Source organism: Aquarana catesbeiana, linkage group LG05, assembly GCF_042186555.1.
Source record: "Aquarana catesbeiana isolate 2022-GZ linkage group LG05, ASM4218655v1, whole genome shotgun sequence".
Lineage (NCBI taxonomy): Eukaryota > Metazoa > Chordata > Amphibia > Anura > Ranidae > Aquarana > Aquarana catesbeiana.
Window position 1 is genome coordinate 176,254,695 of NC_133328.1, and position 1,120,200 is coordinate 177,374,894.

A 1,120,200-nucleotide genomic window follows, 5' to 3' on the forward strand; every position below is an offset into this window, starting at 1 on the left:
ACTGTGTTATCCAAAGCCAATTGCACCGGAGGCAGTTGCAGGTGTACTGCACTACAAGAATAGTTCTAACATTCATTTTCCGTTAACCCTTGTTTGTTCAACTGTCGGATTACAAATTAACACGACACAAATAGCTAGCGGAAGACAGAAGATTGAAAGTACTGCATCTCTCATTGCAAGGCCTTGCATCCTGCTAAAGATAAGAGGAACTGCATTATAAAGTAGGGAGAGATCTCTAGAAATTGTGTTGTGCTTTATTGAATAACATTGTCTTCTTGTGATTACCAGAGCGTGCTGGAAGTGGGAAGGTACCCAGATTTAAGGTGTTTTCATTCTGGGCATTAGTCCCACTTGGAGATGCGCTTCAGTTAAGACAACCTTATGTGTACAGATTGTCATGAATACCTATTGGACTGTTGCATTACGTTTGTGTGACAGTGCAAATACTGTAATTATTATGTTATACCAGTTCCAGTAAAATTTTGTTTCTGGTTAAGTACCATTGGTGTGGAGTGCTGTTCTTCTTATTTTCAGCAGGTGAAGCAGCGGATGTCCAGGTACTAACAAAGGTATATTATTACTTTATTGTACGTTGTGGGGTTATCTTTTACTAAATACTTCACATCAACATTGCACCACAGCTGTGTCAAGGGGATTGAGCCAAGTTATTAGGGGTGGAAAAGCAGAGTACAGGCCCGACCAAATACCAGCAGCTCCTTCGGGGGTAAGTGCTGCATTGCAAACAAAGGTTTCTGTGCCAGATATTAAGTTATGCTTTTTCTGATGTATCAATCACTTATGTCATGCAATATACTGCAAATTAATTACTTAAAAATCATACAATGTGATTTTCTGGATTTTTGTTTTAGATTCCATCTCTCACGGTTGAAGAGTACCTGTGATAACAATTACAGACCTCTACATGCTTTGTAAGAAGGAAAACCTGCAAAATCGTCAGGGTATCAAATACTTGTTCTCCCCACTGTATATATATATATATATATATATATATATATATATATATATATATATATATATATATATAGTATATTGTATATAGTATATTGTATATAGTGTTCTGTGTAACTATGCTTTTCAGGAATGTATTGATCATGAGATATTATTTTATAAATGATAAAGCAATCAGCCACCAAACCAATAGCTAAATAAATCCTTAAATTTCACATACTGAATGTTTTAAACTGTTTAAAAAATAATATGCACAGGGTAGTACAGGATTCTAGAGTCTGAATGCTATGTCTATATAATCTGGCACCACTAGGTGCATTTGTGTTAATGCCAATGCTACACATTTATTTTCAATTTTTATAATAAATTGCAAAATGAAACATAGTTAAGCTTTAAAAATAGAAAATAGCAATCATTTGGATGGAAATAAGCATAGATAATTACAAAATTCTGCAAGAAAGAAAACTGATGGAATTGCTTATAATGTACTCTACATTACAGTTGGAATTAAGTTGGAAATTGCTTTTGAAGGCTGATTGTTTTTTTTTAGATAACAGGAAATCTTGTCAGCATATATTTTTTTTATATTTATGCCCCAGTGAGTGTGCAATAATTGCTGGCAATAGTTGGTCGGGTTTTCAAGAATGTTTATCATTCCCATTTTATAGTTAGTCATATAGATAGCATAGTTGGTAGGACTGTACAGCTTTCTTAACAAACGTGTGTATATATTTGTTCTAATATTAGAATACTGTTCACGCATAACCAGCTGAACCTGCACATTACTCACTTTTCACAAATGATGATAAAAATTAAAGCATCAATTACAATATTTAGGATTACCTTGCTATCATTAGTGAGCATGTGTGAGTGCTTGCATGTGTCTTTAGTGGCTGACAAGCATTTTCCCCCTTTTTTTTATACACAGAAGGGCATATGTTGACAGGTTTTTGTTTGCTTCAGGCGGGTTTGCATTCATATACAAGCCTATGGAAGTTCAAAACCCACTTGAAGCAGGTCAAATGCAGGTTAGAAGGAGATCAACTGCAGGTTTTAATGCACCTATCAATTGAAGCAGAACTGAAAGCAATTTCTTTTTTCTATAGAGAGTAATGGGTGGTTGTCCTACTGGGGGGATTTTCTTTTACTTCCTGTCCCATAGTCAAAACAGGGAGTGAGATGAAATCCCTTCAAATTGAAGAAATCCCTGGTTGTCACCAGGGTCACCACAATGAATGTCCTCATTAGAAGATTTACCACTCTATTTCTGTTCTGGTGATAACTCATAATTTGGGATTTTCCTTCAATTTCACTCTTTTTGATAATAGTAAACAGGAACCATAGAGAGGGGGAAGCTCCCAAATGGGGAACAGATAGCAATAAAAAAATATACAGGTGCAAAAAAAAAAGTTTTGCCCTTAGTTATACTTTAATCTCAATGATCTCAAAAGCAAATCAAACTTTTTTTAAACTAATGCCATTGACACAAGCCCAAAATCCATTGATATGGGCCCTTAGACTGTTGCCTAAAATCCACGCAGCAGGTTTAGTATCATAATCACTTGAAGTGTTAGGTGAGCTTGGTGGTGACTAAATGGTTGGCATTTATGCCATGCCATGTTAGGGTATTTTGATCAGTTTTAATCAAACTACTTGTATGGAAATAAATGATCAAAAGGAGGGGAAATTGGCGCTACTCTTAATGAGTATAGTATAACATGTATATCAGCCAACCATGATGATTATAACAATATGTATGAATGTGTTTATCTGTTTGGGACAATAAAGAAAAATAAAGAAAAAAAGGAATTTGTAATGAGCCCCTGCTCGCTAGGTTCCACTCTCCCGACACTCCTCTGTGGCTATTGAATCAGACTACAACATCTGATGGTTCGGTCATCCGATGCTCCGGGAATTGAACTACAGCTATGTGCCGTTCAAATCCAGTTGTGATAGCTCAGAACAAACACCAGGCAGGCTGTATGTAAGTTCAACCAGGAATCTCTTTTATTGAAAGGAATACAGGCTCTTTTATACAGTAAAAGAGGAGGTGCATGCCTCCTGCTCATATTACTCTGAACATACACCTGTGACCAAAAACCTAATCCCTTTAGACAGCCTAGATGACTCAGTCATGACCTTTAGGCCAGACTGGCCATCTTGTAGCTCAGAAAACACAATCAACATTATCACAAATCAACACAGAACTCTTCTTCACACAATAGCAGAGTTAATTAACACAAACAACAATAAGGATCTAATGACTCTTAGATCCCATACTAAACGTATTTACAATAAACACATTATAGCAGGCAGCAGACAGACAGGTGGCTGGAATTGACATCAGCATCTCCTAACAGTATTTGTCCCAGCATTATGAATCAGCCACTATTTCTGATATGGCAAATCCAGGGTCCCCAGAGTCTGTGTCTCTTGGGGGGATATGGACCTGAATCCAAAGTAACACCACCTCAAGGGTCCTCAGGCATACAGCTCACAAAGAGCACCGTTCCCCCAAATGCCAGGGCCCACGATCGATCGGCAAGAGGCTAGTATTCAGTCCCCTCCAAAAGTCTCTCACCTGGCTAGGTCTGTCACAGAATTCTTATACAGTAAATATAGTAAATTCCTATTTGCAAAAAGACAATGTGTTTCTCTGCGAGCCCCGTCGCAGAGCATACCAGGCCCTTAGGTCTGGTATGGATTTGAAGGGGAGCCCCCTATGGCAAAAAATGGCATGGGGATCCCCCCAAAATCCATACCAGACCCTTATCTGAGCACGCAGCCCGGCCGGTCAGGAAAGGGGGTGGGGACGAGCGAGCGCCCCCCTCCAGAACCGTACCAGGCCGCATGCCCTCAACATGGGGGGGTGGTTGCTTTGGGGAAGAGGGGGCGCCCTGCGGCCCCCCACCCCAAAGCACCTTGTCCCCATGTTGATGAGGACAAGGGCCTCTTCCCGACAACCCTGGCCATTGGTTGTCGGGGTCTGCGGGCGGGGGGCTTATCAGAATCCGGGAGCCCCCTTTAATAAGGGGGCCCCCAGGTCCCAGCCCCCCACCCTATGTGAATGAGTATGGGGTACATCGCACCCCTACCCATTCACCTGGGGAAAAAAGTGTCAATAAAAAAACACACTACACAGGTTTTAAAAGTAATTTAGTAGGCAGCTCTGGGGGTCTTCTTCCGACTTCGGGGGTCTCTTCCGACTTCTCCGCTCTCTCCGGCCTCTTCTCCCGGTGTCCAGTTCTTCTCCCGCTCTCCAGCCTCTTCTCCCGGTGTTCGGTTATTCTCCCACTCTCCGGTTCTTCTGCCGTGTTCCTCTGCTATCTTCTGCTCTTTTGCCGCTCTCTTGCTAGCGGTGGCCCGGTCTTCTCCGTCGTCTTGTTCCTTCTTCTCTTCTTCCGATGTTGTCACAACGCTCTCTCCCGCTGTAATGCTGTGTTCACGGTGCGCAATGACTTATATAGACATGGGGCGTGGTCACCGGGTGGTGACCCCACCCCTTATGACGTCACAGTCCCAGCATGCCCCGGGACTGTGACATCATAAGGGGCGGGGTCAGTGGGTGACATCACCCGCTGACCCCTCCCCATGCCTATATAAGTCATTGCGCACTGTGAACACAGCATTACAGCGGGAGAGAGCGTCGTGTCAACATTGGAAGATGAGAAGAAGGAACAAGATGACGGAGAAGACCGGGCCACCGCTAGCAAGAGAGCAGCAGAAGATAGCGGAGGAGCCCAGCAGAAGAACCAGAGAGCGGGAGAAGAACCAGACACCGAGAGAAGAGGCCGGAGAGCGGGAGAAGAACTGGACACCGGGAGAAGCCAGAGAGAGCGGAGAAGTTAGAAGAGACCCCCAAAGTCAGAAGAAGACCCCCGGAGCTGCCTAATAAATTACTTTTAAAACCTGTGTATTGTGTTTTTTTATTGACACTTTTTTCCCCAGGTGAATGGGTAAGGGGTACGATGTACCCCATACTCATTCACATAGGGTAGGGGGCCAGGATCTGGGGGCCCCCTTATTAAAGGGGGCTCCCAGATTCCGATAAGCCCCCCGCCCGCAGATCCCGACAACCAACGGCCAGGGTTGTCGGGAAGAGGCCCTTGTCCTCATCAACATGGGGACAAGGTTCTTTGGGGTGTACACCGTTTTTTCGGCGTAGGGGGTTCCCCTTAAAATCTATACCAGACCTAAGGGACATTGTCGCCTCCCTCTCGCACTCGCTGCAATAGGAAAATGTGTTTTTTCTATTGCAGCGAGCTAGAGATGTACAGTACCCTGTCGCCGAGAACCAACGTGAGGAAAAATTCTCACGGGCAGTTGCTGTAGCTGCCCTTGCATCGTATTTGGTCTGTCGGACCAGCATACAGACGAACGGGCTTCCTGAAAGGAAATGGTTCCAGCGGAGTAAGTTTCAAATCTAAAGTCCATCGGATTTTCGACCGAAAAGGTCCGTCGGAAGTCCGATGAAGCCCACACACGGTCGGATTGTCCGCCAGATTTGGTCTGTCGGACCAGTCCGGTGGAAAAGTCCGCTCGTGTGTACGCGACATGAGTCCGTAGGGTTCATTGTTGAGTTGGCCCACCCTTTGCAGCTATAACAGCTTCAACTCTTCTGGGAAGGCTGTCCACAAGGTTTAGGAGTGTGTCTATGGGAATGTTTGACCATTCTTCCAGAAGCGCATTTGTGAGGTCAGGCACTGATGTTGGACGAGAAGGCCTGGCTCGCAGTCTCTGCTCTAATTCATCCCAAAGGTGGGTTAAGGTCAAGACTCAGGACCGTGCAGGCCAGTGAAGTTCCTTCACCCCAAACTCGCTCATCCATGTCTTTATGGACCTTGCTTTGTGCACTGGTCCAAATCATTTGGTGGAGGGGGGATTATGGTGTTGGGTTGTTTTTCAGGGGTTGGGCTTGGCCCCTTAGTTCCAGTGAAGGGAACTCTTAATGTATCAGCATAGCAAGACATTTTGGACAATTTCATGCTTCCAACTTTGTGGGAACAGTTTGGGGATGGCCCCTTCCTGTTCCAACATGACTGAGCACCAGTGCACAAAGCAAGGTCCATAAAGACATGGATGAGCGAGTTTGGGGTGGAGAAACTTGACTGGCCTGCACAGAGTCCTGACCTCAACCCAATAGAACACCTTTGGGATGATTAGAGCAGTGCAAGCCAGGCCTTCTCTCCAACATCAGTGCCTGACCTCACAAATGCGCTTCTGGTGCGAAATCCGAACAAAAATTCTTAGTTACGATTTTTGAAAGAAAGTTCTTTCGGAATTTGACCTATGTATGGCCGGCTTTAGTTTTGGACAGACTGGAATGATTAGAACACCTGGCAGGTTTGTATTGCTGTCTGTGTCCCTGTTAGGGAGATTGACCCTCCCTATTTGTTCTGGTGACCGTTTTCACCGAGATTGAAAGGGAAATAATATCCCAAATGTTTTTTTTTTTACCTGAACAGAAATACAGAGAAAATCTTTCAATTGATACACTGGTTCTGGTGACACTTGCGAAAACGAAGGATTCCCTCCCTCTCTGCTTTGTCTATATGAAAGGAAGTGAAAGAAAATCTCTCTAATAGGACACAGATGAAAAAAAAAAACTGTCAGGGATTATAAGCTTCCCTTCCTCTATGTAAAATGAAAGAAAATATTTGCCTTTTGGTTGACTTTAATTGTCAAATATGGGGTTATTAGCCGTTGATAAAACATTATGACCCATTCAATCATTTCAAATATTTCAAATATTTTGCATGTGCAAATTATTTTTTTTTTATTTATAGATTATTTGCATAAATTTGTGCATCCCATGTACCAACTAATGTGAATGTGCACTTTATTGTTGATAGATGTTGCTGCATTATGCCTGTATATGGCCTGAATTTAAGCTGAAGTAGGTTGTTTTAGAATCAAATTCAGTCCAGGACAACAGTACAAAAAAGTGCTAAGAGTCGGAATGAGACGGAAGTTGTTTTCCAGTCTGAGTAATTTGCAGTATCCGTGAAAAATATGCAGTAATTACTGTGCTGAAATTCAAGCAGTGCTATATTTCTATAATGAGTTATATCCAGGGCTCGAGTCCTGCTGGAACGCATGGGAACGGCGTTCCTGTACTTTTTGCACAGCAGGAACGCTGTTCCCGTTAGCAGCAGGCCCCTGTCCATAGAGAGTCCAGTCTAGCTGGTATGAGGTGTGCGACACCTCCTCCTCTACTTCTATCTCTGCTACTTCCGGGTTTCCTTACACTGGGGTCAGCTAGGTATGGCGGTGGAGCAGGAGGCGGCGGGGAGGAAGCTGCTGGTGGTAGTGCTGCAGGACCTGGCTACCCCAGAGGGACACCTGAGATGAGAGAACAGGAGGCTGAGCCATGAGGAGGCAGAGAGTGAGCTGTGTGAGGCAGTACTGCGGCTGCTGGGGGAAAAGTGAGGCTGGTGCACAGAGAGCTGTGTGTGTGATGTGGGGTGAACTGGGTGATGCTGTGCACGATGTGTGCTGTGTATTATATGTTACTGATCACACTCAGGGCCACCATCAGGGCGGTACAGGCAGTACTGAAGTAAGGGGCCCGAGCTTCCCAAGGGGCCCAGTTAGCCAGGGCCCGCTCCACCTACAGCACATGAAATCTATCAACTGCACTGCCGCTATAGAGAAAAAAGCCTCCTTTCACTAGCACCCACCCCCCCGTACAGAAGAAGTGGAGAAAGGTATTACTTAGATCAAGCATAAGCCTCCGCCGGCCGACGCCTTTCTAACCAGCAACCCCCCTCAGCAGGTGAGCGGGGCCAGCACTAGCTCCTCTTCCTTCCCTGCTGAAGTGGAGCCGGCTGGCTGGTTGCTGCTAGGTTAGTTTACACAGTGATTAGCCAGGACAAGGTCAGGGGGTGTGGTCAGCTCGTCAGCACGGTGACCCAGCCCTATCAGGTGCATGCATTGCAGATAGATTCCAGAGAGCAGCATGGAGGGTAAAGCCTCGTACACATGATCGAATTTTCTGCAGACAAAACCTTGGATTTGTGCCTCGATTTTGTCTTGCATACAAACAGCAAGGAATTGTCGGCCAACAAACACGAACGTACTGACGTACTACGTGGTTTTTCAGCTCTTTAGTGCCACCCCTTGGGCTCCATCTGCTAATTTCATGTTAGTAGAAGTTTGGTGAGTGTTGATTCACGCTTTTCATTACGTGCTTTTCATTTCGCGCTTTTCATTTAGCGCTTTTCATTTCGTGCTTTTCAGTTCGTTTCTTAACGGCTGTTCGTCAACCAGACATGTTGCGGCTTTGGAGGAGATAACGTGTTATTTATTATTGGCCTTGAAGTTATTGCTTTGACCCAATTAGTTGCTTTATAAATCGTGACCAATTATGTCATATGCCTTTGCTGCGGGAGCTTCAGGAGAATAACCCAGATGTTTGTCGGAATTATCTCCGGATGACGGACCCCTGCTTTCACCAACTCTTGTCATTGTTGACCCCCTATATTAAGAAGCAGGACACATGCATGAGGCTTTTATTTTATTTTTTGGTTGAATAATTAAGGATTTGATTTGTTATATTTTTGGATGCATAGAATGCACTTTTTGGTTCTATTAGCATGTCTAATTTTATTTGTTTTCTTTTTTTAATGCACAATAAAAAAATTGTGGAGAATAATACTTGGCTATGTATTTTACTTCAAGTGACAGTTTGGGAGTAGGCAGTTACATTTAAAAAAAACAATGTAAAATTAACAAGGGACACCAACATAGTTGTATCTTTGATCTTAAAAACTACGGGATAATGGTGTTGTGTTAACTTGCCCAAATAAAAAATTAAAAAAAGCATAATAATATTATTCTTGATATCACTGGAAATAAAAAGCCTTTGAAAATGTGTTTGCAATAACTCCATCAGTATCACCAGCAAAGCAGCTTCATTATTATCCCTTAAAAGAAAAGAGAATGTGCGCTGCATTTCGAGATTTCCTAATTTCTCACGTCACGAATGTTAACTCTCCATTATAAACGCTAGTTTACAAGACCGACTGCTTCTGGCTCGTCCTTGCTTCCGAGCATGCGTGTTTGTACTTTTGATTTTTGCCTGATGGACTTGTGTACACACGCTTGGAAAATCCAACATCAGACATTTGTCCGCAGAAAATTTTAAGGCCTGCTATCCAACATTTGTTTGCGGAAAATTCAACAACATTGTCCGATGGAGTGTACAAACGATCGGATTTTCCGCCAACACACTGTCATCACACAATTCCCATCTGAAAATCTGGCTTTAGTCACAAAAGTTGTGTGTGCTGCTGTGCCCCCTGTGCTGCCTCTGTATATTTGGACTTTATGTAATCTCCTTCTCCTTGGATGGGACACCTGAGGGCCATGGCTAACAAGCTGGCATGTTTGAGTTGCATTGTGGAAAATGGATGAGGATGACTCTGGGGTGGAGATGAGTTACATCGTGGAGAACCTCTTCAGTATGTATCTCATCCCCACCCAGAGGCATCCTCATCCATTTTCACAATGCAACTCAATCATCTTCAGCCCCACCCAGCACAATCCAGCCATCCCTCTCCACAATGCATCCCCATTCCCACCCAGCACCATCCATTCATCCCTCTCCACAATGCATCCCCATCCCCACCCAGCACCATCCATCCATCCCTTCCCACAAAGCATCCCCATCCCCACCCAGCACCATCCATCCCTCTTCACAAGGCATCCCCATCCCCACCCAGCACCATCCATCCATCCCTCTCCACAATGCATACCCATCCCCACCCAGCACCATTCATCCATCCCTCCCTCCTCACAATGCATTCCCATCCCCACCCAGCACCATCCATCCATCCTTCTCCAAAATGCATCCCCATCCCCACCCAGCACCATCCATCACTCTTCCACAATGCATCCCCATCCCCACCCAGCACCATCCATCCATCTCCACAATGCATCCCCATCCAGCACCATCCATCCATCCATCTCCACAATGCATCCTCATCCCCACCCAGCACCATCCTTCCATCTCCACAATGCATTCCCACCCAGCACTATCCAGCCATCCATCTCCATCCACAATGCATCCCCATCCCCACCCAGCACCATCCATCCATCCTTCTCCAAAATGCATCCCCATCCCCACCCAGCACCATCCATCACTCTTCCACAATGCATCCCCATGCCCACCCAGCACCATCCATCTCCACAATGCATCCCCATCCAGCACCATCCATCCATCCATCTCCACAATGCATCCTCATCCCCACCCAGCACCATCCTTCCATCTCCACAATGCATTCCCACCCAGCACTATCCAGCCATCCATCTCCATCCACAATGCATCCCCATCCCCACCCGGCACCATCCAGCCATCCCTCTCCACAATGCATCCCTATCCCCACCCAGCACCATCCATTCATCTCCACAATTCATCCCCACCCAACACCATCCAATCATCCCTCTCCACAATGCATCCCCATCCCCAACCAGCACTATCCATCCATCTCCACAATGCATTTCCATCCCCACCCAGCACCATCCAGCCATCCCTCTCCACAATGCATCTCCATCCCCACCCAGCACCATCCATCCATCCCTCTCCACAATGCATCCCCATCCCCACCCAGCACCATCCATCCCTCCCCACAATGCATCCCCATCCCCACCCAGCACCATCCAACCATCCCTCCCCACAAAGCATCCTCATCCCCACCAAGCACCATCCATCCATCCCTCTCCACAATGCATCCCCATCCCCACCCAGCACCACACATCCATCCCTCTCCACAATGCATCCCCATCCCCACCTAGCACCATCCATCCATCTCCACAATGCATCCCCATCCCCACCCAGCACCATCCATCCCACTCCACAACGCATCCCCATCCCCACCCAGCACCATCCATCTCTGCAATGCATCCCCATCCACACCCAGCACCATCCATCCATCTCTGCAATGCATCCCCATCCCCACCCAACACCATCCAGCCATCCCTCTCCACAATGCATCCCCATCCCCACCCAGCACCATCTATCCATCCCTCTCCACAATGCATCCCCATCCCCACCCAGCACCATCCAGCCATCCTTCACAATGCATCCCCACCCAGCACCATCCATCCATCCCTCTCCACAATGCATCCCCATCCCCACCCAGCACCATCCATCCATCCTTCTCCACAATGCATCCCCACCCAGCACCATCCATCCATCCCTCCCCACAATGCATCCTCATCCCCACCCAGCACCATCCATCCATCCCTCTCCACAATGCATCCCCTTCTCCACCCAGCACCATCCATTCATCCCTCTTCCACAATGCATCCCCATCCCCACCCAGCACCATCCATCCATCCCTCTCCTCAATGCATCCCCATCCCCACCCAGCACCATCCATCCATCCCTCTCCTCAATGCATCCCCATCCCCACCCAGCACCATCCATCCATCCCTCTCCTCAATGCATCCCCATCCCCACCCAGCACCATCCATCCCTCTCCACAATGCATCCACGCCACGCCAATGTAATACACTTTTCATATACTAAGCTGTAAGAGTGTTAAAATAAATGTGGGTGCACCGAAGGACTCAGTGGGATGACCAGTGGGCGGATTCAGTGGGACAGCCAGTGGGCGGGCCCTGGGGAATTTTGGTGGTCAGGCCCCGGGGGCCAAGGCCTAAAGCTGTGTAAGGGGCCCCAAAATTTCTGATGGCTGCCCTGGTCATACTGCTCCCCCCACACACTGTTCTCCTCTCCCTGACACACTGCTCCCCCCCACACACACTGCTTCCCCCTCCCTGACACACTGCTCTCCCCTTACACACTGCTCCCCCACCTGACACACCTGTCCTTTTGAGTATCTCACTGCAATGTTTGGCGGCGGGCCACTGTAACAAAGTTCCGCCTCTTAGACCAGCTTCTGGGATAGGCGGAACACTGATTCAACTTCCAGGCATTGGATCGGTGTTCCACCTATCACAGGAGCCACCGCCGGTCTAGGAGGCGGGACTTTGTTACAGTGGCCGGCTGCCGAACATTGCAGACCCAAGCTCTGTGACACAGCGGGAGATGGCTGCTGTGTATAATCCAGACACAGGTGAGTCTGCAATGATGGGCACAGTGAGACTGCATTGATGGACACAGGTGAGTCTGCATTTGATGGGCACAGTGAGTCTGCATTTGATGGGCACAGTGAGTCTACAATGATGGGCACAGTGAGTCTGCAATGATGGGCACAGTGAGGCTGCATTGATGGACACAAGTGAGTCTGCAATGATGGGCACAAGTGAGTCTGCAATGATGGGCACAGTGAGGCTGCACTGATGGGCACAGTGAGGCTGCATTGATGGGCACAAGTGTGTCTGCAATGATGGGCACAAGTGAGTCTGCAATGATGGGCACAGTGAGGCTGCATTGATGGGCACAGTGAAGCTGCAATGATGGGCACAGTGAGGCAGCGTTAAGGGGCACAGTGAGGCTGCATTGATGGGTACAGTGAGGCTGCATTGATGGGCACAGTGAGGATACAATGATGGGCACAAGTGAGTCTGCAATCATGCGCACAGGTGAGTCTGCATTTGATGGGCACATTGAGGCTGCATTGATGGGCACAGGGAGGTGCATTGATGGGCACAGTGAGGCTGCATTGATGGGCACAGTGAGGCACATTGATGGGCACAGGGAGGCTGCATTGATGGGCACATTGAGGCTGCAATGATGGGCACAAGTGAGTCTGCAATGATGGGCATAGTGAGGCAGCGTTAATGGGCACAGTGAGGCTGCATTGATGGGTACAGTGAAGCTGCATTGATGGGCACAGTGAGGCTACAATGATGGGCACAAGTGAGTCTGCAATCATGGGCACAGGTGAGTCTGCATTTGATGGGCACAGTGAGGCTGCATTGATGGGCACAGGGAGGTGCATTGATGGGCACAGTGAGGCTGCATTGATGGGCACAGTGAGGCGCATTGATGGGCACCGTGAGGCTGTATTGATGGGCACAGTGAGGCTGCAAAGATGGGCATAATGAGTCTGCAATGATGGGCACAGTGAGTCTGCAATTATGGGCACAGTGAGGTTGCATTGATGGGCATAGTGAGGCTGCAAAGATGGACACAGTGAGTCTGCAAAGATGGGCACAGTGAGCCTGCAATGATGGGCACAGTGAGTCTGCAATGATGGGCACAGTGAGGCTGCAATGATGGGCACAGTGAGGCTGCATTGATGGGCACAGTGAGGCTGCGTTGATGGGCACAGTGAGTCTGCAATGATGGGCACAGTGAGGCTGTGTTGATGGGCACAGTATGGCTGCATTGATGGGATTAGTGAGGCTGCAAAGATGGGTACAGTGAGTCTGCAAAGATGGGTACAGTGAGTCTGCAAAGATGGGAATAGTGAGCCTGCAATGATGGGCACAGTGAGTCTGCAATGATGGGCACAGTGAGTCTGCAATGATGGGCACAGTGAGTATGCTTTGATGGGCACATTGAGTCTGCATTTTTCCATTATCACTCATTGTGGTGGTTTTATTTTGTTAGTATAGCATACAGGTTAAATTATGTTGTTGTTACATCTGTTCTATATTTATTTGTTTAATGCATGTGAATTTCGGAGGTGTCCTTGTGAACTGGTACTTTATATTAAATGTTGCACTTTATTTGTTAAAGAAGGGGTACATAATGTGTGTGTGTGTATGTATATATATATATATATATATTTATGTATTTATTTATTTATACACACACACTTTTTTATTTTTGAGGTGGGGAGGGGGAATCTTGGGTGAGTTCCCATACGTTTTGACCCCTGGTTATTTCATAAATTGGGTTGTAGTGCTGCCAGCAAATCTGGACATTAATACACAATGTGAATTTACCGCTGAGCAGCTTTTGCCTCCCAAGGATCTACCATTCATATAAATTTGGCTTCTTTCTACAACTCATACTTAGGCTCCATGCACACTAGGAGCAGAAAAAAAGTCAGCGTTTTAGCTGGAAAAATGTGGCATAAAAAACGCAAATTGAGAGCATATTGTACAAAGTTTAGAAGAGTTTATGAGAGTTTATGAGCTTTTGAGTTTACAGGCGTTTTCTGCAATTAACAACACTCCGCCCTGCAAAAGCAAATAAAAAGAAAAAAACATTTAAACTTGAGTTTAAGTTTAAACAGGAGTTTAGGGGTGATTGACATTTTTACAGCACCTAAGCTTCTCCAGAAAACACGATCGAGAAGGGGTTTTTTTTCCTGCCTCTGAACGTCCCTGTCAGAAAATGCCTGTAGTCATGATAATGCGCAAAAACCCATAGCATACAATAGAAGTGCTTCTACAGGCAGGTGAAAAAAACGGCAAACGCCTGAGAATCAATTTTTTTTTTTTCCAGTGTGCATGGAAGCTTAGAGTCGGTGAAATAAAAGAAACCTTCCTGCACATTTTCTTCCAAACAAAAGGTGGAAATAGTGCTGATATTTTACACTTTGAAGTGATGCAGATCAAATAAAGTACCAAAGTAAATACGTTGAGAGTAGAAAGATTACAGCATAGCTTAGATTGCAGAGAATGAACAAAGGACTGTGCATGGGGAAATAAATCCATCGTCTTCATTGTACAATATATAAACTACACTGGATTGTTTGATATATTTAGTAGATAGTGAAGTCTGCAATTCACAATATTTTATATAAAAGAGCTTTTAATAATACATCTGATAATTATAAGGGAACGACTTTCCTTAACCCCTTTGCGCCTAAGTAAAACAAATCATAATGCCTAAGCCCAATTTTGCAACTTTGACATATGTTAGTAAAATTGTACATATCATCACAACTACTTTGTGCATCCAGGTGGATTATATCTTGTTTTTTCAGGACAAATTGGGCTTTCATTCTGTGGTAAATGGTAATATCTCCTGATTTCTTTTATTATCAAAGGAAAACTGGCCCAAAATAGTAAAAAAAAAATGTTTTTTAAATTTAGCTTTATATTTCTTACTACTACCATAACCTACTACCAAAGAACAACCAAAAAACAAATTCTCCCACTCCTGACGATCACAGCGATATCACTTATATGTGCGTTAGTTGTTGTATGTACCCATAGTACAGCCCAGAAACAACAGTGCGCATTTTGCTTTTTCTTTTTTTTTTTAAACCTACCTAAACACTGATACCAATTTAAAAAAAATCTGTCCAAAAAATACTGATCCTGACCTTTGACCCTGACATTGACCTTTGATATTGACCTTTGACCCTAACCTTGACCCAAACACTAACCCTGGCATTGACCTAGATCAAACTTCAAAGCTTAATCTAGGCATTTTTGTAATTTTTTTCTTTTATTTTTTTTAATTATTATTGTTATTTTTTCTACATACACTTTTTTTCCTATCTCTTTTTCGTTCATTCACAGAGAAAGAAAACACAGGGGGTGGGCTTCACAGTGATTGATCACTGTGATAGCCACTCAGAGGCTATTACAGCGATCAGGTGACCTGGAATCGAACCCAGAACGGGACCTGGGACTCTCGGTGAGACCCCGGTCACTGTACTCCCAGTACAAAGGGAGGTACGCAAATATTCGACCCCACGGGAAGAAACCCAGTCCAGTGGGGCCCCATATTTGTGTTACGTCTGTGCCAAGAGGTTAAATTAGAATAAACATGGGGATTTTCAAGTAAAATTTTTTATTTTGTGGCTTGTTTACTTGATATTTCCCTTCCCCCTCTGCCAAAAAAACAGCTTAAAAAAGCGAGGGGAGAGTGGTGGCGAGTGAACCACAGCATTTCTTTAACCAGGTTAGTATAAGTATTTCCAGCGGGCAGTAAGGACTTCCCCATCGTGTGACTACTGTGATTGACCGTCCCACCTGCTTGCAATCATTACTAGTGATGGGGAGCTGTCTTCGACAGCTTGATCACTGTACTGGGAGCGTGCAATGAACTTGTTCTCAGCACAGAAACTTTGGCCACCATGGACGCATATGTGCAGCACATGGGTGTTAAAGGCCACCCTCTTTGGCGGGACACATATGCAAGAGGTTAAATGAAATAAAGCTAAAGGCAGATTATTGAGGTAAGAATGAATACTGTCCACATGGTTTGAATTTCAACTTATTCCTGCTAAATTGGCCAAAATTTGAGCTGTAGATGGCCCTGTCAGTACCACCTGGCTCTTACAAATGGCAATTTAAAAATAAAAACAGCTGGGTGGAACATTTCATGCCAATCAGATGCACTTCCTGTTGGGGTATTCAGACAGCTGTGGGTGCCATACAACTGAATACAATAGCCGACAGGGAAGATTTTTTTTCTAATTCATGCTGTGGATTTTAAAAAATCTACTAAATTTATCTTGTTTATCCCATTAGCTGAATGAAAGAAATCTGGCATGTATGCATAGTTGCCAACATTGCAAAAAAAATATGTGGGACACTTTTTTTGCTGTAGGCGGAGCCGTACAATAATCAGGGGGCGGGGCATTCGTTTGTAGGCATGGCTTAGCAAAAATGCAAGTGCTGCGCACTGCTGCAAAAAATGGGCGTGGTTTACGTGAAATTGTGGGCGTGGCATGAATGGGCGTGGCTCAAGATAAAGATACTCCAAACACCTGGTGTTAACGCTTTAATCATGGTTGTTATGGTGTCAGGATGATTGAAGCGCATTATTTCTATTATTACATTGTAATATAAAATTAAATCATTCAACTCACCATAATGCCGAATCAGTGGGATCCCTGAGCGTGTCACTAGCCACATCGCCTGCCACCAGCAGAGTCTGTCCTTGCATCAGGTGTTCCCAGCAGAGTCTGTCCTCATATCAGGTGCCCCCGGCAGAGTCAGTATAGACCCCCTCAGTGCAGACCCCCTCAGTGCACACCCCTTCCATCAGTGCAGACCCCCTCAGTTCAGACCCCCTCCATCAGTGCAGACCCCCTCAATGCAGACCCCTTCCATCAGTGCAGATCCCCCTCCATCAGTGCAGACCCCCCTCTATAAGTGCAGACCCCCTCAATTAGTGCAGCCCCCCCTCTATTAGTGCAGATCCCCCTCGGTGCAGCCCCCCTCAGTGCAGACCCTCCCCTGGTCCAGGAGCGGCCGGTTTTCTGCCGAGAAAGTTCCCCTCGGCAAGAAAGGACCCCCTGTACTGCGTAGGCGCAGCGCTTGTGCAGTGCGAGCCGGCGGAAATAGCCGAGCTGGGGAACTTTTCGGCAAGACACCGGCGCCATGTGTTCGGTGGAGAGGGGAGGGACCGATCCGTGCAGCTAAAGAAGCCGATTAATTTGCTGCACGGATCGAGCCCCCTTCCTCTCTCCACTGAACACTAGGGGGAAGATCGAGCGGTGGCGCCGGCGGCTATTTTGCTGGAGCCAGCTGCTCCAAAAATTTAAAAAAACAACATTCCCGATTTTCCTGATGGAAATCCCGATTCGGGACAGCCTCCAATCGGGACGAGGGTCCCAAAATCGGGATTGTCCCGGGAAAATTGGGACTGTTGGTAACTATGTGTATGGCTCACTCTAGACCCAAACTTTTCTAAGCCTAATTACAGTGTAGTGCTAGAGAGGGTAAAGAAGGGAAGCGCCACCTGAGTGCAGTATTAATGAATACTTTTAATGACACAAAGTTTAAAAACACTTACAAAAGACATCATTAAAAAGGGCTCATCTGTAGATGGATGATCCTGGTGGGTTCCTGGTGGGGATGATCCTGGTGAGTTCCTCGAGCTCCAGTCTGGGTGTTGTATCAGCGATGTAAGGCTGTTAGAGAAGCTTTTCAGCAGATGGTTCGTCCTGTGGCCATCAGGGGGAGGCTGGGGCCGGCGTGGAGTGCACAGAAGGTTGCGTGGCGTCACGGGCTGTTCAGCGGCTTCCGGCTTCTGGGTACATTCCAAGGGGAGGGCTCGCATGGAGGGAGGATACTAGCTGTGAGGGAGTCTGTGGATAGGCTACGCGCTCGGAGCAGCTGCTCCTTCAATAGGCCTGAGGGGGCAGTGTGTAGATGCTGTGCTATTTATATGCCAGCGCTGTGGGACAACAAGGCTCAGCGCCGGCTGATAGCACAGCGCTGTGATGGAATAATACAGTGCGGTGGGCTAAAGGGGGGGAGGAGAGGGAGGGGATGTGAAATGTGGTTTGTGAAAGACCGTACTGAGGTGGGGGAGGGGAAGGAACACAAATAGAATGACACATGGGAGGAGGGCGCATGATGGCTGAGAGAATGTTGATGCATATCACATATATTTAAATTAAGTCAACAATCAATTATGAAAAAGTCAATAAAAAATTCAATAAAAAATTAGTGAAAATCAAATAAAAAGTCAATATAAAAAATCAATATAAAATTCAGATAAAAGGAAGGGGGGGAGGGGGAAAGGGAAAGGAATCATGTGTATGGAGGGAATTGTCATTATGTGGAGCTGATATGTGTTACAAGCATGCATGCACACACGCATGCATGGATGTACACGTACACACATCTTTGTTATATAAGATACAAAAATGAATTACCCTATACTTAAAAGATCTCATATATACATTAGTGTAAAAACAAAAATAAGGGCAAGAATATATATATAATATAATATATTTAAGAAGTATGCATGTGCCTGCGCACGGTGACATATGTAAATATATAGGAAAGTACAAAGTTTAGAGAGGAATAAACTGGGGCATGGGCAAGTTGGTGGGGCGGGGGGTTGCAGGGGGGCGGGAAGCTGTAAGGGGGGGTTAGGGGGGGTTTTGGGGGGGGGAGGGGAGGAAAAAGGGGGAGGGACGTAGGGGAGGCTGGATGGGGGGAAGGGGAAATGGAAGGGGGACGTGGGGAAGGCTGGATGGCAAAGTGGCTCATAACAGTGTGTGAACCTCGATTTCTTCGTTAAGCCCACCGGGTGTAAGGGTGCCCAAGGAATAGATCCAGTAGGTTTCTTGTTGGCACAGGCGTTTGAAGCGTTCAGCTGTAGGAAATGTAGCAGGGATGGACTCAATGACCCACACGCTTAGGCCTACAGTGGACCGGCTGTGGTGTGTAAGGAAATGTTTGGGGACGCTATGGTGGTCACGACCCTTTTCGATAAAGCGCCTGTGTTCCCCAAATCGTGCTCTGAGTGCCCTTATGGTGCGACCAACATAGAATTGTCCACAGGGACAGGTCAGGCAGTATACAACAAAGTCCGTAGAGCAGTTGTAAAATTCCTTGAGGGTATAGCTTTTGCCTTTGACGTTGAAAGTTTTCTGACCATGTTGCACGAATGGACAGGTGAGACAGAGGGGTTTTTTGCATTGGTACATCCCTCTGAGGGGTATAAGGACAGGTTGCAGGGGGATGGATTGGGATGACTTGATTTTACTAGGTGCGATTTGACTCTTAATATTCCTAGACCTCCTATATGTTACTTTGGGTTTTGTTCCAACTGTAGCTTTTAAATGGGGGTCTTCCAGAAGAATGGACCAGTGTGACTCTAGTATTTTTTCCATTCTTTTATGTTTGTCGTGGAACTGTGTGATGAAACGGGTTGGTTGTTTGGCAACGGGAGAGGAGTTGTGATGGTCGTTCTGTGGCTTGCGGTAATTGTTGAAGGCTGCCTCTATGAGAGGAGCAGGATATCCTTTTTCTTGAAATTTTTTTGATAGGAGTAGGCCATGGGCTTCGTAGTCTGAGTCTCTAGTGCAGTTTCTCCGGAGACGGCAAAACTGGCTCCAGGGAATATTGTTCACCCATCTGGGATGGTGGCAGCTCGTATAATGTATGAAGGAATTGCCCGCAGTAGGTTTGATGAAATTTTTGGCATAAATGGTTTCATTGTCATGGCAAAGTTCAAGGTCTAAGAATGCCAGGGTATCAGGATCAGCCACGTGGGTGAATGATAGGCCTAGGATGTTGGTATTACAATGCTGGACAAAGGTAAGTATGCCATTGAGTGTACCATCCCAGATGATAACTATGTCATCAATATATCGACCATAGTATATTATGTTTGCGGCAAAGGGGTGGTCTGCTGCGAGGTACATATGTTCCCAGTATCCCATGGTGAGATTGGCGTAGCTGGGGGCAAAGTTGGCCCCCATAGCTGTACCATTGATCTGAAGGTAATGTGTACCCTCTGACTCAAAATAGTTATGTTTGAGGCAGAAGGTTAGGGCTTCTAATATGAAATTAGCTTGCCAGGGGTTAATGAGGGGATCGTTGGCCAAAAAATGTTCGACAGCCCTGACTCCTATATCATGGGGTATCGATGTGTAAAGTGATGATACATCGAGTGAGAGCCACCAGTAGTTCTTATGCCATGTATAGGGTTTGAGCATCTCGAGTAAATGGGGTCCATCCCGTATATAGGAAGGTAGGTTCTGTGCTAGGGGTTGGAGGAATTGGTCAATATATATGGAGAAGCCACTAGTGACACTCTCCATGGCAGCTACTATGGGACGGCCTGGGGGACAGTAGCTGCCATGGAGAGTGTCACTAGTGGCTTCTCCATATATATTGACCAATTCCTCCAACCCCTAGCACAGAACCTCCCTTCCTATATACGGGATGGACCCCATTTACTCGAGATGCTCAAACCCTATACATGGCATAAGAACTACTGGTGGCTCTCACTCGATGTATCATCACTTTACACATCGATACCCCATGATATAGGAGTCAGGGCTGTCGAACATTTTTTGGCCAACGATCCCCTCATTAACCCCCGGCAAGCTAATTTCATATTAGAAGCCCTAACCTTCTGCCTCAAACATAACTATTTTGAGTCAGAGGGTACACATTACCTTCAGATCAATGGTACAGCTATGGGGGCCAACTTTTCCCCCAGCTACGCCAATCTCACCATGGGATACTGGGAACATATGTACCTCGCAGCAGACCACCCCTTTGCCGCAAACATAATATACTATGGTCGATATATTGATGACATAGTTATCATCTGGGATGGTACACTCGATGGCATACTTACCTTTGTCCAGCATTGTAATACCAACATCCTAGGCCTATCATTCACCCACGTGGCTGATCCTGATACCCTGGCATTCTTAGACCTTGAACTTTGCCATGACAATGAAACCATTTATGCCAAAAATTTCATCAAACCTACTGCGGGCAATTCCTTCATACATTATACGAGCTGCCACCATCCCAGATGGGTGAACAATATTCCCCGGAGCCAGTTTTGCCGTCTCCGGAGAAACTGCACTAGAGACTCAGACTACGAAGCCCATGGCCTACTCCTATCAAAAAAATTTCAAGAAAAAGGATATCCTGCTCCTCTCATAGAGGCAGCCTTCAACAATTACCGCAAGCCACAGAACGATCATCACAACTCCTCTCCCGTTGCCAAACAACCAACCCGTTTCATCACACAGTTCCACGACAAACATAAAAGAATGGAAAAAATACTAGAGTCACACTGGTCCATTCTTCTGGAAGACCCCCATTTAAAAGCTACAGTTGGGACAAAACCCAAAGTAACATATAGGAGGTCTAGGAATATTAAGAGTCAAATCGCACCTAGTAAAATCAAGTCATCCCAATCCATCCCCCTGCAACCTGTCCTTATACCCCTCAGAGGGATGTACCAATGCAAAAAACCCCTCTGTCTCACCTGTCCATTCGTGCAACATGGTCAGAAAACTTTCAACGTCAAAGGCAAAAGCTATACCCTCAAGGAATTTTACAACTGCTCTACGGACTTTGTTGTATACTGCCTGACCTGTCCCTGTGGACAATTCTATGTTGGTCGCAACATAAGGGCACTCAGAGCACGATTTGGGGAACACAGGCGCTTTATCGAAAAGGGTCGTGACCACCATAGCGTCCCCAAACATTTCCTTACACACCACGGCCGGTCCACTGTAGGCCTAAGCGTGTGGGTCATTCAGTCCATCCCTGCTACATTTCCTACAGCTGAACGCTTCAAACGCCTGTGCCAACAAGAAACCTACTGGATCTATTCCTTGGGCACCCTTACACCCGGTGGGCTTAACGAAGAAATCGAGGTTCACACACTGTTATGAGCCACTTTGCCATCCAGCCTTCCCCACGTCCCCCTTCCATTTCCCCTTCCCCCCATCCAGCCTCCCCTACGTCCCCTCCCCCTTTTTCCTCCCCTCCCCCCCCCAACCCCCCCCCCCTAACCCCCCCCCCTTCCAGCTTCCCGCCCCCCTGCAACCCCCCGCCCCACCAACTTGCCCATGCCCCAGTTTATTCCTCTCTAAACTTTGTACTTTCCTATATATTTACATATGACACCGTGCGCAGGCACATGCATACTACTTAAATATATTATATTATATATATATTCTTGCCCTTATTTTTGTTTTTACACTAATGTATATATGAGATCTTTTAAGTATAGGGTAATTCATTTTTGTATCTTATATAACAAAGATGTGTGTACGTGTACATCCATGCATGCGTGTGTGCATGCATGCTTGTAACACATATCAGCTCCACATAATGACAATTCCCTCCATACACATGATTCCTTCCCCCCCCCCCCTTCCTTTTATCTGAATTTTATATTGATTTTTTATATTGACTTTTTATTTGATTTTCACTAATTTTTTATTGAATTTTTTATTGACTTTTTCATAATTGATTGTTGACTTAATTTATTTATATGTGATATGCATCAACATTCTCTCAGCCATCATGCGCCCTCCTCCCATGTGTCATTCTATTTGTGTTCCTTCCCCTCCCCCACCTCAGTACGGTCTTTCACAAACCACATTTCACATCCCCTCCCTCTCCTCCCCCCCTTTAGCCCACCGCACTGTATTATTCCATCACAGCGCTGTGCTATCAGCCGGCGCTGAGCCTTGTTGTCCCACAGCGCCGGCATATAAATAGCACAGCATCTACACACTGCCCCCTCAGGCCTATTGAAGGAGCAGCTGCTCCGAGCTCGTAGCCTATCCACAGACTCCCTCACAGCTAGTATCCTCCCTCCATGCGAGCCCTCCCCTTGGAATGTACCCAGAAGCCGGAAGCCGCTGAACAGCCCGTGACGTCACGCACACCTTCTGTGCACTCCACGCCGGCCCCAGCCTCCCCCTGATGGCCACAGGACGAACCATCTGCTGAAAAGCTTCTCTAACAGCCTTAAATCGCTGATACAACACCCAGACTGGTGCTCGAGGAACTCACCAGGATCATCCCCACCAGGAACCCACCAGGATCATCCATCTACAGATGAGCCCTTTTTAATGATGTCTTTTGTAAGTGTTTTTAAACTTTGTGTCATTAAAAGTATTCACTAATACTGCACTCAGGTGGCGCTTCCCTTCTTTACCCTCTCTTACATATCACAGAGCCAGCATCTCTGGGGATAGCAGCCGCCTTCTAGATCCATTGCTTCACCAACCTACTTCACACATTGTGAACTGCTACACCTTTTTAACCCCTGGACTGCCAAACCCTTTTTAATCATGTAATCCCATATCCTTATGCTTCTAACTGCCAGACCCTCATTAACCCCTGGGCTGCTAACTTTTTAGCCATGGACTATATGCCTGGCCAATCCGATTAATCCTGAATACTGTACACTGTATATGCGCTTGAAGTTATCATTATCTTTAACAGTGTAGTGCTAGCATCATGCCATAGCAGTTAGGATTTCTGCAGCAGGTCCCTGAGATAAAATGACCTGGTCTGAGTCTTTCCACACTCACCAGACTCTGCTGTGGTCTACTACTCTGCTATGGGGTCCACAAACTCCTTCTTCAGTCAATGACATAAAAAGCAAATAACTATGGAAGAAGTAATGACGATTTGCACGAGCCAATGCTGAAAAAGAAACAGGAAATTCCTGTGTGACCAACTAATGTAGTAACACATTGTAGTCTCCATCCTACAGAGATCTCACTGTCTAACTAAATTTAAAGCTGTAATTATCAAACATCAGCTGCAGCGCCACCTGCTGGTAAAATCTTGTGGTTTGGTATATTAGTGTACTTTTATGGTAGGACATCAGACTGTCAAGCAGTGGCAGCCTGACCATTAGGGGCGCCCGAGCACCGCCCCTTCTATCTACGGCCACCACCCCCTCCACCTTCTAGAGATGCTCTATCCATCGCCGCCGCTGCTGCCGCCCCCTATTCATGTGTCCGGTCCCTTTCAGGATGCCGGGCACCTGAATTACAGCGGCAGGGTGTTTTTTTTTGAAGCACCTGATTAGAGCCAGAGGTTCTAATAGGCTTCAAAATATGGTGGGTTCATGGCGCAGAGCATTATGCTATGAGCCCCCCCAGGTGTTACAACAGCAAATGAATATTTGCTGTTGCAACACTGATTCTCCTCCTGGCCAATCGGGAAGTGGGTCTGATACCCGTCACCTGACTGGCTGAAAGGATAGGCAATCCAATTGGATGCCTAGGAGGAGGGGAGTAGACACACGGCAGAAGCGAGTAGGAGGGAGGAGGAGAAGACACAGGAGCCGCTACCCGATGCCCGCCGCAGCCTGATGTCCGCCGATGCCCCGATCCCTGCCGCTCCTTGATATCCGCCGATGCCAGCCGCCTAGACGGGGTAAGTGGACCGACCAGCAGACAGTGAGCGAGGGGGGGGTTGTTTGCTGCCCCCAAACAAAATACCATGAGCCGCCACTGCTGTCAAGTCTGCAAGTTAGTTCCAGGTTGGAAAGTGTATAGAGCCCTCTGTGACACTACAGGCAGAAATCCCAAGTAGTCTCAGTATTTATTGGAAATCTATTTTAAACCCTTTATCAATTATTATATTTAGTTTAAATTGCCCAGGTTTGTGACAGGGTTACTAGTCTTTGTTTAGGTAATATTACTAAATTATTTTTCTATTGTGATGTGTAATTAATATTTTGCCAACATGAAACTATAATTTATACATTGGGGCATAGCTACCCTATTCTGTTGCATTTCTACTTTAAAACAAAGATCTCCCAAAGTAAATACATTTTTAACCATATTTGAGAATAATATCTATTCATTTCTTCAATGCCTGACTTGCATTTGCTGTCATTATGCTGTCATGATGCAATACTATAGGTGAGAATAAAAAAAAAAAGCATTATCACATATTTATAGTTAGCAAAATACCCTAGAGAGAAATACATATGATGGATTATGACCTTGAAAGATGTGAAATTCATTGTTTCTGTTTGTTATGATGTATACCCTTTAAAATAAAGAATTATAAAAAATAAATACATATACAACCCACCAAGATAAATCACTTAAAAATGGTTAATAAATAAGGACAATACATTTAATAATAAAATACAAAAGACATAGCTGAATTTACACGACAAAGATGCTTCCTATTTCATTCAGCTCAGAAATTATTATTTAAAGTGAATTCAGAGATAAATATTTGTAAATTGATAATGAGAAGAAGATTAATATTTTGTAAACATGTTGAATACAACTTTAGACAGGCTTTCAAACAAATATTATATAAAATATGAATAATGGAAGTTATACCATTATCAGCTGTTTCCAGTATGGGATATGGTGTTTGTGTTTATCAAATTTTTAGGAAAAAATACAGTTTTAGTGCACACAATATAATGCCCAACTTTTTTGCAAAACATAAAAGATGATGTTACACTAAGTAAATAGATACCTAATAGGTCACACTTAAAAAAGGTACTTAAAAATCTCCATAGGCGACACTTTAAAAGCCTCTACAGGTTACCAGTTTAGAGTTAAACAGATCTGGCACTGGAATTATTGCTCTTGCACTGACGTTTACGGCGATACTTCACAGGTGTGGTGTGAACACCGATTGCATATGCATGTGTAACCTACGTGCACATTCACCTTTGCTCTTTATCTTTTTTTTATTATTTATTTTGTTTCAATTTTTTTTTTTTGCACTGTTTGTTTAATTTTGTTTTGTTTTTTCTTTTGTTTTTTTATTAATGTTATTGCTATCACAAGAGATGAACAACAACCTTTGTGATAGCATGGGCAGTCACAGGTACCCTTTACTGAGAGATCTAGGGTCTATTAGACCCCATTTTTCTCCTCTGCCCTCCATTGCATCTGAATGGATTTGATCAGATGCTTTCAAAAGTTAACAGCAAAAAAACAGCAAGCAAATAAACCGAAAATAAATCCTTGTCGCCTCCAGTGACTAAATCCTTGTTTCCTCCGTTTTCTGACATCATAGAGGAGAAGGAACAATGCTTTCACTCTGTCTTGCGTATTGGATGCATCTGGTTGTATTTTTACCGGGCTCCCTACTGGGACAAGAGAGGACAATAAGGATAGTGGCGGGAGAGGGGAGCCCCTTGTGCCACCTGTAAAAGTGATCCAGAGGCTATATTGTCCTATTGTAGGAAATCGGTGTTCCTAAAAAAATGATACCACGATCATTCCTGCAGCTGTAGCGAGTGACGAGATATCGTCCCTCTCATTCAAGAACATATGGGTATGTCCTAGGAACAAGAAGAGCTTAAAGGTATTCATTAACACCTATGATATCATACTATTTAATGTGGACCTGAAATCAAAAAGTGAAGATTTGTTTTTTTGTTTGGAACTCTTATAAATATTATTTGTGCATAGGCAATACCCTGAGAAAATATAGCAGTGCACTTCCTGGTAAATGACAGTGCCTAGGCACTCCTTTGTCTATAGTTTTTAAAGTTTTATATTTGTAATGTGAGATATAAGACTCTCCATGTCTCACTGCTAGTATTGTGACATTATGAGTAGGATTATGTGATATTAGTACTGTTCTGCTCACTGTTCTCATTGCTGGAGGCTCTTACATGAGGAAAAGAAGCACATACACAGTGCAGAACAAAGCATGGCAGGTTAGTAATAGTGGAAATATCTTCAGAAGATAGACCACAGGCAGTACTGGTGACTAATCAATTGTTATATGCCTAGCTGATCTATGGCATTTATGGTACTGTTCTGTCATTTAGAATTTATATGTATTAATGAATTTGCGCTTGGAATAAACAACTTCAAAAGCTGCTAATACTGTGCTTTTATACCCAGTACTGATAACTGTGTACAAAATAGTGTTAATGCAGACATTAGCAGCAGTGTAAAAAGTTGTGACACACTCACTCTAGTGATAATCTGCAACTTAAACAAACATACAGCTTGGTACACACAGGAATTTTTTTCATTCAACCCAGCGGGCTGAACAAAAAAAAGTTAGTACAGTGATCTTCCTGCTCTGCTATTGTGTTCTGACTGGAAGACCGTCACCCACCAGAACACACTGGTCAGCGCCCACATCCATTGGTTGCAAGAGCCAGTCGGGTGCCAAATTGTTATCCAGCACGCTCGTTCGTCATAAGTCAGTTTTGAAACCAACTTCTGTCAGATGAGGAGCTGTGCACATGGGCCAAAAGTCGGCCAGTAATTGTTTTACTTGATTTTCGGCCTGTGTGTACCTAGCTTAAAACACTCTGCCGCTTACCAGAGCATGTTGACCTTCAGGCTATGAGTGGCCATTTGCACATAAAAGATAAGGAAGGCATACACCCAGGTCAAGCCAAACAATCAGCCCTTCAAACAAGAGTGTATGAGTGTATGGACATAAAACACAAAAAACCCACAGTATCTCCATACTAGTATAAGAGTTAGCCTTAAAACACTCAGTTGTACCCTATGCGGATTAATGCACATCTACATAATCCATAATTAACCATGGATATTCAATATGGCTATGCGTTTCACAGTTTTTTTCTGCTTGTTCAGCACACAGGTATTCCTACTTTTTTTACTTCCAAAATTCTAATTGTTATTTCCACCATCAGGGTACACATTGTAATAAATTGATTTAAAAAAAAAATATATGGAAGAAACATACATAATGAAATTATACATATAATAACAAAACATGTCTGTGTTTTTCAGTCCTACCCACTGCTTTGAAGTCTAAGCCCCACTATCCTTTCTGGGGATGTGAAGGTTTTGTGCAAATGAAAACTGAAAATCTCATGGTATAGATACTGTACATTATTGATTCTATGTGATAAAAGATAATATGCATTTGACTTTGTATTTATTATGTGTATAATCTCATTATGTATTTTACTTCAGTGCATTATTTATTAGAACAGATGCATGTAAATGGATATTTCATACTTTTTAATAAACATATAACTGCATTAATTCTTTTATTTTTTTTTTCTGCCTGAGCTTTCTCTGGCATTGCATGTCATATATTCTCACACTAGCAAACTACATTCTGTCATTTCTTATTTCTTTTTTTTTTTTCTTCTTAGAATATGTACACATTCAAATGCAAGGTAGCATGCAAAAAGCTAGTGAATGCGCACAAGTTCAGAGAAAGCATAACATTTCCTAGCCTATCACCGCTGTTGCAAAACTGTTTGCTAAGTTTCCCTGCCATTAAAATTTAGCCCAACACATTCTTTAATAATCCCATTTGCTATAGAGGCAGCAGAATTGAATGTTGTTATAACTTTACCATTTCCTGTAGCCTTTAGCTCAGACAATAATTATATGTAACGGTATTTGCAACCTGTGCTCCTACAGTACATTTTCCATAACTTGAATCAAATTAGTTCCAGTCAAAAAACACCCTATCTATACAGAACCAAATGTTAAAGCACCCCTTAATTTAGCACTAAACTATATGCTTGGCTAGTGCTGGATAAATTAAAATAGAAAGATGTTATTTTTATCAGTGAAGCTTTAAAGGTGATACCTATTTTTCAATATATTGACTGCTTGAAACACATTCGTGTCATAGCTATGACCGATTGACGTGCTGCTGTTTAGATTTACTTGTATGACTAAAGTCTACCGTCTTTTTAATGAACATTCTCAAAAATGCAGCACCAAGCAAAACCAGAAGGTGGCGCTGCACATCTGATCAAGAAATGCAAATCCATTAAAACCAGGTATTTGTGTTGGCTCCCGGGCTGAGGTCAGAGTTTGAAAAAACTGAAATTCTGTTTCCTTCATTTGCGGTAGGCAGGAAAACCAGAGAAATATAAAATTCTGCTTGGGAAAACTAGGAAGTTCTCTAATATTTGGAGGTCTACAAATCCCAGATTAACTTGCATTTTATAAACTCTTGCTGATAATTACAGTTCTTAGCTACCATTCTCAAAGAGGTGAGAATTATCACTCAACAAATTGTTTTCACAATTGTGCCCATGAAATAAACAAACAAGATTTTGCTTCTCCCATGATTATATAATTGAAGTGAATCGTCACTCAATTTATTGAATGAATATTCTTATCTCCTCCTTTAGTAAAACGGCCTTAAAGTGATTCTAAAGAAATGTTTTTAATTAAAAAAACAAACAAACATGTCATACTTACCTGCTCTGTGGAATGGCTTTGCACAGAGCAGCCCCAATCCTCCTCTTCTGGAGTACCGTGCCGGTGCCCCTAGAGCCTCCTTCCTCGCAAGGTGCCCCTATAGCAAGCCAATTGCTATGTGGTTACTTGTGTGTGCTTCCTCCCTAGCTTGCTCTGTGTGTCCATGTGATACACAGAGCTAGGATCGCCCCCCTCTCCCTCCTCACCTGCTGTGTCTGAGCCAATGAGGAGAGAGAGAGCTGAGAGAGATTTTGCTCTCGAGGGGGAGGGGGGGGGGGGATGCATGGAGAAGGTTTTTGACCTAATGCAGAGAATTCATTAAGGTAAAAAACCTTCTGTCTTTGAAACCACTTTAATACCTCGACACACTAAAACTTCAATACCAAACTGAATCAGCAGGTGGCACTATGTTATATTTGGACACAGCTGATCACGGATCGTGGTAAAGGGCCAATCACAGCAGCCCTTTACCACGTGATCAGCTATGTCCAATCACAACTGATCCCAGTGTAAAACCGAATTGCAGGTTATCGGCAGTACTTTCCTCATGCGCTGTCATAGCATGAGGAGGGCCAGTAACTGGCAACCCTGACAGGGGACATGCACACAGATAATCGGGGCACTGATCATCAGTACCCTGATGATCAGTGCAGTGCCATCAATGCTGCCCATCAGTGCTGCCTACCAGTGCCCATCAGTGCCTCCTCATTAATGCCGCCGATCAGTGCCCATCAGTGCTGCCCATCGGTGCCGCTTCTCAGTGCTTATCATATCAGTGCAGCCCCATCAGTGCCTATCAGTGACGTCTATCAGTGCCCATCAGTGCAGCCTGATCAGCACACATCAGTTAAGGAGGAAAATTATTTATCTGCAAAATTTCATAACTGAAACTGAAAAAATAATGAATCTTTTTTCTTTCAAAAATTTCTGTCTTTTTTTGCTTGTTTAGAAAAAAACAGTGGTTATTAAATTACAGTGTTGCATGACCACGCAATTGTCATTCAAAGTGCAACAGCGCTAAAAAGCTGAAAATTGGCCTGGTCAGGAAGAGGGTATAAGTGCCCAGTAAGCAAGTGGTTAAAACCAGGATTGTGCATGGTCCAGAGAAGCACAGCACTTAAAAACATTTCATCCTGTTTAAATGAACTAAAGCGTCTAGCTGATCTAAACCAGGTATTGCAGGTGTAGTCCCTAATTAGCTTTGCAGACCCTGTCAGTGTATGCATGTACATCTATTTCTCAAAGAGGTCAAAGGCACAGGTTCCCTGTTGCCTTCAGGTCTTTTAGCTGTTACTATGGGGGGGTCTCTCTTTGCGAGAGCCCTAATCAAGTTCTTGGAGGACTGGCTTCAGGGTACCACTAAGGAGCGGGTTCGGCTGGCTTTGGCCTAGGTGGACCTTATCCCTATCAGGAGCCTTGCAACCTGGGGGAGATCAGGCCTTTCCTCTTTGGAGATAATCTATTGTACCCTTGTGCACTTTTTATGTGTCTTGTAATTTTACTGTTTCCATTTTTGTTTACAGGGATTTGACCAGCACTGCACCGCAGACCTCCAAATTAAAAAAAATATATGGTAAGCAATTGCACTGTGCTTTAATTAGTAGATAAACAATTATTTTTTTAGATATAGATAGAGAAGGGTAAGGTTAAACCCGCTGCCAGTTTATTTTTTGCTGTCTGAATTTTACTTCTTGTCCCAAAGAGGCAGCAGGAAACTGGAAGAAATCTCTTAAGGGAAACAGGAATTTTCAGACAATTGCCCCCATTGGCAGATTTCCCCTTTCTTTTTTTCTGGAAACAACTCTAAAGTTTGGTGTTTCCACTTACCTTCTTTTATGGTGACAGTAGTGACCAGTACAAAGGTAGGATGAATCTCCCCAATGGGGAACACAGACAAAAATAAAAACCTGAAAATTCTAAAATTAAACAAAAAAAGATTTTGCCTAGACCATATACTTTAATGTAATTTTTGTTGTTTCCATGCAATACAGTCAAGGCAACTATATCCTTATAAGTCCTTATAAACGAAAAGAACAAACAAATGTAATACTCTCAGTGTATTCTATACTGTATATTAATCTACACATTGTCATGTTTTATTACATTGTAATGTTGCATACATTGCTTTCACATAAATACTCTTTGTGAAGCCTTGACTTTTTGCCTCAACTGTTTCTGTTCGTTGAATATGTTATCACAGCTACCTACATAAATAAGTTTATTTTTAATGCAGAAATAAAACAATTGATTGCACATTTTGCCAAATTAAAAATAATATTTTAAACATTAAATAAAGTCATATTAAATTTGCCTGTAACATAATTTGTCCCAGAAAGCTAATACAAATGCTATATTTCTGCACTAACAGTGTATTAAAACAATAAAATTTCAATGCTTTGAAAAGCATGTTTAACAACTGGAAAGCATTTCAATGGATTCGTGTATTTTCCATGAGATGTTCTTGGTTTCTATTAGGTTGGTCTTTTGTACCTGATTTGGGGACATTTTGTGATCTATTATCGAGGTTTGGTTTAATTAATTAGCCCTAGGCTTGCACATATCTTACATGTTTTTAATCTTGCCAACAGCTTCTGCAAGCCAATTCATCATTTAAGAATTATATGATTTCCGTTGTTGGGAGCAGTGTCAAATCTCTGCTAAAAAAAAGGAGGAATGTGACAGAAAAATGTATTTATTTAAAATATTATAAGACCACAGGGAATATGGCATTGTCCAGGACAATTATGCTTTTAATTTAGTGCACTGTTCTAATAAAACCTATTCTTTTTAACATAGGTTGATAGGTAGACAAACATTATCATTTTTAAATTAGTGTATACCTTTTTATACTACAATTGTATCAGACAATTGCAGGATTAAACAGAGACACACTTCTATCTACAAGCTGCAGTGGCCTCAGAAAGCTAAAACCATTTTTTTTCTGAATGAAGCCTTCAGCTGGCATATGCTTGTAGCTGACATAGTCATCATATGATCAGCAACCACTCTGGTTCAAAAGTGTTAAAGAGGACTGAGGCTGTCAGTGTCAGATGGGTTTGGTAGCTAGCAGCCATGTAAAGTATTGGCTGGTAGTTGTCAAAAGGATACGTATAAAGGCATCCTTAGCATGGCACATTAAGTTGAGAAGTGTTCATAAGCAGATCACAAGAAGTAGTTGAAAAGACTTTGTTACTTTGCCCATTTAGGTCATAGCAACAGAGCCTCTTGCTAGCCCAGCCCCCAACACATTTATAGTCATCTTCGAATTTCTCAACTGCCACTTACTTCCTCTATTGGAAATGGAAGTCAAACACTGCATAAGCTCTGTGTCAGAGGATGTCACAGCTAACACAGGATTGATGACTTTACCTCCTTCCACACAAGACAATGTTCAGGCCTGGCAATTGGCCACTTGGGCCATCTTAAGAGGAAGTCACATGCTTCTCTCAAAGGCATGCTTCTCTCATTTTGCAAAGCCACTCCCTGAATGAGAATAGTTACAGGATTTGTTTAAATGTCAGTGCCACATTATATCTTATAGGTATTTGTTATGTCCCACTTAAAATCTGCATACCTGTTTTGAGTCAGTGACTTCTTGGCTGGTATTTTCATCACTTAGTCAGAAACAGGCATGTACTGGCCATTGGGACTACAGGGAGTTTCCCGGTGGGCCGATGGCTCAGTGGGCCGATTTCAGTGACAGTGGACCGCTGCCTCCCTCCAGTCCTCTGTCCCCCCCCGCAGTGCTCACCTCCTCTCCCTGGCTAGTTATGCAGCGCGCCTGAATACAGACATGATGCTCAGGAGTCAACACTTAGAAGCTCATCATACGATCTGGAAGGAGGGCGGCCTCACTTTCCTGCCTAATCTTGTTCCATTGGGGGGGGCGCCAAACTGATTCTTTGCCCCAGGTAAAATAATGTCTAGCTTCCCCACTGGTACTGCCTATAAGAGAAATAATGTAGAACGGCTAATAGCTAGTGGGGGGGCTTGGGTGGCAAGCCGGCATGGGAGAGACCTGTCAAAGTGGGCCAGTCTGGGTGAAGTCCAGGGCCAAATTTTTGTCCCAGTCCAGCCCTGGTCAGAAAAGACAATAATATAACTATTACATGATGGGTTCCCCCTTTAGCAAACCCCACTTGTTTTGTCTAAGTAGACATATAGTTAAAACCTTTTTTTTTAATAGAGTAGGGAATGACTGAATGGTTTTTTACCTTTAATAACATTTGACATGTTGCACCCATATTTAGGGTCTAATATGTAACATGTTACTAAACAATAGTCCTAGTGGAAAGTTTTCTTGATCCCACTTTATTTCTAGTCCTGTAGACACAACAGGAAGTAAAAGAAAATTTCTCCAAAATGATGGAAATCCCCTTCTCGACAGTTGTCCCTGCAACAAGTGTCCCCCGTTGGAAAACGTCCCTTCTATTCCTGTTCTAGTGACAACTAAAAATTTTGGATTTTCCCTCACATTTAATCCTGATGACAAAAGTGACCAGGATACATAAAGACAGTGAATTTTCCCAACAGCAATGTAGATAGCAATAAAAACCTAACAAGGTTGCTAACACTTTCTTACTCTATAGAAAAATAATTTAAAAAGTGGCTACATACACCTGAAATATGTCAACACCTTTGAGTGCTGACCTTGTCTATTACTGTTCAGAAATTGTTAGTACCTTCCTCCCTTTCATACTCATGTATCTATCTAGTCCTTGAATCCCAATCATGTGTGGAGTGACATTCAGCACAGTTCAGCAAACATATGACTTTTACAGAGAACTGCTTTCATCCTGAAAGAACTAATTAAAAAGCAGAAGCTCAGGAAACCAATTAGTATAGCTAATTTAACATTTACCTATTGCCCTTTTAGTGGGAGAATAGTTAATATGCAATCCACGACCTGACATTCTAAAAAATCTTATGTCATCGTGCAAAACTTCCAATGCGTCCTGATTGACAGCAATAGTAAGAAGGTATCTGTTGTATCATGGGAGGTAAATATATTTATTTTGGCATGCTGAAGACTAAACATAAGAACAAATATTAGGGCTCATTCACACTTATGCATTATATGGTAAAATGTGCAGTTTAAAGTGCACACCTGTTACGGTGCACAGTGCAGTAGCTGCCAATACACAGTCATGCATTACAACTCACATGTGTTGCCAAAATTGTCCATTAATTGGTCCCTTGAGGTGAGCTGGCAGCCCTTGAATTGAAATGAATTGAGAACACTTAACACAAGGTGCGTACTATTGGAATACATTGTTAATGTATTATTGTGCAACAACCACATCAGCCAGTAGATGGCAGCATTTATAAGTTTTAAGTTGCACCTATGGTTAAACTCTATGACTTTTCTCTGTACAAGAGGTCCCCGAGTTACGAACCCCCGACTTGCAAACGACTCCTGCTACTAATACTAATACTACTTACAAACGGTAGGTGGCGGCGGCGGGCACATCGGAAAACATCGGAGAATGACTTTGGAAAACACCAGGAAACTACGTCTCAGCCGTTCTGCATATGCGCGTCTGACTTACGCACAAATCGGGCTTAAGAACAAACAGGCAGTCCCTAACCCGTTCGTAACTTGGGGACTGCCTGTATAATAAAGTGTCCTGTTCCTGTTTGAAGTTTTATTAAAGATAACCTGAGTAAATCCAAGATGCAGTTTTTAAATTATTATTGAATTTATTAAGGGAAAAAAAGCTGTTCAAACCTGCCTAGCCCTATGTAAAAAGTAATTACCCCCTCCCATGTTGAATCATGAATGAACTGTGATTAAGCACAATTTTTTGGAAAGCTAAGTTAAATTTCACTTGCCACACCCAGGCCTGATTACTGCCAGACCCGTTGAATCAAGAAATCACATAAATAGAAGCTGTCTGACAAAGTGAAGCACGCTAACAGATCACAAAAAACCACACATCATGCCACAATCTAAAAAAATTCAAGAACAAATTAGAAACAAAGTAATGTGCATGTATCAGTCTAGGAAGGGTTGCAAAGCCATTTCTAAGGTTTTGGAACTCCAGTGAACCATGGGAAAGCAATTATCCACAAATGGAGATAACTGAACAGTTGTGAACCTTCCCAGGAGTGGCCGGCCGACAAAAATTACTCCAAGAGCATGAGGACGACTCATCCAGGAGGTCATAAAAGAACCCAAAACAACATCTAAAGAACTGCAGGCCTCCCTTGCCTCAGGTAAGATCAGTGTTCATAATTCAACAATAAGAAAGAGACTGGGCAAAAATGCCATCCATGGGAGAGTTCCAAGGCCAAAGCCATGGCCAAAAAGAACACAAAGGCTCATCTTACGTTTACCAAAAAACATCTTGATTACCCAAAAGACTTTAATAGACTTAAGACTAATACAATTTGTTTGATGATCTGAGTCATTTAAGTGTGACAAATATGCAAAAAATAAAAATCAGAAAGGGGGCAAATACTTTTTCACACAACTGTACATGTGGACCATGCACTGTCTGTTCCGTAGGGCTATACACAGGGCTGTGTTTTGGCCTAGGCCGACAAGGCCTAGGCCTAGGGCGGCACTTTGCGGGGGGCGGCAAAAAGGGCCGCCCTCCCGCATGAGATAAAGCCCCCCCACCCGTCTTGCTGATTCCCGGCTCCCGCTGCCGCCTCCCGCACACTTGCAGCCCACGGCGGCCGGCTTTCTGTAGCGGCGCCACTGTGTATGGGCGTGCTTGGCAGAGGATGGGGGCGTGTATCTCACGCCCCCCTACTCTCTGACAAGCAAGCCCATACACCACGGCGCCGCTACAGAAAGCCGGCCGCCGTGGGCTGCAAGTGTGCGGGAGGCGGCAGCGGGAGGCGGCAGCGGGAGCCGGGAATCAGCAAGATGGGTGGGGGGGCTTTATCTCATGCGGGGGGGGCGGCGTGTCACTTGCGCCCCCCATAAGCAACAGGTGACAGGTGGAGTCTTAAGCTCCACCTACCCTCCCCTGCACTGCATCTTCTCCTCGGCCCTGGGGCTGTGACGTCAGGAGGAGAGAGAGGAGCACGAGGGAAACCCCCAGGACAGCAGGTACAGTGTTTTAATAAAGTATATCAGTGTTATGGACACTGGCAGCATTTGATGGGCACTGGCAGAATTTGATGGGCACTGGCAGAATTTGATGGGCACTGGCAGCATTTGATGGGCACTGGCAGAATTTGATGGGCACAGTGGCTGCATTTGATGGACACAGTGGCTGCGTTTGAGGGCACAATGGCTACGTTTGATGGCACAATGGCTGCATTTGATAGCACAGTGGCTGCATTTGATGGGCACAGTGGCAGCATTTGATGGGCACAGTGGCTGCATTTGAGGGCACAATGGCTACATTTGATGGCACAATGGCTGCGTTTGATGGGCACGGTGGCTTCATTTGATGGGCACAGTGGCTGCGTTTGATGGGCACGGTGGCTTCATTTGATGGGCACAATGGCTACGTTTGATGGCACAATGGCTACGTTTGATGGCACAATGGCTGCGTTTGATGGCACAATGGCTACGTTTGATGGCACAGTGGCTACGTTTGATGGCACAGTGGCTGCAATTGATGGGCACAGTGGCTGCGTTTGATGGGCACAGTGGCTGCGTTTGAGGGCACAATGGCTGCGTTTGATGGCACAGTGGCTACGTTTGATGGCACAGTGGCTGCGTTTGATGGGCACAGTGGCTGCGTTTGATGGGGCACAGTGGCTGCGTTTGATGGGGCACAGTGGCTGCGTTTGATGGGGCACAGTGGCTGCGTTTGAGGGCACAGTGGCTGCGTTTGATGGCACAGTGGCTACGTTTGATAGCACAGTGGCTGCGTTTGATGGGCACAGTGGCTGCGTTTGATGGGGCACAGTGGCTGCATTTGATGGGGCACAGTGGCTGCGTTTGATGGGGCACAGTGGCTGCGTTTGATGGGGCACAGTGGCTGCAATTGATGGGGCACAGTGGCTGCAATTGATGGGGCACAGTGGCTGCAATTGATGGGGCACAGTGGCTGCAATTGATGGGGCACAGTGGCTGCAATTGATGGGGCACAGTGGCTGCAATTGATGGGCACAGTGGCTGCAATTGATGGGCACAGTGGCAGCATTTGATGGGCACAGTGGCTGCATTTGATGGGCACAGTGGCTGCGTTTGATGGGGCACAGTGAGGCTGCAATTGATGGGCACAGTGAGACCCCCCGTGATAGCATTAAAACTCAGCAGCTAAAAATACTGTAGCTGCTGACTTTTAATATTAGAACACTTACCTGTCCAGGGATCCAGCGATGTCGACACCTCAGACGATTTTCGGATTGGCTCTCGGGTTTTGCCACTATCATTCATGGTAAGGGAAACCGACCGGTTCCCTACTGCACATGTGCGAAGCGCGTTGCACTTTCTGAATGGCCCAGTGGAGGAAGGAGGAGGGGGGGCAAACTTCAGAGGGGACAGCGCAGTCTCCCAGAAGTGGGGAAGGGTACCTGTCAGAAACAGGTACCCGTTCCCCCTGAAAGGTGCCAAATGAGCCTAAAGAGGAAGGGGTGTTGTTTACAGATGATAGGGTGGGTCTTAAACAGGAAGGGGTGTGGCCTCGGCAGGATGGGGTGGGTCATATTTAAATTAGGGGGGTGCATGCGTTTAGTCAGGCCTAGGGCAGCACAAAACCTAAATACACCACTGGCTATACACATAATTTCTAACAGGTTATGGGCCCAGGCATAGCCCAGACACCCAGATAAAAGTTGAGAACCTAGTCATAGCCAGCTACAGCAGGAAAGTGCAAGATACAGCAACAGAAGATTGCAACAGAATAAAAAAGAAAATGGTCAGTAACACAGCTGCAAAAACACTTTCATTTGCAAATCTGACAAACTAGAACTACCAGTCTTGGAAATTCAAAATGAAAATGCTGCTGATAAGAGAAGGTATGTGGAAATTAATAAATGAAGTCAGGTCTGAACACCCTTCAGATGAGTGGATAGAGAAAGACCAAAAAGCTCAGAGCACAATCTCATACATATATGTAAGTGTGAAACTGCTAAAGAAATGTGGGAAAGATTACAAAAGATGCATGAAAGAGCTAAACTCAGCAATAAACTGTATTTGATTAGAAAGCTATGCCAAACCAAGCTGAAGAAAGGCCTGGATATGCAGGATTACATAAGGCACACCTTGGAAATGGTTAAATGTCTAAGAGGTATAGGTGAAGAAATAAAGATTTTCATGTTGCAGCACTGTGACGGGAGGGCCCGTGGAACCCAGAATCCCTTGGAAAGTATGGGATGCCCTTGTTTCAGCTTCCCATACACCTCTGGCACAGGGTGAGTGAGAAAATATATCTTGGACTACTTAAAATGGGACAGTGATATTTGTCCACAATATCTCCCAGGATATATGTAGAGACTATTCTTGGTTTGTTTGATTCTGAACTCAACATGTTAGTTAATTGAGAGAGCTGATCACATTGTCCTCTGTACAATGTAGGAGACAGGCCGACTCCTAGTGGAGCTCCTGCTATTGTGAGAAAATGTCCTGTGGTTGTACTTATGAAAATGTATAATGTACTGTGTGAAGCTCGGTGACAGCAAGTCTGACCTGTAGTGAAATCCTGATTAAACATAACAACGCTCAGAAGGGCATGGAGTCACATCGGCTGCTTAAAGGGATTAGTTAATTAGCTCATGTTAATTTGTTACTGGTGTATTGTTAGAGTAATATGAGCAGAAGAGGGGAACCTCCTCTTCTACTGTATAAAAAGACTTGTAATTTTGGTTCTAATAAAACAGTCCATGTTAGCAGCTAAGCAAGTCTCACCTTGTTTTGTGCTTTGTGAGCGGTTGGAATATCTGATATCTATATCCAGACTGGGAGGAATTGGTATACTGACGGAAGCACTCAAGTGTGTGGGACGTTCCGTGACAAGCGCTATTACCAGAAATTCATGAAAAGATTGTCACAGCACTTGATACACGTACAGATGATGAACTGACATTGCATTATGTTAAGGGCAAGCTTGTGGATGAATATAAGCCTAAAACAAAAAGCATTAATAGTGTCGATACTCATTGTTCTTTAGATAATGAATATGTCTTTCAATCCAAAGTTACACCTTATCTTTACAGACATGGTGTGTTGATTCAGGAACTACAAGTCACATGACAAATGACAGAAAATTCTTTGTTCACCTCGCCCAGAGTAAAACAGAAACAAATCACCACAGCTAATGGGCAAATAATGGAATTAGAAAGAATAGGAGACAGTTGTTATTACTATCCTATTTCCCAGAGCGTCACCAGAACGATATCTGTGAAAAAATGTCCTCTATGTCTCTGCTCTTGAAACTAACCTTTTGTCAGTGAAGAAGCTTACAAAACAAGGCAATGTAGTAACCTCCCAAGAAGACAGTTGTGCCATCATAAAAAAGGGATATCTTCCTTGCAGAGGCTAAAATTACAGATGAACTGTATCCGCTGAACTGCAATGAGGTAGTTAATACTGCCAAGGAGGAAAAACATTCAAACTGCATTCACACATGGCACAGATGACCTGGGCACAGAAGTGCTGATATAATAAAGAAATTAACTGAAAATGACTATGCAAGTGGAATAAAAGTTAGTCCATGTGATCAAACAAAGAAGCGCACCAGCTGTATAAAAGGAAAAATTACAAGAAAAGCCTTTCCAAAGCAAAGTAACAGCTGAGCTAAGAAGCCTCTGGACTTAACTCTTTCAGATCTTTGCAGTCCAACGGAAAAATGTACTTTGTAAAAGAAGAGATATTTTCTCACTTTTATAGATGATTACTCCAGGTATGCTACACTCAGGGGTGGACTGACAACTCATGGGGCCCCCCGGACAATAGGAGATTATGGGGCCCCCAGGCTAATAGATGGCCGCCACGCGGTAGCCATTTTTTTGACTCAACATGAATGTGGGCATACTTAAAGTGGAGTTCCACCCAAAAGTGGAACTTCCACTCATCGGATTCCTCCCCCCCTCCGGTGTCACAGTTGGCACCTTTCAGGGGGGAGGGGGGTGCACATACCTGTATATTACAGGTATCTGTACCCACTTCCGGCATAGATAGCCGCAGAATCTGCGGTTATTTACGCCACTTCCTGTTCCCCCCCGCTGTCTGCTGAGAAACACACGGGTCCCAGAAACAGCAGGGACCAGCCGTATTGCGCTGCGCGACTCGCGCATGCTCAGTAGGGAACCGGGAAGTGAAGCTGCACGGCTTCACTTCCTGATTCCCTTACCGAAGATGGAGGCGGCAGCACCCGAGGACCGAGAGACGGTTCGGCCTCGGGTGCCGACATCGCGGGCTCCCTGGACAGGTAAGTGTCCATGTTTTAAAAGTCAGCAGCTGCAGTATTTGTAGCTGCTGACTTTTACAAAAAAAAATTTTGGCGGAGCTCTGCTTTAAGTGGAGGGGCACCAAGCTCGGTGACATGCAGAGTGGCAGGAGACTTAGAGCTGGCAACCCAGTAAAGGCACCAGGAGCCTCTCATGGGCGGTGCCACCTTAACGGCATCATGGGCCCCTGGGCAAAATACTGCACTTGGACCCCTACCAGGGAGATGATGACTTGCTGCATGCATAGTGCACCATGGTGAACAATGGGCATGGCCAATGGGAAAGTCTTAAAGGAGGATTGAACAGAATCTGCATCTGCTGTATACAGTGCAAACATACCACTGACCTTGTACCCAAAATAAATTTGAATTACTGTGTCGCAACTGATAATCTCACAGACAAAAAAAATATTGATCAAAGGATCCTTTTTTTTCAAATAAATGTTTCTATTATATATGTTTTTTATACATGTAGCGCTGGTAGATATTCAATCTACTGTTGATAGGTAAATTTAGTGGGTTATCTGTTCATACATAGTCAGATTTGCCTCTGTTCCAGTTTGGCTGAGTTGCATGTAGTTTCACACTGTGCCTGTGGGTGTCGCTGTCGCCATGGGTCGGTGTTGGAAAGGCAACACGCTGAAGCGTATGAGTGGTCCTCTGTCCCGGAGATAACTCGGTGGAGGTGGTCCTCCGAGTTGCATTCTGGGGGAGGGTATTTATGGGACAGACGCCATGTTTGGGGGTTCGTTTTCACTCTACCTGCTGGCCCTCCTGGCCGACAGGTATGTGCTAGGAGTACTACCTCGTGGTCCTCCGTCCGGGAGGCCCACGTAGCTGCAGCGCGTGGGTGGCCCAGAAGCCTATCTGGGGCCTACCACAGCAGCAGAGGAATGGTCCTGGGCTGTCTGTCCTAGAGGGAAGAAGCTGGACAACTGAGAAGATCCCAGGGGAGGACCCGTCATGGAAGGATCATGCAGAGTGCTGGTCTGGAGAGGGGCCTGGTGACTCAGTTGGAGGACGTATCCTAAAGTAACCCTACCGCATAGTACTGCTGGGTCGGCTTAAAGGTTCTAGTGCTGTGTTTGCTATTCATCTTAAACCATTACATCCTGTGACAGAGGACTGTACGGGGTTTCAATCCAATCAAGTCTGTGGCAGAGACTTTTGTTCGTGTCGCGTACTGGCTGCTAGGTTAGTGAGAGAAACCTATCCAGGCGGGCAAAGATTCAACTCTACAGAGAGAGTATATCCATCTACAAGCTTACAATTTCTAATACTACACTAAGACAAGGTATTTGAACTTCCCTGCAACTTTCCTTCTACCTCTTACTTCCTTCAATTCATGTTTATTAAAGCATTGGAAAAGATACTCAAGTGTCCGGTGCCTACATTAACTGGTGTTAAACTCAATGGGACCCTAGACCCGGTTCTAGTGAAATAAAGGTAACGAAGGTGACGGTAACAGCCCGCTTAAACCAGCAGCTCCACCGAGAGTTATTGCTACATACACAAAAAAAAGGATATTTTTGTCTTACTGAGGCTACCTTACAGAATAATTTAAAGGAGTTGTAAAGGCAGAAGGTTTTTTTTTATCTTAATGCATTCTACGAGTCCCTCAGCCATCCGGGACTCATCCTTCTGATTGGCTGAGACACAGCAGCAGTGCCATTGGCTCTCGTTGCTGTCAATCAAAGTCAGTTAGCCAATCAGGAGAGAGATGGGGCAGGGCTGAATGCCAGCTCTATGTCTGAATGGACACATGGAGCTGCAGCTCAGCTTGGGTGCCCCCATAGCAAGCTGCTTGGTGTGGGGGCATCGACAGGAGGGAGGGGCCAGGAGCAGCTAAGAGGGACCCGAGAAGAGGAGGATCCAGGCTGATCTGTGCAAAACCACTGCACAGGGCAGGTAAGTATAACACGTTTGTTATTTTAAAAAAAAAAGAGCGACTTTACAATCACTTTAATTAAACCAGCAACTGTTGCGACAACACATGTACAGTATAATGTACAGAGTAAATGGGTCAGGAGTAAGTAACAAACAAAACAACATATACAGTACAGCAGTCAAGATGAGCACCATGCTAACATCAGTGTCCTCCCTTACATCAAAGTCCCAACATTCTCCCTATACATCACAGTGCGCATAGTCCCCCTTTACATCAGAGTCCCACCTTACGGCAGAGCCCCTAGAGTGGCACCTTACAACAGACCCACCAGAGTGGTACCTTATGGCAGAGCCCCCAGAGTGCCAACCTATGGCAGAGCCCCCAGAGTGCCAACCTATGGCAGAGCCCCCAGAGTGCCAACCTACGGCAGAGCTCCCAGAGTGCCACCCTACAGTAGAGCACCCAGAGTGTCACCTTACATCAGAGCCCCCACAGTGTCACCTTCCATCAGTGTCCCCTAACACACACCTTTGCACCTCAGTGCTTAGTGTGGCAGGCAGCTGGTGGTAGAAGGCTTTAAAAAAAAAAAAACTTGTTGTGCTAGTGAGTCGTGGAGCCAGCGGAATAGTGAATTGCTGTGGTTGGCCTTAGATCGGGCAATGGGGCTTGTGAATAAAAGCCATGCTTGATGTGTGCCATGATATCATTGCACAGGTGTGCACACAGACCTGCCCTGTGGCCTGATCCAAGCCCAAGCTCAGCAGTTCACCATTCAGCTGGCTCTGAATGGCAAGTGACTTTTTCATGGGCAAAGGATTATTAGATCAACTTCTGTTGAGCAGCAATGGGCACACATGGATCATACAGTATACACACAGTATAAACACAGACACATGCATGCACAGTATACATAGACACACACACAGTATACAGTATCTCACAAAAGTGAGTACACCCCTCACATTTTTGTAAATATTTTATTATATCTTTTCATTTGATAACACTGAAGAAATGACACTTTGATACAATGTAAAGTAGTGAGTGTACAGCTTGTATAACAGTGTAAATTTGCTGTCCCCTCAAAATAACTCAACACACAACCATTCATGTCTAAACCACTGGCAACAAAGTGTCATTTCTTCAGTGTTGTCACATAAAAAGATATAATAAAATATTTAGAAAAATGTGAGGGGTGTACTCACTTTTGTGAGATACTGTACATACACACAGTATATATACATATATGCATACACACACACACACATTAAACATATACGTACACACAGTATACATATACAGACAGTCACACACACCAGCACTTTTCATCCAAAAATCTAATTGAACACACTGCTGCTGCCTCCACATCCTGGCATGCTGATACTTGTAGTGTCCCAGCAGCTCACAGACACATCAGGTGGTAATGCAGGAGAGAAGGACGATTTGCCTGTGTACTGGTGAGCAGGTAATGAGTGGGGAGGTGTAACAGAGATTGGGGGAGACGTTCAGAACATCCTTTCTCTTTCCCTCCCCTGTCCTCCAGCAGTCGGCATCTCCTGCTCATATGTCAAATAAGGCGCGCTGAGGAAGGGAGCGAGTACACTGTGTTCCCATTGGCTGAAGAGGAAGTGGAGAGGCAGAGCAGCTATTATTTCTGGATTTTTACATCAAAAGGATGTTGGTAAGAGACATTTCAGATGTAAAAAAGCACAGATTTTTACAAACTGTCCCTGGTTTTACTGAGGCTGGCCACCCTGATGGGACCCCCTAGTGGCAGTGCCCGAATGGTCAGTCCACCCCTGGCTACACTATTTCTGTTATAAAAGTGAAGTACCAGAGAAACTTGAACAATATTTGGCTCGAGTAAGTAACAAATTTGTATTGTGCACAGACAATGGAACTGAATATACAGGTAATAACACACAGGGATTCTCAGAAAGCATGCCATAACGTGCTCTATGTGAGAGTGGAAGAGACATACTGTTTGTAATGCCAACCACAATTATGACCGCATGCTTTCTCCAAAATCGACTACCAGGAAATTTGACGGAGAAAGCTCCATATGAACTGTGGAATGGAAAAGCCTCAAATTTGAACCATCTAAAAATGCTAAAATAACAGCTCCAACTCTTCTGGGAAGGCTGTCCACAAGGTTTAGGAGTGTGTCTATGGGAATGTTTGACCATTCTTCCAGAAGTGCATTTTTGATGTCAGGCACTGATGTTGGATGAGAAGGCCTGGCTCACAGTCTCCACTCTAATTCATCCCAAAGGTGTTCTATCGGGTTGAGGCCAGGACTCTGTGCAGGCCAGTCATTTTCCTCCACCCCAAACAGCAAAGTGGTTCCCAAGCACGACACTACCTGCTGGAGTTTGCATGTTCTCCTTGTGCCTGTGTGGTTTTACTCTGGTTTCCTCCTACACTCACACTCCAAAGACTTGCTGGTAGGTTAATTGGTTCATTGGTTCCTGTCTAAATTGGCCCTAGTATGTGTATGTAGAAATGGGGACCTTAGATTGTAAGCTCCTTGAGGGCAGGGACTGATGTGAATGTACATTGTATATGTAAAGTACTGCATAAATTGATGGCGCTATATAAGTACCTGAAATAAATAAATATTCTATTATTTTCTATTCTATTCAAATTTATTCTATTTAAAATTTCGAATTTTGGAAAATGGTTATATATATGATATAGTCTTTCATTTCCATTCTTGTCTATTCTTGTTCATGTTGAACGCTGCCATCACTACTGCGCCTTTTTATGTCCGCTACATGCCTTTGAATACTTCGCAACATGTGAGTGTTTGATTTTACTTTTGTTTTAATAAACATTCCTTTTAAACTGTATCACACTATGTGGAACTTTGTTTTAATTTCCTGGTTCCACCGTGTGGGTATGTGAACTTCCTCTGGTTGCCCCTCTCTACATCTGAACCTATCTGCCTGTCTATGGAAACAAGCTGCTGACCTGTGCCGTATACCAATCTCCATTGTAGTTGTGATATCCAGATTGCTGATGGTCTTTCACTGCACCTAGTGTTTATCACTACAAGCCTGTTTGACTTAGGAGGTGTATACTTCTTTAAGTCCACTCCCTCTGGTAAGCATTCACATAATCGGTGGTGGTGTCTTCACAAGATTTCCCCTAAACTTTTGATTTTCCTCAATTATGTTTACCCTGAAGATATTTCAGAAATGCTGATTCATCACTAACAGATGCCTATCAATATTCACGTGGTGGACTTTCATTTTGTTATTTGTTATATGGTGACATAACATTATCAATCCCATTTTTCCACGTATTATTTTTTGTATATTGTCGATAAACAATATTTCGCATTTTATTTAAGCGCTGCATTTTTTATCTTTTGTCTATTCTTGTCTATTGTTTATTCTATTCTAATCTATTCTACTCTTTTCTATTCTATTATTTTATTTTCTATTCTATTCTTTTCTATTATATGCTATTCGAATCTATTCTATTCAAATTTGAATCTATTCTATTCGAAATACGAATTTCAAAAGATGGTTATATTCCTTCTATTCTATTCTATTGTTTTCTTCTATTCTTTTCTTTTCTAGTCAATTTTATTCTTTTATGTTCTATTCAAATTCAAATTTATTTTATTCGAATTTTGGAAAATGGTTATACCCTTTCTATTGTATTGTATTGTATTGAATTCTGTTCTATTGTTTTTTGAACTCTTCTATTCTATTCTTTTATTTTCTATTCTATTCTTTTGTATTCTATTCTATTTGAAATTCGAATTTCAGAAGATGGTTATATTCTATTTGATTCTATTATATTCAATTTCTATTCTATTCTATTCCTTTATTTTCTATTCTATTTTATTCTCTGCGGAAATTGGAGTTCGATTTCAAAACTGTTCGAATTTGATTTGAAAACTATTTGAATTTCATCTAAAACTTTTTGTTTCATTTTTTTCAAAGTCATTTAAATTCAATACTGTTATTTGAAATTTCTGAATTTTTGAATAATGAAAAATTAGTCCGAATTTCAATTTGTAACGAAACGAACCACACATAGTTAGAGTTAAGGGTTAGGGTTAACAGTTATGCCCTGTAAACATGATCGGATTTTCCGATAGAAAAAGTGCGATCGGATTGTGTTGTCGGAAATTCCGATCGTGTGTGTAAAGTCCATCGGACTTTTATCGTCGGAATTTCCGACACGCAAAGTTTGAGAACAGGATATAAAATTTTCCGACAACAAAATCCGATCGTTTAAATTCCGATCGTGTGTACATAAATCCGATGCACAATGTGCCGCGCATGCTCAGAATAAATTAAGAGACAAAAGCTATTGGCAACTGCCCCGTTTATAGTCCCGACATACGTGTTTTACGTCACCGCGTTCAGAACGATCGGATTTTCCGACAACTTTGTGTGACCATGTGTATGCAAGACAAGTTTGAGCCAACATCCGTCGGAAAAAATGCTAGGATTTTGTTGTCGGAATGTCCGAACAAAGTCCGACCGTGTGTACGGGGCATAAGCCTAACAATTACCACTAAGCCTAACAATTACCGCTATCCCTAATCTTAATGATTACCGCTAACCCTAACCCTAACTCTAACCCTAACTTTACTCTAACCCTGGCCCTTAACCCTAACATTTAACCCTAACCCTTACTCTTAACTCTAACGTGCGACTTTGGACACATGCACTACTTTGATGCAACTTTGGTGCTACTTTGATGCTTCTTGAGTGCCAGAGAGTATAAAGTCGTATCAAAGTTGCATCAAAGTCACACTATATGAACAGAACTGTCATACTTTCCTATTAGCCAAAAAAAACGCAAAACGCTTCGAAAACTCATGTTCAAAAATGCAAAATGCACCGGAAAAACGCATCAACCACAACCTGTATAGATCATAACCTAGCTTTAATGCAAGGAATGCATAAAGGCAAAAAAGTTTGGCCTTCATACCTACTTTAACCAGTTGCCGCCCGCCCATCGTCAATTGATGGAGGGATGGTGCGGCTCTCATTCCGGGTGGACGTCATATGACGGCGCACCCGAACGAGCGATCCAGCATTCCCCCCGGGGGCGTGCAGCGTGGTGATCGCCGCTGCTCTGTGTTGCTAGGACATGGCACGACCCCGATCTCTGTAAAGAGCCGCTGACCATGTGATTTAACCATGTGATCAACTGTGTCCAATACAGGATAAGTGCAGGTAAATACAGGAAGTGCCGGTAATCAACTCTCATCGCCTCAAACTGACAGAGTGTGTGGCGAGGAGAGCCGATCAGTGGCATCTCCTCGCGGGGGACAACAAGACATGTAATCAGGGCACTGATCATCAGTGCCCTGATTACACCAAAGTGCCACCAGTGCCACCAATCAGTGCCCAGTGGTGATACCAGTCAGTGCTGGCTTTCAATGCGCATCAGTGCCACCTATCAATGCTGCCCATCAATGCCCATCAGTGCTGCCCATCAATGCCCATCAATGCCACCCATCAGTGCCACCCATCAATGATCATCAGTGCCACCTATCCGTGCTGTTTATCGGTGTCCACCAGTGCCGCCCATCAGTGCCACCTATCAGTGCCCACCAGTGCCACCCATCTATGCCACCTATCAGTGCTCATCAGTGCCACAAATCAGTGCCACCTATCAGTGCCCATAAGTGTGGTATATTAGTGCATCCTCATCAGTGCCACCTCATCAGTGCCCATAAGTGCCACCTCATCATTGTCCATCAGTGCAGCTTATCAGTTCCCATCAGTGCAGCCTCATCAGTGCACATCAGTGAAGGAGAAAAATTATTTATTTACAAAATTTACTGACAGAAATTAAGAAACCTTTTTTCTTCTTTCAAAATTTTTGGTCTTTTTTTTTTTTTTAAACCCAGCAGCAATTAAATACCACCAAAAGAAAGCTCTATTTGTGTGAATAAAATAATAAACAAAAAATGTCACATGGTTGCAGTGTAGCATGACCACGCAATTGTCATTCAAAGCGTGACAGCGCTGAAAGGTGAAAAATGGCCTGGGCAGGAAGGGGGTGAACGTGCCCAGTATTGAGGTGGTTAAAGATGGAATGAAAAGAAAAAAAAAAAAAAAAAAAAAAAAAAAGATGGAATGAAAAGACTTTTTTTTTTAATTGTATGTTTCCTACAAAGAACATCTGTATTCTTATGAAAATGCATTGGTAATTGGTAATTAAGTGAAACTGCACCAAATGAAGGTCTAATCAATGTGTATTAAATGGAGGTAGATGGAGGGAAGATCGGTATTGTTATTTGGAAGAAGTTTTGTTTGTCTGCCATTGATTTTCCTCTGACTGGTGCTGTGTTTATTGATGATTTACACATCTTGGCATTATCCTTGCACGGCTTTTCCATTACACCAACTCCTAAAAAACAAATGTGCTCAAAATTGCATTGAACTAAGTAACGGCAGTAATTGGATGGCCTAATATCCCAGCACAATATCATGCTGGATCACTATTACTTTTAATAAAGCTTAGAAAGGACTCCAGCAATCTAGTCTAAGTAAATATTCATGTACAGACTTTGAGCTTATTCCTATGGCATAGCTCCCAACTGTCCCTGATTTTGAGGGACTGTCCCTGATTTATAACAAAGTCCCTCTGTCCTTCTTTCCTCCTCATTTGTCCCTCATTTTGGTCTGATCTACATAGTTGTATATAAAATGTACTTTTTATCTTTCAAAAAGTGTTTCCCAGTGCTAAACCTTTTATCCAAATTCAAAATGGCTGCATTTGTAAATTTCACAAGCCAGTATAAAGGAATAGTAGTGGTAAAAAAAATGGCACTTGTGGGTTTAACCAATCATTTTTTGTATAATTCTCCTTTAAGGGGGTGTTTCCTAGTCCTACATGCTAATAGATGCCCCTCATTCCCATCTCGAAAAGGTGGGAGGTATGCCTATAGGGCAGATGCAGGGGACATTAGCATCAGGTCCTTAGAGCTTCACCGATTAAACATGCAGTGGTTTAATATCTGTTAATAGAATAAGCCACTGATGAATGAAAACACACTTGAGGCCCGTTCACACCTGAGCGATGCTGCCGTGTCGCGTTTTTAACATGTTTTCATAGCGCATTTTTGGAGCGGCACCATTCATATGAATAAGCCTACATCCACTCCAAAAACACGCTAAAGAAGCTCATTCACCAAATTGTGACACTAATAGCACCGCAAGCGCGTCATGCTTTTTGGTGCGTTTTTCCACACATTTGCAGGAACGGGGACAGAAATACTTGTTTCTGCCCACATCTCTGCTACGCCCGGATATGCCAAGAAATGTCCTCCAAATGTATATAAGCGCAGGTTTGACAGTACCATTGTGAACAAAAGCCTAAGTGACTATTAACATGCTCAAGTGATTGTAAATGTTCATTTTTTTTGTTTGTTTTTTAATCATTTCACCTCCGGAAGGTTTACCCCCACACTGACCAGGCCATTTTTTGACAAACAGCACTGTGTTACTTTACTGACAATTGCGTGGCCGTGTGACACTATACCCAAATAAAAGTTATATCCTTTTTCCCATAAATAGAGCTTTCTTTTGGTGGTATTTGATCACCTCTTCGGAAAGAATGACAATTTAGAAAAAAAAATAATATTTTTTACTTTCTGCGCTAAAACGCATCCAATAAAAAAATGTAAAAAAAAATCAAATTTCTTCATCAATTTAGGCCAATATGTATTCTGCTACATATTTTTGGTAAAAAAAAATCCCAATAAGCGTATATTGATTAGTTTGTGCAAAAGTTACAGCGTGTACAAACTATGGGATATTTTTATTTATTTATGTATTTTTTTTACTAGTAATGGCGGCGATCAGCGACTTATAGCGGGACTGTAATATTGTGGTGGAGAAATCGGACACCTAACTGACACTTTTGACACTTTTTTGGGAACCAGTTACACTAATACAGTGCTAAAAGTATGTACAGTACTAGTTACACTGACTGTGAAGGAGGGGTTAACATCAGGGGCAATCACAGGGTTAGCTGTGTGCCTAGCTAATGTTCCAGTGCAGTGGGGGAGGTGCTTTTACAAGTGGAAGGCATGGATCGGTGTTTCTGCTTTACAGAAACACAGGATCCATGCCTTCCCCACTGACAGAACAGAAATCTGCCTTGTTTACATAGGCAGACTGCCATTCTGTCAGTTTACCAAATGGTCAGTGGGGGCTGGTGGACAACAGCTCCCTGTTGTGTAAAATCACATGCCCAAAACCCGGAAGTGGAGAATTATGTATATGTATGTGATTATGCACAGGGAGGCCGCCCTGTAGCAGTAAATGTGCTATGGGGGGGTCGGCAAGTGATTAAATAACAAACATGTTATACCTACATGCTCCGTTTCAATTGTTTTGCTCAGAGCAGCCTTGATCCTCCTCTCCTCTGGTCCCCCGCTGGTGCCCCTGCGCCCCCCCCCGAGTTCCCCCATAGCAGGCCTATATCCTGTTTAAGGAATACAATGCCTCTTCTGCAATTAATTAGACCTACCTGCCTGGTCCACTTTTCTAGCCTTTTTTATGAGTCAAAAAAATTCAAGAATTTCTTTCCATATTCTTAGCTCCTCTAAACATAAGGGGGGACCGACTTTCCTGACCAAGTAAGATATTACAAGACCTCTCATCTGGCTAAAACAATGTTTCTCAACTCCAGTCCTCAAGTACCCCCAACAGGTCATGTTTTAAGGATTTCCCTCAGGTGAAACGGCTGTGGTAATTACTAAACTGTGAAACTGATCAAATCGCCTGTGCAAAATAATAGAGGGCCTGAAAACATGACCTGTTGGGGGTACTTGAGGACTGGAGTTGAGAAATACTGGACTGGAACAATTCTTGTTCCTACAAGCCCTGGATCAAAACTTGAGCAAGGATTTACACTATTGCTCCTGAGAGGCCTTCCTTGGAACTCGGCACAGCTCCCAATTGAACCTTAAGCACCATCCGTTGATTGGTCCTACATGTACAGTAGCTCAAAACATTTTTCAATCTGCTTCCATTTCTTCACTTCTGGCTCCTTTATCTCCTATCTTGGGCTGTTTGGCCTTTAGCCCAGGTTATATGGATTCTTAGTTTCTTAACTTAATCCATGCTGTTATACACCGTGTGTTCCATTTTACTTCAGAGGGCACATTTTATACAACTGGTCAGCTTAGATCGCAATTGCATTCCCAATTGGGAGATTGGCGTTTGTTGTAGTTAACCCATTTTTTACGATCTATACCCCTTCATAATAACCTGTTTCAGGATACTACAACATTTGAGAAATTATGTTTAAATTCTTCTCCAAACAGGTACACACTCTCTTTAGTATATACTATTCTTCAAGATGCAGAAACCTGTACACCCCCTTCATATATGCGAGCTTGATAAAAATATCTAAATGACACTTTTACACAAGGCCAAATAGATTGTATACTTCATTAAGCGCATAAAGCCTCTATCTCCTATAAAAGTCAGAAAGCAGGCTACAAATTACTCACTAGATGGTACAGGACCCCTAATCTTTTGAATAGAATGAATCCTCATGTCTTTCCTGTGTGTTGGCGCTGTAAAAAACACAGAGGAACACTCCTACACAATTTACAATATACTCCCACACAATACAATTTGATGCCGACATCCCATGTGACTTCAACAGCCATCTTGGGTCAGGCAGAGTTTATTGAAGACCCTGGCTCCTGGGTTTAGAGGCCATTTTGCAAGTGGCTAGAGGAGGGGCAGGTCACCCATCTGGCAGGGACAGTGCTTAGCATTAGGGATAGGAGTAGGGAAAGTGCAGGAACATGTCTTCCTGGAAGCCTCCCTATTGGGTGCAGACCGCCAAGCTGCAGTCCACCCCCTCGAGACCACCCACCCCCTGCCTTCACCTCTGGTCTACCATTCTTCTGCCGCTTTGCTGTTACAATTTGTGAGTGTTGCCAGTCAGGTTGTCTTTTCTGCCAGGTCTGTTTTGTATTGCTGGGCTTCTGTTGCTAATGCACTTGGACTCTTTGTGTTCTCTGCCCACAGACAGTCTGGCATTTCCTTCTCTGCCATGCGAGTGGGGAGATGGTGTTACCCAATCAGGAAAAAAACTGGGGATTTAGGAAACAGATGGGAAGGACTTATCTCCTAAATAGTTTCTCTCTCTCTCTCTCTCTCTCTCTCTCTCTCTCTCTCTCTCTCTCTCTCTCTATATATATATATATATATATATATATATATAAATAATTTTCTATCACTGATATTGGTGAAGCAACTATGTTTTCTAAATAGGTAACATGTTTGAGCATAACTACTGATAACTGTAGTATGAGCAGGACATTTTTTCATCAGAAAAACAGTGGTATGCAGTTCTGGCACCTTCACCACTGAATGTTTGAATGGGCAAGGGGTGCTGGGGTTTGCTGGAGGGTCTGTTGATGCTGGGGGCATCTACTGTTGTTTGGGGTTTCATTTTGTTAAGGGGATATACTGTTGAAGCAGGGTCTATTGTTGCTGACTGCTGGAGGGTCTATCGATGCTGCTTGCTGGGGGATCTATTGTTGCTAGCAGGGGTCTGTTGTTGCTGGGGATGATCTATTGCTGTTGTGGATGTCTACTATGCCTGAGGGGACATATTATTACGGGGGGGGGGGCTATAGTTATCATTAACAAATTACATACAAATTACTTAGCACCACAAAATGATACTTGGTTCTGTATTCTCTAAAAGTACTGGGAAGTGGGGAAGGGGCAGAGACAATGGACCGTGCTCAGAGGTGGGTAGGGAGCAGAGACAAGGAACAGTGCTTGGAGGTGTGTTGGGACAGGAAACTGACAATGCTCAGAGGTGGTGGGGGATCCAAGGGGTGACTTATGGGTAGAGGGAATATCTGCACCTATTCTCTAGGGAGAAAAAAAACCCTGAGTATGAGAGTTAAAATATCTAAAACCAAGCAGCAGAGATCTGCAATGTTGGTGCACCAAACCATAGGGATCTAGAATTTAATGGGAACATACATTTAACTATGAAGGGGTCAACAGTCATGAGGATATGCAACCACAATGTAGAGAACCCCATGATAAGTAGATAACCAAATGCTGAAAAGTTCATCAGATCTGTAAATTATCTGGCTGTATGTAGCCAGTTTCCTTGATCTAAGTTTCAAAATCCTAGCCAACTTGTCTTTATTACAGTAATCGTTTCTCCTTCCAGTGATTAAGTAAGAGCACCTTGCATGTCCTTTATTAACTTTCAAGTATTGGGTTTTAGAACATATATAACTTGGCAGATGTAAAAGTAATGCATTTTATTCATCTGAGGTAATTCACTTAAAGGGTCTCAATCAATTTCTTAATGGTTCATCAGGTTCAATGCAAATGAGACAATTTGTGTTATTGAGCTTTTTGCTTAATGAAGTTGAAACTGTATTTTCAAAGTCTTAACTCATTTTTTAATCATGATATCATTATCTATATTGTTTAATCAGTACCACTTAGAGCACTTCTATTTTCTTCAGTAGACACTTGATATACTGTTACATAGTTTAACAGGTATATTATAAGAATAAAAATGTAACACATATAAGGGTGAAAACTGCTGGGAAACTATTAAATTGTTTCACAAGTTTCCAGTACAATAAATTAGTATTATCTTTAAACAGCACCAACAGTTTGTGCAGCACTTTACAAAATTAGGGAGACAGTACGGTTACAATACAATTTAACAATTATAGGACCTTATTTCTGGGAGCTAACAATCTACAGAGAAGGGGAAGTGATGCAAAAGGTAGTAACTGTTGTTCAAGAAAGTAGTTGCTAGATAGAGGCAGGATAGGCTTGCTTGAAGAGATGTGTTTTCAGGCATCACCCAAGAGTAGACAACATAGGAGATAGCCATACAGGATGGAGCAGGAATTTCAAGAGGATAGGAGAGGTTTGGGAGAAGTCCTGGAGGTGAGCATGGGTGGAAGTGACAAGGTACTTAGAAATAAGGATGTCTTGGAAGGGGCGAAGGGGCTGGTATGGGAAATGTTTTGAGATGAGGTTGGTGATGTAACTGGGGATAGAATTGTGGATGACTTTCTAAAGTTGTTTTTAGTATCTTTATTTTTATTTGTTGGGTGATTCACAGCCAGAGGAGGGATTGGCAGAGTGGAGTGGCATTTGCTGAGCAGCTGGTAATGTGTATGAGTATGGTGGCAGCATTCATTATACCTTATGTAACTCTGATATATACAAAAATATGTAGCACCCTTGTCCTAAACAGGGCTGCTAGTAAATTTAGTTGTGCTAGGTGGTAACTAGCCTGGCTAATTTGTAGTATTGAGCAACTGTTTTTTCTCCTAAGGTTGAGTTTATTTGTAATCTCTCTTCTGTCAATAGGTGGCACTATTGCCTTTGGCATTAGGATGAAAGATTGCAGTGAATTAAGGTTATGAGTAGATTTGTTGTCTCAGCCAATCAGCAGGAGTTTCCTTGGCCACTGAGCATGCTGGGATAATATATTTATTTGGAAGGAGTCAGGTGATTGGGGTTCTTTCCACCCGGGCTGCGGCCTGGGGGGACGTGTGTGGAGCAGCAGCCGAGGTTAGGCCTGAAGCCTGAGGCCTAACCATGTGTGTATAGGCTCGGCCCGAGGGGAGCCTGATCGTTGCCTGAGGTAAAGGAGAAGCAGAGGGATGACCACTCCTGTTGCCGGAGGCAAGTTTAGAAGAGATGGCGTTTTGAAGGAGTACCAGAGCAGACACTTCATCAGCCGGGGACAGTGAAGTAAGTGGGAAAGCTTCAGTGGAGACTCATCCAGGAATCCAGCAGGTAGCTGTAAGTAAAGTTTGAAAGAGTACAGTGGGTAGCTATAAGTAAAGCTTGAAGAGGAGAATACAGCAGGTCGCTGTGAGTAAAGCTTGAGGGATCCAGCGTGTAGCGTGGGTGAAGCTTAAAGAATACAGTGGGTAGCTGTGAGTTGAGCTCGAGGGTAGCTGAGAGTCCAAGAAGTCCAATGGTAAACTGCAAGCTGAGCTTGACGATCTACAGTGGGATACTGTGAGTTAAGCTTGAAGATCTACGGTGGAATTATTGTGAGTAAAGTTGTTGTTATAGGAGACAGCAGTTACTACAAGATACAGATCGCCGCATTCAGCTTAAAGGCCCTTTTTCTGTATTGCTGTCTGCCCAGTTCTATTTTTGTCTGCGGAGTCTGCCAATTTGCTATTGCATTTGCCTAAAGGTGTCCTGTGCCCCACCCCTCTCTCCCATCGTTCCTGTTAAGATAAATAAAAACCTCTGTTAATTTTTCAAAGTGACTGGCGCCCAATTTTTTATCTTGCACAACACCCACTATGCCTAGTAACCTGCACCCTGAGGAGGAATGTCAGCTCTCCCTGACTCTGGGGGTCACCACCAGGCTACCAAAGGTCGGGAAGACCGCTACATACACTTTTACAGGTAAGGTCGTGTATATAGTCTGTTCACAGGGATCGTAGTTATATACATTATTTGTGTAGTTGCATAGCTACATAGGCTGAAAAAAGACACATGTTCATCAGGTTCAAACAAAAGAGAAAAAAAAATTACACCTGTAGCCTCAAAAAACAAAACTTATGGTTGATCCAGAAGAAGGCAAACATCTTTAGTAAAGAAAACGTTCATTCCTGATCCCCTAAGGCAGTGATGGCGAACCTTGGCACCCCAGATGTTTTGGAACTACATTTCCCATGATGCTCATGCACTCTGCAGTGTAGTTGAGCATCATGGGAAATGTAGTTCCAAAACATCTGGGGTGCCGAGGTTCGCCATCACTGCCCTAAGGCAACTGAATCCTCCCTGGATCAACAACCTACAGTGGTATTTCTTATAATAAATATTAGTAGCCAGTTATATTTTGTGTATTTAGAACATCCTTTTTTCTTTTATTAATCTACAATGTTGGCTATGATTAGCTCCCAAGGAAGTCTTTTCCAGCTCTTGCAAATAATACTCCCATATGTGGAACTTAAATCTTTTTGCTGTGAAGAGCACCCCATTCTCATTTGCAATGATCTAAAAGTGAACAGTCATGCACCAAGATTACTATATGAACCATTTTTGTATTTATTAAAGGTGATCATATCACCTTAAACTCCTCTTCATAAGGAAGAATAAATTCAGTTACTCCTTCCTCATAGCTGAGGTAAAGGGTTTACCCACTTCCTGACCGGGCAATTTTTTGCGATACGGCACTGCGTTGCTTTAACTGACAATTGCACGGATGTTGATGGGGTTTTGTTTTCCCACAAAGCTTTCTTTTGGTGGTATTTGATCACCTCTGTGGTTTTTATTTTTTTGCGCTATAAACAAAAAAAGACCGACAATTTTGAAAAAAAAAACTATATTTTTTACATTCTGCTATAAAACATCCAATAAAAAATCAAATGTATTCATCAATTTAGGCCAATATGTATTCTGCTACATATTTTTGGTAAAAAAAATCCCAATAAGCGTATATTGATTGGTTTGTGCAAAAGTTATAGCGTCTACAAACTATGGGATAGATTTATGGAATTTTTATTTTTTAATTTTTTTTTACTAGTAATGGTGGTGATCAGCATTTTTTTTTCGGGACTGCTACATTGCGATGGACAAATCTGACACTTAGGGATTGCTTTACTAAAACTAGAGAGTGCAAAATCTGGTGCAGCTGTGCATGGTAGCCAATCAGCTTCTAACTTCAGCTTGTTCAAATAAGCTTTGATAAAAATCGTGGAAGCTGTTTGGTTTCTATGCCGAGCTGCACCAGATTTGGCACTCCTTGGTTTTAGTAAATCAACCCCTAAGTGACACTTTTTGGGGACCAATGACACCAATACAGTGATTATTGCTAACAAATGCAGTACTAATGACACTGTCAGGGCAGGGGTTGACAACAGGGGCGATCAAAGAGTTAAATGTGTTCCCTGGGAGTGCTTTCTAACTGTGGGAGGGGGTGCTTTGACTGGGGGAAGACAAAGATCTGTGTTCCTGCTTAACAGAAACACAAGATCTCCATCTTCCCCTCTCACAGAACAGCGATCTGCCTTGTTTACGTAGCCAGACCAATGTTCTGCCTCTCTCAGGAACAATTGCGGGGTTTCCCGGTGAACATCAGGTCCGCCGGACCCACTGATTGGCTCCCGCTGTGTGCACCCCTGACCCGGAACTAGCTCCTGCTGTGCACACCCTTGACCTGGAACTAGAAATCACATACAGGTATGTAATTTCGCCCAGGAGGATCAACCTGCAGCAGTATATATGCAGGGGGTGGTCTGGAAGAGGTTAAAGAATAAGGTAAAGGTTTCCAAGCAATATATTCTTAATGCAGTTAAATTGTCAATAAACCCAGCAAGTATGAAAAATGTCTTCACATCCAATATTACATTGTAATCATAAATAATTTTCACATTCATTTTATGAAGAGCAGAAAAAAAAACTGGTTGTTCCCACCATTCACTGGCACTGCCTCCCTTCTTGCGTCCCCCCCTGCAGCATCAGATACTATGGTTCGGCTGTTGCCACCTGCACTGTGCATGCTCCTTTTTTTGTAAACAGACAACCTGTTCATTTCCTAGTTTGTCTAGGCTGCCCATGTGACTTTAGAGTCATCTTTGTGGTTACACAGTGATGAGTGACAAGCCCCTCCCTCCTTCATGCCTTTTTTCACTAACTGGTGTGACTGCTAGAGCACTAATCAGCGCTGTGTGAGAGTTCATTAGATAAGGTATACAGCATATGCTTTCGGAATGCTAGAGCCTCCTCCCACAGATCTTTCCCTGCAGATGGGAACAAGCAGGGGAATATTACTAGGCAGCTGCAGAAGGCAGTGAAAAAAAGGGTAATTCGATTTTTTTTTTAAGAGATGACAAGCATAATTATTATATATATACATTTTCATAACAATCAGTGGCAGTTAAACATTGTGCATTTAAAGCAGAACCTTGACTAGGGTAGCCAGATACCTTACTTCTCCACCAAAACATGTATGGCACCTTATGTTACTAAGTAATGACACCAACACTTGGATTGGATGTAAATGGCCTTATCGGCCTTTATTAACAAGAACCAATAAAACTGTAAACTTTTTTATTTCAAATATTTAAAACCATTTAAAATATTCAAAATATTTAACTCAAAACTCTCATTAATCTTTTGGTTGTTGGTCCCTGGCGACCCCAATCACTTTTTGAGCCTGTAATCCCTTTTGTTAGCATCTGTCCCCAGCCGCTAACTCACCTCAAGGACTCACTAACTGACCACAGACCCCCATTTATTACCCGTTGGTCCAAAAACTGACACTGGACCAACCGGAATACTCCATCCTGGGATGTATCCCAACGTTTTTTCAAACCTCATTTTAATCTGTATATATATCTATCCATATACATATATATACTCTTGTCGCCAAGGACCTAACGCACCCACACTCTCCTGAAGTACTACCATACCACCTCTGCTAGGGAGGGAGGGAGGGCGGGAATGTTCTTCCTGACTCTCCAACCCACGACTGCTGCTTCACCTCCCCCAGCTCCTACAGTAATTACACTCTCCTCCCCCCTTCTACACTGATCCACCAGTCCCATGATACCAGTTACTTCCTTAAACCCCTCCTCTTCTTTAACTTATTCCTTCCCTAAGTTCCTTGCACCCTGTCATGTCTGTACACTGCTTCCTTTTTAATACAGCTACGTACATGTCTTGACTAGGGTAGCCAGATACCTTACTTCCCCACCAAAACATATATGGCACCTTATGTTACTAAGTAATGACACCAACACTTGGATTGGATGTAAATGGCCTTATCGGCCTTTATTAACAAGAACCAATAAAACTGTAAACTTTTTTATTTCAAATATTTAAAACCATTTAAAATATTCAAAACATTTAACTCAAAACTCTCATTAATCTTTTTGTTGTTGGTCCCTGGCGACCCCAATCACTTTTTGAGCCTGTAATCCCTTTTGTTAGCATCTGTCCCCAGCCGCTAACTCGCCTCGAGGACTCACTAACTGACCACAGACCCCCATTTATTACCCGTTGGTCCAAAAACTGACACTGGACCAACCGGAATACTCCATCCTGGGATGTATCCCAATGTTTTTTCAAACCTCATTTTAATCTGTATATATATCTATCCATATATATAGAAAAAACTCATGGAACGATGCTTGATGCCAAAAAAGGTGTCCTTTTACTGAAAAATGAATCCATTGAATATTGCAAAATACAAGCAAGCCACTGTACAGTTCCGAGCACAAATCGCTCTTCGTCAGGCTTTTCAGGCTGTGTGTGAAAGGCAAAACCACACTGTGTTCTTTTATCCACACCCAGTCTGATACACACCTGTGTCACTTAACTAATTATCTTATACAAAACACCTAAAGACCTATTTAACCCTACTGAATAAACCTACTACCCTAAAACCATCCTAAATTCCCCAATAGGGGATAATTTACAAGACAGGTTCATCATCTTACATCTCAAATCTCGTCATCATATCATTTATGAACCAATTATATTATCTCATTTCATTAACTCGGTGTTATTGCAAATATTTATCATGAATATATATATGTTACTATTCTTGTACATGTCTCAAAATTCTTCATAGATTCCAGTTGATATTCTGCTATCTAGTATTTCCAACGGGAGTCTTTGTGATCAATCTAAAGGAAATATAACATATTAAAAAATCTCGCACTGTAAATTTCTAAACAAACAAAAACAAATCATAGTCCCTGTTCATACCATCAGGGTGTAGGGACTGTAATTTGTTAATCCACCAAACTTCACGTCTCTTTAATTTCAAAATCCTATCACCCCCTCTTTTGTCATGGGGAATCTCTTCTAAAACCATAAAACGTAGATCAGTGTCTTTATGGCCCATTTCTGAGAAGTGACGCGATACAGGTAAACTTGATTGGGGATGTCTAATTGTACTACGGTGTTGTGCGATACGGTCTTTAATTTTTTGGGTTGTTTCCCCCACGTACAGGAGATTGCAGGGGCATGTGAGAATATAAATCACATATGATGACTGACAGGTATAAAAGCCGTTAATTATTATTTTCTTGTTAGTCCTAGGATGAGAAAAATTATTCCCTTTAATAACTAAATTGCATTGAATGCAATTAAGACAAGGGTAACAGCCTTTTCTTTTGCTGCCAAGGAAAGTCATCTTTTTCTCATCCTGCCTCTCTTGTTTAAATTCAGATCGCACTAAGAGATCGCGCAAAGTTTTATTGCGCCGGTATGCCTTCATCGGACTTAACTGAAACTCCTCTATATGAGGATAGGATCGTTTCAGTATCGTCCAATGTTTTCTCAATACATTAAAGATCCTATCGCTATAACTGGTAAACTGGAAGACAAATGGAATTCTAGGTTTATCAGCTGAGTATCTCTTCCTATTAGGAATTTCAATAGGGTTCAAAATTTTATTTAGTTCGTGTCGGATTATATCTTCTGGATAGCCCCGCTCCTTAAACTTGCAGCACATTTCATCTAATCTCTCATCTTTAACTGTAGTATCACTCACTATTCGCGTCACTCTGAGAAGCTGGCTTCTAATGATAGAACCAAAGACATGAGGGGGATGGTAGCTGTCATATCTCAATAACTGATTCCTATCCGTGGGTTTCGTGTATATGTCAGTTTCAATCTGTCCCTGTTTTATGTATGCCCGTATATCTAGAAAGGGGACCGAATCTCCGCCAATATGAATTTTGAACTGAATATCTGGTGAAATACTATTAATCCTCTCATCAAACGTTTTAAGTGATTCAATGTTGCCCCGCCATATGACAAAAATGTCATCTATATAGCGCCACCAGGTGGCGCAATGCTCCTGAAAAAGGTCATTCACAAAAATATATTTTTGCTCAAAATCATGCATAAATGAACAGGCATATGGCGGGGCAACATTAGAACCCATGGCTACCCCCGTCAATTGCACATAGTACCGATCTTTAAAGAGAAAATAGTTATTGTACAAAATCAATCTAAACAGTTTCTCCAAAAAAATTATCTGAGCTTCCGAATATTCCTGACAATTCCTAATTAGGCTTAGCGCTGCCTCAATGCCAGCCCCATGAGGAATCGATGTGTATAAACTTGTTACATCCCAAGTGACCAGGATATATTCATTTTGAATTGGTGGTAGGTCCCTAATTTTAGTTAAAAAGTCACCGGAGTCCTTGATATAGGATGGGGTGGCCTTTATCAAGGGTGATAGTACTTTGTCCAATAGCTTGGCCGTGGGTACAAAGATCGAATCCCTCCCTGATACAATCGGACGTCCCGGTGGGGAATGTTTGTCCTTATGGATCTTGGGGAGTATATACAGGACCGGAATACGAGTATGTGTTGGTAACAAAAATTCGCATAGGTCATGTGAGATTAGTCCTTCTTTTAATGCTGGTTTTACAATACTCTCCAAGATCTTTCTGATACTCCATGTGGGATCCGATTGTAGAGGTTTGTATACTGTATCATCATCCAATTGTCGCCTGATCTCATTCTCATAAGCCTGAGGGTCCATAATGACTACCGAACCCCCTTTATCAGCAGGTTTACAAATAATATCATTCCGTTTAATTAGTTCCCGCAGTGTCACTCTTTCATGAGGGGACAGATTGTTAGGTACATGATCTTTGAAGTCCACTTGTTGTAACAGACGTTTCACATCTCGGGTAACCTCCTGTACAAACATCTCAACAGGTACATAAGTAGTAGGGGGGACGGATTTAGATTTCATTACCAGTCCTAGACTTTTACTACTTAGTTTCCCTTCAGGTATGTCATTATGAACAAATGGTTTATGAAGAAAATGGACCTTCCATCTAATATTGCGAAATAGGCGATACAAATCTTGATCTAACTGAAATGGATCTAGGTGACTTTTAGGACAGTAAGATAAACCACGGTTAAAAAGTCCTACCTCATCCGATGATAGGACCCGCCTGGAAATGTTATGGACTAGGTCTCCCTTGATCGGCCCCGGTTGCCTCGTGTATTGCGATACCTGTCGTGGCTTCCTTCTCTGATTGTAGCGGGACCTGGTTTGCATCCGAGTAGTGGACCGTTCTCTGCGGTCTGTTTGTAAAAAATTGGATGAGGAATCGGTATCTGTATTGGCTGAAGAGTTGTCAGATATCTCTCTCCTATGGCTTCCATAGTCGCTGCGACCTCGTCGGTTGTATGGACGAGGCCATCTGTATACCTGGTTCCTCTCATAATCCTCGATATCCCGATCGAATTTGCTACGTTTTCTGGTCTCCAATTCACAATGATATTTATTAATACTTTCATCGGCCATCTCCTTACATTTGTTAAACTCTTCCACAGACATCGCGGTACGCAATTCTGATTCAATCTTGGTGAGTTGTTCCGACACTGAAGCCAATTCCTTGTGTATGAATGAAATGGTCAAAGTCATTAAATCAAATGAACATTTATTGAGAATCTGCATAAATGTACTCTTAAACTCATCATTATCGCTGAATAAGGTCGGGGCCAGACGTACCCTCAAACCTCTAGGGATTCGTTGTACTCGATGGTATTCGGCCAAAGTTAGCCCGTGCAATTCAAGTGATGTGTGTTTCCTTCTTAATTTCTCCCATGTACGAGAGTTGTAGACCGGGGTATTGCCCGTTAGGAAATTTCTGGAACCTGAGATCTGAGACATGATCTGTGTGGTCTCTTCTTGGGTGTATGAAAATGTAGCTCCATTGGTATCCATCTCAATTGAAGGTAACTTACTCACTGGGAGTATAATAAATGAACATCAGGTGGGTTACCCTCTTATCTTGATATCCTTGTTCAATCAAGGCACCGTCAGGGTGGACTCCCAAAACTCCACCATAAATAATAGAAAAAACTCATGGAACGATGCTTGATGCCAAAAAAGGTGTCCTTTTACTGAAAAATTAATCCATTGAATATTGCAAAATACAAGCAAGCCACTGTACAGTTCCGAGCACAAATCGCTCTTCGTCAGGCTTTTCAGGCTGTGTGTGAAAGGCAAAACCACACTGTGTTCTTTTATCCACACCCAGTCTGATACACACCTGTGTCACTTAACTAATTATCTTATACAAAACACCTAAAGACCTATTTAATTAACCCTACTGAATAAACCTACTACCCTAAAACCATCCTAAATTCCCCAATAGGGGATAATTTACAAGACAGGTTCATCATCTTACATCTCAAATCTCGTCATCATATCATTTATGAACCAATTATATTATCTCATTTCATTAACTCGGTGTTATTGCAAATATTTATCATGAATATATATATGTTACTATTCTTGTACATGTCTCAAAATTCTTCATAGATTCCAGTTGATATTCTGCTATCTAGTATTTCCAACGGGAGTCTTTGTGATCAATCTAAAGGAAATATAACATATTAAAAAATCTCGCACTGTAAATTTCTAAACAAACAAAAACAAATCATAGTCCCTGTTCATACCATCAGGGTGTAGGGACTGTAATTTGTTAATCCACCAAACTTCACGTCTCTTTAATTTCAAAATCCTATCACCCCCTCTTTTGTCATGGGGAATCTCTTCTAAAACCATAAAACGTAGATCAGTGTCTTTATGGCCCATTTCTGAGAAGTGACGCGATACAGGTAAACTTGATTGCGGATGTCTAATTGTACTACGGTGTTGTGCGATACGGTCTTTAATTTTTTGGGTTGTTTCCCCCACGTACAGGAGATTGCAGGGGCATGTGAGAATATAAATCACATATGATGACTGACAGGTATAAAAGCCGTTAATTATTATTTTCTTGTTAGTCCTAGGATGAGAAAAATGATTCCCTTTAATAACTAAATTGCATTGAATGCAATTAAGACAAGGGTAACAGCCTTTTCTTTTGCTGCCAAGGAAAGTCATCTTTTTCTCATCCTGCCTCTCTTGTTTAAAGTGTGGTTTTGCCTTTCACACACAGCCTGAAAAGCCTGACGAAGAGCGATTTGTGCTCGGAACTGTACAGTGGCTTGCTTGTATTTTGCAATATTCAATGGATTAATTTTTCAGTAAAAGGACACCTTTTTTGGCATCAAGCATCGTTCCATGAGTTTTTTCTATTATTTATGGTGGAGTTTTGGGAGTCCACCCTGACGGTGCCTTGATTGAACAAGGATATCAAGATAAGAGGGTAACCCACCTGATGTTCATTTATTATACTCCCAGTGAGTAAGTTACCTTCAATTGAGATGGATACCAATGGAGCTACATTTTCATACACCCAAGAAGAGACCACACAGATCATGTCTCAGATCTCAGGTTCCAGAAATTTCCTAACGGGCAATACCCCGGTCTACAACTCTCGTACATGGGAGAAATTAAGAAGGAAACACACATCACTTGAATTGCACGGGCTAACTTTGGCCGAATACCATCGAGTACAACGAATCCCTAGAGGTTTGAGGGTACGTCTGGCCCCGACCTTATTCAGCGATAATGATGAGTTTAAGAGTACATTTATGCAGATTCTCAATAAATGTTCATTTGATTTAATGACTTTGACCATTTCATTCATACACAAGGAATTGGCTTCAGTGTCGGAACAACTCACCAAGATTGAATCAGAATTGCGTACCGCGATGTCTGTGGAAGAGTTTAACAAATGTAAGGAGATGGCCGATGAAAGTATTAATAAATATCGTTGTGAATTGGAGACCAGAAAACGTAGCAAATTCGATCGGGATATCGAGGATTATGAGAGGAACCAGGTATACAGATGGCCTCGTCCATACAACCGACGAGGTCGCAGCGACTATGGAAGCCATAGGAGAGAGATATCTGACAACTCTTCAGCCAATACAGATACCGATTCCTCATCCAATTTTTTACAAACAGACCGCAGAGAACGGTCCACTACTCGGATGCAAACCAGGTCCCGCTACAATCAGAGAAGGAAGCCACGACAGGTATCGCAATACACGAGGCAACCGGGGCCGATCTAGGGAGACCTAGTCCATAACATTTCCAGGCGGGTCCTATCATCGGATGAGGTAGGACTTTTTAACCGTGGTTTATCTTACTGTCCTAAAAGTCACCTAGATCCATTTCAGTTAGATCAAGATTTGTATCGCCTATTTCGCAATATTAGATGGAAGGTCCATTTTCTTCATAAACCATTTGTTCATAATGACATACCTGAAGGGAAACTAAGTAGTAAAAGTCTAGGACTGGTAATGAAATCTAAATCCGTCCCCCCTACTACTTATGTACCTGTTGAGATGTTTGTACAGGAGGTTACCCGAGATGTGAAACGTCTGTTACAACAAGTGGACTTCAAAGATCATGTACCTAACAATCTGTCCCCTCATGAAAGAGTGACACTGCGGGAACTAATTAAACGGAATGATATTATTTGTAAACCTGCTGATAAAGGGGGTTCGGTAGTCATTATGGACCCTCAGGCTTATGAGAATGAGATCAGGCGACAATTGGATGATGATACAGTATACAAACCTCTACAATCGGATCCCACATGGAGTATCAGAAAGATCTTGGAGAGTATTGTAAAACCAGCATTAAAAGAAGGACTAATCTCACATGACCTATGCGAATTTTTGTTACCAACACATACTCGTATTCCGGTCCTGTATATACTCCCCAAGATCCATAAGGACAAACATTCCCCACCGGGACGTCCGATTGTATCAGGGAGGGATTCGATCTTTGTACCCACGGCCAAGCTATTGGACAAAGTACTATCACCCTTGATAAAGGCCACCCCATCCTATATCAAGGACTCCGGTGACTTTTTAACTAAAATTAGGGACCTACCACCAATTCAAAATGAATATATCCTGGTCACTTGGGATGTAACAAGTTTATACACATCGATTCCTCATGGGGCTGGCATTGAGGCAGCGCTAAGCCTAATTAGGAATTGTCAGGAATATTCGGAAGCTCAGATAATTTTTTTGGAGAAACTGTTTAGATTGATTTTGTACAATAACTATTTTCTCTTTAAAGATCGGTACTATGTGCAATTGACGGGGGTAGCCATGGGTTCTAATGTTGCCCCGCCATATGCCTGTTCATTTATGCATGATTTTGAGCAAAAATATATTTTTGTGAATGACCTTTTTCAGGAGCATTGCTCCACCTGGTGGCGCTATATAGATGACATTTTTGTCATATGGCGGGGCAACATTGAATCACTTAAAACGTTTGATGAGAGGATTAATAGTATTTCACCAGATATTCAGTTCAAAATTCATATTGGCGGAGATTCGGTCCCCTTTCTAGATATACGGGCATACATAAAACAGGGACGGATTGAAACTGACATATACACGAAACCCACAGATAGGAATCAGTTATTGAGATATGACAGCTACCATCCCCCTCATGTCTTTGGTTCTATCATTAGAAGCCAGCTTCTCAGAGTGACGCGAATAGTGAGTGATACTACAGTTAAAGATGAGAGATTAGATGAAATGTGCTGCAAGTTTAAGGAGCGGGGCTATCCAGAAGATATAATCCGACACGAACTAAATAAAATTTTGAACCCTATTGAAATTCCTAATAGGAAGAGATACTCAGCTGATAAACCTAGAATTCCATTTGTCTTCCAGTTTAACAGTTATAGCGATAGGATCTTTAATGTATTGAGAAAACATTGGACGATACTGAAACGATCCTATCCTCATATAGAGGAGTTTCAGTTAACTCCGATGAAGGCATACCGGCGCAATAAAACTTTGCGCGATCTCTTAGTGCGATCTGAATTTAAACAAGAGAGGCAGGATGAGAAAAAGATGACTTTCCTTGGCAGCAAAAGAAAAGGCTGTTACCCTTGTCTTAATTGCATTCAATGCAATTTAGTTATTAAAGGGAATAATTTTTCTCATCCTAGGACTAACAAGAAAATAATAATTAACAGCTTTTATATCTGTCAGTCATCATATGTGATTTATATTCTCACATGCCCCTGCAATCTCCTGTACGTGGGGGAAACAACCCAAGAGATTAAAGACCGTATCGCACAACACCGTAGTACAATTAGACATCCCCAATCAAGTTTACCTGTATCGCGTCACTTCTCAGAAATGGGCCATAAAGACACTGATCTACGTTTTATGGTTTTAGAAGAGATTCCCCATGACAAAAGAGGGGGTGATAGGATTTTGAAATTAAAGAGACGTGAAGTTTGGTGGATTAACAAATTACAGTCCCTACACCCTGATGGTATGAACAGGGACTATGATTTGTTTTTGTTTGTTTAGAAATTTACAGTGCAAGATTTTTTAATATGTTATATTTCCTTTAGATTGATCACAAAGACTCCCGTTGGAAATACTAGATAGCAGAATATCAACTGGAATCTATGAAGAATTTTGAGACATGTACAAGAATAGTAACATATATATATTCATGATAAATATTTGCAATAACACCGAGTTAATGAAATGAGATAATATAATTGGTTCATAAATGATATGATGACGAGATTTGAGATGTAAGATGATGAACCTGTCTTGTAAATTATCCCCTATTGGGGAATTTAGGATGGTTTTAGGGTAGTAGGTTTATTCAGTAGGGTTAAATAGGTCTTTAGGTGTTTTGTATAAGATAATTAGTTAAGTGACACAGGTGTGTATCAGACTGGGTGTGGATAAAAGAACACAGTGTGGTTTTGCCTTTCACACACAGCCTGAAAAGCCTGACGAAGAGCGATTTGTGCTCGGAACTGTACAGTGGCTTGCTTGTATTTTGCAATATTCAATGGATTAATTTTTCAGTAAAAGGACACCTTTTTTGGCATCAAGCATCGTTCCATGAGTTTTTTCTATTATTTATGGTGGAGTTTTGGGAGTCCACCCTGACGGTGCCTTGATTGAACAAGGATATCAAGATAAGAGGGTAACCCACCTGATGTTCATTTATCCATATATATATATATACTCTTGTCGCCAAGGACCTAACGCCACCGCGGCACAAGTGTGACACCTTACGCTTGTGCCTGCAGCCACAGCAGAAATGCTCTTCTAATGCCATCTTCAAGCCCCAGGGATCAAAGATCAATCCCAACCGGGTTAAGATGAACACCATCCCCTCTCAGGTACGTCCAAGTGTCAGTCTCCAATTGCCAATGTCGTATCACTATGCCCCCATTCCGGGAAACGAACCTGCCCACCTCTTTGTTAACTTTTATGCGAGTCTTATTGAGTTTTTCCCACGATCGGGCCCCCCTCCAAGACATGCGGGCAACTATATCAGACCATACGAATAACATGTCCGGAAAGGATGCCCGAAGCCTGAGAAAGTCCCATTGTATATCTTTTATGACCTGCCTCATTGGTCTAATACCCAAGTCATTTGTTCCCACGTGAAGGACCAATATATCAGGGGCCCTGTCCAACCTAGCAAATCTATGTACCTCCGGAACTACTTGTTGCCACCTCATGCCCGGTATACCCAACCATCTGACAGTGCCCTCATCTCTCTTAAGCCGAAGCTGTCTACCTTCAGGTCTGATGTCCGCCCGTTTTGCCCCCCAAAAAACGTATGAGTGTCCCAATATCCAAATGAGACATCTGGGGGGATCTGAAAAGAAATAACAAAAAAACATACCAGCAACATTCCAACATTTTCATCCGCCTACTATAATTTTAACATGTACAACCAACTATACTTCACAATAACTGTGGGCGAACATATATCTGAAATCTGTTTGACTCCCATCTGCCGATCTTTTTTATTACATTTTCGGGAAGTCTCCAGCGAGCGGCCTCCGTGGCTGCCCCTATGCGGAAAGAATGCCCTGCATATTCTCCCGGGGAAAGCCCACCTTCTTTTAAACACTTCCTCATCACCGCTGTAAACTGAAACCTAGATAGACACAATCCATCCTTATGGATAAACAGTTCCCTTCCCCTGTCGGTCGCATATCCAAGAACTGCCTCAGGGCTGTTACCGGACAAAACTGGGTTTCTAACCCCTTGAACAACTTCACTCTGACCCCTTTTCCTTCCTGGTCCGTTTTCGATCGCCGTATCCAAATCAGAACAGACTGATCTGAACACTGCACATCACCAAACCTTAGACCACCCACTACCCTTTTTGAGGGCGAGACTAACTCCCCGATTCTAAATGCCCCAAAAAATGCCAACATAAAGGCTGCTCAGAAGAGTACTTGTTCGAAGTACTCTGAACACATCTTGTTTAGGCTTGTCATAATTGTCCCCAGCACCGCAAATGACACTGGGCGTCTGGAGTCCTTTTTGTGAGAACCTTTTTTATAACCCCGCAAAGCCCTGCGAACCATAAAGGATTTTGTGAAATCCCTGAGTCCTTTTAATTGGAATAAAAAAGCTAGAGCCGCCATCTTCTTTCCTATTGCAGACCCAGAGACCCCTTGTGCATAATTCCTACAAATAAAACACAAAACCCACGTCTGTACGTCCTCGGAGTCCTCTGACCCTCCTACCTCCTCCATCAAGGCCAACCATTCCTGCCACACTTTTTCATAAGCCCTCCACGTTCCTGCACTGAGGGACTGCCGGATCAATCCTGCGGTGATTCCAACGCAATTCTCCACGGTTCTGACGGGCATGGATCCCCCACCCGGTTCGCCTCCGGTGCCAGTTTGCGAAATTCCTCCCACTGGAAACGAGACAAAGCATCCGCTAACTTATTGTCTACTCCAGGGATATGCACAGCATAAATAAATGCATTAATGCGCAAACAACTGAGCACCAGGTGTCTTAACAATCTCACCACTGGTGGGGATGAGGCCGAAATGTTATTAATCGCCCAAACCACTCCCAAATTGTCACAATTGAACCGAACTTTCTTGTTACGTAACTCCTCCCCCCACAGTTCTACTGCCAAAACAATAGGAAACAGTTCAAGGAGGACCAGGTTTCGACGGAAACCCGTCTCTCTCCAACTCTCCAGCCATGGCCCTGCACTCCATCTACCTCGGCAATACACCCCGTATCCTGCCGATCCTGCCGCATCCGTAAATAGGACCAAGTCAGCATTGCTGACCGGTCCCACTTGCCACACCGAGCGCCCATTAAAGCACTCCAAAAACGCATCCCACACTTTCAAATCTGCCTGTAGCTCCCTGGTCAATCTAACGAAATGATTGGGAACTCTCACCCCAGCCGTGGCAGCCGCCAACCTCCTACAGAATATACGACCCATGGGAATGATTCTGCATGCAAAATTCAATTTTCCCAATAAGGATTACAATTCCTTCAGCCGCAGCTTACGCTTCTTACCCGCCATACTCACCTCTTTGCATAACGCCACCAATTTGTCCTACATTCCATAGCCATGGAATCAATAGTGATGCCCAAAAAAACTAATTCTGATGTTGGGCCCTCTGTCTTGTCGGCCGCCAGCGGAATCCCGAATCTTTCAGCCAGGTGTTGTAACTTCCCTAACAATACTCCACAACATCTGGAGTCTGGTGGGCCTATGCACAAGAAATCATCCAGATAATGTATAACTGAATTCATCCCTGCCGCTTCCCTAACCGCCCATTCAAAGTACGAGCTAAATGCCTCAAACAGTGCGCAAGAAATGGAACAGCCCATAGGTAAACAACGGTCCACAAAGTACGACCCTTGCCAACAACATCCCAATAAATACACACTGTCGGGGTGTACCGGCAATAGTCTAAATGCCGATTCCCCATCAGTCTTTGCCATGAGGGAGCCCCTGCCATATTTTCTGACCCAAGAGACAGCTGCATCGAAGGATGTATAGGTAACCGCACAATCCTGCGGGTCAATACCATCGTTCACTGAGCCACCTTTTGGGTAAGACAGATGATGTATCATCCTATATTGCCCCAGCTCCTTCTTTGGAACAACTCCCAAAGGGGAAACTATTAACCCTGGTAATGGCAGGGAAGTAAATGGACCAGCCATGCGGCCTAATGCAACTTCCTTAAACAGCTTAGCAGACACCACCTCCGGATGGAGGCGTGCTGACTTCAAATTGTCTGTGACTGGCGGAACCTCCCGCAATGAGCTCGGAATTCGAAAACCTTTCCTTTATCCTGTTTCTAATAAAACTGCCGCCGCCCTATCCGGGTACCTATTTAGGAAAGGTAGCATCCTTTCTAGTCTCACCGGTGTCATCCCTTTTTCCAGCGATGTCCCCTGTGCGACCCTTTCCTTGCTTGAAGCATCGCACGAAAGGGTCCACCCCACTGCATCCCGAGCATTCATGCTTGTAGCGACATGAATTTCCGAACCGACAGTTGCCTTCATTGAACTGCCAGCACACCCCTTTCTATTTTGGGGCCGGCGATCCAGCGGAGGAGGTGCCGCTGACCCCCCCTTGAAAAAAACGGGCTCGCAGCCCTAGACTTATATCCTTTTGGTCCCATCTAATTGAGGGGTGAACAGCCTTCCATTGACGAAACTGTTCGTCGTACCGAAGCCATACTAAACCCCCGTATACTCTATGTGCCTCACTGATTGCTTCCAGATAACAAAATAATGCCGAGCAATTCTCGGGAGCTTTTTCCCCAATCACGCTAGCCAGAATCGCAAATGCTTGCAACCAGTTGGCAAACGTGTGCGGAATTAATCTGTACCTTCTCTTTTTTCTTCCTCCTCTTTTTTACTCTCATCCGGCTTTATCCTGTCTAAATTAAACTTTTCTAACGGGAGCAGGGAGAAAATCTCCACAAACTCATTTCTCCACATTTTTTCCCTTACCTCTTTCTTCAAATGCGCCCCCAAAGGTCCCTCGGAACAAACGTAGACCTCACACTTGGCTGCATCCGCCAATCTCACTTTTTCCGCATCCTTATCCTGCGTTGTGGTTTTCGTAGATTCTCCCACGCCATCACCTCCCGTCTGTGTCTCCGCCACTACCAACGTTGCCGACCTTTGCGGGGGGTCCACCACTACCGGGGGTTCCCTAACACTCGGGGGTTGTGATACCCAGGGGCTAATGGGGGATGAAGGTTGCGGAGCCCCACTCTCCAGGCGACGAAGTAGCTCCCACACTGAGTCCCATAAATCCCCCTCTCCCCCCCCTATGTTACCCTGCACATTACCACCCGCGCTGGTTCCCCTTGTATCTGTCAGCCCAGAGACATTTTGAACAGACACAGAAGTTTTTTGCTTACCAGGCTGCCTTAGGCGAGATGACCCACCAGCCGTCTGACCCGACTCCACCGCTGCCTCCTGTGGATCATCGCTCAACTCGCCCTCCTCGCTGCTGCTGCCGCTGCTGACCGTCTGCATCACTTGCTGATGTCCTGCCACTGTTCTTCTGGCAATCCTGTGTCCCTCAGCCTGCGCGACCGGAGGGGGGGCGACATCCCTCTGAGGGTTCCTTCCTCCGTTCCCGTTGTGAGAGGAGATGACGTCATCACTCGGCGACCTGTCTCTCGCGCAAGCACTGCGCTGGCCAACCCTCCCAGGCCTTTCACTGAACCTGGAGGCGGGGCCTCCCGACTGACGATCCCGCTGCTGACTGGCCGAACCTTCGCCCCGAGGTAAGATGGCGCCACCATGAGGCAAGCCGCCGGCCGCGTCAAAGCCCGGGCCGGCGCCCGACCGCCCTATTCTCCCTCGTCGGGCTGCCACCCCGACCGGAGCATCGCCGGAGGTGGCAGCCTGCTGTCTGTCTTGCTGCGTTGTACTGGAGGGGACCGGCCTAGGTGCCTGAATTAGGACTCCCCCCCGTGACCATGTTGCGATCTGGCACTCCTGCTTGTCCCCCCGCCCGCTCTTTTAGGTGTCTGTTTCGCCGGAGGGGGTCCCGAGGGGGTCAGACTAGGGCTCCCCAGTCTCCTCTGAGTCCTGGGAGTGACGTCAGGGCTAAGGCGCTCCGGAGGTCTAGACCTCCGAGCCCGTGATGAGGCAGGCCTCGCTGTGGATGGGCCCTGCCCTACCCCCTGTAAAGTGGAGGCAATTTGGCTCTGAAGCCATTCTGCACCGTGGGTCTCCGCCGCCTCCCTAAGCTGCAACCAAAGCTGCTCTAACCCACTCATCGTGCTACCTGCCGTCGCCCAGGGACCCCGGGAACGTTCTTCCTGACTCTCCAACCCACGACTGCTGCTTCACCTCCCCCAGCTCCTACAGTAATTACACTCTCCTCCCCCCTTCTACACTGATCCACCAATCCCATGATACCAGTTACTTCCTTAAACCCCTCCTCTTCTTTAACTTTTTCCTTCCCTAAGTTCCTTGCACCCTGTCATGTCTGTACTCTGCTTCCTTTTTAATACAGCTATGTACATGTCCTACCCATAACAACTTGATTCTGTTCTTTAGCAAGGAACTTACATTCCACATTAATAATTATGATACCAAAATAAGTGTGTAGTAAATTGACTCCAGCATTGCTCCTGTTTCTTCTTGCCGAAGGATGCCATTTTGCTGAAGCCCAGACCCCCAGCAGTAAATCATAAAGCAGAACTAACCCCACTGATTTTAATGGTTTAAAAAAACAGTTACATTCATGGAATGCTGGTATTGCTAACTGTCACATTTGCTTACGTCCTCAACCAAACTGTCAAACCATCAAATGGCTGGCGTCATAACTGACAGCTTCCTTGGCTGTAAGGCTACTTTCACACTGAAAGCGCTGGGCGTTGGCACTAAAGCGCTGCTAGCTTTGGCAATGCTTTACCGTCATTTTAGCTGCGCTTTTCGGCTGCTAGCGGGGTGCTTTTTAACCCCGTGTTGTGGTGCTGCCGAATCGCTTTGTAGGTGATTTGGCAGCGCTGCCCATTCCTTTCAATGGGCAGGGCGTTTTGGGAGCAGTGTATACCCAAAGATGCTGCTTGCAGGACTTTTCAGAATGTCCCGCAAGCGCACCACCCCAGTGTAAAAAGTCACACTGAAATGAATGGTGAGGCAGTTTTCAGGCATTAGTTAGAGGCTATTTCTAGCGCTAAAATGTCTGAAAACTGCCTCAGTGTGAAAGCAGCCTTAAGGATAGGAGGGTTTAATTGTACTTTAAGGCTGTCAGCAGATCAGCCTCTACAAACTCAGCAATGCCTGAAAATGGAGAGCAACTGACCATGTGCAGAGTATGGACACTTATTTTTAATGTTTTACATAGCATACCTGCAAAAGGGGACAGCCTGAACAATTTAATTAATTCATTTTCTGACTAAGGTTCCACTTTAAAGGGTGCCACACCCAGTAGAGCCCAATAAATGAAAACATAGGCAGGTCAGGTGAAATAATCAGCAAGCAAAGTAAAAGGTGAAACTTAGCTAATTTAGTCTTTTTGGGTCTCTGTCATGAGTAGGGATGAGCTTCGTGTTCGAATTGAACGCATGTTCGACTTGAACATTGCCTGTTCGGTCGTTCGCCGAATTCCGAACGATATGGGCCGTTTGTGCCAAATTCGAATGGCACGTCACGGCCCATAATTCACTGTGCCATCGCAGTGCATTGCTGGCTGATGATTGGCCATGCATGCACTATGACCCGCATGCTTGGCCAATCACAGCGCCGTCTGTACAGAGAGCCGTAATTGGCCAAAGCCAGGGTGGATTCCGCCAATTATGGCTCAGGTGGTTTAGTGCACGCCCCACACTATATAAGGCCGCCTGCACGATGGCCCTGTGTAATGTGTTCCCGCGTTGAGAGAGAGATAGACAGAGAGACAGTGTCATTTGATTTAAGTTAGATAGAGTAGGCAGGCGAGTCAGTTAGCTGCACTTACAGTGTATTGTGTATATATATATATATACATCCTAGGTGTTGTATATATATATATATATATATATATATATATATATATATATACACTGTATTCAGTTTAGCTAGATCCGTTCCTGTTATTCTCTTCCTACTACTGACAGGCAGGCAGGTGTTTTTACAGTATTTACAGCTACCTGAAGAAAATTGCTGGTGTTCTTCTGATCCTATTAGTCCTATTAGCTACAGTATTTACAATTAGTGTAGTGTGTCCTCTGCACAGTGTGCACCTAAAGCTACCTGAAGAAAATTAGTGTTCTTTTGATCCTATTAGTACAGTACCACAGGCAGCTGTAGTATTTACAAGTTAGTGTAGTGCGTCCTCTGCACAGTGTGCACCTAAAGCTACCTGAAGAAAATTAGTGGTGTTCTTCTGATCCTATTAGTACAGTACCGCAGGCAGCTGCAGTATTTACAAGTTAGTGTAGTGCATCCTCTGCACAGTGTGCACCTAAAGCTAACTGAAGAAAATTAGTGGTGTTCTTCTGATCCTATTAGTACAGTACTGCAGGCAGCTGTAGTATTTACAAGTTAGTGTAGTGTGTCCTCTGCACAGTGTGCACCTAAAGCTACCTGGAGACAATTGCTGTTGTTCTGCTCCTATTAATACCGCAGGCAGGCAGCTACAGTATTTACAGTTAGTGTACTGTGCCCTCTGCATAGTGTGCACCTAAAGCTACCTGAAGAAAATTAGTGGTGTTCTTCTGATCCTATTAATACCACAGGCAGGCAGCTACATCATTTACAGTTAGTGTAGTGCATCCTCTGCACAGTGTGCACCTAAAGCTACCTGGAGACAATTTCTGTTGTTCTGCTCCTATTAATACCACAGGCAGGCAGCTACAGTATTTACAGTTAGTGCACTGTGTCCTCTGCACAGTGTGCACCTAAAGCTACCTGAAGAAAATTAGTGATGTTCTTCTGATCCTATTAATACCACAGGCAGGCAGCTGGCCCTGTTGAGCCGCAACATGCGGAAGACTTGGTAGAGTGGATGACCAAGCTGTCCTCATCCTCCTCATCCTCTCTCACCCAGGCTTAGGGTACTTTGTCTGGCAAAGCAGCTGCCAATGCGGCCTCTTCCCTTGGCTCAATGGCATCAGTCCCTCCTTCCCTAGCCCCACCATGTCCTCCTGAGGAGTCCTCCGAACTGTTTGACCACAGTGTTGGGTACATGCTCCAGGAGGATGCCCAGCATTTTGAAGGCTCTGATGATGGTACCCAGCTAGAGGAAGGCAGTAACGTGAGCCCAGAGAGAGGGGGTACCCAAGAAGGACAGCAATCTGGCAGTCATGTTCCCCCAGCTGCAGCATACTGCCAGCTTTGATCCAGTGATGAGGAGGGAGGGGATGATGAGGTCACTGACTCCATGTGGGTGCCTGATAGGAGAGAGGAGGAGGAGTAGAAGGGACATCACCAACGAGGCAGGATGCCCTCCAAGGGCCAGCTTAAGGCCAGCAACAGACTGCATCACACCGCAGAGCTCCGCATGTGCAGGGCGCTGCTGTCTCTGTGCGTTATTCCAAAAGTTCTTTGGTGTGGGCCTTTTTTGAGACAAGTGCATCAGATCCCACCACTGCTATTTGCAACATATATCTCAAGCGTATCTCTCGTGGCCAAAGCATCTCCCGCTTAGGCACCACTTGCTTGACGAGACATATGTTGACCTGCCATGCAGTTCGTTGGCAAGCGTACCTAAAAGACCCACACCAAAGAACAACTAGCGCATTCCTGCGCTCCAACTAAAGTATCTGTGAGGGGTTGCAGTGTTGTGGCACCAGTGCCTAAGGCCCAATTTTTCTGCCCCTGTTCAACAGGGACATGTAATTACAATTCTTGATCTAATATTTCACAGCAGGGCCCTTTCCAGCTCCCACCAAGAGTAACTGTGAGGACTTACAGTGCTGTGGCAACACCACCACCACCAAAGGCCCAATTTTTCTGCCCCTGTTCAACAGGTGCATGTAATTACAATTCTTGATCTAATATTTTATTTATTATTTATTTATTTCAGGTACTTATATAGTGCCATCAATTTACGCAGCGCTTTACATATACATTGTACATTCACATCAGTCCCTACCCTCAAGGAGCTTACAATCTAAGGTCCCTAACTCACACTCATACATACTAGGAACAATTTAGACAGGATCCAATCAACCTACCAACATTTCTTTGGAGTGTGGGAGGAAACCGGAGTACCCGGAGGAAACCCACGCAGGCACAGGGAGAACATGCAAACTCCAGGCAGGTAGTGTCATGGTTGGGATTCGAACCAGTGACCCTTCTTACTGCTAGGCGAGAGTGCTACCCACTACACCACTGTGCCTGCTATTTCACAGCAGGCCTGTTTTTGCGCCCACCAAGAGTAACTGTGAGGACTTACAGAGTTGTGGCACCAGCACCACCACCACCAAAGGCCCAATTTTAATGACCCTGTTCAACAGGGGCATGTAATTACAATTCTTCATCTAATATTTCACAGCAGAGCCCGTTTCTGCGCCCACCAAGAGTAACTGTGAGGGCTTACAGTGTTGTGGCAACACCAACTCCTAAGGTCGCAATTTCTGCAGAGTATATAGGGCAGGCCGCTACTTTCAAACATCCAATTTACAAATGACTCCTACTTGCAAACGGAAGGAGACAACAGGAAGTGAGATGAAATCTACCCCTAGGAAGGGAAATTCTCTCCTGTAAGAGTTAATATGGGAAAAATGTGTCTCCTCTCCACTGATGCTTTATCACCAATCCTTGTTTCACTAAAAGCCCCAAATTGTCAAAAAACATTTGTCATTGGGACAGAAAGTGAGGTCAAATTTTCTGAAGAGGTGCACAGACAGCAAAACAAATGTCACAGGGGTGATAACCCTTCCCTATGCTTTACAAAAAGCTTAAAAATAGATTTTTTTGGCTGGAGCTACACTTTAAAAATGTACCAGTCCAAAATTACAAACAGATTCTACTTAACAACAAACCTACAGTCCCTGTCTTGTTTGCACCGCCTGTATACTGCTGTTCAGAGGGCCTGGGGCCCCACGCCTTTCCTTTTTTAATTTGGGTGTGGGGTTCCCCTTAATATCCATACAAGACCCAAAGGGCCTGGTAATGGACTGGGGGGGGTACCCATGCCGTTTGTCTCACTGATTTTCATCCATATTGCCGGGACCCAACATTACATTACAGTCGTAAGCAGTTTTAAATGACTTTTATTACTTTAAAAATGTCATTTTGTGCAGGGACTGTTCTAAGCACGGGAAACATGCGCCACTTTACAGGCATACTATAGACACCCCCCAGGTACGATATTTAAAGGAATATTTCACTTTTTTTTTTCATTTTAAGCATAATTAAAATCACTGCTCCTGAAAAAACAGCCGTTTTTAAAACTTTTTTTTTGCATTAATACATGTCCCCTGGGGCAGGACCCGGGTCCCCAAACCCTTTTTAGGACAATAACATGCAAATTAGCCTTTAAAATTAGCACTTTTGATTTCTAACGTTCGAGTCCCATAGACTTAAATGGGGTTCTAACGTTCGTGCAAATTTTCGATCCGTTCTCAGGTTCTGGTGCAAACCGAACCGGGGGGGTGTTCGGCTCATCCCTAGTCATAAGACATTACAGAGGCTGCCATTGCTTTATTTTCCCTATGGGAAAATTGTTGGTTCCCGGGCTGTCATGCTGACGCTCTAACTTTAATGCTGTGTGAGTCACTGACCCAAATGGGTATAGAGAAAAGGATGTATGACAGTTTTCTGATGACCTTTACAGCACACTTATTGGTATTCTGTTACTTACTGTAAAGGTCAGACACAGCCAGGCAACTAGCATTTTTAAAAGTAAACCACCAATGGCAGCTCCCATACGTCTCTCATGATAAAGTCACTTTAAATGTGAGTTTTGAAGGAGAAAGCCAACCACAAGGCCCATTGGTGTAATGTTCCCACTAGTGAGAAGCAAGACTATTTCTGTATGTCTGGTGTTGTGAACTTCACTCTGGGACTTCCTTTAGATATGGTTGTACAACGTGATAATCACCCTTAAACTGTAAAATATACTGTATATTATTTTGCTGAATTTCAAAGTCTAGTGATATATTTCATTACTCTGCTTTTGCAGATAATTATAGCAATAAGACTTTTAGCTAAGTATTGCAGAAAACTTTCCAGGCTATTTTAAATTTTCATTTACACTATTATACGACCTGTTTTAGTTGTGATGGGTTTTAGCACTAAAATTAATTCTACTATACATAACACCTAGCTTCCTACGTACAATAATTTAGCAGTCATCCGAGGTTATCACCAAGGTAATGGCAGCCAGGTAGGCAATGTATTTGTCATTTCTGCCTGACTATTAATGTTGAAAACTTTAAGATGTACAGGGCTTTGGATGTATTTTATTTATTATGTTCAGTGAATATTTCATATGAACATAGCAACCAGCAGGTGGTGAGTTTGAGTATAGTACCTAGGTTTTTTAGAAGGTCCATTTACTATTGTGCTATGATACCCAAACACATACATGACACCCTCTCCTCCTGTGCTGGAGCTTCCCCATCAGGGTACCTGTGTGGATTTTTAACTACTTGCCCCATGTAGACATGTTGTGACATCATTTACTGGACTTTGAGTTAAGATATCTGGATGATGCCTGCATCATCCAGATATTTATTTTTTTCAGTCAATGATTGCCTACATTTTAAAAGCCATCAAAGCGGTTGTTTAACAGTTTGATTACTTTTACAGGTGGTGGGAGGGGACAGCGGTTTACCATAGAGCTGGCTGTGGACCAGATGGTCCCTAGCCATCTCTAAGACCCTTGCAGGCTGAAAGCAGCGTCATGACATTACTTCCGGCTCTGGCAGATGTAAACCACTTTTTGCTGGAAAGCCTGAGATCGATTTTTTTTTTGATCTCAGGCTTTCCAGCATAAAATGTAAAAAGACTTATATCCCCCAGATCTCTCCGTAAAGAGAACCTGCCATGCCCTATCCCTATTACAAGGGATGTTTACATTCCTTGTAATAGGAATAAAAGTCATAAAAAAAAATGAAAGTGAAAAAAATAAAAAATAAATAAACAATAAAAAAATGTTTTAAAGCGCCCCCATCCCCTCGTGCTTGCATGCAGAAGTGAATGCATATGTAGGTTGTGCCCCCATATGTTAACAGCATTCAAACCATACATGTGAGGTATCACTGTGATCATTAGAGCAAGAGCAATAACTCTAGCACAAAACCTCCTCTGTAACTCTAAACTGGTAACCTGTAAAAAAAATTAAAACGCTGCCTATGGAGATTGTTAAGTGCTGTAGTTTGGCACCATTCTACGAGTGTGCGAAAGTTTAAAGCATGACATGTTTGGTATCTATTGTTTTAAGGATTTTTGATGCATATGAATGTAAGTTAGGGACCTTAGATTGTAAGCTCCTTGAGGGTGTAGGGACTGATGTGAATGTATAATGTATATGTAAAGCGCTGCGTAAATTGACAGCGCTATATAAGTACCTGAAATAAATAAATAAAAAATAAAATATTCATGTAGTTATTTCCCATTTAAAAGAAAAGAGATTAGGGGTGGAAATATATATACTGTACTATTAATACATGTGTAGATACATACATATACATATCTATTGTAAAGACTGGAACACCATAGACATACTAATAGTAATGTATTTATTATCCCTACACACAGCGTATACTACAACATCATGTCCCTACTTGTACCATCTACTAGATTGCTGGTCAAAAATAGGCTGGAACTTGTTCCTATGCCTAGGGGTCCTCGCAGCTGAGATATCCGTTGCCTTCCTCTGTGGTGTTTTCTATCTCCTTTTTCCATCTTGGGCACCTCTGGCTGTACTGTGTGGCCTGCGGGTTGCTCACCATCAGTCTCCCGGCTGACCATTTTTCCTGCTTATGCATTTTTTTTAAGTACAGGCCAACTTTCGATACAAAGCATCTGTGACAATACATGCACACCTATTTACAATTTAGAAAAATGTTTCACTAATGTTTATAGTTTATTATATATTTGTATTGTAGAATCAATATGACCCAAATGGCATAAAAACCTCTGAAGAAGAACCGGTGTAAGTCCGAAACATGTCAGGTGTACCCGCCAGTATGCAACTCTGCTAGCCCATCCATCTCCAAGGGCAGCTTGCTGTACATACAGACGCATGTATTTGGGTTCAAATATCAATAATGTTTTTGTACTGATATTTCTTATGATGTAAATTTTTATGAATTTATTGTGATAAACTTTACCTATTTCGTAAAAAGAAAAGGGAATGTGGGATTTTAAATGAGGCAATTGACTTGTGGAGGAGGTAGAGTGGTTGGTAAACATTATTTATTTGTACAATAATAACAATAATATAAAACAGATAAAAAAAGTATTTTCATATATCTGCACATACACATGGCATAAACGTAATAGATACATACAATATATATATATATATATATATATATATATATATATATATATATATATTGATATGTGTATGCTCTAATGAGTGTTATGTGTGTATAAATATACATACACACACAATAGTACATGGGTGTATTGCATGTGTCAAAAAAGGGCTGAGAAAAGAAAAAGAAAATTTGTGCATACCTGACGTGTGTGTGTATCCAGTGAATGGGCTGTGTGTTGCCTCCCTGGTGTCAAACACATAGTGAAATGGTAAGGCAATCAAGCTCACTCGCTTATGTAATCCAGGTATGGGGCGGGTCCCCGACCAACGTCATGCACAATGTCGAATGACGGTTGTCAGTAAAATCCACCACCGGTGCAAGCGCCAAAGTGGAGCCCCGCCAACCCCATCTCCGGCGTGAGATGGACCAAGGACTTCCCTGTATTGCGGCGTCAAAAGACGCCACAAACAGGTCAAACGCAAAAAACATACTGACCTGCTGTTCTCGCACACAACAAAGGACAATAACAACATCAGGATAATAACCAGATATTGTCACCAGCGCAAACAACTCAGCTTTATTTTTCAGAAATATTGGCATCTCTTAAGTATGGGCACTACCATAGGCCCCTATGTGTCTGATAAACCTCAAATCACATACAGAAGGGTCCCTTCCCTATGGGATAAACTAGTTCATAGTGAATACAAAGAAATCACTAACACTAGACACCGGATTACAGGAACTTTTCGTTGAGGCCAGTGCGGCTATTGCCAATATAGGGACACATGTAAACTCATTACACTGCCCAATGGAGACAAATTTAAACCTAGACATTTTGTCAATTGCCGCACACCTGGTATAGTATATTTACTGTCTTGTGAGTGCGGCTGTTATTATGTGGGCAAAACTAAGCTAGAGTTTTGGCGCAGAATTTACAGACATATTGTCAGCATCATCAAAAAAGATAAGAAAGTCGCGCTGAAAAATGTGAGAATGGCAACAAACAAGTGCCTTAAAACCTCATAGAGGGATATGAATATAAGTGGTAATCACTGTGCAATTTAGTTCAGTGATAATCAGTGTATTACAACAGATTCATAAAACACAGATATTAATTCTATGTCCGTAAAAAGTGAACAGTAATGTGACGTAATAAAGGCAACAAATGAATGCCTCAAAACACCATGACAAAATATATCAATGTAACAAGTGAATGCCTCAAAAAACCATGACAAAACATAAATCAAAAAATAATCAATATATAATATGAACAGATCTTATGAGGCGCAGATATGGTCCTTGGTCTGTACGCACAGAACAATAGTGGTTATAGTCCATACACCATGTATAGCACAAATAAAAAAATTTGAATGAAGAATATCCCCAAGTGCTGAGTGAATATTGATAATCTTGCTGCAGTGAATAGGGTGAGTAGATAAACCTCCACCTTAAAAAACTGCTGCCTCTTACCAAAAAACGTTGGTCCCTTAATTATAGGAGACCTTACTGGGCAGATGGCTGCAACCCCAGCCCGGGATCTGTGAGACAGGCACTAGATGTCATCCGGTCCACAGGAACCCTCTCCGCCGGTCACACCAAGATGGATTGGATGTGTCACCATAAAAGAAATAAACAGCTCCACATAGCATAAAATCTAACGTTTATTGAATAAAAAAGCCAGAAAATGCACTTACAAACATCAGTTGTATAAAGGCGTACAAAGAAAGCCGGCCGTCTCCAGAACAACCTGTAACTTCTGGGTACTCGGATAGCGGTGTCGTCGGGACGTAGCTCCTCCTCCCTACGCCATTTCGGCACAACAGGACGTGGTCACGGGATACGAGCCACGTCCCGACCCACCGCTTAAATACACACAGCTGCAACATCTCATTGTTGCAAAAGGAATTGATGCGCCATCTTGTCTCAGGGAAACAGTGAGGGCAAATACATGAAGTCACATCCGTAATAGACGTTCAAGGCATGATGACAGTGTATCTTTAGCCACTATCAGAACTATCATACCAACGCCAAAAACCTACAGGTCAAGAGGCTGCTATTGTAAAGAGTTCACTGCAAATAAAAACATACTCAATGCAGTCCGATGGAAAATTAATTGTAACTGATAGAAAGTTACACATATAATTCTGCAACAGAATCATATGTGCATTCCGTGGCTAATCTTTATAGGACATGATTCAAGGGGCCCAAATAATCTAACCCAAAGACAATTTTAGGTCGTATGGGGATAGAAATCAAAAATTAGAATTGTGAAATATATTAAATTAAATTAAATAAATAAAAATTGTGAATGGAAAAAATATGGGTCACCAGACCAAATTTGGTGGACCCATATTTCACAGCCTCCAAATAGCTAGAATATAAGTATAAAAAATCCATTTAAGGGACAATTAATACTCAAAAAACAAATAGAAAATTAATAAAAAATTAATAAAGAAAATTGATAAAAAATAAATCGTCTCCCTGAGATGAAAGGGCACCCCAAATACAGAGGTTCATATAAGCGCCTAAATACGCCATTAAATCAAAAATAACTTGTACAGTCAAAAAGCCATAATAAAGCTCACAGATAAGAAATATGAAAGAAAACTGAAAAAAGTAAAATAAAAATATGTAAAGAGAAAACTTATAATGGCCATATTCACCCAAACTGCCTAGGAGTTGTCTATAAAAGAATTAACATCAACATCGATGTTAAGGCCAAAGGGGGTATAAGTCTTCAATTTATGAACCCAGGCCATCTCTAATCTAGAAATACTCCGAACCAGGACGCTACCCCTCCAATGGGGCTTAAATTTATCGGAAAGATGGTGCCTGTGGGATCTCTGCTATGAGCAGTCAGGTAATGTTTTGATACAGAGTGCTTTGTGAATCCTCTCCTGATATTATTAATATGTTCGTTTAATCGCACCTGCAGGGGTCTTTTTGTCCGGCCCACATACTGCAGGCCACAAGGGCACTGCAGCAAGTAGACGACCCCCAAGGTGGAACATGTGATAAAGGGCTCGATGGTAAAGGATTTGCGTGTACAAGTAGAAGTGAAATTCACAGATCTTCTACTCCTGCAACCGTTTAAAGAACAGACCTGACACCTCCTACATTGGAAGTATCCGGTCAGTTCCGAAAAAAAAGTGGGTCTTGAAATGGGAGGGTCAAAAATGTTGGGTGCCACTTTATCCTTAAGTGACGGTGCCCCCCTAAACACTACTTGAGGTTTATCTGGCAGGAGGGATGCCAACACCCTATCATTTTTAAGGATGTGTCAATACTTGTTTATAATGCGTTTGACTTTGGAGTGTTGGCAGGTAAAATCAGTGACAAAGGGACAGCGAAAAGAAGCATCAATCGGATCCTTGACTCGCTCAATGAGCAGATCTTTGCGGTCCACTTTATCGACCTGATCCAACGTACTAGCAACAAAACCTGGGGAGTAGCCCTTGGCAACAAACCTCTGGGTCAAAATCTGTGCCTGGTTCTGAAAGGTGACAGCATCTGTACAATTCCATTTTAATCGGAGAAACTGGCTCTTAGGCACAGACTTGAGCCATGAGGCGTGGTGGCAGCTATCATGGGGGATAAAAGAATTTCTATCGGTCGGTTTGAAGTATGTGGAGGTAATAAATTCATTATTGCATATGGAGATAGTGAGGTCTAAAAAGTTGATCTGCTCCGGACTAGCTTCATAATTAAGCTGAATGCCCCTATCATTGTTATTAAGAAAGCACATGTATTCAGATAGATCAGAAACAGTGCCATCCCACAGGAGGAGGATGTCGTCTATATATCGAACCCACAGGGCCAACTGGGGCCTTGGCTGGGCATAGACGACATCTTCCTCCCACCTGGCCATGAAAAGATTTGCCAGGCTAGGGGCGTATTTAGCCCCCATTTCAACCCCCCTATCTTGGCGATAATAGTTCCGGGGCGGGGCGCTGCATTTAGAACCAACAATGGCTATAACAACAATGGCTATACCAACAATGGCTACTTTCAAGGAGGTCATTCGGACCATCGTACATCTATTCCACCTCATCTTCGGGGCCATGGGTATGTTCGCCCTAATAATTATGGTGAACAACTTGTAGCACACTATGAGGGAGATTACAACACCGGTTATAACATACCAGTACAGAACAATTTTCTGCCTTTGGGGGATATTCGGTACCCACAGGAAAGCCCCTACCAACCATCCCCTGAAATAAGGGAGGATATTGGGAACTCTGGTGGCCAATATGCATTTAACCATACCGAAGGCACCGAAAATAACAGTTCATATAACCCTGGACATCAGAATTGGGATTTTCCCAGACCCAACCAGGGTACAAAAAGATTGGTAGAACTAAGAGAGGAACTAGAGGGGGGAGGCGCATTAAGTCCAAAAAGACCAAGGACATAGACGGTACTGGGATCTTTAATCTTAGTTCTCAGACTTTGACTGACTCTGAGATCAGAGTTCTGGACAAAGGTTTAAAATTTGAACCACCCCGGAATATCAATAAGTTCCAAACGTATATGGACATCCATAAATATGTTAGAAAACGTAACATTCAAAGGTATATGGTTTAAAACCCCACTAATCCCTCTAGAATTTTGAATGATGTCTTCTCCCATTCAGGTTTGTCCAACGCATCTTTGTTTAACCCCCCTGGCCATTTATCCCCTTCGCTCAAAGTTTTTAGGGATTTGGCCCTGAGGGAGTTGGAGGAAATGAATGTGAAGTTTGTGAGAAGCAAGAAGGATACCCAGCTAGGTATAGAGTCTTTGTGTAGTAATAAACAACTTGTTATCCGCCCTGCAGACAAAGGGGGAGGGATAGTCATCCTGAATAAGAGCGATTATATGCATGAAATGTATCGCATTTTAGGTGACGACACCACCTACACCCAATTGCCATCTAACCCTAATGCAACCTATAAAACGGAATTTGAACTCCTGGTTACCAGGTGTTTTAGTCTCGGTATCCTGAACAAGAAAGAAAGGGCATTTCTGGTCCCCAGGGCACCCAGGGCACCCAGGGTACCGATAATTTATTATTTACCAAAGATACACAAGAGCCTTGTATGCCTCCCGGGACGCCCCATAGTTAGTGGGATTGATTCCATTAAGTCCTGGGTGGGCACATACATAGACTTTTACTTGCAGCCTTTGGTGCGTACCATGAGGTCCTATGTTAAAGACATTCGGGATGTCATCAACCTCCTCTCCAACCTCACACCGAGGGAGGGGATGATATTGGTGACGGCCGACGTCACCTCCTTATATACGGTCATCCCCCATCAATTGGGTTTAGAGGCCGTATCTGAGCATCTCTATCAATTGTCCAATCTCCCTGAGGAACAAATTCAATTTATCATGTCACTATTGGAGTTTGCAGCGACTCATAACTTTTTTTGGTTTGATGGGAACTATTATCGCCAAGATAGGGGGTTGCAATGGGGGCTAAATACGCCCCTAGCCTGGCAAATCTTTTCATGGCCAGGTGGGAGGAGGATGTCGTCTATGCCCAGCCAAGGCCCCAGTTGGCCCTGTGGGTTCGATATATAGACGACATCCTCCTCCTGTGGGATGGCACTGTTTCTGATCTATCTGAATACATGTGCATTCTTAATAACAATGATAGGGGCATTCAGCTTAATTATGAAGCCAGTCCGGAGCAGATCAACTTTTTAGACCTTACTATCTCCATATGCAATAATGAATTTATTACCTCCACATACTTCAAACCGACCGATAGAAATTCTTTTATCCCCCATGATAGCTGCCACCACGCCTCATGGCTCAAGTCTGTGCCTAAGAGCCAGTTTCTCAGATTAAAACGGAATTGTACAGATGCTGTCACCTTTCAGAACCAGGCACAGATTTTGACCCAGAGGTTTGTTGCCAAGGGCTACTCCCCAGGTTTTGTTGCTAGTACGTTGGATCAGGTCGATAAAGTGGACCGCAAAGATCTGCTCATTGAGCGAGTCAAGGATCCGATTGATGCTTCTTTTCGCTGTCCCTTTGTCACCGATTTTACCTGCCAACACTCCAAAGTCAAACGCATTATAAACAAGTATTGGCACATCCTTAAAAATGATAGGGTGTTGGCATCCCTCCTGCCAGATAAACCGCAAGTAGTGTTTAGGGGGGCACCGTCACTTAAGGATAAAGTGGCACCCAACATTTTTGACCCTCCCATGTCAAGACCCACTTTTTTTTCGGAACTGACCAGATACTTCCAATGTAGGAGGTGTCAGGTCTGTTCTTTAAACGGTTGCAGGAGTAGAAGATCTGTGAATTTCACTTCTACTTGTACACGCAAATCCTTTACCATCGAGCCCTTTATCACATGTTCCACCTTGGGGGTCGTCTACTTGCTGCAGTGCCCTTGTGGCCTGCAGTATGTGGGCCGGACAAAAAGACCCCTGCAGGTGCGATTAAACGAACATATTAGGTAAAAAATAAATACTGCGCTTACACTGATTAGAGAAAAGCTGCGACTAGAAAGTAGTAAGCTGAAAATAGTGTAAGTCAAAAAAAGTCGCGCTGAAAACTAAAGTGACGAAAGGCAAATGCCTGAAAAGTGATGTGAATGTGGAGATTAAATGTGGGTCATTGAGTGAAAGTGTCAAACACTTATGAAAGAAATTAAAAATGCTATTAAGTGAATAAAATATAAATGAGAATAATTGTGTATATGACAAAAAAAACAGATATTGCATATCACAATCAGTAGACAATATGTACCTCTAGTGTCAATATGTACATTAATACAGTTTAACTGTAACCACAGAGCTAAACCATAATAGTGTAACAACATAAGAAACTGAAAAACTAAAGAAAGTCCGTGATTCAAAAAAGCAGTATTAAATAAAGTCCATCCTTATTACATTGACATGCATAAATTAAAACTGATCTCCAGGTGCTCTGTGAGGTAATGTAACAGGATCTCGCTGTGATAGGATATAAGGTGCGTAGATAAACCTCCACCTCCAAGAAAAATTGCTGCCTCTTACCAGATGGAAATGGTCTCTAAATTACAGGAGACCCAGGAGGCAGATGGCTGTACCCCAGCCAGGGATCCTTAAGCAGGCACTCAGCGTACGGGACCTAGGACTCACTCCACACAGCCTCAGCATTTATGGAAATATTGCCATGTAAAAGATAAATTGCTCCACATAGTGTAAAATCCAGCGATTTATTGTATAAAAAATATAAAGGTTGCACTTACAAAAGCATCGTAAATTGCAGGCATGTAAAATAGAAAGCCGGCCGGCTCCAAGAAAACTCGTGTCCTACGAGTCTGTGTATCGCGGTGTCGTCGGGACGTAGCTCCGTCCTGTTGTGACGAAACGGCGTAGGGAGGAGGAGCTACGTCCCGACGACACCGCGATACACAGACTCGTAGGACACGAGTTTTCTTGGAGCCAGCCGGCTTTCTATTTTACATGCCTGCAATTTACGATGCTTTTGTAAGTGCAACCTTTATATTTTTTATACAATAAATCGCTGGATTTTACACTATGTGGAGCAATTTATCTTTTACATGGCAATATTTCCATAAATGCTGAGGCTGTGTGGAGTGAGTCCTAGGTCCCGTACGCTGAGTGCCTGCTTAAGGATCCCTGGCTGGGGTACAGCCATCTGCCTCCTGGGTCTCCTGTAATTTAGAGACCATTTCCATCTGGTAAGAGGCAGCAATTTTTCTTGGAGGTGGAGGTTTATCTACGCACCTTATATCCTATCACAGCGAGATCCTGTTACATTACCTCACAGAGCACCTGGAGATCAGTTTTAATTTATGCATGTCAATGTAATAAGGATGGACTTTATTTAATACTGCTTTTTTGAATCACGGACTTTCTTTAGTTTTTCAGTTTCTTATGTTGTTACACTATTATGGTTTAGCTCTGTGGTTACAGTTAAACTGTATTAATGTACATATTGACACTAGAGGTACATATTGTCTACTGATTGTGATATGCAATATCTGTTTTTTTTGTCATATACACAATTATTCTCATTTATATTTTATTCACTTAATAGCATTTTTAATTTCTTTCATAAGTGTTTGACACTTTCACTCAATGACCCACATTTAATCTCCACATTCACATCACTTTTCAGGCATTTGCCTTTCGTCACTTTAGTTTTCAGCGCGACTTTTTTTGACTTAAACGAACATATTAATAATATCAGGAGAGGATTCACAAAGCACTCTGTATCAAAACATTACCTGACTGCTCATAGCAGAGATCCCACAGGCACCATCTTTCTGGGGATCGATAAATTTAAGCCCCATTGGAGGGGTAGCGTCCTGGTTCGGAGTATTTCTAGATTAGAGATGGCCTGGGTTCATAAATTGAAGACTTATACCCCCTTTGGCCTTAACATCGATGTTGATGTTAATTCTTTTATAGACAACTCCTAGGCAGTTTGGGTGAATATGGCCATTATAAGTTTTGTCTTTACTTATTTTTATTTTACTTTTTTCAGTTTTCTTTCATATTGCTTATCTGTGAGCTTTATTATGGCTTTTTGACTGTACAAGTTATTTTTGATTTAATGGCGTATTTAGGCGCTTATATGAACCTCTGTATTTGGGGTGCCCTTTCATCTCAGGGAGACGATTTATTTTTTATCAATTTCCTTTATTAATTTTTTATTAATTTTCTATTTGTTTTTTGAGTATTAATTGTCCCTTAGATGTATTTTTTATACTTATATTCTAGCTATTTGGAGGCTGTGAAATATGGGTCCACCAAATTTGGTCTGGTGACCCATAATTATTCCAGTCACGATTTTTATTTATTTAATTTAATATATTTCACAATTCTAATTTTTGATTTCTATCCCCATACGACCTAAAATTGTCTTTGGGTTAGATTATTTGGGCCCCTTGAATCATGTCCTATAAAGATTAGCCACGGAATGCACATATGATTCTGTTGCAGAATTATATGTGTAACTTTCTATCAGTTACAATTAATTTTCCATCGGACTGCATTGAGTATGTTTTTATTTGCAGTGAACTCTTTACAATAGCAGCCTCTTGACCTGTAGGTTTTTGGCGTTGGTATGATAGTTATGATAGTGGCTAAAGATACACTGTCATCATGCCTTGAACGTCTATTACGGATGTGACTTCATGTATTTGCCCTCACTGTTTCCCTGAGACAAGATGGCGCGTCAATTCCTTTTGCAACAATGAGATGTTGCAGCTGTGTGTATTTAAGCGGTGGGTCGGGATGCGGCTCGTATCCCGTGACCACGTCCTGTTGTGACGAAACGACGTAGGGAGGAGGAGCTACGTACCGACGACACCGCTATCCGAGTACCCGGAATTTACGGGTTGTTCTGGAGCCGGCCGGCTTTCTTTGTACGCCTTTATACAACTGATGTTTGTAAGTGCATTTTCTGGCTTTTTTATTCAATAAACGTTAGATTTTATGCTATGTGGAGCTGTTTATTTCTTTTATGGTGACACATCCAATCCATCTTGGTGTGACCGGCGGAGAGGGTTCCTGCGGACCGGATGACATCTAGTGCCTGTCTCACAGATCCCAGGCTGGGGTTGCAGCCATCTGCCCAGTAAGGTCTCCTATAATTAAGGGACCAACGTTTTTTGGTAAGAGGCAGCAGTTTTTTACGGTGGAGGTTTATATACGCACCCTACCTAACCTTGGGGATATTCTTCATTCAAATTTTTTTATTTGTGCTATACATGGTGTATGGACTATAACCACTATTGTTCTGTGCGTACAGACCAAGGACCATATCTGCGCCTCATAAGATCTGTTCATATTATATATTGATTATTTTTTGATTTATGTTTTGTCATGGTTTTTTGAGGCATTCACTTGTTACATTGATATATTTTGTCATGGTGTTTTGAGGCATTCATTTGTTGCCTTTATTACGTCACATTACTGTTCACTTTTTACGGACATAGAATTAATATCTGTGTTTTATGAATCTATTGTAATACACTGATTATCACTGGACTAAATTGCACAGTGATTACCACTTATATTCATATCCCTCTATGAGGTTTTAAGGCACTTGTTTGTTGCCATTCTCACATTTTTCAGCGCGACTTTCTTATTTTTTATTAGATTGTGTTGTTTACTACTTTTTAGTCACAGCTCACGTAGGTTTTAGTTTTTGTTAGCGCAGTATTTTAATTTATAATCATCAAAAAAGACCCTGACCTACCCCTTGGGAGGCACAGTCGTGCAGTGCATGGGGACACCATCCCTGTGGTGAGGTTCTTTGCACTGAGTCACATATATGCCAACCCATGAGGTGGAGATTTTAACAAATCACTCTTACATAGTGCACTGAGATGGACCCTTCGTCTCAAAGCCACTCAGGCACCAGGCCTAAACAAGACCTTCAACTTTAGACCCTATCACTCCAGCTTTCAGTCAGGTGTCTGTGAATTGGATTTAAGTTCAATGTTTTTATTGAGTTTTATCAAAAGAAGGAAAAAACTGATGAAAACGGTATCTATCATACTTCAATACATAGTAAAGGTACATAGTCATTTGATTACAGATGATCAGGTGTGCTTCTAATAGCTTAATAAGAGGTGAAGGGTATTATCTTTCCCCCCCAGACACCCCATCTGAGAACACACTGTTTCTTGAGGGAGAGACAACACAGCCAACCCTCAGGTTACATTGTTCTTGACAAGAAATGATTGCCAATATCTGGTAATACAGACAAATAGGAGCTTATCTGTCAGAGAATTAGCAATAGTTGGACTTGCCAGTATTGGATCTTTCCCGTGAGCAGCAGAATAGCGCTTCGGCGCATGCGGGTGCGCGGTACAGCTGAACGGCGAACAGGGGTGCACGATACAGCATGACGGTGCGGGAGCGTGCGCACTGAAGCGCGCATTAACATCACCCCCCTTGCTGGCCTATAAAAGGCTTACTAGCCCCTTGTCTAATTGCTGGTTTGTCTCTCAGCTTCCTGTGTTCCAGTCTCAAGTGCCTGCTAACCTGTGTTTACCTGTTGTGACCCGGATTGACCCTGACCTGCTCTGATCTTCTCCAGTACTTTGACCCCGGCTTGTTTAAAGGATTCCTCTGCTACCTGCCTTCTGTTTTTGACCCCCAGTTTGTACTCAGGACTTGCTTCTACTGAACTTTCTGGGTCTAACCCCCAGCATCCACCTAAGACTCAGTTCCAGCCACTATCATTGGGTCTGTTGGGTTAGAGCCCAGGCCAGTCTTCCTGCTCCAGTCTGGTGTCAAGTCCATTCCTGCACTGCATCTCTGCTCTACTGGAGTCCTCCACTCAAGACTTATCTACCTGCTGGTAACCCGTGCCTCTCTGTGCCCTATACCCTCTGTACCACCTGCAGGGGTAAAGTGCGCTCAGCTGCAAGGGGAGCTGCTCTCAGCATCTCGGCCTTGGTGAGTACCCTGACAGTACAAACCAGCCATGTCAGAGGCCTTCCCCCCTTGAGGCCTTGTGCTAGCAGGTTACAGCTCTTACGCAGGCAGTCCAGAGGCTACAAGAGAGCTATTTCCAAATTGAAGGCCGTCTCCAGCACCTGACAGTGTCCAGCACCTGACTACTCCTGTGGATGCAGTTCCGGCATTCTCCATTGGGGCGACTTCTTCACAGGATCGGCCCAATACAGCTTCTGCAGTTGTAATGACTCTTCCTGAACCAAGGGTCCCCACACCTGAGCGATTTTCAGGAAACCGGAAGAAGTTCAGAGCATTCAAGAGCCCCTGTCTGTTATACTTGGCCCTTCAACCTAAGACTTTTAGTACTGAAACAGTAAAAGTGGGGTTCATAATCTCTTTGCTAGCCAAAGAACCCCAAGCATAGGCCCATAATCTCTTGGAACAGAAAAGCCCCCTACTAAACTCTGTGCAAACTTTCTTTGAATCCATGGCACAACTGTATGATGACCCCCAGCGCACAGCCACTGCCTAAATCATCTTGCATACCTTATCCCAAGGGAAAAGACCAGTGGAGGATTACACAGTCCAGTTTCGAAAATGGTCTGCAGATACTGGATGGAATGAGGCTGCTCTCAAATACCAGTATCTTCAGGGCCTTTCAGAAACCCTTAAAGATGAACTGGCATGAGTTCACTCTCCTACCTCCCTGGAAGACTTGATTCAACTGGCCATAAAATTGGACAGACGCCTACGGAAACGGCGCTCTGAGCGTTTCCAGTCCCCACGGCCTACCTGGATGCTACCCAGGATCCCTCCAGTTCATTTACCTCCTCCGGTTCCTCCTTCTTCCTCTGAAAATAAACTGATGCAACTGGTCCGGTCTCCACTTATTCCTGACGAAAGACAACGCCGCCGTCAAGCTAATCTATGTCTATACTGCGGCAGAGCAGGGCACTTCTTGTGCAATTGTCCCATGAGACCCAGTAGGTCGCATCCACGGCATGCCATGAACTTTCAGGTTGCTGGTCCTACCCAGTCTCATCTTGTCCTTCCTGTCTCCCTACAGGCGGCAAAAGAGGAGATCCAGCTACTGGCCATCATTGATTCCGGGGCCTGCAGTTGCTTCCTGGAAGCATACTTGGTCCAAAGACTGCGCATCCCTCTTCAAAATAAAAAGCAAAGCCTCCAAATACATTTGGCTGATGGATCTCTACCTTGCTTGGGACCTGTTACCTAAGAGACTAAACCCACTCTCACCATCACAGATTCCGGCCATCAGAAATTTCTTTGCTTTGACTTAATATGCTCATCCATGTTCCCCATCATCTTGGGACTTCCATGGTTACAGGCTCATGATCCCCAGATTAATTGGAGGAAGAAAGACGTCTCCTTCTCCTCTGCCTACTGCTCCCAACACTATTTTATTCCAGTTTCCAGTAGCACTGCCTCCTGTCTGACCATTCAGCCTGCATCTGACCATCTCCAGCACATTCCCTTGGTGTACCATGAATTTATGGACATTTTTGACAAAAAGAAAGCCGACAGTCTACCTCCTCACTGGCCTTACGACTGCCCCATTGATCTTTTACCAGGCTCTGCGATACCTTTTGGCTACATATTTCCACTATCTGAGACTGAGTTGGAAGCCCTTCAATCTTACATTCATGAAAATCTCGAAAAGAATTTCATTTGCCCTTCCTCTTCCCCAGCTGGTTCGGGTATTTTTTTTGTTATAGGATGGCACACTAATGCTGTGTTCACACGATCAGATTTTCTGACAACAAATGTTGGATGTGAGCTTGTTGGCGGAAAGTCCGACCGTGTGTATGCTCCATCGAACATTTGTTGGCGGACTTTCCGCCAACAAATGTTAGCTAGCAGGTTCTCAAACTTTCCGCCAACAAATTTTTGTTGTCGGACTTTCCGATCATGTGTATACAAGTCCGTCGCACAAAAGTCCATGCATGCTTGGAATCAAGTGCTCGGTCTTTCGTACGTAATGGAGATATCACATTCGTGACGCGGCAAATTATGAAATCTCTCAATGCAGCACATTCTCTTCTTCTTTATAATGGTATAATAGTGAAGTTGCTTTGCTGCTGATGTTCACAGAGTTCTGACAAACTTATTTTTTTATTATTTCTAGTGATCTCCAGAATAATCCTTTTTTTTTTTTTTCTTCTCGTGATCTCCATAATAATTTTTTTTTTTCGTTTTGTGTGTCAAGTTACCACAACACCATTATTATCTTATATTTTTTAACCTCAAAGATACAACTATGTTGGTGTCCCTTGTTAATTTGGCATTGTATTTTTGAAATGTACCTGCCTACTCACAAACAAACTGTGCTTTTTGAAGTAAAACATATAACCAAGTATATGTCAAAACAAAAATTTTGAATTTAATAGGGAGCACAAGGTCATAACAAAATAAAGAGGAGGGCAACGCTGGAGAAACAGTTGGAATTGGTGAAGCCTTTGTACCCCAGGGCAGACATCAATTATTTGACTGTCAAAATTGGTAACCTGAGGAGTCCATTTAATAGGGAGCACAATACGGTCCAGGACTCCGAGAGATTGGGAGCAGCAGCAGATGACATATATGTCCCAAGGCTGTGGTCTTACAACAGCCTGCATTTTTTGCCAGACCACACCAAACCCAGGCCATCACTCTCAACACTTCCTTCCACGTTTCCTTCCATGCTGCTGTGGTGGGTGGGGTGGCTGTGGTGTTGGTGGTGTTGGTGGAGGTGGTGGAGGAGAATGGTCCAACTCACAGAGATGTGTTTGAGGTGTCGCCCCTTGTCTCCTTTTTTAGGGCCTCTTCGCATATAATCTCTTCGCATATAATCTCTTCGCATATAGTGCGTTGGGCCTCCACCATGTGTTCTAATTTGCTGGCAGTGATGCATCCAAATACCCCGTGGCCACCAGGGGTCATGGTAATTGCTGCAGTAGCATGTTTGAGGAAAACAGCCACGCACTCCTCCAGGTTCCTTACCTTCCTGGTCCTTTTGGTTGGAGGGCAGAGGGGAGGAACCTGGGATTCGGTCAGGCTGCTTGCCACGGCCTCCTCCTGGCTGAGACTTTCCTGTGTATGAAAATGGTACCTAGTTTTAGGTTATTGGTCATCAAACACACACAATTTTGAGCTCATGACTGTTGCAAATTGTATGTTAACAAATAGAAAAGACGATCATTCTGACCCCAGCATTTTTCATTCTTGTCCCAATCATTTTTGGCTACTACTGTCTATTGATATGTTAACCACTTTGTTAAATCAGAAATTTGTGATCATTAAAATCTAGTTAACATCATTCAATTGTTGACAAGAAATATGTTCAACAATGCTATACCTGGGTCAAGCTGGGCTCCTCCACATCTTTCTGGGTGGAAGGCCCAGGTTGGACCTCAGGAGCCTCAGCTGATGTGGAAGGAAGTGTTGATAGTGATGACTTGGGTTCCGTCTGGTTGGACAAAAAACGCAGGCTGTGGTAGTACCACAGCCTGGGGACATATACATCATCTGCTGCTGCTGCTCCGGATCTCTGGGAATCCTGGAGTTAATGTGTGCCGTGGGATACACAGGCTTCACCAATTCCAACAGTTTATCCAGCGCTGCCTTCCTCTTTTGCTTGTTCAAATAGTTCCTGCATTGGACTTGCCAGAGACATGGCAGCTCCCTGTATTTGTCAATAAAGTTGGGCAGGAAATCAGGGGCTGTGAATTTGTCCACCATTTTATCTGCAAGACACAACACAAGACAAACCCTAATGTCAGGCTAAACTCTCATAATCTTGTCCCAATATAGGCCTTTATCTATAAGCAGTATAGGCCACCAACCACTGATGCCCCAAGTTACAATTGTACCTTCGTTTGAATGATCAGCACTAACGATTCTCCATCCTCCACTCACAGATCTTACATACGTTGCCCGCATGTTATGCTTTATATACACTGAGCATGCGTGAAACTCTGTCCCTGTCTTTCTTTCTAGTGTATCTTTTCTTTCAGGGCAATGGGAGAGCACATGGCCGAGACACAGCAGGTGTGTGCTGTTATCAGCAACGACAATGAAAGCCCGGAGCAAGGCAGTTCCACATCCAGGAGAAGATATAAGGCCTCAAATATGTCCTTTGAAGAGATGGTGGAGATGGCAGACATCTTGAAGAGGACAGACTATGATGGGAAGCATGGACCGTACAGAAACCCTAACGTGAGAAAGGTCAAGATCATGGCTAAAGTTGTCAGAAGTCTGCACAGGACGATCCATACGACGATCCAAGGAGTAATTGAGGAAAGATGGTCAGACCTGAAATTGAGGGAGCAAGATCAGTATAGAAAGATCAGGAAAGTGCTGCAAAAAAGAATTTGTCATGTGTTCCTATTATTATTACTTTCGTGCTGGTCCATGTGCTTTTCTTTACTGTTGTACAGTTTAAAATGACAAGTTTTAGGTTCGTGGGTACATGAATCGTTCGTATTAAACATCGTTCGTTCGACCACTAATACAACGTTTTTGGCATATGCAGGTTAACTACATTTGTTCATGCCCATTTTGATTAAAATAAGTTTATTACATTGTTGTCTAGATGTGTTTGAAACTATAATTAAATGACAACGTGATTCAGTGTAAGGAATGCAGAGGTACTAGTGTGGGACAGCATAACAACCTTGTCATGGTGTCCCTCGCAGGTGCTCCAGTGGATACTCTCCATGTGTGAAACTTGCACAAAACAGGCAAGTATTCCAGCTTTTGAAAGTGAAAAAATCATGTCTTCAGCTTGGAACTCTGCCAAAACAGACAATTGGATGACATTTCGTATTACTATTTCTAGCCTAAAATATCTGTCTGCTAAGTATACCTTTTTTATATTCACATAGGGGATAAAAGAATAGGGACATCTGAGGACACCAGTAACCCCACACCTAATGAACAAAGGGAACTCACCACACAACATGAGGATGTGGATGCAGAGGTTCAAGAAGTGCTGGGTGAAGTGGTCGAAATGGTGTCGACAACAGGTCAGTGTCTGAGACCATAGCTTCAGGTAATAGATGGATGCTTGCATATTTATAATACATGCTGTGTTTTTTTTTATTTTTAGGTGATGTGGATGTTGTGGAAGAAGAAACTCACTTCAGTAGTGCAAGTGCACAAGTACTCATCAGTGAGATCATGGTGTGCAATCATGATTTGGAAAAGATGAAGCAAAGCATCCATGATGTTCAAAAAAGACTGAGCAACATCATTGACATTTTAGGCACTGGCTTTGCCGGAAACGGCTTTGTACCAGTCTTCTCTCTGTAAACACGAAAGTGATGTCACAACGTCACTTCCTGTTTACTCGGATGCCAATGGTGCCGGTTTTTAAAAAATATACAGTATTTAGAATCATCGTTTTCAGCGATCTGAATACTTTGAAGTGCTAAGGAGGGATCGGGGGTCTTTTAGACCCTCGATCCCTCCATAAAGAGTACCTGTCACCACTTGAGACAGCAACAAAAGTGATTACATTTTTTTTTTTTTAAAAACACACAATGAAAAAAAATAAGAATAAATGAAATTTAAAAAAAAATTTAAAGTGCCCCGTCCCCGCGAGCTCGCGCAGCAAAGAAAACGCATACGGAAGTCACGCCCGCATATGTAAACGGTGTTCAAATCACACATGTAAGGTATAGCCGCAATCGTCAGAGCAAGAGCAATAATTCTAGCACTAGACCTCTTCTGTAACTCTAACCTGGTAACCGATTTTTTTTTAAATGTCGCCTATGGATATTTTTAGGTACCGTAGTTTGTCGCCATTCCACGAGTGTGCGAAATTTTAAAGCATGACATGTTTGGTATCTATTTACTCAGCGTAATATCATCTTTCACATTATACAAAAAATTGGGCTAACTTTACTGTTTCGTTTTTTTTTAATTCATGAAAGTGTCTTTTTCCCCAAAAAGTTGCGTTTAAAAGACCGCTGCACAAATACCGTGTGACATAAAATATTGCAACAATTGCCATTTTATTCTCTAGATTCTCTGCTAAAAAATATACATAATGTTTGGGGGTTCTAAGTAATTTTCTAGCAAAAAATACAGATTTTAACTTGTAAACACCAAATGTCAGAAATAGGCTTAGTCATGAAACAGTTAAACATGCCTGATTAGCCCCAAAAAAGGCAAATTTATGTCAAACATACATGTTAAACACCAAGCTGTTGGTTTGTTCCAAAACCGTTTATAACGCACATGTGAATGTGCTTGGAGTAAAATGTTTTATACTCAACAATGTGTGGCTTCCTATTTCAATGCTCAATACCAGTTTATTTTTATAGTTGGTGTAGTTACAATGACAATGGGGGTTATTTACTAAAGGCAAATCCACTTTGCACTACAAGTGCACTTGCAGTCCACTTTCAAGTGTACTTGCAGTGCACTTGTATTACAAAGTGGATTTGCCTTTAGTAAATAACCCCCACTGTGCTGTAAAATTTGCCAAAATCAGGCCATTTTAGGGACTACAAGCAATTAATTCATGGAGTTGAGAAGAATGATTATTTTTATCATTAATGCATTACATACATTAACAACAATAAAATTGTGTGTGTGTAGCAGACCCACAGCACAACATAATAGCTGAAGAAGAGATTGTCACCTCATGTATCAAATAAGTTACGCTTGCACTATTGAAGAAAATGGCCAAAAATAAAAGGCCTAGGAGACAGATAAGAAACACAAACAGTAATTCAAATTAAATATGAGTTTAGTTTAAAAAAAAAAATTATTACACGGCTTCCATATTTGATTGTAAATCAATTGCCCCCATACCCACAAAGTACTCGACATAATTTTGCCATACTTCGCAAGCGCCTTGGGGGGAAGCCAGGACGGCCACTTTCAAGCGCCATCATTGTTATTTGTTCTGGTGAAAAGTCGGCCTCAGTTGCAACAGAGGCAAGATAGTTTTGGCTGCATTCTTCCAAAGGTAATTGTGAAGAATGCAGCAGCTCAAGACAATGTGATTTAGTTTGTATTCGGCCATGTTGATGGTCATAAGGAAAAGCCGGAACGGGCTGGCCATTATGCCAAAGGCATTCTCCACCACTCTTCCGGCACGGGCCAGCCGGTAATTAAAAACCCTCTGCTCTGGGGTCAGGGTCCTTATGGGGAACAGCCTCATCAGATGTTCCCCCAGAGCAACGGCCTCATCCACCACAAAAACGAACTTGAGGCCCGCAACATTATCCTCTGCCATTTTGGAGATGCCGGTAAAATTCCGTCTGGACAATCACTCCTCCATCAGACATATGGCCATTCTTCCCTACATCCAGGTATAGAAATTCATAAGTCGACATCACCAACGCCAACATCACGATAGTACTAAACCCCTTATATTTGAAGTAGTATGACCCCAAGTTGGGTGGTGGGACGATCCGGACGTGCTTCCCATCGATCGCACCACCGCAATTGGGAAAGTCCCACTGGTGGTGAAATTGGGAGGCCACAGTCTGCCATTCCTGTGGGTTGGAAGGAAACTGTGGAGTCAAACAAGAAAAAAAATAGTACTTTTGCACATAACATTGCAAGCAGATTAGACACAAACATTCTTGGCAAACATAAGTATAACATTTATTGAAATGAGTATTTAAAGACAAAAGTATAAGGTCCACTTATCAGATTCCTCACCCCCTCTGATGGCCCATTGTAAAAATTCTATGGTGGGGGGGAGATCTTTTGGACAGGTAACCCTCTCCACTTCATTGAGAGCTGAATGCATAAATAATGTGTGTTACTTTGGCCAGCCACTCCTTATTTACACTATTGGCAGCTCACTGGACATGTAAGAAGTGTCTTAATCCAAAAATATGAATACACACTGTGCAAATTTAAGCACATTTTTACATTCTGCAACTACCTTTCAAGATAATAGGAGAACAAAACTTTAAACAGTACCATTTGAAAGTATTACGGCAGGCACTTGCACTACATGAAGCTGCGCTAAGGATTCATGGTAAAAAACAAACCAATGGAATTGGGCCAATGCTTTTACCAATAGCAAACGGTAAAAGCCACTCTGTGATGAGGAGGCAAATAAAACCCCAATACTAATACCATCTGAATGTAAACACAAAAGTAAAAATAACAAAATTAAAATTATCAACATGAAACAATGAGTGTATATATGGATGGGTTAATAGAACCCAATTAAAAGATAAAATAAGTGACAAAATATGAAGAACAGTGAATCCTGGTGATTAAACGAAACAAAAAGTGAGTCCATATAAAATGTGATATCCAATGGAAAAAACAACAAAATAGTCCATGCACAATGTGTAAACTTGATCACAGTGAAAAACATCCAAATATACAACAGAATCGTGCAGAGAATAGGAAAGATGCCTCCACCTACAAACACACTGCCCCTTACCGGAACAATGTGGTCCCTTATGACAGGGGACCCAGAAATGCAAGTGGCTAATACCCAGCCTGGGGTCTCAATGGCAGACATGCAACTCCTCACTTCCAGCAGCGATAATCACAAAAGGAGCCACTTGCTATGACGGCACTCTGTTCATTAACACGAGTCTCGGAACTGCTTTGCCCCCTCTTACAGACCTGGTTAGGTAATGAGATGCTGGAAACACCAGTCCTGGCACCCAGCAAACCTTGTCCTGGGCACTCGTCTGTCTCCGATCCTCAGGAACCCGGTCCTCAGTGGGTCAGTCCCCCAGCACTCTGTTCCTTAGTGGCTCTCTCTGCCTGTTATGTGTTTAGCAGTAAAATCAAGCGCTTGTATAAAAGAATACAGTGGTCTCAGCATATCCTCCCGACACGTTTCAACTTAGAAGTCATCATCTGGTCGAAACGCGTCAGCAGGATATGCTGAGACCACTGTCTTTTATACAAGCGCTTGATTTTACTGCTAAACACACAACAGAGAGCCACCAAGGAACAGAGTGCTGGGGACTGACCCACTGAGGACCAGGGTGCTGAGGATCGGAGACAGACGAGTGCCCAGGACAAGGTTTGCTGGGTGCCAGAACTGGTGTTTCCAGCATCTCATTACCTAACCAGGTCTGTAAGAGGAGGCAAAGCAGTTCTAAGAGTGATGTTAAAGAACAAAGTGCCCGTCATACCAAGTGGCTCCTTTCGTGATTATCGCTGCTGGAAGTGAGGAGTTGCATGTCTGCCATTGAGACCCCAGGCTGGGTATTAGCCACTTGCATTTCTGGGTCCCCTGTCATAAGGGACCACATTGTTCCAGTAAGGGGCAGTGTGTTTGTAGGTGGAGGCATCTTTCCTATTCTCTGCACGATTCAGTGATGGTTTGGATTTTTTTCACCGTGATCAAGTTTACACATTGTGCATGGACTATTTTGTTGTTTTTTTCTATTGGATAACACATGTTATATGGACTCACTTTTTGTTTCATTTTAATCATCAGGATTCCCTGTTCTTCATATTTTGTCACTTATTTTATCTTTTAATTCTATTAACCCATCCATATATACACTCATTGTTTCGTGTTGATAATTTTAATTTTGTCATTTTTACTTTTGTGTTTACATTCACATGGTATTAGTATTGGGGTTTTATTTGCCTCCTCATCACAGAGTGGCTTTTACCATTTGCTATTGGTAAACACATTGGCCCAATTCCATTGGTTTGTTTTTTACCATGAATCCTTAGCGCAGCTTCATCTTTTTTTCTATTTCTGTTTGGCCTCATATAACGCCTTGAGTTGCAGCTTGGCCCTTTTCGAAAAATAGCGCAGTTTTCCTTTTTAACACTTGCACTACATGCTTTGGTGAATTCATCCATAAATATGAACACAAAAGAGGTAGGTATAGTGTGTATGGGTTTGGCAAAGTCAGCAGATAGAGTATTGGTATTGGTTGACTTAGCAGTTGGGGTGGAGGGAGGGTTCCAAATGAGTTTTGGTCCCCCCAAAAAAAGCCTCTTACACTCTGTCTGAATTAAAGGACAAAAATAACATTTGGAGACATTTTAGGGGGTGTTTAGGGTAACCACTACAATGGAGCTGACAAAATACATTGTTAAGTGACTAGGCTAGGTGTGTTTGGGCCCAGGATAGCATGCTGGGGAGCTTAGTGAAGGCAAATATGCATTAAGGTAAAAAAAAGGAGCAGTAAAAGCTTACAGCATGCATGAGGACAAAGAGGACATTCACAGCATATTACATTCATGGTAATTATGGAATGATGAAATAAATTCAATACATTAGCAAACATTAAATACATAGAATGTGATGTTAAAGGATAAAACTTACCTTAATATAGTCCTTCTGCAGGACCTGAATTATGGCAGAACAGGTCTCTGGAATAATGATTCCCAGAGCCTGGGGGAGATCCCAGTCGTGAACTTCAGGTCCTGGAGACTTCTCCCGTCGCCAAGTGCCGCAAAGTGGCGACGAGCCTTTGCTCGGGAGAGATGGCTTGCCGAATGCAGGTGTCCTGCTTCGTAATATAAGGGATCAGCAAGAGACGGTGAAAGACAGGGTCCGTCATCCGGAGATAATTTCTGAAATCATCAGGATTATTCTCCTGGAGCTCTCGCAACGAAGGCATATGACAGAATTGGTCATGATTAAGCAACCAATTCTTGGTCCAAGAACTCCTCCTCTCCCTGTTCATGGACTGGACTTGCGTCAAAGCAATAACTCCAACACCAAGCCCAACAACAGCACAAACTCTACAACAAGTACGTAACTGCAACATGGCTAATAAACGAACGGCTGCTCAGAACGAACTGACAGAACGAACTGAGAATCAGAAAGGAGCTCTCCTGGAGCTCTCGCAATGAAGGCATATGACGGAATTGGTCATGATTAAACAACCAATTCTTGGTCCAAGAACTCCTCCTCTCCCTGTTCATGGACTGGACTTGCGTCAAAGCAATAACTCCAACACCAAGCCCAACAACAGCACAAACTCTACGACAAGTACGTAACTGCAACATGGCTAATAAACGAACAGCTGCTCAGAACGAACTGACAGAACGAACTGAGAATCAGAAAGGACCTGACAAGAACGAGCTGAAAATCACAAACGACTGGACAAGCACGCACTGAAAATCAGAAGCGAACTATAAATAGAATGCACTGAAAGACAGAAACAAACTGACAAGCACGCACTGAAGAACAGATACGAACTGACAAGCACAACCTGAAAAACAGAAACAAATTGAAATGCACAAGGCCGAAAAGCGTGAATCGTCTCTCACCAAACTTCTACTAACACAAGATAAACACGAGATTAGCAGAAGGAGCCCAAAGGGTGGCACACTGACTACTGAACTTCCTTTTTATCAGCCGTCGTACCACTTGTACGTCACTACATTCGTTATTGTTGGCCAATGTTTGTGTGACCGTGTGTATGCAAGACAAGTTGGAGCCAACACCCTTTGAACAAAAATCCACGGTTTTGTTGTCGGAAAGTCCGATTGTGTGTACGGGGCATAAGACCTTGTGTGGACTATAGAGAACTCAACAAAATTACCATCAAGAACCGCTACCTGCTCCCTCTCATTCCAGAGCTGTTCCAACGATTCCGAACCGCCCGAATCTTCTCCAAACTTGACCTATGAGGCGCTTAAAACCTTGTTTGGATACGTACGGGGGATAAATGGAAGACAGCTTTCAGGTCAAGGTTTGGACACTTCGAATACATAGTGATGCCGTTCGGGCTGTACAATGCCCCAGCTATATTATAGCATTTGGTGAATGACATTTTTCAAGAATACCTGGATAACTTTGCAATTGTTTACCTTGACGATATCCTTATCTTTTCCACCACTATAGAGCTGCACCGAGTTCATGTGAAGAAAGTACTCACAATCCTCAGAAAACACGGTCTTTACCTAAAAGGGGAAAAATGTAAGTTCGAAAAAACAGTTGTCCAGCTCCTTGGGTTTATCATTTCCACAGAGGGGGTCACAATGGACCCACAAAAGGTGAAATCAATCCAGGAGTGGGCAGCTCCTGTGGATAAAAAGGGAGTCCAGCGGTTTCTGGGCTTCGCCAACTTTTATCGCAGGTTTATAAAAGGATTTTCGTCAATCATTTCACCCATCACTCAGTTGACCCACCGGCAAAATCGGTTCGAGTGGTCTCAAGAAACTCAGGAAGCCTTCAATAAACAAAAAGATTTATTCACTTCCACTCCAATACTAAAACACCCAGACCCAGCCTTACCCTACGTGTTAGAAGTGGATGCTTCAGAGTCGGCTACAGGAGCAATTTTGTCCCAAAAATGAGGTTATAAGGCTCTTCTTCACCCTGTGGCTTTTGCTTCCCGGAAGTTAACTCCCCCAGAAAGGAACTATGATGTTGGTGACCATAAGCTGTTGGCCATCAAATTCGCTCTGGAAGAGTGGAGATATCTATTGGAGGGTGCGTCTCATCCTATCATGATCTTCACAGATCATAAGAACCTGGAGTATATCAGGACAGCAAAATGTCTTAGACCCCTACAAGCTATAACAATTATTCTTCTCCAGGTTCAACTTTCACATCTCTTACCGACCAGGCTCCAAGAATGGAAAAGCAGACACACTCTCCCGAATGTTCCCAGAAGCCATCCAGACAGCAGAACCTAGTACCATCTTATCTCCACAAAAATGTTTTTGTCTCATTCAGCCTGACTTAAAGACTGCCATTAAACAGGCCTCCAGCCAGTGTTCAGACCCAGAGGTATCCTCTTTAAAGAAGCAGGATGGTCTGCTATGGGCTCAGAAAAAAATATTTGTCCCACAACAAGTAAGGCTCTTGATCACAAGTTAGCAGGACATTTTAGTGTACAAAAGACCTCCGAATTAATACATCGTTCTTTTTGGGTGGAGACGGGACTGTAAGAACTATGTTATATCTTGTATTGTCTGCCAATGCAGCAAGGGGTCCAACTCTAAAGCCTGCAGCCTGCTAAGACCGTTACCCATTCCGGAACAACCCTGGAGGGAAGTCTCTATGGACTTTATCGTTGACCTGACTCCCCCTGAAGGATTTTCCACCATTCTGGTAGTGGTCAATCGCCTTTCAAAAATGGCACACTTCATGCCCATGGTGGGCACAACCTCTGCCCTAGACACGGTGAACATATTTATCAAAGAAGTGGTAAGGCTCCATGGGGTACCTAAACATCATGTCGGACAGAGGAGTTCAATTCACCTCTAAATTTTGGAAAGACATCTGCAAATCTTTGGAAATCAAGGTATGCCTCTCCTCAGCCTATCACCCTCAAAGTAACGGCCAAACAGAGAGGACGAATCAAACTTTGGAACAATACCTTTGCTAGTTCTGCTCTTGTTCCCAAGACATCTGGACTTCTCTTCCTTGTGCAGAGTTTGCTTAGAATAATTCCATACACACAGCAACCAATCAAACTCCTTTTTGGGCTAATTACGGGTTTCACCCCTCCTTTCTGCCTAATGCTATTCCCGAAGTTTCAGTTCCTGTGGTGCAGGACCGAATAAGATTTATTCAAACAAATTATTTAGCAAATCCAAGAAGCTATGCAGAAAGCTCAGGACAACTACAAAAAATATTATGACAGGGGGAGAAGGACCAACCCGACCTTCAAAATAGGAGACAAAGTTTGGATATCCGCAATTACCCTTAAAGTGGATGTAAACCCAATGTCATCCTTTCTAAACTACTGCCATAGGGGTTATATATAAGGATATACATGCCTCCTGCATGTATTTTTACCTGTCAAATGTCTCCCTTCTGTCTGTTATGAGAGCCGAAAAACTGCATATTCTGTGGGTGGGTCTGTTGTCTGGAGCTCGGTGGGTGGAGTCGTGATGTCAGTAGACTCCCCGCCCACCTCTACACTCCCCTTGTCAATATGTGTATTTCTTACACTGAACTTCTGCTATGATCCCTAACATCCAGTGAAAAGACAGGAAAGTAACCACATGACTTCAGCATGCCCAATTATGCTGAGGTGTGGAACATCCAATCCTGGCAGAACAGCAGAAAAAAGGAGTGGGAGGAAATTAAAAAATAATGCATGTGTCTTAGGCTAGTGCACGAGATATGTAAATCACCTGTCACTCACAGCAAGGGGGAGTATTTGACAAAGTTTTTCTCTGTTTGTCAAGATTTATCTCACTGAACAATAAAAGAGGATTTCTCAGAGATGGATTAACTCTTTGTGGCAAGACTGGGCTCAAATGATAGGAAATGTTTTACTCTATATTATGACATTAAAAAAAAAAATTCGGGTTTACATCCACTTTAAGCTACCATGTCCTTCACGGAAATTGTGCCCAAAATTCATCGGCCCCTTCAAGGTAAAAAGAGTGGCGCCGTTTCTCATTCTTCTTTTTTCTAAGGTAAAAAGAGTGGTTAGTCCCGTGGCTTTTGAATTAGCCTTACCTAGTTTCTATAAAATACACCCTGTTTTTCATACATCCTTGCTGAAACCAGTGGTCCCCAGCCCTTTTTCAGGAAGGGAAGAATTGCCACCTCCTTCAGTTAAAATTGAAGGCGAAGATGAGTTTGAGGTGGAGTCAATAATGCACTGTAGAAAGAGGGGTGGACAAATCCAGTATCTTATCAAATGGAAAGGGTACCCTCCAGAAGATAATTCTTGGGGGGGGGCACTGTCAGAGAATTAACAGTAGTTGGACTTACCAGTATCGGAACTTTCCTGTGCGCCTGCGCAGCAGAACAACACTTCGATGCATGCGGGTGCGTGATATAGTGGGATGGTGCACACGGGTGCATGATACAGCGTGACGCGCGGGAGCGTGCGCACAGAAGCGCGCATCAACGTCACACCCCCTTGCTGGAATAAAAAAAGGCTGACTAACCCCTTGTCTAATTGCTGGTTTGTCTCTCAGCTTCCTTTCTCAAGTTCCTGCTAACCTGTGTTTACCTGTTGTGACCCGGATTGACCCTGACCTGCTCTGATCTTCTCCAGTATTTTTTTTTTGTAAATTCTTTATTTAACAAGATAGAACATGTGGATACAGAATGCCCAACAGGGTATAATACAATGACAGTACTGGCTATACTGACTTCATCTATTTTTACACAACCGTGAAAGCAGTTTACGCAAAGTCTCCTAATGGAATAAAGGCAGGATGTATATCTACTGAGTAGGGGGCCTCTGCGTCCCGCATGGCCCCTTTAATTTTCCCAGCATGAGCTGTATTTTAAGGGAGTAGTTAAGGGAATGAAGCTGGTTTTCACCGACCCCTAGAAGTCGTTATCCAACGTGTTAGCACCGGGTAGGACCAGGAACAGAAACAGAAATGAGAGGTGTCGGAAAAAAAGAGAGGAGGAAGAGTGAATGGGGAGAAAAAGGGGGGTTTCAGAGGAAAAAAGGGGGAGTAGAAGAGTAGAGGAGAAGAGAAGGAAAAAGAAAAAAAAAAGGGGGGGAGTGGAGGCGGAGGGAGGAGAGGGATGTATTTACCCCTGTCCAATCTCATCCAATCCCCCAGGGAGATTTTGCAGTTATTCCCCTCAAGGGGGTTGGTTTACTAGCTGTTCATATTCCTCGGAATAGATAAACTCATGCCAAAAGTACCATTTTTTGGAGAATTTCTCATTTAAGCCTTTTTCCGTGGCCACCAAGTCCTCCATTGCGTGTATGTCTGCTACTCTTTTCAACCATGTCGCCACCATCGGAGGCTGGGTCTGTTTCCATTACAGTGGGATGCAGCCTTTTTGCTGCCGTGAGCAAGAATGGCAATATAGATTTCCTGTAGCTCTTGGTTGGGATCTCATGGTGGTGCAAAAGGAAGAACTCAGGGGACTCCGGCAACACCCGGTCCATGAACTTTTGGACGATGGAGTGGACCTCGGTCCAAAAGGACTGCACCAACCTGCATGATCGGAAAACATGGAGGAGGGTTCCAACTTCTTCCCCACACCTCCAACACAGGTCTGTGCTCTGGGGAAACATCTTGTGGATCCTTACTGGCGTGTAATACCTCTGGGACAGCAATTTGTATCCTGTTTCTTGGTGTCTCGCACATATGGAAGTCTTGTGAGAAAAAAGGATGATCCGCTCAACCTGATTGACTGTGAGTTTTAGCCCCAGATCGCGCTCCCACTTGTCAATGTAGGGAGGGTCTGGCGTCCAGCTGTGGGGACACCAGAAGCTGGTATGTTAGAGAAATTGCGTGTCTCAGTGGTGACTGATCCAGGCAGAGCAGTTCAAAGGGAGTTAGTTTTCTACCGAAAGCGTCTGGTGAGGGTAATGAACTAATAAAATGGGACAGTTGGATCTTTTGCCAGAAGGAGAGTCCCCGCAGTGCCGGGTCGTCTATGATTTGTTGTCTATTTTTCCATTGTCCATTGATGAGATAATGCCTGGCTTGTGATCTCTCAGTTAGTTTCAGATCTTGGAATCTGGGATCCCTAAGTCCCGGAGTGAAGGCCGGGTTGCCCACTACTGGGGTGAGTGGAGAAGGGAGTAGTGCGAGAGACAGGACTCGGAAAACTTTCCAAGCCGTCCGGATTGTCACCCCTACAGTGGGGTGCGATAGTACCTGTTTTGGCAAAGGTTGTTGACACCAGGGCAGTTGGTCCAAATGGACCCCCGCTAAGGAGTATTCTATTTGTACCCATTGTTTCAAGGTGGCGTGTCTGCTCCAGTCTAGTATGCAGGTTAAATGGCAAGCTGTGTGGTAGAGAATGGCGTCAGGGAGGGCAATGCCGCCACTCAATTTTGGAAGTCGGAGTGATGTTTGTGCCAAACGTGGAGGCTTACCAGCTCAGACAAAATGAGTTATCACTCTGTTTATTGCATTCAAGAAAGCGATAGGGATTAGTGTTGGAAGTGCCTGAAAATGATATAGGAGTCTGGGCATAATATTCATTTTCACTATGCTACAACGTCTGAACCAGGTAAAGAGACCATGCTGCCATTCTTTCAGATCTTTTTTTATCGCTGTCAGGAGAGGGGGGAAATTGGGAGGAAAAATATCCTCTGTCTCGCCGGGTAACCGGATACCCAAATATTTGATATGTTAAGTGGCCCATTTAAAAGGAAACTCGGACCGGAGTAGTGTGTTTAGAGAGGATGGCAAATTAACATTGAGTGCTACCGATTTCTGGTAGTTAATGCAGTATTGTGATATAGTCCCTCATATGTCTTTAGTTCCTTAACCACTTCCCGCCCGCCCTATAGAGGATTGACGTCCAGGAAGTGGTTCCATTATCCTGACTGGGCGTCATATGACGTCCAGAAGGATAACATGCTGCCGCACGCCCCCGGGGGCGCGCATCGCGGCGATCTTGGTAAAGAGCCTCCGGCGGAGGCTCTTTACCATGTGATCAGCCGTGTCCAATCACAGCTGATCACGCTGTCAATGGGAAGAGCCGTTGATCGGCTTTTCCTCACTCGCATCTGACAGACGCGAGTAGAGGAGAGCCGAACGGCGGTTCTCCTGACAGGGGGGGTCTGTGCTGATTGTTTATCAGGGCAGCCCCCCCTCAGATCACCACACTGGACCACCAGGGATCGCCACTAGGACCACCAGGGAAGGGGCAACATGTGGATGGCTAGGTATGTACCCCATGGCCATCCACATGTGCCCAATCTGTGCCAATCAGTGCCCACAAATGGGCACTGATTGGCACCATTATGTTACAGATCTGCCCAGCAATGCCCCCAATATGTTTTATCGGTGCCACCTGTCATTGCCCATCGGTGCCACTTGTCAGTGCCCATCTGTGCCCATCAGTGCCCACCAGTGCCCACCTATCAGTGCCCATCAGTGCCACACATCAGTGCCACCCATAAGTACCCATCAGTGCCACCCATATGTACCAATCAATGCCACCTACGAGTGCCCATCAGTGCCCGTCATTGAAGGAGAAAACGTACTTATTTACAAAAAATTTTAACAGAAACAAAGAAAAGCTTGTTTTTTTTTCAAAATTTTCGGTCTTTTTTTATTCGTTGCGCAAAAAATAAAAACCGCAGAGGTGATCAAATACCACCAAAAGAAAGCTCTATTTGTGGGAACAAAATGATAAAAAATTTGTTTGGGTACAGTGTAGCATGACCACGCAATTGTCATTCAAATTGCGACAGCACTGAAAGCTGAAAATTGGCCTGGGCAGGAAGGTGTCTAAGTGCCTGGTATTGAAGTGGTTAAGCAGGTTCGGGATGGACACTAGGGGTTTTGTCAGGAAGAAGAGGAGATCATTTGCGAAAGCAGCAACTTTTGGGGACAGGGTGGCATCCAACTTCTCCAGTACTTTGACCCCGGCATGTCTAAGGATTCCTCTGCTACCTGCCTTCTGTGCTTGACCCACAGCTTGTTTAAGGACTTCCTCTACTTACCAGCTCCCTGTGTATGACCCCGGCTTGTTTAAAGGATTCCTCTATTGACCTGCCTTCTGGGTTTGACCCCCGGGTTGTCTGAAGAACTTCTCTACTGGCCTGCTTTCTGTGTATGACCTTGGCTTGTACTAAGGACTTATTTCTACTGAACTTTCTGGGTCTAACCCCCAGCTTTCACCTAAGACTCAGTTCCAGCCACTATCATTGGGTCTGTTGGGTTAGAGCCCCGGACAGTCTTCCTGCTCCAGTCTGGTGTCAAGTCCATTCCTGCATGGCATCTCTGCTTTACTGGAGTCCTCCACTCAAGACTCATCTACCTGCTGGTAACGCGTGCCTCTCTGTGCCCTATACCCTCTGTATCACCTTTAGGAGTAAAGTGCACTCAGCTGCAAGGGGAGCCGCTCTCAGCATCTCGGCCTTGGTGAGTACCCTGACATTATCATATAGGTAGCAGTTTAGACATCTGACATGGAGGACAATACCAAAAGGAAGATTAGATAGGATTGTGATAATTCTGATCATACCAGTTTGACTATAATTCCCATTTGTTTTTTGCAGAAATCATACGGCCCTCAGATACAGCGAACATATATTCATATGAGTAGTGTGTGTGTACTAGGTGGATTATTTTCATAGATATGAGCGAGGGATTTCCAGTGTCTGACGATTGACAGTCTGGCCGCTAAAAGGATATGTATGGTTATGCACCGCATGTGCGTAATGATATTGTCAATACCTATGCTGAATAACATTAGTTCAGGTGAGGGTGGAATTGTAATTCCAGTTACATTAGTATGAGCTTGAAAACCTTGTTCCAAAAGGAAGCAATGTCAGTACATAACCAAAGTAAATGGTATAAATGCCCTGTTTTTCCACATTTCCTCCTACATAGAGGTGATGTGGTTGGGTCTAATGTATGTAACTGTGAAGGAGTGATGCACCATCTGAGATTCAGTTTGTAAGTAAGATCCCATAAGTTGGAGAAGCGTGTCATGCAGAGATTTGAGGATATGGCAGATTTCCATTGGGAATCATCAAAAATAGTACCTATGTCTTTTTCCCATTTATTCATAAGAGGCAATTTGTTAAATGAAGTTTTGTCTTGCAGTAGTCTGTAAAAAAGGGTGATACCATTAGCATCAATGGTATCGGAGCCAAGGTACTTCCATACTTTCCTATGAACATATTTGTGGAGGTGGGGATTACAGATTAAGCAGTGAGATACTTGGATGTACTTGAAGTACTGCTTGCTCGGTAATGAGAAGGATTTTTGTAAGGAGGAAAATGGGATAAGGAGGTCATCTGAGTATAGGTCAGAGAGGAGTAAGATGCCCTTTTCCTCTTTTCTTCCCAGGATTTCATAGTGATTTCGGGTATAAGTACTGATAGCACAGAAATTGAAAGAGGGATTTTGCAAGGACTGTAGCATCGTCCATGTAGTAGTCGAACGCTCTTTTAGTGGCTATGATCGGGGGGGAGAGCTTAGTATTACTCAGTTTCCTTGAGGAGGAACCAAGTAGCCAGTTTTTAGATTACGCCCTGGGATCTGGAGGGCTTCCATACCACTCCACAATCATGAAGAGCTAGGTCGGAACCATGCTTTTACTTGTGCCAGTATGGAGGCTACGTAGTAGTCTTTAAAGCAGATATACCCTGTACCTCCCACAGATTTATGTTTGATGAGACATGTTTGAGCGGTTCTGTTTTTTTTTTCTTGAGCCGCACCGTGCGCTTCAGTAGAGACTCAAGGGAATTAAAAAAGGTTAGTGGGATTGGAATGGGTAAGGATCGGAATAAGCACAGCAGCTGTGGCAGATGGATCATTTTAAATGCTGATAATTTGCCCGACCAAGATAAAGTGAGCTTGGTGAGAAGGCATCCCCAGTCTTTTAGCATGGTGAATGATACTGATCATTCTGCGAGTAGTGTCTGAGGTATGGCGACCCTTTGTGAGCCTGAATTGATCTGGATGGATGAGGGAAGGCAATAGGTCAACTAATCTGTTAGCTTTTACCTTGGCGTAAAGTTTAGTGTCGTGATTGAGTAGGGAAATGGGCCGAAAGTTTTGGGGTGTGGTAGGTTCCTTCCCTGGCTTTGGTATAGTGACAATCAAAGCTTTTAACATTTCTTGTGGAAATGAAGCCAAGGAAACAGCAGCATTAAAAACATTTGTAATATGCTCAAGCATTATGGGTCTAAAATTTTGGTAATATTCCCCTGCAAAACCGTCTGGTCAGGAGCCTTGTTTTTTGGAAGGAAGTCTATGGCTTTACCCGCCTCAGTGATGGAGAAAGGGGCATTGAGATTGTTTAATTGATTAGTTGAGAGACAGGGGAGGTGAACCGAGTCGAGAAAGGCTTGGTACCTACGCCTGGGATCTCAAGAGAAGTATCATCATTTAAGTTATAGAGAGTGCTGTAACAACTACTAAATGCGTCCGCTATGGCCTGTGGGTCTAGTACTTTAGTCTTGTTCATAGGGTGGTAGAGGTAGGGTATTTGAGTTTTAGTGAGGTGGCCTTGAATTTGTTGGGCAAGAAGTTTACCCGCTTTGTTTCCATGAATATAAAATTGCATTTTAAGGTGCTTCTGGAGGTAGTCAAAGTGAGATCTTAAGTCAAGTCTCAGCTTGATCAGTTTAGACTTGAGATCAGTCGAGGGTTGGGTTTTATTGAGTGTGTCAATGGTCCAGTCACTGCTTCCTTAGCTTCTTATCCCTAGCCCCAAATTAAACATAAAGGTCTCACATAAAAAACGTATGTGTGGCCCATAGTGTGTTAGGATTATCAACTGAGTCCTTATTCAATGAAAAATAGCTCTCAAGGTTGTCGCTTAGGGAGCATGCATAGGGGGTAGTTTGCAAAATCTTGGTGTTCATACGCCATAGGTAAGCAGAGGGTGATTTCTGACAGTGCTCTATAGTGATGCAAACTGGAGAGTGATCAGACCAAGTTGTGGGTAGGATAGTGGACAATGAAACCTTCTGGAGGGTCCATTGATCTGTTAGAAACAGATTGATTCTCGAATAAGTGTTGTGTCATGGAGAGAAGAACATGTAGTCCCGTTCTTCCACATGTTGGCCTATCCACACATCATATAAATTGAAGGAAGATAGGAGGAGGTTCAGTGCGGGTCTGCATCTAGTGGGTAAAGCAGTGGAGTCCAGCTCTGGTTCTGGGATAGCATTAAAGTCCTCACACCAAATTGTTGCTCCTTGTTGGATTGAAGCTACTTTTTTTGTGTAGTTTTTGGAAGAAGCGAATTTGGTGGACATTCAGTGTGTATGCGGTGATGATGGCGTATGGGGCTTCATTAATGGTACAGCTGAGGATGAGGAACCGACCGTCATTATCCTTAACACATTCTTGTAAACGGAAACGTAGTGAGTTGTTGATAGTGATTAATATTCCCTTTTTCTTTGCAGGAGCTGAGACTGTGAAGATATTGGTGAAGTTTTTGGGGGTGCAGGTAGGAGGGTTAGATGCTTGAAAGTGTGTTTCTTGTATGTATGGGATATCGCACTGGTTCTGAGTTACAAGTTTCCAGAGTAATGCTCTTTTCGCAGGTTGGTTGAGGCCCTTAGCGTTGATTGAGAGGAGTTTGATGGTCATTGGTCTGTACTTCCTTGTTGTGGAATTGGCAAGATGTAGAATTTGTGTACAAAGTTACAGGGGAGGGGCCGTGAGCTAAGCCACTGTTTGTGGGTCATCAGAGTCCGCGGTGAGCAGAATCAATAAAGAAGGCAGGCAACCAAGTGTTAATTAGCGTTCTAAGCAATGTAGAAATAGAACAAGACAAACAAAGCAAAAGAGATTAAGGAGCAATGTCCTATGACTCTTAATAGGTACAACAGGTACCAAGGAAGAGCAACAGTGGGTCAAGGAGTTCCAGAGGCCGAATGTGGCCACTCACTGGAGGGGTCTGCATCTAATTAGCATTCCTGCAGATTCTTAGTGACGGTATTGCACTTTGTTATCACGTTTGGGTAGTGGGTGAGTAAGGCGTTCCGTTCCTCCAGTGGGTGCATCGTTAGTGATGTTCCAATCCGCTAAGAGGAATAGCCTATCTTGGAGTGAAGATATGCTATGTTTGGAGCCATTATGAGTGATCAACATTTTAGCTGGAGCAACCCATTGGTATTGGATGTGATGATTTTGTATGGCTTTGGTGATTGTATTTAGTTGCCTACGGCGTTGCAGTTTGTGTCGAGAGAGGTCAGCAAAAATGTGTAAGGTAGCGTAAGGGTCTGGTAGGGTTCTCATAGCTCTCATCTTTTGCATAAGTTGTTTCTTCACATGGTAAAAGTGAATGAGAAGTATCACATCTCTAGGCGTTGTTTTTGGCAAAAACGGGGGTTTTGGGAGCCTGTGAATCTGGTCAATGATCAATTCTAGTTTTTCAGATCAGGTAATACAGCTTCAATCAGGGTCTTTACATAAGAGGGTAAGTCTGATGTTTTTACTGACTCAGGTATGCCGCATAGTTTCACATTATTGCGACGAGACCTATCCTCGATATCCGCCAGATTATCCCTGAGCCATATCTGCTCTTCTATGTGGTCAGTGTGTGCATCTATAAGGTCATTGACTGTACTGGTAACATCCCCCATGTTCACTTCTATATGTGACACTCTTTCTTCCAAAACAGTAATGTTGTTATCAAATTTATGCAGGAAGGACAGCAGATCAGCTTGAAAGGAGCTCCTGAGAGATATGAGTATCTCCTTCATTGTAGTGTCTATGACAGGTTGGCCTGCAGTAGGGTAAGAGGTGATGGGGTCTGGCTGTGCAGCTTGTGAGTCCAGCCTCATCCTCGCTTTAGCAGGGTTTCCAGATGCTGGTGTACCTGGGGGAGAAGCTGGAGAGGTGGGTCCAGTGTGCAGAGGATCCACTGACCCTGGCTGTGGGAGAGCTTCCCCAGAGATCCGCTGGGATGTGAGAGTCGCTGGCTGCCCTGCATAAGACATGGCTGTGGTGCCATCTTGTTCGCGTCGCTCGGCCAGCTGGACCATAAAGGCCGTGAGTTTCCGTGGGCGATATTCCTCTTTGCGTTTTAGCGACATACCGCTTGTGAGGTACCGAGTGAGGGTATGTACGGGTGGGTAGCGGAGGTGATGCACGGGCCGCGGGAGAGCAGAGAGATGCTGAATTTCCCCTACAGTGAATAGAGCCTGTGAGTTACGTGGCCATTTTGTCCACGCGCTGGCCACGCCCCCCTCCGTGAATTGGATTTCTAACTCTCCTCATGCCCCTTTTTCTATCCAAATGATCCTCAGTCTGTATGTATTTCTGTTGTTATATTTTTTTTCCCCTTTCTCCCACCTTTTCATGAATAAATATATTTCATATATGTATAACCCCCCTTTTACAATATGATGGGAACACATATTGATTATGATGATAATCAGATATTGATATGAACATCTCATTGCTCAGTGATACACATATATATATCTTTACAGTTATGCATTTCTTTATATAGCTTGTAGTTTTGCCCTTATGGCCTATGTCCCATTGTATTCTGTTTTTGTTTTTTGTTTTTGTTTTTGACTGTATGTTGTTCTTATTTATTGTTTTTCTTTTTTGTCCTAGGGCCATTGGAGCCTGGGGTTTCTTTGCCCACAGGTTCCCACAATGCGGCCACTGCTCTATGGGGCCACCTGGAGGATGTCGGTGCCTGTCCCACTGCCTGGCGTGGGAGTCCATGTCGATACCCTCCCCTGGGGGTTGCCCTGGACACCTATGAGCCTCAGGAGCCACGGATCTCCCTTGGCTCCCTTCCTGCTTGCATTCCACCCTGGAGTGCAGAGAAATGGCCACACGCGTGTTGGTGACACAATGACAGGGGACATGACTCTGCCCCCTGGGGTGGGCTTGTGCCACGTGTTACCGTGTCGGGAGATCCCACGATGGACTCCTGATGCCATAATCTGGTGGTCCTCTCCTTTTGCCTAGCTGTTCCTAATCGCCCTTGATGCGATTGGAACAATTAAGGCTTCATATACACTGGCATCCCAGGCTCCATTTGTGAGGCCTTGGAATCGTCAGATGGACACACACCATACACTGCTTGCAACTAAGGATAAGGTATGTCAGCAGCCTTTGTTTATACAGCCTGATACAGTTACCCCTAGCATCGCCTGTGTGGCATTTGATGACACATGGTTCTTGCTGATACTCTAAAAGAGATATATATATATATAATAGTAATAGAAAATATTTTTATAATATAGTAAATAAAATAAAGCTTTTGTGACAAAACAACTTTTGTGTTTGGGTGGTCAGTGGTGCACCGGGGAGGATAGACGGGGGTTGGTGCATGTTTGCCGCCTCCCCAAAAGGAGAACCCACCAGCCAGCACTGCTCCCCGGGTAGTCTGTTCTCTGCTCAACATGCAAACAATCTATAAAAATAGGAAGCTGCACTCCTAGAAGGAAACCTGATATGATGTTTATTAATCCACTCGCTGCAAATGGCAAAATCACCTGAACCTCCTTCCTCTTACAAGTTATGAGTTTGATCATAGATTAAGTTCCTTGCTGAGTGAAATGCATTAGTGGGTGGAGTTTGAAGTGATTTTTTTCCATTTGCACAAAGTAGATTAGTGAACATCATTATTGGCTATTATTATAGAGTGCAACTTTCCTTATCTCTACAATATTTTCATGGCGATAACCCATCCATAACAAAATTGCCTTGCAATATCCAGGAAATATGGGCAACAGTGGGTTCAAGGCATAAAGTGCAGCAACAAGTCTTCCTCAAAGTTCTTCATAGATTTAGTCAGAGTTAGGAATGGTCCAATTTTCTCAATTATTGACTTGATCATTCCTATCCCCAGCTACAAGAAGAGAAAACCTCATCACTCAATACAGAGACTCTTGAAATGCTGTCACCATTAAAACGATGGGAGTTACACCTGCTGTCAGCTGCTATCGAAAAAATAAGAACCAAATGATTGTTTCCTTCATGACAAACCATATCCTTTCAGGAATTGTCATGCATTCAAAGGAAAAACCTTTGTAGAATTATTATTTTGTTTTATTTTTATTTTTTTTTTTCATTTTTATTATATTTTTATTTTATTTCCTTTTGCTCTGATTTTTATTTTCATTTTCATTTCCTTTTTTCATTTTTATTTTTATTTGTATCATTTTTTTAAATTTTTTTCATTTTTTTTTTCATTTGTATCTTTCTTCTACTTTAATTTGTTTATTTTATTTTTATTATTATATTTATTTTCATTTTTATTTATATTTTCATTTTTATTTTTATTTTTAATATTCATATTTATTTTTCTTTTCATTTTTATTTTATTTTCTTTTTAATTTTTATTTTATTTTTCTTTTATTATTTTCATTATTTTTATTTTTATTTTTATATTCCTGGTGTATTTCTATAAATTTTTATCAGTCCACCATGTTACCGGAATTGATGTCAAGTTGTGCTTAGTCTTATCTAACCAACAATATGGGGTTTTAGTCTCCCTTGTGGATTGTGCTCTATCCACAGGAGCAACATGTTTTCCCAACCAATAAAATGGCTGCTGTGCCTTTATTGATTGGTGGGTTTAAGGGGAGTGTACTCTCTCTTCTGGTATTAAAGGCAGTCAGATCAAACCGGAAACTAGGTCCTTTGATGACGCCCTGTGGGAGGGCAAAATGCATTGACGCAACTTCCGACACGACTGACGTCACTTCCAGTCTTGTGGAAAGAACACCAGGAACGGCGTTTGCTGTATTGTCATCTCCATTTTATGCCTGCTTTTAACTTACATCTGTAAGTATGCATTTTTTATGCGCAATAAAACCTGTTCTTAGTTTACTTCACTATTAGTCCATCTTTCTCATTTTGGGTACCTGTTTATATGGCTGAGAAATCATCTTGAAGTATTTGTCCTCAAGTCTTATCATTGAATCTGCCATCTCTGGATATCGGTAAAAGTCTGAATTGACCCCCAGACTGAAAAGCTGGGTGTCGTTGTGATCCGGTGAGTGGGGACACATGTGGGGGTGTCTTGGTACGCCTGAAAATTTTCTGAAACCCTTTTTGCACTTTTTGCACAGTTGATGTGAAGTATTTTTTTCAGTTATTTTGTGGACTTTATGTTTTGATTTTTCCACTTGTAATGGGTTTATGTTTGTGAGCACTGTATTTATATTTTTTTCACTCTATTCAAGTGTCTAGCACTTTGTGTATAGCAGCTTCATTCAGTTTTATTATCCAATTTTTTCACCATCAGCGAGAGTTTATATATATAGAGTATATAATTTTTTCATAATCCAGGTATCTGCTCCCACTTCTGGCGAAAGAGCGCTGCAGAATCCGTGGCGAACTACGCCATGTCTGGCCCCTCCCTTGTCCCCTCCGTTATCTTCTGGGAGACACAGAGGTCCCAGAAGGCAGCAGGGACCATTCAGAAAACGCAGCGCGACTCGCGCATGTGCAGTAGGAAACAGGATGTGAAGCCGCAGATCCCCCTGATGAAGACACGTGATCCCTGTGTCGAACACGCGTTAGGGAGGGGCCGGGATGGAGCTGACAGCACGGAGGCATTGAGGAGACGAGCATACCATACTACACGCCATATCAGCAGTCTTATTTACATTTGAAAGCCTGGAATAGAATGGTGCACTCACGCACCTGTGCAATGTGAGTACCCCATTGTGGGGAATGTATTTTTTAAATAAATCCTTGCGTTATCACACTATGGAGTTTTTTCTTGTTTATGGTTTGGAGTGATACTGACTGAACCAGCTGGAGATCTACACCTGCAGTTCATTATAGAGCCCAGGGGTGGCTCCAAAGCGTGTTTGGACATAGTTTAGCTACTGTGTTACACGCTCTGAGGTGAGCGCATAAGCTTTTGGGGGGTCACTGGAGTGCACCGAAGCATGGTTTTGCAGTTACACACTTTGGATGAGCATGCTGGATGACACCACTGATGGACAATGTGTTATATTTTTGATATTTTACATTCATCACATATGAACTGTCATTTATTTATTTTTGGAAATATTGTGCACTTTTACAGTTTATGTATGCACTTTAATCTCAGCGTTATTTACTATGCACGCTGCACTTTATTAATTAGTTTTTCATCACGGATTGTCACTTATGAATTATTGTTCAATATTTATTGGTATTTATTTTATATTTATCACTTATAGATTTATAGTTGAATTATACATTTTGGATACATATTTATATATTTTTCTAGCGCAATGCATTTATTTATTTATTTCACCACTGCACGGATATGAAACGTGATCTGCATTTGCAGCTGGTTATTATTATCATAATTTTTATTCTTTAGGCATTGGTCCATTTGTGGCTCGCAAGATTTTTATTTTTATTTTTTTAAGGCTTCACTTCCTGATTCCCTTACTGAAGATACCGGCGCCTCCACCCGGAGCCGAGGGATAGGTCGGCTTTGGGTGAGGACATCGCGGGCGCCCTGGACAGGTAAGTGTCCTTATTTTAAAAGTCAGCAACTGCAGTATTTGTAGCTGCTGACTTAAAATCCACCTAGGTGAGTATGATTGCTTCTTTCACAACCCACACTTCTCTTTTAACCATTTCCAGAAGGTTTAACCCCCTTCATGACCAGAGCATTTTTCGTTATTCATCACTGCACTACTTTAACTGCTAATTGCGTGGCCATGCAACACTGTACGTAAAACAAAAAAAAAGTTATAATTTTTTCACACAAATAGAGCTTTCTTTTGGTTGTCATACAGAAGGAGGCGTGGCTTGCTTCTGAAACGCGTTCTATTAGTCACCACCATCTTTGGGCTAACAGCTCACCTACACTCCCTGGATGGACGTTTACACCTCTGGACTGTTCATCTCAGCAACTCTGGTCTGTTCGGCTCTGGCTCCCACTAGACGGACACCTCACTCTGCAAGCTTCCCCGGGACGGCTTGAACACTCTCCTCTCCCAGTCACAGACTCCGGTTGCACTGTTAAGCTGCAACCCACCTGTGATGGGCGACTTACAGTGGGATTGTGATAGAGTGGTGGGCAAACTGTTACATACTTACATAGTTAGCCTGGCTGAAAAAAGACACAAGTCCATCTAGTTCAACCAATAGAAGGGATAAAAAAATATATATATATATATATATATATATATATATATATATATATATATATATATATATATATATATATACACTGTATATATATACAGCATCTCACAAAAGTGAGTGCACTCCTTACATTTTTGTAAATATTTTATTATATCTTTTCATGTGACAACACTGAAGAAATGACACTTTGCTACACTGTAAAGTAGTGAGTGCACAGCTTGTATAACAGTGTACATTTGCTGTGCCCTCAAAATAACTCAACATACAGCCATTAACGTCTAAACCGCTGGCAACAAAAGTGAGTACACTCCTAAGTAAAAATGTCCAAATTGGGACCAATTAGCCATTTTCCCTCTCTAGTGTCATGTGACTCATTAGCGTTACAAGGTCTCAGGTGTGAATGGGGAGCAGGTGTTGTAAATTTGGTGTTATCGCTCTCTCTCTCTCATACTGGTCACTGGAAGTTCAACATGGCAGCTCATGGCAAAGAACTCTCTGAGGATCTGAAAAAAAAAATTTTTGCTCCACATAAAGATGGCCTAAGCTATAAGAAGATTGCCAAGACCCTGAAACTGAGCTGCAGCACGGTGGCCAAGACCATACAGCGGTTTAACAGGACAGGTTCCACTCAGAACAGGCCTTGACATGATCAAACAAAGAAGTTGAGTGTACATGTTCAGCGTCATATCCAGAGGTTGTCTTTGGGAAATAGATGTATGAGTGCTGCCAGGGTTGCTACAGAGGTTGAAGGGGTGGGGGTGGGGGGGTCAGTCTGTCAGTGCTCAGACCATACTGCATCAAATTTGTCTGCATGGCTGTTGTCCCAGAAGGAAGCCTCTTCTAAAGATAATCCACAAGAAAGCCTGGAAACAGTTTGCTGAAGACAAGCAGACTAAGGACATGGATTACTGGAACCATGTCATGTGGTCTGATGAGACCAAGATAAACTTATTTGGCTCAGATGGTGTCAAGCATGTGTGGCGGCATCCAGGGTAAGGAGTACAAACACAAGTGTGTCATGCCTACAGTCAAGCATGGTGATGGAAGTGTCATGGTTTGGGGCTGCACGAGTGCTGCCAACACTGGGGAGCTACAGTTCATTGAGGGAACCATGAATGCCAACATGTACTGTGGCAAACTGAAGCAGAGCACGATACCCTCCCTTCGTAGACTGGGCCGCAGGGCAGTATTCCAACATGATAACGACCCCAAACACACCTCCAAGACGACCACTGCCTTGCTAAAGAAGCTGAGGGTAAAGGTGATGGACTGGCCAAGCATGGCTCCAGATCTAAACCCTATTGAGCATCTGTGGGGCATTCTCAAACGGAAGGTGGAGGAGCGCAAGGTCTCTAACATCCACCAGCTCCGTGATGTTGTCACGGAAGAGTAATATTGACACTTTCGGCCCAATTTGGACATTTTCACTTAGGGGTGTACTCACCTTTGTTGCTAGTGATTTAGACATTAATGGCTATGTGTTGAGTTATTTTGAGGGGACAGCAAATTTACACTGTTATACAAGCTGTACACTCACTACTTTACATTGTAGTAAAGTGTCATTTCTTCTGTGTTGTCACATGAAAAGATATAATAAAATATTTACAAAAATGTGAGAGGTGTACAAGGGTCGCTAACTGACACTGACACGGCTAGTGACACTAATACAGTGATCAGTGATAATACTGTACACTGACACTTTACTAATGACACTGGCTGGGAATGGGTTAACCTCTAGGGGCAATCAAAGGGGTAACTGTGTGCTTAACAATGTGTAATGTGTGCTGCTTTCACTTTTCTATCTGGCTGTTTTTTCTCCCTGCTTTTCAGGGGGAATAGCAGCCAGATCATTGGTCACAATAGACACAGAACTCTGTGTGTGACTAGCCACAGCCGATCAGTTGACTTCAGCCAAAATTATTGGCTGAACTCAATTGCTAAACTCGTGCTGTGATAATCACAGCATGGGTCATCAGGGGCACACACATGCTTCCCCAAACCCAGTAGCAAGCCGATGAAGTACCGGTACGTTGTTCAACCTACCTATGCCGCTCACCCACAGTAAATCTACTGTGGGTGGATGGCAAGCAGTTAAATAAGACTCTACATCTACTGAAGACCTTACAACAGTGTAAGAGCCACTTCTTATTTTAATATAGTGCGCTAAATAAAAGAAGACTATCAGACAAAATTAGTGCTAAGTATAAGTGTTTTTTTCTTGAGGGCAACATAAGAAAACTATGGTATGTATGATGTTTTGGATGACCAAAGCAGTCATTCATTTGCCACTTGTGCTGATTTGGAAGAGAAGCATGTGGCTTTATGGTTAAGATATGAAAAAGGAAAAATAAAATAATTAGAAAAATGTTACAAAGTTTGAAAAACATAGTATGGGCTGTATCTGGCTTCTGATGATGTTTTATTTACTATTAAAGGATTCATATTCACAAGTTTGTTATAAATTACAGAATGTTTTTGTAGTGCTATTCCCGTAGGAGCCACTGGTTTGGAGTGGTCATCTTTTCTTTGCCTCAGCCTTTTTAAGAACTTCAGCTCCTCTGACAAGCTAGGTTGAGTGTACAAAACATGCAATATCACAGACAATTACTGAATGTAAGGGCACTTTCACACTGGCAGCACCCGGGCATCGGCGGTAAAGTGCCGCTATTTTTAGCAGTGCTTTACCGTCATTTTTGAGGCGCTTTTCGGCCCCTAGCGAGGCGCTTTTAAACCCCTGCTAATGGCCCCCTGCTAAAAGGGGGTTAAAAGTGCCCGCAAAGCGCCCTTGCAGCTAATTTCAATGGGCAGGGTGCTTTAGGAACGGTGCATACACTGCTCCTACAGCGCCTCAAAAGTGCTGCTTGCAGAACTTTTTTGAGCGTCCTGCCAGCGCACCGCACCAGTGTGAAAGCACTCAGGCTTTCACACTGGAGTGAGAGGAGAGGCGCTTTACAGGCGCTTTGCAAGCGCTATTTTTAGCACTATAGCGCCTTTAAATCGCCTCAGTGTGAAAGGGGTCTTATACTTAGTACCCAGTTGCAACAAGCAGTGAACCAGTTAGTAAAGGCAAACTTAATATATTGTCACTAGATATGGTTGGTAATGAAATAAGCATAGAAAAGGAGTATGAATGGTAATAACAGAATTAAGCAAAAAAATGGAAACCATCTGCTCACTAAAGTGTAAACACTGCACCACAGGTTGTCTGTGCAGATATGGGTGCAGTGTCCCTAACTTTGATGACTCACCAGTTAGGTGCAGTCTCCGTGACTCAAAATCTGACACAAAGAAAAAAGAGATCAGGGGTTAGTGTCCCCTGAGAAAGGAATCACAAGCGGACCAGGCAGCTTAAATAGGGAAAATACTTTATTGCACAAAAATATCAGATTACAGAAACTGGGTCCCGTCACCAACACCTGAATTATGTATATAGCAAGGACTTGAGTTGAGTTGCATCTTGATATAGCACGGTCATTTACCCTGTAGGATCTTGACGCGCTTACAAACACATACTAGGGCGAATTATATAGACAGGATCTGATTAACCTACCAGCATGTCTTTGGAGTGTGGGAGGAAACCCACGCAGGCACAGGGAGAACACGCAAACTCCAGCAGATGGTGTCATGGTTGGAATTTGAACCAGCGACCCTATTGCTGCTAGGTGAAAGTGCTAACCACTACACCACTGCGCTGCCCTTCACTTAGGTACTGAGTGAATTAGTCCAGGAGGCTCGCGTTGATGACAAGAAACTATTCATGGAAAGTGAACCGGTTAATGGTGAACTATAGATACATTAACATAAATTAGCCAGACACAGTCCTTAGTTCAGTGCTGTTGGCACAGATCAAACTGTATGATCAGTAATTAATCAGTAAGACAGTCTGTAGGTTTTGACTCTTGAGTACTAGCCACAAAACAGTGCTGAAAATATTAGGCAGCCTGTGACTCCCTTTCTCAAGGGACGCTAACCCCTGATCTCTTTTTTCTTTGTGATTCATAATAGAGACTAGGTATTAGATGACACTTGGTGTCCAGGTCAGCATGAACAGTGGGAAGGTCACCTAAAGTGCAGCAGTGGGCAGTAATAAAGCTTGATTTACCAAACACAGGAACAATACTGCCAAAATGCATTGATAGTGACTGTGCTAGGCCTAGACTGACTGGATGTGCACTGTCCATGAAATCAAGGACAAAGGAGCTAAGGTGACTTGCTGGATGGTTTTACCAGAGGGGCAGTTACTTATGCTGTTCTTTTGCTGTCTATCATTGAGGCCCTTTAAGAAGCGTTGGTGCACGTAACAACAGTTTTAATAAACCAGCATGCAGCAAAGGTGCAGTAAAGATGTAGTAAATGTGTTGTATAAGTGTGGTAAAGATGTAGAATAAGTGCAGTATACTGTAGGTGCAGTATACTTAATGGCCTGCTTCCAGTAGATTCCTTGCCAGCCTGTTCTTGTTCCCCTACCTCGATACGCCTTTTGTGCATTGGTGGTCCTCCTCTGTATGACGCTCTCTCCATGCCATACATGGGGATGTGCCGTGCATGGGAGGGGGGGGGAGCAGAGTACTTAAAATTTTTTGTCTATATATTAGGGATGTTGGCAACATCATATGGCTTACTTGGGTGGTTTTATTTTTCTGCTTCCAGTAACTCAGTCCCTGCTAGCAGTGGGCGGTGAGCCCTCTCACCAATCCCTCTGATGTGGCTGTGAACGCTCGCTGTGGAAGGAGGCAACCCTTTGTCTCTTCACAGAATGCCTCCAGAGATTCAGCAGTGGGACGTAGATGGTGAGAGGACACCCTGGCCCTCTTGTAGCAATGGTGCAGATGTGATCGCTGAGGTCTGTGCTGTGCTGTCCCAGGTGTCTCCACTTCCAGGTCTCAGGCTCAGTTCCGCAAGTCTGGTCTCTCAGCAGTGTAGTCAATGCAGCAAGTATGCTCTCCTTGGTTCCCTCTGCGCTAAGAGAGAGAGCCTAGTTCAACAGTCTCAGAAAAGCAGCTCCACTCCCTCTCCTTGCCCCGATGTCTCTTGGGAATTATAGTGCAAGGGGTTCAGAAGCTCTATAATATGGCTTATCTCTTGGACTTCAAATCCCATAATCCTCACCATTCTGCACAGGAATTCATAGGCTTTTCTGGCTATAGTTTTCCCTCTGCTGACTTGAGGTGATAGTGCAACACAACATTCACATTGCAGTAAAAAAGTGAAAATAAACTGATTGGAAAGAAGGAAATGTCTCCTTCTCCCTGTTTCTGTAGTCCAGCATCTGGCAACATGTTTTCCAAAAAAATTTCATTTTGCGTGCATATTTCAAATGAGGACACACATGCAGAGAAACAAACACATGCATCCATGAAAACACACGGTACATGCGCTTTGCATGCAAAATTAAAGCTTGACACATTTTTCAGAAAACAACTGCAATGACAATTTTCTTTTCTAAATGACAAGACGTTATTTTAACATAATTAATGCTAAGTCAGATGGAACATTCTGTATACTTGTTTTCTGTCAGGTAATACTAAGCAGATAATAAAAGTAAACGTAACTTGTTTTATTGGGAACAAGCTGGCTATGAAACATAAATTAAATTTACACCTTATTATTTACCTGTCTGACTGTCAGACAAGACCAATTGGTTGGCATCGTGATTTGCTTATGGGCTCAGTGTATTGCATAGATCACTTTGTAGTTCATTATTTCTTGCTGTCTTAATGAGTATTGCTTTGCTTTGAATTGAACCGGTTTGTACTTTGTACTAGTGTATATTACAATGTATTCCTGTGTACTGTAAACCATTTTTTAAGCCTGAATTCAAGATCCCTGAACATTTTTGACACGTATCTCACTTTTCTCATCCACCATAAAAAGTCTTTAAAGTTTTTTTTTTCTATGCATTACTTTTTGAGCAATTATTGATTTTAGTTTGTGTGACATCAGTGGTCATTTCATTAATTTGTTTTTTGTCATAAGAAATTTTCTTGAAGAAAATGAAATATATAAACATACATAGGTGCAGATAGGATCCAATATACATCAATCAAATTATATCAAACTTAAAATCAGAGTCATAACGATCACGTCCGTGAGTCATAGCTATCCATTCTGACAATAAAGCATACTTTCTTTAGATTAGGTCTTCCATGAACTGAAGAAGCTATGCCTACCTCTAGTTATCTTTCTGAAGTCTGCACTTGTTGGAGAGTAGGGTAAAGGATAGAAGAAAGATAAGGAAAGAAGAGAGAAGAAATCAGGTGAGAAGGATAAGTGTTATTTCCTATGAGTCGCAAAGATGTGTGGAAATTGTTTAGAGCTTATTAGGTTCTAACGTCTAATGCATTCTCTCAAATTCAGTATAAGGTAGTTCAGGTTATTACATGGTTGTGTATTTGATCAAGACTAAACAAGGTTCTGGGTGATCCCACCCTGGAAGGAATGGCAAGTATAGACCTGTTATTTAATCAAGTTTTCATATTCTTGGGAGTATCTATAAATGAACCAAGTGTTTTGATAACGCTCAACTTTTTCCTCTGACTGTGCCCATGTGTCTTCCATTTCACAAATATATGAAATTTTGTGTAGCCAATCTTTCAGAGAGGGGGCTGTTGTTGATTTCCAAAACAATGGAATGAGAGACTTGGCTGTATTTAGTAAATGTCTGGTGAGGAAGTTTTTGTACCTCCTAAAGGTAAAATTTGAAATGTGAAGCAGGCAACATGCGGCGTTAAGTTTGAGCTTGTTCTCCGTGTTTCGGTATATTACCTCTTTAACCCTGTTCCAGAACGGTGTTATTCGTTCACATTGCCACCAAATGTGCACTAGAGTTCCTTTCTCTTTTTTGCATCTCCAGCATGTATCAGGCGACTGGAGGAACCGTTTGTGAATCTTTACCGGGGTTGCATACAAATGAGTGAGCATTTTATATGCCGTCTCCTGCATTCTCATGCTTAGGGAGCATTTATGCGCCATGATACTGGCTCTCTCCCATTGGATATCTGAAATTGTCATATCAAGGCAGTCTGACCATCTCTCTCTGAGCCTGTTAGATGCTGGCTCTTTCGTACTCTGCAACCACTGATAAGCGGTTGATGTGGTCTTTACAACCTGCTCCCCTCTTAGGCACACGACTTCAACTCAGCAGGTTCTCTAGTGAAGTGTCTCTTACGGGTGGCATTGTTAACATAACTTTTGACCTGGAAGTATGACCACAAGGGTAGGGAAGGTATATTGTTGTCAGCCTTAAGATTAGTCAGGTCCTTCATTATCTTGTTGTTGAAACATTGGGATGTTAGGAGTGGAAGTTATTTATCAGAGGAGCGCAAGAGGCGGTTCCCCGTTCCAGGTGGAAAATCTGGGTTGTTTTGTAATGGGGTGAGAGGGCTGAGAGGAGAAGAAAGTTTGGGTTGTTTAGATAAATGATGGAAGATTTCTAAAGTGGTCCCTATCAGGGGGTGAGCTCTCAAATTTGGGGGATATTTGAATTTTGGTATCCAGGGGGAGAACAGCAGGGGAATTGGGCTTGAATCATTTTCTAACGACACCCAATCCTTTATGCCTCCATGACAGTGCCAGTCTATAATCCTGACAATGTGCGTGGCATGGTAGTACATTTTGAAATCTGGTATCCCTATCCCGCCCACTGCTTTGGTTCTTGTTAGTAGGGAGAATTTAATACGTGGTGATTTGTGTGCCCAAATAAATCGCATTTGAAGGGCCTGGAAAGATCTAAAAAAGCTTAGTGGAATGCTAATGGGGGCGTAATAAATATAAGATTTTAGGCAGTATGGTCATTTTGCAAATGGCTACCATGCCAAACCACGAAAAGAACCTAGTGTGCCAGGTGTGCAAATCCTTTTCTATAGTTTTGAGAAGGGGAAGGAAGTTTCGGGAAAAAATAGAAGACAGCTTGGGCATAAGCCATACTCCCAGGTATTTGATAGCCTGTGATTCCCACTTGAAGGGACTATTGTCTTTAGTTGCTTTTAGTGTTTGTTCTGGGAGCGAAATATATATCGCCTCTGATTTCGAATAATTTATCTTAAGGTTAGAGATGTAACCATATATTGCAAACTCTTTCACGAGGGAAGGAATGGATATGTGTGGTTCAGTCAAGAAGAATAGGAGGTCATCCACATATGCTGCTACTTTGAATTCCCGCCCCGTGACCTTAAATCCCTGTATAGCTTTGTTTGTAAGGATTCGTTTAACAAATGGTTCTAGTGATATTATGAATAACAGGGGCAATAATGGACAACCCTGTCTTGTCCCATTGTTTATGCTTACTTTGTTGGATAGTGAACCGTCTATTTTGAGTCTGGCCGAAGGGTTTTGGTAGAGGGAGGTTATCCAGGCCATCATTCCTGGTCCCAAGCCTATGTGTCTGCAAGTTTCAAACATGTAGTCCCAGGCTAGTCGATCGAAGGCCTTCTCCGCATCCGTAGACAAGAGAAGACCCTCGATCTTTCGCTCATGGGCAGGATGAATCAGGTTTAGGACTTTGGTGACGTTGTCCCTCGTTTCTCTTCCGGGCATAAAGCCCGCCTGTTCCAGTCCTATCATGTAGTAGAGGTTTCAATCTGTTGGAAATGATTTTGGCCAGTATCTTCACATCTAAGTTCAATAGCGATATAGGCCTGTAGCTGGAACAATGAAGCGGGTCCTTATCTGGCTTGGGTAATACGGTAATATAGGCTGATAAAAAATCTGGAGGGACCATTCTTGGCTTTGATAGGGAATTGAATGCGTCTTGGAGGTGTATGGCTAAGGTGTCAACGAACGTCTTGTAGTATATAGCCGTGAACCCATCAGGACCTGGGCTTTTACCGTGTTTTAGGTCTTTAATAGCGAGTCTGAGTTCTGGCAAGTCCACGGGGTTCTCGAGCGATGTGGCATCCTCCGCTTTAAGCGGAGGGAGGCCGGAATCCCCCAAGAAATCCCGCATCACCTGGAGCCTTTCTCCTTGCAGGTCATGTGGTCTATGTTGGGTTGGGAGATTATATAAATTGGTATAAAATTCCTGGAAGTGTTGTGCTATTTTGTCCATTGTTCTGTCTACCTAAACCCCCTTGTTTTGAATGCCTGTGATGTTATATTTGGCAGCAGGTCCCCTCAATGCCCTGGCAAGCAGATAGCCGGGTTTGTCGTAGTAGACTTTTTTCCTTAAAAAAAAAGGAATCGTTTCGTTTTGGATTCTAGAAGTTGTTTAAGGGTCATTCTCGTTTAGAGAAGAATTGTCGCCGATTGGGATGTCAATGATTGGTTGTGTAAGGTTTCTAGATGGCAAATTTTTTGCGGAGAATTGTTAGAGTTGTTGGAGTTGGAGAATTTCCCTTTCTTGATCTTTCTTTTTTGTGCACCCATCCTAATCAATTCTCCCCTGATGGAGCACATGTGGGCTTCCCAGACTATTAGTGGGTCCATGCCCGGGGTCACATTATACCTGAAGAACTCTTTTAAAGCAGCGGTCAGTTTGGGCAACAAAACTGGATCTGTTAAAAGAGAGGAATTTAGTCTCCAAATTCCCAATCCGGCCGAGGTATCGGTCAGATTTAGGCCAATGGAAACTGGCAGTGATGGGAGTAAGTCACACATGTGCAAGTCACAAGCAAGTCTCAAGTCTTAACCTTCAAGTCATAAGCAAGTCCCAAGTTACTGTGGCGAAAAGCAAGCAAGTCAAGTCGAGTCCCTGCTAGAAGTCAAGCAAGTCAAGTCAAGTCATTTATTTTGGTCAAGTCACAAATGAAGTCAAAATACTGATCTACCCCGAAGCCGGGACTCGGGGGGAGCTTTCTTTTGGGGGGGGGGCGGCTTTTGCCTAGGCCAAGACACAGAACTGGTGGTGCCAAGTCATTGCAAGTCATTGCAAGTCATATAGCCCAAGTCAAAGTCAAGTCGCAAGTCATTAGTGACAAGTCAAAGTCAAGTCGAGTCATTTATTTAATTTTGTCAAGCAAGTCGCAAGTCCTCAAACAGGTGACTCGAGTCTGACTCGAGTCAAGTCATGTGACTCGAGTCCCCCACCTCTGGAAACTGGGGCATGATCAGAAATCGTATCCCTATGTTTGCCTCTCTGACTGTATGGAGATCCCTCTGTGTGATAAAGAGATAATCAATCCTGGAGTGGCGATCATGTGGGATTGAGTAGAAAGAGAAATCTTTGTCATCAGGGTGTAGGAAACGCCAGGTATCAACTAGATCTAAAGAGTGGAGAAGAGTTTTGATTCTTTTTAAGATTTTATAGGTAATGAAGTTTTTCCCGTTGAAGTATCTACTAGCGGGTTTAGGGGGATGTTAAAATCTCCCCCTAGGATTAAGCGACCTGTGCTGAAGCCCTCCAACTCCCTCACCAGCTTCTTACAAAAGGCCAGGTGGGAGGTATTAGGGAAATATACATTTGCCAATGTGGTGGGCACCCCAGAACATTTCCCTTTGACAAAAATATATCTCCCCCTGGATCAACCACTTTGTCTGTGATCTCAAATGAAGCCTCCCTACTGAGCAGGATTGACACTCCTTTAGATTTGGAACAATCGTTTGTGGCGTGGTGTGCCTCTATGAAGTAGGAGTCGGTGAGCCTGGGAACCTGGTTTGTCTTAAAATGGGTCTCTTGCAGGAAAACAATCTTGGGCTTACCTTTTTTTAGTTCCCGCAAGAGAGTGGTGCGTTTCTCCGGAATGTTTAGGCCCTTGACATTGTGAGACACCACCGTAGGGGCTCGACCTAATGCAGAGTAAGCCATTGTTTAGGAGCGGAGAGAGACTTCAGACAATACCTGTAACCACAACTATAAAAATACTCGTTAGATCTGAACACTTATACGTAATTGTATCACCTCAGTCAGCGACCAAGAAAAGTGGAGGGAAGTAGACAGAGAGATAGGAGTATAGTAAGAAATTAGAAGTAAGAAGACGGAGAGGGAGATTTACAACCCTCCCAGACAATTACGCCGTCTGAGTGGGTCAATATTTAGTGTGTGGGGGTGGACCTATAACCCCCCCTGACACACTCTATGGGGGCGCGGGAGGCACACAGCCAGATACCAGTCCCAACTTATCCAAAAGTGTAAAAAAGATGAATGGAAAATAAAAAAAAAAACACAAACAAGAAACGAACTGTCAGGAACTGGGGACAGCCAGACCGTGGCTCATCTTAGCAAATGGACAGTGCCTGGTGGTCTTCTCTGCCGTATGGACGGTTGGAATAAAGCTTCAACTGAGCAACAACTATAATAACTATTAGAAACATATGGGGTGGGAGGATCGGGACGGGAAAAGCAGAGTCACCTCCCTACCCGCTCATCCCCCCCCCCCGTGTGGATGCCACTTAGTGCAAGAACTAAATACCTGTATGTAGGAGAAAAAGGAAAAATGAGCTGAAACTCTACATTTAACTAAGAGTCCCCTTCTGACTTGTAGTGACACCACAAGTAGAGTAGAGGTATGAGAATCTTGCTGAGTCTCTAGGTAGGCCGAAAAATCACCATGGTCCACCTGGACCCCTTGTAGGGACAAACCAATGTGTGTCGTGTCTCCTGAATGGGATGTGTATCAGTACCCTGGGTTGAAACTTTGTCTCCCAAGTTCCCAATAGGCTGACATAGTCTCCGTAAACAGGACAAGAGTCTGCGGGGTTCACCAGGGGGGTCCTGTGAGACCATTTTGTAAGGTGGCTAGGTGATTCCCAGATCTCTGCTGAACAGTCATCTCCATCACGCCACAAAACTGTGAACAAGGATGACAATAGTAATGATAGGTTTTATCCGAGTGTCAGATGATCCTGGGTGGGGAGTCATTGCGTGAAAACTTAACTATGAAATTAACAGAGTATCTGCTCAGTTAGCAAAAATGTTAAGGTGGCAGTTGAAACAGAACGAAACAGTACACTGGTAAATGGTAGATCTCTAGCGCTCATGCATCCAATAACATCCTGGAAGAGTGTGCCTTGCCCCGTGGGGTGCCAGCGATTGAACCTTCCTGCAGACTCTGCTTCTGTTTCTTTGCATGGTGTTTCTCCGGGGTAGCCAAAGGGGAGTGTGGTGGCCTTTTATCCCCCGAGGAGAGTAAAAACTCCTGATACCACTCCGGGAGGTCAATCCTTCCTAGCTGTAGGGCACTGCAAAACTCCGGGAGGTCATTTGGAGTGTGGAGTATGTGTTGTTTGCCATTGTGCGACACTGAGAGGGAAAAGGGGAAGCGCCACGTGTACCAGAGATCTTTTTCCCGCAACACCTCTAACAAGGGTCGCAGAGCCCTGCGATTTTTCAGCGTGATTTGGGAAAGATCTTGAAAAATGTTCTGCTCATTTCTGCGTGCTTTGTACATGATCTCCCCCTTAAGAGAAAAGCTTTGCAAACAGCAAATGATGTCGCGAGGGGGGTAGCGTATCTGGACCTCTGGCTCTTAGAGCTCTATGGCTCTGACAAATTGAATGTCCGTATCCTCTGGTCTCTCCAAGAGGCTGTTAAAATCTTCCAGGTGTCTGTTCATCTCGATAAAATGGATTGCGTGAGAGGAAACCACCCTGTCCAGCCTATTTATGGCTTTGTTTCTGTGCTTTCCTGCTGTTTCAGCGGTGGCCATCTTTTCTGTGAGGACTAACAGATTGGTTTTGAGATCAGCAAAGCCTGACATATCTGCATAAGTGAGGGGATGATGTGCACTTCTCCTACCGTTGTCCTCTGTAGCAGACAGGGAGTCTTCGCTGAGCTCCTCCTCACGCTGCACCGGCGCCATCTTCCCCCCTGCAGTAACTCTCTGTATCACGGCTTGGTTCTTGAAAATCTCTGATATGTTCCTCCCGGCTGATGCAGCAGTAGAGCGGCGGGATCGGGTGTGCTGTGGGAAATAATTCTGCCTGCTCATCGTCGTTGCTATACGGCAGAAAGACTAATTTGGACCGCTGGTCTAACAGAGCTCCTCGGTTAGGCTGCCATCTCCGCTGCGCGCCACCATTTCATTAATTTTTACTTTGCCTGGGAGCCAGGGGAAAAGATTGACGGAAGCAGCCCACATCACATCCTATAGGTTTCCTATGGGAAATCGGAACTACATCTCCAATGATACCATTGAAATTCACTGACATAGTGGGTGAACATCTGGGCAGTGCTCAGGGCTGCCTCTGCCAATCAATAGCTTTATTCTAAATAAATAGTAGCACAAGGTAAAAAGAATAAGAAACTTGAGGCATAAGGGACCTGCTCGGGGACACAGAACATGGTTCAAAATAGGATCAAAAAAGAAAAAGGAGAGCATTTTTTTTACAAGGAATGGGCGTACCTGATAATAGTTCAAAGTTGTTCTTGTTAGGAAAGCAATTATAGGCTCATGAGAGAGTGATGTACCACAAAGTGTAGAGATTATCCCAAACATTTCGGTCCAAAATGTGTGTACTAATGGGCATGTTCACCAAATGTGCAGATTCATGCTTGTCTCCCCACAGACTCTATAACAGGTGGGTGAATGAGTAGAAACAAACTTATTAACCCAAGCAGGTACCAAATACCATCTTGAGAGTACTTTATAGGAGGCTTCCATAGCAACCACATTCTGAGAGCAGGACTTGAATGTGCATTGAATGTCATTTTGAATGTGCATTTCTTTGACCAAGCCTCAATCTGAATAGCTCCACAGCAACCACCTCAAAAATGTAAGCAACTCAATGCGCTCCAAGCCTCAATCCGAGTCAGAGCAAACCTCTAAACACCAATAAATTAATTATTAAATTAATTATTGGTGGTTGCTGTAGAGCTATTCAGATCGAGGCTTGGTCAAAGGAATGCACATTTAAAATGAGGCTTGGTTTAATATGGTATATTATAAGAGCAGTGATACAGCATGGCGCTCCGTGCTCCGGAAGAAATCATTTATGACAAAACGTGTCGGGTAGAGCCCTGCTGACGTCACCCATAACCAGAAGTGAAGGAGTTTTAGTTTAGCATGCCATCTGGATTGTTTTTACACAATGCACAATTGTCTGCAACTGAATGTAAGTGTAATACTGTTTATTAAAGTTGGGTTTTAAAAGTTTTTACACTATGTGGAGCATGTTTTGCTTCCTCAGAGAAATTGTATTCGTGGCTATGCAAGTGTGAACCGGAGCAGCGTTTCCTTGGATCCCCGGGCCTGGTGGGCTAGATCGAATTGGAGGCAGTTGGTGAATGGCGATATGATCCAAATATACTGAACACAAGCGTTTTTTTACTTCTCTTTTCATGGAGGATCAAAATTAGCTAGTAAACTTACATCTGTCTCTAACGGTGGTGGTACTAACATGGATCTTCTTTGAAAGCAATTGCGGTGGTGGATTTAACTTACACAAAAAGAGTGGACTGTTTTTCACTATATGGACTTCCCTGCTTTGATAATTTCTGTTGCTGCGCACTTGAGTATGATAACTTTGTTGCTAATTACTTTGTGATTATAAGTTAAGTAATAATTATGCCATTAGCACAAGAGATATATTTGTGGTTTAAAATATATACTGTACTTTATATATACACATTCTGTATATATATTGTATATACTGTATCTATCTATATATATATATATATATATATATATATATATATATATATATATATAAAGTTCTACATTACTTACAGTAGAAAGATATATTCTTTACATTTTTGTGGAAGCCATACATTTTTTATTACACTGTTATAGCATTGTTAAACAATAAAAACCAAAATGCACTTGGGAACAGAAGGCTCCGTCATAACAAGGAATTTCAAGAAACATAATAATAAAATGTCATTGATTACTATAAAACTCTCTATTTTATCAGCTATATATCATTGATCACAAGCCTCAAGTGGATTATAGGTCAATAAAATAAGCACTGACATTTTCTTTTTGCCACTGTAAAACGTACAGTCTGATTATTGTGCTACAAAACGACCAAGTAATCTGTCCATTTATCTGTACAAATCATTTACTGGATACTTAAATGCGTCATAGAGAAGGTCAACAAGCAATATGACAAGATGATGCAGGCATGATCACATGACTTTTATTGGGCAATGTAGAGAAATAAATTTCAGTACAAAACCAACTGTTTATAAAGTTTAAAGACAAGCTAGACTCAAGCTTTTGAGGGAGAGGGAGTTATGAACAGGACAGTTTAAAATATTGGCAGTCTAATATCTCATTTTTTCATGAGCACATAAAAACATAAAAAAATATAGAGACAGTGAGGGTGAGTTACTGTTTTTTTGAGCTACAAGTTCAAAGCTTGCACAGGGACTTTTAGCTTGAAATAAGTTTATCTCTTTTTCTTCCATTTCATGTGGTAGTAAAGAGGTAAAAAAAATCTAATCATTGGCCCAGTGGTTTACAATAATTTGTAACAATCATCCTCTTTAGCAGACTTTGGGAACCCGACATACAAACATTCTTCAAGTAACTGCTGCACTTAAATGCAAGAGCTGCAGTGATTCCTATCCGAGGGAAGAAATTACGTGTCTCTGCCCTCTGAAAAGAAATGTTGGCATGTACAGGTGCCTGGGTCATGGAGAAAACTAGGTCTGGTGGTCCAGCCTAGAAATGGCCATGGTCCTTGTGGGCCACCTGGACCTCTGTCATGCAGAGCTGGGAAGCTGTGGCTTAGGCCTATATAATTTAAGTGGCTATTGCAACAGTTGTGCTTTAAAGTAAACTTATCATGAAGGAAAGTTGGAGGTTGCCATTACCAAGCTTCTTCTGATAATGCAAGTTTTCTGGATCTAATGCTTTTCAATTCTTTGAATGTAATACTTTGTTACTGACCTGTAACAATTATTCAGACTGAGGCGTTTTTTAAAATCTTTTCTAAAGGTATAAATGTTCTAGGTCAGTGATTCAAAAAGTACTGAAATTAGAGGCTCACCATAACAGTCAGTTAGCAATGGCAACCCCATATTTCTGGTAAAATGGATGGACATACGCCATTTTTCTAGAGTCTTCACCCCCCAATTACCATGTAAGACCCCTACAGAGAACTGCTTATGGCACACAGACAGCAGTGGTCCTTCTCTGTCTTCTCAGCCTACTGCCAGGAGACAGCACTTTGGACTGCAGGGATCAATTAAGCACATTAAAACAGTGAATGGTAAAATATAATATTTGGCTGCACATTGGAATGGGGGTTATAAATGTGTTTGGGTTTACAAAGGATTAAATGTGTTCACATACATGAGATAGGCAAGCAAAATTACATGATAATACTCTTACGTGCCTGTTTCATGCACCCAATACAGCACTGAGTAGAGCATTGTGGGCGATCTTGGATAGCCAACTAAAATTCCTATGTCCTGTTTGTACCTTCATACAAACTAGGAAAAGCCAAGTAAAAGCAACTACTTATGCCACACAGACAGCTGTGGTCCTTCTCTGTTGTCTACTGTCAGGAGACAGCACCTTGGACTTATTGCAGGGATTAATTAACCACATTAAGACATAAGAATGTAAAAAAATATATTATTTGGTTGCACATTGGATGTTTTTAGATTAAAAATCTTGGGGTTATAAATGTATGTGGGCTTACATAGAATATGTTCACATACATGAAATGGACAAGGGACATGACAGAGTGGGTAGTAAACTGTGGCACACTGCCTGATTGTCTCTGGCTTTAGAACATGCTCTCTTCTAGCCCAGACAAACAATATCTACTACTATCCAGTAATATATTTCCTGGAATGTATAGCCTGGACACTAAGTTTGCACTTTCTCTCTCTCTGATTCCTGCAGCACACATTTAAACAACAAACAAGTCAGACTTGGGTCTGATTGAGAGCTAAGATTAAGTTTCCATGTACTGATATTTTTTTATATCAAGATTTTGTTATGGAAAATCAAGGAGCCTACAGTAGGTGTTTCATCATTATATGCAGGTATGTTCCAGGACCACCAGGATCCTGGAACATGCCTGCACGAAAATTTAACTACTGATCCAAGAGGCTGTTCTCCCTTTATTTTTCTCTAGGTTTCATTTGCAATTTTGATGTGAATGCACCTTTAAAATTGGGCTGTCCAATTCAAAGGTCAGACCTGCACTTGCAATCTGGGAGGTCTAGTATTTGTCAGAAGGATTATTATGTTTGTGATTTCTGCAGGTAATCAATAGACCCTGCAGCAATTATAAATATAAATTTAACTTTAGCCTTCCCATTTTCTGCAGGTGCATCTTGTTACTGTTCTACTATTGACCTGAGTGCTAATACCTGCTACCATTTTTGCACTGGGCCTATAAGCATACACAAATGTAAGATGATGTACTCTTTATTGCATGCCTGTTTCATTTACCCAGTACAGCACTGAGTACAGCATTGTGGGCCGTCTTGGACAGCTATCCAAAATCTCCATGTCCTGTTTGTGCCTTAATAGAAACTAGGAAAAGCTATGTAAAAGCAAAATTTTAACAGTTTTTTTTTTACCAAATAGGATAAGAAAGAAAAACCTAATAAATGTGCGGTTAGAGTTCTTTTAACAAAAAACAAAACAAAACAACACTGTGGTTTAATAACAGCTTGGCAAAATGACTTCAAACATGTGATGCAAATTCTAGCACAGTGCCAGAATACTAAAAAGCAATAATGTAATCTAACTCACTGCAGTAAGAAAAAAAAAAGAGTCTAAAATTCCTTTGTTGCTTGTTCACAAATTCCTCCAGCACCCAGTAATTTGTAGAATCCAGAAAGAATGTGAGCTGTGAGAAAAAAAATCCTCTAAATTTATATAAATGCATTAACCTTCTGGAAACCCTTACCAAATGAATTAATTTAGATTGTAACAAGAAATCTTGTAAAATATGTAAATAACTTTATTTAGGACCCACTTACAAATATACCTATGATCCTGTTGGTCCAATCTGTAATTGTAAGGCATATTTCCCTAGCCAATCATGATGCTTAGAGCTGAGAACAGAGGGTATATAAGGCAACCTATTCATAATGTAACAAAAAAGTCTTTTAAATTATTAATGAAACTATATTCAACAAAGATATCATTATAGGCCATGCTCACAGGTTTGTCTTTCTTTTTTTTTAAGTTTCTAAGTACAAAATGCAAGTATAAAGGGCTGCACAAACAAATACTGATCTTATCTAAAACAAGTAAAAAAAGAAGAGTCACCATCACTTGGTTGCACATCGATGCTTAACATGTATTGATTTGTGACATATCACATAGGTCAACGACATCCAACATTTCAGGCCCACACAGAGTCCCTTCCTCAAGGATGCCTCCATATTGCCATGAGTAAGGGGCCATCTGCAGTCCCAAATCTTTGGCTGTTTCTGACCTATGTGATGTTTCACAAACAAATGAATATTAATCTTCAACTGCGTACTAATGTCTGTTCTTCTATTCTATGATTCTGCACAGCGCCATCAGTTATTATCACTATTAGCACCATTCACCTACACTGATAAGGAAGTGCAGCCCCGAACTGTATCAAGTTATAACTGTATATTATGTTTCCCTAGTAAACCATGATGCTGATTGTTAGGGGGCTACACACTATAAGAAAATCAGATGGAAAATTCCATACTCGGAATGATCGTAAGATATTCTTATAGTGTGTACCCCGTATGGATGGAAAGTCAAGAAACCACCAACTTCCCAAATGGTACACTTTAGATTTCCTATTACTCTACATGTTGATTTATTTGAAATTTTCATAAAACACCTGTTTTTTCACTGTTTACTTGTGAACTTGAGACTTGCTAACTTTCAGTGTGGTTTTTCCATGCTGAGTAGAGAGATTAGGAGAGGAGTTGTAGCTGAGTATCCATACTGTACTGAGCGTTATCAGAGCTCAGTCAGAATTTTAGCGCATGAGCATGGGAGGAATCCTCCGATGTGTCCAATGATTTTGAATGAATGAGGTGATGTTGCTTCTGGGTACTAACAATAGTGAGTGGATAAGGCATTTGACTAACAGCTGAATAGCATTGTCTGCCCAGAAAATAAGGACAAAGTCGTGGGAATGGCAAGATCAACAGATCATTTGTTTATATAAACTAAGCCTATGGTCAAATTAGCATCAAGGGTCAAGGGTCTTGCAATGTCTCATGGGACTTGTAGTTTCACCACAGCTAGAGGGCCGAGGTTGCCTACCCCTGACATATACAGTAATGGGAACCTTGAAAATTAGAATTTGTAATTTTTTTCTTGATTATCGTTAAAGACAGAGGGTCGAATAAGAGGTTAGAGTTCATTGGAAAGCTGTTTGTTTGTTGTTAGGGTCTGAGATGAAGCCCCCCAAACTAGTAAAGCATCCAGGGAGGATCAGTTTTCTTTTTTTAAAGAGGAACTGCAGTCTGCTCACATAATTTGTAATAAAAACATATTTGCCATTCTGAAGCTTCCCTCCAACCACTTTGCATATTATTTTATATATACTGTCATTCTGTACTTGCCAAATATGCTGCAAAAATCTCCCTCCACTGAGTCTGGCTGCAACCATTTTAACTGTGGGCAGCTGAAGCTGCTGCCTGTTGACTTCCTGGATTTACACAGACACACTGAGGCACACCTCCAGTTCTGCAGCCCTGCAGCTCTCATTGGCCTTCTTCTGACTCATCCCTCCTCTCTTCCTGGCAAACTCTCACGAGAGTGAGAGAGAGAGAGCTGTGCATGATGTCATAAGCCTAGGCTTTTTACCAGACAAGAAACACATGTTTTTCTATCCAAAGTTAAAACAAGAAGGGCAGAAGATTTAATAGATGGAAAGTTGAAAAATGACTGAAGGTCCACTTTAAATTTTACTGCTAGAAAGGGGCTTTAAACACATTTTCTATTAACATATGTAGCACTACCCTCTTGGTGTGAGAGCACGGCGTGAGAAAAATTGCAGTTTCCAATACCCCCGATGAGCAGAGATGGTGTCGCTTTTTATCAGGCTCGACCAATCAGCTCATATCTGTATAGAAGGAGGCTAGGAGCATCCATGCAGTTGGGCCATATGCCGCCTCCGAGGCTGGAATCACCAATCCTAGCTGGGAGATATTCTCATCAGGATCAGCTGCTGGCAGTAATAGTATCATCTGTGCCTCTAATTCTTCTGCCAGGCTCACAGCACTCTTCTGAAACTCGGCTGGGATATTCTCCCGTCATTCTAGGAGAATATAGGTGTATTCATCTTCAGAATCAGGTTTTATGTCTAAAAGATAAGACCCTTGCTCTGGGACAGCCTTCCTCATCAGCTGTTGTACCTCCTTTTCATTCCACCCAACTCCGGGCACTCTCAATACTATGGTAAGCTCCAATTGGCTCCCATGTTTCTCATCCCCAGTCAGTGGCGGTGACCATTCTCTCTTCTGCCCTGGACACGTCACCTGACTTGCTTGAGCACCCCAGATGGGGTATCCCAGGCGAGCCCCCAAATGTAGCGCTACCCGTGTGAGGGCCGCTGGTAGAATCTATACCCTACTTGTTGCCCCGACTCTGCAAGTCCTCCAACACCTCTAACACCCTGGGTTTGGTCATATTTACCAGTTGACACCAATAACAATAAACTTACACAAATGCAGGTGAAACAGTTTAAATGTGTTTACTGTGGCAAAAGTGACACATAGAAATTCATAACATAAAACTGTATGTCATAAGGATAGCTCATCTGGAAACAATATAGCAATAGTATAAAAAGTAATTGTGTAATCTAGGAATTCCTATTAGCAAGATAAAATGCAAAGAGACACAGTACAATCCAACCCTGTTAGGTCACTATAGCCTATGTGAACAGGCAGCAGAAAGGTAGGGGACTGACACTTAATAGAACTATGTCAGACCACTCCCCTCTGTCTCCTCAGCCCACAGGCACTTAACATCAAACAACTGACAACATTCAGCAAACTGTTGTGTTTAAATTGGCTGGCTCCTTTGAGCAGAGTTCCAGAGAAATGAGAGCAGACCCCTTGTGTTAGATAACACTAGTCCCTTGTGAAAATGAGGAGAGGATAAAAAGGGTTAATGGCAACCCCATAGAATTCGGCAGATCTGCAGCTAGCACTTAAAATATGATGGATTAAATAATCCTTGATGGTAGAACAGAGAAAATTTAGCTGGTATGTGATTAACCCTTTGAAAATGCAGACTTTTCCTCTATGACTTGAGCACAAGTGGTCACCATATATGTTGTTTCAATAGTATTGTATCCAGTATGACTACAGATGACAGGGATGTGAGCAAAGCACAGATGTCTGCATATAGTGTCTATGAGATTGACTGTACTTGCATCCAGTAGCACTACAAGTATCAGAAGGGTGGGCAGAGATAATGATGTCTATATGCAGTGTCTATAGGATTAAATGGACAGGTGCCCGCTCACTGTCAGCGTACCAGAAGTTGCTGGAAGCATTGTGGATGATGATGATTCTTTCAGGATCTCCTTCTGGGTCCTGGCTCAGGGAATGGCATCTGACCTCCGTCACACCGCGATGTGGCCTACCCGGATCTGAAGTGCAGTTAGCGCTGAAGGATCAGGAACAGCTTCCAGACCACTGTAGATGGGAAGCGATGCTGTCCGCAGATGTCTCTCTGGATGCCAATGAATAACAATCTCCTATGCAGGCTGCAACTCGGCTGCAGCTCACACTGGCACAGAGCTCCTGCTGGCATCTTGATCCAGGCCAAGGTCCCAAGAGAGCAATCTAGGCCTAGACCAGCCTCTTTATATTCTCTCTCACAGCAATCTGGTGGTTGTAGTTTAGGCCAGTCCTACTGGAATTGAAACCCCAGCATTCTGAACTACACATTGCACAATGCTTTGCTCTACTCCAGGCTCTGTATTTAGGAAATAAAACATGTCCAAACCAACACTAGAGGGAGACAGCTCCACACTAACAACATTGCATACTGTCCCTGAATTGCAGGCAACAATAGCCAGCTCCTGGCTACACATATGTGGACTTCCTCATTTAATAACATATTACAGCTAAAAAAACATGCACCAAAGAGGCTCTGGAGCTACTGTACCTTTTTATTTTGTCAAATCAACTTCTGTGCACCTGGGGAGTCTTCTGCTTCTGAGAATATACTATAACCAAGATTTTGACCTCTGCAACAAACTCACATTTAGAAAATGTGGAAGCCATGGACACTGATACCCCTATGAAATTAGTGCAAGCTGTGTCTACATACAGTACTTTAAAAAAAGGACGCCTATTAAGCTGACACATATAGGAAGACCATAAACATCTAACAAACAAGTCAATAAATAGAAACAATAAGGAAAAATGCACTAATCAGTATAAAGTGTAGATTACGGAGCAACGTATCAGAACTGCTACAGGACCAGGATTACTACAGTAAGCTAATTAAGAAAAAACAATTATTTTGCTTATTGATGTTTTCAAACAAGATACAAGACTGTAGGATCAGCAATTAGGTAATGTCTGTTATGCAGATATAACTATTGAAGAGAGTGTAGCTAATTCAAGTGTGATACAGGAACAAAGACTAATTTGGTGCAATGGTCAATTAAAGAATACCTTTGCCCTCCTTACCCACTCATTTTACTTCTACCCCCCTCATATCAACAATCACACATTTATTTATGATTTTAAGATTTATTTATGAATTTAGGATTAATATTCTGTTTTTAGCAACTTGTAAGACTACTATACATATTTTCCATAAAAAAGCATATCTAAGATTGTCTGGCGAGCACAAAGGCACCTAAAACCAAGAAGGAAATAATATCAATCCACCCTGATGTTTTCCAGGAACACATTCATGTGGACCCCTTGCTTACCCCAGCTGTACATGGCTGCAGGAAGATTTCTTGTGTTATTATAAATACAGTTAAGAAAACACGATCTAAACTTTAGGAAACTGCAATTCAGCTCTGTCATTGAACCCAAAATCATGGGTAAACTGTCTTGTGATCCCTGTACAGAAAAACAGTAAACGTTTGGCTGGATTTCTGAAGTTGTAAGAAAACAATTAATAAAAAGGTTCTTTGTTCCCATGCAACTAATGCAACTATACAGAGTCCAACACAATGAAAAACAGCTCCTCAACACCTTATCAAACAAAATTATGGATAGAAGAAAAAAGATTAGCTACCAACTGTATTCAAACCTCTAGGTGTGTACACTTTATACCTATTATAGCTTCCTCTGCAGTAGTGGGCTAATCCTGCCAGGTCCTATTAGCTAAATGTTCAGCCAATCTTGTTCTAAGACCAGAGAACCCATTGAAAATGTGGGTGGGGGGTACGATTTGGTGTTAACTTCTGCCTATTTTTTGGGTTTGAAGGCAAACTCTTTAAAAAAAATAGGAATGGGAAGCTGGGAACTGGCATGGGGGACATGCACCAATGCAAAACATTGAAATATAAAGAAAAATACTGTAAAGTGGAAAGAGGGTCTCTTCATATAACTTCATTGGCAAACATATCATACTTATCTCCACTGTGCAGCTTGTTTTGCACAGAGTGGCCCCGAACCTGCTCTTCTGGGGTCCCTCGGCGGCTCTCTCGGTGGCTCTCTCGGCTCCTCCCCGCATCAGATAACCCCCTGGGAGAAGCGCTGTCCCGGGGGGGTTACCTTGCGGGCGCGCTCCCGAGTCCAGCATTCGGCGTCTATAGACACCGAATGCAGGACTCAGCCCCACCCCCCGGCGGCCGCATCATTGAATTTGATTGACAGCAGCAGGAGCCAATGGCTGAGCTGCTATTAATCTATCCAATCAAGAGCCGAGAATCCCCTGCAGAGAGACAGTGCGTCCCTGTGGGACAAGTTCGAGGGTTCAGGTAAGTAAAACGGGGGGGCTGGGGGGGTCGGTCACGTATAGGTGTTTTTTCACCTTAATGCATAGGACGCATTAAGGTGAAAAAACACAAACCTTTAGTGTCCCTTTAACCCCTTCAATGTCAGACACTTTTACCCCCTTCTTGCCCAGGCCAATTTTCAGCTTTCAGCACTGAATGTCAATTGCGCAGTCATGCATCACTGTACCCATATGAAATTTTTATCATTTATTTCACACAAATAGAGCTTTTTTCAGTTGTATTTAATTACTGCTTGTTTTTTTTTTTTTTATTCCCTGCTAAATAAATGATAAAAGACCGACACTTATGAGAAAAAAATGCATTTTTCTTCCTTTCTGTTATAACATTTTGCAAATAAATAATTTTTCTTCATCTATTTACATAGTTAGTAAGGTTGAATAAAGACACCAGTCCATCCTGAGTGAGTGTCTACAATTGTCCCTATCTCTCTACATTGTGTCTCATTAAGATGCTCATCTATTATATTATTATTTAAGGTACCCATACAGCTCCACATATATATCGTCCCTACCCTCAAGGAGCCCACAATCCAAGGTCCCCAATTCATATACTAGGACCAATTTTGGACAGAAGTCAATTAACCTACTTGCATGTCTTTGGAGTGTGGAAGGAAACCGGAGTACCTGGAGGAAACCCACACAGGCAAAGGGAAAACATGCAAACTCCAGGCAGGTAGTGTCGTGGTTAGGATTTAAACCAACAACCATTTTTACTGCTAGGCGAGAGTGCTCTCCACTACACCACTGTGCCATCCTAACATGTATTCAACTACATTTCTTTGGTGAAAATAACCCAAATCTGTGAATATTATTTAGTCTGTAGGAAAGTTATAGAGTCCGCAAACTATGCTATTTTCAGTATATCTGAAAATTGATCAGTCCTAATGTACTGACAGCCTCTAATTTTTTGAGGCCTGAAAATGGCAGAACAGTACAAACATCCCCCGAATGATCACTTTTTGGAAAGTAGACAGTCCAAGATATTCAGTAACAGGTATTATGAGTTTTCTGAAGTTGTATTTTTTATCACTTTTTTTGGAAAATTAAGAAATTGAAAAAATGTTTTTTTCTTCACAATTTTTATTTTTTTTACATACTTTCACCAGTGCAGTACAGCATTGTCATATAATTGGTATGGTGATGATCAGTGATCAGCGATGAACACTGACTGGTGACAGTATGTAAAAAATAATAATAATTTTATTTTCAATTTTTTAAATATGTTTTTCTTTTTTATTACATTTTTCTTTCTTACATACAGTGACCAGAGCAATACAGTGTTACCATAGTAACACTGTACTATTCTGGGGAAGCGATCAGGATTATTTTTTTTTACACACTATTATTGCTTAACTGTGAACTTTACAGTTATAAGCAACAATTTTTTTTCTGAAAAAAAACTATTCATTCAGTGTTTACTATTGTGATTAGCTGTGATTGGCCACAGCTAATCACATGGTACAGATGGGCTGTGATTGCCTTGTCTGTACCATGTGATCACTGTAACCAATCACAGAGCTCATCACAATAGTACACAATGAAAGGCATGAATCAAAGCCTTTCATTGTGTACAACTGTCATGTAATCTGCTGTGATTGACCACAGTGATCACGTGGTACTGGCAGCTGGCCGGTATAGTGATCTCTCATCTGCTGTGTCTGGTGGACAGATCGTGATGGAGCACGGCGCGTGCAAGGCACGATCTTGGAAGGACATCATATGTTGTCCTCCGAGAATAATAGAGCTCTCGCTCGACCGTCATATTACAATAGGCCAGGCATGAGGGGGTTAAATGACATGTTTGGGGATGCCTTATACTGTATATGTTGTTATGGAACATTAAGATTTTTATAGACAGTTTCAGTGACAGAATACACCTGCAGTGCATACTGTATGTGGCTGTGGAATTGATTTTTTTTCTTTTATAATTAACTTGAGCTACATAGAGCAGCATCATCTCAAACTGACTGATTTCAGTTTGAAAAAAAAGTCTTTTATCAGGAAGTTTTTATAATGACACCTTTTTTTTCATCGGTCCGTTGTCCAGCAGATGGAAATTGGCAAGTAATTTGCTGTGGCTGTCCCTGTTAGTGCTCATGCAAAACTGTCCTACCAATTTTCTGGCAAGCTCCCATCCAAATTTAAGGACTGCAGATACAGCAGTGTTAAACTGGCCAGCAAAGAGAAAACAGGAAGCAGGCGCCTCTTAAGTAAGACTATAGTGTTTAATAGACAAAGCGTATTAAGTAAACTCAAATTTTAGTATCTTTAAACAGGCACAGTAGAGTCCATTTACACAGGTCTCTGTCTCAGCTGTCAGCGGTGGTCTTGTCCTGTTGATCCGTGTGTGGCCGGCGTCCTGACCAGCAGGAGTCTCTCTGCGTTCACATGGGATCCAGAGCAAGGCCTGGAAAGCAGCTGGTGGATCACAGGAGAGGGCTGGGATGCAGCGTATGGCGGGATGGCATCACGGACGTGATTGTGACACGTTTCAGAGCATGCGCACTAGGGAGATGTCTGTATTGCGCGCTCCTTTGTCAAGCTAACTTGAATGGGCTGTGAACAGCCTTTTTATGTGCCTTGGTGGTGCTACCACCCAGTTGGGAAAATGGTAACTGCACTCTATACATACAAATAGAGGCTTACAAGATCTCAAGTAGAAAAAAACAGGGGGAGGATACGTATGCATACATATCTCTCTATATACTTCAAAGTACAATGGTATAAAACAATAGACATGAATCATCAATACAAGGATATCAATATCAAGGATAATATATAAAATTATGTACACACTTTAAAAACAAACCTGCATAAATAACCATATGATTCAATTGTTGATTGATGAAATTATTATTATATACAAGTTGATGGATTATATCCGCAAGCATGGAATAAATTAGATGGTATTAAGTGAATATTGGTTATAAATGAAATGTTGCTATAAATAATACTATATTGGGAGATTATCTGATCTGTTGATTTCATCAATCAACAATTGAGTCATATGGTTATTTATGCAGGTTCATTTTTAAAGTGTATACATAATTTTATATATTATAATTGATACTGATATCCTTGTATTGATGATCCATGTCTATTGTTTTATACCATTGTACTTTGAAGTATATAGAGAGATATGTATGCATAACTTTGGGGGGGCCAGCCTATCATTTCCTATTCTAGGGGCTTCCTTGTCCGTTAGGCTATGTCTTTACCTGTTTTATTCAGTTCCTGCTCTTCTCCTTTCTTATTTGGCTTTTAGTAGGTTCAGGGTGAGCGAGGAGCGGGTCGCACCGTGCAGTAGGTGTCAGGGTCTCCTTATTGGCCTAGGGCGCTCCCGATGATGTCATAGGGCTGCGCCCGGTCCGCACATGAGCACTGACCGACGGAAGCTCTGAGCACCATTTTGGTTCTGGGAAAAGTGATTCGTTTTGCCCACAAACAACAGGAGGAGTCTGGGGGCGGGTTCTGCCTGTCCCAGGATCATCTAAGAGTGTCAGTGGGCTGCTGTGGGATGGGCAATATACAGCCTCCTGACTGTCTTCAGACTGTGAAGTTTGTTCCTGGATCCAGTCTCAGCAACCTTCTGTGTCGCCATCTACTGGTAGGAAAGTTTTCTGTACTTTAAAAAAAAAAAAAAAAAGGGTACATTCTTTTTCTTTGTTTTGTTTCAGCTGTTTGCTTTGTTGTAGTTTTCAGACTTTCATGTTAGAAGATTACTAGCAATCTCCATCCCTCTGTTTCTCTTTTCAGCTATCTCTCTTTTTCCGCTGGCCGTCCCTTATTCTCTACTACCATGAGTCAGCCACCACTTATGTAAGACCCTCAATACTTAAGGTAGGGGGACCACCACCAAGGAGAGTGGTAATGTAGCGCTCAGAGCACGCTAGTGGGTGTGGCCAAATTGCCCTTGCTGACATTATCACCCTTCAGTGAGGCCAAACAGCCACCTACGAGGGCAACAGATTTGTGTATGACTATCTCGGTTACCTAGGGAACCACAGCCTGGTCCAGGTAATATGTCCGGGTCTCAGTCCAAGGACCACGGTTATGGAACAGGACGGATCTAGCGCCTTGAAGCGATTCAGTTCGCATTTGCAGTGCTATACAAATCATTCATTCATTCATTTAGGGGGACTGAAACCCTGACACATGATTCAAAACCCGAACTGTCCGGCTGAATCCTGGACAAGTGGTACACCCTAGGTGTCTGGCACCCATGAATCTATTTTGCACTGCACCTACTATGCCTTACAACCCACTGTATGTGGAGGGAGGTCGACAACTCATGGCTCTGGAGGTTCTCATTGGACTGAAGGAGTCCTGGGTCCTTGCTACATATATTATAGATGCAGAAGTCTGCTACTCAAAAATAGGGAGGCTGACCAGGAAGTCCCCTCTAGTTGCTTGTTTAACCACTGGAGGAGCACCCTATCACTTTGGCGGCTAGGGAGGCCACATGGTTGAGACCCTGGACTGCGTATTGCTTCCTAGAAACAAAAGTGGGGAAGATTGGAAGGGGTTCGAGAAAAATGCCAATATAAACAGGCTGTCGAAATTGTGTACCCTGAACAAGCTAATGGTCAACCTGCTCCTACATACTGTAGCATCTGAGAGAAGAAAGTATGCCAAATAATTCTTCGCTGCCCTAAGGAAAGAGAATAAGCAGCTAACACAGCCAGTAGGATATGTGCATATAGGAAAGAAAACAAAATAAGTGTAGCACTTAAACAATCTTAAATAGAGACTATATAGAGACAATATAGTCCAAGAGCTAGGGGATCCAGAGGGGTTGTGAGAATGGAGGTCCTGGGATGAACCGTGGACTGGTATGTCCCTGTGCCCTGCGTTGTTGCTGGCCCGCTGCTCCCTTCCCAATGCTACACTATTTCAATAGCCTGTTGGGATCCTCTGGATCCCCTACAGCCGTTCACCACCTAAGCCTGTTTTGACCCAACTAGGCGTATGTCTCTTTGGGTCCAATAGATCCGGTAAGCCTCCTTATTGTCGGTGGTGGTGTTTTTGTCTTCACTTCAGATGTTACGCACCCATTGATATGTTCCGCACATGAAGTCACTTAATTTCTATGGACTATCATCTATTAGGAGCCACACAAATATGGAGGACTTTCTTCTAATTCGTACCTAGAGGTTTACCAGCTCTTGGACTATATTGTCTCCATGTTGGACATTTAAGATTGTTTTAGCGCTACACTTATTTTGTTTTCCATACTGTAGCATCTGCAAGTGCCGGCAGACCAACAATATCCAGTCCATGTACTGGGTGAGTCTAATGGGAATGGTTTAATAATTATCAACCAGCTGCTTCACCCGCAGGACTCTGAGGACAGTGGCAGGGTCTGCATCCCTTTAGACATTATCTCCTATTGGGAGTATCTTGCAAAAAATATATATTTTTTTTTGTAGCAGTGGATGTCAAAAATCTGACTTGTATTTTAGTGCAGACTTCTGGGAAAATCAGTGTGAGCCAGTCACACAAGTGCATACCCAGACTCTTAAGGTAAGACCTAGAAGGCACGCTTCACGGGTTTCTGGACAGCATGGTGTACAGAGCCTTGGATGAAGGTATCAGACACTCATGGTCACTCATGGTCACTTCGGGAGATTCCTCATTGCTCCTCCTCCAGACCATTTCTCTCTCACGGAGCTGCCAAGTCCACCACAACAGCGGGTGGGCTGCTACAATGCTTACAGACACATCAGACTCAAGAGGGATTGCAGGTTTTCTACCCAATCCTGTTTGGAGTTTGCAGGGGATGTTGGTTAGTGTCCAGTTGCAGATCGGAAGAGGTCAAACCCTTTTGGGCCCTCTTTGAGATCTTTAAGAGTCCATTAAACAGTATAACCACATGGCTGGAGGCTGTTGCTGGATTGTCAGGATGCCTATTCTATCCTCACACTTTAGAGGGAAAGCAAAGCCAACCTTTTTCCATCCCAATGATTGGTGTTACCGGGGGTGCTCTGCTATTTCCTCTGTTTTATTTCCATCAGAGGAAGTGGTGACAGAAACAGAATTCTGAGGACGAATATTTCAGCTTGTTTGATGGTTTCTCTGTGCCTCAGACATCTGGGCACAACGTCATTATGCATATAGATGATTCCTGGGGTGCATGGGCACCTGCACAAATTTCAACTAGAATTCTTAGTGCAAGGGAGGAAACAGGATAGAACACAGTTAATAGGTATTACTCAGTATGAGTAGCGGCCTGCGGTGATGGAAAGACCTTAAGGAAGTCTTGGTCCGTTAGGACCGTTAGACTGGAGAATGGCTACGAATCATGTCTGCAAGACAGCCGGGAACATGCACTGTGAAGGACTTTCGGTCAAGGCAAGCAGAGATTCCCAGCCAAGGAGGATAACCTTGAACGCGCTGGGGGTTCAAACAGTCCTTTTAGCACTTTGCCTTACTACACATAGTCAAGGAGGACCAATCTCCTTGCAGTTTAGCAACAGGGCAGCAGTCACTTATATTCAGCTCCAGGATGAAACTCGCAGCAATATGCTATTGAGAGAGGTGAAACCCTTAACACCTGGGGTGGAAGATCACCAGCAAAATTTCAGAAGCAATTTACCTCCCAGCAGTTTCTTTTGAACAAGTACAAGCTTCCCAGAGCACAACGAGTGGGTCTACGACCCAGGTCTTCTCTGAGCTGGTCCACAGGTGGGGCCTACCACAGACAGACCTCCTCATTTCCCAGAGTAATCACAAATTTTGGTCTGATTTTGTCTGTACCCCAAGGCGCAAGGGGCAAATGCTATGGTCTCTCCCTGGGACTACAATCTAACTTATATATTTTTCCCCAACATTTCCCGTAAATGAGATTCCACCTGAGGCTGTCAAGGAAAACATAGTTGTCATAGCCAGTCCTCCATATTGACCAGGAGGCCCTGGCCATTCATTTCAGGATACAGAAGACATTTCCCCTCTATAACATACGCAGACTGGGGCTGCAAGCAGGGACACTAAAGGGGGAGGATAGGCAACTCTGGTTGCTCCAGTTTCACTCCAGAGTGATCTCTCCTTTGTTGTGTGCGAGAAGACATTCTACTTACAACATCTAGGTCTAATTCTGGAACACGTTTTCTTGGTAGGGCAAGACATTGATCCTACTGCCCTGCCAGTGTCAGCTATACTTCCTCCAGGCCTTAGCCTATCCTCACATAGCTCACTAGTGTGGGCTATATTGGCAATAACACATTTGAATGGGCCAAGAATCTTCAAGTTTGCACAACTTTTGAGGACAGTCATAAAGAGTCTGTCACCAAGGAAGAAAGATCTATTGCAGTTGCTGGATCTCATATCAGTTTAACCATTTGTTCCAACAGAGCAGTGTTCAGTTCAGGCCATCACTTACAGCGCAGTATCAATTGCAAGAACTTTAAGCAGAAGGTTATCGGAGATTCAAGTTCTTGGAGCTTCAGAGTAAAAAAATATATTCCTTTCTTTCCAGAAAGAGTAGAGTTGGATCTTGTAGATCATCCTGCATCGAACGTAGCAACAGACTGCTATTTAACAGACAGCTGGACATTGTCTAACTTTCCAGAACATCACACAGGAAAGTCATACGTACTGTTCATTTTCAGAACTTTAAAGGAGTATCTCCCCACAATTGTCCCTTTCAGGTCATCTAAATAAACCTTTTGTCATTCCAGCTGGCAATCATCAAGGGAAAGAGGTTACTGCCTGGATCCTAGCAGGCTTGGGTTGTGTATATAAGACTATAGGTCGCGAGCCTCCGTCAGTGGCGGCGGAGCACTCTACCAGAGCCGTTAAAGCCTTATAGGCAACACATTCAAGAGAATCTATGGTGCCCATCTGTACAGGGGTATCATGGTTGCTCCAACATTCCTACTCAAACTTGACCGAATAGATGCGGGGGCCTTGTCATCAGGGGACTTTGTAGAAGGGACTTTTCAGTCCTCTGTCTCATCCTAATTAGAAGATTGGTTTGACAAATAGATCCCACCTTATCAGCTAGTTATTTATCACTAGTATGCTGCCATGTTGGTGTCAGGAAAATGGAAAATTGTATCAAATACTTACCGTAATTTTCCTTTCCTGATGCCAAACCATGGCAGTATATGAGCCCACCCATGTGCGTTCCGGTATGTGGCTTGTTACAAAGAATGGGGTGGCGGCTAACCATGCCTTCATTTATGCTATTCACTGGTCCTGAGGGAGTGGTCAAGAAGCGGAGATCTATCACTAGTATGCTGCCATGGTTTGGCGTCAGGAAAGGAAAATTACTGTAAGTATTTGATACAATTTTCCGTTATTTGTATGTATAGAGTGCAGTTACAATTTTCCCCACTGGGTGGTAGCACCACCAAGGCACATAAAAAGGCTGTTCACAGCGCATTCACGTTAGCTTGACAAAGGAGTGCGCACTACAGACATCTGCCTAGTGCGCATGCTCTGAAACGCGTCGCAATCACATCCGTGACGCCATCCCGCCATACGCTGCATCCCAGCCCTCTCCTGTGATCCACCAGCTGGTTTCCAGGCCTCGATCCCGCCTGAACGCTGAGAGACTCCTGCTGGTCAGGACGCTGGCCACACACGGATCAACAGGACGAGATCACTGCTGACAGCTGAGACCGGTGTAACTGGACTCTACTGTGCCTGTTTAAAGATACTAGAATGTGAGTTCATTTAATACGCTTTGTCTATTAAACACTATAGTCTTACTTAAGAGGCGCCTGCTTCCTGGTTTCTCTTTACATGTTTGGAGTGTGCTTCAACTCCCCCTGCAAGGCTGCCCTGCCATCACAGACTGTTTCCTCACACAGAGCTAGATACCTCAAAGGACTCTTGTATGGACTCATGTTTCATTTTATATACTATAGCCTGCGCCACCATCCACTGTATTTATTTGCCTTAACTGGCCAGCAGCAAGACATTTTTGTAATTAAGATACTGCAGAGGATACAGCAGTGTAAAAAATGCCTAACTTTTCTTTTATATAAGGAGATGGGGGTGCAATGAATGTGAGTGATACAATGTGAGGTGCTTTAGGTGCACACTGTTCCAGCACTTAGAAATTAACAATGGTGTAAAAAAAAAAAAAAAATCCCCTAAAACAAGAGTCCGCTTTTTTTAAAGTCATGTGCTATAGATGGGACAGCAGCTAAAAGTTACTGCTGGCCTCAAATCACACACAAAATAAACTGAAAGACAAAAAAGCAAACAATAATGCCGCGTACACACGATCGCACATTCCGACAACAAAATCCATGTATTTTTTCCTGCGGATGTTGGCTCAAACTTGTCTTGCATACACACGGTCACACAAATGTTGTTGGAAATTCCGATCGCCAAGAATGCGGTGATGTACAACACATACGACTAGCCGAGAAAAATTAAGTTCAATAGCCAGTGCGGCTCTTCTGCTTGATTCCGAGCATGCGTGGAATTGTGTGCGCCGGAATTGTGTACACACGATCGGAATTTAGGACAACTGATTTTGTTGTCGGAAAATTTGAGATCCAGATCTCAAATTTTGTTTGTCTGAAATTCCGATGGAAAATGTCCAATGTAGCCTACACACAGTCTCCCATCTAACATTTGTTGTCGGAAATTATGACCATTAGAATGAAAAAAGAAGCAAAGGGGTGCTTTCCCAAAGAGCTAGCAATACAGTTTTCTAACTAACATTAATGTCTTTCTTTTCAGTTTATCAACTTACCCTATGCTTTTCCTGGAACTGCTTCCAATTTACTGACACTATGGCTGCCCTGTGTGAGAATTTTGATCAAAAGCCCCCTTTTTGCCCTTGTAAGCTTGCTGGCCATAATGCAAAACCATGCAGTGAACTATGGTTTTAAGAAAAATCTTCAGGGGGTATCTGCACATAAAGTCTCCAAGTCTGCAAACCTGTAGGTTTTTCTTTGAACCCATGGCAGTACTGAACCTGAACCTCAACCTTATACTGCAGTTCAAATAATAGTACAAATAAGTGACTGCTGGAAGCTACACTATTTCTGAATAGGATAAAACAACTGAACAATTATACATAATCTATGTTCTAACTTTAAAAGAGAAGTATGGGTTTTGCTTTTTTTTATTTAATCATACTTACCTAGCTGGATACTAGGTCCTCCGCCAGCTCTAACACTGAGAACTGAGCAATCAAACACAGACGATCGCTCGGTTCTCACAGCTCCCTGAGCAGAGAGCTGGTGACTGTCAGTCACCTACTCTATGGTCTGCCCCCCTCTCCTCACTCAATGGAGCGCTGGGCTGTGGAGGGAGCCGGAGCGGCCGACTCAGGCTCTCACCGGCTCACCCTATGGTCGCAATCTTGCCAGAGCCTGAACTGGGTCTCTGACATCAGCTGACAGGGAGCTTCAGCCCGCTGTTTGCTGAAAATAGGTCACAGGAGTGCAGAACATCTGCACTCCAGTGATCCACAGGAGAAGAAATGAGCTTTGTTCTCTTTAACATCAATGTAAAGCCTCATTTTTTTCTATTAAAATAACAAACATGTTACACTTACCTGCTCTGTGCAGTTGGTTTTGCACAGGGCATCCCAGATCCTCCTCTTCTCGGGTCCCTGGCTGGAGCTCTTGGCCCCTCTCTCCTGTTGAGTGCCCACACAGCAAGCAGTTTGCTATGGGGGCACCCAAACCAAGCCGAAGCTCCGTGTGTCCACGCAGACACGGAGCTGTGGTTCGGCCCCGATCCTTCTCTCTCCTCATTGGTTAACTAAGTTTGATTGACAGCAGCGGGAGCTGCTGCACACAGAAGGCTTTTCATCTTAATGCATGGAATGCATTAAGATAAAAAACCTTCTGCCTTTACAACCACTTTAAGGCCTCATGCACATCAGTATAAAAAATGCCACTTTTACAGGAGCCCAGAAAAAAAATGTTTATGCCTTTAAATGCAGTTGAATGTTAGCCTATGTTGCCATGCACATTAGGCATTTAGATCTGTATTTTAAGAGCGGCATTTATATGCATAAAAAATGCAACAAAGGTGCATTTGGAGAGGAGCGTATGAGCATAATTTGCACATGTACACACATAAGCTTGTCTAAATGTGCATAAATGAATGCATATGTGTATAAATGTATGCCAGTTGCTAGAATAAATGTATATTTTAGCCAGGTCAGACCCTTTAAATGTCATACACCTGTAAAGGTGCGTAATTACGCACCAAAAGCATTTTTTTTGGCTTGATTTTTTTTGCCATCTCCTGGTTGAAAGATTCAGTGCAGATTGAAGTATTTTAATAAGCCTGTGAGCATGAAGCCTAAGATACAATGCATTTCCATACAGCATGGAATATTTTTAGTTTCAATAAGAAAATCAATGAAATGTCAATTTTAAATCAATTAAAGAAAACTGGTAAAAATAGGAGAGCTTGTGATATACCTCAATACTAACTGTATTTACAACTCATTTTGAAGAACTCCGGAATAGAATTGAAATCTGTATAATAGCCATATGTGGATACTTCAGCAGAACCGCTAATGTGATTGGTATTAAAAGTTGAGCATTTTTTTTTTTTTTTTTATAAAACACACTGTTTTTAAAATCAATGAATTAATTTTTTGCAAAGCTTCCTCTTAAATCCATGGGCTCTAGTTGGAGGGATCTCAGAAGTGGCGATGTCACTTCCTCTAATGCCCCGTACACACGGTCAGATTTTCCGATGGAAAATGTTCGATGGGAGCTTGTTCTCGGAAATTCCGACTGTGTGTATGCTCCATCGGACATTTTACATAATTACCAATCAGCTGCTGCACCTGCAGGTATTCAATGAGGAAAATTGCAGGGTCGGCATCCCTTTATATGTGATTTTCTATTGGGAGTATCTCACCAAAAATGAAATTTTTGTTGCAGGGGATGCTTGATATCTGACTATCTTAGTGCCGACTTCTGGGAAAATCAATAAGCCAATCACACAAGCAGGAACCAATGTTTCTGCGGGGTGTTCTGTACACATTCTGTGTATAGAATGTCTCCAGATAGCCTTATTGCATTGTATTTTACAGAAAATTACAGAGCTGCAGATTAGAAAGGAAAGGTAATTTTTAACAACATTCAATTACAATATGACTTGAGTTGCAATTGTATACTTTATATCAGTGGTCATCAACCCTGTCCTTAGGGCCCACTAATAGGCCAGATTTTATGTATTACCTTGGGGAGATGCAGACTAGAATACTGCAATCACTGAGCAGCAATTGATATCACCTGTGATGTATTGGTTGTATTGGTTATCTTGCAAACCTGGCCTGTTAGTGGGCCCTGAGGACAGGGTTGATGACCACTGCTCTATATTATTATTATTTTTTATTTGCCATTTTTTTCCCACGAAAGTGGACTTGCCCTTTAAAGTGCAATGCACATAGAAGCAAATTTCAATACAGGACACGATCGGCGACTAGAGGGAACCGACACCAGACCTCTCAACTCACCATCTGCCGTTTCTTAAGAGACCAGCAGAGACCATCATCAGGCGCCATTGTAGCCGCGCCACGTGAGCCCCGCATGGAGCTGACTCCTACCACAGGGCGAACACCCGTACCGTCACCTTTATCGGTACTGGACCCACTTGCTGGGACACCGGCTGCCTTCCGAGTGGACTCCAGGCCCTCCCCACGAGAGCCGATATCGAAGCTCTAATCCAGTGCATAGAAGAGGCACATAGCAGAGACATCCAGGAGCTAAGAACAGAGCTACACACGGTGACTGATCGAGTAGCTTCCAGAGAGACTGTGGTTGCTTCACTGGAGTCCCGAGGACAGGCACTTGAACGGGTGAACATCTCCCATACCAGGGAGACCCAGGAGATGCAGTTACATTTAGTGGAAATGGAGGATCGCAGTCACCGCAACAACCTGCGGCTACGAGGAATCCCTGAAGCCACGGGCCCAGAAGACCTGGTGGAAATGGTCACGGCCATATTTCACAAGCTCCTGGACTCTCCACCACCATCACTTGAAATAGACCGGGTACATCGCACCCTGGGCCCTAAATCCGTAGACCCTTCCAGACCTCGTGATGTGCTGTGCCGTCTACATCGATATGCACAGAAAGAGGTCATACTGCGCAAAGCATGGGACATAGGAGTTGTGGACTTTGATGGGGCAAGTGTACAGATCCTCTCTAGAGCTACGTTGCTGCGACTAGAGATGTTGAAACCGGTCCTGGAAGCTGCGAGGAGACATGGCTGCACATACCGCTGGGGGTACCCCTTGGCGGTTACCTTTCTCATGGCGCAAACCTCTTTTACCCTGAGAACACCAGCTGAACTACCGGATCTCTTTACGTTTCTAGGAGCAGACCCAGTCCAGGTACCCAACTGGTTACTAAAGATTCCGAAATCAACAGGTCACCTGGGCCCAGCTGCCGGCAGATTTGACCGGCCTGCCCATTCTCAAAGGTCGCGAGGTCATCCCCGAACTCCACCGACTGCTGGGTCACGAGAGTCCTAAGGGTTCTCCTCTGCAGACTTTTCCCCGATTCCCATGTAGGCTGACTTTGTTATTACACCGTTGCTGTGCCCCCCCAATGTTGGCTCCTCTGCACCCCCCCGTGCCTCCCCCCCGGTGTCATGGAACTGTAACCGATGCCCCCCCCTCTGGGGATTTGGCCAGGTGTGAGGAGAGGGAGTGCGGCGATATTTTGGCATCTCTCGCCCGCCTGGTGGACACTATAACATTCACATGCCGCAAAACTTGTACCCTACCTCCCACCCGAGCTCAGTACTCTGTCACCTTGTGGTTTCCGCCCGAGCCCCAGGGAGTTACAATCTGGGCCTTGTTTTTTATAGTTATCCCGGACTACTCCTGTGAGGCATATCTGTAGAGGTGACAAGACCGGAGTACGACCTTCCCGTTCACCCACAGCACGATCTTGTGCTGCTGAACACTAGTGGCCCCCTCTCCCCCCTAAGCAGATGTGACAATGCCTTTGGGCCTGATACTTTACCCTGCTACACTTCAGGAACTGCATGGTAGGCAAATTGAGACAATCTCCCAAAGCAGGACAAGAGGGGCTTCCCACCCCCACCACCCACAGCCCGGAAGGGCTGGAGCTTCGTAATGGACCTTTTTGGTGCTCTCTTTTATTTATCCAGGCTCAACAAGCACCTTACCCTGTCAGGGTATAACAGAAGAGAGGTCTTCCGGAGATCCAGGGGTAACAAAAGGCACATTGCATTACATACATGAGATTAGCGAGCCCCTGTAGTGGAAGTATTGAGCATCAAACTTGGGGGGACAGGCCTTAAATCTAAAGATATATAGCATACTGCATGAGTGGCATGGTCACCAGGTCTACCGCAAGGGGACTACGCCAATAGAGTCACAGGCCGGGGGCAGGAGTGGGTGGGTGCGGGTGAGGACAGTGAGGGATAATGGGTCTTAACTCTCACGCATACAGAGGTAGGTTAATCGGAGAATGACCAAGGTGGCCATACCGGAAACACCCCCCACCTATGTGCCCCGTCGGGTTGCCCTGTCAGTGCCATGTGAGGGGGGACACCGGGGGGTTGCTGATTGGTCCCCTAGAAGAACACAGGGGAATAGCGACATACGGGGACACGCCTTGTTTCATAAGTCAGCCTGGGATTGTTATGTGTTGATTTTTTCTTTTTTATGTTTTTTTATGTTACAGATCCTGTTTATAGCGTTAACTGTGACCTGATAAACCTGTATAGATAAATATCCCTAATCTAAATGCACTGTTTTGATATGCACAGATGATTATTTACTTATAGCTCACACTTACATATGTGAAAAAAGGCCGGTGTGGTCGGGAAGGGTTTGGGAACCTCCCGGAAGACCCTTGCTAGACACACCTCCACTTAGGACACCCAGGTAACACTGGGGAGCATAGTAGCAATTATTTTGCAGATACTTTAGAGACCCAGGTAAACTGGTTAGCGCCCGCTGGGGATTCATCCCCTCAGCGGACGCATCTTACACCCCTGCAGGCTTGGTCACATTGCAGGAGATTTTCCTTCTCTCTTTACCTGTTCTTTCTCCTTTCTTTCACTGACTCTACAACTCTCTACCTTCTCTCCCCCCTTGTTTCCCTTACGTCCTATCCCCCCCCCCAGAACATGGACGAGATTACCATTGTTAAAGTAAACGCGAAGGGACTAAATGTCCCTGAAAAGAGGCGGATCAATGATATGAGATGCTTACATGCGGACATTGTCCTACTACAAGAGACACACTTCCGAGAAAACAAGTTCCCAATACTCAAAAATAGGTTTTACCCAACAGTATACCATTCTACCTATTCGGAGGCTAAATCTAGAGGTGTCTCTATTCTGATCTCTTTAAAACTCCCGTGGTCTTTAGTTGCAGTATTAACGGACCCGATGGGTAGATTTTTATTTCTCAAAGGCCTAATCGGGGGGTAAAGGTGACTATTGCAAACTTTTACGCCCCAAACAGCCAACAAGACACTTTCATTAAGAAACATTTAAATAACCTCCGGAAGTTTTCTGAGGGTCAGCTTATAGCTGGTGGCGACCTTAACATCCCACTGATCCCGGCAGAGGACACTTCCATGGGAAACTCTTCCATCACTCAAAGCACACATAAGGCCATACACACGGCCCTCCATGGGTCACAACTGATCGACGCCTGGCGTCTTTTCCACCCCGGCGAGTGCGTCTACTCTTTCTATTCACGCCCCCATAATTCGTATTCACGAATAGATTACTTTTTAATCCACCACAATCAACTTCAGGCTGTCAAAGACACTTCGCTGGGATCCATCACATGGTCTGACCACGCTCCGGTTACGCTGAAATATGCCCTGACTAACTTTCATAGAGGTCAAAGGAAACCATGGAGGCTTAATGAGAGCCTTCTACAGGACCCCGAGGTACTCGCTGACGTGACAAAAGAAATAACCAACTACTTCCAAACTAATAGTACCACTGACAGCGACGTGGGCCTGGTATGGGAGGCCCACAAGGCGGTGATACGTGGGGTGCTTATAAAACACGGCGCGAGACTTAAAAAACAAAGAACTGCCCAACTGACCCTACTTCTTAGTAAGTTACAGACACTGGAAATTAGACACAAACAAACCCCGACTAGCCTACTAAAAAACGAGCTTGACACAATACGCACGCAAGTCACAGACCTACTCAACTTTAAAGCCAAAGCAGCACTCCAAATTTCACGCAAAAAAGTCTTCGAATCAGGGAATAAGTGTGGTAGACTCTTAGCACAATCATTACGCTCCCAGAAACTGGCGTCTTAGATACCATACATACATTCCCGGACGGGTCACAAAGTAACTCTACCCAAGCAAATAACACAGGAATTCAAATCATTTTATGAAGCACTCTACAATTTAACCGCGACACCCCCACAATTAGACCGTATGACGGACTACATAACCTCGTCATGCATGCCCACTCTAACTACTGAGACACGTGAATTATTAGAAGACCCCCATCACACTACCTGAGATACAGCTTGCTATAGGAAGCACCAAACCAGGGAAAGCCCCCGGACCAGACGGCCTCACGATTCAATACTACAAGACATTACTTCCAGCAATAGGAGACCACCTAGCCAAATTGCTTACCGAGGGAGGAACACTACATGCTGCCACATTGCAGGCCCAGATATCTGTCATTCCTAAAGACGGTAAAGACCCGACCTGTTGCGGGAGCTACCGAGCCATATCCTTGCTTAATATGGACTTGAAACTAATTACCAAAATTATAGCCACCAGACTACAATCCCACCTACCCCACCTGATACATTTGGACCAAGTGGGCTTTATCACCACAAGGGAAGCAAGAGACAACACCACCAAAGTCCTGAACTTGCTCTACTCGGCCAACCACACCAAAACACCCAGCGTCTTCATAGGCACCAACGCTGAAAAAGCGTTTGATAGGGTTAGTTGGGCCTTCATGCTTGCTACATTACGACACATAGGTCTGGGCAGCAACATGTTAAGTTGGATTTCAGCGGCATACACGGCACCGTCGGCTAGAGTCAGGGCAAACGGGGTGATTTCGGAATCTTTCCCAATCACCAATGGAACGCGACAGGGGTGCCCATTGTCCCCCCTACTCTTCACCCTATCCCTAGAACCATTCCTATGCCACATACGACCGAGCCCTAATATCTCAGGCATAACACTAAACCACACCCAACATAAGGTGTCCGCGTATGCGGGTGACCTTATGTTCTCGCTCACTACTCCCTCTGTCTCCTTCCCAAACCTGCTTTGGGAATTTACAACATACGGGGCACTTTCCTATTTGAAAATCAATTTTTCCAAATCGGAGGCAATGGGAGTGGGGATAGCGCAACCACAGCTCATGCACCTACAATCCAGCTTTAAACTGAAGTGGACAACAACCGCCCTAAAGTACTTGGGCACGCACATCCCACACACATTCTCGCGGCTTTATGATCTTAACTTCCCACCCCTACTGAAAACAATCAGAACACTGCTTAACCAATGGCACACGGGCCTACACTCCTGGATAGGAAGATGTAACATTCTGAAAATGATGATCCTCCCAAAATTCCTTTACCTCATGCAAGCACTACCTATTTTTATCCCTACATCCTACTTTAAGCAGATACAATCCATGTTTACTGAATTCATATTTGCCAAAAAAAGACCCTGACTCTCACATAAACTCCTAATCCTACCCAAACACTATGGTGGTCTTGCGGTGCCTGACATTCACGCTTATCACCAGGCAGTACGTTTGGGAAGACTGATAGACTGGTGCCAACACCAGGAAACTAAACTCTGGACACAAATGGAGCAAAACCAAACCACGGTCCCCCTCAGCAGGGCCACCTGGTGCTACAAGACCCTACCGATAGAAACAAAACGTCACCCACTGATTGGCAATACAATAAGAGTTTGTTCTCGTCTCATATCTCAGACATCCATATCTTCCCATAACTCACCTTTATATCCCATATTGGGAAACCCTGGTTTCACACCAGGTATACAGGATGCGATCTTTCGGGGTCTGAGCGACACAGGCCTACACCAAGCCTCCCACTTTAGTACTAGGGGACGCTGGTACACAATCACGGAACTTTCAGATCCTGCGGGCCTGTTTCGTCTAGACTTCTTGAGGCCCCGTCAACTAAGTAATTTCCTCCACTCCCTGAAGCCCCCTGTCGCCAATGATCAACACCTCATAACACTGGAGGAACTTTGCAATACCTCAGGAACCATAACACATACGCTATCCTTAGCCTACAATCTCCTAAATACACCGCAGGCAGACTTTTCGCCCGGGATTAATTAAATGGGAAAGGGAACTAAACTGCCACTTCAGTACGGCTAAACGTCAGCGCATCTTTAGATTTACTCACAAATCCTCCATCTGCGCCAAATCCCAGGAGACAAATTACAAGCTCCTATCGAGATGGTACAAGATCCCAGCACTACTCCACAAGTTCTTCCCGGCGACGTCTGATCTTTGTTGGCAGTGCTGGGCAGACAAGGGAACATTAGTGCACATTTTTTGGTCATGCCCAAGCTTGACCCACTTTTGGTGAACAGTGCGTGAAGTAACTCAAAAATTTACAGAACACAGCATTCCAGAAGACCCTGCATTCTTTCTCCTGCATGCGTCACAGAATATACAAAAAATCTGTGATTAGACACCTGTTGGATGCAGCTAAAGCCTGTATCCCAATTCACTGGAAAGCCACACTACCACCGACCATTGCCTCATGAATTGCAAAAGTAGAAGAAATATAACACATGGAGGATCTTATCCTCACAGCACAAAACAGGCAAGAAACATTCACTAAAACTTGGCAGATGTGGAACATCTTCAGATTCTTGACTGAGGGTCAAGCCTTGAGAGAACCCCCCGCGGATATATGAAGGAACACTGCCCAACATACCTCCACCCACTCTCGGTTAATACTAATACAGTCTACCATGTACACACCTTCTGAACACCACCCCTCCCTCTCCACTCCTGACCATTTCCTCTTTTCTATCTCTCTAGTTCTCATTACACTATCCTCTTTAGCGCTCTAGATCCCCACATGCGTGGGTTTTTTCTTTTTCTTGATAAAAGGGAAAAGACAACGCAGGGATGGGGCGCATGGTCCCCGACACCTAAATAGCCATTACCTAAATTGGCACATCAACACTCGCACTTGCAAAGGAGATTATTTATGTTAACAACACAGACTAATTAAAGTAGAGGCATCTAGACAATCACCAAAGACACCTGAGACTCCTCGAAGATAAGATACTATGTCTACCACTAATTGTTTTGTGATCAGAGTTCTTGTTCAGTTGGACATGTTTTTATGTACCTTGATGTGTAAATGTAGAAATATATTGCCTTTTGTACTACTGTGTACCATGTCGGCCCATGTGGGCCTCCTTCCTGTTATAAATAAATAATTAAAAAAATATATATATATGACAATTGAAAGGGTGAACCTCCTTAAAAGCCTGACAGGTGTTCTAATCCCTCTCCACTCTACCTAAAGCTTAGTAAAAAAAGTTTTGCCGTCAGTTAAACTTTACTAAACCCCCTGTATGACTTATCCATAAAACTTGATTTTTTATGAAGGTGAAGAAATGGGTATGGAAGAATAGAAAAGGTAGGAAAGAATCCAGGAAATGGGTTTAACTACCCCCGCCCGTCGTATTGTAAAATGATGGCGAGCGGGATCCTCTCTCGTTCTGGGGCGTCGTCATATGTCACCGCTATCGCGCGCCAACAAGGGCATGCAGCGTGGTGATCACGGTCGTGCCATGTTCCCAGGACACGGCGCAACCCCAATCTGGGTAAAGAGCCGATGACTCAGCTCTTTAATCATGTGATCAGCTGTGTCCAATCACAGCCGAACACATGTGAACAGGGAAGTGACGTTTTTTCGTCTCCCCTCACTTCACACTCTGTCAGTGTGATGTGAGAAGAGCCGATCAGCGGCATCTCCACACAGCAGAGTGTGTAGAGGTAATCAGGGCACTGATCATCAGTGCCCTGATTATCAATGTAGCCCCAGCAGTGCCACCAATCAGTGCCCATCAGTGCAACAAATACGTGCCCATCAGTGCCACCAATCAGTGCCCAGCAATGACACCAATCAATGCCCATCAGTGATGCCAGTTAGGGCTACCTATCAGTGCCCATCAGGACCTGTTCATCATTGCTACCCATCAGTGCCGCCCATCAGTGCTGCCCATCAGTGTCGCCTATCATTGCCCATAGGTGCTGCCTATCAGTGCCGCCTATCAGTTCTCATCAGTGCCACATATCAGTGCCCATCAGTGTGGCATATTAGTGCCTCCTCATCAGTGCCACCTAATCAGTGCCCTTCAGTGCTGCCTCATCAGTGCCCATAAGTGCCGCCTCATCAGTGCCCATTAGTGCAGCCTATCAGTGCCCATCAGTGCAGCCTCATGAGTGCACATCAGTGAAAGAGAAAAATTACTTATTTACAAAATTTACTGACAGAAACTAAGAAAAACTTTTATTTTTTCCAAAATTTTCAGTCTTTTTTAATTTTTTTTAGCAAAAAATTTAAAATCCAGCGATGATTAAATACCACCAAAAGAAAGCTCTAGTTGTGGGAAGAAAATGATAAAAATGTAATTTGGGTACAGTGTTGCATGACTGCGCAATTGTTGTTCATAATGTGACAGCGCTAAAAGCTAAAAATTGGCCTGGGCAGAAAGGGGGTGAAAGTGCCCAGTATTGAAGTGGTTAAAGTGTCTCTCTGGCCAAAGAATGACACACTGGGGGTTATTTACTAAAGGCAAATCCACTTTGCACTATAAGTGCAAACTACAAGTGCAAAGTGCACTTGAAACTGCACTGAAAGTGCACTTGGAAGTGCAGTCGCTGTAGATCCGAGGGGGACATGCAAGGAAAATAAAAAACAGCATTTTATCTTTCACATTATTGGATGATAAAAAAAATCAGCAGAGCTTCCCCTCATCTCGGATCTACCGCTCAGATTTACAACGACTGCACTTCCAAGTGCACTTTCAGTGCAATTTCAAGTGCACTTTGCACTTGTAGTTTGCACTTGTAGTGCAAAGTGGATTTGCCTTTCATAAATAACCCCCATTGTCCTTTGCAAGGATCCCATAACATAAGCACTTTGACATTCTACTTCTTTTTCCTAGCCCTAGTATATTTAGATGTTATCTGTTGATCCTGCTGTGAATATGAATATGATCTTATTTCCTGTACCAGGCCAATAAGCCAAGTGGCTGATTCAGTTGCTCTTGAAATGGTAAAATGGCGGATCCCCCAACTGGTAACAACATCCGGAAGCAGTGCCGCCACATTGTTATGCATCACTGCGCATGTTCAGGTCAGGAACGTACAGCTTCTCCTCATCCTCTCCTCCCTCTCTAATTGTTAATGTGAAAGGAGTCTAGATTGGAGGATGGGGGGGACGTCACTTCCTCTCTTGACGTCACCCTTCAGGGAACACTTTGCCTGCCATAATAATAAATAAAAGGTAAATCATTTTTTATTTAATTTAGCTAAACATAGGAGAGCGAATAAGCACTGATAGAGGTACCATTTGGGCTGGGGGTTTTATGTTGCTTTACACCAACTTTAACGTGGTGCATAATTATAAAAAGACCTCCATAACCCCAGGCAGGAATCTTTCTAAGCTTTGTATTCCTAAGTGTTTGCAACCCATTACAAAGTACAGCAGGCTTAGGTTAGCAATACATTGCTAAACAATTATTACCACAAATTGAAAGAGAATGAATACTATTCCATGTATTTCTTGCTTGGCCTTGGCTGTAGCAGCAGTGATAAAGACACATTCTCTATAAGGTTTATAGGAAAGGAAACAGTGGCAACCATTGTTACTCTGCTAGAGGAAGCAGCTGATGCCTTATCAATTTCTGCTTTGTTTCCTTTAAGAGAACCCAAAATCAAACAGCATATTTCCTTTCTGTTCCAATTTCTCAAAGACTGACCCAATTCTAGAACCCTGAAAGGCATTCATTTATCTTTAAAAAATGAAGAGATGAAATCGAACAGTTACACACCATTTTTAATTTCCTATTTGCTCTGTTAAATTCATTGAACAAGTTAATCTTTAAAATACATACACATTTTTTGAGACCCACAATGGCCATATGTAGGTTTATTATATAGCTTCTGTTCTAGAAGATAGAAGATTCTCTGTACTTCAGAACTGTATTGCACAGTGTTAATGAGGCCTAAGGTATCAAAAGTATGGTACCAGATATTTTGGCATTAGCTTTTAGCAAACTTTAAGCTAAAAGTGTGCTTAAAGTGTCATTCAGCATCCAGGCCTGCGTTCATCAATCTCATATTGGAGCTAAAGGGCGTTATTGAGGGTAGGTGTACCTTCAAGAAAGGCACATATACCCACCTTCCCTATCCCCCCTGACCTAGGATATCCAATACCACCACCCCCAGCTGCTTAAAGCCACAACCTGACCTAATGTTTACAGCCTATTGCCAAAGTCTTCCCTTAGTGCCAGTCGTGCCAGTGCCCAGTGAGCCCTTAGAGATTTGTATAATGCCATCTGTTGAAATTATGGATGCTTGGGGGATTGCTCTATAGATGTCTAGGTGGAAGTTTTACGCAAGATGTAAGCACTATGGTAGACTGCACGTGAATGGAGGGTATGGCTGAGTAGTTTAGATCAGGGGGCTGTGCAGAATATCTTGAGAACTAGCATGTGGTCATTCAAAACATCTTGAAACTAACGTGTACCTGCTTCTGCTTTTAAAGCCACCAACACAAGCCCAAAGTCCATCAATTCAGACCCCTAACCACCCTGGACCTAGTTAAACCCCCAAAACTAGAGTTAAACCTAAAGTCTTGGGCTGGTACTTACCTTGGGTCGAAACGTACCTAAAAGATAATTTCATTACGGTCTAGTTTCATTACAATCTAGCTTATTTATAGCTACACTGTAGTTTCATTACAGTTTAGTTATAAATAAGGCCAATTTGAAGGAAACAGCCACATATTCCATATTTCCTGCCCAATTTATCCTATACTCTATAATGCCATTTAGGCAGGAAACATTTTAAACAGACACCAAAGATCCTAAAGGATTGAACACAAAACCTTGTTTCAGGCAACTCACAAATAGATGTGGAACATATTGCTGTAACATGGGCCAAGGCTAAAGATATGTTTCTTAAACCAGTCATTGACGGTTAGAATTTCAGCCGGTTCAGGAGGAATCCGCTGAGATTTGATCCATGTATGGGCAGGCTGAATGTACCCAAATTGATTGATTAATCAACTTGGATACAACCAGCCTGTCGGATTTAACATGCGATTATTGCTAGCGGTTGTTATAGCGGCTAGCAATAAAAACTGTGTTCTCCCAGCGGAGATGGCTTCTCCATCCCACCGCTGGGAGAACACAATGGGGGTTATGTACGAAAGGCAAATCCACTTTGCACTACAAGTGCAAACTGCAAGTGCAAAGTGCACTTGAAATTGCACTGAAAATGCACTTGGAAGTGCAGTCGCTGTAAATCTGAGGGGTAGATCTGAAATTAGGGGAAGCTCTGCACTTCCAAGTTCACTTTCAGTGCTATTTCAAGTGCACTTTGCACTTTTAGTTTGCCCTTGTAGTGCAAAGTGGATTTGCCTTTAGTAAGTAACCCCTAATGTGTTGATGGGGGAAAATTGCTCTCTCTATGGCTGGCCTTATAAGCTAAAAGTATAACGTGTCCTTAGTAACTCTAAGATAATTACAAAGCATTAAGGGGAATTGTTCATAAAACTTTGCATAACCAAAGGAGAAAAACGAAATGCAAAAAGAGTGCTGTTCCTGATACTCATTAGAACTGAAAAATTGGCTTGGATAAGCTGCAAAACATCTTTAACATCACAGAACAAATCCACTTGAATGTCATTTTTCTCCTACTAGCTCTAAAGTGACCTGAATAAATGAGAACCTTTGCAGACAATAAGGGGTCTATCTACAAAAAATGTGCAGGACAAATGTCACAAGCGTTTTCTAGCCATCACAAATTTGGACCCTATTTTGCTTAATATGATTATCTATGATCGTCAGTTCCATCTAGTGACCATAATGTGGTATTTTCATGATTGAGGTGTTTCTCGAACAATACTGCATTATGGACACTAGATGGAGCTGCCAATCATAGCAAATCAACCCATTAGGCAAAATATGACAGATTATGACAGAATATGACAGAATTTATGACAGGCTAGTGAAGGCTTGTGACACCCATCCATCAAATTTATTAATAGACCCTTAAAGGTGGTGACTTCTTTTCCATGTGGGATTAGTTGATTTTCAGTATGATCATCCATTCGGAACTGCTTATGGGAAGCTGGATATATAGACTTACACCCAACGCCTCACCGGCAAACTTAAAACTCTAAAAGCCTCCCAATGTAGGGCCATAATAGATAAGTTATCATGATGAACACCCCTGAAGGGCCGCCCACTGAAAGGATCTAGCTATACATAGAACCCTACGGACAGGATGGGGCTCATCTAAACCTCTTAGTAGACCAACACTGATGGGAAAACTTCTGCTGCAACCGATGCCCCCACCCACTCACAGTATGATCCCAATAGGGGTGTTTGGGTCCCAGGGCGGCACGTTTAGGTTTACCTGATCTCCCTATACAGAGCCCCCCAAGTGCAGCACTCCAATTCCCAACAGTATAGACACCTGTGATACCATTTGTCTACACTCTATAATGACCGATTTACTTTTTCCTTTATCTGTCTATTTCTCTCTGTAATGTTGTATATCCTAATACCTTCCATGCAATGTTTATGGGTCCAAGTACCCGATTCACTGGTCATGTTTATTTTTGTCTTCACTGCAAACTTGAAAATTTATTAAAACTTTTGGAAAAAAAAAAAAAGACTTTCACATTTTTTTCATTCGTCCTTTTTATTTTTCATGTTTTTCTTGTTTTTTTTTTTTGTCCATAATATTTTTTTGTGTGAGCATATGAATTGGGAAACATTGTTTCCATTTTTATACACATAATTGATAGGATTGACACATTTGTTTGTATCATTTAAACCCACATGGTGTGGGGTTCTTTTAAACATTTAATAGATGTGGTTTATTGTGGTGTTTTTCACATATTTTTTGTTTATTCATTGTCTAATATGGTTTGGGTCACTTTTCAGTGAAATTAGTTACACGTTTTTCTTTTTTCAGTTTTTTTTTTACAGTCAAAACACAGCGCAACTTATGTTTTTATTATTTATTATCCCTCATTCAAGGATTTTTGATTGCAGCAGTTTTTGGCTGATTTTTTATTTTCATTTTTAGGCTTAGCGCACCTATTTTTTTGTTTGTTTTGTTTTGATGTGATCAGTAAGTCTGTGTTGAGACAAACCATTTACCACTCACTTACAATGGTCAGCCTTTATTCATTTTATGCAAAAGATTTATCCTAAAAGGAACTAAAACTGTTATGCAACTGCTTAAAAAGCGTTAGCTGAGGTCTAGGATTCATTTGTTAGTAAAGTCCATCAAAATCTACTAGTACATATTATGCCACGTACACACGAGCGGACTTTACGGCAGACTTTGTCCTGCGGACTTTACGACGGACTTTCCGAATGAACGGACTTGCCTACACACGATCAACCAAAGTCCGGCGGATTCGTACATGATGACGTACGACTGGACTAAAACAAGGAAGTTCATAACCAGTAGCCAATAGCTGCCCTAGCGTCGGTTTTTGTCCGTTGGACTAGCATACAGACGAGCGGACTTTGCGACCAGACTCAAGTCCGTCAAAAAGATTTGAAACGTTTCATTTCCAGGTCCGTCGAACTATTGGGGAAAAAAAGTCCGCTGGAGCCCACACACGATCGAATTGTCCGACGGACTCCGGTCCGCAGAACCAAGTATGCCATAAGTCTGGTCGTGTGTACGCGGCATAAGACTACCCTCCACCAGATTGAGAAAGCTTTTGTCCAAAGGTGTCTCTATTTCTTCTCCATCCAGGGTGGAGACTCCCTAACACAGGAGGTATGTTAATGGCTGGCTAACCAGGGGAAAATAAAGCAAAAAACCTATAAAAGAAAACTAAAGCAGCCACCACATTTGAGGACCAGAAAGCTGCAATATATATATTTTTTTGTTTTTAAGTTTAATACCTCTTTAACTGTCTATGCTTTACTAAGTAATAATAGTAGGGAGCTGGTGACCACTTGTTTCATTGCTTCAGGCTGTGAGTTACTTTGAACGTCACCAAAATTTACTGCATCTCCGCTGAAATAGAATTTTTTATAACATGCGTATATATGGCTTCATTGCTATGCAAAGCTTAGATTTACAGTTAAACAACATCGCATTTTCCAAGGTGTAGTGTGTAAACTCACACATGCACAGATGTTGCAATAATAATTATTGCATGTTACCGCACTTTATTTACAAACCGACAAGTAGTAAAATTCAACAAACAAAACTATCTTCCACATGGAATTACTGTAAATCTGCCATGAAAGAAACCTCTAGGTTGCCATTAGTGAGCTCTCCTTCTAAAGTACATGTCCTCATCTATGTGGTGCATTTTAGGTGCGTTGCATTTTAGGTACGTTTTACATGTATTTTATTTGCATTCCCATTGAACGCTATTAAACTCTATTAAACTATAAAATATGCATTTGATGAAAGCGTATCAAAGATGCAGCAAGCAGGACTTTTTTTATATTGCAGCTAAAAAGCATAGAAAGTACACAGGTGTGAATGGGGCCAAAGATGGTAGTTACCTGGCTGTTGTTCTAGTCCTCTTGTTTTAATTCTTAACCACTTCAGTACCGGGCACTTTTCCACCTTCCTGCCCAAGCCAATTTTCAGCTTTCAGCGCTGTCGCTATTTAAATGACAATTGCGCGGTCATGCAACACTGTACCCAAACAAAATTGTTATAATTTTGTTCCCACAAATAGAGCTTTCTTTTGGTGGTATTTGATCACCACTGCAGTCTTTATTTTTTGCTAAACAAATAAAAAAGATCAAAAATTTGGGAAAAAAAAGGGTTTCTTTGTTTCTGTTATAATATTTTGTAAATCAGTACATTTTCTCCTATACTGATGGGCACTGATGAGGCTGCAATGACGGGCACTGATGAGGTGGCACCAATGAGGTGGCACTGATGGGCACTGATGATGGGCACTAATATGCAGCACTGATGGGCACTGATAGGCGGCACTGATGGGCACTGAGAGGTGGCACTGGTATGCAGTACTGATAGCCATTGATAGGCGGCAGGATTGGGCACTCAAAGGGGGCACTAATGGGCACTGATAGGCGACACTGATGGGCTGCACTGTTGGGTACTTATGGGTGGCACTGATGGGAACTGATAGGCAACACTGATGGGCACTGATAGGTGGCACTGATGGGCACTGATAGGTGGTACTGAAGGACACTGATGGGTGGCACTGATAGACATCACTGATGAGGAGGCACTGGCAGGCATTTATGATGGGCAATGATTGGCATCATTTATTGGCACTGATTGGCATTCCTGGTGGTCATGGGTGGGCATACCTGGTGGTCATGGTTGGGCATCATTGGTGGGCATCCCTGGTGGTCCTGGGTAGCATCCCTGGTGGTCCTGGGTGGGCATCCTCGGGAGGGCTGCACTGATAATCAATCATTGCAGACGCCCCCTGTCAGGAGAGCAGCCGATCGGCTCTCCTCTACTCACGTCTGTCAGATGCGATAGAGGAAAAGCCGATACACGGCTTTTCCTATTTACATTGTGATCAGCTGTGATTGGACACGGCTGATCACGTAGTAAAGAGCCTCCGTCAGAGGCTCTTTATCTAGATCGGAGTTGCGGTGTGTCAGACTGACACACCACACCACCGATCGCCGCTCTGCGCACCCCCGCTGGCGCATGCTGGCTTGTTATCCTGCTGGACATCATATGACGCCCAGTCAGGATAACTGAACCACTTCCTGGCCTTCATTCTGCTATAGGCCGGGCAGGAAGTGGTTAAAGATACTGACCTGGAACAAGGAGATAAGGCCTTTTGATTTTTCACTGACTTTCAGGGTTGGATTTACACTTCTTGCCTCCTTCTTTCCTACTCCAGTCAACTGGCTATTCTTAGTATCAGACTAACAAAATAAAATATGAATACTTATTCCAGGGCAGCATCTCTTAGTACCGAAGCCAGTGATTCAGTACACCATACGTGCAGAAAAACTGATGGAAACTGTCGCCCAGATTTTACTTGCAGAGACATGAGTTTACATCAGTTTTCATACACGTTTTGATGCGTGTTATACACGTTGCAGATTCCTGCGCAGAAAATATCTGCACATGATACTAGTGTTGTGGTGTAAACAGGGAACATAGAGAACAATTTTTTTTTATGCCCTTGTAAAACGCATGCAGAAAAACGAATGTCTTCGCACCATGGTGTGAATGAGGCCAACCAGTAGGGTTGGCACCTCATCCCTTTTAACCCGAACACAAATGAATTACACAGGTTCTGTGGCTGATTAAGGTGGTAAATAAACTCACTTATGCAGCATACACACGGTCAGACTTTTCAACAGGACTTGTCCGACGGACGCCGACGGACCAAATCCGGCGGACAATCCGATCATGTGTGGGCTTCACTGGACCTTCAGCGGACTTCTCCAGACGCAAATCTGATGGACTTTAGATTTGGAACATGCTTCAAATCTTTACGTCGTAACTCCGCCAGACCCAGAAATCCGCTCTGTATGCTAGTCCGACGGACAAAAACCGACGCTAGGGCAGCTATTGGCTACTGGCTATCAACTTCCTTATTTTAGTCCGGTGTACGTCATCACGTACGAATCCATCGGACTTTGGTGTGATCGTGTGTAGGCAAGTCCGTTCGTTAAAAAGTCAGTTGGAAGTCCGTCAAAAGTCAGTCGAAAGTCCGCTGGAAAGTCTGTCGTACAAGTCCGGTCGAAAAGTCCGACCGTGTGTACGTGGCCTTCGTGCCTAATCTGCATTAAATTAGCCTGAGAACCTGTGTATTTCATATGTGTTCGGGTTTAAAGGGATGAGGTGGCAACCCTACCTACCAGCCATGTAACCAGCATTTCAGAAAGAGGTCAACAATAGCCTCCTCAATATTTCTGCCATGACAGGTTAACTCATATTGTAATTCATACAATTCTGTATCTACATGAAGGAAGCTCAATACTCCAATGGCCTATGAAACATGACAGAAAGACAGGTAATAAAAGTCCGCCTTGTGTTATTATTAATGTTTCAGCATTCATTGTAAATGTTTCCCAGAAACATCAGAAAAAAGGTTCTATAAAACAGGAGTAATTACTAGTGGTATAAAAGTACTATATATGTATTTATTTTGAAACGTGATTGTTAGGGCTTATACACACAGGAAATATACATAAAAAAATAAGTTTAATGTGAGTATTGGTGAATGCTTTGCAGACTCCTTTCACCTCTACAGTAAGAAAAAAGGAAGCACTGCCATACAGTTGTGGCCTACTAAAGTACATGGAAGTGCTGATCTGTATTCATTTACCTGACAGCTGTGCTGACTATAAAAGGACGCCAGAATACCATCCATTAAGTGCTACATCTCATCGCCTACAAATTCACCGTAGTGGCTGTCCCCTTCAGGTTATATATATCTATTAATCCTGAGAAAAGGGGTAGCACGTTACAGTTAAAAGCCAAGAAAACATTGACGGCTGAGTAAACATTAAGTTCAGGTTCACTGAATTTTAAATGGACTCACTGAAACCTCTGTAAATCAACCCCAGACAGCTTTGCTCATTCCTAATTACAATAGCACCTGATTAAAAACAGCTTTAATGGCATAAGAAAAGTCATGTGATATCTTACGCATGACTTTTTTATCATAAAGATCACACATCACACATGTTATAATTATGTTGTAGGTGCATTAGGTGTGCTTTTGAGTGCCATGGTTCTTTGGCTTAGGACAACGGTCATCAAAGGGCCAAAACAGTCCCGTCCACTTTTTATTGTTATGCTACAAGCCCCACAACATTTCAGTCTAGGTGCCCAAGATTGTTAAAGGTCTTTTAAGACCCTAGACTAGGGTTTCTCAACCAGGGTTCCATGGAACTCTAGGGTTCTTCCAGAGGTTGCTGGGGGTTCCTTGAGCAATGTGCAGTCTCTGCCTCTCAGATAAGTTCCCACTGACATAAATTATTTTTTCAGCTATTTGTAAGGGGGTAACTTTTCCCAACGACCACACGTGTAAGGAGCATTCTTCTCGCTGCCCATCACACTAATGTATCATGAGTCATAGATATTTTAGCAGAGGTTCCCTGAGACCAGAAAGTAACTGCAAGGGTTCCTCTGAATCCTCTGTGTTAAAAAGGTTGAGAAAGGCTGTTCTAGTCAGTTATGGGGTTAGGGGTGAGCTCTCGTTTGGCTCTGAATGCAGGTTCAGTAAAATTTTGCTTGTTGAGGGGCTTGGTCTTCAGCCAAACTAAATTGGTGTTCAGCTGAGGTGAACCTCCGGTAGCAGTGGGAAGTAATAAGTTTAGTAGTGATATTACTACTGCTGCTAAATGTGACAGCAATGTTAGAAAGCTGGCAACCACCGACATCCTAACAGCCATGACTCATTCCCAACCCCCTAGAACAGGGGTCTCAATCTGGCAGCCCTCCAGCTGTTGGGAAACTACAAAGTCCCATGAGGCATTACATCGCTGACAGTTACAAGCATGACTCCCACAGGCAGAGGCATGATGGGACTTGTAGTTTTGCAACAGCTGGAGGGCCGCCAGTTTGAGACCTCTGCCCTAGAATGTGGAAAAAAAACATAGGTCCCCCTTCCCTATATTCATACCAGACCCTTCAGTATCAACGTGATATCATGTCCATATTTGTTCAATAGCATCATCCAGGTGACTATATTACTTTGTTTTCTTTAGCAGTGGGGACTGGGAAATGTAATTTAGCAAGAATCCACATGGCTGGATAAAGACATTGATGAAGGATTTACATCACGCAGATTTTTTGGGGGTCTTGTTTATTAAAGAACTAGTCAAAAACTTTTTTTTGCATGAATGAGTAGGGATACTATATACTCCTTACCTATGCACATGGGGGGCTGTATCTGGGGGTCCCCTTATTGTTAAATTGGCTTCCAGATTCTGAAAAGCCCCCTGTTTGCAGATCCCTACAATTACTGTGCTAGGGTTGTGGGGAAGGGCCCTTGTCCTCATCAACATAGAAACAAGGTGCTTTGCCAGGGGTGTGTGGCTGAATTTTGCTAACAGTGCATGAGCTTAAGGCCTCGTGTACATCGCTGCTGGTAAACGAGCGTTTAGGAGCAGTTGGCCATTTTTATCAACTGCTCCTGAACTCTCCTCTATGTTATCTTATCTATTCATGTACACAAGGTCATTTATAATCGTTTCTAGACAGTTGAGTTTAGAGGATTTTTTTGGAACGCAAAAAAATGGGTTCAGAAGCTGAGGCTGTGGTAACACGCGTTTAGCCACGTTTCGTTTACGGGCGTTTTTAATTTTTGTCTATATTGAATAAATATAATGTAAACACTGTAAAACGGATGTTTTTAACGTGGGTTACTATCTGTCAAGTTAAATTGTTCAGGAGAGGTTGTAAAAACATCCTGTGTACATGAAGCCTAAAGGGGTATGATTAAGTAAAATCTGAGCCTAATCAGCTATGGGTCAAGAGTTAGTAATGTACAGAGTGCAGGGGTCAGGAATAAGCAATGGACAAAGCGCAAAGATCAGGAGTAGGTAATGCACAGGGATCAAGAGAGTCCAGTGGTCAAGAGTAAGTAAGGCATTGAGTGCAGAGCTCAAGAGAAAGCAATGATCAGGGGTCAGGAGTAAGTCACAGACATAGTTCAGGGGTCAGTAGTAAGTAACCCACAGAGGACAAAGCTCGGGAATGAGTAACACACATTGTGCAGGGGTCGGGAGCAAGCAATGCACAGAGTGCAACTCTCAGGAGAAGGCAAAGCACAGAGTGCAGGGGTCAGGAGTAAGTAACACACAGAGAGCAGTGCAAAGCTGTGAGTAAGCAACACATAGAATGCGGAGGCCTGTAGTAAGTAAATCACAAAATGTAGGGGTCAGGAGTAAATAATGCACAGAGCACAAAGCTCAGTAGTACGTAATTCAGAGAGAGCACAGGGGTCAGGAGTACCGAAAATAGTGCAGGGGTCAAAAATAAGAAACACGCAGAGTACAGGGGTCAGGAGTAAGTATCCCACAAAGTTCAGAGCTCAGGAACAAATACTGCACAAAGCACAGGGGTGAGGGCTAAGTAACATGCAGAGCACAGAGGTCAAGGGTCACTGAGGTGAGGGGTCTGTAGTAAGTAACACACAGTGTGCAGAGGCCAGGAGTATGTACTGTACAGAGCGCAGGGGCCATGTGCAGCTAATGCACAGAGTGCAAGGGTCGTAAGTAATGCACAAAGTGCAGGGGTCAGGAGTAAGTAACATGCAGAGTGTAGGGGTGTGTGTTTGTGTGTGTGGGGGGGGAGGAGGGTTAGAGTAGGAGGATGAGAAAAAGGAAGCAGGAGGAGAGATAGTGAAGGGAAGTAGAGATAGAGAGAAAGATAGAGGGGGTAGAATAGAGGGGGTGAGATAGGGATGAGGAAACAGAGGGAGGGAAATAGAGAAAAGGGGGAATGAAAGAGAGGGGAAGGGGGGGTAAGGGAGATAGAAAAAGGAGGGAGTGGGGGGTTGAAGACAGAGAAGAGGGAAGAGATAGGGGAGAGAGAGAGAGAGAAGGGAGGAAGAAGGAGAGAGAGAGAGAGAGAAGGGAGAAAGAAGGAGCGAGAGAGAGAGAGAGAGAGGGGGAGGGAGGGAGGGAGGGAGGCAGAGAAATAGGAGAAGAGGGATGGGGAGAGAGGGGTTGGTGGGATATAGATAGGGAAATAGAAAAGCTGAAAGTAAGAGGGAGGTGTAGGGAGAGAGAGTGAGAAGAATGTTCAGAGTACAGAATGTGTTTACAGTGACTAAGCCCGGGCCAAGTCGCAAAACTTGGTTTTCCCCATGGTCAAACAGTGCACAATCAAGCAGCATCTGCTCTGACTCAGCTGCAGGCTGTAATTCCAAACCTGCCGTTCTAAATTTGCTGCCCTCACGAACCTCTGTGCCGGTTAAGCTTGCATCCGTGCAGATCTCACCGCATGCACAGAGATTGAAGCATCCGACTCCTGTCTCCTCCTGCTGCCTGTCGGTCCTGAGACATAGAGCTAAGGAGGAGTTTCAGAGCACTCCCCTCGGCTCTGTACTGCAGGTCTGATAGGCGGCAGAATTGAAAAAAATGGCAGGTGGTCACCATGGGCAGCATTAGAACCCGGGTCAACTAGCAGTAGATTCAGGGCATGTGCCCTGTGTGTCCAGTGTTAGTTATACTCCTAAAAAAATTTGCATATCTCCCAACATTTTGAGATGAGAATGAGGGACACCTACTAGAATGTATGTAGGCATAGGATATGCCCCCTGCTACACCCCTTTAAAGAAGAATTAACAAGAAAAAAAAAAAAAGCTTAATTAAACCCACAAGGGCTTTTTTTTACCACTACTATTCCTTTATATTGGCTTTTGAAATGTACAAATGCAGCAATTTAGAAATTGGATGAAAGGTTTAGCACTGGGGGACACTTGAAAGAAAAAAAAGTGAATTTTATTTACAACTATGTAGATCAGACAAATGAGGGTGAAAGAGGGACAGAGGGACATTGGTCCACATCAGGGACAGTCCCTCGAAATCAGGGACAGTTGGGAGCTACTGTATGAATTTGTTATGTTTAAATTGATGAATGTCATGATCTCCTCTCTTCCAATCACAGAGGACCTTACACTCATTGCTGGATGTTCGATGCATTTTTGCTTCATTGCGTTACTGCATTATATGGAGGTGAGTTACATAAGGCTGCAGCCTAGACAGTTCCATTCACATCTGTGCAGATGCAATGGGTTTGTGCATGTTTTGGTGTGTTGCACTAAGGGCAGCCCACTAATCTCGATGGGCTGCCGTAGGCGTGACAAACACACAAAAGAAATGCAAGCCCATTTTTTAAATCACGCTGCACCAAAATGCCTGGTAAATTGTTACTACGGCATGTTATCAAGCTGTGTTAGGGTGATTTTAAGCCCTCATTCACTCAAGTGTATTGTTCCATATATCTGTGCAGAGGGCCATGTTTAGCAACATGGGAGGCACGGGTGATCCATGCAGCCATGCACAGGCAACCTCTTAAAATCAGTGCGAGACCAATGCATGGATCAGACCACGGTCTATCTGCATTCTGATCCATGCATCAATCCTGCACTGATGTACACTTTGGTGACTGCAATTCTTGCCGATTTTGCACCGTTTTGCATGTCACATTTAGAGCAGCCCATTGATTTCAATGCACATAAATGCACCAAAAACGCACCGGAACACACACGTCCCCATTTAGGGCCCTTTCATACCGAATGCAGTTGGATACAGTTGGCTGCAGTTTGATGCAATTTGAACTGCACTCCAACTGCTTAGACAGCCCAAAATCAAGGTAATCCTATGGGCATAGTTCACATCATTGCAGTGCAGTTCAGCTGCATTTTTCTGCACCACAAATGCAGGGAACGCAATACAAATGCACTACAAATGCACTGCACCCTGCCCCTTTAAGCCAAGAAAGCCGAGCCCAAAAAATTATAGAAAAGTGCAGTGCAAGCGCAGTGCTAAGCGCAGTGCAAAATGCATTCAAGCGCATGTCAAATGTATGCAAACATGCAGTCAAAAAAGTGCAGTTTCTGGTATGAATGGGCCCTTCAGGTGAATAAAAAGAGGGGGGGGGGGAATGTGCTGGAAAGCATCAAAAACGCATTAAAAATGCTTCAAAAACCCAAATGCAGGAATGCATCTGGAACGCATCAAGGCTGTGTTTCTATGGTGTGAACTGGCCATCAATATTTATTTTTACAGTGTAGATTTATTGTTACAGTATAGATCTATTTTTATAGTATATATTTATTTTTACAGTGTAGATTTTGGCTCTATGCACACGAGCATTTTTATTATTTTTTTTTGCTCCTAGAAGCTGACTAGTGTTATCCTATGTGTCCATGCACACTACTTTGAGATATTAGTGTTTTTTGAGCTTCAGTGTCTAGGAGCAGAAAAAAAATGTTTTTGTAGAGTTTCTTGGAATGTTTTTCCAGCAGAAACACTTCAAAACGCTCCTAATAGAGTTTTTTTTAGTTTTTTTGTTCTTTTACTGCAAAAACATTAATAAAACACTATTGAACACTCCTAAACTCTCCTAAAACGCTGCTAAAATGCTACTACAAAAAGCTATTACCAGCACTTTTTAGCCAGCATTTTTTGTAGCTTTTTTTAGCTTAAAAAAGTGCTAGTGTCCATGGAGTCTTATTGTTACATTGTAGATTTATTTTTAACAGTGTAGATCTATTTTTACAGTGTATATTTTTCCAGTGTTGATTTCTTGTTACAGTATACAGTAGATCTATTTTTACAGTAAATGTTTATTTTTACAGTGTGGTGTAGGCTCTATGCGCATGAGCATTTTTTTTGTGCTCCTAGAAGATGAATAGTGTTATCCTATGTGTCCATGCACACTACTTTAGGATATTAGTGTTTTTAAACTTCAGTGTCTAGGAGCAGAAAAAAAAATGATTGTAGATTTTCTTGGAATGTTTTTCCAGCAGAAACACTCCAAAACGCTCCTAATAGCGTTTTTGAACTTTTTTTTTCCTTTTACTGCAAAAACATTAATAAAACGGTAACGCTATTAAACACTCTTAAGCTCTCCTAAAACACTATTACAAAAAGCTATTCCCAACACTTTTTATCCATCATTTTTTTCCAGTGTTTTAGCTTAAAAAAAAAAAAAAAGCTAGTGTGTGCATGGAGCATTATTGTTACATTTTATTTTTCACAGTGTAGATCTATTTTTAGTGTGTATTTTTTACAGTATAGATTTATTTTTACAGTATAGATCTATTTTTACAGTGTACATTTTTACAGTTTAGATTTATTTTTATATTATAGATCTGTTTTTACAGTACATATTTATTTTTACAGTATAGATCTATTTTACGGTATATACTTATTTTTACAGTGTAGATTTATTTTTACAGTTTATATTTATTTTTACAGTGTAGATCTATTTTTATATTATATATATATTTTTACAGTGTAGATCTATTTTTACTTTATATATTTATTTTTACAGTGTAGATCTATTTTTACAGTGTGTATTTTTTACAGTGTAGATTTATTTTTACAGCATATATGTATTTTTACAGTGTACATTTTTACAGAGTAGATTTATTTTTACATTATAGATCTGTTTTCACAGTACATATTTACTTTTACAGTATAGATCTATTGTTACAGTATATACAGTATTTATCGATGTATAACACGCACAATTATTTTAAGAGGGAAGTTTCAGGAAAAAAACTTAAATTTTAAATAAGGAACTTTATTTATTTATTTATTTATTTATTTCAGGTACTTATATAGCACCATCAATTTACGCAGCGCTTTACATATACATTGTACATTCACATTAGTCCCCACCTTCAAGGAGCTTACAATCTAAAGGTCCCTAACTCACAATTATACATACTAGGGACAATTTAGACAGGATCCAATTAACCTACCAGCTTTGAAGCAAAATAAGGGTCAATGCCCATCTGCAGCCTCACCATTGCCATCAATGCAGCCTGATCAATGCCCATCTGCAGCCTCACAAGTGCCATCAATGCAGCCTCATCAGTCTACATCAATGCAGCCTCACAATTGCCATCAATGCAGCAGCCCCACCATTGACATCAATGCAGCAGCCACACCTTTGCCATCAGTGCAGCCTGATCGATGCCCATCTGCAGCCTAGAGGGGACAGGGAGGGGCGGGACGAGCGCCAACAGATTACATACAGTGAGAATCTCCTATGATAGACAGAACAGTGGTCCAATGGCGGCCCAGGAGACGGGACTTCCTACTACAGAAGCCGCCAAGTAAACAGGAGATTCTCACTGTATGTAATCTGACGGCACTCATACCGCCCCCCTCCCTGTCCCCTTCGAGGCAGCTAAAATTGAAGTATTGGCGTATAATACGCACGCGCTATTTGCACCCGATTTTCATGGTGAAAAAGTGAGTGTTATACGCCAATAAATACAGTATTTATTTTTACAGTGTAGATTTATTTTTACAGTTTATATTTATTTTTACAGTGTAGATCAATTTTTACAGTTTATATTTATTTTTACAGCGTAGATCAATTTTTACAGCGTAGATCTATTTTTACAGTATATATTTATTTTTACAGTGTAGATCTATTTTTACAGTAAATATTTATTTTTACAGCGTAGATCTATTTTTACAGTATATATTTATTTTTACAGTGTAGATCTATTTTTACAGTAAATATTTATTTTTACAGCTTAGATCTCTTTTTACAGTAAATATTTATTTTTACAGCGTAGATCTATTTTTACAGTATACATTTATTTTTACAGCGTAGATCTATTTTTACAGTAAATATTTATTTTTACAGCGTAGATCTATTTTTACAGTAAATATTTATTTTTACACCGTAGATCTATTTTTACAGTATATATTTATTTTTACAGTGTAGATCTATTTTTACAGTAAATATTTATTTTTACAGCTTAGATCTCTTTTTACAGTAAATATTTATTTTTACAGCGTAGATCTATTTTTACAGTATACATTTATTTTTACAGCGTAGATCTATTTTTACAGTAAATATTTATTTTTACAGCGTAGATCTATTTTTACAGTATATATTTATTTTTACAGCGTAGATCTATTTTTACAGTAAATATTTATTTTTACAGCGTAGATCTATTTTTACAGTATATATTAATTTTTACAGTGTAGTTCTATTTTTACAGTATATATTTGTTTTTACAGTATATATTTATTTTTACAGTATATATTTGTTTTTACAGTATATATTTGTTTTTACAGTCTATACATTTTTTTTTTTTTACAGTGCATGTATCAACAACGATTTTTTTTGGCCTGAACTGTGTAGTGATAGGATAGGAGTAGGCATGAGACGAGTCACATTGCTCGCACAGCACCACCTAGGTGCCAGCAGGGACAGACGAGGATCCTGCACGTCTGCGGAGAAGCGGGGATGCCGTATTTCATGTAAACCCGGCTCAGCACAGAACACTGACCCGGTCCGGAGAGCGTTGATTGGGCAGAGTGGGAGCGGCGCACTGCACACACACACTCACACACGTACAATTACCGGCTGTCATCTACAAGCAGCGCTCCGCATCTTTCAGCAGACAAGCCCGCAGGAGTCTACTGCAAGCCACCACCAATCCAAGGCATCTGCAATCACCGGAGCCTGTGACATCTCATCCCTGCCATAGCTCCACAATCCCTGGCAGCACCCTGTCCTTGCTGCCCTCCAGCTAAACTGGCACACAGGTACCATTTTTGCCATGTATGGGGAAGGGTGTGGGTTGAGCATCCTCCCTCCATCCCCAAGGGGGGGGGATACAATGCGGGTGTTCTTGGATCAGGAGTTTGGAAGCAGAGAGGTGGCAATCACTAATGCCATGGAACAGGAAATTCCCCTCTGCTCTACTACAGCTCCCTATTACAAATGCATGCTCATAGTACTGCTACATGGAGGTCAGTCAGGATGTCCTAGTTTTTAAGTTACTTTCATTCTGGAAGCATGTGCAATTATTTGGTGCACTTGGACAGGAAGGGGCTTTATGGATGAGCCAGAGGGAATGGTCCAAGGAGAAGGAAAGCATAAAACGGATACAAGCCTAGTTATTTTAAATGGTAAAAAATATCCTCTCTCCTAAAATAGGCTTTTGTATATTGATCTAGTAAAGTCGTGGAAAATCATGCCCATGTATCATCAAACCATCAGTCTTTAATATCACCGAACAAGCCATAGAAAATGGAATCAGTACCATAGACAGTTATCAATAAATGGAGTCTGGCATGCATAAAGTATATCACTGTTGACAGAGCAATGGTAGGTGAAAGTAGTTTATGGAGGGATGGATAAAGTAGATATAAAAATTTTTACAGAGTCAGTTTTAGATGCATGAACATAATAGATAGAATTTTAGCGAATAGGATTTAATTTGACTGAATATGATAATTAGTTAAAAAGCTAATTTGGCTTTAATATTTCAGATTCATAAGTATCCGCTATGACATTAGTGGTCAACATATAGAGACATCGAGCTTCCCATTGATGGTGTACTGTTGATTGATTAAAATGAAAATGATAATTAGATAAAAAAGCTAATTGAGCGTTACTTTAATATTTTAGGTTTAAATCTATATATGTTGTGACATAGACCTTGGTGGTCAACGTGAAGAGTCACTGAGGTTCTCATTGATTGTGTACTGTTGATTGACTAAAATGAAAATAATAATGAAATTAAAAGCCTTTACTTTAATATTTTAGGCTCAAAACTGTATGTTGTAACATAGCCATTGGTGGACAACGTGAAGAGTCATTGAGATTCTCATTGATGGTGTACTGTTGATTGATTAAAACAAAACATTAATTAGTTAAAAAAAAAACAGTTGCGCTTTACTTTAATATTTTTGGTTCATAACTATCTGCAGTAATATATCCTGTGGTGGTCAGCATGAAGGGCCATCAAAGTACCTGTTGATGAAGTGCTGTTGATTGATTAAAATGAATAAAGAAAATGAGATAAAAGGCTACTTGGGCTTTTCCTTCAGAATTTTAGAATAATAACTGTCTGTTGTAATGTACCTATTGGTGGCCAGTGTGAAGAATGATTGAGCTTCCCATTGATGGGGTTCTGTTGATTGATGAAAAAAAAAAAAAAAAATTTAGAAAAAAGGCTGATTGGGCTTTACTTTAATATTGTAGCCTTATAACTATCTGTAGTAACATAGCCTTTGGTGGTCAGTGTGACGAGTCATTGAGGCTCCCATTGATGGTGTACTGGTGACTGTTTCAAAATGAAAATATTAATTAGATAAAAAGCAAACTGGGATTGACTTTAATGTTTTAGATCCATATTTGTCTGCTATAACATAGACTTTGGTGGTCAATGTGAAGAGTCATTAAGGTTGGTGGTGTACTGTAGATTGATTAAAATGCCCATAGGACGTAGACGGTGCACGTGTCATCTTCACCCGTTCCTTGACAAACAGCTAATTCATAAAACAGATGTAGTAGTTTAATACCCCCCTCTGATGTACGTTATTAGTTTACAAAATACGGCTCCCACCTTAATAAGCATATGTTGTCTGTTTTCCTTTATTAAACATAATTATTGTTTACAATGATGTGCAAATATTTTTTTGTTATCTATTTTTCTGCTTACCAGCTCAAAACACCAAAATATTAAAGGAACTTCAAGACGTTGACATGTTCCTCGTGAGGAGAGCACCTCGTAGGGTGTCTACCACCTTTTGTGCTGGCTGAATTGTCTGTTGTGTATTACATTCCAGTGTTCTTACCTGTCACTGCTGCAGTGTGTACAATATGTACAGTATGAGAGGGCATTGCTGGGGTAATTATTTTTTCCATGTGTATCTTAGATAATGATGGCATAAATACCTATGAGTAGGAGGAGCACATAATAATGCCCATTTGTAGATTTACAATAGTATGTGCATGTACATGTTTCTGTATTCTCAGATGCACAGTAAGATTATGATGGCATAAATACTAAGTAGGGGGAGCACATAATAATGTACATTTGTAGAGCTTCCCATATTTTTTAGGAGCCAGTGAGAACACATATCGACTGCATGAAAGCAGAACCTCAATGAAAAAGGAATTGCCTGCAGGCAGGCTATTTATTGCAGAGGAGACACCCAGGTAATGTCTCTTCTGCAATAAAATAAACGTATCTGCCTGCTTGCAATCTCCTGCAAAATGTACACTGAGCTGCACAGGCAGTACTCAGTTTACATTTCCGGCACAGTGCCTGTGTGGCAGGATGAATGAGTCCCGTGTACAGGCCAATCAATTCGGCTGAAGATCGGCACCTAGAAGAAGCCAGGGAGAAAATGGCAGCTTCGGCAAGGAACCTTAAGGGGGTCAGACCGTTGGAACAGAGGTAAGTAATTTTTAAGTCAAAGTGGACCTAAACCCATCGCTTTAACCATTTCAAAAAACAGTTAAAGTCACGTTCCGGAATGTAACTGTTACATTTTCCTGTGCTCTTAACCAAACTGTCAACCCATCAAATAGTTGGTGTCATAACTGATCACATGTGCAGCATCATGACAGTTGAAAATCAAGCAGAAGCTAAGATGGCAGCTTCCTTGGCTGAAAACGATAGGAGGATTTAGTTCCGCTTTAAGAAGAATTTCCAGGCATGGTATTTACTTACATTGGCCCAGCTTGTATATATCATACCTGACCAATGCCACTGAAAGCTGGAAATCACTGAAGTAGACACCGCTACTTCAGTGATCTCCACTTGCTTCTGGATCCCATGCTGAGTGGCTGGTCTAATGCATTGTGAACACAGGAGGTTGGCTGCTCAGCACGGGTAAAATTCAGAGAATACTTTTAATTTTCTGAACAAATGCAAAGCATTTTCTGATCGGATGAGGTGGAGAGGCCAGACAGTGATGTCATCTCACAACTGCCATTAGACAGCATGTAGGTAGAAGAGACAAAGTACCACATGTATTTTGTCCTCAGGGGAACAGAACACATTATTAAATATCTGCATGACACTTCTTTTACATTTGCAACTTCAATAGATGTTTTCATATTTTTTATTTTTTTTTGCAACTTTATTTAAAGCAGAACTTTAGTCTGCAAATACCTGAAAACCACCCTCCCCCCTACCCACCTACTTATTGCCGCCTACCGTACATCTGCTGCTCAGCAACTTCATTTTCATTTTCTGTTTCGAGAGACGTGCTGTATTGTGTCACTTGGTACCCACCAGCTACAACTCTATATTGGCCGACCTCTCTCTTATCTGGAGGCTTCTGATTTTAAATGGTTGGTTTGCACTCTGGGGGTTGAGGCACCAGCACTCCTGGAGGTCCTGCATGGTGACCCCTTGTGGGTATTTATGTGGGGGCTATCTGCCTTGATATGCACCCTCCTGTGATGTGTGGAGGGGACATTATCCTATGTGAATACGCAGTAAAAAAAATTATATTATTTACCCCTGTTACTCTCTGGTGAAGATTGTAAAGTTCTAATGAAACGCTGAGACCTCGCCGGCAGTATGAAATATATGGTGTTCTTCTGCCAATTTGCAGGAGTTTTTGTATTGTATATTGTATCTTTTCCATTGACATAACATATGTACATGTATACATCCTTTTTAATATTTGTACAATAAAATGATTAGATTTTTTGGCATATAATGTGTAGCTGCAAAAAAGGCCCAGGGGGAAGATTTTCCTTCTTTGGTAACTCCTGTGCATGTGCACATGAATTTTATTCATTCTGGTGTACATTCTATAGAACATTGTATCAAGGCATGTAAATTTGTTTATTTGCAGAAAAGATATTGCATGTCTCTTCTGTAATAAAGGGTGCCTGCTTTAAAATAATACCAGGTAATCCTGCCATGTAGGTCTTAGTTCAGGCACGTCCTGATATTGGGTTACAACTGTCTCCCAATTGTGCTCTTGCCTTGCTACCCTGTCATATGCTCCCTTAAGAAGGTTACAATTGGCTATGCCGACACAATTTGTGGGCTTGGTCCACCGTTGTCACTATCAGGAGGCTGGAGGAGAAGAGCAGCACTGAGATGCAAAAATGATAAAAATGGTAAAAACTGTATTTAAAAAAAAACCCCATAATATTTCAGCACACTAAATGTCATCCATTTGGGGTTTAGATTTACTTTAAAGATAGACACAGTTATTATATGTTGTCTGAATGACTCAACGAATATATACAGAGCTGTTGTAAGTTCTTCATCATTGAATAAGTGAGGGTGATTATCATAGTTACCACCAATATGCTTGTTTTTGTCTTGGTAATTGTGTTGTAGTAAACGGTATCAATATATGGGTCACTTTCCTCTAAATTTTTCAGGATTTGTTGGACATTTTAAGGCTTTTCAGCTACTTAAATCCTCTAAAAAATGTCAAGGGGCTTTACTTCCAAGCAGAGTCTGTTCTTGCTCCCAAGCAGTTTCTTCTTGTCTCACTACATTAGAACTTTGTAATTAAAGCAAACCTTGCATGAAAAAAGGGTAAATTCTAAATGTATAATGCTTTGCCCACTTAGCTGTCTACAGTAATGGTATTTCTTTTAAAAAACAAAACCTATAATATGTTCTGGTTCAGAAAGCCAAGGCCAACCAGATCCATGATGCTGATCTCAGCTCCACATGGCCAACTGGTGCATCCTGTTCAGATGGTCATTTGGTGTAACAACCCCCCCTTCTACCAAGCATAGGCCACATAGCTTTTTGTGTGTTTGAAGTCTAATGAGACATTTCAGGTGAAGTGAGGAGAAAAATGAAAACAGGAAACAATTTCCCTTACTACTCTCTGAGGCTACACAAATATGGCCGCTCCAGAATATACTCCCATATAGGTTAGGTTAAATGTATGTGACATTATCTATATACAAGGAAAAGTGAGCGCTAGGAGGTTGCAAAACTACAAAAAGCACTCAAAAAAAAACTACAAAAGCACTCAACCATCTAGTGTAGAATTATAAACTGCCACAGTGCATAAAAAAACAAATATATTTATATAACATCCACAACCATAGGTACAAAAGTGCAAAAGTTCACGAAATACAAAATAGTACAGTACACTACCAATTAGTATAAAATTATAAAGTACCGCAGTGCATACAAATATATACCGTACATATATCATACAATAACATCCACATATGAGTACGAACGCAAAAGTTCATATAATAAAGTGTCCAAAAAAGATAATCCCTGAAACGGATGGATTGTCCACGGATAGATCACAGCTATATCCACGTCATATCAATCCACTGGAAAGTGCTTTTTGGTGCAGTTAAATAGACTTAAAGTGCATCCACAGTGTGCAGATTCCACCACCACTATGCACTCACCAGAACAAAGAATAGAATCAGCCTGTTAAAGCTTTGCCATCTCATTGAACCTCTGTCCTGGGTAGGGTTGCCACCTGTCTGGTATTGACCCGGACAGTTTGGGTTTTGACAAATGCGTCCGGGTTTCACTCCACCTGAAACCCGGACACACATACTTCCAGTCCAACTGATCTAATGGGGGTCTTTATGGGGAGCCCCTGTATTACAGAGGGGGTGACACTGACCCCTTTATTAAAAGAGGGGGGATGACACTGATCCCTGTATTATGAAAGAGGGGGGAGGACACTGACCCCACTATTATGTAGGAGGGGGATGACACTGACCTCTGTATTATGAAGGAGGGGGTGACATTGACCCCTGTATTATGAAGGAGAGGGGTGACACTGACCCCTGTATTATGAATGAGGGGGGATGACACTGACCCCTGTATTATGAAGGAGGGGGGTGACACTGACCTCTGTATTATGAAGAAGGGAGGTGACACTGACTTCTGTATTATGAAGAAGGGAGGTGACACTGACCTCTGTATTATGAAGAAGGGGGGTGACACTGACCCCTGTATTATGTAGGAGGGTGTGACACTGACCCCTGTATTATGAAGGAGGGGGGTGACACTGACCCCTGTATTATGTGGGAGGGGGTGACACTGACCCCTGTATTATGAAGGAGGGGGGTGACACTGACCCCTGTATTATGAAGGAGGGAGGTGACACTAACCTCTGTATTATGAAGGAGGGGGATGACACTGACCCCTGTATTATGAAGGAGGGGGTGACACTGACCTCTGTATTATGAGGGAGGGGGGATGACACTGACCCCTGTATTATGAATGAGGGGGGTGACACTGACCTCTGTATTATGAAGAAGGGAGGTGGCTCTGACCTTTGTATTATGAAGGAGGGGGGGTGACACTGACCCCTGTATTTTGAAGTAGGGGGGTGACACTGACCTCAGTATTATGAAGGGGGGGTGACACCGACTCCTGTATTTTAAAGGAGGGGGGTGACACTGACCCTTGTATTATGGAGGAGGGGGGATGGCACTGACTCCTGTATTATGAAGGAGGGGGTGACACTGACCCCTGTATTATGAAGGAGGGGGGATGACACTGACCCCTGTATTATGAAGGGGGGGTGACACTGACCCCTTTATTATGAATGAGGGGGGTGACACTGACCTCTGTATTATGAAGGAGGGGATGACACTGACCCGTGTATTATGACGGAGGGGGGATGACACTGACCCCTATACTATAAAGGAGGGGGGATGACACTGACCCCTGTATTATGAATGAGGGGGGTGACACTGACCTCTGTATTATGAAGAAGGGGGCTGACACTGACCCTTGTATTATGGAGGAGGGGGTGACACTGACCTCTGTATTATGAAGGAGGGGGGAATGACACTGACCCCTGTATTATGAAGGAGGGGGGGGTGACACTGACCCCTGTATTAATGAGGGGGATGACGCTGACCTTTGTATTATGAAGGAGGGGGTTGACACTGACCCTTGTATTATGGAGGAGGGGGGGTGACACTGACCCCTGTATTATGAAGGAGGGGGGTGACACTGACCCCTGTATTATTAATGAGGGGGATGACACTGACTTCTGTATTATGAAGGAGGGGGGGGTGACACTGACCCCTGTATTATTAATGAGGGGGATGACACTGACCTCTGTATTATGAAGAAGGGAGGTGACTCTGACCTTTGTATTATGAAGGAGAGGGCTGACACTGACCCCTGTATTTTGAAGTAGGGGGGTGACACTGACCTCTATATTATGAGTGGGGGGTGACACATAGGGTCGCCACCTGACTTGGATTCACCTGGACAGTCCGGGTTTTGAGTCATATGTCTGGGTTTTAGTCTTCCTGAAACCCAGACACCTTATTAAGACCAGACTATGGCTCCCAAGATAGTCACACACAAATCTGTTAACATCTGTTACCTCAGTTTGGCCACACCTAAGGGATTCCCTAAATGTGCAGGTATTTCCTCTCACTTCCTGTTTTGCTATGTGACAGGAAGTGAAGTTAAATATCCACAATAGGACAGAGATGGCAAAAAAAAACTTACAGGGATTATAACCCTCCCCTACTACCTCCTCTGTACTATGAAGAAGGGGGGTGACACTGACCTCTGTATTATGAAGGAGGGGGGTGACACTGAACTCTATATTATGAAGGGGGGGATGACAGTGACCCCTGTATTATGAAGGAGAGGGTGACACTGACCCCTGTATTATGAAGGAGGGGATGACACTGACCCCTGTATTATGAAGGAGGGGGTGACACTGACCTCTGTATTATGAAGGAGGGGGAAGACACTGACCCCAGTATTATGAAGGAGAGGGGTGACAATGACCCCTGTATAATGAAGGAGGGGCGTGACACTGACCCCTGTATAATAAAGGAGGGGGGTGACACTGACCCTTGTATGATGAAGGAGGGGTGATGACACTGACCCCTGTATTATGAAGGAGGGGGTGACACTGACCTCTGTATTATGAAGGAGGGGGTGACACTGACCCCTGTATTATGAAAGAGGGGGGTGACACTGACCTCTGTATTATGAAGGAGGGGGTGACACTGACCCCTGTATTATGAAAGCGGGGGGTGACACTGACCTCTGTATTATGGAGGAGGGGGGATGACACTGACCCCTGTATTATGAATGGGGGATGACACTGACCTCTGTATTATGAAGGAGGGGGTGACACTGACCTCTGTATTATATAGGAAGGGGGTGACACTGACCTCTGTATTATGAAGGAGGGGGATGACACTGACCTCTGTATTATGAAGGAGGGGGGAATGACACTGACCCTTGTATTTTGAAGGAGGGGGTGACACTGACCTCTTTATTATGAAGGAGAGGGGTGACACTGACCTCTGTATTATGAAGAAGGGAGGTGACTCTGACCTCTGTATTATGAATGAGGGGGGTGACACTGACCTCTGTATTATGAAGGAGGGGGTGATACTGACCTCTGTATTATGAAGGAGGGGGGATGACACTGACCCCTGTATTATGAATGAGGGGGGTGACACTGACCTCTTGTATTATGGAGGAGGGGGTGACACTGACCTCTGTATTATGAAGGAGGGGGGTGACACTGACCTCTGTATTTTGAAGTAGGGGGGTGACACTGACCTCTATATTATGAGTGGGGGGTGACACATAGGGTCGCCACCTGACTTGGATTCACCTGGACAGTCCGGGTTTTGAGTCATATGTCTGGGTTTTAGTCTTCCTGAAACCCAGACACCTTATTAAGACCAGACTATGGCTCCCAAGATAGTCACACACAAATCTGTTAACATCTGTTACCTCAGTTTGGCCACACCTAAGGGATTCCCTAAATGTGCAGGTATTTCCTCTCACTTCCTGTTTTGCTATGTGACAGGAAGTGAAGTTAAATATCCACAATAGGACAGAGATGGCAAAAAAAAAACTTACAGGGATTATAACCCTCCCTTACTACCTCCTCTGTACTATGAAGAAGGGGGGTGACACTGACCTCTGTATTATGAAGGAGGGGGGTGACACTGAACTCTATATTATGAAGGGGGGGATGACAGTGACCCCTGTATTATGAAGGAGAGGGTGACACTGACCCCTGTATTATGAAGGAGGGGGTGACACTGACCCCTGTATTATGAAGGAGGGGGTGACACTGACCTCTGTATTATGAAGGAGGGGGAAGACACTGACCCCAGTATTATGAAGGAGAGGGGTGACAATGACCCCTGTATAATGAAGGAGGGACGTGACACTGACCCCTGTATAATAAAGGAGGGGGGTGACACTGACCCTTGTATGATGAAGGAGGGGTGATGACACTGACCCCTGTATTATGAAGGAGGGGGTGACACTGACCCCTGTATTATGAAAGAGGGGGGTGACACTGACCTCTGTATTATGGAGGAGGGGGGACGAAGAAGGGGGGTGACACTGACCCCTGTATTACGAAGGAGGGGGGATGACACTGACCCCTGTGTATTATGAATGAGGGGGATGACACTGATCTCTGTATTATGAAGGAGGTGGTGACACTGATCCTTGTATTATGGAGGAGGGGGTGACACTGACCTCTTTATTATGAAGGAGGGGGATGACACTGACCTCTGTATTATGAAGGAGGGGGGAATGACACTGACTCCTGTATTTTGAAGGAGGGGGGTGACACTGACCTCTGTATTATGAAGGAGGGGGGGCGGGTGACACTGACCTCTGTATTATGAAGAAGGGAGGTGGCTCTGACCTCTGTATTGTGAACGAGGGGGGTGACACTGACCCCTGTATTATGAAGGAGGGGGGGGAGTGACACTGACCAAGCAGAGTCTGTTCTTGCTCCCAAGCAGTTTCTTCTTGTCTCACTACATTAGAACTTCGTAATTAAAGCAAACCTTGCATGAAAAAAGGGTAAATTCTAAATGTATAATGCTTTGCCCACTTAGCTGTCTACAGTAATGGTATTTCTTTTAAAAAACAAAACCTATAATATGTTCTGGTTCAGAAAGCCAAGGCCAACCAGATCCATGATGCTGATCTCAGCTCCACATGGCCAACTGGTGCATCCTGTTCAGATGGTCATTTGGTGTAACAACCCCCCCTTCTACCAAGCATAGGCCACATAGCTTTTTGTGTGTTTGAAGTCTAATGAGACATTTCAGGTGAAGTGAGGAGAAAAATGAAAACAGGAAACAATTTCCCTTACTACTCTCTGAGGCTACACAAATATGGCCGCTCCAGAATATACTCCCATATAGGTTAGGTTAAATGTATGTGACATTATCTATATACAAGGAAAAGTGAGTGCTAGGAGGTTGCAAAACTACAAAAAGCACTCAAAAAAAAACTACAAAAGCACTCAACCATCTAGTGTAGAATTATAAACTGCCACAGTGCATAAAAAAACAAATATATTTATATAACATCCACAACCATAGGTACAAAAGTGCAAAAGTTCACGAAATACAAAATAGTACAGTACACTACCAATTAGTATAAAATTATAAAGTACCGCAGTGCATACAAATATATACCGTACATATATCATACAATAACATCCACATATGAGTACGAACGCAAAAGTTCATATAATAAAGTGTCCAAAAAAGATAATCCCTGAAACGGATGGATTGTCCACGGATAGATCACAGCTATATCCACGTTATATCAATCCACTGGAAAGTGCTTTTTGGTGCAGTTAAATAGACTTAAAGTGCATCCACAGTGTGCAGATTCCACCACCACTATGCACTCACCAGAACAAAGAATAGAATCAGCCTGTTAAAGCTTTGCCATCTCATTGAACCTCTGTCCTGGGTAGGGTTGCCACCTGTCTGGTATTGACCCGGACAGTTTGGGTTTTGACAAATGCGTCCGGGTTTCACTCCACCTGAAACCCGGACACACATACTTCCAGTCCAACTGATCTAATGGGGGTCTTTATGGGGAGCCCCTGTATTACAGAGGGGGTGACACTGACACCTTTATTAAAAGAGGGGGGATGACACTGATCCCTGTATTATGAAAGAGGGGGGAGGACACTGACCCCACTATTATGTAGGAGGGGGATGACACTGACCTCTGTATTATGAAGGAGGGGGTGACATTGACCCCTGTATTATGAAGGAGAGGGGTGACACTGACCCCTGTATTATGAATGAGGGGGGATGACACTGATCCCTGTATTATGAAGGAGGGGGGTGACACTGACCTCTGTATTATGAAGAAGGGAGGTGACACTGACTTCTGTATTATGAAGAAGGGAGGTGACACTGACCTCTGTATTATGAAGAAGGGGGGTGACACTGACCCCTGTATTATGTAGGAGGGGGTGACACTGACCCCTGTATTATGAAGGAGGGGGGTGACACTGACCCCTGTATTATGAAGGAGGGAGGTGACACTAACCTCTGTATTATGAAGGAGGGGGATGACACTGACCCCTGTATTATGAAGGAGAGGGGTGACAATGACCCCTGTATAATGAAGAAGGGGGTGACACTGACCTCTGTATTATGAGGGAGGGGGGATGACACTGACCCCTGTATTATGAATGAGGGGGGTGACACTGACCTCTGTATTATGAAGAAGGGAGGTGACTCTGACCTTTGTATTATGAAGGAGGGGGGGGTGACACTGACCCCTGTATTTTGAAGTAGGGGGGTGACACTGACCTCTGTATTATGAAGGGGGGGTGACACCGACTCCTGTATTTTAAAGGAGGGGGGTGACACTGACCCTTGTATTATGGAGGAGGGGGGATGGCACTGACTCCTGTATTATGAAGGAGGAGGGTGACACTGACCTCTGTATTATGAAGGAGGGGGTGACACTGACCCCTGTATTATGAAGGAGGGGGGATGACACTGACCCCTGTATTATGAAGGGGGGGGTGACACTGACCCCTTTATTATGAATGAGGGAGGTGACACTGACCTCTGTATTATGAAGGAGGGGATGACACTGACCCGTGTATTATGACGGAGGGGGGATGACACTGACCCCTATATTATGAAGATGGGGGATGACACTGACCCCTGTATTATGAATGAGGGGGGTGACACTGACCTCTGTATTATGAAGAAGGGGGCTGACACTGACCCTTGTATTATGGAGGAGGGGGTGACACTGACCTCTGTATTATGAAGGAGGGGGGGTGACACTGACCCCTGTATTAATGAGGGGGATGACACTGACCTTTGTATTATGAAGGAGGGGGTTGACACTGACCCTTGTATTATGGAGGAGGGGGGGTGACACTGACCCCTGTATTATGAAGGAGGGGGGTGACACTGACCCCTGTATTATTAATGAGGGGGATGACACTGACTTCTGTATTATGAAGGAGGGGGGGGGGGTGACACTGACCCCTGTATTATTAATGAGGGGGATGACACTAACCTCTGTATTATGAAGAAGGGAGGTGACTCTGACCTTTGTATTATGAAGGAGAGGGCTGACACTGACCCCTGTATTTTGAAGTAGGGGGGTGACACTGACCTCTATATTATGAGTGGGGGGTGACACATAGGGTCGCCACCTGACTTGGATTCACCTGGACAGTCCGGGTTTTGAGTCATATGTCTGGGTTTTAGTCTTCCTGAAACCCAGACACCTTATTAAGACCAGACTATGGCTCCCAAGATAGTCACACACAAATCTGTTAACATCTGTTACCTCAGTTTTGCCACACCTAAGGGATTCCCTAAATGTGCAGGTATTTCCTCTCACTTCCTGTTTTGCTATGTGACAGGAAGTGAAGTTAAATATCCACAATAGGACAGAGATGGCAAAAAAAAAAACGTACAGGGATTATAACCCTCCCTTACTACCTCCTCTGTACTATGAAGAAGGGGGGTGACACTGACCTCTGTATTATGAAGGAGGGGGGTGACACTGAACTCTATATTATGAAGGGGGGATGACAGTGACCCCTGTATTATGAAGGAGAGGGTGACACTGACCCCTGTATTATGAAGGAGGGGGTGACACTGACCTCTGTATTATGAAGGAGGGGGAAGACACTGACCCCAGTATTATGAAGGAGGGGGTGACACTGACCTCTGTATTATGAAGGAGGGGGAAGACACTGACCCCAGTATTATGAAGGAGAGGGGTGACAATGACCCCTGTATAATGAAGGAGGGACGTGACACTGACCCCTGTATAATAAAGGAGGGGGGTGACACTGACCCTTGTATGATGAAGGAGGGGTGATGACACTGACCCCTGTATTATGAAGGAGGGGGTGACACTGACCTCTGTATTATGAAGGAGGGGGTGACACTGACCCCTGTATTATGAAAGAGGGGGGTGACACTGACCTCTGTATTATGGAGGAGGGGGGATGACACTGACCCCTGTATTATGAATGGGGGATGACACTGACCTCTGTATTATGAAGGAGGGGGTGACACTGACCTCTGTATTATGAAGGAAGGGGGTGACACTGACCTCTGTATTATGGAGGAGGGGGGATGACACTGACCCCTGTATTATGAATGGGGGATGACACTGACCTCTGTATTATGAAGGAGGGGGTGACACTGACCTCTGTATTATGAAGGAAGGGGGTGACACTGACCTCTGTATTATGAGGGAGGGGAATGACACTGACCTCTGTATTATGAAGGAGGGGGGAATGACACTGACCCTTGTATTTTGAAGGAGGGGGTGACACTGACTTCTTTATTATGAAGGAGGGGGGTGACACTGACCTCTGTATTATGAAGAAGGGAGGTGACTCTGACCTCTGTATTATGAATGAGGGGGGTGACACTGACCTCTGTATTATGAAGGAGGTGGTGATACTGACCTCTGTATTATGAAGGAGGGGGGATGACACTGACCCCTGTATTATGAATGAGGGGGGTGACACTGACCTCTTGTATTATGGAGGAGGGGGTGACACTGACCTCTGTATTTTGAAGTAGGGGGGTGACACTGACCTCTATATTATGAGTGGGGGGTGACACATAGGGTCGCCACCTGACTTGGATTCACCTGGACAGTCCGGGTTTTGAGTCATATGTCTGGGTTTTAGTCTTCCTGAAACCCAGACACCTTATTAAGACCAGACTATGGCTCCCAAGATAGTCACACACAAATCTGTTAACATCTGTTACCTCAGTTTTGCCACACCTAAGGGATTCCCTAAATGTGCAGGTATTTCCTCTCACTTCCTGTTTTGCTATGTGACAGGAAGTGAAGTTAAATATCCACAATAGGACAGAGATGGCAAAAAAAAAAAAACTTACAGGGATTATAACCCTCCCTTACTACCTCCTCTGTACTATGAAGAAGGGGGGTGACACTGACCTCTGTATTATGAAGGAGGGGGGTGACACTGAACTCTATATTATGAAGGGGGGGATGACAGTGACCCCTGTATTATGAAGGAGAGGGTGACACTGACCCCTGTATTATGAAGGAGGGGGTGACACTGACCCCTGTATTATGAAGGAGGGGGTGACACTGACCTCTGTATTATGAAGGAGGGGGAAGACACTGACCCCAGTATTATGAAGGAGAGGGGTGACAATGACCCCTGTATAATGAAGGAGGGGCGTGACACTGACCCCTGTATAATAAAGGAGGGGGGTGACACTGACCCTTGTATGATGAAGGAGGGGTGATGACACTGACCCCTGTATTATGAATGGGGGATGACACTGACCTCTGTATTATGAAGGAGGGGGTGACACTGACCTCTGTATTATGAAGGAAGGGGGTGACACTGACCTCTGTATTATGAAGGAGGGGGATGACACTGACCTCTGTATTATGAAGGAGGGGGGAATGACACTGACCCTTGTATTTTGAAGGAGGGGATGACACTGACCTCTTTATTATGAAGGAGAGGGGTGACACTGACCTCTGTATTATGAAGAAGGGAGGTGACTCTGACCTCTGTATTATGAATGAGGGGGGTGACACTGACCTCTGTATTATGAAGGAGGGGGTGATACTGACCTCTGTATTATGAAGGAGGGGGGATGACACTGACTCCTGTATTATGAATGAGGGGGGTGACACTGACCTCTTGTATTATGGAGGAGGGGGTGACACTGACCTCTGTATTATGAAGGAGGGGGGTGACACTGACCTCTGTATTATGAAGGAAGGGGTAACACTGACCTCTGTATTATGAAGGAGGGGGTGACACTGACCTCTGTATTACGAAGAAGGGGGGTGACACTGACCCCTGTATTACGAAGGAGGGGGGATGACACTGACCCCTGTGTATTATGAATGAGGGGGGTGACACTGATCTCTGTATTATGAAGGAGGTGGTGACACTGATCCTTGTATTATGGAGGAGGGGGTGACACTGACCTCTTTATTATGAAGGAGGGGGATGACACTGACCTCTGTATTATGAAGGAGGGGGGAATGACACTGACTCCTGTATTTTGAAGGAGGGGGGTGACACTGACCTCTGTATTATGAAGGAGGGGGGGGGGGGGACACTGACCTCTGTATTATGAAGAAGGGAGGTGGCTCTGACCTCTGTATTGTGAACGAGGGGGGTGACACTGACCCCTGTATTATGAAGGAGGGGGGGGGGGGTGACACTGACCTCTGTATTATGAAGGAGGGGGGTGACACTGACCTCTGTATTATGAAGGAGGGGGGTGACACTGACCTCTGTTTTATGAAGGAGGTGGATGACACTGACCTCTTTATTATGAAGGAGGGGGTGACACTGACCCCTGTATTATGAATGAGGGGGGGTGACACTGACCTCTGTATTATGAGGGAGGGGGGTGACACTGACCCTTGTATTATGGAGGAGGGGGTGACACTGACCTCTGTATTATGAAGGAGGGGGTGACACTGACCTCTGTATTATGAAGGAGGGGGGTGACACTGACCTCTGTATTATGAAGGAGAGGGATGACACTGTCCTCTGTATTATGAAGGAGGGGGAATGACACTGACTCCTGTATTTTGAAGGAGGGGGGGGTGACACTGACCTCTGTATTATGAAGGGGGGGGTTGACACTGACCTATGTATTATGAAGAAGGGAGGTGGCTCTGACCTCTGTATTATGAACAAGGGGGGTGACACTGACCCCTGTATTATGAAGGAGGGGGTGACACTGACCTCTGTATTATGAAGGAGGGGGGTGACACTGGCCTCTTTATTATGAAGGAGGGGGTGACACTGACCGCTGTATTATGAAGGAGGGGGGAATGACACTGACTCCTGTATTTTGAAGGAGGGGGGAATGACACTGACCCCTGTATTATGGAGGAGGGGGTGACGCTGACCACTGTATTATGAAGGAGAGGGGTGACACTGTGCTCTGTATTATGAAGGAGGGGGTGACACTGACCTCTGTATTATGAAGGAGGGGGTGACACTGACCACTGTATTATGAAGGAGAGGGATGACACTGTGCTCTGTATTATGAAGGAGGGGGTGACACTGACCTCTGTATTATGAAGGAGGGGGGAATGACACTGACTCCTGTATTTTGAAGGAGGGGGGGGTGACACTGACCTCTGTATTATGAAGGGGGGGTGACACTGACCTATGTATTATGAAGAAGGGAGGTGGCTCTGACCTCTGTATTATGAACAAGGGGGGTGACACTGACCCCTGTATTATGAAGGAGGGGGTGACACTGACCTCTGTATTATGAAGGAGGGGGGTGACACTGACCTCTGTATTATGAAGGAGGGGGGTGACACTGACCTCTGTTTTATGAAGGAGGTGGATGACACTGACCTCTTTATTATGAAGGAGGGGTGACACTGACCCCTGTATTATGAATGAGGGGGGTGACACTGACCCCTGTATTATGAATGAGGGGGGTGACACTGACCTCTGTATTATGAAGGAGGGGGTGACACTGACCCTTGTATTATGGAGGAGGGGGTGACACTGACCTCTGTATTATGAAGGAGGGGGGTGACACTGACCTCTGTATTATGAAGGAGAGGGATGACACTGACCTCTGTATAATGAAGGAGGGGGAATGACACTGACCTCTGCATTATGAAGGAGGGAGGTGACTCTGAGCCCTGTATTATGAATGAGGGGGGTGACACTGACCTCTGTATTATGTAGGAGGGGGGTGACACTGACCTCTGTATTATGAAGGAAGGGGTGACACTGACCTCTGTATTATGAAGGAGGGGGATGACACTGACCTCTGTATTACGAAGGAGGGGGGTGACACTGATCCCTGTATTACGAAGGAGGGGGGGTGACACTGACCCCTGTATTATGAATGAGGGGGGTGACACTGACCTCTGTATTATGAATGAGGGGGGTGACACTGACCCCTGTATTATGAATGAGGGGGGTGACACTGACCTCTGTATTATGAAGGAGGGGGGTGACACCGACCCCTGTATTATGAAGGAGGGGGATGACACTGACCTCTGTATTATGAAGAAGGGAGGTGGCTCTGACCTCTGTATTATGAAGGAGGGGGGAATGACACTGACCCCTGTATTATGAAGAAGGGAGGTGACTCTGACCTCTGTATTATGAATGAGAGGGGTGACACTGACCCCTGTATTATGAAGGAGGGGGGTGACACTGACCCCTGTTTTATGACTGAGGGGGGTAACACTGACCTCTGTATTATGAAGGAGGGGGTGACACTGACCTCTGTATTATGAAGGAGGGGGGTGACTCTGACCCTTGTATTATGGAGGAGGGGGTGACACTGACCTCTGTATTATGAAGGAGGGGGATGACACTGACCCTTGTATTATGGAGGAGGGGGTGACGCTGACCTCTGTATTATGAAGGAGGGGGATGACACTGACCTCTGTATTATGAAGGAGGGGGATGACACTGACCTCTGTATTATGAAGAAGGGGGGAATGACACTGACCCCTGTATTATGAAGGAGGGGGGGAATGACACTGACCCCTGTATTTTAAAGGAGGGGTGACACTGACCCCTGTATTATGAAGGAGGGAGGTGACACTGACCTCTGTATTATGAAGGATGGGGGTTACACAGACCCCTGAATTGTGAAGGAGGGGGGTGACGCTGACCTCTGTATTATGAAGTAGGGGGGTGACACTGACCTCTATATTATGAGTGGGGGGTGACACATAGGGTCGCCACCTGACTTGGATTCACCTGGACAGTCCGGGTTTTGAGTCATATGTCTGGGTTTTTAGTCTTCCTGAAACCCAGACACCTTATTCAGACCAGACTATGGCTCCCAAGATAGGCACACACAAATCTGTTAACATCTGTTACCTCAGTTTGGCCACACCTAAGGGATTCCCTAAATGTGCAGGTATTTCCTCTCACTTCCTGTTTTGCTATGTGACAGGAAGTGAAGTTAAATATCCACAATAGGACAGAGATGGCGAAAAAAAAAAATCTGACAGGGATTATAACCCTCCCTTACTACGTCCAAAATGAAAAAGAATTTTCTGTATGTTGGTCATCTGCAGATGTGTTTTTCTACCCAGAAATAAAATTTTAGTTGGAATCTGTTGGCTGTAAGGCTCAGATTTCAGACAATTCAGACCATAGTAACAATGTATTACTCTGGGGAAGTGATCAGGATTTTTTTTTCACACATTATGAATGCTTATACCAACTTCAGCCCTGGAAGAATTTGCCTCCTTAATGACCAGAGCATTTTTTGCGATGCGGCACTGCGTCGCTTTAACTGACAATTGCGCGGTAGTGTGATGCGGTACCCAAACAAAATTGACGTCCTTTTTTCCCACAAATAGAGCTTTCTTTAGGTGGTATTTGATCACCTCTGCGGTTTTTATTTTTTGCACTATAAACAAAAAAAACCCCATAAATTTTGAAAAAAAAAAAAAAAATTTTTTTACTTTCTGCTATAATACATATCCAAAAAAAAAAAAATAAAAAAAAAAAATGTATTAATCAGTTTAGGCCGAAATATTTTCTTCTACATATTTTTGGTAAAAAAAAATCGCAATAGGCGTATATTGATTGGTTTGCGCCTACAAACTACAGGATCGATTAAGGGACTTTTATTTATTTTTTTATTGTTTTTACAGGTAATGGCGGCGATCTGCGATTTTTAGCGGGACTGCAAAATTGCGGCGGACAAATCTGACCCCAAATTACACTTTTTGGGGATCAATGACATTATTACATTGATCAGTGCTATAAAAGTGCACTGATCAATGTAAAAATGACACTGGCAGGGAAGGGGTTAACACTAAGGGGCGATCAAGAGGTTAAGTGTGTTCCCTCAGTGTGTTCTAAATGTAGGGGGGGTGGGCTTACTAAAACATGGCAGAGATCACTACTCCCAATCACTGGGAGCAGTAGATCCCTGTCATGTCACTAGGCAGAACGGGGAAATGCCTGCTTTTACGGACTGGCGTACAGGTACGTCAGTTTGTGCAGGAGAGCCATTCTGCCGACGTATATCGGTCGGCAAGTGGTTCAAAGAAACATTTATTCATTCATTCAGTGTCTTTTGTTGTGTTTGCTGTGATTGTCCAAAGCTCATCATATAGGTACAGATAGGCTGTATTTGGCCCTGTCTGTACCATGTGATCACTATGACCAATCACAGCTATCAACACAATTGTATACAACTGATGGCATGAAAGGAAGCCATCCATTGTTTACAATTGTCATGTGATCTGCTCCCGCCCAGCCATCGTTGTACTATAGGCTGGGCAGGAAGGTGTTAAATAGCAAACATATTTTACTTACCTGCTCTGTGCAATTGTGTGGCACAGGAAAGCCCCAAACCTCCTCTTCTGGGGTCCCCCACCAGCGCTCTTGGCTCCTCCTCTTCCCCATGTGCCACATAGGAAGCTTCATCCTATAGGGACGTACGATGGGTTCACTCCTGAGCCAAGCTGTGTGCATTCATAGACATGCACAGCGCAGCTTCATTTCTTCAGTTAATTCCTGGTTTCCAGGCCTAAGCAAATGATGTCATACATCCCAGGAGTCTTCAGGAGGGGTTTTCTCAGCTAAGCACACTTTCCTGCCTGCATGCCTGAGCTAAGAGCAGATAGATTCCAGGAAGTATATGCCTCATGAATCATCTGCCTTTACTGAAGATGGCCATGGCTAGAAATACTAAGGGGTGTTTTGCAAAGTAATTTCTCAACAAAATAAAACATGCTGATATTAAAGACAGCCAGGCAATTAGTGTTTTCAAATGGAGGTCAGCAAGGGCAGCCTCCATTTTCCCTCAGTTTAGGTTTCCTTTGCAGTGCCTGCTTTGTGTGCTGTCACAACTTTCTGAAAAAAATTGCAGATATGGGGCAAACATGAACATCCCCCCCTTTATTTTTTTTTTTTATTCCATAAATTTTTATTCAAGAGAAATACAAAATAGAATAATGAATACAAACGAGAGAAGAATACATAGTAATCTTTGCACAGATATAACATTATACCATAAGCATATTAAGGAAATCTTTAAGCTTTCGGAATAATGCAGTCCAATTGCGAATTCAGGATGGACAGTGTGTGAAAAAAAAGTCAATCCGTAAACCAATTATAATGTCCATTACCATTACTAGGTATGTGTAAAAACGAGTAACCAGGAGTAGTCTGGAACCATCTAACGAGAGTGGAAGGTATCTGAAGAACAAATGGAACAATTGTATATAATGGTGATTAGAGGGTGTATGTAGTAGTAAACGGCGGACCGTAGCAGTACCGCTCCCACCCTTAGCACCCCTAACGGGATCAAACTGTGCGAGGGGGGAGGGTAATAGTTACTTAATGAAAGATATTGTGGGAGGTGGTCCAACATGTGGGGTGGTATTCCCTCTAATTCTTATATGGCGTGTCGAATGTTGGTATCCTTCGATATTTAGGAGTTTAAATTGGGGGGGGGGGAGAAGGCCAAAGATGTTGGCTGTATCAGTTTTAAATTAGAAGGGGGGTCTAGGGTTAGGTGTGAAAGGTGTGAAGTAAATAAATTTCCTGTGGTGTTAGAACAGAATACAGGAGTATCAAAAGTATTCACGATAAGTCGTTGAGGGGTAGGAAATGAAAGCGAGTGTGTGTGGACTTGGCGGATCAAGCGGTCTAGTTGGAAATGGAAATGGCGGACACTCCAACCACAGTCTAGTGTAAGCATGTTGTTGAGTGGGTCGGTTGTTGCTAAGTGGGAGTCCAGGTCATGGGTCGGGTAGTAGTGTTTGGAACTCTGAGGAGTCTCTAAAGTGTATCCAACAAGCCCATGTCTTGCGATATTTTGTTGGGTTGTCTGTAGCTTGGTGTATTAAATCCTCCATCTCCGCTATTCTCTCTACACGTTTCAGCTAGTCAGATAAGTGTGGTGGAGTGGTGGATCTCCAACGCAAAGGGATACATTGTTTGGCTGCTTTGATGAGGTGAAGCATTAGGGATTTCCTGTACGTGGATTGAGGTAGAGATGTGTGGTGCAGTAAATATTGAGCAGGAGTGAAGTCTAGTGTGTAACCCCCCCTTTATACAGTGCCTTGAAAAAGTATTCACCCCTCTTGGCATTTTTCGTGTTTTGTTGCCTCACAACCAGGAATTAACATGGATTGTTTGAGGATTTGCATCATTTAATTTACAGAACATGCCCACAACTTTGAAGATTTTTTTATTTATTGTGAAGCAAACAACAAATAGGACAAAATAACAGAAAACGTCAATGTTCATAACTATTCACCCCCCCCTAAAGTCAATACTTTGTAGAGCCACCTTTTGTGGCTATCACAGCTCCAAGTCACTTTGGATAAGTCTCTAGGAGCTTGCCACATCATATCACTTGGATTTTTGCCCATTCCACCTTGCAAAACTGCTCCAGCTCCTTCAAGTTGGATGGTTTACACTTGAGAACAGCAATCTTTAAGTCTGACCACAGATTTTCTATTGGATTGAGGTCTGGGTTTTGACTAGGCCATTCCAACACAATTACATGTTTCCCCTTAAACCACTCAAGTGTTGCTTTAGCAGTATGTTTGGGGTCATTGTCCTGCTGGAAGGTGAACCTCCGTCCTAGCCTCAAATCACACACAGAGTAGTACAGGTTTTGCTCAAGAATATCCCTGTATTTAGCACCATCCATTTTTCCTTCAACTCTGACCACTTTCCCAGTCCCGACTGGTGTTCTTTGGGTGATGTGATGTGTTGGGTTGCGCATAGCGGTTTTTTTTGTTGGCCAAAAAGTTACATTTTAGTCTCATCAGACCAGAGCACCTTCCACCATACATTTTGGGAGTCTCCCACATGCCTTTTCGCAAACTCAAAACGTGACATTTTTTTTTTTGCTGAAAGCAATGGCTTTCTTCTGGCCACTCTACCATAAAGCCCAACTCTATGGAGCGTATGGCTTATTGTTGTCCTATGTACAGATACTCCAGTCTCTGCTGTGGAACTCTGCAGCTCCTCCTGCCTTAGGTCTCTGTGCTGCCTCTCTGATTAATGCCCTCCTTGCCCGGTCTGGGAGTTTTGGTGTGTGACCGTCTCTTGGCAGGTTTGCTGTTGTGCCATGTTCTTTCTATTTGGTTATGATAGATTTGATGGTGCTCCTAGGATATTCAAAGATTTGGATATAACAGCTAAACCTCTCCAATATGAAATATAAATGTCAGAGATCATGCCATGTAGGACATGTATGACTTAAATAGATAATATTATTCACTGTAAGCTCATGGGCTCTACATGTTTCGCGAAAAATCGCTTCTTCAGTAGCTTGATCAGCGTTCTGTGTAAATACCAGTAGCAGCTAGGCTCTCTAGAGGTTAACTCATGACATGCTGAACAATAAAGGTGACATCTGATATTTATAATAGTATATTTAGAGCATGTTAGGACCAAACCCGTAAATGTTAGATCAGCATAAAACCCAGGAAGCTAAACATCATGGAAAGATGACACCAGCTGACAGCAGCATAAAGAAGCAATCACAGGGCTTCAAATCCACATAGTCAAGCCAGGAACAGTAAAGACGTGTAGATGGATCCTAGATGGAAACAGCTCATGGGGTGGATGCCCTGCCAAGAGACGGCTGCACGCGTCTTTACTGCCTTTTCTCCCCTTTAAATTAGAGTCTGCAGAACGCCCCCTTGTCCTGCCCTTACACGGTGAACTCTGATGCTGCAGACTGTGATGTAAGGGGGCTCTGGTGATCAGAGACCCACTTTACACCAGCCTGTGCTTATACTACCCTAGCCTGTCTATATACTACCCTAGCCTGTCTGTATACTGCCCTAGCCTGTCTGTATACTGCCCTAGCCTTTCTGTATACTACCCTAGCCTGTCTGTATACTGCCCTAGCCTGTCTGTATACTGCCCTAGCCTCTTTGTATACTACCCTAGCCTGTCTGTATACTACCCTAGCTTGTCTGTAGACTCCCATAGCCTGTCTGTATACTACCCTAGCCTGTCTGTATATTACCCCAGCCTGTCTGTATACTACCCTATCCTGTCTGTATACCGCCCTAGCCTATCTGTATACTACCCTACTCTTTTTTTGCGCAATTGCGTATAGTTTATATACTGTTTTTGTGCGTGTTTGCAAAATTAAAGTGGACCGGTCTGGATGGAGTCTAGGCTAGGCGACCTCATCTGCACCTCCATCCTCTTCTGCTGCTGTCTTGGGCTGGTTGGCTGCCTGCTCCACAGATTGCATTAATGGGCACTGGTGAAGCACCATTGATGGGCACTGGTGAGGCTGAATTGATGTGCGCTGGTGAGCCTGCATTGATATGCGCTGGTGAGGCTGCATTGAAGAGCACTGGTGAGGCTGTATTGATGGGCACTGGTGAGGCTGCATTGATGGGCACTGGTGAGGCTGCATTGATGTGCGCTGGTGAGCCTGCATTGATATGCGCTGGTGAGGCTGCATTGAAGAGCACTGGTGAGGCTGTATTGATGGGCACTGGTGAGGCTGCATTGATGGGCACTGGTGAGGCTGCATTGATGTGCGCTGGTTAGGCTGCATTGATATGCATTGGTGAGGCTGCATTGAAGGGCACTGGTGAGACTGAATTGATGGGCACTAGTGAGGCTGCTTTGCTGGGCACTGGTGAGGCTGCATTGGTAGGCACTGATCAGGCTGCACTGGTGAGGCTGCATTGATTGGCACTGCTGAGGTGGCATTGATGGGCACTGGTGCACTTTTTTTTTTCAAACTATAGTTATACCCTCAACAGTCTGAGGGACAGTGAACTGGCCCCCTGTTTAAAAAGTTTGAGGACCCCTGGTCCAGACCAGAGCTGCACAATTAATCGTTAAAAAATCGTGATCTCGATTCAACCCCCTCACGATCTCTATTGCAGAGTTTCCCGATTCTTTCATGTAACAAGTTTAGAGACTTCTCAGCTCACTCAGCTGTCAAAAGAATAAAACCAGGCAGTCTGCCAATTTTGTAACAACATTGTCCATGCTAGTAGATAACTAGAAACATTGTAATTCTTCCTTCTTAGATCAAAGGGATAAACTTCTGTGTGTAAATTCAGGAAGTTTAGCCACTTAAAGCTGAGTTCCGCTTAAAAAAAAAAAAAACATTAAAAGTCAGCAGCTGCAAATACTGCAGCTGCTGACTTTTAATAATCAGACACTTACCTGTCCCAGGATCCAGTGATGTGGGGGATCGATGCCCCGCTTGTCTCCCCCTCAGCTCGGCGGCGCCAGCGTTGTAACTGTGGGCGCCCAGCTGTAGCTTCGCCGTGCGCCGTGACTGGCCGCGCAATCATCAGGGACCTGTGACGTGTCCCAGATGATTGCCTAGAGGGAGGGGGGAGAGGTGATCTTCCTTCTGGGAAGCAACGAGATAAACGAGATATCAAGCGCTGGCTTGATATACTTGTCGCTACTCTTAATAAACGTCTCTCAATTTACCATCAAACTTGCATTCTTATGGAGATTGAACAGGAAGTAAAAGCAAATCTCTTCAAAGTGAGAGGAATTCTCCTCTTATACACTTGTCCTCAGAGCAGGTGTCCACCCCATTTAAAGCGCAGCTTTTTTTTTAATTGTTTTTAATCTTCATCTGGTCTTCCTTCCAGGTTTGCGTGCTGCGGCCTTCTGATTGGCCGCACTGCAATAACATCACTCCCGTGCATGCACGCAGGAGTCACGGACCGCAGCACGGAGATCTGAAGGGACAGCCTTCCCTTCAGAGCGCATGCGCTAGTGACGTCACCGGCTGCATGCAGTGTGAATATTTCCTAAACCGTGCAGATTTAGGAGAGATTCACTGTACCTACAGGTAAGCCTTATTATAGGTTTATATGTAGGTACAAGTTCAAAAACAGGGTTGATTTCCACTTTAAAGATTTTCCTTCTACTCCTATTACATAGGTTACATAGTTACATAGTAGGTGAGGTTGAAAAAAGACACAAGTCCATCAAGTCCAACCTATGTGTGTGATTATATGTCTATATTACATTGTATATCCCTGTATGTTGCAGTCGTTTAGGTGCTTATCTAATAGTTTCTTGAAACTATCAATGCCCCCTGCTGAGACCACCACATGTGGAAGGGAATTCCACATCCTTGCCGCTCTTACAGTAAAGAACCCTCTACGTAGTTTAAGGTTAAATCTCTTTTCTTCTAATTTTAATGAGTGGCCACGAGTCTTGTTAAACTACCTTCTGTGAAAAAGTTTTATCCCTATTCTGGGAACAAATGTAGATTTCCCCTTATTTTTTGTTTTGGTGACAAAAGCAAACATGACAGTAGTGGTAGAATCTCCCCTTTGGGACACAAGCAGCAATGAAAACTTGACAGGGGTGCTAACCCTTCACCACTCCACCCAAAACAAAAAACAAAACAAGCTTTATTTCATCTATTAGATTTCGGTTATTTTTTTTTCTTAGAGTTTTGTAGATATTACCTATTGAAGTCTTCAGGCAAATGCAGCCTACCTGGGAACACCCACTTCTCCAGACAGACATCGACCTATTGAGGCATTTTGATATTTTCATAACTCCACCCAAGAGCCAATCCACTGCTTGATTTACTAAAGCTGGTACAGTCAGATTCTGGTGCAGCACTGCAATGTAACCAATCAGTTTTTAGGTTTTATTGTCAAAGCTTAATTGAACAAGCTGAAATTAGAAGCTGATTGGTTACTATGCACTGCTGCCCCAGATTCTGTGTGTACCAGGTTTAGTAAATCTCCCCCACATGTATAATATTATCACTGATCATTGTAATAATGTCACTGGTGATGGCAGTGGCAGTTAGTCAGTTCCCCCAGAGTCAGTGTCAGATTGCCCACCGCACTCCCCTTATAATTCATTGATTATCGCCATTAGTAGTATAAATAAAATAAATAAATAAAAATTCCAGTATATATACCGTTTGTAGGCGTTATAACTTTCATGCAAACCAATCAATATACACCGATTGGGATTTTTTTTTTTACCAAAGACATGTAGCAGAATACTTTAATATACATTATATGTGAAGGGAGTGGATCCTGAGGAAATGATCTTTCCACAAAACAGCATTGGTTTTCCGCCCATATGTGCAAGCTCTGAAGGTACTGACTACAGATACCGATACCATTTGCGCACATGCACAGAAAACCCCACACATGCGCACATGTGCCACAGGTCTCTGCTGGGTCCTGGCAGAGCCTTTTGGCAAATCTGCACATGCACCAGACACTCAGGATTGGTGGTACATGGGTTGAAGGGTGCGGTAACAATTTTAGGGGGCTTTAACACATATTTATTCTTGAGGCTACATTTACACCTAAGCATCAGGTTTTCAAGCACTGCTGCAAAAGGTGTGGAGTGATAACTGTCAACTGGCCGTGATTTCGAGGGACTGTCCCTGATTTGGAGCAATGTCCCTCTGTTCCTCCTTCCTCCTCATTTGTTCCCCATTTTGGTCTGATCCATATAGTTGTATATAAAATGCAATTTTTATCTTTCAAAAAGTGTTTCCCAGTGCTAAACATTTCATCCAATTTCTAAATTGCTGCATTCGCACATTTCTAAAGCCAATATAAAGGAATAGTAGTGGTAAAAAGAAAGCACTTGTGGGTTTAAAGTGATTGTAAAGGATCGTTTTTTATTTTTTTTAAATAACAAACATGTCTTAATTACCTCCACTGTGCAGCTTGTTTTGAACAGATCGGCCCCAAACATCCTCTTCTGGGGTCCCCTGGCGGTTCTTACGGCTCCTTCCCTCATCAGATAACCCCCTCGGAGAAGTGCTCTCTCGAGGGGGTTACCTTGCGGGAGCGTTCCTGAGTCCAGCATTTGCATCCACAGACACGAATGCCATGCTCGGCCCCGCCCCCCGGCGCCCGCGTCATTGGATTTGATTGACAGCAGCGGGAGCCAATGCCTGCACTGCTCTCAATCTATCCAATCAAGATCCGGGACCCCGTGGAAAGAGGGACAGCGCGTCCCCGCCAAAGAGATGAAGGGGCTTAGGTAAGTAAAACAGGGGGGCTGGGGGGGCAGTGACTGCCAGGTATATTTTCACCTTAATGCATAGGATGCATTAAGGTGAAAAAACAAGGGTTTACAACCCCTTTAACTAATCATTTTTTTGTATAATTCTCCTTTAAGGGGGCGTGACAGGGGGTGTGTCCTATGCCTACATACTTTTGCTAATAGGTGTCCCTCGTATCCATCTCAAATTGTTGGGAGGTATGGCAGAGAGCTGCTGTTTGAGCAAAAAACGTATGACAAAACACTTGAAAAAACTCTCGAAAAAAAGCTTATGTTGCGTTTTTCATTTCCATTGAAGTCTATGGGGACAAAAATGCTCAATTCTGCATGAAAAGTAGCTCATGTACTTTTTTGAATGACACACATTTTGCTACAAGTGACAGGGTGCTCAGATGTAAACAAGGGCTATTTAAAACCATAGGGTAGATTTACTAAACTGGAGCACTCAGAATCAAGTTCAGCTGTGCATGGTAGCCAATCAGCTTCTAACCTCAGCTTGTTCATTTAACCACTTCCCGCCCGCCGGCCATCAAATGACGGCTGGGCGGTGTGGCTCTCGTTCTGGTTGGACATCATATGACGGCCCTCCAGAACAACCGTTCTCGCGCGCCCGTGGGGGTCAGTCTGACACACCGCTACACCGATCTTGGTAAAGAGCCTCTGACAGAGGCTCTTTACCACGTGATCAGCCATGTCCAATCATGGCTGATCACAATGTAAACAGGAAGAGCCGTTGATCGGCTTTTCCTAAACCGCGTCTGACAGACGCGAATAGAGGAGAGCCGAGTGGCTGCTCTTCTGACAGGGTGGGGTCTGTACTGATTGTTTATCAGCGCAGCCCCCCTCGGATGCCCATCCAGGACCACCAGGATGCCGCCAGGACCACCAGGGATTGCCACCACACTGGATCATCAGGGAAATGCCAATCAGTGCCCATCCCCAATGCCTACCAGTGCCAGCGTCATCAGTGATGCCTATCAATGCCGTCTATCAGTGCCGCATATCAGTGCCCATCAGTGCCCAGCAGTGCCGCCTATCAGTGCCCATCAGTTCCCAGCAGTGCTGCCTATCAGTGCCACCCATAAGTACCCCTCAGTGCAGCCTTTCAGTGCCTATCAGTGTCACCTATCAGTGCCCACCAGTGACACCCATGAGTGCCCATCAATGCCACCTATCAATGCCCATCAGTGCTGCATATCAGTGCCACCCATCAGTGCCCATTGTCAGTGCCTGTCGGTGCTCATCAGTGACACCTCATTGGTGCCGCCTCATCGGTGCCGCCTTATCAGTGCCCGTCAGTGCCGCCTTATCAGTGCCCATCAGTGAAGGAGAAAACTTACTTATTCACAAAATTTTATAACAGAAACAAAAGAAATTTTTTTTTTTTAATTCTATTATTTGTTTAGCAAAAAATACCACCAAAAGAAAGCTCTATTTGTGGAAACAAAATGATAAAAATTCTGCCCAGGATTGAAGTAATTAAGCTTTGGCAATAAGACCTGGAAGCTGATTGGTTTCTATGCAGCAGAGAGCTTGATTTTACACTCCCCAGCTTTAGTAAATAAACCCCAATGGGTTTTTGCTTGTTGAGCTTTTTTGAGCTTCGAGTTACAAGTTATAAAACGCTCATGTGTGAACCGGACCTGAAACGTGATACAACCAATGTTTTAGAGCCCTGCAAGGTTCCTTCTTATTTGCCTCACTGAGACGCCTTGAAGAAGAAACCCTTACCGACCCTGAAACATGGGCTGTTTTGGACCTATGTGATGTTTCACGGAGAAATATGTTTTTATCTTCAAAATTCAACCTGTATAAAAGTATATCATAAAAATGGAAAGATTTTATTTAAAATGTTATTTTTTTCATGTTGATAGAAAGGGAAAGAGGAAGCCAAGAGAAGACATATTAAAACAGATTAAACTTCGGCATGAACATGTATTCAGAAATGTGAGCTGCAATGGTTTTGTAGATAACGGTGTGTTTAAAGGCCACCATGGAGCAAAAAAAAAATGTTCAAATGATTTTACCTAATGTTAGTGTGACCAGGCTGGGCTCTGCTAGGGCTTTGATCCCTGGTACATGTTCCTTTTTAATCTGAAATACTGTATGTCCTTTGACTCAATTATCTGAGCTTCTTGAGCGAGCAGATATATTTGAAGCATTAGTTCATTCATTCTGCTCAGGCCCAGGCTTCGGATTTTGGCATCTGCTGTTTTTTCTTTTTTTTTTTTTTTTTTTTTTTTTTATGTGAATCGGATGTATTATTTTTTGCTCTCTGTAGATTGGGTTACACATACCCTATATTAGAAATGTATAATAAATCTTGTGATGAAAATCTAGTACGAGGACAAGCCATTTTGCAGGTAGCTCGAAAAGGCTGTTCTTAGTAAAGGTTTAAAAAAGTTTTTTTTTTTTTTAAAGAACGTTGAAGGGTTGGAACCTTTGGCAATTTGTATTGCTATCTTGTGGACCTGCTTGGGTGTTTTTCCTTTTTTTTGATCCATAGGTGTCAGGCAGAACTGGAAGCAAGGCGATATCCCACAACAATTCTACAAACATAAATTGAAAAAAAAAAATTAAGTGATAATGAATTAGAATCTCTGCCAGGATTGTATTGCTGTCTGTGTCCCTCATTTATTGTTTGTTATGGGGGGTTATGTACTAAGAACAAATCCACTGTGCAATGTAAGTGCACTTGGAAGTGCAGTTGCTGGGAAAATAAAAAAACAGCATTTTTCCTTGGACATGAATGGATGATCATGTACATAGTTCAAGAGTGACTTAAAGTGGTGTTCCGGCCGAAATGATACTTTTTAAATAAAAATGCCCCTATAATATACAAGCTTAATGTATTCTAGTAAAGTTAGTCTGTAAACTAAGGTCTGTTTTGTTAGTTTATAGCAGTAGTTTGTTATTTTATAAACTTACAGCAGGCCGTGGCCATCTTAAAGCGGGGTTCCACCCAAATTTTGAACAATATCTGTATGTATTCTCTTCCTTGCCTAGATGCTGACATGCCGTTTAAAAAAATTTAAATCACCGTAATTACCTTTTTATTTTTCTATTCTTCTTTGCATTTCCTGGTTCTCTTCCCGTGGAAGTAGGCGTGTTTCTAGCCTCTCCCAGACTCCTGGGAGCTAGTCTCAGGCTTCCCAGGATGCCACTGAGCATGTGCGGGAACGAGCGGTGAATGCTGAGAGTACAGCATTCATCACATCCAGGAAATATATGCTTGTGGGCTTCAAATGCCCACAATGAAGATGGAAACTGTTTGTGAATTAACTCAAAAAAAAAAAAAAAACGATAGATAGGTGGACCCCCGCTTTAAGTCTGGGCATCTGAAGCCAGACTGTATTTCTTCCTGGATCTCATCCTTGCAGATATTGCACATGCTCAGTGCAGCACAAGCAGTGTAATAAGTTTCAGGTCAGGTTTCGATAGCAACGGCAGTGTCAGAGGAAGTTGCTGCCCCTTCCCAGAAGGCATTGCAAACAGGAAATGATGCGATGGGCCACGGCCAGGGAGGAGGAAGTGAAAAATGAGTACAGCAGATATACAGTAGGTGCTGAGAAAAAAAAAAAAAAAAATATCCAATTTGTTTACAGTGCACAGTTTAGTGAGGGATGCTGAAGAGTTGTAAAAGTGGGTGGAATTCCACTTTAAGCTCCTTGTGGTCCATTAGCGGTAATCATCTTTTTAGTCTTTTCCTATGAAGCATTTTTGTGAATTCATAATTCGAGAACCCTGGCTTGTAATGAAGGAGAGATATCCCCAAAAACATCCAATTAAAGCCGGCCATAGATGATATGATTTTTTTTCCTGCCACCGATGTTGATGGGGAAATGCGTCCCACTGTGCTATTGTGTTCTCCCGGCAGAGGGGGGGTGGGAGGTGTTGGGCGCGGGGAGCCGCTGGCAAAATCGAATGTCAGCCGGTCCCTGCTGAACCGGCCGAGATTCGAACCATCTACGGCTGGCTTAACCCTCCATGATGCCTTTTACATACAAAAAGCCTAATGTAAAAGGAATAGTAAGTACAAAATTTGACATACTTGCAGAGCTGCCGTGTTTGAGTCAGTAGATTATGGATTGGTTTCACTTGACTGGAATTGCTCTTTGACTATAATGAAAGCCTGAACCTCAGAATAAATCATTTTTTCCCCCACATTCAACACAACCAGAAAATCGACACAGTACCACACATTTGTGCACATTTGAACACAATGGGGATGATTTACTAAAGGCAAATCCACTGTACACTATAAGTGCACTGCAAGTGCATTTGGAAGTGCAGTCACTGTAGATCTTAGGGGAAGCTCTGAAATGAGGGGAAGCGCTGCTGATTTTTATCATCCAATCATGTACAAGCAAAAATGCTGTTTTTTGTTGTCCTTGCATGTCCCCCTTAGATCTACAGCGACTGCACTTCCAAGTGCACTTGCAGTGCACAGTGGATTTGCCTTTAATACATAACCCCCTATGTATTGCTAAAGACAACTGAAACCTTTTTTTTTTTAATACCAACACCCTTTGGATGTTTATAGACAACACACAAATGAACCATTGTCCTGGACTCTGCAGTATCTCGAAGCAGCTTTTGCCAAATGTAAAATTCTGAACCTCGCTCTATCTGAGCGGTCCTCGTAAGATCATTTCAGCTGTAGAACAAGAAACGTAATGCGGCTCTGGAAAGTTGGCACTTTATTGATTTATGTATAAAACAAGTATAAGCTTCGGAGTAAGCCTCTACAAATGTACTGTGAGTGAAAAATTGTTGGTTGTAAAATATTAATGTGCAGTGCTGGCTGTTCTAAATTTTGGCGATGTTTTCTTATGACGGTGAAAAAAAATGGCATCTCTTAGGGGCCCATTTACAGCTATGCTTCTTAAAGGTTGCTTGTCATAGACTTATTTTAGACATGTTTTTTAACCACTTTAGCCCCGGAAGAATTTACCCCCTTCCTGACCAGAGCACTTTTTGCGATTGGACACTGCGTTGCTTTAACTGACAATTGCGCGGTCGTGCAACGTTGCACCCAAACAAAATTTACATCCTTTTTTCCCACAAATAGAGCTTTCTTTTGGTGGTATTTGATCACCTCTGCGGTTTTTATTTTTTGCACTATAAACAAAAATAAAACCCATAAATTTTGAAAAAAATAAAAAAAAAGAGCAGCAATTTTGAAAAAAAAAGAAATATGTTTTACTTTTTGCTATAATAAATATCCCCCAAAAATATATAAAAAAACAAATTTTTCCTCAGTTTAGGCCGATATGTATTCTTTTTTGGTTAAAAAAAATCGTATATTGATTGGTTTGTGCAAAATTTTTAGCGTCTACAAAATAGGGGATAGATTTATGGCAATTTTTTTAATTAGTAATGGCGGCGATCTGCGATTTTTATCGTGACTGCGACATTATGGCGGACGCATTGGACACTTTTGACACTATTTTGGGACCATTGTCATTTATACAGTGATCAGTGCTATAAAAATGCACTGATTACTGTATAAATGACACTGGCAGGGAAGGGGTTAAACACTAGGGGGTGATCAAGGGGTTAAGTGTGTCCTAGGAAGTGATTCTAACTGTGAGGGGGATGGGCTACCTAGGACATGACAGCGATCACTGCTCCCGATGACAGGGAGCAGTAGATCTCTGTCATGTCACTAGGCAGAACGAGGAAATGCCTTGCTTACATAGGCATCTCCCCGTTCTTCCGCTCTGTGACACGATCGTGGGACACCGGTGGACATCGAGTCCGCAGGTCCCGTGGGCACAGTCACGGAGCACGCCCCCAATGCTGCATCTTAAAGGGGACGTACCTGTACGCCCATTTGCGCAGCCGCGCCATTGTGCCGACGTATATCGTTGTGCACTGGTCGGCAAGCAGTTAAAGAGGAACTGCAGTCTGCTCACATAATTTGTAATAAAAACATCTTTGCCATTTTGAAGCTTCCCTCCAACCACTTTGCATATTATTGTATATATACTGTGATTCTGTACTTGCCAAATATGCTGCAGAAATCTCCCTCCACTGAGTCTGACTGCAACCATTTTAACTGTGGGTAGCTGAAGCTGCTGCCTGTTCACTTCCTGGATTTACACAGACACACCTCAAGCTATGCAGCCCTGCAGCTCTCATTGGCCCTATTATGACTCATCCCTCCCTTCCTTCCTGGCAAACTCTCACGAGAGTGAGATAGAGAGCTGTGCATGATATCATAAGCCTAGGTCACCCAAGATGTTTTGGAACTACATTTCCCATGATGCTCATGAACTCTGCAGTGTAGTTGAGCATGGAAAATGTAGTTCCAAAACATCTGGGGTGTCAAGGTTCTCCATCACTGGCCTAGATTAATGACCAGACAAGAAACAGGAAGTGGGCTGTATAAGGTATTTACTGACAGGCAAAAAATGTTTTAATATCCAAAGTTAAAACAACAAGGGCAGAAGATTTTAGAGATGTTAAGTTGAAAAAATAACTGAAGGTCCGCTTTAAGTAGAACTAAAATCAAAACTTTTTTTTTTCATTTTGGATGGAGCAAGGGATCGGTTATAACCCCTGTCAGTTTTTATTTTTCATCTGTGGTCTATGGGGAGATTTCCCTTCACTTCATGTCCCATAGTCACAACAGGAAGTGAGAGGAAATCCCTCCATAGTGAAAAAAATCCCTGGTAGTCACCAAAACTGACCCCATTGGAAGACTTCTTCTCTATTCCTGTTCTAGTGGCAAATCAAAATTTAGGACTTTTTCACTTTCATCCTTGGTAATAATAATCACTAGAGGCGAATCTCCCTAACAGGGGCAAAGACAACAATACAATCTTTTTTTGCTGATATGGGAGTTCAGTTAATCAGTGCTTTAGAATCTACCTCTTGGTGCACCGATTTTCTTTTCATTGCTGTATTTTGTATGGTACCACCGTAAAGCCATGCACCCAGCCTCCACAAGAGGTACCTGACAAGTGTACTAGTTCCTCTCCAATGTATCTAAAGCCAAAAGAAAAAGGTTTACCTTCAGTTATATTTTACCTGATCAGTGTATGGTTCATTCTGCATTTACTGTATGTGTTTGTGGGAGTGTTTATATCTGCATTAGTTCCTTTGTGAAATGCAATTCAGAAAGTGTTACCATCCATTTTTATGGAAGGTGCACCTCATGATGGGTTATGATGTTTAGTGTCCATGAACACTAGCCAGCATAAAAAAAGGCCAGAATTGCTAGCAGGAAAAAAAGCAGCATAAACAAAACGCTCCTATGGAACATATTGTATACGCATTTGGGCGTGTTTATAAGCATGTTTCGGCACATTTACACACGTTTAGGCGCATCAATCGTTCTTTATGCCCTACAGCTCCTCTCCAAAACTCACTTGTAGTGTTTTTTTAGCCTACAAATGCTCCTCTACAAATATGCCTGTGAATGCCCAAATTTACATTAAAAAACCGTCTCGGGTGAGAAAACCACTGGATTCCTGGATAGGTAAGACGGTTTTCACACCAAGCCGCCCATAGCCCATATTTTTAGCTGCGTTTTACCGTCGGATTTGCGGCGCATGTCGGCCACTAGTGGGGCGCTTTTACCCCCCCCGCTAAAGGCTGAGAAAGGGTTATAATGGCCCGCAATGCGCCGCAATAGCGGCGTTTTGCCGGCGGTGTCGTAGCGCTGCCCTATTGATCTCAATGGGGAGCAGCGGTGGAGGAGTGGTAAACACACCGCTCCTTCACCACTCCAAAGAAGCTGCTGTCAGGACTTTTCCTGACGTCCTGCCCTCGGGCTTTCACACTGGAGACAATGGAGCAGCTGTTTGAGGGCGGATTGCAGGCGCTATTTTTAACGCTATAGCGCCTGCAAAACACCTCGGTGTGAAAGGGGTCTAAGGGCCCTAATATTAAAACACAGCAGCTTTAAAGAGAGGGGTGTGGATCAGATAGGATAGAGATTTTTTTTTTTTTATATCACTTTTTCTTTATTAAAACAAATTTCAACATACAACATAGAAATACACATTGCACAATATATCTATATAAATCTTTTCATTAACATACACCACACTAACCCCCCACCATGAGAAAACACACCGGATCCTTGATAATGTCATGATCTGTTTTTAAGAGGAAATTCATCCACCAGCTTGTGGGTTTTTTTCATCCCTCCCTTAGCTTTTTCGCTTACACCCGGGTGGATTTACTAAAGGCAAATAGACTGTGCACTTTGCAAAGTGCAGTTGCACTCTGCAAAAGCAGTTGCTCCAGAGCTTAGTAAATGAGCAGAAGCTCTGCTGACTTCCATCATCCAATCACGTGCAAGCAAAAATGCAGTTTTGTTTACTTTCCTTGGACATGTTTGGGTACATTTTGCAAAGGGAAACTTTACCCCATTTACTTAGCTCTTGAGCAACTGAACTTGCAGGGTGCAACTACACTTTTCAAAGTGCAGAGTCTATTTGCCTTTAGGAAATCAACCCCATAGTTCCTACATCATCAGTAGATGACTGTTTCTACCTGGTTCAGGCAGCCGCCCCCATGCTGGTAAAATACTAGGTCCGCCCTCCTCTGGCTGCTAGGTGGAAGCTGAGGCAGCAGAATCAGGAGCAGGGAGTGCAGTGAATTAGTGCAAAGTGATTTTTAAAGTGAAAACCTGCTTTAACAATAGGAGTGCACTTCCAGTTAAGCATTTGAGAATATGATAAACTAGCAGCAAAGAAAAATGAAAAGTAAAAAAAAAACAGTATTTATAGCTGCTGAAAATCAGCGTGTCTAATTGGCAACAGTTGCATTTAAAGTGGTTGTAAACCCACTTTTGAGAAAAAAAAAAAAAAACTAACACCTGCAAGACAAAGGCATACTGAGCTAGTATGCATAGCATGTACTACTCACCTGAGATTGAAGCCCTCGCTGCGGTGCCCATACACCGCTCTGGCGGCCGACATCACTCCTGGGGGTTACTTCTGGGTATCGCGGCTCCGGCGCCGGAGCCACGATGATGTCACTCCCGCACATGCGCGCGGTAAAGTCACACCCACTGAAGCAACTGCACATTCGTGCCATTGCTTCAGTTTGTGTCAGTGCGCATGTGCCGATGACATCGGCACATGCAAATACAGGGGATATCTCCTAAACCGTGCAGGTTTAGGAGATATCCTGGGTAGCTACAGGTAAGCAAGTGGTCTGTAAGTACCGATTTACACAAGGGCAACACGACTTCAGCGCGACTTTGCAAGGCAACTTCACCTCGACTTCAACGCGACTTCAGCCCGACTTTAAGCAACTTACAACACGACTTCAAGTTGCCTCCAGGACAGGCGACTTTGGCTGTGGCCAATCACAGAATAATCAGCTCTCTGGGAGAGAGGGGTTTGCCTGGGTTAACTAATTTCTTTTTCTGTAAAGTCGCTTCAATATAGATGGAGATCCGACTTGGAGGCGACTTCCATTGAATTCTATGTGTACAGGTCACCTAGAAGTCGCCTTGAAGTAGTACAGGAACCTTTTCTGAAGTCGGAGCGACTTCAGTAGTGTACATTAAGACGGCTCTCATTGACTATAATGCAATTCCCAATGTCAAGCGACTTGGGGCGACTTGAGGGCTGACAAGTCGGATCCCAAGTCGTTGTAGTGTGAACCGACCCTAAGGGTTTACACCCACTTTAAAGTAGAAGTAAGAATTTAGATTATGTAAAAAATGTATCCAGGGTGAAAGGCCTCATTTCTACAATGTAGATGCTGTTACATGAGACAATCAAGAAACTGTCTTACGTGACTCTTTTGAAAACAGATTTGAACAAGACGCTTGAAGTGGCACAACCTGGTGAATTATATATCCAAAGTCTCAATCAACACTACCTTAATAGAAGCAAACTTTATAATAGCACTTAGATGGTACCTGATCCCTAAAAAAAATTATAAATTTAACCCAGAAATATTGTTAAAATGTTTCCAGGGGGAATGCTCGGTTGAGCTCGGTTGAAGGCACGTTTCTGTATGGTGGTTGTAAAAGTTTAAAGGTTTTGGGCTAGGGTTTATGTACACTGTCACCATGGTTAACCTCAAAAAAATACCCTAAAGAAGCCAGTCAGTGGTCATCCAACATTCCTAGGGATCAGGCAAATTGTTATTGTATATGTTTCTAGCTTCTAGAATAGATGTAGCTAGGAGCTGGCAAAAGTCACAGATCCCCTTGGATTTAGCTAGGAACAAGTGCAATTGGATTATAGTTAATGGTAGGTTGTCTAACATTTTGTAGACCAAATCTGAAGTCGTTTGGGGCCTCTAAATTCACTATACCTCACCTTTATGGCCTACTGCAGTTTCTACTGTATTAAACCCTATCCCTTCTCATTTTTTTCCTCCTTTCTCTTATTTGCTAGCTGTTGAATTTGATCACAATGTGATTTTATAGCATTTATCGATGTTGAAATGATGGTTAGACTTTATATATGGAAGGAAAGAAGATCATCTTATTGTCTTCCACTTGCTTTTGTTAAACATAACATACTCTCCCTAGTACTGGCTTTTCTACATTTATTTATGACCATGTAAACTTTAATAAAAGTATTGCAAAAGAAAGAAAATAATTTATTTAAACATTTAAAACGTTATAGGGGTACTTGGCCTCTTACAGCCCTCAATAAATTTTCTTCAACTTCGACAGTTACATGTCATGTGAAAATATGTCATGAGGTTTTTCAGAGAATGGTTAATCTGTGTTGTAAAATAACATAATAGGATTAAAAGAGATTTTCAGTCACAAGATAAAACTTCTCTATGTGATCATAGGATTTGCGTCTTACTTTGAAAGAAGAAAAAAGTATAATTAGACTTTTTTTTTCTAGAAACCTCTGATTTTAATCTAGCAATCGCTTTTCATGTGTTATTTTGAAGATGTAGCTTTTTGTAGTATACTTTATATTCACATGGCTAGACTTCATCAAGTTAATCTATTTCACTTTGCGTTGTCACTGCCAATTATTTTATACAGCTTACTTTTTTTTTCATAAGTCTGCTACTTCACAAGTCTGATGAACGATACAGTATAAGCTTTCACTTCACCCCTAGACAAAATGAGTATTTGATCTGCGCAGTGCAGGCACTGCCCCACTGCATGGGAAAACGTATTTTTTGCCTGGAGTTCACACGCGTGTCAATACCCTGTGTTTAAGCGGCATTTAAGCAGTCTTTTAAAGCCTCATAAACTGCCCGATAAAGTGGTACTAAAGCCTGGACATTTTTTACTTTAATGTAGTCCTTTGTGTGGCCCCTCACCCCCTTTTTACCTGAGTCCTATCTTGATCCAGCGCTGTGTCGTCTGCAGTGACTCTCTCCTCTGTCTGCCACAGAGGCAACAGCGGGTGCCATTGACTCCTGCTGCTGTCAATCAAATCCTGTGAGCAGAGAGCCTAGGGGACTGAGTCACGCTGTGTTTATCCATAGACGCACACTGCCCAGCTCGGGATTGAGCCTGCGGGGTGTGCTACCATAGAAAGCAGCTTCCTATGGTGGTACACTGCGAAGAAGAGGAGTCAAGAAGATGATGTTTGGGGCTGCTCTGTGCAAAAACATTTAAGTATAACATATTTTTTATTCTGCTAGCTTAATAAAACAAAAAAATTACCTTTACAAACTGTGCAAACTGCCTCCATTAATTTCAACCTCATCTATAGCATTTATGGTACATTAATGAAGCATTTATAAAGTGTTAGCTAGGTGCTGGGGGAGTGGTAATGAAGGTTCCTGTATCCCAGAATGCACTTAGAAATAATAGAGAATTAGGACTGAGCTACTCCAACCACTTCATGTTTGTACAGAACAGCCATGTGGTAACAACATTTGCTTCTGTGTGCAGACAAAAGCATAAGCCAGCCAGCAATACAGACAGTACTAGGTTGGAGCAGAGACATTGAACATTATTGTCATTGGCAAAGCTTTTTGTGTCAGCAAAGTGTTGGTGCCAGCAAGAGTCAGTGCCAGCAAATGACCCTTTTAAGCAAATATGGGTGCCAGCAACCATGAGAATCACAAACATATCTGCGATCACACCACAACCCAACCACACCTCAATGCAGATTATTTCCTCTACATTATTATTACTATACAGGATTTATATAGCGCCAACAGTTTGCGCAGTGCTTTACAACATCGGCAAAGACTTAAAATTACAATACAATTCAATACAGGAGGGATCAGAGGACCCTCGTGCTCATTAGAGCTTACAATCTCTACATCACTTCCCTTTTAAGCACTTCCTACTAGAAAAACAAAATTTTCATGGGCATTTGATGAGTTCTCTTGATGCTTTTTTAACGCTTCAAAAACTAAAACACATCATAAATGCTATGGGCGCGTAAATTAGCATTGCTTCGTTCTTCATAAGCAACTCATGTGTGAACGAGCCCTAACTGTCTATAACCACTGTTACTGGGACCAAAAGTGAGTGAAAATCCAACATTTTACATTGTCACTAGAACAGGCACTTAGAGGAAATCTTCCAATGAGGACACTTGTTCTGGTGACAACTATATAAGATAGGATTTTGCTCTCTTTGGGTAGATTTCCTTTAACTACTGTGTCTAGGACATGGAATGAAGGCAAATCTCTCCAATAAGACACACAAGGCAACACAAAAACCTGACAGGGGTTTTAACTATCCCCATGTTATCCAAAATGGAACAAAAAATGTTGGCTTTAGATATCATTTATAAGCAGAGATTATCTTCACTAAAAGCAGCAAGTTAACATAATCAGTAGATCCACAGATAGAGGCAGCAGAATTTATTTTCAAGTCTCAACTTTGCTTGCAATAACTAAACTTTGCCCTGCACGTCCATGCCTTCTGGGCTCACATAAAAAGACAAATAGTGACTCCTGGCAGGGAACAGGACATGCTAAGTGCAATCGATTGAGACTTGCTTATCTCAGCTGCTTACGGGTATCTGTGGATCTACCGATCATATAGAGATATGGTTTTCATTAAAGGCATCCTCTGCTTTATGTGTATTCCAGGGGTGGCCCATCCATTAAGGGTGCACGGGTGCCGCCCCCTCATCCATCGCCGCCTCCCCATCCATGCATCCGGCCCCTTTCAGGATGCCGGATGCATGGATTTCAATGCGGGGTGTTTTTTTTTTTAAAGCACATATTAGAGCCAGAGGCTCTCATAGGCTTTCAAATAGGGTGGGCTCGGGGGGCAGAGAATGCGCCCACAGCCCACCCAGGTGTGTTACAACAGCAAATGAATATTCGCTATTGTAACACTGATCCTCCTCCCGGCCAATCAGAAAGGTTTTGAACACCCATCACCCAATTGGCTAAAAGGACAGGCGATCTTATTGGACGCCTAGGAGGAGGGGAGGAGCCGCACACTGGAAGCTGCTGATGGAGGAGAGGACACGGAGCCGCCCACTGGCCACCACCCGCCTAGATGGGGTAGGTGCGAGACTGACCGCCAAAATAGCGGGGGGGTGGTTGTTTGCCGCCCCCCGAAAAAAACAAAACACTTGCCGCCACTGGTGTATTCTCTCAAGCAGATAGCAATAAAAAGCTTATGAAATTAATAAGTTGAATGAAACAACTAACCCCATTTCCCCACCCACACATTTGAGGTGGATGGGGGAATCCTCCTGCTATGTCTTCAGTATTCTGAGAGTGGGCCAGATAGCAGGGATAAATTGTCACAAACTTGTGGCAGTGTTGAATTGTAAGTCTGTTAACTTGCTTCACATTTTCACTGGCAAGTTGTACACTTGCAGAGCACTTGAAGCACAAGTTCTAGTTGACATTGTTCCAATTTGTAGCAAATTGCCTGGCAAGTCTCTAGCAAGAGCAAAGATGCAGTGGTGAGTTTACAACAAGAGCCCCGCAAGTCATAGGGACCCCTGTGGTGGGATGTCTATTGCACAACATAACTGAACCAGAACTTGCAGAATGTTTGCAAAGAAAGTTGATCTGGAGTCATGCAATGCGGACTTGCTGCAATTGTGCAACAAACTTGTGAAGCCTGGCAAGTCATTTTCAAACTAGCAGCACCTTTGCTTGCTATCTGGGGAGAAAAAACTTCCCTGCCATCAGAATACACTGATCAATTCTATAGCCTGAATATTTCCAACAGTCCGGTTGAACAAAAGTTTATTGGTAGATCAACTTCTGTTCAACTACAGTGCCCAAACATTGATGGAAATTCGACTGGTCCCTGCAGCCAACTAAAAGTGTGCACACAACTGGCTGACAATGCTTTTGCTAATTGCAATGAAGTAACTTAGCGTTGTCAGTCTGCATCAGGAAGTGCTGTTAATGGCAGAATCTCTAGGTAAAAATTGTTTAGATTCACAAAAAAAATTGCTTAAAACTGAGTTCCACCCAGCAGTGGAACTTCCGCTTTAAGCGCTCCTCACCCCCTGACATGCCAGGGGGAGCAGGTACCTAGTTTTGACAGGTACCCAGTGCCACCTAGGCGACTCGAGCGGAAGTTCTCCTCTCCCCCTCCCTCCCTGCAATCTTCAGGGACACGTCACAGGTCCCAGAAGATTGCTCGCCATTCAGGATGCGCAGCGTGACTCACGCATGCGCAGTATGCACCTGGCTGTGAAGCCACAAACTGTCACAGCCGAGGATTGAACCAAGGCTTCGGGCGGCCACATCGCTGGATCGTGGGACAGGTGAGTGTGTGTTTATTAAAAGTCAGCAGCTACACAAAAAATGTAGACTTTGGCTTTACATACACCTCCCAGATAGCAAGGATAACTTGCCACCAATTTGTGGCAGTGTTGAATTGTAAGTCTGTTAACTTGCTGCACATTTTCACTGGCAAGTTGTACACTTGCAGAGCACTTGAAGCACAAGTTCTAGTTGACACTTTTCCAATTTGTAGCAAATTTCCGTGGCAAGCCTCTAGCAAGAGCGAAGTTGCAGTGGTGAGTCTACAGCAAGAGCTCTGCAAGTTTACAGCATGGAAATTCAGCCACAGCGGCCCCTGTGGTAGGATGATTATTGCACAACATAACTGAACCATATATACATGGGGTTCGCTCTGGGACTTTAAATGAGGTGAATATGGTAAGCCAAAAAACATATCATGATAGTAAAAAAGTAGATTTATTACAGTTTGTTGCGCATGTAAGACACAACAGCAATAAATACAGGCCGATAAAATATGCATACAATATGAACATGGGTCAGTCTACATACATGGTAAACAGTATATACCAATTACAAACATCAGAGAAATGTGCAAGCATCGGTAGTACCCGACGAGCGCTCGCTCTTCAGGTGTAAATGCTTTGCTATATTTGTAATACAAGTAGTAAATCAAATGAATGTATGTAGCAAAAAATGGGCAGGGAGGTGAGTCATCATCGGGGTCAAACTGTAGGACCCCATACTCACCAATGGGTTGGGCCCGGTCATCAATCGCTGATTCCACCGGCAGCAGCAGCAACAAACATCCAGCACGGGAGCTGAGGAGGCGGAGCAAAAGGTAACCCCATCGGGTGAACAACTGAGGAACTGACATGGCATTGATAGGTGTAAGTACAAATGTCCCTAGAGGTCTCCCCTTGTCCATGATCATGAACTGCAAAAGTAGTAAAAGAGTATATATGTATATCAGAAAGACTCTACAAATACAGGTGAGCTTGCTGCAGTGTTTGATATGCATGTTGCAAAAATAGTAAAGTAGTATGTATATATATATATATATATATATATATATATATATATATATATATATACACACATTTAAAGTCCCAAGGCGAACTGCATGTATATATGTATTGTATTAGGGATTGAGGTGATGTTGGGGTGACATCAGACCTTATAATATGTTTCAACATAACTCAACCAGAACTTGCAGCAGACTTGCAGAATGTCTGCGAAGAAAGTTGATCTGGAGTCATGCAATGTGGACTTACTACAATCGTGCAACAAACTTGTGAAGCCTGGCAAGTCTGGCAAGAGCTTAGCAAGCAATTTCCAACTTGCAGCACAATTGCTTGCTATCTGGGCTTGTATGATTTGCATACACAAGCCATGTTTACCTTTATTGTCATGATAGAAAATCCACCTTAACATTCCATACATAAAATATGCTGGTTTATATAATCAATACTTTGATTCACAACTAATGTACTTTAGCACTTACATATTTTATTCTGTTTTGAATGAGTGTGTGAAAAATTATAAAGTGACAGATAGCAATCGGCCCGGTGCAAATTTATTCATGTTAGGGTAATTACAAAGGACAAGCAGGTAACCTTTCAGACTGGAGGAAAAGAGGCTTAAAGTGGTTCTAAAGGCAAAAGGTTTTCCATCTGAATCCATTCTATGCATTGAGATAAAAAAAGCTTCTGTGTGCAGCAGCCCTCCTCTGCCCCCCCCCCCCAATACTTACCTGAACCCCATCTCGACCCAGCGATGTTGGGTGTCCAGGACTCTCCCTCCTCATTGGCTGAGACACAGCAGAAGTGCCATTGGCTACGCTGCTGTCAATCAAAATCAGTGAACCAGTGAGGAGAGAGAGGAGGCAGGGCCAAGCCACGGCTCTGTGTCCTAATGGACACACAGAGCAGCGGCTCGCCTCGGGTGCCCAAATAGCAAGCTGCTTGCTGTAGGGGCACTCGGCAAGAGAGAGGGGCCAGGAGCGCCAGCGGGGGACCTAAGAAGAAGAGGATCTGGGCTGCTCTGTGCAAAACCACTGATTTGAGCAGGTAAGAATGACATGTTTGTTATTTTTAAACAAAAAGACTTTAATATCACTTTAACCTCAGCAAATGGAAAAGCTTCTTAACAGTAAGAGCCATGGAAATGTGGAATAGACTTCATCAGGAGCTAGTTCTGGCCAGCTTAGTTGGTTATTAAAGAAAAAAAGAAAAACAAAGCTGAATACATTCCTAAATGCACAGAATATTACTGGCTATTAAAATTTAGAAGTAATAACTCCAGAGTTGGTAGATCCAGCCAACATCTGATTGCCTTAATGTGGTTGTAAACCCTGTTACACCACTTTTACCTACAGGTAAGCCTATAATAAGCCTTACTTGTACTGTAGGTACCGTGAACATCTCCTAAACTTGCACAGTTAAGGAGATATTCCCTGTATCCTCATGTGCCAACATCATCGGCACATGCGTACTAAAGAAACGGCCCGCTCATGCCATTTTTTCAGTAGCCATGCCATGACCGACGGCTCCGGTCATGCGTAGGAATTACTTAATCGCTGCTCCGGCCAATCACAGCGCCGAAGCCCGCAAACCCAGAAATAACTCCAGGAGAAATGTCGCCGGTCACAGTGGTGTGTGGGGACTGCTTCAACAGCTTCGTTCTAAGGTAAGTATTTTATAATGAGCTGGTATGCGATGCATACCAGCTCATTATGCCTTTGTCTTGCAGTTTTTGTTTTTTTTTCTGAGTTTACAACCACTTTAATGACGCGTACACACGAGCGGACTTTTCGATCGGACTGGTCCGACTGACTATCCGACGGACTTTTGGTGGACTTCCAATGGACTTTCCCAACGAACGGACTTGCCTACATACGATCACACCAAAGTCCAACGGATTTGTACGCGATGACGTACGACCGGACTAAAATAAGGAAGTTGATAGCCAGTAGCCAATAGCTGCCCTAGCGTCGGTTTTCGTCCGTCGGGCTAGCATACAGACGAGCGGACTTTTCGATAGGAACTGGGTCCGGCGGAGTTCCGATGTAAAGATTTGAAACATGTTCCAAATCTAAAGCCTGTCAGATTTTCGACCGAGAAAGTCCGCTGCAGGTCCGATGAAGCCCACACATGGTCTAATTGTCCGTCGGACCAGACCGGTCGAAAAGTGTGTACGTGGCATAAGGGATCTCAATGGAGTTTTTTTCCCAGGATAGATCAAATTGGACCATGCTTTAAAGGATTTTTTTTTTTTTACTTTACTCTGGATCAACCGTCAGTGTAAGGTTCTGTATATGGAGGTTTTAAATGTATTTATTTATTCTTTTTTTTCTATTGGTTAAATGAGATGGGTTTGTGTCTTTTTTTAGCCTGATTAACTATGTAATTCACACAGCTAGCATTTCAGAAGCAGGTCACCAGTGGCAGCTTATTTTTATAGGTTTTATAGATTTTTTTCATAGTTCAAGAGATTAGCTGGCAGCGCTAAAAGCTGACCATGTGGTTACAGTGCTCTGCAGGATGCAATGCATATAAAATATATAATAGTGGAACAGATTTATCAGCTTCACTGCTTAGAAAAGTGGTGCAAAAGGAGGCCAGTAATACATTTTATATAACAAAAATTCCCAAAAAATCACAGCACCATTATTAAATACCCTTCCCTGCTTTTTAGATGTAGCACAGTAGTAATATAAAATATGCCCCTGACAGCTGTTTGTGTCATTCATTGTTTGATCAATTAACATACAGTATAACAGTAACAACAAAGCTTGTAAGATATAATAGAACCTCAGCATTATATAAAATGCTTAATATCTATCCAAGACCAAGAATAAAGATTTAATATATGTCAGCTTACTAGTCCTTAGTTAAGTAACCAGATCGAACAGCTATGAAAAGAATGATTTCAATGGTATATTTAACGGTAAAGTTTAATCTGCTTTTGTCTTATCCCTGGTTACTTCTTTACCCCTTAATCAACATGCTAATCATATTTTTAAAGAAAAACCTTAGCCTTCATTACATACCTTACAGCTTTTTTTATTATTTGTGCTTCTCTATGCAATGCAGGCAGATTAGGACTGGTGGGATGGGCCCCAGTAATACTCATAGAACTGATACAAGTAGTGGGCTTGCTTTTGGTAAGAAATATTCAAATATCAAAATGTTTAGATGGATGTCATTCTGGTGTTCCTAGGCAGGCTGCATTTGAATGCAGACAGCCCTAGGTAATGCCCTCATGTAATGCTGAGCCTCCATGATTGAAAGAACTGAAAAACAAAGTGGTGGGCCAGGTACAGTAAGGCTGGGGAAAAAGGTTTTGTCCTTCAGTTGGGAAATTAGATAGGCTGTATCTGAGACGAGCTGTATCTGTCTTGCTGCAGCTTCTAAAGCACACTGGGAGAAGCTCACAATGTGCAGCAGTGGCGGCTCTTTACCGATCTCGGTAAAGAGCCTCTGACGGAGGCTCTTTACCACGTGATCAGCCGTGTCCAATCACGGCTGATCACGATGTAACAGGAAGAGCTGTTGATCGGCTTTTCCTCACTCGCATCTGACAGACGCGAGTAGAGAAGAGCCGATCGGATGTTCTCCTGACAGAGGGGTCTGTGCTGATTTTTTATCAGCGCAGTCCCCCCTTGGATGCCCACCCAGGACCACCAGGATGTCCACCCAGGACCACCAGGGATGCCACCACACCGGACCACCAGGTGTGCCACCCTAGACCACCAGGGAAATGCCAATCAGTGCCCAGGCAGCTGCCAATCAGTGCCGATCCCCAATGCCTGCCAGTGCCATCAGTGATATCTATCTATCAATGCCATCTATCAGTGCCACATATCAGTGCACAGCAGTGCCGCCTATCATTGCACATCAGTGCCCAGCAGTGCCGCTTATCAGTGCCACCCATAAGTACCCATCAGTGCAGCCTCTCAGTGCTTATCAATGTCGCCTATCAGTGCCCACCAGTGCCATCCATAAGTGCCCATCAGTGCCGCCTATCAATGCCCATCAGTGCTGCATATCAGTGCCACCCATCAGTGCCACCAATCAGTGCCCGCCAGTGCCCATCAGTGTCACCTCATTGGTACCACTTCATTACTTATTTACAAAATTTTATAACAGAAACAAAAGAAAAAGTTTTTTTTTTTCAAAATTTTAGGTCTTTTTTCATTTGTTTAGCAAAAAATAAAAAACACAGAGGTGATCAAATACCACCAAAAGAAAGCTCTATTTGTGGGAACAAAATGGTAAAAATTATGTTTGGGTACAGTGTAGCATGACCGCGCAATTGTCATTTAAACAGCGACAGCGTGGAAAGCTGAAAATTGGCTTGGGCAGGAAGTCACTGTAAATGCCGGTATTGAAGTAGTTAAAAAAGGGGAGATTGGAGCGCAGAGCATTGTGCTCCGAGCCCACCCAGTTGTGTGACCATAGCAAATTCATTTTTGTTATTATCACACTAAAGTTCCTCCCCGCCAATCAGGAGGCAGGTCTGTGAGAACTGTTTCCCAATTGGCCAAAGCGTCAGGCGATCCTATTGGATATTGGACGCCTAGTGCTTTGGCAGAAGACACACGGCAGAAGAAGCTGGGGGAGCGGACGCTGCACTCCAGGTGAGGACACCACAGCCTCGCCACACGAGTGGGTAAGAGACGGGCCAAGCCAGACAGCCCACGGTGGGTGCTGTGCCACGCCGTCGGAGGGGGTGTTGTTTGCCGCCCCCCCCCATCAGCCGCCACTGATGTGCAGTGAAACCAGAATAAACATTTTCAGTACAGGAGAGGAGCCTCCACAACTGTAGATAGGGCTGGAGTTCACATTTAACAAACCAAAAAGAAACAAACTTTGTGCTTTTTTTAATTCTTTACCGAATATTTAGGGGAAGGATAGAATTGAGCTATAATCTTATGAACACAACAATTTTTAAACATGCACGGAAATGTTTTTCAGATAAATAAGTCATTTATCTAGATAATATATTTTAAGCCATGCATAGCAGATCCTTGCATAATATATATATATATATCAGCATATTTTTACATAGACTCCACAGGGACATAAAAATGGAACTTCCAGAAAGCGTCAGTTGTACTAAGTGGGTCAATAGTGTGGTAAACCTGTAAGCACGGAATCCAAGATTCTCCATAGTCATCCTTGTAGTGAGTAATTATTTACAATGTGGAGCAATCTAAAAAAGTGCTAGAAAAACCTTGACCTACAAACCAAGTGGGCAGTTTATTATGTGTTTCTGCTCTTCCATGTAATTGCTTTCACAGTCAGTGGTAATACATTCTATTTAATTCACAGTGGAAGGGGCGGTTCAGATTTGTTTTTTGTACATATGTAGTTCAGAAGGAAAATGAACGAGATTTGATTTGACTTTATCTTATTTGATATTATTCAATAGTTATGAGTAAGAAGATCTGCTGTCGTCAGTGGAAGACAATGTGATGTAGCTGTGGTAGGTTATGGACATAGTCATAATCACCTGACTCAGAGCAGCTGTAGGACACTTCAGTGGACCTATATACTGAACAGATGTCTATTACACCGAAACTATAATGATTTTGGTAAATTTTATTTGAATTACTTTTGGTTTATAAATTTAGAGAGCACTTTTGCAACAGCCAGCGTACTTCTATAGCAGCACCCAGGTTTCATTCTGATGATGTGGATGCTGCTCTCCCGCTGATTCCAATTCAGGAATGATGACATAGATGAGAGGTGCAGCAACAAGACTGTTAAAGAGGGACTCTAACATTTATCTCTCCTTCTTTAACACCCCCCCAACCCTAGCACTTAAAAACACCCGGTCGCTAGACCATTCATTTTAGTAACAATTTTCCCCTAATCTCTTGCCACCCATGTAACGCATATGTGTTGTGGCAAACAGGGTGGGCTTTCATGCCCAAACGCCACACATACACTATATTGTCAAAAGTATTGGGACACCTGCCTTTACACACACACATGAACGTTAATTGCATCCCAGCCTTAGTCTGTAGGGTTCAATATTGAGTTGGCCCACCCTTTGCAGCTATAACAGCTTTAACTCTTCTGGGAAGGCTGTCCACAAGGTTTAGGAGTGTGTCTATGGGAATGTTTGACCATTCTTCCAGAAGCACATTTGTGAGGTCAGGCACTGATGTTGGACAAGAAGGCCTGGCTTGCAGTCTCTGCTATAATTCATCCTAAAGGTGTTCTATCGGGTTTAGGTCAGGACTCTGTGCAGGCCAGTCAAATTCCTCCACCCCAAACTCTCTCATCCAGGTCTTTATGGGCCTTGCTTTGTGCACTGGTGCACAGTCATTTTGCAACAGGAAGGGGCCATCCCCAAACTGTTCTCACAGAGTTGGGGTCATAGAATTGTCCAAAATGTCTTGGTATGCTGACACCTTAAGAGTTCCCTTCACTGGAACTAAGGGGCCAAGCCCAACCCCTGAAAAACAGCCCAACACCATAATCCCCCCTCCACCAAATGATTTGGACCAGTGCACAAAGCAAGGCCTATAAAGACATGGATGAGCGAGTTTGGGGTGGAGGTACTTGACTGGCCTGTACAGAGTCCTGACTTCAACCCATGAGAAAACCTTTGGGATCAATTAGTGTGGAGACTGTGAGCCAGGCCTTCTCGTCCACATCAGTGCCTGACCTCAAAAATGCTCTTCTGGAACAATGGTCAAACATTCCCATAGACATGCTCCTAAACCTTGTGGACAGCCTTCCCAAAAGGTAAACAAAATCTAGGAATGGGAAGAGAGCAGGAGAGGAACCCCAAGGGGCTGGAAACAAGGATTCTTCAAAGAGGAACACCCATCAAATATAATGAACTGGATTCTTTATTAGTAAAAAACAAAACAAAAACTTCCACCCACAATAAATATAATGGAATACCACAATACCTCCACCATAAAATATAAAATTATGATAACGTTATCATGAAACAGGTGCTCACCATGAACAACATCCCTCAATCAATCAAACTTTCACCCACTATTGACAGCTAATAATACAAACTGAAGAATTGTGCAGAAGATTAGTTGTGGAAGTTTTCCATAAGTTAGAATGATAAATCTTCAGTTCATAGAAAGCAGTTGTTAGTAAATACAGCAAATGATGCCATGCCTGCCTTGATATAGAAACCCAGGGGGGAGCAGACGAAAATATGAACAGGGGGCTGTAAAAATAGTCTTAAATGGTAATGGGAGTCCCCTGGTGTGCAAACAAGAAAGGTATATGATGCAGCAGCACTGCTGAATAAGTGAGCTTTTGGTGAGGAAGGCAGGTAAATGGGGAGTAAATTCCCTACTCTTGCCGCGGCCCGTGTAGGTGGGCTTCAATAGAAGCTTACTTCATGATCCGGCTAGTGCAGACATTTCACAAATGCAAAAGTAAATGGTATGTTGGTAACCCGCAAACAAATATCCTTATGGAAATTCCAGCTAAGTATGTCCAAACAGTAAAAGGTATTGAAAAGGGATAGTGAGCGGTTACACCTGGACCGGACCGCTCAGCTCACAAATGGAAGCACACACCGGCCGTACAGTGCTGGAGATGAAGCCCCTGTGATAGGGTTCCAGGACAGTAACTTACCGGCCCGTGCGGGGATTGTCAGCAGTTTCACTGGGATCGGAGCGCTCCGCTCACAAACAGAAGCACACACCGGCCATGCAGCACTGGAGTGGAAGCCCACATGATAGGGCTCCAGGCGGAGATTCAATTCACCTCAACAGTGCTCTGGTGCCCAGGTGTGTAACAGCTTGATAGGCCCATTCAGGTTTGTTGATCTCCTCCAGGATCACTGATCCCAGAGCTGATTTATTCATAGAGTTGTAAAGTTTAGCTCATCCGTGAAAGGTGTTGGTTAAGTAGGCCGCAGTCATCAATAGGAGTCAGTGCGATCATCCATGTTCAAATTAAATCGGCTGCTCCCAGGGCAGGAATAGTGGGAGATGAAGGGGTGAGAGGTCCGTGGTGGACACTGTAAAAACAGGGGCGCCTAACTGACGCGTTTCATTCGGCAAGCGAATTTCATCAGAGCTAGATGTGTGTTGGGCTTCAGTCCATTAAATACTAAGTTAATTAATCAAATTGACTGCAGCATGTTTATTCAGACTGCCCAGATTTGTTTTTTAACCCCATATGCTCAAAATCACTGTAGAAACACTCATCTTCAGTGCTCAAGGATCTGGTATACTTTAAACTATGTCCAACATTAAGGAAACAGAGACCCCTGTATTCTTATAGAAGATAGTGTACAATAAATAAACCAAGGGGTTATAAATATTGAAACAGTCAAATAAGGATAAAGAAAAGAGAAAAAATACTGAAGGTGAGTGAGTGCATACATAGAAGAGAGACAAGGTGGGAAGATAAGCAAGCACAGGTTAGTAGCCAGGCACAATGTCCAATAGATGATTAATTAATATTTAATAATTATTGAATAGACCGAGACGACTAAGCAGATGGCAGATGTAGTCCCTAAATGTAGAAGGGAATTCAGGCCACCTACTTGAGCCGTTGGCTGTGCTCACTGAATGATTCCCACCCGTCGCAACCACAGTATATTACACAGTGAAGAGAACCAAAGTAATACCAATGGAAGCCTAGTAGACAATAAGAAACGTATTAAATAAATGAAGAAAAAAAAACAAGAATGAATTTATCTAGGTAAACAGAGAAGGGGGAAGGGATAGAATTAATTGGCTATAGGCAATGGGCCCCCCCTGCCCCTGGGTGAGTGAAGTGTTCACATATTAAATACTTCTATCCAGATATTGATGCACTCCTCCCCTTGGGGATTATTTCTACAGACGGCATCTCTCTGACTAATTTTCCCGTTTTTTCTATAAGCCTTCCCAAAAGAGTTGAAGCTGTTATAGCTGCAAAGAGTGTGCCAACCTACATATTGAACCCTACGGACTGACTGGAATGCCAATAAAGTTCATGTATGTGTAAAGGCAGGCGTCCCGATATATTTGGTAATATAGTATATGTGCTTTGCTCAGATTCCATGACTGAGATTTACAACCACTTCAATTTCAAAATTATTACTGAAAATAATTTTGTGGTATACAACAGGTGGTGCTAAGTTTGTTGCATCTTGCCCCTAGGTAAGAGCCATCTAAACACCACATCCCATATTATAATATATTAGGTAAATAAAATGCAGAAAAAATAGTATATAGCAAATGAATGTTATCAACAAAAATACAGTATTCATGCACTACATCGGGGATATGCAATTAGCGGACCTCCAGCTGTTGCAAAATTACAAGTCCCATCATGCTCTGCCTCTGGGTGTCATGCTTGTGGCTGTCAGAGTCTTGCTATGCCTCATGGGACTTGTAGTTCTGCAGCAGCTGGAGGTCCGCTAATTGCATAGCCCTGCACTACATTCTTTATTTACTTATTTAAAACTTTCTACAACTTACTGATCAAAGTACCAGGAGCTGTGGGTATAATCATTCTTAGCAGGGTTTGCCAAGGCTTGAACATTATTTCAAGGGCTCCTCATGGTAAAAAAATTGAGAAAGGCTGCATTAGGTTTTTCATGATAATATCAACAGGTTAGTCTCATGGGCCCATGAAAAAAAAAATCAGTTTTCAACCTACAATAAATATAACACAAGATAACTAAAATAAGATGCGTAGATTCCTATGTGGATGCTCAGTAGAGTTCATATAAAAGGTAGCTCTTTTGTAGTTGGCTGAACGTAGTTGTTGACTGATTTTTTCTCGGATTTTCTTCAGCCTCTCCTTTACCCACTGAAGCCGACTACAAAGACATCATGCTGTCCTGTTTATGTAAATAAGGCTTCTCATCCCTTCTTCTCTATTCCTTTTGTGAGAACAGCTTACAGAAAAATATTTCAAAGTGGAGTATTTTATTATTCTGATCAGAAAAATATGTAAAAGGGATAAATAAAGAACAGACAATAATTATAAAATCACAAACACAAAACAAATGATAAGGAGCTGCGCTCACAAAAATTCGATAAGTGAACAAATGGTGTTCAAGTGAATAAATCAATCTGGTAAATGGGTCCAAAAAGATGAATGAAATAAATAATCAAAAAAGAAAAAATTGATATATACATATATAGAAAAAATATATTATAATGAGTAAGCCAATAAAAGTAAATCAACAGTCCTAGAGTCCTCCAATGGTAAATGAATAAGTGATTGTAGCAGCACAGTATAGTCTAAAATAAATGGGTATGTGGCGCTACCTCATCTAAAAATAATAATAATAATTAAAGATAAAATACTGTGCTCAAGGTGAAAAATCTACAATGTATCTTATAGAGAATAGCAAGGGCATAAATAATGCACAATACTGATAAATAATGGAACCTCACTATACAAAGTGCATCAGTGCATAAGATAAACAATAAGATCCAGAAAAAATCGATAGTGATATCATATATGTATGTGCAAGACCATAATCAACGTGGCCTCATAGGTAAAAGTGCATAATGCATAGAAGCCAAAAATTAAGAGATCAACAGTGGGCTATTAGAAAATAACAAAAGCATAAATAATGCACAAATACTGATGAATAACAGGACCTCACTATACAAAGTGCATCAGTGCATACGATAAACAATAGGATCAATGAGAAATCAAATCGATAGTGATAACATAAATATATGTGCAAAACCCTAATAACGTGGCCTCATAGGTAAAAGTGCATAGTGCATAGAAGCCAAAATAAATGATCAACAGTAGGCTTCATTCAATGAAATAAAAATGACAACTCCAGTAATAAATACAAACAAGGGGAACAATGTGTAAACTCCTAATCGTGATACCATAGACTGTGTATATAATAAAAATTCCAAGAAAAAACAAATAACTCTAGGTGTAGATCTGGGAGAAATTAACCCCAAAGTGATAGGAAAGTGCAAGTGCAAAACATCAGTGCAAATGGGAATAAATTGTGCAAAAAATATTGATGATAAATGAATCAAGATAAATAAAATAAATACAAAAACAAATAAATGTCCAAGCAAAACACCAAGTGTAATGCAATAAATTGCGTGCAATTCCCAGTATCAGTAAGGTGCAAAGCTTCCACAGATAATAACAAAAGTGCAAATGACAGTCTCTTAACAAATGATGAATGAAAGTGCAAGTGCAGTGGATGGAATTATACAGCGGCCAGTGTCCAATCACCAATCCAATCTGGTCCCAGGATGCACTGAACGTTTCCCCCAGCCTCTCACCTGAAGTTGCGGCCCCTCAATGGGCCGAGTCGAGTGTGTGCCCACAAGTAATGAAGCAGTACACCGGAGACAGGCTTCTGGTCATTGTGTCAACCTCCCGGGACAAGGATAAAGGTGGCCACAGCTCAACACTCCCCCGCACTTCAATGGGTATCCTCACAGGTCCTCAGATGGATCATAGGAAAAGAAGGGATGGCTCCATAGTGTAATATGTAAAGGATTTTATTAAGAAGCACAGTATAGTGAAATCTTCCATGACTTTTGAGAGACAACGTAAATCCACCACCACATAGAGTGCAAGCTTACCAGCTGCACAAGCTGTTTGAGTTTGTGGCTAATACCCAGCCAGGGCCTTTAATCCTCCCAGCACCTCCAGTAGCCGATGAACCAGGCGTTCCTGGAGACAGCCACTGGGATCAACTCGGTATGAGTGCTCATAACAATCCGAAAACAAAATAAAGAGGAATTACCTTCAGTAAAACTGGGTGGTATTTTATATAAATAAAAATTATGCTTATTAGCATGGAGTAGAAGTGTTAAAAGCAATAAGAAAGCCAGCCGGCAAGCAATAGTACGAAACGCTCGTACAAGCGGGACATAAAACAGCGTGGTGACGTCAGCACGTCACTCCTACTGACGCGTTTTGTCCTGACGTCGTGCCCCAGAAGACATCAGAATAGTGACGGAAAGCGTCAGGAGGAGCGACGTGCTTACGTCACTGCGCTGTTTTATGTCCCACTTGCACTGGCGTTTTGTACTATTGCTTGCCGGCTGGTTTTCTTATTGCTATTAACACTTCTACTCCATGCTTATAAGCATAATTTTTACTTAAATAAAATACCACCCGGTTTTACCCATGGCGATTCCTCTTTATTTTGTTTTTAGATTGTTATGAGCACTTGCACCGAGTTGATTCCAGTGGCTGGCTGCTGACCATTGAATACATCTACAGTCTCCAGGAATGCCTGGTTCATTGGCTACTGGAGGTGCTGGGAAGATTAAAAGCCTTGGCTGGGTATTGGCCACAAGCTCAAATAGCTTGTGCAGCTGGTAAGCTTGTAGTCTATGTGGTGGTGGATTCACATTGTCTCTCAAAAGTCACGGAGGATTTCACTATACTGTGTTGCTACAATCACTTATTCATTTACCATTGGAGGACTCTAGGACTGGTGATTTACTTTTATTGGCATGTATATATTTTATTGGAATCTATATATCATTTTTTTCTTTTTTGATTTATTTATTTAGTTTATCTTTTTGGACTAATTTACCAGATTGATTTACTCACTTGAACACCATTTGTTCACTTCTCAAATTTCTGTGAGCGCAGCTCCTTATGTTTTTGTATTTGTGTGTATTTCACTTTGAGTTGCAACTTGTGTGGTATGTTTAAACAGCGCAGTTTTTTTCTTCACAATACTTAAAAAATTTAACTCCGGCGGGCTAATTATTCATGCTGTTAATGTCAAGAAGCTGGAGAACTAAAATAGTTCAAAAAAGTTCATCTAAAGTAATTTCTCATCTTGCCAGCCGTGCAGAGATAACTATCCTCATTTGTAGGAATTCTGCATGCACAGCATCACGTAACGCGCTCTGATTGACCTCTGCAGAGCTCTCTTGCAGCCGTCCGATAAAGGAAGGTAAATTATGAAAGTTCCCAACTGTTCAAAATTGTATGAAAGCTAATAATCTGCTCAACCTAGCAGGCAAATTAATCCTTATGAAGTAGTTCAAAAAATATGCACAATACACGCAGCTGTCCCGTCAAAACCCATTTTTTACATCTATCAGAAAACTTCAATTTTTTTCAATTTTGCCTTGTCACATCTCAGATTAAAAATATTATTCATAATATTAAGCACAAAACATTTCTGAAAACCATCACACCCTTGTGCTTATTAGCAATGTACTAAACATGAAAAAAAAAATTTAATTTTTTTTTTTTATTTAAGATAAATAAGTGAATATGTTAAGTCGAGAGAACATGTGTTCATATGTTCAATCCATGTTTCAATTTATAGTTTTTAACGTTACAGGTAAATGAGGGCAGCCATATTTGTTTATTAAGGAGGATTTAGCACAGCCAGTGAAGGTAAAATACATTTTTTGGTTTACTTTGAGACTTGTGCATAAGGGCAGGGGGGAAAATTGTGGATACTTATGAATCTGGCAAGGGAATTAAAAAGATTGCAAAATGATTTGACATAAATTATTCCAATGAAAATAATCTACAAGTGGCATAGATTTCAAACAACTGCTAATTTGTTCAGGACTGGCCAGCCTAGAAAACCCAACCATTTGATGCTAAAAAAAGTTTCCTAGAATCCCAAAAATTTTGTTACGGGGTGTTCAGGTAACTCATGCAGCAAACTTCAATAGGAAAAAGGGAAACTGCTCACCATATAAAAGCCTCAATTCCAGTTTACTTAGATCAACATCATACAGACTACTCCATCTGGTATATGCACAACCTAATGCATTTTACTGCATTAGGAGCTTACTCATAGGGCCTATTAGCGGTCATAGGTTTTTGACCAGCCAAAGACCGCTGGGAACCAGATCCTTGTATTGGGAGAATGAATGAGGACTGACACCTGTAGCAGAATATTGCGCTTAGCTTTGCCGCGTATACACGATTGGACATGCCGACAACGAAATCCTGGGATTTATTTCCGACGGATGTTGGCTCAAACTTGTCTTGCATACACACGGTCACACAAATGTCGGAAATTCCGAACGTCAAGAATGCGGTGACGTACAACATGTACGACGAGCCGAGAAAAATGAAGTTCATGTATTATATATGCGGCTCTTCCGAGCATGCGTGAAATTTTGTGCGTCAGAATTGTGTACACACGATTGGAATTTCCGACAACGGATTTTGTTGTTGGAAAATTTGAGAACCAGCTCTCAAATTTTTGTTGTCGGACATTCCAACAAAAAATGTCCGATGAAGCCTACACACGGTTGGAATTTCCGACAACAGGCTCCCATGGAACATTTGTTGTCGGAAATTCCGATCGTGTGTGCGCGGCATTACTCTTGCAAGAGTTGTTTTCAAAGTTCATGCGTTTACATCAGGTATGGTAACAAAAAGCCTTTGCTGTCTAAAAAGAATATTACAGAATAATAAGGTTACACTATGCCATTGAACATACAGACCAGGCCTTTTGGAACAATGTACTGATCAATCAAAGATAAAAGTTGTTTGGTTTCAGTAATAGTAGGCATGTTTGCCAAAAACTGAAGACAGTTTTTCAGAATAACCTCATAACAATTGTGAAGCATGGTGGTGAAAGGGTTATGGTTTGTAGTTGTTTTGCTGCTTTAGGGTCTGGGCAGCTCACAGTCATCAAGTTAAATATACATTCTGCATCATATCAAAGCGTGCTTGAAGAGAATGTTAGGCCATCTATTAAAATTTATCTTTCAACATGATAATGATCTGAAGCACACTAGCAAATCCACCAAAAATAATACATTATGTTATGGATTGCTCTTATCGAAGCCTTGATTTGATACCCATTTAATTTTTTACGGAGATTTTAAAAATGGACAGTTCATGCAAGGAAACCCACAAACATTTTACAACCAAAAGAATTTTGCATGAAAAAGTGGTCAAAATTTCTCTGAGCCAATATCAGACTGGTGAGGAGTCATACAAAGTGCCTTGAAAAGTTATTCCTGCTAACATGGTCACCAGCTTTTGATACCACGGGTGTACTTTCTCAATATCACACCATTACATTTTATGGTGTTTTTGTTGAACTAATGTTTGCCTTTCAAATATGTTGAAAGACCCAGCACAGTTCCATGGGGTGTATTTAATTTTCCTTGTCAAAAGAAGTTTATTGAGTATACAATGTTATAAAGATACATAAAGTAAGTTTACAAGGATCTATAAAGTAAGCTCATTGTTTTACAGTAGGGTTTATATAGGTAAATATCATGAAATTTCAAATATTAAACATTGGGTTCACGTAAACCTAAATTAAAGATATATATCATTTCCTTAGTTACTTTTGTAGGTATTTAAATGATTTATACCTACTATACATATTGTTTACAAGTAGAGTGTATATAGATCAAATAAATTCTGATAATGAGCTTTAATCGTAAGGTGGAGAAAAGGAAAGAGAAAGAAGAAAAAGGGTTGAAAGGTAGAGGTATGGTCCACAAGGTTGTCCCGCTCGTCAGTTTATTATTCTTTTTAGTTCTCTTTGAAGCCTTAGAATGGGTGTCTCTGTAAGTCATTTAATCTGTTACCATGGCAACAGGACAGAGTCATTGAAGTTTGACAGGAACTGTTGTTTTATCCAAGGATGCCAAAGTTTTTCAAATTTTGAAATTTGATTTTGATCGATGGCTACCATCTTAGCATGGGACATTGTATTATTCATTCTGTGAATTGTTTCTGCTAGTACCAATTTAGGAGATTTCCATGCCTTGGCCACTGTAGATGCAATCACGAAGACTTCCTTCCAGAAGGTTTGGATTACTGGGCACGTCCACCATATGTGTAAATATGTGCCTATTTCTGGGCATCCTCGAAAACAAAGAGCTGAGGTATTAGGTGAATATTTTGCCACTCTAGCGGGTACAAGGTACCAGCGAGTTAGGACTTTATAATTTGTCTCCAGTGCTAAGATGTTGGGTGAAGATGACTTAGATGTGAGCCATATGTTAGATCAGTCCGTGTCTTCTAAAGTTCGTCCCAGGTCCTCCTCCCACCTCTGAACGTAAGAGGGTCTATTAAGATTTGCTACTCCATATAATTGATTATAAAGTGATGAAATTGTACCTTTAGCAAATGGATCTTTTGTACAGATTGATTCAAAAATGGATAATTGGGATAATGGTGTATCCCCCTTTAGGAATGGTGTATAGAAATTTTTGATTTGGAGATATCTAAATATCTCAGAGTTTGGTAGATCATATTTTTCTCTAAGCGATGGGAATGAAAGGAATGATTTAGATGCTATGAAGTCATTTAGTGTCTGAATGCCTGATGTTGTCCAAGCTTTAAAAGAATTTGGGTAGATCCATGCCGGATAAAAGGCCGGATTTCTGATAAAAGAAAGGAGAGGATTGTGTGGAGATTGTAACTGATATTTGGTTTTTAGTTTATCCCAGAGAGATAAGAAGTGTTTAGTTATGGGATTATGAATTTTAAAGCGGTCTTTAGGATCAAGCCATAATAAATTTGATATTGATAGAGGGTCATTTTCTGAAGCCTCTATAAATACCCATAATGGGATTTCCTGTTTTGCATGGTATTTGGACAGACTGGCCAAATGTGCTGCTCTGTAGTAGTTAGTAAAATTAGGGTATCCCAGGCCTCCTTTATTTTTGGGAAGATGTAGTGTGTGTATAGGTATACGTGGTTTAGAAGAGCCCCATATAAACGAAGTTGCTCTTTTTTGTACTATTCTCAAAAAATAGGAAGGAATTGGAATAGGGAGGACTCTGAATAGATAAAGCAATTTGGGTAGAATAGTCATTTTGATTGCATTAATCTTCCCTATCCAGGATAAAGGAAGTTGCGACCATTGTTTTATTAGATTTGTGATCTGTCTTAATACAGGAGGATAATTGGTTGAGAATAAGTCAGAATGAGATGCTATTAAATGAATTCCAAGATATGGGATTGATTTTTCTGCCCATGTGAATGGGAGTGCAGCCCTAGCTGGGATCAATTCCATGTTTGTGAGTGAAATATTAAGCACTAGGCATTTCTTAGGATTAATCATAAGGCCGGATAGGCCTGCAAATCCATCAAGAGCTGGTATTAAGTTAGGACCAGAGACCTGTGGTGATGATAGAAAAAGTAATATATCGTCTGCAAATATACATAATTTGTGTGTAATACCTCCTACTTCAATGCCAGTTATAGTTTGGTTTGTTCTGATGTATTGGGCCATGGGTTCGAGTATAACGGGCAAATAATAAGGGAGATAATGGGCAACCCTGTCGGGTACCTCTTTCGATATTAAAGGCTTCAGATTTGTATCCAGCATATTTTATATAGGCTTTGGGTTTATTATATAATGCTTTGATCCATGTTAAAAAGTGGGGTCCAAAACCCCATTTTTGTAATGAATATTGCATATATTACCAGGATACTGTGTCAAATGCCCTCTTAATATCGAGAGATAGAAAACATAAAGGGATTCTCCGTTTTTTAGCAATATGTGCCAATAACACTGCCCTGCGTATATTATCGCCTGCCTGTCTATTTGGCATGAAGCCTACTTGATCTCTATGTATTAATTGTCCTATAATGCTATTGAGGCGTTTTGCTATTATTTTTGCTAATAATTTAATATCGAGGTTTAACAGAGAGATAGGCCGATAATTCACACAGGAAGTATCATCAGAAAGGGGTTTTGGGATCATACAAACAATTGCCATTAGTGTTTCTTGCCGAAAAGAATGTCCATCTAGAAGTTTGTTAAAAGTTTCAGTGAGAATGGGAGAGAGTATTTCTGAGAATGTTTTATAGTATATAGCCGAGTAGCCGTCTGGGCCTGGTCTTTTGTTAAGTTTTAGGTCTTTTATGGCGTTAGCAACTTCATCTATAGTTATAGGCTCATCCAAACTGCTTTTTTGATTCTGAGATAACTCAGGTAAGGTTATTTTTGAGAAGAAGGATTCAGCCTCTGTAGGATTAAATTCATTGTTTGTCTTGTATAAAGTTGCGAGATGTGAGTGAAATTTATGGACTATTTTAACTGGATTACAAGTGTAAACATTTTTTGATAATTTCAAACGTATTGGTTTGAAAGATTTGTTAGTTGAATTTAATGCCCGAGCCAAATATGTACCTGGTTTGTTTGTATTCATGTAGAAATTGTGTTTGGAGCGTTTGAGGGATTTATCAACTGACTCAGTGAGAAATAGATCGTATTCCAATCTAGATTTTTCCAGATGAGATTTTGTACTCTGAGATGGATTATCTTGAAATGATATGTAGGCTGCATTAAAATTGAGTTCTAGTTTTTTTGCTAGATTTTTGCGTTCCCGTTTAAATAGTGCCATTTGTCTTTGTATTGTACCACGCAAGACAGGCTTATGAGCTTCCCACAGTGTTATTGGGGAGATGTCTGTTGTATTATTAATTGATATGTATTCCTTTAAAGCTTGTTCAATGGCCATCTGATGTAGTGGGTGTTTGAGCATTATGTCCGGTAAGTACCACGTTGGGTCATGCGCTTTTGGTATGGCTGAGGCTATAGTAGTGTATACTGCATTATGGTCAGACCACGGAATCGGAATTATATCTGATGCAATAATTTCTGGTATCATTCCTATTGTTAGAAAAATATGATCTATTCTGGTGAAGGTTTGATGAGGGTGCGAGAAATAAGTGAATTTCTTTTTCATTGGGTTACTTTCTCTCCACGAATCTACCAGATTGTATTTGGAAAGAAGTTGAGAAAAAGGTAATCTAGAGGTTATTTTGGATGGAGTAAAAGGTGAATTATCTAGAAATGGGAGGAGGACCTGGTTCGAATCCCCACACATTATCACTGTTCCTATTTTGTGTGTATTAATCACTTGTAATATATGTGAGAGGAATGGTGTAGGTTGTTTGTTAGGAGCGTAGTAGGAAATTACCGTGATTGCTGTATCCATTATATAACCCATGAGTATCAGGTATCTACCTTCTGGGTCTTTAATTTCTGATGATAAGGTGAATGGTGTGGATCGGTGAAATGCAATTAGAGTTCCCCTTTGCTTGGTACAGGCAGAAGCCGTGTAAATTTGTTGATAAAAAGGAGAAATATATTTTGGAGTAGAATCTTTGGTGAAGTGTGTTTCTTGGAGGCATACTATGTGAGCCTTCTTGTTATGGAAAGTACGGAAGGCTTTGGTCCTTTTTTGAGGGACATTTATTCCCTGAACATTCAGGGAAAGTATATTCAGTGGTGCCATGGCAATAGATCAAATAGTTTTGACTTACTTTTTGTTATGCAGAGCTGACTGCGCAGATCAACCTGTGTGGACTGAAGAGATGAATAGATAGAAAAGAAACCAGTGAATTCTGGAGTAAAGAGTAAACAAAAAACATATGAGATTAGATGATACATTGTATAAATTATTTTTTGCAAGTAATCACAATTTACCCGTGAAAGAGAATAAATATCTCTCTCAGGGGAATAAGTGCCTTCGTCACACTCCCACATAATATGGTTGGGAGAATGAGGAGGGCTAATGGGGGTACACGGATCTTCCGCTTACAGGAGAGAAGTGCTATGTCAAAAGACATCAAAATGATGTTTCATTAGTTGGAGTGCAGAATATAGTTTTTGTTGAAATTATTTATTCCAGGGTGGTTGTATATGGTTAGTCTTGCCCTAGGCTAAATAATTCAGTTAGAAAGGTACTGTTAATAACTTTGGTATTGATGAAGATAGTTTGAATTATTTTGGGATTTTAACCCTTTTAGAGTAAACAATTACATATTTTATTCATATGTAACTGTTTAGATATGTTAACTCATAAAATTGAGGTTGTATTGCTTCAGATTAGAATAAACAAAAACATAATTCTAGGAACTAGTTAGGTAATAATATATTTGTTTTAAGAAAAGAAAGAAAAAGCTTCCATTACTTCTGGATTATTGAACATATTTGTCCTAAAAAGTAATGAATCTATTGTTATTACCTGATAATATATAACTGAACAAGAATTTCCTTATTTCGCTTATATATTCTAAGGCTATATGAATCAGAAGTAATAAGAAATATAACTGGAATGTAACATGATCCCACACAGTGTGTGACTATCAGAATGCAGTTACATTCAGTTATAAATATAGTTTTTTTATAGAGAACCATCTCTTAGTATAATAAATGAAGAGATATCAGGAATTAGGATGTCAGTCCATTGAATCTTCTTGGTCCATGGATAATGTGGCATAACGGCCTCTTTTGTGAGAATGATGATTCCCATTTTGTTCTGAAATTTTCTGGGTGCTGCCTGAAGGTGAAGATGATGCCATTCTTCTGCGTGTGGGAGTGTTGCTGCTTGTGGGTTCTGTCAGATTTAATTTTAAAAGGGTTTGTTGTAGTTCATCTGCTGATCTGCTTCTGTAAATTGTACCTTGGTAGTTAAATCTGACTGAAAAGGGGAAGCCCCATTGATACATAATGTTGTGGCGTTGCAGTTCCATTAGTTGGGGTTTCATGGATCGTCTTTTAGTAATAGTAAGTTGGGATAGGTCAGCAAAAATTTGATAATTGTGTCCTTGAAAATTAAGTTCCTTTTTTTCTCTTGCAGCAATTAGTATTTGTTCTTTCGTTCTGTAATAATGAAATTTTGTGATTATATCACGTGGGGGTCCATCTTTCTTTTTGGCTGTGAGGGCTCTGTGTACTCTGTCCAGTTCTAAACGTTCAATAGGGATATCTGGCTTTAGTTCTTGTAATAGAGCAGTAATAGTAGATTGCAGGTCTGTCACAGTTTCAGGTATTCCCCTTATGCGCAAGTTTGAACGTCTGGCTCTATTTTCGTAATCTTCGAGCTTAGTTTGAAGTATTAAATTCTCTTTTTTTAATTGTTCCAATTCTGTTATATTTTCTTGGGTTGTAATTTCAATTTCATCCATTTTTATTTCTAAGGCTGCGGTGCGGTTTCCCAGCTCTCTTATTTCTTTGGTTAGGCTTTTTGTTATTTGGTCTGAGGTTTGTTTTAAAGCCTTATGAAGCATCTTTTCAAATTGTAATAATATTACTGGGGATGCTGAGGAGGCTTGTGGAGAAGTTTGTGAGAGGATTTGTTCTGTATCTGACTCAAATGGAGAGTCTTGCTGTGACATTTTCTGTCTGTGAGAGCGCCCTGATGCTGTATCTTGTGAGGTGACTGGAGCTGCTTCAGCTGCAGTGAGTGCCTGTGAGCTCTTTGTGAGGTGATTTTTATTTCTGCCACGGTTTCCTCCCAGTACCATATTTCCTGCCCAAACTTTCACAGTTTGTTCCCTGGGGCAAAAAGGTTCAAATGGATATCTTTTGAGCCTGCAGGCTCCGCTTTGTCCTTCTCTTCTCTCCTCAGCGGTGTGGAGCTCTAACAATGCATGTCTGCTCTGCTAGGCTCCGCCTCCTGCCGGGGTGTATTTAATTTTCATCACTGTATATGTGGCAGCATGGCATAAGGCTCACTGCCATGCTCCCTCATACAGTATATGCATACAGCTGGCATTAATAAGTTAACATGTTATATCAACTTTTAGTTATTGGGTTTACATCTTCTTTAATAGTTGTCACTCTAACACCACCTGTAGCATCCCCTGCCGTGGCTCCATTCACAGGCATTGGCTTATCCTGTAAGTTTAAAAAGTGAAACTCTTTAGAGAACATAGCCCTTTAAACATGAATACATATACAAGTAGATACCTTGTGTTATTAAATCATTAGTAAGACCTCATCTAGAATTTGCATTTCAGTTTTGGACACCAGTTCACAAAAAGGATATTAGGGAACTGGAGAAAGTTCAGAGAAGGGCAACCAAATTGATAAGAGGCATGGAGGAGCTCAGCTATGAGGAATGATTAGCTGAACTGAATTGATTCTCCCTTGAGTAGAGGAGATTAAGGGGGATATAATCAAAATGTATAAATACATACAGTATTTCACAAAAGTAAGTACACCCCTCACATTTTTGTAAATATTTTATTATATCTTTTCATGTGACAACACTGAAGAAATGACACTTTGCTACAATGTAAGGTAATAGGTGTACAGCTCGTATAACAGTGAAAATTTGCTGTCCCCTCAAAATAACTCAACACACAGCCATTAATGTCTAAACAGTGAGTACACCCCTAATTGGGCCCAATTAGCCATTTTCCCTCCGCGGTGTCAAGTGACTCGTTAGTGTTACAAGGTCTCAGGTGTGAATGGGGAGCAGGTGTGTTAAATTTGGTTTTATCGCTCTCACTCTCTCATACTGGTCACTGGAAGTTTAACATAGCACCTTATGGCAAAGAACTCTCCGAGGATATGAAAAAAAGAATTGATGCTCTACATAAAGATGGTCTAGGCTATAAGAAGATTGCCAAGACCCTGAAACTGAGCTGCAGCATGGTGGCCAAGACCACACAGCAGTTTAACAAGACAGGTTACACTCACAACAGGCCTCGCCATGGTCGACCAAAGAAGTTGAGTGCACTTGCTCAGCGTCAAATCCAGAGGTTGTCTTTGGGAAATAGATGTATGAGTGCTGCCAGCATTGCTGCAGAGGTTAAAGAGGTGGGGGGTCAGCCTATCAGTGCTCAGACCATTTGTCGCAGACTGCTTCAAATTGATGTGCATGGCTGTTGTCCCAGAAGGAAGCATCTTCTAAAGATGCACAAGAAAGCCCACAAACAGTTTGCTGAAGACAAGCAGACTAAGGGCATGGATTACTGGAACCATGTCCTGTGGTCTGATGAAACCAAGATAAACTGATTTGGTTCAGATGGTGTCAAGCGTGTGTGGTAGTAACCAGGTGAGGAGTACAAAGACAAGTGTGTCTTGCCTACAGTCAAGCATGGTGGTGGGAGTGTCATGGTCTGGGGCTGCATGAGTGCTGCCGGAACTGGGGAGCTACAGTTCATTGAGGGAACAATGAATGCCAACATGTACTGTGACATGCTGAAGCAGAGCCTGATCCGCTCCCTTTGTAGACTGGGCCGCAGGGCAGTATTCTAGCATGATAACAACCCCAAACACACCTTCAAGATGACCACTGCCTTGCTAAAGAAGCTGAGGGTAAAGGTGATGGACTGGTCAAGCATGTCTCCAGACCTAAACCCTATTGAGCATCTGGGGGGCATCCTCAAATGGAAGATGGAGGAGTGCAAGGTCTCTAACATCCACCAGCTCTATGATGTTGTCATGGAGGAGTGGAAGAGAACTCCAGTGGTAACCTGTGAAGCTCTGGTGAACTCCATGCCCAAGAGGGTTAGGGCAGTGCTGGAAAATAATGGTGGCCACACAAAATTTTGACACTTTGGGCCCAATTTGGACATTTTCACTTAGGGATGTACTTACTTTTGTTGCCAGTGGTTTAAACATTAATGGTTGTGTGCTGAGTTATTTTAAGGGGACAGCAATTATACAAGCTGTACACCCACTACTTTACATTGTACCAGACTATGTAACAACGTACCTTGTGCTATCCTTCTTAGATGGGATATTTTGTTTAACCGCATCCCGCCCGCGTATAGACAAATGATGGCGGGCAAGATCCAGTGGCGGCTGGTACTAAACATTTTTAGGGGGGCAGCAAACAAACCCCCCCCCAGGTCCACACTCACCCCTCCAGCGGTCATGGCACCACGGGTTTTCCTTCCGACTAACACAGTCTTCTTTAAATCTACCTCCTGTCCTGATTGGCTGGAAACCGATAGAAAATATTGATTCGCTAGTATCACAAGTGGGAGGGGTCGGGGCGTAGTGCTCTGTGCCCCAAGCGCAACCTTTCTTAAGCCAATTAGAGCAGATGATGCAGCTCTTTACCCATGTGATCCACTGTGTCCAATCACATGTAAACACTGCAGTGCTGGTGATCGTCTCTCTTCGCCTCACACTGATAGAGTGTGAGGAGAGGACAGCCGATCAGCGGCATCTCCTCACAGGAGAGACCTCTGCAGATAATCAGATCAATGATCATCAGTGCCCTGATTATTAGTGCAGCCCCAACAGTGCCCAGCAGTGATGCCTGTCTGCGCCCATCAGTGACACCAATCTGTGTCCATCAGTGACACCAATCTTGGCCCATCAGTGATGCCAATTTGTGCCAATTAGTGAGGCCATTCTGTACCCATCAGTGATGCAAGTCAGTGCTACCTTTCAGTGCCCATCAGTACCTGCTCATCAGTGCCCTTTAGTGTCACCTATCAGTGCTGCATGTCAGTGCCACCTATCAGTGCCCGTCAGTGCTGCATATTAGTGTCTTATCATCAGTGCTCATCAGTGCCACCTCATCTGTGCCGCCTCATCAGTGCCACCTTATCAGTGCCAGTCAGTGCAGCCTCATCAGCGCTCGTCAATGAAGGAGAAAACTTACTTATTTACAAAATTTTATAACAGAAATGAAGAAAAACTTTTATATTTTTTCAAAATTTTCGGTCTATTTTTTTGTTTAGTAAAAATACCACCAAAAGAAAGCTCTATTTGTGTGAACAAAATGATAACAATTTTGTTTGGGTACAGCGTTGCATGACCACACAATTGTCATTCAAAAATGCGAAGCTGAAAATTGGCCTGGGCAGGAAGGGAGTGAAAGTGCCCTGTATTGAAGTGGTTAAACAAAATAAGTGTTGTACGTAGTGTTCTTTTCTTTATGTCACTGATATACCTATAAAAGGTTTTGTTTAATTTCTGAATGGATTATCTCTGCCCATTCTCTGCCCATTCTGTTCTTTAGCAGCGCTGATATTTTATTTAGCTTAGTTTTGTTAGTTTTTATACACTTCTCTATCAACAACACTTTCTTGTACCCTTTATATTTAGCCAGGAGCTAGCTATCTTACCTGCAGTATCAGAAGACACTCTGCAACATTGCTGCAGTGAGACTGTTTCCCTCTAATGGCAGCAAAGACTGTGTCATCACATCCTGTCAGCAGAGTGATCAACACCAGGAAGCAAAGCATACAGGAAATTGTAATTCCAGGACTCAAGTTTCACAGTGAGAGTGCACTGTTTTAGGACTACAACTTTCAGACTGCTGGAGAGAGAATAACAGACTGCTGGGAGAGGGTATAAAAAAGGCTGGTATAGGCCTAGATCCCTCTCATGGGACCCTGGCCTGGATCTGCCAGCAGGAACTCTGTACCAGTGTAAATTGCGACCGAGTCGCGGCCTGCATAGGAGAGAGTTATCCAGCGGCACCCAGAGGAACATCTGCGGACAGCATCTCAGTAATCCGAAGGCTATTCCTGATCATTCCACGCTACCTGCACTTCAGATCCGGGTGGGCCACTGCATAATTTGCAGGAGGTCAGACGCCATTCCCTGAGCTAGGACCCAGAGGGAGATCCTGAAAGAACCATCATCATCTGCATCGCTACCAGCAACTTCAGTTTCACTGTCGGTGAGCGGGCAGCTGACCATTTGATCCTATAGACACTGCATACAAACACCACTGTCTTTGTTCACATTTCTGACACTTGAAATGTTACTGGATGCAAGTTTATTTGATCCCATAGACACTGTATGCAGACACCTGTGCTTTCGCTCACATCCCTGGCATCTGTAGTCCTACTGGATACAATACCACTGAACCGCCATATATGATGACCATTTGTGTTTAGGCTATACAGGAAAAATCAGCATCCTCTATTGGTTAACCACATACTGGCTAAATTTGCTCTGCTTCACCATCCAGGATTATTTCCACTATTCTTTAAGTGCTAGTTGAAGATTTTCTGGATTCCACTGAGTTACAATTAACCCCTTTTATTCACTCCTCACCTTCAGAAGTGACTAATGTTGTTACCATAAAGGGGTCTGAACTCTGCTTAAAGTGTAAGTTCACAAATACAGAAAAATCTGTAAGGTGAACTTACAGAGGATCCCCTCCTGCCCCCCCCCCCCCCCGTTCCACTGACCTGCAACCTCACCAGTGGCCGTCATATGCAGCCTATCAGTGCCCGTCATATGCAGCTTGCCTGTGCCCAGCAGTCTCACCAGTGCCCATCATATGCAGCCTGCCTGTGCCCAGCAGCCTCACCACTGCCCATCATATGCAGCATGCCTGTGCCCAGCAGCCTCAGCAGTGCCCATAATATGCAGCCTGCCTATGCCCAGCAGCCTCACCAGTGTCCATCATAAGCAGCATGCCTGTGCCCAACAGCCTCACCAGTGTCCATCATAAGCAGCATGCCTGTGCCTGGATCAGAGTGGCGATCTCCGTGTGTCACGGAGCAAGGTTTGAATTTCCTGGGCTGCAATAACAATGTCCCGCCTCCTGTGATCATGTCACACTGATTCAATGTCCCACCATCGGATCAGTGTGTCGTCGATCACAGGAGGAGGGAGATTGTTACTACGGCCCAGACAATTCAGTTCCGTGACACAGGGAGGAGGTAGGGGAGGAGGAGGGAGTGGAGGACTGGGCCACGCCAGGCTACATATATGCTGATTTTTTTTTACTGTACTATTCTACTTATTTTTGTATCAAACCATAATGGTTTCCTCTTCCATTTACGCTTACTAATTTGCCTGGCAGAAAATTTAGTTGCCTCCAGGATGGTAGACTTTATAAGTACCCACTGATTATGGACTGCAATCTTTTTATTACATTTTTTGAAGATTACCCATTTCAGCAAAATGTGTCCTTTTGAAACTTAAGGCCTCATGCACACGGGCATTCGAAAAAACGAGCTGCAAAGCCACTACCAACGCCAGGAAAAAGCGGCTGTAAAAACATGCTTTTTGAAGCTTTTTGCATTGGCGTTAATTCGCGTTTAGCCACGCTAGCTTTTAGCAGCGTTTCTCATGCCTATATTCAAAATCAATGGTTCCCTATGGGAGCCCACTGATTTGAATAGAAGTCGCACCAGAAGTCGGATCATGATGATCTGACTTGCGGCACGGCTTGTGTGCTGAGGATCTTGAAGGGGAACCCCTCGCCAAAATGAAAAAAAAAATTGGCAAGGGGTTCTCCCCCAAGACGATACCAGACCCTTCGGTCTGGTATGGATTTTAAAGGGAACTCCCACTCCAAAAAAATGGCGTGGGCGCCCCCAAGATCCATACCAGACCCTTATCTGAGCATGCAGCCCGGCAAGTCAGAAAAGGGGGGGACGCCCCCTGCCCCAAAGCACCTTGTCCCCATGTTGATGGGGACAAGGGCCTCTTCCCGACAACCCTGGCTGGGGGTTGTCGGGGTCTGCGGGTGGGAGGGGCTTATCGGAATCTGGAAGCCCCCTTTAACAACGTGCCCCCAGATCCTGGCCCCCACCCTATGTGAATGATTATGGGGTACGTTGTACCCCTACCCATTCACCCAACAAAAAATGTGTCAAGAATGAAAACACTACACATGTTTTCAAAGTAATTTATTAAGGCAGCTCTGGCGTCTTTTACGATTTCTTTTCCCGGAGCAGAGAGAGGCGACCCGGCAGAGGCGGCCCGGCAAAGGCAGAAGACATCGCAGAGAGGAGAAGAACCCGAGAGGGGAAGAAGACATCAGCAGAGGAGGGAGAAGAACTGGAGGATGAAGACATCCCCGGAGGGAGAAGAAATCGGAAGAGACGCCGGAGCTGCTTTAATAAATTTCTTTAAAAACCCATCAACATGAGGACAAGGTGCTTTGGGGTGAGGGGGCGCAGGCCCCCCTGCCCCAAAGCACCCCCCCATGTTGAGGGCATGCGGCCTGGTATTCAGGGTTCAGGGGCACTCGCTCGTGCCCCCCTTTCCTGACCTGCCGGGCTACATGCTCAGATAAGGGTCTGGTATGGATCTTAGGCGAGGGGTTCCCCTTCAAGATCCTCAGCACACAAGCCGCGCCGCAAGTCGGATCATCATGATCCGACTTCTGGTGCGACTTCTATTCAAATCAATGGACTCCCATAGGGAACCATTGATTTTGATTAGAGGAATGAGAAACACCTGACGAGGCTTAACATGGCTGTATCCAGCGTTAATCTGCGTTCAGCAGCTTTTACCAGCATTGGGCGTTTTTACAGCTCTAACGCCGGTCATCAGAACATGCTGGTCATGGGTTTTTTTTTGGGCTTAAAAACTCCTATGCCACTTACAGCTCCTAAAAGCATGTGTTGCATGAGGCCATAGAACAACATGGAGAGGCGTTTTTAAGCTGCAAAAAAAAAAAAAACGCCTGAGGTTCCTAAAAGTGACTGTAAAAACGCCCGTGTGCATAAGGCCTAAAACCTTTGCTTTTGAAAGATTTTCCAGATTTTGTTACCATAACAAACCAAATATATTGGTGATCACTAGAACCAGGTTTTCTTCCATCTCAACATCAAACAATTGATTAAAATTTGTCAGTGGCAGGTCTAGAATATGTTCTCTGGTTCAGCTTTTTACTAACTGTTTTAGAGAAACTTCTTTCTAATGCTCTGTTTCCACTACTGCGAGTTGTTGTGTGACTTGACACATGTGAAGTCGCATGACAAGTCAAAACCCATGTATTTCAATGGTACCTGTTCTAAATGGTGCGACTCAATGCATCAAAAATTGCATTGCAAAGTTGCACTGTAAATCACGCGACTTTTGGGTTGCAATCGTGGAAACCTAGCCTTAAGTCTTCCTGCATATCTCTTGCTGCTACTTGTAAGTGCAGTTTAAATATTCCAGGTAAAGGCAGGCAGGTTGAAGTCACCCATAATTAAAACCTCTCCCTTCATTGTCACTTGAGTTATCTTGTCAATCAATAGGTTATCCTAATCCACCAACTGTCCTAGGGTCCTGTATACTACACCAATACTAAGAAGATCACTCTCTGGTTTGTAGGCTGACCCATTTGTTTTCTGAATTATTGTTAGTTTTCTGCTGTTCTTGACATAAATACAAACTCCTCCTTTCTTTCCTACTCTTTCTTTCTTGTATAATGCAAAGCCTGATATAGTTATTTCTTATTCATTTGAGTCCCTGAACCATGTCTTTGTAATCAGAACAAAGTCCAAGTTATCCCTAGACAAAATTCCTTACTTACTTGTGCCTAAGGGTAAAACAAATCTAAATGCCTAAGCACAATTTTGAAACGTGTTAGTAAAACTGTACATATCATCACAACTACTTTGTGCATTCAGGTGGATTATACCGCGTTTTTTTTTTTCAAGACAAATTGGGTTTTCATTTAGTGGTAAATGGTAATTGATATCTCCTGATGTTTTATTATTATCAAGGGAAAACTGGCCCAAAATAGTAAAATATTTTTTTTTTTGCTTTATATTTCTTGCTACTACCATAACCTTCCACCAAAGACCAACCCAAATTACATTCTCCTGCTCCTGACGATCGCAGCGACACCACGTAGTACCCCTAATACAGCCCAAAAACAACAGTGCCCATTTTGCTTTTTTTTGACCTACCTAAAACACACTGACACTGACACTAACTGACACCGATACTAAAAAATAAAATCCTGCCCAAAAATAAGTAAATAACTGACACTGACCTTTGAACCTGACCTTCCTAGATCAAACCTTGATCTAGGTATTTATTATTATTATTATTTTACACACTTTTTTTTTCTCTGCAAGGAAAGAGAGAGATACTAAGTATCTCTCTCCTCCATTCACAGAGAAAGAAGACACGGGGGAGGGCTTCACAGTGACTATTTACTGTGATAGCCAATCAGTGGCTATCACAGCGCTCGAGTGAGACCCTGGTCTCCGTGCTGGGAGTGCGCCATGCGGCGCACTCCCAGCGCAAAGGGAGCTACGCATATATGCAGCCCCACAGAAATAAAGCCTAGTCCAGTTGGGCCGAATTTTTGCATACGGTCGCGTGAAGGGGTTAAACTATAAGAATTAGTGCACATGACGAAACAAACACTGTTATCCACTGTTGTATACATATAACCACCTTGCTAGTGTAAGGGAGTGCCAATATGCCAATATGGGGCAAATTTAATCAGATAATGTTGTGGATATGTAAGGGAACTCTCTTAGCTGCACCCAGATTAATCTCTTGATGAGGAGATTGCAGAATCTAAAAAAACAAAAGAAGGGTAGTGCCTCTAAGGCTCTGTTCACACCTGGGCATTTTGTTTTCAGGCAGAAAATGGTTTTGCTGCAATTTTCCACCGATTCTGTACAGGTCAAATCATCACCAATGTAAAAAGCAGAAAACGCCTGTAATCTGCCAAAAAAGAATCTCCTGTACTTTTTTGAGCTTCAGGCATTTTGCTTCAGATGACAAAACGCTCAGATGTGAACAGGGGCTATTGCAATGAATGGGATTTGTCTTGTTGGGCATTTTTAGAGCTGAGGCTTCCTGCAGAAAAACGCCCAAAAATGCCTAGGTGCGAATAGAGCCTCAGTGTAGCCAAATGACATATTGTTCACTTCTGACCTATGGAGGTGGTTGTCATTACCCGGTGGCTTTCACTACCCTGCAGTATGTGGCAGTTTAGGAACATTAATTTTAAATAGTCATTTGATGTGGTATACTAGAGTACTCTCTTGTATTATGGAACACACCAGAACACAGCATATAGTGAGGGCTGAAGTTCTCAAATCACTGTCATTAGGAGTGTAGCAAGAAGCAATAGCTGGAGTGCTTGGATAGCTGTCTTCCAGTTTGGGCTACCTCTCAGGGCCGATCCTAGGGCCACAGACGCCTGGTTGCAGAAATATTTCTGGTGCCCCAACATGGGCGTGGTCATCTTACTAACTCCCCCTTTACAAATGTTTCTATGGCAACGACTCAAACACAGAGATACTCCCCTAAGAAGTCTTTGTTACCCTGGGATCCTCCCATGATCTTTTAACAAGAAAATACAGGAAGAGAATACACTAATGCAGTGGTTCTCAACTCCAGTCCTCAGGACCCACCAACAGGCCAGATTTTAAGTATTACCTTGGGGAGATGCAGACAAGAATACTGCAATCATTGAGCAGTAAATGAAATCACCTGTGATGTATTTTAGTTATCTTGCAAACCTGGCCTGTTAGTGGGTCCTGAGGACCGGAGTTGAGAACCACTGCACTAATGGAACCTGGAGGAGAGTCTCTCTGATGCACACAGAGAGGGCTTCTGTTAGAGAGTCTGTTAGAAAGAGCCCCCAGACATTCTGCAGTACAGGAGACGGTCAGAGACTGCAGACATAGTACAGGAGATGGTCAGAGACTGCAGACATACTACAGGAGACGGTTAGAGACTGCAGGCATACTACAGGAGACGGTTAGAGACTGTGGGCATACACAGGAGCTGGTCAGAGACTGCAGACATAGTATAGGAGACCATCAGAGACTGCGGGCATACTACAGGAGTTGGTCAGAGACTGCGGGCATACTACAGGAGCTGGTCAGAGACTGCGGACATACTACAGGAGATGGTCAGAGACTGCGGGCATACTACAGACAATAGTCAGACTGCGGACATACTACAGGTGATGGTCAGAGACCGTGGACATACTACAGGACATGGTCAGAGACTGTGGGCATACTACAGGCGATGGTCAAAGACTGCAGTTCCTATGGATGGCAGTAGATATAGGGCGACTGGCCCTTTCACCTGACCCAGCGATACAGCAACAACGGTTCCTCTGATCAGAAGTTGGCTCACTCTCGGTTGCCCGTGGCGACTCCGCAGGGTAGCGCTTAGATCTAGATTCTGGCAATGACTCTGTTCCTTTCTTCACCAGGGATGGCGCTAGGCTGTGTGGCTTTCCCTCTGGTGGCGCAAGGCAGCGGGGTTCTCTCTCTGATGGTGTCCCCTCAGCACTTTCCTCTCCCTGGAGTCCTGGGTGCACTTCCCTGAAAGATTTCCCAGGCTCCTGGCTCTTTCTCTCCCTCCCCCAGCTATGAAGCAGGGAGAAGAAACATAGTGGGCGGCTGTGCTGGCTAGCGCCACTCACTAATACAGCAGCGCGAGGAGGAGAGGGAGGGGGGAAAGAAGAGCCATGGCTGCTCTCTCTCCACTCAGAGACACGACCGCTCTGATCTCCGGCTGCTTCGCTCTCCTCCTCCGGCAGGAGGAGGGAGGGGGGATTGGCAGGAAACACAGAGCGCCCTCTTTCTATTGATAACAGCGGCGGCACAATCTCTCCTCCTCTGATCTGCTCCTGTCAGTTGCCAGCAGAGAGAGCAAGCGGGATGGGGATCCGCAGCACCCGCTACATGCGCTCCGCCTCTGGACAAAGACAAGGAGAGGAGGAGTAAGGGGAGCACTCTGGAGCTTCGGCGCCCCCACCTCTGCGGCGCCCGGGTGCGCTGCACCCCTCGCACCCACCCAGGATCGGCCCTGCTTCCTCTTCAGCTTTCTTGTTAGTTGTCGCTGTGGAGCGCTTGGATCTAAAGTAAAATGACAATATAGGATAAGATGCAAGCTTTTATTTCAACATGTTTATTTCAATTCTGCTCCCTTGCCAGGAACATTATACAACTAAAAATATTTACTGTTGGATTTTTATAACCAGAATCTCTTACTGCATTACCCATCCTACTAAGTTCTCAGAAACACACATCCTCACATTTCTAAATGTATATGCATGTCCAAAAAAACTCCTGAATTCCATACTAAGTAGCTCAGTATTCTTGTGTGAGAAAAGTAGGCCATCTCTTTTGTACAGACCATCTTCCAGCAACATAACTAACATAACTGAAACCTTCAGATTTTTGATTGTGAGTAATTTTATAGCTTAGTGCAATCACTGCTTTCCGATTATCAACTATGAGAAGGAGAAGTAACACACAACCATAGCCAAAACGGTAAGCAAATAGGTAATAAGTAAATAATATAAAGTTATAAAGCATTGCATAGAAAAAGCTTAACTAACCTGTGAGTGTCAATAAAAATATTACATGAAGCTGATTTATTTCTGTATAAAAAAATGTAAAATACCATAAAGTCCCTTTAAATGCTGTAGCATACACAGTTGCCTCAATGGTACAATGGTTGCATACTTGTGACTTGTGCCGAGCTAACTTCTTTTGTTAGAAAAGTTTTCTAGTATGGCTAAGCATAAAAGGTTGTTTTTAATAAATGGAGCATTTAATTTAAAGCATTTCAATGATCTGGATTTTTTTTATCTTTTGTGACTGATCTGTCAACATTTATTTCAGGCACAGTACAGGCAAGCAGGGATATATAGACAGTATGTTCTGTCACTTGCCTGAAATGCCAATGAATACACATAATAGAACTTTTTTCCTTCAGCCTTTAGTGCATCAGTAAGAAATAAAATAGAATGTTTTTCTCAACCCAAAGCATTAAGTTATATCTATGGCCATGCACACACATCAGCCTACCGTAGGTATTACCTGGGGAATTGTTTTGATTGGCATACCCGATGCCAAGCTGTGACAATTATTCAAATCACGGTTTAATTATGGGGTACATAGTGCACCATTCATTGCTTACAAAGTGTTGACTGTTAAAATTAAATCATTCAATGTGTCTATAAAGTGAAGAAACATTATACTCTTTAAACAGATAAGCACCATCGTTTAAAATACATTTACAGAATCTCACAAAATTGAGTACACCCCTCACATTTTTGTAAATATTTTATTATCTTTTCATGTGACAACACTGAATAAATTACACTTTGCCACAATGTAAAGTAGTGAGTGTACGGTTTGTATAACAGTGTAAATTTGCTGTCCCCTCAAAAGAACTCAACAAATAGCCATTAATGTGTAAACCAATGTCAACAAAAGTGAGTACACCCCTAAGTGAAAATGTCCAAATTGGGCCCAATTAGCCATTTTCCCTCCCCGGTGTCATGTGACAAGGTCTCAGGTGTAAATGGGGAGCAGGTGTGTTAAATTTGGTGTTATCGCTCTCACTCTCTCATACTGGTCAGTGGAAGTTCAACATGGCACCTCATGGCAAAGAACTCTCTGAGGCTCTGAAAAAAAGAATTGTTGCTCTACATAAAGATGGCCTAGGCTATAAGAAGATTGCAAAGACCCTGAAACTGATTGCAGCACAGTGACTAAGACCATACAGTGGTTTAGCAGGACAGGTTCCACTCAGAACAGGCCTCACCATAGTCGACCAAAGAAGTTAAGTGCACGTGCTCAGCATCATATTCGGAGGTTTTCTTTGGGAAATAGACGTATGAGTGCTGCCAGCATTGCTGCTGAGGTTGAAGGGTTTGGAGGTCAGCCTGTCAACGCCCAGACCATACGCCGCACACTGCATCAAGTTGGTCTGCATGGCTGTCATCCCAGAAGGAAGCCTCTTCTAAAGATGATGCACAAAAAAGCCTGCAAACAGTTTGCTGAAGACAAGAAGACCACAGGAGATGGATTACTGAAACCATGTCCTGTGGTCTGATGAGACCAAGATAAACTTATTTGGTTCAGATGGTGTCAAGCGTGTGTGGCGGCAACCAGGTGAGGAGTACAAGTGTGTCTTGCCTACAGTCAAGCATGGTAGTGGAAGTGTCATGGTCTGGGCCTGCATGAGTGCTGCCAGCACTGGGGAGCTACAGTTCATTGAGGGAACCATGAATGCCAACATGTACTGTGACATACTAAAGCAGAGCATGATCCCCTACCTTCGGAGACTGGTCTGCAAGGCAGTATTCCAACATGATAACGACCCTAAACACACCACCAAGACGACCTTGCTAAAGAATCTAAGGGTAAGGGTGATGGACTGGTCAAGCATGTCTCAAGACCTAAACCTTGAGCATCTTTGGGGCATCCTCAAATGGGAGGTGGATGAGCACAAGGTCTCTAAGAACCCACCAGCTCTGTGATGTCGTCGAGGAGGAGTGAAAGAGGACTCCAGTGGCAACCTATGAAGCTCTGGTGAACTCCATGCCCAAGAGGGTTAAGGCAGTGCTGGAAAATAATGGTGGCCACACAAAATAGTGACACTTTGGGTCCAATTTGGACATTTTCACTTAGGGGTGTACTTACTTTTGTTGCCAGTGGTTTAGACATTAGTGGCTGTGTGTAGAGTTATTGTGAGAGGACAGCAAATTTACACTGTTATACAAGCTGTACACTTACTACTTTACATTGTAGCAAAGTGTTATTTCTTCAGCATTGTCACATGAAAAGATATAATAAAATATTTACAAAAATGTGAGGGGTGTACTCACTTTTGTGAGATACTGTATGTGCTTTGGTTCAATTAAAGATACCATTCCAATCAAAACTGAAAATAAAGCCTTAATGTGCATAAGGAGATGCATGGTCTACTACATTCTTTTCTTGACCATGGATCCATAGAACCCTAGAGTTCCTCCAGAGGTTCCTAAAGGTTCCTTGAGCAGTGAGCAATGCTGGATATTAATCTCCCACCTACACTTTAAGGGAGAATTTTCCACAATCCTAATGTGCCACTGAGCACACTACAATTTTCACAGTCTATGTTTATTTTTTAAACATTGTTATTATTGGTATGCATTTCATTTCATGATTATGATTGAAAATAATTATGTCATATTGCTCTAATGCACCGTAATCGGTGAATATATTTATACCATGGGTTTCCTGGAGAGCTAAAAACGGAAGAGTTCTGATAATGTTAAAATGTTGGGACAGGCTGGTCTATTGGATGAGCAGTTTGGTTTTTCATCTAGGCATTGTTACAGAGCACTGGGATATTCATTTTCTTTTGTCCATAATTATTGATTTTAGATGCAATTTCTGATGATGTTGGATCTCTTCCCACTGTCTGCCTTTTACACACAGAAAGCCTGATGTATAAAAATGCCAGTGCTAAGTAATTTCCTATAGTCGCCAATCAGATTTAAACATCTCTTGGAAGTTGGAGAAAAAAAGAACATACTACAGACTTCAGGAGATAACAAGTGCTCTGCCACTAACCCTGTAAAATGGTTTGTATGCTTATTCAGCAAGGTAATACACAGAACTCAGATTAGGGTAAATCCAGTGGTTTCCTGATTTAAAGGGACTCTGTCACTTTGCCAATTTCTCTTGGTAGTCCACCCACTGTGAGATCTGTCCTTTAAATTTGGTGGTGGCTCACTCATATAAATTATGGCACAGATATAAAGATAAATTTGACTTGATTTCTTCCACCCCCAGCATCCTTTATAGGAGACCCCCGCTTCTATCTGGCCTTTAGAAATAGGAGCACTTTCTGTATATGGAAACTATGCAACCTCACTACTTTGAAATCTCTATCTCTAAATAATAAGTTTCGCCCCCTTTTCAGATTTATGTGAACTATACAATCTCCCAATATCAGAATTACCTCATTATACTCAAATTGAAAAAGTCTACCAAAAATACTTCTTAACATGAAGACCCCCTTATACCCAATTTGAACAAATCTGCATCTCCTCACAAAGATATAGGGGATTGATCTCTTGTATATACCGCTGCTTAAACAAATTTTCCCTCTCAGAAAAGTCAAACCAATGCTTCAATGGGAAATTTACTTGGACCAATCTTTTACACTACCAGAATGGACCGCTGTGATCCAAAATCTATGAAATGTACTCGCTCAATTTCGGCAAGAGAAACAGCCATCAAGATACACACCAGATGGTACCTAACCCCGGATAAAATAAATTAATTTTATCCATCGGTTTCTCCCATATGCTTCAGGGGTTACCCAGATCAAGGTACCATCTTACACATCTTCTGGAACTGCAAAATTTTGAAACCCATATGGCTACTAGCAGCTGCTAAGATTGAACATATTATAGGCAAAACAATTCTCCTCACCCCTAAAATGTGTTTATTGTTTGCACCTATACCTAATGTACCCACAACGCATATTAGACTAATACACACACTGTTTAACTTAATCCACTGGATGATAGCTTTTAATTGGCATTCTTCAACAGTCCATTGGCTCTAGGTATTAAGTAGAATGGAACAAATAAAACTCTTAGAGCGTATCCACAATACACTCTTTGACACCATGCACATTTAAAAAAAAATGATCTCCTTGGGACATACCACTTCCTTAAATATCACTTTATATAGCCCAAGAATAATATCATTATAGAATAAAATTGTGTTTTAAATTGTATAACCTGATGGGAAAAATTCATACTTAGATCTCACCATTATTATTCTTATGTTGTATTGCTGTTCTTTTTACCTCATATTCACCTCATATTAAACACATACTTGATATATTGGATGTACCTATGTTTCTGTTACACATTTGTACTAAACTATGACCTTTTACAATAATAAAAATAGTTTGTAAACAAAAAAAGAAAAGCTCATCCCAGCTAACAGCTTTAATGTGGCACCCTTGGTCTCTGAGGGGGAGCAGTGCAGCCCCCTAAGTTAGACCTATAGATCTGCAATCAGCAAAACACTGCTGATTGGAGGGCTCTGACTCTGATTTGGCAGGGGTGTGTCCAAACTCTGCAGAGAGACCATTGCTACCATATAGAGAGCAGTCACCCCACTCTGCAGCATGCTGGCAGGGGTCAGATGTTTCTATTCAGGTTGTGGCTGCTTTTTAAAGAAAATATACTGTAAGACTTTACACACCTTTTGTTTGTCCAATTGGTGTTTAAGTTACGACCCTATGAGGGTATTTTTGTATACTCTGTATAATATTAAATAGATGAACAATCCAACAGGGAAAGTGAAACTTTCTTTGTAAAGGCCACAACACGCAAACTCAAAATGTAAACTTTGGTGTAGAGATCCCACTACTTTATTAAAAGATAGATAAGGGATCACTGGCATTTGGCCTTCCATCGAGCTTACAAAGGTATACTGAATGTTTCCCTAGTGGAAGCTAATGTCAAGGTAATGACTCAATGGTATATGGTTCCTCTCCGCTTGTCGAAGGCTTTATCCGTCTTCTTCACCCCTGTGCTTCTGAGGCTGCCATTTGTCATGTATCATATCTAAGGGGTTTCAGGAACAAGGTTTTTGCCTAATACAAAAATGTTCGGAGATCACAGTCCCCCAACATCCTCTTATTGCTTTGTTGAATGAACCAGTTGAGAACCTACCTCGCGTTAAGAAACGTTTGATTTTTTTTTTTTTATGCTTCTATCGGCTAAGCTTTTTGTAGCCCGATCCTGGAAATAGACCTCTTTGTGTATGTCATTATATAGGCAAAAGGTATCCTGGAATATTCTTAATGAGCAAATTACAAGTGTGGTTAACGACAACACAAGTCGATTTGAGGCCATCTGGAGCCCTTGGGCTTAATATATGCATGTGAACCTGTAGGGGACCTAACCTTGTTAGGCTCATCCCCAGGGAGTATCATTTTTCTCTCCTCTTTCTGCTTTGTTTCCCTCCTTATACTTTCCTTTCCCACTTTTCTTTCACCCTCTTTTGTCCTCTGAGGTTCCCTATAACTGGGGTACCCTTATTCAGACTTGTTACAATAATAACACTCTTCTTGTGTTAATCTAGAACAGTGAGAGGTCTAGCCCGGTTTAATTGCTCTCCTCACAAGGTGGGTAATGATATCTCTATTTTTTTTTATCTCTTCAGCTTATTGGTTTGAAACAGATTGTGCCTTTTCAAGTTTTATTTTCTTGTTATAGTACTTGGGATGTGTATTTTACTTGTTGTTTCTGTAAGCCTGGGTCTGGGCTCTGGCTGTTGTAACAAATGATATGTCCCTCTGTCTCTGTCATTGAATTTTCAAATAAAAATGACTGTAAGTAAAAGATGTATATGGCCTGTTTATAAATTTTATAATCCAGCTCCTACGTTGGGGACATGGGAGAACTCGATCAATACCATTTTGCTGATGTATAAATTGACCTACATGAGTAGAGGTTGTCCCCAGAAGTACACAAAGGTATGGCAGCCATGGACTGACCCCATATGAAATGCCCATCCATGGAGGCCTTGCCTCCCTTTTTGCCTCCACACAATGGGTTGTGTATAGATGTGCCCCCCCCCTTCCCCCCCCCATCTCCCATGTTATTATGTCGCTGACAGTTTTTCCCTACAGTTTGCCCTGAGAAATGTATATTTATGACAACTTACTGTTACCTTGTATATTGATTACTGCATTTATGTTGTCTTTCCACTTATGTATCAACTGTACTACTTTCGTGACTTGCAATGTACTAGACTTCAATTTCTCAAATAAAGACCAAGCTTGTTGTTAAAAATTTTAGAATCCAGAAATATTCACCTCCCTGGGTTTTCCCCTATAATCTGTACATTTCCTGGCAACTTTACCTATGACGATAATTTGGGTTTTTCGTTGGGAAGTGTTTTACCAGAGGAATGTCAACAAGCATGTGGCCAGTAGAGTGATGAACCTGCGAAGAATGTCCAGAAAATTTCGTGCAAAAATTTGACAAACGCTCTTTATTTCCAGTGGAGTGATGTCTGTTGCAAAATATAATTTAAAAGCTCACAGTAGGTAAATACAAATCAGAAAATCATGTCAAATGAAAAGTCAAAAGTGAGAAAAGTTTATATGTATTGGGAGACCTGATATGAAGGTATCTAGGGTACCTGCTATATGCCAACAGCGCTTCAATTGGCATGTAAACAACATTTCAGTTTTCTTATAAGAAATTATTTTAGTCTAGTTTAGATTGACAGGTGTGTGTGTACATATACACTAATCATGCTGAATTCTTGACAAAATAGACAGTAGTAATTATAATATTCATGGATTTCTGAATTCAGAAAGACTACAATAGGTCTGATTCAAAACAGACTTTCTTTCAGCATTCATCTGTGGAACTCTTGTGTCCCCATTGGGCTAATGAAGAAAAGTATTTTACATTGCAAGCAAAAAAAAAATGTTTTCTAAAGCATATAAGAAGGAATTACATATACATGATGATACTGATAACAGTATTAATATAGAACTTCATAATATAGAGAATAAATGGGCTATTAGTAATTAAAAAACTACAGAATCGGTTATTATTATTATTAATAAACAGGATTTATATAGCACCAACAGTTTGCGCAGCGCTTTACAACATGAGGGTAGACAGTACACTTACAATACAAATCAATACAGGAGGAATCAGAGGGTCCTGCTCGTTAGCGCTTACAATGTTATGTAAATTGCATTACAACTTCAAGATGCTCAGTAATAAAGATTTTTATGTGACAATATGTTAAATTTGCTTACAGAGAGACCCTTGACAGGGATAGATTTTTCAAAGCACAGTTACCGCCATATAACAACAATGTTATTCCAATGCACATTTATTTTCTAAATTACAGTAGTAAAAGTAATTTCCATCTTCTGCTTGATGTTGTTTTATTGATAGGTAAAAGTGATTGAAATCCTTTTGTGCATCAATTTAACTATAATTTTAGAAATGTATTTGTCTCATGGGAAACTTTAAACAGCACTCAAAGATTCCATCCACAGCCATTTTCGGTGTTTCTTAGTGATAACTTACATAAGCAAAACAGCTCAAACACTTCGGGCTGGCCAAATATGGACAAACCTTTCTTGAGTTACATGGAAGATCCAAGTGCCCATATTGCAAGTAGTGTTGCCAGGTAATTTTTTGTTTTACAGGGGTAGTTCTAGACAATTTTTTGGTGGTGCTGTGTTGGGAAAATAACCCTGTGTCATAATAAAAACAGAAATAACATGAGGAGAAATACTTAGTATTAATATAAAATTGCAATGTTATATAAAAACCATGCGCAGTGTAAAAAAAAAACAGACTATACTCTCTTTTTAGCACATTGAAGTATAGAGTGCAGGATCAGAATTATATAACAGTGTCCCTTACATCGCTGGTCAGCAAGCACAAAAATCAGTTCTATAATTGGTGTCAGTGGGCTTAAAAATAGACCCTACTTGCCATTGTTTGTAAAGAATTAGGAGCAGCACTTTGAAAAGATTGAAAAGAAAAATTCAATGCGCTATGCAGGCTTCCTGTCGCTTGAGAAGGAAAATGCAGTGTGGAGTTTTATGTATGGAAAAAAAAAAGTGGCTAACGATAACCTCCAGCATGTGTCAGGGCCAGCAATGATAACCCCCAGCATGTGTCAGGCAAGTAATGATAACACCCAGGATATGTCAGGGCCAGAAATAATAAACCCCAGAATGTGTTAGGGCCAGCAATGATAACCTCCAGAGTGTGTCATGGCCAGTAATGATAGCTGCCAGGATGTGTTAGGACCAGCAATGGTAACCCTCAACATGTGTCAGGGCCAGCAATGATTCCCATTATAAGTCAGGGCCATCAAGGATAAACCCAGCATGTGCCAGGGTCAGCAATGATAACCTTTAGCATGTGTCAGGGTCAGCAAGGATAACTCCCAGCATGTGTCAGGTCCAGCAACGACAACCTCAAGCATATGTTAGGGCCAGCAGTGTTTCCCCTATTATGTGTCAGAGCCACTAAGGATAACCCCCAGCATGTGTCAGGGCCAGCAGTGGTAACCTCCAGCATGTGTCAGAGCCAGGAAGGATAACCCCCAGCATGTGTCAGGGTCAGCAATGATAACCCTCAATATGTGTCAGCCAGCAATCACAAACCCTCAGCATGTGTCAGGGCCAGCAATGATAACACCCAGCACGTGTCAGGGTCAGCATTGATAACCCCCAGGGTGTGTTGAGGCCAGCAATTATAACCCCCAGCATATGTCAGGGTCAGTAATGATAACTGCCAGCATGTGTTAGGACCAGCAATCATAACTCTCAGCATGTGTCAGGGCCAGCAATGATAATTTCCATTATAAGTCAGGGCCATCAAGAAGAACTCCAGCATGTGCCAGCAGTGATAACCTCCAGAATGTATCAGGGCCAGTAAGGATAACCCGCAGCATTTGTCAGGGTCAGCAATGATAACCCCCAGCATGTGTCAGGGCCAGCAATGATAACCACCAGCATGTGTCAGGATCAGCATTGATAACCCTCAGCATGTGTTAGGACCAGCAATGATAATCCCCAGCATGTATTAGGACTAGGAATGATAACACCCAGCATTTGTTTGGGCCAGCAATGATAACCCCCAGCATGTGTTAGGGCCAGCACTGATAACCCCCAGCTTGTGTCAAGGCCAGCCATGATAAACCCCAGTGTGTGTCAGGGCCAGCATTGATAACTCCTAGCATGTGTTAGGACTAGCAATGATAACTCTCAGCATGTGTCAGCCAGCAATGATAACCCCCAGCATGTGTTAGGACCAGCAATGATAACCCCCAGCATGTGTCAAGGTAAGCAATGATAACCCCTAGTGTTGCCAGAGCCAGCATTGATAACCCCCAGCATGTGTTAGTACTAGCAGTGATAACCCCCAGCATGTGTTAGGACCAGTAATGATATCCCCCCAGCATGTGGTAAGGCCAGCAATAATAACCCCCAGCATGTGTCAGGGCCAGCAATGATAACCCTCAGCATGTGTCAGGGCCAGCAATGATAAACCTCAGCATGTGTCAGGGCCAGCAATGATAACCCTCAGCATGTGTCAGGGCCAGAAATGATAAACCTCAGCATGTGTCAGGGCCAGCAGTGATAACCCCCATTATGTGCCAGAGCCAGCAAAGATAACACTCAGCATGTGTCAGGGTCAGCAATGATAACACCCAGCATGTGTCAGGGCCAGCAGTAACCTGACTGAAAAACACCTCCCACCTATATTTTGGAGATAGGCAGAGGGAAAGATGTTCAGTAGTTTTACAATACTTTTTTATCCTTATGTGACATTGCTAATTCTCTATAGATTGATAGAGTATGGTGAGTCAGCAATGTCAGGACAGAAAGTACATTACTGACAGGATCACAATGTAAAAATAAAGGAGAAATGGATGAAAATATAAAACTATTGCAGCCACCACATCTGGTAAGCTGCAACATATAACATTTTTGTTCTTGAGTCTAGATATAGTTTAAAGTAACCCAAAAACAAACATTTATTATATTGCAGCTTACCAATTCTTAGATGTGATGGCTGCATTCATTTTCTTTTTTAGGCTTTCCTTCTTGTATTTTGATCTGATGATTCCGCCACTAAGTCCGTTGTTTTTCAAAAGATGCTCTCCAGCAGAATGTATCAGTTACGAAGATGAGCCAAACCACCTAACTCTAACAAGAGTGCTTACAAAGATCAGAATTTATATATTTATGTAAAACATTGCTGTAACTGCTTATAAAGTATTAGCTGGAGATTGGCTTCAATTTGTTAGTGTATTTAAATCTGCTAGTCCATCTAAAAGTCCCCTCCTCCCAGACTGACAATGCTGCCATTCAAAGGTGCTCCTGTGCTCCTTCTTCCAGAGTGGGGGGTGAAAACAGAGGCAAAAAAGCTTAAAACTGATGCAGCCACCACTTCTCTTGATTGCTAAGCTGCAATATATATAACGTTTTTGGTTTTGGTTGAATACCACTTTAAAGGGGTTGTAAACCCTCCTGTTTTTTCACCTTAATGCATCCTATGCACTGACAGTGACCGGCCCCCCAGCCCCCCTGTTTTACTCACCTAAGCCTTTTTTCCCTTGCCGGAGACGCGCTCTTCCCCTCTGCCCAGTGTTCTCGGCTCTTAATTGGACAGATTGATAGCAGCGCAGCCATTGGCTCCCGCTGCTGTCAATCAAATCCAATGACCCGGGCGCCGGGGGGGCTGGGCCGAGTCCAGCATTCTGTATCTATAGACGCAAATGCTGGACTCGGGAGCGCCCCCGCAGGGTAACCCCCCGGAAGAGCGCTTCTCCCAGGGGGTGTACCGATGCAAGGAGAAGCTGTGAGAGCCACCAGAGGACCAGAGCAGATGATGATCGGGGCCACACTATGCAAAACAAACTGCACAGTAGAGGTAAGTATGATATGTGTGTTATTTAAAAAAAAACAAAAAAAACGAGGGTTTACAAACCCTTTAAGTTTTACGTGACTTGCATTTCTGAATTTGCCTCATCACTGTGTTCATTGTAACTGTTCTCATAACGTACATAGCATGTAGTTAGGCACAAGCAATGCTCCAACCACTTTGCATATTATTTTATATATACTGTGTTTCTGTACTTGCCAAATATGCTGCAGAATTCTCCCTCCACTAAGTCTGGCTGCAGCCATTTTAACTGTGGGCAGCTGAAGCTGTTGCCTGTTCACTTCCTGGATTTACACAGACACACAGAGTCACACCTCCAGCTCTGCAGCCCTGCAGCTCTCATTGGCCCTCTTATGACCCACCCCCCTCCCTTTCTGGTAAACTCTCATGAGAGTAAGAGAGAGAGAGCTGTGCATGATGTCATAAGCCTAGGCTAATGACCAGACAAGAAACAGGAACTGGACTGTATAAGGTATTTACTGGCAGAAAAAAATGTTTTACTATCCAAAGTTAAAACAACAAGGGCAGAAGATTTATTAGATGGAAAGATGAAAAAATGACTGAAGGTCCGCTTTAAGTCTGTCACACAGCTTGTCAAGCGTGCACTGTGCATCGCCAGTATGTCAGGCATGAAAACTGCTGAATAGTAAAATGGGAAGATGAGTAATGAAGGCTTCAAGAGATGGAATGTTATCATAGGATCAGATATTTTACAGAAAGTTTTTATTGAGAATTACATCAGTAATGGAAAAAAAATATTTGTAATTGGTAGATTAATTGTAATTAGGGGACATGTAAAGTGGTTTTGTATATGTTTTCTTCTTTATTATGTACATACCTACACTCCCCAAAAGAGGGCTTTCCAATCAATAATCCAACAGAGCATCTGAAGTTTTTCACCATCGGAAGTTTGGACCAAGAGGATCTAGGGAAGGCAAAATATAAGCAGATTGAATTTAAACTGCTACTAAACACACCCTGTTTAAAAGAGAAGTATGTTTTATTTATATTTTTTGCTGATTCATATTTACCTAGGTGGATGGAGCATATGTCTGATGCTGCATCTGTCCCCCGCCAGCACTAACACTGAGAACGGATCAATCAAATACCGCTGATTGCTCGGTTCTTATGCCGCGTACACACGGTCGGACTTTTCGTCTACAAAAGTCCAACGGACACCGACGGACTAAAGCTGGCTGGTAATCCGATCGTGTGTGGGCTTCTCCAGACTTTCAGCAGACTTTTTCAGCCTCAAATCCGACGGACTTTAGATTTGAAACATGCTTCAAATCTTTACGTCGTAAGTACGACGGACCCCGAAATCCGCTCGTCTGTGTGCTAGTCCGACGGACAAAAACCCATGCTAGGGCAGCTATTGGCTACTGGCTATGAACTTCCTTATTTTAGTCCGGTGTACGTCATCACGTACGAATCCGTCGGACTTTTGTGTGGTCGTGTGTAGGCAAGTCCGTTCGTTAGAAAGTCTGCTGCAAGTCCGCCGAAAGTCCGCAGGAAGTCTGTCGGACAGGCTGTTGGACTTTTGTAGACGAAAAGTCCGACCGTGTGTACGCGGCATAAGTGCCCTCCAAGCAGACAGCTGGTGACAGTCACCAGCTGTCTGCTCCCCCCCCCACGCTCACTGGAGGGCTGGGCTGTGGAGGGGGTGGGAGCCTCTGGCTCAGGCTCTCAGCAGATCATTGAGAGTCTGAGCTGGGGGCCAGTCCAGGCATGTGGGAGGATCCCAACTTCATTGTTGCAATCTTGGCCGAGCCTGGACCTGCTCTGTGACATCCTCTGCTGCTGATCAGCCTTTGGAATACAGAGTAAAAATAAATAATTATCAATAATCAATATTTTTAAATTGGCATACAAATATATATATGAAATCAAATATATATAATATATATTATTTTTGGCAATAACATGGCGTGGATTTCTGCCAGTCACAAGCTGTATCACGCCCCTCTCACATACAGAATATATATATATATATATATATATATATATATATATATATATTCTTTTTAAATCATAATGGCTACAGAAACTACCCAAATGACCCTGATCAAAAGTTTACATACCCTGGTGATTTTGGCCTGATAACATGCAAACAAGTTGACACAAAGGGGTTTGAATGTCTATTAAAGGTAACTATCCTCACCTGTTATCTGTTTGCTTGTAATTAGTGTTTGTGTATAAAAGGTCAATGAGTTTGAACTCCTGATAGACCCTTGCATCGTTCATCAGTCAGTGCTGCACTGACGTTTCTGGATTCTGAGTAATGGGTAAAGCAAAAGAATTGTCAAAGGATCTGCGGGAAAAGGTAGTTGAATTGTATAAAACAGGAAAGGGATATAAAAAGATATCCAAGGAATTGAAAATGCCAATCAGCAGTGTTCAAACTCTAATCAAGAAGTGGAAAATGAGGGGTTCTGTTGAAACCAAACCATGGTCAGGTAGACCAACTAAAATTTCAGCCACAACTGCCAGGAAAATTGTTCGGAATGCAAAGAAAAACCCACAAATAACTTCAGGTGAAATACAGGACTCTCTGAAAACATGTAGTGTGGCTGCATGGCCGAGTCGCCAGAAGAAAGCCATTACTATGCAAATGCCACAGTATCCTGCTTACAATACGCCAAACAGCACAGAGACAAGCCTCAAACCTTCTGGCATAAAGTCATTTGGAGTGATGAGACCAAAATTTTGCTTTTTGGCCACAATCATAAACGCTACATTTGGAGAGGAGTCAACAAGGCCTATGATGAAAGGTACACCATTCCTACTGTGAAACACAGAGGTGGATCGCTGATATTTTGTGGATGTGCGAGCTACAAAGGCACAGGAAATTTGGTGAAAACTGATGGCAAGATGGATGCAGTATGTTATCAAAAATTACTGGAGGAACATTTGCATTCATCAGCCAGGAAGCTGCGCATGGGATGTACTTGGACATTTCAACATGACAATGATCCAAAAACACAAGGCCAAGTCAACCTGTCATTGGCTACAGCAGAATAAAGTGAAGGTTCTGGAGTGGCCATCTCAGTCTCCTGACCTCAATATCATTGAACCACTCTGGGGAGATCACAAACGTGCAGTTCATGCAAGACAACCCAAGAATTTACAGGAACTGGAGGCTTTTTGCCAAGAGGAATGGGCAGCTTTACCATCTGAGAAGATAAAGAGCCTCATCCACAAATACCACAAAAGACTTCAAGCTGTCATTGATGTTAAAGGGGGCAATACACGGTATAAAGAACTGGGGTATGTAAACTTTTGATCAGGGTCATTTAGGTAATTTCTGTTGTCATTATGATTTAAAAAGAGTAAACCCAGTTGATTGATAATAAATGGCTTCAGCTAAACACTAACCATGAGTGAAAGAAAAGTTTTTGTGTTATTCATATTCTTTGAAAAATGGCCAAGAAACCATAAATTCTGGCAGGGTATGTAAACCTATGAGCACAACTGTAAACAGTACTGTATGTCTATAGCTTGTATATGTATAGGCAAATATCTGCATCCACATTTAACAATTAAGTATTTTTTAGCTAGCTGCTATAAAGCCCCAGATGAAGATCTCGGCTGTTATCTTGTCTCTCGATAATAATTTAGTAAATTGGTTGTTTAGAAACATAGGGATTAGCACCAGATAATCACTCAACTTACTTCATTTTGGCAGTTTTCCACTGGCTGTCTGACTTCAGGCTTATTTAACTTTTAAAATTTTCTTATAAAGTATTTGACTTAGCTTCCATGCCCCGTGCAGCTGTAAGTCTCAGAATCTGTCGATATGGTAGCAGTGGCGGCTGGTGAAGTTTTAGGATGGGGGGCGCCAGACCCCGCCCTTCCTTTTGGACCCCTCCCACTTGGTGAAATGGGCGTGGTTTCAGCAAAATATTGGGCGTGGCTCTAAGGTGGTGTGGTTAGCGTCTGAGATGAACGAGGGATAGAGGGAGAGGGAGAGAGGGACAGCAGGCCTAGATCCTACACAACAATAGAAATGTGTATTCTAGAAAGTTTAACAATCAGCAGATAAAGATACTCCAAACACCTGGTGTTAGCGCTTCAATCATCCCGGCACCATGGTTGTTATGGTGTCAGGATGATTGAAGCGCATTATTGCTGTAATATAAAATGAAATCATTCAACTCACCATAATGCAGAATCAGTGGGAGCCCCGAGTGTGTCACTAGCCACGTCCCCTACAACCAGATGCCATCAGGTGTCCCCAGCAGTCCATCCTTACATGCAGCCTGTGTCACATCAAATGCAGCCTCTGTCACATAAAATGCAGCCTCTGTCCCCCCAAATGCAGCCTCTTTCTCCCCAAATGCAGCCTCTGTCCCCCCCCAAATGCAGCCTCTGTCTCCCTAAATGCAGCCTCTGTCAACCCCCAAATGCAGCCTCTGCCCCCCCCAAATACAGCCTCTGTCCCCTTACATCAGAGTTGCCATCAGTGTCCCCCCACAGCATGTTTCCCCATCAGAGCCCTCCACAGCATGTGTCCCCCACAGCAGGTGTCCCCCATCAGAGCCCCCCACAGCAGGTGTCCCCCATCAGAGCCCCCAGCAGCAGGTGTCCCCTTTAGAGCCCCCCACAGCAGGTGTCCCCCACAGCAGGGTGTCTCCATCAGAGTCCCCCCACAGCAGGTGTCCCCATCAGAGTCCCCCCACAGCAGGTGTCCCCATCAGAGTCCCCCCACAGCAGGTGTCCTCATCAAAGTCCCCCCACAGCAGGTGTCCCCCATCAGAGTCCCCCATCAGAGCCCCCCACCAGAGCCCCCCACAGCAGGTGTCCCCTATCTAAGCCCCCCACAGCAGGTGTCCCCCATCAGAGCCCACCACAGCAGGTGTCCCCCATCAGAGCCCCCCACAGCAGGTGTCCCCCATCAGAGTCCCCCCACAGCAGGTGTCCCCCATCAGAGCCCCCTACAGCAGGTGTTCCCCATCAGAGCCCCCCACAGCAGGTGTCCCCCACAGCAGGTGTCTCAATCAGAGTCTCCCCACAGCAGGTGTCCCCATCAGAGTCCCCCCAAAACAGGAGTCGCCCATCAGAGCCCCCTACAGCAGGTGTCCCCCATCAGAGCCCCCCTACAGCAGGTGTCCCCATCAGAGCCCCCCAACAGCAGGTGTCCCCATCAGAGCCCCCCACAGCAGGTGTCCCCATCAGAGCCCCCCACAGCAGGTGTCCCCATCAGAGCCCCCATAGCAGGTGTCCCCCATCAGAGCCCCCCACAGCAGGTGTCCCCATCAGAGCCCCCCACAGCAGGTGTCCCCATCAGAGCCCCCCACAGCAGGTGTCCCCATCAGAGCCCCCCAAAGCAGGTGTCCCCCATCAGAGCCCCCCCACAGCAGGTGTCCCCATCAGAGCCCCCTCACAGCAGGTGTCCCCTACAGCAGTTGTCTCCATCAGAGTCCCCCCACAGCAGGTGTCCCCATCAGAGTCCTCCCACAGCAGGTGTCCCCCATCAGAGCCCCCCCACAGCAGGTGTCCCCCATCAGAGCCCCCCCACAGCAGGTGTCCCCCATGAGAGCCCCCCACAGCAGGTGTCCCCATCAGAGTCCCCCCACAGCAGGTGTCCCCATCAAAGTCCCCGCACAGCAGGTGTCCCCATCAAAGTCCCCCCACAGCAGGTGTCCCCCATCAGAACCCCCCACAGCATGTGTCCCCCATCAGAGCCCCCCCACAGCAGGTGTCCCCATCAGAGCTCCCCCACAGCAGGTGTCCCCATCAGAGCCCCCTCACAGCAGGTGTCCCCATCAGAGTCCCCCCACAGCAGGTGTCGCCATCAGAGTCCCCCCAAAGCAGGTGTCCCCATCAGAGATCCCCCACAGCAGGTGTCCCCATCAGAGCCCCCTCACAGTAGGTGTCCCCCATCAGAGTCCCCTATGAGAGCCCCCCACCAGAGCCCCCCACAGCAGGTGTCCCCTATCAAAGCCCCCCACAGCAGGTGTCCCCCATCAGAGTCCCCCCACAGCAGGTGTCCCCCATCAGAGTCCCCCCACAGCAGGTGTCCCCTATCAGAGCCCCCCAAAGCAGGTGTCCCAATCAGAGTCCCCCCACAGCAGGTGTCCCCATCAGAGTCCCCCCAAAACAGGAGTCGCCCATCAGAGCCCCCCACAGCAGGTGTCCCTATCAGAGCCCCCCCACAGCAGGTGTCCCCATCAGAGTCCCCCCACAGCAGGTGTCCCAATCAGAGTCCCCCCACAGCAGGTGTCCCTATCAGAGCCCCCCATAGCAGGTGTCCCCATCAGAGTCCCCCCACAGCAGGTGTCCCAATCAGAGTCCCCCCACAGCAGGTGTCCCCATCAGAGTCCCCCCAAAACAGGAGTCGCCCATCAGAGCCCCCCCACAGCAGGTGTCCCTATCAGAGCCCCCCCACAGCAGGTGTCCCCATCAGAGTCCCCCCACAGCAGGTGTCCCAATCAGAGTCCCCCCACAGCAGGTGCCCCATCAGAGTCCCTCCAAAACAGGAGTCGCCCATCAGAGCCCCCCCACAGCAGGTGTCCCTATCAGAGCCCCCCCACAGCAGGTGTCCCCCCTATGGACGGGCCGCCACTGTATGTTAGTAAAGAATTATCAGAATACATATTCATACTCATTACAGTAGGGTAACATAAAGCAGGAATCTCGTTTTAAACTCCCTGTCCTCCCCACCCTTCCTAATAAATTGTGCCATTTATGACCATGCTAATCCATGTGTTAGGGCCGTTCATGCTGCCCCAGACAGCTGCCACACACTAAATGAATGAATTAATGAATGAATGATTTATATAGCGCTGCAGTTGCGAACTGAATCGCCTCAAAGCGCTGGATCCGTCCTGAGTAGTCAAGCTTCTTAGAAGAGGTAGATCTTGCGTTTCTTTCTGAAGGCCTGATGGCTTTCTTCCATGCGAATGTGTGTAGGTAGAGCATTCCAAAGCCGTGGTCCTTGGACTGCGAATCTTCGTTCTCCCTTTGTTTTGTAGCGGGTTTTTGGAATAAGGAGGAGGTTATGGTTAGAAGATCGAAGACTGCGACTGGGTGTGTAGCGTTTTATTTTATCGCATAGGTATTGAGGAGCGTTTCCATGTATACATTTGTGGGTGAGGCAGAGGGTCTTGAAAGTAATCCGATTCTTTACGGTTAGCCAATGTAGGCTCCTCAGGGAAGGGGAGATGGATTCCCAGGGTTCTTTTCCTGTTAACAGTCTTGCCGCCGTGTTTTGGATGAGTTGTAAGCGCGCAAGCTGTTATTGGGGTAGTCCTATGTAGAGGGAGTTTGCGTAGTCGAGTCTGGAATTGATGATTGTTCCAACTACTGCTGCTTTGTCCTCTTCTGGCACGAATGGGATGAGTCTACGTAGCAGGCGGAGAAGATGGTGAGATCCGCTGACTACTGATCCTATTTGTGCATCCATTGACATTTCTGAGTCAAAAATGACTCCGAGACTCTTGGCTTTGGTGCTTGGCGAGATGGTCTGTCCAAAGATGGTGGGAGGTGTCCATGGGGTCTTAGTTTTGGAATTTTGGTTTCCGTATAGGAGAAGAAGCTCTGTTTTTGATCCGTTGAGTTTGAGAGAGCTAGTAGTCATCCAGTCGTCTATCAGAGTGAGGCATTTTTCTAGTTGCTGAAGGTGGTCGTTTTCTCCGGTGATGCGGAGGTAGAGTTGAGTATCATCATGAGTGGAAGCAGAGGTCCGATTTTCTGATGATTTTGAGGAGTGGGCGGATGTAGATGTTGAAGAGCACTGGTGACAAGGGTGAACCTTGAGGGACTCCACAAGAGATTTCGCAGGTTTCAGAGTAGAATTCTCCTAGTTTCACTGTCTGAGAGCGATTCCCTAAGAAGGATGCGAACCATTGTAGATCTGAACCTGTGACTCCTGCTACTTCTGTGAGGCGGATGAGTAGAGTATTGTGGTCCACTGTATCGAACACTGCACTGAGGTCCAACAGTGCCAGGAGACATGATTCTCCATCATCAGCTGCTTCAAGGGCGTCGTCCCATATTTTGAGGAGTGCCGTTTCTGTTCCATGGCCTGGGCGGAAGCCTGATTGCAGAGGATCCAGGAGATTGTGTGTGTCCAGGTGGTGCTGTAGCTGTTGTACTACTGCTTTCTCCATAATCTTGGAGATGGTGTTGAGGCTTGTTATCGGTCTGCGGTGGTTAGGGTCCTTAGGGTCGAGGTTGGGTTTTTTTAGGAGGGGTTTGACGATGCCGTGTTTGAGGGCAGTTGGGACAGTCCTTTGAATGACTGGTTTATGAGGTGTGTTATAGTAGGAGCCAAGATGTTGGAACATTCTTTCAGGAGTTTTGTGGGAATTATGTCGTTTGGTGATGTGCTGTCTCTGAGGCTTCTGATGATGTTTTTGGTGGTGTCAGTGGTGATTGGGATCAGCAAAAAATTTGGTGCTTGTGTGATGATTGTATCGATTTTTTCTTTTTGTTTTAGTTGCATGAGGTTAGTTGTTTTTTTCTGTTGAATTGTTTTCTGGATGTTTTCGATTTTGTCGATAAAAAAATCTGATAGCTCATTGCAGAATTCTTGGGTTTCGTTTCCTGGGGGCTCTAGGCAGGTAGGGTTCATAGTCTTGGTGACTATTTTGAAGAGTTCCCGAGGGCGGTTTAAGGCTGTTGAGATGGTGTTTGAGAAGTGTTCCTTTTTTGCTTTGAAGATTGCTTTGTGATATTTATCCGTGAGTGTTTTGTAGTTTGGGTTGTTTTCCTTTGTGGAGTTTCTTCTCCAGGCTCTTTCAGCTCTTCTGGGGGACACCAGCTCGTTCCTGCTTTAGTAAAGTAAGAGTGCCATTAAACCATCCAGAGTTTAACTTGCGGTTGTGAGTTCTACGTTTTGGAGCCACTGAGTCCGATGTTTGTAGTAATCCCTTGTTTAAGGAGTTGAGTGTTTGTTCCGTTGAGTGGTTTAAGTTTAGCATTGCTATTTTGTTTGACAATGTGGTTTTGAAGAGTTTGTTTCTTCTGAGATCTTGTCCAGCGTGTTGTATTTGCCTGTTTCCGTTTTTGGAGAGTGGTGTTGGTGGCGATTTTAAATTTGATAGCGTGGTGATCCGTCCATGGTAGCGGTAGGTTATCGAATATGTTGACGTCCATATTTTGTTTGAAGATGAGGTCCAAAATGTGTCCTGAACCATGTGTAGGAGCATTGATCAGTTGCTGAAGACCTAATTCTTTCAGTTGGTTAATGCAGGCGGTGGCGATAGGGTCTTGGGTGGAGTTTGCCCAGAGGTTGAAATCTCCAAGTGCCAGAAAGTTTTTGGCTTTCAGGGTGTGCGTTGACATGAGTTCTGTGAGGGGTGTAAGGAGATTGGTCTTCGGTCCTGGTGGTCTGTAACATAGAAGTATGTGAATAGTGTCTTGGGGTGTTGATTGAAGATGTAGGGTGAGTGTCTCCATGAAAGGCACTGAATTCTGTACAGTTGGTTTGGTGAGCGCGAGGTGAGATTTGAAGATCACTGCTAGGCCTCCTCCTTTTTTCCTGTTCTGTGCTCCGTTAGGATCTTGTAGTTCTCAGGTACTAATTCAGTTAGGATGGCGTTGCAGTCGGGTGTTAGCCAACTTTCCGTAATGAAGAGGCAATCTATGTTGTTTTGGGTGATGAAGTCGTGTACCTCCAGTCTGTGCTTGACTGCAGATCTGGTGTTGATCAGTGCGCAATCTAATTGTTGTGGTTGAATTGTTGTCTTCCTGTATTTGATGGTTGATTGTAGGTTGGTCCTTAGAAGCTGTTCTTTCTGTAGTATTTTATGAACGGAAGTTGTTAATGTTGCGGTGGTATTTCTTAGCTTGTGGAGGGCGTACTTGAAGTTGCACATGGTAAGAGAATTGGTGATGGTAGGATGATTCGGTGATGATACTGAAGTGGCGATGGTTAGGTTGTTTAGGAATTGGTGGTCCTGAAGGGTGCCGCTGCTTCTGTTGCTGAGAAGATGATGGTCTGGAGAATGCCGCTGCTTCGGGGTGGTGTAGATGAATGTGCGATGGGACTGTGGTGGTGGAGGGGGGCCGCGCGGGCCTACCGGTCTCCTGTTGATCCAGAGGAAGGCGAAAAACCTCTAGCTGAGCTAGCCAATTACTGCAGCAGAGGAAAAAATTCCTTCCTGACCCCAGAGGCGATCGGACCGAGGTCCCTGGATCAACTGCTGGGGGTCCCGCGAACTTATCTGACCCGGGTTGGTCGGTGATGGGAGGGGGGGATGTCGGGTCAAGGAGCGGGGACTAGGGTTGACCTAGGCTAGTACTTACTGGTATTGCGCTACGTCTGGAACGCCGGTGCAAGGCCTGAGCAAAGGATAGTCCTGCTCTCGGTATTACCTCGTGCTCTAGCGGTGAGGTCTGGTGTGTCGGAGGGGTGTTGGGGTATGAATGGCGACTGCCCGCACACTACCTGCCCCCTGCAGCGGGCACAATCATGGGATGCCATCATATGATGGCATCCAAGAACTAGCCACCCATGCTGTAGCTGTCATTTGGCTACAGCGCGGTCGGCAATTGGTTAAAGTATAACTAGAGACAAAACTTTTTTTTTTTACGTTTCAAATAGAGTACAGGGGAATTAGAACCCCTGTCAGGTTTTTATTGCTGTCTGCGTCCCCATTATGGAGATTCACCTTCTCTATTTGTCATGTTATCATCAAAACTGAAAGTAAAAGAAAATTCCAAATGTTGGGTTGTCCACAGAACAGGATTAGAAAGGAAATCTTGGGACGCTAGTTCTGGTGACCCTGATGACAACACGGGATTTTCTCACTTTGGAGGAATTTCCTCTCTCTTCCTGTTTTGGCTATGCGACAGGAAATGAAGGTTCATCCCCCCAATGGGACACAGAGGGCAGGAAAAAAAAAATTGATGGGGGTTATACTTTCCCTTACCTTAGCGAAAAAAAAAGTTTTGCCTATAGTTCTGTTTTAAATATTCAGATAATAAGTATTAATAATGGAACCGTGTGCATTTCAGAACGAAGCTTGGAATAGGTTTGAAATTTTTTTTTTATTATCTTTCATGATGCTTTGTGGTGTGTGTGGTTAGTTATTTTTTTTTATCTGATCTTTTTGGTGCATTCAGAAAAAAAAAATATTTATTGAATAAAAAAATGTTGAGACTGAACATTACAGTTGTAATTTGGATTGAAAAAAACACAGAAAAACATGGCAAAAAAGCTTTAAAAAAATGTTGAAAAAAATCCAAACAAATCCAAATGAAAGAAGTGCAACATTGATGTCTGAAAAACCAAACTATGTTTGTGTAAAATGGGGAGACTTAAGCTGGCCATACATTTTATACAATGTTCCTATTCAATTTCCTTTAGATTTACCTATCTACCTAACTATTGTAGTGCAAGGGCCTGCCTGATTGCACACAAATGAAAAGGGTTTAGGTTTGACCTTATATTTAATGATTTTGGTAAATGTAAAGGAAAATTGTACAAGAATATTGCTGAGGAGAAACGTGGAATCTTGAATGGTCAATTCTATTTAGAAGGACTTTTCTTGCTAATAATCACAATCGTGTTTTTGAAGTGATCACTTCATGGAGGCTAGTCAACCATTACATTTTTCCCTGCTGGGTCTCTACCAAAATGCTGTTTTGTTATCTGTGTTATCTTCTCCTGGTTCTCTCTGTTTACACATATATTCAGCCCTGATGAGGGGGAAAACATAATTTGGGTTACCCTTAGATCTTTAGTTTAAAGCGAAATTCCACCTAAAAGTGGAACTTCCGCTTTAAATGCAGGTGACCCCCTGACATGCCACATTTGGCATGTCATTTTTTTGGGGGAGGAGTGGGTACCCTATTTTTACAGGCACCCAGCTCCCACTTCCTCCCCTTACTCCGTGGCGCTGGAAGGAAGATAACCTCTCCTCCCTCCTTCCTTGCAATCTTCTGGGACACGTCACAGGTCCCAAAAGATTGCCTGACCATTCACAACGCGCAACACGGTTCACGCATGCGCAGTGCACGTCTGGCTGTGAAGCCACAGCCGGGTGCCCACAGTTAGAATGCCAGCGCCTCAGAGAGGGGGGGGGGAGAGGAGCGGGGCTTTGTACACCCGCATCGCTGGACAGGTGAGTGTCTGATTATTAAAAGTCAGCAGCTACACTTTTTGTAGCTGCTGACTTTTAAATGGGGGGAACTCTGCTTTAACTTCTATCATACTTTGGGCTCAGGTCAATGGCGGGTATTATACACCAACTGCCATGAACTATAGTGCACCATGAGGCTGCATTCACACCTGAGCATTTCAAAGTCGTGCATTTTTGCTGCGTTTTTACCGCAATTTTGCCTGCATTTTTACAGCGATTTGCCATATTTTTGCTGCGATTTTGTTCAGGTCACCAATGAAAAAGGCAGAAACACGCCTGTAATCTGCCCCAAAGAAGCTCATGTTCTTTTTGGAGCTTAGGGTGTTTTCCATGCTTTTTGTTTCAGGTGACAAAACGATCAGATGTGCCATTGAAATGAATGGGATTTTGCATGTTGGGCGTTTTTCAGGTGTTTTTTCGGGCGTTTTCCAGGCGCTTTATGAGCTGTGAATGCAGCCTGAAAGTTTTGCTAAGTGGCTCCAAGATTTGTAGTTATTCCCCTGTGTATTAGATGCTTACAAAAATCACCATTAAAAAGAAATCATATACCCTGGAATTCATGAAGACTGCTGCAGACAGATTTTGCAAAACTGTCTCGCGTGGGTTCTAAAAGTGTCACAGTGTGAGCCAAATGAATGTCCCTGTTTAGAACTTGTACTTGAATTTGGTGCACACGGTGCCACTTTTGGAATGCACACGAGATACTTTTGCTAAATCTGTCTGCGCCAGAGTCACTCTTTGGGGGAAATTTACTAAAACTGGAGCACTCAGAATCTGGGGCAGCTGTGCATGGTAGCCAATCAGCTTCTGACTTCGGATTGTTCAATTAAGCTTTGACAAAAAACCTGGAAGCTGATTGGTTCCTATGCAGAGCTGCACCAGATTTTGCCACTTTCCAGGTTTAGTAAATAACCCCCTTTGCATGCCAAAAGAGAGTAGATTTTATTTAGCTCCACTTTTGTAAGATATGAAATGTCAGTATTTTATTTTGAATTTGGCACATTCGTTGCACCACAATGCTAAAGTGGTGCAAACAAGAACTAGCTGATTTTGGTGCATGAGTTACTGTCAGAACCAAAAGTGTTGCAGATGCTACATTAATTAGTCCCAACACATCAACAAGAGGAATTAATGCCAGAAAAGTGGCTCAGCAGCTTTATTCAATTCCCCCCTGTAGTTGTTAAGACAGAATCTGGAACAGCTATGCACTACAACTAATTTGTGTCTCTAGCTTTAATTTTCAAAGCTTTTGGCCCGTTTACATGCACCTACTTCTGGGTCCTATTGGATCCGCTAAAGAAAACTGAAGAGGAACCATCATCTATCATTTAGGCGGAGTGGATTAGAGGGTAGTTGGGTATAAATGGACAGCGGAGTTTGTTAACTCCTGGCTGCCCATAGAGCAGAATGGATGGTGTCATCTGCCCACTCTGTTCCGATCATCAGGGGATCAGTTCACAGATTCCCTGCTGATCAGAATGGAATCCACCATGTGTGAAAGGGGCCTAATAGAACAAGGTAAAAATAGCTGATTGGTTGCCATGCATAGCTGCTCCTGATTGTGTCTGCTACAGTTTTAGTAAATTCCCCGCACTGTCTGTAAGGATTACAGATTTAAAGTGGTTCTAAAGTCAGAAGGTGCAGCACAGAGCAGGTACGTATGACATGTTTGTTATTTTTAAATGAAAAAAAAAAAAACAAGACTTTAAGGCATTAATGCATGGTTAGTACAATAAGGCAAATTTTATCAAATCCAGTTACCCTATGTTTTAACCGCTTGCCGACCAGCCGCCGCAGTTATACTGCGGCAGGTTGGCTCGGCTGCGCAAATCGCCATAGCTGTACGTCGGTCAATTTAATAGCTATAGCAGGTGCGCTTGCGCCCCGCGGCGCGTCGCTGGAGCTGATGCACGTGCCTGGCGGCCATCTACGATTGCTCCACAGAGGGCCAGAATGAGGATCTGTCAATGTAAACAGATTCCCGTGATCAGGAACAGCGATCTCTCTGTACTCCCTGTCAGTCCACTCCCCCAGTTAGAAACACCTCCCAGGGAACACATTTAACCCCTTGATCGCCCCCTAGTGTTAACCCTTTCCCTGCTAGTGTCATTCATACAGTAATCAGTGGCTATTTTTGGCTCTAATCACTGTAATTATGTCACTGGTCCCAAAATGTCAAAAGTGTCCAATCTGTCTGCCGCATAATCGTAGTCCCACTAAAAATTACTGATCACTGGCATTACTAGTAAAAAAAAAAAAAATAATAAAAATAAAATAAGAATAATATTAAAAATGCCAAAAATCCCCTATTTTGTAGACACTATAACTTTAGTGCAAACCAATCAATATACGCTTGTTGCCATTTTTTTTACCAAAAATATCTAGAAGAATACATATTGGCCTAAACTGATGAAGAAATTATTTTTTTTTTTTGGATATATATTATAGCAAAAAGTAAAAAACACAGTTTTTAAAAAAAAAAAAATTGTCTGTCATTTTTTGTTTATAGCACAAAAAATAAAAACCGCAGAGGTGATCAAATTGTTTGGGTACAGCGTCGCGCCACCGCGCAATTGTCAGTTAAAGCGACGCAGTCGCAAAAAATGGCCTGTTCATTAAGGGGGTAAATGCTTCCGGGGCTGAAGTGGTTAAGAGAGAAGAAAATAGTGCAAATTATATAACTAACATTAATGTAAAAGAGGGGGATTTTTAGCAGGACTTTTAAGGTGCCAACAAAGAGAAATAAGTAGTTTCAATCCATAATAGGTATAGAAAATTAATTACAAGTTTTTTATTGTTAATCATCGTTAATTTTCTATACCTATTATGGATTGAAACTACTTATTTCTCTTTGTTGGCACCTTAAAAGTCCTGCTAAAAATCCCCCTCTTTTACATTTATTTACAGGGATGTCGGTGCCTTTTTCTTGTCATTGTCACCTACTCATATTGCTACTTTCCTTATAACTAACATTGTAGCGGTAGCGTCTGCATGTTGCTGGCTGTGTACCAAAGGTCTGTTTATGACCTCAGCCTTAGATCAGTTATCATTGTTCAATGAAGTCATGAAATGTAGAAGATTTGTTAATGATTGTATAATTGGCATATGGTCATTTGCTGATGGGAAATCATTACCTTAGACTGTGTTGTGTACATGAACTGGAAACTGTTTTTATTTAGTTTGCTTTTGACATTTTCTAATGCCTGTCAGTGGACACAATGGATGTAATTCTTTATTCAGCCTCTCAAATTTCCAGCATGACAGACTGTTTCGCAAAAAAATGATGTACTATACTTATTTGCAAGCATTTGAAATTGTGATATAGTGCTGCATGTCAGCCCATTTATTTATTGATTTGTACAAAGCTAGAGTAAATTCCAAGTAGGATGCTCAGTTCATCAAAGTATTCCAATTGTGGCAAAATGGTAACATCATTATGGTCATTATGTAAGAGGTGAAGGTAGCTTAATGCCCCTCTTTGATGGAACAGGTAGCTAAGATATTGCCTGAAGAAGTAATTACTGATTTGTAGCATTGGGAATCCCAATTATCCTGAATCAGGCTCATTAGCTAGGGCACCATTCTCATAACTAGTGCTCCTGACCACTGGACACAATGCGGTTGATCTACTAAATGCAAATAGAATGTTCATTTTGCAAGGGAATGTTTCCCAGAGCTTAGTAAATGAGGTGAAGCTCTGCTGCCTTCCATTACCCAATCATATGCAAGCAAAAATGCAGTTTTATTTTTTTTTTGGGTATTCTTTGCAAAGTAAAATTTCACTATATTCACTAAGCTTTGGGGAAATGCAGTTGCAAAGTGAACAGTGTATTTTCATTTAAGGCTTGTTCATTTGTCGGGCAACCCTTGCCACCCCTATTAAAAGTGATTTGTGGTTGGATCACTTTACAGAGATGTTTGACAGGCGGTGAGGAAGTGAGATGCCAGCTCCTAACTGCCTGTTTTAACCTTGTAAATGTCAGACCACTGCACTGCAACTGCCTGCATTATACACGGTTGCAGGCCAGTTGAGTGTGACCTAATACAGTTAAATGGATTGCATTTGGCAGTGGTAACACCCACCAAATGTGGTGTGCTGTCTTAACTTAACTGGCCCATGAAGCACAATGGTGGCGGGGGCATGTGTACAACCCTTAGCAGCTGCATCCCCTTGTTTAGATGGGTGGTGGTTTGGTAAAATAAGCGCTCAACCACCTGCTTTTACCACCTGACCCCCCCATTTACCTCCTGGTTGCCTACATAGACAAGCCCTTAGTAGATCAACCTCAGTAGCTCATGAGGTCCACAGGACCCTAGTGATAGGAGCAGTATCTGACAGCAGATATTATAAATCATACTGGAAATCCTAATGCTCTTTTATGTTGTATGTAGCAGAGCAGAACCTGAGTGGTTAGATGGTGCTCAGGTACAGTACAAACAGTGCCTAGTGGACAGTAGGTGGGCAAAATATACAATTCACTTAGAATATACCGTATATACTTGAGTATAAGCCAACCGGAATATAAGCCGAGGCACCTAATTTTACCACAAAAAACTGAGAAAACGTATTGGCTCGAGTATAAGCCTAGGGTGAGAAATGCACAGCTACTGTAAGTGGAAAAGAGGGTCAACAATGCCCATTTGCAGCCTCACTGTGCCCATTTGCAGCCTCACCGTGCCCATTTGCATGTCTCACTGTGCCCATTTGCAGCCATAGGTCCCTCGAACTTCACACTCGGTAGTTAAGGGTTTCTATATGCCCCCTAGCTGCAGCAAAAATTTGGGGTCTCTGGACCCAAAGGGTCCCGAATTGACATTGCTGCAGATGGACACAGTTGCTCGAATTTGGGGCCCCATATCTCTGGGCCACTTGGTGCTAGGGGCCCCAAAGTCGGTTTGGAAAATGTTATTCTCTGCTGCAGAAAAGTGCTTGATTCGAGTATAAGCCGAGGGGGGCATTTTCAGCGCAAAAAAAGTGCTGAAAAACTTGGCTTATACTCGAGTATGTAAATAATAGGCTGCGCTTCCAAGAATTAGACGTGGTCATAATTGATAAACCAACTGAGTGACATTCAGCATAAACCAAATATAATAATAGAAAAAATTGATATCAGCAAAGTGGAGATCACACAAAGATCTCCTGTCACAGAGATCTTACGCACAGGTGGCTGACCACGTAAGAACACAGCCACCTGTGCGTAAGATCTCTGTGACAGGAGATCTTTGGATCTGGTAAGGGGCCCTTTCTATTTGAGGTGGAGGATCTCCCAGCAACATCACGCTCCTTAGGGAGACAGTCCCTTTTTTTGCATGTTTTTTATCACTGGAAGAACGGGTGTTTTTCTCCTTCTCTTTGTTTAATTTTTTATATCTTCAAGGACTTTATTTTTCTAATATATGGACTCACTATAATTGCATTTGATTGTTGAACTCTTGTATCCCCACCATTCCATCAGTGTGATCTCCACTTTGCTGATATAAATTTTTTCTATTATTATATTTGGTTTATGCTGAATGTCACTCAGTTGGTTTATCAATTATGACCACGTCTAATTCTTGGAAGCGCAGCCTATTATTTACATAGTTATTTAGGTGTGGGTTGTCTCACATTAGAGGTTGCAGCTGTCTTTTAGGAGTTTTTAGGTTTACTTCTGGTTTATTATTCACATATTTTTTTGCATATTTACATGATAATACAATTATAGGGATAGCGCAGTATTTTTTTTCGGGCTTATACTCGAGTATATACGGTAATAGTGGGAAAAAGGTGAGAGTGAAAGGAACCAATGTAGGCTATGGTGGTCCATGGCATATGGGACTTGGTTCCAAGTGGTCAACAAAGCTTAGATCGTCAAGAAGCACTTTTCTAGAGTATGGTAGGTGTAAATGATATACATAGCAGAGTTCTTCTATAAATACATATCTATATTTTCCTTGAATACAGTGAACTGCAAGCACCTGACCTGCCCTTGTTTTGCTGGGTTGGGTTAATTAAACGCCAGCTTAAAAATAGCTATGATATTATATGTCACATCAGTTTTACTCATATGGGAAAAATAATGATGTAGTTGAGTTCTAATTTATTCCAGCAACAGAAACACAGCATGGAACACTGACATATATTATACACAATCAGGTCATTGCAATAAAAGAGTATTTCATTTGCGTACAGGATCTGTATCAAAAACTTATAGAAGCTGTTGATCAAGTATGAATATTTGTAGTTTTATAATGAAATGTGAAGTTTTTTAAGTGGACATTTCATTTTGTACCTCAAAGTATTTGTTTCTCCTCTAAGATGTGGCATATACAGTAGTAGTAGGACCCAATTGAAGACATCTGAGTAATCCAGCTCTGTAGATAAACAGATATACGGGTGAATGCCATATTTCCGCCCTGCATCACTTCTGCCTTTAGGGAACGCGCTATCCGTTTAGCTGTGGCAGTAGCAATGTCAGATTCTCTTAATTACATCAGCTTTCTATGGACCATTTTTGGCATTCCCATATGTCAGTTAGCTAAGGTAGCATAAGTGAAGTATAAAAACCAGGACACAGCTGTATTGTCCTTCTCTTAGGGCATTGCTTTTTCTTAGTTTGTAAAAAGAAGTGATTCACTAGTAGCAGTTGTGTAAATGTATTAAAAATTTAGTATTTAGTATTTATCCTAGGCTTTTTCTACCAAGTGCCTTGCTTAACTGCATTTCTAATGCCCTGTACACACGGTCAGATTTTCCGATGGAGAAAGTGCGATCGGATTGTGTTGTCGGAAATTCTGACCGTGTGTGGGCTCCATCTGACTTTTTCCGTCGGAATTTCCGACACACAAAGATTGAGAGCAGGATATAAAATTTTCCGACAACAAAATCCGATCCTTTAAATTTTGATCGTGTGTAGACAAATCCAACGCACAAAGTGCCACGCATGCTCAGAATAAATTAAGAGACGAAAGCTATTGGCTATTGCCCCATTTATAGTCTCGACGTACGTGTTTTACGTCACCGCATTCAGAACGATCGGATTTTCCGACAACTTTGTGCGACCGTGTGTATGCAAGACAAGTTTGAGCCAACATCCGTCGGAAAAAATCCAATGGATTTTGTTGCTGGAATGTCCGTTCAATGTCCGATCGTGTGTACAGGGCATAAGTGTGGTACTGTATCTCTGCCTTATTTAACAGTGTCTGCCTTTTTGAGTTTTTTTTTAGTTTTCCTCTTCAGAATTTTTTGGCCATGACCTGCTTGCGTTACCTACTTTATAGCTAGTTCTGACCCTGCAGGCTGTGTTTGTCCTTCACCGTAATTGACAAAGTGTATAACTTGACTGGTAAATGATCTGTGGCATCAGGTGGGCATATGTGGCTAGAGAGAGCAGCATTCTGGGAGAAAACAGATAGAACTGCAGTGTATAGAGTTATAGAGAAGGCAGCACTGTGTTGTCCAGAACTATAAATAGATACAGTGCCTTGAAAAAGTATTCATACCCCTTGAAATGTTCTAAATTTTTTCATGTAATAGCCAAAAACGTAAATGTAATTTATTGGGATTTTATGATAGACCAACACAAAGTGGCACATAATTGTGAAGCGGAAGAAAAATGATAAATGTTTTTCAATTATTTTTTACAAATAAATATCTAAAAAGTGTGGCATGCATTTGTATTCAGCCCCCTTTACTCTGATACCCCTAACTAGAATCTAGTGGAACCAATTGCCTTCAGAAGTCACCTAATTAGTAAATAGAGTTCATCGGGGTGTAATTTAATCTCAGCGTAAATACAGGTGTTCTGTAAAGCCCTCAGAGGTTTGTTAGAGAACCTTAGTGAACAAACTGCATCATGAAGGCCAAGGAATACACCAGACAGGTAAGGGATAAAGTTGTGGAGAAGTTTAAAGCAGGGCTAGATTATTAAAAAAAATCCCAAGCTTTGAACATCTCACGGAGCACTGTTCAATCCAACATCCGAAAATGGAAAGAGTATGGCACAACTGCAAACCTACCAAGACATGGCCGTCCACCTAAACTGACAGGCCAGGCAAGGAGAGAAGCAGCCAGAGGCTCATGGTAACTCTGGAGGAGCTGCAGAGATCATAGTTCAGGTGGGATAATCTTTCCACAGGACAACTATTAGTCATGCACTACACAAAGAGAAGGGTGGCAAGAAGAAAGCCATTGTTGAAAGAAAGTCATAAGAAGTCCCGTTTGCAGAAGCCATGTGGGGGACACAGGAAACATGTGGAAGAAGGTGCTCTGGTCAGATGAGACCAAAATTGAACTTTTTGGCCTAAAAGCAAAACGCTATGTGTGGCAGAAAACTAACACTGCACATCACCCTGAACACACCATCCACACTGTGAAACATGGTGGTGGCAGCATCATGTTGTGGGGGTGCTTTCCTTCAGGAGGGACAGGGAAGCTGGTCAGAGTTGATGGGAAGATGGATGGAGCCAAGTACAGGGCAATCTTAGAAGAAAACCTGTTAGAGTCGGCAAAAGACTTGAGACTGGGGCAGAGGTTCACCTTCCAGCAGGACAATATAACCAACAAAGATCCTCAAGGAAAGCGCTGAGGGATACTATAAGTCTGTACAGCCACAAACCTGCTGTACAGACTTATAGAATCCTTCAGCACTTTCCTTGAGGATCTTTGTTGGTTATATTGCTATGCTTGGGCATCTTAATTGGTGGTCACAATTTACCTCCCAGCTGTGGGGGATTTCAGTTTTTGTTCCACTATTTTATGAACTGGGTAGCATTGCACAGCGCCTGAATTGCCCAATTTGTTCTTCCAGCAGGACAATGACCCTAAACATACAGCCGGAGCTACAATGGAATGGTTTTGATCAAAGCATATTCATGTGTTAGAATGACCCAGTCAAAATCCAGACCTAAATCCAGTTCAGAATCTGTGGCAAGACTTGAGAATTGCTGTTTACAGACACTCTCCATCCAATCTGACAGAGCTTGAGCTATTTTGCAAAGAAGAATGAGCAAAAATGTCACTCTAGCTGTACAAAGCTGGTAGAGACATCCCCAAAAAGACTTGCAGCTGTAATTGTAGTAAAAGGTGGTTCTACAAAGTATTGAATCTGGGGATGAATACAAATGCACACCACACTTTTCACATGTTTATTTGTAAAGAAAATTTGAAAACCATTTATCATTTACTTTCCACTTCACAATTATTTGCAACTTTGTGTTGGTCTATCACATAAAATCCCAATAAAATAATAAAATGTTTTGGTTGTAACATGACAAAATGTGGAAAATTTCAAGGAGTATGAATACTTTTTCAAGGCACTGTATGTATATATATATATATATATATATATATATATATATATATATATATATATATATATATATATATTGTACACTTGCAGAGCACCTGAAGCACAAGTTCTAGTTGACACTTTTCCAATTTGTAGCAAATTTGTTACAGTGACATCTGGTGGGATGATTATTGGAAAACATGACTGAACCATAACTTGAAGAATGTTTGCCAAGAAAGTTGATCTAGAGACATGCAATGCAATTGTGCAACAAACTTGTGCAGCCTGACAAGTTTAGCAATATATATATATATATATATATATATATATATATATATATATATATATGCCTCTTAGGCCTCGTACGAAAATCAGAAGAGAAAAGTCATAAGACGAGCTGTCTGCGGATTTTCGGATCGTTAGTACGGTGCATTTGACAGACGATTTGACTTTTACATCAGACAAAAGCTGTATGTGCAGGCTATAAATTTTTGTCGGATGTGAACTCAATGTCTGATTTTCGGATGATCAGCACAGTTCGCCACACAAAAGTCAAAAGTACAAACACGCATGCTCGGAATCAAGGAACGAGCTGGAAGAGTTTGGTCTTGTAAACTACCATTCCTAATCTAGAATTAACATTCGTGACGCGGCAGTTGATGAAATGTCGACATGCAGCGCACATTCTCATCTTCTTTAATGGGATAATAATGAAGCTGCTTTGCTGGTGATACTGATGTATTTATGCCAAACGTATTTTAAAAGGCTTTTGTTTTGTATGATCTGAAAATCGACACTCTCCAAAATTCTACTAACTTCTACTAACACGAAATTAGCAGAAGGGGCCCAAAGGGTGGTGCTTGAGAAATGAACTTCCTCTTTATACTCTCATAGTATGTCACTAAGTTCGTGTTTGTCAAAGGACAATTTGTGGATAATTAGTATGCTAGACAAAATCCTGCACACGCACTTTTGACAAAAATCAGATGCTCGGTTGTCCAACAATCAAACCGTGTGTACGAGGCCTTAGGATGTTCATAGGCATTTGAAACGCCAAATGCCTTTAACAGCTTGTAAACGTGTGTAAACGTGGTAACTCACATTTAGCCGCTATTTGTTTACAGGCTTTTTTAACCTCCCTGGCGGTATGATTATTTCAGATTTTAGGTGCTGAAAGCGGTACAATTATTTTGCACAGAAATATGGCGTTTCATATTGTAGGCCTGTAATTCTTAGGAATAGTTCACTTAAATCTGTCCAAACAAGAGTCTAGTAGACATCCCGGGTATGATAAAGTTTGAAAAACGAAATAAAAAATTATAATATAATAAATAACTATAAATAATTAAAACACATAATAATATAATAATAATAAAAATTATATAATAATGTAATCAAATCAAAAACACTGAAATTTGCACAGTTGCAGAATTTTAGCTTTTATTACTTTTATTGTTTGATGACGGATCTCCCCACAAATCACTATCGCTCAATTCTGCAAGTGATTATAATTTATTATCGCTTTTTTCTAGCTGGTCTAAAACCACTTTTGATGTAAAGAGACAGTTTTGGTTGCTATGGACAATCTCCAGTTTCCTGGCAGAAAGAACAGTTTTATATATATAAAACTGCATGCAGGACACTGGGCAGACCACTAGGGACAAAGGGGATGTGTAGTTATTTGATACAGTACTGTAATCTGTGAGATTACAGTATGCTGTATCTATACTATGTGTTTCACTTTTGAATTTACCGCCGAACTCCGTCCCCGTGCGTCGCAACGCTCGCAGGGAACGGAGCTCGGCACTGTGAATCGAGCGAGACACAGCGGCTCGCCGATCACAGCGGGGAGACATCGCAGGAACCAGGGGACAAGGTAAGTAATCTCTTCCTGGATCCTGCGATGCAAGCCCGAGTCTGGCTCGGGGATACCGCTTTTGGTATGTAAAATCCACCCCGAGCCAGACTCGGGAATACCGCCAGGGGGGTTAATGGAGATACATTTTTGACTATTTGCAAAAAAAAAAAAAAGCTTCTAAATGCAAATGCGGCTAAACGCGGCATGTAAACGCGGCAAAACAGACGTTTTTAAACGTCTGTTACTAACTGTCAAGTTAAATCATTCAGGAGAGGTTTTAAAACGTTCTGTGTACATTAAGCCATAGAGAGTTGTCTTAAAACTAGGCATCTCCATTTGAAAGGTTTTCTCTTACCCACTTTTCTGGTAAAAACTGTAATGCCCCGTACACACCGTCGGAATTTCCGACAGAAAAAGACTGATGGGAGCTTTTCATCGTATATTCCGACTGTGTGTATGCCTTATTGGACTTTTTAAGTCGAAAATTCAGACGGACTTAGATAGAGAACATGTTCTATATTTTTCAGACGGAACAAATTCCTATCGGGAAAACCGCTCGTCTGTATGCTGTTCCGACATACCAAAAATGACGCATACTCTGAAGCAAATACGAGACGTCGTACGTGTTGTCCCGTCGTACGTGTTGTACGTCACCGCGTTCTTGGCGGTCGGAATTTGTTGTGACCGTGTGTATGCAAGACAGCTTGAGTGGAATTCCGTCGGAATTCCGTCGGAAAAACCTTCAGAGTTTATTCCGACGGCAAAACCGGTCGTGTGTACAGGGCATAAAAGTTTGGATGTTCCATCTCTTTTTTGCCCCAGTTACACCAGCGAGGACACAGACAGCAATAAGAAACCTGACAGGGGTTTTGGCGTTCTTTGTTATATCCAAAAATAAAAACATTAAAGTTTTAACATACAATTACAGAAACTTAGCGTAAACTTTTTTTGCTGACTGTACACATAAAGATAACCGACTGATCAAAGACTCGATTGTTTTAAGAAAAACGATTTAGTTGAATTTCACCGAATTTTCCACTAAGATAAATACGGTAGTTCATTTTATGAAATGATTGACTGAATGTAGCCAATTTCTAAAAGATATGATTCTTTCATCAAAATGAAACTTCACTTGGACTGTCTGGCAAGCATGAATCTTGTAGATTGAGAACATGCACTGTTGAAGAAGCACACCAAAGCCAAATGGGACATTTAAAATAAATAAATAAATAAATAAAAACGAGAACATTCTCTATGGGAACAAAATTTATATGAATAAAAGGAAAAAGAGATAGCTGAACAGCAAGGTTTTAGATGTGATAAAGCATAAAAGGAAAGCATTTAAATCCCTTAAGGATGTGGGTACTGAAACCACATTAATGAAATATAAGGGATGTAATAAAAATTGCAAAAAAGAAATCAAGTTAGCAAAGTTTAAAGCTGAAAAACAAATTGGTTAATGATGTTACACTAAATCTCAACAGACTTTACAAGTCTATAAACTAAAAAGAGGAAATTTGAGTATAGCGTTTCTCAAACATAACGAAAATGAATATTGAAATACATGTTTGTAATTTGGTTATTTGCCTTAATAAGAAAGAGGTACAATACGATTTAAAAAAATGACCATACATAAAATATGTGTGCAAACAGGGGAATTTCTGAATGCAGTGGACAAGAATTCTAATTTGGGCCCCCTTCCAGGAGAAGGAGACTGCGGCGCGCTGTGGCAGTAAGTTGAAGTAGTTGCAAAGAAAATTGGGTGTGGCTTAAAGTGGTGTGGTTAAAGGAGTCTGAAATGACTTGCATAGTATGGAATGAGAGAGTGTGGAAATGGGAATGTACAGCACAGCATACTGAATGAGGCTGTTCAGAATTGGGAATGGACCGCACAGCGTTTAGATGGGGTCGTCCGGACTTAAGAATGTACAGCACAAGCTAAACCCAAAAAATTGGTTTTGCGCAAAAAGTGTCACCAAGTAGTAAAAAATAATCATTTCTCAGTGACAGCTGCACTCACAAAATGTCCACAAAAAATTATACATATTAATATAACTGAAAAACATGTTGCGTTTTCAATATAAAGTGCATAAATTCATAACAATTCATCAATCAAGTAAATTATTCATATGTATCAAAAACTGTAAATATGAATGTGTTTAAAAAAAATTCATAAATAATCCAGTAACATCCATCAGAAAAAAAGAAGAGGAGAAGTGCCCTTGTGCAAAAAGTTAATTTATACTTGTGTAACAGCAAAAATCCATATTTCAGTGTGGATAGTAAAATCTTCACACCTAAAAGTGCACACCCAACTCTCAAGGCGCTTACCAGCTACTCCTGCTGACCCCAAGATGTGGGTCTAGCTGCACTTTATGCCAGTATCCCTATGGGATGGATGAATATCAGGAGCCAAGATTCCAGAATGGATTAACATGCAACCAGGATGTTCAACAGTGGGCTCAGCAAAAGGAAGAGACAAAGGGATATAGGGGGTTATTTACGAAAGGCAAATCCACTTTGCTCTACAAGTGCAAACTTTACTTCCAAGTGCACTTTCAGTGCAATTTCAAGTGCACTTTGCACTTGTAGTTTGCACTTGTAGAGCAAAGTGGATTTGCCTTTCGTAAATAACCTCCTATGTCCCTTTGCCTCTTCCTTTTGCTGAGCCCACTGTTGAACATCCTGGTTGCATGTTAATCCATTCTGGAAGTGCACTTGGAAGTAAAGTCGCTGTAGATCCGAGGGAGACACAAGGAAAATAAAAAAACAGCATTTTAGTTTGCACATGATTGGATGATAAAATCAGCAGAGCTTCCACTCATTTCAGATGTACCCCTTAGATTTACAGTGACTGCACTTCCAAGTCCACTTTCAGTGCAATTTCAAGTGCACTTTGCACTTGTACTTTGCACTTGTAGTGCAAAGTGGATTTTCCTGTCGTAAATAACCCCCTATGTGTAGTAATTAAAAATCCAGGCTTTTTAATGTAGGTTTAAACTACTTACATGAAGGCAGCAGTAAAATCGCATCTAAAACAATCAATTACATGCAGACACCCCAGCGGGTGTAATAAAGTCACTGCTGTAGCTCTTCCCCTCTAGTTGCATTCAAAAGAACATTATCAAGGGATAAAGGAGTATAGTGGTGGATACAATCTGAGTTATATGTATAAAAACAACCTCTGCACTTTACATTTCCTATTCTGCACAGGCTCATTCTGTAAGATGTGCTGTGCATTATACCAGTTTTCCCATGGGATGGATGGATATCAGGAGCCAAGATTACAGGATGGGTTACCATACAACCAGAATGTTCATTAGTGGGCTCAGCAAAAGGGAGAGACAAAGAAGTAACTCATAGTGAAGTAATTAACAATCCTACCAATTATCTCCAGAGGGTGTGTGCTGCTCAAAGCCATCAAAAGTATAAAAATGAAAAAAAGATGGTGGCCATGTTGCCGTGGTATAGATAGAGGTCCAACACTATTTCCCATAAAGAAATAAACTGTGGCCAAACTATACACAGCTTGGAGCCTCTAGTGCACACTACAGCAATATGGTTTATGGCAGGGATATGCAATTAGCGGACCTCCAACTGTTTGCAAAACTACAAAACAAAAGTCCCATCATGCCTCTGGATATCATGCTTGTGGCTGTCAGAGTCTTGCTTTGCCTCATGGCTCTTGTAGTTCTGCAACAGCTGGAGGTCCGCTAAGTGAATATCCCTGGTTTATGGTGATTTTTCTGCCTTTGACAGGGGCAAGTAGTACATACTCCAGGCCAGTCTTCAATAGTATGGCCACAGTTTATTCCTTTATTCCTTTATGGGCCTTTAGTCTATACCACAGCAACATGGCCACCATTGCCTTTTTTATTTTTTTTTACTTTTGATGGCTGTGAGCAACACACACCTTCTGGAGATAATTGGTAGGATTTTTAATTACTACACTATGGGGGTTAGTTACGAAAGGCAAATCTACTTTGCACTGCAAGTGCACTTGAAAGTGCACTGAAAGCGTACTTGGAAGTTCAGTTGCTTTAAATCTAAGGGGTAGATCTTAAATGAGTGGAAGCTCTGCTGATTTTATCCCCCTTGGATCTACAGCGACTTTACCTCCAAGTGGACTTTCAGTGCAATTTCAAGTGCACTTGCAGTGCAAAGTGGATTTTCCTTTAGTAAATAACCCCCTATGAGTTCCTTCTTTGTCTCTCCCTTATGCTGAGCCCACTAATGAACATCCTGTTTGTATGGTAACCCATCCTGGAATCTTGGCTTCTGATATCCTTCCATCACATAGGAAAACTGGGATAATGTACAGCACAGCTTACAGAATGAGCCTGTGCAGAATAGGGAATGTACAGTGCAGTGGAAAAGGGGATGCGGAATGGGTTATTTTTAGCACAGCATGCAGAATAAGGTGGTGTAAAAATAGGGAATGCACAGCACAGCTTACAGCATGGAGCTGTGCAGAATAGGGAAAGTACACAAAAGTATAGATGGGACCATGTGGAATAGAGAATGTACAGCACAACATACAGAATAAGACTGTGCAGAATAGGTAATTTATAGTGCAGTGCATAGACAGGGCAGTGGGAAATATACAATGTACAGCATAGCCTACAGAATGAGGCTGTGGGGATTAGGGAATGTACAGCACAGCGTACAGAATGAGGCTCTGCAGGACAGGGAAAGCACAGCGCTGTATATGGCTGGGGCAGTGTGGAATGGAGAAGGGAATGTACAGCAAAGAGTAAAGAATCAGGTTGTGCAGAATAGGGAATGTACAGCACAGTGTATAGATGAGGCATGTGAAAAAGGGAACATACAGCAGAGAGTACAGAATGAGACAGTATGGTATAGACAGTTACTGTGCCTTGAAAAAGTATCCATACCCCTTGAAATGTTCCACATTTTGTCATGTTACAACCAAAAACGTAAATGTATTTTATTGGGATTTTATGTGATAGACATACACAAAGTGGCACATAATTGTGAAGTGGAAGGGAAATGATAAATGGTTTTCAACATTTTTTACAAATAAATATCTGAAAAGTGTGGCATGCATTTGTATTCAGCCCCTTTTACTCTGATACCCCTAACTAAAATCTAGTGGAACCAATTGCCTTCAGAAATCACCTAATTAGTAAATAGAATTAACCTGTGTTTGTAACGTAATCTCAGTATAAATACAGCTGTTCTGTGAAGCCCTCAAAGGTTTGTTAGAGCACCTTAGTGAACAAACAGCATCATGAAGGCCAAACACCAGACAGGCCAGAGATAAAGTTGTGGAGAAGTTTAAAGCAGGGTTAGGTTATAAAAAAATATCCCAAGCTTTGAACATCTCACAGAGTACTGTTCAATCCATCATCCGAAAATAGAAAGAGTATGGCACAACTGCAAATCTTCCAAGACATGGCCATCTACCTAAACTGACAGGCCGGGCAAGGAGAGCATTAATCAGAGAAGCAACCAAGAGGTCGCTGGTAACTCTGGAGGAGCTGCAGAGATCCACAGCTCAGGTAGGAGAATCTGTCCACAGGACAACTATTAGTCGAGCACTCCACAAATCTGGCCTTTATAGTTGAGTGGCAAGAAGAAAGCCATTGTTGAAAGAAAACCATAAAAAGTCCTGTTTGCAGTTTGCGAGAAGCCATGTTGGGGACACAGCAAACATGTGGAAGAAGGTGCTCTGGTCAGATGAGACCAAAATTTAACTTTTTGGCCTGAAAGCAAAACACTATGTGTGGTGGAAAACTAACACTGCACATCACCCTGAACACACCATTCCCACCGTGAAACATGGTGGTAGCAGCATCATGTTGTGGGAATGCTTTTCTTCAGCAGGGACAATGAAGCTGATCAGAGTTGATGGGAAGATGGATGGAGCCAAATATTATTATTATTATTATTATTATTATAATAATACAGGTTTTATATAGCGCCAACAGTTTGCGCAGAGCTTTACAACATGAGGGCATTATAGTTACATTACAATTTGGTCCAAGAGGAATCAGAGGGCCCTGCTCGTTGGAGCTTACAATCTAAAAAGGAAGGGTCAATTGATACAAAAGGTAATAGCTGTGGGGGGATGAGCTGATGGAGGAAGTAAAACAGTGTTAGTTAGTAGCAGGATAGGCTTCTTTGAAGAGAAGGGTTTTCAGGGATCGCCTAAAGATGGATAGATTAGGGGACAGTTGGACAGATTGGGGTAGGGAGTTCCAAAGGATGGGAAAAGCTCTGGAGAAATCCTGAAGGCGAGCATGGGATGAGGTGCCAAGGGAGCTAGAGAGTAGGAGCTCTTGGGATGACCAAAGAGAGCGGCTTGGTTGGTATTTTGGGACTAGGTTAGTGATGTAGCTGGGGGCAGAGTTATGGATGGCTTTGTAAAGTATTGTTAGTACTTTGAATGTTATTGATTGGGTGAGTGGAAGCCAGTGGAGGGATTGGCAGAGAGGGGTGGAGGACACTGAATGGTTGGTAAGGTGGATGAGTCTTGCAGCAGCATTCATTATGGACTGAAGGGGGGATAATCTATGTAAAGGTAATCCAATAAGGAGGGAGTTACAGTAATCGAGGCGAGAGATGACCAGGGAGTGAATTAGAAGCTTAGTGGTGTCATTAGTTAAAAAGGGGCGTATTCTGGAAATGTTGTGGAGGCTAAGGCGGCATGATTTGGACAGGGATTGTATGTGGGCCTAAAAGGACAATTTAGAGTCTAAGGTTACCCCTAGCACTCTGGCATGCGGGGACGGACTGATAGATGTGCCATTGATCTTGACAGAGAAGTCAGGGGAAGGGGCACGTGGGGGAGGAAATATTAAGAGCTCAGTTTTCATTTTGAGGAAGTGGTTTGACATCCAGGCTGATATGTCTGTTAGTAGATGCATGAAGAGATTGATGGGATGAGCTGAGGGGCAGAGAGATAGATTTGGGTGTCATCAGCATATAAATGGTAGTGAATGCCATGGGAGGCTATCAGCTGACCCAGGGAGGACGTGTAGATCGAGAATAGTAGAGGTCCAAAGACAGAACCTTGAGGGACCCCAACGGTAAGAGGAGTTGGAGAAGAGGAAGTGGAGTTGTAAGTGACACTGAAAGTGCGATGAGATAGGTAAGATTCGAACCAACAGAGAGTGCAGCCATGGAGACCAAGCAAATTGAGTTTTTTGAGGAGGAGGGGGTGGTCAACTGTATCAAAGGCAGCAGAAAGGTCCAAGAGTAAGAGTATGGAATAATGACCGTTGGTTTTGGCTTTTAGTAAGTCGTTTGTGAGTTTTAGGAGGGCAGTTTCTGTGGAGTGCTGTGGGCGAAATCCAGACTGAAGGGGATCAAGAAAGTTATTTTCAATGAGGTGATCGCTCAGTCGATTGTAGACTAAACATTCAAGGAGTTTGGAGGCAAAAGGGAGTAAAGAGATGGGTCTTAGGTTGTTAAGATTGGTGGGGTCTAGTGAGGCCTTTTTGGTATGGAAGTGACTAGCGCATGTTTTAGAGGGTTGGGGAAGATGCCAGTAGAGAGGGAGAGGTTGAAGTTATGAGTTAAGGAGTGTAGGATTGATTCAGATGGTGACCGTAGTATTTGAGAAGAAATAGGGTCCAGGGGGCAGGAGGTTAGGTGGGAATACAGGGCAATCTTAGAAGAAAACCTGTTACGATCTGCAAAAGACTTGAGACTGGGGTGGAGGTTCACCTTCAAGCAGGACAACTACTCTAAACATACAGCCAGAGCTACAATGGAATGGTTTTGATCAAAGCATATTCATGTGTTAGAATGGCCCAGTTAAAGTCCAGGCCTAAATCCAATTGAGAATCTGTGGCAAGACTTGAAAGTTGATGTTCACAGATGCTTTCCATCCAATCTGACAAACCTTGAGCTATTTTTGCAAAGAAGAATGGGCAAAAATTTCACTCTCTAGATGTGCAAAACTAGTAGAGACATACCCAAAAAGACTTGTAGCTTTAATTGCAGCCAAAGATGGTTCTACAGATTCTTGACTCAGGGGGCTGAATACAAATGCACGCAGCACTTTTCAAAAATATTTATTTGTAAAAAAATATTTGAAAGCTGTTTATCATTTTCCTTTCACTTCACAATTATGTGCCACTTTGTGTTGGTCCATCACAGTGATGGCGAACCTTGGAACCCCAGGTGTTTTGGAACTACATTTCCCATGATGCTCATGCACTCTGCAGTGTAGTTGAGCAGCATGGGAAATGTAGTTCCAAAACATCTGCGGTGCCAAGTTTCACCATCACTGGTCTATCACATAAAATCCCAATAAAATACATTTACGTTTTTGGACGAAACACGACAAAATGTGGAAAATTCCAAGGGGTATAAATATTTTTTCGAGGCACTGTATATTAGAGGCTGGTTTTGAGAAACAGTGATCTAGTACTGAAAGTTTTTCACCTTACGCCACAGGTTGAGCACACATGGTGTACATGGACTTCCTCTCGCCATGATCAGTGCATTCTGTGATCGCTGAGTCCTTCAGACTCACCTGTTTACAGATCGGAGTAAAGGGCCAATCACAGCAGCCCTTTACCACGTGATCAGCTGTGTCTAATGACAGCTGATCATGATGAAAAACACAAGCTGGTGATCAGCTTTCTTTTTATAACATACAACAAATACTGTAGCTGCTGACTTTTAATATTAGGACACTTCCCTGTCCAGGAATCCAGCAGTGTCTTCACCCGAGTCGATTTTTTTAATCGCCTACCGGGTGCTGCCACCACTGTCTTGACTAAGAGAAATCGGCAGTGAAGCCTTGCAGCTTACAGCCAGTTTCATACAGCGCATGTGCGAAGCGCGCTTCGCTTTGTGAATGGGCCGGCTGTGGAGAAGGAGGGGGGCAACTTGTGGCTCAGTTCGCCGGAAGCGGGAGGGAGTATCAAAACCAGGTACTCACCCCCCTTCCCCTAAAAAGGTGCCAGATGTGACAGCGGAGGGGGAGAAGGCAAAGAAGTGACGCTTCCCCTTTTGGGTAGAGCTCTGCTTTAGGCAAAATGGATGGTATAATTAAAGGAGTTGTAAAGTCTCATGCCCCTTTCACACTTCACGCCTGTGTAATCTTGAGGTCTGTGGGCCACAAGTCACATCAAAGTCAGAACAAAGTAGTGCAGGGACTACTTTGAAGTCGCAGAGATATGAATGGTACTCATTGAAAATAATGGGGTACAACTTTTCATGCAACTTTGCAGTCCCAAGTTGCAGGACAAGTCGCACAAGTGTGAAAGGTGACTAATGCATTTCTTTGCCGTAAGGTGAAAAACTTTCTGTGCTGCAGCAACCCCCCCAGAGCCCCATTTTTCTTACTTGAGCCCATCCATTCCAGCCGCTGTATTAGATCCTCATTGGATAGATTGATAGCAGCAGGAGCCAATGGCAATCACATCCGGGAACAAGGGAGCCAGGGGGGTGGGCCAAGTCCTGCTGTCTGTGTCAATGGGCGCAACAGCAGGACTCGGGAGGCACCTGCACAAGTGAGCCCGTGGAATGTGGCTCTCTGTGGGGGCCCCCAATGAAGAAGAGGAGCCAGGAGCGCTGCTAGGGGACCCCAGAAACGATTGGGGCTGCTCTGTGACAAATCCTTGCACAGAGGAGGTAAGTATGACATGTTTGTTGTTTAAAAAAAACCCAACACTTTACAATCACTTTAAATGTTCCTGTCTATGCCATTCTACAGTGTAGTTGCAGGTGTAATAACCATTTGTACTCTGATTTAGGTTTGCCACCTTTTTTTGGGCCAAATAGAGGCATAATGAGGGTGGTCTCCCCTGTCACTTGAAAACCTCACCTCTATGACTAAGCCTCGTGGGCGGGGTGAAATGTGTTGGGGGCATGGCCTGGACAGAGGCAGGCTGAGACTGCTGTTACTATAGTAAGTATTGGGTCCTGATGGTAGGGAGGATGATGCAGAGCACCTAGCGCACTTAACTGAATGGTGGTTGTGGCCAAATTGCAGTGGGAGGGGTTTAAATAAGTATGTTTAAATAAAACCTAAGCCTACTCTTTTCTGGATTGGGAGTTCTGGCTTCCCTGCTGCTGCATAGAAACACCACAGCAGACTTAGTATGGCAGCACCGGCCAAAGCGCTTGGGAGAAGCTATTTCTTCCTCTTAGTCAGACCCTGAACGTCACATCCTGTGATATGCCACAGCACCCATTGGCTGCAGAAGCAGCGGGAGGCAGTTCAGCTGTCATGAGCCCCTTCCTCCTGAAGATAGGGAACAAAAAGCATACAATTTTGAATCATTAAGGGGCAGAGCATGTTACATTAATTCTGATTGGTCATTTTGATACATGTACTGTCTATATACACATTCCAGCAAGTGCCGTGCTGTCCCACTATATTTTATATGTGACGTGCTGTACTGCCGCCTGTTGGTTAATTGGCTTTTGAGACATTGGCTTAGTCCATATGTGAGTATGGGATCTCTTTCCTTAAGGTCCCCCATATTTGGTTTATGACATTTATCTTTATGTTATATATTTCTCATTGATATTTTTATTCTGTAGATACACTGCATTTACATCTGCTTCTGAAGAAGCGAGCAGTGACCCGCGAAACGCATCGAGTTTATGATGCCTGTGTATTACTGTGTAGCAACAATTCCAATATATGTATGTGGCCGCTTGGTATGCTGTATCTATCACTGCCAAGTGGCTTGGCACCTTTGTTTATGTATCCTATATACGATGAATGTTATACATTTTTAATAAATGTATAAACGATGTTTACTTTGTATACTCTTATTGACCTGTTTGTTCTCACCTCATTTAAAGTTCCGCGGGCGCTATTCTTTGTTGTTGTACAGTCACAGTAATTGTGTGTTTGAGATGTTCTTTCCTGTTACAGGAACCTTCATGTTTATAGTCTAGCGCTATGCAGTGTGGGGTCAACTAGGACATCTTTTATCCTCCATTTATTGTCCTGATGAGGAACTGAAATAATCCTGGTACACACAAGTTTTTTTTTTTCGTTCAACCCAGCAGGTTGAATGAAAAAAAAAAAAACCTGACAGCTCCATTTGGAGCTGCTTTACAATTCTTCCGAAGTTAGTACAGCGATCTCCCCCACTGAGCTGTTGTTTTCTGACAGAGGGACGCCCCCCCGCCAGAACACTCAGATCAGCACTATCTATCATTGGCTGAGAGCACTGATCGGGAGTCAGTCGGCTGCTGGTTTTCCAGCATGTTTGTCCAACAGAAGCCGGCCAAACTGATGTCTCCCGTCATTCGGCCCGTGTGTACGGTTCTGTGTAAGTCTTCTTTTTTAAGAAGTCCATGAAAGTTTTCTGATGAATTGTGACCATATGGTCGCCTCCTTGAACGTTGAGGTCACCTCCCACCTAGATTATCTCTTTAATCTTGTCCTATTTTCACACAAAATTTGTATAGAGTACAGATAATTAGGGGATTTTTTGCCTATTTTTCACTGTGCGAAAAGCAGCATAGAAAAATGACACCTCCATTTTTATCAGTAATGAGATGTTTATGTCTTCACAAACATCCTGTCAATGACAAATATGAAGCGATCTGCAAGTGGAAAAAGGAGGAAAGAAACTGTAAAACAATCTCACATCAAAATTTTTTTTATATATCAGTACATCAGCAACGATCCATCACGCCTTCAGATCCACAAACAACAGATCTGCCTTCAATAGAATGACATGTTGAATCTTCCACATCAGAATTAAGAAACATAGGTACATACAATACACCAATCTGTCATTGATTATAATGATGTACCAAACAGAATTAATTGAAGTATCTTTAAGTCTAGAAACAAAGTAAAAGAAAAGTTATGAAAGTTGGCTGGTGGTCATACTGTAGATTAATTTAACCATATAGAAGTTACCCAATATATTGTAAATCCTGAAGTACTTTATTTCCATAGGTGTGCACACAGGGTGTGCCGGATGTACCTGGACACACCCTAATCACCCGTGCACCATTGGCGGATTCTATTAAATTAGGTTTTACACAGCAGCACCGTGTCCATCCCCATGATGAAGGAACCTTGTGTACAGCCATTGTACCCTCCCTTACGGCCTGGACACCGCTGGAGAGGTGACCGGGGGCTGTATGCCCAAGGGGTGGGGCTCTCAGAACTTGAAAGACCAGCGTTCTCAGGTGAGTGCTGAGCAGCAAGTGGGATGTACAAGCACCTCTCCCTAATGTAAAGGCTCCTCCACTTCTGTCTGGACACCACAGGAGAGAAGACTGAGATGAATGGGGCTGTATACACAAGGAGCAAGGTTCTCAGAACTCAAAAGCCCAGCATTCTCAGGTGAATCCTGAGCAGCAGGTGGGATGTACCAGCTCTTCTCCCTATTGTATGGGCTCCTCCCTCCCTCACTGCCCAGACACTGCAGGAGATAAGACCATGGGGAGCCGGGCGCTCAGAACTCGAAAGCCTCTTTTTTTCAGGTGAGCTCAGATTGGACAGGTGTGATGACATCAGTGGGTGAGTATATTGTTTTATATATAATAATATATTATATATAAATATAATTATATATTGTTTTATATATAATAATATTATTATTATTTTTATTAATGAAAAAAAATGCAGGAGGCTTCACATAACTATGTGTATTTCTTTTACTGAAATTTTATTAAAGTTTTCCAGTATAACAAGACAAATAAAGCAATACAAAAAACTAAATGTGCACTGAAAATAGCAGTACACAGCAAATTTTGCTCCCCAAGCACAAAGTAAGAACGACACCAGTACGATACTGTAATAGAATATAGGAAACATAAAACTTACAGAACATCAATTTATAAGAGTGAGATGGTCATCTAAGGCTTTAGGATCATGTGTGCGCAAAAGGATGACAAAGAAGGAACAACATTCAAACTATCAAGGCAATATTGTGCATTCAAAACCACAGATGTCTCCATGGTTCCATGACACAAATGAGAGATATGGGTGGGGGGGCTTGGCCAAAAAAACAACAAAAAAAAATACAATTTAGGTGGCCTTGGCCTACCCTATTTAACTGGAGCCTACATGAGCAATGAGAGAGGGTGAGCTGCGAAGAAAACAGAAAAAGAGAGCAGGAGTGGGGAGGGAAGTAAAGGGAAATGGGTACTCCACTGGGTTTTTTAAGCTGTATCACATGGAACCTTTATAGGTCTAAAAATTGGGAGGTCAGTTGAGAGGGCGGGAAGTGGTCTATCCATTGCTGCCAATCTGTTGGAATTTGTCATACCTGTCCTCAAGGATCGCCATCAACCTTTCATTGGCGAGCGTACAATGCAACGGGCCTTAACCGCTTCAAAGCTAAGGAGCAGTGTCCTCCATGACCGCGCTATAGTTTGCTTCGTCGTCATAAAAATATGCTTGATTTGAGTATGTTCCCAATGGGTAGGTTAACTATGTTTATTTCTAATGAAATATTGAAAGTCTACACTTGAACATTCAAACTAGATACTTAGGAAAACATAGCTTGTCTTTCCAACAACATTTTTCATCCCAGCAAGCATTGTCTACACAGAAACAACTCCATTATCTAAAATAAAACAGGTAAAAAATTTGACATAAAACTGGTATCTGGTGTTTTTTTTTATTTCTAATGAAAAATGTAAAGTTCTGAAAGGCTACACTGGAACATTCAAACCAGATACTTAAAAAAGCACAGCCTGTCTTCCCAATAATGTTTTTCAGCTCAACAAGCAGTATCGGCACACCAGTTCAAGCTACAGTTGTGCTCATAATTTTACATCCCCTTTCAGAACTTATGATTTCTTGGCCATTTTTCAGAGAATATGAATGATAACACAAAAACATTTCTTTCACTTATGGTTAGTGTTTTGCTAAAGCCATTTATTATCAATCAACTGTGTTTACTCTTTTTAAATTATAATGACAAACTACCCCCTGATCAAAAGTTTACATACCCTGAAATATTTGGCCTTGGTACAGACACAGAAGGTGGCACACACAGGTTAAAATGGCAATTAAAGGTTAATTTCCCACATTTGTGGCTTTTTAAATCACAATTAGTGTCTGTGTATAGTCAATGAGTTTGTTAGCTCTCACATGGATGCACTAAGCAGGCTAGACACTAAGCCATGAGGAGGTAGAAAAGAACAGTCAAAAGACCTGCGTAGCAAGGTAATGAAACTTTACAAAGATGGTAAAGAATATAAAAAGATATCCAAAGCCTTGAAAATGCTAGTCAGTACTGTTCAATCACTTATTAAGAAGTGGAAAATTAGGGGCTCTTATGATACCAAGCCAAGGTCAGGTAGATCATGAAAGATTGCAGCCACAACTGGCGGAAGAATTGCTAAGGATACAAAGAAAAACCCACAGGTAACCGCAGGAGAAATACAGGCTGCTCTTCAAAAAGACTGCGTGGTTGTTTTTAAGGAGCACAATTTAACAATACTTGAACAAAAAAGAGCTGTATGGTTGAGCTGCCAGAAGGAAGCCTTTACTGCGCCAATGCCACAAAAAAGCCAATGAGTCATGTCAAGGTGTTGTTGAGCATATTGTAACCAGGCTTTTTTGTGAAACTTTTACAGTAAAGGCTTCTTTCCGGCAACTTGACCATGCAGCTCTTTTTTGTTCGAGTATCATCGTATTGTGCTCCTTAAAAACAACCACACCGTCTTTTTCCAAAACAGCCTGTATTTCTCCTGAGGTTACCTGTGGGTTTTTCTTTGTATCCCGAACAGTTCAAGAGATCCCCAAATTTTCCACTTCTTATTAAGTGATTGAACGGTACTGACTGGCATATTCAAGGCTTTGGATATCTTTTTATATCCTTTTCCATCTTTGTAAAGTTCCATTACCTTGTTACACAGGTCTTTTGACTGTTCTTTTCTACCTCCTCATGGCTCAGTGTCTAGCCTGCTTAGTGCATCCATGTGAGAGCTAACAAACTCATCGACTATTTATACACAGATACTAATTGTGATTTAAAAAGCCACAAATTAACCTTTAATTGCCATTTTAACTTGCGTGTGCCACCTTCTGTGTCTGTACCAAGGCCAAACATTCCAGGGTATGTAAACTTCTGATCAGGGTCATTTGGGTAGTTTCTGTTCTCATTATGATTTAAAAAGAGTAAATACAGTTGATGGTAATAAATGGCTTCAGCCAAACACTAACCATGAGTGAAAAAAATGTTTTTGTTATCATTCATATTCTCTGAAAAATGGGCAAGAAATCATAAATTCTGCCAGGGTATGTAAACTTATGCACACAACTGTATAGCTCTTTTATCCAGAAGAGAGTTGAAAGAAGACATTTTCAAAAATATTTGAGCACCTACGAATAGCATCCAGTGTATCTTATAAAGCATATAGAAGTACTTGTAGCGGGAGGCAGGAGGCGGAGCCTAGTGGAGCAGACATGCATTTTTAGAGCTCCACACCGCTGAGGAGAGAAGAGAAGGACAAAGCGGAGCCTGCAGGCTCAAAAGGTATCCATTTGAACCTTTTTGCCCCAGGGAACAAACTGTGAAAGTTTGGGCAGGAAATATGGTACTGGGAGGAAACCGTGGCAGAAATAAAAATCACCTCACAAAGAGCTCACAGGCACTCACTGCAGCTGAAGCAGCTCCAGTCACCTCACAAGATACAGCATCAGGGCGCTCTCACAGACAGAAAATGTCACAGCAAGACTCTCCATTTGAGTCAGATACTGAACAAATCCTCTCTCAAACTTCTCCACAAGCCTCCTCAGTATCCCCAGTAATATTATTACAATTTGAAAAGATGCTTCATAAGGCTTTAAAACAAACCTCAGACCAAATAACAAAAAGCCTAACCAAAGAAATAAGAGAGCTGGGAAACCGCACCGCAGCCTTAGAAATAAAAATGGATGAAATTGAAATTACAACGCAAGAAAATATAACAGAATTGGAACATTTAAAAAAAGAGAATTTAATACTTCAAACTAAGCTCGAAGATTACGAAAATAGAGCCAGACGTTCAAACTTGCGCATAAGGGGAATACCTGAATCTGTGACAGACCTGCAATCTACTATTACTGCTCTATTACAAGAACTAAAGCCAGATATCCCTATTGAACGTTTAGAACTGGACAGAGTACACAGAGCCCTCACAGCCAAAAAGAAAGATGGACCCCCACGTGATATAATCACAAAATTTCATTATTACAGAACGAAAGAACAAATACTAATTGCTGCAAGAGAAAAAAAGGAACTTAATTTTCAAGGACACAATTATCAAATTTTTGCTGACCTATCCCAACTTACTATTACTAAAAGACGATCCATGAAACCCCAACTAATGGAACTGCAACGCCACAACATTATGTATCAATGGGGCTTCCCCTTTTCAGTCAGATTTAACTACCAAGGTACAATTTACAGAAGCAGATCAGCAGATGAACTACAACAAACCCTTTTAAAATTAATTCTGACAGAACCCACAAGCAGCAACTCTCCCATACGCAGAAGAATGGCATCATCTTCACCTTCAGGCAGCACCCAGAAAATTTCAGAACAAAATGGGAATCATCATTCTCACAAAAGAGGCCGTTATGCCACATCATCTATGGACCAAGAAGATTCAAATGGACTGACATCCTAATTCCTGATATCTCTTCATTTATTATACTAAGAGATGGTTCTCTATAAAAAACCTATATTTATAACTGAATGTAACTGCATTCTGATAGTCACACACTGTGTGGGATCATGTTACATTCCAGTTATATTTCTTATTACTTCTGATTCATATAGCCTTAGAATATATAAGTGAAATAAGGAAATTCTTGTTCAGTTATATATTATCAGGTAATAACAATAGATTTATTACTTTTTAGGACAAATATGTTCAATAATCCAGAAGTAATGGAAGCTTTTTCTTTCTTTTCTTAAAACAAATATATTATTACCTAACTAGTTCCTAGAATTATGTTTTTGTTTATTCTAATCTGAAGCAATACAACCTCAATTTTATGAGTTAACATATCTAAACAGTTACATATGAATAAAATATGTAATTGTTTACTCTAAAAGGGTTAAAATCCCAAAATAATTCAAACTATCTTCATCAATACCAAAGTTATTAACAGTACCTTTCTAACTGAATTATTTAGCCTAGGGCAAAACTAACCATATACAACCACCCTGGAATAAATAATTTCAACAAAAACTATATTCAGCACTCCAATTGATGAAACATCATTTTGATGTCTTTTGACATAGCACTTCTCTCCTGTAAGCGGAAGATCCGTGTACCCCCATTAGCCCTCCTCATTCTCCCAACCATATTATGTGGGAGTGTGACGAAGGCACTTATTCCCCTGAGAGAGATATTTATTCTCTTTCACGGGTAAATTGTGATTACTTGCAAAAAATAATTTATACAATGTATCATCTAATCTCATATGTTTTTTGTTTACTCTTTACTCCAGAATTCACTGGTTTCTTTTCTATCTATTCATCTCTTCAGTCCACACAGGTTGATCTGCGCAGTCAGCTCTGCATAACAAAAAGTAAGTCAAAACTATTTGATCTGTTGCCATGGCACCACTGAATATACTTTCCCTGAATGACCAAAGCCTTCCGTACTTTCCATAACAAGAAGGCTCACATAGTATGCCTCCAAGAAACACACTTCACCAAAGATTCTACTCCAAAATATATTTCTCCTTTTTATCAACAAATTTACACGGCTTCTGCCTGTACCAAGCAAAGGGGAACTCTAATTGCATTTCACCGATCCACATCATTCACCTTATCATCAGAAATTAAAGACCCAGAAGGTAGATACCTGATACTCATGGGTTATATAATGGATACAGCAATCACAGTGATTTCCTACTACGCTCCTAACAAACAACCTACACCATTCCTCTCACATATATTACAAGTGATTAATACACACAAAATAGGAACAGTGATAATGTGTGGGGATTCGAACCAGGTCCTCCTCCCATTTCTAGATAAATCACCTTTTACACCATCCAAAATAACCTCTAGATTACCTTTTTCTCAACTTCTTTCCAAATACAATCTGGTAGATTCATGGAGAGAAAGTAACCCAATGAAAAAGAAATTCACTTATTTCTCGCACCCTCATCAAACCTTCACCAGAATAGATCATATTTTTCTAACAATAGGAATGATACCAGAAATTATTGCATCAGATATAATTCCGATTCCGTGGTCTGACCATAATGCAGTATACACTACTATAGCCTCAGCCATACCAAAAGCGCATGACCCAACGTGGTACTTACCGGACATAATGCTCAAACACCCACTACATCAGATGGCCATTGAACAAGCTTTAAAGGAATACATATCGATTAATAATACAACAGACATCTCCCCAATAACACTGTGGGAAGCTCATAAGCCTGTCTTGCGTGGTACAATACAAAGACAAATGGCACTATTTAAACGGGAACGCAAAAATCTAGCAAAAAAACTAGAACTCAATTTTAATGCAGCCTACATATCATTTCAAGATAATCCATCTCAAAGTACAAAATCTCATCTGGAAAAATCTAGATTGGAATACGATCTATTTCTCACTGAGTCAGTTGATAAATCCCTCAAACGCTCCAAACACAATTTCTACATGAATACAAACAAACCAGGTACATATTTGGCTCGGGCATTAAATTCAACTAACAAATCTTTCAAACCAATACGTTTGAAATTATCAAAAAATGTTTACACTTGTAATCCAGTTAAAATAGTCCATAAATTTCACTCACATCTCGCAACTTTATACAAGACAAACAATGAATTTAATCCTACAGAGGCTGAATCCTTCTTCTCAAAAATAACCTTACCTGAGTTATCTCAGAATCAAAAAACCAGTTTGGATGAGCCTATAACTATAGATGAAGTTGCTAATGCCATAAAAGACCTAAAACTTAACAAAAGACCAGGCCCAGACGGCTACTCGGCTTTATACTATAAAACATTCTCAGAAATACTCTCTCCCATTCTCACTGAAACTTTTAACAAACTTCTAGATGGACATTCTTTTCGGCAAGAAACACTAATGGCAATTGTTTGTATGATCCCAAAACCCCTTTCTGATGATACTTCCTGTGTGAATTATCGGCCTATCTCTCTGTTAAACCTCGATATTAAATTATTAGCAAAAATAATAGCAAAACGCCTCAATAGCATTATAGGAAAATTAATACATAGAGATCAAGTAGGCTTCATGCCAAATAGACAGGCAGGCGATAATATACGCAGGGCAGTGTTATTGGCACATATTGCTAAAAAACGGAAAATCCCTTTATGTTTTCTATCTCTCGATATTAAGAGGGCATTTGACACAGTATCCTGGCAATATATGCAATATTCATTACAAAAATGGGGTTTTGGACCCCACTTTTTAACATGGATCAAAGCATTATATAATAAACCCAAAGCCTATATAAAATATGCTGGATACAAATCTGAAGCCTTTAATATCGAAAGAGGTACCCGACAGGGTTGCCCATTATCTCCCTTATTATTTGCCCTTATACTCGAACCCATGGCCCAATACATCAGAACAAACCAAACTATAACTGGCATTGAAGTAGGAGGTATTACACACAAATTATGTATATTTGCAGACGATATATTACTTTTTCTATCATCACCACAGGTCTCTGGTCCTAACTTAATACCAGCTCTTGATGGATTTGCAGCCCTATCCGGCCTTATGATTAATCCTAAGAAATGCCTAGTGCTTAATATTTCACTCACAAACATGGAATTGATCCCGGCTAGGGCTGCACTCCCATTCACATGGGCAGAAAAATCAATCCCATATCTTGGAATTCATTTAACAGCATCTCATTCTGACTTATTCTCAACCAATTATCCTCCTGTATTAAGACAGATCACAAATCTAATAAAACAATGGTCGCAACTTCTTTTATCCTGGATAGGGAAGATTAATGCAATCAAAATGACTATTCTACCCAAATTGCTTTATCTATTCAGAGTCCTCCCTATTCCAATTCCTTCCTATTTTTTGAGAATAGTACAAAAAAGAGCAACTTCGTTTATATGGGGCTCTTCTAAACCACGTATACCTATACACACACTACATCTTCCCAAAAATAAAGGAGGCCTGGGATACCCTAATTTTACTAACTACTACAGAGCAGCACATTTGGCCAGTCTGTCCAAATACCATGCAAAACAGGAAATCCCATTATGGGTATTTATAGAGGCTTCAGAAAATGACCCTCTATTAATATCAAATTTATTATGGCTTAATCCTAAAGACCGCTTTAAAATTCATAATCCCATAACCAAACACTTCTTATCTCTCTGGGATAAACTAAAAACCAAATATCAGTTACAATCTCCACACAATCCTCTCCTTTCTTTTATCAGAAATCCGGCCTTTTATCCGGCATGGATCTACCCAAATTCTTTTAAAGCTTGGACAACATCAGGCATTCAGACACTAAATGACTTCATAGCATCTAAATCATTCCTTTCATTCCCATCGCTTAGAGAAAAATATGATCTACCAAACTCTGAGATATTTAGATATCTCCAAATCAAAAATTTCTATACACCATTCCTAAAGGGGGATACACCATTATCCCAATTATCCATTTTTGAATCAATCTGTACAAAAGATCCATTTGCTAAAGGTACAATTTCATCACTTTATAATCAATTATATGGAGTAGCAAATCTTAATAGACCCTCTTACGTTCAGAGGTGGGAGGAGGACCTGGGACGAACTTTAGAAGACACGGACTGGTCTAACATATGGCTCACATCTAAGTCATCTTCACCCAACATCTTAGCACTGGAGACAAATTATAAAGTCCTAACTCGCTGGTACCTTGTACCCGCTAGAGTGGCAAAATATTCACCTAATACCTCAGCTCTTTGTTTTCGAGGATGCCCAGAAATAGGCACATATTTACACATATGGTGGACGTGCCCAGTAATCCAAACCTTCTGGAAGGAAGTCTTCGTGATTGCATCTAAAATATTTAAAAAAATAATACAACCAGATCCATATTTAACTTTACTTAATCTAAAACCGGAATGGTTAACACTCTCTCAATTCAAACTTATGATCCAACTAATAACGGCTGCAAAACAAACAGTGGCCAAGGCATGGAAATCTCCTACATTGGTACTAGCAGAAACAATTCACAGAATGAATAATACAATGTCCCATGCTAAGATGGTAGCCATCGATCAAAATCAAATTCCAAAATTTGAAAAACTTTGGCATCCTTGGATAAAACAACAGTTCCTGTCAAACTTCAATGACTCTGTCCTGTTGCCATGGTAACAGATTAAATGACTTACAGAGACACCCATTCTAAGGCTTCAAAGAGAACTAAAAAGAATAATAAACTGACGAACGGGACAACCTTGTGGACCATACCTCTACCTTTCAACCCTTTTTCTTCTTTCTCTTTCCTTTTCTCCACCTTACGATTAAAGCTCATTATCAGAATTTATTTGACCTATATACACTCTACTTGTAAACAATATGTATAGTAGGTATAAATCATTTAAATACCTACAAAAGTAACTAAGGAAATGATATATATCTTTAATTTAGGTTTACGTGAACCCAATGTTTAATATTTGAAATTTCATGATATTTACCTATATAAACCCTACTGTAAAACAATGAGCTTACTTTATAGATCCTTGTAAACTTACTTTATGTATCTTTATAACATTGTATACTCAATAAACTTCTTTTGACAAGGAAAAAAAAAAAAAAAAAAAAAAAAAAGAAATGTAGCTATTTAGTGACCCTGAGCAGCACCTAGTTCTGGCAAGCAGATTGTTCGTAGAAGTTTTGAATGAATATGGAAACTATAAAATGTCAGAAGTTTATATCACACATTGCATCTGTCATTCAGAGGTATCTTGTTAACAAGGTGAAAACAGAAATGCATTAGCTTGCTGCTATATTTTTTTACTGGCAGGGCTGGTACAAGGAAATCCATACTTTATGTAGGAAATGTACAAGCACATAAAATACAAGACATTACTTTTCATCATTTCTCCCCAGGATGCTACTTCTCAGAGTTAGAGCATTCATAGAATGAGAACTTGGCCAAGCTAGGTTGCTGTATTAATTGGAGTTAGAGCTCCTACATAAGGGAAACAAATGGCCCGGTACCAAAGAGGGTGAATCTTCCCAGAGTGGACACAACAATAAAAATCTGATATTCTTACTCTCCCCCACACAATCCAAAGTTAAACAAAAGTTTGCAAGATGCTGGAAACATGTATTTCAGATACTGAGGCAGCTAGAAGAAACTCTAGAAAGTCAGTCTGTAAAAGTTTAGTATCTTTTGAGTTTGAGGTTGGTAGGTAGCGAGGTTGGTAGGTAGCAAGGTGGAGGCACATGCAAGTTTGTGTTACAGTGAAAACATTATGATTTAGCTATAGCTAGGGATCTCAAACAGGATGAAAATTTTTGACTGCTTTTTTGAAGAATTTTTTGCCTAAAGTGGTTGTAAACCCTTACATACACCCATTGAAGTGACTGGCCTCCGGTGATACACAGAGATGAAACAAATCCTCCTACTTAACCTGTACTTGCTTTTCTGCAGTCTACTTTTTTGTACACCTGTGCAAAGTCAAGAATTTATACAGTTTGTCTGAGCTGTCAGAAAGCAGGTGGCGGGGAACTGAAGTTATACTTAGAAGAGATGAGAGCTGATTGGAGGACACCCCACTTCACACAGCGCACAGGGACAGAGCTCAGGCTGTCATTTGCAGGATGTGTTGGAGCTCCCTCCCCTGTCATCTTTTTACCTCTTGGTGTCGGGAAAACTTGTCAGAAGTGACTCATGCAGATAGCAGAGGAACGAGGCAGCAGAAATTACATTTCTCTGGATTGACATAAGCATACACTATAAAGGGATGGAGATTGCACTGTACTGACTTGATCGGTCACTGCTTGTGAATGAAAGGTCAAAAGGGCAGATAGGAAAGGTTTCCTTCCAAGAATTGGTGCCTGGCTTGTTTTGAAGAGGTGGTGAGCCCTGTTATGGGCCTGGGCTGCTACCTCGGGGTGTGGCCTAGTGTTCGCTCCCGTAGTGATCAAAGGAGGTGAGTGTAAAGGAGCGCTGTCAGAAACCATGAAATCAGACCGAGACAGAAGGGCAGTTAAATCACACTTGTTTAATAATAAAAGTGAACAGAACAAACGTAGTCAAAACATAGCCAGAATTCAGGAACCGGAACGGATAGTCAGACAAGCCAAACGTCAGGGAGCCGGAGATGAGCGTAGTAAAACAGCAAGCAGGATCTGGAGCCAAAAGGGATGTCAGCCAAGCAAGTCTTTTAAAGCGGGGGTCCACCCACACCACCAAAAAAAAAATATTAAAAGCCAGCAGCTACAAATACTGCAGCTGCTGACTTTTAATACATGGCCACTTACCTGTCCCAGGGTCCAGCGATGTCGGCAGGCGACGCCGAGAACCCGCTCGGTTCTCGGCAGCTGCCGCCGCCATCCTAGGTGAGGGAATCAGGAAGTGAAGCGTTGCAGCTTCACTTCCCGGCTCCCTACTGCGCATGCGCGAGTCGCGCTGCGCGTCCCAAGTGGTCCCCGCTCTCTCCTGGGAGCTGTGTGTTTCCCAGGAGACAGCGCGGTGGGGACGGGAAGAGGCGTAGACTCCCATGGGAGTCTATGCCGGAAGTGGGTGCAAATACCTGTCTTAGACAGGTATCTGCACCCCCCTCCCCCCTGAAAGGTGCCAAATGTGACACCGGAGGGGGGGAGGGTTCCGAAAAGCGGAAGTTCCATTTTTGTGTGGAACTCCGGTTTAACAGGAATGCAGGAGAGCGTCTCTGTGATGTTGACTAAGGCGAAGGCAGAGATCCTCTGGGCTGGACAGCTCAAGTAGGCAGGACTGATGAGCAGGATATCATCAACAGCTGAGTAACTGTGGAGAGAAAGGAGCTGGCAATTAGCCGACAACTGAGCGGCTAGCTCAGAGAAGGAAGGGCAGAGCCCAGCCCTGACAAGTGCCCAATGTACAATAAATGTAAATAAACATGCTTTATTGGGAGTACAGATGATAGAAATAAGGCCAACATGTTTTGGGGACAGAGGACTCCCCCTTCCTCAGTGCTACTATTAAATGTTATTGGAAAAAAAAGGCATTGAGCCGTCCCCCCGAAACTCGTTGGCATTATTTCTATCATCTGTACTCCCAATAAAACATTTTTATTTACATTTATTGTACATTGGGCGCTCTTTTACACTCACCTCCTTTGATCACTATTATTTTAAGAAACCAGTTTAATAACAAATACAGCAGAACTCTAGCTTACTTTGCATTCTTTTGCAACTCATATTCTTTAGTAAACAAACCTCATGATAAAACACAGCCTTTACACATTAAAAAAAATACTTACCTTATTGGGCTGCTGCCCACAATGCCTAGACAAGGGTGATGCAGAAGGCCTTCCGGGAAGAAACCGAGAAAGCTGAGGATCCAAAATCTCATGAGAAGACAATCCAACACAGTGCAGAAACATGTTTTCCTATGATTTGGGAGGCAGAAGAAAGGAAAGCTCAGCTGGCATAAACTAAAAAAATTCAGTGGATCTGCAGTGAACTTTGAGGATGGCTTGTTGCACTGTGTCTGCAACTACATAGATCAGGCAGAACTTGTTTTACACCTTTTCTGCCAATAGTCTTGCCATCACTTCACTTTAAAGGGACATTTATATAAATTGTTTTTGTTCTTTTTATTATATCTTGTAAAATTTCAATTGTTTTTTCCTACACTGTATGTATACAATACAATGACAAGGGACTTCCAGAACATTTTAGGCTAGTTACTGAGACCAAATAGCGGAAACAGTTTGCTTGGAAGCACATGGATAAGTCACTGCTATAAGTCATTTACTTATGAGTGTAAATTTCACCTTGAGCTATTGAGGTCTGTAAAAACAAGCTTTTTAGCAGCAGGTGGTAGTAAGAGAAAAGAAAACTTAAAATGGAGCCTAAAGCTGCACCTGCTTGCTAGCTAGATGGAGGACCACACAATATTCATATGCAATATTTTATGTTTTAGTCCTTAATGTATTAAAGGAAGATAATGGATACAGAATTCTATCCATTTCCTTTAAAACCCCTTTCACACTGAGGCGCTTTACAGGCACTATAGCACTAAATAGCGCCTGTAAAGCGCCTCTCCTCTCACTCCAGTGGTGTGCTGGCAGGACTCTCAAAAAAGTCCCGCAAGCAGCATAAAGCTCAAGTTTAGCTTAAAACATTTTTTTTGGCTACAGCTTTCCTTACATTACTTCTCTGTAATAAAGCATGTCCCATGATGTGTATGCTGCTGGAGTCTTCAGAAATCTCCACTGTAGGGCAGCCTGTCCTCTTCCCATTTGTGGAATACCAGTGAAGTGGGGCTTCGGGTGTGATCTATCACAGAATTGTCTCCCCAATTCACAAATCATGTTACAGGTAGTGTAATCAAAGAGCTTTCCTCACTGCCAGAAGTTCAGCAGCAGGCAGAGGACAGGATAGCCCTGCAGTGAAGACTTTAGAATCAAGCAGCCTGCACATCATGGGGTGTACTTCATTACAGTTAACTAATGTAACTAAAGCTATACCAGAAAAAAATATGTTTTTTTTAAAAACTAAACTTCAGCTTTAGCCTCGGTTCACACTTGTGCGATATAAAACATCACATGTGCTTTGCACTCGCACTGCGGGGCCGATCACATGTGATGTCTGTGCAGTACGAGTTCAGCCATACAGTTGTATGGCTGAACTCGGATTGGATTCGCACAAAAAAGGTGCAGGGACTTTTTTTTCCCCGCACTGGAATCGGATCACATGGGATGGGTGTTCTCACCCATGTGATCTGATTACTGTGTGAGTTTACAGTTTGCAGTGCGATCTGTGAACCAATCTGGGGCTGTCATTAACATTGTATTGACACCCGCAGTGGTTCGCAGAGGGCAGTGTGAACTTCCTGCGGGAGAGATGCAATGCGGGAACCGGCGCTGTAATTGCGCCAGTTCCCGCATCGCATCTGTCTGTACCTAGTGTTATGCACCGTACACACAAGCGGAATTTCCGTTGGAAAAATCTTGGATGGTTTTTCCGACGGAATTCCGCTCAAGCTTGCCTTGCATACACACGGTCACACAAAAGTTCTCTGAGCTTTCGACCATCAAGAAAGCGGTGATGTACAACACTGTGACGAGTCGAGAAAATGAAGTTCAATGCTTCCAAGCATGCATCGAATTGTTTCCAAGCATGTGTGATTTTTTGCGCGTCCGAATTGCATACAGACGATCGCATTTTCGGATAGGAACTTTCCCCGACCAAAAAATAGAGAGCATGCTCTCAATCTTTTGCTGGTTGGAATTCCGCCAGCAAAAAACTGATGGAGCATACACACGGTTGCATTTTCCGACAAAAAGCTGTCATCGGAGTTTTGCTGGCGGCATTTCCGATCGTGTGTACGCGGCATCACATTGCAAAAGGTGATTTCTTTTTTATTAGGACAACATAATGTTCTTTCAAGAGCCCCACAGAATTTCAAAAACTTTAAAAACACCAGCAGTCTGCCAGATCTGATACTGTATGGCAGTGAGGTAACAAATTTTGTAAATTACACTCATTACCACTTTTTCCGGCATACCTGTACATACATTTGAAATACAAATGATGTCATTCTGAAATATTACAATTTGTCTTCTAGTTGCCATGGTGTTTTGTCCCCAAGTGCCTGCAGGTGACAGCAAATGTTAGCGTAAAAACATCATTCCATTCTTCTATTTTTCTGTGTTAATCAATGACTAATGTTATGATACTCTGGCTGATGGTAGCAGATAAGGTGTGAATATGTTACTATCACACATTGCTTTATGCATGGCTATGTTGTATTGGTAGGATTTTCTTTTTTATTCTACAAGTTAAAATACATCCATCTTATCTTGTAAATTAGATTCTCACAAACAGAGACTAACCATTAAAGTTTTTTTTTTTTTTTTTACAGATGCTAATGGCTTTTATTGTACATATACCTCATGTGAAATATTTATAATGTTTATAATTAGCAGAAACGATTAGTGCCTTTCCAGGTGGGGAAGTGCTGGAGGAATCTATGTGATTTACAGCTTCTTTTAATTGCTTTTAGAATCAAGAAAGACATGGGAAGGAAACTGGATCTTTCTGGTCTGACTGAGGATGAGGCAGAACATGTCCTTCAGGTTGTCCAGCGAGACTTCAGCCTCAGAAAGAAAGAAGAGGAGCGATTAAGGTAGGAAAATGCTCTCGCATCTCCTTATTTTTTAAATAAATGGCAATAATATATGACATAATAAATACTGGACATTTTTATAGCTTAGGCACACAAGTTGTAAAATCTTTTTTGTTTGTCAGTGCTTGTAAATATATTTGTATGTTAGTGATGCATTTGTGGGCACTGTACTGAATTCATAGTGTGATCATGTTTGTATTGAAATATGAGGCTTTGCCAATTTCCTTAATCCTCCTGATCACAGAATAAGGGCTAGTTTACACTTGCTTCAAAACAAGGCTTTGGACAGGCTTTGTTAAAGCTCTCTGAACGCCAGTCAAAGCCCCTGTCACTAGATAAAATGGTTGGCTTTCAGTCCTGTTTACACCTTACTTTGCTTGGTGCTTTCATGAGTCTTCGGTGGGCCTTCGATGAGGCTTTGGTGGAGCCTTGATGGTGCTTCCATGAGCCTTTGGTGGGGCTTCCGCGAGGCTTCGTGGGGCTTCGATGAGGCTTCGGTGGGGCTTCAGTGGGCCTTCAAGCGAGCTTTGCCTTAGACTTTTATGGAGGCTTTGAAGATGCTTTGAAGCACCACTAAAGCTACATGGGGTATAATTTTTAAGTGAAGCCAAAACAAAGCAAAAGCAAGGTGTAAACAGGACTGTAAGCTACCTATTTTATTTTTAAAATAGTTAGCTTACTAGATAAAATGGTTGGCTTTCAGTCCTGTTTACACCTTGCTTTGCTTGGTGCTTTGATGAGGCTTCGGTGGGGCTTCGATGAGGCTTTGGTGGAGCCTTGATGGTGCTTCCATGAACCTTTGGTGGGGCTTCCATGAGGCTTCGATGAGGCTTTGGTGGGGCTTCAGTTGGCCTTCAAGCGAGCTTTGTCATAGACTTTTATGGAGGCTTTGAAGATGCTTTGAAGCACCACTAAAGCTACATGGGGTACGTATTTATCGGCGTAAAACACGCACTTTTTTCCCCTTAAAATCAAGGGAAAATTGTGGGTGCATGTTATACGCCGATCCCCGCCGATCTCCGCTGATTGTGAGGAGAGGAGCGAGCGGAGGAGGAGCCGACATACACAAAGCCGAGTGTACTGCGGCTGGACTCAGCTCCTCTCGCAGTCCCGCCCATCTCCACTGATTACGAGAGGAGAGAAGCGAGCGCCGCCGACATACACAAAGCCGAGTGTACTTCGGCTGGACTCGGCTCCTCTCGCAGTCCCGCCCCTGACTGTGAGCAGAGCCGAGTCTAGCCTAAGCACACTCGGCTTTGTGTATGTCAGCGGCGCTCGCTTCTCTCCTCTCGCAGTCCCACCCCTGACTGTGAGCAGAGCCGAGTCTAGCCGAAGTACACTCGGCTTTGTGTATCTCGATCAGCGCCAATTTTAAAAGACACAAGGCTGCAAAGACACTGGGAAGGCTGCAATGACACAGGCTGCAATGACGCAAGGAAGGCTGCAATAATGGTACAAGGCTGCAAAGACACTGGGAAGGCTGCAATGACACAAGGCTGCAAAGACACTGGGAAGGCTGCAATGACACAGGGCTGCAAAGACACTGGGGAAGGCTGCAGATGGACACTGATAAGACTGCATTGATGGGCATTTAAATGTAAGTTTTTTTCTTTAAACTTCCCGCCTAAAAGTTTTTTCCTTAAAATTCCCTCCTAAACTTGGGGTGCGTGTTATACGCCGGCGCGTGTTATACGCCGGCGCGTGTTATACGCCGATAAATACGGTGATCTTTTAAGTGAAGCCAAAGCAAAGCAAAAGCAAGGTGTAAACAGGACTGTAAGCTAACTATTTTATTTTTATTTTTTTAACAGAAAAGTTTTTCTAACCATTTTATTTAGTGACAGGAGCTTTGACTATCTTTTAGAGAGCTTTAACCACTTCACACAAATCCCTGTACCCGTAGCTAGCTGCCATAACCCCAGTATTTGCGGGAATGGTGTGCGTTTCTCTTTAAAATAAAAGTGGTCTCCGCAGGGTATTCGCTGCGAGATCACTTTTATTGGCGGCAGGTGCCCCCCTCCTCCCGCCGCGCTCTGTTTGTCTCCACCGCTTATCGGACCCACCAGTAGCGGCGGAGACAGTCACGTCCTCTCCCGTGTATGCCTGGCTGCCGATTGAGAGGAAGATGGCCCCTGCTCGGCTCAATGGCATGGGAGGGCGCTTCAAACGTCACTTCCGCCCATAGCTCTTAAAGGAGAAATGATTTATTTATTTATTTTTTCAATTATTATTTTTTTTTATTGCATTTTAGTGTAAATATGAGATCTGAGGTCTTTTTGACCCCCAGATCTCATATTTAAGAGGTTCTGTCATGTTTACATTCCTTGTAATAGGAATAAAAGTGACCCAAGTTATTTTTTAAAAAAAAACTGTCAAAATAAAAAACTAAAAGTAAAATAAATAAGAAAAAAAAACTTTTTTTTTAAAGTACCCCGTCCTGACGAGCTCGCGTGCAGAAGCGAACGCATACGTGCCCGCATATGAAAACGGTGTTCAAATCACACATGTGAGGTATCGCCACAATCGTTAGAGCGAGAGCTGTAATTCTAGCCCTAGACCTCCTATGTAACTCAAAGCTGGTAACCTGTAGAAATTTTTAAATATCGCCTATGTAGATTTTTAAGGGTAAAAGTTTGTTGCCATTCCACGAGCAGGCGCCATTTTGAAGCGTGACATGTTGGGTACCAATTTACTCTGCGTAACATTATCTTTCACAATATAAAAAAAATTGGGCTAACTTTACTGCTGTCTTATTTTTTAATTTAAAAAAGTGTATTTTTTCCCAAAAAAGTGCGCTTGTAAGACCGCTGCGCAAATACGGTGTGACAGAAAGTATTGCAAAGACCGCCATTTTATTCTCTAGGGTGTTAGAAAAAAAATAGATAATGTTTGGGGGTCTGATTTGAAGCAAGTGTAAACTAGCCATTAATGTGTGTTAATGACAAAGCAAATGTAAATGAGCCCTAACAGGGAAAGAATGGTTCATATACGTACAGCACATTTTTTTTTTTGCAACGTTTGTTGCACTACCATGCTGCCAAAGAAAGACTAAAAACCTCACTGTGTGTGTATTTTCTTGTACTCTGAATATATGTAAATAGTATCTATGTATACAGTATTAGCCATTTTTTCCAATGGATTAACAACAATCAAATTAAACATTTACTGAGGAAGTATAGGTATGGATGTGTTTTTTTTTTTTTTTTTTTGTTAAAGAGATCCTGACATACCTGTTAAAGAAAGTTTGAGTTGATCTCCTGGGTCACCCAGTAGCTGTCACTAGTTCCTCCTGCTGACCACCATTTCTCCTGTAAAGGCATGAAGGTCAGCACAGAACAGGCTAACTTTAAAGAGTAAGTCCACTTTTGTTGAGAAAACGAAACAAAATAATCCCCTCTGGCTGATCAATGAGCATTGCAGGGATTTTGGCATACTTTTTTACAGATTCCTACCTGTTTCCAGTCTGAAGAAATAGCTGTTTGTTGTGTGCAAAGTGAATCTGAATGGGAGTGACTTTTTCATTATTACTCAGCTGATGCATTTGCAGTGTTCTAATGAGGACAGGTGAAGGATCTGCATCGCTTTAGAAGTAATTAACCCTTGGGGAGTATCTTACCAAAAATTACATTTTTGTTGCAGAGGATGCCTAATATCTAACTTATATTTTAGTGCAGACTTCTGGGAAAATCAGTGAGACAATCACACAAAGAGGAAATTACATTTCTGGGGATGTTCTGTATACCAGCTGTGTACAAAAGGCCTCCAGGTTGCCAAATTCTTTTGAATTTTACAGATAATTACAGTGCTGAAAATTCAGATAGAAAGGTAATAGGAATGTCTTTTTAGTCTCGGCTTGGTATCTTCAATCATCTTCATGTAAAAGTAAAGCCTCTGCTATTTATTTATTCTTTGCTGTTTGTATCATCCTAGTAGGAGGTTATTTTGTAAATTCAGAGTCATTTGACTTTTTCTGCTTTTTTAATTGGTTTTCATTTTTAAGGGGTTTCTAAGCCTTGGGTTTTCAGTCAAATAAAGCATTTTGAATGTATTCTTTGGGGTTTCTTGAATTTGTAGAGTATGTGTATTTATGCATTTTTCCATGATGTTTGGAGAGGCACCCTGAAGCTCTTTTGATATCTAGTCTTCATATATCCACATTCTACATCTAGAACAGAATATGTGCTGACGATTGCATCTCGCAATCACTATATTTAGTGACAAAACCCATCAGTTAGTCAAGTGAAAGTGGCAGAAATGCAATTCATGGGCAAGCATTAGCACAACTAAAAAAACAAAAACCAAAAAAAAACAACATGGTTAGACAAGCTCCAAATAACTGGGTTTATTGTGCTACCACTGACATAGTGTGCAGATTCCTATGAATCAGACAAGTTGATCTGAATACATGTGTGCAATTCATTCCTTTAAAAACAGTTGTACTGGCTTTGCTGAAGTTGGAAGATTGATGCATATTTGCATAATGGCTATCTGTTATAGTGTATGTAAGCTCTCACAATGAACTTTTCTTATTTGCACTCTTTGGCTTGCTAATTTTAGCACTAAAAGCATTTTGTTATATCTGTTCAATACGTGAAAAAATACCTGTTGATCCTGCCAGAAATCTATTGAGCTTTTATGATCCTGTGCATGCTACATTGGTATCTCCGGCAGTAATATAAACCCTGCCTGTTCATCTTGCCTGTGGACTGCAGAACATCTCACTATGCTATGGATATGAAGAGAGGGGGGCATATACTCGCCAAATGCCAACTATGCCCATGCTTTCTGCTCCTGCACTCCATTTACAGAAGCTGTACTATTGGTTCACACAATTAAAAGCACTTTATAAATGGAGGACGTCTTCCTCCTCCAAACATGCAACTTGCAACTCTTTACATTGTGGGCACTTTTTACAGCCTACAAGTTGGGCAGTAATTGGAATTGTGTTTTTTTTTTATTCTTTATGTAACACTTTATTTAAATACCTAAAATACTTTACTTATTTAATAATTTAATTTAAATACTTTAAATACTTTAACTCCTTATTTAAATACTAACGCAGGTTTGAGACAAGTTACATGCAACAATTCTACAGGCATAGAGCACAGAGTTAAAACAGTAGTACAGTCTGTTTTTTTTTAATTATACCTACAGGTAAGCCTATAATAACTACCTGTAGGTACAGTAAATATCTTCTACACATGCACTGTTTATGGGATATTTACTTTAGTAGCACCCGGTGACGTCACCGGTGCATGCGCACTGCGCTCCATGCCGTCCATTGAAGGAGCTCTGCCTTGGCGCGACGTCATCGTGGCTCGGCCATTTGAATGACCGGAGGAGCCTGTGAACCTGGATGGAAGAAGCAAATGGAAGTCCTGTCAGAAGTGACAGCACACCACTGGAGGACTTCCTTTTAAGGTGTGTCTATTATAATGTGCTAGTAAATGATGCATGCAATTATCCTGCAGGGGCCCAATTTTTAATTTTTTTATGCGGTTTACTACCACTTTAATAATGACCACATGGCAGCACCCTGATTCAGTATATCCTGTAAGGAATGGTATGTCTGCATCCTACTAAAAAGGAAGAAGTTAAACATTCCTACAAATCTTATAAATCAGAGGAATTGGGGAACAGGAACGTGAAATATAATAGAGTATAACATATTCCAATTAGAAATAGGGAAAGGGATGAGAAAAAAAAGAAAGAGCGATACAGTAGTAAAGTGACGGAGAAGAAGAAGTAGTAGGTAAGGGGGTGTTGGGGAGAGTCAGCATTTATGCCAAGGGGATAACTAAGAGCACCTTATCCTTCTGATCCATAATGGCTTTATACCCCAGGGAACAGGCATACTCCATCCAAAAGAACCAAGTATGTCAGAATTTTTCCTCTTTACCTTTCAAAGAGGCTGTGAGTTTTTCATATGTTGTAGTTAGTTATTTTTGCAAACCACATAGGTATGGTAGGAGGGGACTTCTATGTCAAGAGATCTGAAATGGGGATTGTGGGTTTTAAAAATGTGTTTCTTGCATTTCAGACAGGCACTGTTGTACTGGTCTGGTAGTTGAAACATGATGAGCAGGTCTGACATCTTGCACATTTTCTGCCAGCATAGATATCTATAGGAGCTGATATGGAGGAGATCTCAGGGACTTGAGCCTGAACTCTCTCACAATGGTTGGAGCAGCAGGTGACTGTGGTAGCTCAGCCTGTCTCTTAATAAGTGGATTGAGAAGCTCCTCCAGGAATATCATTTGCCAATACAGTTTACAGTCATTCCACATCAGGTTGATATCTGTCCAGAGGACATATATATTGTATACAGAAACATCAACAATTTAGTGGAAGATCACAATATCCTGCAGCATTTCACTAGCAGCTGTTTATTGTTACTTAACATTGTCCATTTTGGTGGCGTTGTAGTCTGAAAACATTTGAGGCTTTGTATCCTGTTTGCTGTTTAGCGATGCATCCTTTTACACAGTGCAAAACAAACTTCGAGGAGTTCACAGGTCTTCACTGGACTTTCCGCCACAGTCAAAGGCTCTTCAAGAAGCTACGGCTTCTTTTTTCTCACAGTCCCGAACATGATCAGCTGCTTCTATTTTACTTCCACTACCAGTCTGTGGGATGTGACTTTGAAGGCCTTCATACACATACACCATCACCCTTTCCAGCTGTACTACCTGATGGCTTCTCGGTGTCGACCTGCATTTTTCAGCCATAACTAGATGCACAAGCTGTCACAATATTGATTCTAAATTTTACCATTTTAAGGCGTGTACTGCCTGAAGAAAGATATCTTCCTCTGAAAATAAAAAAATGTTCATCTGCTATGAAGTGGTTAGCACTTCTGCCTAGCAGCACCAGGGTGGTTGGTTTGAATCCCAACCATGGCACTACCTGCCTGGAGTTGCATGTTCTCCCTGTGCCTGCGTGGGTTCCTCCAGGTGCTCCAGTTTCCTTCCACACTCCAAAGACGTGCTGGAAAGTTAATTGGCTCCTGTTTAAATTGACCCTAGTTTGTATGAATGTGAATTAGGGACCTTTAGATAAGCTCCTTGAGGGCAGGGACTGATGTGAATATACAATATATATGTAAAGCCCTGTATAAATTGACAGCGCGAAAAAGGTACCTATAATAAATGAATAAATAAGTGAGGTCCAAGACTATACATAAGAGGTATCATTTTTACCCAGTCACAGTATGGCACACATCCTTGATTGCTGCCAGCTTGTGTCTCTCAAGTTAACCAGGTCTAGTATTGGAGTTGTCAAAGAGATTAACTTGTAAGCTTTCATGAATTTATTCAACAGGCATTGTGGCTGGAAAAATTGGATTTACACTTCCCTGCGTTTCATAAGCTTACTGCTGCTTCTCCTATGGATTGGTACACACCTGATAATTCTACTTATTCTATGTAAGCTTGCAAATCAGTCCAATCAAATTGTTTTAGTTGTTCTTTACATAGTAAGTCATTCTTCAATGAATGTGAAAGTAAATAAAGTCAATAAAAAATTACGTACTATGTACAGTAAGTAAGAATAAGGGTTGCCATACTTGCTTCGATAAATGATTGATTGATTTTCCAATTTGATTTACTAAAACTGGAGAGAGCAAAATCTGGTGCAGCTTTGCGTAGAAACCAATCAGCTTCCAGGTTTTTTTTTTGGATAAAGCTTTATTGAACAAGATGAAGTTAGAAGTTGATTGGCTTGCATGAACAGCTGTACCAGATTTTGCACTCCCCATGTTTTAATAAATCAACCCCTAAGTGTCATTTCTGTCTGCTGCTTCATTCCTCTGCTATCAGTCACTTCTGACAAGTATACCAGACACCAGGAAAAAAAAAAGGTGACAGGGAAAGGAGAGCACGCAGACTGTGATTGACAACCTCAGCTTTGTTCCTGTGTACTGTGTGAAGGGGATGTGTCCCTTCCCTCCAGTGAAGTTTCTCAGAGCTCTCCTCACTGATCCATGCAGAGTGTAATTTCAGCTCAGACAAGCTATAAATTTGCTTTGAATGACTGTAGAGAAGAGAGCTTATGTAGATAAATAGGTACAACTTATGTAGGAGGATTTGGATCATCCCTGTATATCACCTGAGGCATGTCACTTCCCTGGGTATATGCATATATTTATAAAACATTAGCAGATCATAGGAAAGCCTAAGGGAAGTTATTATACTTCAATTCACCGACCTATATTTGTTTTTCACCATCGTGAGAGTTCTTCTTTAATTTCAGAATATAAATCTATTAATGTAGAACATATAAATAAGCAGGGTAGTCATATTACACAATCTAAGTGAACACTCTTTAATAAGAAAGATTATATTTTCAGAGTATTTTTGATAGTATTCAAACTTGACCGATATTACAGAGAAGACATTGAGTGAAGCTCTGTATGACCTGAGGGCCTAGGATGTGACTTCTAGATGTGTCATCAGTTCAGTTTCATGTGCTTCTCTGCTTTTCATTGAACTTTCACTTACATCCACATAGCCTGCACGGAGATCTATGTTTGACATTTATACAAGCTGACATTAAAGTCATTGATGTAAAAACATTAATTCCAAAACAAGTTAGTATAAAATAATGTGTGTTTACTGCATTATTCTCAAACATGTTAAAAAAAAAAAGGCTATGGCCAGTCTTGTTTGTTACTGCATAGACCGTAGTAGACTAATGTATTCTTCATATAGGTTATAAAGAATCTTTTTTCTGGTGTTATTTTCATGCAAAGCACAGCATGCAGATGGAAACCCATAGAAAAAGAGAAGGGCAACCAAACTTATAAGAGGCATGGAGGATCTCAGCTATGAGGAAAGATTAGAGGAACTGAATTTATTCACTCTTGAGAAGAGGAGATTAAGGTGGGATATGATCACCATGTATAAATATATAAGGGGTCCATATAGTGAATTTATGGTCAACACAAAGGACAAGGGGGCACTCTTTACGCCTAGAGGAAAAGAGATTTCATCTCAAAATACTGAAAGGTTTCTTCACAGTAAGAGCTGTGAAAATGTGGAATAGACTCCCTCCAGAGGTAGTTCTGGCCAGCTCAGTAGATTGCTTTAAAAAAGGCCTGGATTCATTCCCAAATGTACATAATATAACCGGGTACTAACATTTATAGGTAAAGTTGATCCAGAGAAAATCTGATTGCTTCTCTGGGATCAGGAAGGAATTGTTTCCCCTGCTGTAGCAAATTGGATCATGCTTTTCTGTTTTTTTTTCACCTTCCTCTGGATCAACTGTGGGTATAGGATTGGGTATATGGTATTGTATGATTTTTTTTTTTTTTATAGTTGAACTAGATGGACTCATTTTTCAACCTGACTAATTATGTAACTATGTAAAATTATTTTTTAACTGTTCCAGTTTGAAGAAACTGGTAAAAGACAAAATCTTGTTGGTTTGTTCTGAAGAACAGTTTTAAAAGCCTACTGAATGTGACTCAGAGAACCAGATGATAAGGAAAGCAATTGCACATAGGAAACAGTCAGGTTTAATATTTCAGATGAAGCAAAGAATACAATTGGATTCTATTGGCAGCTGCTTCATTTTTGCTTCAGTTTTCTTTCATAGCCTCATTTGAAGGAATATGCATGAGGATGATTTGCACCTCATCTTAGAATGTGAAGTACTGTACAGCAAACATTTGAAGTAAACCTGTCGATACAAAGAAGATAGTGAGCATGTCCTTTATTCCTTCCCTAAACAAAAAAAGTCTTATTGGCTATCCTATAGAGTGGTATATTCAGTAAAAAGACAGGTTGATTCCACGTTTATTATCTCTGTATAAAGGGATACAGTAAAATGGGCTTTTTCCACCCTCTATAGGGAAGCATTAATTGTACTGTTCCCTAAACCAGTGGTCTCCAAACTGTGGGCCGGGGGTCGAATGTGACCCTTTGCTTGCCTTTATCTGGCCGTTGAGGCACTATTCCACCAACTGACACCAATGATGGACTACCATTCCTCCTACTAACACCATTAATGGGGCAGTATTCTTCTCACTGATATCAACAATGGTGCACTGTTCCTCCCATTAAAACCAATGATGGGGCACTGATGCCAGGGCATGTTCTACTCCCACTGGTCACAGTCCGGCCCCTCTAAAGCCTGAAAGACAGCGAAAAGGCCTTTTGTTCAGAACAGCAGTCCCCAAACTTTTTGGCTCCAGGGATAGGTTTCATGGCAGCCAATTTTCCTAGGGACAGGGATGGTGGTTGTGGTGGACGGGTCGGGGGATGGGATATTCACAAAGTCTGTCCTCAGCCCCCTTCACACCACAACCCCCCTTTACAGCACAGTCCCCCCTTTATATCAGTGTCCACAGTCCCCCTTTACATCACAGTTCCCCCTTTAAAGTAGTCCCACAATGTCCTCAGTTCCCCTTCACATCACAGCCCCCCTTTACATTACATTGCCCTTTTACAGTGCAGTCCCCTTTACATTAATGTAAGAGGAACTGCTTTGTAAAGAGGCAATGTGATGTAAAGAGGGGCTGTGATGTAAAGGGGACTGCACTGTAAAGGGGACACTGTAATGTAAAGAGGGGCTGTGATGTAAAGGGGACTGCACCGTAAAGGGGCACTGTAACAGTGCCTCTTTACAGTGCAGTCCTTTTTATGTCACAGTGCCCCCTTTACATCACAGCCCCCCTTTTCACTACAGTGTCCCTGCAGTCTACCCCCTCCCCTCCTTTCCTCTCCAACATCAATCTCTGCCTCCCCCGCTCAGGACTCCTACCTGCAGGGCAGAGGCTGTTAACAGTCCATTTAAAAAAAAAAGGAAAAGATTCCCCAAATGGGGTTTTTAGGCAGCAAAGGGAGGATATTAGGCCAATGTATGTAAAAATAAATTAGTTTTATTGTACAAAAATAGCTTCAACACACCGGTTAAAAAATGAGCTCCAATACAGAGTGTTAACAAATCTCATGACACTCAGCACATATAATGTAAGCACGTTTACATAGCAACATTGTATATGTATTGACAGTATCAGAAATGTAGAACTGACGCGTTTCGACCTATATGTTCCAGGTCTTCTTCAAAGGTCAGTCTGCTAAAAATATACAACAAAGGTGCATATGTCAAAAGTTGATTACGTAGATTTCAAAACAGGTATACCATATATTGACATGACATAATTACCCAATGATGAGTGTCCTAGAGCGAGAGGCTTTCTGTAAAAGAGGTCCCCTTAAAATCAAAGAATTGCCTGTTCACTTTCCCCCAGAGATCCTATGGCATCACCGCTGCAGCCTCCAATCCCAGGGGAAGATCCCAAAGATGTGGCTTACGAGAGATCACACTATAGAGCGCCCCCTATCTATAGGCACGGACTCCACGGCCAGTCAGGTGGGGAGGACACCTGCAGCAACAACCCAGGAAGGAAAATACAATTTGGAATCATATGCATTGTATGCACTCCAACATTGAGTCTAAAAATGTATGTATATTTGCTTGGTTGTAAGATACCATAGATATATGTGTGCACCCAATAGACAGGCCATAGCCTTATTGTACTGGGTGTATGTGTGTGTGTATAAAAACCCACATACATATGTATATACACATGTATATACACACATACATATATATATAATTAATATTTTAATATAGAAAAAATCTTTAGGTGCATGCATAAGGTATAAAAATAATAATAAAAAAAAATAAAAAAATAATAATTGATTTTGTAAAAAAACCCCAACCATGTAGTTAGGGGGTGAGTAGACTAATCTATGCTGCTGGTGGGGAGTGACACTTGGGAGTGAAATGTTGTAAAAAGTGTGAAAAAGCGAAAAACCGTGAATCCCTAATGTGAGCAGCAAAAGTGTGTGAAAAGTGAACACACAGGAAGTGTCATGCAAAACCAAAACGGTCTCCTTAGATCGGTCTCATCAGGTGGGGGAGGCGTCCGCACCTGTCACCAATCAACCCTCGTCGGATACACGCCCAAAATTAAGAGTACATATACCCTCTCATCCATATCACACTGAGAATCTTTCCGTCTGGCTGGTGGCTTCCTCTGCAGTTTCACTCTGTAAGTACACTCTATGAGAATGTTTTCGCACTGTTGCTGTCCTATATGGAATGCTTGGTCTATTACAATGACCATATATATATTTTAAATGCTTGAATGTATACAATATCTTCCTACTTTATATTTTCAGACTTGCTAAATGCAACTTGGACGGGCGTCTACTGAGCCCAGTTCAAGGCTGTGACCAATCCCGGGTCAGGTCACAATTGAGTGCAAGCACATAGGGCAACACAGTGCGGTCCTACACTTATCTTCACCTTGTTTATTAGGTAATATACTCAGTTCACTAGGTTTTCCCCATATGTGGGCACTCTCTCACCACTTTTTCTCCATTTTCATTCACCTATCACTTATTTTGGTTTTGCATGACACTTCCTGTGTGTTCACTTTTCACACACTTTTGCTGCTCACATTAGGGATTCACGGTTTTTTCGGTTTTTCACACTTTTTACAACATTTCACTCCCAAGTGTCACTCCCCACCAGCAGCATAGATTAGTCTACTCACCCCCTAACTACATGGTTGGGGTTTTTTTACAAAATCAATTATTATTTTTTTATTTTTTTTTATTATTATTTTTATACCTTATGCATGCACCTAAAGATTTTTTCTATATTAAAATATTAATTATATATATATGTATGTGTGTATATACATGTGTATATACATATGTATGTGGGTTTTTATACACACACACATACACCCAGTACAATAAGGCTATGGCCTGTCTATTGGGTGCACACATATATCTATGGTATCTTACAACCAAGCAAATATACATACATTTTTAGACTCAATGTTGGAGTGCATACAATGCATATAATTCCAAATTGTATTTTCATTCCTGGGTTGTTGCTGCAGGTGTCCTCCCCACCTGACTGGCCGTGGAGTCCGTGCCTATAGATAGGGGGCGCTCTATAGTGTGATCTCTCGTAAGCCACATCTTTGGGATCTTCCCCTGGGATTGGAGGCTGCAGCGGTGATGCCATAGGATCTCTGGGGGAAAGTGAACAGGCAATTCTTTGATTTTAAGGGGACCTCTTTTACAGAAAGCCTCTCGCTCTAGGACACTCATCATTGGGTAATTATGTCATGTCAATATATGGTATACCTGTTTTGAAATCTACGTAATCAACTTTTGACATATGCACCTTTGTTGTATATTTTTAGCAGACTGACCTTTGAAGAAGACCTGGAACATATAGGTCGAAACGCGTCAGGTCTACATTTCTGATACTGTCAATACATATACAATGTTGCTATGTAAACGTGCTTACATTATATGTGCTGAGTGTCATGAGATTTGTTAACACTCTGTATTGGAGCTCATTTTTTAACCTTTTTTAACCTTTGAAGCTATTTTTGTACAATAAAACTAATGTATTTTTACATACATTGGCCTAATATCCTCCCTTTGCTGCCTAAAAACCCCATTTGGGGAATCTTTTCCTTTTTTTTGTTCTGAACATTAGGGGTGAGCAGCACTCCCTTCCCTTCCCTGTGTCCTTCCTCTTTCGTTAACAGTCCATTTGTCCTCTCCCGGCTCCTCCCCCGCCTGGCCAATGATGTCATCCTATCAGCAGGGGGTGGGAGGAGCTCTCTCTATTCCAATCTGCAGCTCCTCCCACCCCCTGCCCTGCTGATAGAGTGACATTGTCGGCCGGGCGGGCGGAGGAGCCGGGACAGGACACATAAGCATGGCCGCACAGCAGGAGATCTGTGGCGACCATGGTCTGTGATAGCCCTGTGCAGACCGCGGTTGCCTCTCATCTCCTGCTGTGTGGCTCGGTCAGCAACAGCGGTTCGTGGGCCGGAGGTTGGGGACCCCTGGCTTAGAAAGTTTGGAGACCCCTGCCCCTTATAGCAAATCCTATAGATCAGGGTCACTGATCAATATGGATGTCAAAATCCTGGCTAAAATTTTAGCCTGTAGACTAAATTTTGCTATTACCACTCATATGAACTTGGACAGGGTTCACAAACATTACAATCTGCAGTGTCTTTACTAATCTTCCAATCTCTCCTCCTTTTTCCTTAACCAAGGCCATTTTAGCATTAGACACTCATAAAGCTTTTGCTTCCATAGAAAAGCCCTACATGACCTATGTTTTTTAAAAACATATTTGGGCCTACATTCATTTGTTAATTTAATCTCTAATGCCTGGCGCTTTATGTACCTTCAACTTAGGCATGTGGCTGCAGCCCAGTTTGGTTTATGAGATGTAGTTATAGTTAGATATAAAGGAAAGGGAAAAGAGAATTAGAGTGAGAATGAACATATTAAGGTATGTTTCTCTTGGGGTCATGACTCCGACATGTTTCATATGGGAAGAAGTATATTGTTGTCATGGATCCCAGACTTTCTGGAAGAATCACAATTTATTATTTAACGTAGCAGATCATCGACTTTCATTTATAACTGGCAATCCTGCCATGTCCCTGTTCAGCCACTTTCTGTTTGTCCCTGTCTCCCAATTAATATAATTCGTTATAACCCTGTCATATGGGCTCTGTATTAAGACTAAATGTCAGCTGTTATAACCACTAGGGAAACCACCCTGAGAAAGGCCATGCAGCCATTTCTGGAGTGCTTACATGTAGACTGTAAGTAGGTTTAAAGAGGTTGCAGGAGGTCAGTGGCACCAAGATGGTACAGAGTATGAAAAAAGGTAAAAATTTGTAAAAAAAAAAAAATTGAATTGTTTATGATACACAGTGCTTCAGCAAACAAATTTTTTGTTTGGCTAGGCTGCATTCACACTTCAGCGCTTTAAATCGCGGGCAGATTTGCAACAACTCTGCCCACGATTTGAAAGCATTGATGTGTGAATGACAAATCGCAGGACTCACATTTGAGATGCCATTCATTTGCATGACACCTAAAATCGCGGTGCGGGTCTGCCGCGATTGTCGCGCGATAAATCGCGCTGCAATTGCGGCAACTCACTTCGCGTGAAGCATGTCACCCAAAAAAAGTTCAGGAGCTACCTTTGGGTGATATGCTTCAGGCGATGAGGGTTGCCGCGATTGCAACATGATTTATCACACGACAATCGCGGCAGACCCGCAGCGCAATTTTAGGTGTCATTCAAATGAATGGCATCTCAAATGTGAGTCCCACGATTTGTCATTCACACATCGGCGCTTTCAAATTGCAGGCAGAATCGCAGCAGCAGGGCTTACATCTAATAAGAGTCGAGACCTTTATGCTGATAAAAGGTAATTTCTTTTCACTAGTAAACAAAAGTAACTAATTTTTTTATACCTGTCGAACAATTCATGCATTATTTTCACTGTAATAAATGATGGTGTAACCGTATTATAACTCCTGTGGAGACGGTAATTGATTAGCGCTCTCCATGGGTAACAGGAATGCTGAGAAAAATATGATAGCATCATATGTCCATGAGTCATACTAGATGAGACCAAGAAGCAGCTTTTGTTTTTGTAGCCTCCTTTCTAAATAGATAATTAGTCTACAATTTTCCAGCTATTCAGCAAATGCGAGTCAACCTACGTTATGAGCTCCAGCTATTCTTTTATAAATTTTAAAGTATGAAGAGCTAATAATCAAGGACAACTACAGTATATATAATATATATATTTATATAACCTACCTTGAGCTACATTCATAGGAATTATTAAACGTGGACCACCTGTGGAAATGCAAATGATTAAATTGTATTCTTTGTAAAACTCATGTATTATAATATACAGTATACTGTACCTTGTTTGGATTTTTACTATTTTGTTTTGTATACAGTCTCCTTTGTTACAATAACTCCTGAAGAAGCCACATTTTTTGGTATAATATGTTGAGAATGTAACATCTGCAGCTTCATAATTGTTGAATGAGCCAACTATTGTTAAATGAGACCATATTATGGTTATTGGTTTGAAAATGTAACATCTGTAGTATGATATATGTTGATTGAACCAAATAATGCTTAACAAGACCTTGATATGATTATAGGTTTTATCATATATTTTATAAAATGGTATTAATACATTGATTTAAAAATAAATAAAAAATTATGTATGCACCTTAAAAGTACTGCCATTATCTGTACAGCTTATATTCAATTTTGGGTTGTCAAAATTGGGTGATTCTAGATCCGAATCATCTCCAACCGAAACCAGATAGTATATTTATTTATTAGGGAAAGTTAAGGTAGTTTAGGTTGGGTGGAGAGGGATGAGCAAAAAAGATTAGTGTGTGTTGTTTAAAAGTGTACTTATTCTTTAGGCAGATGTCCCAGTAACTTCACTGCCCATCACAACTGTTCACATGGTGAACATTGATCCTTAACTATCATATGCCAAGCAAAAAAAAGATTTTACATTCTGTTGGAAAATCCATTTACAATATATTTTTCAATATATCAGTCATTTTGCAAGCATTGTTGTAATTATTGTTGCAAAATTGACAAACCAACGTTGATTCAAGTTTTCTATTTTTCATCAGTTTGGAGGAAAAATTGTTTCTATGGCAAGGCTTATGCCGCGTACACACGGTCGGACTTTTCGTCTACAAAAGTCCGACAGCCTGTCCGACAGACTTCCGACGTACCTTCGGCGGACTTGCGGCAGACTTTCTTACGAACGGACTTGCGCACACACGACCACACAAAAGTACGACAGCCTAGTACGCGGTGACGTACACCAAGTCCGACGAGACTATAAAACGGAAGTTCAATAGCCCGTACGACACCCTTTGGGCTCCTTCTGCTAATCTCGTGTTTATCTCGTGTTAGTAGAAGTTTGGTGAGAGACGATTCGCGCTTGTGAGACTCGTATTTTTCAGTTCGTTTTAACTGTTGTTCAGTCTGTGCTTGTGAGGTTTGTATCTGCTTTTCAGTGCGTTTGGTCAGTTGGCATTGAGAAATCTTTGTTTTATTGGCCGCTCGTTCCTGATTTTCAGGTCGTTCTTCACAGGCCTTGCTGTTCTTCAGTGCGTTCTGTTTAGTGCGTTCTGACCAGCCGACCGTTTTGAAGCCATGTTACCTGTACGTACTCGTCGTAGAGCTCGTGCATTGTATGTGCTTGGTGCTGTAGTTTATTCTTCAGCCCAAGACCAGTCCATGAACAGGGCGAGGAGGAGTTCATGGACCAAGAATTGGTTGCTTCAGCGTGACCAGTTCTGTCACATGCCTTTGCTCCGTGAGATCCGTGAGAATAATCCTGAGGATTTCAGGAACTTTCTCCGGATGACGGACCCCGTTTTTGACCGTTTGTTGGCTTTGCTGACCCCCTATATCAGCAGGCAGGATACCTGCATGAGGCAAGCCATCACTCCGGAGCAGAGGCTGGTCGCTACCTTGCGGTATTTGGCCACAGGGAGAAGCCTGCAGGACCTTAAGTTCTCGACAGGCATCTCCCCCCAGGCTCTGGGGATCATTATCCCAGAGACCTGTTCTGCCATCATACAGGTCCTGCAGAAGGACTATATTAAGGTAAGATATTTTTCTTTTATTAGCATCACATGTTCTTTTATGTAATGTTTGATAATGTGATGTATTTCTTGCTTCAAACACTACTTACCATCATTGCAATATAGTGTGAATGTCCCCTTTTTATCCTCACACATGCTGGAATTTTTTACTGTTATTTTTTGTCATGCATGTATATTTTCCTTCAATAACCTTCCCAGCATGAAGTGATGGGAACATATCCACCTAGTCTACTCATTTGGAATGTATTTTGTTTGAGTGTATTTAGTGTGCTGCTAATGAGCAATTATCTAGATTTCACAACCCCCCCACCCCCCCCCCCACCACCTAAACTCACTCCAAATAGTGTGCTGCTAATGAGCAATTATCTAGATTTCACAACCCCCCCACCCCCCCCCCCACCTAAACTCACTCCAAATAGTGTGCTGCTAATGAGCAATTATCTAGATTTCACAACCCCCCCACCCCCCCCCCCACCTAAACTCACTCCAAATAGTGTGCTGCTAATGAGCAATTATCTAGATTTCACAACCCCCCCACCCCCACCCTCGTTAAAATTTGCTGGAATGTTCTGTGGTGTTGATTTGTCTAAAGCAAATATATGTTGCACTTTGCAAAATGCATGTGCACTCTACAAGTGCATTTGTTCCAGTGCTTTAGTAAATGAGCAGAAGCTCTGCTGATTTCCATCATCAAATCATATGCAAGCCTCAAAGTGTTTTCATTAATTGCCCTTGCATGTGATTGTGTACTCCTTGCAACATGAATGCCTTTTTACATTACCTCATTTACTGTAAGCTGGTTAGCAACTGCACCTGCAGAGTGCGACAACTGCAGTCTTGTAGCCTTTTTAGTCCCTAAATTCCTGCGTGTCCTAAAAGTAATTTTTTTTAGGGATTTCACAACCCCCTAAAATGTAATCAATGTTCCATCAGAGGGGGTGAGCAATCTGATAAGTGTGCCTTTCCATATTAGTTATTCCAGAACAATTAAATTATTGAATGTTATACTGATGCTGGGGAATAATGTTTTTAATTGTCTAATTTTCTTGCAATGTTAGCTTCCAAATTAATTGATTTTGGTTTTCTTGTTTGATTTCCCAGTTTCCTTCAACGCCACAGGAATGGCAGACTGTGGCATCCCATTTTGCCAGCCGTTGGGACTTTCCCAATTGTGGAGGGGCTATAGATGGGAAACATGTCCACATTGTGCCACCACCCCATTCGGGGTCATATTATTTTAATTATAAGGGGTTCCACAGTATTGTTTTAATGGCGGTGGTGTCGGCACACTATGATTTTTTATATGTGGACGTGGGGAAGAATGGCCGGATGTCGGATGGAGGAGTATTTGCCCAGACGGAGTTCTGCCAGCGTCTCCAGAGTGGTGGCCTGGGATTGCCACCTGATGAGGATAACGTGGAAGGACTCCCCTTTGTCTTCATTGCCGATGAAGCCTTCGCTCTCAGCAAGCACCTCATGAGGCCATTCCCCCAAAGAACCCTCACCCCGGAGAGGAGGGTTTTTAATTACCGGCTGGCCAGAGCTAGAAGAGTGGTTGAGAATGCGTTTGGAATTCTGGCCAGCCGGTTCCGCCTGTTTCAAACAGCCATTAATTTGGCGGAATACAAACTTAATTTTATCGTTTTATCGTGCTGCATTCTGCACAACTTTTTAAATAAGCATTCTCCAAATTATATAGGCACAGTTGGGCCTGAGGCCGGACAAATAGAAGCCAACCTTACAGGCCTGGATACTGTCCGTACTGGCTTGGCCCCCCAAAGTGCCCGTCAAGTTAGACAGCAATATGTTAATTATTTTATGGGTAGGGGGGCCATTGCAATGGGCCAGGATATATAATTTTTGACAATAAAAAAATTATTGATGAAATCTTGCATTATATTTATTGCTTGTCTTTCTTTTGGGCTGTCTCCTAGGTTATGGTCGAGCAGTTGTAGTGCCAACTGTATTGTAATTTTAAATGTCTAAATAAGCTCCATTGCCACTGTAAACAACTTTTTTACAATTATAACTAAAATGATACTGAGCCTTGAAATAACAAACCACACATTTATTTAATTCCTATAAGGAGATGTTTTTATTAATGGTTGTTATGCATTCCGTTCTGCATTTAGTATAAAATGTTCATAGACAAAAATAGAATGATATCTTAATAATGTAGCAAAATATAATTATATCTAAATATTTATACCTAATCCACAAAAAAATATTTTTGGCTTTTTGATTTTCACAAACAGGCTTTTTTTTTTGTTTTGGGAAAATCAAGTTTTTTTTTTTTTTTTTTTTTTTTTTAACCAATTTTTTGGTTTATGTTTTTTTTTTTTTATCAAGTAATTTTTGTTTTTATTTTTTTTTTTTTATAAAGTTTGTATATTAATTTTTTTTGGTTTTTTAAAATCAAGTTTTTTTTTTTTTTTGGTTTTTTAAAATCAAGTTTTTTATTTTTTTTGGTTTTTTAAAATCAAGTTTTTTATTTTTTTTGGTTTTTTAAAATCAAGTTTGTTTTTTTTTTTGGTTTTTTAAAATCAAGTTTTTTTTTTTTTTTTTGGTTTTTTAAAATCAAGTTTTTTTTTTTTTTTGGTTTTTTAAAATCAAGTTTTTTATTTTTTTTGGTTTTTTAAAATCAAGTTTTTTTTTTTTTTTGGTTTTTTAAAATCAAGTTTTTTTTTTTTTTTTTGGTTTTTTAAAATCAAGGTTTTTTTTTTTTTTGGTTTTTTAAAATCAAGTTTTTTATTTTTTTTGGTTTTTTAAAATCAAGTTTTTTTTTTTTTTTGGTTTTTTAAAATCAAGTTTTTTTTTTTTTTTTTGGTTTTTTAAAATCAAGTTTTTTTTTTTTTTTGGTTTTTTAAAATCAAGTTTTTTTTTTTTTTTTTGGTTTTTTAAAATCAAGTTTTTTTTTTTTTTTGGTTTTTTAAAATCAAGTTTTTTATTTTTTTTGGTTTTTTAAAATCAAGTTTTTTTTTTTTTTTGTGTTTTTTTGAAAATCAATTTTTATTTTTTTGTGGATTTTTGAGGTATTTAAGAGAAACAGCCCTCCTTTTTTACATTAGGTTAAACAGCCATTTATGTTCTGCCAAAAAAAAAAAAGAGAAGGCCCAGAATGGGGTCAGCAAAACAGGAAATGAAGGACATGATTGATGTTTTGGGGTTTAAAAAAGGGCATTTAGATTCGACCCAAAACATCAATCATGTCCTTCATTTCCTGCTGCATACAATCCAGCCGATTCCGCATTTGATCGATCTCCCCATTCCAGGCCATGATTTGAGCAATTAGCCGTTGGGCACTGTCTGTGGTGAAATAGTCACTTGGACCTAAAGTGGAATGAAAAAAAAAATATGTTTAGAAATATGCACACATAAGTTTACCTTACCATAAAGCTGGTGTCTCAAACACTGACCTGGTGGGGTGCCCATGTCGCATACTTCATGAACATCCTCGGGGGTGGCACTGTTGCTTGACTCAAGCACAACCAGATCACCTAAAATAGAGTAGAAAAATTACATAAAATAAAAGGCAGCCATGCATAGATTACCGTAAGCTGGTGTGTCAGACACTCACCTGGTGGGGTGCCCATGTCGCCCACCTCTCCTTCCTCCACATCCTCAATGGGACTTGGGCTTATTTCCCAATCATGTTTTGCTTGGGGTGGACTGTCTTCTGGTTGTTGGCTGAGTGATTTTTCCCCTATGTGAAACAAAAAATTAATAATCTAATTAGCACACAGATATTTTAGTACATAGTAATTTTCCAACATTTGTAATGAAGTGGTTTGTGTAGAGTTCCTATTTTACCTCAATATTTAAAATTAGAAAGACATATCGGATAGATAGATATCAATATCTCAAAATATAGTTAATAATCTTTTGATCTCTCTCTATATCTGGAACAAAATCTCTAAATATCTAACTAAATGTAAAGCCAAAAAATTAAGATAACTTCAAATCTTCAAAAATAATGTTTTACATTTCTATATCTATCTATCTACCTATCTCTATATTTCTCTCTCTCTATATATATTTCTTTCTCTCTCTCTCTCTCTCTCTATATCTATATCTATCTCTCAATATATATATATATATATATATATATCTATCTCTCTCTATAGTTATATATATATATATATATATATATATATATATATAGTTATATATATATGTGTATATATATATGTATATATATATATATGTATATATATATGTGTATATATATGTATATATATATATATGTATATATATATATATATATGTATATATATATATATATATATATATATATGTATATATATATATATATATGTATATATATATATATATATATATATATATATATGTATATATATATATATATGTATATATATATATATATATGTATATATATATATGTATATATATATGTATATATATGTGTATATGTATATATAGATATATATCTATAGATATGTAACGAGGTTTCTTAAAAGATCGTTTAAAACGATGAACAAAAAATCAGATAGGAAGGAAAAGCACATGGAGCAGTATACAAGGTAATAAACACAAGAGAAAAACACGACAAGTACTTACTTTTTTTAAGAACTTTCCGGATACGTCGGTATTGATCCGGCTCCCTGAGTTTCAGGTCAGACCATCTTTTTCGCAGTTGATCTTTGGAGCGCTGGACCCCAAAAGATGCCTGCAAAGTCTCCACGACCTTCGCCATTATTTTGGCCTTGCGCAAATTTGGCCGTGCGTACGGCCCATAATTGCCATCATAGTCGTCTTTGTGAAGAATGGCCACCATCTCCACCATCTCTTTAAAACTCATATTAGAGGCCTTAAATCTAGGCCTCATAGATTTCGCTGACGTTCCAGCCTCCGGGCTGTCTCCACTACCTGAGGTCGTCAACATTTCAGGTGTCTCCGCCATTCTTTAACTCCACTACGCGCCGTAACAAAAAATGGGCGGAGAACATGAGTTAAAATCGAACGTCAGGGGCGGGCGACGCAGGCGGAGTTTCACACATGCGTAGTGTATAAAGAGGGGCCTTGCGCACGTGTCGTACGTACGTTCTGTGCGTCGAATTAGGGGGCGGAGAACATGAGTTAATTTCGAACGTCAGGGGCGGGCGACGCAGGCGGAGTTTCACACATGCGTAGTGTATAAAGAGGGGCCTTGCGCACGTGTCGTACGTACGTTCTGTGCGTCGAATTAGGGGGCGGAGAACATGAGTTAATTTCGAACGTCAGGGGCGGGCGACGCAGGCGGAGTTTCACACATGCGTAGTGTATAAAGAGGGGCCTTGCGCACGTGTCGTACGTACGTTCTGTGCGTAGGTGATAGTGGACCAGGACGTTACAAAACGAAGGTAATTTTAAATATATTTTTTTTGGGTTTTTATGGTCATGACTTTGTAGCAAGCGGCCTATATGGCTTGATAGATTGATGAGGCCTACATAGGGAGAAGATGATGAGGGGTTAGCCGAAACCTATAATAAAAGTGTTTTTTGTCTTGTGACTTCATCTTTTCCAGATATAATGAATCCCCTATTTAAGGATCCAGAGTTCCTTACATCTTTTATTTCCAAATATCGAGAGATGAGGAATTTGTGGGAGGTGAAACACCCTCAGTATTATGCTAAGCATGTGAGGAAGTCAACGCTGGAGAGACTTCTGGCCTTTGTCCAGGCGACCATCCCGGAAGCAACAATGGAGACATTGCTCAAGAAAATTGGGGTCTTGAGGAACATGTATAAGAGGGAGCATAAGAAGATCCAGGAATCAAGGAGATCAGGAGCATCAGCAGATGATGTTTATGTACCCAGGCTGTGGTACTATAATCAACTCCGTTTTCTGGATGACCAGAATGAAGCCAGGCCATCACTTTCAACCCTTCCCTCCACCCTTCCCTCCACCCCAGCAGAGGCTGATGAGGAGCAAGCTGGGTCTTCCATCCTGGATGAACCAGATATGACCATCTGGAGTCAGGTAAATTATTTTAACAAATATTTACTGTACTAATATTAATGATGTTAACTGGATGTTATAATTGTCTAAAATAATTTGGCACTCAAAATTGTGTATACATATCAATTGACAGTAGTGGCTAAATATGTTTGGCACCTGCTTGAAATAATTAGGGTGTCTGATTAGACTCTTTTATTAAAGAGAAGTATTCACATTGAATTTGCTATTCATGAGAAGCAAACTGTGTGTCATTGATGAACCCAAAAAAATATACTCAAACTATTGTCCTTTTTTTATACACAGGATGAGTCCATCCAGGAGGAATGTGGGGAAAGTGGCAGGCAGGAGGAGACCAGGCCCATGGACAGCCTGGAGGAGGCCGGATTCACCATCATCCTGGAGGAGGCTGGGCCCAGTGTCAGGCAGGAGGTGGCTGCTCCCAGTGAGGTGGCTGCTCCCAGTGAGGTGGCTGGGCCAAGTGAGGTGGCTGGGCCAAGTGAGGTGGCTGGGCCAAGTGAGGTGGCTGGGCCCAGTAGGAGCCTGACCGAATCCCAAGTGCCTCCCCTCCACCTTCCCAAAAAAAGGGCCAGGAAGGGGATGGTCACACAGGACGCATCCCTGCGCCTCATGCAAGAGGCCACCCGTTTTTTAAGGAGCCCCCCCGAAGCGGAAGAATCCTATGGCTGCTACTTAGCCAGCAGGCTTCTTCAGATGAATAGGGAGCAGCGCCTCATTTGTGAGCGCCTATTTGGGGAAACAATCCATAAGGGGCTGCAGGGCACGCTAACACAAAACACCCAACTACATGAGGCAGCCCCCCCTCCTCCTCCTCCTCCTCCTCCTCCTCCTCCTCCTCCTGCCACAACTGAAACACCAGAGCCACAGCCTCAAAAGAAGGCTACAGGGAAGGCTGCAGGGCAGCGTGGAGGAAAGGCTGCAGGGAAGAGAAGAAAATGATGACCTGGGTTCAGTCTGGTCTGACAGAAGACGCAGGCTGTTGTAGGACCACAGTCTGGGGACATCTAGATCATCTGCTGGTGCTGTTGATCTCTGGGATTCTTGGACCAGATTGTGCTCCCTCTTATATGGACTCCGCAAGATCCCAATTTTCTGGTACACCGACTTTTTCCAGCGTTGACTTCCTCTTTATTTTATTTTGACCATGAATAAATGGATCATTTTTTGAGTTTAGCAAAAGACTTTTTATGTTTTTTCTTTGAAATCATTGATTTTACACACAATGTTAAATTAACAAGGGACAACAATCTCATTGAGTTAGAAAAAAAACACACCAAAAATACATTACTAATGTTAATAATGTTCAAGTGGTAAGTCTTGAAAATCCAAAAATTTACGTAACCAAAAACGGTGCTTTGGGTTAACTTTATCTAAAAACTAAAAAATAATCACTATAAAAAAAAAAACACAGAATAATGGGTTCTTTGTGGTAACTTTACAAACCTAAAAAAAAAAAAAGGGGAAAAAGTATTATTAGTATGGAAACATTGTTTTTAAAATGCATACTATATCATTCATGAGATCAAAGAGAAAAAGAATCCAGAAATCAGTTTGGGAGAACTCTGATTATGAACAGCAAAACACCTTCGTTCTTTATAGAGCCTTCGTAAAGAAGAAATAAAATGCGCTGCATTCAACGATCACAGATTTTGCAGCGTGATGAATGTGCTACCTACAATACGAACACTAGTTTTACTAGACCGAGTGCTTCCGTTTAGTTTTTGCTTATGAGCATGCGTCGTTTTTTTGTCCGTCGGACTAGCATACAGACGAGCGGACTTCGGGGTCCGTCGTACTTACGACGTAAAGATTTGAAGCATGCTTCAAATCTAAAGTCCGTCGGATTTGAGGCTAAAAAAGTCCGTTGAAAGTCCGGAGAAGCCCACACACGATCGGATTACCAGCCAGCTTTAGTCCGTCAGCGTCCGTTGGACTTTTGTAGACGAAAAGTCCGACCGTGTGTACGCGGCATTAGGCATAAAACATGTCCTTGCCTCACGTTCTAATACTCTTTTCTTCATGTTATATAAACTATTATCACTCAACTTGCAAAAGACTTGATTAGATGCATTTACAGACATCTGCAAAAATCGACATCAGCAAAAATATAATTATATAAATTAAAACCCTCTGGCAATTGTTAAAAAAAAACATGTTTGGGCTTAGCAAGCAAACTCCTTCATGATTTTTGAGCAAGTTAAAAAAAAAAAAAAAACTGCTAGTTTTCCTTTGGGAATAATCAACCAAACCCATACATTTGCATGATAGGCTATATGAAAGTTAAGAATAATTCAAATGCATTTAGTAAGTTTGGTATTTAAATAATGTGTTTATATGTGTAGATCTGCACATCGGATCTAGAAGGTGAACAGTTGTAGAACGTTTGTATCCAAAAAGAAACTCTTCCTTCAAACTAGGGAAAGAAGTTCTAACACTTTCTCATGTGATCCAAAAAAAAGTTTTTAGAGGAGTTGGGGTTTAGGCTCAGTTCACACTAGTGCGATTTCAGGTGCAACTTAAGTCGCACAGAATTGCATGACAATGGAAATCACATTGTTTTCAGTGGTGCCCGTTCACATCAATGTAACTCAGCATTAATGCAATCAAAGGTTTCTGTAGTACTTTGGTGCTGTTCCAGCAAAATTTTGACCTCATAGAATATGCAAACCACATCCAAGTTGCACTACATAATCTCACTAAAACCAGATCAAAATCAGATTGCAGCAATGTGAACTGAGCCTTAAGAAGCTAAGGACCTAGAGTCCTTTTTTGCTCAGCCAGTGAGCTTTTTCTCTGGGTATTAGTGCTGCTATAAACAGCTATTAGTGCTCATATACACAGGTGTTATTACAAAGCATTTTTGAGCTCCCTCAAAGCTCATCATTAACTAATGTCAATACTTTTAATAGTCCGTTACTCGGCCTCTCAAACCATGCACAATATGACACTTTAAATTGGATTGGTTACCTTTACTCAGGTTATCTATATGAGTCCAGGCAGGAGGAGTGCAGGGGAATGACTCCCTTTGTGTCAGGCTTCTCTCTCCTGTCCCCTGACACCACAGGCCCAACCTGAAACACTTTATACAAATCAACAGGTAATGGCTTAACTTCTTAGATAAACTGTCCCGCACACCCAGTGCATATACAGAGCCCTGAGTATGTGTGTGCGGCTCCATATAACACTAGTAGCTTCAGTCCTTTTGAAGCAAAGATAAGATTTGGTGTCTTCAGCTAGCCACTTTCGTTGGTGCACTTTAACTCCTGGCCCAGATTAGCAAGTGAAAACTGACGGGGTTTTGTTCAACAAGGTGAGAGGATAATGATGTCTGTATACAATGTCCCAGAAATGGAGAGCCTTATCATTTATCCCTGTAGTACTACAAGTGTCAGCAAGATGACTACCAGCAATGATGTCTGTATACAGTGTTCAAATAACTCCTGTAGTGCAGTGTCTCTGTTCCCTGCAGATGGGCAGAAATGCCCTCTCACCAAATCCTGCGATCAAGGCCCAAGCGAACGTCCCGGAACAGACAAGCTCTCCTGGCAACCCAACTGGTTACCTCACACTGGAACGATTCACTGTCGGTGTAGGTGTGCCTCGATATACACCTGGGATCCCCCTCTCTCAGGCTGGACGTCCCAACTGGCAGTGGAGGCCTGAATCGTGTGGGGAGATCATCTGAGAGACAGCACCTCTCCCTCAGGTCTGGTCTCTTCCCTCCCTCAAGGCTGACTGACTTTTTCCTCAGGACACAAAATTGAATCTTTACTTTCCTGTCACAGAGCATCCCGGGCTTTTTGTAGTTCCTTCCTGAATACCAGTTGATAGAGCGAGGGAACTGCATGTCCCAGAATCCATTGCAGCTGCTTCCTGCAGCTTAGTACAATCTCTCTGATTGGCTGCTGTAACTGTGCATTTAATTGTCTTACTTCTTCCTGCCAATAGGGGCACAAGAGAGGCTACTGAATGCACAGCTCTGTGTGTGTTAGCTCACATTACATTAACTCAGTCAGTGAAACAGGAAGGAGGGGGGGTGAAAAATCCCCCTTGGTACTGCTGGCAGGCAGCTCTCCCTAACTCAAGCTGGAAAGCTTGTGTACATTGTTCTGACCAGCTTGTCGGGGTCGTGGGTTATAAAGTGAGACACCCGCTACATAAGCATCCACACAAACATTTATGAGATAAACAGCATCAATATGCGTTGTTTAAAATACCCACTGCAATGCATTTTGAGCACTTGGAAAATTTTTGATAAACTCTTAACTATGTTGGCTTTTGGGATGTGCTTATTTACCGTTAACCATGATATTTCTATTTCTTGGAGAACTATTTATTATTTCAGAGATCCCAAAAGCTTTACATTGGCAACCAAATATACTTCTAAAAACAGCAGACGGCTTGTAGTTCACAATGAGCTGTGAAGGCACTGATGAGCACTCTTGTAATTCATTCGTAAGCCCATACAAAGGTACGGGCTGAAAACTATAGGTCTTGTCTGCAGGAGCTTGACATTGCACCCGTGATCCTTCCCCTTTCGCCCCTGAAAGACGTCAATTGATAAAACAGGTAGGGCGGGGCTTTGGATGTGACGTCCCCACGTACTGACAGCTTGGAGTATGCCGCCAGAGTTTGTGGTCTGAGTCTGACCTGGTTTTAAACAGACTGCAGGATATACTTGTGTCAGTGTAGACACACTGAAATGTGAGTGATTTTAATGAGTATTTAAATAAACATGTTTTAAAATGGTTTTATGCTATGGAAACTCTTCTCTATTCTCCCCTGATATATGGATGTATAGATTGATGATCCTGCGTGTATTAGAAGGAGATAACTGCAGATTATGCAGAATATTAGGCTGACCATACATTATACAATTTTCTTGTACAATTTTCCTTGAGATTTACCAAAACCATATAAGATGAGGTCAAACCTAAACACTTTCAGTTGTATGCAAACAGGCAGACCCTTACACTACATGGTTGAAGGTAAATCTACAGGAAATTGAATAAGAAAATTGTATAATGTATGGCCAGCCTTTTTCCCAGAGGGAAAGGCTTTACTGGCTGGCTTTCTTACCAGCATATACCTCTGGTGAGTTAATTAAATTCAGCTGGTGGTGGATTCACGAGGTGGCATAGTGATTGTCTGAAGATTTTTATTAAGATTGACATTGTTTCAAGATTGATTCAAGGTTTTTGTAATAATTTTTAACATGAATTTGGACTTTTTTGCACTATATGTTTTTATTTGAAGTTTTGATATATAGGATAAGTTTGCACTTTTTCATGCGTTGACATGAGTTTTAGGAGTTTTGCACTTTTATTTTTGATCACATAAGTATTGATTTACATTTGTTATTTATGTTTTACCAGATTTACTCATAGGATTAACTATGGGCATACATTTTTGCACATTTAAGTGGCACTAGCACTGTTTTTTTGAGCACAGTAGATATTACAGTTGATTTTATATTAATCAAACAGCAGCTGTGCATTTAGAGATTTTATATATGCACACATTTTTTTATATTTATTAGAATTGTTTTGGTTGAATAGTGGCGCAATTTCTTTATCATGCAGAGGTATGGGCTGAAAACTGTAATGCCCTGTACAGACGGTCGGATTTTCCGACGGAAAATGTGTGATAGGACCTTGTTGTCGGAAATTCTGACCGTATGTGGGCTCCATCACACATTTTCCATCGGAATTTCCGACACACAAAGTTTGAGAGCTTGCTATAAAATTTTCCGACAACAAAATCCGTTGTCGGAAATTCCGATTGTGTGTACACAATTCCGACGCACAAAGTGCCACGCATGCTCAGAATAAATTGAGAGACGAAAGCTATTGGCTACTGCCCCGTTTATAGTCCCGATGTCCATGTTTACGTCACCGCGTTCAGAACGATCGGATTTTCCGACAACTTTGTGTGACCGTGTGTATGCAAGACAAGTTTGAGCCAACATCCATCGGAAAAAATCCATGGATTTTGTTGTCGGAATGTCCGATCAATGTGCGATCGTGTGTACAGGGCATAAGGCCGCGTACACACGGGCGGACTTTTCGACCAGACTGGTCCAACGGACTTTCCGACGGACTTTTGACGGACTTCCGACGGACTTTTGAACAAACGGAGTTGCCTACACACGATCACAAACAAGGTCCAACGGATTCGTACGTGATGACGTACGACCGGACTAAAATAAGGAAGTTGATAGCCAGTAGTCAATAGCTGCCCTAGATTCAGTTTTGGTCTGTCGGACTAGCATACAGACGAGTGGATTTTTCAACTGGACTCGAGTCTATCGGACAAATTTGAAACATGTTCCAAATCTAAAGTCCGTCAGATTTTCAGACGAAAAAGTCAGCTGAAGGTCCGATGGAGCCCACACACGGTCGGAATGTCCACCGGATTCGGTCCGTCGGACCAGTCCGGTCGAAAGGTCTGCTCGTGTGTACGCGGCATAAGGCTTGTCTGCAGGAGCCTGACTTTGCACCCATGATCCACTGATCACAGGTGCAATGTTCTGCAGGCTCCTGTAGTAAAAAAAATATTAAATGCACATTTTTTTCCCTGCAAAAAAAGGGTACATTTATTATTTTTTCCTCAAAAGGTATCTTTTAGGTTTTGTTTTTAAACAAAAGTCTTTAATATTTGATCCTTTGTGACACCTAATTAGATCTAATTAACTCCTTTATTTTCCTGTTCTCCTTAGCTTTTTGTGCCAATTTTTGTTACTGTTTATACTGTCATTTTTACGGTTCATTTTTCTTTGTTTCATAGGTTAGCGTTTTTTATCGTACTTCAAACCCTAAATTCTAACATAAGATTTAGAAAAAAAATCCTATATATTCATTATTTTGGTATCAAACTATCACTATTTAAACTGGAAAAATCTTATTTTTTAAATTTTTGCTTCTTTTAGCCTTTAAAGTAAAGAAAGAATGCATCTTTAAAGAAAATATGACCATTTTCTTTGTCAACTCAATAAAAAAAAAACAATATGTTTTGCTTCACAAACATACAACCCTAATTCCCAAAAAGTTGGGATGCTGTGTACAATCCATATAAAAACAGAGTGCAATAATTTGCAAATCTCACAATAGAAAATAGAAAACACAGTTTTGTTTGAGAAAATGTACCACTTTAAGAAAAAAATAAGGTAAGTTTGAAATTGATGGCAGCAACAGGTCTCAAAAAGTTGAGACAGGGCCATGTTTACTACAGTGTAGCATCCTATCTTCTTTTAACAACACTCTGTAACATCTAGGAACTGAGAAGACCAGTTGAAGTTTTGGGAGAGGAATGTTGTCCCATTCTTGCCTAATATAGAATTCTAACTGCTCAACAGTCTTGGGTCTTCTTTGTGGTATTTTTCATATAAAGATACACCAAATATCAATTAGTGAAAGGTATGGATCGCAGGCAGGCCAGTAAAGCACCCGACTTTTTCACTACAAAGCCATGCTGTTGTCATAGGTGCTGTATGCGATTTATCATTGTCCTGCTGAAATATGTAAGGCCTTCCCTGAAAAAAGACAGTGGATGGGAGCATATGTTGCTCTAAAACCTGGATATATCTTTCAGCATTGATGGTTCCAGATATGGATGTTGACCATTTCATAAGCACTAATGCAACCACATACCATCAGAGATGCAGGCTTTTGAACTGAGCACTGAAAACAAGCCATAAGGTCCCTCTCCACTTTAGTCCAGAGGACGCAGTACCCTTGGTTGCCAAAAGAATATCAAATTTCAATTCATCTGCCCACAGAACTGTTTACCATTTTGCAACAGACCATTTTAAATGAGCTTTGGCCCAGAGAAGACAGTTGTTTTTCTGGATCATGTTCAGATATGGCTTCTCCGTTGCATGACACATTTTTTAACCTCTTGACATCCGGAGGACGTCATATGACGTCCTCGACTTTCGGGGCTTATATCTGAATGATGTCTGAGGCTACAGACATCATTCAGATACCGGCATTTTCAGCCGGCGATTCCGTACACCATAAGAACGATCATAGCGGCTGTTCCGCCGCTTGATCGTTCTTACGGGCGGCGGGAGGGGACGTCCCCCCCTCCCGCCGCCCTCCGGTGCTACTACCGACTCACCTCAGCGATCGGTGAGTCGGATAGCGGATCCGCCGGCGCCGGATGTTCACCATAGAGATTTCCGGCGGACCAGATGGTCGCCGGAGTCTCTATGATCGTTCGGAGGCCGGGCGCGATGTTATGACGTCACGCCCGGCCTCTGCATTAAAAAAAACGGCGCCGCTTCAGCTGTGAAGCGGCGATCGTTTTATTTTTTTTTTTGATTTTAGGCTTCCCAGCCTAGAGGTGAGATGTGGGGTCTTATTGACCCCATATCTCACTGTAAAGAGGACTGATCGTCTCATATTCCTATTACAAGGGATGTTTACATTCCTTGTAATAGGAATAAAAGTGATCAAAAAAAAAAAAAAATTTTTAAAGTGTAAAAATAAAAATTTTTAAGTAAAATTAACAATAAAAAAAAAAAAAAAAATTTTTAAAGCGCCCCTGTCCCCGTGAGCTCGCACGCAGAAGCGAACGCATACGTAAGTCCCGCCCACATATGAAAACGGTGTTCAAACCACACATGTGAGGTATCGCCGCGAACGTTAGAGCGAGAGCAATAATTTTGGCCCTAGACCTCCTCTGTAACTCAAAACATGTAACCAGTAAAAAATGTTAAAGCGTCGCCTATGGGGATTTTTAAGTACCAAAGTTTGGCGCCATTCCACGAGCGTGTGCAATTTTGAAGCGTGACATGTTAGGTATCTATTTACTCGGCGTAACTTCATCTTTCACACAATGCAAAAAAATTTGGCTAACTTTGCTGTTTTGTTTTTTTTTAAAGCATGAAACTGTTTTTTTTTCAAAAAAAACGCGTTTGAAAAATTGCTGCGCAAATACCGTGCAAGATAAAAAGTTGCAATGACCGCCATTGTATTCTCTAGGGTCTCTGCTAAAAAAACATATATAATGTTTGGGGGTTCTATCTAATTTTATAGCAAAGAAATGATGATTTTTGACATGTAGGAGCGAAGTGTCAGAAATGGCCTGGATGTGAAGTGGTTAAAGTATTCCTGATCCCATGCGGTGATGTCCATCCCAGAATCATAAGAGGGGAAGGAGAGAGGGGTGCCAGGTGACCAATAGTGTAAAACGGTCTATTGAGTATATATGGAGATACAGTAACAGGTTCAACTCACAGGATGGTCATGAGAGACTGTCTGTGCCCTGACGGGCTATATGGAGGATCCTGGGATAGTCCTTGCTGCAACGGTGGCTCAGCGGAGACAGGAGGGAGGGCGCTGGATCCATGAGCTGCAGGGAGCCGAATGACAGCTATCAAAACCCAAAGTAGAACTGACCAATCAGAATGTGTTTTAGAGGCTAGTTACACCTCCTTCCTCAGCCGATCAAGCTGTCCTTCAACTCACTGCAGCTCGTGGTTCCAGTGTCCTTCCTCCTGTCTCCATGGAGCCGCCACTGCAGCAAGGACTATCCCACGATCCCGTGGGGATCCTCCACACAGCCCACCTAGGCACAGACAGTTTCCCATGACAACCCTGTGAGTAAAACCTGTCACTGTGTTTCTCATATATACTCAATAAACCGTTTTACACTATAGGTCACCTGGCGCCCGTCTCTCCTTTCCCTCTTCTGTTTCAGTTTGGGTTCCCTGATCCCAGAGCAGGCTGCCTGTTTCCCATGGATACCACAGACATTTCTCACTGATTTTTTTGTCTTTCATTTTCATCGATCTTTATTTTTATTTTTATTTCTACAATTTTGGACATTCCATTTATCATTTTTACTAGACGAGCTAGGGCAGCGCTGGGAATTTCTGTCTGTTTGTTTTTTGATTTGTATCACAGAATTATGCCTGTTTTTAATGCAGTGCTGTTTGAGGGTCCGAAGATCACGGGCATCCAATATTGCGTTTCGGCTTTGCCCATTGCACACAGAAATTTCTCCATATACTCAGAATCTTTTGATGATATTATGTACTGTATATGATGATATATTTAAATTATTTGCAATTTTACATTAGGGAACATTATTTTGAAATTGTTCAATGGTTTTTAGATGCAGATTGAATCACAGCCCATTTTTACTTTTAAGACACTCTGACTCTCTAAGATGCTCAATACCCAATCATGTTACAGACCTGTTGCCAGTTAACCTAATTAGTTGTAAAATGTCTTCCAGTTCTTCCAGTTCTTCCTTGTTAGTACCATCAATTGCAAAATTTGTTTTCTCTTTTCTATTGCTAATACATATGGGTTTATGAGACTTGAAAATCTTTGCATTCTGTATTTATATTTATTTTACACAGTGTCCCACTTTTTTGGAATTGGGGCTGTAAATGTATAGCTGAACTTTTTTTTCTTAGTTTTAATAGGGGTCCAATTCTTCGCTACTCTAACCAACTGTGCATTGCTGCCTGCCTCATAGGGGGATTCACCTTCTATAATTGTCCTGTTGACAAATGTTACCGAAACCCAAAGTAATGGGAAGTCAAACATTTTACAGTGGCAACTGTCTAAGATAGGGATTCTTCTCAATAAGTAAAATAGATAAATTGTTGCGCTAATAGAAAACACAACATAAACACCATGTGAAGTGATGTGTAAATGTCTATCAAAACGTGTGACAGTACACCACAAAAAAGGGCGTACTCAAAAAAGTCTAAGGAAAAGTCTGTGAAAATGGTGATGAGGTGAAGTGGGTCAGGGAAAAAGCTCCATCAACAATCTAAATATCCAATATGGGGTCATCAAAACACTGGATAGGTGTGGGTACGCTTACCGGAACAGGTGGACTCTAGTGCCGGCAGCATAGAGTCTGTCGAGCAGTGTGCCACCACGGGCAGATGTAAAGATGGTCCAGGGAAGATAGATGGCTTCCGGATCACCCAAACCACGAGCCACACAGCTGGATCTCAGAGGAGAAAGCAGGGATGGACTCAAGATGCGGACATCTTCTCGTATCCGGGAAGTATGTGGAAAAAAGTAAAATGCCTCCACATAGTGCAGATCAAGGTTGTTTATTGCTAAAAAACCACTGTTCATAAAAGTGATCACAAAGATAAAAACAGAGTGGCAATGTAGAGAGTGGTAGCCACCCAGCACTGATTGCTCAAGCTGCATGTTTGCTTCTCAATGTACTCTGTAAGAGTTTTAAATACTGATGATTCAATTAGAGTTTTTACACTGCACAGATTGTGGCCAGTAATAATCGCGTTTTCAAGAGTGGAATGATTTCAGTGAAATATTTAATTTATTCAATCTAAATTGTAAAAAAAATAAAAGGGCGGCTACCACTCTCTACATTGCCACTCTGTTTTTATCTTTGTGATCACTTTTATGTACAGTGGTTTTTTAGCAATAAACAACCTTGATCTGCACTATGTAGAGGCATTTTACTTTTTTCCACATACTTCCCGGATACGAGAAGATGTCCGCATCTTGAGTCCATCCCTGCTTTCTCCACCGAGATCCAGCCGTGTGGCTCGTGGTTTGGGTGATCTGGAAGCCATCTATCTTCCCTGGACCATCTTTACATCTGCCCGTGGTGGCACACTGCTCGATAGACTCTATGCTGCCGGCACTAGAGTCCACCGGTTCCGGTAAGTGTACCCACACCTATCCAGTGTTTTGATGACCCCATATTGGATATTTAGATTGTTGATGGAGCTTTATCCCTGACCCAGTTCACCTCATCACCATTTTCACAGCCTTTTCCTTAGACTTTTTTGAGTACGCCCTTTTTGTGGTGTACTGTCACACGTTTTGATAGACATTTATACATCACTTCACATGGTGTTTATGTTGTGTTTTCTATTAGCGCTACAATTTATCTGTTTTATATATTTATGTTTGTCACATTGTTTGTAGCAGTTCTCTTTTGAGTTTTTAGGTTTAGCGCATTAACCACCTTCCATTACTATACTTCTCAATAAGTAGCCTTTCTCTCAGCTTGTTTTTAATTTGTGGGACAGGAAGTGAATGAAAAGATCCTCAAAGCAGTACAGACATCAAAATATAAACCAGTATTTGGTATATACAAAGCAGGCCTTTCCCTCCAAAATATAAAAAGCACAGATGCATGCCACTGAAGAGTACTCAGTTAACACTGGTTTTCAAAATAAGGTATTTTTCTGTATACTTTACAATTTGATTTTTTAAGCTTCCACCTTTCCTGAGCCATAGGGCACCTAACCAGTGCCCCCCCGCTGCCCCCTGGAAAGGCAATGTCACTAGTACCTTCAAGGGAACACTCATAGATAAAATGTGAGATATTGCGAGTTATCACATTTTTTTTATATATAGAGCTGGGGAGGATGTCTTCGGTGGGCCTGCCTAGAGAACAAGGAGGAGGAGGCTATCCACCAATGATGTCTACTAGTCAAAATGGTGGTGGGGGATTATAGGAGGAGTAATAACATGTGTGCAAACAGAAACTAAGGTGGCAAGAAATTATAGTTAGATGTGCTTATTTGAGTATAGTAATTAAACTAATGGTGGCAGTTTTAAATGAGGATGGGGGAGCAAGTGTGTTTTAATAGGTCTGTAGCTGAAAAGTGAAATGGCTCTGGAACTCGACTAGTTAGATCTGGAGTGAATGTCATTAGTGGGCCGGCCTAAAGAACAAGAAAGAAGAAGCTGTCCACTGATGATGTTTACTAGGCAAAATGGCGGTGGGGGAATTATAGGAAGAATCTTTGCATGTGTGAAAACAGAAACAAAGGAGGCAAGAAATTATCATTATTACACTAATGGTAGCAGTTTTATATGAGAAGGAGGGGGGGGGGGGGTCTGCCTTAATAGGCCTATAGCTGAACAGTAAAACTAGCTATGGAACTTGGCTGGCTAGATCTCGAGTGGACATCATTGGTGGGTTCGGGCCTACAGAACAAGGAAGGTGAAACTTTCCACTAATGATGTCTACAAGTCAAAATGGCAAGGGGGGATTATAGGAGGAGGGAAGAATATTAGCATGTTAAAAAACAGAAATATCTTCAGCTAGGTGGTTTTTACTGTTTTGGGGCTCTGTCTGCTGCTGGGGAGAAGGGCCTACTGCCACAGCTCCCTGGAGCCATGAAGACACATGAGGTGCTAGGCAGAGGCCAGCGGCACTCTGCCCTGTTGCCAGTGCTTCAGCTGGCTGGTTTTTACCATTCCCAGGGCTCAGTCTCCTGCTGGGGAGAGGGGCCATGTTGCCAACGCTTCAGCTGGGAGTAGGGGCTTCACTACATCAGCTTGTCACTGTGGAGAGGGGCCACTTGCCCTTGCTCCCTGGAACTATGAAGTTGATGCCTGTGCTGGGCAGAGGTTGGTAGCACATTGCCCTGGTGCCAGCGCTTCTGCTGGGGACCTCACATCATCTGCTCCGGCTAACTGTTGGGGAGGGAGGCAGGCTTCCTCTTCTCTCAGAAAGGCTGAAGCTGCTGTTGGTGCTGGGCAGAACTCAGTGATGTTCTGCCCTGATGCCAGCTCTTCCACTGGGAAGTAAAATGAAAAGTTTGTGGCCTTGCACAAATCCCCTAGGGCCACCAATTGTTTTGGGCAGAGGTTTGCAGCGCTCTGCCCAGATGTCAGCACCTTTTCTGGAGGTTTACTGGGTTGTTCCACCTCAGCATAAAAAATTCTATTAAAGCCCCAGTCTCTGGAGCTGGTGGTGGGGGATAGACGTTCACGATCTTTTCTCACTGGATCCCCAGAGCCACCGAAGGTGCTAAGCAGAGGTTCGCAATGCTCTGCTCCGATGCCAGCACTTCAGTTGGAATGTCAGTAAATGTTACATCCTCCAAAAACTCAAATCCATGCTTTCCGTGATCTGTGGCTGGGGAGTGAAGGTTGCATCCTCTCCTCCCTGGTTGTAGAACTGCTGTTGGGGAGAGGAGCTGGCTGCTCCATCTCCTGTACCCTTATTCGACTGCTGGAAGGATGCATTCCTCCATCTAAGCTCGTCCTGCGCAGAAACAGGTTCATCAAGGTGAGTCAACACTTGCTGCATCCGCCATAAGAGCTCCGCTTCCATAGCTGCAGGTGGAGGTGAACAAAGCACACTGCTACTCTGCCCCATTGCTAACACTTCAGCCAGGATTTCAGAGCTGTTGGCTGGTACTTCCTGATAGTGCCAGGCAAAGGGAGCCCAGCTCTGCTGCTAAACAGAGTCTAGCAGCCACCTGTAGGCGATCGCCAACTCCCATTTCTGAATGGCTAAAAATTTAAAATCTTCCTGTGCCCAGAGCACTTCCGAGACATCAGGATCCTGTCTCTGTACACCATGATTTTCTCCAAACGCCACTCCAGATCGGTCCCAGGGTCCTGGGACAGTCTCCTGTAAAACAGCCCCAGGCCGCTGTAGCCAAAGCCTTCCGTCAGACTGTTGTCTGCTATCCACTGACACACTTGGGCTACATACCAGCAGAGGGCTCTGTAGCTCTGGTACAGCCACATCTCTGCCTGGAACAGTCTGCTTAACTGAGCTGTCCACTCCTTGTGGGGTTGATCCCCCAATAACAGCATTCGCACTTCATACTGCGACCAGTATTTTTCCTGGAAAGAGGTAAGAATTTTTCCCTGGTGGCGCTGCTCACGGGCTAGCGCTTCCTTCCAGAGTTGATGGTGGACAGAGTAATACCCTCCCAGCAGGACCCGCACTGACACTGTTGTATCCACATCTCTCGCAGCCTCCTTCCAAATTCCTCGTCTATGGCGGCTGGTATCTGTACCTATCCTTTTCAGCTATCTGGACCTCGTGTCCCGGTGGTGGCTTGCATGTCCCAGACTGCAGGAAGCATCCCTCTGCTTGCCACCAAATGTGACAGGATGCCTGTCACCCAGTCTGGGTGCTTCCACCAAACAGTGCCTCCTGCCCTCCAAACCGTTCCAGTAGACCGTGAGCTAATACCCTTAGCCCTTTCACCCCAAGCATTGTACACAGACAAAATGTTGAGGTAGAACCGAAGGAATGACTGTTTATCAAACAGAACTACAGTTTTTTTTACACCTCAAAAGTATGTCAGTAACTACAAGAACAAATATTTACCAAAAACATCAAACAATGGCTTAGCTAACGAAGTAGATTTGACACAAGGCTAATCCCATCATAGGAACCTCCAAGAGTTAGCCAAATTAACCAACAGACAGAAACAACAGGTGACTCAATTAACTCAATTAACAATGGGAGAGACACACTTAATAAACACATATCACCTTAATAAACAGACTATAGCAGGAGATCCCCAGCATCAGGTTGCTTGAGCTGATTATATTAGCATCTGCTCTGAGTCTCACAGTCTAAAGCAGTTAATGCTGGTTTGGACATAGAGGCCCCAAATATGTATCTGGTCCTCAAGTTCCCAGAGTCTGTGTGTTTTGGGGAAACATGGACTTAAATCCAAAGTAAAATTACTCCAAAGGTCCCCCAGGCACACATCTCCCAAAGAATAGAGCCCCTCAAACGCCAGGGCCCATAGTCAGTAGGCAAGAGGCAAGCCTTATGCCACGTCTACACGACCAGTTTTCCGGAATTCCGCCGCTGAAACTGTCTTGCGTTTTGGTCCGTCGGAACAGCATACAGACGAGCGGTTTTCCCGATAGAAATTGGTTCTGTCGGAAATATTTTGAACATGTTCTATTTCTTGGTCCGTCAGAATTTTCGAAAAAAAAAAAGTCAGATGAGGCATACACATGATCGGAATATACGATGAAAAGCTTCCGTCTGACTTTTTCTGTCGGACATTCCGCTTGTGTGTACGCGGCATAAGATATAAGATGCCATTCCCACTTTACTGTGCTGAATGCTAGTTACCAGGCAGTGAAATCACTATGAAGCGAAATGAGCTCAGCTTTGTTGCCCACCACTGGTATGTAGCTTGGGAGTCAAAGATTCATCTGATTCACTTTAAATATTACATAACAGTCTGTTTTCCGCGTGGAAAGGATCAAGGACAAGCAAAAGGAGCACACAAGTCTATTTTAATATAACATATTAAAAGGCATATATACTTCATTTTTTTCTTCATTTTTTTCTTTGTGTGAATATGCTTCGGTGACCTATTAGAGGATCCTGTGGTATTTTTAATGGCTAGTTTATTCCAGCTTCTTATTACTTAAATGTACATTTAGTTGATAACGTGGCCATGCTGCTACAATTGTCAAGTCAATTAGCTTCAACCACCACATGCTTAACCTTTAAAATCCTTCCATGGAAAGAAATACATTCAGGAGAAATGAGTTTAAACATGTGGGGACATCGCTTAAGTAGCAGCTGCAGCAAAAATCAAATTGCTGGATTATAAATTGTGTTTGCCAGAGAGGGTTTATCAATGTTTTCATCAATAACCCTCATGCACACAAGAAGTCTGTATGTGTGTGCTAATACACATGAATCCCAAAATCAATACACTGGAGGCAGCTAAATTAATTACATGACGCCGGTGCAATTCATAGGCGTTTACCGGCATAGGCTCTTACAGGCAGAAAAAAAAACCCCATCAAACTCACATTTTTGAGAGAAGCTTTCAAGCAGAAAAGACGCCTAAGTGCCCCAAAACGCGCAGAAAAGCACGAAAGAGCATGAAAAAGCATGGAAAAGCTCAAAGAAGCTTGAAAACACACACACATAAAAATAGGAAAAATAGACTGAGGGGAGAGTTTGTGAAAAAAAAACACTTATGCTGAAAAAAAAGCCCAAAGAAGCTCAAAGGAGTTTAATCACTTAAGGACCAGCCGCTGCAGTTCTACTGCAGCAGGTTGGCTCCCCTGAGCGAATCACTGTCATGGTACATCGGCTGCTTTAAGAGCTGGAGGAGGCCGAAGCCGATGTGTGTGGCCGACGGTCGCGATGCCCCACCGGCCACCCGTGATCGCTCCACAGAGACAGAACAATCAATGTAAACAGACAGATCTAACCACAACATACAAAGCCATTCACAACTCTGCCCCGAGCTACATCACCAACCTTGTCTCCAAGTATCACCCAAATTGTCTTCTCTGCTCTTCTCAAGACCTCCTACTCTCAAGCTCTCTCGTCTCCAGGATTTCTCCAGAGCCTCTCCCATCCTCTGGAACTTGCTACCTCCACCTGTTCGGCTATCCCCTACTCTTGCTACCTTCAGGCGATCCCTGAAAACTCATCTCTTCAGGAAAGCCTATAACGTCTCTAACTAATCTTTTACCACTTCCATCAGCTCATTCCCCACAGTTACAACCTTTTGTACCACCTGCTCCACCCTATTAGATTGTAAGCTCTTCTGAGCAGGGCCCTATTAATCCTCTTGTATCTTATTGTATTATAACTGTATTGTCTCCCTTTTATATTGTAAAGCGCTGCGTAAACTGTTGGCGCTATATAAATCCTATATAATAATAATAATAAGATCTCTGTTCTGTCAGGGGAGGAGAGACAGATCTGCTGCTCCTAAAGATTAGGTCTGATCTGTCCACTGCAATGTCGCAGCTAAAAATCGCTGATCACCGCCATTACTAGTAAAAAAAAAAAAGAATAATAAAAATGCTATAAATCTAGCCCCTATTTTGTAGACTCTATAACTTTTGTGCAAATCAATCAATATACGCTTATTGCGATTTTTTTACCAAAAATATGTATTGGCCTAAACTAATGAAGAAATTTTTATTTTTATTATTTTTTGGGGGGATATTTATTATAGCAAAAAGTAAAAAAATATTGTTTTTTTTTCAAAATTGTCGCTCTTTTTTTGTTTATAGCGCAAAAAATAAAAACTACAGGAGGTGATCAAATACCACCAAAAGAAAGCTCTATTTCCCACTATTTGTGGGAAAAAAAGGACGTCAATTTTGTTTGGGTACAGCGTTGCACGACCACACAATTGTCAGTTAAAGCGACGCAGTGCTGTATCGCAGAAATTGGCCTGGTCATTAAGGGGGCAAATCCTTCCAGTCCTTAAGTGTTTAAAGAAGCACAAATAAGCTCAATAAAAATAAAAGAGCCCAAAAAAGTAAGGTTCTTCAAGCTGAAATAAAAGGTCATATGCCTGTAAAAGCAGCTTTTTTTGAGCTGCAGTGTGCATGAGCCCTTAAATAATTAGAACTGAAAATTCCTATTAGGTACTATGCTATAAAAAGTTCCAACTGTGGCAGATAACTTTTTTTTTCACATTTACATCCATGTGCAGACAGTTCCAAGAATCGTTTGTTTGTACTAATAGTTAGTACAAATGTGCTTACAAAATCACATGGGTTTTAGAGCTAAAAGTGATTGTAAAGGTATAATTTAACCACTTCAGCCCCGGAAGATTTGGCTGCTGAATGAACGGGGCATTTTTTGCGATTTGGCACTGCGTCGCTTTAACTGACAATTGCACGGTCGTGCGACGCTGCACCCAAACAATATTTACATCCTTTTTTTCCCACAAATAGAGCTTTCTTTTGGTGGTATTTGATCGCCTCTGTGGTTTTTGTTTTTTGCGCTATAAAGAAAAAAAGAGTGACAATTTTGAATAAAACACAATATTTTGTACTTTTTGCTTTAATAAATATCCCCATTTTTTTTTAAAAAAAGCACATTTTTTCTCAGTTTAGGCCGATATGTATTCTTTTACATATTTTTGGTAAAAAAAAATCGCAATAAGCGTATATTGACTAGTTTGCGCAAAAGTTATAATGTCTACAAAATAGGGGATAGATTTATGGCATTTTTATTATTATTATTTTTTTATTAGTAATGGCGGTGATCTGCGATTTTTATCAGGACTGCAACATTATGGCTCACACATCGGACACTTTTGACACATTTTTGGGACCATTTGCATTTATATAGCGATCAGTGCTATAAAAAGCAGGGCCGCCATCAGGTGTAATCAAGCAAATTACTTTGTTATTGGTATTGTCAGTGTTTCCATATCATGTTTATACTGTTAAAATATTCACTGTGTTATTTTCAATAGGAGTTCTGTAATTTCTCAGGTTGCCAGTAAAAAATGTGCTCCGCCAGTACATTTTCCATGTTTTGTCAGTAAAAAATTCTGCGGGAGGTTGGTAACCCTGAGGGGCCCTGGGGAATGGTGATGGTCAGGTCCTGGGATGGGGGGGCAGGCCTAAAACTAAGTAAGGGGCCCCAAAATTTCTGATGGCGGCCCTGATAAAAATGCACTGATCACTGTAAAAATGTCACTGGCAGGGAAGGGGTTAACACTAGGGGACGATCAAGGGGTTAACTGTGTTCCCTGTGTGTGTTTCTAACTGTAGGGGGAGGGGACTGACCTAGAGGAAATGACAGATTGTGATTCCTAGCTATTAGGAACTCACGATCTGTCACTCCTCACAGAACAGAACAGGCCATGAGCATCGGCACCCCCACAGTGCAGCGGGCGCGTGCACGCCTGCTATCCCGATTCCACGAGCCGAGATATAGCTACGACGGCTCGCAGGATCGTGTGGCTGGTCGGCAAGCGGTTAAAAAAATGAACAAGCATGTCCTGATTATCCTCTTTTCTGGTCCCCTGCTGGTGCTCCTGGCTCCTCCCCCACGCTGAGTGCCCCCATAGCAAGCCAGTTGGTGTGAGGTCACTTGTGTGGGCTTGCTCCTGAGCCGGCTCAGTGTGTTCATAGATACTGAGAGCATGGCTCGGCCCCGCCACCACTCCCTTCTCATTGGCTTTGATTGACAGCAGCGGGGGCCAATGGTGCCGCGCTGCTGTCTCAGCCAATGAGAAGGGAGAGTTCCAGGTAGCTGAGACACTCCTGCAAAATCACTGTATAAAGATCAGGCTCAGGGGGGTGCTTGGGGGGGGCTGCACACAGAACGTTTTTTTACATTAATGCAAAGAATGCATTAAAGTGGTTGTAAAGTCAGAAGGTTTTTTTTTTATCTTAATGCATCCTATGCATTGAGATAAAAAACCTGTGTGCAGCAGCCCCCCTCCCCCCCCTCCCCCAATACTTACCTGAGCCCATCTCTATCCAGCGATGTTGCAGGAGTGTCTTGGCTGCCCGGGACTCTCCTTCTCCCTTCTGGCTGAGACGGCAGTGCGAAACCATTGGCTCCCGCTGCTATCAATCAAAGTCAATGAGCCAATGAGGAGAGGGGCGGTGCCGAACTGTGGCTCCACGTCTGAATGGACACACAGAGAAGCGCTGGCGAGGGACCTGAGAAGATCCAGGCTGCTCTGTGCAAAACCACTACACAGAGGAGGTAAGTATTAAGTTTTTTTTTTTTTTATAAAAAACAAAACAAAAATTGAGACTTTGGTATCACTTTAAAGTAAAAAAAAAAATCTGCCTTTAGAACCACTTGAACTCCAGGCTTGCACAGTTGTACAGGCACCCGCTTATTCTGATTTCACTGCACACTGTGAGCTTCTCACAGATTGCATTAGAAGTTGCCGCAAGTCTAATGATATATTCAGATAGCTGTGTACAGCATCCTGCAGGCCCCTCCCACCAGCGCCATGATCTGCCTTTTTTGCATAGCGAAACAGAGGAACCTATTGATAAGATCACTGTGTGTAAAGTAAGGGATATAATCAAAACAGAAAAGTTTTTATGCTTACCTTATATTAATTTGGAGGGGAGGGTAGAGAGGAATGAGAGTGTGTGTGTGTGTGTGTGTGTGTGTGTGTGTGTGTGTGTGGGGGGGGGGCTTAATATAAGCAGATTAAATTTTAGCTTTATGGAAAGGAGACATAATTGGGGTTATGGGAGAATCTGAGCATTGCATGTTAAAGGCATTGTACAATTTCAGATGTTTTTGTTGTTTTAACTAGCTATAAGTGTAGTTATATTCCTTGTGTTCTTTTTTGCCTTACCTTGTAATAATGGACTCACATGTTGCTGAAGTTTGTTTTTATCTTGGCTGATCAATTCCCCTTTGTCCATGGTTTGCTACAGCTACTTTGTTCCTAATTGCCATGGATAAGACAAATTCTCGTTCTAGGTCACATAGCTTCCAATGCATACATTGCCGTGTCATAAATGTGGGGGCGCTAATGTATAAAAAATAAACATCTGCGTGGTAAGCTCTCTGTGTATTGCTCTGCCTGCTTGTGTGTCTGTCAGATCGAATTACTGTTAGCTCCCACCTGCACCAGCACTAGACTGAGAGACCCATGGATTGCGGGATATGTAGTTTCTTCACAGGAAGTATCAGTTCTTAGACTAGGGAGAGGGGCTAGTTATACTGTGCAGTGCTCTGCTGTATGCCTCATGTTTGTACAAAAGCAAATTGCTGACACTGGAATGTGAAGATTTACTCTGCTATAGATTGTATATACAGAACAACAACTGTGAAACTACATGACCAATGCACACTTTATGCAGATGAAAAATACAAGGCGCAGGCAGGAAGGTTTATAATACCTTTAATGAATCATTTTGCCGGCTGCTTGATAGAAGGTTTATGTTTTCTCCCTTATTTACTGTACATTAATCTCTCTGCTTGTCTGATCCTTCAGCTGGAGTTAGGAAGGAGAAGTCATTAGAAGTCAGACAGTAGTTGCCTTGCCATCTGCCAGAACTCATATACTGTCTCCCAGCTTCTGAGTGTGCAGTTTGTGAGGCCAGACAGTTGACACAGCAAGACATGAGATATCTAGAGGAATTTTCTGCACAGTGTAGATAGTGCCTCCAGATGCCATATCTGCACAATAAAAATGGTTTCAGGTTTAGAATGTCATGGCTGACTGCTGATAGGAATGAAAGTGGAATGTCTGGTAATATCAAATCACAGCATGGCTTGTGTAGCAAATTTATATGTTATAACAATTTCATATGAAAGCTCAGGTTTCCTTTAAAGATATCTCCCGAAAACAACTCATTTTGTTTGGGTGAGGGCAATGGAGCAGTTTGTATTTATAAAAGTGTTCAAAAGGAACTGCAAGTAAACAGGTATATAAACAGTTATAGCAGTTAAAGTGTATGTTACCCCAACATTTCATATTCCTGATATGTGTACGTTGTACTATTTTTTTTTTTGTTTGTTAAAAAACGTCCTGTTCTCATTTCATTGCTTCATTTGTGTGAAAAACCTGGTGATCCTGCCAGTCCCCCTGCTTTTCTATTTCAAACTGACCACGCTAGGCATTAGAGCACATCCATCCCAGCATGGTCAGTTTTCTTTTTTTATAATTAACAATTTTTATTAAGTTTCAAAAGTAAGCACCATGTAATCTACAAAATCTCAATAGATAAACACCGCGGTGAGACATACAAGTGCATAATAATGTCCACCAGTCAGTAGTCTTGTCAACAATAGTTATAAAAAGTTCAACATAGAGAATACAAACCTGGACCAATAATGTTATAGATAACAAAAAACTCCACCCTATGGGCAGTCAATTATACAGACGGTAAGTCCATCTGAACTAGAAGCATAGTACAAAGTTCAATACATTATCAATACAAAAAACAACAGGTGAAAAAAAAAGGAGATAACTGGAACTATCCAGAAAATCTTATCACAGGGGATCCTCAATGGAGTGCCAAAGCTCCCAAACCTTACTGTGCTTTTCAAGGTTCTTAGTGAGGTGTGCTGTTAGAGGCTTTGAGGAAGAAGGAGAATCCTTTGAAATGCGTCAGTCAGCAGGGGCCCTCACGTGGTCTCCCCATGATCTGGAGACTGTTGATTCCAGGACTGTATAGCTACGAATAAATGGCTTGTATGCGCAAACTCATATTCTTATGCTTGTGAGTATTTTTTTTTTATCATTTTATTATGCAATAATTACATGCAGGATCATGCACTAGGCTAGTGCGCCCTCTTTCTTTCCATTTTCTAGTATTGTAAGGGATTCCATGAGTTCTACATCTTTGATTCTGGCATACAGCTCAGTAGAGTTAGGGGGTTCTCTCTTTTTCCAGCGGAGCACCACAAGATACCACACTACAGTGAGGATGTGGCGTGCCAGCATTTTGTCGGTTTTAGAAAGAGTAGGTAGAAGTAGGCCGAGCAAAAATACCTTAGGCAGAAAAAGGAGTTTCAACTCAAATAGATTTTCAGTTAGATGGTGGGCCGCCTGCCAATATGGCCCAGGGGACCGGCATTGCCAGTATACATGTAATAAGAAGCCTCAATCCCTGAGCTATTTCCAACATTGGTCACTTACTTTTGGATAAATAACATACAGGCATGAAAGTGTCAGGTACCAAATGTAGAGAACCTTACATGTGTTTTTCCTATAGAAGGTACATATGGAACTCTTAGTTGCCTGAGACCAAATCACCTGCCACACCTCCAAGGGCAATTCTTCACCAATTGCTCCTGCCCATTTACGCATGTATGCAGATATTAAACCTGTTTGAGAGGGGCCCACTTAAACCAATTTCTCAAAATGCGTCAATTAAAAAAATTGGAGCATAGGAGTTATAGAGGAAGCATAATGGCAGATCTGTAGGTCATATATATAGTGCACGCTGTGGTAAACCCTGTCTCTCTCGTAATGTGTCAAATGAAAGTAGTTTGCATGTTCAAGGGTCTGCTAAGTGACCAAAATGAAATAATTTCTCTGACATCAATGAAGAGGACATTTGAGAGGTGAGGCATTTTAGGGTTAAACAAAAAGGCAGTCACCAAAGAAGCTTCCGCTGAAGAGAGTGTAAATATTTCAACTGTCTCCACAGTCCCTGTAGTAATGAGTGCAGGAGAGAAGAAGGGGCAACATTTACGCCGGCATTCGATAATAAGTTGTTAGGATGAATCGGAGCCAACCAAAGCTTCTTGACCTCCATCCTGCAGTTATATGCAAGGAACAGGACCCAAGAAGTGACAGCTCACAATTGAGTTGCATAGTAATATCCTCATAGATTTTGGCTCTACTAAGTCCTAACTTAGTAGAACATGTTACCGCGTTTAGCCGCGTTTGGCATCTGAAACGTCAGAAACGTCGGCGTCTGAACTAATTTTTTTGCCTTCAAAGAAAAGCCTATAAATGCAAATGCCTAAAAACAAAATTAAATTAATCTGTGTACATGTATTCATAAGATAACATTGGATGAGCTTGGGGGCAGTTGCAAAAAGCATCCAACTGCCTCTCAACATCCGTTTACCAGCAGCAGTGTACATGAGGCCCAAAAACTACAGGATAATGGTGTTGTGGTAACTTGCCCAAATAAAAATAAAAAAAAAAGCACAATAATATTATTTTTGATACCACCAGAAAAAAAAAAGCCTTTGAAAATTTGTTTGCAATAACTCCATCAGTATCACCAGCAAAACAGCTTCATTATTATCCCATTAAAGAAGAGGAGAATTGTGCGCTGCATTTGGAGATTTAATAATTTGACACGTCACAAATGTTAATTCTCCATTACGAATGCTAGTTTACAAGACCGACTGGCTCGTCCTTGCTTCCGAGCATGCGTGTTTGTACTTTGGACTTTTGTCCGACGGGCTTATGTACACACGCTCGAAAAATCTGATAGCACACATTTGTCCGCAAAAAATTTTAAAACCTGCTAGCCAACATTTGTTGGCGGAAAGTCGGACAACAGTTGTCCGATGGAGCATACACACGGTCGGATTTACCGATAATAGCCTGTCATCGAACATTTCCCGTCGGAAAGTCTGATCGTGTGTATGGGGCTTTAGAATGTATGCAAAATACTTTTGCAAGATCTGTCTCTCTATATGCAAATAGAAAGTTGTCCCTAATTAGCTCCAATTTCATAAGAAATTAATTGTCTGTACTTTAGTTTGATTTGGTGCAAGGATTGTGCCACAATGTAGAAGTGGAGCAAAATAAAACGACCTGAATTTAGGGCATGAGTCAGTCAGAACCAAAATGGGTGCAGGTTTTTTTTTAAATTGGACGCAACACTTAAGCAGAGCAAGGAAAGCAGTGCAACAGCTTAAAGCGGTGAAAAAAAACAAAACCCTGCAAGACAATAGCATAATGTGCTAGTATGCATCACATACTAGCACATTATGAAATACTTACCTTAGAACGAAGCCCCCCCCACATTGGCACCCGGTCAATGGTGAGGGGGCTGACATGTTCCCCAATGGCGTTTCTCCCAGGTTTTCAGGCACTTCTGGTGCTGTGAGTGGCCAGAGCCACGATGACGTCACTCCCGCGCACGGGAGCCCTCAGTTCAGAGCGCATGCCCCGCTTACGTCAGTGTCGGCATGCAGGGTGAATATCTCCTAAACCACTCAGCTTTAGGAGATATTAATTTTACCTACAGGTAAGCCTTATTATAGACTTACATGTAGGCAGGGCTGGTACAAGGGGTGGGCGGAAGGGACGAGTGCCCTGGGTGGAGTATTACATGAAGGGGGAGGGGCGTGTTCTGAAACTGCCTGACTTACAGAAGTGACGGTAGTGTCATTACTGTCAGGCAGGGCAGGGAACTCGATAGCTGCTGAATGGAGGAGACTGCTCTCTCCTCCCTCCAATAGCAACCTGTGGGTGTAAGAGAGGAGGACAGCCATGGAGAACACCTCCTTCTGTGTATAGAGCACTGGAGAATGAGGGTAAAGTGTCCTTCAGTTTGTTTCCAAGGAGCAGAGAAATGCAGCTTTTTGCTAATGACAAGAGGAAAAAACAAAACGTATGTGTGTGCAATCACTGCCCCCCATATTCCGGGCTCCTGCTAACCTCTACAGTCAGCCTATATGTGTCCTATGGAGGGACAAATCTGCAGCCAACCGAATGGCAGCATTTCTGGAAGTTGATAGCAGCACGGAGGAACCGAGCTGAGCCACTGGCCTCTATGGCTGTTACTGAAAGGAGTGAGTCCTACAGCCGATTATTATGTAGGTGATGGTATTTCAGCAGAGGAGAGCTTCCTTCAAAAAAGACTGATAGCATGTATTTTAGAAAGGGGGTGGGGGGTTGAATGCAGGGAGGGGGGTCTGATAGAGATATGGAAAAAATACACTATTCCTGAAGAGCTTCTTCATCTCAACAAATATTCCTCTTTTGTTACTAATTAACCACTTCAGCCCCGGAGGGATTTACCCCCTTAATGACCAGGCCATTTTTTGCGATGCGGTACCATGTCACTTTAACTGACAATTGTGCGATGCTGTACCCAAACAAAATTGAGGTCCTTTTTTTTCCACAAATAGAGCTTTCTTTTGGTGGTGTTTGATCACCTCTGCGTTTTTTATTTTTTGCGCTATAAACAAAAAAAGAGTGACAATTTTGAAATAAAAAAACAATATTTTTTACTTTCTGCTATAATAAATATCCCAAAAAAATATTAAAAAAAACATCTACCCATAGGCGTACCTCACCAATAATTATGTATGAACGTTCCATTTCCACTCATTGTTTCCTTTTTTGTAACCTGTTTATTTGACACTTTAATGTGTCATATATCCTCTACTCGTGATTTTAGCTATTTAACTGTTCATGCAATGTAATTATAAGTCCTTGTTGGAATGTATACTTTGATGAAACATAGAGCAAAAATAGTAGCTATGTACATTTAAAATCATGTGAATATATGACCATTTTGAATATAATAAAACCTGTTTTATATCTGATTTTTGTACCTGCCCCCGTGTGCCTCATTTAAAGTCCCGCCCTTTGCTCCTTTTTCTTTGGTATATATATTGAACCGGGATGGAGGAGGGGAGTTGAACGCCCCCTATCTAACCTCATTTAAAGTCCCAAATTTTCTGTTCTGTTTTTAAATTAATTCATAATCAATTAGGGATGGAGGCACACGGTAGGCACTAACAATAATTATCATGCTTTTTTATTTTTTATTTCAATTTTGATTTTTTCCCCTCAGTCCCCCATTTATCCAGTTGATCCTTTGCAAATTTACCCCCATATTACTAATTCGATGCCGTATCTTCCCACTGTCCTTGGTTAAGCTATGCACGCTGTATTTGTGCCTGGTTGGTCGGGCCGTCGTCTGTTTTGGTTGTGCCTTGTTTCACGTTCCGGAGCTGCGACGCGCACTGTGGGTTTCCCCGCCCCCTCCATGTGACCCGGGGGAGGGGTTTCCCCCACTGCACGTCGACGTCATGCCGCTCGTGCTGGCGGCTTGGCGTCCTCGTGGCGTGTTCAAAGCCGGCCAGTGAGCTTCCCATCTCCAGCGGTCGGAGGGGCGTGTCACAACGCTGTTGGTGGAGGGACTTGGTGTGTCTGGCCATCTCCGCCACTGCGCCTTCCTCGCCCCCATCTCCCGTTGGTGCATGACGTTGGGGGCCCCCTTGTGGCGGCGGGTCCCTCCTGGGCCTCCCCCGGGTTCGGGTCCCCCACTCTGGCTTTCTTCTGGTCACCTCCTCCCTGGCACTTTCATGCATCTTGACAACTAACCCCTACTCACTTTGCAGCAGGTAAAGTTTCTCTTTGCCACCCCCAGTATTTCTTTCCTCCTTCACTTTCTACCTCAGTCTTTCCCTTCTCTGTTTGTTTTCACTTTTCCTTTGTCTCCACCTTTCCCCTTCCCTTCACTTCATTCCCACTTATCATTTATTTTACACGTCGCCTATCAGTTTAATATATATGTCACCTATTTTTCACAGGCTCTCCACTTTCTCTGGGGATCACTGCCCCGTTTATTTTAAATATTTTTTCTTCATCTCACCAATCATCACCATGCTTTCTCTCTGTGACCCATCTGGGGTGGTGCTTGGGTTGGTGGTGTGCCGCCCCAGGGGGCCCCCTCAGCTCCGGAGCATGACATCATTGGCTGACCTGACTTGCGGGGCCCCGCTGCCTGTGCGCAAGTATATGTGTGTAAGTTTGATGGGTTAGGTGTACTATGTGGTCAACATACTCTACATTTACCCACCATTTTCTCCCAAAGTATTTTTCTCTCTTTAAATACGACTATTTTCCATATTCCTAGGTTACCCTTGGTTTTTGCTCCTGAAGAGTGGCTATTAAGTCCCGAAACGCGTAGAGCTTACATCTACCCATAGGCGTACCTCACCAATAATTATGTATGAACGTTCCATTTCCACTCATTGTTTCCTTTTTTGTAACCTGTTTATTTGACACTTTAATGTGTCATATATCCTCTACTCGTGATTTTAGCTATTTAACTGTTCATGCAATGTAATTATAAGTCCTTGTTGGAATGTATACTTTGATGAAACATAGAGCAAGAATAGTAGCTATGTACATTTAAAATCATGTGAATATATGACCATTTTGAATATAATAAAACCTGTTTTATATCTGATTTTTGTACCTGCCCCCGTGTGCCTCATTTAAAGTCCCGCCCTTTGCTCCTTTTTCTTTGGTATATATATTAAAAAAAACAAATTTCTTCATCAGTTTAGACCAATGTATATTCTTCTACATATTTTTGGTAAAAAAAAATCACAATAAGTGTATATTGATTGGTTTGCGCAAAAGTTATAGTGTCTACAAAATAGAGGATATATTTATGGCATTTTTATTATTAATTTTTTTTTTTTACCAGTAATGGCAGTGATCTGCAATTTTTAGCGGGACTGCGACATTGTGGCAGGCAGATCAGACACTTTTGACACATTTTTGGGACCAATGACATTATTACAGTGATCAGAGCTAAAATTAGCCACTGATTACTGTATAAATGACATTGGCAGGAAAGGGGTTAACACTAGGGGGCAATGAAGGGGTTAAGTGTTCTCTAGGGGGGTGTTTCTAGCTGTGGGGGGTGTGTACTGACTGAAGGAGGAGAGAGATCACTGTTCCTGATCACTAGGAACAGCAGATCTCTCTCTACTCCCCTGTCAGAATGGGGATCTGTTTGTTTACATTGACTAATCCCCATTCTGGCTCTCTGTGGAGTGATCTCGGGGTGGCCGGGGGACATCGAGGCTGCCGGCCACGCGCATCGGCTCCGGCGACGCACCACGGGTGCACGCGTGCCTGCTATTACCATTAAAGGGACCGCTTTGCCGGCATGGCGATTTACGCAGCTGAACAACCTACTGCAGTGCGGCGGCTGGTCGGCAAGCAGTTAAAGCAACAATAGCCAGGTTAAAGGAAACCTAACTTGAAACAGGGAGGCTGTGATTGCTGTTTTTTTCTGAAAATGCCAGTTGCTTGACTGCATTATTCTGATTCAGTGGAGGTATACAGATTAGGGCCACCCAAGATCGCTCCACAGAGAGCCAGAACGGGGATCTGTCAATGTAAACAAACAGATGCTCTAAGGTGAAAAAACACGAGGGTTTACAACCCCTTTTAGGACCGAGCCTTTTTTTGACACTTGTTGTTTACAAGTTAAAATCTGTTTTTTTTTTTTTTTTGCTAGAAAATTACCTAGAACCCCCAAACATTATATATATTTTTTAAGGCGCCCTAGAGAATAAAATGACAGTTGCAATACTTTATGTCACACTGTATTTGCGTGGCGGTCTTACAAGCGCAACTTTTTGGGAGAAAATACACTTTTTTGACCTAAAAAATAAGACAACAGTAAAGTTAGCTCAATTTGTTTTTATATTGTGAAGGATAATGTTATGCCGAGTAAATTGATACCCAACATGTCATGCTTCAAAATTGCGCCCGCTCATGGAATGGCGACAAACTTTTACCCTTAAAAATCTCCATAGGCGACGTTTAAAAATTTCTACAGGTTACATGTTTAGAGTTATAGAAGAGGTCTAGTCCTAGAATTATTGCTCTCGCTCTTACAATTGCGGCGATACTTCACATGTGTGGTTTGAACACCGTTTTATATTCGAGCGTGACTTACGTATGTGTTCACTTCTGCTTGGCAGGACGGGACACTTTAACATTTTATTTTTCTTCCTTATTTATTTTACTTTTTATTTATTATTTTTACACTGTCCTTAAAAAAAAAAACATTTTGGGTCACTTTTATTCCTATTAAAAGGAATGTAAACATCTCTTGTATAAGAAGAAAAGCATGACAGGACCTCCTAAATGTGAGATCTGTGGTCAAAAAGAACTAACATTTACACTAAGATGCAATAAAAAAATAAATAAATTAAATGTCATTTTTTTTTTGCAAAAAAAAATAAAAAATAACCCCTATAAGACCACTGGGCTGAACTGACGCTTGACGTCGCTTCGCAATTCAATGTTATGCCATCTTTCACTCACTCGGATTCATGACTGTCAGGCGGAAGGACACGCTCGTCTCCGCCGCTACCGATGGTTCCGGTATGTGGCGGAGATGACCGGAACGCAGCGGGAGGGGGGACCCTCTCCCGCCCCCGATAAAAGTGATCTTGCGGCGAATCTGCCGCAGAGACCACTTTTATCCAAAAGCCAGCCCCTCGCCGTTGTTGAAACTTCCAGGGTTATGGCAGCTATCTGTTGCCATAACAACGGAATTTAGCGTCTAAGTACCGACGTACAATAGCGGCGATTTGCACCAAGTGGTTAATAAATTTTCCCCCCATGGTGTGAATGGGCCCTAACAGGTTACCTCATTCTTCTCCAAATAAAATGAGAAGTAATTGAGATTTTTAGTTTGTTACAAATATTTACATCTATACATATGTCTAATTTCTGTCACATTGCCACACACTGTATGATTATGGGATGCATGTTCCTGCAATAACATATTTATTAGCCCCCATATGAATTGAAATCCACACTTTGTTTGGTATATATCTGTGTTGCAGGCTAGGTGGCTATGCAGTGATGTGCTGGCTTTCTAAGACTGGAAGCCAGTCACACCTTCCTTGTGGAGTCACCGCCAGTCCCGCAGACATCCAGCCCAGAGATCAGTAAGAAAAGGAACACAACCCACTTCCTTTAACTTGTCATTCTCTGGAAGCGAAAGGTCGCCAGAGATCTGGCCTTGTTTTTATTCGGCGGGAAGATTGGCTTATTATGCAGCAAAAAACAAAAGAAGTCTCTCAGGCTTTCAATTTTATGTTATGTGAAAATTGCGTTTGGCAGGAACCGCTCTATGGAGATTTCAATTAGGTTTTGTTGCACTCATACATATTTGACTAGCCGTATAAAAATGTCATCCTTTATATGTTATTAAAAGGGCCTGCACTGCATTATGGACTATCTGACCTTCTCATTGAAGCATGTATAATGGATTGTGTATGAAAGCTGCATAGCCAAGGTTTTCACTACTTGTTTTTTTTTTGTTTCCTAAAGGAAATGCATGAGTTTTAAATTATTTATTAAGGTATACTGTGCGTGTAAAAAAAAAATCAGTTTGGTGTAAATTATGTTTGTTAACGTGTCATTAAACCCAAACTATGAAAAACTCATTAAATGCTATATAGCAGGGTGTGCATACTCACAAAGCCGCTAAAGCATTTGTTTTGTGTAGAGAGAAATATACCTTATTGATCCTGCATTCAGCTGTCCTTTGCATATTCTCTGTGTCCCCACTGCATCCTGAGATTGAGTAGAACAGCTGGTGTCCTCTACGGAGCATGCTTAATTTCAGTTCCATTCTAAGCTATTCATTTCCTCCATTTGCTTATCTGTGCTGCCCACATGACGATAGAGTCACACATGTGGGTGTATACACAGTGGTAAATGACACCCCCCTCCCTCCATCCTTCTCCATGTCCACCTATTGTTAAACACCATGGGGAAGGGATATAGTATGCTTATTTATGATATTCTCTAAGAAACTAAAAAAAAGCTTAGTTTTAATATACACTTTTAAAAGTATTAAATATATCAAATATAATTGCTAATACCAGTAAAGTAAAAAAAGAGCCCCGGAAGCAGATGCTGTCTGAACAAAGTGAACGCTAGTGTCAATTATCTCTGACTTTGCCTACACCATATTAATGCACAAAAAATACACATTTGATGTTCAATAAAGATTTATTGGGAGCTGTAAAACAGTTTTATTGATATTTATAATCTAATTTGAATGGCTTTTTTTTGTCATGTGACCAGCACAGCACCAATCAGGGCTGTGCAGACACAGACTCACACTGTAGATCATACATCAGTAGAGTAATAAAAGTCCCTCCCAATGATCTTTCCCTACAGATGCCAAAGAACAGGGAAAGATCATGTGACCACACAACAGCGTTGCAGGAATAAGGTACTTAGAGGAGTAAAAAAAAAAAAAATACAATGAATGCTTTGTGATTTCTGAATGAATGCAAAGCATTCTCTGGACGAAGTAGAGAATGTGATGTCACTGCCCCACCTCTCCACCTTATAGCGAAGGTCCACCCACCACTGCAAAAATTAAAAGCCAGCAGCTGCACATACTGCAGCTGCTGACTTTTATTAATCGGACACTTACCTGTCCTGAGGTCCAGCGATGTCGGCACCGCAGCTGATGTTTCCATCAGCTGTCGGGTGCATGCCGCCTCCATTGCGAGTAAGGGAACCCGGTAGTGAAACCCTACTGCGCATGCGCGGGGCTCCACTCCTCTCTCCTACTGGCTCGGAGCCCGGGCGGTGACGTCAATACCTGCGGCTGAGGCTCCCGGAAGTGGGAACAGGATACCTGTGAAAGACAGGTATCCTGAACCCCCCCTCCCCCCAGAAATTTGCCAAATGTGACACCTGAGGGGGGAAGGAGTACAATGAGCGGAAGTTACACTTTTGGGTGGAACTCCGCTTTATGGACATAAGAAAAGGGACTTACAGTGACTTACATGCTGGTGGGAGCACCACGCAATGAGGTTCTTTTCATCGTCAAGGGCTAAGAAACTGTTCAGGACAGAATGGATTGACTAAGGCCCCTTTCACACTAGGGCAGGAGATGCGTCGGCGGTAAAGCGCCGCTATTATTATCAGCGCTTTACCGATGTTTTAGCAGCGGTATTCGGCTGCTAGCGGGGCGCTTTTACCCCCCGCTAGTGGCCAAGAAAGGGTTAAAAACCACTGCAAAGTGCCTGTGCAGAGGCGCTTTGCCGGTGGTATAGCTGCACTGCCCCATTGATTTCAATGGGCAGGAGCGGAGACGAAGCGGTATACACTCGGCTCCTTCACTGCTCAAAGATGCTGCTAGCAGGACTTTTTTTCCCGTCCTGCTAGCACACCACTCCAGTGTGAAAGCCCTCGGGCTTTCACACTGGAGAGAGAGCAGCGGCTGTTTCAGGTCGGTTTGCAGGCATTATTTTTAGCACAATAGCGCCTGCAAACCGCCCCAGTGTGAAAGGGGTCTAAAGAATATGAAAGAACATGCAAATATAGGAAAAAGAACTGTTTTACTATGCAAGAGTGCAAGAGACCTATGAACCCCCATCATTGTTTTATCTGTCTGTGCCCTTATTGCAGATTTCCCCTCACTTCCTATATGGTAAAACCGTTGTCAGTAAGGGAAGAGCCCCAAAGAGCAGTAAAACCAGACATTGGTTCCAATGCTTCCTCACTCCACTGCTGGCTAGGGATGAGAAAGTTTTAATTTTCCCAACATTTCTGTGAAATTTTGGCAAAATGTATTGGAGTCAACAGGAAATTCAAATAAATATATATTTTTTAACCTGGAATGGGTTTTAGATGGCTCCTAGGGAGTTACATAAAACACCTTCCAACTTTCCTGGATCTGTTTTTGAACCAAAAAAAACATTACTTCGTTAGTGTAATTTTCTTTTTTCTTTTTGTAAAAAAAAAGAAAAAGTAAAAAAAGGGAAGAAGAAATAATTAAATTTGAAGTACACACACAACACTTAAAAAAGGAATCAAAAACACAAATACAGAGGACACTATAGATAGAAAACAAAACTACACCCAGAAAAACACCCTAAGTGGGATTTTATTATGTAAAACTAGTCTCGTGTTTTGGACTTTATTCATAGAGATTGATAGAATCTAGGACTGGCTGCACAGAAAAACCCTGGGCTGCTTGACACTACGTTTGTTTGGAAGGAAGTAGGAAATCTAAAGTTTGATCAACTAAACCAGTGGTAGGCAACCTTAGAGAGGTGGAGATCTACCTGAACAACATGGCAGAAATCAAAGATCACTGGACACAGGGTCCTGCACTTCGCCACATACAAAGAAAAATGCTAAATAGTGCTTTATCCTTTAAATACTTTATTCACTCATGCCCATATAAAAAAATGCCACTCACATTGTAAACATGCATGCAAAGCAACCAACACAACTACTTAGTTGCTCTTATTTTGCTCTGACTCACAGCAGTTCACAGCAGTTACACAGTATTGATACTGGTCTATCCGCACTTCCCAAATGTAATGGCCTCATCCAATGTACACCCATAAAGATTGGGCAATTTTATTGGTTCATATATAGTGACACTAGTGAGAGTGGTCATTTATAATGCAGTGGAGACTTTAGGATCAACACATTTTATATGAACTTTTAGATTAGTAGGTTATATGGGGTTAAACAGCAAGATTTTGTATCCAGAAACAGTAAAAGCAAGTTGGATAAAGCAGTAGTAATATTCCGGGTAGTTTAGTTTTACACGTTTATATGAGAGTGTGGGAAGGTGAGAGCTTCTGAGGGGTCGTTTTCTTTGAGGATTATTGTCATAGCAGCTTACAAGGGGTGTATACATGGATGTGGTTTTATCCATACCCTACTCTAGCCAACATTTTTTAGATATAATTATTTTAACATTAAGCCTAGCCCCTAAAATAAATCCTTAACTCTTAACTTCTGTTTTAAGTGATGGGAAATCTCCCTCATGGGAACAGACAGTATTAAGATCTGTCAAAGGTTCTAAGGCCTCTTTCATGTGGCCATCCTCTGTTCAGTAGGGGATCTGCGAACACATTTCCTGCCGGAAGGCACATTTGTCACTTTTGTGACATCTGTATCCATTAGAGCTGCACAATTGGCTAAAATGAGAATCACAATTTTTTTACTTAGATTAAAGATCACGATTCTCGCGGCGTATATTTTTTCCCAAAAATTGCGATTGAAGGACTGCTGCGCGAATACAGTGTGACTTAAAATATTGCAACAATTGCTATTTTATTCCCTAGGGTCTCTGCTAAAATATATATATATATATATATATATATATATATATATATATATATATATATATAAATAAATAAATAAATATATATATATATATATATATATATATATATATATATATATATATATATATATAAAATGTTTGGGGGTTCCAAGTAGTTTTCTAGCAAAAAATACGGATTTTAACTTTGTAAGAAACAGTGTCAGACAAGTGTCAGAAAAAGGTTTAGTTTTAGTAGAAAAGGAGATTGTCCCCCGTGGGGGCTTTCTAGGCAGCAAAAGATAAAAATGTATATCAAAAAATTATATAATAATTGAAATTTTTTATTTGTAACAAAGTATCAAAAGTTGCTGCTTAAAACATATATAGTCAGAACATGAGCTGTGGTACATATATGATAAGTAAAAACAATGTCACTGACATGACGGTATACAATGATATTACACCATAATCAAACACCATAGAGAGAGGTGATACATAAATCTTGTATTTGAATCCTGACGCATTTCGACCCCGACGGGTCTTCTTCAGAGGATTTTGTAAACTGTAAAAACGTTAACATATATTGAAATTTTTGATTGATGAAGAAAAAAGAAAAAAGGGAGAAAAACAGTAATAAACATTTTCATATATTTACCAATCACAGTGTGTTAGGCCATATTAGATGGTCTCTGTATGGAAAAAAAACCCTTGCTCGATCTCAACGTTTCTCAGTGGTCGGCACAATCAGCAAGAGGACAGCCTACCGCTCATGCGCGCCTTACGAGGGGTCACACTGCGGGAAATCCCAAAAATTTAGGGAGGCTGAGGAGGGGGACGGGCGGCACCTGCAGTCAAGGTATTATATGTAGTAAATGAACAGCTCAAGAGGATGATAAAAGAATATATCTACATGCTAATATATAGTCTATGCACTGTACGTGTATTATGTATCAATTATTGCGACTTGGATGGTCTGTGTGGAAAACTCAGAAAGGGAAGAAAAGAGGGGGGGAGATAAAATAAAAGAAAGGGAAATGGAAGGAGTGAGAGATGGATTTGGGGAAAAATTGGGAGGAGAGGGAACACAGACCAAAACCAGTGGCAACAAGTTGAGTATAATGTTAGGATTAATTGTGATTAATTATGAAAATTAAAGGTAAATGACTGTGTGAGTGTAAGAAAACCAATTAAGAAAGTGAAAAAAAGTGAAAAAGAGGGAAGGGATGTGAAAGTGAAAATGGGATTGGGGTGCAAATGAGTGTACCAGTATACAACACGACCGTGACAAACCACGCTGACAAAAAACACAGTGAACCTCATGCGACTACAAAACACCCAAGAAAATGTGAATTGGAAAAAAGAAAGGGAAAGAAAAGTGGGACTGGAAAGGTGAGGAATTGCATGAAGTGAACGGCGGTGAGATTACCTTAAATAGTATATGAATAATGATTCCAGTTAAGAAGAAGGGACACCCATGGGTGTACCACCTTGGTGTGTACACAATGTGAGATATAAGACGATCTGCGAACATCAGAAATTATAACTGTGAATGCATTTTCCATAATGTAAGATGTAAGTGACAATCATGGTGAGGACCACACACCATGGAGTCTGGTGAAATAGTATAATTGATCTTACCAATCCTCAATTGACGCTGCAAACATGTAGGTATCCGGATAAAGCATTGGGGATATCAATAAATCCCCATAGTGCCCAGTCTCTTTATATAGGTAAACGTATAATGAAAGAGATTACCTTAACAATGTACAGGTGCTGCTGATTCGCCCCTCAGATAATCCCCCCTAATGGGGATAGTGGCGCGAAGCGTCACTCCTAGTGTGACTCCCCCGGCGTTCCGGAAGGAGATATCTCGGCTCCGCCGTTGCTTCCGCCGCAGTTGCATGACCGCTGTGACGTCACACGCACGTGGGCACAGCCACGGCGCTCAGAAACAGTCCGAAATGCCGCTGGCAGGGAAAAAGGTGCACTCCAGGTGGTGCTGCCACCTGGTGAGTGCATGGGGAGGCGCAGGGCCCTTGTGCCTCCCCACCCTGCCAGGAAGGCACGCTTTGGCGGAGGTCCCACCCTCGCTAAGCCGGCAGACCAGGGACGGATGGTATCACTGGTTGGGGGGAGAAGAAGAGCAAAACAAGACAAAAAGAAGAGGCCAATGGTCAAAAATGCATAACATATATTATATAAACATCACTACACCATATATTAATGTATGCCATATATGCACCGCCGATGGTAAATATACAAAGGTATGATAAAAAAATTTAGCGTAATTATTAAAAAAATAAAAATCGATTTAAAGCTGTGAGCTGTAGGGTGCAATACAGAGTCCATATGTCATTAAGAGTGATTAGGTCTGTTAATTGATATTATTCAAAGTAGATTTATGTCGATCATAAGGAAAAAAAGTAGGGCCGCATAAAACAATGCCGTCCTACTTATCCGATTGGAGAAAGGGATATGAAGACATCCAAAGACTAATATATTAAGATGTTGGGTAGGAGAACCTATCCTAACTCTATGTCCAATATTTATGGATTATAAAAATATAAAAAAAGTGAAAAAAGTGAGATAACATAAATGGGAGCATATGAAATACCAGAAAATTGTCAGGGGGTTCAGGAATAATAATAAATGATAAATGCATTTATTATATTAATTGAAATGGCATGTCTACCCCAGAGCAGCCATTCCCAACTAAGGGGGTACTCGTTATGGACACGCCATTGTCAGTGTGTTTTACCTGAAGAGAACCCTCGTAGAAAAGGAGCAACCGAAATAGATTAATTGAGGCCCGGAGATGATGTGGCCTGTAGCTGGAATATCCATTTCTGTTCTTTTTGTAATAGAACCTTGTTCCAGTCGCCCCCTCTATCTGGTATGTGCATCCTGTAAAGAGCTGTAAACGTTACTTTGGGTACTATGTAACCATGTGCAGAGACGACATGTCTCCCCACCAGGAGGTATGGGTTGCCTATTTGCATACTGTACATATGTTTTGATATACGTCTCCAAAATTCCTGTTTTGTTTTGCCTATGTAATAGGCTCCACACTCAAACTCCATGAAGTATACCACACCTCAAGTCTGGCAATTCACGAAGTGTGGGCTTGAATACTTCATTCGGAAGATGAAAAGTGTTTTCTTTTCTTATTAATGGGCAATAGGAACAATGCCCGCATGGAAATGAACCAACTATAGAGCAATGTTTAGATCTTTTGTGTTCATTTTTATATTCACTTTGGACAAGTCTGTCCTTAATTGAAGTCGCTCGTTTGTAGGTTATGGCCGGTTGGTTAGGGACAAAGTGTCTAAGTTTGGGGTCGTCGGTTAGGATACTCCAATGTCGCTGTAGAATATTTTTGATGGCCACATGTTGGCGTGAGTAGCGCATCACAATGCGAGTGGGATTGGAATCAGATGTTATAAGAGATTTGGATTTGGACAGCAGATTCGGTCGGGGTTGTCTTATAGTTTGATTATATGCCTTCTTCAGGCAAGATCGACTGTTTCCGCATGCTAGCAATCGATTTTGGAGGTTGCCGGCCTCCTTGATAAACAAGCTATCACTGGAACAGTTGCGATGTAGTCGCAAGTACTGTCCATATGGGATAGCGTTCTTGAGAGGTAAAGGGTGGAAACTATCCGCGTGGAGTACTGTGTTGCCAGCGGTATTCTTACGGAAGAGAGTACTAGATAGCTTCCCTTCAGGTGTGGTTGAAAGCAAAACATCCAAAAATGTGACACTGTCTTGATTATAGGTCATGGTAAATTTCAGATTCCGATCGTTGGTGTTGATCAAATTGAAGAATTCAATGAGTTTGGCCTCAGGTCCCTCCCAGATGACCTATACTATACCTAAGCCACTTGGTGATGTGGCTAGTGTATAAGACGAGGCCCTCGTCATCCGGGAGGGACTGCTCCCTTTCCCCCAGGTACTGGTTGGCATAGGACGGGGCGCAACATATTCCCATAGCACGCCCTATACCTGGAGGTAGTGGGAGATGTCAAAACTAAAATAGTTATGATGCAATATATATTCCAAACCATTCAGGATAAATGCATTTAGTGCAGAATCATAACGTGAATTGTGTTGAAGAACCCTCTGCACAACAGAAAGACCTGAGGTATGGGGAATGCTGCTGTATAGGGCCTCCACCTCATTGGTGATGAGAATGGAATGATCCGTTAATGTAAGATTGTCAATGATTTTTAGAAATTGTATGGTATCTCTGACAAAGGATGGCAACGATAGGACAAAGGTTTGAAGATGTGCGTCTATTACTCGACTCAAATTTTCAGATATGGCCCCATTACCGGAGACAATGGGACGACCAGTGGGATTTTTTGGGTTCTTATGAATTTTAGGAAGGCTATAAAAAGTAGCCACTTTAGGGTGTTGAGTCCTAATAAACTCATAGAGATCCTTAGTGATAGCACCGATGTAAAAGGCGCAATCTACCATATTATAGAACGCAGAATTGTACTGATTGATATTTAGAACGGAAATTTGTTTGTACCATTCTTTATTTTGTAAGATATTTAAGCACATAGTTATGTAATCTTTTTTGTCCATGATGACTACGTTGCCACCCTTGTCAGAGGGTTTAATTACAATCTTAGTATTTTTACTTAGTCGATTAAGGGCTTGATTTTCTTCAGTAGTTAAATTGCATGGATTGGTCTGTTTAAGAAAAATGGTTACATTGGGATTAGTATTGGAGTTTGGAAATGAGGTAGAGGCTTTCTTGAACATAGTAGTTGGGTTTAAGGTTGATTTCTCAATCTCATTTAACAAAGCATCTAAATCGATTTGATCAATCAAATCTATTGTATTGTTCTCTTGATAGAGAAGAGTTAAATCCCGCAAGGCTTTGAATTCCTTCATGCTGTATGTTGACCAATCGACAGCGTCAATATTGGAGTCATCCTTCGCATGCAGGTACTTCAGTAGTAACCTGCGTGCGAAGAGTTGTATATCTGTGATAGTTTCAAAGACATTAGAAGTCTGTTCGGGATAGTACTTGAATCTCTGCGGATAAATTGATGACACTTAAGTAGTTTGCTGAATCCGGACCACAAAGGGGTCCAGGTCTCTGTTTCCTTTGTTTGTTTGTGGGGACCCAGGTCCCCGTACTGGGTTTAAAGATTGCTGTGAGATCGACTTAATGTGACCCAAAGAGGAAGAGGTGTTGGGATGTCTAGAAGTCTCTTGTGACAGGGGGATACTTTCATTGGTCCCAGGAGTGGACATCTGATCCGAAACCGCAGATGGATCCATATGTGCGGGTGGGTCAGAATCAGCACCAGCAAAAACGGGGTGTGTGTCTGAGGGATCTGTATCCACTGTATGTTTCTTAGGGTCTTGTACGAATGAATCTCTATTATTGCGATTTCCTTTTTGTTTACCACGTCCTCAACTACGTTGGGAAGAATTTCGACCCAATTCAGTGGAAGAGGTGGTATTGGATTTAGGGTTTTTGGATTTATTAGTTTTGAGTTCCCGACGTGGGTAATTTTTGGGTTGGACTGGGTGAGTATTCCATCAATAAGCTCGTCCTTCAGAGAAAACAGATTTATCCCTCCAAAATTGAATTTCCTTATTTTGTAAAATGCCCTGATTGAAAGCAGATAAGTTGTCTTTGAGGTTGGCCTGTAGTTCCTAGAATAAAGTATGTTGAGCATACGGAACCAAGGCCTGTTCCAAATTGGTTATTACCGTGTCAAAGAGCGCAATCTGTTTGTTGCATTCCCTTTTTTTTTTTTACCCCCCCCCCCCTTTCCTCACTAGCCTTTTCCACACGTCTTTCTTCTTTATGATTCTTTTTCTTCCCTTTCTGAGTTTTCCACACAGACCATTCAAGTTGCAATAATTGATACATAATACACTTACAGTGCATAGACTGTTCATTTATTACATATAATACCTTGACTTCAGGTGCCGCCGTCCCCCTCCTTAGCCTCCCAAAATTTTTGGGGTTTCCCGCGGTGTGACCCCTCTTAAGGCGCGCATGAGCGGTAGGCTCTCCTCTTGCTGACTGCTCTGACCACTGAGAGACGTTGAGACCATCTAATATGGCCTAACACACTGTGATTGGTAAATATATGAAAATGTTTATTACTGTTTTTCTCCCTTTTTTCTTCATCAATCAAAAATTTCAATATATGTTAACGTTTTTACAGTTTACAAAATCCTCTGAAGAAGACCCGTTGGGGTCGAACCGCGTCAGAATTTCAAATACAAGATTTATGTATCACCTCTCCCTATGGTGTTTGATTATGGTGTAATATCATTGTATACCGTCATGTCGGTGACGTTGTTTTTACTTATCATATATGTACCACGGCTCATGTTCTGATATACAGTCAGGTCCATAAATATTGGGACATCGACACAGTTCTAAACTTTTTTGGCTCTATACACCACCACAATGGATTTGAAATTAAACAAACAAGATGTGCTTTAACTGCAGACTTTCAGCTTTAATTTGAGGGTATTTACATCCAAATCAGGTGAACGGTGTAGGAATTACAACAGTTTGTATATGTGCGTCCCACTTTTTAGGGGACCAAAAGTAATGGGACAGATTAACAATCATCCATCAAACTTTCACTTTTTAATAAATGGTTGCAAATTCTTTGCAGTCAATTACAGCCTGAAGACTGGAACGCATAGACATCACCAGACGCTGGGTTTCATCCCTGGGGATGCTCTGCCAGGCCTCTACTGCAACTGTCTTTAGTCCCTGCTTGTTCTTGGGGCATTTTCCCTTCAGTTTTGTCTTCAGCAAGTGAAATGCATGCTCATTCGGATTCAGGTCAGGTGATTGACTTGGCCATTGCATACCATTCCATTTCTTTCCCTTAAAAAACTCTTTGGTTTCTTTCTCAGTATGCTTCGGGTCATTGTCCATCTGCACTGTGAAGCGCCATCCAATGAGTTCTGAAGCATTTTGCTGAATATGAGCAGATAATATTGCCCAAAACACTTCAGAATTCACCCTGCTGCTTTTGTCAGCAGTCACATCATCAATAAATACAAGAGAACCAGTTCCATTGGCAGCCATACATGCCCACGACATGACACTACCACCTCCATGCTTCACTGATGAGGTGGTATGCTTTGGATCATGAGCAGTTCCTTTCCTTCTCCATACTCTTCTCTTCCCATTACTCTGGTACAAGTTGATCTTGGTCTCATCTGTCCATAGGATGTTGTTCCAGAACTGTGAAGGCTTATTAGATGTTGTTTGGCAAACTCTAATCTGGCCTTCCTGTTTTTGAGGCGCACCGATGGTTTACATCTTGTGGTGAACCCTCCGTATTCACTCTGGTGAAGTCTTCTCTTGATTGTTGACTTTGACACACATACACCAACCTCCTGGAGAGTGTTCTTGATCTGGCCAACTGTTGTGAATGGTGTTTTCTTCACCAGGGAAAGAATTCTTTGGTCATCCACCACAGTTGTTTTCCATGCTCTTCCGGGTCTTTTGGTGTTGCTGAGCTCACCGGTGCGTTCTTTATTTTTAAGTATGTTCCAAACAGTTGATTTGGCCACACCTAATGTTTTCGCTATCTCTCTGATGAGTTTGTTTTGTTTTTTCAGCCTAATGATGGATTGCTTCACTGATAGTGACAGCTCTTTGGATCTCATATTGACAGCAACAGATTCCAAATGCAAATAGCACACTTGAAATGAACTCTGGATCTTTTATCTGCTCCTTGTAAATGGGATAATGAAGGAATAACACACACCTGGTCATGGAACAGCTGAGCACCCAATTTTCCCATTACTTTTGGTCCCTTAAAAAGTGGGAGGCACATATACAAACTGTTGTAATTCCTACACCGTTCACCTGATTTGGATGTAAATTCCCTTAAATTAAAGCTGAAAGTCTGCAGTTAAAGCACATCTTGTTCGTTTCATTTCAAATCCATTGTGATGGTGTATAGAGCCAAAAAGATTAGAACTGTGTCGATGTCCCAATATTTATGGACCTGACTGTATATTTTAAGCAGCAAGTTTTGATACTTTGTTACAAATAAAAAATGTAAATTATTATATAATTTTTTGATATACATTTTTATCTTTTGCTGCTTAGAAAACCCCACGGGGGACAATCCCCTTTTCTGATATTCTCATACGGGGTGTGCAGCCATTTTTGTCTTTTCTCCCATGAGTGTCTTCCATTTAATTTCTAGTTTTAAATGGTTAAACTGCCTTCGTCTACACACCGAAGTTCATTCCTTTGATCTAAGAAATTTTACAATGTTATAGTTAATTACTAACGCGGACAATGTTGTGAAATCTTGGCAGGCTGCCCGTTTTTTTATTTTCAACAGCTGAGTGAGCAGAGAACTCTCTACACTTGTTACATGAATGAATCGGGAAATTCTGCATAAAGATCGAGTGAGGGGGGGATGAATCGAGATCACAATGTTTTTAACGATTAATCGTGCAGCTCTAGTGTCCATTCATTTTTTAACTCCAGCTTGTCAGTGAAGGCAAACAGACGCATTTTAGGTCCATGGGCAAGAGAGTGTTCTTCTATATCTGATCCACCATGTTTAGGTTTAGAAAAAAAGGAAAAGGACACAAACCTTTTTTAGTTTTCATTTTTTTTTTTATGTAGATGGACTCGGAGGTAATTGGATCTAAACCCTTAACATTGAGCTTTCCATCAGATCCACCTGAAAAACTGGCAGGTGGATAAGACCAGACAGCTCATGTGAAAGGACCCTAATGCCGCGTACACACAATCGGATATTCCGACAACAAAATCCTGGATTTATTTCCGACGGATGTTGGCTCAAACTTGTCTTGCATACACACGGTCGCACAAATGTTGGCGGAAATTCCGAACGTCAAGAACGCAGTGACGTACAACACGTACAACGAGCCGAGAAAATTGAAGTTCAATAGTCAATGCGGCTCTTCTGCTTGATTCCGACCATGCGTGGAATTTTGTGCGTCGGAATTGTGTACACATGATCAAAATTTCCGACAACGGATTTTGTTGTCGGGAAATTTGAGAACTGGCTCTTTTTGTTGTCGGAAATTCCAACAACAAATGTCCGATGAAGTCTACACATGGTCGGAATTTCCGACAACAAGCTCACATTGAACATTTGTTGTTGGAAATTCCGACCGTGTGTACACGGCATTACCCTTCTCTACTCTATCACAACTAAGGCCCCTTTCACACTTATACGACTTCAAAGTCGCACGATTTTACCACGATTTCGCGGCCGCGATTTTGCCGCAATTTGCCGCGATTTTACCTCGATTTGGGAGCAGTACTACTTTGTACGACTTTGCCACATTTTTGGCATTAACAAATGAAAACATGCAGTAGTTGGTATGAATCATAAGGGGCAACTCCATGCCAAGTTTTAAATAAAAAAAACTGGCATGGGTTCCCCCCCAGGGGCATACCAGGCCCTTAGGTCTGGTATGGATTGTAAGGGGAACCCCCTACGCCGAAAAATCGGCGTGGGGGTCCCCCCAAAATCCATACCAGACCCTTATCCGAGCACGCAGCCCGGCCGGTCAGGAATGGGGGTGGGGACGAGCGAGCGCCCCCCCCTCCTGGACCGTACCTTTAATAAGGGGGCCCCCAGACTCTGGCCCCCCACCCTATGTGAACGAGTATGGGGTACATGGTACCCCTACCCATTCACCTAGGGAAAAAAGTGTCAATAAAAAACACAGTACACAGGTTTTAAAGTAATTTATTAGGCAGCTCCGGGGTCTTCTTCCGATTTCGGGGGTCCTCTTCCGACTTCGGGGGTCTCTCCGGCGTCTTCTCCCGGTGTCCGCATCTTCTGCCGGCTCCACCGCTATCTTCTGCTGCTCTTTTGCCAGCGGTGGCCCGAACTTCTGGATCGTCTTCTTCCCTCTTCTCTTCCAGAGATGTTGACACGACGCTCTCTCCAGCTGCAATGGTCTCTGAACGCTCCACAACGGACTTATATAGGCGGTGACCCTGCCCCCTTATGCCATCACAGTCCCTGGGCATGCTGAGACCGTGACGTTTTAGGAGGCGTGGTCACCGGGTGATGACCACGCCGCCTTATAACGGCACAGTCCCAGCATGCTCCGGGACAGTAACCTCATAAGGGGGCGGGGTCACAGCCTATATAAGTTCATTGCGGAGCGTTCAGAGACCATTCCAGCTGGAGAGAGCGTTGTGTCAATATCTCTGGAAGAAAAGAAGAAGGCAGAAGTCCGGGCCACCGCTAGCAATTGAGCTGCAGAAGATAGCGGAGGAGGCGGCAGAAGAACAGGACACCGGGAGGAGACGCCGGAGAGACCACCGAAGTCGGAAGAGGACCCCCGAAGTCGGAAGAAGACCCCGGAGCTGCCTAATAAATTACTTTAAAAACCTGTGTACTGTGTTTTTTATTGACACTTTTTTCCCTAGGTGAATGGGTAGGGGTACCATGTACCCCATACTCATTCACATAGGGTGGGGGGCCGGGATCTGGGGGCCCCCTTATTAAAGGGGGCTCCGGGATTCCGATAAGCCCCCCGCCCGCAGACCCCAACAACCAACGGCCAGGGTTGTCGGGAAGAGGCACTTGTCCTCCTCAACATGGGGACAAGGTGCACCATGTACCCCATACTCATTCACATAGGGTGGGGGGCCGGGATCTGGGGGCCCCCTTATTAAAGGGGGCTCCGGGATTCCGATAAGCCCCCCGCCTGCAGACCCCGACAAACAACGGCCAGGGTTATCGGGAAGAGGCCCTTGTCCTCCTCAACATGGGAACAAGGTGCTTTGGGTTGGGGGGGCCCCGCAGGGTGCCCCCCATGCCCCAAAGCACCCACCCCCCATATTGAGGGCATGCGGCCTGGTACGGTCCAGGAGGGGGGGGGGGGCACTCGCTTGTCCCCACCCCCATTCCTGACCGGCCGGGCTGCGTGCTCGGATAAGGGTCTGGTATGGATTTTGGGGGGGACCCCACGCCGATTTTTCGGCGTAGGGGGTTCCCCTTTGATCCATACCAGACCTAAGGGCCTGGTATGCCCCTGGGGGGGGAACCCACACCGTTTTTTTCATTTAAAACTTGGCGCGGCATTCCCCCTCAGGATTCATACCAGACAGCTGTCAGCACTGCCTGTCGCTCATTGCGAAAGGAAAAAAAGTTTTCCTTTCCCGATCAGTGAGCCAGGCTTGTGCTTACAAAGTCGTACTGAAATCGTGTCTATATTATTCAGGCACGATTTGCATGCTACTTGAGGGTTTAACATTGAGGTCTATGGAGTACAACTCGCATAGAAGTTGGACCAAAGTAGTGCAGGGACTACTGTCAAGTCGGCACGACTTTTAAAGTCGTGCCAGTATGAATGGTAGTCATTGAAAATCATGGAGAATGACTTGTCATACGATTTTGCAGTACAAAATCGTGGGACAAGTCATATAAGTGTGAAAGGGGCCTAAGAGCTATCTGTATAATTTAACCTGTATAAATTAGGCCCCTTTCACACTTATACGACTTGTCCCACGATTTTGTACTGCAAAATCGTATGACAAGTCATTCTCCATGATTTTCAATGACTACCATTCATATTGGCACGACTTTAAGTCGTGCCGACTTCAAAGTAGTCCCTGCACTACTTTGGTCCAACTTCCATACGATTTGTACTCCATAGACCTCAATGTTAAACCCTCAAGTAGCATGCAAATCATACCTGAATAATATAGACACGATTTCAGCACTACTTTGGTCCAACCTCCATATGATTTCTACTCCATAGACCTCAATGTTAAACCCTCAAGTAGCATGCAAATCGTACCTGAATAATATAGACATGATTTCAGCACTACTTTGTAAGCACAAGCTGAGAACGGTTAATGCCAAAGTTGTGGCAAAGTCGTACAAAGTAATACTGCTCCCAAATCGTGGCAAAATCGCGCTAAAATCGCAGCAAAATAGCGGCCACGAAATTGCGGTAAAATCGCGACTTTGAAGTCGTATAAGTATAAAAGGGGCCAAAGTAATACTGCTCCCAAATCGCAGCAAAATCGCGGTAAAATCGTGCAGAAATCGTGGTAAAATCGCGCGACTTTGAAGTTGCACAAGTGTGAAAGGGGCCTTAACCTCTCTGCAAAGCATTACTGTTTATTATTGTTTATTAAGGTCCCTTTGCAAGACAAATTAGTCTCCATGCACACTGGACATTAAAATAAAGTTATAAAATGCCAGTAGCTTTGCAATGAGTCTTTCAACGTTTTTTAACGTTTTTGCAATAGCGTTTTTATAGCGTTTTTTAGCAGGTTTTTTTTGTGTTTTTTTTTTTTCAATGGATCAAAAACATAAAAAAACGCTGGTGAGCCACGTTTTTGAGCGTTTATCGATGTTTATCAGCGTTTATGAGCGTTTGCCGTTTTTTGTGGTCAGAAAAACGACTCCTGAACACAATTTTATGGCGTTCAGAAAACAGAAATTTTGAAGTACAAATATTCACACGAACATTAGTTTGTAAATCTACTGGTAAATCTGCTAAAGCATAGCCAACAATTGTTTATGGTACACACACTTTATCAAAGAATACATTATTCATTTAGGTAGGATTTATCTAGTTTTTAACTGTCTATGATGACCATTAAATCGTTTTTGTAAAATCCCATGTATGTCCGCAATTTGTAGCACCTTAACAAAACGCAGAAGTAGATCAAATTATAGTCCAATATAGGAACCTGTTTACGGCTAATATTACTATTTTTTTAATGCGTTTCTGATTGGTGAGCGAAACACTAATGCCGCGTACACACGACCGGACTTTACGGCATACTTGGTCTGGCGGACCGGAGTCCGTCGGACAATTCGATTGTGTGTGGGCTCCAGCTGACTTTTTTTCCCCAAAAGTTCTACGGACCTAGAAATGAAATTTTTCAAATCTCTCCGACGGACTCGAGTCCGGTCGAAAAGTCCGCTGGTCTGTATGCTAGTCCGACGGACAAAAAACGACGCTAGGGCAGCTATTGGCTACTGGCTATGAACTTCCTTGTTTTAGTCCAGTCGTACGTCATCACGTACGAATCTGTTGGACTTTGGTTGATCGTGTGTAGGCAAGTCCGTTCATTCGGAAAGTCCGTCGTAAATTCCGTTGAAAAGTCCGCCGGACAAAGTCTGCTGTAAAGTCCGCTCGTGTGTACGCGGCATAAGTAAGAGCAGGCAAGGCAAAATTAGCTATAGCGACATGAATTAGGCTGCTGAGTCACGTTTTTGCAATAGCGTTTTTATAGCGGTTTTTAGCATTTTTTTTTTTCAATGGATCAAAAACATAAAAAAAACGCTGGTGAGCCACGTTTTTGAGCGTTTATCGACGTTTATCAGTGTTTATGAGCGTTTGGTGTGGTCAGAAAAACGACTCCTGAACACAATTTTATGGCGTTCAGAAAACAGAAATTATGAAGTACAAATATTCACACGAACATTCGGTTGTAAATCTACTGGTAAATCTGCTAAAGCATAGCCAACAATTGTTTATGGTACACACATTTTATCAAAGAATACATTATTCATTTAGGTAGGATTTATCTAGTTTTTAACTGTCTATGATGACCATTAAATAGTTTTTGTAAAATCCCATGTATGTCCGGAATTTGTAGCACCTTAAAAAAACGCAGAAGTAGATCAAATTATAGTCCAATATAGGAACCTGTTTACGGCTAATATTACTATTTTTTGGATGTGTTTCTGATTGGTGAGCGAAACACTAAGTAAGAGCTGGCAAGGCAAAATTAGCTATAGCGACATGAATTAGGCTGCTGAGTCACTTCTTATCCCTTGATAAATAAATGCCCTATAGTAGTGTACTCGTATCCTGCTGTTTGTGAGCTTTTAATACCTGCTGGCTTCCATTTTTAATGCAATTCAAATCCATCATTATATAAGGCTCCCCTCTGGCTTTTCCTTATTCTAACCACTAAGTCAACTCGTGCGGATCTATGAAATATGTACTATTAACACTGTGAATCTATTGAGGAAAAACAGCATGTTCCAGAATGTGAATAAGTATTTGGAAATAAATATATATTTGCATTGATTCGGACTTGTTGCGCAGGCTATAAACACCTTAAATTTAAAGTAAATGTATTATGCTTTTTTTCATAAAACTTTTTCTTTAGGTGCATTCATTTTATTGTGTGAGTGAGTCTAATGGCAAATACACTCAGAAATTTTACAATGAGGCATTATAGGGCCTCGTGCACACTGGGCGTTTACCCAGCTCTTCTGAACGTCTTTCTCCTAGCAGCGTTACAATTGCACCTAAAGCTACGTATTTCAAATGCCTTTAGGCACATTTAGATGCGTTCGGGTGTGTCAAGCATTTGGGTGTTCATTCTTTTCATTGGTCAGGATATTGATTATTTATCTATTAGTCACTTGCCCTCCGGAAGATTTACCCTCCCATGACCAGGCCCTTTTTTTGCGATACGGCACTGTGTTACTTTAGCTGCCAATTGCGCGGTCGTGCAACGCTGTACCCAAATAAAATGTCCTTTTTTTCCCCCACAAATAAAGCTTTCTTTTGGTGGTATTTGATCACCTCTGGGTATTTTATTTTTTCGCTATAAACAAAAAAAGATCGACAATTTTGAAAAAAACATAACAATGTTTTTTACTTTCTGCTATAAAAAATATCCAATAAAAAAAATTGAAAGAAAATCTAATTTCTTCATCAATTTAGGCCAATACGTTACATATTTTTGGTAAAAAAAATAATCCCAATAAGCGTATATTGATTGGTTTGTACAAAAGTTATGTAGCGAAGGAGCTGCTTAAGTTTGTTCAGTCCCAAGAAGCATCTCAGCCCCTACTGGCACACCTAGCAATATGGTAAATAGGATAGTTGAGTAATGACACACAGACACAGAGTTCAGCTCTCTCAAGTTTACTTGGTCAAGAGAAGAGGTTTAAAATGATATTAGTCAGCCAAGTCCTGTATAAGTAGCCAAGACTTGGTTGAAACAATTTTTATTAAAGCAATAAATGGCAATTAGCAACAACAAAAGTAACACCAGTGTGTACAGTGTTAAACAGTAATAAACCTACAGTTATAGCGTATTTTTTTTTTACTAGTAATGGTGGTAATCAGTGACTTATAGCGGGACTGCGATATTGTGGTGGAGAAATCGGACACTAACTGACACTTTTGACACTTTTTGGGGACCAGTGTCACAAATACAGTGATTAGTGCTAAAAAATATGCGCTGTCACTGTACTAATGACACTGACTGGGAAGGGGTTAACATCAGGTGCAATCAAAGATTTAAATGTGTTCCTAGCCAGTGCTTGTGTACTGTGGGAGAGGTGTTTTTTCTAAGGAAAGGCAAAGATCCGTATCCCTGCTTTGCAGGAACACAGGATCAATGCCTTCCCTCCTGACAGAACAGCAATCTGCCTTGTTTACACAGGCAGATCACAGTTCTGCATGTGTACTGAATAATCGGCGGGTGCCAGGGGACATCGAGTCTATGGTGCCCGCCACTGGGCTCCCGCTGTGTGTGATCACAGCAGTAACGGTTCGTCGGCAGCGCACGTGCGTGCTCCAGACCCGGGAGTGTCAGATCACGTACTAGGTACATGATCTGGCACAGAGCGGCCGCCCTGCCGCAGTATATGTATGGTGGGTGGTCCACAAGTGGTTAATTTATTCTAGCCTTTAAAATGGATGAAGGCTGAAGCGCTAAATGCGCCTAGTGTTTAAACTTGTTTACACGCATTTAGGCGCGTCAGGCATTTTGTGTGCTTAAAACATTTCTCTCCTGAATGATGTGTTCTGATTTCTGGCCCTAAACACCCCTGCCTCGAAATGCCTTTAAATGTGTGCATGGACACGGGCTAACATAGAGGGGCGTTTAAAGGCAGAAAACAAATGTCAAACACCTGAAAAATGGGTGTTTTCTTGCTGCAGTAAGCATAAGGTCTAAATAAGCTCCATTCCGTGCTCTGAGAACAGAACTCAGAACAGAATGCATGTAAAACAAATTGCAGCAATACAGTTATTTGTCCTAAAGCTTGCCATACACTGGTAGAATTTTTTGAAAAAATGTTCATTTTTAGAATGTTTGTTCAATTCTCTAAACGTTAATGAAATCAAATCAATATTCATTTTCAGCTGCACTGACAAACACCTGATTGGAAATTTGCTAGTATATGGCCAGCTTAAGAGGTCAATGGGTGTGCATTGTAAGACATCAGACTTAACAAAGCAATGTTCTTTTTTTTCTTCTTTTTTTTTTTTTTTGCAGGGTTTATATATTTTTATTGTTATGCTTTTTCAAAGATTTTATTCAGATTTTTTTTCAAATAAAGAATGTACAAATAATTAAATTAATTGAATTGTACAGCAAGGGTACAGTATCAAATAGTTTATACAGATATATTGTAAACAATAAAATTTAAAAAAAAAAATTATATATTTTTATCAAAGTTTGCAAGTAAAATAATATACTGTAAACAGAGTATTGGTAACTGTAAGCGCAAACACACAAGTCCATATATAACAGGAGATATAAAGGGCTGAGCAACTTAGTCCATAGGGGACAGGCTGGAAGTTCAAGGGTTAAGTGGTAACCGGTAATGTAATGGTTAAAGTAGGCTGGTAGGCTAGGCGGCTGCTGTCCTCAGAGAGCTGGCTCTGTGATGGATGAGAGAGAGGTAGAGAAGGAAGCGCCACCTGAGTGTAGTATTAACAAATGATGTTTAATGACACCAGGTAAAAACACACTTACAGGATAAAAACATATAAAAGGCTCATCTGTATAGGTATGTGGTCCTCGGTGTTCCCTCTGATCCTGTGGTGGTGACGCTGCAGGGATGCTGGGCTGCAGAAGGTGGATTACCAGCCGGGAGCTCCTTCTGTGGCCATCAGAAAGAGACTAGGGGCCGGCGTGGAGCACACGTGGAGTGTGCGTGACGTCACAGGTCGTCCGTCCGCTTCCAGGTTTGGTATCCAGGGGAGGGATCGTCCAGGGAGAAGGGCTTGCGGGGAGGTTGAGAGAAGGCTACATGCTCGGAGTCACTGCTCCTTCAGTAGGCCTAATAGGGAGGTGTCTGCAATGTGCTTTTATATGGCAGTGCTGTGGGACAACAGGTCCCAGCGTCTGTCAAAAGAAAGCACAGCGCCATCTGTGGGTGGGAGGGGAACATAATATACACAGAGAAAAAAAAGGGGGTTATATAATAGGGAGTGGCATGGAAACATATATATGAATGGGGAAAAGTGCATGGTAGTAAACATGGAGACAATAATATTAACAATAGTAAAAATGGGAGTAACAATAGGGGCAAAAAATGGAGGTAAGTATAAATATAAACACATACATTTTATTTTATTTATTTATTTATTTTATTGTCACCATGTTTACTTGTTGTTAATACTACACTACACTCAGGTGGCGCTTCCTTCTCTACCCCTCTCTCAAAATAATATACTGTAACATGGAAATCCAATCGATATATTTTATATAAGATATACTATATTAAACTCTGAAACCTGAAATGTACATGAAGTCTAATAAGCTTTTGTAAACAAATTAGGATGAGTTTGTCATCCTAATAATGTAGGTGAATATTGCAATAGGTCCAACAGAGACCTTATGGGGCCAAAAAAAAAAAAAAAAAAGAAAGGAAATAGAGAAAAAAGATAACAAAGGAAATAGTTTAAAGATATAATGTATCTTGTACCGACTTTTCTATTTTTAAGTAATTTTCTATTTTTGAAGTATTTTTCTATTTTTGAAGTATTTTTCTATTTTTGAAGTAATTTTCTATTTCTATTTTTGAAGTAATTTTCTATTTTTGAAGTAATTTTCTATTTCTATTTTTGAAGTAATTTTGAGGAGAAACATTTCTAGAACCATCAATTTTATATTTAGTCCATGGATCCCAGGATTTCTCAAATAATTGAACCTTATTATTTAATATGGCTGAAAGATGTTCAATAATCATAATCCAGGACAATTTAGTTTTTAGGATGTCAAAGGGTAGGGTTGTTGTTTTCCAAAATCTGGCTATAGTGATTTTTGCTGCTATAAATATATACTTTATCAATTTTCTGAAGTGTTTAGGGATCTTTTCCATTTGGCTGCAAAGCTGTGCTTGTTTCAGGGATTTGTTTAAATCAATATTAGTGAGAGAAGAAATAAGATCATAAACTTTATTCCAAAAACGTTTTACTGTGGGGCATAGCCACCATATGTGAAACATTGTTCCCTCATGTCTAATGATGTCTAAGCAATGTTCAATAAAACTGTCATTCCCAGACAACACAAGTGGAACGTTTTGCTAACAATTGTTAATTCACACTTTGGTCAAGACATTGTGGCTATCACCAGTAAAAGCTCTATAAGATATTATAGATTTGGTGGTCTGTGAAACCATGGGCTGTCCATCAACACTTTGACCATGAAGAATTACATTCACATTGCTTAAAGTGACACCAAACTGGTTTTTAAAGAAAAACTCTATTGTGTGTATTCCTGATGCAAAAAAGTACATTCAATCTCTTAGCTCTCAGCCGCCTCCTCTCAAATCTTCACATTTCTTTGTTTTGCTTCTGTGATCAGACTTCCTGTTAGATGGTGGCTACATTCCTTCTCCATGGTCCTACTGTATGTCAAACGTAGCCACTCTGCCTTCCTCCCTCCTGAGATGGACTAGGGACTATGGGATTTGTACTGTACATAGAGCTGTGTGCATGTCCACAACTAACGTGCACTACTCATTACAAATGAAAGTGAGGGGAAAAAAGGAGAGATAAAAAAGCCCATAGAGGTTGCTACAAGGAGGCAGAAAGAGACATTGAGAAACAATTTTATGAAAAACAGATTACAGGGCCATCAAATAGTGGATTTTTTTTTTTGGAGAATAAGGATACCATTTAGTTTTAAATTAAAGCTGGCCATACACTGGTAGATTTTAAAATGAATGTTCCTACGAAAAATCTCAACAGTGCATTTGATAATGCCAACAGAGATTTGGTGACTGTCGTTTAAAATAATTTTAAAATTTGGTCTGATTTTAACATGCAATTTTGGAATGAATGGAATGTAACTATAGCGACTACATCGTTACTATGGGGTAAATTTACTAAAGGCAAATAGACTGCGCACTTTGCAAGTGCAGTCGCTCCAGAGCTTAGTAAATGCGGTGAAGCTTCACTTTGCAAAAAATACCCAAGGGAAATAAAAAACAGCATTTTTACTTGCACATGATTGGATGATGGAAGTCAGCAGCACTTCCCCTCATTTACTAAGCTCTGGAGAAACTGCGCTTGCAAATTGCACCGTGTATTTGCTTTTAGTAAATTAAAGTGGTTGTAAACCCGATTCATGAAATTTGACCTAGGCACATATTTATGTAGTGTTTACTTATGTCTCTCCAAAGAGTCCCGTGTCTTTCTGCTGTTTCGTTCCTCTGTTATCAGTATGATCATTTCTGACAAGTTCTCCCAGATAGGAGATAAAAGCAGCTCGAAATTTATGTTGGGAGCTGGGTGCTATAAATAGTTTAGCAGAGAGCTTGTCTTGTCACAGCACAGCTCTGAAAGTATCTTCGTTCCTCTGCCTATGTGGGGGGAGGGGGGGGGGGGCTTTCCTCCAATCAGCTGTCACACAGAGTAAGCCAAGAATCCACTGATACTGCTGAACGAGGATGTAAAAATTCTAACACAATATAAAAATTCTAAAGAATATAGAAAGGGAAGGAGAGCAGATATACATGTAAAACTTATGTAGGGAGATTTGTTTCATCCCTGTGTATCAACTGCGGCTGTTCACTTCACTGGGTATATGTGAGGGTTTACATCCACTTTACTCTTATATGTAACTATGTAACTATGAATTTCCCAAACAAAAACCACATACCCTGTTTGTTCAAGAATTTTTTTTCCATTCTACTCTGAATTCTCTTGTCACTATGGTCAAAAACGAACATAGATTTGACCCCATCAACAATTAGAAAATGGAACACTCAATATGGCTGTGTTCCCAGGTGACAAGATATTGAAAGGCAGTCCTCACATATTTAGAGGAGGCCCTGGAACTCCCAAATATATACTCCCCAGCTAGGTGTCTCTTAGGAGACCTGGAGGAAGAAGAGTTATCCACTTCACAAAAGACCCTTGTGAAAATAGTTTTCTGCTATGCCAAAAAAGCTCTGGCCCTTAAATGGAAAAACTTGTCTCCCCCGTCGGTACAAAACTGGGTGAATTTAGTCAATAATGCTCTACCATTGTATAAATTAACTTATCAAGCTAGAGGGTGCTCAAAGAAGTTCGATAAATTATGGGGCAAATGGATTGAAAGAGTAACAGGTGAAGTAGAGGATTGATAATTGAAGTGCAATCTCCTCAGAGAACTATAATAACACTGGAAATGAGTATAAAATACGCTGTATTATTCCACATAACACAGGACACATGAGAGACACAAGAATGGAGTAATAGTTTGGTAAAGAATTTCTGCTGTTTATTAAATAAAAGTTTGAATATTGCTTTATTGTCATATGCATAGTCTAGCTACACAATATTGTGTTCAGAATGAGATGTATCTAAGATATATTGCACAAAATCTTGACATGTACTGTTGAAATGTACAATATCGCTGGACATTTAATAAAATGTACCCTTTAAAAAAAAAGAAAATGGAACACTCATTCTAAAAACAAAATTTTTAAACTTAAATTCTACTAGTGTATGGCCAGCTTAACAAAAGTCACCCTGCTGAATTGGCCAAAATTCAACTTGTGGGTCTCAACAATCTTTGATTTTAAAATGTTACTAAACCCACAACAGTAAAATCAGCCTGTATATGCATTAAAGCATGTTTGTTATACTCACTGTGGAACCTAATGCCGCATACACACGACCGGACTTTCCATCAGAGTAGACTCTGACGGTCTTTCCGACTGATTTCCGCTGAAACGGACTTGCCTACACATGATCACAGCAAAGTCAGTTAGTTTAGAACGAGATGACGTACGACGGGACTAGAAAAGGAAGTTCAATAGCCAGTAGCCAATAGCTGCCCTTGTGTCGTTTTTGGTCCGTCGGACTAGCATACAGACGAGAAAGATTAGAAACATGTTCTGTTTCTAGGTCTGTCAGAATTTTAGAAAAAGTCCGATAAAGCCCACACATGATCGGAATATTGTTGGACCTTTTCTGCCGGAAAGTCTGGTCGTGTGTACGCGGCATAAGGGATTAATCCTCTGCATTATATAAAAAGGCTGTTTGATCATGTCTTCTCTGATCCTCCCCTTTTTCCACAATCCACATACAGTACTATCTCCCGATAGAACAGAGGCTAGGGGACAAGCTGCACATGTTCAGTTTGATGTGTATTGCTAGAGAGTTTATTTATTTATTTTTTTTCTTGGGAGGGTGCATGTGATCAACACAGGTCCAATCAGCACTGTCGAGACAGAGGGTCCGGGGTCCTGCATCCTTAGAGGGACCAATAATTGCATTCCCATGTTCTATGTACTGTGGGAGACCAAATATATTGAATGCAGGGTTTAGTAACACTTTAAGATGGAAGGAGCTAGCAGAAGATTGTCAACTGAACAATAATCTCAGGAAATCAGCTATAGTCACTGTTGGGGTATTGTGACAGCTGGCTGTCAGAATACAGTAGCCAGCAAGGGAGATTTGTCCATACATTCTGTTTAACGTGGATGGAAGAATCTATTGGATCTCTTTGTTTTAGCCTGCAGGTTGAACAAAAGAAATGTAAGCTTGTATGACCAGCTTAACGGTTTCCGCACTCAGCCACATCCTCATTTGCGGCACAGATTTCAAAGGGTGCCTACCTAGTTCTTATGCCAGCTTTATGATATTAACTCACCATAACAGATAGTTGGTAAGTAGATGTACTGAATGGGGGAGCAATACCAACAAGGTGAGATTATAGCAATTGAAGCAGGTTGATCATTTATCTTGCTCTTTTAGCGATCCTGACCTTGGTGAGCTGCCACCAGTTACCGGAGTACTAATGTCACACGGTTCTTACAGGCGGGGGCGTGGCTTGAGGCCATTGGGTATGGGTAGGGCTTAAATTGTATGTATACCCAAACATTAAACGTCTCTTATATGCTCCATTGGGTCTGTTAAATATACCATCTCCTAGGTATTGTTATATTGTAGCACATTTTTATATCTGTTAGAAAATAGTTGATGTGAGGAAATTCAAAACTTGTATCCAGTGTCTATCTTGTAGACAGAAATTAGCCCTCCCAGTCTTTATTTTGGGGCTACGTAGTGATTAGCCATTATGATGTGGGGATATGTCTGAGTATTTTAGAAACAGAAAACCATTGATGAGGCTGCACTGATGGGCACTGATAGGTGCCATTGATGGGCACTGAAAAGCTGCACTGATGGGGCTGCACTGATATTTAGGGCACCGATGATCAGTGCCCTGATTATGAGTGTAAATATTGTCTCTGTGTGGTGAGGAAAGGAGAGCCGATAACCAGCAACCAGAGCCGATAACCAGCAAGTCTGTGACCAGTTATGATTGGACACAGCTGATCACAGGGTAAAGGGCCGCTGTGATTGGCCCTGTAGCCCGAAGATTTGTGCTGTCTGTTATGAAAATTGCAAGAAATATACTGTGACCCAACTCTAAGTTATTTCAACACATAATATTTTTTTATAAAAATCAATAAGAATTAAGGATGAGCTGAACACCCCTCGGTTCGGTTTGCACCAGACATCTGAACAGGCAAAAGGGGGCGGGGTCACCTGTTTACGTCACCGGGTGGCTCGCCCTCAGCTATATAGGAGCTGTCACCAAGAAGAAGCGTCATGGAGGCGGAACTGTTGTGTTTTTTTTAAATTTTGGCTCGTCGGCAGCGTGATAGAAGATGAATGGACATTGCGGGACATTTCTATTTTTTTATCTTTTAATAAAGGACTTGTCCCTAAGGGTCCTTTCACACTGGGGCGGTTTGCAGTAGCTATTGCGCTAATAATAGCACCTGCAAACCGACCCGAAACAGCTGCTGCTTTAATTCCAGTGTGAAAGCCCCGAGGGCTTTCACACTGGAGCGATGCTCTGGACGGTAAAAAAAAGTCCTGCCAGCAGCATCTTCGGAGCGGTGAAGGAGTGGAGTGTATACCGCTCCTTTACCGCTCCTGCCCATTGAAATCAATGGGATGGTACGGCTATACCGCCGGCAAAGCGCCTCTGCAGAGGCGCTTTGCGGTGGTTTTAACCCTTTCTCGGCCGCTAGCAGGGGGGTAAAACCGCCCCTGCTAGCGGCCGCATACCGATGGTAAAGCGCCGCTTACAATAGCGGCGCTTTACCGCTGACGACGCCCCCGCTCCAGTGTGAAAGGACCCTAAGTGTCTCCTGTCTTTTTACTATTTTTGACACTTTCTTTTGTGAAATGGTAGGGGTACAATGTACCTCTTACCAATTAACATAGGGGGGGCCGGGATCCCCTTGTTAAAGCGGGCTTCCAGATTCCGATAAGCCCCCCGCCCGCATACCCCTCAACCACCGGGCAAGGGTTGTGGGGATGAAGCCCTTGTCCCCATCAACATAGTCCGTCGGATTTGTGTACACACGATCGGAATTTACGACAACGGATTTTGTTGTCGGAAAATTTTATCTCCTGCTCTCCAACTTTGTGTGTCGGAAAATCCGATGGAAAATGTCCGATGGAGCCCACACATGGTCGGAATTTCCGACAACACGCTCCGATCGGACATTTACCATCGGAAAATCCGACCGTGTGTACGGGGCATATCAGTGGGCAGACTAGTTGCACTTAAAATTTATTTGGAACCACAACCTTTTCTTTTAGGTTGTTGATGGAAAGGCTTTGGCCCTGTTCACACCTGCATGTTTTTTGTGCATCTTAATTGTGGTGCTTGATGCATCTTTGCTGTGCATTCATAAAAACACACGTTATGTTCAATAATAACACGCGTAAAATTCACCGCACAGATGAACCAGAGTAACGCAGAGCCCCTCCAGAGGTGCAGTTGGTTCCACAAAGCCTGCTCTCTAAAATGATCCTGGCGTTATACAGACCAATGTCACAGGATGGCCCGAGAGTACCCAATCTCTGGCATTATTATCTTGCTGCTAGATTTGCTCAAGTATATCAAAGTGTAGCGCTATTGTGCCAAATAACCATATAAACAAAAACATTTTTTTGTACATATAACAAATCAGGGAGAACTAGAGAGGAGTTGGCGGCTGTGTGCGATCTAAATCATGAGCGGGTGTCATGTGTGCGGCCAGGAGGGAAGAATCCTAAAGCTCCAGATGGTATGGCTTTACCTGACATGTTTCATTGAATACGCACTACTGTATCTTTTTACCTGGATAAACAAAGCCAGTCAGTGTAATGGAGAAGACTCTCTTAAAGCCTTGATGACTCTGGAGTTCCATCACCATCGACTTCAAAGGTCCCTCCTCCATTGCTGGTTGGCAATACAAGCTCATCTGACTCATAGAGCGTATGTTCTTTTGAGTCCTATCTTTCTGGTAAGCCTGCATTTCACTTGGGTGGTGGTATCATCACATTGGTATTTTGATCTTCTATTTATCGTATTGGCTACTCACGTGGTGAACAGGACCGCCTCATTCTAATATGAACTATGAATAATCACTATACATGAGAAGACATTTGGCGATCACCAGAGACTTTATTATTTCACTTTAAAACAAATTTCTTCACCGCATTTGTTATATGTACAAAAAAAATGTTTTTGTTTATATGGTTATTTGGCACAATAGCGCTACACTTTGATATACTTGTTGCTTTGAGCAAAATATTCTGTTTGTTGTGTTAGCTACTAAATCACTGAGCAAGCGCAGGGTCTAACTTTTTGTTTGCTAGATTTGCTCAACTTGCCCAGTGGCGTGCTCCTCCCACCCATATTCCTTGGCTATGGTTTGAAACCACCTCTATTAACCACTTTTACCTGGACTACTTTGGTTAAAATTATTCAAGCCGAGGGAGTTAGCCCCTTTGAATGAAGTAATACACCAGTCTGTTTATCTGTGGTCATTATATATAGACAAATATAACCTATCCTCTAAGGTTCCTCCTCTGGCCTCTTTTGTTGTAGATCATACTATCCCACGAGCATGTCTCTCTAGATCGAATTTGTCAGCTTGACTGGAGCCGTGCTTAGTTTCCCTTAAGTCATTTTTAGAGGGCTCCCATATTTTTTCTTTTTCTCATTTACAACAACAATATGGCTTCCCGCAGGCAGAGTTCTTTACATACTTACAGATCAGGCACTTTTATAGCTCCCAATATGCCCTCAACGTAGACAAACCCTATACTGATTTTGAGTGTATCTGTCTGTCCTCCCCCAGAGACAAAGGCGTTGTCTCTACTTTATATAGTTACGTTAATGGTTGGCTTTTGTCAAGCAGATCCGCAGCAATGTCCCAATGGAAATTAAAGACCGGGATGGAGTTCTCAGCTAAGGATTGATTAGATATGCTTTCTAATCTACATAAGAGTACACACTCCATTGCAGTAGAAGAAATAGTTAGCAAATTACACACAAGATGGTATCTTACCCCTGCAAAAATACACTCCATTTTCCCAACAGACTATGAGACCTGCTTCAGAGGATGTCCTGATAGGGGTACGTTTATGCACACTTTTTGGAGCTGTAGAACTTTCTATCTGCTAGGACTATCTGTTAGGAAAGCCCAAATTACTGGTATACAACTCACTTTGACCCTACCGATGTGTCTTTTTTTTGCTGTACTACCAAAAGTATCGCCTCCCTGCCAGAAATTGGTTCACATCCTCTTCAGTGCAATTCACTGGGCTATTGCTATCAACTGCGCTCTCTCTGTGTCTTGGTCTCATGTTCTACAAAGAATGGAGGCTATAAAGTTCATGGAAAAGATGTATCATACTATTATGGATATCATGCTAATTTTTGAAAGGAAATGGGAAAATTGGTCTTCTTTCTAAAGTTCGTTATTGTACATTTTTGCTTTTTGTGCCTTTTTGTAAAGATATAGTTTTTCTACTTAATTTTTGGATGGATTGCATTACCTTGATTGGTAATTGATATGTACCTAATGTTGCTTTGTGCATTTTTGGAACAATGTATTGTGAAATAATTTCCTATGTACCCACTTTTCTGTGGTTGTTCTATTTTTCCTATATAGTCACTGCATCTCCCTGTTGGGATTTGTAGGGTGGTAGCATTCTCCATTTTGTGGTTTCTCCTATTACCAAACAATTGGTATATACCAATGTATTTTGTACAATTGCTGATGTATTTTTTGTGACTCTGTATGTATCATGAGCTCTAATAAAAATTGTCTGTAATAAAATGCTCCTGGCTGCATTCACACTCCTGCCTCCTCTATGTATTGCCCTGCCAATGTCATGCATCGTACACGGTGACACAGAGGGACCATCCAAAGACTGGAGCTTTGGGGAGAGGAAGAGAGCACTAGAGTCTGCCAGAGTGGGGAGTCAGGGCAAGTAATGCAGTCTGTTTCTCTATTCCCTAGACATATTGAGTTAAAACCCTTGCAGAGTGGGGGGTCCCATTTCAAGGGTAGATCTTGAGTAATTCCTGGAGATGGGCTTTAATGTACACCATAGCAGTGTAAGTCCAGCCTTAGAAACAATGTTGTGATCTTTGAGAATGAATTAGTTCAGAGTACAAGCAGCTAGAAAGATCAGTGATGCATTGTCTTAAAGATCCTATACTGGTAGTTAAGAATATGTAAATAATTGAATGTCCATAGTCTAGACACAGGTGCAATTTTTTGTTCAAATCTTCAAAAAACAGCGTACTGTAGTCACAGGCTGGGAAGAAAGAAAGGTGCATTCCTGTAAAGACCATTGGCTATTAACCTTTGTTTGTTATTTGTATAGTGAATGAGTCAGGTCCTGCAATGAGTGCCAAATACAACTATTATCCAGCAGCGGATGAGCTGTGATTATATATGACTAGAATTAAACACTGATTGTCTTCCTGTACTGTAGACTGCGGCTACAGCACTCTTATCCTAAGAATTTGCTAGCAAAGTGCATTTACCAGCAGAGGTGTTCCTATGGTGTTCTTCAATACAGAGTGATTCAAATGCTATTTATGGCAGCAAACAGTGATTTCCAGCCCTGTGGGAATTTTTCAGCCATTAGTGGCTATGACAGATTGCACTGTTTATAAAAAGAACTACAGATGGGACAGTAGATTTTGCAGTGGGCCTATTTGAGCTCATTTGTTCTATAGCATTCAGTCTAAAAAACTAAAATTAATAGAAGAGCTGAAAATGTACCTTTTCTGCAGAAGGTGGTGTTCTGGAAAGATTGAACAACCAATACTTAGGCATTTCATTGTGTGCCTGGCACTGGAGGATGCCCAGAAGAGTGGTTTCTACAAAATATAGATGCAAAGTTCTATCCTTATTACCATTTATTAACCTCATAGACCTAATTCAACAAAATGTATGATCATAATAACTTAACTAAGGCTACTTTCACACTGATACGTGGCAAAAATGCATATGTGTGTTAGAATGCATTCTAATCCTAACAGTTACCGCTAACCACAGTAAAACATCTCCTGCACTCAACAGTAGGGCGATGGCAATGGATGAAGCCTGGAATTCCTATGGTTCCCAGTACATGCACAGGCCTTGATACCCTCCAAGGGTCAGGGGATACCCAATGGAAACACTGTAAAAGAATGAAGAGAGGGCGCACCAACCTTGCGCATTACTCAAGTAATATTTATTAAAATCAAAAAGAAGGAAACATACTCACAAACAAGTGGATTGTAAAAGCATATCAGTCCACAATGGACAAAAAGCAACCAGGTCACCAGGACTGTGTCCAACACGCCAGAGGACCTTCCAGATGGCTGACGCTTCCTCCTCCCCCCTCGAAAGCTTCAGTCATCTGGAAGGTCCTCCAGTTTGACATCAGTCAAACATTTTTTTGCAGCCATCAAAGCACTCGCAGATATTTGGTTAAAGCTCAACTGCTGCAAAAGTAAAAATTCTTCCTTGCAGTGGGGTTAACCCCATACTGCAAGGGTTAAATACTGGAAAAAATTAGTTTTATTTAGCAGATCCTCTGCTCCCCTGGCTGACAGCACTCACCTATGCTCCAGTGGTGGACTGTTCCTCTGTGTCTTCACATCCAATTCAGGACTATGGACCCTGATGATTTCAGGGGCATCTAACTGCCAGATGATAGGTGTGAAGATGCTGCAGGTAAGTAAAACTACTTTCCCAGTCCCCTAGATGTAAACAGCCATTTGACCTTTGCAGTCAGGGAGGCGAGCCCCACTGCAAGGGAGGATTTTTACTTTCTCCAGAGCTTTAAAGAATATGTTACCCCAACATTTCATATTCCTGATATGTGTATGCTGTACCATGTACTTGTCTGAAAAAAGTGTCCTGTTCTCTTTTTATTGCTTCCTTTGTGTGAAATACCTGGTGTTTCTGCCAGTCCCTCTGTTTTCCTATTTCAAACTGACCACACTAGGCATGATAGCACATCCTTCTCATCGTGGTCAGTTTTCTTGCTGTGCTGGGAGACAGCCTGCCTGTCCTTCAATGGTCAGATTTGCGCTGGCACACCCCTGCATAACTATTCACTGGGAAGATTCAGTGTCCTGCTGGTTCTCCTCCCCCAGGCACGTATGCAGCTAAGAACAGAGATTATGTGATCACTTAAAAAAAAAGAATAAATGTATTTATATATTTTTTTAAATATTTATATTTATACATAAATGATTTACAAGGTAAGGGGGCACATATACTTTAAGACACATTTGTCAAACACAAGGCCCTCGGGCCAAATTGTCATGTGGCCCTCTCAACAAGGTTTGCAGCCTGAACATGGCGGAACACCATTCCCCCCAACCTCTGTCTCTCACGTGCCTGCTCCCCGCTGTCACTTGTAAACACAAAAGCCTTCTGTGTTTACAAGGGACAGCTTTGCTTCTGGAACTAACAGATCCCTGCAAACAGTCATGACGGGAACATATATCCAGATTCAGAGAGAGAGAAAACAATCTCCCTGTATATAACAGACTGTAACAGACTTCTGAACCCTGCACTCTGTATTTAGTGCACCCCAGAAATCTGCACTCTGTACATAACACACTTTTGAACTCTGCACTTTGTACATAGCACACTCCTAAACTCTGCACTTTGTATGTAATGTAATCCTGCACTCTGTACATAGCACACTCCTAAACTCTGCACTCTGTACGTAGTGTAATCCTGCACCCTGTACTCTGTACATGGCATACTCCTAAACTGCACTCTGTACGTAGTGTAATCCTGAACTCTGCACTCTGTACGTAGCACACTCCTAAACTCTGCACTCTGTACGTAGTGTAATCCTGAACTCTGTACTCTGTACATAGTACACTCCTAAACTCTGCATTCTGTATGTAGTGTAATCCTGAACTCTGCCCTCTGTACATAGCACACTCCTAAACTCTGCACTCTGTACATAGTATAATCCTAAACTCTGCACTCTGTACATAGTGTAATCCTGAACTCTGCACTCTGTACGTAGTGTAATCCTTAAAGTGACACTAAAGGTTCGATTTTTATTTTTTTAAAATAACAAACATGTCATACTTACCTCCACTGTGCAGAGTGGCCCCGAATGACGTTTTCTGGGGTCCCCCGGTGACTCTCCTAGCTCCTCCCCATCTCAGATAACCCCCTGGGAGAAGCGCTCTCCCGGGGGCTTATCTTGCAGGCGCGGTCCGGAGTCCTGCATTCGGGGGTCCATGGCCGCCGAGTGCAGGACTCGGCCCCGCCCCCCCCCGGCGTCCGCGTCATTGGATTTGATTGACAGCAGTGTGAGCCAATGGCTGCGCTGCTATCAATCTATCCAATGAAGAGCAATCGAGCGTGGGACTTTCGAGGGCTCAGTTAAGTAAACCGGGGGGCTGGGGGGCCGGTAATCATCAGATATTTCTTCACCTTAATGCATAGGATGCATTAAGGTGAAAAAACATGAACCTTTACAACCCTTTAACTCTGCACTCCGTACATAGCACACTCCTAAACTCTGCACCCTGTGCGTAGTGTAACCCTGAACTCTGCACTCTACATAGCAACCTCCTAAACTCTGCACCCTGTACGTAGTGTAACCCTGATCTCTGCACTCTGTACATAGCACACTCCTAAACTCTGCACCCTGTACGTAGTGTAATCCTGAACTCTGCACTCTGTACATAGCACACTCCTAAACTCTTCTCTCTATACATAGTGTAATCCTGAACTCTGCACTCTGTATGTAGTGTAATCCTGAACCCTTCACTCTGTATATAACACACTCCTAAACTCTGCACTCTGTACGTAGTGTAATCCTGATCTCTGCACTCTGCACCCCAGATATAACCGGCCCTTTGAGGGCAGTCGAACTGATGATGTGGCCCACAATGAAAATTTAGTTTGACACCCCTGCTTTAAGACAAACCAGTGATTTTGTTACTGTGACAACTTTTTTTCTTTCTTCTTTTTTTTTTTTATGTTTCAGACTGACTGTGGGAGGCAACCATGAACTGTAACAACATAGAATGTGGCCTAGTGCACCCAGTGATGTGCCTCCATCCCTTCATAATATCTCCATACAACAAATGTATTTGTGCTGGGACTTTAAATGAGGCGCAGCACATATGACCAATAAATAACTAGTTTCCAACACTGTTGTTTAATAAATGACCAAATATTGCATACAAAAAGAGGATAAAATGGTAACAAGCTGATTTGTAATGAATCCATGTTATTGCATTTCATACATAATTAAATATAATGTTGATCATATACAATCCAACTGGCAATACATGATTAAAACAAAATTGCATCCATTAACACGACGTGTTTCGTGACTCTTTTTTCACTCTTCAGTAGATGCATGTATAGTACCTGTAAAATAAAGGCATGTGACATGCCTAATGGTACCTCATATCACTTTGTTCACTCTTCAGGAGTAGATGCATGTATAGTATCTGTAAGATATAGGCATGTGACATGCCTAATGGTACCTCATATCACTTTGTTCACTCTTCAGGAGTAGATGCATGTATAGTATCTGTAAGATATAGGCATGTGACATACCTAATGGTATACGGTATTACATAGAGTAATTCCAACCTCAAAAACCACCTGAGGGGCTCTGATACTTACAAATCAGCTAAGAATAGATATGACAATATTTCCAAATGGTGACTGCCAGGGGAGTCTCACCCGGGAGCTGTGGAAGTGCGACTCAGCGAGAACCCAAAGGGACAAACAGGAAGCAGATGGGTGCCCATGGGTGGGCCATTCATGATGGCACCCAAAATAGTTGTTTTAAAAAGAAGTTTGAATGTGCATTATCGTTATACATGAATAATAAAATCCAAATGGGTAATAAGTGACCCAAAAGCTGTAAAAAAAAGGTAACTGCAACTCTTTTAACCTGCGCACACACGCAAATGAAAACACGTGTATAGTGTACCTATGTGTATGTAAACAGCAATTGCACCATACGTGAGGTATGAATGTCAGAATGAGAGCAATAATTATAGGGCCATTATTCACAGTTACCTCCTAATTTAGAGCCTGTAGAGGCTTTTAAAGCATCACCAAAGGACAAGTTTGGGTGCTATAGTTTTTTCACATTTCACAGGCATGCGCAGTTTTAAAATTTGACATGTTTGGTATCTATTTACTCGACACAGCCCCCATCTTTTATATTTTACCAAAAAAATGGGTATTATATTGTATTTGTGTACACTCATTTTATCTTGAAAATAAAGATTTGATAAACATTTGTGCAAATATCAAGCAATATAAAAAATTGCAACTGCCACCGTTTTATTCTACAGCGCTTCTGCTTTCAGAAAATATATAATTTTTTGGGGGTTTTAAGTAGTTTTTTTTTTTTGCAAACAATGCAGATTATAACGTATGGAAAAAAATGCAAAAATTGCCCTAGACACAAAGTGGTTAAACGGAGAGGGTTTACCTTTTAGGAAGCTGCATTTTCGGATATGCTTACCAGTTTACAATGTCATCTTTGTTTTACTGCCTGATTGCATCTGCCATTACTTAATAAAGGTGTCTCTAAGATTTAAGGTCAGACTGTTTTGTTAAGGCATTTTCTTAGGAAGTCACAAGTGATTGCTCACTGCACTGAGGAAATGTTGGCCTGGATGTTGAGTATGCTTTGTACTGTCATACTCCAGCATAATTTTCTGTGTAACAAGATAATGACTTCGTTATTCCGCTAGCTGTTCCTGGGAAGGAAGTCTGGCTTCAGTTTAATGAGGCAAAAAATGTTAGCAATGTCGGAATATGTGGCAAGTGCTGTAGAGGCCTTCAATATTCCTATTAGTTGAGAATTTTTTCCTTTTAAATTGTGTTGGCATAGCTGTGCTGTCCAGATGGTGGCTATAAGGCAGCCGTGTCATATAAAGCATAGCATGTATGTTATCAAACTTTGCTAGACTCAGTAGAATAATAATGCTTAACCACTTGACCTGTGGAAGATTCCCCTCCCCCTTCATGACCAGGCCACTTTTTGCTACACGGCACTGCGTTACTTTAACCAGTTAAGGACCTGAAGATTTTCCCCCTTAATGACCTGGCCATTTTTTGCGATACCGCACTGCCTCGCTTTAACTGACAATTGCGTGGTCGTGCAACTCTGTACCGAAACAAAATTGATGTTCTTTTTTCCCCCCACAAATAGAGCTTTCTTTTGGTGGTATTTGATCACGTCTCCGGTTTTTATTTTTTGCGCTATAAACAAAAAAAGAGCGACAACTTTGGAAAAAAAAGCTATATTTTTTACTATTTGCTATAATAAATGTCCCCAATATATATACATATATATATATATATATATATATATAAAAAACTAATTTCTTGCTCAGTTTAGGCCGATATGTATTCTTCTACATATTTTTGATAAAAAAAATGCAATAAGCGTATATTGATTGGTTTACGCAAAAGTTATAGCGTCTACAAAATAGGGAATAGATTTATGCCATTTTTATTATTATTATTATTATTTTACCAGTAATGGCGGTAATCTGCGATTTTTAGCGGGACTGCAACATTGCGGCGGACAGATCGGACACCTAACTGACATTTTTGACACTTTTTTGGGAACCAGTAACATTACTACAGTAATCAGTGCTAAAAATATGCACTGGTATTGTACTAATGACAGGCAGGGAAGGGGTTAACATTAGGGGCGATCAAGGGGTTAAATGTGTTCCCTGCAGGTGTTTTCTAACTGTATGGAGGATGGGCTGCATGGGGAAACACAGATCCGTCTTCCTGCATAGCAGAAAGACAGGATCTGTGTGATCTCTCCTATCAGAACACATGCTACATATTTTTGGTAAAATAAAAATCTGAGTAAGCATATATTGATTGGTTTATGAGATTGTTATAGCGTCTACAAACTATGGGATATATACTGGAATTTTTTTTATACTAGTAATGGCGGCAATCAGCTAATTATAGCGGGACTGCGATATTGCGGCAAACAATCGGACACTAACTGACACTTTGGACACTTTGCGGGAACCAGTGACATCAATACAGTAATACTGTACAGTGTCACTGTACTAATGACACTGGCTCGGAAGGAGCTAAACATCCAGGGCGATCAAAGGGTTAACCGTGTGCCTAGCCAGTGTTTGTGTTTACTATGTGTGCTGCTTTTACTAAGGGAAGAGATGGATTTTAGTTCCTGCTTTGGAGGAACACAGAATCCCTTCATTTCCCCTTGTCAGAACAGAACTTTGCCTTGTTTCTGCTTGATGCATAGACTCAGACTCTACAGGCTTGTAGGTATCCATAGGGGTGAGTTTACATTTCTCTCCCTATATGTGTATACTTCTCCCACATATGGTTTCAACCATAGTACATATTTATTTTTTCATGTTTTGTTGTAGACCCAAGTGCACCTGCCCCATAAGAGTGTAATTTTATATACACGAAACGCGTCGGACATACTGGATGCACCCATTCTGTAGATGATCTTTTGATTTCAATTCACTGTATGTACTAGATTTCTGTGATCTTATTTTGTCTCCGCATGGAAGATCTTACCATTTACCATACTATAAGCCTGCCATGCTGTATTACTGTTTTTACCATACGTGGTTTTTAACATGTGATTGCATACTACTTACTCATTGCATTTATGTTACATTGTGATGCTTTTTGACAATAAAGGTGTCCTTTTCAAAACCGACTGATCATTTAGCCACTCCCACCCGCCTCATTCAAAGTCCTGAGAATCCCCCCTTTTTGCAGCGACATATAGCAGGACTGTGATATTGCGGCAGACAATTGGACACTTTGCGGGAACCAGTGACATCAGTACATTAATACTGTACAGTGCCACTGTACTAATGACAACGGCTGGGAAGGAGTTAAACATCCAGGGCGATCAAAGGGTTAACTGTGTGCCTAGCCAGTGTTTGTGTTTACTATGTGTGCTGCTTTTACTAAATCCCTTTCACACTGGGATATTTTGCAGGTGCTTTTGGGCTAACAATAGCGCCTGTAAAGCGCCTGAGAAACATCTCCCCTGTAGTCCCAGTGTGAAAGCCTGAATGCTTTCACACTGGAGTGGTGTGCTTGCAGAACGTTAAAAAATGTCCTGCAAGCAGCATCTTTGGAGCGGTGGAGGAGCAGTGTGTACACCGCTCCTCCACCGCTCCTGCCCATTGAGATCAATGGGCTCCGCTGCAAAGCGCCTCAGCAGCTGGCACTACACTGGCGCATTTAACCCTTTATTCGGCTGCTAGTGGGGCTCTTTTAACCGAATAGCGGCACTAAAATGATGGTAAGGAAGCCACTAAAACTAGCGGCGTTTTACTTTCAACGCCCATCCGCCCCAGTGTGGAAGAATTCTAAGGGAAGTGATGGATTTTAGTTCCTGCTTTGGAGGAATACAGAATACATCCATTCTCCCCCTCTCAGAACAGAACGTTGTCTTGTTTACATAGGTAGAGCTCTGTTCTGAGTCTCTGCTTGACAATCGGTAGGTGCCAGCAGACATTGAGTGCCAGGCCTCCAGAGATCAGCTTCTGCTGTGAATAATCACAGCAGAAGTGGCTCGCTGGCGACATGCGCCCCCTGCAGGCGGAAGTGCAGGATTTTGTATATATACATGATCCTGTACACAGCTGCCACTCTGTGGCAGCAAAACTTCTATAGTTTTAGGTTAAAGTGACTCTGTATTTAGGACCAACTAAACAAAGTAATACAGCTTCTGTAGAGCTTAAGGTGCCCGCTCTTACCTTGACAATGCCAAGGTGCATTTATTTTGAACATTTCAGTAGGAGTTCAACCTGTAGATCCCACCATACTTCCAACAGTGTGTTGTTCGGTGCCTAAGTGACTTACTGCCAATTTGACTTTCAGTATTTTTGTATGATTTTTGGTGGATGGAGACAGCTAGGTCATAGAACCACATTTAGATCTGTGTTAATCTGGCCTATATCCATTTATCCATTTTAATATATGGTAATTATATATGAATATTCTGCTCAATTACTCAGAAGCATAAAGGCCAGACATTGCCAGTTTGCTGGTATTTTTAGGAGTCCAACAATCTCAGAGGCATTCAGTAAAGCCCAACTGTAGGAAAAAAATGAAATGTAAACAGTGCATTGTGCATCAATTTTCTTACTCCTCATTTTTGATTCCAAACACCTCTTCCTAAGCCATCCTGCAGTATAATGATCAAAGTCACAGGTCCTCTATGAGCCAAACTAATTTCCTGCTGTGGGGACCAGGCATTTTTCCCTGTTTGTTATCTTCTTGGGACCACCGGCCCTATGAGTTCTCCTGCGTCTAGAGCCTGAAGGTACATTTACTTGGATGCCTAAAAGTGAAAGTGTAGCTGCGTTTACAAGACTTTTCTAAAAGCAGCTGGACTCACACAATGTAAAGTTTAGTTGCAGACAGTTTAGCTACCTTTTGGAAAAGAAGGAAAGTGCTGCATCCAGGGATGACTATCTACAGCTATATTCATTGATTGAGCTAGAGATGAGCCCTATTCATTCTAGTGGTAGCATCAGTTTTTCTTCAGCTCTTTATAGTTTGTTACATCACACTCTGGTGGTTTTCCCACGTTCTGGCATGACTTTACTCACACTCATCCACCGCATCTATTTACCATTCAGAAGCCCATATTCGAGCAAAGCCATATTGGATGATATAATAATTTTTTTGGAAGGTACAAATATATGAGAAATGTATATAAGTACCGCATATAACCCCCCACCCACCCACCCTTTTCTTTTCTCCTATTTCTGATTTTATGTTTTTTCTTTTTACTAACAGAACATGGAAAATTTACTGACAAAGCACTTTTTTTACTGACAACCTGAGAAAATGACAAAACTCTTATCAAAAACTAAAACAATTGATAGTTAAACAGTAAAAACACATTCTGTAAACACTGACAATACCCATAACAGGTAATTGACCTGGTTTACATTCAAAAAGTTGACACAGAATGGTAAATTTTCAGCCACCCTGCTGGGAGTGGCCTAAAAAAGGTTGATTAAACAGAACCGCTCCCTGACCACCTACCTCTAAATGAACAAAGCAGCTGCTTGAGTGAGTACCCATTACCATGCCCTCTATACTTAGCTTAATAGTGCAGCAATTTTAACTCGACATGTCAAGTTTCACAGGCAGCATCAACTGTCAAACTTGCTCTTTGAGCTCAATGGAGCTGCGCAGCACCCACAAGCCAAATGCTTGGCTTGTGGTTGTGACACAATATTTCAATGCAAAACTCCCATTGGGCTGGAAAAAAAAACATATTCAGGAGGCAACAGTATCACCTCCTACACTAAGAGTAGGAGGGTCTTAAAGGGGCATTAAATACCAGGAGTGCGCTTTATGTACAGGGTGCAGAGTTCAGGGGTGTGCTGCATGCAGAGTGCAGGGTTCAGGGGTGCACTGAATAAAGAGTGCAGGATTCAGGGGTGTGCTGCATACAGAGTGCAGGGTTCAGGGGTGCACTGAATAAAGAGTGCAGGGTTCAGGGATGCGCTGCATATAGAGTGCAGGGTTCAGGGGTGCCCTGCATACAGAGTGCAAGTTTCAGGGGTGTGTATATACAAAGTGCAGGGTTCAGGGGTGCATTGCTTACAGAGTGCAAATCACCCCCTCCCCCATTACAGTGCTCTACACTGATCCCCAAATCCCTCTCCTACAGTACCTAATAGAGAACTGCAGCTGCAGAAAAGCAGCACAGGTTACTCAGGAGAATGTAGTGTCGCTGTGCGGCACATGGGGCCCTGGGCCAAGCATCGGGTTCCAACTACCTATCTATGCGAAGAGGCGGTAGGCGGAACACGGTTGAGATTACTTAGCAGCCAGAACTAGAGGAGCAAATGCGGAAAGCGCCTGCTCCTTCCACTGCTGGCTCCAGCCTGCTTCTATTTAAAAATAATCCCAACTGGCTGCAAACTCCGCCTGCATAAGTGGCTGCTGGTGCTGCATCAAGCTTAACAGGATTTCTTTTAACATTGCCCTGTATTTGGCTTCATTTATTTATTTAATTTATTTATTTTATTTTAGGTACTTATATAGCGCTGTCAATTTACGCAGCGCTTTTACATATACATTGTACATTCACATCATTCCCTACCCTCAAGGAGCTTACAATCTAAGGTCCCTAACTCACATTCATACATACTAGGGACAATTTAGTGAGGATCCAATTAACCTACCAGCATGTCTTTGGATGGCTTCATCCATCTTCCCATCAACTCTCACCAGCTTCCCTGTCTGCTGAAGAAAAGCATCCCCACAACATGATGCTGCCACCACCATGCTTCACGGTGGGGATGGTGTGTTCAGGGTGATGTGCAGTGTTATTTTTCTGCCACAAATAGCTATTTGCTTTCAGGCCAAAAAGTTCAATTTTGGTCTCATCTGACCAGAGCACCTTCTTCCACATGTTTGCTGTGTCCCCCACAAGCCTTCTCGCAAACTGCACAAGGGACTTTTTATAGCTTTCTATTAACAATGGCTTTCTTCTTGCCACTCTTCTATAAAGACCAGATTGTGGAGTGCATGACTAATAGTTGTCCTGTGGACAGATTCCCCCACCTGAGCTGTGGATCTCTGCAGATGCTCCACAGTTACCATGGGCTTCTTGACTATTTCTCTAATTAATGCTTTCCTTGCCCAGCCTGTCAGTTTAGATGGACAGCCATGTCTTGATAGGTTTGCATTTGTGCCATACGCTTTCCATTTTCGAATGATGGATTGAACAGTGCTCCGTGAGATGTTCAAAGCTTGGGATACTTTTTATAACCTAATCCTGCTTTAAACTTCTCAACTTTATTCCTGACCTTTTCTGTGTGTTCCTTGACCTTCATGATGCCGTTTGTTCACTAAGGTTCTCTAACAAACCTCTGAGGGATTCACAGAACAGCTGTATTTATACTGAGAATAAATTACACACAGGTAGACTCTATTTACTAATTTGGTGACTTCTGAAGGCAATTGGTTCCACTAGATTTTAGTTAAGGGTATCAGAGTAAAGGGCGCTGAATACAAATGCACGCCACACTTTTCATATTTTTATTTGTAAAAAAATTTGAAACCCATTTATCATTTTCCTTCCACTTCACAATAATGTGCCACTTTGTGTTGGTCTATCACATAAAATCCCAATAAAATACATGTCATGGTTATGCAATAGAGTTTTCTGTCAGCTTACCTGTCTCCATGTGTTCATCTCTAAAGACCAGCTGCCTCTCACCTGACTGGTTTTATAACCTCTCTTCTAAGCATGGCCCCACCCCAGGCCCTATCAGGGAACCCTATATTAACTTGTGCACTGCAAGCCAGCAGTGCTGATCAACCATTGTGTGTTAGCTTTCGTGTGTACTTGCTGTGTTTCCTACGTCTGATTCCAGTTACCGACTTTGACCTGTTCCTAACTATTCCTGTCTGCTCGTGACCCTGACCTTTGGCGTGTCCCCGACCATCCCTGTTTGCCTGTGACCCTGAACCTTGGCGTGAACTCTGTTGTCCTTGTCTGCTTGTGGCCCCGACCTTGGCTTGTCCCTTACCTTCCTTGTTGTTCCAGCTTGCTGCCTCCTTCCTCTTCTCCTGTAGTCTACCGTGAGCGTGAGCTGTGAGACCCTGGGGGCCGCGACCTGGAGCCAGACTGCAGCTTAGTCCATCCTCACCACTGGAGGCTCTGGTGAACACCTGCTGGCTCTTAGACTCCGCGCCCTGTGGAATCTAAGCTCTAGCTCCCAGTGGGATCTGTGTCAGTGATCCAGTAGACCTGCTTCCTGAACCTCCCAGGGTTCAATCTGCAGCAGTCAGTCCTAGGGTCCACTACCTTGCGGTGCACTTCTGACTCCTACAGAGTGCATCTGTCACCTAGCTTTAAGGTGACCTGACAGTTTGATCAGCCATGGACCCGGCTGATGTGCCGCTACCCGCAGATGATCCATTGCAGGGCTTAGTTCGCAGACTTGAGACCCAGGAATCGCATCAGACCCAGGTGATGCGATTCCTTCAGGATTTGGCATCCCGTTTTGAACAGGTTCAGGCCTCATTAGGACCCCCCGTTCAACAAACTCAACCGATATCTGCTGCTGCACCTATCGCAGCCACACATTCATTACACATGCCAGCTCTGGCCCGTTTCTCTGGGGACTCCAAGGCTTGCAGGGGGTTCCTTAGCCAGTGCACGATTCATTTTGAACTTCAGCCCCAAAACTTCCTGTCTGATCGGGCGAAAGTAGCCTATATTATATCCCTTCTGTCCGGCAAGGCGCTAGCTTGGGCTGCCCCTCTGTGGGAACTGAATGATTCAGTGGTTTCTAGCCTGTCTGATTTCTTGAAACTTTTTCGGAATATCTTTGCGGAACCGGGTCGTGTCTCCTCAGCGGCTAGCCCTTTTTTACGTCTCCGTCAAGAGTCCGCTTCTGTGGGACAGTATGCTCTTCGGTTCCGTATCCTCACAGCTGAATTGAGCTGGAGTAATGAGGGCCTAGTAGCAACCTTTTTACATGGCCACTCTGATAGAGTGAAGGATGAATTAGCAGGAAGATCCCTTCCTGCTGATCTGGACGGTGTCATCACCTTGTGTAACCAGATCGATATTCGCTTTCAGGAGAGGGCCCTGGAAAAAAGACGCCAGCACTCCCCGTTCTTTAGGCAGCTTGAGCAGGCAGTGCACTTACATTTTCCAAGATAAAAAAGCGCTTATAATAAAATTATGGCAGGCAGTGCCTGCCATAATTTTATTATAAGAGCTTTTTTATCTTGGAAAATGTAAGTGTTCTACTTTTTTAAATAAATTGGTTACACCAAACGTTATTACACTATATGGTCCCCTTTGTTTCTTATGGGTTATTCTCACCGAGACCAAGTTAAGAAGTTGGGGAGTCCTTAGTAAAAGTCCTTGAAGTCACCTGGATTACACCATTGTCTGGCTGAACCACCCTATTCCATTGCCGGCTGGCAACACAAGCCTTATTGACTCATGAAGCGTACGCTTGTATGAGTCCAACCTATCTGGTAAGCGTGCACTGCTTCCTTGTGGGGGATACACCATATTTGTTCGTGGTCTTACCAGCTACTCATACAGTGAATGGAATCATTATATTTACAACAAGGGACTTTTCTCTACAACTTGTTTTACATTTAACAGATATCTGCTGAACACCTGCTGGCTCTTAGACTCCGCGCCCTGGGGAATCTATGCTCTAGCTCCCAGTGGGATCTGTGTCAGTGATCCAGTAGACCTGCTTCCTGAACCTCCCAGGGTTCAATCCGCAGCAGTCAGTCCTAGGGTCCACTACCTTGCGGTGCACTTCTGACTCCTACAGAGTGCATCTGTCACCTAGCCTCAAGGTGACCTGACAATACATTTACGTTTTTGGTTGTAACATGACAAAAAGTTGGAAAATGTCAAGGGGTATGAATACTTTTTCAAGGCACTGTATAAGTTGTGACTGACATAATGCCATGCATAACCTCAAGCCAATATTGCTGGATGGCTGAGCAATCTCAGAAAACATGGATGAAATTGGCCTGAGTAGAATTACAGCGCCAACATCCTGAGGGTTGGGAAGGAAAAACTTTTGCTAACCTGGTGGGGTTAGATATATCTTGTGCAAGAATTTGTAATGAATGAGATGATCCCTGGTGGACACTAATCTAGAAAAGGGTGCCTCCCATATGTCACCCCAATAATCACAGTCCATGTACAGAACGTCAACCAACCAGGCATTTTGACATTGTGTAGGGACCTTGCCTGTATCAGAAAAAAACTATACCAATGTATGTGGTTGATAAGGCTTTAGATAGAGACTCATCATGTAATAAATCCTCCAAAAGCCCAACCTGAAGGGCAATCCCAGAAGATCCAATTGTGCATAGAATGTATGGTGGAACTGCAAGTACCAGAAAAGGTGAGAATTAGGCAACTGATACTGAGACTTTAGGGCATCAAATTGAATCAGCACCCCATTTCCTACTACATCACCAATCTTCTTGACCCCCAATTTTGTCCAGAGAATAGGATCAGGATATGTACAAAAATGGGACAAGTGGGGATTTTTCCATAAAGGCACATGAGGCAAAACGTTAGGGGCATTATTAGACTCTGCCCACCAAGTCACCTCCCATGCCCTTGTGGATTGCATTGAGGCTGTAAGGGGATAAGGAGCTTTGCACCCTCGATAGACCAAACAGGACAGCGCCTCCAAGGAGTCAACAGTGGCTGCCTCCAAGGACACCAGCAGGGAAGAGAACCACCTATGTGCACCAACTGTCCTGCCATAAAGTATTGAAGAAAAAACAGGTACAGCCAGACCTCCCTCTAGGAAATTTTCTGACAGGCTTGGTAGAAGCTGCACATGGTCTACAGTACGACATGAAAAGAAGCTCATTTTTTTTTAAAGCTGAACAGGGATTTTAATCTACTGGGGGTGCTTGTAAGCCAGTTGAAATGTTGGGTAGTGGGACAGCTGCTGCTCCGGCCGGGAGGGAGAGGGTTAACCAGTTTCCTGCATTTTTCTCTGAGCTCTTTCTCTCTCCCTGTCCTAGTATGAATGGGGAGGGAACTGCCCAGACACTGTGAAGTGAGTCAAGTGTTGTTTAGTGCACTCTGCATGGGAGAGAACACACAGACAGCAAGATATAATCTCCAGCTGCTACAGAGAGATTCCACCTGAAGGATTCTGTCAAGGCATAGACTTTGCTACTGATGGTTCTTTATTCACATGGACTCTGCCTTTGCAGGTATGCTGGGGCAGCACACAGCCTGATTTAAGAGTCGGAATGTAAGAAAAATCTTGTTCTTGCATGTTGAACTTTGAGATGTTCATTTTGCACTTTTCTAAGTAAAGCTTTGAAACTTTGTTCTCGCCTGGTCTGAATGTACTCAAGGGGTGTAATGCAAGTAACCAGCACACCTGGTCTGTAGTTTGGGTCACTAGACACGCTGGGCTATGAAGACGTCAGTATCCAAGTTAGTGTAGTATGTAGATACAAGTGGCTACCCATGGTAACATAAGTCTACCAAGCAGCCTGTCATGATGCATGTGCCTGGTGCGGGTTGGATAGCCTCTTGCAGGAGTGAGTTGTTGTCGGCATTCTCTCCGTGAGTGGTCTGCCTCTCATAGCAATGGAAGCATAAGCACACCGCAGAGGTCACCAGCTTGTACACAGGTACGGAAGAGTCAAGTGAAGTTTAGTGCACACATGGAGCTGCGCTGGGTGCATGGCAGGACCCCATACCATTACTGGGAGTGATGTAGCGGTGATACGCTGGACGGGTGGATGCGGACAAGGCTCAGCATGCCCCTCCTAAATGCAAGTTACAGAGAAAGTGTACATTGTCACAGGGATCCGAGCATTAACTGGAAAACAGTTATGGTGCAAATGTACACTATGTATGTTCATCTCTAAAAGCAATGGCCTGCCTTAAGGTTGAGTATTCCCCCACATGGGTCTTGATCTGGTCCCAGGGCATTGATGAAAATGGCACAGAACAAAGGTACCCATGTATAATACAGTGATCCTAACTCAAGTGCCTAGCGTAGCCCAGAAGAACCCGCCCTGGGGGTAGTCCTCACATGTGACCCAGACTTGGCGCCCCATGAGTGAATTGAAAAACTAAGAGGAAAGGTTCATCTTCAGCCCTACCCCACTTACATAATATTTGGTGCCCAATGTGGGGCTATACCTACTGCATACACCGAAAGACTATGGTGTTAGCTAGTTAGTTAGAACATATCCAGGCTTGCCCTACTGCAAAACGTGTTTGATTATGTCTGCTCCCTGACTGGCTCCTGCACAAGGTATTTGCACTGTATTGGCGGCGTTCTGACTGCCTATAACCACCAATGGTGACGGAGCCACCACCCTGGAACCACCAGCCAAGATCCTCCAACCTGCCAGACGCATCTTCCAAGGGTTGGCCTCACCCTGCAAAACCTGGGGTAGAAGCAGCCGACTGAAGATCCTCCTTCAGGTAATACACTCGCTGTGGATAAGGGCAATCCAGCTGCTAACCCATAAGAGCTGCTGTTACCTATGGTTGCCACGCACGACCCTATACTGTTACTGGGAGTGGGGTAGCAGTGATACGCTAGACGAGTGGATGTGGACAAGGCTCAGCGTGTCCCTCCTAAATGCAAGTTACAGAGAAGGGAAAATATGGAGGAAAGGTTATTAATTTTCATCCCTACCCCACATACATGCTTGCTTTTATTTTTTATTATAATTATGTGTAATTTAGATGGTAAAAATCCCAATTATATCAAGGCTTTACGGTAGACCAGGTAATTGCTTACTGCAACATCCATACATCTCTGCCAGTCTATAAACATATGGCCTATAGTGTATAATAGGGCTTGTATATGATTGACATCATTACCTTTTATTCACACTGAGAAATCCAGCTATTCAGCCAGTTATGTAATACGCTTATTGTTTGCATATTATAATACCTTGCTGAAAGCTTGCGGCTATTTATTATACAAGTGCCCAAGCAGCATAATATACATTGCTGATGTACATGCTATGTTGATCCATATTTTATTCCAACCATTATCTCTCATGGGACAAAGTAATGTGAAGTTGGAAGACAAAATTGCTTTGTCAGCTGAAAGCTGAGAACTAAAAATGCTAATTTTAGAGAAAAGAGAAGCAGTCAAATTGATTAGTTAAGGTAAACCTCCTGAGCTGTATTTTCTAGGTTGATATGTGCATTTCATATTCTAACAGAATTCCAAATGAGAAAGAGTTTACAGTAGATTACAGTTTCCCCCTGTCTGGTGTTGTTAGCCACATTACAAACTGGCAAACATCATTAGGAACATATGGTTTGTGAAACAACTTGGTAAAGGGGGGGGGGGGTGCTTAGAGTGAGCATTGAAGCTTTACATTTCGTGCTGTGATTTCTTTCTGTGACCTCTGCGTCACTCCTGACTATTGTATAGACATAGGGGATGGTGGGGAAAACCACAACTTGCGGCAGAAGAAGTAGGCACTCAACACACTTGGGCATGTCCAATCAGGGCTGCTGATAAGGGATTAGCACCTTTCCTTCTGAATATGGCCCAGGCCCCATAAGTTCAACAGGGGGGCCCAGAGCATCAGGAGTGGGAGCAGTTACTGGAACCAATCCTCCGGTGGCCCTCCCTGTGTTTACAAATGCTTGTGAATGAACAGGGAGCCTCTGTAGAGCACTTCCTGTTAATTCGCTCTGCAGATAGCTCCGAGAAAGGAAATATGTGTTCTCCATGTCGTTCTCTGTCTCAAAAGCGAGACGCTGGGTGTCTGTTTAGACCCCTGATTTTTCAGAAACCCCTACAGAGATGTTCAAAAAATGTAAAAAAAATCACAAAACTAAAATTGTAATAAAATAATTTAAGAAAAACATAGCTAAGGGCTCATTCTTACAGGTATTCTGGTTGCATGAATGACTGCTTTGTTCGTGCTACTGGACTGTTCCTGTCAGACAGGCTGTAAGGGGCCCCATGATTTCTAACAACCCTGGGTCCAATGCCTGCTGAGGCTGGGGATCAACAAAGCAGAGGAGTTTGAAGACACAGGCTTACCTCCACTCACCTTGAATGAGACCCATAATCCTCTAGAATGATGCCCACCCACATCCAAGGAAGGTGTCTGTGACCTTGCCTAGAAGAGTCCTCCTCACTTTCTGTCCCAGTGTGATCAGACAGGAAGTGAAAAGAACTTGCCTCTTGGCAACATAGACTGCGTTATAAGTATTGATAGCAGTTCAAACCCTCACCCATTATACTAAAAGAGGGCTATTGCTATGTGCCCCCATTTTTTTGCTTCCTCCTCAAGTGACCACACAGGACGCAGTAAGCAATAGAAACCTGAAAATGTGTCTAACCCTTCCTACAGTATAAAACTAAAACAATGTTTTAGTTAGCATTCCACTCAGGTCTGAATTTATTTTTAAGCAATATCTACCATCTCCTATAGCTGGTAGGCACTGTGAAACAGATTCTTTGAAGAAATGCTGTTTTAGTTTGACAAGAGTAGTCATAACAATGATTCTACAGATGCAAAGTCAGGTCTCTGTGGGTGGCCCTGTAAAATGGAGAAATATATTGCCGGAGGTCCACATGTTTATTATGTTCTGCTTACCAATGGGTATCCATCAAAAGTAGAAGTCTGTTCATGGGCCTGACTGTTGGAAGCATCCCATTTATTATACAATGTGCAAATACAGCAGCATGTTGCTGCAGCTCATGGCATAGAATGATGTTTAGTTTTGTTGCTTCTCAAGTACTTCTGAGCTTCTGTATTTGTTTATTTGTTTTATTTGTTTTTTTTTATTGCAAAAAAAAAAAAAAAGAAAAATGAATGATTTCAAACTGCAGTCAAGCACAGAAATGGATTTCTACAGGTATAATGATTTTTACAACAAAGGAAGAAACACTGTCTTATATGGTGTTGGCAAGTCTATTATAAGCCCAAAGAGGTATCTATATGTCTTAGTATGATGGATATAATTTTGATACATTGCATCTATTGGTGTGTTTGGTTTAGATTGTTTAAAGGGAAACACACTATATGCAGCTTTCCTCATAAATATTCCAATTAATTGTCTAAGACTTCACTTAGTTTGTTTTTTTCCATTTCATTTTATGTTAAAGCAGACCTAGCTTTACAGTAGATTTTTCTATAATGTTGAAAGCATAGTCCACCTTTGGGACCAGCAAAGCAACATGAAATGGTCATAGTCCCCAACTCAACCCTCGAAACAACCCCCCCCCCCCCGTGCCATGTACCTAAATCCTGTAGTGCTTCTCTATGGAGGAAACATCCCGTTGCTTCTTGAATTTAGCTTCTACTGTATTCACAGGGAGTCTGTACAGGGAAACTACAAGTTCTATCTGCCACCATTGGCAGATTGTGCCAACACAAGTGTGGTGACATCACTGTATTTTAGCATAGCTCCTAACTGTCCCTCATTTAGAGGTACTGCCCCTTTTTTTGACAATGAGTCCCTCTGTTCCTCTTTTCTCCTTAGTTGTCCTTGTTAATAAAAATGTGCTATTTATCAAAACTTTTAGGGCTGAATAAGACAGGAGGCAAGAGGTAGTTATACTGCAGCATTCAGAGGTGGCCAAACTCTGCATCTGGATGCACCAGGACTTTGTGCCTTGTCCAAACCAAGTCAAAAGCCCATTCATATGTACCTGCGAATACAAGCAGTTGCATGTGAACAGCGGCAGTGCTGGCCATTGGTTTGAACAAGGTACATATCTAGCCATGGCCGTTAGCTCACAAAGTGTATGCATGGATCTAGTTTCCACAGATTCTTGCCAGTGGAGGCATGTCTTAATGAGCCCTTATAATCCACTAAAGCGTTTACCCAACCTCTAAAATATTGTATTTTTTATTAGGAAAAAACAGTAGGATGAAAACGAAGTGGTAAAAAACAAAACAAAAGAGGGGTAGAGAAGGAAGCGCCACCTGAGTGTAGTATTAACAAATGATGTTTAATTACACCAGGTAAAAAACACACTTACAGGATAAAAACATATAAAAGGCTCATCTGTATAGGTATGTGGTCCTCGGTGTTCCCTCTGATCCTGTGGTGGTGACGCTGCAGGGATGCTGGGCTGCAGAAGGTGGATTACCAGCCGGGAGCTCCTTCTGTGGCCATCATGAAGAGACTAGGGGCCGGCGTGGAGCGCACGTGGAGCGTGCATGACGTCACAGGTCGTCCGTCTGCTTCCGGGTTCGGTATCCAGGGGAGGGATCGTCCAGGGAGAAGGGCTAGCAGGGAGGTTGAGAGAAGGCTACGTGCTTGGAGCCACTGCTCCTTCAATAGGCCTATTGAAGGAGCAGTGGCTCCGAGCGCGTAGCCTTCTCTCAACCTCCCTGCTACCCCTCCTCCCTGGACGATCCCTCCCCTGGATACTGAATACTGAACCCGGAAGCAGACGGACGACCTGTGACGTCATGCACGCTCCACGTGCGCTCCACGCCGGCCCCTAGTCTCTTCCTGATGGCCACAGAAGGAGCTCCCGGCTGGTAATCCACCTTCTGCAGCCCAGCATCCCTGCAGCGTCACCACCACAGGATCGGAGGGAACACCGAGGACCACATACCTATACAGATGAGCTTTTTATATGTTTTTATCCTGTAAGTGTGTTTTTACCTGGTGTCATTAAACATCATTTGTTAATACTACACTCAGGTGGCGCTTCCTTCTCTACCCCTCTCTCATCCATCACAGAGCCAGCTCTCTGAGGACAGCAGCCACCTAGCCTACCAGCCTACTTTAACCATTACATTACCGGTTACCACTTAACCCTTGAACTTCCAGCCTGTCCCCTATGGACTAAGTTGCTCAGCCCTTTATATCTCCTGTTATATATGGACTTGTGTGTTTGCGCTTACAGTTACCAATACTCTAAAAACAAAACAAAAAAACAACTCTGTAAAACCAGTCATTTTTGCATATTAATTCTTCATGGTGCACATAATTGTGGGTGTGTGTAGGGGTAGGGGTGTGGCCTTTTTCTACATACTTCATGCTACATTGTGTCCATCTTTCCCATCTCAGAAAGTTGAGGAAAAGCTTTTAGTCCATTGTTTACTTTCTTCAGCCCCATAACAAAAGGTTTTTTCCTCCGTACAGACCTGGGATATATGCAGTGCAGGAGCCTGTGCATGGCACCGGATCGCAGTTGCAGTGCTTTTGTTCTTTGGTTTCCCTATTGAGTGCCAGCATTTTGTCTATTACACAGCAAAGAGAATGTGAAGCCAAGCTGTCACACAACCAAGGTGTCATAAGACAATTGTCCTTTTTGTGACAGTAACATGTCACAGCTCCATGCACAGCAGTAGCTATACATCAGCAGGTATGGAAAGTGGTTATAGGAGGGGATGATCAGTAATAACTGTTTGGGCTATTTGGGCAACATGCTTTGGGGGAAGAAGGAGGACATTTGAAACAGTTGTATGTGTTACCCACCATCCCACCTAGTGTGTTTGCTTGTACCAAGGTGTCCTGCACTGCTGAAGATTATCACCAGAGACCCTAATCTATTGATGATCAAGTTCTTTTAACTGTTTGTGTAAGTTCCCAAGTATCTTTCACTCCATTATATATGTTTATATTACACTTAGATTGCGCCCCCTCCTCTCTCTATGTGCATTCAAAAGAAATGTCAAGCAAACATAAAGGCCATGGACTTAAGGCCTTGTTATGTTTACAAACTTGGAGAATAGAATAAAAAACTCTCGACAATTAGTAACCTTTTTATTAAATTAGGCAATACATGAAACTTGAGGACATATTTAGAAAATACTGGTTTTAAATATTATCTAAATTTAGTGTTGCACATGTGATTGTTTTATGAGGCCAAAGGGATGATTTTCTGTTGGGCTAAAAAGGTAAAGGGCCTGCCAATCGCCATGTTAATAAAGGCTGGAAAGCAAGCATTAGAAAATGTTTGCAGCTCAGTAATATGGGCTTCCAAGACAGAATATAAAATGTTGTACGTGATTTGCTATAAACGTTCATGCAGAGTACACTCGGTATACAGTGCTTTCCTCCTCCTGGAAAGGAACGTAATCAAAGGATCAGTTGATTTTCTGCATGCAATGCTTGGTATGGCTCACTTTGTTTCTCCTAGATTGCCCAGTTTGCCTGAGTTAGTCGTGCTTGTATGACGTTAACTTCAAACAAAAATGCCTTGAAATTTGTTTTTCCTGAAATCTGCTTTCTACAAATGCCAAGCATAGATTAAAATGTGAAGCAGTATGACGTACTGAACTGTCATAGACACTAAAATGCAGGGGTCAAGTGAAGAATATACAGGTGATACTCAAAAAATTAGAATATTGAGCAAAAGTTCATTTATTTCACTAATGCAACTTAAAAGGTGAAACTAATATATGAGATAGACTCATTACATGCAAAGCAAGATAGTTCAAGCCACGATTTGTCATAATTGTGATTATTATGGCTTACAGCTCATGAAAACCCCAAATCCACAATCTTAGAAAATTAGAATATTGTGAAAAGGTGCAATATTCTATGCTCATAGTGTCCCACTCTAATCAGCTAATTAAGCCATAACACCTGCAAAGGGTTCCTGAGCCTTTAAATGGTCTCTCAGTCTCAATCACAATCTTGGGAAAGACTGCTGACCTGACAGTTGTGCAGAAAACCATCATTGACGCCCTCCATAAGGAAGGAAAGCCTCAAGAGGTAATTGCAAAAGAAGTTAGATGTTCCCAAAGTGCTGTATCAAAGCACATTAATAGAAAGTTATGTGGAAGGGAAAAGTGTGGAAGAAAAAGGTGCACAAGCAGCAGGGATGACCGCAGCCTGGAGAGATTGTCAGGAAAAGGCCATTCAAAAGTGTTGGGGACTTTCACAAGGAGTGGACTGAGGCTGGAGTCAGTGCATCAAGAGCCACCACACACAGACGGATCCTGGACATGGGCTTCAAATGTCATATTCCTCTTGTCATGCCACTCCTGAACAACAAACAATGTCAGAAGTGTCTTACCTGGGCTAAAGGAAAACAGACCTGGTCTGTTGCTCAGTGGTCCAAAGTCCTCTTTTCTGATCAGAGCAAATTTTGCATCTCATTTGGAAACCAAGGACCCAGAGTATGGAGGAAGAATGGAGAGGCACACACTGCAAGATACTTGAAGTCCAGTGTGAAGTTTCCACAGTCTGTTGATTTGAGGAGCCATGTCATCTGCTGGTGTTGGTCCACTGTGCTTCATTAAGTCCAGGGTCAACACAGCCGTCTACCAGGAGATTTTGGAGCACTTCATGCTTCCTTCCGCAGACGAGCTCTATGGGGATGCTGACTTAATTTTCCAGCAGGACTTGGCACCTGCTAACACTGCCAAAAGCACGAAAACCTGGTTCAATGACTGTGGGATTACTGTGCTTGATTGGCCAGCAAACTCGCCTGACCTGAACCCCATAGAGAAAGATGAGAGATATGAGACCGAACAATGCAGAAGAGCTGAAGGCTGCTATTGAAGCATCCTGGTCTTCCATAATACCTCAGCAGTGCCACAGGCTGATAGCTTCCATGCCACGCCGCATTGAGGCAGTAATTGCTGCAAAAGGGGCCCAAACCAAGTACTGAGTATATATGCATGCTTATACTTTTCAGAGGCCCAATATTGTTCTTTGTACAATCCTTGTTTTACTGATTGCATGTAATATTCAAATTTTCTGAGATTGTGGATTTGGGGTCTTCATGAGCTGTAAGCCATCACAATTATGACAAAACACGGCTTTAACTATTTTGCTTTGCATGTAATGAGTCTATCTCATATATTAGTTTTACCTTTTAAGTTGCATTAGTGAAATAAATGAACTTTTGCACGATATTCAAATTTTTCGAGTATCACCTGTATATGCTGTCATGGATCTAAAAATGAAGGATTTAGGCTTGGCAGTGTGACTAATGCGATCATGTTCTATGTACAGTATACAATGCAGATATATACAGATATAATATATCTAACACAGGGTCCTTTCACACTGATGCTTTTTTGCTGCGTTACTTTGCTAAAAATGCAAGAAAAATATTTCCCTTTAAATCCCATTGGACTCTTCACACCACTGTGCTGCTGGTAAAGTGTGTTTTGAAAAGACCTGCATGCTGCATCGTTGGTGCCCTTTTCAACTTCATTCCATTGAACTGAGTGGAAAAATGCATCAAAAATGCACCACAGTTGCATCAAAAATGCACCACAGTTGCATTTTTTATGCATATTTATGAGTCACGTGTTCATGTCTCACAGATGCATGCCAACTTGAAATGCATATGCATTTTGAATGCACTTTGTTCAAGGGAGCAGTGTGAAAGCACCCATATACTATAAAATGAATTGTTTTTTTTAATAAGACCATATACAGTATATAAGAAAGTAGAACAAAATGTGCCATAGCCTCTTTTGCCATATTATTATGTCTGTTTTTATTATGATAATTATTTTTTACATTTATGCTAATAAAGAATAGTGTGAATATAATGCTGTAGATTCCTGGCTTTTCTGTCCTAAATTCACATGGGAGTTTTTATTATATAATTATTAAATGGCACAGTTCCTTTAGAAATGCCATCATTAAAATTTTACATTTTTATGTTTAGGTCGGTTGTAGACAAGTGTTCTTTTTATACTCTGATCTTTGTTCAACCACAGTTCTGACACAGATTATCTTGTTGGCTCTCACAATAAAGTCTCCAAATAAGTCACCTAATACATCACAGGTGGCAAGTAACTGACAGCTGGCTCTAGTGATCTTTTACACATCAGTTGTATGAAATGTAGACTGGATGACTTTTACTGACTCTTGATAAATGCATTGTTTAAATGTCGCATTACATTTTCTGACATTTATTGGCACAGTAAGTACCGCATAGGGTGCCCCCAGTAGAATCGTCATAGTGCAGTAGATGCCAATCTGTGTACATTGATCCTAGGTAAAAGGTCAGTACTACTCTCCATCAGCCAACCAGGACTGAAAAAGATGCCAAGTTGAGTATTAGTCCTCATTTGTTGTCTGTGGCTGGTCAGAAGATGAAAAAATACAGGACTGATGAATGAAAACGTTTTAGTAGCTTGCTTAACAATAGACTGGGCAATGTTAGCAGTCACAATGATGCACATAACACATAATCCCATCCAAACTTTTTTTAATAGATATGGGTAGAATGGGTTTGCGGGCTCCGGTGCTGTGAGCGGCCGGAGCTCCGATGACATCGCTCCCGTGCATGCATGCGGCAGACGGAGGTCACCGGTGTCCGTTCCTTCAGAGTGCATGCGCCGATGACGTAATCGGCAGGGTATACAGTAAATATCCCCTAAACGGCGCAAGTTTAGGAGATATTTACAGTACCGATAGGTAAGTCTTATTATAGGCTTACCTATAGGTACAAACAAACCAGGGGATTTTACTTCCTCTTTAACTCTCATTTTATATGATCAGACATCCTGGCAATCCCGTCATTTGTAGATTTTCATGTGTTGCTGGAATCCAGGCTCTTCCTAGGTTCTTCCTTTCTAGAAGGAACTAGAGCAGTCAAAGTTTAATTGAATAGCATGAGCAGCAACTGGTGTAATTTGTACTTACTTGATTTTCCAAAGGCGGAAGGATCATGTCCTATTCAGAAGCTTCCCACTGGGGTCAGTAGAATGTATACCATAAGAGTTATTTGAACCATAAAAGCAACGGGCAGGATGCCCATTGATGCTTAGGCTGTACTGGTTGCAGTTAATGGCAGAATGAGCAGTCAGCCACTCTTCACATATGTCACCCCAAATACAATGGGTGTGAGGGCCGATCCTGCTCCTGTTCACCTTGAACATTTTGCTAGCCTATGAACTACATTCAAATTAAAAAATAAAACAGAAGTAGGACAGGCTATAATAGGGCCTTCTTTCCTACTAACCACAATGTAAGGGGACACCTCTGACATGGCCCAGCAATAGGGCCAATGTAAGGGGGCATACTTCCACAAACTACCAATAAAAGGGGCATTTCTTCACTGATAATGTCAGGGAATCCCTGTGAGACTTCTGGTCCGCAGATATACACATGTGCATTGTTTCCCACAGAATGGTGCGCGCGCACCTGCATAATTCCCATTGGTGCCAGATGGACTTTTTAAAGGATGCTCATGCCCATGTTCTGTGCTGATTGGTACTGTCACAGACTTGATAGGAGACTGAAGTGACAAGGTTAGCCTCTTTTGGATATCCAGCCAAGGCCCCACTGAGGGTGAAACAGATGGTGCTGAAGGACAGGAGGAACATGAGTGCTGGCAGGGGCTGCTGGTAGAACTTGCAGTAGGAGATGCAGGTAGGAACAGTCTGACAGGACATCAGGTTAGGAGTTGCAACTGTTCAGGATAAGCCAGCTGAGGTAAAGGAGCACTCCACATACAGCGCCAGTTCAGGGCATGAGGCTTGTCAGAGCTTCCAGCAGACTGAAGGCAGGAACATGCTGTGATGATTGAAGCTGATATAGGTGACAGCCACAGCAGGCATTTGTATATAATGTGGAGCCATAGTAAAGACAGAAGCAAAGTTACAGGCCTAGCATTGGTCAGCAGCAGGCAGGCAGCACAGTACAGGGGCATAGGCAGAAGCGTGGTCAAGGGCTGAACAGGTAGGCAGAAGAGTAATTAGGATCTGAAATAAGTTCACTGCCAAGCCAAGTCAGCAGCAGAGGTCAGAGACAGGATACAAGTAGCACACAGGAACAGCTGAAGACCAGTCATCCCAGAACATGGGCATGAGCTTCCTTTAAATAGTCTGGCACCAATATGAATTGTTCATGTGCATGTGCGCGTAAGCATGCCAGCATGAGCATGCCTGGTCACTGTTCTGTGGCAGACACCACGTGCATGCACATATCTGCGACACTAGGCTCCTCCCAGGGATTCCTTGACAGATAACCAATAAAAGTAGACATTTATCCACTGACCACTTAGGGCACTTCCATCTTACTGACATTCAATGTAAAGCAGCATCTCCCCACTGACCACCAATGTAGGGTAACACTGTACTGGCTATCAGTGTAAAGAGGGCATTATTATTTTTTGTTTCATTTCAAGATTACCAAAAATTTTTTTAGTTATAGTTAATTTGTAATCAAATAAATTTGTATCATCACAGGGTGGTGCTGTGGATACACAAGTTAATTTGTACTTTATTTAGAAAGGGGTGTTAAACAATGCTCTAAGTGTCAAATATGCCTAATATGCAACATTTATTTTCCTTTTTTTTTTCATGAAATCTGAAAATTATTTAAATCTGAATTCTGGGCACAACTAACGTTACACTTTCTTACACTGACAGCAATTGGCAGAGAAGATTTCTTACTCCTATTGGAGCAATCTTCCAGTCTCCAACTCACACAATATTAAGACAACTGGATACTTCTACGTGACAGTTTGCAGAACATGTACAGGAGGGACATGGTGGAGCTGGAGAGAGTCCAGAGAAGGGCAACTAAATTGGTAGGCAGATTGGAGGACCACGAGGAACGACTACAAGCACTGAATTTGTTCTCCCTGGAGAAGAGACGCTTGAGAGGTGATATGATAGCAATATACAAATACCTCAATGGTGATCCCAGCATAGGAAGGAAACTTTTCAGTCTCAGGGAATGTAAGAAGACACATGGCCACACAATGAGATTGGAGGAGAAGCGGTTAAACCTCAAGCTGCGCAGGGGGTTCTTCACTGTCAGGGCAATAAGGATGTAGAACTCTCTTCCACAGCTAGTGATGTCAGCGGGGAGTATTGATATTTTAAAAAAACTCTTGGACCTGCATCCTAGTGAACACAATATACAGTGATATGGGAAATGATTATCAACAGTGACACACGTACACCTACACAGGTTGAACTGGATGGACTATTGTCTTTATTCAACCTTACCTGCTATGAAACTATGTTCACCACAGAAAACTTTCTTTCTGTTCAGCTGACCAGAGGGAAAGTTTGCTTTGGTGAATCAAAATCTGAATGCTGTCACAGCAGGAGATAAGTGGACAGTTGTTTTATTTTACGTGTGTGTGACTGTGAAAGATGATGGATGGGAGCAAGAAACCTTATGAACTTATTGTGCTTATCTGATGTTCTTATTATAAAAGAACACTGCAGTTTTCCGTTGTTGTATAGCACGATACTACAGACATGACAGAGGAGTTTCTTGCTCTGCTGTTACTGACCACCCAGGCACCCACAGCCCTGCCAACACCAGTAAATGATGTATTATGGGTATTTTCAGTGTTTCCATAATGTGTTTAAATATTGATTGTTTTAATTTTCAATAGGAGTTCTGTCCTTTTACAGGTTGTCAGTAAAAAATGTGCTCAGTCAGTAAATTTTCCATGTTTTGTCAATAAAAAATGTCGTGGGAGATTGGCAAACTTGCTTCTAAAGAGATGCTGTAATGATGATGTCACAGGGATTATATAGTATGCTATCATATCTCTATAACAGGGGTAGTGAATTAAAATTCAAGGAGGTAAGGTAACTAAAAAAAAAGTCAGTGCCATGAAAGATTGTACGTGTCTACTTTCCTTTTTTTGGCACAAGCCGTGCTCTCTGGCGCTTTTCTTACTGTTTCCTCCACATACTCTGCTAATACTCTGTAAATGTAAATGTCCCCATTAGTGTTCCCCTTTACATCAGGCGCCCCTACCATAGTAATCAATTACATTGGGTGCCCCCATCAGACTACCCCCATAAATCAGTTGCCACCGTCAGAGTACCCTCTTATATCAGATGTCCCCATCAGAGTGCCCCCTTACATCAGGTATTCCTGTCAGAGTGCCCTCTTACATCAGGTTTCTTCATCAGAAGGCCCCCTTACATTTGGTGTCTCCCATCAGTGTGCTCTCTTACATTATTTGTCCTCATCAGAGTGCCCCCTTACATTATGCGCCGTCATCAGATTGCCCCTTTACATCAGCTGTCTCCATAACATCAGGTGTGCCCATCAGCTTGCTCCTTTACATTAGGTGTGCTCATCAGAGTCATGATTTACATCCTGTGTCTCCATCAGAGTGCGCCTTTACATCAGGTGCCCCCATCAGAGTGCCTCTTTACATCCGGTGCCCCCATCAGAGTGTCTCTTTACATCAGGTGTCCCCATCAGAGTCCCTCTTTACATCAGGTGTCCCCATCAGAGTGCCCCTTTACATCAGGTGTCCCCATCAGAGTGCCTCTTTACATCCGGTGCCCCAATCAGAGTGTCTCTTTACATCAGGTGTCCCCATCCGAGTGCCTCTTTACATCAGGTGTCCCCATCAGAGTGCCCCTTTACATCAGGCGTCCCCATCATAGGGCCACCTCACATCAGGTGTTCCCACTACACATCAGGTGTCCCCATCAGCATACCCCCTTAACATATTATGTTCCTATCAGCATGCCCCTTTAACATAATATGTGCCCATCACTGTGCCCCCAGTAACTTATGTGCCCATCAGTGTGCGCCTTTAACATAAAATGTGCCCATCAGCATGCCCCTTTAACATAAAATAAGGGGTATGTTGATGGGCACATTTTATGTTAAGGGGCACTCTGATGGACATATTTAATGTTAAGGGGCATGTAGATGGGCATGTTTAATGTTAAGGGGCACTCTGATGGGCATATTTTATGTTAAGGGGCACTCTGATGGACATATTTAATGTTAAGGGGCACTCTGAAGAGTACATTTTATATGCCCATCAAACTGGCTACCCACAGTGTGATGTCAGAACATGGGCTCTGTCCCCTATATGCGTATCAGCAAGGCGTAAACTTCTTCAGTACGGTTTGAAGAAGTTTAGGGGACGAAGCCCACGTGCTGACGTCACACTGCGAGTATGTTTGACTCATCTTTTATGGGAATAAATTGGTTTTAAACGGAGAGCTCTAGATCTCGCCATTCTATTTAAATACACATGCTGATCGTTGCATACTTGGAGAGCTTGTCAACCACTTAGAGGAAGTGTATGGAATAGAGGACTTCCGGTGTCAGCTTTACGCCAGTCCCTTGTGAGCTCCCCAGAGGGGAACTGCTTTATTTGACCAGCTGGTGAAACAGTGGTCAAATTGTGAGGTGAGCAGCCTAACACAGGTGGAGGAGAGCACGAGCACTTTATTTGGATAATCTTACATTGTTATTTAAGATTTGATTGCGCTGATTCAATTTACACAGGTATATTTTCTAATAGTGATGCACCGAAATTTCAGCGGGTGGAAAAAAAACTGCAGAAAATTATGTTTTCGGCGTGTTGCAGAGTGTCATCCTGGTCAGGGTCCTCCCCTCCCTCCTCCTTCTCCTCCTCCACCTCCCCTCCCTCCTCCTCTCATTGCAGAGTGACGATCTCCTTGTGTCAGGGGTCTGAATTGCCCGGGCCATAGTAACAATGTCCTGCCTCCTGTGATAGACGGCACACTGATCCAATGGCGGGATATTGAATCAGTGTGACATGATCATAGGAGGCGGGACATTGTTACTGCAGCCCGGGCAATTCAAATCCAGCTCCGTGACACAGCGGGAGATCGCCACTCTGATCCGAGGCACAGGCAGTCTGCTGCATCCGATGGACACAGGCACTGGTGAGGCGGCATGAGGGGCACAGGCAGGCTGCTGCATCTGATGGGCACAGGCAGGCTGCTGCATCTGACAGGCACTGGTGAGGCTGCATTTGATAGACACTGGTGAGGCTGCATTGATCTCTTGTATCATGTCTGCAGTCTCTGACCGTCTCCTGTATCATGTCTGCTAGAGGTGCACTTAATGGAAATTTTGATAATACTATTAGCAGTGTGTTTAAGTTTAAGTAAGAGATTGCAGACATGATACAAGAGATGGTTAGAGACTGAGGACACAATACAAGAGATGGTTAGAGACTGAGGACATGATACAAGAGATGGTTAGAGACTGAGGACATGATACAAGAGATGGTTAGAGACTGAGGACATGATACAAGAGATGATTAGAGTCTGAGACATGATACAAGAGATGGTTAGAGACTGCAGACTGCATTTTTCTTGAGCTTTTCTTTGCACTAAAGGTGCCAATAATGGCCAACAATAAATTCATATTAATTTAAATAAATTATATTAATTAAAAAGTTGAATATAATGAAAGTGTATATAAAAATATAAATATTTTTTAAAAACTGTCATTTTTGGTATTAGTTTCCTTTTTTCGGCCTAGTGCATCCTTCATTTTTGGTTTCGGCACCAAAATTTCCATTCGGTGCACCCCTAATCTCTAACACACACTGTCACAGCAGACAGGTATATTCAGAGATTTATAGTACAGTAGAGACAGGGATTATTCGAGTTTGTGTTAGGGCAATAGAGGCAGTTTAACATTTTTCAAAATATAGTTTAATAATGAAAAGGTAAAAAATGGTACGAATAAAATATTTACAGAAAAGGATGTTACAAAGAGAAAACATGGCAACAAGGAAATAAAAAGGAACTGAGAGAGATAATACTTAACAATGTCTTGGTTTACAGAGTCCAATGAATCAGCAAAGACAGTACAGTGGCTCTCTCAAGTCCAGTTAGGTTTTCCTTGCTTTGATGTTAAAACGACAGCTCCATGTATGCCCTCCCAGCAATTTAAGCCCCTGCTGTAGCCGATTCAGATGTTTACCCCCCCCCACACCCCGCCCTCCAGTGTTTCTACCGTCTCACCCGTGTGATCAGAGCTGGAAAATGAATCGGCCATAGAGATTTCTAGTGACCAGATGGTCCCCAGTCATCTATATGACCTTCAGAGGCCCGGGTGTGATGCCATGACGTCACGTGCAGGCGGTGGAAGTAAACATTGTCAGGGATGCAGCTGGAAAGGCCTCAGTCTTTCCAGCCTGGAGGAGTGATGTGGGGTCTTATAGACCCCACATCTCTCCATAAAGAGAACCTGTCAATGCACTATTCCTATTATAAGGGATGTTTACTTCCTTTGTAATAGTGATCAAAAAAAATTAAAGAGAAAGTGTAAAAATAAAAGTAAAATAAACAATAATAATAAAAAAATTTTAAGCGCCCCCGTCACCGCATGCTCGCGCACAGATGCGAACCCATTTGTAAGTCACGCCCACATACATAAACGGCGTTCAAATGACACATGTGAGGTATCGTTGAGAATGTTGGAGCGAGAGCAACAATTTTAGCACAAGACCTCCTCTGTAAAAAAATGTAAATTGTGATATGTTGGGTATCTATTTACTCGGCATAACATCATCTTTCTCATTATACAAAAAAATTGGTCTAACTTTACTAGTTTTTTCTTTTTTAATTCATAAAATGATTTTTTTTTTAAATTGCTGCGCACATACCGTGTGATGTAAAAAGTTGCAATAACGCCATTTTATTCAGTAGGGTCTCTGCTAAAAAATATATATAATTTTTGGGGGTTCTGAGCAATTTTCTAGCAAAAAATTATGATTTTTCATGTAGGAGCAAAAAATTTGGATTTTTACATGTAGGAGAGGAGTGCCAGAATAGGCCCGGTATGAAAGTGGTAAACTGAGGAAGGTAAATATGTTATTGTTCTGGCTGTGCTATTATTATTTCATGGGTTATGAAATATACTGAAATTATAGAGTGTTGGCTGCTACCCAGTCTATCAGGAATGTGGATTGTTATGGAATTTACGATAGGGGGAAGGTGCAGATATCTGTTAAAACTCCAGTCACTCAAGTGGGCAAGTCAGACATTTTTATTAGGGTTTTCCATACTGAAGTGAAATTCCCTTTAAAAAGCATTTAGATTAAATTATTGTTCTGAATGAACAGTTCTTTAGTATACTTTATAATTGTGTATACCATTATATATGAGTTCGCTTCAAAAACTTTTTTTAAACTAAAATAAAGGTGCGGAAACTTTTTAAAGACCCCTCGTATAAGAACATCATTCAGTCCTTTTTTCAAAGCCCAACTTTAATCTATTTGATTTTTTACTGTCTCCTGTTTTTTTTTTTTTTTTTCACTTGAAAGCAGCTCTGACTACAATACTCACCTTCACTCCAGAGATAACCCCTTGTACAGCTTCTTTAAAACAAGATTCAGTCTTCTGAGTCTCCCCCAAAGGAGAGCGTGTGTCGTTTGGTGGGAAGGGAGGGAACACAGAGCTTGGAGTTGGGATTAACATATTGTTATAGTTTGTGCCATTACTGCCTCCTCAGTAGGATATTCTTCATTCTGTTTTTTTTTTTTTAATTATATAATCTGTTTTTATTACTTGCATATTTCTTTTAATTAATTGATATAAGCTCCTTCCATAACTTTTTGTCCCAGTAAGACAGTGGATGACTCCTTTACATCACCTTAGATTTAATTAACACACATTTGTATTAAAGCGTAACTCCACTTTTGTTGAGAAAAAAAACATTCCCCCCTGAGTGATCTATGTGCATTGCAAGGATTTTAGCAAACTTTTTGCAGATTCCCAACTTTTGTTACTCTGAAGAAATCCTTGTTTGTTCCTCTGTGCTGAGTGAGTCTAATGGGGATGGTTTCATAATTTTCAATCAGCTGCTAGAGAATTGGGGCTCTAATGAGGAAAGTTGCTGGGCCTGCATCCCTTTAGACATCATTTCCCGTTGGGAGTATCTTACCAAAAATGACATTTTTGTTGCAGGGGATGCAAAAAATCTGACTTCCTGTTTTTGACAAAAAATTATGTTTCTGGAGGGCATTCAGTACACATTCTGTGTACAGAACACCTTCAGGTAGCCATAATGCATTGCCCATTACAGAAAATTACAGAGCTGCAGATTGTAAAAAAAAAGATACTTTTTTATAACATTTAATTACAATATGATTTGTGACGCAATTCTATACACTATATTATTATTATTTTTTTATTTGCTGTTTTTCCATGAAAGTGAAGTTACCCTTTAAGTTCAACCTAATAATTTTATAACTGAAAATCCATATTATAGTGTCCCTCTCTCTGACTCAGACTCAGCTGTGTGTTTGTTTCCTGAATAACCAGTGAGCAAATCACAATCTCCTCCCATTATAAAAGTAAAAGAATGAAGAAAACCTGCAGTCAGCAGACTCTATTAACAGATCCTCTGGCCGCAGTTGGTAAATACAGAATATTCATATGTAATAAAGATTTTTTCGCAAAGTACTCTTAAATAAACTGGTGGTAAAATAATCTTTACTTTCTTACACAAGTAATGTCCTTTTGTCTTTTGCATTAAAAAAATAATAAAAGAGTATGGGACTTTAAATGAGGCAGGTTCAAACACAAATTTGAGAGTAAAAATAAATATTTTTAATGTACATGAGTATCAAGTTGCGTAACGTTATATATAACAAAAAATTGCTCAGTGCATATGCAGACATCTTGGGAAGTAAATTGCATACATATAAACAGAGTGTAAAACATAATTGCCATAACAAGGGGACAATAATACATATTTCATGAGTATAACTTGTAATATACAGTAAAATTCATAAAAATCTTGGTGGAAATGTGAGGGGTTACATCCTCAAAAGCTCGGCGCGTTTCGTCGGTAAGCCGACTCATCAGGAGCGGATATTGAATATCTGTAAATAACGTTACGCAACTTGATACTCATGTACATTAAAAATATTTATTTTTACTCTCAAATTTGTGTTTGAACCTGCCTCATTTAAAGTCCCATACTCTTTTATTATTTTTTGAATTTATAATTAGGGATGGAGGCGCACTACCGCCCTTTCCTTGTGCGCTTCATTTAAAGTCCCAGTATATGGAGATATACATTCCCCCCTCTGTTGTATGTTGAAACCGGGATGGAGGCAGAGTTCCTACACAATGGGTAGCATGTAGCTACCCCTTTTATACTCATATATCTACCCAAGGGTTTGATGGGACCTTATAATCCCCAACCTCTGGATGTTATGTACTATTTTTTATGCACTTGCGATACGTGGGGTTTTAGATATTTCCCCCCCTTTTTTGTACCGACTTATGCTCCACAGTCTTTTCATCCCTAGTGGATATTGTTCATCGTGCCTGCTTTGCTTTGGTTGCCTTTGTCTTCCATTTCCCGGGAGCTGCGATTCGCATCAGGCGCCGCCCCTTGCCGCCCTTGCTATTCATGGGGACGGCTAGCCTCGTGCGTATCGACGCCAGGCATTCCGCACCAGTGACGTCCTTAGTTGGCGCCGTCTGGTTTCGCGGTTTCTCCATCTGGCTGATACATTGGCGGGATTAGGTCTGGCGCCATTGGCGGGCAGACGCTTCCCGCCCGTCATCATGCTTGCGTGACGTTGGTATTGTCTGCCCTATTTGACCGGCCCACCTGGGAGTCCCCATTTACAACTGACCAGATGACCGGCTTGCACTGCTTGATTTACTGCACACGTACAACCTATACCTGGTACTACAGGGTAATTCTATATGTCACGGCTTGTTTATATTCTACTTTTTCACCTTTTTTTTCACTCTACACTTGTATCGTTGTCTCATGAACATCACCTAATAGGTTTCTTCTCTGTAAGCACGCTCCCAGTGTTTGCTTACTTACTCTTTCAGAATTCTCACTGGTCCCTTTTACATCCCACCTTTATCTCTGCTTTGCACACTATCCAGCAGGCATATCACTACCTACACCCCATCCTGCACTTTTGTCACCCTATTTTCACCTTTTTTCCTCCATGTATCCCTATTTTCTCTGTGCTTGACAGTGCTGCCGGGTGTATCATATACAATACTTTTAATTATCTTACAGATTTACTGGCCATTATTGGCACAATACCCAATATACTACTTTTGTTCCCTGGTTGGGGACGTTTTCAGTGTGGGCCTGTTACTTATGGGCAGACTTCTATACCTCAGCTCCCGGGGAGGCTTGATATGGTGACCCCTGCACACCGGGATTATTCGGAGTTCAGTGTTCCAATGGGATGTACAGTAGGTGACCGCGATATTATGTCAATCTCGCCGCACTTCTCGGCGAGATTTGACACCTACGAGCCCCGTCGCAGGAGCCAGCGCCGAGATGGCTCACTCATCGGGAAAGGAAAACTTTGTTTTCCTTCCGCGATGAGTGACAGGCAGTGCTGACAGCTGTCTAGTATGAATCCTGAGGCGGGAACACCGCGCCAAATTTTAAATGAAAATACCGGCGTGGGTTCCCCCCTCGGGGGCATACCAGGCCCTTAGGTCTGCCATGGATTGTAAGGAGAACCCCCTATGCCGAAAAAATCGGCGTCGGGGTCCCCCCCAAATCCATACCAGACCCTTATCCGAGCACGCAGCCCGGCCGGCCAGGAAGGGGGGTGGGGACGAGCGAGCGCCCCCCCTCCTGAGCCGTACCAGGCCGCATGCCCTCAACATGGGGGGGTGGGTGCCTTGGGGGAGGGGGGGCGCCCTGCGGGCCCCCCCACCCCAAAGCACCTTGTCCCCATGTTGATGAGGACAAGGGCCTCTTCCCGACAACCCTGGCCGTTGGTTGTCGGGGTCTGCGGGCGGGGGGCTTATCGGAATCCGGGAGCCCCCCTTAATAAGGGGGCCCCCAGATCCCGGCCCCCCACCCTGTGTGAATGAGTTTGGGGTACATGGTACCCCTACCCATTCACCTAGGGAAAAAGTGTCAGTATAAAAAAAACACAGTACACAGGTTTTAAGAATAATTTATTAGTCAGCTCCGGGATCTTCTTCCGACTTCGGGGGGTCTCCTTCCGACTTCTCCCGGTGTTCGGCCTCTTCTCCCGGGCCCCGCCGCTATCTTCTTCCAGCTCTATTGCCAGCGAGGGGCCCGGTCTGCTGCCGCTGTCTTGTCGCTGCTGTCTCGCCGCTTCTTCTCTTCTTTTCTTCTTCCCCGATGTTGACACGACGCTCTCCCCGGGAGAAGAGGCCGAACACCAGGAGAAGTCGGAAGGAGACCCCCCCAAAGTCGGAAGAAGATCCCGGAGCTGACTAATAAATTATTCTTAAAACCTGTGTACTGTTTTTTTTATACTGACACTTTTTCCCTAGGTGAATGGGTAGGGGTACCATGTACCCCAAACTCATTCACACAGGGTGGGGGGCCGGGATCTGGGGGCCCCCTTATTAAGGGGGGCTCCCGGATTCCGATAAGCCCCCCGCCCGCAGACCCCGACAACCAACGGCCAGGGTTGTCGGGAAGAGGCCCTTGTCCTCATCAACATGGGGACAAGGTGCTTTGGGGTGGGGGGGCCCGCAGGGCGCCCCCCCTCCCCCAAGGCACCCACCCCCCCATGTTGAGGGCATGCGGCCTGGTACGGCTCAGGAGGGGGGGCGCTCGCTCGTCCCCACCCCCCTTCCTGGCCGGCCGGGCTGCGTGCTCGGATAAGGGTCTGGTATGGATTTGGGGGGGACCCCCACGCCGATTTTTTCGGCATAGGGGGTTCTCCTTACAATCCATGCCAGACCTAAGGGCCTGGTATGCCCCCGAGGGGGGAACCCATGCCGGTTTTTTCATTTAAAATTTGGCGCGGTGTTCCCGCCTCAGGATTCATACTAGACAGCTGTCAGCACTGCCTGTCACTCATCGCGGAAGGAAAACAAAGTTTTCCTTTCCCGATGAGCGAGCCAGCGCGACATTCACAGTACCCTGTCGCCGAGAACCAGCGCAATGGTATCGCGCTGGAAACACAATCTCGCGGTCAGGTACTGTAAGTTTGTGAATTTGACCATCTCTATGCTCTATATATATCTTTTTACATATAATACTTTCCATATCATGGGCCCCATTTTTTGATTTAGAACATCTCCATTATTTACAGATATTCAATATCCGCTCCTGATGAGTCGGCTTACCGACGAAACGCGTCGAGCTTTTGAGGATGTAACCCCTCACATTTCCACCAAGATTTTTATGAATTTTACTGTATATTACAAGTTATACTCATGAAATATGTATTATTGTCCCCTTGTTATGGCAATTATGTTTTACACTCTGTTTATATGTATGCAATTTACTTCCCAAGATGTCTGCATATGCACTGAGCAATTTTTTGTTATATATAACGTTACGCAACTTGATACTCATGTACATTAAAAATATTTATTTTTACTCTCAAATTTGTGTTTGAACCTGCCTCATTTAAAGTCCCATACTCTTTTATTATTTTTTGAATTTATAATTAGGGATGGAGGCGCACTACCCCCCTTTCCTTGTGCGCTTCATGTAGCCTCCCTGGCGGTTTTCCCAAGTGTGGCTCGGGGTTAAAATTCAGGACCATTAGCGGTAACCCCGAGCCACACTCGGGATCGCATTGCAGGATCCTGGGGCGGCGTTACTTACCTTGTCCCCGGGATCCTGCGATGTCCCCCGCAGTGTCCGAGGGCTCCGTCCTCCTCCGAAGCCTCTCCGTGCCAGGCTCCGTTCCCTGCGAGCGGCGCGACGCACGGGGGCGGAGCCTGGCGGCAAATTAAAAAAAATGTCAAAATCATAACACATACAGTACTGTAATCTTACAGATTACAGTACTGTATGAAATGATTTCACATCCCTTTTGTCCCCAGTGCTCTGGCCCATGCCCTGCATGCAGTTTTACATGATATACACTGTTCTTTCTGCCTGGAAACTGGGGATTGTCCATAGCAACCAAAAAGTGTCCCTTTACGTCAAAAGTGGCTTTAAACCAGCTAGAAAACAGCGATAGTAAATTAGAACACTTGCAGAATTGAGCGATAGTGAATTGTGGGGAAATTTATTTTATTACTATTTTTTTTAATTTTTTTTAATTATTTATTTTTATTTATTATATTATAATTTATGTTTTTGTGTTTCAAACTTTATCATACCCGGGATATCTACTAGACTCTGGTTTGGACAGATTTAAGTGTGTTATTGTTAAGATTTACAGACCTACAATATAAAACGCCTAATTTCCATGCAAAATAATTGTACCGCTTTCAGCACCTAAAATCCGAAATAATCATACCGCCAGGGAGGTTAAAGTCCCAGTATATGGAGATATACATTCCCCCCTCTGTTGTATTTTGTCTTTTGCATAGTCATTGGCATTAAAATTCCATACAAATAAGCTTTGTACTGATCTTGGATATAATTATACATTTCAAATAAAATCACATCTAAAGCCGCATACACACAGTCAGATTTTCTGACGGGAAATGTTGGATGTGAGCTTGCTGTCGGAAAGTCTGACCGTGTGTATGCTCCATCGAACATTTGCTGTCGGAATTTCCGCACACAAATGTTTGACACCAGGTTCTCAAATTTTCTGACAACAAAACCTGTTGTCAGAAAGTCCGATCGTGTGTACACAAGTCCGTCACACAAAAGTTCACGCATGTTCTAAATCAAGCAGAAGGAGCCGCACTGGCTATTGAACTTCCTTTTTCTCGGCTCATCATATGTGTTGTACATCACCGCGTTCTCACATTCGGAATTTTTGCCCAACATTTGTGTGACCGTATGTATGCAAGACAAGTTTGAGCCAACATCCTTCCAAAAAAAATCCATGGTTTTGTTGTCGGAAAATCCGATCGCGTGTACGGGCATAAGTCTTTTCTGTTTAAGGGACATGTTGGAAAAATGTTCTCGATCAGCGGTTGCAGCAAGTCAGCTTCAGCCGCTGATCAGCGTATTCTGTAAGCAGGTGTAGCTGCCAGAATACAATGTTTGGGTGGGAAGGAGTCCTCCATCCACCTTGTTTATGTGGAGGAATCTGTTATTAGCAGTATATGGCCAGCTTTAGTGAGGATGGAGAAAAAGGAAGGTATTAACAATGTAGTCAAAAAGTGTGTTCTTTTCAAGTACAGAAGGAAATGAGTACATAAAGTCAGTATAACCTTTATATAATCTACAATGGTTACAGGAAGCTAGAGGATATGATGATAGTCTAAAGGAGTGGTGGTCAACTTATTTGATTTAGAGGACCTCAAGTGCAGCCCCTGATATAACCAATGTCCACTCATATTGTTACCGATTAAAATTTTCATGTTCGATTAATCGATTTTTTAAATTGATTAATCGACTAATTTCGATTAATTATAACGCACATACAGATCCAACTACATTTAGCTGATTTAGCACCATTGTTATGGCAACGGCCGAAGCTGGACATAGCGGGGCATGGCTAGGACGTCACAAGTCATAAACTCAGCCTCACCGTGCCCATAATCTCAGCCTTACCGTGCCCATTATCGCAGCCTCACCGTGCCCATAATCGCAGTCTTACCATGCCCATAATGCAGTCTCACTGTGCCCATAATCTCAGACTTGCCGTGCCCATAATCTCAGACTTACTGTGACCCTAATCGCAGCCTCACCGTTCCCATAATGCAGTCTCACCCTGCCCATAATCGCAGCCTCACCGTGCCCATAATCACAGCCTCAGCGTGCCCATAATGCTGTCTCACCTTGCCCATAATCGCAGCCTCGCCGTGCCTATAATCGCAGCCTCATCGTGCCCATAATGCTGTCTCACCATGCCAATAATCGCAGTCTCGCCATGCCTATAATGGCAGCCTCACCGTGCCCATAACGGCAGCCTCACCGTGCCCATAATGCAGTCTCACTGTGCCCATAATGCAGTCTCACTGTGCCCATAATGCAGTCTCACCGTGCCCATAATGCAGTCTCACCGTGCCCATAATCGCAGCCTCACTGTAGTCAGTGCCTGGATTACACAGTCTGCGGGCATCTCCCGCTGTGTGTCTCGGAGCTGAGTGTGAAAACTTTGGCCGCGCTCCTCCTAGATCAGCTTGTGTGATAGACAAAACACTGCGTCTATCACACGAGCTGATCTAGGAGGAGGGTGGGACTTTTCTCACAGCGCGGCCAGTGTTTTCACACTCAGCTCCGAGACACACAGCGGGAGACGCCCGCAGACTGTATATGACATATAGTGGAGGAGGAGGGAGTGGAACGCTGCGCGGCCTCAGGGCAGGTAGCCTACGATCAAAAAAATTTTGATCGATCAAAAAAATTAACGATTAATCGATGAATTAATATTTAATTTCCACAGCCCTACATATTTTGTATCTATATTGCTACAGAAAGCAAAGACTGCAGATGTCCAACAGTAGATGTTCAGAGACTGCAGATATACTACAAGAGATGCAATAAAAAATGAATAAAATCCATTCATACATATTCAATAAACTTGTCCTGCTGTCCTGCTATCTGATTGAGGGACCTCAACAAGTGTAAAATGTAAAAAAGACAGTGCTGTGCCCAGGTGTGAGTTAAACTAATCAATCCAAAATGAATCAATGGGGTAAAACAACTCAAAATGTAACACGAATCATATAGTGTCTCTCCAATACTTTCTATTGTTACTAATATAGCAGTGATAATTGTATCTACAAATATAAAAATATGTAGCAAAAAAAGAAACATAAAACAAAACTCAGTGTTGTATGACTACACCAACACGTAATTGAAGGATGGATAAATAAACCCACAAGTGCATCTACTTAAATCTATGCACGTATATATCAGACCAAAAAAAGTATAGAAAAAAGTCCATACAAGGGTCCCAAAATTACCGTATATATACAAAAATAGCAAGTGTATGTCAAAAAAGTTCAATATTTTTATTCAATCCCACATGTGTGAATAACAATTCCTTCTTCATTATATGAACACCATCCCAAGTGATATATCCTTCACCGCTTATGATTGAGATCACTCACTGATATTAGAGGCTGGCGATGAGGAACCAGCAAACAAGATTTCTCCGTTAGCAGGGCGCAATAGTCTGCAGATCCGTAATTGATGATCTCAACTCTCCTCCATTGTTACTGATCAATCTCGATATCCAGCAAGCAGTTATCCTCCCTTTACAAGGCGCAATAATCTGCAGATCCAAAATAGCGAATCCCGACTCTCCTCCGCTATTTAGCAATCAGTCTCTCCAGAAAGGTAAAACCCGAGATAAAGGAAAGAAGCGCAGCATAGCATAAAATCCTTCAAAAAAGTTTCTTTACTTTATTAAAACCAAATAGCACTCGCTTTTAAAGGTGTCTCCAGACAATGGTAAAAAAGCATGGGTTATGTATGGGTCTATCCTGGATCTCTCGATAACACGAGCAGACAACCAATGTAGCGTAATAACGATGCCTCCAACAGCACACCCTACGTACGTTTCGTCGTTAGACGTCCTCACATATATGTGTGCACATGTATTTTTATTACTATACATCAGAATCTCCTACAACATTAGATTTTAGGTAATACATTACTGATGATTTGATATAAAGTTTGTACCAATCATGTGTTAGTTCTGTTTTTATTCCCCATTTTAACATTTACATTCCTATATATATTTTTTTAGAATCATTTTTATTTATGTTTGGTATCAGTTTTTATTATGTGTGTATAGAGTTGCATATATTTGGTTATCTTGATTTGAATCAAGTGGCGCTATCCTGCTAATTGGCAGATGACATTGCCATGTAGAGCATTTAAACTTGGCTCCCTTCCGTATCACTTGAGAAAGGAGCGCGCATGCTCCGTATGAGCTTCACATATGCTCTGAAACACGTTGTGGTTCTGTCCCCTCACCCTGGTGAACTCACACGCCTACTGGGGCTGCGCCTCAAGCTGGTTCCATCTAGCTGAATGACTCAGGACCTGCCAGCATTTCCTGTTATCTACTGTGGCTATCATGGCTGCTATGCCCTCGGACCAGAGGCGTTAAGGAGTGATTCCACCGGGTGTCCATCCTTAGATGAGTCTTTCTTTTTGTACTAGGATGTGAGTGTTCACTTGACTGCTTGCCTTTGTACTCAATAAATATTGCACTTAGAGGTGCTTTTTGTGTTTTCTCTACATGTCTTATTGGACAGTGGCAGGAGAAGCAGCACACTGATTAGCTCATCTCTCTGTCACTCAACTCACTTCTGATATCAGCATGCTCCTTGCACTGCAGCACACCTGATTGGCTCCTTGTGCTGTTTCTCCCTCCCCCTCTAAGTTCTCATGTACAGTAGACTGCAAGAGGCTGATACCAGGTCAAATTTAAGTAATTACATTGCTTGCATTAAAAAATACATTTACTATATAATTATGATTACATAGTTGCATTAACCACTTCAGCTCTGTAAGGTTTTACCCCCTTTATGACTAGGCCATTTGTTTTGCTATTTAGTACTGCACTACTTTAACAGCTTCAGCCCCAGAAGATTTAACCCCCTTCCTGACCAGAGCAGTTTTTGCGATTCGGCACTGTGTCGCTTTAACTGACAATTGCACGGTCATGCGACGTTGCACCCAAACAAAATTGACATCCTTTTTTTCCCACAAATAGAGCTTTCTTTTGGTGGCATTTGATCATCTCTGTGGTTTTTATTTTTTGCGCTATAAACAAAAAAATAGCGACAATTTTGAAAAACACGCAATATTTTTTACTTTTTGCTATAATAAATATCCCCCAAAAATATATAAAAAAAAACTTTTTTCCTCAGTTTAGGCCAATATGTATTCTTCTACATATTTTTTTATAGCGTCTACAAAATAGGGGATAGTTTTATGGCTTTTTTATTATTATTTTTTTTTTTACTAGTAACGGCGGAAATCTGCAATTTTTATCGGGACTGCAACATTATGATGGACAATTTTGACACATTTTTGGGACCATTGGCATTTTTACAGCGATCAATGCTATAAAAGTGCATTGATTACTGTGAAAATGTCACTGGCAGTGAAAGGGTTAACCACTAGGGGGCAGTGAATGGGTTAAGTGTGTCCTAGTACGTGTTCTAACTAAAGGGTCGAGGGGACTGTGCAGAGGATATGACAGATCGTCTGTTCATACATAGTCTGTCTGATCTCCCCTCAGAGAACCGGAAACTGTGTGTTTACACACACAGATCCTGGTACTCGGTGTGCCCCGAGCGATCGTGGGAGCTCGGCGGTGGTCGCGACCGCCGGGCACTCGCATCGGCTCCGTGGGCATGCAGGGAGCATGCACGCACCCCCTAGTGTCTGTCTATGGTACCGACGTACCATGAAGTCGATTCGCGCAGCCGAGCCATGTTGCCGCAGTATAACTGCGGCGGCTGGTTGACATGCGGTTAACTGGTAGTTGCTCGGTCATGCAATGCTGTACCCACATTTATATAATTTTTTTATTCACAATATGCCTTTTTTTGGTGGTATTTGATCACCACTGGGTTTTTTTTTATAAAAAGACTAAAAATGGTGATAAAAAAAAACAATATTTTTTGCTTTCTGCTATAAAACATATTCAATTTAAAAAAAAAAAGTCTGCATAAATTTAGACCAAAATGTATTCTGCTACATGTCTTTTGTAAAAAAAAAAAAAAATCCCAATAAGTGTATGTAATCAGTTTGCATGAAAGTTATAGCGTCTATAAACTAGGGTATATATACTAGATTTTTTTTTATGCTACTAATGGCGGTGACTGTGTGGTGGGCAATCTGATTGATCATTTGAAAATTGATGAATCTCAAGCTGATGTAGTATTGATCTGTCATTGCTCTAATCCCCCTGGATTTTAACAGATGGGTGTATTTGTTTCTAATTGAGGACAAACTTACCCAAAGCGTTTCTTGACCTTCTTTGAAAAAATAGGTCAATTTCTTCTGATAAGTGTGAGTGTTGTCAGGATTTTGCTTACCAATTGATCAGCACTTTTATCACAGCAAGCACTTTATTATTCACGGATGTCACAGCAAGCACTTTATTAAGGACTTTATGGATAGTTATATATGGTCTTTGTGGTGCCATATATGATTTTTTTGCTCAAAGCACTTTTCTAAGAATAAGCACAGCACTTTTTTTAATTGTCTATAGAGCACTACAAATTATGTATGTAATTTTAACTTAGCATGTTACAGATTTTGGCATTTGGTTGAGCGCGATTTTCTATCTTTGTTTTTTGCTGACACTGTCTGGCTAAGACACGCAGCTCTCTGCATACGTTATTTTTGTGCAGATACTGTACCTATTACTATATAAAATCTGACACTAACTGACACTGGGTGGGAACTGACTAACTGCCACTGACATCACCAGTGACACTAATACAACGATCAGTGATAATACTATACACTGTCACTGTACTGACAACACAGGCTGTGAAGGGATTAACATCTTGGGTAAACAAGGTGTTAAATGTATGCCTAACAAGGGTTAATTTGTGCAATGTGTGCCGCTTTTTACTAAAGATCTCTCTGTTTTTCTTATACCTCATCATTCTCTCTCTACATAGTCCTGTGTTGATTGTCAACACAGGGCTCTGGGCTGTGATTGGACACAGTCAATCAGCAGGTCCCGGCCATGAAGCATTGGCAGGGACCTGCTGACAACCACAGCAGGAGTCAGAGGATGGTGACATGTATGCGCACCCTGTAACTGGAAGAGGCCAGCGATGTACAGGTACGTCTCTGTGCCTGTACAGGCTACCCGTCTGCAGTACCTTGTGGGCGAGTGATCCAGAAGCGGTTAATTTGCGTCTTTTATATTTGCCTGGAGTTCAGCTTTAAAATGGTCTAGCTATCTGTTTTCAATTGTTCTGTGACCGAAGAAATGTGTTTTAAATAAATATATTTTCTTACCATTTGGGCCCTGTAATATGTTACTGTTTGTCTCTATTTTGGGTCCTGATCACGTATTAACCCCTAAACCCTGGGTTAATTGTTACGCTTCTTACTTCCTGTCCGTATGACATGGACTCGGGTCATTAATGGAGTTATGCGAAAAGGGACCCGGAGACAAGATTACTATCAGCCTGGAAATATTGTCACCATTGATCATAATCCCCTTATCCGTTATGTTCTGCCTATTAAACATCTTTGGATCCTCATTCTGATCCCTCATGAACCATGCTACCTAACACCGACTTGGACAAGTAGGTTACTTCCATGGGCCAGTAGACGTTACCCTTATCTGGAGTTCTATGTCAGCGGTATTTCTTTTCGCTTAATTTCATGATGCCTGTTTGAGCTGCACATGTGTACCAAAGTTGAGTGTCATCCATTATTTATGCTTGATTGGTCCTGAAGAAGCGGTAGTCCCGCGAAACACGTCGACCAGACCAAGCCAAACATTGAATACATACTACTATATGATATGTACCCTATACTGTATGGTATAAATTGTGTGTCTTTAAGCCATTAGGCATCTTTTATCTGTGTAAACTTAAATATGTTTTATCTTATATATATGGTGTAATTTGAGTTGAGTTGCATTGAGAGGTATCTTGATATAGCGCGGTCTTACCCCGAAGGGCCCCAAGGCAAGGCACTTGGCGGAGTCCCTGTTCTCAAAGCCATATGTAAAGTCCCATCTCATTGTCCTCTGCTCACTTTATTCTTTAATTGTTGCGCTCTGTCTTGCCATCTTATCATCATTAACATTTCAGGAAGGTAGTAGACGCTCCTTTCATGAATATATATCTATAGCAGGCTGTCAAATCTCAAATGCAAGACACCTCTGTGCGGTTCACCATTAGTTCATAGGATTGCCCAGAGCATAATTCTGTATATATTCTGGGAAGGTTCACAGAAAGTGCTTTATTGTTCTTCAGTCAGATTCTTCTATTCTCGTTGGAGGTTTGGTACATTTGGAGACTTTCTACCGAAGAATAAGTAGACATAAATAATTACTTTAACATAGCTCCCTGCTGAATAAGCGTCTTCTGCACTCCATATGTTTCAGTCTGGAGTAGCAAAATGTGACAGAATCTGAAGAAGAAAATGCTGCCAAGGCACAGTATTGTAATTATGTGTGTTCCATTTTGAGGGATATTGCCTTGACGGTAAAATAGATCAATTTAATTAGCGAAAACTAGGCTGATATCCAAAAACCCTACATAGGGTTTTCTTTTTTTTTTTTTTACCTTTTCATTGTAAAAAAAAAAAAAAATAATATTTTATAGGATGACCGCGTTCCTTCAAAAATCAAAGACACACAGAGAAAATAATATAAAACTGCATAAATAAGAAATGTTTATCTCTTGTGAACAGAACTTAGAGAGTGGGTTGTGCCGTGTATAAAGAGGAGAATTTCTAAGGATGCCAAAGTCTTTCATGATGTTTTATCACTGCGCGACACAAGCTGAAGATCTTTGGCACAGCACTCACATTCCAAATAGGACTGAAAATTGGAACTAGCAAATAATTCTAGATGGCAACGATGCAAATTACTTGTTTTCTTCTTTTTATATTCTCATAATCTGACGAAACTGTATTTGCCAAATTAAAATGCAAGTCTACTAGAAATTATTATTGGTTGTTCAGTGGACACCTGTGTGTTCTCACACATTTGTAAGCTTCTTACAGGATTGGCTTTTCTTTGAAAATTTTGACATTGCCTTCCCACTGTATCCTACAAATAATTAATGGTACTGCACTAACGCCGAGACTAATATAGCAACAGTATTGTCAATAAATCAGGTATTACCATGAATACAAGTATACTGAAAATTGCAAAAACGTGAAATAAATAAAATAATTGACAAGATGCCACAATACCCTGTTTCCCCGAAAATAAGACCTAGCGTGATTGTCAGTGATGGCTGCAATATAAGCCCTACCCCCCAAATAAGCCCTACCCTTTTTCCCCGAAAATAAGCCCTACCCTGAAAATAAGAGCAACAAGGACTTTAACTAGGGCTTATTTGGGGGGTAGGGCTTATATTGCAGCCATCATCGACACTCAGGCTAGGTCCTTTTTTCGGGGAAACAGGGTATGATAAAGGTGTGCTGAAATAAAGTTCTCATTTGCATTTGCTATACGTTTATATCATAGTAAAGATTTATGACAAACGTGGGTGCAAGTCCAAGTGCATGCTTACAATTCTTGAACCTTCCAGTGCTGTTGTCCCAAAAAAATAGTGAAGGTCAAGGCTGTGCCAAAATTGTGATTCCTCCCGTGTCACCACAGTGTTCACAATGCTCTCAACTTAATCCTATGACCAACCTACAATGTGAGGCCATATAATGTGTGCTATTTGACCACCAGGCTCTTAGATGCCCATCCGTATGCTAATAGTACAGTCACCAGGATCTCCTGGCCACTGGGGTCCCCACTTAATACTCCTTAGCTGTCATCCAGAAAAATGGGTATAGGTCCTTTTAAGGCTGGTTGCCACTCATGCGGCCATACTGTGTGCTCAGATGTAACATGCCAAGAGAGCAGAAACAGCCTCCAATGGTTTAGTGTTTAGATCAAGGCAATTTATCAAAGCCACACACACATTACACTACAGTTGACTTACTAAAAGTGGAGAGTTCAAAATCCGGTGCAGTTCTGCATAAAAACCAATCAGCCCCTAGTCATTTTTTTTTGTCAAAACGTAATTAAACAAACTAAAGTTAGAAGCTGATTGGCAACCATGCACAGCTGCACCAGATTTTGTACTCTCCGCTTTTACAAAATTTTAAATCGACCTTATAGAAATATCACTGTACAATCAGATTGCATCACTTCCATTCCAAGTTACCCAAGCTCCTCCCTACCGGTTACATAACAGGTCACGAGACTTCATCAGGGGACTCACTCCCCAAATATTATGATTTTTCTGTAATGAAAAGCGCATTTACAATTAGAATAATCCTAACCATTAAAAAATGTAACGTAGGTTTCGAAAACAATCATTTTCATATGCTGTTCTACTAGTGCATAGTGTTAAAGTTTCCAATTATTCTTATAGCAGAGGTCATAAAGATGGGCAAAACATGAGCCACTGTAAGCAAGGAACCAGTGTCTGCTGGTGTAGCAGAGGTGCTGAATTGAATTAGTTTTTAACCAATTGATTGAAAGTTTAATGCACTTTAATAAAACTAGAGCTGGTGGTTTTAGTGATGCTGATTTTTCTTGCCTAAGTGAGACTGGAGACAGGTAGTGGGCTGGGGCTCAACAATATTAACTAAAGATAGCTTAAGGCTTCATGTACACGGGACGTTTTTACAACCTCTCCTGAACGATTTAACTTGACAGATAGTCACCCATGTTTAAGACATCCGTTTTGCTGCGTTTACATTCTGCGTTTTGCCGCGTTTGCGCTTAGAAGCGTTTCTAAAAAAAGAAACATTTTTTTTTAAATGGCCAAAAACCAAAAATGCCTATAAACAAAATGCGGCCAAACGCTGGTTACCGCGTTTAGTCGCGTTTGGCGTCTGAAATGTGGAAATCTTCGGCGTCTGAACCCATTTTTTTGCTTTCTAAGAAACGCTGTTAAACACAACTGCCTAAAAATGTCAATAAACGAGACCGTGTGCATGATCACATAGGATAACATTGAATGAGTTCAGGGGCAGTTGAAAAAAGCGTCAAACTGCCTATGAACGTATGTTTAGCAGCGTCCCGTGTACATAGGCATTACCTATAGGTATTGAAAATATCTCCTAAACCTGGACAGTTTAGGAAATATTTCCAGTGCATGCAGCCAGTGACATCACTGGCGCATGCGCTCTGAAGGCACAGCCCACATGTGCCGTTCCTTTTCGAGCCCCTGCCATGAACGGCGGCTCTCGCGTGCATGCGTGGGAGTGACATCATCGCGGCTCCGGCCAATCACAGCGCCGCAAACCTGGTAGAAGCTCCGGGAAAGATGTCGGCTGTGACAGCGGTGTTCGGGGACCAGTGCAACAGCTTAGTTTTAAGGTAAGTATTTCATAATGAGCGATATATACTAGCTCATTATGCCTTTGTCTTGCACGGTTTATTTTTTGGGGGGATTTTTTTTGGGGGTCTAATAATAGAGAATAATTAATGCTGATGTTTAACCGCTTCAGCCCCGGAAGATTTTACCCCTTTCCTGACCAGAGCACTTTTTGCGATTCGGCACTGCGTAGCTTTAACTGACAATTACACGGTCGTGCGACGTTGCACCCAAAAAAAAATTGACGTTTTTTTCCTCACAAATAGAGATTTCTTTTGGTGGTATTTGATCACCTCTGCGGTTTTTATTTTTTGTGCTATAAACAAAAAAGAGCGACAATTTTGAATATTTTTTACTTTTTGCTATAATAAATATCCCCCAAAAATATATAAAAAAACAATTTTTTTTCCTCAGTTTAGGCCGATATGTATTCTTCTACATATTTTTGGTAAAACAAAACGCAATAAGCGTATATTGATTGGTTTGAGCAAAAGTTATAGCGTCTACAAAATTGGGGATAGTTTTATGACATTTTTATTATTTTTTTTTTTTAATTAGTAATGGCGGCGATCTGCAATTTTTATCGGGACTGCGACATTATGGCGGACACATCGGACATTTTTGACACTATTTTGCCTTCTCTGGTCATTTTTTTCCCCCTCACCAACATGCTAATGAAATTATAGTAATAGTATAGTAATAATAAAACCATTTTCATAACATACCTTATTTTAGACTCAGTGGCATCATCACTGGGTGACTTTGCTTCTCTGTCCAATGCGGGTGTTTCCTCAGATTAGGCGATCTGTCAGATTTTGTAATGGAAGTGACATTCCGTCACGGCCATCTTGGTACACCCCGCACGCGTCCACAGTAAGCCTATGGCTAGAAGGCGGCAAGGGAACATCTTTTTACATCCACCGGAGTCTTGCATTTCACACCTATTTTTACCAGTAAACTGAGCTTATATAGTGAAATACAGTATTTTGAAATCCATCTGACTGTTTTGATGTGGCATTTTAAAAGCAGCGGCAAGCCTGCTGATCTCACAGGTTTGCAAACAGAATACCGCTGCTTTGAAAATTCAACATAAAAACAGTCAGACAGATTTTAAAATGCTATATCTCATGACTGCTGAGAAGCATAGGCTCATTTATGACCAACTAGTAAACCAATAACTTGCCCCCGAAAAAGACATGGAAGCTGATTAAGTGGGGAAAAGGGCAAGGCCACAGCTCTACTGAACATTTCAAAATACAAGTTTCCAAATGTACCAAACAACAATGCTAGCCACAGTATACCATAAGCATCCATAAATATAAACTCACATAGTCTAAGAAGCCTGTCCTTACCATCAGTGCCAGACATGCATTCAACTGACCCCAGGATTTAACTTGAGGGCATAGCCCATAAAGCAACATCAATTGCTGGCAAGGTCAAAACCGCCAATAAAGCTGTGACCAAATATCACAACGGGTGGGAGGGTGGACAACTCTTGTGACAGCTGAATATCCTCGGAGCAGTTAGATGCCTCAGCGTAGCCTTTTCCTAGAGTTCAGGCTCTACCCATTCACCTCAGGGTCACCTTTGTAGCCAATCCTGAGGGAGCTATTTAACTTCCCTTTTAGGTTCACACCCACAGTGATGCCATGCTTCCAGCAGTCAAGGCTCCCTCTCTCTAAAGGCAGTTCAAGGGGTCTTCACTATATAAGCTCAGTTTACCAGTAAAAATAGGTGTGAAATGCAAGACTTCTGTGGGTGTAAAAAGATGTCCACTTGCCGCCTTCTCACTGTATCCTTACTGCAGCCGACTGCGGGGTGTACCAAGATGGCCGTGACGGAACATCACCCCTGTTACAAAATCTGACGGGTTGCCTAATCTGACGAAACACAGGCAGGTCATGGCAAGTGGAGCTGACAGGGTGTCATACATAGCTTCTTGAAAAACAGGAAGGTGTGATAATGTCCACATGTGATACTAAACCTTCATGTTTGAAAATAAGTGAAATTCAATGCATAACAGGGGCGTTTTTTTTCCTTTTTTTATAAGTGATCACATGACCTCTGTTCTCAGCTGCATAAAAGGCTTAAAGAGGTGGGGGTGGAGAGGGAGGTGTGTCAGCAAGAGGTAGAGAAACAGCAGTACTCAGTGAAGAGCTGTGCAGGGAGAGGTGTTAGCACAAGTCTTGCCATTGGAGGACAGACAGACTGTGCTTTCAGCATAGAAAGAACTAAACACTCATAATAGAAAATGTGCTGGCTGGTGCAAAATCAAGCCACTGGCAAAAAGCAGTCAGATACACAAAAACTATAAACAGTTTGTTGTGCTAACTGTCCACTTTGTGTATGTAATAAATAGGCATAACAGTCCCAATCAGGTAATATAATACCACTGTGAATATCTTGTTGGGATAAATCCCATAGTCACTACGTGAACCATCACCTCCATAAGGAATGGACTCTAATGGCTTGTACTTACAATCCAGAAATCGGACGACAGATCGCCAATTTTTTTTTTTTTGCATGCTGGTCCCATATGGAAAATGGAGAAGTAACTAAAGTTACGAAAATTCTCGTACAACAGAATAAAAAATCGGAAGTGATGTAATGTGTTGTAGTGTATTTGTATTGTATTTTCGGACAACAACTGTACTGATTAAACAAAAATCATAGATCTAGTATCATAGGAGAAAAAATGTTGTGCTTGTCCAATCGGATATTATCGGATGAACTGTCGTGATCGGCTCTCGCAAGGTCTGTACTAATATTCCGATTATCGTACGATCGCTTTGACAGTGGTATTTTTCGTCTGATTATCAGATTGTGTGTACGGACCATAACAGGAATGGACAGACCCTATTACAGAGTCAAATCAGCCTGTAAGTGACCTCATCATGAAGTGCTTTGACCCATGTTGCTTAGCTGGACTCCTGTGATATCTCCAACTTTCCAGTGTATATTACAAATGCGTGGCATGTATTTCATTAACATCCGTCATAAAATCATAATGGGAATGTGAATCTGTATAAAACTTTTATTAAAACCAAAATACATAAAACTACTCACATTTGAACCATAGAACAGTGTAGTTTGTACATAAACATTCCCAGGCAATGTTGCAAGTATTACAGACAGTTTAAACAGGCATGGCGACGTCACATACAATAGTTCCATCCAATGCGTTTCGTCATAACTGACATCATCGGAGGCATAGAATGAAAACTGTCCACACTGGGAGGATGTTCTCTCATGTCTAGTTTTGTCAAGTTTGCAATAGAAGAGCAGGGGCTGGCAGGACCACCAGGTATTTCACACAATAAAACCAATACAAAGAGAACCTGATACTTTTTAGCATACAGTAAGTATATGGTACAACAGACACATATATGGAATATGAAATGTTGTGAATGGAAAACTGTCAATGCCACCCTGCCAGTTCCTCCAACAGTTATGCCTTGAGCGTTGTTACTGATACCCAACAGACAACCCAATTCTTGATGCAACTAGAAAAATTGCCATCCAATGTCACTCACTACACATAGGGGAAGCAGTGTCTACTTTTCACACTTCGGCATTTATTTCTTTAAACATGAAACAGTATTATTGAATTACTTCTAAACTGTATGAGAAATGCTAATATTTCCTCAACAATTCCTGGCCTTATGCGAACTCCTTTGTAGCTGAACGTTGGTCAAAGCACAAAGAAGAACCATACTGTGTCAGAAGAAATGTAGTCTTACCCAGCTACATGGAAATATAGGAACAGCTGCACTCAGCTTCTAATTAGATTTTTTATTGTGATTTTTCCTTCACAAAAGGTATAAGAGATTGCTCTATATCCTTCCTGTGTCCGTACACACGACAAGCCCTAAGCTGTTTCACTTAGGCCAACACCGGCTTTTATCTAGCTTGTAAACTGAAATGATTAGATTTTGTTCCAAAGTTGTATCCTCCTAAGGAAATGGCTAAATCACTTCAAATCTATCACAGCACTTTAAACTGCCAAGTCCTCAGAAGCCACTGTGACCCACTTCTAATCTACTTTTCCAATTCAGAATAAAATATCTTTATAGCATTCCCTTTTTTTCTAAATGGTGATTAGACGGAAGTCTTTTCAGCTAAGCTGCCCGCTGAACTTAGCAAGTAACTCTTACAAGTTGTTTGCTGGCCAGTGGTTTATAATGAGCGGTAGCTATAGAGGAAAATTGCACAAGCCTTCCAAGTGTAATGTTGGAAATACTTAAAAACGTCTCAGGCTCTACAATTTTCTCAAAAGAATATTGCAGGTCTGTTTCCAATTATTGGCTGAAAAGTCCAACAAAAGCACAACTAGGTCCATAAAGACATGAATGAGTCCTGACCTCAACCCGAAAGAAAACCTTTGGGATGAATTAGAGCGCAGACTGCGAGCCAGGCCTTCTCTCCAACATCAGTGCCTGACCCCACAAATACACTTCTGGAAGAATGGTCAAACATTACCATAGACACACTCCTAAACCTTGTGGACAGCCTTCCCAGAAGAGTTGAAGCTGTTATAGCTGTACAGGGTGGGCCAACCCAACATTGAACCCTACAGACAAAGACTGGGATTTCATTAAAGTTCATGTGCAAGTAAAGGCAAGCGTCCCAATACTTTTGGTAATATAGTGCATATATACATAGATTGGATGGGAAATGGTAAAAATGAATAGTTTTTTCCATTCCTGCCATTTAAGACTAAGGCAGAAAGAATTTTAGAGTGCCCTACTTGCCCCTTTCTGAAACATTTGAAGGAGAATTCCTAATAACACCATTGTTGTGCTATTGTTGGACAGACCTGCGGTATTCTTTTAAGAAAATTGTAGAGCCGGAGACGTATTTAAGTAAGCCAATGGCTCCTGCTGCTGTGTCTCAACCAATGAGGAGAGAGAGAGCCCGAAGAGCTTCTGCTCTTGTACACATCGCTGGATTGAGATCGGGCTCAGGTGATTGTACGGGAAGGCTGAGTGGGGAGCTGCACACTAAAGATTTTTTACCTTACTGCATAGAATTTGTGAAGGTAAAAAACCTTCAGCCTTTAGAAACACTTTAGGAAAAGTAATACACACAACAAGGATGTTCAGGAAGTGCAAAGAAGGTTAGCAACTAAGCAGATTTCTTGTTAACCACTTTGGCTCTTGAAGATTTACCCCCCTCATGACCAGGCACAGCGTTACTGACAATACACACTTATTTGTCTTTTTTCCCCCACAAATAGAGCTTACTTTTGGTGGTATTTGATCACCTCTGCAGTTTTTATTTTTTACGCTATAAACAACAAAAGATGACAATTTTGAACAAAAAAACAAAAAAAAAAAACAAATATGTTTTACTTTCTGCTATAAAACATATCCAAAAATAAAGTGTAAAAATGTAAATGTCTTCATCAATTTAGGCCTATATGTAGTCTGCTACTTATTTTTGATTAAAAAAAAGATGCCAAAAGGGGAAAATTGATTGGTTTGCGCAAAAATTATATCTATTATATCTATGGTTATATTTATGGAATTTTTTTTTCTACCAGTAATGGTGGGGATCAACGACCTATAGCGGGACTGCGATATTGCGGCGGACAAATTGGACACTAAATGATACTATTAACCCTTTTGATCCTGCTTTGCAGGAACACAGGATCAATGCCTTCCTTACTGACAGAACAGGGAGCTGCCTTGTTTACAGAACTGGACTCGCTGGTCAGCTCCCACCATGTAGAATCACAGCAGGAGCGAGCTGGCAGTGGCGCGCACTTGTGCACGATACCCGGAAGTCACACCTCCCAACTTTTTGAGATGGGAATGAGGGATGTCTATCAGCAAAAGTAAGCAGGCATAGGACACACCACCTGCCACACCTCCTTAAAGGAGAATTGTACAAAAAAACAAGATTGGTTAAACCCACAAGTGCTTTTTTACCACTACTATTCCTTTATATTGGCTTTTGGAATTTACAAATGCAGCAATTTAGAAATCAGATGAAAGGTTTAGCGCTGGAAAACACTTTTTGATAGATTATGCAGTGTACACACGGTCAGACTTTTCGACTGGACTGGTCCGCCGGACCGAGTCCGGCGGACAATCCGATCGTGTGTGGGCTTCATCGGACCTTCAGCGCACTCTTCCAGTCGAAAATCTGACGGACTTTAGATTTGGAACATGGTTCAAATCTTTACGTCGTAACTCCGCCGGACCCAGAAATCCGCTCATTTGTATGCTAGTCCGACCGGACAAAAACCGACGCTAGGGCAGCTATTGGCTACTGGCTATCAACTTCCTTATTTTAGTCCAGTGTACATCATCATGTACGAATCCGTTGGACTTGGACTACGTGTGTAGGCAAGTCTGTTTGTTAAAAAGTCCGTCAAAAGTCAGTTGAAAGTCCGTCAGAAAGTTTGCCCGTGTGTACGCGGCTTAAGTGCATTTTATATACTATGTAGATCTGACCAAAGTGAGGGACAAATGGGGAGGGACAGAGGGACCTTGCTCGAAATCAGGGACAGTTGGGAGGTATGACGGAAGTGCAGGATCACACACATATATATATATATACAGTGGGGACGGAAAGTATTCAGACCCCCTTAAATTTTTCACTCTTTGTTATATTGCAGCCATTTGCCAAAATCATTTTTTTTCCTCATTAATGTACACACAGCACCCCATATTGACAGAAAAGCACAGAATTGTTGACATTTTTGCAGATTTATTAAAAAAAAAGAAAAACTGAACTATCACATGGTCCTAAGTATTCAGACCCTTTGCTCAGTATTTAGTAGAAGCACCCTTTTGATACAGCCATGAGTCTTTTGGGGAAAGATGCAACACGTTTTTCACACCTGGATTTGGGGATCCTCTGCCATTCCTCCTTGCAGATCCTCTCCAGTTCTGTCAGGTTGGATGGTAAACGTTGGTGGACAGCCATTTTTAGGTCTCTTTTTAGGTCTCTCCAGAAATGCTCAGGGCTCTGGCTGGGCCATTCAAGAACAGACACGGAGTTGTTGTGAAGCCACTCCTTCGTTATTTTAGCTATGTGCTTAGGGTCATTGTCTTGTTGGAAGGTAAACCTTCGGCCCAGTCTGAGGTCCTGAGCACTCTGGAGAAGGTTTTTGTCCAGGATATCCCTGTACTTGGCCACATTTATCTTTCCCTCGATTGCAACCATCCCTGCAGCTAAAAAACACCCCCACAGCATGATGCTGCCACCATCATGCTTCACTGTTGGGACTGTATTGGACAGGTGATGAGCAGTGCCTGGTTTTCTCCACACATGCCGCTTAGAATTGAGGCCAAAAAGTTCTATCTTGGTCTCATCAGACCAGAAAATCTTATTTCTCACCATCTTGGAGTCCTTCAGGTGTTTTTTTTAGCAAACTCCATGCAGGCTTTCATGTGTTTTGCACTGAGGAGAGGCTTCCATCGGGCCACTCTGCTATAAAGCCCCGACTGGTGGAGGGTTGCAGTGATGGTTGACTTTCTACAACTTTCTCCCATCTCCCGAATGCATCTCTGGAGCTCAGCCACAGTGATCTTTGGGTTCTTCTTTACCTCTCTCACCAAGGCTCTTATCCCCTGATAGCTCAGTTTGGCTGGACGGCCCGCTCTAGGAAGGGTTCTGGTCGTCCCAAACGTCTTCCATTTAAAGATTATGGAGGCCACTGTGCTCTTAGGAACCTTAAGTGCAGCAGACATTTTTTTGTAACCTTGGCCAGATCTGTGCCTTGCCACAACTCTGTCTCTGAGCTCTTCAGGCAGTTCCTTTGACCTCATGATTCTCATTTGCTCTGACATGCACTGTGAGCTGTAAGGTCTTATATAGACAGTTGTGTGGCTTTCCTAATCAAGTCCAATCAGTATAATCAAACACAGCTGGACTCAAATGAAGGTGTAGAACCATCTCAAGGATGATCAGAAGAAATGGACAGCACCTGAGTTAAATATATGAGTGTCACAGCAAAGGGTCTGAATACTTAGGACCATGTGATATTTCAGTTTTTATTTTTTATTAAATCTGCAAAAATGTCAACAATTCTGTGTTTTTCTATCAATATGGAGTGCTGTGTGTACATTAATGAGGACAAAAAATGATTAAACGATTTTAGCAAATTGCTGCAATAATAACAAAGAGTGAAAAATGTAAAGGGGTCTGAATACTTTCCGTCCCCACTGTGTATATATATATATATATATATATATATATATATATATATATATATATAAATATATATATATGTGTGTATATATATATATATATATATATATATATATATATATATATATATATATATATACACACACATGTGATCCTGCGCAGCTCTGTAGCAGTAAAAGTGCTATAGGGTAGTCGGCAACTGGTTTTAAATTAGGTCACTGAAAGTGGAATTTGGATTGGTTGCTACCCTTTTCTTTGTAAGAATTCTGTATATCCTTCTACAACTATGGGGGATAGTGATTAAATGACTCAGATATCCAGAAATAATCATGTGACATCCTTCTCCACAATCTTTGCTAGCATACATAGAGTCACATGGAAACAGCTGGAGTTCAATGTCCAGCATTGACGCACATCATTGATCAGTTAATCTACCCTGACTAATTGTACGTTCCTTTGATGCTCTACAATAGGGTATTTTTACACATTTGCAAAAATCCTGTGTTGGCATGATTAGCCAATGTATATTGTTCTGGGCACTCTAGCAATTAATCTCCTGTTTCATTGCATGTGCGTTGTTTGTTATTAGTAGTGTCCCATGTGTTGCACATAAGGTGATGTTAGAATTTGTGTCTTGTAGCTGATAAATCATTTTACATGTCATGTGTTCAGATTCCGTGTGATTGAGGGCATGTAGCTGCACTTGCGCTTTTTGATTGCTCTTCTTCACTATCAATCAATAGCTTTGTGACAGTGTCTCCAATCAGACCTGGTACACAGCAGGTATAAATGATTTATCATATGTAGTCGCAGTGTCATGATCATGCACAAACATTGTGTATGCAGTATCTGCTACACTGTATAGTAACTATATGGCACCCTTTTAGAGAGGCACTGTTAGTGACAGATTTTTTATTAAAGTGGCATAATTCAAATTGTCACATGTAGCCATTCTATATTTCTGCCATTCCCTGCTATATCCTGGTAACAGTGCTGCAGTGGAAACTGCCATTCTTCTTTTCTGTGTGTTATCATTGTGTTAATATATTTTTTTCTCTGTAAATAAAATTTAGTGAAGTGATTTCATTAACATTTTTTTAACTTCGTTTTAGTTGCATCAGCAGTAAATCTTCATAATGATATACTCTAGAGTTTAAATGAGATCAATTGGCACTACCAGCTAATGTTAAAGGCAGTGTTTGCTTTTACTGCAGACTTCATCAAAATGGTGCCACCTAGTGGCCAGATGAGGGCAATACAAAACTATATGAAATGGCATTTTGTGCCCAAACCAGCAAATTTACAACCAGCTCACTACAAACAATGCCGATGTCAGTCCTGATTTTGACAATATAATATTATATTTCTTTTGGCCAGTCCTGGGAATATTAGGAATGTTAAAATTTTTGCTTTAATTTTTTTTTTTTTGTTAAGTTGGCTTAATAATCTTTCAAAACTGTTGTTTCCTCACAGTTTTATCATTGACTGAGCTATTGCCAGCTATTTGAAGTATTGCATTGATTTTGATCACATTAACTGGTTTCTCTGCTTTCCTGTTCACAGTCATTGTCAGCGTATTCACAACTCCTTTTCACTCCGAATGAGTGATGTCAGTTTAGGCTAGAATGATGTGTAAAATTCAAATAAATGTATTTTATAAATTAAGAGCACATCTTACTTGCTTAAAGTGGATGTAAGCCCTCACATATACCAAGTGAAGTGAACAGCCTCAGATGATACACAGAGATGAAACAAATCTCCCTACATAAGTTTTACATGTATATCTGCTGTCTTCACCTTCTTATATTATTTAGAAAGTTCAGATTGTGTTAGGAGATTTTCTCTTCCTGTTCAGCACTGGGAGTGAAGTCTGGGCATACAGCCAAGACAGCTGATGGTTTTATCTTCTGTGTTGGAGAACTTGTCAGAAGTTATCAGGCTGATAACAGAAGTAGGAGCAGGATAAAGCCACGGGACTTAGTGCTTTGAAGAGAGATAAGAAAACACTTCAGATATAGGTAACCAGCTCACAATCGCTGTGTACAGAAGCAGAACGGTGAACTACCCATGTAAACAAGGCGATTCCCCGTTTTGCCTAATGACATGTCAGAGATCTTCTGTTTCCAGTGATCTCTGTCATGTCCTTGGCAGCCCATCCCCCCTACAGTAAGAACACAACCAGGGAACACACTTAACCCCTTTATCGCCCCCCTAGTGTTAATGCCTTCCTGGTCAGTGTCATTTTTACATTGATCAGTGCATTTGTATAGCACTGATCAATGTAATAATGTCACTGGTCCCCAAAAAGTGTCATTTGGGGTCAGATTTGTCCGCCACAATGTCTCAGTCCTAATAAAAATCACAGATCGCCTCCATTACCAGTAAAAACAATAATAAAAAGTAAGTCCCTAAATCTATCCCGTAGTTTGTTGAGGCCATAACTTTTGCGCAAATCAGTCAATATACGCTTATTGCACATTTTTTTACCAAAAATATGTAGAAGAATATATCGGCCTAAAATAATGGATAAATGTGTTTTTTTATATATTTTTTTTGGATATGTATTATAACAGAAAATTGACAGTCTTTTTTTGTTTATAGCGCAAAAAATAAAAACCCCAAATACCACCAAAAGAAAGGACATCAATTTTGTTTGGATACAGCGTTGCACAACCGCACAATTGTCAGTTAAAGCGACACAGTGCCGTATCACAAAAAATTGCCTGGTCATTAAGGGGGCAAATCCTTCCAGAGGCTGAAGTGGTTAAATTAGACCTTCTAATAATTTTACATATCCGCATGAATAAAATCCTAATGTCACAGTATTCAGCTACAGGGTTATACATCAAAAAAAAAGCTCCTCCTTTTATCTTTAACCACTTAAGGACCGAGCCTCTTTTTGATATTTGTTGTTTACAAGTTAAAAACAGTTTCTTTTTGCTAGAAAATTACTTAAAACCCCCAAACATTATACATTTTTTTTCTAACACCCTAGAGAATAAAATGGCGGTCGGTGCAATACTTTCTGTGACACCGTATTTGCTCAGCGGTCTTACAAGCGCACTTTTTTTTGGAAAAAATACACTTTTTTGAATTAACAAATAAGACAACAGTAAAGTTAGCCCATTTTTTTTTTATATTGTGAAAAATAATGTTACGCCAGGTAAATTGATACCCAACATGTCATGCTTCAAAATTGCGCCTGCTCATGGAATGGCGACAAATGTTTACCCTTCAAAATCTCCATAGGCAACGTTTAAAAAATTCTACAGGTTACATGTTTTGAGTTACAGAGGAGGTCTAGGGCTCTCACTCTACCGATCATGGCGATACCTCACATGTGTGGTTTGAACACCATTTTCATATGTGGGCGCTACTCACATATGCGTTCGCTTCTGCGCGCGAGCTCGGCGGGACGGGGCGCATATAAATAAAAAATTCTTATTTATTTTACTTTTTATTTTTTATTTTTACACTGTTCTTTTTTAAAAAAATAAAAATTGTGTCACTTTTATTCCTATTACAAGAAGAAAAACATGACAGGACCTCTTAAATATGAGATTTGGGGTCAAAAAGACCTCAGATCTCATATTTACACTAAAATGCAATAAAAAAAAAAAATCGTCATTAAAAAAAAAAAAAAAGTTTTGACGTCGCTTCTGCCCTGCAATGATATGGAGACGGGTGGGAGCCATCTTTCCCTCACTCGTCTCCATGTCATACAAGGGACAACATCGGATTGCCTCCGCCGCTGCTGACGGCTCCGGTAAGCGGCGGAGGGGGTCTCCTCTCCCGCCGCCGATTAAAGTGATCTTGCGGCAAATCTGCCACAGAGACCACTATTATCGGAAACCGGACCGCCGGCTGAAGAAGAGGATACTGGGGTTATGGCAGCTAGCTGCTGCCATAACATCAATATTCCTCTTCAAAGTTAGGACGTACATTGGTGTGCGGCGGTCCGGAAGTGGTTAACCACTTCAATATAGGACATTTTCACCCCCTTCCTGCCCAGACCAATTTTCAGCTTTCATCGCTGTAACATTTTGAATGACAATTGCGCGGTCATGCAACACTGTACCCATATGAAATTTTGATCCTTTTTTTCCCCACAAATAGAGCTTTCTTTTGGTGGTATTTGATCACCTCTGCGGTCTTTATTTTTTGCACTATAAATAAAAAAGGAGCGACAATTTTGAAAAAAGCACAATATTTTTTACTTTTTGCTATAATAAATATCCCAATTTTTCAAAAAAAAACCAAAACAAATTTCTTCCTCAGTTTAGGCCGATATGTATTCTTCTACATATTTTTGTTAAAAAAATCGCAATAAGCGTATATTGATTGGTTTGCAAAAAAGTTATAGCGTCTACAAAATAGGGGATAGATTTATGGCATTTTTATTATTTATTTATTTATTTTTTTCTAGTAATGGCGGCGAGCTGCAATTTTTGTCAGGACTGTGATATTGCGGAGGACAAATTGGACACTTTTGACACTATTTTGAGACCATTAACAATTATACAGCGATCAGTGCTATAAATATGCACTGATTACTGTATAAATGTCACTGGCAGGGAAGAGGTTAACACTAGGGGGTGATCAAGGGGTTAAATGTGTTACCTAGGGAGTGATTCTACCTGTGGGGGGAGGGGACTGACTGGAGGAGGTGACCAATCGGTGTTCCTTTATACAAGGAACACACATTCTGTCTCCTCTCCCCTGACAGAACGTGGATCTGTGACGAGCAACCGCGGGTGCCTGGCAGACATCGCGGCCACCGGGCACGTGCATTAGCTCCCGAGTGATGAGGCAGGCGCGCGCATGCGCCCCCTAGACAGCCGGGAAAATCAGTCTTGATGCTCCATACCTGCAAAGTTGCCTAGACAGAGATAAAGTAATTACTGTCGTTTTCTAAAGGTAGGTGGAAGAATTTCCTAAGCTTCTTCTCCACATTAAAGTGATTGTAAGGGTTTGTTTTGTTTTTTTTAAAATAACAAATATATCACACTTGCCTCCACTGTGCAGCTCGTTTTGCACAGAGTGGCCCCGAACCTGCTCTTCTGGGGTCCCCCGGCGGTTCTCTAGACTTTTCCCCACATCAGAAAACCCCCTAGGAGAAGCGCTCTCCAGAGGGGGTTACCTTGCGGGCGCGCTCCCGAGTCCAGCATTTGCGTCCATGTATGACTCAGCCCCATCCCCCAGCGCCCGCGTCATTGGATTTGATTGACAGCAGTGTAAGCCAATGGCTGTGCTGCTATCAATCTATCCAATCCAGAGCTGAGAACCCCGGGCAGAGAGACAGCGTGTCCCCGCTGGGTCAAGTTCCAGGGCTCAGGTTAGTAAATCGGGGGGGCTGGGGGGCCGGTCACTGTCAGGTGTTTTTTCACCTTAATGCATAGGATGTATTAAGGTGAAAAAATCACGAAGGTTTACAACCGCTTTATTTAGACTGCAACAGTGAACCTTTGTAGTAAGTCACATTGTGACTGACAGCAGCAGGGGCTGATTTTTGTCAAAGTTTGTGAAAACAAAAACTGCACAGGCACCGAGTTTTACATGATTGTGTCATCTCTGAGCCAGCATCCATTCCAGGAAGCCTGGTGTTAACACTGAACTCTGGAAAGGAAAAATGCTCCCTGCAGGGGTTAAAAGCTCATTTTATTCTAGGGGTCACAAAAAGCAGTTTTACTTACCTGATCCTCCACTCTTGCAGGCTCCTTGTAGGCTGTAATGCCGCGTACACACGGTCGGACTTTCTATCCTACTTGGTCCGGCACACTTTCCGACGGACTTTGTCCGCCAGGTGCGCCGGACTTTAAAACGGACGGACTTGCCCACACACGACCGGACTTTCCGGCGGGCTAAGTCCACCCGTCTTTCCGACGGACTTTCGCCGGAGTTACGGCGGACTTTCAGAATGAACGGACTTGCCCACACACGGACAAGTCCGTTCATTTTGAACGTGACTCAGGTGCGACGGGACTAGAAAAGGATGTCAATCTTGCCGCTTTTATCGGCGAGATTGACACCTTGCGAGCCCCGTCGCGGGGCATACCAGGCCCTTAGGTCTGGTATGGATTATAAAGGGAACCCCCTACGCCGAAAAAACGGCGTGGGGTCCCCCCTAAAATCCATACCAGACCCCGATCCGAGCACGCAGCCTGGCCGGTCAGGAAAGGGGGTGGGGACGAGCGAGCGCCCCCCCCCCTCCTGAACCGTACCAGGCCGCATGCCCTCAACATGGGGGGTGGGTGCTTTGGGGGAGGGGGGCGCCCTGCGGGGCCCCCCACCCCAAAGCACCTTGTCCCCATGTTGATGAGGACAAGGGCCTCTTCCCGACAACCCTGGCCGTTGGTTGTCGGGGTCTGCGGGCGGGGGCTTATCGGAATCTGGGAGCCCCCTTTAATAAGGGGGCCCCCAGATCCCGGGCCCCCCACCCTATGTGAATGAGTATGGGGTACATGGTACCCCTACCCATTCACCTAGGGAAAAAGTGTAATAAAACACACTACACAGGTTTTTAAAATATTTTATTAAACAGCTCCGGGGGGGAGATCTTCCTCCGACTTCGGGGGTCTTCTTCCGGCTTCGGGGGTCCCTGCGCTTCATCTTCTCCCGGCGTCCGGTTGGTTCTTCTCCCGGTGTTCCAGTTCTTCGGCCGGCTCCTCTGCTGTCTTCAGGTAGCTCTTTTGCCAGCAGAGGTCCGGACTCCTGGGCTTCTGGGCTTCTTCTCTTCTCTTCTACAGATGTTGACACGACGCTCTCTCCGGCTGGACTGCTCTCCGAGGGCTGCGTTGTGACTTATATAGGCGGAGACCCCGCCCCCTTTTGATGTCACAGTCCCTGGGCATGCTGGGACTGTGACGTTTTAGGGGGCGTGGTCACTGGGTGATGTTGACCATGCCCCCTAAAACGTCACAGTCCCAGCATGCCCAGGGACTGTGACATCAAAAGGGGGCGGGGTCTCCGCCTATATAAGTCACAACGCAGCCCTCGGAGAGCAGTCCAGCCGGAGAGAGCGTCGTGTCAACATCTGGAGAAGAGAAGAGAAGAGAAGAAGCCCAGAAGCCCAGAAGCCCAGAAGCCCAGGAGTCCGGACCTCTGCTGGCAAGAGAGCTACCTCAAGACAGCAGAGGAGCCGGCCGAAGAACTGGAACACCGTTTTTTCGGCGTAGGGGGTTCCCTTTATAATCCATACCAGACCTAAGGGCCTGGTATGACCCGCGCTCGCCGCAATAGGAAAATTTGTTTTTCCTATTGCAGCGAGCGCGAGATGCAATACCCTGCCCTCGTGTCGTATCTGGTCCGTCGGACCAGCATACACACGAGCGGGCTTTCCGTCGGACCAGCACACACACGAGCGGACTTTCCGCCCGAAACTGAGTCCGGCGGAAAGATTTAAAACTTTTTTCAAATCTAGGTCCGGCGGGCTTTTGGGAAAAAGTCCGCCGGAAAAGTCCGCCGGCGCCTACACACGGGCGGATTGTCCGGCACACTCTGGTCCGCCGGACCAAGTATGCCGGAAAGTCCGACCGTGTGTACGCGGCATAAGACCGGTTGCCATCAGTCTCTTTTCCAATACGCTCTGGTGGCTGCAGTTCCTCTGATGTCATTAAGTCCAATGAAGAACTTATCGCCCTGCACTGGATATGAGGACGCCGAGAAGTCCATTGTATAAGTGTAGGGGAGTAGAGAAGAGCGCCAGTCCTGGGGGAGCAGAGTATCAGGTACATTAACCTGCTTTTTACAGCACTCTAAACCTAAATGAACATTTGACCCTTGCAGTTCAGGGGCAGTCCCATTGCAAGGGAGCATTTTTTCTTTCCCCAGAGATAGGCTTTAATCTCTGGACACTGTCTGAACAAAGATGGGCTGGAGAAAACTATGTCTGTGTTCAGTATAATATGCACTCAATACTTGGTAGGGGCTCTTTTTGCATGAATTACGTCATCAATGCGGCGTGGTATGCCGGTGATCAGCCTGTGGCACTGCTGAGGTGTTACAGGTGTTATATGAGCCTTCAGCCTTCATCTACATTGTTGGGTCTGGTGTCTCTCCCTTTCCTCTTGACAATAACCCACAGATTCTCTTTGGGGTTTAGGTCAAGCGAGTTTGCCGGCCAATCAAGCACTGTGATACCATGACCATTAAACCAGGTATTGGTACTTTTGGCAGTGTGGGCAGCAGTGCAGTCCCAAGAGATGGTGCTGCCTGGGACCAAGAATGAAATGCTGCCCCCCCCCCAAATAAATAAATTAAAAATCATGCCTACCACTATACTATACTGTCCACTACACTTACCACTATACTAACCACCATACTGTCCACTACATTGACCACTATACTGTCTACTACACTGACCACTGTACTGTCCACTACACTGAGAACTACACTGACCACTATACTATCCACTATACTATACTGTCCACTACACTGACCATTATACTGTCCACTACACTGACCACTATACTGTCCACTACACTGACCATTATACTGTCCACTACACTGACCTTTATACTGTCCACTACACTACACTGACCACTATACTAACCACTATACTGTCCACTACACGGACCACTATACTGTCCACTACACTACACTGTACACTACATTGACCACTATACTGTCCACTACACTGACCACTATACTGTCTACTACACTGACCACTGTACTGTCCACTATACTGAGAACTACACTGACCACTATACTATCCACTATACTATACTGTCCACTGCACTGACCATTATACTGTCCACTACACTGACCACTATACTGTCCACTACACTGACCATTATACTGTCCACTACACTGACCTTTATACTGTCCACTACACTACACTAACCACTATACTAACCACTATACTGTCCACTACACTGACCACTATACTGTCCACTACACTACACTGTACACTACATTGACCACTATACTGTCCACTACACTGACCACTATACTGTCCACTACACTGACCACTGCACTGTCCACTATACTGTCCACTACACTGAGAACTACACTGACCACTATACTGTACACTACACTGACCACTGTACTACACTACACTGTCCACTATACTATACTACACTCACCACCATACTACACTGTCCACTATACTATGCTGTCCACTATACTACACTACACTCACCACCATACTACACTGTCCACTATACTATACTACACTGTCCACTATACTACACTACACTCACCACCATACTACACTGTCCACTATACTATACTACACTGTCCACTATACTAGACTACACTGACCACCATACTACACTGACCACCATACTACACTGTACTATACTGTCCACTACACTGACCACTATACTGTCCACTACACTGACCACTATACTGACCTTTATACTGTCCACTACACTACACTGACCACTATACTAACCACTATACTGTCCACTACACTGATCACTATACTGTCCACTACACTACACTGTACACTACATTGACCACTATACTGTCCACTACACTGACCACTATACTGTCCACTACACTACACTGTACACTACATTGACCACTATACTGTACACTACACTGACCACTGTACTGTCCACTATACTGAGAACTACACTGACCACTATACTATCCACTATACTATACTGTCCAATACACTGACCACTATACTGTCCACTACACTGACCACTATACTGTCCACTATACTGTCTACTACACTGACCTTTATACTGTCCACTACACTACACTGACCACTATACTAACCACTATACTGTCCACTACACTGACCACTATACTGTCCACTACACTACACTGTACACTACATTGACCACTATACTGTCCACTACACTGACCACTATACTGTCCACTACACTGACCTTTATACTGTCCACTACACTACACTGACCACTATACTAACCACTATACTACACTGACCACTATACTGTCCACTACACTACACTGTACACTACATTGACCACTATACTGTCCACTACACTGGCCACTATACTGTCCACTATACCGAGAACTACACTGACCACTATAATATCCACTATACTATACTGTCCACTACACTGACCACTATACTGTCCACTACACTGACCACTATACTGTCCACTACACTGACCTTTATACTGTCCACTACACTACACTGACCACTATACTAACCACTATACTGTCCACTACACTGACCACTATACTGTCCACTACACTACACTGTACACTACATTGACCACTATACTGTCCACTACACTGACCACTATACTGTCTACTACACTGACCACTGTACTGTCCAATATACGGAGAACTACATTGACCACTATACTATCCACTATACTATACTGTCCACTACACTGACCACTATACTGTCCACTACACTGACCACTATACTGTCCACTACACTGACCACTATACTGTCCACTATACTGATCACTATACTGTCCACTACACTGACCTTTATACTGTCCACTACACTACACTGACCACTATACTAACCACTATACTACACTGACCACTATACTGTCCACTACACTACACTGTACACTACATTGACCACTATACTGTCCACTACACTGACCTTTATACTGTCCACTACACTGACCACTATACTATCCACTATACTACACCTCACTGACCACTATACTAACCACTATACTACACTGACCACTATACTGTCCACTACACTACACTGTAAACTACATTGACCACTATACTGTACACTACACTGACCACTGTACTGTACACTACACTGTCCACTATACTACACTACACTGACTACCATCCCTTCCTTCCTTCCTTCCTTCCTTCCTTCCTTCCTTCCTTCCTTCCTTCCTTCCTCCCTTCCCTCTCTCGCTCTCTCTCTCTCTCTCTCTCTCTCTCTCTCTTTCTCTCATCCCCCAGGGGCCAGTAACATGACTCTCACAAGGGAGTCTCACTCACCTTCTTTTCCTGGCCTGCATTGGTCAGGAGGATAGGAGGAGGAGAAGACAGCAGCCGCGGCGACTCACATTATTGCTTGTCTCCCCGACGCTCTGGCTGCCATGTTCAGTGTCCAAAAATATATGTATAAAAAGACTCCCGTGCTGTCTGAAATTAAAACTAAGGGGGCACTGCTGCAAATACCTGTGACTCTGATCCAAACAGAATCAAAAAAAATTAAATAGTGATGGTGTTTGCGCTGTGAGGGAAGGTGAGAGGAGTGTTACCAAAAAGGTATGCTGGTAAGAAATGAAGTGGTAACAGCAACTGAATAAATATACATCAAATCCAAATACATAAAATAATAACTAGTGCAGTATCAGTAAAATAGACATATGAAATAGATGCCAATCCAGTGTTAACTGATATAAAAACACACAAAATAAACAAAAAAGCCCATGTGAAAATAAAGAAAGAAAAAAAAGTCTGTATCGAGCAAAAAAGGAGGACAATCCCACCACCAGGTAGCACACATGTGCCAAGTGCAATCTTCAGTGATGACACCTCTGTGTCTGCAAGCAGCTCACCTCACTGCTGTAAGGTGTACAGCATGTACTGGTCACAGATCACAGGTAAAGATGGTTGATGAGAAGATTTCCTATGTGTTGCTTGAGCAGTACCAATAATGGATGTATGGGATCGTGCGGAGAAACATAAAAAATATATAGCGTAATACCGCAACAAACGCAGTGGGACAAGGGCAGGTCAAACAAAGATGCACTCACTTTTGAAAAAGGAGCATAGGCGTGAATCCAACGAACGCCAAGTTCGTATGTCCTCAGTGTGGTAACTTTGGTCAGCTCCTGCTCCCAGCGCTTGTCAGGTGGGCTCAATGAATGTTGGTATAAAACATGAAGAGTAATCCCGTATGCAAAAAAACAATTTATTGAAAAACTTAGAAAAACAAACTCACATATAGAAGGCTGTATGGGATAAAAGCATCCACGAGCGCCGAGCTCGTCTCCTGCCGTCAGGCTGTGTGTGTACCCAGTGCTCCAATCCCGACCCGTATCGTCACATCACGTGACTTCATCAGGGGAATGTTCAGTGTCCGGCACACTGTGATTGGGCATATGGGGATCATGTGCAGAGGCGGGACTTCAGGCGCAACCACTATCGCGGACAGGCCAGCCCTACACCTCACATGACCCCCATATGCCCAATCACAGGGCGCTGGACACTGAACATGGCGGCCGGAGCACGGGGGACACAGTAACTTAAAATTAGGAGGAGGCAGCCAGTAGTGACACATACTTCCGTGAAATTTCAGCCATGCCAGGGTTGAGTGGTTAGTCCCAGCCCTGTAAACTGATACATCTGGAAGAGAGTTTTACTGGCTGGATCACCAGATCAAAATAGAAGAAAGAAAGCCCAAAAGAGAAAATGATTGCAGCCGTCACATCCAAGGAATGGCAAGCTGCAAAATAATAAATATTTACCTTTGGGTCTAATATTCCTTTAATTCCATTGAAGATGGAAACTTTTGGCTATAGGAAAAAGTAACATTAACCGCTTCCAGACCAGCCACCGCAGTAAGGCAGGTGGGCCCCCCTGCGCGAAACCACTTTACTGTACGTGGGCTCGAGGGGTCCGGATAGCAGGCGCGCGCCCGCTGCTCAGCGGGGGTGCCGATGCTCGTGGCCGACAGTCGCAATGACCGCCGACACAAGTGATAGTGACCAGGAGACACAGAACAGGGACAAGTGTAAACACACACTTCTCTGTTCTGTACTGACAGGAGTGACAGATCGTGTGTTTCTATTAGCTAGGAACCATGATCCGTCACTTCCTGTAGTTAGTCCCTCCCCCTTCAATTAGAATCACCTCCCAGGGAACACAGTTAACCCCTTCACCGCCCCCTAGTGTTAACTCTTCACTGCCAGTGACATTTTTACAGTAATCAATGCATTTTTAATCGTACTGATCGCTGTATTAATGCCAATGGTTCCAAAAATGTGTCAAAATTGTCCGATGTGTCCGAGATCGCCGACATTACTAGTAAAAAAGAACAATAATAAAAATGCTATAAATCTATCCCCTATTTTGTAGACACTTTAACTTTTGCGCAAACCAATCAATATACACTTATTGCGATTTTTTTTTTACCAAAAATATGTAGAAGAATACATATCGGCCTAAACTGAGGGGAAAAAAAACGTTTTTTTAGATATTTTTGGGGGGTATTTATTATAGCAAAAAGTAAAAAATAATGCTTTTTTTTTTTTAAATTGTCGTTCTTTTTTTGTCTATAGTGCAAAAAATAAAAACTGCAGAGGCGATCAAATACCACCCAAAGAAAGCTCTATTTGTGGGAAAAAAGGACGTCAATTTTGTTTGGTTACAACATCGCACGACCGCGCAATTGTCAGTTAAAGCGACGCAGTGCCGAATCGCAAAAAGTACTTTGGTCAGGAAGGGGGTAAATCCGGGGCTGAAGTGGAGCCGGGTTCGACAAAAAAATTAAGTTTTCAAGTTATAAATGTGTAAAACTTTACAGGTAAAATTGTACCTCCCACCCCATGTGATTGTAATGGGCAAGTTACCAAGCACCAGTGCTGTGATAAGAGTCACAAGCTCACCCATTACTTCCTTGTATGGACATTTTCTTTTTTCTTGGCATTAGGGGAGCAAAGAAAGTGTGGGCATGTGGTGCTGAGAGACTGAGTTTTAAAGAAAATATGTTTCTTTACCCTTTTAAACACTTGCTTACTGGGGATTTAAACCCCATTCCAGCCCATGCCAATTTTCAGCTTTCAGCGCTGTCACTCTTTGAATGACAATTGCGCAGTCATGCTACACTGTACTCATATGAATTTTTTATAATGTTTTCACACAAATAGAGCTTTCTTTTGGTGGTATTTAATCACTACTTGGGTTTTTATTTTTCACAGTTTGTTATAAAATTTTGCAAACAGGTAATTTTTCTCCTTCACTGATGTGCACTGATGAGTCTGCACTGATGGGCACTGATCTGCTGCACAGATGGACACTGATAGGCTGCACTGATAGGCACTAATAAGGCAGCACTGATGGGCACTGATAGGTGTCACTGATGGGCACTGATGAGGCGGCACTGGTGGACACTGATCAGGAGGCACTGATGAGGCTGCACTGATAGGTGGCACAGATGAGCACTGATAGGTGGCACTGATGGGCACTGATAGGTGGCACTGAAGGGTACTTATAGGTGGCACTGATAGGTGGCACTGGTGGCCATTGATAGGTGGCACTGGTGGAAACTGCTTAGCAGTACTGATATGCACTTGTAGGTGGAACTGGTGGGCACTGGTAGATGGCACTGGTGGGTACTGCTTATCAGCAGTGGGTGTCCATGTGCGGAACCAATGTCCTGTTTACACAAGCCGGTAATCGGCTTTTTTTTTCCAGTGTGAGGGGAAAAAAAGCTGATTACCGGCTTCTATTTAAATCACGTGCACGTGATCAGCTGCCATTGGCTCATGGAGTTTCATGGAGAGGGCACACATGCAGCACATGCACGGGAGGATGTACGTGGATGCCCCTCCCCCCCCCCGCAATTTAGGCCCGCACTGTAGCTGTCTTTTGACTATAGCGCGGGCAGGAAGAGGTTAAAAAAATCTGTTGTGTTGCTCATTCAGGGTAAAGTGATAGAGGCGCTTTAGAACACTACCTCTTGACTATGCTTACCTTCCCCATGCTTACCCATTGCTCAGTTTCTCTGCTTTCCTAAACCAGTGTAAAGTTCAGGGAAGGTGGGTAACTGGTTCAGAAGGAAGGATTAACCAGGACTGGCACTTTGCCAGCTCAGGTCTCTTCAAATACAGCCTCATTCAAATCCTCATTCAGAAGAAGAAGCTTCTTCTTCTCTATATATGTCTAATGCTGAGTAGTCGGAAAATATACAGTACTGTACAAAAATCTTAGGCAGGAGTGAAAAAATGCTGTAAAGTTGAGCTGCTTAGCTTTGTTTTCATGTCCTATGCATGGAAACATAGGTACTAGAGGGAGAAAAATGGCAGCAGGTGCTCTGGACTACTAAATAAAACTGCACAGAGGTAAATTATAAAAAAGTAAAACTGTCTTCACACAGTTTGTGATGCCAAATATTATAAATCAAAAAATAAAAGTGCAGCACTATAAAAACTCAATACATGTATACCATAACCTGCTACAAATTAAATAAAGTGCTGACAGTGAAAAAAAATCATGCATATAGAGATATAAAAATATGTAAACATCCCATATAAAACTATATAAAAATAAATAAACGTCCCATATATTGCTTACACAACAGTGCAATAAAATACCAACAGTGTCCCAGTGGATTGCCAAGCAGTGTGAAATCTTGCTATTGCAGCCACAGACTCCTTTCAGCAAAACAGTTCCATATAGACAAATTTCCAGTCAGCAAATTAATTCCATATAGGCAAATGTAGGTGTTCTGGATTGATGAGTCAAAATTTGAAATAGTTGGCTGTAGCAGGAGGCAGTTTGTTCACTGAAGGGCTGTAGAGAGGTTCAATAATGAGTGTCTGCAGGCAGCAGTGAAGCATGGTGGAGCTTCCCTGCAAGTTTTCTGGCTGCATTTCTGCATTGGGCAGCACAGTGGTGTAGTGGGTAGCACTCTTGCCTAGCAGTAAAAAGGGTCACTGGTTCGAATCTCGACCATGACACTACCTGCCTGGAGTTTGCATGTTCTCCCTGTGTCTGCGTGGGTTTCCTCGGGGTACTCCGGTTTCCTCCCACACTCCAAAAACATGCTGGTAGGTTAATTGGATCCTGTCTAAATTGGCCCTAGTATGTATGAATGTGCGTTAGGGACCTTAGATTGTAAGCTCTTTGAGGGTGTAGGGACTGATGTGAATGTATAATGTATATGTAAAGTGCTGCGTAAATTGACGGCGCTATATAAGTACCTGAAAGAAATGGATTTGGAGATTTGGTCAGAATCAGTGGTGTCCTCAATGCGGAGAAATACAAGCAGATATTTATCCATCATGTCATACTATCAGGGAGGCCTGTGATTGGCTCCAAATTTATTCTGCAGCAGGACAATGACCCCAAACATACAACCAATGATGTTTTTAAGAACTATCTTCGGTGTAAAGGAGAACAAGGAGTCCTAGAAGTGATGGTTTGCCCCCCCCCCCCCCCCAATTTCAACATCATCAAATCTGTCTGGGCAGGGTCATCTATAATATTAATTGGACCCTGGGTAAGCATTTTTTTTGCCTCCCCCCCCCCCTTTAACAAAAAGTACACACATAGACTTATCTAAATAACAACTGTATCAATGTAAACATAAAAAAAATGGTCCACCCCAGAGAAAAGACGTATGTTAATGAATGATCTGAAACGCTCGCATACAGATGTAGCGTTTATTTAAGAAACGCACTTCACAGACGATAAACTCCCTATTTTAAAAAATAAGTTTTACCCAACTGCCTATCACTCTACTAATAGCCAAATCCAAGGGTGTGTCCATGTTAATATCCAGCCGACTCCCGTGGTCCTGCCAGGATACTTGGGCAGACCCGACAGGTCATTATATGTTTATCAAAGGTTCGATAGGAGAAGTGAGAATGACCTTTGCTGCTATATATGCCCCTAACGAATGTCAAGATTCTTTTCTCAGCCACATAATGGACCTACTCCTGGAATTCTCAGAAGGTCAGCTGATCCTAGGAGACAATTTTAATGTTCCGCTGTTCCCCAACGTAGACACCTCCTCTGGCTTATCCTCCATAGCTCCTGGAGTCCATAAACGAGTGGCACAATCCTTCCACAAAGCTCAACTAATTGATGTCTGGCGCCTACAACACTCAGGTGAGAAGGACTACACATTTTACTCCTTCCCCCACAAACTCTAGTTGTGCAAAGGCTACTTCATGATTCCACACACACAACTACAAGCTGTCCACAGTACAACAATAGGTTCAATTACATGATCAGATCACGCACCGATAGATACAAACTCACTGAACCCTCAACCTCCAGGACCAGATTTTGGAGACTGAATGAAAGCCTCCTACAAACCCCCGAGATATCGGAAGACGTTCAACGAGAGTTGAAACACTACTTCCAAACTAATACACAAACTGACTGCGACATCGGGATAATATGGGAAGCCCATAAGGCGGTCATAAGGGGGCTCTCATCAAACATGGTGCACTTTTGAAACGAAAGCGAACAGAGAAACTCACATCCCTCCTCCAAGACATTCACCAAACAGAAGCTCAGCACAAACACGCCCCGAGCTCTGCGCTCGAACAAACTCTCTTCTCCCTCCGGAAGCAAGTCACAGAATTGATGACCTATCAAGCTAAAGCGGCCATACAAAGATGCAAAAAAGTTAGCTACGAGTCCAGAGATAAATGTGGAAAGGTGTTAGCACGATCGATAAAAGAACAAAAATTGGCTTCCTACGTCCCCAAATCATTGCACCTCAAGGCCAAAAAGTAACAATACCTAATCAAATTGCGCAGGGATTCAGAGACTTTTATTCTTCATTATACAACTTGCCAGATCAATCCACATCCCAGACTCAAATGCAAGACTACATTGTCTCCTCTGCTCTCCCACAGCTAACCCCCGAGATTAGTGGGGAACTAGAGGTGCCGATAACATTAAGTGAACTACAAGACGCCCTCAATGCCTCTAAACTGGGCAAAGCTCCAGGCCCCGATGGCTTCCCACTGCAATATTATAAGAAATTCATCCCACTCCTAGGCCCACATATGGTAGAATTATTTAACAAAGTAGGCACCGAAACACTCTTCCCCAGGGACACCTTAGCAGCACATGTTACAGTTATCCATAAAGAGGGAAAAGATCCCACCTCCTGCGGCAGTTCTAGGCCTATATCGCTTTTGAACTGCGACCTTAAATTGTTCACAAAGATTATCGCCACCCAAATTGAGCAACACTTAAAACAGCTGATCTCGATCAAGTGGGCTTCATTCCATCTAGAAAAGCTCGAGATAATACAATTAAAGTATCAAATCTCATCCACTACACTCAGGAAAAGCGCACCCCGTACGTTTTTATAAATACAGACGCCAAAAAGGAATTTGATCGGGTAAACTGGAGCATTATGTTTGCGGTTTTACGTCATATAGGCTTAGGAGAACGGATGCTACAGTGGAAATTTAAGATCTACTCACACCCGACGGTCCAAATAAAGGCCAATGAAGTTCTGTCGGATCCCTTTCCAATTACGAACGGCACGAGACAGGGCTGCCCGTTGTCTTCGTTGCTGTTTGCTCTATCCCTAGAACCCCTTCTTTGTATGATTCGCTCGAACCCAGACATCTCTGGAATAATAATAGAAGATGAGCAACATAAAATTTCTGCATATGCAAACGACTTACTCTTCTCCCTCACCAACCCAGCAATATCACTCCCCAACCTAATACGCGAATTCGAACGCTATGGCGGATTGTCTAACCTACGAATCAATTTCAGTAAATCGGAAGCTATGGGGGTGGGGGTATCTAATGAAATGCTTCGAACTTTACAATTTAACTTCAGGTTTAAGTGGACAGATAAGGTCCTGAGGTACCTGGGTACGCATATCCCTTCTAATTTATCTCGAGTCTTCGAACTCAACTTTCCCCCCCTGTTAACCAGAACACGTATCTTCTTGGAGACTTGGAATCAGGGATTGCACTCGTGGTTTGGCAGATGTAATCTTATAAAGATGTGTATCCTGCCTAAATATCTATATCTCTTTCAAACCTTACCAATCAAGATACCATCCCAATACTTTAACCAAGTTCACTCCTTATTCATAAAATTCATATGGGTGAACAAAAAAACGTGCATTCCCCGATCCCAACTCTCCTTACCCAAACACAGTAGAGGTATTACCTTGCCAGACGTCCTTAAATACTACCATGCGACACACTCGGGGAGACTTATAGATTGGTGTCGCCATCCAAACTCTGGGTGAAAGTAGAACAAGCCCAAACTAACATCATACTAAAAGGAGCACCGTGGGGCTATCATAGTCTTCCGACCCACCTAAAAAAACACCCAATGATAGGCCCTACAGTGAGTATCTGCATATTTGACAAAACCCCTCTGGAACCCAGACTTCCCACCACGCCTGAGAGACAGTAATTTTTCCGACTTAAGACAAACCAACCGTTTCCGAGCATCGGATTTCTTATTACCAAACGGTTGGCCGTCTATTCCGGCATTAGTAGAGACCACAGGCCCTTTCCATCTGCCATTTTGGAGTGCCCTACAACTCCATCACTTTCTCCACTCTCCACAATCCCCGGAAAGGTTCAGCAGACAACTGTTCACATTTGAAGACTACTGCTTAGGGGACGGGACGCCACTGCAAGTGCTCTCACAGATGTATAGTCTATTAAATGCCCCCCCAGAGATACCACACTTTCCTTGGATAGAGAAGAGGGAGAGGGAGATAAACTGTAAGTTCACAGAGGGCCAAAAACAAAACATGATTAGATTCTCGCTGAAATCCTCTACATGCACTAAGATGGCGACTAACTATACAATACTGACACGATGATACCATACCCCGCAGATGTTACATAAATTTTATCCTGACGTGCCAGACTGCTGTTGGGGGTGCCAGGAGGAGAGAGGTACATTGCTACACATTTTTTGGTCTTGTACAAAGATAATGCCATATTGGCGGGAAGTACGGAACATTATGCTGAAATTCACTGACCAAGACATACCTGAGGATCCAGCCTTTTTTCTACTTCACGTTACAACTATCCCGGCTAGGAAGTATTAAAAATCCATCTTGCGGCATCTGGCGAACGCTGCTAAAATGTGTATTCCTCTGAAATGGAAAGACACATCACCCCCCACCGTTGGAAATTGGCTCCATAAAGTGGAAGAGATAAAAAAAATGGAAGATCTCATGTTGTCTACACAAAACAAACAGGAAGTATTTTCTGACTTATGGAGACTATGGAACATGTTTATCTTATCTGAAGAAGGCTTGACTCTACTTAACTCTGATGGACGAGCATAAAAATTATAACAGGACATTAGCTATGTACTATCCAGGACTCCCTACCCCCTCCCCCCCTCTTCTTCTCTTTTCTTATTTCTATATCTAGTTCTAGTTACTATGTTTTAATGCTACCTCTTCCTTATTCTATAATTTAGAAAATGGAAAATGGTAAAGGTGACTCAGGAAGTGATTGCTGAGGTTTATTCCTTGGTAGCTATAATACGGGCATAAAGTACCCACCGAATGTACATTGTATATGTTATATGGAACCTGACTTAATAGCCAGATAACTATCTACCATCTTATTATAACTGTAATGTTTTTGGGTACATGTGGTTGTTGTGTGACCCTGAACCCGCCTTTTGTGGTTGAAATAAAATTTAAAAAATGGTCCACACTCACTGATTGGTTGCTATAGGTTACTGCACATCATTACCTCTCACTGATTGGTTGCTAGAGATTACTGCTTATCATTACTGCTCACTGGTTGCTAGAGGTTACAGCACATCATTACTGTTCACTAATTGGTTGCTAGAGGTTACTGCACATCATTATTGCTTGCTGATTGGTTGCTGGAGATTAAAGCAGATCACTATTGTCCACTGACTGGTTGCTAGAGGCAGGGCTGGTGCAAGGATTTTTGTCTACACAGGCGAAAAGTGCATTTTGCGGCCCCCCCACCCCCACCGTCCTCCCAGGTGTGGTTAAATTAAATTGAATATTGGGTGTGGCTTAATATAAAATAGATTCTGATTAGAAACAGTGGAGAAACCTGAGATTTAGCCAGGCTCTCCTCCAGCTTGGCAGCCCGACAACGCTGAGGCAGAAGAGGTTCTCACACCTCATGCATTCTCTGTAGCATGGTGCCAGAAGCAATCAGTTTCAGGTGTTTGGAACTGTATGCAAGTGTACCTAGAAGAATTCAAGCTATTTTGAAAGCAAAGGGTGGTCACACCAAATATTGATTTGAATTGGATTTCTCTTCTGTTCATTTACTTTCCATTTTGTTAATTGATAAAAATAAACTACACTTCTATTTCTAAAAGCATTCTTAATTTACATCATTTTTTCACACCTGCCTAAAACCTTTACTCAGTATTGTACATCTGATTTTTCATTTGTATTTACCCCTAGATTAGCATAGACTAACAGAGAGAAAAACAGAATTGCATCTGTTTTCCATTGTTGATAAATATAGACTGCTTCCATTCACCTTAATTGTTCTGCACTATTATAAGGAACCTGGAAATTTTCAACATATGTTCTTTTTATCAGTGCTACAGTACATCCAGATGGCAGGTTTGTACTGTTAGTCAAACAAAAGGAAACAATGGCAATATATTGAATAAATAATGCTTGAAGGTGCCCTTATCAACTTTTAATGTAATGTACAGAAATAATTATTTTTTGGAAATAGAAAGTAGTCAGATAGCATTTTCATAATATCAGTCTTATTCAGTAAGGATAGGGAAAATGATAATGCACAAAGCAACAAAAAACTCTCATTGTTTGTTGTTTTTGATAAGGTTTACACATTTAGTAAAAAAACCATAAAACTTTACCATGTTTTTCCCTGTCTAAAACCCATTAGTGAGGTTTCTCCATCGATCTTATAGTCCATGGTACTTATCAAATATTGTCCTTTTCTACTTGTGTCATATTTTTGCGGTTCATCTTTCAATTGTTGTGGAAAAAATGACCATCTCATATACAGGTGCATATACCTGAATGTGTATAAAATCTGGCTCAAAACAACTTTTTAGCTGTTTTTCTGGTGCTTTCAACCAGTAGCAGCATATGCAGGACACAGGTAGGGTAGTTTTTTACCATCTTTGGGTGGTGCCCTTGAATTTTTCTCCCCATCAGTCTTTCTTTTGGGCAAGATTCACCCCTGTTCATTGGGGTCTGCAGCAAGGGGTGTTTTGTGAGTAGGAGTTGGTTCTATCTATATGAGGCAGATTTAGGGGGCGTGCAGTCATTTTTAGATGCCCACCCCTTCCATCTGTGCAGAAGACAGTATCACAGAATACAGTATCACTTCTGGTTTAGCTTGTACATCTGGAAGCAATGCCCTTTGGCATCATTTTTGCTTCCGCTTTTGCGGACCGAAAGTCACCATTCCAGCAGCAGTTGAGGATCACTTTCGGTGGGGAGTATTTAAAGGGAAGGGGAAAGATTTTCCTCTTAGGCTGGATTCACATGTGAATGTGAATGGCTTTCAATAGAGTCAGTTCACACATGTCTGGGGCAGCTGCGGTTTGAAAAAGGGCCCTGTGCGTTTTTGGGTTCTGTTCAGGTGTGAATTCAGGTAAAAATTCACACCTGAATCGCACCTGAACCGGTGAACAGAAACACACCAGACACCGCACACTGCAAACGGCAGCCGCACATGTGTGAACCTGGCCTTAGACCCCTTTCACACTGTGGTGCTTTTCAGGCGTTTTAGCGCTAAAAATAGTGCCTGTTAAGCACCTGAAAAGCACCTCTCATGCCTCCCCAGTGTGAAAACCTGAGTGCTTTCACACTGGGGCACTTGCAGGACAGGAAAAAAAGTCCTGCAAGCAGCATTTTTGGGCGGTGCAGGAGCAGTTTTAACCCTTTCCTTGGTTGCTAGTGAGGGTTAAAAGCAGCGGCACTGCTAAAACTAGCGGCGCTTTACCGTTAACGTGACCGCTCCCCAGTGTGAAAGTACCCTAACTCATGGGGCTTGGCTTCTGCTCCTAAATATGTTTCCCCCTGACCAGATTAGGGCCTCTTTGTTGGACATTTGTAAGATCCTCCATTGGATTTATTTGACATTTCTTTTTTTTATTTTGATATGCTCTGCATACTAAGGGGACATTTTTTTTTTATCCTGGTGCATTTTTATTGTACAGATTGTTTCAGGGCCCCCTTGTATAGTGTCTGCAGGAACCTCTTAAGGGATAGTACCCCTTCACTTGCAATGCTATAACCTCCTAAGTCTTGGGGTATGTTTCAGATATTTAGATGTCAAAATCATATCATATACTGTATATTCGATCAAGGTGGTGTGACCTTATCTCAGTTTTTATTGCATCCGCCTTTTTTAGATCCCCCTAATGTACAGTTTTTATTAACCACCTCGATAATATTTCCACGTGTAATACTTTTTTATAACGGTAAGCCATATTTATCGGCATATAACATGCACAGTCATATAACACGCACCTTCATTTTAGGAGGGAAGTTTCAGGAAACAAACGTACATTTTAAATAAAGAACTTTGAAGCAAAATAAGTGTCAGTGCCCATCATTGCAGCCTCACCATTGCCCATCTGCAGCCTGATCAATGCCATCTGCAGCCTCACAATTGCCCATCAATGCAGCTTGATCAATGCCGATCTGTACCCTCACAATTGCCCATCAATACAGCCTGATCAATGCCCATCTACAGCCTCACAATTGCCCATCAATGCAGCTTCATCAATGCCCATATGCAGCCTCACCATTGCCATGAATGCAGCCTGATCAATGCCAAACTGCAGCCTCACCTCAGATTACTGCTGCCTCAGGGGGGACAGGGAGTGGGGCGGGACGAGCGTCGTCAGATTACATACAGCGAGAATCTCCTGTTTACTCGGCAGCCTCTTTAATGCAAAGTCCCGCCTCCTGGACCAGCTTCTATGATAGACAGAACACTGGTCCAATGCCAGCCCAGGAGATGGGACTTCCTATTACAGAGGCTGCTGAGTAAACAGGAGATTCTCGCCCACCTCCCCGTTCCCTCCTAGGCAGCCCAAATTGCAGTATCGGCGTATAACACACACACACTATTTGCATCCAATTTTCAGGATGAAAAGATGTGTGTTATATGCCAATAAATACAGTAATATTAAAATACATTTGTCTCATTTATAAATCAGGACACACTATTTAACAACTTCCTTCCCCTCTGCAGATCTGCATGTGTTCCATTAGGCACATGCCATTCCCACTTTTTGAGGATGCCTTTGGGGGGTTAGATACCCTTTGCTGCTTTGGTTTGTGTACCATCACATCCAGACACACCACTAAATATACGGTATGCGCACCTGTAAGTTCAGCTATATGTATATAGATTTATCAGATGGTTATAGATATACATGATGTGTATATGTTAATTTTAATATAAAAATTTGCATTTAAATAGACAATCCGCCTCTCCCTGAAGAAGCAGGTCTTAGCACCTGAGAAACACATTGAAGAAAGAGTATCCCCGACTTTTCTAATGTGGATGATCCAATATATGCATACTACAGGATTATTCACACATGATTGACCAATAGTTGGACAATCACCTAATAAATGTTGGGGTATTTCTATTTAGGGCTGGTTGTTTAAGGACCTGTTATTAACTTTATACGTACATCAGATATGTGTATTTTGGACTTTTCTCATGATTTAAGGTATATTATCGAAGAAATGTCTGTTGAATATAGTTAACATTGTTGATTCTAAAGAGAAGCACCTGAAATGTCACTAATATTCCCATTGGCAGCTGGTGGTATATTTTTTTAGAGGCGGCAAACAATATTAATTCGCTATTGTCACACAGCTGGGTGGGCTTGGGGTGCAGTGCTCTGGGCTCCGAGCCCACCCTTTTTTGAAGCCTATTAGAGCCTCTGGCTCTAATCACGTGCTTCTGAAAAAAAAGCCAAAAAAACAATTGGAATCCATGCGTCCAGCGCCCCGTATGTAAATTAGGGGGCCGGATGCATGGATTGGGGGGTATCGCCCCTGCACTCCTGCATTACAGGCCGCCACTGAATATTCCTATATTTTCTTTCCTTACTAATAGATAATGTAAATAGTTGAAGGGCAGCAACTGAAAGACGTAAGGTTATGGCTGACCCCAGCTCTGAAGCTGAAGGGTCAGACTCAGATAATGTAAATCTAGTCAAGGAGGGGACAAATATGAATGCTGCATCAGTAAGCCTGCAAAATGATAATAATAATAAAGAATATTCATATACTTACATAAGCCCAATAATAGTTGGTCCTATATTGGTGGCATATTTTGAAGAATACAGGTTTATGATTTAAAGTGGATGTAAATCCTCTCCTATACCCAGTGAAGTGAACAGCCTCAGATGATACACAGAGATAAAACAAATCTCACTACATAAGATTAACATGTATATCTGTTGTCTTCAGCTTGTTATAGTTTTTGAATTCTTACATCGTGGTAGAATTTGTACTTCCTCATTCAGCAGGAGTGTAGTCTTGGCATACACTGTGTGACAGCTGATTGGAGGAAAGGCACGCCACCACCCCAATAGGCAGAAGAACAAAGATATTTTCAGAGCTGTGCTGTGACAAGACAAGCTCTCTGCTAATCTATTTATAGCACCCACCCCCTGACACAAATTTCAGGCTGATTTTATCTCCTGTCTCGGAGACCTTGTCAGAAGTTATCATGCTGATAACAGAGGAACGACACAGCAGAAAGACACGGGACACAGAGCTTTGAAGGGAGATAAGTAAACACTACAGATAGATGTGCTTAGGTCAAATTTAATTAATCGGGTTTACAACCACTTTACGCATCTATGTTCTTCTTGCATGTAAGTGGACAGGCAGCTCAAGCACAACTGCATTTTATCTGCCTTCATTTTAAAAATAGGCCAGGAGAAAAATCTGGGTGTTATTATGTTACCACTGACTACAGCATTATATACAGTAGATCTAGCTGCCCTGACAATGGTTTTCTGTTGCTATTTATTATTTATTGGAGCAGCAAAAAAGATTCAAATATATGACTTATCCTGTATATACAGTGGGTATGGGTAGGAAAGAATCACCCCTTTAAAATAAACACATTTTGTTGCTTTGCAGCCTGAAATCAAGAAAGACACTGGTTTTGTTTTATCCAGCTATATTTACTCAGTACAACTTATAACATCCAAGTGAAATATATAACACCAAAATGTCAGAAAAAAATAAAATAAATGAATCACTGAGTTGGAAAAATGATCACTCCCTTGTGTCAGTATTTTGTTGAACCACCTTTTTCTTTAATTACAGCCTTTAGTCTGTTGAGATATGTCTCTACTAACTTTGCACATCTAGACTTTGCAATATTTGACCACTTTTCTTTGCAGAATTGCTCAAGTTCAGTTAAATTTGATGGTGACTGTTTGTGGACTGCAGTCTTCAGGTCTTTCCACAGATTTTCAATGGGGTTTAGGTCTGGGCTCTGACTAGGCCATGCAAGGACATTCACCTTTTTCTCCTTCAACCACTGCGTGGTCATTTTTTCATTTCATGTTTTCATTTTTTGTTGGAAGGTAAACCTTCTTCCCATTGACAACTTTCTGGCAAAGGGCAGCAGATTTTCCTCAAGAATTTGACAGTATTTTGCCCCATCCATTTTTCCTTCTATCCTGACAAGTGCTCCAGTCTCTGCTGCATAGAAACACCCCTATAACAGGATATTATCACCTCCATGCTTTACTGGAGGAATGGTGTTATTTTGATGGTGTATTGGATTTCCGCCAGACAAATCGTTTGGTGTTCAGGCCAAATAATTCAATTTTAGTCTCATCTGACCATAACATCTTTTTTAACCACATGCTTACTGGGCACTTAAACCCCCCCTCCTGCCCAGACCAATTTTCAGCTTTTAGCGCTGTCACTCTTTGAATGACAATTGCGCTGTCATACAACACTGTACCCAAAAGAAATTTTTATCATTTTTTTTCCCACAAATAGAGCTTTCTTTTGGTGGTATGTGATCACCCCTGGGTTTTTTATTTTTTGTTAAAAAAAATTAAAAAATACAGAAAATTTGGAAAAAAAAATACAAAACAGTTTTATATTTTGTTATAAAATTTAGCAAACAGGTAATTTTTCTCCTTCATTGATGTGTGCTGATGAGGCTGCACTGATGGGCACCGATAGGCTGCATTGATGGGCACTGATGAGGCGGCATTGATGGGCACTGATAGGCGGCATTGATGGGCACTGATAGGCGGCACTGGTGGGCACTGATGAGGTGGCACTGATGGGCACTGAGAGGTGGCACTGGTGGGCAGTGAGAGGTGGCACTGATAGGTGGCACTGATGGGTGGCACTGATGGGCGGCACTGAAGGGCATTGATAGGTGACACTGAAGGGCACTAAAAGGTCGCACTGATAGGTGGCACTGATAGGCACTGAAAGGTGGCAGTGATGGGCACTGATGGTTGGTAGTGATGGGCAGTGATGGGCACTGATAGGTAGAACTGATGAAGCATTGATTGGCACCACTGGTGGGCATTCATAGGTGGCACTTGTGGGCATTCATAGGTGGCACTGATATACACTGGTGGGCACTGATTGGTTGCACTGATATGCACTGTGGGCACTGACAGGTGGCACTGGTGGGTACAGATAAGGTGGCTGTGCCAATACCTCTTCAGGACCGATGTCCCTTACACAGAAGTCGGTGATCAGCTTTGTTTTCTCCTCGCACTGTCAGCGTGAGGAGAAGAAAAAAATGATTATCGATCTTCTGTTTACATCATGTGATCAGCTGTCATTGGCTGACAGCTGATCACATGGTGAGGGGCCAGGATCGGCCCCTTAGTCCGATCTGTGATCACCCGAGTCTCATTGACTCGGTGATCACAGAGCGCACCGCACGCGCGCACGGCCTCCCGGCAATGTAGGTCCGTACTGTAGCCATCATTCGGCTATAGTGCAGATGGGAAGTTGTTAATGTGGTCTTGAATTCAAGGTGTGGCCTCAAGTTGCATTTTGGTAAAGCTTAGTCATGACTACATATGGCTTTTCTTGAGGAGTGGCTTTTTTCTTGCAACCCTCCTATACAAGCCATATTTGTGGAGAATTTGTGATATTGTTGTCACATGCACACAATGGCCACTCTTTGTCATGAATCCCTGCAACTGCTTCAGAGTTGCTGTAGGCCTCTTGGTAGCCTCTATGATCAGTTTCCTTTTGGCTCTTTCATCCAGTTTGAAACAACGTCTGATCCAGGGAGGGTCTGTGTTGTACCAAATACCTTCCACTTCTTAATAATAGACTTCACTATGCTTCTAGGCATCAAAATGGCCACACAATTAAAATTCACATGGCTTTTTGTGCCATTGATTTGTGATTTGCTACACCTGATTGAGTTTAAAAGGCATTTTTTAGGAGGGAGGTGATCCTTTTTCCAACTCTGTGATTCTGTTTTTGATTTTTTCCTGACATGTTGGTGTTATATCTTTCACTTGGATTTTATAAAGAGTAAATATAGTTGGATAAAACAAAAACTGTCTTTCTTCATTTGAGGCTTTAAAACAACAAAATGTGATTATTTTAAAGGGGGTGATTCTTTTCTTTACCCACTGTAATTCTATCACCTAATTTGCTAAACAACATATACACCACAAAGTAGCAAAATTGTACATTTGTATTGTTTGAAAAGCACATGATATAAACTATAACCCCCTCATTACTAAAGTTACTATTGAACTACTTACTTTTATGTAAGTTTCAAAAATATATATTATATATTTTATAAATATATAATTAATTTTATATTTTCATTTCTGTAATCATGTTGACCGTAGAAGCCCATCATCATCGATCCATCTAAAAGTGTATACCACATACCCGTTTTTCTTGAGAAATGCCCGACATACCCCGAGGTATTCTGCTATTCTGCTGTTCAATTTTATTTTCATCACTACAGGCAGGCATATAGCCCAACGTTACATGACTGTCATTTTCTAGTCCTGTTTACACTTGGCAGTTACACAGAAATGCTTTAGACTTGTGATAGGTGTCATTTGCGGGCAATAACGTAGTGGTTTTATTTCTACCGTTTGTGTAGGAAATTAAAATAAGGTTTAATGTCCATTTGTGTAGAAAATATGTATTCATAGGCAAAGATAATAACGCCTTAGAATTCATAATCCCCTGCGCTGCTTCATCTCATTCAACCAATTGCTTGACACAGTTCAGTAACAAATAAAATGACAGTACAAGGACAGTAGCCTTAATCGTGACTCATTACACAAAGCATGTTGTAATACATAAGAAAAGTAATTTTATGCCTGACCAAGAGATTAAATTCTTAAATTCTAATGCACACACAGTGTACTTTGACAAAGCATTTATATCGCCTTGCAAAGAGCAGAACAAGCCCGATTTCATATACTACAATTAATTGAATGTCAAAAAGGATAGTAAAAACAGTGATGAAAATGTGACCAGATATTAGGGAAATGAGCGTGCACAAACCCCACTTTTTCCTGAACACCAAACTTGCTGTACTGCTTACAAAATACTAATTTATGTAAATTCAGTGCTGCACTAGTGCTCACCATAGAGAAAACCACATTACTCTACTCCATGCTTTTGTAACAGAGGAAGAACTGTCACCAATTATTATTATGCTGAGCTAATAAAGTTATAAAAAAAATTGCGCACACACAGCATTTCTGTTAGGGAACATCTCCCAACTGACCTTTCCTTTGGGATACTTGTAACCTTATGAGTTTTACTGACTAGTGATTCACTGAGCCAGTAGCAGTCATTTGTCAACAAGATTCCTAGGATAAGCATATCTACTGTTAGAACACACACACACACACACATCAAATGACGGTGTTGTGTGTTTTTTTTTCAAAAGTTCTGTTGAGCTCCCACCCAGGTAGCAAGGCAGACCTGGTTGTATTTAGACAAAGAGTTAAATGCACATGGACGGCTAGAGAGGCTGAAGTGTCAGAGATCTTCAGAAATATCTTTCTTGTCAATGATTTTTTTTAAATATTTTCAATCAGAGAATAATTTGCGGTATGCAACATGACTCACACAACATCCGTAAGGCCTTTGATACCTAATTAAAGTAGAGATACACATAATTACGTATCTGGTGGCAGGTTATGACAATAGACCAGTGGTTCTCAACTTCTGTCCTCAGGACCCACTAACAGGCCAGGTTGGCAAGATAACTGAAATACATCACAGGTGATATCATTTTCTGCTCAGTGGTTTTATTATTCTAGTCTGCATCTCTCCAGGGTTATACATAAAATCTGGCCTGTTAGTGGGTCCTGAGGACAGGAGTTGAAAAGCACTGCAAAAGACAGTCAAATTCCATAGGATAAAAAGCTCAAATCAACTCAGTGCAACTGCTCAGAGGGGTAGAACTGTTGTAATATCAATAATACTTCAAGTAACATAGTATATATGCAACTAAATGGTAAGAATAGATCATCCATCACCCTCTTGACCCTAAAAACGGTACCCCAAGCATAGGGGTAATAAGCGTTAAGACTCTTGAGGGTGCGATCATCCAGGTTCACGAAAGAGCCTCTGATTTATCTGAGTTTATATTGAGGCCCGAAAGCGAATCAAAGCAACCCAGTAGATCCATTAAGTGTGGAAGGGTAATGTTGGGAGAGATGATAAAAGCTGATCATCCGCAAAAGGTGTGCATTAGTGAGTTCTGTCTCCAATTTCAATCCCCAGTATATTAAATAATCCCCTGTCCAGTACCTCATGCAATAGAAACAGGGGCAGATTTTTAGCCTTTCATTAAGATATGGGCCTAAGGGGTTGAGTTCAAGGTTTATAAAAAAAGTGAAGAAATTAGTACTAAAATTCCATTTAGCCAAGATTCAAAACACTGTCGGTATGACCAGGACACTGTGTCCAGATACAAGAGCATGCCCTTTCGTCACCTACCCCCATTCCAATTGGATTGCAGTAAAGAGATCAGATCTATCGCTCTCTAAATTTGGTCTGCTGCCTGTCTTATCTCTATATATATGTAACTCCAGATAAAACTCCAGAGTCTAGTCTCATATATTCTGGTAAGCAATTTTAGATTTAAGTTTATCAGCGATATCGGTCTAAAGTTGGATAGGGTACTAGGGTCCTTATTTGGTTTAGGCAATAGGCAAACATAAGTCCTTTGAGTCCTCATTCAATACTCAGAAGTATCTTTAACAGAAATTGCATCCCTCCGTCCCACTGCCCCAAAGACCCTGCACCCAAACACAAGCAAAGTAACTTGGTATATACAGTGCATTGCATTGAGGTATGCAAGGACCTGTACATTGGAGAGACAAAACAACCTCTACAAACAAATATCCCAGAATATGAGGGCAAGTTCTACAGGTCAAGACTCATCAGTCTTCCTACACCTTATGAAAAAGGGACATCCTTTCGGGGACAATGAGGTGCACATTTTGGATAGAGAACCAAACTGAAGGGAAAAGAGACCACCCACATCCCTGAATAGACACTACGGGTTGATTTACTAAAACGGGAGAGTGCAAAATCTGGTGCATCTGTCCATGGTAGCCAATCAGCTTCTAACTTCAGCTTGTTCAAGTAAGCTTTGACAAAAAAAAAAAAAAAACCTGGAAGCTGATTGGTTTCTCTGCAGAGCTGCACCAGACTTTGCAATCTCCAGTTTTAGTAAATGAAACCCCACCTGTCTTTCACATAAAATGCTATTTTAATATCTCTACCCTGACAATCTACACCTTTAGCCATGTAAATCCAGGAATTACCACCTCTGCAGACTTACAGACACCAAGGATATGCTTATATAACTGGAATAGGATGGTTAAACAACTTTCACACCTTCCATCCTGTTCTTGGACAATAACGTTTAATCATTCCATGCCGTCTGGATTAAAGTGCCCATGCTACCTGTGTGAAAACAAATGCTGGAGTATCTTTCTGATGCTCACTAGAATTGAAGATGTGGCCTCAAGAAGCTACAAAACATCTTTAACATTACAAAAACAAGTCCAGTTGAAAATGACTATTACTACCGTAGCTATATCATGACCTGGAAAATGAGAACCTTCACAGACACTGGGGAGGAGTTTGATTTCCTGTATACAAAAAAAGAATAATTCCTTTAGCATTTAACGAAATATAATGTTATGATAATATCTTATTTCAGTGTATCCTCTTCACCTAGAGGAATGATAACGCTATTCACAGTACAGGAGGCTTGAAACATAAAAATCTGGTAGACTATGCACATGGAAATTGTGAATACAGTCCCTTATAGATATTTGCAGATAAGAAAAAGAGTAGTATTACTTACATATTGTAGAGAAAACAGAAAGGCATTTGGGTGTGGGTGGCTCAGTGCTATAGCCCATCAAACAGTACTCCTGAACAGTTCTCTGACAAATCATATATGTTATACAAGATTTATAGGCCTTATTTGTATTGACCAGGTTACCACACACTAGTACTATAACAAATTTTGCAGGCAAAGATGTTGCCAGCAGTTCTTGGACCATGAGGATAAATGGCACCTGGTGTCCCTGAATTCCATACTGAATGTAGGTTCCCTTCCATATTAGTTCTGCAAGACTTTTGCTGACATACTGCAAATGACAAAAACATTATGGGGTGTATTTACTAAAACTTGAAAGTGCAAAATCTGAGCAGCTCAGCTTCCAGTTTTTTTGAACAAGCTGAAGTTAGAAGCTAATTGGCTGCTATGTACAGCTACACCAGATTTTGCACTCTCCAGTTTTAGTAAATCAATGCCCATAGGTCCACAAAAATGATATTGTTATGCTACACCCTTAATAAGGGAACACCTCATAATTTATGATTTTATTTAGTATATTTCATCCATAGCTGAAGAGAAACAAAACACAAAAATCTGATTGGACATATAGCCATTGATTTACTAAAACTGGAGAGTGCAAAATCTGGTGCAGCTGTGCATGGTAGCCAATCAGCTTCTAACTTCAGTTTGTTCAATTAAGCTTTGACAATAAAGCCTGGAAGCTGATTGGTTTCTGTGCAGAGCTGCACCTGATTTTGCACTCCCCAGTTTTAGTAAATCAACCCCATAGACTGCAACTTGTCCGCAAGAGAACCATACAAAATGGCTGACAGAATAGTGCATAAGATAAAATTATTTTTATGTTGTTGTGTGTCTTTAGTAATTAAACAGTTGGGAGGAAAGAAGCTGACGAGAATCTTACATTATGTCACAGACATAAGACATATTATATCTAACTGCTTGACATACTTGGCAGAATAAGACAATGTAATTAGATTGCTACATTGGTATATATTGCTTTTGGTATTTTAAGACTGATCATAGCTAATTATATTGTACATTTCAAATGAAGGGTAAAACAGTGTGTTCTGATTAAGAGAACTGACTTCATTATCCTATAAGTATTAATAATATCCAGTCCACCTGGACATAGTCAATGAACATAACAAAGTTGAGATGTGCTGATAGTGTCTTGCTTCTTCACAGAGAAGTCTGCCATCATTTTCTGATGGGTCTGATTTCACCAGAGGCTTATGTATGCGCGCAGTATAGTTGAATCTTATAGACACAGCCTGACAACTGCATTAAATTCTCACAGTGACACATTCCCTTTCCACCTCTATGGTAAAAGCATTTTGTCATGTACAGTACGTGCAGTCCGTGTTATAGTGCATCTGAGCCATTGCAGTTAAACACCAGTTTACAGACAAAGCTACTGAGATATAGGCACAAGAACACAGAAGACTTTTTACCAAAGAGACATCATTTTGGCATTTTACAAAGCAGTAAGACCTCATCCTAAATATGCAGTTCATACAAAGTATGTTGTGGAATGGGAAAGAGTGCAGTGAACAATGACTAAATTATTAAGGGTCAAGAATGACCACAACAATGAGGAAAGATTAGATAAACTGAAATTATTTAACCTTTAGAAGAGGGGATGAAAGACCATTATTATCACTTTGCATAAATACACGTGTTTTGTGCCTGGAGGAAAAGAAGTTTAACCTCTGCATACAGAAACACAGCAGGCAGTATGAGTAGAGCCTTTTTCTTTGGAAAATGGCCTTAGTCATGAAAGAGTTACATAGTTTGTTTGGGTCCTTCACTAATCTTGGTTGTGACATCACCAGTCTTGGTTGTGACATCACCAGCCCGCCTCTCTGACTCTGACAATCAAAGGAAGATTTGTGTTAGTTGCTAGAATACATTGCTTGCTTTGAGTGTCTGAGCGCCACTGCGGTAGACTCTTCTGTCTTCCGGGTATAAGACAGGAAGTCTCGGCTCGCACCCGGAACACAGTGCGGTATGCTGTATGCACCAGCTACATACAGTTTATACCGCACATCCAGCGGCCTCACAGGTTAGTGAGGGACATAATTTGTTTGGTCCAGCTTGGCCGTAAAGTGTGTGGAAAAATGGCCTTCTTTAAGGGATTAGGAAATGAGTAGGGTTGGCACAGGCAAGGTATTTGGTTATTGGTGGTAAGGAAAAAGAGAGGGATTCAGGGACACGTTCTGCTGGAACAACGTGACCCCCTCAGTGTACATATTTTAGCAAGAGAACATGTTCCCTCCCTCCCTTCCTTGTTACAAGAATTTGGTGTCCATCATTCAGACTCAGTGCACACTGGCTTAAAAAAAAAACGCAGCTCCTAGCAGAGTTTAGCATAGAAACAACTAATGTTATCCTATGTATCCATGCACATTAGGTAGTATTAGAGGCATTTTTTAAGCTCAGCGTTTAGAGGCAAAAAAAACCCTTTTTATTTTGCATTTTTGAAAGCTTTTTCCTTGGCTCTTAAATGCTAGTACAAAAAAAGCTAAAATTTTCTGTTTTTTTCTGCCAAGAGCACTGCCGTTTTTTTAAGCTAGTGTGCATGGAGCCCCAGAGTTTATAAGAAACTATATATTGTATATAAATAAAAAATAAAAAACAAAGAATGCTAAATACAAACAATATATTATAGGGTTTTTGTGGCTTATTAAAAGGATGGGCCTAGGACTGGTATCCTTTTTTTTTCCCCCTAGGTACTCATGTATTAGCTTTTCAGATATGAGTTATGTCCTTGGTTAGCTTTGAATATGTTTGTTCTGGCATGCTTTCCTTATCACAGCTGGCATCTATCCCTTTTGCAGGCTTAGGTGGCAGATGGCTGATAGAGTTAGTATAAAGTCTTTCACTAAAGTTGGTAAAAGTTTACACTAGTCCATTTATTTGTTTTCAAGGTTAGGTATTGGATCATTGATAGAATTGGTGGTAGAAGGCCCAGGCAAGCCCCTAGCATAACCTTGGTGGCTGGGGACTGAACTGGCTCCTGATTAAAAGTTGGCAGTAAAGGAGAGTTTGAAATACAGTGGGGACGGAAAGTATTCAGACCCCCTTAAATTTTTCACTCTTTGTTATATTGCAGCCATTTGCTAAAATCATTTAAGTTCATTTTGTTCCTCATTAACGTACACACAGCACCCCAGATTGACAGAAAAACACAGAATCGTTGACATTTTTGCAGATTTATTAAAAAAGAAAAACTGAAATATCACATGGTCCTAAGTATTCAGACCCTTTACTCAGTATTTAGTAGAAGCACCCTTTTGATCTAATACAGCCATGAGTCTTTTTGGGAAAGATGCAACACGTTTTTCACAACTGGATTTGGGGATCCTCTGCCATTCCTCCTTGCAGATCCTCTCCAGTTCTTTCAGGTTGGATGGTAATTGTTGATGGACAGCCATTTTTAGGTCTCTCCAGAGATGTTCAATTGGGTTTAAGTCAGGGCTCTGGCTGGGCCATTCAAGAACAGTCACGGAGTTATTGTGAAGCCATTCCTTCGTTATTTTAGCTGTGTGCTTAGGGTAATTGTCTTGTTGGAAGGTAAACCTTCGGCCCAGTCTGAGGTCCTGAGCAATCTGGAGAAGATTTTCGTCCAGGATATCCCTGTACTTGGCCGCATTCATCTTTCCCTCGATTGCAACCAGTCGTCCTGTCCCTGCAGCTGAAAAACACCCCCACAGTATGATGCTCCCACCACCATGCTTCACTGTTGGGACTGTATTGGACAGGTGTTGCGCAGTGCCACACATACCGCTTAGAACTAAGGCCAAAAAGTTCTATCTTGGTCTCATCAGACCAAAGAATCTTATTTCTCACCATCTTGGAGTCCTTCAGGTGTTTTTTAGCAAACTCCATGCTGGCTTTCATGTGTCTTGCACTGAGGAGAGGCTTCCATCGGGCCACTCTGCCAAAAAGCCCCAACTGGTGGAGGGCTGCAGTGATGGTTGACTTTCTACAACTTTCTCCCATCTCCCGACTGCATCTCTGGAGTTCAGCCACAGTGATCTTTGGGTTCTTCTTTACCTCTCTCACCAAGGCTCTTCTCCCCCGATAGCTCAGTTTGGCTAGATGGCCAGCTCTAGGAAGGGTTCTGGTCATCCCAAACGTCTTCTATTTAAGGATTATGGAGGCCACTGTGCTCTTAGGAATCTTAAGTGCAGCAGAATTTTTTTTGTAACCTTGGCCAGATCTGTGCTTTGCCACAATTCTGTCTCTGAGCTCTTCAGGCACTTCCTCTGATCTCATGATTCTCATTTGCTCTGACATACACTGTGAGCTGTAAGGTCTTATATAGACAGGTGTGTGACTTTCCTAATCAAGTCCAATCAGTATAATCAAACACAGCTGGACTCAAATGAAGGCATAGAACCATCTCAAGGATGATCAGAAGAAATGACAGCACCTGAGTTAAATATATGAGTGTCACAGCAAAGGGTCTGAATACTTAGGACCATGTGATATTTCAGTTTTTATTTTTTAATAAATCTGCAAAAATGTCAACAATTCTGTGTTTTTCTGTCAATATGGGGTGCTGTGTGTACATTAATGAGGAAAAAAATGAACTTAAATGATTTTTAGCAAATGGCTGCAATATAACAAAGAGTGAAAAATTTAAGGGGGTCTGAATACTTTCCGTCCCCACTGTAAGTCACTCAGCTAATCAGAATGGATTCTAGATTTGGTCATGTCCTCTTTGATTACTTGTTTAATATTTACATGTTTATATCGTATCAAGCTGATGCAGTTGAAAAATACTGGTGTCGATTTGGTGATTTATGGCAATATATATGTACGGGGAGAAGTGATTGCTGGACCAGTCAAGTGTTTTTAACAGTAAGACGTCATTCAAATAGGGCATCCAATACCATACATCCACGAAGGGCCATGTTTACCTGCATGGGGATGCACAGGTGTTCTAAGCATCCCTATGCAGGCAGTTTTATTGATGTCTGTGTGGGTGCGGGTACGTGCGGATCCCTGAACTCACAATGTCTGTGTACGTGGACCCTCACCCACACAGATGTCATATTGAGGCACAGCAGCCGCTGTGTCCCAATAGATATCAATGTGATGTGCTTGCCTGCATAGGGATGCACCTGTGCATCCCCTTGCAGGTGAAACATGGCCCTGCATTGACAAATGTTTTGTATGCCCTGTGTGAATGAGGCAGAAGAGCTGTGAAAATGTAAAATAGTCTTCTACAGGAGCTGGTTCTACCCTATTTAGTAGATTGTGTTATAAAGGAATAAACTTGCATGCTGCTATGTGTAATTTTGTTTTTAAAAAATATAAGCCATCAACCTACGGTGAATACAGTCAAAATAAACTCAGAAAAGGAAAAAATAAAAGTAGTATAGTGACTGTGAAATCGCTGCAACAACTTGGTAGTGTACCCAAAAAAACTACGTAATCAAATGTAAAAGGAAGAAATAAGAGTGGTGCGCTTATTCAATAACGTGCCATGGATTAATATACTTAAAAATGAACATGATATGTATCCAAAAACATAGAAATAAATAAATGTGAATAAAAGTCCAACTAAAGCCCAATGGTAGAAGTCAGTTCATATAGAGATATGAATCTCATAGGAGTAACTTGATAGAAGAAAAAACAGACAACACATCAATCCAAACATCGACTGTTATATTTATGAATTGGCCGCTCACCTCCAAAAATGACCCAAAAGGTCAGACAAGGCTCATCAGATAGTCAGATAAGAAATCCTGCTGATGGATCTGTAGAGACATCCAGGTCCCGAGTGAAGACGAAGAACTACGTCCAGATCTTGGTATCAAAACATCTTAGGAAACTCTACAGTATATGTAGAGGAAACGCTCCAAGCTCACTCCAAGAAATGGTACTTCTTGTATAAATGGAGCTCAAATGAAACAAAGAACAGCCATAACACAATGCGGGCAGGATATCATATGTAGATTAATGGAGGCTTCACCTCCCTCTTATTCTAAGACACAGGCTGGAGGGGCACGACACAGCCTGTGACTGGCAGAAATCCACCCACACCATGTTATTGCCAAAAAATAATAAAGATTTCATTTCAAATATATATTTGCATGACAATTTAAAACAGTTTATTGATATTCATTATTATTTTTACTCTGTATTCCAAAGGCTGCTTTATTTTTTTATTTTTTTGAACATGTGACCAGCAGCAGAGGACTAGAAGCTCCTCCTACTTATGTTTCCATGCAGATAGGCTGAGAAATAGGTGGGTCATGTGACATCTGTATATTGATTAGAAAAAAAGGTACTTAGATTTTTTTTATTAAAATAATTAGTGCCATCATCCACATGCAGAAATAGAAGGGACAATGTAGTTAAACAGTGTGTGTGTTTAGTTTCACTTAACTCAATAGATGTGTGGCTTTTTATACCCATAGCTCCCAACTGTCCCTGATTTCAAGGATCTGCCCCTGATTTGGAACAAAGTCTCTCTGTCCCTCTTTCCACCTCATTTGTCCCCCAATTTGGTCTGATCTATATATCCAATCTCTAAATTCCTGCATTTGTAAATTTCAAAAGCCAGTATATAGGAATCGAAGTGGTAAAAAAGAGCACTTGTAGGTTTAACTAATGTTTGTTTTTTTTTTTTTGTATAATTCTCATTAAGCACATGCTAACCAGCCAACGCAGTTGTACTGCGGCAGAATGGCACGGCTAGGCGAAACGATGTTACAGTATGTAACGTCGCTTCGCTCTGTGGCCACTAGGGGGCGTATGAGTGCCTCCCGCTCGCCCCCCCCCCGAGCCGATGCGAGTGCCCAGCGGTCTCGATCACCACCGGGCTCCCGCATTTGCCGCTGAGACACGGAGAACCCGGAACTGTGTGTGTAAACACAGTTTCCGGTTTTCTGACAGAACAGACAGATCGTCTGTTTATACAGAGTATGAACAGACGACCTGCTACCTTCCCTGCACAGTCCCCTCCCCCTTCAGTTAGAACACAAACTAGGACACACTTAACCCCTTCACTGCCCCCTAGTGTTAACCCCTTCACTGCCAGTGACATTTTTACATTAATCAATGCATTTTTAATCGCACTGATCGCTGTATTTATGCCAATGGTCCCAAAAATGTGTCATAATTGTCCAACGTGTCCGCCATAATGTCGCAGTTATGATAAAAATCACAGATCGCCGCCATTACTAGTAAAAAAAAATTATAATAAAAATGCTATAAATCAATCCCCTATTTTGTGGACGCTATAACTTTTGCGCAAACTAATCAATGTATTGTGATTTTTTTTTACCAAAAATATGTAGAATACATATCGGCCTAAACTGAGGAAAAACTTTTTTTTTATATATTTTTGGGGAAAATTTATTATAGCAAAAAGTAAAAAAAATGCGTTTTTTTCAGAATTGTCGCTCTTTAAATAAATAAAATAAATACATTAAATACATAAATAAAAACCGCAGAGGTGATCAAATACCACCAAAAGAAAGCTCTATTTGTGGGAAAAAAAGGACGTCAATTTTGTTTTGGTGCAACGTTGCACGACCGCGCAATTGTCAATTAAATTGACGCAGTGCCGAATCGAAAAAAGTGCTCTGGTCAGGAAGGGGGTAAAATCTTCTGGGGCTGAAGCAGTTAAAGGGGGGCGTGGCAGGGGGTGTATCCTATGCCTACATACTTTTGCTAATAGGTTTCCCTCTTTCCCATCTCAAAAAGTTGGGAGGTATGATATACCTATGCAACATATTTTTGGTAGGTTTACTAAATAAGGAAGTTAGATCTCAATTTTACTCTAATGCTGTGTACACACGGTCGGATTTTCTGACGGGAAATGTTGGATGTGAGCTTGTTGGCTGAAAGCCCGACCGTGTGTATGCTCCATCGAACATTTGTTGTTGGACTTTCCGCCAACAACTGTTGGCTAGCAGGTTCTCAAATTTTCCACCAACAAAACTTTGTTGTCGGAATTTCCGAACGTGTGTACACAAGTCCGTCGCACAAAAGTTTGCGCATGCTCGGAATTGAGCAGAAGGAGCTGCACTGGCTATTGAACGTCCTTTTTCTCGGCTCACCGTACGTCTTGTACGTCACCACGTTCCCACGTTCGGAATTGTTGGCCAACATTTGTGTGACCATGTGTATGCAAGACAAGTTGGAGCCAACAACCTTCGAACAAAAATCCACGGTTTTGTTGTCAAAAAGTCCGATCGTGTGTACGCGGCATTACACATCTTTTGGTGACTAAGTGGCCTACACTACATGCTATGTAGAATTATAACATAAGAGATCAAACTTACATTCTGCCCTGCTTCTAAAATACTAGTTCCCTGGCTATTTCCAGTCCCAATACTTTCTAAATCAAAACCCTTGAACAGGCATGCAGATTACAATGAAGTTGGAACTCCTGTGCTGCGTACTTGTTTCTGATCAGGGTCACAGAAAACATCTACACTTTTGTGGCACTTGGGGAAAACCCAGGCAACATTAAGGGCCCATTCCCAATTTTTTGTTGCAGTAACCCATTTTTACATGTTACATTCAGCGTGATGCGTTGCAGTGACATCCATTTTTACATATAGAGGTAGCACAACACCTTTGCATTGTAGCACACCAAAACACATACATGTAAACTCTTTGTTCTGGTTTGCATTATTAAAAAATAGTGCATGTGTGTTTTCTGTGTTCCTTGGCAGCCCATTCAAAGTTAACCGAGTGTGCTTCAACGCACAGTAACGTGTTGTGTTAACATGACATGTATTAATGCAAGGTATAGTGTGAACAGGGTCATGCACATACCCCATGCAGGCAGAAAGTGTACCTAGGATGCTAAATTTGGAAGGCAGCTACCCGCACCACCACCATTACAGCTAGCCGCACCACCACCACGCTTAAAGGCGATACAAAGTGACATTTTTATGCTGTTTATTAATGAATGTTATTATTAGAACAGCCATGAGTCATGGCTTCAATGTTTTAATCATTGGTTTAGTATGTGCTGTATATATTCTGCCTTAGTAGGATATAATTACAAAAAAAAGGATTACTTGAAGAATGTATAGCTGCAAGCTATTACCATAACATCACTTCACTGCATATTTCGCTGATAGTTTCACATTTCTAATTAATAACTATGCATGATTAGTAGCTTCACATGTTTGTGAAAATCCCACAAGATATTTTCCTCTACATCATTAATGGTAGTTTAATTCATTCATGCACAGCTGCTAAGTAAATGCTCCATTCACATATTTACAGCTTTCTATTACTCTGGGGCTTAGCTTCATTTGTTATTGGGATTTGACTTTTTTATACCTGTTTTCTCTTTTAATCAGTGATTTATCATTTTTTAAAAAAGGATCAGTACCATGTACAGCAGACTGAAATGATTTGCTTCTGAAGTGTAGAAGGTTGTGTCATACAAAACTTTTATATTTCTGGTAAGAAGTAGTGAGATAAATCACCCAGTGATGCCCTTTGTATTTCAAGGACTCCAGTGATGAGACTTCAAAGATGTCAAAGTTCAAGATTTTTTCTGCACTCCTCTAGAAAGTGTCCCACCATTTTTCCTCTTTTGTCTGTGAGCTCTACATTGTAACTATAAAGAAAAAAAAAAAAAAAAACAATGTTAAATGCCATTGCAATGATATCAGCAGGTTGGCAGGTCAGGATTTGGTTCCCCCTCAAAAAAACAAAGTTAGGTAATTAATCTATCCACCATGTTAGAAATATCGTTTTTTCAGTAAAACATATCAGGCCCCATTCACATCCCATTCTGAGCGTTTCGTAACTTGAAGTTTGAAGTTCTAAAACACTCTATTATTTTCTATGGCGGTGATTCACATTTCCACTCCAACTTTTGTAGCTCAATTCAGGCACATTGGTGCTTTTTTAAAGCAGCTGAAAGCAGAAACAAATAATGTAACAGATGATAGTTTTCTATATTGGCTAATACAAAAACACCAAAGCTCCAAAATGCTTGGAAAATGCTGTACAACAACGTACATACATGTCTAACACAACGGCCAAAAAAGTTGCAAAAGCGCAATGTTTAGGTGTGAATGCAGCCTCAAAGTGTGTCTGTGCAAAATAAGTAAATTATATATATAATTAGATCTATATCTGTCTATATAGATATATATATCTATATCTGTATAGATATAGATATATATCTATATAGATAGATATAGATCTATCTATATCTACATCTATATCTACATTCACCTCTATATCTATATCTAGATATAGATATAGATATATAGATATATCTAGATATAGATATATCTATATCTATATATATATAGATATATCTATATCTATATCTCTCTCTCTCTCTCTCTATATATATATATATATATATATATATATATATATATATATATAGCAAAATATTGGAAAAGCAATCTCAGTTTCTGTTCAAAAACTTTTTACTTCAATCTGCATACATATACAAATACACCGACTGCACAGTTTCAGACAGGACCTCCGTCCTTCATCAAGTTGCGTGTATAGTGTTCAACCTGCTAGCCACATTTATTGACCAACACATCTAAAGCACCCCAGAGTACACACAGGTGTATCCCTTCACCAATCTCCTAATTAACCCCTTCATTACACCTGTCACATATCTAAAACTAAACAAAGGGGAAAAAAAGAAAAAAGAAAAGAAAGACAAAAAAACAAAAAAAGCTGAAACCCCAGACTCTTACTAATAAAAGCTACAGCTAACTAGTACTATATCACTAATTCTCTCTATGATGTTGAACCTAATAGGCAAACAACATTATAAACATTCTGCTATTAAACAAACAGTAAAAGGTTCAACCCCGCTCTTAGTATATTTGTACAACATTGTGCCGATTATTCTCTTATTTGCACTGTGCAGCATACACTGCCCGATAGTTCAAAAGATCACCTCTCTTCATACAACATTGTATTTATAAAAGTCATAAAAGAGACACATTTGTATTCTATCTCCTCCCCTTTTGTCTCTACCAACTTCTTCCAAAATAATAAATTACAAATCCGTATCCTTATGTCCACATTTCATGTAATGTTTAGGAACAGGTTAAGGAAAAATAGAACGCTGGATAGCCACACTCCAAAAAAGTTCACCTGCATTAAAAAATGAATATCAAAGCATCACAGGGCAATACAGACTAACTGCACAGCTGCTGACGCGTTTCACACCAGATATGGTGCAGTTAGTCTGTATTGCCCTGTGATGCTTTTCTTTTTTCCTTTTTTCCCCCTTTGTTTAGTTTTAGACATGTGACAGGTGTGGGGTTAATTAGGGGTTATGAAGGGGTTAATTAGGAGATTGGTGAAGGGATACACCTGTGTGTACTCTGAGGTGCTTTAGACGTTTTGACCAATAAATGTGGCAAGCAGGTTGAACACTATACAGTACATGCAACTTGATGAAGGACGGAGGTCCTGTCCAAAGTTGTGCAGTCGTTGTATTTGTATATGCATGAAGATTGAAGTAAAAAGTTTTTGAGCAGAAACTGAGATTGCATCTCCAATTTTTTGCTACATGTCTGGTGGAAGAAGGAGTATCACATCAGATGGGAATCTCTAAAAGAAATTAAAGGCATGGCAAAGGTGTCTCACCTTGTTCCTGTATTATACTCCAATTGGGATGGTTCACTTCTCCATAATGGAATCGAATCCAGGAAATACGTTTTGGTTCTCACAAGAGGAGGCCACACAGATTGTTTTTCCGAGTGGCTGGCTCCAGAGATTTTTTTAACTGGAAACACTCCTGTGCACAATACACGCTTGTGGGAAAAACTACACAACGACATGGACTAACATTAGCAGAGTTTTACAAAGTACAGCGGATCCCTAGAGGACTGCGGATGAGACTTGCTTCTACACTTTTTAGTGACAACGATGAATATAAAAACACATTTATGCAGATTTTGAAAAAATGCTCCTTCGATTTGATGACTCTGACTATTTCATATGTACAGAAGGAATTACAGATAATATCAGAACAACTGAGTAAAGTGGGAGAGGGTTTAAAATCTGGAGCTACCTCAAAGGAATTTGGTAAATTAAAGTAGACTTTGGATACCAATATTGCCAAATGTCAAGAAATATTAGAAATAAAGAAGCTAGAACAAATTTGATTTTAATAGTGAAGGAATCAGGTCTACAGGTGGCCACGCTCATACACGCGACGAGGTCGGATGAACAAGGTTCTGTAAGGAGAGATGGGGCATCTGGCTCCTCACTAGCGGTTTCTATTTCACGGATTCCTCTCCCACTGTTTTTTTTGGATCAGGGTCAGTGGGAGGGCAGGACCCGGATGCAAACAAGATCGTACAACACCAGAGAGGGATCTACATACCTACCACATCGCAATACACGAGGCAATCTAAACTGATATAGGAGAACTTAGTGCAAAACATCTCTACAAGAATACTTTCCTCTGAGAAGGTAAGTGTCCTGACTAAAGGACTTTCTATGTGCCCTAAGAGTTACTTGGACAAATTCATGTTAGACCAGGATTTATACAGATTGTTTCATAAATATCAGATGGAAAGTGCATTTTGAACACAAACCAGCTTTTGACGGGGTGGTCCCTGTGGAAACTGTAAAAGATTAGGACTGATCAAAAAGTGTGTTCTGGCCACCACTTATGCACCAGTGGAAACATTTTCTAAAGAAGTTATGAGGGATGTACAGCATTTTGTTTCTCAATTGGATTATCGTGACCATAGACCTAATAATCTCTCGACTTTAAAAGAATTAAAACAAAGTGATGAGATAGTGTTGAAACCAGCGGACAAGGGGGGGTTTGATTGTGATCATGGACAGACAAATGTATGAGAAGGAAATTAATAGACTAGAGGATCCAGAAGTATATAAAAAATTAAGTAGTGATCCCATATGGGGCATACGTGAACAATTACAGTAAACAATTAGAGGGAATCCTCAAACAAGCACTAAAGGAGGGGACTATTACACGTGATTTATATGAATTTTTTTTACCTGCCCATCCTAGGATTCCGGTCCTGTATACTCAGAGAGAGAAAATCCCCCCGGACGTCCAATCAATTCGGGTAGAGATTCAATCTTTGTTCCCATGTCACAATTTCTAGAGAGGATTGTCTGTTAGGCTTGCTATTAAAGCAGGTGTTAAGATTTTGAGGTGAGATAGAGTTTTTAGTGATGATAAGGGATAGGTGACACTTGGTAGCACAAGTGCTTAAAGTGATTGTAAAGGGTAGAAGGTTTTTGTCTTAATGCATTCTATGCATTAAGATAAAAAACCTTCTGTGTGCAACAGCCCCCCTCATCCCCCCTAAAACTTACCTTTCTGTCCAGAGATGTCCATGAGTGTCTCAGCTGCATTAGATTCTCCTTCCTGATTGGCAGAGACACAGCATTGGCGTCATTGGCTCCCGCTGCTGTCAATCAAAGTCAGCTAGCCTATCAGGGGAGAGAGGGGGCCGGGCCGGATCGGGGCTCTGTGTCTGAGTGGACACAGGGAGCTGTGACTCAGCTCAGGGGCCCCCATAGCAAGCTGCTTGATGTGGGGGCACTGAACAGGAGGAAGGGGCCAGGAGCACCAAAGAGGGACCTGAGAAGAGGAAGATCTGGGATGCTGTGTGCAAATCCACTGCAACAGAGCAGGTAAGTATAACATGTTTGTTATTTTTATAGGAAAAAAAAAGAAACTTTACAATCATTTTAAAGCCAATTTTACATTTGGTACCAAAAGTCCTGTGCCGAGCTGCCAATCAAAGTAATTTATTGCATGCAGTGGCACTATATTAGCAGACATTTGTCTAGTCTGGTATAACAGTAAGACCCCATACAAACTATACAACTTTTGTTGTCTGATTTCCTTTAGATTTACCAAAACCATGCAATTGTATGCCTGAATGCATACAAATTTAAACTCTTAAGGTTTGACCTCATATTATATGGTTTTGGTAAATCTAAAGGAAAAAATCTAAGGAAAAATGTATAGTGTGTATCCAGCTTTTAGTTGTAACACTTTTCCAGCCTTCCATCTTGCTTCTATCTTTGCTGCCCTTTTCATGAGGTAAAAGGATTGTGTTTAACCACTAGCCGACCAGCCGCTGCAGTTATACTGCGGCAGGTTGGCTCGGCTGGGCAAATCGCCGTAGCTGTACGTCACTCCTTTAAGATGTAACATTTTTGACAATAATCAATGGCTATTTTTAGCACTGATCGATGTATAAATGCCAGTGGTCCCAAAATAGTTTGAAAAGTGTCTGATCTGTCCACCGCAATATCGCAGTCCTGATAAAAATCGCAGATCGCCGACATTACTAGTAAAAAAAAAATAATAACAAAAATGACATAAATTTATCCCCCTAACCAATCAATATATGCTTATTGCGAATTTTTTTTTTACCATAAATATGTAGAAGAATACATATCGGCCTAAACTGAGGAAACTTTTTTTTTTTTTGTAATTGGGATATTTATTATAGCAAAAACAATATTGTGTTTTTTTTTTTCAAAACTGTCGCTATTTGTTTGTTTATAGCGCAAAAAATAAAAACCGCAGAGGTGATCAAATACCACCAAAAGAAAGCTCTATTTGTGGGGAAAAAAATACACAAATTTTGTTTGGGTACAACGTCGCATGACTGCGCAATTGTCAGTTAAAACCATACAGTGCCGAATTGAAAAAAATGGCCTGGTCAGTAAGGGGGCAAATCCTTCCGGGGCTGAAGTGGTTAATGTCTCTTCAGCCAGTAGATGAAGCAGTTAGAACTTATGAGCTATTAAAGTGGCTGAATCATTTTTACTTTTAAGTGACAGGTAGCATTTAAACAGGTGCCGACTCAGCATAAAAAGGCATCAGATCCTTGTTAAAGAGTTTATGTGCCAAGGCTAATTTTTAAGCATAGCCCAACATTACGTCCGTTCTTAATGTTTTATATGCACTTTGAAAATGATTGTTGCATTTTTAATCTTCTTTACGGACACTTAGGATAAATAATTCAGTTATGGAGTACATAGCCAAGTGAAATATTGCCAAGTTATAAAAAAAAATATATAATTTCCCTTGTGGCAACGTTTGGCTGTAAGTTACAGGAACACAACTTGCTGGTGCTGGCAGAATGATGCTTCTGTATACACTTCATTAAACTATCAATTCAAACAGAAAGGTCAATCTGCAGATCTGGAAAAACCAACAATTTCTTGCTGTTTTTAAAGGTTTCCAGAAATTTTACTGGGAATCCTTCAAAACCATCAGTGGTATTATAATTCTAACAGGATTATGTCGATAGCATCTAAGAGACTTCACCTTCTTTTATTAATAATTGTAATCTCATTTACATATTCAAAGATTCATAGATACATATTCATGATTCTTTGTATTCTGAGTATCACAGCATGTTCAATGGAGACTCATCTTCAAAAGGTTTTGGGTAACATAGACACTCTCTGGTTATATATTCCCTAGAAGATGGTGTCTTACAATTCTGTAAAAAATATATGAGACAGCATATTAGCTATTTCCAACAAATCCTAGTTACCTTCATGCACTGCCAAATCGGACACAGAAAGGAACTGATTGCAATCAATTAAGCAGGAAGATGAGGCGGTACTACCGATTTGGTGGAGCATTTTGGGTCAAACCCCCCAAAAAATTGGGTAATTCTATTATTATAGATCCAATTTTTTTGTAAAGAGTCTTATATTATTGGTTTTATGTCAAGATGTAATGGGTAGCTGGGAGGGGTAATGGAAAACTGATGTTTTGGGTTAGTCAGGTTTGTATTTGATCGAAGGTATTGAAGTGATTTCATTCTAATCTGTCTTGGTTTAATCAGAGACCTTATACGATACTAAAGGATGAGATAGTAGGATGATTAGGGTCAAAAGCATGTCATCTACAAATAAATTCCTTGTTCAAAAGCCAGTGATATCCTGAAGCTGTCAGATGAAAATTGCTAGAAGATCACATTCCTAATGCAAATAGGGTTGGGGAGAGAGACATTCTTCATTTAATTCCTCAATGAATGAAAATGCTTAAAAGGAATGAACCTTGAGACAGATTGGGGATTGAGTGGAGAAAGAATAGGAAGAATAAGGCAAGGAAGGAATTCTGGATATCATTTTTTTTAAGAGTGGGAAATTTCTTTGCCCGCAACTTATCTTTACCACCACCAGCTCACTCATCCCCCCACCCCTTTCTTGCCTTTACCCTTTTGTCCCCTTATTGTGTTTTTTTCCTACTCTCTTCTTTTTTACCCTTTTCTTTTCTCACTTTTCTGTGCTGGGTTAAGTACCACAATGTCTATATAACCTCACAGTGTTTTCTTACTACCTTTTCCCAGAACCTCATACATAATCAGCTCACGTTCTAAGATGACTGTCCCTTTGCTGGGTACATGTGCCCTATGCTGACTTCCCATCCTACAACCTGTCATGTACAACCTGACCTTAAAATATATTTTCGTAAAATTGTAAAGCCCCCCAAAAAACTTGTTTAAAAGGAGGAAATATGTATGGCTCGTGACGAGTGCTTGATTTTGGGGGATGAATCTCACTTATTCCTTGTATATTAGAGAAGAGAAATGTATTTAGATAATTAACTAGCACAGAACTGAAGTTTTTATAGATCTTATGTTATCATAAATAAATAGTTATGTAATATGCCTGAGGGGGTGGAATTCTCCAAGAATTCTCTAAGAAATATTAATACAGGACTTTATCATAGAAGGTTAGGGGAGGGAGGAATTTATATAATACACTGTGGTAGACTCAGTGCCAGCCGCTTTGCAATGTCTATGGATCTTAAAGTATATCTGTCATCAGAGAAACATGAAAGGCGACCTCTCTTTCTGATCTCACTTTCAGCCATACTAACCTTGCTTGAGTACTTTGAGTCACGGACCCAAAACAAGTATGCAGACAATTACTTTATTTTTTCTACATACATGTTCCAGGTCTGTCAGAATGAATTAAAGCCAGATAGTCAGAATAACAGGCAGGTAATCCCCATTTTCAGAAGAAGGTGAACAGGGGCAGTCGCCTTATTTCTCCAATAACAGTTTTACTTTAATTGCTTTGAGTATATCTTCTCTCTCTGTTTTAGCATGTGTTATATAGTGGGCTTGGTCACAAAAAGCCTTGGGCTAAAGCCTTGGGCTAAAATTTTAAAACAGTTATCTTTGGGGGAACAAGCAAACATTTTTAAAGGTTGGAATTTTGCAATTTTGTGTCTTTCATTCCAATTTTTGTCAAAAAAAGGTATTGTCTTAATTTGATTTACGATATTCTAAAATTATTGCACCATGAACTGCAGGATGACAAGATGCAGGTCCACTCTTGAAAGACCTAAAATAGCTCTAATGCCGCGTACACACGACCGGACTTTCCGGCAGAAAAGATCAGACGGAACAAATCCGTCGGACATTCCGATCGTGTGTGGGCTTCATCGGACCTTCATCAGACCTTTTCTGTGGAAAATTCCGAAGGACCTAGAAATAGAACATGTTTCAAATCTTTCCGACGGTCTCGATTCCTATCGAAAAAAACGTTCGTCTGTATGCTAGTCCGACGGGCCGAAAATGACGGAAGGGCAACCATTGGCTACTGGCTATTGAACTCCCTTTTCTAGTCCAGTCGTACGTCATCAGGTTCAAAAGGATCAGACTTTGGTGTGATCGTGTGTAGGCAAGTCCGTTTCGTCGGAACTCCGTCGAAAAGTCCTTCGGAGTTCAGTCTGACGAGAAGTTCGCTCTTGTGTACGCGGCATAATTCTTTGTGTTCCACAAAAGGTGTTGGCTAAATGCTTTGCCATGGCTCAGAATAGGGAATGTAAAGGATAAATAATATAGCATAATATACTGTATATAGCATATGCAATTGCTACACAAGTCATACTGTACCCAAGTCAAGCCCAGAAGTCTGCACCAAAATACAAGTCAAATTTAGGAAATCCCCTGCAATAGGAAATATAGTTTTGGTGAGATAATTTACAAATGTTAAATACTTCTAAAGGAATCCAAACACTGCAGCTTTTCTCATCAGAACAATAATAGTGCAACAAGTGAATATAAGGAACCAGACCCTCCCATTCAGAATTAGTCTTCAAAGAATATAATGAAGCAAGCAGCTTTTGCTTCAGAAAAGTTAAAAGTAAGATACTGCAACAACATTTTTAAAAATCTTTGAAATGTACATTGATCACCCTAAGGGGGCATTTTTTTTCCATACAAAAGTGGAGTACACTTTAAACAATGATCTTGTCATGCACAAGCATCACCGGAACATCCTTTAGATATCCCTAAATTGGTCTGGTGACACTGGGACTAGTGTGGCAGTGATCAGGAACACTATTGATGGCCTACACTGGTCTTGCAACAATGGGATTGGTGTGGTGGTAATCAGTAACACTGGTGATGGCCTACACTGGTCTGATGACATTGGACCTCAAGTGTCAGAGATCAGGAACACTGTTGTTGACTGCACTGGTCTGGTATGGCGGCAATCAGGACACTGTTGCAGGCTGCACTGGTCTGGTATGGCGGCAACCAGGACACTGTTGCAGGCTGCACTGGTCTGGTGACTGATCAGGGACATTGTGGTTAGCTGCATTTGTATGGTAACACTGTACTGGTTTGACAGTGATCAGGGACACCGTGTCTGGCTGCACTGGTATGGTAACACTGTAATGGTGTGGCTAGTGACCAGGGACATTGGCTGGCTGCACTGGCATACAGTGTCAGAGCAGCCAGTCAGTGTCCCTGATCACTATCCACCCCAGTACAGTGTCACCATACAGTAGTGACACTGTGCTAGGGTGACTAGTGATCAGGGACATTGGCTTGCAACAGCCTTTGTTTACATATGTGGACACTTTGATATGTCACAGTGATCACAGGGGTTCACAGAGTGATCCTATGATTCTGCATATCACCAGTAAGGACTTAGCAGTCCAATCAAACACTAGGTTATTTTTTTTGTTACATACCACAAATGTTTGGACCAGGTACTGTAGACATGCTTTATATTGAATTCAGAAAAGCATTTGATATAGTTCTATATAATGATCTCATTAAAATGTTGCACAAGCTACTGTAGGACTTAACCCCTGGCTGATTCTGTGGATACACAATTGGATAAAGGATAGATACCAAAGTGTGGCTGTAAATGAGGTTCATTTAGTGCAGAAACTAGTCACTAGTGGAGTATCATGAGGCTCTGTAGTAGATCCTGTTCTATGTTACATGTTTCTAAGTAATATAGCAGAAGGTTAGGTGGGCACGGTATGCCTTTTTGCCGATGGCATAGAGATATGTAATAGGGGAGATATTTTTGGAGGTGTATGCAGGGCCGGTGCTACCCCTAGGCAAACTAGGCAGCCTAGGGCGCCCGGCCACTGGTGTTCCTACTCTCTTCTCTCTGCAGCAAGCAACTAAGTCTCAGCGTCAGCAGGCAGCCGCCGCTCTGTTTGCACATAGTGTCAGAGGAGCAGCGGCGGTGGAGGACTGTGTCTGTGTCCCGACTCCTGAATGAATGGAAGCAAGCAAACATTCATTGATGGGCGCTGGTAGGCTGCATTTGATGGGCGTTGGTGAGGCTGCATTTGATGGGTGCTGGTGAGGCTGGATTGATGGGTGCTGGTGAGGCTGCATTGATGGGCGTTGGTGAGGCTGCATTTGATGGGCGCTGGTGTGGCTGCATTGATGGGCGCTGGGGAGGCTGCATTTGATGGGCGCTGGTGAGGCTGAGTTTAATGGGCGCTGGTGGACTGCATTTGATGGGCGCTTCAATAAAAAGGTAGGGTATACATGGGCAGGGCAAAGGGGGGGGAGTCAGGGGTGGAGCGGCAAAATGAGGTTTCGCCTAGGGTGTCAGTAATCCTTGCACCAGACCTGGGTGTATGTAACATAGAACATGATTTGCACTGATGATGCACAATGATTTATTTAGTGCCAACAATTACTAAACAGTGGCAGCTGGTGAAAATAAATTATTTTAATGTCATTTATAAATGGGTGTAGGCAGGGTTTTTAATCTACTGGAGTGTGCCTGTATGGCGTACTGTCACCTCCAGGCACAGCCTGCACCCTGGGAGCATCTCTGTTGGGCTGTGTAAGGACAGCCTCATAGAGCGCTGCTCCCCCTCTACTTGTGAATGGCGTCAGGCACGTAGAAGATGTGCCCAGCACCTTTTGCTGAATGGTCCACCCTCCTGTTATATGATTCTGTGTCAGCAGGGGTGCAAATGTCCAAGAGACAGTTGAGCTCCTGGCTTCCACCCCCAGTGACTGTAACATGCAGTTTCAGCCGTGTATAGACTTTGTGCCACAAACAGCAAGCTGTTTACAGGAACAGAGGCACCAGCGGGCCCTCTCCTAAATTTATTGGGATTTTAAGTTTATTCAAGCTGTATTTGCATGCAGAGAGGGTGGGGTTACTGCATCATACCTCCTTTGTGTGGGGAAAGGAGATAAGATTGTGACAGATCCCTGCAGATATTCTCAGCACAACCCTGGAGAAGGAGATGCAGGACTGGAATGGAAACCTGTTCACAGACCACAAGCACACCTCTCCACCTTGTCCATATAGAAAATGCTTTGCATTCATTGAGAAAATGCAAAGTTAATGGCACCTGTGCCAAGCGAGCAAATGTGTTCACAATGCAGTAGAGCAGCCGCTCAGCATTGGAACTGGAAGCTAGTGGAGAGCACTGTAGTAGCCATGTCCAAAAAGTGGATAAGACTAATTGGATGGGAAAGACGAGGTTCAGGTCCACATCCCTTGTACAACATGTAAAAGAAAAGTTCCTCAAAAATGGGACTTTAAAGGGCCATGAACACTCAAAGAAAAATGTTTAGTAAAAAATACAGTTTTTATTAATTAACATCATATCAAAAGGGAAGCTAAAACACATAATGACATTGAAGTGCACATGAAGTTGCAGCATTAAAAGATGGAAGAAGCCCAAACCAACTGCCAACCAGACAGATGAAATTCAACGCGTTTCAACATGCCTTCTTCAGGGAAAAGGAGAGAGGGCTGAAAGGCTTCCATAAAAATATGAACAATCTATGAGGTTGATACAAAATATAATTATAATATATATATATATATATATATATATATATATATATATATATATATATATACAGTGGCTTGCGAAAGTATTCGGCCCCCTTGAACTTTTCAACCTTTTGCCACATTTCAGGCTTCAAACATAAAGATATAAAATTTAATTTTTTTGTGAAGAATCACCAACAAGTGGGACACAATTGTGAAGTGGAACGAAATCTATTGAATATTTTAAACTTTTTTAGCAATTAAAAAACTGAAAAGTGGTACGTGCAAAATTATTCGGCCCCTTTACTTTCAGTGCAGCAAACAAACTCCAGAAGTTCAGCGAGGATCTCTAAATGATCCAATGTTGTCCTAAATCACTGATGGTGATAAATAGAATCCACCTGTGTGTAATCAAGTCTCTGTATAAATGCACCTACTCTGTGATAGTCTCAGGGTTCTGTTGAAAGCGCAGAGAGCATCATGAAGACCAAGGAACATACCAGGCAGGTCCGTAATACTGTTGTGGAGAAGTTTAAAGCTGGATTTGGATACAAAAAGATTTCCCAAGCTTTAAACATCCCAAGGAGCACTGTGCAAGCGATCATTATGAAATGGAAGGAGTATCAGACCACTGCAAATCTACCAAGACCTGGCTGTCCCTCTAAACTTTCAGCTCAGACAAGGAGAAGACTGATCAGAGATGCAGCCAAGAGGCCCATGATCACTCTGGATGAACTGCAGAGAACTACAGCTGAGGTGGGAGAGTCTGTCCATAGGACAACAATCAGTCGTACACTGCACAAATCTGGCCTTTATGGAAGAGTGGCAAGAAGAAAGCCATTTCTCAAAGATATCCATAAAAAGTCTCGTCTAAAGTTTGCCACAAGCCACCTGGGAGACACACCAAACATGTGGAAGAAGGTGCTCTGGTCCGATGAAACCAAAATCGAACTTTTTGGCAACAATGCAAAACGATATGTTTGGCGTAAAAGCAACACAGCTCATCACACTCAACACACCATCCCCACTGTCAAACATGGTGGTGGCAGCATCATGGTTTGGGCCTGCTTTTCTTCAGCAGTGGACAGGGAAGATGGTTTAAATTGAGGGGAAGATGGATGCAGCCAAATACAGGACCATTCTGGATGAAAACCTGTTGGAGTCTGCAAAGGACCTGAAACTGGGACGGAGATTTATCTTCCAACAAGACAATGATCCCAAACATACAGCAAAATCTACAAAGGAATGGTTCACAAATAAACGTATCCAGGTGTTAGAATGGCCAAGTCAAAGTCCAGACCTGAATCCAATCGAGAATCTGTGGAAAGAGCTGAAAACTGTTGTTCACAAACGCTATCCATCCAACCTCACTGAGCTCGAGCTGTTTTGCAAGGAAGAATGGGCAAGAATTTCAGTCTCTCGATGTGCAAAACTGATAGAGACATACCCCAAGCGACTTGCAGCTGTAATCGCAGCAAAAGGTGGCTCTAAAAAGTATTAACGCAAGGGGGCCGAATAATTTTGCACGCCCCACTTTTCATTTTTTTATTAGTTAAAAAAGTTTCAAAAATCCAAAAGATTTTGTTCCACTTCACAATTGTGTCCCACTTGTTGGTGATTCTCCACAAAAAATAAAAATTTTATATCTTTATGTTTGAAGCCTGAAATGTGGCAAAAGGTTGAAAAGTTCAAGGGGGCTGAATACTTTCGCAAGCCACTGTATATATATATATATATATATATATATATATATATATATATATATATATATATATAATGTCATACAAATATATACAACAGTTCAATCAGTATAGATCCATATATATTAATATCAAAACCTGACCTCATGTGTTTAATGCTATATGCACTGGAGATCAAATGCTCAAGGCAAGGAAAAGGAGACAGGGTTGTCCACATAAAGAAACAGCAAGATGTCGGGTCAGGTGCAACCTCCTCCCGTGCACCACCAGGGTATCGCCCAGAAAGTAGGATGGAGAACAGACACGAGAGACAAGAGGTGGACGGATAGTAGCCATGTCCACTTTAGTGATTTCCAGCTTCCACAGTGATCCCACAGGTATGGCACATATCTATTTATTTTGGCCCAAACTGGTCCATTGTAACTATGCAAAAATTTCCATACCCGGAATTCATCTTTAAAGTGGTTCTGAAGGCAGAAGTTTTTTTTATTTACCTTAATGCATTCTGTGTATTTAGGTAAAAAAACTTTCTTGGTGCAGCTTCACTCCCCCAGCTCCTCCTTATACTTACCTGAGCCCCAACTCGATCCAGCGATGTGCATGAGAGCAGCGGCTCTTCCAGGCCTCTCTCTCCTCATTGGCTCACACAGCAGCGGGTGCCATTGGCTCCCACTGCTGTGCAGCACAGCTAGTGAGCCAGTGAGGAGAGAGCGGGGGCAGGGCCGAGCCACACTCTGTTTGTGAATGGACAATGTCAATTCAAAGCAGTGCAGCTCGGGACCGAGCCTGCTCGAGTGCCGCCATAGCAAGAGGCTTGCTATGAGGGCACTCACCAGGGGGGAAGAGCCAGGACCACTGGCAGGTGACCCAAAAAGAAGAGGATCGGGGGGTTCCTGTGCAAAAGCATTGCACTGAGAAGGTAAGTATAACATGTTTATTATTTTTATTTCTTTTTTTCATTACAACCTTTAGAATCACTTTAACTGCTTTCAGAGATAGATGTGACCACGTCTCAGTTATTTTGTTTTTACGTAAGTGTTTCGTTGAAGGAATAATTTGTACAAATCTGTTCTTTGAAATATCTAAGTAAAGCTTTTTTTCATTAAGATGTTATTATAGTCATCCAAATGGAAAATGGCATTTGCAACATTATAAACAATTTAAATTGTTTATGTGCTGTGACTGAAAACAATGAACCTGCAGTTGTTTTAGCACATGGAAAAGAAATGACTGATTATTATCAATTAATTGTAAATGAGTATTTTTCGATATAAAACAGTTGCGGCACACGCCGATTGTTACATCTTGTTCTGGAATGCACCATTAAACATTCACTTAGTGTAACAAGCTGGGTGTTTTGTTGCTGTAAAAATAGCACAAACTGATGAATTTCGCAGGCAAGTGATTCTGTGACCGTGCCTTGGCTAGTGATGATGTCACAGCTTGTTTAACCCATAAACTGCTGTCAAGACTCTTAACACTTTGCTGGAGACTGTTCATTTATCAGCCAGGCTCTCGCTGATGGGTGGTGAGAGGGTAGTGTGTTTGATTCATTCTGCCTTTCACACAATCTCATTAGAGCTGTGAATTATTCTGCAATCTCCGTCTACTATCTCTTTCATGCTGTGAGTGTCAGATTTATTTTATGGGCATGGGAGAATATGCATTCTAAGGAAAGAAGCCCGGTGTCATTCAGTTTTCTGTGTGAAGCTCTTAAAACGATACTTGGGCTCTGTTTGACACAATTTAAAGTGGAGTTCTGGCCACAGAATTTTTTTTTTTCTGGCATTCCATCATAATGCATTAATAACCTCAATAAACTTTATATAGACAGTGGGGAAAAAAAGTATTTAGTCAGCCACCAAATGTGCAAGTTCTCCCACTTAAAAAGATGAGAGAGGCCTGTAATTGTCATCATAGGTATACCTCAACTATGAGAGACAAAATGTGGAAACAAATCCAAACAATCACATTGCCTGATTTTTGAAAGAATTTATTTGCAAATTACGGTGGAAAATAAGTATTTGGTCAATATCAAAAGTTCATCTCAATACTTTGTTATATATCATTTGTTGGCAATGACAGAGGTCAAACGTTTTCTGTAAGTCTTCACAAGGTTGTCACACACTGTTGCTGGTATGTTGGCCCATTCCTCCATGCATATCTCCTCTAGAGCAATGATGTTTTGGGGCTGTCGCTGGGCAACACGGACTTTCAACACCCTCCAAAGGTTTTCTATGGGGTTGAGATCTGGAGACTGGCTAGGCCACTCCAGGACCTTGAAATGCTTCTTATGAAGCCACTCCTTCGTTGCCCGGGCAGTTTGTTTGCAATCATTGTCATGCTGAAAGACCCAGCCACGTTTCATCTTCAATGCCCTTGCTGAAGGGAGGAGGTTTGCACTCAAAATCTCATTCTTTCATGTACATGGATCAGTCATCCTGTTCCCTTTGCAGAGAAACAGCCCCAAAGCATGATGTTTCCACCCCCATGCTTCACAGTAGGTATGGTGTTCTTTGGTTGCATCTCAGCATTCTCTCTCCTCCAAACACGAGTTGTGTTTCTACCAAACAGTTCTACTTTGGTTTCATCTGACCATATGACATTCTCCCAATCCTCTTCTGGATCATCCAAATGCTCTCTAGCAAACCTCAGACAGGCCCGGACATGTACTGGCTTAAGCAGGGGGACACGTCTGGCACTGCAGGATCTGAGTCCCTGGCGGTGTAGTGTGTTACTGATGGTAGCCTTTGTTACGTTGGTCCCAGCTCTCTGCAGGTCATTCGCTAGGTCCCCTGTGATGTTCTGGGATTTTTGCTCACCGTTCCTGTGATCATTTTGACCCCACGGGGTGAGATTCTGCATGGAGCCCCAGATCAAGGGAGATTATCAGTGGTCTTATATGTCTTCCATTTTCTAATTATTGCTCCCACAGTTGATTTCTTCACACCAAGCTGCTTGCCTATTGCAGATTCAGTCTTCCCAGCCTGGTGCAGGTCTACAATTTTATTTCTGGTGTCCTTCGACAGCTCTTTGGTCTTCACCATAGTGGAGTTTGGAGTGTGACTGTTTGAGGTTGTGGACATGTGTCTTTTATACTGATAACAAGTTCAAACAGGTGCCATTAATACAGGTAATGAGTGGAGGACAGAGGAGCCTCTTAAAGAAGAAGATACAGGTCTGTGAGAGCCAGAAATCTTGCTTGTTTGTAGGTGACCAAATACTTATTTTCTACCATAATTTGCAAATAAATTATTTCAAAAATCAGACAATGTGATTGTCTGGATTTGTTTCCACATTTTGTCTCTCATAGTTGAGGTATACCTATGATGACAATTAAAGGCCACTCTCACCTTTTTAGTGGGAGAACTTGCACAATTGGTGGCTGACTAAATACTTTTTTGCCCCACTGTATGTTTGCTAGTGGAACTTAATTTAAAAAAAAAATTATTACTATCCCTAGCTATCCTGTGTTCAGACTTACTATTTAGAAAATCCTCTTCTGGCCGTTGCCATGATGATTGTGGGCATGTAAAGCTCATTCTCAACCTCCTACTGGATTTGTGATGGAGAGGTGCATGCTGGGTAACCAGCATGCACCTCTTGATTTTGTGCATGGGTGGGCGTAGCGCTGATTGTTTCGAAAGTTGTCGTAACAACAAGCGGCGACGGAGGAAGGTCCCGCCCCATTGTTATAGCAACATAGATGTGATCTGCCTTAAATCTCATCATTTCCTGTCGGAAAATAACGCGATTTTTTGCTCACAGTACTGCCCGCTGACTCCTGGGAAATTATGACATTTCCCAGGAGCACAGGCGAGTGAGGAAGTGATGCGGAGCTCTGCAAACCTGGAACTGACAGATTAGGAGCCACTACACAGCAACCGGGTGTTTCTGGTGAGTAAAAAATAAAATTTCCCCCCCAAATGTTTATTAATACGGTGGAACCTTGAATTACGAGCATAATCCGTTCCAGGAGAATGCCTGTAATCCAAAGTACTCGCATATCAAAGCGAGTTTCCCCATGGAAGGCAATGGAAATGAAGATAATTTGTTCCGCATTGACTTCTATTGCATGCAATACCGCATGTGGCCAGAGGTGGGGGGGCACCGAAGAGACTCGTACTCGGGGACCGCTCAGCTGAACTCGGAAAGGCTCAGAAACACTTGGGAACAGTATTTCCGAGTGTTTCCGAACGGTTCCGAATCGTTCCAAGTGTCCCCGGCGCCCCCACATCCCTGGCCAAATGCAGGACTGCACACCTTGCACAGCTTGAATTCTGCTTGTATACTCGCAAACCGAGTCAGAATTTTTTAAAAATTGTTGCTCGTCTTTCAAAACGCTCGTTAACTGCGCTACTCATTAACCAAGGTTCCACTGTACTATAAAAGGACTGTGAATATGTAAAAATCTTTTTCTGGGTGGAATTCCGCTTTAATCCCTATAGGTATGCACTGTGACCAAATATCTCATAGGCTTGGGCTTTCATACACATAGGAGGTCATTTATTGTTGTCTCATTGGAGTCCAGGTGGCCCTAAGATCCTTATGTAAAAAAAGGCATATTAAAATTTAATTTCAAAACTGTGTCAAAACTATGAGATAACTTTAATAAAGTTTAACTGCAGTTTTAGATCCAAAGAAAACACTGCTTTTAAAGGGGCTTTTAATGTTTGAGGCCGGGTTCACACCTATGCGAATTAGATGCGTGTTTCTCCGCATCCAATTACCATAGCAGGAGAATGTGACTGGCTCCCTATGGAGCCGGTTCACATATCTCCGTTGCGGCTGCGGAGCGCACTGCACAGAAACACTGTGCGTCTTTGCCTCCGTTTCAGGGCCAAATTCAGGCATAGAATCGGCCCTGATTCGTCCCTGAAACGGGTAACAGGGATGCACAGCGCTCCTGTGCAATCCGCAGTGGGTTACAGTGTGAACCTGGCCTTATACTACTGAACGCAGCTCTATTTCAGCCAATGGGGTTGATTTACTAAAACTAAAGAGTGCAATTTCTGGTGCAGCTGTGCATAGCAACCATTCAGCTTCTAGGTTTATTTGTCAAAGCTTAATTGAACAAGCTGATGTTAGAAACTGATTAGCTACTAGACATGCGCACTGCCAAAAAATTCATTTGTTTTAGTTTCATATGTTTTTTGTTTTTTTTCGGAAATTCGAAAATTAGTAAATTGGAAAATACAGAATTCGTAAATCCGACAATTCACCAATTTGAAAATCCAAAAATAAGAAAGGAAAGTCCAAAAATTTGAAAGAACGAAAATCCAAAAATTCTAAATAATAACTAACGAACTAATAATTAACTATTAAATTATAGGTATTGGAATTTCCTTTCGAATTTGGCTGTTAGTGAACGTAACGAATGCAAATTAATCTGAAGTTACGAATTATCCGAAATAACGAATGCTGCATCTAAACAAATGGAGCAGAACGAAATAATTGTAAATAATAATATGTTTTAATTATTATTATTGTTATTAATATTGTTATTTATTATTATTAATTTGTTACGTTCCATTCGTTTAGCTACAGCATTCGTTATTACGGATAATTCGTAACTTTGCATAAATTTGTATTCGTTATGTTCACTAACAGCCAAACTTGAAAGGAAATTCCAATATCTATAATATAATGGTGTTAGTAATAGTTAAGTTATTATTAGTCAGTTATTATTTCAGATTTTTGAATTTTCGGGTTTTTGAATTTTTGGATTTTCGTTCTTTTGGATTTCTGAATTTCCGGATTTCCAAATTTTCGAATTTCCAAATTTCCGAATTTTCAAATTTCCGAATATTCAGAAAAATTCGGAAATTCGAGAATTTGAATATTCGGATATTTCCAAATTAACAAATTTGTCTAAATTTGTTAAAAAAAACTAATTTGGAATGAAATGAATTGCACATGGCTACCATGCACAGCTGCACCAGATTTTGCACTTTCCAGATTTACTAAATCAACCACATTGTGTTCATATGTGTTTAGGTTCATATATTAGAGCAGTGTTCAGGGGGCATATTAAAATGCGCTCAGAGAGGAGCTTAATTAGATAATTTAAGCACAAATGTGCATAAACACATGCAAATGCATATTTGCGAAAATGTATTCCAGTGACTAGAATAAACAAATATTCCAGCGAAAAGAAAACATTTACATGCATACACTTTCTAAACCCAATGGTCCTGTAAATGCATGTAATTACCTATCAAAATGAGCATTTTTTTATTCTTTTTTAAAAAAATTTTTTGCCAGATCCTGGTGGAAAGATCCAGCACAGATAGGCGTATTTTAAGATGCCCCTGAAGCTTTAACCACTTAAGGACCGGGCCTCTTGTTTTTTTGCTAGAAAATTACTTAGAACCCCCAAACATTATACCTTTTTTTTTCTAACACCCTACAAAATAAAATGGTGGTCATTGCAATACTTTCTGTCACACCGTATTTGCGCAGCGGTCTTCTAAGCGCACTTTTTTTGAAAAGAATACACTTTTTTGAATTAAAAAATAAGACAACAGTAAAATTAGCCCAATTTTTTTATATTGTGAAAGACAATGTTACGCTGAGTAAATTGATACCCAACATGTCACGCTTCAAAATTGTGCCCGCTCGTGGAATGGCGACAAACTTTTACCCTTAAAAATCTCCATAGGTGACGTTTAAAAAATTCTACAGGTTGCATATTTTGAGTTATAGAGGAGGTATAGGGCTAGAATTATTGCTCTACCGATCCAGCGATACCTCACATGTGGTTTGAACACCGTTTTCATATGTGGGCGCTGCTCACGTATGCGTTCGCTTCTGCATGCAAACTCGGCGGGACGGGGCACATTTAAAAACATTTTTTTTCTTATTTATTTTACCTTTTAGTTTTTATTTTTACACTGTTTTAAAAAAAATTGTGTCACTTTTATTCCTATGACAAAGAATGTAAATGTCCCTTGTAATAGAAAAAAAGCATGACAGGACCTCTTAAATATGAGATCTGGGGTCAAAAAGACCTCAGATCTCATATTTACACCAAAATGCAATAAAAAAAAAAAATGCAACAAAAAAAAACAATAAAAAAATTGTCATTTAAAAAAAATGATTAAAAAATTGGCCCTTTAAGAGCTATGGGCAGAAGTGACGTTTTGACATCGCTTCCGCCCTGCAAAATCATGGAGACGGGTGGGGGCCATCTTCCCCTCACTCGTCTCCATGCACAGCCACCGAGAGGACCGGATCGCCTCCGCCGCTGCCTGCCGGCCCCGGTAAGCGGTGGGGGGTACCAGAGCACAGCCGGAGGGGGCCTCTCCCGCCGCAGCTAAAAGTGATTTTGACACATTTATGTCCACATTTATCTTGTAGCCGACCGCCCGTCAAATACGAGGATACCGGGGATATGGCAGCATATCCGTCCTCAAAGCCACTGGCTCCCGCTGCTGTCAATCACAGCCAGTGAGCCAATAAGGAGAGAGAGGCCGGGCCGAGTTGCGGCTCTATATGTGAATGGACACACAGAGCTGCGGCTCAGGAACGAGCCTGCTTGGGTGCCCCCATTGCGGGCTGCTCTGTGCAAAACCACCGCACAGAGCAAGTGAGTATGACAAATAAAAAAATTAAAAAAACCTTTAATATCACTTTAATATCACTTTTAAGAAGACTCCTAGTGCAGCTTAACTTTAGAATGCCTCTGGGTACTTGCCTTCAGTTCTGTTCCCTAGCTATCCTGTGTTCAGACAGAATATCTCTGATACATCTCAGTGTATAAAAGCATGCACACCAGTGAAAAAATACTTATTTACAACATTTTATAACAGAAACTGGGAAAAACATTTTTTACAAAATTTTCAGTCTTTTTTCATTTCTATAAAAAAAAATAAAAAATAAATGATGATTAAATACCACCAAATAAAGCGCTATCTGTCCCAAAAAAATGATAAAACTTTTGTTTAGGTACAGTGTTGCATGACCGCGCAATTGTCATTGAAAGTGCAACAGCGCTGAAAGCTGAAAATTGGGCAGGAAGGAGGAGAAAGTGCCCAGTAGGCAAGTGAAAATCTGAATCACAATATCCCTCAATGACCATCAGTGTATAAAAAATATTTTTCATTGAGCAGAGCATAATTTTTTAGCATGTGTTTTACCATTATCCAGAAATAAAATTAACCTTCCATCTGCTGTTTTTTTTCCCCTTTGCAAATATCTTTAACAAAGGCATGTTTCAATTGAAGTGTTTCTATAGGCAGAAGGTTTTTAACCTTAATGCATTCCCTGCATTAAAGTAGAATGATAGGCAAAACATTTTTTTTTTCATTTTGAATAAAGTAAGGGAGGGTTATAACCCCGGTTGGTTTATTTTTTTGTCATCTGTGCCCCATTGGGGAGATCTACCTTCACTTCCTGTCCCATAGCCAAAACAGGAAGTGGGAAGAAATCCCTGCAAATTAATGGAATCCCTTGGGGACTCTCAGGCCATCAGAACTAGTGCCCCCATTGGAAAATTTCCCCTCTATTACTTTTCTAGGGACAACCCAAAATTTTGAATTTTTTTTCATTTACTTTTAATGATAATGGTAAACAGGACAAATAAAGAGGGTGAATCACCCTAATGGGGGGCACAGACAGCAGAGAAGAGGAGCCAGGAGTGCTGCTGAGGGACACAGCACAGAGCAGGTAATTAAACATGCTTGTTATATTAAAAACAAAACAATTTTCCCATTGCAATCACTTGAACTACAGTTATACAGAACATAGTATATATAAATATAATGGTGTCAAACAATTGCAAAAAACATATTGTATATGTCCATGGGTCTACCGTGGGTTCACCGAAATTGGAAGAAGTTCGGATGCCAAACCCAAACCCCAAGTCCATGGGTATTGAATCTGTCAAATTAAAGATACCCATTTTCTCTGCTAATAGACAAAGGGGTGTCAAAAATAGGAGGGAGGTAGGGAGGAAGCATTACATACATACAGAGGGAGCATTACCCGTAGAACATGTAGCAATGCAAAAAAAAATATAAAAAAATGTCACCTAGAAATAAAGACATTCAAACATTTGACAAGTCTTTGTCAAGTCCTTGTACTTTGACAAGTATTAAAAAGAAATAAACCCCCCCAAAATATGTCCCTCATATATCCATCAGCAATCACGATTTCTGCTGCTTGCTGTCTTGCCGTACCATTGGTTCGTCCCTATTTTCAGTTTGCCAGGTCCTGGGATATCTGTTTAAAGAAAAGAAATTCACTTGGCTTACTGATTATCCTTGTGAGGTTTCACTTTTTATTCTGATTATTTGATAATAGGGAATACTCGCACATTTAATCCAGTTACCATAATGCAATGTACAGTGCCTTGAAAAAGTATTCATACCCCTTGAAATTTTCCACATTTTGTCATGTTACAACCAAAAACAAATGTATTTTATTGGGATTTTATGTAATAGACCAACACAAAGCGGCACATAATTGTGAAGTGGAAGGAAAATGATAAATGGTTTTCAATTTTTTTTTTACAAATAAATATCTGCATTTGTATTCAGCCCCCCTTTACTCTGATACCCCTAACTAAAATCTAGTGGATCCAATTGCCTTTGAAAGTCACCTAATTAGTAAATAGAGTCCACCTGTGTGTAATTTAATCTCAGTATAAATACAACTGTTCTGTGAAGTTCTCAGAGGTTTGTTAGAGAACCTCAGTGAACATGCAGCATCATGAAGACGAAGGAACACACCAGACAGGTCAGGGATAAAGTTGTGGAGAAGTTTAAAGCAGGGTTAGGTTATAAAAAAATATCCGTTTTCAACATCTAACAAAGCATTGTTCAATCCATCATTCGAAAATGTAAAGAGTATGACATAACTGCAAACCTACCAAAACATGGCCGTCCACCTAAACCGACAGGCTGGGCAAGGAGAGCATTAATCAGAGAAGCAGCCAAGAGGCCCATGGTAACTCTGGGGGAGCTGCAGAGATCCACAGCTCAGGTGGGAGAATCTGTCCACAGGACAACTATTAGTTGTGCACTCCACAATCCTGGCCTTTATAGAAGAGTGGCAAGAAGAAAGCCATTGTTGCAAGAAAGCCATAAGAAGTCCCATTTGCAGTGTGTGAGAAGCCATGTGGGGGACACAGCAAACGTTGAAGAAGGTGCTCTGATCAGATGAGACCAAAATTGAACTTTTTGGCCTAAAAGCAAAATGCTATGTACGGTGGGAAACTAACACTGCACATAACCCTTAACACACCCTCCGTACCGTTAAACATGGTAGTGGCAGCATCATGTTGTGGAGATGCTTTTCTTCAGCAGGGACAGGGAAGCTGGTCAAATTTGATGGGAAGATAGATGGAGCCAAATACAGGCAATCTTAGAAGAAAACCTGTTAGAGTCTGCGAAGAACTTGGGACTGGGACAGAGATTTATCTTCCAGCTGGACAATGAACCTTAACATACAGCCAGAGCTACAATGGAATGGTTTAGGTCAAGGCATATTCATGTGTTAGAATGGCCCAGTCAAAGTCCAGACCTAAATCCAATTGAGAATCTGTGACAACAACACTTGAAAATTGCTGTTCACAGACACTCTCCATCCAACCTGACAGAGCTTGAGCTTTTTTTCAACGAAGAGCGGACAAAAATTTCACTCTCTATATATGAAAAGCTGATAGAGACAAACCCTGTGGTGGAACTGCCAGGGTCGCAGCAGTTGCACTTGCGACCAGGCCCTGGCATTTCACCACTGTCATGGGGCCCCAGCGGGGTTTCTAATCGCAGCAGATTTTTGAAGTTTTTTTCCCTTTCTCCTCTCTCGCACGGGCTTGGAAAGGAGTCAGCGATCTGCTCCGTCTCTCCCCCCTTCTCCTGCGTGTGCTCTGCGGGAAGCGTGAGCTTTGTTAACTTGCAGAGGGGGGGAGATGGAGCAGATCGGCTGTCTCCTTTCTCATCCTGTGCGAGAGGAGAAAGGGAGAACTGTCAATGATGGCTCTGAGCTGTATGAGAGAGACACACTCTCCGCTCAGAGACCTGCTGAGGAGGCAGATGACATTGATCGATGGGCACTGATAGGCGGCATTAATTGATGGGCACTGATAGGTGGGATTGATCGATGGGCACTAATAGGCAGTATTAATCGATGGGCACTGATAGGCGGCATCGATCGATGGGCACTGATAGGCGGCATCGATCGATGGGCACTAATAGGCAGCATTGATCGATGGGCACTGATAGGTATCACTGATTGGAAGCACTAATGGGCACTGATAGGTGGGATTGATAAGCACTGATAGGCGGCACTGATGGGCATTGAGCAGTGATTGGCACTAATAGACACTAATAGGCAGCATTGATGAGGACTAATAGACGGCACTGGTGGGCACTGATGAGGACTTATAGACGGCACTGGTGGGCACTGATGAGGAGGCACTGATAGATGGCATTGATGAGGACTGATAGGTGGCACTGATGGGCAATGAGCACTGATATGCAGCACTGATAGGTGGCGCTGATAGGCGGCACTAGTGGATACTGATAGGCGGCATTGATGAGCAATGATAGGTGGCATTGATGAGAACTGATAGGTGGCACTGATAGGCAGAATTGATGGGCACTGATAGGCGGAACTGAAATGCAGCACTGATAGGCGGTACTGATAAGCAGCATTGATGGGCACTAATAGGCGGCATTGATGAGTACTGAAAGTGACACTGATAGGCTGCACTGATCATCAGTATAAACAATTTACTGGCATTCTTGTTGGTTAACGGCTCCACTTTCCTCACACAAACACAGCATGGGAGGAAAAGGCTGCTAATAACCAGCAAGTCTGTTTACATGTGATCAGCTGATCACATGGTAAAGGGCCGTTGTGATTGCGCTGGATGCACATCCCAGGGGGCACGTGGGAAGCAGGGTTCTGGGAGGATTTCCATGGACGCCCTTCCAAAATTGGAAGCCCGGGGCTCGGATGGAAAGTGGGTTGGGGGGCCCACCATTGTTTCTTGCACCGGGGCCATGAAGGTTCTAGTTACGCCTCTGGACATACCCAAAAAGACTTGCAGCTGTAATTGCAGCGAAAGGTGCTTCTACAAAGTATTGACTCAGGGGGGCTGAATACAAATGCACTCCACACTTTTCACATATTTATTTTTAAAAAATTTTGAAAACCCTTTATCAGTTTCCTTCCACTTCACAATTATTTGCCACTTTGTGTTGGTCAATCACATAAACTCTCACGAAAATACATTTAAAGTTTTGGTTATAACATGACAAAATGTGGAAAATTTCAAGTGTATGAATTCTTTTTTGAGGCACTGTATTAGACATGTGCAGAACGGAAAATTTTGTTTTGTTTAGTTTCGGATAGATTCATTATGCTACTAATTTTGTTTTGTTCTGGAATTCATTTTGTTTGGTTTCTGAATTTGTTTAGTTTCGTTTTCTTTTTGTTACATTTCATTTAGTTTTTGTTAAAATGTGTTTTGTTTAATAATTTTCTAATGAATTCCAACTTTTCAGAACGATTAGAATTTGGATCGGTGGAAAAACGATTGAACAATTCGAACTCTGTGTAATAGCTAGTTGTTAAGCATCAGACTTGGAAGCTGGCTACCCGCGTCCTTAACAACCATGGCTCATTATCTGTCAGCTGGCTTCCCCACTAACAGATGAATGTAAAAAAAGAATGCCGGCAACTGCCTGGCAATAGAAAAATGTTAGAAAAAAGGACTAGGGGTCCCCTCCAAAATCCATAACATACCCTTATCCGAGCTTGCAGCCCGGCAGGTCAGGACAGGGGTGGGTGCTTTTTTGTCAAAAGGGGTGAGTGCTTTTGTCAAAACCTGTACTGCCCTGTACACACGATAGGATTTTCCGATGGAAGATGTGTGATAGGACCTTGTTGTCAGAAATTCCGACCGTGTGTAGGCTCCATCACACATTTTCCATAGGAATTTCCGACACACAAAGTTTGACAGCTTGCTATAGAATTTTCATACAACAAAATCCGTTGTCGGAAATTCCGATCGTGTGTACACAAATCCGACGCACAAAGTGGCACGCATGCTCATAATAAATTAAGAGACGAAAGCTACTGCCCCGTTTATAGTTCCGACGTACGTGTTTTACGTCACCACGTTCAGGACGATCTGATTTTCCGACGACTTTATGTGACTGTGTGTATGCAAGACAAGTTTGAGCCAACATCCATCGGGAAAAATCCATGGATTTTGTTGTCGGAATGTCCGATCAATGTCCGACCGTGTGTAAAGGGCATAACTGTGTTTTTTTTACTTTTTGACAGTTTTTTGGTGAATGGGGGAGGGGGTCGGGATTTGGGAGCCCCCTTGTTAAAGGTGGCTTCCAGATTCTGATTAGCCCCCTGCCCACAGACCCCCAAAACTACCGGCCACGGTGTGTGCTGTGAGGACAACAAGGTACAGATTTTGGAGAAAACAACAGTCTTAAGAAAGAGGCATGAAGGAGGAAGAGTGGCTGTACTATAATGGTGAAGAGACGCTGAATCACATCACTCCCACGCTGACACCTAGCCCTTGGCAACCATCTTCTCGCACCCCTTGAGACCTAACACAACCGATAGCCATAGTCACTTCCTCCCAGCTTGACACACATGGAAGTTCCTCCCAAGGCTCTGGGGCCCATGTTAAACTCCTGCAGGTACCAAAAACAAACATAGGTAGGAAGGGAGCATGGGAAACTTCCCCCACCTCCTCAGCCAAAGCAAAATTGGACATCATGAGGTAGAATCAGACTGACAAGGCACAACCCACAGCCTAGATCTGTATCTGCTGCAAGACAACAGCAGAAAGAGTGAGGGAAGTGCAGCAGTCTCTCACACAGATTTCCCAGGGAAAGATCTGTAAGTATGGATGCATGGCTATTTCTCAAGGGAAAAAGAGGAGTAGGTAGGTTACAGCAGCCATGTCCTTCAAATACCATTTTTGAGACTGAGAAACTTCTTACAACTCAACTTTTTTATATCCAAATAGGCCTGTTCAAGTGCGTAAAATCCATGAAATTTCATTTGAACAACCCTAATTAAACACTACACTACAATTATGATATTTCATTATACAAGCAAATGTATAGGACAAACTGTCCATAAACTGTCCAGCTTTGGAGATGATGGTTTTAATCATTGTGGACAAAAGACCGGTTGAACACAGGTCATACTACAACAGCTTGTCTAGCAACAATGTTTCAGCTCACTCTACCTTTTGTGTTTCTTTTGTCATGTGACCATATGTACTTTTTTGAAAATTAGTTTTCTTGGTTACCTCAGGACACTACTGCATTATTCTGTTTACAAAATGTGAGTTTTTTAAATATTTATAGGAGGTTTACTGAATTTTGACCGCATCATATTGGTATATTGGTATATATACAGTTGTTTGAAAATGTTTGTTCTGTTTCTGTATAAAGGCAAAATCCTTAATGCAAAAAGATAAAAATGGAGACATGAAGAAGGCCATCTATGCACAGTAGATATGGCACAGGCCTACAACACCATCTGTTAGTAGCGTTACAATGTTGCCCTAACAATTGCACAATTTAGTACCTCCTGTTAACACTAGCCTCCTATTCAAGACACTATGGCAACTGAATAATACGGCCAGCATTCATTTCAGCTGAACTGAAGACATTGCTAAGATGAGTGTTGAAATGTCTCTTTTAGTAAACTGCAAGCCTAAAAGCTTTTGACGTACTAGCCCCAGAGCTACTATACATCCACAACTTCATGATGCCAAGTGCAAGGTTTCCCAACCTGGACGTTTAATAGCTTAAAGCGTTATTAAACACAAAACCAAAAATCTAATATATTGCAGATTACTAGTCATTAGATGTACAACAGTGGCCAAATTTGTTTTCTTTTTTTCTTGTCAAATTTGTTTATTTGAATTTTAACAATTAGTATACATAAGTACATATGGTGGCAGCAAAAGAAAAGATCACATATATATGGTAATAATATTGAGTTGCAGTTCCAACGTAAACAAAAGTAGTTTAACTAAAACAGTTTTAGCATAGATCTAACTACTGCGTAATACATTGTATAAGAGGGGATAAAACCAACTTAGACCAAGTTAATATAAGGTGACCTCAGATAAAAAAAAAAGGTCTTAATTATTATCAAGAGTATAGTTTTTAAATAAAAAATAAAAAATAATTATAGAATCTAAAATCGTATACTACATATTGGAACTATGTACAATTGGTATAATGATAACCAATGAAACAAAAGTTCTGCTACCAGAACTATATAAAGTGTAAATTGAAAGAGGAGAGAGAGAATAGGGGGAAAAAGTAGAAAAGAGAAAGTAGATAAAAGAAAAAGTAATCTTAGGTAGGAGAAAAAATAGATAGGGAAGAAAGAAACAAGAGGTAGTAGGGGTCCCCGGGGTAGAACATGGTAATGAACACATACCGTGAATGCAGAGAATGTAAGAATAAATTGAGATTGCCAAGGTCTTAGTAGGGAAGCATCAAAATTGGAAGGCAAAAAGTGAGTCACCCAGGGATTCCATATAGTCTAAAAGTTGGATATTTTATCTTGAGTTATAGCCTCTGTTTTGGCATGGATCATTGCTTGATTGACTCTATTTTTAGTTTCAGCAATTATTAAGGATGGGGATTTCCAAGCTTTGGCAATTGTTTAGTTTTCTTTTTTTAAGCTTTTTTCCCTCTGTTTTCCCCTAGTGATCTGGCCAGTAGCACACCTTCTGTATTATACAGACACCACTCTGGTTGAATGACCACAGGGGGCAGATTTGGAGAGCAGCATTTTCTGTCTAGGGGGAGGAGAGTGTTAGAAGTACTTGAGGAAAAGGACCTCCAAGGTAGTATTCTCAGGAATACTACTGGTACATCGAGCCACACCAGAAAGGCAGAGGGAGATTAGGGAAGTAAACAAGTGGCTGAAGAGCTGGTGCAGTAAGGAGGGGTTTGGGTTCCTGGAGGACTGGGCCGACTTCTCAGTCAGTAACCGGTACTATAGAAGGGACGGACTGCACCTAAATGACGAGGGTGCAGATCTGCTGGGAATGAAGATGGCCAAAAAGTTAGAGGGGTTTTTAAACTAGGCGATGGGGGGGAGGGTCCAGAGGCAGAGATTGCCAGCGCGGAAGATATTGCAGAGGGTAGTATTGGGGGCATTAGTGGTAGGTTAACCAAAGCACAAAAACACAAGGTGAGTATAGTAGCAAGTCCTAGTTGCAATCTCGAAACACCCAATACGAGGACAATATGCGACCGGTCTAAACTATGTGGCATGTTCACCCATGCCAGGAGCATGGGTGAACTAGAGATACTGTTGTACGAGGAGGATTTGGATTTTGTGGGAATTTCAGAGACCTGGTTCAACAGCTCTCATCATTGGCTGGCAAACATTCAAGGGTATACCCTATACCGCAAGGATAGAGAGGGTAAAAAAGGGGGAGGGGTATGTCTATATATCAAGAATAATGTACAAGTGAATGTGAGAGATGACATCACTGAGGGAGCTTGAGAGGAGGTGGAATCCTTATGGGTAGAGCTCCAAAGGGATGAAGCTAAGGGGAAAATAATACAGGGAGTATGCTATAGGCCCCCTAACCTGAGGGAGGAAGTGGAGACAGATCTCCTATCACAATTTGGATTAGCAGCAAGGATGGGAAGTGTTATCATAATGGGGGATTTTAATTATCCAGACATAGACTGGGTGGAGGGAACCACGCATTCATTTAAGGCTCGCCAGTTCCTTAATGTCTTGCAGGACAATTTTATGGGTCAGATGGTAGACGCACCAACTAGAAATAAAACATTACTGGATCTACTGATTACCAACAATACAGACCTGATCATGGATGTGTAAAAAATACGGGGCAATTTAGGTAACAGCAATCACAGGTCAATTAGTTTCAGTATAAATCACACAAATAGGAAACATAAAGGGAATACAAAGACACTGAATTTCAAAAGAGTCAACTTCCCTAAACTACAAACCTTGCTAAAAGGCATAAATTGGGATAAAATATTAGGAACAAAAAATACGGAGGAGAGACGGGTTTGCTTTAAGAGCATATTAAATAAGGGCATTAGCCAATGTATCCCATTGGGTAATACATTTAAAAGAGCCAACAAAAGTCCTGGATGGCTTAACTCCGATGTAAAAATGCATATAAAAGCAAAGGAGAAGGCCTTCAAAAAATACAAGGTTGAGGGATCATCCTCAGCATTCAGACTTTATAAAGAATGCAACAAGAAATGTAAGGGTGCAATTAAGACAGCTAAGATAGAACATGAAAGACACATAGCGGAGGAGAGCAAAAAAAATCCCAAGAAATTCTTTAAGTATGTAAACAGTAAAAAAGGGAGGACAGACCATATTGGCCCCATAAAGAATGAGGAAGGACACCTGGTTACAAAGGATGGGGAGATGGCAAAGGTATTGAATTTATTCTTCTCCTCGGTCTTCACGAGGGAATCGGGAGGCTTCAGTAACCAAAACTGCAGTGTTTATCCTCATGACACAACAAAGGAAGCACCTCCATGGTTAACAGAGGACAGAATTAAAATTAGACTTGAGAAACTTAACATTAATAAATCACCGGGACCAGATGGCTTGCATCCGAGGGTACTTAGGGAACTCAGTCAAGTGATTGCCAGACCGTTGTTCCTAATTTTTACAGATAGTCTACTGACTGGAATGGTACCAGCTGATTGGAGAAAAGCCATTGTAGCACCAATATTTAAAAAGGGCCCAAAATACATCCCTGGGAATTACAGACCAGTTAGCCTAACATCAATAGTATGTAAACTTTTGGAGGGGATGATAAGGGACTGTATACGAGATTTTAGTAATAAGAACGGTATCATTAGCCGTGATCAGCATGGATTCATGAAGAATCGTTCTTGCCAAACCAATCTATTAACCTTCTATGAGGAGGTGAGTTGCCATCTAGATAAAGGAAGGCCCGTAGACGTGGTGTATCTGGATTTTGCAAAAGGATTTGACACAGTTCCTCATAAACGTTTACTGTACAAAATAAGGTCCGTTGGCATGGACCATAGGATGAGTACATGGATTGAAAACTGGCTACAAGGGCGAGTTCAGAGGGTGGTGATAAATGGGGAGTACTCAGAATGGTCAGGGGTGGGTAGTGGGGTTCCTCAGGGTTCTGTGCTGGGACCAATCCTATTTAATTTGTTCATAAACGACCTGGAGGATGGGATAAACAGCTCAATCTCTGTATTTGCAAACGATACTAAGCTAAGCAGGGCAATAACTTCTCCGCAGGATGTGGAAACCTTGCAAAAAGACCTGAACAAATTAATGGGGTGGGCGACTACATGGCAAATGAGGTTCAATGTAGAAAAATGTAAAATAATGCATTTGGGTGGCAAATATATGAATGCAATCTATACACTGGAGGGAGAACCTCTGGGGGAATCTAGGATGGAAAAGGACCTGGGGGTCCTAGTAGATGATAGGCTCAGCAATGGCATGCAATGCCAAGCTGCTGCTAACAAAGCAAACAGAATATTGGCATGCATTAAAAAGGGAATCAACTCCAGAGATAAAACGATAATTCTCCCACTCTACAAGGCTCTGGTCCGGCTGCACCTGGAGTATGCTGTCCAGTTCTGGGCACCAGTCCTCAGGAAGGATGTACTGGAAATGGAGCGAGTACAAAGAAGGGCAACAAAGCTAATAAAGGGTCTGGAGGATCTTAGTTATGAGGAAAGGTTGTGAGCACTGAACTTATTCTCTCTGGAGAAGAGCCGATTGAGAGGGGATATGATTTCAGTATACAAATACCGTACTGGTGACCCCACAATAGGGATAAAACTTTTTCGCAGAAGAGAGTTTAACAAGATTCGTGGCCACTCATTAAAATTAGAAGAAAAGAGATTTAACCTTAAACTACGTAGAGGGTTCTTTACTGTAAGAGCGGCAAGGATGTGGAATTCCCTTCCACAGGCAGTGGTCTCAGCAGGGAGCATTGATAGCTTCAAGAAACTATTAGATAAGCACCTGAATGACCGCAGCATAGAGGGATATATAATGTAATACTGACACATAATCACACACATAGGTTGGACTTGATGGACTTGTGTCTTTTTTCAACCTCACCTACTATGTAACTATGTACTAACAAATTTACAGTAACAAATTGAAGCCAAACTCCAGCTAATACTTTATAAGCAGTTACAACAAACAGTTATTTTCCCTTTTGGGATAAAATTTTTATATGAATAAATAAAAGCTGTGTAAACATCCCTGCCAGTGTTAAATGGTCTGTCTCATCCTTAAACTGCAAGAGAACTTTTCTGTTGATAAACAACAGACTTACTGGCTGGATCACCAGATAAAAAAAGAGGAAAAAAAAACATAAAAAAGGAAACAAATACAGCCATCACATCTAAGAATTGTTAAGCTGCAATATAATGTTTGCTTTTGTTTTTAATACTGCTTTGAGGCTCTAGCACAACCTAACAGATGAATGAAGTGTGCTAAGACATTTCATTCATGTGAACACCATTGTGCCCCCACACTATTATTATCATTATACAGGATTTATATAGCGCCAACAGTTTACGTAGCGCTTTACAACTTGAGGGTAGGCAGTACAAATACAATACACGTTAATACATTAGGAATCAGAGGGCCCTGCTCCTTAGAGCTTACAATCTAAGAGGGAAGGTCAAGAGATACAAGAGGTAATAACTGTGGGTGATGTGCTGATTGAGAAGATAAATGTACAGTTGTTAGGGGGGGGGGGGGGGCAGATAGGCTTCTCTGAAGAGATGAGTTTTCAAGGATCGTCTGAAAGTGGATAAAGTAGGAGAAAATCGGATGGATTGGGGTAGAGCATTCCAGAGGATGGGAGAGACTCTGTAGAAGTCCTGAAGGCGAGCATGGGATGAGGTGACCAGGGAGTTTATGAGCATGAGGTCTTGGGAGGAGTGAAGAGAACGATTAGGTTGGTATTTTGAGACTAGGTTAGAGATGTAGCTGGGGGCCAGGTTGTGGATGGCTTTGTAAGTTATAGTTAGTATCTTGAATTTAATTCGGTGACTGAGTGGCAGCCAATGGAGGGATTGGCAGAGAGGTATAACAGACGCTGAGCAGTTTGTGAGGTGGATGAGCCTGGCAGCAGCATTCATGATGGACTGAAGTGGGGATAGCCTATTTAGAGGTAAGCCAATGAGGAGGGAGTTGTAGTAGTTGAGGCGGGAGATGCCCAGGGAGTGGATTAGAAGCTTTATGGTGACATTGGTTAGGAAGGGGCGTATCTTGGAGATGTTGGGGTGATTGAGGTGGCAAATTTTGGCTAGTGATAGAATTTGGGGTCGAAAGGTTAGTTCAGAGTCGAGGATTACACCTAGGACCTTGGCGTGGGGAGATGGGTTGATAGTTGAGCCGTTGATATTGACAGAGAAATCAGGGGAAGTGGCACCTGACTGAGGAAATATCATGAGCTCGGTTTTGGATAGGTTGAGTTTGAGGAAGTGATGTGACATCCAGGCTGATATGTCTGCTAGTAAGTTGGTAATGCGTGAGGAGACAGATGGAGAGAGCTGGGGGGTGGAGAGATAGATTTGGGTGTCATCAGCGTAGAGATGATATTTAAAGCTGTGGGAGGCAATCAACTGACCCAGGGAGGTGGTGTAGATTGAGAAAACCAGAGGTCCAAGAACAGAACCTTGGGGGACCCCAACGGAGAAAGGAAGAGGAGAGGAGGAAGTAGAGTTGTAAGTGACACTGAAGGAGCGGTGGGATAGGTAGGATGCGAAGAGTACAGTCACGGAGACCAAAGGAGTGGAGTTTATTGAGGAGGAAGGGATGGTCCACTGTGTCAAAGGCAGCAGAGATATCCAGGAGAAGTAGTACAGAATAGTGTCCACTGGTTTTAGCCATTAGTAGTTCATTTGAGAGTTTAAGAAGAGCAGTTTCCGTGGAGTGTTAAGGGCGAAATCCGGACTGAAGGGGATCAAGAAGTTTATTTATGGTCAGATGGTCGCTTAGTCGGTTGTAGACCAGTCTTTCAAGAAGTTTGGAGGAGAAGGAGAGTAAGGAGATGAGACATAGGTTGTTGAGATTGGTGGGGTCCAGTGAGGGCTTTTTAAGTATGGGGGTGACTAGCGCATGTTTTAGAGAGTTTGGGAACATGCCACAAGAGAGGGAGAGGTTGAAAATGTGAGTTAGAGAGTGTAGAATCGAGTCAGAGGGTGAGCGTAGCATTTGCGAGGGAGCAGGATCCAGGGGGCAGGTGATTAGGTGAGTGTTAGATAAAAGTTTAGCAACCTCAGTAATAGTAGCAGGGTTGAATGAGGGTCTCCTCATGAAGGTCTCCTCATGAAATGTATCAATCTTACTTTTGAAGTGATTGGCGATCTCCTGGGCAGTGAGTTGGTGGGTGGAGGCAGTGGAGGACAGAGTAGAGTGTTGAAGGTAGAGAAGAGTTGACGTGGACTGGATGAGAAGGTGTTAATGAGTGTGATAAAGTAGGTCTGTTTGGCAGTGTGAAGGCAGGAATAGTATTTTAGGAGGGCATATTTATATTGTGTGAAGTCTTCCTGGATCTTAGTCTTATGCCACAGGTGCTCAGGAGCACGGCTACGTTTTCTGAGACTTCTGGTGTCATCTGTTTGCCAGAGTTGTAGCAGTCGGGGCCTAATACTGCGTGTAGTGAGGGGGGCAAGCTTATCTAGGGAGGAAGACAGTGAGCTGTTGTAGATGAAAGTGGCTAGGTTGGGGCAGGACAGAGGTGAGATTTTGTCATAGAGGTGATCAGTAGCAGAGTAGAGAAGAGAAGGGTTGAGGTAACAAAGGTTTCTACGTGTAACTGTTAGGCGGTTGGAGGGAGAGGAGGTGGAAGACAGGGAGACAGCAAAAGTAATAAGGTGGTGATCAGAGAGTGGGAGAGGATTATTGGAAAGGTTGCACAGAGTGCACAGATAGGAGAAGACAAGGTCAAGGGTGTTGCTGTTGGAGTGAGTAGGAGCCTGTATCCATTGCTTCAGGTCAATCGATGAGGTTAGACTGAAAAGTTTAGAAGTAATAGTAGTGTTAGTGTTAACAGGGATGTTGAAGTCACCAAGAATAATTGTGGGGATTTCAGAAGAGAGAAAGTAGGGTAGCCAGGCAGAGAAGTCATCAGGGAAGGCTGATACTGGTCTAGGGGGCCAGTATTTGACAGCAATTCTTAGAGAAATGGGAGAGAATAGACACTACAGCAGTTCCTGGATGACCCCCCATCACAAATGAATTGTCATAAAAGTGCTGGAGTTCTTTTCTCAGTAAGGTAACTCCTTACTTTAGTAGCAGCTAGTATGGATAACTGCACTTACGGATTGTGTGAACTGCCCTTACTTTCGACAAGTAGTGCAAGGAAAATAGAGATGGCCACACACCACAACGACATGGATAATGCTCAATTATTATTTTATTGTCACCATGCCAGATGAATCACAGGAACACAGTTTGTTGACGTGTTTCACGTGATCAGTTCATGCTTGTTCACAAGTAATACTTGCACTTTTCGACAAGTATCAGGAATGACAGTTCATTCAGGACCCAGATGGTGAAATGCATATCAGAATATAGTCCACAAGGTAGAGAAGAAAACTGGAAGGTTTACTAAATAAAGCTCAAATGAGAGATCAAACTGCCTAAACATGTTTCTTTCCACAGCACTTAATCATAATCATTCAGGGCCAATGTTGAATGTTGGAAAAAATGTTACTTTGCTTGTCTTTCGTCATCTGTCATGTATCAATCATTATTCATTGTTTGTCACTCATCAGTCATCATTTCTAAGCTATTGCTCACCATCCATCAAAAAATACTCAGTCTTATTTTAATAAAGGGTGATCTTTAAAGTGTATGTATACCCAGTGTGACTTAAATTTCCTAGAAGCTTTAACATGTTCATTTTAGAAGTAGTTTTCAATATTTTTAAATGTCTAGCTTTCATTAAAATAATAGCTGGTGAACCTGCAATTAAGGTCTTTATTAATGCATTTCTCATTATGGAGTGCCAATTTTGTCCTGGTCTTCCAATTACTTTCCTGCATGTTACTCTGTTACAAGTGTAGCACTACCCCTGCAGGAGTTACATAGTAGGTGAGGTTGAAAAAAGACACAAGTCCATTAAGTCCAACCTATGTGTGTGATTATATGTCAGTATTATATCCACGTATGGTCTTTTAGGTGCTTATCTAATAGTCTTTTTAAACTATTGATGTCTTCCCAGCTGAGACCACCGCCTGTGGAAGGGAATTCCACATCCTTGCCGCTCTTACAGTAAAGAATCCTCTATGTAGTTTAAGGTTAAACCTATTTTCTTCTCATTTTAATGAGTGGTCACGAGTCTTGTTAGACTCCCTTCCGCAAAAAAGTTTTATCCCTATTGTGGGGTCACCAGTATGGTATTTGTAAATTGAAATCATATCCCCTCTCAAGCGTCTCTTCTCCAGAGAGAATAAGTTCAGTTCTTACAACCTTTCCTCATAACTAAGATCCTCCAGACCCTTTATTAGCTTAGTTACCCTTCTTTGTACTCGCTCCATTTCCAGTACATCCTTCCTGAGGACTGTTGCCCAGAACTGGACAGCATACTCTAGGTGCGGCCACACCAGAGTCTTGTAGAGTGGGAGAATTATCGTTTTATCTCTGGAGTTGATCCCCTTTTTAATGCATGCCAATATTCTGTTTGCTTTGTTAGCAGCAGCTTGGCATTGCATGCCATTGCTGAGCCTATCATCTACTAGGACCCCCAGGTCCTTTTCCATCCTAGATTCCCCCAGAGGTTCTCCCCCCAGTGTATAGATTGCATTCATATTTTTGCCACCCAAAATGCATTATTTTATATTTTTTTACATTAAACCTCATTTGCCATGTAGTTGCCCACCCCATTAATTTGTTCAGATATTTTTGCAAGGTTTCCACATCCTGCAGAGAAGTTATTGCTCTGCTTAGCTTAGTATGGTCCGCAAATACAGAGATTGAACTGTTTACCCCATCCTCCAGGTCATTTATAAACAAAATAAATAGGATTGGTCTCAGCAAAGAACCCTGGGGGAACCCACTACCCACCCCTGACCATTCTGAGTACTCCACATTTATCACCACAAGTTGCTGAAGTTAGGGTTCCCAACTGCTGCACAGCCAGTCACACAGCATTTCTTTCATTCACTCAATGCAGTCCTTGGCTTGTTTTTGTTGTTCTGTTAAGGGTTGATAACTTGGATGCCGAATTATGGGATGCCCAACTTGAAAACGTCCAAAACACAGAACAAGGGACATCTTCCTGCCTATTTACAAAGATCTTCTTCCTTCCTCCTGCACACACTTGGTTCCTTGTACAGCACCTGCTGCTCCCGGTGGAACTAACAGCATATTGCTAGTTCAGAAAAGACCTATTACAGGCAGAAACTATCAGTCCCTTTGATAAATCAGCACAGATGGAGTGAACAACATAACACATCTCCTTCTGCTTTCCTGTGGCTATTGATCCCAGCTCCCCTTGCTTGCAGAATGCTAGCCCACCTGGCTGCCACCAGCCGCACCTGGCTGCTCTTCTTCCCAGTCCTCCTGACTGACTGTCTGCCCCAGTCTTGCCAGACTGACACACACACATGCAGTCTCCCCCAGGGCGAGTTTGGATGAAGACTTGGCACCCCGCTCTCTTCAAGATAGATCTGCTACAGATGGCAGTCTCTCCCCTTGTCTGTCCCTGCACTGTGCTGATCTACACACTGTCTCTCCTTGCTCTCTCCACTGCCTCTCTGGCTTAAATCCTTCAAACTGCCTCCTGTGGTGGGATCCTTCCAGGCCAGCCTAACAAGCTCTGGCTGGAGGTAAACCCCCCTCCCCAGTGAGAGGTCCCTCAAGGGCCACCGACAGCCTCCCTCAGCACTGCTTCTCCATCTTCCATCCGAACTCCCTGCTGGCATGGCCCAAGTCTACTTATGGGTTTTTTCAGTCCCCTGCCAGGCCCACTCCTGGGGATTGGCTGAGGGCCCATAAATATTCACGGTAGCCCCTCCCAGCCTCCAAACTCTAGTTCCAGAACATTTTCCAATGTCCTAGAAACAGGGGGAGGCACCAGAAAGCTGCCAGGACAAGTCGTCCAGCCCTGGCCTATAGTAACCCTGACCCAGATTTAATGACTCAGGTCTAACCCAGAGCCAGCTATGTTTTTCCTACTTGCCCATTTCAAAATAAATTATGGAGGCATGGTACATATTGCTTACCACTAGGAAGACTGCGTGAATAAACTCCATGCAACCATTGCTGGAGTATATATATAGAATGGAAGTGAATGCAAACAATATTCAGGAGAACAGCAGCACTGAGGTGCAACAAAGTATGCAAAATATGGAAGACAATCATTTTATTGAAAATGCATTGCTAAACTAAAATATGTCTACTGTAAAAGTCCACACTGAAATGCAGATTATGCTAGGATAAATTAATGTTTGAAATGTTTTTTTCTTGTTTATTTCTTCAATAAATTGAAAACACCCATCTTCTCTTGTCAGTGAATTAAAGCAAAAGCTAGATGAAGAAGGCAACAAGTGTTCCATTTTGTCAAAGCAACAGAAGTTCAACGATCACTGCTGTATCCGATGCTGTTCTCCCTTTACCTTTCTCATCAATTCCAAACGTCAATGTCTGGACTGCAAGTTCAACATCTGTAAAAACTGCAGCTCCTACCAAAAGAAAGATAAGGCCTGGATGTGTAACGTCTGCCAGCAAACAAGGTTAGTTTCTTTAAATGTATTATTAAATGTGATCATGTGATTTTATTTGACCAAGGTACATTAGTTATGTTTTATTAGACAGATGAATCTTGACAGTAAAAATGCCTTTTATTTACGGGAAAAAAATAAATCTAATTTTATTGGGGTCTCCACTGGCAACTTCCATTCACTTTGTGCCATTCCATTCAGAGCTTTGTAATTGGCTGATTAGGCACCCAGCCCTATTACATTGGATTGGAAAGAGAGTCGTCAGCTCCATATCAGCCCCATGTCATGACTTGGAGCATGCACAGAACCAACTCTCCATCTGGGAGGGAAAGTAACAAACTGTCAATGGGGGTTCTTATGGGCTCATGTTAAACAATACCAGATTGTTGAACCTGGCACATAGGCAGCTATTTCCATAACAGGATAGCTTGAAGTGTGATGGCCAACTGCTTTGTCGATACTGACCTGTATGCCTTGTGGAGGAGGTGTGTGCCTTTCCTCCAATCAGCTGTCTCACAGTGTATAGCAATTATCCACTCCTCCAGATGAATGAGGAAGTGAAAATTCTAACAGGATGTGCACTTTCTAAACAGTATATAAATGTGAAGACAGCAGATATACATGTAAAACTTATGTAGGCAGATCTCTTTCATCTCTGTGTATCATCTGAGGCTGTTCACTTTATTGGCTATATGTGAGGGTTTACATCCACTTTAACCACTTCAGCCCTGGAAGATTTGACCCCCTTCCTGACCAGAGCACTTTTTGCAATTCGGCACTGCGTCGCTTTAACTGACAATTGCGCAGTCCTGCAACCTTGCACCCAAACAAAATTGACGTCCTTTTTTTCCCCACAAATAGAAATTTTTTTTTGGTGGTATTTGATCACCTCTGCGGTTTTTATTTTTTGCACTATAAACAAAAAAAGAGTGACAATTTTGAAAAAAAGCAATATTTTTTACTTTTTGCTATAATAAATATCCTCCAAAAATATATATATAAAAAAACAAATTTTTTCCTCTGTTTAGGCCGATATGTATTCTTCTACATATTTCTGGTAAAAAAAATCGCAATAAGCGTACATTGATTGGTTTGCGCAAAAGTTATAGTGTCTACAAAATAGGGGATAGTTTTAGGGCATTTTTATTATTATTTTTTTTTTATTAGTAATGTCGGTAATCTGTGATTTTTATCGTGACTGCGACATTATGGCGGACACATTGGACACTTTTGACACTATTTTGGGACCATTGTCATTTATACAGCGATCAGTGCTATAAAAATGCACTGATTACTCTGTAAATGACACTGTCAGGGAAGGGTTTAACCACTAGGGGGCGATCAAGGGGTTAAGTGTGTCCTAGGGAGTGATTCTAACAGTGGGGGGGGGGATGGGCTTCAACTCACATGACAGCGATCACTGCTCTCGATGACAGGGAGCAGTGATCTCTGTCATGTCACAAGGCAGAACGGGTCCGTGATGCGATCACCGGGAGACCGGCGGACATCGAGTCCGGCAGTCCCGCGGGCACTCTCACGCTGCAGGCGGCGGGCGCGCACTCGCTAGCCCCGCCAATTAAAGGGGACGTACAGGTACGCCCATTCTCCCACCGCTACCATTGTGCTGACGTATATCGGCGTGCAGCGGTCGGCAAGTGGTTAAGCATTCTCATGTTTATTTTTTTTGTTCTTATTGATATGACACAAAAAAGTGGAGAAACAAAAAGCCAAATCTGTCACATTTCATGCAAAACTTCAAAAATGGACTGGACAAAATTATTTGCACCCTCAATTTAATATTTGGTAGCACACCCCTTGGAAAAAAAACTGAAATCAATTGGTTCCTGCAACCATCAATGAGTCCACACCTCGTTACTGGAATTTTGGACTACTCTTCTTTCACCAACTGCTCCAGGTCTCTCAGATTGGAAGGATTCCTTTTCCCAACTGCTGTTTTGAGATCTCTCCACAGGTGCTCTATGGGATTTAGATCTGGACTCATTGCTGGCCAATTTAGTACTCTCCAGCGCTTTGTCTTAAACCATTTCTGGGTGCTTTTTGATGTGTGCTTTGGGTCATTGTCCTGCTATAAGACCCATGACCTCTGTCGGAGACCCAACTTTCTTCTCCATGCTCCATGTGGCACACAACAGAAAGGATGAAAGGAGTGAATTTTTCACCATTTTTACTGGTTGCCGGTGTGATTTCTATTTTGTCAGCACCTGTTATTTGATACAGGTGAGTTTATTTACAAATTTCAGGAGTATCACAAACTTGAAATGCAATTATTTCTTACAATTTTGAAAAGTTGCCAATAATTTTGTCCAGTGCATTTTTGGCTGTTTGTTTCTCCACTTTTTTGTGTCAATACAAAAATAAAAAAATAAAAATTAGAATGTCCAAGTATTTGTCACAGTTTTCTGGGCAAAGTGGTGAATTCGCTGACAGAAATGCAGGGGTGCCAAAATGCTTGACCATGACTGTACTGTAAATACACTGAGCAAAATTATAAACGCAACACTTTTGTGTTTGCCCCTATTTATCATGAGCTGAACTCAAAGATCTACGACTTTTTCTATGTACACAAAAGGCCTATTTCTCTCAAATATTGTTCACAAATCTGTCTAAGCCCAGGTTCACACTGAGCTGCGGGAATTAAGCCATGCAAGTTCAGTTGAACTCGCACGATTTCACTCCCGCATGTCAGTCCAGATTTCGGCCGCAATTTCAGAGACATCTGTGCAGGTTTCTGCACAGATGTCCATGTAAATCGCAGCCCGAAATCGCAAAAAGTAGTACAGAAACTACTTTTTGAAAAATGCTCCAGTGTAATCCAGGACTCAATCTGTGTTAGTGAGCACTTCTCCTTTGCTGAGATAATCCATCCACCTCACAGGTGTGGCATATCAAGATGCTGATTACATAGTTGCCAACATTGTAAAAAAAAATGTGGGACACTTTTGTGGCTGTAGGGGCGGGGCATTCGCTTGTAGGCGTGGTTTAGGAAAAATACACAAGTGCGCTGCAAAAATGGGCGTGGTTTATGTATCATAGTGGGCGTGGCTTAAATGGGCGTGGCTCAAGAGGGTGTGGTTAGAGTCTGAGATGAATGAGGGATGGAGAGGGAAAGGGGCAGAGGGGAGAGGGAAATGACGGGACAGCAGCCCCAGATCCTACACAATAAAAATATGTGTATTCTAGAAAGTTTAACAATCAGCAGATAAAGATACTCCAAGCACCTGGTGTTAGCACTTCAATCATCCCGACACCATGGTTGTTATGGTGTCAGGATGATTGAAGTGCATTATTTCTATTATTACATTGTAATATAAAATTAAATCATTCGACTCACCATAATGCAGAATCAGTGGGAGCCCTGAGCGTGTCACTAGCCACGTTGCCTGCTACCAGCCGTCCGTCGTTGCGTCACATGTCCCAGCAGAGTCCGTTCTTGCATCAGGTGTCCCAGCAGAGTCCGTCCTTGCATCAGGTGCCCCCAGCAGAATCCGTCCTTGCATCAGGTGCCCCCAGCGGAGCCCCCCTTACATCAGATGTCCCCAGCGGAGCCCCCCTCACACCAGGAGTCCCCAGCGGAGCCCCCCTCACACCAGGAGTCCCCGGCAGAGCCCCCCCTCACACCAGCAGTCCCTGGCGGAGCCCCCCTCACACCAGGTGTCCCCAGCGGAGCCCCCCCTCACATCAGGTGTCCCCAGCGGAGCTCCCCCTCACATCAGGTGTCCCCAGCGGAGCTCCCCCTCACATCAGGTGTCCCCAGCGGAGCTCCCCTCACATCAGGTCTCCCCGGCAGAGCTCCCCCTCACATCAGGTGTCCCCGGCAGAGCCCCCCCTCACATCAGGTGTCCCCGGCAGATCTCCCCCTCACATCAGGTTTCCCCAGCAGAGCTCCCCCTCACATCAGGTGTCCCCGGTGGAGCTCCCCCTCACATCAGGTGTCCCCAGCGGAGCTCCCCCTCACATCAGGTGTCCCCAGCGGAGCTCCCCCTCACATCAGGTGTCCCCGGGAGAGCTTCCCCTCACATCAGGTGTCCCCGGCAGAGCTCCCCCCCACATCAGGTGTCCTCAGCAGAGGTCCCCCTCACATCAGGTGTCCCCGGCAGAGCTCCCCCTCACATCAGGTGTCCCCGGCAGAGCTCCCCCTCACATCAGGTGTCCCCGGCAGAGCTCCCCCTCACATCAGGTGTCCCCGGCAGAACCCCCCCTCACGTCAGGGGTCCCTGGCAGAGCCCCCCTCACATCAGGTGTCCCCGGCAGAGCCCCCCCTCACATCAGGTGTCCCCAGCAGAGCCCCCCCTCACATCAGCTGTCCCCAGCAGGGCTCCCCCTCACATCAGGTGTCACATCAGGTGTCCCCAGCGGAGCTCCCCCTCACATCAGGTGTCCCCGGCAGAGCTCCCCCTCACATCAGGTGTCCCCGGCAGAGCTCCCCCTCATATCAGGTGTCCCCGGCAGAGCTCCCCCTCACATCAGGTGTCCCCGGCAGAGCTCCCCCTCACATTAGGTGTCCCCAGCGGAGCTCCCCCTCACATCAGGTGTCCCCGGCAGAGCCCCCCCTCACATCAGGTGTCCCCGGCAGAGCCCCCCCTCACATCAGGTGTCCCCGGCAGAGCCCCCCTCACATCAGGTGTCCCCGGCAGAGCCCCCCCTCACATCAGGTGTCCCCGGCAGAGCCCCCCTCACATCAGGTGTCCCCGGCAGAGCCCCCCCCACATCAGGTGTCCCCGGCAGAGCCCCCCCTCACATTAGGTGTCCCCAGTGGAGCCCCCCTGACATTAGGTGTCCCCAGTGGAGCCCCCCCTCACATTAGGTGTCCCCAGTCAGTGGAGCCCCCCCTCACATCAGGTGTGCCCGGTGGAGCCCCCCCTTACATCAGGTGTCCCAGTGGAGCCCCCCTTACATCAGATTCCCACAGCGGTGGTGCGCCCCCCCACCTCAGAGGTGTCCTTGTGTCCGCCGGCTGCATGACTAGAACCCCGCCCCTTTCCATAACAGACTGGCTGTCAGCGGGGCGGGGGGTAGGCGGGGCGAGGCGGAGCGGGACGGAGGGTGGGCGGCGACGCAGGAGCTCCGTCTAGCCCCCCCCCAGCCGTCTTCCTGAACTTCTCTAAGATGGTGGCCAATGTCTCCGCCGGCCGCGGACCTCTAGTGGCGGCGACGGCGAAAATCGAGAACCGGATTTCTCGGGACATTTCCCGGGACACCACAAATTCGGGAATGGAGTCCAAGTCCCGGGAATGTCCCGGGAAATCCGGGACAGTTGGCAACTATGTGATTAGACAGCATGATTATTGCACAGGTGTGCCTTAGGCTGGCCACAGTAAAAAGCCACTCTAAAATGTGCAGTTTTATCATGCAGCACAATACCACAGATGTGGCAAGTTTTGAGGGAGCGTGCAATTGGCATGCTGACTGCAGGAATGTCAACCAGAGCTGTTGCCCTTGAAATGAATGTTTATTTCTCTACCATAAGCCATCTCCAAAGTCATTTCAGAGAATTTGGCAGTACATCCAACCGGCCTCACAACCGCAGACTACGTGTAACCACACCAGCCCAGGACCTCCACATCCAGCATCTTCACCTCCAAGATCGTCTGAGACCAGCCACCCAGACAGCTGCTGCAACAATCGGTTTGCATAACCAAAGAATTTCTGTACAAACTGTCAGAATCTATCTCAGGGAAGCTCATCTGCATGCTCATCGTCCTCATCGGGGTCTTGACATGACTGCAGTTCATCATCGTAACCGACTTGAGTGGGCAAATGCTCACTGACGTCTGGCACTTTGAAGAGGTGTTCTCTTCACGAATGAATCCTGGTTTTCACTGTACAGGGAAGATGGCAGACAGCGTGTATGGCGTTGTGTGGGTGAGCGGTTTGCTGATGTCAACGTTGTGGATCGAGTGGCCCATGGTGGCGGTGGAGTTATGGTATGGGCAGGCGTATGCTATGGACAACAAACACAGCTGCATTATATTGATGGCATTTTGAATGCACAGAGACAGTGTGAAGAGATCCTGAGGACCATTGTTGTGCCATTCATCCATGACCATCACCTCTGGATTATCTCGGCAAAGGAGAAGTGCTCACTAACACAGATTTAGACAGATTTGTGAACAATATTTGAGAGAAATAGGCCTTTTGTGTATACATAGAAAAAGTCATAGATCTTTAAGTTCAGCTCATGATAAATAGGGGCAAACAAAAAATTGTTGCATTTGCAGTTATTGACTGGAATGGTACCAGCTGATTGGAGAAAAGCCAACGTAGCACCAATATTTAAAAAGGGCCCAAAAAACATCCCTGGGAATTACAGACCAGTTAGCCTAACATCAATAGTATGTAAACTCTTGGAGGGGATGATAAGGGACTATATACAAGATTTTAGTAATAAGAATGATATCATTAGCAGTAATCAGCATGGATTCATGAAGAATCGTTCTTGCCAAACCAATCTATTAACCTTCTATGAGGAGGTGAGTTGCCATCTAGATAAAGGAAGGCCCGTAGATGTGGTGTATCTGGATTTTGCAAAAGCATTTGACACAGTTCCCCATAAACGTTTACTGTACAAAATAAGGTGCGTTGGCATGGACCATAGGGTGAGTACATGGATTGAAAACTGGCTACAAGGGCGTGCTCAGAGGGTGGTGATAAATGGGGAGTACTCAGAATGGTCAGGGGTGGGTAGTGGGGTTCCCCAGGGTTCTGTGCTGGGACCAATCCTATTTAATTTGTTCATAAACGACCTGGAGGATGGGATAAACAGTTCAATCTCTGTATTTGCAGACGACACTAAGCTAAGCAGGGCAATAACTTCTCCGCAGGATGTGGAAATCTTGCAAAAAGACCTGAACAAATTAATGGGGTGGGCGACTACATGGCAAATGAGGTTCAATGTAGAAAAATGTAAAATAATGCATTTGGGTGGCAAAAATATGAATGCAATCTATACACTGGGGGGAGAACCTCTGGGGGAATCTAGGATGGAAAAGGACTTGGGGGTCCTAGTGGATAATAGGCTCAGCAATGGCATGCAATGCCAAGCTGCTGCTAATAAAGCAAACAGAATATTGGCATGCATTAAAAGGGGGATCAACTGCAGGGATAAAACGATAATTCTCCCGCTCTACAAGACTCTGGTCCGCCCGCACCTGGAGTATGCTGTCCAGTTCTGGGCACCAGTCCTCAGTAGGGACGTACTGGAAATGGAGCGAGTACAAAGAAGGGCAACAAAGCTAATAAAGGGTCTGGAGGATCTTAGTTATGAGGAAAGGTTGCGAGCACTGAACTTATTCTCTCTGGAGAAGAGACGCTTGAGAGGGGATATGATTTCAATTTACAAATACTGTACTGGTGACCCCACGATAGGGATAAAACTTTTTCGCAGAAGAGAGTTTAATAAGACTCGTGGCCACTCATTACAATTAGAAGAAAAGAGGTTTAACCTTAAACTACGTAGAGGGTTCTTTACTGTAAGAGTGGCAAGGATGTGGAATTCCCTTCCACAGGCGGTGGTCTCAGCGGGGAGCATTGATAGCTTCAAGAAACTATTAGATAATCACCTGAATGACCGCAATATACAGGGATATACAATGTAATACTGACACATAATCACACACATAGGTTGGACTTGATGGACTTGTGTCTTTTTTCAACCTCACCTACTATGTAACTATGTATATATATAATTTTGCTCAGTATATATATATAAGCATAATCACAATAAACATTATTCCGAGTTGGTTAGTAAACAATCAAATGAAAGGATTTCCATTTTCATTGCCACTTCCTTCAACAGAAAAAAACGGACTAATTTTCACCATCCATATATTCGAGGTGGATGGTGGAATCACTCCTGCTGAGCTATTGTATTCTGACAGCAGAGAGTCTTCCCCACTATCAGAATACACTGAGCAGCACTGCCGGCTATAGCCTGCAGCTCTGATCAAGCAGTATTTATCTGACAGGCTGGTTGTAGAGAAGTGGATTAATAGATTGACTTCTTCACAACAACTGGACTCATACATGGATCAAAATTCGGCCAGTCCCTGCTGAAATGGCCAAATTATGAATCCATGTATGGCTGGCTTTAGCGGAACATGATATTCTTGAAACATTCCAACCCTTCAGTTTCACTTTTCTCTGTCATTCCACTGCTTGTATGGGACAGTATTTTTTTTCAACAAAAAAAAAAAAATATTGACTTATTGGGAACTGTTTCTAGCCATCCTATTGGATAGGCTCCTCTCTAGCTGCAATAGACCATTTATAATGGCACAATTCTGTAAAAAATAAAATAAGGCAAATCAAAAGCCAGTTGAGTGGACTGAGCAAATCAGAAACTATTTCCAGCCATCCCGTTGGACGGACTCATCTCTAACTGCCACTGGGTCCTTTTGTGTATAGTGGTAAAATTCTATTTTAAAATCAAATAAATTTTATTTGCATCAACTAAATATTTTCCAGGTGTATCAAAACAACATGCATTGAAAGTGTTTGGCTTCATGCACACAAACGTTTACTTGCTCCTGTGTCCTCAATGTAAAACCCCTGGTGCTTTCCCACAGCTGGGGATTTGCAGGTGCCAAGTACAGGCACAAATACCCCATACGTGCATGCCAAGGCAGAAGCAATTGATGTTTACATGAGTATTATACCACACAATCCCCACAAAAGTGTGCACCTCTACCTAATATAAAACAGTCAACAATCAGTGATAAATACAATAGTTTTTTTCTCCTTAAAGTGAATTCCCCCTCCCCTCCGGTGTCACATTTGGCACCTTTCAGGGGGGAGTGGGAGCAGATACCTGTCTAATCCAGGTATTTGCTCCCACTTCTGGGCATAGATCAACGCAGGATCCGCGGTGACGCCATGTCCGGCCCCTCCTCCATCCCCCCCGCTGTCTTCTGGGAGACACACAGGTCCTGAAGACAGCAGGGACCAGCGAGGACGCGCAGCGTGACTCACGCATGTGCAGTAGGGAACCAGGCTGTGAAGCCGCAAGGCTTCACTTCCTGATTCCCTTACAGAAGATGGCAGCGCCTCCACCCGAGAGCCAAGGGACAGATTGGCTTCAGGTGAGGACATCGCGGGTGCCCTGGACAGGTAAGTGTCCATATTTTCAAAAGTCAGCAGCTGCAGTATTTGTAGCTGCTGACTGTTAAAAAAAAAATTGTCATAACTCAGTTTTAAATATGCAAATTAACCACTTGCTGACCGCTGCACGCCGATATACGTCAGCACAATGGCAGCGATGGGTGTACGTGTACACCCCTTTAATTGGCGGGCTAGCACGCGCACCTCCATCCGCGAGTGCGCCTGCCACGTACAGTGTGACCATGCCAGCGGGACCCGCGGACTGGATGTCTGCTGGTGTCCCGGCGATCGTGTCACGGAGCCACAGAACGGGGAGATGCCTATGTAAACAAGGCATTTCCCCGTTTTGCCTTGTGACATGACAGAGATCACTGCTCCCTGTCGTCGGGAGCAGTGATTGCTGTCATGTGAGTGGAAGCCCATCCCTCCCACAGTTAGAATCACGCCCTAGGACACACTTATCCCCTTGATCGCCCCCTAGTGTTTAATCCCTTCCCTGCCAGTGTCGTTTACACAGTAATCAGTGCATTTTTATAGCAATGATCGTTGTATAAATGACAATGGTCCCAAAATAGTGTCAAAAGTGTCCGATGTGTCCACCATAATGTCGCAGTAATGATAAAAATCGCAGTTTGCCGCCATAACTAATAAAAAAAAAATAATAATAATAAAAATGCCTTAAAACTATCCCCTATTTTGTAGATGCTATAACTTTAGCACAAACCAATCAATATACGGTTATTGCGATTTTTTTTTTTACCAAAAATATGTAGAAGAATAGAATCGGCCTAAACTGAGGAAAAGAAACTTTTTTTGTATATATTTTTAGGGGATATTTATTATTGCAAAAAGTAAAAAAATATTGCTTTTTTTTCAAAATTGTTGCTCTTTTTTTGTTAATAGCGCAAAATATAAAAATCGCAGAGATGAACAAATACCACCAAAGGAAAGCTCTATTTGTGGGAAAAAAAGGACATGAATTTTGTTTGGGTTCAACATCGCACGACCGTGCAATTGTCAGTTAAAGCGACGCAGTGCCGAATCGCAAAAAGTGCTCTGGTCAGGAAGGGGGTTAAATCTTCCGGGGCTCAAGTGGTTAAATAAACACATCTATAGAAAGTCCATAGAATAAGAGGCGTAGGATATCTTAAAGTATTCAAGTGTCAGAAAGATATATATATATACACAGTACCTTGAAAAAGTATTCATACCCCTTGAAATTTTCCACATTTTGTCATGTTACAACCAAAAACGTAAATGTATTTTTTGGGGATATTATGTGATAGACCAACACAAAGTGGCACATAATTGTGAAGTGGAAGGAAAATGATAAATGGTTTTCAACATTTTTCAAAAATAAATATCCGAAAAGTAGTGCCTGCATTTGTATTCAGCCCCCTTTACTCTGATACCCCTAACTAAAATCTAGTGGAACCAATTGCCTTCAGAAGTCACCTCATAAGTAAATAGAGTCCACCTGTGTGTATTTTAATCTCAGTACAAATACAGCTGTTCTGTGAAGTCCTTTAGAGGTTTGTTAGAGAACCTTAATGAACAAACAGCATCACGAAGGCCAAGGAACACACCAGACAGGTTAGAGATAAAGTTGTGGAGAAGTTTAAATCAGGGTTAGGTTATAAAAAAATATCCCAAGCTTTGAACATCTCACGGAGCACTGTTCAATCCGACATCTGAAAATAGAAAGAGTATAGCACAACTGCAAACCTGCCAAGACATGGCCGTCCAGCTAAACTGACAGGCTGGGCAAGGAGAGCATTAATCAGAGAATCAGCCAAGAGGCCCATGGTAACTCTGGGGGAGCTGCAGAGATCCACAGCTCAGGTGGGAGAATCTGTCCACAGGACAACTATTAGTCGTGCTCTCCACAAATCTGGCCTTTATGGAAGAGTGGCAAGAAGAAAGTCATTGTTGCAAGAAAACCATAAGAAGACCTGTTTGCAGTTTGCGAGAAGCCCTGTGGGGGACACAGCAAACATGTGGAAGAAGGTCCTCTGGTCAGATGAGACCACAATTTAACTTTTTGGCCTAAGAGCAAAATGCTATGTGTGGCAGAAAACTAACACTGCACATCACCCTATACACACCATCCCCACCGTGAAACATGGTGGTGGCAGCATCATGTTGTGGGGATGCTTTTCTTCAGCAGAGACAAGGAAGCTGGTCAGAATTGATGGGAAGATGGATGGAGCCAAATACAGGCAATCTTATGCCGCGTACACACGAGTGGACTTCTCATCCGCCTGAACTCCGAGGGAATTTTCGACGGAGTTCCGACGGAGTTGCGACGGAGTTCCAACGAAACAGACTTGCCTACACACGATCACACTAAAGTCTGATCGTTTGAACGTGATGAAGTACGACCGGACTAGAATAAGGAAGTTCATAGCCAGTAGCCAATAGCTGCCCTTGCGTCCTTTTTTGTCCGTCGGACTAGCATACAGACGAACTGATTTTTGATCGGACTCAAGTGCGTCGGAAAGATTTGAAACGTTCTATTTCTAGGTCCGTCGGAATTGTCGACAGAAAAGGTCCGATGAAGCCCACACATGATCGGAATGTCCGACGGAATCCTTCCGTCGGACTTTTTCTGCCAGACAGTCCGCTCATGTGTACGCGGCATTAGAAGAAAACCCGTTAGAGTCTGGAAAAAACTTGAGACTGGAGCGGAAGTTCGCCTTCAAGCAGGACAACGACCCTAAACAAACAGCCAGAGCTACAATGGAATTGTTTGGATCAAAGCATATTCATGTGTTAGAATGGACCAGTCAAAGTCTAGACCTAAATCCAATTGAGAATCTGTGGCAAGACTTGAAAATTGCTGTTCACAGGTTCTCTCCATCCAATCTGACAGAGCTTGAGCTATTTTGCAAAGAAGAATGGCAAAATTTCACTCTCTAGATGTGCAAAGCTGGTAGAGACATCCCCAAAAAGACTTGCAGATGTAATTGCAGTGAAAGGTGGTTGTACAAAGTATTGACTCAGGGAGGCTGAATATAAATGCACGCCACACTTTTCAGATATTGATTTGTAAAACATTTTGAAAACCATTTATCATTTTCCTTCCACTTCACAATTATGTGCCACTTTGTGTTGGTCTATCAGATAAAAGCCCAATAAAATACATTTGCGTTTTTGGTTGAAACATGACAAAATGTGGAAAATTTAAAAGGGTGTGAATACTTTTTCAAGGCATTGTGTGTGTATATATATATATATATATATATATATACTATATATATATAGTCCCAACAGAGAAGGTATGTGCAAGCTGGTGCTGTAAAATCTCAAACAAAAAATCAGAACGTGCAGATTAAAGACTCTACAACACACCCTTTGTGTTTCACCACAAGCCCCCTTAGTGGGAATGACTCACCAGATGTTTTTGCCTTGCATTAAAGCTTGGCTAACTCAGCTTCATTAATAATACACATCCCAGTATACAGCTTGGTTCGCAGGTGACCTGCTTGTTTGGGTCATGAAATCTCTCAAATACCAAAAAGAAAAGCTCCCATAGTGCATTACCGTGAACAATCTTAAAAACATGGGCTTCACTTATCCACAGAGGATACAACAATCCTGTTGCTAGAACCCCAAAACATTATATATATTTTTTAGCAAAGACCCTAGAGAATACAATGGCGGTCGTTGCAACTTTTTATCTCGCACGGTATTTGCGCAGCAATTTTTTTAACGCGTTTTTTTTGGAAAAAAAACTGTTTTGTGTTTACAAAAACCAAAACAGTAAAGTTAGCCTAATGTTTTTGCATAATGTGAAAGATGAAGTTACGCCGAGTAAATAGATACCCAACATGTCACCTTTCAAAATTGCACGCGCTTGTGGAATGGTGCCAAACTTTGCTACTCAAAAATCCCCATAGGCGACGCTTTAAAATTTTTTACTGGTTACATGTTTTGAGTTACAGAGGAGGTCTAGGGCCAAAATTATTGCTCTCGCTCTACCGATCGCAGCGATACCTCACATGTGTGGTTTGAACACCGTTTTCATATGTGGGCGGGACTTACGTATGCGTTCGCTTCTGCATGCGAGCACACAGGGACAGGGGCGCTTTAAAATTTTTTTTTTTTTTTATTGTTCATTTTACTTTATTTATTTTAGTTTGATGCTTTTTTCCAAAAAAAAAAATTTTTGACCATTTTTATTCCTATTACAAGGAATATAAACATCCTTGTAATAGGAATATGGCATGACAGGTCCTCTTTACAGTGAGATATGGGGTCAATAAGATCCCACATCTCACCTCTAGGCTGGGAAGCCTGAAATAAAAAAAAAAAAAAAAAAAAAACGATCCTGGCTTCGATCGTAGCGGTGAGTCGGTAGAAGCGCGGGAGGAGGGGGCATCCCCTCTCGCCTCCCGTAAGAACGATCAAGCAGTGGAACAGCTGCTATGATCGTTCTCATGGTGTAGGGAATCGCTGGCTGAAAAAGCTGATATCTGAATGATGCCTGTAGCTGCAGATATGATGGCCGGCGGGCGGGAAGTGGTTAAAACGCTTTTTTTTTTTTTAACACAAAGTTGTCCATTTATACAATATTTCTACCACATAACATGTACATACCAAAAATGACACCCCAAAATAGATTCTCCTGCTCCTCCTGAGTACGGCGATACCACATGTGTGAGACTTCCACAGCCTGGCCACATACAGAGGGCGAGTACAGCTGAGCGTGGCTCAGCATGGCAGGGTATGGCGGGGTATTGCGGAGTATGGCGGGGTATTGCGGAGTATGGCGGGGTATTGCGGAGTATGGCGGGGCGGGGTATTGCGGAGTATGGCGGGGTATTGCGGGGTATGGCGGGGTATGGCGGAGTATGGCGGGGTATGGCGGAGTATGGCGGGGTATTGCGGAGTATTGCGGGGTATGGCAGAGTATGGCGGGGGCATGGCAGAGTATGGCGGGGGCATGGCAGAGTATGGTGGGGGCATTTCAGAGTATTGTGGGGGCATTGCAGAATATTGTGGGGGCATTGCAGAGTATTGTGGGGGCATTGCAGAGTATTGCACAGCATTGCAGAGTATTGTGGGGGTATTGCAGAGTATTGCACAGCATTGCAGAGTATTGTGGGGGCATTGCAGAGTATTGCACAGCATTGCAGAGTATTGTGGGGGTATTGCAGAGTATTGCACAGCATTGCAGAGTATTGCACAGCATTGCAGAGTATTGTGGGGGTATTGCAGAGTATTGCACAGCATTGCATAGTAGTGGGGATGGCTGAGCATGGATGGATGGATGGATGGATGGATGTCTCTGTGCAGCGCTGTGGGCACTACACATCCAGCCCACAGAGCTGCAGACATCCATCCATCCCCCTCCCCGCTCACTGTGTACCGATCGGTACACAGGAGGGGAGGAGAGGAACCGGCGTCATCAGATGACGCTGGTCTGTTTACATGTGATCGCGCCGTCATTTGACGGCGCGATCACATGGTAAACGGCCGCGATCAGCGGCCATTTACCGGGATCCGTGATGCGCCGGGTCCTCTGGACTCGGCGGTCACGGATGTGTTCTGGTGCGTGCCCCAGGGGGCGCGCGAGAGGGGAATTCTGGGAGGACGTCATAGTACGTCCTCCCAGAGCTATCCAACCGCCCTGCAGCCGTCATTCGGCTATGGGCCGGTTGGTAAGTGGTTAATGACGTTTGATGACACCATCAAGCACATACCTTCTCTGTGCACTTTTCAAAATGCAGTTGCACTCTGCAAGTTTAGTTGCTCCAGAGCTTAGTAAATGAGCAGAAACTCTGCTGACTTCCATCATCCAATCATGTGCAAGCAAAAATTTTTTTTTTTTTTTTTTACTGTCCTTGCACATGGTTGGGTACTCTTTGCAAAGTGAAGCCTTACCTCATTTACCAAGCTCTGGAGCAACTGCACTTGCAAAGTGCACAGTCTATTTACCTTTAGTAAATCAACCCCAATATATGTTTACACAAGTATGGCTGCATATAGCCATTCACTTGTATTGGTGACTTAGGAGCTAATAAAGATCTGTGTGCATGAGGCCTTACAGCCCGAATAGAAATGCCTGTCCTCTACCAGCATGCTGCACACTCATGGCTGAGTTGGAGCTTTAGCTCTGCAATCAACAAGGAATTGTTTTGCTGATTGCAGAGCTATAGGTTTGACTTGGACCTCTGGAAAGGGACCACTGCTTCCATACAGACCACAAAAGTGCTTCTCCGCAGCATGCTGGCAGGGGACAGGTTTTATACTCAGTCTGTGGCTGCTTTCCAAAGAAAACAAACTGTAAAACGTTGAACGCTTTTTGTAAGTTTGGTTGGGCTTTAAGTGTCTGTATTCAATTGTTATGACTTGTGTACTTATGGATTTATGACTGAACAGTTATAGAAATCCAGTGGTGGGGAAATAGGTAACATACAGTATATGATATTACACTTTGTGTTTAGCCTTCTAAAGTTCCAAAAGACACAAGAAATGTGCTATAGGTAGGAAACTTTTGCTTCAGTATGGTTTCTGCATCATGTGATGCCTCTTATCAGGCTGCATCCTGTTTACTGTACCCTTATAAGGTACTTCCATCCTGAAGGCTCTGTCAGTGCATTTTTGTATCCTATGGGACATATAAGAATTTGTTTCTCCGTGTTAATCATCAAAACACGATGTTTTAGCTAGATAACTGACATTGCACTATAAATATCTACAACACCATGGAAACAGGAAGAAGGTAATGACAATCAGATGCTACAGTAGTGGTGTTACTAGAGAATCTAGAGGTAGGTATTGCATGCTGGTTAATCAGTCTGATGGTAGATGGCTGCTCTTTACCAACTGAAGCATAACATACATGCATTAAAACTGGCAGGGATGTTCAAATACATTGTGAAACAATCAGTGTTTTTTATAAACAAAGAATGCTGCCCACGCATAATTGCTGCCAAATTATGTAATGAATTGCATAGAATATCACTGTAGCTTTGGGCTATGGGTTAATTTATTAAATCCACTAAGCAGAAAATATGATCAAATCTCACTTTAAAGTCTAATTCCAGCCTTTATTTTTAGTTTTATTTTTTTTTAACCATAGATTTTTATTATAGATTTTCATTTTATACATAAAGTACAGAGCATTGTTTACAGTATATGACATAAACAGAGTGAGTATTGACTGACCATCATAGTTCCACAAAGAAATAAAACTACATGAGCCACCGTAACCACGTAGCTAACGGCCTCAACAGGAGGCAGGCCCTGTCACCCCTACTGGGTACTGACTGTGAGCAGGAGCCTATAGCCGTCTTAATCCAGGCAGCCCTCTAATGACCTTAATGAGGGTCAATAGTGAGGAAATACAATATATATTCATTACCAACTTTGTGGATATCTATCTTATTAACTTCAAACGTAGATAAATTCTTAATACGTTAATAACAGCAAACACATACTTTTTAGAGCAGTCACTAAATAAAGCAGTCTAGGTTGGTTCTTCTGTATTGACTACTTCTAGTAATGTCGATTGTGTATCGATATTCTGATTACTTTATCTAGTTGTTTAAATACTTTTACCACTATAAGCCTAGTCGTTTAGCCTAATTATCATGAAACCTAATACTCAGTTTCACAAGTGAGAGGGAGCATACTTAGAAGATTTCCAGACTTCCCAGTGTTTGTGGAAGGCCGGGACTCTTCTTTCTTTATACGCTAGCAATTTTTCCATTGTGTAGTGGGCATTCACTCTGGAGATTACTTCTTCGATTTTTGGTGGTGATTGAGAGCGCCATTCACTTGCTAATGATATGCGTGCAGCGAATAAAATATTTATAACAACCTTTCTCGTCAAATGAGGAAAGTTGTCTATGCCCAAGCTGAGGAGGGAAATTTCAGGGTTTAGTGGGCTTGTGGTATTTGTGATTGTTTGAATGATGGAAGCTACTTTCTGCCAGAAAGGTTTTATTACTTTGCAGCTCCACAATATGTGTAGAAGGTTGCCAGTATTGTCACATTTTCTCCAACATAATGGGGAGGAACTCGGGTTCATTTTGTGAATTCGTAGGGGAGTAAGATACCACCTATGTAGTATCTTCAGTGCATTATCCCAGTGGTCTATGCACGCTGAAGATTTACTATTACTCTTCACCGCTAGCTGCCATTGGTGTAATGGGAATTCCTTTTTGAGGTCCTGTTCCCATTTTCTCATGTTGGGCAATTTAGCTTGTAAATATAGAGGGGTAGCGAATTTATAGAATAATGATATTCCCTTGTGTTTCCCCAGGGTTTTGTTTAATAGATAGTGCCACAGTATTTGGGGTAATCTAATTGTTCCAGTATTATTGTGTTTGAGGTAATGCTTTATTTGAAACAGTTGATAATTTTCCATTGTTTCCTGTCCTTGTAGGTCAGGTGTGAGGAAATGTTCCCCTCTATATTTCAAAGATTGGGTCGATATGTTTGGAATCAAGTGTTCATATGATGCTAATGGGATTTGTATTTCTTGCATAGTAGTATCCTTAAATGGTTGTCTGAACAAGGCGGACCAGGCTGATATAGAAGCTTGTACCGTAGGGTATAGTGGAGTGAATGGTCTATGGTGTATAAATGTGGCTATCACCAGGGCTGGTAGATTATGGCCGGGAGTAATTTCTTGTTCTATTTCAGACCATTTATTGTCAGTTTGGCATGCGAACCAATATCGGGTTCGTTCCAATATAGCAGCTTGGTAATAAGTGTGTGCGTTTGGGAGACCTGCTCCACCTAATTGTTTGGGCTTATACAAATGAGTCAATGCTATTCTAGGTTTTTTTCCTGCCCAGATAAATTTATTTAAATTTTTCGCTAATTGTGAGAAGAATGTTTGAGGGAGAGGTATGGGCAGAGTTCTGAAGTGGTATAGGAGTTTAGGTAATATTTGCATTTGGTATGCAGCTATTCTCCCCATCCATGATAAATGCAGTTTACCAATTTGGACCATTTCTTCTTCCACATTTGCAAGTAGAGGCGTGTAATTGCTGGAATATAGTTTAGCGGAAGAGGAGGTGAGCTGCACACCAAGATACGTAATTGAGGGGGGATCCCAATTACAGGGGAATAAATCTTTAATCGTGCTTTGTTCATCTAGGGGTATATTGAGTGTTAAAGCGAAACACTTATTTGTATTGATTTTGTAAAGGGAGATTTTACTAAAATTATGCAGTAGTTTTTTAATTTCTTGTATAGAGGTTGTTGGTTCGCTTTGCTAATGCTTTGTGCCAGAGGTTCTATAACAAGTGAAAAAATTATTGGTGATAATGGGCAACCTTGTCGTGTACCATTAGACAGTAGGAAAGGATCAGATAGGAGACCAGAGGTATAGACTTGGGCGGATGGATTAGAGTATAGGGACATAATTGCCGAATGTATCATTTCTGATATTCCAAATTTTTGTAAAGTTTTCGAAAGGTAACCCCAATGCACCCTATCGAACGCCTTTTCGGCGTCTAATGCAAGAAAAATACTTGGTAATTGATTAAGTTCTGCGAATCGTAGTAGATCTAACATCCTTCTAGTTCCATCCGGTGCTTGTCTGCCCTTTACAAACCCCACCTGATCCAATCCTATTAGGGAAGGAGTAATGTCTAATAACCTGTTGGCCAATACTTTCGCATATATCTTTAGGTCGCAATTGAGTAAGGATATTGGCCTATAGTTTTGGGGGTGGGAGTTGTCTTTGCCGGGCTTGGGTAGTGTTACTATTATTGCTTGTAGCATTTCTTTTGGGAAGGATCTCCCTTTGGCCGCTGTATTGAAAACCTCTACTAGTTTTGGTGCAAGCAGGGAGCTGAATGCCTTGTAGTACTCAGCAGAGAAACCGTCCGCTCCTGGGGATTTATGCATGGGGAGAGATTTAATAACTGTCTCAATTTCTGCTTCAGTGATTGGGGAGTTTAAGGTTTGAAGAGTTGTTGAGTCTACTGATGTGAGTTGTATTCCTTGAAGGAACTCATCTATCTCTTTATCTGTAGGTTGGTAGGTGGAAGGGTCTTTATTGAGATTGTAAAGGGTTTTGTAATAGTCCCCAAAAGCATTAGCTATGTCCTTAGGGTTGTGGATGTCGAATGTGAGTGATGTTGGATTTTGCCTGTCTTTTTTTAATTTGCGAGGCCAGAAGTTTGCTTGCCCTATTGTTTTGGGAATAAAAAGATAGTTTCAGCCTTTTGAAATATAGATCGTAGTCTGCCCTAAGTTCCTGTCGCAGTTCTTCGCGACAAGAGTTAAGGCGTTTTAAGATGCTGGGGGATGCGGTGCTGGGGTCCTTGTGTTGAGCCTCTAGATCTGCAATATCTTTATGGAGTTTCGCTAAGTGATATGATTTCTTTTTCTTTTCTCTTGAGGCGATCTGAATAAGAATACCCCTAGTGTATGCTTTGTGAGCACACCATATTATTGTTGGGGAGCATTCCCCATTGGAATTGATACTAAAGTATTCTTTAAGTTTTTTCTCTATTTCCTCTTTAATGTGAGGACAAGATAGGAGGTATGTATTGTTGCGCCATAGTGGTTTGTGGGATGTTTTATTGCAAGTTTCAACCTCAATGGCCACAGGCGCATGATCCGACCACGTAATGTTAAGGATATCAGCCTTAATCACTTTCTGCAGGGTATACATATCTGTTAGAAAAAAATCAATTCTAGAGTAGCTATTATGCACCATGGAGTAATAAGAGTAGTCCCTCTCGGTGGATCTAAGACAGCGCCAGGGATCAAAGAGCCTTTCTTCATGGCACCAAGTCCCTAAAGAGGGCCTCTTTCTCAGAGCCACCGAGGAGGAATCAAATTCCTCATTCATGACCATATTAAAATCCCCACATACTATTAGATTGCCCTTTTGTAAGGATTTGGCAAGTTTAACCTTACGGATAAATTTCAATGGCTTAACATTGGGGGCATATAAGTTTACCAGTGTGTAGAGGACCCGGTCTATTTCTGCGATCAAAATAATAAAGCGACCATGGGGATCGTTATGAATCTGCAATAAAGAAAAGGTTAATGTGTCCTTAATAGCAATCAATACCCCATTTTTTTTCGAAGTGTCATTGGCGGTGAATACTTTGGAAAATTTACTGTGTGTGCACTTTGGAGGTTTGCTGCTGGCGAAGTGTGTTTCTTGTGCACACAAGATATCGCACTTCAGTTCCAAAGCTGACTTCCACATGGCCCTGCGCTTGTATGGACTGTTTAATCTTCTCACATTGTGTGATACTATTTTAAGGTTCATACCATTCAATGAGAACAAGCTGCTGCCATCTAGTGGTAGAGTTCAATAAACAATATGCTCTTGGATTGCTGTTGGGTACGTGTAATGATTGAAATAAAGATTTTGAAAAAATAGTAACAAGAAAAAGAAAAACTTGAACAAAAAACCAAGCTGACTTATGCAACTTTATATACCAAGCAAACATTAAAGTTTGTGTAGAGCAGGTTACAGGTGTCATCCTGTAAATGAAGAAGGGGATAACCAAGAAACTTATTAGCCGAACAACGGCTGCTTCTGGAACCTACACTTGGGTGCATGGAAGGTCTGGGAGGCAACAGGGGGTGTTGATCCTGAGAGAAGTGCCACACATGTATAATAGCCGTCTGCTGAGGCAGGCTTGTAATCGCGTAGCATTTACTTGCTTCTTCTGTTTTGACGGTAGGTGTTTCGTCTGTCAGGCAGTGGGTCTGGGATTGCAGCTTCTCCATCCTGCGGTAGAAGTCGCCATTTTTTGAGGAGATCCAACCCTTTTTCCAGTGAAGTAATTGCGTGCGATTCGCCGTGCATTTCCAGCAACAGTTTGGCAGGGAATCCCCATTTATACAGAATCTTGTGATTGCGTAAGATTTTTGTAATAGGGACTAGGTTATGCCTCGCCATTAGTGTAGCTTGCGATAAATCTGCATACAATGCGATTCCGGTAAATGGATCAGGGAGTGTGGGGTGCTGTCTGGCAAATCGCATCAGCTGATCTTTTACGTGGTAAAAGTGGATCCTAGCGATGACATCCCTGGGGATTTGGTCTGGCAGGAATGATGGTTTTGGCAGTCTGTGGGCTCTGTCAATGATTATATCGTTAGGCCCCAGAGACGGCAGAACCGTGGTCATGAGCTTTTGAAGGTACGCAGTAAGTTCTGCTGGTTTGATTGATTCAGAGATCCCTCTGAACTTTATGTTATTCCTGCGTGCCCTGTCTTCGATGTCCGCCATTTTTAGACGCATAGATTTTATCTCATCTTCTACATCAAAGTGTGCATCTACCAGCTCGTTATGAGCTAGTGTAAATTCTTCCATTTTTTTCTCCACATACTTGACTCTGCTACCAAGCACTGACAGCTCTTTTTTTGTAGTGTGCATAAATGCTGACATGTCCTGTTGGAGGGCCCCCCTGAGGGTTAATAGCATTTCTTTCATTGTGGTATCCAGGATGGGCTGCCCTGAAGTGGGGAAAGCGTCTAACTGCTGGCTGTGAGAGGATGAATCCTCCATTATGTCTTCCTCTGCCCCTGCCTCATTCTGATTCTCCTCCTCCACCCCAATCCTCCTTTTCTGCTTAACTGGGCTATTAGAGGGTGAGGATGTTGGTGGATGCTGTGTGAGATTAAACTCACCCGAGGATGGCGATGGATGGCCGCAGGAGTGTGCAGGGGATGCTGTATTTTCATTCTCATAGCGGGCGCCAACTTGGACATCTCGGCCGGCCGTGAGGGGGTAGAAATCGGTCAGTTTTTTTGGTGCCTCTCTCGCTTTTCTTTTATACATCTTGATCGCTGTGTTCCACAGTGTCTCCCCTCTCTGTGGATGTATTTTAGAGTGTGTAGTGTCGCTGTGAGCCGCTCTGTTGAAGCCGTTGTGTCAGAGCTTTCTCCTCACACTACCATCCGCTCTGGCTGCCGGCTCCGCCCCTTTATTTTTAGTTTTAGATACACTGGGAAAAAGTAAAATTTTCAAGTTTTTCAGGATATTTTCTTTCCCTGTGATATCTTTACAAGGAATAGTGGAAGTGGTTTGCAGGGTGGTTTGGCTCTATCCACGTAGCTGTCAGAAACCATGAAATCAGGCCGAAACAGAAGTACATTTAAATCACACTTGTTTAATAATAAAAGTAAAAAGAACAAACCTAGTTAAAACATAGCCAAAGTTCAGTAACTGGAACGGATAGTCAGCCCAGCCAGAAGTCAGGGATCAATGTAGTGGAACAGCAAGCAGGATCTGGAGCCAGAAGGGATGTCAGCAAAGCAAGTCTTGAACAGGATTGCAGGAGATGGCTTCTGTGATGTTGACCAAGGGGAAGGCAGAGATCCTCTGGATTGGACGGCTTAAAGCGTTTGTAAAGGTGTTTTTTTTTTTTTTTTAAAATAACAAACATGTTATACTTACCTTCACTGTGCAGCTCGTTCTGCACAGAGTGGCCCCGAACCTGGTCTTCTGGGGTCCCTCGGCGGCTGTTTCAGCTCCTCCCCGCAAGCATTCACCACCTTAATGCGAGCTCCCTCGCACGGTGGTGAGTGCTTGCGGGCGCGCTCCCGTGATACAGCCGGCGGCTATAGCCGCTCGCTGTATCACTCGGCCCCGCCCCCCGGCGCGCCGCGTCATCGGATGTGATTGACAGCAGCGCGAGCCAATGGCTGCGCTGCTTTCAATCCATCCACTGCAGCCAATCAGCGGCCAGGGTGAGCGGAGGAACAGATGTCGGGAACGCGAAGCTGACTTTCGAGGCGTCAGGTAAGTAAAACGGGGGGCCTGGGGGCGGCGGTTCTGTCAGAAGTTTTTTCACCTTAATGCATAGAATGCATTAAGGTGAAAAAATTTTTACCTTTACAACCCCTTTAAGTAGACAGGACTGACGAACAAGATATCATCAACAGCTGAGTAACTGTGGAGAGAAAGGAGCTGGCAATTAGACAACAGCTGAGCGGCCAGCTCAGAGAAGGAAGGGCTGAGCCCAGCCCTGACAGTAGCACACTTAACCATATCGGCCTAGGCAGTAGTATGTGTAGGTGGATTGAGATCATATACGACCATCCCTCAGCCACAGTCAAAATTAAGAGGTCACTTTGGATTGCTTTGTATTTGGGACTAGTCAAGGATGCCTACTGTCTCCTCTTATCTTCACACTCACCTTTGCGCCCCTTTTATACCAAATACATGCAAACCCCAACATTCAGAACGTTGAGGGAACGGATTCCCCTCACAAAGTAGTGGCATATGTGGATGAACTGATCTTTTTTTATCACCCAAATGGAGACCCCCTACCAAATCTGACTATAGAATTCCATTGCTTTGGTAACCTGTTCAATTTTAAAATGAACTGCCAGAAGCCCTCAAAGTGGTTGTAAAGGTAGTAGAATTTTACCTTAATGCATTCTATGCATTAAGGTATAAAACCTTCGGTGTTCAGGTCCCCGCCCCCCCTTTCACATACCTGAGCTCGATCTCGATCCAGCTCTGTGTCCAAAAGCAGCTGCTCTCCCCACTCTCTCCCTCCTTGCAGAACACAGAGACAACAGTAGCAGTAAAGAGCAGAGAAGGTCCCCTAAGCTCAAACCATAGCAACACTCAGTCCCCAATGTACAGAAAAAACAAGGAGAGAATATGCCCATGGGACTTTTGTGAGTGGTGCTAAGTGAAAGAGATCCAAAATGTACAACATTTATTACAAAATACATACAAAAACAATAATGTAATTCAATTTAGATAATAGTATCTGTAACGAGCCCCTTGCTCACTCGATTCTCGATATCCACAGATCAGACACGTATATACAACATTTCACCCAAAGTTGCAGAAACATGTAATTTGTCCATTTATGAAGGCTTAAAGCTCTCTTCGTGTTACCTGGGGCAATGCCCACTTCTTCAAGAGACAGCCCAGATTCAATTTTTGTGTGTATATACCTGCATTGAAAAAATGACATAGGATAAGCAAGTCAATGTGGACCAACAAGCACATAAATTGACACCAGGATCTCAATACTGTGAAAAAAAATTCACAGAAATGGTTCCAACCAGGAGCTGATGATGGTGGATGGACCCCGGGGCCAGGCACCAAAGGAGGGCCCAAAACAGCAAAACCCCTAGGTAAAAAGTGACCAAAGGATCATGAAGAAGGGGCAGCTGAAATCCCAGTGACACCCCCAGTGATAGTAGTGGTAGAACTAATTATGTCAAGGCATTTGTAGATAAATCAGCTGTAGTTTTCTTGTGCTATGTGTTCTCCTGTCCAAAATAAGGAATCAAAAAAATTCGGGAAATGGTTGTCACCAGGACAGGTCAACATGGACAGCAATAAAAAAAATATCAGAGGCTCTGATCATTCCCTTTTTTACTATAACGGTGTTATTGTCTGTGTACCCTTTGTAGAGATTTTTCATCAATTTCCCTTTATAGACCAAATTTCCTAACTGGGACACAGAATGCAATAAAAGCATTAAAGAGACTTCACACTTCACAAAACAAAAATTATTTTTTTTTTTTACTGGAGTTGGGCTTTAGGTAGTTGTTGAACATGTTCTGTTGCATTTTTGCCACAGTTCTCTTTGCCTGGCTTACCATTAACTGCTAATCTGTGGCAGTTGGAGGTTGAAGAGGATGAGGGAAAATAACAGGTATTTGCTTACCACATAGGCCTTGAAGATTACACTGTACTATGTGCCCAGCATTGAGCTGTCACAGTTTTATCTCCATGCACTTAGGTTTGGTACAAACACATGCTGCCTTTCATCACCATATCATTTGCATTGTGCCTCATTTCTGAATTCACTTTTAGTCTTTCAGTAAAAAAAAGCACTTAGAGCATCTTTCCGACCTTGTGCTTATGCACAAATTAATCTCTGATTTATACAAGCTTGCTATTTATTCGTGTTTCTTAAAAAGACTTGATATTTTAAAGGACAGCTATTGAAAACTTTGTGGTTTTATTTCCTAATTAATATATGCAGTTTTTTTCAATGGGATACAATGACATATATATATATATATAAATATATATATATATATATATATATATATATATATATATATATATATATATATATATATATATATATTTTTTTTTTAGACTGTATCTTTTTTTTTTCTATCTGTACATTTTATTTAATAAGGAGTACACACTGGTGTCACAGAGCATTATGGGTTCTGAAGATACAGATTTCCCATAGACATTAGTGGAGAGTTTTACTAAAACTGGAGAGTGCAAAATCTGGTACGGCTCTGAACAGAAACCAATCAGCTTCCAGTTTTTTTTTTGTTTTGTTTTTTGTCAAAGCTTAATTGAACAAGCTGAAGTTAGAGGCTGATTGGCTACCATGCACAGCTGAACCAGATTTTGCACTCAGATTTTAGAAAATCAACCCCATTGAGCACCATTTATTTTGATGAACCTGGAATGTATTTAGCTGATTTAAAATGAGAGTTCAGCTGGGAATAAGGTCCGTTGTTTTATTTTGTTTTGTTTTATTTTACATTTTAAATATTGTTTTATTTTATATAATCTGTTAGTTTTTATACTTAATAATCTTAAAATTCCTTCCCTCTGTCCTGGCTCCCGATCAGAAACTAATTTAGGGCTTTATGGCATTTCCGATAGCCGCTGTGTTTCTAAGTGCTGTCTATGTGTGACCTGACCTTGATCTGTGGTAAATGAGAAGGTTGTATTGGTAGGTAGTACAGCTGCGCAACAGTCTCGGTGACTGTGGTTTCCATGGTAGCCTGTTTGCTACATTAAGGATCGGGTGACTATGTGGCTCCACCCCCTGACAAAGTCCCATAGGACGTAACGCTTACAGGAGGAGGAGCCACGTCTTGTGACATCACTCGTTGCTACCCTGATGGACCAACCCAGAATCAGCACCGTGTATGTTCTTTTATGCTGGATATCAAGTTAAACATTTGTAAGTCTTTTACCTTCATTAAATGTAACTTTTTTTACCATACGGAGAGTACCCATCAAGTGTTTATCCCCTGAAGTGGGAACAAGCGTGTGCAGACTGTCCAGTTGACTCAGGGGTCATTCATATGAGGTGAGCGTGCAATCTACTTGTTGGTGGTGGGTTCAGTCACCCCGGGTGCCATTGGATTTGACAACATACACAGGGAATCTTCTGTCGTTTATGGACTGTGTCATGTCATCTTTTCCTCAGCTTTGGATTGCTCTTGATGAATAAATGCTATTTATGTTTATTTAGTTTGCATTTATTTGCGCTGCACTGTTCTGTTTTTAATATTTATTGTCAAAGCTTAAAGTGGAGTTCCACCCACTTTTACAACTCTTCAGCATCCCTCACTAAACTGTGCACTGTAAACGAATTGGATATTTTTACATTTTTTTTCTCAGCACCTACTGTATATCTGCTGTATTCATTTTTCACTTCCTCCTCCCTGGCCGCGGCCCATCGCATTATTTCCTGTTTGCAATGCCTTCTGGGAAGGGGCGGCAACTTCCTCTGAAACTGCCGTTGCTATGGAAACCTGAACTGAAACCTATTACACTGCTTGTGCTGCACTGAGCATGTGCGAGATCTGCAAGGATGAGATCCAGGAAGAAATACAGTCTGGCTTCAAATGCCCACACTTAAGATGGCCACGGCCTGCTGTAAGTTTATAAAATAACAAACTACTGCTATAAACTAACAAAACAGACCTTAGTTTACAGACTAACTTTACTAGAATACAATAAGCTTGTGTATTATAGGGGTATTTTTTATTTAAAATGTATAATTTCGGCCGGAACACCACTTTAAGGCCTGGTTCACACCTATGCAGGTTGCAGTTTGCATATACCAGGTGCATTTTGCGTTTTTCAATACACGTTTTTGATCCATTGAAGTCTATGGAACCAAAAACCAGACAAAAGTCCCTGGCCCTTTCCATAAAATGCACAGATCTAAACGTGACCTATAGGAAACCATTTTAAATGGACTGTAGTGTGTTTCTGCAAAACTGAAAATGCACTAAAAAATTAATAGTTGTGAACCAGACCTAAATGAACAAGCTGAAGTTAGAAACTGATTGGCTACCATGCACAGGTACACCTGTCCGGTTACTTCTCCCCAAAATGTTTTTTGGTTGATCTGGATAAAAAGTGTAGGGTGAAAATGTAAGTATGGGCCAACTTCAGCCCATCATGCAGACAGGATTTACATTTTAGGAGCCTATAGGCAGAAAATTCTGAAGCCCCCCCCCCCCCAAAAAAAAAGACAGTAAGACCAACTTTTTTTTCTTGATGAATTACTGCAATGGTCTGGGAAACACAACATTTCTGTAAAACACACTTAAAGTGGAGTTCCACCCACTTTTACAACTCTTCAGCATCCCTCACTAAACTGTGCACTGTAAACAAATTGGATATTTTTTAATTTTTTTTCTCAGCACCTACTGTATATCTGCTGTATTCATTTTTCACTTCCTCCTCCTCCCTGGCCGCGGCCCATCGCATCATTTTCTGTTTGCAATGCCTTCTGGGAAGGGGCGGCAACTTCCTCTGAAACTGCCGTTGCTATGGAAACCTGACCTGAAACCTATTACACTGCTTGTGCTGCACTGAGCATGTGCGAGATCTGCAAGGATGAGATTCAGGAAGAAATACAGTCTAGCTTCAGATGCCCACACTTAAGATGGCCACGGCCTGCTGTAATTTTATAAAATAACAAACTACTGCTATAAACTAACAAAACAGACCTTAGTTTACAGACTAACTTTACTAGAATACATTAAGATTGTGTATTATAGGGGTATTTTTATTTAAAAAGTAAAATTTTGGCCGGAACACCACTTTAAATGAATTTTAGGGCAAACAAAGGCAATAACCTACCCACATCTCTAGTAAAATATAACAGACAAGGTTGCACTGAGTAAATAGATACCCAACATGTCAAACCTTAAATTTGTGTGCTCCCGTGAAATGGCGACATACTTCAGTACGCTATATTTTCTATAGGTGATGCTTCAAAAGCCCCCTATAGGTCAGGGCTCAAAATTTCAAGTCCTAAGCTACTAGCCAGGCCTTAAGGGTTACTAGCCACCAGTTGCCCCACCCAAACCCTACCTTGCCTCGCCCCTTATTCCGCCATTAAACACGCCCTCATAAATGAACTAATGAAATGACACTTAAATGTTTTTTGCAGGATTAAGTTACAAAAATAAACATTAACAACTTTATCAGTGCCCATCAGTGCAGTCTCACCAGTGCCCATCAGTGCAGCCTGATCAGTGCTCATCAGCGCAGCCTCACCTGTTCCCAGCAATGCAACTTCACCTGTGCCCATCAATGCAGCCTCACCAGTGCCCATCAATGCAGCCTCAACAGTGCCCATCAATGCCGCTTCACCAGTGCCCATCAATGCCGCTTCACCAGTTCACATGTAGGCGCTCCCGAAGCGTGTGTTTACATTTGTATGTGCATATATGCGGGGATAAAAATATTGTGAAAGAAAAAAAATAATTGAGAAAAAAAGAAAAAAAAAACCTCATACTGACAGGCTTCCTTCTAGGAAGGGTGCCTGTAGGCACATGCATAATGTGTCTAGTGGAAAATATGTCCCTGCATGCAGAATGCAGATACCATAGCTCCCAATTGCCCCTGATTTTGAGGGACTGTCCCTGATTTGGAGCAATGTCCCTCTGTCCCTCATTCCTCCTCATCTGTCACTCATTTTGGTCTGATTTATATAGATGTATATAATTTGCACTTTTTATCTATCAAAAAGGGTTCCAGCGTTAAACCTTTCATTTGATTTCTAAATTGCTGCATTTGTAAATTCCAAAAGCTAATATAAAGGAATAGTAGTGGTAAAAAAAGCACTTGTGGGTTTAACCAATCTTGTTTTTTGTACAATTGCCCTTTAAGGGGGCATGGCAAGGGGTGTGTCATATGCCTGCATACTTTTGCTGATAGGTGTCCCTCATTCCATCTCAAAAAGTTGGGAGGTATGAGATACCCTTAAACCAACCAATTTAAGGGGAAGAACCGACCATTCCAAGATCTCTGTTTCTGGATGATTGCTGTAGTTCCTAATGCACCAATCATGTCATCCAACTTACAGCTAGAAATAAAAATACATATAATGGCTATATTTGACTTTTTGTCAAAAGAGAGCTCTAGACAAAACGAGTTTGTAAACAAAATTCTGTATAAAAAGCTGTTATACCTGTATCTGCTTTTACAAGCACAGTTTGGAAATAAAAATCTGTCTGATGTGGGAAACAAAGCCTGTCTTAGCAATTCTTAGCAATGCTGTTTTATGCATTCTGTATATTAACTAGCCATCAAATGTAATACAGTTCCACTCAAGAGTAAACCCTCCTATCCACAAAAAGCATTCGAAGAAATCTGTCATTAATTACCTCACTGTTATGTGGATCTATTGAGTATTTTCTGAGTCACTTATGTGGAACAAGTATGCAGATCAGGAGAGTCAGAGAAGAGTCACAAGTCCTAATGCCCATGCCTGTCCCAAGTTAGAGGCTCCCATACTATTAAACCAAGAGTGACAGCATAACAGCCAGGAAACTAGAATTTGCAGAAAGTCAGCAAGGCAGCTGTGATGTTCCCTCATGACAGATTTACCTAAATTAGTTATGTGCCCCCCAGCTCTGGAAACTGGTTGGTATATTTTAGTGCATGGGCTACTGCGGCTTGCAGTAAGAAAAAATGAATACTAAGCATAAATAACTTGACATTATATAACTGAATTATCTGTGGAATTCAATTTAGCATTAGAGACTTGTTAATTAGATTATATCTGTACGTTTCTTGTGATATATCTGTGCAAAGGCGGTGAACATCTCTAAACAGAAAATATAAATGGTTCCTTGTGATTTTAAAGGCAAACATTTTTTTTAATAATAAAAAAGATGTTATTACTTACCTGCTCTGTGCAATAGTATTGCACAGAGCAGTCCATTACCTCCTCTTCTGGAATCTTCCGCCGGCATTCTCCGTTCCTTCTTTCCTGCAAGTGTCTACTCAGCAAGCCGTATGCTATGGGGGTACTTGTGCGAGCTTCCGAGCCAGGCTTTGTGCATTCATAGACACACACAGTGTGGCTTGGCCATACCTTCTCCCCTCACTGTATTTGACTGACAGCAGCAAAAGTTGTTAGAAATTCTGTATATAGCTCTACAGAACAGAAAGTACACAGTCCACACGGGCTTTGCTGCTTAACTGCAGACAGGAAACAGGAACTTTATTCAGGAGAAAAACAATGCAGCTACGGACTTATATAAACACTGCCATCTACTCATTGAAAAATATATCTAAATACTGATATTGATATAGTTGTTGCATAAAATACAAATGAACACTGTATTCCAACAGTCAGGCAAGTGTTTGGGACGGGTGGGAGGAGGAACAAGTAGTGGTGAGTTTTTTACCTTAATACAGATAATGCAACTTTAGAACCACTTTAAAGCTGAACTCCAGCTTTGTCTTAAATCTTTTGCCAATGTACAGTTTATTTGGCTGATCAGACCTCTTTCTCAATTCCAGCTGTATCACTTTTTGGGCAAAGTGCAACCAATGTTATCCAGCTCCTGCTTCCCCAGCCTGGCTGTTGTTGGCCCATTTTTTTTAGGTAGGTTTATAGCAGCCCTGTGCCACACAGCAACCTACATGCTAGTGTAGTCCACCTAGGAATGCATACCCATCATGATTCACACTAATATCTCTTTCAGAGTTGAAGAGATCTAGTGATGATGTCACTGAATCTATAATATGTTCTAGTTCTAAAGTTCTAGGGCCAAGGTTAAAATTTTCATTGACTAGAGTTCAACTTTAAAGGAGAAGTACAGCCAAAGCTTGTTTGGCTGTACTTCTCCTATGGATCATAGGAGTGCAGTTCGTTCGTCCTAAAGCCCGCTGTTGGCTGACATCACAGATCTGGTCCAGGCTCAGGCAAGATCGCGACAGTGAAGTTGGGATCCTCCCCCATGCCTGGACTGGCACCTTGCTCAGCCTGTCAGCGAGCCGCTGGGAGCCTGAGCCAGCCACCCCTGTCCCCTTCACAGCCCAGCACTCCAGTAAGCAAGGGGAGGGCAGAGCAGAGAGCCGGTGACTGAAAGTCACCGGCTCTTTGCTCAGGAGCCCTGAGAACCGAGTGATCGGCAGTGTTTGATCACTCAGCTCTCAGCGTTAAAGCTGGCGGGGGACAGATGCAGCATCAGACCAATGCTGCATCCACCTAGGTGAGTATGAGTGGGGAAAAAAAAACTCCATACTTCTCCTTTAACTTTACAAGGTGGAAAAATAGTGCTATTTTAATGTATAGAAAAACATAGAAACTCATATCGGCTTCCTGAATTCTTTTGTGTCTAGTGTTTGTACCTAGAGTGGGTTAACAAGCAGACATGAGCTTTGTGCATCATTGCGTCTCAAGCATTTGAAAGTAAAATTACATACTGCAATATGTCCTTTATATTCACATAAAAGAGCTATAAATCATTTTTATAATACAGCACCAGAAATACTAAAATTGTACTGGCGTTTACAGCGTCATCTAATTGTATTTTTCTTTTCAGTATATTAGTTCTTCATGTGAATGCAGGAAAAGAGCCCACAATCTGCTATATAATGGTGATCTTCATTTAATTTGAGTATTACAGTGGGGTTGTCCTTCCTCTACACAAAAGCTTGGAAGAAAAACCAAACTGGTTTAAAAAAAATTGTACTAAAAGAAATGCAGAGGCTGTCATTACCTACTACCTTCTAAAAATGCCGATTGCCTGTCTCCGGCTATCACTGCTTTGCCAGTCCCTGACCTGGAACAAACAGGCAATAATTGCAAGCAGAGTAAGATCAGAGCAAATCTGCATAATAAGACCCCTTTCGCACTGGAGGCGTTTTTCAGGCGCTTTAGCACTAAAAATAGCGCCTGAAAAAAGCCTCATCTGCAATCCCAGTGTGAAAGCCCGAGCTCATAAAGCGCCCCTGCCCATTGGAATCAATGGGCAGCACCACCGAAGCGCCTCAGCAGCGGCACTTTTAACCCTTTATTCAGACACTAGCGGGGTTTAAAGCGCCCGAAAAGCGCAGCTGAAACAACGGTAAAGTGCTGCTAAAACTAGCGGCACTTTACCGCTGACGCCTGGGAGCTGGCAGTGTGAAAGGGCTCTTATACTGGGTCAATGTCTCAGACAATATTGAAGCTATAAGTGCAAAATCATAGCTGAGTAGCTAGCATTTTCAGGTGAAGTTAGTAATGACAGCCTACGCATTTCATTTTACAGATATGCTTTAAAGAGTGGGGGCTCTTTGAGAGGAAAATGACATACTGCAGTATATGAAAGCGCTACGTAAACTGTTGGCGCTATATAAATCCTGTATTATAATAATAATAATAATATGTCAGTGTTTTTTGTTAAAATGCATTATGTATATTACATTAAGTAATGTTGGAAGTGTAGTGTTTCTTAAGGAGACACTATCCCTGCTTTATTAAAGTGAAACTACTCTGCATGTGAGCACAAAAAACTGTAAACGCTATTTCATTCATTTTTAATATTCAGAGAAAGCACATCCATCCATGTCTCCATGCTTTATTTTGCTGAGAAATTACTTAGAGAAACCCCCACCTAGCATTTCTGGTCGTGACCATCTTGAGTAAGGGCAGATGATTCATGTAACGTTTACCTCCTGGAATCCATCTGCCCTTAGCTCAGGCACGCAGGGGGTGTACTTAGCCAAGAAAACCAGTCCTCTCCTTTTCAAGACTCCTGGGATGTATGACATCATTTGTCTAGTCCTGTAAACCAGGAAGTAACTGAAGAAATGTAAAACAAAAAAGTTAAAACAAGTAAATATAATATACTTTCCCATCTGTTTACTAATGCTAGCAGTATTATGCCCTGTACACACGGTCAGACATTGATCGGACATTCCGACAACAAAATCCTAGGATTTTTTCCAACGGATGTTGGCTCAAACTTGTCTTGCATACACATGGTAACACAAAGTTGGCGGAAAATCTGATCGTTCTGAACGCGGTGACGTAAAACACGTACGTCGGGACTATAAACGGGGCAGTAGCCAATAGCTTTCATCTCTTAATTTATTCTGAGCATGCGTGGCACTTTATGCGTCGGATTTGTATACAGATTTTGTTGTCGGAAAATTTTATAGCAAGCTCTCAAACTTTGTGTGTCGGAAAATCCAGTGGAAAAAGTCTGATGGAGCCTACACACGATGGGAATTTCCTACAACAAGCTCCGATTGCACATTTTCCGTCAGAAAGTCCGACCGTGTGTACGAGGCATAAGGATTAAAAATAGTTCATTTTGATTGAGAAAGTGAAGTTCCGCTTTCATATCAGTAATAATCTTAACAAATTACCTTTTATGTACTTTTAGCTCTCTTCCACTGCCTCTCAGTAGTCCTTTAAGTGGGTCTAAGTTGGGGTTCACACTGAATGCGGGTTTGAAATCATGCAATTTCAGCTTAACTCAGCGTTTCAGTTTGACTTCGGGGGGCAATTTGAGAGACATCTGTGCGGGTTCATGCACAGATGTCTGTTGAAATTACTCCCCAAAGTTGCCAAAAGTAGTGCTTTTGGGAATCAGTGCGGCACCACAAAGGCGGCATCGCAATGATTCAGACGGTGCTGTTGCAGTCAATAGGCTCAGATTTGACATGCAATTTGACATGTCAAATCGGCCTGATGGGGCTCAATGGCAGGAAGCTGAGGAGGTGTCCTGATCAATGATTGCTATGATTGGCTCTCACAGTGATCTCGTGATTGGGAGCCTGTCCAGCTGGTTCCTGATCACAGAGATGGAGAGTTGTTGGTAAGAGCTTGCTCAGTGTTCTGGGAGTGTGCAGTAAGCATGCTTTCAGCACACAACCTCAAACCCTCATGGATGCATATATGTGTGGCGGCTGGGTATTAACCTCCCTGGCGGTATGATTATTTCGGATTTTAGGTGCTGAAAGCGGTACAATTATTTTGCATGGAAATTTGGCGTTTTATATTGTAGGTCTGTAATTCTTAACAATAACACACTTAAATCTGTCCAAACAAGAGTCTAGTAGATATCCCGGGTATGATAAAGTTTGAAACACAAAAACATAAATTATAATATAATAAATAAAAATAAATAATTAAAAAAAATAAAAAAATAATATTAATAAAATAAATTTCCCCACGATTCACTATCGCTCAATTCTGCAAGTGTTCTAATTTACTATCGCTGTTTTCTAGCTGGTCTAAAGCCACTTTTGATGTAAAGGGACACTTTTTGGTTGCTATGGACAATATCCAGTTTCCAGGCAGAAAGAACAGTATATATAACATAAAACTGCATGCAGGGCATAAATAATAAGAGTGGTGCTGCGCTAATCCTAGTGTACCCCACACTATCTAGGTGGAAATAAGTGAATGGCAAGATACCCCACACTGCCTATGTGGGAATGGACGATGGCAATCAGTGGCTTATGCAAAAAGCCTAATACCGATGTACTAATAGGTCTACTGATCACCCGATGGCAAAAATGCCTAACGTGTTGATCGAATGTAAACGTAAATGTGCAATGATAGCAGCTGGTGATGTGTAAAATCGTGATGTCTAATCAGCCTACATCAGTACGAGCAAAGTAACATTCCTAGACCTGGAAATTTTACAAGATGAATCCGGATTGAAATCGCACACGCACTTTAAAAATGTAGACAGAAACAGTTACCTACCCATTGAAAGCTGCCACCATAGGAATTGGCTCTTCAACGTGCCCAAAGGCTAGCTGGTACGATTAAGACGGAACTGCACACAACTGAATACATTTCTTGAACAAGCAGAAAAGCTCACATTAAGGTTCTCAAATAAAGGATATGATCGCCAATTCATAGAAAAGAAAGTACATGAAGTCTCTATGATGGATCGAAATATATTGATCAGAGACACTGAGAAACCAAAACAGCCACTAGGAGGAGCACCTTTGATTCTAGATTTCAGTGCACAACATAAAAAAGTGGAAAAAATTATCAGAAGTCACTGGCATATCCTTCTAGCAGATAAACAGCTACAGGGATCCCTACCTACACATCCGCACTTTATTTATAAACGAGCACCCACTATTCGGGACAAGGTAGTAAAAAATGTGATAGATCCACCCAAAAGAACCTTCACCTTCTTTACGGGGAAAGGATTCTTCCCGTGCAGAAGGTGTTTTGCCTGTATGAAAACAAAAAGGCCAAATGAAAGAAAATACGATTTTACATCAACAAGTACTGGGAACACATACAAGATCCAGATGGATATTCACGTTGGACACACTCACACCGTGGGGGCTCAACATAGAATTTGATCTGAACTGTTTTTTAAGCGATTTCTAATTCGGATTACACATAATGTTATTTACGTCCCTGGAGTAAGACCCATATCCATATCCCCTCTCTTGATCCTATTGGATCTTCAGCTTCTGCACTTTACTGACAGTTTTTATACTTCTATAGCACATATACTAGTTCCACTTAATACGTTTCCCTGCTTAGCCCCACCACATAGGATTCATATTTTAGTTTAAGGGCGGTTTTATATATATTTTAATACCTTTTTAATAAAAATATCTTTTTAAACAATAACATATTCCACAATTTTATCCTGACACTCTGGTTTTATTATTTTTTTTTTAATGTGTTTGCACACTTCTATGTATAAATAATCTAAGATAGTTTATGCCGATTTAATTTTTAAGACCTAAGATACTGTATGCCGATGTAATATTGATTCAATGTATGAGATTATGCTGTGCACAATGGAAGGTACCCATAAATGTTATAGCTAGGACCTTAGAGTTAATTGTTACTGCCAGATCACTTGTACAGATAACCGATGCAGCATGGTTACTGTAACCCGGACTAAATTTGGCCAATTCACCCTTATTATTTATGGTAACTCCTCTCTGAGTCACCTCTCTTGCAGACCACTGACAGATTCTGACACCGAGATTACCGATACACCAGCCGCTATTATGGCTGATGTTTGTTGTTATCTATATATAACCAATAAAATGGCCGCTTCCATATATCTCCCACACATCCCTAGGAAAATGGCCGCTATGGTAATTCCCCATTAGACTCCGAAAAAATGGCCGCCACCAATTGACTTAACCTGATCTATTTAAAGACAAGTAATTTTGCCTATTAGCATCCCCTGATGAAGCCACGTGACCCGTGACGCCACGCGTAGGGAAAAGGCACACCTTCCACTGTCAGCAGTGTACGAGCTCGCCGCTCGTCGGATACACTGCACATCTCTGTTTTTACCTGTGTGAGTACCTTGTTACTATTAATAATAAAGCTTTGTGGAAAATTACTACACTATATTGGCATCCTTGTTTCCCTTTGGTTACTGTATCCATGGAGGATCTGAGGCTTTTAGTGAGACAGCCCTGAGTACAGGACCCATCCCCACAGGAGATACCAGCGGTGACTGTTATATGCTGTAACCTCAGGTTAATGAGGTAAGGGGCCATTACCTTAGAGTGTAGGACCACCTGCATGGAGAGCACCTTTATAAACTTCACACTTCTACCTCAGCTAGCTACTATGTGAGAAAAACCTATGAGCAGTTGCAACCCCCCTCACTGTTTGGCATATTTTAGAAGCATTTGGGGTTGATTATTATCGCACAGATCACCCTTTGGATTTTTTTTCCCTGCTGTTGCACAATTCACCCTCTTGTATGAACTTTTATATTTACTTTTTGCACTTTGTGGTAACACAGCAGACTTCATTATTTTCATTATGGATCACTATGGACATTCAGTGTAACACTGCACGCTCATTTTGAATTTGCTTTTTTGTTTTTTCTTGTACTATGGTTCTGATTTCAATTATTGTGCATTTATTACTTTCTCTCACTTGTTGGCACATCTAAAATATTATTAGAATTGTTCTTTTATTGCACAAGGCACTTTTTTTGGATTTTATTATGTGTTTTATTGCTGCATTTGTCACTTTTTGTTTAATGTGAATTGTGTGTTTTCCAACACTCACTAATGATATGAGTAATTATATTGTAGCATATGTAAATCTCCACGGACATTCAGTGTAATTTTGTTTTTTTATTATACATTATTTATGTTTTGGGAGTCTGTTCTGACTCCACAGATATTTTGATTTTATTTACATATATCAGTTTTATGCTGATTAGACATCACGATTTTACACATCACCAGCTGCTATCATTGCACATTTACGTTTACATTCGATCAACACGTTAGGCATTTTTGCCTAAATAGACCTATTAGTACATCGGTATTAGGCTTTTTGCATAAGCCACTGATTGCCATCGTCCATTCCCACATAGGCAGTGTGGGGTATCTTGCCATTCACTTATTTCCACCTAGATAGTGTGGGGTACACTAGGATTAGCACAGCACCACTCTTATTATTTTCACCTGTTTGTCTTTGGGGTCTGGCTGGACCCTTTTCGATGCAAGCTGCTTTTCCTGTACTAGCATTAGGATTTTTACATGGTAGCGCAGGAATAATTTTTATGCATGCAGGGCATAGGACAAAGCACTGGGGACAAAAGGGATGTGAAATAATTTCATACAGTACTGTAATCTGTAAGATTACAGTACTGTATGTGTTATGTTTTTACAATTTTTTGAATTTGCCGCCAGGCTCCGCCCCCGTGCGTTGCGCCGCTCGCAGGGAACGGAGCCTGGCACGGAGAGGCTTCGGAGGAGGACGAAGCCCGCAGACACAGCGGGGGACATCACAGGATCCCGGGGACAAGGTAAGTAAAGCCACACCAGGATCCTGCGATGTATCCCGAGTGTGGCTCGGGGTTACCGCTAATGGTCCTGAATTTTAACCCCGAGCCACACTCGGGAAAACCGCCAGGGAGGTTAAGGACCACCTATCCTACCGCCTGCTGCGCGCTCTGAGCCATCACTCAAATGACTCTCTGTAGTATTACCTCCTATAATTTATTACTGTTTTGGGCTCATTGAACTGCCTCTCATTTATCTGATGGCCGGACAGAAAAGCCGATATCAGGAGCTCACACACAGCCAAGCACAGAATAATGCCAGAGGTGACACCTCCTCCACTCTGCACATATTACAGTCAGCACCTGCTTGGTTTACCTTTTTATGCAATCCCATGCCACACTTCTTGATGGATGTACAGATAAATCTCCAATCCTGCCTGAAATCCTAATATTCGCTGACAAGTAGATGTGCAGACTCCTGTTGCCTGTCTACAGTGCCTTGAAAAAGTGTTCATACCCCTTGAAATTTTCCACATTTTGTCATGTTACAACCAAAAACATAAATGTATTTTATTGGGATTTTATGTAATAGTCCAACACAAAGTGAGTGGCACATAATTGTGAAGTAGAAGGAAAATGATAAATGGTTTTCAATTTATTTAACAAATGAAAAGTGTGGCGTGCATTTGTATTCAGCCCCCTTTACTCTGATACCCCTAACTAAAATCTAATGATACCAGCTGCCTTCAGAAGTCCCCTTATTTGTAAATAGAGTCCACCTGTGTGTAATTTAATTTCAGTATAAATACGGCTGTTCTGTGAAGCCCTCAGAGGTTTGTTAGGGAGCATTAGTGAACAAACAACATCATGAAAGCCAAGGAACAACACCCATGAGGGCCTGATCACGCAGCAACCCATGCCATTGATTTAAGCTGTCGGCTCTCCAGTTACCTTACCCGGGATCACCGCTGTAGAGGTACATCAGGAGGGAGCGACTTCACAAGTATTTTACTTATGCTTTTAATTTATGTTTTTATTGTAAGTGTACATCTATGAGGGTTTATTAAATAAACATACCTTTTGGAAAATTGGATTACGCTATGTGCACCCTTATTTTCTTGCTTGTCACAAGCAACATACAGATGGAAAGATGCAGCAATTGCTGATTTTAGCCACCTGACATCCACACACCTTCCCACTAATATTGGATGAAGATTCACAGAGGCTTGCTGATAACAACATACCCAGAGATATGCAATAAATCCAGTAATATCTGGTAAGTAAATTTCTTTTGGGGATTGTCATTCAAGCATCGCGGTGATGGTTAATTGTCTGGAGTAATTAATTATAATTTACCCTGAACATTTCTCTTTTGGAGCGGATTTTCCTTCATCTTTCTTACATTTTGGCTGCCTATTTTGTCAAAAGTGGACTGTGTATCAAGTTTGAAAGACTTTCAGAATATATAAGCGATATTAGTGTTTAAATATTTATTTTGGACACAATTTTGTTACAAGGAACACACCAGACAGGTCAGGGATAAAGTTGTGGAGAAGTTTAAAGCAGGGTTAGGTTATAAAAAAATACCCCAAGCTTTGAACATCTCATGGAGCACTGTTCAAATCATTATACAAAAATGTAAAGAGTATGGCGCAACTGCAAACCTACCAAGACATGTTTGTCCATCTAAACTGACCGGTCGGGCAAGGAGAGCGTTAATCAGAGAAGCAGCCAAGAGGTAACCCTGGAGGAGCTGCAGAGATCCACTGCTCAGGTGGTAGAATCTACCTCCTCATTAACACTGGAAGGTCTATAACAAACTCCAATGACAACCTTTGGAGTACGCACACCCATGTACAGTTCCACCCATAATGCTTCAGACTCATCACACTCTCCATCAACTAGGTCCTCTTTCACACTTGCTTTGAGATCACTTCTCACATAGAGACAGACACCACCACCTCTCTGTTTTACCCCACCAATTATGGGGCACAATTTCTCCCAACCACACCAACAATGGGGCCCAATGACACCAATTATGGGGCACAATTTCTTCCAATGACACCAAAGATGGGACACTGTTTTTTCCCCACAGATGTTAGGACCTTTTCTACTTCCAATAGCCACAGTCCAGCCCTCCTAAAGTCTGAAGGACAGTAAACTTGCCCTTTGATTAGAAAGATTGGGACCCCTGGTTTAGATCAAAGCATATTCATCTGTTAGAATAGCCCAGTCAAGGTCCAGACCTAAATCCAATTGAAAATCTGTGGCAAGACTTGAAAATTGCTGTTCACAGATGCTCTCCATCCAATCTGACAGAGCTTGAGCTATATTGCAAAGAAGAATGGGCAAAAATGTCATTCTCTAGATGTGTAAAGCTGGTAGAGACATAACCAAAAAGACTTGCATCTGTAATTGCAGCAAAAGGTGGTTCTACACAGTATTGACTCAGGGGGGTGAATACAATTGCACGCCACACTTTTCAGATATTTTTTTTTTTTAAATGTTGAAAGCCATTTATCATTTTCCTTCCACTTCACAATTATGTGCCACTTTGTGTTGGTCTATCAAAAACCCAATAAAATACATTTACCTTTTTGGTTGTTGCATGACAAAATGTGTAACAATTCAAGGGTTATGAATACATTTTTAAGACACTGTATATAACAGAAGGGGGTAGGAGTCCAGGACTGGCATTAACAAGAGCTGATGCTACAAGGAAATGGTCAGATCCCTGGTAAAGTTACACAGGTCACAACATGGGAAAAAAAATGTTTCTTTAATTTATATTTATTTATTATTATTTATTTTTTTTTGGGGGGGGGGGGGTATGAAAGCACTTATTATTTTGTAGTACTGCTGGAAGGCTTTTATTTAAAAAGTGAGGTCTGGTCACAAGGTCTCTGTCGACCCTAACTTCTGGACTTGCTGCAGGAATTATTGTGGGGGGCAGCACTGACAAGGAGGTGAGTCTTGCAGCCAGAGTTGCTTTATTTTTTTAATTTACCTACTGCTGGGGAACCTTTAGAAAATAGCCCAGAGTTGGCAATTAAAGTTAGTTTTTGCATAGTTATTATTGAACCAGTGTAAGTATGTATGTGCCATACCTGTGGGATCACCAAGGAAGCTAGAAATCACTGTAGTAGGCACCGATAGATATTACAGTGATCTCCAAAAGCTTTTGGGTTCTGTGCCGAGCAGCTGCACTGCTGCCTGCTAAAACTCACTTGGCATAGCTGCCATTCAGAGAACACTATGTATTTTCCCAACTAATGTAAAGTGTTGGAAATGAATGAATGAAAAGGTAGAGATTGTGACATTATCACCCCACCTCTTCACCAGAGAACACTTTGCTTTTTGTAAATTAGAACTTAATTGTTCAAAGTTTACATTTATCTAGGTCATTTTGAAGCTAGTGGTAGTAGGTTCACATTTAACCAGACTTGTTTTGTATTGATAAAGACATTTTGACACTCATCTAAATGGCCTTTTGCGGCTCAAAATTGAGTGGTGAGAGCTATGCTGTTTGTATTTTTTAATAACATGTGTATACTGTATAACTAGTTATGAGTAAACCAATTTTTCTGAACCACGACTTGAACCAGTGAAACAAAACTTTTGCCCTATACAGTCTGCAGGTCAGCATCCTGTCACTTCTAAGTGCTCTAGAAAGTTATTCCCTTGATTAATCTTCATTTGTTTTTTTTAGTTTTTTGTAACAGAGCATATCTCAGCATCTGCTCAGTACAATCCCCAAGTGATGCAGATGTTTTGAGATTTTCACATCAAAATGTATGACAAATATAAAGTAAACCTGTCAGAAACCAGGGCAAATTATGCTACGCATATTATGAAAAATGCATAAGCATAGGTTACTTTCAATGAATACTGTCAAAATAATCAGTAGATCCAGGACTATAGACAGCTAAAATATGGCCTGTAAAAGCTGAGATTGGCTATTTCCTTTGCTTTCGACTTATTGATTGTTTAGTGCAGGGGTTTCCAACCTTTTGACCTTCCTAGGCCACATTGAAAGAAGAGATATTGTCTTGAGTCACACATAAGATCTACTAACAATAAGGATAGTTGATGAACAGAAAAAGTCGGGCAGATCACAAGTTAACGATCACTGATAAAAATAATGTACCTATCAGATAATAAAGCTTCATTTTTTTGTAATTATTTTTATTAGAAAAGTAAGAGGGCAACATAAAACTAATGCAATATTTGACAGTGTTTTTGATAAATTAACACATCAATATCTGGTCGATGTAGTGGCAATTCTCAATGAATTCTCAAGGTGCTCATCAGATATTTTGGTTCTAATTTTGCCCTTTGTGTCCTTTATCCTTGATAATAGTTGCTCACAAATATATGTCCTGACAAAAACTGATGACATGAAAAAGGTGTGATTGTGAAGAGTGGGATATTTTTCTTTGGGAAGATAAAACTTCCCAAAAGAGAGTCCAGTAAAGAGACAATGTCACATTTTTCTTCGACTGATTGTGCTCGCTAAGTTTAAATGCATTTAAAAAAAAAAAGTAAGTTTATGATTGTTGGGTAGCATTCATAGCTATCTTAGGCTGGTTTAATGTGATCGGCTGCCTCATTGTCCAGTTGGAAGACTTGGAAGGCACGAGGTGTTGAAGTTTAATCTTGATTTTGACAGCAAGAGTCAGGATCTTCATATTCCTTCAGCCACCTATAGCTCTGGATATACTGATTGTTTTGACATGCAATTGCTGATGAAGATATCTTCTGCTTATTTTTTTATTGTATTTTTTTTACTGTATGCCCAGTTTAAATTACCCTGGTGTATGACAGGTGTAGGGTTTTCACATGTTTAAAATACAATTTGTGTAGTTGAACTCCAGTCAGAATCTGGTGCAGCTCTGCCTAGAAACCAATCAGCTTCCAGGTAGCTTAATTGAAAAAGTTAGAAGCTGATTGGCTACCATGCACAGCTGCACCAGATTTTGCATTCTCCAGTTTTAGTAATTTAACCCCATTGAGTCTTCTCTCTAGAAAATATATACTTATATGGGCAACATAAAATAGTACAATAAAACAAACAGTGTACAAACATAAACTAAAAAACATTTTCAGCTTTTGATGACCTAATCTTATGTAGTTCAGACAGTAATAGCCACATCTGGCAGATATAAATGACCTAAACCTTTCAGGTACAAGGAAAAATATTGTGTAAGCAATAAACACATGTGCTGGTGCAGACCTCAAACAATTATGTGTTCCTGCAAAAACCTATGATTTCCAAATGTGGAAATTTCTTGGGCCCAAACTTGGCCTACACACAAGACAATATTGACAGATAACGTCTCTCCAGAAAACAAAAAAGGGAATTTAAAATTGAACTAAAGTCACTTATAAAAAAAACTGAAGGCAGGCAGACTCTTTATTGCAGAATAAACACAAAATGTATTTTCTGTAATAAAATAAACCTGCCTGCTCTTGGACTTCTGTAGAATGCACACTGAGCTGCACACTGTCAGTTCAGTTTACATTCCAGCACAGTGTCTCTGTTAGGATGACTGAACTTCTGTGCATGCTCAGGAGTGATGTCACCCCCCCCACAAGCCAATTAAAATGGCTGAAGACCAGCAGCCAGGGAGAGGATGCCTGCATTGGTGAGGGACCATACAGGCATCAGACAGTTAAAACCTAGGTAAGTATTGTGGACTTTATTGCAACTTTAAAGTGTATCTATACCCAAGTGTAAAACCCAAAGGTTAGAAACTGTCTGGTTTTACTGCTATTAGGGACTCTGAGATTTCCCCATGTGTTGTATTCTGGGGTATAATTAAAAAAAATTAATTAGGAGAAAATTTGCACCTGGGGGTTCTGGTATTTGCCTACTTCACCCTTGCTTTTGGCCTGTGCTTCTGCTAGAGAGATTCCCCCTCTCATTTTCTGTCCTGGAGACAATTGTTTTACCAAACAAGAAAGAATGAAATCCCTTCAACTAAGCCTCCAACTGCAGTAAATCCTCACAGGAGATCTAATGCTTCCCCTCTCTATCCAAAACTTAAAAAAAGTTTTGTCTTTGTAAGCTGTAAAATTATTATTATAATTTTTTTGTTATTGAATGATAAAGGCACTAAAAAAACACCAAACCCTGGCCAGAAGTAATAGATCAATTCTGATTCATGTATAACAAATATTCCTCATTTTAACTTCAACGTTTCAATATTTTGGCATCCTTTCAAACTGTCGTCTAGTTTTCTCTCCACGGAAGAGAAGTACTAGGTGATTCATCGACTCCCCGTTTGTGTCTAGATATCTGAAACTCAGATTACGTGAGCATGTGAACTCTAGAAACTTTATGTAAATTTAAATTCAACTGTTCTAAAAGAAGGAACACGAGAACTTCAGCTTCAAAGAAATTGATTTTTTTTATAACACTATGTCATTTTGAAACATTGCCAATTGCAAAAAAAAAAACAAACAAAAATAAAACAAAACATGGTGTATCCTATAAATCAAAGAAAGATTGGATTTTTCTACCTTTTGATCTGCTACCTGATCCACACAAGCTATCAGAAGTCATCTAGAAAAGCAAGATAGGAGGTTCAGCTGAAAGCATAGATCCTGGCTAATGTTTTGACAAGCAGGCCTAGATTAATAGAAAGGGCACAAAGACCACTGCTTAGATCAGCATTTCAGAAGATGGAATAATGTCTTCTTGTAAGGGTTGCCAGCCCATATTCTTTTCTTTTACAGATAATTGGGATTTACACAAAATGGTGAATTTTATACATACCTTTATTTATTGTTTTTCGGGCCTATAGATAAAAGTAAACACATGATAAATCATTCAGTGAAATCTGGTAGAAAAGCAGCAAAGCAACCTAATATGGTTCTCAATGTCTTTATAACTAAAGACCAAAAACAGCCTGCAGCTCTTACATTAACCACTTGACCTCTGGAAGATTTACCCCCGCCTTCATGAGCAGGCCATTTTTTTGTGATACGGCACTGTGTTACTTTAACTGATAATTGCGCGATCATGCAATGCTGTACCCACATAAAATGTATGCTCTTTCCCCCCCACAATTAGAGCTTTCTTTTGGTGGTATATGTAAACAGTAAAAAAAGGGAGGACAGACCATATTGGCCCCATAAAGAATGAGCAAGGACAACTGGTTACAAAGGATGAGGAGATGGCGAAGGTATTGAATTTATTCTTTTCCTCAATCTTCACGAGTGAATCGGGGGGCTTCAGTAACCAAAACTGCAGTGTTTATCCTCATGACACAACACAGGAAGCACCTCCATGGTTAACAGAGGACAGAATTAAAATTAGACTTGAGAAACTTAACATTAATAAATCACCGGGACCAGATGGCTTGCATCCGAGGGTACTTAGGGAACTCAGTCAAGTGATTGGCAGACCGTTGTTCCTAATTTTTACTGACAGTCTACTGACTGGAATGTTACCAGCTGATTGGAAAAAAGCCAATGTAGCACCAATATTTAAAAAGGGCCCAAAACACATCCCTGGGAATTACAGACCAGTTAGCCTAACATCAATAGTATGTAAACTCTTGGAGGGGATGATAAGGTACTATATACAAGATTTTAGTAATGAGAACGGTATAATTAGCAGTAATCAGCATGGATTCATGAAGAATCGTTCTTGCCAAACAAATCTACTAACCTTCTATGAGGAGGTGAGTTGCCATCTAGCTAAAGGAAGGCCCGTAGATGTGGTGTATCTGGATTTTGCAAAAGCATTTGACACAGTTCCCCATAAATGTTTACTGTACAAAATAAGGTCCGTTGGCATGGACCATAGGGTGAGTACATGGATTGAAAACTGGCTACAAGGGCGAGTTCAGAGGGTGGTGATAAATGGGGAGTACTCGGAATGGTCAGGGGTGGATAGAGGGGTTACCCAGGGTTCTGTGCTGGGACCAATCCTATTTAATTTGTTCATAAACGACCTGGAGGATGGGATAAACAGTTCAATCTCTGTATTTGCAGACGATACTAAGCTAAGCAGTGCAATAACTTCTCTGCAAGATGTGGAAACCTTGCAAGAAGATCTGAACAAATTAATGGGGTGGGCAACTACATGGCAAATGAGGTTCAATGTAGAAAAATGTAAAGTAATGCATTTGGGTGGCAAAAATATGAATGCAATCTATACACTGGGGGGAGAACCTCTGGGGGAATCTAGGATGGAAAAGGACCTGGGGGTCCTAGTAGAAGATAGGCTCAGCAATGGCATGCAATGCCAAGATGCTGCTAACAAAGCAAACAGAATATTGGCATGCATTAAAAAGGGGATCAACTCCAGAGATAAAACGATAATTCTCCCACTCTACAAGACTCTGGTCCGGCCGCATCTAGAGTATGCTGTCCAGTTCTGGGCAACAGTCCTCAGGAAGGATGTACTGGAAATGGAGCGAGTACAAAGAAGGGCAACAAAGCTAATAAAGGGTCTGGAGGATCTTAGTTATGAGGATAGGTTGCGAGCACTGAACTTATTCTCTCTGGAGAAGAGACACTTGAGAGGGGATATGATTTCAATATACAAATACCGTACTGGTGACCCTACAATAAAAATAAAACTTTTTTTTCAGAAGAGAGTTTAACAAGACTCGTGGCCACTCATTAAAATTAGAAGAAAAGTGGTTTAACCTTAAACTACGTAGAGGGTTCTTTACTGTAAGAGCGGCAAGGATGTGGAACTCCCTTCCACAGGCGGTGGTCTCAGTGGGAAGCATCGATAGCTTCAAGAAACTATTAGATAAACACCTGAATGACCGCAACATACAGGGATATACAATGTAATACTGACACATAATCACACATAGGTTGGACTTGATGGACTTTTTTTAACCTCACCTACTATGTAACTATGTAACTATGTATTTGATCACCTCTGCATCTTTTATTTTCTGTGCCATAAACAAAAAAAAAGCAGACAATTTTAAAAATAAAAACAATATTTTTTACTTTCTGCTATAAAAACTTTGCAATAAAAAAAATTGAAAAAAATCACATTTCTTCGTAAATTTAGCCCAATTTGTACTCTGCTACATATTTTTGGTTAAAGATAATCCCAAAAAGCATATATTGATTGGTTTGCGCAAAAGTTATAGCATCTACAAACTATGGGATATTCCTTCTTTTTTGTGTACTTTGTGTATTGCTTTTACTAGGGGAAGAAATGGAATTTATCAGCGGGTGTTGGAGGACATTGGGTACCATGCACCCACTGATCGGCTTCCATTGTGTGCCCCCAGCCGGAAGTGTTGAATCACACACATTATATATATATATATATATATATATATATATATATATATATACAGGATCCAGCGCACAGGTTCCAGGCTGTAACTGCTATAGGGTGGACCTTAAGTGGTTAAAGAATAGCTAATCCCAAGAACAAAAATGCAATATATTGCAGTTTATAGTTATTAGATATGGTGGTTGCATTTGTTTTTTCCAAGCTAAGAACATTTTAGCAACTAGAGAAAATTTGTGTTGATCTTGCCAGAAAGGCAGTGTCTTTGTCACTTCCTGTAAATTGCACTGAATAATATATTTTTTTCTAGCTATTTTACTGTAATCTACCAATTGCCCTGCTCCCCGTGTAATGGAGAAGTAGAGCTACAGACATGTTTGTAGTCCATATCAGGAGAGCAGTCCAGGGTGACAACCATGTCTCTCTTCATAGATGCAGTAGAGGAGTGATGTAGCTACCCAGGGAGGGGAAGTGTATTACATGCATGATTATTAAGTAAAAATAAAGCAAAAAAAACTGAAAAAAGTGAATGAATGCAGCTGCCACTCTAGGGATTAGTAAACAGCAATGTTTTACATTTTTTATTGTGTGTTTGGTATACTTTAAGCTGGTATGGTATCTCCAGAAGCTACCTTGGACAGTAAATGGTTTTAATTCACTGAAGTATAGGAATTTTGTGCACATTTTTGGGGTTACTGCTCGTAATTTGTTCTCTAATTTCAAGAACATAAAAGGGTTGATTTACTAAAACTGGAGAGTGCAAAATCTGGTGCAGCTCTGTATAGAAACCAACCAGCTTCCAGGTTTTATTGCTGAAGTTAGAAGCTGATTGGCTACCATGCACAGCTGCGCCAGATTTTGCACTTTCCAGTTTTAGTAAATCAACCCTTTTATGGTCTTGAAATTAGAGAACAAATTATGAGCAGTAACCCCAAAAATGTGCACAAAATTCCTATACTTCAGTTTACTTCAGTTTTAGTAAATCAACACCAATATTTTTTTCTTGAAATGCAATTTTCATTTTTTATGAAGTTTTTAAGGCAGAAATCTGTGCTGACTAAAAAAATTGAATTCTCCCTCCCCCCAGCATATGAATAATATACAGCTCATTGCTTCAGGGGATGAGATACGATTTTTACTACTGTTCATATTACTACTTACCTTAATCCACTGTCCCGTTACAGCTGGCACTCCAGTTCTCTTCTCTTTGCAGGACAAGCAGTGACGACTGATCCTGCTTTGTGCATCTACATTGAAGGGAGGGGTGGTGACAAGACCAGTCAGAGACTGGCAATTAGAGAGGCTTCGATGGTCCTGTCATATTACTTTGTGATAGAGCTACTGGGGAAATTCATGTTTTCAGATTGGCTCGGAGTTAGGCTTTAATGAAGAATTTCAGGGAAAACTTGTGGTAAAGCAATACATAAGCAATAATTATACTTATTTGTGTCTGCATTTTGGTTTTGGAATGCCTTATTTATCAAAAGATCTAAAACTACACTTCATATTCCTGCAAGCTGTAACATGAAACTTGTAACATGTTTTGGAACATGGCTTTTCAATTAGTAAAGAAAGAATAAAAAAGGATGAAGATGTCAGCCTTGAAACTTGCCCCAAACAACCCATCCGTACATACAAAGAAACCAAAACAAATAAGTTCAGAAATTAAGTTATGTGTAATAAAATATATTGACACAGAGAAAAAGTATTGAACACGCTGAAAACTGAAATTTATTTAAAACATGGTACAAAATCTTTTGTTGGTATTGACAGCTTCAAGACGCCTCCTGTATAGAGAAACTAGTCGCTTACATTGCTCAGGTGTGATTTTGGCCCATTCTTCCACACAAACAGTCTTCAAATCTTGAAGGTTCTGTGGGCCTCTTCTATGAACTCTGATCTTTTAGTTCTTTCTAATAGATTTTCTATTGGATTCAATTCAGGTGATTGGCTGGGCCAGTCTAGTAGCTTTATTTTCTTTCTTTACACCAGTTGAGTGTTTCCTTGGCATTGTGTTTGTGATCATTATCTTGCTGAAATGTCCAGCCTCATTTCATCTTTATCATCCTTGTAGATGCCAGCAGATTTTTATCAAGAATGGCTTGGTACGTTTTTCCATTCATCCTTCTTTCAATCATATGAAGTTTGCCATTACCGTATGCTGAAAAACAGCCCCACACCATGATGTTCCCACCTCCACACTTCACTGTTGGTAGGGAGTGTCTTTGGGTGATGTGCAGTACCATTTGTCCTTCAAATATGGTGTGTATTATGGCATCCAAAGAGTTAAATTTTGGTCTCATCTGACCAGACTATATTCTCCCAGTATTTCACAGGCTTGTCTAAACTTTAAACGAGCTTCAACATGCTTTTTCTTTAGCAATGAAGTCTTGCATGGTGAACGTGCTTACACGCATAGTGGTTGAGTGCATTACTTATTGTTTTTTTTTAAACAATTGACCTGCTTATTCCAGGTCTTTCTCAAGCTCTCCACAAGTGGTCCTTGGCTCTTGGACAACTCTTCTGATAATTCTTTTCACTCTTCTATCAGAAATCTTGCCAGGAGCATCTGACTGTGGCTGGTTTATAGTGAAATGATGACTTCTGGGTTATGGCCCCAACAGTGCTCACTGGAACATTCAGAAGTTTAGAAATCTTCTGTAACCAATGCCATTAGTACGTTTTGCAACAGTAAGGTTGTGGAGGTCTTCAGAGAGCTCTTTGCTTTTACCCATCATGAGATGTTTCTTGTGTGACACCTTGGTAATGAGACACCTTTTTCTAGGCCATTAATTGAGACTGAACCAGCTAATATTATTTGCACTGACAAGGGGAAGGATTGCAGATTACTAATAGATTTCCGCTGGTGTCTTGGCTTTCCATGCCTCTTTGCACCCTTTTTCTTCATGTGCCCAATACTTTTTTTTGTGGCATTCCATTTTATTACACATAACTTAATTTCTGAATTTATTTGTTTTGGTTTATTTGTATATATGGATTGCATGGATTGTAGCCAACATGTGGGGAAAATTTCATGTCAATAGCACCTTTAGGAATATATTTACCTAGAAAAATGGTTTCTGAAATGCTGTTCATATATATTATTATTATTATTATACAGTATTTATATAGCGCCAACAGTTTACGTAGCGCTTTACAACTTGAGGGTAAACAGTACAAATACAATACAATTTGATACAGTAGGAATCAGAAGGCCCTGCTCCTTAGAGCTTACAATCTAAGAGGGAAGGTCAAGAGATACAAGAGGTAATAACTATGGGTGATGTGCTGATTGAGAAGATAAATGTACAGTTGTTAGGTGGGGGGCCAGATAGGCTTCTCTGAAGAGATGAGTTTTCAGGGATCGTCTGAAAGTGGATAAAGTAGGAGAAAATCGGACAGATTGGGGTAGAGCATTCCAGAGGATGGGGGAGGCTCTGGAGAAGTCCTGAAGGCGAGCATGGGATGAGGTGACAAGGGAGTTTGAGAGCAGGAGGTCTTGGGAGGAGCGAAGAGAACGATTAGGTTGGTATTTTGTGACTAGGTTAGAGATGTAGCTGGGGGCCAGGTTGTGGATGGCTTTGTAAGTTATAGTTAGTATCTTGAATCTAATTCGGTGACTAAGTGGCAGCCAATGGAGAGATTGGCAGAGGGGTGTGGCAGACGCTGAGCAGTTTGTGTGGTTGATGAGCCTGGCAGCAGCGTTCATGATGGACTGAAGTGGGGATAGCCTATTTAGAGGTAAACCAATGAGGAGGGAGTTGCAGTAATCGAGGCGAGAGATGACCAGGGAGTGGATTAGAAGCTTTGTGGTGTCATTGGTTAGGAAGGGGCGTATCTTGGAGATGTTGCGAAGACTGATTATAAAGATTGGTGTTGTTGATTCGTTGACCAATGTTGGTTATTTTTTGTATAGCAATTTGAAATCATGTGTATTGATTAGAGGTCAACCGATATATCAGCCGATATTTGGCATTTTTTAATTAATCGGCCGATTGTGCTGATAAAAAAGGCCGATTGTAACTTCAACGCGACTTGCAAATGACTTCTGTAATAGAAGTCAATGCAAGTTGCCTGAAGTCTTCAGTGGAGCGACTTGTTTCTCCTCTCTGGGCAGCCTGCCAAAAGAAGCAAAAGAGATACAATGCTTATACTTATCAATGGACTGAGTTCTCAGTTTAACCATTTATAGACTAAATCTTTTCTGACACTTGTTGCTTACAAATAAAAATACAATATTTTCTGCTAGAAAATCACTAAGAACCCCCAAAAATGATATATATATTTTTTTAGTAGAGACCCTAGGGAATAAAATAGCAGTTGTTGCAATATTTTATGTAACATGGTATTTGTGCAGCGGTCTTTCAAAGGCAATTTTTTTGGAAAAAATACACTAATGAATTAAAATAAAAACGAAAACAGTAAAGTTAGCCCATTTTTTTTCGTCCAAAAGTTTTGATTATCTGTTTTTGTGTATTTAATATTTAAGATACAGTTTTTTTTAATCTAAATTTTACATACAAATGAACTGATTGGAGGTTTGTTTTGTTTAATGTTTAAATGTAAGAAATTTTCTCTATCACTTATTACTTAAGGCTGCTTTCACACTGGAGCGGGCAGGCGTTGACGGTAAAACGCTGCTAGTTTTAGCGGCGCTTTACCGTCATTTTAGTGGAGCTATTGGACTGCTAGTGGGACGCTTATAACCCATCTAGCATCCAAGGAAGGGGTTAAATCCGCCCGTGAAGCACTGCTGCGCTTCGGCAGCAGTGCGCATTCATTTCAATGGGCAGAAGAGGTGGAGGAGTGGTATACACCGCCCCAAAGATGCTGCTTGGAGGACTTTTATTTAACATCCTGCCAGCGCACCGCCTCAGTGTGAAAGCACTCGGGCTTTCACACTGAGACTGCAGGGGAGCTGTTTTACAGGCACTTTACAGGCGCTATTTTTAGCCCAAAAGTGCCTGAAAAACGCCCCAGTGTGAAAGAGGTCTAACTGTTAGATTTTATGAGATGAAGGGAAGAAAAAAAAAAAAAGAAAAAAAAAATCGACCTAACATATCGGCCCCAAAAAATCGGCATCATATATCGGCCATCAGCAGCCAGGATTTCTAAATATCGACATCGGCCAGAGAAAAACCCGTATCGGTCGACCTCTAGTATTGATTTTTTTTTTCTTCTTCTAAATTGTTGTGTTCTTTCTGAAGTGGCTGTACCTCCATCCCCAGTCGCTGTTTTCCCCTGTTACCACACAGCTTGCTTTCAGTCTGACACTCATCCCAAAAGAAAAAGTATTTTTCACGCTTGCTCAGTGTTATTTTTCGCAAGAGGCAATTTATTTTTGCAAGAAATATTGCTTAATAACGCATGAAAGAAACTTAAACTGCATGAAAGAAACTTACAACTGATAAAGAATCATGCAAAAGATCCCAAGTGATATCTTGTGATGATGTTTACTGGTAATACATCACATATTCCCTCTGACCTTTTACGAATTAAGCTTAGTGTATTGATAATGGAACTTGAATTTACTTGCACGCTTATTTTCTTGCTGTTACCCTTTTCCTGAACAGAGCTGAATCAATTCTAGAAAATTGTATACAAGATGCATTTCTGTTTTTTTTTTTTTCCAATAATAGCTACTTGGCTAATGTGGGAGAAGTAATGTGATTGTTTTTTGACTATTCAGTGCCTTGCGCTGCTTCCTGAATGAATTTGTTCCACTTAACCTAATGAGGACAACAGTGCAATCAATCTAAAGTAAGAGGTCTGAAAATTCACCTTTTATTATGGTTGTGTTTTCTGTGAGCAGGTGTATATAGACCCAAAGAAGCTTTTTACTAATTTTAGGAAACAAAAGTGATTTCAAGTAGGTTTTGAACAAATCTGTATATTCCTATAGTTTACATCAGGGGTCTCCAAACTTTCTAAGCAAAGGGTCAGTTTACTTGTCTTTCAGGTTTCAATTCTGAAGGTGTTTGGTTTTATTTCATACCTTCTGAATGAGGTTATACGTCGGGTAAGATTTCTGCGGTTTTCCGAAATGTTGCATATTACTGTATAGATCACATACCATCACACATGAAATCACATAAATACAATTTTTACTCCAACATTTATTGAATTGATTATTGAGTAATTTCTCTGTGCTGGCATGCACTACTTTTATTTTGGTGCACACCACCCTCACACCATTGCAATGGTGGTGTGAACCGGGCACATCGGAGACAAGGCATTTTGCCTTGTCATGCAGTGTAATAGCCACCTAGTCTCACCACATCTGTTGTGAATATACCCTGAGGTTTTTTTTATGTGTGAGAGACAGTATATGCTATATTGCATGCATGTTGACTGCAGTGTAACCTGGTAAACCAAAACTGCAGGTCAGAAGAGCCAACCCTTTCATACATGAGGAAGACTATGCTATAGTCATATGGTTCTCAAGTCTGATCCCACCAAAAGTGAATTTTTTTTTTGCAGGTAAACCCTACAGGAGTTATTAGTGTCTCAGCAGCGCAATTTCACTACCTATGTAGCCATCCCTAGAATATGGACTATTGGTAAATAAGTTTGAAGGCCGAAAGCTAAAGTCGATTAAAGTGTGTTTATAAATTTTAATATATTTTTTTTTTAGACAAAATCAAATATTTTTTGTGCATATGTCAGTGACCTTATAGGTTTAGTTCTTTCTGGCAAAATGTCATCTATAAATAAGTTAAACATATACATTCTTTTTGAATGTTAATACAAAAAAGAAATTACAATATGTATTTGAACAGTTGTTAGAGACCGATAATCATAGCTCATTTAGTCATGACTGCTGAGAAGTTTAGGCTTAACTTAACTTCCACTTATTTAAACCATAATAAACCTTGCCCCCCAAAAATACACATGGACCACTTTAAGTTGGAAGTAGGGCAAGGCCACAGCTTTATTGAACATATCGGTATAACAACCTTTAAAATACCAATAACAATGCCGGTCACAGTTATACCGTGAGCATCTATAAACAAACCGTCTAGGCTAAGAGGCCTGTCTCCACCATCAGTGTGAGACAGGCATTAAATTGACCCCGTAATTCAAGTTGAGGGCTTAGCCCATAAAGTAATACCAATTGCTGGCAAGGTAAAACTGCCAAGGAAGCTGTGACGAAACACACAACGGACCGGTGGGTGGGCAACTCTTGTGACGTCAAATTCTCCGGAAGTAGTGGGACATGCCTCTGCGTAGCTTTTCTAGAGTTCAGGCTCCACCCCATCGCCTTGTGCCATTGTAGCCAATCTCAGCGGAGCCACTCCGACTCCTTGATTAGGTTGACGCCCCGCTTGGTTGCCAAGCATCCAGCAGTCAAGGCTCCCTTTCCTTAGGAGCGGGTCAAGGGGCCTTCAATAGTATGTCCCTCCAACTGCATTAAATATCATTGATTTGTACTTTGTAATTTTATTCTGGTCCTAAAGTGGTGCATCAATATAAAGTAGTATATTCTTAATTACAGTACATATAGTATATAATAGTATTTATCATCTGGAAGGATAAGTATGTTGACAGCACTTTAATTACAAGAAATCATTTGGCGCATGTTTTGCAAGCTATTTTTAAAGTTAGCCAGGAAAGATCTATAAACCACTGTAGCGTTAAACCTGAAAAGTAAAAAAAAAAAGAAACTGCCAGAATTGAAACATGGGTATACATTCAGTGTGACATTTTTATTCAGTGTGACATTTTAGCTTCAAAAATACATGTAAAAAAAAAAAATATATATATATATATTTTGTTTAATGAGGAAAGAAGAATAACCTATGGTGATCATCAGAATGCATATTTCACCCAAATTTCAAAAAATAAAAAACTGCTATTTGTTACTGTACTTTGCTCTTGTTTATTGAAATTCTAAAAGATGAATATAAACAGTTGGCAAATTTGCAATATTCACAAAAGGTACTGAGAAGAAAAGAAAAAGAAAAAAAAGGGGTCAGATGTGGATGTGCGAATAATACGCAAACAATAAAAATTTAATCAAATAAGTGAAATAAATATGACCCAAACAACATTATAATTTCACATTAAACCCTCATCTTTTCTATATAGTTACATAGTTAGTCTGGCAGAAAAAAAGACACAAGTCTATCTAGTTCAACCAATATGCTTGTTTGTAAAGCATCAGTGATTTTCTGGGGCTAATGGCAAAATAAGGTATGGAGAGAAATATAGAGTGAGAAACCTGTGCATCCTATGTCACATCTCTTTCTTTCTGCAGCTTTATAGCAGCTGTACCACAGTCTAACCCCTCAATACTGTCTTAGTAACATTCAGGGGAACAAAGGAAGAAGAAACTATGAGTAATATTTCTTTTCAAATTATACTAAAATTTTACATCATTTACATCAGTCCCTACCCTCAATAAGCTTATCTAAGGTCCCTAACTCACATTCATACATACTAGGGCCAATTTAGACAGGATCCAATTAACCTACCAGCATGTCTTTGGAGTGTGGGAGGAAACCGGAGTACCCGGAGGAAACCCACACAGGCACAGGGAGAACATGCAAACTCCAGGCATGTGGTGTTGTGGTTGGAATACACACCAGTGAACCTTTTTACTGCTAAGTAAAAGCGCTATCCACTACACCACTGTGCTACCCGTTCTACATCTTCTGTAATTAAATAAATACCGTATTTATCGGCATATAACACACACATTTTCCCCCTAAAAACAGAGGGTAAACTGTGCCTGTGTGTTATATGGCAATATTTTTATTTCTTACCAACGGGGGGGGGCAGGGATCGGGCGGTCCGCCCCGGGTGCCACCCATTGGGAGGGTTGGGGCCGGCTTCCCTGCCTCTCCTGGCCCTGGGACAGCGGTGCCATACTTTAACCACTTCCGGGCCGGCCAGCGCCGATATATGTCGGCACTTTGAAGAGGGATATCTTTGTTATGGCAGCAGCTAGCTGCCATAACCCCGGTTTCCTTTTCTTCAGTGAGTGGTCCGGTTTCCAATAATAGTGGTCTCTGCGGCGGATTCGGGTTGGGGGTTCTAAGAAATTTTCTAGCAAAAAAATAGTTTTTAACTTGTAAACAACAAATCTCAGAAAGAGGCTCAGTCCTTAAGTGGTTAAAAAGTTAACAAAATTTTGCTGACAGCCCATTTTTCATATACTGCTCCTCCTGTATCACTCTCAATGTAAATGTGAGCCTGTAATACCTCAAGTAATGCCGCTCGTTCTGGCCGCTCTCCTCCCACTCCACATCCTCCTCGAGTGTAGCTTAGGACTGGAGGAGGAGAGCGGTCATGTGAGCATCAATGAAACAGAGGAGAGTCACATGACCGTGTTCACGAGAGAGCCGCTTTAATTGAGGTATATAGAAGCTTTTATTCACAATGAGAGTGACACAGAAGGAACGGTATAGGAGAAAGTGCTGTCAGTAATATTTTCTTGTGCAGGAGGTCTATGTACTGTGCAGGGGGTCCGTGTACTGTGCAGGGGGTCCGTGTGTTGTGCAGGGGGTCCGTGTGCTGTGCAGGGGGTCCGTGTGCTGTGCAGGGGGTCCATGTACTGTCCAGGGGGTTCATGTGCTGTGCAGGGGGTCCGTGTACAGTGCAGGGGGTCCATGTGCAGTGCAGGGGGTCCGTGTACTTTGCAGGGGGTCAGTGTGCTGTGCAGGGGGTCTGTGTACCATGCAGGGGGTCCGTGTACTGTGCAGTGCAGGGGGTCTGTGTACTGTGCAGGGGGTCCGTGTGCTGTGCAGGGGGTCCGTGTACTGTGCAGTGCAGGAGGTCTGTGTACTGTGCAGAGGGTCCATGTACTGTGCAGGGGGTCTGTGTGCTGTGCAGGGGGTCCGTGTACTGTGCAGGGGTTCCGTGTACTGTGCAGAGGGCCCGTGTGCTGTGCAGGGGGCCCGTGTGCTGTGCAGGGGGTCCATGTACTGTGCAGGGGGTCCGTGTACTGTGCAGGGGGTCCATGTACTGTGCAGGGGGTCCTTGTACTGTGTAGGGGGTCCGTGTGCTGTGCAGGGGGTCCGTGTACTGTGCAGGGGGTCCGTGTGATGTGCAGGGGGTCTGTGTACTGTGCAGGGGGTCCGTGTGCCGTGCAGGGGGTCCGTGTGCTGTGCAGGGGGTCCATGTACTGTCCAGGGGGTTCATGTGCTGTGCAGGGGGTCCGTGTACAGTGCAGGGGGTCCATGTGCAGTGCAGGGGGTCCGTGTACTGTGCAGGGGGTCAGTGTGCTGTGCAGGGGGTCTGTGTACCATGCAGGGGGTCCGTGTACTGTGCAGTGCAGGGGGTCTGTATACTGTGCAGGGGGTCCGTGTGCTGTGCAGGGGGTCCGTGCAGGGGGTCCGTGTACTGTGCAGTGCAGGAGGTCTGTGTACTGTGCAGAGGGTCCATGTACTATGCAGGGGGTCTGTGTGCTGTGCAGGGGGTCCGTGTACTGTGCAGGGGTTCCGTGTACTGTGCAGAGGGCCCGTGTGCTGTGCAGGGGGTCCGTGTACTGTGCAGGGGGTCCGTGTACTGTGCAGGGGGTCCATGTACTGTGCAGGGGGTCCTTGTACTGTGTAGGGGGTCCGTGTGCTGTGCAGAGGGCTGTAGAAAGTGTTTTTCCTGAAACTTCCTTGTTAAAATTAGGGTGCGTGTTAGGCTACTGTCACACTGAGGCGCTTTACAGGCGTTACAGCATGAAAAATAGGGCCTGTAAAGCGCCTCTCCTGTGTCTCCAGCGTGAAAGCCCGAGGGCTTTCATACTGGAGCGGTGTGCTTGCAGGGCGGTCAAAAAAGTCCTGCAAGCCGCATCCTTGCAGTGCTATAGGAGCGGTGTATTCACCGCTCCTAAAGCGCCCCTTCCCATTGAAAACAATGGGGCAGTGTCGCATACCTGCCGGCAAAGCACCGTTGCAGCAGGGCTTTGCAGGCGGTTTTAACCCTTTTTCGGCTGCTAGCAGGGGTTAAAACCACCCCGCTAGCGGCCGAATAGCGCTGCTAAAATGACGGTAAAGCGGCGCTAAATATAGCGACGCTGTACCGCCGACGCCCACCTGCCCCAGTCTGAAAGTAGCCTTAAACACCGATTTAATACGGTATGTTGTTTGCTCATGTCATTTTTTTTTGTTTTTTTTTAAAGATATAATCAATGTTGTTTATCTCATTGACTGGACTAATGATTACAAATTAGATTTTACCACAATAGCTGGATGTCTACAGTCCAGGTTTTCAGAATTACGACACTAACAATTTGGCCAATAATGTATTTCTGTTTTAGAGCTTTGCATTGTTTTTATATTTTTAAAAGCATACAAATGAAATGCTGGTTATTCTGCCTCCACTTTATATTTAGTGTTTTTGATGCACAAAGCGTGAATGTTTACTGTTTTTGCCCCACATAAGTAGAAATACTAAGAGGCGTCTGTTATGGTGGGCTGCAGGCTTTTATCACAGTATAAAAACCCCAGTTATTGGATAAAATTCTGCATCTAGGAAAAAAATACTACATTTGACTCTGTTTATAATTAAAAAAAAACATTGTAGTTATACTCAATGTAAACATCTAGTAATTGTACTCTATACTCTGTACTCAGACTTGGAGCATGTTATACATTAAACCCAAAATATTGGTGTGACGTGTAACATGCTCCAAAAGGTGAACTTACCTCAAATAAAACTGTGTGATTTTCAGTGCATTGGACAAACTTTCTTAAAGCGGAACTAAGGCCACTTTCACACTGAGGCGCTTCTAAACTGCCAGTAAAAACACTGAGCGCTTTTGAAGAGCTTTTCAGGCGCTTTTGAAGAGCTTTCCATTCATTTCAATGGAGAGGGGAGTTTTTCACAGCCCTGCCAGCACACTGCCCCAGTGTGAAAGCATTCATTGATTTTAATGGAAATAAGTTTTCGTGATCTTTTTAGCCACTGTTTTTAGCGTGAAAGCGTCTGAAAAGCGCCTCAGTGTGAAAGTGGTCTTAAGCCCACAGTTCTCCAACACAGTAACATTCAAGGCATGTTGTGAATGATAACTGTTAGACGTGCATGACGAAAAAATTGGTTTTGTTTAGTTTCGTTTTGATTCGTTAGTCTAGTTATTTCGTTTCGTTAAGTTTGGTTAATTAGTTGAATTAGTATTCGGGATTCGTATTCGGAATTTGTATTTGGAATTCGGTAAATGTTGATTCGGTCGAATCGATAACTTTAGAATTTTTTTTTTCGATTCGAATGTGGCAAAGTGAACAAACAAAAGAAAAATCTTGATAAAATGATTACAATGGGGGTTATTTACAAAAGGTAAATCCAGTTTGCACTACAAGTGCACTTGGAAGTGCAGTCGCTGTAGATCGCTCTAGATCTGAAATGAGGGGAAGCTCTGCTGATTTTATCATCCAATCATGTGCAATCAAAAATACTGTTTTTTATTTTCCTTGCATGTACCCCTCAGATCTACAGCGACTGCACTTTCCAAGTGCACTTGCAGTGCACTTGTAGTGCAAAGTGGATTTGCCTTTGGTAAATAACCCCCAAAGACTCTTTAAATCACCTTTTGGCTTAACAAAAACAGCATTATTTCTAAATGGTGCTCTAATACCACACAGGGGGTTATTTACGAAAGGCAAATCCACTTTGCACTGCAAGTGCACTTGAAAGTGCAGTTGCTCTAAATCCAATCATGTGCAAGCTAAAATGCTGTTTTTTATTTTCCTTGCATATCCCCCTCGAATCTACAGGGACTTTACTTCCAAGTGCACTTTTAGTGCACTTTCAAGTGCACTTGCAGTGCAAAGTGGATTTTCCTTTAGTAAATAACCCCCACAGTCTTTAATTTCAGCAATATGTGTACAGTTAGAATCCAACTGGAGTTTGCTGTAAATTTCGATCCTAATTTCAGTCCGAATTTCCAAAATTTGGACGAATTTCGTTTAGTTATTCGAAGTATTCGGTAAAATTTGTTTATATTGTAATTCGTGTATTCAGATATATCCGAATCTCCGAATAATGAAAAATTTGTTTGAATATTAATTCGGAACTAAACGAACCACACACGTCTAATAACTGTCACAAATGATTGTGCTCGCAACTGAACTGCCAAGGCAGAACAAACAGAGGCTATGATGGCAGGTTCCTTAGCTGTAAATGAGGTTTAGTTACGCTTTAAATTTCAAATATCAAATTTTTGGGGTAACTAATTTGATATTTCCATAAAAAAGATAAAATATCAATTGCAGTCCCATATAAAGAGAACACAGTGTTGTAGGCACTGTGATTTCAGTGCAGGTAAAAAATAAGCGCCATATTCAAAAGAAAAATCAGAGACACTGTAGGAAGGTACTGTATACGCTAGTTTTTGAGGGTTAGCTTTTCTTGGGGCTAGGTTTTAATTGGCCTATGAACCAGGAATTAGGTTTTAGTGTTGAGTTAGGGTCAGAGTAAGGAACAAAATTAAATGGGGGGGGGTTCCTGTAAAAAGACAGGTCTATAAATGAACCCACCAAACCTAGCTCCTTAGTTACTTTTACGTCACAATGTAGTCTTCTCCAGTCTATACTTCATACTGTAGAAATTCTATAACACTAACTGGATCGCCAGTCATGGCATACAGTTCCATTTAGTTCCCTTCAGTTCAGAGTGTCCATATAATGAGACTAGAGTAAGATGTGGCCAGGATTTATTGAAGAAAGGATGTAAAGATTGGAGGAGGCTTAGTTAGTTCAGATTAGTTTTAGAAGGAATGGGGCAGGGGGTTAGTGGGTAGGTGTTAGAAAAGTAAACCTGTCCTTTAAATTTTCTGATACATGAAGTTTTTAAAATTAGGTTAGAAGCATAGATTTGGTTTTGAGAATAGGTTAAAGATGGGGTCACACCATTGCGAATTGGATGCGGGATTCCTGCATCTAATATGCAATAGCAGGGGATTTTGAGTGGCTCTCTATGGAGCCGGTTCACATATCTCTGCAGCAGGTCCGGTGCATTTTGCACAACCTGTGTGTCTTTTGGTCCGTTTCAGGTCCGAATTCAGCCCAAAATTCGGGCTGAAATTGGACCTGAAACGGTGAACCAGCACACATCGGACCCCTGCTGTGAGCCGTATGCGGCTTATATGTGAACCAAGCCTTAAGATTAAGGGTAACTTTAATTTTGGGTATGCTAAGGTTACTTTTTAGATTGAGGTTAGGGATTTAGGCAAAGGAAATAGCCATGGTTTCTTTCACTAAAATCCACATATTTTCTTGGTGCCAAGAGCTCAGTGCTCAGATATCCAGTGCTATATTTGCGGTGTTGAAAAGGAACCTTCTTTCTTTTAAAATGTTCTGTAATCTGAGGGATAGAAAGATGCAGTATTATCCTGAGTTATTATACTTCCGACCTTATTCGAGTATCCAAGTCATAGTGTAATGCATTTGCTTTGTATAATAAATACTGATAATAGAACCATATATTTACTTACAGCATAAAAACACAATTTTTGATGCAGATATGTGGAGTTATTTTTGTTTGCTTTTATGGACTTTATAAGAGCTGTAGATGCTTTATGTGGGCTATTATACAGTACTAAAGAGTGAACTCTGTGATGAAGCAGAGAGAGAAAATGTATTATTTTTGTTGCTTTTATGTTAAGAGATAATGTAAGGTGAATACAAAAAGGATTTCAATTTGCTAATCCATATTCCTCTATTGCTGATATTTTTTGTACAGGGACATAACTAGAGATCATAACAATTCCCCCTTCCCCGAGTAAAAAAAAAGTTTGTTCAACACTCTAACATGATTATGTAGCACAGGTTATGAACTACAGCATTCGAGTAATGTTTTACACTATGACAATATAACAAATTAGATTTAAAAAAAAATACAAAATTCTAATACATATTGTTTAAAAAAAGGTTTTATACTTACTAGCAGTCTTAATTTTAAAATTGTATCTCCATAAGTTTAAAGTGATATTAAAGTGAGCTTTTGTTAAAGATATTTCACATGTTGAGAAATTCACTTACAATGGATGTTTCTCCTTGCTTCTGTGAAATTTTTCTTTCTTAATAAACTAGTTAGTCCTTTGAACATTGGCACTGATATTCATCTCTAGGGTGACTTCTTTTCCTATCAGGTGATGATGGAGCCACTGTTTTGTGTGGTTTCCCCTGATCTACATACAGGGCGATGTGCTGATGCTGCCCACGCTAACAGGCACAGGTAGCCCCTGATAAAAAAAAAAAGAGAAAAACCGGCCCTCCTACAGGTGACGTGATTGATAGTGGCTCCGGAAGATGGGTTTTCGGATCGCCAAAACATTATAAATGACTGTGCATGCATGTGCACTGGCGCTAGGCTGATGGGACGTGTGGTCCCAAAGAGTGTATTGCAGTAAATAGAGATTATGTTATTAGTGTGACCACATTTGTTAGTTGTATTGGTGTGTTCAGGGGAGAAGTGGCTCTTAACTTTGGTGGTGAGTCAGAAGAAGAATGCGCCTTTGGTGCTCAGTAGGAAAAAGAATAGCATCTTACATCGACGGTCAGTGGGATGAAGAATGTCTCTTACATTGGTGGTAGGAAAAATGTTCTACTACATTGTGGTCAGTGGGAGGAAGAATGCCCACTTACATTTATGTTTAGTGGGAAGAAGATTTCCTCCTTACATAGGTGGTCAATAGGAGGAAGAATGCCTCTTACATTGATGGTCAGTGGAAGGAAGACCTGGCTAAACATTGGTGGCGTTGGTTAATTATGCAGGAGAGAAAAGAAAAGAGAAGATGCTTCTTCACTAGTTCCTCAAGTGGTACTGCTGAATGGCATTAGTGCCTAAATGAATGTCAAACTATGAAGCCATCATCTTTTGGAAGATCAGTCCACTCAGAAACTAACTTCACTACAGAAGACAGCCAGCTGGCAGTTTGGTGACACAAAAAAATGGATAAATGCATATATGTTTCCTCAACTTTCAATTTGCAGTCAGGCTACTAGAAGCATAGAGTTCCATTATTAACTGCATGTGAAATTTTATAGAACTTTTTTCAAAAATATCCTAGGAATGTTCATCATAGATGTATTATGTGAACAAAAAAACAGTAAAAAGAAAAACATGACCCATTTGTTCCTCTGGTTTAATAACTGAAAAGTCTTATTATACAGCTATACATCTTATTGTATTCACCCCTTGTTTTTTACCTATTGTGTTACATTACAGCCTTTAGTTCAATGTTTTTTTTTAATCTGAATAATATGTGATGGATGAGAACACAATAGTCTAAATTTTGGTGAAGTAAAATTAGAGAAATATTGTCATGGTTATGCAGTAATGTTTGTCTGTCAGCTTACCTCTCCATGTGTTCAGATTAAGAGGCCAGCCACTCTCACCTGACTGCTTAAGTAATCTCTCCTCAAAGCATGGCTCCACCCCAGCCCCTATCAGGGAACTCTATATTACCCTGTGCACTGCAAGCCAGCTCTACTGATCAATATTGTGTGATTTGGCTTCCGTGTGCTCATTGCTCTGTGTCTTACGTCTGATCCTGTTTACCGATCTTGCCTTGTTCTTTACTATCCCTGCTTGCTTGTGACCATGAACTTTTAGTGTGTGTTCTGTCTATCCTTGTCTGCTAGTCGCCCTGACCTTTGGCTTATCTCCTTACTATCCCTTGTTGTCTTGGGCTGCTGCTTCCTCTCTGTCCTCCTGTAGCTGAGCGTGAGCTGGGAGACCCTGGGGGGTGCGACCTGGAGTCAGTTGCAGCGCAGTCCATCCTCACCACTAGAGGCTCTGGTGAACACCTGCTGGCACTTAGACTCCATGCCCTGGGGAATACTATGCTCTAGCTCCCAGTGGGATCCGTGTTGGTGCTCCAGTGGACCTGCCTTCCTGAACCACTCAGAGTTCCATGCGCAGCAGTGAGCCATAGGGTCCACTACCTTAGCGGTGCACTCCTGACTCCAACGGTGTGCATCTGTCACCTGGACTCAGGTGACCTGACAAATATATACATAAAACAATTTTTCAGAAATAAAAAACTGCTAATTGGCATGTGCGTATGTATTCACCTCCTTTGTTATGAACCCTATAAATATCTCTGGTGCAACCAATTACCTTCAGAAGTCACATAATTCGTGAAATTAGGTCCACCTGTGTGCAACCTAAGTGTCACATGATCTGTCATTACATATACACACCTTTTTGAAAGGCCCCAGAGGCTGCAACACCTAAGCAAGAGGCACCACTAACCAAACACTGCCATGAAGACCAAGAAACTCTTCAAACAAGTAAGGGACAATGTTGTTGAGAAGTACAAGTCAGGGTTAGGTTATAAAAAAATATCCAAATCTTTGATGATCACTAGGAGCACCATCAAATCTATCATAACCAAATGGAAAGAACATGGCACAACAGCAAACCTGCCAAGAGACGACTGAACACCAAAACTCATGGACCGGGCAAGGAGGGCATCACTCAGAGAGGCAGCACAGAGACCTAAGGTAACCCTGGAGGAGCTGCAAAGTTCCAAGCAGGGACTGGAGTATCTGTACATAGGACGACAATAAGCCGTACGCTCCATAGAGTTGGGCTTTATGGCAGAGTGGCCAGAAGAAAGCCATTACTTTCAGCAAAAAACAAAATGGCACGTTTTGAGTTTGCGAAAAGGCATGTGGGAGACTCCCAAAATGTATGGAGGAAGGTGCTCTGGTCTGATGAGACTAAAATTGAACTTTTTGGCCATCAAAGAAAACGCTATGTCAGGCGCAAACCCAACACATCACATCACCCAAAGAACACCATCCCCACAGTGAAACATGGTGGTGGCAGCATCATGCTGTGGGGATGTTTTTCAGCAGTCGGGACTGGGAAACTGGTCAGAGTTGAGGGAAAGATGGATGGTGCTAAATACAGGGATATTCTTGAGCAAAACCTGTACCACTCTGTGTGTGATTTGAGGCTAGGACAGAGGTTCACCTTCCAGCAAGACAATGACCCCAAACACATTGCTAAAGCAACACTTGAGTTGTTTAAGGGGAAACATGTAAATGTGTTGGAATGGCCTAGTCAAAGCCCAAACCTCAATCCAATAGAAAATATGTGGTCAGACTTAAAGATTGCTGTTCACAAGCCCAAACCATCCAACTTGAAGGAGCTGGAGCAGTTTTGCAAGGAGTAATGGGCAAAAATCCCAGTGGTAAGATGTGGCAAGCTCATAGAGACTTATCTAAAGCGACTTGGAGCTGTAATAGTGAAAAAAGGTGGCTCTACAAAGTATTGACTTTAGGGGGGGGGGGGTGAATAGTTATGCACATTGGCTTTTTCTGTTATTTTGGCCTATTTGTTGTTTGCTTCACAATAAAAAAAAATCTTCAAAGTTGCGGGCATGTTCTGTAAATTAAATGATGCAAATCCTCAAACAATCCATGTTAATGCCAGGTTGTGAAGCAACAAAACACGAAAAATGCCAAGAAGGGTGAATACTTTTGCAAGGCACTGTATATGCCTTATGCATGAGGTCACTTTATACAAAAATAGGCAAGGTCCCTTCAACACAACATTTTAGGACCCCTCCAATATTTCTGGACTCCCATTCCTTCGCAAAAACTGCAAATTATTTTTTCAGCTTTTTAGTATGCAATCCTGGTAACTCTGAAAAAAATTACTAGAAGGGGCACATTATTTTTTGTAGGATACTTAATTTAAAAAACAAATGATAGCATACAGAAAAAGAAATCTGAACAATGTTACAGTAACCCTGACAAAGAATCCAAAATAGACAGACATATATCTTGCTCATTGAGCCATTTAACTGTATTGCCAAATACTTTAACTTAATACTACAGTTCCAGGCTGGGATTACATATTGTTCTTTATCTTCCAGCCGTATACTGATTTTTCTGGGGTTATCCTGAAACTAGCAAACAATCTAAAACATAAATAGATGGGAAGAGTTTAGAATAAGTGTTTGCATTTTCATTTTTATTCCAGTATTCAATTCTCTACAAAATACTTCTGTGCTCACATGATAAACTCATTGCCATTTTTCAGTTAGACCCCTTTCACACTGCCGCGATTGTTGTGCGATTTTGCCGTGATTTGAGTGAAAGCCTGTGTAAACTTGAGGTTTATGGACCTCAACTCGCATCAAAGTCGGACCAAAGTAGTACAGGGACTACTTTGAAGTCGGTGCGACTTGAAGTCGCACAGATATGAATAGTACTCATTGGAAATCATGGGATACGACTTGTCATGCGAATTTGCAGTCCCAAGTCGCAGGACAAGTCACACAAATGTGAAAGGGGCCTTACCCAAATGCATGTGCTGCACTTTGGCAATAAGTCACCTAATTTACCAGATCTCCTTCCAGTTCTTTATACAGCTCCAACGCAAAAAAAAATTTAGATAAAAGTTTTGTGAAAAACAAAAGAATGTGATAAAATTGTAGAGAAAAATAAGAGGAATTATGGTTGTAAAATCTTAAAATGTTTCTACACCAGCTGTCCTAGACAATGATGGTTTCATCTGGTTAAGTCCAAACCTCCATCCTTTAGAAAAAAAAAATCTTAAAAACTGGTGATTTTCAGTATAATTAGGAGAAAACTCATTTAAGAATGAAATTCTGTAAATAAAAACGACAGTATTGAAGAGCAAGGGTATCTCAATCCGAGTAGTCATTTGTCAACACGTTCCCCTTGGCACACCAACCTTAACCCACCTTGAGTTTTCCCCTGTGATCATTTCCCAACTGAGTTCCACTCCCAGCCCATCTCCATTAAAGGGAAATGCCCTAAGCACCATTTCCCACCCTAGCCTACCCCCACAGATGTTAAAATTGTAGCACCAGACTCTCATTTGACACTTCAAACTAGATCAGTCTGAACATATCTTACCTAATTTATCCAATAACACACAAACAGTTCACATTGAGGACATTACTGCTAGAACCTGTTTTTTCAAACTACTATTATGTAGACCAGTGTTCCTTAACTCCAGTCCTCAAGGCGCCCCAACAGGTCATGTTTTCAGGATTGAAACAGCTGTGGTATTTACTAAGGCAGGGAAACTGATCAAATCAACTGTGCAAAATAATGGAAAGCCTGAAAACATGACCTGTTGGGGCACCTTGAGAACTGGAGTTGAGAAACACTGATGTAGACTACTGACCTTCCACTGTTTTATTTGACTCATTATAATGAATTGTGAAATTATGTTTGGCTTATGTTGTACTATTCCCCTGTGCTGTTTTCTAAATAAAGAATATATGAAAAATGCAAGGGGAAAAGAAAGGTTTGGCTTTTTGTAAATGAAATAAAGAGAGACATTGTAAACTGTGGGGAAAGCCTGTAATTTTGATGTCCAGCTTTTATAAACAGGTCCTTCAGTTTCCTTCTGAAAATGCATAAAGGTCTATATGATCTACGGGGAAACCTTGTGTCCACATTTGGAATAGCTGGATCTAATCCCAGTCACATATCTACAATTATGCCAACATAACGTTAATGGTGTTGATCCTGTCCCTCAGTCTTTGAGCCAAGCAGCAGCCCCGTGGGTAGTCAGCATACGACATTGCTTTTGACATATTTATACAAGAATCTTTAACCATTTATTGACTCTGTAGAAATCTTGTTTCATGTGTCTGTGTTTGATGCTAAGTGGACAGCAGATGGAGAGCCAAAGGAAACATTATGCTCTGCTTCAGCTTGTTTGTCACATTATTATTGTTTTCTATATTTTTGAGCACAGTTTTACATATATTTGTTTAAGACATATGGAAAGATGCATGAGTAATATTTCCACTGTTGCTATTTTTTTGTTGGCAATAATAAAATGTTTCAGGCAAACAGTTCCAGTATACTTTAAATGTTTATTTAATGAGCACCCTTATGACAAATGTGATAAGCAATCATGCCTGCAAACCGATGAGAAATCTAATTAGAGCTAAGGGGTTGGGGGATGTGGCTGGCTCCTATAAAAGATAAATTAATAAATAGATGAACTGCTGTAGTGTTAGGGAATAAATAACCTTGAAGTTTGTCATTTTTTGTAATGGAGCAAAATTGACTAAGTCATAAATGAAAAATATACTCTGGGGACTCAGAATTCCTGGAGCACAGCTTTCAGAGAAGAGAGGAAGCTAATTGATGAAACATTGTAACCGTCATAGGTATTTCCCAGTGAACCTCTATGTCTTGTTCTATTTATTTCTTGAGAATATACAAGTGACTGGGTGATACAGTGCTTTCTTGCCCTAGTTGACTGTCCTTGGATATTATTTGCAAACTAAAAGGCTTTTCATTCCACCAAGTAAAAAAGCACATCATCATTAGCAACCTTGGATACATGTAACATATGGTTTTGGCCCCTTTACAAGTACTTTACATCCCAGATCTGCAACTGCTGTTCCCCTTCTCATGTTAGTATTCACCTGAGGGTGTAGGGAGGAGGAATATGGAGGCAGAGAAAAGGGGGTGCAGAGAGGTTAGGACACCTTGCACAGATTGGATGGGGAGAGACAGGGGGTGAGTGGATGTAATCGTTTCGGACCGCCCACCGTACATATACTGTGGCAGGGCGTCCCGGGTGCAGAAAATCACGTACCTGTACGGGATTATGTGCACGTGGTGTAGGGGGCAAGCTCGCGCCGCCGGAGTGCCACTCATGCTATGATTGGACACAGCGGGATCCAATCAACGGGTCCGATGGCCGCCACAACCCGCCAATTGTTCACAGGAGGCACGGAGGAGCAGTGTGCCTATGTAAACAAGGCACACCGCTGATCTGTCATTGAGGAAAAGAGAGATCTTCTATTTCAGCTAAGCTGAAACACGATCTCTGTTTTCCTCCAGTGTAACACTACCCCCCACAGATAGAAAGAATTCCCTAGGACACACTTAAACCCTTGATTGCCCCCTAGTGTTAACCCCTTCCCTGCCAGTGTAATTTATACAGGGATCAGTGCATTTTTTTTAGCACTGATCACTATATTGGTGTCACTGGTCCCAAAAAAGTGTCACTGAGGGTCAGATCTGTCCGCCACAATGTCACAGTCCAGCTAAAAATTGTCGATTGCCACCATTACTAGTAAAAAAATAAATAAATAAAAATGCCATAAATCAAACCCATAGTTTGTAACTTTTGCGCAAACCAATCAATAAATGCTCATTGGGATTTTTTTTTACCAAAAATATGTAGCAGAATACATATTGACCTAAAATGATGAAGAAATTCAATGTTTTCTTTTTTTATTCTGAATGTTTTATAGCAGAAAGTAAGGAATATTGTTTTTTATTTAAAATTGCTGCTCTTTTTTTTTTTATAGTACAAAAAATAAAAAGCGCAGAGGTGATCAAATACCACCAACAGAAAGCTCTATTTGTGGGAAAAAAAAAAGGACATCAGTTTTATTTTGGTACAGCGTCGTATGACCTCACGTTTGTCAAATTAAAGCAACGCAGCGCCGTATCGCAAAAAAACCTTCCGGGGCTGAAGTGGTTAAAGAGGGGTGGAAAATTATCAGAGGAGGGTGCAAAACAGGTATAGATTTAAGGGAGCATGTGCAGTGATGGAGAAGGGGGGTCTGTATTTTGATTGCGTGTAGCAGTAATGTAAATAAAGCCCAGTGATGAAGACGAAGGGTGTAGACGTGATGCACCAAAGTTAGTAGAGGAAGGTCTGGGTATTTGATCATCTGGAGTTAGGTAACAGAGATGGATGAGAAAGGAATACGTATGGAACTTGGCAGTAGAGTAAATTTGGCAACATGCCAAAATTGGTCTCTGTTTTTCTAATAGAATTAGGTTATCAAATTTTCAAATTGAAATCTGGGCATGCCATACTGACCATGCCCACTGGAAACCACACCCACAAAACACCCCTCCCATTTGTTGACACACTCATAAGCCACATCCCCATTTTTTAGCCCCCTCAAACAATTGGTCACAGATTTTTGGAACAAGAGGCAATAATTTCAGATATAAAGACACAATTAACAGAATTCAAATAAGAGATACCAAGATATGCATGCATAGTTAGGAGGAATGCCTTGAAGGTACCAAGCAAGAACAACAGTAACCAAAGAATATTTGTAGGCATGACCAGTATACAGTAGTGGTTGCCACTTCACAGTGTATGGCTTGTAGCGTGAGAGTACACAAAGGCATGCACAATATCACCAGGATGCAGCATGACTTTTTTTAAGAAGATGACAAGCAATGCCATTTTAACAGGTTCCTGCCCAACCTATGACAGCCGGGCAGGACATTTGTAGGTTGGCACGATCTGTCACCAGCTATGTCCATCAGACACAGCCAATGACTGATCAGTGTGCCAGCCTGCTGCTGGTACCATTGGACCGCTGTGACAATTGTAAACAATAGATGGCTTCCTTTCATGCCAACCATTTTGTACAATCGTGATTAGATGTGGCCAATTACAGCTAATAACAACAAAACACACTGAATGAATCAGTTTCATTCTTGAAAAATGGTTGCTTATACCAGTGAAATTCACTGACATAAACAATCATAATGTGTAAAAAAAAAAATCCTGATCACTTCTCCAGAAAAGTACAGTGTTACTATGGTAACACTCTATTGCTCTACTCACAAAAAATATCGTTAAAAAAAAGAAAAAAATTTAATCAAAAGAAAACGAAATATTATTATTATTGTTTTTTTTTACATACTGTCACCAGTGAAAAAAAAAAAGTGAAATGTTTTTTATTTTTTATTTTATAATTTTCAACTTCAAAAACCTCGCCTTGTCTCTTACTAAATACCTTGGACTTTCTACTTTCCAAAAAGGGGTCATTTGGGGGAGATGTACTGTCCTGGAGTTTTCAGGCCTCAAGAAATAAAATAGGCCGTCAGTACATGAGGATTGATCGATATTCAAATATATACTATAGTTTGTAGACTATATTACTTTCCTAAAAAACTAAATAATATACACTGATTTGGGTTATTTTCACCAAAAAAAAAGTAGCAGAATACATTTTGGCCTAAATTTATGAAGAAAGACTAGCTATTTGCAAAATTGAATAACAGAAACAAAGAAAAAATGAGTTTTTTTCAAAATGGTCACCTTTTTTTCATTTATTTAACAAAAAAATAAAAAACACCCAGTGGTGATTAAATACCACCAAAAGAAAGCTCTATTTGTGTGAAAAAAATGCTAAAAATGTCATTTGGGTACAGTGTTGCATAACCACGCAATTGTCATTTAAAGTGCGACAGCCCTGAAAGCTGAAAATTGGCCTGGGCAGGAAGGGGGTAAAATTGACGGGTATTGAAGATGGCTAAAGATGTGATTGACAGCAGCCGGAGCCAGTGGCTCCGGCTGCTGTGTAAGCCAATGATGGAAGAGAGACACAGGAGAGTCGATGCTCTCATGCACATCGCTGGATCGAGATGGAGCTTGGGTATGTATTAAGGGGGGGCTGGGGGGGGGGATGCTGCAAAAAATGCATTAAGGTAAAAAAAAACTTCTGCCTTTAGAACCACTTTAAAATAGCAGAACATTGCATCATCTATAGAAGCTTAGGGAAATAATGTAAAAACCATGCTCAGTCCCTATGACCCCCCACCCCCAGCACCCTTCGAAGGTGTAAATTTAATTTGTGCATTTGCACTATAGTCGGGGTAATAATGCAGTATTTAGTATGTTCCAAATTCAAAAGCAAGAATCCAACATACAGTATGCTCAGTATTGCTCAGTTTTTCACTTTACATATGATATTTAAGTAAAAACAAACAATAGGGGAACATTTATTAAATCTGTTGCACAGCATGACATTTCCAAACAGGAGCAGTGAGATAGATTATGAGACAAATTTACTCTTAAGCCCCGTACACACGATCGGATTTTCTGGCGGGAAATGATGGATGTCAGGCTGTTGGTGGAAAATCCAACCGTGTGTGCTCCGTCGGACAATTGTTGTCGGTTTTTCCGCAGGTTTTAAAATTTTCCATGGACAAATGTCTGTTGTCAGATTTTCCGAGCGTGTCTACACAAGTCCATCAGATAAAAGTCCAAAGTACAAACACGCATGCTCGGAAGCAAGGACGAGCTGGAAGCGGTCGGTCTTGTAAACTAGTGTTCGTAATGGAGAATTAACATTCGTGACGTGGAAAATTATGAAATCTCTAAATGCAGCGCTCATTCTCTTCTTCTTTAATGGGATAATAATGAAGCTGCTTTGCTGGTGATACTGATGGAGTTTTTGCAAACAAATTTTCAAAGGCTTTTTTTTTCTAGTGATATCAAGAATAATATTATGTTTTTTTGTTTTTTTTTTATTTGGGCAAGTTACCACAACACTATTATCCCATAGTTTTTAAGATCAAAGATACAACTATGTTGGTGTCCCTTGGTAATTTTACATTATATTTTTTAAAATGTAACTGCCTACTCCCAAACTGTCATTTGAAGTAAAACACATAGCCAAGTATTTTTCTCCACAATTTTTTTTATTGTGCATTAAAAAAAGAAAACAAATAAAATTAAAATGCTATCTGCTAATAGAACTTAACCAAAAAGTGCATTCTATGCATCCAAAAATATAGAAAATATACCAAATCAAATCATTATTCAGCCAAAAAATAATGTCGAAGTAATAATTTCAAGGCCAATAATAAATAACACGTTATCTCCTCCGATTCCGCAACATGGCTGGTTGACGAATGGCCGTTCAGAAATGAACTGAAGTGCGTGAAATGAAAAGCACGAATCAATACTCACCAAACTTCTACTAACAAGAAATTAGCAGAAGGAGCCCAAAGGGTGGCGCTAAAGAGCTGAAAAACAACATAATACATCACTACGTTCATAATTATCGGCCAACAATTGTGTGGCCGTTTGTATGCAAGACAAGTTTGGGCCAACGCCCTTCGGGCAAAAGGCCATGGTTTTGTTGGCCAACAATCCGATCGTGTGTACGAGCCTTAAGATCGGAGCTTGATTCATAAATGTTTCCCTCTGCTGCTCTCAAGTAGTGCTGCAACATCATAATTGTGCATTTGTCTAAAATTAAAATCTGTCTGATCTTCTGTGAAAAGTCACTTTTCTGTCCAGAACTACAGGCACAGAGGTTGCACGTATACATGAAAACGTGTTGTGTATATTGCTAAATGCACAGCAGCCTGGCTTGTTTCTAAATTTGTTGCTAATTTGCTTGATAAATGTCCCTCATTGAATCTGTCATGTAGAGCAGTAACTGTTACTGTAATCATGATGATTAAGGGCCCACCTAGATCTATGCATGTGCATACCAGGGTAAATATAATTATTAACCATTTGCCATCGCGGCCATTTCTGATACTTCGGTCCTACATGTAAAAATCTACTTTTATTTGCTGGAAAATTACTTAGAATCCCGAGACATTGTATATATATATATTTTTTAGCGGAGACCCTATAGAATAAAATGGTGGGTGTTGCAATTGTTTTATGTCACATGGTATTTGTGCAGCGGTTTTTCAACCACAATTTTCTTGAAAAAAAACACTTTCATGAATTAAGAAAAAAACAAAACACTAAAGTTAGCACAATTTTTTTGTATAATATGAAAGATGATTTTGCGCCGAGTAAATAAATAGCTAACATGTCACTCTTTAAAATTGCGTCTGCCTGTGGAATGGCGTAAAACTACGGTGCTTAAAATTCTCTTTAGGCGATGCTTTAAACACCTTTACAGGTTACCAGTTGAGAGTTGCACAGGAGGTCTGGTGCTAAAATTATTGTGCTCGCTCTGACGTTCTTGACAATACCAATATGTGTGGTTCGATTGGCGTTTACAAATGCGTGTGGAAGTAAGGTATGCATTTGCATTTGTGCATAAGCACGGTGGGACGGGAGAGCTTTCAAAATTTTTATCATTACCTATTTATTTATTTTATACAAAAATATTATTATTTACACTTTTTTTTGTAACTTTATTGCTATCACAAGGGATGAACAACATCCCTTGTGATAGCATGGGCCGTGACAGGTCCTCTTTATGGAGAGATTTGGGGTACATTAGACACCAAATGTCTCCTCTGGCCTCCCATGTAGCCGATCAGACACAGATCGGTCTGATCGGCTACTTACCTGGCTGTAGGTGGCCAGGTAAACAAAGGGGCAAAACCGGAAGTGACAAACTACTCATCGCTCCCGATTTCTGTTCCTCCCTCTCTGTACAGGGCAGCCATTGCCGCTGGTCGCGTTGCTCCCGGCCTCCGCGATAGGACCGGAGAGCCTGGGAGAGGCGGTGGGAGGGGGGCGTGGCCCCCTTCCGCCACACGCAGAAGTGATCAAGTGGCTAATTAATAAGAATCGCCAGCTGAAAAGATCGATACCGGGATGATGCCTGTAGGTGCAGGCATCATCCCGGTATAGCCACTGAAACCAGAGGACATCCATGTACGCCCTGCTGGCGGGAACTGGTTAATGAAGATACCTCCAGATGAATGTTGTAGCAAAGTTGCAGGGGCCCCTGAGGATGATCACAAGGTGATATCTGTCTTTGTGTTGAAGACCTAAAGACAAGATCAGTGGTAATGGGGAGATCCTCCAACCGTTGTCCATCTAGCCTGGAATTCAGATTCCCACCTGCAGAAACCATAATGTGGCACTGGAACTCAGTCATCCTATATATTTGTCATCTTTGTCCCTAGTAACTTCTAATCTGTCATCCAACCGGACCTCCAACTACCAATTGGCCATCGAATGCCTAACCTGGCTTTAGCCAATGCTGGTTATTGAGTCCTGAGCTAAAAGTAGCTATAGAATCCCATACCAGAAGGAACTAGGTTAACTAAAAAAAAATCAAGAGCTGCATGAAAACTCTATTACAAGAAACAGGTTCACCTACTAACATGCAGCAAGGTGACCACTAGCTTATCTGGTATAGTGCATGTAAAATAAAAACAAGGGGACATATATACTTCTGTCTGTCATCAGTCTGTAGATATGTACAGTAAATATACACACCCAGAAGTCATAATACAAGGGAGAATGTTGAGATAAGGTTGAGCAATATGGTGGGCCCACATCCCAAATAGTAAAGAGAATAGGAAAAAATCCCCCCTTGACGGGACTTTAATGGCCCAACCAGTAAATGGTATGATAGCAGCATAACAACCACAAAAAGAAAAAAATATATAAAATAGATACAAATTTTATTTAACACAGATTTAATAGAGAGCAACAGTGGTGGGTGGTGAACATGACAGTCAACATAATACATAACATGGGAGATATAGTACTGATATGCCCTAGGACTACCGTGATGAGAACACCAAGGCGGATGTTCACGAACAGCAGCTGACGCGTTTCAGAATAACTTTTTCTTCAGGTGTGTATATACTGATAGAGCATATTTGCTTCTATAATAAAATTAACAAAAAATGAATAGATCACAAAAGACCAATAATGCATACACCATTTGTTCATGTATAGTACAAGATTAAACTTACATGTTGACACAGGTTTATAAAGAACAGATGCAACAGCCACACAATGGTTAAAAACAATCAGCAATGTCCATCCAAGGATCCTAGGAAAGCCGAAATCGCTCACCGGCAATGTCCCAGTGAGAACCAGTGAGACCAGGCAATGGAACGCCCCCAGAGAAGCAGAAGCGAGCAGGGGGAATATAAACCGTAAAAGATTCACAATCTATACAAAAAATGCAGAAAAAAGTATATCAGATAATGAAAGAAACCAAAAGGGGAGTGAGGCCAAAAATGTATATATATACATGGCAACATCAATTAGACCATGCCTATATAGGCATGGGATATATACCATATTATTAGAAATGGCTTATGAAATCCAAGCTAAACCCAGCAATATACAGTCAGGTCCATAAATATTGGGACATCGACACGATTCTAATCTTTTTGGCTCAGCTTTAATTTAAGGGTATTTACATCCCAATCAGGTGAACAGTATAGGAATTACAACAGTTTGTATTTGTGCCTCCCACTTTTTAAGGGACCAAAAGTAATGGGACGATTGGCTGCTCAGCTGTTCCACGGCCAGATGTGTGTTATTCCCTCATTATCCCATTTACAAGGAGAAGATAAAAGGTCCAGAGTTAATTTCAAGTGTGCTATTTGCATTTGGAATCTGTTGCTGTCAACTCTCAATATGAGATCCAAAGAGCTGTCACTATCAGTGAAGCAAGCCATCATTAGGCTGAAAAAATAAAACAAACCCATCAGAGAGATAGCAAAAAAATTAGGTGTGGCCAAATCAACTGTTTGGAACATCCTTAAAAAGAGAGAGCGCACCGGTGAGCTCAGCAACACCAAAAGACCCAGAAGACCACGGAAAACAACTGTGGTGGGTGACCGAAGAATTCTTTCCCTGGTGAAGAAAACACACTTCACAACAGTTGGCCAGATCAAGAACACTCTCGAGGAGGTAGGTTTATGTGTGTCAAAGTCAACAATCAAGAGAAGACTTCACCAGAGTGAATACAGAGGGTTCACCACAAGATGTAAACAATTGATGAGCCTCAAAAACAGGAAGGCCAGATAAGAGTTTGCCAAACAACATCTAAAAAAGCCTTCACAGTTCTGGAACAACATCCTATGGACAGATGAGACCAAGATCAACTTGTACCAGAGTGATGGGAAGAGAAGAGTATGGAGAAGGAAAGGAACTGCTCATGATTCAAAGCATACCATCTCATCAGTGAAGCATGGTGGTGGTAGTGTCATGGCGTGGGCATGTATGGCTGCCAATGGAACTGGTTCTCTTGTATTTATTGATGATGTGACTGCTGACAAAAGCAGCAGGATGAATTCTGAAGTGTTTTGGGCAATATTATCTGCTCATAATGCCCCAAGAACAAGCAGGTACTGAAGACAGTTGCGGTAGAGGCCTGGCAGAGCATCACCAGGGATGAAACCCAGCGTCTGGTGATAGCTATGCATTCCAGACTTCAGGCTGTAATTGACTGCAAAGGATTTGCAACCAAGTATTAAAAAGTGAAAGTTTGATGGATGATTGTAATTCTGTCCCATTACTTTTGGGCCCTTAAAAAGTGGGAGGCACATATACAAACTGTTGTAATTCCTATACTGTTCACCTGATTGGGATGTAAATACCCTCAAATTAAAGCTGAAAGTCTGCAGTTAAAGCAAATCTTGTTTGTTTCATTTTAAATCCATTGTTTTGGTGTATAGAGCCAAAAAGATTAGAATTGTGTAGATGTTTCAATATTTATGGACCTGACTGTATCTAGTGTGCAATGGCAGTTAATTCATACAGAGGGAAAAGGTAATAGAATTGCTATTTACCAAAAGGAAAAGCAGGTATGGTTCACTCCATGCAGAGGACAGCATGCATCCGGTGGCCTTGTTTCAAAGGGATAGATAAAGGGCTTGGGAGCCAGAGGTTTCCTCTTATAGTGCCGATTGGCTAGGAAGAAACCTCGGCTGCAGTGTACTTTCGCCCTCCCGGGATTGGCGTGCGTTCCACCCAGTCCCCAGGCGAGCGGCGCGCAGCACAACCTCACCCAAGGGGTGCGGCGGCGTCCCGCGTTAGATGCCCACCGACTCGCATGTGGCCCAGCCAGCAGCAAAGCATAGACCCGCTCCCAGGTTACAATGCAACCAAGGGGAAGGGGGATGCAGCCGGGATGGAAACAGCCCAGAACGGAAACACTGCCACTCTGTGCGGATGCCCATGCGCGCCGGGTGGATCATCACTGGGGCATGGCGACCAAGGAGAAATTGATGAAATATGGGAGAAGGACCTCTATGGATGGACAATAGCTGAAGCTTAGAAGAACACAGTTAAATAGATATACTATGATGAAACATATTTATAAATATATATATATATATATATATATATATATATATATATATATGTCATGGGCTACAATAGTAAACTATTAAAGCTAGGAGAAATTCAACAAAGGAATTGTCCATGGACTTTAGAAGAGTGGTGTTAAAAAAAATTATACATCAAGTATATAAAATGTCAAAATGTATTTCATAAAAAACATGTACAGTAAAAATATTTCATCATAAAAGATAGATCACAAGTATATATTCAAGATGCTGACATAATTGTTGAGTCGTTGAATTTATAATTCAATCTCTTCGCTCTTCGATCTCCTCACGGATCTCAAACTTACTGAATGATATATCGGTATGGATGTCACACCACTTCATCAAACTTAATCTTTCTAAAACTGAGCTTGTGATATTTCCTCCTTCACGGTCCCCCCCCCTCCCCCGTGACTTCACCATTAAAATGAACAACACAACCATTGGTCCCTCCACACATGCTAGGGTTCTGGGTGTAATTCTTGACTCTGACCTCTCCTTCTGCCCCCATATCCAATCACTGGCTAAATCCTGCCGCCCTAACCTCCGCCAACATCTCCAGAATTGGACCCTTCCTGACTAATGACACCACAAAGCAACTTATTCACCTTGATTATTTCCCGCCTTGACTACTGCAACTCTCTCCTTAATGGCCTACCCTTAAGCAGGCTATCCCCCCTTCAGTCTATTATGAATTCTGCTGCTATACTAATACACCTCACTAACCGATCCGTGACTGCTGCTCCTCTCTGCCAATCCCTTCACTGGCTTCCCCTACCCCACCGTGTAAAATTCAGAATGCTAACCATATGATACAAGGACATTCACAACATCTCCCCCATCTACATCACCAACCTCATCTGCAGATATTGTCCAAATCGTCCCCTCCGCTCCTCCCAGGACCTCCTGCTCTCTAGCTCCCTTGTTACCTCCTCCGATGCTCGCCTTCAGGACTTCTCCAGAGCCTTTCCCATCCTCTGGAACTCCCTGCCCCAGTATGCCCGATCAGCCCCTACCCTGTCCACCTTTCGGAGATCCCTGAAAACTCATTTATTCAGGGAGGCCTATCCCACACCCACCTAACTGTCCCCAAGTCACCCCCATCAAATCATTCTCTGCAGCTATTACCTTTTGTACCACCACCCCCTCCCTTTAGAATGTAAGCTCTACGAGCAGGGCCCTCCTGTACCTTTTGTGTTGAACTGTACTGTAATTGTGTTGTCCCCACCTCTACATTGTAAAGCGCTGCGTAAACTGTTGACACTATATAAATCATGTATAATAATAATAGTAATTGAACAGAGCTATAATCTCTATGTGTTTTGTGGGCAACACCACTTCATCAGGAGACAGCTGAGGTTGGTTTTTTTGTATGTCTGTGGAAAAAAACACAATAGCAGCAACCAATTAGACAATTTGAACTTTTAAAGTAGAAGAAAAAATATTATATTATTTTATTTAAAATTTAAAGGTTATATCAATTTAGAGAAAAAAGTCCAATAGTGTGCCTTAGGTATACTCACAGTTAAGTAGGTATCCTCTGGAAAGGGACCATTAAAGTATATGCAATCAAATAACACCTGGGTCTTTGCGCCGTGGTGAGACCACCACAGCAGAGGTTCCAACCAAGAGCTGAGGGTGGTAGGATAGACCTAGAGCGGGGCACACAGAAGGGGCCCCCAATACAATACCCCTTGAGAAGAACAGGAAAATGGTAAGCCCGGGGGTGAATAGAAAAGGTGAAGTGAAAAAAAAAGGATTTTTGAAAAAGTACCTCAAAATATGTTGAAAGTAAATGTGTTTTAGACACTACTGTGTTAAACCAATAAGGTGTATAAATGTACTGAAAGCAGTACCTATCAAAGAAAATGGATACAAAGTGTCCCAGAGTGTCCACTAATGTGATAATGAGGTGTGCTGCAAATATCAGCAGGCATGAATACGTACAAGGTGCCAAAATAATACCCGTGTAAAAGGAGGAATCGTACCTTGTATAGGTCCACAGCCCCACTCCAGCTCTGAGGATACACAGCAGCAAGGATGGTTTCTGCAGTCACAGATGGACAGACAGGACCCGCTGTTGGAGGACCCCCTCTTATACCCCGTGTGAGCCCAGGAATCCACCCCCTACCTAGCATCAAGTGAGTGGGCGAGGCTGGAGGTACAGCCTAAGCCCAAAAATCCACCCCACACAATGGTGGCAGAATGCCGCCAGAGATATGGCGAGTGTTCCATTCCAGTTCGGCGGATGAAATCCCCCAGACGAGACAATGAGTCGGGGTAGGCCATGCGTATGCGTGGGACGGAAAGATGGTGCAGATGTGTGACACCCAGATCTGGGAAGATGGGGTGTCACACATCTGCACCATCTTTATGTCCTGTGCACCTCATTATCACATTTTTGAGTAGACACTCTCAGACACTTTGTATCCATTTTCTTTGATAGGTACTGCTTTCAGTACATTTACACACCTTATTGGATTAACACAGTAGTGTTTAATACACATTTACTGTCAACATATTTTTAAGTCAGCAGCTACAAATACTGCAGCTGCTGACTTTTAACATAAGGACAGTTACCTGTCCAGGGTGCCCACGATGTCCTCACCCGAAGCCGACCCGTCCCTCGGCTCCAGGGTGGAGGGGCCGGCATCTTCAGTAAGGGAATCAGGAAGTGAAACCTTGCGGCTTTACAGCCTGGTTCCCCACTGTGCATGTGTGAGTCGCGCTGCACGTTAAGTGGTCCCTGCTGTCTTCTGGGACCTGTCTCCTAGAAGACAGCAGGGGTGATGGAGGAGGAGCCGGACATGGCACAGATCCCCGCAGATACTGCCGGAAGTGGGAGCAAATACCTGTATTAGACAGGTATCTGCTCCCCCCTCCCCTCTGAAAGGAGCCAAATGTGACACCGGAGGGGGAGAGGAATCCGGACAGCGGAAGTTCCATTCTTGGGTGGAACTCTGCTTGTAGGTCCTTTTTCAAAAATCCTTTTTTTTTTTGCACTTTACCTTTCCTATCCACCACGAGCCTTATGATTTTCCTATTCTACTCTAGGGGTATTGCAGTGGGGGCCCCATCTGGTCTATCCTACCACCTTCAGCTCCCGGTTGGAACCTCTGCTGTGGTGGTCCTCCCACAGTGCAAGGATCCAGGTGTTATTTGATTTTATCCACTGGTTATATTTTCGTGGCCCCTTTCCAGAGGGTACCTACCTTAGTGTGAGTATACCTAAGGCACACTATTGGACTTTTTTACTCTAAATTGATATAACCTTTAAAACCTTAATAAAATAATATTTTTTTCTTCTACATTAAATTTTCAAATTGTCTAATTGGTTGCTCCTATTGTGACTTTTTTTTCCACAGATATATACAAAAAAACAACCTCAACTCCTCCTGATGAAGTAGGTGTTGCCCACGAAATGCGAGATTAAAGCTCTGTTCAATTATGAATTCAATATCTCAACAATAATGTCAGCATCTTGAATATATACTCATGATCAATCTTTTATGATGAAATATTTGTACTGTACATGTTTTTTTATGAAATAAATTTGGTAATTTTATATACTTGATGTATCATTTTATTTAGCGCCACTCTTCTAAAGTCCCATGGGCAATTCCTTTTTGGATTGTTTCAGAATATTGGGGGAGTGTTGCTCTCTGGTCTGAGTATAGGTAGCCTCTTCTAGTTTCTATATTAAAGCTAGGAGCACTTGCCTAATAATCACTGCTTCTGGTCTGGATTCAGCAACAGCTTTTCCATGGACAAGATATATGTCTCAGACGTTCTCTCTCCTCACTTTCTCCACTTTCTCCTTGGGGGATTTCCAACCCAACAATCCAGGGACAGAAAGTGCTATGTATAGTTAATTATTCGATAAGCAGCACAGCAATTTACAGATACAAACAGTAGAGGGCAGCAGATACCTACATTTACAAGAATTACCAGCGATCCTGGACATGGCATTAGAGGTAACCTTTTTTTTTTTACATAAAAGTAAGCACTAGAAGCTGTTTGCCTAGAGATTGCTTTAAGTAGGATTTCACATTGTCACCATAGATGTACCCTCCCTGTTATCTTAAGGGGTAAGTATAGTGTATTCTCATTGAGCACATGTTTGAAAAAAATTGTGTTATAGTAAAGTAATTAATATGTGACTTTCACAATTTCTTATGCTTGTTTTTTTAATAATTGTAATAAACATGGAGATTTGTACATCAACCATTCAAAATAGAACAAATTAGCTGATACGGTGCTTCTGCCTAACTGTTTAACAGATGTTGAGATACAATTTCAGCCCCATGTGGAATGCATTGTTTTGAATCAGCTAACTCATAGACTTGCATTTTGAGAAGAGAGCAGTTAAGCATAACTATTTTCTACTGTAATGAAAGCAGCAGAGCCTAAGTATTCAATTAGCACATATGGCACCTGTGTATTTATGTGTGTATAACAAACTGTACAAAGAAACAATGTTTTTAAACCATTGAAGCCCAACTATAGGCACAGCAAAAATCGAATTGCTTGTAAAGTCTAGTCGTACATGGATATGCAGTATTAATTACCCTAATCCTTGCTCCAGCTATGCGACCAGTCCTGCAAATTTTCCTCCATAAGGTGATTTTGGCTGCAGTCGCAATCCCGCCTCCTTCACATCCAATGCAGGATTAATAGGCCGCTCTTTGTATGTGATCATGTAAAGCATGGGTGCTCAACCTGTGGCCCTTTAGCTGTTGCGGAACTACAAGTCCCATCATGCCTTTGACTTTAGGAGTCATGCTTGTAACTGTCAGCTTTGCATTACTTCATGGGACTTGTAGTTCCACAACAGCTGGAGGGCCACAGGTTGCGCACCCATGATGTAAAGGGACCATTCACAGACCGCTTCAGGGAGAAGAGAGCACCAGAGCCTGCCAGAGCAAGAGTTAGGGTAATCAATACTGCCTGTTTCTGTAACGCCTGGGGTGGGGGGGGGGGCAGGCTGGAAGGATAGATTTTATCTAATTCCCTGAGTTGGGCTTCAACACATTGATAAGATTATTTACATCAAGGTGAACTACTTTAACAGCCAATGAATGACAATGAGACAGCTATGATTCACCCCCTGCCACCATGATCCATTTGTATTGTAATTGCCAAGTTTATGTAAGCAGGCATGTAATAGCCTCTATATATTTATTACCTAAAGTTAAAATGAACCTGTAAGTAGTTTTAATGTATTCATGGATGGATTCCAGATATGTTACAATATACAGCAATATGCAATTGCAGAAAATAAAAAAAATTCCACTAACAAGTAGTCTTTAAAGTGCACATAAACACACAAAAAACTTACAGCAAAAGTCCAGCCAAAAATAAAATAATAGTGAATGGCCCATTAAAATATAAAATAACAAATGCAGCTTTCAGCTTCGTTCCAAAGCTTCCCTTGCGGTACTTTTCCATACAGTCTGATGCCCAGCATTATATAACTTCCTGTGGGACCAGGTCATCCCGGAATATCCCCACTGACTGTACTGTACACACAAAAGAGCAGCATTGTCATCCTAGGGCAGGTAGTATATCATAACTTCAGAACACTTGCCCCTCTTCCCATCTTCATATCATAGGGGGAGGTGTTCTTTAGGAATGAGCAAATCAGCCTGGCATAAAAGCAAAGCAAGTTACGATGACTTTGACGTTGACTTGGGAAAAACACCAACCTTTTAATTACATGCTTGAGTTATGCCTTTAAACAGTATATGGTGTTACGGAATAGTAAGATTTTCACAGTGTCAGCACATATTTTGGATGTGGAATTGATTTACATTTTTTTTTACGTTTTTATTTTTTAATTTAGCTTGGCTTAAATACAGCAGCAACACCCCAATCTGATTCATTTTATCCTGCCATAATAGGCCTAAATGAAACAGTGGAAGTAGCAACCACAACAGACCTAAAAGCTATAGCAAAATGTACTCTTTAAAAATAATGATAAAGCCCTCAGTTTTGTATATATTAGCCAGTGGCAAAACAATTTAAAAACAGTGTACATTTTTTTTCGCATAACCAACCGCATTGTCTAAACCATTTAACAGAATGTCAAAAGTGAGTATACAAAACCACTTCCAAACCACAGCCTAAATTCCCCTCAAATCCTAATTATTCCAAACATGTATTAAATGTAGACTTCATGTTAATTGGCTTGCCTTGAGTCAGTATGCAATCACTTGCAGAGGCAGCAAATAGAAAGGGACAAGACAGGTTTTATTATCTGAGATATGATAGAGAAAATAGCCACAAATATTGTACTGTTGATAGTGTTGCTGCAACACTGCCATCTGGAGCTCCAAAAAAGTTACATTATAACCCCCGCATTAAGTACAGTGGGGTGTCCCACACTTTGTCCATGGTCTTTGCTTTGCAACCCCTTCCTGTATAATCTGGTTGTAATTTTGTGGCCTGGATTTCCTTTGAGTGGCAGATACCCATTGGCAAATAATGTTTTTTTGTTTTTACTTTTTTTTTTTTTTCATTTTTATTCTCACATGTATTTACATTGTTTTATATTGCAGTATTCATGCGATGGTTTGGCTGCACACAGTAGAGGCCAGGCATATCTGCAGTTTCTCTGCTTTTCCAGTTTTTTCTTCCCAGGCATTCAACAGCCAATTATATTAATTAATTTATTTCATTATAGTCAGGCCACTAGGGAAAACCTACATCCATTGGCTGCCCAAGTCGAAAAAGAAAGGTAGAGGTGTTGTGTGCAGAGGTAGTAGGTGGCAAGCATTACTGATGTATGCTCTTACTTCTCCTCCATCTTCACTTCCTTTTCCTCCATCACCTTCTCCTCCTTCACTTCTACCTCCTCCACCACCTTTTCCTCCTTCACTTCCATCTCCTCCACCACCTGCTGCTCCACTACCTCAAATCCCACCATACCTCTGCCAACACAGCCAGTCTTACCCTCCATGTAGAAAATTCCTTTTTTGTCTTCCCCATGTTTCCTAAATTATCCCTTGATTCTTAAACATATGAAAGAAGCAGTCTGGGAGCTAATAATGGCTATCATAGACTGGAGATTTTGTTCTGTTTATGGTAGGTTGTAGAGGAATCAGACTGCTTGTAGTCTGTTGTGTCTCATGATTTGTTAGCCACAACTGGCATAATGAAGTGGGTAAGTGAAGGGAACACTTACGGTACAAAGGCAGGAGGGTCTAATGCAACTCCGAATCAAAAATAGCAAAGAACTGCTGCAGAAAGTCAAAGTCACAAATGTTTTGATGTGTTCACTCAAGAAAGCAGACACTGCAACTTCCATATTTATCATACAGCTCCTGGCTTCTGCAGCCCCTAATTAACATATACCAAGCTCCTATAGAATTTATTTTTACACAATTCACTTTTTACTTATTTATAAATGTTGTATACTTTTTATTTTATTTTTAATTGTTCTTCATTGTAAGGCTAGGCAGGGTCAGCAAACTGGGTAAAAATAAAAATGGCACCTGAGAAGAGGGGGGGGGGGACTCACTTTAATCCCCGTTTGATCCCATTAGCCTTTTCTTGTGAAATCCTATGGCCATAGGCTTCCTGCCCTTCTCTAGAGTAAAGCCTTGAAAATCAAAGCAGCGTTTGCCAACACCCACCCCACTCCAGTCTCCCAGTACAGATTTGCCCTCCCCAAGTACAGTCTTGCCCCCAGTACAGCTCTCCTCCAAGTACAGCTCACCCTTCCCCATAAAACCCACTCCTCTAGGCTGGGTCATGTGGCAAGGGCAAGTGCTTTGGTTGCCCAGCAACTGTAAGAGCTAGCTGCTGCATTGAGGGATGTAGATGCTGCCCTGTTATCTGCATCCCTCAGCGATACTACTATAAAGGTCCTTGTTTCAGCACTTTCTGCTATGGAGAGACAACGCTCTGTCCCCCAGATATCCTGCTTGTAGATCATCCTTTCACATGGTCTTCCAGGGGCCAGGGCTTTTTTTTAGCGGGAACGCAGGAGAACACAATTCCGGCACCTTCACCACTGACAGCAAGTGGTGCTGGGGTGTGCTGCAGGGTCTATTGATACTCACTACTACTACTAGGGGATCTATTCTAACTGGAGGGTATCTATTTTTGCATGGGGGTCTATTGTTCCAGAGGAAGTCTATTGCTGTTGGTGGAAGACCTACTGTTGCTGGGGGTGGGTCTTATATTGCTGGGGGTCTGTTGCTGGGAGAGATCTACTGTTGAAGGAGGGGTCTATTGTTGCTGGCTGCCGGAGAATCTATTTATGCTGGCTGTGGGGAGATCTGCTGTTGCTGCTGGGAGTTTATTGTTGCTGGGGGGGATTTTTTGTGGTGGGGTGGTCTATTATTGCTGGTGGGGGCTCTATTGTTACTAGCTGCAGGGGTTCTATTTTACTGCTTTTCTTGTTATAATTACCAAATTCCTTATGGATTACTTAGCACCGCAAATTGATATTTGGTTCTGTATTGTCTAAAAGGACAGTACTGGGAGGTGGGCAGGGGATGGAACCAAGGAACGGTGCTCGGAGGTGGGTAGGGGTGGAGAAAAGGGGTGGCTCAGAAAGAGGGAGTTCCTGCACTTATTCTCTGAGAAAAAAATCCCTGGGGGAACCTATAGGCTTCTGTTCTGATGCACATTGTCCAGGCATTTTCCACTGTTGTCACCATTTAAAATGGACCTTCCAAATTTAAGGGATCCTATTCAGAGATTGCTTATTGCCCATTTTCCACAACACTACCTTATATCTTTAGTGGAAGCTGGGCATTTTCACACCCAACAGCAATTCCCTATGAATGTGTTTATTCATAAGCTCTAGCTGACCGTCCAAACATTATCTGAACATTCTTGGTATACTCAATATGCCCTGATTTGTAATCATTTGTATTTTCCTGAACTATCCAAATTGAAGAGATTTGAGAGATGGAAACAAGCTGGCATCTTATTCCTTCACCAGTTATTTAAAAACGATACTTTCCGTTCTCTTCAGTCTCTAACAGAACAATTTCAGTTACCTAAACAATCATTTTTCATATATTTGCAGCTCCACCATGCCCTACAGGCGCAATCTCGCACTGTTCTCTTGAGGCATAATTCATCTTGAGTGTTAAAAATGGTTGCATCCATAATATTGACAAAGAAGGCTATCACAGGGGATCTTTATTTCAACACTTTTGACTGCAAATAGTGCCAGAGTCTGTTTGGGGTGTGATGGGAGCTGGAAACTGGATTTTTTATTATTGATATTATTATACAGGATTTATATTACGCCAACAGTTTGCGCAGCACTTTACAACGTTAGGGCAGACAGTACGCTTACAATACAATTAAATACAGGAGGAATCCTAGGGCCCTGCTCATTAGAGCTTACAATCTAAGAGGGGGGATCAAGTGATACAAAAGGTATTAACTGTGGGGGATGAGCTGATGAAGAAAATTAAAGTACAGTTGTTAGGTGAGGGCAGGATAGGCTTCTCTGAAGAAAAAAGTTTTAAGGGATCACCTAAAGGTGGATAGAATTGGTGATAGACAGACAGATAGGGGAAGGGAATTCCAAAGGATGGGAGAGTCTCTGGAGAAGTCCTGGAGGCGAGTATGGGAGGAGGTGACAAGGGAGCTAGAGAGAAGGAGGTCTTGGGAGGAACAAAGAGAACGATTTGGTTGGTATTTTGAGACTGGGTTAGTGATGTAGCTGGGGGCAGAGTTGTGGATGACTTTGTAAGTAATTGTTAGTATTCTGAATTTAATTTGTTGGGTGAGTGGAAACCAATGGAGGGATTGGCAGAGAGGGGTAGCAGACGCTGAGCGGTTTGTAAGGTGGACGAGTCTGGCAGCAGCATTCATGATGGACTGAAGGGGGAATTTGGGATTTGGTCCCTTTTGATGAGAAGCAGTGGACAGAAGCTCTTGAGGTTATTCCACTATTTTCCTTATCATCATCTATAAGGCTTACTCAGTAGTGACATAAAGTTTATTACACCCCTCAGAAATTGCACTTGTGGGGACATGCATCATCTCCTAATTGCCCTAGATATATGAGCAATGTGGGTATTTCCGTACATATGTTGTGGAGATGCCCAAAGCTATTTTAATATTGCACCTTTATATTTGCCATGATTAATGACATTGATCACAATAGTTTACCTATGGAGCCTAAAACTGGATTTTTAAGTATTATATCCGAGGACATGTTATCTCTGATGCTTAGATATATGATAATACGTTTACTTTTTATAGTTTGAAATTAATAGCTCAGAAATGGTTGTCTCCTACTCCACCAACATTTGTTCAGTAGTCCAAAAAGCCTTGAAAAGAAAAATGAATTTACCAACATAGGGGCTGTTTTAAAAAACTCTAGAAACTATGGTCTCCTTGGTAGCTGTTCAGTCATTGTAGACCCATTCTGTTATCTAACTTTATGATATTTAGGTAATTACTTTTTCAGATGTGAACTTATAGGGCATATGGAGCTGAACTTCTACATTATGTTAATTACTTTAAATGCATTGCTGGGATTTGTTTTAGAAGTTCTCTATTTTATTTTTGACTACGTTACTTTGTATTTTAAATACTGAAAAACTCAATAAAAAAATAATTGATCGAAAAAAAGCTTCCATAAAAATATAAGAATCACGGTATTGAATGTCCCCCACCCCCAAAGTCAATTTGCCTGCAAAAACCTTTTGAAAATAAAGCTGTTGTTAAAAAAAAAAAGAAAAATATATATTTTGGGCCAACCATTCTAATGCTGTGTACACACGGTCGGAATTTCCGACAACAAATATTCGATGTGAGCTTGTCAGAAATTCCGACCGTGTGTAGGCTCCATCGGACATTTGTTGTTGGAATTTCCGACAACAAAAATTTGAGAGCTGGTTCTCAAATTTTCCGACAACAAAATCTGTTGTTGGAAATTCTGATCGTGTGTACACAATTCCAACGCACAAAATTCCACGCATGCTCGGAATCAATCAGAAGAGCCGCACTGGCTTCTGAACATAATTTTTCTCGGCTCATCGTATGTGTTGTACGTCACCGCGTTCTTGACGGTCGGAATTTCTGACAACATTTGTGCGACCGTGTGTATGCAAGACAAGTTTGAGCCAACATCCGTTGGAAATAAATCCAGGATTTTGTTGTCGGAATGTCCGATAGTGTGTACGCGGCATTAGAGATGCAAGTGACATTGTTGTATCTCACTGTTGCATCCTGGGATAGCTAGGCACATGAGAATGCACTACAGACAGGGCACATATTCATGGGATTTTGAGTGCCAAGCTGTGCCAGAAGCCAGCATTGACATCACCTGCACATCCCCGAAGCGTCAGAAACAAGGGCCGAGGTAAGTTGTTTTCTTGTTTAACAAAAGTTTTATTTTTAACCACTTCCGGACCACCGCATGCCGATATATGTCCTAGTTTTGAAGAGGGATATCTTTGTTATGGCAGCAGCAACTAGCTGCCATAACTCTGGTATCCTCTTCTTCGGCCGGCGGTCTGGTTTCCGATAATTGCGGTCTCTGCGGCGGATTTACCACGAGATCCGGTGCCCTCCACCACTTACTGGAGCCGTCGGTAGCGGCAGAGGCAATCGGTTGCTTGTCCTTCCTGGGTATGGAGACAAGTGAGGGGAAGATGGCCCCCACCTGTCTCCATACCATTGCAGGGTGGAAGTGACATCAAATTGTCATTTCTGCACATAGCTCTTAAAGGGCCATTTTTTTTTCTTTTCAAATGACAACTTTTTTTTTTTATTATTGCATTTTAGTATAAGTATGGGATCTTAGGTCTTTTTGACCCCAGCTCTCATATTTAAGAGGTCCTGTCATGCTTTTTTTCTATTGCAAGGGATGTTTACATTCCTTGTAATAGGAATAAAAGTGACACCATTTTTTTTTTAAAAGAACAGTGTAAAAATAAAAAATAAAAGGTAAAATAAATAAGAAAAAAAAAAATCTTTTATAAATGCGCCACGTCCCGCCAAGCTCGCGTTAAGAAGCGAATGTATATGTGACTAGAGCCTGCATATGAAAACGGTGTTCAAACCACACATGTGAGGTATCGCCGCAATTGGTAGAGCGAGAGCAATAATTCTAGCCCCAGGCCTCCTCTGTAACTCAAAACATGCAACCTCTAGAATTTTTTAAATGTCGCCTATGGAGGTTTTTAAGGGTAAAAGTTTGTCCTCATTCCAAGCGTGACATGTTGGGTATCAATTTACTCGGCGTAACATTATCTTTCACAATAAAAAAAAATTGTGCTAACTTTACTGTTGTCTTATTTTTAAATTCAAAAAAGTGTATTTTTTCCAAAAAAAGTGTGCTTGTAAGACAGCTGCGCAAATACGGTGTGACAGAAAGTATTGCAACAACCGCCATTTAATTCTCTAGGGTGTTAGAAAAAAATGCTTAATGTTTGGGGTATCTAAGTAATTTTCTAGCAAAAAAAAATGTTTTTAACTTGTAAACAACAAATCACAGAAAGAGGCTCGGTCCTTAAGTGGTTAATGTGACCCTGTCAGTTGCTAAAAAACAGACTAAAAGGACGGTTTCCTGTAGTAAGTTGGTTTGTAAGTGTTATATTTCTTTTATTAGAGTGAATTGGTCTTAATTTTTTAAGCTACTGCCATGGTTGATTTACCATATAGATTTCAACTAGTGGGAAGAATATGAAGATCTGTGTATAAAATATAGTTAAGATAAATGGTATAAAAAACAGGTTAAAATGTGAATGTTGCAAAGAATACTTTCAATACTTTACCTTCAATAGAGGAATTTTGGCAAAATAAATATTTGGGGTAAAAATGTGTGCTGAAAATGCAACAATTCCACTGGGTAGATTATGATTTAAATCTTTAAGCACACAGAACTGATTTACAAAATGACTTTAATATTATTTACACATAGATTTGGAAAAAATATATATATCTGTTTGTGATTTGCAAGTCATTCACATTCAAGTGGCAGCACAAAAGGTGCAATATAATCAAATCCATCAAAGATGATTTGCAGTAGAACAGAAAGTAACAGTCAATATAGAGGAGTGAAATACATCTTTTATTTTGAAGGAATGAAGTATTGATTTTATAGGTTTAGTAGAAGATTGTCAATGCTAGACAAAACAACAAGTTCACCTTAATAACATCCCTCCCTGTCCCTGAACCTCCCTCTACCTCTATACCTCTCATCTCTTGTCCAGGTGTCGCAAGGATAAAATGCGAGGCAGCATCTTTAGAATTGAATCACGGACAGCAATAAAAACTTAAAGTGGTTGTAAACTATTACATATATTCAGTGAAGTGACTGGCCATAGGTGATACCAGAGATGAAACAAATCCCCCTACATAAGTTGTACTTTTTTATCTGCAGTCTTCACTTCTCTACATCCGCTCAAAGTACAGAATTTATAAAGCTTGTCTGAGCTGTCAGAAAAAAAGAAAGTTACACTCTGCAGAGGAGCTCAGCAAGGAGAGCTCTGAGAGATGATTGGAGGGAAGGGACACACCCCCCTTCACAAAGCACACAGGAATAGAACTAAGGCTGTGAATCAGCTGGATGTCCCACCTCTGTCACCTTTTTTCTCCTGGTGACAGGAAAACTTGTCAGAAGCGACTCATGCAGATAGCAGAGGAGCAAGGCAGCAGACAAAAATGACATTTAGTGGCCTGGATAGACACAAGTACACACTACACAGAAATATGCTTTGTTCATATTTCATGTCTTAGCTATACAACCACTTTAAAGCAGAACTAAAAAAGAACATTTAAAAAAATGTGAACATGCAGGCTTTTAATTCCAGAAGAGACATCCAGTTTCTCTTCTGCAGTAAAATATACTTAGCGTATATTTACGTATACATTTTTTATGCTGAAAAAGCCCCCCTCGGCTTATACTCGAGTGAGGGTGCAGCCTCACTGTGCCCATCTGCAGCTGTACCTTTGATAACCAAAACAGCGGGTGTCACCTGCTGTGTCATGCAGTCTGTTCGGCGGCCGTCCACTGTAACAAAGGCCTGCCTCCTCCTCATCCGTGATAGATGGGACACGGATACAACGCTGGAAAACTGCATCAGTGTTCCGTCTATCATGGATGAGGATGAGGCGGGGCTTTGTTATAGTGTTTGGCCGCCAAACAGACTGCATGACACAGTGGGCGACACCCGCTGTTTTGGTTATCAAAAGTGCAACTGCAGATGGGCACAGTGAGGCTGCAGATGGGCAAGACGAGGCTGCAGATGGGCACAATGAGGCTACAAATGGGCACAGTGAGGCTGCAGATGGGCACAGTGAGGCTGCAGATGGGCACGATGAGGCTGCAGATGGGCACAGTGATTCTACAGATGGGCACATTGAGGCTGCAGATGGGCACTGATGATACAGGTGGGCACAGTGAGGCTGCAGATGGGCACAGTGAGGCTGCAAATGGGCACAGTGAGGCTGCAAATGGGCACAGTGAGGCTGCAGATGGGCATTGTTTACCCAGTAGCTGCTGAATTTCCCACCCTAGGCTTATACTCGAGACAATAAGTTTTCCCAGTTTTTTGTGGTAAAATTAGGTGCCTTGGCTTATATTCGGGTCGGCTTATACTCGAGTATATACGGTACCTGTTTGTTTGCAGTTCCCATGCAAAATGTGCACTGAGCTGCACAGTTCAGTTTACATTCCAGCACAATTCCTGTGTGCCAGATTTAAGAGTAGGGACAAAACAGTGCAAACCTCTGGTGTAGTAAAAGGATCAAATGGCTTTATTAAAAACAATATATTATATACTCACAAAATAAAATGTAAAAATGCGCATATAGCCTATAAGAAAGAGCCCACTCAACACACAACACAGTCATAAGGAAAGGATGGATCTCCGGCTGACAGGTGAAGAACTGGGCTGGATGCCAGAAGTCTCTGTTGCTCCTGCGCTGCTCGCTCAATTCCAAGGACAGCTCTCAGTGGACAATGGTCTCCTGTAAAAGTGGGGTTGCAGGATGCGTTTCGAGGACTCCTCCTATTCTTCAGCTGACTTCTGGCATCCAGCCCAGCTTTTCACCTGTCAGCTGGCCACACACTGATCCGGATACTGTGGTTGCTCATACATCAATTCCTTAGGACTGTATTATGTGTTGAGTGGGGTCTTTCTCATGTGCTATATGCACACTTTCACGTTTTATTTTTTGAGAATATAATATGTTGTTTTTAATAATGCCCTTTGATCCTTTTACTACATCAGAGGCCTGCACTGTTTTCTCCATTCCCTTGCTTTTGTCTTCGCAGGAGGAGTTCCCTTTCCCTGATCACAGCAGCACTCCTCCTAATGTGTAGTAGTTACTGTCCTACCATCAAATGGTTGGTGTCATAACTGATCACATGTGCAGCACCATGGCAGATGAAGATCAAACAGAAGCTAAGATGGCAGCTTCCATGGCTAAAAAAGGATAGGAGGGTTTAGCTCCACTTTTAGACCTCGTTCACACCATGTGCAGAGACATGAGTTGTCCTGTACATGTTCTGCAAGGGCACAAGGAAAACAATTGCTCTCTATGTCCCCTGTTCACATCACATGCAGATTTTTTTCTGTGCAGGAACCTGCAACATGTATAAAACTCACTGAAACGCGCATGAAAACTCTTGTTTCTGCAAGTGAAATCTGTGTGTTTTTTCCATAAGCTTTTCTGCACGTATGGTGTGACCGAGGCCTAATGCCGCGTACACACGAGCGGACTTTCTATCCTACTTGGTCCGGCACACTTTCCGACGGACTTTGTCCGCCAGGTGCGCCGGACTTTAAAACGGACGGACTTGCCCACACACGCCGGGACTTTCCGGCGGGCTAAGTCCGCCCGTCTTTCCGACGGACTTTCGCCGGAGTTCCGGCGGACTTTCAGAATGAACGGACTTGCCCACACACGGACAAGTCCGTTCATTTTGAACGTGACTCAGGTGCGACGGGACTAGAAAAGGATGTCAATCTTGCCGCTTTTATCGGCGAGATTGACACCTTACTAGCCCCGTCGCGGGGCATACCAGGCCCTTAGGTCTGGTATGGATTATAAAGGGGAACCCCGCTACGCCGAAAAAACGGCGTGGGGTCCCCCTAAAATCCATACCAGACCCCGATCCGAGCACGCAGCCTGGCCGGTCAGGAAAGGGGGTGGGGACGAGCGAGCGCCCCCCCCCCTCCTGAACCGTACCAGGCCGCATGCCCTCAACATGGGGGTGGGTGCTTTGGGGGAGGGGGGCGCCCTGCGCCCCCCCCCCAAAGCACCTTGTCCCCATGTTGATGAGGACAAGGGCCTCTTCCCGACAACCCTGGCCGTTGGTTGTCGGGGTCTGCGGGCGGGGGCTTATCGGAATCTGGGAGCCCCCTTTAATAAGGGGGCCCCCAGATCCCGGCCCCCCACCCTATGTAAATGAGTATGGGGTACATGGTACCCCTACCCATTTACCTAGGAAAAAAGTGTAAGTAATAAAACACACTACACAGGTTTTTAAAATATTTTATTAAACAGCTCCGGGGGGGGGATCTTCCTCCGGCTTCGGGGGTCTTCTTCCGGCTTCGGGGGTCCCTCCGCTTCATCTTCTCCCGGCGTCCGGTTGGTTCTTCTCCGCTCTCTTCTCCCGGTGTTCCTGTTCTTCGGCCGGCTCCTCTGCTGTCTTCAAGTAGCTCTCTTGCCAGCAGAGGTCCGGACTTCTGGGCTTCTGGGCTTCTGGGCTTCTGGGCTTCTCTTCCCCAGATGTTGACACGACGCTCTCTCCTGCTGGACTGCTCTCCGAGGGCTGCGTTGTGACTTATATAGGTGGAGACCCCGCCCCCTTTTGATGTCACAGTCCCTGGGCATGCTGGGACTGTGACGTTTTAGGGGGCGTGGTCACTGGGTGATGTTGACCACGCCCCCTAAAACGTCACAGTCCCAGCATGCCCAGGGACTGTGACATCAAAAGGGGGCGGGGTCTCCACCTATATAAGTCACAACGCAGCCCTCGGAGAGCAGTCCAGCAGGAGAGAGCGTCGTGTCAACATCTGGGGAAGAGAAGCCCAGAAGCCCAGAAGCCCAGAAGCCCAGAAGTCCGGACCTCTGCTGGCAAGAGAGCTACTTGAAGACAGCAGAGGAGCCGGCCGAAGAACAGGAACACCGGGAGAAGAGAGCGGAGAAGAACCAACCGGACGCCGGGAGAAGATGAAGCGGAGGGACCCCCGAAGCCGGAAGAAGACCCCCGAAGCCGGAGGAAGATCCCCCCCCCGGAGCTGTTTAATAAAATATTTTAAAAACCTGTGTAGTGTGTTTTATTACTTACACTTTTTTCCTAGGTAAATGGGTAGGGGTACCATGTACCCCATACTCATTTACATAGGGTGGGGGGCCGGGATCTGGGGGCCCCCTTATTAAAGGGGGCTCCCAGATTCCGATAAGCCCCCGCCCGCAGACCCCGACAACCAACGGCCAGGGTTGTCGGGAAGAGGCCCTTGTCCTCATCAACATGGGGACAAGGTGCTTTGGGGGGGGGGGCGCAGGGCGCCCCCCTCCCCCAAAGCACCCACCCCCATGTTGAGGGCATGCGGCCTGGTACGGTTCAGGAGGGGGGGGGCGCTCGCTCGTCCCCACCCCCTTTCCTGACCGGCCAGGCTGCGTGCTCGGATCGGGGTCTGGTATGGATTTTAGGGGGACCCCACGCCGTTTTTTCGGCGTAGCGGGGTTCCCCTTTATAATCCATACCAGACCTAAGGGCCTGGTATGCCCCGCGCTCGCCGCAATAGGAAAATGTGTTTTTCCTATTGCAGCGAGCGTGAGATGCAATACCCTGCCCTCGTGTTGTATCTGGTCCGTCGGACCAGCCTACACACGAGCGGGCTTTCCGTCGGACCAGCACACACACGAGCGGACTTTCCGCCCGAAACTGAGTCCGGCGGAAAGATTTAGAACTTTCTTCAAATCTAGGTCCGGCGGGCTTTTGGGAAAAAGTCCGCCGGAAAAGTCCGCCGGTGCCTACACACGGGCGGATTGTCCGGCACACTCTGGTCCGCCGGACCAAGTATGCCGGAAAGTCCGACCGTGTGTACGCGGCATAAGACTTATAAGACAGATTTCGGAGTCCCAAACTTGGCGTGTTCTCTTTTACTATATCTGTTGGCCCAAGGTAGCCAACATTCAATAGAATATTTTATATTCCATATGCCATAAAACAGTCTTTTGCTGTGTCAGGATATATTGATAACATTCCACAGTAAGTGTGATGGGCTACCAGTGTAATCAAGGTTTCCTTCTATGAAAATATATGTAACCAGCATAACCACTATCTCTTTAAATTAATTTACTTTCGAAAAATGGGTCAATTTTTTGCTGATCCATGCACATTTTCAGCTCTGCTTACAATTTACCAAGTAAACAGAACACCAATTTCTCTGCTGCAAATGAAATTTAATAAGGAGACGTTTAGAGAAAGAACTGTTTAATGTCCTAGACAATAGAAGTAAACTGTGATCTTGTTTTTCATTAAACAAAATAAATATGCTTTCCAAGAGAAAGTCAGCAGCATCAGTTGTAATGGGGGTTTTTTACATCAAAAGATGTCAGGAAACATCACACAGTCCGGAGTTGCGTGCAAGAAATAAACTGTGGTGCCAGAAGGTTCATTGTTCCTTGACCTGCTTTGATTCAGAGACTCAGTGAACTGAAAGATAAGTATTTCTCAAGGGTATATACACTTGTACAAAATAAAGAAAAATAAATTGAACCATGCATTTAAATTGTCACAACATACATGGAAGACAGAAGACCTCTCATGAAATTTTATGTAATATGATTCATATTTTTTCATGTCTGCAAAACTTATAGAATCCAACTAGCTAGCTCACCTAAAATGAATGTTGAAGCCTAACATTAAAGCCCGGTATTTTTCTAAAATGTGCCCCTGCAGGTATTAAAAATTGAAAACTCTGGCTGCAATACTTACTGTCCTCCACGGTGATTAATTTCTTTTACTAGAAATCTTAGTCTTTATTTAACCTAGAAGAATAAGAATATCAAATGAGTGCAGTGCAACACAGACCCATCAGCATTACATCCTGCCCTTACAGTGAAAAGATGCAGAAAATGGTGCTGACGTCATCATGTCAGCACTGTCCTTTTTATCTTAAAAGACAGCCCACCAAAAGAAAGGATCCAAAGGGGGCCCTGCACATCACGTGAACTGCCTGAAGTTATCTGGAAAAGTAAATTATGAAAAAGTACAGTAGGCAGGAGGCATCTTAAAGTGGAACTTCACTCAAAAGGAGAAGTTCCACCTTACCGCCTCCTCCTCTTCCCCATCACTTTTGGATACATTTAGTGAAAATGAGGACCCTGCACATCATGTGAACTGCATGAAGTTATCTGGAAAAGTGAAGCATGAAAAAGTACAGTAGGCAGGAGGCACCTTAAAGTAGAACTTCATTCAAAAGGGGAAGTTCCTCCTCCTCTTCCCCATCACATTTGGATACATTTATTTTTTGAAGAGCAAGTGCCTAGTTTTGCAAGGTGCCCGCTCCCACTTCCACTTGGACCGCCTAGGCGATCTAAGCGGAAGTTCAGTTCCCCCCATTTGCTGCAACCTTCTGGGACATGTCATAGGTTATAGAAGGCTGTGGGATCAATCACAATGTACAGCACAGCTTGCGCATGCTCAGAGAGAAGCTGGCTGTGAAGTCACAAGGAGTCACAGCTGGCTTCCCTTAGTAAACACGCGGATGCAATGGACCCGAAGACCAGTGAGTAACGTGCCTGGGTAAGGATAGCACTGGATTCTTGGACATGCTTTTATTAAAAGTGAGCAGCTGCTGACTGTTATTTTTTTTTTGTACAGCCTGAAGATCCTCTTTAAACCGCTTCAGCCCCGGAAGATTTGGCTGCTGAATGACCAGACCATTTTCTGCGATTCAGCACTGCGTCGCTTTAACTAACAATTGCGCAGTGGTGATTTATTTTTTTTAAAGAAATGTAGGGCCGATTTGTGTAGCAATATGGAGGAATACTTACCTTACACAGTTCCTTAGTAAACAGCATTCAGGAAGCATGAAATTATTGCCCTATTTGCTTATTTCACTTTAAAGCTAAACTCTAGGCAGATATAAAAGGCACAAATCAATACAGCTCTGTAATCAATAATATACATGAGTAACCGCTTCAGCCCCGGAAGATTTACCCCCTTCCTGACCAGAGCACTTTTCGCGATTCGGCACTGCGTTGCTTTAACTGACAATTGCGCGGTCGTGCGACATTGCACCCAATCAAAATTGACGTCCTTTTTTCCCACAAATAGAGCTTTCTTTTGGTGGTATTTGATCATCTCTGCGGTCTTTATTTTTTGCGCTATAAACAAAAAAAGAGCGACAATTTTGAAAAAAACACAATATTTTGTGTTTTTTGCTATAATAAAAATCCCCATTTTTTAAAAAAAAAAAAATTTTCTCAGTTTAGGCCGATATGTATTCTTTTGTTAAAAATAATCGCAATAAGCGTACATTGGTTTGCGCAAAAGTCATAGCGTCTACAAAATAGGGGATAGATTTATAGCATTTTTATTATCATTACTTTTTTTTTACTAGTAATGGTGGTGATCTGCGATTTTTATCAGGACTGCTACATTATGGCGGACACATCGGACACTTTTGACACATTTTTGGGACCATTGGCATTTATACAGTGCTCAGTGCTATAAAAATGCACTGATTACTGTAAAAATGTCACTGGCAGGGAAGGGGTTAACACTAGGGAATGATCAAGGGGTTAATTGTGTTCCCTCATGTGTGTTTTAACTGAAGAGGGGAGGAGACTGACTAGGGGAGGTGACAGATCACTGTTCATACTTTGTATGAACAGATGATCTGTCTCTTCTCCCCTCATAGAACCGGGATCGCTCTGTCACGAGCGATCGCTGGACCCCGGCAGTCATCGCGCCAGCCGGGCACTCGCATCGGCTACAGGGGCAAGTGCGGACCCCTAATGGCCACAGGGCGAAGTGACGTAACATGACGGCGCTTCACCCACCCGTGCCATTCTGCCGCAGTAAAACTGCGGCGGCTGGTCGGGAAGCAGTTAAGTGTTAGAGGTGACGATGTATAAAGGCCCAATGAAGAGGGGTGCTGAGGTGGACAACACCCCCCCTCTCACATTTAAGTGATGCCCCTACCCCAGGCTGCTCTGGACGCTATACAGGGCTAAGTGCTCCTCCTCCTGACCATCCTGCACTGCGCCGTGAGCTTCCTCTAGTGGGGTTGGAGAGACAGGAAAATGATAAGAGGTGACCGATTTATCTGTGGTGCAGAAAAGTCTGTGCAGTGCAGCCTGTGTGCTTCAGTGCTACTTAGTTTACTGTCTTTGGTAAATTACATTAGCAATTTGCTATATAATGTTTGTTGGTTCAGAAAGCAGGCCCTGGACTTTTTTTTTACTGTATTTCAGACTGACTGGATTTAGCCTCTAGTGTACAGTATAATGGAAAGGCATGAGGCACTCTGTGTAGCAGAAAAGAGTGGGGCATTATATTTTAAAGTGGACCTGTAGCCAAGCAATACACATTAAATATTTGTATATTCTTAACAAGCAGTAAATGAACCATAACAAGTCCTCACTAATATCTGTAGCTGCAGGCACTGTGGGGAAATTTTTCTGCAAAGTTCACAACAGAGCCACTAAAATTGCTGCTCATCTTTATTTGCTTCCTTTGACAGCTGGCATTTTGCAGCCTGCCAGTCTTCTAATATAAACAGACAAGTGCTTTTAGCCAGTGTTTCTCAACCACAAGGCTGCAGCCTGGTGCTGGGCCACAGCCTTCCTCATGTCGGGCCCCTACCTGACAGATGTCAGGAACTGGCGGTTCTTTTTTTCATACTGGATAGTTCCATCCTTTCCAAGGCCTGTGGCATAAGCTACTGCTGTCACAGTCTTAGCAGGGCCACACTTTTTGTTTGTAATGTGTTGGCCCACCTTGTGAGGGGCGCTTACATGACAGGCTGAACAAGAAGCAAGAAGCTGAGAGGAGCTGCAGCACCGAGTGAATGGAACTCTGAGCCATCTCACAGCATCAGCCTGCATAGAAGCAGAAGGAGAGCAGCAGGAAAGTTCCAAAAGACGATAAGCAAATGAGGTATATAAAAGGGAAAAAGATGAGAAAGGGTGAGTTGATAAAAAAATATATTCCACAAACTCTTTTAGTTGTTTATTGCAATGGATTCATAGAACCTCACTGTATGTGGGATATCTTTGCATGACCAGACCCTGGTGTCACAAAAGATGAGAACCACTGCTCTACGCTGTTCAGAAATTATCTACAACATGACTTAAAAGTCTACTTTGTGAACTTTGAGGATAAAGTATCCAACAATGCCAAAAAAAGACCAGTGAGAGTGTGACCACTTGTTCACTTTACCATGCAATCCCCCACTCTTCTACACACAGTGCCTTACGTCCTCTCAATATATGTTCTACTGTATAAGGTGCCCCTATTTTATTAAGTGCCTCATGGACCTCCATTACATTCACTGCCTTATGTCGCTCTTTGATGTGAAGTGCCCATTTCTCTCTTGGTTACAGTGTTATAGTGTTCTGTGTCTTATGTCTCTCTATTACACACAATGGCATTTGACTCCTACATACAAAGCTCTGCATGCCTCATGACTCTTTAGTGTAAGGCTGGGTTCACACTGATGCCGGATGAGGCTGACAGCCGGGGTCCGGTGTACCCCTGTCCATTTCAGGGATGAATCAGGGCCAAATTTTTGCCTGAATATGGCCCTGAAATAGAGCCAAAGAAGCACATGACCCCTGTGCAAGCCCCTTGGAGCTGCCACGGAAATATGTGAACCGGCTCTATTGAGACCTGGTCACAATCTCCTGACATGCGAATTGAATGCAGAGAAACCCGCATGCAATTCTCACAAGTGTGAACCCAGCCTTAAACAGAAACACATAAGGCAATGTGGAGAGTGCACAATCTGGTGCATCTGTGCATGGTAGATCAAAGTCCACTGATCATTCAGCTCTCCCCCTCTACTCTAGGCAAAGAGCGTTGTTTGTAGCCACTGTTTTCTGCTCTGCCCCTCCAGTGCTCACTGGAGCACCGGGCTGGGGAGGGGTGGGAGCAGCTGGCTCTGTGTACCAGTGGTGCAGCTGAGAGGCTGAGCCAGCTGCCAGTCCTGCCATCTGGTTGGATCCCACCTGTAAAGTCAGGATATTTCCCGAGCCTGGACCGGCTGAGCGACGTCAGCTGACGGTGGCTGAAAATGGGTCACAGGAGTGCAGAACAAACTGCACTACTGTGATCCATTGGAGAGAAATAGCCAAAAAATCTTTGGCAATATTTCTACTTTAAACACAAGATATAATAAGCATCAGGCACATTGTGTAACAGAGAGGTATAAGGCACATTGAGTAGAAGAGTAAGGCACAGCATGTAGAAGAGATGCATAAATCACTGTCACACTGTCTTTTTACATCAATAATTCATGCAGTGTCTCACACCTTTGTATTATAAGCTTACCTTGCCTATACACACAATTCCACATGCCTCTATTTTACATGCAGTGCCCAATGATTCTATTACAACACCATGTCCCATGCTTTTCTATTGGATGCAGTGTCTCTTGCTTCTCTGTTAAATGCAGTGCTTCATGCCACAATTATTTGTACTATAGCCTCTGAAGTTTTTGTATAGTTGCCGTATATCTTTCTACTATAAGCAAGGCCTCATGTTTGTTACATGTGGTGGCATACATCTTTGTTACATGCAGTGCTGCATGCCTCTCTAATATACAAATACCTCTCTACTATATGAAGTGTTTTATTTTTCTGTTATGGTGTTACATTCCTCATAAAGTAAAATTATTGCATCAGATAAAAAATATATACACTATATTACCAAAAGTGTTGGAACACCTGCCTTTACACCCACATGAACTTTAAAGGGGTTGTAAAGGTAAAAATTTTTTCACCTTAATGCATTCTATGCATTAATGTGAAAAAACTTCTGACAATACCGCCGCCCCCAGCCCCCCCGTTTTACTTACCTGACGCCTCGAAAGTCAGCTTTGCGTTCCCGACATCTATTCCTCCGCTCACACTGGCCGCTGATTGGCTACAGTGGATGGATTGGAAGCAGCGTAGCCATTGGCTCGCGCTGCTGTCAATCACATCCAATGACGCGGCACGCTGGGGGGCGGGGCCGAGTGATACAGTGAGCGGCTATAGCCGCCGGCTGTATCACGGGAGCGCGCCCGCAAGCACTAACCACCATGCGAGGGAGCGGGGAGGAGCTGAAACAGCCGCCGAGGGACCCCAGAAGACCAGGTTCGGGGCCACTCTGTGCAGAACGAGCTGCACAGTGAAGGTAAGTATAACATGTTTGTTATTTTTAAAAAATAAAAATTTTACCTTTACAACCCCTTTAATGGCATCCCAGTCTTAAGCCTCGTACACACGATCAGATTGTTGGCAGGGGATTGTCTGTTGACAGACTGTTGTCCTAAAATCTTACCGTTAGTAAGCTCCTTCTGACAATTGTCCAACTTTTGGCCAACAAATGTTGAATGTCAGGCTTGTAAATTTTTGGTAGGCAACGGTCTTTTGTCTGATTTTCGTATCATCAGTACACAAGTTCGTCACACAAGTCAAAATTATAAACACGCATGCTTGGAATCAATGCTCATCAAACACAAAAGTAGCAGAAGGGGCCCAAAGGGTGGCGCACAAGAGCTGAAATTCCGCGTAGTACGCCACTATGTTCGTGCTTGTTGGCCGACAATTGTGTACCCTTAGTATGCAAGACAAGTTCCTGGTACACGCCCTTTGGACAAAAATCAAATGCTCGGTTGGCCAACAATCTGATCGTGCGTACGAGGTTTAAGACTGGGATGCCATTACATTTTATGTGTGTTTAAAGGCAGGCATCCCAATACTTCTGGTAATATAGTTTATATACTGTAGCACCAAATTATATCTGTACTTACAGATTTCTCCGAAGCTGGCAATACACTAGTGGAATTTTGAATGAGTATTGAACATTTTAGGAACCTTCATTTGATTTTCTTTTTTTTTTCACAATTCATTTTTATCTGTTTTTTTTTTTTCTCAAAAGAACGATACAAAAAAAGTTTCAAAAGTGATTTGTATCTCTGTTAATTATGAGTCTAAGTCATGTGGAAATTAAGGGTATTATTGAGATCTATGACTGTCAAACCAGTGAGACCATGGTTTCCAAAGTTTGTCAAACTGAGTAAATTTGTTAATATGGTAAGCTAACATTCTTCCATAGGTGTAGTAAGCTTGGACTAGTTCAATAACTTCAGATAGATTAGGAGCAACGTCTTTTTTCCAATGCCTTACAATGGTTAGTCTTGATGCATAACAACAACATGGTAACAGGTCGGGCAAGTATCAATTTTAGGATTTAGAATAGCTAGAGGCGGATTAAGTAGAGTTAAGACTCCTGTGACTTTGGAAATCATTTGAAAGATTTTGTGCCAGAAGCTGCACATACATTTGCAGGTCCATAATATATGTAGTAAAGTATCAATTTGTCCACAGCCTTTCCAACATAGGGGACTTTGATCTGGAGAAAATTTTGCAATTCAATCTGGAGACAGATACTACCTCAGTGAGAGTTTTTGGGCAAGTTCCCAGAGGTTGACAAAACGGGTAGCTGCAAAAACCGAGTGGAAAGCACTCATCCACCGTTTGGGAGTGAAATTAATTTCTATCATTTCATCTTCCAAAAGTTAAAGTGATTGTAAAAGATACTTTGTTTAAAAAAATAAACATGTTATACTTACCTTCTCTGTGCAATAGTTTTGCACAGAGCAGCCCCTGATCCTCCTCATTTAGGCTCTCCCGCCGGCTTTCCTGGCAACTCCTCTTCTTGGTGGAAGCCTCCTTCTGTTGTGGCTCACCTGCAGGCTTGCTCCCAAGCCATGTTGCCTGTGTCCATAGACACAGACACTGCAGCACAGCCCTGTCTTCTGCTCCCTCGTCACAGAATTTAATTGACAGCAGCAGGAGCCAATGGCTGCACACAGAAGGTTACTTACGCTACCTAAACTACAGTGAAATGGAAAAATGTAGGGGCAGCTGTGGCTATCAGCATTGTCACTGCTGATCCACAAGCCCATAGTTTGTCAGCAGCATGCTACACCTAGTCCTACCCACTGCTTTCTGGATTTACAACACTACCTCTGTCACTGAAACTTTCCCACTATGAGCGGCAGTGTCTGCAGTGTCTGGGAGGGAGATCATGTGAGACACAAATAAAGGAAAATTTAGCTCAGTCAGGGTAGGTAAAGGAAGTTTTATTTTTATTTTAGGTCTGTGCATCACATAGAAACTGGATTTGATACTTGTCTATTAATTCTTTATTTATACATGGCCCCATTCATTCTTTCATGTACACAGATCAGTCGTCCTGTTCCTTTTGCAGAGAAACAGCCCCAAAGTATGATGTTGCCACCCCCATGCTTCACAGTAGGTATGGTGTTCTTTGGTTGCAACTCAGCATTCTCTCTCCTCCAAACATGGCGAGTTGTGTTTCTACCACACAGTTCTACTTTGGTTTCATCTGACCATATGACATTCTCCCAGTCCTCTTCTGGATCATCCAAATGCTCTCTAGCAAACCTCAGACAGGCCCAGACATGTAATGGCTTAAGCAGGGGGACATGTCTGGCACTGCAGGATCTGAGTCCCTGGCGGCGTAGTGTGTTACTGATGGTAGCCTTTGTTACGTTGGTCCTTGCTCTCTGCAGGTCATTCACTAGGTCCCCCCGTGTGGTTCTGGGATTTTTGCTCACCGTTCTTGTGATCATTTTGACCCCACAGGGTGAGATCTTGCGTGGAGCCCCAGATCGAGGGAGATTATCAGTGGTCTTGTATGTCTTCCATTTTCTAATTATTGCTCCCACAGTTGATTTCTTCACACCAAGCTGCTTGCCTATTGCAGATTCAATCTTCCCAGCCTGGTGCAGGTCTACAATTTTGTTTCTGGTGTCCTTCAACAGCTCTTTGAGGTTGTGCATAGTTGCCAACAGTCCCGATTTTCCCGGGACAATCCCGATTTTGGGACCCTCGTCCCGATTGGAGAGTGTCCCGAATCGGGATTTTCCATAAGGAAAATCGGGAATGTTGTTTTTTTTTTTGTTTTTTTTTTTTTGGAGCAGCGGGCTCCAGCAAAATGGCGGCCGGCGCCGCCGCTCTATCTGCCTCTAGTGTTGAGTGGAGAGGGGAAGGGGGCTCGATCCGTGCAGCCAATGAAGCGGCTTCTTTGTCTGCACGGCCCCTCCCCTCTCCACTGAAGCGAGCAGAAGACACGGTGCCGGCGCCGTGTCTTCCTGAAAGTTCCCCAGCCCCGTACTGCGCAAGCGCTGCACCTGCGCAGTACAGGGGGTCCGCCATTGCCGAGGGGAACTTTCTCGGCAGAACACCGGCCGCTCCTCCACTGAGCGGGGGCCGGGCTGCATTGAGGGGGGGAGGCTGCACTAACTGAGGGGGGGCTGCACTGAGGGGGGGCTGCAATAACGGGGGGGGGAGGCTGCACTAACTGAGGGGGGCTGCACTGAGGGGGGGGCTGCACTAACTGAGGGGGGGCTGCACTGAGGGGGAGGCTGCACTAACTGAGGGGAGGCTGCACTGAGGGGGGCTGCACTAACTGAGGGGGGAGGCTGCACTAACTGGGGGGGGCTGCACTGAGGGGGGGAGGCTGCACTAACTGAGGGGGGCTGCACTGAGGGGGGCTGCACTAACTGAAGGGGGGCTGCATTAACTGAGGGGGGGCTGCATTAACTGAGGGGGGCTGCATTAACTGAGGGGGGGCTGCACTAACTGAGGGGGGCTGCACTGAGGGGGGGCTGCACTAACTGAGGGGGGCTGCACTGAGGGGGGGCTGCACTAACTGAGGGGGGGCTGCACTGAGGGGGGGAGGCTGCACTAACTGAGGGGGGGCTGCACTGGCGGGGGCACCTGATGCAAGGACAGACTCTGGCGGGGGCACCTGATGCAAGGACAGACTCTGGCGGGGGCACCTGATGCAAGGACAGACACTGGCGGGGGCACCTGATGCAAGGACAGACTCTGGCGGGGGCACCTGATGCAAGGACAGACTCTGGCGGGGGCACCTGATGCAAGGACAGACTCTGGCGGGGGCACCTGATGCAAGGACAGACTCTGCCGGGGGGCACCTGATGCAAGGACAGACTCTGCTGGTGGCAGGCGACGTGGCTAGTGACACGCTCAGGGATCCCACTGATTCGGCATTATGGTGAGTTGAATGATTTAATTTTATATTACAATGTAATAATAGAAATAATGCGCTTCAATCATCCTGACACCATAACAACCATGGTGCCAGGATGATTGAAGCGTTAACACCAGGTGTTTGGAGTATCTTTATCTGCTGATTGTTAAACTTTCTAGAATACACATATTTCTATTGTTGTGTAGGACCTGGGGCTGCTGTCCCGTCATTCCTCTCTCCCCCTCTCCCTCTCCCCCTTTCCCTCTCCCTCTCCATCTCCGTCCACTTTCATGCAAGCCACACCCACTTTTCGTGCAAGCCACGCCCACTTTCCGCGTAAGCCACGCCCATTTTTCGTCGAGGCGCGCAACTATTATTTTTTACTAGACCACACCTACAAACGAATGCCCCGCCTCCTAATTATTGATCGGCTCCGCCTACAGCCAAAAAAGTGTCCCACATATTTTTTTTTCAATGTTGGCAACTATGGGTTGTGGACAGGTTACTTTTATAATGATAACAAGTTCAAACAGGTGCCATTAATACAGGTAATGAGTGGAGGACAGAGTAGCCTCTTAAAGAAGATACAGGTCTGTGAGAGCCAGAAATCTTGTTTGTTTGTAGGTGACCAAATACTAATTTTCCACCATAATTTGCAAATAAATTCTTTCAAAAATCAGACAATGTGATTGTCTAGATTTGTTTCCACATTTTGTCTCTCATAGTTGTGGTATACTTATGATGACAATTACAGGCCTCTCTCATCTTTTTAAGTGGGAGAACTTGCACAATTGGTGGCTGACTAAATACTTTTTTGCCCCACTATATGCATAATGGATAGATTCATGCATAGCATGAATCTATCCATGGCTGCTGCGGCCACCCCCCTATTCATGCATCCAGCCGCTGTTTGCCGCCCCCCCCAAAAAAAAAATTCCACCAGCCGCCACTGCATTTGTCCTGTTTTAAATGAAGAGAAAACAATTTGTACTTGGGTAAACTGTAGGGAGAGAATAACATAGAGGAAGCACAGTAAGAGGAAGTATAAATCAGAGAAGGTAGGTCAGAAGGGAAATAAGAAAAAGGAGGGGGGATGGTCTCCCTCTTGAAAGGAAAAGATGCTGAATATTTGCAAATCAGCAAATCAGGGCTGAGTGGCAAGCAAGGACTGATCTCTATAAAAGAAATAGGGAGTCCAATATCTTCCAATATTTTACCTCTCTTTTCTTCAATATCATGGTAAGGTTTTCCATTTCTTGAATCTCCTCAATCGTCGCCTTCCAATGGGCTTGGTACATGTTTAGACTGTCATACAGGAGCCTTTATTAGTATTTTAATTACATGCTGTACCTTATGCCTCTCTACTGCATACTTGCTACTGACTAAAAGAGTGCACAAACATTTACATATGCAATATTTTATATAATAGTTTATTAAATACGTGTACATCAAATAGTAACAGTGCATTCAAATTTGAGAAATATGTTTACTAATGCCCCATACACACAATAGGATTTTCCGACGGAAAATGTTCTATGGGAGCTTGTTGTCGGAAATTCCGACCGTGTGTAGGCTCCAGCGGACATTTTCTATCTGAATTTCCGACACACAAAATTTTAGATCTGGATCTCAAATGTTCCGACAACAAAATCTGTTGTCGTAAATTCTGATCATGTGTACACAATTCCGACGCACAAAGTTTCACGCTTGCTCGGAATCAAGCAGAAGAGCCGCGCTAGCTGTTGAACTTCATTTTTCTTGGCTCGTCGTACTGTTGCACGTCACCGCGTTCTTGACGTTCGGAATTTCCAACAAGATTCGTGTGACCGTGTGTATGCAAGACAGGTTTGAGCCAACATCCGTCGGAAAAAAACATGGATTTTGTTGTCGGAAAATCCTATCGTGTGTACAGGGAATAAGTTTATTCCTCACAGAGGTTGCATTAATGTGCTATACTCTGAAGTTATCAGAACATGTAATTTGACCAGGTGGGCCAAATATTTGTACTAAAAGTAACCCTCTGCTCTATCTTGTTCTGTGTTATGGACCAGGGGTCCTCAAATTTTCTAAAAAAAAACAAAAAACAGTTCATGTTTATAATAAGAATTAGTGACTAAACCAAATATGAATATCATAGTAGATTGACTCATAAAGAGTAACATAAAATTTGCAGATTTCACAAATGTACTTACAGCTTCGGTTAAAAAAAATGTAATTGCAGGAAAAAAAGCCTTGCATCTTTTGTGGATATTTTTTGCAGCTGAGTACCGTTTGCATAGCTTTAACACTTTGGAGTGTTTTTTACAATTGCATTAATTAGTGACATGAAAGGTGATCATAGGTAATACATATGAAAATGTAAAAAAAGTGACAAGTAAAAGTGACAAAATAAAAGTGACAAATCAAAATCAAAATAGGAGTGAATAAAGTTCAATACATAAAAAAATTGATACAATAAAAAAGTCCATTCATAGATCAAAACACTTGATCAGGGCAAGCAAATTCCAATGGAGGAAGATCAAGCGACCAAAGTTCATCTACCCTCACCCAAAAAAGAAAGAGAGGGGAAGAGGGAGCTGTAGAGAGGGTCCCCGAATTGGTGGTGAATCCAAAAAACGATAAGACTATGCCCTTGCCAGAAACGGTGGACCTCCTGAAGAGCAAGGTCTTACTCGAAAGCAGATAGAGCCCTCTGCAGGGACAAATGGACCTCCAGTGTGTCTGTGTCTTTAAGCGTCCATGGCGTTCCAGTGGCAAGCAGACCCAGAATCCCAATCTGAAAAGAACACTCACTGATTGGGAAGATTTCACCTATTTATGTCGGGTTCACTCTGTCGCAGTCACACAGTTCTGGTCACATCTGGTTTATGACAGCTCATCTCTGTTGCAGCGGGAGAAAATTCCTACTCAAGTCTGGCAGCCATTCATTACGCCTGTGGAGGTGATGTTGCCTTTATCTTCTGTCACTAGCTCTCATTTTCTTGTGCTCATCCATAAATCCAGACGTTTCCATTAGTAATGTCTTTCTCCCTTACAGACTAGAGATGACACAGGAAGGAGTTGACCAGCTGATTTCATTAGCACACACCCTGCATCACCCACCTTGGGTGATGTCATAAACCAGATGTGTCATAAACCAGATGTGACCAGAACTGTGTGACTGCGACAGAGTGAACCAGACATAAATAGGTGAAATCTTCCCGACCAATGAGTGTTATTTTCAGATTGGGATTCTGGGTCTGCTTGCCACTGGAACACCATGGACGCTTAAAGACACAGACACACTGGAGGTCCATTTGTCCCTGCAGAGGGCTCTATCTGCTTACGAGTAAGAGCTTGCTCTTCAGGAGGTCCACCGTTTCTGGTAAGGGCATAGTCTTATCATTTTTGGATTCACCACCAATTCGGGGACCCTCTTTACACCTCCCTCTTTCCCCCTCTTTCCTTTTTGGGTGAGGGTAGATGAACTTTGGTTGCTTGATCTTCCTCCATTGGAATTTGCTTGCACTCATCAAGTGTTTTGATCTATGAATGGACTTTTTTATTGTATCAATTTTTTTTATGTATTTATGAACTTTATTCACTCCTATTTTGATTTTGATTTTGATTTGTCACTTTTATTTTGTCACTTTTACTTGTCACTTTTTTTACATTTTACATATGTATTACCTATGATCACCTTTGATGTCACTAATTAATGCATTTTTACTGCAAGCGCACTTTACTTTTTTATTATTGTTATTTGCCACACTGATATTCGTTTTTGTTGTAGCTGTTGAGTGCGGTTTTCCACCCCCATACTGTTTTTTACAATTCCATGCCTTCACTTCCCTTTCCTCTACTTTTTTTTTAAAAACAATCGGAAAATCTATGGCCTAACTAAAGGACATTAAAGTCAATGAACCATCTAAGGCTGAATGGATTTTAATAGTCATGTTGCCACATAGGATTTTACTGCACTTCAGTTGTTGTGCATGCGTCCCATAAATGTAGCTTACTTACTGTACTATGAATGCAACCCCTGTAGATGGGCCATTAAAGAAATTAAGCATTATATCTTCAGTAATTACTTTGGTTGAAAATGATCTGCTGTGTCTTTTTTAGTTGACTGTTTATCCTTGTTATGAATATTTTGCCTGTGCTTGTGGCATTTTCAAGGAAAACCGTATTTGTGTTCATTTTCTATTCTTCTTGGAAGAGTTTTAACATTCATCTTTAAGCTCCACTGGTTATTTATTGCATCTGCAGCTGCTGCTTGGCAGAAAAGTCATAAGCATTCTACTCGACTTCACCTGCATCAGATTCTAAGGCTCTGATTCTGTGTTTCTAGATACAGAACCTAAAAGCCATCTTGTAACCCAAGGTTGGTTAACCTAAAGGTGGTCCTTTATACAGAGGTTCTACATTTTACCCTATTAGCTTGTCAGCTCTTATGAGCAGGGCCCTTTTAACCCTTTTATATTTTATTGTAGTGTAACTATACCATCTCCCTTTATATTGTAAAACGATGCGCAAACTGTTGGTGCTAAATAAATCCTGCATAATAATAATATTAATAATAATAGTTTAGGGTTGGGCTCCAGGCAAAACACTAAATCTTGTGACCTATCTTTGTATAACTACTATCTATTTACCTGTGTGTTTTATGCTTTTAGATGTGGAAGAAAAAAATATTCTGTATATACATTGCTGGGCTTATGGCAGGAAAGGAAGACTTCCCATTTTCAGACAGCCTGTTTCTGTTAATATGGAAGTGATAGATGTTAGAATGCTGCTTTTAGGTTTTCCCCTCTGGCAGTAGCTGAGAAGCAGGCAAGGAGATAGGTACAAGACAGAACACCATGGCATAAAGAGGACAGATGTAGTTGAAAAGCAGGCAGAAAGTGAACAGGTGAAGTACAGGTAAATGCCAGAGCAGACAGAGGACAAGTGTAGTTGGGAAGCAGGCAGAAGGCCAGAGCAGGGGAAGCATAGGTGTAGGTAGGAAGCAGGCAGGCCAGGGCAGGTGAAGGATAGGTGCAATTGAGAAACAGGCAGAAGACCAGGACACATGAAGGGCAAATACTTTTGGGAACCAGCCAGAAAGCCAGGGCAGGTGAAACACAAGTGCAGTCAATACCAAACAGAAGGCCCATGACATACATGATGATGTATGTGGAGTCTTAAAGTGGAAGTCCAGGCTATTCCTAACTAAGCTTAAATCTGCTCCCACCCCACTTTTAAACCCTACTCTATCTACCCTGTGAAAGGAGGATGTGTATACCTGCCTATTCTGAGAGCGATCCAGTCTAGTTACATGATCAGCTATCAGCGGCAGCCTCAGTGTAGAGAAGGGACTGCCAACAATGGATGCCCCATAGTAAGCTTATGGATGACATCAGCACCCAAGCACTGCAGCCGTTGTTGGCGATCTTTTCACTGAAGCCGGCCGCTGGACAGATCATGTGACTGGACCAGATCGCTCTCAGAATAGGTAAGTAAAGACATCTTCTTTTCACTGAGTAGATAGAATAGGGTCTAGAAGGTGGTGGGTGCAGGGTTAAGTTTAGTTAGGAATAAGCTGGGCTTTCACTTTAATGTTGAGATTAAGCACCTTCCATTCCTGTTGTTAAAGTGATTGTAAAGGCAGAAGGTTTTTTATCTTAATGCATTCTATGCGTTAGGATAAAAAGCCTTCTGTGTGCAGCAGCCCCCCTCATACTTACCCGAGCTCCCTCTAGATCCAGCGATGTTGCACGAGTGTCTCGGCTGCCCGGGACTCCCCTTCTCATTGGCTGAGACAACAGCATGGTGCCATTGGCTGCCGATGCTATCGATCAAAGTCAGTCAGCCAATGAGGAGAGAAAGGGGGCGGGGCTGAATGGACACAGGGAGATGTGGCTCGGCTTAAGGGCCCCTGTAGCAATCTGCTTGCTGTGCACTCAAAAGAAGGAAGGGGCCAAGGAGCACCGAAGAGGGTCCCGAGAAGAGGAGGATCTGGGCTGCTCTGTGCAAAACCACTGCACAGAGCAGGTAAGTATAACATGTTTGGTATTTTTAACAAAAAAAAATGAGACTTTACAATCACTTTAAGTCTCACCCTTCTCTTTTAACTATTAAATGTAAGAACATCTTCTGCTCACTGAAGTTCTGGCCTATGGCAATTAGATGGCAAAGGTGGGATTTTTTACTTTGATGGAAGGAGCTTAATCTTTACTAGGGCAGAATTGTATCTCCCATGTAAAGCTTATGACTAGGATCCAAGGAAGCCCATGGGGCAAAAGAATTAAATTTAAAATGAAAACAGGTACTTGCAGGCACCACAAGGTACCAGTACATCAGCACTGTTGTTAACAAAAAAAAAATAAACAATGTAATTGCCAGGCAAGGCTTACATCAAACAATTTGAAAAAAAAATTATTGTCATAAGCCCACTGGCCTACTTGCAGAAGCCTGCTGTATTAAAAGTCATGAAGCTGTATCACAAATTTTCTTGTGTGGCTGATATGATACTGCACATGTCAGAAATAGTTCCAGTGAAAATGGATGGCTGGTAGCTGAATATCTTAGAACATAAATAACAATTATGTGATTATAGTGGACTATATTGAGGGTTTCCTATTCAGGGATGATATAAATAAAGAAAAGGGAGGGGTATTTAATGGCCTTAAATTTCTCTGTACCCCCTCCTTTCATCTACTTTTAAACTTGTTAACCAGGGTTGGGCCAGCCTTACCTATGGCACCTACCTAAAAAGATTTCAGAAGCCAAGAATGATAGTTTGCTCCAACACCTGTGTTGCTTTGCCTACCTGCCTTGTTTCCACCATATCAACAGAAATATTTGCTGGAGTTTGTATTTTACAGATAATATGCCAAAGTGGTACTGCGGTAGGTACCATAGGGAGGCAAGCTGCATATACTAAGCTTGCCAGTTCACCCTTTAACGAGTGGACAAGATTATCTAATCTTCTGCATGGGCATCTTTTAAATCTTTTAAATCGCTTCTGACTTTAGTCACTACCCACACCAAACATTTAGTATGTAAAATTGTATGCCTGGGTGCTGTGTAGGCGTAATACTCAACTGCTCACATTACAGAGAAAGCTCTTTACAAGACCGGCACTGAAAAATCTTGAGTGCTTCCACGATTTATATGGCTAACATCTATGCATCTGAATGATATACAGTATTCTGGATTTCCATGTGGAATTCTAGCAGGTGTTGCAGGTAGAATGATTGCTATAGGATATGAAACCCAGTCATTATATTTCAACGTTACTACTTTATATGAGGGCTTATAAGCATCAAATAAATTGATTATGTCTTCAATCCAAATATAATTATCTCTTTTAAGAAGTCTGACTCCTATAAATAAAGTGCATGTCTACTTTTCCGTTTTTTACTACATCTTCTAATTCAGAGCTAGTAACTCCCTTAAAACATTTACCACTAAACTGACATATAACTATTGGTTTACTAGGATGATATCGTGATGACCTTGTATGCTGGAGCCCAGCATTTTCTTTCTGTGTTTGCAATTTCCTTGCTGTCTCTTTTTTACCATTATCTTTTGATCAGACAACATCTCTATAACTGTTATCTTATATGACATTAAACTGACTTTACCTTGTAAAGTGCCTGCAGGCAATCATATTTCCTTTCTAGTATTTGCTCTATGTAATAGTCACTTATTATATGTTTGTTGCCATCAGAAAAGTTTATTTTATGATGTATCCTCACACTGTTACTTGCAGCTATGAGGGCTTTTCAAGATGTTCTGAATAAAACATCTACATGTTCATGTACAAATGCATTTGTGTGTAGGCTTTTTCTAAATCCATTTCATGCAGTGCAGAACACATGGAAGCATGATTTACTGAATGTATACACATACCTCCCATTTTTTTGAGATGGGAACTAAGGACACCTATTAGCAAAAGTATGAAGCCATAGGACACACCCCCTACCACGCCCCCTTAAAGGAGAATTATGCAGCTAACTACATTTTATTTTTTCATTTGATAATGGATCTTGAGGGCACGTGGCATGGTATAGTTCAGGAGGGACCAGCCAGGCTTCATGTTCAGATAAGGGTCTGGAAAGTTGTTTTTCTTGTTTTTTGTGTGGGTGTTCTCTTTGACATCCATAGCAGTCACTCATCAAGACTAGGGGTCTGGGGAAGCTTATGCTTGTGTCTTTTGTGTATGTGGGGTTCCCTATTACCATCCATCCCATACCCTCATCTAATTAAGGTAATAGATGAAGGGAATTATTATTATTACTATACAGGATTTATATAGCACCAACAGGTTGCGCAGTGCTTTACAATATAAAAGGGAGACAATACAGTTATAATACAATAAGATACAGGAGGATTAAGAGGGCCCTGCTCAGAAGAGCTTACAATCTAATAGGGTGGGGCAGGTGGTACAAAAGGTTGTAACTGTGGGGAATGAGCTGATGGAAGTGGTAAAAGATTAGTTAGAGACGTTATAGGCTTTCCTGAAGAGATGAGTTTTCAGGGATCGCCTGAAGGTAGCAAGAGTAGGGGATAGCCGGATAGGTGGAGGTAGCAAGTTCCAGAGGATGGGAGAGACTCTGGAGAAATCCTGGAGACGAGCACGAGAGGAGGAGACAAGAGAGCTTGAGAGTAGGAGGTCTTGAGAAGAGCGGAATCCACAACCACTTTGTTTACAATCAGAACGAAGCAGCTGGGAGCTGTAGTTTACCATCAATTTAAATGGCATTTTTTTTCTTCTTTGTGAATGTCAGTTTTGTTTTAGTAGTTTGTATACATTTTACAGATGCACCACATTGCAGGCAGAATAAGTGCAGCAGTGCTGAGGCATGCTATTTAAAAGAATTTTGCATTTTTAATAATGCACTTTAAGATTTATTAAAAATGCTGCTCCCCACCCAATGGCATTTAGACACTTATTTTGCTTTGGTAACTGTTCCCCAGGGCAGCCCAGCCCCTATGCCATTTATTTGACACTCCCTTGCCTATTAGTTTTTTCTGGCTTCTATTGACTTCAGTGGGGTTCAGAATTAGTACCAGAACTGCAGTACTGTTCAGCAAACTCTCCCAAATCGAACCAATCACTAGTTTAGAATATTTGTAGTTAAGACAAATCAACACAGGACTTCCCTTTATTTTAAGGAAGAAAACAAGAGACATTTATAAATTAATAGGTACAAAAATGGGGGAATGATTTAGGGAAAAGGGGAGGGGGGGGGCAGGAGGGAAAGAGTAGAGGTAGGATAGATTGTGTTAGCTAAAACATCTGCCCCCTCTGTTATAGAAAAGGGGGAGATGGGAGGTGCTTTGATTTAAATATGTTCTGCTCCACACCCGCCTTGTCCTGTTCCTGGAGCCCTTAAGTTGAGACCACGCATGTCCTGCACTAAAATCATGCAGTACTTAGATGCCAGTGCTAAAAGAAATTGCTTTGTCCTTTCACTGTGCATGCACATACAATGTTGCCCAAGTAGGGGGAAAAACTTATAGATGGCACGCAGTCCAGTGGTTTTCATATTGTTGGGTAGATCTCTTATTTTATATTATAAAAGATGAGTGTATGCCGAGCTAAAAACATAAAATTATAAATCAAGAGTCCATAGTGTTAAAACAGAATCCTTGTTCAGGGAAAAAGCTGGAACCACCCACGGTGTAGACAGAGACACAATAAAGTGAGCATGAAATTATCCTCCACCGAACATCAACGAACCGAGCCTCTTACCAAAGAAAATAGACCACTGAGTTACAGGTGATCAGACAAGCATGATATATCCACAGTGCCACAGAACCACTTCAATTGGATCATAGATGGCTGGATTTTGTAGTCTTACCAAATGAAAATTCACAGGGACATGCATAGAATACAAAAAGGCAACTCCTCATGGTGTAGTATTTAAAACCCGAGTTAATTTATTTCATAAAAAAACAGCCAGGGTACTCACATTTCATTAGATAAAAGCAGGCATGTCAGAAGCTACAATCTGTCATGGATATCAATTGTTTCCATCCACAAAGATGGCCGCGGTTGGCACGTTACAGCGTTGTGACGTCAGAGCTCCACCCTACGCGGCGCTTCATCCAATAGGTACGTCGTCAGGGGCGTGGTCAGAGCTTGTCGTATCCTCTTTATATAGGAGGGAGGGCGAGATAGAGACGCCCCTTCCCCCTGCACTCCAAGCCTCTCTTTCATCCGCCGGAAGCGGAATCACATAATAACCGGATGTTTACATCACAGCTAAGACATACATGACTAGACACACCCACAGTGGCCATGTTTAGGGAGACCAGATAAGGAACATTATGCAAAATACCAATCTGGTTTCTGAGAGAGGGTAAGCAGAAAGGACCAGGCCAATTTGGAAACAAATATGGTAAATACAAACAATGGACGTAATCAAAAGATCCAAAAAATAAAATTAAAAATATAGAACATATAATAAAATTCCACAAACAGCTTAATCAAAGACTGACTGTAGAATAAAAGCAATGCTGCCATTTAATGGTTGGAAACAGGTAATATATCAAAAATACAAATAAATATGAACAACATGAAAAAAATTAAGCCAAAAATATATTAAAAAATATATAAAAAAGGGGGAAGGTTAATCTAGGGATTCAGCTATTGTTGATAAAAGCATTAACATCCCATTCTATATTTAAGTCAAATGGTCTATAAGATTTTAAACAAAAAATCCACCAAGTCTCCATCTTTGAGATCTCTCTCCTGATGTGGCTGCCTCTCCAATGAGGATAAAAACCTATCTATGGCCATAAAGGATGTACCCTTTAAACTCTTATTATGGCACAAAGTGTAATGTTTTGATAGCCTATGGTTCAAAAAACCTTTACGAATATTCACCAAATGCTCCTTGAGCCTAGTTTCTAGCTTGCGAATAGTGCGACCCACGTAGTGTAGGCTGCAAGGGCATGTAATCAAATAAACCACATTCTTGGTCAAACAGGTAATGAAAGATCCTAAATCATGCGTTTGACCAGTAACATTAGAACTAAAAGAAAGATATTTTCTCTCCCTAAGGCAATTATTTTGGCAAACCTCACACTTTCTTCACTGATAGTAGCCCCTAAAGTCTCCAAAGAAACTTGGTCTTACTGGAAGTCTAATTACATTTGGGGCTCAGAGGGGGTGCACCTCTATAGGTGACCCTGGGTTGTTCCTGGAACAAAGAACCTAGTATTCTATAATTTTTTAGAACATCCCAGTGTTTTCTAGAAATCTTTTCAGTCAAAAAATGTTGATTTGAATAGGTAGTATAAAACCAAAAACAAGAAGAAAATTCACCATCTGCATCTCTTATTTTAGGCTTTAATAAATCATCTCTGTCTCTTGAGGCAGCATCATTTATGATCCGGTCAAGATCATTAACTGCATATCTGTTCTGTAGGAAGCCAGTTTTCAGAAACTCTGCCTCCCTCAGATAGTCCTCCTCCAAGGAGGAATTCCTCCTCAATCTGAGGAATTGACTCATAGGGACAAACCTGAGCCAAGACTCATGATGGCAACTGTCTGTCCCTATGTAGCCATTCCTATCCATATCTTTAAATTATGTGGATGTATTGAGCTTATCGTTTTGTACTCTAATTTCCAGGTCTAAAAAATGTATAGCAGAAGTGCTGTTAAGTTCCCATGTGCCTGACTGATGAGCCCGATAGTGCAGAGGAAGGCCTCCCTTACGTATCTGACTCGCGGCCCCTGGTAGAGCAGACAGGTGGCACGGGAGTGCAGAATGGTATGAGTGCCTGGCAGGATCAACAGCAGATGGGTCAGATGGCTGGCACAGCAGACAGGACCAGCAGGCTGGATGGATCAGCAGACAGGCGAGCAGACTGAATGGATCAGCAGAGAGGTGAGTAGACTGGATGGATCAGCAGACAGGTAAGCAGACTGAATGGATCAGCAGGCAAGTGAGCAGACTGGATGGATCAGCAGACAGGTGAGCAGACTGGATGGATCAGCAGACAGGTGAGCAGACTGAAAGGATCAGCAGACAGGCGAACAGACCGGGACTGAAGCTGGATGGCTGCAGTAGGTAAGTATAGCAGACTAGAGGAGAGTCTTGGTCAAACAGGAGCAGATATCAGATCTTCAGGAAACACATACACAGAGCTGCAGATCAAACAGCAAGGACACAGAGCTGCTGAGGTGTTTAAATAAGGCAGCCTGTTGCCAATCACTGAAATCAGCCTGGACTAAGTTAACCCTTAGGTGGAAGATCCATGACATTGCCCCCTCCTAAAGGGTAGCCTCCGGATGCCCAGTTGGGCCAACTTCACATCATGGGATCTCTTGAATGATTGCATTTGTTCTTTAGCATGAATATTGCTTTCAGGCTCCCAAGAGTTATTTTCCGTCCCATACCCCTTCCATTTGATTAGATACTGAACCTGATTGTACCTCCCTCTACAATCCAAGATTGCCTCCACCTCAAATTCCTCCTCTCCATTGACTATTACAGTCTCCGGTGGACCAGTACTTTGTTCAGGGAAGGGATTCGGAACAGCAGGTTTCAAAGGAGTCAAATGGAAGACGGGGTGAACTTTAAGTGAATCGGGTAATTCCAGCTCATAAGCTACATCATTGATCTTTCTCTTTACAGGGAAGGGGCCCATAAACTTAGGGCCCAATTTTCTTGAGGGGCAAGCCATTTTCAAGTTCACTGTAGATAACCATACCTGGTTGTCGGGTTCCAGAATTAGTTCTCGTTTTTTTCTGTCAAAGATCTTTTTATTGTACTCTTGTGTTTTGGTCATGGTCTCTTGTAATAGTTTGTTGTTTTTAGAGAAGAAATCTATCATTTCAGAGGCTGCAGGGATTGAGAATTCAGGTATAGTGCTAGGCAGGAAGGACGGGTGATAGCCGTAATTAGCAAAAAATGGAGCTTGTTTGATGGCAGAATGGGAAGAGTTATTATAAGCGAACTTTGCAATGGGGAGTAAAGCGACCCAGCCATCTTGTGAGAACGAAGAAAAGCAACGGAGGTACTGCTCCAGGGTCTGATTATTATTTCCATTTGCCCATTCGTCTGAGGGTGGTATGCGGAGGAGAAGGCCAATTCGATCTCAAGGGACCCACACAGAGCTTTCCGAAACTTGGAGGTGAACTGGTTACCCCGGTCAGATACAATGTTGGCTGGGACTCCATGGAGCCTTACAATTTCTTTGATGAATATTTTTTCAGTTTCCACAGCTGAGGGTGTTCCTTTCATGGGCAAAAAATGGGCCATTTTGGACAGCCTGTCCACCACCACAAAGATGGTAGAAAAACCCTCTGCCGGAGGGAGTTCCACAATGAAGTCCATTGAGATAATTTTGCAGGGTCTCTCTGGAACGGGCAATGGCTTCAGTAAACCCCAGGCTTTTACCTTGCTGTTCTTGCTTCGGGAGCAAGTAGTGCAAGACTCCACATAACTCTTATGCCCCGTACACACGGTCGGACTTTGTTCGGACATTTCGACAACAAAATTCTAGGATTTTTTCAGACGGATGTTGGCTCAAACTTGTCTTGCATACACACGGTCACACAAAGTTGTCGGAAAATCCGATCGTTCTAAACGCGGTGACGTAAAACACGTACGTCGGGACTATAAACGGGGCAGTGGCCAATAGCTTTCATCTCTTTATTTATTCTGAGCATGCGTGGCACTTTGTCCGTCGGATTTGTGTACACACGATCGGAATTTCCGACAACGGATTTTGTTGTCAGAAAATTTTATATCCTGCTCTCAAACTTTGTGTGTCGGAAAATCCGATGGAAAATGTGTGATGGAGCCTACACACGGTCGGAATTTCCGACAAAAAGGTCCTATCACACATTTTCCGTTGGAAAATCCGACCGTGTGTACAATCATCTACCACCTGAGGCCACCAGAACGTGCGTCTTCAGGGCACCGAAGTGCCCAGCCAGCTTGTGGTCATGACAGAGCTCCAATACTGCCACCCTTAAGTCCTTAGGTACAACAATTTTACCTTCATGCCACAGTAGGCCATCCTGTGCCTGTAAGCTGGTTTCAGAAGACGAAGCAACCTCAGCAGAAGCCTGTTTGATTCGGGATAGCAGATTCTCCTGTAGTATGAGAAAGTTTCCTGAGGGAAGGATGGTTTCTGGAAGTGTGGGCTTCTCAGAGTCGTTGAACATACGTGAGAGTGCATCTGGTTTTGTATTCTTCTACCCTGGCCTGTACGTTATATGGAATGAGAATCTAGAGAAAAAAAGTGCCCACCTTGCCTGCCGTGGTTTTAATCTCTTTGCTGTTCTCAGATATTCTAAATTCTTGTGGTCTGTATGGACCAGAATGGGATGTGCTGCACCTTCAAGTAAGTAACGCCATTTTTCTAATGCGGCCTTGATGGCCAAAAGCTCACGGTCTCCCACATCATAATTTCTTTCCGCTGAAAATTTAATGACAGAGCCATCAGCAAGATGTACGGCTAGTCTCCGGGTCTTTGGTTGAAGTGAAATGAGGTGTTTGGCTGCAAACGTCAAGTCTATGAAACAGCTGAGAGGCTTGGTTAGGTAAGACAGGAACATGCATTTAAGAGATTGAAAGGCACTTACGCATCTTTGCAGGACAAGACCTCACATAATGCCCGGGTCCCCCACAGTACATACAGAGGTTATTGATTTGCCTGCTCTGTCATTCCTCCGTGGTGAGAGAGGGACAAAGCAAACCCAACTGCATGGGCTCGGAGGAATCCGGAGCCGGAGCAACTGGAGCGGAAGGAGTCTGGCTGGAGAAACTAGGGACTTTAGGTAGCATCCAAGTTGGCCGATATGGTTCTTTCGGAGCGACGTTCCCTTAGGCTTCAGTCAATCTGAATTGACAAAATAATACGTTCGTCCAGAGATTGGGGTATCCCTACTCGTGCCAGTTCATCCTTTAAAGGATCAGATAGTCCCATCCGAAATTGGTAAAGAAGGGCCGCATCGTTCCAATTGGTATCAGAACTCCAACGCCTGAACTCGGACATGTAGTCCTCTGCCGCTCTGCGGTCTTGCTGAAGTGCATATAATGCGGTCTCAGCAGTGGCAGTCTGCTGGGGGTCCTCATAAAGTTGTGACATAGTGACAAAGAATGTGGTGAGGTTGTTTAACGATTCGGCCTTTTGTTCCAGAAGGCGATGTGCCCAGACTTAGAGTTCACCAGTCAACAGGGAGATCATGAAACCCACTTTAGTTGCTCCCAGAGAAAAGGTGCAGGGTTGTAGGGCAAAATAGAGTTCACAAGCATTACGAAAGGCTCTGTATTTTCTACGTTCACCCGCAAATCTTTCGGGCGTGGGTACCCTTGGTTCTGGTGGTAACATCACTACTGAAGGTGCGGATGAGATACCAGCTGAGGTAGCGCTTTGAGGGTTGGTGGGAGATGACAGAATTTGAACTCGTTCTTCCAGCCGAGTATATCCCTCTTGTAGATCTTTAACAACTTGTGTCAAACCCACCAGGTGTCGGCACAGTTCTTCAATGGGGGAGGTTAGTCGCTTGGGCTCAGACATGGCTGTTTGATACTGTCAAGTTCTCACGTACCTGACTGATGAGCCAGATAGTGCAGAGGAAGGCCTCCCTTACATATCTGACTCGCGGCCCCTGGTAGAGCAGACAGGTAGCACGGGAGTGCAGAATGGTATGAGTGCCTAGCAGGATCAACAGCAGATGGGTCAGATGGCCGGCACAGCAGACAGGACCAGCAGGCTGGATGGATCAGCAGACAGGCAAGCAGACTGAATGGATCAGCAGACAGGTGAGCATACTGGATGGATCAGCTGACAGGTGAGCAGACTGGATGGATCAGCAGACAGGTGAGCAAACTGGATGGATCAGCAGACAGGTAAGCAGACTGGATGGATCAGCAGGCAGGTGAGCAGACTGGATGGATCAGCAGACAGGTAAGCAGACTGGATGGATCAGCAGGCAAGTGAGCAGACTGGATGGATCAGCAGACAGGTGAGCAAACTGGATGGATTAGCAGACAGGTGAGCAAACTGGATGGATCAGCAGACAGGTGAGCAGATCGGGACTGAAGCTGGATGGCTGCAGTAGGTAAGTATAGCAGACTAAAGAAGAGTCTTGGAACGTCAGGCAGGCCGGGTCGATAATCAGGCTGGCAATAAATGTACAAGAGGAGCAGGCAGAAGGAATCGTCAAACAAGCCAAGGGTCAGATGCAGGTGGATAACAGGAACAGTCTTAAAACAAGCCGGGTCAAACAGGAGCAGATATCAGATCTTCAGGAAACACATACACAGAGCTGCAGATCAAACAGCAAGGACACAGAGCTGCTGAGGTGTTTAAATAAGGCAGCCTGTTGCCAATCACTGAAATCAGCCTGGATTAAGTTAACCCTTAGGTGGCAGATCCATGACAAGTGCTGGCCTTGTGTTGGAGAACAATGCCTTGATCATTGGTGTTAAGCTCACCAATGAAAAGGTCCAAAGAGGCACGGTCTCCCTCCCATAGGAGGAAGATGTCATCAATGTATCATCCCCAGAAGACCAACTCAGTTCTCTGTCGACCATAGATGAAGTCCTCCCACTTGGCCATAAAAAGGTTAGCCATGCTAGGCACAAACTTGGCACCCATCACCACTCCCTTACCTTGCAGATAGTAAGAGCCATTGAACCAAAAGTAGTTGTGACTCATAGCAAAGTCGAGGAGATGGAGAAGAAACCGTTGTTGCAACCTACGGATGCCCGAATCTCTCTCTAAAAAACACTTCATAGCTTCTCTACTTTGGCGGTGGAAAATAATGGTGTATAAAGAGGCCACGTCAGCAGTAGCCATAATATACCCTTCTTTCCACTCAGAATATTTATGACCTGTGTGCTATATTTAAGTTGGAAAGGAGTTTTGGAGACAGGAGGCTTCAGAAAATCATCTATGTACCTTTCAATCCTAGAAGTAACTGAATCAATTCCGCTAATTATAGATAGTCCAGGTGGGTTGAGGGTTCTTATGAACTTTTGGGAGATAGTAGATCACCGGAATGCGGGGTGCAACCGGAATCAAATAGAACTTCTCCTTTTTGTTCAAATGCCTTTATTGTAACCTTCATCCACTATCACCTGAAGCTCTTTTTTGTATTCTGAGTTGGAGTCAGGTAGTTTTCGTTTTATATTACTTATTCAAATCAACATTTTTCGATTAAAAAGATTTTTAGAAAACACTGGGATGTTCTAAAAAATGATAGAATACTATGTCCTTTGCTCCCAGAACAACCCAGGGTCAGCTATAGAGCTGCACCCCCTCTAAGACTCCAGATAGCCCCAAATGTAATTAGACATCCAGTAAGACCAAGTTTCTTTGGAGGCTTTAAGGGTTATTATCGGTGTAGAAGGTGCGAGGTTTGCCAAAATAAGTGCCTTAGGGAGAGAAAATATCTTTCTTTTAGTTCTAATGTTACTGGTCGAACGTATGATGTGGGATCTTTCATTACTTGTTCGACCAAGAATGTGGTTTATTTGATTACGTGCCCTTGCGGTCTACACTATGTGGATCAGGCTCAAGGAGCATTTGGCGAATATTCGTAAAGGTTTTTTGAACCATAATCTTTCAAAACATTACGCTTTGTGCCATAATAAGAGTTTAAAGGGTACGTCCTTTATGACCATAGATAGGTTTGATCCTCATTGAAGAGGCAGCCACATCAGGAGAGAGATCTCAAAGATGGAGACTTGGTGGATTTTTTGTTTAAAATCTTATAGACCATTTGGCTTAAATATAGAATGGGATGTTAATTCTTTTATCAACAATAGCTGAATCCCTAGATTAACCTTCCCCCTTTTTTATATATTTGTGGCTTAATTTTTTTCATGTTGTCCTTTTTTATTTGTATTTTTGATATATTACCTGCTTCCAACCACTAGATGGCAGCATTGCTTTTATTCCACAGTCGGTCTTTGATTAAGCCGTTTGTGGAATTTTATTAATATGTTCTATACTTTTAATTTTATTTTTGGATGTTTTGATTACTTCCATTGCTTATATTTATCATCTTTGTTTCCAAATTGGCCAGGTTCTTTCTCCATATCCTCTCTCAGAAACCAGATTGGTATATATGTATAATGTTTCTTGTTCGGTCTCCCTAAACATGGCCGCCGTGGGTTAGTCTAGTCATGTATGTCTTAGCTGTGATGTAAAAATCCGGTTATCACGTAGTTCCGCTTCCGGCAGATGAAAGAGAGGCTTGGAGTGCAGGGGGAAGGGTGTCTCTATCTTGCCCTCCCTCCTATATAAAGAGGATACGATGAGCTCTGACCACGGCCCTGACGACGTTCCTATTGAGTGAAACGCCGTGTAGAGTGGAGCTCTGACATCACGATGCTGTAACGCGTCGACTGCGGCCATCTTTTGGTTTGGAAACAATTGATATCCATGACAGATTGTAGTTTCTGACATGCCTGCTTTTATCCAATGAAATGTGAGTACCCTGGCTGTTTTTTATGAAATAAATTCACCCGGGTTTTAAATACCACACCATGAGGAGTTGCCTTTTTGTATTCTATGCATGTACCTATGAATTTTCATTTGGTGAGAATACAAGATCCAGCCATCTATGATCCATTTGAAGTGGTTCCGTGGTGCTGTGGATGTATCATGCTTGTCTGACCACCTGGAACTCAGTGGTCCATTTTCTTTGGTAAGACGCCCGGTGTGGTGATGTTCAGTGGAGGATCATTTCATGCTCACTTTATTGTGTCTCTGTCTACACCGTGGGTGGTTCCAGCTTTTTCCCTGAACAAGGATTCTGTTTTTAGAGCTGCATACACTCATCTATTATGCTTTTTATTGTTACTATACAATTTATGTAAGCTGCTTTACTAGTGTTAGCGCAGTGATTAATTTTGATCTTATTTTATATTGATTGATTAAAAATCTAATTATACTGTACATAGCCAATGGTATAGTGTGAAATGGGAAAGACTATTTTTCTGTTAACTTATTCACTGTTTGTTTATCTCTCTGTGTTTTTTCTTCTTGTGATAATTATCACCTGTTTTTTTGAATTCCAATAAATTTGGATCATTAATTTCTCAGACCATCTGTTTCCATTTACCGGATTAATTTGAATGTTGATAAGTTGTTTTCTGCTGGTGACATATGGATTTCATATTTTCAAGAAACCTAACATTTATTTTTAACCGTAAAAAAGCAGATTGTTAGACGGAAGGAAACTGCAGATAACATAATACAATGGCTGTGAACCACAGCCCACAGTGGCTTAGTGGTTGGCACTTCTGCCTTGCAATACAAGGGTCATCAGATCAAATCCCAACCATGACACTACCTGCATGGAGTTTACATGCTCTCCCTGTACTTGTGTGGCTTTTCTCTTGTTTTCTACCACCATGACCGGATCTAAGAGGGTGCTGAAAATTTCACTTGCGCCCCCCCCCCCCCCAAAGCCATGGAATATCCTATGTTTCCTCTCTAAAACACAGGCTCCACATACCACCACTGACTGCCTCCGCCCGCCGCTGTTAGCGTTAGCTACAACCACTTGTGAACAGAATAGATAACTGTGGTTGGTTGCTAGGACCGCCTGGTGTCCTGGCAACCAATCCACATGCTTGCTCCACCCCCCAGCATTCTAAGAAGTATGGAACTTTCTCCTACGGACCTATTGCCAGTGCCCTGCCTCCCAGTCTTCCCCTCTAGCTGCCGGCTGCATTGTGACTGTAACTCTGATGCAAAGAGGGTAAGGGAATTCTTCAGACCCTGATTCAATGTTGGGGAACGCCTCTGGGAACCCTAATATAAGGAAGAGGGGCTCTGGGAACCCTGATTTAAAATGAATAACTGTGGGGACCCTGATGTAAGAATGGGGGCTCTGAGGAACCTGATTTAAGAGGGGTGACTCTGGGAACCTTGATGTTGGGGGAGGGTTCTGGAAACCCTGCTGTACGGTGGGATTCTGGGAACCCTAATTTAAGGAAGGGGTGGCTTTGGGGACCCTGATGAAATGAGGGTGGCTCCAAGAACCCTGGCTTTGGGGGCCCTGATGTAAGGAAGGGGACTCTGGGGGCCTGATGTAAAGGGGGTGACTCTGGGGGACTCTGATGTAAGGGGGGGAGCTCTGAGAACCCTTATGTAATGGGCGTGACTCTAGGGACCCTGATGTAAGAAGGGGGGGTCTGAGGACTCTGATATAAGGGGGGACTCTGGGGATGCTGATATAACTAGGGAAACTCTGGAGACCTGGATTGGAGAGAGTGGCTCTAGGGACCCTGATGTAAGGAAGAGGGGGTTCTGATATAAGAGAGGGTGACTCTGGGGATCCTGCCATTAGGATGGTGACTCTAAAGACCCTGATATTAGGGGGGGGACTCTGGGGACCCTGATGTAAGGGGGTGGCTGGGGACTCTGGTATAAGAATGTGGGCTCTGTGGCCCTGATGTAAGGGAGGCTCTGGTGACCCTGAAGTAAGGAGGAGGAACCCTGAGGACCCAGAGTTAAGTATAGGGACTCTAGGGACCCTCATGTTGGGAAGGGGGACTCTGAGGTCCCTTATGAAAGGGGGGAGCAGGGAGTGTGGGAACCCTGATGTGAGTGAGGATCCTAATGTAAGTGGGGGACTCCTGGGAGGGGGAACTCTGATGTTATGCATTACACAGTCTTGACCAAAGTGTTCAATGTCCCAAAAGTTGTTGGTTTTAATGAAGTTCTTCTTTAAGGTAGTCTCAGACAGACAAAATGATCACTTTTTGTATGCAAGAAAAACATATGTGATGGAAACGTTTATAATTCTAAAAATGATCCTTCTTTCTGGGGTTTATGTGTATCCAGGGGCGGACTGACAACTCATGGAGCCCCCGGGCAATAGGAGAAGATTATGGGGCCCTCGGGCAATAGGAGAAGATTATGGGGCCCCCGGGCAATAGGAGAAGATTATGGGCCCCCCGGGCAATTGGAGATTATGGGGCCCCCAGGCAATAGATTATGGGGCCACACAGTATACACACACACACATACAGTATACACACACAGACACACAATATACACACACAGTATACACACACAGAATACACATACACACACTGAAAAGGTACTGGAGAGGCGGGGCAGCTATAATCTTGGGATTTTTAAAAAAACACAGATTTTTACATACTATCCCTGGTTTTATTGAGGCTGGCAACCCTGATGGGGCCCCTTAGTGGCATGGGGCCCTTGGGCAGTGCCCGACTGCCCGAATGGTCAGTCCGCCCCTGTGTGTATCTGTGAGACTTTCATGACATAGTAAGTAGATGTATTTTGTGGGTACAAGAACTGAGGTATATGTATGCAGTCAGTGTGTACAGCGACTAGGCATAGATTCTGTTTGTTTAATCATCTCCCTTTAAGTCTCCCCCCTCTCATTGTTAGGTAAAATCTGTCCTCTGCATCACATTACTAATGACATCTGAACTCTGCCTCACTTACTACTGGCCCCTGTCCTCCATCATGCGGACCCATGTACACTGTACATAAACTAATGGCCTCTGTACACTGCAATACATCCACTGCTATACTGACCTCCCAGTCCTCCGCCCCTTGACATTTCTTACTGCACCCCCACATAAGTATCTGTTTTTTTACAATGTTAGCAAACCAAGCTAATTGTAAAAAAAACAAAAAACACAGCCAATTATGTACTGACAGACTACGCTATCACTGAGACTGTCTATAACAAAATTGTACTGCTCATCACTTATAGCTCTAAGGCATCCCCCAAGCATGTAATGTAAAGAATGTATGCATTTTCAATATTGCCCTTGAAGCTGCATGTAAAGAACCCTCTCCCTGCTCTGCAGAATTAGAAAAAAGAAATGTAAAATACTGTACATGTACATTGGAATAGTCCCTCATGTCCACGCCTTGCTTTTTTACAATACCTTGTCTATTAGCTCTAAAAATAGCCAGATTCATCTTCCCATAGACTTCAATGGGATTAGCTGCTAAGTTTGAGTTCACAGAGTTTCAAATAGGAATTGTTAAACCATCTGCAAATCAAATTCAGCAAGATTTGCTCATCCCAATCCTCACCTTAATTCTGAAAACAAGTTAAATTGTATGTAAAATCTAAATCTATATTTCAGCATGTTTGGCATCAAGTTTCACTATGGACAGCTTTTTTAACCACTTCCTGCCGCTGTATGTTTATAAATATTACAAACTTAAAGGATGTGCTAACAACACAGCATTCACAATATGCAAAAAGCATTCACAATATTCAGAAATTATAATAATAAAATAAAAAATAGTGTGAATAAAGTCTAATGCAAAAGAGTCCAAAATATGTGATAAATATCACATCAAAGAAAGTGTCTTCCACCAGCTAATGAAAACCTTCTCCACCACACGTAAGCAACAGAACTAAAATGCACTCACTGATATTAAAGCTGCCGGAGGAAAGCAGCAACATAAGCGTTTGTGGCAACAGCATCCTTCACACATGGTCAACCAGCACCATTCTCACAATGGGGACACCCCCGCAGTACTGCTTTTCACCACTGGGGACATTTAGAAGGTTTGCTTGATACTGTCTGGGAAAAAAGTGCTCACTACATGGGAGCCACAAGCAGGGGACCACTTAGTGTAGAATATTTATTAAAATGTATAGATTCCACAAAGAAAAGTATCCAAATGGCAGTAAAACGATTGTCATGACAAATAAAACAGTGCACTTATAAAGAGAGCCACTAGTTCTGAACATGTAAGTGGCAGCGAGACATCAGCCTGTAGCTCCTACCCCAATACATTTCATGTGAATGCACATCTTCAGGGGGTGCAAGTACGAATAAATCAAGGGTGATATCTCGGTCATCGCTGTAGCAAAGATCGAGATATAATTTTTTAGTGCCAGCGATTCCCTACAAAGTAAAAGTAATCCTAGTGGCTAAAAGCCTGCTAGATTACTTTTACAAGCAGCGAAAGGGGGTCCCACAAGGATTTTGTCAAGTCCGGGTTCCGTTCCTTGTTTATCTGGCTGGTAAAGGCCAGGTAAAGCAGTCTAACAGCAGTCTAACAGACCCCAGATCTCTCCATAAAGAGGACCTGTCAGGGCCCATGCTTGTAATCCCTTGTGATAGCAATAAAGTTAATAAAAAATATAAAGGTACAGTGTTAAAAAAATGGCTATTATATTCTCTTTTTATACATTAAATTTCCCTCAAGTGTATTTTTTCATAAAAAATTTGTGTTTGAAAAACTGCTGCAAAAATATTCATTTTATTCTCAAGGGCCTCTGCTTAAAAAAATGATATAATGTTTTTGGGTTCTAAGTAGTTTTCTAGCAAAAAAAAATATGTTTTTTTACATGTAGGAGAGCAATGTCAGAATTGGCCCGGACTGGAAGTGGTTAAAGCGGAGTTCCACCCAAAAGTGGAACTTCCGCTCATTTGTCTCCTCTCCCCCTCCAGTGCCACAATTGGCAGCTTTCGGGCGGGAGGGGGGCAGGACACCTGTCTTTGACAGGTATCCCCTACCCACTTCCAGGAGTCCGGGCCGCAGCCCGTGACATCACCGCGGGGCTCCCTCCTCCTCTCCCTGTCCCCGGGCCAGTAAAAGAGAGGAGCGGGGCCTCACGCATGTGCAGTAGGGTTCCTGGTGTGAAGCTGTAAGGCTACACTGCCGGGTACCCTTACTCGCAATGGCGGCGGCAGCACCCGACAGCTGATGGAAACATCAGCTGCGGTGCCGACATGGCTGGACTCCAAGACAGGTTAGTGTCCTAGTGTTAAAAGCCAGCAGCTGCAGTATGTGTAGCTGCTGACTTTAATTTTTTTTTTTTTTTTTTGGGCGGAACACCGCTTTAAGCAAATCATTTTAATTTTTTGTTTTTTTTTTTAATTTTATGAGAATTAAATGCAATGATTCCAATCTGCAGATCCTGCCAGCAACTATATTTCTTTTGCAGGCTGGCAATACCAAGCCACTGACTCGCATTTAGCAGCCCAATATGGTTTATATGATAGACCTGACAGGCTGACAACACTGCTGCTAAAAGCAAGACAGTGGCTTAGTGCTGTAAGCCTGAAACAAGAAGAGCTGTTACTGGCAGGATCATCTGATAAGTAACTTTTCAATAGCTTTACAAAAATGATTTGCTTAAGAAAACTGTATACAGTGAGAACACTTTAAAATAGTGCATTTATTCCCTGACATTAGATAACAGTGACAAGTATCAGAGGTTGGATTGTCCGGAATCATCATCTATGGTCAACAAAAGGAGGTAGTTTCCCATAATGAGTGACGGGTTTCACAATGATCCAGTCTCCCTTGATGCAGTTCTTTCTCAATGAACATGAATTGAAATGACTGTTGTCTTTTAATTGAGAGAGTCAACGTCTGTATAATTAGTTGTCTTTAGTAAATCGACCTCACTCAGTCACCGTGACGTCTAGTAGAACTAGAAAATTATCATATTTCTCACTAATATTCCTAATGTAATATCATAAAAAGATCAATTATGCAATACCTCATCCTTCATGACATAAGCTACATAATTATCAGCATGAAAAATAATTGCACAGACAACAATATTCTTTTGGTAGATACCTTTCATGAAAATGTCAGATGAGAGATTTGCCTAAGCTAAGTATTATATCTGTTTCAGACTGCATTTCTACATCCTATCTTTGAAAAGTACTTATTATTATGTATTGGAAATCATTCACTCAAGGATTAAATTTCCAGCATCAAAACAGAAGTGATGGATTATCTTCTTACCCAGGGAGTGACCACAGTGAGAGCCCAGACTGAATGGTTTACTCACTGCTTCGTATATCTTGTGTTGTTAGGTCAGAAATCCTTTCCAGATATGAACCACTTTATCATATCGTATTAAACATAATCCTCTCTTGCCTCATTGTCCATGAGTGGCTGGATGTCTAGAGTTATTATTTGTTATTCAATTCTCTTCTAGGGTTTCTAGTATGCAATAGCTTTGCCTATATTTTGTTCTTTAAAGTCTACTGGCCAAATATGTTATGCTGAGTATAGTTAATATAAAATCTAAATGAAAAGATAGATTTTGTTTTAAAAAAGATACTAAAAATACATTTAATATCGTATTAACATATCATTTCATAAAACAAAATCAACAGAAAAAAAAGGCAGCGCTATATGAAAACCCACTGTGATATTAACAGTGTGCTAACTTAAAGTGCATACATATAAACATTTTAGTCCACAATGAATTGCAGAGAAATGCTGTGTCAATTGCACCAAAAATGGTGAAAAAGTCCAATGATATTCCAAGTTCAGTGAGATAAGACTGCTGTCACCAACACCTCCACACATGTAGAAACTCGGGGAGGGGGGGGTACAGATTTCCCTTGTGTATAAAACCCCCACCAGAGAGCACTGGAACAATGCGAATATATACCAAAGTATTACATGGACAATCTGTCCCGGAATATTTCTTCTCCAAGTCTCCTTGATACCAGACAGCTGGATCTCACAATCAAGGGATCATTTAAAAACAAAAGGAGGAAACACCATAGCGTAATCCCTTTAGAAACAATTTATTTAAGTTAAACAGCAACACTCCCCCTTTAGGACTTGCACTTACAATCATTAGGAAAAAAAGCAGGCATTTAATCACATTTAGGCATTGAAAATGATCGGTATTGTCGCAGCGTCTCCTACCACACTCAGCTTATCGCCCCAGCAGTGGTCACAGCCATGTTCCCAAACGACATGCTGACATCACTACTATTTGTCGTATGGCCCCACACTGATGTGTTTCGTCATCCACGACATCATCTGTGGGTGTCACATAGAGTTGATTGGATTTCATCATTAAGATGTATGGTGTTCAGAGGCCAAAATAAAATGCAATAGGACTTTAGTTCAAGTCTTTTTTGGATACAGTAGTGTTTTCCTACACATTTATACACCTTCTTTGAATTTCATGTATGGGTGCAGTGTGTCTTTGATTGGAGATTGCTAGAACTATGTTCTGCAGACAGGTTTTGTCTAGAAAGTAGGTGACCTGGATTTGCTGCTGTTTCTGGCCACACACATCCCCTCCATCATATTGTGTCACACATGCTCCAAGCCTGAGGCCCACCAACTGGAATAACAAATGTCCACATAGGATGTTTTTCCAACAGTTTTTTGTGAACAGCAGATTAACATTCTGTACAGCCATTTATTCATGTCAATCTTCAGACATCCAATACAGATCAACACAGTGAAGTTCAGCCAATTCTTCCATCTTTGCTCTGCTGAGAGCCCCCCTACTGTGGGGCCCCCTCCTGCCCAGTTCACAAACCTACATAATGTAAGTCGGGGTGACCTGCTCCCATGCTCCTGTCTGACTAGGGCTCCACCCTAGATGTTTTTTAAAAGGGGTGCCGACTCTACCCACCAACCACTCAAGGGAGGGGCCTTAGTAAAAGGGAAACTAACCTCTGCTTACAAACAATTTTTCGCCTTAACTCTATTGTCTCACTCATGTCAGCTGTACATCTCATCTGCAAGCTAACTATGATCCAAGACTAGTAACACTTTACTCAGACTCCTGCCTAAATCTGTGGGTTAAAGGACAGTTTCAGTGACATAAAATATGGTACTTTGGGGCAGCCTTATAATGCAAACTGAGTAAAACACCTGTGGGTGGGGCCACCATGACAATTTCTCAGCTGTCCAGGGGTACCTTTACAGGTAGAAGTCCATGTTGGCAAGATCCTCATTAGGTGGGCTCCCTTGGGGTGGTGTTGATCGAAGGTTGTTCCGGGTTACATCCCTGACTGGCCTGGACCGTCTACCCATTTCCTATGCCATCCCGATCTCTCTGAGCCCAGCCTTCCCCCTGATTTATGGTTGAGGGTAGAGGGTAGAACCCACAAAGGCTGGGAAACCAGCAGACCCAAGGTTTAACCCTTCCCTTGCCTGGGCAGCTCATGCTCTCTAACTACAACAATCTTACATGTAGGCACCTGCCTACAAACCCCTATCAGCCAAATACACAGATGAAATAAATATATGGGAGCAGCTGTACCAGCCAAAGGTTTTTTGTATTTTTCTCCATCCAGACTTACACAGCTCTGCCAGACAGCACAGCCGTATCTGGCAAAACATGAGACCTTATTTTTTTTCTTGTGCTGCAGTTCAGTAAAACTAACAGGTCTTGTTCCTCCCCAACCTGTGACTTCACAGAGAAAGGAGAAACAGCGAACTGATAAACCCATCTCTCTTTCAGTCTGCTCTCTACTTCTGTTAGCATGTTGCTTATTAGCACAGTAGCACTGCAGCACAACTGACTGAATCTGTGTGCTGCTTCTTCTTCTCGTAGTCTGAGCAATGCTGTACAGGGACTGCAAGGCTAATCCAAGGTCATAAATAAAGTACTTATGCTGCTTGCATTTTAAAAACACATTACCATATTTATCTACATATAAAACAGAGGGTAAACAGTGCCTGCGTGTTATACGCTGATAATATATTTTACCAACAGGGGGCGGGGATCAGGCGGTCCACTCCGGGAGCCACCCATTAGGGGGGTGTCATGCCCGCCTCTCCTGGCCCTGGGACAGCGCTGCCTGCATAGTCTAAAGTTGATAAAAAAAAATCACCTGCCAGCCCCTTCTCCTGCACTGCTCCTCCTGTGTCAGTGTCATTATAAAACTAAGCTTGTAAATATCTCAATAGCTCTTTTTTTTTCTGGCTGCTCTCCTCCTCCCACGCCTCCTTCTCCAAGTGTAGCTTTAGATTGGAGGAGGAGAACGGTCACATGACCATCTATGTAACGTCAGAGGAAAGCAGTCACGTGACCAGGTCAGTGAAAAAAACGAGCTATTGAGGTATATGGAGGCTTCATTTTACAATAGGAGTGACACAGGAGGGGCAGTGTGGAAGGGGCTGGCAGTGAATTTTTCTTAACTGTAGAGAATGCTGGTAGTGCTGTCCCAGGAGACTGGGGGTCTCCTGGGAGTGCAGGGGGCTGTGTACTATGCCGGGGGAGGGGGGCTGTATACTGGATGGGGGGCTGTTTACTGTGCAGGGAGAGGGGGCTGTATACCGGATGGGGGGCTGTATACTGAATGGGGGGATGTATACTGTGTAGGGAAAAGGGGGCTTTATACTGGATGGGGGGCTTTATACTGTGCAGGGAGAGGGAGGCTGTATACTGGATGGGGGGCTGTGTATTGTGCAGGGAGAGGGGGGGCTGTATACTGGATGGGGGGCTGTATATTGGATTGGGAAGCTGTATACTGAATGGAGGGCTGTATACTGTGCAAGGAGAGGGGGGCTGTGTACTGGATGGGGGCTATGAAAACATTTTTTCCTTAATCTCCCCTCTTAAAATTGGGATGCGTGTTCTATGCCGATAAATGCGGTAATTATCACAGAGCAGCATATTTTGCGTCTTTTATATTTGCCTGGAATTTAGCTTTAGAGTTTAACTTTTGTGGATTTACTTCTCTTTACAAAATTGTAATGGGAAATTTGCTTATATTTTTACCAAAGTCAACAATTGATTTTGTTATACAAATAAATGCATGGTCAAAAAGTGATTACCCCATCACAGTTTTATGGCTCTGTTCCCAGCCATCTTTTAGTTTTTGATGTTGCTTCCCATATGGAGTGTTTTCACTCTTGCTATTGCTTTCTTTATAAAATAATATAATACAATTAAATTCTGACAGGAAGAGTGGGACCCCTTGTACATGCTATGGCATGTATGCATACAGGGACCTGAACTATAGAGATATAAGGATCCTTGAAGACAGTATTTTGCAAAAGTGTGGGTTGTGTATCACAGGTGGTACTTGTCCTCACTGTAGGTAGATGATTGGGGATCGTATCACTGTAGGTAGGGCACTGTAGGATTCCCGTGCAGAGCTGCCTTGTGGGAAAAAGCACTCACTGCAGTGACAGCTACTGGCGAGACATTTTGTCAGGTTTTCTATGTGTTCCATTTGTCATGTTGTACAGTTGAACATTATGCCCTAACTCAGTACTGCCAGCTGTAGAAGGGGTGATGCCAAGTGAACCAAAATATAATTTTTGTGTAGATTCACCCATTATTCTTTTTTATACTTTATTGTTTATATACTTTAAAGTTACCCTATTTCAAGCTCTTGTAATGCTGTAACTGTCAGCTTCTTTTCTGGAGTTTCAGTGTTTCTAGGAGTCATCGGAGAATAGAACCCTTTGCTTCTATCTTTTGGGTATTCAGGCAGCATCTAATTCTTGTGGATTTGTCTGACAAAATGGTGCATGAGCTTATATAGCTAAACTGTATATCCCTGTGCTCTTCATAGCATTATAGCACAGTGAATCTCCCAGCGGGAAAAAAAAGGTAAAGACCTAAAAAATATTCTTCCCCACTTTACAAAGAAGTTTTATTCCACTGTTCCCAAAACTAACCTTCCTCCAAAAAAAGTTTTGACTGGACTTATTGATCCTTGACACAAATCTTGTGATGAAAATCGGGTGAACTTATAGAGCTTATATCAGTGGGCATAATATCCCAAAAATTTTAAAGACTCCATGCACACTAGTAGCTTAAAAAACTGCTGAAAAAATTCTGGATAAAAACTGAAAAAAAATTTTTCACAGTGTTTAGCAGTGTTTATGAGTGGTAGCGTTTTTGGTAAGTGTGGGTAAGAGTGGGTGGCCGCCAGCATCCTTAACAACCAGTGAATACTTGGTTGTTAAGGAGCGTCCTTAACAACAAATGATTCATGTAAAGGAAAGAATTGCCGACAAATAAAAATTGAGAAAAAAACAGAGAGTGGGCCCCCCACCCCAAGATTGGGGGGGGGACCCCATGGCAAATTTAAAAAAAAATTGCATGAGGGCCCCAAAATCCATACCAGACCCTTATCTGAGCAAGCAGCCTGACAGACCAGGAAAGGGGGGAGTGAGTGAGCGATAGGTAGCACTCATGGGCAATGATAGGTGGCACTGTTATGCACTGGTGGGCACTGATTCATGGCACTGTGGGCACTGGCAGGCAGCACTGGTGGGCACAGATGAGTTGGCTTTGCATCTTCCTCTTTGGGACCGATGTCCCCTGCACAAAAGCCAGTGATCAGCTTTTTTTTCTCCCCACGCTGTCAGCGTGAGGAGAAAAAAACAAACGATTACCAATCTTCTATTTACATCACGTGATCAGCTGTCACTGGCTGACAGCTGATCACGCTGTAAGGGGCCAGGATCAGCCCCTTACTCCGATCTGTGATCACAGCGCGTAGAGCGTGCAAAGGGGAGGTCTGCGCTGTAGCCGTCATTGTCAAAAACTGTCTTTATTTACACTACTCTTTTTTTTTTGGGTGAATGAATCATTCACATAAAGGGGACTTCCAGATTCAGATAAGCCCCCTGTCCGCAGACCCCCACAACCACCGCCCAGGGTTGTGGGGAAGAGGCCTTTGTCCTCATCAACATGGGGACAATGCTTTGCGGGGGGGGCAAAAATTTTAATGCTCAATTTTTATTCCAGGCAATTGTTTTGTTTACATATAGCTGTCAGTGGGGAATCCCACTGGCAACTGATGAGTCATCCTTTGTTAAGGGCATGGTGGGCAGCTATACACTGGTTGTTAAGGACACCGGTGGCCACCCGCTGAAAAAAAAAAAACAACCGGTGCTTAGTAGTAGTTAGCAGTATTTAAGAGCTTCTAGAAGCTGTTAGCTTTGTTTTCTACTGGCAAATCGCTCCCAAAAAAACTGCTTCTAGAAGATGAAGCTTAAAAAATGGCTCTAGACTAAAATGCTTTGCATGGACACAAAGGATAGCAATATTTAGTTTTAGAAGCAGAAAAAAATGGTCAAAAGCTGCTGCTAGATGCATTTTTTTAAGCTAATGTGCATGGAGCCTAAGTTCACCTTTTACAAAAAAAATAATAAATGCACATATTTTTGCAGGTTAAAAAATATGCATTTATTATTTTTTTTAAACAGGAGCCTGCAAAGTATTTTTAGGCTCCTGAACACTCTCCCTCCAGTTTTCGGCCCATACCTCTGTATTAGCTTTCAAGTTGGAGGGAGTGGAAATGGACTACGAGTGTGTTAATCAGCGTGCTCCCGGCCCATTCATGTTAGAGAGAACATTCTTGGCTCAACAGTCTAGAGCAGAGGGCAAGCAAGACATTAGGGGTCTAATAGATCCCAGATGTCTCCATAAAGAGCACCTGTCACCTGCCCTCTGCTATTACATAGGATCTTTTTAGACCCCTTCTGATAGCAATAGAGTTAAACGAACAAAAAAATTAAATGCACTAAAAAATATAATATAATAAAATTTAAAAAAATAAAAGCCACCCCCTGCCCAGGGCACACACATATGAATGCCAACACATGCTTAGGGTGCACAGGACTATCAAAACAACAATTGCACAACACATTGGGTATGGCTGCATATGCCACAGATAGAAATAACTCACACACAGTTTTTGAGGCCTGCTATATTTGATATCTTTTTAGGGGACACAACATTTTTTTTTGTACAAACATATTTGGATTTATACTGTGTTTGTGTGCACTAAAACTCAAAAAAATATAGGCTTGATAAGCAGGGAATATTATGTGGCATAAATAAATGCAGCTATTATCTTTTTATTTTACAGTGCCTCTGTTTTCAGAAAATATATCATGTTTTTGAGGTTTTAAGTAATTTTTCAACCTAAAATCCATAGTTTAACATACAGTATCTCACAAAAGTGAGTACACCCCTCACATTTTTGTAAATATTTTATTATATCTTCTCATGTGACAACACTGAAGAAGTGACACTTTGTTACAATGTAAAGTAGTGAGTGTACAGCTTGTATAACAGTGTAAATTTCCTGTCCCCCTCCAAATAACTCAACACACAGCCATTAATGTCCAAACCGCTGGCAACAAAAGTGAGTACACCCCTAAGTAAAAATGTCCAAATTGGACCCAATTAGCCATTTTCCCTCCCCAGTGTCATATGACTTGTTAGTGTTACAAGGTCTCAGGTGTGAATGAGGAGCAGCTGTGTTAAATTTGGTGTTATCACTCTCACTCTCTTACTGGTCACTGGAAGTTCAACATGGCACCTTATGGCAAAGATCTCTCCAAGGATCTGAAAAAAAAATAATTTTTGTTCTAAATAAAGATGGCCTAGGCTATAAGAAGATTTCGAAGACCCTCAAACTGAGCTGTAGCACAGTGTCCAAGACCATACAGCATTTTAACAGGACAGGTTCCTCTCAGAACAGGCCTCGCCATGGTCGACCAAAGAAGCTGAGTGCACATGCTCAGCGTCATATCCAGAGGTTGTGTTTGGGAAATTGACGTATGAGTGCTGCCAGCATTGCTGCAGAGGTTGAAGGGGTGGGGGGTTAGCCTGTCAGTGCTCAGACCATATGCCGCATGCTGCATCAAATTGGTCTGCATGGCTGTTGTCCCAAATGGAAGCCTCTTCTAAAGATGATGTACAAGTAAGCCCGCAAACAGTTTGCTGAAGACAAGCAGACTAAGAACATGGATTACTGGAACCATGTCCTGTGGTCTGATGAGACCAATATAAACTTATTTGGTTCAGATGGTGTCAAGCATGTGTGGCGGCAACCAGGTGAGGAGTACAAAGACAAGTGTGCCTTGCCTACAATCAAGCATGGTGGTGGGAGTGTCATGGTCTGGGGCTGCATGAGTGCTGCCTGTGTCTTGCCGAGAAAGTTCCCTCGGCGGATAAGTTCCCCCCTGTACTGCGCAGGTGCGCAGCGCCTGCGCAGTACAAACTACTGTCAGCCGCCGGAGATAGCCGAAGCTCAAACTTTTCAATCAGCTGTACACGGCACCTGCGCTCTGGGTCCAGGTTTCTTCCCCACCATCCAAGTGGACCTAGAGGGGGAATCAAAAAGAGCCGAGTGAAGCGAGGCCGTGCCCGAAGAGTGGCGAGCGAAGCGAGCCCACGAGGGGCCCTCTTACAGGCGCCGTGTACAGCTGATTTTCAGCTATTCAACTTCGGCTATTTCCGCTGGATCCTACTGCGCAGACGCAGCGCCTGCGCAGTGGAAGGGGATACTTATCCGCCAAGCGGAACTTTCTCGGCAGAACACCGGCACTGGGAGCTACAGTTCATTGAGGGAACCATGAATGCCAACATGTACTGTGACACACTGAAGCAGAGCATGATCCCCCCCCTTTGGAGACTGAGCCGCAGGGCAATATTCCAACATGATAACAACCCTAAACACACCGCCAAGACGGCCACTGCCTTGCTAAAGAAGCTGAGGGTAAAGGTGATGGACTGGCAGGCCTGTCTCCAGACCTAAACCCTTTTGAGCATCTGTGGGGCATCCTCAACCGGAACAATTAAGTAATCTATGTCAGCACAGAGTGGCTACTGTGGACATATAGTGATAACCCGTACCTTAGCATAGCCACCCCTCACTATATAGGCAGGTAGCCTCCAAAATACTAAAAATGATTTACCAAGACATTGCTATAGAGTAACATAGACTCCTGGTGCTAAACAGTATATAGCTGTGGCTGTTGAGGGATGAGTGACTCCAGCTAGATGAGATAGGTTGTGCTCAAGCTTTGAGGGGTGAGTGACTGTCATCTAGCTGGAGTCACTCACCCCTCAACAGCCAAAGCTATATACTAAGGGGAGGAGCTATTTTGCGGACATTACCTGCAGCTATCTCAGGATTATCACTTTTTTTATCTATTTTTACTGGCACTTCATTATTGTAGTGCTATCATTCCACGTGATTTGTGACTTGTGAATGAATTTTATTAAATGACATAAGGGAGAGCCCTTAGATCGTGTCCATTTTTTCTCATACTTGATTTGGATGATCCGGTTCCACTGCAGTGCTGGCAATACATCTCCATCCCATTGTGGATACAAGCGTGTTTGACTTTCTGTTAGTTCAGGGGTCCACCATTTATTTGCTGGTGGAAGGCCTGTCACTCAGAATAATCAGTGGATTAGAATTCATCTTCTCACGAGGTGTCTTCATCTTTCATCCTGGTACTTGTAGTTCCTTTGTACTTGTGTACGGACTTATTGAAATTATTATTGCGCTGCACTAATTTTATTTCTCATATATACTGTTTAGCACCAGGAGTCTATGTTGCTCTATAGCAATGTCTTGGTAAATCATTTGTAGTATTTTGGAGGCTCCCTACCTATATAGTGAGTTGTGGCTATGTTAACAGCCTATATAGTGCTTGGGGTTATGGTCTTTCCTGTTTTTACATATCATGTTTTTAAAACAATTTTTCAATAAATGAATATACTAATTTTATATATGTCTGTTTATTAGTACGGTGTCCGTAAAGTCCCACACATTTTGGCCTTTCTTTTTCTCACCCTCAAACAGAAGGTGGAGCAGCACAAGGCCTCTAACATCCAACAGCTCCATTATGTCGTCATGGAGGAGTGGAAGAGTACTCCAGTGGCAACCTGTGAAGCTCTGGTGAACTCCATGCCCAAGAGGATTAAGGCAGTGCTGGAAAATAATGTTGGCCACACAAAATATTGACACTTTGGGCCCAATTTGGACTTTTTCACTTAGGGGTGTACTCACTTTAGTTGCCAGTAGTTTGGACATTAATGGCTGTGTGTTGAGTTATTTTGAGGGGACAGCAAATTTACACTGTTATACAAGCTGTACACTCACTACTTTACTTGTAGCAAAGTGTAATTTTTTCAGTGTTGTCACATGAAAAGATATAATAAAATATTTACAAAAATGTGAGATACTATATGTGCAAAAAAATGGAAATGCTGCTTTGGCAGAGAAACAGACTGCAAGAGGCTGATATGGGGTTAAATTAAGGTATCTCTAAATCTCTGAGATCCATGACCATACACTTCATCTGGCACCGGGGAATGTCTCGTATCCGCCATACGCTACTAACATACCCCAAAATTCAGGGCAAAGTGGGTCTCCCAGACTTCGAACTGTACCACAGGGCAACGCTGCTATCTAGGATGCTGGAGTGGTTCCCCCTGGCCCTTCTCCAAAGCATCCACTATGGTGGAACAAGATCCCTCTACACCCAATCTCCGGGTACTACTATGGGGATATGGACAGAAGCTACATCTTCTCTCCACCTCCTCCCCTCTGACAACCGCCGCACTGCACCTATGGTACAAACACGGACTAGCATTGTTGCTGTCCTCAGGCCCCTCACCACTTACATCACTATTCGATCACCCTGCTCTCCCTCAAGAATGGGAGCTAGCAAAATAGGCCCATATCTTCGGTCGTCAGCTTTTTGTCGTCATTTGTGAACCCAACCTTGGGCACACCTGTTCTGCCAGGAGACCAAGGCAATTGGCTCATGGCCCTATGAATCTCCTCCTTTTGCTCTCTCTCAGAAACACCCAGACACCTGCTTCCCACCATCTACAAATTACAACACGCACTGATACATGATCAACCCCCCTCTTACACCAGGAGGTGGGCCACGGACCTGGGAAAGGATCTCTAAATAATCGACTGGCAAAAGTCATTCCACTTCACCCATAAAACCTCAATCTCCTGCTATACCCAGGAGAAGAATTTTAAACTCTTATCTAGGTAGTATAGGGATCCTCAATCTCTCAATAAAATCTTCCCATCTGTAATTCCATCATGCTGGAGATGCGGCTCTGTGGAGGGAAACTATCATATCTGGTGGAATCTGGTGGGCCATACAGCCCTTCTGGTCTCAGGTCTTCACCATATACAGCATGTCAGGTCACCTTGAGGCTAGGTGACAGATGCACAATGTTGGGATCAGGACTCCACCGCAAGGCAGTGGACCCTACGGCTGACTACTGCTGATGGGAGTCCGGGTATAAGGAAGGCAGGGCCGCTGGAACACCAACACGGATCCCACCGGGGTTAGAGCGTAGGATTCCCTGGGGTGCAGAGACTAAGAGCCAGCAGGTGTTCACCAGAGCCTCTAGTGGCGAGGATGGACTGGGCTGCAACTGGCTCCAGGTCGTGCCCCCCAGGGTCCTCCAGCTCACATCCACAGTAGACAACAGAAGGATAGGAATAGTAAAGGAATAAGCCAAGGTCAGGGCCACAAGCAGACAAGGACAACAGAGTACACAACAAGGTTCAGGGTCACAGGCAAACAGGGATAGTCGGGGACACGCCAAAGGTCAGGGCCATGAGCAAACAGGAATAGTATAGAACACGCCAAGGTCCGTAACAGAAATAAACGTAGAGCACACGGCAGGCAGGAACAGGAAGCCAAACACACAAAGGTTGATCAGCAGGGCTGACCTGCAGTGCAGAGGTTAATATAGAGTTCTCTGATAGGAGCTGGGGTGGAACCATGCTAGAGGAGAGTTAATAAAAGCAGTCAGGTGAGAGACAGCTGGTCTTTGGAGATGAACACATGGAGACAGGTAAGCTGTCAAACAAACTCTATTGCATAACCATGACAGTACCCCCCCCCCCACAAGGCCTCCCCCTTCCCCGCCTGGGACCAGGTTTAGAGGGGAACTTCAAATGAAACTTCCTCAACAGATGAGGTGCAAAGACCTCAGAAGCCTTGATCCAGATTCTCAGCGACATACTCAGACATGGCCTGGGTCTCTGGAATGGACAGAGGGTAGTTATGACCCCTGGGCAGAGTTGCTCCAGGGACAAGGTCAATGGCACAGTCAAAAGATCTGTGGGGAGGAAGCACCTCAGCAGACTTCTTACAGAACACATCCCGGTAATCGCTGTATGCCGCGGGAAGATCAGAAGATACGGATGTGGTAGCAATGGGAAGTCTCTCCTTGGGGACCACCTTGAGAAGACAGGACGAGAAACACGAAGGACCCCAAGCCAGGATCTGCCCAGAGACCCAGTCCACATGTGGAGAGTGGAGCTGTAGCCAAGGAAGGCCCAATACAATGGGGGTAGAGGCCTTGGGTAGAATGAGGAATGAAATCCACTCCTGGTGGAGTATCCCTACCGACATTCCCCTGGGAGCACAGTGCCATCAATTGCCGAGACTACCAGTGGTATAGCGAAGGGAGAAAGGGTAAGCTTCATAGAAGAAGCAGTTCTCCAGTCCATAAAATTGCCGGCAGCCCCGGAGTCCAGATATGCTAGGACCGATTGGGAAGAAGGGCCTACATGGAGGAACACCGGAAGAAGAAGACGAGAAGGTGATGTTTTCTGGGTCCAATACTCCACCTTCCAAATGTATTAGACCCGAGCGTTTCCTGGACGAAGCGAGCAGGAGTCACGAAAGTGACCCTTGCCCCCACAATAAAGACACAAGCCTAGAGTTCTGCGTCTAGCACGTTCTTCGGGGGTTAGTCTAGTCCAGCTGCATAGGTTCCTCAGCAGGCAGAGGATGCTGCACAGAGCGACGGGGGAAGAGTTCTGGCTGACTAGGACCTAGAGGGTGCTGGCGTCTTTTTTCTAGGGACCTCTCCTGGAAATGAATGTCAATCTGATTGCACAAGGAAATTACATCGTCCAGACCGGCGGGGATGGCTCTTCCTGCTAATTCGTCCTTCACTCGGTCAGAGAGGCCATGTAAAAAGGTTGCGACCAGGGCCTCATTGTTCCAGCTCAATTCAGCTGTTAGGCTACGGAACTGAACCGCATATTGTCCCACTGAACAAGATTCTTGGCGAAGGCATAAAAGGGCACTAGCCGCTGAAGAAACCCGAGCTGGCTCCCCGAAGATATTACGAAAAAGCTTCAAGAAGTCGGACAGGCTGGAAACCACCGGGTCATTCTTCTCCCACAGGGGGGCAGCCCAAGCTAAAGCTTCACCAGAGAGGAGGGAAATGATATAGGCTACCTTAGCCCGATCAGACAGAAAGTTTTGAGGCTGGAGCTCAAAATGAATGGTGCATTGGCTGAGGAAGCCCCTGCAGGCCTTGGAGTCCCCAGAGAAACAGGACGGAGCTGGCAGTAAATATTAATGTGTGGCTGCGACTGGTGCGATAGGTGCAGCTGCTAATTGTACTTGAGGCTGCAGGTTTGGGTTTCCCAAAGAGGTCTGGAGCTGCTCAAAGCTGGAAGCCAGATCCTTAAGGAATAGCATCACCTGAGTCTGATTAGATTCCTGGGTCTCGAGTCTGCGAACTATGCCCTGCAATGGATTGGCTGCAGGAAGTGGCACGTCAGCCGGGTCCATGGCTGATCAAACTGTCAGGTCACCTTGAGGCTAGGTGACAGATGCACACCGTTGGGATCAGGAGTGCACCACAAGGCAGTGGACCCTACAGCTGACTGCTGCGGATGGGAGTCCGGGTATAAGGAAGGCAGGGCCGCTGAAACACCAACACGGATTCCACCGGGGTTAGAGTGTAGGATTCCCTGGGGCGCGGAGTCTAAGAGCCAGCAGGTGTTCACCAGAGCCTCTAGTGGTGAGAATGGACTGGGCTGCAACTGGCTCCAGGTCGCGACCCCCAGGGTCCCCCAGCTCACACCCACAGTAGTCAACAGAAGGATAGGAATAGTAAAGGAATAAGCCAAGGTCAGGGCCACAAGCAGACAAGGACAACAGAGTACACGCCAAGGTTCAGGGTTACAGGCAAACAGGGATAGTCGGGGACACGCCAAAGGTCAGGGTCACCAGCAGACAGGAATAGTTTATAACACGCCAAGGTCCGTAACAGAAATAAACGTAGAGCACACGGCAGGCAGGAACAGGAAACCAAACACACAAAGGTTGATCAGCAGGGCTGACCTGCAGTGCAGAGGTTAATATAGAGTTCTCTGATAGGAGCTAGGGTGGAGCCATGCTAGAGGAGAGTTAATAAAAGCAGTCAGGTGAGAGACAGCTGGTCTTTGGAGATGAACACACGGAGACAGGTAAGCTGACAAACAAACTCAATTGCATAACTATGACACAGCAGTCTATATGATTGGCCAACGATACCATCCCCAGCGATAGCGCTATTATCAATGCTCCCTGGCTCCATAGCCCTCAGAAACGTACCCTGCTGCGCTTCTTCCTGTCAGCTGCCAGACAACTTATCCCCCTCTCCTGGAAGTCAACTATCACCCCACCCCTATCCACCTGGGTCTCAGCGGTCAATGACATCATGCTCATGGAGAAAATGATAGCCCTTGACAATGACACCTTCGACAAATTTAAAATGCTCTGGCTTATCTGGATAGAATACTCTACTTCTGACTCCCTACAGGCGATGTTGACACCTCATGTCTAATCCGGACTCATCCCCGGACCCTATTTTTCCAGCCTGTTACGTGGGGGTCTGCTCAACCCTCCCTAACCTTCCTCCTTCCTCCTTCCACCCTCACTGTACCTATCCTCCTCCTCCTCTCTCATTTTCCCTCTCCCCCCCCCCCCTTCTTTCCCTATGTTCGAATGACTGCTACTCAGATGTCTGCTCCCCCATACTCTATAAATCTGTCATGCAATACATCATGGTTCTAACCGCCTTTGGTTGGAAAAACGGGTACGTTCGTGTGGTATACTGAAGGGCACACGGACTTGTATTTGACGTGGATCTCACACTGTATTGCTTAATGTACAGAACATTTGATCAACACCCATGTACTGTTGTTTTTTTTTCTGTAAAATACAATAAGAATATATTTGACTCTAAATTCAGGTATCTACCCTGCTTGGGTTTAAAAATACTATTTAACCACTTGCCGACCGCTGCACGCCGATATACGTTGGCGCAATGGCAGCGGTGGGCAAATGGGTGTACTTGTACGTCCCCTTTAATTAGCGGGGCTAGCGGGCGCACACCCACCACGTACAGCGTGACCATGCCCGCGGGACCTGCGAACTCGATGTCCACCGGTGTCCCGGAGATCGTGTCACAGAGCCGGAGAATGAGGAAATGCCTATGTAAACTAGGCATTTCCCCATTCTGCCCAGTGACATGACAGGGATCACTGCTCCCTGTCATTGGGAGCAGTGATCACTGTCATGTGAGTGGTAGGTCACCCCCCACAGTTAGAATCACTCCCTAGGACACACTTAACCCCTTGATCGCCCCCTAATTTTTAACACCTTCCCTGCCAGTGTCATTTACACAGTAATCAGTGCATTTTTATAGCACTGATCGCTGTATAAATGACAATGGTCCAAAAATAGTGTCAAAAGTGTCCCATGTGTCCTCCATAATGTTGTAGTCGTGATAAAAATCGCAGATCGCCGCCATTACTAGTAAAAAAAAAGTAATAATAAAAATGCCATAAAACTATCCCCTATTTTGTAGACGCTATAACTTTTGTGCAAACCAATCAATACACGCTTATTGCGATTTTTTTACCAAAAATATGTAGAAGAATACATATTGTCCTAAACTGAGGAAAAAATTTGTTTTTTATATATTTTTGGCAGATATTTATTATAGCAAAAAGTAAAAAATATTGCTTTTTTTTCAAAATTGACGCTCTTTTTTTGTTTATAGCGCAAAAAAATAAAAACCGCAGAGGTGGTCAAATACCACCAAAAGAAAGCTCTATTTGTGGGAAAAAAAGGACGTCAATTTTGTTTGGGTGCAACGTCGCACAACCGCGCAATTGTCAGTTAAAGCGACGCAGTGCCGAATCTCAAAAAGTGCTCTGGTCAGGAAGGGGGTAAAATCATCCGGGGCTGAAACGGTTACTTATGTATATTATTGATTACAGAGCTGTAATTTGTGCCTTTTGTATCTGCCTAGAGTTCAGCTTTAAAGTGAAATAAGCAAATAGGCAATAATTTCAGGCTTCCTGAATGCTGTTTACTAAGGAGCTGTGTAAGGTACGTATCCCTTTATATTGCTACACAAATTGGCCCTACATTTCTTTAAAAAAAATAAATCACCATTCCAGTGGTGATTTATAAAGCCTAAGTAGGTAACCCTTCAGGAAAGAGAAAGGGATGAGCTTCAAGCAGTGTAATATGGCAAGTTACCGATCATGTTTTTTTTTTTTTTTTTTTTTAGTGCAAGTGAATGGAATTATTATAGTTTACTATATTTAACATGTTCTGCTACAGTAATTCACCAGAGAGTAACGGCTGTGATCTTGAAATGAAATTTATTGATACTGGTTTGCAAAAAACATACTACAGTTGCCATGGTAACGCTTCCTAAAGCCTGAATTTTTTTTTTTTTTTTTTTTTAGTCCCTTATAGAACATATTTATTTTTATTTTGTAGACATATCAACTTATACAGTAGGTTTCTACATTTCTCTAAACAACCATTGATAAGAAAAGAACCTGAGCTTAAGATTCAGCATTTTTCCTAGCTATTTATTAAAGCAGGTCCGCGATACCACCTCATGACAGGAAATTGGCTGCCTTTCAACACATTAATTATTCTATGCTAGTAACTGAGCAGAATGCCAATGTTTGATTAAAAAGGAGAGAACGAATGTTCCATTGATCATGCTGGTTTAGAATGAGTTTCAGGATTTCGCAGTCTATGTGTTGGGGGTTAGTGTGATTCTCCGAGCTGCTGTTTGATCACATCTGTTTCCCCAGCATCTTTTTTTTTTTTTTCCTAAAGCCAGAGGAAGGAGTGCACAGGCACATCCTCAGCAAGCTGCTCCCAATCCCCCTCCTGCTATACGTGAGTATTATCTTGTATACTTTCCTTTCACAAGCATTAAGGGGATGCCTCTTACATAGCTCAGTCTTCAGCATCTTGTTCTGCAGGGAGGACATGATGTCTTCCACTTGGGGTAACTATCACACATTCATATATATTAATTTGCCGCTTTACTGTACAGTAGGCAGGGGATTGTATTGAATGGTCTTGGTTTTTCCAAATTTTCTATATATCTCTTTGCTTTGTTAACTCATTCTTTTATCTCCCTGTATATGTATGGGTCTGTTTGTGATATATATAGTTGCACTAGTGCTAATGTACTTTCAAATTACAGGTTCACATTTGTATTATTATACTTTTTTTTTTTTGCATAAAATAGAATATTAATGGCGATCATTTGTAGCTGGATTGTCTTGACTCAAAGCTGTCAGAAAAGGCTGTCAAGTTAAGATTCCAAAGCTAGATTAACGTGCACCTTGGCTTTTGTGATCTGGAATTAGCATTTCATATGTGTTGCCTTTGCAGAACAGATTGGGTGGTGCACGCTTATCATTCCAGGCTAATTAGTTTGAAATGTTTTATTAAATAAAAAAAAAAGTGATAGTAGGCTATAATATTAAATATTGCCTTGTTGATGTCTAAACTTGTCTTCAGGGATGCAACCAATGGCTTTAGAGATACAAAGACATGCTGGTAGGTTAATTGGCTTCTGTTCAAAAATTGGCCCTAGTATATGAATGTGAGTTGGGGACCTTGGATTGCGGGCTCCTTGTGGGTAGGGACCGATGTGAGTGTGCGATGTATGTGTGGAGTGCTGCATAAAATTGATAGCGCTATATGGGTACATTAAAATAAAAAAAATAATAATTTAATAGATGAGCATCTTAATGAGACACAATGTACAGGGATAGGAACAATTGAGGACACGCACCCACACTCACTCAGGTTGAACTGGAGGGACTGGTGTCTTTATTTAACCTTACTAACCATGTACCAAATGTAACTATGTAACGAAGAAAACTATTCACAGTAGATGTTCCTTTGGTGGAAATGAACAGATAAGCCTTGAAGATTACTGAACAGATTTACTACACTTTTATTCTGGCCTTCAATGGTGTAAATAGAATAAATAACCGACCTTTGATTAATGACACATTTAAATGTTGCATACATGATTTATTATTAAAGTAAAATATTTTTGTTTTTATTGCATTTAGTACTCTTAATGGCACAATTCTTGTGCCAAAATGGAGCTTGGAGATGCTTAAAGTAGATGCAATAGTAAACATTTTGACTTTTTTCATAAGGCATGGTGATCATGCGCAGAGAGCAGTAAATCAGAGCAATCAATCAACAGTCATATATTGTCATTAGAGTAAAAAAATGACTTTGGATTGTCTATTATGGATTTTTGTAGTCTATACCTTGCTCTGTGCTCCTTTAAATTTGCATGTATGTGTTTAAAGTGTTATATGTAGACTCTTGAAACCGAACCCAGTCTTACCACTAGCCCATAAAAGGATTTGCATCATTCAGCCAAATATTCAGATAGTATCTAGGGAACTGGTACCTTTAAGCATCTTGGTATACCCGCCTAGTCATTTCCCAAGGGCCTTCTTGTGTTTATATAAATATTAGGAAGATCAAAGTGAGCTGTGCATCTACTGAGATGTCACATTATAAAAGTATTATGTTCCTGTGCCATGAAATGATATTCACGCTTAAAGCGTTTGTATACTCAAAATTTTCACTTTGCATGCCTTTTTGCATATTATTATTACAAACCGATTGCCAGTAGTCATTTTTACTATACCTGTTTCCTTTTCTAGTTAGCGATATTTTGAAGAGTGGAGACGTGTAATGCACATGTGCCATATCCTCGTTCATTCCGGCAAGCCGAGACTCTGCCGGAAGAATTCATTGTTTATGTCAGGGCTACGTCATTTCCTATTGTAGACATCAGCCCCGACATCCCGCAATGCTTCATCAAGATTCCTCCCTAAGAGCATCATGGTTAACATGTGACTAGCACGTCACAGAATCGAGGAGAGACAGATGCGAGATACATGGGAAGCAGCATTAAATAGATTTTGATAGTAGTGCGCACGTGCGGGATTATGGAGACAAGGATGAACTGTGGGCAGAAATACAAATAGATTCAGACGCGGAAGTGGAGATGGCGCGGGCTTATACGATGAAAAACGGTTTACAAGATCAAGATTGTATACAGTAAGAAAAATAATTTAGATATATATAAAGTGATCAATCGATTTATAAGTACCTCTTCTTTATGAATATGGGAATTATCATGTTAGTATCGGAGGGTTTACTACCGCTTTAACATATACAGTTATAAACAGTAGTATTTATACTGAGTGCTAACGTCATTGTTAAAGTGGATCTTTCACTTTCAGAATACTGAAAGCTGCTCATGGGTATGAACTCTAGGCAACCAGGCTTGCACATTCCTTCAGAAGTTTTCATTGTTCTCTGGTCCAAATGGTAGGCATTGCAAGCAGGCAAGGCTTCAGCACTTCTTCACATTACTAAGGCTTACCCACCCTTTAACTTTTTGCTATTGGCCGGTGAGGCATTCAGTTATAGTGAGGAAACAATGGGAATGTGGAAGGATTGAGTGGCACTACCCAAAAGAGTTGTAACTTTGCCTGACCAGAGCCATGCTGATTTTGGGTGAAGCAGAGGATGATGAAAACTGCTGCAGGTATGTGCCAGCTCTTTATACCTATTAGCAACATTCAAAATAAAATATACACTATATTACCAGAAGTATTGGGACACTTGCCTTTACACGTACATGAACTTTAATGGTATCCAGTCTTAGTCCGTAGGGTTCCGTATTGTGTTGGCCCACACTTTGCAGCTATAACAGCTTCCACTCTTCTGGGAAGGTTGTCCGCAAGGTTTAGGAGTGTCTATGCGGAATGTTTGACTATTCTTCCATAAGCGGATGTGTGAGATCAAGCACTGATGTGGACGAGAAGGCCTGGCTCGCAGTCTCCACTCTAATTCATCCCAAAGGGTTGAGGTCCGGACTCTGTGCAGGCCAATCAAGTTCCTCCATCCCAAATTCACTCATCCATGTCTTTATGGACCTTGTGTATATTTGATGCACTGCCCCTCTTTCTTTCTTTCTCCCAAACCCGTTTCCTGACTTTACTTTTCTTGATTTTTCTTTTTAGCTTTTTTGCATCCTTTATTAAATGAAGATCAAAAGGACCAATATGATGAATCCTAATATTCTTAAAAAGTTATATTAACACTACCATTTCATATACCTGTTCAAAAAACAGGCACATATTTGCTATTGTTATTTAAAGGTAAATACAGAGAGGATATATGTGTGTATATATATATATATATATATATATATATATATATATATAAATCTACCAGGAGTACAGAAACTCATTGACCTTTTATACACACACACTAATTACAAACAAACAGATCACGGTTGAGGATGGTTACCTTTAACCACTTGACCACTGGGCACTTAAACCCCCTTCCTAACCAGACCAATTTTCAGTTTTTCGGTGCTCTCACACTTTGAATGACAATTACTCAGTCATGCAACACTTTACACAGCTTTATTTTTTGCACTATAAATCAAAAAAGACTGAAAGTTCGATAAAAAAAAAAAAATGTTTGTTTCTGTTAAAATTTATTGCAGAGTATTGGCAAGTATTGGAAGAGTATTGGCAGAGTATTGGCGAGTATTGGCAGAGTATTGGCAGAGTTTTGCAGAGTATTGGCAGAGTATTGCAGTGTTGCAGAGTATTGCACAATGTTGCAGAGTATTGCACAGTGTTGCAGAGTATTGCACAAGGTTGCAGAGTATTGCACAGTGTTGCAGAGTATTGCACAATGTTGCAGAGTATTGCACAGTGTTGCAGAGTATTGCACAAGGTTGCAGAGTATTGCACAGTGTTGCAGAGTATTGCACAATGTTGCAGAGTATTGCACAGTGTTGCAGAGTATTGGCAGAGTATTGCACAGTGTTGCAGAGTATTGCACAGTGTTGTAGATTATTGGCACTGAGCAGCGCTGTGGGTACTAAACATCCAGCCCACAGCGCTGCTGCAATCTCTACCCCTCTCCCCCTCCCCCCTTGCACTGTTCCGAACGGTACAAAGAGGGAGCAACCGGCGTCATGACGTGACGCCGGTTTGTTTACAAGTGATCGATCCATCATTTGACGGAACGATCACGTGGTAAATGCCCGCTATCAGCAGCTATATACCGCGATCCGTGATGCGCCAGGTCCTCCGGACCCGGCGGTCACGGATGTTCCTGGGGGGGCGCCCCAGGGGAAAGGACATCCACCCTGAATAAACCGACCGTGCTGTAGCTGTCTTTCGGCCATGGCCCACTCGGCAAGTGGTTAATAGCTATTTAAACCCCTTTGTGCCAACCTGTGTGCATGTTATCAGGCCAAAATCACCAGGTGAACTTTTGATCAGGGTAATTTGGGTAGTTTCTGTTGTGATTATGATTTAAAAATAGTAAACACAGTCGATTGATAATAAATGGCTTCAGCCAAACACTAACCATGAGTGAAAGAAGTTTTTGTGTTATCATTCATATTCTCTGAAAAATGGCCAAGAAATCATAAATTCTGCCAGGGTAAACTTATGAGCACAACTGTGTGTATATATATATTATATATATATATATATATATATATATATATATATATATATATATATATACATATATATATATATATATATATATATATATATATATATATATATATATATATATATATATATATATACAGTATCTCACAAAATTGAGTACACCCCTCAAATGTTTGTAAATATTTTATTATATCTTTTCATGTGACAACACTGAAGAAATGACATTTTGCTACAAAGTAGTGAGTGTACAGCTTGTGTAACAGTATAACAGTGTAAATTTACTGTCCCCTCAAAATAACTCAACACACAGCCATTAATGTCTAAACCGCTGGCAACAAAAGTGAGTACACCCCTAAGTGAAAATGTCCAAATTGGGCCCAATCGTCAATATTTTGGGTGGCCACCATTATTTTCCAGCCCTGTCTGAACCCTCTTGGGCATGGAGTTCACCAGAGCTTCACAGGTTGCCACTGGAGTCCTCTTCCACTCCTCCATAATAACATCATGGAGCTGGGGGATGTTAGAGACCTTGCGCTCCTCCACCTTCCGTTTAAGGATGCCCCATAGATGCACAATAGGGTTTAGGTCTGGAGACATGCTTTGCCAGTCCATTACCTTTACCCTCAGCTTCTTTAGCAAGGCATTGGTCATCTTGGAAGTGTGTTTGAGGTCCTTATCATGTTGGAATACTGCCCTGCGGCCCAGTCTCCGAAGGGAGGGGATCGTACTCGGCTTCAGTATGTCACAGTACATGTTGGCATTCATGGTTCCCTCAATGAACTGTAGCTCCCAGTGCCGGCAGCACTCATGCAGCCCCAGACCATGACACTCCCACCACCATGCTTGACTTTCTAAGCTATTGCTAGACTTGCCAGGCTTCACAAGTCTGTTGCACAATTGCAACAAGTCCACATTGCTTGACTCCAGATCAATTTTCTTTGCGAATATTCTGCAAGTCTGCTGCAAGTTCTGGTTCAGTTATGTTGTGCAATAGTCATCCCACCACAGGTGTCACTGTGGCTGAATTTCCATTCTGTACACTTGCAGAGCTCTTGCTGTAGACTCACCACTGCAACTTTGCTCTTGCTAGAGACTTGCCACACAAATTTGATACAAAAAGTGTCAACTAGAATTTGTGTTTAAAGTGCTCTGCAAGTGTACAACTTGCCAGTGAAAATGTGCAGCAAGTTAACAGACTTACAATTCAACACTGCCACAAATTTATGGCAAGTTATCCTTGCTATCTGGGGCAAGTCCTAGGAATCATGTGGTTATTTGCCTCTGGAGCTATTGTTATCTAAATAGATATACCAACCTTCATATGGCTCTCCTAAGCTATAGAATAGCATTAAACATTCAATCAATTTGGTTTTCTTGTGTACTCTCCCAAGTATGAAATCTGACCTAATTGTAGTAGTTATACACAAACCTGATTAGGATGCCATATTCAGTGAAATGTAGAGTAATCCGGTACTGATTGCTCTTATTAAATATTTCAAGTCTTGCAACTCAACCTTTTACTCATTCCAGTTTTACAGCCAGAGGCTGACAGAAGCAAAAAGCCACCCTGAGCCAAAATACATAAGAATCCAGTAAATTAAACGGCATTCTTTCAGTTAGTAATAATTCTAGTTTATACATATGTTGCTACATTACGTTTTTAGCTACGTATACCAGGTGCCATCTGTAGAAGTAAATATAACATATGCCTGTGTTGAATATAGGAAGATGAATCATGTTTGGTCCCTTATTTAAAATCATATCCATGTCTAATGCCAAAACATTATTTTGAACAACATATGGTACCAGTATCTATCTGAGTTAATTGAATGATATTTACATAAGTTGAGCCATATTTGAGGGCTACCGAGCTATGAGATATTTGAAGGATAACTTGAAGGATAACTTCATCTTTATTCACTTTTAATTTATATTTTGTACCAAATTATCAACTTTGTAACTAGCAGTTGTTACATATTATATTCCATTGCTCTTCGGAATCATGAAGTTTCTTTCCACCGTTCACCCAAAAACAAACAATAGATACAATGTAATCCATAGTTAACTGTAGAACGTGTATGGCAGCAAACAATATCAACATTTCCAGTTGGGCATAAAGGATACTTTAAAAATCCCTCCTGTATTGATTTGTATTGTAAGTGTACTGTCTGCCCCATGTTGTAAAGCGCTGCACAAACTGTTGGCGCTATATAAATCCTGAATAATAATAATAAAAAGCTTTTACAAAACAAAGTAAGTAAGGAAAATGATTTTCAAGATAATTAATTGCCTTCCCTTACAGTATCAGATTTGTCAGATATACTTTAATTGTCAGAAATACTTAAATTCTGAGTAATATATTTGGTAGATTTATAGATGACTGAGCCACATCTAGTAATAAATAATCAGTCACCCAAAACTGATATTTACATTTTGATAGACACCGTTGAGATTTAAACCATTTAACACTTCAACTCCAGTGGTGATATACACTATCTGTAAATGAGTTTCCTGGTCTGCATACCCAGAGGGGTTCCATAATTAACCTCCCTGGCGGTTTTCCCGAGTGTGGCTCGGGGTTAAAATTCAGTACCATTAGCGGTAACCCCGAGCCACACTCGGGATCGCATTGCAGGATCCTGGGGCGGCTTTACTTACCTTGTCCCCGGGATCCTGCGATGTCCCCCGCAGTGTTCGAGGGCTCCGTCCTCCTCCGAAGCCTCTCCGTGCCAGGCTCCGTTCCCTGCGAGCGGCGCGACGCACGGGGGCGGAGCCTGGCGGCAAATTCAAAAAACTGTCAAAATCATAACACATACAGTACTGTAATCTTACAGATTACAGTACTGTATGAAATGATTTCACATCCCTTTTGTCCCCAGTGCTCTGGCCCATGCCCTGCATGCAGTTTTACATGATATATACTGTTCTTTCTGCCTGGAAACTGGAGATTGTCCATAGCAACCAAAAAGTGTCCCTTTACGTCAAAAGTGGCTTTAGACCAGCTAGAAAACAGCGATAGTAAATTAGAACACTTGCAGAATTGAGCGATAGTGAATTGTGGGGAAATTTATTTTATTACTATTTTTTAAAAAATTTTTTAATTATTTATTTTTATTTATTATATTATAATTTATGTTTTTGTGTTTCAAACTTGATCATACCCGGGATATCTACTAGACTCTGGTTTGGACAGATTTAAGTGTGTTATTGTTAAGATTTACAGACCTACAATATAAAACGCCAAATTTCCATGCAAAATAATTGTACCGCTTTCAGCACCTAAAATCCGAAATAATCATACCGCCAGGGAGGTTAACATTATGGAGTATACAAAATATAATTTATTTTTTGGAGTATGCAACAGGGAAATCTGAGATGTGCAAAGGTGACTTGGAACATCCAAAAATCTAAGTGGACAGAAAAAGATTCAGGAATTATAGTGGGAAAATATTACTGTTGGAGTACCAAAGACACTTAAGAAGCCAGGCACTCACTTAGGCCACCATTTTCCATGTATAACTAAAATATCACATTTGAGTGGATGGATTATTACTACACAATATTATCTGATCCAATGAGTGATCATTTCATGTTTAATGTGTTTAAAACTCAGTATGATGATGGCCTTCCTTGAGCTAATTTCTTTGCTAGCAAAGCCAGTGTTCTGCACTAGTCAGCTGCCATGAATGGCCCTGATTGTAGTGTATGAAATAGAAATACTAGTAAGAGAACCTTATAAGAAAAAGCAGTGCTTAACCTTTGCCTTTGAAGACAATCTGCTGTCAATTCGAAGTATTGTGACAAAGTGGCTAAAACTGATGTCTTAGTTGAGTTAAATTCCGCCAGAACAGAAACTGTATTAAGTTTTTCATTCTCCCCAGCCTTGAGTGGGATTTTTTACACTGTAGTTTTTTTTCCCACAAATGAACACCACATGCCAAATGTAAAATTTACTTTTTACAGCAGTTTCAAATACACATACTTTGCAGGCATTTAGCAACAGATGTAGTCTAGTTGATTAGTACATTTCTGTAAAGTCTTTTTTGGTTTTGGATCTTTTTTTATACACGTTTTGCATCTTTTTTGTGTCTGTTTCGGTGTCTGGCTTTGCTATAACTGCATAGGTCATTGCATTAATTACACTATACAATGGTATAGTGTAATTACACTATAATATGGTAGTTATTCCTTGTCTTTGTCCTTCCGATTTGCTACATAACCCCATTTCCAGTATATCTTTTCCAGTTTCCAGTCGTTATGCCTTTTCGTTATGCCTCACTCTCTTGCAAGTCTGCTTGTAGTAGAAACCTGCCTTAGTACCTGCTTTTCTGCTATGTCTTCCCTTAGATTTTGACAATTTTGTGTGCCCAGGTATAGAAGGTAGTTTGTTATGCAATATGTCCTGTTGGCATCTGAGTATTTGTAGGCATATCTAGTCTTGAGGGGAAGATGTCCGCTGTAAGGCCTCATGCACACTGGACATTACAAAAATGCCAGTAGCATTAGCTGTAGAAAGCTGTAGAATGAGTTTTGCAGCGTTTTGACATTAGCCTTTTTTCAGCGTTTTTCAGCTTTATTTTAGCAAAACTATACTCCCACATAAAAGCTGATAAATGCTGAATAGCCATGTTTTACAGCATTTATTGGCATTTTTCAGCATTTTTAAACTTGGAGCTTAGAGTTAGAGAGTTTTTACAGCTGAAAAAATCCTCTTAAAACCCACTAGTTCTGTGGTTTTTTTCCCAGCCAGAAAACGCCCCTGCAAAAAACGCTGATAACCACCTATGTGTGGACACATAGGATAACATGCTGGGGAGTTTACTGGCTGTAGAAAAAGAGACAAAAACAGCAGCTGTAAAAACATCCAGTGTGCATGAGGCCTAGGTCTAAGCGCATGCCAGTTACGTTGGCTATTTTCTCACTTTTTTTTGTCCTATGTGGGTAGCTTGGCTCTAGACCTTTAGCTTGGCCAAATATGCTTCCTTTTTTTTTTCTTTTTTTTCTGATTTCTTAGTATGTTATGTTTTTAAGTCAATTTGTCTTTCTATAAAGTTAGTTACGGCCCTAGGAGATCAAGAAACAGTTTGTGGTGATCAGTTTTAAAGTGGAACATGGGGCTTTATTTATGTTTATGTCTTATTTAGACCAAATAATTTTGTAATATTTGAAGACTGTCAGTTTATCTTTACCCGAAGTTTATTCAGTAGGAACCTGTCTAGTAGAAAAGCATGATATCACACTCAAGTCCCATGCTGTATTCACTTCATCTGCAGGAGCTGACTTCCTCTGGGATCCGTCACTTGTCAAACCACTTCCACTAACGCAAACATAAAGCTCCATGCCTCTGATTCATGTATCTCAAATCAAATTTATTAGTCCATCAGCAATGAGGAAAATCTACTCACGCCTCCCTCTAATTGTACAGTAGAGCTTCAGTGTGAGCAAAACACTAGAGCAGGTTTTTATGTTGTTTGCCATTAGGGGGACTATTCAAAATGCAAAGGAATTATATTACCACTCCAGGCTCCATTCAGACTATGTTATATAGTGCAAGAATAAAGTGATCTGTACCCAGTCTTGAGTTCAACATATCTTTGTTTGTAACAAAATAAGTATGTATACTAGTGTGGTGATTTCTATAGAGACCTTATGCTAATTCTGTGCAGATAAATTGGACTAAAGATTGTGTGTGGCAATCCCATTATCCTTTCACCGTATGCTCAATGCAGATTTTTTTTTTAAATCAAATAAAGTTTTATTGAAAGAAAAATAGATGAAAATAAGCAGCACAGTTTACAAAATCTTGTACATATTAACCACTTCATCCCCGGAAGAATTTACCCCCTTCCTGGTCATAGCACTTTTAGCAATTCGGCACTGTGTCGCTTTAACTGACAGTTGCGCAGTCGTGCAACGTTGCACCCAAACAAAATTGACGTCCTTTTTCTCCCACAAATAGAGCTTTCTTTTGGTGGTATTTGAATGCCTCTGCGGTTTTTATTTTTTGCGCTATAACAAAAAAAAGCATCAATTTTGAAAAAAACACAATATTTTGTACTTTTTGCTATAATAAATATCCCCTTTTTTTGAAAAAAAAAAGCTAATTTTTTCTCAGTTTAGGCCGACATGAATTCTTCTACATATTTTTGGTAAAAAAAAATCACAATAAGCGTATATTGATTGGTTTGCGCAAAAGTTATAGCATCTACAAAATAGGGGATAGATTTATAGCATTTTTATTATTATTTTATTTTTTTTACTAGTAATGGTGGCGATCTGCGATTTTTTTTAGCTACGACGGTTCGCGTAGGGGAGACAACCTGCCGCAGTATAACTGCGGCGATTGGTCGGGAAGCGGTTAAACTTACACCTTCAAAACTTTGGTATGTAGCAACAAATAATTTCTACTCAGTACAGCATCACACTTCTTGGATCGGACAAAAATAAACCATTCAAACAGAGGCCTGCTATGAGGAGTTGATATCCCGGGTGCCATACTCCCTACAGTGTCTATCACCTCCCCTTTACAGAAGTAGTCGGATCATAATTAGATCAACTGGAGCCATTCCAGGAACGTCTAGCCATTTTGCCCAGGTTTTTTTGAATTTTCTCACACTCCCCGTGTTAATAAATGTATTTTTGCAGCCTAATAGTGTCACCCATTTGATTCAGGCACTCCTTTACCGTGGGGGGTTTTACTGGATTCTCAAGATTAATTTCCTAGCCTGGAAGAGAGCCCTAGCTATCGCTAGTCTAGAGGGTTCCTCCTCAGGGATATTGTCTATAATTCCCAGCAAGCACAGTTTAGGATGTCCAATAAGCTGGACCTGAAATACCCGGTTAATGGTTTCCAGCACCTCCTTCCAGTAGATATGCAATTTAGGGCACCTCCATAACACGTGGATCAAGTCACCGTGGTCCCTCATACACCCTGTACAGGAAGGATCATCTCGCACACCCATTCTCACCAGTCTAGCTGGCGTGTAATGGACTCGCAGGAGTATATATAACTGGGACAACCTTTGGGCCACGTTTTAGGAGCATATGGGAACTTCCAAAAGAGCCTCCTCCCATTGGTTCTCCTCAAAGGCTCCTATATCCCTCTCCCACTTGGTTATGATCCCTGCTTTGCTGTCAGAAAGGAATTTTTTAAGCAGCATGGAGTAGCTGCACGAAATGAAGCCTTTGTATGAGGTTACTTCCCTCATGTAATTGAAAATGGGCATGGGGCTCTGAGTCCATGCCTCACTGTTCAGTTGGGCCTTAACCGCGTGTTGGAGATAATAGAACTGCATGGAGGCAGGGAGTCTAAATTCCGACTGTAAAGCAGGGAATGGACGAAGTTTACCATCTTTAAATATTTGTGTCATATGTGTGATCCTGTAAAGTTGCCATCTCATGCCATATTGTAGTTTCTCCAACTCTACGTATCGCTTGTTTCCCCAGATGGGGCTATACCTGGTGAAACCCTCTACTTCTTGTAACGCTCTAGGTTTGTTCCATACTTTCTGCATCAATTTGTAAGTAGGAAATAACTTATTTGATTTGGAAAACCTCAGCGCCTCCAGGCCCTCCACCAACCCCCCCTCCCCCAATTGTGAACTGGAGAAGGTGCGCCGTAGGGTCTCAATGCAGATTTAATAAGGTGAATAATTCACCAGTCAAGAGCCTGTGAGCAAAACAGAGATTTTTGCATATTTCCTAAGCCACTGGTATCTTTGTGATGTAGCTTCTGCATTCCACCATAAAAATGCCTTGAAAGTAAATTTCTTTGTCACATTCAGTCACTTGTCAAGATAACATTTTATCCATTATTGTAAATTTAATGCAATTAATATTTAATACCACTGAAAGAAGTTGGATATTGTCACTGTGTTTATTTAGATGAAAGTAATTACATTTTAAATATGCTCCTTTGCATGCATTCCTTCAGGATGCCTATTGTGGGCTGCATGTGTAACTGTAGGGCGTAGGTGCCTCAGTAACATTTTCAGGATTAGTACTTGTTTTTGCTGAACCTTAAATCTGTTGCATTTTAAAATCTTTCAAAACACCTGACATTTCTTCAGTATTCAGTATATTAAAAAATGGCTTCAGTAGGCTCATGCACTCTCCAGTGACATCAAGTAAAAAATAATGGACACCTTTAAAACCTTCAGCTGGTATCTCACCACACAGTAAGTTTATCTTGATGTATTGATTTTAGGCTCATTTTCCCAGATGAGGTTCAGGCTATTGTCAGAATCCCCTCCCGCATTCATTATTGCTTGCTTCTAGCGAAGAGAGTAGCAGTAGGCATTTTCATGATGTCCCAATCGTCCCCCCAATCTATTGTATTCATGTGGTGTCTCACAGAAAACACCCCTATCACTTTCTGCTTGACTAGCACGAGACATGGCTAATACTCCTGTTTCATCTTACTGACAATGCTTAATTTTTTAAACCACCTTATTATCATAGGAGGAAGGACCTTGTGAAAGGATCCTTCTCCAATTCTACTTTTTTTGCAGGAAAAGGTTGCTAATGTAGCATTTGAGAGATCCTAAGATTAAAATATATATCTAAGCCCTAAACATTTTTTTAGTTTTGGATGCAGTAGAATTAGAACCTCAACACCCCATGTTTCACACATCTATTTGTCCTGGTCACTTTTGAGTTTACAGAACAGGAATAGAGGGGACATCTTCCAATGGGGATACTTGTTCTAGTGGGATTTCCCTAAATTTGGAGCGCTTTCCTCTCTCTTCTTGTTAGGGTTACAGGAAGTGAAAGTAAACTTCCCCAATGAAACATAACTATAACTGGTGCACACAGAATCTGGTGCAGCTGTGCATAGTAACCAATCAGCTTCTAACTTCAGCTTGTTTAAGCTTTGACAATAAAACCTACAGTGCCTTGCAAAAGTATTTACCCCCCTTGGCATTTTTCGTGTTTTGTTGCCTCACAACCTGGCAACATTAACATGGATTGTTTTAGGATTTGCATCATTTAATTTACAGAACATGCCCACAACTTTGAAGATGTTTTTTTTTTTTTTTTTATTGTGAAGCAAACAACAAATAGGACAAAATAGCAGAAAAAGTCAATGTGCATAACTATTCACCCCCCTAAAGTCAATACTTTGTAGAGCCACCTTTTGCGGCTATCACAGCTCCAAGTCGCTTTGGATAAGTCTCTATTAGCTTGTCACATCTTACCACTGGGATTTTTGCCAATACCTCCTTGCAAAACTGCTTCAGCTCCTTCAAGTTGGATGGTTTGCGCTTGTGAACAGCAATCTTTAAGTCTGACCACAGATTTTCTATTGGATTGAGGTCTGGGCTTTGACTAGACCATTCCAACACATTTACATGTTTCCCCTTAAACCACTCAAGTGTTGCTTTAGCAGTGTGTTTGGGGTCATTGTCCTGCTGGAAGGTGAACCTCCGTCCTAGCCTCAAATCACACACAGAGTGGTACAGGTTTTTCTCATGAATATTCCTGTATTTAGCACCATCCATCTTTCCCTCAACTCTGACCAGTTTCCCAGTCCTGACTGCTGAAAAACATCCCCACAGAATGATGCTGCCACCACCATGTTTCACTGTGGGGAAGGTGTTCTTTGGGTGATGTGATGTGTTGGGTTTGCGCCAGACATAGTGTTTTCTTTGATGGCCAAAAAGTTCAATTTCAGTCTCATCAGACCAGAGCAACTTCCTCCATACATTTTGGGAGTCTCCCACATACCTTTTCCCAAATTAAAAATGTGCCATTTTTTTTTTTTTGCTGAAAGTAATGGGTTTCTTCTGGCCACTCTGCCATAAAGCCCAACTCTATGAAGCATATGGCTTATTGTCGTCTTTTGTACAGATACTCCAGTCTCTGCTGTGGAACTTTGCAGCTCCTCCAGGGGTAACTTAGGTCTCTGTGCTGCCTCTCTGATTAATGCCCTCCTTGCCCGGTCGGTGAGTTTTGGTGTGCAGCCGTCTCTTGGCAGGTTTGCTGTTGTGCCATGTTCTTTCCATTTGGTTATGATAGATTTGATGGTGCTCCTAGGGATCATCAAAGATTTGGATATTTTTTTAATAACCTAACCCTGACTTGTACTTCTCAACAACATTGTCCCTTATTTGTTTGGAGAGTTCCTTGGTCTTCATGGCAGTGTTTGGTTAGTGGTGCCTCTTGCTTAGGTGTTGCAGCCTCTGGGGCCTTTCAAAAAGGTGTGTATATGTAATGACAGATCATGTGACACTTAGGTTGCACACAGGTGGACATCATTTCACTAATTATGTGACTTCTGAAGGTAATTGGTTGCACCAGAGCTTTTTATAGGCTTCCTAACAAAGGGGTGAATACATACGCACATGCCAATTATCATTTATTTATTTCTGAAAAATAGTTTTATGTATATATTTTTCTAATTTTACTTCACCAACTTAGACTATTTTGTTCTAAACCATCACATATAATTCAGATTAAAAAAACATTGAACTAAAGGCTGTAATGTAACAAAATAGGTAAAAATCCAAGGGGGGGGGGTGAATACTTTTGCAAGGCACTGTAGAAGCTGATTGGTTACTATGCACAGCTGCACCAGATTCTGTGTGCCCCAGTTTTAGTAAATATCCCCTATAGATGGCAAAAATAATAATAAAAAAAAAATTACAAGGATTTTACCTTTTCTTGCTCTATCGAAAAAATCTATTTCCATTCTAGAGCTGGTGATGTCTCCTTCTGTCGTTCACACGGGCATATCTGTGCGAAGGGCTGTGTTTGCACAAACGAGATGCATGGACACAGCCGCTGGTCCCACTTTCCTTGAAGAAAAAGCATCCAAGACTTTGATGTGAGTTCATACAAAGTAGTGAAAGGACAAAAACATTCAGAGAGCTTTTGTTAGGCTGCTCAGAATCAAGACAGGCAAGGCTACCCTCCATTGAGTACACCAGTAAGTTCTCAGAAAAAAACATGCAGTAATGGAGGGAGCACCAGGCCAAAGGAGAAAAGAGACAAATTAAATGATTAGTTTATACTAAAAAAGCAGTGAGATGGAGGAGCTGATATACACCACCCAAGATAAATTTTCCAGTTTTTCAGCTACATGGGCAGCTTGGTTTGAGTATCGAGCCTCTCAGTGGTATCAAGAACTGATACGAGATAACATTTGACTTGTGTCCTACAGTTCTTTACACCTATTGAGGGTACAATCGGAGGGCATAGAGGACTGTGGGTGTGGTATGTCGCATCTAGGAGTGGATGGAAAGGGTAGCTGGTGGTTATCCCACCCCCTCTCCCTACATTACCCCTATACTCATCTCCCCCCCTTCTCTACTCTTTCTTTTCTTCCTTTGTCCCTCTTTCGCTAAATCCTAACATACAAAGGTTATGGGGTAGAGAGCTGACCTGGGTAGTCGGCTCCTATTCCCATTCCTCTCATGACTTGGGGTGCAGTCAGAAATCGGAATAAGTGTATTCTTGAAGGCCCTGAATTCTTAATTCTTACTCTGACAAGAATTAAGAATTCTAGAAATGGTAGCCAACTGGGCTACCATTTATAGAAATGGCTATGCATTGATATCTCTCGGAAGAATTTATGTCTTTTCATGTCGGGTATATTATTTGCAGGGAAGCACCTGTTGGTTCCGTTATTTGTGTTCTGTATTGTAAATGGAACCATGTCCATTCCCATTGGTACTTTTTAATGGATACTTTCTGTATTGTCCGTTAAAATCTCTAATAAAATCTTTATGAACAAAAAAGAAAAAAAAGCAGCCAATGCATTTCGGGGGTCAGAAAATCTTCCCCTTCATCAGGGCTGGTCCCACTTTGAAATCCATGTGGGTGCATTTTCCTGAATGCAGACAGGGTGTGGTCAGGCACACACACCCCCGCACCTGCACGGCTGTCAAATTAGGACCAGAGGCTACAGTCGCTGCGTCCCAATGGACATGAATGGGCCATAACTAAGGACTAACGTCCGAAACACGCAGGCTGTTTTACAGTATTGTACATGTCTTTTCAATACAGGAATACTTTTTTTTTAATGTCATCCAGAGTGTCGACCATCCCTTACCTTTTACTGCCTGCAGGTGGATGCATGGAACTCCTGTGCAGGCAAACATGGCCCTTCATATACCGAGGTATACACTTGCGCCAATATAATAATGTATGATAAAAATGAAATCTAAAGTGCTATGTAGCAGCTGCTGTAGCAAACCAAATGAGTGAATAATGTATAAAGTGATTCACAGGGGTGACTCCAATAATTAAATTGTCCACCGGGGTGATTCCATGTGAAGAAACAGCACTAGCTACTCTGGTTAATCAAACTAGGTATAAAATTGAACAGTGCATAACAAATGCATGTGAAAAATTAATTGACTAAAATACATAACAATACATGTGGTATTGAAAACCCATAAACTCCAAACACTGCTAAAGTAAACAAATATAGTGACATCCACTAAAAATTCCTTTCGGGTGTACAAAAACATCCTGGATGGATGATGTTCAGCATAGACAGCAGATCGTAAAGAATTCCAATGGGACACCAGTGCAGGATATGGTAAAAATTCCTACTCACCGGATGTAGTTGACCCTATTTACCATATGGCAAAAGGTTTCAAAACAAGCTGAATGGTCTCCGTGACCGGAGGAGGAAGAGAACTGACCAATCTCCACGTCCCTCCTCGCGATATCCCGTGGATCCATACTTGAGGTCTCTTAATCGGCAGGATGAAAAAGAAGAAAGAAACCGGAGGTCCTTGTAGCGCAAAAAGTTCCAGAATCGTTTATTGAAACTTGCTAACAAGGTTAACAATTTAAAATTCCCTCCCTGACTCACACAAATGGTAAGAACAGCAAGTCCCGTCGGCCGGGGGTTGGCGTGCCTTCCACCTGGGTATCAGCGTAGTGCACGGTGCGTATCAAGTTGATGCGCTTCATCATAGAAATTACATCATCAGAAGCCGCAAGCATGGCCCTTCGCCTGGGAGTATGCTTAGATACGTCCATGTGAAGGTAGAGTGATGTGATGGTAGAGTGATGGTCATTTTCTAAATATTGACAGTCATTTGTAATAGTGCTGCACAGTTTTGTGAGCGCTGTACAAATCTACAATTAGCCTCACTTTGGGGCCAATTTATAAAGCAGATGTATGGCATAATTATAGCCATCATCATAAATTAAAAAAATCGAATCTGTTTAGAAAGCGTTGTTCCGAAGTCCCATTTGTTTTATTGAATAGTGAAAAAAATTGGCAGAAGCAGGAAACCTGTCACCTAACTCTGACAAGTCTTTCCTCCTATCTAGGGGGATTTTGCAGAGAATTCACCCTGGGGCATCGGAGACTCCAAACTGAACAATGCATGTTTATAAATTAAATGTAAAATCCAGGTACATTGGAAAGCAATTAGAGCAGTGTCCTGTGGTGTTTGCAGAAAGCGTATACCAAGTTTTGTTTTAAATAGGGTTTGGAACATTGATAAGATCCCAACCACAAATTAACTGCAGTTTAATTTCTGTGAAATTGTTTGGTCTAATTGGATGACTTACATTCCAGGCAAAACATGACAAAATTTACATTGACTGATGGTCCCATTGGCCATTCACTGTCTGGATACTTATATTATATGCATGAATTCATTAATGATTTACACTGTGTATATTTGTAGAACAGAAAAATAACAATGCTCTGCAGTGCAGCAATAATTCATCATTACAGCACATTTGTGAATTAATTATGTGTAGTGAACTTCCACAACCTTTTGGAAATAAATACAGTTCCCTGGTTACATATGGGAGATGTGTTGGTTTGAAAGTGATCAGCATATTTATAAAACTTTATCACAAGCCAATAACTTTTTTACTGACTCCTGTCTTTTTCTTAGTAGTGCAAGTTAAGTCATTCATATTGATTCGTTACAGAAGTAGGGTCTGTGTTCACTTTGAACATCCAATCATGTGTGAAGCAGAATAAATAAACATGATTGCTTGATTTAAGTAGACAGAGTTTTGTTTTATTTTAGAAGCTTGGTGAACATTCACTTTGCTAAATTAACAGCATCTGTTCCTTCACCAAATATACCTTAGTCTTTGGTGCCATACATGTCCAGTTTTTTTTTTTTTTTGCAATATAATACCTTTACAAATACATGTTCCTAGGACTTTTTTCTTTACCAAGGATTTTTATTGAAAATTTTCAGAGATATTAACATGCAAGTAATGAAAAGAAACAGAAAAAAAGTTTCCAGTGGATACTCAATACAAGTAGTGGCGGCCCGTCCATACGGGGCTCACGGGCGCCGCTCCCTCTATCCATGTGTCCGACCCCCTAATCTACATGTGGGGTGCAGGACACATGGATTCCAATTAGGGTTTTTTTTAAGCACGTGATTAGAGCCAGAGGCTCCAATAGGCTTCAAAAAAGGGTGGGCTTGGGGCGCAGTACTCAGTTGTATGACAATAGCAAATGAATATTCACTATTGTCCTACTGATTCTCCTCCCGGCCAATCAGGAAGCAGGTCGTGAGACCCGTTTCCTGATTGTGCCCAAAGGAGAACCATTCCAATTGAGCTAGGAAGAGGAGGGAGGAGATGCCGTGATGCCGAGGAGGAGAAGCAAGGGTAAATCACCGTCCCATCGCCCACGCCATAAATGGGGTAGGTGCCGGGCTGGGAACTGTCCGACCGACCGACCGACCAAACGGGAGGAAATATAGAAATATACCACCAGCCGCCACTGAATACAAGTAGTTGATGTGCCATATCAGGGACTGTTGACAACCTTGAGTCTGACCTTTGTTATTTGTGTTCGTTGTACATAAGTTACGCATAGATTTTATATAGTTACATTTCACTCTCAATCAACCCAACACACTGGGAGAAAAGAAGAAAGAAAAGATAAGAAAGGAAAGAAGGAAGGAAGCAGGGCTGTCCTGCTAGCCCTTCAAAGAGGGTTATTTATTGTGTACCCGAGATATATTGTACCTAAGGGTTCCATATTTTTTGCCATTCAAAATAGTAAATCATTTTTCATTTATCATATCCATATTAATTTATCAGTGTAAATGCGATGGATGAAGATTTTGAGGATCCAGTGCTGCCAGAAAAATGAATGAGATCAATTTTTTACTATGTCTTCATGCCTCCTCTATGGATTGGTTCAAAGGGGCCTGCTATGGAGATTTTTTAAGGTTGATCTGGGTTATGGCATATATGACATTCTGTACCCAAATCCAAAACCTTTTAAACTTTGGGCACTCCAAGGACTTTTTTAAGGATCAGAACAACTTTAGGCCCTCTTGCCATCTGCCCTCACCTGTTCCTCAACCATGGCTGTATTCCTGGATTCCACAAGCAAGTCCAGCAAGTCATACTAATTACTAACACATTCTAAGAAAATGGTCTGTTTTGCAGTTGGAATAGTGTGTACTTAAACAGTCACAACCCTAAAAGAAAAGGGATCATTGAATATGAATCATTGTTTCACCCAAACATTTCCCAGTTTTGAGCAAACAAATGGTTAAAAGTGCAGGGAAAGTGATGATTAAAACCAGCATAATTTCAATCAGAGGGCATTCTTGAACAATTGCACTGACATTTTTAACATTTGGTAGCTCTAAACCAGGAGAGAGTGAAATGCATTAGTGTCAGATTGACATGGACTACTGTTCAGTTTTCATCCAATTACATTATCAAACAAAAGTTGATGCAAAGCTTCCAAAATTGCTATAATTTTTCTAAGGACCACTATCCTAGAATACATTACAGTGCACCTTCAATACAATTTTGTTATCAATTTTTGAATAATAACAAAAATAGAGGAAGTGGACCATGACGGGGATGCATGAGAATGGGCAAATGTGGTTGCTCGGGTGTGAGGTCTAGTCAAGGTGGCTGAAGGTGGCAAGAAAGTATGCAGCACAGATAGGTTAGGACTTTATATGGTCACACCAACAAAAAGACTTTTCAATGCAGTACTTTTTGTGAACATGAATGGGATGGGGAGTAAAGAGTATTTTCTGATCACTTTTAATGTCAACAAGAGCTGTGGTTTAATCCCCCACACACCTCCCCACCAATTTCTGCTATACATGTTGCTACTATTTCTGACAGGATAGGATAAGGCATGATAAGCATGCCCACATTACACACTGACTTCTAAAAGTTGTCATGTATGTAAATTGCTACTAATCTATTTCTTAAATGCCATAAGATCATCGTCGTTCAGGTGCTTATCTAATAGTTTAATAGTTTTTTGAAACTATCGATGCTCTCCGCTGAAACCACTGCATGTGGAATGGAATTCCACATCCTTGCCACTCTTATGCCGCGTACACACGAGCGGACTTTCTATCCTACTTGGTCCGGCACACTTTCCGACGGACTTTGTCCGCCAGGTGCGCCGGACTTTAAAACGGACGGACTTGCCCACACACGCCGGGACTTTCCGGCGGGCTAAGTCCGCCCGTCTTTCCGACGGACTTTCGCCGGAGTTCCGGCGGACTTTCAGAATGAACGGACTTGCCCACACACGGACAAGTCCGTTCATTTTGAACGTGACTCAGGTGCGACGGGACTAGAAAAGGATGTCAATCTTGCCGCTTTTATCGGCGAGATTGACACCTTACTAGCCCCGTCGCGGGGCATACCAGGCCCTTAGGTCTGGTATGGATTATAAAGGGGAACCCCGCTACGCCGAAAAAAACGGCGTGGGGTCCCCCTAAAATCCATACCAGACCCCGATCCGAGCACGCAGCCTGGCCGGTCAGGAAAGGGGGTGGGGACGAGCGAGCGCCCCCCCCTCCTGAACCGTACCAGGCCGCATGCCCTCAACATGGGGGTGGGTGCTTTGGGGGAGGGGGGCGCCCTGCGCCCCCCCCCCCAAAGCGCCTTGTCCCCATGTTGATGAGGACAAGGGCCTCTTCCCGACAACCCTGGCCGTTGGTTGTCGGGGTCTGCGGGCGGGGGCTTATCGGAATCTGGGAGCCCCCTTTAATAAGGGGGCCCCCAGATCCCGGCCCCCCACCCTATGTAAATGAGTATGGGGTACATGGTACCCCTACCCATTTACCTAGGAAAAAAGTGTAAGTAATAAAACACACTACACAGGTTTTTAAAATATTTTATTAAACAGCTCCGGGGGGGGGGATCTTCCTCCGGCTTCGGGGGTCTTCTTCCGGCTTCGGGGGTCCCTCCGCTTCATCTTCTCCCGGCGTCCGGTTGGTTCTTCTCCCGGTGTTCCAGTTCTTCGGCCGGCTCCTCTGCTGTCTTCAGGTAGCTCTCTTGCCAGCAGAGGTCCGGACTTCTGGGCTTCTGGGCTTCTTCTCTTCTCTTCTCCAGATGTTGACACGACGCTCTCTCCTGCTGGACTGCTCTCCGAGGGCTGCGTTGTGACTTATATAGGTGGAGACCCCGCCCCCTTTTGATGTCACAGTCCCTGGGCATGCTGGGACTGTGACGTTTTAGGGGGCGTGGTCAACATCACCCAGTGACCACGCCCCCTAAAACGTCACAGTCCCAGCATGCCCAGGGACTGTGACATCAAAAGGGGGCGGGGTCTCCGCCTATATAAGTCACAACGCAGCCCTCGGAGAGCAGTCCAGCCGGAGAGAGCGTCGTGTCAACATCTGGAGAAGAGAAGAGAAGAAGCCCAAAAGCCCAGAAGTCCGGACCTCTGCTGGCAAGAGAGCTACCTGAAGACAGCAGAGGAGCCGGCCGAAGAACTGGAACACCGGGAGAAGAACCAACCGGACGCCGGGAGAAGATGAAGCGGAGGGACCCCCGAAGCCGGAAGAAGACCCCCGAAGCCGGAGGAAGATCCCCCCCCCCGGAGCTGTTTAATAAAATATTTTAAAAACCTGTGTAGTGTGTTTTATTACTTACACTTTTTTCCTAGGTAAATGGGTAGGGGTACCATGTACCCCATACTCATTTACATAGGGTGGGGGGCCGGGATCTGGGGGCCCCCTTATTAAAGGGGGCTCCCAGATTCCGATAAGCCCCCGCCCGCAGACCCCGACAACCAACGGCCAGGGTTGTCGGGAAGAGGCCCTTGTCCTCATCAACATGGGGACAAGGTGCTTTGGGGGGGGGCGCAGGGCGCCCCCCTCCCCCAAAGCACCCACCCCCATGTTGAGGGCATGCGGCCTGGTACGGTTCAGGAGGGGGGGGGGGCGCTCGCTCGTCCCCACCCCCTTTCCTGACCGGCCAGGCTGCGTGCTCGGATCGGGGTCTGGTATGGATTTTAGGGGGGACCCCACGCCGTTTTTTTCGGCGTAGGGGCTTCCCTTTATAATCCATACCAGACCTAAGGGCCTGGCATGCCCCGCGCTCGCCGCAATAGGAAAATGTGTTTTTCCTATTGCAGCGAGCGTGAGATGCAATACCCTGCCCTCGTGTTGTATCTGGTCCGTCGGACCAGCCTACACACGAGCGGGCTTTCCGTCGGACCAGCACACACACGAGCGGACTTTCCGCCCGAAACTGAGTCCGGCGGAAAGATTTAGAACTTTCTTCAAATCTAGGTCCGGCGGGCTTTTGGGAAAAAGTCCGCCGGAAAAGTCCGCCGGTGCCTACACACGGGCGGATTGTCCGGCACACTCTGGTCCGCCGGACCAAGTATGCCGGAAAGTCCGACCGTGTGTACGCGGCATTACAGTAAAGAACCCTCTACGCAGTTTAAGCTTAAACCTCTTTTCTTCTAATTTTAATGAGTGGCCACATGTCTTATTAAACTCCCTTTTGCGGAAAGTTTTATCCCTATTGTGGGGTCACCAGTATGGTATTTGTAAATCAAAATCATATCCCCTCTCAAGCGTCTCTTCTCCAGAGAGAATAAGTTCAGTGCTCATAACCTTTCTTCATAACTGATATCCTCCAGTCCCGTTATTAGCTTTGTTGCCCTTCTCTATACTCACTCCATTTCCAGTACATCCTTCCTGAGGACTGGTGCCCAGAACTGGACAGCATACTCCAGGTGAGGCCAGACCAGAGTCTTGTAGAGTGGGAGAATCATCGCTTTATCTCTTGAGCTAATCCCCTTTTTAATGCATGCCTATATCCTGTTTGTTTTGTTAGCAGCAGCTTGGCATACCATTGCTGAGCCTATCATCTACTAGGACCCCCAGTTCCTTCTCCTTCCTTGATTCCCCCAGAGGTTCTCCCCCCAGTGAGTCGATTGCATTCATATTTTTGCCACCCAAATGCATTATTTTAAATTTTTCCACATTAAACCTCATTTGCCATGTAGTTGCCCACCCCATTAATTTGTTCAGATCTTCTTGCAAGGTTTCTGCATCCTGCGGAGAAGTTGCCCTACTTAGCTTAGTATCGTCCGCAAATACAGCTCATTTATGAACAAATTAAATAGGGTTGGTCCCAGCACAAAACCCTAGGGGACCCCACTTTCCACCCCTGACTTTTTCGAGTACTCCCCATTTATCACCACCCTATGAATTCGCCCTTGTAGCTAATTTTCAATCCATATACTCACCCTATGGCCCCTGCCAACGGACCTTACTTTGTACAGTACACGTTTATGGTGAACTGTGTCAGATGCTTTTGCAAAATCCAGATAACCACATCTACGGGGCTTCCCTTATCTAGATGACAGCTCACCTCCTCATAGAAGGTTAGTAGATTGGTTTGGCAAGAACAATTCTTCATGAATCTTGTATATAGTCCCTTATCATGCCCAAGAGCTTGCATACTATTGATGTTAGCCTAACTGGTCTGTAATTCCCAGGGATGTATTTTGGCCCTTTTTTAAATATTGGTGCTACATTGGCTTTTCTCCAATCAGCTGGTACCATTCCAGTCAGTAGACTGTCAGTAAAAATTAATAACAATGGTCTGACAATTACTTGACTGAGTTCCCTTAGGACCCTCAGGTGCAAGCCATCTGGTCCCGGTGACTTGATGTTAAGTTTTCCAAATCTATTTCTAATTCTGTCCTCTGTTACCCATGAGAGTGCTTCCTGAGATGTATCATGAGGATAAACACTGCAGTTTTGGTTACTGAAGCCCCTTGATTCCCTTGTGAAGACTGAGGAGAAGAATAAATTCAATACGTTCACCATCTTTCCATCCTTAGTAACCAGATTCCTTTCATCATTATTTATGGGACCTATAAGGTCTGTCCTCCCTCTTTTACTGTTTACATACTTAAAGAATGTCTTGGGATTTCTTTTTGCTCTCCTCCGCTATGTGTCTTTCGTGTTATATCTTAACCGCCCTATTCGCACCCTTACATTTCTTGTTGCATTATTTGTAAAGTATGAATGCTGATGATGATCCCTCAGCCTTGTATTTATTGAAGGCTTCTCCTTTTCTTTTATATGCATTTTTACATTGTAGTTAAGCCATCCAGGACTTTTGTTCGCTCTTTTAAATTTATTTCCTAATGGTATGCACTGGCTAATACCCTTATTCAATATGCCCCTAAAGCAAACCCATCTGTCCTCCGTGTTCTTTGTTCCTAAGATTTTATCCCAATTTATATCTCCTAGCAAGGTTCGTTGGTAAGGGAAGTTGGCTCTTTTGAAATTCAGTGTCTTTGTATTTCCCTTGTGTTTCCTATTTGTTTCTTATTTGTGTGATTTATACTGAAGCTCAGGGGCGTTGCTAGGTGGCAAAAAGACCAGGGGCTTCAGCCCGAAGTCCAAGGCCATCACGGGGGGGGGCCCTCTAGTGGCGCTGGGTTTTTTTGGTTGGGCGGAGGGGTTGTGTGGCGGGGGGTAAGCTCACATGCTGACCACTAAACTGACCTACCTAACCTACATACACTGACCTACCTGACACACACACTGACCTACCCGATACACACTGACCTACATACACTGACCTACCTGACCATCATACATTGACCTACCCGACACACACTGACATACCTGATGGTCATACACTGACCTACCCACATACACTGACCTACCCGACATACACTGACCTACCTGACACACACTGACCTACATACACTGACCTACCCGACACACACTGACCTACCTGACCATCATAAACTGACCTACCCGACATACACTGACCTACCCGACACACACTGACCTACCTGACCTACATACACTGACCTACACTGACCTACCTGACCCACACTGACCTACACACACTGACCTACCCGACACACACTGACCCACACTGACCTACCCACATACACTGACCTACCCGACATACACTGACCTACCTGACACACTGACCTACCCGACACACACTGACCTACCCGACACACACTGACCTACCTGACCGTCATACACTGACCTACCTGACACACGCTGACCTACCTGACCTACATACACTGACCTACACTGACCTACCTTACCCACACTGACCTACATACACTGACCTACCTGACTGACACACACTGACTTACCTGACATACACTGACCTACCCGACACACACTGACCTACCCAACACACACTGACCTACCCGACACACACTGACCTACCCGACACAAACTGACCTACCCGACACAAACTGACCTACCCGACACACACTGACCTACCCGACACACACTGACCTACATACACTGACCTACCTGACTGACACACACTGACCTACCTAACCGTCATACACTGACCTACCTGACCTACATACACTGACCTACCTGACTGACACACACTGACCTACCTGACATACACTGACCTACATACACTGATCTACCCGACACACACTGACCTACCCGACACACTGACCTACCTGACACACACTGACCTACCTGACCGTCATACACTGACCTACCCGACATACACTGACCTACCCGACACACACTGACCTACCTGACCGTCATACACTGACCTACCTGACCTACATACACTGACCTACCTGACTGACACACACTGACCTACCTGACATACACTGACCTACATACACTGATCTACCCGACACACACTGACCTACCCGACACACTGACCTACCTGACACACACTGACCTACCTGACCATCATACACTGACCTACCCGACACACACTGACCTACCTGACCGTCATACACTGACCTACCCGACATACACTGACCTACCCGACACACACTGACCTACCCGACACACACTGACCTACCTGACCTACATACACTGACCTACCTGACTGACCCACACTGACCTACTTGACCCACACTGACCTACATACACTGACCTACCTGACCCACACTGACCTACCTGACCCACACTGACCTACATACACTGACCTGGTACCTGACATACACACACTGACTGACCTACCTGACCAGAAGGAAACAGACTTCAGACTTCATGTGTCCGGGTCCTGTAGCAGCAGCTCAGCCGTGGTGCTGGTGTGTGAGGCTGCCAGAGTAGATGAGGAGAGCCGCCCGCCCGAGCGCCGATCGATCCCGCCTTCTTCCTGTTCCAGTCACAGCACGCTGATAGGTGGAGTGCAGGCTCTGGGAGACGCGGGGGATGCTGCTCAGGGTGGCGGTGTCTTTTTTCTCTCTCCCTCCTGGGCTCTTCCCGGCTGCCCAGGTATCCCCATCCCTGCTGCTCTGCACTGACGCCGCCACTGGAGGGACGGTCAAGTCGCAGGCCCCATGAGCACTATAGCGGAGGAGGAGGAAGTGCAATCCTCCTCCGCTTTAACTGCAGGGCAGTGTGGGCAGTGACGTCACTGGTTGCTAGCCGCTAGGCGGCTATAGCAACCAGTGACCAAAAGTAGATTCAGGCGGGGGCGGAGCTGGAGCTGGAGCCAGCGCTACCACGGCTCAATCCGCCCCGTCCCCTGCATTCTGGACTGGCACAAAAGACTCGGGGCTATTGGCCCCAGGCTCGGGGCTGTAGCCCCAATAGCCACCCCCTGGCGACGCCTCTGCTGAAGCTAATTGACCTGTGATCGCTGTTTCCTAAATTGCCCCTTATTTCCACATCCGTGATCAGGTCTGTATTGTTGGTAATCAGTAGGTCTAGTAACACTTTGTTTCTAGTTGGTGCGTCTACCATCTGACCCATGAAATTGTCCTGTAAGACATTTAGGAACTGGCAAGCCTTAGACAAATGCCCAGTTCCTTCCGCCCAGTCTATGTCTGGATAAATAAAATCCCTCATTATGATGACACTTCCCATCCTTGCTGCTAATCCAAATTGTGATGAGGTCCATCTCCCCCTCCTCCCTTATGTTGAGGGGCCTATAGCATACTCCCAGTATTATTTTCCCCTTAGTTTCATCCCTTTGGAGCTCTACCCATAAGGATTCCACCTCCTCCCTAGCTCCCTTAGTGATGTAATCTCCCACATTAACTTCTACACTATTCTTGATATACAGGCATACCCCTCCCCCTTTTTTACCCTCTCTATCCCTGCGATAAAGGGAATGGTTGCCAGCCAATCGTGAGAGCTGTTGAACCAAGTCTCTGAAATTCCCACAAAATCTAAATCCTCCTCGTATAACAGTATCTCTAGTTCTCCCATCTTGTCCGCCAGGCTCCTAGCATTGGTGAACATGCCGCGTCCTTAACGCTTTAACAGTAAAGAACTCCGTACGCAGTTTAAAGTGGCTGTAAATCTCAGATATGAAAATTAAACAAAGCATATCCCTTCTAGGTAAGTATGTAAGTTTATTTTTTCACTTTCCTGCACTTCTCTTATAAGGAGAGAAGCTTGCTGTAGAGTGTTCAGCAGCTGACCCATCTGGGGGTGTCAGATGCTGATATTTTCCACCACGCTGTAAAGTTTTACCTGCAACCCCATTTCAAGGCACAGTAGTGTAGTAGAGCATGACAGAAGAAACTACAGGGTGCAGACGGATGATGAATACCCTTCAGCAATCATCTCTCTTCATCACAGTAGAAATTGGCAATGTGGGCAACAGAGCAGAAAAAAATATTTATTGCTTACTTTGCAGCAAATTCTGCTTTTTGCTTTTTTTTGTATTTTAAAGACAGATAAAGACAGAGTGTATTTTCAATTTAAAAAAAGTACCTCCTGTTGCTCTCAGCCTTCTCCAAATCGCCAAATTCCTTTTTTGATTGCTGCTGTGATCAGACTTCCTGTTAGAGGGTGGCTACATGCCTTCTCCGTGGCCCCACTGTATGTAGGAACATAGCCACCCTCTCTTGTTCACCCACCAGGTAGACCAGGGACTGTATGTATGAACGTAGCCGCCCTCTCTCCCTCATCCACCAGGTAGACTAGGGATTATGGGATTTGTATTGTTTATAGAGCAGTGCACATGACTGCAACTAACATGCAGGGAGAAGGGACGTGTTGAAGTCACCACGCTGTTTCTATCCTGGAAGGACGGGTGTTCAATGTTAGCTGGCCGTCTCTTCATTTTATGCAAGATTTTATCAGCTTTACTGTAAGTGCAATACTTTTTTATATCAAATAAAGTCTTAGCAATCTTACACTATGACGAGATTTTCTTTTTGGGGTATGTCTGCCGAATGGAATATAGGTTCACTCCAGTGATTGGATACGTGGGTGCAAGTCCCTGGGTCAGAGGTCTTCTTTCCCTGGTCAGTTCCTATCTATGCAGATATCTGAGCATACAAGGCCTTGGCTGGGCTAAAGCCACAAGCCTGTATTGCTTGCCATCTAGTAAGCGAGTTTTTCTCAAGGTGGCGGTGTACACAAAGATGGCATGAATCACTGTGGTGTTGTTGTTCCATTTACTGAGGGATTTTCACTTCAACAATATTGGGTGGTCGGATGTTATTTGTACCCACAACCCCATGGACTTGGCATCAATTAATTTAATTTATTATTTATTTATTTATTTATTTCAGTTACTTATATAGCGCCGTCAATTTACGCAGCACTTTACATATACATTGTACTTTCACATCAGTCCCTACCCTCAAGGAGCTTACAATCTAAGGTCCCTAACTCATATATTTAATGTATAATTAGCACGGTTTCTTTTTGTTTATGTTGTATTTTGTGTATATCTCACATTTGAGCTGCAGCTTTTTAATCCAATCCTTTAGTTTAATTTAGAATTTATTCACATTGGCGAGGTATTAACCCATTAACTAACATGCACTGCTTGTTCCAAACAGACAGAAGTGTAAAGTGTTAAGACTGTAAAGCCTAGTACACACGGGCCGAATGTCAGACGACACCGGTTCAATAAAAACCAGCCGACATTCAGCCCGTGTGTACGGCAGCCAGTCTGACAGAAGCCAGCAGCCGACTGGCTCCCGAGCCATTGGCTGAGAACGCTGACCGTAGTGTTCTGGCGGTGGGGCCCTTCCTTTGTTAGAACACAACAGCTCAGCAGAGGAGATCGTTTAATTAACGTTGGGGCTTAGTACAGCGGCTCCGACTGGAGCTGTCAGATTTTTTTTCGTTCAACCGGCTGAGTTGATAAAAAAAAACTATTATACCCCTTTCACACTGAGGCAGTTTTCAGGCATTTTAGCACTAGAAATAGTGCCTGGAAAACACCTGAAAACTGCCTCCCATGCCTCCCAGGTGTGAAAGCCTAAGTGCTTTCACACTGGGGCGGTGCGTGCAAAAAAAAAAAAGCGATTCAGAAGCGCTGCAACACGGGCACTTTTAACCCCTTGATAACCCCTTCTTGGCGGCCTGAAAAGCGCTGCTTAAACAGCGGTAAAGCGCCGCTAAAACTAGCGGCGCTGTACCACTAATGGACCCGCAGCCCCAGGGTGAAAGGGGTCTTAGTGTGTACCAGCGTAAGAGTAGTCTAAATTTGATAGGGTATAATTCTCATTATAATGAATAGTAAATACAACTGTGTGTATAGTGTATAAATGTATGTCCTTATCCATGAAAAAGATCTAATATACTTTTTCTTGTCTCTATTTTTATTTTAGGCTCTTGAGAACCCAGTCATTGGAATGGTATTACAACAATGTGAAAAGTCGCTTCAAACGTTTCGGCAGTGCCAAAGTTCTGAAGAATTTGTATAGAAAGCATAGGCTCGAAAGCGGAGCAAGTGCTGAAATTTTAGGTGAGGACATTTTGCACAGATTTTATATAAAACAGTCTATCTATATAACAGCTTAAATCTGTTCTCCCTAACTAGCATCCCTTTTGTGCTATATTTACAGCTGTGTCAGTTAACCTTTTACAAAACTAAGCAAATCAAACTGAGTAAATTATGTCAGAATGGTCACTAGTTCCAGTAATATAGGAAGCTAAAGTTATGTACCAATCGGGTGACTGATGCCACAGGGCAAAATTCAGTTTTTACAAATAAAATAAACATGTTAATGCATTCACTACACTAGGATAAAAAATGTCCAGTACCTTGTCCTGCTCTTTCTGTGTGCAAGTACTTACCTGCTGTCCTGCTTCACTGCCACTGGGTTCTCCAATCTGTGCAGCTATCCTTTTCTTCCAGGTTCTATAGGCAGGTACAGAAGGGCAATTGACTTCTGCCACTCTCAGCCAAATTACTGGGAGGAGGGAGCATGGGCATGGATTGCCAGCACTGTGTGTGTCTATGATTGCATCCAGCACCAGCTGGGGGCATACATGCATGGCTGTCTCCTTAGCAGCCAACAAGCTAAAGAGAAACCCACAAATGGGAGGGAGGTGCTTGGGGATTGGCGGTAGGCGAAAGAAGGAGGCCATTTGAAAAAATAAAAAATAAAATAATCATTATTTTATTTAATTGTAAGCCTCCACTCCAGAAAATAAAAAAATAGGATTTAATATCACTTTAAAAAATCAAGATACTGTATCATGTTAGATATAGGTTCTTAAGCCATTACAAAACTTGATTGAAGTTTTTCAGTGCTCTTTAGGTATGAGCCTGATGTTCGTTTGCTCTAAAACGAACTGAACATATGGGGCGTTTGTGCAGAATGCCCCATAATGCACTGCGATATTGCAGTGCATTGCTGTATAATGATTGGCCAAAGCATGCACCTGACCTGCATGCTTTGGTCAATCACAGCGCGCTCTGCTGAGAGAGCCAGGGTGCCTTTGGCCAATCATGGCTTAGGGGGACTAAGTCCATGCCCCACACTATAAAAGGCTGCTTACATAGCGGCCGTGTATAATGTGTGGACGGAGATAGTTTGAGCTAGATTAGGCAGGCAGGTTAGTTAGTTGCAGTGTATATATATATATATATATATATATATATATATATATATACTTTGCATTCAGTGTAGCCTATATATTCAGTGTAGACTCTATATTAAGTCAATGCAGGCAGTGTAGTTTATATAACACAGTGTATTGAAGTGGTTAAAGGGAATCCTGCGCCAAAATTTAAAAGAAAAATGGCATGGGGTCCCCCCCAAAATCCACACCAGGCCCTTCAGGTCTGATGTGGATTTTAAGGGGTACTCCGCACCAAAATATAAAAGAAAAATGACGTGGGGGTCCCCCCAAAATCCATACCAGGCCCTTCAGGTCTGGTATGGAGTTTAAGGGGAACGCGGCGCCAAAATTAAAAAAAACTATTATCCAAGCATGCAATCTGGCAGGCCGCATGAAAAGGGGGGACGAGAGAGCGCCCCCCCCCCTGAACCGTAACAGGCCACATGCCCTTAACATGGAAAGGGTGTTTTGGGGTCCCCCCAAAGCACCATGCCCCCATGTTGATGGGGAAAAGGGCCTCATCCCCACAACCCTTGCCTGGTGGTTGTGGGAGTCTGCAGGCGGGGGGCTTATCAGAATCTGGAAGCCCCCTTTAACAAGGGGGCCCCCAGATCCTGGCTCCCCCTATGTGAATGGGTAGGGGTACATTGTACCCCTACCTATTCACCAAAAAAGTGTCAAAAAAGTAAAAACGGCAGCAGACAGTTTTTGACAATTCTTTTATTTAAAAAAAAAAGTGTCCCGCAATGTCCATCCATCTTCAATCACGGGGCCGACGGTCCAGAGAAAAAAAAAACACGAAAAACTCCGCCTCCATGGGTGACGTCCCGCCAACTGCAGCCTTTTTGCTGTGACAGATATTATATAGTAAAAAAGAAATAACCGCGCTAAATATAAGTGAAACACGTGAAGCAATCTCAAAGACTTCCGTAAGGAAGTACATATACAAATACAAAAATGTTGAAAAATATTAAAAATTAAATTATGAAAAGTACATGGGTCAACACATGTATGTATGAATCAAACATGAGTGTCCATATGTAATATTTGCGAATAAAAATAAGTGTCCATATATAGTAACAGAAAATAAGAATGTGAAGTAATGATCTGAAAACAGTCCAAGAAAGACCCCTTGGGTGAATCCAACCAGAGTCAATGGTGTAAAAAATATGAGTGACAACCCATACAGTATCCGCAAATACCCAATAATTGCGCTTACTGCAAGGCAAGCGTACACCAGCCTGTATTACGTCTTGGTGTGGAGAATCCAGATGGTGCTCTTAGACTGTATACATCGTAGCTGAAAGGATGTAATGAGGACACCAAACTTCCATCTCATGGACATGTAAATAAAAGGAAACTGGCCATAGTGTAATACTGCCAAACTAATTAAAGTTTATAAAAGGTAGAAAACTTACACTAGTGCATAAAAATACAGCAGGAAAAAAAGGGAACTTAGAGTGAACACTAGCAAACTCAGTAGTGAAGATGAGACCCCACACTCCGTGCAAATATTGCGCTTACCACAAGGCAAGCCAACAACAGCTTGTGTTCAGTATTGGTTAACCACACCACACTACGTGATCCACCACCAGGCAAATAATGCGCTTACCGCAAGGCAAGCCAACCACAACTTATGTTCAATAGCAGTATGAGAGATCCATTGGCGTTCTGGACTGCTTGCGGCAGGAACCGGGGGATACAGCAGAGACTCCAAAATGGCATCTCACAAGCATGTAAATAAAAAGGAACTGGCCATAGTGTAATACTGATAAAAACGATTTTCTCCACAGATATTATACAGCCAAGGGTGGGGCCACCCAGTGACATAACTGGGTGACCCTGCCCCTTCTAACATCATGTGACCTGAAGGGCTGGTATGGATTTTAGGGGGGACCCCCACGCCATTTTTTAAATTTTTGAAAATTTCTTGAAAAATGTTTCCTTTTTATATTTTGCTTAATATCCATACCAGACCCGAAGGGCCTGATAATGGACTGGGGGGGGGGACCCACGCAGTTTATTTTTCAGCAATTTTTTTATGTGCAGTATATTGCCGGGATCCGACAACACATTACAGCCGCAAGCAATTTTAAATGAATTTTTTTCTTTAGAAATGTAATTTTGCTGCGGTACTGTTATAAACATGGGAAAGAGGCGCTACTTTACAGGCGGACTAAGGGTACCTTCAGGCATGATATTTAAAGGAATATTTAATTTTTATTGTTTCACTTTAAGCATTATTAAAATCACTGCTCCTGAAAAAAACTGCCATTTTTAAAACTTTTTTTGCATTGATACATGTCCCCTGGGGTAGAACCCGGGTCCCCAAACACTTTTTATGGCAAAAACTTGCATACAAGCCTTTTAAATTAACACTTTTGATTTTTCACGTTTGTGTTCCATAGACTTTACTGGTGTTCGCAGGTTCGCATACATTTTTTGTCTGTTCGCATGTTCTGGTGTGAACCAAACTGGGGGGGTGTTCGACTCATCCCTATTGCTCTTCTGTTAAGTAGCAGTAGGTGTGTTGAATGAGCTCAGAGCCTGAACAGCTTCTAGATAAATGAGACATATTCAGCCTTATGAAAGAAAGTGCCTAGTCTTCCAACCCAGACTTTTGGTAAACAGAACCATATCTGTAACAGACACATTAACAGTAGTATCATTGCCACTGTGCATCGCCACTGCAACACATTCTGGTACATACTTTGGTACATTTGAAATTTTACTTGATATTTCATACATTTTCCAATATCCTGTTTGTGCAAAGATCCACTTATTTCTGCAGAGCCCCATCTTCCCTTTTGGAAGCTCAGATTGATTGTACAGTTTATCTGGTCTTTCCCTAATTTCAATTAGGTTATGCATTTCTCACTGTCGCCAGTAGGTGTCACTGGTACCACAGGCCAGCATGAGAAGTACAACTAGGTTGAGCTATGAATATTTATTCTTCTTCCAGCCAGCCCAGTAGGAGGTTCTTAGTCGCTGGTGCATTCTGGCAAAGGATTTTTATTTGGACTGGGCCATGTGCTCGCTCTCTCTTACCTCAGGCCCTCCTGGCCTAATGACATGCTGCTGCAGTGAGCTCTGCAAGTAGGCCCAGAAGCCTGTCTGGGGCCTACTAATCCTGAGTTGGTCCTTAGGCTTTCTTGCCCAGCGTGGAAGAAGCCAAGCCAAGCTGAGAAGATCCGGGGGGGGCCTTTGCTGGAGAGAGCCAGGATGAAGGCTGGTCTCTCAAAGAAAAAGGAAGGACACGAGGGAGGGAAGGGAGTGCTGCTCACCCCTATTGGTCAAGACAAAAAAAGGAAAAGGTTCCCCAGTGGGGTTTTTAGGCAGCACAAAGGAAGGTGGTAGGCCAATGTATGTAAAAATAAATAGATTTTATTATACAAAAATAGCTTCAACACACTGGTTAAAAAATGAGCTCCAATACAGAGTGTTTACAAATCTCATGACACTCAGCACATGCAATATAGGCACGTTTTCATAACAACGTTATGTATACATTGACAGTATTAGAGATGTGGAACTGACGTGTTTCGACCTATAAGTTCCAGGTCTTCTTCAAAGGTCAATCTGCTAAAATTGTACAATAAAGGTGCATATGTCAGAAAAGGTTAAATATATAGATTTCAAAACAGGTATACCATATATTGACATGACATAATTACCCAATGATGAGTGTCCTATGCGAGAGGCTTTCTGTAAGAGAGGTCCCCTTAAAAACAAAAGATTGCCTGTTCGTTTTCCCCTAGAGATCCCATGGCACCACCGCTACAGCCTCCAATCCCAGGGGAAGGTCCCAAAGATGTGGCTTACGAGAGATCACACAGTGAAGCGCCCCCTATCTGTAGCACGGACTTCGCGGCCAGTCAGGTGGGGAGGACACCTGCAGCAACAACCCAGGAAGGAAAAGACAATTTGGAAAAATATGCATTATATGCACTCCAAAGTTGAATCCAGAGAATATATCCATATATCAGCCCAGGTGTAAGATACCATGGATACATGTGTACACCCATTAAGCGAGTCAAAACCTTGTTGTGCTGAATGTATGTGTGTGTATGAAATCAACACACATATGTATATATACATATATATATGTCCATACATATGTCCATACATATAATTTACAATTAAACTTTTATCATGGAGAATATCTCTAGATACATGCATAAGGTATATCAAAGTGGTAAAGAAAAAAGAAATTAATTTTGTAGAAACACCTCAGCCATGTAGGTGAGGGGTATGGATAGACTAATCAATGCTGGTGGTGGGGAGTGACAATTAGAGGTGAAGTGTTAGGAAAAGTGTGGGAGCAAAAACAAACCGTGAGTCCCTAGTGTGTGCAACAGAAGTGTGTAGAGAGTGAACACACAAAAAGTGTCATGCAGTACCAAAATAGGTGATGGGTGAATAAAACAGGAGAAAAAATAGTGAAAAAGTGCCCACGTGTAGGGAAACCCAGTGTATAAAATATATTACCTAATAAACAAGTGAAGATAACATGTAAAAACCGCACTGTGTTGCCCTATGTGCTTGCAATCATTTGTGACCTGACCCGGGATTGGTCACAGCCTTGAACTGGGCTCAGTAAACGCCCGTCCAAGTTGACATTTAGCAAGTCTGAAAGTATAAGGTAAAAAAAATATATTGTATACATTCAAACATTTAAAATGGGTATAGGGTCATTGTAATAGACCGAGTATTATATCAATATGGACAGCAGCAGTGCGAAGACATGTTATCATAGTGTGTACTTACAAAGTGAGACTGCAAGAGAAGCCACCAACCAGACGGAAAGATTCTAGATGTGATATGAAGAGTGGGAGGATATATGTGCCCTAGATTAGGGGCGTGTATCCGACGAGGGTTGATTGGTGACAGGTGCAGACGCCTCCCCATCTGGTAGGACCGAACGAAGGAAACCGTGCTGAGGGGCATGGCAGCCAAATGGCAGCCTCGTGTGGCCCCCCGGCGTTCGGGGCGGGTAGAAACTCCGTCAGCTGACGTCATCGCCGTCGCAATCGCGTGACGCATCCGCATCACGTGGCACGCGCGGGGCCCCGCGCATGCGCAGTGAGCGGAAACGTCCGGGGATGTCCCCGAACGCCGCCGGCAAGGAGGAAATCCCCAACATGGTAGCCAGGACCAGCCTGGGTGTCCAATGGGGGAAGGGGGGAGGAGGCGCCGGCTATGCCGATGGCCCTCCCTCCCCCCCTACCTTGCCGGGAAGACACATCTGGGGAGAAAGAACCCTGGTAAGAGGGCAGCAGCAGCGGTCATGATGACAGCTCTTGTGGAGGGGGCGAGCAGGACATAGGGGAAACACAGGGCTCAATTGGTATACAAGATTGAAAGGGAAAATACATATGAACTAACGGTCCATCGCATATATGGACACATCATCCTATACTAATGCATACATTGATTGGCAGAAAAAATTAAAAGTTATTAACATGAGGTATCCATATATGTAGAATCAATTCACATGCCTAGGTATATGGGAGACAAAACACATAATAAAATATAAAAATTATATGCAAAAAAGAGAAATTTTTTTTAAATACATAAATGTCGTAAATACCATTAGACTGCCAGGGGAAAAGGGGAAGGGAAGAGAGGCAAAAAGAGAATGTTCGGAGATGGAACAAGGGGGAGGCTCATAACAGACAAGATTACTCCATGTTGCCTACAGGGGGCCAGAAGGGCTTTACTGAGTCTTGCCCGAAACAAACCCTTTTAGGAATGGGGCAAATGAGATGTCCTCATTTAATCCCGGGGGCGAGGTGGCATTTAATTTAAATATCCACCTCTGTTCGTGTTGCAACAGGGTTTTGTTCCAATCACCACCTCGATTTGGTATATGTACCCGATCGAGAGCGGTGAAGGACACTTTTGGCATTCTATAGTTGTGTACTGACACTACATGTCGGCCTAATGGTAAATAATAGTTGCCAATCTGCATGTGATAGATGTGCTTAGACATCCGGCGATGGAATTCCTGCTTGGTCTTACCGACATAGTAAGCACCACACTCACATGACATAAGGTATACAATACCTCGTGTTTGGCAATTAGTGAAGTGTTTAGGCTTGAATAGTGCCCCATTTGGAAGACGGAAGATTTTATCACGTCTGATGTATTGGCAAAATGAACAGTGTCCGCAGGGAAAAGACCCCAAAATTGAACAGTGTTTGGATCTTTTTTGTTCATCCTTAAACTCGCTTTGAACCAGTTTATCCCTTAACGACAAAGCGCGCTTATAGGTAATTGATGGTCTATTAGAGATAAAGTTGCGGACCTTTGAATCATTCATCAGTATGGGCCAATGTTTTTGAATGATATTGCTGACCACCTGATGTTGCCTGGAAAAGCGTAGAATGATCCTGGTGGGGCCGATGTTAGGGCCATCCATTGACCTTTTTTTGGAAAGAAGTTCAGAACGAGATTGTGCAGCCGCTCTGTTATATGCCTTCCGTAGGCAAGAGCGGCTGTAGCCTCGTGCCAGCAATCTAGTTTGTAACTTGTAAGCTTCCTGTTTGAAGAGGGCATCATCCGAACAGTTCCTGCGTAGGCGCAGGTACTGTCCATATGGAATTGACCTCTTCAAAACTGTAGGGTGAAAGCTCTCGGCGTGCAACACTGTGTTGCCAGCCGTGCTTTTTCGAAAAAGAGTGCTTGCGATTTTGTTGTCGGGGGGTGCGTTCCAACTTAACATCCAAAAATGTCATTAGATCACGATTGTAGGTCGTGGTAAATTTGAGATTGTGTTTGTTCTGATTAATACAGTTCAAAAATTGAAGAAGCATTTCCTCTGAGCCCTCCCAGATGATGAGGACATCATCGATGTACCGTAACCACAAAGATATGTGGCCCGTGTACACCGCGAGGTCCCCATCATCTAGGAGGGTCTTCTCCCACTCCCCCAGGTACAGGTTGGCCTAGGCCGGGGCACAGCAAGTGCCCATGGCCATGCCCTGCATCTGGAGGTAGTGGGAGTTGTTGAAACAAAAAAAGTTGTGATGCAGGATATAATCGAGTCCATCGATGATGAACTCGTTCAATACCTCATCATATTTTTGGTCTCGGTGCAGGAGCGCCCGTACAGCAGCGATCCCCTGAATGTGGGGGATCGAGCTGTACAGGGCCTCGACATCGATAGCCACCAAAAACGAATCCACTGAGAGAGTAAGCCCTTCGATTGATTGTAACAGGTGTATTGTGTCCTTCAAAAACGAGGGCATACTCAAAACGAAGGGCTGTAAGAAGGAGTCAATAACTCGACTCAGGTTTTCCGATATACCTCCATTCCCAGAGACAATTGGTCGTCCGGGGGGGTCTATCTGGCTTTTGTGTATCTTGGGCAAGCTATAAAATGTTGCCACCCTTGGATGTTTGATCCAGATGAACTCGTATTGGTCCTTGGTAATTGCTCCTTTTTCAAATGCTGATTGGATCATTTTGTAAAATTCAGTGTAGGAGGCTTGTATGAGTCTAATGGGAATGGTTTTATACCATTCACCATTATCAAGAATGTTTTGACACATACGTACGTAGTCCTCGTTGTTCATCAGGACTACGTTGCCTCCCTTATCGGATGGTTTAATTGTGATTTTGGTGTTATTGCATAAGGAGTCAAGGGCTTGGGATTCTTCTATGGTTAAATTTTGGGGGCGTACATTTCTATTATGTTGGAGCTTTAGAAGATCTCTTAATGTTTGTTTGACAAAAATCTCTATACTTGGATTCAGATTGAGGGGAGGGAATTTTGCAGAAGGTTTTTTGAAACGTGTGAAAGGATTCTTTGTAGATTCATTGGCAGTGGAGAGTAGATTCTCCAAATCAATTTGGTCAATGAGATCTAAAGTGTTACTTTCTTGAAAGAGAAGGGTTAAGTCCCGTAGGGCTTTAAACTCTCTCATGCTAAAGCTGGCCCAATCAGTTGTATCGATGTTCTCATCTACTTTTGCATGGAGGCTCTTAAGTAAAAGCCGCCGTGGAAAGAGGTGCAGGTCGGTGATCACTTCAAAGATGTCAAAATTGTCTTGTGGGCAAAAAGTCAAGCCGCGTGACAGTACACTAATTTCTGCTGTAGACAGAGGATAGGATGACAAATTAATTACACTGAGGGATTCTGATGTCCCCTCGTGACAAAGGCGTCCAAATTTCCTGTTCTCCTGTTTGTCTGGGGTAGGGGAGATCCCCGTGTCGGGTTTAAAGGACTCTGAGGTCCAATTTTCGGGCGCCCTGATATTTGATTTGTATGAATAGTATTCATAGGGGTATTCAAAGGTGGAAGATCTGTTTCGCTCGTTCCTAGGGTTGAGCTATCAGATCTAAGGTTGGAAAATACGGGTTGTTCACTCGTGGGGGGGTCACATGCATCCTCCACATTAGTGTCTACAATGCGTTTCTTCCTATCTTGCTCAGGTGAGCCCCTGTTGTTCCGATTTCTTTTGAACTTCCCACGTCCCTTAAGGGATCCCTTTTGGTTCTGACTGGGACCAGATTTATCATTGGGTTTGGATACATTATTTATATTCTTTTTGTTATTCGTATTTCTGGGTTGTTGTTGTAGTGTATGTTGTTTGTTTTTAAAATTTCGCGAAATCTGAGTGTTCCATTTGTATGCCCGCCCGTCTGTAAATGCCGATTTGTCCCTCCAGAATTTTGACTCTTTTTTCTGTAAGATGCCCCTATTGTGGGCTGACAGGCTATCCCGAAGGTTCCCCTGCAGCTCCAAAAGGAGGGCATGCTGTGCAAAGGGTTTTAAGGCTTCTTCTATGTGATTGATTTCTACATCTAATGATGCTATTTGTTTATTATACTCTCGGGTGAGGATGGCCATCATCTCCCGAGAGTATGCATCAAGATTGGCCTCCCATTTGTTTTTAAGGTCGACACTGATTTGATCCAGGTTAGGAAACACCTGGATTCGTAGTCCCAGAGGGTTAATTTTTTCTTCAATGTATCTGTTTAGAGATTTGACGTGCCAGAAAAGTGCTGACTTTTTCTCCAGGATTTTGTTCAGTTTTTGAACTAGGGATGAGATCGAGGTTTTCACACGATCACCCTGTTCAAAATCCGTCTCGTAACCCAACATTAAATTGGCCCATTCCTCTCCCTGATAGTTGCTCATTTTGAAATTAAATACCTAATATAAAGCAAATACCAATAAAAGACATATGAATGACCCTACACTCTGGAGCTCATGTTTTCACCTCCCGTGTGTCAACGGGGAAGGGGTGTTTAACCACCCAAATTTTTACCAAAGAAAAAGGAAGGACACGAGGGAGGGAAGGGAGTGCTGCTCACCCCTATTGGTCAAGACAAAAAAAGGAAAAGGTTCCCCAGTGGGGTTTTTAGGCAGCACAAAGGAAGGTGGTAGGCCAATGTATGTAAAAATAAATAGATTTTATTATACAAAAATAGCTTCAACACACTGGTTAAAAAATGAGCTCCAATACAGAGTGTTTACAAATCTCATGACACTCAGCACATGCAATATAGGCACGTTTTCATAACAACGTTATGTATACATTGACAGTATTAGAGATGTGGAACTGACGCGTTTCGACCTATAAGTTCCAGGTCTTCTTCAAAGGTCAATCTGCTAAAATTGTACAATAAAGGTGCATATGTCAGAAAAGGTTAAATATATAGATTTCAAAACAGGTATACCATATATTGACATGACATAATTACCCAATGATGAGTGTCCTATGCGAGAGGCTTTCTGTAAGAGAGGTCCCCTTAAAAACAAAAGATTGCCTGTTCGTTTTCCCCTAGAGATCCCATGGCACCACCGCTACAGCCTCCAATCCCAGGGGAAGGTCCCAAAGATGTGGCTTACGAGAGATCACACAGTGAAGCGCCCCCTATCTGTAGCACGGACTTCGCGGCCAGTCAGGTGGGGAGGACACCTGCAGCAACAACCCAGGAAGGAAAAGACAATTTGGAAAAATATGCATTATATGCACTCCAAAGTTGAATCCAGAGAATATATCCATATATCAGCCCAGGTGTAAGATACCATGGATACATGTGTACACCCATTAAGCGAGTCAAAACCTTGTTGTGCTGAATGTATGTGTGTGTATGAAATCAACACACATATGTATATATACATATATATGTGTCCATACATATGTCCATACATATAATTTATAATTAAACTTTTATCATGGAGAATATCTCTAGATACATGCATAAGGTATATCAAAGTGGTAAAGAAAAAAGAAATTAATTTTGTAGAAACACCTCAGCCATGTAGGTGAGGGGTATGGATAGACTAATCAATGCTGGTGGTGGGGAGTGACAATTAGAGGTGAAGTGTTAGGAAAAGTGTGGGAGCAAAAACAAACCATGAGTCCCTAGTGTGTGCAACAGAAGTGTGTAGAGAGTGAACACACAAAAAGTGTCATGCAGTACCAAAATAGGTGATGGGTGAATAAAACAGGAGAAAAAATAGTGAAAAAGTGCCCACGTGTAGGGAAACCCAGTGTATAAAATATATTACCTAATAAACAAGTGAAGATAACATGTAAAAACCGCACTGTGTTGCCCTATGTGCTTGCAATCATTTGTGACCTGACCCGGGATTGGTCACAGCCTTGAACTGGGCTCAGTAAACGCCCGTCCAAGTTGACATTTAGCAAGTCTGAAAGTATAAGGTAAAAAAAATATATTGTATACATTCAAACATTTAAAATGGGTATAGGGTCATTGTAATAGACCGAGTATTATATCAATATGGACAGCAGCAGTGCGAAGACATATTATCATAGTGTGTACTTACAAAGTGAGACTGCAAGAGAAGCCACCAACCAGACGGAAAGATTCTAGATGTGATATGAAGGCTGGTCTCTCAGGAGGGCCTGGTGACTCATTTGGAGGAGGCACCTACATCTAAAATGTGCTTACAGTGTTGCCGGGTAGGCTTAAAGGTTCTGACACTGTGAAGCTGAATCTTGTTCTACATCTAAAACCTTTTTGCAGTATCGACAGGTCGGTCTTAAAGGTTCTGGCATACCTCCCAACTTTTTGAGATGGAAATAAGGGACACCTATTAGCAAGTGTATGTAGGCATAGGACACACCACCTGCCACGCCCCCTTAAAGGAGAATTATACAAAAAAAATGGCTAGGGTTTAAGTGCTTTTTTTACCACTACTATTCCTTTATACTGGTTTTTGAAATTTACAAATGCAGCAATTTAGAAATTGGATGAAAGGTTTAGCACTGGGAAACACTTTTTGAAAGGTAAAAATTGCATTTTATGTACAACTATGCCATTAATGTAAGGAAAGGGATCGTCGGCACTCAGGATGAAAGCCAGAAAAAAGTATTCCTTTATTGAGTAAACACGTGCTACAATGATACAACAGCCTACGCGTTTCAGATGTTAGTCCTTAGTCGTGGCTGATAAAAAACAGAATAAGTAACACTTAAATAGTATGGGAAGGTTCTAGCACCTATACACCTGTTTTCCCTTTATGTCACTACTGTGTCCTGGAGTGACATAGAGGCTGGTGGTTGAAATAACAGAGCACAGCAAGTAAACACCAACATCCAACATTCCTGTTGAATGTTGAATACTTTTTAACACGCTTTGGATTACACTCAGCAAAATTTGGCAGTTGCCAGCAGGGCAAATCATTTTTAATTGCTTCTTTGCAGGGATGCCTTTTTGTAATAGCAACAGCCGTTTTGAACCTCTTTAACCATTTGACCTCCAAAAAGTTTTTCCCCCTTCATTACCAGGGCATATTTTACTATTCAGCACTGTGCTACTTTATCTGGCAGATGCTTGGTCATGCAACATTGTAATTTAAAACAACAAATTAAATTTATAATTTTATAATAATTATAATTTTTTTCACACAAATAGTTTTCTTTTGGTGGTATTTAATCACCACTGTTTTTTTTTTTTTAACGCTTTATTTACATACATTTTTTCAAGATATATTCAAATCACCACTGGGTTGTTTTTTTTTTTTTTTGCTTATATAAAAAAATACTAACATTTAAAAAAAAAAAAAATAACCTTTCTTCAAAAATTTAGGGCAAAATGTGTATTCTGTTACATTTTTTTGGTAAAAATAACATAAATCAGTGTATATTATTTAGTCTGTGTAGAAGTTATAGAGTCTGCAAACTATGGTATATATACAGTATCTCACAAAAGTGAGTACACCTCTCACATTTTTTGTAAATATTTTATTATATCTTTTATTATATCTTTTCATGTGACAACACTGAAGAAATTACACTTTACTACAATGTAAAGTAGTGAGTGTACAGCTTGTATAACAGTGTAAATTTGCTGTCCCCTCAAAATAGCTCAACACACAGCCATTAATGTCTAAACCGCTGGCAACAAAAGTGAGTACACCCCTAAGTGAAAATGTCCAAATTGGGCCCAATTATCCATTTTCCCTCCCTGGTGTCATGTGACTCGTTAGTGTTACAAGGTCTCAGGTGTGAATGGGGAGCAGGTGTGTTAAATTTGGTGTTATCGCTCTCACTCTCATACTGGTCACTGGAATTTCCACATGACACCTCTTGGCAAAGAGGATCTGAAAAAAAGAATTGTTGCTCTACATAAAGGCGGCCTATGCTATAAGAAGATTGCCAAGACCCTGAAACTGAGCTGCAGCACAGTGGCCAAGACCATACAGTGGTTTAACAGGACAGGTTCCAGGTGTGTGTGGTGGCAGGGCCGGTACAAAGAGGGGGGGGGGCAATGCCCTGGGCGGAGTGTGTGAGGGGGTGCCAAAACACTAGAGCTTCATTATTTGTCTCAGCCTCTGTGTTGCTAAAACTTGTCCAAAAGCAGAGCTGAGACAATGCCCATACCTGCTGCAGGCTTCCCACCCCTTGCCAGTAAGGAGAGAAAGACTCTTCCGGGTACAGGTTCCTGACAGGCTGGGCGGCTGGATCGGGACAGTGAGAGCTCTTGTACAGGTGGGTGGAGCAAGCAGACAGCAGTACACTGCAGCCCTGATCACTGCTTTTTGCCCAGCAGACACCGGAGCTTTCCTCTCTCCTCGGGCTGACCGAACATGACAGATGCTTCTTCTCCTCCTGTGAGTCTCGACCTGTTGTGCCTTCCAGACTGTGCTATGCTGTGCTGTAAACATGTGCTGACCCTTGCAGTGCAGGTTTTCTAACAAGAAAGTAAAATGTTTTTGAATAGCTTAGAAATATACTGGGACTCTTCAGGCTCTACATAGATGTATTGCACATACACACTATATATTAATGAAAAACATGCCTTTTAATAAAACATAGTGTGTATGTGAAATACATAAATACATGTATGTAGAGCCTGAAGAGTTCCAGTATATTCCTAACCTATTCAAAGATTTGACCATAAACAGCAAGTGATGTGATGCAGCCCAACTCCAGCAAAGTGCAAACGTCCACTCTTACAGTGCTGGGGGAAAGCTTGTACTTGCTCCAGCCAGCTGCAGTGCTCTCCCCTCCACCCAAAGCCTCGGCATCATCACATACCATACAGGTAATATTCATGTATGGTATGATGAGGCTGGAGTGTGACCACAGCCATTCACAATTCACCCAGGAGCTCCAGAGGACCAGTCACAGCACTGGAGAAAGCCTACTGGAGCAAGGAATAAGGTAAAGCTGGGTAAACACAGATCAATATTTGCTCGGTTCAGCAGGGACCAGCTGAATTTTGATCTATGTGTGGCCTTGCCTGTTAGAAGCCACCCCGTCAGATCAGCTTCTGTAGAATGGGACTGTTGGAAAAATGTGTTTGATCAGCCAATCAGGTGCTGCTGTGTGGATGGATGAATCTATTAGGCTGTGTTCACACCGCAGCACGGAGTGGCTCACAGCAAGGATCCGGTGCGTCCCTGTTCACCGTTCCAGGTCTCATTTCGTTCTGAATTTTTGGCTGAATTCGGACCTGAAACGGACCAGAAGATGCGCAGGACTTCTGTGCAATTCGCTCCGCAGCCTCCCCAGAGATGTGTGAACCGGCTCCACTGAAAACTAGTCACAATCTCCTGACATGCGAATTGGATGCAGGGAAACTGCATCCAATTCGCACTAGTGTCAACCCAGCCTTAGTGTTTTTTCTTAATTCAACCCACTGGCTGAATGAAAAAAAAAAATCTATGCATGTGTGCCAGTTTAAGTGATTTTACCTTAATCCTCTGCTCCTAGAATAAAAGGCCCATACACACAATGAGAATATTGTACAATTTTTTTTTTCCGTGCTAGCTTCATATGGAAAACAAATATGTTACTAAAGTTACAAAAATTCTCATTAGACAGAATACAACTTCAGAAATGATGTATTGTGTTGTATTCTTTAATTTTCGAGCATGCGCAGTTTTGTTTTGTGCAAAAATCATACCAATTACATGGAAATCATTTGTTCTGTTATCTTACAAGAAATTATTTTCAGCTTATTTTAAGATATTTTCACATGAACTGTCGTAATCAGCTCTTGAAAGCTGTGTACTAATGATCAGATTATCAGACAATCGCTCCAAATGCATTTGTTTTGTACAATGTTCTCATCATGTGTACTAGGCATTAATGAGCTTTTAATCTATGCAAAACCCAGGGGGGCGCAGTTTGGCGTGTTCGCCCTGGGCGCTGGATGACCTTGTTCCGGCACTGTGGTGGCAACCAGGTGAGGAGTACAAAGACAAGTGTTTCTTGCCTACAGTCAAGCATGGTGGTGGGAGTGTCATGGTCTGGGGCTGCATGAGTGCTGCCAGCACTGGGGAGCTACAGGTCATTGAGGGAACCATGAATGCCAACATGTACTGTGACATGCTGAAGCAGAGCATGATCCCCTCCTTTCAGAGATTGGGCCGCAGGGCAGTATTCCAACATGATAACGACCCCAAACACACGTCCAAGATGACCACTGCCTTGCTAAAGAAGCTGAGGGTAAAGGTGATGGACTGGCCAAGCATGTCTCCAGACCTAAACCCTATTGAGCATCTGTGGAGCATCCTTGAATGGAAGGTGGAGGAGCGCAAGGTCTCCAACATCCACCAGCTCTGTGATGTCGTCATGGAGGAGTGGAAAAGGACTCCAGTGGCAACCTGTGAAGCTCTGGTGAACTCCATGCCCGAGAGGGTTAAGGCAGTGCTGGAAAATAATGGTGGCCATACAAAATATTCTGGGATTTTTATCAAACTGTTATAACTGTCAGGAATGACTTTCATTCATTAAAGCTTGTTCACTATTGTGATGCTGTGATTGGCTACAGCTAATCACATTGTACAGGGTGCCAGGTACCATTTGCTAGTTGTGGGTCAATCACAGCATCACAACAGTAAGCAAGATGTCTTGAATGGAAGCCATTTATGACAGTTTTGCTTGTATGTAATCATGTGATTGCTATGATTGGTCCGAGAACCATAATCTGGTCACGGCAGACACAGCAGTCACGGCATCATGCCACTGCATGCCCCATGGGGCGTACCAGGATGCATGTGCTGAGCAATGTAACAGTACGTAATTAGCCTGAAGCTGCCACCCACGTGCAGTAAATGTATGGCAAGTGGTTGAAGGGACTTTTTTGCAAAGCAAAACATCTGGTATTAAGGTCACCTTCACACTGTTGCGCTTTTGCTGCTCAGAAACACTCAAGTGCACCAAAAAGGCAATAAAAATAATTCTCTTTAAATCTAATGCATTTTGAAGTCTTGCATGCCACATCTTTGGTGCCCTATTTCAAAAATGCATCAAAAACACACATGCCAGTGATTTCCAAAATGCATTAAAGACACGCGGTATTTTGCAATGGTGCATTTTTGAAGTTTTACAGGTGCATGCTGGGACTCAGGAATCCAGAAATAGCACCAAAAGCACACCATGTCGTTGAAGCAGATATTTCCTGACTAGTGTGCTGTGTACTGGTTCTAGGCAGGTGAGTCAGAATTGTTACATTGTTACAGAAAGTTCACTTGACTTAGTGAATAAGGTGTTTTCTCCGAGCCATCTGCAAACAAAAAAATAATCTTTTGATTCTCTTGCATATGTATTGAATTATTCACTAAGGTAAACTTTTATTATACCAGTGAATAGGTTTAGCATTACAAACCCCAGAAATAGTTCAAAACAGTCATGGAACAGCTGCTATCTGCTGCCCAAGCACATGGGTGTTCTTCATAATTGGTAGTACACCAGCAGACTGCTCTACAAAGTTTAAATCATTATCAAATAGCTTTTATCTTAGATTTAATAGACCACCTGCTAGGACATTGATGTCATGACTCAGTTTGGAACATTTTACAACTAAAAATCTTTTTAATTTTAACTCCTGCTATTAATAGAATTACTGTACAATTCTGTACCTTAACATCACCTGTTCTGCTCCATCAACAGAAGGAAGCTTTATTGATGAAAGTTTAGAAAATGAAGGAAGCGTGTGTGGAAGTGACTCCACATTCTACAGACAAACACAAGGTAAGGTTCAGTTTTGTGTTACCATGCTCTGAGTTAAATCAGTAATATAGTGTAGCAAAAACTGTTGAAGGAGCCACTGAAATGTTGGGGTTTTCCTACTAATTCCAGTGGTGACTTGTCTTAAACTCGATCCAACACGATCCCTGAAAATAGAAATAATATAAAGCCCTGAAAATAGAAATAATATAAATTAGTCTATCAACTGCCTCAGCAGCATGGATTGCAATGAATGCAACAGAGGCCACAAAATCCTCTAGCTGGGTGATGATGGCTGCAGAACAGACGGCTCTGTTATTATATTCCTCTGCGCTCCTGGCTCGTCTTTTGGAAGTCCGGTGAAAGGTAGCAGAACACATTGAGGCTTCCTTCTCTAGCCTGCACTCTCCAATCTCCCTCTGGACTGCAGCCCTGTTTCCACAGCTTCCACCTCCACCCCTCCCAGGCTCACTTTGCTTCCTGTTTCTGTGTTTCATAAACTCTCTGCCGCCTCCAGCAGGCCTGTGTATCATCAGCAGGAAGAGATTAACCTGTGGTTTGGCTGCAATGCCCAGGATGTGCCGCTCTGGCTGCTTAAAGAGCCAGGACTATAGTAGTAACCCAAGTTACAGTCCTGAAAAATGCAACAAACAGCTTGGTTCTGTGTGTGTTACCACCTGCCTACCAAGCCCTTGTTCACTGGGCTCCCACAAGGGTTGTAAAGCACCAGTGTGGAAGCTGCATCCTCAGCAGTTCTCTTCTTTTCTTCCCATGCAGAGAGCAGTGATCACCTTTCTGCTAGCTACAGTTCCTCTTTTTTATGCTTTGTCCAGCAGAGGGCGGTGCTCCTCAGTTAAAGCCCAGGAAAGTCTGGCTAGCAGAGTTAACCATTACCTACGAAGCAACACTGCTTCTGCTGGGAAACATTAAAGTGTTACTAAACCCACAACAGTAACATCAGTCTGTATATGCAGTAAAGCATGCTTGTTATACACACTGTGAAACCTAAAGAGTTAATCCTCCGCATTGTGTAAAAAGGCTTTTTGATCCTGTATGCACAGATCCTCCTCTTCTTCCACTGACTCCAGAACAGGTCCATATAGTACAGAGCCTTTGAAGTCAGGCTGCATATGCTCAGTTTGGTGTGTATTGCTTGAGAGTTGTTTTTTTTTTTCTTGGGAGAGTGCATGTGATCAGCACAGGGCCAATCAGCACTGTCCAGACAGAGGGTCAGGGGTCCTGAATCCTGATAGGACAGCTCAGCGCAGTGAGTGAAAACTCCTCTTACAAGCTATAACCAGGAACTGATAGAAGTCACATGACTGCTATATAATGCCGATGAGGAAAGGTATTTAGCAGTTTATATTTACTAAAACAATTTCCATGTTCTGTGTACTGTGGGAGGCCAGATATAGTGAATGCAGGGTAATGGGTTAAGTAACACTTTAACTAAGCAATGCAGCTAACACAGCAGAAAATACATTTAACCAAGGACATAATTAAAACAACAAACATAGTAATACCTCGTTAAGCACCTCCTTACATGCTGCTGGGTGGTGATAGAACACTGAAAAAGGTACAAGTGCTGTCTGTTTCAGGTAGCCTTTCAATTTGATATATACATTATATTATTCACACATTAACAATAATGGTTCATGGGGACCTAAGACATGGTGTTTCAGTTAAACAAGCATGCCTCTACTGAATGCAATGTAGTGCAAATATTTCAAGCAACGGGTGGGGGGTGGGAAGGATTGTGACCACTATTACTGGATGTTCACATGATCGGGAGCTGGACCTGCCGGAAACCAATCATCAGTGGGGACCAAGAGGTGTCTTTGACAGCTTGATCTTTATGCTGGGAGTGCTCAGTGAGCACACTCTCAGTACGGAAACATTGGTTGCCTAATGATATAAAAGTCCACCCTTTTTCCATAGCACATACAGTATGTGTTATGCAGACAGCAACAGGTTAAAATTGTGGGCTCTTATATGGCGTTATCAGCCTCCCCCGCTTTGTGGCTATAACAGCCTCCACTTTTCTGGAAATGCCAAAAGAGAATTGGTTAGTTTAGGTACAGCTCTTGAATAAGAGGATCTGGCTTGCAATGGGTGTGCCAATTCATCCCAAAGGTGTTCAGGTGTTTGTGCACAGGGGCACAGTCATGTTGAAACAGAAAAACATGCCTTCCCCAAATCCTTGCAACAAGATTGGAATGCAAAATTGTCTAAAATGTCTTTGTAAGCTATCATTTGCATAGCATTACCATTTACTAAGAAACTCCTGGACTCTGTAATTTGGAGGAGTGTCTGCATACCTTTATCCCAAAATTGTATCTGAATTTTAATATTGGCATTAACTACCACAGCCATCTCTAATAAATGTGCATTTTTGTCTCTAGGGCACAGCATGATGGACACCCTTTCAGTGGCCTTACGTGTGGCAGAAGAAGCGGTAGAAGAAGCAATTGCCAAAGCTGAATCATACAGTGATAGCTTGGTAAGGTTGTTATCTTTTTAATGGCTAGTAAGGCAGATAGCGACACGATCTTTACAGTTTTTAAATAATATATTTTAAGTTAGGATTATTTTAGTCCTACATATTATTCCTGAATCTATTGTCAATTTCACAATATGTTTGATTACAATTAAAAAAAAAAAAAAAACTGCATTTTACCCCAGCTCCGACACTGTTGTTTTACTTTTAAAAAAATATTTTTTCTTTATAGCTGATCAATAATGTTTTTCTATAAGTGTTTGTGACTGCTTGTAACACTGACTGTACTCTAGGTATACATAAAAATATACCTTTCAAAAGGTTTGTAACTTTGTTCAGCCAGTCCTGAAATGTATAAAGTCTTTCCAGACAGCACAGCAAGGTTGATGATCTTATTTTTCTCTATTGTACTCAGGCAGTGCAGCTTGGTAATTTCCCTCACCAGCATGTTCTTTTTCAGCCCACGTGCATTAAGCAGAGACTGGCTGGCGCAGAGTACTGACTCTTCTTCCCCCAGTCTACTGTACAGATGATTTAATTTGTCTGATACTGAGACCGATTGAGTTATTTACACTAGATGCATTAACAAATATATACGTATAATGATTTCAAATGCATAAATACCGCATTAAATTGTATTTTTTATTGTAGTTGAGGTTCAGCTTTAAAGCCAATATTCAGAATGATGTGCAGAGTCCAGTATAAAAGAGATGTAATGCAAACTATTTTTAGCAGAGCAAAGATAAGAATAGTTGCCCTTTATATAAGGAACAGAGTGTCAGGAACAACATGAAGCTATGCAGTGGCTAGAGAGGAAGTAGCTGCTCATTAAGCTTTTCTAAAAAGATAAAAGACTTACGGGTACTTGCCATATCTGCAGGACAAGACTTTAGGTGAAAGCCCTACCCGCTGTGTTTTATTAAGCATCACTTAACCTTTGTCATCCTTGTGAATAGTACTGTTTGTCATTTCTTCAATTCAGGTCTGGTGGAATCAGCAGAGTTTTGGTTGGTAAAGAACTCATGCATGCCCTGCTTCGTCTCCTCATGAGAGGAAAATAATTTCAACCAAAAGGCGTTAAATTTCCAGGGTACCCTGGGCAATTTAGAGAGTGGGAACACTATAGGTGTATGGCCATATGCAAAAGAGACAGATGGGAGCATGGCCGAGTTGCCCACTGCCAAGTCAATCCTGGACAAAGTACCATAAGTTTTGAAAAAACATGAAAATTGTTTTGGCCAAAGGTTTTCTATGTCTCCAGATGTCAAGAGGTAGGAGCTCTTGGAGCCGGTTGTTTATCTACATAAGGGTTCAACCAGCAGTTAAAGTCCCCAACTATCAGTAACGGTAGGTCCGGCCTCCTCTCCAAATAGGACAGCAGGAGTTGGAGTACCATCACAATGAAAGGTGGGGGTATGTATATGCAGGCCAAAATATACTGTAAAGACCCATTGCGACATTGCATAAAAATCAAACGTCCTTCAGAGTCAATATTATCATCATATTCCTGGAAGTTAACTGAGCCGTGCACCAAAACACTCACCCCTCTAAAGAACGAGGTGTGAGTGGAGTGGTATGCCTATCCCACCCAAGGATACCTTACACAGCTCTGGGTATCCAATTCAGGTACTCTAGTTTTGGTCAGTGAATGAAGCAATACAAGATGTTTACTGCAAAGTTAACTATGAAAATTATACTTAGTAATAGATCTTTCAGGCAGTGTTCCCTAAAAATTTGACGTATTAAATTGAAGCCTCTCCAAAAGGAGTAAAGAGAGTAGATACTGTAGAAAGACATTTAAGAGAAAATGGAGAGGGGGATTTTCATGATGCCACAGGTATAGACAAGAAATGTAATTATCATAAAATTATTTTTTTAATATCCAAATATAAAAAGGAGTAAACAATGTTGACTCTCATGAATAAATAGGTAACATTATCACAATGATAGAAACAATCATGTGCATCCAAAGCTACATGTAGCTATATAAATGCCTGTCGGGCTCTACATGTTTTGCTATATTGCTTCTTCAGGAGCTATAAGGCATACCTTATATCAATAGCTGCAAAAGTGCCTAAAACAAGAACTGAATCTCAGAATCTCAAGAATCTATCTCAGAAGCCATATTTGTAATCGGGGTGCATAATGGTGGTAACAAAAAAATAAGGAAAAAAAAGGGCAGCACTCCATGGATGCACATTATTATTAATATTATTATTATTATCATACAGGATTTGTATAGCACCAACAGGTTACGCAGCACTTTTCAATATAAAAGGGAGACAGTGCAGTTACAATACAATAAAATACAAGAGGGTGAAAAGGGCGCAGCTCATAAGGGCTTACAATCTAATAGGGTGGGGCAAGTGGTACATAAGGTTATAACTGTGGGGGATTAGCTGATGGAAGTAATAAAAGATTAGTTTGAGGCATGATAGGCTTCCATGAAGAGATGAGTTTTCAGGGATTACCTAAAGGCAGCCAGAGTAAGAGATAGCTGGATAGACTGAGGAAGAGTGTTCCAGAGAATGGGAGAGGCTCTGGAGAAATCCTGGAGGAGACAAGGGAGCTTGAGAGAAGGAGTTCTTGAGAGGAGCGGAGAGGACAGTTTGGGTGATATTTGGAGACAAGATTGGTAATGTAGTTTGGTGCAGAGTTGTGAATGGCTTTGTATATTGTTGTTAGTATTTTGAATTTAATTCAGTGGGCGAAGCCAGTGTAGGGATTGGCGGAGAGGGGTGGCAGACACTGAGTGGTTGGTAAGGTAGATGAGTCTGGCAGCAGCATTTATGATAGACTGAAGAGGATATAGCCTATAGAGAGGTAGGCCTATAAGAAGGTAGTTGCAATAGTCAAGGCGAGAGATAACAAGGAAATGAATGAGTAGCTTGGTGGTTTCATTAGTTAAAAAGGGGTGAATTTTAGAGATGTTACGGAGGTGAAGTCTACAAGCTTCCCCCCGGGCAGGGGGGAATATTATCAGCTTGGTTTAGAGAGATTTTGTTTAAGTGAAGTGGTGCAACATCCATGCTGATATGTATAAAAAGTTTCTCAATATTGGTGTTTTACATCCAATGACAGGCAGGTCCCTTTATCAGATTTGTTGAAATCACCAAATTTCACTCCAAATCTCCTGAGACTGGCGGCCAGTTCTGCCTAAGGTGAAATGCACTGATACTTAACAACTGAAGATGTTCACCATAATATAGCAATTTTATTTTTGATTTTAAACATTATAATAATGGTATTACCGCTATTATACATGATGTTTGGCTCCTACCGAATGGATAAATGTTTGGGCGTTCATCTGAACAACCGAACATCTAAAGTTTGGTCCAACCTTGTGTTCAGACCTAATTTTAAGCTCATCCCTACTGTCTAAGAGAGGATGTCCCCTCAGTTTTACAAGAGCTGTATGTCTGGAATATAAAGTGAAGGCAAAAAAGAAAAAGACACCTGACAGGGATTTTAACCATTCCATACTGTATTCAATATAAAGAAAAAAAGTTTGGGCTTTATATACACATGAGGGGAGATTTGCTAAAAAATGGTGCACTTACAGTCTGGTAGAGATGTGTATGGCCTTGTTGCCACTTGAATTTAAAGTTTTGATTACCATCTTGTATACTGGCGATCCTCTTGCGTTGTGACACTTACATGTTTTGGGGGGTCTGGTCCCCTTTGTGAAGACTGGATGCACAAGATTTTTTTGGCCATATGTGGATATCTTTACCTGAGAGGAAGTGGCTCCATCTTGATTTGTTCAGAGGCACCTTCATGGAAAAAACCTTAATGTTGTAAATTCCAGCCTATGACACCATTTGATACCTGTCTACACAGATGAAGTGTGGGTTCCACATGTCCACATGTGAACTATGTTTGGAATCTATACATGTTGTGAACCTCTGAGTGGAGAGTATTTTAGCATGTCTTGTTTGTGTTTTTAAGCACTTCAATACTGGACACTTTCCCCCATTCCTGCCCAGGCCAATTTTCAGCTTTCAGCGCTGTCGTATCTTAACCCTTTCATGACTAAGCCTATTTTTGACATTTGGTGTTTACAAGTTAAAATCTGTATTTTTTGCTAGAAAATTACTTAGAGCCCCCAAACATTATATATTTTTTTTTAGCAGAGAATCTAGAGAATAAAATGGTGATTGTTGCAATATGTTAAATCACACGGTATTTGTGCAGCAGTGTTTTAAACGCAACTTTTTGGGGAAAAGGGACACTTTCATGAGTTTTAAAAAACCAAACACTAAAGTTAGCCCAATTTTTTTGTATAATGTGAAAGATGATGTTACGCCGAGTAAATAGATACCAAACATGTCATGCTTTATAATTGCATGCACTCGTGGAATGGCGACAAACTACAGTACCTAAAAATCTCCATAGGCGACACTTTAAATTTTTTTTACGGATACCAGGTTAGAGTTACAGAGGAAGTCCAGTACTAGAATAATTGCTCTCGCTCTGATGATCACGGTGATACCTCACATGTGTAATTTGAACATCGTTTACATATGCGGTCGTGACTTCCGTATGCGTTTCTTTTGCTGCGTGAGCTCGTGGGGACGGGGGCGCTTTAAAAAAATTGTTTTCTTATTTATTTTATTTATTTTTATATTTATAAATTGTGTTAAAAAAAATTTTGATCACTTTTATTGCTGTCACAAGGAATGTAAACATCCCTTCTGCCAGTAATACGTGGTGACAGGTACACTTTATGGAGGGATCGAGGGTCTAAAAGACCCCCGATCCCTCCTTTGCACTTCAAAGTATTCAGATCACCATTTTCGGCGATCCTGAATACTGTATATTTTTTTAAAACCGGCGCCATTGGCAGCCGAGTAAACGGGAAGTGACGTTATGACGTTGCTTCCGTGTTTACTACTGTCACTAGCCGCCGGAGGTGGCGGATTGGTGATCGGGATGTGGAGGCCCGGTAAGAGCGGCGGGAGGGGGGAACGTCCCCTCCCGCTCCTCCAGTATAACAGCCTAGCGGCTTTTAGCCGCATCGGTTGTTATACCTGGAAAGCCGATCGTCGGCTCTAAAAAACAGTCCCGGCATGATGACTGCAGCTGCGGGCATCATCCCGGTATAACCCCCGAAAGCCGAGTACGCACATATGCGTACGCTCGGCGGGAAGGGGTTAAATGACAATTCCACAGTTATGCAACAATGTACCCAAACAAAATTTTTATTATTTTGTTCCCACAAATAGAGCTTTCTTTTGGTGGTATTTGATCACCACTGGGTTTTTTATTTTGCTAATCAAATAAAAAAAAAAAAAGTTTTTCTTTGTTTTGTTATAAAATTTTGTAAATAAGTAAGCTTTCTCCTTCAGTGATGGGCACTGATGAGGCTGCACTGGCAGGCACTGATAAGGCAGCAATGATGAGCACTGATGAGGTGGCACTGATGATGAGGTACTAATATGCAGCACCGATGGGCACTGATAGGTGGCACTGATATGCAACACTGATGGGCATTCATAGGCAGCACTGATGGGCACTCATAGGTGGCATTGATGGGCTTTAATAAGCGACACTGATGGGCACTTATAGGTGGCACTGATGGGCACTTATAGGTAGCTCTGATGGGCACTGATAGGTGGCACTGATATGCAGCACTGATGGGCATTGATAGGCAGAACTGATGGGCACTCATAGGTTGCACTGATGGGCACTAATAAGCAACACTGATGGGCACCTTTAGGTGGCACTGATGGGCACTTATAGGTAGCACTAATGGGCACTGATAGGCAGCACTGATAGGTGGCACTGATGGACACTGATGGGTGGCTCTGATGGGCACTGATAGGCAGCACTGATGAGGAGGCACTGGCAGGCATTACTGATGGGCACTGATTGGCATAATTAATGGGCACTGATTGGCACCTCTAACTGAATGGTATCCCTGGTGGGCACGGGTGGGCATCCCTGGTGGGCTCTAGTGGACATCCTTGGTGGGTCTGCACTGATAATCAATGCGCTGATTATCAGCGCAGACCCCCCGTCAGGAGAGCATCTGATCGGCTCTCCTCTACCCACGCCTTGTCAGCGTGAATAGAGGAAAAGTCGATAAATGGCACTTCCTGTTTATGATGTGATCAGCTGTGATTGGACACAGCTGATCACATGGTAAAGAGCCTACATCATAGGCTCTTTACTGAGATCGGTGATGCGGTGTGTCAGACTGACACACCACATCACCAATTGCTGCGCAAGCGGCTTATCCTGCCTTGTCAGCGTGAATAGAGGAAAAGTCGATAAATGGCACTTCCTGTTTATGATGTGATCAGCTGTGATTGGACACAGCTGATCACATGGTAAAGAGCCTACATCATAGGCTCTTTACTGAGATCGGTGATGCGGTGTGTCAGACTGACACACCACATCACCAATTGCTGCGCAAGCGGCTTATCCTGCTGGAAATCATATGATATCCAGTCAGAATAATGAAACCACTTTGCGGCCGTCATATTGCTATATGGTGGGCAGGAAGTGGTTAATGGTATGAAGTAAAAGCGTTTTAGCCTAGGTTCACACTGTAGCGATGCAGAGCCAGTGCAATTACAGCGCCGGAGCACGCATCGCATCTCTCCCACAGGCAGTTCACACTGCCCTCTGTGAACCGCTGCAGGTGTCAATACAATGTTAATGACACCCCCAGATCAGTTCACAGATCGCAGTACGAACTGTGAACTCACACAGGAATCAGATCACATGAGTGAGAACACCAGTGGGAGAAAAAAAGTCCCTGCCCTATTTTCTTATGATTCCAATGTGAGTTCAGCCATGCAAACTGTATGGCTGAACTCGCATTGCACAGACATCACATGACTGTGAACCTGAGCTCAATGATACTCAGTTTTTTTTCATATATATGTCCACAGAAAGTCCAAGTCCACTTTGTTTCAACTGGAGTGCAACCAATCAATCAATCAAATTAAAATTTTCTAATTTTCTTGTGTGGAAAAAAATCTAGATGTTCTAGTATCTAATTCAAATAATTTTTATTGTTTACACAAATTTAAAAACATACAATTAAACATTACATTCTACTTTTTTTATAGATATCCCTAACAGTTATTATTGCTTAATACTTTATCTACTTTACTATCAGTCCTCTATCCCCCCTCCTCCCCTTCCCATGGAGGATACCAGTTTGCAGCATACATGCTGTTCCCTGGTTTCCATCCCTTGTTAAATTTGTGCTTTTTCCTTGTTGGTGCCCATCTTAAGTTAGCTTTGGGTACGGCCCCTAATCCAACACTCACAAAGGGCATTCCATACTTTGCGGCCAGGGTTTCCACATCTTAACAAACTTACTATAATTGCCATGTCTAGTAAAAGTTACTTTTTCCTTCCATACTAACATCTTTATGGTCATTGATTGCCAGGTTTGTGCAATTAATTTCCTTGCTTGGTATAGGCATCTCGCAATCACTGTTATAGTACCTACTGTCCCTATATCTTCTTCTATGTGACCTAAAACGCATATTCTAGGTTCTAATTCTAATGTAACCCTAAACGTCGCATTAATAATTTTTAATATCTCTGTCCAATATCGGAACAGTTTTGGACATCTCCATATCATGTGTATGAGGTCCCCCGTCTCCCAACATCTAGGGCACTTGTCGTCAGGTCTAAGGCCGAACAAATACAGTTTTGTGGGGTTATAATAAGCTCTATGCAATAAGAGCAAATGTGATAATTTTTGTGAGGGAGAAACCGACACCAGCGGTCCAAATTCTAAGATCCTCTTCCATTGCTCCATGGTTATTACTCCTACATCCTCTTCCCATCTTTCTTTGTTCTTAGAGGGCACTACTTGAGTGTTGATTCTGTCCGTTATTTGCGCGTATACCTCTGATATAAAACCTTTGGTGACATCTGCCTTAATTATTTTTTGGAGAAGAGGGATCTTACTCCATTCTAGTGGATGGTTGCTAAACTGATTACCCAAAGTGTGTCTGATCTGTAAGTAACTATAAAATGATTTATTTGATATCCCGTACTCATGTCTCAACTCTGCAAACGATTTTAAGGTCTTACTCTCATACAATTGGATCAACCGTTTTATTCCGTGCCTTTCCCATTCCTTGATCTTCCCTATAATCAGTAATTCCTGCAAGTGTTTATTGTACCAAATGGGCGAGTACTCTGTAACTCCCCTGTACCCCATCATTCTCTTAACTGACTGCCAGATTTTAGTGACCATCTTAAGTGTTGGACTCTCTCTTTGAAGAGAATCTGCCTCTAACGCTTACACTATTGATTTGTGTAGAACATCCTGTAACATCATTTTGCTACTTTCATTCACTCCTCCCCGGGTAGCGCATCCCCCCAGTTGCTGCAATTGAGCTGCCAAATAGTAGCTATACGGATGAGGAACAGCCATTCCCCCTTCATTTATTGGTCGCTGCAGCATTTGCAAGCTGATCCTGGCCTGGCCGTTTTTCCATATTAAATCCCTAAAAAGGAACTGTATTTTTTGGAACCATTTTTCCACGATCCAAACTGGAGAATTATGAAGAAGGTACAGCAACTGTGACATCCAGTAAAATGTGGCATCATTTTAACCAGATTGGCACGCCCTGCCACTGACAAAGGAAGTCTACTCCAGATATCGCATTTCCGCTTAAATTTTGATAGAAGTGGGACTAGATTGTCGCTGATATACTGATTAGGATCATTTGACAGCACTGTACCGAGATATTTCATTTTCTCTGTTACTTTTAACTGGGATATTCCTGTTGGGATGGGGTTAATAAGTGGATCAACTGGTAGAAGCGATGACTTCTCCCAGTTAATAGCTAGGCCCGAGAACTTGTCAAACTCCTCCACTATATGCATTACTTTGATTAATGAGGGCTCCGTATCTCCCAAAAAGAATAAAACATCATCTGCATAAAGTGCTATCCTTTCTTCCCCACATTTCCTTTGGAATCCCTGCAATCCAGTTGATGATCTTACCGCACTTGCCCATCGCCAGGGCGAACAACAGGGGTGATAAAGGGCACCCCTGTCTCGTCCCTCTCTCAAGCGGGATCCTATCTGAGTATTCATTGTTAATTTTTAATTTAGCACTTGGGTGGTTATATAATGTAAAATGTACTGCTTGCTGCAACTCCTCTAAGGCTATTAGGGAATCCAGCTTGTACCTATCACTCTCCAAGAGAGCAGGCAATTCCACACTCCCCAAAAACCTATCCATTTCTCCCTGATCTGACCGCTGCCGTGACTTATACAAATTCCTGTAAAACTCAGATAATGTTTCCATAATCGTGGCAGGCTCAGGCGAGATTTCTCCGCCTGGTATCCTGATCGTTGAAATAGCTGAGGAGGGGGAATTGGTTTTGGCCAGAAGTGCCAACATACGACCCATTTTTTTCCCATTCTCCAAAGGAGTTTTGTCGGTTTTTCTAGTAATAGCCACTTTATATTCCTGTTGCTTATTGAGCCATATCCCTTGCTTCTCTGGAGTTGGATCTATCACATACTGTCTCTCAGACTCCATCACCTCTCTCCTGATGTTCTCCTTCCACTTCCTTGATTTCTTCTTAATTTTTGCCACCTGTTGAATCAAGAGCCCCCCTGAGTAATGCTTTTAGAGTGTCCCACACATCCCCCTATTAAGTTCTACAAACTCTTTTAATCTCAAAGTTATTTCTTCTGGTTTCTCCATTAATTCCATCCATAGTGGGTTTATTGTCCACATTCTTGGGGTACATCTATCGTGTAGGTTTACAGTTAGGATCAAAGGTGAGTGGTCTGATACCCCTCTTGGCCAGTACTCTATTTTTTTTATTAGCCGAAGCACTTCCCTGATGCCTACTGCCATATCTATATGGGAGAGTGTAGAGTATGACCCCGAGAAACAAGAATATTGCTGATTGGATTGCGAGATCTCCAAAGGTCACTCCATCCAATCTCCTCAAGAAATTGGCCTAAACGTCCCTCTGATGCCCTATCTGTCCGAGCCCCGGGTGGAAACCTATCCAGACTACTATTAAGTAGCGCATTAAAATCCCCCACCACTATAATGGGGGTATCTACCTTATCCTCCACAAATTCCAATAATCTATACATGATCTCCAGTTTAAACAGGGGAGGAATGTACACATTTGCCAACACATATGGTTTATTCTCTGTTAGGCAATTCAAGAAAATATAGCAGCCCAGTGCATCTATACTGACCTCCCTGCAGGAAAATAACACTCCTCTCTTTACCAATATACTCACTCCCCTAGAATAGGAGGAGTGAACTGAGTGATATTGATTTCGAAATTTCTTACTCCGAAATTGTGACTTAGTGTCATTTGTAAGGTGTGTTTCCTGCACGCATATCAGTTCCACTTCATGGGTCTCCAATACAGAAAACACAGTAGCTTTTTTAATGGGATCACCCATCCCCCAAATATTCCAAGAGCCTATATTTAGAGTTCTAGGCAGCTTCTAAAAAAAAAAAAAAAAAAAAAAAAGAAAAGAGAAACAGGAAAAATCCAAGATTCACTACATAAAAAGATAAAACACAAGGAAAAAGAAAAAAAAAAAAGAAATATAGTAAAAAAAAAAAAAAGATAGAAACAACCAAAGTGAGGAACCATTTTGCTTAGCTTTACTTGTTAACCATACCTGTCCTTCCACCAAAAACCACTTTATTCATTTATTTATGCCTCCCAAAGGGGCTAATCAGTGCTAAAATTGTATCAAACCGAAAAAAACCCCCAAAATACCCTTGTGGGCTTTTCCCTCTCTACATTCACTTTCTAAATTATTTCTTATTAAATGTGAATAACATGTACGCGTATCCTTTTTATTATCTGTCCTCCCCCCTTCGTGAGTTTACTGTATTATCCTCCCCTAACGCTCCCCTACTCCTCCCTTCCATATTATTTTCCTCCCTTCCCCCTACCTCCCTAAGTATCCCCCCTCCCCTTACGCCTAACTAGGCTAGCCCTGGGGGCATTACTTGTGACCATATCATTCATTCCAATCCCTCCCAACCGCTTCTCCGTAACCCTGTGTGAGTGTGATTTAATTTCATTGTTTTTCCATGCTTGTCCCCTCCCCCCCCTACTCCCTAACCCATTTCACAATTACCAAAAAAGCAGTTATAACTAAAAACAACAGTCTTTCATTAGTGACTTTCACCTACCAACCCCCCCCCCCCCGTCTCCATCCTTTGCTTAACTTCCTTATTCAAATATATATAAAAAATCAGTACATATTTCCAAAATTAACTAAAATTATTGAACAGCTGCAGTCTATAACCCTATAAGTTTTTTTTGTTATCTTCAAGCCACTTTGTCACCCCTGCAACCGAGTCAAAAAAAAATGGGTTATCCCTAGGGCCATTATGCATAGACGTGCTGGGTACAGCAATGCGTATGTAATTTTATGGTTCTGTAAGCTACGCCTAATTTCCATAAATGCCGCCCTATGCTTCTGTAAGTCCGGTGAATAATCTGGATATAGTGAAATCTTAGCTCCATTGTAGAATATGTCACCCATCTCTCTTGCTTTTTGCATCAAAGTCACCTTATCCTTATAATTGAGCATTTTCATAATTACCGATCTGGGATGTCCCCCTGGTGGTGGAGCTCTAGAGGGCACTCTGTGGGCTCTCTCAATCACAAAAAGATGCGAAAAAATCTCTACCCCAAATATTTCCCTAAGCCATTTCTCCATGAACTCTACGGGGTGGGAGACTTCACACCGCTCTGGAAGGCCCACCACCCTCACGTTGTTCCTGGGCAGCCCATTTTCCATTTCGTCAATTTTGGATTTATATAGGCCCAATTGGTCTTGCATTATTTTAAACTCTTGCTTCATTGGATATAGATTGTCCTCAACCTGGCTTAACCTCTCCCCCAAAGTAGTAGTTGTCCTCCACTGTTTTTTGTAGTTCTTGGCTCATTGAAAATAACTCTTCCTTAATGCCCTCCAACTGATCACACAAACTACTCAGTGAGCCTTTGCAAGCGTTAACTGCGCACAATACATCCTTCAATGTTGGTTCAACTTCAATTGGTTAAATCAAGAGCAGTTTCAGTCACATTTCCCAGGGCGTCACCCTCAGGGCTTTTTTTACTTACAGTTTTTGTAGTAGATAGTACCGATGACATTTCACCTTGACTTTTTCTGTCCCCAGGGTCTCCTGTCTGAGATTTCGCTTGGGTTTGCTGGTTACCTTTGGCTGGTGACTGTGTAGGAGTATGCGCATACCTCTCTAGCTTGGCCAACGCTGCTGCCGCCTGGCTCCCCTTCTCAGCTGAATGCGTAGTTTGGGAGCTTGGATTCTCCTGGTGCGACTGTTCCTCCCGCTTTTTCCTTGTCATGGCTGGCTGTAAGGGGGTGTAAGGAGATGTAAGGCTGTAATGGGTTGCAAGGCTGTGGCACTTTTTCACACTTTAATCCCCTCTTGCAAGGGGCAATAATATAGTGCTAGTCCCCGCTTTCATTTATTAGCCCTTAGTCCCGCTGGGCTTTGCTGGGCTGTGCTGGGAAACTTCAGTGAGCCGCAACACACTGTGCACGCCAAGCAATGCGTGTCTCGCCGCTTCTTGCAGGAGCTTGGACCGTTGTATGCGCAACCAGAATAGCAGTGAGAGCCGTGCGGGATCACTCACGCTGCACAGAAGGCGGTGGCTGAAGCACACTCTCCGCCCCTTGCTACACTGTCCGCCACGGTGCCTCCGCTCTCTCAAGCCTCCCAGAAGGTATACAGGGCAGGCAAGGCGAGTGCAAGCACAAGCAGGGGGAAAGAAGGCACACCGTTCTGGGTTGAATAGGATGGGTGGCCACGGGGGATGGAGCAGGGAGAGACCTCACACACCTCCGCTCACTCCGGCATCCGGTCACGCCCCAGAAGGGTTGTCATATTTAAAGGCAGATGTTCTAGTATCTAAGGCTAGGGCCTTAATTAGGCAAAGTAGTCCTGTTCCTATAGGTGGTAGAGTTAAAGTGGCAGCTTTCCTCTGTATAATGTTTGGCTGCCTATTTTTTCCACCATCTGTAGGAACAGTCGTCTCATATATAGTATTATTTACAGTCATTGTGATATTCTTAGCCAGGTTGGAATCAGGCAAACAAGAAAATGTGTAAAAGGGGTGATCCTAATGCCGCGTACACACGAGCGGACTTTCTATCCTACTTGGTCCGGCACACTTTCCGACGGACTTTGTCCGCCAGGTGCGCCGGACTTTAAAACGAACGGACTTGCCCACACACGCCGGGATTTTCCGGCGGGCTAAGTCCGCCCGTCTTTCCGACGGACTTTCGCCGGAGTTCCGGCGGACTTTCAGAATGAACGGACTTGCCCACACACGGACAAGTCCGTTCATTTTGAACGTGACTCAGGTGCGACGGGACTAGAAAAGGATGTCAATCTTGCCGCTTTTATCGGCGAGATTGACACCTTGCTAGCCCCGTCGCGGGGCATACCAGGCCCTTAGGTCTGGTATGGATTATAAAGGGGAACCCCGCTACGCCGAAAAAACGGCGTGGGGTCCCCCTAAAATCCATACCAGACCCCGATCCGAGCACGCAGCCTGGCCGGTCAGGAAAGGGGGTGGGGACGAGCGAGCGCCCCCCCCCTCCTGAACCGTACCAGGCCGCATGCCCTCAACATGGGGGGTGGGTGCTTTGGGGGAGGGGGGCGCCCTGCGCCCCCCCCCCCAAAGCACCTTGTCCCCATGTTGATGAGGACAAGGGCCTCTTCCCGACAACCCTGGCCGTTGGTTGTCGGGGTCTGCGGGCGGGGGCTTATCGGAATCTGGGAGCCCCCTTTAATAAGGGGGCCCCCAGATCCCGGCCCCCCACCCTATGTAAATGAGTATGGGGTACATGGTACCCCTACCCATTTACCTAGGAAAAAAGTGTAAGTAATAAAACACACTACACTGGTTTTTAAAATATTTTATTAAACAGCTCCGGGGGGGGGATCTTCCTCCGGCTTCGGGGGTCTTCTTCCGGCTTCGGGGGTCCCTCCGCTTCATCTTCTCCCGGCGTCCGGTTGGTTCTTCTCCGCTCTCCGGCCTCTTCTCCCGGTGTCGCAGGTCTTCGGCCGGCCCCTCCGCTCTCTTCATGTAGCTCTATTGCGAGCGGAGGTCCGGACTTCTGGGCTTCTTGGCTTCTTGGCTTCTTGGCTTCTTGGCTTCTCTTCTCTTCTCTTCCCCCAGATGTTGACACGACGCTCTCTCCGGCTGGACTGGTCTCTGAGGGCTGCGTTGTGACTTATATAGGCGGAGACCCCGCCCCCATATGATGTCACAGTCCCTGGGCATGCTGGGACTGTGACGTTTTAGGGGGCGTGGTCGACCACGCCCCCTAAAACGTCACAGTCCCAGCATGCCCAAGGACTGTGACATCATATGGGGGCGGGGTCTCCGCCTATATAAGTCACAACGCAGCCCTCAGAGACCAGTCCAGCCGGAGAGAGCGTCGTGTCAACATCTGGGGGAAGAGAAGAGAAGAGAAGCCAAGAAGCCAAGAAGCCAAGAAGCCAAGAAGCCCAGAAGTCCGGACCTCCGCTCGCAATAGAGCTACATGAAGAGAGCGGAGGGGCCGGCCGAAGACCTGCGACACCGGGAGAAGAGGCCGGAGAGCGGAGAAGAACCAACCGGACGCCGGGAGAAGATGAAGCGGAGGGACCCCCGAAGCCGGAAGAAGACCCCCGAAGCCGGAGGAAGATCCCCCCCCCGGAGCTGTTTAATAAAATATTTTAAAAACCAGTGTAGTGTGTTTTATTACTTACACTTTTTTCCTAGGTAAATGGGTAGGGGTACCATGTACCCCATACTCATTTACATAGGGTGGGGGGCCGGGATCTGGGGGCCCCCTTATTAAAGGGGGCTCCCAGATTCCGATAAGCCCCCGCCCGCAGACCCCGACAACCAACGGCCAGGGTTGTCGGGAAGAGGCCCTTGTCCTCATCAACATGGGGACAAGGTGCTTTGGGGGGGGGGGGCGCAGGGCGCCCCCCTCCCCCAAAGCACCCACCCCCCATGTTGAGGGCATGCGGCCTGGTACGGTTCAGGAGGGGGGGGGGGGCGCTCGCTCGTCCCCACCCCCTTTCCTGACCGGCCAGGCTGCGTGCTCGGATCGGGGTCTGGTATGGATTTTAGGGGGACCCCACGCCGTTTTTTCGGCGTAGCGGGGTTCCCCTTTATAATCCATACCAGACCTAAGGGCCTGGTATGCCCCGCGCTCGCCGCAATAGGAAGATTTGTTTTTCCTATTGCAGCGAGCGCGAGATGCAATACCATCCCCTCGTGTCGTATTTGGTCTGTCGGACCAGCCTACACACGAGCGGGCTTTCCGTCGGACCAGCACACACACGAGCGGACTTTCCGCCCGAAACTGAGTCCGACGGAAAGATTTCAAACATGTTTAAAATCTAGGTCCGGCGGGCTTTTGGGAAGAAGTCCGCCGGAAAAGTCCGCCGCCGCCCACACACGGGCGGATTGTCCGGCACACTCTGGTCCGCCGGACCAAGTATGCCGGAAAGTCCGACCGTGTGTACACGGCATAAGAACAAAGATACAGAATCCTATGATGGAAATGCAGCCCTGGTTAGAAGATAACAATCTCGTGCTGAAAACTAAAAATTCTAATTTCCGGCAACAAATGAACCATGACTTCACAAATCCTGGCTTTCATTCATACCACTAACCTATTCACCTCAAACTAACAAAAATAGCCTTTGCATTCAATCTGGAATAAACCACAGTAGGTGTTCTACAGCAGACTGGTATCATTTTATTAATCCCTACATATGTGATGATGACACATTTGGACAATTTCTTTTTTGTTGATAATACATAAAGTTAGCATTTCTAATGTGTTTCTGACATTCAGCAAAATCATTATCACAGCTTACGGATACATCTGCTTGGTCATTTACTAATAAAATTGCCATTTAGAGCAACAGACATTCCCAGTAAATTCACAGAAAATTGCTGGGTACTTACAGGCTAGATTTTATCATGAGGATTTTGTGCACAAACACTGAAATGGCGTACTGATGTTTTGCAGCCACGCATGAGGCAAGCTTCATAGATACATTTGAATTTCTATGATGATGATATTGTTATTGAAACATTTACACAAAAAATAAGTATGTTTGTCTCTGTATTTACCAAAATATCTAAAAATCAATAAAGTGCAGATTTTTTGGAATATGTTACAGAAAGCGGTGTAAATATAGAATATGTGACTAACGCCAAGGATTAATCACATCTAAAGACCAGGACCAGGCCATAGATCCTCATATTTAGCAGAGACCACATGACTAGTTCCTTAGCATTGCTCACATTCAGAGCTAGATCATTTGCCAGGCAACCTAGGCAAGAGCCTGGAGCCTTGTGAATGTCTAAGGGGCTCAGCTACAACCTTCATTCTCTTGCAGTATATCAGGGGTATAAAAGCTGTGCACCCGCCTGTTACTTCACAAGGGAGGTTGCAGTGTAGATAGTTGGTGTCTGATGGGGCCATACCAGTACAGACAATGCAGACAGAGCTTCTCTGTGCTTACTGCACCCCTTAGTAAGTTAATCAAAGGGATGGGGGCCAAAGTTGCTACCTTGCCTACTTTTTGTCTACTCATTCTATTCTTGATTGTCTTACAAAAGTGCCTAATGTTCTAATACAAGTCTACTTAACAGTGTTAATTTCCTTGTTCTCCTCCATTGAAAAAGAGAAAAATTTGTGCTTGCTGTGGCCCTCACCTCACCAATAAGTTAACACAGTTGCACAGGTTTCAGCCTATAGGGATGAGGATCCAGAGGATCTTTCACTGAAAGATCAAAGTTGGATCGCCGTCTTAACTGACCCAATTTTGGCATGCTACTTCTGCTCTGAGGATCTTGAAGGGGAACTCCGTGCCAAATTAAAAAAAAAAAAAAACGGCATGGGTTTCCCCTCTAAGAGCATACCAGGCCCTTTGGTCTGGTATGGATTTTCAGGGAAAGCCCCATGCCAAAAAAACAGCATTGGGGTCACCCCCAAAGTCCATACCAGACCCTTATCCAAGCACACAGCCTGGCAGGTCAGGAAAGGGGGTTGGGAAGAGCGAGCGCCCCCCCCCTCCTGAACTGTACCAGCCCTGCCCCCCCACCCCAAAGCATCTTGTCCTTGTCAGGAAAGGTCCCCTCCGCTGGTAATATCAATTATTTGGCATGCAGTACTGAGGTCCACCAGCAGGTGTCTCCTGGCAGTTTGGAGCTGTCAGAAGAGCTTTTTCCTGCTGGTATTCTGTCACCTTTGGGCCGCAGTACTGGCGTCCACCAGCGGAGGAATCCTGGCAGTATGGAGCAGGTATTCCCCTCTGCAGACAGGTGTCACCTGACCTTAATTAGCAGCTGCAGTATAAATACCCGGCAAGTACACACTCTTCTTGCTCTGGTGTTTTCCTTGAGCCCTGACCTGCAGCCTGCATCCTGTTTACCTGATTCCTGAAACCTGATTCCTTTACCTGAGACCTGATTCCCGGAGCCTGTTGTTCCTTTTCCCTGTCTGTTTCCTTGCTCTGGACCCTGAGCCGTGTATCTGACCCATCCCTCCTGTGAGCCATCCATCCTCTCTTGTCCTGTTTGTTTCCCTTCCCCAGCTGCTGATCTCCCGTTGACGACCCTGGCCTGGCTCTGTTTATGATCTCGGTATTTCCCTTATTTGTATATATTTGTTCTGTTATTATTATTATTTGTGGGGTTCTGTTTTGTATTGGTTGTGGTGCACTGAGTGATATTGGAGGTGGTTGTGTTACATGCATTCATTTATCTTTAATAAATCATTTATATTTTCACTTATACACGTCTGGGTTTCCTCTGTTGCAGTCCACACAGTTCTGGTCTTATCTGGTACATGACAGTCCCCATGTTGATGAGGACAAGGGTCTCTTCCCGACAACCCTGGCTTTGGTTGTCGGGGTCTGCGGATGCAGGGCTTATTGGAATCTGGAAGCCCCCTTTAACAAGCCCCCCACACTATGTGAATGAGTATGGGTTACGTTGTACCCCTACCCATTCACCTAAAAAAATGTCAAAAATAAAACACATTACACAAATTTTTTAAGTAATTTATTAAGGCAGCTTTGTTGTCTCTTCCGTTCCCCTTTCCCCTCTCTGGTTGTTCTGCCTCCTCCGCCGATGTCTTCTGCCTCCGCCGGTTCTTCTGCCCTCTCCGGGTCTTCTCCGCTCTCCGCTGATGTCTTCTAGCCCTCTCTGGTTCTTCTCCCTCTATCCACTGTCTTTTGCCTCTGCTGGGTCTTCTCCGCTGTCTTCTCCCTCTGTTCTTCTTCCGATGTTGATTTGATGCTCTCTCCCGCTCTAATGCTGGGTACGTGGTGTGCCACTACTTATTTTGGCATGGGGCGGGAACACTGGAGGCCCGCCCCTTATGACTTCACCACCCCATCATGCCTGGGCGGTGACATCATAAGGGGGCGTGGCCTCCGGATGACATCCAGCGGTGACCCCGCCCCATGCCAATATAGGTTATGGCACACCTACTTATATTGGCAAGGGGAGAAGAACCAGCAGAGGCAGAAGACATCAGCGGAGGAGGCAGAAGAGCCGGAGAGGGGAGAAGAGATCAGAAGAGACAATGGAGCTGCCTTAATAAATTACTTTAAAAACATGTGTAATGTGTTTTATTTTTGACATTTTTTTTATGTGAATGGGTAGGGGTACAATGTACCCCATACTCATTCACATAGGGTGGGGGCCGGGATCTGGGGCCCCCTTGTTAAAGGAGGCTTCCAGATTCCGATAAGCCCCCTGCCTGCAGACCCTGACTTACAACGGCCAGGGTTGTCGGGAAGAGGCCCTTGTCATCCTCAACATGGTGACAAGGTGCTTTTGGGGTGGGGGTCACAGGGCTCCCCCTGCACCAAAGCACCCACCCCACCCCCCCCCCGTTGAGGACATGCGGTCTGGTATGGTTCAGGAGGGGGGGCACTCGCTTGTCCCCACCCCCTTTCCTGACCTGCCGGGCTGTGTGCTCGGATATAAGGGTCTGGTATGGATTTTGGGAGGGACTTCAATGCCGTTTTTTCGATACCAGACCCTTATCCGAGCACACAGCCTGGCAGGTCAGGAAAGGAGGTGGGGACAAGCGAGCACTCCCCCCTCCTCCTGAACCGTACCAGGCCGCTTGCCCTCAACATGGGGGGGTGGGTGCTTTGGTGCAGGGGGGGGCCCTGCGCCCCCCACCCCAAAGCACCTTGTCCCTATGTTGATGAGGACAAGGGCCTCTTTCCGATAACTCTGGCCCTAAAGGTTCATACCAGACACAGTGCCTGGTATTGTCGGGGATCAAAGTCGGATCCCTGTTCATTGCAGTCGGATGCATGTCGGACTTCAAGTCGCAGGGCAAAGTCGAATCCAAAGTGGTACAACTGTCATGTCATACCAGTGTGAACCCGGCCTAGTTCATATACCTGTCTAGAACTTGTACTTGACTTTGGCGCATGCTGCGCCACTTTTAGAATGCACTCAAGACACTTTTGCAAAATCTGTCTGCACCAGTTTCTCCCGCTATACGCTAACAGAAAGATGGTCTTAATTAGCTCCACTTTTATAAATGTCAGTATTTTTTATTTTTAATGTGGCCCAATCATTGTGCCACAATGTACATTTTAGAACTACCTAAATTTGGCGCACAAGTCACCGCCAGAACCAAAAGTGTTGCAAATAATTTATGAATTTGGCGCAATACATTAACAAGAGGGATTAACACTGGAAAAGTGGCACAGCAGCATTTTTGAATTCCCCCAATGTTTTTTTGTTTTTTTCATTTTTCAGTTTTGCCATTGGTGCATGTACATCAAGGCAGTTCCTGGCGTCTTATGCCTTTTGTTTGATGATTGTTACAAATGACTAGTATTGAATAACAATATGACTTCAGTAGGTTTCACTGATAAGTTTTCAAATTTCAAACAGGGTTTGTAAAACTGTGTGTGAATTGAACCTAGGCAGATTCAGTCAACCTTGTCAGCCCATCAACAGTAGATGATAAGCTCATATTATAAATTTTGTTGCTCACTGTGAGTATTTTCCTGAACAATATGCTGACATGGGAGAATCAAGTACACAGATTTTGAAGTATTGAATTGTCTTCAGGGTAAGATGATGTTTGCAGACATAGAGCGTAACTGTTCAGGACCTGAACAGATTGATTTAATTTCATAATTAAATGACGGTGTTTTTAGAATGTAATTGTTGTTATGGAGTACTTCTTTAGCACATTTCGTATTCCCATTTTAACCTAACGGCAATGTTATCTGTCATCGGTTACCTCCAGGCACTGAAACATGTGTTTATATAACACATTGTACTCCAAAACTTATTTTCTGCTTGGCAGAAGAGTGTAAAGCCAGGAAGAGTCATATGCCATTCATAGTCTGTAAACTGTACACTAAGGATCAGTGAACTGAGTTGAAGCTTTAGAAAAATATAATAAGCTTATTTCAGCCTGGTGTAGTGCTACCCCCTGAAGGGCTGCTGAATTTAACAGTTTTTTTCCCAAGCAGTACAGAGACCACCAGTCACCCTAGCAACAGTCCATTCACTCTGACTCCAGAAATAGTCTGGGGTTGTCTTTTTTAAGATTTATTGCATGAAGAACTTGTAGCAGGAGAGGGATTGGAGGCATGGGACACTCCAAAAATGATTAGCAAACAACAGTTAGAGGTTCTCAAGGATATTTGTCTACATAGGCAAAGGTGCATTTTGGCGCCCCCCCTCCAGTCACCTCACCCTGGTACTGCTCTACTTCCCCCCCCTGTCTTCTAGTCACCCCATGCTGGTACTGCTAGCCCACCCCCCGCACCAGCCACCCCACACTGGTACTGGTACTTCCCTGTCATCCTCCAGCCACTCCATGCTGGTACTGCTGTACTCTGCCCCCTGTCTTCCAGCCACCCCACTGTCCAGTCACCCCACACTGGTACTGCTGTAGCCCCCCCGCTCCCTCATCCTCCAGCCACCCCACACTGGTTCTATTAGACAACCCCCAGCCCATGTGCTGACCCACGCTGGTACTGCTGTACTTTCCCACCCCCTGCCCCCCTCCTTCAGGCAATCCACTTTGGTTCTTCTAGCACACCACCACCGATCTTCTGCCAACCCACGCTGGTACTGCTAACCCACCCCCCACCCTGCTCCTGCCACCTCACACTGGTACTGCTGTACACCTACACCCCCCATCCAGCCACCCAGTGCTTGTACTACTGTACCCCTACACTCCCCCCTCCAGCCACTCAGTGCTTGTAGTGCTCTACCCATACACCCCCTCCAGCCACCCAGTGCTTGTACTGCTGTACCCCCCTTCCAGCCGCCCAGTACTTGTACTGATGTACCCCTACACCCCCCTCCCCTCCAGTCATTTAGTGCTTGTACTGCTGTACCCCTGCAGCCCCCTCCAGCCACTCAGTGTTTGTACTGCTGTACCCCTAAACCCCCTCTTCCAGCCACTTAGTGCTTGTACTTCTGTACCCCTACCCCCCTCCAGCCACTCAGTGCTTGTACTGCTGTACCCCTACATCCCTCAATCCTGTCCAACCATCCAGTGCTTGTACTGCTGCACACATTTTGATTTTTTGTACTGCCCATTTTCCCTATCCTGGCACTGTACAGTGGCTGGTGCCAGCCCTGCAGGCCAGCATGATCTGGTGATGGGGTCCCTGTCCCTAGGGGAGATGGTGTGGCGTATGGAGAAGATGGGGCGGTTTCACTCATCAAGGTGCAGAGTAAGGTTGAAGGAGAGCAGGTACTGGATCCTGGCCAGCATGATCTGGCTGTGCCACCTCGTCCCGTGCGCCTGGTTGTCAGTAAGGCACCGTGCTGGAGATGAGGCTGTCCGCTGTCACAGGTGATGGAACGTGATGACCCGAGCTATCCTCCAAGCACTCATCCATGGCCGCCCAGACTCCCTCTCTAGCAGCAGTTTGGACAGGGTGAGGAGGCTGCAACGTCCGCTCCAGGGGCTCTCCGGACCGGGGCAGATCTCTGTGTGACAGAAGGGCTGGAAGATGAGCCTGCGGTGTCCTCTGTGGAGCTGGCTCTTAAGGCTGCACCAGTGTGTTCGGGAAGTTCATTGTGTGCACCAGAGGGCTCTGCACACAGGAAGGGATGAAGGTGATTCTGAGTGTCCTGGGACTCTGGTTGGGGGGGACACTGCACAGGCCCACACCTGCGCCTCTGAACCCGGCTGGAAGACCCAGAACACAAACAGTGCAGGCACCCTCCAACTCTAGGCTGGTGCCTACCTTGCCTATAGGTAGCGTTGGCCCTGCTCCCAAAGTAAATATGAATACTGGACAGTCTATTTCCTCACAGCTGAAGACCATTGGAGGCAAAACACACTGGCATCTGGCTACTTTGTTCCAATATATATTTGCTGGTACCCAGTGTTATCTTCAGGACACGACACAGTCACAGGGATCTTTTTTAGTGTCTCTACTCACAAGTCCCCAAGACAGCTGTCTATTTCCAGCATCCTCCAGATAACACTCTGAAAGGGAGACAATCCTTCTCCAGACCAGATCCTTTGAAGAAAGCTTGTAGTCAAAACCTGATTGCTTCTAGGTCCCAGCACTGCAGCTCCTGAAACCTTGCAAAACAGCAACCCAGTCCTTTAGCTGCCTCAGGGGCAACAGCCTTCCTATGGAAAGACCATCTTTCCAGGGCTTGAGACTATTTATCAGCTGCTCAGCCACCATCTGAGTGCACCTCACCAGGGATTGGCTAGGTCCTGATCAATATTCAGGCTGGTTATTTGAATTCTTCCTCCCTAAGCTCTAGAAACTTCTTTTGGAGGCAGGTGGCAACAATCTAACACCCATCCTGTGAAACCCTGAACAGACCAAACCAAACAATTTCTGATCCCTTAATTACAAAAGGAGCCCCAAAACAAAATTTAACTAGCAACCTAACTAGGTGGGTGCTACATTGGTAAAATGCTTTCTGCTTATATTCATTATATATACAGCAAGAGGCAGTTTAAAAGACTTTTTTTTTTGGTCAGATGGCAAGCTCAAAATTTTACAGAAGCCCCCCAAGAATTTAATTGGTGCATATGCAGCCAAACGTAGTTCACTCTTTGTGTGTCAGCAGTGTGGTAGTATGCAGAATATTTTTTTAAAAACCTCTCTTGTTATCCCAAAATGATAAATCCTCTAATAATTCTACAGTTTACCAGAAAGGCTATATGTAGTATATAGTGTGGAGTATTTATAAAGAGATGAATGGTCACGGGGGTCCGTTTGCCAATTGTTTAATATTCATTCAGGAAAAAAACCTAGGGCTACCCCAGAAGTGCCCCTGGCGAGAGAAGGCGAGTTGGGCTATATCGGTACCTCAAGGATTAAGACAAAGATATAATTAAAAAATAAAATTTAACAGAATATTGTAGATAAAAACACAGTAAGGTGAAAACCATGCTCACAGTTATATTAGATACATTCAATAGTTACAGCCATATATAGTGCTTGAAGATTGTAGAGAGGATGGTGGTAGACCCCAGTAGTGGCATGGGGAACCGGTTATGATGCATCTTGGCAGTATTTCTCTAGAAGTTTTGCAGCAAAGACTGCTTCTTCGGGAGTAGCCAATCATAAGCATCTAGAGAGACCACGGCAGTGAGACAGCACAAGAGCAAAGCACCCGAAGGCAATTCCCCCTACAGCGGACATGGGAGACACTAGGGAATGCTGGGTTCTAATGTATCTAGGTATCCGGTGTGACACCCCGGGACAGAATATTAATTCAGGTTTAAATGCTTGTCAGATAAGTCACCATGAAACAAAGCTCATTCGCCAACAACACATTTACCTCTCCAGATCAAGTTCCACATAACCACACATTTGGATTTTCTTGTGTCAGTAACATTCACCATGTTTATAATGTGAACAATATCACGAACTGCTAGGCCTGATGTGCTTTTTCATTTATCGTCTGAGAAAGGTGACTCAATGATTTCATCAATGATTGGCCCCAAGATAGTAACTCCTAGTCATGGGGACCATTAGCATAATTTTGACGTGGTCCATCCGTAACCTCTCTGTTATCCCACTGGCACTGACAATGATAATGCATATTAGCGCTCAACATAAAGGGGTTGATTTACTAAAGGCAAATAGACTGAAAACTTTGCAAGTGCCATTGCAATTAACAAGGGCATTTCCTCCAGAACTTAGTGAATGAAGGGAAGCTCTGCTGACTTCTATCTTTCAATCATGTACAAAAATGTTGTTGTTTTTTGTTTTTTTTCCTTGCATGTGATTGGGTATTCTTTGCAAGTGAAGCTTTACCGCATTTCCTGTGTAAAGTGCACAATCCAATTGTCTTTAATAAATCCACCCAAAAGTGAACCTAAATCAAGGGCTGGTAGCAGGAGAGCTTCCAGCATAGTTAGTACATTACTAGGTTGCCAAAGAAGGGTTGGAAAGCAGTGGATCTGTGCCGAGCAGCTGCTCAGCTGCTTACTCAACTCAATGAAAGCGTTCTCTGATTGGACAAGGTGGAGGGCCAGGGCAGTGACATAACAATCTCCACCTTGTCCAATCAGAGCATGCTTTGCATTCATTGAGAAAATGCTATGTCTTCTCTGATTGGCTCCTGTGCTGAACAAGCAATCTTCTGTGTTCAGTAAGCAGCAAGGCAGCTGCTCAGTAGGGGAATTGGAAACCAGCAGCAATTACTGCAGTAGCAGTGTCTACTAGATTGATTCTAGCTTCCACAGGGATTCCACAGGTATGGCACATGTAGGCAGGTGTGGTCTATTTTCTGCAGATGACACTTGTTCGCAGGTGGAGGAAGAAGTCAAGAGGAACCTAGTTGCTCTATGGTTTTCTCTGTCATAGGGAGGTAGCCATCTGATTGAATGCCAGCACCCCATGTGACTTTGGTGGCCATCTTGGGTCAGGCAGAGTCTATTTAAGAACCTGGCTCCTGGGTTTGGCAAGTATTTTTTGCAAGTGACTAGAGTAGGGACAGGTCATCCAACAATCAGGGACAGTGCTCAGCATCAGGGAAAGGTTCTGGAGGAGTGGGGAAAGTGCAGGGGCACACCATCCTTGTTGGAAACCTCCCTGTTTAGGTGCAGACTGGCCAGGCCGCATTCTGCCCCTCAAGGCAGACGCTGTTGGCTCCTCTGGTCCATCACTCTACTGCCACTTTGCTGTTACAATGTGTGAGTGTTACCAGTCGGGTTGCATTCCTGTTTTGTATTGCTGGACTTCTGTTACAATGCAGTGCCTTGAAAAAGTATTCACACCCCTTGACATTTTCCACATTTTGTCATGTTACAACCAAAAACATAAATGTATTTTATTGGGATTTGATCTGATAGACCAATACAAAGTGGCACATAATTGTGAAGTGGAAGGAAAATGATAGATGGTTTTCAAAATTCTTTACAAATAAGTATCTGAAAAGTGTGGTGTGAATTTGTATTCAGCCCCCTTTACTCTGATACCCCTAACTAAAATCTAGTGGAATCAATTGCCTTCAGAAATCATCTCATTAGTAAATAGAGTCCACCTGTGTGTAATTTAATCTCAGTATAAATACAGCTGTTCTGTGAAGTCCTCAGGGGTTTGTTAGAGAACCTTAAAGGAGTTGTAAAGGTAAAAATGTTTTCACCTTAATGCATTCTATGCATTAAGGTGAAAAAACTACTGACAATACCGCCGCCCCCAGCCCCCCCGTTTTACTTACCTGACCCCTCGAAAGTCGGCTGCTCGTTCCCGACATCCATTCCGCTGCTCAGCCTGGCCGCTGATTGGCTACAGTGGATGGATTGGAAGCAGCGCAGCCATTGGCTCGCGCTGTTGTCAATCACATCCAATGACGCGGCGCGCTGGGGGGTGGGGCCAAGTGATACAGCGAGCGGCTATAGCCGCCGGCTGTATCACGGGAGCGCGCCCGCAACAACTAACCACCATGCGAGGGAGCTCGCATTGAGGTGGTTAGTTCTTGCGGGGAGGAGCTGAAACAGCCGCCGAGGGACCCCAGAAAAGCAGGTTCGGGGCCACTCTGTGCAGAACGAGCTGCACAGTGAAGGTAAGTATAAAATGTTTGTTATTTTTAAAAAATAAAAAAATTACCTTTACAACCCCTTTAATGAACAAACCACATCATGAGAGCCAAGGAACACACCAGACAGGTCATGGATAAAGTTGTGGAAAAGTTTAAAGCAGGTTTAGATTATAAAAAAATATTCTAAGCTTTGAATATCTCACGAAGCACTGTTTAATCCGTCATCCAAAAATGGAAAGAGTATGGCACAACTGCAAACCTACCAAGACATGGCTGTCCACCAAAACTGACAGGCTGGGCAAGGAGAGCATTAATCAGAGAAGCAAACAAAAGGCCCATGGTAACTCTGGGGAAGCTGCAGAGACCCACAGCTCAGGTGGGAAAATCCATTCACAGGACAACTATTAGTTGTGCACTTCACAAATCTGGCCTTTATGGAAGAGTGGCAAGAAGAAAGCCATTGTTAAAAGAAAGCCATAAGAAGTCCTGTTTGCAGTTTGCGCGAAGCCATGCAGGGGGGGGGGGGGGGCACAGCAGACATGTGAAAGAAGATGCCCTGGTCAGATGAGACCAAAATTTTACTTTTTGGCTTAAAAGCAAAACGCTATGTGTGGCGGAAAACTAACACTGCATATCACCCTGAACGCACCACCCCACCGTGGAACATGGTGGTGGCAGCATCATGTTGTGGGTATGCTTTTCTTCAGCAGGGACAGGGAAGCTGGTCCGAGTTGATGGGAAGATGGATGGAGCCAAATACAGGGCAATCTTAGAAGAAAACCTGTTAGAGGCTGCAAAAGACTTGAGACTGGGGCAAGGCTTCTTCTTCCAGCAGAACAATGACCCTAAACTTACAGCCAGAGCTACAATGGAATGGTTTAGCACAAAGCATATTCATGTGTTAGAATGGCCCAGTCAAAGTCCAGATCTAAATCTAATTGAGAATCTGTGGCAAGACTTGAAATTGCTGTTCACAGATGTTCTCCATCCAATCTGACAGAGCTTGAGCTATTTTGCAAAGAAGAATGGGCAAACATGTCACTCTCTAGGTGTGCAAAGCTGGTAGAGACATCCCCAAAAAGGACTTGCAGCTGTAATTGCAGCGAAAGGTGGTTCTACAAAGTATTGACTCTGGGGGTCGAATACAAATGCATGCCACACTTTTCACATATTTATTTGCAAACAATGTTGAAAACCCATTTATCGTTTTCCTTCCACTTCACAAGTATGTGCCACTTTGTGTTGGTCTATCACATAAAATCCCAATAAAATAAATTTACGTATTTTCTTTGTAATGTGACAAAATGTGAAAAATGTCAAGGGGTATGAATACTTTTCAAGGCACTGTATATTCTTGATACTGCACTTGGACTGTGTGTTTTCTGCCTGCGGCTTCACGCTGCACCTCCCCACACACATACATACTTACATCCAAGCTGCACCAATGTAATGTAAAAATTGCTTCACTTCAGATTTAACTTTTAACTCTAAATTAGCTGTTCTTTTCAGGAGCATAAGAGTGCGGAGTGGAGAATAATTCTTCTAAAAGTCACAAACACAACTCATACTCATGAGAGTTAACCCTATTGAAATAACATCGAAATGTAATGAAATGCCTCCGTAGTTTCCATTGAATATGCATGGAAAAAGGTTCCTACAGTAGACTACATGTGACCATGCAGAGCCAATGAGCACACTGTAATTTATGAAGGGACATTTCTGCTGTCTGTGGTTCAAGGAAGCAATACTGGCAGGTTTGCCTGTTCATCTAACTACCTCTCATGTATGGCAGTATAGTTATCTGCTGTGTAACATTATAAGAAGAATGCTGTGTTGCATGTTTAGCACATTTATAAAATGTGGCCAGAAAGTTGTGCCAAATAGATTTAGACTTCAATCACACGGCTTTAAAAATGTTTCTGATGTTTAACACATGTGTTCTCTAAGAGAACAGTTCCTGCATAATGATCAGTAAAATACTTGCATAGTCAATTTATTTGAAGGGAAGGGGAGAGAGGCGCCAGGCAACCAATAGTGTAGCAAAGTTTAATGAGTATAAAATATGTAAAATCAGTAACAGTTTCAACTCACAGGATGACAGAGGTGACAGTCTAAATCCAGATGGGCTATGGTAAAGATCCCACACGGGATCGTGGAGTAGCCCTAGCAGCAGCCGGCGGCTCTGCGAACAAGGAGGGAGGACGCTGTGGACACAAGCAGTTGAAGGCTGGTCCTTTGCCTTATCGGCGTGACTAGCCTCTGAAACACGTTCCGATTGGTCTGTTCTCCTCATGGTTTGACAGTTGTCACCAACCTATGACTGCTCGTGTTCAAAGCGTCCTTTCTTCTGGTTCACACAGCCGTCGGCTGCGGCTAGGACTGCTCCACAACCCCATGTGGGGTCTTTACCATAGCCCATCTGGGCTTAGACTGTCACCTCTGTCATCCTGTGAGCTTAACCTTTTACTGATTTTACATGTTTTATACTCATTAAACTGTGCTACACTATTGGTCGCCTGACTTCTTTCTCCCTTTCCCTTCTTCTATTTCAGTGTTGGTTCACAGACTCTGTGCAGGCTGCGTAACTTCCATTGGAAACCACACTTATTTTGGATTGATTTTGGATTGTTATTTTATTCAAGATGGAGCACCTGAGAGATACTTTTTTTGTATATGTGTATACCCACATGTACATAAAATACATTTATATTTTGGTCATCTAACACTGGACAACCCGGGGCAGTGCTGAGAATTTTTGTTTGTTTGTTCATAGTCAATTTATTTGTATTTGACTTTCTGTTTTTGTGCACTCTATTTGCTGCTTTGTACAGTATGTGTTGAAGGACATGTTATACCGCTTTTTATAAATAAAGATTAAAAAAAAAAAAAAATACTTGCATACAGATGCATTTAAATGGTCAAAGATGCCTATGTGTACATTACTTGTTTTTATTTATTTCCTCCCTTCATTTAGACATGATTTACACACTTACAAATGTGTATATAAATTTGGAAAACTCAACAATGGCCACAAGACTGGAAGAGGTCTGTTTACATTCCAATACCAAAGAAAGGCAGTGCCAAAGAATGTTAAAACTACTGTATGATCACACACTAGCAAGGTTATGTTCAAAATTCTACAAGCTAGGCTTCAGCAGCATGTGAACCCAGAGCTACCACAAGTACAAGCTGGATTTCGAAGAGGAGGAACTAGGGATCAAATTGCCAGCATTCGCTGAATCATAGAGAAAGCAAGGAAGTTCCAGGAGAATGGCTACTTCTGCTTTATTGACTAAAGTAAAGCTTTTGATTGTGTGGATCATAACAAGATGTGGTAAATACTGAAAGGAATGGGAATACCAGACCAACTCACCTGTCTGCTGAAAAACCTGTATGCAAGTCAAGAAGCAACAGTTAGAATAGGACATGGAACAACTGACTGGTTCAATATTGAGAAAGGAGTGCGGCAAGGATGTATATTGTCACCCTACTTATTTAACTTATATGCAGAGTACATCATGCGAAATACCAGGATTGATGAATCACAAGCCGGAATTAAGATCGCAGGGAGAAATATCAATAACCCGAGATATGCAGACGATACCACACTAATGGCAGAAAGTGAAGAAGAACTAAAGAGTGTCTTAATGAAGGTGAAAGAGGAAAGCGCAAAAGCTGGCCTGAAATTGAACATTAAGAAAACTAAGATCATGGCAACCAGTCCCATTACTCCTTGGCAAATAGAAGGAAAAGAAATGGAAACAGCAACAGATTTTATTCTCCTAGGTTGCAAGATCATGGCAGATGGTAACTGTAGCCATGAAATTAAGAGACGCTTGCTTCTTGGGAGGAAAACAGAGGCAAACCTAGACAACATTATAAAAGGACATCACCCTACGGACAAAGTGCCATATAGTCAAAGCGATGGTATTCTCAGTAGTACCTATGGCTGTGAAAGTTGAACCATAAGGAAGGCTGAATGCCGAAGAATTGATGCTTTTTAACTATGGTGTTAAAGAAGGCTCTTGAAAGTCCCTTGGATGGCAAGATGATTAAACCAGTCAATCCTGAAGGAGATCAACCCTGAATATTCACTGGAAGGAAAGATCCTGAAGTTAAAACTCAAATGCTTTGGCCCCCCAATGAGAAGAGAGGACTCACAGGAAAAGACTCTGATGCTGGAAAACATGGAAGGTAAAAAGTGGAAGAGGATGACAGAAAACAGGATGGATAGATAGCATCATCATAACAATGAACGTGCAGATAAGCAAGCTCCGGCAGCCAGTGGAGGACAGGAAAGCCTGGTGCGCTATGGTCCATTAGGTCACGAAGAGTTGGACATGACTAAGTGACTGAACAACAACAAAACGTGTATACGTGCGCTTATAAGCATAAGTGCGTAAAACGCATGTTCTTAGATGCAGATTTTTGGATTTTGTGTTATGGATCTGAAAGCAGCTCATGTTTATGTGAAAACTCAAAATAGGGTATGTCAGGCTAGTTTTCGATCAATACAAAGCAGAATGCAATGAGTGTAGATATACAAAACACTGTTTAAAACATATAAAAGAAAATGCAGCACTCTAAACATTATTTCACCCGTGATCCTTGAATCACCTATCAGGTGTGTGAAGTATTAATCAGACAATATAGTAAAAGTTCATAAGTAAATAGTTGTAGTGAATTGAAAAGTCCTCCACCCTTGTGTCTTGTCTCCACCAAACATGAAGAATGCAAACTCACCAGATCAAAGTGCTGTCTAACATTTAGAACAGCAAACCACGCTTGTTACTTTATGGTTCTCCTCATGGGAAGTACGTGCAGTATCCACTTTAGATCTGCCAAGTAACAACTCCAAAACACTTCTCATGGACATCAGAGGGAATGTTTACTCCCATCCAATAAAACAGACCACCAACGTCAGAGAAAAAACATGTATAGTGTAGTATTTGTTGGTGATGCCAAATGATAAAATCGTAAAAAAGGTATAAAAGCAATCCAATCCACATACATACAATGCACAAACATGTATTGCTGGTATCCACAAACTTACATCTGATACTGCCAAACTGTATCAGAATGGCGGCTGGACCTCAGGCATGTAAAATGTTTATGCACCTGTGTGAATGGCTTCATTGGAAACAATGCAGCTGCGTTCAGATCCGTAATTAAAAAACACTTGTATATGCCTTTTTTTATGGCTTTTTTATGAATGAAGCCTAAAGTTTTGTGGTGGTATAACCAATAGAAGATGTTCCACAGCAGATCAAAAAATGAGCAGGTGTGTGAATTTTAAGAGTACATTTTAGCAGCTGAATATACTATGTCAAGAAATATTTTATATTGATCTGTGCTGTTTGATTATCTTACGCCCTACAGCAGCAAGATGTTAATCTTTCTGTATTTTCACCTGATTACTAATACCTTGGAATACTCTGTTGTCATAGCAACAGCTGTCCCAGTGAATATGAAAGGCACTGATCTTTTTAACCTTCAGGCAGACAACCCATATCAGCAACCAATACCCAAGTACTGAACTTCTGATACAAGAAAGTATATTTGCTTTGTAATATAGTTTGTAGTTCAAACACTGTAGTTTGTATTTCTAATTTATTCTTTTTAGGATGAAATGTCTTTTTAGGCTAGACATTATTATACATTTTACACCTGTCAACTAATCTTTATTTAAAAAATTGTAAGGTAGAGGACATGTCATAAAATCCAATCTCAAGTTCACATTGGCATCATCCCATAAATGAATATGGTATTTTTGAAAGAAAACAGTAGCAGGACTTTAAATATGCCAAATGAGAACAAAGTCAGAATAAAAATCTATATACATTTTATTACACATAAAACGTCATAAACACAATATTAAAAACCTAGATATGCATAAAGAAACTTTGCGATAAATACAAAAATATGTAAATCCGATATATACATGTACTTGTAACTGGTCTACGCGTTACGTGGGATCCCCCGCTTCTTCAGAACCATACATATATTGGAAGTGTGTTATATACAGAGTCTCTTACTATAGAAAAGAACACCAAAAAAAAAAAAACAGGTAAATATAAATTTAAACAATAAACATATTATCAGATATAATTACAGCTATAAATTACCCTCAGTGAGTGGAAGTAAAAGAAAGAGGGGTGGAGAGGATGGGAGAATGAAAAAAAATATATCAATATTACTAGCTGTTCAATTACCTCAATATCATAAATCATCAAAACAACAGAGAAGAGGAATACAAGATCTGTCTCAGATGTTTCTCCTACCGGCCCATAGGATATAGTCCAGACCTGAAAGACCCATTAGATATATTAAAGGCAAGATGTGACCCCTTATAGAGGATATTAGTGAATAAGCAACATATTTATCTCTTACCTATAAAGGCAGAAGTGAACATAAATATCCAAGAGGGGGAAATAAATATCTGGTGTATAGCAATATACTCCTAATGATGTGAATCACAATATCTATTTAACCTCTTGCCGACCAGCCACCGTCATTATACTGCGGCAGGTCGGCACGATCCCACCAACCATCGTAGCTGTACGTCGGCTCCTTTAAGCGGGATAGCAGGTGCTTGCGCGCTGCACTGAGGGGATGCCGATGCTCGTGACTGGCGGTCCAGGTGATCACAATAAAATAGATCCGGATATGTTGGGTGCAAGCCACGGCTCGCCACTGAAGTAATAGGAAAAGAAGAAACGGACGAACTGATACGAGGTTTGTGGGATTGCCACATAATTGCCACTGGTAAGACCAATATTTGACATGTGAAACTGGTTCATTTGACAACTGGGAGAGCAGAATAGAAAATCTTGCTCTAACCATAAATGTATTCCAGTGTATCCAGCACTAGATATGCTCTAAATCTATTTCAAAAACCGTTCTGATATATTTTAAGCTTCAATTAAAAGACTTAGGCCCCTTTCACACAAGTCAGATATGGTTTTGCTCAGCAGGGGATCTGTCCACTGATCCCCTGTTGAGCTGAGGATAGCGGCCAGGTGACAGGTCTATGTCCACCCCTCTTTTGCAGAGTGGAAACAAACACAACCCACTCTACTTTATAGGCCAGCGATGGCGAACCTTGGCACCCCAGATGTTTTGGAACTACATTTCCCATGATGCTCAACTACACTGCAGCGTGCATGAGCATCATGGGAAATGTAGTTCCAAAACATCTGGGCCACCAAGGTTCCCCATCCCTGCTATAGGCAGTTGAATGTAAACTGACTGTCGGTTTACATGTGACTGCCCTCTGATTTTGCCAGACTGAGGGGAAAGGATCCCCCTTCCGTTTGTTTTTGTCAGATCCAATTGGACTGAAGGTAACCAGGTATAAACAAACACAAGTCAGTTTACATCTGACTGCCCATAGAGGAGAATAGAGGGTCCGATCAGGTCCACCTGAAAAACAGACAGGTGGACCTGATTGGACGGCCTGTATGAAAGGTGCGTTAGACATAGAAAAACAAACTTCTCTATAATAAATAAGTAGGGAGTTTACTGCTGTGGTTTCACTACTCTGAACTCCTATGTATTATTTTAATTCAGTTATGCTACTAGCAGATTATGAACATATGAAGTTGGTTTCTAGGAATTGTGTTATGACCTTGCGGAATCCTACACAGTAATGTGGGCTTATCTAGTATTATGTCCCAGATTTAATAAACTTGTGACTTATTCACAAATATATTCTTTCTCTTTAGGATAAACAGAATGAGGCGTGTTATTTGCGGGAACACAAAGAAGAACTGATTGAAGAGTTAGCTACAACCATTGTTCAAAAGGTGAGCCCTACTATCTAATTTTAAGAATGCAGAGACAAATTTTGGGGGGTGATGAATGGAATGAGTATTACAGGAGCATGACAAACCTGTGTTTAAATATTCTATCAGATAAAGAAAATTTGCTTTTTTTATTACGACATTGTTACCTTAAAACTACAGTTTTTTTTAATGTTATAATTTTCACATAAGGTTTTCCTTTAAATGTACAGAGGAACATTCAAAATCACTGGTTTAAAGGGCTGCTTTTTGCTGACCTCCTTCTAAAATGTTAGTTGCCTGGCTGACTCTGACTCTGGCTGAAAGTCTGAACCTCGGGCCTGGATACATGACTTGAAAGAGTTAGAAACCATTGACACTATTGGAGCAACATACCAGCCAGGCAAATATCATTTTCAAAGGTAAAATTGAGTAATAACAGTCATATTTCTAACAGCACAGTCTTCCTTTAAGTACATTTATGGCCTAAAATATATCTAGATTTATCCAACTTGTATGCAGCTGTTTTAGACAAATTAGCCCATATAAGTGCAAGCCGTAGACACCATGGAGCATGTTTAGGGAGCATTGAAACAGGATAATGGATCAGGATATGATGGTTGGGGGACAGAAGAAACCAAAAGAAAGGAAACAATATAATATTGTACAATTTTCCCATCCATATCTTGTTTTTGTGGTTTTTGTTAACTAGTTGGGTGTTCCCAAGAATCCCAGATGCGCTGAGCTAGAAAAACAAAGATCACCACCTGTTATATGGTTACATAGTTGGTAAGGTTGAATAAAGACATGAGTTCATCCAGTTCAACCTGAGAATGTGTCTGTGGTTGTGTGTGTGTGTGTTGAACTACTATTTTCCATATTCCTGTACATTGTGTTGTCTAAGAAATACATCTAGAAGTCTTTTTTAACTTGTTTACAATTTCCACTAAGACCACCAACTGTGAAAGGGAGTTTCACTTCCTAACTGCTCTAAGAGTCCATTAACCACTTACCCACTGGGCACTTAAACCCCCTTCCCTTTTTTTTTTTTTTTTTTAATTCTTTATTTAATATTTTATAAGTACAAAACCCAAACCCTACAGGGTACATAAACAGACTTACACAGCAATATCATAGTAATACAGACCCTCTTGAATTTACCCCCCCCCCCACCCACCCTCCCCACCCCCTTCCTGCAGGTGGTAACAATGAGGCAAGCAGTCTATCATACATCCTTCCGAACTCTCCCAGATCCCAAGCCCATCAGGCTTCACTTATAATCTCCTCCAGGTAACTCCATGTGCTCTTAAAGCTACGCCACCCAGCCCATTTATCTACTCGTTCGTCCCCCTCATCTGGCTCCATTCCCCTACTGTCCAGACACTCAATATTATAGATTTCATTTACACAGTAGAGCCAGTCACGAGTATTTGGGCTTGCTGGGTCCAACATTTCCTTGAGATCTGCTTCTTAGCGGTGTCCAAAAGTATAGGGACAATAGATGTTGGTATCGCTTAATAGACTCCTCAGTACCATGGAATAGACATACCCATGGGTCTTCTAATAGAGATTTATCAGTAATTGCCTTAATTAATTTTATAATTTTTTCCAATATGTTTTAAATTTAAATTTAATAATGGGACACTCCCACCAAATGTGGGCCATCGTTCCTAAACTTGAACACCCTCTCCAGCAATTCTCCGATTTATCCGGGTCAAATTTGCTTAATCTGTCTGGTGTGGCATACCATCTTGCAAGACATTTAAAGTTTATCTCAGTCCTCTTAATATCCGCTAAAGAATTATGCATCATTTTCAAAATCTTTTCTAATGTGGGTTTGCTACATTGTGACCCTAACTCCCTTTCCCATTTCTTGATGTATGGGGGCACCTTCAGCTCCTCCCTCGCAGTCAGGATTTTGTAAAGTTGAGAAATAATGCTTCCTGGATGCTCTCTCTCACAGAGCTGCTCCAGTGGCCTATATTCCTCCTTACCTCTGAGTGGTTTTGGTAATTTCCCGATAAAAAGCGACAGCTGGATGTACCTCCATGGATCAATCACCAAACTATCCGACTCAGCCTTCAAGTCAGGATACGTGCGTAATTTCCCCTCTCTAATTAAATCTTTTAATTGTATACTTTCATTTTTTATCCAATTCCCTCCCACCTCCCTCATCCCCGGCTCAAAAAATTTATTGTCTTTCATATAAATCAAAGGAGAATTGTGAGTCCATTCAAGGTGCGGGGGGGGGACAGGAGGGATGAAGACGGTCAAACCTGCCCAGAATATCAACCTCCCCGAAACCCCCACCCGCAAAACAGCAAACCCTGTCTTTTTAATATCACTTTTTACTCCCCCCCCAGTCCACACACTCCTTTGTTTAAGATTCAATAGACCTTATTGCGGACTCCCCTGAGAGGAAGAACCAGGAAAAAAAAATATATAATCCTCAGTTTGTTTATTTAGTGTCCACCGTATCCTCTCATCGACCCGCTTCACACATTACGTCCGGGGTGGGAATACCCAGACTTTCGCAAAAGTCCTGAATCTTCTCCGGAAACCTCATCCTATATGATCTGCCTTCTTTCATTACTATCAGGGATGTTGAAAACCCCCAACTATATTTTAAATTAGCCCTTCTCAGTTGGTCAAGCAATGGTCTAAATTGCCTTCTCCGTGCCAATGTTCCCGCAGATAGGTCGGAAAAAATCTGTAGATCTTTATTGTCAAAACGTACAGGGGGAGCGCCCCTAAGGTTATTCCAGATCTTCTCTTTAACCTCGTATGAATGAAACTTAACTATTACGTCTCTAGGGATGTCTTGTTTCATGTTTGAGGGTTTTCTAATCCTATGCACCCTGTCGATCCTCAGGGCCTCATCTTTCCGCCTTCCCAGGATAGGATTAAACATTTTTTGCATCTTCTTCCCTAAGTCCTCATTCTGTTGTTCAGGAAGAGATCTGATGCGCAAGTTTTGACGGTGGCTTTGATTTTCTTGTTCCTCCATTTTATATGTCAGAATACGATATTCGCTCTGCATTTTCCTCATTTGCGCTTTTAGATCCGATATCTCTTTTGCCGGGATTCCTGACGCCTCTTCTGCCTCTTCAACTCTGCGCAACAAGTGGCCCATATCCGTCCGAACATTTAATATTTCTGATTTTATAGAGTTTTCAAGTTTGGCGAACATTTCCAACATTTCTGTTTTATTAGGAATTAGCGCAATGTTTGTTTGCTCCTCCATATCTCTGATGGCACACGCTCCTTCTGGCTCTGGATCTTCCCTGGATCTCTCCCCCTGTCCCCCCCTTTTGTTTCAACTGGTCTTTCTTTTTGTCTTTCGTTCCTATTTGTTTCATATCCGCACCCGGACTCTTAGAACTGGCTTCTTTGAGGTATTTCTGAATTGAACTGGAGTTAAGGCTCTCCCTAGGGGTCTTGGGTTCCGCTGTTCTTTGAGTCCTTCCTCTCATATTCCTCCTTACTTGCTCCCCTGCTCCTGAAATAGTTAATTTCAGCACTCTATATTCAGTCTCTCAGAACGCAGCATGCTACCAGCTACCCTGACCATTCGCCACAGCTACTAGTGCGACTTTACACCGAGGCACACTGGCTCCGTATTATAATTGCTGCAGATGGCGTACCGCCTGTCTCACCCCCTTTACCCCTGACAGGACCGGCAAACACGCCGGGGCTCTCCTATTCCTAGGGCCGCATGGGAAGCATGGAACAAGGCCTTTCCTCTCCAAAACCAACATGCAAATAAATGCATGAAAACCCACATATGCTTCAAAAGTCCGGGTCTTTATGGGAACATTTTGAGCAAGTCTCTAAGAACCCTCCTAGAAGCACAAGACCATACAGCTCTTCAAAATAGGGAAGCATTAAATTTCATACCTGAGGTGAGAGTCTTTTCCTGCCTCTATTGAGTCACGCTGTTTAGAGCCGCTCTCAGTATCCTCTTCTCCAGGAGACCGGTCCCATCAGGTGTCTTACACTGAGTCTGGAGCTTCCTGGAACGCTGTATCCATACCGCTTCCCCAGCACGTGTGCTGCTATGCAATCAGCTGGTAGTGTGTCAGATAGACTACAGTGGGGGTGGGGGGGGTCAAGCCAGGGGAGCATCCACGCTGAGCCCGGGTATAGCTATGCTCTGCTCCGGACTTTGAACAGAATCAGCTGTTTATTCATCGCCAGGGACGCACAGTCCGTCCACCTCCGCTCTTGCCTTCTTATACAGCCGGCTCTGTGTAGCCGCTAGTCCACCCCTCTCCCTTCAGCTCATTACGGTGGGGGGGGGGTTGGGGCCTCCATTGGCGTTGCTGCGGCGGGGAGACTCCAGGCGTCCTTCAGGGGACCTCTCAAGGGTGAGGCAGCGGGCTCTCACCCCGCGCCACACACGAGCAGCCTGGGCAGTCCAACCCGCCTCCGTCCCTCACTCCAGCGCCGCTATCAGGCCCCTCCCCTCGTACTGACGTCTCACGTCAGCATTCCCCCTTAAACCCCCTTCCTAACCAGACCAATTTTCAGTTTTCGGTGCTCTCACATTTTGAACGAAAATTACTCAGTCATGCAACACTGTACTTAAATGAAATTTTTGTCCTATTTTTCACACAAATAGAGCTTTCTTTTGGTGGTATTTAATCACTCTGGATTTTTTGTTTTTTACGCTATAAAAGAAAAAAAGCCCGAAAATTCTGTAAAAAAATGAATTTTTCTTCATTTCTGTTATGAAATTTTGCAAATTAGTAACTTTTCTTCAAAAAATTGGTGCCAAAATTTATACTGCTACATATCTTTGGTAAAAACAACCCAAATCGGTGTATATTATTTGGTCTTTCTGAAAGTTATAGCGTCCACAAGCTATGGTGCCAATCTCTGAAAATTAATCAAACCTGATATACTGACGGCCTATCTCATTTCTTGAGACCCTAACAAGCCAGTAAAGTACAAATACCCCCGAAATGACCCCTTTTCGGAAAGTAGACATTCCAAGGTATTTAATAAGAGGCATGGTGAGTTTTTTGAAGTTGTATTTTTTTCCCACAATTCTTTGCAAAATCAAAAAATGTTTTTTCTGTTTTTTTTTTCACAAAATTGTTATATTAGCAGGTTATTTCTCAGACACAGCATATGCATACCACAAATTACACCCCCAAACATGCAAGGCACGCCATCAGGCATTCTTGGAGCATAAATTACACATATAATTTCTTGACTACCTCTTACACTTTTGAAGGCCCTGGAGCACCAGGACAATGGAAACGCCCCAAAAATGACCCCATTTTGGAAAGAAAACAACCCAATGTATAATCTATGAGGCATAATGAGTCTTTTGAACATGTAATTTTTTTCTACAAGTTTTTGGAAATTGTATAAAGAAAATGAAAACGCATTTTTTTTTTTTACACAAAGTTGTCCATTTATACAATACTTCTAACACATAACAGGTAAATACCAAAAATTACACCCCAAAATACATTTTCCTACTCCTCCTGAGTATGATGATACCACATGTGGGAGACTTTTACATAGCCTGGCCACATAGAGAGGCTCAACATGCAGGGAGCACCGTCAAGTGTTCTAGGGGCATAAATGTAAAATCTAATTTCACTACCTATTACACTATTGTGAGGCACTCTAGTGACATGGATGAGAACTGATGTGGCATGGATGAGCATGAATGGGGATGGATGAGCCGTGGATGGGGATGGCTGAGTACAGCCGGGTACAGCTGTGTATGCTGGGTACGACTGGGTACGGCTGAGTACAGCTGGGTACTGCTGTGTACAGATGGGTACGGCTAGGTACGGGTGAGTACGGCTGGGTATGCTGAGTATGGCTGGGTACGGCTGAACACAGCTGGGTACGGCTGAATACAGCTGGGTACGGCTGAGTACAGCTAGGTACGGCTGGGTATGGATGGGTATGGCTGAGCATGGATGGATGGATGAGTATTGCTGAGGATGGATGGCTAAGTATTGATGGATGATGAGTATTGCTGAGGATGGATGAATGGATGGATGAATGGATGAATATTGCTGAGGATGGATGGATGGCTGAGCATGGATAGCTGAGTATTGATGAGGATGGATGGCTGAGCATGGATGGATGGATGGCTGGCTGGATGAGGCAGGAATTGTCAGATATCAGCGCTGTGGGCACTACAGATCCAGCCCACAGCGCTGCAGCATCTGATCTTTCCCTTCTCCACTCACACTGTACCGATCTGTACAGAGAGGGGAGAAATGAGCTGGACATGTCGCCAGTTTGTTTACAAGTGATCGCTCCATCATTTGACGGAGCGATCACGTGGTAAACGGCCGCTGTCAGCGGCCATTTACCGTGATCAACGATGCGGTGATGGATATTCCCGAGTGCGCGCCCCAGGGGGCAAGCGGGAGCGCGATTCTGGGAGGACGTCAATGTACGCCCTCCCAGAGTTATCGAGCCACGCTGTAGCAGTCATTCGGCTATAGTGCGGTCGGCAAGCGGTTAACACATAAACAGATAGCTGCTGATCAGTAAACTACAGCGCTTTACTGTCATTTAGCTGTTCAAACTTTGTTTGAAGTGCACAAAAGCGACACTTCATTCACGTCACTGTACAGCAGCGTGGTTAGTTATACAGTGACAAGTGATCCTGTTCAGTGCACTGCAATAAAATTCAGCATGTCTCCATTTTATCGTAGATCACTGTTTTTCAGTGTAAATAGGACATATAGACAACAATTGTTTTCTGTGTGTCCTAGTGGTGACTGGTGTTCTTCGGTGCAGAAAAACGCTGGCCACCCCTTACACAGTTTGGGATTGAATCATTTTTTGTCCAACTTCATTGTGTTGGCTGTGTGTCTTCTTTAGAGACCCAAGATTAAAACATTTCCTCCCGAGTCCAGGAATTTGTATATCGCTGTCATATACACTCTTAGGTGCCTTTTCTTTAGGGAGAATACATTTATTTGTAATCGTTTCTCATAACTGAGGTCCTTCAGACCCCTTATCAGTGACCTCAAACCCCTTATTAGTTTTGATGCTCTTCTCTGAACTGTCTTAATTTTAAGCACATCCTTCCTAAGGATTGGTGACCAAAACTGGACAGCATACTCAAGATGTGACAGAACCAGAGTTTTGTAAAGTAATAGAATTATAGTTTTATCTCTTGAGTAAATACCCTTTTAAATGCATGCTAATAGTCTGCCGACCTTGCTTGCTGCAGCTTGACATTGCATGCTATTTCTTCATCTTTTAGGACCCCCCAATTCTTTTCCATCCTTAATTCCCCCAGAGATTCTACTCCTAGCGTGTAACTTGCATGCATATTTTTAGCTCCCAGCTGCATTACTTTATATTTTCTTACATTGAAACTCACCTGGCATATAGCTGCCCATCCCTCTATTTTATTTAGGTCTTTTTGTAAGGTTGCTATATCCTTTTGTGAAGTTATTGCCCTGCTTAACTTTGTATCCTCAGCAAATACCGAGATTAAGCTATTTAATATTGTTTTCAACTCAAACTGGGCTATCAGTGTTATTATAATTTTCAGGAAGAATTGACTTAGTTTACATTGTTTTCATCCCTATGTCTATACTTTAAAATACTCTTTACTTTAAAATGTGAATAATGCTTCTCTGGCTTGGAGCTATACATAAAACTGATTACACATGTAAAGGTCAAAGTTGTAGTACGTTATTACTTATATTACTTTGCCTTCCTAGTGTCAGATTCTTTAGAACATGTTCTGTTTCTAATTAAATGTGCTGTAACCTTAACTCATGTAGATTATCAAGAGGAAGAAAAGCAAAGGAGAGCAAGCTGAAGGATTGTATGAGTGGCAGAGGTCTAGGGCTGATGTGACTTCACCACCTGCGTCTGAACAACATTTAATGACCCTTCAGGAGAGAGGATTAGATACACTTTGGGTAAGTGGACAACGCATGATGAATAACTCATCACTTGTTACTGTAGTGGTCCTGTTATAATAACGTAGACTAGTGTCTACAATGTAGCAAAGGCAATTATTGAGGCAGACCTTTAACTTGCTGCCACGTACTAATATAAAAATATTTTTATTATTGTCTATTTTATAGTATGTGTCAGCACTGAAGCAGAAGTCTGGCTTTTTCTATACTTCTATATTTGCAGAACTGTCTCAGAGGATCTCTTTAGCAAAAACGACACTGAATCAAAAATGTACAGTTTACAAGACACATCCGAGTGCAAATATAAGTACTTTTAAGGCTTAATTCATAAAAGCATAACCCACGCGGTATTTATATTACTGTGCATTATTTGCTTTTTTATAAATAAAAATCAGTGTTCATTATTATTTAATCAATTTGTAAGATATTATGATAGTAAGAGTCAATTCAATAAGATTATTGCAGAGGTTATAGATCATGAACATACAGCAGCTGCAGACTGGAAATATTTCAAGGTGACAAGGTGTCCATTGAGGACTTCACCAAATAAAGTAGGGGTATTAAATAGCACTTTATGAGCTAAAATAACATTGTGTGACAAAATTAGGCTTTTAACGGCCCTTGCCCATTTCATGTAAAAAATAACAGCATAAGGAATATTTTTGTTTGTGAACTTTAGAAGTTTGTAATGAATAATAATAACCATCTGTGAATTGATACTATAGGAAAGAATTCCTTTCAAAACTGTGAATGACTTGAGTTGCCAGTATCATACATTAACCCATAAAAGGGTTTACATCAGTGGCGGCTGGTTTTATTTTGCCGCCACATCTTTTTAATTTTTTTTTAATTTGACTTGTTGTTTTGTGACACACCTCTACGTTCCTTTCCTGCAGTTTGTTTATTTTTTTTTTTTGAGACCCCCCCACACACACACACACACACACAATGTCTCTGCTTTTTCTTATTTTGTGAAAATCCTAGGGATTATTATAAAACTGTATTCCCAGTATTGTCACCTTGAAAATATATTCAAGGACAACTCTTTTGGTCGATTTTTGGACATCATTCACTTTTTGTCAGGTACTTTTTTTGGGTTCAAAGGTGAATTCTATTTATTTTATAGCAAGTTGTAAGCTTTTTATATGCTTCCCCCTAGCCTTAAATTATCAGAGGAATAGCTGAGGAACTGCGTGCAAATCAAAATCAATAATCCTGTGGCTTTTCTCAATTTAACATGTCTGTAGATAGATCTTTCCTTTCCTTTTGTATAGATTCTAGAACATCAAGGTTAATTTGAAATGTGTCCTTCACAGCATTTTTGCAATCGTTTTAAGAAACAATGCTAAAGTCTGTTCTAGAATATGTGGAAGAGGTTATTTAGAGAATAGTTATACTTTCAATAAATGTTGCCAGACAATTGATGATACTGTATATGAGCTGCCATAAAGTGTGTGAGCTTTCCTGCAGAGGTACTATAAACCCCACTATTGTAGCTCCCATGCTATTTGCATGGGATAGTTGGGGAGTTGAAGCATTGGTTTGGAGTTGCACATTAATGTTACAGGTTTTTTTCTTGCATTTTATAGTGCATACTCTACAGCATCATTATTAGTTTTCCTATTAAATGTTTAGTCAAGGATAAAAAGTGCAGTATGGTTTAATCTGTCTCAAGCCTGGGCTATTCAAGCTGCACATATGAGGAAAAACACATACTGTAAGTAAAGGTTACCATCAAGGAACACCACATACCAAACCAATAGTTCATAAAAGAAGGTAGTCTGCACTCATACAAACCAACACCTAAGAAAAGCTGCTTGTGCACCTACCTATAAAATAGATTAATAGTAAAAATATATAAACGGCACAGTGCTAAGAGTGAGATTGAAAAAATAAAAAATGTGTGCAAATATATAAACGTTAAAACAATCAAAGGTTAATTATTCCAAAATAATAACAATCTCTACTTTTTTATCACAAATTACAAAATTGTGCATATGCTGTTGCCCATAGAAACCATTATTTCTAAATTATAAAGCCAATGTGTTCAGTTTCAATGTTCTTCTCTGTGATATATATATACAGTATATATTTGTTGTGTGATTGTTGAAATATTTATTCAGTGTCACTCTTAGTACTGTGCATTATTTATATGGTCGAATCAACAGATTAAACAGATGTTAGCAGATAAAATTATGTGAACATCTTTTCTTGTAGAAGTCAATATTCCCCCTCTAACACACTTGCCAAGGTTTCTTCTTAGTCGACAATTCTACCTATCAGTGGGCAGACAGGTAGGGTAGAAGGCGGGTAGGACCAATTCCAACTTTTAGGCCTGGCTCACACAAAATAAGGGATTCTCATTTTTCCTTGTTCACATTTTGGATTGAAGTACAATGGAAATTTGCTACCTTCCTTTTTATAACAAAGGTACTTAACCCCTTAGCGCTGGTGCCTCTTGGCCCTTTAAGAGGTTTCTGATCCCGGGAGGATTAGAAAGGTTAGAAAGCCCCCAATCCTAAGTAGAGATAAGGAGCTTTCCATTAGTAACTGTGTCAGTAACTGGTAATTGGTAACTGTGTCCGGAATGCACTCCCGGCACAGCTTTTTTACATTCTGGTAGGCATATATGCGGCCGCTCAGTGTTAAGGCCCCTCCCGGCAAGAGGCTGCATATATGCGTATCGCCGGCGTGAAGAGGTTAAAAAATAATTATTTTCCACAGTCATTAACATAATTTAAGACCCTTACATTTACTTTTAAAGAGCTAGCTGAAGAAACAGCTGAGGTAAATGATATAAAGCATTAGCTAATGTCAAAAAATGTCAACCCCAACAATGTTTGTGTGTACATAAAGTACATCTGACTATTCAGGCATTATTGCAGGAGGCATAACTCTATGTTTGTTGTTGGAAGTCTGAGATCTCACTAAGGAAACACTGGGTTTTTGCTCAGTGAGATCCCACCTCCAGCACACATGTTGGTCTTTCCTCGGTAAGATCCCACCTCCAGCATAAAGTTTGGTTATTCCCCAGTAACTTCCCACCTCCAGCACACAGGTTGGTCTTTCCCCACTGAGATCCCAGCTCCAGCACACAGATTTTTCTTTCCCACTGAGATCCTAACTCCAGCACACAGTATATTTTCTTTCCAAAGTGAGATCCCTCCTCCAGCACACCCCCACTGGGATTCCACGTCCAGCACACAGATTTGTCACACACACACGCACAGTTTTTTTTTCTTTCCCCACACAGTATATGTTAAAGCATTTGCAGTTGCAGAATGTGAAATCCCACCAGCACACAGCTTTGTCTTTCCCCACTGGGATCCCAGCTCTGGTGCACATATTTGTCTTTCCCTGTGAGATCCCACCTTCAGTACACAGATTGATCTTTCCTCAATGAAATCCTAACTCCAGCACACAGTTTGGTCTTTCCCTTCTGAGATCACACCTCTAGTACGCAGATTGGTCTTTCTCCAGTAAAATCCCACCTCTAGCACACAGATTTTACATTCCCCACTGAGCACCCACCTCCAGCACACAGGTTGATTTTTCCTCACTGAGATCCCACCTCCAGCACACCAGTTGGATTTTCCCTATTGAGATCTCACCCACAACATATGGATTTTTATTTTCCCAATGAGATCTAAATTTCAGCACACGGTGTTGTACTTTCTCATTGTGATTCAACCTCCAGCACACAGACTGGTCTTTCTCCAAAAACATCTGTCCTCCAGCACACGTATTTGTTTTTCCCACTAAGATCCCACCCCGAGCAGACAGTTTGGTCTTTCCCAGTGAGGACACACCTCCGCACCACCCACAGCACAGGTGAACTATTATTAGGATTCCTATTTTTCATAGGATTCATATTTTTCTTAATAAATAAAAATCACAGAGTTCACATTTTAGATCAGAGTAACATGGAAGGTTGCTACTTCCCTCCCAGTGAGCTCACACCTCCAGCACACAGATTGTTTCTTCCCTGTGAGATCCCACCGCCTACAGCATAGGTGAAGTATTCATAGGATTCATATTTTTCTTAGGATTTATTGTTTATCTTAATACTGTAAATAGAAATCAAATAGAGTTCACATTTTGGATCGGAGTACAATGGAAATATGCTATTTCCCTGTGGATAACAAAAGCACTCAAAAAATGTTTCTGTTTCCACAGTTAATTTTTAAAACAATCACATTTAATTTAAAAGAACATAGCCTAAGAAATAGCCAAGGTAAATGACAGAAGATACTAGCTAATGTCAAAAAGATGACAACTACCAAGAATGTTTGTGTGTGCATAAAGTACATCTGACTGTGAGCATTACTGCTGGAGGTATAACTCTATATTTGGTGTTGGAAGTCTCAGAGCACTAAAGCTTTTATTCAGTGCCTGTCACTTTTCACTTTGAATTAAGCAGTATGTCATCCATTTAGTCTGTGATACTCCGGGTTGTTGTACAATGAATGGCAAACTGTCAGCTGATAAGTTTTACAGGGAATCGTGATGGAGAGCCAAAACTAAAACCACTAAAAGAAATTGAGTTGCTAAAGGTGTAAAGGAATTTTCATTTTACCGTTGTATTTTTCCTAATAGGAGACCAAGTGAAAAAGCACAACGGTGCAGAATTGTTCAGAAAGCTACAGCAATTCTTAGTTGGACAAATATTGCCACCTACAGACTGTTATTTAAAACTACATGGATTTTTGTTAACATACTGTACAGTATATATTGTCTAATATATACAATAAGTCCTAGGGAAAATGGGAAAATATATATAGATATAGATCTACATAGAAAAAAAAAAAAAAAAAAAAAAAATATATATATATATATATATATATATATATAATGTATTTATTTAAACATGATGAAAAGAAAGCAGGAATGATATACTGATATACATATTTATAAAGCAGTGAATGTGACATTCACAAAAATATTCACTGCGGGTGAATCATCCAGATGCATGTGTTTTAATTACAGGAATAAGTACCACCTGGGAATATTTTAAAGAATGTAACATGCATTGCTTTATAAATAAGTCCATATAGTGAACATCATCGCTGTGTATTTTAGGAATTTTTAGGAAGATAAAACAAGGAATTTAATCACTATGAGCAAAAACGATTTTTACACATTTTTTTATAAATAGGAATACCAGAACATACTTATTGATTTCAAGGTCCGATTTGAAAAAAATTGTAATTTAACTGTGTCTATTACAGCAACAGTTGTATCATTTAAAGATTTGAACTGTGTATTACTACTTTTGAAGTTCATAAGTGTGCTGGACACAATAATGTCAAACTGGGCTGTGCCTCTAGACATAATCCAGGGATCACCACTTGTTTTGAGAAACAAGATTGCCAAGAACTGAACAAGGACAGTCATCAAAACAAAGGACAAACTATGGAAGTTATATATGAAAATGTGTGAAGTAATTGCTTTTTTGCAATTGCCCTGCTTAAAAAAAGTATGGGTAAAAAGTAGTGATAAAAAAAAAAGTAAAATATAAAAAAGATGTAATTAAAGCAATTAGACACCTTGAGTAAAGTTTATCACAGCAAATAAAAGGCAATTAGCTGACCTTCAGGTACTTTTGTGAAATTAATAAATTGTCATTTATTTGTTGGCACTAATGGTCCCCCTTGGAAAAAATGAAACACTAAGAAACACAAATTACAGAAACAGAATTTGGTCTTTTCCCACTGAATTCTTACCTCCAGTACACAGAATGGTCTTTTTCCAGTTACACCCCACCTCTAGCACATAAATGTGTTTTTCCCTATTAAGGTTACACCTCCAGTACACAGAATGGTCTTTCCCCAATAACATCCCACGTGCAGCACACAATTTGGTCATTCCCCATTGAGATTACACCTCAAGCACACAGAAAGTTTTTTCCACAGTAAAATCTCACCTCCAGCACATCGACTTGTCTTTCCCCCCTGAGATCATATCTCCAGCCAACAGACTGGTCTTTCCTCAGAGAGATCCCACCTCCAGCACACAGGTTGATCTTTCCCCAATTAGATCACACCTCCAGTACACAGGTTGGTCTTTCCCCATTAGGATCCACCTTCTAGCACAGAGATTGTTTTTTCACTGTGAGATCACATCAACTACATCACAGACACATTTGGTCTTTTCCATGTATCTCTCATCCAGCACACTCTCTCCAGTTTCTCCTATATAGACTTGCAAGGACTCCTCAATCTGCAGGTGACACTCTCAGCATACACATTGCATTATTCATGTCCTCCCCATAGATACTGCACACTGAGCCCAGACACCAGGGCCAGATCTAGGGGGGAGCTAGGGTGGGCTGCCCCCCTCCCCCTCAGATTTTAGTGGTGCCCCCCCCCTCTCCAGGATGCTTGGGGGAGCAAGATGATCTGGAGAAGGCGCATTTAGCTCTACTCAATACCAGGGCCACCTTCGGCGCTGGCTCCTTGAGTTGCCACTCACTACTGTCACTTATAAACACAGACGCTTGGCTTCTGTGTTTACAATTGACAGCACTCCTCTCCCGGCGGTGCACAGAAAATCTTGTTCTCCGTGTTGTACCTGATCTCCATTCTCTGCACATGACAACAGAGGAGGGGTGGAGGGAACAAGGTATGTACACAGCCGCTCCAGTCTTGTTGTGGCAGCAGCTCCTGTAGCCCGTAATGACAGCATGCACTGCTACTGAAAGTTGTACCTTCTTTTCTGCAGTGGAGAAGAGCCCTGAACCCTGCACTCTGTGCATAGTGCACCCCTGAATCCTGCATTCTGTAAGCAGTGCACAATTGAACTCTTCACTCTGTATGTAGCATACTCCTGAACGCTGCACCCTGTATGCAGCATAGTCCTAAACCCTGAACCCTGTACATAGCACGAATCCTGAAGCCTGCACCCTGTACATAGTTCATTCCTGAGCTTGGCACTCTGTACGTAGCACAGTCCTGAACCTTGCACGCTATGCGTAGCACACCCCTGAACTCTACATTCTATATGCAGTGCACTCCTGACCACTGCACTCTGTGCATAACACACCACTGGTATTTAAAAATGCCTAAATAAGACTCTTTCACTGGGTCGCCAGCTGAAAGGGGGGGGGGGGGGTGCAGTGGGGGTATAGTTGAGTTCCTGCTCCTCTGAAAAAAAAAGCCCTGCTCTGTACACAGAGTAAATAACTTTGACAGCCATCAGAACAGCTTCAGCACGTCCTAGACCTCTACTGCACTGCGCACGCAGGAGGGCTGCTGCAGCTGTTCTAAATGCTAGGGCAGTGTGAAGAGAAGGTGTGTGGACCGAGACCCAGCATGCCCATATCTGTCACTCCAGTACGTTGGCTGCACTTCAAGCACAGCACAGCCAGGACCACTGATAGGGGAATCAGGCAATACACTCGTAACACACTGGGTCAGCAGGTGAGCCGGATAATGAATGCCTGTGGGCAGTTCAGTTCAGAGACTCTTTTATGCTCTGCCTCTCCCTATCTGCACAGCACTAATTCTTATGGAGTGTCAACCGAGTGCAGCACTGCTCATCATGGAATGTGCACTGATCCCTGTAAAGAAAAGTGCATGTTCTCAGTGCACACAGACAGTAATAGTAGCAATCCTCCTCTGTGTACACTGGGGACACACTGACACACTGATGGTTTCCCAGCAACTAATCAGAAGTTGTTGTGTTTCCAGGTGACAGCTGCAATCTGAATGGCTGCTTCAGATAATGCTGACACCACTTCTTCCACTACTGGCATGTTCTCCAATCAGGACAGGACACTGTACTCAAAGGGGTCCCAGTCATCTGTACAAAACAGTCAGCTCCCTATACATTCCGAGAAGAAAAATTCCATCCAGATCTGACCCCCGCACAGTGCATTACATACTACTGACCTCTGCAATACTTACTCCTGCCCTCTGCACAGTGCGTTACATACTGCGGACACATGTCCATGTTCATTGTCATAACCTAGTTCATTGTATTTGATAAATTATGCTAGCAGTTGGTTATTTATCATTTTTTTAGTATGCAAAGCACCCCCAGCTAGATTCGACCCTGTCAGACACACAGTCTGGAGGTTTAGTACTCTTTATCAGCAGTCGCTGATCCTTACCCCCTCTGCAGAAGTGAGTTTCTGTGTGGCCATGTTAGGAAACATTTGTCTCCCCCTGTATCCTGCCCCCAGCACACACATATTGTTCCTTAGTATTGATAGCAGCAGCAGAATGTATCTTCAGTACACAAAGCTCTCTATCCGATTTTACACTGGTAGAGTATGTGTATTAACCCATTCATGACCAGTCTATAGTTTATGTGCAGGCCATAGATGGATGTTTGTTTTTTTTGTTCAGTCTTGAGGCTGAATGAAAAATAAAACTGACAGATTCCTCCATCCACACAAGCAAGGCGGTTGGAGGAATCCAACCTGCTGGCACAATGTATTTTGGCAGCAGGACTTGCCGTTGTCGGAATACACGGATCAGTGCCTGCAGCTGAATGACAAAAGTTTTCCAGCATGTCCCTTTGACAGAAGTTGATTAAACAATTGAATTGTGTTGAACAGGGAAGGCCACACACTGATCGAAATTTGTTCGGTCCCTGATGAACCGGATCAATTTCTGTCCATCTATGGCCAAGTTTACTCTTCAGTGTCTGCAGTGTATGTGATGTGGTTCAAGAGCACGTGCATCAACCCCTTAGTGCTTATTATTCAGTGTGTGTATATTAACCCCTCAGTATCCCGTCCCTAGAATAGAAACATTCACAACCCCTTAATGACCAAGCCCCCAGCTCAGGTGCCTTATTCCACAGTGTCTGGTCCCACTGGAACCAGGCATATGTGATAACCCCTCATTGCCCATTTCTCAGTCTATGTGCATTATCTCCTTAGCCCCCAGGCAGGTATGTTAACCCCTCAGCACCCAGTGTCCAACCCGCTTCATATAGGTTAACCCCTTAGCACTCAATAGCCTTCTACTCTTCTGCTTATATCAATGATCCTGCTGGTGTTTGAAGACCTAATGCAGATGATCGTGGTGGTCTAGATAATAACAACACTGTCACATGAGCGTGTTTGGCCTTCTGCAATAAAAGGCCCTTAATATCTGGTGAGCTGTGCATACCAAGTGGAAATGGGGTGATGGATTAGGCATTCACAAGAATTGCACTCGGAAGTTTGAGGAAGCAAGTTTTGTGAAGAGAGGATCATGATTTGGAGACTTTTGTGTGTTTTCACTCTGAAAGAGTCTTGTTGCATGGATTTATCAATTTTAAATGGACACTGGTTTAGAGATTTCCTGAGTTTAATAAGGGGATGGCACTGTTTATGTTGTGATCACATTGATGTTCTTATAATTTTATGAAACAGCAGCACATCTATTTTTGGGGGTTAAAAATATATATTTTTTATGGTCACATGCTTGATTATTTTTATTATTCATTGTGGTTATTCAAGGTTATCATTCATTCTGTGAATATGTGTTTGTTTACTGTTAAAGATCGCACCTACAATCAACACAAGCCCTAGGCAATTTTTTTTTTTTTTTAGTTCAATCCCTTCAGCAGTATGTTGTCTCTTGTTTCTGTTTAAAATCTTTTTTGTTGTCTCACTTTAAGTTTCACTTTTTTTCACTAGAGATCCCATTCAGCCTTTTCCTTGATGAATGAAGATGTAGCAAGTAGCAACACAGTAGGAAAATCCAGTACCCCAGAATCACGGTGTCAGACGCAAAGGAGTCACAAGAGAAGACTGAAAGAACACAGACCTTCAACATTGCCAAGCTGGAAAAGTGTGGACAGTCTATATGATTCAAGTAATTCATGTTTGTCTGTGTTCTCAATACATTTACAGGTTTTGCTCTTTTAACCACTTCAGCCCCGGAAGGATATACCCTCTTCCTGACCAGAGCACTTTTTGCGATTTGGCACTGCGTCGCTTTAACTGACATTTGCGCGGTCGTGCAACATTGTACCCAAACAAAACTGACATCCTTTTTTTCCCACGAATAGAGCTTTCTTTTGGTGGTATTTGATCACCTCAGCGGTTTTTATTTTTTGCACTATAAACAATAAAAGAGCAACAATTTTGAAAAAAAACGCAATATTTTTTACTTTTTGCTATAATAAATATCCCCCAAAAATATATAAAAACACAATTTTTTTCCTCAGTTTAGGCCGATATGTATTCTTCTACATATTTTTGGTTAAAAAAAAAAATCGCAATAAACATATATTGATTGGTTTGCGCAAAATTTATAGAGTCTACAAAATAGGGGATAGTTTTATGGCATTTTATTTTTTTCTTACTAGTAATGGTGGCGATCTGCGATTTTTATCGGGACTGCGACATTATGGCAGATAGATCGGCTACACCTCACATGACAGCGATCACTGCTCCCAATGACAGAGAGCAGTGATCTCTGCCCCGTCACTAGGCAGAACGGGGAAATGCTTTGTTTACAAAAGCATCTCCCCGTTCTACCTCTCCGCGAAACGATCGTGGGCACCTGGTGGACATTGAGTCCGCGGGACCCACGGTCACGGTCATGGAGACCGCGGCGGGCACATGTGCCCACAGCACCGTTTCTTAAAGGGGACGTACCTGTACGCCCTTTTGCCCACCAGTGCCATTATGCCGACGTAAATCGACGTAAAAGTTACCTCTGCAGTGGGTCCTCCTCCACATTACAAGAGTTAACTACTCATTTTGACTAGGGTTGAAGAAAAAGGTGATACACAATGGTACCTTGAATTACGAGCATAATGTGTTCCAGAAGAAGGCTTGTAATCCAAAGTACTCGTATATCAAAGCGAGTTTCCCCGTAGGAAATAATGGAACTCAGATAATCCGTGCATGTATGTAGTACGGCATGTAACCAGAGGTGGGGGGGGGGGCGCCTGAGACATTCGGAAGCACGCGAAAAGCACTCGGAGCCGCTCGGATGCACTCGGTAAGGTTTAGAGACACTCGGGAACGGAGTGTTTCCCAGCGGCTCTGAACAGCTCCAAGTGTCACTGGTGCCCCCGCACCTCTGGCCAAGTGCAGTACTGCACACCCCAAAGGCTTGAATCCTGCTCATTTTGCAAGACAACGCTCGAAAACTGAGTCAGGATTTAAAATAAATATTAGCTCGTATTGCGAAACGCTCGTGAACCGCGTTACTCGCAATCTGAGATATTATTGTACTTATCTTATTCTTCTTTCCCACAGCCTTCCTCTATGCTCCTCTTTCCTAAAGCCTGTTCTTTTTGCTGCCTGTTGCTCACCTCTCTGAGGTTATCATGTACAATGCAGGACTGCCAAGTACAATGCCAAATACACACACCTTGAGAGCCCGGGCACTCCCCTTAGATGGGAGTGGTCAATTAGGATGATATTATAAACCAGCAGGCAAATCTGATCTAAGCATACAAAAATAAACATAGATAAATAAAAATAAAAAAACAAGAGAAAGGTGGGCTTGGACCCCTAGTGCATCCCATGGCAGTAATATGCTTGGATATTTATAGTGTACTTAGATGCACTGATACCATTACTGTAGTGTCCCCTTAGAACTTCTGCTTGTGCCATTGCCTATTGGCCAATGAATGATGGGAAAAACATAGCTAATAGTCTGCAAAATGGTGGATATTGTTGGGTAGAGATGTATCTTACCAGATTGAAAAGGTTGTTTATCGGTGGACATTCTATTAGTCTAATTAGGTGTCTGGTATGGCGTACAAATAAAATGCTGGCTGCTGAGCTGGCTACCTTATTCATTATCACCTGGGAACAACAAGCCGTTAACCCTTACAGTGCGGAGGGGGGCCCACTGCAAGGGTAACAATTTTTTTATTCCTTAGAGTTTAGCTTTAAATTTATATGTTTTCAAAAATGATGTTTTATGTCTGTTCTTATTTTATTTCTCTAATATACCTTTGATACATGACAATTAAACCCCAAAGCATTGTGGGCATGATGAGATGAGACATGATTTAACCCACTAAAACATTAGAAAGGGCTTTCGTTTAAAGGATAAGTACATCTTTAGTAACCCTTTACACTCGTATTCAGGGTGTAACTTGTTACTAATGCAGCAGCCTTGCACCCCACCCCCAACCCCCACTGTGACAGCAGGCAGGGAATCCTCCCCTCGCACCCGCTGTCACAATTTAAAAACAGTGGGTCTGTGCGGTGCTTGCCCACACAGCCATGTCATTCATTCACAGGGATAGTGCATGAATGAACTACCAGACCAATCTGCCATAATGGCAGACAGCTGGTAGTTCTCAATGAACTACCAGGGCATTCATCAGCACCCCTGTAGTTCATTGACAGTTATTGCAGTACCTGTGTGCCCGTATGGAGGTACGGGTAGAAGCTGTCAGGAGTGTCTGCAGGAGTCTGACAGTACACTCCCAATCTACTGATTAGGGGTACAATGCTTTGCAGACTCCATGGAAAAAAATAATAAATGTACATGTTTTACATACAAAATAATGTGCATTTGTTATTATTAAATTTATCTTTACAAAAGGTGAACTTAGCATTTAAGGCATAAGACATTGCTTACTTGTGTGTAAATTTTAGCTTAAGTTATTTATCTCAGTAGATACCTTTATACTCATGAAAACTAAAAGAGGAAATGTAAAAAGAAGCCTAGGATGCCCCAAGAAAGAACAAATGCAATACTGTAAGGTGTTGGCATGAACAGTTGGAGTGGTCTTACGGAGGTATAGCTAAGCATGCCACAGTCCTTGTTCCAAGTAATATTTCTACATAACTGTGCCACAAGGTGGTGTAACTGTTCCATCTTATATGGTCCTCGTAACATTTTTCTACAAATAGAATACAGATTTATTACAACTTCCAATGTTAATGTTGAAGTCAGACCAGTACAAGCTGGATTTTAGTTGGGTTAAGGGTTTCTGCACTAAAGATCTAACATTGGAATCTGTACTTTACTAGTCATAAGAAAGAGGGACAAGTTAGAACAGTAATGCCGTATACACACGGTTGGACTTGCCAACGGGATAACCTCCGTCGGCATTTCCGACGGAAAAATTTAGAACATGTTCTCTATCTAAGTCCGTCAGAAATGCCGACAGAAAAAGATCGATGGGGCATACGCACGGTCGGAATATCCGACCAAAAGCTCCCATCGGACTTTTTCTGTCAGAAATTCCGACCGTGTGCACGGGGCATTAGTAGCCCCATTTACCTTCCCCACCACAAGTCCAGATGCTGTCACATGGGTGCGCTGGGGGGTTGACTTATTTCTTTTTTTCATCCAATCAACTGAACTGGCAGGATGAGTTTAGCGACACTCTTGAAGATAGTGATCTCCTTAGGTTTATTTATATGAACAAATTAACCACTTGATCTCTGGAAGTATTACCCCCCCCATGACCAGGCCATTTTTTGCAATATGGCACTGCGTTACTTTAATTGACAATTGTGCAGTCATTTGAAACTGTACCCAAACAAAAAAATTTCCCATTGGTGGTATTTGAACACCTCTGCGCTTTTTATTTTTTGCGGTATAAACAAAAAAAGACCAACCAATTTTGAAAAGAAAAACAATATTTTTTACTTTCTGCTATCAAACATATCCAATAAAAAATGTAAAAAAAACAAATGTATTGATAAATTTAGGCCAATATGTATTCTGCTACTTGTGTTTGGTAAAAAAAAAATCCCATTAAGCGTATATTGATTGGTGTGCGCAAAAATTATAGTGTCTACAAACTATGGGAAATATACTGGAATTTTTATTTTTTTATTTTTTTACTAGTAATGGCGGCAATCAGCGACTTATAGCAGGACTGCGATATTGCGGCGGACATTTGGATACTAATGCCGTGTACACACAACCGGACTTTTCGACAGCAAAGGTCTGACGGATTCGTTCCAATTCAATTGTGTGTGGGCTTCATCGGACCTTTTCTGTTGAAAAATGTGATGGACTTTAGAAATAGAACATGTTACAAATCTTTCCGATGGACTCGAATCCTATTGAAAAATCCATTCATCTGTAAGCTAGTCCCGATGGACCAAAAACGACAATAGGGCAGCCATTGGCTACTGGTTATGAACTTCCTTGTTCTAGTCCAGTCGTACGTCATCACGTTCGAATCAGTCGGACTTTGGTGTGATCGTGTGTAGGCAAGTCCGTTGCGTCTGAACTCCGTTGTCTAAAAGTCCTTTGAGGTTCAGTCTGACGAGAAGTCCGCTCGTGTGTACACGGCATAACTGACACTTTTTGGGAACCAGTGACACTAATACAGTAATCAGTGCTAAAAATATGCACTATCACTGTACTAATGGCACTGGCTGGGAAGGGGTTAAACATCTAGGGCAATCAAACTGTGTTTTGGTGTACTGTGTGTTGTGAATTTACATGGGGAAGTAATAGATTTTATTATTATTATTTTGAGTTTTTGACGGAACATCAAGATGTCTGACTTTAACCCAATATAGCCAGTAACAGTAAACACAAAAACATAGATTCATCACACAAATCCTCCAACAATCCTGGCTATTAGATTAGGTTTGATCTGCAGGATAGTTGGCCTGGTATATGCAGGCCTTTAGCAGCAGTTTTTGCTTACTTAAATGCTATCCACAAATAGAGTACTCTGGTTATATGCAGTTGAAAGAGAGCGCCTGGATAACAAATGTGTAAATTAAAGCTGAGCTACTCAGATATATTATTTCATGTTAGGTGCATACAGTACTAAGTTTTACGTAACGCTTAAAGAGAGCCAATGTTTTGTTTTTTTTTTCTATAGGCCCATCTCCAGTTCTGCAGAGTTCAGACGGGAATTGGGTAGCGCTACAAAGTATAACATTGCCTCCACCAAGATTGCTTGCTCAACCAAAGAGTCAAGTGTTCAAATCTTTAGAGAATGAGTCAAGTGTAGTCTCAGCCTATGATGAGATGGGTTCGGATAGTGATGAAGAAGTGGACTGGAGTTTAGCACTCAATGCCTACCGACGGAGAACAAGACAGTTGTCAGAAGATTCTTGTTACACAGACTCTCAGTATAACACCGAATGGGCATGTGGCAATGAGTATTATCAGTCTGTAACTTCCCCATCATCTGGATTGTTTACAAATACCGAAACAATGTATTCTGACTCAGAAACCTCATCCGTGAACTCTTTGAAGGAGAATAGGTTGTCCGCTAAGTCTCTTAGGCCAAGTAGAAAAGTTCCTAGTGAGCAGACCCATAAAGAACACATGTATGGAAAGATGGATATTAATTTTAATCCTCAGTCTATTAGTATGGAATATTCAGACAGCAGCGAACCTGAAAAAACTGCTGATGTTGAAAAAAGATCAAGAAGATGGAGAAAGAGCAAAGTAGCCCTTGAAGAGATGGGAGAGGGGAGTAATAACGCAGCAAGAGTACAAAAAAGGACCACTCTGGGCACCAATAAGGTATTTTTCTTTTACAATTTAACAAAAAGTATGTACTAATGACATTTTCAGTTTTCATTAATTTATTAGTAGTAACGATAACCCTCCATTGACTATTTATGGGTTTATTCAATGTATCTGAGTAAATGATTGTATTGGACAGTCTTGTGTTACACAAAGCACCCATTCAGAATCTTTGTTTCTTTCTACCATATGGTATGCACAGAAGGGGATCGGCTTTGGACAAAGCAGGCTACAAGACATAGTTTCTCTTTCAGACACAGTGGGGGAGATTTACCAAAACCGGATTGTGCAAAATCTGGTACAGCTCAGCATGGTAACCAATCATCTTACAGGTTTTATTGTCAAAGCTTAATTGAACAACGACCATTGGCCAGTGTGGTGCTTATATTTAAAAAGGGGGCCCAAAGTCTTTACTGAGTAACTACAGACCTATTAGTTTAACTTCTATAGTTGGGAAGATACTGGAGAGTTTAATAAAAGACCACGTAGATGTGTTTTGCTAAAAAAGAAAAAAAAAAAATTATGCGCAGGAGTGATGTTATTGTGGCTCCGGACAGTCACAGAGCCGGAGTCCGCGAACCCAAAAGGAAGACCAGGTGAAGATGGACGCTGTCTCCAGTGATGACATTGCTTCTCTGGAAGGCTTTGTTTTGAGGTAAGTTTCACATAATGTGCTAGTATGTGATGCATACTAGTACATTATGCCTTTGCCTTGCAGGTAAGGAAAAAAAAATGCAGCGGTTTACAACCGCTTTGACAATTGTGCGTTCATGCAATGCTGTACATAAACTACATATTATGTATTTTTTTTCAGACAAATAGAGCTTTCTTTTGGTGGTCACCTCTGGGTATTTTATTTTTTCGCTATAAACAAAAAAAGATCGACAATTTTGAAAAAAACAAAACAATATTTTTTACTTTGTGCTATAAAACATATCCAATAAAAAAAAAATTTAAAAAATCGAATTTCTTCATAAATTTAGGCCAATATGTATTCTGCTACCATTTTTTAGTAAAAAATAATCCCAATAAGTGTATATTGATTGGTTTGTGCAAAAGTTATAGCGTCTACAAACTATGGGATATATACTAGAATTTCTTTATTTGTTTATAACAGTAATGGTGACGATCAGCGACTTATAGTGAGACTGCGATATTGCAGTGGACAAACTGACACTAACTGACACTTTTGACACTTTGTGGGAACCAGTGACACTAATACAGGGATCAGTGCTAAAAATATGCACTGTACTAATGACACTGGCTGGGAAGGGGTTAAACATCTAGGACTAGCAAAAGGTTAAATGTGTGCCTAACCAGTGTTTTTGTGTGTACTAAGTGAAAGCAGTACAAAGGGAAGTGCTGGATTTTATCCCCTGCTTTGCAGGGAAACAAAATCCAGCACCTCCCCGCTGACAGGACAGAGTTCTACCTTCTTTACATTGCCGGCGGATCACTGAGAGGCTGAGCCAGGGCCGGATTTTCCACTAGGCACTGTAGGCAAGTGCCTACAGGCATCCTTCCTAGAGGGGCGCCTGTCAGTATGAGTTGTTTTTTTCTTCTTTTGCTGCCAGGATCGTACGTCATGCAGATCTGACAGTGGGGTGTTTCACACACAATCTGGTGGCTGCAGCCACAGGGATTATGTTTAAAATTGACAGGCAGACACAGGTGAAAGCATTCAGGCAGTTGTGCTGCTGCCCGATTGCTTCCACACACACTTGGTTTTGTCCCCTATGTGATGAAGAAAAAAAGTTAAGCAAAAAAAAAATATAGTTACACCCAAGCACATAAAATCCCCCCAAATTTTTTTTTTAGGCCCCCCCACCCCCACACGCTCGTATGAATGTATGCATCGGGGGTGCCTACACTTGAAAGCGTTGATTAGGATAAACCTGTTACATAATGCCACGCACGTCAGAGTAATAGCAATCATTTTAGCACAAGACCTCCTCTGTAACTCTAAACTGATGACCTATTGGGGCCTTTGAAATGTCACCTATAGAAAATATAGGGTGCTGAAGTATGTTGCCATTTTATGGGCGCATATAAATTTGAAGTTTAACATGTTGGGTATCTATTTACTTGGTGCAACCCCATCTTTTATATCTTACCAAACATGTGGGTAGTTTATTGCGTTTGTTTGCCCTAAAACGCACTTTAGTGTGTTTTTACTGAACCTTTGCGGTAATTTATGAAGGACGAAAAAGGTTGTTTATACTTTTTTTTTTGGAGGGGGGAGGGGCTTCAGAATTCTCTACCTACAGGTTCCTGAGATGTAAATCTGGTCCTGGGCTGAGCCAGATGCCAGTCCTTCTGGGTGGATCCCGACCTGGGATTCTTCCACTAGGCAAACCAACCAGAATTCCAGAGATATTTTACCGTAGCCCTTGGAAGATGTCTTTTAAAGATGAATTGCGTTGGGTGAAACCTCGTGCTGACATCATCGCATTCCCAGAACCAGAGGTCCATGCTGGCCTTTTTTTACATGTGCATGTTTTTTATGCTATTGTGAGTGTATTTACCTTTTCAATAAATATGTTTTTAGTTTCTATTGCACTATGGAGAGGGGCTTTATTTCTTTTTTTACATGAATATCTCTCTTTAAAGTTTTGGTTGGTTGGCCTAGTGGTAGAATCCCAGGTAATAAGAGAACGTTAGGGGAAGTAGAGTAGCGGCTCTGGAGTGATCCCATATGTTACATGACTTCTCTTGAAAAAAGAGGGTCATGGAAATCTGGTAAGCAAGCACCTTATCACATTCCAGATGATGGTGGCTGCTGGTGAAACTATTTTGGTGTTGAATCTACTTAAAGTGTAGCTCCAGCCCCACCCCACCAAAAAATTTAAAGTCAGCAGCTACAAATACTGTAGCTGCTGACTTTTAATATTAGGGCACTTAAATGTCCAGGGATCCCACGATGTCAGCACCCCATCAGCTCTCAGGTGCTCCCACCACCATTTGTTGTAAGGGAACTTGCGACTTCACAGCCGGTTCCCTACTGCACATGCGCAAGGAAAGGAGGAGGGGGACCGAACTTCCGAGGGACCTCACCGTGGTGAGGTCTCCAGGAAATGGTGACGAGTACCTGTCAAAAACAGGTACCCCTGCCTCAAAAGGTGCCAAATGTGGCAGCGAAGAGGGGGAAAGAAACAAACAATGCGGAGCTTTCCCTTTTGGGTGGAGCTCCGCTTTAAGGAGCACTTTATTACAGTTATATTGGACTTAACTATTTGGACTTTTTGTGGGCTTTAAGAGATCTTTCTGTGTATAATATAATAATTGTATCACAGTTCACTCATGTTTAAATGTATTTGGGTGTAGCGCAACAATATTTTATATTTCTGTTCACTGGAAGGGATGCTTTCTCTTATGTGTTTGCAGCTTAATTTTTTTTTGTTTTTCTTTTTGCACAAGTGTGTGGTTATCTCTCTTTGTCTAAATTCAGTTTACAGATTTTTAGATAGAAGAAAAAAAAATTAAAATGTACAGCAGCGTTACTACCCTTATTTGTTACAGTAAGTCCTGTAAATTGCCTTAGTGAAAGCATCAGTTTCTGTTTGTGCAATGCATAATCTCTTGAAACAGCAATTAAAGTGGAAATACTGCTGTGCTAGGTAGGAACACATTGCCAATTCTGAGTTAAATGAACAACTTGCAACACTGAGAAGGATAAAAAACTTCAAGAATAGTTTGTTGCTGAATAAATAGGTTCTGGATGGGGTTGGTTAAAATATTTGTGGAGATGGACCTTGATCCAATCTCAGGTAGCTGGGATAAAGTTACAACCGTGGAAAGGGAAACGGAATGCTATTTCTGGACTGAAATATACTATTACATGTGCTGGCTTGGTATTTGGGAGAAGTAGATGCAGTAGATGCAGAAGATTTACTTTGGCAACCAGGCTAATGAGTGCTGCAATGAGAATAGGAGCGTGTAGTGATCAAAGACAAGTGCTGGTGGTAGGTGGACTATAAATTTTAGATAGATAGATAAGCTAATCTAAGACTACATGTTGGGATTTCAGTTTGGTATATCTCAAATCAGATGGACAGATTGATAGGTGAGTCTGAGACAGACCTAATGGTCATAATACACTTTGGTACCAGTTAGAACATTAGCGAAAAGTTCTTTAAAAATGTTTTTAGGGATTTGGGAGATGCTGTAAACTCAAATCCATGACCTTTAGTTTAGTATTACTGGTGCCACACCTTAGATACAGCAGAAGCTTCAGAAGGTATACACATAAGTTGGTGATGGAAAAGCCAGCAGAACTAGGCAGGCCGTTTAGATGACTACAGGTTTTCTGCGAGGGAAGGACTGCATTCTAATGAGCTGCACTGCTCTGCAGGGGGAAAAATAGGGACGTACTAAACTGCATATTGGGATGATGGAATGATTAGATTATTGGCTGCAATACTGAGACACACACACACATATATATATATATATATTATAATATATATTGTTTCTCAAAATATGTTATTCTTTCCTGCAGTGCTTGATACAATGTTGCAAGACGCATGTTTAACTGTTCACTTGCTAATGGAAAAATTGCATTTGACCTATTTTTGATGGGAATATGGGTAGAATTATTATTTCTCATGGGGTTTAACCCCTTCCCGCCGACCGTACGCAGATATGCGTACTCGGCTTTCCGGGGTTATACCGGGATGATGCCCACAGCTGCAGGCATCATCCCGGTACCGTTGTTTACAGCGGGCGATCGGCTATCCGTGTATAACAACCGATGCGGCTAAAAGCCGCTCGGCTGTTATACCGGAGGAGCGGGAGGGGACATCACCCCCCTCCCGCCGCTGTTACCGGGCCTCCCGTGCGATCGGGAGGCCCGGTGTCCGTTCGGCTGCCTTCGGCGGCTGGGGGCGGACTGGAACGAAGCTGCGAGCGGCTTAGTTCCAGCCTTCTTGTTGTAAATGCGGAAGCGACGTCATGACGTCACTTCCTGTTTACTCGGCTGCCAATGGCGCCGAATTTAAAAAAGTACACAGTATTCAGAATCGCCGTTTTCGGCGATCTGAATACTTTGAAGTGTAAAGGAGGGATGGGGGGTCTTTTAGACCCCCCATCCCTCCATAAAGAGTACCTGTCACCACATATTACTGTCACAAGGGATGTTTACATTGCTTGTGACAGCAATAAAAGTAAAAAAAAAATAAAAAATTTTAAACACAATTTATAAAGTACAAAAATAAATAAAATAAATAAAAAAAAAAAAAAATTTTTAAAGTGCCCCTGTCCCCGCGAGTTCGCGCAGCGAAGAAAACGCATACGGAAGTCGCGCCCGCATATGTAAACGGTGTTCAAACCACACATGTGAGGTATCGCCGCGATCGTCAGAGCGAGAGCAATAATTCCAGCCCTAGACCTCCTCTGTAGCTCAAACCTGGTAACCGTAAAAAATTTTTAAAGCGTCGCCTATGGAAATTCAAAGGTACCGTAGTTCGTCGCCATTCCACGAGTGCGTGCAATTATAAAGGGTGACATGTTTGATATCTATTTACTCGGTGTAACATCATCTTTCACATTATATAAAAAAATTGGGGTAACTTTACTGTTTGGATTTTTTAAAATTCATGAAAGTGTCACTTTTCCAAAAATTTGCGTTTAAAACACCGCTGCACAAATACCGTGTGATAAAAAATATTGCAACAATCACCATTTTATTCTCTAGATTCTCTGCTAAAAAAATATATATAATGTTTGGGGGTTCTAAGTAATTTTCTAGCAAAAAATACGGATTTTAACTTGTAAACACCAAATTTCAAAAATAGGCTTAGTCATGAAAGGGGAGGAATATCATGTTAACACCTGACAATGAACATATTTAACCCATTACTGATAATAATATGCATATAATTATTTTTCTACATGGGGATTATGCGTGGAATATTGTAGTTAAACATACATAGGAATATTATTTAACCCATTACTGATAATAATATGCATATAATTACTTTTCTATATGGGGATTATGGGTGGAATATTGTAGTTAAACATACATAGGAACATATTTAACCCATTTCTGATAAGAATATGCATATAATTATGTTTCTAAATAGGGATTATGGGTGGAATATTGTAGTTAAACATACCTAGGAACATATTTAACCTATTTCTTTTAAGAATTTGTATATAATTATTTTTCTACATGGGGATTGTGGATGGAATATTGTAGTTTAACATACCTAGGAACATATTTAACCTATTTCTGATAGGAAAACAGGTATAAATATTGTTCTACATGGGGATTTGGGGCTGAATATCATAGCTACACATCCTATGTAATACATTTGACCTGTTTCTCATAGAAATATGGGTATAGTTATTGTTTTTTAGGGGGATTATATCATGTTTACACCTAACAATGAACATATTTAATAAGAATACCCGGGGGGCGTCGCCTGCGCAGCATGGAGTAGGACGTGTGTACTCCTTAAATACATCATCCTGCACTGGACAAACCATCCAACATCCACTAGAATACTTACCTGGGGTCTCTCCTCACACCCTAACTAACCCCCAACGGCCTTCAGCTCCACGGCCGCCCGAACGGAGCAGCGATCTCCCGCGCGGCAGCTGTCACATTCAGGAAAGTCCCCGGCTTCGGCCTACTCCTGGAGCCGGCGGCCATCTTGGTACACCCAAACCTCCGGCCGGAGCTGTGTTCAGACCCTGCGGCCTACAGGATTACTCCACGCAGCATTGATAACTTCTATAAAGACACCCCAGATCCCTGAGGTATTTCACCATCAAAATCGCAGAAAGCGGCAGCGGTAAAACTTGAACAGTACCGCAGACAGGAAAAGGAGGACATGGAGGAAAATGGCGCTCCTGAGAAGGTAGGGGGGGAGAACGAACGGTGACAGACACTGACAGACTGCTTGAAGCACTTTATGCAGATCTTCCCTTACAGCGCAAATTGAGGAAGTAAAGATGGACATTTCCCTTATTAGGCAAGACTTCCAAAAGCTCAGAGACCGGGTGAAGGAGACAGAGACCAGGCTGAGCACAGTGGAGGACGCCATTCCACCCCTACAGACATCCTCAGACCACATGCAACAGCAAATACACCAACTCCTCACCAAGCAAGATGACATGGAGAACAGGCTGAGAAGATGTAATTTACGCCTTATAGGCCTGCCAGAGGGGACTGAAGGAAAGGACACTACCACGTTCTTAGAACAACTCCTAATAACCACCTATGGTAGAGAAGCCTTCTCCCTGACATTTATAGCTAAACTCCTTAACTATAAAGACCGGGATGCAGCTCTGAGAATGGCAAGGGAGAAAGGCAACATCCCAGTGGGAAATGTTAAAGTGGCCATCTTCCCAGACTTCTCAGCATGGGTACAACGTCGCCGCCAGAACTTTATGGAGGCCAAACGCAGGCTGAGGAAGCAACATTATAAATATTCCATGCTCTTCCCCGCCCGCCTCAGAGTGGAACATGACGGCCGCGCGATATTCTTCGAGGATCCGGAAGAAGTTATTTCCTGGTTGGAGCGCCGTGCCATCCCTGAAAGAGCCGAATGACCAAGTCCCAGGTATACAGTTTAGTCTTTTTTGTACTCACAGTCACGTCTAGTGCAATTCCCCCTTTTGTTCCTAGAATCGCATAACTGTACTGTTCCCCAAAATTACATGGAACTCTACTCGGAACTACCCACTTATGGGCATGGTACATTCCACGCCATACACAACAAGCTCCTGCAATGTGAGTACAGAACACTAACCTCAGCCACTTGATATACAGGAGTTCTATTACCCCTACCCACTACATTACCGAAATCTTACATACTACCCAAGACCATGCTGACCAAAGGAGCTACGGAGATAGAGTGTCCTACCATTCACATGCCGTGTGCAGCGAGACTTTGCCCCACACACCACTGGGAGTCGATATTATGTTGACTGGAGCTTTTTCTGGAGCTTGATTGTTACCTTTTGTAGAATACAGGGGGATCGAAGAAATTTGGTTCACCCTGACCTATTGATATGGGAGACATCCCTAGATCGATTCAGAATAAGAATACGCACATCATTATTTTCTTCATGGGTGCAATGTCATGGTTAAACATATCTAGGAATATAGTTAACCAATTTCTGATCAGAATATGGGTATAATTGTTTTTCTACAAGGAGATTATGGGGAGAATATCATAATTACACAATTTTTGATTGTCCCTCATTACAATTGAAAATCATTTTTTACCAGGATGGAAAATATGAAGGGTTGATGTTTATTAGGTAGAGGTGCTTTTAGGAATGTCTGTGGCTTTTGAAAACAAAAGGGGTTTTATGGCGACCTAAACTTTACATTTTTTATTTTTTGCTGGAAAGTTTCTTAGAACCCTCCGGTTGCGAATTTTTTTTTTTAAAGCAGAGGCACTAGAGATTAAATTGCTAGGTGTTACATTTGTTTATGTCACATGGTATTTTTGCACAGCAGTTTTTCAAATGCAGTTTCTTGGGAACAATTATACTTTTTTAATTTTAATAAAAAAAACACAATATATAACCATATTTTTGATAGAAATTTAAAAGTTAATGTTACACAGATTAAACAGATACCAAACATGTCATGCTTTAAAATTGCGCATGCCGGTGTAACGGTAACAAACGACGTACATGTTATTAGCCATAGGGAACGCTTTAAAAAGCCTTTACAGGTTACCACTTTGGATTTACACAGGAGGTCCAGTGCTAGAATTACTGTCCGTGATCTGATATTCGTAGTGATACCTCAGATGTGTGAGTTGATCGTTGCTTGCATATGTGCAGCACCGACGCGTGCATTTAACTTTGCGCATGAGCATGCGGGATGGGGGTGCTTTAAATTTTTTTATTCATTATTTCATTTTCTTTTACACTGTCGCTTTAAATTAATTTTTTTTATCACTTTTATTGCTGTCACAAAGAATATAAACATGCCATGTAACAATAATAGGTAGAATCAGATACTCTTTATGGAGATCCCAGATCTCTGCTCTGCCCTTAAAAGCATTTGATCCCACCAAAATCAGTGTGATCAAATACTTTCCATTTTTAAAAGCGATGCCGGGGAGACTGGAAGTAATGTATGCTAATCGCTTCATGTTTCCTATATCATAGAGGTGGACAGAGCTGTTCTGGTCTTTGTCTGCCTCTGTGATCAGCCAGTGGAAGTACTGGCTGGTTGATCGAGTGTCAGGACAGCTCACTAAAGGCAGTGGGAGGGGAGGGACGTGCCCTCCCACTGCTTGTAAAAGTGATTAAGTGACTAGCTAGCTGCTTGGATTGCTTTTACAAGAGAGCCGACTGTCGGCTCTAAACCTTGCTGCCTGAAGGGCTAAATGTAAAAAAATTTAAATAAAAAAAATTCTTGCCTGGCGCCCAGAACTGCATGTCCTGGTTGTCAGGTGATAGGAATTGAACTACCCTGCAAAAAACACATTTGACCGGATTTTGATAAGAATATGGGTACAATTAATTTTATATATGGCAATTATGGACGGAAATCTCATGCTTAAAGGGGTTGTAAACCCTCGAGATTTTTCACCTTAATGCATTCTATACATTAAGGTGAAAAACCTCCTGTGATGCAGCAGCCCCCCAGAGCCCCTCTTTTACTTAGCTAAAACCGGTGTTTCCAGTGATGGGGACAAGCACACCAGCTCCAACCAGTGTCTTGGGTCTTGTGATTGGATAGATTTATAGCTGCGCAGCCATTGGCTCCCGCTGCTGTCAAGCAAATTCAACACCGCGAATGCGGGGGGCGGGGCTGAGTCCTGCTGTCTGTGTCTGTTCTGTCTGTGTCAATGTACGCAGCAGCAGGACATGGGACAACTACAATATTCCACCCATCCCCATTTAGAAAAATAATTATTTGCATATTCTTATCAGAAATGGGTTAAATATGTTCCTATGTATGTTTAACTGTAATATTCCACCCATAATCCCCATGTAGAAAAATAATTATATGCAAATTCTTAAAGGAAATAGGTTAAATATGTTCCTATGTATGTTTAACTACAATATTCCACCCATAATCCCCATTTAGAAAAAAATAATTATATGCATATTCTTATCAGAAATGGGTTGAATATATTTCTATGTTTGTTTAACTATGACATTCCACCCATAATCCCCATGTAGAAAAATAATTATATGCATATTCATATCAGAAATATGTTTATTATATTCCTATGTATGTTTAACTACAATATTCCACCCATAGTCCCCATGTAGAAAAATAATGATATGCATATTCATATTAGAAATAGGTTTAATATATTCCTATGTATGTTTAACTACAATATTCCACCCATAATCCCCATGTAGAAAAATAATTATATGTATATTATTATAAGTAATGGGTTAAATATGTTCATTGTCAGGTGTTAATATGATATTCCTCCCATAAACCCCATGAGAAATAATAATTCTACCCATATTCCAGTTAAACATTAGTAACTGCTTCTTGTAACAGTGTATCAAGCACTGCAGGAAAGAATAACATATTTTGATATATTTTGGTATAAAGTACACTGACATCTAGTGAGAGTTCTCAGTATTGCAGCCAATAATCCAATCATCCCATCATCCCAATATGCAGTTTAGTACGTCCTGGAAAAATAGGTAAAAGACTGGAAAAGGTTTTGAACTAGTATAAATAGAAAGGGGCAAGAATACAGAAAGTGGAGAGTGGGGATTACAAGGTCTGAATTGGGGGTTAGAAAGAACAGTAAGTAGGTAAAAAAAGAACCTGCACTGGCTACTAAAAAAAGTAAAATGTGGCAATACAAAATTTAAGATATAGATTATCAAAACTAGCTTCTAGTTACTTACTGTAAGAGTTAAATACTTTTCTTCATTTATTTGATCATTTAACCCTTTTCGCTGCCACACTTTCATTCCCATTTTGAACCTCGGAAGCCTGTACCAATTTTGCTATTTTTCGCACCAAAGTTAGAGTCCTGAATCATATGGTTTCTGCATACCTTCCAACTTTTTGAGATGGGAATGAGGTACACCTATTAGAAAAAGTATGTAGGCATAGGACACACCACCTGCCACACCCCCTTAAAGGAGAATTATACAAAAAAAAATTGTTAAACCCACAAGTGCTTTTTTTTACCACTACTATTCCTTTATACTGACTTTTTAAAATTTACAAATGCAGCAATTTAGAATTTGGATGAAAGGTTTAGCACTGGGAAATGCTTTTTGAATGATAATTAGTGCATCTTATATACAACTATATAGATCGGACCAAAATAAGGGACAAATAAGGAGGAAACAGAGACAGAGGAACTTTGTTCCAAATCAGGAACAGTCCCTCGAAATCAGAGACATTTGGGAGCTATGTTTCTGTATAGTTCAATAGGTAATAATGTGTACATGTGCATCATAATGGTGCAATTGTGTACATTATTGTGGCGGTTCAATAAAGTGTGTATTTATAAAAAAAAACTTTTTTTACTATGGTCTTTGTCTCCATCTAGAGGCCATAGTGGGGTATTTTCCTATGTGTATACGGTTTGTGTTTTTTGTTTGTTTGTTTGTTTTACTGAATTCAGAACTGTTAACCAGATTGGTATATAGCAAATTGGGTAAAAAAAACTTTGCGATGTGTGGCTTGTTAAACCTTTTGTGACCAGAGTTTTTTTTTTTTTTTTTGAAGCTTGGATTTCCAAACGAGCATCTGGATATTTAAGCAGTGTCAGTATGCTATGACTAAATTTTTCAGATTGACAGCGGGTCTGAGAACTAAAAAAACAAATAGTTGCACATTTCTAGTTCTCATAACAAGAGGGATTTTACATTTGGACTTTCATAAGCCCTATTGTGGTCTTGAAGGGATTAAATGAGAATGCTTTATTATTGTGACTTAGATGAAGATCAGATAAGCACATAGGGGTATATCTACAAACCAGTGAATCTGACATGCAATCAGCATTATCCGATGGTCAATTTTTCAGATGCGTGAAAAGTGATTGATTTACTACCAGTGAATGTTTAGTAAAAGTTGCTATAGATATACCCCATAATGTATCAGTTATTCACTATGTCCTTGTTTTCCCACTAGATGGCACAAGTGTTGTTTAGTTGAGCCTGCACGGTTCCAGAAGCTGAGTATGAGGATTACGCAAATATTATAAAATACTATTAAATTTTATTGAGTATAGCTTCAAAGCTTTTTTTTTTTTTGTTTTGGATTGAGTGGAGAGGGATTAGAAACATCTTTCAGTTTTGTTAGGGAGATTCACCTTTTCTATTTGTCCTTTTTACTTTTATCTTCAATGATAATGGTAAACGAAAAACCCAATTTTTGGGTTGTCCTCAGAACAGTAAAAGAAGGGAAATCTTTAAATGTGGACACTACAGCAAAAATAAAACTAGGGGAAAAATAAACGCTGACAGGATTATGTAATAGTAGAATACCGAATCAGCCCAAATTGGCTGGGGTTCCCGAAGCCAAAATAGACATACAAACAAAAAGATAAACCAAGAAGGTTTAGACAGGGGCTTCAAATGAAAAACACTCTGTGGTATGAGTACAAATTTTATTTATGCAGCAGTAGCACAAAAAAATACTAATACATACAGTATCTCACAAAAGTGAGTACACACCTCACATTTTTGTAAATATTTTATCTTTTCATGTGACAACACTGAAGAAATGACACTTTGCTACAATGTAAAGTAGTGAGTGTACAGCTTGTATAACAGTGTAAATTTGCTGTCCCCTCAAAATAACTCAACACACAGCCATTACTGTCTAAACTGCTGGTAACAAAAGTGAGTACACCTCTTTAAGTGAAAATGTCCAAATTGGGCCCAAAGTGTCAATATTTTGTGTGGCCACCATTATTTTCCAGCACTGCCTTAACCCTCTTGTGCATGGAGTTCACCAGAGCTTCACAGGTTGCCACTGGAGTCCTCTTCCACTCCTCCATGACGACATCATGGAGCTGGTGGATGTTAGAGACCTTGCGCTCCTCCACCTTCCATTTGAGGATGCCCCACAGACGCTCAATAGGGTTTAGGTCTGGAAACATGCCTGGCCAGTCCATCTCCTTTACTCTCGGCTTCTTTAGCAAGGCAGTGGTCGTCTTGGAGGTGTGTTTGGGGTCGTTATCATGTTGGAATACTGCCCTGCAGCCCAGTCTCCGAAGAGAGGGGATCATGCTCTGCTTCAGTATGTCACAGTACATGTTGGCATTCATGGTTTCCTCAATGAACTGCAGCTCCCCAGTGCCGGCAGCACTCATGCAGCCCCAGACCATGACACTCCCACCACCATGCTTAACTGTAGGCAAGACACACTTGTCTTTGTACTCCTCACCTGGTTGCCACCACACGCTTCACACCATCTGAACCAAATAAGTTTATCTTGGTCTCATCAGACCACAGGACATGGTTCCAGTAATCCATGTCCTTAGTCTGCTTGTCTTCAGTAAACTGTTTGCAGGCTTTCCTGTGCATCATCTTTAGAAGAGGCTTCCTTCTGGGACGGCAGCCATGTAGACCAATTTGATGCAGACTACGACGTATAGTCTGAGCACTGACAGGCTCACCCCCCACCCCTTCAACCTCTGCAGCAATGCTGGCAGCACTCATACGTCTATTTCCCAAAGACAGCCTCTGGATATGACGCTGAGCATGTACACTCAACTTCTTTGGTCAACCATGGCAAGGCCTGTTCTGAGTGGAACCTGTCCTGTTAAACAGCTGTATAGTCTTGGCCACCATGCTGCAGCTCAGTTTCAGGGTCTTGGCAATCTTCTTATATCCTAGGCCATCTTTATGTAGAGCAACAATTCTTTTTTTCAGATCCACAGAGAGTTCTTTGCCATGAGGTGCCATGTTGAACTTCCAGTGACCAGTATGAGAGAGAGAGAGAGCGATAACAACAAATTTAACACACCTGCTCCCCATTCCCACCTGAGACCTTGTAACACTAACGAGTCACATGACAGCAGGGAGGGAAAATGGCTAATTGGGCCCAATTTGGATATTTTTACTTAGGGGTATACTCACTTTTGCCAGCGGTCTAAACATTAATGGCTGTGTGTTGTTATTTTGAGGGGACAGCAAATTTATACTGTTATACAAACTGTACACTCACTACATTACATTGTAGCAAAGTGTCATTTCTTCAGTGTTGTCACATGAAAATATATAATAAAATATTTACAAAAATGTGAGGGGTGTACTCACTTTTGTGAGATACTGTAGCTAATTAGGGATGAGTCAAACACTCCCCGGTTCAGTTCGTACCAGAACTTACGAAAAGGCAAAAAATTTGTACGAACACTCAAACACGTTAAAGTCTATGGGACACGAACATGAAAAATCAAAAGTGCTAATTTTAAAGGCTTATATGCAAGTTTTTGCCATAAAAAGTGTTTGGGGACCCGAGTACTGCCCCAGGGGACATATATCAAAGCAAAAAAAGTTTTAAAAATGGGAGCAGTGATTTTAATAATGCTTAAAGTGAAAAAATTAAATCGAAATATTCCTTTAAATATCGTGCTTGGGGGTATCCTTAGTACAAGAGAATATGAAAACACTGCGCTCTAATAGCAAAAGTAAAATATATGTGAGCCAGCAGCTGCATACATTGTGACAAACAATAACTGGTAACTGGGAAAAAAATGCAGCGCTAAGAAGTATTAGGAAGTTAAGGTGTAGTGAAACAATTAAGTAAGAGATGCTGTACTGAACAGTAAAGCATATGTGCAAAAACCATAAGTGAAATGAAATGAACAAACACAGTATAAAGTGTCCACATATGGTAAATGGATGATTCCAAACTCAAATTAATAAGAGGAACTGGTATGGACCAAAAAATGATGTGAAACTAGAAAATAAAGTCAATGGTGCACGGTGTGGATCTGTGACTGTGAGTCAACAACGGGGTACAGAACTTCCGTAGCTGTAAACCAACATCTCGATATGGGGCATCAGAATGAAAACATCAGGAAGTAAGATAAGATGGGTACTCTTACCAGATGATGTGGACTCCACTGTCATATGACATGGAGTCAATGGTGCATGGAGCCAAACCTAGGCTGGAAAACGATATCCGGAACGGTGGAACCTCTGTCTCACTTCTCGACTTCTCTGGTGGGGTGAAGAAACATCAGGAAGGGCCCCCAACTGGATATCAGCCAATAGACCTCAAGGATGTGTTCCAAAGAGAAGCCAGGGACAGATTTTATCCAGACCCCGTGATAGAAGTAGGGCTACTGGAAGGCAGTTTCTTGCATCGGGGTAATATGCAAATAAAAAATAAAAAACTTCTGCATAGTGCAGGTAAACCAGGGATTTTTATTTCTAAAAATACCATACAAAAAATGGATAAAAGTGATCACAATTGAAATAAAATCTAAGCAGCGTAAGGAAGGGGAGATCGTCCAACGCGTTTCGACCAAGGGGGTCTTCAACAGGGGCATTTCAATTGTGATCACTTTTATCCATTTTTTGTATGGTATTTTTAGAAATAAAAATCCCTGGTTTACATGCACTATGCAGAAGTTTTTTATTTTTTTTATTTTTTATTTGCATATTACCCCAATGCAAGAAACTGCCTTCCAGTAGCCCTACTTCCATCACGGGGTCTGGATCAAATATGTCCCTGGCTTCTCTTTGGAACACATCCTTGAGGTCTATTGGCTGATATCCAGTTGGCGGCCCTTCCTGATGTTTCTTCACCCCACCAGAGGAGTCAAGAAGTGAGACAGAGGTTCCACCGTTCCGGATATCGTTTTCCAGCCTAGGTTTGGCTCCATGCACCATTGACTCCATGTCATATGACAGTGGAGTCCACGTCATCTGGTAAGAGTACCCATCTTATCTTACTTCCTGATGTTTTCATTCTGATGCCCCATATCGAGATGTTGGTTTACAGCTACGGAAGTTCTGTACCCCGTTGTTGACTCACAGTCACAGATCCACACCGTGCACCATTGACTTTATTTTCTAGTTTCACATCATTTTTTGGTCCATACCAGTTCCTCTTATTAATTTGAGTTTGGAATCATCCATTTACCATATGTGGACACTTTATACTGTGTTTGTTCATTTCATTTCACTTATGGTTTTTGCACATATGCTTTACTGTCCAGTACAGCATCTCTTACTTAATTGTTTCACTACACCTTAACTTCCTAATACTTCTTAGCGCTGCATTTTTTTCCCGGTGTCCTTAGTATGCCTGTAAAGTAGCGCTTTTTTCCTGTGTTTATAACAGTACCACAGCAAAATTACATTTCTAAAGGAAAAAAGTAATTTAAAACTGCTCATGGCTGTAATGTATTGTCGGCTCCCGGCAATATAGATAAAAATCATTGAAAAAAACAGCATGGGTCCCCCCCAAGTCCATTACCAGGCCCTTTGGGTCTGGTATTGATATTAAGGGGAACCCCGCACCCGAATTAAAAAAAACATTGTGTGGGGTCTCCCCAAAATCCATACCAGGCCCTTCAGGTCTGGTATGGATATTAGGGGGAACCCTGCGCCAAAATTTTTAAAAATGGCATAGGGGTCCCCCCCAAAGTCCATACCAGGCCCTTCAGGTCTGGTATGGATTTTAAGGAGAACCCCGAGCCAAAATAAAGAAAAATGGCATAGGGGTCCCCCCCCCAAAATCCATACCAGACCCTTATCTGAGCATGCAACTTGGCAGGCCCCAGGAAAGGGAGGGGCGAGAAAGTGCCCCGCCCCCTCCTGAACCATACCAGGCTACATGCCCTCAACATGGGGAGGATGCTTTGGGGTTCCCCCCAAAACACCTTGTCCCCATGTTGATGGGGACAAGGGCCTCATTCCCATAACCCTTGCCCGATGGTTGTGGGGCTCTGCGGGCGGGGGGCTTATTGGTATCTGGAAGCCCCCTTTAACAAGGGGACCCCCAGATCCCAGACCCCCCCCCATATGAATGGGAATCGGGTAAATTGTACCCCTATACATTCACCAAAAAAAGTGTCAAAATGTTAAAAATGACAGTTTCTATGTTTGCTGTTTTCTAGCTTCCAGGTTTGATCCCAGGTTCTCACTGACAGCGGGAATGAAATTGTGTGAGTTCAGCTGAACTCACACGATTTCATTCCTGCATGTCAGTTCCAACTTCGGGGGTGATTTCAGAGACATCTGTGCGTGTTTCTGCACACATGTCTATTGAAATTGCACCCCGAAGTCGCCAAAAGTAGTACAGAAACTACTTTTGGGAATCGGAATGCCATGTGAACCAGGATTTGACATGTCCTAGAAGCTGATTGTCTATTGCAAGCAATAGTCACCGATTTGGCATGCAATTTGACATGTCAAATCACATGCCAAATCACTGCAATGTGAACCAGCGAATCGTATGCCAAATCGCTCCAATGTGAACCAGGAATTTTGGGAATTTGCGACGCTGCAACGATGCCCAAAAGTAGTTTCTGTACTACTTTTGCCGACTTTAGGGTGCAATTTCAATAGACACGTGTGCAGAAACCCACACAGATGTCTCTGAAAGCGCCCCCAAAGTCAGGACTGACATGCGGGAATGAAATCATGCAAGTTCAGCTGAACTCGCACAATTTCATTCCCGCTGTCAGTATGAACCTGGGCTCAAACCTGGAAGCTGATTGGTTTCTATGCACAGCTGCACCAGATTTTGCACTCTTCAGTTTTATTAAATCAACCCCACGTGTTTGCTTTTTCATTTGAAAGCTTCAGGCTGGGTTCACACTAGTGCGAGTTGGATGCGGCTTTATCCGCATGACAGGAGATTGTGACCGGCTCTCAATAGAGTCGGCTCACACATCTCCGGAGCGGCTGCAGAGCAAACTGCACAGAGGTCCTGTGCGTCTTTGGCTCCGTTTCAGGTCCCGCTGTCAGTGTGAACCTAGGCTAAATGTAGAGAAGTTTAATGCAGGGTTTAGTTATAAAAAAATATTCCAAGCTTTGAACATCTCACGGAGCACTGTTCAATCTATCATCCAAAAATGGAAAGAGTATGGCACAACTGCAAACCTACCAAGACATGGCCGCCCACCTAAACTGACAGGCCGGGCAAGGAGAGCATTAGTCAGAGAAGCAGCCAAGAGGCCCATGGTAACTCTGGGGGAACTGCAGAGATCCACAGCTCAGGTGGGATAATCTGTCCACAGGACAACAAATCATGCCACAAATCTGGCCTTCATGGAAGAGTGGCAAGAAGAAAGGCATTTTTGAAAGAAGCCATAAGATGTCCCTTTTGCAGTTTAGGAGAAGCCATGTGGGGGACACAGCAAACATATGGAAGAAGGTGCTCTGGTCAGATGAGACCAGAATTGAACTTTTTGGCCTGAAAGCAAAACGCTATGTGTGGTGGAAAACTAACACTGCACATCACCCTGAACACACCATCCCCACCGTGAAACACTGTGATGGCATCATCATGTTTTGGTGATGCTCTTCTTTAGCAGGGACAAGGAAGTTGGTCAGAGTTGATAATAAGATGGATGGAGCCAAATACAGGGCAATCTTAGAAGAAAACCTGTTAGAGTCTGCAAAAAACTTAAGACTGGGGTGGAGGTTCACCTTTGAGCAGGACAACGACCCTAAACATACAGCCAGAGCTACAATGGAATGGTTTAGATCAAAGCATATTCATGTGTTAGAATGGCCCAGCCAAAGTCCAAACCTAAATCCAATTGAGAATCTGTGGCAAGACTTAAAAATTGCTGTTCACAGATGCTCTCCATCCAATCTGAGCTTTTTTGCAAAGAAGAATGGTGCAAAAGAGAGGTGGAGGTAGAGACAAAAAGACTTGCAGCTGCAATTTCAGAAAAAGGTGGTTCTACGAAGTATTGACTCAGGGGGGCTCAATACAAATGCACACCACCTAATTTAGATATTTATTTGTAAAGAATTTTGAAAACCATTTATCATTTTCCTTCCACTTCACAATTAGGTGCCACTTTGTGTTGGTCTATCACATAAAATCCCAATAGAATACATTTACGTTTTTGGTTGTAAAATGACAAAATGTCAAAAATTTCAAGGTGTCTGCATACTTGCACTGTAGTTCTGGGGACCCCAAGAGATGCCCTTAATTTGCAGGTATTTCTTTTCACTTTCTGTTTTGGCCATGAGACAGGAAGTGAAGGGAAATCTCCCCAAAGGGACAGATGGCAAAAAAAAAAATTACTAGTTATAACCATCCCTTACTCTATACAAAATGAAAACAAAAATGTTACCTATAGTTCTACTGAAAAAAAAACATTCACCCTTAAAAGAGAAGTATGGGTTTAGGTAAAAAAAAATATATATGCTCACCTAGGTGGATGCAGCATCAGTCTGATGCTGCATCTGTTGCCCGATGGCTCTAAGATCGAGATGTCAGCAATCAAACACAGCTGATCGCTCAGCTATTGGTCTTCAATCTGCAGAGAGCTGGTGTCAATCACCAGCTCTCTGCTTTGCCCCTCCAGAGCTCACTGGAGCATCAGGCCGTGGAGGAGGTGGGAGCAATATACATATCTCTTTAAGTTTCTAGTAACATCACCTTTAAGCTGGAGTTTACTTTAGTCTTAGTTTCTCTTAGTCTAGGGAAAGATGAAAAGACTATGTTACTCACCTTAAGTTTCTAGTGACATCACCTTTAAGCTGGAGTTTACTTTAGTCTTAGTCTCTCTTAGTCTAGGGGAAGATGAAAAGACCATGTTACTCACCTTGCCCCCTCGCTTCAGTGCTTTCCTTCTCTCCCTGAAGCTCCAGTCTGTGAGTGGTCCCTGAGCATCATCATGTGCAATACAGAGGTATTAAACCAGGCATTGTACAGGGTGCAAGGAACTAGTTACATGGAAGAAAAGAGCCTAAAGGTGCATTCAACCATTTCAAAGTGGGGGAAACCACACTGCAAGGAATCTTTTTGTCACAGTCCCAGAAATGTAATGCCGTGTACACACGGGCGGACTTTTTGACCAGACTGATACAACGGAACGAATCTGTAGGACAATCCGACCAAGTGTGGGCTTCAACGAACCTGCATTGGACTTTTTTGGCCGAAAATCAGACGGACTTTAAACATGTTTCAAATCTTTCCGACGGATTCAAGTCCGGTCTAATAATCTGTTCGTCTGTATGCTAGTCCAATGGACGAAAACTGACGCTAGGGCAGCTACTGGCTATGAACTTCCTTATTTTAGTCTGGTCATACGTCATCACGTACGAATTCGTCGGACTTTGGTGTGATCGTGTGTAGGCAAGTCCGTTCGTTCAAAAGTCCGTCGAAAGTCCATCGAAAGTCCGTCGGAAAGACCGTCGAACCTTTGATTCCGAAAAGTCCGCCCCTGTGTACACGGCATAAGTGTTGGCAGTAAAGCCACAGCTCTAATTTTATATGTTAGTAGTCATGACAGATGAGGACTGGTGGTGTAGGCTCCACATATATTTAGTGCTTTTTAGTGCTTAATATGACACAATCCATACAAAGCTAAACTTCACTGGAAATTACCATTAATAAAGTCTTGTCTGGATAAGCATTATAACGCTTTGGGGAATATTTTGTTCAAGCTGAGTAATGTACAATTATAACTCTCTTTCTTTTATTTGTAGGGCTTTGCTGATTTATCAGAAACAGAGATGAGCAGTGGTGACCAACATCACAGAACTGAGTCTGATTGTCTTGAACAACAGCTTAAAACACGATTAAGTGAATTAACGGCCAAGATTAGCGATAAAGAAATGTCTTCTGGGGAAGAACAAGATTCTGAGCTTAGGATGGAAACTGGGAACAGTGAAATCTTGTCATCAGAGGACAATTCCAAGTGTGCACAAGAGGAGATAAAAAAGGTATGATTCCAGGAAAGTATCCAAAATTCCCATACCAGTTAGAGCCATAGTATATTATTTTCCTGGTGAAATATTTAACCCATAGGAGATCCCTTTTTCACCTGACATGAATACCTATTATTTCATCCAGGTTGAACAAGCTGCACACATTCCCCTCAACCACAGAATTGTGGCACTTGTGTATAGCCTAAACTTTTCTTTTCAGTTTGGGGTAAATAGTGAAGGTTTTAAGTTTTTGTGTTTTAATCTTTTTTGTCTTTTTCCCTTTGGGGAATTTACACCGGGGATGCAACAGGAAGTATAAGGATTTTCCTCTAAATTTAGGGGACATTTGTCATAGGAACAATTGAATTAATTTCCTCCACCTGTTTTTCTGGTGACCATTCTAAAATCTTGGATTTCCTATACTATCTGTCTCATTGATAGTGGTCAGTATGAGAAATAGAGTAGTTTAATCTCCAAAGTATAGACACAGAAGCAATATAAACTTGCTATGGGGTGCTAACCCTTCCCTATTCTAAAAAAAGTTTTGGCTATATATAACACATATATAATATATAATAGATCAGTCAGTATAGAACAATGGTTAACTGGCCAATATCCTCAACCCCCAAAGAGCTTGCCCTGTACCCTTCTCCCATCTTCTCCTGTTCCAGTGTGTTGTGCATAATACACTGCAAAACTAGTGGAGTACTAAAAAATAGTTCAATTTTAACACTTTTTCTTCAAGTAGCTAATTATACAATATACAATCTAAAATTTAACAGAGAATTAGAGGCAGCTGATACATAAATGTTAATTACACTTATCAGCTTAAAAATATAAAAACAGTGTTGTGCTTCCAAACCACAATTATTCACCCATTCAAGGTTGGTTCACACCATAATGTGAAAGAAAAATAATGATATACAAAACTCTCAGAAAAAAATCATACATGTATGTGAAATAAGAGCCAGCATATCAAAAAGTGACTAAAGATGATAGCCCATCAAACATTGATACAATGAATAAATTATAAAAAATATGTGAAAAAAATGTTGATAAAGTAATGGTGAAAAACAGTCTCACATAAAAGACTAAGGCAGATATCTCAAAAAATGTAAAATCATAAAAAAAACAATGTTCAAAAGAGGACATATAAAACAATGTGTAAAAATGCAATAAAAAGGAAAATTAAATCCCCCAAAAAATGTGCAAATAAAGTCCCAGTGGCAAATAGTGCAAAGATTTCCAAGCTGAACTATCCATATACAATGTGAGTAAAATTCCAAAGGAAAAGTGGTGACGGGCTAGTCCAACATCCAAGGTAGTTCACACCCAAGTGAGAGTTGAGGCTTCTTACCAGCTATAGATGACCACCATAACAGTAGTCTCACCAGGCATTTGGGAAATTTCAGGTCTCCCACTAACCTATGCCGACATCCACAGTTGAAATCGTAATACTCAGAAAACAAAAACAAAAATTGCTCCCATAGTGTAATAGTTCAAACGACGTTGTTTATTAAGCTGATTGAATTGTACTTACAAAAATTTCCATCCTTTAAAAGCGTAATCATATGTCAAGGTAAAGACCGCAGCGTCTCCACGAACTTCCTCCCGCTTACTGTGTGCGTCCCATCAGTCACCAAGGAAAAACGTAATGACGTCAGCGTCACAGGCTCCACCCTACGCATTTCGTCACGATAGGACGTCGTCTGGGGATTGGGCAATCCAAACTACCTTGGATGTTGGACTTGCCTGTCACCACTTTTCCTTTGGAATTTTACTCACATTGTATATGGATTGTTCAGCTTGGAAATCTTTGCACTATTTGCCACTGGGACTTTATTTGCACATTTTTTGGGGGATTTCATTTTCCTTTTTATTGCATTTTTACACATTGTTTTATATGTTCTCATTTGAAATTTGTTTTTTATGATTCACACCAGCCACTGCATTGCAATTCATACAGTTCAATTGCCGGCCGCGTGGTGCAAGGCAGTGGATTGTCTTTCACTGTGCTGCACTGATAAAGTGTACTGTATGTAGTACTTTTTTTTCACCACACCCTGCCCCAACACCACCGCCACACAGTGGTGAAAACAGGGCGCTTACCAGACCAGGCTCTCTGCGCTGAAATAGCCACCAAACGCATTCCCACCGCATGTGGTGTGAACCAGCCCTCAGTGACAAGTGTTATTTAAGAATATCAAACTGTTACAATTCAAACCAAAATACAAATGTTCCACACAGTTCAGTAATAAAACAGATAATAGATAATTAAAACAGTATCTAACCAATATCCAACAGTCTTGCAAATCTTTGAGTCTTCTTATTTATTTCAAATCCATGGCCTTGTGATACCTTCACCAAAAGTTTGGAAATTCCTTCCCCATTTACATAGTTACATAGTAGGTGAGGTTGAAAAATACACAAGTCCATCAAGTCCAACCTGTGTGTGTAATGATATTATATCCCTGTATGTTGCAGTCGTTCAGGTGCTTATCTAATAGTTTCTTGAAACTATCGATGCCCCTCGCTGAAACCACCACCTGTGGAAGGGAATTCCACATCCTTGCCGCTCTTACAGTAAAGAACCCTCTACATAGTTTAAGGTTAAACCTCTTTTCTTCTAATTTTAATGGGTGGTCACGAGTCTTGTTAAACTCCCTTCCTCGAAAAAGTTTTATCCCTATTGTGGGGTCACCAGTACTGTATTTGTATATTGAAATCATATCCCCTCTCAAGCGTCTCTTCTCCAGAGAGAATAAGTTCAGTGCTCGCAACCTTTCCTCATAACTAATAACCTCCAGACCCTTTATTAGCTTTGTTGCCCTTCTTTGTACTTTCTCCATTTCCGGTACATCCTTCCTAAGGACTGGTGCCCAGAACTGGACAGCATACTCTAGGTGCGGCCAGACCAGAGTCTTGTAGAGCGGGAGAATTATTATTTTATCTCTGGAATTAATCCCCATTTTAATGCATGCCAATATTCTGTTTGCTTTGTTAGCATCAGCTTAGCATTGCATGCCATTGCTGAGCCTATCATCTGCTAGGACCCCCAGGTCCTTTTTCATCCTGGATTCCCCCAGAGATTCCCCCCCCCGTATAGATGGAATTCATATTTTTGCCACTCAAATGCATTATTTTACATTTTTCTACATTGAACCTCATTTGCCATCTAGTTGCCCACCCCATTAATTTGTTCAGATCTTTTTGCAAGGTTTCCACATCCTGCGGAGAAGGTATTGCCCTGCTTAGCTTAGTATCGTACAAATACATTTATAAAGTCTGAATGCTGAAGATGATCCCTCAACCTTGTATTTTTTGAAGGCCTTCTCCTTTGCTTTTATATGCATTTTTACATTGGAGTTAAGCCATCCAGGACTTTTGTTCGCTCTTTTAAATTTATTACCCAATGGGATGCATTGGCTAATGCCCTTATATAATATGCTCTTAAAGCAAACCCACCTCTCCTCCGTCTTCTTTTTTCCTAAGATTTTATCACAATTTATGCCTTCTAGCAAGGTTTGTAGTTTAGGGAAGTTGGCTCTTTTGAAATTCAGTGTCTTTGTATACCCCTTATGTTTCCTATTTGTGTGATTTATACTGAAGCTAATTGACCTGTGACCTAAATTGCCCCGTATTTCCACATCCATGATCAGGTCTGTATTGTTGGTAATCAGTAGATCCAGTAACACTTTATTTCTAGTTGGTGCGTCTACCATCTGACCCATAAAAATGTCCTGCAAGACATATAGGAACTAGTGAGCCTTAGATGAATGTGTGGTTCCCTCTGCCCAGTCTATGTCTGGATAATTAAAATCCCCTATAATGATAACACTTCCCATCCTTGCTGCTAATCCAAATTTTGATAGATCTGTCTCCCCTTCCTCTCTCAGGTTAGGGGGCCTATAGCATACTCCCAGTATTATTTTCCCCTTAGCTTCATCCCTCTGGAGCTCTACCCATAAGGGTTCCACCTCCTCCCTACCTTCCTTAGTGATGTCATCTCTCACATTCACTTGTACATTATTCTTGATATATAGGCATACCCCTCCCTCTTTGTTCCCTCTCTATCCCTGCGATAAAGGGTATACCCTTGAATGGTTGTCAGCCAATCATGAGAGCTGTTGAACCAGGTCTCTGAAATTCCCACAAAATCCAAATCCTCCTCGTACAACAGTATCTCTAGTTCACCCATCTTGTCCGCCAGGCTCCTGGCATTGGTGAACATGCCACGTAGTTTAGACCAGTCGCATATTATCCTCTTATTGGGTGTTCCAAGATTTCAACTTGCTAATATACTTACTTTGGGTTTATGTGCTTTGGTCGACCTACCACTAATTTCCCCAATACTACCCTCTAGAATATGTTCCGCGCTGACTATCTGTACCTCTGGACCCTCCCCCCCATCGCCTAGTTTAAAAACCCCTCTAACTTTTTGGCCATCTTCATTCCCAGCTGATCTGCAGCCTCCTCATTTAGGTGCATTCCATCCCTTCTATAGTACTGGTTATTGACTGAGAAGTTGGCCCTTTCTTCCAGGAACCCAAACCCCTAGTTTCCTTTTAAGGCTGGGTTCACACTGCAGACGGATGCGCCTGACAACAGGGGTCCAGTGCATCCCTGTTCTCTGTTTCAGGGATGAATCAGGCCCAAATTTTTGCCTGAATTTGGACCTGAAACTGAGCCAAACACGCACAGGACCTCTGTGCAATTCGCTCCGCAGCCGCTCTGGAGATGTGTGAACCGGCTCTATCACAATCTCCTGTCATGCAAATTGAATGCGGGGAAACCCGTTTCCAATTCGCACTAGTGTGAACCCAGCCTGAAGCTTTCAAATGAAAAAGCAAACACGTGGGGTTGATTTACTAAAACTGAAGAGTGCAAAATCTGGTGCAGCTGTGCATAGAAACCAATCAGCTTCCAGGTTTGAGCCCGGGTTCACACTGACAGCGGGAATGAAATTGTGCGAGTTCAGCTGAATTTGCACGATTTCATTCTCGCATGTTAGTCCCGACTTTTGGGGGCGATTTCAGAGACATCTGTGCGGGTTGCTGCACAGATGTCTATGGAAATCGCACCCTGAAGTCACCAAAAGTAGTACAGAAACTACTTTTGGGTATCGGTGCGGTGCCGAAAGATGCGGTGCTGAAAGATGCGGCGTCGCACCGATTTGGACAGTGCCATTACTGGCAATTGCCGCCGATTTGGCATGGGATTTGACATATCAAATTGCATGCCAAATTGCTCCAATGTGAACCAGGGCTGATTGTCAAAGCTTAATTGAACAAGCTGAAGTTAGAAGCTGATTGGCTACTGTGACAGACCTAGCCGGGAGAGAGACTTTTGGAGGGGACTGTATGCTAGCCTCTTGCCGATCGATCGTGGGCCCTGGCATTTGGGGGAACGGTGCTCTTTGTGAGCTGTATGCCTGGGGATCCTTGAGGTGGTATTACTGTGGATTCGGGTCCTGGTCCCCCAGGACACACAGACTCTGGGGACCCTGGATTTGCCATATTGGAATAGTGACTGATTCATACCGTTGGGACTCCTACTGTTAAATGCTAATGTCATCAATTCCAGCTACCTGTCTGTTGTCTGCTAAAATGTGTATTGTAAATAAGTCTCTAGTATGGGATCTAAGAGTCATTAGATCCCCATTGTTGTTTGTGTTTAATTAACTCTGCTATTGTGATAATGTGCCAGTCTGGCCTAAAGGTCATGTCTGAGTCATCTAGGCTGTCTAAAGGGATTAGTTAATTAGCCCATGTTAATTAGGTTAATTAGGTTACAGGTGTATTGTTAAAGTAATATGAGCAGGAGGTATGCACCTCCACTGTTAGTGTATAAAAGAGCCTGTATTTTTGAATAAAGGAGATTCCTGGTTGAACTTACATACAGCCTGCCTGGTGTTTGTTCTGAGCTATCACAACTGGGTTAGAATGGCACATAGCTGTAGTTCTAATCCTGGAGCATTGGATGACCGAGCAATCAGATGTTGCGTTCTGCAGTCTGATTCTATAGCTGCAGAGGAGTGTCAAGAGAGTGGAACCGAGCGAGCAAGCTACCATGCACAGCTGCACCAGATTTTGCACTGTCCAGTTTTAGTAAATCAACCCCACAATTTTGTATATATCCACATGTCAAAATTGCTCTCAGAAAGATCACTCTCCTCTGAATCATTTTCTTTTTTTATATTTATTAACTGAACTGAATGGAATCACAATTAATACTTTCTTTCAAATAAGAACAGTTTCCTCTTTAACGCAGTTCTCCAATGTTTAAGTGGATTGAGTGGAATAGATGGCAAAAAACGCAAAAAGTGTAAAATCCTTTAATTTGTATATCTCTTAAAGATCAACATATATAAACTAATAGGGTTTAAGTGTTCATTAACACTATGGATAACAGCAAACAGCATCAGTGGTAATCAATGCAGAGCTGCCTACAAAGACGTGGGATGTATACCAAAGACCATGCGGCAATATACCTCCGATGCTTTTATGTTTGGTGCTGAGGAGCACTTGTGCCATGTGAGTTCATATTTGCTGATTTTTTTTAAAGTGATATTAAAATGAAAAGATTTTACACTGTTTGCTTTTTCATCTTCTGCTCCATCTATACTTTGGAGAACTGCTTTAAAGTGGGGGAAAGTATTCTTGTTCATAAGAAAGTATTAATTGTGTGCACTGTGTGGGCCGTTTGTATTTTTCTTTGAATTTTGTCAGTTTGTTGTATTTAAAACACTTGTTTTACTGTGTGGATGAACAGTAGTGGGGTTAAGCGCTGCATTATTTATATATTTAGAATGAATAGAGTGTTGCATCAGTGAAAACAGGAATGTAAAACTATTGGTTAACTTTTTTTGTGGCTGAGAAGATTATCTTTCCAAGTATTCAAGATAGTTTTTAGGCACTACAACTTTGTTCTGTGGGGCCATCACAATGCAGGTTAAATAAAAGCCAGGTATTAAACCACCGCCATGTTTGCAATTATACATGTTGGTAATGACATCCAAAAACAGACTAACCCAATAAACATTGGTGCTCTCTATAGTAGAGCATTGTAAGTATCTATCCATGTAAGACATCTAAACTGTACTAAAGTTGACAGATGCTTTGGCATGAACAGAATCACACTTTTTGTGCCATTTTTCTCCAAATATAAGGAACTCCAAATTTATATGATGGGTATTGTTACACTGACAAATTGACTGGTATATTTCCATTAAAGTGTCTGAATATTTGTCCTTTAAAAAGGAATCCGGTGAAAAGTGTTTATATTTTATAATGGTAGCTTTGTAAACCTCTAAACCGTTAGATTAGTGTAGAGTGATCCTTTTATTTATTGCTTTGCAAGTGTAGTGCTACCCCTGAAAGAGCCGTTTGGTCATTTGGGTTCTCTGTCCTGAACCTCAACTCCAAGAACAACCACAACTCTTCTGACACACATTGTTGAATAAAAGTCACTGCAAGTACCTAGACCCCATTTATATATTGTTTAGCAGGAACACGGGTTCTAGTTATTTAAATAATGCCATAGTGTTAGTGATTTAAATAGTGCCATTTGCATGCGGGAATGCGTGTTGTGCATAGGGCAGCCTATTCACATGAATGGGCTGCCCTATGCATGATGGTTGCTCCAAAGAAGCTCAGGGACCAAATTTTGGCCCTGAGCCAGGGGTAATATTACATTCCTGTTTCGCCACTATTCTCACATGTTTTGTTTTTGTGACAGTTGCCATAAAATGGCGCCACGTTTGGGGTGCCATTCAGGATGATTGTAGACAAAAAAGATAAGGCACAAAGCTAGTGATCTATTGGGAAACAACATGACAATAACAAGCAAACAATATTCTAGATAAGAATCAATGCTCATAAGTCTATATGCATAAAGAGTCCATAATTCAGCAAAAAGGAAAAGTTCATCAAAGGGCGGTGGAGGGGGAAGAAACATTCTTTCACAAATAGCAGCCTCTAGGTGGGATCTGAAGCTGGTTCCAATGTAAGATATGAAACAGAGGAGAGGCGCCTCAAATGCAGACGTTACAATATATTTATTAATGGTCAGTCAATTGGCAATTCACATTTCACCAATGTAAAGCAGGCATATCTAGGAAGTATCTTTGAGGAGCTGTCAGTAGTGGCTGTCATCAGGAACACCAGCACCAGCCGTTGCAGTCTGTCACGATTCCCAGACGGTGGCCGTGCATATGGCTTGACGCATCAAGCCTAGTTTTGTCATCACGCCTTACGCCACACTCGGCAAGTGCCTCAGCCCTCGTTCTGGGATTCCATCCACTGCACAGCAGCCACCTTCTGGGAATTGAGACATACTGCAACAGCTGGTTCCGGTGTTCCTGATGACAGCCACTACTGACGGCTCCTCAAAAATATTTCCTAGTATGCCTCCTTTACATTGGTGAAATGTGAGTTGCCAAATGTCTGACCATTAAGAAATATTTTGTTACGTCTGCACTTAGAGGTGCCTCTCCTTCTCTGATTCAGGACAACTGTGCCTGTGATTAAAAATTGCCCATATGCGAACAGGGCCTTATAAGAATACAGGTATAGAAACCTTTAACTTGGCTGTGAATTAGTACCAGGAAATAGACACAAGACTATTTAGTGGTAAATTAACCCAATGTGTTGGTACAGGTTAGAATGAGCATAAATGAGCATACAGAAGGTAGGTTCAGACATTCTGCTAGACAGTATAATCACTAAACCAAAGTAACTTAGAATAGGGTTCTGTACCACTTGACTGGAATCAACACAATAATCGGCAAAGTCAGCACTAAACAATGCATATGTGCTTTAACTGCAATGTCAATGATAATACTATAAATAGTCTAGAGTGCACTCTAGGAGAATGGCTAGGATATGGTCCTCACTCTTCAGTTGGCTAGCATTAAGGCCCAGTTGTACCATTGGTGCACATGAGAATAGTCACAGTCAAGCCTGCAGACAGCAATAAAGCTACTAGTTGGCTGTATGGTCAGTTCTTCAGCAGATAGTAAATCTCCACGACAGAAGATCACCAGTCCCAGCAATGTTGCAGCTCACCATCCAGTGACACATAGCAATTAGTCCACTCTTTGCTTTGCAGCCAGGTGACTCTGTCTCGGCACTCCGGATCCTTCTCAGGCAGCCAATATGCACCAGGGAGGGTGCACACTGGACAGTGATGTGCACTCTCCGGTCTCCTTTATGGCAAGAGGAAGTTAAATCTACCACAGCCCGGGAAAATGCATCTCTTTCCCCTCCTCCTGATATTCTCCTCTAGCACCTGGCTACACAAACTTACTTTTATAGGTTTAAAATCATTCATAGCTCTGTAGTGGCATCCTTTACTTTTGGTTTTTGTACAAGCTTTATGACCTTCTTGCATGGGTTGGAGTGAGCCTTCCTAAGGCTAAGTTGGTAGGTGCTGTGTACAATTGCGTGTAGGCAGCATTGAATTTGAGTGAACCTCGAGTGACAATGCTGCTTCTAAACAGACGAGGACTATAGCTGTGTTGTCACCCTAGTACATGAACTTCCAAGGAGGTTACATGCTGGCAGGATTACCAGTTACAAACATATGAAAAGGAAGGCGGCAATCCAAAAATAATACCTTCACAGAAACAAAAGTAATTTGGAAACCCTTTTTTTAACTTATTGGGTTTACATACACTATAAATGATATGTTAAACATATTAACTAGAATACTTTGCTGTTTTTCTACTCACCATGTTCCAAGTTTATTGGGAATCAGAGGGAGGCTGGCTGAGTCTATGCCTGGTCTCGCCATTTGACAGTAATTTGATTCTATGGGAGATGGCTAATCCTTGTGTAAACAATACATCAAAATGTTAGGAGATCCACACATGATGTATGCTACTCTTAACTTTTCCTGTATACTCCAACAGTTAATCTTGGAAGGTGGGCAATTCCAAGCTTGACATTTAAAGGAAATTTTGAGTTTTACATATAACTTCAGCTGTCCGTAAGTTTGAATCTACAGGTTGTTTTGATGTGGTTTGCTCTGAACTTTTACCATATTCAGTCTTGTGAAAAAGGACATGAAAATTGTTGACTTTTCAACATATTCGAACAGGCAAACATTAGATCTTCATTCAAACAGTGTCTACAAATAAATGTGACATATTTGAACAAATGAAACATAAAATTGACATAGTTGGTTTGATTTACTAAAACTGGAGAGTGCAAAATCTGGTGCAGCTGTACATGGTACTTGATCAGCTCCTAACTTCGGCTTGTTGAATTAAGCTGTGACAAAAAAAGCTGGAAGCTGATTGGTTTCTAGGCAGAGATGCACTAAATTTTGCACTCTCCAATTTTAGTAAATCAACCCCAGTGTATTCATTTTCATAATCTAAATTACACCACCACTTCAAATCCATTAAACTAGAATCCACCCTTGCAGATTAGGTGCCAATGATTAAAACCTCCTTGGCAGCCTGTCCTATTTTAACCTCAGATATCTAGGGTCTGGTATCAAGGGCTGCTATTGGTATGTGTAAAAGGTGCCTATGAGTATGGCAAATGATTTAAAAGGAGCACCAAGTTATTTGAAATCAATCATTTCAGTGAAGGGGAAATAATCTAGATGTGGCATAGATTTCAAACAGCTGCTGATTTATGCAGGACAGCTGACACAGCAAATTTAACCCAAGAGCTAACTATTTGATACTAAAAAGTCAACAAGAGACTCAAAATTGTGTTGCAGAATCTTCAGGTAACTCTCCTAACAGTTTGTTTTAATCAGAAATTGCGCCCATTTAACTGAAATAAGTGTCAAGAAAAAGTATTTAACCAAAAGGATATTAAAGCAAGACTAGACTTTGCCATTCAACTTATAGGAAAAGACCAGGCCTTCTGAAAAGTTGTGCTGTGAACTGATTCATCAAAGATACAAATGTTTATGCATGATAACAGTAGACTTGTTTGGTGCAAATCAAAGAGAGTATTTCAAGTCAAGAACCTCAAACCAACTGTTAAAGATAGTGATTCAAATGTTATGGCTTGGGGTTGCTTTACTGCTTGAGGGCTAAGACAACTTGCATAATTGAGTCAGCTATTAATTCTGCATCATATCAAAGCGTGCTTGCGGTGAATGTGAGGCCATCTGTCTAAAAGTTGAACTGGAAATGGACCTTTCAACACGATAATGATCCAATGCACACTAGCGAATTTACCAAGGAATGGAAACTGGTGGGGAGTCAAGCAAAACACCTACAAGTCATTTCTAATAGTGAACAATATCAGCATCTTAGGCCAAGGTGTACTTTCTTTTCTCACAGTACAGCATTACATTTATTGATATAATTTTGTTGAGTGAATGATTAAAAAGCCACATTGTTTCTGTTTTTATTCAGAAGTATCACCTTAACCTGTACGCACTGTATGTATGAAGATGTTTCAAATATGTTGAAAAAGTCAACAATTATCACGAGGTGTACTTACTTTTTAACATGGCTGTACGTAGTTGAAATTGTTAATGTTTATGATAGATTAACTTTGAAATTGTCAGTAATTAGGGTTGCAGTAACAATGTAAAACATGGCAGTTGTCTACAACATGTCCTCCTAGGCCTATTTGTTATAATATCTTGTTTAAACTACAATACTTTAGGCTAGCCATTATCAGGCATAAGGCTTTTCACAATGACACTAGTGAGCTATTGGCTTGTAGAGATGGGCCGAACACCTTCGGTTTGCGTTAGAACTCTTGAACATCGCAAAAGTTCGGACCCCAATCGTGAACGCCATTAAAATCTATGGGACCCGAACTTGAAAAATCAAAAGTCTCCATTTTGAAGGCTTATATGCAAGTTATTAGCCATAAAAAGGGTATGGGGGCCTGGTACTGCCCTGGGGGACATGTACCAATGAAAAAAAAACATTTAAAAAGATTGTCATGGGTCATAGAGGATGAGAAGGATGAGGATGGTTTAATAAGCCAGTCCATACCACCTCCTCTGCATGCTGTGGCTGGATAGCATGGACAACATCACTAAACAGAGACAAATGTGCCCTGCCTGAGGACGGACCATGTCCACATTTGCCTTTGGACATGGGCGCTGTTGGCCTCCTCATAGTGGCATGAGAATGTCTGCCTCTCCTTTTTGGCCTCCCAGACCTGATGGAGGGGGGCTTATTACCCAAATTTAATAGAAACTTGGAAATGTGTGATTGGATGCACTTTATTGAATGAAAAGTGGTGTTTGGTGCATTATAAATTGAGGACTGATGCTGACAGAAATGTAAAAATTATAAAAAAATAAATAAAAAGAGGGAACACCAGCGTTGCATTTAGAAAAACTGCGGCTGACAATTAAAAAAAAAGGCGGCTGGCAGGAAAAAAAAAAAAAATATGCAGCAACCAAAAAAAGCAGTCAGGTGCAAGTCTTCATCCAATTAGGGCCCTAGAATGTACTGCGCAGTATATTGCGGGCTGCTTGGCAGGCGAACATCCCACTGACTACCCTGTTAATTCAGGGGGAACGGGCGAGCAGGCGATGTTCAGACTGAGCCTTAGCTCGGCCCGAACCGTTCGCCCAACTCTATTGGCTTGTCCTCAGATCACTGATTCGTCACTGGTGAACTGATCTTCTCTGCCAACATGTCATGAAGTCCTCCCCAAAAGTCAAAAGCTAGCTACAACTGCTGAATAATTTTGTAGGGCTAGCTGAAAATGTTGTTCAAACATGAACAGAATAAGACAGATTATGAACAAGGTGAAAGGTTACAAATGTAAATGTTCAGGGGAATTAACAGATTCTTTATTCATTTAAATGTGTGAGAATAAAAAGGGACAGTCATAACAGAGTGAAATTCCCATAGCTGTCTGATGTAAAACCCCTAATGATCACAAGTTCTGTAAAGCAGTGTGTGGCTGTAAATAGAGCATGCATCAAAAATTTTGATGTCTAGTTTGGGCTACTTTTGTAGCTTGTGTCCCAATCAGTGTAACAATGTCTGGTGTGCAACGATGCTGAATATTTACTGTTCCTCATTGTTGACGTACCTTGAAAGAAAGGAAAGAGTAGTCTCATTAGGAGACATTCTTCTTTCCTGAGTATCTTTCCTTCAAATTACTGGTAGAGTAGGGAAGGCTGAACTGAGCAGGGTGACAACACTGCAGTGATTTAACTGCAAAGACAAATTCAATGAAAAATGATGCAGGTTGCCTTAAGTTATTTAGCTTAACAGCTAAATTAAAAAAAAAAAAAATAATGATTCTACTTTAAGTTGCACTAATATTGTAACAGATAATGTAAAGGAATAATAAAAAATGTTTTGCTCTTTTCATCGTTTTTCCGATTTAAACAAATCAGTAATTGTACTGCTGATGTAAGGCTGTAGATTGTATTTCGGAAAGAAAGCTAATTTTGCCATGATGTGGCCATAACAAAACATTTCACATTCTGGTAAGCAATATATTACAGACAAGATGAACTTTTAGATGATATAGGTATTGCATGATGACATCAACATCACATCTGTAAAAAATGACTTGACATCTGTTGCTTTGTGGGAGTTGTCCCCGCCCCATACAGAGTTCAATTAATGCAAGTTCTCATGAGCAGGGCCCTCCCAACTATCTTGTCTTGAATTGTATTGTAAATGTTTATTTTGTAAACTGCTGTGCAACTGTTGGTGCTATATAGATACTGTATAAAAATATGAATAGTGGGGACACCAGCAAATGCATAATTGTGCTAATAATCAGCCAATAAATGATTATTTTAAATATACTTGTATATAAATCAAAATTGCCATGGGCCACAGCTTTGGATTTGTTGCAGTTTTGATAAATCAGTCATGTATTTGCCTACCAAAAGTCCATTACGCTTTCTTCATCTTTGATTTGGAGAAATGTAACCAAATGTGTCATGTTTTGGGTTCAACCAGTTTAAAGTGAATTTGTTACTTGGTCCATTCAGGTCAAAGTGACAGGATAAAAGGCCCACCCACTCACCCAGTAATGCCTACCTTTGCCTTGCTCCCCAGCTGATCCATTAGTCTGTCAGAACCCTTGGAAATACCTGGCCCTTCTGGGTATTAGGCAGAATGTGACCTTCTCCCCTTCATCTCAGGATCTAGTGCTCAGACCTAAAGGCCCAGTTGCCAGGCCTGAACACTGTTGTGCTTGGGAGGAGAACAAGTAACTCTGGAGCATGGAGGGACATGAACATGTAACCCTGGAGCAGGGTGGGAGTGTAACATGTAACCATGGAGCACGATGGGAGGGGAACATCTAACCCTGGAGCATAGTAGGAGGGGAACATGTAACCCTGGAGCGTGGTGGGACATGAACATGTAACTCTGGAGCATGGTGGGAGGGGAAGGGGTAACCCTGGAGCATGGTGGGAGGGGAACGGGTAACCCTGGAGCATGGTGGGAGGGGAATGGTTAACCTGGAGCATGGTAGGAGAGGGACAGGTAACTCTGGAGCATAGCAAACGTGTGTATCAATGAATGGAAAGTGAGCTTTCAAGAGAGTCTTTCACTTCATCCTGATTGGACAACGTAATAGATTTACTTTAATGCGAAATTTATCATAGTATAATTTGCTTGAAGTGCATCCACATTGTTTCCTTTTGTAATGTAGTTCTCACATATACAAATCTGAATTTAACTGTACTGTAACTTTCTCTTTGTTTAATTGCTTTCTGAAAACAAAATTAGGAAAAGCGACAGGCTTTAGAGCTTCACTTAAAACTCCAATTTTTGTCCTCAGTACTGCAACAGGTGAGAATATTTCTGTATTTCACAGTCCATTCTCTTCCACATACCTGATTTCCACCAATGTTAATAAAAGCAGGCTGAGATGTAACCTTTAGGATACAGACGGTTACACATCTATATATTCTACAGCCAGTTTACGGCAAGTCTGCTTTTTTTGCCCATAGACAAACCCAAGCTGTAACAAGATATTTCTTAATGCATGTCCAGCACTAATTGTATAGCACTTCCTCATAGTTTTGAGCATGTATCACACTCTAATCCAATGAACATTCAGTGTAAAGTTAATAAATGCAAACGTTTGGATTACTTATAAATGTTCTTGTTTAGACTCAATGTGGCTGATTTACTAAAGAAGTAAACCATGTGCACTTTGCAAGGGAATTTTCAGTTATCTTAGTCAATAAAAGAAGACATGCTGACTATCATCCAAATTGTGTGGAAGCAAAAATCCTTTTTTTTTTTTAATTTCCTTGCACACGATTGATTATTCTTTGTAAAATAAATTTTCACTTTGAAAAGTGAACATGCTCTACTCCTTTAGTATGTCAGCCACTTGGAACACCAATCTTCATTATGTTTCACCTAACATCATTAGTAAAGTGGTTATATATCAAATATTGATCTGGCATTAACATTTACCATTATACTCAAAGGGGCATTAAGGTGGTTGAAAACCCCTTTCCTATACTCAATAAAGTGACTGGCCTCAGATGATACACAGAGATTAAACAAAAATCTCACTACATAAGTTGTATATGTATATCTGCTGTCTTTCCCTTTCTACATTCTTTAGAAAGTGCAGATCGTGTTAGAAGTCTTGTTCTCTCATTCAGCAGTGGGAGGGGAGTCTGGGCATACACTGTGTGAGAGCTGATTGGAGGAAAGGAACAGACCCCCCCCCTTCCACATAGGCAGAGGATGAAGGAACATGCATAGCTGTACTGTGAATAGACAAGCTCAATGCTTATCTCCCTCTAAGCACCCTCCCCAACACACATTTCCACTGCTGTTATCTTCTGTGTCAGAGGACTTGTCAGAAGTGACTCTGCTGATAAAAGTAGAATGGAGCAGCAGAAAGACACGGCATTCAGAGCTTTGGAGAGAGATAAATAAACACTACAGATATATGTGCGCAGGTCAGATTTCATGAATGGGGTTTACAACCACTTTTAATGCATGATGTTTGAAAAAAGTTTACCACTTTACCTTCTATAATAGTATTGCATTTGTACTATATTATATATTATCTTGCATGCATAATGTTTTGTCATTTTGGGAGGTAATGTGATTGTAGATGCATGATTGCTTCCAATACTAAACTGAATCTGGGTTATGTGTATTATGATTATTATTCAAAAGCTAAATAGGATAACGATAGTGACACTGTTTCAGTTATTGAATTGGATTATCATCATTGAGGCTACTTTTCTCCAACTCAAAGCATTTCAATGTCATAATGGCTGTACAGCATATTTAAACAAGTATGTAGTTCCTGGTAATCAACATGTGGACCATAGGTGACAAACCATATTTAAGCCCTGGTTCACACTGAGCTGCGGGAATGAAGCCATGCAAGTTCAGCTGAACTCGCACGATTTCACTCCCGCAAGTCAGTCCCGGTTTTGGCTGCGATTTCACAGACATCTGTGCAGGTTTCTGTTCAGATGTCAATGAAAATCGCACCCAGAAATCACAAAAAGTAGTACAGAAACTACTTTTTGAATCAGTGCGGTGCCGCAAGTGATTAGGGCGGTGCCATTGCCAGCAATTGCCGCCAATTTGAACTGGCAGCCCTCCAAGCTTTTGCGAAACTACAAGTTCCATCATGCCTCTGCCTGTGGGAGTCATGCTTGTAACAGTCAGCCTTGTAATGTCTCATGGGACTTGTAGTTTCACAACAGCTGGAGGGCTGCCAGTTTGAGACCCCTGCTTTAGAAGATATAGAATGTGTATATTGTAAATGAAATATTCTGGTTAAATTATCTAAAAATGCCCAGAAACAAAAGTATGTCTGTCAAATATCAGAGGACAATAAATCCATAATGTGGATCTGTGGCTATAATACCCTTAGTGACAGACACCGAATAGACATCTTTGGGGGCATATGATGTGAATTTAAAGCGGAGTTCCACCCAAAAATGGAACTTACGCTTTTCGGATTCCTCCCCGCCCTCCGGCGTCACATTTGGCACCTTTCAGGGGGAGCATATACCTGTATAATCCAGGTATTTGCTCCCACTTCCAGGCATAGATCATCGCAGGCTCCGCGGTGATCTACACCATGTCCGGTTCCTCCTCCGTCCCCCCCACTGTCTTCCGGGAGACACACAGGTCCTAGAAGACAGCAGGGATCAGTGAGGACGCGCAGCGCGACTTGCGCATGCGCAGTAGGGAACCAGGCTGTGAAGACACAAGGCTTCACTTCCTGATTCCCTTACCGAAGATGGCCGCGCTTCCACCCGAGAGCCGAGGGACAGATCGGCTTCGGGTGAGGACATCGCGGGTGCCCTGGACAGGTAAGTGTCCATATTTTAAAAGTCAGCAGCTGTAGTATTTGTAGCTGCTAACTTTAAAAAAGAAAAATTTTGGCGGAACTCCGCTTTAATAGGTATGCAATGAAATTGTGTTGAAAAACACAGCAAAGTTATATGGTTTTATAAAATAGATTGTTGACGATATTAGACTAATTATAACATTTTAGATGACTTAGCCCCTTCATGACCAGCGTCAAAACAAACCTTAATGCCCAAGCCAAATTTTGCACCTTTCACGTGTGTTATTAAAACTGTACACATCATCGCAACTTCTTAATGTATCCAGGTGTATTATACCTTGTTTTTTTTTCAGAACAACTTATGCCCCGTACACACGGTCGGACTTTGTTCGGACATTCCGACAACAAAATCCTAGGATTTTTTCCGACGGATGTTGGCTCAAACTTGTCTTGCATACACACGGTCACACAAAGTTGTCGGAAAATCCGATCGTTCTATACGCGGTGACGTAAAACACGTACGTCGGGACTATAAACGGGGCAGTGGCCAATAGCTTTCATCTCTTTATTTATTCTGAGCATGCGTGGCACTTTGTCCGTTGGATTTGTGTACACACGATAGGAATTTCCGACAACGGATTTTGTTGTCGGAAAATTTTATCTCCTGCTCTCTAACTTTGTGTGTCGGAAAATCCGATGGAAAATGTCCGATGGAGCCCACACACGGTCGGAATTTCCGACAACACGCTCCGATCGGACATTTACCATCGGAAAATCTGACCGTGTGTACGGGGCATTAGGCTTTCATTTGGTGGAAAATGTTAAAGGATATTTCCTGATTTTTTTTTAATGTCAAAGGAAAATTGGGCCAAAATATCAAAAAAAAAAATTTTTTTTACATAACTGTGTACTTTTATTCCATTGCCATGACACACCATCAAAAAAACCTCACAAAATAAATTATTTTACTCCTGACAATCGTGGTGATACCACATATGTGTGTGTGATTTGTTCTAGTAGTGTACTTGTAGTAGGGCCAAGAAACAATAGTACGATTTTTTTTTTTTTTGTCCTAAACATGCTGACACTGACGCTAACACTGACACTAAATATAAAAACTTTTTTTTTTCTTACCTAAAACATACTGACACTAACACTGCTCCTAACTGACACTAACTGCCATTTGCACTGCCACTAACTGACATGACCACTGACACTAACAATGACACCAACTGACACTTGCATTAACCCTAACTGACAATTACACTGCCACTAATGCCGTGTACACACGAGCGGACTTTCCGGCAGACTTGGTCCGGCGGACTGGACTCCGTCGGACAATTCGATCGTGTGTGGGCTCCAACAGACTTTTTTTTCCCAAAAGTCCGACGGACCTAGAAATAAAACATGTTTTAAATCTTTCCGACGGACTGTCGGACGTTTGATGCTGAAAAGTCCGCTCGTGTGTACGCGACATAAGGCTGCATAATGCCTGGAAAGTTCATGTACCTCGTTGACCAGGTTTGATGCTGTATCTCCTGTTGGGGTGGTAAGAGCAAAGATAGGAATTGGTTGAGTTCTTAGCTAGGAAGGCCAGCAATACGCCAGTTATCTTGTCAATACTGAAAAAGAATGCAGTGCTCTAAGTAAAGGAACTAGGGTTGCACTATAGGGATTTAAATGGTATATGGCTACCGCTAACCTGTGCTGCTGAATTGCCTTCTTCTTGGGCAGAGTTCCCTTTGATGGCTGTAATTAAAGATACAAAATGTCTAAGTGCAGTTTTCATAGCACCCCATTCCACAGGAAAAGGTGGTGCAGAGTTCATGGAAAAAAATACTCCAAAAATGTATCAGATAAAGTATTATTAAACTCAAAACAAATATTTATAATGTTGCAGCTTAACAAGTCTTAGATGTGATGGCTGTATTTGTTTTCTTTTTTAGGCGCCATTTCTTCTATTTTCATGTACTGATCCAGCCAGCAAGTCTGCTGTGTTTCAAGCTCTCCAGCAGAATGTATCAGTTTACATGGATGAGAGAAACCACTCAACACTGGCAGGAATGATGAAAATGATCAGCTTTAATGAAGACCCCTTTCACACTGGGGCCGCGCCGCGTAAGCGGTAAACTGCCACTAGTTTTAGCTGCACTTTACCGCTTTTCGCCCGTTAGCAGGGTGCTTTTAACCCCCGGTAGTGGCTGAACAAAGGGTTAAAAGCGCCCATGTTGCGGCGCTGCGGCAGCGCTGCCCATTCATTTCAATGGGCAGGGGCGGTTTAGGAGCGTTGTATACAGCGCTCCCCAACCGCCCCAAAGATGCTGCTTGCAGGACTTTTTTTGCCATCATGCAAGTGCACCGCCCCAGTGTGAAAGCACTCGGGCTTTCACACTGGGGAGGCTTGAGAGCACCTTTTCAGGCACTTTACAGGTGCTATTTTTAGTGCTAAAATGACTAAAAGCGCCTTCAGTGTGAAAGGGGTCTTATTCATGCAAAACCTTTATTCCAAAAGAAAAAAATGTTTGCTGTAACTGATTATAAAGTGTGAGCTAGAGTTTAGCTTTAATATGTTATCTAAATGTGCTAATACATATACTACCCCTCTGAGTGCTCCAGTTTTAGTAAATCTCCCCCAAGGTTTCTAAGTGGCAATTTTGGTGGGCCTGTGAGATTTATTTTATTTTATTTGTGGACACACATTGGGGAGAATCCAACAAAACAGAGAATTACATAGTTACTTAGTTACATAGTAGGTGAGGTTAAAAAAAGACACAAGTCCATCAAGTCCAACCTATGTGTGTGATTATGTGTCAGTATTACATTATATATCCCTGTATGTTGCGGTCATTCAGGTGCTTATCTAATAGTTTCTTGAAGCTATCAATGCTCCCCGCTGAGACCACCGCCTGTGGAAGGGAATTCCACATCCTTGCCGCTCTTACAGTAAAGAACCCTCTACGTAGTTTAAGGTTAAACCTCTTTTCTTCTAATTTTAATGAGTGGCCACGAGTCTTGTTAAACTCTCTTCTGCGAAAAAGTTTTATCCCTATTGTGGGGTCACCCGTACGGTATTTGTAAATTGAAATCATATCCCCTCTCAAGCGTCTCTTCTCCAGAGAGAATAAGTTCAGTGCTTGCAACCTTTCCTCATAACTAAGATCCTCCAGACCCTTTATTAGCTTTGTTGCCCTTCTTTGTACTCGCTCCATTTCCAGTACATCCTTCCTGAGGACTGGTGCCCAGAACTGGACAGCATACTCCAGGTGCGGCCGGACCAGAGCCTTGTAGAGTGGGAGAATTATCGTTTTATCTCTGGAGTTGATCCCCCTTTTAATGCATGCCAATATTCTGTTTGCTTTGTTAGCAGCAGCTTGGCATTGCATGCATTGCTGAGCCTATCATCTACTAGGACCCCCAGGTCCTTTTCCATCCTAGATTCCCCCAGAGGTTCTCCCCCCAGTGTATATATTGCATTCATATTTTTGCCATCCAAATGCATTATTTTACATTTTTCTACGTTGAACCTCATTTGCCATGTAGTCGCCCACCCCATTGATTTGTTCAGGTCTTTTTGCAAGGTTTCCACATCCTGCGGAGAAGTTATTGCCCTGCTTAGCTTAGTATCGTCTGCAAATACAGAGATTGAACTGTTTATCCCATCCTCCAGATCGTTTACGAACAAATTAAATAGGATTGGTCCCAGCACAGAACCCTGGGGAACCCCACTACCCACCCCTGACCATTCTGAGTACTCCCCATTTATCACCACCCAATGAACTCGCCCTTGTAGCCAGTTTTCAATCCATGTACTCACCCTATGGACCATGCCAACGGACCTTATTTTGTACAGTAAACGTTTATGGGGAACTGTGTCAAATGCTTTTGCAAAATCCAGATACACCACGTCTACGGGCCTTCCTTTATCTAGATGGCAACTCACCTCCTCATAGAAGGTTAATAGTTTGGTTTGGCAAGAATGATTCTTCATGAATCCATGCTGATTACTGCTAATGATACCGTTCTTATTACTAAAATCTTGTATATAGTCCCTTATCATCCCCTCCAAGAGTTTACATACTATTGATGTTAGGCTAACTGGTCTGTAATTCCTAGGGATGTATTTTGGGCCTTTTTTAAATATTGGTGCTATATTGGCTTTTCTCCAATCAGCTGGTACCATTCCAGTCAGTAGACTATCTGTAAAAATTAGGAACAACGGTCTGGCAATCACTTGACTGAGTTCCCTAAGTACCCTCAGATGCAAGCCATCTGGTCCCGGTGACTTATTAATGTTAAGTTTCCCAAGTCTAATTTTAATTCTGTCCTTTGTTAACCATGGAGGTGCTTCCTCTGTTGTGTCATGAGGATAAACACTGCAGTTTTGGTTACTGAAGCCCCCCTTCACTCGTGAAGACTGAGGAGAAGAATAAATTCAATACCTTCGCCATCTCCCCATCCTTTGTAACCAGATGTCCTTCCTCATTCTTTATGGGGCCAATATGGTCTGTCCTCCCTTTTTTACTGTTTACATACTTAAAGAATTTCTTGGGATTTTTTTTGCTCTCCTCCGCTATGTGTCTTTCATGTTCTATCTTAGCTGTCCTAATTGCACCCTTACATTTCTTGTTGCATTCTTTATAAAGTCTGAATGCTGAGGATGATCCCTCAACCTTGTATTTTTTCAAGGCCTTCTCCTTTGCTTTTATATGCATTTTTACACTGGAGTTAAGCCATCCAGGACTTTTGTTCGCTCTTTTAAATTTATTACCCAATGGGATACATTGGCTAATGCCCTTATTTAATATGCTCTTAAAGCAAACCCATCTCTCCTCCGTATTCTTTGTTCCAAATATTTTATCCCAATTTATGCCTTTTAGCAAGGTTTGTAGTTTAGGGAAGTTGGCTCTTTTGAAATTCAGTGTCTTTGTATTCCCTTTATGTTTCCTATTTGTGTGATTTATACTGAAACTAATTGACCTGTGATCGCTGTTACCTAAATTGCCCCGTATTTCCACATCCATGATCAGGTCTGTATTATTGGTAATCAGTAGATCCAGTCATGTTTTATTTCTAGTTGGTGGGTCTACCATCTGACCCATAAAATTGTCCTGCAAGACATTAAGGAACTGGCGAGCCTTAAATGAATGCGCGGTTCCCTCCGCCCAGTCTATGTCTGGATAATTAAAATCCCCTATTATGATAACACTTCCCATCCTTGCTGCTAATCCAATTTGTGATAAGAGATCTGTCTCCACTTCCTCCCTCAGGTTAGGGGGCCTATAGCATACTCCCAGTATTATTTTCCCCTTAGCTTCATCCCTTTGGAGCTCTACCCATAAGGATTCCACCTCCTCTTTAGCTCCCTCAGTGATGTCATCTCACACATTTACTTGTACATTATTCTTGATATATAGGCATACCCTTCCCCCTTTTTTACCCTCTCTATCATTGAGGTATAGGGTATACCCTTGAATGTTTGCCAGCCAATCATGAGAACTGTTAAACCAGGTCTCTGAAATTCCCACAAAATCCAAATCCTCCTCGTACAACAGTATCTCTAGTTCACCCATCTTGTCCGCCATGCTCCTGGCATTGGTGAACATGCCACATAGTTTAGACCGGTCGCATATTGTCCTCGTATTGGGTGTTTCGAGATTGCAACTAGGACTTGCTACTATACTCACCTTGTATTTTTGTGCTTTGGTCATCTTGGGCATTTGGTTAACCTACCACTAATGCCCCCAATACTACCCTCTGGAATATCTTCCGCGCTGGCTATCTCTGCCTCTGTGTAGTAACTGAAGAACCTAGATCAGAGGCTAATTGGGAAAGGCAAAGTCCATCCTCTGGAGCCAAGTATCAATTAGCATTAAAACAAAACTTGAACTCTTGATAAAACAAGCAACCTAGAAACAGTTGTGTGTGTGTGTGTGTGTGTGTGTGTGGGGGGTATGGTGTGCATGATAGCCATAAACAAATCCAGAAAGCTACAAGATCCAGTGAGGATCTCCAGGCAGGTAAGGTATCCATATCCTAATGAGTAGGGCTCAGGGGTTGTAGCTAAAGATGGTAGCCTGTGCATAATAGTACGCTGCAGTTGATAAGAAGACAGCAGAGGCACATACCTCTCCACAGTACACATAAGATAGAACCCTCATCAGACAAAATCCACTGAAGTTATTTAGCCAATTTGAAGCTTCAGTTGTCAAAAGAGATAGTGTCTCTCAAGCAATGTATAGCATAACATAGTCCACGTTTTGACTTAGAACTTTTGCGGTTTTCTTTGGATATCCTTGGGAAAATCTGAGAAGAAGGAAATTTTACCATTGTTAAACAAGATTTCCTTCGACTCATGGCAAGTCATAAGGTTGTGTCTCTTGCTTTAATTTGATAGGTGTATGAGGAAAGGGCACCTGGGGGTAGGGTCCTGGAAGGGCACCCTATGTGCACGCTCCACTGTAAACATGGGAGAAAATCATCCCTGCTGATTACCTCCAGCAACCATTTTTCTGCAAATATAGTGGAATCAGAACCTTCCACACATTCTGGAAGGCCTATCATGCATATATTATTGTGCCTCAGGTGGTTCACCAGATCAGCTTTTGTACGCAGATAGTGGATGATTGTTTAAGCACTAAAGAGTCTTTTAGGACCTGCTGCAATTTATCCTTGCGTGCCTCAACTCCAACCTCAACTTTAGAGATGTGGTACTGCAATGTTGCTTGTCTTAACAGGGATACAGTGTATCAGACCATATCCATCAGTGTTATGCCCCGTACACACGGTCGGATTTTCCGATGGACAATGTCCGATCGGAGCGTGTTGTCGGAAATTCCGACCGTGTGTGGGCGCCATCGGACATTTTCCATCGGATTTTCCGACACACAAAGTTGGACAGCAGGAGATAAAATTTTCCGACAACAAAATCCGATCGCGTCAATTCCGACCGCGTGTGGCCTGTTCCGACGCACAAAGTGCCACGCATGCTCAGAAGAAATTCCGACACGGGACAGCTCGTTCTGGTAAACTTAGCGTTCGTAATGGATAAAGCACTTTCGTCACGCTGCAATGTTCAAAATGGTTTAATACAGCGCACTCTCTTCTTCTTTATAATGTGACAAGAATTAAGTCGTTTTGATGCTCATATTCACACACACTTCTCACAAACTTTTTTCGTTACTATTTATCGGGATTCCCTCAATATATTTTGATTTCTCACATCTGACAACATATTTTTTTTTTTTGTTTTTTTACTTTAATGTAGAATCTTTTTTTGTGTTTCTCTTTTTATTTTTTATTTTTTTGGTGATTTTGATTTGTACTCCCGAAAATGTTTGTGTGTTTTTTGTGACAAGTTCCCACAACACCATTGATATGTTGTTCTATTTAATCTGTAGGAGGAGATTGTTTGGTGTTGTTGTCCCTTGTTAATTTCACATTGTACTTTAGAAATGTACCTGAATCGTCACCAACAAACTGTCCTTTTTGGATGAAAACACACACAGGAGAGTAGAATTTACCGAAAAATATTTTATTAAGGGGTCACAACTATAAACAAAGAGGGAGGCAACGCTGGAGAAACTGCAGAAGTGGGCGAAGCCTTGGACCCCCGGGGCAGACATCAATTATTTAAAAGCAAAATTGGTGGCCTGAGGAGTCCTTATCTAAGGGAGTGCAGTCTGGTCCAGAAGTCCCAGAGATCCGGAAAGCAGCAGATGACATCTGTGTCCCCAGGCTGTGGTCATACAAGAGACTGCAGCTTTTGTCAGACCAGACTGAACCCAGGGCCATCACTCTTTGGTCTTCCTTCCACGCTTCCTTACAGGCTTTGGCTGTGGTGGTGGAGTTGTGGCAGCAGGAGGAGGAGGAGGAGGAGGATCGTCCCTCTCCATGACATCCGTCTTGTGTGTCAGTTCCCCACTCTCCCCCTTACGTAGGACTTTATAAATCAGGTCCTCAGAAATCTTGCGTTGGCCCTCCTGCATGCCCTGCAATTTGGTGGCAGCCATGCAGGCAAAGGCCTCTTCAGGACTGGGGAAGGCTCTGAGGGACGCCGAAGCCTCCTGGATCAGCCTGTACGCTGAATCCTGCACAGGACTGGGAGTGGCCTTCCTGGCCCTTTTATATGGCAGGCGGAGGGGAGGGACCTGAGACTCAGTCAGGCTGCGACTGGTCCCTGGCTTCTCTTGGCTGACACTTAGCCCCGCCTCCTCCTGGCTGCCACTAATCCCCGCCTCCTCCTGGCTGACACTAATAATCCCCGCCTCCTCCTGGCTGCCACATTCCACAGCCTCCTCCTGGCTGAGGTCTTCCTGTGTATGAAAAAGGGACATAGTTTTAGTATTGTTTTCATCAATCACACACAATTTTCACCTCCTGACTGCTGCAAATTCAATGTTAACAAATATAACAGACTATCCTTCTGAGCCCAGCATTTTGCATTCTTGTCCCAATTTTGGGTGCCCACTACTGTCTATTGATATGTAAAACACTTTTTTCAAGCAGCAATTAGTGTTCAATAATAACATCTAGTAAACATCATTTATTTATTGACCAGAAATCTGTAGAAGAATGCTATACCTGACTCAAGCTGGGCTCCTCCACTTCTTCCTGGCTGGAAGGCCCAGGTTGGACATCGGAAGCCTCAGCTGGTATGGAAGGAAGTGTGGAAGGAAGAGTAGAGAGGGATTCCCTGACTTCAGTGTGGTCTGACAGAAATCGCAGTCTCTGGTAGTACCACAGCCTGGGGACATAAACGTCATCTGCTGCAGCTCCGGATCTCTGGGAATCTGTGACCTTCTTGCGCTCCCTAAGATAAGTGCTCCTCAGGCCACCAATTTTAGCTTTCAAATAGGGGATGGTTGCTGTGGGGACCACCGGCTTCACCAACTCCAGCAGTTTCTCCAGCGCTGCCTGCCTCTTCTGTTTGTGATTATAGTGGGGGTGTCTCACTTGCCACAGACAGGGCAGCTCTCTGTACTTGTCAATAAACAGGGGCAGGAAATTGTGGTCGTTGAACCCATCCATTTTCTCTGCAAGACACAACACAAGACAAACCCTAATGTCAGGCCAAACTCCCCTAATCTTGTTACAATATAGGCTTCCATTTCGAAGCAGTATAGGCCCAAGTTTAGATCCTACCTTCGTTAGCATGATCGGCGTCTCCGATGCTCCTTCCTCCGCTCACAGATCGTACGTAAGACGCGCGCGTTACAATTTATACACACTGCGCATGCGTATAACTCCCCCCGCCCCTGACGTTCTTTCTATTCTATTCCCCGCCCCTTTTCGTTCGGCGCAGTGGAGGAAGAGCACATGGCGGATAGACAGCAGGATCGTGCTAAGTACAGCAACGAGGAGGAGGAGGAAAGGCCGGAGCCTGAAACGTCCCGATCCAGAAGGAGATTAAAGGACTCAAATATGTCCTTTGGAGAGATGTTGGAGATGGTGGACATCCTGAAGAAGGCCGACTATGATGGAAAGTATGGGCCTTACCCCAACCCCAATGTCCGAAAGGCCAAGATCATGGCGAAAGTGGTCAGGAGTCTGCACCGGAAATTCGGGGTACGACGATCGAAAGATCAGCTCAGGAAGCGGTGGTCGGACCTGAAATTACGAGAACATGAGCAGTACAGAAAGATCCGGAGAGTGCTGCAAAAAAGTAAGTAGTTGTGCTGTGTTCCTATTGTTCTTGTGTTTATTACGTTCGTGCTGCTCCATGTGCTTTTAGGAACTGTTGTACAGTTTAAAATGGCAACTTTCATGTTCATGGGCACATTATTCGTTCGGATCACACATTTTTTTTTCGGACTATAAAATACCATTGTTTAGCCCATATGCATTTGGCCACCATTTTGAGGCCCTATACTTGTCTTCAAAGAATTGGGTTGTGTAGATGGCTTTGTTACTAGAATGAAATGCAAACTAGATTGTGTGTAAGGAGAGGACACTCAGCAGCTGTTTTCACATCTGGACACTGGAGCACTAGTGTGGGACCCCAGAACACCATTTTTATTAGGGGGGCCACACAGGTGCTCCAGTGTATACTATAGGGGGGTCTCCATCTGTGAAGCTTGTACCAAACAGGTAAAGTATTGCAGGTTGACAAAGGACACTAAAAAAGCTACATCTTGGAACTCGGCTAAAATAGACAATTGTACCCCACTTCCAAGCAATGTTTCATCTTTAGAGTTCTGCCATCAAATATCTGTGTGCTAATTATACCATTTTTGTTTTACATAGGGGAGAAAAGACTCGGAGGACACCCCTCATCCGAGGAGACCAGAGCCCCCCCCCCCTGGAAGAAGGGGAAATCCCCCCAACACAAGATGAGCAGGAGGATGAAGACGTGGTGGAACTAGTCACCACAACAGGTGAGTGTCTGCAACCACAGGCTCAGATAAGAGATGGATGGCGGCATTTTTTTTAGACAATTTATTTTGTGTTTCCTCTCTTTTTAGGTGATCGTGAGGTTGTGGATGAAGATCCTTTCACATCAGAAAGTGCCCAGATCCTGATCGGGGAGATCATGGGGTGTAATTTACAATTGGAAATCATCAAGCAAAACATCAATGATGTTATTCCCAAATATAAAAACATCATTGATGTTTTGGGGCGAGTTTAAAGCCCCTCAAAATCACTTTCTTCTTTTGTCTGCTACAATGTGCGAAATGTTTTTGTGATTTTGCACAAAGCCAAATTTGGAGGATGCACACAGTGTGTCAACATGTGCTATCTGCCATCACGGGAGATCAATGGACGTGTTTTGGGGGTGCAACCCCTTCCTCAATTATAAAGTAGCAGTGAGGAAGGGCTTTCTCCCCCAAAACACGTCCCTTGATCCCCCCTGATGGCAGATAGCACATGTTGACATTGGGAAATTTGTGTGCATCTTCCAAATTTGGCTTTTCCAGGGGTGATTTCCCCCCATCTGAACGCAATATCAAACACAGTTCCTAAATACTCATGTCTGATATTGCCTTCCAGTTCTACCAAATGTGAACTTTGTAAGATCAAGATTTGTGTCTTTCTTGTGGGTTTTACACAGGCCTGTTTTCTATAAAATGCACATTTTGATTTTGGATAATGACACCACAAAAATTGTTATACAACAAACATGTTGGTTTGTCAGAAAAACCTTTGGTAAATGCACATGTGATTGTGCAGGTATTAAAAAGATTGTTCATCAAGAATGTGTGGATTATTGTCTCAACGCTACAACACTTTTGGGGTGATGTAATTGTTGTTTTATGCGAAAATGGGGGTAATTTCCTAAGGGGAAATCCACTTTGCACTACAAGTGCAGTTTCAGTGCAGTTGCAAGTGCACTTGTAGTGAAAAGTGTCTTTGCATTTAGTAAATAACAGCCAACAGTGCTTTGTATAAGGTTACACAATCACGACATTTTCTGCACTCCACACATTTCTGTCAGGGTCAGCTCAAAACAAACACAAGCAGTAAATGTCCACAAAGAAGAGCCTGGGGGGAGATGCCTGTCGAGAACTTGAGGTCCTGCAGGCTTCTCCCTGTGGCCAAATACCGCAAGGTAGCGACCAACCTCTGCTCCGGAGAGATGACTTGCCTCATGCAGGTATCCTGACTGCTGATATAGGGGGTCAGCGAAGCCAACAAACGGTGAAATACGGGGTCCGTCATCCGGAGAAAGTTCCTGAAATCATCAGGATTATTCTCACGGACCTCACGGAGCAAAGGCATATGACAGAACTGGTCACGCTGAAGCAACCAATTCTTGGTCCATGAACTCCCCCCCACCCTGTTCATGGACTGGACTTGTGTCAAGGTCAGGACCCCAACACCAAGCCCTCGCACAGCACGAACTCCACGAGGAGTACGCATACGAAACATGGCTAGAAAACGGTCGGCTGCTCAGAACGAAGTAACAGAACGCACTGAAGAACAGCAAGGCCTGTGAAGAGCGACCTGAAAAACAGCAACGAGTGGACAAGATCGCACAGAAAACTCCGATACGAACTGACTGCACGCACTGAAGAGCAAATACAAACCCACAAGCACAAACTGAACGGCAGAAAACGATCTGAAAGCCACGAGTCTGAAAAAGCGTGAATCGTCTCTCACCAAACTTTTACTAACACGAGATTAGCAAAAGGAGCCCAAAGGGTGCCGCGCTTGGTTCTGAACCGGCCTTTTCTAGTCTCGTCGTACGTGGTGTACGTGACCGCGTGGTTGTCGATCGGAAATTCCGACAACTTTGTGCGACCGTGTGTAGGCAAAACAAGTTTGAGCCAACATCCGTCGGAAAAAATCCGAGGATTTTGTTGTCGGAATGTCCGAACAAAGTCCGACCGTGTGTACGGGGCATTAGTGTTCATCAAAATGAGAGGCATGTGACATTTTTAAACTCTTAGCGTAATGTCACTAAGTGAAGGTTTCCTTGTAGACACAGTTTGCACATGGAAAGCAATGGCCACTGTGCTGAGAAGTTCAGCAGTAAATTTCTGCTTGGTCTCATGTGAAAACCCCACATCATCACCATCACACTGCTTTTCACCCTCAGAGAACTGAGACTGGGTCAAGGCAGCCAGAAAGGCTGGAGTGAAAGGCAACTAGTGGAAATCTGTCAACAACAGTATGGAAGATGGCAGGCGGCAAAAGTGATACAGTTTTTCAGCCCCTGGGAACTGTCATTGCTGGAGTTCTTACTCAATTTTGCCCCATTATCTGGTCCTGTTCTTCTAGAGCAGGGGTCTTTAAACTGTGGCACACAGGCCACATCTGGTCCACTACAAGGTTCCAACTGGCCTGTGGCAATTCTGGCTGGCTGGCTGGCAGTGGATGCGACAGTCAGTGTATTGTAATATGGAGACGGGAGCATCCATTGCTAGCCAGGCAGGTAATCCTGGATGTAGGAGGGGACTCTGCCGATTCTACTCCCTAAAGCTTGGGCCAATTTACATCCATGCATTACGGAAACATGCACGTTACTGCAATGGGCTGCAACAAACATTATATGTGTTGACACATTGCAGTGCCATTCATTTTGGATGTTCATTTTGGATGGCACCCCAATGCACTAAAGCAATGCATCACTTTGCTATGTGTCAACAATTTTGTGGCATGTCTGATTTTTTTGATGTTTTGGTGCCTTGGAAGCCCAATTTCTTGGCTGCCTTGATGCAACGCAAGTTAAAAGAAGAAGGAATATAAAATAATAAACATTCATGATTACCTAGATGGCAGCAGCATTGTTCCAATACTGCGGCTGTCCCCCGCCAATCACAGCGCCGTCTGTAGAGAGAGCTGTAATTGGCCAAAGCCAGGGTGGCTTTGGCCAATTATGGCTCAGGGGGTTTAGTACATGCCCCACACTATATAAGGCCGCCTGCACGGCGGCCCTGTGTAGTGTGTTCCGGCGTTGAGAGACAGAGACAGAGAGACAGTGCAATTTGATTTAAGTTAGATACAGTAGATTAGGCAGGACAGTCAGTCAGTTAGCTGCACTTACAGTGTATTGTGTATATATATGCATCCCAGGTGTTGTATATATATATATATATATATATATATATATATATATATATATATATATATATATACACTGTATTCAGTTTAGCTAGATCCGTTTCTGTTATTATCTTCCTACTGACAGGCAGGCTTGTGTTGTTACAGTATTTACAGCTACCTGAAAAAAATTGCTGGTGTTCTGATCCTATCAGTACCACAGTCAGGCAGCTAGACTATTTACAGTTAGTGTAGTGCGTCCTCCTCACAGTGTTCAGCTAAAGCTACAAGTTAGTTTAGTGTGACCTCTGCACAGTGTTCATCTAAAGCTACAAGTTAGTGTAGTGCGACCTCTGCATAGTATTCAGCTAAAGCTACAAGTTAGTGTAGTGCGTCCTCTGAACAGTGTTCAGCTAAAGCTACAAGTGAGTGTAGTGCGTCCTCTGAACAGTGTTCAGCTAAAGCTACAAGTTAGTGTAGTGCGTCCTCTGAACAGTGTTCAGCTAAAGCTACAAGTTAGTGTAGTGAGTCCTCTGAACAGTGTTCAGCTAAAGCTACAAGTTAGTGTAGTGCACAGTGTTCAGCTAAAGCTACAAGTTAGTGTAGTGCGTCCTCTGAACAGTGTTCAGCTAAAGCTACAAGTTAGTGTAGTGCGTCCTCTGAACAGTGTTCAGCTAAAGCTACAAGTTAGTGTATTGCGTCCTCTGAACAGTGTTCAGCTAAAGCTACAAGTTAGTGTAGTGAGTCCTCTGAACAGTGTTCAGCTAAAGCTACAAGTTAGTGTAGTGCACAGTGTTCAGCTAAAGCTACAAGTTAGTGTAGTGTGTCCTCCTCACAGTGTTCAGCTAAAGCTACAAGTTAGTGTAGTGTGACCTCTGCACAGTGTTCAGCTAAAGCTACAAGTTAGTGTAGTGCGTACTCTGAACAGTGTTCAGCTAAAGCTACAAGTTAGTTTAGTGCGACCTCTGCACAGTGTTCAGCTAAAGCTACAAGTTAGTGCAGTGCGTCCTCCTCACAGTGTTCAGCTAAAGCTACAAGTTAGTGTAGTGCACAGTGTTCAGCTAAAGTTACAAGTTAGTGTAGTGCGTCCTCCTCACAGTGTTCAGCTAAAGCTACAAGTTAGTGTAGTGCGTCCTTTGAACGGTGTTCAACTAAAGCTACAAGTTAGTGTAGTGCGACCTCTGCACAGTATTAAGCTAAAGCTACAAGTTAGTGTAGTGCGTCCTCTGAACAGTGTTCAGCTAAAGCTACAAGTTAGTGTAGTGCACAGTGTTCAGCTAAAGTTACAAGTTAGTGTAGTGCGTCCTCCTCACAGTGTTCAGCTAAAGCTACAAGTTAGTGTAGTGCGTCCTCTGAACAGTGTTCAGCTAAAGCTACAAGTTAGTGTAGTGCGTCCTCTGAACAGTTTTCAGCTAAAGCTACAAGTTAGTGTAGTGCGTCCTCTGAACAGTGTTCAGCTAAAGCTACAAGTTAGTGTAGTGCGACCTCTGCACAGTGTTCAGCTAAAGCTACCTGTAGAAGGTTGGTGGTGTTTTCCTGATCCTATCACTACCGCAGGCAGCTACATTATTTACACATTAGTGTAGTGCTTCCTCTGCACAGTGTTCAGCTAAAGCTATCTGTAGAAGGTTGGTGGTGTTCGCCTGATCCTATCACTACCGCAGGCAGCTACATTATTTACACGTTAGTGTAGTGCGACCTCTGCACAGTGTTCAGCTAAAGCTACCTGTAGAAGGTTGGTGGTGTTTTCCTGATCCTATCACTACCGCAGGCAGCTACATTATTTACACGTTAGTGTAGTGCGACCTCTGCACAGTGTTCAGCTAAAGCTACCTGTAGAAGGTTGGTGGTGTTTTCCTGATTCTATCACTACCGCAGGCAGCTACATTATTTACACGTTAGTGTAGTGCGACCTCTGCACAGTGTTCAGCTAAAGCTACCTGTAGAAGGTTGGTGGTGTTTTCCTGATCCTATCACTACCGCAGGCAGCTACATTATTTTAATGTTAGTGTAGTGCGTCCTCTTCACAGTCTTCAGCTAAAGCTACCTGTAGAAGGTTGGTGGTGTTTTCCTGATCCTATCACTACCGCAGGCAGCTACATTATTTACACATTAGTGTAGTGCTTCCTCTGCACAGTGTTCAGCTAAAGCTATCTGTAGAAGGTTGGTGGTGTTCGCCTGATCCTATCACTACCGCAGGCAGCTACATTATTTACACGTTAGTGTAGTGCGACCTCTGCACAGTGTTCAGCTAAAGCTACCTGTAGAAGGTTGGTGGTGTTTTCCTGATCCTATCACTACCGCAGGCAGCTACATTATTTTAATGTTAATGTAGTGCGTCCTCTTCACAGTCTTCAGCTAAAGCTACCTCTAGAAGGTTGGTGGTGTTTTCCTGATCCTATCACTACCGCAGGCAGCTACATTATTTTAATGTTAGTGTAGTGCGTCTTCTGCACAGTGTTCAGCTAAAGCTATCTGTAGAAGGTTGGTGGTGTTTTCCTGATCCTATCACTACCGCAGGCAGCTACATTATTTACACGTTAGTGTAGTACGTCCTCTGCACAGTGTTCAGCTAAAGCTACCTGTAGAAGGTTGGTGGTGTTTTCCTGATCCTATCACTACTGCAGGCAGCTACATTATTTACACGTTAGTGTAGTGCGATCTCTGCACAGTGTTCAGCTAAAGCTACCTGTAGAAGGTTGGTGGTGTTTTCCTGATCCTATCACTACCGCAGGCAGCTACATTATTTTAACGTTAGTGTAGTGCGTCCTCTTCACAGTGTTCAGCTAAAGCTACCTGTAGAAGGTTGGTGGTGTTTTCCTGATCCTATCACTACCGCAGGCAGCTACATTATTTTAATGTTAGTGTAGTGCGTCCTCTGCACAGTGTTCAGCTAAAGCTATCTGTAGAAGGTTGGTGGTGTTTTCCTGATCCTATCACTACCGCAGGCAGCTACATTATTTACACCGATGTCAGATTGTACCAGGCAAATTTCCCTACCCCAGCTGCTGCACCGCCGAAAGAAGTTCGCTCCCAGCCATCCACATGCCCAGCGGTTGAATGCTAGCTTGGCAAAATTGCTAGCACTTCAACTGCTACCTTTTCAGTTAGTAGACTCTGCCCCCTTCCGTGAGTTTGTGGAATGTGCGGTTCCTCAGTGGCAGGTACCCAAACAACACTTTTTCTCACGGAAGGCGATTCCGGCTCTCTACCGGCATGTGGAAGGCAATGTCCATGCCTCACTGGACAGGGCGGTGAGTGGTAAGGTGCATATTACCGCTGACTCCTGGTCCAGCAGGCATGGACAGGGACGTTACCTAAGTTTCACGGTGCATTGGGTGACTCTGCTGGCAGCTGGGAAGGATGCAGGACAAGGTGCAGTAGTGTTGGAGGTTGTTCCGCCACCACGCCTCCAAAATGCCACTACTAATGATTCTGACACACCTCTCTCCTCCACCCCCTCCTCTTCTTCTTCCTCCATGGCCTCTTCCTGTGCTTTGTCCTCGGAACCAGCGGTGCTCCGTAGGCATTCAAGGGGCTACTCAAGTATGCAGGCCAAAAGATGCCATGCGGGGCTTGAGCTGGTGTGCTTGGGGGACAAAAGCCACACTGGGGCAGAGGTTCTGTCAGCTCTGCAGGGGCAGGTTCAGAGGTGGTTGACGCCACACCAACTTAAGGCAGGAATGGTGGTTTGCGACAATGGCACCAACCTCCTCTCCGCCCTCCGACAGAGACAATGACCCATGTGCCCTGTTTGGCTCACGTCCTTAACTTGGTGGTTCAGCGGTTCTTGGGCAGGTACCCGGGCTTACAGGATGTCCTGAGGCAGGCCAGGAATGTCTGTGTGCATTTCCGCCGGTCATATAATGCCAGTGCTTGGCTGGCAGACCTCCAAAAGGAATTTAACCTGCCCAAGAACCGCCTAATCTGTGACATGCCCACCAGGTGGAACTCAACGTTGGCCATGCTGCAGTGGCTGCACACGCAGCAGAGGGCCATCAATGAGTATCTGTGCGACTATGGCACCAGGACAAGGTCAGGGGAGCTTGTTTTTTTTCCCCACGCCAGTGGGCCATGATCAGGAATGCATGCACTGTCCTGTCACCATTTGAGGAGGCCACGAGGATGGTGAGCAGTGACAGTGCATGCATCAGTGACACTGTCCCCCTTGTCCACCTGTTGGAGCACATGCTGCGTGGAATAATGGACAGGGCACTTGAGGCAAAACAGAGGCAGGAAGAGGAGGACTTCCTTAGCTCTCAAGGCCCCCTTTATCCAGACAGTGTTCCTGCGTGCCCGCTGATCACACAGGAAGAGGACAAGGAGGAGGAGGATTGTGTCAGTATGGAGGTGGAGCCTGGCACTCAGCATCAGCAGCAGTCTTTAAGGGATCATTTACAGTCCCAAGAAACACATGGACTTGTACGTGGCTGGGAGGAGGTGGCTGCAGATCATGTCGTCCTTGGTGACCCAGAGGACTCCGGACCAAATGCCTCAGCAAACCTAAGCTGCATGGCCTCCCTGATCCTGCAAAGCCTGCGGAAGAATCCTCGTATTCGTGGTATCAATGAGAAGGAACAATACTGGCTGGCAACCCTCCTTGATCCACATTACAAGGGTAAGGTTGCAGACCTTATCTTGCTGTCGCAGAGGGAGCAGAGGATGAAACATCTTCGGGAGGCCTTGCAGAAAGGTCTGTGCAACGCGTTCCCAGAGACTGTGAGGTTACAAACTCCTGTTTCTGGACAAACGTGTTGCTGAGGCTTTGGTCAGTCAAAGAAGGAGCGGTGGAGAAGGTGGCTGTCTGACCAATGCGTTCAGACAATTTTTTAGTCCGCAGCCCCAAGGTATGATCGGTTCCAGCAACCATCGCCAGCGTCTGTTTTACATGGTGCAGGAATACCTAGGGGCAAGATCTGACTTGGACACCTTTCCCACCGAAAATCCTCTGGGTTACTGGGTCTTGAGGATGGATCACTGGCCAGAGCTTGCACAGTATGCAATTGAGCTACTGGCCTGTCCTGCATCCAGTTTTCTTTTGGAAAGCACATTCAGTGCTACTGGAGGCTTTGTAACTGATCACAGGATGTGTCTGTCCACCGACTCGGGCGATCGACTGACCTTCATAAAAATGAATCAGCCTTGGATCACCACCAGCTACCAAGCACCTGATGCTGATGTAACCAAATACATTTTTTTGAAATGTCAGATCCCTTCAAAGACCTATGCTGCCTATGCTGATGCTGAGTGACTATCCTGTTATACTGAGTAATTATCCTCTTCCTCCTCAATGATCATGATGATAGCTTGTAAGAACATTTTTGGTTCTGGGCGCCGCCAGTGCCTAAGGCCCAATTTTTCAGCCCCTGTTTAACAGGGGCATGTAATTCCAATTTTTCATGCAATTCTTTGCAGCAGGGCTAGTTCCTGCGCTCCAACTAGAGTATCTGTGAGAGATTGCAGTGTTGTGGTACCAGCCCAATTTTTCAGCCCCTGATTAACAGGGGCATGTAATTACAATTTTTGATGCAATTCTTTGCAGCAGGGCTAGTTCCTGTGCTCCAACTAGAGTATCTGTGAGGGGTTGCAGTGTTGTGGCACCAGCACCATTGCCTAAGGCCCAATTTTTCAGCCCGTGTTTAACAGGGGCCTGTAATTACAATTTTTGATGCAATTCTTTGCAGCAGGGCTAGTTTCTGCACTCCAACTAGAGTATCTGTGAGGGGTTGCAGTGTTGTTGCACCAGCACCAGTGCCTAAGGCCCAATTTTTCAGCCCCTGTTTAACAGGGGCATGTAATTACAATTTTTGATGCAATTCTTTGCAGCAGGGCTAGTTTCTGCGCTCCAACTAGAGTATCTGTGAGGGGTTCCAGTGTTGTGGCACCAGTGCCTAAGGCCCAATTTTTCAGCCCCTGTTTAACAGGGGCGTGTAATTACAATTTTTGATGTAATTCTTTGCAGCAGGGCTAGTTCCTGCGCTCCAACTAGAGTATATGTGAGGGGTTCCAGTGTTGTGGCACCAGTGCCTAAGGCCCAATTTTTCTGCCCCTGTTTAACAGGGGCGTGTAATTACAATTTTTGATGCAATTCTTTGCAGCAGGGCTAGTTCCTGCGCTCCAACTAGAGTATCTGTGAGGGGTTCCAGTGTTGTGGCACCAGTGCCTAAGGCCCAATTTTTCTGCCCCCGTTCAACAGGAACATGTAATTAGAATTCTTGATCTAATATTTCACAGCAGGGCCCATTTCTGCACCCACCAAGAGCGAGTGAGGACTTACAGTGTTGTGGCACCACCACCACCACCACCACCAAAGGCCCAATTTTTCTGCCCCTGTTCAACAGGGGTATGTAATTACAATTCTTGATCTAATATTTCACAGCAGGGCCCTGTGAGGGCTTACAGTGTTGTGGCCACAACAACAACTAAGGCCCAAATTTCTGCTGCATATATAGGGCAGGCCCCTACTTTCAAACATCCAACTTACAAACGACTTGGAAAAGGAAGGAGACAACAGGAAGTGAGATGAAATCTACCCCTAGGAAGGGAAATTCTTTCCTGTTAGAGTTAATATGGGAAAAACTTTTCTCCTTTCCACTGATGCTTTATCACCAATCCTTGTTTCACAAAAAAACCCAAATTTTCAAAAAACATTTGTCATTGGGACAAAAAGAGAGGTGAAATCTTCTGCAGATGAGCACAGACAGCAAAACAAATGTCACAGGGGCGATAACCCTTCCCTAGGTTTTCCAAAAAGTTTAAAATAGATTTTTTGGCTGGAGCTAAACATGTTAAAAATGTACCAGTTCACAATTACAAACAGATTCTACTTAACAACAAACCTACAGTCCTTGTCTTGTTTGCACCGCCTGTATACTGCTGTTCAGAGTATATAGGGCCTGGGGGCCCCACACCTTTCCTTTTTTAATTTGGGTGCGGATTTTAACCCCCCCCCCCGCTAGCGGCCTTAAAGGGGTTAAATCAGCCCGCAAAACGCCGCCAGCGGCGTTTTGCCGGCGGTATCACAGCGCTGCCTGATTGATATCAATGGGGTGCAGCGGTGGAGGAGTGGTGAGTTCACCGCTCTTTTTCCGCTCCAAAGAAGCTGCTGGCAGGACTTTTTCTGACACCCTGCAAGCTCACCGCTCCAGTGTGAAAGCCCTTGGGCTCTATGTCCCTGTGCCAAGTGTATTTGAATGGGAGCGATTTTGTAATTACCAATGAGCTGCTGCGGTTTCAATCACATTTTTGTTGCAGAGGATGCCAAAAAGCTAACTTATATCTACAGTAAGTGCAGACTTCTGAGAAAAACAGTAATGCTGCGTACACACGGTTGGATTTTCCGACGGAAAATGTTGGATGTGAGCTTGTTGTCGGAAATTCCGACTGTGTGTGTGCTCCATCGAACATTTGCTGTCGGACTTTCCACCAACAAATGTTTGATAGCAGGTTCTTAAATTTTCTGCCAACAAAACTTTATTGTCGGAAAGTCCCATCGTGTGTACACAAGTCCATCGCACAAAAGTTCACGCATGCTCGGAATCAAGCAGAAGGAGCCGCATTGGCTATTGAACTTCCTTTATCTCGGCTGTATGTGTTGTACATCACCGCGTTCCCACGTTCGTAATTGTTGGCCAATTGGTATGGTATGTTTATTTTAACAGTGAGAGACAGAATAACAACACAAAAATCAAGAAAAACACATTTCAAAAAAGATATACATTGATTTGCATTTTAATGAGCAATATAGGTATTTGATCCCCTATCAATCAGCAAGATTTCTGCTTCTGTGGACAGGTGTCTTTTATACAGCTCGTTACCTGTATAGAAGACACCTGTCCACAGAAGCAATCAGTCAATCAGATTCAAATCTCTCCACCATGGTCAAGACCAAAGACCTGTCCAAGGATGTCAGGGACAAGTTTGTAGACCTACACAAGGCTGGAATAGGCTCCACCTCGTGGAGTTTCAGTGACCATGAGAATGGCGAGGAATCAGCCCAGAACTACAAGGGAGAACCTTGGCAATGATCTCAAGGCAGCTGGGACCATAGTCACCAAGAAAACAATTGGTCACTACTCTGTGAAGCACTAAAATCCTGCAGCGCCCGCAAGGTCCCCCTACTCAAGAAAGCACATGTACAGGCCCGTCTGAAGTTTGCTAATGAACATCTGAATGATTCAGAGGAGAACTGGGTGAAAGTGTTGTGGTCAGATGAGACCAAAATCAAGCTCTTTAGCATCAACTCAACTCACCGTGTTTGGAGGAGGAGGAATACTGCCTATGACCCCAAGAACACCATTCCCACTCTCAAACATAGAGGTGGAAACATTATACTTTGGGGGTGTTTTTCTAATAAGGGGACAGGACAAATTCACCACATCAAAGGGACAATGGATGGAGCCATGCACCAACAAATCTTGGGTGAGAACCTCCTTCCCTCAGCCAGGGCATTGAAAATGGGTCCTGGATTGGTATTCCAGCATGACACTGACCAAAAACACATGGCCAAGGCAACAAAGTAGTAGCTCAAGAAGTAGCACATTAAGGTCCACGGGTGGTCTAGGCAGTCTCCAGACCTTAATCCAATAGAAAATATGTGGAGGGAGCTGAAGGTTTGAGTTACTAAACATCAGAGTCAAAACCTTAATGACTTGGAGAGGATCTGCAAAGAGCAGTGGGCCACAAAATCCCTCCTGAGATGTGTGCAAACCTGGTGGCCAACTGCAAGAAACATCTGACCTCTGTGATTGCCAACAAGGGTTTTGCCACCAAGTACTAAGTCATGTTTTGCAAGGGGTCAAATACCTATTTCATTCATTAAAATGCAAATCAATTCATAATTTTTTTTAATGCGTTTTTCTGGATATTTTTGTTGTTATTCTGTCTCTGACTGTTCAAATAAACCTACCATTAAAATTATAGACTGATCATTTCTTTGCCAGTGGGCAAACATACAAAATCAGCATGGGTTCAAGTACTTTTTTCCTTCACTGTATGTAAAAAAAAACAATGTTGAATATGTTAGGGTAGACTACAAACTTTAAAAGGCATAATGTGCGGCACTGAGATGTGACTGAAGTGAAAAAAATAAACGCAGTGGGACTCAAGTGGTTAAATATATCCATTATTTGATAGAGAAACAAAAGTTAATTGCAACATGTGAGACTGCTACAGTTGATGTATTACTCCTTACAAAGTCTTTAAATGGAAACATATATTGAATTTAGCAGACTTTAAAATATTTTTTTATTTTTTTGTATGGACTTGGAGAAAAAAAAAATCTGAAATACGAAAAGATTTTCTGTGGCCTTCATTATCGATATTAAGGGGTTTGAGATCATGAAACTCATCACAATGCTCAAGTGGCATCGATTGCCCTGCCTTATTCCATAATGTTCTTGATGGATGTATTTCAATCTAATTGGCACTTGAAAGCACTAAAGCTTTGGATTATGTCTTAGGTGACTCTGTCTACTTTTTAAGAGCTTCTGATCTACAAGGAACAGCTCTTATCTTCATCATTATGACTTCTTACCTTCCTGATATGGTCAAAATCCAAAGTTTATTTATAATTTGGTGACTATTATTGTGTTAATGATCCTGCAGCCTATAAACAAAGTGCCCTAAGACACATGACTCTATCATACTGATATCATAGAAGTAAAGTTTTGAAAGGGATTTCAAAACGGGATGATCTCTTGCATCAATGTATGATAGCGTGACACTCATATGCCCTCTGGAACCAGTCAAGGTCCTCTAGACAACTCAACCGATATTGTACAATTCAAATAAAAATGAAAAATTGAGTTTGGAAAAAAAACTATTAATAAATATTTTTTTTATCTATGACTTTTAAAACCTTTTACATTGCTCTGTGCATGTTAGTGGTCGGAGCATGACTATCAGCAAGCCATTCATACATTCTGTAACAAGAGGCCATAAGAAACACTGAACTGAAATTATTTCATTTAATCTTTGAGACATATTTATGAAGCAGTGAATCTGTTATTCACCAAATATTCGTTGCAGGTAAATTTCTAGGTTACAAGTGTTTTTTTTTTTTTTTTTAAATAAATGTTTATTGAGATGTGTACATATAACACAGGAGAAATTATTTCATGGCATGCGGTATAATAATTAACAATGGCAAAAACACTGTTGTCAAAAAGGACAAAAGAACATTTAATGTCCACAAAATGAAGGTAGATAAAACAGATGTCCAAAATATGATTGCAAGCAGAAAAATCAAATAGGAAAATTGTTTCCACTTAAGTCCAGTGTGAATCATCTTAGTTAAATTTTACTCTAAGACAGGATTTAGAAGGGAGAGGACAGATAGTAAAGGAGAGGAGGAAATTAAATGGAATAATGTAGGAAAGTTAAAGCGAGGGAAGAATATGGGGAAAAGGATGAGTCAAGTGCTGTGTCCAGAGCCAAGATCCCAATGGAGTGCATAAAATACCTTTAACAACTATTAAGAGATAGTAGAAAGCAACCAAAAGCAATAATGTCCATAGTTACAAGTGTTTTAAACAGTAGTTGATTCATCTGCAGTGCATTTTTAGTGAATTTCACATTCACTGCTTTATAGGTCAGAAATATGTTAAAAGTTCTTTCACTAAAGCACAATAAATACAGTATACATAAACAGGAAAATCAAACTATAATGGGCTTGGGTTTATTTTCTTTAATATTTGTACATCTATGTATTTTAAATATTATTTAAACTGTATATTGTTATAACATTTATTTAAAACTTTGATTTACAAATAAATATTTAATTGACAGTGCATAAATGGTACAGAAGTTACAGATCTATAATCAGTTTTCTAAGGGCCCTTTCACATTGGGGCAGTTTGCAGGCACTATTGCACTAATAATACGCCTGCAAACCGACCCGAAACATCCGCTGCTGTCGCTCCAGTGTGAAAGCCCCGAGGGCTTTCACACTGGAGCAGTGCGCTAGCAGGACGGGAAAAAAAAGTCCTGCTAGCAGCATCTTCGGAGCGGTGAAGGAGTGGTGTATATGGGACAGCGCAGCTATACCGCCGGCAAAGCGCCTCTGGAGAGGCACTTGGCAGTGGTTTTTAACCCTTTCTCGGCCACTAGCAGGGGTAAAACTGCCCTGCTAGCGGCTGAATACCGACGGTAAAGCGTTGCTAACAATAGCGGCGCTTTACCACCAACGACGCCCCCCGCCCCAGTGTGAAAGGGGCCAAACAGAGAGCAGTACAGAAGCCGGTAACCTTCAGACTCTCTGTCAGTCCCTTTCTTGCTGAAACTTTGTACAGAGCAGACAGGTAGGTGGGAAACAGGAATTAGTCACTGCTCTGACTTTTTCAGTTGTGTGTGTAAATATAGGATTGAGCTAGTGACCTCTGTAAATCACTAACCCTTTTTCAGAAAAAGAAATCCACATCAAATCAATATTTGGTGTGACCACCCTTTGCCTTCAAAACAGCATCAATTCTTCTAGGTGCCCTTGCACATAGTTTTTAAAGGAACTCTGCTTGGAGAACTAACCACAGATCTTTTTAAACGATTTGTTAAAAAAATGCAGGCTGAGGTGTTGAGACATACAGGGGCAAATTCATGAAGGGGGTTTTAGACACCCTTTGGAATTACATCAGGCTGCAGAATCAAAACGAATTGTGCTAATGCTTGATTTATGTACCTGTTAGAACTACCTGGGTTTTTTTGCCCGTGTTGGTAATGGTTACGGTTTACCTTTACAAAAAAACTGCCTATGCAGGTAAGGGGCGCTTGTGAAAAAAAGCAGACTGTGCAACTTTGGACAAAATTACTGTAAGTAATGCCCTTACTCTAGCTGTAGGCTATTTATATACCTCCTGAAGCCTGGCTAAAAAATTGCTGGGATGGCATCATCCCGTTCTGCCTTGTTGAACAGGAAGATGATACCCAAGTATGATACCCAAGTATGAATTTAAAAGGCTATATTTGTTACATGTTATCTTCCTGTGACATTGTAGAGAATTTGTAAAGGAGAAAATATCAGTTTCACTTCATTAAATTAAGTACATCATTAAATTGTTATTTTTTAGATTAAGATTAAGATAAAGATATTATTTTTGGTAAATGTTTGATGCTTAATTATAGAATATTAGGTCCATCAGGTGAAACATGTCAGAGGGGTGGTTCCCGGGGGGGCTATGGGCAGGACCATGTGCTGAAGCATGTCAGTTGACTAAAGTTTTGCCTGTGAAGATATCATTGTTGTGCAGCTTTTCCTATTTTTTCTTTAATTAATTAATTGTTTAATCTAATATTGGTCTGTGAAAATTATTTTTAAAGCACACTTGTCATTACCATAGGGTAATTTTGAGGACCCTATTTACACCCTGCAGTGCACGTAACACACATTATGTCACTTGGTAACATGTGCTGCATTAAGGCAGCACATTCATTAGAATGTAGTCCCTAACATACCATAAAGGACCAAAAATTATACCTGCAGCATTTTCACTAACACATTGCACATCAACACACAGTACTTACACAGTGTTACCATGCAGTGTGGTGTACTGAAATGTAGATGGGTTAAGGTGATATTCACAATGAATGATACAGCAGTGTTAACATACAGATTACCACAAGGCCTGGTGTGAACAGGTTCTCAAATGGCCCAGAGGTGGGTTGAACATGCATTATTATGCAGTGCATTATGTCAACCTTTCCTTTTCAAAGGGTTTTCAATGCACCACAGTAGACCAAAAATCAGAAATATACTGCTTTAGCCCTAAAAATACTGAACAGGCTGCAGTACAATGGATGCACACACCTCTATAAATTTCCTCTTTTGCAGATGGTGTCCCCAAACCAGGTTGCTGTAGGATGTGAGTTTCAACACACTCTGACCTAATTCTTTTTGCATTTTCCAATAGCCCATCAAAATGATTTGTGGTCAGCGTATGGAAGGCGGAAGGGGGGCAGCCTTCAAAACAGGAAGAGTTGCAACTGTCATCTTGAAAAGGCAAGGGATTCCAGACATCACCAGGGTTGGAGGGGGACACGTAAATGTATGGAAACTTGGTGCCTGCATTGTACTGCTGCAGTCTTTTAAAGCAGTATTAAACTCTACAAGCATTTTTTTTAATGGTCCTCCATGCAGGTTTGTGCCATAATATGCTAGTATGCACTGCATTCTAGCACATTATGACAGACATACCTTTCAAAGGGAGCCCTCCAGCGCTGAGTTGTCAGCACTCCAGGTGCTTCCATATTTGCCCAGTTTTACTTTCGGGTTTTAAGGGCTGCGGTGACCTCACTCCTGCGTATGTGCACGGAAGTCACCATCATGATGCATGGCACTCTCTGCACTCACGACACACTCACTGTGCTATGAATACATACATGCTTTAGTGACATCTTTGACTGGAGCCAAAGTGCATATCCACTGGTGCAAGTTTGAGCCATTTCCAAGGGACCTACAGGTAAGACTTTTAAGCCTTCCTGCAGGGCAAAGTTTAAAGTGAACTTGCCTACAGGACACTTTCACCCCCTTCCTGCCCAGGCCAGCTTTCAGCGATGTCACACTTTGAATGACAATTATGCGGTCATTCAACACTGTACCCAAATACATTTTTTATCATTTTTTTCCCCACAAATAGAGCTTTGTTTTGTTGGTATTTAATCACCACTGGGTTGTTTTTTTCTTGCTAAAAAAACATCGACATATTTAAAAAAATGAAAAGTTTTTCTTTGTTTCTGTCAGAACATTTTGTAAATAAGTTAAATTGTAACTTTTTCTCCTTCACTGATGTGCTCTGATAAGGATGCACTGATGGGCACGGATAGGCTGCACTGATGGGCACTGATGAGGCGGCACTGAAGGACACTGATGGGGCGGCACTGATGAGGAGGCACTAATATACAGCATTGATGGGCACTGATAGGCGTCACTGATGGGCACTGATAGGTAGCACTGATGGGCACTGATAGGCGGTACTGATGGGCAATGATAGGTGGCACAGATAGGCAGCACTGATGGGCAGCACTAATGGGCACTGATGGGCGGCACTGATGAGCAAGCACTGATGGGCACTCAAAGGCAGCACTGACTTACAACACTGATGGCCACAGAATGGCCTCACTGATTGGTACAAATAGGCATCACTGATGGGCACAGATTGGTGTCACTGATGGGCACAGACTGGCATCACTGCTGGGCACTGTTGGGGCTGCACTGATCATCGGGAAGATCAGTACAGGTCTGCGTTGTGAGGAGATGCCACTGATCTGTCAGTGTGAGGCAAGGAGAGCCAATTAATGGCACTTCCATGTTTACATGTGATCAGCTGTGATCAGCTGTGATTGGACACTCTCGATCACATGGGTAAAGAGCTACGTCATCAGCTCTTTACCGAGATCGGGGTCATGCCACGTCCCAGGGAGCGCGCGAATATGACGTTGGCCCAGAACAAGAGGGGATCCCACCCGTGCACATGGCAGCCAGATCCTTCTCTTTTCGGGTCCCCCGCCGGCGCTCCTGACTTCACCCTCCTGCCGAGTGCTCCAGAGAAAACAGCTTCTGTGGGGGCACCCGAGCAAGCTCACTCCTGAGCAGTGTCCATTCAGACATGGAGCCGCGGCTCAGTCCCGCTCACTCTCTCTGGCTCCCGCTGCTGTCTCAGCCAATGAGGAGGGAGAGTCCCCCAGAGAGCCGAGTCTCTCGTGCACATCATTGGATTGAGAGGGGGCTCGGGCAAGTATTACGGGGGGCTGCGGGGGCTGCTGCACAGAGAAAGTTTTTCATGCATTCTAAACCTTGAGCCTTTAGAACCACTTTAAAATTGGAGTTTATTACCACTTTAAGTATCTTTACAGTGTTGACATGTTTAAATTATTACTGAACTCATGTTTATTTATAAAACCACTTGGATTTTTTTGTTGTTTCTAATATCATTCTCCTCTCATTTGTCTCAGTGTTTTCATTTCGGCTTCTGATTTAATATCTGATTATCCAGTGGTTTTTTTTTGTTTTTTTTATTACTTTGTCATATCCTCCTCTGTTTTGTTTGCCTGTGTGGATTTTTTTAATCTGTGCTATTTTTTTCAGTTTTATCTTGCATTTTAGTATAAAAGAGAGTGATTTATATTGATTGGCATATCCCTTCAAGTGTTTATTACTAAAATCCAATAAGGCTGGCGTTTCTGTAATATCTTCTCAGATAATGCTAAGATCCACCTGCAGTGAATTTCCATATTATTAGCAAAAAAAAAAAAATTGGCTGTCCAGTCTAGTACGGGGGTTTCTATTTCTGATGGAAGCCAACTGGTTATTACATCGGCTCTACCTTGTTTGACTTCCTTGTTGATAACTTGTATTTCCATATAAGCGAGTACATGAAGGGTACACATTTTAAAATGTGTATGGAACAATTTTTGTATGTACAGTTCTATGTCCCTGACTACATGCAAGTATACTAATTGTGTGGTCAAAGTGCAGCCACTTTGCTGTGAATATGCTGGACAATAACTGCACACCCTAAAAATAAAATAAATATACTGCATAGCTAATAGTTCACTATTTCAGAATATCTTGCAGACACTTCAATATGAAAAATATCAGCCCTATGCAATCTATGAAAGCTATTGCTTGATTCTCCAAACATTAGCCAGCTACATAGTACTTGGCTCACACGTATAGTCCATTGCAGGGGTAGGCAACCCCCGGCAAGCAAGGCCTCTTTTTCTGGCACTCGACTCCCTCTCCATCAGCAGAGCAGCGCAGGGAAGTGTCAGTGAGACACTAATGCATTCCAAATTCAGAATTCCCCATATCACACCTGCACTGAGGGGGGGGGGGGCACTGCGCCCCCACACATTGTAAAAGATGGGAAATGTTGATTGGTTCTCTAACTTTGCTGTAGCTGTGATTGTCAGCTTTTGTGATGGGGAAGAGATTGAGTGCAGTTCTACTAGGGGGGCGGTCCCTGTTTTCAGGAGGAGTAGGACTGTCATTGGCCACAGCTAAAGCCAATCACAGTCATACTTGCCCCCTCCACCATGGAGGAAGATGACTCGCTTGGTTGCCACTACCAATCTCAGAAAGAAGGAATTTCACTGTGATTGAGAAAACCACAATCAGGTGACAGTTTGTGGAATTACTGTTGAGCTTCTGGGAACTTTGTTGAAATTATTCCTGAACCATTGCGTCACTTAACACTGAACCCCTCTGTACTCTGTGTCCCTTTAAGCCACGGCCAGTATTCAGTGCAATGAAAATCACACCCAACTTTTGCTGCGGCGCAGTGCACCACACTTTTTCTCAGCTATGGAGGCCCAACTTATGATCTTGCATACAGGCCCACTACTTTCAGAAAATGCCCCTGACCTGAGCTCATCATTGTGCATCCATTCCAGATGCTTGTATGTGACATCATATATATCACATACAAGCAAGTGGGCTGGATGCAAGAGGTGGATCAGCAGGATGAGTGTGCCAGGACAGGTAGATATGTCTCATCTCTACTTCTTTTCACCAGTCTGCATATCACACATATCATAGATGAAAAGAGGGTACAGCAGTGGAACATATGAGCAGGAGGGTACAGCGATGGGGAAAATGAGCAGGAGGGGTTCTTAAGTGGGACAGAAGAGCAGGAGGGTACAGCGGTGGGGCAGATGTGCAGGGGGGTACCGGGGTGGAAGAGATGAGAAGGGGGTTCAGCAGTGGGACAGAAGAGCAGGGGGGTAAAGTGTAAAGTGTTGGGGCAGATGAGAAGGGGGTTCAGTTGTGGGACAGAAAAGAAAAGGAGTAGAGCAGTGGGGCAGATGTGAAAGGAAGTGTATTGGTGGGACAGATGAGCAGGGGGTTACAGTGGTGGGGCAGGAGAGCAGGGGGAACAGTGGTGGGTTAGAAGAGCAGGGGGAACAGTGGTGGGGCAGAAGAGCAGGGGGAACAGAGGTGGGGCAGAAGAGTAGGGGGTAACAGAGATGAGACAGGTGCAGGAGGTACATTGGTGGGGCAGATCAGAAATCGGGTTACAGTGATGGGGCAGATGAGCAGATAAGTTCAGTGTTAGAACAGATGAGAAGGTGATTCAGTAGTGAGACAAAAGAGCATGGGGATTACAGTGGTGGGAAAGATGAGCAGGGGGGTTTCAGTGTTGGGGCAGAAGAGAAAGGAGGTACATTGGTGGGACAGATTACAGCGGTGGGGCACAAAAGCAGGGGGGTACAGAGGTGGGGAAGATGTGCAGAGGGGTGCAGAGGAGAAAGGGGTGGATCACATGAGCAGGGGGTTACAGTGGTGAGGCAGAAGAGCAGGGGGAACAGAGGTGGGACAGATGTGCAGTAGGTTCAGTGTTAAGACAGATGAGAAGATGGTTCAGCGGTGAGACAGAAGAGCATGGGGGTACGGCAGTGGAGCAGATGTGCAGGGAGGTACAGTGGTGGGGAAGATGAGAAAGGGGGAACATTGGTAGGGCAGATTAGCAGGGGGTTACAGTGGTGGGGCAGATTAGCAGGGGGTTACAGTGGTGGGACAGAAGAGCAGGGTGGTTCAGTGGTGGGGCTGATGTACAGGGGGTTACAGTGGGGCAGATGTGCAGGGGGTTACAGTGGTGGGGCAGATGAGAAAGGGGGTACATTGGTGGGGCAGATGAGAAAGGGGGTATATTGGTGGGGCAGATGAGCAGGGTGGTACAGTGGTGGGGCAGATGAGCAGGGAGTTACAGTGGTGGGGCAGATGAGCAGGGTAGTACAGTTGTGGTGCAGTTGTGCAGGGGGGTTACGAAGTTGACCTTTTTTTGTTATAAAATCGGCACACTCAATTTCTTCGAAAACATTTTTCGGCATACTGTGCTCAAAAGGTTGCCTACCCCTGGTCTATTGCCTTCCTAGTCAATAGGTAAGCTTTCTGCAATATGCAAGCACTGGAAATTTTGTTTCCCATATTTGTAACATAAATTATATACACACCAGTTGTTTGAAATACACTTTTTTTCTAACATGTTGCTATTTTATCCCCATGTACTCTTATACTTAAACAGAAGTACTCTGCTGTGTCTCTCTGCAACATATCAACAGAAGTCCTTAAAGTCATCAACGCAACTGAGGAACTGATAGCAGGATCCACAGATACATGGGATTCCCCAGGAAATACTCTTGAACAGGGGACTTTTCCTGTAGTTGATGACCCTCTCAGACTAGATGAGCAGCTGACCAAACTGGAAGAAAATGTAAGAATTTTTAAAGTTACTTCAATATACTTTCCTGAAAACAATGCAGTGTAAAGTAATACATTGTGGTCTAAGTATTTACCTTCTCTAACAGTGAAAAAGTTGGCATATTGCTCCCCCTGAAGCTGATACTTATTTGTAAGTCTCTTATATAAATACAGGATCAATCCCTTTTAAAATATAATAAACTAAAAAATTAATGCATACCCAGAGGAGTCAGTTAGTAAAACAATTGTGGAATATTTGCTTCATTGATTGACAAGCTCAGCCATAACATGATCTTTCATTTCAAGTAGATCAAGTTGATCTCAAGTCCAAGCAGTCAGTAGGAAAAAGTAATATTTTACGGTGTGGCCAGAACAGGAATTTGAATTTAAAATGTATGTTTCCACTAGTTTTAGTGGGGAAGGATTAGAACTCCTGTTGCATTTTTACAGCTATTCCAGGCAAATGTACAAGTTTAGAAAAGTGATCTTAATACTTCAGATTTGGTAAGTGGTCCCTAACTTAACATAAGTTGAGAAGCACATCATTATAATAGAGTTAAAATGGTGAAACGATGAGTGTACCACTCTTGTTTTAGAAAAGTCCAGTAGATTCTTTATAATTCACATAATTACAGATTCATTTTTAACAATGGCAGAGAATTAACGCATGAGAATGGGATATTCATCCTGCAGAAATGTGTAATGCCCCGTACACACGATCAGGCTTTCCGACAACAAAACCTTGGAATTTTGTTCGAACGTTGTTGGCTCCAACTTGTCTTGCATACACACGGTCACACAAATGTTGGCCAACAATTACGAACGTAGTGATGTACAAGACGTATGGCGAGACGATAAAAAGGAAGTTTAATAGTCATGTGATATCTCCATTATGAACGCTAGTTTTACAAGACCGAGTGCTTCCGGCTTGCACTTGATTCCGAGCATGCGTGAACTTTTGTGCGACAGACTTGTGTACACACGATCGGAAAGTCTGACAACAAAAATTTGTTGGCAAGAAAATTTTAGAACCTGCTAGCCAACATTTGTTGGCGTAAATTCCATTAAAAATGTTCGATGGAGCATATACACGGTCGAACTTTCTGCCAACAAGCTCACATCCAACATTTGTTGTCGGAAAATCCGATCATGTGTACGGGGCATAAGTTTGGTATAAGAGAGACTGAGTAGGAGAAAGTTTAATATTTACCTGAAGGAGCCCTGAGGAAAGGGATCTATAGAGCCCCTTAAACACTTTGGCAGCCTGTTTGTGATTACCACTGGTGCAATTAATAAGGAAGTTACTGTTTTTTTTTTTTTTTTTTCCGGGAACAAGACAAGCGCTCTCACCTTTTACTATTTTATCCAATACCCTGACCCTGCAGACCCATCTGGGCCCAGCAGCCACAGAATGATTTTCTCAATGAGTGTCTCTCTCAATCCTGAGATCAGCTTCAAAATATGGAGTCCAGCCCTCACAGTCTCAGTTCAGCCGGTCACAGTCTCCTGACATCAGATCTGTTTGATGCAGTTCTTTATCTCTGTGCCAAACTTTCAGACCATGCTAGGATAAAAGATTTTACACAGTGTTCCACATTCACTCTCATGTAATCACTGTGCAATACTATTCTCCATTCCAATCTTCTTTATACCTATAGTATACAAGCCAATGACTATCTACTAGGTGGAAGGGCATTTTCTCCTCATACTTGACACATGTGCAAATTAAGTTAGCTAAATGACTGCTTAGCAAAACATTTGATCACATTTGAGAATTGGACTCTCGAGCAAGATGATACGATTCCTAAATATAGGCAGATTGTAATAGCTGAGCTCCATATCTAGTTGGGAGATTATATATTTTTTTTTTCTTTTTGTAGTTAGTCATAATTGCACTCAGGGAGAGCGATATCCTGGTGCCAGGACAGATTTTGGTAGCCCTCTAAGATATTTTTTTACAGAAATTATACTGTAGCATAATCTTTTCCCAAATCTTTCTCACTTATATATTGATCCTTGGAAGATCTGTGTCCTCAGCTGCTTTTTAGGTTCCTACAAGTTACTACACAGCACACAAGTGAAAACACTGACCTCTCTTAGATCCATGCATAATTTAATTGGTTCTTTGCTAAAGTCTAGTACACACTACTCGTTTTTTTTCTTTCAACCCAGCTGGTTGAATGAGAAAAAAAAACCTAACAGCTCAGAAGGAGCTGCTGTACTATCAGATGTTAGTACAGTGATCTCCCCTGCTGTGCTATTGTGTTCCGACAGAGGGACCGCTCCCCCCACCAGAACACTCCGGTCAGAGCTCCCAGCCATTGGCTGAGAGCGCTGATCGGGAGCCAATCAGCAGACCTTTTTTGGTCATGCTCCTTCGACAGAACCTGACCATTCGGACCGGCTGCAGTACACATGTCCGAATATTGGCCGGTTTCTATTGAACTGGCCAATGCTGCCTGACATTCGTGTGTACTGCTGCTAGATAATATTAATTATAAAAAAATATGAAAAAAATCCACTTCTGAATGCCAACAAAACCAGACCTGATGCCTGGATTTTCCAATCCAATTCTGTAATCATCCAAAGACAAAATAGGGTACTGTATATTATTCCTGGCTTAGCTTGTATCAGCTAGAGGATATATCAAACTACTGCAAATTTAAATAATAAAGTAAAAAAGCAGTAATTTGCACCCCCCTCCCCGCAGACTATATTAATGAAATAAAAAGCTATTATTACTTTCTAAATAAATATGATTAAAACATATTTAAAATATATGCAAACTTGCTAATACAGTTTTTGTTTAATTTCTTTTCCATTGTTTTGTATGTAATGGCAACTTTTCTGATTTACTTTTTTTCTGTTATCTTGTGTGATTTTGGTCCATCTTTATTATTTCTCATTTTCTAAAATAATAATCATCAGCATGATTTTTCACTTTAGAGTTAGATGTGGCTTAGGCTTTTATGACTGTCACACCTACTCCTAGCATTAGTGATCAGGCACTATAGCTGACTTCTGTGTTCTTCGCCTAGAGCAGCCTCTTTTCCCATAAGGAAAGAAGGCCAACTGGTACTCGGCTGCCCCCAGGTCTTATACACAATGCTATAGTGCTTGGCCACCTCGCTGGGGAGGGCATGAACTTAGCACAGCAAGCAAGTACTAGCAGTTGGCAGACAGGCAGAGAAGTCAGTGACAGTCTGCAGGGCAGGCTAAATTCTGAGCATAGTCAAAATCTGATCCAAGGCTTTCAATAGGGGAATCCAAACAAGCAGGCAGGGCTAAGATGAAGGTCAAAGCATGGGAACAAAGCAGGGAAACAGGGAGCTTAAAGCACATATTACATACACTATCACAAGACTGAAGGCTTGGCTGGCTTAAAACGGGTTTGGTCCCCACCCAGGGACTGGCTACATCACTCACCTTGCAGGTGGGCAGGCAGACATGGAGAATGCAGCTCAGCCAAAACCTGGGTGCTGGAATGAGACTAGCAGCTGTCATGGAACAGAAGCGTTAACGCGCTCCTGACAGTGACATAATTCAAGCTGTAAATGTGTCACATTTAACTGTAGATTTTGTTGCCAACATTGTTTTTGTCAGACTGATTTAACAGAAACTTTTTAGGTGCACATATACAATGAGTATCCAGATTTCTATATATCTAAATCTTATGCAGCGTACACACGGGCGGACTTTTTGACCGGACTGGTCCGACGGTCTATCTGAAGGACTTTCGGCGGACTTCCGACGGACTTTCCCAACGAACGGACATACCTACACATGATCACACCAAAGTCTGATGGATTCGTAGGTGATCACGTACGACCAGACTAAAATAAGGAAGTTGATAGCCAGTAGCCAATAACTGCCCTAGCGCCGGTTTTTGTCCGTCGGACTACTAGCATACAGACGAGCGGACTTTTCGACTGGACCCGAGTCCGTCGGAAAGATTTGAAACATGTTCCAAATCTAAAGTCCATCAGATTTTCGACCGAAAAAGTCCGCTGCAGGTCCGATGAAGTGCACATACGGTTGAATTGTCCGCCAGACTCGGTCCGTCGGACCAGTCCAGTTGAAAAGTCCGCTCGTGTGTACGCGGCATAAGGGTTATATTTTAATATCAATTTCTGATTTTTTTTTCCAGGTGGAATGAGGTTAGCAGTCATTTAAGAGTTAAAATTGTAAGCAAGCTTAGATTCATGGCTATAAACAGGGTAAATATATTTTATGTTAGATTTTTTTTTCCATGGCTGTTTGCTTCAAGTTGCCTTGAATGGGCGGCTTTTTTAGAGACAGATGTAAAAGAAGCTTTTTTAGTTCCAATCATACCTGGAATCTATATTTTTGTGACATCTAGTAATAGACCATAGTTCCTGTAGTAAAGATAATGAGATGGGCATGTGTCATCTGCCATGTCCTGCCACTTGGCTTGATACTTTTAGCTGTCTGAACATTCCTGCAGTTTGTGTCTCCTGGAGGGTATGTAGATTTATCCAGCATCTCTTCTGCATCTCTTCTGCTTAGTGAACATGTGTGCAAATACACGATAAGTTTAGGATCTTTGAATGTAAGATAGAACTTGTTACATCTAAGGTGTGTTTAGTGCATTAATAACCAGAGAGAACATTTCTAAGTATCATTAATATGATCCATAAGGTATACAATTTGCAAAATGTTATTTTGTTTTTTTGTTTTTTTCACGTTTTTCGGTTAGTATTAGCCACTTTACAGTATTCTTATCCTTTTGTGATTGAATGAGAATTCTAGATTTCACTACAGATGTAGAGGCAAAATTAAGTGGCTCTAATATTCAATCTGAGTTTTTTGTAAAAGCATTAGAAGAGAGGCTGCTAGTAGGAATCCATTTTAAAGATGATCAAGATAACTTAATGTCTTTGTGTCCTTATAACTTAATTTAGCCATTACTTTAAAAAAGGTGGTAACATATAACTTAATTTATACAGAGTTCCCAGCATAGTGAACATTAAGTTCTAGCTTGTGTTACCGTTTATCTAAGTAAGTTTACTGTATTCTAAAATAATTAACACAAGAATATTGTTGACTGAATTTTTGATGTATGTTAATTTCCTCTTGACTTACTGCTTGTACTATAAGTACTTGTAAAACAGTTTTGCCTTAATACCATCACATACTGTGTTTATATTTTTGCTATATTTATGTTAACTGTTAGAAAAATCCATGTATTTTTTAAAAAATATGTCTCTTTACAAAACTTGAGATATTGGAAACATACTTTAAATCTATTATTCTTCTATCAGTAATTTTTCATTTAGCTAGCCCTACACAAGAGCCTGAACATTTGTGTGTGAATGATCAAGTGCTTAGAAGAACACAGTTTCACCAAACATACACACTCACATAAAGCATAACATTACCATATGTATAAGCCAGGGGTCTCCAAACTTTTTAAACAAAGGGCCTTCTGACTTTAGGGGGGCCCGACTCTGGCTATTAAGGAGTAGATAATGCCGCAGGCTTGGTGGTCAGTGGGAGGAAAACAAAATAGCACCCTGTGGTCAGTAGGAGGAGGAATATTAGTGGGTGGCATAGTCCCCCTATCATTGATGTTAGTAGGAGAAGTGCCCTTTCGTTGGTGTCAATGGAAAAATAGTGCTCAATCATTGTCAGTGGGTGCAATAGTTCCCCATCATTGGTAGCAGTAGAAGGAATAGTGCCCCATTGTTATTGCCAGTGGGAGGAATATAGCCCCATCATTGGTGTCAGAGGAAGAAATTATGCCCCATCATTGGTGTCAGAGGGGGGAATAGTGACTTGTATCAGTTGAAGGAATAGCGTACCAAGGGCCAGATAAAGGGCCACATCCAGCCTGCTGGCTACAGTTTGGAGACCACTGGTCTAACCACTTATCTAATTGACCACTTATCTAATTGATAAACACATTTACAGCCCTGCTTCAATAAAGTTCAAAGTAAAAAAAAATAACATGTTGTAATTTCCGTATGATCAATATATTGATGCCACTAAGCGATGTTCTGAACTCCTTCTAATACTTGAGTTACATAAATAGAAAGCGTATTGACAAATTCTTCAAACGATGAAGAACATTTGCACGATGAGTAAATGATAACAAGTCGTGCATTCATTTTTACATTGGTGTACAGCAGGGATAGGCAAACTTCAAGAGATGGAGATCTACTTGAACAACACTGATGATGTCAAAGCTCCCCCCCCCCCCCAAAAAAAGTGCCCCCCCCCCAAAAAAAAAGACAGTAAGACCGTATTTTTTTGATATAATATTTTTACTCAGAACAAAAATAAATATTACATGAGAGTGCAAGGTTTTGCAGAGAAAGCAGGGTTCACCGGTGGATTATGCTCAGAATGCAGGGTTTAGGAGTGTTTTACACTCAGAATGCAGGGTCCATTAGTGTGTTGCATTCAGAATGCAGGGTTTAGGAGTGCGTTGCAGTCAGAATGCAGGGTTCAGGAGTGTGTTGCACGCAGAATGAAGGGTTCAGGAGTGCGTTGCACTCAGAATGCAGGGTCCATTAGTGTGTTGCACTCAGAATGCAGGGTTCAGGAGTGCGTTGCAGTCAGAATGCAGGGTTTCCATAGCAGAGACCGGGAGGCAGCACAGCTCTGGACAGATGTCAGGAGCTGGCAGAGTGACTTTTCATATTATCAAGCTGTTTATTAGCTGCTTAGTACCAGGGGTGGATCCAGAGTCTAGACTCGGGAGGGGCACTGCCAGAAAATATATTTTTTTTGGGTACATCTATCGGGGAAATGGCTGGTGTTGGCGCTTCAATCATCACTGCACCATTGTTGCTATGGTGTCAGGATGATTGAAGCGCATTATTACTATTATTACATTGTTATAAAAAATTAAATAGTTTAATTCACCATAATGCAGAATCAGTGGGAGCCTGATCACCAGATGCAGATTGTCACTTGCCATGTCACTTGCCATGTCGCCTGCCACATGTTGGAGATTGTCACTTGCCACGTTGCCTGTCACCAGATGCAGATTGTCACTTGCCATGTCGCCTGCCACATGTTGAGGATTGTCACTTGCCACGTCGCCTGCCACATGTTGAGGATTGTCACTTGCCACGTCGCCTGTCACCAGATGCAGATTGTCACTTGCCACGTCGCCTGCCACATGTTGCAGATTGTCACTTGCCACGTCGCCTGTCACCAGATGAAGATTGTCACTTGCCACGTCACCTGCCACATGTTGCGGATTGTCACTTGCCACGTCACCTGTCACCAGATGCAGATTGTCACTTGCCACGTCGCCTGTCACCAGATGCAGATTGTCACTTGCCACATCGCCTGTCACCAGATGCAGATTGTCACTTGCCTCTCACTTATGGAGCTGCCCGCCGGCTCTCTCACCCGCGGTGCCGCCTGCCGGCTCTCTCACCCGCGGATCTACCTGCTGGCTCTCTCACTCACCCACATTTCTCGAAGGGGGCAATTGCCCCGTTGCCCCCCCTGGATCCGCCCCTGCTTAGTACCACCCTGTATCCTAGCAACCAATCACCAGTGGTTTAACATAAAAAGTTATTTTTTCCGGCTCCTCCTCCTGTCCTCAGACCTGAGCTGTGCTTCCTCCTGGTCTCCGCTGTTCACTGATCACAGCGGCGGAGGAGGATGGAGGCGGAAGGAAGCGAGAGAGACCGGGACATAGATGACGTGGCGGAGGCATGGTGGAGGCTGGGAGTGGAGACAAGGACGTAGAAGGCGGGGGTCGGCGGCCCAGGAACCTGTTCGTGGTCCACCTATCACCTGCCTGCCATCGACAGGTGGACCGCGATCGGCGGATTGCCGACCCCCGATGTATAGTGTGCATGTGTATACAATATACATACTGCCTAGTATCATTTGTTTTAGGATTAATTCATATTCTACCATTATAAAAAGGCAGACAACAAAAAGAAAAACAGGGAAGTGCGCACCTTGCTCAGTTAAACCTTTAATGAATCAAAAATAAAAATCAACAATGGTCACACTCACATTCCATATGAAGCTTCATTCTGAGCAATCATCGTATTTAGTAAGACGGGACTGCATTCAAGGTGCTTCTAGTTGTATGGAAAATGTGAATGTAACCATTGTTGATTAGATTTTTTGATTTATTAAAGGTTGAACTGAGCAAGGTGTGCGCTTTCCTGTTTTTCTCCCCCCCCCCCCTTTTCCTTCTATCCAGGGCATCCTTTGCACGGTATAATCAGAGACAGGCGAAGAAGACTTTGCCTTAGTTCTTATCGAAGACTTATGACTATTTTTTTTTTTTTATTGATCTATTATTTTTTTCTTTATTTGTTTACTCTGTTGGTGACCTTGTTTTTATCTGGCATGTAGTACTGATAGTGTTACTTTCTATCCATTATAAAAAGCCATGTTATCTTGTATTTTTAATCCATACTTTGCCACATTTTAGCATGCTTCTTAGTGGGCTGAAATTCAACAAAACATGAAAACTCAGCAAAATGCAGAACAGAGTCTACTCAATAAGAATTACAATGTAACAATGTTATAATTGCTACATTATAAATACTCTGGTTAAGGCCCCTTTCACACTTGTGTGACTTGTCCTGTGACTTAGGACTGCAAAGTCGCATGACGAGTCGTACCCAATGATTTTCAATGAGTACCATTCATATCTGTGCGATTGTCAGTCGCATCAACTTCAAAGGAGTCCCTGTACTACTTTGGTCCGACTTTTATGTGAGTTGAGTTCCATGGACCTCAAGCTTACAAAAGCTTTACCTGAAATTGTGGCAAAATCACACGACTTTCAAGTCACTTGAGTGTGAAAGGGGCCTTATTCATAGGGGTAACTATAAAATGCATATGACATCCGTTTAAAGTCATTTTGCATGTAGATCCTTTGCTTTGGAATAGAAAAATGCTTTTAGTGTTTTTATAAACTATACACATTAGAGAATACAATGTGTGTGTTTTATCTACAGCAATGTTTCTCAACTCTAGTCCTCAAGAACCTCTTACAGGTCATGTTTTCAGGCTTTCCATTATTTTGCACAGGTGATTTGATCAGTTTCGCTGCCTTAGTAATTACCACAGCTGTTTCATCTGAGGGAAATCCTGAAAACTTGACCTGTTGGTACTTGAGGACTGGAGTTGAGAAACATTGATCTACAGGAACACTTACTATTTAAACTCTAAAGCTGGGTATATGCATATTGAAATTCTTCTGGTCTCAGTATAAGGGTACTCTTGTCTGTTCAACAGAATCTGGTCTAACGACCGACTTCTGTCGAATGGTCTTCCTGGAAAATCAGCATTCGATCAGCACTTGAAACTAAGGATGAGCTCAGGCGTATTCACAACACCACGTGCCCGCGCCCACCAGGAAGCTTACACTGTGCAGCGCTAATCACAGGCAGTGAGACATTTCCCGATCTACGCAGTGTAAGCTTCCTGGCGGGCGCGGCCACGTGGAGTTGCGAACACGCCTGAGCTCCACCTTACTTGAAACCAATGGCTGCATTCCTGATATGTGTATTGTGACAGGGGAAGAGTCCCCGCTGTCAGAATACAACAGAGCAGTGGGGGAGATCCCTGCATCCACACTGCTTATGTGGATGCAGAGATCTGTGCGTTTCAACCAGTGGGTTGAATGAAGCAATACTCTGCATGTACTGTATATCCTGCTTAACAAATTAAAGAGAGTCTCCTTTTCACATGTTTTTAAGTTTTTAAATGCCCCTCTCTCCCGCATTCTCAACCTGTGGCCAGCTGTTGCAGAACTACAAGTCCCATCATGCCTCTGCCTTTGGGAGTCATGTTTGCAGTCATGCTTGCTTTGGGAGCCTTGCAATGCCTCATGAGACTTGTAGTTTTCTTTGAAGTTTTGAAGGACAGATCTTAAAAAATATCTTGCCACTAAAATACTTAATAAAGCACATGATTTAGACCTCCACCATCTAGAGCTGAAAAAGATTAACCTCCACGTGTTTTTCAGTATGTGCTTCACTGATGATCATAGTCATGGAGCAGTGACGAAGTGGTAAACCACTAATGCTTAGAATTCAGCTAAGTGTGTGTGGCTTCTTTGGATTATTATAAATTTGCAACAGTGGTTTGCTATGCACTGGTTATTCTCATACTTTCTCAGGAGGATGCATGAAATGAGATAACATCTGTAAGCCCCTTTAGACAAGGAAACTGGATGTGATAAGCATTGATAAATGGTCTATTTGGAAACTGATGAAACTAGTATTTTCCATTACATTGTATATTTGATTTGTAAAGGGATAGACATACCAGTTCCAAATGATAGTAATAGTGACCCCCAGTATTGCCGTAAATGGCCACAAAAAGCTCCCCTTCATTGTTGGTCAGAGGTAGTAATGCTAAACTCCCCCAACATTGGTGGTCAGTGGCAGACTTAGGCTGTAATAAGAATTTGTTCCCCTCTCCCTTTACCACAATTGGTGGTCAGTGGTATAATTAGGCTGTAATAATAACTTCCCCACGGCATTGGTGGTCAATTGCAAGCTTAGACCATAGGTAACCCCCCCCCCTCATCCACCAACATTGTTGGGCATGACCATGGTTATAAAAAAAAAAAATCCTCCACCAACATTTGTCAGAGATGATGTACCTGATAAAATGATGTTATACAGAGTTTTAATGTATTATACAAGTTATAAGCTTACCAGCATTTGATGCATCTATCCCGAATTGTACCTCTTGGATTTTTCTTCTGTTTAAGAAGCAAGTGGATATTTGAAAATATTTGTGTGGACTTGCACTTAAAGTGGTTCTAAAGTCAGTGCTACGTATCCCCCAAAACCTGTTAGAGGGTGGCTATGTTCATTCTTCTTGGTCCCACTGTATGTAGGAATGTAGCCACCCTCTCTTGCTTGCTCCTGAGATGGACTGAGGACAGTGAGCCGGAAGTTTGGCCCTACCCCCCCCCCCCCCCTGGCACATTCACAGAGCGCAGCGTAATTCGTGCATGCACAGTAGTAAACTGGCAGTGAAGCAGCAAGGCTTCACTACTGGTTTCCCTTAGCTAAGATGGTAGCACCAGCACTCAAGAATCAGCTCGGGTGAGGATACCGCTGGATGCCTGGACAGGTAAGTGCCTTAATAGTAAGTCTGCAGCTACAGTATTTTTGGAGGGGGGGCGGAACTCCGCTTTAAGTAGTGATGTGTATGGGTGTGTAATAAGACCTTTGTAATGAGGGTCAATCCATAGGGTGAGTGTATGCCCAAAAGGGAATTTGGTGGAGGTGTATGCTATCATGCATTTCGTTCTCACCGAATTGAAATGTCTAAGTGGACTTGTACATGATTGGTGGATTGTATCACAACTTAATTTGCATGAAAGACTGTTATATGGTGATGGATCATAATTATACACATGCTTATATGTAGCACCATTTTGATTTATGTCTACTTGGGTTGAGTTGTTTTCATTTGATTGTTGTTTTTTGGTATTTGAATCAGCACTTTTTCACGTTTTTGCTTGCAGCTTTAGTTTAATTTACAACTTGTGCATAGAGTCAAATTTTTCACACAGTATAAAAATATTGTTCAGTGTCACTTTAAGACTGGCATGCAATTTGAGAAAAATATATTCAAAAATTTGGGTGCATCTGCATCAATGCAGAACTGACTCCTCTGGTAAAATCCTCAGTGGATGCTCATATAATATGGACAGTGGACAGTTCAGGTTGTACAACTCTGTACTTTGGTAGCCAGATTTGCTTACAGTTTTTGTGGAGGTGCTGTATATTGCTAATAATGTACAGTATAATGTTTACCCACCTCAGCCCCGGAAGAATTTACCACCTTCCTGACCAGAGCACTTTTTGTGATTTGGCACTGCGTCGCTCTAACTGACAATTGCGCGGTCGTGCATAGTTGTACCCAAACAAAATTGACGTCCATTTTTTCCCACAAATAGAGCTTTCTTTTGGTGGTATTTGATCACCTCTGCGGTTTTTATATTTTGCACTATAAACAAAAAAAAGCGACAATTTTGGAAAAAAAAAATGCATTATTTTGTACATTTTGCTATAATAAATATCCCCATTTTTTTTTAAAAAAAAGCAATTTTTTTCTCAGTTTAGGCTGATGTGTATTCTTCTACATATTTTTGGTAAAAAAAATTGCAATAAGTGTATATTGATTGGTTTGCGCAAAAGTTATAGCGTCTACAAAATAGGGGATAGATTTATAGCATTTTTATCATTATTTTTTTTTTACTAGTAATGGCGGTGATCTGCAATTTCTATTGTGACTGCGACATTATGGCAGACACAGAGGACAATTCTGACACATTTTTGGGACCATTGGCATTAAAACAGCGATCAATGCTATAAAAATGCATTGATTACCCTAAAAATGTCACTGGCAGTGAAGGGGTTAATACTAGGGTGCGATCGAGAGGTTAACTGTGTTCCCTGGAAGGTGATTCTAACTTAAGGGGGAGGGGACTGACTAGAGGAAGTGACGGATCGTGGTTCCCAGCTAATAGGAACAGACGATCTGTCACTCTTGTCAGAACAGAACAGGGAAGTGTGTGTTTACACACACTCGTCCCTGTTCTGTGTCTCCTGGTCATGATCACTCGTGGCTGGCGGTCATCGCGACCGTCGGCCACGAGCATCGGCACCCCCGCTGTGCGGTGGCGCGTGCGCGCTAGCTATCCCGACCCCGCGAGCCGACGTATAGCTACGACGGCTCGCGCAGGGGAGCCAAACTGCCGCACTATAACTGCGGCGGTTGGTCGAGAAGCGGTTAAAGCGGGGGTCCACCTATCTATCATTTTTTTTTTTTGGAGTTCATTTACAAACTTTTCTTCTCATGATTATCTACTCACATGTTCTGTGTAATAAGTCCGCCTGTGTCCGATTTCATTGTAAAGAATAACTTATAAAATTCACTGAAGGCGGTTTCCATCTTCATTGTGGGCATTTGAAGCCCACAAGCATGTATTTCCTGGATGCGGTGAATGCTGTGCTCCTAGCATTCACCGAGATGTTGTGATGATGCTGTTGCACAATGCATGCTGGGAAGCCTGAGACTAGCTCCCAGGGGACTGTGGGAGGTCTGGGAGAGGCTAGAAACACGCCTACTCCCATGGGAGGAAAACCAGGAAGTGCTTAGAAGATTAGAAAAAAAAAGATAATTACGGCGATTTAAATTTTTTTTCACAGCATGTCAGCATCTAGGCAAGGAAGAGAATGCATAGAGATAATGTTCAAAATTTGGGTGGAACCCCGCTTTAAAGTGTATGTAAACTCTATTATTTATTCCACTTTGCTCTGTTAAATATAAAGTTGAAAGGGTTTGTTATATATGTTCTGTATACCATTTCTGCAATATCTTTTGATCCTGGCGAAAAACTAGTGAGCGAACAACTTCCTGTGCTGTGATCACTTAGCATTTTCCAAGCTCTCTCTGGGGGGAGATTTACTAAAACCGGTGCACACAGAATCTTAGGCAGCTGTGCATAGTAACCAATCAGCTTCCTGGTTTTATTGTTAAAGCGTAATTGAACAAGCTGAAAATAGAAGCTGATTGGCTACCCTGCACCGCTGCACCAGATTCTGAGTGAACCAGTTTTAGTAAATCTACCCCTTTGTGAACTAAGGACCCCCCTTCCATGTTACAGAGATGAGCATAGAGGAAGATGTTCTATGTTCCTAACATACTTCCTGTCCTAGAGTAACAGCGCTGCTTCTTTATAGATAGTGACTGAGCGTTGCCCCATAGGAGAAGTGTATTACTGGCAGAATACCCAGGTAAATATAGAGTTATAAAAACACTAATGCATCCAGCACATCTAAAATCAAATGTTTGTTCAGGGGTTTATATATACTGTAATTTTAAGAGGTACATGCAGTATTACCAGATCTAATATTATATGGTTATCCAGTAAAATATCTTATTCTCTGCAAGGTTTCTGGATGTAAAAAAGGTGTAAGAATGACTAAGCAAGCGTAAAAAACCCCTTGCTATCTCAAGTTACACAATCAAGAGTACACATATACCATACAAGGTGAAGTGTCATGAAAAGAATATTTTCAAAGCAATCAATATCTTAATTCCTTCTTCAGACAGCACATTACATTTAAAACTAAGTTAAGTATATTAAAACATCAAACCCCCTCTAATAATATTTTCAGATAAATGGTATATGTGGAAATATCATAATATTTTTTAAGTACTATAATATAATATACATTATACTATATTATGTACTTTTATAATATGTTGGAAGTACTTTCTGCAGCTCATTCCTGATACATACTGGTAAGTGATACTTCAGCTATAATAGAAGACTGAAGCTTTCTATAGTCTGCTGCACTGAACTGGATCTCTCTTGGGAAAAAAAAGCTATGGTTATAAATGTGCGGTTCCCAGGAGAGGTAAATATATATAATATTGTACATTTGAAGGATGTAATTTAAGACAAGGTAAGAGATTTCACTTAAATGCAAATATTGCCATATTTATTATAGTTAAATAAGTACTTTGCAATACCTTAAGCGAAAACAGACAGTAGGTTAGTCCCCAGGTTTGCAAGCACAAAATTATTGATCAACCAAACTCTATTTGATTTATTGATTGCAGGTGTATCTCACAGCTGGCACTGTGTATGGGTTGGAAGGACAGCTGGATGAGATCGAGGACTCTGCACGCAAAATCAACAGTGTGACTACAGAAATTGAACTTGCTGATCTGGAGGATCAAGTGGCAACAGCAGCTGCCCAGGTTCATCATGCTGAGCGTCAGGTAATTTATTTTGCATATAGATACAGCATAAAATAGCATTCATGAAAACATATACTAGTACTTTGGCAAATAACACTTTGTAGGCATAGTCAATAAGATTGAAAAAAGACCACAGTCCACCAAGTTCCACTTCTCATAATACCTGCTGCTAGACCCAATGGAAGGCAAAACAAAAAGCCCAGGGCAACTGAGGCTGTATGCCCTTGTTATATAGACTATTTCAGTATCTTAGAATCCAAGATATTTATATTAGTATCCATGGAATCCATCCAGGATTAGGAATATTGGTGCATGCACAGCTATATTACATTTGCCATTGACAGGTCTGAAGAGACTGTGTCTATCTTATCAATTCTTATATAAAGTTTAGTATTACTTAAATTGGATATTGGGGCATAACTATAATTAAACAAACAATTAAACAAATCCCTAAATCAATGCTGTAACAATTGGCTCTACAATTAACACAAGACAAATACAGTATGTTTGATTTTGGAAATTTGGAGAATGTAATTGGATTGAAATACTAATGAGTGGCAGTTCTTGAGGCAATGTATTCCACTTTGTTGCAGTTTTATGTAGTGGTGAAGAATGGTGAGATATTGGTATTTTTTTCATTTTAGCACACTGCTGTTACCTTTTGATTCTGGCATTGTAGTTCAAGGAAGGTATACTATCGAAAGGTTGAAGGGAGTCCGAGGCCTTAGTTTAGGGGTAAGGTTCCTGCTGGGGTCAGCAGTTTGGAAGTTCACTTGAAGTGTTGTGGTGAATGTACTATGCAAGATCAGGGTTAAAGGTTATATTTTAAGCATTTCTGAACTCTTTACAAGCTTACCTAGCTGAGCTGCCGGTCCAGTATTTACGTTTGCCCTCCCCTCCCCCTTGCTTAACCATTTCTAGAAAGTTTTTTTAAAAACCTGTAAGCGAAATAATGTTAAATAGTGTTCTCATCTTTCCCCTTGTTTCCTTCCATGGTTCTTAGGGAAAGATCTGGGGAATGCTGAGTATTTCAAATCCTTCTGAGAAGACTCTCCCAGCACTGTGCTGCAGGATCCTCAAACCCTCTCCCAAGATTTGGATTACTCAGCATTCCCCGGGATCTCACCAAAGGACAATGTCACCCCCTACCCCACAGAAGCAAGAGAAAAGATTACTCTAATATCTTTATTCCCCCTACAGGTATCTTTCTACTTGCATTTCAGCAAGTGGTGTACAAATATCACCAGTGGACTAGATGCAAGGTCCACTTTAAAAGCTGGGCATACTTGTAACAATTCACATTTTAACTGCTCTTAAGTGCTAGAAATTGCAAACATTGAAAGTAATTGGCAGAAGCTGTGTGGTCTAGCGCCCAAAATTTCTATTGACCACCAGAATATGGTCAAATGTGAAGTCAAAACTGGGCATCTGTTGATTGAACTGAAATGGAAACAAAATGGGGAAATACTGTAACTACACAATCTTTTTGAAAGTGATTAGATTTTTCTCACTGCGTTAGGAGTAACTGCAATTCCCTCTCTTTGTGGTAGATCAAAACCACCATTTTATTTCTTTGTTTGCTTTGCAGTTTTGACACCGAAAAAAAAAACAATTGATCACATGTTAGGGTAATTAAGCGTTCAGGATAAGTTTCAGGGTCAGGTTAAGGGTTCAATGTAGGCATTAAGTTTAAAGGTAAGAAAGGAGGTTAAGAGTTTGCTGTACAGGCTAGGTAAAACTTGCTTGTAACAATACTGTAAATGTAGAGCTTAATATTAAACTCTTAAAGCCTTTTCAGAATGTCATTTTGAATAGGCTCCAAAAAAAAACAACATGCACTAATGTACAGAGCACCAGACCAAAGGATAAAAATATTTAAATGAATTTAATAGTTTGTACTGAGAAACAGCCAGCATGTTTCAGGGGTCCGAAAAAAAATAAAAACCTGGAGTGAACTCAAAGGACTTTCCTGTGTGAATCTATGTAGGGAAGCTAATTGCTGGTAGAGGAGAGTAAGTCAGTGATTTTTCCTTCAACCAGAAGGTTGAACAAAAAAAGCTGACCCACTTCCCCCATCTACACATTTGAGGGGGATGGGGGAATCCTTCCCTCTGAGCGATTGTATCTTGACAGTGGGGCTGTAGCCTACAGTGCTGATCGAGTAGGGAACATCCAACAGAGCGGTTGTACAGAAGTCGATCAGTACATTGACTTTTGTACAACCACAGTGCCTATACATGGATCAAAATTCAGCTGGTTCCTGCTGAACGCGCCAAATTTCAATCCATATATGACCAGCTTTACTGGCAAACAGTTATGTGCATGTTTTTTTTTTTTTTTTTTACAGATAACCTGCTGGGGTACCCATTGGAGGATAGCCTTGTCTGTTATGAGCAACCTAGCTTGAGTCAGTGGGCTCTCAGAATGTTTTTGTCCTCTAACTACTTTGTACAAACACACATCAAAGTCCCAGCACCTCTTGGATGCTTTTTTTCTATTTTGCATGGGCTGTAAGAGCACAGCAATGCAGGTTTAAAGGACCTGCACAATTTCCCCAAAGCAGGGCATCACAGCACAGAGTGGTTTACATTTGTGCATTGTGATGTGCTAAAATGCTTGTGAATTATATTGGGATGGCTAGGTGTGTTGGAGTTGCATTCAGTATAAATCGAGCTGCAGTGCTCCACACTTGGATAGAGGTGTTGTGGTAACGTTACCATACTGCAACGCACAGATGTGAACTGAGGCTAATACCGCTGTAGTATTTTGCATGGGTCTTGTAGTTCTCATACATTAATCTGTAATATTTGCTTAGATTTCAGATATTGAAAGTAGAATATCAGCTCTCAGTGTAGCTGGATTAAATGTTGCTCCATGTGTGCGGCTGACAAGGAGAAGTGAACAGACAAATACTAATCAGGTATAAGTGGTATTCCTTTAAGTGTGCAATGTGTTCCATAGATGTACAGTATGTTACTTGTTTCACTATATTGTAATGTAACAGGTACATCATATGATAATCTGATATGTCCACAGTAGCAACAAGAACCATAGATAAACCCCTAAAACCTTGCTTCTGAATGAAATGTGGCTGGGTGTGAAGAATCATGGAGCTGTGCTACCCTTTGGGATAATCCACCTGGGATTAGCACACACAGAATTAATGAAATGAAGTGAAGAACATTATAAGGTGCTATGTGAACCCATTCACAGAATACAAAGCCGTCTGTGAATGGGCAGAAAAGGGTAGGGACAGGCAGAGCTGCTGTGTAGAGAAGACAGTGTATCGCCTGCCAGAGCCCTTGGAGTATGTACTCTCAGAGATACCATAAAAACTGTCAGGTAAATAAAAGAAGTAGGTCCAGGAGGTGGCATGCACTTTGTCAGACTTAACCCCTAGTATGCCTGCACATTACAAAGTGCCTGAATTCCTGGAGTTTGACTTTAAAGAAAAACATTATGAATATGTAAAAGTGTGTGGTATAAGTGTAATAAGTATGTCACACTTGCCTGTGTGGCATGCTTCATTAGATTTGCTGCCTTGAAAACTTGGCTTTTCTTGCTATGCTCTTAAAAAAGCCCACGATGTTCCAATCTCTGTGCTCTGCATTGTTACAACTAAAGTATTATAAAGTCTTCAAAGCAGCAACCCTAATAAATGACCCCACATTGATTAATGTAACTTACACTTTACAATTACCCCCACAAATGTCAGTGACCTTGAATTCTTCATTTACACATGAAACATAGCTGTGTGCATTTGTTTAACATACAGTGGGGTTTGTGGAAATGGTCTAAATAGGAACACGATTTCTTAGTCTATAGTACAGGGAGTTCAGTCTTTAACCATGGGATATACGCAGCTACCTTTTGGCGGTTAGACAATGGTATATAACCCCTCCCACTCCCAGAATGGCTCAGTTTTTTTGCTAATGTCCTTGGGTGATGGACCTCTTCTCTCTACTGAGAGAAGCTTACCTATTTTCTTATTAAGTTTTAAGTTTAAGTTTTTTCTTTAAGATTATTCTTTTATTAGGATTCCTGGCTGCACCATAGCAACTGTGACTTCTTCTGCAGTTTCCGGATTGGTTGACTCCTTACCTGACCTATGGATACCCATACCTAGATCCTGCTTGGATGAAGATGCAGGCCAATTTTGCTTCAGGCACTGGAACCTGTGTGGGTGCTCACCTTGGTACTTGATGCATCATGTTGAGTTAGCCGCAGGGTGCTACACAGGACCAGGGCCGTGGTCTGCTATGGCAGAGCCCTTTTCCTGACAATCCTCTTGGGGGTATTCCCACTGTGGTGAGCAAAACCAGCATGTAATCTCATCCCTTGTATTCTGTGCAGATGGTAAATATATAGTAAGTGCAGGACTTGTGCCCTTTAAATCTGGCATGGGATGCCCCTTTACTGAGCATTATTGCACCATTTTTCACGCCAACTCTGGTGGTGTTTCTTTTCTCGGCAAATAGCAGCAATCCAAGGCTGCTTCCACAGTACAACACTGACTACCTGGGTGCAGCAGCCTACAGTGCCTGGCACAGGCTAGCTCAGGCTCAGCACATGGCTCTGGGAATGGTGAGGGGGGTGCTAGTTTATTCCACAGGGTTCTAACTATCATTATCTAAACTTTTTGTTTAGATAGTCGCCCCCAGTCTGATTCCCTGCCGTTCTCTGGGCATTCTGGGTCCTTCCACCGCTCTTCCTTCCTCCTACATATCTAGGGAGGAATTTTCTGCTGCAATGTCATGGGCAGAATTGCCTCTTACAGAAGCTGTAAAGCTGTAGATAACAGGGCTTGGCTTCAGACCTGTTGCCTGAGAAAAAAAGGCAGCTTAAGGAGATACCCACTTGTTGCTGAAGCTCCTTTTTTTGCCAGTGTCCAATCAACTAAAAGTAGCTGCATATACAGTAACCCATATCTGCTGACCAACCACTTACTAATTACTACTGTCTGGTATCCCAATGGCAGGATAGCTGCAAGTGTGCAAAACCCCATCTATATTGGTACCGGGTCAAATGACCAACTGCTGAGAGTGCTTTTAATGAAATTTGTGCTAGGAATGATACAAAGGCTGCAACTACTGGTCTATTTCTAAAAAAAAAAACATAGTTGCCTGGCTTGTTCTGGTCACAGTACTTTTTGTCACTGATCCAGAGCAAGCATGCAATTAATGAAGTTAGAGTAATTTAGCCCTACTCATGTGCATGCGTATTACAGATTAGTAACTAAAAGTATTAGGATGAGCATGACAGCCAGGTATTTTCAAACAATGAGTTCAGCAATGCCAGCCTAGCTATTTTCCAAATACAGATTTTCTTTGAAGAGTGCCATTTTTCAGTACTAGGCCCTCATACTGATAGGCAGCAAGATATTCAGTACCTCTGGTGCTTCGGGAGATATATCAGGAATAGTGTTTCCTTTTTTCAAGGTTTCCACCCATTGCCATTTTAAATAGTAAATGCTGTTGTTTTAGGTGTTAGGATAATTTTCTAAATATGTATAAGATTCTGTTGTGAGCAGTGAAAGAATTTTTAATCTTATTTATATCTTATTATTATTTCTTATTTGCTTCAGCAGATTCAAACAATAGACACTTCAAGGCAGCAACGGCGAAAACTACCAGCAACTCCTCTGCATGGTAATGCAATGCACAACATGACAATAATGTCATTTAATAGAACCTTATTGAAAGCCCTACACCATTAACTGGGCAACATTTTATTTATGCTAGTAAAATATTGGGGTCAATGCTTACATTTTTTGCATTAAAATAACTCATGCGGTATTTATCTCAAAAGCAGTCCCCCTCATGCCGAATGACATCTCTGTGTCCCTGCCGCTAAAGAAAACAAAGGGGTGGGGTCATCCGGGTGATATTATTGACTAAATATGGACTGGCCATATTTGGTCAATTACATTATTGACCAGAGATGGACATGCCCTTATTTGGTCAATAATATCACTCTGGTGACCCTGCCCCTTTGTTCACTTTAGCTAAAGAGACCTGGAGAAGTCACAAAATGTGTTTCTTTTTGCATGGAGGTCCCTCTTCAAACCAGACCTGAAGGATCTAGTACAAATTATGGGGGAACTCCCAAACTGTCCTTTGTCTGCTGCAAACAGAAGGTTTTTTACCTTCATGCATAGAATACATGAAGGTAAAAAAACCTTGTGCCATTACAACCACTTTAACAACATTATTTTGGTGAATTGACTTGTAATATTGCATTTTTTGTGATATTTACTGAAGGTAATTACCGCAAATGCAGTATTTAATTGTAGTGAATTGACATTTCAGAAATTGCATGCAATGTTTTGTATAAAACACAAATATTGCATGCGATAAGCACTAGTGAATTGACTCCATAGTAATCGAACACCATCTTCTGAAGCATTCAGGATCTGGAGATTACTAGCAGGGCATTTTTTTTTTTTTACAATAAACTTGTAAGCAAGAGTATGAAGTGGTTTTATTATACTGGATTTTTGCTGTAGAAGGGAGTGTCTAGAAAGCCCCTGTATTGAGAAATGATTTCACAGCTTGTCCCCCTGTAAGTGTCTAACATTCAGTTCTGTTACTAAACTTCCTGGTCACAGCTCACCAATCAGGGTTGCCAACCGCCAGTAAATTTACTGACAGTTTGTAAAAATCAATGATTTTTTTTTTACAACTGCCAGTAAATATCAGGGGCTGATAATTTCATGCTGTGTTGACATTTTAAGTGTAAATCAAGCAAATTATTTTGTTATAGGTATTGTCAGTGCTTCCATATCATGTTTATACTGTTCAAATATTCACTGTGTTCATTTTCAGTAGGAGTTCTGTAATTTCTCAGGTTTCTAGTAAAAAATGTGCTCCGCCAGTAAATTTTCCATGTTTTGTCAGTAAAAAATGCTGCGGGAGGTTGGCAACCCTGTCACTAATCTACTTGGAATAACTACCACTTATGCATTGGACAAATACTAGTTAAAAGTGAAATTACATTATAGTGTATTTTCATTGAACATTTATTCTCATTAAGACCCCTTTCACACTGGGGCGTTTTTCAGGCGCTTTAGCGTTAAAAAATCCCATTGTGAAAGCCCGAGCCCTTTCACACTGCCAGCGCCCGAAAAACGTTGGTAAAGCGCCGCTTAGGACCCTTTTCACACTGGGGCGTTTTTCAGGCATTTTTCGGGCGCTGGCAGTGTGAAAGGGCTCGGGCCATCGGCGCACCCAGCCAAGTGGCAAAAACACGAACGTGCTCCAAAGAAGCTGCTTGCAGGACTTTTTTTGACGCCCTGCCAGCGCAGCGCCCCAGTGTGAAAGCACTCGGGCTTTCACATTGGGATTGCAGATGAGGCTTCTTTCAGGCGCTTTACAGGCGCTTTTTTTAATGCAAAAGCGCCTGAAAAACGCCCCAGTGTGAAAGGGGTCTTAGTAATGTAAAGTTTCGCTTGAAAGATAACTTTGCCCTATATTGCTCAATTATTTATTATGCTCAGCTTTCTAGAGGACCTAGTAGATATCTATATTTCACTACAGTCATTTATGATAATCGCTGACAGAGCCAGATTAAGATTATTAAAGGTGCTAGGTAACAACTCTGAGTTCCTCTACCCCTTACCTCTGGACAGATCTGTTATAAGCGTATACTGGCTCCAGTCAGTCAGTGATTTGTAGCTAATTTTTAGCTAGTGATTAAATCCAATCCAGAATAAAAATTAGAATTCCCTTATTAATCAGACTAGACAATGTTGATCCTAATTGGTTGCTATGGGTTGGTGCATTTAGGAATTGCACAGATTGCCTCAGTGTAAGGATGTAGTGCACACGTTTTCACACATGCATTGACAGACCAAAAAAAGCACCTACCTTTTTTTTCTTAGTGCACTGCAAGAAACTGAGAGCCAGGTGGGTTTGTTTTGGCCTTGTGCTTTGGGGCACTCCTGACAATGAATGACAATGCACAATGCACATTCATTGGTAGTGAATACCATGCATTAACACTTACAAACACATGCTCACAAATGTGAATGTGACCTGAATATAAAGAAAGCTAATTTAGGTTTATGTGTTAATACACTCTTACCGATTGCTAAACATTCTCCCTTAGTCCCCTGAAAAGTCTCACAAATGCCTTTTGATTCTCCTAGTGAACTCTACCTCATGCAGCTTCCTTTGATGGTGTGGCGATGATGCTGATGCCGAATGATGATGTACTGCTACTGAATTTAGAGCAGAGTTACCAGTCTCTAGAAGGCTGTGCTTGGATGAGGATAAGGTTCAGGGGATGTGGCTATCAGCATTGTCACTGCTTATTCACAAGCCTGAATCTTGTTGATCAAAAACTTCTTTTGCATTTGGAATTGTCTGCTTATCTGGCTGTGTGAATTTAAAGCTAATTGGATGTATTAAGTTGCAGTCCTGCAGTGCAGAGTTCTTTTTTAGGCTATTTTCTTTCACTTGGTGATCCAGCCAGCAAGTCTGATGAACAAGCCTCCCTGCAGATATAGCAGTTAGAGGGTTGTGACAAACCATTTAACACTGGCACAGGGTGCTTGCGCTGATCATCTTTTATTCATTTATGTAAAACTTTTATCCCAAAAGGAACAAAGATAGTTCCTGTTACTGCTTAAAGCGGAGATCCATCCTAAAAAAAAAAAAAAATTACATAAACAGGCTCTTTAAATTAAAAAAAAAACATTTGAATAAAAAAAAAAAAAAATTTTGTTTACTTACCCGAAACGCGTGTTGCTAGGCAGTCTTCCTAATCTGCCACTTCCTTCTCCGCTGAGCTGTTCCTTCTCTTCATCCCTCGTGTGGTGTTCTGGGAAATTGGGTGCGCTGTCTTCTGGGACCTGTGTGTGTCCCAGAAGACAGCCACCCATTCACAAAGCACCGCGCGACTCGCGCATGCGCAGTAGGAAACGGCCAGTGAAGCCGCAAGACTTCACTGCCTGTTTCCCTTAGATATAATGGTGCCGCCGGCACCCAATCCAATGAACAGATTGGCCTCCGGGGCCGACGTCGTGGGCTCCATGGACAGGTAATTGTCCTTATTAAAAGTCAGCAGCTACAGTGTTTGTAGCTGCTGACTATTACATTTTTTTTTTTTTTCAGCTGGAACACCGCTTTAAAGAGCGTCCAGAGTTTGGCTTCAATTTGTTTATGTACCTAAATTTGCCAGTGCATCTAACACTGATGCCAGACTGACAGTGCTGCTGCCCAAAGGTGTCTCTGTTGTTCCTTCTTTCAAAGTGTAGGCAACATAACACAGGAGGTGTAAAAAAAACTAAAAAAAGAAACTAATGCAGCCACCACATCTAATGCTTGGTAAGCTGCAATATATTACATTTTTGGTTTTGGGGTTAATACCTCTTTAAGACAAAAGCAGAGTTTGGCAATGAGGTTTCTCTTATTTAACCACTTGCTGCCCGCCCGCCGTCATATGATGGCGGGACGGTGCAGCTGCTGTTCTGGGCCGCCGTCATATGACGGCGCAGCCTTCCAGGCAGCCCAGGGGGCACGAGCAGGTCAGTGGATCTGTGTATGTAAACACACAGATCCACGTCCTGTCAGATGGGAGGAGACCGATGGTGTGTTCCTTGTACAGAGGAACACCGATCGGTCTCCTCCCCTTGTGAGTCCCCTCCCCCCACAGTTAGAATCACCTCCCTAGCAACATATTTAACTCTACAGCGCCCCCTCCTGGTTAACCCCTTCATTGCCTGTCACATTTATACAGTAATCAATGCATTTTTATAGCACGGATCGCTGTATAAATGTGAATGGTCCCAAAAATGTGTCAAAATTGTCCGATGTGTCTGCCGCAATATCGCAGTCATGATAAAAATCGCAGATCGCCGCCATTACTAGTAAAAAAAAAGAAATAATAAAAATGCTATAAATCTATCCCCTTATTTTGTAGACGCTATAACTTTTGCGCATTGTGATATTTTTTACCAAAAATATGTAGAAGAATAAGTATCGGCCTAAACTGAGGAAAAAATTTGTTTAAAAAAAAAAAATTTGGATATTTATTATAGCAAAAAGTAAAAAATATTGTGTTTTTTTCAAACTTGTCACTCTTGTTTTGTTTATAGCACAAGAAATAAAAACCACAGAGGTGATCAAATACCACAAAAAGAAAGCTCTATTGGTGGGGAAGAAATGATAAAAATTTCATTTGGGTACAGTGTTGTATGACCGCGCAATTGTTATTCAAAGTGCGACAGCGCTGAAAGCTGAAAATTGGCTTGGGCAGGAAGGGGGTGAAAATGCCCTGTATGGAAGTGGTTAAAGGATTTAATGCTTTGTTTTTTTATTCATCCATATAAAATGTATTGAAGTTTTCAATACATAAACAAAACAGTACATGTAGCTCTTGACAACAGTGGGGGTTGATTTACTAAAGGGGAATAGATGATGCACCTTGCAAGTGCAATTACACTAATTTTCCCCAGAGCTTAGTAAATGTGGTAGAGCTCTGCCGATTTCCATCGACCAATCATGTGCAAGCAAAAATGCTGTATTTTTTATTTTCCTTGCACCTGATTGGGTATTTAAAAATTGAACAAAAAGATCCGGATGGCCGCACTCCAATGAAAACAATTTCTTTATTGTTATAATAAATCCATACAGCAAGGATAAAACCACTAACGCGTTTCACATCGTTATAGCAGGTGCTTATTTATAGCTACGTTTTAAAATAATGACAAAGACTTATATATGTAAGCAGGCAAAACCGTAAATTGGTGTAATTAGGCATGGTGTACACCCACTACATGTGACACAATGCTCTCAGTTGATGTAGAAGAGGTGAGTCAGCTGAACTTCTCTCTCACATAATCACAAGGTTAACTCTTCAAACAAAGATAAAGGCAAACATGCCAAACCCATAAAAATATATATAAACAAAGACCTGTCAATGCCTAGCATTAGAATTCTCATGTAAACATATAAATATATAATAAAAAAAGATATATAAATATTGCTCTTGTGCATGCACAGGTAGGTAAACCCAAATTCTGGCAAAAAACCTGCAGGCAGACAGGATTCCTATCACACAGCACAGCATGAAAACACTGCTATTAACCCCATGACAAAAAGGCCATAAAATTGCATGCAGACCAAACTTTCAGCCGCAAACAATATGTTCATGGTTGATTTAATCAGTTAGGTACATATATGCAATATACCTCCTGCAGATATCGATCACCTATCAAACACACATATTACAGCATAACATAAACTCTAGAGAGAATGAATACATGCAAGGAAGCAGATAGACGTAATCATGTCAGGAAGAAACTGTCAAAGACATATATATATAGAAACATTCTAAGTGATCTTTTAGGAACCGTTTATCTATCTGTCCCATCCAAGATTAATCTGATAGGGTTGCTTAACCACTTACAGACCGCACGCCGTTGTTATACGGTGGCTGTTTGAAGGAGCGGCGGATTTGCCGCAAGATCACTTTTATTGGTGGCGATCATCAGCAATTGCTGGGCGGAAGCGACGTCAAAATGTCACTTCTGCCCACAGCTCTTAAAGGGCCATTTTTTTTAATAATTTTTTTTTTTTAATTCCATTATAGTCTAAATATGAGATCTGAGGTCTTTTTGACCCCAGATCTCATATTTCCTGACAGACTCCATGGCAGCATACGTATGGGTTAACCCGCCTCTCATACCTCATAGGACCCCACTCCCATAAATCTTTGCTCCTAGCCAGAGACCGTGTTCCTTTTTTGTCCTCCTCCTAGGACCAAGGTGTATCTTACCTTATGAAAGTATCTACGGTCCTGGCTTGCGCGATTGTTCTGATGGCGGTTCTGGAGTCCAGCATTTCCAGCTATTAGCAGGGTGGAGACGGGCAACATATGCAATGCCATGAAGAGCTTCCTATCCTCGCCATTGGCAGACAAGCGGCAACTGGGCCAAACGTCCTTGCTATTAGCAGGAGGCCCCCCCTTATTGAAAGCCCAGTCGTGCAGTGGGTGATCGTTCCCAGTCAGGCTGGACCAGGATCACGCTGGGGTGGTATCGTATACTGTTTCATTATTGTACATGGCAGCAGTATTTGTGTGTATTGTTTTGTGTTTTCCCCTGTATTTCTTTCCGCCTTCCCTCTATGGCGGCTGGAACGCATCTGCATCTCAGTCCGCTGGGTCTTCCGGGTTCTGTGCCAAGTTTAAATAGCTGTCAAAATACAGCTATTACTTGGGATGATCTGCGGGTGAAAACGGCGGCTTCCCGGTGCAGTGGTTTGACTCTGTCAAGGTAGGAAGCTATGCTGCTGGCTGTCCAGCTCTCCTGTTTCCTCTGGTATTTCCTGTGTTTAACTGTGGGTTGTTCATTGCAGTTACAAGGCTTTCTGCTATGGACGTGTCACCGCCCCCCAGTGGCCAACCCTTACGCTGCAGGTAGGAATTTGTTTTCCTTCTGCTTGATTTTTTGGGATTACTTTTTTTTTTTTTTTCCATGGATCCTGTTTATTTCCTTTCTTCTTGCTCAGCCCCTCTAGGTCTGAATATAGATCCTCAGCACGCTAAAATACCGATCGTTCCAGATCACATCATCAACAATCTTCATCAAGTTCCAGGCATCCTAGATCAGCTTCTAGACGTCATAGCGAAGAGCCCAAGTCCACGTCTGGGCGTCATTCCTACCGCCATTCTAGTCGCTCTGAAAGGAGAGCTTGCTGGGGATGTAAAGCTCAGATCTCAGAGGGTAAATCCCTCTGTGAGCTATGTTTTTCCCGAGCTGCAAAAGAAAGGGGAGCTGAAGACCAGCAGGTAGAGGCCCTGGTCCGAAAAGTGGTTCAGGAATCTTTGCTCCTTCTGCTCCAACATTACCTCCTGGCAGGGTCGACCTTGGGGCTCCTGGTCCCTCTAGACGTAGTCCCTCTTTGAGTGGATCCTCGGAAAGCGAGGTTGAGGTGGATGATCCTGGCGTGGGTTTTGATTTTTCCCTGGTGCCACGGTTGGTTAAAGCAGTGAAAGACGCATTGAGATGGGAAGAACCAGTAGAAGCACCCTCTAAACAGAGGAAATACTTCAAACATCTCAAGAAGGATCGCCCAAATTTTCCCTTCCTGGGGGAACTCGGCGAAATCATTTCAGATGAATGGAGTAAAGTTGAGAGGAAAAACTCGTTAATTTCAAAAGTGGCTAAGATGTATCCATTCAGGAGTGAAGAGGTAAAGCATCTGGAATCGGCTCCACTCATTGATGCTGCTTTGATGAGGTTGGTGAGACATGTCACTCTCCCTCTGGAGGATACCGTTTCATTCAAGGATGGTCTAGAGAGGAAGATCGATACTGATCTTAAGTGCATCTATATCACGGCAGGTATGGCTTGTAAACCAGCCTTAGCCCTCGCAGCTTTGTCTAAAGTTATGGAGTCCTGGTCGGATGATGTGGATGCAGCTTTAGCAAGTGTTTCTGAAGAGTTGGTTAAGAGCTCACCGGTCCATGAGCTGAAACTGGCGTCAGTCTTCTTGGGGGAAGCATCCCTTGATATTATTTGCCTAGTGGCACGTGTCATGCTCTCTTCAGTCACAGCTAAGCGCGCCTTGTGGCTACGCCCATGGGTGGCGGACCCTGCCTCTAAACAGGCTTGGTGCAGAATTCCCTTTGAGGGTTCTTCCCTCTTTGGGAATAAGCTGGACTCCGCCATTACCCGTGCTACAGGGGGTAAGTCAGGGTTCTTACCCCAGGACCGTCGCCTCTTGGGTCAGAGAAGACCTCAACCCAGGCAAGATCAAGAGCGTACTAGAGATGCCCGCCGCTACAAGCCTGGTCGCGAGTTCAGAAAAGACTGGAGGAGAAATCAACCTTCTGGCCAGAAGTCCTCAAAGACAACCTCTTCTGGTGGATGGGAGGCTTCCAAGTCCTTTTGATGTGAAGCCTGTCCGGGCGGAGCAAGTTGGGGCTTGATTACTCCTTTTTCAGCACGTCTGGGCAGCTTCGATCAGGGACTACTGGACGGTCAAGACAGTCTCATCAGGTCATTCATGGGTGTTCAGCAGTCCACCCTTACACCGGTTTGTTCCCACAGTCCTTCCTCACTTGGAAGAGAAGAAACAAATTCTTCTGTCATATACAGACTCACTGATAGCTCAAGGTGCTGCCATTCCGGTACCCACGGAAGAAAGATTTCAAGGGGTGTATTCCCCCCTTTTCATGGTCCTCAAAAAGAATGGCTCCTGGAGGCCAGTCATCGACTTGACACACCTGAACTCCTTCATCAAGAAGGAAAAATTCAAGATGGAAACACTGCTAACAATTCGTCAGACAATACAACCAGGCGATTGGCTTGTCTCCATAGACCTGAAAGACGCCTACTTTCACGTACCGATTGCAAGGGACTTCCAGAAGTACCTTAGTTTTGCAGTGGATCAGAAGCATCTCCAATTTACATGTCTCCCATTCGGGCTTACAACATCGCCTCGAGTGTTTTCAAAGCTCTTACTGGCTGTCGTGGCATTGATCAGAGTCAGGGGTATCCGATTACACCACTATCTAGACGACCTACTCCTGCTTTCGCAGGACAGAGAACAACTGTTGTCACATCGAGATCAGGTCATTTCTACCCTGACAGAGTTCGGTTGGCTGTTGAACAGGGAGAAAAGTCATCTAGACCCGACACAGTCTCTGATATTCCTCGGAGCCCAGTTCAACACGGTGAAGAGCACCATCTCTCTGCCTCTAGAGAAAATTCCGTTGATTCGGGACAGAATTCATCTTGCAATGTCATCACCCCTACTCAGAGCTTCTCAATGTCTCAGGATAATCGGCACCATGGTGGCAACAGCCCCCATGGTGAAATGGGCACAATGGAAGATGCGCCCCTTTCAGAAGGGTTTTCTCCAACAGTGGGATCCGGGATTTCGAGACCATCTTGTCCGGATAACCCCATCCATGCGAGAGAGTCTCCCCTGGTGGCTGCAGCGGAAGAATCTTCTCAATTGCCATTCCATAGCACCCGTCTCCTGGATCACGGTGACAACGGATGCCAGCAGGAGAGGCAGGGCTGCTCTCTGTTTGACGGAGGTAGCCCAAGGCAAGTGGGATTTCCCATCCCGAGGTGTAGTCTCGAATGTTCTGGAGCTTCGAGCTGCCTTCTGTGCGCTACGAGCTTTTCTCCACTTAACATCAGGAGCCTCAGTCCTCCTAAGGCTAGACAACACAACAGCGGTGTCTTATATCAAGAGACAAGGGGGCACACGTAGTCTCTCCTTACTGAAGGAAGTGAGCCCAATCATGTCCTGGGCTCAGACGAACCTGACAAATCTGACGGCTGTCTATCTTCCTGGAATTCAGAATGTCCTGGCAGACTTTCTCTCAAGGTTTGCCCTGGACAACAACGAGTGGTCTCTCCACACAGAAATTTTCAGTTGGATTCTGTATCTGGGAGTGACGCCGGAGGTAGACCTGTTTGCATCCCCTTGCAACTACAAAAAAGAAAAATACTACACGAGATGTCGTTGTCCCCAGGCCTTCGGAGTGGATGCCCTGACGGACCAGTGGAGATTCCACAGGGCTTATGCCTTTCCCCCAGTTCCGGTCATTCTACGATTTCTATCGAGGCTCAGGTGGGAAGAAGTCGAAGTAGTGGCAGTTGTTCCATATTGGCCCAACAGACCATGATTCCCCCTCTTATTACAGCTCAGCTACCGGAATCCAATTCCTCTCCCGTCCAGGCCGGATCTCCTATTGCAGGGGACATCTCTTCACCCATGCCCATCCCAGCTCCATCTGATGGCTTGGTTCTTGAGAGGGGAAGGCTGGAAGCCCTAGGATGTCCAAGTGCAGCTATTACAACTCTACTGAATGCCAGAAGACCAGGTACTAATAGAGTTTATCAAAGAATTTGGTCAAAGTTTGCAGATTATGTTTCCACCACTGACGGTTCCTGTATTGACCCAAAGATACAGGATATTCTGGGTTTCTTACAAACAGGCCTGGATCTATCCTTATCAGTAAGTTCTCTACGGTTTCAGGTTTCTGCAATCTCTGCCTTCACAGGTATATCCTGGGCCAGACACCCCCTTACGAGGCAGTTCTTCAGAGGAGCAATAAGGCTCAGGCCTCCAAGAAAACCGAGGTTTTCCAAGTGGGATCTTCCTCTTGTCCTGGATTTCTTTTCAGAAAAAGAAATACAACTTGTGGATCAGCTATTAAAGATCTCTCTCTCAAAGCAGTATTCCTAGTGGCCATAACATCGGCCAAGAGGGTCTCCGAGATCAGTTCTCTAGGATGCAAAGAACCATTCCTTACTTTCTTCCCTGATCGGGTGGTCTTGATTCCTATGCTAGGATCAAATCCTAAGGTAACATCTGTATTCCATGAGAATCAAGAGATTGTTCTTCCAATTTTTTGGACAACTGAGGACTCTAGTATTCATCCTTTGGATGTGGGAGAAGTTTTAAGGCAATACCTTGAAGCCACTGCTTCTTTTCGAAAATCCGATCATTTGTTCATTTATTTCCAGGGAAAAAACAAGGGTTTGCGTGCTTCTTCCATAATCATTGCAGCTTGGATCGTCCATGCTATACAAGGGGCTTATACGGCTAAGGGTTTGGCTCCTCCAGAAGCAGTGACCGCTCATTCTACCAGGAGCGTTTCTACGTCATGGGCAGCTTCCCGTCATGTATCCCTGGAAGTAATCTGCAAGGCGGCCTCTTGGTCGTCGATCAACACATTTATGACGTACTATTGCGTAGAACCGGCTTCTTTGTCTTCGGTTAATTTTGGTTTGCATGTCTTGTCTGTTGACGGTGCCAAATAAACCTTTTTTCTTTAACCCGGGTGTGTATGGCTAGTCATTTCCCATACGTATGCTGCCATGGAGTCTGTCAGGAAAACGGAAAATTTATATCAAATACTTACCGTAATTTTCCTTTCCTGATGGACTCCATGGCAGCAGGAGTTCCCTCCCATTTACTGGAGTAGGCTAAGTTACGGAACACGGTCTCTGGCTAGGAGCAAAGATTTATGGGAGTGGGGTCCTATGAGGTATGAGAGGCGGGATTAACCCATACGTATGCTGCCATGGAGTCCATCAGGAAAGGAAAATTACAGTAAGTATTTGATATAAATTTTCCGTTTTAAGAGGTCCTGTCATGCTTTTTTCTGTTACAAGGGATGTTTACATTCCTTGTAATAGGAATAAAAGTGACAATTTTATTTTTAAAAATCAGTGTAAGAATAAAAAATAAAAGGTAAAATAAATTAAAAAAAAAAATGTAAACGTGCCCCGTCCCGACGATCTCGCATGCAGAACCGAACGCATATGTGCCCGAATATGAAAACGGTGTTCAAACCACACATGTGAGGTATCGCCGTGGTCGGTAGAGTGAGAGCAATAATTCTAGCACTAGACCTCCTCTGTAACTTAAAACAAGCAACCTGTAGAATTTTTTAAACTTTGCCTATGGAGATTTTTAAGGGTAAAAGTTTGTCGCCATTCCACGAGCAGGCGCAATTTTGAAGCGTGACATGTTGGGTATCAATTTACTCGGAATAACATTATCTTTCACAATATAAAAAAATGGGCTAACTTTACTGTTGTCTTATTTTTTAATCCAAAAAAGTGTATTTTTTCCAAAAAAAAGTGCGCTTGTAAGAGCGCTGCGCAAATACGGTGTGACAGAAAGTATTGCAACGACCGCCATTTTATTCTCTAGGGTGTTAAAAAAAATGTATGATGTTTGGGGGTTCTAAGTAATTTTCTAGCAAAAAAACTGTTTTTAACTTGTAAACAACAAATCTCAGAAAGAGGCTCGCTCCTTAAGTGGTTAATAGACATTCTATATAACCCTATGCCGACTGTTTTAGATGTCTTTCGGTTAGATGTCATTGGCTGACAGCATGCTACTCTCCAACATACGGCTATTATAAATGCTTAAAAGCCTCCATTCTCACATTTGAGTACAATGACATTAAAGTCCCATTCATGATTCATTCCCCCTGGTTTTCTAGAGTTAAAAAAGAAAAAAAACGGGGGGGAATGAATCATGAATGGGACATTTCCCATTTTTATGAGTAATAATAGGTATACTTTCTATACTTTCAGTCTTTTTGTCATGGGGTTAATAGCAGTGTTTTCATGTATATCTTTTTTTATTATATACTTATATGTTTACATGAGAATTCTAATGCTAGGCACAGGTGTTTCTGCTGGGAAATTCTACTGGCATTTTTATCAAAGTACACACATAGATAGATAGATAGATAGATAGATAGATAGATAGATAGATAGATAGATATCTGTATCTATATATATCTATATCTATAGATATATATATATCTATAGATATAGCTATATCTATATATAGATATATCTATCTCTCTCTCTCTCTCTCTATATATATATATATATATATATATATATATATATATATATATATATATATATATATACACATATGTTTATGGAAAGTTTTTTAAACAACATTTTTTTTTGTTTTTAGGAGACTTTCTTGAGTGGGATATTTTCCACCTGTTCAGGTAGTTTAATTATGTTAAGCATTTTTTTATGGGTTTGGCATGTTTGCCTTTATCTTTGTTTGAAGAGTTAACCTTGTGATTATGTGAGAGAGAAGTTCAGCTGACTCACCTTTACATCAACTGAGAGCATTGTGTCACATGTAGTGGGTGTACACGATGCCTAATTACACCAATTTACGGTTTTGCCTGCTTGCATATATAAGTCTTTGTCATTATTTTAAAACTTAGCTATGAATAAGCACCTGCTGTAATGGTGTGAAACGCGTCAGTGGTTTTATCCTTGCTGTATGGATTTATTATAACAATAAAGAAATCATTTTCATTGTAGTGCGGCCATCCGGACCTGTTTGTTCAATTTTTGCATATGGATGCACATGGAGCCGCACCCACGCCTGGAGAGGGGAGAGATCATTAGGAAGCAGACACCTGGAGCAGGTTCTTCTTTTTGCTTCACCTGATTTGGTATTGTTTACAAAGTGAAGCTTCGCCACATTAACCAAACTCTGGGGAAAATGAGTGCAACTGCACATGCAAAATGCACAGTCTAGTTGCCTTTAGTAAATCAGCCCCAATGAGTTCTTTCTATCAGGTGATAGAAAGAACTCATTGGGGCAGATGGAGCTTGTAGATTTAAGCACTCCTGTGTGTTGGGCTGTAAAGTTATACCCCAGGAAATTGTACTTTTATTGTCATCTGTGCCTCCATTCCAATGATTTCTCTTCACTTCCTTTAAGAACACAAATTTACCATGCTTGGAATATATATTTAACAGTGGACATTGCAGTCCATCAAGTGTTAGCTTGATACAGGGAGAGGGGAGGAGCAGATGAGTGCTTGCCATCTCAGGCTACAGGGCTGTGAGTTTCAATTGATGCACACAGTGTAGAGAGACACAGCTCTAGTCTTTGCATAGGATGTTGCAAGAGAAAGGAGCCACCCTGAAACAGGAAACCCGGGGCAGTGATCATGGCAACAGTTTACGCAGGTATATTGACGCTGTATACTCAGTAAATGATTAAATCAGCTGCTGAAAGTGCTTAAAAAGATGGACGATGTAATATCACTTTAAATGTTATTGCTTTCTCTTTTTATATGTGTAAAGATGAAGAACTTCCAGAACATCCAGCAGTGAACAGCCTAAAGGCATTCAACAGAAATTTTGTGCTACAGGGATCTTTAACTCAAAGATCAAGAGAATGGAAGAGTACGGCTAAAGAAGTCATGGTGAGCAATATCCTTATTAGGTTTTCCATTAGTACAGTGCAGAGATAAGACACTAGATGTCAGAAAACACAAATTATTGCAGTTCTCTATTCATTAAAATATTAATTGTATATTTCAATGAAACTATTACAAGGCCCTAAATCTGTCTTGATATCAGTCTCCTGTAATCCTTTTCGTATTGGAGTTCAGACTATCGGAGGAGGAGGCTCTACTGCATGCACATGTGCTGACTTCTCTATCTGACTGCCGCTCGTTTATTGTCCATGTAAAGCCTCACCTTGTGAAACAAACCATTCAGTTTAAAATAGTATATACACTGCTCAAAAAAAATGAAAGGAACACTTATTAATTAGAGTATAGCATCAAGTCAGTTAAACTCCTGGGATATTGTTCTGGTCAGCTAAGTAGCAGGGGGGATTGTCAGTTTCAGCTGCTTTGGTGTTAATGAAATTAACAACAGGTGCACTAGATGAGCAACAATGAGACCACCTCCAAAACAGGAATGGTTTTACAGGTGGAGGCCACTGACATTTTTTTTCCCTACTCATTTTTTCTGACTGTTTTTCTGTTAGTTTTGCATTTGGCTAGGGTCAGTGTCACTACTGCCAAAAGCCACTGCCCTGCTCCCACTGTCACCTGCCCTACTGCTACGTTATAGGAAATCCACAGTTAAGAGTTGTCACCATAAGGTCACTTTCACACTGGTGGAGTCTGCCAGTGGATCCGCATGCTCAGGAGGAGATCTCTCCGCTGATTCCCACTGAGCAGGCAAATGACAGGTCCATGTACGCTTCGCTGATGCAGAACGGACACAGCCCGCTGTTCTCTATGAGGCGGTCAGATGGAAATGGACCGCCTGCCCATTTCCATCCAACGCTCACCTGATCGAAACTGCTGTTTTTAGCAGACTGGATTGGATCAGATGTCAGCAGGTGTCAGTGGACACATGTCCGCTGATATCCGCCACTACATAGAGGGCAATAGATAGTCCAAAGGGGCCTAACAGCACAGGGGTAAAGCATATCTAAACCCAAGAACTAAAATGTATTAAAGTGAAGTTTACCAGTATTTAGATGTGGCAGCTGCATTCATTTTCCAAGCTAAGAACCTTTTCAGCAAGTACAGAAAATACCTATTAATCTTGCCAGAAATGCATTGTCCTGTCTCCTCCTATGAATTGAAGCTATTTTCTGTAAACTATACATTTCCTTAATGAACATATAATGGAGTTGATGTGAGGAAGACATATATGTAGTCCAGTTCAGGAGAGCAGCCTAGTTTGACAACCATGACCTCCTCCATAGATGCTGTTGCGTGAGTGAGTGTATGTAACCTCCCTAAGACAGAAAATATGTTTATTTGTAGGAATACCAGATAAAACCTTTGGGGAAAAGTGAAAAAACTTATGTAGCCACCACATCTAAATACTAATGAGCCCCAGTGCAAAATCACATACCTGCACAAAAACATGAATTAATAAAATTAAAAATACCTTACAGTTGGAAATTATTTTTTTTATAACTCTGCAAGTATTTAAACTATCAATTGTCATCAATCTTTTCTTCAAGAATCTGTTAAAAAGGGAGAACTCCAGATTGATAAAATAAAATATGCATTTGCACTACAATGCACAGATTATTTACATCTATTCTATATGTACAGTACTATCTAGTAAGTGAAGCAAATTTCACTTTTTTTAGGGAAACATGGATAATAGATTTTGTATAACTTACAGTACCCAGTAGGAAAAAAAGAAACTGCTTTAAAAAGGGGAGTAGAAAAAATTACCTCTGTACAATATTCACCAACGGTACAAAATCACACTTTTTTCTAAACTGTTATTCTCTTTTTAAAATGTTATTTTCAGGAACCCACTAAAGGCTCAACCATAATGTATTAAAGACCCAAATTTATACTGCCAAAAAGTATGATGCCTAAAGCTGTACACAAGAGTGCCTTTATCTGACAGCCATTATGTTATCCATAAAAGAAACAGACCCTTGTGTGATGTTACAATGCCTATATCATCAGGCTTTGTTCAGATACCTCACTGGGAATGGTCAACATTATGGTCTAACTGGAACTCTGCCTTAAGTTCTTCGGAGACACCAGGAAAAGGTTACTGAGTTTCAAGAAAGGCTCTGTGTTTTATTATGCACTTTTTTATTTCCATCCTTGTACTACCAGTAATGTGTCCAAAACTGTTTTTGTATTCTTCATTTTTGATGTATTCATATACCAAATGAAATGAAAAAAAGAGCAAATGTTTTTGTTGTAAAGGTGTTTTCAAAAATGTATCTAGGGGGTCTTATATGGATAATGTACTGTTTTCTATTAGATGCAATTTGACTACTGAAGTAAGATACTTCTAGTATGTAATTGCCTTCCATAGCAGCATTAAAAGTTCCTGAAGAGATATACTTGTACAAGTATGCATACAAAATATTTTGTGCAATGTTCTCTCCAGTAGCCATTAATGATGTTTGTGGTAATTATACTAACATAAAAACACTGGGGAAGATTTTTATTAAAATTCATTAAATTCATTTAAAATGTATTAAAAGTTAAAGGGGTTGTTGCTATGGTAACCATTTAGATGCTTTATTTTTCATTGTAACCTGCCCTATAAAAAAGTAATATCCCCATTCTTTCCATTCATCTTAATTTGGTCCCATTTCCCCCATCCCATAACACCTTAGGCCTTCTGCACACATTATGTTTTGCCTCTGGGCAAAAGATTCCAGTGTTTTTATGCAGGCAGAAAGCACAGCCTCACTGCCAGCAGCCTGTAAAACTCTAGAAGCAGCTGAAAAATGGGGCAGTATGCACCTAGGGATGATTGACCATAATATAGACTTTCTGCACTTCTGGGCATGTGTCCCTGGGCGCATACTGCTCTAAACGTTAGTATCACTTGGTGCACCATCCAGCCATAGCAGTTTACCGCCTCTCATAGAGTTTTATAGCCTGCCAACAGTGTGGCTGGATGGTACACCCATGTGTTCCGCACGCAAAAAAATTGCTGAAACCTCATGTACATAAACTAAACACCCTGTGTACATAAGACCTTTTTGGAGTCTATTTATAACTGCTTTTACACAAGATGCACACAACTTTCACCAAAGATTCAGTTTTCTGATTGTATTCTGTTGGGAAAATGTTTGCATCCTGGGTGACATTTGTGTGGATCTTGTGTGAAAACATTTATAAATAGACCCCCCAAAGTGTATGCAGAGCCATAAAATAAGGAATATAATCCCCGCCAGTTTACTGTTTGCTGTCTGTGCACTGTTATTGAAATCTCCCTTTACTTCCCGCTCCAGAGATGCAAAATGAAACGAGAGGAAAACTCCCTAAATCGAGAGCATCCCTCAGACAATTGTCACCAGAACAGGTGTCCCCATTGGAAGGTTCTCCTCCTCTTTTGCTCCAGGGATATTTGTAAAACTAGGAATTTCCCTTAATTTTCTGTCTGAATGACAATCATGAAAAGGACAAAAAGAATGGTAATCCTCCCCAACAGGAACACAGACAGCAATAACACTTTGACAAAGGGTCTAATTTTGTCCCACTCTATCCAAACACAAGGTGGCATATCAGTTTAAATTGTCTTGTACAGAAATACAAATTATTACAAATGAAAGAGCATTGGCATAGTATATGCTGTATACTTTGCATGTGCAATAGATTGGAATGGATGGTGTGCAAGGTTTTTTGTACTGTCCTTGGTTTTGGGACATCATTAAAATATGTCAGAGCATCTTTCTTCAAAATTAGATACAATCATCCATTTGCACTGATTGGACTATAATCTTATTATCAAATGACAACAGACAAATGATAATGAGCAAGGTATATCCTTGTAATTTGTCTTTCAGCTGTTCAGTAGTCTATTGTTCCTTGTCATTGCATGAAGGAATGTGGGACCCAAAGACAAGCATGATCTTAAGAATCAACAGGATAGCCCTATGGTTCCCTGGAATAATCCATGAAAAGTGTAAAGGAAGAGAGCATCACAAGTCTATAAATGGTCCAATAAAAATGTATCAATCTTGATAAAATGTCAATAGGTACAACCAACGCGTTTCAGGGGCTCACATATCTCTCTTTATTGGGGCTTGCACTGGTGGTGAAAGGAGGAAATACTGGGCAATAAGGCCAAAGATCATGGACTGTAATGACGGTGTGGGCACTAGACTGACAGACTGGCACCCACATTGTCCAATATTTCCTCTTATAACCTTCACACTTTTGTTGGATCGTTATTAGTCCATCATCTATCTTCATATGCCTTTTTCATGGATCAGGGCCCCAACCACTTTACTGACCTACTTTAATCTCACACTTATGTAGAGTGGAGTAGATGGTGTTGGGTCCCTTACTGCAGAGCTGTGCACTTGGTTATGTGATCTGTTAAGCACAGAAAATGTATGGGGAAATCACCCTGTACAACTCTGCTGTGGAACATCCAGAACATCAACTTAATGGTATGAAATATTGCACGTACACATGGTAGAGGTTTTGTTGACACAAGCTTCAGCTTGCATAAGAGCAGTGTGTACAGTAAGCTTTTACAAAGCATTTCCATAGCTTTTGGAAAACTTTGTTGTAGCTTCTTAAAGTACCAGCACTTTGTGAAGCTTGTCAAAAGCCTGCTAGCAACTTGGTTAAAGTGACAGTCAGCACTTCTATTAGCATCTGTGTTTAACATTTCTCAACTGAAGCTACAGTGGGCTATAAAGGCTTCAAGAAAGTTGCTCAAAGCTTGCAGAAAGCATTGCAAAAGTTTGCTGAAAGTTCATAAATGCTTGCTATATACACTGCCCTCATATATGCTGGAGTACATGTGAACAAGGCCTGAAGGAACTGCTGTTGCATAAGACCTCCTGTTTTCACAATGCAGGAGAAGAGCTGCTCAGCATGGGACCCAAAGCAAGTGGAGATCACTGGAGTAGCAGTGTCTACTTCAATGATTTCCTGCTTCTAGTGGCATCGGCCAGGTATGGTATATACATGGTTGCATTGGTCCAAGGTGGACCAATGTAATTATGTATGAAATAAACCATATCTGAAATTATTTCTTAAAACACACAAACAGCAGCTAGAAATATAGATAACATTTCAAATTTAGAAAAAAGCTGGGTTTTTGTGGCCAATATCTGAATATAAAGTACATATTTATTAATAACAGAACAATTGTATCTCTCATTGATACTACAAATATTTTACATCTAATTTTACCTTCATAACACCTTGCAAAAAGATTGACTGAAACCTGTTACATACATTATCTTATTCATAAAGTATAACTAAAGGCAAAACCCTTTTTTTTTAGATTTGGATAGAGTTAAGAGGTTAAACGCCCTATGAGGTTTTTTGCTGTCTGTGTCTCTAGAAATGTTCACTCTCTCTAACTGGCTAGCTCACCAATGTCACAGGGAATAAAAGTGAGAGTAAATTCAAAATTTAGAGTTGTCATCTGAGCAGGAGTAGAGAGGAGATCTTCCAAGGAGGACATTTGTGTTTGTGACAGTTGTCTAAGAGGGGAGTTCCCTCATATTGGAAAGGTAACCTTTCACTTCTTGTTGGGTCTACAAGACAGGAAGTGAAAGTATATCTCCCAAATAAGACGCCGGTGGTAAAAATGAAATGAGTGAAAGTTTCTTGCAAATAAAACACTGGTGGTAAAAATAACAGGTTTTAAACCGTCATTACGCGATCCAAAAAAGGAAAAAGCTTTATCTTTTGACATATTTGCAATTTTTAAAGTGGAGCTCCATCTAAAATGTTTTTTATTTGTTTCGTATATAGTAAAGATGGGCAGGTCCCCTGCCAGGTTTTCTATTGCTGTCTTTTATCATTATTTCCTGTGTGGTCACCAGGATAGAAATTGAGCAGAATATCTTAGATGGAGAAATGAATAGCAATTCAAACCTAAAAGTGATTTTAACATTTCCATGCTATATCTAGGAAGAAAAAAAAAATGTTGGGTGAAATCCACTTTAAAGTATTTATCATTGTCATTATTTCACTGCTAACTGCTTTTTTGTTATTAAGGAGAAGATTTCCACTTTTGTAGGTGTATTTGTTTTTTGGACAAAATGTGAATACAAGTTGTTTGCCTGATTGTTAATATAAAATGCAAAGTTAATGGAATGAAAAAGTACACTTTTTGCCTTTTTTATGTTGTTGTATTTAACAGTATCAAGCGTTTAATGTGCTGTGGAATGGTTCTCCATAAAAGCATGTTATGAAGCTACTGTAGTGTACTAATGTTAAACTATTCAATCTTTTGAAATGAAAATATGTACTGTGTAAGCACTGCAAAAAATCATTCATGTTTTGTTCTGTTAAAAAGATTTATTTGTGCCAAATAAGTGTAAAAAAATGTTTATTCAGATACTATATTGCAATGATAATTATTTTGCCATCAAGTGTTTATTTTTAGTTTTAATATTTATATCAGATTTAATTTTTTTACAAATGAAAGTATTTTAAAGGTTATAGATTAAGACTATATGGTAAAATCTATTAAGCGGAATTGAAAAATGATAAATAAATGTTCTGTCATGTCATCTGTAGCATCTGTGTATGATGAAACTTGAAGAGAGGATATAATGAAATAAAAAAATGGGTCTAAGGATGTGATGTAACTAAAATGCATGTCAGTTTAAGTTAAATAAAATCAATTATTGAAAAAAAAGTATTGATTACAAATATGAAATTCAGAGAGATAAAAGTTATAAACCATTAAATGTGCTTCTTTTATTTCATTCTTTTTTTTTTTTTGCAACAATCTTACCAGCAAAATATATCTAAATTCAAAACTAATTTTACTTTGTTTTGTTTTGAATAGAGAAGGAAAAAGTTAAGCCCCTGTCAGGTTTTTTTTTCATCTGTTTCCATTTGGGAGATTGCCCTTTATTTCCTGTCCCATAGACAAAACAGAAAGTGAAAAGATATTTTTTTCAAAATTGATAGTGATAGATAAACCCTATCTTAAACAGTTGCCATTGCAAAAAGTGTCTGTATTTTTAAATTGCTGCTCTATTCCTAAAATAGTGACAGCTCAAAATTTTGAATTTTTCCTTACTTTCAGTCCCAGTGACAATGATCATCAAGATAAATAGAAGTGGTGATTCTTCCCAACAAGTACAAGGTAAAAAATAACATGACAGGGTTAATAATTTTTCCTGCTCTGTCCAAAACAAAAAAAAAATTGCTGAAGTTGCGCTTCAGGTGAAATACTGATAAACAAATTATTTAATAATTGGGATCCCTGAATAAAAAAATAAATACAAAAGAAAAAGACTAACTGAAAAAATGTCTATAATAAAAATAGATATTATAAATGTAAATGATCCACTATTGCATATATACATGCATAAAAAGTATACCAATGATTAATGTCAATAATTCATGCATACAAATAACTAAAACATAGTGTCAAAAATAATATACAAAATTGCATACATATTTATAACAATTAAATTGTGCAATCCATACAGTATATGTGTTTTTTAATATATCAAAAGTTTATAATATATAATGTGCATCCAGTCTTATCCATGATCTTCATCAATTAAAGCGCAGAAAGGATTTCAGTGCAACCACAATCATCCCCAGGTGGACAGGCTCTCATTTTGAACAATGAATCCTAATATTTTCAAAGGTCTTTTTTACGTATTTCTCTTGTGTTGAGATCAGTGTCCTAACGCACAGAGGCTGTAATAATCAGTTTCCCTTAGCAATCTTTTCCAGTAGTGCTCAGTGGTTTAAAAAAAAAAAACAGATTGCATAATGATCTCAGTTATACAAAAAATCGGATTTATTAAAACATGAATAAAACTCACACTTTACAGTGCACTCATATTGTACGCAAGATGTAACAGGCTTCCAGCAGAGCTAGTAACCACTACTGCTGCAAGTCCATCTGGTGCATGCCCACTCACACTCTAGTAGCTGGGTCAATATGCTTTGTCTACTCATGTCTGCATACTCTGCTCAAAGTATTGACTTCATCAGGGGAATGGTTAAGGAAGCACTAACCTGCTTAAATGATAACCATAGCAACATTTGTGATCTGGCACTCCTGCTTGCACTTTATTTGCAGACATAGTGGTCTTTATGTGCTACCAATAAGAATGCATTAACTGAAAGTGAATAAATGTACCTGTGGGCATGTAGAAAACAAATAGTCTACAAAATGAATAGAAGTCTTAGCATGCCCACATTATGGACATGCTTCCAGCCAGATATGGAGAGGTACAGTGGTGGCCCGTCCATTAGGGGTGCCGGAGCGCCGCCCCCTCCATCCACGACCGCCAGCCCATGCTCTATTCACGGCCACTATTTTGCATGATACCACCACCCCCTATTCATGTGTCCGGCCCCTTTCAGGATGCTGGTTGCGTGAATTACATCAGCTGGGATTTTTTTAAGCACCTGATTACAGCCAGAGGCTTTAATAGGCTTCAAAATAGGGTGGGCTCGTGGCACAGAGCATTGCACCAGCAGCCCACCCAGGTGTTACAACAGTGAATGAATGGACACAAAAGAAAATGTGCATCAAAAATGAGCCACATCCATAAATCACTGAGGATACAAAATACGGTAGTACACAGTATTACCAGGGGTGCAGACTTTTTTGGCTAAGAAACAATGGAGAAGATATAGCAGTATAAAAATACATTTATTGAAAATTACAAATATCTAAAAAATATAAATAACAGTTGTAACATATATGCATCTATGATTAATGTGCAGTGAGCCCTTGTATGTCTACGCGTTTCGCCGTTCCTCAGGACACAGCCAAGGTTCACAGATGAGACAGAGAAGGGAATATGTCTCTCTATCTTGTTTTGAACTGCAAAATCATGCAAGTCATGGTAGAGTGAGAAAGTTCAATCAGAAGTTAGAAGTCTATTGGGTATAGCTGAATATCTAGGCGGGGACATGTCAAACGTATTTCTTATTAAGGGAGCGGCCGTTAAAGAGAAGACGGCCAGCAACGGGTATACCACATTAAATCCCGGGTTTAATCTCAGCATTGCTGATGGCTACATATAATAGCCCATATCCTGTATATTCAGGATACAAATACAAATAACACAGCGTGCCTCTGGGAGACAGCAATTCACTGCATCACTGAATATTCGCTATTGAAACACTGATCCTCAATCCGGCCAATCAGAAGCAGGTCTGAGACCCGTTTTCCAATTGGCCGCAGAGGAGGAGGGAGGAAACCAAAGCCACAGCGATGCCTGTGGAGAGCAGGGGAAGGGAAAGCCGCCACCGCCAATGAGCAAGGGAAGCCGCCGGTGAAGCCCGAGAGAAGCTCTGCCCACCATTGATGGGGTAAGTGTAACAGACCCACCCAACCGACCGCCGACTTACCTGGGGGTGGTACTGTTTGCCGCCCCCCCAAACAAAAATGACCACCGGCTGCCACTAGAGAGGTAATAAAGATTCTCTGGTGGAATTTTCTACAGATCAGAATAATGATAGGAATATAGAACTGATTTATCAATATCATTCTACTACTCTTATTTTTTTTTTTGGACATACGCATTTTTTATGAAAACAATCAGATCACAACAAGATCTTACTTTAAAGAAACAAATACAAATAGTTACAGTACATTCCAATTGCAAATGGTCACAAACACAAATTCTCCTGCGCTTGGGAGTGAGTCCACTCAGGATGAGTATGCTACATCTCCATCTTGGTTCTATATGGATAAGCCTTGTCTTTCTGCCCTCTTAAGACTGGGGAAGTCTGATACACTGAAACCGCAAGGAAGAGAAAGAAAGGGCGCACCAACCTAGTACATTATCCTAAAACCACAATTTTATTGTTAAAAAATGGTAAGCATTATACTCAGAAATAGGCAATTGAATGAAAGCTCATCACATAGTACAGCATTAAAGCTCATCACATGGTACAGCATTGTTTAGTCCATAGTGTATCAAATCATACGGCAGGAAGTGAAGATCCAATAGTCTAATGTGTTTCAAGGAAAAATAAATCATCAGGAACTTTTGCCCTAGAAAACACACTTGTAATAACATCAATAAAATTTTTATATCCATGTAAATGAAGCTGTTAGATTTCGGTGCTTAGTATAAACAGGTAGATATCATTTATAAAAGGTATTGGGATATTTTCATTAACATATGAAGACTAATTTGTCCAAAAAAAACAGAATATTATATACAATAGCATCTGTAGTCAGGGAAAACAATTTATCAGTTTCTTTGACGTAAGATCCTATTGGGATCTGATTGTTTTCATAGATTATCTGTATGTCAAAAAAACGAATAGTAGTAGAATTATATTGGTAAGTCAGGCTTCCACATATTAGTAAATATGGTCATCCTGCTAACATTTGAGGTGGAGAATGGCTGTGGTTTAACCACTTGCCGACCGCCGCACGACTATATACGTCGACAGAGCGGCACGGGCAGGCAAAAGGACTTACAGGTACGTCCTTGCCTGCCCGCGGGTGGGGGGTCCGATCGGACCCCCCCCGGTGCCTGCGGCGGTCGGCAAATCTCCCCCGGCGATCGGTGGTGAGGGGGAGGCCATCCATTCGTGGCCCCCCCCTCGCGATCGCTCCCAGCCAATGGGATCATTTCCCTGCCTCTGTATTGTACACAGAGGCAGAGGAAATGATGTCATCTCTCCTCGGCTCGGTATTTTCCGTTCCGGGCCGAGGAGAGAAGACAGGTATGTGAGTGCACAACACACACACACACACAGTAGAACATGCCAGGCACACAAAACACCCCGATCCCCCCCCCGATCGCCCCCGATCCCCCCCCCCAATCACCCCCCCCCCCCGTCACAAACTGACACCAAGCAGGTTTTTTTTTTTGTTTTTTGTTTTTTCTGATTACTGTATTGGTGTCAGTTTGTGACAGTTACAGTGTTAGGGCAGTGAGTGTTAGGCCCCCTTTAGGTCTAGGATACCCCCCTAACCCCCCCTAATAAAGTTTTAACCCCTTGATCACCCCCCGTCACCAGTGTCGCTAAGCGATCATTTTTCTGATCGCTGTATTAGTGTCGCTGGTGACGCTAGTTAGTGAGGTAAATATTTAGGTTCGCCGTCAGCATTTTATAGCGACAGGGACCCCCATATACTACCTAATAAATGTTTTAACCCCTTGATTGCCCCCTAGTTAACCCTTTCACCACTGATCACTGTATAACCGTTACGGGTGACGCTGGTTAGTTTGTTTATTTTTTATAGTGTCAGGGCACCCGCCGTTTATTACCGAATAAAGATTTAGCCCCCTGATCGCCCGGCGGTGATATGCGTCGCCCCAGGCAACGTCAGATTAGCGCCAGTACTGCTAACACCCACGCATGCAGCATACGCCTCCTTTAGTGGTATAGTATCTGTACGGATCAATATCTGATCCGATCAGATCTATACTAGTGTCCCCAGCAGTTTAGGGTTCCCAAAAACACAGTGTTAGCGGGATCAGCCCAGATACCTGCTAGCACCTGCGTTTTGCCCCTCCGCCCGGCTCGGCCCAGCTCACCCAAGTGCAGTATCGATCGAACATGGTCACTTACAAAACACTAAACGCATAACTGCAGCGTTCGCAGAGTCAGGCCTGATCCCTGCGATCGCTAACAGTTTTTTTGGTAGCGTTTTGGTGAACTGGCAAGCACCAGCCCCAGGCAGCGTCAGGTTAGTGCCAGTAGCGCTAACACCCACGCACCGTACACCTCCCTTAGTGGTATAGTATCTGAACGCATCAATATCTGATCCGATCAGATCTATACTAGCGTCCCCAGCAGTTTAGGGTTCCCAAAAACACAGTGTTAGCGGGATCAGCCCAGATACCTGCTAGCACCTGCGTTTTGCCCCTCCGCCCGGCTCGGCCCAGCCCACCCAAGTGCAGTATCGATCGATCACTGTCACTTACAAAACACTAAACGCATAACTGCAGCGTTCGCAGAGTCAGGCCTGATCCCTGCGATCGCTAACAGTTTTTCTTGTAGCGTTTTGGTGAACTGGCAAGCACCAGCCCCAGGCAGCGTCAGGTTAGTGCCAGTAGCGCTAACACCCACGCACGCACCGTACACCTCCCTTAGTGGTATAGTATCTGAACTGATCAATATCTGATCTGATCCGATCAGATCTATACTGGCATCCCCAGCAGTTTAGGGTTCCCAAAAACGCAGTGTTAGTGGGATCAGCCCAGATACCTGCTAGCACCTGCGTTTTGCCCCTCCGCCTGGCCCAGCCCAGCCCACCCAAGTGCAGTATCGATCGATCACTGTCACTTACAAAACACTAAACGCATAACTGCAGCGTTCGCAGAGTCAGGCCTGATCCCTGCGATCGTTAACAGTTTTTTTGGTAGCGTTTTGGTGAACTGGCAAGCGCCAGCGGCCTAGTACACCCCGGTCGTAGTCAAACCAGCACTGCAGTAACACTTGGTGACGTGGCGAGTCCCATAAGTGCAGTTCAAGCTGGTGAGGTGGCAAGCACAAGTAGTGTCCCGCTGCCACCAAGAAGACAAACACAGGCCCGTCGTGCCCATAATGCCCTTCCTGCTGCATTCGCCAATCCTAATTGGGAACCCACCACTTCTGCAGCGCCCGTACTTCCCCCATTCACATCCCCAACCAAATGCAGTCGGCTGCATGAGAGGCATTTTCTTTATGTCCTCCCGAGTACCCCTACCCAACGAACCCCCCCAAAAAAGATGTTGTGTCTGCAGCAAGCGCGGATATAGGCGTGACACCCTATTATTGTCCCTCCTGTCCTGACAATCCTGGTCTTTGCATTGGTGAATGTTTTGAACGCTACCATTCACTAGCTGAGTATTAGCGTAGGGTACAGCATTGCACAGACTAGGCACACTTTCACAGGGTCTCCCAAGATGCCATCGCATTTTGAGAGACCCGAACCTGGAACCGGTTACAGTTATAAAAGTTACAGTTACAAAAAAAGTGTAAAAAAAAAAAAAAAAACACAAACAAAAATATAAAATAAAAAATAATAGTTGTCGTTTTATTGTTCTCTCTCTATTCTCTCTCTCTCTATTCTCTCTATTGTTCTGCTCTTTTTTACTGTATTCTATTCTGCAATGTTTTATTGTTATTATGTTTTATCATGTTTGCTTTTCAGGTATGCAATTTTTTATACTTTACCGTTTACTGTGCTTTATTGTTAACCATTTTTTTGTCTTCAGGTACAGCATTCACGACTTTGAGTGGTTATACCAGAATGATGCTTGCAGGTTTAGGTATCATCTTGGTATCATTCTTTTCAGCCAGCGGTCGGCTTTCATGTAAAAGCAATCCTAGCAGCTAATTAGCCTCTAGACTGCTTTTACAAGCAGTGGGAGAGAATGCCCCCCCCCCATCGTCTTCCGTGTTTTTCTCTGGCTCTCCTGTCTCAACAGGGAACCTGAGAATGCAGCCGGTGATTCAGCCAGCTGACCATAGAGCTGATCAGAGACCAGAGTGGCTCCAAACATCTCTATGGCCTAAGAAACCGGAAGCTACGAGCATTTTATGACTTAGATTTCGCCGGATGTAAATAGCGCCATTGGGAAATTGGGGAAGCATTTTATCACACCGATCTTGGTGTGGTCAGATGCTTTGAGGGCAGAGGAGAAATCTAGGGTCTAATAGACCCCAATTTTTTCAAAAAAGAGTACCTGTCACTACCTATTGCTATCATAGGGGATATTTACATTCCCTGAGATAACAGTAAAAATGATTAAAAAAAAAAAAAAATGAAAGGAACAGTTTTAAAATAAGATAAAAAAGCAAAAAAATAATAAAGAAAAAAAAAAGCACCCCTGTCCCCCCTGCTCTCGCGCTAAGGCGAACGCAAGCGTCGGTCTGGCGTCAAATGTAAACAGCAATTGCACCATGCATGTGAGGTATCACCGCGACGGTCAGATCGAGGGCAGTAATTTTAGCAGTAGACCTCCTCTGTAAATCTAAAGTGGTAACCTGTAAAGGCTTTTAAAGGCTTTTAAAAATGTATTTATTTTGTTGCCACTGCACGTTTGTGCGCAATTGTAAAGCATGTCATGTTTGGTATCCATGTACTCGGCCTAAGATCATCTTTTTTATTTCATCAAACATTTGGGCAATATAGTGTGTTTTAGTGCATTAAAATGTAAAAAAGTGTGTTTTTTCCCCAAAAAATGCGTTTGAAAAATCGCTGCGCAAATACTGTGTGAAAAAAAAAAATTAAACACCCACCATTTTAATCTGTAGGGCATTTGCTTTAAAAAAATATATAATGTGTGGGGGTTCAAAGTAATTTTCTTGCAAAAAAAAAATAATTTTTTCATGTAATCAAAAAGTGTCAGAAAGGGCTTTGTCTTCAAGTGGTTAGAAGAGTGGGTGATGTGTGACATAAGCTTCTAAATGTTGTGCATAAAATGCCAGGACAGTTCAAACCCCCCCCAAATGACCCCATTTTGGAAAGTAGACACCCCAAGCTATTTGCTGAGAGGCATGTCGAGTCCATGGAATATTTTATATTGTGACACAAGTTGCGGGAAAGAGACAAATTTTTTTTTTTTTTTTTTTTTTTTTTGCACAAAGTTGTCACTAAATTATATATTGCTCAAACATGCCATGGGAATATGTGAAATTACACCCCAAAATACATTCTGCTGCTTCTCCTGAGTACGGGGATACCACATGTGTGAGACTTTTTGGGAGCCTAGCCGCGTATGGGACCCCAAAAACCAAGCACCGCCTTCAGGCTTTCTAAGGGCGTAAATTTTTGATTTCACTCTTCACTGCCTATCACAGTCTCGGAGGCCATGGAATGCCCAGGTGGCACAAACCCCCCCCCCCAAATGACCCCATTTTGGAAAGTAGACACCCAAAGCTATTTGCTGAGCGGTATAGTGAGTATTTTGCAGACCTCACTTTTTGTCACAAAGTTTTGAAAATTAAAAAAAGAAAAAAAAAATTTTTTTTTTTGTCTTTCTTCATTTTCAAAAACAAATGAGAGCTGCAAAATACTCACCATGCCTCTCAGCAAATAGCTTGGGGTGTCTACTTTCCAAAATGGGGTCATTTGGGGGGGGTTTGTGCCACCTGGGCATTCCATGACCTCCGAAACTGTGATAGGCAGTGAAGAGTGAAATCAAAAATGTACACCCTTAGAAATCCTGAAGGCGGTGATTGGTTTTCGGGGTCCCGTACGCGGCTAGGCTCCTAAAAAGTCCCACACATGTGGTATCCCCGTACTCAAGAGAAGCAGCAGAATGTATTTTGGGGTGCAATTCCACATATGCCCATGACCTGTGTGAGCAATATATCATTTAGTGACAACTTTGTGCAAAAAAAAAAAAAAAAAAAAAATAAATTGTCACTTTCCCGCAACTTGTGTCAAAATATAAAATATTCCATGGACTCAACATGCCTCTCAGCAAATAGCTTGGGGTGTCTACTTTCCAAAATGGGGTCATTTGGGGGGGGTTTGTGCCATCTGGGCATTTTATGGCCTTCAAAACTGTGATAGGTAGTGAGGAGTAAAATCAAAAATGTACGCCCTTAGAAATCCTGAAGGCAGTGATTGGTTTTCGGGGCCCCGTATGCGGCTAGGCTCCCAAAAAGTCCCACACATGTGGTATCCCCATACTCAGGAGGAGCAGCTAAATGTATTTTGGGGTGCAATTCCACATATGCCCATGGCCTGTGTGAGCAATATATCATTTAGTGACAACTTTTTGTAATTTTTTTTTTTTTTTTTGTCATTATTCAATCACTTGGGACAAAAAAAATGAATATTCAATGGGCTCAACATGCCTCTCAGCAATTTCCTTGGGGTGTCTACTTTCCAAAATGGGGTCATTTGGGGGGGTTTTGTACTGCCCTGCCATTTTAGCACCTCAAGAAACGACATAGGCAGTCATAAATTAAAGGCTGTGTAAATTCCAGAAAATGTACCCTAGATTGTAGGCGCTATAACTTTTGCGCAAACCAATAAATATACACTTATTGACATTTTTTTTACCAAAGACATGTGGCCAAATACATTTTGGCCTAAATGTATGACTAAAATTGAGTTTATTGGATTTTTTTTAGAACAAAAAGTAGAAAATATCATTTTTTTTCAAAATTTTCGGTCTTTTTCCGTGTATAGCGCAAAAAATAAAAACGGCAGAGGTGATCAAATACCATCAAAAGAAAGCTCTATTTGTGGGAAGAAAAGGACGCAAATTTCGTTTGGTTACAGCATTGCATGACCGCGCAATTAGCAGTTAAAGCGACGCAGTGCCAAATTGTAAAAAGTGCTCTGGTCAGGAAGGGGGTAAATCCTTCCGGGGCTGAAGTGGTTAAACAAGGTCAATATTATATTTGGTAACCCATAGAACCCTCTTTTGAGTTTTGAATCATAGATATTTACTGTACTGTAGAATTTGCTTAAAGCGGACCTTCAGTAATTTTTTCATCTTTACATCTATTAAATCTTCTGCCCTTGTTGTTTTTACTTTGGACAGTAAAACATTTTTTTTCTTCCACTAAATACCTTATACAGCCCACTTCCTGTTTCTTGTCTGGTCATTAGCCTAGGCTTATGACATCATGCACAGCTCTCTCTCTCTCTCTCTCACTCTTGTGAGAGTTTGCCAGGAAGGGAGGGGGGATGAGTTATAAGAGGGTCAATGAAAGCTTCAGAGCTGGAGGTCTGCCTCTGTGTGTCTGTGTAAATCCAGGAAGTGAACAGGCAGCAGCTTCAGCTGCCCACAGTTAAATGGTTGCAGCCAGACTCAGTGGAGGGAGATTTCTGCAGCATATTTGGCAAGTACAGAAGGGGATCTTCCGAATGGCAAAGATGTTTTTATTACAAATTATGTGAGCAGACTGCAGTTCCTCTTTAAGTTCAAACTCTCAGATCTGTTAATGTCTGCCAATCATACAGTCTCTGAGCCAGCAAAGCAAACCCACACCATTATACATAACTCACCTTGCTTCACAGATGGGAGGAAGTTTTGTCATTGGTATGCTATTTTAACCACTTCCAGACCGCCCATTGTCGTTATACATTAGTATTTTGAAGAGGAATATTGTTGTTATGGCAGCAGCTAGCTGCCATAACCCCGCTATCTTCTTCTTCAGATAAATTACAAAGGTAAGTTGGTTGTTATCGGACATATAGTTGTGCCACATCCAATGTTACAAAAAATGAAACAAAATCCCCTGGTGGCGGACTTTTAAGGCACAAAAGCTATAAAAAATATTCTAATATGAAAAAGTATTTATTGAAATATGAAAAATACAAAACATGTAATAAAAAGCACATAACAGTGTGTTGAAGTGAATATTACAGTGTAGTCATCCAAAACAGAATACAAAAAATAAGCTCATGTTTCTTGGTTTCAGATAAAAGTGGTCTCTGTGGCAGATTCACCGCGAGATCACTTTTATCGGCAGCGGGAGAGGGCACCCCCCTCCCACTGCGCTCCGTTGCCCTCTGCCGCTTACCAGAGCTGTCGGCAGTGGTGGAGGCGATCGAATCTTCACCCTTGCTGGGCATGGTGATGAGTGAGGGGAAGATGGCCCCCAACGGTCTCCATAACAATGCAGGGCGGAAGCAATGTCAAAACGTCACTTCTGCCCATAGCTCTTAAAGGGCCATTTTATTTTAATTATTTTTTTAAATGACACTTTATTTTATTGCATTTTAGAGTAAATATGAGATCTGAGGTATTTTTGACCCCAGATCTCATATTTAAGAGGTCCTGTCATGCTTTTTTTCTATTACAAGGGATGTTTACATTCCTTGTAATAGGAATAAAAGTGACACAATTTTCTCCATCGCCTATGGAAATTTTTAAGGGTAAAAGTTTGTCGCCATTCCACGAGCGGGCGCAATTTTGAAGTGTGACATGTTGGGTATCAATTTACTCGGCGTAGCATTATCTTTCACAATATAAAAAAAATTGGGCTAACTTTACTGTTGTCTTATTTTTTAATTTAAAAAGATGTATTTTTCTCCAAAAAAAAGTGTGCTTGTAAGACCACTGCGCAAATACAGTGTGACAGAAAGTATTGCAACGACTGCCATTTTATTCTCTATGGTGTTAGAAAAAAAATGTATAATGTTTGGGGGTTCTAAGTAATTTTCTAGCAAAAAAAACTGTTTTTAACTTGTAAACAACAAAGAAAGAGGCTCGGTCCTTAAGTGGTTAACCACTTCAGCTCTTGAACCTATATGTCTGTTTACACATTATGTGCCAGAGCAACTTTACATTTCCATTATGGGCCTGTTTATTTAGTGATAACTGAACTTTGTCATTACTTATTACTTAAGAATAATTAAATTTTTTGAGAAAAAAAAACAGATTCCCTCTGTAAATGTACATTGCATATGTACATTGTACATATATGTATGTATGTATGTATGTGAAGTATTGCCGAGAATGTTGGAGTGGAGCAATAATTCTTGGACAATCATTCATGATTAACAATGATGAGCTATAAGGCTTTTGTGGGTCGCCTATGGACAATTTTGGGTGCCGTCGTTTTTCACCATTTCACAAGTATGCACAATTTTGAGGATTGACATGTTTGGTATCTATTTAATCAAAACAACCCGTTTATATTTTACCATTTTATTCTACATGGTCTCTGCTTTTATAATAATTGTTGTAGTGTCTTGATAATCTGTTATTTCTGTTCCTAATTATGCTATAACTGTGGGTGTTTTCAAATTGTGGTAACAGTGGGTGGGGCTAAAAGGAGTATGGGTAAAGAAGACTGGAACCTATGCTGCTATGGGTCAAGAGGGCAGGGGTCAGGCGTATGTAACGTACAGGGTACAAAGGTCAAGAATAAGTAACATGCAGAGGTCAGGAGTAGGTAACACACAGAGTGCAAGGGTTCAGTAGTAAGTAATGCATGGATTGCAGGGGTCTGGAAAAAGTAATGCACAAATTGCAGCGGTCATGGGTAAGTAACACACAGATTTCAGGGGTCAGAGTAAGTAATGCACTGATTGCAGGGATCAGGAGTAACTAACACATGGATTGCAGGGGTAAGGAGTAAGTAGAAAACAGAATACAGAAGTCAGGAATAAGTAATGCACAGAGTGCAAAGGTCATGAGTAAGTAACACGCAGAGGTCAGAAGTAAGCAACACACAGATTACAGAAGTCAGGAGTGAGTAACATACAGATTGCAGGAGTCAGGGGTAAATAACGCACAGATTGTAGTCGTCAGGCATAAATAACACATGGCTCTGAAGTCAGGAGTAAGTAATGCAGAGAGAATAGTGGTCAGGAGGAGTAAGTAACCAATGGGTAAGCAGAAGTCAGGAGTAAGTAAAGCATGGAGTGCATAGGTCAGGAGTCAGTTAACACAAACAGAACAGAGAGTAAATAGTGCATGGAGAGCATATTTCTCACATAAGTAACCTATGAAGAGCAGAAGTCAGGAGCAAGTTGTACAGAGAGCAGAGGTCAGCAGTAGGTAATACACAGAGCACAGGGTCAGAAAAAAGTAATGCACAGAGTGTGGGTGCAGGGTAAGTAATATACAATTTCTGAGGTCAGGAGTAAGTAACGCACCGAATACAGAGGTCAGGAGTAAGTAATGCTCAGAGTGCAAATGTCAGGTATGAGCATTGCACAGATTGCCGAAGTCAGGAGTGAATAACATATAGATTGCAAGGGTCAGGATTAAGTCATTCACAAAGTGCAGGGGGACAGGAGTACTTAACACACAGATAGTAGGATTTAGAAGTAAGTAACACACAGGGTGCGGGGATCAGGAGTGAGTAACACCCTGATTACAGGGGCCATGAGTAAGTAATATGGAGAATACAGAGGTCAGGAGTAAGTAACACGTGGAGCAAAGGTCAGGAGTAACACATAGAAAGCAGTGGTCAGGTTAGGAGTAAGTAACATAGTGGTGGGGCCAGGAATTAGTCAAGCATGGAGGGCAGAGGTCAGGAATAAGCAGTGCACGGAGAACAGGGATAAGGAGTAAACATTGCATGAAAAGCATAGGTCAGACATAAGTAATATATGAAGAGTAGAGGTTAGGAGCAAGTAGCACAGAAAGAGAGCAGAGGTCAGGAATAAGAAGTGCATGGGATCCAGAGTTAGGAGCAAAAAGTGCAAAAGTGCAGGGGGTCAGAAACAAGTAACTCACAGACTGCAAGGTAATATATTGTACCTCATCCTTTGGCTTGAAACTGTGAAATCCCTGGTGTCCTTCTCTTACCTTCCCTCTATTTTGCAGACACCTCTGGCATCTTCCCCAGAAGCCTGGCAGTGTAGCCTAAATTTTGCATGCCAACGTCAACTGAACGTAGTGCCCCTGGAGGCACCCGCATGTGTGTGGATACCTAGGTTGCCACAAACATGCAGGCTGTTTCAGTGGCAATAATTTCAATTCAAACTTGCGTAGTGTGACTGGAGTTGGTGTCTGTGCACGGCAAGATTTATTCTGCACTGCCAGGCTCCCAGAAACAACTCTGGAGATGTCCAGATGTCCAGACCCCAACAATGGGCACTGTCCCTGGGAAACAGGGACTAAAGGTGACCTTAGACTATCTGCAAGTGTCATTTACAAAGGAGTGACTGCATATTGACAGCCACTCCTGCAGTGTATAATAAACTGCCTGCTGTCATTTTGACTCTTTGAAACTCCTTCTAGTTCTATTAGCTTCAATAGCTTTTAAAGAATATTTAGCATATTCCTGATATGTGCCTACAGTACCATGTACTGTATCCTGTTCTCTTTGTGAAAGCCCTGGTGTTTCTGCCAGTCCCTCCATTTTCCTATTAAAAACTGAGCACACTAGACATGAGAGCACAACATGGTTAGCTTAGCTTTTTTATCCTCCAATGATTACACTTGTCCTGACGCGTCCCCCCGTGCACAGCCCATCACTGGGAAGACCAGTGTGTTGCTGTTTCTCCTTCCCCAACTCTCTGAGCTTCTTATGCAACTAAGAACGGAAGGTATGTGATCACTTATACAAAAAAAGGGAAAAAAAGGTATTTCTAATGTTACATATACAGTAAAAAAAATAAATAAATAAATAATATATATATATATATATATATATATATATATATATATATATATATATATATATATATATATATATATATATAGTATATAAATGTTGTTATTATAATTTATACATGCAGACTGAACCTTATCATAGACATCATTGGTTGTTTTGAGTAGTAGAGAACTGCTGGTCAATAGCTACAGAGTTTGAGATTAACTGTCATGCCTTTATGTGAGTCGCCAGTGATAGGTATGTGCTTACTACAGGTGCTACATTCAAGTTGTACCTGGTTTTCAACAGGGTAATATTCTCAGGGGCAGTCATTGCAGCAATGCAATTACAGTGAGGGAGGATGCTGGCATGAGTTTGATGTTGTTGATATTAAACAAAAAGTCCTTAAAGTACAACTGCAGCCCAAACTTTTTTGTTTTGTTTTGGGTAGAATGGGAGGGAATTAGAACACCTGTCAGATTGCTGTCTGTGACCCCATTAGGAAGATTTACCCTCTCTATTTGTCTTGGTGATCGCTATCACCAGTGTTATGGAAATGATTAAGAGCTCCAATCGAGCCCAAGGTTATCTGCTGCTGTCTCTAATTGGAAAGTGTGGCTATGCATGCATATAAAAGTAAACACTCTGAGACACGCTCAGCACCGTTACTTTTTACACTTCTAATTTATTCAAGGCGGTGCTAATGTTTTATACACAAAAATACGTCATTGCTATGTTAGTCTAATAGGTACATCTCATTGGTTAAGATAGAAAAGAAGATGGAGAATCTTCATAATGAGGTTTGGCTGTCCTTGGTTTTATCTTCAGTTCCGCGTTCTTCTGATGTGTGGGATGTAGGGGGTACCCGCCATTTTGAGAAAATATAGGAACAGAGCAAACCTGTATACTTATATAATAAGTAAGGAGAAAAATATGTATGCACATAAGAAAATAGACATTTTCAGATTATTATTATTATTATCTACATCACATTCCTTCACACCAGGAGTGATAATGGACAGAAATGAAAGGAAAACTTGTTCCCAGGGACAACTGTCTAAGATGGAATTTTCCTTACTTTGGAGAGTTTCCCTTTCACTTCCTGTTGAGGCTATAGGGCGTGAAGGAAAACTTCCCCAATTTAATATAGATGACAAAGAAAAAAACGTGAAAACACTTCAGAGGGATTTCCTCTCACCTCCTGTTGTGGCTTTGGGAAGGGAAGTGAAGGGAAATCTCCCCAATGAAACTCATATCAGATAACAAAAAATGGTTATAACCCTCCCTTACTCCACCAAAAATAAAAAATAAAAAGTATGGGCTTTAGTTCTACTCAACAATCTAACAATCACCTAGCTGCTGGTCCACAGCAAATTTTGCCTGATGAAGATGTTTCCTAAAGCTCGCCATAGATGGAAATTAGCGGTTCAGTGGGGATCAGTCGAATTTCGATCAGTGTGCGTCTGCCCCTGTGCAACAGAAGTCGATCGTTAAAATATGTGTGATTACCTGCAATCTTGGATAACACACTGTGGCAAAATTGCATCTGTTTTACACATAAAAACATTTATACGATGTTGTCAGGTGAAGGTCTAATACTGGCATAGATATCAGAATGAAAGACATAGAAGTGAATAGTGCTTGTAGTAATTATAGCTGATGTGACTCTCCACTGGCAGAAGAAGGTTAAAAAGAAAGAAGAAAGTCAACAAGGTCTTTGGTATTACATCACTGCTAAATATAGTCTGTGCTAAACTCTACGGTTTTGACACAAGTAGTACATATTGACATTTACAGTATGTACTGCTGTAATATGATATACATGACCACAATGTGAGTAAGGTTTTAATAGGCGGTTTAATTAAAAAAAGAAAAAATAGGATATTCCATTTCCTTTGCACTCTTAGGCATATGACTGAAATTTCTTATTTTTAGGTTGTGCAATTGTAACCAACACATTTATTGGTTTGTGAAACCCAGATACACCTTCAACCAAATATGACCAACTGCCATGCAGTATAACTAATATGTCCAGAAATTCACCAATAGCAGACTCATTTAGTATGTCTGCATTATGATGTATATATATATATATATATATATATATATATATATATATATATATATATATATATATATATATATATATACAGTATGTACAGAGAGAGAGTTATCATCTATCATAGTTGTAGCTAGTTTTTTGGTACTTTAAATGTGGGTGGCTCCTTGGCTCCTTTTACAAATAAAAAGGGAGAAATGTAGCTGGGGGGATCTCTTTGCTAAATTAAAATTTGATGAAAAGGAGTAAAGGAGAATTTTAATGAAACAAGTATGGACACTGATTTCCATCTCAATGCTAGTTGCTTTGCTGCCATTAACTTCAGAACATTATGAGTAATGAGTTTCACACGTGGGTGCTTAACTCCATTCAGGGATATTCCCTGCTGAATGAGAGCAGAAAGGGACAGATGTCAGTTTTTTTACATCCATGCCGGTTCAGTTTTGATTGCTTTATAACAATGGACTGTGGCGGACCCGTGAAGGCTCTATTGGTGGCCGGATTTCAACGTACTTGTGTCTGTTGACATCAGGCTACTGCTTAACCGTCACATTTAGGTATGAAAAAATGGAGAATGATGAAGTCCTTTTCTATTTTTTGCTCTGAACCTGAACGGACTCAGATGTAGGCGAATGTAAACAGACACGTGTACAACTAAATCAATAAAATAGCTGCGCTGCAATTAGTGAAAAATAAAAAATAAAACAAAAATACATTGATGTGATCAATTATCAGAGTGAAAATAAGCATCCACATGTGATAAATTCATAGTGAAAGATCAATATTCCTTCTCATAATTCAAATGAATCTGTTGAATCAAATAAATAAACAAAAAAATAGTCCAATCGCAAAGTGCATAAAGTGAATAGTTCATGAGGGAAAATTATCCTTTTGCACAGAGATGCATAACAGTCATCCAAAACGTGAATGGCATGCAACTTTATCTTAAAGGAAATTGTGATGACAGAAAGTATCCTCCACCTATAAATGCACTGCCCCTTACCGACTCCTTTGATCTCTATTTAGGAGATCATACGGGCGGATGGCTGTCAACCCCAGCCTCAGGTAAAGAGCTGCCAACGGATCCGAATTAAGGCCTCCCCGACAGGAATCTTCTATGTAGTAGATGGATATTCGGTCCCCATGGAATTACAGATAAAGAATGCTCCCATAGCGTAACATGTTTAAGAATATTTATTATAAAAACAGAAATGCACTTACAATGTTAAAAATGAAAATTCGTTTGGAATCAATAGCCGGCCGGCTCCAGTCTGCTGCCCATTGCTTCCGGGATCAGCGAGGTTAGTGGTGACGTCAGCACGCCGCTCCTCCCCTCGTGTACAACTGGCTGCCAATGGACCTACATGGAGCTTCCAATCAGATCCGTCTGAAAAGTGGACAGGCGGACCTGATTGGGAAGCCCGTGTGAAAGGGGTCTTACAGTCTTGAAGCAAGTGTGCAACAACTACTGTTCATTCACACAGGTTTAGCCATCCATACTTTGATGCAAAGGGGCCGTCTCCTGCTTGGCATGAACAGGTATTCTATGCAGACCTGGGCAAGCAGACCATTCAAATCAATGACAGGTGGCCAGCTGCATGGACCCGCACGGATCTCAACTCGCATCCTGCAGTGTACATCCATGCCAGTCTAGGGCATGGATCAAAAAGTTGCTTACCTATGTCTGCATTGTGTTAATGGATGTATTGTTTGGCAGAAAATCTAATGATCCACATCTGATTTCAACTCACTTTAATCAAAAAGGGCCTCATAATGTCCTTAGGGTTTCTGTGTATTCTTAGGACCACACAAGCCACCATATTTTTTATTAATCTGAGCTAAAAGCAGAGTCATCTCAGATTTAACAGCGGTAAATCAATATAGCAGCCTGGTTCTGGAGGGACTGGTGTTTTAAATTTCTAAATTGGCTTCTAACGATCACTTTAAAAACAGACATAAAATAATTATGTAATAAAATAAGATTTCACCAGGGATGGGCACATTTATTCATCACCAGGCTTCTATGACTCAGGCATATAAGAGCGTCACCTTTATTAAGATTCCATAATCTTTATATTGCTGACTTCAATGCCAGGCTTTGGACCAGCTCAAATTCTTTGCTTTTTGCCTCTCTTTTTGGGCTGCTAAACATCCCCAAGTTTATACCTGGGGAGGGTTAAATGAAGCTGCCCAGGTTCAGTTTGTGGAAGGCTCATCGAATCCTGCTTGAAATCTATGAAACCCAAACTTTACAGTGAGCCCCAATGAAGTCTATGCACGTGAATCTTGATATTAAATTCAGGCCATTTTCAAGGCTAATAGGCAAGCTATTAAAAAAAAAAAAATGGGGAGCTGAGTACTGCTATGGGAACGTTTAACAATGCACTAAAAAAAGTATATATATATATACCATAAAGCAGGGATCCTTTTATTGTAACTTTGAGGGTTACATGGAAAAAACACTAATGCTTTTAAATTATATGGTTGGGAGATGCCTTTAAGCTGTATGTGGTATTACAGAATAGTACAATTTTCACAGAGTGGCTACGTTATATTGTGGCATGATATATTTGGGATGTGTATATGATTTTTTTATGGGAGGTATATTGATGACATCGTCAATATCTGGGATGGCCCATCCACCATGGTTCCAGATTTTGTCCAATATTGTAATAACAATTCTTTTGGATTGTCATTTACTAATGTACATGATCCTCATGCTCTAATTTTTCTTGATTTCGTGCTAGGGTCCCATGACAATCAGATAATCACAAAGAACCATTTCAAAGAAACTTCAGGAAATTCCTATGTTCACTCTAGCAGTTGTCACCACCCTAGGTGGAAATATAATACCCCAAAAGTCAATTTGATAGGCTTCGCAGAAACTGCACTTTAGAGGCAGACTATCTAGAACAAGGGAAAATTCTATCCAAAAAAACTGAAGAAAAAGGTTATACTCTTGAACATATTGGAAATACTTTTGACACCTACAAAAATCCCCCACAAAAAAAAAGTCCCCCTAAAGAAGACAACCCGACTAGATTTATCACCCAATTTCATTCACGATACAAATGGATGGAGAGGATCTTCAAAAAGCACTGGGGAATCTTGTTACAAGATCCTTTTCTAAAACAAACCCTACCTCCTCAACCAAGGTTCTCTTGAAGAGCACGAAACATTAAAAGTCAGATAGCCCCCAGTAAATAAAAACTGCTGGTATTGGTCCCATTTTTGGTGGATTTTTTCCAATCTAATATGCATCAACAGGTGCCATAAGAAAAAATGCCTAACCTGGACCTTTGTCCCCAATGGCCTCAAGTCCTTTGAGGCCAATGGTAAAACTTATCCCATCAGTAATTTTTATACATGTTCCTCTGATCACCTTTTTTTATTCCCTCAAATGTTCCTGTGGTCTACTATATGTAGGGAATACCATCAGGACCCTAAGAACCAGATTCAGTGAACCTAGGAGGGCAAAAGAACAAAGTGAAAAAGAAAAATATATCAAATATAGTGTACCCAGACATTTTAGAAATGCGCATACAAAGTCTACTGATGGTTTACAAGTCTGGATCATAGAACAGATCCCAAATTCATTTCATAAAGCAGAGAGATAGAAAAAGTTGTGTGAGCAGGAAACATACAGGATTTTTTCTTTAAATACTTTAACGCCCATGGGGCTTAACGCGGAAATTGAAACTCTTATGCTGCGTACACACGGTCAGATTTTCCAACAGGAAATGTTTGATGTGAGCTTGTTGTCAGAAAATCCGACTGTGTGTATGCTCCATCAAACATTTGCTGTCGAAATTTCCGCCAACAAATGTTTGATAGCAGGTTCTCAAATGTTCCGCCAACAAAACTTGTTGTCGGAAAGTCCGATCGTGTGTACATTAGTCCGTTGCACAAAAGTTCATGCATGCTCTGAATCAAGCAGAAGGAGCCGCACTGGCTATTGAACTTCCTTTTCTCGGCTCGTCGTATTGTACGTCACCGCGATCTCACGTTCTGAATTTTTGGCCAACATTTGTGTGACCGTGTGTATGCAAGACAAGTTTGAGCCAACATCCTTCGAACAAAAATCAACGGTTTTGTTGCCGGAAAATCCGATCGTGTGTACGCGGCAATACTGTACTGTAAATAATGACGATTCTCCTTGTTCACGCAAAGCATATTTTACCTATAGAAAATAACCCAGGTCAGTTTTAATATTATTTTGTACGCAGTTACATCTCCATACATGAATATGTTTATGTATATTTGTTGCTTCCCGAGTTTACCCTATTTTAATTTCCATTTTATATAAGAGCCTCTGCTCTACATGCCCCTTTATCATAATTTCATTCTCTTCCCCTCGTTTACCCTCCCCATTTTTTTACATTTATACACTATGCATTTTAAATATCAGCATTTTTGCAATGCTGATTTATATTAAAAAATCCTTAGAAAAATCTTGTGAATGTGCGTTAGAGTTCCCTTTTAAGGTTCTTTATGCACTAGCATGCATTGACTAGGAGGCCCCCCCCCCCCACTCGTTTGTCCTATATTGAATTCAGTCCCATCCCCTCCCTTTCAATATTGAGGATAGTTCCTTCCTTTCTCATTGTATAATAGCTAAACATCCTCCTGTGGCCCTTCCTGGTTTGACAAAGGAGCTGATTCACTACAAAACAAGTTACCGCATCTTCTGTGATGTCACCACGCCCCAACGTCTGTCACGTGTCAACACCAGCGCTGGCTTGCATTCCAGCCTGGTTACGATTTCTTCCTTAGACTTCCCTGCTTCTCTGTCGGCCCAGTGGAGCCGCTCTGATTCACATGCAGCCACACAGCCACCCTCCATCATAAGAACACAGTAGCCGTACTTAGTCCATGACCGATCTGCTTGCCATTCCTACCATTGTGCAGCCACAGTTCCATCCTGTTGCAGTGGGATATACAGAGTATACCAAGCCCCTGGACTATTGGCCCTCTGGAATAGATGTACAGACTGTGATTGATGATATGCCCAATTTCTCTTTCATCCTGTGAATGCAATCCTAATTGTTTTTAGCGTTCATTTAACAAATAGATACACCTAAATGGCAGCGCCTTTGTTTGCTTTTGTTTAGAGGGGATCCAATATCCTGAGTACAGCAGCCATCACTATAGTGGATTTTTATTTTGTATCTCCTTTACCATATAGACTTTATGGCTTTTCTGGGGGTTATTCCCACCCTCTGTTTGCGCTATTGAGCTTTTTGTCTCCTTTTTACTTGAACTTATATGAGTTTTTACCTTTTACATATTAGCTTGGCATAAACAAAGCAGCGGCACCCATATCTGATCAATTTCAACTTGGGAAAAAAATGGTTTTTTTTTAATTTAGTGGAGAGATTGTGCACTTCTTTTTTCACAGTACCACATTGCATTCAAAACCACAACACCACACAGCCACATACATTGACCCCTTATGATGTGCTAGAGCGTTGGGCATAGTAAGAGGTAAGAGTGCTGAAATCATTGCCAACACACTGTTTTTGCTTTATCCTGCATGTTTTATAATACTTTTAATAAATACCACACTATATGCCTTCAATTTGACCCTGCTTTTGGGGAGCACTTGTTCCACACAGGCCAGCCATCTTTTGTGGTCCTGGTATATGACATAATTTGTGGTCGGTGCTGTATCAAGAATATATATATATATATATATATATATATATATATATATATATATATATATATATAATATAAGAAGGGATCTCTCTCTAGGAGGTGAATTGTGAATCTGTTGATTGCCATTGTGCCCATTTGCTGTTCATATAATGTAAATTAATGCACTCATCTGATGAGTGCATTAAACTGGTGGTGGTGCACACTGGAGATTTGTATAGATACATCTTTTTTTCATCTCTTTTTTATAAGATCACATTTATTTCATAATTTTTTCATAAAAACTACACTATATATAGAAATGCGTTAAATAACCAATCCAAATTACTCAAATTAACAAAAAAGTGCACAAGTGTTGTAAAAGTATATTTTTCAAATACTCTTGGTGTTGATCTCCACCATCCACCGCCTTTTAGTGATCTCATGAGACAGTACCGCCACCAGTAGCTGAAAAACACTCACCAGCTCCTAAGGACCCCTCATTACAAAGGGTCATGGGTTAAACCCAGCCAAGGTCTTTCTCCAGGTCTGGGGGGTTTTCTACACTGAATCACCTCCTGTCGCCATATTAAATGAAGGAGTTTCTCCAAAGAAACAAAATGTTCCAAATAGTGTAAAAACTTCTTAAAATGTATTTAAATTAAAAACTATTGCACTTACAGCATTCACTGATCAATTGTGTCTTAAGTTGAGTGTGACGGCTGGCACACACACAAACAAACCCGTCCTTCCAGGATAGGATAGGATGACGTCGTCCAGGGGCTATTGGTGGTGGACTGTCGCATGAGATCACTAAAAGGGGGTGGATGTTGGAGATCGACACCAGGAGTATTTGAAAAATATATTTTCACAAAACTTGTGGACTTTTTTGTTAATTTGAGTAATTTGGATTGGTTATTTAACGCATTTCTATATTTTTATGTTTATGTACTGTGTTATATGACTCAAAAAAGATTTTCTGCTTAATTTTGTTTTTGAGGTTATTTAATAGCACAGTTCTTTCTTTATTTTTTACTACACTCTATATATTATGATTTTTGGGGAGCACTTGTCCATATTCCAGTTTTGCCATCCATCTGCTGCTTCCACTGGTGGAATAGTCTGGTTGTTGCCATCTTCCAAGGTGTCATCTCCTTAAATGGTCAACTTATAAGGATTAATTGGCTTTGGAGGATGTTACTGAGCCCAGTGTGCTGCCTATAATCTGTGCAACAATCCTTTCTGGTAAGTGTATTTGGATTGGTGGTGGAACACACTGTGGATTTTTGCTGAAGAGTGCAGAAAAGACTGATACATCACTGAGGAGTATTGTTACCATATGAACTGTCATCACTAGAGACTTTTTACATTTATGAACTATTTTTATATATATTTAAATAGTTATACACAGTATATTGGTTTACTTAGTTTGCACAATATGACACTTATCACAGTTTTATTTTTTAAGCGCTGCACTTTCTAATATAATTCCTCTGCTTTTTCAACTATAATCTTTCTCCACCCAGGCACTCAGCAGTCAGTTGATTTTTTTTTTTTTTAGATATATATATATATAGGCACATCTGCAGGGGGAAACCAATTGCCATAGGCTGACTTCCTTTCCACAACAAAGGGGGAAAGGCAGCAAATGGAGGAAGGAAATTCTATAGCCAGTGGGAAGGGCAGGCAGCAGCAAAAACATAAAATCCTAAGATTGCCATCTGGCTAGTAAGCTTAAAGGGTTTGTAAACCCTCGTGTTTTTTCACCTAAATGCTTCCTATGCATTAAGGTGAAAAAACTTCAGACACTGACCGGCCCCCCAGCCCTCCCCGTTTTACTCACCTGAGCCCTTTGTTCCCTCGGTGGAGATGCGCTGTACCGCTCTGCCCGGTGTTCTCAGCTCTTGATTGGATAGATTGATAGCAGCACAGCCATTGGCTCCCGCTGCTGTCAATCAAATCCATTGAAGCGGGAGCCGGGGGTCAGGGCTGAGTCCTGCATTCTGCGTCTATGGACGTAAATGCTGGACTTGGGAGCGTGCCCACAAGGTAACTCCCCAGGAGAGCGCTTCTCCTAGGGGGTTATACGATGCGGAGAGGAGCTGATAGCGCCCCCGGGGGACCCCAGAAGAGGCAGATCGAGGCCACTTTGTGCAAACTGAACTGCACAGTGGAGGTAAGTATGATATGTTTATTATTTAAAAAAAAACAAAAAAAAAACACAAGGGTTTACAATCACTTTAACCTCCCTGGCGGTATTCCCGAGTCTGGCTCGGGGTGAAATTTCAGTACCAAAAGTGGTAACCCCGAGCCAGATTCGGGATCACATCGCAGTATCCAGGCAAAGTAACTTACCTTGTCCCCTTGATCCTGCGATGTCTCCCCGATGTGTCTGCGAGCTGTCATCTCGCTTGATTCACAGTGCCAAGTGCTGAGCTCCATTCCCAGCGAGCGTTGCCACGCACGGGTACGGAGTTCGGCGACAAATTCAAAAAATTAAAAACACACAATACATACAGTACACTGTAATCTTACAGATTACAGTACTGTGTAAAATAATTACGCATCCCTTTTGTCCCTAGTGGTTTATCCAGTGTCTTGCATGCAGTTGTATATTATAAAAACTGTTCTCTATATTATAAAAACTGTTCTTTCTGCCTGGAAACTGGAGATTGTCCATAGCAACCAAAAAGTGTCCCTTTACATAAAAAGTGGTTCTAGACCAGCTAGAAAATAGTGATAATAAATTAGAATCACTTGCAGAATTTAGCGATAGTGATTTGTGGGGAGATCCGTCATCAAACACTGAAAAGTAATGACAGTGACAATTCTGCAACTGAGCAAATTTCAGTGTTTTTGATTTGATTACATTTTTGAATAATTTTTATTATTATTATATTATTATTTGCTATAATTATTTATAGTTATTTATTATATTATAATTTATGATTTTGTGTTTTCAAACTTTATCATACCTATCATGTCTACTAGACTCTTGTTTGGACAGATTTAAATGAGTTATTCCTAAGAATTACAGGCCTGCCATATAAAACGCCAAATTTCCATGCAAAATAATTGTACCGCTTTCAGCACCTAAAATCTGAAATAATCATAACGCCAGGGAGGTTTTATATATAGGCGCTTTGCGGTGGTTTTAACCCTTTCTCGGCCGCTAGCAGGGGGGTAAAACTGCCCTGCTAGCGGCTGCATACCGACGGTAAAGCGCCCCTTACAATAGCGGCGCTTTACCGCTGACAACGCCCCCGCCCCAGTGTGAATGGACCTTTAAAGAGGGAAGTTTCAGGAAAAAAACTTAAATTTTAAATAAGGAACTTTGAAGCAAAATAAGGGTCACTGCCCATCTGCAACTTCACCAGTGCCATCAATGCAGTCTGATCAATGCCCATCTGCAGCCTCACAAGTGCCATCAATGCAGCCTCATCAGTCCACATCAATGCAGCCTCACCAGTCCACATCAATGCAGCAGCCTCACCATTGCCATCAGTGCAGCCTGATCGATGCCCATCTGCAGACTAGAGGGTACAGGGAGGGGGCGGGACAAGCGCCGACAGATTACATACAGTGAGAATCTCCTATGATAGACAGAACAGTGGTCCAATGGCGGCCCAGGAGATGGGACTTCCTATTACAGAGGCCACCAAGTAAACAGGAGTTTCTCACTATATGTAATCTGACGGCGCTCGTCCCGCCCCCTTCCCTGTCCCCTCCGAGGCAGCTAAAATTGAAGTATTGGCGTATAACACGCACACGCTATTTGCACCCAATTTTCATGGTGAAAAAGTGAGTGTTATACGCCAATAAATACAGTATATATATATTTTTTTGGTGTTTTACAGATTTACATTTTCTAACTTATTTTTTATTAATTTTATTGTTATTTTTTCCTTGTAAGGCCCTCCCTGCCCTGGTCAATTAGGGACAGCAAGGCTGTAAGTAAAATGCTTACAAGCATTCATTCCAGTAGACTACTGTGTGACTGGGTCTGCTGTACAAGTCACGTCAGAAACAGCCTTTGGTGCAGCAGTGGGGATCTGTGAGCTGATTTTTCACAAAATGAATCACAGAGGACTATCAAACACCCATATTTAATTAAGAAAAGACTGAACACTTCTGGGTACTGTATATAGGGAAGGGATATGACATGGGGTGAAACTGAGACTGAGGTAAGTTTTTTTTTATAAGCAAATTTACTTTTTTTCTCCCTATGCACTTTACCAACAGCACACCCTATGCTTTCCCTATCACAGCCAAAAAAGTTTGTCTGTAAGGCAGCCGTGACCATTTTATAGTGTTGTTGGTCTGACGAATTCCTGCATTACGTCCCAAACCTCGAACACGCAGAATTCAGTGCAAACCCAAACCTCATCCCATAAAATCTCACACTTCTACAGATTTGCACCTGAGCAGGAAACCCTACTGTGGCATTCTACACTACAAAGGACAAGCCATAGAGAACTCCCACGGATTCCCACTACATGGATACATTGTTTTCTGCAGAGGGAGCATTGCATTTCCTCTTCCGGTTCAAGCTGGACAGCATGGAGCTGACTACTTCCTGATTTTCCTGAATGTACAGCTATTCAGCACAACATCACACCAGAACCTTTCCCAGCTACCCGGATCGTGCGAGGAGCCTGTGGGACACAGTAGAACTGCCAGGACTTCATACTTATGATGAGCATGACTCCCACTTATATCTTGTAAGTGTTTTTAATCTCGTGCAATAAATGATACTGTTTTAATACTACACTTAGAGGCGCCTCCCCCCTTGTTTCTTTTATCTATCACAACAGAGTCCCCACATCACATCAGAGCCTCCTCATCACATCAGAGCTTCCCATCACCACAGAATTCACCCATCAAATCAGAATCCCCCATCATAGAGCCTCTCAATCACAGAGCCCCCCAATCACACACTCCGCCATCATGAACCCCCATAATCACACAGTCCCCTCTTCACATCAGAGCCCTACCTTTTGGCACCAGCAGAGGGCAGGAGGTGAAGGATGTGGACTTCTGTCCTCCCCTGAATACCAACTACCCTGGATCAGAGCCATGCTTTGACACGTTGTGGGCGCGCAAGCTGCCATCACCATAGTAACCAATGACGCCATGCATCCTGGACCTAAAGCCTTATTAGTCTGTATGGTGTAATCGGCCCAACAGCACCATGGCAATTCATGTTCCTCTTCGAGGGCAAACTAGGTCCCATGCAGTGTTGCCAACCACCCATGTTTTTACGGGCATTTTTTTCATGTCCATGAAAACCCATAAAAAAAAATCTTGCCAGTAAAAATATGACGGTCCCGGCTCAGAACTGCACATGTGCAGTCCTGAAGCATTGCCGAGAGTCTCCGATCATCCCCATGATCATTCTGTGACTGCTGCTACTTGTCTTGTCCCTCCCCCTTCCTCCCACAGCGCGCCTTATTTGATTCTAGGAGATGCTGGGAGGGGGAGGAGTGGAGTGAGCCTGCAGTCGAGCTGGATGGACTTCAGCCTAGTAGAGGGTAAGCTAGCTATTAGCTAAATGCAGTCGTGTCTTTGCCTTGTCTTAGTGGGCAGGAGGGGGGGGGGGGGCAGAGGATGGGCTGTGTAGCAGGCTTGTGTACAGATCGTTTTTTTATGTCAGATCTGCTTTGCTTCTCCCCAATCTCTACCTATTACAGTACCTGCAGTGCTCACCAGTCCAGGCACAGCCTCCTCAGTCCTCTCCAGAGTTACCACCTCATGTGTCTGGGGCACTACAAATCCAAGCAGCAGCAGCAATATGATTTGGCTGGTGTTTTCTGATGAAAAGTGCTGCTGTATATTGTGTTTGTACTGTATGGTCATAATATAATTATGTATTGTGCTTGATGGTCTTGAGGTATATTTTTATATATATATGTATATATATATTTATCTGAGGAAGTAGTGAGCACATTTGGTCTCCTGTAATATGTCCGCAGCCTATGACCGTCTCCTTTAGAATGTCCACAGTCTCTGACTGTCTCTTTCAGAATGTCCGCAGTCTCTGACCGTTTTCTTTAGCATGTCCGCAGTCTCTGACCATCTCCTTTAGCATGTCTGCAGTCTCTGACCATCTCCTGTATCCTGTCTGCAGTCTCTGACCATCTCCTTTAGCATGTCCGCAGTCTCTGACCGTCTCCTTTAGCATGTCCGCAGTCTCTTACTGTCTCCTTTAGCATGTCCGCAGTCTCTGACCATCTCCTGTATCCTGTCTGCAGTCTCTGACCGTCTCCTTTAGCATGTCCGCAGTCTCTGACCGTCTCCTTTAGCATGTCTGCAGTCTTTGACCGTCTCCTGTAGTATGTCTGCAGTCTCTGACCGTCTCCTGTAGCATGTCTGCAGTCTCTGACCATCTCCTGTAGTATGTCTGCAGTCTCTGACCATCTCCTGTAGCATGTCTGCAGTCTCTGACCGTCTCCTTTAGCATGTCTGCAGTCTCTGACCGTCTCCTGTATCCTGTCTGCAGCCTCTGACCATCTCCTGTAGGATAAAACCCAGAGCCACCAAGCTGGAGCCATTTGACTGAGCCCTGCACGGTGCACCTGAGAGGAGGTCAGTGACAGCGCCGCCAGGCCAATCTGAGGGGGGAGTCACTGAGGTAAGGGGGCACTGACATAAAGGTTTCCCCCCTATATTAGTAACCCCCCTTACCAGGGGCATAACCACCACCATAGTGACCCATGCGGGCGCTATGGGGCCCGCAGCCGTGTGGGGCCCAGTGAGGATAAGAGCACCGCCGGCACAGTCTCCCAGCCAGGGGAAGAGAGAGGAAAGGAAGAGGCAAGCTGTCCGTATCAGCGGGGAGCTGAATTGCCCGATGTAAGAGCTTTCATTAGAACTTCCAGTATTCCTGGGGCTCACGTCACATAGCTCCACCTTTTGGCCCGGTGCCTTTGATAGACAGAATGCCGATCCAATGCGGGACATGTGACGTCATCAAAGGCGTCGGGCCAAGAGGTGGGGCTATGTGACGATGAGCCCCGGGAAGACAGGAAATTCAAATGAAAGCTATTACAGTGGGCAATCCCGCTCTCTGCTGATCCGGGTGGCTTGCCTCTTCCTCTGCATAGGTGGGGCTGTATGGGGCACAGGCAGACCAGGCTGTATTGAGCACAGGTCACGCTGTATGGGGCACAGGTCACGCTGTATTTGGCACAGGTCACGCTGGATTGGGCACAGGTCATGCTGTATGTGGCACAGGTCACACTGCATTGACACTAGGGCAGCTGTGGGGGGGGGCTGTTTGCAGGGGGGCCCCATACAACATTTTGCTATGGGGCCCTGCTATTTCTAGTTACGCCCCTGCCCCTTACCTTAGTGTATTCACTGTACGGAAGGTGGTCTCTGGTCACCAGAGTGCCCACCACATCAGAGTTCCTGGCGTTCCCCTTTACATCAGAGTCTGCAGGATTCCCCCTTACAGTGCAAGGGGGAACTCAATCTGCGGACCCTAAGATAATTGGGAACTCTGATGTAAAGAGAACAAAGTGGACTCTGATATAAGGTGGTCTCTGGTCACCAGAGCCCCCCTCTACGTCAGAGTTCCCCCTTAGATCATGATTTGCAGCGTTCCCCCTTACATAAGAGTTTTGTTTCACTGTAAGGGGGGATCCTGCAGACTCTGATGTAAGGGGGAACTCTGTGCTAGCTGGCTTATAGTAACCTGACCTTTGTGTCAATGCAGAAATAGTTTTTTTTTACTTTTGTTAAACTTAAACACATTTTTAATAGCACTAGATATATGTTTATAGTTTAAATATTGATATTTGCACTGTTTAGCACTGAAAACTTTAATTTTAGGTACTTTTTTGCAGTGTCAGTAAAAAATTGGTGCCGTTTGTAAATTTTTGGCATCCTGCCAGTAAATTTTGCTTTGGAGGGTTGGTAACTCTGGTCCCATAGAGGGGACCCAGATGTCACTAAATGGTGTTCTGCCACCCTGGTTGAGAAACACTGTTTTAACGTAAAATATTAAACAAAAAAAGTGTACAATCCCCAACATTTTTCAAGTTGCTATTAGGACTATTTTTTTTCAATTGTCTAAATAAAAAATAAAAAAATAAAAAATGTTTTTGTATTAATACAAATTTTCATTTTTTTTAAAATGAGCACACCTGGTGAGAACAAAAATAAATATAAAAAAAAAAATATGGGTAAACCTTTTATTACTTTTTTGGCCTTTTTCTGTTTGCAAGCTTGTGCTGCTAGTGTCTCTTCAAAATTGTTAAGTCTATTTGTTTTCATTCATACTGCCAGTAATAAAATATACCAAAAATGTGAAAAGGGGTAGTTTAACTTTTAATTTCATAAAAATGTTGTTCGTAAACAGCCATTCATGTAGTACCTTGGTGTGAAGTCATTAATGCCCCAAATTGATCTTCTCATTTAGAACATAAGTCCAGCCTAATAGGGCGTACACACGGTCGGACATTGATCGGACATTCCGACAACAAAATCCTAGGATTTTTTCCGACGGATGTTGGCTCAAACTTGTCTTGCATACACACGGTCACACAAAGTTGTCGGAAAATCCAATCGTTCTAAACGCGGTGACGTAAAACATGTACGTCGGGACTATAAACGGGGCAGTGGCCAATAGCTTTCATCTCTTTATTTATTCTGAGCATGCGTGGCACTTTGTCCGTCGGATTTGTGTACACACGATCGGAATTTCCGACAACGGATTTTGTTGTCGGAAAATTTTATCTCCTGCTCTCCAACTTTGTGTGTCGGAAAATCCGATGGAAAATGTCCGATGGGGCCCACACACGGTCGGAATTTCCGACAACACGCTCCGATCGGACATTTTCCATCGGAAAATCCGACTGTGTGTACGGTTTTTCTACCTTTATTTTGCAGTATCCAGTGCCGTCACGTGACTTCAATTCTACTTCCTTCTGAGTCTAACAGCAGCCAGTGGGTGTGGTTACTGAAAGCTAGTGACATCACTTTCTGGGAGGGACACTGTTCCTGTGTAGCCAGTGGTGTACTAACTGGGGTGCCACACACTGGGGGTATCAGACGGCGCCCCCGTCCTCCCCTGTATGAAACAGTCACAATGGGGTGGGCTTGGTAGCGCAGCAGCGATGTGACAGGCTGACAGCGCAGGGAGAGCCTAGCTGTGACAGGGTTCCGGGGTGCCCGGGCCAGGTGTGGACTGTACCACTAGCCGGGTTACACGATGGACCGGCCGCCGAAAAAACACTGTCTCTCGCTCTCTTGTACAGCAGGGGAGGGAGAGCGGGAGACAGTGGAGCAGCGCTGAATAGAGGACAGGAAATGCTGGAGGAGTAGCAGGTGATTGGTTGCTAGGTTGCAGAGTAAAGAAGGAACGGGCAGAACTATGTGACATGCAGGGGGTCCAGAGCTGTGGGGGGGTAATGTGCAGGGGGTCCAGAGCTGTGGGGGGGTAATGTGCAGGGGGTCCAGAGCTGTGGGGGGGGGTAATGTGCAGGGGATCCAGAGCTGTGAGGGGGTAATGTGCAGGGGGGCCAGAGCTGTGAGGGGGGGTAATGTGCAGGGGGTCCAGAGCTGTGAGGGGGTAATGTGCAGGGGGTCCATAGCTGTGGGGGGGTAATGTGCAGGGGGTGCAGAGCTGTGGGGGGTAATGTGCAGGGGGTCCAGAGCTGTGGGGGGGTAATGTGCAGGGGTCCAGAGCTGTGGGTGGGGTAATGTGCAGGGGGTCCAGAGCTGTGAGGGGGTAATGTGCAGGGGGTCCATAGCTGTGGGGGGGTAATGTGCAGGGGGTGCAGAGCTGTGGGGGGTAATGTGCAGGGGGTCCAGAGCTGTGGGGGGTGGTAATGTGCAGGGGTCCAGAGCTGTGGGGGTGGTAATGTGCAGGGAGTCCAGAGCTGGGGGGGCTGTGTAATGTGCAGGGGGTCCAGAGCTGTGGGGGGATGTAAAATGTGCAGGGGGTCCAGAGCTGTGGAGGGCTGTGTAATGTGCAGGGGGTCCAGAGCTGCGGGGTGGGAGCTGTGTAATGTAAAGGGGTCCAGAGCTGCAGGGTGCAGTGTAATGTAAAGGGGTCCAGAGGTGCAGGGTGTTGTGTAATGTAAAGGGGTCCAGAGTTGCAGAGGGTTGTGTAAAGTAAAGGGGTCCAGAGGTGCAGGGTGCTGTGTAATGTAAAGGGGTGCAGGGGGTTGTGTAATGTAAAGGGCTCCAGAGGTGCAGGGGGTTGTGTAATGTAAAGGGGTCCAGAGGTGCAGGGTGCTGTGTAATGTAGAGGAGTCCAGAGGTGCAGGGTGCTGTGTAATGTAAAGGGGTCCAGAGCTGCAGGGTGCTGTGTAATGTAAAGGAGTCCAGAGGGTTGTGTAATGTAATGGGGTCCAGAGGTGCGGGGGTTGTGTAATGTAAAGGAGTCCAGAGGTGCAGGGGGTTGTGTAATTGAATGGGGTCCAGAGGTGCAGGGGTTTGTATAATGTAATGGGGTCCAGAGTTGCAGGGGGTTGTGTAATGTAAAGGGGTCCAGAAGTGCAGGATGCAGTGTAATGTAAAGGGGTCCAGAGGTGCAGGGGGGCTGTGTAATGTAAAGGGGTCCAGAGGTGCAGGGTGCTGTGAATTGTAAAGGGGTCCAGAGGTGCAGAGTGCTGCGTAATGTAATGGGGTCCTGAGGTGCAGGGTGCTGTGTAATGTAAAGGGGTCCAGAGGTGCAGGGTGCTATGTAATGTAAAGGGGTCCAGAGGTGCAGGGGGTTGTATAATGTAAAGGGTCCAGAGGTGCAGGGGGGCTGTGTAATGTGCAGGGCTCCAGAGCTGTGGGGGGCTGTGTAATGTAAAGGGGTCCAGTTGTGTAGAGGGGGTACAAAATAGTAACAAAGAGATATTGGGGGATGCAGAGGCATAAAGGGAGCACAGTGGGGTGTTTTTACATTTTAAAGTTGGGGGGTGCCAGAAATAGGATCCGCCCTGGGTGCCAAATGCTCTAGGTACGCCCTGGCCAGTGGGTGTATACAGGATGGGAGGAGCTGATCATAGGTTCCTGCTCAGTGTTAATGAATTGTGCATCCTAAGTGGATGGACGTGCTCTGGGGTCTCAACTCATAGTCTACAATGATCATAGTACAGGCAACCACACTAAGGCTCGGTTTCCACTAGTGCGACTTGTCATGCAACTTTGGACACATAAAGTTGCATGACAAGTCACAGCCAATTGATTTCAATGGCCCCCGTTCCCATCTATGCAACTTTGAAAAGCAAGGACTTTGAAAAGGTAACTGCAATGCTTCGATGCAACTTTTGATGCATCTTTGATCCGGGGTGTAAAGTTGGATCAAAGTTGCACTCAAAGTGGCATCAAAGTCGCACTCTAAATTGTGCAAATTTGAGGTTGCAATAGTGGAAACATGATTTGTCATGCAACTATGTGTCCAAAGTCGCATGACAAGTGACAGCCCATTGATTTTAATGGTACCCATTCCCATCTATGCAACTTTGAAAAGGTACCTGCAATGCTTTGATGCGACTTTGATCCAGAGAACGTAAAGTTGGATTGTGCAGCTTTGGGGTCGCAGTAGTGGAAACGTAGACTAAGGCTCCGTTTCCACTAGTATGAATTGTCATGTGACTTTGGACACATAAAGTCGTATGACAAGTCACAGCCCAATGATTTCAATGGCACCCATTCCCTTTTATGTGACTTTGAAAATCAGTGACTTTGAAAAGGTGCATGCAATGCTTTGATGCGACTTTGATCCAGAGAGTGTAAAGTTGGATCAAAGCTGCACTCAAAGTTGCATCAAAGTCACACTCTATCCTTAGGCTATGTTTCCACTAGTGCTGTGAGATTTAGAGTGCGACTTTAAATGCAGCTTTGATCCAACTTTACACTCTGGATCAAAGTCACATCAAAAGTTGCATCAAAGTAGTGCAGGGACCTTTTCAATGTTTCTGATTTTTCAAGGTGCATAGATGGGAACGCTTGCCATAGAAATCAATGGGCTGTGACTTGTGATGTGACTTTGTGTCCAAAGTCGCATCACAAGTCGCACTAGTCAAAACGGAGCCTTAAACTAATTACTCACATGTAGCTCTCTCAGCTGGACGTGTGCCACACCATGCACACAGTGCGCATCACACCATGCACACAGTGCCCATCACACCATGCACACAGCCATACAGAAACAACCAGGTGGTTGTACACTGTAGAAAATCTGCAGCATGTTGCATTGTAATCTATCTTACAGTTTCTAACAAACAGAACCGACTTCCAAAGCCTGCCCTCCCTCTCTCAGGAGAAACTGCTATCCAAAACAAGGCAATGAAGACAATAGAAGATCTGTGAAGGAAAGGAGGGATCTGGGTGGGGCTGGGCAAGACAAGGGCGGTTAGAATGAACAGTAGGCATGCCTGTGAGGAGAGAAGGACAACGTTTTCAGGAAGTGAGAGGCCCCCATGCAGAATTCAGAAATAAGGAAGTAAGGTTGTCCCTGAAGAACAGGAAGAAGCTGATTGGACTTTCTAAGCTTGGCAATCAGCTATACAGAAAATGAATAATGTCAAAGATAAAGATATTTTACATAAAATTAATAGAAAAATTTTCATTTTTGACTGGATTTCCACTTTAATAAATGCTTTGTTTTCACTCAAGTCTATTGATGCATGCGTTAGTTCATTAGACTACTCACAATGAATAATCTTAGCTGAAAGCAAAATCCTTCATTAGGTTCTGAATGAGAAGCTGAAATGAGGACACAGATGACTAAGGTCAGCCATAATAGGTATGCGCAGGGGGGTGTGCCAGGTGCGCCTAGGCACACCCTAATCATCCCTGTGTGGTGTAAATCCCCCCTGCTGCCAGGGCTCATGTCATTTACTGGCTGCTTCCTTTTCTGAATGAGCACAGTGAGTGATTGGTACAGATCACTCAGTGTGTTTACTCATAACTGAAACCTAGTAAACTGTGTTTACTAGGCTTCAGTTTGCGAATGACCAGGAAGTAACTCAGTACAGAGCATTTCCCATTCATTCACTGTCCAGTGAAGCTGACGCTGTATATTCAGTATATACACACACGTGCTTGTGCATTTGAGCTTTGGGGTGCACACCCTAACGCAATAGTTTGCACACACCACTGTTGGCCAAACACGGTTTGAATCTCGGCTGGTTGAACCCATGGAAAGAAATCTGCACCATGTATGGCCTGCCTAACACTCAATATCCTTACATAACACCAGGGTACTCCGTGAATGGCTGTGTTTGCTAACACAGTCATTCATGTAGGAAAGAAGTTGAAGCAGTGACTGGAAATGAGAAAGCTTTGTCTATTGTACAAAGCTTTTTCACTGACCGATCCTGATCCTGTTGTGGTGGGGTTACCAAACATAAAGACATTGTATTAAAGTGACAAGAAGCCATCAGGTCTTTTTTTCTTTAAGTTCTCCTTGCAGTGCTGAAACACATAATTAACCAGTTCCCGACTGGCTCACACAGATATACTGCGGCAGAATGGCTCCCCTGGGAGAAATCCCGTATGGGTATGTCCTTCCCCTAAGCGGCCACCAGAGGGCGCGCGCGCACCAGCTGCACGGCGAGGAACCCGATGCACCTGGCCGGCGTACACGAGCGCAAGCACGGAGATTTGTGTGTGTAAACACACAAATCCCTTTCCTGTCAGGGAAGAGGAGCCATATCATTTGTTCCTACTAAGTAGGAGAAAACAATATTATTATTATTATTATTATTACACAGGATTTATATAGCGGCAACAGTTTGCGCAGCGCTTTACAACATGGGGGCAGACAGTACACTTACAATACAAATCAATACAGGAGGGATCAGAGGGCCCTGCTCGTTAGAGCTTACAATCTAGAAGGGAGGGTCAAGTGGAAACAAAAGGTAATAACTGTGGGGGATGAGCTGATGGAAAAATTTAAAATACAGCTGTTAGGTGTGGGTAGGATAGGCTTCTCTGAAGAGAAGGGTTTTCAGGGATCTTCTGAAAGCTAATAAAGTAGGAGATAAGCGGACAGATTGGGGTAAGGAGTTCCATAGGATTGGAGAGGCTTTGGAAAAGTCCTGGAGGCGAGCATGGGAGGAGGTGACGAGGGAGCTAGAGAGCAGAAGGTCTTGAGAGGAACGAAGAGAACGAGATGTTTCCTCTCCTGGTCAATCCTATCCCCATACAGTTAGAACACACTGAGGGAACACACATTTAACCCTTTGATCGCCCCCTAGTGTTAACCCCTTCCCTACCTGTGACATTTACACAGTATTCAGTGCATTTTATAGCACTGAATGCTGTATAAATGCCAATGGTCCCAAAAAATTGTCAAAAGTCTCCGATCTGTCCGTCGCAATGTCACAATACCGCAAAAAATTTGGGGGATATTTATTATAGCAAAAAGTTAAAAATGTTTTTTTTTTTTTTAATGGTGAATAGACTGTTCACTTTGCAAGGGAATTTTCACTTTGCAAGGGAATTGCTCCTTAGCTTAGTGAATGTGGTGAAAATTCACTTTGCAAAGAATACCCAATCACATGCATTGAAAATAAAAATAAAGTATTTTTGCTTGCGCATGATTGGATGATGGATGTCAGCAGTGCTTCACCTCATTCACTAAGCTAAGGGATAATTTCCTTGAAAAGTGAGAATTCTTTTGCAAAGTGATCAGCCAATAAGCGAAAGAAGTCTGGTTGGCCGCACATCCAGTATATTAACTTTTATTTCAGCGAATCCATAAAAACTGTTCCAAAACACAAAAAGGAGGGGGATAACATCATGCTGTTCCCCCTCCATTCATGTTTCGGAACTGTTTGTATGGATATGCTGAAAAAAAAGGTGATTTTACTGGATGTGCGGCCAACTAGACTTCTTTCGCTTATTGGAATCCGTGATTGATGGGACCAGCACCTGGCTAGTGTGTTAGTGGAGGCGGAGATGGGAGACTGACCTGGAGCGGTGTTCACGTTCAAAGTGATCAGCCATTTTGCCTTTAGGAAATCAATCCAATTGTGTCTGAATAGGCGTTTGGGTGCCCTTTCATGGGCAAAAGTTGCAAATTAACTTCAGAACTTACATTGAGTTAATGAACACTGCAACATTTTCCGGCAGATGGCATCTAATACGTAGGCGCATCCGAATCAGAAACAATGCATCATCACCTACTACCTGTTGCATACATTTTCATATTGCTTCAGCTGTTTAATTTTGTATGGTCATAAAATATCAATATGGAGAAAAGCACAGAATAAATTTAAATAACACAAAAATGCATTATTTATATGAAGGATGGGATTGTCACTGCAGCCTAAGAAACGTTTCACCATCTTCCCTCTTTCAGCATTGCATCTAAATTAAGTCCATTTTTCTTGTCCAAACAGCTCACGATCAATTCAAAGAGGTTGCCGATTTGAGGCTGCAGGCTGTTCCTGTTTTTCACGTGTCTTTTTCCAAACCGGCCGATTGGTCGAACTCCCCGCCCTACATACCAGTAAGGATCAATCTCTGGGCCTATTAAACGAGAAGAAATGCATTCTCAATAAAGTAAACCTGTCCCCTCAATGCCACAGAACATTATATTCATTTATGAACAGCCACAGTGCAGTTGAGCAAATAAAAGAGCAAAGAACAATCACTTATTAAAGTAAATGCTCACCTTACAATGTAAATGGTTTCTTAGCATGATGAAGCTGAGTTCACTTTAAAAATCAAATTGCACACCTAAGAAATAAGAGGACTGAAACGATCACAGCTTCATCGCCAAATTTATTACAAAACAATGTATACCCAAAGAGCACAAAATTGGAGTTTTAAGGTGCAGAAAAATCAATCAAAAAGCAAAATTTCATTTTGAAAGGGTGAGAGTGTATCCATCAGATAATCTCAATGTGATGTTGATAATGTAAATGTATTATTAGGTACCACTACTGGGTCCCTACATGAATGTATTGTCAATTTTTAAAGATACAAAACTGATTTAATATTTTTCTGTTTTAGTGGCAAATATTAAGTAACAAGTTTCTACAAAAGCTCCAGAAGAAGCCACGTTTGTGGTGAAACATGTAGAGGCAATCACACATTTGTACCTTGACCATTGGGTCGATATGGCCTAAATTTTACAAATTGTTTTAAAATATCTATGTAATAAAATGTTCTATATTTTTTGTACATTTTGCTTTTTGATTGATTTTTCTGCACCTTAAAACTCCAATTTTGTGCTCTTTGGGTATACATTGTTTTGTCATTTATGTCAGGAGGTGGTGCATTTATTAGAGTCTCCCAGCACCAATACCAATTTGATAAATTACCATATTTATTACATTCATTTTGCCAAGTGAACAGTCTCTGCCCCTTTAATAAATCAACCCCAAAGTATGTCAAAACATTTAATAACTCAGTATTACAGCTGCCTATAGCCTAGGTTCACACTGATGCGGCAGAGCACATGTGATTTGCACAGGAATCGCACATTACTGTGCAAATCACATGTGATGTCCGTGCGGTACGATTTGAACCATTCATTTTGTATGGTTCAAATCGCACCTCATCAGCACCAAAATGGTGCAGGGCCCTTTTTTTCCAAACCAGAATCGGATTCAGGCAATCGCACAGCGTTTTGCGAGCTGTTTTGGGGTGTCATTAATTTAACATTGACACTCGCAGCTGATGGCATGAATGGAGCGCGTTGATGATGCGGTGCGGGAAACGCACAGAAGTTGCTATGAATCCTGCACCGCATCAGTGTGAACCGGGTCTTAATAAACACCTTTTGAAATGTACATAAATCCCTGTAGGCACCTATTATGTCATAATAATATAAGTAGAACAGACCCTTTACTATAACAAAACGTTTCCATGGCTCGATAATATGTTACCCACCTTTACCAACAAAATAAAAGTAGATCAAAGATAACATAAGACTTCTAACCTTGTGGCCAACAGATCCAACAGGGCAAAACAGCCAGCAGAAACTACAGACCTGGGGTGGTATGCTGTCCAGAAAACTCCAGAAACTCCAGGATGGTGTCCAGAAAATATGCATGGCATATAAACCTATAAACCCAGCCCATGACCAATCCCTGCACCATCTAAAGTTATTTGACATTATATATATATATATATATATATATATATATATATATATATATATATATATATATACAGTATCTCACAAAAGTGAGTACACCCTTCACATTTTTGTAAATATTTTATTATATCTTTTCATGTGACAACACTGAAGAAATTACACTTTGCTACAATGTAAAGTAGTGAGTGTACAGCTTGTACAACATTGTAAATTTGCTGTCTCCTCAAAATAACTCAACACACAGGCATTAATGTCTAAAACGCTGGCAACTAAAGTGAGTACACCCCTAAGTGAAAATGTCCAAATTGGGCCCAAAGTGTCAATATTTTGTGTGGCCGTCATTATTTTCCAGCACTGCCTTAACCCTCTTGGGCATGGAATTCACCAGAGCTTCACAGGTTGCCACTGGAGTCCTCTTCCACTCCTCCATGACAACATCACAAAGCTGGTGGATGTTAGAGACCTTGCACTCCTCCACCTTCCATTTAAGGATACCCCACAGATGCTCAATAGGGTTTAGGTCTGGAGACATGCTTGGCCAGTCCATCACCTTTACCCTCAGCTTCTTTAGCAAGGCAGTGGTCATCTTGGAGGTGTGTTTGGGGTCGTTATCATGCTGGAATACTGCCCTGTGGCTAAGTCTCCGAAGGGAGGGGATCATGCTCTGCTTCATTATGTCACAGTACATGTTGGCATTCCTGGTCCCCTCAATGAACTGTAGCTCCCCAGTGTCAGCAGCACTCATGCAGCCCCAGACCATGACACTCCCACCACCATGATTGACTGTAGGCAAGACACACTTGTCTTTGTACTCCTCACCTGGTTACCGCCACACACGCTTGACACCATTAGAACCAAATAAGTTTATCTTGGTCTCATCAGACCACAGGACATGGTTCCAGTAATGCATGTCCTTAGTCTGCTTGTCTTCAGCAAACTGTTTGGGGGCTTTCTTGTGCATCATCTTTAGAAGGGGCTTCCTTTTGGGACAACAGCCATGCAAACTGATTTAATGCAGTGTGCGGCGTATGGTCTGAGCACTGACAGGCCGACCCCCACCCCTTCAACCTCTGCAGCAATGCTGGCAGCACTCATACATCTATTTCCCAAAGACAACCTCTAGATATGATGCTGAGCACATGCACTCAACTTCTTTGGTCGACTATGGCGAGGCATGTTCTGAGTAGAACTTGTCTGGTTAAACCGCTGTATGGTCTTGGACACCATGCTGCAGCTCAGTTTCAGGGTCTTGGCAATCTTCTTATAGCCTAGGCCATCTTTATGTAGAGCAACAATTTTTTTTAGATCCTCAGAGAGTTCTTTACCATGAGGTGCCATGTTGAACTTCCAGTGACCAGTATGAGAGAGTGAAACAGTGATAACACCAAATTTAACACACCTGCTCCCCATTCACACCTGAGACCTTGTAACACTAATGAGTCACATGACACCAGGGAGGGAAAATGGCTAATTGGGTCCACTTTGGACATTTTCACATAGGGGTGTACTCACTTTTGTTGCCAGCGGTTTAGACATTAATGGCTGTGTGTTGAGTTATTTTGAGGGGACAGCAAATTTACACTGTTAAACAAGCTGTACACTCAGTACTTTACATTGTAGCATTTCTTCAGTGTTGTCACATGAAAAGGTATAATCAATTATTTACAAAAATGTGAGGGGTGTACTCACTTTTGTGAGATACTGTATATATTCAGTGGGGGAGATTTACTAAAACTAGAGAGTGCAAAATCTGGACTCTCAGAATCAGCTTCTAACTTTGGCATGTTCAATTAACCTTTGACAAGCAAATCTAAACTGGTTTTGTCTGCAAAATCTGGTGCAGCTCTGCACAGAAATCAGCTTCTAAATTTGTAAGTTAGACGCTGATTCTGAAAGTTCAGATTTTGCACTCTCCAGTTTTAGTAAATCAACCCCTGTATATTTATATGCTGTATATGCAACAAATGGCTTTTGAATTCTGAACGAAAATAATTGCAAAGTTGTAGAAGGTGCTATTCCCTAGCATTTGCTCATATCTTTAGAGAGACTGTGCCTCTTGGAACGTGCAATTGTTCTTAATTACTCCCCTGAGGAAGTGGAGTTTATCAGAGAAACTTATCAAAAGTTACAGATCCCTAGTCCACCACCCAACTATCCAACAGTATTTATATTTCTTGGGAATCTAAGATCAAATATACTAACATATGTAACTCCTTGGACTATGGGGTAAATTTACTAACATGTGGGTTGCTAGAACATGCTAGATGGGATACATATGATTGAGGCAATATAGTAATCATATCTGGAAGCATATACCTTTCTAAATTGTGTAATTTATTATTTTTAACAAGATATTAATAAAATCAAACAACTTTTTTTTTTTTTAATCAAAAGTATTTTTATTTATAAAGGGTACATACGAAAAATCACAGTATTGCGGGCGCAGCCGCTATACTAACATTAGAAAGGAATAACACAAAATGGGTTGCAGCTAGGTAGAGAGCTTGTCACACGTACATATCAGCCAGTATGTTGGTGTAGTTAAAGTATAGGCAGTATGCCTAGTTTTAGGTTTACTCCTTTTCGGAGCATGTTAAACAAACAAAAACAAAACATAAACATCCAGGAAAGAACTAAAATTAGCTGGTTTTAGCAGTTATGTTTGCCTCAACTCGTTTGTGGATGTGGGAATCAATGTTTCTATACAGGTGTCCTGAATGTACATATTAGGGTTGTATCACCGGCGATAAAGGGGAGTGGTGGCAGAGGTTACAGTAGGTGTTGAGGGGGTAGGTAATTTCCTTAGTAGTCATTGTAAGGAGGGTGAGGAAGGGGAGATAATAGGCCCAAGATGCAGGATTATATGCCTGTTGGTAAATCAGACAACTTTTTATAATAATTGGTGTAGTGTCTGGATACTCCAACTGTTTGTTACCCCCCATTCTTTCTCTGTGTTATGATAATGCAGCTATGTAAGATGTGGCACCTTTTTATATGTATTCCATAGTCTATTACCCTTAATAAGGAAATACTGAATTACACACCAGGGACTTATTTGGTACTGTGAACTGCAACGTTATATAATTCATACTGAGTGCAGCGCTAGTCATAAACACATAAAATATAAAAAAATTAATACATTTAAAATCAAGTCCTCTGAAAAAAATCATGCATAAGTGATTTAGAAAAAAAAAGAAATTTCCGCAAATGTGCACAAAATGTGCTTCCCATGAACACCAGCCAGAAAACACAGTTCCAGAAAAACTCCAAAAAGAAAGACAGGAACAACTTCCCAAATGTCCAGTAGAACTGATGGTTAAGGCTACTTACCAGAGATTATTGGCTTTTCAAACAAATGAAAAGCCAGGAGCACTTTAGGGGATAAACCCAAAATTAATCCATGGTGATTGGAAACACAACCGGCCTCGACTCCACCAAATTATGGCCTGATCCCTCTCATTATGACCCTGGCATCTTGGTTCTCTTGCAGTTTGATTGTGGTGTTAAAACTGCAACTGTAGAAAGTTTTCTAGTTGGTTTTAACTCACCTATCCTGTTATTCTTGTAACATGAGATGTTCAAAAGCTTTTACAATCACTTCCTTATCCAGCTAAGGAAATCTCTTGGGCAGAGACTTAGATCAGTGCAAATCTGAAAGAGGATTTTACTCTCCCCAAAGTTACACTATTCAGAAATTATTATTCTGAGCTGGAGTTGCATGTATTCATTCAATATATTTTTCTATATTCGAATAAGTTATCTGAAATTATTCTTTGCTAATGCTAACAAAGGGAACACTTTACATCACCAATATGCAGATACAGTATTTTGCACCATTAATATTTCAGGTTTTAACAGTGAGATTGAGAGTGCTGATCAGCATCCTCATTCGTTCTATGGGGACTGAAAATAAATGGTGTGATTTCCCACTTGAGTTCATTTTTAGTGCATTTAGCTTCAATTTGGTCATTCTAGAAAGCCAAATAGCTGTTCACAGGGTTAAGTGCTTTTACCAACAAAGATGACTCACTTGGGAATAGTAGTAAGGAAAGAGTTACAAGGTGCTTTATGCTGTGATTTTTATTCTGTAACACTTACAAGCTTGCCTAGATTACCTTGTTGTCCCTTTATCCCTAGCAGAATTATTAAAGTAATAAAAAAAAAGCACACAATTAGGGTATGCCCTCATATCACATCACACCTGAGCTATTAATGTCTATTACATTGATACAGTACAAAATACAGGTCTTAAAGCGAAATGCCCCCACAATAGCAGAATGGGTATATGAGATGAGCGAGATGCAGTCCATAGAAGAACTGATTCTAATTGAAGAGAAATCAAATAAACAAACTCAAAAAATATGTCAACTACGGGAAGAATTTCAAATCTTTGCAACTTTTACACAATACCTATGAATAAGACCATATGCCTTTTTCCCTCTCCCCTCTTTTTCCCTCTCTCCTCTTTCCCCCTTTTTAATTTTTTTTTTTTTTTCTCCTCTGTTCTTTTTTTTTTTTTTTTTTTGGTGTGTATGTGATGGATGTTTGTTTGTTTGTTATAAGTTAATGTGGAGTCTATATTGTAGGTTGGATATGGATAAGAGAAAGCAGTGTAAAGGTATTAATAGACAGCTAGAGTTGGAACCTACAACTTTGGCAGTATGGAGATCCTTTTGTATGGAATGCATGTAGAATATGAAGGAATTTAATGCACCATTATATTGTTTAGAACAGTAAAATCTGGCCCCAGAGAGTAGGTTTGGTCCAATGTTTAAAATATGAATCTATAGCTTATATGGTCCCTAGACCTGAGGGGGGAGTGATGGGTATACAAAATATGGAGAAATACAGTTAGAAGGAGATATATCTTTAACATATTTTTGAGGTTTTTTTTGATAATGTATTATATTACCCAACTCTACAAGTGATTAATGTATATTTTGTCAAAAGATTTTAAAATAAATAAAAGAGAGATTGAAAACAAAATCCAGGTGTTTAAAATATGAATAGACTTCAAAAATCAGAATATATGAAAGCCAGCGTGGGGTTGAAATGCACTTGACTGGGCAGTACAGAGTAGAAAATGTAATAATTTTTCTGCTCAATAATATTTCTATTTTGGCAGGTATGTAGACCCTGTAGATGAGTAAGAAGGATCTATAGTCATATTAATACATCTTTATAGATAGGTGTGCTATGTAATCACCTTAAAGTGTATCCAGCGTTTTTAACCTATTACCGTACTCATGTATATGGCAGCAGGGCAGGTGGGCTTTAATGCCAGAACGGCAGCTGCGGCAGCGGCAGCGGGCTATGCTTTGAATAGTGTGGTGAAAGATTAGAACAGGAAGTGAAAGAAAATCTGTAACAGGGACAAAGACATGAATAAAAATCTGTACTACTGTGCAATACTGCAAATGTTCAAACTGGCACTAAAGGGAGAATATACTATAGGAAATACAAAACGAAAATATTAAAACATAGATCAACAAAGAAAGTAAGGTATGGAGGTTATTTTAAAGACCACATCAGATGAACAGTACAACATTAACTCAGCGGGTCTGATTTACTAAAACATACATGTGTGCATAGCTACATAGCAGATTGAACAACATAGTCTCACATTATCTGGCATTCTCATACATAGAGCACTGAGGGTCGGCATTCTTGGAACAAAGGGGAAAAAAGAACCACTAAGTCGGACTTATAAAATATGGATTTCATATAAATATTGTGGTCCAACTTGCCTTTAAAGTTGGACCTAGTGGTTCTTTTTCCCCCTTTGTTCCAAGTATATTTATGGATGTGACAAGGGAGTGATTCTAGTAACTGTATCTGTAGGGTTGGCATACCTAAACGAAAAGTCAGACTTTCTTGAATGTTTTTTGTGGCTATTTACCATCTGCTATTTTGCATTTGCATTTAATGCAGGAACAGCATGAAGTGTACACTGCTACTGGTGAAAGTTTAAAACCCCTAACCCAGAATCAGTTTCATAGGATAGGGTATACTTACACCGTTGACTATTTATCCACCATTGCCCCTACTTTACCCGGAGAAATATTCTGGAACCTACAGTATGTTTCTAGAAATACAAGATTGCAGAGCAGAACCCCCCCCACCACCACCACCACTCTTCCTTCCCATCTCCCTCTCCCCTCTCCTCTTCAGTCTCCATTGCCCCACCCATATCTCTTAGACCCCTTCCTAATTCCCTACTCCCAATCCTACAGCCCCTCCCATCTCCATACTTTGAGCAACCAAGTTGACATCCCAATGCATCATGCTGACACTTGTACACCACTACATACTGTACATGTCCTTTACCCTTGTTCCAAAATTTGGAAGCAGCAGAAATAAAGACGACTCAGATTAGGTATCTTGGCAAAAGGCTCATTGTACTTTTTTGCTGGATAATCTGCTTCTGAAGATAGTGCGGTCAACTTGTGATGGCAATGTACATTCCTTTGTCTTTTCAATTCTGTTCACACAAATTAGGTTTGGTATGTCATGTAACAGTCTAATGTTACTCCTCTTTAAACATAAAAATTAGGGCTGTTACTGATTAAAATTTTCGTGTTCGATTAATCAATTTTTCTTTCAATCGATTAATCGTCTAATTTCAATTAATTATAACGCACATACAGATCCAACTACTTTTAGCTGATTTAGCACCGTTGTTATGGCAACGGCCGAAGCCGGACATAGCGGGACATGGCTAGGACGTCACACTTCATAAACTCAGCCTTACCGTGCCCATAATCTCAGCATTAACGTGCCCATAATCACAGCCTCACCGTTCCCATAATGCAGTCTCACCGTGCCCATAATCTCAGACTTGCCGTGCCCATAATCGCAGCCTCACCATTCCCATAATGCAGTCTCACCGTGCCCATAATCGCAGCCTCACCGTGCCCATAATGCTGTCTCACCGTGCCAATAATCACAGCCTCGCCATGCCTATAATCGCAGCCTCACCGTGCCTATAATCGCAGCCTCACCGTGCGCATAATGCTGTCTCATCGTGCCAATAATGCTGTCTCACCGTGCCCATAATTGCAGCCTCGCCGTGCCTATAATGGCAGCTTCATTGTGCCCATAATGCAGTCTCACCGTGCCCATAATGCAGTCTCACTGTGCCAATAATGCAGTCACCGTGTCCATAATTGCAGCTTCACTGTAGTCAGTGCCTGTGCCTGGATTACACAGTCTGCGGGCATCTCCCACTGTGTGTCTCGGAGCTGAGTGTGCAAACTTTGGCCGCGCTGTGAGAAAAGTCCTGTCCTCCTCCTAGATCAGCTCGTGTGATGGACAGAACACTGCATCTATCACACAAGCTGATCTAGGAGAAGGGCAGGACTTTTCTCACAGCACGGCCAAAGTTTTCACACTCAGCTCCGAGACACACAGCGGGAGATGCCCGCAGACTGTGTATGACATATAGTGGAGGAGGAGGGAGCGGAGCGCTGCGCTGCAGCCACAGCTTGGCCCAAAATGGTCCCAGGGCAGGCAGCCCGCCGATCAAAAAAATTTTGATTGATCAAAAAAATTTTGATTGATCAAAAAAATTAACGTTTAATCGAGAAATTAATCGTTAATTTCCGCAGCCCTAATAAAAATGTATTAAAAAATTCTAAGCGCCTGTGTCCATGGGGTTTTTTAGCTTCAAAGGGATATTGCATTCTCATACTAGCCTATAGGAATGTAAAATATACTTGAAGCAGGTCAAATGCAGGTCTGAAGGAGGTCAACATCAAGTCAAATGCACCTGTTAATGGATTCTGAATTATCTCAGAACTGTCTTAAGTTGATGTGAAATTGATGTCATTGACATAAGCCCAAAGCTTGTTGACACAGGCCCTAAAAGTAAAAATGGCCTAGTGCATGCTTCATGGAGGTGATAACAGTGTACATGGTTTGAACACTTCAAACACTCTCACAAATTTCTTATACTGCTGCTTGCAAGTGGAGGTTCCATTTGGAAATATCTGTACATACAATGTCATGTATGAGCCAACAGCATGGCATATTGGTCTTTTGTAGCTGCTCCTTTGCTGTATGCGCATTTCCATCCTTAGCGAACAATCACAGTACATGATTATTTCTTAGTGGACAATCACATTCTCATATAATATATATATTACATATTTGGTAAGGTTGAATAAAGACAACAGTCCATCCAGTTTAACCTGTGTAGGTGTGTGTGTGTGTGTGTGTAGAAAGAAAAAATCATTTCCCATATCCCCCTATATTGTTTTTGCTAAGATGCACGTCCAAGAGCCTTTTAAAACTAGCCATACTTCCTGCCGACACCAGCGATTGTGGAAGGAGTTCCACATCCTTATTGTCCTGACAGTGAAAACCCCCCTACGCAGCTTAAAGCGGAGTTCCGCTGAAAAAACTGCATGTCCTGACTGGTCCCTGCTGTCTTCTGGGATCTATGTATCCCCCAGAAGACAGTGGGGGGGACAGAGGAGGGGCCAGACAAGGCGTAGATCGCTGCGGATCCTGCGGCGATCTATTGCCGAAAGTGGGAGCAAATACCTGTATTAGACAGGTATCTGCTCCCCCCTGAAAGGTGCCAAATGTGATACCGGAGGTGGGGGGGACCAGATAAGCGAAAGTTCCATTTTTGGGTGGAACTCCACTTTAGGGTTAAACTGCTTCTCTTCCAGTGTCATTGTGTTTCATACTTACACCGGCATCACCGAGATATTTGTATATCGCTATTAAAATCCTCTCTCAAGCATCTCTTCTCCAGGGAGAACAAATTTAGCACTTGTAGTCGTTCCTTATAATTGAAATCCTCCAGTGCCTATATTAATTTAGTTGCTCTTCTCTGGACCCTCTCCAGTTCCAGCACATTCTTTCTGATCATTGGTGAACAGAACTGGACGCAATACTCCAAATGTGGCTGAACCAGAGTTTTATAAAGTGGCAGAATAATCATTTTATCTCTGTAGTAAATTCCTTTTTAAATGCATGCGAATATTCTGCTGGCTTTGGTAGCTGTTGCTTGACACTGCATTCTATTTCTCAGTCTTCTACTAGGACCCCTAGATCCTTCTCCATCCTGGAAGCCCCTAGGCGTTTACCCCCTAAAGAGTAATGTTGCGTTTATATTTTTACCCCCCAAAACCCCCCATTACCTTACATTTATCAGTGTTAAACTGCATTTGCCATGCAGTAGCCCATTCCAATAATTTATTCAGGTCCTCTTGTGAAGTTTCTATATCCTGCTGTGTTGTTATTGCCCTGCATATTTTTGTGTCATCAGTAAACACTGAGATCAAGCTATTTATCCCATCCTCTATATCATGTATAAATAAATTAAACAGAATTGGTCCATGGACAGAGCCTTGGTGTACCCCACTAACCGCTCTAGACCATTCTGAGTACATGTTATTTATCGCAACCCTTTGGACACGCCCCCATAGCCAGTTTTCTATCTACCCTGTGGTTCAAGCCTACAGACCTCAGCTTGTAGACTAAGCATTTGTGGGGGACTGTATCAAATGCTTTTGCAAAATCCAGATACACAACATCCACCGGCCTACATTTGTCCAGATGGCAGCTCCCTTCCTCATAGAAGGTAAATAGGTTGGTTTGGCAAGAGCGACCTTTCGTAAACCCATGCTGATTTCTGCTAATGATGCTATTTTCATCAGCAAATTCTTGGATATGGTCTCTGATCATCCCCTCAAATAGTTTACAAACTACCGACGTTAGACTGACAGGCCTATAGTTCCCTTGAATGGATCTCTGCCCTTTTTTGAATATTGGTACCACGTGGGCTTTTCTCTAATCAGCTGGTACCAAACCTGTCAGTATGCTGTCTATGAAGATTAGGAATAGCGTTTTGGCTATAACTTGACTGAGTTCTTTAAGGACTCTTGGGTGTAAGCCATCAGGTCCTGGTGATTTATTTATGTTAAGCTTCTCTAATCCTTTTTGGACTCTGGCCTCTGATAGCCACAAGGGTGGAACCTGTGGCGTGTTGCTAACAATACTGTTGTTGTTGTTATACCTCTCCTTTTCCTGTGTGAAGACCGAGGAGAAGAAAGCATTTAGCACAGCTGCCTTCTCCTTGTCATCTGTAACCACTTTCCCTTCCTCGTCCTTTATGGGGCCTATTTGTTCAGTCCTCGCCTTTTTACTGTTAATATATTTTAAAAACTTCTTGGGATTATTTTTACTCTCCTCCGCTATATGTCTCTCATAGTCTTTTATAGCCGCTCTGATTGCGTTCTTACACCTCACATTGCATACCTTGTATTTTTGGAATGCTGACATTGACCCCTCCGCTTTGTACTTTTTAAAGGCCATTTTTTTGTACTTCATAAGACATTTTATGTTTTGGTTCACGAAATAATAAACAAATGAGTGCAAAAAACCTATAAATCACACAACATCTCATGAATATTATAATAATGATACACCATAAATAAAAGTGTCAGCACAGTCCAGCACATATATGTATATATATAAAACAATGCAGTGATGCAAATCTTCTATATAGTGTTCCTCCAACACCGTGCCTTCTAAAGTGCAATGTGCTTATATCTTCAAAAAATCCAACGTGCTTCACCCGAAGTAACATATAGATGTACTCACCAGATATCTCCGGCCACAGAGTGACCACCAGGCATATAATGGAGAGAATCCTTTCTCATTTAAATCAAGCTTTCCAAGACACATGCGATTCTGATCGGCTGTACCCAGAGATCAATCAGACTCCACTTCAATCATGAATGTAAAAAAGATCTTCCAACTAATACACTCTAGGATGCATATCCACAGCTCCTTGCATAGAAATCTGTAAATTTAGGCCCCCCAAAAATGAGCCACAGAGAGGCAATATAGTGTAATATTGTCTTTAATAAAAGCACTTACATGCAAAAAGGACTAAATGCATAGAAATTGAGGCTGTGTAAAATCTCTTAGTTTATTTAAAATAGATAAAGTAAAACACTTACATCAATTCAAAAATTAGCAAGCCTTGTTTGTCTGGTGCGCCGGCAGGTAGCACACTTTATCTATTTTAAATAAACTATGAGATTTTACACTATGGAGCGCCTATGTTCTTTCCCACTATGTATATCCATGGTTGATCCTATTTGGCTATGAGGAGAGCTGTGAACACTAGGAGCCCTGCTGAGGAGGTTTACAAACGGCTATCACCCCCATTTTAGTCCAACAGCTGACTCGTTGGTCACACTTTGCAGAAGTGTTTTACACACCAGCTTCCCTTGATCCTCTGTAGTGGGGGATCATGGACTTCCGGTAAACAGTCACCCCTTATTTACCAGTGGTGGATTCTTTCTTCACAAGACTTGACTCGCACCAATTACTCCATTTAATGGGACTTTTTATTCACTGGGATTAACCCCTTGGTTTCTCTATTAGGCTGCTTTCACATTGGGGCGGTAGGGGGCGTCGGCGGTTTACCGCGGTATTCGGCTGCTAGCGGTGCGGTTTTAACCCCCCGCTGGCGGCCGAAAAAGGGTTAAAACCACTCGAATAGCGCGGCTATAGCCACGGTATTGCCGCGGTATAGCCGCGCTGTCCCATTGATTTCAATGGGCAGGAGCGGTTTAGGAGCGGTGAATACACCGCTCCTTTACCGCTCCAAAGATGCGGCTTGCAGGAGATTTTTTCTTCTCCTGCCAGCGCACCGCTTCAGTGTGAAAGCCCTCGGGCTTTCACACTGAACAAACAGCGGAGGCTGTTTTGGGGCGGTTTGCAGGCGGTATTTTTAGCTCAATAACGCCTGCAAACCACCCCATTGTGTGAAAGGGGTCTTATTGTTTTTTTGCATTTAACTAGACTTCCCATATCTACCACTTTTGTTCATGGCACAGCACTGTGATACCACACATGAGTAGGTGGGCTCAAGATTTTATCACTATATTAAGTATATGTTTTGTTCATTTGTTACTGTCACAGTTTGATTATTTTTAATCCATTTTTGATCATTTATTTAGCGCGATTCTATTGTTTCTCCAATATACAGTAGACACACTGAAGAAATTATCCCTCTTTGGAAAGCAAAGACCCCAAGGTGTTTGCTAAGAGGCATGAGGAATTTTTTGAAAATTTTATTTTTTTGCCAGGAGTTTTTGGACAATTATAGTTCTTACACACAGCTTGGACACTTAGATTTACACCCCAAAACATTCTTCTGCTACTCCTGAGTATGAGAATACCACATAAGTGAAACATTTTTGCAGCCTAGCTGCATTGAGGGGCCAAAATCCAAAGAGCACCTTCAAACTTTCATAAACGATGCATTCTAATTCCCTGACTGCCTATCATTTTTTTCAGTGGCCCTAAAATCTCCAGGACAGTAGAAACATCTCCAAATGACCACATTTTGACAGTGACTAGGTGCTGGTTGTAATCAGGTGCTGAGTGTAATCAGGTGCTGGCAGTAATAACTGGCTGGCTGTAATTTTGTAGCGGTACTGTGATCAAACACAAGATTTTTGCTGTGATTGGTCCAGCGATCACAAGGTACAGAGCCCTCTGAGAGCCCTATGATATCATGATCACAAATGCAAAGACATGCATTGTTCACACTTGTGATTTCTTTGATTGGTCACAACTATCACATGGTGTACATTTTCCTGTGATCTGCACTGTCCAATGCCTGTGTAACTACAATAACATTACTCATGCATGTGCTAGGGTCATAAATGGGCATCATTTAAAAAAAAAACCTGTTTAACGATAGCCACTCAGAACAGTTAGTGTGTTGCCCAGTCATTGCATTAAGACGTCTGGTTCTGAAGTGGTTAAGGTAGACTCTTAACACACACATTCCTTAGCGCTAATCATTGAAATAAAAAGTACAAGAGCAGCATTTTTTGTTTCATGCATACTGCAACTTGGGACTGCTATAGAATCTATAAATCAGAGGAGTCCAACCTATGGCCCACAGACAGCATGCAGCCCAAGAAGGCTATGAATGTGGCCCAGCACAAAATGGTATAGTTACTTAAACATTTCGATTTTTTTTATCGGAAAAACGTATTTACACTTAGTAAACACATGCGGCCAAAGAAAATATTTGACTGGACTTTACTGGACCTTTATAAGTTTTATCTTTTTAAGTTTTATCTTCCCAAAGCAAAAAAATCATACTCTTCACAATCACACCTTATTCATGTCAGCGCCTATATTTGTGAGCAACTATTTTCAAGGATGAAGCATACGAAAGGCAAATTTAGAACCAAAATATCTGATGAGCACCTTAAGAATTCATTCAGAATTGCTACTACGGTGCCTTGAAAAAGTATTCATACCCCTTAAAATTCTCCACATTTTTGTCACATTACAGCATCATGAAAGCCAAGGAACACACCAGACAGGTCATGTAAAAGGTTATGGAGAAGTCATCATCCCTCCTCGCCGTCCATTGTCCTGCACACCAAGCCTCGCTCTGGCTCTTCCTCACCGCACAGCCATCCTTCCATCCTATGGTGATCAGCAGAGAGCTGCAGTGCCTTGCAGATATTGGAACTGAGGGACGGAGGATTGCTTTCATCTACACCTACCTCTGGGATGTCTCCCTTGCAGATGAGCGTTTTAACCCTTCACAAATGTGAGTTGTCATTTGTATTTTTTAATAAAAGTGTTCAAACTTCTGCACTTCAAGGCGCCTCTTCTCCTTGTTATTTTCAGCTTCACTGGAATCTGCTTCTATTCACACATGGAGGCAGCCCTCAGTGTATGGACTTCTCTTCTTATGGACTATTTATGGACATTTAGTTATTGGGGTTTAAAAGAGGTACTTAGTGTGCTGCGTCTTTTACTTGTTTGCACCTAAACTGACAGGCCGGGCAAAGGAGGGCATTATTCAGGGAAGCAGCCAAGAGGTAACTCCGGAGGAGCTGCAGAGATATACAACTCAGGTGGGATAATCTGTCCACAGGACAACTATTAGTCATGCACTCCACAAATCTGGCCCTTATGGAAGAGTGGCAAGAAGAAAGCCATTGTTGAAAGAAAGCCATAAGAAGTCCTTTTTGCAGTTTGCGAGAAGCCCTGTGGGGGACACAGCAAAGGTGGGAGAAGGTGCTCTGGTCAGTTGAGACCAAAATTAAATTTTTGGCCTAAAGGAAAGATGCTATGTGTGGCAGAAAACTAACACTGCACATCACCCTGAACACACCATTCCTACTGTGAAACATGGTGGTGGCAGCATCATGTTGTGGGGATACTTTTCTTCAGCAGCCACAGGGAAGCTGGTCAGAGTTGATGGGAAGATGGATGGAGCCAAATACAGGGCAATCTTAGAAGAAAACCTGTTATGCCCTGTACACACGATCGGACATTGAGCGGACATTTCGACAACAAAAGCCATCGTATTTTTTCTGACGGATTTTGGGCCAAACCTGTCTAGCATACACACGGTCGCACAAAGTTGTTGGAAAATCCGATCATTCTGAACGCGGTGATGTAAAACACGTACGTTGGGACTATAAAAGGGGCAGTAGCCAATAGCTTTCATCTCTTAATTTATTCTGAGCATGCGTGGCACTTTGTGCGTCGGATTTGTGTACACACGATCGGAATTTAAACAATCGGGTTTTGTTGTCGGAAAATTTTATATCCTGCTCTCAAACTTTGTGTGTTGGAAATTCCGACTGAAAAAGTCCGATGGAGCCCACACACGATCGGCATTTCTGACAACACAATCCGATCGCACTTTTTCCATAGGAAAATCCTACCATGTGTACAGAGCATTAGAGTCTGCTAAAGACTTGAGACTGGGCCTGAGGTTCACCTTCCCGCAGGACAACAACCCTAAACATACAGCCAGAGCTACAATGGAATAGTTTAGATCAGCATATTCATGCGTTAGAATGGTCCAGTCAAAGTTCAGACCTAAATCCAATTGAGAATCTGTGGCAAGACTTTAAAATTGCTATTCACGTGCACTCTCCATCCAATCTGACAGAGCTTGAGCTATTCTGCAAAGAAGAATGAGCAAAAATGTCACTCTCTAGATGTGCAAAGTATTGAAAACCATTTATCATTTTCCTTCCACTTCACAATTATGTGCCACTTTGTGTTGGTCTATGACATAAAATCCTAATAAAATACATTTAAGTTTTTGGTTGTAACATGACAAAATGTGGAAAAATTCAAGGGGTATGAATACTTTTTCAAGGCACTGTACATCCATTAAACGAGATATTGATATATCTGTTTTTAAAAAACTGCGTGTCATATATCACACACCTCTTTTACTTTTATAATTAAAAAATTTTACAAATAAATTAGGTTTTAGTACTCAGGTACATTATTTATATCATTAACTTGTGATCTGCCCAACTCAGCTATCCTCCTCTTACAATGTGGCCCAGGACAGTCAAAAGGTTGGACCGCTATAAATAATAGTGTATGCCAGGGGTCCTCAAACTTTTTAGACAGGGTCCAGTTCACGGTCCCTCAGATTGGGAGCCGCACTATAGTTTAAAAAAAAACATGAACTAATTCCTATGCACACATCTTATTTGTAGTGCAAAAAAAAACAGGAAAAAAAAGTACAATATTTAAAATAAAGAACAATTGTAATCAATATGAACTTATCAGTATTTCACAGACTCCCCTCATTACAGAACCACTCCCAATCACAGACCCCCCCTCCCCATCACAGACTCACCCCATAACAAAGCCCCCCAACACAAACTTCTCTCCATCACAAAGCCCCACATAACAGATTCCCCCCATAACGGACTCCCCCATATCACATACTTCCCCCATCACAGATACCCCCATAACAGACACCCCATCACAGACTTTCCCCATAACAGACTCCGCCATCACAGATCCCCCCATATCACAGATCCCCCCATATCACAGATCCCCCCATATCACAGATCCACCATCACAGATCCCCCCATATCACAGATCCCCCATCACAGACTCCCCCCATTTCACAGACTCCCCCATATCACAGATCCCCCATCACAGACTCCCCCCATATCACAGACTCCCCCATATCACAGATCCCTCCATATAACAGAGCCCCCCATCAAAGATCCCCCCATATCACAGATCCCCCCCATATCACAGATCCCCCCCATATCATACTCCCCCATCACAGATCCCCCCATATCACAGATCCCCCCATATCACAGATCCCCCCATATCACAGATCCCCCCATATCAGACTCCCCCATCACAGATCCCCATCACAGAGCCCCCCATCACAGATCCCTCCATATCACAGATCCCCCCCCATCACAGAGCCCCCCATCAAAGATCTCCCCATATCACAGATCCCCCCATATCACAGATCCCCCCATCACAGATCCCCATCACAGATCCCCATCACAGATCCCCCATATCACAGATCCCCATCACAGATCCCCCATATCACAGATCCCCCTATCACAGATCCCCCCCTATCACAGATCCCCCATATCACAGATCCCCCATATCACAGATCCCCCCCATCACAGGTCCCCCATCACAGATCCCCATCACAGATCCCCATCACAGATCCCCCCATATCACAGATCCCCCCATATCACAGATCCCCCCATCACAGAGCCCCCCAACAAAGATCCCCCCATATCACAGATCCCTCCATATCACAGATCCCTCCCATATCACAGATCCCCCCCATATCAGACTCCCTTATCACAGATCCCCCCATAACAGATCCCCCCATATCGCAGATCCCCCCATATCACAGATCCCCCATATCAGACTCCCCCATCACAGATCCCCCATCACAGATCCCCCCATCACAGATCCCCCCATATCAGATACCCCCATATCACAGATCCCCCCCATCACAGATCCCCCATAACAGACTCCGCCATCACAGAGCCCCCCATATCAAACTGCCTCCTATCACAGATCCCCCCCATCACAGACTCCCCTCATCGATATTACACTGCCGCCCCTTCTATAATATCACAGCACTCCCACTCCCCTCTGTTACCTGTATCACACAAGACACGAAGCATGGTAGGTCCGGACAAAGGGCGGGACTTTGCAAGTGAAAGGCAGGTGATTGATTCCTGGGGCTGCCCCGATGCCTAGTAACCAATCACCTGCTTCTTAACACAAAAGGTCCTTTGTCCAGACCTGTCATGTTTCCCGTCCTGTGTGATAAATGTAGCAGAGGGCAGGGGGAGTGCTGCGATGTTAAAGGGGCAGTCCGCGGGCCGGATAAAAAATGCTGGAGGGCCGGATTCGGCCCGCGGGCCGTAGTTTGAGGACCCCTGGTGTATGCTTTAGCAGATCAGTAAGGAGAGTAAAGTAAGAGCCCTTGCACACTGGGGCGGGGGGCGGCGTCGGCGGTAAAACACCGCTATTATTAGCGGCGTTTTACCGTCGGTATGCGGCCGCTAGCGGGGCGGTTTTACCCCCCGCTAGCGGCCGAGAAAGGGTTAAATATCACCGCAAAGCGCCTCTGCAGAGGCGCTTTGCCGGCGGTATAGCCGCGCCGTCCCATTGATTTCAATGGGCAGGAACGGTAAAGGAGCGGTATACACCCCGCTCCTTCACCGCTCCGAAGATGCTGCTAGCAGGACTTTTTTTACCGTCCTGCCAGCGCATCGCTCCAGTGTGCAAGCCCTCGGGGCTTGCACACTGGAATGAAAGTAGCGGCTCTTTCGGGGCAGTTTGCAGGCGCTATTATTAGCGCAATAGCGCCTGCAAACCGCCCCAGTGTGCAAGGGCTCTAAATGTAAAGCTTAAAATTAATTACCACAGGTTGAAAATCCCTCCTGCTGAGTTATTGTATTCTGACAGTGGGAGGTTTCCTCACCTTCAGAATACAATGATTGTGGCTGCTGGCTATAGCCAAAGACAGCGATTGTACAAAAAAAACAAAACAAACAAAAAAAAACAAACAAAAAAAACCCAACAGGCTAGTTGTACTGAAGTCAATCAGTAGATGGACATCAGTAGAACTAGCCTGCCCAAAGATGGATAGAAATTTGCCCTGTTCCTGCTGAACTGGCTGAATTTTGATCAATCTATGGCTGGCTTTAGATTATGAAAGACCTGGGGAAAACATATGCTGAGGTGTATGTAGCTCACTGTGGCAAACTGTTACTATGGTCAGAATCTAAGACTAGCCCCTGTATACACTGCGTACCTATGGCACAGTCCTTTTACCTACAAAATACTCCTAGTTACTGTGCCACAATTGACAATCTTACAAACACACATAAACCTCAGGATAAATCTTTTTTTTTTTTTTCAAAAATCACAAATTTAAATTATATTTGCTTCTTTGCATAGAGCATGATATCACTTTGTCTGTCTGAGCCTACCTTAAAGAAGAACTTCATTAAAATCAGCAACTGTTGAGACAATGAACACTGGTTAGGACTACATATAACATGTTTGAGTGCAGGAGTAAGTAACGTAAAACAGTGTTGTAGAGGAGAATGTGATCCAAGCTACGTGCAGTCTTGGGCAACTCCTCCCATCTACTCGACAATACACTGGTCAGTCTGAGGAGTACCTTCAGTGATAGATTGTTACAACCACAATGCACCACAGAGCGACCAAGGAAATAATTTTTGACTGTGGCCATCAAATTATATAATTTTTTTTTGTGAGTGCTTGATGTGAGGATTTCATTTGGTTTATGATCGAGATGTTTATGTAGTTGTTATATTATATTGGTATTAGATTAATGTGTAATGATTTAGGGAAATATTAGAGAAAGCGGTGTAATATTTGCATTTTGGTAGTTGGATTTTCTGTTATTTTTCAATCAGTATTACTTATTCTACAATATGTAGTATTTTAACCACTTAAGGACCAGGCCTCTTTTTTAGATGTGTTGTTTACAAGTTAAAAACAGTTTTTTTTGCTAGAAAATGACTTAGAACCCCCAAACATTATACATTTTTTTTTCTAACACCGTAGAGAATAAAATGGCGGTCATTGCAATACTTTCTGTCACACCGTATTTGCGCAGCGGTCTTACAAGCGCACTTTTTTTGGAAAAAATAAAAGATGTTACGCCAAGTAAACTGATACCCAACATGTCACGCTTCAAAATTGCGCCCGCTCGTGGAATGGCGACAAACTTTTACCCTTAAAAATCTCCATAGGCGATGTTTAAAAAATTCTACAGGTTGCATGTTTTGAGTTACAGAGGAGGTCTAGGGCTAGAATTATTGCTCTCGCTCTACTGATCGCAGCTATACCTCACATGTGTGATTTGCACACCGTTTTCATATGCGGGTGCTACTCACGTACGTGTTCGCTTCTGCACATGAGCTTGGCGGGACAGGGCGAGTTTAAAAAAAATTTTCTTATTTATTTTACCTTTTATTTTTTATCTTTACACTGTTTTAAAAAAAAATAAAAAATGGTGTCACTTTTATTTCTATTACAAGGAATGTAAACATCCCTTCTAATAGAAAAAAGCATGACAGGACCTCTTAAATATGAGATCTGGGGTCAAAAAGACCTCAGATCTCATATATACACTAAAATGCAATTAAAAAAAAATAAAAAAAATTGTCATTTAAAAAAAATATTTTAAAAAATGGCCCTTTAACCTCCCTGGCGGTATGATTATTTCGGATTTTAGGTGCTGAAAGCGGTACAATTATTTTGCATGGAAATTTGGCGTTTTATATTGTAGGTCTGTAATTCTTAACAATAACACACTTAAATCTGTCCAAACAAGAGTCTAGTAGATATCCCAGGTATGATGAAGTTTGAAACACAAAAACATAAATTATAATATAATAAATAAATATAAATAATTAAAAAAAAAATAATATAATAATAATAAAATGAATTTCCCCACTATTCACTATCGCTCAATTCTGCAAGTGTTCTAATTTACTATCGCTGTTTTCTAACTGGTCTAAAGCCACTTTTGACGTAACGGGACATTTTTTGGTTGCTATGGACAATCTCCAGTTTCCAGGCAGAAAGAACAGTATATGCAAGGCATGGGCCAAAGCACTGAGGACAAAAGGGATTTGAAATAATTTCATACAGTACTGTAATCTGTTAGATTACAGTACTGTATGTGTTATGGTTTTTACATTTTTTTGAATTTGCCGCCAGCCTCTGCCCCCGTGCACCGCAATGCTTGCAGGGAACGGAGCCTGGCACGGAGAGGCTTCGGAGGAGACAGAGCCCGCAGACACAGCGGGGGACAGCGCAGGATCATGGGGACAAGGTAAGTAAAGCCGCACCAGGATCCTGCAATGTAATCCAGAGTGTGGCTCGGGGTTACCGCTAATGGGACTGAAATTTAACCCCGAGCCACACTCGGGAAAACCGTCAGGGAGGCTACGAGCAATGGGCGGAAGTGCCGTTTTTACATCACTTCTGCCCTGCAGTGTCATGGACAGTCAGTGAGAGGATCGGATCGCCTCCTCCCCTGTCGACGGCTCCAGTAAGCGGCGGAGGTCACCGGAGCGCGGCGGGAGGGGGGATGCCCCTCTCCCACCGCCGATAAAAATGATCTTGAGGCAAATCCACTGCAGAGACCACTTTTATCTTGTAGGCGGCTGCCGGCCGAACACGGGGATACCAGGGTTATGGCAGCTAGCTCAAAGTGAGGACGTATATCGGCGTTCGGCAAGTGGCTAATAGAATTGCATGGTTTATTACATTATAGTATTAATATAGGTTTATTTGGAATTAATTGCTGTTATGGGTAATTGTATTGTTGTTATTGTGTCTTGTTGATGTTCGTTATTGTGATTTTGAGTTGTTTTTGTTGAATGTAACTGTATCTGAAAAACAGGGTAGAGAGAGGAGAAAGAGGGAAGGAGGAAAGATGGGAGAGACTGTGGGGGAGAGGAAGGGGGATGAGAAAGAGATGAGAGAGGAGGGGAGAAAGAAAGAGGGGGGAGAAAAAGAGCTGAGAGAGGAGGGTCAGAGGAAGGAAAAGAGGGGGAGAAAGAAGGGGAAAGGAAAAGAGGGGAGAGAATGTAGAGGGGAGAAAAGTGGATGAGAGATAAAGAGAGGGATGAGTGAGGGAGGATGAGTGGGGGGAGAAAGAAAGAGAGAGAGGGGGGGAGAAGTGGGAAAGAGAGAGATGAAAAAGAGAGAGAGAAAGGGGGAAAAGAGTGTGGGGGGAGAGAGGGCAAAGATAGAGAAAGAGAGGAGGGAGAGAAGGAAATGGGAGAAAGAGAGGGAGAAATGGGAGAAGGGGGGAGAGAGAGAGGGAGGAGTTGAACATGAAGAGCAGAAAGAGAGAGAGGGGGGAGAGAGAGGGGAGAAGAGAGAGAGAAAGAAATGAGAGGGAGAAGAGGGAGAGGGGAGAGGGGAGAGAGAAAGAAATGGGAGAAAGAGAGCTAGAGAAGAGAGAGAGAGAAAGGGAGAGAGAAAGGGAGGGAGAGAGAGAGAGCGAGAGGAGAGAAATAGGGAGAGAGGGGGTGAGGGGGGAAGAGAGAAAGAGAACTAAGGGAGAAAGAGAGAAAGAAAGGAGAGAGATAAAGAGATGGGGATAGATAGAGGGAGTCGAGAGGGGAGAAAGAGGGGGGGTGGAGAGAGAAAGAGGGAGCTGAGAGGGGAGAGAGGGGGGTGGAGAGAGAGAGAGGGAGAGCAAAGAGAGAGAAAGAGAGGGAAAACAGGGAGAAACAGGGAGGGAGGGAGAGAGTGGAGAGAGAGAGCAGAGAGGGAGAATGGAGAGAGAGAGGGAGAGCGAAGATAGAGGAAAAGCAGAGATAGAGCGGAAGAGCGGAGAGAGAGAGGAAAGTGAAGAGAGAGACAAGGAGAACAAAGAGAGAGAGAGAGAGTAAGAGAGAGAGAGAAAGGGAGAGAAGAGAGAGGGAGAGAGGTAGATAGAGAGAGGGAGAGCAGAGAGAGTAATGCCGCGTACACGCGATCGGAATTTCCGACAACAAAACCATGTTTTTTTTTCCGAAGGATGTTGGCTCAAATTTGTCTTGCATAAACACGGTCACACAAATGTTGTCGGAAATTCCGAACGTAAGAACACGGTGACGTATAAGACGTTCGACGAGCCGAGAAAAAGGAAGTTCAATAGCCAGTGCGGCTTCTTCTGCTTGATTCCGAGCATGCGTGAGCTTTTGTGCTACGGATTTGTGTACACACGATCGGACTTTCCAACAACTAGTGAAGTTGGCGGAAAATTTGAGAACCTGCTCTCAAACATTTGTGGCCAGAAATGCTGACAGCAAATGTTCGATGGAGCATACTCATGGTCAGACTTTCCGACAACAAGCTCACATCGAACATTTCCCATTGGAAAGTCCGACCATGTGTACGTGGCATAAGAGTAATTACAAATTATATAAACACAAAATTACATCACTAATTTTCAGCAGCTGGAACATTCCGGTGTCTTGTCGAATTCAGTCCCCTATCATATAGTGTCCTCCCTGTACTGCGCAGGCGCAGTACGGAGGACAAAGGAGACGCCGAAAGTCTCCGAAGTTCAACAGCTGATCGTCAGCTGTACACGGCGCCTGCGCATTTATTCTTACCCTATGTCCAGGATCATTCCCCACTATCCAAGTGGACATAGAGTTAGAATAAATATTTGCCGAGCGCAGCGAGGCCGTGCCCGAAGCGTGGCGAGCGAAGCGAGCCCGCGAGGGGCCCTCTTACACTGCCATCGCTAACAGGTGCCCGAGCGCCGTGTACAGCTGATGGTCAGCTGATCACCTTCGGACATTTTCGGCATCTCCTGCTCCTCCGTACTGCGCAGGCGCAGCGCCTGCGCAGTACGAGGCGGACACTATTTGATACAAGGACACTATATGGCAGAACACCGGGTCTAAATGCTTCAACCTAAAATAAATGATCCAGATTTCAAACAAAGATTACATGAGATAAACATAGAAATCCTCCTTGAAACATGGCCCTGGACACAGAATGAACCTCTAGTACCTATTGGCTATAGGAAATTTTCTGCTTCTGCAGAGAAAAATAGAAACATCAAGCAAGGTCGGTATTCAGGGGGAATACTAGTCTTATATAAGTAGGAGCTAAATGAGAACATCAGAGCATTCAAAAAAGGAGAGCCACAGCTGGATAAAAATAAGCAGCTCCATTCTCACCTCTCAGTCCAACATCTACCTGTGTACAGCATACATTGTACCACCAGAGTCCCATACTTCAAACCAGACTCCTATGAAGTCATACAAAGTGAGGCCATTCACTGCTAATCCCCAGGACAAGTGCTCACCTTTGGAGACCTCAATGCTAGGAAGGTAAAAGGACTATATAACTTCTGATGCCAACACATACATACTGGGTTCTGAAAACTATTGCCATGAGTCAATACAGACACAAAGAAACAGCTATGACACTACAATCAACAAGAATGAAACAAAACTGCTGAATTTGTGGCGGAGTCTGGGGCTCTGCAGCCTCAATGGCCACACAAAGCTAGACTCTCTGGGAAGATACACAGTAAGCTCCCATGTAAGCAGCAGTGTGGTAGACTATGCCATCACAGATATGAACCCCACACTCATCGATGCCTTTACAGTGACTCCTCAAACACACCTGTCAGACCACAGCCAACTATACCTCTATATAAAATCTTCAAACAAACAATCTCCCAAACTACACTGGACATCCCTCTGCAACCTACCACCATAATTTAAATGGTCCAAACAGTCTAATGAAAAATAAAGAGAGGTAACTGACAGACCTGACATAAAAAAACTGCTTGAAAACTTTCAAATGGACACCTATGAGGTAAGACACACGAGATGTGATTCATGCAGCAAAAGACTTCTACAAAATAGTACACACTGTTGCAGAAACATTCCAGGTGAAAAAAGTCAACCACAAGAAAATGTCCAATAAACAATCCAATAAATGGTTCAACAAAGAATGCAAAGAATTAAAAAATACCTTATGGACAGTCTCAGATAACAAACATAGTGCCTGACAGCACTGATCTAAGGATAGCACATGGCATCCTACAGAAAAAATACAAACAAATACTTAAAAATGAAAAACAAAACTTTATTTACAACAACCTGCACTTCAGGAAAGCGGCACTTCAGGAAAGCTCCTTTTGGGAAATATGGAAGAATATTAGCTCAACTACTTTAAGAGCCTTTACAAAGATAATCCAGAAGAGGCACTAAATGTGGAACAAAAATCAAAAAATTAAATGATATGGAGGAAAAAAATCAAGGATTTCAAAGACCCCATAGATGTAACAGTTACATTACAAGAAATAAAGGAGAACGTCCAACACCTGCTAACTAAAAAATCCAGTAGGATGGATGGAATCCTGCCAGAGATGATTAAATATGGTTTCCCAGGTGTACATGCTGCAATATGTAGAGTAGATATGTGCAATTTGTTTCGGGCCGAATACAAATTCAGACAATTTTTTTTAGTTTTTCGTTGAAATTTGTTAAAAGTAATTTTTCGTTCTCTAACGAACTCCAAATTTTCAGAACAATTAGAATTAGGATTGGTCGAAAAATTAACAACCGATTCGAATTCTGTGTGAAGAAAAGCCCTTCCTGAACCACACCAGGCCACATGCCCTCAACATGGGGGGGTGCTTTGGGGCAGGGGGGGCTTGTGGGCTCAGCATGTCCTGGTCGGTGATGTCACAAGGAGGCAGGGTCACCTGCTGACATCATTGGGTGACTCCGCCCCTAAGCTATTTAAAGTGGTTGTAACCCTTAAAAAAAAGAGAGAGAGCTCCTGCTTACTTATAGCAGATTAAACAGCACGGTGCTTGTGCTGTCTAATGTGCCCCTCTCTAAGCTGTAAAAAACCTGGTGGATCCTGCCAGTTCCTGCGTACTGACCACAGTAATCAGGGTTACTGAGTCCCGATTACCGTGGTCAGTTTACATGCCTCCGGCATCTGCAGCACTCCTCTCTCCCTCCCTCTCCCTCTCTCCCTGCCTGTCAGCTCCTGTGTGTCTCTCCCCCTCTCAGCTCCCCCCCACTCCTGCCGCCATTAGTTATACTAATACTAGTTATACTAATCTCTCCTACACTGTGTAATTGTATTTTGTAAAACGAAACCTGCAAATACCTTATCTTAGACCTCTTCTGGCTGGTCATATCGGTCACTTGACCTTCCCAGCTTATGTCAGAGGGGGAACACGGTTCTCGCTCTGCAGCCGAATGGCTGGCTTGCCGTTGCACTTACCACCAAATACTGCCCTAACGCTATCCCCCCATTCCAATCCAACACCTACAAACTCAGCTGCTTTGCTAATGCTAAAATGTATTTGGCCCTGCCAATAAAGCTTAATTGAATTGAGAGAGAGGGAGAGCAGTGAGATAGAGAAGGAGAGAGAGAGAACAGAAAGAGAGGGAGGCAGTCCCAGCTGTGTCCTCCTCCTTTCATCTGCTCCCTCCAGCCACCTCTTCCTCTTGAGCAGCCTCACCCACCCCTCCCCTCCCCATCTCTTCCTCTATCTGTCCTCCAACACTATCAACTGCCATCCTCTGTCTCTCCATCTCTGCCTGGCACCCCCACTCACAGCCCAGCAGATCCCCCTTGCCTCAGTCTCATCACAGTTCCATTGTCATCATCTCTCAGCGGGCAGAAGCTGGAGGAGGTGGAGAACTGGGAGGAGCCTGAGTAGGTCTTAATTCTGGGGCCTGCACATTACATAATTGGTTGCTAGAGCTGGCAGAACCAGGATTCAGGACATGGTTGGGACTGGGGACTAGTTGTAGGAGTGTACCACAGGACAGGGGGAAAGTCAGCCTCTGTATTTTTATGGACAGATTTCTCCCGTCTTTGGACATTTACAATGGGAGAAATTAGGGTGTTTTTTTACAAAATGTCCATAAATTTACGGACGGTGGGCAGCACTGGTATTTTGTGAAAAAGTTCACATAATACAAAGTACTCAGTGATTGGGTGGCAGGAGGATAGGGGCAGGCACAACAGCTGCATGTGACTCTGCAACTGAAGAAGCTGACATCAAAAGTTTCAGCATTGGAGTGCTGGAAGGATAGTGATAGCTATCCTCCTGGAGCCCCATAAAACTTTTACAAGTAAATTAAAGAGATAAGTCCACAAGTTGACATTCACCTCGTGGGACTTAACTCATAGTATGCCAGCACATGGTACAAAGTGACTGAATTCCTGGAGTTAAGCTCTAAGTGCCCTCAAGGCAAAATTTTCAGGTTTCCAGACCATGTACCTACACTATAAAATGAAATCAACTATGGTACAAATAGGTTACTGGAGTATTTGTATTCTAGGTGGACACTTTTCTGAAGTTTTGCAGTGGGTCTTTGGTCTAAGGAAACTTTGGAAATAGGCATATATAAAATGCATGGTTTTGGCCAAACAAGGACTGTGTAATGCAAAGGAAGTTTATTCTGGACAGTTCTTCTTTGTTTACCATTTGGGTCTGATTTCTGAGCAATGGAGCCAACAAAACTGAACTGAAATGAGGCTACCACATAACTCTTGCAAAAAATATTTTCAGAAATTCCTGATAGATACTATAGGAATAATGGTGAAGCTAGTTTTGACTTATTTGCTAGAATTGGTCCGTTCTTTGTGCATAAGGTAGGAAGACTTGATTACTTCCAGTCCAGGCCAATTCTGAAATTTCTAAAAATTGTAAAAATCCGCATTTTTTTGGTAGAAAATTACTTAGAACCCCCAAACATTATATATTTTTTAAGCAGAGACGCTGAAGAATAAAATAGTTGTTGCAATTTTTTTTATGCTGCACGATATTTGTGCAGTGGTTTTTAAAACACAAATTTTCAGGACAAAAATACACTTTGATGAGCTTTAGTGAACACAAAAACAATATAATACCCAATTTTTGGTAAAACATAAAACATGGTGTTATGCCGAGTAAATAGATATCTAATATGTCATTCTTTAAAAGCCTTTTACCAGTTACCAGTTTAGAGTTACACAGGAAGTCTGGCCTTAGAATTAATGTTCTCACTCTGGCATTTGCAGGGATACTTTCATTTTTTTCATTATTTTATTTATTCATTTATTTATTACATTGTAACATTATTTATTTATTTTTAATCAACTTTATTTTATTGATGTTCTTCTAAAAATGAGCTTCAGGTTCTGGACAACAGATAATTCTACCTGAACTACTTGTTTGAAGTTTGCTGAATGGGCAGCATTGTTAAAGAAAAAAAATACTTCCCATCCCACCCACATTCTTGTTTTACATAGTAAAAAAGTCAGCAGGTATTCTGAATGATGTTATTGAACAAATATGGTCATGACCAGGTGATCCCTAAAAACTCATCATTTCAAGGAGGCCTATCATACCTCTACTAATAAACTGTACATTTACTTTCTCCATAAGCTCAACTTGGAAAATATTTGAGCTGTAAATGTTAGAGAGGAGAGGCACAACTAGCTATCTTTCTGCATTAACAGGCCACATGTGAAACCAATCAGTGAACTACTGCAATCAAATTATTTAAATTAAGGGTTTGTGAACATAAACGACTGCTAAAAACCCATACAGTAGGTATTTGCAGAACTTCTCTTCTTCAAAAGCAGTCATTCTCAGATCACCAATATTCAACTTTGTACATTTCAAGGCTAATCACATTTTTATATAAAACTTGACCTTGTAGTTATGTCTGAATTAGATTTTTTTTTGACATTACAGCATTTATGTACTTGGCAGCTGAGGGTAGAGGTAGGACAGATGAGCAACCTGCCTTGTAGAATAAAGGCCAGCCTCACAAGGACCCCACTACTCATCTTCCTTTGGAATGCAGTGTCTGTCAAATTTGACTCTATACAGAAAATGAGGCCTTAGAAAATTGTACGTGGCAGACTGGGGGACTAGGGTATATAGCTCTTTAAAGTCTCCAACCATTCAAAAGAGTGTCTCTGTAAATAGGTAGTCATGTTACAGCATCATTCTTAAAGCGGTTGTATACCCACACATCCAAAAAAAAAAAAAAGAAAAAAAAACCCTGTAAGGCAAAGGCATAATGAGCTAGTATGCACCGCATACTAGCTCATTATGAAATACTTACCTTAGGGCGAAGCCCCCGTAACACTCACATTTTCCCGGCAAGGTCCGGCAGCTTCTGCCAGACCGTTAGCCGGGCATTCAGAGCGCATGAGCTCCTAAACCATAAAGGTTTAGGAGATATTAATTTTACCTACAGTTAAGGCTTATTATAGGCTTACCTGTAGGTAAAAATTACAAATGAGGGTATACGACCATCTTTAACCAGTTACAGACCTAGGACAAACCTGGTATGCCCAAGTGTGTACTGCTTTTAGCAGCTATTTCAGTGCTGATTGGCAAAGACAGCAAGATCTCATATTTTCTAAAATGAAAAAAAAAAAAAAAAAAAAACACTGATGCGTTGTAGCTATTTGTGGCCTTCTCAGCAACTAAACTAAGTGCATTTATTGTTTTTACATAGGGGTTACAGAAGAAACCCTAATAATTTCCTCAGCTCTTTTTTTCTAATTTTACTTTCTTTAGGAGCCCATTAACACTATTGCATTGCAATAATATGCAGTAAAATAGCCTGCAGTGCATTGCAATGCCATTTATTTATTTTTTATGAAAAATTATTTTTATTGTTTTTGACAACACATACAACAAACAGCAGTAACTGACCCAGCACAACAGAAGTCGGTAATAGGCCAACGTGGCCAACATGTACAGGTACATTTACAGAAACATGTCCTGTCTAACTGACAGTAGTGTTAACTGACTATCAGACAATAACAAAACTCCCCCCCTCCCCCCCACCAACCCCCTTGCTCAGTTCCCTCTCCCCCCATCCCCCATGAGTCATCCGGATACAGCAATCTTGCCCCACCGTACACTGTGACCAGAATCTAAAGGCGGAGCTCCAAATTGTTCAGCAGAACCACTGGATTCAAAGAGCCACTCAATTCAACAAAACTCAATTCAGCCTTCCCCCAGGTGCAGGTGCTAACCTACAGTCAGATTAGAGTTATACCATGCCTGCCACAATCTATCAAATTTCTTTCCGCAGCCTCTAGATAAGTACGTTGCTTTATAATATGGCATCATAGAATTGACCAGCCCCTTCCAGAAGCGCAAATCAGGTGCCCCCGGTTTGCGCCACCGCAACAAAATGGCCTTCCTCCCATAGAACAAGAGGATGTTGAGAAGAGTTCTATGGGCCCGAGACAGGTCCACCTCTTCAAGCAAACCCAGGGGGCACAACCTGACCGTCACCAGGACAGGAGTCATCAGAACCACTTATATACAGAAGGTGACATCCGACCAAAACTGTTTAATCTGAGGGCAGCTCCAAAATATATGTTCAGCCCCCGCTGGAGCAAAAGAGCATCTTCAGCATTCTGTTGGATAAATAGACACCAGCCTAGCTGGCGTATAGTAAATCCTATGCAAGAACTTAAAATGAATCAGTCTGTCCCTAGCTGCTACCAGATGTTGAAACGGATGTGCCCACATGTCGTCCCAGTCCTCTCCCTGAATGTCCGGGACCTCAGCCTCCCACCGTTCTCTACACTTGTGCACTGCCTTCGGCCTAATCTTGAACAACTTTTTGTAGGAAACTGAGAGCGTCTTGGGAAGGTCATCTGTTAGCAAATTCTCCAAGTCCAAGGGAAAGCATTTTATAGTTCTGTTTTTAAATTGCGATTGAAACGCATGGCACAGCTGAAGGTACCTAAAGTATTGTGAGTTAGGTAGGTCATGTCTGGCTTTAAGCTGGTCAAACATTAGCAATTCCCCGTTCATAGTAATATCCATGAGAATTTTGATTCCCCTGGTCACCCAGCCCATGTTTGAATGAGTAAAAATGTGACAATTTAGGGTTCATCCACAAGGGGGTGGAAGGAGAGAGACCCTGGTAACTGGGACACGCCATTCCAACTGCCTCCTCCCATGCCTTAATCGTGGCCTTCATAGAAGCAGTAAGAGGAAGATCTATCTTGATACCTCTATGTATGGCCAACCGAAGGGACTCATAGGAGCCCAAGTGTGCCGCTTCCAGGACCGTGGCCAAGTCCCCATCATCTGAGGTCAGCCACCTATGAACAAACACCCATTTGTCCAACTATATAGTACTTCCGCCAATCCGGTAGGGCCAGACCACACTCCCCCCATGGTTCCTGTAAGACTTTTAGTCCTATTCTGGACTGTTTAGGAGCCCACAAAAATGAGCTAGTAAGACCGTCCAATTTTTTAAAAAAGGACTTGGGGATCCAAATGGGCGCATTCTGCAAAAAATATAGTATGACTGGGAGGATTTTCATTTTCAATAGGTTAACCCGTCCTATAAGCGACAATGGGAGTTTTTGCCAGGCCTGGACCTTCTGCTTGAAAAAGATCAGGAGCGGTGCCAGATTAAGGGGCATGTAGTCTGCCACATCCGCCATAATCTTGACCCCTAAATACGTGATCTGCGATACCCACTTCAGCAATGTCCCTGGCCCCAGCATCTAGAGGTAAAATAGACAATTTAGACCAATTGACTTACAACCCAGTATATTGAGAAAACTCGTTCATAATGTGTAGCCTCCAGTGACTCCCTTGGGTCTCGCAGAAACAGCAACATGTCATCAGCATAAAGTGCCAGGCCTTCGTCAATAGTCCCCACCCTAATCGCCTTAACCTCCCCGGCCGCTCTAAACACAACCGCGAGCAGTTCCATCATGAGGGCAAACAAAAAGGGCGACAGGAGGCATCCCTTTCTAGTGCCCCTACCAATTTGGAAAAATGGGGAAGTGTGAATTCCTATGCGGACTGCCGTCCTGGGGTTATTATATAGTAGCGAATGCCATTTATTTTTAAATGACATCCTGATGTACCTAAGCAGTGCAACACAACACATGCAAATTTTAGCACACTAAAATATACAGATGTGAATCATTTTGTGTGTTATGGTGTGCTGCATTACAACAGTACATAACTGTTTTTCCATGCAGTAAGATGCTCTTACAGGTTACTCAAAAATTAATCAGATGCCTTAGCGCAGCACACATTAGGCTCCATGCACCCTGGCTTAAAAATCGCTGCTTCTACAGGAGTTTTGTGTTCTGTCTTTAGAAGCAGCTCAATGTTATCCTATGTGTCCATGCACATTAGGACGATTATAGGCATATTTTGAGCTCAACAGTTAGAGGCAGGAAAAAACCCTTCTGGCTTACGTTTCTGATTGGAGCTTTCTGGCAGAAAAAATGCAAAACTCTCCTAAACTTGTGTAAACTTTGTACAAAAAATGCTCTATATGAGTGTTTTTTTCTGCCAAGGGAACTGGCATTTTAAGCCCAATGTGCATGGAGCCTTACAATTTGGTATTGTATTGTGTGAATGGAACCTGTTTTGGTAACGAAAATAAAAGTTTAAATTTCCCTTCACTCCTTTGCTCCACTAACAATTTTCCCAGGACAGATGCAGATGGCGAATATTTCCAGTGGGGGCCTGGCAGGGGTTTTAATACTCTCATACTCCAAACTACAAAAGCAGTTTTAGTTTAGGATACACCTAGCTAAACAGTCTTTTTCAGATAGCCTGGAGGGTGGTTTGTATCCCAAACAGCCAGTGGGGCCCTGTGCAAGTTCACAAGTAAAAGGCTGTAAAGCGCTAATCGGTCTCCATAAAAGGAATTTGGGCACATTTTTTGGGGGCACTACTCAAGTATGCCTTCGCTTCTGCACACGAGCTCGGCAGGACAGGGCGCGTTTAAATTTTTTTTTTTCCTTATTTATTTTACCTTTTATTTTTTATTTTTACACTGTTCTTTAAAAAAAAAAAAAGTGTCACTTTTATTCCTACTACAAGGAATGTAAACATCCCTTGTAATAGAAAAAAAGCATGACAGGACCTATTAAATCTGCGGTCAAAAAGACCTCAGATCTCATATTTACACTAAAATGCAATAATAAAAAAAAAAAAGCTATGGGTGGAAGTGATGTTTTGACGTTGCTTCCGCCCTGCAATGGTATGGAGACGGGTGGGGGCCATCTTCCCCTCCCTCGTCTCCAAACCCAGTAAGGAAGAGGATCCGATCGCCTCCTCTGCTGCAGATGGCTCTGGTAAGCGGCGGGGGCCCCTCTCCCACCGCCGATAAAAGTGATCTTGCGGCAAATCCGCAGAGACCACTGATATTGGAGACCGGACTGCCGACCAAAGAAGAGGATACCAGGGTTATGGCAGGTAGCTGCTGCCATAACAAAGATATCCCTCTTCAAATTTAGGATGTATATCAGCGTGCGTCCGAAAGTGGTTAAAAAAAAAAGCATTTGATTTTGAAAGGTCTTTATATGTTAATGTAACTGAAGTACAAATAATGTTAATTGAAAAATGCAGACAATTAAGAAAATATTGAAGACTGCCAACTTTAAAACTGTTTTTCAAGAAACGCAAAGAGACTCTGTTAAGATTCTTATGTCTCTATTTGAGCACATTATTATAAAATACTTGCTCTTACTGGCAAACATTCGAGAAATAGGTTGCTCTGTGACCCCTAACAGTGTTGGATTCATATGCCTTAGTATAAAACAGATTGCCTAAGAAGAGGCAGAAACAGTATATATAATGAAAGCTTTTTATTTAAAGTTCTCATCAGAGATATGAAGTATGGTAACAGAGTCTCTAACTTGTTTTTAAAGAGAAAATATAGACTAACTTAGGCATTTGTTTATATTCATAAACAAATTGGTTGTCACAAAGCAATGTGAGAAAATTTTTAATAATTTATATCTTTTAAAAATATAAGAGATATGCCCTGTACACACGGTCGGATTTTCCAACGGAAAATGTGTGATAGGATCTTGTTGTCGGAAATTCCGACCGTGTGTAGGCTCCATCACACATTTTCCATTGGATTTTCCGACGCACAAAGTTTGAGAGCTTGCTATAAAATTTTCCGACAACAAAATCCGTTGTCGGAATTTCTGATTGTGTGTACACAAATCCGACGCACAAAGTGCCACGCATGCTCAGAATAAATAAAGAGATGAAAGCTATTGGCTACTGCCCCGTTTATTACCGACGTACGTGTTTTACGTCACTGCGTTCAGAATGATTGGATTTTCCGACAACTTTGTGTGACCGTGTGTATGCAAGACAAGTTTGAGCCAACATCTGTTGGAAAAAATCCTAGGATTTTGTTGTCAGAATGTCGGATCAATGTCCGACCCTGTGTACGGGGCATTAGAAGAGCAAAAGAAAAGTTTGTATTTGTTTTACTGGGAACTGAAGTCTCATCATTCATTTTTCCAGGAGGATTTTAAAAAGGAAGTGGGAAGCAATTACTATTGTAATAGCTACACTTACCTGAGAGGCTTGTGGCTTACAATCCCCTTGGGTCAAAAGACCATATATGTACTCTTTTTATTAAGAGAATTCTTCGTTTTTGTGGGTTGCCTGATCTCTTACTGAGGCCTAGTCCTTTGTAGATTTTTCCTATTTGTGTAAAGTTTGGAGACATGTTACATGAAGATCACTTATGGTAGTCACACCTAGAATAGTAATAGCAGTAGCCGCCGCAAGACGAGAACTGGCTTCGGTGGCTCTCAGGTGTATCCAGCTGTCAGTGAGCTCAACGAACATTGGATCTTACATTGCCAGCTTGGAGGAATGCCTTCTTTCATCTAATGCCTCGTTTATCTAATGCTCTCTCTTCCTTGTCTATTGCAGATCCTCTCCAGTGGGTGTTTTGGAGAGCAGCAGCGCCAATGTTATTGTGTACTCCTTTTATAACTGACCTCTACATTTATGTACCTAAGGTTTTTTTTGAAGATCTGTGCATGGACTAGTCTTTTGTTGTTGGATTTGACACCTAGAATAGTAATGACATGATCACTCAATATAGGCAACAATGGTCCTCGGCAACTTAACTTGATAGATCACTCTCAGCCACATTTTATCATGCTAAAGTAGTTGGAGGATGTGGTGTTAAAGAGGACCTTGCTTAAAAAATAAAAATTCAACACTACAATAAAAATATTATGCTGAATTTTTTAATGTAAATAAAAGTATGTATAAGGACTTTACATGTATTATGTAAGTCACTGCCAAAAAAGGATCTGCATTAAGTTTTAATTTGTAATATGCAGATAAGCTTTGCACTATATTTTAATTATTAATTATTACTTCTAAAAAAAAATGGTATAACATTTCTATTCTTCCTCTATTTCTTTAGTCCATGCCAGAACTGTTGTTTCTGGTTTCATGTTTTAAACTGTCAAAATTTACCTGAGCCTTGAATTTCCAAAAATAAGAAAGATACCATCAATAGACCTAAGCTGCATATTTATAAAAATAATGATCCAGTTGAAACTTGGTGAATAGAGCTAGGATGACAAAGGTATGTCTGTCAAAAACTGATATTCCAGCGTGGGACAGATATTAATGTTTTTTTTTAACTCTGATGCATTTAGTCTCTGAGGAACTCCACTGATGGTATATTCATTTTTAGTTCTCACAAGTTTAGTACACTCAGTGATAGGCGTCAACATTACGAGAAATATCATTTGCTGCTTGATTCTATAGTCCTTCACTTATCACACACTTATCACTCAATATGGAATTCCACCAGCCAAACTGTTACATCCATTCTTTGGCTTTATAATATCTGTAGTTAGAAGGCATAGTCTTAAATAATTTAAAAAACATATTGACATTGCTGTAATAAAAAAGAGGTACAGTATTTATCCCACCACTTTCCAACATGGAAACATTGTTATGTGCCTTCCCTATATCACAAATTGCATATTAGTTTCAGAGAAGTGACATCGCTCACAGTGAAGCTTAACGGGTTCAACTTAGTTTCCTTGCAACAAAATAATCTGGAATAACTACTTCTGTAAAAGGTTTCTTGTTTAGAGGTTTCCTTTGTGACATACAGGCAGTCCCCGAGTTACAAACATCTGACTTACATACGACTCATTCTTACAAGAGACAACAGAAAGTGAAAGGGAATCTACCCCAAGGAAGGGAGATTCACTCCTGTAAGAGGTATCACGGGAAAAAAGTGTCTCCCCTGAAGTTTATCACCAAACCTTGTTTCCACGACAATCTAAAATTTTCAAAATCCTATTTTCACTGGAACAGAAAGTGAGGTGAGATCTTCTGAACAGGGGCACAGACAGCAAAAGAAACATTACAGGGGTGTTAACCCTTCCCTTTGCTATCCACAAAAATGTAAACACTGTTATAGTTAAAAAAATTTACCTGTTTCAACTTACATACAAATTCAACTTAAGAACAAACCTACATAACCTCTTGTTTATAACCCAGGGACTGGCTGTATTTCTTTTTATAACATATGGTAATTCATATGATACTGTGAAAATGCATTTCACCATTCCAATATTAAAGTGTATTTATCCCTAACAATAGACTTCTCTAGTCCCTGTCTCCAGTTCTTTTTGGGCACATTTACATTGTTCCCTGCTATATCTGAGGCCCAGAGAACCCCTCCCCTCTTATAGAGAAGAGGAGAGGAGAGAGTGACTTGAAGTTCTGTCCTAGGGGGACAACACCGTTCCCCAATAAATAAAGTACTTTAAGTAAGTTATTAGTATGCTCACCAGTTAAAAACAAAGAAAAAAAGCCCAAGAAAAAAAATTAATGCAGACACAACATATATAGATTAGTAAGGTTCAATATTTTATGTAATAATTTTTTGGTTTAGATGTGCTTTAAGGAAGGCCTGTATGCACAACATAGGTTGCCACATTACCTTGAAATATGCATAAAAAGGTACATTCAAAAGATTAATATATGTGGATGAAAAACTTACTTCTGTTGTCAATTTGGTGGTTGAGTGATCTGCTGTGAACAGATATGATACTAAAGGAAACTACTAACAGCAGCATATAGATGGTACTCAACCTGGGTCTGCATGAAAGCTGTTGTGTGCTTGGCAATGAGTCTGTACACAGCATTTTGGAATGATGATGTAATCCTAGAAAAGTCAAAGAGAACAGTTAACATCTTTCATCCTTGCTTTGTAAATTAAATCTCTTCATTTTAGCATATAGAAATCTGTTTTAATATCTTTTTCAGGTTTCTTAACTCAAGTGAATGTACTGGGCATGAACAAAAACAAGATTTTTCAGTATGCCTGAAACTGAGGAAAAAATCAGGAAGAAGTGAAGGTGAAATTAAAGCGACACTGTCAGGTTCATAAAAATTACGTATGAAAGGTCCCTACAATAAATAAGCTCTTACATTCACCTCTAAAGCATCTTGTGTCTCCTACCTTTCCTCCATTCCAGTGCTGCAGTAACCATCAGACTTTTTGGCATTTGACACTTAGTCCGATGCCTTTCTTTCTCGCCCTGTACTTCCATCCTCTGACAGCTACATCAATACAGGACTCTGCAGTGACATAGTGGTTGGAGTTAGAGCCACAGCACGTGATGGGTGACACAAGCATCTGCCACTCCAAATAGTGTTGAATGTTGAAGACACTGAGGTAGCTCTGGAACAGAAAGTGAGTAGGAGATCCAGGTCACTTGAGAGGTGGGCAAAAGAGCTCTTCTATTGCAGGAACCATTCATCTGTATTTTTTGCTAATATGACATAGTCGCTTTAAGGTGTTTTGGGTTGTTTAATGGTGAAATGGGCTTTCAATGGCCCCTGACATTTATGGATGTCATGTTCAACTATTCCAGACCTGTTTTTTGACAAAAATTGCCCCTAATTAGCCTAATTATTTTACACTTTTTTACAGAAAGAAAAACTACCAACAGTACTCAAATAACAATTAAATAAACAATACAAGAAAACACAAGAAAAAAACACACAAATACAAAGAGCACTAAGTAAAATAAATTAATTTACCCTAAATTCATACAAACAAAACACACCCTTAAAAAAAAAAAAAAAAAAAAAAAAAGAGTAGCTCGATAAGTAGAACTATCTTTTTCAAGCAAATATTACCTAAGCAGCTCAATGAGCAAAACTGAGAGTTACTCCTTTTAAATTAACCCAAAGTAGGAATAGATGATTTTGCAGCTTAATCTATTTTGCTTTATTTGATCTGCTTATACTTTCTGCCCATCTAAGAATGATTCAACTGCAATTACTATTGCTGAGTCAAATCAGAGATTTTTAATGCTAATATTTACTTAACCTAAAATTGAATAATGCGAATTACTCATGGAGCTCATGGTTGTCTAATAGAAGTCAAACGAAACACCACTGACAAGCATGCGGTATTTTTTGGTGAAGTGAAGATACTGCTGTTTGACAAGCTTGTGGCATGGAAAGCTCCTACATGTCCCCAGCATCATGAATTAGCATATCACCAGTAAACCAACACAATAATTAAATGTTTGAAAAAAGTGGGTAATCTGGAGAAAAGTAGATAAAATAATATTTGCAATTTGGATCCATTTAATCTATTGGTTGTTTTTAAAATGTACAAAATATATCATTCAGCAGTCTTTGATTTGTGCAGCCAAGTGGATTTAAAAGAAGATTGGATTTAGCTTTACTTTAAGGTACTGCACTTCAACATAAGTGATACACTAGCTTGGAACAAATGCATTAAAATTATTTTTTTTCACAGATATTTAGTTTCTATTTTTGGCTCACAAATATTTAGTTTCTGCCTATGGCTTTATTTAAGAAAAAAAAAATCAACAAAGGAAAAAAATATATATTTTATCTTAGCTTGGTAAGCAAAGATTTAATTCATTAAAATATATATTCTCATACAACATTTCAAAGCAATAACTGATTGTGCATGAATAAAACTACCGCTGGGACTCATAATAGACTGTAGTGACACAAAATTCGTAGCTGCTGAGACCACAGAACTATCACTGATTAAAGCACATTTAACCTTTATAGCATTAAGGTTCATCTGTAATAGTAAATGAAAAGCTAAAGACTCACCTGTGTGTTTATGAGTGAAACTACGAGCGCACTTGATAAATACATGAGTAAAAAGCATTGATAATGAGCTAAAAGAGCAACTTATACTTTGTAAGATTTCCTGTGCAAAGAGACATAGCTGCTAAGTGCTCTGCCTGTATGTCCTGGGTGAAATGCATTGATTTTGTTTATATTTTTCACACTGAATAGCCTTTAAATATTACATGAGATAAGTAACTGTTATTAAAAAAAATCTCGAAAACACTTTTGCATTAATTGCACTCTGTCTAAATTTAAGAGATACTAGGAAAAATAGTAAACATTTTTTTTATAATAGTAACAATTTGAATTAATAACAATTATTATTATTGATTTTTCTATTTTTATTATTTCCTCAACATAATCTTAAGATGCATCATTTGATTTGAAGTGCATGCATGTGTCTATTATGAACTAATTAAAGAGATGGAGAGACAGAAAAAGAGAACTAAAGAGAGATTGAGAGAGAGAGAAAGCGAGAGAGAGAGGGAGAAAAAGAGAAACAGAGGGCAATAACTTCTTATATTTTCTATTTACATTCAATCAAAGGGAAATTTTCCACATTTATTTAATATTTTTATTCTATTTAATATTTATTTTTATACAGACGGAATGTTAGGTTGCGGTTGAAAAAATAGTAAAATCATCTTCACCTGAACTGACCCATATTAAATATAAAAAGCACAATGGACACATCCTTGTCTATACCATATTAATGTCTAATTCATACACAGTATTAAAGATTTTCTTACTTTGTGGCTGCACTCACCTTTGTTTCTTCACTGTTGTCTCACAAAAGGATGCGGAGGGATGAAAGAGTTTGTAATGTCACCTTTTTTTTCTAAGGTAGGATTTTTCCTTTATATAGCTGCTTGCTCTGACTGATGACAGATTTAATGGGACATCAGCTTAACTTCTAAAAGGTAGGGAGAGTGGAGAGAGAGAAAAAAGGGAGAAAGAAGCCCCTCCAGCTCAGCTGAAAAAAAAAATAAACTCATCAATGACAGAGTGTTGCATCTGTCGCCCCAGCACGTTCCTGTACACTTTGTCAGAGGGAATCGACAGCTGTACAGCATCACTAAGCAAGTGGGTCTATGACTTTCTGATCAGAGGACCCACTTATAAGGCAGTAGTAGGAGGCTTGGGGGCGGATCTTGCGTCACCAACATCATTAGTTACATTAATTGATTACACCAGCCTACCTATTTATATTTGTATATATTGCTTTATAAAATACCTATCTATATAGAATATATATCTATAGATATATATCTATATAGATAGATATATATATATATATATATATCTATCTATATAGATATATATCTATAGATATATATCTATATAGATCTATATCTATAGATATAGATCTATATAGATATATATCTATATCTATAGATATAGAGCTATAGATCTATATCTATAGATATAGATATATATATATATTTTTTTTTTTTCTGTACAAAACTTCCCTCCTCCACCTTTACACCTAGTTTTTATTTATGAAATACGTGGCTTGTGTCCAGTGAAATAATCTTCATAGTCTTACCCCAAACAAGGTGTCACCAATTAACCACATACTTACTGGGCACTTAAACCCCCTTCCTGCCCAGGCCAATTTTCAGCTATCAGTGCTGTCACACTTTGAATGCCAATTGCGTGGTCATGCTACACTGTACCCATATGAAAAATGTATCATTTTTTTTACACAATTAGAGCTTTCTTTCGGTGGTATGTAGTCACTAGTGGGGTTTTTGTTTTTTGCTAAACAAACAAAAAAAAAGACAGAGAATTTAATTAAAAAACTAAACAGTTTTCATTTGTTATAAAATTTTGCAAACAGGTAATTTTTCTCCTTCATTGATGTACGCTGATGGGAATTGATAGGCTGCATTGATGGGCACTGATGGGCTTCACTGATAGGCACTGATAAGGCGGCACTGATGGACACTGATGGGAGGCACTGATTGGCACTGATAGGGGGCAGTGATGGGCACTGATGAGGTGGCACTAGTGGGCACTAATCAGGAGGCACTGATGCGGCTGCCCTGATAGGTGGCACTGATGGGCAATGATAGGTGGCACTAATGGGCACTGATAGGCAGCACTCAAGGGCACTGATAGGCCCCACTGAAGGGCACTGATAGGTGGCACTGATTATTCGCACAGATGGGCACTGATAGGTGGCACTGATGGTCACTGATAGGCACTGGTTGGTGACACTGATAGGCAGCATTGATGATGAGGCACTGATGGGCACTGATTGGCGGCACTGGTGGGCACTGATAGGTGGCACTGGTGGGCACTGGTAGGTTGCACTGGTGGGCACTGCTTAGCAGAACCTATGGGCACTGGTAGGTGGCACTGGTGGGCACTAGTAGGTGGCACTGGTGGGCACTGATGAGGGGGCGGTGGCTCTCTGTGTGTGGGACCAATGTCCCGTTTATACAAGCCAGTAATCAGCTTTATTTCCCCTCATGCTGTCAGCATGAGGAAAAACAAAGCCGATTTTTGGCTTCTGTTTATATCACATGATCAGCTGTCATCAGCTGACAGCTAATCATGTGGTAAGGGGCTGTCTCATGGACTCGCTGATCACAGAGCGCTACCTGTGCCCCACAGGGGGTACGCAGGCAGCACATGCATGGGAGGACATACATCAACGCCCTGCCGGTAATTTAGGCTCGTGCTGTAGCCGTCTTTCGGATATAGTGTGGGAGTGAAGAGGTTAAATATAATTTCACTGAATGGCAAAGGGTTGCAGAATTTTTTAAGAATGTGTCATATAACAAATATAACCGTTGCGCCACCCTTTTTGCATCTTACAGTTAAGAAATATTTTCTTTGTAATTCAATTTAGAGCCAGCAATAATTTACTAAACCAGCAAAAGGGTATGGGGTTTGATTTACTAAAGGCATATATATATATATATATATATATATATATATATATTGTGCACTGCAAGTGCAATTGCTCCAGAGCTTAGTAAATGAGGTAAAGCTTCACTTTGCAAAGAATACCCAATCACATGCAAGGAAGATAAAAAAAAATGCATTTTTGCTTGCACATGATTGGATAATAGAAATCAGCAGAGCTTCCCCCTCCTTTACTAAGATCTAGAGCAACTGCACTTGTATATTTTCCTTTAGTAAATCAACCCCATGGCTTCCTTATCTTTTTCTGTGTTGCCCTCTTTGGGGGGGGGGGTTATGAGAAACAGGATATTGTGTTACACCTATAGGGAAAAAAGATAACCAGAACCTTCGCTACGTGGAAGAGTGGGTTTAATAATAAACTTGAGAGTGCCTCCAAACAGGACAAGGCCTCTGTGAACAGAGGGGATTCCTTTTCTGGTAAATTAATCAGTAATCGTGTCAAAGTATTTGGGAGCAGAGGAACTACTGCAACCAGCATATATCACTAATCATAAGTATGCAGATGCACACCAATATGGAAATAATGCAAGCTTTATATTATAAAAGATTAATAACAGTACATACATCCAATGTACTAACAGATATTATTAGCAAAAGGCCCAACAAGTGTCCTGGTGGAACTTTGCACATATACCCAGGTATATATAGTCATTAATACCTTCATATGAATGTTGCTGCAAAATTCTGTTGCAGGGGCCCCTGAGAATGATCACAATGCAGTGTTTGTCTTTGTGTCCGAGACTGTTTTTCGACCAGCCTGGAATGCAGATTCTCACCAGCAGAAACTGTGATGTTGCACTGGAACTCAGAGTCAGCCAATCTAATCTGCATCTTAGTCCATAGTAGTTTCTAATCTGTCATGCAACTGGACCTTTACCTACCAAGTGGTCATCAATGCCTAATCTGGTTCTAGCCTATTCTGGTTATTGAGCCCTGAGCTAAAACTAGATATAGAATCCCAGACAAAAAAGGACAGGGTTAACTGTAATAGCAGGAGCTGTATAGAAACTCTATTGCAATAAACAGTTTCACCTCCTAACATACAGCAAGGTGACCAGTATAAAAGCACATTGTATCACAGACTTAATTATCTGGTATAGTGCATGTAAGATAACAACAAGAGAACAGATATACTTCTGTTACCAGTCTTTAGATATATATACAGTATATATAAACACCCAAAAGCTATGGCCAACACTAGTAAACTATTAAAACTATGAGCACTTGCCTAATAATGCATTCTGATCTGGATTCAGAAACAGCTCTCTCATGACAGGACACGTGTCTAGGACTTTCTCTCTCTGCCTCTTCTTAGTTCTTCTGGGGTTTTGTACCCAACAACCCAGAGACAGGAAGTGCTTTACATAGTTCATTCTGTGACAAGCAATACAACTATTTACAGATGCATACAGTAGAGGGCAGCAGAACCATGCACCTGTTTGAAGAAGAATAAATTACATTTTGCTACAACGTAAAGTAGTGAGTGTACAGCTTGTATAACAGTGTAAATTTGCAGTCCCTCAAAATAACTCAACACACAGCCATTAATGTCTAAACTGATGGCAAGAAAAGTGAGTACACCCTAATGCCGCGTACACACGATCGGATTTGCCAACAACAAAATCCATGTTTTTTTTCCGACGGATGTTGCCTCACACTTGTCTTGCATACACACGGTCACACAAATCTTGTCGGAAATTCTGATTGCCAAGAACGCAGTGACATACAACACGTACGATGAGCCGAGAAAAATAAAGTTCAATAACCAGTGCTGCTCTTCTGCTTGATTCCAAGCATGCGTGGAACTTTGTGCATCATAATTGTGTACACACAATCAGAATTTTTACGACAACGGATTTTGTTGTCGGAAAATTTGAGATCCAGATCTCAAATTTTGTTTGTCGAAAATGTCCGATGGAGCCTACACACGGTCAGAATATCTGACAACAAGCTACCATCGAACATTTGTTGTCAGAAAATCCGATCATGTGTACACGGCATAAGTGAGAATGTCCAAATTGGGCCCAAAGTGTCAATATTTTGTGTGGAAACCATTGGGAACAGGGGTTGGGACTTTAAATGAGGCACGTATAGGTTATGCCTCCATCCCTAATTTGAGGTTAATAAAACAAGTTTGGGACTTTGATTGAGGCCATAGACACAGTGGAGATAAAATCCATAAAGGTACACATTTATTGACATAAAAATCATGAGACATGTCAGACAGAAACCACATGGGTGAAAAACACTGTAGTAAATGTAAGTTTCATGTTAGTTCACACATATTATTGAAAGTACGCATGAAATACAGGCAACTAGGGTACATGGGTATAGTAGCCAAGTGCCCCACAGTGGTCTGATTGATCAATGAATACATTCTAATTCGTTCATAATGGTACAAAAGTATATAATTGTATAAATGTAAAACAACACTTGCGAATGAGACAGTGAGACCACAATACATAGCAACATCCAAAGAAACAAAAATTATAAGAAAAAATCAAGTTATAAGAAAAAAATAATTGGGTTATGGAGAACCTCCCAAAATTGCCCTGAAATTGCCCAATTGGATGGTAGAAAAAGGGGCTTGTATCTGCATCCCAAAATAATGCCCGACGCGTTTCGTGTATCTCACACTCATCAGGAGCGGGTGCTGATAGTGTATCTATAGGATATGATAAAATAAAATTAATACAGGGTAATGGGAACTGTCTATAAGAAAAGATAGGTATCTCCCAATATACTTACAAGGACTCACTATGAATGAGGTGTAGCAAGTATGAAACCGGGGTCAGCCAGTCCTTGCCGGGAGCTGAGGTGGACGAACAGCGTGCTGGCAGGGCGTACAACCGAGCCTCCCCAGAATGCCAGGCACCAAAAGGTGTATGTAGTGAGATTGTATGTTAAACCAATTGTAGCCACCAAAAGGGGGAAATCTAAAAAGATACATGGTATCAAGGTGTCATAATGTTCACAGGTTGAAAAGTGATACATAGTTGGCAGAGTGATGAACAATCGTCAAAAGGTAGCTTACCAGTGTCACTGCTTGTAAAGAGGTGGTGAGGTAGACTGCAGCATCAAATATTTGACTAGCAATAGGGAACTGGCGCCTGGGGAGGTCAGATATACCTGCCCGCACACGTGCACGCTGCCCGCCACCAGCGTCACGCAGGCACGGCAAAAAAAGGGGGGAGGGTGGAGGGCTTGGTAATCTCACACCAGGGTGACAAGAAAAAAGAGGGGTTGTCAATCCAGTCTATGGACCTCCATCCCTAATGCAAAAGGACAATGGGAACAGGGGTTGGGACTTTAAATGAGGCACGTATAGGTTATGCCTCCATCCCTAATTTGAGGTTAATAAAAGAAGTTTGGTGCCACGCCTCCTGCTTCGAATGTGCGGTCCTCTCTTGACGCCGCCACGTCGAGCATGTGATCTTCCCATCTCAGCCGGCAGCTGGGGAAACGAGCGTCTGTCATGGGTGGTGTTTACCACCGGCGTCGGAGCTCCTCCCCCCTTTTTTTGCCGTGCCTGCGTGACGCTGGTGGTGGGCAGCGTGCACGTGTGCGGGCAGGTATATCTGACCTCCCCAGGCGCCAGTTCCCTATTGCTAGTCAAATATTTGATGCTGCAGTCTACCTCACCACCTCTTTACAAGCAGTGACACTGGTAAGCTACCTTTTGACGATTGTTCATCACTCTGCCAACTATGTATCACTTTTCAACCTGTGAACATTATGACACCTTGATACCATGTATCTTTTTAGATTTCCCCCCTTTTGGTGGCTACCATTGGTTTAACATCCAATCTCACTACATACACCTTTTGGTGCCTGGCATTCTGGGGAGGCTCGGTTGTACACCCTGCCAGCGCGCTGTTCGTCCACCTCAGCTCCCGGCAAGGACTGGCTGACCCCGGTTTCATACTTGCTACACCTCATTCATAGTGAGTCCTTGTAAGTATATTGGGAGATACCTATCTTTTCTTATAGACAGTTCCCATTACTCTGTATTAATTTTATTTTATCATATCCTATAGATACACTATCAGCACCCGCCCCTGATGAGTGTGAGATACACGAAACGCGTCGGGCTTTATTTTGGGATGCAGATAAAAGCCCCTTTTTCTATCATCCAATTGGGCAATTTCAGGGCAATTTTGGGAGGTTCTCCATAACCCGATGATTTTTTTCTTATAACTTGATTTTTTCTTATAATTTTTGTTTCTTTGGATGTTGCTATGTATTGTGGTCTCACTGTCTCATTCGCAAGTGTTGTTTTACATTTATACAATTATATACTTTTGTACCATTATGAACGAATTAGAATGTATTCATTGATCAATCAGACCACTGTGGGGCACTTGGCTACTATACCCATGTACCCTAGTTGCCTGTATTTCATGCGTACTTTCAATAGTATGTGTGAACTAACATGAAACTTACATTTACTACAATGTTTTTCACCCATGTGGTTTCTGTCTGACATGTCTCATGATTTTTATGTCAATAAATGTGTACCTTTATGGATTTTATCTCCACTGTGTCTATGGCCTCAATCAAAGTCCCAAACTTGTTTTATTAACCTACTGAGCGTCTGTGGGGCATCTAGGGATGAGCTCGATGTTCGCGTCGACCATCGGGTGTTTGCCCATTTGCTGAACAGTGAATATTATGGGGCGTGAACCTGACCTGCATGCTTTGGCCAATCACAGTGCGCTCTGCTGAGAAAGCCATAATTGGCCAAAGGCAGAGTGCCTTTGCCCAATCATGGTTCAGGGGGACTAAAGATTTTCCGCAGACAAAGCCTCGGACATTTGTCCAAAGGGCGTTGGCCAAAAACTTGTCTTGCATACAAACGGCACACAATTGTCTGCCAACAAACACGAACGTAGTGAAGTACTAGATGTACTACGAGCCGATAAAGAGGAAGTTCAATTGTCAGGCGCCACCCTTTGGAATCCTTCTGCTAATTTCGTGTTAGTAGAAGTTTGGTGAGTGTTGATTCGCGCTTTTCATTTTGCGCTTTTCATTTTGCGCTTTTCATTTTGCGCTTTTCATTTCGCACTTTTCATTTCATGCTTTTCAGTTTCTGAACGTCCGTTCGTCAAACAGACATTTTACGGAATCGGAGGAGTTAACGTGTTATTTATTATTGGCCTTGGAGTTATTGCTTTGACCCAAGTCCAGTCCAGGAACAGGAGGAAGAGGATTTCTTGGACCAAAAATTGGTTGCTTTATTAATCGTGACCAATTATGTCACATGCCATTGCTGCGGGAGTTCCAGGAGATTAATCCGGATGATTTTTGAAATTATCTCTGGATGACAGACCCCTGCTTTCACCAAATCTTGGCATTGTTAACCCCCTATATTTTAAGAAGCAGGACACATGCATGAGGCTTTTATTTTATTTTTTGGTTGAATAATGATTTGATTTGGTCTATTTTCTATATTTTTGGATGCATATAATGCACCTTTTGGTTAAGTTCTATTGGCAGATAGCATGTCTAATTTTATTTGTTTTCTTTTTTTAATGCACAATAAAAAAAATTGTGGAGAATAATTGGCTATGTGTTTTACTTCAAATGACAGTTTGGGAGTAGGCAGTTACAGTTAAAAAAATACAATGTAATATTAACAAGGAACACCAGTGTAGTTGTATCTTTTATCCTAAAAACTACAGGATAATGGTGTTGTGGTAACTTGCCCCCCAAAAAAACAAGCAAAAAAAACAAGCATAATAATATTATTCTTGATATCATTAGAAAATAAAAGCCTTTTAAAATACGTTTGGCAGAACTCCATCAGTATCACCAGCAAAGCAGCTTCATTATTATCCCATTAAAGAAGGAGAGAATGTGCGCTTCATTTCAAGATTTCATAATTTGCCGTGTCACGAATGTTAATTCTCCATTACGAAAGCTAGTTTACAAGACCGTCCGCTTTTGGCTTGTCCTTGCTTCTGAGCATGCGTGTCTGTACTTTGGACTTTTGTCCGACGGACTTGTGTACACACGCTTGGAAAATCCGAAAACAATCCGTTGTCCGGGGAAAATTTATAAACCTGCCATTCAAAATTTGTTCATGTAAAGTTGGCCAACAATTGTCTGATGGAGCGCACAAAAGGTCAAATCTTCCGCCAACAGCCTGTCATCACACAATTCCCATCATAAAATCCGATTGTGTGTACAAGGCTTTAGTCCATGCCCACACTATATAAGGCTGGTTACATAGTGGCTGCGTGTAGTGTTGTTGGCGTGGATAGAGACGAGATAGTTTGAGTTAGATTAACTGCTTCAGCCCCGGGAAGATTTTACCCCCTTCCTGACCAGATCACTTGTTGCGATTTGGCACTGCATCACTTTAACTGACAATTGCGCGGTCATGCGATGTTGTACCCAAACAAAATTGACGTACTTTTTTTCCCCACAAATAGAGCTTTCTTTTGGTGGTATTTGATAATCTCTGCGGTTTTTATTTTTTGCGCTATAAACAAAAAAAGAGCGACAATTTTGAAAAAAACACAATATTTTTAACTTTTTGCTATAATAAATATCTCCATTTTTTTTTTAAGCACATTGTTTCTCAGTTTAGGCCGATATGTATTTTTCTACATATTTTTGGCAATAAAAATTGCAATAAGCATATATTGATTGGTTTGCGCAAAAGTTATAGCGTCTACAAAATAGGGGATAGATTTATAGCATTTTTATTTTTTTTTTACTAGTAATGGCACGATCTGCGATTTTTATCATGACTGCGACATTATGGCGGACACATCGGACAATTTTGACACATTTTTGGGACCATTGGCATTAATACAGAGATCAGTGCTATAAAAATGCATTGATTGCTGTAAAAATGTCACTGACAGTGAAGGGGTTAACACTAGGGGGCGATCAAGAGGTTAATTGTGTTCCCTAGTGTGTGTTCTAACTGGAGGGGGAAGGGGACTGACTAGAGGGGATGACAGATACTGTGTATGAACAGACGATCTGTCACTTCAACCCTCAGAGAACCGAGATCTCTGTGTGTAAATGCCGTGTTACAAGCGATCGCACTTGAATCGGCTCCGGGGGTGAGCTGCGGGCGCCTCTAGTGGCCACCAGAAGGAGTGACGTAACATAATGGCGATTCGCCTGCCTGTACCATTCTGCCGCAGTGCAACTGCGGTGGCTGGTCGGCAAGCGGTTAAGTAGGCAGGTTATTTAGTTAGTGGCAGTGTATTTGATATATATAACTTAGTCTCTCTCTCTCTCTCTCTCTCTCTCTCTCTCTATATATATATATATATATATATAGTCAGTCTAGTATATATACTGTATGTACACTGCATTTAGCACAGACTATACAGTATATACAGTGCAGTCATATATATATATGCATTCAGTGTAGCCTATATATACAGTGCATTTGGTGGTGTACAGTATATAATACACTTCAGGCGGTGTATATATATATATATATATATATATATATATATATATATATATATATGTATACAGTCTAATATATATATATATATATATATATATATATATATATATATATATATATATATATATATTTATATTTATTTATTTATGGTCGGAGCCCTCTGTCCGGAGAGATATGAACCACATAAACAAGACTAACAACATAAAGTAGACCTGAAGTGTGCCCTGGTCTGCTGGACGGTATGCCAAAAGAAGGGGCATTCCCTAAGAAAGTAAATGGATGTTTCTGTATAGAAATTGTTTTAAGAGAAGCACCCCGAGAAGGGGAATGGGTGGGTACCACGCACTGGAACCGACACAGACCATCATGGGTGGTCTGCTTGAATCCCCCCCTCGGGCTCCTCCCATAATTTCAGGCCACCATACTGGCCTTCCAGTAGGGCGCAAAAGACTTGGTTAGGGAGGTAATTATTTATTTAGATTGGGACTAGACTGTTGTGTTTTGGACATCATGAGGTGCAGGATGAAGTAACTCTGGTGGCATGTCAGGTGGCGTCTACATAACATCTTACAACTGGGGCTGGTGACTGTGAATTCGCTGGGGCGTAAGAAGCCGTAGAAGGTCAGGTAGATGGCTGCTTGAATGACCAGGCTGGGTAAAAACCCAAAGGGGGAACATGACAGGATGGTAGACATGTGTCGGAATATGGCGCTGGTCACAGGTAGGCGTTTACTACTGATTTTTGTTGTTGCCTGTGAATACCGCGCAGGATGGTCTTGACCACATAGGCGGCGAACAAAGATGGTTTGGTAGGATCTTGTAAGGAGAGGAAATGCTGGATGCCAACTAAGTAGAGTCTAACGGTATTGTGTGACAATGCCAACTGTGTGTGGCAGTATGATAGGAAGGCCAGGATGTGATGGAGATCTCCTGATACTGCCCCAGGGTTTGAGGCTAGGAACCTGTCATAGATCTTCCAGGCAGTACGGTAGGCCTTCAGGGTGTTAATAATGAGATAATGATAGATTAATGAGGCAGGTAACATTGTGAAGGTATTGTTTCAATCCAAGGTTAGCTGTGACCTATGTGGGATAATAGACATGGTTGGGTCGGCTCCAGGTTCCTGCGAAAAGAATGAAGCAAAGTTAAGACGAGATAGTGCGTCGGCCAAGGTATTACATTTGCCTGGGATGTGGACGCAGAGGACATTAAATTGGTGCTGTAGGGATAGTTGCACCAGCCTGTGCAGGAAGGACATGATGGCCAGCGACTTGGACCGGCCTTTATTTATGATACTGACTGTAGCTTGGTTGTCTGTGGCAAACGTCACTGTTTGTCCTGCCCAGGTGCTGCCCCAGACTTGAGCTGCAGCAACATTGGGGTAGAGCTCGAACAAAGAGGAGGATTGACTGAACCCGGGAATCAAGAGGATTTCTGGTGGCCATGGCCCTGAAAACCAGTGATGGCCAAAAATTGCAGCAAAGCCTGTGGAGGCTGCGGCATCCGTGACTATCTGAGGTGAAGAGGGAGATGCTGACGGAATGAACATCGATATGCCATTCCAGTTTTGAGTGCATAGAATCTAGGAATAGGACTTTGGAGGCACAACAGTATTAAACTACGAAAAAGTAGATTTGTTAGGGGTTTTTTATTAGTAAAGTGTAAAAAGACAATGAACAAACATGAATATTTAAAAACAAATCAGGCTAGACATGAAACCTGGTATTGGTACACCGTAAGGATCCTATCCTGCAAGCTTGTATAGCATTTAAAGAGATTATGAATATATAATCAAATCACATAATCAAAGTGAAGGAGAAATACTTCCCCGAACATTGAGCAGTGAACAATCATAAAGCTATAACAAACAGGGTGCTGCAGGTCTGGTGATCCAAGGTGAGATGCTCTCTAATTGCTCAGCAATATGTACGGGAAAACCTAAGCCCCGTGGGCTTGAGAGTTCAAATATTTCCATCTTTCCAAAATGCAGGCACCAAATTCAAAATCGCATGGGAAAAAATCCTTACCCAGTGCAGTACTGATCTTATCAAACTTTTGATATCTCACTATCAGGCTGAACTTGCCCTTCTTGATGAGGAAATCATCACTTTCCAAACCAAAAATGACAACTTAAAAAGCCATACACAGTTTAATCATAAATGGCAGGAGGTCAAGGAATACATTACTAAGATCAATAAGGACATCATCTTTAAAAAACAAAATAAATTTATGCAAGACAAAGCGGCCTTCATGGAGGGCTACGCTTACCATTGGCAGACCCCTTCTCATAGTCGTAGACTCAGAAAAACAAATCCCAAAAAACAACACCTTAATAATGGAATGATGCTTACTGACGATGACACTGAAATTGACTCTGACTCTTCTTTATCTACCTTTTCTTCACAGGTTTCCATTGGAAGAGACCTGAACGTCACCCCTAACGACACCGGTGCACGTAAGTGACAATATGGTGGTGGGCACTACACACCCTATCCTAAAAAGAAAGTAGACAAACAAGACATTAAACACTCAGACGGTTCACTACGTCAGGGGCCTCCCTGTGCAAAAGGTGGTGGTGCTAACCCACAGGCCAATTATATGGGCCCTAATGCTCACAAAGCACTGCAATTGTTAAACTCGCAAAGCCGCACTAACCCAACACTTATGACACCTCAATTTGGTCCCAGTGGGGACATCCCAAACACTTCCTCTTCCAACAGTGTACTCACGAATGTAACACCACAACCCAATTTTTCTAATCCCTTAAACTCAGCTAATTCACTATCTCTTACACAATCACAAACATGTAGGAAACAAAGCACTCTTGACTCTCACATTATTTCAAATGCTACATCCACCATAAATTTTCCCATGTTAGGGATACCGCCACCCCACACTTAGGACTGGATGTCCTGAACCTCACCCCCTATCACTTTTCTGAACAAGACCTAAATGTGTTAAAACTCGGTTTAAGTTTTTGCCCATCACAAAAAATTGACAAGTACGAGACCATTAAAAATGTTTATTTGTTTACTCGCAACCTTACCTACAAATTTCTATTAGATCAAGACAGAATAAGAAGTAAAGAGGAGCGGGAATTTTCAGAGAGTATAAAACATTTTAAGATGGATAAGTTCCGAGCACTTAGGGACTTAATGCTCCTTTTAGAGGAAAATGATGACACCCATCTTAATGACATCCCTACCTCAAATCCCTGACTCCTCCCACACCTGTAGTTAACAGATTTAAACCTAAATCTCGTCAATTCCCCGATTTATCCCAAAACCCACAGATCTGGACGTTTTTACAGAATGTTGTTAGTGACTAGGGATGAGCTTCGTGTTCGAGTCGAACCCATGTTCGACTCGAACATCGGCTGTTCGATCATTCGCCGAATTGCGAACGATATGGGCCGTTCGCGCCAAATTCGTGTGGCGCGTCACGGCCCATAATTCACTGCGGCATCGCAGTGCATTGCTGGCTGCTGATTGGCCAAGCATGCACTATGACCCGCATGCTTGGCCAATCACAGCGCCGCCTGAACAGAGAGCCGTAATTGGCCAAAGCCAAGGAGGCTTTGGCCAATTATGGCTCAGGGGATTTAGTACACGCCCCACACTATATAAGGCCACCTGCACGGCGGCCCTGTGTAGTGTGTGTTCCGGCGTTCATTGTGAGAGAGAGAGAGACAGACAGTAACATTTGATTTGAGTTAGATAGATTAGGCAGAACAGTCAGTCAGTTAGCTGCACTTACAGTGTATTGTGTATATATATATATGCATCCCAGGTGTTGCATATATATATATATATATACACTGTATTCAGTTTAGCTAGATCCGTTCTTGTTATCTTCCTACTGACAGGCAGGCTTGTCTTGTTACAGTATTTACAGCTACCTGAAGAAAATTACTGGTGTTCCTTTGATCCTATTAGTACCACAGTCAGGCAGCTAGACTATTTACAGTTAGTGCAGTGCGTCCTGCTCACAGTGTTCAGCTAAACCTACAAGTTAGTGTAGTGTGTCCACCTCACAGTGTTCAGCTAGATCCGTTCCTGTTATCTTCTTACTGACAGGCAGGCTTGTCTTGTTACAGTATATACAGCTACCTGAAGAAAATTACTGGTGTTCTTTTGATCCTATTAGTACCACAGTCAGGCAGCTAGACTATTTACAGTTAGTGCAGTGCGTCCTGCTCACAGTGTTCAGCTAAACCTACAAGTTAGTGGGGTGCGTCCTGCTCACAGTGTTCAGCTAAACCTACAAGTTAGTGTGGTGCGTCCACCTCACAGTGTTCAGCTAAACCTACAAGTTAGTGCAGTGCGTCCTGCTCACAGTGTTCAGCTAGATCCGTTCCTGTTATCTTCCTACTGACAGGCAGGCTTGTCTTGTTACAGTATATACAGCTACCTGAAGAAAATTACTGGTGTTCTTTTGATCCTATTAGTACCACAGTCAGGCAGCTAGACTATTTACAGTTAGTGCAGTGCGTCCTGCTCACAGTGTTCAGCTAAACCTACAAAAGTTAGTGGGGTGCGTCCTGCTCAGTGTTCAGCTAAACCTTCAAGTTAGTGCGGTGCGTCCTGCTCACAGTGTTCAGCTAAACCTACAAGTTAGTGTGGTGCATCCACCTCACAGTGTTCAGCTAGATCCGTTCCTGTTATCTTCTTACTGACAGGCAGGCTTGTCTTGTTACAGTATATACAGCTACCTGAAGAAAATTACTGGTGTTCTTTTGATCCTATTAGTACCACAGTCAGGCAGCTAGACTATTTACAGTTAGTGCAGTGCGTCCTGCTCACAGTGTTCAGCTAAACCTATAAGTTAGTGGGGTGCGTCCTGCTCACAGTGTTCAGCTAAACCTACAAGTTAGTGTGGTGCGTCCACCTCACAGTGTTCAGCTAAACCTACAAGTTAGTGCAGTGCGTCCTGCTCACAGTGTTCAGCTAGATCCGTTCCTGTTATCTTCTTACTGACAGGCAGGCTTGTCTTGTTACAGTATATACAGCTACCTGAAGAAAATTACTGGTGTTCTTTTGATCCTATTAGTACCACAGTCAGGCAGCTAGACTATTTACAGTTAGTGCAGTGCGTCCTGCTCACAGTGTTCAGCTAAACCTACAAGTTAGTGGGGTGCGTCCTGCTCACAGTGTTCAGCTAAACCTACAAGTTAGTGTGGTGTGTCCACCTCACAGTGTTCAGCTAAACCTACAAGTTAGTGCAGTGCGTCCTGCTCACAGTGTTCAGCTAGATCCGTTCCTGTTATCTTCTTACTGACAGGCAGGCTTGTCTTGTTACAGTATATACAGCTACCTGAAGAAAATTAATGGTGTTCTTTTGATCCTATTAGTACCACAGTCAGGCAGCTAGACTATTTACAGTTAGTGCAGTGCGTCCTGCTCACAGTGTTCAGCTAAACCTACAAGTTAGTGGGGTGCGTCCTGCTCACAGTGTTCAGCTAAACCTACAAGTTAGTGTGGTGCGTCCACCTCACAGTGTTCAGCTAAACCTACAAGTTAGTGCAGTGCGTCCTGCTCACAGTGTTCAGCTAGATCCGTTCCTGTTATCTTCCTACTAACAGGCAGGCTTGTCTTGTTACAGTATATACAGCTACCTGAAGAAAATTACTGGTGTTCTTTTGATCCTATTCGTACCACAGTCAGACAGCTAGACTATTTACAGTTAGTGCAGTGCGTCCTGCTCACAGTGTTCAGCTAAACCTACAAAAGTTAGTGGGGTGCGTCCTGCTTAGTGTTCAGCTAAACCTTCAAGTTAGTGCGGTGCGTCCTGCTCACAGTGTTCAGCTAAACCTACAAGTTAGTGGGGTGCGTCCACCTCACAGTGTTCAGCTAAACCTACAAGTTAGTGCGGTGCGTCCTGCTCACAGTGTTCAGCTAGATCCGTTCCTGTTATCTTCTTACTGACAGGCAGGCTTGTCTTGTTACAGTATATACAGCTACCTGAAGAAAATTACTGGTGTTCTTTTGATTCTATTAGTACCACAGTCAGGCAGCTAGACTATTTACAGTTAGTGCAGTGCATCCTGCTCACAGTGTTCAGCTAAACCTACAAGTTAGTGGGGTGCGTCCTGCTCACAGTGTTCAGCTAAACCTACAAGTTAGTGTGGTGCATCCACCTCACAATGTTCAGCTAGATCCGTTCCTGTTATCTTCTTACTGACAGGCAGGCTTGTCTTGTTACAGTATATACAGCTACCTGAAGAAAATTACTGGTGTTCTTTTCATCCTATTAGTACCACAGTCAGGCAGCTAGATTATTTACAGTTAGTGCAGTGCGTCCTGCTCACAGTGTTCAGCTAAACCTACAAGTTAGTGGGGTGCGTCCTGCTCACAGTGTTCAGCTAAACCTTCAAGTTAGTGCGGTGCGTCCTGCTCACAGTGTTCAGCTAAACCTACAAGTTAGTGCAGTGCGTCCTGCTCACAGTGTTTAGCTAGATCCGTTCCTGTTATCTTCCTACTGACAGGCAGGCTTGTCTTGTTACAGTATATACAGCTACCTGAAGAAAATTACTGGTGTTCTTTTGATCCTATTAGTACCACAGTCAGGCAGCTAGACTATTTACAGTTAGTGCAGTGCGTCCTGCTCACAGTGTTCAGCTAAACCTACAAGTTAGTGGGGTGCGTCCTGCTCACAGTGTTCAGCTAAACCTACAAGTTAGTGTGGTGTGGCCACCTCACAGTGTTCAGCTAAACCTACAAGTTAGTGCAGTGCGTCCTGCTCACAGTGTTCAGCTAGATCCGTTCCTGTTATCTTCTTACTGACAGGCAGGCTTGTCTTGTTACAGTATATACAGCTACCTGAAGAAAATTAATGGTCAGGCAGCTAGACTATTTACAGTTAGTGCAGTGCGTCCTGCTCACAGTGTTCAGCTAAACCTACAAGTTAGTGGGGTGCGTCCTGCTCACAGTGTTCAGCTAAACCTACAAGTTAGTGGGGTGCGTCCTGCTCACAGTGTTCAGCTAAACCTACAAGTTAGTGTGGTGCGTCCACCTCACAGTGTTCAGCTAAACCTACAAGTTAGTGTGGTGCGTCCACCTCACAGTGTTCAGCTAAACCTACAAGTTAGTGGGGTGCGTCCTGCTCACAGTGTTCAGCTAAACCTACAAGTTAGTGGGGTGCGTCCACCTCACAGTGTTCAGCTAAAGCTACCTGTAGAAGGTTGGTGGTGTTCTCATACTACAGGCAGGCAGTTGATTTTGCTAGCTGCAGTATCAGTACATATATATATATATATATATATATATATATATATATATATATATACATATCCCAGCTTAGTGCAGCTACAGGCCATTAGTATGTCTGGAAGGCCAAGAAGGAGAGGCAGACAGTCACAAGCCAATAAGAGAGGGCAAGCAGGCTCTGTGTCTAGTGCTGGTCATGGAGACGGTGCATCCTCATCAGCATGTGGCCGTGGGACACGCTTGGGCTTTTTTTCGGCAGCTGGCCGTGTTGAGCCACAACATGCGGAAGACTTGGTCGAGTGGATGACCAAGCCGTCCTCATCCTCCTCATCCTCTCTCACCCATGCCCAGGGTACTTTGTCTGGCAAAGCAGCGGCCTCTTCCCTCGGCTCAATGTCATCAGTGACTCCTTCCCTAGCCCCACCATGTCCTCCTGAGGAGTCCCTCGAACTGTTTGACCACAGTGTTGGGCACATGCTCCAGGAGGATGCCCAGCGTTTGGAAGGCTCTGATGATGATACTGAGCTCGATGAAGGCAGTAACATGAGCGCAGACAGAGGGGGTGCCCAAGAAGGACAGCAATCTGGCAGTCATGCTCCCCCTGCTGCAGCATACTGCCAGGTTTGCTCCAGTGATGAGGAGGGAGGGGATAATGAGGTCACTGACTCAACGTGGGTGCCTGATAGGAGAGAGGAGGAGGAGGAGGCGGCACATCACCAACGAGGCAGGATGCCCTCCAGGGGCCAGCCTAAGGGCAGCACATTGACTGCATCACACCCCAAAGCTCCACATGTGCAGGGCACTGCAGTCTCTGCGCGTTATTCAAAAAGTTCTTTGGTGTGGGCCTTTTTTGAGACGAGTGCATCAGATCGCACCGCTGCTATTTGCAACATATGTCTCAAGCGTATCTCGCGTGGCCAAAACATCTCCCGCTTGGGTACCACATGCTTGACCAGACATATGTTGACCTGCCATGCAGTTCGTTGGCAAGCGTATCTAAAAGACCCACACCAAAGAACAAAGAGGACCTCTCCTTGCTCCTCATCAGCTGAGATCTCCAACCCCACTATACCTTCAGTCCTCTCTGAGACCTGCACTGAGAGGAATGAAGGTGTAGAATTAGGTGTGTCACAGCCAAGTACTTGTGGGCAATCTGCTTTTGGTACACCGACGTCAGATTGTACCAGGCAAATTTCCCTGCCCCAGCTGCTGCACCGCCGAAAGAACTTTGCTCCCAGCCATCCACATGCGCAGCGGTTGAATGCTAGCTTGGCAAAATTGCTAGCACTTCAACTGCTGCCTTTTCAGTTGGTAGACTCTGCCCCCTTCCGTGAGTTTGTGGAATGTGCGGTTCCTTAGTGGCAGGTACCTAAACGCCACTTTTTCTCTCTACCGGCATGTGGAAGGCAATGTCCATGCCTCGCTGGACAGGGCGGTCAGCGGTAAGGTGCATATTACCGCTGACTCATGGTCCTGCAGGCATGGACAGGGACGTTACTTAAGTTTCACGGCGCATTGGGTGACTCTGCTGGCAGCTGGGAAGGATGCAGGACAAGGTGCAGTAGTGTTGGAGGTTGTTCCGCCACCACGCCTCCAAAATGCTAATGATTGTGACACACCTCTCTCCTCCACCCCCTCCTCTTCTTCTTCCTCCATGGCCTCTTCCTGTGCTTTGTCCTCAGAACCAGCGGTGCTCCGTAGCCATTCAAGGGGCTACGCAAGTACGCAGGCCAAAAGATGCCATGCGGTGCTTGAGCTGGTGTGCTTGGGGGACAGGAGCCACACTGGGGCAGAGGTTCTGTCAGCTCTGCAGGGGCAGGTTCAGAGGTGGTTGACGCCACGCCAACTTAAGGCAGGAATGGTGGTTTGCAACAATGGCACCAACCTCCTCTCTGCCCTCCGACAGGGACAAATGACCCATGTGCCCTGTTTGGCTCACGTCCTTAACTTGGTGGTGCAGCGGTTCTTGGGCAGGTACCCGGGCTTACAGGATGTCCTGAGGCAGGCCAGGAAAGTCTGTGTGCATTTCCGCCGGTCATATAATGCCAGTGCTCGGCTGACGGACCTCCAAAAGGAGTTTAACCTGCCCAAGAACCGCCTAATCTGTGACATGCCCACCAGGTGGAACTCAACGTTGGCCATGCTGCAGCGGCTGCACACGCAGCAGAGGGCCATCAATGAGTACCTGTGCGACTATGGCACCAGGACAGGGTCAGGGGAGCTTGGTTTTTTTTCCCCACGCCAGTGGGCCATGATCAGGGATGCATGCACTGTCCTGTCACCATTTGAGGAGGCCACGAGAATGGTGAGCAGTGACAGTGCATGCATCAGTGACACTGTCCCCCTTGTCCACCTGTTGGAGCACACGCTGCGTGGAATAATGGACAGGGCACTTGAGGCAGAACAGAGGCAGGAAGAGGAGGACTTCCTTAGCTCTCAAGGCCCCCTTTATCCAGACAGTGTTTCTGCATGCCCGCCGATCACACAGGAAGAGGACGAGGAGGAGGAGGAGGAAGATTGTGTCAGTATGGAGGTGGAGCCTGGCACTCAGCATCAGCAGCAGTCTTTAAGGGATCAGTCCCAAGAAACACATGGACTTGTACGTGGCTGGGAGGAGGTGGCTGCGGACCATGTCGTCCTTAGTGACCCAGAGGACTCCGGACCGAATGCCTCAGCAAACCTACGCTGCATGGCCTCCCTGATCTTGCAAAGCCTGCGTAAGGATCCTCGTATTCGTGGTATCAAGGAGAAGGACCAATACTGGCTGGCAACCCTCCTTGATCCACGTTACAAGGGTAAGGTTGCGGACCTTATCTTGCCATCGCAGAGGGAGCAGAGGATGAAACATCTTCGGGAGGCCTTGCAGAAAGGTCTGTGCAACGCGTTCCCAGAGACTGGGAGGTTACAAACTCCTGTTTCTGGACAACGTGTTGCTGAGGCTTCGGTCAGTCAAAGAAGGAGCGGTGGAGAAGGTGGCCGTCTGACCGATGCGTTCAGACAATTTTTTGGTCCGCAGCCCCAAGGTATGATCGGTTCCAGCAACCATCGCCAGCGTCTGTTTTACATGGTGCAGGAATACCTAGGGGCAAGATCAGACTTGGACACCTTTCCCAACGAAAATCCTCTGGGTTACTGGGTCTTGAGGATGGATCACTGGCCAGAGCTTGCACAGTATGCAATTGAGCTACTGGCCTGTCCTGCATCCAGCGTTCTTTCGGAACGCACATTCAGTGCTGCTGGAGGCTTTGTAACCGATCACAGGGTGCGTCTGTCCACCGACTCGGTCGATCGACTGACCTTCATAAAAATGAATCAGTCTTGGATCACCACCAGCTACCAAGCACCTGATGCTGATGTAACCGAATAATTTTTTTTTAAATCTCAGATCCCTTCAAAGACTGCCTATGCTGATGCTGAGTGACTATCCCTGAGTAATTATCCTCTTCCTCCTCAATCATCACGCTGATAGCTTGAAAGAACATTTTTGGTTCTGGGCGCCACCACCAATGCCTAAGGCACAATTTTTCAGCCCCTGTTTAACAGGGGCGTGTAATTACAATTTTTGATGCAATACTTTGCAGCAGGGCTCGTTCCTGCGTTCCAACTAGAGTGTCTGTGAGGGGTTGCAGTGTTGTGGCACCAGCACCAGTGCCTAAGGCCCAATTTTTCTGCCCCTATTTAACAGGGGCGTGTAATTACAATTTTTGATGCAATACTTTGCAGCAGGGCTCGTTCCTGCATTCCAACTAGAGTGTCTGTGAGGGGTTGCAGTGTTGTAGCACCAGCACCAGTGCCTAAGGCCCAATTTTTCTGCCCCTGTTTAACAGGGGCGTGTAATTACAATTTTTGATGCAATACTTTGCAGCAGGGCTCGTTCCTGCATTCCAACTAGAGTGTCTGTGAGGGGTTGCAGTGTTGTGGCACCAGCACCACCACCACCACCAAAGGCCCAATTTTTCTGCCCCTGTTCAACAGGGGCATGTAATTACAATTCTTGATCTAATATTTCACAGCAGGGCCCATTTCTGCACCCACCAAGAGCGAGTGAGGACTTACAGTGTTGTGGCACCAGCACCACCACCACCACCACCAAAGGCCCAGTTTTTCTGCCCCTGTTCAACAGGGGCATGTAATTACAATTCTTGATCTAATATTTCACAGCAGGGCCCTGTGAGGGCTTACGTTGTTGTGGCCACAACAACACCTAAGGGCCAAATTTATGCTGAGTATATAGGGCAGGCCCCTACTTTCAAACATCTAACTTACAAACGACTCCTACTTGCAAACGGAAGGAGACAACAGGAAGTGAGATGAAATCTACCCCATGGAAGGGAAATTCTCTCCTGTAAGAGTTAATATGGGAAAAACATTTCTCCTTTCCACTGATGCTTTCCAATCCTTGTTCCACAAAAAAACCCAAATTTTCAAAAAACATTTGTCATTGGGACAAAAAGTGAGGTGAAATCTTCTAAAGAGGAGGAAAGACAGCAAAACAAATGTCACAGGGGTGATAACCCTTTCCTATGTTTTCCAAAAAGCTTAAAAAAGATTTTTTGGCTGGAGCTAAACACGTTAAAAATGTACCCGTTCAAAATGACAAACAGATTCTACTTAACAACAAACCTACAGTCCCTGTCTTGTTTGCACCGCCTGTATACTGCTGTTCAGAGTATATAGAGCCTTGTGGCCCCACACCTTTCCTTATTTTAATTTGGGTGCGGGGTTCCCCTTAATATCCATACAAGACCCAAAGGGCCTGGTAATGGACTGGGGGGTACCCATGCCGTTTGTCTCACTGATTTTCATCCATATTGCCAGGACCCGACATTACATTAAACCCGCAAGCAGTTTTAAATAAGATTTTTTCCTTTAAAAATGACATTTGGTGCAGGGACTGTTCTAAACACGGGAAACACGCGCCACTTTACAGGCATACTATAGACACCCCCCAGGTACGATATTTAAAGGAATATTTCACTTTTTTTTTTTTTTACTTTAACCATCATTAAAATCACTGCTCCCGAAAAAACGGCCGTTTTTAAAAGTTTTTTTTGCATTGATACATGTCCCCTGGGGTAGGACCCGGGTCCCCAAATCCTTTTTAGGACAATACCATGCAAATTAGCCTTTAAAATGAGCACTTTTGATTTCGAACATTCGAGTCCCATAGACGTCAATGGGGTTCTAATGTTTGTGCGAATTTTCGGTCCGTTCGCAGGTTCTGGTGCGAACCGAACCGGGGGGTGTTCGGCTCATCCCTATTAGTGACATTAAACACATGAATCTACCTCATAGAAAGAATAATCTAACTTCAACACAGCGTCAAGCCATCTCCAAAATACATAACCACCCTGATGTCATCGTCAAACCCACCGATAAAGGCGGTAATGTAGTCCTCTTGACTAGATCCTTTTATGAAAACATGTGTTTAAAAATCCTATCCAATACAGATTGGTATCGGAAAATTCCTCCATCATACACCATATTCTTTAGGAACCAGTTCCTAGACATTATCGGAGACGCCTGCCTAAGAGGATTAATTGACAAAGACACCTACCTGAATGTTCGGTCTCCCAGGGTGGCGACGTTCTATGCACTTCCTAAAGTGCATAAGGACCTGGTGTCGCCCCCCTGGGAGACCGATAATTTCGGGTATTGGTAGCTTAACGGACAACGCCAGTAAACTTGTGGATGCCACACTTATGCCCCATGTTATGGCTCTGCCGTCATATACCAAAGATACTTTGGACCTTCTAAAACAGATTGAGGGGTTGCCGGTCCCTCCTGATTCCCTGCTCGTGACGCTTGATGTGGAGGCCTTATACTCCAGCATCCCTCACGAGCAGGGGATCGGCATGGTCCGCACCTTTTTGTACGAGGAGGATCACCACCAATGGAATTATAACGAGTTTATTTTGAAGCTACTCAACTTCATCTTGACTCACAATGCCTTCGAATTTATGGGTTCCCACTACCTCCAGGTGCAGGGCGTAGCCAGGGGCACTTGTTGTGCCCCTGGCTACGCCAGTCTGTACCTGGGGGGGGTGGGAGCGTCACCTGTTCTCTCGAGACCAGTATTCAGAATATCTAGATCAAATTTTGATCTGGAAACGCTACATAGATGACATTTTTATCATTTGGACAGGCATTACAAAGACCCTAAAAAAATTCATACAAATGTTGAATGTCAACCATTTCAATTTAAAATTTACATATCATTGCCATGCCAATACTGTCAGTTTTTTGGATCTCGAGATCTACAGGGACGCTAACAATACCTTATCTACAAATTTATTTAGGAAAACTACAGCAGGAAATACACTGCTACATGCTACAAGTGCACATCCTCCCCCCCTCATTAGAAGCATACCGTATGCACAATATCTTCGCCTTCGCCGAAACTGCACACAAATGATTTTCAACATCAGTCCAACCTACTCAGGTCACGGCTTTTAGCTAGAGGCTACAGTCGATCCCTCCTATGTAAGGCCTTTAATAAGGCCAAAGGCAAATCATGGACTGATCTTCTGTATGCAACAAAAACCCAACCACAGAAACCCACTGTCAAAATGATTACCAAATTTTCCTCCCATTATAAGGATATTAACAACATTCTCAAAGAACACTGGCACTTTTTGACAGAAGACCCTATTTTAAAGAAATATGTCAACACATACCCAGAAGTAGTCTATAGATGCGCAACTTCCCTCAAAGATAGACTAGTATCTAGCCAATACAAAATCTACAATCCTATTGCCCCACAACGACCAAAGGGCACAGCGCCCTGTGGTAGTTGTTCATTTTGTCCATGGATATCCTCTGAATATCCCATTTCATTGCCTAATGGCGAAATCTACCACCCAAAATTTTCAGCCACATGCTGCACCCAAGGGGTAGTCTACTTGATGAAATGCACCTGTGGGGTTTTTTATGTGGGGAAGACGGCCAGACAGTTGAGGCAAAGAATCAACGACCATGTTTATTATTCAGGGAACGGGAAGATGCTCACTCCGGTGAACAGACATCTCGATCTATACCACCGTTTTACCACGTCCTCCATTTCTTTTGCTGTTCTGGCCGTCGTCCCCCAAAACCCCAGAGGTGGTGAATGGGGCAAATTCATATTACAAAAAGAAACCCTATGGATCGAGCGGTTAAACGCTACTAGGGCACCGGGTTTAAATGAATCCCATTCATATAGACCCTTCCTTTAAGCCTTTAGTTATGGCCAAAAGAAAAGCCCCCCAGTATGTGGTAACTTAATCACAAGAATTATTTATGAAATGAAAAGAACTGCTTATGAAATGATATGACACATTGTGTTTGAGTTCTCCTTAAATTTCCAGATCGATGTACCCCTATGTTTCCCCCTTCCTTGAAATGCTAAATGATAATGTTATTGTTTATGTATACCTACTGATCCCCTATGGGATGTTATGACTATATAACAGTGTTACAAGCTTTATGCATACTGTATATATTCTTTCTCTTTTTTTCTCGCCATGTTGATGTTTCAGGGACTTTTCCCTTAGTGTTGGTCTCCTTTTGATATGCATGGCCCCTGCCTCTGTGAGTTCCATTGCCTAGTGCCGCACATCCGGTTCGAATCTCTGACCGGATGTGCGGCGACTGACGGAGACACGGGGACTCTGTTCCCCCAACCTCCGCCTTTGCTGCCTGCGTACTGGCCTGGCCCCGCCCCCCCGCGTCATCTCTCGACGCTTGCGCGGAATCGTCCCGACGTTGCGTCGTTTGTGCGTGGGGGTAGCGTGGCGCGGCGCATGCGCGGTAGCCTGCAACGGGGCCGGAACACGCCGGGCTCTTCGGAGCCGCTTGTTTCCGGCCTGGGTCACCTTATTTAAGGGCGCAGCGGCGCTTGTTTCCATGCGTCCACAGCACCGGCCCCCGCCAGATCGGGCGGCGCATCCCTGTGTCTCCTCTCAATTACTCTAGGGTAAGTTCAAAGACTCTAACTTATACTCCCTGATCTACAAGCAAATCACCACTACCTCTGCAGCCTATTCTGACTGTAACACTTTATAATACTATTGTGACCGTGTGTCCCCCCTTCTTTTCCCATATACCAGCATTACAACTTTAAAGCCCCTGTTTCCCTACCTATGGACACCTGATGCTATATATACCTGAGAGGTCCCAGGTTGTGACTGTTTGCTGTCTAATCTAATTCAGACAATTGTTACCTGTGATCAAATCGTGATCATCTGCATATAACTTTCATTGGCAGTATTCTTTAATTTTATCATATGTAATTGGTAAGTGAACTATTTTTTCACACATATTTTATGTATGTTAGGGTTTACATCTTCCTTCGACTTAGATCTCCCCTCTTTCCTCTCTTCCCTTTCTTTCCTTTTTTCTTTTTCATTTTGCTTTCTCTCCTTCCTACCTTTTCCCCTTTTTTCCTCCCCCCTTTTTTCCATTCCCACCCCCCTCCCCTCCTTACTCCGACCCTCTCTTCCCCCTCCCCCCCCTTTCTGTTCCCCCCCTCCCCTTTTTTCCCCTCCCCTTTTCTGTTGCTTTTTCCTTCTCTTTGGCCCCTGGTTCAATCATTGAAATCCACTATACAATTTTTACTCATACACATATATATATTATTATATTCCTTATTTGAATGTGTACCCTCTGTTTCCCCTAAATTGGTTGACCCTGACCACCGGGCTGTGCTGTGCGTCAATTGGAGACGATAATCTTTTATTTTTTGTTTAATTATTTTTTATTAAGAAAAAGAAAACGGAAATAAATGGTACAATGTATAACGTACAGTACAGAGAAAAAGTACATGGGTGGACAAGCGTGTTATGCCGTATTCCATCAAGCAGTTGAATGAGTGTTAAACAAATAGCGCCAACTTCCTGCCTAACATAGGCAGTCAAATTTCTGTATCTACTATCGTTACAAAGAATATTCAAATATTTAACTAGCTGTCAGTAGTAGAATCATCCTCCCTGATATGGGTTTAATATGGGCATTGGTGTCTTGGTTAAATAACGACCATGTACTGACAAAGTACCATTAAGAATCTTAAACATATCAACGAATAAATGAGAGAGAAAGAGTATAGAGAGAATAGAAGGAAAAATAGTGAGGGTGGAGGGGGGAAGGTTAGAGGGGGGGGGGGGAGGGGTGGTTGCCTCAGTCCGGACTCCTATTAAACAATATTCACCATCTAAAACAGTTTACTTAGGGTTTGACATAATTTCCGCAAATGCAATTGTGTATTTAAAGGCAAACCAGCAGAACCATATTTTTTTTACATAATCAGATTTATTCCTAAGCGAGAAGATAAGGTCTTCCATATAATATGTGCGGTCAACTTCTATTAGCCATTGGCGTAAGGTAGGTATATTTTTTTGTTTCCAGAATCTAGGGATAAGTGCTTTAGCAGCATTAAGAAGGTGGGGGGTTATGGATTTCTTATAAGCACCTACTGATTTGCCTGTACAATGTAATAGTACAACCAACGATCATTAGGGACTTCAGATCCTTGAATCTCTTTAATCCAATGAAGGATAGACAACCAGAATGGTCGTATCAGCGGACAGAACCACCAAATGTGGGCATGGGTTGCACACTCCCCACATCCCCGCCAACACAGAGGGGAGATGTGTGGGAAGTATTTATGAAGAAGGACTGGCGTGTAATGCCATCTTGTTACCAGCTTATAGTTCACTTCGGCTGTTTTAGTGGCTGAGGAAGAAATATGAGACATTATGAGAATAGCGGATTTTTGGGTTGGAGACAGTTCTTTCTGAAGTTCCTTTTCCCAATTGTGTAGGAAAGCCAGGTCTCCTGCAGAGTTTAGTGTTTGCATTATTTGATAAAAGTGGGAGACAGGCTTCTCCACTGGTTGTGGCTCGGCCAAAGCTGCTTCAACAGGTGTAAGTTCAGTGACAGGCCTGATGGGTTTAGGAAGAGAATGGATAAAGGCCGCAAGTTGTCTATATCGCCAATGATCCATAGGGGTAGCCATCGAGTCTTGCAGAATTGTGTTCAAGGGGATAACTCCCGTCGAGGTAGTGACCTGATGTAACTGGGTCAACGTCCCCAGTGTCCATGGGTGAGTTATGAGTTCTGAGTTCCCCGGCGGGAAATAGTTATGACCTGTCAGTGGCATGAGAGGAGAATTATATGGCCAGTTATTTGTTTTACAGAGAGAGTCCCACATCATAAGGGTGGAATGAGTAAGCGGAGAGGTCTTGGATGATAGGGCTCTATATTTCCAAGGGACCCATAGTTGCGTAAAGAGATCAGAGCCACTTAGTTCTGCTTCCAACTCTACCCAAAGCTTAGTTGTTTTATGGAATTTCCAGTCAGAGATTCTGGTCAAGATGATCGCCATGAAATACTTTTTAAAGTCAGGTAAGGCTAAGCCTCCTTCCCGTTTAGATCTATTGAGAAGGGTCCTGGCAATCCTGGGATGCTTTCTGTTCCATATATATTTGCCAACCAGCGATTTTAATATTGTAAAGAAACCTACTGGAATTCCATACGGGATCATTTGAAATAAAAATAGCAACCTGGGTAGTATATTCATCTTAATGACCCCTATCCTCCCCAACCAAGAGTGAGCCAACTGGGACCATTTTTGTAAGTCAGCTTTAATCGTGTTTAATAGGGGCAAGAAGTTTGAGCGGAATAGGGCGTCTGGGTTCGGAGTAAGGTAAATACCCAAATATTTCATTTTGTGTGCCTGCCAGCTAAAGGGAAAGGAACTTTTCAGTTGGGAAGCAATCTGTGTAGGAGTAGATATGTTTAGTATTTCTGATTTGGACATGTTAATTTTAAAATTGGAGATGAGACCATATTTTGTGAATTCCAATATAAGATTAGGGAGAGATATGAGGGGTTGTTGTACATATAATAAAATGTCGTCCGCATATGCAGCATATTTGTGTTCAGTTGGGCCTATGGTAATCCCATGTATAGAGGGGTTATGTCTCACAGTAGACAAAAAGGGCTCAAGCGATAGGGAAAATAAAATAGGTGAAAGAGGACAGCCCTGTCGAGTACCGTTATACAAAGTAAATGGGGCACCAAGGGTGCCATTCACTCTTAATTGGCCTGAAGGGAAATTATACAGTGCTTTTATTTGAGTCAATAAGGGAGGAAGTCCCAATCCACCCTATCAAACGCTTTTTCAGCATTCGTTGATAATAAGAGGGTGGACTGGGACGACCCCCGGGTATGTGTTATTAGAGATAGTGTACGAAGGGCATTGTCCCTTGCCTCCCTACCAGGGATAAATCCCGTCTGGGCAGAAGAAACCCACTGCGGTATCAAGGGAAGGAGTCTATTCGCGATAGCTTTAGCATAAATTTTTACATCGATGTTCAATAGCGAAATAGGACGATAACTTCCACATGCACTGGGGTCTTTGCCAGGTTTGGGAATAATGGTAATGTGTGCGTGGGCAGTTTCAGGTCTGAGGGACTCACCATCAGAGATTGCGTTAGCATAAGAGGTTAAGTGCGGAAGTAAGATATCTGCAAAGGTACGGTAGTATGCTACAGTAAAACCGTCTGGACCTGGAGCCTTACCATTTGCCATGGCTTTTAATGCAACGCGTAACTCCGCAGTGGTGAGCTCCCCATCCAGAGTGTCTAGTATATCAGGCGATAGTCTGGGTAGGTTAGCTTGAGCTAAATATTCCTTGATAAGTTTAGTTTTAGTGTCTCGATCTGTTACTGAGTGTTGAACGTGGTATAAGTGTTGATAGAATTCCCGAAACTCTTTAGCTATTGATGGCGTGTCATGAACCAAATCATCTGCAGTGTTTTTAATTTTAGCTACAAAGGTGGCTGTTTTCTTTTGTTGAAGTGAACGTGCCAATAGTCTACTCGGTTTATTACCCCATTCATAAAAACGTTGGGCCACTATGCGAGCTTGTTTTTTTTGTGGAAAAGAGACTTTAATTCTTCCCTTTTCATAGTCAAATGGTGAAATACCGCTTGCGATTGGTTCGCTTTATGTGATTGTTCAAGGTCCTTAATCTCATTTAACAACTTAGATTGTTGGAATATCTGCTCCTTCTTTTTTCTAGACCCCATTTCTATGAGCTTTCCTCTAATATGGGCCTCCCACAGTGTGCCTGATGAAATGTCAGGGTGTTTATTTTCAGCAAAGTAAAGGGATAAATTCTCACCTATTTGTTTTCTATCTATTTCCTCATCTATGAGATGTTCGTTAAGCTTCCAATTGGCAGACCTGAGTGGTAGTGAGGGGATTTTAATGGTCAGTGTGATTGGGGCATGATCTGATAGAGGAGATGAGTCAATATGAGTGTTGGTAGGGAGTGAAAGATGATGGTGATCAATGAGAAAAAAGTCTATTCTGGAGTAGGTGTGATGTACCTGAGAAAAATGGGTATAATCTTTCGTGCGCGGGTGCATAATTCTCCATATATCAACCAACTGGGATTCGTGTAGGCGTTTGCGAATAAACATTAAACGTTTATGTGGAATATTAGTTCTGCCTCTAGACGTGTCTATGGCAGGTTCTAATGGAGTATTAAGATCTCCAGCCAGGAGGATACACCCGCGTGCGAAATCTCTAAGTTTTTTAAGAGTGGAGGCAATAAAGCCTGCTTGATCTCGGTTGGGTGCATATATAGTTGCCAGAGTGCAGGCCATACTACCAAGGTTGCCTTTGATGAACAGAAAATGTCCAAGTGGATCACTTAACATGGTTTCAAATGTGAATGGAGTGCCCCTGCGGAACCCAATGGCCACACCTTTAGCTTTTGTGTACATCCGATAAGCTATAGTACCACATGGGGTACTGTTGAGAAAAAAGTTTTACCCGTGTGGAGTGAGTGAGGTGGGTCTCCTGTAGAAAAACAATGTCTCCCCGCAGGCCGCCCAGCTCCCTGTATAAATTGTGCCTTTTCCCCGGGGCGTACAGCCCCCGTACATTAAAAGAGATAAGATTTACCTTAGCCATGAAGACCACAAGGGGAACCCACGTCCACTGTAACCTGATGAGCCGGACCTGAGGTGGGGAAGAAGAGTTTGAGAGGGGGATGGGCGGGATAGGGGGAGGTGAAAAAAAAGTAAAGAAGTTATAAGAAAGAAAGGGAAAAAAGAGCAATCAATATCCATTACCAGATGAAATTTAGACCATTCGGGGGGGTGGTCAAGAGGTGCACGCATTGGACTGCGGTGCATGGTGGGGCACACCAGCGGCAAAACAACCCCACACCTGTCGCCTGAATATGAGCTAAGGCACGGGAATGTCAGCCAGCATGGCACCCCATAAACAGGGGAGTGAAGTTCTCCGTGCATATGCACACGGTCACCAAGGTTGGCGTGGGCGTCGTCGGGTTGCTCCGGCGCCAACACCAAAACATCACATATTAATATTTGCAAATATCAAGGCACTTATGGTGCGTCATAGCCACAATGACCTGATCATGAAAGGCTAAAACGCCTAACTACCTGGAGCTAAAAAGATATAACACTTGTTAACGAATAAAAAACCCTATAACAAAAAGGAAAATATATAAAAAGAAAGAAAGTAAACAAAATTAAATGATAGCCTAATATGAGATTGTCATGGCTACGCCGTGTAGACAAACAGCTGAGGGCCTAACCAATATTCATCTATATATATATTATTACCATGCTACATAAGACCCAATGAAAGGCAGATGCAACCTTAATCGGTCAGTAAAGGAGTGGGCTAAGAGCTTAAGCCCTCCAGCTCATAGTATCAACCCATTTCGGGTGAGCCTCCAGAAGCAGAAGAGCGATTTTTACGATCAACCTTTTGCCATCTTGATTCGGCATTAGCAGGTAGAGGTGGGGTGTGATCTTGCCAGCCGGGGAGCTCCGGTGGAGAAATGGTAACATCCATACAGAATTTTTCCTGCTCCTCGGGGAATTGGAGAATCGCAGTCTTACAATCCTTGTTTGCGATCAATGCAGCCGGGAACCCCCATCTGTATTTAATCGAGGCAGCTCGCAGTTTCTCCATCAAGGGGCGCAAAGCTCTGCGGCGTTCCAGAGTTTCCCTAGCGAGGTCTATGAAAAAAGATAGCATGGCACCATCAAAATCCAGTGACGCAGTATCTCTAGCTTTTTTCATAATGAGTGCTTTTTCTTCATAATAGTGGATCCTGCAAATGACATCGCTGGGGACATCTGAGGAGAGGTTCCGGGGGCGAAGGGCCCTGTGCACTCTGTCTATTTTCAATGGGTGATCTGCGGCCTGGCCCAGTAGGCCGTTGAAAATGCCCCGGACAGAGGGGAGAAGATCCTCATCCCCAGTAGCCTCCGGCAGGCCTCTAATACGGATGTTATTCCGCCTGTTGCGGTTTTCCTGGTCCTCAATTTTATACAGCGCCATTCTGTGTGCTATAGTATGTGTGCGAGTTGAGGATTGTAAGTGTCTAATGGCCACCGCGTGGCGATCAAGACGCTGTTCCGACTCCTCTACTTTCTCTAACACATGTGAGAGGTCGGCTCGGACTGCAGATACCTCCTTCTTAATGGCAGGTTCTAGGCCCAATAACTTGGAAGCCAGCTCAGCTTTAGTTGGCAGGTCGCTTACCAGTGCCTCTACTCCTGAACGTCTGGAGGAGTCTTCCTCTCCCTCCGAGCCGGCTGAGGATACTGGAGAGCGGTGTCTGTGTTCAGGACTGCGTCGGGGGCGGAGCCTGTACCGGAGCTCATGCCACCAGGAGAGCGGCCTAGGCCGTCCATGTCCTCCGGATCTTCTGGTTCTGTGGCCAGGAACCGTTTAATCGATCCCACGGCAGTTCCTTTTTTAGGCAGGGGCTTCCCAGATCTCTTCCGCATCGTTATAAGGTGGATGAGTCATTATACCTGGCGATGATCATATCTTTAATATTGAAACTTCTATGTATATATTCACTTTTTGATTTTCTGTCATTGTGATAGTTCTTGTTGTCTCTTTTATGTATTTTAATTAGAATCTCTAGCTCCTGAGGAAGCGTTCCATGTAACGTGAAACATGTGGAGCAATTAGAGAGCATTTCACCTTGGATCACCAGACCTGCAGCACCCTGTTTGTTATAGCTTTATGATTGTTCACTGCTCAATGTTCGGGGAAGTATTTCTCCTTCACTTTGATTATGTGATTTGATTATATATTCATAATCTCTTTAAATGCTATACAAGCTTGCAGGATAGGATCCTTACGGTGTACCAATACCAGGTTTCATGTCTAGCCTGATTTGTTTTTAAATATTCATGTTTGTTTATTGTCTTTTTACACTTTACTAATAAAAAACCCCTAACAAATCTACTTTTTCGTAGTTTAATACTGTTGTGCCTCCAAAGTCCCGTTCCTAGATTCTATGCATTCACAATTATAATGTTGGGGACGTTGGCACAAATTGCTATCGAGTACCTGCAGAGTCACCCTGTTTTTTGAGGTACTTTAGCACTAGGCCCTTTGTCTGACATTCCAGTTTTGAGAAAATCATCCACATGGCCAGATCAGCTATCGCTGCCCCGACTAATTTAAGGATTTGGTCAGGGTCTTGTACCTGGGAAAGAAACACCAAGAGGCAGAAGATAAAAGATTGCCCTGAGGGATAGTCCTTGTGGCAAAGTTAAACATGCCAAGCAAAGATTGTATTTGCCTCTTAGTGCACCCTTGAGTAATGGTGAAGGTATGAACGACCGTCCTGATGCGGGTCAATTTGTCGGGAGGCAGGCTAGCCTGCTATAGGCACATTGAGATTGTAGAAACACCTCCCTCAAGCTTTTTAGATCTACTGGGCGCTTACTAGGTGTCTCGATGAGCAGGAAGTTGTCTAGGTAGTTAATCATTTTCTGACAGGATGCGTGATGTGACAGGATCCAAGAAAGGGACTGAGCAAATGTGTCAAACAGCCACAGCCTGTTTTTGGAGCCAAAGGTCAATTTAGTGGCAAAACAGTACAAGCCTTTCCACTTGACTCCATGCCATCGCCAGAGGTACGGTTCGATTGGTAGTAACTTGAAGGCGTCCGAGATGCCCGCTTTAGACAGCCAAGCGCCTGCTCCTATACTAATGATAGCTTGAACAGCTAGGTCTACAGATGTATATTTAAGGGAGAACTCCTCTGAGGGTATGAGGGAATTTAAACTTGGTATGTGAGAACAATGAGGCGCGGACAAATCATAGACTAAACAAAGTTTATTGGAAAACTTGCCCTTGACAAGCCTGATAGGGCTGACTCTCTATACAGAGAAAGGTGATTGTGCAAAGGGGCCGATCATGTACCCCCGGTCTAGTTCGGTCTGCAACAAGGTGCTGACAGTTTCCTCGTCGGTGGCGGCTGAGAGCAGGTTCTTGCACTTGTGGGTTGTGTTGGGAAGCGTGATAAGTCCGGTGTGGAATCCTGTAGTGAACCCCTGCATGAGGAAGGTGGCCAGTGAGGGTGTTGGGTGTGAGGATATGTAAAACCCGAGCCATCCAATGTGCACGTGACCTAGTCATGAGGAATTAAGCTGCTTGACACCGCACGTGTTTCTGGGATGAGCTTTATGGCATGCAAGGCAAATGTGAAGGAGTTTGCAGTGAGGGAAGTTGCAACCCCCGAAGTTGAAATTGTTGCAGATAGCTGCGCCCCCTAGTGCACGGATGGGTCATCCTAACCTGTCCGCCTGGGATGGCTGTGTAAATGCCAGTGGATTTTGAGCAGCACTAGCGATGGAGGAAAAGCTGGGGAGGCGTCTGCCACCTAAATCAGAACACCAGTTAGCCGTGTGGGTGGAAGGCTGGCAGTTAGTACAGAGTGGGGAGCGTAGGCCTGCGAAATGGCGACAGAACAGCTCTGTATCAATGGTGCTTCAGTTGGTAGTCACCTGGAACTGAGAGAGAGGGGTAGAGAAGGAAGCGCCACCATAAAAACATATAAAAGGCTCATCTGTATAGGTATGTGGTCCTCGGTGTTCCCTCTGATCCTGTGGTGGTGACGCTGCAGGGATGCTGGGCTGCAGAAGGTGGATTACCAGCCGGGAGCTGCTTCTGGAACACCAAGGACCACATACCTATACAGATAAGCCTTTTATATGTTTTTATCCTGTAAGTGTGTTTTTACCTGGTGTCATTAAACATCATTTGTTAATACTACACTCAGGTGGCGCTTCCTTCTCTACCCCTTTCTCATTCATCACAGAGCCAGCTCTCTGAGGACAGCAGCCACCTAGCCTACAGCCTACTTTAACCATTACATTACCGGTTACCACTTAACCCTTAAACTTCCAGCCTGTCCCCTATGGACTAAGATGCTCAGCCCTTTATATCTCCTGTTATATATGGACTTGTGTGTTTGCGCTTACAGTTAGCAATACTCTGTTTACCTGGAACTGAGAGAGTCTGGCTGCTGTCTTATAGTCATAAAATGAGCATCCTCCAACTTTGTAACCTAGATCCACTACTGCATGCAAATATAGGTCCAGTTCTTCCCTCCTTGGTGTTGACCATGCATAGCATGTCTCTGAGCATCCCAAAGGCCAGCACAAACTCTGTGACAGTGAGCTTGCAAGTAAGCCTATGATCTTTGGCTTTCAGGATGACGGAGACGTCCCCCCCATGAATATGACTTGTTTTCGGCCAAGTCGTGTACTGATATGAGGAGGGATGCTAAGTTAACGTCCTTGCCATCCAGGATGTCCTTCCTGATGCCTGCTGGGACAAGGTGCGCAGGGAAGACAGTGGTGCAGATGTTGGGCGTACATGTAAGTGAAGGCACAGGGATGACGGTGGTGACTGGAGCTGGTAGGGGCACAGCTTGGCGTACCTCCAGGGCTTCCACTCTGGCCTGGACGTCAGTGACTGCTGTTGACAGTGTGGTCATCAAGGAGTGCAGCTGAGTAATTGCTGAGGAAATAGACTGCAGTGAGGCCTGGGTGCCTGGTAGGGTTGCCACTGGCAGTGGAAAGAGTGGGGGAACACGTTAGAAATATCAAAAAAGGATTCAAACACCACAGTGTATCCAAACACTTTAGGGATGTACATGATAGGAACCCCCAACATTTAAAATTCTACGGAATAGATAGAATAGAAAAAGATTGGAGAAACACTAACATGAAAAGGGAGATATCAAGAAATGAAACCCATTGGATATTTAAAATGGACACTATGAGGCCAAAAGGGTTAAACGTGGAACTCGACATCAACTGCTATCTGGACAATTATTAAGTAGCATAGTAATAATGTGATTATTCATCTTTTATTTTTTTCATTTTTTTATTTTTTTATTTTTTATTTTTTATTAATTTTTATTAAGTTTTAATTTTTATTTTTTATTTCTTTCATTTCTTTCATTTTTTTATTTTTTTCATTTTTTCATTTTTTATATTTCAATTTTTATTTTTATGTTTATTATTATTATTTTTATTTTTATTTTATTTTAATTTTATTTCTCATTTTATTTTATTTTATTTTATTTTTTAGTTATATTATTTTTATATTATTTTTATTTTTATATATTTTTTTCATTTTTTTCATTTTTTATTTTTTTATTTTTTTCAATTTTTTTCAATTTTTTCCATTTTTTTCATTTTTTCATTTTTTTCATTTTTTAATTCTTAGTTTGGTATATTCAGTAGTAAATTCTTTCATCTATTTTATTTTTATTTTTTAATATTTTTTGTAATATGGATGCACAGAACCAATATGAACGTAGTACAATAAAACAGGGGTTATATATACAATTGCATTTTTCTAGAATTGTTTTGGTTTTATTTTGGGAATTTTCCAATAAAGAATGGATCTCTTTGCTGTCCCATATTTATATGGATGTACGGCTAGGGCGGAATGGGTAAAATGTATAATAGAGTTTGAAAATGTGTAATATGTTTGAGACATTGTAAAAGCCTCTCCAGCAGATATAGATGGGTCAGGATATATGCTTAAATATTTAGACATAAACTAAGTAAATGTAAAGGGAAAAGAGCTATACAAGTGCAGGATATGAAAAGAGGGAATAGCCCTTAGTCAAAATGGCGATAATAGAAAGGAAGTCACAGATGGGAATATTACCTTAGTTAAAATGGCGGAATACACACTTCCGGCCATATGGAGTATAAATAGAGCGTGCACCAATCAAACGGCAGCTTCCTGATGACGCATTTGATGATGCGAAACGCGTAGAGGCTGCTGGGAGAGTTTTTTGCATCACGTGACCGGACGAGAACGGTAACGAGGCTTGGAGCGCAAGCTGAGCGTGGAGGCCGCACATTATCACCAGGCGGACCATGCTAACAGCCATTTACCCGTCCGTAACTGCTGGATAAGCTTTGTGCCGGCTCGAGGGCACTTTTTAATGTGAGTGATTATTTTACACTTTGTATTTTAAAATAAATGGTTCAAACATATTGCGCTATGATTGCCTTTTGTCCCTATGCTTTCCTATGAGGAGCATTAGAGTCCATGTTTTAGCCGGTGAGAAGTGGTGCCTAGGTGGAGTGGTTATCCCTTGAATGAACCAAAGGCGTACCTCTAGTGAAGTATCTGGTGAGTGGCCAATCTGAATGGTGGAGGGTCCCGCTCAGTCACATATGAATATTGAAGCAACATAGGAGCACGCCAGTCACGTTAATGATTACAAGATTTTGCAGCACGTTTGAAGGATTTTTTGTTTTATGTATATGTATTGAATGATTATATGGTTTATTGATCTAAAGTTTTAAAATTTCATGCACATGAAAAATCTATGAGTAATAATTAAAAAGCATTGCAGGTGGTGGTAATTTACGGGAGTAGCGCATTCACACATATCAACCAGCATTTCCTACCCATCTAAATGAAGGGTTTTTTTTTAATGCAGCACCCCCAACAGTTAGTATGTAATATTGTTTGAGCAATTAGGGGTTGTTTTGCGCCGGTGACACACACACAGTTTATTACGGTTATATATTTAATATAATTTTTTTCACGGGCAGCATAACATGGAGGTTTTTTCATTTCTGGCGAATCGCAAGCTAGATCTGGGGGAACTTTTCCAAAATTATGATAACACCACGGCACTGAATTTAGAACAAAGTTTTAAACATTTAAAAAATGCTATGGACAAACAAATTAGAATATGGTGGGATATCAACACATTAGATCAATACAGAGAGGCCAAAATCACCCCAAGGAGACTCAGATGGGATCTAGGCCCCAATGACGGTATAATAGATGAAAACCTATCAAGGACTTGGTTTGATTTTTTTAATAGTTGTGAAAACAAACTGTTAGACATGATTATCGAGAGAAGAAGAATCAAACTAAAAAAGGTAGAATCCACCATTGGCACAATTAAGGATAACATGTTACCACATGTGGAAACAAATGAGTATAAAACTAGAGCGGCTAAGTTACAGGAATTTTTGTCAAAACTGGACAATGAAGTAAAAAATAAAAAGGTTAAAAAATACCAAAGGGACAAAAAAGATTATCTGGAGGGAAAAGTGTACAGGTGGCAGGAGGAGGAAGCGCCCACCAACTCTGCAAACACATCCCTTGATGAGGAGGTTAACATCGGGGATGTGACTGCAGATGTAGGAACTAATAGAATACCAGGTACCCCCATCGTCAATTTAGCAAGAAAAGATACCAGAGTAACAGGACAGACCCCAAGTGATAATCAGAAGAAGATAAACACCCAGAAACCCGACCAAGGGAACAGTAATACCTATGCGGCCCCCTACCAACCCCCATTGGGACAATATCCCAGACCTTGGAGGGGGGGCTACAGAGGAAGGGGTAGGGGTTATTACAATTACGGCCCAAACTATGGTCCTCCTATGTGGCAGGGGGAATGGCGGGATTGGAGGGAGCCCTACAAACCATCCATGCCAGTATTCCAAACCAGCAGGGGGGGGTTGGAACAGGAACCCCCAGGAAACTGGAGGCAGCGTAAATCAAAGAGAAAAAGAGGCTGTAGAGGGGGAGGCAAAAAGGAAAAGAGTAAATTAGGGGAGGGTATTTTTAACTTAACAGACATAACATTTACCCATGAGGAACTGTTAGTACTAAACAGTGGCATTAAATATGCACCTAGTGCAACTTTTAACCAATTCGAAGCATTCATTGACTTGCAAAAGTTTATTCGGAAATTAAATTTAAAAAAATATTATTTAGAGAAAGGAGAACCCCAATACCAACTTAATGAAACAGGGTATACACATAGTCAGTTGAGGAACAGGTCCACGTTCAACCCTAGGTCGAACACCAACCAACACATTGAAGTGTTTAAAAGGATAGTAGAGAAGGAAATAAGAAATATTAAACCGGTAAAGTGCAATAAAGACAGAATATGGCAAGGTCTGAAGAAATTAGAAAAAAGAAAAAATATAGTAATTCGACCAGCGGACAAGGGGGGAGGGGTAGTGATCCTAACCAAACAGGACTACTACACAGAATTAGAGAGACTAGTTAAAGACATTAGTACATATCAACCCCTGAAAAAGAATCCCAACAGAGAACTAAAAAAGAAACTGAAAGAATACCTTAATAAGGGCATAGCAGATAAAATTATAAATAAGAAAGAAGGTAGGTATTTGCTGACAGAAGCACCACGGATACCAGTAATATACCAGGTTCCTAAAATCCATAAGAATAAAACTAGACCACCAGGAAGGCCTATAATTAGCGGCATAGAATCAGTCTATTCTAGATTGGGGGAATATTTGGATATATTCCTCCAACCAATAGCGGGAGAGGGCAAGGCATTCCTCAAGGATAGCAAGGATGTAATCAATAATTTAAAGGACCTACAGGTGGACGACTCCACGCTATTGGTAACAATGGATGTGGAGTCATTGTACACCAACATAAAACAAACGGACGCTTTGGCAGCAGTAGCATGGGGAATGAAGAACCTATCAGATCTAAAATTAAAACAAAGAAGGTTCATACTGGAGGGACTAAGGATGGCCATGGGGAATAATTTCTTCTGGCACAACCACAACTACTACAGACAGATAAAGGGAGTAGGGATGGGCAACAAGTATGCACCGAGTGTGGCCAACATCTTCCTCAGTAAATGGGAGGAGGAAGAGATCTTTGGGAGATGCTGGCCACACTTGCTGCTATACAAACGCTTCATTGATGACATTTTGATAGTGTGGAAGGGCAGCCAAGAACAACTGGAAGCATTTATCCAACATATTGGCCATAACAAATATGATATCAAATTCACAGCCACAGTACACCAACAGAAAATAAATTTTCTGGACCTAGAAATTTATAAGAACAAAAACAAACTTGGGACTAGGACACACTTCAAAGAAACGGATCAGAACGGTTACATACCGATGGGGAGCTGTCACCACCCCCACTGGAAAAAAGCAATCCCAAAAAGCCAGTTTACAAGGATAAGACGAAATTGTGACCAAATAGAGGACTACTTTCAGCAAACTGACATACTAATTAAGAGATTCATAGACAAGGGTTACAAAAGAGATACACTGGAGGAAACAAGTCTAAAAATAGCCAATATGGATAGAGAGCTAACACTAACCAATAAAACTAGAAACCATAATCAGAACGATAAAGTGCCATTTATAACAGCATTTAACAAACAATATAAAACACTAGAAAAGATTATAACAAAACATTGGCCCATAATCAGTAATGATCCACATTTGAGCAAGGTCCTACCAAAAAAAACAGCATTCGTATATAGGAGAGCAAGGAGGATCAGGGACAAAATAGTAAAGAACGTACCAGATCCCCCTAAAAAAATGTCAACTTTTTTCAATCAGGAGGGTTTCTTTAGATGTGGGAAATGCAAGGCGTGTATATCTACAAATAAAAGAGACAGAAAGACAATAAACTTCAGATCAAATAGCAACAAGCAAACCTATAAAATTGATAAACTTATAACATGTGCTAGCACACATGTTACCTACGTATTGGAGTGCAATTGTGGGCTGCAATACGTGGGTAGAACAACCAGAGCCCTATCGGTGAGAGTGGGGGAACACGTTAGAAATATCAAAAAAGGATTCAAACACCACAGTGTATCCAAACACTTTAGGGATGTACATGATAGGAACCCCCAACATTTAAAATTCTACGGAATAGATAGAATAGAAAAAGATTGGAGAAACACTAACATGAAAAGGGAGGTATCAAGAAATGAAACCCATTGGATATTTAAAATGGACACTATGAGGCCAAAAGGGTTAAACGTGGAACTCAACATCAACTGCTATCTGGACAATTATTAAGTAGCATAGTAATAATGTGATTATTCATCTTTTATTTTTTTCATTTTTTTATTTTTTTATTTTTTATTTTTTATTAATTTTTATTAAGTTTTAATTTTTATTTTTTATTTCTTTCATTTCTTTCATTTTTTTATTTTTTTCATTTTTTCATTTTTTATATTTCAATTTTTATTTTTATATTTATGTTTATTATTATTATTTTTATTTTAATTTTATTTTAATTTTATTTCTCATTTTATTTTATTTTATTTTATTTTATTTTTTAGTTATATTATTTTTATATTATTTTTATTTTTATATATTTTTTTCATTTTTTTCATTTTTTATTTTTTTATTTTTTTCAAATTTTTTTTCAATTTTTTTTTCAATTTTTTTCAATTTTTTCCATTTTTTTCATTTTTTCATTTTTTTCATTTTTTAATTCTTAGTTTGGTATATTCAGTAGTAAATTCTTTCATCTATTTTATTTTTATTTTTTAATATTTTTTGTAATATGGATGCACAGAACCAATATGAACGTAGTACAATAAAACAGGGGTTATATATACAATTGCATTTTTCTAGAATTGTTTTGGTTTTATTTTGGGAATTTTCCAATAAAGAATGGATCTCTTTGCTGTCCCATATTTATATGGATGTACGGCTAGGGCGGAATGGGTAAAATGTATAATAGAGTTTGAAAATGTGTAATATGTTTGAGACATTGTAAAAGCCTCTCCAGCAGATATAGATGGGTCAGGATATATGCTTAAATATTTAGACATAAACTAAGTAAATGTAAAGGGGAAATAGCTATACAAGTGCAGGATATGAAAAGAGGGAATAGCACTTAGTCAAAATGGCGATAATAGAAAGGAAGTCACAGATGGGAATATTACCTTAGTTAAAATGGCGGAATACACACTTCCGGCCATATGGAGTATAAATAGAGCGTGCACCAATCAAACGGCAGCTTCCTGATGACGCATTTGATGATGCGAAACGCGTAGAGGCTGCTGGGAGAGTTTTTTGCATCACGTGACCGGACGAGAATGGTAACGAGGCTTGGAGCGCAAGCCGAGCGTGGAGGCCGCACATTATCACCAGGCGGACCATGCTAACAGCCATTTACCCGTCCGTAACTGCTGGATAAGCTTTGTGCCGGCGCGAGGGCACTTTTTAATGTGAGTGATTATTTTACACTTTGTATTTTAAAATAAATGGTTCAAACATATTGCGCTATGATTGCCTTTTGTCCCTATGCTTTCCTATGAGGAGCATTAGAGTCCATGTTTTAGCCGGTGAGAAGTGGTGCCTAGGTGGAGTGGTTATCCCTTGAATGAACCAAAGGCGTACCTCTAGTGAAGTATCTGGTGAGTGGCCAATCTGAATGGTTGAGGGTCCCACTCAGTCACATATGAATATTGAAGCAACATAGGAGCACGCCAGTCACGTTAATGGTTACAAGATTTTGCAGCACGTTTGAAGGATTTTTTGTTTTATGTATATGTATTGAATGATTATATGGTTTATTGATCTAAAGTTTTAAAATTTCATGCACATGAAAAATCTATGAGTAATAGTTAAAAAGCATTGCAGGTGGTGGTAAGTTACGCGAGTAGCGCATTCACACATATCAACCAGCAGTGGAAACAGCAGCCTAAAAAGCTCAGCTTTCCTAGCTGTGGCAGGGTAGGAAATACTCCTGCGCTGCAGTTCTGCTGTGAGCTTGGGGATGGTCCAAGCTCTGGGAGACAATAGCTCGGGTGCCCGTCTATGCTCGACTAATGAACCAGAGCCCCCCCAGGGCGAACTGGGGCGGGTAGCTGAAGTATGGGATTCTAAGTAGGAATGTTGGGATCTGTAGTTTATTGACGTATGTTTGGTCTGCTAACGCTTGCACTGCCAGCAAGCTGGACATTAGGCGACCTTGTCCTGCGTAGTGAAGGATCTTGCTTCAAAAACATACAGAGAAGTATGTGAAAGTTACTAAACGCCTCAGGAGCAAGTCAAATTGTGTATGTGAAGTAAAAATATGTTGTGAAAGAGTGTTTAAGAGGAAAGCAAGGGGGGATCCCTTTGAACTACGCACCTGACTTGAAGCTCTAGTAGTGAAGTCTCGGTTGGGGTCGAGAATTGGGTCGACCAGGAACCTGAAGTAAGGTGACAGGAAAATTGTTTTTGAGAAGGGGAATTGCTAAGAGCTGTTCGGGGCAGTAGCTGGCCCCCTGGTGAAGAGATGCAAGCCCTTTTTTTTTTTGCACCAAACCTGGTGCAGGATGGACCAACTGGAACTCTACTGACCTAAAAGGAGAAAGCGACAGAGAAATAGGTGAGCAGCCGTATTGCTTCTGGAGATGAGTGGCTGATTTGAGCCATTTGCATAAATGCTTGCAGCGACTGCAAGTAAGCAGCCTTTTAGAAAGGCGAAAACAAAGTTAGCAAAATTTTGATTATGTAGGAATGACCATGCGTAACATTGTACAAATAGATGGAGTGAGTTGTGTATGTTTATGCATGATAGAACGTAAGGCTGGGGATGCGAATCGTAAGTACCACTGTATTCGTATTGCCGATGTGACTAGTTGGGGAACATGATAACAGAACGATTCTACCTGCAACAGCGAGCCTGTAATGGTCGACGAAAACCTGCGAATGGGGGAACTACAACACCCTGGATCTTGAATGCACAAACTCACGGACACGCAGTGAGTTGGCAAAGTCGGCCTGGTGAGGTAATACCGCGCACTGGAACTGGCACAGACCATCATGGGTGGTCTGCATAAATACCCCCCCGAGCTCCTACCATAATTTCAGGCCACAATACTGGCCTTCCTATAGATAGATAGATAGATAGATAGATAGATAGATAGATAGATAGATAGATAGATAGATAGATAGATAGATAGAAGGCTGTGCAAATCCTCAAATTTGGTGTTATCGCTCTCACTCCCTCATACTGGTCACTGGAAGTTCAACATGGCACCTCATGGCAAAGAACTCTCTGAGGATCTGAAAAAAAGAATTGTTGCTCTACATAAAGATGGACTAGGCTATAAGAAGATTGCCAAGACCTTGAAACTGAGCTGCAGCACCGTGGCCAAGACCATACAGCAGTCTAACGGGACAGGTTCCACTCAGAACAGGCCTCGCCATGGTCGACCAAAAAAGTTGAGTGCACGTGCTCAGCGTCATATGCAGAGGTTGTCTATGGGACTGGGAAATAGACGTATGAGTGCTGCCAGGGCTGTTTTTTGGCCTAGGCCGACAAGGGCGGCACTTTGCGGGGGGGGGCAGTGCATGAGAGAAAGCCCCCCACCCGTCTTCCCGATTCCCGGCTTCCGCGGCCGCCCCCCGCACACATGCAGCCCACGGCAGCCGGCTTGCTGTAGCGGTGCCGCTGTGTATGGGCGTGCTTGGCAGAGTGTGGGGGGGTTTGTGACTCACGCCCCCATAAGTGGCCGATGATTGGCGGAGGTGGAGCCTTATGCTCCGTCTACCCTCCTCTGCACTGCTTTCCTTCTCCTCGGCATAGGGCGGGGTCTGGCTGTGACGTCAGGAGGAGGAGAGAGAGAGGAGCACGAGGGAAACCCCCAGGACAGCAGCAGGTAAAATTTATTGAATAAATTATAGTGTTATGGGCACAGTAGCAGCATTTGATGGGTACAATGGTGACTTTTGATGGCACAATGGCTACAATTGATGGGCACAGTGGCAGCATTTGATGGGCACAGTGGCTGCGTTTGAGGGCACAGTGGCTGAATGTGATGGGCACAGTGGCAGCGTTTGATGGGCACAGTAGCAGTGTTTGATGGGCACAGTGGCTGCGTTTGATGGGGCATAGTGGCAGCGTTTGATGGGCACAGTGGCAGCGTTTGAGGGCACAGTGGCAGCGTTTGAGGGCACAGTGGCTGTGTTTGAGTGCACAGTGGCTGCATTTGACGGGCACAGTGGCAGCGTTTGAGGGCACAGAGGCAGTGTTTGATGGGCACAGTGGCAGCGTTTGATGGGCACAGTGGCAGCGTTTGAGGGCACAGTGGCAGCGTTTGAGAGCACAGTGGCTGTGTTTGAGGGCACAGTGGCAGCGTTTGATGGGGCACAGTGGCTGCGTTTGATGGCACAGTGGCTACAATTGATGGGCACATTGGCTACAATTGATGGGCACATTGGCTGCATTTGATGGGCACAGTGGCAGCGTTTGAGGGCAGCATTTGATGGGTACAATAGTGACATTTGATGGAACAATGGCTACAATTGATGGGCACAGTGGCAGCATTTGATGGGCACGGTGGCTGAATTTGATGGGCACAGTGGCAGCATTTTAGGGCACAGTGGCAGTGTTTGAGTGCACAGTGGCTGCATTTGATGGGCACAGTGGCAGCGTTTGAGGGCACAGAGGCAGTGTTTGATGGGCACAGTGGCAGCGTTTGATGGGCACAGTGGCAGCGTTTGAGGGCACAGTGGCAGCGTTTGAGGGCACAGTGGCAGCGTTTGATGGGTACAGTGGCTGCATTTGATGGGCACAGTGGCTGCGTTTGATGGGCACAGTGGCAGTGTTTGAAGGTACAGTGGCTGCATTTGAGGGCACAGCGGCAGCATTTGATGGGCACAGTGGCTGTGTTTGAGGGCACAGTGGCTGCATTTGAGGGCACAGTGGAGGGCACAGTGGCTGCGTTTGAGGGCACAGTGGTTGCATTCGGTGGGGCACAGTGGCTGCGTTTGATAGCACAGTGGCTGCATTTAATGTTACGGTGGCTGCTTTTGATGGAACAGTGGCTGCATTTGATGGAACAGCAGCAGTTAAAATTTATTGAATAAATTATAGTTATGGGCACAGTAGCAGCATTTGATGGGTAAAATGGTGACATTTGATGGAACAATGGCTACAATTGATGGGCACAGTGGCAGCATTTGATGGGCACAGTGGCTGCATTTGATGGGCACAGTGGCTGCATTTGATGGGCACAGTGGCAGCATTTGAGGGCACAGTGGCAGTGTTTGAGGGCACAGTGGCTGCATTTGATGGGCACAGTGGCAGCATTTGATGGGCACAGTGGCAGCATTTGATGGCCACAGTGGCAGTGTTTGAGGACACAGTGGCAGCGTTTGAGGGCACAGTGGCTGCATTTGATGGGCACAGTGGCAGCGTTTGAGGGCACAGAGGCAGTGTTTGATGGGCACAGTGGCAGCATTTGATGGGCACAGTGGCAGCGTTTGAGGGTACAGTGGCAGCATTTGAGGGCACAGTGGCTGTGTTTGAGGGCACAGTGGCAGCGTTTGATGGGCACAGTGGCTGCATTTGATGGGCACAGTGGCTGCATTTGATGGGCACAGTGGCAGTGTTTGAGGGTACAGTGGCTGCGTTTGAGGGCACAGTGGCAGCATTTGATGGGCACAGTGGCTGTGTTTGAGGGCACAGTGGCTGCATTTGAGGGCACAGTGGAGGGCACAGTGGCTGCGTTTGAAGGCACAGTGGTTGCATTTGATGGGGCACAGTGGCTGCGTTTGATAGCACAGTGGCTGCATTTAATGGCACGGTGGCTGCTTTTGATGGAACAGTGGCTGCGTTTGATGGAACAGTGGCTGCATTTGATGGAACAGCAACAGGTAAAATTTATTGAATAAATTATAGTGATGGGCACAGTAGCAGCATTTGATGGGTACAATGGTGACATTTGATGGAACAATGGCTACAATTGATGGGCACAGTGGCAGCATTTGATGGGCACAGTGGCTGCATTTGATGGGCACAGTGGCAGGGTTTGAGGTCACAGTGGCAGTGTTTGAGGGCACAGTGGCTGCGTTTGATGGGCACAGTGGCAGCGTTTGAGGGCACAGAGGCAGCGTTTGATGGGCACAGTGGCAGCATTTGATGGGCACAGTGGCAGTGTTTGAGGGCACAGTGGCAGCGTTTGAGGGCACAGTGGCTGTGTTTGAGGGCACAGTGGCTGCGTTTGATGGGCACGGTGGCAGCGTTTGATGGGCACAGTGGCTGTGTTTGAGGGCACAGTGGCTGCATTTAAAGGGCACAGTGGTTGCGTTTGATGGGGCACAGTGGCTGCGTTTGATGGTATAGTGGCTACAGAAGATGGGCACAGTGGCTACAATTGATGGGCACAGTGGCTGCGTTTGATAGCACAGTGGCTGCATTCAATGGCACGGTGGATGCGTTTGATGGAACAGTGGCTGCGTTTGATGGAACAGTGGCTGCGTTTGATGGAACAGCAGCAGGTAAAATTTATTGAATAAATTATAGTGTTATGGGCACAGTAGCAGCATTTGATGGGTACAGTGGTGACATTTGATGGCACAATGGCTACAATTGATAGGCACAGTGGCAGCATTTGATGGGCACAGTGGCTGCGTTTGAGGGCACAGTGGCTGCTTTCGAGGGCACAGTGGCTGCGTTTGATGGGCACAGTGGCAGCCTTTGATGGGCACAGTGGCAGAGTTTGATGGGCACAGTGGCAGAGTTTGATGGGCACAGTGGCTACATTTTGATGGGCACGGTGGCAGCGTTTGAGGGCACAGTGGCTGTGTTTGAGGGCACAGTGGCAGCATTTGATGGACAGAGTGGCTGCATTTGAAGGGCACAGTGGCTGCGTTTGATGGGCACAGTGGCAGTGTTTGAGGGTACAGTGGCTGCGTTTGAGGGCACAGTGGCAGCGTTTTATGGGCACAGTGGCTGTGTTTGAGGGCACAGTGGCTGCATTTGAGGGCACAGTGGAGGGCACAGTAGCTGCGTTTGAGGGCACAGTGGTTGTGTTTGATGGGGCACAGTGGCTGCGTTTGATGGCACAGTGGCTACAATTGATGGGCACAGTGGCTACAATTGATGGGCACAGTGGCTGCGTTTGATAGCACAGTGGCTGCATTTAATGGCACGGTGGCTGCGTTTGATGGAACAGTGGCTGCGTTTGATGGAACAGTGGCTGCGTTTGATGGAACAGCAGCAGGTAAAAATTATTGAATAAATTATAGTGTTATGGGCACAGTAGCAGCATTTGATGGAACAATGGCTACAACTGATGGTCACAGTGGCAGCATTTGATGGGCACAGTGGCTGCATTTGATGGGCACAGTGGCAGTGTTTGAGGGCACAGTGGCTGTGTTTGATGGGCACAGTGGCTGCGTTTGATGGGCACAGTGGCAGCGTTTGAGGGCACAGAGGCAGCGTTTGATGGGCACAGTGGCAGCATTTGATGGGCACAGTGGCAGCATTTGAGGGCACAGTGGCAGCATTTGAGGGCACAGTGGTTGTGTTTGAGGGCACAGTGGCAGCATTTAATGGGCACGGTGGCTGCTTACCTGTCCAGGGATCCTGTAAAAACCTCAGCCGATTTAACGGATTGGCTCTCGGGTTTTTCCACCATCATTCATGATAAGGGAAACCGGCCGGTTCTCTACTGCACATGTGCGAAGCACGTTGCACTTTCTGAATGGCCCAGTGGAGGAAGGAGGGGGACCGAACTTCAGAGGGGGCAGCACAGTCTCCTGGGAGTGGGGAAGGGTGCCTGTCAAAAACAGGTACCAGTTCCCCCTGAAAGGTGCCAAATGAGCCTAAAGAGGAAGGGGTGTGGTTTACAGATGATAGGGTGGGTCTTAAACAGGAAGGGTTGTGGCCTCGGCAGGAAGGGGTGGGCCGTATTTAAATTAGGGGGGTACATTCGTTTAGTCAGGCCTAGGGCAGCACAAAACCTAAATACACCACTGATTGCTGCAGAGGTTGAAGGGGTGGGGGTCAGCCTGTCAGTGCTCAGACCATACGCCGCACACTGCATCAAATTGGTCTGCATAGCTGTCATCCCTGTAGGAAGCCGCTACTAAAGATGAGGAACGAAAGAAAGCCTGCAAACAGTTTGCTGAAGACAAGAAGACTAATGACTTGGATTACTGGAACCATGTCCTGTGGTCTGATAAGACCAAAATAAACTTATTTGGTTCAGATGGTGTCAAGCATGTGTGGCGGCAACCAGGTGAGGAGTACAAAGACAAGTGTGTCTTGCCTTCAGTCAAGCATGGTGGTGGGAGTGTCATGGTCTGGGGCTGCATGAGTGCTGCCAGCACTGGGGAGCTACAGTTAATTGAGGGAACCATGAATGCCAACATGTACTGTGACATGCTGAAGCAGAGCATGATCCCCTCCCTTCAGAGACTGGGCCGCAGGGCAGTATTCCAACATGATAACTACCCCAAACACACCTCCAAGACGACCACTGCCTTGCGAAAGAAGCGAGGGTAAAGGTGATGGACTGGCCAAGCATGTCTCCAGACCTAAACCATATTGAGCATCTGTAGGGCCTCCTCAAATGGAAGGTGGAGACTATGGTAAACTCCATGTCCAAGAGGGTTAAGGCAGTGCTGGAAAATAATGGTGGCCACAAAAAATATTGAAGCTTTGGGCCCAATTTGGACATTTTCACTTAGGTGTGTACTCACTTTTGTTGCCAGCAGTTTAGACATTAATGACTGTGTATTGAGTTATTTTTAGGGGGCAGCAAATTTACATTGTTATACAAGCTGTAGACTCACTACTTTACATTGTAGCAAAGTGTCATTTCTTCAGCGTTGTCACATGAAAAGAAATAATAAAATATTTACAAAAATGTGAGGGGTGTACTCACTTTTGTGAGATACTGTATATTCAGTGTAGCCTATATATACAGTGCATTCAGTGGTGTACAGTTTCTAATACACTTCAGGCGGTGTACACAGCATATAATATAGTGTAGTGCGGTGTTACAAAAAAATCAAGGCCACCAAGGAGAGGCAGACGCTCACAAGCCACTTGAAAAGGGCAAGCAGCCTCTGTGTCTACAGTCAAGAGTGGAGGTCGTGGACATGATGCATCCTCTGCAGGTTGCTGTGGGGCATGATTGTCCCTTTTTTCTGCTGCTGGCCGTTTTATTGAGATACAACATGCAGAACTGTTGATGGAGTGGATAACAAAGCCATCCTCATCCTCCTCTGTCACCCAGGCTCAGTGTAGTTTGCCTTCCAACATAGCTGCCAAAGCGGCCTATTCCACCGACTCCTTGTCCACAGTAACTCCTTCCATAGCCTCACCATCATGCACAGTGTCGGTTACATGCTGCTGATGGATGTACATTGATTAGAAGGCTCTGATGTTGGTTCCCAGGTTGAGGAAGGGAGTAAAGTGAGCCTAGAGAGAGGGGGTGCCATAGAAGGACAAGAAACTGGCAGTCATGTTCCCCCAGCTGCAGCATATTGCCAAGTTTGCTCCAGTGACGAGGAGGGAGGGGATGATAAGGTCACTGACTGTACTTGGGTGCCTGAGAGAAGAGAGGAGGAAAGTGAGGAGGATGAGGAGGCACAACTCCAACAAGGCAGGCTGTCCTCCAGGGGGCAGTTTAAGGGAGGCCATTCTATTGCATCACACTGTAGAGCTCCACAGGTGCAGGGCGCTGCTGACTCCCCACTGACTTTTAAAAGTTCCTTGGTGTGGGCCTTTTTCGATACGTGTGCAGCAGATCGCACCGTTGCTGTTTGCAACCTATGTCTGAAGCGGATGAAGCATGGCCAGAACAGCAGCCGCTTAGGCACCACATGCTTGACCAGACATATGATGACCTGCCATGCAGTCTATTGGCAACAGCACTTGAAAGACACATCATAGAAAAAGGCGGACTTCTCCTTGCTCCTCATCTGGGATCTAAAACCCTACTATACCTCCAGTCCTCTCAAAAACCTGCACTGAGAAGAATGAAGGTATAGAAATAGGTGTCACAAGTACTTGCAGCCAAACTGCTAGCAGTACACCACCAGTTGATTTTAGCAGTCAAATTTTCCTACCCCAGTTGCTGATCCGTAAAAAGAAATTCGGTCCCAGCCATCCACATGCTCAGCATCTAAATGCTAGCTTGACCAAATTGCTAGCACTGCAACTTCTGCCTTTTCAGCTGGTAGACTCTGCCCCCTTTTGTGAATTTGTGGAATGTGCTGTACCACAGTGGCAGGTTCCAAAATGGAATTTCTTTTCACGTAAGGCTATTCCGGATCTCTACCGTCATGTGGAAGGCAATGTTTTGGTCTCGTTGGACAGGGCAGTCAGCAGTAAGATATATACTTATATATAATGAATAAAGTGCTAGGTGCTCTGAATTAAAGTGCTTCGTGGTTCAGGATAAGGTGTTTCAATTGCCACACTCCCCTCTTGTGACCCCACTCACCAGAGTTAATGGACCATCAGTTTTGCAGTCTAGGGGTCAATAAGGCTGTGATCTAAGAGATCTGATGTATGTAAACTGGACCCTCAGAGAACCATCTATACGTATATTCACTTCGATGGACCGAGGTAGATCATTCATAATGGGAAACAGAAGTAAAAAAGCAGCACGCCACAGCGGAAGTTGCATCACTGGTTCGTGTAACTGGAAATACATTGACGCTCCTCCAGGGCATCATCACGGTCCTTGATATCACCCTGGAAGAGGGGTGAAACACGTCAACGTATTTCCGGTTTCACAAACCAGTGACACAACTTCCGCTATCCGTGGAATGCACGCCGTCCAGCGGCGAACCTGAAACGTACTGATGCCTGTTTTACAGAGCAGTGTCGTGAGTGGCATTGTTTGATTGCACATTTTATTCAGTGCCTATGTACTTCACTATTGACTTTTTAATTTACCCAACAAGGTATCCAGAGTCCATCACAATATTCTTCTACCTATTTTTGGTAAAATAAATCGCAATAGGCGTATATTGATTGGTTTGGCACAAGTTGTCGCGTCTACAAACTACGGGATAGATTTAGGGACTTTTCTTTTTTTTATTGTTTTTACTGGTAATGGCAGCGATCTGCGATTTTTAGCTGGATTGCGACATTGCGGCGAACAAGTCTGACCCCAAATGGCACTTTTTGGGGACCAGTGACATTATTAAATTGATCAGTGCTATAAAAATGCACTGATCAATGTAAAAATTACACTGGCAGGGAAGGGATTAACACTTGGGGGTGATCAAGGGGTTAACTGTGTTCCCTAAATGTGTTGTAACTGTAGGGGGGATGGGCTTACTGGAACATGACAGAGATCACTGTTCCCAATCACTGGGAACAGTAGAACTCTGTCATGTCATCTGGCAGAACGGGGAATCGACTTATTTACATAGGCAGTTCCCTGTTCTGCCTCTCCTTACTGCGATTGAGGGTCGTTGGCGGATATCGAGTCCGCAGGACCCACGGGCATGTGCCCGCTATACTCCTTGCATGGACCAATGTACAGGTAGGTTGGTTCGCTCAGAAGAGAAGTCCTGTCACAGTATATCTGTGTGAGCTGGTTGGCTAGTGGTTAATTGACAACTAGAACTGTTGTTGAATTGTTCTTCCTATCGCAATAAGCACAACCCACAAGAATTAGGTTTGCCTCTTATGTTAGAAATAGAAATACCTGGAGAATAAAACACTTCACACATTTGTTTCATTTGTTGTGCCAACATGACCCTTGCGCTATTCTGCTGGCCTCTAGAGAGGTCACCTGTGACACTGAATACCCTATCTGCAAAGGCTTCAGAAGTTGGCATAGCCAACAGGTCAAATGCAAAAGTTTTAGCTGGTGATAAAAAGTGTGACTCTTTGACAGCCAAAAAAAACTGTTCCAGCGTCCTCAGTGATGGTGGCAACTTAGTGCAAAATCTCTTCCTTATATTATTTGATCTGCTGCTTTAAGCTGTTTGAGGAGATCCTCTGCCTGGGTCTTCTGCAGCATTTAGAAATAAACCGAAAGACTGGCTGCTTAGATGCGGCTGTGCTTCTTCCACTTCCTGTGATGAAGAGATGCTATTCAGGGTGCACACAACAGATGGTATCAAGGACTTCTTTACTGTTACTGAGTTTAGATGTTCCGACATCTTGTCTGTGTGCCTTAAATGCCATCTAGTCTTTGCATCTTACATATCATCCCTTCTTTGTGCCCTCCATACTGTCTCATCTTTGTACCCTTGATGAGACGCTATCCAGGGAGGAAAGATGAGATGTTATCAGGGGGACAAAGATGAGACAGTGAAAAGGACTCACACATGGATGATATTCAGGTTGCAAATACTAGATGGTATCAAGCACTCAAAGAAGAGATGGTATACAGGGCACAAAGATGAGACAGTACCCTTGGCTCCAAGATGCAGAGACAAGAATGTACCAAGGGCGTAAAGATCAGATGGTATACAGGGTGTAAAAGTTAGATGGTCTTGAGGGTGCAACGATGAGACAATATCTAGGGTATGTTCCGACATCTTGTCTGTGTGCCTTAAATGCCATCTAGTCTTTGCATCTTACATACCATCCCTTCTTTGTGCCCTCCATACTGTCTCATCTTTGTACCCTTGATGAGACGCTATCCAGGGAGGAAAGATGAGATGTTATCAGGGGGACAAAGATGAGACAGTGAAAAGGACTCACACATGGATGATATTCAGGTTGCAAATACTAGATGGTATCAAGAACTCAAAGAAGAGATGGTATGCAGGGCGCAAAGATGAGACGGTACCCTTGGCTCCAAGATGCAGAGACAAGAATGTACCAAGGGCATAAAGATCAGATGGTATACAGGGTGTAAAAGTTAGATGGTCTTGAGGGTGCAACGATGAGACAATATCTAGGGCATTTGATGATATTCAGTCGGAAAGGTAAGACAGTATCAAGGGTACATGTATATATATATATATATATATATATATATATTTATTTATTTTTATTTTTACACTGGACATTTTTTATGCATTATGGATTGTTTTATTCATCTTTGAACGTTGATGTTTATTTCTATAATGTTTTGAGGATTTGCACAGCCTTATTAATAGTATTTTTATTGAATATTATTGCAATATTGCACAGATTGTATTACATAAGTGTCTTAAAAAGAAGGAAAAGTTCCCCGTGGGGTTTTTAAGCAGCAATAGAGAGTCAGACCCCAGCAGTAGTCTATTTAATGACCTGTGAGTGTGGCGCATTTTATGTGGGCAAAACGAGGCAAAGATTCTGGTGTAGAACAGCCAACCACGTTTACAATATGGAAATAGGGAATATCTGTCTCCCCTTTGGAAGACATGTGGTTACTCAGCACCACTGCAAAATGCCGAAAATTGCCTTCGCCGCCCGAGACCGGATACATATTCCGGTAAGGGGCGGCGACTGGAATAAAAGGCTGTTATAAATTGAACATAAATGGATACATAAACTTGGGGCCACTACATATCCAGGCCTCAACGAGTCAATTTCATATGTTCCATTTCTCAAGGGTTTTAGCTTGGGTAAGACCAATTAAGATTGCACGAGCGGAGGGGCATGGATATAGATGTTAAAGATGGAGATTTTTCCCTATTCTAGGACACCATCAGTAATTACCAATCTCTGTTTCGTGAGATTTTATGATGATATATAAGTTTTCACATTAGTATTGTTTATCACTGGGATATGAAACTGTACTTTCTCCCAGCCTAACAATACATGTATATATACGTATATTTTGTTATTCAACATTTTTCCTTATGTGAATACTAATAATATTGAAGGGGCCTCTATGCTTTTTCCTTTTGTGTTCACGCCTTCTGATACGCGCAATTGATATGGGTCACTACAACCCCTGGCAAAAATTATGGAATCACCAGTCCCTGAGGATGTTCCTTCAGTTGTTTATTGTTGTAGAAAAAAAGCAGATCACAGACATGGCCTAAAACTAAAGGCATTTCAAATGGCAACTTTCTGGCTTTAAGAAACACTAAAAGAAATCAAGAAAAATAATTGTGGTGGCCAGTAACAGTTAGATTTATAGGACAAGCACAGAGAATAAATTATGGAATCACTCAATTCTGAGGAAAAAATTATGGAATCATGAAAAACAAACAAACAAAATAACACTCCAACACATCACTAGTACTTTGTTGCACCACCTCTGGCTTTTATAACTGCTTGCAGTCTCTGAGGCATTGACTTATTGAGTGATAAACAGTACTCTTTATCAATCTGGCTCCAGCCTTCTCTGATTGCTGTTGCCAAATCATCTTTGCAGGTTGGAGCCTTGTCATGGACTATTTTCTTTAACTTCCACCACAGATTTTCAATTGGATTGAGATCCGGACTGTTTGCAGGCCATGACATTGACCTTATGTGTCTTTCTTCAAGGAATTTTTGCCTCCTACGGGGTATCCCCTTGGTCTGGTGGCTTCCTGGCAGTGTGGGGGGGATGTGTTATCACGTCTCCCCCCACTAAGCAGCACCCGCAGTATTTCCATCTTCCACTGTGGGGAGCTTTAGCCCTTCCGGCGGCGTTCCGTGATCGCCGTCGGACTGGGGAATGATGTCACACACGTCGTACGGGGAGAGCCTCAGCCACGCATGCGCGTAGCACGTTCTCGGTCATGTGATTTGCGTCGGAGATGACGGAGGAGTCCGGGGTATATTGCCTTCCTTAACGCCGAGGTGGCCAAAAAAGGGCCGCAATCAGCGGCCCGGTGGCGCCTCCTTTTCTGGGAGGGGGGTACTGGGAAGCAGGCCACCTGTACATTGTTATCTATTAATAACTGGGACATATAAGAAGTGCACTAGCTGGAGATTTGTCAGTGATACCCTGATGAGCAGAGCTGATGTGAAGCCCATGCACCTATGCAGAGTGCATGTACCTCAGACGATATGGTAAGAATGTATGGCAATACATTTTGGATGGCAGTAGATGGTGACCGTGCACTGCGTTGCTATCCGTATGCCCTTTTTTTAAAAATTTTTTTGCCCTTTTTAAAAAAAAAATTTATTTAGAGCTTTCAGCTATTTGTATTCAATCAAAACCAATGGACCTGAAGCCTCATATTCCAGAGGCCACAGCGTTCTAACAACCCTCACACAGTAATCAGGTATTCAGCAATGACGTCACTGCATTTTTTAGCACTATTCAGCACCTTGATTTTTTTGTGCACATTTCTCACTTATTCACTGTTGCATTATCACACTGTTGATTTACTATTCACTTCATTTTTTATTTTTCATTTCCCTTTTTTTGATCACCTCATCAATGGCACTGATTTTTTATCACATTTATTATTATTTGTTATTCTCAGCCACTTTTTTCACACATTTTCTACAATCTTCTTTTTTCAATCATTTCATCACACTATTTATATTTTTTCATCCCCATTTCACACCAATATAATTAATATTTTACTCAACATTGTTCACCGTTTTAATTTTATGACACTTAATATTATGCATTCTTTCACATATTGTTTCTTTGAACACAAATACTTATATTAGAGCACCAATCCGTATTGATCACTCTTTAAGAACATGTCGTTTACCACAGTACACATGGGAATTTATCCCAATACAATACCATAGTAACCCAATACTGATTTTAGGAATCCTATGTTTTTCTAGTACATATAACATAATACATATATATTTAAAACCTAGCACTGGTTTTAGGAATCCTATGTTTTTCCAGTACATATAACACATTGTGATTTAAAACCTTCCACTCTGTATCATGGAGGCTTGCTGCTTTTTAGTAACTATCCTTCCTTAAAGCCCACCTATCACACCTATAATAAATATACAGAGTATATAAATGAGTAATTATAACAATTATGATGACTTCCAGTTCTCTGTTTTCAGCCGCCTTTCCCTTAGGGGTGCCCAACTACTTGTGACCACTTGCAAGCCCCTCAGCCGGGGGTGGCCCCCTTTGAGGTGGGGGTGAGGACAGCCCTTTAGCATTTTCCAGGATCATCAATGGGGAAATCAACTGCCATCTCTGTGTGTGTTTTTTATTCATGAAAAGTCTCTGGTTAAGCGAGCCTATCTGGTGGAGAGGGTAAATATGATGTGACCACTGTTTTTTTCATCTATGATGGATGTACATAGAATTATGACTGCATACCACACAGTATATGATTGTAATCTGTCTTTTGATGTACCTATAGAAACACGTGAACCCCCTGAGGAAGACTTTAAATATATAGGTCGAAATGCATTGGGGCTTTTCTCCGTACATCGGACAGTACAACCACTATTCACCTATTGCAAGCTGAAAATAATTTTGCAATCTATACTATATTTGGTAGTGTCTATCATCTCCCCTTTTCCCAATCCCATAGTCTCACACAATGCATACCAGAGCTCATGTTTTAACCTTTGTTATAGTATTGTTCCAGTGTTTTTTGATAATAAAAGTATCTATTTTTTACAAACCCCCTTTTTTTTTACTCTCTATTGCTGCTTAAAAACCTCACGGGGAACTTTTCCTTCATTTTAAGATTTGCTATCCGGGGTGTGCAGCCTATCAGACTCTATATATGTGTCATTCCATGCTATAGTATTAGTGTAACCATATAGCATTGCACCACTTTATATATTCAATCAAGCACAGTGATACCTTGATCATTAAACCAGGTATTGGTACTTTTGGCAGTTGCCAAGGCCTGCTGGAAAATTAACTCAGCATCTTTATAAAGCTGGTCAGCAGAAGGAAGCATGAAGTGCTCTAGAATTTCCTGGTAGAAGGCTACTCTGACTATTGACCTGATAAAACACAGTGGACCAACACCAGCAGATGACATGGCTCCCCAAATCATCACTAACTGTGGAAACTTCACACTGGACCTCATGCAACTTTCTGTGCCTCTCCACTCTTCCTCCAGACTCTGGGACCTTGGTTTCCACATTACATGCAAAGAGGACTTTGAACCATTGAGCAACAGTCCAGTCCTTTTTCTCCTTAGCCCAGGTAAGACACTTCTGACATAGTTTCTGGTTCGGGAGTGGCTTGACACAAGGAATGCGACAGTTGCAGCCCATGTCCTGGATACGTCTGTGTGTGGTGGCTCCTGGAGCACTGACACCAAATGTAGTTCACTTCTTGTGGATCACCCCCAAATTCTTGAATGGCCTTTGCTTCACAATTCTATCAAGACTGCAGTTATCCCTGTTGCTTGTGCACTTTTTACTACCACACTTTTTCCTTCCACTGAACTTTCCATTAACTTTCCAGCACTCTATGAACAGCCAGCTTTTTAGCACCTTTGTGACTTTTGTGTCAATGGTTATCTTCTGGATAACTGTCAAGTCAGCAGTTTTCCCCATGATTGTGTAACCTACTGAACCAGACTGATAGACCATTTAAGGGCTCAGGAAACCTTTACAGGTGTTTTTTCGAGTTAATTAGTTGATTAGAGTGGGACACAATATTGAACTTTTTCACAATATTCAAATTTTCTGAGTTACTGAACTTTTGGTTTTCACGAGCTGTAAGCCATAATCATCATAAAAAGAAAGGGGACGAGGCGGGACTCCTCGACTGATAAAGACACCCCCAAGGCATGGTAAACTAAAAATAATCTTACCATAAGCCTCTTCAGTTACCCTGGGATAAAAAAAATGGTCTTTGGTGCCCGAGGTAAAATAAACTAAAGAGTGCCAAGGATACACAGTCTAGAGGCCCCTGTAAAATGGCACAGTCTCCTTCCTCACACACAGGCACATCACACAACTGCAGTTACCTCAGGATGCCTATAATGACTCTTACTGTGAATACAGCATCGCCTCACGAGAAAAACAAACAGATTCCCTACATCCAAATATTTTGAAACAAATATACAAAAATGTTAAAGAAAGCCTTAAAGCAGACCTCAGACTATATAACTGAAAGTCTAACAAAATAAATCCGTGAGTTAGGCCAGCGCACTTCTGACCTAGAGTGGATGACATGGAAATGAATGTACTGTCCCATGATAATGAATTAAGGAAGAAAACCTTATTCAGCAAACAGGCTTATGCCCTGTACACACGGTCGGACATTGATCGGACATTCCGACAAACAAAATCCATGGATTTTTTCCGACCGATGTTGGCTCAAACTTGTCTTGCATACACACAGTCACACAAAGTTGTCGGAAAATCCAATCTCTCTGAACGCGGTGATGTAAAACACATACGTCGGGACTATAAATGGGGCCAATAGCTTTTGTTTCTTAATTTATTCTGAGCATGCATGGCACTTTGTGCATCGGATTTGTTTACACACGATTGGATTTTCCGACAACAGATTTTGTTGTCGGAAAATTTTATAGCAAGCTCTCAAACTTTGTCTGTCGGAAATTCCTATGGAAAATGTGTGATGGAGCCTACACACAGTCGGAATTTCCGACAACAAGGTCCCATAACACATTTTCCATCGGAAAATCCTATCGTGTGTACAGGGCATTGGAGGACCTTGAAAATAGAGCACGTAGATCAAATCTTCGTATACAAGGAATACCTGAGGCTATTGTTGTCCTTCATTCTACTATGACCGCACTTTTCCAAGAACTATTACTGTCAATCCCGGTCGATCATTTGGAGATGGATAGGATTCACAGAGCTTTAACACCACGCAAACCAAAAGGTCACCTGTGATATTATTGCAAAATTCCATCCATATCACACCAAATAACAACTCATGGCTGCAGCTAGAGGAAAAGATTCCCTCATCTTTCAAGATCATCCTTATCAGCTTTTTGATGACCTTTCCTCAATTACTGTGGCTAAATGACATGCACTGAAACCCTTACTTTATAATCTACAGCAACGCCAGGTCCATTATCAATGGGGATTCCCATTTTCTACCCACTTTACCTATCAAGGTGTCAAACATTCTTGTAGATCCTCAGATGAACTACAAAACACTCTACAAGAACTACATCTTATCGAAAGATCTTCAACTACCCCTCGTCAACGCACATCATCCAGCTCCCCTCAAGAATCATCCAAATCTGAAAAAGATAGAGGCCGACAAAATTTCTCTAAGAGAAGTCGATTCAATTCTCCTGATATAGATCCTGTAGACACAATGGACTGAATAACTTTCACTCATCATCTTGAAGCGTACTCAATCTTAAAGTGGAGTTCCACCCAAAAATAGAACTTCCACTTTTTGGATTCCTCCCCCCCTCCGGTGTAACATTTGGCACCTTTCAGGGGGGAGGAGGGAGCAGATACCTGTCTAATACAGGTATTTGCTCCCACTTCCTGGCATAGATCACCACTTCCGGCGCCTACTCTGTCCTCCCCCGCTGTATTCTGGGAGACACACAGGTCCCAGAACACAGCAGGGACCAGTGGGGATGCGCAGCGCGACTTGCACATGCGCAGTAGGGAACCAGGAAGTGAAGCCGCATGGCTTCACTTCCTTATTCCCTCACCGAGGATGGCGTAGGCAGCAGCTGACAGCTGACGGAGCGATTGGCTTCGGCTGCCGACATCGCGGGCTCCCTGGACAGTATTTGTAGCTGCAGGCTTTTAATGTTTTGTTTTTCAGCGGACCTCCGCTTTAAGGCTTAGCATTTCTTTGGTCACTAAGTATCTAACCACCTTCAGTATAATCTGACTAAACTTATTTAAAATAATACTGATCTATTAAGTTTTGAACTTCCCCCTTTATCTCCCACAACCTCAGATAAACATATTTTATGTTTTATCTATTTACCCCCTCCCCCCGCTACTCCCCCTCCCTTACATATTGTCTTGATTATAACCTTATTTACTTATATTTATTTTAGATTTTTAAATTGAAGTACCTGTACTTCTATTGTTTTATATTTAATCCTGTTTATTTTACTTCTTCATTACTGGCAATCCTATGATAATTAATATTGCTATGCAAACCATACAGTTTCTTATTTTAACCACTTCAGCCCCGGAAGGATTTACCCCCTTCCTGACCAGAGCACTTTTTACAATTTGGCACTGCGTCGCTTTAACTGCTAATTGTGCGGTCATGAAATGCTGTACCCAAACAAAATGTGCATTCCTTTCTTCCCACAATTAGAGCTTTCTTTTGATGGTATTTGATCACCTCTGCGTTTTTTATTTTTTGCGCTATAAATGGAAAGAGACCGAAAATAAAAAAAAAAAATGATATTTTCTACTTTTTGTTATAAAAAAAATCCAATAAACTCAATTTTAGTCATACATTTAGGCCAAAATGTATTTGGCCACATGTCTTTGGTAAAAAAAATGTCAATAAGCGTATATTTATTGGTTTGCGCAAAAGTTATAGCGTCTACAAACTAGTAAATTTTCTGGAATTTACACAGCTTTTAGTTTATGACTGCCTATGTCATTTCTTGAGGTGCTAAAATGGCAGGGCAGTACAACCCCCCCCCCCCCCAAATGACCCCATTTTGGAAAGTAGACACCCCAAGGAAATTGCTGAAAGGCATGTTGAGCCCATTGAATATTATTTTTTTTGTTCCAAGTGATTGAATAATGACAAAAAAAAAATTTACAAAAAGTTGTCACTAAATGATATATTGCTCACACAGGCCATGGGCATATGTGGAATTGCACCCCAAAATACATTTAGCTGCTTCTCCTGAGTATGGGGATACCACATGTGTGGGACTTTTTGGGAGCCTAGCCGCGTACGGGGCCCCGAAAAACAATTACCGCCTTCAGGATTTCTAAGGGCGTAAATTTTTGCTTTCACTCCTCACTACCTATCACAGTTTTGAAGGCCATCAAATACCCAGATGGCACAACCCCCCCCCCCCCCCAAATGACCCCATTTTAGAAAGTAGACACCCCAAGCTATTTGCTGACAGGCATGTTGAGTCCATGGAATATTTTATATTTTGACGCAAGTTGCGTAAAAGTGACAAATTTTTTTTTTTTTTTTGCACAAAGTTGTCACTAAATTATATATTGCTCACACAGGCCATGGGCATATGTGGAATTGCACCCCAAAATACATTTAGCTGCTTCTCCTGAGTATGGGGATACCACATGTGTGGGACTTTTTGGGAGCCTAGCCGCGTACGGGGCCACGAAAATCAAACACCGCCTTCAGGATTTCTGAGGGCGTAAATTTTTGCTTTCACTCCTCACTACCTATCACAGTTTTGAAGGCCATAAAATGCCCAGATGGCACAAAACCCCCCCAAATGACCCCATTTTGGAAAGTAGACACCCCAAGCTATTTGCTGAGAGTATGGTGAGTATTTTGCAGCTCTCATTTGTTTTTTTTTTGAAGAAAGACAAGAAAAAAATTTTTTTTTTCTTTTTTCAATTTTCAAAACTTTGTGACAAAAAGTGAGGTCTGCAAAATACTCACTATGAATAAGGAGAGAAGTTGGGACTTTATATAAAGCAAATATTCCTAATTATCGGGGATGGAGGTAAATCGTAGTTATTGCCTCATATAAAGTCCCAAACTCTATTCTTTTTTCAAAATACTCACTACCATTCACCACTCAATACCTCTCAGCAAATAGCTTGGGGTGTCTACTTTCCAAAATGGGGTCATTTGGGGGGGTTTTGTGCCACCTGGGCATTCCATGGCCTCCGAAACTGTGATAGGCAGTGAAGAGTGAAATCAAAAATTTACGCCCTTAGAAAGCCTGAAGTTTTCGGGGTCCCGTACGTGGCTAAGCTCCCAAAAAGTCTCACACATGTGGTATCCCCGTACTCAGGAGAAGCAAGAGAATGTATTTTGGGGTGTAATTTCACATATTCCCATGGCATGTTTGAGCAATATATCATTTAGTGACAACTTTGTGCAAAAAGAAAAAACTGTCCTGGCATTTTATGCACAGCATTTAGAAGCTTATGTCACACATCACCCACTCTTCTAACCACTTGAAGACAAAGCCCTTTCTGACACTTTTTGTTTACATTAAAAAATTTTTTTTTTTGCAAGAAAATTACTTTGAACCCCAAAACATTGTATATTTTTTTAAAGCAAATGCCCTACGGATTAAAATGGTGAGTGTTTCATTTTTTTTTCAAACAGTATTTGCGCAGCGATTTTTCAAACGCATTTTTTTGGGAAAAAACACACTTTTTTAAATTTTAATGCACTAAAACACACTATATTGCCCAAATGTTTGATGTAATAAAAAAGATGATCTTAGGCTGAGTACATGGATACCAAACATGACATGCTTTAAAATTGCGCACAAACGTGCAGTGGCGACAAACGAACTACATTTTTAAAAGCCTTTAAAAGCCTTTACAGGTTACCACTTTAGATTTACAGAGGAGGTCTACTGCTAAAATGACTGCCCTCGATCTGACCTTTGCGGTGATACGTCACATGCATGGTGCAATTGCTGTTTACATTTGAAGCCAGACCGACGCTTGCGTTCGCCTTTGCGCGAGAGCAGGGGGGGACAGAGGTGTTTTTTTTTTTTCTTTATTTTTTTTTGCTTTTTTTATCTTATTTTTAAACTGTTCCTTTCATTTTTTTTTAAATCATTTTTATTGTTATCTCAGGGAATGTAAATATCCCCTATGATAGCAATAGGTAGTGACAGGTAGTCTTTTTTGAAAAAATTGGGGTCTATTAGACCCTAGATCTCTCCTCTGCCCTCAAAGCATCTGACCCCACCAAGATCGGTGTGATAAAATGCTTTCCCAATTTCCCAATGGCTCTGTTTACATCCAGCGAAATCTAAGTCATGAAATGCTCGTAGCTTCCAGTTTCTTAGGCCATAGAGATGTTTGGAGCCACTCTATACTCTGATCAGCTCTATGGTCAGTTGGCCAAATCACCGGCTGCATTCTCAGGTTCCCTGTTGGGACAGGAGAGCCAGAGAAAAACATGGAAGACGGTGGGGGGGGGGGCATTCCCTCCCACTGCTTGTAAAAGCAGTCTAGAGGCTAATTAGCCGCTAGGATTGCTTTTACATGAAAGCCGACCGCTGGCTGAAAAGAATGATACCAAGATGATACCTAAACCTGCAGGCATCATTCTGGTATAACCACTCAAAGTCCAGCAACATACCAGTATGTTGCTGGTCCTTGTTAGGCATATATTGTAATCTTTTTTTTTCATGCAGCCTGTGGGCTGAACGAAAAAAAAGAGATTGATCGGTGGGTATGCCCACCATTAGAATACCTCCCTTCATCCACCCACTTCTAATGATGGGCATACATGCACCATTTATATATGCCGCAGCATGGGGGCATCCGCCCCAAAAGTTAGGAGCAAATCGCTCCTCCACCCCTGCTGCCCCCATGCTTCGGCATATATCACCTCCGCTGGAGTCACGGCTTTATATATTGTGGGAGCAAACGCTGTTGCTGTCAAGATAAATAAATCCGCGCTACAGCTGAATGGCGTACCTGAAGACAAAAAAAGGTTAACAATAAAACACAGTAAACAGTAAAGTATAAAAAATTGCATAACTGAAAAGCAAACATGATAAAACATAATAACAATAAAACATTGCAGAATAGAATACAGTAAAAAAGAGCAGAACAATAGAGAGAGAATAGAGAGAGAGAGAACAATAAAACGACAACTATTTTTTTTTATTTTATATAACCGGTTCCAGGTTCGGGTTTCTCAAAATGCGATAGCATCTTGGGAGACCCTGTGAAAGTGTGCCTAGTCTATGCAATGCTGTACCCTACGCTAATACTCAACTAGTGTATGATAGCGTTCAAAACATTCACCAATGCAAAGACCAAGATTGTCAGGACAGGAGGGGCAATAATAGCGTGTGTCATGCCTATATCCGCGCTTGCTGCAGACACAACATCTTTTTTGGGGGGGTTCGTATGGTAGGGGTACTCGGGAGGACATAAAGAAAATGCCTCTCATGCAGCCGACTACATTTGGTTGGGGATGTGAATGGGGGAAGTACAGGTGCTGCAGAAGTGGTGGGTTCCCAATTAGGATTGGCGAATGCAGCAGGAAGGGCATTATGGGCACGACGGGCCTGTGTTTGTCTTCTTCTTGGTGGCAGCGGGACACTACTTGTGCTTGCCACCTCACCAGCTTGAACTGCACTTATGGGACTCGCCACGTCACCAAGTGTTACTGCAGTGCTGGTTTGACTATGACTGGGGTGTACTAGGCCGCTGGTGCTTGCCAGTTCACCAAAACGCTACCAAAAAACTGTTAGCGATCGCAGGGATCAGGCTTGACTTTGCGAACGCTGCAGGTATGCGTTTAGTGTTTTGTAAGTGACAGTGATCGATCGATACTGCACTTGGGTGGGCTGGGTGGAGGGGCAAAACGCAGGTGCTAGCAGGTATCTGGGCTGATCCCGCTAACACTGCGTTTTTGGGAACCCTAAACTGCTGGGAACGCTAGTATAGATCTGATCGGATCAGATATTGATCCGTTCAGATACTATACCACCAAGGGAGGTGTACGGTGCGTGCGTGGGTGTTAGCGCTACTGGCACTAACCTGATGCTGCCTGGGGCTGGTGCTTGCCAGTTCTCCAAAACGCTACCAAAAAAACTGTTAGCGATCGCAGGGATCAGGCTTGACTCTGCGAACGCTGCAGTTATGTGTGTTTAGTGTTTTGTAAGTGACAGTGATCGATCGATACTGCACTTGGGTGGGGTGGGCTGAGCGGAGGGTCAAAACGCAGGTGCTAACAGGTATCTGGGCTGATCCCGCTAACACTGCGTTTTTGGGAACCCTAAACTGCTGGGGACGCTAGTATAGATCTGATCGGATCAGATATTGATCCGTTCAGATACTATACCACTAAGGGAGGTGTATGCTGCGTGCGTGGGAGGGATCGCGAGGGGATGGCCACGAATGGATGGCCTCCCCCTCAGCACTGATCACGCGGGGACAGAAGCCAACCGCGTCGGGCACCATACGTTACTTTGCCTGCCCGTGCCATTCTACCGCAGTATATCTGCGTGAGGCGGTCGGCAAGTGGTTAAAGTAATTTTTCCCTAGGGTTACCTGTAGGTATTTATACTCACCTTACAGTATAGTTTTTTTGTTGTTTTTTTTTTTTACCCTTGTTCATTTTTATTTTTTTTTAACGGCCGAACTTGGGTGTCCAAGTATTTCTCTTTTTCTGTATATAGATCTAGGTCGTTGGGGTCTCGGGAGATTGTCACTGCTCCCCCTATCTTTCTGTCCTAGGATAAACCTCCATTCTGACCTATTATTATTGGAGGACCTCCTCAGATAGATACTAGACCTCTAAGTTAGCGTTTTTTTTATGCGCTCACTACGCCACCTTTTTACTTTTCTTATTTGCACAATTTACTTACTATTAATTGACTATATGACTCTTATGCCCTGTACACACGGTCGGATTTTCCGACGGAAAATGTGCGATCAGAGCTTGTTGTCGGAAATTCCGACCGTGTGTGGGCTCCATCTGACTTTTTCCATCTGATTTTCCGATACACAAAGTTTGAGAGCAGGCTATAAAATTTTCCGACAACAAAATCCGATCGCGTCAATTCCGACCGTGTGTGGACAATTCTGACGCACAAAGTGCCACGCATGCTCAGAAGAAATTCCGAGACAGAACTGCTCGGTCTGTTAAAATTAGCGTTCGGAATGGATATAGCACTTTCGTCAGGCTGCAATGTTTTAAATTGTTTAATGCAACGCACTCTCTTCTTCCTTATAATGCTAGAAGAATGAAGTAGTTTTGCTGCTCATATTCACACAGACTTCTCACACACGTATTTCTTTATTATTTCTGTTGATTTCATCAATATAATATTTGTATTTGTCACATCTGACTCAAAAATAGTATTATTTTTTTTTTTTTTGGTTAGTATTTTTTTCAAGCCTGATATTTTTTTTTTTTTTTTAAACTCCAGAATATTTTTGGGTGTGTTTTGTGTGTCAAGTTACCACAGCACAATTATTATCTTGTATTATTTAATCTCAAGGAGGTTGTTTGGTGTTGGTGTCTCTTGTTAATTTCACATTGTATATTTGAAATGTACCTGCCTCCTCACAAACAAACTGAACTTTTTGAAGGAAAACACACATAGGCGAGTATAATTGAAACAAAAAATCCTTTATTAAGGGATCATAACCAAACAAAGAGGGAGGCAACGCTGGAGAAACAGCAGAAATTGGTGAAGCCTTTGGCCCCCAGGGCACACATCAATTATTTCCAGGCAAAATTGGTGGCCTGAGGAGTCCCTATCAAAGGGAGTTCAATCTGGTCCAGAAGTCCAAGAGATCATGAACAGCAGCAGATGACATCTGTGTCCCCAGGCTGTGGTCATACAAGAGCCTGCATCTTTTGTCAAACCAGACTGAACCCAGGTCATCACTCTCTGGTCTTCCTCCCACGCTTCCTTCCATGCTGTGTCTGTGGTGGTGGAGTTGTGGCAGGAGGAGGAGGAGGAGGATGGTCCAACTCACACAGGTGGGTATTGGGTGTGATTTCGCCCCCCACCCCCTTAGTTAAGGTTTTATAAAGAATGTCCTCACACATGAGGCGTTGACCCTCCTGCATGCCCTGCAGTTTTGTGGCAGCCATGCAGGCAAAGGCCTCTTCAGGAGTGGGGGTGCCTCTCAGGGACGCAGAAGCCTCCTGAATCAGCCTGAGTGCTGAATCCTGCACATTACTCACCTTCCTGGGTCTTTTGTTTGGAAGGCGGAGGGGAGGGACCTGCGATTCTGTCAGGCTCCTACTGGGCCTGGCCTTCTCCTGGCTGCCACTTAGCCTCGTCTCCTCCTGGCTGCCACTGACCCCCGCCTCCTCCCTGCTGCCACATTTCTCAGCCTCCTCCTGTGTGCCACATTTCACAGCCTCCTCCTGGCTGAGGTCTTCCTGTGTATGAAAAAGGGACATAGTTTTAGTTTTTTCTTCATCAATCACACACAATTTTCATCTCATGACTGCAGCAAATTGAATGTTAACAAATATAACAGATTATCATTCTGTGCCCAGCATTTTTCATTTTTGTCCCAATTATTTTTGCCCACTACTGTCTATTGATATGTAAAACACTTTATTAAATCAGCAATTAGTGATCAATAATAACATTTAGTAAACATAATTTATTTATTGACCAGAAATCTGTAGAAGAATGCTATACCTGGCTCTAGCTGGGCTCCTCCACTTCTTCCTGGCTGGAAGTCCCACATTGGACATCGGAAGCCTCAGCTGGGGTGGAAGATAGGATGGAAGGAAGAGTGGAAGGAAGAGTTGAGAGGGATTCCCCGACTTCAGTCTGGTCTAACAGAAATCGCAGTTTTTCATAGTACCACAGCCTGGGGACATAAATATCATCTGCTGCAGCTCCGGATCTCTGGGAATCCGTGACCTTCTTGCGCTCTTTAAGATAAGTGCTCCTCAGGCCACCAATTTTGACTTTTAAACAGGGGATGGTTGCTGTGGGGACCACCGGCTTCACCAACTCCAGCAGTTTCTCCAGCGCTGCCTGCCTCTTCTGTTTATTATTGTATTGGGGGTGTTTGATCTGCCACAGACAGGGCAGCTCCCTGCACTTGTCTATAAACAGGGGGAGAAAGTTGTGGTCATTGAAGCCATCCATTTTATCTGCAATACACAAGACAAACCCTAATGTCAGGCTAAAGTCTCCTAATCTTGTCCCAATATAGGCCTCAATCTAGAATCAGTATAGGCCCAAGTTTAAATGTTACCTTCGTTATCACGATCGGCGCTTCCCAAATTCCTTCCTCCGCACACAGATCGTACGTACTACGCACGCGTGTTACGCTTTATATACACTGCGCATGCGTGAAACTCCGCCTGCCCCTGACGTTCTTTCTAGTCTATTCCCCGCCCCTTCTCGTTCGGTGCAGTGGGGGAAGAGCACATGGCGGAAACACAGCAGGTGCGTGCTAATTACAGCAACGAGGAAGGGGAGGAAAGCCCGGAGCCAGAAACATCCGGATCCCAGAAGAGACGATTTAAGGCATCAAATATGTCCTTTGGGGAGATGTTGGAGATGGTCGACATACTGAAGAGGACCGACTATGACGGGAAGTATGGACCTTACCCCAACCCCAATGTCAGAAAGGCCAAGATCATGGCGAAAGTTGTCAAGAGTCTGCAGAAGAATTTTGGGGTACGTCGATCGAAAGATCAACTGAGGAAGCGGTGGTCGGACCTCAAATTAAGGGAGCACGAGCAGTACAGAAGGATCAGGAGAGTGCTGCAAAAAAGTAAGTAGTTGTGCTGTGTTCCTATTCTTTATTTTTCTAATGTTTATGCTGCTCCATGTGCTTTTCTTTACTTTTGTACAGTTTAAAATGGCAGCTTTTATGTTCATGGGCACATTATTTGTTCGTATGAAACATTGTTCATTCGGCTTAGAAAACACCATGTTTTGGACATATGCATTTGAATACATTTTTGCTAGCCTACTTCTCTTCAAATAATTTTGTTGTCTAGATGGGTTGTTAACTAGAATGAAATGCAAACTAGATTCTGTGTAAGGAGAGGACACTCAGCAGCTGTTTACACATCTGGATGCTGGAGCACTAGTGTGGGACACCAGAACACCCTTTTTTATTATGGGGTCCCACACAGGTGGTCCAGTGTGTACTATAGGGTTGTCTCCATCCGTGAAGCTTGTACAAAACAGGTAAGTATTCAAGCTTGACAAAGTGACAAAGATAATTCTTCATCTTGGAACTCTGCCAAAACAGACAATTGTACCCCACTTCCAAGCAATGTTTCATGTTCCTATTTCTGCCATCAGATATCTGTGTGCTAAGTATACCTATTTTTTTTGACATAGGGGAGAAAAGACTCGGAGGACACCACTCATCCGAGGAGACCACAGACCTCCCACCTCATGAGGAAGTGGAAATCCACCAAAGTCAACAGGAGGAGAAGGAGGGAGACGTGGTGGAAATAGTCACAACAACAGGTGAGTGTCTGCGACCACAGGCCCAGGTAAGAGATGGATACCTGCATATTTATAATACATGGTGTGTTTTTGTTTTTATATTTTTAGGTGATCGTGATGTTGTGGATGAAGGACATTTCTCCAGTGAGAGTGCCCAGATCCTGATCGGGGAGATCATGCGGTGTAATAGGGACTTGGAAAACAGCCAGAAAAACATCAATGATGTTAAAACCAAAATGAAGAACATCATTGTGGGAGAGTTTAAAACACCTCCAAATCCCTTACTTTTTTTGGTTTTTTGAATTGAAAATTTTTTGGGATTTTTGGACATATTCGAGAAAAGCCAAATTTTAAAGATGCACACAGTGTGTCAACATGTGCTATCTGCCATCACGGAAGATCAATGTAGGCATTTTGTGGGTGCAACCCCTTCCTCAATAATAAAGTAGCTGAGAGGAAGGGGTTGCACCCACAAAACACGTCCCTTGATCCCCCGTGATGGCAGCTAGCACATGTTGACATTCGTCAATTTGTGTGCATCTTCAAAATTTGGCTTTTCCAGGAGTGACTTCACCCCATCTGAACGCAATATCAAACACAGTTTATAAATACTCATGTCTGATATGGCCTTCAATTTCTAACAAAGTTGAACTTTGTAAGTTCCAGATTTGAGTATTTCTTGTTGCTTTTAAACAATGCCTGTTTTACCTTAAATGGACATTTCTACTTTTATTAATGTGACCCAAAAAATTGTTATACAACAAACATGTTGGTTTGTTTTAAAAACCTTTTCTAAATGCACATGTGATTGTGCTGGTATTACAAAGACTGATAATCAAGAATGTGTGGATTATTGTTTCAATGCTCCCAAACTTTTTAGGTGTTCAAATTGGTGTTTTCTGTGACAATGGTGGTTATTTCCTAAGGCAAATCCACTTTGCACTACAAGTGCAGTTTCAGTGCAGTCTCAAGTGCACTTGTAGTGCAAAGTGTATTTTCCTTTAGTAAATAACACCCAACAGTGCTTTCTAATGTAACATAATCATGCCATTTTCAGGACTACCCACATTTCAGTCAGGGTCAGCTAAGAAACACAAGCAGTAAATGTCAGCAAATATTTTAGTAGTTAAAATTAATTTTTTTATTTAAAAAAGGTCTCAGACATTGTCTGGCATATTGATGGCCCCCCCACCCGCAAAGTATTCAAGGTATCTTAGACGGACCTCGCAGGCACTCAGGGGGGCAAGCCAGGACAGCCAGCTTCAAGCACCATCAGGGTTGGTTTATTTCCATGAATTCCGGCCTCAGGCCCAACTCAGGCAGCATAGTTGGCAGAATTTCTCCTTAAAAAGTTGTGGAGAACACAGCAAGCCAGGATGATGTGATTCAGTTTATACTCCGCCATGTGTATGGGTGTAAGAAATAGGCGGAACCGGTTGGTCATGATTCCAAACTTGTTCTCCACCACTCTTCTGGCTCTGGCTAGCCGCTAATTAAAAGCCCTCTGGCCGGGGGTGAGGGTCCTCATCGGGAATGGCTGCATAAGATGGTCCCCCAGTGCAAATGCTTCATCTGCAACGAAGACGAATAGGAGTCCTTCCACATTGTCTTCTGGAGGTGGCAAGTCCAAGCTACCATTCTGGAGACGCCTGTAGAACTCCGTCTGGGTGATGACTCCACCATCTGACATCCGGCCATTCTTCCCCACGTCCACATACAGGAACTCATAAGTAGCCGACACCACCCCCAACATCACAATACTATTGAACCCCTTATAATTATAATAGTATGACTCCGAGTTGGGTGGTGGGACGATGTGGATGTGTTTGCCATCAATTGCCCCTCCGCAGTTAGGAAAGTCCCAACTAAAACAAAAATTAGAAGCAGAATTTAATACATGCGACACAATCCTTCAATCCAATCCTACCCCTGTGACTAAATTACAGCTTGATAAATCAAATTTAAACCTTGACCTTTTTTATCAGAATCTGTATATAAAATGTTATGTAAGTCTAAACATAAATTTTATCTTAGAAGGAATAAACCAGACACTCTTTAAATCCGATCACTTAAAAAACAAAATCGCCCCTTTAAACCGATTCAACTGAAATTATCTCATAATACATTTACTAGTAATCCAGTAAAGATCCTTCACACCTTTCAAAAACATCTTACCTCCTTATATAAAAAGGAAGGATCTTTTGATCAAACTTTAGCAGAATCATTTTTTTCACAAATCAAACTTCCTACTATTCCTTTAGCCCAACGCGATTGTCTTGAAAGCCCCATTACAGCTATCGAAATTAAATTAGCAATTAACTCTCTTAAACCAAATAAATGTCCAGGCCCAGATGGCTTCTCTGCACTATACTCGAATGCCCCGTACACACGGTCGGATTTTCCGATGGAAAATGTCTGATCGGAGCGTGTTGTCGGAAATTCCGACCGTGTGTGGGCTCCATCGGACATTTTCCATCGGATTTTCCGACACACAAAGTTGGACAGCAGGAGATAAAATTTTCCGACAACAAAATCCGTTGTCGGAAATTCCGATCGTGTGTACACAAATCCGACGGACAAAGTGCCACGCATGCTCAGAATAAATAAAGAGATGAAAGCTATTGGCCACTGCCCCGTTTATAGTCCCGACGTACATGTTTTACGTCACCGCGTTTAGAGCGATCGGATTTTCCGACAACTTTGTGTGACCGTGTGTATGCAAGACAAGTTTGAGCCAACATCCGTCAGAAGAAATCCTAGGATTTTGTTGTCGGAATGTCTGAACAAAGTCCGACCGTGTGTACGCCCTATAAGAAATTCTCTCATATCCTTGCACCAAAGTTAACAGACACATTTAATTCTCTCCTTAATGATCAATCCTTTCGCCCCGAAACATTAACGGCTATAATTTCAATGATCCCCAAACCTCAGTCAGACGATACATCTTGTTCTATTTATAGACCCATATCATCACTCAACCTTGACATTAAGTTACTAGCGAAAGTCTTAGCGACCCGCTTAAATAGTATAATAGGTTCTTTAATAAATAAATACCAGGTCAGCTTTATCCCATAGCGCCAAGTGGCAGATAATGTACGCAGGACTACTTCACTAATTCAAGCAGCTAAATCACGACAAATACCCATCTCTCTCTTATCTTTAGATATCAAAAAAGCATTTGATACAGTTTCATGGCATTACCTACATTTGGTCCTGCAGCGTTGGGCATTTTCTTAGCTGGGTCTCCTCATTATACAAAAATCCCAAAGCTTATGTTAAATATGCTGGATATAAATCAAACCTATTTGACATCTGTAGAGGTACGCATCAGGGATGTACACATTCCCCACTCTTATTTGCACTACTTATTGAACCACTTGCTCAATCAATCCGTACTGACCCCTCTATTAAAGGTCTAGATTTAGCTGGTCACCAGCATAAACTTTGCCTATTTGCTGAAGATATCTTAAGCTTTATGTCATCCCCTCATATTTCTGCTCCTAATCTTATAAGTAAACTTGATCACTTTGCCCACGTATCTGGTCTAATTATTAATTCTGAAAAATCTATAGCCTTAAATATATCTTTACCTCCTCATATTTTACAACAAGTGCAAACATCCCTCCCTTTCTCATGGTCCACTTCACGCCTTTTTTATCTAGGGATAACTCTCACACCCAATCTTTTTGACGATCTTTTCACAGCCAATTATCCTCCAATTTTGCGTCAAATATCTAATCTTGAGAGGACCTCTCTACCATTATCTTGGATAGGTAAAATTAACGTAATAAAGATGGCTATACTGCCCAAAAATCTTTTCTGAGTTTTACCTATCCATGTTCCAGCATACTTTCTCAGAATACTACAACGTAAGGCATTAAATTTTGTTTGGGCTCCTTGAAACCCTGTCTGCCCAAACACACTATTTACCTTCCAAAGCCCAAAGGGGACTAGGGTTTCCTAATTTTACCACCTATTACCATGCAGCTCAATTAGCCCATATCCCTAAATATCACGCAAAATGTAAAATTCCACTTTGGGTTGCGCTGGAATCAATAGACTGTGACCCACTTTCAATAACCAACCTCGTATGGTCTAATTCCTCTAACCGTATAAAGACTCAATAATCCTATAACTAAACATACACTAGCCATTTGGGATACATTTAAATTAGTAAATGGATTACAATCTCCCTCATATACCTCTTTTATCATTTCTTAAAAATCCACTTTTCTATTCTTCCCCTAAATCTTTTAAAGCATGGACCTCCACTAATCTAACTCAACTCTGTGAACTAGCATCCTCTACTTCATTCAAAAGTTTCCCTGACTTATGTGAAAGTCACAAACTTCCAAATTCAGAGCTCTTTCCATATCCTCAGATTAAAACATTTTTTATGTCCTATATACAAGGAAGAATTAATTTAGATAAATTATTGTGCTTTGAAAATATATGTAAAAGTGACCCACACACTAAGGGTCTTATTTCAACTCTTTACACTCATCTTATTACTAAACCCAACTCAGACCCACCATCATATGTGGCTAAGTGGGAGATAGATCCTGGGTTTTTGTTGGAAGCAGCCGATTGGGATAAGATTTGGATCACAACTAAGTTATCCTCACAAAATATAGCCTTAGAGACAAATTACAAAGTACACACACGGTGGTATTTGTTTTCAATCTTTCTTTATTAGATTTTCACTAAAAAAAAAAATTATAAAACAGTAGTAAATTACCAGTATATAACATTTATACATAACCGTCTTTACATCGTATCTGACATGCAAAAAGGTACCTATAATGCTACTTTGATATGCCAGTCCCTTAGTTAATATACAAGCTTACCCATTACCCCTCCATTACTACCTTCCCTATTACAGCCATTTTCATACCTATATTTCATCCACACCTCTTACATACTACCCACCCACCCAAAAAAAAAAAAGTTTCCCACTCATTCCTTCCATTTATATAAATTCTATCATTTCTCTAGATGACCGAAATGCATCCCATTTTTGCCAGATTTCTGGTATGTGGCTTGTTATGAATCCTTCATCTCTTATCTGTTTTTCCATATACTGAATTTCGTTCATTTCACATATCCATTCCGCTATTGTTGGGCTTCTTGTTTCTTTCCAGTTTGATGTTAAAGATAATAACGAGATTTCCATATTTTGGCTCTCCTCTACTCCTGATACTTTGCAAGAAATCTCGAATATCTTATTCCATAATCCTCTCACAAGACGACATCCGTACCATATATGTTCCATCGTTCCTTTTTCAACTTTACATCTCCAGCATAAATCTGTTTTTCTTTTATTTATTACATTTAAAAGTTACTGGACTCCTATACCATCTCATTACTATTTTATAGTTTCTTTCCTGATATCTATTTGCTATAGTTGTTCTATGTATAGTTTCGAAAATTTTTCTGATAGGGAATTCCCCATTTCTGCTTCCCATTTCTTTATACTAGTTATCTCTATCACTAGATGGAAGAAATTCATCACATATCTTTGATATTTTTTTAATTGGGACTTGTTCAACTAGTATTTTTTCAAATTTAGTTAACTGTCTGTTTATCTTGGGTAATTTGGCCTCTATAAATATTCGTATCTGCTGGTATTGCAACCATTTATTCTTATTTTCCAAACCCAGTTCCTGCAGCCCAGGTAGCCTCCCTTTCTCCAGCACTTGTATCAGTCTTGCATGCTCAGTTTTATTCCATTTCAAAAAAATTGTAACCCCCATAGCTGGAGGGAATTCAGGATTGGAAAATAATGGGGTCATAGGTCCGATCATTGTGGAAAGTTTCCCCCCTTTCACTACAGTATCCCAAATTTTTAATGTAGCATTTACAAAAAGTGTTAAATCATTTTTTTTCGGTCTTAGATGGGGTTTTATCCATGGAAGGGCTTTTAATTGGGGTCCGATTATTTCTTCCTCCAAACTGACCCATTGCTTTGTTTCTTTATTATGATACCAATCTATAATGCTGGTCAATGATGCTGCCTGTAAGTATTTTATGAAATCTGGTAGCGCAAGTCCCCCATTTCCCTTGTTTCTAATTAGGTTTCCTCTTTTTATCCTAGGTGTTTTATGAGCCCAAATAAATTCGACCATGGCCCTTCTTAATTCCATCATTATTTTCTTTGGAGGGTTTAATGGTATTGTTTGAAAAGTATATAGTATATATATATATATATATAGTATATAAGTATATAGTATTTTAGGTAATATATCCATTTTTATTATATTAATTCTTCCCGTCCATGAGTACCTTAGCTTATCATATTTCTGAATCAATCTAATAGCTTTTCGGATTGTCTCCTCGTAATTCACCCTCTGTAATAATTTTGTATATTTTGTTATAAAGACTCCTAAATATTTAATTGCATTTTGTTTCCATTTAAATTTGAAAGTCCTTTTGCAGGAGTAAATATATTTTTTCATTTAATGATATATTCAAAATTTCTGATTTGTCATAATTAACTTTAAAGTGACTTAAATCCCCAAATCTTTTAAATTCTTTCATTAAATTTGGGATGGTTGTAATGGGGCTCGTTATATATATTAATAAATCGTCTGCATATGCGGCGATTTTATATTCTTTATCCTTCACCTTAATCCCCTTGATGTCTCCATTATCTCTAATTTCCGTAATCAGATGCTCCATTACCATTATAAACAGCAAGGGGGAGAGGGTGCATCTCTGACGGGTTTCGTTCGATATTTTTATATCCTCCGATAATGCCCCGTTTACTCTCACTTTAGCTTTTGAGTTAGAATACAGTGCGACAATCCTACTAAGCATTTTTGGACCTATACCTATTTGTATTAATGTTTCTTCCAGGAACCGCCACCCAACCCTGTCGAATGCTTTTTCTGCGTCAACAGCCATAAGACATGCTTGGGTGGTGGTTCTTTGTACATATTCCACCAATGTACAAGTCTTTATAATGTTATCCTTAGTTTCCCTACCTTTCGTAAACCCGCTTGTTCTAACTTTATTTAATTAGGTAGAATTGGTGTTAATCTATTTGCTATGATTTTAGAATATAACCTTATATCTATATTAGTTAGAGAAATGGGATGATAGTTCTTACATAGTGTATGATCTTTCTCTGGTTTTGGGATTAAAGTAACATGAGCTTCTGTGCTTTGTGGTACAAAACCCTGTGTATTAGATATAGAATTATATGTTTTCTTCAAGACGGGAATAATTATTTCTTGGAAGTTTTTATAAAATGGTATACCTGTCAGGTCCTGGACTTTTTCCTGGAAAATGTATTCGGCCACATGTCTTTGGTAAAAAAATGTCAGTAAGCGTTTATTTATTGGTTTGCGCAAAAGTTATAGCGTCTACAAGCTAGGATACATTTTCTGGAATTTACACAGCTTTTAGTTTATGACTGCCTATGTCATTTCTTGAGGTGCTAAAATGGCAGGGCAGTACAAAACCCCCCCAAATGACCCCATTTTGGAAAGTAGACACCCCAAGGAAATTGCTGAGAGGCATGTTGAGCCCATTGAATATTAATTTTTTTTGTCCCAAGTGATTGAATAATGACAAAAAAAAAAATTACAAAAAGTTGTCACTAAATGATATATTGCTCACACAGGCCATGGGCATATGTGGATTTGCACCCCAAAATACATTCAGCTGCTTCTCCTGAGTACGGGGATACCACATGTGTGGGACTTTTTGGGAGCCTAGCCGTGTACGGGGCCCCGAAAACCAATCACCGCCTTCAGGATTTCTAAGGGCGTAAATTTTTGATTTCACTCCTCACTACCTATCACAGTTTTGAAGGCCATAAAATGCCCAGATGGCACAAACCCCCCCAAATGACCCCATTTTGGAAAGTAGACACCCCAAGCTATTTGCTGAGAGGCATGTTGAGTCCATGGAATATTTTATATTTTGACACAAGTTGCGGGAAAGTGACAATTTTTTTTTTTTTTTGCACAAAGTTGTCACTAAATGATATATTGCTCACACAGGCCATGGGCATATGTGGAATTGCACCCCAAAATACATTTAGCTGCTTCTCCTGAGTATGGGGATACCACATGTGTGGGACTTTTTGGGAGCCTAGCTGCGTACTGGGCCCCGAAAACCAATCACCGCCTTCAGGATTTCTAAGGGTGTAAATTTTTGATTTCACTCTTCACTGCCTATCACAGTTTCGGAGGCCATGGAATGCCCAGGTGGCACAAAACCCCCCCAAATGACCCCATTTTGGAAAGTAGACACCCCAAGCTATTTGCTGAGAGGCATGGTGAGTATTTTGCAGCTCTCATTTGTTTTTGAAAATGAAGAAAGACAAGAAAAAACTTTTTTTTTTCTTTTTTCAATTTTCAAAACTTTGTGACAAAAATTGAGGTCTGCAAAATACTCACTATACCTCTTAGCAAATAGCTTGGGGTGTCTACTTTCCAAAATGGGGTGATTTGGGGGGGGTTTGTGCCACCTGGGCATTCCATGGCCTCCGAAACTGTGATAGGCAGTGAAGAGTGAAATCAAAAATTTACGCCCTTAGAAAGCCTGAAGGCAGTGCTTGGTTTTCGGGGTCCCGTACGCGGCTAGGCTCCCAAAAAGTCTCACACATGTGGTATCCCCGTACTCAGGAGAAGCAACAGAATGTATTTTGGGGTGTAATTTCACATATTCCCATGGCATGTTTGAGCAATATATCATTTAGTGACAACTTTGTGCAAAAAAAAAAAAAAAAATTTGTCTCTTTCCCGCAACTTGTGTCACAATATAAAATATTCCATGGACTCGACATGACTCTCAGCAAATAGCTTGGGGTATCTACTTTCCAAAATGGGGTCATTTTGGGGGGGTTTTGAACTGTCCTGGCATTTTATGCACAAAATTTAGAAGCTTATGTCACACATCACCCACTCTTCTAACCACTTGAAGACAAAGCCCTTTCTGACACTTTTTGTTTACATGAAATAATTATTTTTTTTTGCAAGAAAATTACTTTGAACCCCAAAACATTATATATATATTTTAAAGCAAATGCCCTACAGATTAAAATGGTGGGTGTTTCTTTTTTTTTTTTTCACACAGTATTTGCGCAGCGATTTTTCAAACGCATTTTTTGGGGAAAAAAACACACTTTTTAAAATTTTAATGCACTAAAACACACTATATTGGCCAAATGTTTGATGTAATAAAAAAGATGATCTTAGGCCAAGTACATGGATACCAAACATGACATGCTTTAAAATTGCGCACAAACGTGCAGTGGCGACAAACTAAATACATTTTTAAAAGCCTTTAAAAGCCTTTACAGGTTACCACTTTAGATTTACAGAGGAGGTCTACTGCTAGAATTACTGCCCTCGATCTGACGTTCGCGGTGACACCTCATATGCATGGTGCAATTGCTGTTTACGTTTGACGCCAGACTGACGCTTGCGTTCGCCTTTGCGTGAGAGCAGGGGGGGGCAGGGGTGCTTTTTTTTTTTTTTCTTTATTATTTTTTGCTTTTTTTATCTTATTTTGAAACTGTTCTTTTCATTTTTTTTTTAATCATTTTTATTGTTTATTGCGAAATCTAAGCCATGAAATGTTCGTAGCTTCCGGTTTCTTAGGCCATAGAGATGTTTGGAGCCACTCTGGTCTCTGACATAGGCGTGCGCACAGGGTGTGCCAGGTGTGCCTGGGCACATCCTAATCACTCTGTGTGGCACAGATTCCCTCTGTTTAGACCCCTTTTATTTCATCAAAGCCCCCTAACGGGGCTCCTAAAAAACTGCATAAAAAATAAAATAATAAAAAAATATTAAATTTAAAAAAATAATAAGAAATGAAATAATAAAAATAAAAACTACTGACACCATCCATTGCTCCACTGACACTGTCATAGGCATATGTGTTTGATCTTGGGGGTGCACACCCTAATGCAATAGGCTGCGCACACCTATGGTCTCTGATCAGCTCTATGGTCAGCTGGCTGAATCACCGGCTGCATTCTCAGGTTCCCTGTTGAGACAGGAGAGCCAGAGAAAAACACGGAAGATGGTGGTGGGGGGGGCATTTCCTCCCACTGCTTGTAAAAGCAGTCTAGAGGCTAATTAGCCACTAGGATTGCTTTTACATGAAAGCCGACCGCTGGCTGAAAAGAATGATACCAAGATGATACCTAAACCTGCAGGCATCATTCTGGTATAACCACTCAAAGTCGTGAATGGCGTACCTGAAGACAAAAAAATGGTTAACAATAAAACACAGTAAACGGTAAAGTATAAAAAATTGCATACCTGAAAAGCAAACATGATAAAACATAATAGCAATAAAACCTTGCAGAATAGAATACAGTAAAAAAGAGCAGAACAATAGAGAGAGAATAGAGAGAGAGAGAACAATAAAACGACAACTATTTTTTAAAATTTTATATATATTTTTTTTTTTTTTTTTTACACTTTTTTTTGTAACTAACTTTTATAACTGTAACCGGTTCCAGGTTCGGGTCTCTCAAAATGCGATGGTATCTTGGGAGACCCTGTGAAAGTGTGTCCTAGTCTGTGCAATGCTGTACCCTACGCTAATACTCAACTAGTGAATGGTAGCGTTCAAAACATTCACCAATGCAAAGACCAGGATTGTCAGTACAGGAGGGACAATAATAGCGGGTGTCACGTCTATATCCGCGCTTGCTGCAGACACGACATCTTTTTTGGGGGGGTTCGCTGGGTAGGGGTACTCGGGAGGACATAAAGAAAATGCCTCTCATGCAGCCGACTGCATTTGGTTGGGGATGTGAATGGGGGAAGTACGGGCACTGCAGAAGTGGTGGGTTCCCAATTAGGATTGGCGAATGCAGCAGGAAGGGCATGATGGACACGACGGGCCTGTGTTTGTCTTTTTGGTGGTAGCGGGACACTACTTGTGCTTGCCACCTCACCAGCTTGAACTGCATTTATGGGACTCGCCACATCACCAAGTGTTACTGCAGTGCTGGTTTGACTACGACCGGGGTGTACTAGGCCGCTGGTGCTTGCCAGTTCACCAAAACGCTACCAAAAAAACTGTTAGCGATCGCAGGGATCAGGCCTGACTCTGCGAACGCTGCAGTTATGCGTTTAGTGTTTTGTAAGTGTCAGTGATCGATCGATACTGCACTTGGGTGGGCTGGGCTGGGCCGGGCGGAGGGGCAAAACGAAGGTGCTAGCAGGTATCTGGGCTGATTCCACTAACACTGCGTTTTTGGGAACCCTAAACTGTTGGAGACGCTAGTATAGATCTGATCGGATCAGATATTGATCCGTTCAGATACTATACCACTAAGGGAGGCGTATGCTGCGTGCGTGGGTGTTAACAGTACTGGCGCTAACCTGGCGCTGCTTGGGGCTGGTGCTTGCCAGTTCACCAAAACGCTACCAAAAAAACTGTTAGCGATCGCAAGGATCAGGCCTGACTCTGCGAACGCTGCAGTTATGCGTTTAGTGTTTTGTAAGTGACAGTGATCGATCGATACTGCACTTGGGTGGGCTGGGCTGGGCCGGGTGGAGGGGCAAAACGCAGGTGCTAGCAGGTATCTGGGCTGATTCCGCTAACACTGCATTTTTGGGAACCCTAAACTGCTGGGGACGCTAGTATAGATCTGATCGGATCAGATATTGATCCGTTCAGATACTATGCCACTAAGGGAGGTGTACGGTGCGTGGGTGTTAGCGGTACTGGCGCTAACCTGACACTGCCTGGGGCTGGTGCTTGCCAGTTCACCAAAACGCTACCAAAAAAACTGTTAGCGATCGCAGGGATGTACGATGTACGGTGCGTGCGTGGGTGTTAGCGGTACTGGCGCTAATCTGACGCTGTCTAGGGCGACGCATATCACCGCCATATCACCGCCGGGTGATCAGGGGGCTAAACCTTTATTCCGTAATAAACGGCGGGTGCCCTGACACTATAAAAAATAAACGAACTAACCAGCGTCACCCGTAACACTTATACGGTGATCAGTGGTGAAAGGGTTAACTAGGGGGCAATCAAGGGGTTAAAACATTTATTAGGTAGTATATGGGGGTCCAGTAACTGCCCTAACACAGTAACTGTCACAAACTGACACCATGCAGTAATCAGAAAAAAAAAAACTGCTTGGTGTCAGTGTGACAGGGGGGGGAGGGGTGATTGGGTGGTGATCGGGGGGCGATCGGGGGGGGATCGGGGGTGTTTTGTGTGCCTGGCATGTTCTACTGAGTGTGTGTGTTTGTGCACTCACATTGAAGTCTTCTCTCCTCGGCGCCGGAACGGAAAATACCGAGCCGAGGAGAGATGACATCATTTCCTTTGCTGCTGTTTAGCATACAGCAGCAAAGGAATGTTCTGATTGGCTGGCGGCGATCGCGAGGGGGGGGCCACGAATGCCCGTGCCGCCTTGCCGACGTACATCGGCGTGAGGCGGTCCTTAAGTGGTTAAGAAGATTTTCATTTAATCTCCAGTTTCCCTTTGTTTTAGCATGTTCTATTACTTTAATTCCCAGATATATCGGTGCATGGTCTGACCATAAAAACCCCCCTATGATGATATGGCCATCGTCCTTTCAGAATGGTTAATAAAAAAATATCCTGTGATAAGAATCATGTACATTTGAGTAATATGAATAATTCCTATCCGTTTGATGCTGGACCCTCCAAATATCCACCAGTTGGTACTTTGTTAGTAGCTCTTTAAATTTCTCTATCTGGCTATTATTTCTTTGAGAGTGGGTGTTAGTTGTATCGTTTTTTAAGTCCATAATAAAATTAAAGTCCCCACCCACAATCATTGTACCTTCCGCCTTTTCCAGCATATTGTTTAAAACCCTTATTCCATTCTTAATTTGATCGTAGTTTGGTAGGTATAAGTTTATTATTGTAAAGATTCTTCCAAATATCACTACTTTTATAGCTAATGATCTACCATCCTTACCCTTATATATTTTGCAGTATTTGATGGGGTATATTCTTATTCTTATTCTTCTATGCAATAGATACCCCTTTTGATTTGGAGTAGGGAAATGTATCATGTACCCAAATATTGTAATTTCGGTTATTAAGTTTCGGAATGTGATCTGAACGAAAATGTGTCTCTTGAAACAAGATGATATCTATTTTTTGTTTGTAAAATAAGTTTAGGATTTGGTTTCTTTTATTAGGAGAGTTGAGGCCTCTTGCATTGAAGGAACAAAATTTAATCTCCCCCATAAAAAAAAAAAAAAAAAGACACCCAAAGCACTCACACACACTACTCGCAATCTATCCTATATCTATTTGACTTATATGAAGTCTATCTTACAAACTAAACTAAGTTCCCTATAGTGGGGGAATCGGATACTGGTGACCAAGATCTGTCGCCCAATTGATAGCCGCATGCTGCAATTTAAATGCTAATTTTTTATCCTTTTATGCTTTTATATATCATTTTTTTTTCTTTTCTATTATCTCCTCTTCCACTGTTCTTCTATTGTATTACTAATTTTCCCTTACTACTCCCTCTCTTTACTCCCTCCCTTTCTCTCCCCCTCCTAAAAGTGTCTGGGAGGGCATCTCTCTGAGCTAGGGAATAAAAAGGGTGCGGGGGTGTGTGTGGGGGGGGGGGGACACCTCAGAGTATGTACAACCCATATACACCCATATCTATTACAATATGTGTTACATATTATATCACATTATTCCATAACAACAAGAAAAAAAAAAAAAGAAAAAAAAAATCTTCTCCCCTTCTTATTCTTTTTTAGTGTCACACCCATATCTATTCTGTTTTGTGTTACATATTATATCATATTTTTCCATAGAAAAAAAAAAAAAAGGAAAAACTCCACCTTTTACCCCCTTCCTTTTTTTCCTTTCCTTTCCCCTTAGTGTCACACCCATATCTATTACAATTTGTGTTACATATTATATCATATTAATCCATAACAGAAAAAAAAACAAAAAAAACCTTTCATTTCTCTTATCTTTTAGTGTCACACCCACTTCCATTACATTATTACATTTTGTATTACGTGTTGTATCAAATTAAAAAAGAAAAATAAATAAATAAATAAATAAATAAATAAATAAATAAATAACTTTGATTTCTTTTTTCTTTTAGTGTCACACCCACTTCCATTACATTATTACATTTTGTGTTACGTGTTATAAAAAAAAAAAAAAAAAAAAAAACCCTCTTCTCTCCTTCTTATTCTTTTTTAGTGTCACATCCAATTCTATTACATTTTGTGTTACATATTATATCATATTAAAAAAAAAGCCTTCACCTTATTTCCTTTTCTTTTTCTTTTCCTTTAGTGTCACGTCCAATTCTATTACATTTTGTCTTACATTTTATATCAAATTGTTCCAAAAAAAAAAAAAAAGAAACACCCCAATCCTAATCCTTTCTCCTCTCTTACCTCCACCCGCCAAGTTAGTCTTACTTGTTTGTTCGGTATACAGTTGCACAATAATAACAATTTCCCCCCCGCCCGCTCATACGGATCCTATCAGAGGTTTCTAAATACTTTCATATATGAAATGGGCCAATCCGGCAGTTCTATTTCTGGAATTTTAATAATTGCTAAAGATTCCGGTAGGTCTTCCAAATCTCTAAATGATGCAATAAGTCCCTCTCTCTGAGCTTGTAATTGAAATGGAAATTTCCATCTATACTGAAGATTATTCCTTCTTAGTTGTTCCACCAGGAGCTTTAATGCTCTTCTCCAGTCCAATGTGAATTTTGATAAATCTTGGAAGAATATTAATGGATCTCCCTCATGTTGGATATTTTTCTTTTGACGTGCTGCAAGCATAATTCTATCCTTTATATGGGCGTAGTGCATTTTACAAATAACATCCCGTGGTTTATTAGGGTCTGGTCTTCTCATTCCCGCTACTCTGTGTGCTCGGTCAATTATTAAATCCTTTATATCAATGTCCTAAATTATTTCCTGAAAGATTTTCTGTAGTGTTATTATAAGTTCTTTTGAGCTCACGTCTTCCTTTAAACCTCTAATTCTTATGTTGGATCTTCTATTTCTGTTTTCTTGTTCATCTAAGCTATTTATTACTTGATTTAATTGATTCCCTTGCTTCTGTATTTTTTCCTTTATCTTCGTCAGTTCCTGTTCCGTTTTTAAGACTCTCGTGTCTAATATGGCCATTTTTTTCTTGCGTATTTTTTGTGGATATCTTAAGCTCTTGTATCTCTATTTTATATGATTTTTCCAGCCTGTGCATGTATTGGTCCATGTCTGCCCTGGTTGGGAGAGACTGAATGTATGTTCTCATATCCCAATTTTCTTTATCCTCTTCCTTTTGTTCACTTATTGAGCCTGTTGTATCAATTGGTGAGCTATTTCTGGGATGATCCACTTGGACTTCCCCTGACGATCTAGATGTTACCGATAATTCCGCTATATTTGATATTTCCTGTGATGTATGTAATGCTTGTGTTGTTTGGGGAGACTGCAATTGTAGTTGTTGAAAAATCTCCTTTATATCAGATGTTAGTGTTGATTGTGCCCCTGTAGAGTTTTTTGTCTTTACTTTCTGTTTTATCTTTCTTGTTCTTTTGAGGGTGTGGTGTTTTGTTACCCTTCTTGGGCGCCATATTTCTATTTTCTCTTTTTCCTCTCCTCCGTCCCCTCTAACAAGTGATTACTGAGTTTGTAGTTATTTATCAAACCTACTTCTTTCTTTATGTCTTCCTTAAAATACTGATGTAGAAAATATACATACAGGGTATATCAGGGTATATCAGGGTATATCGTATTGCCTCCTTATATCCTGTGTTATCCCCCTGTCTTTATGTCCTTAATTTATATTGGGGAAATAAAGGAGTCCTATTGTTATAGTGTCCTTTTGATATATCAGATCAAAAGATAAGATTTAACTAGATCTGTCCCAGAGATGGTTTTTCTTGCTCAGAGCACTATGTCCCTCCTAGTATCAATCTTCAAGTATATTAAGGTTTACAGCTCTTTGCGGTTCTTTATGCAGTTCTTTATATTACTTTATATTTCTTCCATAGCAATACCTGATGCTCTGGCTTCGCCGGTCTCGTCCTCGATTTTATAAAATACAATACCTATGCGGCTAATGTTCAATCCACTGTCTTTAGATGGGGAGATCTCCTGGGTCCTCCTGATCTCTGCCGCTTAGTTCCCAAGAGTCCCGCTAGAGAGCGCATCCCCAAGCAAGCCGCCCCTGCTGTCTGCGTGCGCCGACACGCAAAGGCTCCCGCTCGGCTTCGCACACCGTCTCCTGGATTCGTCCTCGGTCATGATCTCGGCACTCCACAGGTACTATTCCTCCCGGATCTCCCGATCTCCCTCAGCCACCTCTCGTTACCGCTTCCGCTGCTCCAGCTCCTTTATGTCTTAGTATGAAAAGTAGGTTGCTCTAGTGTCGAGGAGAGCCATCGGTATTAAATGGCTAAGCATGTATATCAGCTGCCCAGACCACCATTGTCCGCAGCGTCTGCAGCGTCTGTAGCGTGTCAGCCACTCGATCTCCCTAAGCGGCCATCTTGGTCAGCAGCTCCTCCCCCCTCTCCACACGGTGGTATTTGGCCCCTGTCAGAATTGCGAAATATGCTCCAAATTATTCCCCATCTTATTTTCGTGGCTGTGGTGATCTTGGATCACATCTCCATACTTGGTGGGATTGCCCGGCAACAAAAAATTTCTGGAAAGATGTATTTCTTATGATTTCAACACTGTTTGAAATCCCTATCAATCCTGATCCTACAATAGCACTTTTAAACTTAAAACCGGCCACTCTCTCCTACCGCTAATTCAAAATCCTATTACAGATCACTACAGCCACGAAACAAACAATTGCCAAAGCTTGGAAATCCATGTCCTTAATAATTGCTGAAACTAAAAATAGAGTCAATCAGGCAATGATCCATGCCAAAACCGAGGCTATAAATCAAGATAAAATATCCAACTTTGACAATATATGGAATCCCTGGGTGACTCACCTTTTTCCTTCCAATTTTGATGCTTCCCTAACTAAGACCTTGATAATCTTGATTTATACTTCCATTCTCTGCATTCATGGTATGTGTTCATTACCATGTGCTACCCCGGGGACCCCTACTACCTCTCATTTCTTTCTTCCCTATCTGTTTTTTTCTCCTACCTAAGATTACTTTTTCTTTTATCTTCTTTCTCTCTCTTTTACTTTTCCCCCTATTCTCTCTCTCCTCTTTCAATTTACTCTTTATATAGTTCTGGTAGCATAACTTTTATTTCCTTGGTTATCATTATACCAATTGTACATAGTTCCAATATGTAGTATACTATTTTAGATTCTATAGTAAATTATTATTATTTTTTTTTTATTTAAAAACTACACTCTTGATAATAATTAAGACCTTTTTTTATCTTAGATCATCTTATATTAACCTGGTCTAAGTTGGTTTTATCCTCTCTTATACAATGTATGACATAATCTTTTGAGTAGTTAGATCCATGCTAAAATAGTTTTAGTTAAACTATTTTTAGTTTATGTTGGAACTACAACTCAATATTATTACCATATATGTGATCTTTACTTTTGATGCCACCATATGTACTTATGTATGCTAATTGTTAAAATTCAATAAACAAATTTGACAAGAAAGAAATATAACACCCTGTGTGCAATCACTCTATATAATATATGAGTTTCACTTTTTGAATTGAATTATTAAAATAAGTCAACTTTTTTGATGATGTTCTAATTTTTTGCGATGCATATACATATTATATTATGTTGAAAAAAGAAAAAAGAAAAAAAGAAACAGAAATCCCAAATATGGCATGACAAGAAAAGTAATGTTGCTTTGCTTAGCCAACAGATGCTGTGTGACTTGAATAAATTAAATTGATCATGTATTGACAAATACAGCACTAAAAGAAGTTATGGAGCAATGACTAATGTAAAAGGTTAACAAGTATGCAGAATACACTGATTTGTTAACAAATTGAGTTATAAATCAAGTGCACTAAGCTTTAAAAAGAAGAAATATTAACTATGTACTTGCCAGAAGTTCACATAAGGCTTGTAAATGTTATTGGATCAAAAATCTAGCCTCCACATCATAAACAATATGCTGTTTTAGTCAATACTCTAGCCAGGTGCTGGCATACAGGCCCCTTTAAGAAAGAGAAAGCTAAGAGGAACTTCACAAGACTGGGACAACATGTCCTGGCATGTTCGTTTGCTATGTCCCTATTGACTTTATATATCCCCTGATATTTCAACATTGGACACTGAGGAAGAGATGCTGCGGAGAGGAGGACTATAGAAGATGTAGTTTTAATATGTATAAGTGGAACTGCTCCACCACTGGGAGGAAACTACATTTCCCAGGTGTCTGAGCAGCTTGGGAGGAGGAGGGGAGTGCATCTTTGCGAACTGAAGTTCAAGGCACTTGGCTCCAGACCAGAGGAGAAAACAAATGTCCCGGGTAGAGTGTTGAAGTCTCCGAGCACTTGCCTATCAGTGCAGCTTAATCAACAGCATTCCAGCAGTAAAGACCGGTTTCGCCAGTCTCTATTCCGCATCTCCAGCAGTACAGAGCGTGTTCTCTGGTCTCCATTCTCCATATCCAGTAAAATAAGGCGGGTTTGCCAAAACTCAAGGCATCAATCCATCAGGGGCCCCTCCATTACAGGTATCTATGACTGAGGCACAGGATTAGGTAAGAGGGTTGTCAACCCATTGCATGTACTGTATAGCTTTAGATCTTTAGAAATTTAGATCAACACAGCCTTACCCTCCTGCAGTCTGGGAATTACCCAACTGCGTGGACAGCAACAGAGGAAACCAAACATATATTAAGTGAAAATATTGTGATGTATTAAAGATAAGTGAAAATATGAACACAACCACCTCCAAGTATAACACAGTGCACAACAAACCAATTCACAGACAGAGACCCACAAACAACAATAATCAGACAGGTATATATATAATAATGGGAATACCAGAATCATAAACGCCAGGCCAGGGTCATCAACGGGAGATCAGCAGATGGGGACAGGGAACAAACAGGACAGGGAGAGGATGGATGGATAAGGCTGCAGGGCAAGGGTAAAGGTAACAGGGTCACAGGAGGGACAGGTACAGGGCACAGGGTTCAGGTACAGAGACAGGATCAGGATCAGGTACAAAGCTCTCAGGTTCAGGTCAGGGCGCAAGGAAGATACTGAGGCAGCTATGTGTGTGTGTTGCCGAGTATTTATACCAGGGGTGTCCAAACTATGGCCCTCCAGTTGTTGCGGAACTACACTTCCCATGAGGCATTGTAAAACTCTGACATTCACAGACATGACTAGGCATGATGGGAGTTGTAGTTTCTTAACAACTGGAGGGCCATAGTTTGGACACCACTGATTTATACACATCTCCTGCAATCAGGCTCAGGTGACGCCTGATCGCAGGAGATGATGTCGGTTCCACACTGCCGGGAACCACCCACTGGTGGACGGCAGTACTGTGGCCCAAGGAACAGATATTGCCACCAGCAGGTGAAAGCTCTCCTGACAGTTCCAGACTGCCAGGAGACACCTGCTGGCGGACATCAGTGCTGCAAGCCAGATGTCCCACAGTGCCACCAGCAGGCGGAACCTTTCCTGACAGTACCTTTACCACTGTTTGAGTTCTTTTGCATGTTAACTCCATCAGATACCTCCTCTATAGTTGCTCTCCTAACTAAAAGCAGGTTGAAATCACCAAGTTTCACCAACTGTGCACCACCAAAAGTTACAATACAAACAACTAAATAGACTAAAATGTACTAAAAATCTTCCCCTGTAGATAAATTAGAATTGCCTTCTTAAAAAAGAAGTAATTCCCACATTGTTAACCAGCCAATTATGCCTTAGAAATAAAAGTAATGATTTGCATATTTATGTCCATGGTTACTTTTTTTTTTCAATGTATGCATCCGACAGCAAAGATGCACAGCCTGGAGTAAGAAAATACTTTCTTAAATTTCAAGACTATCAGACATACTTCTCATTCCTCTGCATCTTAGTGAATATGTTATATTTTTAGTTTTCTCAAACAGTGTCAAGCTAACTTTTGGAACTTTGGAAGTTGTATCCAAGAAAAAAAAGTGCTTTTACTACTTGCTCTTTGTTTTTAGGTAGCTGTCTCCTCTGTGGTCTAGAAGGAAGAGCTGTTTATGTCATCTTTTATTAGTCTCTGCTCCATTATTTTGAAGAAGAGTTTGTGTCCAGTAGACATTGCTACCTACAGTATCTATCTATCTATCTATCTATCTATCTATCTATCTATCTATCTATCTATCTATCTATCTATCTATCTATCTATCTATCTATCTATCTATCTATCTATCTATCTTATCTATCTATTTGTGTTTGTTGAAAGATGTGCATCCTAAATATTCTTGATCACTGTCACAGGCAAGATTGCACGTATTAAGCAGTGGCGGCTGGTGCTCAAAATTTTTGGGGGGGCGCAAACAAACTGAAAAATACTAACCCCCCCATCAATCGCAGCCTCACTGTGCCCATCCAATGCAGCCATTGTGCCCATCATATGCAGCCACTTGTGCCCATCATATGCAGCCACTTGTGCCCATTATATGCAGCCACTTGTGCCCATCAAATGCAGCCACTTGTGCCCATCGAATTCAGCCACCTGTGCCTATCAAATGCAGCCACTTGTGCCCATCAAATGCAGCCACTTGTGCCCATCAAATGCAGCTATTGTGCCCATCAAACGCAGCCACCTGTGCCCATCAAACGCAGCCATTGTGCCCATCATATGCAGCCACTTGCCCATCAAAGAAGAGCCATCTGTGCCCACCGACCCCCACTAAGGCGCGGCTGCGACTCTGGCACACCACCACCCCCCCGCATGCGGATGGTGGCCCTGGTACCCCCCACCCCTTGCCCGCGGATCATGGCTCCGGCAACCTCCCACCCCTGCCTGCGGATTGCGTCTCTGGCACCCCCCAACCCTGCCCATGGATTGTGGCTCCGGTACACCCCCACCCCCCAGGGCTCAAACAGAGCCAAGGGGATTTACTGCAGCACTGTCCTCTCAGAGCGGCGGCTCCAGCATATGTCCCCTCGTCCTCTTCCCGAAGCGTCAGGCATTCAATAGGGTGGCCTGGCGCTTTGGCCAATCAGGAAGCAGGTCTGACATACTGCCTCCTGATTGGCGAAGAGGAAGGTTAGTGTGAAAATAGCGAAAATTAATTCCCTATGGTCACAAAATTGGGTGGGATCAGGGCACACTCTCTGCACCCCAAGCCCACCCTATTTTGAAGCATATTAGAGCCTCTGGCTCTAATCAGGTGCTTCAAAATGTACCACCCCCTCCCACCCCCACCATAGGAATCCATGCGTCCCTGCCCTGAAAGGGGCCGGGCGCATGGATGGGGGGGTGGCGCCCATGCGCCCACAGCCCACACGGACTGCCACTGGTATTATTACTTATTAAGGAATAGGACAGATGAGCTGTAGATGGCAATTCTTGATTTTGGCATGTACATGTGCGCTACCCCCAAAGGAGCCGCTGGTTAGGATGAGTCTTTGCTTCGACCTTTTCCAAAAAACCTTAGCCCCTCTAAAACACCAGGTTGAGTGTACAAACATACAATATCCCAGGAGATCATTGAAAGAAATACTTAGTACCCAGTAGTAGCGCAACATCGAACAAAACAGGCACCAAACCAGGTAGTAAAGGCAAACTTAGTATATTGTCACCCCAATAAGGTTGGTAACTAGGCAAGCATAAAATGGATTAACAATGGTAATAACACAATTTAGGATACAAAGTGATTAACAGTAAAGACTAAGCATAAGATGAAATTTAACATCCAGATCAGCATAAACAGTAGCAAGGCCAACTCAAGTGTAGCAGTGAGTAGTAGCAATGTTTAATGTGCCGAGTGCTGAAATTATACTGCCAGAGCGCATTTATGGCGGCGATGCTAGTGCTAAACCAACTCAGTATTGTACAGGACGTCAAGAGTGGTTCTTGGACAGGTGCTATGTGGCACTCAGGGGTCTCAACCGTACAGGGTGAGGAATTCCAGGACAGTTGTACAGAACAGAGGACTGACTCTAAGTACTCTCGGCATTAGTAGTGGCTTATTTGGGACATAAAACTTTGGACATCCTGAGTGACATTTGGGTGGGAAAAGGGCCTCCACTCATGACTACAGGGACTCTGGTCCCTACAGAGTTAAGCAGCCTCCAGGAAGCAGCACATAAGGCAGGAAACTCTCAGTGTTAGGGGGTGGAGTAGGAGTTGAGAGGAGACCTGGCTTTGTGCTGTATGTGTGCTACAAAACGTCTGAAGCTGGATGCTGGTAACCCTGGGGTAAAAGCCCTTATTTGACTTATGCATGTTTAACAGTTTGCATTGTGCTGAAGATAAGCAGACTTTTGTGTTGCATTTCCTGAAGTTTTGTTTTGCTGCTGGAAGCTCCTTTGTGTTTGCTTAAGAAAAAATAAAGACTTTTATGTTTAACATAACTGCTCTCGAGGTGCTAGATCTCCTGAATATTACAGTATACACTGCTCAAAATAAAAGGGGGTATGGTAGTGGAGGGGGCAGGGGAACAAAGGGGGCTTGCAGAATAATTATTACAGGAGGAGCAGTCCTTTGAAATGTTCTTCTGCTATCTTTGGGACCCTTTAAGAGCACCAGTGCACTAAACGACAATCCCAATTAACCTGCACTAAAGGTACAGTATATGTACAGTATAGACTCAGCACAGGTACAAGATAGATGTGGTTCAGATGCGGTAAAGGTTCAGTATAATGCAGTATAAAGTTGGTATAGGTGCAGTCTAGGTTTGGAATAAGTGCGGTATAGAGTGCAGTATGGTTTGGGGACACGTTTGGCATCCTGCTCTCAGTGGCTTAGCCTCTGCTAGTAGTAACAGCAATGTCAAATAGCCCTCTCACCAGTCACTGGGATGCTGCAGTGACCTCTCGCTGTAGAAGGGGGGCCCCGTCGGTCTCTCTCTGAAGGCCTTCAGGGATCAGTGGTGGGAAGCAGAGGGTGAGTGGATGCTCCAGTCTTCATGCGGCAGCAGGACCTCCACTGGCATGGTCTCCCGCTGGCAGGCGAATATTAAGACAGAGGTGCTCTCTATCTAACTCTCTTGGCACCAAGAGGAAAAACTTTAATGGGCAGTTTAATAAAGCCCATCTCTCACTCCTCCTACCTCACAGTGCCTGTTGGGATCAGTAGTGTAAGGAGTCATTTGGCCCCATTATATGGCTGCCATCTCAAACTACAACTCCCAGGATTCTCAACACTCTGCATAAAAGTTTTTGAGCTTGCTTGGCTTCAGCAGTCCCCCTGCTGGCGATAGATTGACTTCGGTACAACCAGCTTGCCCATAGATCGAAATTTGGCTGATTCCTGTTGAACAGGCTGAATTTCAATCCATCTGTGGCCAGCTTAAAGAAGCTCTTTGGACTTTTTTGGTTGCACTATAACTATTATTTTATATTTTACTTGGTTCAAGTTTTTTAAGGTGCACATCATATCACTAAGGTCCCCAACTAGTTAAACTGTAAGCGTGGCTATTTCTTTTTTATTAGTTTAATTCTGTAAAAAAGAGTATTCTACAAATCTTCAAGATGTTTTTAGGTGAATGTCTGAAAATAAAGGACAGTAGTATTAACACCTATACTTTTAACTTTACACTATTTTTAAAAAATACCAGGTGTGTCTATTAAATAATGAGTCTGTGATCCCGTCTAGTAAACAAAGCAGTCAGAACCAGTTATAACTTGCATGCGTGGTAACCTTGAACATCTTTGAACCTGCATGACAAGCAGCAACACTTAGTTCAATTGATGTTCAGTTGGCATTCCGTTGATTGTGAGTCGCCATTTAGTGTGGTTGTGTTTTCTGTAGTGTGCCGAAAAAATGCTAAGTTTAAAAGTTGAACAACATGTCAATTTGAAATTTTTAGTAAAATTGCACAAAACACCAACAGAATGTTTTCAAATGCTTACTACAGCTTATGGGAATGACAGCCTGTCTCATGCCCGTGTGTTTGAGTAGCAAAAAAGATTCAGCGAGGGACGTGAGAATGAATTCCCAAAAGTTAAATCAGTGCTTAACGGGACACGTTTTGAGTCAGTTGATGTTGTAAAGAAGAAAATGGCGGATGTGTTGAAACAGCTGACAGAAATTGATTTTCTCCATGCCTTACCAGTGGAAAACAAGACTGCAGCAATGTGTTAGTACAAAGGGGAATATATTGGAGGGGACAAGCATTCAATTTGTAATACATATAAATAAAGGTGAGTTATTTAATCAGTCTTGTCATTTAATAGACACCTCGTATTTGTTAGATTTGGGAAAAAAGTATGTGATAATTATGTTAAATGAAAGGACATCTAGTGGCATACTGAAAAATTACTGTAAGGGTCTTCAGTGCATACAAGTAGTTTTCTTTTTTGGAAATAGGTAAAATATTTGTATTATAAATTGGTCTGCTAAAACACTATATGCCTTAGGTGTGGGGGGCGAACATCCACACAGTCTAATTTCTATTCTTCTTTCAGGAACCTGCCCTATTCTCATGTGCCCTCCTGAAATGCCTCTTCTGTCTGCAATAATCTCACCTCTATCAATGAGCTTTTTATCTCCAACTCCTTTAACCCTTTCATGACCAAGGACATAAGGCTTATGTCAGAACAGAACCACCTGTAGCTGACAAGGGCTCCCAGGACCCCTCTTAGTGGTGGGGAACCTCCACTTGTCAGCTGCTCATCCTGGCTGTTAATTACTTACTGCCACCACCACCAGCTGTGTGAACGGACTGTCAGATCACCTCCATTGTACACTGCAACCCTCTCACTTTATTTGCATCCATCCGGTGCCCTTGTGTGCCTTTGTTCCCCACTGTTCTCACACCACTGCTGCCAATTTACTAACTGACACATCAGTGTGGATGTCACACCACTTCCTAAAACTCACTTTATCTTCAACTTGTAAACAAGCATATTCTACAAATTTTTCAAGATTTTTTTCAAGGGAATTTCTGAAACTAAAGAATAAATACACAACGCTCTTATCATACCAGGGTGCTAGATGTTATCCTGGACTCTGACTTGTCCTTTCAGCCTCACATCATTGCACATGTGCAGTTCCAAAAGCCAGGCGAATTGTACTTGGTCCACCCGGCAGCGGACCTAAACAAAGAATTTACTGCAGTCCTCTAGAAGTGGGCAGTCGCAGGTGGGCTTGGCTATGTGCTATATAGGAACAGGAAGTGTCCTAGTGTAGGTGTCGGGCTAACATTCCCTGTCAGGAAGGATTACAGGCTCTGGGTTGAAGGCATATTTAGCTTAACCACATCCATTTTAGAATAATCAGTTTCCATTTTGTGTTTCATCCTGTACTCTATTTTACAAACAACTGTGTTACTGTCTATTGTTCTTGTCATCTTTTCCTTCTAGAATCGTTTCTCATAAGTTACTTTCCATTTCTTGTAAAGCACGTGATTTCCCAGAAATGAACGTTTTTGCTTAGATTCGGTTCGTCATAAAGTTTGCTTGTATTTGATTGGATAATGTTCAGGGGGCTGTACTTCCTGAAAACCCCCTTTATATTAATTGAGACAGAATAAAGACTTCTAGATTTGCTCGGCGAGACTTTGCCATTGTTTTTTTTTATCATTGTCTCAATGGGCTAATCTCACAGGCCTGTGGGGATTGTAAGGTACACCTTATGCAGAGTTATCAAGGGTCTAAAAATACCCCTAGACAATCTACATTCCTAACAGTTGGGTGCTCGTTTCCGGGATTGATCATAATACGTCCGGCGAGCTAAATTTATATCTATTTTTCTCTTGCCGTGATTTATTTAGAGATCGATTCCTTTAAAGGGACCTGTAATTAAGTTTTAGAACTCGATAAGTTTAATTGCTCTGATTGTTTTGGGTAAACAATACAAAAAACTCCGGGAAAGTTTAAGGGCTTTGTGAAGTCCGTAGATTCTGAGAAATCTATGATTTATACAGTACTGTAATTATAAGAAAAAGTCTAATAAGGTGTGCAGGACAAAACCTGATCTCTTTGCTTTATCTCCATTTCATGATCTCCAACTGGTTAATTAATCGAAGGGTTAATGTGTGGGTGTGGCGCTGTCCTAATTCATAGAAATACTTGGTAAATCGTGTGTAGCCAAATCCCATATGTAAAGTCGCATATAAAGTGTAAACCAAAATTGCAAATAAAAAATTCAACGAAAATAAAACCAAACATAAAACAGCAAAGTGACCCCCTTTGGAGTGTGTAGGTGTAACGTTGTCCTAGTGGAGAAAAAAATGGAGAAAATGGAAAAAAATGGAAACAATGGAAGAAATCGCATAAAGGACTGCTGCCTCCACAGATGTGATTTCCACCAAGGTGGAAAAAACAGAAGGTAAGTGAAGGGTTAGTGTGTGGGTGTGGCGCTGTCCTAATTCATAGAAATACTTGGTAAATCGTGTGTAGCCAAATCCCATATGTAAAGTCGCATATAAAGTATAGACCAAAATTGCAAATAAAAAATTCAACGAAAATAAAACCAAACATAAAACAGCAAAGTGACCCCCTTTGGAGTGTGTAGGTGTAACGTTCTCCTAGTTTAAAAAATACTTTGTAAGTCGCGTGTAGCCAAATCCCACATGTAAAGTCACATATAAATTATAAAAAAAATGAACAAAATCGCATATAGCAAATTTAACGGCTAGGTTGGCCCCCTTTGAATTGGGGGAGGGGAGAAAGGGGACAGGGGATGAAATCAAAAAATTACTTTAGCCAAAACTATTCCATCCGCATAAAAACCCCATATAGTGATTGATTTAAAAGTCTTTGGCAAACATAACATTGCTGAATAATTACATAGGTTAAATAGTGACTAGTGCTCAGTGCAACTTAAGTGAAAAACTTGACATCTTTGTAAAACAAGGCAGGTATTTGTATTAATCTTGGTGACCAGGTGCTCGTGTCCTGTGATCATGCGGACACTCACCAGCTTCTTTAACCCCTGCCGGGGTAATGCGCAGTCACAGTGTATGCCACTGTGCGGCAATCCACAGGCTGTTTCTGGGTCACGGTGATGTTTTAGGCAGCTTCTTTAACCCCTGCGGGGGTAATGCGCAGTCACAGTGTATGCCACTGTGCGGCAATCCACAGGCTGTTTCTGGGTCATGGTGACGTTTTAGGCATAAGAGAAGAAAGAGGAGATTCCATAGCGTAAGACCATAAAACACTCTTTATTGAACGCAGATGACAGAATGGTACTCACATTTAAGCAGTTTATAATAGGCAACCAAGTGTCATCAAAACAGAAGAGCGTCAGATTTAAGTTGGTGATCCTCTGGGAGATGATGCAAAAGCGTCAAAATAGGCCACGCCCTACGTGTTTCATCATAGGGACGTCAACGCTCCAGTTGACGTCCCTATGACGAAACGTGTAGGGCGTGGCCTTAAATTAAATTTGCTATATGCGATTTTGTTCATATTTTGTTTATAATTTATATGCGACTTTACATGTGGAATTTGGCTACACACGACTTACAAAGTATTTTTTTAAACTAGGACAACGTTACACCTACACACTCCAAAGGGGGTCACTTTGCTGTTTTATGTTTGGTTTTATTTTCATTGAATTTTTTATTTGCAATTTTGGTCTATACTTTATATGCGACTTTACATATGGGATTTGGCTACACACGATTTACCAAGTATTTCTATGAATTAGGACAGCGCCACACCCACACACTAACCCTTCACTTACTGGTTAATTAATCGGCCAACTCGGAAGTCCACAGCATCACAGCCGCTTCCCGGTACATTTGCAACTTCCCTATCCTATAACGTCTTCCAGAAGGACCCTTTGATAAAGTCACGTGGGCAGTAATGATACGCGTCAGGAAAGAGTCAGGTGTCATCACTTCTGGCCGCGGCCGAGACCGGAAGTACTGGGATCTGTGCTGTTCATTTTATGCTGTACATGTCTTCCATTGGAGATCTGCCAGACCTGTGACGATTGGAGGAGACAGATCGATTGATGGTGTTTCATCCACTTCCTGATTGCAGGCTCAACTTGACCCTAGGGGTCTTTGCTAGAGTTTTATGTGCTTCTGCCTTGGAGAGCTGATTTTTGGTGACCACAGAGGAGATCCAGAGAGGCTGCACAGCATTCATCCAGTCCTTATGGAATCCATGCTCGTATGACCTCCTGTAATTAAGAGGTCCACCTTTTCCGGTAAGCGCATTCTTATGATTGAGGTGGAGATTATCGGTGCCTTATGAAAAAGGATCAGCCTCCCTTTGCCAAGAGGAATTGATCATTTGTGTGTCCACAAGGACTTTTTATTATTTGCGCTGCACTAATATTGTCTTATAAGTGCTAATATCTCACTAACCGTAATAGAAAGTGGGGAATTGTTTGCGGCATTAGTACTACCGCAATTGAAGGCACTGTTTGAACCTGTTGGCACTCTGCCAAAAATGTGAAATGTAAATAAAAATTGTTTGGTTATAAACATAAGAAAAGTAATAACATGCAAAGCTTGCTTGTGATCAGGGGAACCTCTGGCCACAAGGAGTACTTATTGGCATTTTACCAAGAAAAAAAAAAAAAAAGACTCAGTATCTACAAGAATTTAGAATGTTTAGAAAGAAAAATAAAGATGAAAATAAAAATGCATGCTGTGGAGATCCCCCGGCTGGACTGAGACTCCTTATAGCATCCTAGCCCAAACATTGTCCACGATGGGTTTAGCAGAGTCATGGGATGGTAACTTTAAGGGTTAAATCAACCTTCTCTATGCCTGTACCATGTGCCCTGCCTCCTCCCCCTTACATTCCACAATCAGATAAGGACCTCATCACAAGAAGACACACAGCAACAAATCTTCTCTACCAGCTTGCAAACAAAAGCCAGCAGAATCTGTGTTAGAATTCTAAACAAAATTTATAGAAATGTTTAGACCCGACTGTTTCAGAATAATACCTGGCTGTCCGGTGAATCTCTTGGGCAGAGATTTACTAGAAAAATTGGGAATTACAATGATAGTCACAAAGCAAGGAGGTTTATATGTAGAATCTGATAGGATAAACATCCTCACCCTTTTTCCATCCATCTCCTTGACAGAAGATGTGATTGAAGGAGGAATAGAGGAGGCAGTTTGGGCAGAAAATTCACTGGATGTGGGATTTATCCCTTGTGCACCATACAAAGCCACTTCAAAACCAGGGGCCCAGCCTGTATATCACAGACAATACCACATAGCTAGAATAAAAGAGGATTTCTTAAAGAAAGGAATCTTAACGGAAATTGTCTTACCCTACAATACTCCCATTAACCCAGTAAAGAAGACAAATGGTGACTATAGGTTTGTACAAGACCTAAGGGCCATCAATAGCCTAGTGGTAGCGATTTCCCAAGTGCCTGATGTGCCATCAATACTTACCGCCATACCATATGATGCAGAGTATTTTACTGTGATTGATTTAAAGAATGCTTTTTTTTCCTCCGTCCCTGTAGACGAGGAGACACGGCCACTCTTTGCTTTTACTGTGTCGATTGAGCAACACAATCATCAGTTTACCTGGTGTAGAATGCCACAGGGTTACATAGACTCACCTGTGGTCTATTCTATAGTATTCCAAGCCACCCTCGGGCCTTGGACTGCCCCTCATGGTTCTGTACTGTTGCAGCATGTTGATGATCTTTTGATTTGTAGTTCTTTAGAGGAGGACCGCCAAGCTGATAGCCTATCTTTATTGAAATGGTTATATGTATGTGGTCACAAAGTGTCTAAGAAAAAGTTACAATGGTGTAAACAGGAGGTTGAGTACCTAGGGTTTGTGCTGTGTCTGGGAGTTGGGAAAGTCAGTCACAAAAGAGCTACCGCTCTTGTGGGTCTGCCCCGCCCACTTACCAAGAAGGACATGCTTACCTTTCTTGGAATGATTGGTTACTGCCGCCAATGGATACCTGACTGTTCTTTCTATGACAATATATTGAGACAAGCAACCCTCTCTGAAATGTCTGATATTGTAAAGTGGTCTGATGAAATGTTAAATGCACCTTATGCAGAGTTATCGAGGGTCTAAAAATACCCCTAGACAATCTACATTCCTAACATGGGTGGCTCAGTGAAAGGCACCCGGGACAGCCTTGCAGAGGCTGCTGACAAGCTTGAGGAAGGTGCAACTTTCTATGTGTTCCCTCTGACATTAAATCACTGCAAGGGATAAAGAAAAGAAGGTGCACCGGCCTTGTGCATTATCCTAAGCAAATTTATTAATAAAAATGAATTACAAATACTCACAAACATGTGAAGAAAAATCATTTTGTAAAATGATTAGGGCGGCACAGTGGTGTAGTGGGTAGCACTCTCGCCTAGCAGTAAGAAGGGTCGCTGGTTCACATCCCAACCACGACACTACCTGCCTGGAGTTTGCATGTTCTCCCTGTGTCTGCGTGGGTTTCCTCCGGGCACTCCGGTTTCCTCCCACACTCCAAAGACATGCTGGTAGGTTAATTGGATCCTGTCTAAGTTGTCCCTAGTATGTATGAATGTGAGTTAGGGACCTTAGATTGTAAGCTCCTTGAGGGTGTAGGGACTGATGTGAATGTATAATGTATATGTAAAGCGCTGCGTAAATTGACGGCACTATATAAGTACCTGAAATAAATAAATAAATAAAATAAAAGCCACCTATTCATGGCAAAGAGTCTTAAATCGACAATCTCCAGATGGTAAAGGAGAGGACATCAGAACCACTGCTGGTTGACGCATTTCAAAGGTGTACCTTCTTCCTCAGAGCTTCGGCCCTTGTTCCATAGTAAATACATGTACATGGAAATATATACAGTATAAGTAACTCAGTAAAACTCATCCATACTGTAAATAATTTCAGACAATGGGAGCCTATATTTTTTACATCAGTTTGAGTAGTTTCCTAAATCTGCTCTTTTATTTTGTAGCTATACCTACATTAGGCTCCCTATAACATTTTGTAGGATGCCTTCAAGGTATCTGATCTAGATAGCACACATAATGTACACTATATTGTCAAAAGTATTGGGATGCCTGCCTTAGTCTGTAGGGTTCAATATTGAGTTGGCCCATCCTTTAACCACTTAAGGACCGCCTAACGCCGATTTACGTCGGCAAAGCGGCACGGGCAGGCAAAATCACGTACATGTACGTGATTTGCCTTCCGCGGGTGGGGGGTCCGATCGGACCCCCCCCCGCCGCCCGAGGCGGTCCCGTTCTGTTCCCCGGCGATCCGAGATGAGGGGGAGGCCATCCGTTCGTGGCCCCCCCCTCGCGATCGCCGCCGGCCAATGGGAACATTCCTTTGCTGCTGTATGCTAAACAGCAGCAAAGGAAATGATGTCATCTCCCCTCAGCTCGGTATTCCGTTCCAGCGCCGAGGGGAGAAGACATCAATGTAAGTGCACAACACACTACACACACAGTAGAACATGCCAGGCATACAAAACACCCCGATCCCCCCCCCCGATCGCCCCCCGATCCCCCCCCAATCACCCCCCCCCCCCCCCCCCTGTCACAAACTGACACCAGCAGGTTTTTTTTTTTTTTTTTTTTTTCTGATTACTGCATAGTGTCAGTTTGTGACAGTTACAGTGTTGGGACAGTTAGTATTACCCCCCTTTAGGTCTAGGATACCCCCCTAACCCCCCCTAATAAAGTTTTAACCCCTTGATCACCCCCTGTCACCAGTGTTGCTAAGCGATCATTTTTCTGATCGCTGTATTAGTGTCGCTGGTGACGCTAGTTAGGGACGTAAATATTTAGGTTCGCCGTCAGCGTTTTATAGTGTCAGGGACCCCCATATACTATCTAATAAATGTTTTAACCCCTTGATTGCCCCCTAGTTAACCCTTTCACCACTGATCACCGTATAAACGTTACGGTTGACGCTGGTTAGTTTGTTTATTTTTTATAGTGTCAGGGCACCCGCCGTTTATTACCGAATAAAGGTTTAGCCCCCTGATCGCCCGGCGGTGATATGCGTCGCCCCAGGCAGTGTCAGATTAGCGCCAGTACCGCTAACACCCATGCACGCAGCATACGCCTCCCTTAGTGGTATAGTATCTGATCGGATCAATATCTGATCCGATCAGATCTATACTAGCGTCCCCAGCAGTTTAGGGTTCCCAAAAACGCAGTGTTAGCGGGATCAGCCCAGATACCCGCTAGCACCTGCGTTTTGCCCCTCCGCCCGGCCCACCCAAGTGCAGTATCGATCGATCGCTGTCACTTACAAAACACTAAACGCATAACTGCAGCGTTCGCAGAGTCAGGCCTGATCCCTGCGATCGCTAACAGTTTTTTTGGTAGCATTTTGGTGAACTGGCAAGCAAGCACCAGGCAGCGTCAGGTTAGCGCCAGTAGCGCTAACACCCACGCACGCACCGTACACCTCCCTTAGTGGTATAGTATCTGTACGGATCAATATCTGATCCGATCAGATCTATACTAGCGTCCCCAGCAGTTTAGGGTTCCCAAAAACGCAGTGTTAGCGGGATCAGCCCAGATACCTGCTAGCACCTGCGTTTTGCCCCTCCGCCCGGCCCGGCCCACCCAAGTGCAGTATCGATCGATCACTGTCCCTTACAAAACACTAAACGCATAACTGCAGCGTTCGCAGAGTCAGGCCTGATCCCTGCGATCGCTAACAGTTTTTTTGGTGGCGTTTTGGTGAACTGGCAAGCACCAGCCCCAGGCAGCATCAGGTTAGCGCCAGTACCGCTAACACCCACGCACGCAGCATACACCTCCCTTAGTGGTATAGTATCTGAACGGATCAATATCTGATCCGATCAGATCTATACTAGCGTCCCCAGCAGTTTAGGGTTCCCAAAAACGCAGTGTTAGCGGGATCAGCCCAGATACCTGCTAGCACCTGTGTTTTGCCCCTCCGCCCGGCCCAGCCCACCCAAGTGCAGTATCGATCGATCACTGACACTTACAAAACACTAAACGCATAACTGCAGCGTTCGCAGAGTCAGGCCTGATCCCTGCGATCGCTAACAGTTTTTTTGGTAGAGTTTTGGTGAACTGGCAAGCACCAGCGGCCTAGTACACCCCCGTCGTAGTCAAACCAGCACTGCAGTAACACTTGGTGACGTGGCGAGTCCCATAAGTGCAGTTCAAGCTTGTGAGGTGGCAAGCACAAGTAGTGTCCCGCTGCCACCAAGAAGAGGACAAACAGGCCCGTCGTGCCCATAGTGCCCTTCCTGCTGCATTCGCCAATCTTAATTGGGAACCCACCACTTCTGCAGCGCCCGTACTTCCCCCACTCACATCCCCAACCAAATGCAGTCGGCTGCATGAGAGGCATTTTCTTTATGTCCTCCCGAGTACCCCTACCCAACGAACCCCCAAAAAAGATGTTGTGTCTGCAGGAAGCGCGGATATAGGTGTGACACCCACTATTATTGTCCCTCCTGTCCTGACAATCCTGGTCTTTGCATTGGTGAATGTTTTGAACGCTACCATACACTAGTTGAGTATTAGCGTAGGGTACAGCATTGCACAGACTAGGCACACTTTCACAGGGTCTCCCAAGATGCCATCGCATTTTGAGAGACCCGAACCTGGAACCGGTTACAGTTACAAAAGTTAGTTACAAAAAAAGTGTAAAAAAAAAAATATATATATAAAATAAAAAAAAATAGTTGTCGTTTTATTGTTCTCTCTCTCTCTATTCTCTCTCTATTGTTCTGCTCTTTTTTACTGTATTCTATTCTGCAATGTTTTATTGTTATTATGTTTTATCATGTTTGCTTTTTCAGGTATGCAATTTTTTATACTTTACCGTTTACTGTGCTTTATTGTTAACCATTTTTTTGTCTTCAGGTACGCCATTCACGACTTTGAGTGGTTATACCAGAATGATGCCTGCAGGTTTAGGTATCATCTTGGTATCATTCTTTTCAGCCAGCGGTCGGCTTTCATATAAAAGCAATCCTAGCGGCTAATTAGCCTCTAGACTGCTTTTACAAGCCGTGGAAGGGAATGCCCCCCCCCCCACCGTCTTCCGTGTTTTTCTCTGGCTCTCCTGTCTCAACAGGGAACCTGAGAATGCAGCCGGTGATTCAGCCAGCTGACCATAGAGCTGATCAGAGACCAGAGTGGCTCCAAACATCTCTATGGCCTAAGAAACCGGAAGCTACGAGCATTTTATGACTTAGATTTCGCCGGATGTAAATAGCGCCATTGGGAAATTGGGGAAGCATTTTATCATAACGATCTTGGTGTGGTCAGATGCTTTGAGGGCAGAGGAGAGATCTAGGGTCTAATAGACCCCAATTTTTTCAAAAAAGAGTACCTGTCACTACCTATTGCTATCATAGGGGATATTTACATTCCCCGAGATAACAATAAAAATGATTAAAAAAAAAAAATATGAAAGGAACAGTTTAAAAATAAGATAAAAAAAGCAGAAAAATAATAAAAAAAAAAAAAAAAAAAAAAAAGCACCCCTGTCGCCCCCTGCTCTCGCGCTAAGGCGAACGCAATCGGCGGTCTGTCGTCAAACGTAAACAGCAATTGCACCATGCATGTGAGGTATCACCGCGAAGGTCAGATCGAGGGCAGTAATTTTTGCAGTAGACCTCCTCTGTAGATCTAAAGTGGTAACCTGTAAAGGCTTTTAAAGGCTTTTAAAAATGTATTTATTTTGTTGCCACTGCACGTTTGTGCGCAATTTTAAAGCATGTCATGTTTGGTATCCATGTACTCGGCCTAAGATCATCTTTTTTATCTCATCAAACATTTGGGCAATATAGTGTGTTTTAGTGCATTAAAATTTAAAAAAGTGTGTTTTTTCCCCAAAAAATGCGTTTGAAAAATCGCTGCGCAAATACTGTGTGAAAAAAAAAAATGAAACACCCACCATTTTAATCTGTAGGGCATTTGCTTTAAAAAAATATATAATGTTTGGGGGTTCAAAGTAATTTTTTTGCAAAAAAAAAATAACTTTTTCATGTAAACAATAAGTGTCAGAAAGGGCTTTGTCTTCAAGTGGTTAGAAGAGTGGGTGATGTGTGACATAAGCTTCTAAATGTTGTGCATAAAATGCCAGGACAGTTCAAAACCCCCCCAAATGACCCCATTTTGGAAAGTAGACACCCCAAGCTATTTGCTGAGAGGCATGTCGAGTCCATGGAATATTTTATATTGCGACACAAGTTGCGGGAAAGAGACACATTTTTTTTTTTTTTTTTTTTTGCACAAAGTTGTCACTAAATGTTATATTGCTCAAACATGCCATGGGAATATGTGAAATTACACCCCAAAATACATTCTGCTGCTTCTCCTGAGTACGGGGATACCACATGTGTGAGACTTTTTGGGAGCCTAGCCGCGTACGGGACCCCGAAAACCAAGCACCGCCTTCAGGCTTTCTAAGGGCGTGAATTTTTGATTTCACTCTTCACTGCCTATCACAGTTTCGGAGGCCATGGAAAGCCCAGGTGGCACAAACCCCCCCCCAAATGACCCCATTTTGGAAAGTAGACACCCCAAGCTATTTGCTGAGAGGTATAGTGAGTATTTTGCAGACCTCACTTTTTGTCACAAAGTTTTGAAAATTGAAAAAAGAAAAAAAAAAATGTTTTTTCTTGTCTTTCTTCATTTTCAAAAACAAATGAGAGCTGCAAAATACTCACCATGCCTCTCAGCAAATAGCTTGGGGTGTCTACTTTCCACAATGGGGTCATTTGGGGGGGTTTTGTGCCACCTGGGCATTCCATGGCCTCCGAAACTGTGATAGGCAGTGAAGAGTGAAATCAAAAATTTTCACCCTTAGAAATCCTGAAGGCGGTGATTGGTTTTCGGGGTCCCGTACGCGGCTAGGCTCCCAAAAAGTCCCACACATGTGGTATCCCCATACTCAGGAGAAGCAGCTAAATGTATTTTGGGGTGCAATTCCACATATGCCCATGGTCTGTGTGAGCAATATATCATTTAGTGACAACTTTATGCAAAAAAAAAAAAAAGTGTCACTTTCCCACAACTTGTGTCAAAATATAAAATATTCCATGGACTCAATATGCCTCTCAGCAAATAGCTTGGGGTGTCTACTTTCCAAAATGGGGTCATTTGGGGGGTTTTGTGCCACCTGGGCATTCCATGGCCTCCGAAACTGTGATAGGTAGTGAGGAGTAAAATCAAAAATTTACACCCTTAGAAATCCTGAAGGTGGTGATTGGTTTTCGGGGCCCCGTACGCGGCTAGGCTCCCAAAAAGTCCCACACATGTGGTATCTCCATACTCAGGAGAAGCAGCTGAATGTATTTTGGGGTGCAATTCCACATAGGCCCATGGCCTGTGTGAGCAATATATCATTTAGTGACAACTTTTTGTAAATATTTTTTTTTTTTTTTTTTTTGTCATTATTCAATCACTTGGGACAAAAAAAATAAATATTCAATGGGTTCAACATGCCTCTCAGCAATTTCCTTGGGGTGTCTACTTTCCAAAATGGGGTCACTTGGGGGGGTTTTGTACTGCCCTGCCATTTTAGCACCTCAAGAAATGACATAGGCAGTCATAAACTAAAAGCTGTGTAAATTACAGAAAATGTACCCTAGTTTGTAGACGCTATAACTTTTGCGTAAACCAATAAATATACGCTTATTGACATTTTTTTTACCAAAGACATGTGGCCGAATACATTTTGGCCTAAATGTATGACTAAAATTTAGTTTATTGGATTTTTTTTATAACAAAAAGTAGAAAATATCATTTTTTTTCAAAATTTTCGGTCTTTTTCCGTTTATAGCGCAAAAAATAAAAACCGCAGAGGTGATCAAATACCATCAAAAGAAAGCTCTATTTGTGGGAAGAAAAGGACGCAAATTTCGTTTGGGTACAGCATTGCATGACCGCGCAATTAGCAGTTAAAGCGACGCAGTGCCAAATTGGAAAAAGACCTCTGGTCCTTAGGCAGCATAATGGTCCGGGGCTCAAGTGGTTAAGGCCCCTTTCACACATGCCTTCAGTTTGTTTCATCAGTTTAGTCACATTTTTTCAAAGAAAAAATGGATCCGTTTACATCAGTTTTTTTATCAGTTTACATCAATTTTTCATCAGATTTTAATTGGTTTTTACATCAGTTCTTTACATCCACATAACCACTTGAGTCAATTTTTTGGTTTACATTGCACTATTCTGGATAAAATGAGAAGCACAATTTTTTTGCTTAGAATAAAAATCATGATTCTCTCACGATTCTCGCGGCGTAACATCATCTTTCACATTATACCAAAAAATTGGGCTAACTTTACTGTTTTTTTTTTTTAAATTCTCGGAAGTGTATTTTTTCCCCAAAAATTATGTTTGAAAGACCGCTGCGCAAATACAGCGTGACATAAAATATTGGAACAACCGGCATTTTATTCTCTAGGGTCTCTGCTAATAAATATATATATATATATATATATATGTCCGAGAAAAAGGTTTAGTCTTTAAGTGGTTAAACTGCCCTCATCTACAGACAGAAGTTGATTCCTTTGATCTAAAGAACTGAGAGATACATTGGGGTCATTTACTATAGTGCTAATTACCATGAATTATCGCTAATTAGCGCTGATCACGGTAATTAGCGCTGAAACTTTTTTCACTATAGCACTGGTGCAAAAAATACTCTCAAAAACAAATTTACTATAGCTGCCTGAAAACAAATAGTGCCCAAACCATGACTCTTGTTAGGACCATGACTATTGCACATGGAAATAATATTTAGAGCGTGATATAATTGCCTAAATGGTACTGAAATATGTATTATATAGTTTCTTTAAACTGTTAAAAAAGGGATTTCTACACTGAAATATTTTTAAAAGTCTGAGAAGAGATAACTTCCATGTCTGTCTCTGTACAACTAGGTGTCAGCACAACTGAGCATGCTCAGACCTGCAAACAACTCTCATTTTAACGCACATGGCTTTTTTACCAAGAGTTATTATAGTAAATACCAAAATGAGCGCTGGGCTAAAAAGTATTTTTTGCGAGTGAAAATTATTATGTAGCCCAATACAAGTTTTAGCCATTGATTCTAATGGTACAATTGTAACTTCCCCAAATAAATCCTATTCATGTTGAGATAAAATGTATCTTTCTCTAGAATAAATTGTCTTTGCAACAATGTTGCTTCTACTTAATCTATGTTGTGTTTAAGAATGTTAGAATGTGGAATGTTTTCATGTTTTGTTAAAATATATTTTCTCTGTCACTTTCACTCGTTGCTCTCCATCTCACAAAAATCTTTACCCAAACTCACACAGGTGTCTTTACAAACAACACACAATACCATTGCTGATGCAAATCTAAAATGAGTCTCATTTTTGTGTGTTTTTTATTATTTCCAAATAATGATAATTTCAGCACAAAAAATGTGATACGTGTACCAACATCAGAGATCAAAATGTAATTCCCAAAAATCAGAGGGTAACATCGCTATTCTACACTCACCCACCAAGAACCACTAAATATCACAGAATAAATCAAGAAGAATAACTCCTGAGTAATGTAATTCAACCACTTATATGTCCAAAGAAATGCAATATATGTGTATTTATGTGTAGGAGCTTTCCACATGTGGCAGCTCTGTGGCTTAGCGGTTAGAATATTTGCTTAGCATCCATGGGGTCTGGGTTCAAATCCCAAACATGCTGCTTCATGTGGAGAAGTTGTTTCATCTCCCTATGTTGTTAAACATAACTCCTGACTCAGGTCCAAAAATTATAAATGATGTCTAAATGTAGTATTTATGTGTAGGAGGGTTCCACCACCATTGTAAATCTTGCCAGATACACTATCTAGCCAAAAGTATTGGGATGCCTGCCTTTATTCACACATGAACTTTAATGGCAGTCCAGTCTTAGTCCATAGGGTTAAAATTTGATTTGGTCCACCCTTTGCAGCTATACCAGCTTCTGGGAAGGCTGTCCACAAAGTTTAGTGTGTCTATGGGAATATTTGACCCTTCTTCCAGAAGCGCATTTGTGAGGCCAGGCACTGATGTTGGATGAGAAGCCCTGGATCGCAGTCTATGCTCTAATTCAGCCAAAAGGTGTTTTATCGGGTCGAGGTCAGGACTCCGTGCAGGTCAGTCAATTTCCTCCACCCCAAACTCCCTCATCCATGTCTTTATGGACCTTGCTTTGTGCACTGGTGCGTAGTCATGTTGGAACAGGAAGAGGCCATTCCCAAACTGTTCCCACAAAGTTGGGAGCATGAAATTGTCCAAAATGTCTTGGTATGCTGACGACTTAAGAGTTCCCTTCAAAGAGGCCAAGCCCAACCCCTAAAAAACAACCCCACATCATAATACCCCCTCCAGCAAATGATTTGGATCAGTGCACAAAGCAAGGTCCATAAAAACATGGATGAGTGAGTTTGGGGTGGATGAACTTGACTGGACTTGAGTCCTGACCTCAACCCAATAGAACACCTTTGCGAGGAATTAGAGCGCAGACTGTAAGCCAGGCCTTCTTGTTCAACATCAGTGCCTGACATCACAAACGCACTTCTGGAAGAATGGTCAAACATCCCCATAGACACACTCCTAAGCCTTGTGGACAGCCTTCCCAGAAGAGTTGAAGCTGTCATAGCTGCAAAGGGTGGGCCAAATCAATATTGAACCCTACGGACTAAGACTGAGATGCCATTACTGTTCATGTGCGTATAAAGGCAGGTGTCCCAAAACTTAGGACAATATGGGGGTCATTTACTATAGCGCCATACTGGGTGCTATTACATGGGCGCCCATTTTAGGCAATTAAGATTTCAACAGGCGAACGTTCGAATGAAAAAGCGCGCTATCAGCAGCGAACATACATTATTAAATTTGGAATCAACGCTAATTAGTAATTTTGTGGATATGCAAGTGCCAAATTATATAGCACTGCACTGCAACCATGATCCAATAAACATTTTTATGTGAGATGTGCTCACATAAAATCTCGTGTGCATCTATTGATGTATGTTGCATCTAGTATTCCTAGTTTTTTTCCTTCTTTTGCTAACGAATGCAGTTATGAATGATTATTACAGAGTAATGTCTGCTATTCTGTAAAGTTACATGTATTGAACATTTAGGTTACCTATTTGTTGTATGTTTTTTTTTCATGTTTTTTAAAATTTTTTTATTCAGTTGACTATAAAGCAGTAATTATTTGTGTTCATTCTTTAACCACTTGCCGACCGGCTCACGCCGATATACCCTGGCAAAGTGGCACACGGTGCGCAAAACGACTTACTCGTACATCGATGCGTCATCCGCGGTTAGTGGGCAGGCACACGCCTGCCGTGCACCGCGGGAGCGTACCTGCGACTCCCGTGGACTCGATGTCCTCTGGTGGCCTGCGATCGTGGCATGGAGAGGCAGAACAGGGAGATGCCTATGTAATCAAGGCATTTCCCAGTTCTGCCTAGCAACATGACAGGGATCTACTGCTCCCAGTGATCGGGAGCAGTGATCTCTGTCATGTTCTAGTGAGCCCATGCCCCCTACAATTAGAACATGATGAGGGAACACAGTTAACCCTTGATCGCCCCCTAGTGTTTAACTCCTTCCCTGCCAGTGACATTTACACAGTAATCAGTGCATTTTTATAGCACTGATCACTGTATAAATGCCAGTGGTCTCAAAATTGTGTCAAAAGTGTCCAATCTGACCCGCCACATTCATGATAAAAATCGCAGATCACCGCCATTGCTAATAAAAACAAATGAATAATACAAATGCCACAAACCTATCCCCTATTTTGTAGACGCAACAACTTTTGCGCAAACCAATCAATATACGCTTATTACATAGTTACATAGTTACATAGTAGGTGAGGTTGAAAAAAGACACAAGTCCATCAAGCCCAACCTATGTGTGTGATTATGTGTCAGTATTACATTGTATATCCCTGTATGTAGCGGTCATTCAGGTGATTATCTAATAGTTTCTTGAAGCTATCAATGCTCCCTGCTGAGACCACCGCCTGTGGAAGGGAATTCCACATCCTTGCCGCTCTTACAGTAAAGAACCCTCTACGTAGTTTAAGGTTAAACCTCTTTTCTTCTAATTGTAATGAGTGGCCACGAGTCTTATTAAACTCTCTTCTGCAAAAAAGTTTTATCCCTATTGTGGGGTCACCAGTACAGTATTTGTAAATTGAAATCATATCCCCTCTCAAGCGTCTCTTCTCCAGAGAGAAAAAGTTCAGTGCTTGCAACCTTTCCTCATAACTAAGATCCTCCAGACCCTTTATTAGCTTTGTTGCCCTTCTTTGTACTCGCTACATTTCTAGTACATCCTTCCTGAGGACTGGTGCCCAGAACTGGACAGCATACTCCAGGTGCGGCCGGACCAGAGCCTTGTAGAGTGGGAGAATTATCGTTTTATCTCTTGCGTTGATCCCCCTTTAATGCATGCCAATATTCTGTTTGCTTTATTAGCAGCAGCTTGGCATTGCATGCCATCATCTACTAGAACCCCCAGGTCCTTTTCCATCCTAGATTCCCCCAGAGGTTCTCCCCCCCAGTGTATAGATTGCATTCATATTTTTGCCACCCAAATGCAATATTTTACATTTTTCTACATTGAACCTCATTTGCCATGTGGTCGCCCACCCCATTAATTTGTTCAGGTCTTTTTGCAAGGTTTCCACATCCTGCAGAGAAGTTATTGCCCTGCTTAGCTTAGTATTGTCTGCAAATACAGAGATTTAACTGTTTATTGCGATGTAGAAGAATACATATTGGCCTAAACTGAGGAAGAAATTAGTTTTTTTTTATTTTTTTTGGATATTTATTATAGTAAATTGCTTTTTTTTCAAAATTGTCACTCTTTTTTTGTTTATAGTGCAAAAAATAAAAACTGCAGAGGTGATCAAGTACCACCAAAAGAAAGCTCTAATTGTGGGGAAAAAAGTACGCCAATTTTGTTTGGATACAATGTTGAACAATTGTTCGCGCAATTGTCAGTTAAAGTGAAGCAGCGCTGTATCGCAAAAAAGGGCTTGGTCAGGAAGGGGGTAAATCCTTCTGGGGCTGAAGTGGTTAATCATACTACACTATTATGTAGCCTCAGCATACTTAGCACAATGGCTTAGTGGTCTGCTCAGATGTCTCCAAAGTACTCAAATTATGAGTTCAAATCCCAGCCAACCTACCATCCACAAGCTGTGTTCATTTTTCCAGTGCACAAGCGAATTAAAATAAATAAACAAACAAAAAAATATAAACTGCCTGTTAACTAGTGTGTGATGTTTGAAATTCTACACCATAATATTATTGAATACGTACATACCTTTGCATGAATTTGAAGAGGTAATATAATAGAATCAACCAAACTAAAGGGCATTGGCTAATTGGCATTTGCCTATTTTCAGCATATGCTGCCTTGGCTAATTGGCATTCACCTTTTTTCAGCAATGCAAACTTTAAATATCACTCTGTGGGATTAGAACCCATGAGTCCTTCAAGGCCTGAGTTTTTCAAAGGAGAAGCACTGACCACTAGCCTACTGGGCTTAGCACAATCATACATAGAAAATATATTTACTAGTGTTTGATGTTTTTAATTCTATACAACAATGTTTAGAAAATGAGCCATTAATATTATGGAAACAACCATGCTCATGCTGATGTGGCATTGGCTATTCTGAATTTTTTTTTAAAAAACAGCGTGCGGTCTCACCCCCAGTCCATACCAGGTCCTGCTGCTCTGGTATGGATTTTAAGGAGAACTTAAATAAATTAATTAAAAAATTGGCGTTGAGGTTTCCCCCCCAAAGTCCATACCACGCTCTTTGGGTCTGGCATCGAATTTAAAGGGAACTTCACGCCAAAATGTAAAAAAAAATTGCCGTGGTATCCCCCCCAAAATCCATACCAGACCCTTATCTGAGCATGCAGCCTGGAGGTCAGGATAGAGGGGAACAAGGGTGCTCCCCCCTCCTGAACCATACCAGGCCACATGCCCTCAACATGGGGAGAGTCCATTAGGGTCCCCAGATCCTGCCCCCCCTATGCGAATGGTATGCCTGGTTTATCCAGTGTAAAGTCGAGGGGCATCTGTACCAACGGGTCAACAACTTAAACCCTTTTTGTTGAGCTTTGGAGGCTAAGGATATATTTTGTGAGTCAGAATGAAGCTCTTTTGCCAGTCCATAGGTGAAATGGAGTGGCCCAAGTCTACCTTCCAGGCCTGTGTGTATTGGGGGAGGTTGGGATTAGAAACCATATGTATGAGAGAGTAGAGTTTAGAGACCACATGTGTGGGGGAGTCGGCCTGAAGCAGCATGTTCTCTAAGTCCGTTAAATCATTAAGTATATCAGGCAAGGAAGGGAAGGTACGAATGTAGGATATCACTTGTTGCCTCTGCAGCCAATGCGTCGAGGTATGGGGAGATGGGCCAGAGGGAGCATCTTTCATCAGAGAAGAATCTCAACGAAGGACTTGGGCAAGTCGTCTGTAGTCCTCCTTTCTCCAAGGTCCAAAACTTTCCCCCTGTAGTGCCGGTGGAAAAGCCGGAGTCCCAAACAGAGGCATAATGGGTCCCTTAAGTGGGGATAAGGTCTTGGAGGAATTCATTCGGGTCCATATTTGTATAGTTTGATGGGTGAGGTCGCCAAGGGGTAACTCCTCCTTTAGAAATTCAGTAGGCATCCATGGCAAAGCGCAGAGCTCTATTGGATTGAGATGGCTTTCTATTTGTACCCATAATTTGGTGGAGGGATGGTGGAACCCGTCAAATATGCACATGAGTACTGCTGCTCTATAGTATAGAGAGGCATCTGGAGCTCCAGCTTCCCCCCGAATCTTGGGGAGAGATGGAGTTTCATAGCGTATCCGAGGCCGAGTCCCCCTCCAGATAAAAGATGAAAACAGTTGGCGGAGCTTCTTAAAGAATGAGGAGGATATGGAAATAGGAAGTGTCTGGAACAAATAAAGAAACTGAGGGAGAACGTCCATTTTTAGAGCATTCACCCTGCCTAGCCATCATAGTCGTTTCTTTGTGTAGTTTGAGAGATCCGTCTTGGTTCTAAGCAGGAGGGGAGCGAAGTTCATGGAGAACAATTGGGACCCTTCTGTGGGTATTTGGATTCCGAGATAACGGATGGAAGTGGATGGTCTATCAGCTCAATCGGGAGTGTTTTGTGGAAGGCAACAGAAACGCCTTTAGTTTTCAGAGAAGGGTTTGTACTGTGGAACCATCTGTTAAAGTATCTAGTAAAGCATCTAGAAAAGTACATTGACCTGTTGTTTATGCATATGGTAGAGGATTTGCCCCCTTTTGGATGCAATATTGAGGCAATTTACATTGTAGGAGCAAAGTTTCAGGCGAGGATGAGATAGTACTGTATGGGCCATAGTGGAATGAGAAAAAGAAAATCAGATTATAGATAACAGTTAGGGGAAAACTGCACTATGACAGAAATATATCAGGACAAAAATTAGAAAGGAGTCTAACAAACTCTAAGGGGTCCGCAAGGGCAGGACACCATGTGAAAAATCACATAATTAGGCACAGTTCATGCCAAGCCCATTGAGGGTGGGAGGTCGGGAAGGAGAGTCTGAGCCGTGAGCCCAGTAGCATAACAGGCATATATAGCTTAATTGAGGCACATCAGTGTAATAAGGTATTTAAACAGTAGAACACACATCGGATCGTTTGTGAAGGAGGGTGGCGGTCTGTGTGGACGAATAGTCCTGATCAAGATTGCCCCCTCTCTTTCACAGAAAAATTATCAATCCATGAAATAACATCAAATGGGGAAGGTAATCATTTTCAACATATGTTACCCATAAACTCTAACAGGGACCCTGGAAACATACATTTGAGTAACAATACTAAAATCAGTAACAGTGTGAGTTAACATTTTAGGGTGAGACTAGGCGGTGTAGGAGAAATCATACACGAAAAGCTAGAGGTGCCCACTAGGATAGTATCCAGGTGGGACATTTGCTCTGAACACATAAAGATTGGACCAGTTTAGCAAAGTATATTAGAAGCTCAATAGTTGCATAGCCAAAACAGATATCAGACATTTTCAATCCCATAATCTCTCCCAAACCCCAGCAATTAACAACACACCAGCACAGGGCAGGGAAGAGGCTTGATAATTTGTTGCACCGATTATCATGAAGCATTAAAGTATGGAGCAGGTCATTCCGTCGCCTACAGTAACATGTCTGGCTGAAAACAGTTGGAACAATAAAGGAAATTGTAAAATGAGAAAACACAAAAACAGAGGGGGGTTCCCAGCAATGACCTGTCCAGGAGACTAAAAGTAATCAGTGCATTGGATTGGTACTAGTTACATGAGGAGTGTTGATATGGCTTTATGCAACATCTTAGAGTTGCCTTAAGCTTCTGGTGAGGTAGGCTGACACATTCTAGGGCCCAGAGAATGTGATCTGGACCGCGGTTGCCTGCATCGTTGTGGTAGGGGGTCAGGTGCTTGCACCCTGGTGCGGTCATCTGGTGGATCTAACCAGTTCAGTACATCAATTGGGTCTTGATCCAGAAAGAAGAAGAAGTCTGGGTCAGAAAGGATGAATTTATGTTCAGCCCTGGTCACCTTAACTCTGAAGGGATGACCCCATGAGTAAGTTGCTCCGGCTTGTCGTATCTGGTCTAGCAGTGGGCGGACCATGCGACGCGTATGGAGAGTGTTGCGAGAGAGGTCCGGGTAGAGATGAATTGTAGAACCGTCAAAGTCCACGGGGCCCAGCTGCCATGCGCATAAGTTCTTTCTTAAGGCTGTAATAATGTACCCTGCAGAGGACATCGCATGGGTGGTCACTATGATCCCCCCTCGGCCCTCCTACCTGGTCTATTTCAATGGGGGATGAAGCTTCTCTTTCTAGGACTATATTGAGGATGGCAATGACAGAAGGTTTCAAGTCTGTTCCAGTCGTGGCCTTGGGTAATCCTTCTAGCCGTATACTGTTCCTGCGGCTCCTATTTTCTCCATCTTCTATGCGCAATTGATATTGCCGTATGCGGTGCAAGAGCTCCCTGGAGGCCCATTCGAGGGATGTGATGCGGGTTGCATGGTCAGTTTGAGTGTCAGTTAAGGCTGATACTGCGGTCTCAGTAGTGGAGACCCGCTGATGGAGGGCCTGGAGGTCTTTGTGAAGTGAGGTCTCCATTTTGACCGCCCGGGACTCAAACTCCGCCCAGAAGGTCGACAGAAGGGCCGAGGCCTCAGATCTGAATGATCCCCCTGAAGCCTGAGGGGTCACATCCGCAGGGTCTGTATCAGGGAGTGGTGCAACAGGGGTCACTGACCTGGTTACCGCAGCCTGTGGGACCGAATGCAGGGCCAGGGGGTCATCTGATTCCTCACCGCTGTCTGTCGCTGGCTGAGCGGGGGGAGGATGCTTGCTCTTCCCTGTTTCGAGTGGGCGCCATCTTGTCTTTGGGAGTACGGGGATCCGACTGAGATGTGCAGAGCAGGTATCGCTGGATTGTGCCCTGTTGCAGCTCTGTGGATTCAGCGGATCGAAAGCTGTGTGTAGACATTTTGTTCAGAAATGTGTTATGGCTGGAAGATAGCCTGTTAGCTATGGGCGATCATGGGGCTCAGCAGTGCATGACTTTAACCATCCATGGTTGGCCACGCCCCCTGAGGAGTTTTTTTTTTCCCCTGTTGAGGACCACAGGTGTCAGCTGAGCTCGTTGAGCAGCTCTTATATCTGTGTTTGGTGGGGTCCAGGCTCAGAGGGGATAGGGAGATCAGACGCTTATGTAGATACTGCAGCCGGGTGAAGCAACATGGCCGCCAACACACGCTGTAGATGGGGATTGATGCCTGTTACTATGCCCCCCGGGGGTCACAATCTGTCAGGTAAGGTCAGGGCACTCCTGGGGGTAGATGGGACTTGGATCAGTTCCAGAGGAGCCGGGGAGGCCGCCAGGGTGTTGTAAGATGTCCACCTTTACTTACTGTGTCTTTCAGGCTAGCAAGATGGCCGCCGTCACTTGCTATATTTTTCAGGCTGGTCAGGGAGTAGCAAGATGGCCGCCGTCACTTGTTGTATTCTTCAGGCTGGCCAGGGTGTAGCAAGATGGCTGCCTTCACTTGCCATATCCTTCAGGCTGGCCAGGGTGCATCAAGATGGCCGCCGTCTTTCCCTGTGTCCCTCAGGCTGGTCTACGGGATCCACACAGGAAGGACTGTGGGCCGCTGATGGCGGGCTGGATCCCTCCGGTATCCATGCGGTAATATAGCCAGGTGCAGGGCAGTCTGGGAGGCCTGGAGGCAGCGGGGGCACTGCTGCTGGGTTCAGCAAGATGGCCGCCGCTCCCCTTGTTAAGGCCGAGGCCGCGGTCCAGCGCTCAGGCGGCTGGGGCATGTGGATCACCGCGCCAACGGTCTTTGGAGATTCTCCGATAGTCGGGGGAACCCCAAGGTCCTTGGAGGAAACAGGACAGGACCGTTATGGGAGAAAAGCCCAGGGTATACTCCAGTTCGGCAGGAGCTCTTCCCAGTTACGTCTGCTCAGCCCTCCGTTCGGCCACGCCCCCCCTTCTCATCTTTTTAAGTGGGAGAACTTGCACAATTGGTGGCTGACTAAATACTTTTTTGCCCCACTGTATTTTACAATAAAGGACTTGTTAAAAAACAACTGTTTTTTTTACATTTCACTGCTTTTTTTGGTGAATAGGTAGGGGTGCGATGTACCCCATACCCATTCACATGGGGGGGACAGGATCTAGGGGCCCTTGTTAAAGGGGGCTTCCAGATTCTGATAAGCCCCCCGCCCGTAGACCCCGATAACCCCCGGCCAGAGTTGTCGGGAAGAGGCCCTTGTTTCCATCAACATGGGGACAAGGTGCTTTGGGGAGGGCATGTGGCCTGGTACTGTTCAGGAGGGGGGTGCTTGCTTGTCCCCCCTATCCTGACCTCCAGGCTGCATGCTCGGATAAGGGTCTGGTATGGATTTTGTGGTGGGGTTCCCCTTAAAGTCCATATCAGTCGGGTCTGGTATGTACTGGGGGGACCCTACAATGTTTTTTTCCTTGATTTTTGGAATTCCACATCATAATATTATTGAATAATTATATACAGTACCATTGCGATCTTTGGCCTAAAGTTGGAGATTTGATGCACACACTTTTTTTTTATTTATTTCATTTTTTTCTTACTTTTGAAGTTTACATATGTCCCTTCTCGTTTTCACATCATAGTAGCTTTTATCAATACTTTTACGAAATTCATTTGAGACCATAAAAAAGATAAGTATAAAAAAACGTACAAACCCGCTGTTTGCGACAACATCTACCTTTACTCGGCATCCTCCCCCCCCCAACACCCCCTTCCCCTTTCCTGTGTATTCAGTGCACCTTTCCCTATTACAGATCGATATCCTCAGTACTTCTGCATAGCTCCATGTTTTTTTAAATTCTCTCCAACACTCCCACTTATCTTTTATCTCCTCCCTATGTTAGTCTCTACTATAACTCCTATGATCCATATGATATATTTCTTCCACTGCGTTAATCCACTCCCATATTAAAGGGCTTTCTGCTACTTGCCATTTCCTGGGAATGAGTCTTTTTGCCACATTTAACAGATGTGGCACTAAAGTTTCTTTATATTGTTTAACTTCACCATCTATTCCATGTAGTAGAACTACCCAGGAATCTCCCACCACTTCTATTTTAGTAATTTCTTTTATAAAAAATAAAATCTTAGTTCAGTAGCTTTTGATTATAGGACAGTCCCACCAGAGATGAGCCATTGTACCAACCTCCTTGCAGCCCCACCAACATTCCGCTGATTTACCCCTTTGGAATTTACTGATTTTATAAGGGGTTGCATACCAACCAGTTAAACATTTGTAATTCATTTCAGCTGTGTTGACATCTACTGCCGAGCTGTGGGTTAATCCCAAAATTTTCCCTATCATGTTTTTATCTTTCTGTGACCCCAATTCCCTCTCCCATTTTTTAATAAATGGAGGGGCCTCCACCTCGTCCACCATCAGCAACAGTTTATATATCTTAAATATAATACTTTTTGTGTCGTCTACCAAACACAGCTTTTCCAATACTGTCAGGTCGTCTCTCGATCTTATTGGCTGAGGTAAATTTCTGACAAAGTGTCCCAACTGGAGGTATCTCCATTCATCCATCACCCATGCTTCCTTGTTTTGTTTTAATTCTAAAAATGATATTATCTTCCCCTTTTTAATAATGTCTCTTCGTTGTGCCCTATCGTTTTTGATCCAATTTCCCCCAATACTCTTTTTTCCTGGTGCAAAATAATCATGTTCTTTTAGTGCTATTAGAGGTGAATTATATGTCTTATTGATCTGTTTGTACATCGTGTCCCAGGTTCTTAGTACCACCTGTGTCAATATATGTGTGCTTTTGTCTAATATTTTATAATTAGGGGGATTCCAAACTATAATTTCTAATTGTGCCTTACTAAAAAATGTTTTCAATATTTACCCATCTTTTCTCCTCATTGTCTCTTACCCACTCTATCACTCTTGACAGTATTATCACCTCATAGTATTTTTGAATGTCGGGGACTGCCAATCCACCTCTTTTTTTTCCCTGCTTTAATGTTGAGAGGGAGACTCTTGGCTTCTTGTTCTTCCATATGGTATTCATTAATATCGATTTCAACTTTCTAATATAAAACTGTGGGAGCGCCACTGGCAGCATCTAAAACTTGTATGTAATTTTTGGGAGGAGGACTATCTTTATGGCATTAATATCCAGGATATTGGTTTGTTTACTAATCTTATACTTTCAGCTTTAATTTCGTCTAATAGGGGGATATAATTTATCTTATAGATCTTCTCCAAAGAGTTAACTAACTTTATTCCCAGGTACTTTATTTCTTTCTTCCACGCAAATTGGAATTCCTTTTACAACTTCCTCTCTTCCATTTTGCTAAGATTTATGTTTAAGATTTCCGATTTCACTAGGTTTATTTCAAAGTTTGATATTTCACCGTATTGTCTTAAAAGTTTTGATAGGTTGGGCATTGTGATCCTAGGCTTAGTTATGTAAAATAGCACGTCGTCCACAAATGCTGCAAGCTTATATTCCTCTTCCCCTACCTTAAATCCACTAATGTCCGGATTACTCCAGATTGTTGTGAGCAATGGTTCTAAGGACAAGACAAAGAGCAAAGAGGAAAAGGGGCAGCCCTGTCTTGTCCCATTTTTCATTTCGAAGGAGGAAGACGGACATCCGTTAACTTTTATAGATGCCATGGAATGGCTATAAAGCGTTTTAATCCACCTAATCATTCTCGGACCCACTCCCATGGTGTCTAGTGTCTGTATCATGAACTCCCAGTCTACCCTGTCGAATGCTTTTTCGGCATCTATCGACAGGAGCAGACCTGGGGGTCCCTTTTCTTTTATCTTTTGGAGTAGGAGTAGGGTTCTGACCCCATTATCCCTCCCCTCCATTCTTGGAGTGAATCTTACTTGATCGGGGAGTACCAGTATATTCATCAGCCCTTTCATACGCCTAGCCAATACTTTAGCATATTATTTAGAAGCTGCGATTAGCAGTTATATTGGCCTATAACTGGAACACCACAATCGATCCTTCCCCTCCTTCGGTATGACTGTAATTGTAGCGGACAAGGCCTCTCTGCTCATCTCAAAATCAATTCCCAAGCCATTCATATATTGACATAGCTTTGGCGTCAATATGTTTTTAAATTTTCTATAGTAAGATGTTATATAGTATGATCTCTTCCTCCGTTATAGGGCTCTCTAGTGTCTCTTTGATACTTTCTGAGATCTTTGGTAGTCTAGCATTTTTAAAAACTCAGTTATCTTTTTTCTTTACTCCCTTATCTGCCCCCCCATCTGGTTGACCGAGTATAATTCCTTATAGTAGTTTTTAAAGGTTTCCCCTATTTCTTTTGATGTATATACTATTTCTCCTTCCTTTGAATTTTTTCAACATAGTTTCTAGATTTCTTTTTTCTGAACATTCTGGCTAAATGTTTACTGATTTTATTCCCCCACTGGTATCTTTCTTTAGCTATCCTATAAAATGTTTTTTTTTGTTTCTAATTCTATGAGGTTTTTAGCTCATCTCTTTTAATAACTAATTTTTGGTACACCGCATTATTTTTTATGTTCTTGCTGTACTTTGAAGATTTCTTCAGTAAGGTGTTTAATTTTCTCTTTTCTCTCTTTTTTCTTCCTTGCTCCCATTTTTATCAGGATACCCCTGATGTAAGCCTTATGGGCCCAATCTGGCCCCCGAGTTGTTGAGAGCCATGAATACCATAGTTCTCTCCGACTCTCTTTATCTTGAGGTGAGACTCCGAGTGTGTCAGTCTGCCCCACTCCACTTGATGGAAAATGTGGAGGGGGTAGGCCAGTTGTAGACCGGGCACCCTCCCCAGCCCTGTTTTTACCCCCCCCAGGCCCCCCCACAAAGTATCTTATAAAGAGTCACTTTTTTTTAGTTCTTCCCCAGCTTTTACTGTTTGGCCTCCCGTTATTCATCCATCCAGGCAGTTCTGGTACCTGTAACGCTAATTTGTCTCATAAAATCCCTCAACTCTTCGGGGAACCGGAGTCTAGCGGATCTCCCATCTCTGTAATCTACCAAGCATGCTGGAAATCCCCAGCTATATTTTATATTTTTTGTCCTCATCAATTCCAAGAGGGGTTTCAGGAGTCTCCTTCTTGCCAGGGTTTCTGGTGCCAGGTCAGTGAATACCTGTATCTCAGATCCGTCATATTGCAGATGCGATTTTCCTCTCATCTTTGACATAATTTCGTCCGTCTCTTCGTGGAATCTGAATCTTGTTAATATATCTCGTGGCTGAGTAAGCTCCGTATTATACGTCCTCCTGACCCGATGCACCCTCTCGATTTTAGGGAACTCTTCTACTCCTTTATCTAAAAGGGGGCCAAATATTGTAGATAAGATACTCCTTAAATCTTCACCTTTTTTTTCTGGAACAGATCGAATTCTGAGATTTTGCCTTCTGCTTCTATTCTCTTGGTCTTCTAATCTGTAGAGAATTTTCTTCTGATTTTGTTGTGTTATTTTTATTTGCTCTTTGAGATTGCATATCCCCTGTGCTTGTTCATCCGTTTTCTTTTCTGTCGTTTCCACTCTCTCCAACAGGTTACCCAAGTCCCCTCTCAACATGCTAATTTCTGATTTTATTGACTTTTCCAATCTCTGGAACATTTCCATTATTTCTACTTTTGTAGTACTTTGAGCATTGTCTCTCCTTTCATCTGTTCTACTTATATCCGGCTCACTTTCAGTTATTAAGTCATCCCTCGGATGGTCTAGCCTTTCTCCTGTTTCCCTTTCTGTTCCCCCCTTCCTCTCCATCTTAGTCACCCCTTGTCCCTCCTGATCTATATTCCGGGGACTAGCATCCTGAGACATAAATTGTTTAATCATACTGCCTGTAGCCTTGTCTTTTGGGGTTTTAGGGGGTCCCCCTTTTGCTGATTTAGTTACAGCCTTACTCATGTTTCCTCTCTTTTTTGTCCCTCTTGTCTCCTTCCTCAGTCTTAGTTCTCTCTAGTACCTCCCACACACTCCGTATGGGGAGCGGGATGAAGGAGGACAGAAGAGAGGGAAAGAAAAAAAAAGGGGGGGGAGGGGCCAAATATTCCTTCTCCAAGTGTAGTATGGAAAACGATGTGGCATTTTTTTCCTGCTTTGTAATCTTGCCACCACTTAAGTTAATCCTTCAATTTGCAACTCTAGACCCGCCTTGTGTATCGTCCTATGGCCACATCACCTCTCATCTAAACCGCCGCGTCCTTAACAACCAGTGAGTCCTCCGCTGTGAGCGGCTTCCCCACTGAAAGTAAAAAAAACACCGGCAAAAAAAATTGCGAAAAAACGGGGTGGGGTTCCCCCCAGGTCTATATCAGGCCCTTCGGATTTGGTATGGACTCGGAGGGGACACTTCCACATGCCAAAAGAAAAAAAAAAGGCGCGGGGTCCCCCCCAAAATCCATACCAGACCCTTATCCAAGCAAGCAGCCCGGCAGGTCAGGAAAGAGAGGGGACAAGCAAGCACCCCCCCCCCTCCTGAACCATACCAGGCTGCATGCCCTCAACATGGGGATTGTGGGTGCTTTGGGGTGGAGAGGGCTCTGCCCCCCGCCCCAAAGCACCTTACCCCAATGTAGATTGGGACAAGGGCCTCATCCCCACAACCCTTGCCCAGTGGCTGTGGAGTCTGCAGGCGGGGGGCTTATCTGAATCTAGAAGCCCCTTGTTAAAGATTCCCCCCACCATGTGAATGGGTATCGGATACATTGTACCCCTACCCATTCACCAAAAAAGCAGTGGAATGTGACAAAAAGCAATAGCCGGTTTTTGACAATTGCTTTATTGTAAAATAGCTCTGAGCCATGTCTCCCGCCATTATTTTCTCCTGGTGCTGTCTCTCTTACCGCCGTCTTCTGTCGCCATCGTCTCCTTCCGCCGTCTCTCCCGCTACCACCTACTTCATCTGTTATTGTGTTCTTCCTCGCTGCTGTCTTCCTCTGTTGTGTTGGCACCCGCTGTCTGGTGTCTCTTACACAGCCATCACACAGATGATCACACCCCATGCCTGTGTAAGAGACGCCAGAGAGCGGGTGACAACACAACAGAGGAAGATGGTGGTGAGGAAGAACATGGTGGAGCGGAGGAACACAGCAGCGGGAGAAGTAGTGGGACGGGGGGTCCCCAGAGAATACATACTAGACCCGAAGGGTCTGGTATGGACTTGGGGGGAACCTTTTTTTTACATTCACCTGTCAGCGAGGAACCCCGCTGACAGCTGAGGACTCATATTTAAGGACGCAGTGGCTGGCTTTACAGGCCATTGCTTAGCAACCAGCTATATATTGTGAAAATAAAAACTGCAAAGCTTACATCTTAATCAGCAGTATATGCTGGCAATAGGTGAATGCCCAATAGCCAATGCCACATGAGCATGAATGGTACCATAATATTAATGCCTCAAATATTAATGCCACAAAACATTACTGTATAGAAACATTCAAATCAAACATTAGTAAGTGTTTTTTCTATGTATGATTGTGCTCAGCTTCGTAGTGTAGTGGTAGGCCCTGCTACCTTCATGGGTTTGAATCCCACCAATGGTATCACCTCCTTAAAAAACGTGCATTGTACTCAGCGGCATAATTAGCGAATGCATATCAGTTTGGTTTATTCCATAATTTTAACTCTTCAAATGCATGCAAATGTATGTAATTATTCAATAATATTATTGTGTAAAATTCCAAAAATCCAGCTATTCAAAAGTCAAGGAAAGAAACGGCGTAGGTTCCCCCCCCGTGCATACCAGGCCCTTCGGATCTGGTATGGACTTTAAGGGAACCTCATGCCAAAATTAAAAAAATAAAATGGAGTGGGGCCCCCAAAATCCATACCAGACCCTTATCCGAGCAAGCAGCCATGGCAGGCCAGGAAAGGGGGGGACGAGCGAGTGCCCTGCCCCCTCCTGAACTATATCAGGTCGCTTGCCCTCAACATGTTGATGGGGACAAGGGCCTCATACCCACAACCCTTGCCAGGTGGTTGTGGGGGTCTGTGGGCGGGGGTCTTATCGACATTTGGAAGCCCCCTTTAACAAGGGGGCCCCCAGATCCCGGCCCCCCCATGTGAATGTGTATCTGGTAAATTGTACCCCTACTCATTCACCAAAAAAAAGTAGAGAAATGTGACAAAAGACAGTAGTCGGTTTTTGACAATTCCTTTATTAAAAATGTCTTCTTATTTTCCCTCGCTTCTTCCTCTATCTTCCTTCGGTCTTCCTTCAGTCTTCTCCTTTTTCCACAAGCTTCTTCTTCCCGCGCTTCTTCCTCCATCTTCCTTCGGTCTTCTCCATCTTCCTCCAGTCTTCTCCATCTTCCTCTTTTTCCCTGGCTTCATCCTCCGGTCTTCTTTCTCAACTGCCACTCCTGCCACCGCTGAACATGAAGATAACGACCCTCCTCTGACGCTGTGGCCAGCCGATATGTAAGCTTCCATAGCGCACATTTCATATATAACTATGGGGCGTGGCCACCGGATGACATCAGCTGGAGACCACACACCCCTTGTGACATCACTGACCCATCATGCCCCAGGCAGTAAATTCACAAGGGGTGGGGTCTCGGAATGACGTCATCCGCCACATCGCAGCATCGGAGGAGGTTTATTTTTTTCATCTTCAGCAGGAGCGGCGGTGGCAGTGGTGGAAAAAGAAGACCAGAGGACGAAGCGGGGGAAGAAGAAGCCGGAGGAAGATGGAGAAGACCCAAGGAAGATGGAGGAAGAAGCAGGGAAAGAAGATGCTGGAGGAAGGAGAAGACCCAAGGAAGATGGAGGAAGAAGCAGGGGAAAGAAGCAGACATTTTTAATAAAGGAATTGTCAAAAACCGGCTATTGTCTTGTGTCACATTTCACTGCTTTTTTTGGTGAATGGGTAGGGGTACAATGTATCTGATACACATTCACATAGGGGGGTCAGGATCTGGGGCCCCCCTTGTTAAAGGGGGCTTCCAGATTCCGATAAGCCCCCCACCCGCAGTCCCCCACAACCACCGGGCAAGAGTTGTGGGGATGAGGCCCTTGTCCCCATCAGCATGGGGACAAGGTCCTTTGGGTGGACCCCAAAGCACCCTCCCCATGTTGAGGGCAAGCGGCCTGGTATGGTTCTGGAGGGGGGCGCTCGCTCTTCCCCCCTTTCCTGGCCTGCCAGTTTGCATTCTCGGATAAGAGTATGGTATGGATTTTGGGGGGACCTCCGCGCCATTTTTTTTATTGTGGCGTGGAGTTCCCTTTAATATCCATACCAGACTTGAAGGGCCTGGTACGGACTGGTGGAGGGAACCCATGCTGTTTTACCTTCGATTTTTAATCTATATTGTGGGGAACCGGCAATACATTACAGCCGCAAGCAATTTTAAATCACATTTTTTCCTTTAGAAATTTCATTTTGCTGCGGTACAGTAATAAACACAGGAAAGATGCACTACTTTACAGGCAGACTAAGGGGACCCCCCAGGCACAATATTTAAAGGAATTTTTCATTTTTATTGTTTCACTTTAAGCATTATTAAAATCACTGCTCCTAAAAAAAATGGCTGTTTAAAAAAAATGAAATTGATACATGTCCCCTGGGGCAGTACCCGGGTCCCCAAACACTTTTTATGGCAAAGAACTTGCTTACAAGCCTTCAGTGAGGACTTTGGATTTTGCAGGTTCAAGCTCCATTGACTTCCACTATTACCACATATGCCGATCTGACAGGCATGTTCGCTGGCAATAGCGTGATTCTCCATTTGCATGTATGCCCAGTTTCTGAGAGTTGAAGTCCTAATTGGCCTTAATTGGGAGTTATTATCCGGATCATATATTGATGTTATAGTAAATGACCCCAATTGTATCTCTTCATTATCTCCCTGCACTGAGCAATGTCTTTTTTTGATAGCTCAGGCTCTGCACTGTTTTTATAGAATTGGGGGAAATGTCAGTTCAGATGGAGAGGGGGGTGAATCCAGATCTTTTTTTAACGATTAATCATGCAGCTCTAATATGCCTGTGTATGTAGGGGTGAGGAGGCTAATTTTTTTTTTGTTTTTTTACTTTTCATGTGTTTTTTTTTTACTTATAAATTCACTGCTATCACATAGGGGACGAAGAGTCCCCTATGCGATATACGTGACAGGTCCTCTTTGGGGGGGCAGTATGTGCAAGGAGAGAACAGGAGAAGAGCAGTATACACAGTGAGGAAGCAGTCTGTACAGGCAGGGTCCCTCACTTGTCGATGCTGACTGCCATTGTCAGCTTTTAAATGAAATTGTCTGCTCTTTTTTTTCTCTACTTAACAGTGTTTAGAAGGATCTGTCATTCAAGCCCGCAATGGGGCAAGGTCTCCCAGTGACATCAACGATCACCCCACCCCTTTGTTTAATTTAGTGGCAGGGCTTGAATAACAGTTCCTTCTTGGCGCTATTAAGTATAGAAAAAAAAAGCCGACAATTAGATTTAAAAGCTGACAATGACAGTCAGCATCGGCAAGTGAGGGAGCCTGACTGTACAGACTGCCCCCTCACTATGTATACTGCTCTCCTGACTTTCACCACCACATCCCCCCCCCCCTCTCCACAGGGACTGGTTTCTCCTAACAACCAATGCAAAAACGGATGCAACAATGGACCATTCGTCCATTTACATCCGTTTTTTCATCCGATCCGTTTTTTTTTAATGGATGAAAAATAGGGCTTATATATGTTCAAAAAAATGGATATTGAGGGAAGTGGATGAAAATGGAAGAAAATAGATGATCATCCTTTGTCATCCATTTTTTCATTGGAATGGTCCGTATGTGTAAAAAGGGCCTTAGCGCTATAATAGCTTCAACTCTTTTGGGAAAGCTGTCCACAAGGTTTAGGATTGTGTTTATGGGAATGTTTTATCATTCTTCCAGAAGCGCATTTGTGAAATCGGGCACTGATGTTGGATGAGATGGCCTGGCTCACAGTCTCCGCTCTAATTCATCCCAAAGGTGTTCTATCGGGTTGAGGCCAGGCCAGTCAAGTTCCTCCACCCCAAATTCACTCATCCATGTCTTTATGGACCTTGCTTTGTGCCCTGGTGTGCAGTCATGTTGGAACAGGAAGGGGCAATCCTCAAACTATTCCCACAAAGTTGGGAGCATGAATCTGTCCAAAATGTCTTGGTATGCTGACGCCTTAAGAGTTCCCTTCACTGGAACTAAGGGGCCAAGGCCAACCCCTTGAAAAACAACCCCACACCATAATTCCCCCTCTACCAAATGATTTGGACCTCAACCAGATAGAACACCTTTGGTATGAATTAGAGTGGAGACTACAAGCCAGGCCTTCTCGTCCAACATCAGTGCCTGACCTCACAAATGTGCTACAAATATATACACTGCAGCATAGTAATGTATAACTTCATATAATGCACTGCCTGGATACTAGTCCCCAGCTGAGACAATAATGAAATAATTAAAATTTGGTTCTTTGCTTTAACTTTACCCATTCCCATTCAACTATCCAGTACAAGGTATTAAATGCAGAACATCCATTAAAAGTTCCAAGTTCTGGGGTAAAGTTTAGCATACATTCTGGAAGCTTAAACAAGCAGGAAGTTCCCGGTGGGGTTTTCAAGCAGCAATTTGAGAGTCACAAACAGTATTTTATAAAAAATAAAATATTTTTATTTTTAATTTGACAAAAGACAAATGGAAAACACTATACCAAAGTTAAAACATGAGCTCTGGTTTACAACTATGTGAGACTATTAGAAAAAGGAAAAAACGAGTGGACAATACCAAAGATGATAACATACAAATATGTCAACTGGTGGTAATGAAGTTATGATGATGCCATCCAATATACAGGAGAAAAAAAGCCCCAATGCATTTTGACCTAAATGTTTTGCGGTCTTCCTCAGGGGGTTCACACATTTCTATGGGTACATAGAAATATGTGAACCCCCTGAGGAAGACCACAAAACATTTAGGTCGAAATGCATTGGGGCTTTTTTCTTTTTCTAATAGTCTCACATAGTTGTAAACCAGAGCTCATGTTTTAACTTTGGTATAGTGTTGTCCATTTGTCTTTTGTCCATTTGTGTTGTTATGTTGTTTGTTTTAAAAAAATCTGAAATAAAAACAATTTAAAAAAAAATAAAATAAATAAAAATATTTTATTTTTTATAAAATACTGTTTGTGACTCTCAAATTGCTGCTTGAAAATCCCACGGGGAACTTCCTGCTTGTTTAAGATTTACTCTTTAGGGGTGTGCAGCTTCTCAGACTCCACCTATGTGTCATATCATGCTGTACATTCTGGAAGCTGTCCCAATATTACACTAGGTTACTGAAGGGAAGCTTTGGTGTACTCACTCAGTGTCCCATTGAGAATCAGTCAGAAAGGGCATGCCAGCAGACAAGATGTCTCCCTCAGACAGATTCCTGTTCACAGCTTTCATGTGCACATAGAAATTGTGCACAAGCTTGCATATGTGTATGCACGCCAATGTGCATAGGAATGCTCATAGATATGCGAACGCACACCCCGTGACAGATGTTGGGCAAAATTGACTATTTAAACTGGGCCAGTACTCAGGATCAGTGCTGTCTTGTCTACAGCATTCCCATGCTAACCTGCAACATGTTACTCTGCATCTGTCTCCAAGTATTGACCCGGCTTGTCTTAACTACTCCTGAACGCCGTCTGCATCAACACCACCTTGTTCCTGATCTTGCTTCTGCCTTTGCCTATTACTGCTACTCTGCTGATTTGTTACTGACCTGGCCTGTACTGTGACTTCACTCCTCCTTCCACATCTTTACCTGATCTGTTTGCCTGTGTATGACCCCGCTCATCTGACCCTGTCTATGTTCCAGTCATTATTGGATTTCCAAGCTGCAAGCAGCTGTCTGTTACCCACTGGTGCCTATTCTCCATTTCCCTGCTACCTGCCTGCGGTTCAACTGCCAGCTACCTCCAGTGCCAGCCTATCCCTGTTTAATGTTCATCAGCTGCTACCTGGCATCTCTGCTTGCTGACGACCATCTGCTGCTTGACCGGGAGATTCTATCCAGCCCTGCGGTTAGCAAGACCATCAGGCACTTGTGCCACTCTGCACTCTTGCGCTATCTGTCTACTCTATCGGGACCCCCCGAGTTAGAGGTGTAAGTGAGGCATTCCTCATCAAATCAGGCTGTTCTACCAGGTACATGACACCTCTACTCCAATGCCTCCTCTCCAAAGTCTAGGAAGAAGCTCTCCCAGTGTAGACGGACATCTTTCTCTATTGCTGCCGGCATCTCAAGAGAGAAACTGAACTCCTCCTAACAAATATAAAGGGAGAGGGTGGGGCAATGGCTAACAGCCCATCGACTTATGGGAGTTACTAGATTTAGAGGGGAACTCTCACTTCCCCACTTTATCCAGCTTCTTGTCTTATATAGTGTACTAAGGTCTCAGAACCTCCATGGTCTGATGTATTAGGCCCCTTTCACACGATCGGACCGTTCAGGTCCGCCTGTCAGCTTTGACGGCGGACCTGAACAGGCGCTCCATGTTAGCCTATGGAGAGACGGATGTCAGCGGAGACATGTCCGCTGACATCCGACCTGGTCTGATCCGCTGTCCGTTTTCATCCGATCCCTCCATAGGCAGCAGCGGCGCCTGACAAGCCCCTCCATGCTCAGTGAGCAGAGAGGGACCTGTCATCCGCTGGCTCAGTGGAGATCAACGGAGAGATCTCCCGCTGAGCCGGCAGACCGAGGCGGGCTCCGTGGAAGCGGAGTCCGCCTTGTGTGAATGAGGGCTTAGAGACACAATATTTCAGCACACATCAGTTCTGGTCAGTTAACACTTCCTAGAATTAGAGCTCTCACCAGAAGGTTGATAGCTACATCATGAGCAAAGGGCAGGTGCCTCATGGGAAGATCGGGAAGAAATCTCTAAGACTGTGGTATGGTGCCCAAGCCATGCCTTCATAAGCGCTGCCGAAATGTTGTCAATCTATAACTTGTCATTCAGGAGGTAAAATTCTGAGTATCAATATCACCTACCAGTGCCACCTACCAGTGCCCATCAGTGCCACCTACCAGTGCCCATCAGTGCCACCTACAAGTACCCATCAGTGCCACCTATCAGTGCCCATCATTGACATCCATCATTGCCACCCATCAGTACCACTCATCAGTGCCACCCACCAGTGCCACCCAGTGCCTTCTTATCAGTGCCCATCAGTGTCCTCTTATCTGTGCCTATCAGTGCCGTCTTATCAGTGCCCATTCGTGTCATCTTATCTGTGCCTATCAGTGTTGCCTTATCTGTGCCCATCAATGCAGCCCATCAGTGCCCATCAGTGCAACCCATCAGTGCAACCTCATCAGCGAATATCAATGAAGGAGAAAAATTACCCATTTGCAAAATTTTATAACAAACTATTAAACATGTTTTTTTTTTCAAATTTTTTTGTCTTTTTTTGTTTGTTTAGCAAAAAATAAAAACCCCAGTGGTGATTAAATACCACCAAAAGAAAGCCCCATTTGTGTGAAAAAAATGATAACAATTTCATTGAATAGAGTGTAGCATGATTGTGCAATTGTCAAGTGTGACAGCGCTGAAAGCTGAAAATTGGTCTGGGTAGGAGGGGGGTTTAAGTGCCCAGTAAGCAAGAGATTAATAGATTTTATGATGGCCAGGGCTCTTCCGTAAAATTGTCATAGAAAGGATCACACAATTTTAAAGTAGGACTAAAGACATAACGTTTTTTTTTTTCCTTTTGAATAGAGTGAGGGAACCCCTGTCAATTGACCCCTGTCAATTTTATTTTTGCCATCTGTGTCTCTTTGGAGAGATTTCCCTTAGCTTCCTGTCCCATAGTCAAAACAGTAAGTGAGAGAAAATCCCTATAAAGTGAGGAAATCCCAGTTGTCACCAGGGTCACCAGAACTAGTTGTCCCCATTGGAAACTTTCCCCTCTATTCATGTTCTGGTAACAATCTAAATTTGTGATATTCTTTCATTTTCAATTTTGGCCATTTTTTTAATAAAAAGAAGAGGGGATGATATCATAAACCTGTTAAACTGTAAATCGTGTGAATAGATACACAGGCTAGCAACCCGAAAGAATTTACATTAGAACTATAGGCAACATTTTTTTTACATTTTGGATCAAGCAAGGGAGGGTTATAACCCCTGTCAGATTTTTTTCGCTATCTGTATCCCATTGCAGAGATTTTCTTTCATTTCCCGTCCCATATACCAAAAGTGAAAGGATATTCCTGCATATTAGGGGAATTTCTTGGGGACTCCCACGTCACCAGAACTAGTGTCCCCATTGGAAAATTTCCCGTCCATTACTTTTCTGAGGACAAACCAAAATTTGGGAATTTCTTTTACATTTACTTTCAAAGCTAACGTTAATCAGGAGAAATAAAGAGGGTGAATCTCCCTAACAGGGGCACAGACAGCAATAAAAACTGACAGGTGTTCTAATCCCTCTCCACTCCATCCGATACTAAAAAAAAAAAAAACATTTGCCTTTAGTTATATTGTAATGTAGTTTATTTTAAATAGTTTTTTGGGGATTTTATTTAGTAATAGGCTTTACAGGGTGATTTTAACAATAAGTAATTTTCTTTTATAATGGTTTTGTGATGCTATATTGTTTATAATTAAAGAAGAAGTAAACCCTGCAAAAAAAAAAAAAAAAAAGTTTCCCCCTTCCCTGCAAAGCAAAGGCATAATGTGCTAGTATGCATCGCATACTAGCACATTATGTGACACTTACCTGCAAACGAAGCCTGCATCGTCGTCGTCCCCGTTGCAGGGCGTATCCATCTTCGCCCGTCTTCCTTCTGGGGCCACGGATTCCCGCTCTGTGACTGGCTAGAGCCGCATAACGTCTCTCCCGCGCATGCGCGCGGGAGCCGCCAGTCACGGCACACTCGCCTGAAGAAACAGCACGGGCGGCCATTTCTTCAGAGTGCATGCGCCGATGACATCATCAGCGCAGTATACAGTGCATGTCTCTTAAACGGCGCACTTATAAGAGATATTTATAGTACCTATGGGTAAGCCTTATTTTAGGCTTACCTATAGGTACAAATGTCTCAGGGAGGTTTACAACCTCTTTAAGGGCAAGTTCACACCATAGAAACGCAGTCTGGATGCGTTCCAGATGCTTTTCTGCATGCACGTTTTTAATGAGTTCCAGTGCGTTTTGGTGCAGTCCAGTGCATTTTTTCCCTCTCTTTTTCTTAACCTTTAGGGTCAGTTCACACCACATGCAGTCCAGTGCGTTTTTTACTGCATCAAAAATGCATGGAAAGTAGGTTATATGGTTTTCAATGATATAGTTCACACCAGTGCTTGCAGTTCCAGTGCGTCCCAGTTCCAGAAAAAAAGTAGAACATGCTGCATTTTTTCCTACATCAAACTGTACTGAAACACTGCAAAACGCATCCAAAACGCACTGGAACGCACCAGAACACACCTAAACGCACCAAAAATACACTGGAACCCACTTTTCCCTATTTAAGGTTAAGAGGGGGAAAAATACACTGAAAAACGCATCAAAAACGCACTGGACTGCATCAAAAACATGCATGTATAAAAGCATCTGTAACGCATCCGGACTGCGTTTCTTTGGTGTGAACTGGCTCTAAATCAGGACATGCG

At 42.3% G+C, this 1,120,200-nt stretch overlaps 1 protein-coding gene across 5 annotated transcripts; it reads left to right on the forward strand.

Moving 5' to 3' along the window:
• Positions 1 to 183,295: 183,295 nt before the first annotated feature.
• Positions 183,296 to 906,083, forward strand: MYRIP (myosin VIIA and Rab interacting protein). 5 transcript variants are annotated; one of them, XM_073630373.1, is made up of 18 exons: positions 183,296 to 183,678; positions 320,789 to 320,911; positions 544,290 to 544,511; positions 722,497 to 722,633; positions 740,119 to 740,199; positions 742,578 to 742,675; positions 776,448 to 776,528; positions 784,283 to 784,423; positions 794,055 to 794,232; positions 799,190 to 799,842; positions 820,438 to 820,674; positions 835,355 to 835,417; positions 869,402 to 869,590; positions 884,182 to 884,343; positions 887,138 to 887,242; positions 889,907 to 889,970; positions 903,935 to 904,056; positions 905,924 to 906,083. In XM_073630373.1, exons 2-18 carry the CDS (start codon positions 320,802 to 320,804, stop codon positions 905,954 to 905,956), a joined length of 2,676 nt encoding a protein of 891 aa, XP_073486474.1. In that variant the 5' UTR covers positions 183,296 to 183,678; positions 320,789 to 320,801; the 3' UTR covers positions 905,957 to 906,083. The 5 variants fall into 5 exon arrangements, with proteins under 5 accessions (XP_073486474.1, XP_073486475.1, XP_073486476.1 ...); XM_073630374.1 differs by having other exon boundaries at positions 889,910 to 889,970; XM_073630375.1 differs by having other exon boundaries at positions 794,055 to 794,208.
• Positions 906,084 to 1,120,200: the final 214,117 nt, after the last annotated feature.

Coding starts and splice junctions, on each gene's coding strand:
- MYRIP (XM_073630373.1), top strand. CDS start 320,802: ATGGGAAGGAAACTGGATCTTTCTGGTCTGACTGAGGATGAGGCAGAA. Junction 320,912..544,289: donor AAAGAAGAGGAGCGATTAAG/GTAGGAAAATGC, acceptor TTCTCTTGTCAG/TGAATTAAAGCAAAAGCTAG. Junction 835,418..869,401: donor TGTCCTCAGTACTGCAACAG/GTGAGAATATTT, acceptor ATACTTAAACAG/AAGTACTCTGCTGTGTCTCT.